The sequence below is a fragment of the Bombus flavifrons genome, chromosome 9 (genome assembly GCF_040668555.2).
Source record: "Bombus flavifrons isolate JBK064 chromosome 9, iyBomFlav1_principal, whole genome shotgun sequence".
In the NCBI taxonomy this organism is placed as follows: Eukaryota; Metazoa; Arthropoda; class Insecta; order Hymenoptera; family Apidae; genus Bombus; species Bombus flavifrons.
The window spans coordinates 7,457,385-8,490,956 of record NC_138450.1 but is presented as its reverse complement, the minus strand read 5'-3'; the positions used below and the strand labels follow the sequence as shown (position 1 = coordinate 8,490,956).

At 35.0% G+C, this 1,033,572-nt stretch overlaps 33 protein-coding genes, 6 long non-coding RNA genes and 2 other non-coding genes across 108 annotated transcripts; 24 read left to right on the top strand and 17 right to left on the bottom strand.

The window, feature by feature from the left end:
* Positions 1 to 21,991: 21,991 nt before the first annotated feature.
* On the bottom strand, positions 21,992 to 27,734 carry LOC138183147 (forkhead box protein D3). The gene has a single exon (XM_069119741.1). The coding sequence runs from the start codon at positions 26,770 to 26,772 to the stop codon at positions 25,699 to 25,701; it is 1,074 nt and encodes a 357-aa protein (XP_068975842.1). The 5' UTR covers positions 26,773 to 27,734; the 3' UTR covers positions 21,992 to 25,698.
* A 13,349-nt stretch (positions 27,735 to 41,083) lies between these two features.
* Dab (DAB adaptor protein) lies at positions 41,084 to 59,806 on the bottom strand. Of its 3 annotated transcripts, none has more exons than XM_069119705.1 (7): positions 58,827 to 59,806; positions 53,165 to 53,379; positions 52,726 to 52,869; positions 49,936 to 50,088; positions 49,235 to 49,483; positions 48,876 to 49,127; positions 41,084 to 48,592 (listed from the first exon to the last, which is right to left on the bottom strand). In XM_069119705.1, the coding sequence occupies exons 1-7, from the start codon at positions 58,861 to 58,863 to the stop codon at positions 44,492 to 44,494; spliced, it is 5,151 nt and encodes a 1,716-aa protein (XP_068975806.1). In that variant the 5' UTR covers positions 58,864 to 59,806; the 3' UTR covers positions 41,084 to 44,491. The 3 variants fall into 3 exon arrangements, with proteins under 3 accessions (XP_068975806.1, XP_068975807.1, XP_068975808.1); XM_069119706.1 differs by having other exon boundaries at positions 53,207 to 53,379; XM_069119707.1 differs by lacking the exons at positions 52,726 to 52,869; positions 53,165 to 53,379; positions 58,827 to 59,806 and adding an exon at positions 50,267 to 50,563.
* Positions 59,807 to 61,535: 1,729 nt separating this feature from the next.
* cue (Low-density lipoprotein receptor repeat domain-containing protein cueball) lies at positions 61,536 to 75,986 on the top strand. 2 transcript variants are annotated; one of them, XR_011173955.1, is made up of 7 exons: positions 61,536 to 61,800; positions 68,432 to 68,647; positions 70,271 to 70,460; positions 70,677 to 71,279; positions 71,386 to 71,697; positions 72,165 to 72,615; positions 72,654 to 73,082. XR_011173955.1 is itself a non-coding variant. In XM_069119525.1 (7 exons), exons 1-7 carry the CDS (start codon positions 61,719 to 61,721, stop codon positions 73,521 to 73,523), a joined length of 1,788 nt encoding a protein of 595 aa, XP_068975626.1. In that variant the 5' UTR covers positions 61,536 to 61,718; the 3' UTR covers positions 73,524 to 75,986. The 2 variants fall into 2 exon arrangements, 1 of the variants encoding a protein (XP_068975626.1); XM_069119525.1 differs by lacking the exon at positions 72,654 to 73,082 and adding an exon at positions 73,419 to 75,986 and having other exon boundaries at positions 72,165 to 72,444.
* On the bottom strand, positions 75,971 to 77,605 carry CIAPIN1 (cytokine induced apoptosis inhibitor 1). Its single transcript, XM_069119526.1, has 5 exons — positions 77,331 to 77,605; positions 76,851 to 77,161; positions 76,620 to 76,764; positions 76,410 to 76,522; positions 75,971 to 76,331 (listed from the first exon to the last, which is right to left on the bottom strand). The coding sequence occupies exons 1-5, from the start codon at positions 77,479 to 77,481 to the stop codon at positions 76,221 to 76,223; spliced, it is 831 nt and encodes a 276-aa protein (XP_068975627.1). The 5' UTR covers positions 77,482 to 77,605; the 3' UTR covers positions 75,971 to 76,220.
* An 893-nt stretch (positions 77,606 to 78,498) lies between these two features.
* On the top strand, positions 78,499 to 91,227 carry ry (xanthine dehydrogenase rosy). Of its 4 annotated transcripts, none has more exons than XM_069119712.1 (25): positions 78,499 to 78,630; positions 79,788 to 79,923; positions 80,819 to 80,876; positions 81,450 to 81,546; positions 82,495 to 82,730; positions 84,548 to 84,792; positions 84,901 to 85,042; positions 85,152 to 85,319; positions 85,419 to 85,495; positions 85,648 to 85,854; positions 85,940 to 86,124; positions 86,203 to 86,316; positions 86,407 to 86,530; positions 86,628 to 86,924; positions 87,076 to 87,198; positions 87,308 to 87,663; positions 87,775 to 87,949; positions 88,038 to 88,229; positions 88,300 to 88,445; positions 88,661 to 88,838; positions 89,071 to 89,199; positions 89,440 to 89,682; positions 89,794 to 90,048; positions 90,737 to 90,904; positions 91,024 to 91,227. In XM_069119712.1, exons 2-25 carry the CDS (start codon positions 79,816 to 79,818, stop codon positions 91,066 to 91,068), a joined length of 4,068 nt encoding a protein of 1,355 aa, XP_068975813.1. In that variant the 5' UTR covers positions 78,499 to 78,630; positions 79,788 to 79,815; the 3' UTR covers positions 91,069 to 91,227. The 4 variants fall into 4 exon arrangements, with proteins under 4 accessions (XP_068975813.1, XP_068975814.1, XP_068975815.1 ...); XM_069119713.1 differs by lacking the exon at positions 78,499 to 78,630 and adding an exon at positions 79,705 to 79,725; XM_069119714.1 differs by lacking the exons at positions 78,499 to 78,630; positions 79,788 to 79,923; positions 80,819 to 80,876; positions 81,450 to 81,546 and having other exon boundaries at positions 82,613 to 82,730; positions 84,537 to 84,792.
* Positions 91,228 to 122,400: 31,173 nt separating this feature from the next.
* Positions 122,401 to 300,787, top strand: LOC138183476 (A disintegrin and metalloproteinase with thrombospondin motifs 15). 3 transcript variants are annotated; one of them, XM_069120406.1, is made up of 30 exons: positions 122,401 to 122,624; positions 139,147 to 140,207; positions 178,955 to 179,083; positions 184,412 to 184,572; positions 185,813 to 185,938; positions 240,867 to 241,056; positions 265,866 to 266,052; positions 267,870 to 268,077; positions 280,909 to 281,123; positions 281,602 to 281,754; positions 282,343 to 282,492; positions 283,430 to 283,574; positions 284,345 to 284,679; positions 284,952 to 285,040; positions 285,370 to 285,717; positions 286,302 to 286,468; positions 287,260 to 287,510; positions 287,668 to 288,046; positions 288,224 to 288,385; positions 288,560 to 288,697; positions 288,785 to 288,907; positions 289,031 to 289,201; positions 289,573 to 289,788; positions 290,589 to 290,780; positions 293,254 to 293,442; positions 293,879 to 294,204; positions 294,735 to 294,856; positions 294,938 to 295,128; positions 295,574 to 295,711; positions 296,030 to 300,787. In XM_069120406.1, the coding sequence occupies exons 2-29, from the start codon at positions 139,910 to 139,912 to the stop codon at positions 295,661 to 295,663; spliced, it is 5,451 nt and encodes a 1,816-aa protein (XP_068976507.1). In that variant the 5' UTR covers positions 122,401 to 122,624; positions 139,147 to 139,909; the 3' UTR covers positions 295,664 to 295,711; positions 296,030 to 300,787. The 3 variants fall into 3 exon arrangements, with proteins under 3 accessions (XP_068976507.1, XP_068976506.1, XP_068976509.1); XM_069120405.1 differs by having other exon boundaries at positions 283,430 to 283,584; positions 284,349 to 284,679; XM_069120408.1 differs by lacking the exon at positions 290,589 to 290,780 and having other exon boundaries at positions 283,430 to 283,584; positions 284,349 to 284,679.
* Positions 300,788 to 302,932: 2,145 nt separating this feature from the next.
* LOC138183480 (uncharacterized protein PF3D7_1120000) lies at positions 302,933 to 304,962 on the bottom strand. The gene has a single exon (XM_069120417.1). The coding sequence runs from the start codon at positions 304,155 to 304,157 to the stop codon at positions 303,159 to 303,161; it is 999 nt and encodes a 332-aa protein (XP_068976518.1). The 5' UTR covers positions 304,158 to 304,962; the 3' UTR covers positions 302,933 to 303,158.
* A 1,255-nt stretch (positions 304,963 to 306,217) lies between these two features.
* Positions 306,218 to 309,446, top strand: LOC138183481 (uncharacterized). The gene is made up of 4 exons (XM_069120418.1): positions 306,218 to 306,378; positions 308,456 to 308,653; positions 308,743 to 308,916; positions 309,066 to 309,446. The coding sequence occupies exons 1-4, from the start codon at positions 306,325 to 306,327 to the stop codon at positions 309,345 to 309,347; spliced, it is 708 nt and encodes a 235-aa protein (XP_068976519.1). The 5' UTR covers positions 306,218 to 306,324; the 3' UTR covers positions 309,348 to 309,446.
* Positions 309,447 to 310,142: 696 nt separating this feature from the next.
* On the bottom strand, positions 310,143 to 315,461 carry Rab7 (RAS oncogene family member Rab7). Of its 2 annotated transcripts, none has more exons than XM_069120419.1 (5): positions 315,324 to 315,461; positions 314,197 to 314,382; positions 313,903 to 314,121; positions 312,678 to 312,815; positions 310,143 to 312,597 (listed from the first exon to the last, which is right to left on the bottom strand). In XM_069120419.1, exons 2-5 carry the CDS (start codon positions 314,374 to 314,376, stop codon positions 312,511 to 312,513), a joined length of 624 nt encoding a protein of 207 aa, XP_068976520.1. In that variant the 5' UTR covers positions 314,377 to 314,382; positions 315,324 to 315,461; the 3' UTR covers positions 310,143 to 312,510. The 2 variants fall into 2 exon arrangements, with proteins under 2 accessions (XP_068976520.1, XP_068976521.1); XM_069120420.1 differs by lacking the exon at positions 315,324 to 315,461 and adding an exon at positions 314,770 to 315,012.
* A 173-nt stretch (positions 315,462 to 315,634) lies between these two features.
* rad50 (DNA repair protein rad50) lies at positions 315,635 to 321,652 on the bottom strand. Of its 2 annotated transcripts, none has more exons than XM_069120409.1 (17): positions 321,197 to 321,652; positions 320,832 to 320,981; positions 320,255 to 320,696; positions 320,004 to 320,158; positions 319,730 to 319,928; positions 319,425 to 319,648; positions 318,988 to 319,353; positions 318,794 to 318,914; positions 318,331 to 318,709; positions 318,046 to 318,251; positions 317,644 to 317,981; positions 317,133 to 317,552; positions 316,833 to 316,958; positions 316,473 to 316,748; positions 316,259 to 316,392; positions 316,049 to 316,180; positions 315,635 to 315,974 (listed from the first exon to the last, which is right to left on the bottom strand). In XM_069120409.1, exons 1-17 carry the CDS (start codon positions 321,425 to 321,427, stop codon positions 315,710 to 315,712), a joined length of 4,164 nt encoding a protein of 1,387 aa, XP_068976510.1. In that variant the 5' UTR covers positions 321,428 to 321,652; the 3' UTR covers positions 315,635 to 315,709. The 2 variants fall into 2 exon arrangements, with proteins under 2 accessions (XP_068976510.1, XP_068976511.1); XM_069120410.1 differs by having other exon boundaries at positions 315,805 to 315,974; positions 316,059 to 316,180.
* Positions 321,653 to 321,748: 96 nt separating this feature from the next.
* Positions 321,749 to 325,161, top strand: LOC138183479 (methionyl-tRNA formyltransferase, mitochondrial). Of its 2 annotated transcripts, XM_069120415.1 has the most exons (7): positions 321,749 to 322,065; positions 322,166 to 322,363; positions 322,445 to 322,567; positions 322,679 to 322,857; positions 323,375 to 323,569; positions 323,680 to 323,769; positions 325,048 to 325,161. In XM_069120415.1, exons 1-7 carry the CDS (start codon positions 321,839 to 321,841, stop codon positions 325,074 to 325,076), a joined length of 1,041 nt encoding a protein of 346 aa, XP_068976516.1. In that variant the 5' UTR covers positions 321,749 to 321,838; the 3' UTR covers positions 325,077 to 325,161. The 2 variants fall into 2 exon arrangements, with proteins under 2 accessions (XP_068976516.1, XP_068976515.1); XM_069120414.1 differs by lacking the exon at positions 325,048 to 325,161 and having other exon boundaries at positions 323,680 to 323,931.
* Positions 323,767 to 330,118, bottom strand: LOC138183478 (PHD finger protein 14). 3 transcript variants are annotated; one of them, XM_069120411.1, is made up of 14 exons: positions 329,817 to 330,118; positions 328,736 to 328,897; positions 328,403 to 328,645; positions 328,089 to 328,300; positions 327,855 to 328,009; positions 327,477 to 327,751; positions 326,951 to 327,406; positions 326,601 to 326,889; positions 326,271 to 326,508; positions 325,899 to 326,083; positions 325,697 to 325,835; positions 325,232 to 325,524; positions 325,043 to 325,151; positions 323,767 to 324,430 (listed from the first exon to the last, which is right to left on the bottom strand). In XM_069120411.1, the coding sequence occupies exons 1-14, from the start codon at positions 329,857 to 329,859 to the stop codon at positions 324,410 to 324,412; spliced, it is 2,820 nt and encodes a 939-aa protein (XP_068976512.1). In that variant the 5' UTR covers positions 329,860 to 330,118; the 3' UTR covers positions 323,767 to 324,409. The 3 variants fall into 3 exon arrangements, with proteins under 3 accessions (XP_068976512.1, XP_068976514.1, XP_068976513.1); XM_069120413.1 differs by lacking the exon at positions 329,817 to 330,118 and adding an exon at positions 329,081 to 329,272; XM_069120412.1 differs by lacking the exon at positions 323,767 to 324,430 and adding an exon at positions 324,448 to 324,756.
* A 2,845-nt stretch (positions 330,119 to 332,963) lies between these two features.
* On the bottom strand, positions 332,964 to 333,035 carry TRNAD-GUC (transfer RNA aspartic acid (anticodon GUC)). The gene has a single exon. It is a non-coding gene; the product is annotated as a tRNA-Asp (tRNA).
* A 917-nt stretch (positions 333,036 to 333,952) lies between these two features.
* Positions 333,953 to 334,024, bottom strand: TRNAD-GUC (transfer RNA aspartic acid (anticodon GUC)). The gene has a single exon. It is a non-coding gene; the product is annotated as a tRNA-Asp (tRNA).
* Positions 334,025 to 337,243: 3,219 nt separating this feature from the next.
* gb (solute carrier family 7 member genderblind) lies at positions 337,244 to 341,760 on the top strand. Of its 4 annotated transcripts, none has more exons than XM_069119792.1 (12): positions 337,244 to 337,557; positions 337,725 to 337,880; positions 338,177 to 338,362; positions 338,517 to 338,739; positions 338,826 to 338,941; positions 339,177 to 339,302; positions 339,471 to 339,615; positions 339,683 to 339,806; positions 339,881 to 340,081; positions 340,468 to 340,617; positions 340,911 to 341,088; positions 341,209 to 341,759. In XM_069119792.1, the coding sequence occupies exons 3-12, from the start codon at positions 338,182 to 338,184 to the stop codon at positions 341,268 to 341,270; spliced, it is 1,506 nt and encodes a 501-aa protein (XP_068975893.1). In that variant the 5' UTR covers positions 337,244 to 337,557; positions 337,725 to 337,880; positions 338,177 to 338,181; the 3' UTR covers positions 341,271 to 341,759. The 4 variants fall into 4 exon arrangements, with proteins under 4 accessions (XP_068975893.1, XP_068975897.1, XP_068975894.1 ...); XM_069119793.1 differs by lacking the exon at positions 337,244 to 337,557 and adding an exon at positions 337,567 to 337,658; XM_069119796.1 differs by lacking the exon at positions 337,725 to 337,880 and having other exon boundaries at positions 341,209 to 341,760.
* A 679-nt stretch (positions 341,761 to 342,439) lies between these two features.
* On the bottom strand, positions 342,440 to 344,215 carry Vha14-1 (V-type proton ATPase subunit Vha14-1). Its single transcript, XM_069121092.1, has 5 exons — positions 344,008 to 344,215; positions 343,860 to 343,941; positions 343,599 to 343,681; positions 343,172 to 343,294; positions 342,440 to 342,769 (listed from the first exon to the last, which is right to left on the bottom strand). The coding sequence occupies exons 1-5, from the start codon at positions 344,059 to 344,061 to the stop codon at positions 342,740 to 342,742; spliced, it is 372 nt and encodes a 123-aa protein (XP_068977193.1). The 5' UTR covers positions 344,062 to 344,215; the 3' UTR covers positions 342,440 to 342,739.
* Positions 344,216 to 344,472: 257 nt separating this feature from the next.
* LOC138183727 (DNA ligase 1) lies at positions 344,473 to 348,636 on the top strand. The gene is made up of 7 exons (XM_069121080.1): positions 344,473 to 345,053; positions 345,214 to 345,427; positions 345,601 to 345,816; positions 345,946 to 346,154; positions 346,253 to 346,587; positions 346,674 to 347,966; positions 348,054 to 348,636. Exons 2-7 carry the CDS (start codon positions 345,293 to 345,295, stop codon positions 348,251 to 348,253), a joined length of 2,388 nt encoding a protein of 795 aa, XP_068977181.1. The 5' UTR covers positions 344,473 to 345,053; positions 345,214 to 345,292; the 3' UTR covers positions 348,254 to 348,636.
* A 1,571-nt stretch (positions 348,637 to 350,207) lies between these two features.
* Positions 350,208 to 354,097, bottom strand: AspRS-m (aspartyl-tRNA synthetase, mitochondrial). Of its 5 annotated transcripts, none has more exons than XM_069121083.1 (12): positions 353,400 to 354,097; positions 353,059 to 353,307; positions 352,561 to 352,929; positions 352,315 to 352,491; positions 352,044 to 352,223; positions 351,869 to 351,976; positions 351,596 to 351,793; positions 351,288 to 351,500; positions 351,043 to 351,226; positions 350,724 to 350,969; positions 350,435 to 350,622; positions 350,208 to 350,362 (listed from the first exon to the last, which is right to left on the bottom strand). In XM_069121083.1, exons 1-10 carry the CDS (start codon positions 353,472 to 353,474, stop codon positions 350,809 to 350,811), a joined length of 1,914 nt encoding a protein of 637 aa, XP_068977184.1. In that variant the 5' UTR covers positions 353,475 to 354,097; the 3' UTR covers positions 350,208 to 350,362; positions 350,435 to 350,622; positions 350,724 to 350,808. The 5 variants fall into 5 exon arrangements, with proteins under 5 accessions (XP_068977184.1, XP_068977182.1, XP_068977186.1 ...); XM_069121081.1 differs by having other exon boundaries at positions 350,209 to 350,362; positions 350,435 to 350,625; XM_069121085.1 differs by having other exon boundaries at positions 350,209 to 350,362; positions 350,435 to 350,625; positions 350,821 to 350,969.
* LOC138183730 (uncharacterized) lies at positions 354,098 to 355,374 on the top strand. Its single transcript, XM_069121091.1, has 2 exons — positions 354,098 to 354,767; positions 354,879 to 355,374. The coding sequence occupies exons 1-2, from the start codon at positions 354,352 to 354,354 to the stop codon at positions 355,099 to 355,101; spliced, it is 639 nt and encodes a 212-aa protein (XP_068977192.1). The 5' UTR covers positions 354,098 to 354,351; the 3' UTR covers positions 355,102 to 355,374.
* A 455-nt stretch (positions 355,375 to 355,829) lies between these two features.
* Positions 355,830 to 358,616, bottom strand: ArfGAP1 (ADP-ribosylation factor GTPase-activating protein 1). 4 transcript variants are annotated; one of them, XM_069121088.1, is made up of 9 exons: positions 358,360 to 358,615; positions 358,222 to 358,293; positions 357,875 to 358,156; positions 357,391 to 357,602; positions 357,131 to 357,245; positions 356,958 to 357,047; positions 356,673 to 356,732; positions 356,278 to 356,453; positions 355,830 to 356,167 (listed from the first exon to the last, which is right to left on the bottom strand). In XM_069121088.1, the coding sequence occupies exons 2-9, from the start codon at positions 358,279 to 358,281 to the stop codon at positions 355,960 to 355,962; spliced, it is 1,203 nt and encodes a 400-aa protein (XP_068977189.1). In that variant the 5' UTR covers positions 358,282 to 358,293; positions 358,360 to 358,615; the 3' UTR covers positions 355,830 to 355,959. The 4 variants fall into 4 exon arrangements, with proteins under 4 accessions (XP_068977189.1, XP_068977190.1, XP_068977188.1 ...); XM_069121089.1 differs by having other exon boundaries at positions 357,131 to 357,230; positions 358,222 to 358,616; XM_069121087.1 differs by having other exon boundaries at positions 358,222 to 358,615.
* Positions 358,617 to 359,088: 472 nt separating this feature from the next.
* eIF1 (eukaryotic translation initiation factor eIF1) lies at positions 359,089 to 361,162 on the top strand. Its single transcript, XM_069119745.1, has 3 exons — positions 359,089 to 359,267; positions 359,476 to 359,633; positions 360,307 to 361,162. Exons 1-3 carry the CDS (start codon positions 359,240 to 359,242, stop codon positions 360,451 to 360,453), a joined length of 333 nt encoding a protein of 110 aa, XP_068975846.1. The 5' UTR covers positions 359,089 to 359,239; the 3' UTR covers positions 360,454 to 361,162.
* Positions 361,163 to 361,870: 708 nt separating this feature from the next.
* Larp4B (La-related protein 4B) lies at positions 361,871 to 375,065 on the top strand. 8 transcript variants are annotated; one of them, XM_069120740.1, is made up of 11 exons: positions 361,871 to 361,992; positions 362,088 to 362,244; positions 363,709 to 364,075; positions 364,593 to 364,842; positions 364,967 to 365,107; positions 365,463 to 365,690; positions 365,956 to 366,095; positions 366,223 to 367,071; positions 370,517 to 370,718; positions 371,218 to 371,321; positions 371,452 to 375,065. In XM_069120740.1, exons 2-10 carry the CDS (start codon positions 362,229 to 362,231, stop codon positions 371,311 to 371,313), a joined length of 2,289 nt encoding a protein of 762 aa, XP_068976841.1. In that variant the 5' UTR covers positions 361,871 to 361,992; positions 362,088 to 362,228; the 3' UTR covers positions 371,314 to 371,321; positions 371,452 to 375,065. The 8 variants fall into 8 exon arrangements, 7 of the variants coding, with proteins under 7 accessions (XP_068976841.1, XP_068976845.1, XP_068976844.1 ...); XR_011174084.1 differs by having other exon boundaries at positions 361,923 to 362,244; positions 371,452 to 371,736; positions 371,815 to 375,065; XM_069120744.1 differs by lacking the exon at positions 362,088 to 362,244 and having other exon boundaries at positions 361,886 to 361,992.
* A 4,897-nt stretch (positions 375,066 to 379,962) lies between these two features.
* Positions 379,963 to 381,815, top strand: Unc50 (Unc50 RNA binding protein). 5 transcript variants are annotated; one of them, XM_069120747.1, is made up of 7 exons: positions 379,963 to 380,103; positions 380,443 to 380,542; positions 380,617 to 380,768; positions 380,837 to 381,023; positions 381,209 to 381,342; positions 381,417 to 381,518; positions 381,656 to 381,815. In XM_069120747.1, exons 2-7 carry the CDS (start codon positions 380,451 to 380,453, stop codon positions 381,790 to 381,792), a joined length of 804 nt encoding a protein of 267 aa, XP_068976848.1. In that variant the 5' UTR covers positions 379,963 to 380,103; positions 380,443 to 380,450; the 3' UTR covers positions 381,793 to 381,815. The 5 variants fall into 5 exon arrangements, with proteins under 5 accessions (XP_068976848.1, XP_068976850.1, XP_068976852.1 ...); XM_069120749.1 differs by having other exon boundaries at positions 379,988 to 380,125; XM_069120751.1 differs by having other exon boundaries at positions 379,996 to 380,039.
* On the bottom strand, positions 381,208 to 386,397 carry LOC138183588 (putative leucine-rich repeat-containing protein DDB_G0290503). Its single transcript, XM_069120735.1, has 4 exons — positions 385,913 to 386,397; positions 383,362 to 385,589; positions 382,813 to 383,096; positions 381,208 to 382,732 (listed from the first exon to the last, which is right to left on the bottom strand). The coding sequence occupies exons 1-4, from the start codon at positions 385,976 to 385,978 to the stop codon at positions 382,566 to 382,568; spliced, it is 2,745 nt and encodes a 914-aa protein (XP_068976836.1). The 5' UTR covers positions 385,979 to 386,397; the 3' UTR covers positions 381,208 to 382,565.
* A 487-nt stretch (positions 386,398 to 386,884) lies between these two features.
* Positions 386,885 to 392,047, top strand: LOC138183589 (egalitarian protein homolog). Of its 3 annotated transcripts, XM_069120737.1 has the most exons (9): positions 386,912 to 386,975; positions 387,219 to 387,406; positions 387,587 to 387,763; positions 387,867 to 388,052; positions 388,268 to 389,752; positions 389,878 to 389,958; positions 390,063 to 390,307; positions 390,520 to 390,905; positions 390,984 to 392,047. In XM_069120737.1, the coding sequence occupies exons 5-9, from the start codon at positions 388,346 to 388,348 to the stop codon at positions 391,343 to 391,345; spliced, it is 2,481 nt and encodes an 826-aa protein (XP_068976838.1). In that variant the 5' UTR covers positions 386,912 to 386,975; positions 387,219 to 387,406; positions 387,587 to 387,763; positions 387,867 to 388,052; positions 388,268 to 388,345; the 3' UTR covers positions 391,346 to 392,047. The 3 variants fall into 3 exon arrangements, with proteins under 3 accessions (XP_068976837.1, XP_068976839.1, XP_068976838.1); XM_069120736.1 differs by lacking the exon at positions 387,219 to 387,406 and having other exon boundaries at positions 386,885 to 387,218; XM_069120738.1 differs by lacking the exon at positions 387,867 to 388,052 and having other exon boundaries at positions 386,885 to 387,406.
* A 2,664-nt stretch (positions 392,048 to 394,711) lies between these two features.
* LOC138183165 (bifunctional purine biosynthesis protein ATIC-like) lies at positions 394,712 to 397,607 on the top strand. Its single transcript, XM_069119769.1, has 7 exons — positions 394,712 to 394,882; positions 395,216 to 395,419; positions 395,499 to 395,787; positions 395,867 to 396,358; positions 396,429 to 396,818; positions 396,944 to 397,208; positions 397,287 to 397,607. The coding sequence occupies exons 1-7, from the start codon at positions 394,864 to 394,866 to the stop codon at positions 397,404 to 397,406; spliced, it is 1,779 nt and encodes a 592-aa protein (XP_068975870.1). The 5' UTR covers positions 394,712 to 394,863; the 3' UTR covers positions 397,407 to 397,607.
* A 152-nt stretch (positions 397,608 to 397,759) lies between these two features.
* Positions 397,760 to 400,412, top strand: LOC138183168 (uncharacterized). The gene is made up of 5 exons (XM_069119772.1): positions 397,760 to 398,117; positions 398,243 to 398,323; positions 398,428 to 398,672; positions 398,885 to 399,270; positions 399,349 to 400,412. The coding sequence occupies exons 1-5, from the start codon at positions 397,761 to 397,763 to the stop codon at positions 399,708 to 399,710; spliced, it is 1,431 nt and encodes a 476-aa protein (XP_068975873.1). The 5' UTR covers position 397,760; the 3' UTR covers positions 399,711 to 400,412.
* Positions 400,413 to 403,080: 2,668 nt separating this feature from the next.
* Positions 403,081 to 405,976, top strand: LOC138183163 (bifunctional purine biosynthesis protein ATIC-like). Its single transcript, XM_069119768.1, has 7 exons — positions 403,081 to 403,251; positions 403,585 to 403,788; positions 403,868 to 404,156; positions 404,236 to 404,727; positions 404,798 to 405,187; positions 405,313 to 405,577; positions 405,656 to 405,976. The coding sequence occupies exons 1-7, from the start codon at positions 403,233 to 403,235 to the stop codon at positions 405,773 to 405,775; spliced, it is 1,779 nt and encodes a 592-aa protein (XP_068975869.1). The 5' UTR covers positions 403,081 to 403,232; the 3' UTR covers positions 405,776 to 405,976.
* A 203-nt stretch (positions 405,977 to 406,179) lies between these two features.
* Positions 406,180 to 408,473, top strand: CstF64 (cleavage stimulation factor subunit 2 CstF64). 2 transcript variants are annotated; one of them, XM_069120711.1, is made up of 8 exons: positions 406,180 to 406,334; positions 406,420 to 406,498; positions 406,634 to 407,205; positions 407,285 to 407,456; positions 407,527 to 407,553; positions 407,626 to 407,723; positions 407,834 to 408,030; positions 408,153 to 408,473. In XM_069120711.1, the coding sequence occupies exons 1-8, from the start codon at positions 406,274 to 406,276 to the stop codon at positions 408,270 to 408,272; spliced, it is 1,326 nt and encodes a 441-aa protein (XP_068976812.1). In that variant the 5' UTR covers positions 406,180 to 406,273; the 3' UTR covers positions 408,273 to 408,473. The 2 variants fall into 2 exon arrangements, with proteins under 2 accessions (XP_068976812.1, XP_068976813.1); XM_069120712.1 differs by lacking the exon at positions 407,527 to 407,553.
* On the bottom strand, positions 408,091 to 724,361 carry qin (tudor domain-containing protein qin). Its single transcript, XM_069120718.1, has 27 exons — positions 724,141 to 724,361; positions 723,478 to 723,747; positions 723,315 to 723,397; positions 722,978 to 723,181; positions 722,816 to 722,896; positions 419,043 to 419,267; positions 417,573 to 417,697; positions 415,620 to 415,768; positions 415,181 to 415,249; positions 414,628 to 414,777; positions 414,116 to 414,395; positions 413,787 to 413,943; positions 413,602 to 413,715; positions 413,253 to 413,358; positions 412,788 to 412,957; positions 412,477 to 412,712; positions 411,615 to 412,218; positions 411,191 to 411,339; positions 410,737 to 411,092; positions 410,448 to 410,623; positions 410,249 to 410,368; positions 410,060 to 410,170; positions 409,372 to 409,875; positions 409,214 to 409,307; positions 408,906 to 409,056; positions 408,665 to 408,824; positions 408,091 to 408,594 (listed from the first exon to the last, which is right to left on the bottom strand). The coding sequence occupies exons 1-27, from the start codon at positions 724,256 to 724,258 to the stop codon at positions 408,460 to 408,462; spliced, it is 5,097 nt and encodes a 1,698-aa protein (XP_068976819.1). The 5' UTR covers positions 724,259 to 724,361; the 3' UTR covers positions 408,091 to 408,459.
* LOC138183575 (uncharacterized) lies at positions 421,434 to 536,816 on the top strand. The gene is made up of 3 exons (XM_069120717.1): positions 421,434 to 421,744; positions 521,521 to 521,727; positions 536,020 to 536,816. The coding sequence occupies exons 1-3, from the start codon at positions 421,684 to 421,686 to the stop codon at positions 536,364 to 536,366; spliced, it is 615 nt and encodes a 204-aa protein (XP_068976818.1). The 5' UTR covers positions 421,434 to 421,683; the 3' UTR covers positions 536,367 to 536,816.
* Positions 444,338 to 651,887, bottom strand: LOC138183582 (uncharacterized). Its single transcript, XR_011174083.1, has 4 exons — positions 651,846 to 651,887; positions 583,199 to 583,257; positions 552,792 to 552,856; positions 444,338 to 444,355 (listed from the first exon to the last, which is right to left on the bottom strand). It is a non-coding gene; the product is annotated as an uncharacterized LOC138183582 (long non-coding RNA).
* LOC138183577 (uncharacterized) lies at positions 611,202 to 615,893 on the top strand. Of its 3 annotated transcripts, none has more exons than XR_011174078.1 (5): positions 611,202 to 611,828; positions 613,926 to 613,968; positions 614,048 to 614,478; positions 614,567 to 614,791; positions 614,899 to 615,893. It is a non-coding gene; the product is annotated as an uncharacterized LOC138183577 (long non-coding RNA). The 3 variants fall into 3 exon arrangements; XR_011174077.1 differs by having other exon boundaries at positions 611,202 to 613,968; positions 614,048 to 614,252; positions 614,404 to 614,478; XR_011174076.1 differs by having other exon boundaries at positions 611,202 to 613,968.
* LOC138183570 (uncharacterized) lies at positions 653,947 to 722,711 on the top strand. Its single transcript, XM_069120681.1, has 3 exons — positions 653,947 to 654,141; positions 719,635 to 721,148; positions 721,620 to 722,711. The coding sequence occupies exons 1-3, from the start codon at positions 654,087 to 654,089 to the stop codon at positions 721,986 to 721,988; spliced, it is 1,938 nt and encodes a 645-aa protein (XP_068976782.1). The 5' UTR covers positions 653,947 to 654,086; the 3' UTR covers positions 721,989 to 722,711.
* LOC138183579 (uncharacterized) lies at positions 714,380 to 716,617 on the top strand. The gene is made up of 2 exons (XR_011174080.1): positions 714,380 to 716,230; positions 716,324 to 716,617. It is a non-coding gene; the product is annotated as an uncharacterized LOC138183579 (long non-coding RNA).
* A 914-nt stretch (positions 724,362 to 725,275) lies between the features above and the next one.
* On the top strand, positions 725,276 to 726,331 carry LOC138183580 (uncharacterized). 2 transcript variants are annotated; one of them, XR_011174081.1, is made up of 3 exons: positions 725,276 to 725,646; positions 725,708 to 725,847; positions 726,182 to 726,331. It is a non-coding gene; the product is annotated as an uncharacterized LOC138183580 (long non-coding RNA). The 2 variants fall into 2 exon arrangements; XR_011174082.1 differs by lacking the exon at positions 726,182 to 726,331 and adding an exon at positions 725,935 to 726,065.
* Positions 726,332 to 726,404: 73 nt separating this feature from the next.
* LOC138183571 (protein tramtrack, beta isoform) lies at positions 726,405 to 809,492 on the top strand. 14 transcript variants are annotated; one of them, XM_069120685.1, is made up of 6 exons: positions 738,872 to 740,385; positions 743,602 to 744,155; positions 745,413 to 745,592; positions 748,625 to 748,748; positions 770,308 to 770,325; positions 772,148 to 775,433. In XM_069120685.1, exons 1-6 carry the CDS (start codon positions 739,935 to 739,937, stop codon positions 772,441 to 772,443), a joined length of 1,623 nt encoding a protein of 540 aa, XP_068976786.1. In that variant the 5' UTR covers positions 738,872 to 739,934; the 3' UTR covers positions 772,444 to 775,433. The 14 variants fall into 14 exon arrangements, with proteins under 14 accessions (XP_068976792.1, XP_068976791.1, XP_068976786.1 ...); XM_069120691.1 differs by lacking the exons at positions 738,872 to 740,385; positions 748,625 to 748,748; positions 770,308 to 770,325; positions 772,148 to 775,433 and adding exons at positions 726,405 to 726,868; positions 727,462 to 727,581; positions 746,342 to 748,108; XM_069120690.1 differs by lacking the exons at positions 738,872 to 740,385; positions 748,625 to 748,748; positions 770,308 to 770,325; positions 772,148 to 775,433 and adding exons at positions 727,065 to 727,372; positions 727,462 to 727,581; positions 746,342 to 748,108.
* Positions 809,493 to 830,223: 20,731 nt separating this feature from the next.
* Positions 830,224 to 832,446, top strand: LOC138183574 (methylthioribose-1-phosphate isomerase). Of its 3 annotated transcripts, none has more exons than XM_069120716.1 (5): positions 830,224 to 830,551; positions 830,930 to 831,027; positions 831,251 to 831,447; positions 831,523 to 831,731; positions 831,812 to 832,446. In XM_069120716.1, the coding sequence occupies exons 1-5, from the start codon at positions 830,420 to 830,422 to the stop codon at positions 832,091 to 832,093; spliced, it is 918 nt and encodes a 305-aa protein (XP_068976817.1). In that variant the 5' UTR covers positions 830,224 to 830,419; the 3' UTR covers positions 832,094 to 832,446. The 3 variants fall into 3 exon arrangements, with proteins under 3 accessions (XP_068976817.1, XP_068976815.1, XP_068976814.1); XM_069120714.1 differs by having other exon boundaries at positions 830,930 to 831,165; positions 831,239 to 831,393; XM_069120713.1 differs by having other exon boundaries at positions 830,930 to 831,165; positions 831,239 to 831,447.
* Positions 832,447 to 833,187: 741 nt separating this feature from the next.
* On the top strand, positions 833,188 to 949,218 carry tmod (tropomodulin). Of its 13 annotated transcripts, XR_011174075.1 has the most exons (11): positions 833,189 to 833,689; positions 915,308 to 915,460; positions 915,544 to 915,711; positions 915,796 to 915,922; positions 916,010 to 916,230; positions 916,327 to 916,481; positions 916,564 to 916,660; positions 916,769 to 916,916; positions 919,828 to 919,907; positions 926,471 to 926,526; positions 947,662 to 949,218. XR_011174075.1 is itself a non-coding variant. In XM_069120702.1 (10 exons), the coding sequence occupies exons 1-9, from the start codon at positions 833,513 to 833,515 to the stop codon at positions 926,503 to 926,505; spliced, it is 1,281 nt and encodes a 426-aa protein (XP_068976803.1). In that variant the 5' UTR covers positions 833,188 to 833,512; the 3' UTR covers positions 926,506 to 926,526; positions 947,662 to 949,218. The 13 variants fall into 13 exon arrangements, 12 of the variants coding, with proteins under 12 accessions (XP_068976803.1, XP_068976804.1, XP_068976799.1 ...); XM_069120702.1 differs by lacking the exon at positions 919,828 to 919,907 and having other exon boundaries at positions 833,188 to 833,689; XM_069120703.1 differs by lacking the exons at positions 919,828 to 919,907; positions 947,662 to 949,218 and adding an exon at positions 935,847 to 935,865 and having other exon boundaries at positions 833,188 to 833,689.
* LOC138183227 (uncharacterized) lies at positions 887,667 to 890,204 on the bottom strand. Its single transcript, XR_011174022.1, has 3 exons — positions 889,667 to 890,204; positions 889,077 to 889,257; positions 887,667 to 888,994 (listed from the first exon to the last, which is right to left on the bottom strand). It is a non-coding gene; the product is annotated as an uncharacterized LOC138183227 (long non-coding RNA).
* Positions 938,695 to 1,031,401, bottom strand: LOC138183578 (uncharacterized). Its single transcript, XR_011174079.1, has 5 exons — positions 1,031,155 to 1,031,401; positions 1,030,987 to 1,031,071; positions 946,943 to 947,140; positions 939,888 to 940,009; positions 938,695 to 939,658 (listed from the first exon to the last, which is right to left on the bottom strand). It is a non-coding gene; the product is annotated as an uncharacterized LOC138183578 (long non-coding RNA).
* Positions 1,031,402 to 1,033,572: the final 2,171 nt, after the last annotated feature.

The following is a 1,033,572-nucleotide window of genomic DNA, read 5'->3' as shown; positions in this document are numbered from 1 at the left end:
GTAGGTTATTCAGGTGAACGGAACTTTATAAAAATGTTATGAGGAGTTTAATTAGACGACGTTTAATTACTACGTCTACCATCGACAAAGACGTCGGGGAGGGGGTGGCAGGTTTGGGACGCAAAAGGGGATGGAGAAAGAGAAAGACAGAATGATAGACGCGGGAGGAGGGGATAGGTGGGAGGAGGGAGGGGGGGACTAATTGCGAAGTTTTCCACTTCGATTTTCCGAGAGGCTGCATGCTGCCGCGCCATTTCTCGCTGTTGTTCGAATTAAACGCGATGCAGTTTTAAACTGAAAAGAGTGCCCCAAGCACATCAAGTATTTTCTAGCGAATTAAATGCGACAAGCGAGGAGCGAAAAGAAGCCAAACGGATCGATAAATGCATCGTTGCATGCTTCTGTTCTCGTTCGTCTTTTTCTCCATTTTCTCTTCGCCAGCTTCCGTTTAATAGAGGAAAAGAAAGAGACACTGAACGAGAGTATCGCGCAACTTGTTTCCATGTTCACCGAAACGCGTTCTCGCCGTTTCCGATTACTTGGCTGCGAAAATATAGAGTAGCCTTGTGCCGTATGATTCTTCGAACGAGGCCTGTGTACCTTCCGGTTCTTCCCAACGTTAGCCCCTTTTTCTTTCTCGAGGAATTTCAAGGGTTGTTCGAGAATCAACGTGTTTCCAGTCATTTTTCGAGAGAGCGATAGGTGGACGCGGAGAAAGGGTTGTTGTTGAACGATACGTGCCGGTGTCGTTGGAGGGAAATTTGACGGGAATTCCTCGGTTTTGGTGATATTGGCGTTGTTGGTGTAGATTTTGGGATTTCAGGGGTGAATTTGTAGTTTGAGGGAAATTTGATGAGAATTCCGGGTTAATGGAATTTTCTTTTAGCGGAAATTTGGGTTTTTGGAATATTTGCTTATTTGCTGTTATATGGGCATGGGTAGATCCTGAAATTCCAAGCATGGATCTGTCGCTTAAAGGGGATTTGATGAGAATTTTTGACTAATGCATTTTGTTTTTTGGCGCAAATTTAAACATTTGAAACTTTTGGGTGCGATTAACACGGTATTATAGTATCTTCACTGTCCATCTTCAAATGTGTAGTTCTCATTCTTATTCTATTGACTGTAGACCTTCGTAGATATTCATTTTGTCGATTCCTTAACGTTAACGAGATTAAAAAAAGTTATTGGTATTTTTATTTATACCTTTCGTTAAAATTATCTTATGTTAAGATTCTGAATAAAAATAACAAAATGTAATGTTCAATATTTCGTATGACGTATCTTACAAGCGTACAAAATAATTTCGCGTATCTCAAACGTATAATTTCTCAAAATTTAATAAACAATAATGGCATAAACGAATTATAAACTATCGTAGTCAGCGTGAAAAGATCTTTCGAATAACGCACCAATATATAATTATATCTTCCCATTTCAATAAATAGTTCCACAGTAATTCGAACACATACCTAACCGATGTAATAAATATTTTCTGAAATATCTTAATATTTTTCATGTTTATTTCTAGAGAAAGAGATATTCTATAGAAGTGGATCTACAAAGATTTATGTGGAACGTGAAACATCTGTATCCGACGGATGGAAACCTATGCAATACCGAGTACAGTCGTTACACCATTTATTATTAATTCGTGTTAAGTTTATCGAGAACAAGCTTCACCTATAATAATTATTAGAAAACTGAGGACGTTTGTGCATTTATCGTAAATTTAAAGGTGCAGAAATATATACGGGAAAATATACCTAAAATAAACTATCCGTTTATAATAATATTCACTAGGTAAAATAAAATCTGTACTCGACTTCCATTTCTTTAATTATGTTCATAACACCATATAATTGTACCATTATATTATACCATCGGGTAGATGAAACTCTTTATAAAATTTCCATCTCTTGGCTTACCTCCGTAAAAGTATAAAATAGCCCAAACATCGTCAGTTTACTTATTAATCATCGATAGACTTTTTATACGTTTATGACAAATTTATCTTCTCGGTGCTCGTCGAAATTTTGGTAAACGAGAAGAGATTACTATCTCTACACAATTCTATTTCTTTTCCTCTCGCCGTAAAAAAACGAATATGTACGAGAATCCGCAGTCTAATCAGCAAATACAAAGCAATTCGCTAAAACAAAGCAACGTACTAAAAACCAACGCAACGTATTTCATGCGAACCTAACAACCTTGTCGCACGAGAATCATCTGCTCTAACAATACCTAACCGAATCTTCGTCAATCTGAATCGATGCTCGCCAAATCTCCACCAACGAAACGAATCGGTGGTCGGTAAATCTTCATGAAAATCAATCGGTGGGCAGGAAATATTCGTGAAACGAGTTGTGACGGTGGACGCGGTGAATTTTCACGAAAGCAACACACGCGGCCAGATATTGGGCGTAGCAACGCGGCAGAAGTAGGAACGCGTCGGCAAAGGCCGAAGGACGCCCCTAATGCGGGGGTTGCCGAGTACGACGAGGGGTGCTCGGTCGAGTGTACGTCGACGCAGCCCTAATTGTTTTACTCCCAACCATCCTCTCTCTCTCTCTTCTCTTCTCTCTCAATCTATTTCATCCGTATCCCCGCAGCTACTCTCATTTCATTGTGACGCCACCCGCAGCGCCTATCATGCGCCGCTAATGCTCTAACAGGTTAACGTCTCGCATGATTATTCTATTGCTTCTCACCCTCGAACGCGCTAATTCGTCCGGATCTGACCGAGTAATATTTTGCAAGGGCTGTTCTGCTTCGATTCTGTTGGTTACCGGTGTCTCTTTCTCCTCCTTTCCTTTTTTTTTTCTTTTTATGAGGTTGAAAGAGGAAGATTAGGGGCTTTGTGACGGTTTTATGTTGTGGAAGAATTGGTGTGGAAGATCAGTCTTTTCGGACAGTCATGTCGTTAAACTTTCTACTCTCGATGTTTCGTACAGGTATACAATATTGTACTTTAAATGCGTATTTTTCGACGGTTATGAGTTAAACGATAAGTGACATTCTGAGAGGTAGTTGAAAATTTTAGCAAGTAATAAAATGATACATATATTTTGTGAGGATGAAATTGGTCTTAGGCATCAGTACGTTATTATGTCTCTTTTATGGCTATATTTGAGAGAATATGTTTCTGTTATCAATAACGGATAAGAGAGAATTATAAATTCATAAGGAGAAAGAAACACAGAAAAAACAGAACCCTAAAACAACACGATCAAATTATGCTTTGGTACCAAAACTATATTAAATCAAACAATATCGTCCGTATAGTTGGAGAACAACGTGTACAAAAAATCGACAATTTCGAATTATTTGTAACGATTAATTATAAAAGTGACTTACTAAATTTCACGGTAGAAAAGACTGGCCCATTAAGGACCTACTACTTCGAGCTAATTTTCACAAAAATGTACTTTCCTCGTTATGCGACTCTTCTAACGATCCAGCGATGCGCGTATTTTAGTCACTTCAAACACGAAGTGCCGATATTTGTCGACTGTCAACCAGCACCAGCAGATGAAATATAATAACTTCCACGCGGAGAAAGACACCGGCCATCGGTGTCGATGAAGGATTATTAATCATACTAAATATTTGACGCGTGATTGAGTCGCAAATTTGTCAACGTTGGCACACTGCAAACGGCTGTCCGCGTTTGCGGCGACGGCGGCTCGCGAAAAGCGTAATTCGCCGCGGTCGCGTGTTAAGCTTATATGCAGACTTTATCAATCGTGCAATAATAATTGTAATGTTTTACACACCCGTCCGTATTACGCTGCGGTCGGGACGTTCAATGGGCCGTGGGCGCGTTTCGAAAATCGAGAACGCCGCCGTGTCACTCCGATAACCACCCCTTTCTCGTCCATTTTCAACTGGAAAATTATCCCCATGGAAATTTCGAAGTGGAAGAATTTTCGTGGAAAAACGGCACAGCCACGCCTGTCGGATCCCAATCATCATCGATTAACTGCGATAGAAAATTTTGTAATACGTTTTCATGGTGGAGGTGTTGCGCGGAGGGTAGTTTGTAAAATATTCCAACGAAACGAGATACACGACGGCGTACGACGATTCGATTAAATTAGAGGCTGTACAACTTTTGTAATTTGCATCGGCGAGTACGTGTGTCTGCACACGTTGGTCCATGCAAAAATTTCTTCCGCTCTTTTGCGTGTCTTGTTGCACGGTTTGTTATTCGGTTGCGTGCAACACTTGGGGATGGTAGGTTTTTATCGTGCTAAGTGGTTGGTGGGAAACGGTTTGTAGAAATTTTCAATTTATTATTAGCAAATGGAATTTAATGTAAGGAAGAAATTGTTGGAGTAAAAGTAGTTATGATAAAAATAGGAAGTGAAAATAGGGGATGGATATTTAATTATATAGAAGAGCATTTAATTTGGTTAGAAGTATACGCTGCGTTTGATATGATAGGAAACCATTTGAGTTCATTGGAATATCCAGTGTATTATTAATAAATTCAGTTGCAAGATGAAAATACGGGATTGAAGTTTGTTTAAATAAAAGAATATTTAACTTATTTATACGACATGATTTTTTGATACAACAAATAAAATCCCGTTGCTATTAACTGAAGATCGATTTAACTAAAGAAAGAAATTTAAAACATATTTTGTGTTCACTGGCAGTTAGTTTGGAACGAAGAAATAAATTGCAATATTAAAAGGTCTGAAACTGTTACTTTCTCGATTAAACTAGTGAAACTATTTTCATACTGATAAAATATAGGAAAGTAGAATCGAAAAATGATAGATCATTATATGTTTATCCGTTTTTACAAGATTAATAGCTGCACAAAATAATTTTTGCCATTTTTATGGCGTCGTATACATATACAGCCCTATTATTTCGCTTCGAAACAAGAATGAAACTGCAATATCTCTTGAAAAAAGCGTTTTTATTGGCGGAACTATAATTCTGAAACCCATCGAGCCTGACCACGGTATTTTAAATATTCGTCCATTTTAGTAACATTCCCATAATGGAAAAATGAACAGGTCGAGTCACACTGAAAAGCACTTTAAAAAAATCAATTATACGTACAAATATAATATTGATTTTATGATTGAAGCAATACGGTGCTTCGAATTGATACAGTCGGATCGTGTTTTCAAGTTTTTTGAAAAAAAAAATCAGAGACTTTTATTAATTATTGAATATTCATTGCGTAAATGGTAGAACGTTGGATTTCCCTGTTGGGTCTGGAATATATTAAATTTTATTATGTGCTGATTATACGTATCAACGTAATATCGGTTTTACAATTAGAATGACAGCGTTAGGGAATGACATAAGTGGGCCACATTTTCAGTTTCGTAGAAAGATTTATACTGTTAATTAGTATGTTAAGCTTGCTTCTATTGTAATTGGAAGATACAAAAACTTACGAAATTATTAAAATTACTTCGAAACGAAGCATTTTTCTCTACATGAAGTGTTTCTATAATTATTTCTACAATTAAAGTATTAAAATAAATATTTAACTAACATCAAAATTAGTACAAGATTTATAGACACGATTATTCTAAATTTTTATCCAACAATATATTAATTTTGATAAATCGCTAGATATAAATCATTAAAATTAATAAATCACTAAAATGCATATAAAATGCAAAGATACATAAAATATCGAAGCTGGAATACTCACTATAATATGTGGCGTAGGTTAAATAAATTTCTGCTGAGGTTCCATTTCCTTCATAGTGTTTCTAAAAATATTAATTTGCCTACATATCTGTACAGTTTATAAATCACAAAACGGGTAGGAATTTTATAGACAAACAAACACCATTTGTATTTACAAATCTCTAATCTTACCTATCCCCATTATCCACACTCATCCTGCTATCCATGTTATCGGACATGATGTTAAAACTAAACCACCGCGAGAAGGAGGGCACGTAAATCGCGTCGATTTACTTGCCGCCACAAGCAGGCAGAACGAGGTAAACGTCGTCGTCGACTTGTTCAGCTTCCGCTGGCGTTAATGTACCTATTAAAATTCCACGGACCCGCGGACTATAAGACAGTCTTCGTGGACAGAGGAATGAAAAGAAAAAGAAGGACGAGGAGAGTGAGCTGTCTGAAGGATGGACGAGAAAGATGGAATTAAAAGAGGTAGCCGCGGGCTGTTCAAGTTGCTCAAATTATTACGGAAGGCCGAAGTTTGAATCGTCCTGGGGACAGAGGACTGGCTTCTCCCCGCGGGCCATGCCCACGAACCGTCAAATTTAAATCTCGCTAAGCTCGGCCATTAGTACGAAGTGCAAACAGCAAACAGTGCATTAAACGGTGCACGCGTACAACCGCCCGGCCCATTCATGGGGTCCCGTGTCCTTAAACGTAAAGCCAAGTGTCTATTCCCACGGGGATTGTCGCGAGTTACGCTCCAACCTTTTATTTAGACTCGTTTGTGCCTCTGTTTACGTGTTCTTCCACTTTGCCGCGCTTCGACGCGCTGCCCTGCTCGCTTCTCAAACATACGCGCATTTCGTAGAATATTTTTGCAAATTTTTTCCGTCGCCTTTTCCATCAATTGTCAAGAATCTGCGTGTTATTTGAAGAGAGAAACCACGTGGAATACAAATCGTGAGAAGGTTAAAGAGAAAAGCTGAGAAAAACTCGATTTGGGATTTCGGTTTTTGATCGTTTCGAGAAATGTTTCAAGGTAGCAGGAAATTGTTTTCAACAATTCATTTTTTTTCATATTTCGAGCTTAATAGCAGAGTATGCACAGTTCCGCTTAAATGTCATAGGACGTCTGTTTTTAATAAAACAAGTTAGTCTAATCTTTTGATAAGTATTTCAAAATGATAAAGTGTTATATTATTTTCTAACAGTTTTTGTTTGATTGCAACGAACTTTGTAATCTGCCCTATAAGGATGTTTGGTAAATCTTTTCAGCGGGTAATCGTAGATACAGCACGCAGATGCTTTTTCGATAGAGAGCATTTTCTCATAGTGAAAGCTAACACCGAAATCTGAATTCGTATTCAATTTTCTTCTTACATCCCCTGATGTGAGGAGGATACATTGATATTCACAAGATAATAAAAGATTATAATATACAAGATATAATAATACAAGATTGGGAACCATTTTCTGGTACATCTCTCTCACGTCAGAAGATGTAAAGAGAAAATTGGACACGAATTAACATTTCAGTTTTATTATATCAATCATCAGATTATGCCAAAGCAAGAAAAAATGATCTTCGATCTTCTTCTATATTTTACATCATCTCCAACGTTCTGCATTCTATAACATCTAATTTCTCTAATTCGATATCATTTTTCAATCGTAAATTTTCAAAAAGAACGAGGGAGATTAACGTCCTACAAGAAAAATGAAAACTACAGAAATATACAAAATATGCCAAGTGAAGTTCTCGTTGCTTCTATCTAGACGGCGAAACAAACCCATATTTACATCCTATTCCTTGAATTGTCTTCATAAGAATACGAATTTGCATAAAAATTCACAATACGGTAATATGTATTCTCGGAAGAAATAAAATGTCGTCGTAGAAACAAAATTATTCCAATCTCAACTAGACTTTTCGTAACCACGGAGGGACTAGCAGAATCACGAAAATAACATTTTTCAAAAAATCCCATTAAATAGCATTGATTCTAATATCAAAAATAAATTCTTATTCCACCCTGACGAGACGTAAATGGTACTCGAAATTCTTTCGTACGCGAAGTTCGTTTGCGAAAGATTATCGGTCGACGATTTCCAAGCGGATGGAAAAAAGTGGCATCGAAAGCCATTGCCTAATGCATCGCGTTTTCCCTATATCCTCGGTACGAACATATGTAGGGGTGCATACATATTCTTATACACTTATTTCTTTCCTTCGAAACCACTCTGGGTGGTGGCGCAAAAGCGGACAGAAGTTTTAAGGCACATGCCTGAACCTTCCCAAGAAACCCATACATTATAAATGTCGTACTTTCTTATCCATCCTACCGTTTCCCATCTTCCTTCGAGGGAAAAAAATATATTCTCGTATTGGTTCGCGTGTAGTTCACCGATTTATTTATATTTTCGCGAATAAACGTTGCACTATTTTGTAATCGAGATCTGTTTAGAGTCCATAGAACGTATAGAAAATTGCAACTTTGAAATTAAACGTGTTACAAATATCATACGCGTAGAAATGTTGTAAATAATTGTAAAGTTTGATTTTTCTAAAATTCATGAAATATAATTTAATATTGGGAAAGGGAAATGAATCAAAAAGAAATTCTGATTTTACAGCAACGTTCGAGCAAAACTATTTTATTAAAATATTTTTCTTAATTATGTACGAATTCCTCTGATCTATCGCAGAGTCAGAAATTTTCTCATTCGATGTCGTTCTCCGTCATTTTTAAAATCTTCAGTGATTTATTTGTATCTATGTATTTTGTGAAAATATATTCGATTGATTGAAGAAATAAAAATGACAGAACTCTCGTGTAATTTTTAACTTTAATGACATAGCACGTGAAATTAGAAGATCGTATAACTTTGTGACATATGAAATTTTTATCTACATTATCATTCATAATTGTTTAAATCATCTTAATCGGCAGTCCTGTGTCTCGAAGGAGGAGAAAGCGTGTTAATTGAAAAATAATTTAGATAAAAGTGTGTTGATTCTTTCATGAATTTTTGAACACAGATAATCAAAAGACGATGACGATCTATTAGATATTTTAACAATATTTTTACAGCAGGCATTTTTTAAGATAACAGACGCTTATTGTAAACGTTGGTTCTTGGAGCAGAACATTTTCTTTTTTTTTTTTTTTTTTTTTTTTTGATAAAACGACACTTTTTTTCGTTACTCTTTTATTACGAAATACTTTTGTAATATAGTACGAGAGTAGATAATATTTTTATATATAAAATTCACACTTTTAGTAGCTTTTACGATGCGTTTACCAAGTTTAAACTCATAAAAAAGTTACTCAACGGTTCATCATGTCAAACAACAAAGTTCTAACAATTTTATTATAAAACTTCTAAATATTCAGCTCGCGTGTATTATAGCAAAATCTTTCTTGTTTAACTTTTTAATAACAGTTAAATATCGCACGAAATTTAACGTATGACATCTGCTTGATAATTTCAAACTTGAGGAGAATGACACGCAACAATTCCAGAGAAAAATTACTGAACATTTTCGGCTAAAAGTATTTCTTTCTTCTCTAGTCGCTACAAACAAATTCAACTCCTAATCAACACGTTGTTCTAGAAAAATTTCTACAAAGAAATACACCGAACCGTATTTCTAATCTGAAAAGTGCTAATATTAGTCTAGCATTTGGAATTTGTGAAAGATGTGCATAGAACAAAGAAGAAAAGGGATGACGAAACAAGCGCGGAAAATGAATCGATGATAAGGTTGGCAGAGATACGCGGTGTCAAGAGACACGAGGGTTTTAATTTAAAAGCTCGCAGCGCGGTATTCCATCGTCAGGAACGAGGAGACAAAAGCAGCAAGAAGAAATCAATGCCGAAGGCTAGCTAACACGCGTTCTCTTCCTCACGGACGAGCAGCCTCCGGGACAGCTCTCGAGACCCCGACCATGCGAAAACTTTGTCCAAGAATCTAATATCATCCTTGGTTCGCACACATTCTCAAAATTCCCATCGCACGCTTCGACACGACGATCGTTTCCTCTTCTACACATCTATTCTGAATCGCGTGTGTTAATAACGTACCGATAAGCTTTCTCAGTTGTTCCTTTCATTGTCCGTAATCCTTTATCACCACGAAGAAACGAGTTCATTAAGTGGTAATTTTTTTTGAGTTTAATTTTCTTTCCCATTTTTTATCGGGGTACTAAGCCCTTCGAGATTTGGATCGCACGAAGCAAATTTTACTGAGTGAACGAAGGTAGAAGAACGGAGTTGAGGTGTGGAAAAAATTGACGTTTCTTCCTTTGACAGTTATTCGTGTGTTATACAGAAGTTTGGTTGAGGTCTTGAAAGTTGTACGTGGTCAGTTGCATCGTCTGGCGATCATGTTATAGAAACAATATTTAAGGAGGTAAACTTTTAGAAGATTTGTACTTCGTTATGACTGTAAAGGATATAAAATTTAACGATTCCGCTATTTCGATCAATTATAGAAGCTGAATTTTTGGATTTGAAAGTCCAGTTTTCTGCTTCAACAAGCTGAACATTTTTCAATTTTGTGCACGAAATGTTTCAACGAGTACAGTACGGGACTAGTTGTGAATCTTAGATTAAATCTGAATGTGTGCTTCTCCTGCGAGATTACATGATAGTTCTTTCGAATATCACAACGTGGCAAATAAAATTTGATGTAATCTAAAAGATAGTTTAGAGAATGAAACATTTGATAACTTCAAAATACGAAGCCGTGAAAAATACTTTTCCGCGATTCCGCCATCAGAGAAAATATTTCATAATATTTTCAAGCGACAAAGTTAGATGAATGTTTCCTGTATTCGCCAGTTAAAATAACGAATTCCTTTTGAAATCCATAAAAGCAAAATTCTGATGCATATCTGCCGTGTAAATGTGTCATGGTCCGCATAAATTCCGTGGGGAAAACCTTCGGAAGAATACCGACAGTCTTCTGCATGTATATTAAAAAGGAATAAAAGCGGCATAGCTGTTTGCTTTTTTAAATTAATCTCAAATGTTCTTTTCACCAATCATCGAATTAAATAATTATTCAATCTACTTATTAATATATCGTATTTCTTCGCACACCGTATTTATTTCTTTATCTATTCGATCTGTTTATTCATCTGTCGAAAAGTCGAAGACGATAACACATTCCAATCCATACTAGTCGATTCACTCGAAATCCAGAAAACCTCCGAAACCACTTCCGATTCAACTTACACAACCCAGCTCATTACCGCAACCACAAGATCCGCCATAAATTCGAAAACACCACCACCCATCCACCACTTTGTCCCTTTAAATTCCAGCTTTACTAAAAACCCTCCACCATTCTTCGCTGTACCTCTAACGAAAAACAAAAAAAAGAAAAAAAAAAATTATCCTGGATTCGATAACATTTAGTAAGTGAAACGAATCTTCAGATAAATTCAATTTTTCAAGCTACGTCCAGAAAAATCTGAAATCGCATAAAAGTCCTCCATCTACTTGTCACGTGTATTCTCTACATTCTTGTACCTTTAACTCTTTTCACTTGCTGAACATACATTCCAAGACAAGACGCTCGGTGCTGAATAAATTTTACGATCAATTGATTGTACGCTATGCGGAAGTCGGACACGCGTTTCACGGCAGGTATTATCGCGGTTTTAGCAGTGAAAGGGTTAAATTTCCCATAAATACACAGAAATGGAAACTCGACGACGAAACCTTCAGTTGTTTTCCGTTTCTAAATAAATAGACGTTTAACGCGTTCCAACCCCCTGAGGACAGAATATCTGTTTAAAAAAGAAGCGTCTCTATTGACGAAGCTGTGATTCGAATACGCATCGATTCTGCCTTTAACACAAAGCCTGTCTACGGTTCTCTGACGCAGCCTCTAACGAAGGAAATCGCGGTGGGTTCTCTGGTAACACGTTGTCCCGGTATTTTCCCCGTTTGTCGCGGAAGATGTTCTAGAGCGCGAACCGGAGGAGAAGCTCGGTTGGCAAGAGGTAGAAAATAGGGTGGCAGAGGAAGGCGGAGGCGGAGGGTGGCAGGTGATGAGGATCCGCGGAGGGACGAAGAAGGGTTAGAGGGAAAGTGGGTTGCTATCTTAGCCACCACAAAGCAGTGATAACATTTTCCCTCCCGGACAGAAGCCTAGCCACCCTTCTCGTTGCTCCCAGGTCGATATCGGGATAACGCCGACGCCGGTTACCCCGGGCAACCGGAAAGCCACGCCCGCACCCTCAAATATGGCTGCCCATATTCGCGACTCGTGCACCTTGATGTTGCCAAAGGACGAACGAGGGGTTGGAACGAGGGAGTTGAAACGGCAGGGCGAAGGGAAGAGAGAGGGTGGCCGAGGTGGCGAGAGATAAAACGACCAGCGACGGACTGGGGGCGGCTGGAATTATCATAATATTGGTCATTGCTTGTTCCGCTGGATGAGGCGAAGTAGCTCCGCTTCAGCCGGGAATCTTTCACACGCGGGAGGACGTGTCGCGTGTGGATACCTTCTCTCCCTCTCTCTTTCACTCTCTCTCTCTTTCTCTCTCTCTCTCTCTCTCTCTCTCTCGCTCTCGCTGTTCTTCTTTGGTTGGTGGTTGGCGGTTGGTGGAACCCTTCGCGTAGCCGTTCTTTTCTTGCTCCAGTCATGGCAAGATTCAGTCTTTTGGAGCACTTCAGAGTGATTTTTTCTTTTCTGTCTTCGCTCTTTTGCTTTGGCAGATTTTGAAGGTTTCTTTGGAACTCGGTAGAGTGGTATGGTTTCAGAGAGTTGGAGGACGGTGGATGTTAAGTAGATTGGGATTCGCTTGGTTTTGGAATACGACGAAGATTTTGGTTGGTTCACGTGCCACAGAAAGCTTTTTGGACTTTTTTATTCAAGTGCTTTCTCTTCCTTCTTTTCCTCGTTTTTGGACGGGTTTTGATGGTTTCCTTGAGAGATGATGACGAAATCGAAGTTTCGCGGTTTCGGGGTTGTGGATGTTGAGTAGACAGAGGGTGTGGTATGATTAGTTTCAGATGTAATACTCAGTATGTTACATGGAGATTGATTCTTTTGAGAGATAAAGAGTCAGAATGTCCTCTTTTCTTTGTTTCTTTCTGCTCTTTTTCGGTTTTTGCTTCTAGAAATTTTGGGGATTTCCTCAAGAGACAATGATGAAATTGAGATTCGAATGTTTAATGCATTGCAATTTAATTGATTTCTTTTCTTGAACTTCGTATCATAGTTATTTTATAGGTTTATCTTATCTCGTAGATTTTTATTAATCAAATCATCATATGTGATTGGCTTAATTCAATGGAATACGTGAAATGTCGTATAGAACGTACGCGTTGCAACAACTGGAACTCTTTCAAACTTCCTTTTACTCGATTCGATGATTTTCTATTGTTACGGTTAGCTTCAAAGACCAGGGACGAAGTGCAACTCATAAAATGCAGGGAATGTCATATCAAATGCGGAGGCATTTTATGTTCTTTTCTTTTGCAAAATGTTGGAAATATACGTGGATGTGAACCCACATTTACTGTAGATTTTCCTTTGTACGATACATATTATATTTCTAACTAGTTATTTTGGACTCTCTTTCAGAGAATTAAAATCTAAAATGCAATTCAAACAAAATGGCAGGTTTCCAATTTCGGTAATGCAAGATTAAAATATTTCTTTAGTCGTATTTTTAAAATAATTGTACATATGAAATTTGTTTCCGAAATAATTAAAAATTATTCTTAGGGGTGCATGAAATTTTATATTTAATTTACTCCAAAACTCAAATGTTATAACACAATAAATAAATGTTTCTTTCTGTCATAACTTATTGTTTCGATAACAAGTAGTTATTGAGAAAGTGCTTTAAATCATCAAATGGAAATTTTCACCCTCAATAAACTTGTTTCATTAGCGATACTTTCATTAACAATACACAGGGTGTCTTGTAACTGGTGGTACAAACCAGTAAGCAGTGATTCTTCGCGAAAAAATAAGTCGAAAATATGCAATAAAATTTTTCCATTTAAGGCCTCATTTTCGAGAAAATAAAATTTGAACATGTTCACGTAAGGATTGGTCTAACGCGCATGCAGCACACATTTTCAAATTTATTTTTCTCAAAGACGAAGCATTTTACGAAAAAAATTTATTCTATATTTTCGACTTATTTTTTCACGTAGAATCACCTGCTACTCGATTCTGTCACCAGACACTTTGTATAATGTAATTAACATAAAAATATTAATATATGATATTTTGATCATTTGACGAAGAAATTACACGTGGTCAATGTTCCATTTGGAAAAAAAAGGAAACGTTTCATACGTACCACTAACCTGATATAATAAAACATTTGCATCTGATACGATTGATGCAAATCGATGCACTGATACGAATGATTCTCACGTTACATAGTATTATATTTTTGCTTTGAAATACATATCGACGAGTTCATTAGTAACGAGTTCCCGGCTAAAAGTCACAACGATCAGAGATAGAACGAGGGAGGAAGGCAGGTATGAAGGTAATATCTTGTTTACCCGGCTGGATGCAGGCGTGTCTGCGCAGAGTGGAACGCGAAGGAAAGCGAAGGGAGTATAAAATGAGTGGATTTTCATTGCAGTTTAATCCAGGCCCCCACATCCCCCGTCACGCTATTCTAAACGACGATACTCTCGAAGGCAACTCTTGTCGCTTGGGGTGACGATATTACATTCCTCGATCGTGACGAAAACAGCCAGACCGAGCCAGCTTTTCGAGCCTGTTCCACCACCCCACCGCTTCTATACACGCGTTTTTAATTCCTTTCTCACTCTGCTCTAACCTCCAGCCTCTTTCCACGCGATAATTTTCTCTTCGTTTTAACTTTCGATCATTTTCTGATTTCCTTTCCTCTTTCCATTCTTCGGTAATTTTATCGTAGGATCTCATTTTCAGCATTTTCCATGTATTTAGTACTGTTCTTTCTCTTTTCAACCTCCAGTCTTTTTCTGCGCGATATTTTTTCCTTGTTTCGTTGTTTCATCTACCGAATCATTTTCTCATTTCTTTATCTCATTTTCTTCGACAATTTTGTCGCAGGCATTCGTTTTTGTGAGTTTTAAGCTTAATACGGACTTTCCTCGCGTACTCTCTTGGTCTGCGATTTCTGTTCTGAAAATTTTCTCTCTTACTTTATGCAATCGTTTATAATTTGGCAGTCGATGGCAAACGTCGAAAAAATCTAATTTGAAATCATACAATTTATTTTTATTGCACAATATTAACTATAGACTTCGATGCATAACAATTCCCTTAACATCGTATCATATTGCATTTTTTCTTACGATTATCCTGCTCTCCAATTCTTTTCTTTTCTTTTTTCATAAAAATTATCTTCGCTACTAAACTTCGCTACTAAATAATCTAACAACGGTATTCAAACAACAATTATTCCTTCTGTGATAAATATCGTAATAAATTTCGCAAATAATTAAACTCAATGGTAAACAGAAGAGGCACGATAGTTATGAAATAGTAGATAAAATGGTTGACAATGGCCGTACGTAGGAAAAGATTTTCCTGGTGTATTCATAGAAACATCCAGAAGAAATAAAGTCATACGTGGGGAGCACAAACTAGCGCCTTTTACCCGATGGAAAGTTATTTCTTTCTTTTCCTCCGACTACTCCTTCGTTCATGAGCATTCATTCCTCGTGATATGACGTGAACATTTATAGAACTCGCCGTACGCGTTGCCTCGCCGACACTAACGTCGATCGAGCAGACAATTATTGTTGCACTATCTCTACCTTGTTGCACATAGATAAACACCGAACCATGAACGATAACGCATCATAAATCGCACGGTGACGTTTTAAATTCAGGGTCGAGGTAGAACGATATTATATTTTGGAAAATTTCCATGCTACACGGTATATTGTCGCTATAATTTAGTGAATGTTATTTTTCCTGGTGCTACTTGAACAATAATTCGTCATAATAATTTATAAATTTTATAGAATCGATAGGATGTTTCTATTTAGATTTAATTTACTTCTGTTAATATATTCCAATTTATAATTCATTAGGTAGTGACGGTAGGAGATATTATATTTTATTAAGAGTTTTATATTAGCGTTATTTGTTTGGTGTAATTTAATAAACGTTACTTTTTACGGTACCATTTGGCTAATATATTACATATAGTCGGAGAATTTGCATAGGATGTTTTTATTTCAATTTTGCCGATATACGTATACTGTTTACCATTGAAGACTGTTATCACATTTAATGATTAGATTGATATAATGCAGGCAAGCTACGCCTTGAAAATGTTTGTTTAGTGCAACTGATAATGATGAATTATTCCAATCTTTGTTAGTACATTATTTCAAATGCATACACAAGCATTTTTTGAATGCAGAATTAGATAATAGTAGTACTTAGAATTTACGTGTTATTACTCAGAAGCGAAATATCTTCGTTATATAAATTTTAGTAAATAGTAAAGGTAAATAGTATAAAACTTAAACATCGTCATATGTGCCAGAAACGAGAAGAAAATACATCAAAGACTAAATCAAACAACCATAAACAATACTCAAACGTCGTCAAACCCAAAGATCATAAAATGAAGAGAAATCTCACCAAGAAATAAAAGAATACTCAAACATCGTCAAACCTATGAAAAAATCTACGAACGAGAAAAAAAATTCTCCGAAAAATGCAGAAAATACTTGAAGGTCCCAAACTTCGTACAATCTCCCGCCGTTCATCGACTACTTCAAACTCCAAGCCGATCCAAACTTCAGCTCAGAGAATGTTACCGTTTACGTAGGTTTGAAACTCGAGCATCCGAGGTATCGGTGGCTCTCATCGGTCGAAGTAGGAAGAAGAAAAGGGCCGGCGGCGTGTTCATCGTTGTCACGATCGTGGTTCCTCGGCCGTGTACACCCCTTTAATCGTTCGTCAAGTGTGTGTGTATTCGGAATGTAATATATCCTGGCTGACACGTGGCGGTCACGTGCCGCCAAGTGTTTGTTTCGGTTTGCATTGTCGCCACGGATACGTGGCGTTCGGAGGTGTGTCGCTTGGATCATCGCCGATCTCTCATCGTACACAGAAATGAAGGAGACGATACGTTCCCTTTCATTATTCCACGCTCGTTCGAGTAAATAACGTGCCAGTAGTCGACAATTAGGCCGCTGGGAAAGAGATTCGTTACACGACACGGCACTCACTAATAGAGAATCGATCGAGCGACGGTACCTGCTGCGACGGGAGATGAGTTCTGGATGAGTCTTTTCTTTCCAAGATTTCTTCGGTCACACGTGGGAATCTGACATATACAGGATGATTTTATCGGTCGGATTGGTGGCTGATGAATTTCACTGGAAAATTACTCCATCTTTTGTCTATCTTCAAATTGACATGGAAAAAGGGATAGCAGAGGTTTTTATTGCAAATTGGTGAATCTGATTAAGGAAATGATATTATATGATAGATTTTATTGTACAATTGATTGATTCGGAAACTGTAATTGAATTTGGGAGCTTGGTACCGGATGGTGGTTTCAATCGATTCTGTATCGATTTTATTATAAAATTATTTGTGAAACTTCAAATCATGTCGGTAAATGGAATGGTAACAAAATTATGTTTTAACGGAGGTTTCGGTGCGTGAATTTAGTTGAGTTAGATAATTGTAAGTTAGCTTAGACGATTGGTGGAATTTTCATTGACTTTTTCCAGTGTTGATCGGTAAGTAAAGGATAGCATAGGTTTCAATTAAATTTATGAGCCTGATAAAGAGAAAGATAATATTATATGGTAGATTTTATTGTACAATTGATTGATTTTTTGTCTACTTTTTCAACTGATGTAACTGAGAATCATTTTTTAGCAAAGATATTAACCTTAGTGTTTAAACTTGGATATATAAATCGCTGAAGCAGAATTTTAAAAATTTTTTACCTTATTGGAAGCGTAAAATATCGGCTTACTTTTATGAGTAAATATTGCAAATGTGTGACATTCCATACGGAATTCTTCAATAATGAATACCAGTAAAATTTGGAAGATAAAATATAGTAGTAGTCGTCCGAAGTGTGTGACAACGTGTGTTTTAATTTTCAAATTAAAAAGAATTCTCTCGGATACAATACAAACAGTGAAAGTGTGTTAAAAATATTTTTCACTTTCTAGGCACATAAAAATCTAATCAATGTAAAATATTATCTTTAAATATCTTTCCATGTTTTTTAACATTAAACGTCTGTCCTCTAAATTCTCTTCTCATTTCTTTACTCCGCTATGTTCCCACATTTTTCTCGTTTCATTGTCCTTTCTTATTTCGATATCACCATACAAACTATTAAAAAAAATTATTTTAAAACATTATCTAAGCAAAAAAGTAGCATGTATATTTTCATTGTATATTTCGTCGATTTTCATTTCTCAGTTCTTTTATTACCAGTTCACGTCTTTCCTTTCACTCAAATAATTATCTTTTTAACCTTCTGCCTTGAAAATTTCAATGGTAGGTGTAATAGACCAAGAAATCCAGTGAAGTTTTTTAAATTAAAAAAGTTTGTATCGCAAAAAAAAATGTAATAAACGTTTATAAATTTCTTTATACGTTGTTATTTTTATTGTTTAAAATTTATTTGTATGGTACGTCTCTTTTGCTTTTCCACTTTATATCAGCGAGAAGAATGCGAGAAGCAATTCTCACGTTATCAATGTTACCGTAACGGTGCCAGTAGAATACAGAAGGTTAATTTTGTTTCATTTAAGCAATATCGTTCTATTAGACTAATTGTTAGTTCGTCAAAAGGTAAATTAACGTAATAATATTTGATGTCCTTGTTGTTAAAGGAAAATGGGGAAATCTCTAATTCAAGAAACTTGGTTGATATTAAACACAATACAGTGAAACATTTATAACGAGAACATCCAACAAAATACAATATTTCTACCATTTTTTTTTTTTTATACTAAACCATAAATCGAACCAACATCGAATTATCTACGTAAATATTAATCCCAAAGTATTTTCCCATCGAATTCCTAATTTCTCATGAAATTTTATAAACAACATTGTAACTCTCTGACGCAATATTATTCCAATAAAAAAGAATTCCGTAATTTGCTTGAAATTCATTAACCTTCCGATGAAAATTTTAATGATACAATCGACTCTAACACATTTTCATAATGAAACTTTTTAAATCCGATAGCTTTTTTTCAAAATGGAACAGATTATAAATATTCGTAAATCGATTTATACAGTAGCCTTCCACCTCTCAAAGACGTTATTCCACAAGAACGAAGAATGAAGCGGATACGATTTCTTTTATACTTAACAGTACTTTATTGTTGACATTATTACACGTTATTATAAATCTATCATCTTGACACGTATAATACTTACTAAATCTACAGAGACAAGTGGTAACGGCAACCTATAACTAAACATACATTATAGCATCGGTACTTATTTTAGTAAAGGAACAAACAGACGTACCGCTTTACTTTCGTCACAATACCTTAACACACGACAGTTCAGAATCGACAAGATTAGTAAAATATACACCGTTCGAATAATAATTCTGAATCGTTCTCCAAACTGTCACTTCTTTCTTTCATTTTCTTACTCTCGTCTCCATTTCCTTTCATCTTGTTTCGTCTTGTTTTTACACGAGAGGAAAAAGAAATGAATAACACTCGCGATCGACTATTTATATGATACATTTAACTTAACATTAAAAATCTCTACAACTCTAGATCGATCGGCTGTGAATTTGTCCAAGTATAAAAGACTATCGAGTAAATCGTTTTGTACCCAAACGTCGACAATACGGTTTAGAATCGGTGTTTTCCTCGGCTCTATCGATCTTTCCCTTCTTTTAACTGACACAGATCGAACGGAATCTATGAAATCTCGTGAAATGTCTGCTCCTCTGCTCGCAGAATGCTTAACCCTCTATAACACCGAGACACTCGGATCTTGCGTACTCGTGCACTTGTGTTTTCGAATTTCTATTCTATTTATCATTCTGCTATAACATGTAAAAGATCCGTTTCAATGTTTCAGATTCTTCACCTAGATTCTCAAACGCTATATCTATCATCCTTCACTTATAATACCAGCTACGTACAATTCCATGTATTTTTGCGTGAAATGATTTTACAGAAGCTCTTCTGCCTATTCTCTTTGCAATGGCAAAACGAATTTTCACGAAATGTAATTCGTTTTTCCATTTGTATTTGGACCTAGTCGTTCTCTGGCCAAAGTTATATTTACACGATATCAACCTGTTAATCGAATCGTCTCTTAACACTAGAACTACCGGTAGTTAACATGACTGGTTTTTAAAAAATACGTAATAATAGAATATTTTTATGATTTATTACTTTCTTACAGAAGCAATTCCATGCCATGTAGTACATTTTTGGTATTATTAATCCATCTGGGACCATGATCGACCTAAAGGAGGGTTGTCACATTTATAAAATTGTAGAACCAGTCATTTTGAGTGCTGTGGTATTTCTAGCGTTAGCATCTAGCGATCTAGCGATCGGTCCGGAATTTTCCTGATAACTGATATCATCATATTGAATGATACGCGGTAAAAATTTAAAGAACGTGTGGCAAATTGTAGAAAACGAGGAAACTGGTTAATTGGGGTTCGATAAACAGATTGCAGGACCCTTTTACACTTTGACAAGTACCAGTCATTTTCACTGGTATTGTACTGGTAAGTAGCCTTGATACAAAATTATTTTCAGTCTGAATACATAAAAAACAAAATGAAATTCATTATATTATTCTTTTAGTTATCGTTGCGAAAGTCATTACATTATTCCGGGAAAAAATATAACATGAAGTAGGAATTTTAAAATAAAATTGTAAAACCAGTCGATTTGACTGGTGTGGTAGTTCTAGTGTTGATTAGAAATTTCTGTAATTATGCCTATCATGTCTTCTATATATTATTACTTCTGTAACAATATAGAAAATCAATTGAAATTTGGTCGGTCTCAGTCCTCGTAAATATGCACATGACATAATTTGCTTCTAAAACGATACGTAGATGGATAAAACACGTTTGAACGTAGAAATTACTATGTCGAAGAAATTGGTAATCTTAACGAATCCACTCGTCTTTCCCCATTCAGGGGTTAGTTAAATTATATTATCAATCTGTACCGTTGATTTTCCAAAATTTCTTCCAGTATTACAGTCTTCGAGATGAAGAATACAATAGAGAATGACGATGTTTTATTTGATGAAAACGAACATTTCATGTCGCTATTCGACTGTACGCTACTTCCAAATTTTCTGATCGAAATCAGAAATCAATTTAAAATTTGCTAATCTCGTAAGCAAACATGTCTGTTATAGAGGGCTAATGCATTATCAATAGAACACGTTGTCGATCAGACATTTTTCCAGCATCGATGTGAAGAATTTTATGTTGCGGATGTGTCAGATTAAAGTCAGAATTTTAATCTAACACTGGAACAAATTTAGAAGCAACAATTCTCCTGACAAAGAAAATCTATGAACAAGATAATGAAGCGTCATTTATCACAAATTACGCAGATAATTTTCAATATATACCGGTAGAAACTATTTCACCTTTCGAAAATATTTGTTGCAGAATATCGACTTTTCTCTATTTTACGTTGTTTGACCATTCTTTGGATGTCGATGTGTCGGAGATTTATTTTTCCCGAAGGAGTCGCCAGCTTCGCTATTAGAACAATGATTTTCGTTATCACGACGTGCATCGTTCACACGACTTGAAAACACGCACGAACCGGCTGTGTAATCAGATCTACATAAACGAGAACGATAACGAAAATAAGGAGCCTTGAAACGAATAGAAAACGAACGAACGTCTCGTTGTTGCTTCTGGTTTAACGCGTCACGTGCCATGCGGGTCACACGTATTCCATTTTCATTCACCGGAGAAGAGTATTCTACGGGGTTTGATCTTGAAATGAAACGCAGAAAAGCAGGCGAAGATACGAAGCATACCGTTAAAGTAATATCTTTGTTATTCGACGAGTACTTTGAATATTCTCCTTGAATATCTTTGAATGCTTTACGATATTGTATATTCATAATTGAATGATTTTGAGTATTTTTAAATATTATTCTTCAAAAGTTTTCAGTGCTTCCTAACACTATTTTTTCGTATCATTGAACAGTATCATTGAATATAATTGTTAAATGTTTCTGTATATTCTCGGATATCCTTCACTTTCCAACGTTTTCAAATAGTATTTTTTATTTGATACTCTTGAATAACTTTGAATATTATTCTTGAATATCGTTTGCTATCGTATCCCTGAAAACCTTCATAGAATAATGTTGAATAGTATTTTTAGATCTCTTTGAGCGATTTTGAATACCATTCTTAGATACCATAAAGTATCTTCCAATACTTCTAAATTCTTTTCGATGTTATTCCCCATTATATTATCTTCAATATTACATTAAATATCAAGCTTTTCAATTCACTCCTTAAAATTAAAATTAATTAATTAAACTATAGAATTTCCAAACTTTCTAATTACAAATTATCTATTCTCCACGGCACGGGACGCGTTAATAAAAGCAGACTAGCAATTTGTACGTATCGTTTGATACTTTTATTCGTTAGAATATTTCTAAGCAATTGTAAGAACCAAACCATAGCGCCGTTCGATAAAAATCCAGTTGGTATTTAATCAACGAAATTCCTAAACATACTTAACCTGCTTTTCGATCAACGAAATACAAATGCGACCGGATTCGTTGCACAAATGTTACGCTGCGCTGTTACGTTCTCCTGCAATAATTCTTATCTGACAATCGTCATCGTACACGTTCGAGGAAAATTCACTAGTGGCTGGTATGTACACGCGTAGACCAACACATACGTAATCGTCATGGATGCGTATCTTTGCAGGGATTAATTGTAAATTATTCCATTCTCTTTTCCCGTGGGTACCTGCACATGCGTCTTATGCACGTTTAAAAACGCTCGAAAACAGACTCAAACACGCTGTTTCTGTATTAAAAATCGTCGACGAATTTCCGTCGAACTGTCGTTTCGCATTTCTTTCTTTCTCCTATTATTTGCGCGTAATTATCTTCTTTTGTAAATCTGTTATGGAAAATCTTTCATCGAACAGCGAACGAGAAAAATTTCCGAAGAAATATTTCTCTTCGCTGTGTGTCATTGCGAAATTAAAATCTCTATTTGAGGAATTGAAATGGCAAATGACGTTAGTACCAACAAAAGGTCCAAGTCGATTTTTCTATTAAGAGGAAATATAAATTTCACGTAGAATAAGAAGAGGAAAGTTATCGGTATTAAAATAATTTATTGTAGCTTCTAGAGCTGCGATCGTAAATCAATCGTTTTTAAAAGATAGAAGAATAGCGTAGACGAGTTTGTAATACAAATAAAATGTAACTAATGAAAAACAATTCCTTATACGCAATTTATTCTTTTTCTAAATCTATTAAATTGATAAACGCTGAAAGTCTATAGTGTCCAGGTGTGATAAATTGTGCAAATGATAAAATTAATAGAAACGAATATTTTTTCTATTGAAAACCTTCTAACGTTTACGAGTCATTTACGATTTCAACCCCTCAATTATAATTTCCTACAGTATAAAGTATTCTTTATGTGACTTGTTTCTTAGTACGGCGAATAGAAAAGAATTTCGGTTGAGAGTTGTGCGAATTACACTAGTGATATTGACAATTTGATTTATTTATTAATTTCCCAATAGATTGCGTAGTGGTACTTTCGGAAACATGTTTCTTAAGTCGTAATCGATTTTGCAGTGTATCTGGCAACATTCTGGCGTTGATATATGGAAATTGGAAAGTTCACTTCGCCGAAGTCTTCGATTTTCCTTCGATTTCCTCCGTCTGTATCTTCGATTTTATATAAATAATTAATTCTTTGGAATAAACATTTGTACAGTAGCATTTAATTTCTAAAGAAATTTTTAAGGATTCGGACCATTATGATCTTACATCAATGTCTGCTTCATACACTGCTCGGAAAAAGGAGTTAATTATAAAAGAGAAAAACAAAGATTTCGTAATGTAACGTTTAATCTCGTGAAACCGCTAAAAACCTCATCAAACGATGAAGCAGCTCTCAAAATATCGCCAATCTTCTAATTGTTAGGTTGCTGTGCAATAAATGGCAAATAAATGGATTGAAATGTGTCTGTGTTCATTACGTAACTATGGCAATGATTATTGTTCCTCTATCGCGATGAGGATTACACTTCTTAGAATAGCATGCCATTATGTTCGTGTATCTTTAAATAAAAATTTATCGGTGCAAGTCTTTCACAATAAGAATAATATTAAGATAATTCCAATATGAACAATGGTATCCATTCTTGTGCACTAGAAATAATTCCAGAGAATCCAATTGAATTAAAAACTAACATTTTACTATTTTTTTTATCCATTCCTTGAATTTATTGCCACGTATTCCTACATTTTCAAGCTTTTCGAAAATCTTCGTCGCAAAATTTTGCTTCCAGATAATCTACATTTTTCAAAACGCTGCAATGTTTTCTAAGATGTAAACGAGGCAGTAAATTACTAAAAAAAAAAACTTGCATATAACTGACAACGAATTGTTCTTGGCCGAATAAACAAAAATAACTGATACAGACACGAATCGACCATTAGTTTGCCAATCTAATGTTTCGAACAGTGTATCAAGTCGATTAGTCCAATGTTTCTCCGCGTAAATCGTTTCCTAATAAACCAGAGAAACGAAAGGATTGTGTTTCAAAGCTCGCGTTACTCGCACGCCGGTTAAAGATGTGCAGTTTCGTAAGACAATAAAACTCGATAAGGCTCGATCTTTGCGAATCGTTGCACGCGTTTTCGCTATCAAAACCTCCCGTATCGAGGATCGAACACGAGAATCAAAGGTACACGAATATGTTTCGTAGTACGGAACGCGAGCATCCCCTATATATGTGTGTATTTCTTTTTATTTTTTTCGTACAACGCTATGTACACTAAAACGTCTACTTGACCGAAAACCCGGCCCGAGCTTTACATTAAATCCGATGAAGAGAACTGACCTCCCCTCTCTATCGTTCTCTGCCACCCTCTCCTACCCTTTCACTCGCACATTCTCTCTTTTTCTCTCACACTCGCGCAAACAATAGAAAGCTGAGCAAAGATTTGTTCGAGGATGTGCGTGTGCATGTGTCTGTTCGTTTGCATACGTGTGTATACGTGTGTACGTGTGTATATTTACAGTGCTGAGATATTAATCTATCGTTTAAGAAGCCTCCGGCTAAGAATAGAGCACGGAGGAAAGAAAAAATATGTGAAAATAAATGGGGTTGAAACAGAGAGGATGGAAAATTATGAAGTTCGATTCGCGAGGAATCGATTGTTCATGACGACGCCGTACAGTCGCTAAGAATCGTTTCGACACGACCAAAGGGGATCTTTTCTCGTACTTAAACCACTACACTATTGCACTACACCTTTTTACAATTATCTCGACTCGTTCTTTTGTCCGTTCGTTCTTCTCTCTCTCTCTCTCTCTCTCTCTCTTCTTTTTTTCTTGTTCTTTTTTACACAAGTACTTGTCGAAGTTGAAATCTTTGGTTCCGTCGCTTCTCTTCTTTTGGTATCTAGCTATTTTATCACTCTCCATAGTACGTATCACTATTCTTCCACATACTTTTGATTTCTGATAATAACGCGGAAGTGAAAAATTCTTTGCTTCTCCAATGTTCTTTTCTATAAATTTTCCTCTTCCCTTCCATTCACCTTTACAGTCTGTAACCGCTTCTTCATCATCCAAAATCCATCACGAATGTCGAAAACATTCTCCACCGTCTCTCCTTGCCTGTCCACTGAAGTTCCCTTGAAAAAACTGCAATCTTCTCCGAAAACCGGAATCTCCAAGAAAACTGAGATTTTAACGGAGATCCGGCCAATGCAGAGTGCCAGTCAGAAAGAATCTCGAAAAACTCGATCAAACAAATCCTCTAAACGAGAGGAGAGAAAGCCGACGCCTGACTCCTGATCTCCCTATGCTCCGACGGGCTGAGATCCAACAGCCCGCCACAATTCTGATCGTTTGCCGCCTGTTTACCGATTAGAGCGTCAATACTGAAGTTCCTCTTCTTGTCAGCCGGCGGATGGCTGCTCGGTATCGTGGTGGTCCTCGTTGGCGCAGGGTCGATTTGTCTGATCGGCGGAGCCGTGATTGGTACCGGTTTGTACAATGGTGGAGGCGGTTCCAGGAAGCCGCCAAGCTTCAGAGCTTCCAAGGTCGACGGGGAGAAGTCGAGCAGGGGCAGACCGGGTGGCGGAGACAGATACGCGGCGCTTGGATAGGTCAGAGCACCGGGATGACCACCGCCGCCGCCAGGGCAAGGTCCTCGATCGCCGCAAATGGCGAAGGTCGCCATAATCGCCCTGTCTCGGAGCACATAATGCGGCGGAGGCCTCTTGTACCTCTTTCTGCGACGCAAGAAGCTCCCATTGTCGAACATGTCCTCGGCCAATGGGTCTAGGGTCCAGTAATTCCCTTTTCCAGGATTTCCTGGCTCACGTGGTATCTTGATGAAACAATCGTTCAGGGACAAATTGTGTCTGATAGAGTTTTGCCAGGCCGGGAACTTGTCGTGGTAATAAGGGAACCGTGACATGATGAACTCGCAGATTCCACTCAATGTCAGTTTCTTTTGTGGCGATTGAAGAATCGCCATTGTAATGAGAGCTATGTAAGAATAAGGTGGCTTGATCAAAGACGAGGACATCTTGTCGTTGCTATAGGACGATGCTTGGCCGGACGAGTTGTTCTTTTGTTGACTGTTGGCCGACATCATCGAGTAGTTCTTCTTGCTGCGACTTCCACCACGGTTTCTGGAGGACGCGGTGGTCGGCGGGACTGGAGAACTCGAGATGATTGGGCTGGACGATGACTGGGACGGTGACAGGTCGTTTTTGTCCAGACTCACCGGGTCCACGATCATGCTGCTGCTGTCAGAGTCGCGGTCGCTGTCCGCGCAGCCGTCGCACGACAGGTTCGACATCATCATCCCACGCGGTTCCATCGTGATCGCTTCATGGGCACATTTAAGCCTATTTTTTTCTGTCTTTTTCTTTTGGAAACTTTAGTTTCTCTGGTTCTTTGGAAATAGGTGAAGATACTCGTTGTTGTTCGTGCTCATGGTGTTCTTGTCTTATTTCACCGACGGGGGTTCGCTTTCGTGAATGTTTGTACGCGCTAATGTGTACTTCCTGCGCTCTCTTGAAATATTCTTTCGTTTGTTCTTCTTAAATTTTTTAACGAGGTATAAATGTAGGTTGTCCGTCGATGTTCAAAAGCACTGAACGAAATCGCGCGAGCATTTCTCTTTCGACATGTTTTCGCGAGGCAACTGTCACACACACGAGCTCCGTACGAATTGTTATCTTACGCTAATAGTTTGTTTCCACAACGATAACGAGCATTTTTCTTTTTACTCTTCTTCTCCGTGTCACCCACTCACTCTATCTCAAGGATGACGGCTGCCAGTGACGCACTCCACTTTATCGCTAACGATCTTGCGATATTCGCTAACCATCACGATTGCCCCTCATGCCCCCTCATCGAGCACGCTTCGACTTTCCCTAAAATACTACGATCTCCCTAATCTATCAGTTTCCAACAACAAGTCACTTCTCCCTTGTTCGATGTAACCAATCTCTCGTTACAGGATCACTCTCGGTCCAAATCCGACACGACGAAAAAAGAAAATGAAAATAAATCACAAGGAAAGTGGAAAACAACAACGATTCTTCCAATTGTTCGAATAAATTTCAATCGTCAATTGCCGGAGGACACAGTAGCCGCACTAGGCGTCGATTATCGAGAGAGTCCATGAGCGAGCGTTTCTACGCGATAAATCACGTTTGACGAGGTTAGGTGTACGAAATGCGGTCGAAGCTTATGATGCGCGGTTGCGAGTGTGCCAGCGCCGTGTAGGACCGTCTACGAGGCGAAATCGTAGGTCGAATTGATTCGAAGTGACTGCTTTGGTCCTACATGGGCGGACCAATGGGCGGGCATTTCAACCTCTCGTAAAAAGGGGATGAAGGGGTGGCGGTAGTGCTCCGGCTCTACCACCCCTCCAACGGCCGGTATTCCGGCGGATCCGGCGCGCTCCCTCCACATCCTCCTTCAGGAGAGAAGAGGAATCGTTGTCGTCACCACGAACGAGGAGAAACCCCCGGAGGGGACGTCGGAGTTAGGAAAATAGCGGGATAGATAAAGGGACTTTCGAGGCGGACCTGGAGGGGTAGAGAGAGGGCAAAATTGTAACACTCCGAGGGCTGCTTTGCTTTGAGCGGCACGGCAAAAGGACCAGGCGTTACGTACTAATAGAACCTGCCTGTACAGATTCTCCCTCCCCCATCTCTCTCTCTCTCTCTCTCTCTCTCTCTCTCTCTCTCTTTCTCTCTCTCTAAAGGTATCGATACCCGTTTTCAAATGTTCTCGCTCACCTGCAACTTCCGCAGTGTAGACGTGTTGCCTTTGGTTCTTATGCACGAGGATTATGGGGTGAATGTCTGGTAAAGGATTTGGATATTTTGTCGGTGAGTTCGAGGAAGGGTGAAATGCTTTTTGAAATTTTGTAGAGGTTTGATTTAAGTAAATTATGAGAAAGGTTCGATTGATGTGACAGCGTAGAAGCGACCTTTGGAATATTTTGTTGGTAGAGTTTGCATGTGAATCAGCAATTGAGAATATTTCGTTAGTGGGATTGAGAAACGGATGGATTTGTTTTTAGTGAATTTTGCAGAGGTTCCATGAGAAATATCTTGACATATGCAACATCGGTATGGTGTTACAATGGCGAAGAGATTTCGAATATTTTATCGGTGGAATTCAAGTAAGGATAAAAGTTATTCTTTTTTTAGAGGATTTCGTGGGAATTAGTATGAAATAATGTTTGAAGCAATAGAACGATAGTGTACGGTTTTGCAATATTTTATTAATGGAATTAAGAGATAAATGGCAGTTAATTTTGGGGGGTGGAGATTATATAGAGACATAGCCGACGTAAAATTTGAAACAGGATTAGTGCAATATTATAAAGAGCTTTGGTTCATTTCGATGGTAGAACTCAGAAGAGAATGGAAATATGGTGTTAATTAGTTTGAAATAACGTTTCAAATAGTATTGACAACAGTTGTAAATGAGACAAAGTGAGATTTGTAACTCTAATTAGCATCTAAATGGAAATTATTCTTTTTCAGGAGTTTTATAAAAAAGAGGACCCGATTAGTATTTGAAATTAGTATTAACAGTATTATACATTATTTCAGTAACTTCTTTGTTACCAATGCTATAAAACTTTGGCTGAAGCAGTGTCTAAAATAATAACGTAGTACTAGAAGCAAATTCCTTTGTGCAATACAACGCGATCTACGAGTCACATAGCTCCTCATAAATACTACAATACTACCAGATACAACGTAAAAATCACGATAACCTATGAATTTCTCGCTCGATCAATAAAACCTGAAAACCTCGCCAACTATCACAAATCGGAAATAAAAGAAAGAAATTCTTCAGACGCGACGTTTCCACAAAATCGAACGATAGCGAGCCTAATAGGAGTAGCCGTGCAGGTCGCGAGATCCCGGCTAGGTTCTTGGATTTGCAGCCTCGAAATGGAGAACGATGGGATCCGTAGTATCGCCAACAGAGCGAGCCGAGCTGCACGCATCACGAGTTAACTTCCCTCAGGCAGCTCAAATAGAATCTGTATTACGCCGCGGTGGTACATAGAGAGAGGAACGAAGACGGAACACGAAACAGATCACGAGAAACAGAGACGAGGATCGAGTAAGTGAGACAGAGGAACACGATGATAGACACGAAACACGATAAAGGTGAGAAAGAGAGGAAAGGACCGAAGAGAAGGTGAACAGAAGAGAGAACGATGAGTCTATTGATGGGACGAAGAGAGTGAAAGGGAGTCGAAATGGGGTGAGACAGAGAGACATGGAGAACGATATAGACAGATGCGTATCTACCTGAGCGCACTATCGGTTCACAGAGCCGAGCAGAGAGCGAATATTGTGTTTACCCATACGCACGGCTTTGCGATGCAAATAATCTGGTATTATTGCACTTACTCCACGTAGCAGCGAGGTTCTTCCGTGACTGGCACAGCTTCAACCCTTCTTTCCTTTCTGCATCCCTTGGCCGAGTATTTATTTGCACGATGCACGCACCCGTATATACCTATCCGTTGTATCGAAATCTATCCTGTTATTACTGCTTCTTCTACGAGTCGCGTATTATTTACAACGATCGCTTTTAGTCGCATCGATCAAGGAACATGGATATCCTACGCTCGCTTCTTCCACAATGGGGTTTATGATGGTTTCTCGAGTGATTCTCTTCGGATGATCGTGGTTATTGGAACTACGTTTTCTTGGATTATTTCGGTGAAGCGGTAGGTGCGGTAGAGTATGCTGTTGACGGTAAGTGTGGTAAGGAAGTTCGTGTTTTATGGGAAAGGAATTTTTGAAATATAGTAAGGTTGTGTTTCTTAGGCGATCGTATTCTAATTTTGTAATCTTGGGTTTTCATTTATTCATATTACGTGTTTTATCGTTGTATGGTAGGTAAGAATGCTCTGTGTTGTATAGTACTGTGTATTTTACAATTATATTTTCCAGCATACGTGGCTTATAGCGAATGATATTCTGATTTACGAATATTAAACGAAATTAACGAAATCTCTGATAAAATTGAAAGGTTTTGAATGAAACCGAGTGAATGGAATTCCTAGTACTTTCTAACGCTTTCTTCATATTCAGAGGTTTTAACCGCAAGAATATATGAAGCATCGAGTAATAAGTAGAAAGGAGTAGTACATTTTCAGGCACACCTTATAGAATTAATACAGTTTCTTCACCTTTAAAACCATTTTTAAGTAAAAACTGAATAGAGGAAGTTATGCATGAAGGTACTTGATGATTTCGAAGAATGATTTATAGCCAGGAGACTAACCCAATATAGTGACGTTTGACTTCAGAAAATAACGAGTCATCAATGGGCAATAAACGAAAGTGATTAAGCGTAGCACATTGTGCACAGTTGATTAATTTAAACTTATCGAATATCGTAAGATATATTCGAATATACAATTTTCCAGTAAACACCTAGCACCAGTATGGTATACCTGTATTTAGATCTAATTAATTGATAGACTGCATCTCTCACAATACAATTAAGACCACGGTAGAAAATTATTTTATCTACCAGGTAACTTATATATTAATAACAATTTAAATATTTTATATATTTGTCCATATTTTATGTACTTTATGCAATTTTGCATTTACAAATTTTCTACAAACCCATAAAAATCACGTTTATTATCACCATTAATTAACACGTGCCGTAATACATAAAACGGTGTGTCGATAATTTTCCCAGCCACTGTATATATCTTCGTGTTCTTCGTTTGTTTATCGTCCAGCAATATTCCCTCGATTGCTCATTCAAGGAGAAACATATCGAAGTCACAAGGAAGAGGAAGATCCCTCTTCCTTTTCACTGTCGCCTGTCGTGTCTTTCGCTGATTCAGCGATTACCACATTAATCTCAAGTTCTGGGTAGGTTAGGTTAGGTCGATGGACAGAGGAACAGACGGCGGGCATACCCGACCATAGAAACCCTTAGGCGTTTCGCCATTCACTTCGCGACGGATTGCGGATTCCACGAGTTCCACTATTCGATTCGATTGCTTCTTATCCATGGACTCTCTCGCCACGCGTATTTACCTCTCCTGATTTCTTCCCTCTCGATCTCCTTCCGGTAAATCTGTCGAGGGTGTCCCTTCGACTTATTGCACGCTTTGCCTCCTGCCTCCTTTCTTACTCATACACTATGCTCAGTACGAGGAGAAAAAAGGTTGCCTGGTTAAATGATTTCGTTGGCTAACCCTTCGAATGCCAACATCGTCCGTGAAGATTCTTTTCTTCCAGTTAAGTCTCTGATTTTTCATCCAATTTTTTATATACAATCCTCGAGAAATTCCTCTTGCCGATAGATTTATAGTGTATTGTTTTTGTCCCTTGATCTTCGAAGCTTTGCAAATTTCGTAAATTGTTTTGCAGTTACGTTTGATACATCTATTGCGAGTATTTTTTCAATGACGTGGAAAAATTGTGCATTTCGTGTGAAATAAGGAATCGAAATTATTTATGATTCTAGCTACAGAGTTTTCACAACGGTCTATAGCCCAAAGAAAATAATTACTACGTCGTCTAATCGGAATATAGGAATCTAAAGTATCCAAAACATTCGTGCTTGACAAAGCAACCATCGGATCCTGAAACCTATCACAACCAACTTCGAACCGACGTCAATCTCCTCAAACCTCGACGACACCGGATATCCATATGCCTATCAACGTCCAATGTCTTTCAAAATTCGCAAGATTACGTAGACGCGCGGAAGAGATAATCGACGTGTAGGACGCGCGTTATGATTGATCTCGCAAAAGAATCGCAAGTGGAGGAAACTCGAAAGGGCCGAAGGATCCGTCAGAGACCACCGAGCAAGAAGGAAGAAACGAAGGAACGTGGAGTGAAAGGAAAAGGAACGGTGAAAGGGGATGAACAGGGCGAGCAGCCAGGGCGGAGTCAGTGAAACGAGACCGATGAAAGTGTTTATGGGCAAAAAAAAAAGGGACTGGCTGCGTTGGATGACTCGTCGACTTTCGACGAAAAGCCGGCAAGATTATGCCGCCATCTTGGATGTTGGTAAATATCTCGTGGCACAAGAGGCTGTCGAGTAAGGGATCCAGCATGGGCGGAGAAGTAAGCTGCTACTACTACTAGCAGAGAAGGGAAGACTACTGGCTTCGACGCTACGGTAGTTGCGCTGTAATCGTTGTGCACCGAAGACGAAGGAGAGACGATCAAGGCAAGAAAGTGAGAAATCGAGTCGAAGGCGAGAGAAAGACGAAGAGAAGAAGTGGAAGAAGCGAATAAGGAGGAAGAGGAGAAAAAGAAAGAACGGCGGGAGGGGGACAAGTTGGTTGGTGCACAAGAAGAAGGAAGAAAAGAAGGTGGTGGGTCTTGGATTTGATGCTAGTAGTAGTGGAGAGTGGAGCAGGGGTTGGAAAAGGTAAAGAAGTGCGAGAGGTCTTCGGCACAGAAGGCGAATATCCCCCGCTACAAAGAATACTGTCGGCTTTGCACCTTTTCCAAGACACCGTTTTTCCCGCCAGTAACTCTCTGCCTTTTTTCCACCCCAACCTCCTCTCCTCCAACGTCGTTCCTTTTTACCTCGTCGTGCTTACCACCTCGAGAACACCACTCCTACGATCCTCTGATCCTCTCTCTGTTTCGCGACAAGCCTCCTTCGTTCTTCCTTTCCTCCCTCTATCACTTTTCCTCTTTCCTTCTTCTTCTCCCTCCATCTTCGACGTGGCCGCTTACAACTCTGTCTTTCTACTTCTTACTTTCTTCTTGCGTCTTCCTTTCTTCTTTTCTTGTCTTCCTCTTTCTTTCTTTTTTTGTCTCCTCCCTCGTCATGTCTCTCCCCCCTTTTTGATCGTAAGAGCCTCGTGTATGCGGTTAAAGAGAACAGCCATTTACCTACGCGATTCAGAGACGGCAAACTGAAGCTTCCTCTCGGCGAAAGAACCACGGATTTTCTCTCTGTGGAAGGCAACCGTAATCCCGGAATATTCTCTCCTTCTGCTGCCGGGTTTTACACAGATAGATCGACCACGTGTTTCGTATACAATTTCCTTGGACGCTCGTTAGGAGGAACGTTGCAGAGGAACGTTTCTGGGGTAAGAGCGGAACGACCAGCGATTCCACCGGAGCGGAGGAGGAGCACGCCATTTAAGCGAACGTTTGATCGTGTAAACAGTCTTGGGATATAATGGCGGCACTCGTGCTTCTGTTTAAGAGGATTACTAACTTTGTTTCTTCGAGACAGTTCGGTTCATTAGAAATCTATCAGCGTATTTCTGAATTTTATATTATAGACTCGGGCTACTGACAAATACCTGCTTACATTTGCGCTTTCTTTGTGTTTGATATTAGAACTACCAAACATGCAATTTCTGTTAGTGCAATTAATTGTTATTTTGTTGAAGTAAAAATACAGCTATTATTACGACTAACTTATCTATTTTCAGCATATTACTTTAATCGTAAGAGCTTAGGTACGATATATTTGGGAAAACATAATAAGTGGAGTTTTAGTATTAATTCGTGATTTGAACAAATGATACAAACGTATAATTTCTCAGCAATCTAAAAATATTATTTATTTGTTATTCATAAATGTAACTTATGTAAATATGACTGAAAGATAACGGGTAATCATCTTTATCTGACCTTAGTAAATCCATTCCTGAAGAAATTAAAACCTTTTTCTCACGCATGTGTTTGATATCTCTCAATTACTATAATCCTTTGCAATATTAGCTGAATAAATGTTAGTAATTTTTCTTCTGTAAACTAAAACATACGTTGCATGTTAACAACAACTGAAAGGAGAATAATCATCAAACGTGTGCAAAAAATAATATTTAAATATTTCGATATATATATTGTGTGTGTGTGTGTGTGTGTGTGTGTAAGAATGTTTCCGAGACCCGTAAAATGATAAACAACAACATATTATTATCACGAATAAGGGAAAAAGCAATTGAAAGTTGAAGATAAAATATAGCTATATTTTGTTTGATATTTAACTTTGAATACGAAAATAAATTAAATGGGAAGGCGGAGATAATAATGGCAAACAGGAGACTGAGGAAACAGAACGGTAATAATAATACAATAATAAGATTCGACAACAAAATGTGAATTTCGGGAAAAGCAATATAGGGGTATAAAGTGATCATAGAAATATACATATATTTCCCTGTTACGTGCTTAAAAAGTATTAACATATTATGGACCAAATAATGAATTTGTAAAAACGTGATTGTTCCGTTCCAAGGAACAAAAACTTGGATCTCTGTTAATTTTATAAAACACGTTTTCGCAGTTAAAAGGCTACCTTTAAGTCGAGACTTTAGCCCTTAGAACAATTCCTTTCAGCAATTTATTGTCCATTGTGCTCTCAATAGGCGAGCGTGCCATAAGCGCGATTGCTTCCAAAGTGTAAATTAGCTGATTATAACGATCCGATCGATCCTTATCTAATTATATGTGAAATCTCACCTTCTTTATTGCGCTTCGAGCCCACAGAAATGCAATGAGTGATGATGCCCAGCGAGCGAATCTACCGATTAGCAATTTTCTTACGTTCAGTGATATCCACTATATCAGCATGCGTATTCTCGAGACTTCAGTTTTGGGCCTTGCTGAACGTCCGCCAAGCAAGATCAGTCTCGTGCGAGCCTTTCAACTGTGGACAGTGGTTAAGTCGAAGGAAAGATGTCAACCGAATTAAAAGAATCATTGTATAACGCGATACAATTATAGAATACAAAGGATGCTTCTAAAAACTAAGGAAGAATTTTTAGATCCGTTATATCTTTCGTATTTTGATCCTTGGCTTTATATGCCATTAGTTTTTTTAATATTAGACGATAATCAGAATTAATTACAAATGACTGAAAAATTGTACGCATTCGTAAACGCGATTTCTTCGTAAAAATATTTCAAAAGAGAGACTCAACTTCTTGTATCTTAAGCTTTGTTAGGAGAGCGATGAAATGATTCATAGGTACTTTAAGAACATGTAACGATACTCAAAAATGTATAGCAACTTACTTTAGTCCTACCACAAAAAATATACATCTTCCTCAAATGGTTTAATTACGCTAACAATAATAATATTTAATAGTCTAATTTTTTGTATTTCAAATTTCTCAAAAACAATAGGCAAACTCTATAGATATGCTAAAAAATCCTAAAAAATATAATCTTACATCAAATTTCGACCCAATTAAAATCTAGATCTATATCTCCTCCGTGCTAAGTTATTACACATTCTTAAAAAAAAAAAGAAAAAAATATACAAAATCGTTAATTCTGTATTACCATTTTTCCATCGTATAATTTCTCTAGACTCGCGATAATTCGAAGCTGGAACGAGGCGATCTGTTTTGAAATTCCAACGCGTTTCCGCCGTGTCGTTTTTACTCTTGAGCCGGCGACATCGTTAACGTCATCGAAGCGACGCTCGTTTCACTGGCGAGCGCGCGCGCGCGCACGTGCACACCAAATGGAGGCCTATCAATATTTCATAAGCCTGGTAAAAAGGGACGAGTGTTTACAGCACGCTAAGCGACGAATCCTCGATCTTGTTCGCCGGTTAGCCGTAAGTGTCTTCCCTCGTCGGAGAAATTTGCATGCGATTGAATTTCAAATTTCAGCCGCTCTGTGCTCTCGTGACCGAAGCTTCGAGCACCTTCGCCCAGTCCTCTTGCTTTCAATCCCGCGCGTAATGAAATTGTTATTAATGTAGTGTCGCGTTGCGCCTCGACGAACTGAAGCTTCTTTTAAAATTCCCGCTTTTGAAGATATTTCACATCGGAGAATATTTTCGAAGAAACGACGATTCTGATTTTTTCCCCGGGAATAAACGATTTGGCTGTATGAAAGAAGGTTTGTTTCACGATCTATTAATTACGCGAGATATATCAATGCTTTTTAGTGATTAATTCGTTATTAACTCGTTTCTAAGATAAGTCTGAATTTCCCATCCCTCCTCACAATCTAGTGGAGAATTTTTAAAACTACATTTTCATGTTTTTCAATTGTAGAAACATCTTGACAGAGAAAATATCACATCAAATTAATTGTTACTATATAAATGATTTAATAAATGAAACAAAATCTGAAAGACTGTACGTTTGTAGCAAAGCGATACGAAAATAACACACACGTCTAAAGACAGGGTTTATTTTCTTTTAGTCTCTCTCGTTAATTTGTAAATTCGATAAAATTCGTATATACTCCTTTTACAAATCTGCCAATATATCCACATATTTCCGGATGATAATGTTCTTCGCATGTTTTCATTTTCATCTCCCAAGTTAGAAGCTGTTCACAACACCTATGAGAAAAAAATTTTTCAAAAATATATCAATCCTTTAAAATCGTCATAATACACATTCGGATAGTATGGCATAAAATATGCCAACGTTATTCGCGTGCATGCGATTGTACACGGTTGGGTATCAAGAAAAGAGAGCGCAACGGGCCAACGATCCCAATTATAAACATTTCTCGTAGCTTTTCAGAGCTACATTTGTCGAAAGAGGGAACGTGTATAGCCGGTGCATTTTATAGTTCACGCACCCTCGGTACACTCTTCACGTTCTCCGACGTATACCGCCTCCATATCGCTCTTGGTCCAAAAGTACTTTTCGTTTTCAAGTGCGTCCGAGCACATGCGGGTTGATTTTCTTCTTTCTTCCCTTTTTTCTCGCCCTCGTTGCGTCACCTTCCGCTCGATGTTTTACAACGATAGGTCAACGGCTAGTATTATGTCAAAGGGAATGCACTTTACTCTTCCCTTCTTTTCTTTTCTTTTTCCTTTTTTTTCTTTTTTTTTTTTTTTGTTTTTCATTTGTGTGAAAACGTTCCTCTTTGATTAGGAATTAACGTTTGAAATGAAAGCTGGGTAGCATGAGAGGAAGAATCGGATGAAAATAATAGCACAAGTAATAATTGCGAGTTAAGAGTTAAGGAAACGTTGGTAGATGGAAAAATAAATTAAGTTTAAAGAGTTTATGTCGAATTGAAAATGGATGCAATATTAATGAATTAAAAATTACAATTGCACCGATGTGTTAAAATTTGTGGGAAAATTGGTGGATTAGAAATGGACTGCAAGTTTGTATGCGTTTGTGGGAAATTCAAAGTAACAAAAACGCACAAATTCTACGTATTACGCGAAAATAGACGAAATGTCTAAGATGTATTGCGCTTATTCTAATATTCTGCGGAGAAACTAAATTTCTACTGAAATTCCATCAGTTTAATTAGATTTACGAAAATACGAATTTCAATAAAAATACGCTGTCCATCGTTGAATTACAAATTGAACGAATACTGACGAGTAGAAAATTGAATTAACAAATCAGAAATTGAAAAATACAGTTCGTCTTCGAATCTGATATATCGATGAATCAAAAGTTAAAATCGTACTGCTAGATTAGCAAGCTATTAACGATCTATATACTAGAACGATATTGACGAATTTAAGAACATCATACCAATGAAGTGAAAATTGGAACAGTAGATGCTCGTTTATCCGCACTTGCTTCGTACAAGCAAGTTAACTCTCAACCTCTATCGTCTCAACTGCCTCGTCCGTCAACCTGTTCGAATAAGCGACGTTCTACTGTATATTCTTCCCAACAAATATACCCGTCTGTATCATCGCGTCACGTTGATGGCGGTCATCGTCAAATCTGTGATTGACACGAGGTTGCTGCGTAATCGCGAGCAAGAAAATTATTTCGCGGCGGTGTGCACGAAGGTGGCAGTGGTTGGTAGCATGCGAGGGTGCGTGAAAGACGCGAAGAGAAAAGAAGAAAGAAAATCGGCAGAGAGAAAGAAGGAGAGAGAGATAAAGAGAACGAAAAGTGACAGAGGGAGTGATAATTTGTTAGCATGCGCGCACCCCAAATGCGCGAAATCCCGTCGAAGTGCGGCTCGTGCGCATTGTTTCCTTGTTTGCCAGGTGTTTCGAGTGCTCGGGCCGAGTGGGGGCCACGCCATTGTTACGAGAAGTCGTGCAACCGCTCGACAAAGCCGACGATCTAATGCTCTTTTATTGTGCATTGTGCTCGGCCAAATCAAGGAACGGGGAGCACGCTAACCGAGGGATCTCCACCCGTTTCGATGCGATAGGGGCGGAGGAGGCGCCTCCGCAGCCACCACCGCTGCCGATCGCAACAAAGAGAGACCCCGTGGTGGAGGTCTTCGAGATCCTGCAGGTTTTTACAGTGTTTACGATGGCACGAGTCCACCGATATCGATTTAACTCGCCAACAAATCGTTGTTTTTTAATGTTCTCTGGTTTCATCGTCCTGAGTTTGGATTTTAGTTATTTTAACGCTGTAACGACAGACGGGGTGGTAGTTTCATAGAAATTTTACGAGTAGTCGAGATCTTTTAGTGAATCAAAAATTTCATTTCGATCGAGAATTCTATTTTAGTTTAAATTGAACGTTAATACTGAACATAAAAAATGCCAGAATTTCTCCCCTTTTTTCGTGTTTCTCTTCAGCGTATATTCTCGATCGGCGAGTATTTCTACAAGAATTGATAAGATATCGTCCGCTGTTTATTAATTTCGTATATTTTCGCGAAACGTTTTTCTGTAATATACTATGGGATTTGAGAAATCGAAGTTGATTTAATACACGTTTTGCATTAGAACAATATAATTTCATGTATAAAAAGGAAAGATAAAATATACCTCGTAAATTTCAAAACATAATTTCTCATACAATACGAAGGTAATAAAAATAACATCTTAAATTTCATTACCGTTATCGTTATCCCTAGAAAAATTTAATATTCACTGTGCATCTAAATACAAAGATTGCCTATACGTATACGTATATCGTTTCAAAATTATTTTATCGTTAACGATCATTTTTCTGAAAGGAGAGTTATACATACAACGCTATCAAGAAATTTTACATCACTTGATACAAATAACGTCAGGAAATAATTCACAAATCATCAAAAAAAAAAAGAAAAAAAAATAAAAGAATAGCACGAAACTATACTTACTAGAACTAGCCTTCCTAGAAACGAAGATGGAATACGAATGTGTCGCATGCAAACGATCAAAGAGTCATAGTAGGTTTCTTCCAAAAGAAATTTATTCTGTTCCAACATTTTTAAAGTGAAAATTTATTCGAACGGTTCCGTTCGTTTTAGTGTGGTACTGCGACTCGTGTTCACCGGGAGACTGACAATAATGCACGGAATAAATCGTCATCGCGATATCTGGTCGTATTAAAAACATGACAATATCCCACGATTAATAGCGCATACATAAAGTCACCAATGTATTATCGTATTTTATTATAGCGATGCGGAGTACTGTGTTCTAAACGTCGTCAAATTAGTTTCTTATTCCCCTTTCTTTGCATTTCATAATTGTTACACTATTTACGCTTATTATTCGTGTCCTTCGTCCTGCTTATGGAACTTTCCGTTTTCGCTAATCACTTACACGTCCAGACAGAAATATATATATATATATATACTCACTTGCTCTATTCAATTACAAGTTTCAAATAATTCCTCTTTTATCGTAAAAATCAAGCGTTTGGTATAGTTTTATCTTCGTCGTAAATTTTTTCCCTTCTTCCTTGTCTTTCATTTTAAATGTTATCTTGTATAATGTATTAACTACGTTCATGTAAAATCGTAGTCTTTTTCCTCGTAGCAAATCATTCATACCTTTTCACCGTGTAAAAAGGTTTTACATATTTGCTTAAGTACTTTGTTAGCTAAAATCCCTGAATAGTGTTTTCAGTGGTCGTGATATATTGCACAGATGTTACTATTATTATCGAAGAAAGTACGAATTCTTATTCTCGTGGGTGTAGAAATTTCGTGGTGGTTGAAACGATGTTAGTGGTGAAGTTGCGTGCAATGCAACACATTGGAGGTATATATTCCTTGTGTTTTACAGTGGTTTCTCTCCTTTTATCGTCTTTTAATCCTTGTGTGATTTATCAGGCATTCATTCCCACATTTTCTTTATAACAGGATACCGTATGTTCTTATAGAAGTATCAAGAAATTAATCCAAACGTTTATTAGTTAGACGTTGCTTCCATTTTCGTTTTTGAAACAAACTAATTAAATTTACAATAGAGCCAAAGCATTAAACTTACAAATAGACCGTGTTATATTCGAAGTATTTATTGTGATATTCTAAGTGTGAAAGGAATTTCCACCTGAATTTCGTTTCTTTAGTTACGTTCATAGAAATATAAATTCGCATAAACATTCGTGGTCTACTTGTAATACACGCTTGTCCAATAACTCAGAATACTCGAATGTCCATGTAGGATAGATCGCAATTAAGATGATTTACGAATGAAAATTTGGCAAAGAAGTTCTCCAGCGAACGTAATTCTTCGTTAATAGCGCTTATGTTTAGCACAAGTGTAGAAATAGATTCGAAGCTTTGATATTTAAGAGATCTTTTATAAATTTTACGTCGATTCGGTAAAATAAAAATTTTACAAATTTCTATAATTCTCCAAACAAAAAGTGTTAGACAAAGAAATATATAAGCAAGTTGAAGCTTTAATATCTGCAATATTTTTTATGAAAGTTTATTTCGAAACATACAACTCGATATAAAAGTGCCCAACACATGGAGACTCGGAGATGTATAATGATATTTTGTGATATCTTCATAAGAACATGGAAATTTATTTAAAGAATTATAAAAATGACTACCCGGTTGCTCACACAAGGGTTAATAGTTAATAACGTCGAACATTAATTTTTTTTTTTTTTTTTTTTCATTCAATTAAGCCGCGTTATAATTCAAAATTCAAAATCACGTTATTACAATCTACGCTTTAACACAATTATTGCCATTGACGGTTCTCCGTTTGCTTTAATAAAGCGAATAACGTTGCGAATGCTACGTAAAAAAATCTTTAGCTTTGGTTAATTGCAATACGCATGTTACACTTTTAATTACAAATTCGCACAATTTGTCCCATTCTTTTTAATAAGCATCGTTATATCGGTAAACATATTTGTGTAAATTAAAATAAATTTCTCATCTTTTGACGTTTGAATTCTTCACGAGATACACAAATGATGAAACAGAAATTCATCGTTTCATATTCGGTGAGTGGAATTGCATGCAAGCTATATTATTGTCAGTAAAGCTCTGACTATAATTTATATCCTTAAACAGATCCAAGGTTCCATTAATAAATTAAATAAATAATGAATAATTCGTCGTTTCAAGCGTTAAATGCATTCACCATAAATTATCAACATCTATCTACGTATAAATAATTGAAATAAATATAAAATATAAAAGTACATATACAATTTTTCTATTGCAAATAAACAATAAATAAAAGATCATTTAAGATTGATTCTATTTGTTGTAAATAAATTGCAATTGTAAACTATCTAGACTGACGGAGATTTTCTTCATTTCGTCTTTTCTCCTTTTTCCCCATTTCTTCGTCTTCGATCGACAATCGATCATCGAATCTACTTTGTCCTTAATACGGTATCGATTCGACATACGAACGATGATCGTTCCAGTCAAAAAACGTATAAAAGTCACATTTTCATTCTCCAACGTTCCGAACAATCTAACTATCGAATGAGATCTTCTCAGGCGTTCATTGTTGAAGCTATTGCATCTGAAATTGTTAGGCATTTTGTCGAAAAATTACTTCGATATTCTCTGAAAATGTTTTTCAATATTTTTGTAATTTTGAAATGATGTAACCCAAAAACGAATGTAATTCACGAAAATATTATTCTAAATTTCATTATAGCCATTAATTATAGAATATATAGTTTCTTTGAACATGGATACTTTGTAAAATGTATAAAAGTATAAATAAAATGTTCAAATAAATTATTAATAACATTGGAATACAGGTAAATAAAATATTTACACGAATAATATTGAAACGTATTCTTAGAATTTAATCAAAATGTCTTTTGTTTTACTTGTATCGAAAAGGATGTAATTACTAATTCGTTATAGCAAATAAAGTTTCGAGTACAGAGCATGAAAGTGTGTGAACCAAAATAATTAGTTAAATTTTGCTTTAAGAAGAAATGCAAAAGAACAAAATACAAATTGAAAGGTGTCTAACCATTTCAATTGCAATAACTATTGACGATCAAGCCTATATTCTCTATATAATAACCCTAACTCACTCGGACATGACTAGCATCGTGATCGTATGAAACGAACAAAACAAAAACGTGATTGAATATCACAATCAGTTGTAAAAAAAAGTGGAATGCTCATAAGAAAATTTTGGAAGATTTTATAAAAATATAAATAAAACAGAATGTTTCATTTACCACCATAAAAAATATTAATTAACTCATGAAACGAAGAAAAGCTTGGTTGCCTAATTCTTTCATTAAACGTGACGCAAATTCGATTAACAGAATTAATATAATTTCGCTGGCACACAAAACGAGATGATAGTCTTTGTCCAAAAAACGTTCAATTCCCATCTTACTAAGATATTAATATTCGTCTTACGATCAAATTATTAATCATTATAAACGTCAGTCTCATAAACGTCATTGAATCACAACAGTCTCTGTTTCATTGTTAAAATTATGTATTTTATCATGTGATAGACTTGATATCACTTCAAATGCAGAATACAAATTAAGATAAAACACTCTATAAAAATTAAGTAAACTAACTGAGACTGTCGTGAGCCATCTACGATGAAAATTACCATTCGATCATGGAATATCTGAAAATGCATAATTTCACATCGAGTAAATAAAAATATTGTAAATTAACGTTTAACATAAACTTTACGGAGCATCCCACTTTACTTCGAACCTAAGCATAATTACACTCTATGGACCGATGATCAGGAATTGAAAGCACGCGTCAAGATTACGGCGAACAATTGGCCATACAAACTGTACCGCACATATACAGACCCCGATCGACGAATCAATTTCGCGCTAACGCCGATATAACATTATGTACAAATTTATTAAAACAATGACTAGCAGTCGGTACGTAGCTCGTACCCCATCGATATCTCGCTATCGATACGTTAAGACAAATCCTCTTCACCGATGGACCTAATAGTGCATCAACCATAAAAGAACGCGTTTATGTCACTTTCAATCATTTCTAGTTCACATTCGCACTATATAATAATAAATCTCAACTAAACAACATATAGTCAGCTATAATGGAGGCAATAAGTATTAATCGTTTAAAAATACCTTTTCTATATATTAATTTTTAAACGAATTTGAACTTCAAAGTCGAAGGATACGATTTTGGAATTCTAAGAAATAAATTTTCTTTATACGCATTTAGAAACTTTCTGGATGGATACGACGTGATAAAAATATTTTTATTTGGAATGTATCTTTTACTGTAATTCTGTACTGTTGATGCAATAAACAAAAAGAGGTTTCATGTTAAGTTGCTACCTGGGTCATCTCTTGATCCGGCACTTCTTTTTAGTATGGGATTAGAAATTAATAAATAGCGAGTAGAATTTATCCAATGTCATTGACCAACACACGTGATTCTTATTATCATCTACAATCGATTGGAGTTACAAAAAATTTCTCAATTGAAACCTAAAATAATCTTCTATTAACCTTTGTAAGATATAAATATCCAAAAAATGAAAAAAGGTAAATGCAAAAATCATTTACTAACCCTTATTTTATTACCTCATCACGAGTACTCGAATTCAACCTTTACTAAACTCTCCACAATTTTAAACAACGGAACGCCATATTCAAGTCCTATTATCGCTTAATAATCTTCGTCTACCAACGCTTACTGCCTCCATGATAGTCTAAACCCAATCAAAAAAAAAAAAAAAAACATAGATGGTACGCGATAACAGTCCATCTCTAAGTCGAGGACTAAATAGAGCAATGACAGCTCAAAGCCCGGTACGTTCTTGTACAGATAAAGTAAACGCACCTCGTCGAATCACCCCGGCACCATCTCCGAAAACCCGGAACTGACGCGTGAAACCTCATCGAAATGTCCAGCACCGTGCTTATTAAGGTAAAACACCTCTCTAACGACCCATCAATCGAAGAAATCGTCATCCCCGAACGGATCGTTCTCCCTGACAAATATATTCACCGATTCTGACTTCCTAATATGCTGATCGTTCCTCGACTTATTGTTATTATTATTATTATTACTTCCAGCAGAGTACTTTCCTTGTCGACCATGATTCTTCAAAGGTAAAGTGGTCGCTCTATGTTCAGAGACGTTGTCTTCCATTTCTGACTTAAAAGCGAACGCATCGTCGTCGTATCTCAAGTGCCCATTGAAGAAAGAATCACGGCTGCCGTCCCCTGATACAAAATCATCAGTCGTCTGATGAGCATCTTTAGATTCACAAGGAAGCTCTTCAGGCGTGGCTTTTTGGTCAGAAGGAAGCCTTTGTCTATCGGGCGAATCGCCCATGCCAGTAGCCGCGAAGGGTAAATCATCTTCGAAGTAACTAGATCTTTTGCTGTAGACCTCGTCCATACCCATCGCTCTCCTGGGAGCCTTCGGATACCTCGTCGTAAACGAAGGACTCTGTGGTGATGGTTTCCGGTCACTGCCTTCAGAACGGATTCGTGGCTCCGCTGTAGCCAGAGATTCCACGGTAGAGGGGTCCACGTGTTCTACAGTTTGGGCAAAATCGTCCTCAAATGGACTCTGGGTCTTTGTGTGAGGCTGGCGAGGTTTGTGCCTGGGTATTCTCTTTCGATGAAGAGTCTCACTCTTGGTATCTAGTTCCTCGGACCAATAAGGTCTATCCGCCCAGCTGTCATACTCCTGATCGCTACCCCAATAACTTTGACGACTCCTGGAACGTTGCGAAGATCTTACATATGGATCAGAGTCATTATCATTGCACTCGGACCTGGAGGTGCCGAATTTTCCTCGGGATTCAGGGTAGACCATGTCAGCGTTGCGTCCCTCGTTTGCACTATTTGGCCTCTTCGGCCAGTGTCGCTTTCTACCTGATTGATTATACCTTGGGGAATCGTCTCCTGGTCTATCGGAGCCATAGTCTTCGTTCCAAGCTGAAGGATAATCGTGTGGTCGTTCCCTGCTTTCTCTATAGTAATAGTAGCTTTCTCTACTAGGATAGTCAGAATCTGGTGGACCCGTTGATCTCCTACTCCAAAATCTGGCATCCTCATCCCATCGTCTTCTCTCATATTTCCTTCTGGACCACCTATCGTCATCGTCGTATCCCATACTTTCTTGGCTGCCAAACCTATCTTCCTTCCACAGCATCATTTTCCTTTTTCTTTCCTCGTCATAAAAGGGTCCATGCTCGTGTGGCCAATTCCAACGTTGAGGCTTCGATCTGCATTTCCAATGACCCTCATAGTGTTCTTCTTCGTCCTTATACTGCATCTTTCTATGAGGATAATGCTTGGGCTCTTTCTCCCATTGACTCTCATCGTGCCACGGAGAAGAGTCACGAGGCCTGTGTCCGGAATTCTTGATCCACGCAGAATCGCGAGGCTTGTCCATCATCTTATCCCGGAAGCCTCTGTCTCGTTTGCTCCCCGGACCACCTGTTTCCTCGTAGAAGCTCCTATCGCCAAAAGGAGCATCGAATCTTGGATAGTGGCTACATCTAAATCTGCCATCTCGTACCCTTCCATTGCTCTCTTCGCTCTCTTCCTCGTCTTTCCACTCATTATCACTGTCGCCTGATTGTTGGTACATGCTTCCTTTGAAAGACGCTTCTCTCTGGAACTCTTTTCCATCAGGGGACCACGGCGAAGTTCTACTAATCGAAGGAGGACAGTCAGAAGGGGGTCTATCTGAAACGAAGAGACCTGTATCGAACTTCGTCCAACTGCTATCATCTTTACTTTCGTCTCTTTCTGGTTTTAATTCTGTAAATGGGCAGAAGATGTCTTCAGGAATTAGAGACTTGGTTTTCGGTGCGTGTCCACTGCTGCTTAACATTTTAATCTCTTCAAAAATATCCATCCCCATAGAACTCGAGTCTTCCTCATTTTTAGACTGCTTTTTAGGACTGGAAGGTGGAGGCGTGTCAGAAAATAGATTTAGCAACTCCACTTCGGCTGAAGTCTTTTGCTGGGTCGATAATTGAATCACAGGAGACATTCTAGTGGAATTCGGTGTGTCTTCGTCAAGTTGTTTGACTGGTGGTTCTGGTTCGCCTATAATCTCACGTAAAGCCGCGTATTTGTCGCTGGAAATAGATACAGAAGACTTTACCTCAACTTTATTTACTTCAACCAAGGGCCCATTACCCTCTTCTGTAGTTGTTTCTTTTGTTTCTGGTTTATCAGAATCCTCGTTGGATTCGCTAGGTTTGTCAATAGGCTCGGGTTCTGTTCTCTCCTCAATGTCGATTATAGCTTTCGTTTTGTCAGATTCCTCTTCTTCTTGTTTCGTCAATAAATCTGTCGGTACTTCAGGCTCTGTCACTGGTTCTGTTTTACTTTCTAGTTCAATTGACTGAATCTTTTCAAATGTCAAACTCGAAGAAAGTTCAGTCGTGTCTTCAGACTTTGCCTCAATTTGTTCTTCCTTAGTCAGATCCTCGTTACTAGGCGGAAGTTTCACCGTTAGATTTACCAAAGTAGCCAAAGTTTCTGATCTGATCTCTTCGCTAGTTTCTTGATGCTGACTAACTAATTCAAACTCCTCTTTTGTCGCTTCCTCTTCCTCCGCGAATTCTTTCATGACGTTCTCTTCGTTCTTCTCCATCTGTTCCAGCTCCAACAGTTCTCTAAAAACAGCGTACTTATCGTAAGTAGCATCCTGCTTGGTCTCCTGGTCGATGTTCGTTTTAGTAAAAAGCTGTGGCTCGTTGAACGGCTTCGGTTGCACCATGCTAGATACAGGTTGTGCTTGCACAGTACTGACTTGCTCTTGCTTTATAGGAACTGGTTCCTCGCTATCGCTGGCAGCAGCTTCCTTGGCTGAGAGAGTGGCCAAGCACTCAGTCAACTGCTGAAGAGTTAGACTAGTCAACTCCTTTACAGTCATCCCTAAACTGCTCGCCAATTCATCTAAATTGGCAGACGTTAATTGGCTTAGAGTGATATCCAACGAAGGTTTCGTCTTTTTGGGTCCAGTCGTCGAACTGGAAGTGGAAGTGAAAAACGAGGACAAATTCGTGGTGGGTACCATAGAACTAAACGAGTCCTCGAACGCTGACGTGGTCATTACGCTTATCAAATCCGATTTGCTAGACAACTGAACGGGCGGACTGAAATTGTCATCTGACTGACTCTTCGCGTCCCTCGACGGACTCACGTTCCTGTCGCCTGTCGCCACGGGTTCTCTTTCAGGGAAATCGTAGTGGAAGTATGTATCTGTGTGCGGCGGCCTTGGAGGAGGTTTTACAACACCCCTGACGCCCTGCTTCTTCGGTGGCAGAGGAGGAGGGTTGATTAGAATGTTAGCGATTCCTCGAGGAGGAGGTTCAGGTACGAGTTCCAGTTCCGCGGACGAAGTGGATAGTCTGGAATTGGCGTCGGAGGGACAAGACTTTAGTGGAGATGCTGGTGAATCGCTGACTGTCGAGAAATCTACTGGGAACGGTTTGTCCATAGATGGTACTTTGCTGCCGGTGATATCAATGTCAAATTCTTTCTGGCGCGTAGTTTTTATGGGACTGGGGAGCTTTACCAAGCCATGCGCGGATTCTGTGGAGTCTTTGTCTATTCTACCGAGCAGAGAAACGCCTGCGGAAGTGGGAATAGTCGAGATTACAGAGGATTTCGAGGTAGAAGAGTCTTCAGGAGGCAAAGACACAGAAAGGGGTTGATGATGAGTCGTTCTAGGCGTCATATCTGATTTTCTGGACGAATCACTGCGCGTGAAAACTGATTGAATCGCCTCGTTTTCGTCGAATCGATCGAAATTCGCAAAGTTTGTGTCCTCGAATTGATTTTCTTTGGGAACTATGTCGTTTCGTGGTTTCACTGACTCTATGGGTTCTGAGAGGACGTTAAAGTTCGTTGGGAACGTGTCTGCCGAATTAGTAGACACTAAATCTTTTAACACTTTCTTGGGAGGATTCTTCAGGTGCTGGAAGAAGTCCTTCTTGTCTACGTAAGGTTTTATTAAACCGGTTCCTAGCGGATCCAACTCCGTGAACACGTCTATTTGTGGGCTCTTGGCTTGGGTCTGTAACAATTGTCAAATACAAAGTATTTAATTAAAAACTTAAATAAAATGACAGAGAGTCGATAGACAGTTTGGAAAGACTTCATGAATCAAAATCGATAATTGTGACCGATCATATAGTAATAGAGCAGCCTGTCTCCTTAATGTTTTCAAAAAATGAACAGTTTTAACTTAGAGAACTTAGAGAATAATTATATTATTTACAGTCCGAGTTAAAATATTCGAAATAATTTATTCTCCCTAAAACCACTATAATATTAATGTATATATAATAAATATTTACCTCTTCCACTTCCTTTTTAACCGGCGTATTTTTAGCCGAGCTGGTGAGCTCACTGTCACTAAAGAGATTCTCGGTTTCTTTGTCGAACCACTGAATTGTACTTTGAAGTGGAGGGGTCTTGCTAGTCAGAGTGGTCGCTGGACTCGACGTGATCGACGATTGGGTGCCTGGAACCGTTTGTTGTCGCTCTAGGTGGCCTCTTTTAGAGGATGATGGTGGTGGTGGTAGAATTGCTCGTACAGTATCTTCGAGCTACAAAAATACACAAAGAATGTTTTAAACAAAACATATTATTTTAATGAAATAATTGAAAAAATAAGAGCATTCTAGATATTAAAGCTGACTAATTTTTTACATACCTTCATATTCGCGAAAGAATCACCGAATGGATCGGTTTCAAAGAGATCGTCAGCGGAAGGTGGTGGATTTTCAGGGGTAATTTTGTCCATGTGATGGATACCTTGCTGCAGAGAGTCCAATTCGAATTGTATATCTAATAAATCCCTAATAACGCCACTTTGAGGCTCGTTTCGTTTATCAGTTGACTTATCCGCCTCCGAATTAGCATTCCTTACCCGAAGAAGAGAGGACTCTGATCCTGCTGCACCCTGTCGTAAAACGATTTAACAATATTAAATATTTAATAATGAAATTGTTCTAAAATTGTATATTTTACATGTTACAAAATGGGGTGCATAAATTTCCAGCCAGATCAGTTTTTCACTTTATATTTCAAACGTGACATTTTAAAGAATTTTAACTTTAGCATCAGAATATAATCATATACTATACACAACTTTAGTATTATATAACAGCATAACAATGTTAATTTGTTATCCTGTTCGTTTGCTATATCTTATACCAAATATTGGTTATAGCTTTTTTAGATACTCGAAATATACATAAGCAAGGAAGTGGCCCGAAACTTTCGCACATCACCGTATAATAAAATAAATTAAAATATAATAAATTAAATAATAAGTTAAACATTTAAAACTAGCGACTGTTATTGAAAAGACCGTGGAAATACAAATATAGTTAAAAAGGAAATGACAATTACTTTAGTGTCAGGGGTAGGTTCGACAAAGATGCCAGTGGTATGAAATTTAATAACGTTTATAGCGTTCTGCTCTAAGTGCTGCTTCGTTAGCTCGATCTCCTTCTTTTTTAACTCGAACACCACTTGAAACAAGTCTCGCATCGCGATTACCACCTGCAATAAAATTTTTAAGTAAAAATGCTTTTACAATGCAGGAACTTGAAGTATTTCATTAATATAACCAGGTACAAAAGTTTGCTAATAAAAACAAACAATTTTGCTTCAACTGAAAACTAAAACAGAGACGCGATATAAAAATGTCAAAAGCAAATTCTTATTACTTTAGAAATACCTTTCGATTCAAACACGCTTCGAAATAATGGACAGTTGAGAGTTACGTCCTGTGTTATACCGATATACTAAACGCGCCTGACTATACACGGTCCGCAGTCACTTATGGCCTATTCCCCTTCTATTACGTGTTCCTCTCTCTTACAGTCTAGACACATGGTCAGCCACATCCTCTCTCTCTCTGTCTTACATCTATCGATAACCTTTAACCCGTTTAATTGCTAAACATTCTAATCGGTGAAATTTCGTGTAAACGTCATACAATGTTCTAATAATATTACTACGAGCACGATATTTTAAACACTAAAATATACGTAATTAGACTACTGCTTTGACCTTTTCCTACGTTAAATCAAGTGAAATAGGCGAAGCTGCGTATACTACGTGTAGCGATATCCATCGAAAGCTTTTGCTATTTTCGTTGTAGCCCAATTAAAAATTAATTCTTCTACGAAATTTAAGAAATGGGAAGATAATGGAATTCCACAGGCTCTTGCTTATTAAAGAATGTAGAACACTCACGGTGTTCACGAAAGAAGATCGCATCTTGTTGGAAATATCGGGAAACCAAAGTGACGTTTCAAATAACATTGAGATTCGAACGTAGAAATGTTTGAAGTATAGTGAAAGACCTCCTGAACTCTTATTAAAATCCTTGGGGAGGGTACGACTAAGTTTGTAGATATAAGAAAATAACGCCATAACTACCGACGACCAAAGTAAGTAATGAAACTTATATCAAAGAGATGCAAATGAAAGGTACGTGTAAAGATACCCAATTCAAACAAATATACTTTCGAAAAAATCATTCAAATTCCCAAAAATTCCATTAATGCAATTGAAGTTTCCTCTTCCTTCTTCTTTTCTAACTATCCTAATCGTTCCAGTCAATCCAGTCGATCTGTCAAATCGGTTTGCTGCACAAAGCAAAAATGAAGAAAATTGATGTGATTGTGTAGACATCAATTCATATCGTATGTAATACAAGCAACAATTTCACTGAGTGGAGTTGACCTGTGAATCGCTCATATATTGAGTTGGCAACTAAGTGATTGCGGATTTTGTCATTAGGTGGTAACGATAAAATCCGCAATCACTTAGTTGCCAACCTAATAGTACTATTCAGCTTTGTCCTTTGAAACTTTCCTCTGTTTCAAAAATATATCTACTAAATCTTAAAAATATATCCCCATCTAGCTGCGTGAAAAGAGGCGTATTGCAAAATGGAATAGAGAAAAGAGGAAAAATGAAAAAGAGAGAGAGAACGAGGGCCACGAAGAAATCGCAATCTCTTTGAACAAGTACGAAGGGAATCGCGTATAATCGAACAACAATCTCCCGCGGTGTATCGTTAGGGCGGCAGACTGAATCCTATAATGCAATTATTTACATACCCCTGCGGAATTACCGGAGCTACCGAGGTCGATATTGCTTCTCCGGATTGGACAAATATCATTTTAGATCCCCTTGCCTCGGCAAAGCGAATCGTTCACGATAAATGACACGGTTGTAGACCCACGTTTAAGGATCGTACTCGCGCACGAACGGCTCTCCTATCGAATCAACGCGTACCAACCTTGTTCTTTTGTTGTTTCTCAAAGGCAATATCCGTGCCGGTGACGATATAATGCCTGGCTGTTCTTGCGTTCATCGCCTCTCGCTTTTTATCGATCACACAGACTAAACGGTTTCTTTATGTCGACTGTGGTTCGCTAATTATTCTTAATTTTTTAAACTTTCGACGAACGTGCGTTGTGTGAGGTATAACGCGAATTATCGTAGCGTAGACGTTAGCGTTTAGTCATCGTTGTTCTTAGTAGCTTGAACTCGGCAATTGAGGATTCCCGGAGAGCGAATTTAATGATCGTAGAAAATTGTTGATTAATTTCATTTTGATTGGGTACATAAAGTTAACTGTTTCTAGTCGAGTAATTTCATATTACTCGTTGGTAAAGTAATCGATAAGGTACATTAGCAGATAATTAGTGCAAATATTTCAAAGGTATTAGGATATAAGTAGAATAAAATTGTAATTCTGCTTGTAGGAGAGATATGAATATAATATTGCTAATTATAAAATCTAGTAGGAAATGTAGCATTAAAATACGTTTATAACGTGATAGGAACTTATAGTATACATGTGTAAAAATTCATAAATTTCAATAAATTAACCATTTAAGAGATAGTACGATTTAAGAGTAATACACCAACTTGTCACTTTTTCTAAATTTTATTTTACCTGTTTCCCATTCTCTTATTATACTTCATTTATAAAAGTTATTATTCAAACATTAAATTAAGATCAGAATTATACACAAACTGCAATCTGTTGTTCTTACCAACGAGCGAAACAAGGAATAGCAAAATCAGCTTCTTACGATCGATATTTAGATCTCATAATTTTTCTGATTAACGCGATAGAAGATAAGATACAATCGATGAAAACTGTGAAAAACTTACTTGACTTGCTGCTTTATCCGTCTTGATGCCAAAGAAACGATGACCCGTGTCTGGTGACCCAAAAATATATCCAAAAGCCCTCGAATCGCTCATGTCCTGCGCGATGAACGATATCTTATGTACAGGATGGTGATACAGACAGTCCTGGAACAAACAAATTTTGATCATGTAAAAAACTATCCATTTTATGTACATATACACACAACTAACTAAAAAAATATTTTGTTACTAAAATTTCAAAAATATTTTATTTTAATTGAATAAAACACTGCTAAAAGATTTGGTTACTTTAAAAAAAATGTAATATTCAATCTTTGAAAAATGTAGTCCTTGACGAATATTTCTTTTTAAAGAATTAATATTTTACTTTTATCATTTGTTATTAGATATTTATTTTATTATGAAATTTGTTATGGTTGTCATTTTTGAGAGTCATTACCCCAGACTTCTCGTCCCGCAAGCGTAATCCATCGATGCTGACCTGAACGGCGATTCGTTGTTTGTGTTCACCGGCAGCTCGAATCGCCATCTTCAGATCCGCCAAAGCTGCTTGGCACATCCGGTCCCCGCGTGCTTCCGATACTTCCAATATGCCAATCAGCTTCGCCTTGAACGACACACCCTCCCCAAGAAATCGGGTTGGTTCGTTCTTGACTGCGAAACAAACACGAACAAGATTATTTATATCGTTTCAATAAATAAATGTTTTTTCCAATTAAGAAATGAAGAAAGAAAATTGGACAACGTTCGTAATAAATCTCTGCTACGATTTAAGAGAGTGGAAATATTTCTCGAATAACAAGCAGGAATATTTTTCGAATAAGAAGTAGTAATACTCGGCATTTCAACTCCAAGCCGAGTAAATGAAAAAGTTCCATTGAATAAAATTTCCATAAGAAGAAAGAATTCAATCGTAAGAGCGTTATTTATTCATCCGTTGAAAAATATTGCTTGCAATAGATTTCGTTAATTATTTCCCTGAAAACAGAAATACTTCCTCCAAAAGGTAAAAATACTAATAATACTTATTCTATATTTGAACTTTAACCTCGATGAAAGAGGAAATATTGAAACGAATTTATAAATTTCGATAGAGAAAAAAGGACAACTTATATAAGAGCTTTACTCGTCCAATGAAAAATCCACAAGCTTTCACTTATTTTCGAAAGTGAAAATACTTATCCCTCTATAAGTAGTAATAGCGTTTCGAACGATCCTAAATTAAATAAAAACAAAAGTTTTAATTAATATAAACATCGATAAGAGAAGGAAGAGAATCTAGATCGGTAAATTACCAACGAGCCTATCGAGGAATCTAAATCGCTACTTCCTTCTAAACGATTTCGTAAATCATTCGCAAAAGTAGAATTGCTCCTCTCATTACAAGTAGTAATACTCAGTGTTTCAACCCTATGCAATTTCCTACACACTCGAGAATTATTAAATAACGTTTCATCTACCGATGTTGATGAACAAAGATTCGAAGATCGAATTATTATTCGTAGAAAAGGAGAAGCGAGTAACAGGAAGGAGAAATAAATTGCTTATCCGAAGGATACTCGAAAGGATTCTCGTTTGATGCTTTCGCCGGGCGAACTGATCGTGTGGTCGATCGATATTAAGTTCAAGAGGCTTGAAACCATTGCCAACGGATCGTTTCGAATCCCCGCTGTTTCGAGTTCGATAATTCGATAGAATCACGTCGTACGGTATTCAACTTGGTCCCGGCTTCAACCAGACCGCATGCAGGGATATTAAAACGAGCACCAACCGCGACAGATTTCGCGTTACTTTGTTAGTCGTTGCACGGTTCTTCGTCCTCTATCCGCTGGAAAATTGATCTCGTTAAGCCTATATAATACAGCCAGTTGCCGACGAATTTAAGAATAAAACGTTGACGATTAATTCGAAATTAGACGAGGGGAATCGCGTTCTCGTCCGTTTTCGTCGTGATCTTTAAATTATCTGATATTTCGGCACTTTGCTTCGAAATATCAAATTATTGGATTCAATTCTAATCGTGAAGTAATCTTACTTTATAAAACTGGATGTCTTGAAACTTGTCGTTTTATTTCTATCTGTCTCAAACTACATCCTCCAGATAGTGGTGTATTAAGAACGAGATATAAAAATGCATCTTATTCTGTAAAAAAAAAAAAAAAACGTAAAATGTTTTCGACTACGAACGATAGCAACGATCAAATCCAGAAACTACAATATCAAAGTCGACAACGTTCTTATAAATTTTGATACTTCGTTTCATTTCATAAGATATGTTCTCATCTCATAAAATTCTCAAATATCCTGATATATTCTCTATCGCTTTATCATTTCACCAACGAATAAACAACTGCTTTCGGCAGCTTTCAATTGCTATTAAACATACACCATCGCTACCCTACAGTCATCTCGACCATCATATAGAAAATTCTCTCTTTCAATCATCAACCAGGCATCCCCTCGCGAGTCTTAATCTCTGGCCACTCGTACCTCCTCGATTTGCCTTTCTACAGACAATTTATCGAAATGTCCGTGCACACCCCATTCTAACATGAACGCGTACAGCTTCTTTAACGCACACTTTGCACGACCCCTCGCGACTTTAATGGCCACTAGGCACACCGGCGCATTTGTTTGAACGTACTCGTGCGACTGGAGTGGAGAACGCCAACTGTCGATACTCGAGCTTCTATCCGGATAACCAATTCATGCCCTTCCCACCCCCTCAACGCGGTCACCTTTGTACGCCCTTTGTATCCCGTTCCAGTCCTTGGTTTTAGTCGATGCTCGCTGCCTATTTAGCCTAACACTGTCACAACTATACTACGTGATAGTACGTCAAAATATTGATCGAAGGAGTAACATCGTAGATCGATAAGGCGCACACGGTAACTACAAAAATATTTGTACACCGCTATATCTATTATGGTATTTGTATACTAATTAGTTAGTCTGTCGCTGTCATAGCTATGCCGCGTCATGGTACGTCAAAATATTTATCGAAGGAATAGCATCATAGATCGATAAGACTCATACGGTAACTACGAAAATATTTGTACACCGCTGCATCTATTATCGTATTTGTATACTAATTAATTAGTTCATCGCTGTCACGACTGTAGTACGTAATACGTAGCAAGTAAAAGTATTGGTCGAGGGAATAACATAGATCGTTAAGATGCATCTTAAGGGTACAAAACTATTTGTACGCTGTATATATTGTTGTATTTATACACTAATTAATTAGACTACCACAGTCACAATTATGCTACGCGATGGTATTGGTGGAAAGAATAATGACGAATCGATAAGGTACCTACAGTGGCTACGTTTATTCTTGTGTTTATATACTAATTAATCAGCTTCTACTATAATAAATTTAGTACTGGAGGTGGAATTAGAAATTGGACGATATATAGCGGTAACTATTATTCAAATGATCTTTTATAAGACATTACGAGGAATTTTTAAAGACTTTTTTACAGATAATTAAAATAAAACAACAAGAAAACAAATATTAGAATAAAACATAAATCATTGCCTGATGAATATTTTGACCAAGAAATAGCTTAAGACATAGGTAGGATAATTTTTAATTCATACAGAGTTATAACGGATTAAAATTGTGCCACTGTTCGAACGATTCTCTATCTTTGTGAATAACTAACTGCTCTCCTTAGTTCAAATTTTCAGTCTTCTTCTTCGCTTCTCAAGATATGTTGAACTACATGAAGTTTCCCCTGTATTTCATTTTCTAAGCCAAGTTATATTATACAGGGTGGTTGGTAACTGGTGGTACAAGCGGAAAGGGGGTGATTCTACGCGAAAAAAGAAGTCGAAAATATAGAATAAAAATTTTTCGTTTGAGGCTTTGTTTTCGAGAAAATCGACTTTGAATTTTCGCTCGGTACGCGTGCACTTTATCACGTCTCGCTATAACGGATCTCACTGTAGATCGTTGTCTCGATTGACGTCATTTTTTTAATTTTTTAAATTTTTAAATTTTTATTCTATATTTTCGACTTCTTTTTTCGCGTAGAATCAAACCTTTTCCGCTTGTACCAACAGTTACCAACCACCCTGTATAGGAAATAATTGTATTATAAATAAAATAATGGCTCACTATAGTATATTGGATGAGAAAAACGGAAGATGACACAGTGCTGATGACAAAACTTCAGGTTTCTTCATTTTCGAAGTGATAGGTATAATATTTTAACTAATAATTAATACGCTGTAAACAAGCTTCTATTCTTGTACATGATATTCTTCGAGATTCAATTATGGTCGAAATTGAACGCTAAAATAAACCAATAACAGATCCATAGAAATTTAATTTCTCTCGTCACAAAGAAGATATTTTGGATTTACATGTCACAGGAACATCGTCGATTGTTTTGTCGATACAGAAATATCGCAGGAAACTGCTTGACGTGGTAATTTCAGTGGTAAAGTACTTCATAGATCAGAAACATAGAAATGGAACAAGGAATGTTAAAAATGCTACTTTTGTAGACGATGAACTAATTTGAGTTAGTACGTTCAATCTTCTATTAAGTTGTCATCAGACAATTCAGAATGTGCATCAAGTGCGAACATGTTGGACGTAAACTAAAATTTCTAGTAAATTCTGTGCTTTTGCGCGCGCGTGTGTGTGTGTGTGTGTACACAGAACTTCTAAAATTACCAAGTTACTCTCCAAAACCTTCGTTAATTTTAATTACCGAAATTCTTAGATAGATTATTAAGTAACTTTTAATAAGTCTCATACGTTATTAAGATGACGTTTACTCGAAAAATTCGTTAGTCACATATTGCACATAGTTACTCAGCATTGTTTATTTGCTAAAATCATGGCATTGAAAAGTATAAGAACTTACATGTATTCGAATGTTATGTAACAATCTTGAAAAATTCTTATAAATGGTTATTACAGTCATATTAATACAAAATTTAACATAATAGTGTACTATATGAATAATAATCTTAATAATATGTATTAACAATGTAATATTTATAACATTTTTCTCTAATTAAATTGGTATTTGTATGTACGATACTCTTACTAGATAATATTTCACATATTCCCTTTTCCAAACATTACGTCACAGCTTGTCTATTGTCAGCCACAATTATCTAAAGCAAGTTTTACTTTAAGGAAACGTGATTTATCGGTTACACTCTATATCTATTATATTTCCGTTCTTACTTGTATGCATAGGACATGTCTATATTAACTCAAACAGAACATTATTAACTAAAAGATAAAAACGAGCAAGCATAAAAGTCACGTTACATTTTAAGAGTTACTCATCTTTATCTAATCTCTTTATTTTTATGTACATTCAACTTATATTTCGATTTCGCATTGAAATTTTCAATAAATATATCCTGAGTATACATGTTTAATACAATTCACTTATCGTTTGAATCTGGAATGTTCAAACTCAATGAATTTAAAGCGAAGGATCAAAATTGTTGCCACGTAGAACTAATTGTCAGAAGTAGTATAATCCTTAATATGAGGTGTCCGAAATATGTAGTGCTGCCATCTATTAGCGGTGCCACGTACAAACAAACAAATCAACAAACTACGTTACCACGGTCGGTAAATTATAAGTCTGTAATGAAAGCTCGCGCGAAAACCACAAAATTAACAGTGTCGTCCCCAACAAAAGCACCCAGCATTCCATCAGCTCCTTCGGAACTGTGCGGCTCACGTATTTATTCAATACATTCTACGTTATTCATGTACGAAATTAATCTGTGTGGCCCAAATCGAGCAACCGTCATCTTTCTCCCTCTTACAGAATAGGGAAGCCATATTCCAAAGCTCCCTTTGACCGATCTACAGGGTGATATCACACAACGTAATTCTTACGAGAACGTCGAAGGTCCCACGAAACAGGCTGAGACTATCAGAGGCCACATAACTCGCCGATACATATATCACAATGTATACACTAGATACACAGGACGACGTCAATACCGCACGAGTTTAATGGTATCCACAAGAAACTTGTGTAAATTCGTTTACGGGGGTGGCTTTTATTTTCTTTTTCTCTCCCTTTCTTTTCTTACTTTTTTTTTTTTTTACTCACACTTGCACGGACTGTTTTTCTTCCGTAAGGTCTGCATCGATAGTCCCGTGTAGGCGACGAGAAAGTATCGGATATAGGAGAGGAGAATGCTACCGATCTTCTCTCTCGGCGCACCCTCGGCCGCCGTACTATCGTGGATGGAATTCTCAACACAGACACATGTCGCTCACACGTCTCTTTCTCCCTCTGTTTCTGCGATTCCTCTTCTGTCGCGCTTTCTTCCCGTTGCTCTCCCACTCGTTCGCTCCTTCTCCGTCTGTCTCTCTCCGTTCACTCCCACTACCCTATTCCCCGTTCACCCCCGCGACCTATCTTGTGCCTCTTCAGCTATCCTGGCTGGCCGTTACTCTTCCGTTACTCCCTCTGTCTCCTTCGATTCGTGTATTTCCACAGGAGTATGAGGCTGGCGCGTTTCACGTACGGTCGGTACTTCTTGTCCAGAAACACGGTCCACTTTGTCCCAGACAAGCAGGGAAAACGCCGAGAACTTGTCTAGACACTGTCCGAAGATCGGTTTCTCGCGGTACACGCGCGTCGTGTAAAAATACGGAGGAAGTAACAGCTGCCTCTGCCGGCACGGGTCACCCATGTTAGCCTCTCTTATTGATCAATAATATACCATCTAGTACGTGGCGTCGTCGCTTCGGGGCCACAGAGAACATTTCCCGCTTCATGCGCGCTTTTCCACGCCGAATCTACACTCTTCTATTTCATCCCCTAGTGTTTTCACTATCCGAAAGCGAGAAGCTACTTTTCAAATGTTGATTTTTCTGATAACGAATTATAGTTGTATATATATCGACTAGATTATTCCTTTTTTTCCCACAATTTGGATATCGACTGAGAGGACATATCGATGGGTACGCTGTTTTTATACTTCGTGACAACCTTCATTGCGGGGTGGCGCAACTGCAAATGATGTCGTGGCGTTCGTGATACCTCTCCGTCTATGGTTGGCTGTTGCCAGCTACAGTTGCGCAAGGAAGACGGAAAATTAAAAATTAGCATGTCATTGCGTGGTAATATGTAATTACTGTTTGGGATAGGTCGATAAATGCCGACCATTTTCTTCATTGTTCTCTTTTACAATTCATCGTTTAATATTACAAAAGAATCGGATTGATGGTGGTGCAGTTGTATATAAGAGTGGACTATTTTATCCTAGTGCATTACAAAGTATTTCTACAATCAGATTTTGTATTTTCTTGTTGGCATATTATTAGCAGGAAAATATACTGTTTATTAATTACAAGGGATTAAATAAATGTTAATTATTTCATATAAGATCGATGCAAGTGAAATGTTGAATACAATCCATATCCTGTATAAAACTATAATGAATTTATATTTTGATATTCAATGTCGAGCATTGTACTGAATTTATTCAATTTATTTCCATTTGATTTTAATACAATTAAAAACGAATGTTCCCGCGAGGTGGTGGGTCATAAACGAAACAGATTAGATAGGAATGTGAAGTTTGAATTATGTACACATATATGTATCTTATCCTAGTGGCGATAGATGGTACTGTAAATTTGCGCGCAAAAATTGAATCTTTTCTAGAAGGAACGAAGTATACTTTTTGTATTCACTTCCTGGATAAAAATATAAGATATAAATATAAGATAAATATAAGATAAAAATATAAGATAAACAATGCAGTTTATGTAACTTTAGTATCTTCTGTACATATTGCAAATTTTAATTAGATATTCATTAATTTTATTCAATTTAGTTCTTTGAATCAATCATGCACACTGAATGTTAAAAATTACTAAACAACTACTAAGAATTTTACAAAATATATTTGTGTTATATTATTTATTGCGATAACTTTGAAGAAAATGCAATTTGTTTATTTTTAAACAATAAAACAAGATGAATGTTTGTACGATTTATATAAAAGGAAACTCATTAAAATAAAGAATTATGAATTAAAAATTGAAAAAATTATAATTTTTATTTCTTATAAATAAATATCAGATATATATATATATAAATAGTATGCAAAAGTTTTCAATATTTGCTGTCATTTTCTGACGTAAATTCGAAGCTTCATAAACTTAACAATCTTAACACTACTGAAAGTTCTTTACTATGATTTATCTCCCTCATGTTGAAGGTTAAATGAATTTAAATGCAATATTTTACGAAGTGCGATAAATAAGATATACAAGTCTGGCTTTGCAATTGGACAGGTTGCTCATTGCATCAGAAAAGTATTCTTAAACGAGATTAAAAATATTTTAATACGTATAAAACGATATTATATAATTAATAACAATTTTTATTAACAAAAAGGATGTACAAATCCATATAATACTGCTACAGATATGTTATGTTTTATGTTATATTCCCCGTGAATTTTTCAAAATAATTTAATCATCAACCAAAAAATTTAACGTGTAAGTACTCTAACATTATTATTAAACTATAGCAAATAAAATTTCTATAAGATATTTCCAAATAATATCGAAAAATAACATGTTAAAAATTTTGAACTAACTGCAATTGCAAATGAGTATAATATACATATAACTTGTCCAACACGTATAATAATAACATCTGCTTAAACGTTTCCGTTAACGCTACTTAATTACTCGAATTAAGGCGACAGCATTTTTAATGACATTTGAGAAGCCTATCCGCAGAAGCGACGTGCTACGCCACTGGTCTCCTCGTTTTTACCTTCATATCGAAGTCACGAGTTCTCAGTTTGCGCATAGCCGCCGTAAAGTAAGGATGTGCTGTATCATTCGTCACCTCCTTCTATTCAAGAAGACAAAGAGAAATTAGGACTACGGTGTATCTACGTGATATTTATACTCGTCACCCGTGTCTTATCGATATTTCCATACTAATTAGGCGACTGACAAATGAACCCACATCATGACATCCCGTGAAAACTTGGCTGTTATATTCACGATAGTACTTGGAATTTTCGCGATTAACATTCACGCCAGATCCTGGGGTAAGTAGAATAAGCATTTGTTTAATAATTTTATGTGACGAAAATTTGGACTAACAGCAATTTAACGTAGTACACACGGTATAAGTAACACCGCGTTGCGGGTCGCGCGAACGCTGTCTCCATTCACGCGGTTTCAGTGGTCACGTACGCCACTTCTCCCAGACTGTTTTACCATGCAGAACATCGAAATACGGTTGTAAAGGTGAATGAAACCGATGTTTGATTTGTCTCGAAACGCTTCGCCAAACTTTCACGATTCATATTCACACGGAAACCAATCGAAACGGTACTTGTCCTTATACCTGTTTACGTAATGAATGTCAAGTTGTAGACTGTGTTCCGTGTACAGAGCAATGCGCCTTGTTAACTGACCGAGTAAAGCCTCGATCCATGGCCAGTTATCAAGGGAGGTATGTATCTAAAAAATCACGAATACCTCTCTATTCCATTAAGTACGAGTCGTATCACGTGTAAATATTGAATATATTTATTTATTTTACATATAAAACACGAGATTCATTTTACAAAGTCACCCCTAAAAACTGATACAGATAGCAACGGCCAGCTAGGAAAGTAGAATTCCAGTCAGTTAGTGTGTATGTAGTGTATATGTGTACACGCACACGGGAATCGATATGTAACGAATGAACAGCCGTTTTATTAAAAATCTAATGGAACGACGAATAGAGAACCATATTAAATTATCATGGTTTGGTAACGCCGCTAGAAACTGCCGACTACCGGCGAAATTTGAAATCATGCATTCATGACGATAAGTGCATTGGCGGGGACCTATTTCACCTACTTTGACTATTCGATCCTTGACTAATATCGAAAGAAAAGCATGTGGCATGGAAACCTAAAAATAACCGGTAATCGCGCAAATTATGTCACAAAAATTTTTTGAATGACAGGCGATGTCGCAAATTCTTCGAATTCTTTGGTATTTCTCGCACGTTCTTGCCAGCGCGTCTAGAAAATCTGCCCCACTACGCCGTGCATCCTACTACTAGACTCAATAACCGATCCTCATATTATACAAACTGCGAACCGAATTATGCGTATACGATGAAGTGTGAAATTTCGATTACGTAACAAGCGAAACTGATAAGATTGATCGGTTTGTTTAATCCTACGATCGCATGGAAAGTTTACATTGTAGAAGACTGTCTTCATCAATGCATCGATATATAGTATAACAGAGATTTTAATATTTTTACGATACTATGTATTATGTTTGAAATGAAACTATATTAGCAGTGCTGGAACTTGACTAGTCTGTGAAGTAAACAAGACGCATTAATTTCTTATTCCCAGTTTGCTAACATCTTCAACTTGATTATTCCTTTATTCAAGGATCTCTTGTTATATAGGGTGTTTACGGTACTATGTAGTTCCGTTAGTGACTTTTTCATAACTGATAACATAGAAAAGAATAATGCTTTACTATTTCTTACACACCATGTATATGATTATGTAAAATGTGTATCCGTACAGCATAATAGACTAGTTTAATAAAAAATACGTTGATCAGTTTTCGATCGTATCTAAACTTTTGATAAGTTAACAAGTATAACGAACACGTGTGACATTTTTTATTACACGTATTTCATCTCATTAATAAGATTTATGAGAACGTGTTTATTAGAAATAAGCATGACGAGAACGTTTCGAGCGCAATGAAACTGAATAAGCTACATTTTCATATCGCGATCGCGAAGCAGGCGATGTAAAATGTTCCGAGTTATGTATATGGGACAGAGAAATGTAACACTCGAGATAATTTATGAAAAAAAAAACTCAAAAGTGGGAATAATAATAGTAAAAGATGACTCAGCTTTACATATCATTTTTTACTTTCATCATCAATTTTTTCTACGCATACCTTTACCGCGTCACTAATTTGATAGATCACTTTTCATGTACAATAGATTAAATCGGTAAAAAGGAAATATGATATTATTATTTAATTTGATAAAAAGTAAAAAATTGATAAATGAGAAAAATAAAAATCGTTAGAAATGTATTTGGCAAAAAAATATTATTACAATTATTATTATTACAATTAAAAATACGTTTTAGAACCATTGAAAATAATTGTTCTCACAATTACTTGTTTATGCGAATGGAATAAATTTTTCCTTATAAAAATTTAAATAAATATATATGTATGTATTATTATAACATTTTAAATATATATTATTATAACATTTTTGCATGTACATATACATTTATAATATTTATCCTTTATAACCGCATTTCTATGCATATGTATGTCAAAGTTATGTAAGATATTATTATCAATATTTATCATTCTAGTTTTTCCATTTTCACATTAAAATTTATGAATATAATTTGGAAAAGCCACTGATAAACAGTGAATAGTATTGCTATGATATTTTTGTGAATATACATTCGTAATATTTTTTTACAACTGTTTATATTTCGTGAACATATGTATTTCTATTTATCTGTATGCCAAAATTGTATGTAAAAAATATAAACATTAAAGTACGTTAATTAAATATTTACATTAAAATTCGGAGAAACTATTGCCATATAGTAAAAGTATCTAATAAACAATATTTACTACAGTAAATTTTACAACTACTACATATAAACGTTCTCATCCTGTTGTTTACTCTTACATAAACAAAATCTATGTTCATGCGTACATGATTCCGTCAACGTTGCTACTACGATATCAAGTCGAAGTTACTTAACATATTCGTACGCGCAAGCACACGAATATATTGCAAGAACGTCAACAGTTTATTCGATATTTCGAAGGCATTGCGCACTTCCATTTCCTCTTTGCTAGGTCAATTGACAATGAAGAAAAAATTCAATGATCTTCGACTTTAGATCTCATTTATCGATACCAAGTTTTTAAATAAGTTTTAATCGTTTGTCGTATTTCCCGGACAGTTTGTCGCATTACTTTCTTACTTATAATTAGAGCTGATACGGTGCGCAATGTATAATTACGATATGTGTTTTTGAGTTCTCGATATCTAAAGCAAATAATATACAAACAAAAATTTAGACATTGGGAAATTTCTGTAACAGAAATTAAAGTTTTATCAGACGCTTATATTTCTGTACAAAACGACAAGTTGCTTTTTTCTTTCTCTTATCTTCTTCTCTTTTTAGTGGAAAGATTACTAGAATATTAAATATTTTGCTTTATGTTATATTTCATTTAATTTTAGTTGCAATTTTTCATATTTAAATAGTACTTTATAATAAAGGTGATTCATAATTAATTATCAACATTAAAAACGTTGAAGTTATAATATTAAAAGAAACATACGATACATTGAAATGCACATAATGTACATAACAAGAGGAACAAAAAATTCCTTTACTGTTTTATGACAAAACATTTAACTTCGAGATATAGTGTCAAACTTTCTACATTAAATTTCTGGCGCGGACCTTTTAAATGTATAGTAGTTGCGCGCGCAGCGTCACAAAACATATGCGTAACTGAAAGCACGTGTACTTGATGAAAGAATTATATATATATATATATATTACACAAAATACTTGACACATGCGAGAATAGATAAAAATTACAAACTTTATTAAGCTCTGAGCAAATTGACTAAACTTTGATCTTTGAACTTCAGTATTTTTCCTTTCATATTTCCTTATGTATAGAAAATTTATACATACATCCTCTAATAAAGTTCTATATACGGTCTTGAAGAGCATCAATCGATGCCGCCAATTTGTAGGTTAATTTATAGCCTCGATATAATCAACTATATATATATATACATTTGTAGTATCATAGAAATTTAAATACAAGCTTTTTCAAATTATAATATATCACTATTAATTCGCCTTGACTACACAATTTTATTTACTTACGAGAAAAAGATTATTATTTATTACAATCTTTTATTTCAATCTAAGATCTAGGAACTACTCCTTGTAAATGTTGATAGTGTTGACATAAAATAAAATCAAACAAAATATACGTAGCATTATAAATAGTCATACTGATATTATCTTTTGTATTATATTATTTATATTCAAAATTGATAATTTTGCAATTTCCCTTGACGTAATACTAATTTCTAGAACAACTGTATAATAGTAAAGAGACATAAATATCGAGGAGTAATGGCGTAAATGATTGATCGCTATTACGTGAATTGAGGAAGATCTTTTGAATAAACATTATCAAACAGATATGTACATATACATATGTACCGAGTATTGACACTACGTTATACTGAAGGCGACGAGTTCAATTTTTGTCCATATCTTGTATTGTTAACATATTTTCAAATAGGAATGCATGATAAGGTTAATAAATAGAGCTTAATATAAGTTTTAAATTGTTTTTGCCAACAGAACTGCAGTTTCGATACTTGAAAAATTGTAATTATTGTTTTTCCTTTATCTTTTTTAGACTCGTCGTAAACTTAAGTTGTTTGGAATTATAAGAAATAATTGTTATATTTATAATATTTTCAGAGAAATGAACATGGTCGCAGGAGTCAGGGTTAAGAAGTCTTAATTAACCGATATCTTAATGCAAATATACGAATGATAAGTACGATGCACGGACGCTATCTTTAGTTTGTGAAATCGAGACGATTGCTACTCAACTTGCGCCCTGATATAATAAATTTAACCGTTACGATCTTTGCATTTTTATATTTCGATTCTGCTCTCGTCTTAGCAAACAACAAGGATTTGTAATATTTTAAGAAGATACGTGACATAAAATTGAAGCGAGAAATCATGCATACCCATAAGACTTTTTCCATATTTTGTTCAAATTGCGTTAATGTTAGAAAAATGTAATCGAATCGGAAATTACCGAGAGAACATAGCAGAGTTAGTTATAAGAATTCATTTATACTTTCGCCAATATTTATCCAAGTATATCTTATTCAAGTTACTACTATCACTGTTATCGAGTACTAATCTTTATTTGATCTAGATATAACAGTATAAAGATATTTCCAAACTAGGCAAGAAAAGAATTTATATATATAAATCTATAATAGAAAATTATTTATTATAGATATCTGTATAATTATTATAGATATAATTTATTGTATAATTTTTATTATATTATTATATAATAACTGTAAATGTATGATTTGTATGATCATTATTAATTAGTTAGAAACAATTGGAAATAATTAGAAGGTTCAGGTCCATGAGAAAAAGGAGAAATATCAAGTTTTAACATTTCTCCGAAAACTTATTAAAATAAATTTATTTTTCAATATTTGTATAATGTCGCAACTTCACATTTTCTCATAGATATTATATCAAAATGAAATATTTTATTTTTCATTTTATTCTACATCGTTTTCAACTTTTGTTCATAATTTTTGGTAATATGGAACACACTAAACTGTAAACAAAAAATGAAAAATACCTTGTACACCTCAATTTCTTATAACTGCTGTGAAAATTGTAATTCAAATTGGCGACATAGCCAGTGATAAAGAGCAGGCACAGGAACGTACAGAATAACGTTAAACCCATTCCTCTTTTCTGCCGTGGACCCTTTAATTATTAACACGTTAACGACAGCTAACGCGTTACTGTGACTCAAGGAAAAAATAAATTTCTTGTGTCTATTTCCATTTGTAATCATAAGCGACAAAGTCATACATGGCGTAATATTTGAAATTAAATTTTTCAAATATTGCTTAAGTGTAAAACCGCGCGGTTCAATTTAATATTTAAGTAAAATTAACAACTACGAATGTGTTAAATTTAGAGAGATAATATTTGTCGAGTATTAAGCGATCAGCAAAATTGCAACTTCAAGCAACATCTATTCCGCAGTGCAGCTTAATATTCATTGAAACTATAAACCGTCCAGGATTAATTTCTCAATAATTATCTTCGTCGGTAGCAAATGACTCGTGTATCATAAATTATTAAGATAAATATAATTGCACCCCTTATAAACAGGCAAAAGATAACGATAAAGCTATCATAGGTGCCATGGTATTAACAAAAATGAGCAGATAAGAAAACTTAACTTTTTAAAGTATCTTTAAACTAACACTATACGATATTTTCAAGTTCTAGGTAATAATCAATGACAATTGATTAGTAAACAGAATTTTAGAGTATATGCAGACATTTTTTCTAGTAATTTACAGTATCCCATAAATCAGATAAACAATGTTAATTTCTAGATATTTTCTAGACAGTCATTTGAAAATTTAGATTTTTTTAAATTTCTAGGAAATATATAATAGAATATATCTTGTCGTGTTACGATATTTACATCCTTGAAACTGTACATTGTTGTCTTTGAAACAATTATCGTATCTTTTGAAATATTAAAAATAGATAAATTTTCTATTTTTACACAAATCTTATGATACTTAAATTACTATATAATCACTATGTCCTTACATAGGACAAACGCATAGGAATGTATATAATGAACGCATGAATAATTAAATTCATACATTGATAGTCGAAAAACTATCATCGTTAAGGAAAAGCAACTACACTAAATTAAACATGACAATTTCATTGAATGGTTGCAGTGCAATTTTAATGAAATGCAGTTTGCCTGCTTAAATTTAAACAATTTGAGAAAATATTCTACTAAGTTCAGATATTTTTTGGTTTACAGATATAGCGATCGCGATAGGGCGTGAAGTTGAATTTCTCGCACAAAATCAAACGCTAATCGGACAGGCAAAGTTAGCGGAAGCTGTGACTTTATCGGGGGTGGCCTACGATGATATCACTAGAACAATGTATTTTAGCGATGTGAGTAACAAGAACATAACCATATTTAGTAATGACCTGGAGGACAAGAATTTCACCTTGAAACCATTACTTAAAAGTAAGTACATTAAATTTCGTTTTTCTTTATATATTTCTAAGTTACTTTCAACTTATTTCTGAATATTATTACAATTGTATTTGTGTAATGTATAAAGATAGATAGAATTTATCTTATGTATGCACCTACTTGGTATTGAGAAATTACGAAATTTAAATTATCCCAATGTTACTCAAAATGGACCAAAATATGAATAACAAGAGCGAATTGAAACTTCTTTGAAACTAAGAAATATTAATTTGTTATTAATATTATTCAGTAGATATATTTCAAATATCAATTTAGCTGATAAACTTCCACATAGTATAAATGTTCATGTCAATATTACTTTCTATGAAATATTTTATCAGAGAAAAATTCATTAAGATAATTTTTATTTATTACACTAACAACTTAACGTCTTTCGTTTTGCTGTCTAAAAAACGTACAAAGCATAATAGAGTATTAAAAAATATTCAATTAGTATTTGACGATAATTTACGGTTCTTAAAATAGAATGATAAATGCCTCGTGCAAAATCGAATTATTACATTTATAATGGAAGAGAAACGTATAACGGGATTACTTATCATCCATGTATTATCTTATACGTAATGCAATCCAAGTAAGAGTTTCGTTGTGGGAATAAAGAAATCATTGTCATATTTTACATTAATCATATAGATAATTAGGATTTTAATAAAGAATCTTAATTAGATAATATAAATTTAAAAATACTATTCATTCCTTAATCCTGCAAATTGCATGATCTATTGCATTATATTCCAATATATATATATGTATTAGTAATTAGTAATTAATAGTATATATTAGTAATTTCCAACTGACTATTTACTAAACTTCTTTAGGAAAGATTAAATAAATAAAATGTATCAATATACAAAGAAATAATTTGCTTAGAAATCGAGCAAACTTTTTTTTCTCAAGATGATGGTAGGTTTTTTTCAAAGATACGCATCTGTGAAACTTTTGGAAAGGATAACGGCACCACTCAAGATTTTGTCTTTCAATTTATTATAGTCGTTCTTAAAGAAACAGCCCACAATGTAAAACTACCATTTTCCGTAAAGAACAAAGGAAATGCCCTTTTATCCTTTGGGTGCATCCATGTGTTTTTTATTCGTCTCAAAGGGAGATTTCATGAATAATAAAAGACCAAAAAGCAATGTTGAAGTAAATGATGACGGTACTAGTTTGAAAAACGAACTGAATATCATTTAGATGAATTCATTAAAGATAACATAGAATTTTTTTTAACTTAATGCCTTGAATATAAAATTCTACAATTATAAATTTGTAGTTTTTCAATGCTACTTCAATGCATTGAGAAACGACGTTAGAACATGTCTGATACATAAAACCAAACAGGTTCAAACGTTTCTTCTATTACCTTCTTTTTGTTATCTATTTAAAAAGAGTAAGGAATATCTCCAGAGAAATTGTATTTTACTTAGAAAAGAAAAAAGTAATTTTCACCTTATACTACCAGTATTCTACAATTTCTTACGTTCGAAATTCAACCATACAATCAATAGAAAAATAAGTGTACCTTTACATTTAAATATAAACTTCGTCTTTCGAAAGAAAGTATATATAACAAACGATGTTCTTTATTATCCGTAGAACAAAGCAAAAGTTACATTCTTGCGCTTGCCTTTGACATAAAGAGTCGAACCCTATTTTGGAGCGACGCTTTGCAAGGAGTGATCATGAAGATGCACGTATCAGAAGATGGGCTACCGGAAGAACCAACGATCCTCCACAATTTAACGTACCAGAGCCCACGTGGTATCGCTCTGGATGTATGTAACAGGTGTGCCATTTATGTCCTACCTAGAACGCTGTCGTGTCCATTCACGACAACGTGCAATCTCGACCGGTCTAGTTCCGTTTAGAAATTCGCGTCAAATAAGAGAGAATAAAAATATCTTCACCGAACGGGATTAGGAAAAAAAAGAAAAGAAAAAGATAAAATAACACGCGATATAAAATGAAACTTGAATGTCTGATAATTGTACGTTGTTTCTAGTCACATATACTGGGTAAATAGTAATAATACAAATCCAAGTATCGAGAAGTCGAATCTAGACGGAAGCAATCGAGTAACAGTGATCAAGGAGGATTTATACGAGCCACTAGCTGTCGCTATAGATCACAGTAACAAGAAGCTATATTGGATCGACGATGCAGAAGGCCTAAGAATAAAAATCGAGCGCAGCAATCTCGATGGTTCTGAGCGTGAACTACTGGTTCACCCTAAGCGTCATCAACCAGTGTACCTGGCGTTAGATCATAACTCGATATATTGGTCCGATCTGGTGCACAGAGCTGTTTGGACAATACCAAAAGACACAAAATTTGACGAGCCAAGGATGTTTCGCTCCTACCAATCAACTCATGACGCCGATCCAGCTGGGATCGTAACCCGTGATAACGTTGGCAAAGTAGAATGCCCGGTGAATACGAATACAACACAAAATACTAACCCGACGAACTTGTCGCTGGACGAAAGGTCGTATAATAATTTGATAACCAGCACAGAGGAATCGGAACTGACCACAGAGACGTCCAAACACTGCCTGAATGATGGTCATGTGGGTGAGAAGGAAGGAACGTGCCAGTGCAGGCTTGGGTAAGTATCTGATGCTAGATATGTACTTAATTTGAATATCTCAAAAATATGTTATTCAATCTTGAATTCGTAGAATACAAACTAAGTACAAATTCAACTATTTCAGATTCACTGGACTGTATTGCGAGATAAATCTTTGTCACAATTACTGCTTCCGAGGCAATTGCAGTATAAATAGTGACGGATTACCCACATGTAAGTGCAATAACGCATTTATTGGACCAAGATGTGAAACAGACCTTTGCAAAGACTACTGCTTGCATGATGGTCAATGTTCCGTCCAAGATGAAAAACCAGTTTGTAAATGTAAATATTCCGAAGGATCTCGTTGCGAGATTTTAGGCAATACTGCTGAACTTTGTGAAATAATTTGTACAACAGAACGAGTTCCTACTAGCATCGTTACCGCTCACTGCAGGTACATTGCTTTTGAGAAATTCTTAACTTCGTAATTTTATGAGGACCTGAAGAATTTTTGCGACCTCCTTACTTCGAATTCAATCACTTCTGAATTCCTATTCTATCGGCTTTAATTAAAATAATTGTTTATTTCATAGCAGAAGTTTTTAACAATTTCGACGACAAATAATAAATAAATAAATGACCCGACTGTTGACATTTTGCTGATAGATAGTAGCATGTGTCATGTTATTATTGTGTATAAGATTTGTTTTTATATAAATAACTTGTCCAATTAACAGAACGGTATCTTTTCTGAAATATCGCATTCACGCATTTGTTCGTATAATTTCTTCACGGATGAAGCTACTACAAACATATGTCGCTAAAGGGTTAATATTCGAATGAGATTATTTCTAACCAATTTAATACAATTAAACTTTAAAGAATATAAAACTTATAATTCTCGTTATTTTCTGTTAACAGGTGTCCCGAAAAGAATCGCCTTGCACAAATGGTGATAGCTAAAGAGGAAAATGAATATAGTACGTGGCTACCAATTTTCGGTGCAGTCGTTGGTGTACTTACTCTTGTAATAGCCGTACTTAGTTTTTATGTAAATAAATTCCGAAAACGGCCACGCATCAAAAAGCGTTTCGTCGTCAGTAAAGGTGGTGTGACACCACTCACATCTCGGCCACAATTGCCGGACAATCAGTGTGAAATAACCATAGAGAACTGCTGCAACATGAATATCTGTGAAACTGTGAGTGATCGACCAGCTAAAATATAAACATTATTTATGTGCATGCTAAATATGGGCATACGTATGCAATAAATTGGAGATCTACGATACGTACTGCAGCTACATACATATTCGGGGAAAAAGAATCAGTTAAGGGCTTAAAGAAAAAATTCAAACAAGAATCTTAATAAAGTAGATTATTTCTTTTTCCTCTATGTAAGAAATTCAAGTGCGAAGAAAGAGCAAAGAGATTGTAATATTGCTGCTCTCTAATTTTAGATTGACAATGCTTGTTATTACTTATTAAAGTTGACGCTTAATTAATTTGGGACACTTAATATTTAAGTAATTAAACTCAGTTGCATATTTATTTTTTACTAACTTCAATGCTATTGCAATAAATATTATTTTATGATACCTTTTGCTTATGTTTTGATTAATATGCTGCTATGCATGAATTTATATAAATTGTTACACATTGTACGTTTCTTTCATGATCTTCAGTATATACATAAAATTCATTACGACAAACTTATAATCATTATGCGATACTCCATTACAAAATAGGTGCTGCAGTATGAAGTAAACATTCAGTAAATTAATCACTATGAGTTCGAAACACTTTGTATTATCAAAACATTAAACAATTTTAAACAAATAAACAATTTTTAAATATAAAAATCATTTCGAATTAATAGTAACCTTTCTATAGAATAACAGCATGGAAAAGAAATTAATACTTTATTACGAAAATACTACAGTACTGAACATTAATGAATGCAACTCACAGTATTTCATATAAACTCTTATGTACAATTTATTCACATATAAATTAATTCTTAAATTCTTTTTTTCATCTTTGGTATTTAATGTTTTCTTTTAATTTTATTTTTTATGGTTTATCGGAGATCATCGTCTTTATCATACTTGACATCATCAAAATCTCGAAGCGAGCTTAATCGAGTTCTCATCATTTAAACTTTAATTTTTTACAGCCATGTTTCGAACCAAAATTATGTGTGGCAGCGTCGGGAGCTAATGTTTCTAAGAAAGAGGAGAAGAATTTTTTACTCGATAATATGGAGGAGAATTCGTGGTAGCATAAACTAATATTTGGACGTGTCAATTGGCAAAGATTTTATGGACTTAACAGGAAATCCGTCAAAAGTTTAACTTCGTGGAACTGCACGTCTGTACATACCGCAGAATGCTGTAGTATTATTGTTATGATTAATAACGATGCTTACAAGATGTACGGGAACACCATGACAATGATAAAGTCAGAAAAAAGAAAGCCAAAGGTCTTTTCGAGGACTCTTAATTTTTATTACATCATATAATATGTAGGGCTGTGTTCATATAAAGATTATTTCATCTAGTTGTTAAAAGGTTATCAATTTTTTTTAAAGATATGTAATTATATATTTTTCATAAGAGAACAAGAAATCTTAAGTCCTATGCCATTTTTTAGCTGCCTTGGTGTATAAATATATAGATATATGTATACATATACATATGTGTATATGTACACACATAAAATTTATAAAAGTTTTATATAGTGCTTTATTCAATATTTCTTGGTTCTCTGATTTATTCGTTTCTATTTTCTGCTCGACTCTTTGTTTTGAAGCTGTTTCAGTAATAACAAATTATATTTCAAAATAACTAGCTCTGTAAATTAATCCCGAGTGCAACCGAAAGGGTACATGAAACATGCCTTAATTGCTAGGCTTAATGATTGCTCAATGTACCACTGATTGTGAGTACAATTCTAAAGAAAATTTTAATTTTCATTACAAAATTATTGTAATGAACTGCATTATGTTTATGAAAAAGAAAAATGAACGTTTCTAATTAAGATCGTCATCGAGTTTAAGTTTTAAGCATTAAATTATTAAATCAAGAATTTTTTTAATTCATCTATGTTCGTTTTCATTTTGTACATTTGCAGATAAAAGAGGGATGTCTACATTAACAAAAGTTACATATTGTTTTACTAAAAAAAGAGAATGTTAGCTTTTAGAAAAAACAATATGAAATACCAAATGACTTTTTTAACTGCCTTATACATTCTATGAAATACAAAAATATTATTTGGATAGTTTTAAAAAATTTAATTTTTTAAAGATTACTTTAAAATTAGTATGAGTGATTTTGTTTTTTGAACGATTACACTTGTTTGTTTGTATAAAAATTATATAGAGCTATCTTAAACATTTGTGCAAGTTTGTGCACATGATTTTTCAAAAGAAATTCATTTACATCCTCAAATAATAATAAAATTATTATAATGTAAATTGTGGACGTTTACATCCATAGAAAGTACAACAAATGTGTTGAACTTCGTTTGCAGACTGAAGGATTCTGTGTAATCTCTTGGTTTTGAAAATAGAGTACAAATGGTTATATACTTAAGTGAAAGTAACTTATGCGAAATATGGTAAAACAATGAAGGAATCTGTTTGAAACTGTCATGTTATGTTTTCCGTTCTATTGCTTCCAATAACGAAATACCAAATTGTACTTTCTATCGCTCTCTTCGTACTTAAACTATACAATTGTTCACAGCAAATGGTAGCTAACTTTTTACGATGTATAGCTACTTAAAACATAAACTTAAATTTATACCAAAGTTCTACATAACATTATCAACACTAACTGTAATAGTATAATTTCTAAACATTATTTCGAGGTAATATTAAAGATTAAGTTTATAGAACGTCATATATATGATAATAATACTAGTAATAATAAAATATCTTTTTTGCACCAAATGAAGCTATATTAAATAAGTAGATAAAACAGAAAGGCAATTGTAGCATGGCAGTAGTTTTTACAATGCAAAAATATTGCGCAGCTATGTCCTGATTTAAACTCATTTACGGACATAAAAAATACCATTTATTATCATGGTATAAACGAGTTAACATTTTAAATAACATATGTTTTTTTCCCTGATATGTACTTCTATATTTTACGCTACGGAATAATGTTCCTGTTGTAGAGGCAAATTAAAAATATGGCGATTTATTTTGTTCCTGTACACGATGCTAATATAATTTAAAAACCATCGTCCTTTGCAATGGCGTGATAAGTTTTTGAAAAGTTTAGTAGACAATTTTATACAACATATTTGTATTTGTTAGACTCCAAAATATGTTCAAATAGAATGATACAAAGATATATATATATATATATTAAATATTACATTTGGAATGTAGTCCTTTCTCGAGCACTCAACCCCAGAGGAGGGTTAGTGGATTTATAGTGAAGGGCTTATATTCCCTCATAAATTATAGAATAATTTGTATATAGCGAAATTACCATCTTTATTTTTTATTGTCTTCCAGTAATAGAAAAATATGATTTTGTTGATATGTCACATATCGTTTCGTATCATAATATTACACGGTACTTAAATTATTTTATTGTTTTTATAACGGAATTTACTTCATCTAAATTATTCGAGATTTTAAATAATTTGTATCATTCTATTATAATTAACATGTTGATCGCTATTGTATACAAATAAAAATGTAATAAATGATTAAGAGTAATAGATATGTTTTATATTTTTATTGCATAACTTTTATGCTACATCCTTTTAAGTTTCTGTATGTATACTACACTACTTTCCCAGTTGTAGAAAAGATAAGTAAGAAAAAAACTCCTGTATTTTGAATAGAAATGTTAAAGTGGAAAACAAGGATTAACAATATTAAGAATTATTATTCTGATAATTACATGCAAAAAATTAACATAAAAATAGAATATGTGTGTAACTCACAAATATTTCACTAGTCTGCTTTTAACTGACTTTCAAATAAAACTACTTTTTCACCAGGTTTAAATGCAGGCATACCAAGATAAGGACAACTAGCACATCGAAATGCATCACCAAGATAGCACTGAAAAGTACATGTATATTACTATTTAGTCAAATATTTTTAGAGAACCAATATAGAGATGTATAACAAATTACTTACATTTCCACATGAAGATTTTGCAGTTCCTTCAGGTGCAGTTTTCCCACTTAATTCTTCAGCTAATCCACAAGAACAATCTTTGCATGCTTTTCGTTTACCTGTTGTACTACATACTAAAATTTGTATATGAATAGAAGTATTCAACTAAAATTTGTATATGAATAGAAGTACTTGACTAAAATTTGTATATGAATAAAGTGTTCAAGTTACCTCTCAAATTAATTATAGGTTTGACAATGTCACTTTCATCTAAAAGATCATCTTCATCAATTAATTCTTCATCAACAGCGCTATCTAGTTTCCATACATTAGAAGATTTTTTTTCACCAAAATTAAGTGTTACACTAGAACCAATCTATATAAATATAATACAGGTGAAAATAAAGAGTATGTCTAATCAAAACTACATTGATTTATGAAAAACAGAAAAGTATCACTTACTTCAAATGAACGTTTTTCTGCTAGTACTTCACAAATATTATCTGTACTATTATATATATTAAGTAGAAGATCTTTTAATTGTTTTGTATCTAAACTTTCTTGTACTTTTACTTTAAAACCAATTAATTTTAAGTTGGACACCCTTTCATCGTAAAGAGAATGTGCATTTTCTTTTTCTTGGAGTGACTCATAAATAATTAATGTTGCTCCAGGTTTCAACATTCGCAAAGATTCTTCTAAAAGCATTTTAAGATTCGGACATGATCGTTTAAAAATGGAGATAATTGCATCATAGGAAGAAGAATTAATACCTGAGAAGGAAAACATTAAATTTAGTGCATAATGATGAAACACTTTTTATATACAAAATTGACTAAAAAGCACATACTGAAAATCTATTTTTTTTTTTATGGTTCAGAATATATGAATATATATGTTTATGAATCTACTTTATACATACGACAGTATTTAATTACTTACATTTTTGCAGCTCTTTCGTTGATATAGTTGTTAGCTGTTCGGCATTGCTAAGATGTTTTTTAATTCCACTGATAAAGTCTATGATGTCATTATTGGAAATTTCGCTATCTAGGACCACCAGTACACTATGATTTTCTTTAAGAAAAGACATTTTTCACTAAACAAAGTAAACATAAAATATTGTTAAGAGTTTCAGAAGCTTATGAAATGCAATTTTCATGCAATCTGAAGTTCAGCTGATTCCACAATCTAACAGAAGGTAGATGCGCAATTCTGTTGATAACGAATACCTGCGATACTAGCGCTGCTTGTTATGAAACCAAGTAATTAATATATTTGAATACAGTAAGAATATATTTCTGGAAAAGACATATTAAAATTATATGTTTAATTGTGAAATAATACTACTAATAATAAAAATGACATTATCAATAAAAATAAAATTATTTTTCAAATGTGTTTAAAAATTTCTACAGAATGACTCAGCGTTGGTAAGCGTTATCATTTATTACTTTCTGTTAAATAAAATTCATTTACTTGTTTGTTGCATATAAATAAAATATAATTAGATATATGCGTATAAGCAAAGTAAAAATAAAAGCTGATGTATCAGATAAAAATGTTATCAGTTGATTAACACACCTTTAGTAATTCATATACAATACATATATAATTAATACCATTGTAATATTGTGGTAATATTGTTATCATATTACTGATCTTCTAGAATTATCGTGTTATACTATATAAATTGTATATCTCCACAAAGATCAGAATTCTTCTGAAATTCTTAAAAAAATTGTGTAATCGTTTTTTCAAATCGAACACATACAATGATTCAAATAATCATCAAAGAATCTCCTACTTCGCTTATATAAAATACTTATGCAAACTTTTATATAAATATTTGCATAAATTTTTCATCAATATCATAATACAAACATTTTATTGTGCTTAATTCTGTACTATATTATATTAGTGTAGAATAAAAAGTTTAATTAATTTAAGAAGCATTTTTCTCATACTTGATTAGCTGTAGTTCAATTTGTAGTTGCAAAAGAATGTAAAGGAATGTATACACAATAATGTCAATCCTAAGAGAGAAGCGGTTTGTTGAGGGATAAGATGTGGTAGGGACAAATTGCTTTATTCGTGTATTGTGACTTTCTAATAAAACATAACCCATACACACGCAAGACGTATCTTACTCGATGATAACCTACTGGCCAGTCGTTCACTGTTGTTTGAGCAGTTCTGTACGAGTTCCTCAACAAGCTAAAAGTTTTAATTCAAAAGAAAGGTAAGTTTTCTATATTTATAATCATTGCGTACATGTACATATATAATCATTTTTAATTTATTTCTATTTTATAAAATAATTTAGCTATAGTATCTTAACAATACTACTTTCTAAAATAATTTAATAATAGTGCCTTCCTTTGAATGCATATTTGCTGTATGTATCGTGCTGCGAACTTTTAATATGTTGAACTATACACAATAGTAAGTACAATTTGACGATTTTGCAATTTTCTTATAAACGTAATGAAGTATGAAAAATTTAATTTTGCCACAAATGTCAGTTTCTTTTTTATAACGTGAATGCAACAGGTGATACAATTATCGTTCAAACAACAAAGAATTAAATGTAAAATTTACCTTAATATTACGTCTAGAATGTTGTCATTTGAAGAGCTTAAGGAAACAATTTGATATCGTAATTTAAGTTTTTTTTCTATTATATCTAGATATCATTATTATTTTGTTATTACTAATTGTATATTGTTTTAATAAATATACTTTAATAAGTGTATATAGATTGATTTAAGATAATATAAATTCTTTTATAAATGTCTCATTTTACATGAATTCCTCTATCATAAACTTCAAGTTTTACTTAAGTGTTCTTCTTTTTATTATTTTCTATTAGAGGTCCATGGGAGGCATGTAGGTCAATCTTATCATAATTTCCTTAAGCAATATGTATTGCAAAAGTATTATGCATTAAAAATAATAGTATAAATATTATTGTAGATGTATGTATTTGAAATAAATGTATTTGATAAAAAAAAAGTTTAGAAATAAATATTTGACATTTTTTTGTGCAAAGAAAAATATATTTTTTGATAACAAATATTACAAAAAGATACAAGATATATGTTGTTAAAAGATAAATTTCTTATAAAAGATATTTTTATATCTCTTTCTGATAATGAAATGTACAAAGTATATTATTTTATCATCTTTCAACAACAATAATACATATGACCCAATAATAATAAGATGGAGTCAGATTATATTGAACATATATAGAAATTTGTGTAGATTCTCATATTTTGGAAAAACAAGAAAACAAGAATACTTGATTTTTTTATTGTCAAGCATAGTTATAGAGGTATATAATAATATTACCATATTATACTAGTGAATAAATAATTTTGAGAATTTTTTTCACAGGTTTCATTGAGATTTATAATAAGCAAAAATGGTTCAGGATGAGAAAAACATTGCTCAATCTGCACTTGTCACATCAAATAATGTAGGACATGATAGAGTTTCACATACTTTGGTATTTTATGTGAATGGCAAGGAGGTATATACATATTTTATATATAGCATCTTAATAAGTATGCATGTGAGAGAAATGTGACAACTATATTTATGGTATATTCTTATATGATACATTCTTATATGGTATATTCTTATACGATATATCTTATTTTAAGAATATATATTTTCCTTCAACTAAATTATTAATATTAAAATTAAAAAGCTCCTTGACGAATGTTACACTTAAATAAACTGCTAAGAATGTATTTCTATGTACTCTAAAACCTATTCTATTCTTTTTATTCTACTTGTTTATGTATATTCTATCTATATATTTATTTCAAGTTCACTTCTAAAATTGTTTACTTAAAATGAAATGAACAATTTTCTGCTGACTCAGAATTCTGGTATATAGCATATATACATACATACATATATATATATATATATATATATATATATATATATATATATATATGTATACAATATATATATATGTATACAATATATATATATATGTATACAATATATATATTGAATTTAATGAGTATAATTTTTACATGATGCTATTAATTATTTATGATATAATTAATTAATTATATATATTTATAACTTTTTTGCTTAGCTGAAAACTAAATTCTATTTCATTGTACTCAATCTTTAAAATAAATATGTAATATGTAATAAAATATGTATTGTGAAAAAGATATATAAATATATAAAAAAATATATTTATAAAGACCACTATCTCTTGATTACTTTATATATAACATTTATAGCTTGTGTAATGTTTTTGATCGTGACATTTTTCATTGTACTTTTTTTTAATCACAGCAATATTCGACGAATTTTGTAGAAAAAATAAGTTTTAAAAAAATGTAATTTCTACGCGCGTGCTCGCGATTTTTCATTTTACATTATAAATATTGATATTATAGGTGGTAGATGACAATGTCGATCCACAGTGGACTTTGCTATGGTATTTGAGAAATAAATGTATCCTTTCTGTATCTAATATCTATATGATGCGTATCACGATGCGCGTATCTCGTTGTGAAGTCTCAGTACATACGTATAATCTTGTCATGCATTACGCATGCACAAATATTGGAAGAAGATATTGGCGGAATAATGCAGAAATTGGGGTTAGAGTTCATTAAAATAAACTTGAAATAAATTAGTTTGTATATAAAATATATCGGGTAATAAATTTTAATAAATACAGAAATTTATTTTCTTTTTTTGACAATATTATATTGTTTTTCGTGTAGCTTTAAACGAAGAATAGTTGATAGAAATTTGTAATTTATCGAACACAAGATTAAATATTTCTTGACTAAAAATGTTTGACACTATGAAGTTTTAAAATAAATATAAGATATTAAAAATTGACAAAAATGTTGCTAAAAGATAGTAAAAAATAGCCGAACGATGATATCGAATACTAAATATACAAAATACGGTGAGAAGTAGAAGTAGGAAGATGAAAAACAATTATAAAAGTATTAGAAATGTTGAGACACAAATAAAAATACTTTTAAAAGAAGATTCTTAACTCAAATAATTTAGTAAACTTAACCGGCACGAAACTGGGTTGTGCAGAAGGTGGTTGTGGAGCGTGCACTGTAATGATATCAAAATTAGACCGTGCAACAGAAATTATTACGTATCCTTTACAATATCTTTAAAATCATTTTCTTCAAAATATACATATATTAGATCATCTCATAAATAATATCGCTTTTTGACTCTAACACTAAAAAAACTATTAACTAAAACTAAAAAAAAATTAATATTTACATTTATCTTTAATCATCGATATACTGACCGTAGCTTTCTATGATCTTTTTCCATTTTTCAACTAACTAACTTTGATTGCATTTTCAACAAGTTCTTCAGTTTTTATATTAAGAAACTCATTCAGTGCTAATTTTATTTGCTCACTATTGTTGAATTTTTAACCAGTGAAAAGAATCAGTGAAGTATCTTTGACATTTTCTCATATATAAGACATGTTCATTGTACTATAGTACTTTAGATGTATTGCTTTTTTAAAATTCGTATAGCATACAATGCCGCAAATGGTCTTCGCCGATGCTCATTTTATAACTTAAAGTAGAAGAATACCGACCTAATTGCCTTAATTTTCCAGAGGGTACTGCTGGAATGAGACAGTCGAGAAAATACTCTTAAACCCTCAAGAAACAAAAGGCGAAACTTCTATAAACACATCAGCGAAGCATAATATACACAACATAATACATAATTTATCCAGTAAAGTAATATGGTATAAGACACTTACTTATGGGATAACCTATTTTCCAGAATAGAATCGCAAATAATAAGTAACTGGATGACGATAGATCATTGAAAGTAATGATGCGCATACTGCTGCTGTTAAATTTCCAATTCCAAAGTCATATTTTTATATCCATTCGAGACTTAAGTATTTCTTAATACAAAAATCAACGTGCCAAAGTATTTTGGCATCATGAATAAATATTCGAATGAAAAAAGAAACTTCTTCAAAATTAAAAAGTTATATATAATGATATATACATAAATAAAACCGAGGGATAATTTTTTCCTTGACCGCTTAATATTTGACAAACAGACATTTAGCAGTAAACGCGTGCTTGACTCCAGTTTGTGCTATGCATGGTCTAGCGGTTACCACTGTCGAAGGTATTGGAAGTGTTAAAACGAAACTTCATCCGGTTCAAGAGCGCATAGCAAAAGCACACGGATCACAATGCGGTTTTTGTACACCTGGGATTGTGATGTCTATGTACGCATTGCTACGAAACACTCCTAAACCAACCATGAAGGATCTTGAAATTGCCTTTCAAGGTAAAATTCTGATCATTTATGCAACGTTGCTGCATACGAAATGTAGTAATTTCAAGTTTCGAAAATAAGATAAATGAAATAGAATGTATATAGGAATATTGCCTTTAAAATAGTCCCTTCGAAATTGTATACACGCATTTTATAATACCATTGGTATTCATATTTCGATATCTATCTCAACCCTTTGGCTTATAATGTTATCAGCAAGTTATAGGTAATTTAAATCTCATAACATTAAACTATTACAAGCAATTTGTATCCAATAATCGCCAGTCTTGAAATTTGGTGTCAAAGACAAAGTTAAAATTGGACTTTGTTTGATTCAAGTAAATACCATCGACAAACTTGCCATCGATTTATTTTGTCCTTCATCTCACGAGTGTGCCTCAATTAATCGAATATGTGTTCTATTTATAACTTCTTTTATTCGAGAGAATAAAAAGAAGTTATAGCGAGACAAATCAAACCAATAGAGAGGTACTACACGTTTACAGTTTTGCTACTTTATTAACGTTATTCTCGAAATTTTATTAATACATCTCGTATGTTGTTGGACAGTTAATTAAAAATTAGTTATATTATTTATATCATGATTCAAAACTACATTTCTTTTTCTTTTCTTTTCTTTTCTTTTTTCTTGTTTTCTTGATATTCTGTTATGTGTTTTCTAATTGTATGTATAAAATCTGAGCATTTGAGAAAACTTAAGAATGATTTTAAGAATGGATAATTAACAGACAAGATCTGTGACATCCTCTGATTTAATTGTTATATTTGGTAATAGTTAGAAAGCTGCTGATATTAAATCTTTCTCGAATATTTTAATGCTTGACTTTTTTGTTCAATTCGTGTGTATATCATCAGTAACAATGACATGTTGTTTCTTTTTTTCCTTTTCCAGAGAAAATACTTCTTATTGATTAACTTTTATACAGTCTTCTATATTGCCACTTGTCTTTTTACGAAATTAATTTATCATTTAATTTTTCCTTAATATTGTGCTGTTATTTTGCAGAGCTGTTAAATTTATTATCTGCAGTGCGTTGAACGATCGAAGACTCGAAGAATTCGTGACTGAAGTTGAAAAAAAATTTCGTAGAAGCAAAAATAAAATTGGCAAGAACTAGGTAAAATAAACCGCGTCAAGTTTTATATAATAGTAATTGAATTTATATACTTTCGAAAGAGGAAATTAATGAACATGAAAAATAATTGTTGCAGACAACATGTTCTTTTATTTAAATGGTACTTACAGAAGTGAACGATATTCTGAAGAAGAAAGATAGCGCCTGGAAAATTTTGTGGATGGACTATGTCTTGTTCATTTTATATAATCGTCTCACGTTGATGATCATTTAATATCAGCTTTCTAACATAGCAATATATAAATATAAATATTATATAATAAATATAAATAGTAATAATATAAATATTAGTTTTATGATTTCGTAATTTACAATTAGAAGTTTCAATAAAATTTTTATTTTTTGCAAAAGATATGTCCCTCAATGTCTAAAAATTCATATAAATCAAATATCATTACAATACATTACTTGGTGCCAAAGTTATATTATGTATATAATATGACAATTCCTAGGTTCACATTTTCGTGACAAAGTAGCGCCGAATTGGTAGGCAACGTCCTAAATAGCTCCGAGTGCAAAGGACTAATTATAATTTTAAAGAAGATTCTCAGATTTATTTCATATTTCTGTACATAAAATTATTATATGTATTTTACTGATTTATTTAAATTTTTTGCTTTATTATTCATATCATTATTATTTTATCATTTTTAATTGACAGTGTGTTTGTAGGAAATTTATGCAGATGTACTGGGTACCGCCCTATCATAGAGGCTTATAGAACCTTTACAGAAGAATGGGAAACAATGCAATTAATGTCAAAAAGTAATGAAAAATCTTTAACAAATGGAGAATGTCCTATGGGAGAAAATTGTTGTAAAAAGATACCAATAGCAGAATCTACAGAAGTTTTTGATACGAAAGAATTCTGTCTGTACGATCCTTCTCAAGAAATTATATTTCCACCCAAGTTACACGTAAATTATTTATTCGATATTAATATCTTTTAAATTAATCAGTTTGAACACCCAATATATGACTAATATCTCGTTTTCGTTTTAATAAATTAAATAAACTTTTTCTAGATTTCTAAGCACCTAGATGAGGAATACTTAATAATAAAAGGAAAAGATGTCACATGGTACAGACCAAAAACTCTTACTGAGTTATTGCAATTAAAAAATCAATATCCAAATGCAAAAATTGTTGTAGGAAACACAGAGATAGGTAAAATTTACTTACTTATTTAAAAGATTATTTAAATTTGTATATCTTTCTAATATAGTTGGAAAAATAAGCTGAGTGAGGATACTAAACTAATTGTACATACTTTCAGGGGTTGAAGTTAAATTCAAGTACTTATCCTATCCAGTTCTTATACAGCCTACTTTAATTAAAGAAATGCATGTTATAGAAGAATATCCAAAATTACTGAATGTAGGTGCTAGTGTCACACTTGTTGAGATGGAGAAAGCCTTACAAAACCAAATTGTCATAAAACCTGGTAGATACTCCTATATTATATTCTAAATTTTGTACTGTAAGACATTTAGAGTAATAACTTTGTGGATATATTATAGATTATGTTTTATTATTACTACAGAATACCAAACAAGAATTTTTACTGAAATAATTAATATGCTTCATTGGTTTGCTGGGAAACAAATCAGAAATGTTGCTGTAAGTAATCTGGTCTATTATAATTTTTATATATACATTCTATTAGTCTATTTATTGATCTACTATAATATTTTTATTCTTCGAAATGATTTATCAATTTTTTGCTGTGAAATGTAACTTTTGAGCTAAGAAGCTTTTTTATTTTTCTATAGGCTGTTGGTGGAAATATAATGACAGGAAGTCCCATATCAGATCTAAATCCAATTTTTATGGCAGCTGGAATAAAACTGAATGTTTCAAGTATGAAGAATGGAGTCAGGCTTATTCCAATGGATCATACTTTTTTTAAGGGCTATAGACAAAATGTTGTTTCACCAGAAGAGATTTTACTTTCAATTCAAATACCGTTTACTGAAAAAGTACATAAAATTTTGAAGATAACAAAACAATATTATATTATTTATTAATAAATAGTTTACAGTACTATATTTTCCTATTTTGTAGAATCAATATTTTGTTGCCTATAAACAAGCAAGAAGGCGAGATGATGACATTGCTATCGTTAATATGGCATTAAATATATTCTTTGAACCAGAAAGTGACATTGTTAGTCAAGCACATCTGGCTTTTGGTGGAATGGCTCCAACAACAGTTTTAGCTAGAAACACTTGCAACATTATGGTTGGAAGGTATTTTATAAAATAATGCAATATTTATTTTTTAACCATATCTCTCATAAAGAAAATATTAATGTAGAATTGTTTTAGAAAATGGAACACAGATCTTCTAGAAACTGTTTATGATTCATTATTAAACGAACTAGTTTTACCAGATAGTGTACCAGGTGGAATGGTCAAGTATCGTAAATCTTTAACTTTAAGGTATACATATATATATTTATACTTCAATAATTTTTTCTTCAAGTCCTTGAAAGAGATGTTATTTGTATATAACATTTTTTACTTTTACAGCCTATTCTTTAAAGGATTTTTACACATAGCTAAGAAGCTCCAAGTATGTTTGCCAAAAGAAATTGAAAGTGCTGCAGAAGGATTCCATACTAAAGAACCACGGAGTTCACAATATTATCAAGTGGTACCTGTTACTTAGTCTAATTTGACATACTGTTTTATATAATTTTTCTTGAAAGTATATAATTTTGTATATTAATATTTTGTGTATTTTGAGATAGGTTCCAAAGAATCAGGAGGTAAATGATTTCGTTGGAAGAACAGTTGTTCATGCCAGTGCATTTAAACAAGCAACAGGAGAAGCGATATATTGCGATGATATGCCAAAATTCTCTGACGAGCTTTATTTAGCTGTAGTTTTATCTACCAGAGCTCATGCAAAAATTTTGAAAATCGATGCAACTAAAGCATTGTCGTTAGAAGGAGTGGTTGCCTTTTATAGTGGGAAAGATTTACCCGAAAAGCAACGATTTTATGGTCCTATAGTTCAGGATGAACAAGTGTTTATTTCAGACAAAGTAAGAATTTTTTGAATGTTTAGAAAAAAAAGTCAATCTTTTATTCAGAGAAAATATATTTATATAGAAAGAATTTTACATAACATATGATTTAATATAATTGAATTACAATTAATCTCAGAATAAGTAAAAAGTGAATATGTTCCTTAAGGTGACAAGTCACGGTCAAGTAATTGGAGCTGTCATAGCTGTTAATCAAGCTATTGCACAAAAGGCTGCCAGAATGGTTGAAGTCGAGTATGAGGATTTACAACCAGTGATCATTTCTATAGAGGTATACTAAAAGTACATAGCCAGAATATATAACTTTAAATTTTGAATTAATTTTTTATCTTAAAGAATAAGTTTTGATGTTTTAAAGAAGTAATCTTAAATAATTGTAGGACGCTATTAAACATCGTTCCTTTTTCGAGCAAACACCAAAACGTATAAAAAAGGGAGATGTAGAAAAGGCTTTCGCCGAATCGAAACATATTCTCGAAGGAGAAGTTCGAATAGGAGGGCAAGAGCATTTTTACCTCGAGACAAACGCAACTTTAGTAATTCCCAAGGAAGAAGACGAATTAGAAGTATATTGTTCAACACAACATCCTTCAGAGATTCAGAAATACATTTCAGAAGTTTTAAATATTCAAGCTAATAAGGTTGTAGTTAAAGCAAAAAGATTAGGTGGTGGTTTTGGAGGAAAAGAGTCTCGCCCTGCGATACTTGCTTTACCAGTTGTTTTTGCTGCATACAAGTAATTATATTTGCACGCAATAAAGTAATAAAACACAAAATGTGATAAAACGGAGTTATCTTTAAATTGGATTAACAAAAGGATTTGCATTATGATAATTTACCTTTACAGATTAAGAAAACCAGTACGCTGTATGTTTGATAGAGACGAAGATATTATGATAACTGGAGGAAGACATCCGTTTTTGTTAAAATATAAAGTTGGATTTGACGATAATGGTGCGATTAAAGGAGCGCAAGTTTATATTTACAACAACGCGGGTTACTCCCGCGATCTTTCTTCGTCAGTATGTTAATATGTATATTAATATTTCCAGAATATTTTATTTATAAAATGTTAGATTGTATTCATATATATATATATCTATTTGTTAGATCGTAGAACGTGCTATGTTCCATTTTGAAAATTCGTATAAAATACCAGCAGCTGATGTGTATGGTTTTATGTGTAAAACTAATATACCGTCAAATACAGCGTTCCGTGGTTTTGGAGGTCCACAAGGAATGTTTTTAGCTGAAACAATGATCAGACATATTGCAGAATATTTAACTAAAGATCCTGCTGAGGTATGATCACAATTTAATACTATATATAAAAGCATACAATTTTGAATCACTAAATAAATAATCTTAACAGGTTGCAGAGTTAAATTTATACAAGGAAGGAGATACCACTCATTATAATCAAAAGCTTATTAATTGTACATTGCAACGTTGCTGGGAAGAGTGTCTTTTATCTTCAAATTACAATGAACGGCTTGTACAAGTCCAAAAGTATAACAGGTATGTATTTCTAAATACTTTTTTAATAAAATACTTTTTCTATGTTTCATTTTTATTTTATATTTCTCATTTAATTTATTTCCATTGTTCTTTTCTTTTTTCTATTCTATAACTTTCTTAAAAATTGCTATAGTTTTATTTATTGTACAATCATGATTGTACTCTGAAGTTTCAATGATACAAAGTATTGACTCTAATAAATATTATTCCAATAGAGAAAATAGGTACAAAAAAAAAGGATTGGCAATAGTTCCAACCAAATTTGGTATTTCTTTTACCGCACTGTTTTTAAATCAAGCAGGGGCACTTGTACATGTTTATACAGATGGTTCTGTATTAATTAGTCATGGTGGTGTTGAAATGGGACAAGGTTTACATACAAAAATGATACAAGTAAATTCTATTTATTTTTCTATTTTGATTTCACTTAAATTATCATTCTCATTTCTTATATACTCTTCACAAATTTAATAGTTTCTAATCATTTCATATTTAAAAATTTTATTCATATTTTTATTCATATTATTACTGACATTACAAGTAATATGTATCATAATATATTATATGATATTTATTTTCAACACACTACATATTATAGCTCCTCCATTTTCTATTTAATATTTAGGTAGCAAGCAGATCACTGAAATTGAAACCAGATAAAATACATATAATGGAAACTGCTACCGATAAAGTACCAAATACATCTGCTACAGCAGCTAGTGCTGCTTCAGATTTGAATGGTATGGCTATTATGGTACGTAAAAATGATTTGTTTTCTTTCAATTTACTTCCAAAGTTTTTTGCTTATTTCTTCTATTCTTTTACTCTTATTTAAAACTTTGATATTATGATAATCTATTACTCATTACTTATAATCTATATATATACTTGCTTTTTATTGCTTTTCCTCACTTAAATTTCGATCTTTGCAATACGAGTAATATAATATACTTGCAATTAAACAATGATTTTAAACGTTGTAAACAAATTTCAGTATGCTTGTAACGAAATTATGAAACGACTAAAACCAGTGATAGATAAGAACCCAAATGGAACATGGGAAGAGTGGATAAAAATAGCTTATTTTGAAAGAATTAGCCTTTCCGCTACCGGTTTTTATAAAACTCCTGATATAGGATACTCATTCGAAACTAACACAGGAAATCCATTTAGTTATTTTACATATGGTGTTGCGTGTTCTGAAGTAGAAATTGATTGCCTGACTGGAGACCATCAAGTAAATATATTTCAAGCTACTTATAGATATCAAAAGGGAATTGTACATGTTAAAATGTACTTCAATATAACTATAAATTACTAATATCTAAATATTGATATTTGTATATAGGTATTGCAAACTGATATTGTAATGGATTTAGGAGAAAGCATAAATCCTGCAATTGACATAGGACAAATTGAAGGAGCTTTTGCTCAAGGATATGGTCTTCTTACGCTAGAAGAAATGGTATTTCTCAGAACTGGAGCCCTTGCTACTAGAGGTCCAGGTGCATATAAGTTACCTGGTTTTACAGATATTCCCGAAATATTTAATGTATCCTTATTGAAAGGTGTCTCAAATCCTCGTGCTGTTTACTCATCCAAGGTAATATATTCTTAAGAGAAACCAAGAATTTGATTTATATTTATCATTTCTCATTTTTTATTGTTATTGTTACTGTTAAGAATGACAAGGTATTGGTCATTTTTCGAATTTCCCAAATTGTTGGCAATGTCCTAGCCGTTTAGCAGGTTTAGCTTGTCTTATCTCTTTTTCTATTCTGTCATTCATCTTCAGTCGCCTACCGTGGTCGGCAATTTCTGCTGTGGCCAACAACAGCGCTCCATTAACGGTATTTTCATCGTCTGCCCATCAAGAATTTGACGAAAATTATTTTTTCAAGTTGAACTTCAATATCATCCTCGATGAAGATGATTTGGACCGCTGCGTGTTTAGAATCTCAAATCCACTATGCTCGCAGAGTGATCAATTCAATTTCTAGATATTCGAGTCGAGTATTGTTATCCATAAACTAAACGAATCCCCTCGCCGCGTTTGGCACTGAACTTTGCAACTTATTATTTCACTTAATCGCGATAATGGTTACACACGCTCATATCCGCATTCGCATTTGTAGTTAAGGTTTCTTGTAAAGTAATGTAGTTTCAATTTCAAAGTAAGTATTGAGAATCAAACTGTGTTCCTGTGAGTTTGTGTTCATAGTGTCATTCGTTTCTTATTATTTGTTCGTTCCTAATCCTTATAGATTTCTAAACAATTACTGTTATTTTAGGCTGTAGGAGAACCACCACTATTTCTAGCATCTTCCGTGTTCTTCGCAATAAGAGAAGCTATTAAATCTGCTCGTCAGGAATATGGTCTCAAAAATTACTTCCAATTAGACGCACCTGCAACTGCTGCCCGTATTCGACTAGCATGTGTTGATGAACTTACTTCAAAGGTGAATTGCATATTTTGTATAAAAATATTTGATATAAACTCATTAAGAATTTTGTACTTATAGTTGTTTAATTTATACGGGAAAAACAATAATTTATATTTATATATTTTACGTAACAGATTGCAGAACCAGATGTACAACGTCAGTGGAATATTGTTCCATAGAAATATTTTGATGAACTAGACTAACTAGAGAATAAATACTATCAATTTTTTTTACTGAATTTTATTACATTGTAAATGTAGAATAAGTAATAGTTTTAAAAGACTTGTTACACATAGAATGTACTAATTTTATTAATGTTAATAAAATTAATGAAATTACGTTTTTAGGCAATTCTTTACTTTACTAAAACCACGTAAAAAAACAAAACTAAAATCGAGATCGCAGCCATTAGCTCGTATTATTTGTTATATAATTCGTAATTGTATCACACATAACAATGCAATTAGTAATTATATATCAAACAATACGATTGCCCAGGTCTCACCACGAGGAGGTGCTGCAAATGGAGATCCACCCTATCCGCGTCCCATCCACCCTATCCGCGTCCCATCCACCCTCCTTTTAAGCAAAAAGATCTAAAATTTATTTATCATTAAATAAATACTCCTTTTGGCGTGCGTTTGTACAATGTTCAAAACAGACACTAAAAGTAGCTTTAAGAAGAAAAACCGACGCGAAAACTAGAAATCTGACTAGGATTCATGAAATCTAAAAATTCCTTCACTTCTCTCATTCTTTTGAGCCTTAAGCATACATATTTAAGATGTTCAAATATGTAATTGAAATGTATTTTCTGTAAATTGATAAATCTGAAACAAGCTCATTTACTGCATTTGGTATATAAAAGAAACAGACATTTAAAAAACGAGAACATTTTATACATGAAAAATAAACTACTAATAATGGTCAATTATAGATCAAATTACTGTTGGTTAAATTTTAGCAAAATTAGAGAATCATTTGTATCTTTTTAATCGAAACTAGGGTTACGTTGAAAACAACAATTTTAAGTTATTGAATTTAAACTGAATTAAAAATTGATAATTTTATTTGAAATAACTGAGCTTGCTTTGTCTTTTAACTTTTAAGAGTATCTGTTACTTCCTACAACAACATAGTGAACAGAAAGATGTACGTATAAATAATTTTTTGTAGAATTTTTGCTACAAACGTGAGAAATGAACGAAATCGAACAAAACGATGATCGCGAATGAACTTTTGTTTCATGCAAATGAAATTCAAATATTTATAAAATTCTACATCACTGGCAAAAGATTGAAAACATCGCAGTCGGAAAGATACTAAAAGTTATAGTTCTAAGAACGAATAATCACTAGCATTAATTCTGATAGCAATGAATTAAATTTTAAAAAATATGTAAAGCCTTTATAGCAACATTAAGAGATTTCATTATAATACTTTGTTACGCATGAAGTCGCTCATAATTTCATACATGTATATACAGGGTGGTTGGTAACTGGTGGTACAAGCGGAAATGGGGCGATTCTACGTGAAAAAAGAAGTCGAAAATATAGAATAAAAATTTTTCGTTTGAGGCTTTGTTTTCGAGAAAATCGACTTTGAATTTTTGCTCGGTACGCGTGCGGTACGTTATAACGGATCTCACTGTAGATTGTTGCCTCGATGGAAAAATTAAAAAAAAAAAAATAAAAAGAAAAAATTTTTATTCTATATTTCCGATTTCTTTTTTCGCGTAGAATCACCCCCTCTCCGCTTGTACCACCAGTTACCAACCACCCTGTATACGCGTACCGAGCGAAAATTCAAAGTCGATTTTCTCGAAAACAAAGCTTCAAACGAAAAATTTTTATTCTATATTATCGACTTCTTTTTTCGCGTAGAATCACCCCATTTCCGTTTGTACCACCAGTTACCAACCACCCTGTATATATTACATTCGTAATACAGTTCTGTATTTTACCAATCATGGTAACGTTAACGCTGACAAAGGAACATGTCTTATAGCAGTATTTTCAATAATAATCGTAGTAATAAGGGGCATATTAATAAGGGTCGCTGAAAAAGAAAAAAGAAGTAGCCAGAAGGGCTACTACAATTCGATCGTGTTCCACTCTATGTAAACCCGATCAATAAACCGTGAGTGGGACGGAATTTCTTGTTTCGCAAAGCTAATTTACTACTAATATTTATGAAGCAGAGAATTCTCAAAATAAAACGCGAAGAGTGCTTTGTTATATCTGCAATATCAATTAATTTACCATAAAAAAAAAAAAAAAATTTAGAAAATTTCCGAAATTTTATACGCAACGCTAATAAATTTAAATCTAGCACTCGTCTTTAAACAATACGCAACACTAATAGCGAGAGATCGTAATGCAACCATTTAGAAGGTTGCCGATGAACGATCACACTTGCACAGCTCTTTTGGCTGTATTGTGTGATTCAGGAACAGTGTCCGGCAAATGCAGTCGGAGTGCTTGAAAATTTTGTAAACGCAACTCTATTTAATAAAACGTGATCATTCATTATCGTAACGCTAAAGGGAAAAATTAATAGAAAATTACTATTTACTATATAAAAAAGCTACTTTAAATATTCTGGTATTGCTACTTGCAATACTATAAAATTAATTGAAAACTAACATTTTTATAATATAATTTTAAACAATAGAAAACAGAATAAATTCTAATACGTATAGTTCTATAAGAAATTCTAAAAATTCATAATAAAATTTGCAAAAGACAATCGCGATATCGTAATTCGCAACTCTAAAGAAAACGCGATAATCATTTTCTCGCCACATTAATGAAAAGCCGCGATGTTTCTTAATTTTTATCGTAAATTGGAGTCTTTAACGATTTAATACGATATCTATTTTTATCATTTTAATAGTTTCTGCAAACTAAGACTAAATTCACACTTCTTGAAAATACTAGTTTTCGACTATCAATTAGTATGAACGAAAAGGGGAAAAAAAGCCTAACGGCAGTCGATAACGTTACTGAGAAATTAATTAAGGTATTAAATAATCAGACAGATAACATTCATACTAAGCGTTATATTATATTATCGACATTCGTTCATTTACTCGTGCTAATTAAAAAATAAAATGTTCTTTTTTCTTGAATAACACCTACATCACTGTTTGCGATATTTAAAATTCTTATTTAATGCTTATTTAAAAGTCAGGTACCTTTTTAATTCTTCTCAAGTTAAGCGAGTAAATTTCCTCGTTATAGTTGTAACATAAAATGGCTTTATTTCTTCAATACCGCCTGCATCGCTGTACGTGATACAGTTATTAATTATGTAGCGAATAATATGATCTAATTGGCTGTAATCACGGTTAGGTATTTCTTCGTTAAATCTGTCGATCTATTAGGCTATTAGGGAGAGACTTATTGATTCCTGGAAGAATTGTTTGATTCTTGTAAATTAATGTTTTAAATGTTGTCAATTAATGTTTCAATTGTTATAAATTAATAATTTAATCATTGTTAATTATTTGCTTAAATGTTATAAATTAATAGCTTAAGTGTTATAAATTAATAGTTTGAGTGTTAGGAATTAATGGTTTAAATGTAAAAATTAATAGCTTAAATGTTATGAATTAGTGGCCTAGATGTTGTAAATTCATGACATAAATATTGTAAATTAATGGCTTAAATGTTATAAATTAATAGTGCAGTCCAGTCTAGATAATCCAAAATTCTTTTTTTGGTGATCCAAACTGGACTGTTGCGTAGTTCTTGGCTTGGTATCGTTTTCCAAAGATTAAACAACTGATTAATTTTTGGAAAACGATGCCAATTACCAGGTCTCACCACGAGGAGGTGACTACGCACGAGACCCGCCCATGGGTTATTTAACACCACACACCGATCTCGACATTCAACCTATTGGCAGAATGTCGAGTTTTGACTCTACTTGACCATGGGCCTGCGTAAAGAGATAGTCATTTCGTAGCCTAACCGCGAAACACCTATCTCCTACGCAGCAGTTACACGAATCTTTACAAACGTAGAACAAAGCATACGTAACGCAACATCTATCTCCCACACAACGCAACATTCATCTCCCACACAACGGTTACATCGATCAGTACAAATATTATACAATAATTCGCATCCCTATTGGCAGCATTCGGTATCAAAGACACATTTATCTAACTTGGAACGGAAAGAAGAAAATGAAGCTACTGACACTGTATATACCATTTCGTGTCTTGCAGAAGGGACATACGAGTCGCTGTACTAAACTGTTTAACGTTCTACTTTTGCGACACTATAAGATATTGAAAATATTGAAAAGTTATAAACTCTAACGTGATTTTAATAAGTTTCCCTTAAAAATGGGAAAACAAGAAGATGCCCCATGAATCAGATGATAAAGGAAAAAATCGCGGCGCGCCCGAAGCGAACGAGATCGCGATCTCTCGAAAGAACTAACAAACCTACGCGACGTACTCCCGTGCACCAGATAACTCTAAGGCTCGGCGGAAAGCCCAAGCATTGACCTTCTCTCGATTCCTGTCAAGTAGTCTGGATCTTATCACGGTCGATGGCAAAGACCGATGATACTAGTGACCCAACAAACAGGCCTGCAATTTAACACACTCCAACTGAAACAAGTGAGAACCCGGGGAGGGACCGCTGAACAGGATTACGAAGGCAAGAGGCCTCAACTGAACAGTGGGGTCCACTCACGAGGATGGACCGCTGATCAGGATTACGAAGGCATTACCTCAACTGCACAGTGGGGTCCCCCCGCCCGCGAGTTTTTCACTTAAACAGGATTACGGAGGACGTGAAATGCAGGTCTCTGCCCGAGTACCGAAGTACCAATCGGACAGTATGGCGGATCGCAGGTATCACCAGTGCGATGACAACTCCCGTGATTCGAGGCAAACGACGGGCAGTTTTCGAGCAGTTACTAACCACAGAGGTGTGCTTGGGGCGACTTACGAATCCAAAGATTTGTCCAGTGCACGTTGACCCGCACGTACCCGGAATACGCGCGAACGAGTACGTCACGCTACGGTTTGAAAGAACTGAGCGACCGTGAACCGATATATCGCGGGAACAATTTTTCCAGTGTGGTGAACGAGGGGATCAAGAGAGACGAGATCTTTATTTTTCGTTCCAAGATAGATAAGTATCTTTGTACAGAATGAGCTTACAATGCACATAACATAGGTATCTATCTTATGATTAATTAAAGCTAAAGCGCTCGCATCCCACGGTGTCCTGCGATGTCCCACGATGTCCCACGATGTCCCACGGTGCCCCCGCGGGGGGTTATTAGTCCAGTCTAGATCACCAAAACTATTTTGGATGATCAAGACCAGACTATACTCATGTAGTTTTTAGCTTGATATCGTTTTCAAATAATAATACTAATATTCAAAATAGTACTTGGTGTATTATTATTTGGAAAACGATACCAATTACCGGGACCCACCACGAGGAGGTAACTACTTTTGGGTCCCATTTACATAAAGAGTTTCTAAGCATTGGAAGCAGAGATGTAAAATTATTTTATAATAAAGAAGTGGCGTGTATTGAAATTTATTAATTAGAATAGCTGTAGTACGTGGATCCGCATAATCGTACTTGAATTTTGAACTTATCATCGAAGAAACGAAACTATGCGAGGTACCAATTGTAGCGCGTATGGACAAATTATAAGATGTAGTTGCCTTCCGTTAAATTGCACTTGCTTCCTTGATTCCATGAATATGGTGTTGTTGCCTTGGTTTTGAGCAGAAATGGAAAATTATATCTTAAAATTGAACTCTGTGTTACCACAGGTTTTATACGAAATAATGAAATGAGACATTAAATACTGTATTTAAAATTAAAAGATAATGCTATATAGAAATAAAATAGCACTTCAAAGACTTGATGGATTCCGTTAATAAAATGAAACAAAATAAATCATTAATTCACTCACTACGAATTGATGGTATTGATTTAAATCAATGGATGTAGAGTTACAAATTAATGGCTTAAATGTTATATATTAATAGTGCAGTCCAGTGTAGATCATCCAAAATTCTTTTAGAGGCTTTTGGTGATCCAAACTGGACTGTTGCGTAGTTCTTGGCTTGGTATCGTTTTCCAAATATTAATCAACTGATTAATTTTTGAGAAACGATGCCAATTACCAGGTCTCACCACGAGGAGGTGACTACGCACGAGACCCGCCCATGGGTTATTTAACACTACACATCGATCTCCACATTCAACCTACTGGCAGAATGTCGAGTTTTGACTCTACTTGACCATGGGCCTGCGTAAAGAAATAGTTGCTTCGTAGTCTAACTGCGAAACACATATCTCCAACGCAGCGCTTACATGAATCTTTACAAACGTAGAACAAAGCATACGTAACGCAACATCTATCTCCCACACAACGATTACATCGATCAGTACAAATATTATACAATAATTCGCATGCCTACTGGCAGCATTCGGTATCGAAGACACATTTATCTAACTTGAAACGAAAAGAAGAAAATGAAGCTACTGACACTGTATATACCATTTCGTGTCTTGCAGAAGGGACATACGAGTCGCTGTACTATACCGTTTAACGTTCTACTTTTGCGACACAATAAGATATAGAAGATATTGAAAAGTTATCTAACGTGATTTCAATAAGTTTCCCTTAAAAATGGGAAAACAAGAAGATGCCCGATGAATCAGATGATAAAGGAAAAAATCGCGGCGCGCCCGAAACGAACGAGATCGCGATCTCTCGAAAGAACTAACAAACCTACGCGACGTACTCCCGTGCACCAGATAACTCTAAGGCTCGGCGGAAAGCCCAAGCATTGACCTTCTCTCGATTCCTGTCAAGTAGTCTGGATCTTATCACGGTCGATGGCAAAGACCGATGATACTAGTGACCCAACAAACAGGCCTGCAATTTAACACACTCCAACTGAAACAAGTGAGAACCCGGGGAGGGACCGCTGAACAGGATTACGAAGGCAAGAGGCCTCAACTGAACAGTGGGGTCCACTCACGAGGATGGACCGCTGATCAGGATTACGAAGGCATTACCCCAACTGCACAGTGGGGTCCCCCCGCCCGCGAGTTTTTCACATAAACAGGATTACGGAGGACGTGAAATGCAGGTCTCTGCCCGAGTACCGAAGTACCAATCGGACAGTATGGCGGATCGCAGGTATCACCAGTGCGATGACAACTCCCGTGATTCGAGGCAAACGACGGGCAGTTTTCGAGCAGTTACTAACCACAGAGGTGTGCTTGGGGCGACTTACGAATCCAAAGATTTGTCCAGTGCACGTTGACCCGCACGTACCCGGAATACGCGCGAACGAGTACGTCACGCTACGGTTTGAAAGAACTGAGCGACCGTGAACCGATATATCGCGGGAACAATTTTTCCAGTGTGGTGAACGAGGGGATCAAGAGAGACGAGATCTTTATTTTTCGTTCCAAGATAGATAAGTATCTTTGTACAGAATGAGCTTACAATGCACATAACATAGGTATCTATCTTATGATTAATTAAAGCTAAAGCGCTCGCATCCCACGGTGTCCTGCGATGTCCCACGATGTCCCACGATGTCCCACGGTGCCCCCGCGGGGGGTTATTAGTCCAGTCTAGATCACCAAAACTATTTTGGATGATCAAGACCAGACTATACTCATGTAGTTTTTAGCTTGATATCGTTTTCAAATAATAATACTAATATTCAAAATAGTACTTGGTGTATTATTATTTGGAAAACGATACCAATTACCGGGACCCACCACGAGGAGGTAACTACTTTTGGGTCCCATTTACATAAAGAGTTTCTAAGCATTGGAAGCAGAGATGTAAAATTATTTTATAATAAAGAAGTGGCGTGTATTGAAATTTATTAATTAGAATAGCTGTAGTACGTGGATCCGCATAATCGTACTTGAATTTTGAACTTATCATCGAAGAAACGAAACTATGCGAGGTACCAATTGTAGCGCGTATGGACAAATTATAAGATGTAGTTGCCTTCCGTTAAATTGCACTTGCTTCCTTGATTCCATGAATATGGTGTTGTTGCCTTGGTTTTGAGCAGAAATGGAAAATTATATCTTAAAATTGAACTCTGTGTTACCACAGGTTTTATACGAAATAATGAAATGAGACATTAAATACTGTATTTAAAATTAAAAGATAATGCTATATAGAAATAAAATAGCACTTCAAAGACTTGATGGATTCCGTTAATAAAATGAAACAAAATAAATCATTAATTCACTCACTACGAATTGATGGTATTGATTTAAATCAATGGATGTAGAGTTACAAATTAATGGCTTAAATGTTATATATTAATAGTGCAGTCCAGTGTAGATCATCCAAAATTCTTTTAGAGGCTTTTGGTGATCCAAACTGGACTGTTGCGTAGTTCTTGGCTTGGTATCGTTTTCCAAATATTAATCAACTGATTAATTTTTGAGAAACGATGCCAATTACCAGGTCTCACCACGAGGAGGTGACTACGCACGAGACCCGCCCATGGGTTATTTAACACTACACATCGATCTCCACATTCAACCTACTGGCAGAATGTCGAGTTTTGACTCTACTTGACCATGGGCCTGCGTAAAGAAATAGTTGCTTCGTAGTCTAACTGCGAAACACATATCTCCAACGCAGCGCTTACATGAATCTTTACAAACGTAGAACAAAGCATACGTAACGCAACATCTATCTCCCACACAACGATTACATCGATCAGTACAAATATTATACAATAATTCGCATGCCTACTGGCAGCATTCGGTATCGAAGACACATTTATCTAACTTGAAACGAAAAGAAGAAAATGAAGCTACTGACACTGTATATACCATTTCGTGTCTTGCAGAAGGGACATACGAGTCGCTGTACTATACCGTTTAACGTTCTACTTTTGCGACACAATAAGATATAGAAGATATTGAAAAGTTATCTAACGTGATTTCAATAAGTTTCCCTTAAAAATGGGAAAACAAGAAGATGCCCGATGAATCAGATGATAAAGGAAAAAATCGCGGCGCGCCCGAAACGAACGAGATCGCGATCTCTCGAAAGAACTAACAAACCTACGCGACGTACTCCCGTGCACCAGATAACTCTAAGGCTCGGCGGAAAGCCCAAGCATTGACCTTCTCTCGATTCCTGTCAAGTAGTCTGGATCTTATCACGGTCGATGGCAAAGACCGATGATACTAGTGACCCAACAAACAGGCCTGCAATTTAACACACTCCAACTGAAACAAGTGAGAACCCGGGGAGGGACCGCTGAACAGGATTACGAAGGCAAGAGGCCTCAACTGAACAGTGGGGTCCACTCACGAGGATGGACCGCTGATCAGGATTACGAAGGCATTACCCCAACTGCACAGTGGGGTCCCCCCGCCCGCGAGTTTTTCACATAAACAGGATTACGGAGGACGTGAAATGCAGGTCTCTGCCCGAGTACCGAAGTACCAATCGGACAGTATGGCGGATCGCAGGTATCACCAGTGCGATGACAACTCCCGTGATTCGAGGCAAACGACGGGCAGTTTTCGAGCAGTTACTAACCACAGAGGTGTGCTTGGGGCGACTTACGAATCCAAAGATTTGTCCAGTGCACGTTGACCCGCACGTACCCGGAATACGCGCGAACGAGTACGTCACGCTACGGTTTGAAAGAACTGAGCGACCGTGAACCGATATATCGCGGGAACAATTTTTCCGGTGTGGTGAGCGAGGGGATCAAGAGAGACGAGATCTTTATTTATCGTTCCAAGATAGATAAGTATCTTTGTACAGAATGAGCTTACAATGCACATAACATAGGTATCTATCTTATGATTAATTAAAGCTAAAACGCACGCATCCCACGGTGTCCTGCGATGTCCCACGATGTCCCACGATGTCCCACGGTGCCCCCGCGGGGGGTTATTAGTCCAGTCTAGATCACCAAAACTATTTTGGATGATCAAGACCAGACTATACTCATGTAGTTTTTAGCTTGATATCGTTTTCAAATAATAATACTAATATTCAAAATAGTACTTGGTGTATTATTATTTGGAAAACGATACCAATTACCGGGACCCACCACGAGGAGGTAACTACTTTCGGGTCCCATTTACATAAAGAGTTTCTAAGCATTGGAAGCAGAGATGTAAAATCATTTTATAATAAAGCGACACTATAGCGGCAACGTTGTTTTGCCCGGAGTTTATTTGTTCTTACATTACTTGTAACCTAACGGTGTTGATACTCCGAGGCAAAACAACAACATGATTTGAAATGTCCTCTGACTCATGTGCAGCTACAGATAAGATGTCGTTGCCTTCGGTTAAACTACACTTGCTTCCTTGATTCGATGAATATGATGTTGTTTTCTTGGTTTTTAGCAGACATGGAAAATTACATCTTAAAATTACGCTCTGTGTTACCGCTGCTTTTATACAAAATAGTGAAATTAGAAATTAAGTACTGTATTTAAAATTAAAAAATAATGCTATATAGAAATAAAATAGCACATCTGGGACCTGGAAGATTTCGTTAATAAAATAAAACAAAATAAATCATTAATTCACTCACTACGAATTGATGGTACTGATTTAAATCAATGAATGTAGAGTTACAAATTAATGGTTTAAATGTTATAAATTAATAACTTAAATGTTATAAATTAATGGCTTATATGTAATAAATTAATAATTTAAATGTTAGAAATTAATTGCTTAAATGTTATAAATTAATGGCTTGAATGTTATAAATTAATAGTTTAAATGTTAAAAATTAATGGCTTAAATGTATAAAATAACAGTTTATATGTTATAAATTAATAGCTTAAATGTTATAAATTAATAGTTTAAATGTTAGAAATTAATGGTTTGAATGTTAGAAATTAATAGTTTAAATGTTATAAATTAATGGTTTAGATGTTGTAAATTAATAGCTTAAATGTTAGAAATTAATTGCTTAAATGTTATAAATTAATAGCTTAAGTGTTGTAAATTAATGCTTTAGACGTTACAAATTACTGGCTTCAATGTTATTATTTGATATTTTTTTTATTTACCTTTTATTTAACTTCTTCTTCGATGTTCACTCTCCGGAAGTTCAGGCACAAAAGAGCTCGCGCGCGACTTCCGTGTTCCTTATATACCTTGACAAGGTGACGAGATGTCAATCAAACGGTAACGATCTTTTGACATTGCAATCGACGGTTTTCCTATTATAACAAAATCATATTGAACAATTTCTTAATTTTTATCGTAAATTGGCGTCTTTAACGATTTAATACGATATCTATTTTTATCATTTTAATAGTTTCTGCAAACTAAGACTAAATTCACACTTTTTGAAAATACTAGTTTTCGACTATCAATTAGTATGAACGAAAAGGGGAAAAAAAGCCTAACGGCAGTCGATAACGTTACTGAGAAATTAATTAAGGTATTAAATAATCAGACAGATAACATTCATATTAAGCGTTATATTATATTATCGACATTCGTTCATTTACTCGTGCTAATTAAAAAATAAAATGTTCTTTTTTCTTGAATAACACCTACATCACTGTTTGCGATATTTAAAATTCTTATTGTTAATCTTAATTGTTTGATTCTTGTAAATTAATGTTTTAAATGTTGTCAATTAATGTTTCAATTGTTATAAATTAATAGTTTAATCATTGTTAATTATTTGCTTAAATGTTATAAATTAATAGCTTAAGTGTTATAAATTAATAGCTTAAGTGTTAGGAATTAATGGTTTAAATGTAAAAATTAATAGCTTAAATGTTATGAATTAGTGGCCTAGATGTTGTAAATTCGTGACATAAATATTGTAAATTAATGGCTTAAATGTTATAAATTAATAGTGCAGTCCAGTGTAGATCATCCAAAATTCTTTTTTTGGTGATTCAAACTGGACTGTTGCGTAGTTCTTGGCTTGGTATCGTTTTCCAAAGATTAAACAACTGATTAATTTTTGGAAAACGATGCCAATTACCAGGTCTCACCACGAGGAGGTGACTACGCACGAGACCCGCCCATGGGTTATTTAACACCACACACCGATCTCGACATTCAACCTATTGGCAGAATGTCGAGTTTTGACTCTACTTGACCATGGGCCTGCGTAAAGAGATAGTCATTTCGTAGCCTAACCGCGAAACACCTATCTCCTACGCAGCAGTTACACGAATCTTTACAAACGTAGAACAAAGCATACGTAACGCAACATCTATCTCCCACACAACGCAACATTCATCTCCCACACAACGGTTACATCGATCAGTACAAATATTATACAATAATTCGCATCCCTATTGGCAGCATTCGGTATCAAAGACACATTTATCTAACTTGGAACGGAAAGAAGAAAATGAAGCTACTGACACTGTATATACCATTTCGTGTCTTGCAGAAGGGACATACGAGTCGCTGTACTATACCGTTTAACGTTCTACTTTTGCGACACAATAAGATATAGAAGATATTGAAAAGTTATCTAACGTGATTTCAATAAGTTTCCCTTAAAAATGGGAAAACAAGAAGATGCCCGATGAATCAGATGATAAAGGAAAAAATCGCGGCGCGCCCGAAGCGAACGAGATCGCGATCTCTCGAAAGAACTAACAAACCTACGCGACGTACTCCCGTGCACCAGATAACTCTAAGGCTCGGCGGAAAGCCCAAGCATTGACCTTCTCTCGATTCCTGTCAAGTAGCCTGGATCTTATCACGGTCGATGGCAAAGACCGATGATACTAGTGACCCAACAAACAGGCCTGCAATTTAACACACTCCAACTGAAACAAGTGAGAACCCGGGGAGGGACCGCTGAACAGGATTACGAAGGCAAGAGGCCTCAACTGAACAGTGGGGTCCACTCACGAGGATGGACCGCTGATCAGGATTACGAAGGCATTACCTCAACTGCACAGTGGGGTCCCCCCGCCCGCGAGTTTTTCACTTAAACAGGATTACGGAGGACGTGAAATGCAGGTCTCTGCCCGAGTACCGAAGTACCAATCGGACAGTATGGCGGATCGCAGGTATCACCAGTGCGATGACAACTCCCGTGATTCGAGGCAAACGACGGGCAGTTTTCGAGCAGTTACTAACCACAGAGGTGTGCTTGGGGCGACTTACGAATCCAAAGATTTGTCCAGTGCACGTTGACCCGCACGTACCCGGAATACGCGCGAACGAGTACGTCACGCTACGGTTTGAAAGAACTGAGCGACCGTGAACCGATATAGCGCGGGAACAATTTTTCCAGTGTGGTGAGCGAGGGGATCAAGAGAGACGAGATCTTTATTTTTCGTTCTAAGATAGATAAGTATCTTTGTACAGAATGAGCTCACAATGCAATTAACATAGTTATCTACCTTACGATTAATTAAGACTAAAACGCTCGCATTCCACGATATCTCACGGTATCCAACGGTGTCCAACGGTGTCCAACGGTGTCCAACGGTGTCACACGTTGCGCTCCAGTTTAGATTACCCAAAATTCTCTTCGTGGCTTTTCGTAATCCAAAGTGGACTGTATTAGCGTGGTTCTTAGCTTGGTATCGAATTATTGTGCAGTGTTTGTACTTATCGATGTAGTGGTTTTCCAAAAATTAATCAACTGATTAATCTGCGAAAACGATTACATCGATCAGTACAAACATTTTACAATAATTCGCAATCGTGCTGGCAACATTCGGTATCAAAGATACATTTGTCTAACTTGGAACGAAAGAAGGGAAATGAAACTATTGACACTGCATATACAATTTAGAATCTTGCAAAAGAGGCATACGACTCGTTGTACTAAACTTATGAAGATATCGAGAAGTTATGTACTCCAAAGTGATCGCAATATGCTTCTTTTAAAAATGGGAAAACGGGAAGGAGCCTAAACAATCAGACAATGAAAGTAAAATCATTTGAGTATGTAGTATACAAATTTAATATGCTATAAAATGTTCGTATATGTAACTGAAATGTAATTTCTGTATATTGATAAATCTGGAACAAACTCATTTTCTGGTTTCTATATGAAAGAAACAGGCACCTTTAAAACGAGAACAATTTAAAAAATGAAAAATAAACTACTAATACTGGTCAATTATAGATCAAATTCCTATTGATTAAATTTTTGCAAATATAGAGAATCATTTGTATCTTTTTAATAGAAACTAGGGTTACGTTGAAAACAAGAATTTTAAGTAATTGAATTTAAACCGAATTAAAAATTGAAAAGTCCATTTGGAAAAACTAAGATGAGGGAACCTCGATTATTATAAAATCACCTGCTTTGTCTTTTAACTTTTGACTTTTAAGAATATGTCTTATAGCAGTATTTTCAGTAATAAACGTAGTAATAAGGGGCGCATTAATAAAGGGCACATTAATAAGGGGCGCTGAAAAAGAAACAAAGCAGTAGCCAGAAGGGCTACTAAAATTCAATCGTCTTCCACTCTATTGGTAAACCCGATCAACACGCCAAGAGTGGAACTGAATATTCTTGTTTCGCAACGCTAATTTACTACTAATATATATGAAGCAGAAAATTCTCAAAATCAAACGCGATGGGTGCTTTGTTATATCTGCAATATCAATTAATCTACCATTAAAAAAAAGAAAAAAAGAAGTCTGAAAATTCCCGATATTTGATACGCAACGCTAATAAGTATAAATCTACGCACTCGTATTTAAGCAATACGCAACACTAATAGCGAGAGATCGAAGTGCAACCATTTAAGAGGTTGCTGATGAACGATCACACTTGCACAGCTCTTGCAGCTGTACGTGTGATCCAGGACCAGTGTCCGACAATTGCAGTCGGAGGGTTGGGGTAGTTTGTGAACGCAACTCTACTCAACAAAACGCGATCATTCATTATCGCAACGCTAACAGGAAAAATTAGCAGAACTCGCGATGGAACAATATCGCAACGCTAACTCTTATAGTGAATTTAATAAAAATTGCTATTTACTACATAAAAAAGCTACTTTAAATATTCTGGTATTGCTACTTGCAATACTATAAAATTAATTAAAAACTAACACTTTTATAATCTAATTTTAAACAATAGAAAACAGGAAAAATTCTAAAAATTGCAAAAGACAATCGCGATATCGTAATTCGCAACTCTAAAGCAAACGCGATAATCATTTTCTCGCCACACTAATGAAAAGCCGCGATGTTATTTCGCAACTCTAATACAACCCGTAATTAATTTGTCGCAACACTAATAAGAAAAATCGCGATTTGCCCAATGGGACGATGGACCGATATATCATATACATCGGCCAAAAAAGCAAACTACTACTACTACTACTACTACAAATACTAAAATCGAGCATAGTGACAAAGTAGTAACAATAATGACTTCCCATGCTCTGGATGACCCAGAGGATGGGGAGCCATTAGTAGTTGCCCTCTTGAGTGGCAGTTTGCCGGGCCTCTTCGGCCTATAGCCTCTTCTTTCTTCGGGCGCAATGCCCGCTGAAACTTAAATCTAAGCTCGAGACTTCTAAATCGCAAACAAAAAAAAAAACTTGGAAATAAAAATATAAACCGCGGAAGCTGATTGAAGAGCACATGGACTGACCAACGATCACGGCAGTGATCGTTGCCCACTCGCATGTGCGTGCTCGAGCGATAAACGTTCGTTTCGAGCCCACTCGCGACCGCGACCGCGAAATTCGAAAAATCGATAGGCAAAACCAGAGACGAGAGCATGCTCTACCCGTGCCAGTTTCACCGTCGATTTTTCAAATAAATTTCCAGAAACAGGTTGGTCACGCGAAAACGCGCCTACCCGACCAGAGATTGTGCCAACCTGCCCGGCCCTACCTACTTATAATTAACAGACATACCAGAAAGTATACTACCTATCCTACCTAGCGCTATATTTAAAAATGGCAAAACAGGCACACCAACACATTCGCTCCACGGTTCTCACACAAACGCTCGGGCGCAAAGGTCCTACACTAGAGAGGACGTCCCGGGACGCCTCCGACACCCGAGCTTAACTCACACATGCACACTCTAAGGTACGTACCGTTTTCCTGAAATCGACTGACGAAGGCTAGTGACCATTGCGTAAAACGCGATAAAACACGTCTGAGGAAATGATATTGTTAAAATAAATGTAAGTAAACTTGGAATTATAATTGTAATTTACGGCAATATTACATGCGTGGTTACATTTAATCGCGTGAATGATATTATCACAAATTGCGATTGTATCGAGACGTAAATTGAATCGATATATGTCTCGACATTTTTAATATTTGAAGTTTTAACGAATGAGAGAAAGCGACGCAATTCCACGGCCTAACAACACACACACATAATGTGGAAAATACGTCGTGCACGATACACTAACACATCGTCAGTCGCTGATCAATTATTACATTACTTAATTCTAGATCATCGTGCCCAATGTCTCTCTCCCATTCAAGTAGCACCTGGGCACGTGAATGAGATCCTGACAATGGGCACGGAAAGGGTTAAACCTGAAAATCCTGATCTAAAAAGATGATTAGTTTGTGTAATTTATATTTAACGGACTAACGTTCTTTGATTTTATATTTTACTACTTCGTTTCTGATTAAATCAACTTTATTAATTTAATAGTAACTAAGTAACTCTACTTTATTAATTTAATAAATTAGAACAAAACTTTAATATTGCAAAAAGGTAGCGTTAATTGAAAAAGACTGAGACTCGATCAAATGGAATAATTGACTCTAAATATATTACTAAGAAAGAAATAATCTCAGGCGATCTCTTTATCAAAGCATATACTCGAAAGTGCAGAAGCAGTGTTCAAAATTATTGCTTTGATTCAAAAATCTGCCTGTCGCGAAGTGTCTTCTTGCACGTAAAATTTCACACATTCTTGTACGGGAGAAAATGAATTTTAACTCATATTTTAAATTCTAGCCAAAGTGAAATAAACGAACGTGACTTAATATTGTCACGATTAATTCATTGCTTAAGATCAAGTATATTTGTGTCAAACAGATATATTCGTGTAGATATTTGCCATTTGCAAATATTCATACGGGATATTAACATGCATATTTATAAATAACACGAATATATTCTCAAGTGTATATGTTTAAACTAATTATTATAATCGCGCTGTGCAAGAAGACTTATCCTAAACTAATAAATTTAAAAAAAGAATGTTACTACTCACGGGTACAATAAATACCCGCGGTCACTATGCTCGTAAAAGATTCTACGTAATACAACCAGTCACCCGTGCCGATTCGGACCTTTCATCCTACGACATGATTGGGTGACCGGAGGAACAGAAATGCATGCGACTCACCGTTCGAAGCGGAGAAGCAGAGGACGTACCATGGATGCTGCGCCATCCCAGCGAATATCATCAGGCAGACTAACATCAGGCAGGAACCGTGTAAAGTCCAGTGGTGGAAATGGTGATTGTTTAAGGGCGGGTGGGGGGGTGAGGAAGAAACGAAACGTCGTATCGACAATTTTCTTCTTTTTCCTATCGAACGTTTATTTAGAAAATACTGCTATTTTTTTACACTTAAAAATTATTATTAAGCAATTGGAACAAGTTTGAAAAATATTATTTGGTTGAAAATTGTGAAATATTTCTCGATAGCGAACAAATGCTTACAAATACCGCGAATGCAATGCAATCGTTTACAAGAATTATACTGTTCACAATTAGAATATATACTCTGAATTTTCGTTATTAGAATACGAAATATACATTAAACTAATACACTATAGTCGCGTGTTATAGATATTGGAAAATATTTGCAAGCATTCAAAAGTCCCGTGAAGCATACTGTAATCTCCGTGCATAATGGTTCTTCTTGCAAATTTTAATGCTATAAATGAATAGTTTAATTGTTATAAATTAATAATATAAATGCTCTAAATTAATAGTTTAAATGTTATAGTAATAGCTTAAATGTTATATAGTATTAATTTAAATTTAATAAATTATTAGTTAAAATATTATAACTTATTAGCTTAAATGCTATAAATGAATAGTATAAATGTTTTAAATGAATAGTTTAAATATTATAAATTAATGGTGCGTAGTTCTTAGCTTCGTATCGTTTTCCAAAGATTAATCAACTGAATAATTTTTGGAAAACGATGACAATTACCAGCTCTCACCACGAGGAGATGACTACGCACGAGACCCGCCCATGAGTTATTTAACATTATGCATCGGTCTCGACATTCAACCTATTGGCAAGAATGCCGAGTTCTGACTCTACTTGATCATGGGCCTGCGTAAAGAGATAGCCATTTCGTAGCCTAACCGCGAAACACCTATCTCCTACGCAGCAGTTACACGAATCTTTACAAACGTAAAACAAAGCTTACACAACGCAATATCTATCTCCCACACAACGCAATATTCATCTCCCATACAACGATTACATCGATTAGTACAATCGTACAATAATTCGCATCCCTATCGGTAACATTTCGTATCAAAGACACATTTGTCGAACTTGGAACGAAAGAAAAAATATGAGGCTACTATGGAAAAGGAGAGCCCCAACAATCAGACGATGAAAGAAAAACCGCGGCGCGCCCGAAACGAACGAGATCGCGATCTCTCTAAAGAACTAACAAACCTACGCGACGTACTCCCGTGTACCAGATAACTCTAAGGTTCAGCGGAAAGCCCAAGCATTGACCTTCTCTCGATTCCTGTCAAGTCGTCTGGATCTTATCACGGTCGATGGCACCGACCGATGATACTAGTGACCCAGCAAACAGGCCTGCAATTTAACACACTCCAACTGAAACAAGTGAGAACCCGGGGAGGGACCGCTGAACAGGATTACGAAGGCAAGAGGCCTCAACTGAACAGTGGGGTCCACTCACGAGGATGGACCGCTGATCAGGATTACGAAGGCATTACCCCAACTGCACAGTGGGGTCCCCCCGCCCGCGAGTTTTTCACTTAAACAGGATTACGGAGGACGTGAAATGCAGATCTCTGCCAGAGTACCGAAGTACCAATCGGACAGTATTGCGCATCGCAGGTATCACCAGTGCGATGACAACTCCCGTGATTCGAGGCAAACGACGGGCAGTTTTCGAGCAGTTACTAACCACAGAGGTATGCTTGGGGCGACTTACGAATCCAAAGATTTGTCCAGTGCACGTTGACCCGCACGTACCCGGAATACGCGCGAACGAGTACGTCACGCTACGGTTTGAAAGAACTGAGCGACCGTGAACCGATATATCGTGGGAACAATTTTTTCAGTGTGGTAAGCGAGGGGATCAAGAGAGACGTGATCTTTATTTTTCGTTCCAAGATAGATAAGTATCTTTGTACAGAATGAGCTCACAATGCAATTAACATAGTTATCTACCTTACGATTAATTAAGACTAAAACGCTCGCATCTCACGATATCTCACGGTGTCCAACGGTGTCCAACGGTGTCCAACGATGTCCCACGGTGCAGTCCAGTCTAGATCATCCAAAATTCTCTTAGAGGCTTTTGGTGATCCAAACTGGACTGTTGCGTAGTTCTTGGCTTGGTATCGTTTTCCAAATATTAATCAACTGATTAATTTTTGAGAAACGATGCCAATTACCAGGTCTCACCACGAGGAGGTGACTACGCACGAGACCCGCCCATGGGTTATTTAACACCACACACCGATCTCGACATTCAACCTACTGGCAGAATGTCGAGTTTTGACTCTACTTGACCATGGGCCTGCGTAAAGAAATAGTTGCTTCGTAGTCTAACTGCGAAACACATATCTCCAACGCAGCGCTTACATGAATCTTTACAAACGTAGAACAAAGCATACGTAACGCAACATCTATCTCCCACACAACGATTACATCGATCAGTACAAATATTATACAATAATTCGCATGTCTACTGGCAGCATTCGGTATCGAAGACACATTTATCTAACTTGGAACGAAAAGAAGAAAATGAAGCTACTGACACTGTATATACCATTTCGTGTCTTGCAGAAGGGACAGACGAGTCGCTGTACTAAACTGTTTAACGTTCTACTTTTGCGACATTATAAGATATTGAAGATATTGAAAAGTTATAAACTCTAACGTGATTTTAATAAGTTTCCCTTAAAAATGGGAAAACAAGAAGATGCCCGATGAATCAGATGATAAAGAAAAAAATCGCGGCGCGCCCGAAACGAACGAGATCGCGATCTCTCGAAAGAACTAACAAACCTACGCGACGTACTCCCGTGCACCAGATAACTCTAAGGCTCGGCGGAAAGCCCAAGCATTGACCTTCTCTCGATTCCTGTCAAGTAGTCTGGATCTTATCACGGTCGATGGCAAAGACCGATGATACTAGTGACCCAACAAACAGGCCTGCAATTTAACACACTCCAACTGAAACAAGTGAGAACCCGGGGAGGGACCGCTGAACAGGATTACGAAGGCAAGAGGCCTCAACTGAACAGTGGGGTCCACTCACGAGGATGGACCGCTGATCAGGATTACGAAGGCATTACCCCAACTGCACAGTGGGGTCCCCCCGCCCGCGAGTTTTTCACTTAAACAGGATTACGGAGGACGTGAAATGCAGGTCTCTGCCCGAGTACCGAAGTACCAATCGGACAGTATGGCGGATCGCAGGTATCACCAGTGCGATGACAACTCCCGCGATTCGAGGCAAACGACGGGCAGTTTTCGAGCAGTTACTAACCACAGAGGTGTGCTTGGGGCGACTTACGAATCCAAAGATTTGTCCAGTGCACGTTGACCCGCACGTACCCGGAATACGCGCGAACGAGTACGTCACGCTACGGTTTGAAAGAACTGAGCGACCGTGAACCGATATATCGCGGGAACAATTTTTTCAGTGTGGTGAGCGAGGGGATCAAGAGAGACGAGATCTTTATTTTTCGTTCCAAGATAGATAAGTATCTTTGTACAGAATGAGCTTACAATGCACATAACATAGGTATCTATCTTATGATTAATTAAGGCTAAAACGCTCGCATCCCACGGTGTCCTGCGATGTCCCACGATGTCCCACGATGTCCCACGGTGCCCCCGCGGGGGGTTATTAGTCCAGTCTAGATCACCAAAACTATTTTGGATGATCAAGACCAGACTATACTCATGTAGTTTTTAGCTTGATATCGTTTTCAAATAATAATACTAATATTCAAAATAGTACTTGGTGTATTATTATTTGGAAAACGATTCCAATTACCGGGACCCACCACGAGGAGGTAACTACTTTTGGGTCCCATTTACATAAAGATTTTCTAAGCATTGGAAGCAGAGATGTAAAATTATTTTATAATAAAGAAGTGGCGTGTATTGAAATTTATTAATTAGAATAGCTGTAGTACGTGGATCCGCATAATCGTACTTGAATTTTGAACTTATCATCGAAGAAACGAAACTATGCGAGGTACCAATTGTAGCGCGTATGGACAAATTATAAGATGTAGTTGCCTTCCGTTAAATTGCACTTGCTTCCTTGATTCCATGAATATGGTGTTGTCGCCTTGGTTTTGAGCAGAAATGGAAAATTATATCTTAAAATTGAACTCTGTGTTACCACAGGTTTTATACGAAATAATGAAATGAGACATTAAATACTGTATTTAAAATTAAAAGATAATGCTATATAGAAATAAAATAGCACTTCAAAGACTTGATGGATTCCGTTAATAAAATGAAACAAAATAAATCATTAATTCACTCACTACGAATTGATGGTATTGATTTAAATCAATGGATGTAGAGTTACAAATTAATGGCTTAAATGTTATAAATTAATAGTGCAGTCCAGTGTAGATCATCCAAAATTCTTTTAGAGGCTTTTGGTGATCCAAACTGGACTGTTGCGTAGTTCTTGGCTTGGTATCGTTTTCCAAATATTAATCAACTGATTAATTTTTGAGAAACGATGCCAATTACCAGGTCTCACCACGAGGAGGTGACTACGCACGAGACCCGCCCATGGGTTATTTAACACTACACATCGATCTCCACATTCAACCTACTGGCAGAATGTCGAGTTTTGACTCTACTTGACCATGGGCCTGCGTAAAGAAATAGTTGCTTCGTAGTCTAACTGCGAAACACATATCTCCAACGCAGCGCTTACATGAATCTTTACAAACGTAGAACAAAGCATACGTAACGCAACATCTATCTCCCACACAACGATTACATCGATCAGTACAAATATTATACAATAATTCACATGCCTACTGGCAGCATTCGGTATCGAAGACACATTTATCTAACTTGAAACGAAAAGAAGAAAATGAAGCTACTGACACTGTATATACCATTTCGTGTCTTGCAGAAGGGACAGACGAGTCGCTGTACTATACCGTTTAACGTTCTACTTTTGCGATACTATAAGATATTGAAGATATTGAAAAGTTATCTAACGTGATTTCAATAAGTTTCCCTTAAAAATGGGAAAACAAGAAGATGCCCGATGAATCAGATGATAAAGAAAAAAATCGCGACGCGCCCGAAACGAACGAGATCGCGATCTCTCGAAAGAACTAACAAACCTACGCGACGTACTCCCGTGCACCAGATAACTCTAAGGCTCGGCGGAAAGCCCAAGCATTGACCTTCTCTCGATTCCTGTCAAGTAGTCTGGATCTTATCACGGTCGATGGCAAAGACCGATGATACTAGTGACCCAACAAACAGGCCTGCAATTTAACACACTCCAACTGAAACAAGTGAGAACCCGGGGAGGGACCGCTGAACAGGATTACGAAGGCAAGAGGCCTCAACTGAACAGTGGGGTCCACTCACGAGGATGGACCGCTGATCAGGATTACGAAGGCATTACCCCAACTGCACAGTGGGGTCCCCCCGCCCGCGAGTTTTTCACTTAAACAGGATTACGGAGGACGTGAAATGCAGGTCTCTGCCCGAGTACCGAAGTACCAATCGGACAGTATGGCGGATCGCAGGTATCACCAGTGCGATGACAACTCCCGCGATTCGAGGCAAACGACGGGCAGTTTTCGAGCAGTTACTAACCACAGAGGTGTGCTTGGGGCGACTTACGAATCCAAAGATTTGTCCAGTGCACGTTGACCCGCACGTACCCGGAATACGCGCGAACGAGTACGTCACGCTACGGTTTGAAAGAACTGAGCGACCGTGAACCGATATATCGCGGGAACAATTTTTTCAGTGTGGTGAGCGAGGGGATCAAGAGAGACGAGATCTTTATTTTTCGTTCCAAGATAGATAAGTATCTTTGTACAGAATGAGCTTACAATGCACATAACATAGGTATCTATCTTATGATTAATTAAGGCTAAAACGCTCGCATCCCACGGTGTCCTGCGATGTCCCACGATGTCCCACGATGTCCCACGGTGCCCCCGCGGGGGGTTATTAGTCCAGTCTAGATCACCAAAACTATTTTGGATGATCAAGACCAGACTATACTCATGTAGTTTTTAGCTTGATATCGTTTTCAAATAATAATACTAATATTCAAAATAGTACTTGGTGTATTATTATTTGGAAAACGATACCAATTACCGGGACCCACCACGAGGAGGTAACTACTTTCGGGTCCCATTTACATAAAGAGTTTCTAAGCATTGGAAGCAGAGATGTAAAATCATTTTATAATAAAGCGACATTATAGCGGCGACGTTGTTTTGCCCGGAGTTTATTTGTTCTTACATTACTTGTAACCTAACGGTGTTGATACTCCGAGGCAAAACAACAACATGATTTGAAATGTCCTCTGACTCATGTGCAGCTACAGATAAGATGTCGTTGCCTTCGGTTAAACTACACTTGCTTCCTTGATTCGATGAATATGATGTTGTTTTCTTAGTTTTTAGCAGACATGGAAAATTACATCTTAAAATTACGCTCTGTGTTACCGCTGCTTTTATACAAAATAGTGAAATTAGAAATTAAGTACTGTATTTAAAATTAAAAAATAATGCTATATAGAAATAAAATAGCACATCTGGGACCTGAAAGATTTCGTTAATAAAATAAAACAAAATAAATCATTAATTCACTCACTACGAATTGATGGTACTGATTTAAATCAATGAATGTAGAGTTACAAATTAATGGTTTAAATGTTATAAATTAATAACTTAAATGTTATAAATTAATGGCTTATATGTAATAAATTAATAATTTAAATGTTAGAAATTAATTGCTTAAATGTTATAAATTAATGGCTTGAATGTTATAAATTAATAGTTTAAATGTTAAAAATTAATGGCTTAAATGTATAAAATAACAGTTTATATGTTATAAATTAATAGCTTAAATGTTATAAATTAATAGTTTAAATGTTAGAAATTAATGGTTTGAATGTTAGAAATTAATAGTTTAAATGTTATAAATTAATGGCTTAGATGTTGTAAATTAATAGCTTAAATGTTATAAATTAATGGCTTATATGTAATAAATTAATAGGTTAAATGTCAGAAATTAATTGCTTAAATGTTATAAATTAATAGCTTAAGTGTTGTAAATTAATGCTTTAGACGTTACAAATTACTGGCTTCAATGTTATTATTTGATATTTTTTTTATTTACCTTTTATTTAACTTCTTCTTCGATGTTCACTCTCCAGAAGTTCAGGCACAAAAGAGCTCGCGCGCGACTTCCGTGTTCCTTATATACCTTGACAAGGTGACGAGATGTCAATCAAACGGTAACGATCTTTTGACATTGCAATCGACGGTTTTCCTATTATAACAAAATCATATTGAACAATTTCTTAATTTTTATCGTAAATTGGCGTCTTTAACGATTTAATACGATATCTATTTTTATCATTTTAATAGTTTCTGCAAACTAAGACTAAATTCACACTTTCTGAAAATACTAGTTTTCGACTATCAATTAGTATGAACGAAAAGGGGAAAAAAAGCCTAACGGCAGTCGATAACGTTACTGAGAAATTAATTAAGGTATTAAATAATCAGACAGATAACATTCATATTAAGCGTTATATTATATTATCGACATTCGTTCATTTACTCGTGCTAATTAAAAAATAAAATGTTCTTTTTTCTTGAATAACACCTACATCACTGTTTGCGATATTTAAAATTCTTATTTAATGCTTATTTAAAATACCTTTTTAGTTCCTCTCACGTTAAACGAGTAAATATACTCGTCATAGTTGTAACATAAAATTTCTTTTATTCTCCAATACCGGCTGCATCGCTGTACGTGATACAGTTATTAATTATGTTGCAAATAATATGATCTAATTGGCTGTAATCGCGGTTAGGTATTTCTTCGTTAAATCTGTCGATGTTTTAGGCTATTAGCGGGAGACTTACTTATTCCTTGAAGAATTGTTTGATTCTTATAAATTAATGTTTTAAATGTTGCCAATTAATGTTCCAATTGTTATAAATTTATAGTTTAACCATTGTTAATTATTTGCATAACTGTTATAAATCAATAGCTTAAGTGTTATAAATTAATAGTTTGAGTGTTAGGAATTAATGGTTTAGACGTTCTAAATTAATTGCTTAAATGTTACAAATTAATTGCTTAAATGTTACAAATTAATGGCTTAAATGTTATACATTAATAGTTTAAATGTTAGAAATTAATGGCTTAAATGTTATAAATTAATAGTTTAAATGTTATAAATTAATGGCTTAAATGTATAAAATAACAGTTTAAATGTTGTAAATTAATGGCTTAGATGTTGTAAATTAATAGCTTAAATGTTATAAATTAATAGCTTAAATGTATAAAATAACAGTTTAAATGTACAAAATAACAGTTTAAGTTTTATAAATTAATGGCTTAAATGTTATAAATTAATGGCTTAAATGTTATAAATTAATAGCTTAAATGTTGTAAATTAATGGGTTAAACGTTATAAATTAATAGTTCTAATGTTATTAATTAATAGTTTAGACGTTCTAAATTAATTGCTTAAATGTTATAAATTAATGGCTTAAATGTTATAAATTAATAGCTTAAGTGTTGTAAATTAATGGTTTAGACGTTATAAATTAGTAGTTACAATGTTGTTGTTTGATATTTTTTTTACTTACCTTATATTTATGTTCTTCTTCGATGTTCACTCTCCGGAATTTCAGGCACAAAAGAGCTAGCGCGCGACTTCCGTGTTCCTTATATACCTTGACAAGGCGTCGGTTTGTTAATCATACGGTAACGATTTTTTGACATAGCAGGAGACGGTTTTTCCATTGTAACAAAATCGGATTGAACGATTTCTTAATTATTATCGTAAATTGGCATCTTTAATGATTTAATACGATATATATTTTTATCATTTTAATAGTTTCTACAAACTAAGACTAAATTCACACCTCCTTGATACTAGTTTTCGACTATCAATTAGGTTGAACAAAAAGGGAAAAGAGCCTAACGGCAGACGATGACGTTACTGTGAAATAAGTTAAGGTATTAATAATCAGGCAGATCAAATTCATATTAAGCGTTATATTATATCATCGATATTCGTACATTTACTCGTGCTAATTAAAAAATAAAATGTCCTTTTTCTTGAATAACACCTACATCACTGTCTTTAAAATTCTTATTTAATTCTTATTTAAAGGTCAGGTACCTTTTTAATTCCTCTCAAGTTAAACGAGTGAATTTACTCGTTATAGTCGTAATATAAAATGGCTGTTTTCTTCAGTACCGCCTGCATCGATGTACGTGATACAGATATTAATTATGTAGCGAATAATATGATTGGCTGTAATCACGGTTAGGTATATCTTCGTAAGATCTATCATAGGATCTATTAGGCTATTAGCGAGAGACTAATTGATTCCTTGAAGAATGGTTTGATTGTTATAAATTAATGTTGTAGATGTTGTCAATTAACGTTTGTAATTCTTATAAATTAGTAGTTTAATTGTTATAAATTAATGGCTTATATGTATAAAATAACAGTTCAAATATTGTAAATTAGTGGCTTAGATGTTGTAAATTAATAGCTTAAATGTTATAAATTAATGGCTTAAATGTTATAAATTAATGGCTTAAATGTTATAAATTAATGGCTTAAATGTTATAAATTAATGGCTTAAATGTTATAAATTAATGGCTTAAATGTTATAAATTAATAGCTTAAGTGTTGTAAATTAATGGTTTAGACGTTATAAATTAGTAGTTACAATGTTGTTGTTTGATATTTTTTTTTACTTATCTTATATTTATGTTCTTCTTCGATGTTCACTCTCCGGAATTTCAGGCACAAAAGAGCTCGCGCGCGACTTCCGTGTTCCTTATATACCTTGACAAGGCGTCGGTTTGTTAATCATACGGTAACGATTTTTTGACATAGCAGGAGACGGTTTTTCCATTGTAACAAAATCGGATTGAACGATTTCTTAATTATTATCGTAAATTGGCATCTTTAATGATTTAATACGATATATATTTTTATCATTTTAATAGTTTCTACAAACTAAGACTAAATTCACACCTCCTTGATACTAGTTTTCGACTATCAATTAGGTTGAACAAAAAGGGAAAAGAGCCTAACGGCAGACGATGACGTTACTGTGAAATAAGTTAAGGTATTAATAATCAGGCAGATCAAATTCATATTAAGCGTTATATTATATCATCGATATTCGTACATTTACTCGTGCTAATTAAAAAATAAAATGTCCTTTTTCTTGAATAACACCTACATCACTGTCTGCGATACTTAAAATTATTATTTAATGCTTGTTTAAAATAACTTTTTAGTTCCTCTCACGTTAAACGAGTAAATATACTCGTCATAGTTGTAACATAAAATTTCTTTTATTCTCCAATAACGCCTACATCGCAGTACGTGATACAGTTATTAATTATGTAGCAAATAATATAATCTAATTGGTTGCAATCGCGGTTAGGTATTTCTTCGTTAAATCTATCGATGTATTGGGCTATTAGCGGGAGACTTACCGATTCCTCGAGGAATGGTTTGATTCTTATAAATTAATGTTTTAAATGTTGCCAATTAATGTTTCAATTGTTACAAATTAATAGTTTAATCGTTGTTAATTATTTGCTTAAATGTTATAAATTAATAGCTTAAGTGTTATAAATTTGTGGTTAGGCAAGAGGTGTAGGACAAATGAGCTCGTGTGCGAGTGGCGTGTTTCTTATATACCACTGACATGTACTTGACATTGCGCCGAAATATCAATCGACTGGTAACGGTTTTTTCATATCTTGAACGTTGGTTCTCCCATTATAACACAATCGAATTTAATAATTTTTTAATTTTTATTGTAAATTGATGCCTTCAACAATTTATTACAGTAATGATTTTTATAATTTCAGTCATTTTTACAAGCTAAAGTCAAATTTACGCTTCTGTGGTACTAGTTTTTGACTTAGAACTGTGCTAACTTTTTCAAGTGTCAGTTTATGATGAAAATAACTGTACTATTATAGTGAAACGGTGTAACTAGTATAAATTAATAGTATAATTGTAAAAAATTAATGGAGTAATTGTTTTAGATTAAGAATAGATTGTTATAAATGAATAGAGTAACTATTATAATCTAGTTATTAATAAGTAAATGAAAGTTCTGTTTCGATCTATACGGCACCGCAGATCAAAAGAATGAGCTCCCACGCGAATTGAATGTCCTTACATATATATAGCATATATAATTATTTTATACTGGTGCGTACTATTGGTAGACTTGATTAACAACGAGTTTGACTGGATTTGATTAGCGTTAATTATGTTTGAATTAGGTTTATTGTCGGAAAAATAGAGTTTTCTGTTAAAAAGAACTTTTACAATTTTTACTCTGTGCTCCTTATCTGACGAGGTATAGAAACTCAATGTGTCCAGTCAATGTTGCGGGCAAACACATTGAGAGGGCGGGTTATAGAGTGGACGATAAAGTTAACAGTCGGCATAGTAGAGAAGCGTGTCGGTACAGATAGGCACGAAGCCTGACAATGTATATATGGATGTCCGACAGACGATTGCATATGTAGTCAATGTATGTCCTTATATACATACATACGAACCAAATAAAAAATAAGCCAGAATTAAATTTTATTATAGGATATTAATATGTTATTAATGACATAAGTAATACTATATTACTGATAATAGTAAATTGTTACATTTTCTATTATTTTACTGAAGATTTTTTGGCACTTGATCATAAAAGATCTTAGAAATATGTGCAAAAACACTATCGTTGTTAATTCGATTCGTTAACTTTTAAGTTATATTATCAAATTTGTGGTGCATATGGCAAAAAGATATGAATATATTATACATGTATATAGGTTGTAAAAAGTGTATAGGATATACAGAATTTTTGTTTGATTACGATAAAAATAATTTACAAACTCAAATTCAAACTTTTAAATACAGAGATTTAAATCATTTAAATATTCTATTTAAGCCTGTGATATTTTTATTCTAACATGCTGTAATATTTTACGAATTTCTGGATCTTACACAAATTTTATAAGAATGAAATTATGCAATAAATATCTTTATTAAATATGTAATTTATTTAAATTTTGCAATATTGCCAAATATAATCGAAATCTTGAAAGTTACTTCTTACATTTACTGATAAAGATATTGTTAATAAATTTGATGTTTTCTTACGACGTTCGTAAATTGTACGAAATACGTTATATATCTCTCTTATATTATATAATATTTAATAATGTAATTATAGGGTAATTTAAAATAATAAATATGTTTAAAAAATAATGATCCTATTGTTGTGAAGACAAATTTTACTCGTAATTATAAAATTACCTATGAAATGTTATTTACAACAAAAAGATATCAAGAACTGTAATATAATATTTGACATATGATATAATCTTCTATGAAATGCAGGAAAATTGAAAGAATGAAAAGAGACAAGTTTAATATTAGAAATGATATTTTCCTCTGATGATCGATTATCCATGATCTATTAATCTATTTCGACTCGATAACGATCTCAACACCACTCGATCGGACCTTCACGCTTTTCTGTTGCTTCACAATGTTTCTGACGAAGTGTACTGGTTATAAACATATTAACAAGACTACTATGTGAAAGAAGAATAATTTATGCATATTCATCCATACTATTAGACATTTTTATATTTTACTATTTTATATTTATTTTAATAGGCTTACTAGTTTTTGGCTCATTTTACTTATAACATTACAGTCGATTTTCATATCTTTTTCTCTCTTACTTCGCGCATTATATAATATAATAGTAGCTTCTACTTCTTCGTATCAAAATATAAATATTGCCTGAATATATATCTTTTATTAAAGTAATTAATAAATATATCGTACATAATCATTATGCAAGTTTCACTTCTTATACGTACGTATTTCCGACTTAATACTATAACAAGGACTGCAAGGAAATCGTAATACACCTGTTGCAGGTGATTGCTATATATTTACCATGTACAGAACAAGGATTTTATTCTATTGCATAGTGGTAACATTTGACATATAAAGAAGCTAAACAGTTACAGGTGTTCTTTCTCGGCAATAAATCGCTTAACGGTTCCACAGCTTGAAAACCATTTTCAATTAACATATTTTTATATTTCTATGTATATCTCTACATCCCTGTATTCTTATATCTATACTTAGCGATTCTGTTGTATGTGTTACATCAAATACAGCATGAATTTTAGAAGCAAAATTAAGCATTTCCAATAAAAATAAGCTTATCCTAATAAATATTCTAATTAGAGATTTCTTTATCAAATTATCATATTTCACATCTAATTTCCTTTCCTTTTCTTTCTTACCTACATTTAAGTTTGTTTCAGTCTTATGCTTTTCTGTTTATTAAAAATACATTATTGTTGTGATATATACAAAATAATAATCTAATCGGAGCATAAAGATGAAACTTAAAAAACATAATTGTCACACCATATAAAGATTATATAACATTTACTAATTAACTGCACCCGAATATATTCAATTTTGTATTATTTAATAGTATTTTCATATGACTATAAGAAATATGATTCTATGAAAATGAAATGTCTCATTGGAAAATAAAGATATATGCCAAGGATGTGTATGTACTTTTCGTGGCCACTATACATATGTATAATATCGATCTTAGTTGCGCCAGACCTATATGATGATTATTATCTCCATGTAACTAATCTTTTGTCATATACTAAGATTCTAAAACGTAATCTTAATTTTTTCCAGAAATTCCTTTATACTTGTTGAAATTTTCTAATTTCATTCCCATTTCATCTATGATTCACTGAAAAAGCATCTATCGATCAAAAAGTCCCATGTCGTGAAATTTATTTAAAATTATTGCCACAAAGAAAAATGATCGATATGGGCTAAAACAACATTCGATGCAAATGTTGAATCTCGTACAAACGGGCACAATTCTATTGGAACCGAACCGAGGCGTGGTGGGGATAGCTGCCCGATACCAGAGGTCTGTTCGCTTTCAGTTCAGTTAGTGCGTGCTAGCGGCTCGTGTCGCGTGTTTTCACTTCACTTCTTCATCCATCGTCATCCTTGACACACGATCTGCCGCTTCGTTCTTCACACGCGTTTTCGTCCATGGTTTTTCCTGTACTACCTTCGAATTCCCCGTTGAATTATCACGGTGCGACGTCGATAAGTGTCAGAGAAGATTCTGTGGTTCTGGGCAATCGATATCGATCCTTGGAACACCGATCGCGGATTCAAAGGTAGGTTCGTTTCTATAGCAGGTGCTCGTCGAGAAACACGTGGATCAGTCGATCGCTCGATAATACCGGCTCTTTCTGTAATACGTTGTGTATATGCCTTATAGTAGTTTACAGAGATTCTTCCGTGATAGATTGACACGATAGAGAAGTTAACCTTGGACTATGATGTTTATACGTTTATGGGAAATCTGTAATTTTAAGTTTCTTGAATTAAATTAAGGATGCAAGAATGTACAGAATACATATAATATGCAAAAATATATAAAATATCTAAAGTACAGTAATATTGGAATATTCATAGTAAATACATTGTAGGTTATAATATCAATTAAGAGATACAAATTTCTATTTAGAATCTATTTCTTTAGTTGCATTTACAAAATTACAAAATTGAAATTAAAACGTAAGCTAGAAACTTAAAAGTTCTGATGTGATTTTTATTCGAAAAGTCGAATGGTGTGAAAACTGCCATTGACGATAGAGTTCGCGGTTCCTTCATGAGATTTTGGAGGGAGATGCTCCAATTGGTCGCCGGTAGCGTGAAAAGTCGCGATATTGCTATCGATCAACTTCAATCATTCGAGTTACGTAGTATCGTTGCAAAATTGCGTTTTCGAGGTTTAATGGCCGTTTTTATCACTGGGAAGTGTAACGTATTCAGTTGAAATTCGTGGAAAAGATCGTATATTATTTGTTTGTTGACAATATCTTCGGTAATGAGTGAGATTCCATTGGCGGAATTTTTAAACAGTCGCGATATCAGCTGAAGGAAACAAATGTAAAGTGTCGATAAACGGAGATTGAAAAAGTAAAAGCGTTTTACATGATATGATAATTTCTTCGCGTAGTAGGAGGTAAGTGGAGGATTGTTTTACACATTGAGCAACTTGATCGACGCGAATTATGTATGCAATCGTGTCAATGATTTTTAAGAATGGTTGTTAAAGTATACACACAAAGAAATGGTTAGATTCGGGGCTTCGTTATCACGACGCGACCTTATGTAATATTTATATTTTTCTTTCTTTTTAGTACACCACGCTAGGCTCAGGCGATCATAAATTTTCTTCGTTCCATTGACATTGACAGTCAAAGCGTCGTATCGCTTTTGGCGCGCAAATTTAAGAGCGCGAATATTTAAATTTCTTTAAGCACGCTGTTACATATGTTAGTCTCTTTTTTCTCGACGTAGACTATTCCAAGGCATTTTCACACTACATATGTATTACAATTTATTGCTTGATATTTGTACGGTTAAATCTTCGATAGCGAAAGCGGTTATTCTAGAAGGATGTCAGCTTTTTAGAAAATTCTTTTTCAAGAATCATAAAATATCACGGTTATTTTGGTAAATTCGGGAATTAATAAATATGCCGATTAAGTTATCTCTCTGAAAATAATCGTGTTTCTGTGATGAAACGCGCAAACAATAAGTTTTAGTTATTCTGTTTTCGGAATGTTAAAATTTTATATTTTCCAGTAACGAGGCAATTTTCTCTATGAAAAGATTCACTTTCATTACAAATAGACAGATATGAAAGATAACATAGATAAATAAATGATCGATAAAAAATTAGAAAACTTGTATGTAACTTGCATTTGCATAACAGCGTTTTAAAGCAGCGATTTTAATATACAAAAATTTCTCTTTCCGTTGCGAATTTTTTTCCACGTGTTTCTCAGCACACAACGTGAATATTACGATGAAATTGGCTTAGTCAATGTTTACGCAGCTCGATTCAACGTAGAAATCCGCAGAAATCCGCAGAAATTCTCATATAGTATTTAAGGCACAATGTAGAACATTCTTAAAGTGTTTCATTCAATATTTTTGCATAACGTACATCTAAGTCATTTCTTTAAATTCGATCTATCTAATTTCAGATTTCTTCCAACGAACTTATTCATTTAATATTCAATGTTTAATTTTTAACTCTCAGCTGATATTGTTAAGTCACAGGCGACTACGAATTAATTTCAAATTATATTTTATACATTTAATTTTAATTGTTATTACACGTCTTAAATGTCATTGGTCGTGTCTATAATATAAAATACGGAATATAAACTAAAATTAAGAAATTTAACCGGAACTGCTATGAATCACTGAAATAAGGATCAATTATCTATTATCTAATATCTGATATTTAATTTATTCATTGCCTTATCTACCAAATTCAGTATCTATTGCCAGGTATTCACGTTCTCTCGTTCGTTAGTATTTAAATTCCATGGATTGAGTAATAGAATTTTTATCGCTGAATCATGCCTGCAAGATGTTAGAGACCAAGGTTGCCCGCGAATCGATCGATCTTATTTTCTCCTTTTTATTTAGACGCTTCGTGGTATTCCGAAAAAATAAGGGAGACATTCAACAAGATGGTTGGGTTAAGTCTGTTTTCGTTCGTGTTATTTTCGTGCTGGTATTCCTCGTGCGTACGATGTCTTTGTAAACTCTCATTTTCTTGTGTGTGCTTTTTTCTAAATTTCGCCAACGCCGCAAGTTGTCTGCCACGTTAAAGGAAAGGTCAATGATGATATACGAAACACGAGAGCCAGATAGCTATTTATCGCTCATTCAGTAAAATTTTACATGCACATCGTGACTCGAGAAACTCTGTTCCTTTGGTTTAGACAAATTTCGCCAGTAGTTGAATTAAAGTTCAAATAAATAATCCTTTCTTTTTCTTTCGTCTTAATTTTATTTTTGCTTTATATTCGATTATACTTTATTATATTGCGAATGCTTCTATTCGGATTTTTAATTATTTCCTTAAATATTCGTCATTTTCTGCGTATGTCGTAGTTGGAGGTTCGAATAATATTCGATAGAAGAATATTTTTCCGTATTCAAACATAGTTCTGTTTAACGCAATATCTATAATTTTATTTTTCTTACTTTCAGATATTTTTTTTATTAGAATTTTTCCATTTTAATTCATTCAAATGCAAATACCGCTACTCTTCCAATATACAAAGTTTGATAAAAAGTATAGTGATTCGTATTAAAATGTTACTTTCAATTTTCTACTCTCCATTTTATGATATTTGTGCAATCTTATTTAACAAGTAAATCCGTCTCAAGTAATTCTTTCGGACAATGAAAGAAATACCTTTGACTTTTCATCAATTATCTATTTTAAAAAGCGCATTAATCTGTAGTCGAAACTTTTTAATCAATTTTGTTCTAAATTAAACTTGTATTTATTAAAAGAGAAAAATAATTTGCTTGCAATTGCAAAATTGTAGTCTTTTTGTTTCACGTACACTTTTCAAATAAGATATTTAAGAACCGAATGATTTTAACAGCACTCGGAGTTACCATATTGTCGAATTATTTATGAGAATCCAAATAAATTAGTTGTAAAATAACTTCGGAAACATAAGATTATTCGGCGCCAATTCTAACTTTTCACTAGTATCGAAACAAACGTTTTATCAGATCACTTCGTGTATCATAGGTTATACGAACTTTATGAAAAGGTTACGCGAAGCAGAACGATATAACATCTCTCTTCACGAGTATAGAATTGCATCGAAATCACATATATCACATAAATCTCTAATTATCCAGTCGTCATTTAAAAAAATCCTATCTACCTCCTCACTAAAATATTAATTGCATTAATTTGAATTTATTTATATTCCCAAATGAAAAAAAGATTACATAAAAATAAGATTCATTTTTTGTTTTTTTTTTCCTGTGTCGTGTAACGTTTTACATTTCTTATTAATTGCGATATTTTTCGACTGATGTCACGTTGCTGATATCAAAATTATTTAATCAATGAAACGATTAACGAATATATGAATACACGAATAACGCGCAAGATTTTTTCGTTTCTTTTCTTATTTTATTTATGAATTCAAGCAATTTTGTATATTTTTTCCGAATGTTACATCAATAACATAAGACTAATATCTATTTTGCCATACTTCAAACGTTTTTAAATATCTTTTATAATCGCAGATCTTTTCAATTAATATCATGTTACCAGAAATATTTCTGGTCTACAAGTTTATATTCTTTTATTTGACTTCAACACTTATCGGTTAATATTTCTTCGATCAAATACACGAAAGAAATCGAATAAAAGTAGAGGATATTCGCAAAATAGTAGAATTTCCATTCGTTTTTTACTTCATAATGATCCATCTTCAGATAAATTTGTATACGCATTTAGAAAGAGTTGTTTCAAGAATTGGAAATTAATTATTTAAAAAGACGAAAATCATAGCTGATACTGTCGTTTCACGAACAGGTTCGTTCCGTAAAAATCACTATTCCTCTTTCTCCGTCTCGTAAATTTTCTTTTCGTTTCAGCGATACTGCTTGTAAATTAGTTGCATTCTCATGCATGAACATCGAAGGCCGTAAATAAAGGTTAAACGAGCTTCGCGGCTTCTTATAATCGAGCACCGAACTTAATTAAAAATCGATAATAACAGGCGGAAGTTGGCTGCCGCGTTTTCAAAAGAGAAATCACGTGTCATTTTGTCACATTCCAGTTTCTTTATCTTTTTTCCTTGCACTCGATAAACAAGTTGTCAATGAATAATCCTCCTGTTTCTCTGAAAATAGTTTCGATCGACTTTTACGGACGTTTCGATACTCTGGAAACTGTCTTCTTTTTGGTATTTAAAAGATATTCAAGAAAAATAAAATTATTTCCTTCATATGCATCAGAAGCGAATAAATTTTTACATTAAAACTCAAGTCCTATTATTGTAACGAAATTTAAGCTACGGTTGTTGAACAATTATTGCTTCATTTACGTCCAAATTTCACTGTTTTTAGGACGTAGAAACGCAAGTTTGACAAAATTTTCTTACGTTTCCTACTAGGATTTGTTGAATCTATCAAATACACGAATTCGAATAATGATACTTACATTAGGAGAATAAAAATTACCATTCCTTGGTTTCTCAACATTTTTTACTCTTCGTATAGCTATATTCCTAAAGTATTTATAAAGAAAAACTGCACGTAGAATATTCGGTTAAAATTTGATTAAAATTGTTTCAATAATTTAGAAGAGTCACGAAATTCCGGACTGTTCTATAAGAATACAGATTACAAGTTAACAAATTTTCTAATTTTCCCAATACACAGTTTCGCTAAGTAAATTATTCTCAAATTAATGGAAGCTTTTATCTTATAGGTATAACGGATTATTAATTAGATTTTCAACATGGAACCAACGAGTACCGTAAATGATACAAATTCGATTGGAAGAGCGTTGTGATTTATAACAGGAACTTCGATTAAAAAAGTACAATTTGTCCAGCGGTGATATTTATGAATGCCGATAAATTACATATAGGCGACTCAATTTTCTTGTAATTTGTTTCACGTCGAATGTAACACCGTGTCCCGTGCTTCGAAAATTTTTTCTAAAACGAAGGATAACAAGTCTTTCACGTTCCCTTATAAGATCGATCGATAAAACATTATCTGCAATGATTATCTTCCGACCTGTTGGTCGCGTGAATTTATGCGCGGATGTTCTTAAGATAAACGGAAAAATATGCCAAGCATCGGCAAATAAATTCGGGATAAGCGTAGTTATTTTGAAACCAGCTTTGGTTTTCGCCGTCCTTTAAACCCATCTCCACTTCCTGGTAATTCTTGATTGTTTTGCTTCTCATTCATTGCTGTTACTGCAATTCCAGTCTTCTTTCCCAGACATTTATTTTCAGTTCGCAATATCCTACATACGCTAAGTCACGAAATTATTCCTTATATTGTTCATTTTACCAGCGATTAATGTTTATTTAGAACAAACAAATGCAATCTTTTCAACGAACATGTATATCGATCTTTATTCAGAAACAGCAGTTTGCTATGTTGCGAATATTTTATTTATCGAAATTGTAGTTCAACTGCCGCGATATTTTCGTTGATCCGATAAGAGAGAATTTGATAGAATCGAAGGAAGATTTAAAAAAGGGGAAAATCGTTTATCAGAAAACTTAATTATAAATTAATAATAATTATTTGTTAATCGGATGCACGAATATGGAATGAAATTTTCGACGGTCAAATTTCCAGTTTCTTCGCTTCGTTCTCTTCTACGTGTATACGAGATATAAAAGTTGCAAAGTGCACAAATGAGTTCACGTAAAATCTTGGAAAACGCAGCGGCGTGCGAATTCGATGCACTGTGTGCCGGTTCTCCGGTTCCTCAGGTTGGATCATGGTGTTTCGACACTACGCGACGAGAGAGGCCTTCGTAAGCAACGAGACCTACTCGTCCGAACGTCGCGATTTTGCATTCCGAAGCATTGCGAAGTAACGTGACACTCTGTCGCCGATCTAAGATCCGAACGTGTCCGTTCTGAATTCGTTAATATCATCTAGCAAGACGATTCGTGATCGGTGTTCCTTCTGTTCCTTCCTCTTCCTCCATTGCAAACGATCCTACAGCACTGTGCAAAAGTCTGACACCATTTGGATATGTTACAGGTTTTGCATGGTGGAATTTTACCTGAGTTCCATTTATTACAATCCCATTTCTTTTGTTAAATATATTCCAATTATAATATAATAAAATATAATAGAATTTCGTTTAAAGAAATCTAAAGTCTATTTGTTAGTTGACTGAAATTTTAATTAGTTTAATTAAGTATTTTTAGTATACGAATATACACGTAATGTAATATAAATATACAGGGTGGTTGGTAACTGGTGGTACAAGCGGAAAGGGGGTGAATCTACGCGAAAAAAGAAGTCGAAAATATAGAATAAAAATTTTTCGTTTGAGGCTTTGTTTTCGAGAAAATCGACTTTGAATTTTCGCTCGGTACGCGTGCACTTTATCACGTCTCGTTATAACGGATCTCACTGTAGATCGTTGTCTCGATGGAAAAATTAAAAAAAAAAAAATTAAGAAAAAAATGTTTATTCTACATTTTCGACTTCTTTTTTCGCGTAGAATCACCCCCTTTCCGCTTGTACCACCAATTACCAACCACCCTGTATAAACATAATCCATATTGAAAGGAAATTCTATTTGTTGACTGACTAAATGAATTTCTGCCGGTTCAATCTACTTACGGTGATTCGCGAAGGTATTTCAACGTTTGCCATAGAAAACTGTTACGGATATGTCGTGTGTGTTACAAAGAATTTCTTAATATTTCACAGTTAGCGTAATGAGACCTAACTATTCTGATTATATCTCGTAATAGCTATACGTCGTATACGTGGGCTATAGTAAAATTTCAATCAAGGTGTGTACATAGGAGTTATAAGATACGTATCTCAATATGAATCATATTCGAATGAAAATGATTTTCTTATCTATCTAACTATTGTTTTAAATTACGATGATAGGAGAAATGTATCTGCATATAATTTCAAAGTTATGGTAAACCGTAAGAGGTTTATCATAAATGGACAATTGCATGTTAATAATAAATAGTCGTTGATTAATTAGCAAAGAAATGTCCTTAGAATTAAAATTGAAATCGAAGTATAATTCACAGATCTTGATGACAGTTTAATCTGGCGCCAGGGTTAACGCACGATAAGGGAACAGTACGATATCTAAGAGAGCTTGTGTATTAAGGTCCAGACCGGTGTCTTGGCTATTTTTAAAGTTCCTCGCTACGGTCGTAGGATGCGCGCTACTGTCTTTTTATGTATCTTTTTTTTTCACTTGAGAAAAAGATACACCTAATTGACATTTAAAACGATTATAAATAATTTCGTAATACGTGTCGTTAACGCCATCTTTTCAGTATAAAAAAATCTTCGAATTCAAGTTAGTTATATGAATAATCGTTTTTGGTAGCAAATACAATTTATTGTCCTTATTTCCGTAATTTCGAACATATTTAAAATAGTAATTTTTGTTAGTCCATCCTGTGTAAATATTCAGCGATGTATAAAAATAGCACACTGACTGGATTAAATCATCTAGACGTAACTCCAGACGCACAACTATGCAGACACATAAAGGAAAGGAAAAAATTTCTATTAATATTTATATGTTCAAATAATCTCTTCTTGTAACTATGTCATTCCTTTGAAAAGACTCGAGGAAGTTTATTACCATCTTTAACGTTTTCTTTGAAAACATGTTATGAAATTAAAAATTATTAAAGCTAAGTCAAGACTGTAATAAAAGAGATAGAGAGATAGAGAGAGAGAGAGAGAGAGAGAAAGAGAAACAAAGTAACTCAGAAATTCTTAATATTAATTTTATGCCTCTGAAATTTCACAAGATTGAAATTACATATTCTGTGTTTTATATATTTACTTATTTATTTATTTATTTATTTTTTGATACTGATAAATTAATTTCTCTTTAACGATTAGTTAAATATTCTTTTATCCTAATGTAGACACAACGATATATGCTTTATGTTACTGTCTTTTGCAATCACGGGATGTTTCGTCTTGTAACTGGACAGGATCGCCTTTTTGCATACTATTCGAGAAAATGTCGAACGGTGCCAGGTCAGAATTCCTCCAAGGTCAGACTGTTGGGCGCTTCTTTCAATTGAGTATGATCAAGAGGCGCAATGTCCATGGAAAATTTCGTATGCATCGAGATAAGTATCTTGTAGCTAGCTGTAGAAATTCTTACGCACTTTTAATTATAAATAATACTATTGCCAATAACTCGAAGATATTCAAATTGAAGATTATAGTGAAGATACTAATTACGATAGGATTTAATAGGAAATAACGTATGACGATAAAATAAAAGTAATAATTGTTAATTATAATGAAAATAAAAATAAAATAATAATAGTTTAATGATAGTAATCCTTCCATTGTTAATAATACAATGATCTAATAACGATTTATTCATTAGTAACGATCTAACAATAAGTTTGCATTTTTAATCAAGATATCTCCATAGAAAAGGAAAGGTAATTTTCTCAAAATTTCTTTGCTGAATTTCTAAGGATCAACATCATGTGTTTGTCCAAAACATTTGTCGTAAATTCGAAAGAAAATTATTTCCCTGAATTTTCCACTGGTTAGAAGTATTATTCTGACCGTGTTTACTCCAGACAGCGGATCGCGAAAAACAGACGTGGCACGTTCGAATTTTATTCGTGGCGACGGCATGCGAATTGAAATTTAATGAACGCCTGTCGTTTGGGGAACATTGAATGATACTCGAGCGGATCGCGAAAAGAAAGCCCGTGGACCGCGCGTGTAAGATTTAAGTTGTGACGTGTGCGCGTGTTCGCGCGACGCCGATATTTATGAGGCTCGCTTCACTCGCGAATTTGCCTAAGCGATTTTCTTATGCTTCGTTTAGAAATGGGCGTGCAAACAGCTATTATAAACGAGCGAGTCGTTTTCAATTTCAGTATTTGATGCTGCTACTATTACGCGAACCATTAACATCTTCCTGAATCGAATTTTATTCGGATCGAGGAAGAAATTTGTATTTTATCGATGAAATCAGTGGAATGCGGATTTTTATGCATTTATGGGGAATTGAAAGATGCGATAATGCACAGAATGCACAGAATGTGCAAAAGTAGGTAAAATATTTAAATTGTAACGATTATCATAATATTTAGTAAGTAAAACAAATATCTACCTTGAGCCTTCCTTTTTTTTTTTTTTTTTTAGTTGTGCTCGTAAAAATCTAAACTTGCATCATAAGTTGTTCTAGAAAATTTATATGTACAGATATATTCGTGTATTAAAGATTAAAATACGAGAACATACGAATTTTTTAAATCAAATAACGCAAGTTCTCGAATACAGTAGTCAGACTATTTAAAAGAAAAAAAGAAAACGTTCATGCATCGTGTAACATACAGAATTTCTATTATCTTGTGGAATAATTGAAAGTACACGCAATAAAATCCTCATATGCAAAGTGTCGATAATTCTCGATACACAGGCAATAATCGATGGAAGCTGATTAAGTCACAGTCATAAATCGAAGTTGTTAGTTGAATATTAATGAAGATCAGATATGTACAACTAATAATACATTCTATAAACGATTGCGATCGCTTCCAGACGAGTTTATAAAGGAAGAAACAGTGTCTGTTATGCGGAACTTTGAAGAATAAACTTTGAAAGTCCAACGACTCGATACAAGTTGGCGCAAATTGCAGAAGCATCGCGTTACAAGCGGATAAGTGATTGACTGAAAATACCACAGGCATCAGATACATCCTCATAAATTCTTCCACTACATTCCTTTATGTAAATTCCAGTTAAGAGAATACGAATGGTATACGCTAAATGTGGTCAATCTTTCAATCGATAAGGAAACTATATTCGTCTCATATTTTCTACTAATTTTCATATCTTGCCAGAATCGATCGCAAATAATAGGAACTTTAATAACAATGAAAACTCATCAGTTCCATTTGAAGAAGAATACGCTTAAATTACAAGAGAAGTTGAGAGAAAATTCTTAATTATTATATTATTGTATTTGTTACTTAATTTCTGTGATATGTTATAGATGATTTTCATTTTTACGTTATTGTTTTATGTCATTATCGTAGCGAGAGTTAAATTAGGGAAGGATAGTATGATCTTTGTGTAATCCTTATTATAGTTATATAATTTTACAGAGCTATATTTAGCTCTGTAAGATCGAATTTCCTAGCTTTGAAATTTTCACGCTGATGAATTTTCATTTCAGAATTGTTAAAGTCTCCATTCTTCTTTCAAATTTCTCAATTCTTTAATTTTAAGATTCTAATTGTTCGATCCAGAAATATTTTAACTTTGGATCTTCCTTATTTTGCAGTTTCCCAACTCCGGGGAGTTCCATATTTTGAATTTCCAATTTCCCGAAATTCTCGCATTTTCCTACCACCAAATCTTCAAATTTCCTTACATTCGTGCTTAATTTTATCTGCATTGCACATTAAACTTGTCTACATCACTTGAAAACTATTTGAATAGTTTCAAGCTCACTTTACTTCCAGGATAATCATAATAATTTCTAACTAACCATAATACCATAAATAGACACGCGTTTACGTTCACGAACATATCTTCTCCTCTTTTCTCCGATCCAAAATGCGAAAAAACCTAACAAGATGTAAAACACGATTATCCCAAAAAGCCACAAAATTAGCGTGAAACATTTCGCAAGTATAATATCCGATATTAATCGAGACGCGTGCACGCGTTCGCGAGAAACTAACTCGTGTGTCAGCACGTTAGCCAGCAGACAGAAATTCGCAGACAAAGATTGATCGATCGATGGATCGGACTAGGAAAGGTACGCGACAAGAATAGTTTGACCCAGACCTTAAGTGACTGGCGAGGTCAGCAGCCGACGTCGAGCGCCGCTTTTATATTTCACTCGGCGACGTCGTCGTCGTTCCTCTTGGCCGCAGACTCGGCACACCGCCTCTGTAATGCTTCTCTCTAGCTTTCATTACCGTGGTGCGCGTTTATGTTGCTCCAAGATACCAGACTGTGGTCAACTACCTTTTACAAATATCTTGACATTTTGATCCATTTGTACGTAACAGTATTTAAATTTCATCGAAAGACTATGCAAATTAATAATGAATTAACAATAGAAAATTACAGCAGACACACAGGAAAAGCATATGTTTAATCTTTTTATCAGGGAACAATATTATGGTTCGTTTTACATATCAGATGTACGGGAATTTTTAAAATTTATTGTGACGTTAATTAATTTTATGTTACTAAAATTGTTCTGTTTGCTCTGTTTTAGATAATATAAGACATAATTTTCATATTTTTCTGATTATTTCGAAATCACCGGTAAAATGAAGTACCTTAACGTAAATTCTTTGTGGAACATTCACGAATTTCTCAACATTTTCGTTCTCTTTTGTTCTTCGATTTGTTTTCTTCGATTCGTTTAATTTCTATTTTTCTTCTGAATTCTGACACTTTTTTCCGTACCTTTGATTTCTGTAGTGCACTTTTTTAACGTATTCTCCAATACGTAGCTTGCATCTTGAAGAAACAATAACCAACAATGTTACATTTTACCTAATTTTTACGCACCGTTTCACTGCTTGATCTTCGATATGTTCATTTAATTAATAATTCAGAAACTGAATTAATTACATTGAATTAATTAAATAAGAGATGAAATAAAACTGCAGTCCCTGAAGGTTTGATAGTTACGTATACCAGCTTTATTACCATATATTGTCTTTTAAAAACCAATTTAATCGCGTCACGATATTCTACCGCACATAAATAATAAAATCATTGCAGTTTGATTTATCTGTAATTTTCCAATTGAAATAAATCTTATCGGATATATGCAAATGCCTTTTGTATACTTCTAAATGGTAGTGTAGTTAGCCACTATGTTGCACGCAGACCGCAGAAGTATACACTTTTCATTGCTTTTATACCGTTCGTTGTTGTTCGATTTTCTACCACAGCAAAGGGAACTCTGTGGTCGGTTGGTTTGCGAAGGTTCGTTAGAATCGCGTAGAATTGGCCTGAGTTAGAGGCACGACGAAAAGGTCCTTGAAGCTTTAAGTTGGCGATTGTTAGGTCTGTCCACGGTTCGTCTTTGAATAATCCGTTCTTGGATCCTTGATCGATGGTGTTTTCTTTGAACGATAAATGCTAATGAATGCTCGCGAGATTTATTAATTCTCCGTGTGTACTGTGAAAACTTAAGTTTCATTGGAAGTTCGACGTTCTGACTATATTGTGTTTCAAGGTATTGTGTTTGGTAATGAGTAACATTATTTTCTAAGTACTGAAGTACTTTTTAAGTATTGAAGTACATACACACACACATATATATTGATAATTACTGGATATTTTGCAATTTGATGCATTAATTTATGTAGAATATAATTCAGAATTTGTTAATTATATAAAATATAGATACAGCGATTAATGCGCGCATTAATTTTCTTGAAACTATAATTCACTTTTGATTCACGTAATTTTATGCAACATCTTAATAATTGTAGTCGAAAAATTCATCCTAGTTTATCACAATTTTCAGTCGAAATACGCCGATTGTTTAACTTATAAACAATTAAGTCTGCAAGATTCTCGAACGCTTTTTTAAATGCCTTTCCTTCGAACATTTCACATTCTTTGTAAGTTTGTGATTTTTATGAATATCTTCTTCTATGTGGATACGTTTCGTAAATCAAACGCTTCGTACGAAATACGATTCTTTCTTCTTCCACGAACGAAATTAGACTATAAAGTCATACGAAACATTAATCCATCACACCCTAGAATTCTAAAGTAATTTATCGCGACAAGCCTACAAATCCATCGACGAATACTGAAATCCTCGAGAAACAAAAACCAGACCGTTTTACAATTAAGCAGAGCCGAGCAGTAGATTTGGACAACCGTTCGATGAAACGCATGAAAGAAATCGTTGAGCGCTATTTATACCCCGTCTGACTTGGTCTAATTACCGATACTCGCTTCCGGTCGTCGACAGACCAAACTAAATCCTCGCTTAGCTTCCGATAGACTGCGAGAAGCCTAATTCAACTGCATGACATAAACATCGAAGAAATGAAAAAAGAAAAAAAAAGGAAGAAAGATCTTATTTTTGAATGAGAATTCTACAAGTGTATTAGATTAGATTTAAATTAAATATTCAGATGAACAATTAGAATTAGGAATAGAAGTTTGAAGTTTTCAACCCTCAGAATAAAAAAATATTTGTAAATACCAAATACAGTATTTTTTAACGAAATGCTTTTTTATTAAGGGCGTGTCCTGAATTAGAATGTTCTAAAATAGAACTAAAAAAGTTCGTCAAAAAGTTTATTTAAATAATTGTTGTAGCACCTTAAAGTTTATTTTTTCTTTTTATAAAACACATTTCTTCTTAAACTCGCCAAAATTTTTAATTTCACACTATTTTCTGCCTTTTTTTTAGTTCATCGAGTAGAAAAATATATGATAATTTAATCCTTTTTTGGTTTTTTGTTTCGGTCAAGAATTACGAGGTGGATCTTTCCCGCCTATTGAAAACTGCAGCCCATGAAATAGGCTTAGAAATCTGTTATAATTTTCTTTTACTTTGAAAAAAATTTTTTTGTATTCGTTAAATGTATATAAAACCATACCTCAAAATTCAATAACTTCGTTTCTTTCTTTCCCTTCTAAAAAAAATCACAAAAAGACGCTGTTTTAGAACATTCTAATTCAGGACACCCCCTTAAGTTCTATGTTTCACTCTGATAGTATCAAATTTTCAAGTATAGTATCAAATCAAAAAAATTATAAATAGTATCAAACTACCATTGAACGATACGAAATATATTACAATGAGATCTAATTAATCGGCATAGAAGTGTAACAATAAATGCAATGTTTTACAAATACTTTTCATAGCCATGTGTATATCATGAAAACCTCAAACTTTTAATTCGTGTTGGTTGAAATCGGTGATTTGCCAGAGTAAGATCTTTGTTTCTCTGTTTCTCATTGCTTGATCCTTTTTTCTCTGCTCGCTTCTGCAATCCTCGTGGCTGCTCGTCGTAAATTAAAGCTCAAGGGCTACCACGTTTGAAACCGTACCGCCAATCGCGATTCAACGGAAAACGACCTCGTTCGCGCACCAAGTGAGAAATAATTTTGACGTTATTTTTACCAAACACTTTCTTGTGGTTTTGGAAGCTGAAAGAGGAATTAGAATTTTAGGCTTCCGTCACGTGTTTGTAGATTCAAGTGAGGAAGTTATGGCAGCAGTATTATGCTGAATGATGTTACACCCGTTTGTGTGTTAATGCTGGTGATTACGTTACCCGAATGGTTAGGATGGTTATGTAGAGCGAATCACGGAAACGTTTCGATGTGATTTACGAGGAAAGTGTTTTGGAAAAAACTTGCTTCCAGTAGACACATTTGAGCGAAGAAGTTTTATATCATTAGGAATAGTAGAATGAAAAAGTAAAAGTTTTCCTTGGTATATCCAGGTTTTATTTTTGTATCTCTAGACCTTCAAATTAATAAATTTTCGAACTTTCCAATTCTCGAATTCTGTAAATTTTGGAATTTTTCAACTTTCGAATCTGCAAATTCTCGAATCTTGTAAATTTTAGATTATCAAACTCTCGAAATTTGTACTTCTGTATATTCGATTCTTGATTATTCTAAATCTCAAATTCTTAGATTCCCAAATTTTCATTTACTTGAAAATTTGTTGTCCCTCAGTTTTCGAATTTCCTGGCTTCGAAATCTTCAACGTTTCAAATTTTCTACTTTCGAGTTTTCCATCTCCAGACTCTCTAGTTTATCAATTTCCAAGTTTTCTAGTCGTCCACGTCTACAATCTTCGCCTCTCGCTCTTTCCAGCTCTTAAACGTAAAATCTCCCGACATTTCTAGTCTGCAAATTTTTCAAGAAATTCCCGAGCTTTCTCTCGGTTTCACCAAATCCTATTTCCCCGCGCATTCTCTGTTCCCTCATACGCCACAGACCTCGAGCAAACAACAAAAATAACATTTTTCTTTCCACTCATATGATTTGCAGTTATTCCCTGTAATTTCGTACAATCAGAAATACGCATTCACGGCGTTAACTCGACACAGACAAAACGACAAATAATCTTTAATCCATTCCTCCTCGGTTTGATCGTCTGAAAGAGAGCTAAGAGAGGTGATTTTCAGCTCAATCAAGCGTGGCTTGAGTCAATTATTTCCGAATTAACGCGGCTGCTCGATCCAATCAGCGACGCGTCGATTAATCGCTGATCCTTCTCTCGCTTCCCTTCCTTTCTCGAAGATACGATCGGAAATTTATTTGCGCGGTGGTCTCCGTGTCGCGCGATAAGAAAACGACGCAGCGCGTCGTAAATGTTTAACGCGACACGAATCGGTTTCACGGTGATTCGCACGGTTAAATTGCCCGACACGGAGAAATCATCTCCTGTGCCGGTGACCTCATCATGGAAATCATTCTCGTCTTCACCATGTCCGGGCGATTTTCTTCTTTGTGCTTTTCTTTTGTTTCCCCTTTTATCCTCTAGTTAGTTAATCACCTGGCTTGCAATTTAACTGACCGTTGAACGAGCCACGTGTGTTTCTTCGATCCTGCGATATCTATTGTTGAAGCAATATATATTTGTTAATTTTCCAGTTCAAGTAAAATAATATCGTATATTACTTACTCGCAGAGTAAGGAAGGTTAAAATAAATCGTAATCGTTTCTGTTTCATATAAATTGAAACAAAGCTGTACAGTCAAATTGTTCAGTTCGGAAGAAATGACAGAATTAATGAAATTCATTATTATGTATATGTTGAAAATATTAAGTCGTAACATATGATCTGTCCGATTTTTTTAACGAATTATATCGAGCAATGTAAAAATTTAGCAAATTGGATATTTCACGTGTCACAACTCGACGATGCATTATATTACAAATGAATTCTTTCCTTAAGAAATCTAACTACGCAAAGAACGAATTACATCTCTTTCTCCCTAATAAACCTGTCTCAGCAGACACTTTAACGATGAAAAAACACACACACACGTATAACACAAAATTATCACCAGCGAAATCTAAAATCGTCACTCCTTCTGTTTTCAGTTCAGAATGAAACCGGAACTGCCCACGGACCCTCACTGACTGCGAGCGACCATAAAGCCGCGCTATCCATCGCATCAACCACTTCTCCGAGAGCTCCATCGGAAAAATTATCCCTTAGAGAAACCATCTCCTCCTCTACTATGCTCGTTTCTTAACGATCCGGAATTCGTTTCACCAGGTCATATGTCGAAGGCAAGGACGTGATCCTGGCGCGTAAACCAGCGAGGAAGTATCCGAGGAGGAAGATAACGACGTCGTGGTAGATAGCTGGCGGTGCACGGCGAATCGAAGATCGTCGAGCCTCTTAATGGGCATTCCGCGGTTGGATCCCGGTTGGATTTAGCCGGCTGGTTCTCCGCGAGGGAAAAACAGGATCGAAGAGAGGAGGAAGGCGAAACGAAGGGAAACCTTGAGATCACCGGCTGCGAGGAAGGACTCTATGGGCGCTCGAGGGTGGCGCAGAGTGGCGAATGACCTGGTGCCGCCGCGATAATCCCTCCTTTCTCCTCCGTCTTCGTCTTCACGTAGCTCGAAGCCACGAAAATGATCGACTGACTGCTCGACCGGCTGGCGTGTAACCGGACGGATCGGGCCAGGATCCTTTTTCTTACCTCTCTCTCTCTTTTTCTCCCTTCCTCCCTTTCTCTCTCTCTCTATCTCTCTGCCTCTCTCTGTCTCTCTCTCTCGCTTTGGTTCACTTCTTCTGACTTGGATCTTTCGGTGGTTAACGAGCCGAGGAATAGCGAATAATAAAGCAAGTTAAATGTGCCTGGCTGGCAGAGGAGCCGCAGATATGTCGCGGATCTCGAATCGCGCCTCGACCATCGTCGCGGTGATCAGCATCGTGCTTCTGGTGCTATTCCTGGTGATATTATGGACTGGTGTGCGCACAGTGAAACAAGAGACGATAGAGAGAAATGTACATGGAAGCCTCGATACTGTGGAGAAGACTTTGAGCTTCCTAGTGGAACGATCGAACGAGTCCTCTTCCTCTTCTTCGTCTTCTTCTTCTTCGACCACTGTCAAGATCGTGTTCGATGACGAGAGCTTCAACAACGAAGGTAGGAGCTGTTTGTTTGCTTGGGTTACTCTGTTGTGTTAACTGGCATAGAGTATTTGATTGTAAAAGGATCTTTAGGTTTTTACGTTGATACGTTACTATGTATCAGTTTATAAGTATGTTCGTTTCTTGTATTCGTAACGTTTACTATGAATAAATTTCTAGAGATCCTCGGTCTGTTTATGTTTGCAAGGTTTACCATGGATTAATTTGTTGAGATTTCCGGTTTTTACCTTTCAAACGTATATTACCAACGATTATGGACTTCCGCTTTTTTACACTTGCAAGGTCTACTCGGAATCAGTTTTCTTCTTGTTGAACCTTCGTTTGTTTTTTTTTCTGATCAAAAGGAAGTTTCATCGAGAAGCGATCTCTAGTTAGCAGGTTAACACAACTTACGCTATATTATTGTATCTTTGATATCATTGTACATACATCTAATTATTCATATTTATCGACTAGAAAAAAGGGAAGACAAAAAAATAATTACTCTGTAACAGTAAGTCCTTCACGTTCGAAGGATTAAATATTCTAATATGACTTTTCTACTTGAAAATTGTCTTACACTTTATAATAAGAATACTTTTTACCAGCGAGAAAAGATATTGCAATCTCTTCCTGTTTACTTTAATTTCAAGAAATAGCAACAGCTACAAATGAATAGTTCGATGCTGGTATAATGTTACGATGTGTAAGAAGAAGTAATTTATAAAGGGTTAATGTACTATTGCTAGACCGTTTACATTTCTTTCAATACGAAACATGTTACTAAATGAGTCATGTTCAGTTTTTACTGTGACGCTTGCGTACGATCGATCTTCGAAAGGTCAGTCGTTTTGCAATGGTGTGATTGATGAATGGCGTGTCACTTATGATGTGTGACAATTAATCTGTCTATAATATCGACAGGAATTTTTCTAAACGATAAGAAATATTATATTCATAAAGTAATGACGTGTTTGTGGAAGTGATATAAATGTTCTGATAGATGTATGCATGCATGTTAGGACTAATTTGAAAGTTCCAAGTTAGAAGGTTACTTCTCTCACCGCTTCGTATTCACCACGTACAATTAAAAATAGTTTTTAAAACATTTCTCAGAAAATAACCGTCTATTTTGAAAACGACATTTATTGTAGAAAAATTTAATCGAACATACAGTACATAAATCAACGGTAGACGGATAACACCGTACACTCGCCAATAAGTATAAAACGAAGAAAATCCAATGGATTACGAAGTTTCATGTTGGAACAAGTTACACTTATTGACAGCCTATATATCAAAAGTCTAATAAAACATCCATGACATATAATATAACATATAACACTTCGATAGTAGATAATTAATAGACATAGCATTAGTGGACAGGTAACACCGTGATTCATTAACGTACGTGGAACCAATTCCAAGAAACTGCTCGTAAGAAAATAGCAGTAAAATCTGTACGTAGCTATCGGTGACAAATTGGATACGGTTTGTACACGCTTGAGCGAGGATCGATGTCGGATCGAAGCGAGCCCGATGGACGTACGAGCACACCGGTGCAACTCGTAATTCGACGTATCGTCACGCAGAAACGGCAGAGTTGTGAAAGATCCGTTAACACGTTTAGTCTCAGTCAAGGTGTGCAACAGAGGCTCTCAGGGAAAGCTAGAACGTCCAGACGTCCTTGTAAGGCCGCTGCTCCAAAGCACCCACACCTACACCAACACCCACACACGTGCTTGTATCCTCTCGTGCTGCGAGTATGAACCTTTATTCGCGTTAGCCGCTTGTACGTACTCATATTCCTACCTAACCTGCACCTACATCCTAAGTACTTACCGAGTCGCTTGGCTCGAATCTCGCTTGCTTCGTGCACCTGATGGTACTACGGCGAATCGTGGTCAGCATTCCTGGTAGACCCATTGAAAAATCACCAAAGAGATCAGGATCACCCGCCCCTCCCAGGTCACTCTATTAAAGAGCGATTTTCGAGATTCTTTCCCCGCCTTTTCTTTTTTTCTTTCTTTCTTTTCCTCACTTTCGATGGCAAATGTTCGAGGAATTATAGGCTTCGTAGAAGACAGAAGAGATTTTTATACGTGGAATTGTCTGACGATACGAGTTTGGAATTAATTGGATGTTGTAGTTCGTGGCAAAGGAGATTTTTAACATTCTTTCTCGCGTGTTTTTATTTCATATTTTTGCGTGACCGGCCGCGATTCTAGGAACTGCGAGGTTTCCAGGCAAATATTTTTGTACATGGAATGGCCTGATGACGCGTGTTTCAAATGAATTGGAAGCTTTGATTTGTGTTTGGGAAGAGTGATCAGGTAAGGTTCTTAATACTGATGGTTTAGGCTTTGCTGATGATTTTGTAGCTGCAGGAGATAGAAGTGTGAGAATTCTTTTAGTAATTTCGTTATGGGAAGACTACTTCTTGTTAAAAGTTTCTACCTAATACTTGTAACTCTAACCTACAACGTGTACCTCATTTCAATTAACTATGAATTCCATCGATCCTTAAAAATTCACCGTACCAAAAACAATCACGATAGATGGCATAGTTAAAAACGTACATACACATTACACTAGCCCAGGTAAAGGAATGGAAGATCTTCGAAGTGGTTCTGTAACGAATGTACACGATCCAACGACGACTCTATCCCCATGTATAGACGCATAATTATTCCCGCGGGTTCGCCAGATAGCGGCAGGCAGCATAACGTTCGCCTACACCTTCATTGCCGATCGTTCCACCAGATCCCCGCGTATAACACTAATTTCGTGCAGTTTATTAGTTTCTCTGATGCCTGCTATCTCGCCGCATCTCTTCACCGAGTCCCGATCTAGGTCGGGTTCTCTACCCATCATTAACGAGCGCTAATTGCGCCGACCATGGATTATTTCGCGACCCTCTCGGTTTCCCTCTTGTCGATTTGTCTGTGTCGTTCTTCGACTTGATGCACCTTTCTTCCTTTTCATCCTTTTCTTCTTCTTCTTCGTCTTCTTCCTTCTCGTCTTCTGTATTCGTTCTTGGTCATTGGTTTCTTCGTTGGTAACGCCGCGTTCGCTTGATCTTCGATCGCGAACGATAACAGAGAATCGTAATTTACGCCCGTGAGATCGGTATCTCGCTTAATTGAAACGGAAATTAATGCCCGAGCGCGAAACGATCCGCGCCGAGGAGATTACCCGACGCTTCTTTCGCATCTTGCTGCCGGGATCAAACGCGTGAAATTGTCCCTTCGGGATGAGTAACGAAAGGGCTCGTGTTAATTCGATAAACGAGCTGCGTCCAGATATACAGGAAGTTTTGAACGGCTTTACGTCACGAATCACAATGCAGTTAGTTTATTTTGTGAGAAATTTTACCGTATTTACTTGGAAGTTATTTAAATAATATTTGTCGTAAGGGCCAGAGCGTCTTTTATCCAGTAATTTTGCTAATTAATATTAGGTCGTCCGAAAAGTTTCTTTCCTTCTGTAAGGAAATAATGGATGCACATTTTCCGTTTTATATTATTCTTTCGAATTTTGTTCTATCAAAATAAAGATTACAACGTTCGACGGATTGGGTTTCATATTTGTATAAAAACGCGTCGTTGTAAAATAAGGACACTTTTCAGACAACCTAATATTTTAATAATAATTTTACTAATCGTAAGTATTCGTCGGATGAACAACGAATAACCGATCGTGAGATATATCGATATTTATAGAAACTTTTTAAGAACGTATTATTCTGATCGTAAACTAATCGTAGACCAATAAGATTGAACTCTGACTATATGATTATACCAATATGATTTGGACCAATATTGGACCAATATGATTATAATATTTGTCATTCGCGTATGAATATGATTACGTATATCATGATTGTGCTAGACGAGTCCCATCGCAGTGCTAATGAAAATTCAAGATGTTTCGTATATAACATAAGTAATATATTCATAAGAGGATTCTATAAGTAACTGTGTATGTACGCTGGAAGAATCACGACTTTTCTTCTGAGGTGGCAAGAAATCACATGCCAGATAAATTGACCGTTGTATTTGGGCTCCTATAACCTGATTTGACGTCACGGGCTAGACGAACTTACAATCACAGCGATAACTCGGTAAGATAAGACCACGGATGTTTGAATATTTACGATGTAAGCACGTCGCTTCCTACCTTTGCCTCAAGACGACGATTACATTACAACACGATAATCGAAAGGTATCATCTGGTGATAGAATCTTCGTGTGTCTGTTGAACATATTTCAAACAAGTTAAAAGTACAGAAAAGGGGAACAGGTACCGATAATCTTAAAATAAATAAAGAAGTTTCTATTTGATCTTTCGAGTCTACAAGGTGAAATATCAGGAAGCTTCTTTCTTTTTTAATAAAGACATTCCAGGATTTCTAAGGTTAAAGTTGGACTTATAAATAGCATACGTGCAATCGTTTCTCATAACTCGTCAGCATCAAAAGATTCGTGAAAATTCTCGTTTTCATTTCAATTTTCATTTCCATTTCCTCCGCTCGTAGCTATCGATCCTTCGCTAGTGTCTTGCTTTTAATTCGTCAGATAAGAGTTTAATGACTAGAGATAGCGGGACTCTGGCATGATATCTTTCCGGTACGATCTGAAAGCCGAGCGTTGACTCGTCGACTCTTGTATTTGCATATTCGTCGCTCTGGATTTATTTAAAGAAAGCACGTGCACGCAATGTGACGTAAGGGTAACGTAAAATTGGCCGGGAATCGCAACACGAGGGCGTGTTCCACGACTCTGTTTTCCTTCTTTTCTTTCTTTTTCTTTTTCTTTTGGTCGATACAGAAGTATTACGTGGTTTACTCAGAGTTTAGAGAGTCTTAAATTTGTTCATTCGTATAATCAAGGTAAGGAGAAATAGAAATTTCCATTCGTTTCTTGCACCATCGACGATTTTGAAGACTCGTTAGGTTCCGAATTTTTGTTACGATGTTGCATTTTTATTATAATTTGGTTACCGTGATACAAATATATCGATGGAAAATTTCAAATATAATTTGGAGTTTGTAACGCTTGAGTTTAACAATTGTAAGAAATAATACAAATTTTCGCTCTTGCAAATTCGTAGCTGGAAAATTTTACGACATTTTTAATATATCGTTGCATTATATTTATATTTATTATCGTACTACGAGTATTCGTATCAATTCACATTTTTACGAACACGAATAAAAAAGATGCAAGCTAATTTGACGAAGCTGGATGAAATTTGTTTTACTCCCTAAATATTTACGTAACCATGTACTTTGGTCTTATCTCACATTTTCACATATCGTGTATATGTATTCTCTATGTTGGAATTTCTTATAAATCCATAAACACTTCCGTAGTCTATTTACCATAAGTATATATCACATGCAATATTTATGTACGACATAAGTATTATATACTTCTTTCTGAGTATGGTATTTCCTACTCAACTTACAGTTTATTGAAATGTAGAAATTTTTATTCTTCGAATAAGTCGAGGTTTAGAACAACTAGCTGGAAACTTACGATTGTGTATAGTATACTCTAGGTCCGTAATCTTACGATGTATCACTAAATCTAGTAACCAAGGTCTACACTTGTTACATGGACAATTTTATCCAGTAGTCAAGGCTATGTCTTCGCGTTTGATCAATATATTCACTACCTGTAGATCTGCTAGTTTCGAGTCATTCATTATAGTCAATAACCAAGGATTTATACTGCCAGGTGAGTCAGTTGTATCGATGATCAGACATCTACAATTTCAGCTGAATCACCATGCACAGAAGCAAAGATCCACTTGATCTCCAGTTAGCTATTATAGTCAATAAACAATTAGTTACAAATTTAGATATGTAGTTTGCGGGTTTTCTTTCAGTAAAATTATATGTATTCGTATAAACGCGATATAATCAAATACTGATGCGAAGAAATACAGTTTTTAGTATAATCAATGGTTTGCATATGAAATCTTTCCCTTGAAATTAAAATAAAAATGGAAAAGAAGCGTTAATGCGTTTAGAATTAAAAAATTAAATTCTTTTTATACGAACTCGTTAAATTTTTATTATTTTCATAGCCTTCGATTAGTATGTATCACGAACCTAAAAGGTTTCGCTTAAACTCTGTAAATTAATATAAATGGTACATTAAATATAATTAATATTCTGAATTTCAAATTATCGTCATTACACAGATGATTATTTATCTACTATCGATTTCCAAATTTTTATCGATAACCACATCAATCGATAAGCAATCATTTATTTGTTATTATGAATTAATAATTTCCTTCGTTAAATAGGAAATTACCTTCTCAAATGGTCATTCACGTAACATTCTAAACAAGAAATGTTCTCATTAAATGTATCATTGTCTTTCGAATACTCGTCAATCCAATATTCTAATTTTTAATACTCTAATTCTCTAGTTTTTAGCTATCTATATAATAATCTATCTGATTAAACGGTTGTCATAATTATTCAGTAATCGTGTCACTGGCATTCTAAACCAAATATCGCGTTATTAAATTCGAACCACCATTGCCGATATTCTGATTCTCCGACACTTTTATCGTTAAATGAAAAAAAAAGAAAGACTTAGTATATCGCTAAATATACAATATTTCTCAGATGCACTTAAGTTTCCCCACCTAAAATTCTCTTATCGTTAAACGAACTGTCGTCGCGGTCGCGTCGTTACCGTCTCCAGATAATTAGCCACCTAAGTGCTGACGAAGAGTCAGTGCTTTTCAGCACAGTATGCCGTTGGTGTCTCCAGAATTATCTCTAGTGCTACGTGCAAGTTTTTGTGCATAATGCACTGCACATCAGCGCGTGTAAGCACGCTTGCACGAAGGCGTGTAACGTTGTAGGAACGTTCCTCGCTACACGTAGCCACGCGTGCATACTCAGCGTGTCAGATGGACCTTGCCTAGTAAGAAAATAGCTACGCGATTTTATGATAAATCGATGACTTTTCGTTTTTACTGCAAACGATACTGTAAACAGGCATGGAAAATGGAGATTCTACCGATCTGTTCCGAACGAGATGACTATTTTAAAATAATATATCTAACATAATCGCTTATATCGATATTGCCAAACGCAAAATTAATTCTTCTTTACTCTCCACTTTAGGAAAATTATTTGTCAACAGATTTGTATTCTCTGATTTGTATTATTCATAATCGGGTTGTTTACAGTCAGTTGATACAGATTTCAAAGCGATTCTAAAAATATTCTCTTGTCGAGCTATTTCAAAATCTTGTCCGATATGCAAATGAAGCAAACCATGAAAGGTAATTTGAATGGAACGCTTGATTACGAAACATTTAAATCTCTTCGCTGCATAATAGCGAAATCTGTGGATCGTGTTGTTTTCTCGCTGGAACAGGAATCAAGTATCGCATTTCTCGTGATTTGATTAGCAAATTAATTGGTCGGTTTACATCCTGGTGTCTAGGTCGATTCGAAGTTCTTTACAGGAGATAAGCCAAAACAGAATCTGTGTGAAATATTTTGGAATCGTTGATTAATATCTTAATATCTGTAGATTGAGGTTTACGATTTTCTTTGGATAAAATCAACGTAGAAAGTGTTATGATAAAAGTAGCGTGTAGAATGATCTATTTATTATAAAATTGATAATAATCAATGATTAAATGGATTTGGCTAAAATTCACATTTAGTTCAAGTTTACGATTTTCTTTGGATAAAATCAACGTAGAAAGTGTTATGATAACAGTAGCGTGTAGAAAGATCCATTTATTATAAAATTGATAATAATCAATGATTAAATGGATTTGGTTAAAATTCACATTTAGTTCAAGATTAATTAACATTTGAATATCGGTATTCTGTTCGTTGTGTAATAAACTTCGTACGTCAATAGCTGTGACACAAAACATGTCAAGCAATTTTTACCAGCTTCCGTAACTTCGCGTGATAAATGTCAGTCAGTTAATTATTTTAAAAATGCTTTATTGTAAAGCGAACTAAAGCCACAGTTACTTGTTGGGCCAAATTACGAAAGTTAATCGGAAAAAACGAGACGACCACACGTGGCGAACGATGTCCTCGTGGACGATGTTGACGAGGGCGAACCACGCGAGAAGTGCGTACGTGACGTTTCGTATTTCTGCGGACGCTAGCTTATACGGATATCACATGTTTAACAGAGCACACCACCTTGTTCGACACTTTTTTTCCATCGCGTTTGCTTTTTTCTGTATGTTCGTTTCCCTTTGATTCGATTCAATTTCTACAAAAACAGGTCATCGGCAAGTAAACCTAAATAATATTTACGTAGAGGATTATTTGTGAAATTGTCAAATTATTAAGTTATCGATAGCAAAACTAAGATAATATATATGAACAAAATCGTACAAAAAACTTATCAAATTATAAAATCATTCGTAATAGAAAAAAATTCGAAATAACATCAACCTGGTAACAGTTCGAATAAAAAGTAATTCACGCGGAGTGTTTCATATAGCAACGACGCTCTCGAAGAAAATTAAAAATCAACTTTCAAAAAATCAAACAGTCTCGATTAACATCTCATCTTCTGAAAATACTTCGCTTATCCCTTTTTCCATACTTGGAGTAATTGCTTGTCTTCGTGATAAACCTCATCAAACAACACCTGTCCTCGAACACTGGTTTCCGTGAATGGACGTGGGAGAAAACGCGGGAAGAGGAAGAAGAAAAAAAAAAGAAAGAAACGAAAGGAGAGATGTTGGAAAGTGAAGTAAATGCAAATGATTCGAGATATCTGAACGATGGTATTTACACGGGTAGACTGCATGGCGACGACCTCCAACCAAACCGGCCGATCTGCTTGGGATACAGTATATACGCATTTTTATGAACGAAGCCTCGCATGGTCCAACGTGATACGTTTCTTTTCGTGTTATTCGCCTCGAAGGCGTTTCGCAATGACCCTGGAGGGAAAAATTATAGCACGATATTCGTAATGTGTACGCGATGTTAATCGTGTCGAAAGCGATTAGTGGATTAGTGGATTTCTGATGAAAAGGCTGTTTCGTTCGACCGGTTGGAATTTACGATTCTTTCTGGAAGAAAAGCATTACGTAAACTGACGTAAAGTAAAATATTTTTGGGCTGTAGGAAATGGATGGGTCAGTAGATATATTGAAACTGTCTTAGCGTATTAATAACTTAAGTAAAAATAGAGAATAACTGAATGGGCAATGGACGAATACTTGCAAAAAGTAAAGTAAAAAGGGAGAATAAATTTCTTGGTATATCCCGATTTTATATATAAATATATACAGGGTGGTTGGTAATTGGTGGTACAAGCGAAAAGGGGGCGATTCTACGCGAAAAAAGAAGTCGAAAATATAGAATAAAAATTTTTTTTTTTAATTTTTCCATCGAGACAACGATCTACAGTCAGATCCGTTATAACGAGACGTGATAAAGTGCACGCGTACCGAGCGAAAATTTAAAGTCGATTTTCTCGAAAACAAAGCCTCAAACGAAAAATTTTTATTCTATATTTTCGACTTCTTTTTTCGCGTAGATTCACCCCCTTTCCGCTTATACCACCAGTTACCAACCACCCTGTATATATTTTTTGTTTTTAATAATACAGGTGAATATACGGTGGTTAAAAGTGTTTGAATGTTTACCATAGGAATCTTGTACGTATATATTGTGTGTTTGTTATATAAAATATTTTTAAATCTCATTAGCGCTATAACGAGACACGATATTGATAAAATTTAAAAACAATGTGAAAATTCATATAAAAATTGCAAGATATTTACTGCGAATATATATTGAATAAAATATGAACATACAGCATGAATAAGCATCTTAAGCATATGATAAGTGTTTCAACTTTTACCTTTATATATGGTGATCAGAGATATTTGACAAATTATCCATGATCCTGATTATATTGGAAAGAGTACGAGCGACAATTTCTAGACAAAGCGATGAAACCTGTACATATATGTATATCACTTTCATAATTAATAAGCCTCGCGAAACAGAAAAATGTTGAAAATTTTGCCCCTAATTCGATGGGTAGAATCTGTGCAATAAAAATTTCATCTTTCCATTAAAATCCAGATACAAAAGACGCTTGGTATCAACTTGTTCGAAGACCAATTCTATTCAACTTGCACGCAACTTTGCTGCACCCTCTATCGTTAAAAAATGTCTTACATAGAAAATACGAAATTTCTATTCTGTTTCGATGTGTACGATTTTTCGTCTCGATCGAATATTGTAATTATTTCTTTGCAACATTTAAACATTTCTTCCCACGTAGCTAAAGCGATATGGAGACATAAAATATTGGAGGACCGCGGCAGAGTTAATCCACTGTCCGGGCAAGAATATTCGAGGCAAGTGAGTTTTTGAAATTCTAATGCGTTTAATCATTGTCGAACGGAAAGTGGCGATTATCTCGATCGAAGTTGCCACATCGCCAGTAAACACGAGTTCGCAATCAACGAGGTAATTATTCGAGTCCACTTGGGCAGCCCTGCCGATCGAGTCGAGTTCCATTCCTGGTTAACGTTGGACTATGCTCTCGCAATTAGACGTTTGCCTGTCCGGGACCTTGATTGTTATAGTGTGTGCATCGACTCATACGAAACGATTGCATACCATAGCCTCCCCTTATTCGTGCGTCAGAATTAATAAGTAATTGTTCGTTCGAACCCCGGCGAGCCTTTTCGTAGGTTTTTATTGCCTCCAAAAAGGGAACTCGCGTACCCAATGGTGTTTTAAATATAGGTATGTTTGTGGCTCTTGCGATTGTTTGAAAATTGACTCTAGGGTGGAGTGTTAGGGTTCGAGCGTGTCAATTATAGCTTAACGCGAATAGCGATGTCCTGAGTTCATATTGCGAGGATTTAACGTTGCAGTGACTCATAATTCGAAGTATAATTGGGACACAGCGAAGGGGATGGGAAGAATGTAGGAGGTGGAACTTTAGAATGCAATGATTTTTAAGTGTAACTTGGTAGAAATAAGAAGGTTGGAATGTTTTATTCTGTAGGTATTCGTTATTTTCCTATGATCTGAATTAAAACCAGGGCAGAGTGTTTCCGCTGTTTCTAACTTTATGTAAATTCTTAGACAGCGTCTGAATAATCAATTTCTCAATTGTTGTTAATTTAAGAAAGTTAGACGAACAAAAGAAATAACAATAAACGTGCAATTTTAAATGAAATTTTAAAACCGGTCATTCGAACAGGCCTGGTAAGGTAGTGTTAAATATAAAAGAATGGAGTAATGTTTTAAAGTATAATGGACTTTGTGTTGTTACATAATGGATTGTTGCAATAACGATGTTCCAAGTTAACATCTTAAGAATTAAATTCCCCGATAACAAATAACTTTCAAACTAGGATACAGGGTATTAGAGTATCCTTTAAACCTAAATAGTGGTGTCTGAATAGTCGATATCGTGAAGATTCAATACTCCAACGTCTCACAATTTAACGCTGTAATAGACGATCGAGCAAATAAACAAGAAAATTAAAGTACATAAAGTTCCCTTCTCGCGATTAAATTTCTCCTTCGCTAAAATTTACGAATTACTCGCCACGGTTGATACATGGCTCTCGGTCTCACGGATTCACCTAATCGCGAGCACCAGTCTCTGTCACCCAACAGCTCTCAGGATTTCAATTTTCCTCGCTGCAACGAGCACGGGACATGTTAAATATTCTCTAGGCGGCCTAACGAGTTTCTTAGATACTGGAAATTATTCGTCGCGTCGCGTGTTAACACGCATTGACCGATTCGCGATGAATTCACCGCCTACGCGCTTTGCTCTGCATACCGAGCGAATTAGAAGGAAATCGTCGATCGAGAGACGCATTAGAACAAGTACTGCGAATTAGAATCTTGATTTGTTTTGCGTGGCGTATATCTTAGTTTTCGATCGATCGATAGATTTGGCAATTTGTCGCAAGTAAATGATTTTGGGATCTTGGAATACGGTGGATCGTTAAATTAGATACTCGGTGAGACGTTGGAAAACTCGTATCGTCGATTTGCTAGAAGCGTGACATATTTAAAAAATTGCCAATCTTGTGATATACAGAAAAATCGCATTGAAAGTAGATTTTTTTTTTAGGAAATTAGATAAAATCATATTATTTTCTTTATATGATATACGTACATTATAGACAATACATATTATGTTAGAGATCTTTGAAATGCACAGACTATTACTATTACTACGTAGAAGAAGAAAAATTAATTGTTAAATGATCGGATTCTGAGATCGATTTTCTAACAAAATGTACATTTCTTAATCGTGTTATTTCTGTAAAAAAAAAAAAGAAAAAATCAGCTTCCAATAATGTACACTTTTGCAACATTGTACATCTGGCAACAAGTAGTTAATTGGTTCTTCTATACAGAAAAGAAATACGATCCCGATGGACCAGTTGCTCTACCTTTTGTAGTTGAAGTCTCTTTATGTAGAACAAGTCGATCAAACAACTCGAGGATGGAACATACGTATTGGTCTGATCGACTTTTTTCATCGGGATCAAATCAATTGCCTGTCAGAGATGTGCGAATAGCGCCACTTGACGACGAACGTTGGTCATTGAATTACAAAATGCTTTTAAAGATAAACCCTTGAATGATGTTATAAAGTAACAAATTATCCTTTCTTCAGAAACAAAATATCAACTACTTTTTCTTCTTCATTTGGATTCGCTTATGAAATGAAAAAAGTACTAGCCATTACATCAATGAATATCGTCATACCTTTTGAAACGAACATTAACTATTTTGTCTGACTGTTGACTAACTCATAATTTTCCCAAGTTTCCAACGAAACAATACTATCTCTATACTTGCTCAACGTAACAATTTATTTCATCGAATGCCATGTTTCTATGATCGACGATTTCCTCGATTTTCCAATGAAAGGAAACGATCAAACGAACAATCGTTCAAATTAATTCCATATTCCCGTGGTCGACACACTGAAAGATTACCACTTGAGAAATTCACTCGACGCCTACGTACTTCACACTCGAGAAAATCCCCACGCGATTTTCAACAAAAGAATAACAAGCCAGCTGGCAATATCTGCGTGCTTCAGCTATGCAACCGCGAGAGAGCAACAGAGAAAAGGGAAAAAGAATAGCGCTTCAAAGGATCGCGACCTCGTACGCCTCTCCGTATCCGTGCACCCATTATCTAGCCTGTAGAAACGACGCGCAGCTCTCAGCTGGCCGGAGAACAAAAAGAAGCTGAGAGAAAACGGACGAAGAGATCCCTTGGAAAGGAACGCGGCGAGACTTTCCTCCGTAAAAGGTAAGCGCATAATGAGAACGAGGATTGCGAAAGAAGCTCGGTTGACACGTTCCACGGTAATTTCGCGTTAGATACGACTGCGAGAAAAATTGTCGGACGTGGGTCAAGTATAATTGACGTGCCAGTGACATCGTGCGACGATGATTACGCCATACGGCGATTCATAGCTACAGGGACTGTAGCCGATCGTCAATATTGAAATCTACGAGAATCGAAGGTAGAAAAAAAAAAAAAAAAAAAAGGAAGAAAACAGACAAAGAATAAGAAGAATCGAAAAGGTCATCGTGAAACGACTCGTTCTGTTCTTCCACGCTTTTCTTTGGTACGGCTGCGTACACGTTAAGGGAGTATCCCGTCTTTATGGTGTGGATGGTTCGTTTGGAATGTTCTTTGCGTGAGCTCGTCGCATGTACGGTTGAATCGTATTCATACGGTCGTTAATATCGTCGACGACACGAGTTGGCTGTTCGAGCAGCGCAACCTTTGATCGCGTGTATGCTGATCCACGTGGTATGGTTGTTTGAAGTAATGTAAGAGGCTGCAGGGAGGAACCGGCAGTCCTGCGGTTGGGATTATAACATACTGGATCAAGTTCAGATTTATTTTTCCCATTCTTTATTTGTTTTCTGCAGCGCACGCTGGATAGTTAGAAAGCAAATGAGACATTGTTTATCATTGCTATTATTGTCGTATTTTTATTGTATTCGAGTTTGGATGCGTTATTGAGCCAGGTTTGAGGACATTAGCCTTTTCACGCGTCTTTTATATCTTTTTCACGTAAGATAAATTGTTGGTTTAATGGAATAATTGAAATAATTTTTTTACAGATTTTTTATTTGATTCTTTTTTACGAATGTGGGATGGATGGGACGAATATTGTGTGGTATAGATATTATTATTATGTTTATCGCGCACATTGTGTTTTAATGCATTATCGATTTACTGAGATGTAAGTTTGGAAGCACTAGCGTTTTATTAAGGTGGAAACCTTTGTTTCGTGTATTATAAATCATGAAGGATTCTTCTTACGACAATGACACGAGTAGTTGGACAGAGAACGCGAGATGATTAATCTAACTTGCTATATACGTTATATTTGTATGTATTATTAAGTTTAGAAGTTACGCACTGATAAACGAAATGTTAAATGATAGAAAAGCTAGTCTTAGCAAGTAATCTTTTATTCAAATATTTTGGTGCAATCAGCATAAATTATTTCGTTAGCTTTTTATTGGCGGTATTGACAATTTTTGGCAGCCTTCGGATAATTTTTCGCAGAGAGAAGGAGGACTTTTTCCAACAGAACGTAAAATAAAATTAGATTCGCGAGGCTCACAGGCGAATGACCGAAATCGAATTTGCAAAGCTAGGAATTCGAATGCCGATTAGACCACACGCGATATACGCACGCGATTCATGAGCTATGATATATTATGCATATCGCCTGTCAAAGGCTACATGCATCGGTACAAATCATTTATCAATCGTTATCGATCAAATCCGATCGAAGCTCTTATTCGAGTATAGTACTATCTATATCTCGATGGAATGAAGAACGGAATTCTGTTGGTAGGCATGCAATGTATCGAGATATCGTTGCTTCTGGTTTGTCTTTATTAGTTTTACCTTTCATTGTGTGCACTTTTTAGTATTATTATTAGTACCAGAATTACATGAAACAATCACATAGAACAATTTAAATTGTTCGATGACGTTAAAACATTTTTTCTAAAATATATATATGTTCTGAAATATTTCGGCTATTTCTTCGAATAAAATTGAAATTTTATTTATAGATCACGTGGTGCAAACTGAACATTTTTTTCAGCATTAAATCTACATTTTACAGACAAAATTATTTACGATCAGGGAATACGATCAGGTTCCTAAATTTATCTCTCTCAATTTTGCTATTTTCTGATCCTAGTGCTATATTTTCAAAGTATGTAGTTACTGGCAACAACGCGATCAGGTTTAACAAAGTTGCTCGATTTTCGTCACGTACGAGACTTAAACTCACGATAAAGTGAAAATCGAGTGTAAACGAAACGTGAAAGCACAAAAGCAAATCCTAACGGAAACAAAGTGAGATTCGTGTGAAAATTTCCATTTTCTTTTTTTTCTTCTTCCTCTAAATTACTTATTGCGTCACTTGCAAAGGTTCCTTATTTTTCAATTCGATAGTACATTTTTAACAATATTTAATTCTAACGATCTTTTAATAAATTCATCCCGTATTTTCTCTTATCTGCTCTTCTCTGTTTAATGATACTAAGATATCGAAATCCTTCATTTCTATTTCTCTTAAAATGCGAATCTACCTGCCTTGTCCAAAATATCAGGAATTTTCGATGAAAAAGAAACACTATGAAATCGACACAGGTGTTGTGCTTTCAGTACTACCGAATGTGCCATCTTCTCTAAGAAAATTGCAAATTTTCGTAAGAGAGCGACGTATAAAAACTACAAAGGGATTGGGTTTTCGATAAATGCAGTGGAATATCGTCTCTCCAAAAGAATCGCGGATCTTTTAATATACAGTTTACATAGAACATGCAGTTGCGTTTTTGCATACCGTTAAGCATTCTATCTTTTTTTTTTCTTTTTTAAAGAATCGCAGATTTTCAAAGAAAGAAGTCAGAGTATAAAATTCATAAAAGAATCGCGTTTCTTCCAATCTCGATATTCTATGTTCTCCAAAAGAATCTCGAATTTCAGAAGAATAAAATTAAAGTATGTAACTACATAAGTACGAGTTCACAAGGGGTTGCGTTCGATATAGAGGAATTTCGAGCGGTAGCTATCGGCTCGATCGGTTTCCTTATTGCACCAGGCCGGTTCCTAATAACTGTCACGGTGCAGCGTATAAATTACACGGGAGCTCCGTCAATCGAGCATGCGACCTATTAATAGGATCTCTTTATGCGTTCGAACGGCCGAGGGAATGACATGCACGCACGTGCGACTGCGGTGAAATTACATGCACGTTCTCATGCCTCTTCGGATTAGCGCGCGTTTCTACATCGACGTCTCGTGTCGCTTTTCGAATAGAAATCTGCCACACGGCTCCGATTGCTCTTGTGAATCACTGCCAGCTGGAACCGGTTGAATCTCTGTTGCGAAATCGGTGCAGGACACACTATGTTTCAGATTTTGTAACTTTTTCGAATTATCATAGATACGAGAAATTTATAAACTTATAGTTCCTCGTTTTATTTCTGTCGTTCTTTTTTTTATCGCTAGATTGCTAATTTTTATCGCGTGTTAAATTTGTATGAATCTATTAAATATGTAAATAAGCAGAGACTTCATTCATTTTGCTAAGTATTGTAAAGCTTGTAACTATACTTTGGATATTTTGTATATTTTTATTTATTACATGCATTCTCTATATTTTTTTAAGTTTCTAATAAACGCATGTAAATCCACGGTCTATTTAACACGGACACAGAGATTTTGTTTATCATAACGTACGTAGTATACGACATATTTTCTTTTCTTTTTACTAGATTGCTGCATAGATATAATAATATAGATTAGTAGAGTAATATAGCTGCACTAAATCAGAAATTCCATTTTTTTGTGTTATTGTTCTTTATCGACGAATTAGAGAGTTTAAATTAGAACGTTAGTTTACCATAATATTACACATTATGCTAATATTTCATTTTTATTTGAAACGAAGGCAATTTGTTTTATTACAATGTACATGTGTAGGATATATAAAATGCATAAAAAAGTCCATTCTATTGGCTATATTTTACTCTGGAATGTAATGTAACGCATTGATACGTATTCTGAATAAAACACAATCTATAAAATACGATATTTGCATGTTTCTTGCATAATCAATAACAGCCAAATATATCGAACTACTTACGATATATGTAGTAGAATCTCGTTTTAATGGAGTTTTATAGTTTTGACTCGCGAATGTCCAATTTTATTCTTCCTTTATTTGCGCAGCTGGCGAAGACAAACAAGTTTCGATGTTTAATCAGCTACATTAATGATGCTTACCAAATATTATTCTCTACTAGCCAAGTACTGTTCCTTAAGTGTCCGTAGGCTAATTTTAGAGATCAGTAGCAATGTAAAAATATAATTTTATCATAACAAATTATCGGGTGAATCGAACGAATAAAGATTGAATAAATTAACAGAGAAAGAGAGAAAAAGAGAACAACTTGTGCAATGAAATAATATAAAATCGTACGATACTCTTTTAAACAGAAAAGATAACGCTTTATGGTAGCCAAATCGGCGAACTTCCCGCGAAGACAATCAATTTGCGCGATTCGTTTCGACACTTTCAACGATATTCGCAAAACTTGTCAAAATAAAAGATAATTTCGTCAAGTTTCATTGGAATTAACGTAAAATCGGCTGAGTGTTGGATAATTAATGTCGTGTTTGTACTCATGTGTAATTAGTTTCCTATGTGAGAATTTATTTTCATCGTGTCCATTTCATCGGTTACAATTTAATATTAAAAACAATCACCTGATCATAGAATCGATCGATAAATCACGCTAACATCTTTTGGTCGAATTTTAGTAAATTAATCACGAGATATTTCAATATCGATCTTAAGATTGAATAATTCAGATAAAAACCGTAGAAGTGAATTTATTTTGCTCATTAAAATTTGGTCTGTGTCGGAATATTTATTATAATATCAATGGAGTAATCTCTTTCATTACGCTGTAAACACGTTTCGTAGTAGATTCAAAAGTATCGCCATTCTCTGCTTTCAAAAATATTACAATACGTGTTACTGACTTTCTATAGTAGCGACTTGACCAATGCTACCGCAAGGCTAAGAAATTTCCTCTAACAAGCATACCAATTGTCACTACTTAACAATTCATTCTGAAATCTAAAAATAAGCGTCTATTCGCTTTCCAATGATAAATCGCATCGGCGTAATCGGCATCGTTTTTCGTTTAAACTTGTTTTCTCATTTCGTTACTAATTTGTTCGTAAATACGTTGCCGTTGACAGAGACAAATATTTGCCGATATTTTACCGTCGTTTTGCATTTCCTACATTCCACGGGACACACGCGAGAACGAGCACGATAATCAACCACGGTGCGTGTACACTGTACACGATAGGCTTGTACACGAAATAACCCTCAACACAGCCAAGTAATTACATAATCGGCCGCGTATCGTTTTTTAGATATCGCAACATCAAATCAACTACGATTATAATTTATAACCCGGCGTGTCCGAATGAATTACATTAACTCTCGATTTTACCTTTACGTAATACGTGGATCACACGAAGGCGTTAGGAACCCTAAGGCGATCGACGATCGAACTCGCACTTTGGTCTTCGTGAAAGCTTCAACTCTGTCATTCATCTTTTATACTCGGATTAATGGAGGGATAATAAGGAGGAAAAAGTCGGAGAAAAATACTGTGTACTTACTTTTATTGTTAGCGAGTAACGATCGAGTAATTGGATAATTAAATGGTAATAAGATGAAATCTGATTGAAGGCTCGAAGAAGATACTATTTTCCGGAGGTTTAACTCTCGTATTCATCTTCTGTATTGCGAACGATGCAAGGAACATATAAATATCTATTTTTCGTTAGCAACGATTAGTTATTTCTGTAATTGTATTTTTCATTCCTAATTGGTCAATGAAGTGGCGATAAGACGAGGACTGGGTCTTGGACTCGAATTCACGAAAGATTTGACGGGGTTATTCGTCTTCCATCTCCGAGGATAATTTACTTTCGAAGAAAGAAGAAACATATGTAAGAAAATAAAACTATAGAAATATTTATTTACATCGAACGAACATGATCACAGACAAGATTTATATATATAGTTTCAGGAGAATGATCATTTTTTAATTTCACGAAAGAATTGTTTAAATTAATTCGTGTTTTAATACGAATTTTATTTGAAAAATTTTGACGTTAATTAAAATTTAAGTAACATCACGATAAAAAAGTTACTTTCTTTGAAAGGAAGTCCTGTTTTCAGTGGCATTTGTACGCTTCTATTCTGTCTACATTTTAATTGAAGGGGGAGTACTTATTGTATTAACAGACGTAAAAAAGGAAATAAATAAAACAAGAAAATAAAAAGATTTTAACTTTATTAAGCAAACATGATGTTGAACGATGCACGAGTCTTAATTGGGTGATTAAGCAGCAGCAAGGGGAAGTCTGGTTAAAGGTTTAAACGAACTTTCATCTTTTTTCGTTTTGCTTTTTCCTTCAGTGCACTATCAGCTTCAATTGAATGTTTGTTACGAATTTATTTTGTTTCAAATTCTTAAATGCCAAGGCTAATCGACCAACGAGAACAACTGGCCTGTCTTATCAAACGTGATTAACCCAACAAATGAATCGCTAATTTCAGGCCACTGACTGCGAAGTTCTTCTTCACATCAGAAGACATTGTTTAATAAAGAAAGCCTCTTGATTTACAAGGAAACAAAGAGTTCTCCAGTAATCTACACTGACTCGTGCTTGCAGAATAATTTCGAAACATGAAACTATTAATTTATCGAGATGGACAGATTTTTTGTTTGAGAATTTCCAGATCTATTTCGAAATTTCATTTATTTATCGCCATGATGAAATTCAATTATTGGGGTTAACATTATCAAAATGCAGTAATTGCCGTGATAATCTTATTGCTTGTGGATAAGTTCGGTGACATTGCAAAATTTTCTTCGTCAACGTCGTTTTGTCAACAGCTTTCCTATCGACGCTGTTTTCAGTAATATATCCCTATCAGCGTTCAATATTTCAAACTTTAGTATCTTGCGTGAATCGAGGTTAATACTTTGCTTAAGCAATGAAATATTGTTTGCAAATGATCTTCGATTTCGATCTGATACGAAAGAAAACTCGATATAAAGAATGCAAATAAATTGCAAAACAAGGCAAACAAACGATTCTCTTTCTGTCTTTGTAAGTCGATAAGAAAAAATCTCACAGATAATGGTTGCAGATTTCTGATACATTGGGTCTTCTGCTGCCTTTATCATTATCTCATGATATTATTAAATAAATTGTTACATAACTTTCCATTAATTTTTCATCTTTCATTACGTAATAACCAATTTCTTGCGAAATAGATGTATTTTCGTTCACTTTCTAACTTGAAGCGTATTTTTCATTTATATCGATAATCATTTGAATAACTAAAATACTACTTCATTTAGAGCTCGAACAAGATCGTCCCACGTTATTACGTATCGACTGTTGTTTATACGAATGAAGTTTAATGCCAGCGCGATTATTTTGAGGAAATTAATTGAAATTTTGACGGATATACCGATATGATATTGCCACGAAGAATTTTCTTGAGAATAATCGTTAAAATAACGTTATTTCAAATATCCTGTTGATGTTGTATTATATTCAGGAAAATTAATCAGTATATCGTTGTTTTTCCCAAGCTAACACATGGATAATACACGGAAACGAGTGAAAGATGCACGAAAATGATATTTTTTATCGTATCGCGAAAAGCTGTTATAAATCGAGAACAAAAATACCACTTGTCTATCGTAATATGTAAATCTCTGAAATTTTGTAATCGCGAACAAATTTTTATCGAAAAACTCGTTTGCAAATAGAACAGAAACCAAGCGTTTGTCATAATATTTCCTATACTACGTTATATTTCGTCTTATATCGTTCCAGAAAAATTCTAAAATATCGTGGTGCCGGTAGCTACTTCCATAATTATCGATAAAATAATATGACAAATAATGATAACCAGCAAAGAAAAAATGAATCAGCTCGCACGTAATAGCAAGTAAATTAACAAAATAGCGACATTCGAAAGAAAACAAACATCTCGCTTAATGACGGCTTTTTAATACGAAACGTGATTTCCAGCTTCCGACAAACGAAGACTCGATCCGCGACGAAGAAACTCTGTTAATGCCGCGAATGATTTATCGATACAAGATGCTCGGACGCGTGGAAATAGCTGTCGATCCCCCTTCGCTATCTCCTCCGTACCGCCATTCGGTTTGTCATTTCTCCAGCTAAGTATGTCAAAACAATTATGCGTATACCGGAGTTTATCGCGAAACCGGCGACCAACGATGCACGGACGAAGGTAAAGCAACGATTAGGGAGATATGTTAAGTGGAGCATCGGCGTTCTCAAGATCATTCGTCAATGTCGGATCCTTGGTGGACAAAGAGAATAAGAGATACGGCCTCTTAACGACCAGTGAATCCTTGTTTTCTAATTAGACTTTGCTGAAGAGATTAGAGAACGTTACGAGAAATACTTGCACGTGGCGTCGTTTCTCTAGCATTTGGAAGTCTTTCGATGATTTATGGCACGGATGATTGAATTAGTAATCAGTAACTGTAGGTATAGTCTCGTTTGTCGTAGGAGGGCTTTGATGGATTGAATCGAACGAAGATCAGGATTGTAGACAAGACATATACGATTATGGATTAACGTTGGATCTGGAAAGTAGTTTCAGTAGACATTAGTATTCTGATCAAATTAATCGAGTCACGATAAAACCCTGAAGGGTCTTTTTTTGGGTAAAATTCTTCCTCGCTTTGGTTTAAAGGGATTTCGTTGGAAAGAGGAACGTGGGTGGACAAAACGAAGCAGAAAAATGAAGGGAAAGAAAATTATAAGTATCTTTTCTACTCGTGCGTTGATCGAAACTCCTCCATTTAACAGATAATCCAAGAATGTTATAAGATATCGTACACCTAAATTCCTCTGACCCAGGAATGCATGAAATCCATAAAAATTTGTTCTGCGTTAAAATTCTTCGCCCTCGCAACGTTATCGTAAAATCGCAAAAAATGAATACCAATGAATAGGCATAAAGTAAATGGCGGTCTATTAGATTCGATCATAATCTAAATGAAAATTAGATGCGATATAAATTATCCAATCTACGTGCATTGTAATTATTATTCCAATTACCGGTGCACGGACCATTCTTCTCGACTAATTAGACAGATTCTGTCATTAATCGCAATTAAACGATACGTAAACTCGATTTGCGATTATTAGCCGCGAGGACACGGCGACCAGGCTGTCGATAAATCAGTCGTCAGGTCTTTCAGTCTCGTAAATTATACTGATTAAACGACAATCGATCGGTCACAAGCCTGTTGATCGATTCATTTCGTCGCGGTTGAAAGATCCTGTGGATACATGATTGGCGGTCTCCTTTGCGTTCGTGAATTTCTGCACGCGTTCAGCCTTGAAACGATTAGATACGTTCAATAGCTATGAAAAGATTCGCTTTTTTTAATTGTCGTGGGTGAACGAATGTATCCGAGGCATGAAACGGCGTGATTAAAGACACGTGGTGAGGAACGAGGAGATTCGAAGTTATTAAAAGCTTGCGCGACCGATAATATTTAAAAAAGAAAAAAAAATTGATTAAAATATGCTCATTTCGCTTTTTAAATAATTCGGTCGAATCTGATCTATTCACGTGTCTCATATATTTGTTCGTTAGTTTATTCCAGGTGGAAAAATGGCTATTGTTATATAGATTCTAAATATTTACCGTTATGATGCAACGAATCTGTTGGGTTTTGCTGTTCCAGAATGTAGAACTCTAGTATGTTATATAATTTCGAAGTTTCAAGGTTTGAAAATCCTGCAACTCTGAGATTTTACAGCTTTACAATTTTAAACATTTTAAAGCGATAGGCATCGAATATCATAATAGATGTCAATATCTGCTGGCACAAAGTGTATACGATTCTTAATGAGACGTAACATACAGTGGAATCTTTTCTCAACAATAGCATCGCAGTATATAAATTGCTCAACGCCAGCGTTCGGAACAAAAATACTTGTATAAGCGTCTAGCACGTAAATCAAACTCCACAAATACTCCCCCACCTACAGCTAAAGAAAACAAATCTATACACCATCCTGCAGCTTCCCTTGATTTTTTAAAAACGGGCAACCTTATCCCCGAGCCTATTTCCATGACCAAAAAGGTACCCTACACGAACTACGGCCAAACGGTTCTTTTAATCAACGATAAATTTCACGTTCGAAGCCCCGAGTCCATAAACCTTCTTCCAAATATACCGTCGTATTCTAATACCTTGGGAACTCATCTTCGCTGGTCCATGAAACCAATAAAGTCGAGCCACCCAGCTGGAGACATTCCGGTTAGGACCATGAGAGAGTTTCGATAGCCCAAGTATACGAGTGATCGTAAACATAGAATCCACAACACGTGCGATCTTTGTAACGTGGAATTTAGCTGATGGAGAATTAGCCGGCAGAGAATGTGATATATCGACTGTGGATTTTTATGCATTCGCGTGGTAGGTTCAATTAGGCGCGTAATATGTACGTAATACGCTAAGATATATAGAACGTGTGGAGTACGATGCTCGTAATGATACTTTGTGCGCTAATTATTGGGTTGGCAACTAAGTGATTGCGGGTTTTGTCGTTAGGTGGTAATGACAAAACTCGCAGTCACTTAGTTGCCAACCCAATAATTCTCCTCTTAGATTTCGTTTTTATAATTATCTTCATAGAAATATAAATTTGTACGTTATTTAATAATTCAATGATATATGAAACGCATTATGGATGGTGATAGAAAGAAGTTTGGTAATTGAGGAGTTGGAATGGCAAACGATGCGAGTATGAAGGAAACAGAGAATCTTGGGATAGGGAAGAGTGTAAATTCTATTCAGAATACGGTGGAGAAAGTTAATTACAAATAAAAATGAAATATAAAATCGATTTCTGTTTGTGGGATTGATAGTGTAAACAACGTAACAATCAAAGATGCAAGAAGCGATACATTTTGTGGGAAAAGATATAAATTCTATATTCACGATTAGAAGAGTAGTTTGCTACAATGAGCAAATGGTCAGTGCAATAAAAATTATTTTTACATCTTTACATCTTCAAATTTGTAACTAGTTGTAACTATCAGACACGTTAACAATTCTATTTTCTAGGATATAATAGAAAAAGATTTGTCAGGAAGAAAAGGCACAGTGGTAGGAGAAGATAGGAACATTCACAGTAGTATAAGACCATCATCGGAACTACTATACGCACAGACTACATTTTGTGCTTCTCTTTGAAATCCCTTGCGTTTAAACTGAACAATTCTTTGTGTAACTACTTCTGAATATTCAATTCTTATTTAACTATACGTTCTAACAATATGTTTTTGGCACTTAGAAAAGCGACAAAAGATCTCTGTACTCGAGAAAAAGTTCACTTTCTGGATCAACAAAATTCTCAGGGAAGAGCGTAAATCGTCTTTAAATCTACATGAAATTAATTCTACGAATCACAGCAATTATCAGCTTATTCTGAGAAATAGTACCTTAAAATAAAAAAAAAGACACGAAATCTGTTACTGTTCTTATCAAGCTGACACGATCCACACGCTATACTATTAACTGTTATTAAAAAATAAATACGTAATATCGACATTTATCTAAGTAAAAATGAACTGTAAAACTTGTAACCCTTCGTCTGAAACGTCGTACACGATCAGCTTCTTCGCGAACTCCCTAACAGTCGTTAAAGAGCGATAAGTGGACATACAAAAAGGATTTTCGTTTGACCTTGGAGTTTGGACGAAAGATGTCGAAGTTGTAAAATGCTGGCAGCTCGTGCGAGAGATATTGCTGGCAGACGTTTAACTTCTGGTGCGTAAACATTTTTGTCAGGCCGCGGATCGCCACCTCGCAGCGGGATATATCCGTCGTTCGCTTGTAATTTATTTCTAAGGTGGCTACGGCGAAAATAGCCGAAGCTGTACGCGCACTCGGTCCACCGTCTATCGGAATCGCGAGATATCGTTCGATGCTCTTGAAGTTTACGCTAATGCGTTCCTCGTAACTCGCCTGTTACTATATTTCACGAAGATGAGAACGAATCGATTGAGAACGCCAGTGGAAACGAAAGAAGGTAGAATTAACTGTTGAGTAGTAGGTACCTGTTAAGATAGCTGTAACTCGCTGAGCTTGAATATAGGACTGTTTATGGTTGCAGTTTCGTGTATTTCACACCTGCAGAGTTTTTATGTTTGTTAAGGATGGTTCAACCAATAAAGGGCCAAGCAATATATAATTTATTATTACGTTGCAAGTACTTCAATTTCTTCGAATTTTATACGATCGTAGAATTTGAATGGAAGGAATACCAATGAAAAATAAATCATGTTTCCAATGATAAACGAATTCTTGGAAATATTTTCAGGCTCGCAATGTCTTTTTATTTTTCAATATTTTCTATGTTACTTGGCATTCCAGTTTCCTGATTTTTGCTTTATCTTCCTAAAGTTTGTACATCTTTTGCTCTTTAGATTTTCCATCTTCCTTGGACTATCTCTTCATATTTTTAACGACTCCATCCGCCATAAAAACTTGCTTCAATCATACAACGAACCATGTCTCATTTATACCGTGCAATTTTATATTTATAATTTATAGAATTCGAATCGCATGACGAATGTGTGTTTATTAACTTTCGTCGAACGAGAACACACGAAAGAGAATATATTGTTTGACATCCAAACGTTTCATCTGAGAATTTGAGCAGCCAAACTGCAATCCCATTGGTAGGAAGAATCCAGAGAATCCGCCGAGAAGATTTACGCCCTGCAGATTTAAACCCATCGCGAGTAACAAAAAGACTCAAGCTCGTTAGAACAGACTTCCAATGCCAATTTCCTCGTGCTGTTGAAATTTTGTTTTACCCGAGAAACGTATTTCAGTTACGCGCAAGTAGGTTGCTGCTATTTAGTCGCATGAAAATTCCACCGTGATCCAGAATTAAAAGCGGAACAGAAGAGCTGGACAACTACACGACCAGCTGCCTGATATTACAAAACGACCAACTCGTCTGCTCGGTCTATTTTGTCCCCTGCGTAATTTGGCTGGCTGTCTGCTCGCATTATCCTGACCTGGGATAAAAGCGCTAGGTGACATCGGTGTGCCGGAAGCCTGTGTCCGTAGAAAACTGGCTGAATCGCTCGTCTCTCTGGTCTGTGTTCACGCTTTTCGGTGATATAATAAAATAGCTTTCGGTATAACCAACCGTACTACTAAATGGAATTCTAGTGAACTCTGTTTACAGAATGATAAAAGGAAAAGCAGCTATGGCTTTAAGAATTTGGAGTACTCGACAAAACGAGTAAATAAAAGACACTCTGTCATTCCCAAATTGCGTACTATGAGGTAATACAAGAACAAACGATATTACAGCAAACGAATGCCACGACGAACAGTTTTCTATGAGAAAAGCTGTTGCAAAATGTAACTGTTTATGGAGTTAGGATTCTAAGCAACTGTTGCTTGAATTTATATATGTTGTCTTTCTCTATTTGTCGAGGCAATTTGAATTTTCACAAGACTATTTCGCAGTGTATTAGTTTCTTCAAAATTAATAATCGAGATTGCAAATTACTTTTTATTAAAGAGAAGGTTTAACTGTGCGTGGGGCTTCACGTATGATGGGTGCGTAGAATGCGTAAAAGTTGAATGGATTAATTCGATTAATTAGATCGTCAAACTAAGAAAGATTTTCCCTAAATACATATACATATTTTAATACGTAAATAGTCACAAGCAGTTCGTCCATAATTCCTGCAAATATTTCGTTCTGAATGACTGACCTTAAGCCAATGGATTCTCTAATTATTTTGAACAATGTACACGAAAAACTTCATGTATTATTTTACATAACGTAATCAATGCAGATTACGATTATTATTATTAATGAAAATTTTCTCCTCGAAGCATCCGCATTTTTAATTTGCATCCCAACAGACAAGCGTCAGACAGATCTGACAACGACTCGATATCACACTCGCGTCGTAAAGCCACGCGTCGTCTCGCATCCACAGCGCAGATTCGCAACATCTTGCGCTATATTTCATTTTCGCGTTCGATCTCCGTACGATCACCCCGGCTCTTTGTCCGATCGTTACGAACGACCAGTCCCTGACTTTTATTCCCCGAATAACATCCGCTTGGTCGACGCGTCGGGGAAAACGGTCGAAAGCTCGCCTGGTCGCAAAAGACCGAAATGTTTATGCAAGAGTTGGCGAGAGAAGAGAGTCGGATGCGTGCGAGGGTGCAGCCTCTTACACTTTGAACAATGTCGTCCAGTTCAACGACACGTGGTGTATTGGCGCCGCTAGTCTGGCGAAACAGACGACACACAGTTTGCAAAACCGCTTCTAGCTCGGCGTTCTTCATTTTCTTTTGCGCGCCGTCGACGTTGAACCACGCTTGGTGATTAGCAAGCGTCTCGCGAGACGCTAAGGTTTATTTGAATTTTGCGCGAAGCAGGAAGCAACTATTTGCTGCAACGTGGCCACGGAACTCTTTGCATCTTTCGTGGCTTATGGCATCGGTTTCTAGAATAGGTTCGTATATTCTCCTGAATACGATATTTTCCTAGGCCAGACGTAGAATGTTAATGATAGACGCAGAGGCTAACAAAGAGAGAATTATTATGGAAAAGATGCGTGCACGCAGAATATGAAATTTTAGGTTTCACAATAGATCAGCAAGATCTTTCCATAAAAGAGCTCATATTTTTATCAAAGCGTGTTATTTCTTCGCGCGATATCTATAACATTTGTGTACTTATCAATATACGAAGTAAGAATATTTTATGGCAAATCTTGTTACAATATGAAAGTTTATTCAATTTAGATAAAAAGATATAGAGTTCTTGTAGCCTTGTTATTTGTTTGAAATTATTTGAAATTTCGAATTACGTAAAATATTTCCTAGAGACATCGCATTGTCTTCAAAGTAGCATTTAATTCGTCTCCGTGGTATAATAAACCTGCAACTCGCCGTTGAAACTTACAATCAATGAAATCTTAGTTATTAGAACGACGTTAAATTAATTTACATAAGATCGAATCTTTTGAAATTCCTCAAATTTCTACGAACACTGAAGATTCCTCTGCTCGCGCGAAATGTTACAGACAAATGGAAACATTGAACGAAGGAATTTTGAAAAGAAGAGATACGAAGTATCGATCGATTGTTACATTTGGTTACGCATGGTGTTGGGTCAAAGTTCTCATTGTCCTTCAGATCAGCAAAAATGAAGTCACGTAGACGATGGAACTAACTCACGATTGGTTACCTTCTGAGAAGTTCGTCTTCCTTTTATCGCCAGTTTGTCATACAAAGCATCTATCAGTGTTCAGTGATGAGAATTGCTTGATCTTCCCCATATTCACGTGATCGACAACGCGTGTCGACTGGCTCGTATGATACAACTATGTATCGTCTGTCGCTCACCCCATATCCTGTATCCTGTGTCGGGATATCGGATTATCACGCGGTAAGCGCTTTTTCTTCTGCGGTTCTGCGTTGCCGCCGCCTAGTCCTTTTAGAATCGTTTTCTCATCGTGTGTCCCGCTTCGACTTCGTCGCCTGCCAACTACTCCGTATCTCGTTTCTCATGAAGTTAATGTAGTTTCTTTGCTTTATCTATGAGAAGCTTTTGCTACTGCAACTTGTAAGATTTTAATCCTTCCATTGCTGGAACTGGATTGCCACGACTTTGAATGTTCTCTTCGTTGAAATAAGAAAATGAATTATAAATTACGAAACAGACTTCATATGAAAAATTTATCATTTACTTTCAACGAGATTTTCACATACCTTCGCGTATCCGTTTTATCGATATTTTATTGTTCTTTGGTTTGGATTTCTAAGCGTATTGAAAGCGTGGTCTAAATGTCGGCTGAATTGTAAAATATAGATGAATCTTGAGTTTAATGGGAATTCTGAATTTATATGATTTAGTAACTCCGTAGAATTTGTTAAGTAAAAGTTACTTTTGTATTTCGAATAACTAAGAAGGAAGAATCGTGAGAACAATAAAACGATGAAATGTATAGTGAAAGGGATATCGAATTAGAAAAATTGCAGCAGAATCTACATATCAAAATTTGTTTGACAATTGTAAATCTTACATTTACTAGAAGTTGATCAAGTTTTGAAAAAGATCTGAGAAAACGATAAACACGGTAAAACACAAATCCACTTTTATCAAAGAATTGTAAGAATTCTAAGTTACGAATGATATTCCGGTAATATTAAAATCAGTAATTCTCAGAAACATACCTGTAGTTTCTTTTTCTTTTTTGCTGGACACTGATATCCCATAAATCCCTGTCACTCCCGTTCGTGAGTCAAGGATCATGCGGTGTTGAAAGAGGCTTCTGAAATGAAAGCAGCAATAAAAAGGGTTAATTTTTACGAGTCGTTTAAGTGAAACGTGGTTTCACGGATGGTCGTCAAGGTCGTGTGAAAGAAAGGTCGAATGTCTTTAAAGAAAAGTATTTGATTTCTTGGTTGACCGCATATTTCTCGCGGCCGTAACACAGACCCTTCGTTCTTTCACGCGATAAGTTTCTCGATGAAGTGGCCTGTTTCCGGAAAGACTTGCACTTCGACGAAAGCCATTCTCTAATGATTCTTCGAAATTCAATTAGTTATTCTCTAGATTCTAATAATAATTACTTAATAAATACTCTATAACAATCCACTATATTATTTATGTATATATATCATGGACTATCATATTATCAAAATTTTAATTTAATCCTCGTGGTGAATTTTTATTTTTATTCAGGAATTTAATAGGTTCAAGCACATAATTTAACGAACAATTGTACAGCGCAGGAAAGATATCTGGTAAATGATTTCAGACTTTTTACAACTTTCCGAAGTTCTAAAATTACAGGAAACTTGGCATTACCGCGAAATACGTAAAATACGTTGTTCAGAGACATACGATAGAAAAGAAAATTTTAACAACGAAAGGAAGATTAACGAAAGGTGTAAAACGAAATTCTAACAGCCATTTCAAGGTATAAATATACCGGAAAGAATATCAACGATATAGCGAAACGCGAGGAAAGATAAGAAGCGTTAAGACTGAGCGAATTTTCCACAAGTAAAAATAGGCAAGGCAAATTAATAATAAATTCTCTTAAATGTAAGTGGCTTTTCAAATTCTAAAGACGTTGCAAGATTCTGAGAGGCATATTATGCCAGAATTGTATTCGTAAACTATTCACCGATAATCTATGGTAACGCCTCGCATGACCTAGTCTCTTTAAACGAGATTAGCATTTCCAGCCCTATTAAATTGCCTACATACAGCTTTATTGATCTGGCTCGAGCAACGAATAATAGAGACATTGTATGGATCAGAGCCAATCACGTCGGCCAGTTTGGCCGTTTTACGATACGATAGAATACGAATAATACGATTAAGTCAAAGACGATATCGCACCTTGTATAATTTCTATATACAGGGTGGTTGGTAACTGGTGGTACAAGCGGAAAGGAGGTGATTCTACGCGAAAAAAGAAGTCGAAAATATAGAATAAACATTTTTTTTTTAACTCTTTTTTTGATAATTCAAAGTCGATTTTCTCGAAAACAAAGTCTCCAACGGAAAATTTTTATTCTATATTTTCGACTTCTTTTTTCACGTAGAATCACCCCCTTTCCTCTTGTACCACCAGTTACCAACCACCCTGTATATATCGGTGTTTTCTGGAATTGTAGCGTGTTCGATTGTCCGCAACATGTTACAATTTTATTTTTCACCTGGATGTTGTCCGATGCAACGTTTTATAACGCTTTACGTTCCTATTTTAAGTGGTGAAGTCGGAGAAAGAGAAGATAGATCTTGTAAATTCAACCAACATGAAATTGGAAATCGTTCGTATTGTTATTATATCATCTGCGACGTGAAATCATCGGATTATAAGTGATCAGAACGAATTTCGAGTTAAATTTGAATCGATTTGAGTTGTAAATTATGGATCGCAAGGAGTTGATATAATTTGCTCTGAGTTATAACTTGTAATGACTAGAGCGCGGATATTTATGCAAGTTCGTATTTTTACGAATATAATTTAAAAAAAAAAAAAAAAGAACGTAACTTAGAGAGAAATTTATTTCATCTAATAAACATCCTACTACACTTTGGATATTTCGTATATTTTATTATACCTCTTACGTGTTCTGTATCTACCATACGTTCTGTACATTTTTGCATCTTCAGATTTCTCACAAACGCATAACTCACATTGAAGCGTTAAAGCATCGCTTCGCTTTCCAAGAAATTCACTAAACCAAACACTCGCACAATGCACGAGTGTCGTCTAATAATCATAATCGCTGCGCTTGAAACGGAAGCAGGGCTCCCATCCTCTATTAAGCGGAGGTCCACTGTCCGCGTATCTCTGTACCCGGTAGGCGAACAGCATAATCGCTGTGGACGCTGTCCTAGGCTCGCCGAATCCCTTTTTCTCGGTTGGATCGTAGCCGTGTGTCGTTATGCAATTGTACAATGCGCACGGTGTCTGTGTCGCCCACGCGTCGACATTTAGTAAGCGCGTTTAATCTCCTCGGACGTGACGTAAAGTCCCTTTGTTCCGCGACATGGTCCACGATACTAAGCGAGTGGGACGTCAAAATTTCTCCTCTCATTGTTCGGCTGCAACCGGCTTTAGGTTGCACGCTTAACGAGCCGCGGTAGCAAAACGTTTGACCATTATCTACGATGAAATTTTTGGGATAGAACCTGGCATCTGTGTTGTGTATAATTTCTCCGTTCGTTGGAATCGAGTTTACTTGGCCAAGGTTTGCTTCACAGAGACAAGATACTTACAATGCCTGGACATCTTTCAGACGTCCAAATTAGATATAAAAATCAATAACTTTCCGAGTTTTTATAGGAATCATAGACGAGTCTCGAGAGAAGGTAAAAAAAAATCGTAGAAAAGCTTGGTGTTTTAAATGCAGATTTGTGAAAAAGAGGAAATTGGTCGAGGAAATGTATAGGTTTCTCTAATACAGGACGAAAGAAATTTCTGTTCTATGTAAATGGTTGAATCGAATCGTTTAAGAAACTTAGCTAACTCTATCGTAGCTTTAAATTTCCAAAAAGCTGTGAAAACATTCTCAGATATTTATCGGCATCTTTAATATATCTGAAACTTGTACAATTTTAATCTTTCGATAAAAATAGAACGGTGGAATTTCGCTCGAGTCTTCGACGAGCCAGTTTGCATATGAGCGTCGTGAAAGGTCAAAATTTCATTTTTTTCTTATTGTAGCTGAGTCTTGAAAATCGTAGCAAATATTGTAATAGGTAATAGGTAAACCATATGATCGTCATTGCCATTTTTAGTTCGTCCAAACGAGTCTTCCTTATCTACTCGCAAGTACACGAACTACGTTTCATCGTGTCGGGAACAATGCACGAAACAATGTGCCAGACAGTCGTCTACAGCCTGTACGTGGAGACGCCGACAAAAATCGACCAGGTTATCGGTTGACCCGCGATTCTTATTTTGGCCGCGAATCGCGTTAATTAATTACACGAGTTAAACGATCGAGTATCTCTAGTTGCGACGTATCCGCCGATTGGGTCGCGTATCACAAACGTTTACGAGGATTATCTGCAAGTTTGTCCAAATATTGTTTCGAGGATGAGTTACGTTAGGTCACTACAGTTTATGAGGCATGTCGATGGGATCGTGAAATCGAAGATTTATGTTTCGTGGGTTGTTATTGATTTTTTGTAAAATTAGAATATAAGAATTAATAGGAAATAGGATACGATAAAGTACGTATTTAATACGTATGTAAAAATACATTTTATTTTACGAATATAATAAATTTTTATAGCGGAGTGTACAAATTGTATTTTTTTTTTCTTATAAGTAGAATAAAATTATCTTACGGAACGTGACAGGTCCGTTTACTATAAGAAAAAATATAAGAAGTTTCTAGGATGTGTTTTTGAATTACCGTCAGTGTTAATTAACTTTTGGGTCCTTCTTTTTTGTAAAAACAAACTTCTCTAGTCGAATTAAAATATTTTTAAATAACAGAGTCGATATTAATGCAATATTAATAAAATGCTAATGTAATAGCCTGTAAAAACAACATGCAATCGACGTGAAATAACAAACTAAATGAATTATTTAATGTTTCATTATGTTTACAATTAACTGGATATTTAGTAGTAATATTCACCAGTTATATGTAATTTATTTAAGCAGGTAAGAAGGATTTGATTTATGATGGCGATAATGGAAAAAGTACTCTACTAAAAACCTGTTTTAATTTGCATTTCATGAATGAAGTATTACTCTAAGCTACCTACTAAGATTACGAAAATCGTGCTATGGAGTTATCCGTAACTATTGTATAATCAGATACATACGCGTGTACAAGTGTCTTTAAGCCACTCAGGTCATTAACGAGGATTACATTGAACACAGAGGTACTTGATATTAGAAAGCTGGGTCGTTGCTACTGCACTTCTACCTCATTCAGACATTCAGTCTTTCACTGATTTTCTATTTGTAATTGATCTTCCAATCTATAGAATTTCTTGCAATTTAATCGAGAAATTAAAATCTACAAAAAGCTGTCAATTAATAAAATATCATTGTACGACACGAATATAAGGAAATTTTAATTAGACGAATATATTAAGTTGTCCCAAAGGTTCCTTTCGTTTTATAAGGAAATAATAAATGCGCAAGATTTTTTGTTTTATATTATTTTATTGAATTACGTTTGTAATAGAACAAACTGTATCATACGTAATTCAGTAAAATAATATCAGACAAAAAATAACGTGCATCTATTATTTCCTTACAAAACGAAAGAAACTTTTTGCGACAACGTGATAGAAAATTTTCAAATGTTTCGGATCATTTCATTGTCAATCTAGTCGATCAGTTCCCAAAATGATACAAATATAAATAATTTTTCATTATTTCAAACGATATAGAGATATCAAAAGATTTAGATAACTTTCAAATTATTTAATCTACAATAATTCGATATTTCGATTAATTCTTAGCAGAAACTAAGTAGAAACTCAGCAGAAACAAATTTTATTTCAGATCAGGTAATTTTCAAAGAATTTCAATTACTTCAGCTCGGTCAATTGATCAATTGTTCAATTGGTTTTGTTAAACTGCCACGAACACAAGCGAATTTAATTTCACATCAGATAAACACGAAAGAATCTCGATTATTTCAGACCACTCGATGCTCGACAATCCAATTCAAACACAAACAAATGGTAATTATTTCGAATGAGACAAACGCCAAAGAATCTCGATCATTTCAAATTACTCAATTCTCGGTAATCGAATACCTCGGTACATTCTTAAACCGCAGCCACACCTAATTAGTCAATAAAATTCCAAAAATTGCTCGACCAATGGAATCTCCTATTTGCATATAAAAAGCCACCGACGATTACCATTGCAAACCGATTTATCGATCTAGAGCTTTCAAGGAAATCTCACAAGCCGATCCCCATTAATCTTTCAGCATGAGTAAAATATTCCATGATACACTTCCTCTTCGAACAAAAGTGCAGGGAAAATCTGCATCGGTGTTTTTCCAACTTCGAATGCCATCGCTAATCGTTTACTTGCATCGTGTTCAGTCATCGCATTTTGCGCAATTAGATCGCACGACAGTACTTCGAACGTTCTCCGTGCGACAGTTTTATGAAAAATTTACAGTACGAGACAAAAGTATCGTAGTTGGAATGTGCAAATAAGCAGAGAAATATTTCCGAGGTTATTGGTGAGTCAATGAAAACGATGAAGTTCAATATCTACTGATTTTATAAATAAATGTTTCACGTGTAATTTATTGTATTTCAGATGGCTCATTGCATACATCATCTATATATATGTATGCATTTCTATTCTTCTATATGTTATAGTTCCTGAGTCATAAAAACATATAATAGTTACTCATAAACGTTTATAATTTTCGGTTTTGTTTCAAACTTTACCCACATAATGTCGATACTTGAACATCGTAATAACCCTAATGAAATTTCAAAATCTGTGTACACGTAATTTCATATCATAATAAAGGTGTGTGAAAGAATTCGAATATTTTTTCGAAGTATTTCGAATAATAAGAAATATGTGTGAGATTTTGTATATATAGGCAACAAACGTACGAATACTTTTGTCTTTTACTGTACACGATTTCCGCGCCATTTTTCCAATTATCGGCCAACTAATCAACCTGACGTCTAATCAACGTCATGAAATTTCGTCTTCTCTTCCGTTCAATCGACGTGGTTATCTGAAAGCCAGGAAATCGCTTGTCGTTGGAAATCAGCTTAATGGGCTTGCGTAACACAGATCGCTTGTACGTGGATCTGACTGGTTCGCGGAACGGATGAATCGCTGATAGATCGAATGGCAGAATTTTTTACGATCGTTTGTTCCTCCTCTTCGTGTTTAATGAACGTCGAAGGTTGACGTTCGAGAAATTCGTCGAACGGATGAACCTCGCCCTTTTGCGGTTGTCTATGGGATCAGTCGTTCGGTTAGTCATTTAAGGTTGGGATTTTATTATCTACAATATGATTCCCAGACATTTAAACATTTTGTAACACTGATGATTTCAGTTACCACTTGGTTCTTTAACAGCCAGCAGATGTATTTCAAAATGGTATTTTTTCATCCGAGAAATAATTTCTACATAATTTTACGTATTTCATATTTTCGACGATTAACCGATTTATTACTATGTTAGCACAGGTAGATAAAATTTTGCCACAATCAGGACTCTGAGCATAATAATTTTTACGATACCTGATCCTACTACGCACAATCCTCGACGATTTTAACTAATTTCGTAACTGCAAATTTAGGGAAATAGTCGATACAAAATTGACCAACAATGTTTTTCTGATATCGTTTTGAACATGATGAATCATCGATAGAATTAAATGGACAGCATATACAAGATTCATACGGGTCGTTGTTGGCCTCGGACGTATTAATGGAAGATTCAGCTTTGTTTCTTGCGATTTCGTTGCTGCTATTTTAACTTAACAGGAGCGAAGTGTTTGGATACTGAGATCAGTTTCTGTTGATGCAGCGTGACGAGTGCTTTAATCGAGAGCAAAAGTGCACAGTTGACGTGGCGATGGATATTGAGAAGCCTTCATAACGATATTTTTAATGTAATTGTTGGATTCTTCTTGAGAATGCGCGAATCGAGCAGACGAATGACGTAGAACAGAAGTTTATCGACAGTGACGTTGAATCGTGCGATTTTGAATGAGAACATTTTTTCTAATTAATAGTTTTACACGCTGTTTAATTTTCTAAACTTACGGCAAAAATGTATGCAGCGCAGCTAATAATAAGTTTGTAGGGAGATTATAAAACTTATTTTCTCGTCTATTTATCTGTGGTCGCTTGTACTCGTACGTTCATCTAGGTCATTTGTTCTTCTCGGTGGTAGATCGACAATCAATCATTGACGTTGTAGAATCGATGTTATTACGTTAAAGTAAAAAGTTTTTCAAGTATCGAATATTTGAATAAAACGTTAATATAGTGACAGTGACGTTTATTTCCTAATATTCGACTATTACTATAATGTTGTAATTATTAATTCTTTCATCAAAGAAATTCTGAGGCGTTGAGGTAGCACAGTAAATTTTCTTTGAGTTCGTCTTAATGTGACTTTTAGAAATCATTTGCATCGTCTACATTTTTGTTTGATATTTATAGTTGCAAGAAATCTTTGTCTTCAAAATTTAGAAAATATGTAACACAAAAAGGATTTGTAAAATTTGAACAAATATTTGTACGTATTCTTTTGCTTTGAATGGTATAAAAGTAACGTTTCTGAATGACTTCAGGTATTTATCGACTATTTGGAAAGCAAAGAAAAGAGTATTGAGAATTTGCAGCAAAGAAGCGAGTACTCGGATCGATTCCAAAACGCTCGATTGCGGTTTTCTAAACTTGCTGTGCACAAAAGATACCACGATCAGGATAAATTCGGCGATTCAGCAATGTGTTGCGTTACAAGGGACAGTGGAGCGAACCAATTGGTTCGATATATCGAATGTTTATTTATAGTATTTCGTTTATACATACGCATGACCACTCGAGTCTTTCGAGTGTCGACAAAATGAAGTCAGAAACCGAGTATTTATACTTTGATTATGTACTTAGCAATAAGTATACGAGAAATTTGATCAGACTCGCGTTATTGTTTAAATAATATTCTGACGCGTCAGGTTTTTATTTAACGAAGAATCGTCTACATCTCCAAAAGATATAAATTTTCACGATCTCGAAAAGTAAGGAACATCTATTGAATGATGTTCGCTTGTTGAAATTCGCAAACTTTTTATCAGAGAAACTTTTGCCGAGAGACGTATGAAAATGACGCAGGTAGATGCAAATTCAAAATTCAAACTGAAAAATATTAATAGCGATAGTGAATATAAACCTACTACTATCGATAGTGCATTAATTTATTGCTAATAAGAATAACGAAAAAATGTTACAATTTTGTCGAATGAAGATCCCATAGTTTTCGACCATCGTAATATTAAAAAAAAAGAAACACTGTCAAATATCCTTCAAAATGGAAACATTTCCTTTTCTCTAACCCTGACCTTAACAAAACCCTATAATATTTGTTAAAATATTAAATGAAGAATAATCATCAAATATCTTAAAAACACAAAATTTCTATATTTTTGACTGTAGTATTATATTAATAACCGATTTTCATCTACTGATGAAAATGACGCAATGAAGTCACACGTGATTCCGCAACCAGAAAAGTTGCTGAACCGAGAATCGAGAAAGCTCGTGCATCGTTCGAATGTCGCGCATGTGCGTCTCGATAGTCAAGGCTGATGAGATATCTGGAAATAATTTTGATTTTTCTTCTCGCGAGATGAGGGTCAATTAATCGATTCCAAGTAGCCGCATTACGCAATGACCGTTGCTCGTCGTTCGCACGGGCGCCTTCTTTTTTCACGAGCTTATCGCACGAGCGCATGCTGTCTGACAGAAAGAAAAAAGAAATACTCTGGCGATTAATTTTAATTTCAACAGCGAAATGCGGGGTCATCGCGCGAATTCCCGTTTAAATTTGTACCGTGATATCTTAATGCTGAATCGGCCTCGATAAGACAACTGTCGATCTATCGCCATGCAGAACGCACAACGTTCGATACGTTTGTTCATCTGGAATACGATGAATTCTCAGCCAGATATTATAGCTTGTAAAAAAAAACTGCAATTTCGAAAGTTTAAGTAAGATACGTTAGAATTTAGGAACTAAGCCGTACAGCAGAAACAAAGCTCTAGAAGAGGCTTCAAATGTTTGAATAAAAAAGTACTGGAGTGATAGATTTTGAGATTGAGGAATGAAACTTAACAATTAGAAAAACAATCCAAAGTTAGAAAGGTATAATAGTTGCTTTTTAAATTCTACTATATCTTATATACTTTGTAAGTTTAGAAACGTTAGATCTGAACCGCTGAACGCGATTATCGAGCACTTTGCTTAAAATATTACGTTTGTTTGTTACAGTGATGTCGAAAGTGGAGAAATCATCAAAGAAGCAGAGTGGTTCTAAGAAAATCAAACTGTTTTCTCAGAAACCCGACTTGGAGTACATTCAATTGATGAAAATCAGTGAAAATCAATACGAGGATCCACGTAAGTTCATAAGAACGATTGTTAACTTTTTTTCTTTTTAGAAGATTGTAAATTCAAAAATTTCTACTGAAAAATAATTATACTATGGTAAAAAGTGGAAAATAACAGTTTATTACATTTTCACTGGTGATTATAAATTTGGAATTAGTTAAAAATTAGCTTTAAATAATTAACTAATATCTTCCGTCCTTATTAGTTGTTAAAAATAAATGACATAATTAGTGATATATGTAGTGATCTGAATTATTACCGAATTTAGCAATTTATTTTGAATCTTTTATTATTCTTTTCTCCAACAATGAGAAACATTATCGATGATCGCATTAAGATTGATAAGATTAATTCGATCATTGTCGAGGCAGGAAGAACAGGAATAGTATGTTTATTGTTAAAACTGGCAAATAGGACAAATTCGACTAGAATCAATAATTTGCGGAATATGTTTGTTATCCAAGCTAGCAATAGGATCAGACCGCTTGTTATCCAAAGTATCGATGAAATTAATTTAATTTTCAATACCAGTGTTTAATTATTATCGAAGCTAGCGATTTAATTATTTCGTGCATTCGATCACAATAAAACAATAGTAATATTCAACTCAACAAAATTCTACGGTGTATTTCTTACAGATTTTTTATGGCAAAAGGATCAGTTTCAAAGTATCACACTATTCGACATAAATTTATCTTTAGACTCGTTTCAAACTCTACCAATATAATCGCCATAGTCTGGTCTCGTTACACAGTTAATGAAATTTCGAAATGTTCCATATTTCACTTTCGAAATAGTATAATGTTTTCGTGAAAGATCTCTTTGAATATTCGAATATAAACACACACTGGAGAAGACATTTTCGAGAATTATACAACGCTTAGTTCAACTTGGAGGTTTCCATAGTATCAGTCATCATTGTTTGAAGCCGTAGTTTGAAACCTGCCCGTTTGAAATGCAGGTCAAACGTCGGAATAAATTTCTTCTAAACAGAGATACGATCTAAACCCGGAAGTTTCGGCCCACGAAATTATGTAACGCTTTCCACGGATTGCGTGCAGGACACCGTTACGATGATTGTCAATAAATAAGTAGCATTTACCATTCCGGCATTCGCTCGCACCATTCTTTGCCATTACTCTGACACGGACTAACTGCAAAGTGTCACTTTAACTATGATGATGCTTAACACGCTACTCGAACCAGTTAGCAGATCGTATTTCTGGGTGAATCAGGAAAATTATAATTGTCCAGTGTCGCTTAAGCTTGCACGATGATGGCGTTAAACGTATTGCTGGAAACGGTGGATCGTATTTCTGGCAAGTTTATGGCAGTCGCTGAGAAATGGGTAAGGAGGTACGTTTAACGCGTGCAATGGTGTTTTTAGGTGGCCATTAATCGTATAATACGGGATCTGGAGTAATGGGTATTTAAGTAAGTGAGTTTACTGTTGTTACCCGCATAGTACAATAGTGTTTAATTGTCTTATGGATAATTGTGTAATTTCCTGACTACGTTCTTTGTTTTATTTTTGGAAAATTGTTGGTATCAGAATATGCGATTGATATTTAATTCATCAGAAAACGAAGCTTCGGAATTTTAATGGAACCTTTACTTCTTCAAATAATTTTACATCTTGAAATTCTTTTAGGTTTGAATTCTTCGAATCCACCGTCTCATTTTTAAACAACTCTGTGTCGTCTAATTGCTACGCGAGATTCCAAACTGCTAAACATCCTTAGACATTTGAATTGTTTATTTCCTTACAAACGATCTCTCTGGCCAAGTAGGTTGGCTCTCCTATAAATCATACATTATGAATAATTTGACAATGCTTGAAAATATTATACGTATACGTCGTCTCTAATGTATCAAAATTGCAGGAAATTTTTGGCAATTGCCATTATAAAATTTTGGCATTGTACAAGGCTGTCCTATTTGAATCGACTCTCAAATTCTGGCAAATTTGAAATATTTGTCGTAATAATTACGTACTTACGGGAGATTTAATAATTCTGCTGGACGATAATTAATGGAATGGATAGATCAACGAGTTCCATTCGATCCTTGGTATATTTTCCGCGTTTTAAATACTCAGAGAATATTTTCTGATTTTCCTTTTAACGAGGAGTTAGTTCTCGGGAATATTTTACGAACCGTTGATTACGCAAATTCATATTTTTATAACACAACCAGGACTCAAATAGAAATTCAATTAAAAATTAGAAACGAAGCTTAAATAAAAATTGGTTCCATCTTCTGAATATCGTAACTGATATTTGATTTTCTACGTTTCGTACATTACGATATGTTACGCACGTTTAAATTTTCCATAAATTCATAAGCATGTACGGTCTACTCGTTTGGTAGTCCACTACATAGATACATGTAATAACAAGGAAACGCTCATCCTCGTCGAATGATCGTAAGGCACACAGCCGTTTAGATCGGGGTCATTGAGATCGTTGACTGGATCATCGATCCCATCTTCTCTGTACCGAAGGCACGCGAGATGCGCGACAGAGCAGGGCGATTCAAATTAGCGCAATTAGACCGCGATGCGTTTGGCTACGTGTTCCGATGATGGAACGTGCACGCGTGATCCTCGAAGCGTATCGGCGTGTGGCCGTGGCGAACCGTGTACACCACCTTTATCAGGATCACGTTCGCCTCGTTAGGCTCTCGATTGTGCGAGACGAGCCGGCGCATACACGACGATAAAAAACAGACAACGCGAACAGAACCAGATATTTATAAAGAACGCGATCGTTTCGTATCGAACTGCGATCGCGATTCTCGGAAATGCGAATCGAATGCAAAACCATTGCAGAGGGTGGTTTTGCCCGTGGCGGCCGCCAATCTCCAAAAGACTCCAAGCATTTTGAAACCGTGGAAATTCGGATTATTTCGAATACAGTATAGAATCTCGTTTAAACGAAATTTTATAATATTATATTGATATTAATATTAAGATTAATTAATATTAATATTATAGCTGTTTATAATTTCTTTCTTCTCCACATTGTGTGCTATATATGTGTTAGATGTAAATTTGAAATTTCATTAGCATTGTAAAGAGAAACATTAGATTCCAAGCTTCTTTGAAACCGGGAAATTCGGATTATTTCGAATACAGTATAGAATCTCGTTTAAACAAAATTTTATAATATTATGTCAATATTAATATTATAGCTGTTTATAATTTCTTTCTTGTCCACATTGTGTGCTATATATGTGTTAGATGTAAATTTGAAATTTCATTAGCATTGTAAAGAGAAACATTAGATTCCAAGCTTCTTTGAAACCGGGAAATTCGGATTATTTCGAATACAGTATAGAATCTCGTTTAAACGAAATTTTATAATATTATGCCAGTATTAATATTATAGCTGTTTATAATTTCTTTCTTGTCCACATTGTGTGCTATATATGTGCTGTGTTAGATGTAAATTTGAAATTTCATTAGCATTGTAAAGAGAAACACTTGTCATTGTAAAGAGAATTTCTAATCCGATAGTGTGACTTTGTTATAATATGAAGAATTAATTCATCATATATTTATTACACAATTACTGTGCTTGATTTGTTTCTATTTGTTCGTAGAGTTTGCATCATTATGCATTTACAAGCAAATGTTTGGTGAAATCTACTATTATATTAACGTGGATGGTTGTTTAATAACGTAACGAGAATTCATAGATAGTGGACCTACACGTTTGTGCATTTATGGAAGAGAAAAAGAACTATGTTTAATTGGGAAGAAAGTATACGTTTTCATTTTCAACAAACGAATGAAAAATCACTGGAATGCATTACAATTACACTCTGGATGTTACAGAACCTATGAAAAATTCAATTCTACAAAAATATAGACGATCTACGTATATACAAAATATTTATTCAGAGCATGTTTTGTGAAACAAGATTCCTTTTTTTTTTTTTTTGTAAGTTCCATTTTTTTATCTGTATCGATGAAAGTATAATCGCCCACTGTCTAATTATAAAACTGGTTTTAATTATGAAACTGTTTTCGTCATTCTCACGTCGTTTCATAAATTCCAATGGTTATGGTAACTTCATTCGCTATCTACGCCATAATGTACGCGTGTTAAGTGCGCCTCGAATACTCGAAATACAAGGTACGTGCTAGCTGGTAACTAGTTCATTTGTTGCTGGTAATCGATGACAGTCGCACGAACTTGGCAAAGCGAAGTGACAAGGTGCGTGACAAAATGCGTGACAAAATGCGCCTGTCGCATTGAAAACGTTCCTCTATACTGTACAACCTGTACTGTACACGGTTGGCATGGTTTTCTATCTGATTCCTCAACCCTCTGCAAACTTGTTTTACGGGAAAGGCTACTGTTTCATTAACTGTTTCCCGATCGCGTGACTATTCATTTTCGCCGATTATTTTTTCGCCTTAGGACAAAAATAAATCATCGATGCTGTTTCACCTCGTAGCTCGCTCTTCGATACAACACGCAGTCTTTGAATTTAGTATCGTTTCTATCGTTGATACGCACCTTCTTCTTTTATAGAATATTTATATATAGAAATATATGAAACGAGAGATTTTCTTATTTTAGCGCATTTGTTTATACGCTTGTATATTTGAATCGGGAAATTGGCGACTTTATATAAACACCCACAGTGTATTTATAATGCATTCTAGTGAATTTGTAATAGTTTGTTAAAGATAGAAATATATCCTTTTTCATAAATTAAAAGAACTATCGTTCTTTTCGTTAAATTTTTCATCATACTTATTTTTACTGTTTTATGTCTTAAGATCGATAAATAAAAATTCTTTGAAAATACAAACACGTTATAAAGCATCATTTTCTCATTAAACCGTTTAGAGAAAGAAGAAGAATCGATGTACAATTTACAAGTTACAATAAAGTTATTTAGTCCAGAATCTCCTGCAAGGATATTAACTACTAATCATTCGTAACTCAGGTTATTTAACGAATTTCATTTGTAAATTTTACGTTTTTTTATAAAAAAACACGAAAACCAGATAAAAAATTATTTTACCTATTATGTGTTTAAACGAATATTATATTTTAGATATTCACAAATCTTTATATTACGTGCATTCCGTGCATATTTAGCCCTTTAAATTTCCCATAAATGCATAAGAAACCATAATCTAGTTATGGCAGAATATGTATATATATATATATATATATATATACATATAATATAGCGTTATAAAATGAATTATATAACGTCATAGATTAAAGCTACAGTTGTGTTTACAAACTTCAACACACGGTTCAACCAAATACAAAAATAGATATATATATCAAGGGTGTGTTTGTGTCGTTACAGCGGACAAATACACAACAGCGAAACGACACCACAGCGGTCATTTCCGACATGCTACGGCCGAAGTATGGGATCCTCACCCTCAATACGAGTTCACCGCCTTTGGGAGACGGTTCCGTTTACGTTTAGCTCACGACACCAGTTTCGTGTCACCGAATATTATGGTAAGATAACGTTCTACATATATCCATTTCGATCGATTTACGGCGCAATTTAACGGGTTAATTTATCGAAACGGCAACACGCAGACGGCCAATTCAATTTCTTCGCTACGTGCCGATCTTCAGATATGCTTTTATTGGCCACTAATCCTGTTACGATTATCCGAAAAGTTATCTCGTCGCGCGTGTTATTACTATGCTAATGTAGGCGATATCATCGTCGATGCTTCCGTGCCGAAGCTTGCATAATTTTCCTTCCGTGAAATGTGATGGACGAGGCGTTAAAAGCCGCCTCGAGTGGTAACGTCGATGATGAATTATTTATCGCCAGTATTAGATAACTAATCGATCCTAAATACAAAGTGGTGTACCAAATCATCGAAGAAATTATTCGACGTTGTTACATATTTAACGAGCAGTTGAATTTGCAGAATTCTTCGAGAAAATAAATTTGCATACGGTGTAGAAGAGGTTTTTAAGATTTCAGTCGAGCTCTATTTTCTTCTTGACGGAAAATGTGACGAAGTTAATACTTTTCAAAGATTCGTGGGATAAAATTGTACAGGATGCTTTTCAAATGTTCTGACAAATTTTCATAACGTATTCTTATAAACACGCATATCTTATAAATAATTTATCAAAGAATTCTATTGACAATATACGATATTCAAATTTACGTGTATGTATATGTTTTCCAACATCGATGAAATATTCTTTCTGTTCAGTCGTACCGCATCGTCGATCGTTAAATCATTAAACCGAGCCTACGGTACTTTTATCACATTTTTCTAAAATCATTCATTTTGAAACCACGAACTGTCATCAAAGCATTGATAACGTTACTTCTATACGTTTTTATTCTTACCTGTAGAAAACAAGGATTGTTATTTTACACATTTTCTACATTACACCTCGTTTATAAATCTTCCAGAAACAGTAAAACGTGAGTTGAAAATTTGTTTGCTTCGAGAAACCTTTGCAAGTTTGTTTATTGTCAAGTGAACGTATATCAACCATAGAAGATTGTATCGCTGAGTCTGGAACAATTTTACGCTTTCCTTCCCTCGTGTATCAAAGTTTACTGCTCGTTCTGAATTTTTATGTATTTTCATCGAAAACACGGCCATAGTTGCAACCTTTTTGTTTCGACATCATTTACGATACGTGTTACTATAACGCAATATTCTATCACTTTCGTAATTGAATACATTTAATTATGGTTTTTTTCTTTCTGTTTGCGTAGATTACTCACATGACTGAAAACGCTAGCAGAAGGGAATATCCGGGCCCTGAACTTGGCTGTTTCTACAGCGGAACCGTAGACGGCGACCCATACTCTGCTGTCACCGTTAGCCTTTGCCACGGAATGGTGAGTCAGAGTCGCACTATTATCTTTATAATGATTATCTTAATCTCTCTTTACTTTTTACTTGTTGCAATAAGAATTACATGCTTCAAATATTTATTAGATCATCGTGCATCATATGGATGTGATATTTTGTATTTCGGCGATCCAATTTAACCGTTTGAGTCCCAAAGACGGTATTTTGCATTTCATTATTATCTTCTCGGTAATTTTTATTGAATAAAACTTGAAATATTTATAAATTAATAGTAGTATAAAAAATAGTATTTTTTCAATGATTCCTGGCATTCAAACGGTTAAGAATAGGAAACTATACGATGCAACATAATTTGTAGAATTTGCATTTTAGATAGATTAGAATGAAAAGAAGATAGGAAAGTAAACAATAAATCGGAACATTCGTAATATTTGGAGAAAACTAATTTGAATAATAAGAATAAATTCTACTGTACGTCTTAGAATCTTCATTGAACCAGTCGTAGATTAACAGAATTTCGATATTAAGAAGTATCGTAAAAGCTAGACAATCAGAAACACAAATTGTAATACGAATAGCAATTAAAAACTGTGATATTTTTCTTCAATTTAGCGTTTTCCGTAGGAATTTTCTTTTCTGGAAATTTTTTAACCAATGTATAAGTTTCTAAAAAAATTCCTCATTATTTCAGCTATTTAATAGTCGATGTAACGTGAAAGGAATTTTGATACTATATAATATCGTACATTTCAAGAATAACATGTGCCCTGCTTAAAATATTTTTTTACAAAGAAAAATCTACAAGTCTGTATAAAAAAAAACTTGCAGCAATCTAAAGTCACCATCAAGGTATCCAAACACCGTACACACCCACCATCTAAAAATACTTTTGCATCCCAGTTAAAAGTCATCGTCCAAGTGACCTCTCTGTAGGGACGCAAATTCCTTTTAGAAATCGCGTTAGCAGAAAGAAACGGAGTTGCGAAAATGCCTAGCGTGTTTCACATTAGCCAGCTCGCACAAAGGCGGCTGTTTAAAGCCGTTTCGCGTAAAACAGGTATTTTCGCCTCGCCTCTACCTCGAGTGCTATCGACAAGCTATCGATGTACGCCTTCGAATTCTAGTCCTTTCATAAATTTTATTGCCAGCCATGCTCTCTGACAGAAAGAAAAACCGTCGGCATCACCACTGGCAATCGTTTCAAAATATTTCGCGTCATTGTGTAAGTAATAAACGCCAGAATCACTTTGGCTGCTGTAAAATTATCATAGGATGGAATAGAAATAGCGAGGGAAAACCGTACTTCTCGAAATCATTGTGGTGGACGGTGTAACGTATTGTTGGTTTAATCAATAACGAGATTTAATTAACTATATTTACAGATATTTTAAACTGTAAAATACAAAATTAGTTGCAAACGTCGTTCGCTTGATGGTACTCGTTATAAGATTCATTCGTTATACTAGTTCGCTCTGGCTGACTGACTTACTGACTCGATACTGATATTCCTTCGCACTACTAATGACTGACTGACTGACTGACTGATGTTTGTTTGTGCGACTGACTGTGTCTAGGGGACATGGTCGTCTATTTATACCAGTCGAGGGGGGTACCGAAAGGTTTGATCTTGTCGCCCGCGGTATGTTGCACGTAGCAGTGAAATTGCTTTGTCCAGAGTTTGTTTATTACATTATGTGCGTGGTATAGTGTTAATCCTCTATGGAAAAATAACTACGTGAGACATATGCGTATCGCAACGTCCAACGATTGACATCGAAATACGATATTAGCGATAGCGAATACATGGAAATATCCGCGTACTTAAATATTAAAAGCATCAACGTCTATCCATCTTCCGGAAACATATGTATTGGATTGGCAACTAAGTGATTGCAGATTTTGCCATTAGGTGGTATTGACAAAATCCGCAAACACTTAGTTGCCAAGCCAATAAAACAGAACGTGAAAGAAAACCGCGCCACAGTGATGTATTTTAAATTCGTTGAGAGCATCGCAAATAGAGAAGATCTGAAAATACCATAAAATATGCCATAAAATATCGTAACAGACAGGGTTAGAGTATGGTTTGCGCAAATCATAGAAATTAGGTAGCTCGGAGAAAGGGTTTGACGAAGGTAATTGATCGAATAGATCTTAGAAATCGTAGATACGATATCAGTTATATATGTGTATGTTCATTGAGATACGAATTTGCATAAATAAAACATCAAACAAGATAAGAGATATTTTGCGAAATGTCGATCGGTATACTAATCAAGAATACGACCAATTTACTTGTTTTGTCCAGGCTCCTATCCTATCTTTTTGTTTCTTTCTTTTTTACAATCTTATAACAAACTATATAGATAAAATATATGTAATAAACTATACATATGTTTGTATTGTAAGGGACTCATAACGAAACTGTATAAGTGTTTCAATCGTTTCAAGCTACGATAATGATATTTCGTAAGACAACCACGTCAAACAAAGTGCGTCTGGATAGCAGGCGCCACTCCATTTGAACGATAGCATAATTAAATACTAAATCGTTTCGAATTCAAATAAGTACAGTGAGAAGTTTGTTATCTGAGCACCGATTATCCGGGCTATTGATCGTACGAACGTTGATCGTTGTCCCGCTGACTATCGATTATTATCGAACCGTGTAATCGTACTATTCTTGCGGTTAGAAAGGGTTTCTGACTGATATTAACGATTTATCGGGTTCACTTGTCTGGGTAATTGATAGCGGAGTAGAAATTACGCGGAGAGAGGGTGATTTAGTGGACCGAATTTCCCAAGGTTAGATCGTTTATCGCTGAAGAGACAGACACAATTAATTCTCTGTTCTTTGTATACGTGCTGCGTGCAGAGTTCTGATTGTTGTCTGACTGGCCAAGTTGAATCGCGTTAGGTATGGTCAGTGCTTGCGATTGTTGGACGATTATCTGGCTAAAGTTGCGTCTTCGTGACGATTAATAAATTGCCAGGAGATGATGTTGATCGGTTGTTGAAAGAATTTGATTAATTGCGTTGACAAAGACTTCTGGTGTGGAATGAATTCTATTTTATGAAACTCAATTCTTACAACATCGATGACCAATGGAAAATTTAATCACAGAAAGTAATCAACACAAATACGATTATCGAGTATTAATGGTCGCTTAAAAAAATTGCACTGTGTTCAAACCACCAAATTAATTCGTTAGAGATTGACATTTCATTCGCAATCTTTTTCCATTTTTTTATATCGTAACTATCGAGAAGAAGAATAAAGTTCCGTTCAATTATCTTTCTCACTGTCATTCCTCTTGCCAAGCAGTTTCGACAATTCCATAAAGTTTGAAGAAACTCAACTAGTCGTAATAGTATGATAAAAGCTATTTCTTTCAAATTATGGAAATTTCTACCTGTGATTTGTATATTACACTTCTTACGAAGTATTTATTATTCTGAAACATTTCTTGCTTGTTGACAAAAATATTCGAGTCGCTCTAAGTTCGTCCATTGCCTGATAACGTTCTTTTATTAATTACCTTATTACTGTTTGCTTCTTAATTGGGTCAAATGGATACGTTCGAAAAGGAACAAACAGTGGACATTTAAAAAATGCAGAGGAACAGCGTGCGCACGTTTACGAAGGTTCGTATGTGCTTTCACGACCGCATTCTGGGTGCGTTTCATAGCTGGCGCTGCATCGTCGTACACGGTACACATTGGACATTTGCCATGGTAACGCTAGAACGAGTTTCCGGATTATCTTGGCAAACGCGTGGCCAAGTGGCGCCGTGCATCTGTCGGCCGAGTTCGGCAGTGAATCTTGTCACGTCTTGCAAATCGATTTCCTCCGGTATCGAATTGTCTTCTGACAGACCGAGGACAGATTTTTTTGGCCGCTTGGAATTTGGGGGACCTTGTTCGAGACGTTTGAAACACTGGCTTGGTGGATCCGTATCGACAGAATTGAATGGCTCGGTTGATTGAATTGGATTTAGGTCTGCTAAGTTTAACCTGTTGATTATTTCGGATACGATGGTACAATTTTCGTGCGAGTATTATAAATATAAATGTTTTTTAACAGGAAATAAAATCTTACTTCTTAATAGACAAACGAGATAAAAGGCACAAGATTGGAGAAACGAAGTTTTCTATTTATATCGGTAACGTTGAAGCGTTTCTTGGCCTGCATACTTGCAAAAATTTAACGATCATGCAGATTATCATGAATTTGTTGAACATAGTAATTTCAGTATTTATGAATTCCCATATAATATCGTATACTGATAGTATCATAGCTTATCCTACATTCTATAAATTCTTCTTTTAAAAGGTCTCGAAATAATCTCCATATCCATGATATTACACTTTATCCTAGATTCTACAGATTCTGCTGTGAAAGGTCTCGAAATAAATTACTTCCCGTACATCGAAGTAATCGATAACGTTGTTTATGCGTTTAAACGAGCCACTTTGTATTTCCGTCGCCGATAGTGGTACGACGCGCAATAATATAAGTTATCGAGGATTCCTGTGTATCGATCTGCCGAACAGCGAAAGGATTAAACGAGCCGACGTAGATTTGCTTCTGTAAGTTAGCAGGAGTTGGGTTCCGCGAATAGTTTATGCGTACAACGCGGATTTTCTGTCGATTCCACGAATACGGCACATACAAGTGGCCACGATTAATTAAATACGTCTCAGTTGTACGCAGTCGATGACTTCAAGTCGATCGTTTTGCGAACAGGAAGACCAACCGTCGATCTATTATTTTTTTTTTTTTTTTCGTCTGTTCTTGGTTAAATTATCGAGCAATTTTTGGGACATTTTCTTCTTCTTTTTATAATACGTATTTTTTCCTTATAATAAGTAAAATTTCAAATAGCTGTTAATATTCTATCAATTAGATGGAAATGATTATTAACGACATCAATTTCCAGTAAATATATTACGTAGAATATTATTGTTGTTGTACAGCTTCGAGTCTCTTTCTAAGCAAATTTTTCAAATATCTAGACTTTCGTTTAAAGTTACTTGAAAGTTTGGCATTTGGGATTTTGCAATTGTTCAACATTTCGCATTCATCGCAGATCGAAGGGTTTGATTTCAAAGTAAAAAATAATAGATGCCGATCGTTACTCTTGCGGAATATTATTTATTGTTTTACAAGTGTCCAAGACTTCATTCAAAATACTTTTAAAGAATTATCGGGCAATTTTTGGAAAACTCTGTGTAAAAATTTCAAAGTAACTTTATTATCGTTGAGAGCGATTTCAATTGGTAGTTTAAAACTTTTCATACGACACGTTTTTTATTTAAATAAACAACAGATTTGGAGATTTTTGAGCAAAAGTAGCGAAAAGTGGAAATTAATAAATGACAAAGTCTTACAAATGTCTGAAAAATTTGAATTTGATTTATATTTTATATAGGAAATATTCTATCGTCTGGTTATTTGCGTGTCTGACAATATCGCGGGTTACACTACTTACGAATATTGTAACACGCCTAGCACAAGACTAGTGAATTGCATGTTATCGCTTGTTTTACATTATGAAACATTATGTAATCTTCAATTTAATGAGAAGAAATTAAGAAATTGGATGATGCTTCGGATTGGAAAAGAAAACGACTCGAACAATCCAAGTTATATTCGCCAAGAAGAAGATTATTTGGGCCAAGTAAAAGTTTCAGACTCGAATACATCATTTTAATATAATTATTCGAATTTTCTACGAGACACTGTTTTATGTATTATTTCACTTCGCGAAGTAAGTATTTTTTACTTAATCAATCTCAATTTCCAGCTAATCAGCTTTCTAAATCCTATCCCAACAACCATGGAAATCCTATTATATCCATTTTCGAAATTCTACGCTAACCACTGCAGAAATTCTACTCTGACGTCTGCAAAACTTGATCGACCGTAATTCTTTTCTCTCAAGTGACACTGTCCACGGGCGAATTTCGCATGACCAGGCACAGAGTCGCGAAATGTAAAACGCAGATTCGCGACAAACACGAAAACCGTGATGTTTGATTACACGTCGATGTTTGATAGATGCAATTCCACGAACACAGCCTCGTAACAGTGATTTTCTGAGGAAGGAAAATAGTAACCGAAGGCTGACTAACAGCAGACGATATTTGTGTGTTTTATTCCTGCGTTCTAGGACTCCAGATTTACGAGTTCTTTTTAAATTCTCGTCTCGCCAGGTTGACGTTTTCGAACGAAAAAAGAAAAAAAAACATGAAATTTTACGTTCGCATGGTCCGTACAGTTGCTTTGGCCAATATTTGACCAGTCGTTTGGAATATTTAGCGATACGTGTGAAAATCGATGAATGTTTGTTTGCAGAGCGATAATTTGTTATGGGACATCGAGATTTTGTAGACTGCGATACTTTGATAACAGTTGCAAATTTTCATTCTTTGGAATTCATTTTAGGAATTAACAATTTTGGAGTAGTTTTAACGTAAGCAATAGAAATTCGCATAATTTTTACACTCTTTTTGGAGAATATTTACGCGTTTAGTCGATGATAAAACCGTTTGTTTAAAGTAAAATTATACATCTGCAGTCGTTAAATACATTTAATATATGTTATACGATATTGTATGAAATTATATGGTAAAAAAAAGAGTAACAAGAAAACTTTGTTCGACAAATACGGTTGAAATAAATTCTAAATAAGAAAGTTTTTCTGACGCAGTGTGTTTCATCTGGTTGAACATTTCTATACTTTTAAGTAGACGTAACGAAAACGGCTTTCTAGCAATTTCGCTGTTGCATATAATTTTCACCTATTATACGCGAAGTAAAGTATCCTTTTTGTTTTAAAATTTATAGTATTTACGTTGCGTCACTTCTGTTTTACACGCAGACAGATACGTATCGCTGTAGGTAGCGACTATTTTTAATGTCTGTCGATTCTCTGAAATTGACGTAAATTCCTGCTGTTATTTGTACTAACTTGTAATTTTACTGAATGATATCGAATTGATCACGGAGTTTAGATAATAGCGTGACAGCTTTTTTCCAAGACTTGACCATGTCGACGTGGTAATTGATGACTGTTATTAAGAGCATCGATACGTTAACCGTTTACAGTTGAGTCACTCCGACATAAAAAAATTCCTCGAATCTTGTTCGTCATTCTGAAAAATGTCACGAATGGAAGTCTACCTTCTAACGTATACTTGTCTCGTACGTTTTTACTATTGTCGTATCTAACGAAAACCTCGATGATTATACAGGGTGGTTGGTAACTTGTGGTACAAGCGGCAAGGGGGTGATTCTGCGCGAAAAATGAAGTCGAAAATATAGAATAAAAATTTTTCGTTTGAGGCTTTGTTTTCGAGAAAATCGACTTTGAATTTTCGGTCGGTACGCATGCACTTTATCAAGTCTCGTTATAACGGATCTCATTGCAGATCGTTGTCTCGATGGAAAAATTAAAAAAAAAATTTTCATTCTGTATTTCCGACTTCCTTTTTCGCGTAGAATCACCCCCTTTCCGCTTGTACCACCAGTTACCAACCACCCTATATATATTATTTTCTGAATTCAATGAAACAGCGAAAGAAATGTATGCGAAATAAAAAATACATTGTACAAGAACAAGTAAGAAATATTTAGAAATTAACGATATATTTATAAACGAAGGTGAACGCATTGGACACTGATTTTTCTCGGTCAAGTGTTTACTAGCCGCGTTTTCTTCGTTTCTTGGACGACTCGCGGAAGTTGATAGACGAGAATCGGAGGTCATGCATAACAAGAAACGTTCGCGTTACCGAGAACCAGCGTTTCTGCTGGTTTTTAAACCGTTTCCTGGACTACCGTGGCTTCCCGGTGAATGTTTCATTCAGCAGTATTTTCCATCCGATGACCGATTTAGTTTGTGTGAGATAGATGAATCTCGTTGGTTGTGGTTCTTTCTTTTTGTTTTTTTTTTCAATTTAACGCACAAATATTAGGTTGTCCGAAAAGTTTCTTTCCTTTCACGAGGAAATAATAGACGCACAACGTTTTTTATTTTATATTATTTTGTCGAATTACGTACGATCCGCTTTGTTCTGTTGAGATAAACGCCGTGACATTTCACAGACTCGGTTTCACGTTTGCGTGAAGGTACATTATTGTAAAAAACACGTTTGCGAAAGAAAGACACTTTCCGGACAACCTAATATCTTGGAAAGAATGTTGGTATTTTATGACTTGGATTTTTAACACGACGTTTTAATTAAACGCAGAAATAAAATATAAATTATGCAGATTTAGAAAAATATTGGCTGTAATAAGTCACATACATGTGCACGTATGTAAATAGAATGACGAAATTTACCACGTATCCAAAATTTCAGTTAAATCGATGACTCAGAATTGTCGATTCTCTGCTTGTAAATTATTTAAAGGGAATATTTTTCAACTGAATTTTATTATTTTTTCTTTTAGGATATTTTTTAATATGCTGATTCATTCCCTTCGATCTCGCGTACGTAAACATAAGGCATCGAAATGTTTTTCGTTGAAATTGTATGGTTTCTACAAGGTGGTTTCATTTTCGTATTTCAAGTTTTTCTTTAAATTTATTTATTACCACGTTTTAGAGGTAGCACTCAAACGGCTTTCAAATATTCTCAATATTACGCTTTCACGATGTCTTAAAATTACGACGCGTTTACACAAAGCGAACATCTGTAGACGCGAATTTCTTTCAAGAAAATTTCTTATCTCTTATGATCTTTCTTAAGTTTCGAAGTAGCCATCCCCTGAAACGAATCTGCATTTTTAACAACGTCTTTGTCATATTTATAATTTTCATGCACTTTCAACAATTCTTTCTTTCTTGCTGCGTATTCTGTAGCTTGGCGAAATATCTTTGTCGCTGCTTCAATCACGTTTCGTGACTTCTAAAGATATTTGCATCGAATATTATCGCTTTCAACGCGTTTTCTTTGTCCTCCTATGTGAAAGTCATGCCGTGGGAGTCATAAGGAACAAATAATTGCGGCATGCGGTATGATCTTTATTCGAAACAAAGAAGAAGGTCGAAAAGAGAAACTTTAAAGGCCAACGGTTGCACGTGGTTAGCTGTTTAACTTTTCCAATCGCTTCCGGTTATTCTTCTTGTTTTTTTCTCAACTTTTAGCTTCACAGATCGTTGATGTCCATTTCGAGATGCGTCTGACCTTTCCCTGGAAAAGCCAAGACAAAGAGCAATATAAACTCCACGCGTATGGACTTTCAGATCTTTTCTACGCTCTTCTCTTAGAATCAATCGACCAATCCTTACAGTTTCTTTTAGGAAAAATAAATTACCAGGAATTTTAATTGGTTAATTAACTATGCTATTTACCGTAATCCATTGTTGTATTACAAGTACTGTCCTAATTTTTCTCCCATGTTTTTTCGATATCTACTCAATTATTACACGTCGGTTCTCTTCGCAAACCAACCAACAATTATTTTACTCGTTATGATTTTGTACTCGTCGCAATTAATAGACAGTCGCTTGGAAACTTAGCAAAGTTTCTCCATACGAAAAGTCCTTCGGTATCATACGATTACTCGTCGCAATTATATTCCTCGCAGTTCCTACAAGTTCTACGAGTTCGCTCAATGAAACGAAGCCTCGACGAATGATCACACGAAGCTACGAACAAAAATAAAATCCGCAAGACGTTTGAAAAACTCTTATCGTTACGCTGTCGCCAAGTAACCTTCGCTGGGAAAGTCACAAATTTTCCTTCATCCGATGAACCGGAGAAAGTAAAATTACAGGCGTGTGCGAAGGCGGATGACCAGTGCGATAACCAGAGCTTTCTATCAGCCTGGAGCCTTAACATTTTTTACCTTCTGCATAAAATACAACGGAAAACAAACTGTCGGACGTAACTGGTAGGATCATCCTTGTTATTTAATTGCCGAGGATCGTCAACAGGCTCGTTAACGAAAAATAAAATGAAATCCAGCCATGATGCCGGTTCCTCCTTTCGCTCGAAAGATCGACGAGTTGCTTCGGCCGTGTAACGGGGAAGAAAGGCGAAGCGGAAGGGGATTTTTTGGGTGGAAGTTGCACAGACTGCCGCCACCGGATTTCATGCGCGTGCACATTCCCATGGTACAGACTGAAAAACGTTTTTACGAGCGTGTTTTTACGAGCATCTCGTATTCTTTCACACGGCTATTTTCGACGCGACGCCGGGGACCCAGCCAATTTAATGAATGAAATTTGAACTTGTGGCTCGTTCAGGTTCAACGACACGTGTCTCACCCAACTGCATCGACACTTGGCGCGTTTCTTCCCTTCGATTTTTTTCTCCGTGTTGGCAGAGAGGAAAGGGCGAGCAAAGGCGAGGAAGGATGTTCTCGACGAAACGGGGAACGAGAAAGGTGGCGAAGGATGTTTCACGGAGAATTGAAACTCTCAACACGGTCAGACGGTGATATTTGCGATCGTTCGGGATTCCATCGCGTTATTAGCACGTTGCACGTCGTTCCCACGTTCCGCGAACATTCCAATCGTTTCGTTTCGTCTAATCTATCGTGGAAATAAATCTAGCAGGTTTTTAAACGTGAAAAGTTTCTTATATCTTTGAATGTTACGCGAGTTTTGTACATTTTTGCGTTTGCTAATTTCCCGTAAATTGCTGTTCGCGAAATCTTTCAACGTCGCGCGAAACTGATCACAGATATCCGTCGTGCAACACGGTAATTGGAAGCTAGTTTCGTTAGATGCGGAGATTTAATAGAAAATTGGTAATTAGGTTCGAACGATTAACAAAAGTACGTATACTATGTCCTCGTAACTAAGAGAAATATGTTCATTAAAGTAATAGCGAATTAATTTCAAGCATTGCATATTAATATTACTCGTGCGAGTTATAAAAGGTGTCATCGACTTTTTATCCGAAAATGCACTCGGAGCTCAAAGGATTAGCACAACTGGACGAATTACAAATGGGTTAAAAAGTTCAATATTCAAGAATTGCGTACGCGAATTAAAAACAGCGCCTGCTTCGCTAAGAAACATCGAACGATTTAACTTGCTGGCGCTTAAAAATTCACGAGCCGTGGTAGAGCGAAATCGCGTTACAGGAATACCGCATTGTACGACTGTTTTCCCGGTTCTGAAATCGTGTTAGAACGAACCCGTGTTGTAAAAATATCCTGTTACACGAGGGATGCCTCTACCATTGAAAATTGAAATTACCTGAGAGAAGTGGCCGGCGAAGAAAAGACGAAGACTCGATAAAACGCCGTGAAAGAGCAACGCCTAAGTAAAATGCTAATTTCACGAACGTACGTTACTTTCGAATTCTTCTTACATTTCGCTACGAATTTTCCGGCCACTCGAATACATCAGGTAGTCGAAGCAAAACCTCGTCTTTTCCTCCACAAACGAGTCTCTTCTTCTCGAACTTGGACGCGGTTCAATCGTCGAAAGCGGGAAAAACGAAAAGGAGGAAATGCACGGAAAGCAATCGGCGAATGGGCTTGAAAAAGACGTAATCGTAAATCATAGTCGCGTTGCGTTAAGCCTTCAGTTTTTCTCGTGAGTCAACGAGACGCGTTTGCAGTCGGCTTTCAACGGAAAGATTGACGACGTGAACCGACCGAAGACGTTCCCTTTTTCTCTCTTTTTATCGACAGTTCCGCTGAATGCTAAGTAAGAAACAAGCGGCGAACGACGATTTGAAATAATAAGCGACAATGGAATTTTGTGAAAGTCATACGTTGCTTTCCGTCCGCCACTTGCAGCGGACATTGTTGGCGGCAACCTATGTAACTGTAAACGGTGATCCGCGGATGGAAAACGTGAAAACCGTGGCAAATGGATTCTTAATGTCGCGGAGAGTCGTATCGGTGGATGTTGAGTGATAGAAATGCGCACGAAGTGGGAAGTTTAGGTGGAATCTTCGTAAGCGGATCAACAATGTATTTTTTATTCTTATCTGTCCCTTTTTTACCGAAAGCAAATTTTTCTATATATTTCTTATTTGGAGAATCTTTTTATCGATATAACGTTTTTTAGTGATATCGCGAGCAATTGTTTCTGTTTTGAAACGCGCTACTTGGCTGTGTCTGTCCTCTTTTCTTCTTTTGCGAAACAGTAAATTTACAATGAATTTTATCGTACTACATGTCTGAGGCAGAAAATCCATTTACAATTTTTTCACGTTGGTCGTTGATGATGTAAAAGAGCACAAGATCATCAGAAGTATCGCCATTACTGCCACTTTTGCACTTTACTTCGAGACTCTTAACATCCATAAATCCACACTTAAAACTGTACACTGTCACCGTTTCTAAACCAAACGCCATCGCATTTTGCTATTTTTAACTGTTACATTCTGCTAGCCAATCCATCGTGCATTTTTAATAGCAAGATCGCTACTATACGAGGAAAACAATCTCTTTTTCCGACGTGATATTTTATTTTCTGACATGTACATAAGTATAGCAAAATTTCTTTGATATCTGCCGCTGAATATCTCACTAAATTCTACTTTTATAAAACTTCTCGTAACGCCATCCAAAGGTCAACGAACCTATTATCCAACTTACACTTGAACCTTTCATAATCCAATAATCGTAAAAATGATTTCCTTCCGCCAAACTCATTTCAACGCCTTGCTATCCGTTTATTACTTTCATGCTGTTTAAACGTATAAAAATTCTTCAGATTGTCAACAGTTTCTACTGCATCGGTAATTCGATGATCATCAATAACGTTGCTCGTATTTTATTTTTTACTTTTCCAAATCTCCAGGAACTCGAAGAACAAGTCGATCCTGTCGCGAGCAAAAAAATTGTAAACTACACTTGCGTATCTTGCATATTTTAAATGAAATAAAAATTGCAAAATCTAAAGCGTAAAATAGACCACTCATATCTGGAATTATTGAGTTGCCAACCCAATAAATTAACAATTACATCGCGCCTCGGATCGGATTAAATTGCAAAAAAGAATCGAACGATATGGGGAATTTCCAATTTTTAGACCAACATTCGTCACCTATGAGATTAACTTCAATGCGAGATACTAATCTCGCGCGTCTGTGTGAATTGGACCATCATCTTTTCGTGGAAGAATCGGGCAGACGAGGAGCCAGACGGCTTCGACGTCTGCGTCCATCGTGTAATCGGTATCGTTCGCGACCATGACCGTGCCAAAGAAGCTGGCCACGTGGAACTAGGTCATAGGCAGTCATGGTTATTTCAAGCACAAAACGTCTTCTTTTCTTTATGGCGTTCTGCCCGTCTTTTGCACCTTGCGCGCGCGAGCTTCGCGTGCACACGCTTGCCTCTCGTTAATTGAAAAATTCTTTGCTCGTTGAAAACCGTTTCTCCGAACTGCTCGTGCCGAGCAACTTCTTTCTTTTTTTTTTTTTTTTTTTTTTTTTTAACTTCGCGAATATGACGGTATCGGCGAATATAACGGGTACACTCTGTGCGTCCGCAGTTCTTTAAACGTTTAGAATAAATAATCATCGGATATTTGGAATAAATAAATCGGTAGAATAGATAAATTAACGATAGAAATAGGAACCGGTCTTTGTTTGTTGTTGGTTAACTCTTTTACGTTGTGTGACGTCTATTGTACGTTCTGTTCGCCAAAGTGCACAATGAGTGTACAAGTAAAAATAGAAGAGAAATGGACAAAGGTGGAATAGTGGTTTCGTTTGTGCTTTCACTGGCTTTCGTACTGTAAACCGCTAACGCGTTGATCCGCTCAAATCAAAGATTTTGTACGAACGAAGTTATAAGTAGACCGCGGAGGTGTAGGCAGTTATGGAAAACTTGCACATCCAATATGTAAAATATGTAAAGTACAGTAAGCGCGAGTAAAGTACAACTTCTATGATATTCAGGGGGGTAAAATAAATTTTTTGTAGCTTCCACTTTTTTATCTATGTTTCTACAGTACGAATTTCCATAAAGTTAATTAGTTAGCTAGTTAGTGCAGGCAATAAATATTGGCAAATTTAAGTAACGAACGTATGATTAACATGGTTTCTCAAGTAATCGATACGAGCAATTTTACGGTAAAAATTATTGCACGCTTCGATTTTATTTGCCAACCTTGACCGATGTTTATTTTTTCAAAGGAACGTTTCTCCGCCAATCGGAGCTCTGGTTTGTCTTGAAGATCGGAAATCAGTGAAATCACGGATGCAGATTTGCGAATGCAACGAAACCAGGATGCTTATAAATATTCCGTGCAAGCAGAACCAATATTTCTTTCATCAAAGATTCCTTGAAGTCTGCCTCTGCTCGTTTTTTGAATTTTAATTAAGTTTTCTTGCATGGCTTTTTATTTCCACACGTTTGTCGGCCGTTTGTTCCATCGTGTAACGTGTACAGTGGCTCACGAAAGTTTCTTCCGTGCTATGGTATAACGTACAGCTTATTAATATAATGGATAATTGACTGTTTAAATAGCTTCGTGATCTGAGCGAAATATACAGAGTGGCTACAAAAAGTATTGCCACGCGTTCTTATTTTTCACTGAAGCATTTTTTTTTTTTTTCATCAAATTCTATACTTCATTTTCGTAGTTTCAAATTTTTGTAATCGTACGAGGATACTATTAAATGATACGAAGTTCGTTATACTAGAACTTAATTAGTTGACGTAAGTGTTAGAATAAATACAGTAGCGTGCTAATAAATTTTGTAGCCATTGTACCTTACGCTAAAATTTTCACTTTTGTTCCATACTTTACCAATAGTATTATTACACTATATAATATAATTATAATAATATTATTTACCAAAAATAACTACGACAATCGAGTTTCGTTACAACGCTAATGCATAGTGTTCACAACGATGCATGCATTGCATCCATAAAATATTCCTGCAAGCGTTGGAATAGTTTCGTCAGCAACTGTATATTCAAACATACAGCGTCTTTTTGTAGCCACTGTAGCTTCGTAGGAAGAATTACGAAGAAAGCTTGTGATACGAGTTTTACGAGACTTTTACACATCTTCCACCTTACACACCTGCTGATGTGGTTGACTGGAAGTCATCAAATGCCTTTGCACATTACCCGGAAGCGCCTTGGGCGTTACGCCAGCCCCTTCCAACGGGGATCCGAAAAAATCTCGAGGACTCGGCCGTATATCAAAAGCTGCCGGATTTACCGAGTGGCCCCAAGTCGCTCGAAAGCCGTAACAAAGCTGCCTCGAAAGCGCTCCAAGCGTTGTTCAGCATTGATCTGTCACGACTTCTCGAGAGTGCTGAATAATCGGAGTGTCTTGATACATTCCTTAATCTGATCTTCTCTCTTTCTTTTTCCTTTTTTTTTTTTTTTTTTTGGTATTTATTCCTGGTACGGGATGTCGATTTTGGAAATTAAAGTTTATAGATGGATTCTCTGAAACGATGCATATTTGATCGAAATAATTCATACGCGGTTACGTGAGGTTTCGTTGAATCGAAAGATAGATTAATTAAATCGCCGCAGATTTGTAAAGGTTATAGGTTCTAAGATACAGAAATTCGTGGAATATCGGCTTTTCAAGGACCTTTTGCTTGGACAATTTATTCCTCCAAACGATTGTACGAAAAGAAGAAAAATACCAGGGATTCTCAGATATCGCGCAATATCCTTAGGACTTGTTCGCAATTCTTGCGATTTTCAATCGCGTCTAAACTTGAAAGTCTTGAGATCTGAAAAACCTATGACCACGTATCTCTTGAACCTATTTCTCTGTATATTTCGAAACTCTGTCAAACCGTCGAAGAATCTGTTACCTTCGAAACACTCGCAGTACCGTCAGATTCCACGAAATTCTACTCAGCCTCGGATCTTATGAAAAACACCACGAACATATCAAATCTGAACAGTCTCTCACGATTGGACGCTCTATTACGATGAGATTGCCGGAGTACTGGGATGGAATCGAGAATAGGCAGATCATTGAAGGGCCACGATTACCTCTCGATGGAAGCTGAAAGACTGGTCGATGGAGCACGAGCCTCCGTGTGGAAATAGCAACGGTGTGATTGCCGGTGGATTTTAAATTGCGGCTCTGCGCGCCCTTAGGCTCGCGGCCACGGGTGAACACAGTCAGAATTATTTGCGACCGTTCCATCTGCGAATTTATTGCCAATCTGGCTCGTACGTCATACCATGCGTCTCCTGTAGGCGAGACCAATGATCCGACAAGGAAGCCACGTTGTTCGCCGGGATACGTGTCACCAAACGACGTGGAAAGTGGGAATATTTTATTTTAGCGACAACGGCACGAAGGTAAAAGGAGCGCCTTGGCGCGCAATCTTGAAAGGTTGAGGAAAGAAACGGAATTCTGAGGATAACGGGATTTATTCGGAAGTTTCTGAAACTGCTGTTAAGGTCTTTGCGGACTCCTTGGGATTTCTTTGAGAATTTTTTCCACGCTATTTTAAAAGAGTCGCGCGATTTTTTGCGATTTCTGGTGGTTTCGAACGTTTTCAGTGTTTCTTGGAATTTTGAAAATATCTTTGGTATCTTTCGTAATATTTTTCGATTATTCGTTTACTAGTTTTACGAGTCCTTTGTTTAACTCATCGATGAATTTCGAAGGTTTCCAAACTTTTTAACGATCTTTAGGACAAGTTAAAGCTTTCGTAGAATTTCTTACAAGTTTCACGAGTCTCTAGACCTTCTCTCCTTTGGGAAATTTTAAGAGTTCTAAAGCTTCCAGCGAGTTGTAGAAACTTTTAGGATTTTCTAAGTATCTTTTGCAGCTTCGAGGCATTTCTCAGAAATGTTTAGGATTTACGTTTGGAAATCTTGAGACTCTTTACGAACGATCTTCCAGAACTGTTTAAGAATCTGCAAGATTCGTATACGAGCGACTGAACGAAATAGGTCAAGCGAATACGCTTTTTTCTCACCCATTTTTGTATCTTATCAATTCGATTCTTTCTAAATTAGATCTGCTGCAAACCTAATCGATGCAACTTCGATAAATGCAACTAAGGCAATTATCTGCTTGCAACAGTACAATGATGGACATTAGTATAAACTAAGATCGGTAGTTTCGTCATTTGTATTTATAGTGCAATGACAGTCGCTGTTTGCAAGCGTCCGAGCGATAAGCTCGACATTTTAGCTTGAAAATATGTATTTGGCGGCCTAGTTATTACAAGTACACCCGTCAAACCTTAGATTCAAGGAGCATTTCATCTAATTTTCAACTGTTTGGATGAGATTCATTGGCATTGTCCGCCATGATTCGCTCCATTCAATTCGATTCTTCGTCGTTCACTTAGAACCGTTCTGGACCATCTGGCTCGTGTTTTAATTTAGCTGCATTTAGGTTCGGCTAGTCAATCGGACGTCTGTTTTCAAACGTAGAAATAGGAAGCCATAAACACCGACAGGCAAATTCCCAGCGTCGTTACACTCGACGTTCGATCGAAACACTCGACCTAATTACTCGGTCCTTTTAAACACTGCGCGAGTCTCGTGCGAGTCTCACACGAGCCGATCAACCGCATAAACTAGAAGAAATACAGAAAATTTGGTATTCGTTCGTGTCGTTTCCTCGTGATGGCGAATCGTCCATTTCGTAACAATTGCACGTCGATTATGTTACGCGTGTGACGAAATTCAGAAATTTGTAAAAGACGAATGTGATCGATTTGGCTTTCGAGAGAAATCCTCGTGCCATTTGGACGCGTCTGCACATCTTGTGCACGACAATGATCGATCGAAAGTAATTATTTCTTTAATTCTTAGAATTGTTAAATAAGTTGAAGATGTAGAATCTGTGTTAAAATTGTTCTACAAAATTTTTCAATTAACAGATTAACTACTATAACTACTATACAGGGTGGTTGGTAACTGGTGGTACAAGCGGAAAGGGGGTGATTCTACGCGAAAAAGGAAGTCGAAAATATAGAATAAAAATTTTTCGTTTGAGGCTTTGTTTTCGAGAAAATCGACTTTGAATTTTCGCTCGGTACGCGTGCACTTTATCACGTCTCGTTATAACGGATCTCACTGTAGATCGTTGTCTCGATGGAAAAATTAAAAAAAAAAAAGGAAAAAAAGAATTTAAAAAAAATTTTTATTCTATATTTTCGACTTCTTTTTTCGCGTAGAATCACCCCCTTTCCGCTTGTACCACCAGTTACCAACCACCATGTATATCTAATAAACACGTGTGTGTAGTTATAGCTAATTCACTAAAACTATTGGTGTGTTATAGATAGTACGTGGTAGTCAGTTTCTCAAACGTTAAATATAATAATTATATATATAAGCTACTTGCTTAAACAATTACTGGAATTTAATTTTACACTAGTTTATCAATCGTACGAAATATATAGATTAGGCTTGGTAGTTTAGTCTAGAACTATGTATAGTTCCAGGAAAACTATAGATAGTGGAATAAATGTATTTTCAATCCGTCTAGCAGCTGTTTCTCTTTTCTTCTGTCCAGTCATTAGTTATCCTAACAATATCTCGTCGTTGTCAAGGATCGAACAGAACCGTACGATAAATAAAGCAATTGCTCGTCGAAAGGTTTCGTAGTTTGTCCCGCCAACAATAATGTAAGACAAACAGAGTCACGTCTGAAAATGGAACTCTCCAAGTAGTACGAATGCTTGCGATGACTCAAGATCATATTTCTCGCTTAATAATTTGTGACAAACTTCTGGCAACGTACACAGTTGAGAAGAGCTGACGATCTGATCGAAGGAAGAAGAGGAAGAAAACGATGTGAAAGGAATGAAGCAGGAAAATTTGCTTTCCTACCGGTCTTCCAAACGTTCAGAGATCGTTGAACTCTTAAAATTTTTGGCTGCTCGAAAGTTTCACGTTTATGGATCATAAGGAATCCAGTAAGATACGTTTCGTTAGGTTTTTTTTTAGAAGTAGAGGATAAAAGAGATATAATTACACTACCACGTGGAATTTTACGTTTCATTATATTTATTATTAGTATGATTTTATTAGCTACTAAAATCCTCTGGAATTTTCCCAAATTTTCTACATCCATTGACATTTATAGCGACAATTTCATCAGTTCGATGATTCTTCATGTTAGTGGTAACTTCAAATTATTTACAATTTTCGTAGTTGCAATTTTTCTTCGTTACAAACACCTTCGATAATCGTGTCAATTATCAGCTGCAAACTTCCAGTAGCAAAAATCTTCTTTAATATCGAATTTTGCAATTATTTGACATTGTTATCACTAGGGTAATTTTCCATAGAAATTTCATAGATTCGCAATGGGAATTTTTAAAAATATTTACGCGATTATTGGACTCTCTATAGATGAAACCTTCTTTTCTTCTTTTTTTTTTTATGATTCTTTAATACAACTTTCGACTGAATTTTCTCCGTTGCAATGTCCATAAACCCTGGTCGTCGCTAATTTGAAAATTAATCAAAGCAACACCAACGTGACTTTCGTTCAACGCGCAAAGTCCACGGAAACAAGAAGGCCAGTTTAAGACCCGTTCGCAATAACAATCTATCCGTGACAAAGAAACAAGGAGAGAATAAAGCCGGTCCAGACGACGACGAGCAAGGCTACATCATGTTCGCGAGCGCGTAACCCACTTTTGCAAAATTAGATTTCGCACGCGTGCAGAGTAAGGAGAGACGCAGAAGACGTATCTAGCCAATGGACTCCCTGCTGATCGTTGCTTACAGCGGCCGATCGTCTAACTTTGAAAACGCTGTGCAGACCAGTCATCCTCGAGAGGGTTAGACACGTGTCGAACGAATCGCTCGTTTAACGCGTTCATCGTTATAACGATCATTGGTCACCGACAGGAAATTTTTCGTTTACGACGTGTCGATCATTGGACACCGTCGGCCGATGAATTTATCGACCCTTTGTCAATAAAAATTAACAATTAAAAATTAGATTTACGAGATGAGAAGAAAATTTAGGGTCCTTTTTTTTTATTTATGTTTACTATGATTAGGATTGGCGATAGTATCAACGACCGATGTTGCGTTAAGGGAACCGTAGTTAAAGATTAGGTCTGTCGAGGTGAGATCTACGAAACGCAAGAATTTATTATTTTTTAATTTCCAATAAATTGTTCAAGTATTGTTCATAGGATAATGGGATTTTTTAAATACGAGATACGTTGATACTTGTTTGATACGATAGAATCTGTGAATAATGTTTAGTAAATAAATCGTGTTGTTGAAAAATATGGAAAGCTTTTACATGAGGTTCTTCGAAGGGATGGAACATCTTTATATAGTTTTCTGTGAAGGGATAGGACATCTTTAAATAGTATTCTTCGAAGGGCTGAAACTTTAAATAGTGCTCTTTGTATGGATGGAAAATGTTGACCTGGTTTGAATAAATGGAACACTCTTAAATAGTATTCTTGGAAAAAATTGAAGCTTCGAAAAGGCGTTGGTTGGTTCAAGATCATTTTTATTATAGAAAATATATAAAAAATCACGATATTCGACTGAAGTATAAATATTCAATAAAAACTAGGCTATAGTTAAGAATTATTTAAATCGATTATAGATTATTTCTCTTACATGTAGGCCTCATATCCGCCAATAGGTGTTCAAGTAAAATATACATATATGTAGAAGATAATAGACACTTAACTCTAATTTTGACGTTCTAATCTTTATCTGTGCTCTCATTAGGCTCTACATTGTTGGAAATTCTCGTGGAAATTGGCGCAGATATGAAAAAGCTCGCAGTGCAGAATTACAGGAAACGAAACTAAAATTTCAAAAACCACTTCCCCTCCTGCATCGCTCCTGTCTTCCTTGAGAACACGATTGATTAAAAAAGATCACCTAACATCTAACATCAAACAACAGGAAACTCGTAAGAAAAATGTCAGGTCACCTAATAAATAACGTAGCCGTTGGTTTTCATAAAGCAGATGAAAATAATTAAATGCTAATACTTAACTCTAATTAACTAATTACGTATTCTATGGCATTTTTTTAAAACTCAAAAAACAATTTTTTAATCCAATACGTGCTATTCTCAAAACTGCTCGCATCTCAAACTGGATCATCGCAACAAAAGCAAAACCTCTTGGAAAAAGCCTCTTCACCCTCCATTCCATAACTTCACCCTCATTAAAAATACACCAATCAAACGTTGAAGATAGTCGGTTAATCAAAGAGCACCACCTAAATTCCACAGCAAACGAACCATCTCTCTCCTCTCAAAGGACCCGGCAAAGTGGATCACCCGATTGATAGATAATCCATCCTTTGATCACGGTGAGCCACGTGCATCGAGGCGTCCACGTGGTCCCATAAACGAAACGATCGATATAGATCGATCTAACGTCAATTAGTCTGTCTAATATCCTGACATCCGATCTATTTTTATTATTAAGTAACATGTCAGAGGACACAAGGTCCATTTGATCCATTTATCTCGTTAAATTGGACAGGTTCGGCGGTTGGGTTAGGTTTTTGGGTTAGGCTGGAGCACAAATCAGGCATTTCGTTCTTAGTACGTTCGAGTGGAGTCGATAAAATCACCGGTTTCTGTTGCAGCTCTTCTCTCATCCTCTCTTTCGAGGCCGTTTATATATTCTGAAAGCCGCTTACGACGAAAACGGGACTACAATGAGTTTTCTGTGCGCTAAGAATACTCCGTTTCCATGTCGGCGGAACCGTCCACGTTGCACTAGGTTCTGTACTGATTTCTGACTGATTGACGCTTGCTGGGCCATTAGATGACTCAAGCTTTACTCGGAAATTTAGAAACTTTCGCTGGTTAGTTGGATCGAGGATTTTGCTGCGTTGACGTTTCATTTTCACAGGCGGTTGTTTGGTCTGTCGTTTTAAGAATTCTACTTTTCACATTACATGAGAATTACACGAGAATTTACGTGAGAATGATCGTCAGGATTGTTTTAGACGCTTCTTAGATGATTTGGGGAAAAACTATGGTTGATATAAAGATCGATCAACGTTAGGGAAATAACTAAATTAATAGAAAACTCTTCTTTAATTAAAAAAAAAAAAATCCTTGCCATTTTTTCTAATGGAACTACATTTAGAAAAATAAGTGCTCTTTGTTTTTCGATGGTATAACAAGAATTATATGTAGCTACAACACAAATTTGTATTCAAGGTTTCCATCTAAAAAGAGCACTTAGGATTTATGATGCCGACAACACGTAAGAATTGTTTTTCGAGAAACTCGAGCCAGTTTCAAGGGGCTTAACACCTGTTGGTCCAAGTCGAAATCATTTAGAACGTTCGAATTTTGACGTGAGGACGCATTGGAATTGATGTCTGAACAGGTTGGACGTGTTCTTATTCGACTACCAACAAATAGAAGGCTATACTGTTGGCAAATGTTTGGATATCGATAAATATGCATTTAAAATAATTTTAGAGCGTACAGCGTTGTTTTGTCGTTACAGAGATCTTATTTTATGGGTCAGTTTTGTGTACGTTACCCTTCGATCGATTTTGTAAATTGGCTACGTAAGATTACCCAAGAATCTGAGATCTTAGAAAATTAAACAGATCTTCTTTCAGCCAAGTAAGTCTAAACACACCAATAGAATAGGCTCTTTTAGATTTTATGAAACGTACCAGGCTATTGACTTGCCCGCTCCGTCGGTTAAATAAAAGACGCTTCCCAATAAAAAAATTGTCTGGTTCATTGCAAATCTTAATTTACCGCGATTATTATTTGAACGAATTTTTCTCAGTGGAATTTCCCTGTTACCAAAGTCGATTAAGTACAAATAGTTGAAAAAATAATTGGTTTTCGTAATTTCGTAATAATAGTGCCGCGAAGTTCTTTCGTTATACAGTTTCAGGAAAACAAATTTTTCATTTTTGCATATAAATAAGGACCAAATACAAGTACAGCCGATTGAGATTTTGCGCGATTCATATTTCTATCGTTAATAATACAAAATTGAGTTTAAACGAAGAGAAAGGTTGCTTTTATAGCTTCTACGATAAAATAACGATAAAGTACGAAAATAAAATTTGAATGAAAATCCAAAATATTCAAAATAACGTACGTAAAGCCATCAGTGAGAAATCGTACCATTTCCAGAATGCGGAAACGCACAACTTCAAACACAGGTGCCCTTCTAAAATAGCGCAGAAATTCTCAAAGTACACGAAGATTGCGACAGCTGGAACGATCGAAATTACGTTTAATTCAAATGGATCTGCGATAAATTGGCTGGATTTTGAAGAAGCTCGTTTCACAAGGGAATGGCAGGCCGGATGTCACGCGTCTTTTACTACCGGCCCACGTACCATTTTTGCGAGTCACGTTACATTTCTCGCGAGCAAACCACTCGATATTCACGACTTTGGATATCCTTATCGAGAATAGAAGAGAAAAAGTGTTCACCCACGTGAATCCGTTTTTCTTCCCGCCAACCGTTTCCAGCGACTTATCGAATGATAAGGGCCAGGCAATCGACGATTTCCACGTATGTCTTCCCTCATTCAGACCCGGTTTATTTCGTGTCTCCGATCTGCTTCACATTTTTCCGATCGTTTCACGCGATTTTATTAGAGTTTATGAATCTCTTTACGACTCGCCACGGACTCGCTACATTCCGTTACGGACGAGGATGCAGAAGTTAGATTACGAGGTTGAGAGTTTTGTGTTGTACCGTCGTGTCGTATCGCGACGAGTAAAATTTCGACGCGTGAAAGCCGGTAGATGACAGATACTTGTTAACTACTTGGAGCTTTGAAAGTTTGTGCGTCGGATCTTTGATCTTTAATATGCATTTTATTAATCAAAATTAAATAGCGAAGTTTTACAATTTTTGTAACTTGGAATTTGCGATGTTTCAACGTTTGCGTCTTTCGAAGTGAAGAGGATTTCGTTCGTGAGATTTTGAAATTCGTTCGATTTACGAGGCTTGGGAAGGATCCTGAATGACAACTCTGAAAGAAAGAAAATTCATGGATATTGCTAGTACGCGTAAATGGAAACTTAATTTCGAATTACGCGTGTTTCATTAAGTTTTTGCGTGTTTCGATTAGATGAGAGTTAAAATTAATGGTAAGTCGTAACGAAACATGCATCTATATTCGCGAAGTATCGCGAGGCTTGTCTTGGATTCGCAATTGATGTCGTATTAACCTTCTTATCACGCTTACGACTTAATAGAACCTGCATAACGTTTTTCCTCGTTCCCAATGTAAAGATAGAAACGCATCATCTATCGAGATATGCCAATATCAATCAAAATCAATAAATTAGTCAATATGAATATCGATAAATTTCCAATTTGCTGGAACCAAGTTTCAATTTCAAATTCTTTTATCGACCAAACTTTTATCCTGTGAAAACTACTACGAAACGAGAGAGTCTTTCTGTCGAGTTTGAAAAACAAAGTCTGTTTCATAAATTTGATGCAGTGTAACAACAAACTAATTGTCGGTGTCGCTCGAACTACGATACCTCAGTAAGTGTCGGCAAATCTCTCAAAGTTTCAAGTTCTTTTAAATTTCCAGATTCTCTAACCGCGTCGTCGGTCCTCTAATCTACTCATAGGAAGTTCCATTTCAAGTTCGCTCTTAAACCAATCGAGACCACATCCTTGCGTCTAGTTGTTATTAAGCTTCACGGAGCGTGTTAAATATTTCAATGGAAACGAATCGTTGCATGAATCGTCGCCTGGAATATGACTCGAATCTGGTTTACGATCCACTTGGCCGTTCATTATTCTGTTCGTGAAATTTTACGAGCCTCGCGAGCCTGAGATTGCGGCCGCGTCCGCACGTCTCTTTGTCTCTCGTTTGCATCGATCTTCCGTAATGGAACTCGTTGAAGAATCTCGCGGACTAACGAACAAGGACAAGGATACGCGATAATCCCTCTTTATAAAAGTCTCCCACGCGAGACCATAAATCGTGCCTCTACTTTACGAGACGCCAATAACGAGATCGTATTGCCATCCTGGCGTTTTAACTGAAAATGACGTTGTTAGGTAGTTAAGTATCATCATTAACGACAGATATACCCTATAGAAGCGCGAAATATCGTAATAAGTCTTGTTCGAAGGATTACCGAGGTCTATTTTCACAAACAAAGCACGAAAGTCCTTTGGATTGGAGATTTTAAGCTAATAATATCTCTCTCTCTCTCTCCATATATCATTTTATTCGTATCATTTATAAAAATTCTGCACTCTGGGTCACCCTATATAGCGTTGTACGATGCTCTTGATTGGCGATGATGCAGCGATTCGTTGATAAATCCATTTATAGATATCTATTTCTGTGCCAGTGACAAGATTCGAATGTCATTTGCTCTGGCAGGAAAGAATCATTCGACTGTGTACAGTTGAATCCTCGTTTGCGATTATTAGAGAGAAGATAAACACGATTGACATATTCAGAATAGGAATAGTTTTGCAAATGAAACATTGCAATTTTTTAGTCATTATATGGTCATGCCATCCTTAAATTATACAGTTAAGATATTAGAAATATAGTTAGTTTTAGTCCTAATTAACAATCTATACAGCGACAACAAATTTAAAATGAACAATCTAGAAATTGATTGTTTCTTTATACCGAGGGATTTTTGTATTTCTGGCGTCGTTCACGGAAAACATATATATTCAATTTTTTATAAAACAAATAAAGTATTAGGTCGTCCGAAAAGTTTCTTTCGTTTTATAAGAAAATAATGGACGCACAATATTTTCCGTTTTATATTATTTTATCGAATTACGTATGATCCATTTTGTTCTATCAAGAAGAAGATCACAACGTTCGACAGATTAGCTTTCACGTTTGTATAGACACGTCGTTGTAAAAGACGTGTCTATAAAAGAAAGAGACTTTCCGGACAACCTAATATTAGTATTACGTACGATGAGATTTGAGATATGAAATTTACCCACAATACTATATTTGATGACTTGGCCGTGTTCCTCTCGTGATATCACGCTGTGAAGGGGTTAATTTTGGTGGAATGAATCATCCGCGATGCAAACACCCTATATTTTTAAATGTTCTAATGTTCTTATTCAAATGATTAGAAACTTTATTTCGATTCAACGTATCTTTATTACTTTGGCTCATTAAACGAGAAGAAAGCGTAATAAGAAGGTCAAGTTTTAACACCATATCATTGCGTAGCTTCTTCATAGGTTATATCGTTTGAGACATAACTTTTTTTTATCTATCCAGTTGCCGGATCATTCTACTTAAACATGGTATATCCTTATTTATATCCCTAGTCTTTAGTCATAGTTCCGTGAGAAAAACACGTGCCAGGCATTTGCGAGTGACTTGCTATTGACTATGTTAAAGAAGCATTTCCGGGCGTAAGTTTACGATGTCTGACTATGAGATCGTAAAACTTTTAGAATAATAGAGGCGCCAGAACGGCCGCACATAGAAAGTAATAAGGAAGACGAAGGAACACAAAATCTGGTTTAACCGAGGCTATTATATGTATACATATAGCATAGTTTCGTTGATAAGCGAAAGAAATATTTTTTTTAATGTTATAATTCCCTTAATAAGTTCACTTGGAAATTAAGATAAAACATATTTCTTGTTCGTACTGGGACGTATCGCAGTATAGCGTAATTATAGTGGTCTCTTTATTAACTCGGTTACTCGCGCTCGAGTTTTACACGTGACATTTAATTAGCAAAGATACGGCAAGAATTATCTGGTAGTTTATCGAAATGAAGTTCATAGATCGAGTAAAACCCAGCTCCTTGCATTCTCGTAATTGTATCGATAAACGATCAACGATTAAGGATTCCAGATACGCTGATTGCGAAGACGGTCGATTTGATGTGAAATCGATGTCCAAGTAAAAAGTCAAGTGTCGTAGCCGAGAATTCGTTCGCTCGGAAACTGGTTTTTCTCTTTAGTTCGCGTGTACTTTTCGTAATTCCTGCGATTCACGGATAAAATGATTCGATGATCAGAACTGATAAAGATACCACGCGAGGAAAAATATTTAACAGCCATATGGAACTTACAAAAATGTGAATATTGATTATTTGAATTTTGAACGTAGGAATTTTACTATTGTCAAGTGGAAATTTTGGAACCTTGTGATCGAAAAGTCCAGGCATTTGGAATTCTTAAAACGTGAACGTTGAAATTTTAGAATGTGAACAGATGTGTAAATTTGACGATTACCAAGTGAAAAATTGAGAAAATTGGTTCATAGAGAAAGCCCACCCTCTCCAAAATTAGTTCGCGTAATCTGGAATTTTTCAAGTTGGATTTTCGGCTTTCCAGATTCTTATAGCTATGAGATCGTAAGACTATAAGTTTTTGGGGATTCGCTCGGAAAAACGTGTCAAAGAAAAACAAGCACTGCTGCCTCCTCTAAACTAACCGAGCATTACCATCAATATCCCGTCCTCCTTATTAACCACAAATCTCTTCGGCTTATCCAACCTCATTCACATGGACCTAGGTAAAACAAACAGTTGAACTTCCTCCTACATAAGTCACAAAATCCCATAAACTCCAAGGAAAGTTCACGACAAAAAGTCTTCAGAAATACGGATCCGCTTCTCTCTGGAATCTCTTTTGACGTATCTATACCAGCGATTCTCAACCTTTTCATAAATTAAAAACATAAAAAAAATCTCCAAAGATTTCAATGTACATTTAACACATTTTGGGTACAGCAGTTTTTGAGTTACATCGTCTCATAACTCTCGATCAGTTAACGTGCTTTTTATGTTCAACGTTAAATCGCATTCTGACGAAATATCTGCAATCTGTATGCACTAAAACGTAACGATCGACTGTAATAAATTATACTTTACGGTCGATTCAAATTTGACTAAAATCTGTTACAGACCTTTGTTTGACGTTTGTTAAGTGTATAAATATCCACAGTTTATTTATAGCCCATAGAAGAATTATAGTCACTGCATAGAAGATGTATCGCAAGCCACATCTCGTGCATTATCACCGATTTATATCAATTTATATAATTTGACGTTACGCTCGGTCAATTTCATCTCAAAGCATATTCGCTATCAATTATACGAAAGGAACGCGGGCAGAACAGAAGAACAGAAGGTTCCTCGCCCTGCTGGAGGCCGATTCCAATTTCTAACATTAATGGCGATCGCGGTTACGTCAAGTTGTTTCGATTCGTTTCCATTAAGTTTACGAGACCCGGTTGCGTCACCTCTTGATTAACGTTCTCGCGTTGTCTCGTAACTATTTCCAAGCTGTTGGTAGCCAGCCGACCAACAGATTCTCGTTTGCATTCTTTTATTTTCCTATCTCCCGCTTCTGCTCCACTCGGGTCGAGTAACAAATAGCCTGGCTGAAAATTAGTTTCGCCGCGTGGATCGATCGTTTCCTCTAGATACTCCCCTAGAGATCGTCGATCATTCTATTAGCTTGATCAATCTGGTTTCCAGCGTTTCAGATCGTTGTCGGCCGATCTATGGGGTAATTGAATAGTTTGATCTTTTAACGAGTCTTCAGCCTCTAAGTCGCGTTTCATTGCGTTTGAATTAGTTAGAGTTCAGGAGGATAGCGTTTAGCATTGCGACGGTGTGTTTGAGAATTATTAAGCAATGCAATCGGATCGTTTCGTATGGATCGTGAAATGATGGATGGAACTATATTTCATCATCGTTAACTTCGTTCCAGTTCTGTCAGTTTGGAAACTCGTGGTGCAGGAAGCCTTACGTTTCCTGGTGGATCGCGTGATACGAACGTTACATGGATTTGGTGGCATTTTATTGGATTAGTGACGGAGAAAGTTCGATATTTCGCGATGGATTATATATTGTAACATTCAGCGATGAATAAGAACATTGCCATGGATTATATATATTTTTTATAAAACCCTGTGTAAATCTACAAAATTTACGATTATACAAACGTTATGGAAATATAATATACAGACTAACAATAAGATGCTTAACAACAAGATCTCGTTCAAAATATGCTATTCATCGCGATGTTATTGATCGTTATTGATCATTCAGATTGAGTGCAATGGTATAACGAAGAGAAAGCAAGGAAAGATGAATGAATGGGATAAGAAAAGTGCGTTTCATTCAGGTTTGCTATTGAATTTCTTATTAAGATTGCCTAAGAAGTATAGACTATAGCAAGTGCCTAAGTCCATGATTTAGTCATTAGGAGATTATACATAGACTTGAACACTTCTATCCCATAATTTCTATTCCATTGTCTTTAATTTCATTTCTGTGTGTGTAATATACAGGGTATCTCCGAAATCATAGTACAAGCGATCGTGTGGTGATTTCACATGCAAAAATAGGTCGAAAAAAGAGAATAACATTCTTTCGTTGAAGACTTCGTTTTCAAGAAAAATGAGTTGGAAGATCCGTCAGGTGTCTGTGTACTAATTGTAAGTTTCCAGAACTGTGCATGCAGTAGCATTGGTCAACATTTTGAACACTTGTTACGTTCATAAAATGATTTTTAAGATGCAATACTGGTATCGTTATTTATGAAATTATTTCAAACGAGGACACTGTGGAAATACGATAACAGTAATGACAGGAAGCAAATCGCGACATTGTCCATGTTTATAAATATCAATACGAGCAGTAAGAGAAATCGAGTATTTTGAAACGTACAATTAGCAGACGGATACCTGACGGATCGTCAAACTCATTTTTCTCGAGAACGAAATATCAAATGGAAAAATGTTATTCTTTTTCTGCGACTTATTTTTGCAAGTAGAATCACCATCCAGCCGCTTGTACAACGATCTCGAAGACATTCTGTATATATATTAGGTTGTCCGAAAAGTTTCTTTCGTTTCATAATAGATGAACGACAATTTCTCTTTTACATTATTTTATTGAACTAGGTATGATCCATTTCATTCTATTTCTATTATTATATTCGTGCATAATTCAATAAACTAATATAAAACAGAAAACATTGTGCGTCTATTACATCCTTATCAAACGAAAGAAACTTTTCGGACAACCTAATACATACGCACGTATGCTACACTTAAAAGTTGCATCGATCAACTTTACGAAAATAATGGAGAAAATAAGCAAGAAAGAAGCGATACTATTTTTTTAAATTTATCTTACAATAGATCACGTTTAATTGTACCATCTTCTTGTGATAAATAACCTTATTCATTTATTTATTTACCTTTTTTAGAAATTAGCCACTAATCACGTACGTATTCGGTTAATGAAATGAAGAAATTCGATAAAAGTGGAATTTATTAATTGGGCTTCTGATAAGTTCACGCGTAATGTGAAACACATTTCTCTTATTTTCGATAGTCTTGAAATTAAAAAATCGTGCCGAAGATTATGCTTTCTTTTTTATCTTTATCAAGCTTGTAATTGGCAAGAAAATGACGTGAAACGTTGTATACCCAGGCGTTTCACGCGAATATCGATCGATCAACGTTTAACAGCACGTGCTCTCCTTACGGCTCGTAATCGGCGGCTCGTCATCGGAATCACGTACAATTTACAGTGTACGGCCCCGAAGGTGAAGACAAAGATGATTGTAATACGATTTGACTTAACAGCTCGTGACTGAAATTCAAACAGCCACCAAGTCTTGTCATATTTAAAATAACAATCGTGACTCATGAATACTCGACGCTTTTCCCTTGTAAACACGATGTGTCTGTTTACCGATATATCGATTTGTTATATTAAAAAGACGCGACGCTAAATATCGTAGGCCGGCATCGATGGTTGTAATTTTCGCGTCTCAGTGTTGATTTTTTCCGATCGTTTAACTTTCACTGTAATCGTAATAGGGTTTATGGACGGATTGCGAGACCTTTTTATTTATTCGTCAACGCAACAACGTTTAATTATGGAAATCGTTACGTATCAGGGATGAATGGCACGTCTTTCTGTCTTTTTCTTTTTTTTTTCTCGAAATATTTCAGGTATTTAATTATGGAAATTGCTACGTACGGGGGCTGAATGATACTTTTTCTTCCCTCAGTGTCAATGAACTTACTTTGCATTTTCTTCAAAGTATTCAAAGATTGTCAAGCGTCAGAATCGAATAGTACTTTTCTGTGAAATACTCGTGATATATAATTATGGAAATTCTTATTATTTCGCCGATTATCCACGTAAATTGCATTATGCAACTGTTATTTCTTTAAAAATTGTCCTCTCGGTGTGTCATGTAGATAATCCAGCGACTGGAATATTGACAAACTCTCACAACGACGTACAATTAGGAATCAATGCTGTTTGCACATGTAAATTGTATAAATTTCACAAAGCATTAATTAAAAAGAAAAAAAACAGAGCAATATAATTTCAATAAACTTATTTTCTTTTTCTTTCCTCTTTTTTTTTTTTTTTTTTAATTAAATCCGGCGAGATTTGTTATTCCTTTCATAATCCTATTTTACATTCTTTATACGACAGATGTTAAAGTTGTTTTAATTAAATCTGTCAAGCCAATTTTCCCATACCTCGTTAGCTATACATATACATATTCTTCGTACTTTTAATTTTCTTAGAACGGTACGAACAAACAAAGAACGAAAGGTTCCTCTGTTCAGGTTTCAGCCACATCAATCCGTTTTAATTAAAAGGCCCAAGGTTCCCGACGCTTTTTTCTACGCGTCCCTCGTTCGTGTTTCTCTCACCTCGTCGTCGTCGTTCGCTTCTTTATGCAGCTGAATGTTTATTCTCCCGCCTGTGAATAGAAAGTGAAAACGCCGTAGCTACATAATCGAACCGGTTGATTGATAGTTACGAGGAACCGGATAGCCAACAGTTTATTTACTTATTGGCTCGTTAAAGTACTGGTTCAAAAGAGACAACAATTTTCGAACGTGTGTATCCTAAATACGGAAGGGAAACGAGTTCGAGTTCCTTGCGCTGCTCGTAATACGCTGATACATACGCCTTATACGTTGTCTTCCTGTTCACTACCGAAATTTTTCTCTTTAATTCTTCTTTTCAATCTGGTCGATGTTGAAAATTGCTGACTGAAAATATCAGATTACCGTGGACGTTTGTAAAATTTTCATATCGATATTTTTATGTAACTTTCACGATTGAGTTATTATATCAGTCAATATCAAATATATTATATTTTACGTTACGTAAGACAGATTCATTAAACAGACATGATATTATAAAGCAATATGGAAATCAAAAGACACACGTTATTAAATTCGACAATATTATTATTCTTACGATTCTACGCGTAATATTCGTAGAATTCACAGATTGAATTCCTTGGACGTCTCGTTTTCAAGAAAAATTATTGCCAGCCCCAAACATTTTATAATCAGAACAAAAATTATTTCAGCTGATAGTTTGATTCCTTTTTGCATGATCAGCATTTTTAATTAGAGAAACTTTCTCCAAGTCTATGTTTTACCATCTTTCATAATTCCGAATAATTCACTGACCTTCCCACGCAATTCTCACGATTTCTTTGTAAAAAGGTACGGTCATCAAATAACATCCGACTCACCTTGTACAACGTTTCCTTCACAACTTTACGCATATATCGTTGCACTTAGGCTCCATTTAGATCGTTGAACGTCCTCTATGATTAAAGACTTCGTTGATCAGCAATAATATCCGAATCTGTTCAGACGTATGTGAACGGTCTTCAACCTCCATTAGACTCAATTTTTTTTCACCTCCTTTCATCCTCCAATCTGATCTTTAGCTGGTCAAGGGAGCAGAAAAAACGCGGTGTTCTTTTGTGATCGGAAGCTGCAGAACAGCTTGAACCAACGAGACATCCGTGGGATCGTAGTCTCCTCTACTTTTAGTTTCTCCTTTTCTTTTCTTTTCTTACTTCCTTGCAAACTGCTCTCCGTTTTCACGGTTATTATGTTTAATTAGTCAGTCGTATATCATTTCTTTTCCACAATCCCCTCGGAGGCGCCCACAGGGCCCATTTCGACCACGTCGAATTTTTCATAATTTAGGTTTTAATATTTGAAATTTCCAAAGGTTCTAATATTCGAAGTTTATAAAATTGTTAATTTGCTAGGTTTTCGAAATTCTTAATATGTACAATATACAGGGTGGTTGGTAACTGGTGGTACAAGCGGAAAGGGGGTGATTCTATGCGAAAAAAGAAGTCGAAAATATAGAATAAAAATTTTCTTTTTTTAATTTTTTTTTTAAATAATTTTTTTAAAAATCTACAGTGAGATCCGTTATAACGAGACGTGATAAAGTGCACGCGTACCGAGCGAAAATTCAAAGTCGATTTTCTCGAAAACAAAGCCTCAAACGAAAAATTTTTATTCTATATTTTCGACTTCTTTTTTCGCGTAGAATCACCCCCTTTCCGCTTGTACAACCAGTTACCAATCACCCTGTATATAGCACTGTAATACTATAATACGCTTAGGTCCTAAATTCTGTGCACCTCGGATCGTTAATGATCCAGGTTTCCAGAAGTTTTCATATTCCGTGTTTCCAAAATATTTAATTCTCCAACTATTAATTGAAAATTTCAATACGACGTTTCCATATCAGACAAGTATAGTTATAATCGCCGTATTTCTTGTATGGACGAAATCATAGATCATGTAACCGTTACAAAAAGGAAATTGCAACTCAGAACAGCTCTTCGGACTCAAATGATGTACTATGTATTTGTCAAATAATAGAATGCATATAAAATTTCGAAAATTGTTCTTTTCGTTGTAAGTAGAATTGTGATTCACAACACGTACATTTACTACGATCTTTGTTTCCTTAGAAAAAATTGTCCACGAGATTTCCAATATGCATCGATCTCCAACGTACAATATCAACGCACTTTTTTATCTTTTATATCGCTACTGCGCTTTTGCATCTTTGTTAACCAATCGGTGCGGTGCAGCGGCGTCCTGAATATGAATTTTTCGCGTTCGATGTTTCACCAGAGAGATCCTTCGAACTTAGCCTCGCGAGCAAGCAAAGTGGAATGACAACTAAAATTAGACGCGTCATATTTCAAAGATATTTTTCGCGTTTGTCGCTGGCCTTTTTCTTCCACGCGTTTTCCCTGGTCCTCAGGTTGCTGGACCTCGAATTGTATTTTTGGGACGGTCACAGGCATCAGCTCGCATGCGGAACCTTTTGATGAGAGATTTCTTTATGATAGGTGGAAGCAATTGAGAGCTTCGTTTTATTAGACTTCGTGTACCGTATGGATCTTCCTTTTTTTTCAGCGGAACGCGGGATTAATATAGGACGATGAGGCTTTTACAGCGATCGTAGATCCCGAAGAGCTGTGCACGATTTCACAGGATGTGACAGTAATTGGAAATCTACGTGAAATTGAAGACAGCAATTTTTGGCACAGCTTTGAGCTACTCGTTATGTTCTTGAGTTCATACGGATATACATATTTAGAAGTACAGTAGAATTCCATTTATCTAGGCCTGTGTGATATAAATATAACTCACATTTCCGTGTTTCTTGCGTTTGTTTTTGGAGGGTCAGAAGAAGGGAGAAGGATGAAGTCATTTTTGGTGGGAAGAATGAAGTATTTATTAAGATTTTTTACATCTTGAAAAGTTTACGAGACTCGTAGTTAGAGAAACACACTGTAGAGAGATACACATGCTGCATCGTGTAATTCGAGATTATTAAAAGACGTTGCTTGGATAATTGAAATTTAAAACACGTGCAACCTCTGACCGATAATTTTGTGCGATTCACGTACGTTAACGATAGCAAGATTATTATTATCTTGCTCAACTTTTATGATAGAAGTGAAGTATGTATGATCCATCTTGTTCTATTACTATAAAATGGATCGTACGTAACTGAATAAAATAATATAAAACAAAAATGTTGTGCATCTATTATTTCCCTATAAAACGAAAGAAGCTTTTGGGACAACCTAATATAAACGATATATCCTTCGAATAATCATCAACTATACTATATATGCACCGACGATTATGAGAATAACCTAAGCCAAGAATCTAAACGAAAATGAGCAAATTGTAAAGAAAAATTTGTCGCTTATTTTGCGTTGCGTCTATCTAATAGAAATTGAACCTTGGATCGAGTTAATTAAACAGAATTTATTCAAAAAATAAAGACCACTTAAAGATAAATACAGGCCACTTTCGTAATCACCAGCGCATATATAACATGAGGTACGATATAAGATACGACATAGAGAGACAAAGACTCTGATGGAAGTGGTGCGATTTTGTCAGAAGCGTACGAGAAGATCCGAAAATTGTTGAATGGCTGTAGAAAAACGAAATGGTTGTAGAGGATCGAGAGGAAGGTACAAAATGGTAGGAAGATGATCTGCAATCTATGAAATCGAAACGGACACCGGATCGAAAGTGTACAAGAAGAAGGTGGATGCTCGCGGACGACCCTCTAAATTGGCCGTCGAAAATTTAGTGGGCTCGTTGCTCGGTGACATAGCGTGATTTTAAGTAGCTCGTTCCTCGGCCTCGTCGTGCCACCCCGAGCGCCATAAATTCGACGGCGTATATTCCTGTAATAAAATAGCCTCGTTTGTGCTGGTCGAGTTGGGGATCATCGCGTGGACGATGCTCCACGTCCGATTTCCAACGGGACACGATAAATTCCGGGACTTTAGCGCGCGAAGTCGCGGCGAAGAATCGGCAACGAGGGCGTGCAATATCTTTTGAAGACGCGATTCTTTCGACTTTGAGGATCGAGCATCGACTCGTTTGCGTCTCGTGTCCGAAACATCGTAGCAAATAGACGATGGAGTAAAAACGTAAACTCGAATGTTGTCCGCTTTTAAGGATCTTAAAAGATACGCACTTTGTATCTGGAAATTACGTGTTTCGCGGTGAGAAGTTGCTTCGTTAGAGAGGATTTTAGGGCCCGAGGATTCTGCACGCGAGATCCGTAGCGATGCAAGAATTTTTGGTTTCTTTGATGTGAACAGTTTATGTGCGACGCGGATCTCTGTGTTGCGCTGTATTGGTATTTCAGGGTAATTTCTATCAATGAAATACGAAGAACGGGATAATAATTTATGTAGGATATTCTTTGCGAGGAATTTGAAATAATTTTTATTAAGGAAATGATAAAATAAATGGGGGAAGAGTGAAAGACGAGTGAAAGGTATATTATAATGATCGGAGTGTAATGGTCTGCATGGGTGGAGTCTCTTACATGGTTTTGTCACGTTCTCACAGGAAGTAATTACATTCACAGATGCACATCTCACACACACACGAGCCATCGACTACCATTCTTTACTATTCTTACACCATGGTAACGGAGACTATAGAAATAGAGGAAGTCCTTCAAGCTATAAACCTTTAAATAGCAATGGTAGAATAAATTAATTAAAGATTCGAGAAATTTAAAAATTACCTACTGACGTGGAAACCTAATGTATTGCCTATATCAGACGTACAAAGGAAAGAAGAATTTAGTTTCGCTTTTAATTCAAATTTTATCCCTAACCCCAAGGTTTCATTGACTTAATCCCAATCGAAGCACACGAAGATAATTTCTAGTAAAATTATACTTTCTCGCTCTAAGTAAGGGACAACATATTATTTCAATAATCGCGTACGACGTTGTATACTGAAAAAAATATGAATGTGCTTTTCATATAAATTTTCCTTTTCATAAAATCTCTCCCTCTGGAATGATACGTAAATGTGAATCATGTTATTATCAAGTTGAACAAAGATCTTCCCAAAACCAGAAAGCATGCTCCTTTTACGAAACTTATTCGACATTCACCGCACTGATGTTCTTAAAAGGAATATTCAAACTTTCATCGTTTCGAACCATCAAAATTCACGAATTCTGCACCAACAACTTCCAAAGATAGTGAGAAAAAACGGCTAAAAGAAAATTCACGCGATTCTTGGAACAGGTAGAAAGGAATAGATCGAGAGCCAGTGACTCCTGTGACTCAGAATTTCTAAATTCCTTCGGTGCGCGTCAGGTACAATGAAACTTCTCAACGAGGAAGACGCGCTGAGATGCTTTTTTATTTTATATTCGGCGGTTCCTTTACGTTTGAATTTCCGACAAAAATGCGCAGTTTCTGACAGGATGCCCAGACCAGCTTCCTGCTGACCTGTCGGTCTTGGCTGAAATGCGTAATATAATAAGCGGAATTAATTGAGAACTGAATTGTTGGCTGGATCCGAGGTATGACGTTTCCATGGTTTCACGTGCAAGTCCCTTTAAAGGTCGATTTATATTAATCGTATCCGACACGGAACGGTTCAGTGTTGTTTCCACACAGACTCTAGACTCATACGTTCGTCAATCGTTGCACAAAGACCGATTCATAGAACATCGAGTAACATACAAAGTGAACGTACAAAGTGTCCGATCCAAATCGACGTCTGCGAATATCTCGAAAAGTAATCACGATAAATAGGTTAATATTTTTATACGTCCTCTATATTTCTACCTAGAAGAGAAAAACCTACATAAAATTGCGGCTTCCTCGAAACGATTTCCGGTATTGTAATTCCCTTTAAAGATATACGCAGACGTCGATTTAAATGGGACACCCTGTATAGATACATATTTTATTTGCCAGATTATCCAAGCTTTTTTCTAATTTCAACTCCTGTTGTTTCTTCTCTCCTTCTCTCTCTGTCTCGTTATCGCTAATACCACACTCGGTTATAGTATTGCGACGATGATCTACTCTGGTTTTGTATTGGGTTGGCAACTAAGTGACTGCGGATTTTGTCAATACCACCTAATGATAGATGCATATTTTATTTACCAGATTATCCGAGTTTCTTTCCAATTTCAACTCCTGTTGTTTCTTCTCTCCTTCTCTCTCTGTCTCGTTATCGCTAATACCACACTCGGTTATAGTATTGCGACGATGATCTACTCTGGTTTTGTATTGGGTTGGCAACTAAGTGACTGCGGATTTTGTCATTAGGTGGTATTGATAAAATCCGCAATCACATAGTTGCCAACCCAATAGCTACTACGTAGCCTTTTTATTTCCTCACAGATATCGTGCCCTTGCAAAATTTTCATTTCGAACGCACCGACTAGGAACATTCGCGATTCTATTATCGATTGTAACGATTCAAGCTTCGTAATACGACTACAGAAAATGTTAGTAGTAGGCCTCGTAACGCTTAACCGATCGGTACACCTCGAGTGGCAAAGGTATACCGTTGCGGCTTCGCTGTGCTGGATATTTTAATTGAACGAAACGTTACGTAGCTAAGAATAGCGTACATATTCCTTGCACTGGGATGCATGTACAATTGTTCGGTGTAACGATCGCGGTGTCCATGGGTAGACTCTGGAAGTCAGGAAATAAGTAATTTCAGAAGAGTATTAAATTGAAGTTAAGTTTATTACATTTCCGGCGTGGCGAGAATCTAATCCTTCTCGGTTTTCATGTAAACGTAGAAAGCGGGGGCCAAAGAGTAACGTAAGACAATGCCCAGCAATAATACGACGTACCGTATGCTTACCGAAGTAAGTTCGACAGGGATACGCGATCTCTCGGAGATTCCTCGTAGCAAAGCTCTTGTTCAACAGTCTAAGTCTTGTAATTCCTCTTATTGTATTTAAAAATTGAGACAAAAAGAGATCTTTACGCTGAATTCCCATGGAGAAGATTCTTACTTCGCGTCGAGTTCTGAGCCGAGCGTACGATCTCCAAATGAGGGAATTACACGATGCAAACGTAAAAATATAAATCAACCTCGTTGAAGACTTCGTGAGATCCTGTCCGAGTTTCGCTAGAAACGAACTCCGTCCAAAGAAGGGCAAAGACGATTTAAAAAATAATTTTACGATTATAAAACTTGAGATTGCTCGGATATCAGAGATTTCTCGAAATGACATAGTGAAGTAAAATATTTGAAGAAGGAAAGATAGAAGAACCGAGTGCCAATGTCTAAATCGATCCATGACGAAACTGTCTTTGCCGATCCTGAATGATTTCAACGATTGGCGGTGTGTTTAATTTTTACACGCCGTCCTTACTGTCACGAAACGATGTTAGCGACGCGTACAAGAATGTATACATGGATCTTCTGACAGGTTTAATTACAAGAGGCTCGATCTTCGTCGTGTACGGTACACAACGTCGCCAGCTAGTCAACAAGCTCGGGAGAAATGTCGTAGCTGACAATCGGGTCAAACGTGGGCACGAAGCATTTCGTTTAGTCGTCATTAATCAGTTACGCGCTTACACAACGATGCCGCGTGTGCCTGGCTGATTAACACAGGCACCTTTGCATCCGCGTAAGATCGTCGATTATGCAAAGCCAACCCTAAGCTCGTACCGGCTCTCGTGTGAACTAGCGTCGTAACGACTTAGGAAAGAAGAGAGAAGCGCATTCGCGGTAAAAATGAAAATTAGAGAGGACAGTAATAGACGAGGACATGTAGCTTTTGCATTGATGATCGTTTTATGGTCGTTTCGTCACCTTTGTCAAGTTCTGTTTACGTCTCGATTTATTTGTTCGTTCTTTTTATAGGGTAGGTTGCGATTGTTTAGAAAGTTAAATGGCGGAGTTCGGGATGGGTTTCATTATGTTAGCATTTTATTTCAGTCTGTTTAGTTTGATATTTACAAGGTTTTTTTTATATTCGTCCATAGCTAAGTTGATATATCTATAAGAAAGGAAATAAATATATTGAACGAGGAGAATATCATAGATGCGAAAATGTTTGATTTCAACTATGGAAAACTCCTATAGAAATATTCGTATTTCCTTCAATTTAATTCTCGTTACTTTGTTAACGTAAACAAGTGTCGAAACTTTTTCTTTCGGACGATTGAACGAATCTACTCAAATTTTGTGAGAAGCTCTGGCAAAATTAATGTGGAACAATCAACGTTAATTGCGACAATGTTCGTTCTTTTTATTAATTGCAAGAGAAACGAAACTGGAGGTCGTAATGTTAATTGAACTTTCTCTTACACGATTATCAATTTCTAGGCAATCGAAAGAACCTCGTCGCTAGACTGCGGATTTTTATGCAGATTTATATTTTTATGAATACAATTAAAAGTGTTGAAGTAATTATTAGGTTGTCCGGAAAGTCTCTTTCTTTTACAGACACGTCTTTATACAAACGTGAAAGCTAATCTGTCGAACGTTGTGATCTTCTTCTTGATAGAACAAAATGGATTATACGTAATTCGATAAAATAATGTAAAACGGAGAATATTGTGCATCCATTATTTCCTTATAAAACGAAAGAAACTTTTCGGACGACCTAATACTTCAAGAAAAACTCTACACCTTTTCTTTTGCATATCGAAGAGAATTTACGAAGAAAATAGAATTTAGTAAAACGAAAAATTCGAAATAAGGAGAGGTCCATATTATCGTACCCTTGAATATAAATTTTCTTTTAGATTACAAGGTCTGGAAACAAATGAACTATAAGTAGATTTCTATTGCTGTTTCTCGCAGCCTTCAGCTAGAGCTACAAGGTTAACTTTTTGGTAATGTCCTTTGCTATAAATATATGAACGTGCTCCCTATCAGCCCTTCTTCTATTGTATTGTAACACTGTAAGAGTGAGGATCTGGATCAGCACACACTATACCTGAACTTATACTTATACCTTTACTTATTTCAATATATTTTTCTATTACAAGTTCATCCACTCGTTCCTCTATCAGACAACCTCAACAAAGTAAGTAAAATAAATAAATAAATAAAAAGTGAGTAAATAAAATCTTAACAAAGGAAGTAAAATCTCGGTAGAATGTAGTTTCGCCTACCGAATATTATAAAAAGAACTGTAATTTGGATATTTTATAAATGTTTTACATATGACGCACATTTTGTGCAATTTTGCACATTTAGATTTCCTGTAAACGCATAGAAAATCGCAGTAGTTCTACTCGTCGCTTTTCCAAATATCGAAATACAAATTCTCTGTCCGATTCCCTAAATTTCATCCGACCGGGAGATGGGTGCGGGGCCTCGGAGCAGAGACGCTCGTTTCCCAGCATCGAAATCGCCGGATTTTGCAATTTCTCGCTTAATATTAATGTATTCGGAGGCGCGTTCGAGACGACAAATTACCGCGCCTCGTCACTGTCCCTTTTAATGCCTCGCTGCGTAAACGCACGCTACGGTCGCAGCCTCCTTTTATTATGATGTATCGCGTTCTGCATATTAAGTCGGCCGACTAAATAAAGATAACGTCTGCCCCTCGGGACCTGGCTCTGCCTCCAATTCCCAGACATTTCGAATCCACGGTCATCGTCCGTTTTTTTTTTCTTTTTTTTCGGGAAGGAGCGTGACATATCCCAAATTTGTGTGACGAAATTGGGTAAAAGAGGATTTAGAAAAATTATTCCTAACGCATAAAATCCTAAAGAAACTATGAGAAAGGGTCAAGAAATTTAGAAACGATGAAGATATTAGATCGTTCGTAAAGTTTCTTTCGTTTTATAAGGAAATAATGGATGCACAACATTTTCCGTTTTATATTATTTTATCGAATTACGTACGATCCATTTTGTTCTATCAAAATAAAGATCACAACGTTCGACAGATTAGATTTCATGTTTGTATAAAAATGCGTTGTTGTAAAAGACGTGTCTGTAAAAGAAAGACACTTTTCGGACAATCTAATACAATCTTCGAGACATAATCAATCTTCAAGATAATCTCAAAGAAATATCCGATAATACAGATGCGCTATAGTAAATTTTCGATAATTGAAATTTCATCCAGCTTAAATTGGACAAATGTTTCCTAATTGAAATTTTCGAGGCCAATTCTAAGAGTTAATTTTCGCTTAATTCCTAAAGAATCGCCAGTAATGTCAAGTAAATGAACAACCTTCTAACTGTATTTAAATTCTACTCGAATCACATACAAAACATCGAATGGATTTTGAGAAACTACAGTAACAGTTGGAAACACAGGAACACATCGAGTAAATTCGATTTACCTTTAATTTCGAGACACCATGCGGTCTCCTTTTTCCGGAAAAGAGCGCAATATATCAACGGTCCACTCGTAAATCGACTCGATCTACTTCTTTTTTCCGTGTTTGTGTTTCTTGGATGATTTTTTTTGCGGTTGGATGTGATGTTCGAGGCTGATTGGAACAGCAGTGTGAATTTAATTGCAAGAGCGTACTTTTGAGACAGTGAAAGGTGGAGGACCGTGGTTGGTCGCGACGCGGAGGACGCTTCCGGTTTCGCTGGATAGGTTTTGAAGGTGCACCGAAACTTGACTCGTGAGCAAGAGGAACGAATTTCCCATAAATAAGTTGCTGCAAATTTTACATTCAAGCCGTACAATGTCTTTTGACGACGTCGAAGTTTAGAAAAACCTGTTCTGCACACTTTCGAGAATGAGAATCTGTAAAAGTTAAAAATATAGAACGATCTGATGAAATTAAAACAAGGGAACATGAGATAGGACAATGTTAAAAATGCTTCGTTTTCTCTACACTCGAAGAATTTTTAATTGATTGTCTAATAATTCGACACATTTCTTTGAAGAATAAATATCACCGTCGCTTTGTATCATCTTATAACAAACAGTATATCACTTCGTTATTAGTATGTACGTCTATGTACTGTAAGATATTTGTCGCGGTTATTTTTATGAAAAACGTGTGCGATTTTCAAGTCGCCTAATTAATTTAACTAATTCTCTGATAGAAAAGTGTTAGGATATCTACAAATTATTGCCATCGGGTATTTCCATAATACCGTAATGAGATATAGAAATGAATCTTCTAAAATTATTTAATATAAAATTGATTGCAAGATTAATTATAAATAAATTAATTCTAAAGTTCTTCTGAAATTGCAATGAAAATTTCCATATAACGGTAACAAGGTAAAAAGGAGGATTTTAGTAATTCGTTAAGAAACAAAAAGACAGAAATCAAAATTACATCGACATGAAATATATTACAGATAAAATATTAATATTAAAATATTAAAAATTATCTTTCCCATCGCTTTTAAATTAATAATCAACACCAGCGTAAAATCGAACTTGTCAGTCGTTTGCATCGTCGCTCTCGAACCATCTTATCGTCGTTTAAAACTCTTTAAAATCCATAATAAAATTATATTTAGCCATCATCCGGTTAACGAAGCTCTTTTATCGTAGCATGCGCGACGATTAGTCGCCTTATACGGGTTTACACAGAGGCGATCGGCCGTGTATCGAGAATCGCACACGTAGCCATCGATTCCATACAAAGTATCCTGCGTGCTGCACAGGATGCAAAGACCTGCTGCCGCTCGCATTGAAAAGTTTAAGGCCGGTAGCCCACCCAGAAGCCGCCATTGTATCCTCGTTACCCATCGAACACATAAAACATATCGCATAAAATCGTGTTCTAAGAGGGACTCGATGAAAAATCCTGCGACCTGTCGTGTTACTCTTTTTAATTGCCATTACACCGACCAAGAGGACGAACGTATTCGTTTATGGCGAGTCTTAAGGCAAGTAACATCGATGTCCGATCGTACTTGACAAGGATTCGTAAAAATTTCATTCTATACTCCGATTTCCGAGATTTATGCTTTTTGGGTCTGGTTGTTTGGAATTTGATCGAAAGTGGAAATCGTCCATTCGAATTTTGGATATTTTGTTCGCGTAGGATGTTCATCCTGTCGCTCGTTTTACTCAGAAAAATTTAGTAAAATGAACTTTCGTTATTTTCCATTGATTTCTCCCCGTTGGTTTTAAGTTGTTCGATTTATTTTTCACTTAAGAATAACAGGCGTTTCGCGTTATTCTAAACGTTTTGAGATACGTCTTCCCTCGCTAAGATTAGTTCAACGTTCGTTACCTTGTCTATTAGTTTGTTTAATAAGTGTAAAGATGCGATCGAATTCGATATGACTTAAATTTTCGTGACAGTTTGCCAATGGTTCAGCTAATTGCAGATATAAGATGAGTCAGCTATCAAGAGTTAGCATTTTGTTTCGCCAACTGGAACGATATTGCTCTTTAAATAACTCCAGATGAAGAAGTGGAAAAGATTTATGATAGGATGTTACGTAGCCACGTTATGTTGACAAATTAGATTTGTATTGGCTTGGCACGTGCTCCACTTGAAAACGTTATTGGATATCAAATTTGACCATAGACAGCGTAATGATTCCGAGAAATTATTGATGGAAGCCGGTTTTTATTTCAAATCCTTTTACGTATCCTTTCTACGAGTTTGTTACCAGACTGCGGACATTTCTGCAAATTTATATCTTTACGAACACAGATCAAGAAACGGAGCCTACGCAAAAATTCGTTGTACCCGCTAAATATCACAAGTATCATAATTTGAAGATTTTATATATTTTTATCTATCATGTGCATTCTCTGTATTTTTTGCGCTTCCCATAAGTTTCCCTTAAATACATAAACGTGAGCGGATTATTTATAACGCATTGTCCACCGAACCGTAGATCTCTGTGCATTCGTAAGAAATTTAAAGATACGTAAAAATACATAAAATATGCAAAACGCAGTATTACGATGCCAAATCAAACGAATCTCTGTTTAGATTCCGTTGCTTTAGTCGCGTTTACGAAAATACGAAAATTCGCGTGAACGTGAACAGGCAGTCGAACGATGTGAAACGATGCGAAGAATTGAAAATCGTTAACAGCAGAATAATAAATAATTCGTCGTGAAATTTTCGCTGTCAAGTGGAGATCAAGTTTCGTGCATTGGAGCAAGTGGGTCGGAAGAATGTTGTACGGTTTCCATCCAACCATGCACTCGATATTTGCGAATGGGTGTCGAGGGTGGCGAAAGCGAGACTGTAATTCGAGTAGAGAAAGTGAAACTGTGTTTTAAAACGAACAAGCTGATCCGACAGCACGAGGGTACCTAACAATTTCGAGATTGAGTCCTTTCAACTTCGATCAGACGCGTGGAATATGTGTCAATCGAAACGATATAATAAGTACTTACACATAAACGATACACGTATTACGGTGTATCGTGATAGAATTTGCTTGAATTTATCGAAATTGACATAAAATTGTTGGAAAGTAGAAAATCGTTCGATCGTGGTGCAACATCGTTCGATCCGATTAAAATTGTTTCGACTTTCTCAAAACGCGCTCAAGTTGAACATGATCGTTCAAGATTATCGAAATTTGCTGAAACGCAGTTGCAACCTTACGAATTTATTACGAAGATCGCGGAGTTCGTTTGAACTTGCCATTCGACTTTCTTAAAATTATTCAACTTGAAGGAAGGTGCTTAAGTTGGTGAATGTTCAACTGGATCAATAAATCAACGACAAAAATCAAGAACGACTTTCTAGTAGAACACATAAAGAATGAAATAGCAGGTAGAATATAGGAGATGGATGTTATAATGGAAATTAGATCGACAGAAAGACATAGAAATTTAATTAGAGGAAATAATTCAAGCGTTTATTAAACGCATCAACATCTTTTAACTTCTAACATTTCATCGTCGTTTTTAATCGTATTCCGTACCATTAACTAAATTGTAAGAAAGAAAAAAGCTAGAAGGCATATTTGAAATTCAATGAAACTGCATGTGTTTGGAAATAAAATAGAACAATAAGAATACAGCATACGGTCTATCTATGTTCATCGATGAATATGTATCCTCAAAAAACATGGAAGCAGACAAAGAATAACCTAAACCGGGATCCTTCAGCTCCCGAAATTTCTCTGCCAACTCATCCGAAACCACTGCCCACTCAAATCCCACTCGAATACACCTCAATTTCGTCGAGAAAAACGAAAGGAAGCGGTCGACGAATCTTCTCAATTTTTCGAGAAGAAAAGTTCATTATTCGAAAAAAAAAAAAAAGAAGAGGAAACACCGCGCACTCTAATCTCGATAAAAGAAACGGAAGAAATCGACGAATCTTTTCGAAAGATGAAAGAAATCCTTACACGTCCTAATCTCACCGAAAGGAACGAAAGCAGTGGACAATGAGAAAACAATAGAAAACAACCGTACGCTACGATGAATCCAAAAACGAAAGCAGTTGACGAACCTTGTGGAAAAATCGGAAAGAAAAGCTCGTTGGCGAAAAACGTAGCGGCGGTCATCGAAAGGAAAAGCAGTGGCCGTCGATGGAGATCAGCTGTACTCGTCGAAAGGTCGATGAGTTGTTCCAGCGGTGGATTTCGAGGTCGTTGCCAGCGTTCGCCGGTTGAAAAGGCAAAAAGAGATTGCGAGACGTGGGCAGAAGAGGGACGGACTGACAGAGAACGGGAGGAGGGTTTCGACGAGGAGAAGAGAGCCAGGGGAAGGAGAGAAAAACGGCGTTCTTGCCAAGAGTTCTCGGTAACCCTGAAGTCAGTCTTTGTGCCATCGGATAGCCACGGGACGTGGAGGTGCACGCCTGCAGGAATGCAAATCGCGAATGCACCCAGCGTACGACGCGATTCTTTCTCTTTCCACGCTCTAGCCCTCGCTGTCTGTGTACGTATCCAGCGAATCGAATGATAGATAGGTTCGATAGAAAAGATTCGACTCGTTGCAGGCTTCTATGGCAAACTTGGAAGAAGATGGACGATGCAAGAGGATGATATTGTTGGAAGGCGTAGAATCGATGGAAAGTCGTGCACGAAGATTGATCGATCGATATCTTTGTTACGTAGTGGCTGAACTGGGTACAACTTGCGCGTATCTTCGTTAATAGTGGATTGAACGAAACGTTTGTTGTTCTCTTTGTAAACGGAGATAGCGTAGGTTTTAATCCATTGGGAACCGCTTCGTTCGTAACTTTGTCTCGGTCAGTTTCCATCGTCGAATTCTACTTGAATTGGCGTTGAAATTTTGACGAGGAATTTCGAGGACATTTACCGGTTACTATTTCTTTTTTCATCTAGATTTCGCAAGTTTGTAAGCAGGCTGCGTTTACGCAACTCTTGCACGTTATTTCATTGTTAACGTACGACTAGAAAATTGAAATCATCGAGGGAAGAATTAGAATAGACGATATGACTTTTTTCAGGATCTTCGAGTACGACAGAAATTTATATCGATAAAGTAACGTTTAAATGTATAACAATTGTACGCGTATCCTCGAACACGAGAATGTGTTCGTCTTTGATAATTTTCTTATTTGTTAGCCGATCGTTATGAATGTTTTTCCGCGAAAATTTCTGGGATTATTCAACTGTAGAAAGAATCGAGATCACGGATGAAAAAATGTAATTTTTAATGACGTTCATGAAGCAAACGCAAGATCGTACGCGAGTTTAATGGAACATCGTTGCTCTATGTTTCTTCATAGATAATTGCAAGTGTAATGGCGATATGCAAATTGGAACTGCGATAGAAATAGAATGGGTTAAACGGTCATTCGATCTTTACTTTTTTCTCATTTGCGCTCTTCGCAATTGCAAATCAAGCAATTTTCACGATGCAAGAGATCCAAATGGCTTCTTACTGTACGTATATTCTTTATGGGCAATAACGTTTGAAACCATCTCGAAAGACTTAAGAGGTTCCAGAGATTTGATTCAAGGAGAAATTACCAAGGTGGATGGTAGAATCGATTCGCAATGATAGCTTGCACGTCTGAATTTTCATTTCGTTCTTTGTTTGAAATAAAACTCTGACATTTATTGCCCGTCATTTTGATCGATATTGCGTTATTCTATTTTGAAAAAAAAAGATAGATAGAAACAGCTATTGTGGAAAATATTTAATGATTCATTCGTAGCCGTACTTATAAAGATCTTTTGTAATAGACGTTCCTAACATAAAATAAAACATCGAGTAATAAATAAACGCTTTATGTCATGGATATAAGAGTCTTTCGATGCAAAGTGAATAATTTCTTTTATATTCAGTCTGTTAATTTATATTAAATATCGCCTGTATTGCGTTATATTTTAGAAATAAAATTTATATATATATTAGGTCGTCCGAAAAGTTTCTTTCGTTTTATAAAGAAATAATAGATGCACAACATTTTTCGTTTTATATTATTTTATCGAATTACGTATGATCCATTTTGTTTTATCAAGACGAAGATCACAACGTTCTGTAAAAGAAAAACACTTTTCGGACAACCTAATACATATCCACACATATATGTACTGCATGGACGGAGAATAAATAGAGAAAACAGATAAATATATTGAAATTGTTAAAAAATAATTCACACCTGAAACATTAATAAATGCTTGGTATTTGAAATATTAAAAAGTATTTCATGCTTCACTCGTAGTAAAATGTATATTATATTTGTAAAGTTACAAAAATCGGGAAAATATTTTTAAAGAGATTTCCCTGATGAACGAAGTTTAAAGAATCGATATAAGTTAAAATCGAGATAAACGATATGAAAGTTATTGAAAAACTTGTGAAGCACACTGTACACGAAATTTCGAAAGACGGTGAAAACCTTGAAGTCTCCACAGCAACATGAAATGTAATTCATTGGCGTCATCGTATTTCCCTTTTCTGTATCAAAGCAACCTTCTCGAAACTTTTCTAGAAAAATACGAGAAATAATTCCACGTATACTCGTAAACACAACATACCATAGAAAAATGAAAATTTCATTAAACGTGGAAAAAAGGAAGGCTCGATAAAATTATGCCAGCCATCCTTCTAGAGGAATTTAATCGATTAAGAAAAAATTCAGGCTTTTACTCGAATACCATGTTGACACGTTACAAACGATCGTTAAATTCAACAAGCGCACGGTTAATCACCGACTCGAACACGACGAATTCCATTTAGAAAATCTGGGTTAAGAGCGCTTAATTCTCTGGAAATCGAGTAATTTGTGAAGCAACGATCAACCAACAACGCCGTAAGTGTTAATTCTCAATGTAGGTTTAAGGCTGTTTAAGGAATTTCATCGTGGATACAGCGAAGGACGTAAACTGATATAAAAATAGATTATATAAAATTAATTTTCTATTACGCTTGTAACATAATTCACTTTGTATTTTAAATGCCAATAGATTATAATGTTTCCAATTCTATATATGAAACATTAATTTTATATCTTGACTCAACTATGGTTTATATTATATTGTATTCTACCATAATAGAATGTAGATATATATATAAAAAATTCTATTATTTTTAATTCCGTATAATAGAATATAGAATTTTGACAATAAATGAGTATTAGCAAATTTTCAGTTATCTTCCTTGTAGCAACGTGGTCTTCAATTTGTCTTCTCCTTAATTTATTCGTTTGTTCGAGTTTTCCTTTTGCCTCTGTTTCGTTAAATTTTTGAGAAGTTAACTTTTTACGACAGAGATATTATATGATATAATTACTGCTAATTTATTATAAAAGATAAGCAAATGCTGAGCGCCATTAATACAAATGGCTCTTAACATATTCACAGCCGATAATTTGAATGAAACTGCAAAACAGAAAATTGCAAAGTCCTTGAATAATTAAGATAAGAAGAATCGTTAAACATTATTTACATGTAACAAATGTAGTTAAAAATGTATATATAGTTATATTACGGTCACTTCAAATTAATTTCATTACACTTTCGCTATAGTTTGCTTCGAATGAATTTAATTGCATACACGGTGTGTTAAACAGATTTTGCAAATGAGTAGAAATAAATGGTATGAAATGATAACAACGACGTACACGCTTTCGTCCCTAAATACATCTTCGTATTGAGACGGAAGTACAACGCGAATTATCAGGAAGTTGAAGGCGAGACGTTGCCCCTTCTCGATTTGTTGATTCAATGATTAAACAAACTTCCGAAGAAGCACCTCGTGAAATTTATTTGTTCTCCACCGAGATGGAAGCATTCCTGAACGATTGTAAGAAGAGATGCTAAGTCATACACATAGACGCAAGGAGTATGTTAAAAGTGAATCATCTGTAGCATTGGGTATTTCCTATTCTTTCTTCGTTGTTTTCTGGTATTAAACTATCAATTTCCTTGATAGAAATTCAACCGAGAAAGGATCGAATAACATCAAAGAAATATTTCGTAGAAATATTTACCAAGAAGGAAGTATATTTCATTTCAATAGAATTGAAATATTATAAATTATTACAACATGTACATACTGCAAATTTGTTTAGATGTCGTCGTTCTATCGAATGAATTACTCCGAAATTATTCTGCTTTCGCTTTGGAATCGTTAGATCCTTGCACATTACACACACACACACATATATATATATATATAACGAAATGCTTTATTTGTCATTTTCTTTATACATAATAATATAAGATATGCGATATTTATCAACACGTAAAGTATATTTGTTAGCTGAAGAGCGACGATGAATTTTAAATAGAAAGTGGAGTTTAAAAATGAAAATTTTTGAAAAAGCGCAAGACCTAAAAGGAAGAAAAGAAAGAAACTATTCAATTGCCCATCATAAGATAAACTTACACATTCTTGAAAATCTGCTTTGATTTAATGATAACTTTGGGAGGTCGATAAAAAGATTTCCTTTCTAATTTTACATCGTTGATAAATGATTCTATTTACGCGCGGATTACGTAAATATTGTCGGCATACAAACGGTTTTCTTCAACCTGAAATCACTATCGAAACCTCAACTTGCGTGTCTATTATTAGTACCGGACAATTCCGCTCGAATCTCTTCGAACGAAACGTCTTTTCAACAATTACAATTCGCTCGTACGAAAAGTTTATAGAGGTATCGTTTCATAAACCGATATAATCTAAAAAATTCTTTAAGAAGAAAAAAAAAGGAAACATCTGCACCTTGTAATTAAAAATAAAAATAAACAAATGCACACGATATTTTCTCTTTTCTCCCTTTTCGCCTCCTCGTGTCTCAGAGACAAAGAAGACGCTTTCTCGTGCTTGCCATTTTTTCACTTGTGTCTCGAACACGCTCGAGCTCGACGCTTCGCGTAAAAAGCACTCGTAAATGGAAGAAAACATGGACGGTGTGTAACGATCGTTTAAGGGAACGAGGATCGACAATCAGACGGATTTCCAGCTGGCCAATAAATTTCCTCGCTCTCCTCTCCGAGAAATGCACCGTGTGCACGCGCGTACGATCTTCGATTCTGAATGAGCGAACCAACATGTTCGTAAAGGTGAACTTCTTTTTCCCTTATAGGTGGTTTACACGCGTGCAGAATGGCCGTTTACGGCTGTCGTAATCCATAGGACGACCACGACAGCTGAAAGGCCACGTTGTCTTTCGGCGTTCAATAGAAAACCACGCGGCTCTCGTTGTATACGTAGCTAGGCACTCGCAACAGAAGTCTATCCATACGTACGTAGTTTTCTTATTTCGATCCCTTTGTCCGAAAGGTTTGCGCAGCTGCTTTTCTATTTACGTATTCCACCTTGCTGCGTATGATCAAAATTTTGCCGGGCAACATGCAAGTGTTGCGCAATGGACGCAAGTTATCTTTGCAGACTTTCTACGTAGGGTAAGATAGAATTAATGTGAGTCGGTTAAGCTTCCACGGATTTTTTTATTTATTTAATTTGTACTTCACTATTGGTCCAGTTGGATATTAGGTAAATTTTTCTAACTTTGTTGCTAAGTAACACGCGGATGGCTACCCCCAGCGGGACACCACCTTCGAGATTGTCTATTTTATTTCTTTAGCGAGGTCAGTGGGGTGTTTTCTCTTTAGTCTTCTTTTTATGTTTCATGGTATAATCACCTATATTGGTTGCATTAGTTTTTAACGAGACTGTTGTATATATTTTATAAAATAACAAGAAGAAAATTAGTGGATCAAGAATGGAATTGTTTTACGAAAGAATAGGAAATTATCGTGTGCTTCTACAAAAATGAATATAAAATACGAGAGAATGGATAAAAAGAACGTAATCCTATTCAAGCGTCCTCGTTTGAATCAACGAGGAGATTACGTGGATCATATACTGTAGCATACGTACGAGAAGTACCAGTCTTAAACTTTCTTTTGTCTGTTATTATAACGAACAGAAGGATATAATCTTAATTTGTAGAACGCATAAATTTTATATCGATGGAAATGTTGTATGACTAGAGTAATACGAACGTTCAAATACCTAGAATTTCGAAACAAATAATAGAGAAGAAACGTGTATTAAATAAAGGAGCAATCAGATGCCACCTATGTAGATCGAATGATAAAAGGACCATCTAGGATTTTATAGTTTCAATAAAGAGCACATAGACTATAAGACACGTGTATAATATTTAATCTGCTGTGTAACAGTTCTAAACACAAATAGCAGTTCCTTTATTGCTGGTGGAGTTGTTAGACCTGTGTTAATGTCCTGTGAACACGCAACAACTCCTATTTTATTTGTGTCAGATGCTATTTAAGTCATCTGCATATCAGGGGTTACACTCGAGAGACTGAAATTACAAGCGGAAATGCGTTAAGGAGGCGTTGATAATAATCGACGTGTGGCCGTTAGTCGCCCTTCAGCCAACGAATCGTATCGTTACTCATCGCTCCGTTCTCGACGACGAGCAGAGATTCCTGTAATTAGGAGCAATAATTAATTAGGGCGACTTTCTCTGGCTCTGGTTCAACCAGTTGCCCGTATGACTCCTTTTTCTGCAACTGGTCGACCGATAATAATTATAAGCTTCTTAATTAGACCCGTCGTCGATCAACAAGCAATTTTGTGTATTATATGGCTCGTCATTTTTCTGTCAGACTATCGTTCGATATTCTTTCTCGTATCTTACAGTATTATATCTATTAATATTTTTTTCTTTTTTTTCTTTTAGAGAAGTTTCTTTCAATAGATCAGATCTTGCGTTATATATCATGTATTTTTCTTTTTCTTTTTTTGCATTTTACGTTTGCAAAAGAAATTTGTTACTTTTGGCGCTAGGATCGAATATCAGAAGAATATTCTTCGAAAAGAAGACGAACGATAAGACACGAAAAATAATTATGTAATCGGTTACTAGACCACGAATTCTTATGCAAATTTATATTTCCTATTGCTTTTATGAGCATATCAATAATTCAAAGAGTAGAACTTAGATATTTGTTTCGTCTATTACGAATTATAAGAAGCAAAGCAGTTTCCTTATTTTATCTACTTTTGTATATTCGTACGGTGAATTTTTCGCATTTTTGCATCTGCAAATTTTCCGCGGTCTACCGATTATCGTTGAAACAACAACGAGGCAGAACAGAAGACCGGCATGTTGAACGCGCTCGGTTTTAATCGATTATTTTCACCTGATCCGCTCGAGTTCGTCCGCGGTTCGCGGCTTTGCCCTCACACGGAATTTACGTGGGTGGCATATGCTTAGCGGGGGCGTCTCATGTAGCCGGTGTGTTTCACATTCAAATCGAGGAAGTTATGTCAGGGCAGCGCTGCATGTATAAATAAATGGCGATGAATGCGCCGGCCTAATCCGCGATACTTTTCGTATCTCAGCTTGTCGATCGGCAGGTTCTTCGACAAATTTCGAAATTTTCCATTTGTTTTACGTATATATACGATCGTTAGTCATTTCTCTTCAAACTCGAATTATATTTGGCTAAGGTTAATCATTAGATCGCGGGTGTTCGTTTATGGAAAATTAAAATTTGAAAAAACATGTGCAGAAGATATTTAGCGATAATATAATTTACATAATGCATACATATGGTATTTCAGATGAGATATTTGTTAGGATTTGCAGGAATCAATGTTTGGCTAATGAAATTTTATTAATAGTTGAGTATCAATTTTGACGATGATTAAATTATCATAGGAAATTTTTATCACAACAATTTGTAATCTGGTTTAGTAAATTTGTAATTCTGGTTTAGTGAAAGTATCGACGAAGAAGTGGGAGTTTGTAAAGAAATTTCAACCGCAGAATTTTTCTTCTTCTTTTAAGAATTCTTCAAACAGTAAAATGTGCTTTTTCTGTTGAAAGTTTTATGGGGTTCGGTAATAAAACACGTTTTGAGCGTTGTATATTTTACGAGCATCAAATGGACAAAAAAGTGACAACGCCGGTCGGAAATTCCTGTAGCATACTCGAAAAGAATGGCACGGATGCCAAAATTTCGACGAGCTGAGTCTTTGAGTGCTACGGATGACTCATGTTACTGGACATTGATCTATGGTTCGTAAGAATAGCCCAATGAATTCGTCGATTTTCAAACGCACTATGTATATTTGAAATTGTATCTAATTTTAACTGTATCTCTTCTTTAACGTTCACTTTTTTAACAAGATGTAGAATAACTTATACATATGAGTTTATGCGAACTTTTAATAGAAAAAGATATTCGCTTTAAATATTTGTATTCGATAAAAAAATTCTTGTTATTATCTGATAACATGCTATACTTTAATATTTAGAAATAGGACGAATTTATGTTACAACCTACAATTTTTAGGACACATTTTTAGAAGAATATCTTGCGATATTTTTCAAAATTTTAACAATATTCAAAAGTTAAAAATCGAGACTTTCCTTCACCTTCTTTAATCACCACCTGAATTGTTTGCGACGCGACAAAAAGTCGACTACGATTTTAAGAAGATTGTCTTTAGTAATTAAAATCAAAAACGGTGCAATATAAAGATCGGGTTTAACATCGCAGAGTAAAAACGCTGGACTTTGCCAAACGCGATCCAGTCTTTTTGCGCCAATTTAAAGAGAACGAAAGTCACATAAAAATGTTCGTAAATCAATTATCTCCTTTCACCGTACGATGAATCGCGATTTTGTAAGATTACCTGGTAATATCTCGTACAATGAAAAATCTTGTTTGCATGCGACAATCTCTGTTTAACCATTAAAAAAGAACGACGAAAAGTAAAAAGGGATAAAGAAAAAAGACTCGATCGATCACTTTCACCGCGACGGATACGATTTAACGAAACGTTATCAAAGCTCATCTGGCTAGAAATTACGCGGACAATTGGACGAAATTTCACGGTTCGGTAGCTTGAGAAACTAAAAAAAAAAGAAAGAAGGGGAAAGAACGAAAGAGAATCCGAACGAAAGAAAGAAAAAGAAAATAAGAATGGTTAGCAAGTAGGTAGCCAGTTTCATTGAGGAGATAAAGGCCAATCATGCTGCAGTGACTCACCGAATTTTTGGCATACTTTTTTGCCGCAGACGGGCCACGTGAGAACGTCGACGGGAAGCTACATAATTAAACCAGCCAAGCCCTGGCGGCAGAGTGACAAGGATTCTCTAGAATTTTCGTTGGAGCACGCCATCCAGAGGATAAGACCGTACACCATGGATCATAATCGAATGAACGACGTCGATGATCATGCTGAGACGCATAACTGTGGCGTGAAGGGTGAGTTGAAAACATTTGAAATAATTAAAGCGTAGATTTGTTCACTTTGTTTTTTCTAAAACAGCAATTTAAATAAATTGAGTACGTCGTGAAGCAACTCGGCATCAAAACTATCTTTGCATTCGATTTTCAGATCGTTCACGTGTGTTTCTCTTGAAAATATCCGTAATATTAGTTACACGGATTAATATTAATCGAGTTACATCATGAAAAATAACAATATTTTAATAGACATCAATTGAAAGGATTCGAGCTTCTCCGAGTTGATAAGTATCTTTGGACTGCGTATATTTATGCAAATTCGTATCTTTATGGAGCACAATTACAGTATCTGTAACACATATCTGTGCATTGCATTTACTATACTATAGCACTTATATACCAATCAATAAGTTCAAGTCTGTTAAACTTCGCAATATTTTCATACGATTACGAATATTTAATTACAAAAATGAAATGTGGAAATGATGAATCGTTGTAGGATAAAGCCACCTACAAATACGTCTCGCAGTCACCGTATATTAAGCCCAATAAAGCTTTATTTACATTCTACACACTTTCACGACGGCGCTCATAAAAGCATGAATTTGCATAAAAATCCGCAATCTAAACATCGCTCCCCTAAAACCAAGTTGGTTCTCGGAGAGGAACGAGAGTGGTCTCGCGCCGAAAACGTATTAATAATGCATGCAGTTGGTGCAGCTCGCATTAGGAGGGACAACGATGCACACGTGTGCAACGAACAGGCACAGCCTGTTTGTAGTACTACAAAACGTTCAGGTGACTTCGATACCTATCGTTTTATTCATGACCAACGTACGTCGGTTGGTAGGTTTTCTTTTAAAAAGAACGACATGTCACGCGTGTGTCGCACGGTGAAAGTTCATTCGAGCGTGCGCCGCCAAGATCTGCGAATAAATAAATGGACAGGGGCCTGGACGATAGGATCGTTCTTTTCTTTTTTCTTTTTTTCTTTTTTCTTCATTTCTTGGCCCAGGACCGGTTTTTTCGACAGCTCGATTAACATTCCGTTGTCGAGCCATTTCATTGTCCACCAAGGCGCGGATTAATTATTTCGTCAGCCGTCGACTGGTGTCTTATGTTCGTTGGATGATCTTCGAGTTTCTCCGAGAGATGATGATCGATTCGCGAAACTCCTTTTTTATTTATGAATTCATCGTGGTTCTGGTTTCTCTTTTACCGTGTAAAGGTGCAGGAATTTCGTATTGATCGAGCGTCGAATAAATTAATTTTGAATGTGTAACGACCTTCGTTTCCAGATTGCCAGCGATTTTATTCGTACTTTTCTAGGTTCCAGTTAGATACGTTTGATTATCGTTGTTCTCGGTGCTATCAATTGTTATGCAAGGGTTTTCGTAAAATAGAAAACGAGGAGGATACGGTAAATCTCCGAATTATTGAGAGCAGAAGTGAATCGAGGTAAAATTTTCCTGGATCTGAGTTCATAGCGCTAGTTTGATACGATACGTTGTATTATACAAAAGTGGAGGAATTTTTGGCAAAAGAAACCGAGAGAACGTTTTACGAAATCAAATTGCTCAAAGACAACAACAAATTGTTGAGTGTTGGAATTAGTTCGCATTTGTCAGAAAACAGTATCCTGATTCTTCTTACTGGCTATGATTATTCTCATTCAAACAACAGGAACTCGTACTTAGATATGTGAAATAAGTCGAATTTCGGTCCGATAAATGGAATTTTACTATACAGATTGAACTATGGACAAATTAAGAAAGAATCTTTTATTTTATTTTTTAGACTTTTTTTTCTTTTTAGATCTTCTTTTTATTTTTTTACTTTTTAAGATTTCCTTATTTACGGTAGCCCGGGCGCCTCTCGCTCAAGCTTTACATTTATTTTTATCGTAGATGCATGTGGAAGGATAGGAAAGAAAGGAAACAAATGTTTCGGTCTAATAAATTGAAATGCAATTTTATTCGCGATACATACGAGCGACCCGAGATTGTACAAACATGAACAGACGTCGTCGCTCGTGCGTCTCGTGACGCTGGAGAGAAACGGAGAAAGAAGAGACAAGAAGAAAGGAGACAAAAGGGAAGAGAGATAACTAAGTACATCTAAGACACACGGTGGATGCTGACCGTTTCACATTATCGATACCCACACGTACACGTTCACGGTTCCGCTTTATACCACTTGTTATATCATACAATTACGATTGAAACTTTACAATAGGTTACGATATTCATTCGCGACCTCGGTTCGCGAATACTCGCTTCTACCTTACCAGGGATTTACTGGCGTCGAACGAAGCTCAACACTACCTTGCAGACTCTGGCTTATTGCCTTGCTACGGATGTCTGTCATACACGCGCGAGACTCGTACAAACGGCGAGCAACTCGTTACAGGGGACTTGTAAGTCTGAATTCGTCTTACCGATTGTTGCAAGACTCAACGAACGATTAACAAGCAGCACACGAGTGAGTCCTTGACTACTGTTACCGTTTCGTTACGTTACCGTTTTCTGTTACCGTTTCGTTACGTTACCGTTTTCTGTTACCGTTTCGTTACGTTACCGTTTTCTGTTACCGTTTCGTTACGTTACCGTTTACTGTTACCACTTTACTGGCTATAGATCTTCAATTCAAAGATTCTGTGTGTTGGAACCTCAGTCTGCGACAGCGTTACAGCGCCCATAGAATCGCCGAATTTGCACATTCCTGGACGAACGCATCGAGGATGAGATAGATAATGGTACGCTCATTGCACCCCGGCTATCCATCACGTCACTCGAGGCACACGTGCGATAATGCGATCGAATTACACGGATCTATGTGGGGCGGAAATTACCACGCCACTCTGTTGCTATGCCTCCGAAGTCGCAAAGGTGTGGTTGTAATTACGATCATCCCGTACGAGTTCCGAGGCTAACGTTAAAGTACAAAGAGAGGACGTCGTAATTTCTCGCTTAAAGTTCTGGTAACGCTCTAATAGACAATTTGGCACGTGATGATCTTCGCGCCATGCGGATCGGATCCTATCTTAACCCATTCTATCTTAACACTTTGACAGCCAGGCATTTCTCGCGCGTAGCACTTACTATCAATAGCCAGCACTTTTCGCTTGGTCTATTATCGTATAATTACGATACACTTTTGGAGAGAATTCCATCGAGTTTCATCATCATTACTGAATCGTATCGTGTTAATTTATTTTGTACATTTATGCATTGTACGAATTTATTGATTTATTTCCTGGTCGTTGCGTACAGTTATACAAAAATCGGGTTTATAATCATCTTCTGACCATTCTGACTTTCACTAGACCATTAGGCTCACAAACTACCGGGTTTTCCAGTGCATTTGTAAATCATTTCTTATATCTTATATTTAAAATGATAACACTATCAAACATAGAGATAATTTATCTTGCGCGTAAATGCCGATTGAATTAAAAAAAGAAGCTGAAGTCACTTAAACGTGACAATGGTCGACAACGAATGAAAGAGCGAAATTATTATATCTAAGTGACAGCGGCTGTCAAAGTTTTAATACGTTCATTCGCTCATACACGCTACCAGAACATCACAGTCATAATATAGTCGTTCTTCGTTGCGCCGGTCAGAAGAGTAAGTTGCGATAACCTTGATCTTTCCGAACGTTCGATCTTGCGTCTAATCTCGTCCTTGATCACCCTGGTCCGACGATGGCATTATCGCTTGTATTGGGCCCTGGTGATCCACTGGCGCGTCCATCGAATTAATCTTCTCGAATTTCTTTATCTGGTTAGATGGTAGTCGATTAGGGGAGGTGACACCGGATCTCTTGAAGCTTCACATCATCGTAGTCTTGTCTTTTACAGCTGCGCCTGAATTTTCTCGTCTGGTTCCGGTCTGCACCTGAATTTCCCTGTCCGTTTTCAACTTGCACCTGAATTTTCATATCTGTTTCCGACCCGGGCCTGAATTTTCCTGTCTGTTGTCGGCCTGCGCCTGAATTTTCCTGTCTGTTGTCGGCCTGCGCCTGAATTTCCCTGTCTGTTGTCGGCCTGCGCCTGAATTTCCCTGTCTGTTGTTGTCCTGCGCCTGAATTTCCCTGTCTGTGTCGACCTGTGCCTGAATTTTCCTGTCTGTTGTCGGCCTGCGCCTGAATTTTCCTGTCTGTTTCCGGCCTGCGCCTGAATTTCCCTGTGCTGGTTCCGCATGGGTTTGTGGTTAATCGGGATGCATAGCATGTGGTATTAAACGATGATGGTTGGCATTTCGTCCTTGCAGCGATCAGCTATGGCTCTTGTCTGAGAAGGTTTCCTAACGGCGGCCGCTTCAAAAGTTGCGTCCTTTATTCTTGCAGTGTTGGTATCCTAATTAAGTATGTGTCTAGACACCATGCGACGTGCATATCGTATACTTTTCGCAGGATGTCTTAGGCGCAGAAGTAGCACCTGACTAGATGCTCCAGCCATGCCCAATCTACTTGCTTGGAGTGGCTCATGTAGAAGATGTGTTCCTCTTGCGAGGAGTTCCTCTAAGCTGGATGAACTCCTGGTAGTTGATCTCCGAATGACTACTTTATAGTTCTGAGAAGCTCCTTTGAGGATTCTGCTTGTGCTGCACCTTCGATGTTGCTATCTGATTCTTTCGTTATCGCATTCCTTACTTTCTTCTTTGCGTTCCGTGATAACACAGTTACCGGGAAGGTTTATCATGTGCCCGGTCGAAATATTTCGTACGATATCCTGTAGAGAGTCATCGTCGTCGATCAAATCCCATGCGTTATCGTATACGTGTTATGTGTTATCTGTAATACTGTCCAGTAACAGTATTGAGCGTTTGAGTGAGGCTGTCGAGCAACGCATAGGATGTTCATTTTCTTCCGAGATATCTCTTAGTCCCTGGGTGAGTCTGATGATTCTTTCTCTTCCATGTACTCAAATAATTTCGAGTCAGCTGCCTGAAGTCATAGTGATGTCATCCTTTCATAATAAATTCCTGATTGTTTGTCAATCTACGGTATATTATGTCTCTGCATTCGTTAGCGTCTCTACTCCCATGCAGACGCTATAAAAGAGGAACATAAAGAGGTGTCCTATTTCCATGGTCTTGACGTGGTCTTCAAGAGGGTCTTTGCGTCGTCTGCCGGATATTACACGTCTCGCGGTACATTACCAACGGTTACATACGTGAGTCTGCACGCATGCGATTCATCGCTATTTGGTGCTGATTACGCGCTCCCACAGCTGGCTGTATACTATTTTTATTTTATCAACGTGTTTACGCGCTCGTGTGCCGTTTTTAGTTTCTGATATTAACGTTATTACCATCTAGTATGTCGACAATTCTGTACAGCCTACGTTAGTAACTATCAGATTTCCACTTTCACGGTTCTTTTAGCAAGTATCTTTGATGTTGCCCATAAAAGGACGCGATTTTTGGTCTCGATATGCCTTCGATCGTTGTTTCGCTCGAGTGGGAATTTTCCACTTCAAAAGGTTGTCGAGCCTGACAGCTTTCATTCATTGAATATTAATGTAATTATATCCACGACTCATACGTTTGATTACACATCTGATATTTATGATTTTCTTTCTTTTGTTTCACGGCTGATTGATGTAAAACCGCGATGATTTATGAACAATAGCCTGACTCATTAATAAAGGAACACGAAAGGATACATCAAATTCCAAGAACAAAGTAATTAATTTTGGCAAGGTCTTTCATACTTCGAACTCTAGAAACTTTCAACGATTCAACGGTAATACAATTAAGCTTACAAATTGCATCCTTAGTCTCGCGTGATTTATGACTTCATCTCAAAGGAGAATGGCTGCGTAAATGATTGATCTCTAACCACGATAGTTTAGAAGTAACATCTTCACTCGACAAAACGACGATACAGAGAAGCTTCTTAAGAAGACGCCTAATTGACACCACAGAGGAAAACGTGAAAATCTTTAGAAGCGTTTAAATATACAGAGAATTGATAATTAAAGGGAAAATTACGAATTATTTTCGTGAGTTTTTGATGAACAAGTTTATTTGTCGTTTAGAACAGGCTCAAAAGTTATCAATTCATTTTAACTTCTTTAAAAAATACTTTAAAGTTTATTTTCAGGATTAAATCTTTCTTCGGGCTGTGAAAAAATTATTTTTCTTACATATTAGTTATTTCGTCGGTTAATTGTTAGTTAGATAACAGAAACACATCTTTCTGGGTAGTTTTGTTTTTTGAGAAACATAAAGAGAGATATCAAAGAGAAGCATAATGTACTAAAATTTGAAACTCTTATTATACATTATCATATTTATGTCATACTTATATTTCATTATATTTAGTTTTGGGTTTATTACGTTTACAATTATATTTCTTATTATATTTCCCTCGAACTACTTTAATCTGTAATCGTCAAATATATCGTAAGCTCCTTATCATTAGAGACGCCATGATGAAGATTTCTCGCTGACACACGCTTCCATCTGCTTATGGAATCAACAGCGTGGTTAATTGATGGTTGCTGGTATATTTTTTTTAATCTCAGGGACCTTGATCATCTCCCCCATCGGTTGCTGCCCTTTTTCTTCGCCCGAGGGCCTAGCGCGTGTGTACGAATTTAAAGAACGTTAACCCTACGCGGTCGAAGACCGGAGGCTCACCTCCGGAGTAGCGCTTTAGGGCTTTCGTCATTTTTCAGGAAAAATAAACGGACCGTGTTCGACTACTGACGAAATTTATCGCGCGCCACCACGTTCCACTGGTATTAACATGCGATCCTGGCCGAATCGTTTGTGTGTTTATCGAAGAGATATTGCAGGGTGGTGGCCCTTTACAAGCTGCAATAAAAGAACAGGGAGATTTCGTGCCCATGGACAAGGAGATATATATATAGAGAGAGAGGGAGAAAAAGAGTGGGAGTAATTTTTGATGACTTAGTAGTTTCGGAAGTTTAGAGATGTTAGGTAAACAGAAGTTAGGTACTTAACCCTTGGGTAATCTTCAACTCGTTCTCTTCTTTTTAAGTTTCCACGGTGAAATGGAAGAATCGTTATCGTAATTTCATATTTCGATATTGCGCGTAAACATTCTTACAAGTCTTTATCGGTTGCAACGAATAAGAAAGTAACAACATTAAGTAGACTTGGAGAAAGGAAGAAGAAAGTTGCCACGGTAGCTTCGATTGAATTTTAATTTCTTCCTAAAATCTTCGTCAAGGATTTCATTATTCGAACATGGTAAAAAAAAATTAGATTCACAATTTTTTAGATTCACGAGACCACCGTTCGTTACTTCTCCATTTTCGTTATTTTTCGTTGTTCGAATCTCGCATTCACCTGTTCGAGGCGACATCGCGCGAAGATGCACGAACACGCAGAGATCAGAGGTGGTCGGACGCGCGTGCAGAGACGCAGATTTGGACAGCGTTACTCGCGGACGAGGCGAGCACGTCGCCAAGCTGTCTCGATGGAACGTCAGAATTCGCCTGGGGGGGATCCGTAAATGGCTGAACCTGTTTCGGTACAGGTGGTCGTCGCCGCGGGACCAACTTCTTTAATGCCTCTTCCCTCTGACTTTGCTGGATCCGCGCCACGGTTACGCCCTTCGCTTTCAAACGAGATTAGGTCACGATCCACGTCGCGACCATCTACACGATAGACCGTGACTTTTCACGATGGCCGTTGCCCTGCTTTTGCCCCGTGAGCATCGGCCTTATCGCGTTATGAGGCGTTTAACGTTCGATTCAAATACTTCGTGCCCTCTATCGCTTCTTATTCGCACCTTGTTGCGCATTCGTTTCTTGTTTTCCGAGCGAGCTGCACGAATTCGATTATATCGTCGTTGTTGGTTGTTGAGAGGTCTCGTGACGATACTTTACAGTGCAATGTTCTTAGGAGATCGTTTCGCCAAGTTCCAAGGTTATTGGAAAATCTGGAAAATGAGAAGATTTTAGAAATATCGTTAACCTTCGAGCAACTTCTAGGAAACTTTTGAAATATAATATACTTAGTCGAAGACTTATTCGGAAATGTTGAAAAATTTCAGAGAAATCCTGGGGGAATTTCAAGAAACTTTAAGGTTTCTTAGGAAACGTAGAGATTTCGCGAGAATGTTGAAAGTTATATTGAGTTGGCAACTAAGTGATTGCGGATTTTGCCATTAGGTGGTATTGACAAAATCCGCAATCGCTTAGTTGCAAACCCAATATAATATTTCAGGCTCTCGAGTACAATCTTTAGAAAATTCGACGAATGGGAGAATCTTAGAAGATCGTAGAAACATGGAATTATAAGATTAGAAATCACTGATTATAGAAATATGGAACCTCTGCACGTACATTTCTACGCGGTGTCTAGTTGGAGTAAAGTTTGAAGATGTTGGAATTATGTGTTTAATTGTGTTTAATAATGTGTTTAATGTGTTTAATTTAATTATGTATTAAATGTTAAGCTTTGATTATTACGATCTTAAGTACATGTTAAGAACATTTTTAGTAATTTGATTCAACGAGAAATCGTCGTCTTCTTTGTCTTGTTCAAAAACCTTGCGAAATTACTGATAAATCATCGATCAATAGGTAATACAACGATACTTGGTCCATTTTCCTGCTTAACCAGTGGAATATCTTATTTTTCTAATATTTATTATTTATTTGTGTTTGGTCATTCGTGTAACTTACACTGAACAGAAGATGTAAAGTAAATCAACAAGACTAGAATAAGCATGCTGAAAGTACTAGACAATCAAGTGGGTTGCGAGTATGGCGGTGTGAATGAGATTTTAATAGCGATGTAGGTGTGTTTGCAAAGAGCTGAATGATGTAATTGATTTATGGTTTTGGGTTGCTTGTAACATACGTTCGTTCGTACTTCCTGTGACGTTGTAAGGTTGATTGTACTCCGATTGTAATGGGATATTTTATTACCCAGCTGAGTGTCAATTACGATCTTGTATAATTAGGATAAAATCTATAAAAGAACGGAGTAGCATAATAAATCACAACAATCGGTTGAGTATAGCGATGCATAAATAGTAGGCCATCGAATAGAAACGACCTACGTTTCTCGAATAGAAATGTAGTTGGTGAATACATCTTTTAACTATGCGTATGTACTTCGCTTGAACTTAATATCTATATAGATATCAATTTAACGAATATAACACGCAAAATACACACTTAAAATCATCTGGCTGCAATTTTATTTTTCAACATGTAAGATACAATGTCTATCGATTTTATCTACGATTTACTATTAATTGATTATTATTAATTAGATTTACCATTAACTCCGATATTGCTACGTTTTCTTTGTATAACTTTTCTCTATTTGACAGTTGAAATATATATATTAATTGTTGGAATACAACGATATTACACACATAGACACAAATAGTCTTATACAGACATCTACACAGGCATTTGAACAGGACATTTACACAGATCATACTCACTACTGTATAAAGAGTGGGGTTGAAAACCTTTTAAGGGACCATGGGTCACTACGTACAGTCAGTCTGAGAGTAACTGGCCAACTGTCAACAATCTATAAATTCTTTACCTGCACACTTTGTTAATTATACCATATCACTCACTTATATTTTAAATACTTTTGGTTCTGTAATTCTGTTTAATAAATATCACCTAATATTATTTCAACAGAAACATTGTGTCTTGCACAGATTGTTTATCTTAACTTTAAGATTAAATTCTAACATTAATTAAATTTTTGTAGCATAAAAATGTAATATCGTAAGATTTTTTTAGAAATTTTTAAAGCATCAATAAGGAGGAAGCAAATAGATAAGTGAAAAGAAAAGTAGAATATCTTTTTGCTTCGATTTATATATAACCGACCCTAAACTGGATTTAGGTTTGTTAAAGTAGAAAAGAAATATTGGGAAACTATCGAATTTATTAGAGTAGAAGATCGATAATATTAGCGTAGTAAATCTCGCGAATATTAGCATTAGGAACCTTCCGAGTTGGAATCTCCTTACCCCGGAAGTTGTGTTGTAATCATCGATCACTTTAAATAGATAGAAGTTTACCTTCGAGTATTCTAACGTTTATACCAAGAATAGTATACGCGACGTTCAGATCAACGATTTAGCTGGCTTTCACATTGTCAAAGTAATTCAAAGTTCAAATATTGATATTAACAGGGGAATTTATTTCTTTGAAAAAATTACTCGCAAATAGAGTACGATAATTATTAACTACTATTACCCAGCACCAACTAATTTAAAAATATTACTTTAAAAAAAAATCCAAATTTTGCCAAAATATTTGGACAAAGTTCCTTTACAAACCTGAAAAAAGTGTGCAAAATTTAAAAACATATTTCTAAATTACTTAAAGAATCCAAAAAATTACTCGCGCGAATGAACTCGTTACTGCAACCCGATATTGCAATTACAAAAAGGAAAAAAAGTTGTTCACATTTCCAAGATATTTGAACAAAAGTCCTTTACAAAAATACAAAAGCAAAACGTTGCATGACAAGCAAGGATATATACGAAGCGGCATACGCATTGGGTAGAAGAGGCACGTGGGCGGTAGATCGCGATCGATCGAGGATCCACGCCGGTCGTGGGCTCGATACTCTGGTCGATGGCTCGTTCCTTCCTTTGGCACAGGCTGGAATCGGGCCTGAGGCATGGTAAACCTGTTAAGCCGATGAACCTGTAATCACGCGCGAATTTCGAACGAGAAACCAGCCCTTCTGCACCTCCGAGCAATAAACTGAAATCTCCTGGTTAACTTAGGGAAGAAAAAGGCGGGTGAAACAGGTAAAGCTGCGTGACGCATGAAAACGATGACAGAGAAGCTTGTTTCGCATTCGAAGGAACAAAAATCACCGTCGTGATTAGGGTTCGTGCATGTAATTGAAGCAATTTTTTGAATGATATTGTTTCCTTCTATTGAACAGTTGGAAAAAATTCTCTTTCGCGAATAATTTTTTTCTTTTAGGCTTCTGTAAAACACTCGAAAAACATGTTATAAGAAAATTTACAAAAGTTTAGTAATGTTTAATAATTGTATTAAAAAATTATCGGAGAAATAGTTCGATATTGAACGTTTACAGAAACCTCAATTACACGTAAGATATGCGCTTCACTTCAAGTCTTGATTAATACCTTTGATTTAATAAATAAAAAGCACTTAAAATAATCTACAACTAAATTAGATAGACATAAAGCGGAATGGATCCTGAAACTTCAGTCAGAAAATATACAACTATTTTTTATCTGTTACTTCGCTCACTGAGCGAACAAGAAAAAGATCGCAAGGAAGTGAATGGAATTGTTCGAAGAAACCAGAAGAACACGCAATCGAACAACAAAGAATTTCTGTCAAACTGTTAACAAAATTCAAGAACTCAAATATCTTTCTAAATCGTTGATTGAATTCTTTTCAAACCTCGGCCACCCCTTTCATCCACTAGATTCAACTTAACGTATTACAGTCTACGTGTAAAGGAATAAGCAAGTTGTTCATACATTGACAGATTATCAACAAGATTGAAGAAAAAAAAAAAATACTGGAAAAATACTAAACATACTGCAAGAACTTCAAGCAAAAAGTACGCGCTGAATTCTCGGTCAACCCTTTTCGTACCGCCTTCTCAACAAGCCAGAACAAAACGAAAGAAACCGACCGACCGAATTATCTGACAAAACCGAATCGACATGCAATGGAACAGTACGGAGCCTGCAATAAAACGAAATGGATGTGAAACGAAAGAAGAAAAGAAAGCGGATGGAATGGAATCAGAGTTGCAAAAAGCACCTTGGGCAAGAAGCGCCCGGTTAAATGGAAGGCGTGGTGAGATGCGAAGATTTCTTTGCGCAAAGAGGGCGTGTGCCCTTCGAGGGTGGCCTTTCGAAACCGAATGATCTCTGATCGAATCCTTTTCAAACGAAGGGTTAACGACGAGCGAAGAAAAACTGTCGGGCGGAAAGAGTGTGCGGCCGTGTACGATGGCGCGATGACCCCAGGCTATCTCGGTAATTACTAATAATCGCGCTTAGGCTAGCTTCTAACCTCGTATAGGTACACTATATTGGCGACGAGTAAGCCAATGACCGAACCTACGTTGGATGATACGCGACAACAAACGATCGGTTATGCAACCGATGAAAAGTGAAGTGATTTTCAGTTGGAATGGTATTTTTATTTTATTTGATATCTTTCGAAAATATCGCTTGGTTCGTTGATTTATAAACTTTATTTCTTACTGTCGTTACGAATCAACTAAAGTTCGAACACATACGAACAGTAATAGCTATATATGTAGTTTATTGATTCTTCTATTTCACGATAGAAGTAATCTTGATTCGATTCTCCATTTGACAGCAACAAATTAGAATCAAATAGAAAGAGAAACGCGATTGTAATTGAAGATTAAATACTCCTAGAACGTATATGTACGTCAAAAGACGTTAACAACGAATTAGAATGCATAACTAGAAAAATTGAATAGAATTAAATTCGACTATAGACGACTATAAGCATATTCATCCCTCGAAGACCTTCAACTTCGATCCAATTATCCATTGAATAGTAAGAAATCAAAATGAAATAAAATCAAATAAAATTGCACGAGCAAAAATTTGATCAATTAAAATGAATTTTTCAGTATGGAAAAAATTGATGAAAAAATCGCAAACAGGCTTGCCAAATTCGGTGAAACGTTTCTCAGTAGACAGCTGGGCGCCGACCACGTGGATATTGATGAAGAAGAAGCAACAACTCTCTACCGAACGACGAAGCGAAAAGATCGATCGAGAGATATGCAAAAGTCATTGACTCGGCGCGATCGTCCCGGAATAACGGACACGATGATCAAGATCGAACGTACACGCCGCGCCCTTCGGCTCCCCTCTTCCGCTCGAAGCACAGGGCCCATTCTTTCTCTCCCCTCTCGCCGTTCTCGATCTTGATCTCGTGGATCGCGACACGATCCGACAATCGCGAAGGTAGAAGTCGTGTTATTACGGGTTAGCAACGAAATGACAGACATTACAGTACAACCTTCCATGATTACCGTTCGGACCTTCTCGCGCAGCTTATCGGCTTTATTATGTTCGAAATACACGGAAATCGACGACGCGTCGACTTTGTCCACTACAAATCACAATATCGATCTCTTTGAGAAAGTTTTAGCTCCGACGATTTGAACTTCGAAACGTTCGACTGGGATTTTGACAGTTTGGAAATTGGAGAGTTTGAGAAGAGAGAAAAGTTTGAAAATTGGAACGTTCGAAAGGTAGAACATTCGGAAGCTTTCAGTTTGTTAAGTTAGGGAATCGTAAACTCGAGGAGTGGAGGAATTTTAAGGTGGAAACTTTGGAAATCTGAGTGTTTAAAGGTTTGAAAATTCGGTAGCTTGAAATTTTGAAAGTTGGAGAATTGTAGATTTCTGGGGTCCAAAGATTTAAAGTTTGAAGCTTTGGGCATTTGGGTATCTGAAGGTTTGAACGTTCAGAAGCTCCAAAATTCGAAAGTTAGAGAATTGTGTAAGCCTCAGATACTCGAAAATTTCAAGTTTCAAGCTTCGGACATTTAGGTACTTGAAGATTTGAAAATTCGGAAGCTGTAAAATTTATAAGCTAAGAAATTATCAGCTTTGGAAATGCAAAAATTTCAAATTTGGAAATTTGAAACTTCGAACACTTAAGCGTTCTATTGTTTGACAATTTTAATGATTCCGAAACTTGAGGATTTGAAAGTTGCGAGCTTCAAAAATTATCACGTCTCTAAGATCGAAGGCGTTAACGCCACCTCGACACGTTTCGTTCGCATGATCATCTTGATCTCTTGATCTTTTGATCCTTGATTGGATACCATCATCTGGAAATCGTATTGCATCGATTGTTACGTAATATTGAGATGTGAAAGTGTTCGTGATGTAAGCGATTTACTTTATACTTTATTTTTTCGTTTCTTTTGGCATCTTCTTTTAACGTAGACTTTGGAATCTTTGTTCCTTTCAAAACGTTTCTACAAATTGAACTTGGTCTAAAAGAATTTTCTAATTATATTCTTGCATACTTTCGATTTAAATGTAGATCAATAGGGAGTCAGCTCGATTAGAATTTTAATTACAGTCGGATTAGAACAAATCCAAAATTATTATTTTTATTCAAATTTCATTCGATTTATAGATTTAGTTTCAAACGTAAATTGCATTTAATTCAAGTAAAATTCAAGTAAAAGGTACAATACAATGTTTCCAATACAAGTTAATTATTCCTAAAACATTTGATGCATGATAACATAAAATTAAATGAATAATGAAATAAAATCTGTGCATCAATATTCTGACATTCTGACAAATTGTCAATGCGCATAGATACAATACAATGTTTCCAATACAAGTTAATTATTCTTAAAACATTTGATGCATGATAACATAAAATTAAATGAATAATGAAATAAAATCTGTGCATCAATATTCTGACATTCTGACAAATTGTCAATGCGCATAGAACAACGGTATAATCGTTTCGTTTAGTTTAGACTAAATTTAACGTAACTTACAAATTCAGTCGCTTTTAAAACCACTCAATACATCGGCAAACGAAATAATAGTTGCAACATCCAAAGCATTCCAACGAACTGACTCACCACACCTCGCTGGAAGGATGTTAGAAACTTGAGTTATCGCGATAATTACCGGTTTCCAGCCCGCATTAGGAACATCCACACCGACGCTAATAGACCGATTCAGCGATTCGTTGATGCATTCACGACGTAATTATGGCGGGAAAATATTTGAACGAAGGATGTTATTAGAGAGCCGCTTCCGTGTTATTAATTGACGATCCATGAACGATCGATCGATGTTTTCTCTCGCTACGATCCATCCTACCATCACGATCTCGCTACCAATGACTTAATAATTCGCGAAAGGTTACGAGCCTCGCCGTTTTCTACCATCTTTTCTCCCCTTTTTTTCGTAATTTTTCTCCTTCTCCCATATTTTTCCCTTTTTTTCCTTTTTTTTTTTAACTTTTTATTTTATCCACGATCCATCGAGACGAAAATCGCGCAACTTTCGATTATACAAATTATACACGGACACTTATGTTACTCGCTGAACGCCCGATAATTGCTGGAAAGTTACGTTGCGCGCTGTAATTTCGGGTGAAAGTTCGTATCATCCGTAATTTACTTTTCTGCTGCTCTTCGCGTTTTGCGGGCAGATTTGCGATGAAACATACGCGGGAAAATATAAACCTGAAACCACGAGCAGAGAACCGGGCTGTTTCGTTGCTTCGCGTGGAACAACGACGCGGACGTGGCCAATTTGATCGTCCTTAAAATCGAACGTTCATGGTTGATGCTTAATTTCGAGAAAAATTGGTAAGTATAATGTAGGAACGTATATGGCGTACGAGGCGGAGATTAATTAGAAAGTTCGCCTTCTCTCGTTAGTATTAATCTTTGCACCAAACGTATTGATATCGATGAAATTATCGACACGAAAATTGTGGAGTTAGTTGGTTTAATTTAATTATTAAATTTTCTCAATTTATATATATATACTTTGTTCTCTTTTTTCATAAATTATAAGAAATTATTAGTGCGGTGCAACTTATTTTTCCTGACGTATTTTTAAGACATTTTCTGTATCTACAGAAACAGTTATTTAGCATTAATTGTTAATTAAATTTTCTGTTAAATGAGGATTTGGCGAAATAAAAAATTATACTAAATAATTAACAAATTAATAATTAATAAATTCTAAACGATTTAAACATTTTCTGAATTTGCAAGATTTCCGATATTTTGAAAGCTCCAGAAATGTTGAAAATTCAAAAGGTTGCAGAAATAGCAAAAATTCCACAGGTGAAATTTCTCATTCTCGTTAATTTTACACCGTATCGAAGCAATGGAACGCGAACTTATCGTAGAAATAGCTGAGCGCGATAGGTTGAATAATTTCACGCGGCTCGTTGGAATCGGTCGTGACAGAAGTCGTTTCGAATACGTTCTGCATTGTGGCGTCGAATGGAAGAAACCGGACGACCGTGCATGCTTAATAAATTTCACGTGGAGGCAGGTTTATACACGGCAGAACCCCTATGGCGATTGGTTCAAATCTACGAATAAATCACCGCGCCCGTATGAAACCGGCCGCTTACCACCGAACTCATCCTCACCGTGGAATTCCACCATCTTTCAATCGCTTCTCAGTCTTGCACGCGTGACGAGAAAAAGGAAATCACTGTTCTAAATGGGAAAAATTTCACTTCTGTTTAATTAATGGATGCTATAATTAAAAATATAATTGAAATAATACTCAGCCATGTAACATTTCATTTCGACAATTAATTGGTTTATTCTCATTTATCGGATTATTTCTCTTTAACTAATAATTCATAAGATTTAAGAATTAATTTGCAACGTTTACGCTCTATACATATATTTAATTTACAACATTTAAATTTGATTGCGTTACAATGGTAGAAATCATTTTTCGTGACATCGGTAAAAATCGTTGACCATCCTTGTCAAACGTAAATCGCCTTGTATATACAAAATATCCGATTCGCACGGAAATTCATTTCTGAAGCTTCGTAACACGAAGATATCTTCCTATGTTTTAAATAATTTAAGATATAAAACTTTAAAATATAAAACACCTTAAGGTCTTTACATTCTTTCGAGAATAAATCTTTGCAAATTTATGCCACGTTTCAAACTCGACGATATTGCTAGATACGCGGCAGAAATTCCGTAAAATCTCGATAAAAAGGTCGGTCGGCGAATGAATCAATTTCGTTAGAACGAGTCTATAAGCCCCGGCATTCATCGGGACCGTCTTAAGGCCATTATTCGTCCGGCACACGGCAAGTGCCTCTGACGATGAAATCGCGGTACGAACAGCGGTCTAGGGATTTTTCGACGGATGATGTACGATCCATGACGAACGGGTTGGCCCTTTTTCTCGTCCTTTGGGCAAGAAACCACCAGATACCACTCTCACGATCATTCACTCTGACGTGCCATGCTATGTCTTCGCCCTCCGTTTAATTAATCATCCGTTCCTTTACACGTGTTAACACGTTCTACGGGAAAGGGTAGTCGTTTGAAGAGGCGCAAGAAAAGTAAGAGTTCCGCGTCGAAACTTTTTTCCATCGTCATAACTCATTCTGCTTTTTCTTCCTCCTTCGTTCGACCATTCTTCCGTCGTTTCGAGACGCTTATTGTTAGAATGCACCTATGAGTCGCGAACCTCCACTTATGAAGATGTGTCAGGCGGTTTAGACATTAATTTCTAAGACTTTCGAGAGACTAGTCGTAAAGTTTACTTACTTTGGAAGTTAGGAAGATGGACATGTCAGAGAGAGAGAAATTCCTTAGAACTTTGGGAATTTTTAATTTGAATTATGTACATATTTGTGTTTGTATATATAAATATGTATATGTAAAGCTCTTAGTTAAAACTGTTAAAGCGCTCGAATAAATTTATTCTTTTAAAGTAATGTTTTGTAATTAAATATTAGCTTCTACGATGTAATTGGAAGATCAACTCAAAGTTTAGTTATTTCGGAAAATAGGAAGACGAAAATATTGAAGAAACTCGGCAGGAGAATATTAGACGTGAAATATGTTTGAATATACATCGATGCACGAGCAGATAGAAATTTACAAAATGTAAATCGCTCGTACACCAAAACCCTACGGCTATCTCTCCTTCGGCTCCCTGGTTTACTCTATCCCAATGCTTCCATAACAGAATCCACCCACATACAGCACAGAATCCCGCGTCATTACCAAACGAAGAAACCTATCCAGTGGAACTTGTAAATCTGATAAACACCCCCAGTCACGCCTCTATTCTCCGCTCAATCTCTCGCACGATCGACCAAACCACAGGCCACTTAACAGGCTAACCGAGAAAATTCCTTCAAGAACGATCCGTATCTCGCTAATCGATTCAACCGACAAACCCGCTACTCCGCGTTGGACAATCCAGATTTATCTAATAAGCAACTACCGCTAGACAAGTCACTCTGCGTGTTGGAGCCGGAAAAAGGCGGGTCGTCAACCGTTTTCCACCTAAAGCGAGAACAGAGTCGAGCGAAGGAATTCCAACGTCAATTAAATCCTCCCGTCGGTTCCTCGAACCGGAATACCATTGGACGATCGCGATTACGTCGTGGCCCGCGATTTATTCTCCGGTTTCCGCGAATGTTGGCCGGCTGACTAACGTTAGAGAGGCACGGCGCGTGACAATAACGCGGATAAAGGCTGTGCACGCCAGGCCTGGTCCCGGGGCTCGATCGAGATCCAGCTTGGGAAAAACATAGCGAGCGTGGCCACGGACACGAAACCAACGACAAATAGGCTGCACGCACCCGCCGCTTCTATTATCTCGCGAGAGAGGCGCCTTCCGTTCTCTTGCACCGCGGCCAAATGCCGCTCGAAGCGTGGGCGTTCGCTGTCTCTACAGACAGATACCGCTTGTACATGGTGTTTTGAACACCTTGGCGGAATTCTCTCGGGATGGGTATTTTTGTTTCCCTTTGCTCTGGATTTTCGGTAAGAGCAGAGATAGGGAGCGAAGAGATTTTTGGTAGAAAGAACGCGATGTTCTCTGAAGATCGACGGGTTCCGAGAAGTTCAACCGTTGGGAGGTTCGTAGAAATTAGAGGCTTTCTTTCAGGAAGGTTGAAAATTGTATCGTAACGATTCTTAGAGATGCATAGATATACATTTCACAGGGTCTAAAGATTGTTTCGTGGATTTCATTTATTTGGGATATCTCCTATCTAGGAAGAATTCAGAGTTTCTGGCAGGTCATAGAGGAAATCTTTCAACGAAATCTAGAAGTCTCCAGAGACTTTCAGGAATATTTCGAATTTTCTGAGAGAGAGCACGTGGAGAATTTTTATGAAACGCTGCAAGCTATGCGGAAGTTTGAGGATTTTTAGAGACTCGGATATACCTGCTAGAAAGATCGTTAGCAGGTTTGAGTGATGAACAGATTTTACGTACATAGTGTATCATAACGTGTGGGATCCATTGCAGGAGGTACGAAAATAAGGAAAAACGTTCATAGAACGAACAGTGTCCTATCTGACTTTGTTTCGGAGCTGTAGCCATTTTTGTATTTCATTAATCGGCAATTACTTACCTTCGTACAAAGTGCTCGAAATGGCCACGGTCTGCGTGTCTCACAGTGGTCGTATCAAAGAATTTCTCATTCTCTCAAAATTTCCAGATGTGTGTCGAATAATACGCGCCGAGGATAGACATTTCCAGCATTTATATATATTTATATTCAATATATCTATATGGAAACAGAAGAATGGCTATTAACTTTGAAAAAGGGTGTCAGATAAGTGACACGTTCGTACGAATCTTTTTCGTTATTTCTGTGTCTCCTATCCGGTCCTGAAGTGGCTCCCACGTGTTACGATACATCCTTTCTACAGATTTATATTCATACAGAAATACAGAAGTTCATCTGTCAGAGAAATTAAATCGATCAACTTTCCACAGTCGACGCTTTCTCCGCGAACAGAAATATTTTCACGATCGGCTCTCTTGCATTATTCTCGTTTGTCATTCAGTGTCAGGGCACACCCTGTGTTATAAGTGTAGCAACCGAAGCCAACGAAAAAGCAGTTGGCATCGGCGAAGGAATGCACGTTTGAAATTAGAATGACAAAAGCCGCGCCCTAATGGCTGTTAAAAGGCCCGATGTGCCGGAACACGCTAACAGACCGCAGAAACATGACTCCCGACATCGAAATGAGAGCTAGAAACAAGCTGCCAGCTTGAAACGTACTCGAAATGCATCTTGTTGGGATGGGTCTAAAATGCAACGATTTACGTTGCATCAAATTATCGAAGCTCCTATCGTGCAAGATTGAAGAGACGTTTACGATGCGAAGTTACAAAGTTCCGTATTCTATTGAATCGCGTACTGGCACGTTCGTAGGCACAACGATTACAATTTTAATCTATGACGCAAATATATTGTATGCATATTTTAGTATAATCAGACTGCCAATTATCTTACGTTTGCAAGATATACAATGTCCACCTACTCGGTATACGTAATACTTAGTACGCAAAATGGTCCTCTGCTTAAGTTTCATTTTATAATAATTTTACAAAGTGGATTTATATTTAATAAGGGCAACGAATAAATGTAATATACAGGGTGTGTTGTAACATGTGGAACTCGCTTCTGAAGTGGACAGGAGACATAACGCAATGAAAAAGGTTCGTTTAAACGCGTGTTCTGTTTGACCATGTCTCAAAGTTATAGCAACTTTCGTGTTTCAATAATACGTAATTGCTTAGCTTCGTAGAAAATACTCGAAATGGCTACCATTGGTATGCATTATTCGACATACACCTGGAATTCCTGAAAGATTGCGAAATTCTTTGGCATGACGACTGCAAGCTTGCGTGCAAACCGACGAGGGTGGCCATTTCGAGCACCTTCTCCGGAGATAAAACTGTCGCGAATTATCGCAACACAAAAGTGACTATAACTTTGGAACATGGTCAAATAGGGGAGACACGTGTTGATACGAACCTTTATCATCGTGTCTGTGTCTCCTGTCCTCTTGCGAAACGTGAATCGCACGTGTTACGAAACACCCTGTATATCACAAAGCAGATAACTGTTATCAACATCCTGAAGAATATTTAGTGTAAAAGTTACCAGAATGTATGCGTATTGATTAAAATGAAGATTAAAGTCATTTAATCTTTCCTTTATCCGCCGCCGTGTCTTCATAAAAGCACGAATTTTGCATAAATGTCTACAGTCTGCTCGTAATCAGACACATTTAGAAAATGAAATCCCATTCTCGTGGCTACGGAAAGGTACACGCGCAACGATCATCAATCTAATTACTCGTGTCAGTATCATTTCGCCAAACAAAAAATCTCACGAATTACAAAGATATTTCCGTTCGTCGAACGATGATAGTCACGCGGAACAATGTGTACGAGCAATCTCGTCCAGGCATAATAATGGCAATTACATCGAGCAATAAAGCTGTCATTACGATTGGAATGAAAGCGCATTCCATCGTGGACCTACCGCAACGTAAAGGACTGTACGGTGGTTTTTTTGCGACGATTGAAGACGCGATGCCTGGCGTCGAGACGCGGCTCCGCGATGCCCGCAGGCTCTCTTTCTTCCTCTATCGCGATTCTTTCGGTTGCTCGTCCATGGGACGCGTTATTATGTCGTTAGCGAATTATATCGTCGACTTGTTGGTTCGTTAAGGGGCTGCTTCTGTTGAACAGGCGATCTGTTCGCCATTTAGCGTAATGACCGGCTGGTTATTGTTATTATTATACGTTTGAATGCGTCGTAGTTTTGTATCTTATGGGAATTTCGATTTCACGGTTGTCGACTGGTATATTATATCGTGCATACGTGAACGATGTCTTTTGCTTCGTACACGCTACACTATCGTTATTTGTTCTTTATAATACAGGAGTTTCGTTTTTGGAATTTAGAAAATTTATTATTCATTGTTCATGCGATGATGGAGAATCTTTTAACTTGCAGTTTCTACTGTAGTTTTCTTGATGTTTTTGCCATGGTAGAGATGTTTTCAAACCAGGCCAAATGATCAACAAAAATTAAGAAACTGACTAATCAGATAATATAAGAATTTGCATAAAGTTAGATGAACGAATGTACAATTTTACATTTAATTTCGAAACCGATCGTTTGACCGGGCCTAGTATGCTTAGCGTTAAAGTGTCCAATGATATGTTAGATTGTAGAATTTTTTAGCGAGACACATTTTCGTTGGAAAATTTTATCATGCAAAAATTTGTTAAAGGATTTTGTAAGGACAGAGCCGATTTATTCATCTTACTTTGTACCAGCAAACAATTTTTGGATTATTAACTACAGGTGAATAAAATTTGATCGTTCGTGAGAAACATATCATCTTCTTCATACACTGCAATATTTTCAGAAAATTATTACAGACATTAAATTTACACTTAGCGCCATTTTCTAGAGATCAGTATGAATAAATAAATCGATCACCTTTTTACAGTTCAAATAATTGTTCAGGAACAGCCTTTTCTCGCGAACACACGTTACATTCTGTATATAACTGAGGCTTTAGTCTCAGAGATTGAGACAAAAGTATCTGTACTATTCAAGTACTTACGAGAATGTCAATAATCGTAGAAAAAACAATGAATGCCGCTGGGACATCGATGATCACGATGCACACGCAACAATGATGACTGCATATCGATATGCAGTAGCTAATGAAAGTATTTGAATACAATAGTAAACTTTTATTAATTCATTGTGTGTGTTATACGAAACATTTTGAAATTTCATTAGCGCTGTGATAAGGCCATGAGACATAACTATGGTTATGCTAAAGACGTTGCTAAAATTTAGAACAAATTTGTATGAAATATGTATAGAAGTTACAAAACATTTATTACAGTCATAAGCTTGATGAAACAATCAACGTACGAGTATGTAATATAATCTGTCTTTTTCTGAAACTAACTTAGTCAGAAATTAAACTTACTAAGACTTGAATAAAGTGTGAATCACGTAAACTTGGAATGATCCTTCAGACGTCAAAGAGCGCGTGATACGGTAGAAATCTGTTGGAATGGTTTGCATTTCATGGTTTCCATTTCATGGTTACGAGCTGCAGACATTGCTGTTTATCAATACAGCAATCTCTATACGCGGAACCATGAGGCGTGCATACACACGATCAGATGAATGCTTAATCGATCCAGGCTTAATCGATTTAACGAAATCGTTAAGCAACCGTTCGGCCGTGATTCATCGACGCGCATGTAACGACTGATATAAAATTCTTTCCTCTTTGTGAATGACTAATTACTATGCCCATTATATGCATAACATTTAAAACAATAGAGATTAACGTAGAGATTTGCTTCGTAGGAAAATCTTTTCATATTAAATTTTAACCGTTTCACAAAGAATAATTCTTTCAAATCTACCAAAATCGATTCATATAACTTGTAATGTGAATGGATTAATTTTTTCATTTTGTAGATCACGTACTTACGAAATATGTTAAGAGATTAAATTAATTTAAATAATCTTTGTTAACATCTGTTAACATCGACATCTGAAAATTCGTGTTAGAGTACGTAACGATACGAATATTTAAACGATAAGAAAACGAGAGGAAAATCGAGACGCCGCGAGATTAGACTTACGTACAAAGTATAGTGATTTAAGAGCTAAGTATCTAGAGGCAGAAAGGACGTCAGGATGAATCGAGGAACGAGTAAAGCGGTATGAAAATATCGATTTCTCTCAAAGTGTCAACTGCACATTCAATTAGACGCGTATAATCATTGCGAAGATTCTTCGATATACTCACAGCTGCGCGGCGAACAGTTCCCCTTTTGTCTTCGATTAATTCAACTGGCTCCTTATGTACCGCGAAACAACGACATTTTTGTGCTTTACTTTCCTCCGTTTTCCTCGTCGTCGACGATTAATCGCGGCATTAAAAATTTCAGTTCGAAGGAAATACTATCGTAATAAATCGAGCGGTGAAGTCACGTGCGTAATTAGATTAAACATAGGCTAGTGTGTTTCCAATAACGTTCGAAGATTGATTTACGATTGTGTTTTAGAGATTATTTTCAGCATTTTTATGAACTTCGGGGTTTCCGAGCGTTTTATTACTTTCGAAGCTTTCAGAGATTACGTAAGTTAATATTCCCGAAATTTTTGAAATGTCCAGCTTAGTCGTGTCTTACAGTTGGAATTTTAAAGTGGAGGATGCCTTCGAATAATTTCCAAGATTGTAAGATTACGATGTTATCTTTGATACCCTTATCGATTATACGATATTAGAATTATTTAAACAATTTTTATTAGCTTCAAGAATTTTTGGGGAACCTCACGTAACCACATAATTTATAATTCCTTCGAGAATATCGTCTAACGTAAAAGTAGCAAAAACGAAGTAGCAATGTTCGATCGAAGTTTCTATAAAAATATGAAATTATAATTTCGATAAAAGTATGAAGCTAAAATTTCTATATTGGATCCATTATAAACGCATTTCCCTATATGTATAAGTGCCTCAATTTGGAAAGGAAAGATGTTCTAACGACGTAGATTTACTCGATCACTTTGAACGTGCATTTCTTCATCTCGCGAATGATTAATAGTTTACGTCCGCGAGAAGACGGAAGTCACTTTTCAAAGAGATGGAGTAGAACGTCTGTTTATCTAGATGACTTCATTGCAGGCGCCCGATATTTGAAATTCCCACCATAGATTTAATCGAGAAATTATCCAAAAATCGAAACGTTAATTTCCACTTTACGTTTCAGGATTTGAGATCTTGAAGCTCGTAACGTAAGTCGTGATTTACATTTATTTAGTATATTCTCTTAATTCTAATATTTCTACCTTTCTACGTTGCACAATATATAAAAATTATTTCTATAAATCATACAAAATCTAAATTTCTATTTCCACGAAATAGAAATGTTCTTTACATGCAGTGTGGCAAAATCTATTCCAAGAGCAGACTATCTTGCTCCTCTTTCGATATATACCCCGTCATATAAATTAATCCCTTTATTTCGTAAATCATCGCAAAGATCGACCAAAGAAAAACCAACGTGTCTTGAATACACCTCGCAACATAAATCAACGGTTGTATTTTTCGTGAAACAAAAACTACCGGACCATTACTTAGTTATTCCTAATATAAGCAAGCAATATATCGTAAATTCTCGCCTTTGTATCTCTCGTTCGATATTTTTATATTCTATACTGATCAGATTTATGTTTGATTTTTGTTCGCAGATGACAACGCGGCAACTCCAATTTTGGAAGAGTCGTCGAGGGGTAAAATTTACTTTGATGGTCGACGCCGCAAGCGCAGGTCTTTAACCGAGGAAAAGAACGTAGAAGATTCTCGAGACGGCCGTGTGTACGAGCAACTCGTGGGACAAGCCGAGGGGCATCGAAATTTTTTACGAAACAACGCCAGGTACGAGAGGTGATCAACCGTTTCTTTTTAAGCTGCTTCTTTGATTGGTCGTTAGCTCGTAAGCTCTCTCGAGGATGTCCGGGCGGACTTAAACGCAATTTGATGTAACTCCAGGAAGACACAGATGGAAGGGTGCCTTGCGAAACATCGGTGATGATGGATGACTGTTGGAAATCAGATTTGTTGTTATAATTGAAAAATTATAGACGCTGTGCATTCTCTGCGATTATTATTGACGATGGTCAACGACGAATACAGAGACGAATAAAGAGACTGTCGCTCGAAATTTCAGAATCGTAAGTGGTGTTATTTTACGGGAAGACTATGTTTGCATCCGTAATTTGAAAGTTGTGGATATTGCAAATTCGTAGAGAATCGGTAATCGTGATTGATGATGAGGAAATGGATTGGTTTTTCAATCTTATGAAGGAAATTTAATTTCAGTTTCCAATTTATTTTAACGACGAAAGTCGTACATATTAAAATTTGAAATATAAATTAAATAATTTATTATCGAACCTGCTTCCGCTAAAAATATTTAACCATCCATCGAAGAACAATTATGAAATATACGTACGAAATATACAAATATACAATTGGATACGTATTGGTGAATAAGACAAATCTCCGCTTAAGTTTCATTCCCTTAGTCACGCAAATATCTGCAGACCTATCGATTAAAAGAAATTTCTGTGCGGAAATGGAAACGGAAAATTTCACTGAAAGAATAGTTGATCGAAGAACGCGGGGATATATGCAGACACTTTGTACAATTGCTGCGCGTTGATAAATCGTTATAGACAATAACAAATAAATTAGAACGCACCAAGTATTTCAATATCATCGAGAATTACCTGTCAGGCGTAACAACTCGGCCGTAGTAACAAATAGTCAATTAAGGATACGTTTGAATGAAGTATATCTGATACGACAGTAAGTTATCATCAAGAAACAGTTACTAAATGAGTACTTTCAACGCAGGCAGAGACTGATCGTCGCATTAATCCCTGCCTGTTTGCGTCATGAGAAGAAATCATACATCACATGGTCTCGCGTACTTTTTGGTAGGCAATATAGTTCATCGGTTGCGGTAATGAGAAAAAAATTGCACCTTCTTTTCAACGAACTTTCTCGGCTTTCTCGCGAAGTATGGGGCGCGAAATAGTCGGAGGAATAATAACTTTCCAGCCAGTCAGAATTTTAAATTGAGTCCATATCGCGATTCCATGTATCAAAATGGAAATTAAGACCTTAATGTTACATCACGAACGTTCCGTTGGTGCCTCGCTGTACAGATCTTTATTTCATCCTTTTTGTATCTTAAAATGTAAATCGATATGAACGAACGTTGTGATTGAGATATTTATATTTTCAATTCATTTTTATAATTCGGACGATTGAAACGAGATCGAAATTCCTATAATTTGTAACTTAAAGAAGATGAATTCCAGATTGTGTATTGTAAAGAGTACTACATTTTGGATGCTTTATATATTTCTGCATATTACGTGAATTGATGGTAATTACTAGAATAGTTACTTGCGGTGATTATTAGTATCATTTTCTCGGTGCAATAGACAGTAGAAAGAAGAAAATGAATAAATTAATAAGATTCATAAATTCGCTTTCAATGATATACTCTTCTAAAAGAAGGATTTTCTAGCTTCAAAAATAAGATGATCTTTCGACCTAACGATAAATCACGTTGACAATAAGTCAGGATGAGTCACTGAGACCGTGTGAATGCTTGATATATCCGGAATATCCTAGTTCTCCAGTGTCAAAAGCTAAGAAGACGGCCGTTTAAAATGTTACAGATACTACTCCGTGGAGCAAAGACGAAATGATCTGAGCGAAGAGTATAGCCAAGACTCGGAAATGGAATCGGATCCCTCCGTGACTTGGAGACCACGTAGAGCCTTGTCAAGTGAATATTTCATCGAGATCATGGTGGCGGCAGACGCGGAGATGAAGAGGTACCACGGCGAGGGTTTGCTCCATTATATTTTGGTCCTGATGAGCACGGTAAGACTTTAATTCTCGTTTATTTTCTCTTTTTTTTACATCTTTTTTATATTCTTACTCTTAGTTGTATAACTAGATAACAATTATACAACAATATGAATTATTACCAAGATAATCGTTCCGACTCTGTAGAAAGACTTCTTGGACTACTGATTGCTCTTTCTATTAAATCGGTGGTCCGCATTATCGGTTGAAGATTACAGTCTTGCCAATTTTTTATCACGATTCGCGTTCTCATACTCTTCCTGAGTAATTTCTCTTCAAGCGCAAAAGGTTGCTTCTGCATTAACGAAAGTCTAAAAGAATAACTAAGAAACATCAAAATTATCCCATCAGACAGAATAAAAATAAGATATTTATTCCACCCTATATAAAAAACAAGTACACTTACTTGTTGTAAAATATAAGTCATTGAGTCGGTTAGCTCTTAAGAATAAGTAAGCAAAAAATGAAAGAGTACAAGATAAAAGGAACACAAAAGGAAAAGAAAATATATCATATCATTCGAAAACGAACAAGATTTTCTCATGGGCTCATGCTGTATAAGAACCAAGTATTTATTACGGAGCATCGGTGGGACATTTGTTTGAAAATAAAAAAGGTAAAAGAAATAGGAAACGAAGGGAAGATAGAGGGGAAAGAAGGGGACAGAGGTCGACAGCCGGCGTGGGTGTATCACTTTGTTCGAGCATGGTTTCGGTGAAACGAAAAAGAAAAGCGCATAGGGTACCAAGTTGGATGATACACGAAACCGCGGCGGTCGTGTTCCTCGGATGATCGATCTTGTAAGCCAGCAGGATCTGTCGCGAGCGTTAAATATTATGCTAATGCGACCACCGTGTTCCTAGTTAATTTTCGATGCCGAAATGGTAGTAGCATGGTTGCTTTCGATCATCAGTCATCCGCCTCGGCAACTGTTTGTGGAGTCTAATTCAATTATCGCTCGAAAAATCAACGATTTGCAATTTACGATTCCTTAAATACATCGGATGCTTAATTATCGTTTAATTCCATTTCTTTTCTCTTTTTAGGACAGATTCTCTTTTTATTTATTCTTTATCCTTTTAACTACAATTACGTGTATTTTATAAATGTATGAATATTTAATGCTTAATTTGCTATAGTTACTTTAGTCAGTGCTATTAGTCAGTATGTATAATTAGTTAGCTATTAATTAGGTATTATATTGTATATACTATGCGAAAGATCTTTTTCTTTCGAGAAGAATTTGCTGCAGTAGGAAAGTAAATGTTCGATGATGCTATTGGTATTGCAGTTTTCACAAGGTTCAAATTCTATCGATACATATTTGTTTCAATCGTAACTTTTAACTGATGTAAATTTGCTTATCAGAAACGTGGAGCAACTTCGGCGTTTCTTTCATTGCGTCATTTTACTGTTTGATGATTTGGAGATGTTACCATTGGTATTTTTCCTTCTTTCGATATCATTTGTTCTCTGATACGACGAATTTCGTATATAAATATCAATATAATAATTATATTAAAATAATAATTTTCCTATACATACGTGAAACCTAATGCGAAGGTAGCACTTCGTAACACAAAATATAATTCTTGATTTGCCATGTTCCTTTTTTAACCTTTGCAAAGGGTCTTTACAAATTCTCAGGTTGTCATCTCATATTCTGATAAATTAATTTCTCTCGACAATTTCCTTGAGCATTTTGTTGATTATGAAATCTTATTTCTTTGGTAGTTTGGTTCGATTATGACATCTTCTGCGAGTCAGGGAGTGTCCTAATCTTAATACTTATAAACGGGGGTGTACGTCAGTCTTAACACCAATTCAACGACACGCTAGCAATTTTCTCTTCGAGAAACCCACTAGTTTCCCCCCAATCGCTTCATCTATCCAATTTATTACCTTTGCCCCGAGCAACCTCTGTCCAAGTGTATCCAAAACAGCTAGGAAAGTTTCGTTTTAGCGCGAGAAACACGCGTGGGTCGGATGTTTCGCAAGCGTTGCCCCAAAGGGTCATTAGTCATCTTTAATCAGCTCAACCACGTATATAGTCGAATTTCTAACGAGATATTAAGGTGGATTACGAAAGTATTTGACTTGGAAAACTTTTACGTATATTTTATGTATGTTATATAAAGTATTTTGAATTTCAGTATTTTGTTATATAAAGTATTTCAGTAGCTCTATGGCGAGACATGGTTGTCATGATTATGTTGGTCAAATTTGAAACCAATCTGAAAGTATATTTAGAAATTACTAGATATTTAATACAAATATGTATTTCGCAGAGATCACGAAATTTTAATTAAAATTGAATATAAATTGAAATTTATCATATTGAAGTAGAGGAAATTTACTGTAAACCACGCTATATCGAAATATATTATTGTATTTAAGAGATTTAATTTTATTAAAATATTATATATTGAAATGGTCTAAAATAAAAATTGCCCGTTATATTTGGCATCGTGAATAATCAGAATATTCGTTTAATTTTCTGAAATTGAAGAAAGATGTCATCGTCTCTTCCTATTTGTAATATGCAGTAGACTGCAGATATTTATGCAACTGTATATTTCTACGAATATAGTTAATGAAATGGAATTTGTGTAGAGATTTATTTAATCGCTAAATGTCATAATAAGTTCTCTACTTTGAATATTTTCTACGTTTTTTCGCATATTATATGCATCCTGTAGATTTTCGAAATCTTCGAATTCTCAAGAAACGCGCATTCACAGTTTCGTTAACGCGTGTCTCTGTAAAATATTTGCTATTCTAATACGTTTTCTATACATTAACAAAACTTACATTAAATGTAAATTATCTAAATTTTTTTTTTTTTTGTAATATCACGTTTATGTAACTTATGCATCATTCGCTGGTTGATCGTTAATGACCTAACGTAGCGAAAGATTAGTACAATCGGTTGACATAATGGACGTCCCTTGTTGAAGGGGATACAATCTGTCGACGAAGCTGAATCGCTAGATAACCGCGACGTCGGACATTTAAAAGCCGTATATTCTAAAGACATAAATTTTCGTGCTATGGTCAGAGCCGGCTGTTGTTGCTTCAGGCGTAAAATTCATCGTCGAAAGAATAGAAAGTACAAGTTGCACCTTGACTATTATAAATCCTGGTGAACCGATACGATCTGCAACTCGCGGGCGGCTACCTTACCTAACTATTATAGCTTTAACGCGACGTTGACATTTCGGCCTCAATCGGAGCCTGGAATTCGACTCGTTATTAAAACGTCCAGGTAGTTTGGTCCAGTATCGTAGAATTCAACCTTGTTTCGATTGCAAGGTGTGTACACGTGGTGTAGAGTTGTAAAAGGAACGCGCGTGATGTCGAAATAACTCTCTGTAAACAAATTAGATTATTTATCTTCAAGATGAATTTCTTCACCGTTCCAGACTTTTAGAAAGTTCGTGAAAACAGTGGGACATTTATCGAACGCTCTGTTATACCATACGATTATTCGTTGAGCGAAACGTTTGAAAGTTTTACCAATGAATATAAAAATTCCTTTTGGAAAGACTCGACGCTGACGATTTGTTAACCTTTCGAGGATAACTTTTAAGAATTATTATCTCACTTGTAACCTCGCTGAATACATAATACTATAACGGTATAATATTATGTAACGTCGATGATTCGGTTCAACCATAAGCGTTAAACCCAATTACATGCGTTACAAAAGAAATGAAAAGACGTTGCATAAAAACATGACATGTGAACGTTGCAAATTTTGACTAATCTTCTTATATATGTATATATATAGGATAGATTATACAATATAATCCAATATTATGCTATATAATATTATATAATATTATAATACAATCCGCACAACCCCATACCCTATAGTTGAACCGAATAATCAACATTATCATATAATGTCTGTTTTTTTCTTCATTTCTTCTCCGCTGCATACTGAATCATTGTGTTCGCGAAACTCTTGGTCCCAACGTTACTAATCGTGCAGACCTCAGCGAAACGAATCACCTTTATTTTCTCTATTTTGTCGGCTCCGCTAGGCGCCGCTTGCAAAACCAGACCAACGCGCATAAATTACAACGGTGATACGTATACGGTTCACGTTTGCCGGAGAAAAGTATAGCGGCTGGTACGCGAAAGCAACTTAGTAGGACGCATCCCACGCGATCCGTGCTACGCTATTTAAAGTTCCTGGTCTATCGCCGATTATATAATCGATCATCCCACCAGCTGCTTAGAATCGATCTTCCATCGATGTAAAATCTGAAGGATTTTCGGATATTTTCCTCTTTGTCGGATTCGTTCGATGTGATTTTTCAAGAGCTTCTTTCCTACATATGTGTTTATTATTTCGATCGAATATTTAACAGATCGATTACTGGCAGATAGGAAGATCAATAGATACATTAAGAACAACTCCCGATATTTGATAAACCGTGTTTCGCATCTGCCAGCTCGTCCCTTTCAATTCGATCTGCCTTCTCTTCGTCTCCTGATAATAAAGCTCCTCTTTTCCACGTATCGATCACCGATATATTATATATTTCTTTCAATAAAAAGTCCACAAAAGTAGCATTCTAGAGATTCGACGACCAATGAATTGTGCCAATGAATAAGCGTAGAACAACAGAATTGATCAACCATTGCGAACAATGTAACAGAATCGCCTTGAGCTTCAGGATATTTCACAAACTATCCTCGATGTAAAATACAAAATCGAATCTGACAATCAAATATATCGATCAACTACATCATTCGCAAATTTATTCAGATGTTCCATGAACACGGTGGCCAGCGATACTTCAATAACTTTTCAGAAAATATACTGAAATAAAAAATCTCATGTCGAAGTAAAGAATCCGCGAAAGTTATAAAATTGTACGATAGTTACCCTAAACGTGGAATAATTAAAAATTAGTCGATCGTTGAAAAGAAGCACCACTAAAAGAAGAAACATGTCGCAAAACACTGTCGATCTAAAAAGAAAATGATCGAATCTCGTAACCCGTAAATACCCCGTTCAAATAAAAATCCATGACCCATGATAAACCCCATCAATCGATCCCCGGACGAGGATCAGGGAAACGTCGAGGAGGATGAAACAGCTCGAAGGAGGGAACTCGATCGACTTGATCGATAAATGAATGATTCATGTAATTTGACGGTTAGCCTCGCGATTGTCAACCAGGTCATTACCATCCGGTCGGTTGCATATCCCACGCGAGACAGACCACACCTCGGAGAAGAGGGCAACATCCCACGAAGCGTCCGGGGCTCACTTTCACGTGCCCACGCCCGTCATTCATCCGACGATTCAATCAGCCGTCCCCGGCCTGTCGATCGTCTTTTGATATTCATTCACTCTTTCCTTCCCTTCTTTCTTTCTCTTTTTTTTTTTTCTTCTTTTTCCTCCTGCCGAATCGATGAAATCTAATTTGACACCGCGTCGAGCGCCGGTTTGATAAGTTGAGCGGCCGGTCCTGATCCTCGACGAATCGTCTCTGGTCGCTTGGAGAAAGGATTACGTGCAGGGTGGTCCGTTATTGGTTATTAGTGGAGTAAGAAATTTTATGCAAATTCATGTTGCGGTGAATCTAATTCAAAAAATAAGGGTAAATAATGCTGAACATCGGAAGAAGTAGATATTTTAGATATTTTATTTTTGCGTGTTATTGCACTCTTAAATTTCTTACAAATGCTTGGACGTTTGTTATGTATTATTAAACTGTAACATATTATTAAATTTTACATATTCATAGGAATTTCATATTCTTATGAACATAATTGATTAGGTATTAGTTGTATTAGGTATAGGTATTAGGTTGTCCGAAAAGTATTTTTCTTTCACAGACGCGTCTTTCACAACGATGCATCTTTATACAAACATGAAACCTAATCTGTCGAACGTTGCGATCTTTATTTTGATAGAACAAAATGGATCGTATGTAATTCGATAAAATAATATAAAACAGAAAATGTTGTGCATCCATTATTTGCTTATAAAACGAAAGAAACTTTTCGGACGACCTACTGGAACGTACGCGGAGATTTGTTTGACCCGCTGAACGTCATGAGGTATCATATTTATATTTATATTTTTATACATTACCGTGCCTCTAAACTTCCCCATACATGAGAATTCCTAACAGTTTCATAGTTTTATGAACGTGTCTAACGAGACTGACATTTTTAGAAACGTGACCAGAGCAGAAAGAAATTTGAACTTATTCTATCAACTCGATGCATTTCAATGATTCCATGGAACAAGTATGGAGACAAGAAACTCCTAATTAGCTAGAAAGAAGCTATTAAGCCTCGGCTTAACACGAGAAAACAATTTCTCTTTAACAAACGCAACATCTCGTACGTGAAAACAAGACAAGTTTGCCTGTAAGAAACGATCTAGTTAACAGTCAGAACAATCACGCGCCACCCATCTTCTTCCTTTTCTCTATTTCTTCAGCCGTAAGAATCACTTAAGCAGCCAATCTCGAAAACCATTAAAACTTCATGGCTTTAAGCCGCGTTACGACCGCTCGATAAGATTACGAGAGCAACGGAACACCATCCACGAGGCCCCGTGCGTGTCGAGTAGAGGAGCATTCACCGTGTACTCTCGACAACGTCGATCGACGATTGACCGAGTTTCAGGCAAATTTATACTCGATGCACTACGTCGACCCTGTCTAGCTATCTCGTGACGGAAGAACGCTACACGATCCGATAGTTACCAACGTATTAAGGAAAGACTAATTGAAATATAGAGCTCAGGGTTACACAAATAGCGTTACAGCGACAAAATATGAAATATGATACAGGATATTGTAAGTTTTAGTGTTATACTTGGAATTTTGGTCTGGTCTTGAGCAGCATGCGTCTAATGTCTGACACTTAAGTAGTATAGGTCTATTGTTTAGTCTGACGCGTCAGGGAAAATACGGTACACAGTCGGTTTCTATTTTTCGTTGAGCTTGTAACACTTTGTAATTGAAATTTTGTTTCTTTATAGAGAGAGTAATTACAGGAATTGTTCGTTACAGTCAGGTACCTTTTTTTCCATCGGAAATTAACAAGTAATTGAAATTTTTACTTGGTAAGGGATGGTAAAATGAAATAAATACAGTGATAAGGCAATATAATATAAGATGATACCAAAGTATATTGTGGACAATATTTATGTATAATTATGTCAGAGCCAGGTCTCATTACACTACCAATGAAACTTCGAAGGAATATACTGATGATAATACTCGAATGACACATTCGCAAGAGATTTCTAACATCTAAATATATTTTCATTTACTCGTTATGATATTTAGAGATCGATACAATCTTCTATTTATTATTGTTCTATTCTTTTAATATATTCGGTATACTCGTTGGAATATAAATTTACATAAAAATCCACGGTCTACGAATAGTTTGTCCATATTCACAAGCAAATACTTCGTTTGCTCGTTGTAATATTTACAAAGCTACATAATCTTCTGTTTATAATTATTCTGTTTCTTCGATTACATTCGTCAGAATATAAAAATCCATGGTCTACTAATAGTTGGTCGATACCGACACGCAATGAACGAAAAGTGAACAAGAAGAGGAACTGTCGGCAGCTGTTACTCGATAAATATGAATTTTTGTCGCCTGGATAACCCATTTGACCATACCTGTACAGTGTGGGATAGGATCGTGGTAGATGTGAACGGTGCTTTAAGCGACATCGCTCACGGCTGACCACCTCCGATGTGGAAATGAAAAACTTGCCTCTTTGCGCACGGCTGACATTGCGATCTCCTGGTGACACGATTCGATTGCCGCGTTTCTCGGTCGGTTCCTCTAACCGGTCCAACGAGAGACGCTTCTTTTCCAACCTTTTTCCTCGCGTTATCGCGTGTCTCTTTGCGATCTTGATGCGAAGATTGATCGGCCGAGTGACCAGTTTCAACAGTAGAGTCGCGGCAATGTATCGGCGTATCGCAGAAGTTCGGCACTGCAATATCATTGTAAGTAGAATGCAATGGAATTCGATAAATCTGCAGATTGAAAATACCTACTTGGAATAAAACATAGTATAATAATGAATAAAATGCTATGGTGAATCACAGGATTGATCGGATGGAAGTTTTCATGCGATGGAAAAATGGTAGAAGTGGAATAGTTTGTTGTTATGAAAGAGAAATATTGCTTCCCTTGTGAGATGATTAAGTTAATCGAATTGGTAGGTTGAGAAACGTTGAAATTTTATTATTAGAGAACGCTGCAGTAAATAAGTTGTACGTAAATTCATATGAAACTGATTAAATATAAAGATCGACGTAGTTTCTTCTGTTTCTAAACGCGAGCATACTGATTCTATGAGCAGGACATGCAATCCAATGAATATGTAGCAGAAATAATTTGTTTGCTGCAGCAGACTACTTCTTTTTTAATACAGTTTTTTCTACCTGCTTTCATATCGACTTACGCAAAGTTGTAACACTCGACTGTCGTAAATCATACGATTATAGTGCTATGTCATTATATTGCAATGGATATATGCAACGAAGATATGCAACTTTTTACTCTTTAAAGTACAAACTACTACACGCTAATGACGTAAAAGATCTAGTTTCATATTTAATCACATAATTCTTATTATTTTTATCTAATAGAATCTAAGTTCAATCAGGATATCGCTTAATTTTTAAATTTTATTTACCTTCCATTTTCTTTGCCTTATTTATTTAATTATATTTCTTCAATTTCATCAGAATTTTATTTAATTCTTTTTTCTTATATTAATCGATTTCTATTAACATCTACCGTTTCAAATGAAGTATAACTTGCACTTGCAGTTTCTAAAATTCTTTCAATGATCAACATAACTGTTCTATTTTCAGTTTCAACATTATTTGAAGTTCGCGTAATTTCTTCTTCCAACTGTTAAATTACCAGCTACTTAAACCAATCAGTGAAATATCCAAACACTTGCACGCAATTCACAGCAAATTCCAAACTTCTGCAGTCACACCTAACGCAACGACCACGAGAAAGAATCCAAAACTACCCACGTTATCTCGATAATATCCGCTCTATCTACTTTACCTCAGACAGACCTTCGAATTCCTAAATCTTGATATCCTATCAAAACTATTATTTTTAAATCCTTTTTTATGTTCAAAACATTCAGATATCAAACTTATGAATTTTCAAATCTTCAAATTTTTACGGTTCTTCGAATCGTCAAAGCTTTAAATCTCGAATTCTTGAAATTTTCAAAGCATCGATTTCCCACTTCTTCAAATTTTACTACTTCGCATTCCCAATTCTTTGAATGTTTAACTCTGCGAATTTTCGAACCATCCACTTTCTTCCGATCTCAAACCTTCGAACTCTAAGAATCTCTGAACTGCCAAATCTCTAAATTTTCAAATCTTCGAACTGCTCAACCCTCGAAAGTTTGAAATTTGCGAACCTGAGAATCTGCAGCTTTTCAAATCCTCGAATCTGCAGACCTACGAATTTCCCAGCTTTCCCAGTTTCAAACCTTCAAATTCCCCAATCTCCATCATAGAATCCTCCAAAATAACTGGAAGAAAAGTGACAAGTTAATCGTCTCGACTGCTCAGGTAGTCGTAGTATTAATTCGTTTCGCTTTCACCGTGTGATTCTCAAACAGATAACGATCGACAGAGTTGCTTACACCTGGAACAGCAACACCTGTTCGACACTCGTCGTTCTAATCTCTCATAGATCCATTCACCAGCGTCCATGGCCTATCAAAGGGAGACATGTCGAAACACGATAAAAGCAAAAAGTCGCTCGAGTACCACGCAAATCGCGTTATATCTTAGTAGAAAAGCTCGCACGCGTTTAATCAATCAATTACCAGCTATCAAACGATTCTGACGTGAACGAATCTGTTGTAATCGTTCTGCTCTATTCCTCGGTAAATTCCCTAGAAGAAATTGTAGCCAGAGTAACACATCATCCGGACGTCGAAAGAATTATTCCAATTGAACGCATCAGGCCCGTGGTTCGTTTCATCTAATAAAGTTCGTTTCAGTTCGAGACAACTTGCGATTAATCGGTCGAACGAAGATTTTCTGGCATCGTCCATTGCCATGAGACTCGAGGAATTATCTTTGTCTTCTTTTTTCCACCAGCTTGTCCAGTCGGGTCTCTTGTAATGAATCATTATAGTGCAGTTACGAGTCAGTTCATTCCGGATAGCAGACGATGTAGGAAGAGGAGACGAAGATTAGTTCGAGTCGCTTTGGTCGATTAAGTGAATGGATTTGGAAAGCGGGGAAGAAATTGTTTAATGCGGATGATGACTGTTTGATGGATGGGCGAGAGTGGACGATGGTGTTTGAATCTGAATATTTTTACTTTTCCTTTATTTAGGCATTCGTAGAATTTCCTTGTATAGATTTTCCTTGCATTAATACTATAATTGGTGTGTTTGCTGACTCTTCGACTAATTTTTTGAATAATTTCGAACAATTCAGGATAAATGGTTTGGAAAATAATTATTTCTCTATTCTCGAGATTTATCGTATTTTATGATATTAGGTATAGGAAATGTATTTTGTCAACTTTGTACAGGAAATACATGTTAATAATAGTAAAATAAAAAAGTAACGATATTCAAAATATTGCGTTTGTAATACTAAAAAACAATTGTGATACAGTAAAAACGATATTTGACAATTTGCACAAAAAGACGAAATTTTTAATTGATTTTTACTTAAATCCGAAACCTTCAAACTTTCACATCTGCAAATATCTGAATGCTCAGATTTTCAGATATTCGAACCTTCGATCTCCAAATTTCTACACGTCGATCCTTCGAATTCGCAGATTTTCTAACTTCCAAACTGTTAAACTCTTCGACAAAACTTCTCGAATTCCAATCTGCGATCTATATAAATATTCCAATACAACGAGACGCGTGACAATGGTGAAAGTAGCAAACAGAAGTTACGAAGTACAACTGGCGATCGTGATCGACATCGACCGACGTATCCGAGTTATTTGCTCGCATGTCAACCGGAACGCGAGGAAGAGAAAAAAAGAAAAAGATAGCGAGGTACGTCGAATAAGTAGCGTGTAATTAAAAAGCAAGGAAGAGGACGTAAGGTTGACCGATGTAATCGAAAGCAGCCACGCATCCTCCGCGTTTTATCATCCGTCCCACGGATTCGTTCCATGAAGATTGGGCGATGTCGGTTGAGATTCGAGACACGCTACTAATTAAGAGTCGACTGTGTCTCGCATTGTTTATGCACGGTTATATCCTCGTTTTGCTCGCGTCTCGTCTCCGGTACTGTTCTTCTGCATGAGCCTCGCCCTTTCCTTTTCGAACGCCTCATCAAAGATGCAATCGACCTCGTCTTTGTAAAAAAATCATTATTCCATCGTTATCAAACGACGAAAACGTGTCGCCTTTCTACAAGTGAAAATGTTAAACTGACTCGAGTCGTGCGCGATAATTTGGTAATAATTGTCTTTTGCAATTTTACAATTTTATGTTAGGTTTTTGTTGAGAATTGTGGATCTCAATGGCGGAAATAAAAGTAAAGGAACACTGAGATTACACTTAGAATTTATATTAAAATAGTTTTAGATTTATTTAATAAATGATTGACAGGATCTTCGTCGATATACATTTGCACGCGTCTCAGCATTCTTTTTCTCTCACCATCTTCTATACCACATTGCCAATGGAACAGTTGCATTCATCTGTTTTTCGAGCGTATGTGCACACACATACTTCCATACAGCACACAAAATTATACATATCTCAATAGTTTTAAATTGATCTTTTATAAAATGTTACCTATTTCGTTATGGAATTTGTTAGCGTAACGCCTCATCGAGAATACGATCGAACTCGCCCTTGTCAAAAGTATCTTGTATCTTGTTGGATGGGATAGTTAGGTATCTTACTATTTGAAAAAATTTAAATTTAAAGTCCAGTTTGTTTCACTGTTATCGGGCGTGTTACTATAATAACTGACATAAGCATCGATACATGTTTGGAACTAATGAAGATTGAGAATAATTTTTGATCGTTCAGTTGAGAAGTTTGTCATTCTTACGAGAATTACGGAAAATATTAAAGCCGAATCATTAGAGAAAACGTAAGACAGCGTGGAATTAAATAAAAACAAGAGATTACAAGTGTTTCCTACAACTTGCACTGGAAAAATTACTTGAAAATGGGGGAAATCCATTGCAGACGCTTAGATAACTCGAATATCTGGAAAGTAGTTCTCGAACTTCCCTGTACTCGCGATTACGCTGATTTATTATTAGTTAAACGACGGTTCTGGTCTAGTAATTTATAAACTGTTATCGCGTTTAGAAAGCTAAGGGAAGCGACGAGGAACGAGGATTTGCGTGATACGGTTTTAATATGCTGTAATCACCGAACGTTATCGTAACGAGAACATAAATCAGAAATCTTTTAATACTCGTATTTAAAACACATTTACTGCTTTTCCCTCTTTTCTGGTTAAGTATTCGATGCAACTACACATCATTTCTGTTGATTTCTCTGGTCCCAATGATGAAATACTTCCAACGAACAAATCAAATAAAGAGAAACAGGCAGGATCTTTTTAGCAGAAGAACTTACTGTTTTAGAGAAAACAGTTGAAATATTTTCAGAAAATATGATAATTTATCGTCAAATATAATATAATATAAGAATGGAGTAAAAATTATCCGATTATCTAATTGTTATTCATAATTACTTATATTCGTTCTCAAGGCAAACCTAAAGCAACGTGACGATTCCAATGCAGTACAAAAGTTAAGCATAAAAATAACGCTAAAATCATTTCCTTTTTACAGGTCTCGCTAATCTACAAAGATCAGTCAATTGGAAATCCCATAAGCATTTCAGTGATGAATATCGTGCCGATAGAAAAGATATTTGGAGCTAGACGTACCAAAGGTGAAGGAATCGCAGCGACTGACATGTTGAACAAGTTCTGTCGATGGCAGCAAAGCAATAATCCGAGCGCATCGTCACCAGGACATTACGACACTGCTCTCCTTTTAACCAGGTATATATTTGTTACTTGTAACTTGTTTGTTTAAATGTATCTGAAAACTGTAGTATATAGGCTTCCAAATAAATTATATAATAAACTCATTTAAGAAAAATCTTCTAACATTTCGTTAGCAAACTTGATCAAGATCTAAGGATGGACTAATACTCTGGTGTGCATCTTCGTAATCATCAAAAACAGTAATAATTTACAAGAGTACGAGTTTTATTCTTGAGTAATTTGTCCCATGAATAGAGTGGATTTACTTGCAACAAGATAATCGGAAACTGTAATTTTTTTAAACAACAGAATTTTATTTGTATTTTTCGTTTCTTTCTTGTTACCAAAAATACGTTCTTGTAAATTTGTAGATTTTTTGTTAAAAATGTATACAATCTTTTATTTCCATGTCTATTATCGAATTATGAAATCGTTGAAGTTATGGTATTTCCAAGGAATGGTAATGATTTCAAATAAAACAAAACTTTTACAGGGAAAATCTGTGTCACAATTCCGACGAAATGAGCTGCGACACTTTGGGCCTGGCTGAGCTTGGACGAATGTGCATGCCAGGATCCTCCTGCGCTATTGTTCAAGACAATGGTCTGGCTGCTGCATTCACAATCGCTCATGAGATTGGCCACGTGTGAGTAAAATTATTAGGGATTAGAAATCTAACAAATATAAAATAAAAAATTTCAGTTCAAAAAGTAAAACATTCAATTGTCCAGTTAACTCATCGTCGTTGACTCTGAATTATCATCAATTTTTGTATTTAAGATCACCAAACTAACTATTCTTCTCCTAAAATATAAACTACTTTCGGTACAATACATCACAATTATAACACATGTTTTTTATCAACTTATTACGTATGCACATAACACAAATGACTTAAATATACGGGTTTAATCGTTTAATACTAATTCCACTAAAAAAATTTGTATTCTGGTTTTTATATCACCTTGTGGCTGAAGGAGGGTATTTTAATGTGTGAAAAATTAATATTATAATAAGTCTAAGAAATCTGGTATAATACCAGCAGAATAACTCATGTTATGAAAATCGACATTTTTTTAATATTTAAAACTAGCTTTTAGATATAATATGGGACTAGGTAACAGCGTATGAAATTTAAAAATTGCTTCCTCACCTATAGTCTTCATTTTTATGCACGTTATATTTATTCTAAAAATCTGCATCGAATAAAATTGATACCCAATTTGGATTTTAGGCTGAGCATGCCCCACGACGACGACGTGAAATGTACCTCCTTCAGAAATCGGTCTGGTGCGCACAACATAATGTCGAGGATGCTGGACGGCAACACTCGCCCCTGGGAATGGTCGAAATGTTCCCGGCACTACGTCACCGAGTTCCTCGAGTGAGTCAGTCATTACCTTGACGAACCACTAAACCGTCTTCATTTTGAAAAGTGTGACACTGACAGATTGACCCTTGAATACAACTGCGACTTCGTTAGCCTCGTTAGGATTTCCTTTTTCTTCATCAGACCACCAATGATCGCATTAAAAAAGCACGTGGTTTTAAAAAATAACACACGTTTTCCTGCAAAGGCGGATCCAGCCCAGAAAGGCCATGTAAATCTGCGATGAAGTTTATGTAAAAACACGTGGCAGGGTCGTGTAAAATCACGTAAAATTCAGCGAGAACGTGAAAAGTTACATAATACGGTATAATATTTTGCAAAGTGTCGCTAAACTTCGTAGGACGATGTAAGATCATCAAATCGGTATTACAACATATAGAATCACGAAAACGCAATTATTACAACATCTTATCGCTTTAATCCGCGGAAAAAGAGCCTACCTCCCAAGATCTTTGCACGTCACTGTATATTTTTCGTTGTTGAAATCATTTGTCTCGCGTCGAAAGCTCTGCTTATCGATCTTCGATAAAACACTGTGTCTTTGCTTGAATGTAACCCGCGTCCAATAGTCAAAAGGAGTTTGTTCTCTGTCACAACACGAGGCAGGAGATATCGCGTTTTGCTAGTATTTGAAATAGCGATATTCACTCGCTATGAAACTAAAGATAGCCGAATTGGAAGCCGATGCTCCCATTCAGAACAATTCTAAATTCGATTCGATCGGGTCGAGAGCCGGTGCCGCGAGTTTTTCTGCGAACAACCTGAAGAAGACGACTCCTCGCTTAGGAATCCGGTTCCGCTGCATTTCTGAATGACCGGCCGCCGCACATCTCTTGGATCCTGTCCGTTTCTGACAAAAATTCGGCCGGCGAATGATTCAAGAGCCTCCCCTCGGATGGACCTGTTCAAACTTGGTGAAATTTATTTCAAGGGCCGGAAACGGAAACTGTTTGCTGGACAGGCCGGATAACACAATGGTGCGAGAGAACCCGAGAAGACTCCCTGGCGAAGATTATTCGGTGAACAAGCAATGCGAGCTGGTGTTCGGCAAGGGATCCGAAGTCTGCGCTCACATGGTGGGTGATGGTAAGTCACACATTTTTGTACGTATACATGCAGTGGTTACAAAGAGCCACTATAGCATTTATATATCGATTAGGTTCAAATACATTCAATTTCGTGTTATTTAGGAATATGTATTTTCATACGACAACGAAAGGAAAGATTGTTATTGTGAAAATGAAATATAGAAGCTGTTAAAAAACCGCTTCATTGATATTGGCACACACCTTTATTTTCTAATGAAGCGTGTTTCATCAATTTCTGTATATTTCGTAGTGCTATGAGAGAGCTGCTAAATGAAATGTTGATATACTCGGACCTAATTATTAATTAGTATGTAAATGCTATAATAAATACAATGATGTACAAATATTTTTTATAGACACTGTATGTTACGTACCAAATTATTAACCCTTATTGGATACTAACATTTTGTATATGGCTTGCCGCCAGATTCGAGCTTCAGTCTCCCTGTGTCTTCAAAATAATCTATACGAATAATATTTAAAAGCTCTTCTAAAGCTGTCCTTCTTTTTTGTCACTGTATAAGTAGGCATATTGTTTTACCAGATATACCATGCATGATCAATTTCCTGAATAATCAACGTGAGTAACTCTCCAGTAAGAGTTGCTGTATATCTCATCTCTAACAAAGGTCAGAGTTTTCTCAAAATTACCGAGCCACGGTTAATTGTTTCGAGCATCGTGTTGCTCGAAACAATACGCAGCAAACATACTGCTTAAGAATTGAGGTAAACTGAGCGGTTGGTTGGTTATTGGCCAGGCAGTGTGCAGGAGACTGTGGTGCACCACACCGCACGGAGGTCAGTGTCGTACCCAGCACATGCCGTGGGCTGATGGAACCGCCTGCGGCCAAGACAAATGGTGTCTTCGAGGTGAATGCGTCTCCCGCAGAAATCTCGAGCCAGTGGATGGCCAATGGGGCGCATGGGGACGATATGGGAAATGTTCGAGGACCTGCGGCGGTGGTATCAAGAAAAAATACCGTGAATGCAATAATCCACCTCCGCAAAACAACGGCCATTACTGTATCGGTGAACGAGTAAAATATCGCAGCTGTGGTACCAAGGAATGTCCACCAGGAAGTCCTGATTTCAGGTATTTATTATTCCGGTTCGGATTAGTCAAGTTACTTTGAATTCAGATCATTTCAACTTATAGCGACGCACGAAAAATATCTGAACGTTTATCGTAGGAAACATTTTTGAATATAGTATGTGGTGTTGTATAAAACTTTTTTGAAATTTCATTGGCGTCGTGATGAAACACGAGTATAGCAAAACTATGGCAATAAAAGTTAAGCGATAATCTTTAGCAACTTTTGCAATACTTTCTCTATTAATATACCTGTTCTCCACTCTGTTCTCTAGGGAACTACAGTGTTCGTATTTCGACAACAACAATATGAGAATTCCAAACCTGACGGAGGACGTTAAATGGCATGCCAAGTATTCGCGAAGTAAGTGTAATGACTAGACCGCGAATGTTTGTGCGAATTTATATTTTCACGAACATAACTGGAAGAATGAAACATATGTAACATTTTCTTTTCACATTCTGAAGCCTTTAAGACACAAATGTTTTTCTTAAATCTATCGACGAAAATATGTATACAAAAATATAGAGATACTAATAACACCATAGCAATGGTTTCAAATTTTTCAAAGAAGTTTATGGATTATGAACTAGTCAGGATTAAATGTAAAATGCTGCTTGGGCCGCGAAGAATTTAACGCTCGTCCTTATCGTCCTCGACGTTACAATTTCTGTTCTTTCTTCCTGTTTCAGTATCGCCGGGGGATCGTTGTAAATTGTACTGCCAAGTGGAAAGCAATCAGTATTACATGCTGGCGGACAAGGTGATCGACGGAACACCGTGCAGCCGGGATACCTTTCACATATGCGTGAACGGCCTCTGTAAACCAGCGGGATGCGACCACGTTTTAAACTCGACGGCGGAACTCGATATCTGCGGCGTATGCAGAGGCGACAATTCCACCTGCCAGTGGATCACTGGTTCCTACAACTCCACCCAGTACGGCTATACCAGAGTCGCCAAGATCCCAGCGGGTAGCAATAACATCGACATCAGGCAACACGGTTGGAAGGACATGCAAGGCGACAGCAATTACCTCGGTACTTGATTCCTTTCAGTTTTCAATGAACGTGATACCTGACACGTTGCGAGAATCGTGTGAAACCTTCTTGTTTCGAGGGAGCTATTAAACTTGCTAACTTTCTTTGAAAATTTCTTTCTTGTTTTTTTTTCTTTTCTTTTTAGGAAAATTGTCGAGAATAATTAGATGATTTATCGTTACGTTTGTTAAGATATCCTTATATGATAAGGAAATATCTTTTTAAAACTTATACACAGTTCGCTTACAATTTTATTTGAAAGATTAGATTATGATAAAATATGTTTTTATCCGAATTTTTGTTTCCTCGGTTTTAATAGAAAGATGAGATTATAAAACAGTGTGAAATAATTGTTAATTATTGGTCTGTACGATACGTGCTACAATTTAACAGTTCAATGACGCAATAGATCACTGTATGTACAGATAAAGAATGTTTTCTTGCTGTACCAGTATATGTCATGTAACGTATCTTAACAAATATAGAAATAATCATACAATTATCTTCATTTTGTGGGAAAAAATTGTTGATGAATGTCTGAATTTTAGTATTCATCGTTAAATTGTGACACTGATCTGTTTCAGCTTTACGTCTTGGAGAAAACGGGAAATACATACTAAATGGGAACTTCATGGTGATGACCCAAAGGGTGATCGTAGATAATGGCGTAACTATCGAGTACAGCGGACCTGAATCAGTTGTGGAACGTCTGAATACTTCCAGGCCAATCGAAACCGACCTAATTCTGGAAGTAAGTGTGTGTGTAATTCAACATTTCCAAAATAACTATATTATTACTCATAATGATATTGAAGTAATCAATCATAGAATACTTATAGGATATAACAATAGAATATCATGGAATAAAATTAATTATATATTGACGTATATGTAGTATCGTGGAAAGATTGTCTAAGAGAGATCCGACGAAATATAAACAAATGTGCGAGAAAGCCTAAGTGTCGACAGGCCGAAAGGGTCGGGAAACTTCAATGGGCCAAGCGGCCCATCAATATGTCCTCGGTCCTTCAGTCAAATAGTTACGCGGAAGGAGACGTACGGTGATTATGATCGTGGACGGTTACGGAACACGTACGTGGTAGGAGTATGAGAAGAGAACAAAGAAATGCTTAAGAGAGAAAGACGATTAACCTTCAGTCGTTAATTGAGAGTCTAGTTGCAAGGAGTTAGTTAGTTGCGAGTCGTCAATTGAGTCGAGAAAGTTAAGTCGAAAGAGAGTTGAGAGCGAGTTGCGAGTTGTTATGAGTTGTTTAATTATTAGTTGTGAGTTGTGAATTATCGATTTAGTTGTCTTAGTTATACCACGTTACTGCATTAAGTTCACGTTAAATAACCATCGTTTCCTGTTTAATCCACTCTAAATAAATCTATCTATGAATAAATTTATCACATAGAATAGGAGTCACTGGAAATCCTAATTTCTAATAATTCTGATAATGATTCTATATATATTATATATATGATGAATATAATATAATATAATATTACATAATATTTATCATATTACTTATAATCTTCTAGATATTATCAGTGAGGGAATTAAATCCGCCCCAAATTACTTACGAATACACGGTACCGCGAGATATTCTAGAGAGCTACGAATGGAAACTAAGCCAGTGGTCAGATTGCAGTCTCACCTGTCAAGGTATGAAGCATCGTAAGGCTGAGTGTATAAGCATCGAGTACAAAGAGGTCGTCGCTGATGATTACTGTCGCGAGTCGGGAAGGCCGCGGGAAGAGAGTCAAATGTGCAACAATCATTGTATACTTGAGTAAGTATGGTGTCGATAAGTGTATAGTTATTAGTTAATTAATTATATTGGACTAAGTGCATTTTTACTCTGAATGTTTTAATTAATTTGTTACTGTCAAGCTATAACAAAAATCTATTTGAGTAAGACAAATCACATTTCTGTTGAATGGTTCCAGATGGAATGTCACTGAAGTATCAGAATGCTCGAACCACTGTGGTCTAGGAACTCGCATGGTGACCTCTAGATGTATGCAAAGGCTGTTGCATTCGAATCATCCACCTCGTGCAATTCCAGCACAATCGTGCGCTCATCTTGAACAACCAAACGATACGGAAGCTTGTATAGGTCCCTGTGAGGATGCTCACTGGAGTTACGGGAAATGGAGTGCGTGCAATACCACATGTGGTGGTGGAGTTCAATACAGAACAGCCATCTGCGTAGACTCGAATCGAAGACCAGTTTCCGAAGAAAATTGTATGGGACAAAAGAAAGATTTGGAAAGAGCGTGTGGAAACGAAGAATGTCCCAAGTGGGCGTTCAAGAATTGGAGTCGTGTAATTATATGTCTCAATTATTTTGACTTATTTAATTCCTAATCTTATCGCTAATGTAAATTAGCTGAAAAAGGTTGCAAATGAAATGTTGCGTTAATGCAACATTGATCCTTAAGCAGTTAGGGGATTTCACAATTAAATTGTTTTTTGTAATCTATTTATTTCTTTTTATAATAGTGCTCAGTAACGTGTGGCGTGGGGAAGAGAAACAGGCACTTTGTTTGTCACATACAGAACCGTATTGTTCCAAACAGTTACTGTGGTGACACTCCTCCTAATATTGCAGAAACTTGCAACCCTGGACCTTGCGAGCAATGGCACTCTGGTGATTGGAGCCCAGTACGTAATGATGTTACACATATTTAAATTTAAAGCGATTTCAAAAAATTGGAAGCTTGTAGTTAGTATAATAATATAATTAATGTAACTGGCAATTATTAATATAATTGATATATACTCAAATAAAATACATTAAGCACGTTCTGCATTAAGTAAACTTGTCTTTGTTCACAGTGTTCAGTTACATGTGGTGAAGGCATAAAGCGAAGAAAAGTTATATGCAAACCTATTGATGGAATGACAAGTAACAAATGTTCTCCTGCCAACAAACCTGACGATACTGCAGTCTGCGTACTGAAACCTTGTCCAGTGGTACATTGATCTTTTTTTAATTCGGCATTCTTATTGTTCCTTAGTGTATATTACTTCACTTGTAAAATCATGTTTTATTATTTACAGATAAGCAAACCGCCAATTAAATATTCTTCTGATCCACCATATGAGATTCCTTCTCAGCAAGATAACGAAATTCATGATATAATTTTCCGTTATGGATATAAATGGCACGTTCAAACACGGCAGGTTGGTATTTACATGATTATAATATTTCACTCAATTTTTTAATTATCGTAGTTGTAAATGACTGATTAATTATTTAGAAAAAAGATAGTAACGTTATATATGTGTATATTATTCGTATTCCAGTGCTCCAGACCGTGCATCAAAGGCTATATGAATACAGCGGTGAAATGTGTCTCCATTGAAACAGGAACCATTGCACCTGACAGTTATTGTGATAACGAAAAGAAACCATCTACTCAGATCCCCTGCAATCGTTATCATTGCCCAATGTGGATTCATAGTGACTGGGGCCAGGTTAGTTTAGAAATACATAAGACGATAATGATATGAATAGATATTCTATGATTTTATTTCTGGCATTCAGGAATATTTACCTCATTTAGGAATTATGGAATTATACGTATTAATGATTAAATTATATAAAGAAAGTATTACTTTAGGGTAATTAACAATCTTTAATTAATATTTAGTTTACTTATAGAAAGTTGATTACAGTTTCCCTTTCTAATCAGAAAAATATAAAATAATAATTGTTGTGTATAAATTTTTTGATCTCAATATAATAACACAGTAATAAAATATAACAGTACAGTAAATAAAATACGATTTAAGAAATATTATATAAATTATGTATATTAATATGATTTACTAATTTATCAATATAGTGCGACGTAGAATGTGGATTGGGACACCAGTATCGACAAGTACGTTGTCGAAGTCCACGTGGTGAAATTTTACCAGACGAGAACTGCCATGACATCGAAAAACCGGAAATAGCAAAGACGTGCCGAAGGAGACCTTGTGTAAATACTTCTACAGACCGAAAGAATCGAGTAGAAACGAATATTCTCCGCAAGTGGAAAACTTCCAAATGGAGTGCCGTAAGTATTGTATTCATTTGCCTTATTTTCTTTGATGTCGCTTCCTTTTTAAAACCCTTACTGAATAAAAATACATAGGCCGATAATCTGTTGCTTATTATCTTTATATTGTACTTGTTATTTATATAAAAATATTATTAATGATAAAAAGGAAAAATTTCTTTAATAACTACAATAAAACAATAGGAACTATGGGGTCAAATTTTAATTTTGTTTTTACAACAATATCAAAGAAGGTAAAGTAATTAAATGTCGTTTGTCGATGTCGTGATTTTTCAATTCCACCGTTATTTAAGCTGTTCACATTTTGCACTATATAATACGCAAATCACTAATACACAATATGTAACAGCGGAATCAAAAACATTAAAAAGATATTAAATAGAAACAAAAAGATTTAATTAATTCTGTTTATCTAACTTTTAACATATCCTAGGGTAATTACTATTAATAAACAAACAATATTAGTTCTTAATAGACAGACAAAAAATAAAAAAACAAACGACCATGATGTCTGCTATAGAAAGACACTACTAGACACTAACAGAAATATTAATAACCCTTGAATATTAGCGTCCATTTATTAGGCTATACCAGAATAAATTAAACAACAATTTCGAACTGCCTTTTCATAAATCTTTTATGAATTCTAAACCTTTCTTATTATTACAAATAAATCCCGATTAGAGTCTAAAATACCATGCTTGTCGAATAAACGTCAGAAGTGTAAGCGTCAAGGATCGAAGGGAGTTGATAAGAAGTTTCCATCGCAGTTTGGATCGAACGAAAATGTTTTGCAGTGTTCGAAATCGTGTGGTACCGGACACCAAAGGCGAAGAGTGGAGTGCACGATGAGGAGGGGAAACCACGGGCCGGAAGTGACTGTAAAGGACGAGCAGTGCTCGAGGCTTGGCCTGAGAAAACCGAGATCGCAGAGACCCTGCCGACGTTTTGCCTGCAACTTTATTTGGCAGGAAGGACCTTGGTCTGAGGTATCTTCATACCTCGCCGCTATGATCTACGATTTATCGATCATGTTTTACACCATTGCCTGCCTCTTGTTCATTTCGATCCACTTTCAATATTCGGATTTTGTCTTGGTTGGATCCTCTCGATCGAGCTTATCGATGAATTTTATGAATGAGATTAAGTTACAATACTTTTCTTCTGTCCAAACGGTTCATTAATGCTTCTACTTTCTGATTCTAAGAAACAACAATATTATTTACGAAGAAATTACAATAATCTTTATTGTATTCAGCCAATACGTTAGTATCCTAAATGGAGAATGAGATACTCCAAAATAGATGTAAAATAATCTTACTTAGAGAAGTCTAGAGTCTAGAGATACCGAAATCATTTATATTTATTTTCTATGATTCATCCGTAAGCTCGATTTCGTATGCTCGATATAGAAGTTGTTTGGCGAAAGATATTCACTAGGAAGTCGTATTTTATCGTGTGGTTTGAGGGACTGATATTCTCACTAATCTTTAACCAATCTTTGTAATCCATTTTCGATGAAAATGGATCATAAACTGGGCGATTATTGTGAGTCAAATTTCGAGATAAATTTCGAATTTGCACAGAACCATATCAGCGTCATTATTTACATTCAACGTTAACTTTGATCGAATGAGGTCTTGGTATGTTTCCGTTATATTATAAAGATATTACATAATTCAGTAAATACAGTAACCCAGAAGCCTATATTACCTTAACACGTGTCTAATAATTTCCATGTTTTTTGGACGTTCCATTTCTTAATAAAATATATTTTTTTATTTTATTTTGTCCATCTCTGATCAATAAATACAAGAAAATTCCAAGGACAACAATTGGAGCAGAGAAGTCTGTCCCATTGGATTCCATACGAATACTCTAATAATAATTCATCCTATTAACACTAATAATATTGTGTTAATCCACGGTTGATTCACGCTTGCATATTTAATCGTTCGAACGAGCATGCGATTTGTATGATTTTCTTCATGAAATATATCATTCCTGTCGATGCAGCATGCGGAAGTTATCGATATGCATGACACTAGATATTGGTGTCATCATTCCTTTCTTTTTTTCTTTCCTTTTTTTTTTTTTTTGTCAATGCTCTTTCCCAAAGCATTTCATGAAACCTTATCATCTCATAACAACATTTATCAGCTATACTTATCTCTTAATTGAACGCACATCAATTTATCTTCGAGTGAATCACTATAGTATATTGTATATATAGTATGTAGGTAGATATAGTAGCTATTTGATTTATTGCAGAAAAAATTAAATAACATGTTTTCCACCATTTTTACATATACAGAATATTAAGTTACTAAGTAAAAAGGGAAAAATGATAGTCTGAAAAGATGTAAACATTGTAAAACAATATCATTGATGTACACTTCTGTTCAAAAGTATGACAACTCTTGTTATAGCAAGTATTGATAAATTATAATTCATCTATAATGTTATCAGAAATTTCTGGACAATGTTATAGGATCATTAACACATATTAATACATTTCTTTATTTTTATATACTACATCAGAGTATATATTTGTAATAAATAATAAATAATAATTAAATATTTTATATGGCCATGACTCAAATAATTGCCTAACATGGAATAATAATTATACATTTTTTTATATATCTGTATCTCGTGCTTTTCGTCATTGCATTTACCATTTTAGGCATCTTAGCTATTAATTTGTTTATTGCATTAAGTGCGATACTTATCTATTCTTCTTTAAGAATATTCTATAAATTTGTTCAAACTTGGCAATGTATATAAGTAATTCCAAATTTGTATAGCAGAACCTTGTTGTAACTGTATCAGTATTTTCTACAGATTTTTACAGTCTATTCTAATATTGATCATTTATATCCCAAAGCAAAATATAGTTGAAGATAATAAGTGTCCTCCTGCTTGAATATATATGGATAATATATAATTTTCGCCACTAATAATAAATATCATTACCAATCACAAATATTGTGAAAAACAGTAGACATAAAAAATAAACGTTAATGTAAAAGTTTTATGTCAATTTACAAAATTGTTAAGTGTTAACACCAATTTAGACATCCTGTGTATCATTCTATATTTATATGTATACCATTACATATATATGTATATCTGTAGATATAATGATTCAATGATATTCACTTTTTTAACATACATTTTATATACATTTTATGTACAAACACCATCGGTGCATGAACAATAATGAGCATGAAACCCATACATTGTCACGCTTTCTGCACATCAACAGCGAATATTTATCAAAAAAATAACAAATGGTGCGAGAAATATTCTGATAAATCACTAAGATACTTGCACATCTTACGTGTATAACAAGCACCAAAATAAAATGCACAAAAAGAAATAGATGAATGAAAAAAGATGATAAAATATTGAAGATATGTTGCTACTTTTCTATACTAAAATCAATTAATATGTTTCAAGTGTTCGGCAGAGTGTGGTGAAGGAATTCAGCAACGATCAGTTTCCTGTCACCGTGCGAATCGTTACGGATTGATCGATCCTACGCCCACTGATAAATGCCCGATGGATCAGAAGCCTAAATCTCAACAGCCTTGCAAATTGCGAGAGTGCGACGATGAATATTATTGGCGTGCTGGTCCGTGGGGGAAAGTAAGTATAATTTAAATAAAGAAGACATCAAAAACGATAACAAGCAATTAAGTAATTAAAGATCATACAATTAATCCTGCGTGATTATTCTTCAAAAAAATCTTGCGTTGTAAATTTCAGATCTATTATTTTTAGTTTGCACTTCTCAAATCTTTTTTCCACAACTTATAGTATTTTGCATTTTGTACGTAACGTGGTGTAAAATCATTGGAAGTTTCTGAAAACAATTCATAATTTTGAATTAATTAAAAAGGATCGTGAAATTTACAATGCAAAATGCTAAAATACTACTGATGAAAAATTTAATTAAAGTTTCTGTAAATTAGTGTAATCAAGCTAGTGAATAGTTAAGAAATATTTTTAAGATATCGGAATAGCATATGTTAAAGATATTTGATGAAAATCACCAAATAACCGAAAGAAATTTCAATTACAGTGCACTCACAGTTGTGGCCAGAAGGGCCATGAAACACGAAGCATATACTGCGTATCCCTAAAAGGCAACAGAGTACACCGTTCCCATTGTCCTAAGAAGTTCAAACCGCTACAGAAGCGGAAATGCAACCAAAGAAAGTGTTACGCAATGTCCTGCTATGAGGAGAAAAACTATTTCAATGCTACCAAGGATGGCGAGTACATTTTGGTTTTGAGCGGAAGAAACATGTCGATTTACTGCCATGGAATGTCGACCTCCAAACCAAAAGAATATTTAACACTGCCAGCTGGTCCTGAGGAGAATTACGCGGAAATATACGATACGACGTTAGTATAAAAAAGAAGAATCTAAATCATTGTAATGCCATCGTTAACTCACCACTATATTACGTAATATAGAAATGACATTTGTCCAAAAGTTATGTTGCTATTAAAATTACTATTACTATATTACTATTAAAAGTAATACCTTTTATGGTACTATGTACTTGTTTGTAACTTTTTTGGAGTCACAAGTTGTTTTAGAAGTATTTTGATAAATAGAGTCCTAAATTAAATATTATAAAACAAACATAGAACGACTTGAATATGATCACTTGTCCGAAAAAGAAAGAAATTAAAAAATGAAGAAATTGTTTGAAATATTAAAAACGAGGTAGTGCGAAACAAGTTTATCGAAGAATTATTTGATAACATTTTTAGAAGAAAAAAAATTGTTGAGGAAAGAAAAGCTGACATAAAGAATTAATTATTTCAAATTAATCAATATGTTTTTAAGAGATTGATATAGATTGAAAATGAGAGAAAGGCAATTTTATGTCATTAATACTGGAAATTTATATCATTATCTGTTTTAGATCAAACGATCCATATATTTGTCCTTATAATGGACCAAGAAACAGCAACTGTAATTGTTCCACCTCGGGAAAGACAACATTCAGGAGGGTACGAATTGACCCTGTAGAATTGTACATCATAGGTATGCTGTAATAAACGTCTTAATACGTATAACAAATAAATTATTTATAATAAATCTTGGAAAAAATATTGTGTCTTTTAGAGAATGATTATACATTTTCGCGGATGACAGGGTTAAACCGTGTCGAATATGGAACAGCTGGTGATTGTAATAGCATTGCGCATTGTCCTCAGGGTCGTTTTAGCATTAACTTAAAAGGAACTCAATTACAATTATCGTCGAATGTTGTTTGGACATCGCAACGTGAAGCGTCGATGGAAATCGATAATATTGTAAGTTTAATATTCTATTTATATTACAAAATATTTAATTTTTTATTATCTAAATGCTACAATATCCATAATATTATCAATAATATTAAATTTACTTAAAAGTGAAACTAAAAATTTGTATATTCTTCCTTCGCAAGTATGTATGCCTTTTTTAAATTATTACATTTATTTTTTAAAGATATGACTTCGCGACTAATTTGATAAAAGGTCTCTATTCACAGACTACCGTAATCCATTAGAATAAAATCAGAATAAAATGCAGTAGTAGAGATACTCTAAGGAATGACAAATAATAATGACAATAATAATAATAATAACCATATAGAGAAAAATAAAAGAACTATAACGTATTTAGAATAGTAGCATATAGGAGGATATTTACCAGATAAAAAGAATGGTTTCTTATTATTTATATATTTATATATAATTGTGCTTGTAATTTTAGAGCAGACAGCATGTCACCGGGAAATGTGGAGGCTATTGTGGCTTTTGTAAGCCGAAGAACGGATTGAAACTAGACGTTCTACCACCCTAGTCCGCAATATATAGGGCTCAATAATCTCCAAATGCCTGTAAAGTACAGGTGAGCGAAAGATATTTTTTAAATATACTAATTACTGTTATCATAGTAGCTATAGCATAGTAGCATTAATTTAAAAAGCTGACACTCCTCTTTGAAGATAAAGTTATGCTCATGATAATTACTAATTATTTAAAAGTTAATAATTAATAGGTAGAAAAACGTTGATATATTGCTATATGAAACAACAAAAGATAAACTATACTTTTCTCTTACTTTTATTTATAAAATTAACACGGTTCGATTACAATTAATTTATCAATCATATCCTCTTGTGAATAAATTGAAAATCTTTGGTAGTATAAACGTACGTTATTGCAGTTTTCAGCAGGTAGAAATTCCACTAATGGATCTTTGAGCGTATCGCAAAAGACTGGTTCGACGAACACAAGATGAAATCGACAAGATCCGCTACCGAATCGATCCCCTCCACCCCGAACATGCTCTGAATCATTCGCTTAAATCGTTACTAGTCCGCTAGTGGATTTTTAACAATAATCATTGTACATTCAGATGAAAAAGAGTCTACTTCGAAATAGACTCAGTGGACCGTAGATAATGTTTAAACGCTACTGACGAAATACCAAATATGGTAAAGAATAATTAATATTACGTTCATTAATCGTTCGACAGTTTGCATTTAATCTTCAGTAGTTTTATCCATCGAAAATAAGTATACTCGTAGAAGTGGAAGCTTCTTGATAAGCGACCTAAAATCAATTTAAGGAAACAAAACGCGAGGTAAAGTTAATAAATTCTAAATAGAAAACTACATGCATATAGCCAATTTCACGAAACGAAACTGTTCTCCATAATGGAATCGTTCCAAGGGATGAATAGTCAAACATTACTAGTAGGAAGAATTCTCTGTAAGAGAAAATACAGTAGAAACCATTTATTGGAACGAAATCTTAGTTAATGCCTGATCAACTGAACGCTAATTGAAAAATAGTGGATAGTGGGAAAAATTGGTAAGCTCCAATGTATATATATATATAAACTGTTCGTCCCCTGGCAGGTTCAGATAAATGAAGTTCTACTGTAATGAAAGTATAACAAAAGTTATACGTTCGACAGAGCCGCGTGAATTTTTCGCCTCCCCGAGTTATTCGTCGAATTCAAATACTTGTGTCCGGTTAAGAGGTCCGTTTAGGTATAGAAGTAACATAATGCCCGGTAAGAATTGCAGTATTCATTTTGTTTATACTCGTTGGAACATCATGACTGCTCGAAAAGCTAATTGTTTATCAAACAAGAAACAATGGAAGTATCGTAGTAAAACATATGTATACGTTGATCTTAGCACGCGAAGTACAAAAACTGGAAAACGGCGAGCCACGCAAAATCCACAAACCCAGCGTTGCTTTAATTGAGCCGAGGAATTTCAATTAAGGATCTGTTCAATTAAGGTTGATTATACCGAAAAAGAAATTAGACTGCCTTCGCGAATTTTTTACAACTATGGTGCTATTATAAGTTTACTTGGAAAGAGTGAAATTAATTAGGCTTGAATGAATATAAAGCCAGCTAACGCACTTCATCCCTTCAACTCACTTTTTACTACTGAATTTCAATTGTTAGAAAAAGAAATGTTTTCTACGTCGGCTTCCCTTCTGAATGAAGTCGCCGGTCCTATTTCAATAGGACACGTAAAACAGCAGCTGTAAAGCTTGTTCAAAGTTAAAATTAGTATATTGGCAACTTCGTTAAAGAAGGACCATTTAAAGTATTTTATTTTGTATTTGGTTATTTGTGTAGATACTCGATGTTGTACGGCGTATAGTCTTCTACAAGGATTATCCATAGCAACTTATTTTAAGCTAATAATTTTATACCATCAAACGCTTATGCAAATAACCGGATGTTCGTAAATAATTTTCTTTTCCGTGGAAAACATTCTTCTAACGATGCAAACAAGTAAACAGAATAGCTCGAGTACCAGAGCCTTCTGGATTATCTTCTAATGGAAGTCCAAGCGTGAATTTTTACCACTCTTAGTAATTAAGTTGCATTAATAAAAAAGAAAAGAATTGTAAAACGCGAGACAAGTTTGCGACCGAGTCGCGTTTCCTTCATGCGTAAAACAGTTGTACGTTATGCCACTGCCATAATACCTTCGTAGTGCTTTCGTATTTCATCCATATACATATTGCGTGTAACGACCAAATGTTGAAATAAATACAAGCGTCGTTTGGACGAGACGATTGCATTACTATCTTATGAAATTATTACATCATGAAGAATCATAATTTACGACTTTAGTATTCAATTTAGTATGCGATTTTAGTGGCACGTACGTAGTAGTAATGGTAAACGTTTATAGACGAGCTATGATTTAGTATGGTAGACTCGTAAACACATATTTTCGGAGTTAACTGATTCAGCTAATCTAATCGAAACTCCATATTAGTGAACGAATTAACTTATTAACTCGAGTCCGCGTAATGGACGTCGACGATAGCTGAATAATAATTCAGCCGGTCTTGTCTCGAATATTTTATAGAAGTATATATATATACATATATATATAGTAACATCCGCATATATACATCTTTTTTAAAGATATTTAGAAGAACGACGCCTATATATTATAAGGTGAATCTAACAACTAGACCAAGTTACATCTCTGTTCCAAATGGAATTAAGAATAAGCCATATAGAAAAATGTTACCTCCTTTCCTTGAAATTTAATTTTTAATTGGAGTACGAAAATTTTACTCTAATTTTTGCATTGTAATTTTCTTCGCAAGTGTTTTTTCAAATAAAACCTCGCCGTCCCGCCTCGCCAAATAAAATGACTCTTCCATGTAAATTGATCGCGAATGCAAGATCTAAGATATGATCAGTAAAAATTCGATAGAACAATCATAATAGATAACATAGTTTCTTAATTCAGTATCAGTAATCAATAAATAATATATCTTTGTTACAATATTGTATGTTTACTATCTTTATATCAAGTTTTCTAGTCTTCTTTTATGAAAATCATATTCTGTCGAGTTCCATCGTTTTAAATTGAACTCTCAGAAAAACTGAATTATTTTTTAACCGATTTTATGGACATGTCTAATTTCACTTGGAATATAGATATAATCTGATCCAATTGTTACAGTCACCCTATATATTTTCGAATTTTTCAAAATTATCAACCGGATATGTCGTTCGTATCATTGAAATCTCTTTGATTAGATGTTCGCATGATTTCGAGTATCAATCAATGTAATCAATTCGATTAAGAAGCGAAAAAAAGAAATGAAAAGAGTGTCGTACCTAAACCAAAATACCAAAACAATTTCCGAGTACAAATCCGTTTTGGCTAAAGTACGACCAATCCCTCCTCCCCCCCCCCCTCCCTGTTCTCGTTAAGCTATTTTTTAACGAAGAAACCGAAGGGAATTTAGTACTAACTAAAAGTATGTAACGTTTCAACAGACTGCCATAGTTAATGTTATTAATGAGTACATGTATTAAGTATCATTTGTTAGAGAGCGAGTAACGCGACGGATTCGCGGTATACAGGGTGATTCTACAAAATGGAACCATCGATGTTTATCTTTTTTATATTTTTGTAAAAGAAAGATAAAGAAACAAAATACAGGAAAATACCATAACATCTCATAAGATTTTAATTATCGAGAAAGTTTTGTTATCTCAAATTCAATTAAATTTTTATCTTAATTTTTTAAGTAGAATCGCAAGATATATTCTTTTCATTCTATACGTAAAAATATTTGAATGTTACATATTTTAGATTTTTAATACTTAATATTTTTAATACTTGCATTGATCGAATATTCAACGTTTCTCCTCTTATGTTGAAACAAAAGGCAGTGATTCTATTTAGATAAGAAAAATAAAAATTTCACCGCGTAGCTATGAGAACAAAGTAATTTGTAATAAAACATGAATTGGTCGAATCATGGGAAATTTGTCTTTTTCCATTTTAATTATTTTCACGCAATAAAAGAAGTTAAGTTAAAGCTTCTGCTTGTTCCTGTAATCACCCTGTATAATGAAGCATAGAAGTTGAATCAATCGATCCACCGCCTTCCACGATGTCTAATCCGCGCCATCCGATGTATTTGGATGAATTTCGAGAATTTCGCGGAAGACTGCATTGTAGAACGGAAAAACGGAACATATTTTGTCTTTATATATTTACTTTTGTACAGCCGCATGATCAAAATTTTTGTTACAGTAGTGCGAATCGTAATGAATAAAAGAAAAAAAAGAAAATTACATTGTTGTAATCCGTTTGAATAGCTTTTTGTAAAAAAAAGAAAAGAAAAGAAAGAACACACAAAGCAAAAAAGGAAAATGAATAATTGTACGATTTGAATATGCGTCAGCGAATATTTTATAATGTACGAGATTTATTCATCTTTCACAATTATTTTTCTTTCATTGAAAATGTTCATAATAGATGCTAGATAATGACTGTTTAAGAATATTGAATATAAAGCACGTTACATAATCGAATGTATGGTTTCTTTTGTATGTATATTGATCATAATCGAACGATAGTTTACAAACTAACATGTGACAATGTTTTCCCCCGCATATATTATTATACACGTTCTTGCTACTTCTTTTTTTCATTTACCCTCGATTTACACCATATGTATTCTTTTCGTATAATCATACTAGTTTCTAAACTTCATTGAAACGATCTTTCATCCCCTTTCTTGTTACGACAATAACGAATCGTTATCAGTCACCTAGATTGAGTATCTCTTTTTATATTTCGAAATATATTAATCTCGTCGCAATAGTATAAGTTCGACGCGGTAATCGAATATGCGATCTCGGAATCCATGGTTGATTTAACTTTCCCTTCTTTGCCTATCCACGAAAATAGAATAAGTAATTGTTCTAAGCGCTAGCACGGCGAAACAATATTGTACAGTTTCGTTTAATAATAATTTATTAGTACGTATTTCGTTTAATATTATTAATGTGTAGCTTATTGTAGAAATGATTAGTACCAGTGTACGGCAATTATTTAAATATATTAGATTCACCAATAAGAATGTTCTACATTCATTTGAAGGTCCTCTTTATCATATAAAAAAGTTAAAAATTTAAATGAAATAAAAATTGTCTTTTTACACATTAACATTATGAAAATATCATGTCAGAGTGTACTCAATTGTGATAATATGATTTAATAGTCTAAAATAGATTTACTATTTCACACTGAAGTAGTCTGAATAATTTATCAGATGGAAAGAAATCGATCCCTATATTCTTTACATCCCATGAATATCATAGAATATCATTGTTTCACTTGTGATGAGAATAAATTTTTGGTAACAGTGAAATGACTATTATTTGATGCTTATATATATATATTACTAATTATGATTTATGTGGAAAAAGGGAGTTATATTTCTACAGAAGGTTCAATAGTGAGCTACGATGGAATAGCTCTTAATAAGACTCACTATCCTTGATTGGTATGTATAAAATCTGCTGTACAATGATCCTTTCAAATTTTACATCATTAATGTTCATGTCTTAATAAAAATAATTAGAATACTATATCTTACGATAATTAAATAATTTGAGTTTAGTAATTTCTACCTTACAGTAATTTCTATGTTACATTATCATGATTTTCAAATGATTATGAAAAATTGATAACAACATTAAAGATTGAAATTATACACTATATATTTATATAGAGATCTATTTTTATTAGTTACTAATTCAAATCATAATCTCTAATCTCAAAACTCAAAGTTCATATGTTCAGTAACACACTTCTTATACTTCATATTTCATATTAGCTATAAAATTATTTATCTTCAAGAATTCTTTAAAGATGTACTTAATAGAAACACTGGCCAAAACACTTATCACGATCAAAAAATGCATCTATTACACATATGGTATCGAATCAATTTCCAGTAGCACTGAAAAAATAAATTCTAAAACACTTATATTACAATTCCTATCGTTACCTCATTTACTGTAAAGATTAAACTTCATTGACTTAAACTTAATCCATTCTTACATATCTATCAATGATAAAGATATAATAAATTACTTGTTCATGAAATAATAAATATAAACATTTAAGAATTACATGAGTATGTTATTATTATAAATTATTGTTACATGTGTTTTTCACAAATTAAAATATTATTATCTTACAATAAAAGTACTTTTAGTCGTACTTACAATGAAGTACTTTTTTATAATAATTTATAAATATTTTTCTACTTTTACAACTATTTTATGATAGTACGAAGTATATTTTATATGTATATGTATATGAATATGTATATATACCTTTTACAGCAACATACATTCTACACAATAAACTTGTTAGACCAAAATATCGTTATTTATATATTAATTGACATTTTATGCCATAAAAACTATTCATATAATATAATTATTCATATTAGAAGCACTTTGATAATTATTATTATTGTTATTATTAAAGGAAAACATCCTAGATTGATCTTATTTATTAACTTGCATATTTATATTTTAATACTGATATCAAGTTCTTCACATTGTGATAATTACATGTGTAGTAAGTGCTTTTATTTTGAATATTTAATTATTAACATTTTTAATTTCACATTTATACATATTAAAAAGACAGCACACCAGAAGGTTGAACTGTATTTGTTAAAATTATATGTTGACAATAAAATGGTACATAATTTACTGTGATGGTACACACAAATACATATGAATAAAATGTTATATTACATCACAAATGATGTAATATTTTTAAGGTTACTAAAAATATTACCTTGTAACAATTAAATCTATAATTCTTTTACAATTTGAAAGCCAATGAAATGAATGTATGAAAAGATTATGAAATTTATAAATATATTTTCTAACAAAATTAAAATTTTATATAAAAGATGAAATTATTATTACCAATGAAATGTAAATGAAAAAAAAGATACTTAAGGTTTTTTTAATAAATATAAAAGAAAAACTTAATATCATATCTTTGTACTAATACTGCTGAAATTAATGAAATAAAATAAAAGAACAAATTATTTCAAACAAATGTTTAGATAAAACTGAGTATACAACATTGATCACTTTATTTTATGAGTAATATGATATTCATGAAATTTTGTGTCTTTGTTTGGTTTATCCTAAAAGCAATATATGAAATGAAAATAAATGACATCAAAATATGATTCCTTTTTTTCTTCTAATGGTCAATTACACTGAATGTACCTTAAGTGAAACACTGCATAGGTGTCATCACTGATGCAAGATCAATGTGGCAACACTTGCTTGGTGTTTTGTTACACAATATCTTTTTAATATATTTTCTTATTAAAACTATTTCTGCAACTAATCTGTATTGTCATGTAGTAACAAAAATTTGGGAAGATATTGACATATACAACATTTTCTGGTTAACATATAACATAAATACTACTACTAATAGTCAGTTGTATCAATCTAATTAAATGACTTCTCCTGAGCAAGAAGTTACATTCAAATCGGATTGTCTACTTTCCTTCTGACTTTCTTCGGATACGGATTTTCTACTTTCCTTCTGACTTTCTTCAGATATGGATTTTCTACTTTCCTTCTGACTTTCTTCAGATATGGATTTTCTACTTTCCTTCTGACTTTCTTCAGATATGGATTTTCTACTTTCCTTCTGACTTTCTTCAAATACGGATCTTGGAATTTTTATGTGCCACTTTGGGCAAACGATACTTTTATTGATTTCTTGTAAACAATCCTGCGTTATTTCTTTGTATTCTATTTGCGGTTGACCTAACCTCTTTTGATCAATATACTTGTTAATTTGCTCCTCTGTTAATTTTTGCAAGATAATTTTACATTCTCGAGTGTTCAGGGCCATAGGTTTTACAATTTCAACTAGATTTGTAAACGCATTTTGTCCATTAATATCGTGAACGAAATGTATCTCACTGCTGCATGAGCTTTCATTTTTTTTAATGCTAATTTTAATCTTGCTACTAAGCGGTATATCATTTTGCTTAAACTCAGATGACAGCGTATTTACGTTCAAAGGGTTGCTTGCTTCCTCCGATTCCTTCTCTTCCGTTTTCTCCAATTTAGAGGATTCTGTTTCTAGCTGAGAGTGTAGTTCAAAACATTTTTCTTTTATTTCTTTTAATTTCTTAAGATCCTCTTTAATCTGTATCTTCATGTGTCTCACTCTCTTCTTCAACATCTTTTCATATTTCTTCTCATAATGTCTTAGTTCCTTTCTGACCTTTTGGAACTGTGTTGACAATTGCTTCTCTTCCATCACCAGTTGTTGGATCCTTTGATCCGTCGTTAATTTGGGTTCCGATGACTTATCCTCTTTCACAGTACTACACTGATCTACTTGGTTCCTTAGCATATTAAGAATCGTTTCAATTTTATCATCTTTGTTATTACTTTCTACACTACTAACTACATTCATTTTCGAATAAACGATCATATACACTCTCAGTTACTAGTTTGCTAACTACCTCGCTTAAACTAACCCAAATCACAGTATGACTCAAACCTTACAGCAATGCTTCCTGACGCTGCTACTAGAGGGCTACAAATAAGATTCAACTCCCGTAAGTATCGTAAGTATCGTACATAATATCTAATAATATGTACGATAATGTATATACTACGTATTATGTAAATAAATAGACATGTATCATTACTCCTTCAAATAGTAAATTCTATAGTCAGTCATTGCCGAATTAAAACTTTAAGGTATTTGAAATAATCTACCTACCTTAAGTAATTATGTTATATCCAATTTTTAACCTTGAATTCTTTGTTTCGAGATTGGTTTCGAAACTTTCAAAAGCGTCTTTATTCGTAATTTAAGTTCTAGTCAAAGTATAACGAAATTGTAAACTTTTCATAAAAAATTGATTAAAAAGAGAAGAGTAAAAAAAATAGTAGTAAAGAGTTTTACAAAATCTTTTTACTGAACCGTTTAAAAAAAATGTAAAAAGCTTATTTGTTTTGATTGTTTTTGAATATTTTTAGTCGTTTTAGTCACCCAAATTTTGTATTATCTAATACAATGCTAGTCACGTGTAGAGTCCATCACCATTTTGGACGTCAATATCTCTGCTTTCTTCACTTCTTTGCTATTTGTACCGAGCCGGAGCAACCCAAACTTTTTTATGTTATTTACTTTTTTTATTATTATTAATATGTTTATTTACTGTTGAATGTGTATGCGTTATTAAATAAGGATACAACGGGCCTCTATGTAACGTTTTCTTTCTATTCCTGTACGTATTGCCTTTTCAATTCACTCACGCACTCTATCATTATATCTTTATGGTTATAAAAACGCGCGTTAGATCAGTACGAACAAATGAATTGCACTTAATAATCTCTATTTTTACTACGAAATAAAAGAGATTCACATAAAAAAGACAAATGAAGCCCCTTTTTGTTGCTTCTAGATATGTTGGATGCATTTAATTTATATTTGTCACAAAATCATGTATACATACATATCAACAGCATGTGTAAATTTGCTGATATATTTATATATAATATATTTCAAGAAGAAATTTAAAGTATGTGAAATAAACGCTTACATTTTGAATAAAAATATTCATTTACTATATTTTATACCGGAAACGGTAATCTTATTTGAAAACTCTGATAATTCTGGTAACAAAGATATGCAATCTAATTTGAAGTATCAAATTATCATTAGATTTTTATATAAACCACTCTATTTCTATTTAAATCGTATTTTTATCTCTTGTATGATAAATGACGTGATTAAGAGTTTTGATCTTATTAGACTATCTTACGCGGAAAAGATTGAGAAATGTTTACAATGCCCAGATAAGGAAGCTCTTCAGGAAATTTCACAGGGAGATAATTATTTATGACCATTATAACAAGCAACGCAATAACATTAATCGCGCTTATTTTTGTTAGAGTTGTTATTGACATGTAGAGTATGAGAATTCTGCAAACAACTCGCAAATCATGTGAATTTCTTTGACATCTTCGACTGAATGTTTAATCATCACAAAATATATGTATTTACCGTAGAAAATTGTCAAACAGGATTTTCATCAAAGTTCCAAAATAAATCTCTCCACCAGAGAAAAACATATTTATTATTAAGACTATTTTCTTTATTTATTAAAAATAATCTTCTTACTCGAGTATTTAAAGCGAGTGACTTGAATCTAGAGAAGCAAAAGAGGTTATTGCATAAACAATTTACATCGATAGTTGGACACCTATATTTCCATATTTTAGAATATTTAACACAAATTGATTTCTTTTTAACTAAAAGTTACCACAAACTGAATTTCAACACGGATAGAAGAATACATGCGGGTGCTAAATAGGATAATAAAAGAATAGCTACCTTATCGAAAATTGAACAGATAGATTGAAATAAGACAGACAGAGAAAATTGAATTGATAGATACATGGATCAGATATACTTGAACGCGTTATCATTCATTCATGTCATTCATTTACCCAGATAATTCAGTTGAATTCACGTTTAGCGAATAACTGATTTCCTATAAAAGGGCAAGTGTGCTCATTCAACATTATCAGTACGCCAAGACGTGATATACCAAGTGGATCCATACTTTTCCTTCTTATTCAGAAACATGAAGACGTTCGTTTTTCTTTGCCTATTGTTTGTGACTGTCTGTTCTGCACAGGTAAGAGTCTGTTTAATAGAATATGGATATTTATAGATCTATAGGAATTTGAAATACGCAAAAATGTATAGGACACACATATCCAAAGTAAAGGACCTCAACTCGCAATTCGCTGTTTAGACTCCATCTTTTTTTAATTGTTCTCAGAAAAATATGAGTTTGCATAAGTATCCCATAGTCTGATATGATTAATGATATGAATAATGATATGAATAATGGCGAAACTTATTAGTCAATTGTCCGGTATCTGGATCAATTTGTTAAACTTTAAAAGAGACTTACAATGTTTTACTTCGATTGTACACATTACTCTTTGCATAGGTTTTATACAAACCGTTCATAAATATCTGAATGCTTTGCTCGATTCATTGTAATATTTGGGATGACCAACTTTAAATGATGAAAAATGTGTACAAATTAATGACCAGATGCGCCATTAACTATTTATGAAATCAATAGACTACATATTTAAATTATCGAATGAATAGCTGTATCGCAATTAATCGCGCTACGGTCCTAATTGCATTACTCTCGTCTTCGTTTCAACAGTCAAGAAAATTTTTATGTTATGAGAAGCAGATTAGCATAAAGTTAAAATAATAAATAAATATAATAATGAAGTTCTGTGACGGAGATATTGACGAGGAAAACTAGTGATAGGTGCTGGCTGCCCCTTACCAAAGGTCGTTCGCGGGAAAAATCGGCCTTCGAGTGCATGGAAAAATCCGCTGTTACGTCGCGTGAGACAATTCGCACGCCATCCCTCGTTGTCTGGCCGCCAAAGGCCCACACACCGTTATTCAGACCCTCAATAAACCTAAGGAACCACCATAAACATAATCTTTTTAACGTTATCTTCATAAATTAATCTTATTAACTTGCAAGAAATCTCTAATCCTGCAAGTATTTTTGGGTTATGGATGGTCCTTAAAACAGTCCTTAGATTTATTGTGCGTTCTTACAAATTATGGAAAAAGCGGGTTTTCGCGTGAACAATGTCACACATGAGCCACATTAGTAGGAGGCTTCATCCACCTATTCTCACTCATTAACGTTGGTCATAACCAATGGGCATCGCGGATCGTTACCCTCACTTTCCTAACGAAAAGTGTGAACAACAAATCCGCTTTCTTCCTACCTAAACACACTACCTAAAACCTACCTATAACCTAAACACCTAAACACACACCTACCTAAAACACACTCACACCGAGCTTTCCTCCGTAATGACATAAGAGCGAAGTAACAGTAACAAACAGTCAAGCGACAGAAGTCAAAGCTCAGCAGCCAGAGTCAAATCTCGACAACAGTCAAAGTCAAAACGCAGTCGCCAACACGAAAAGAGTCTCAGGCTGTACTCACTCGTAGTTTGGAAATCAACATACACACAATTGTATCCAATATTGAAGTTATTTAATTGTTGGAAATATATATATTATAACCTGTTAAAATCAACGTTATACTCACTCAACCACCCCTATTATCTTAATCGAAATAGGGGATCGATCTATTCGTGGCGTCGATTATTCGAATCGTAACGGGAATTTACGACTCCCGTTGACGCGCTTTTTCGAGATCGCGTCTCTCCGCGAACGGTCGAAACACCCGCTTATCCTGTGTTTACCCTAATGAGCGGTAAAATTACCAAGGAGTCTCGACTTAAAGAATGCATTGTATAAATTAAGGACCTCAACAGTAAGAAAAAAATCTAAATCTGAGGGCGGGGATTGACGGTTCCTTGATATTATTGTGGGGTCCAGCAAATATGTTTGCATAGTTGTTGACTATCTTGGCCGAAGAATGGATTAGAATATAAGTTTGAGTTACAGGACGTAACAAACGTTATAAATATTGAAATATATTATTAATTCGTTGAATACACAACACAAACTTCAATAACTCAATTTAATTATCTAATTTAATAATCTATTTAAATAATACTCGTTAACTTAATAAATTCTTTGTTAGAAATTGATCTAGAATGAGGCCGGCAATTGACAAATTAATCGACAAATTTTTGACAAATTTACTTATCGGTTATAATGTCTGCACGTTTGATTAAATGTTTTGATTTTAGAGATTCCCCAACGACATATTAGATCAGGCAATAAATGCTATAAAAAATGCTAAAAGCTCGGTTGACAGTGTCATGTTAGATTTGGAACACTCTCAGACGAACATTGGCTTAAACGGAAGAAATGAAATTAGCAACCTTTTTATTCAAGCTAGTCAGAACATCAACTCAATGTTACAAACTCGTCTTGATTATATCAAGGTAAGTCACAGTCTCACGAAATAACATTTGCTTCATAAAGATTTAAGACGAGTAATTAAATGATTAACATTATAAATGCCGGTCATTAGGAAAAGTCACAAGAAGCAAAGGAGTCAGGTAAGAATGCTGAAGATTGTTTTAATGCCGTCACAAAGAATATGAAGGACGCCGGTCGAACAGGGTATAATCAACTCGATAACTGCAAAAACATAGCAAATAAAAATTTGGACACAGTACTGCAAGCATTTGACAACGAGCAAGCAGTACGTATCATATTTTTATATTAATTGTTAAATTTGACCAGGTCAAGTAGCGAATACTTACGCTTATGCTTTAAATATTTTATTAATTATATTATATATAATTAATATATTATATACACTTATATTGATATATACATTTTAACTTTCAGAATGGACAGAAATTAAAAAATCAATTAGATCAGGTTGCCTTGGGATGCATGGGTTCTTCTAATTCTCTACAAGTCGCAAGTTGTATACTTATGAAAGTAGGAGCCATCAATCAGGAGATTCGTCAATACCAGCAAAGAGCTTCACAACTGAACATGGATACAGAGAGGAATAAAAATGCAATTACTTTACAACAAAGATCTTGCAATAGTGATGCCATCTCCATAGTTCAAAATGCATCTACTAAAGCCATATATGCCACAGTTGATTGTCTTAAAAACTAAAACGAATAGATCTTAAACTTTAAATCCATAGAATGTTGAATTGAAAATTAAATTTATCAATTATAAAATAAAACCCATAAATTAACGCCAACGCCTCTATGACATCGTAATGAACTATCCTATCATTTGCTTTGCTCATGCTAGAATACGTCTGAGATATTGTTAAACAATGGCACTAGAGACACCCTATGTATCTCTATTTTTTTATATCAACCCTCTTTTGTATCTATACTTATTTCACAAATTTATATGATTCGATATGGTTTCAAAGCTAAATGAATCATCTTAATATAACTGAATTTTTTTATTAATACGTGCAATTACCCACTACTCACTGTTTGCAATTCTTTTTATGTATGTTATATACGTATATATCGACAAATCTCGTAAGTTTCCGAATTTATAATATTATATAGAGGCTTACATTAAATTTAGTGATAAGAATAAAATTATTTTCCAATTCTCAAAAGAGACATCTCTATTTCATATTATATTTTATCTGTAAATGAATGTAATTTATTCTCTATAAAGTCGTGTGTATATATGTATGTATGTATGTATGTGTATATTTGACATTAATCGTAAAAATTTGTTTAAAACTTAACAAAGGCCGTGTGATATCATACATGACATTAATATAAAATAGTCTATACGCATTTTATAATCTAATCATAGATATCCTTGGTTCAACATTCATATATATTCGTATAATATATACACATACGTGCATCATATGTATACTTTTGTAGACTTCACTTAAATAAATAGTTGGTTCAAAGGAAAGATAAAATTGCATTATATAAAAACGAATACTTTTTTACAATCGTACAAGGGGTAAATATTTAATTTACATCGGTTGAAACATAACATGTTAAAACTTTCGAATAAAACTACACTGTGTTATAGGCTATTCTTTACTTGAAAACAGCCATTTCTTGCCATTATCTTCCAATTATTAAATTAATGTTATGTTGAATTATATTTTAATCTTATACGCTATTTCGTACAGGGTTTGCTAGATTTACTATCTATCTCAACAGACATTCATCTCCATAATAACAACATAGACATCGAGTCATAATAGGGATAATGATAGTCTTATATTTTGTTTCAGATCACACGATGATTATCCGTGGCACAGATATATCAGCGAATTAATTCGACCAGCTTATTTTGTTGCAATAAATGTATTTCTTTTTTTTTTTTTTTAGTTCACTTAAAACTAAGAGTAGCAATAGTAGTTTTATAGCAGCAGCAGCAGCAATAATGATAATATTTTTAATAACTATCATTAACATATTTCGATAAAATTATATTAATAATTATAATTGTAATCGTCATGACCATCATCATTTATATACATATATATTACGTGTATATGCATACATGTATGATTACGCACGTTTCAACGTGCAAGACTATTATCATAGAAGTACGCATATATTACACGTGCTAAACCTTCTCATAAGAAATCTTATATGTATGTATCAATTCAGCTCACGCAATCTTTTGCTCTAAATTTCTCAGGATGGTGACTTACATCTAAAATTATATTTTTTTTTTTAAATATGAAAGTGATCGTCGGCACCGCGTCGCATAATTTTTGCACAATTATATCAAATAATAACATCACTTTTATAAATCCTCCTTTCCTTTTTTTTATATAAACGTATTAATTCAATAGAATATAGTTGCTGTACAACAAATGTCTTTTCATTGAAAAAGTTTGATTCTAAAAAAAAATTATTCACACATGACAATAAAATTACCCTTTGACTATTAATGAATTCTTTTGGACAAACTAAATAATCTTGAAAATATAATGCATGCAATAACATTGAATATAAGAAAAATAAAAGCAAAAATTTATAACTTTTAAAAATAATTCATCAAATATCTACTATACACTGCATGATATGTTTAATATAAAAATGTCTTTTTAAACAATATTTGATAAAATTTATGATTACATCTGAATAGTTTCCATAGAATTAAAACGTTTAAAAATCACTGCAGCGCGGCTCAGGACTCTCACTTTAGGGAGGAATTTAAAAATACACGAAAATACTAATATGCAAGTATTGTGGGCATATCGAGTGTACCAAATAACAAATTATCCAATTATTGAGTTGTTTTTAAAAAGGGAATTTTTTCCTCGAAAACGCACTAGCCTTTTGAGATTGAGATGATCGTGCAATACCATCACACATACATTGTGATGTTATTAAACAAATTCACAGTTATTTAAATTTATGCGAACAATGTATGTAATGTTCTTGGAGAACTGCAATATCTCGAGCGACATAACAATTAGCAAGGTTTGCATTGCTATAAAAATTCAGAGGTAGTTAAATAATCGCAAAGTTTCAATAAAAATCCTACTGCATTAAATTATTTACACTATATGTATCAATGATGTTAAAAAATACATAAATTTCCATTTAATTTGACAGGAAGTTAGATTTGAGAAATGATCGAACGAATATACCCACAAAAATTTTTCTAGAGCTCCTCAATAAATGCGATTGTACTTAATGAATTATGAGCAAACTTGTGATGATCTAATTGTTATGCTAAGTGTGTTCCCGACCCGTGAATTTTCCTCCCAACATAAGTTATATCTATGTGATTCAAAAACATTGTAGTGTTACCCCACAATGAAGGACATCGACAATGAGCTGTAAAGATGCAATTAAAAAGGGCAGCTCATACTGTTCGCCATACCTAATAAGAGAGCATTACAATTTTCGGAAATAATGTGTTGAACGTATTGCTGGACGAGCCAAGTATCAACACAAACACACGATATAAAATACAACATAGTCTTTCATGTAACGAAGCCAAATGGATGCTCCTTGGTACAAAATTTATCTAATTTTATTGTTTAAAATGCATTGCTTATAAATTTCCTTATACATATATACATATATCTTTATTTTTTTCAATATTTCACATAATTTCAATGAAAACAATTTTTCAAAGTTGTAAATATGCTTTAAAAATATTTCGGATGAAATCTAAGTAAAAGAAACCAAGGTGCATGCTTAAGACTTCCAAAACACGTCAAGCTCGATGTAGTATTTCCTAAAATGCGCAGGTACGCGAATGTACGATCTGACCTGTGCATCTATGTGCTTGTCCAAAATTTTCACCACTCCAAGACCTAGCAAGCACAAGAATCACCCTTGCCATTGTTTCTTTGGTCATTGGTCAATTTAATTTGGTCTGGGAATTCATTATATAATTCCACCTAAAATAATAGCGTTATTTGTTATATTTTAATATTTGCTAATTATAAAGAGATAAATACAAAAAAAGAGTATGACGTACCTCACTTTCTTGAGCTAAAGCATTCTTCGCTATCGTTTGGAAGGCTTGTTCAACATTGATGGCTTCTTTAGCACTAGTTTCAAAATATGGAATATTGTTTTTAGATTGACACCACTGCTGTGCTTTCTTACCATGAATCTGAAATGTATTTATTAATAAGGCTACAAATTATTTGAAACTTAAAACAATCAAAATAAATATAGATCTTTAAGTAAAAAGAATAACAAGCTAATTATTTAGAAAGCGGGCGCGTTTTCGACTTCGATGATTTTTAACCCCTTGGCCTATAACCACGAGCGAGACTCGTGGTAAGGGATTTGAGTCATAAGCGAAAACGATAACGAGTCAGACTCGTGGTAAAGAATTTGTGCCATAAACGAAACCCACGAGTCTGACTCGCCGTAATTTACAAATTGTTAGTGATTTATTATCCACTTTGAAATAATAAATTGTTTTTGTTAACTGATCAATTGATCATGATTACGCCCTAGACGTCTTAAAAACACTATTTGTCCTCAAACGTTGTTTATTAGTTCACAATTCCTTTTGTAGCCCCTAAATATATGTCATAAGAAGTATACATTTTGCGCCAGTTCCGGTACACGGCTAAACAGATAAATGGACCGAACTTCTTGCTTACTATGGCTCGCGCGGTCGGCAGATAGCGTGTAGGCCAAGGAGTTAAATATGTTGTAAAAATCAACATCTTTTACAATTATTTCCTATACATATAACTATTAGATTGCCTTAGCTTTTAAGATATTCGCAAAACACTGTGGTTACCATTACAGTGAATCCTGCTTATAATTGTGGTAGCATATGCATCAGTAAATAAAACAAAGGATAACCTGAACCTACTTCTTATTTCTTGTTTATAGTTTACATAAATGGAGGTTGGGCTAGCTTGGGTATTTCACGGATCTTTCGGACGAAAGCCTCGTGCATAACTGCATATGTGAGGCTGTAAGCCATTAATCAATTTGTTCTATCGATATTAAAAACGATTATCATTAATGAATTAAGTTTAGGTTTGGAATTAGGTTTTGGAAAATTTCCAGAAACATTTTGTACAGCATCGAATATACAGTTGTGTACGAAATTTTCGTGGAAGCTGTATATTTAGATTCGTAAAATATAATGCAAATGTAAAGAGATCGAAGACTGACTAAAATTGAAAATGCCTTTGTTCTCTAAATAATCTAAAATGTATTTAAAATGCTCTTACCACTTTGGATTCTAAATCAACTTTATTTCCAAGTACTACAAATGGAAAATTATCTGGATCACGAGGAGAAGCTTGAATCAAGAATTCATCTCTCCAGGAGTCTAAAGATTTAAAGCTACTAGGTGCTGAAACATCAAATACGAGTACACAACAATCAGCACCCCTGTAGAAAGCAACACCTAAAGATTGAAACCTTTCTTGGCCAGCTGTATCCCAAATCTATTTAAAAATAAAAGATGAGATAAAAGAAGGTATAGTATTGTATGAATATTATTTTATTTAACATATATTTACCTGCATAGTAACTATCCTATCGTCTACCATTACTTCTTTGGTAAGAAAATCTGCACCTATAGTAGCTTTATATTGATTGCTAAATTTCTTGCTTACATACTGATTCATAAGAGAAGTTTTACCAACTCCTGAATCTCCAAGGATAATGACCTTAAGCAGTAGTTTCTTATGAGAAGCCATTGTGAACTAAAAACAACAAAAAAATCATGTTTACTATGAGTTTTGTTAGTAAATTTAGTTAGAAGACATAAATCTTATTAATGATATTTGGAATGCCACTTAAAAATATGATAAATTAAAGCTAAATCATAACATCAGTGTTTTATTTGAGAAATATTCTACGAAGATAATATTAAAATATATTAGTTATGAATCAGAGTCAAAACATTCGTAATCAAACATACATGTGTCATATGTACGAAAAACTTAGATAAGAATGAAATACAAATAATAAAATTGGAATTTGAATTAATTATTATCAGCTAGATGAAAATATACTTAATCCTCTTTTAACATGAATAAGTATGAAGCTTAATTACTTGAAACTGATATGTAAAAAAAATCTTACAATACCTTTTATAATTAGAATTATAAACTGAATATTTTGTTAGACAGTTATTTCTTGATCTTAAATAAATATCCTATTAGCATGCAACAGTCTACGAACGTGAAATCGCACTATAAAACGATGCGAACGCAAAACACTGGTCCGAATGTCACGGGTAGATGACTTTTTTTTAGTGAATCATTGAACGTGAATGGGAAAAGTACTCCCCTTGCAATGACGTATGTACATTACTTGAAAAAAATCATTGCTCGGAGACGTTCCAAATACGTTGTTTTTGGCGGTTAATGTCTACAATGTTTGAATTATATTATAATAAAAGTACAAAACACCGCTTCAGTATAAAAGTAAATATGATAAAATGAAAATATACGTAATTAGACAGACACAAAATAGAATCCGTTTAACTGCGATGCTTGAAAACCTGTCAACACGCGATTTCGACAATTGAGATTTAGCATTAGAGATTAAACAAGTGCCCTAAAAAATGTACATGACGTTCATTGATAAATGCGAATGACAATCAACAATGTACTAAAATATCAATTATAAATTACGTTACCTCGAATTAGTTAGAAAACAGTAAGTGAAATTTCTCTCGGTCAGCTTCACACAAAGAAAATGGCGTGTTATGAAATCACGAGTATGACAACGATGTCGTCACCTGTTCTTCGTCTCTTTTATCGACCGAGTACAATCAAAACTCGATTGTTAAAATCGATTCAATACTCGATACATTTACTTACGTTTGATTAAAAATGCGGCAATATTTGAAAAACGATATGACACTATACAAAGAACAGAAATTTAGGTATGGATAGACTATTTCTTCAAAATCATAATATATATAATAAGAGAAATTCTATTTATAAAAAAAATAATCTTTAATCCTATGTTTTAGTTATGCAAATAGTAATTTATATTTTATTTAAGTTATACAAGAGCAATTTATTGAAATATATATCTCTTTTTTGATGTTGCGCTTTCAGTAGGAGGATCAGCATCATCATCCGAAATATGTCTTCTTTTCTTATGTGTTTGCTCGTTAGGCGCTTTTCTTTGCGAAGTTGTTTCATGTAATTTATCTTGTAAGATGAAACGTTCTTCACTTTCTTCATTAGACGACTCCTCTTCGTCAGATTCTTGTTTTATGGGATCTGACGCAATACAATCTTGACTGTTCACTAGACAATGTCTAATTGCTGTGTAACCGCTAAAAATATATAAATTACAATTGAACAAGCAAAATATAGTATGTGTACATGTATGTATTTGTTATAGACGTACGTTTGCTTACGGTAAAGTTGATAAAATCCTTTATTACTGTTTAATTCAGCTAATTTGAATAAAAATTTCTCATCGTGACTAATTACAATTAACTGAAAATTTTTCTGATGTTGTGATCGCAATTTGACAACCCTTTAACATGAAAATAATACATTAAAGTTTCGAATTATACATTAAAAATAATTTTAATAAGTATTTATTACAACATACGTAGCCAATGCTTCTGCTAGACTATCAGCATTTTCTTGATCCAAATTTGTTGTTGGTTCATCCAATGCAAGAATCCCGCAATCTTTACAAAATGTTTCTGCTAAAGCGAGTCTTATAATTATCGACGCTAGAACCTGTTAATTAAATGTGGGATCGTACACAAATAATAAAATACATTATTTTACTATCTTTATTACTGTAAATTAAAAATTACTTTTTGACCAGCACTACAACGACCTTTCATATCTATTTCATGACCATGTTTCATTTGAACTAATTTGTAATTATATGTTCTTCTTGTGCTACCTATCCCTTCGGTTGCGTCTGTATGAATTTCTATTGATGTTGTATCTTTTCCAGTATATACAAGTTTCCACATCTGTTTAATGATTCTATTAACTGTGGCCATACGCTCTTCATGATATTGTATCATAGCCACATCCAATGCTTTGCTATATGCTTTTAAGTTTAATATAGCTTCTTCTATAACCTAGAACAAAGAAAAATTATTTAAGATTTACGTTATTAATATCGAATAAAATATAAGAACTGAAAGTTCTGTATTGTATATTACCGTTAATTCGATGCATTTGCTTTTATAATTTTTACGAGCTTGTCTATATATATCCTTTTTTAGTTCTTGCGTATATTGCTGCAGTGTTCTTTCCAATTCTTCTTGATTTCCCTTAATTATATTTTGCTAAAAATAATTTAGAAAAATATATAAATTTATAAAAATATATTGCAAATAAATGATTTTTCAGAGCATTCGTAAACAATTAAAGTATAACAAAGGTAAATACATAAATTATACAAAGTATGAAGAAATAGTATATATGTGATCATGTAAAATTTCAATTATAAAACGCTTTACCTGACGGAGTATAGTTTGTTCTCTACTTTGTACATTCTTCCAGTCGTTAAGTACTTGAGAATGATTTATAGCATTCAATTTCTCCTTTATTCTTAAATATTGTTGTTGTAAATTTTTGATTGTTTCCTGAACTTGCAGCAGTGCAAGATTATCTGACAACTCCCTTTTTCGAACTTCTTGACGAGTAACATTTTCCTTCAATTTATTAATCGTTGTTTCTATATCACTTTTTTCACAAAGCAGTTCATTAAGCAACTTTTCATAATCTTTTATTTTCTTTTCAGAGCTTTCTAAAGATTCGGGAACATTACTGTATACGGAAATATCAACCTCATCCTGTATTCTTTGTAATTCAGATAAACGTCTAACTGCATCTGTTACCAATTTTCTATCACATTCCAGTTTCGCCGAATTATCTTTCTAAAATAGAAATATATTGCACATTTTTTATATTATAAATTTAATGAAAGTGCACTAATATTCTTATACAAAAAGTAATTTAAAAATATACCCTCTTTTCTTCTAATTTCTCAAGCTCTGAATTTAATTCGGTTTCTGCTATAGTTACTTGCTTCTTCAACATATTAATTGATTTCCAAAGAGAAATTTCTTTTGAGTACAAGGTTTCCTGTTTTTCCTTCAATTCTTTTACTTTTTGTATATCTGATTGGATCCTTAATTTCTCCTCCTGTAATGTATTTTGTTCTTGTCGAGCATTATTTAATTTTTCATTATGCATATTTATTTTAGATTGTAATTCTTCAATATTATCGCGAATATTTTTTAAAGACATTTTCAACTCTTCTCTTTGACTTTGAGCTTCCTCAAGGCTACGTTTGGTCTTAATGCCTATAGAAATAAATAAATAAATTTCTTTATAAATGTGGTAAAAAATTAATTTTTTCTAATATACCTGCAGCAGTCATACGAATCTGTAAGTTATCAATTGTTTGTTTCAGTTTGAAAATGTCATCAATGTATGTATCCCATAACATAATATCACCTACGATATCTTTGCATATTGCTAATTTTTTTTTAGGACAAGATTTTTTCGTTTCTAATTCCATTACAGTTGTTCGAGATATACTCAACTTATTTTTTGATTTTTCTAAACTATTCCTAAAATATTGTTTGTATGAAGTGTTATAAATTTTATAACAAAATAGTAAAATAAATACATAAACAATAAAAAATTTACATTAAGTTTTGTAATTCACTCTCTTCTAATTGTATTATTTTTTCAACGACTGGTTTTAATTGCAACATTTTATCATATTTTTCCTGTTGTGTTTTCAATTCTCTTTCACATTCCTTCAAACGATTTGGATGATTTTCCATTTCACTTTCCATTTCTTTTAATAAAGTTACAACATTTTCACGTTCGTCAAAATCTCTATGGCATAGAGGACAAGAAGGATTTGTTTCTCTTAATTGTTTCATATACTCTTTATAAGCTACACTTTGATGAGCATACATTCCCCTTTTGTCTTGAAGATCTTTTACTTTTTTCGATTGTAATAATAAAGTCTCATCAAAACTTTTGTAGTGACAAACTGATGAAACTTTTTCTTTATCCGCTAAAATAAAAAGATGTATTGTCAATGATAAGTTTAAAGATTGGTATATAAATATAATTTTTAGTTATTTAATTTTAAGCTCACAATTTATTTCTCTTTTTTTATTTTGAAGCTCATGTTCAATATGTGATATTGTTGTTTCTAATGTAGTTATTCGACGTTCTTCTGCCTGAATTTCTTGGTTAATAGATTCCATTTCATTCGCCTAGAATTAATAGAATTATGCAACTAAATTCACAAACTTTCTGATTGTAAATTTAATGACTATCTTTAAATACCAATTGTTTTTGAACCACATCTAGATTAGTTTTTAATTTAGTTTGGGATAGTTCTTTAATATCAAATAAAGTCATTATTTCTTTTTCACGTTTGTTCTTTAATTCTTCTATTTCTTTTTCTTTAGAATGCAATGTAGATTTATTTAAATCTAATTCAGCTTGCTGCGTACTCTGTTTCGATAATAAAGCTATTTCTTCATCAACCGTATTTAGAAGTGTTTCCATTTCATTCCGAATCTTAATTTTGTTAACAACTTCTTTTTTCACAACATTCACATCCATTGCTTCATTTAATTCCTGAACTTTTTTCTGTACTTCTTGTATTTTTAACTCAATGGAACTTAGTTTACTTGCTACTGCACCAAGCTAGAAATAAAAAATCTTAAGCAAATTTAAAAAATAAAAATGATAATATTTTGAAGAAAAAAATATACAACCTGCACAATATCTAATTTTATTTTATTAATTTCTTCTTTTGTTTGTGTTACTTCACTTTCTTTAAGATTTTTTTCTGATTCTACTTTTGAATGTTTGCTACGTAAAGAATCAATTGCTCTGTGTAATGCATTTTCTTCTTCTTCTCTTTTCAATCTTTTCTGTTCTACGCAATGCCGTAGTTCTTCCATCTTTTCAGTCAGCCGGCTAGTAAGGGCCATTATTTCTAAAAAATTTTTAATTTTACATGATCATATATGTCAGTTCAAACATAAAATTGTTTTTTAATATCTTTTTAGATTCAAACCTAATTCTGATACATTTGCATCAATGTTATCAAGATTCCAAGAAGATAATATTTCATTTAATATTGCATTGCGAAGATTAACCTTCCTTTCTTGATCTTTAATTTGTTGTCTTAAAGAACCATTGGATACTCTTTCATTAGATAAATCACTTGATATGCTAGACTCTTTTCCAGCAATATTTTTTAATCTTTTTTCAAGCTAAATATTTTACAAAGAAAAGTTCAATCAACATTTAGCACATCTTTTTTGTTTAATAATAGATATTAATAATACCTCTTCTATTTTGTCAGTTTGTCCTATTAATTCTTCATCATGTGATTCTATCTGCTTTAATAATTCTTCTTTAGTCCCTTCAAACACACATTGTAAGTCTTCTTCTAATCTATTCAGTTGTTGTTTGAACATGTCATATTCTGCTTTTTTTCTTTCTAAAAGAAACCATATATATAAAAACAAAAATTATAAATATATATAAAAAAGTTAATTATGAAATAAATTATTATTAATATTTATCAAAACATTACTTTCTTCATTTTGCAGATTTTTGTAATCAGCATCTAATTTTTCAAATTTTTTAATTTTCTGCTGCACAGGTTCTAATTCTTTATCAAATTCCTCAATTTTGGCTTTGGAATCTTCCAATCGTTTTTTATTATCTTCAAGCTTTGCTTCTTTATCTACTACTTCATTAACAATAAGTTGGCAATTTTGTTTTTGCTCTTTCAATATATGCATCTTTTGATTCATATCTTTGATATATTTCATAATGTTTTCAAGAGCTTTATTAAATCTAGCACTATCAAAAATCTCATCAAATTTTTCTTTTAATTTTTTACCATCTTGAAAAGGCCAATTGAGGTCTTCTTGGTGACAAAAGATCACATAATCCAAAATGGGTTTTGAAACTCCCATTGCTAATGTAAGTTCTGTATCAACATTAGCACATTTATTAGATATTGATACTGGCTATATAAACAAAAGATCATAAACATCATTAAAAACACCTATATATATAATATATAAAAATTCTATATATAATATAATCTATCTAATGTATATTACTAATTCTATTAATATAATTTATATTTACAAAGAACATACCTTATTTTGACCTTTCATTATTCTGCTTAAAGCATTATCGAGAGTTTTAAATTTCACTGACACATTTCCTTTTGTTGACTCTATCGTTCTACATATTATGTACATATTACCTGCTGCATCAATTATTTCAGCTTTTACAACACCTCGGATCTATGCAAAAAAATAAATTAATTACATAGAGAAAGCGTAAGTATTACATACTTTTTAAAAAGAATTATTTTAAGAAAATACCTTTAAACTTAATAACCTAAAACTTATTTAACTTTTAAAACTTTTATTTTATTTTTAAAACTTTTAACTTATACTAATTAAATATATGAAAATAGTTATGCATAATGTAATATGTAATGGATATTATATTATACCGATGGTGTCGCCGATAGAGTTGGATCATGAATAAAGAATTTTCCTCGATCTGAACCAGGTGGAAATTCACCGCAAGTAGCAAATTTTAGAGCTTCGATAATTGTCGTTTTTCCAGTACCATTTGGACCAAGAATAAGTGTCAAAGGACGAGAAAATCGAATCTTAGCTTCATCATTCAAATCGCCAAAATTACGAATACCACGAATAGAAAGTCTCCTTATTCGTGACATCGTCCAAAATATATGAATTTAGCTTGTTTATTACGGAATAATGTAATACAATAAACGGAAACAATAGATCGAATTGCACGTCAATTTACTCTTACCCAGTGAACAATGAATTGAAAAGATCGTGCGACTTCGAATTCGCGCGTATTAAACTAACATGGCACTCGTAACATAGAGTAAAATATAGTTAAGACGAGAAAGTTCAATCTTAAAGACACAAAGAAAAATGTTACAATTTTGATGCTATAATTCAATTATTAAATCATTTCACGCTAAATATATGTTAGAATATATCATATGTGTATATATTATATTATTTTATCTTATTTGAAATACAGTAACACTTTTGGATTAGATAGCATATATATGTTTCCGTGACTTAAAAAGTGTTCAATAAATTGTGAAAACATAACCATGTATTTAATTTTCAGTCGTGCAGTGTATAACACAGTACAATTTTTATATTCATTAAAAGAAGTAAATAAAATATTTCTTCTAACTTGTAATTCAAAAATATATAATAAACATTATACTTGTTATAGACAATCACATGAAAAACGGCAAAGTGGTGCATGGAAGGTATTATTTTTTGGCACAGATGAATTTGCTGTCGAAAGTTTGAAAGTCTTGTATAGCAAATAGTAAGAATAATACTGATATCTTTATATTATAAGCCTTCCATTTATACCTTATATTTATATTTATAAATTTGAAAATTTAATCACATATCTTTGTGTATAGTAGATCTAAGGAAGTGGAACGACTAGAAATTGTTACCGTTAATCAAAAAAGGGAAAATTCTGTCACAAAATATGCAAAAGAAAATAAAATTATTGTAAATAAATGGCCAGTTGAAATTAATAAATCAGAGTTTCATATAGGAATAGTTGTTTCATTTGGTCATTTAATACCATCCAAGATCATAAATGCATTTCCACTGTAAGTTATCTTCTCGGAATCTTCAATTTATTTATGTATCAATGTTTCATGTATTGACATATATTTATTGTTCTTTTATAGAGGCATGTTGAATGTACATAGTAGTTTATTACCAAGATGGAGAGGAGCAGCTCCAATAATTTACACATTAATAAATGGAGATTTAAAAACTGGTATCACAATAATGAAAATAATGCCAAAAAGGTAAAATTCACTGTTATTTATTTTTAAAAATTTAGAAAGTTGTATTGTACAAGTATAAAAAAGAGAATATTCTAACATACTTAATATTATTTGAATTAAATATTATTTTAGATTTGATATAGGAGAAATAATATTGCAGAAGGCAATAGATATTGATGAACATGAAACTCGGCCAGAATTATATACAAAATTAGCAAAACTTGGTGCAAATCTTTTAAAAGAAACGTTTGAAAATTTATTAGAATTATTAAAATCTGCAAGACCTCAAGATGAAGAAAATGTAACATATGGTAAATATACAAAATGAGTCATAAAGTATTACAAGCTGTTTTCTTAAAAATTATTGCAAGTTCTGGCTTGTTTTTCTTTTTAATTAAAATGAAACAGAGGACTAAGTATTTTAGACACAACAGCTTTTATAAAAGGAGATCTCTCAGCTCTCATTTTTTTCAAATAGAATGACATATTAATATTTTATCATATATAGCTAGCTATTGTTGGATTTAATAATATTTGATTGAAATATTCTTTTTTATTTATTTTTTCATTACTTTTTACACAGTTGAAAAGTTACAAAAGTTACCAGCCACAAAGAATTTAAATTTAACAAATGTAAGCATATTCTACAATGAGAGTCATTTTATTAAATGTTACACACAAAGGAAAGCAAATATATCTGCAATGTTGGTATCAAAGAAAATAGTTTTTAACAGCTTCACATAAATCATCTTGTATATTTTATCATGGATAAATTATCGGATTATAATGATGCATGCATTATAAAGTATAGATCAATATAATTTTCAGCACCAAAAATAACGTCAAAAATATCTTTAGTTAATTGGAATAAAATGTCTGCAACAAATGTTTATAACTTATATCGTGCTCTTGTGGGTTTATACCCTTTATCTACTTCATTTCAAAATGCAAAAATAAAGTTATTTGATGTTCATAAAATTGAATCAGAATCAATAGTAACAAAACTTGAAGGAGCAGAACCAGGTAAATTTGTAATTTTATGTATACTTTTTGATATTAGAATATTAAATAAAGTATTTAAAATATTAGATTATTAATGAATATATATATTTATCAATATTTTGTGTTTATAGGAACCGTGATATATAGTAAAAAGAATAATGCATTGATTATAAAGTGTAAAGAAAACACTTTTGTTTCTGCAAAGCAAGTAACTGTACAAGGTAAACGTACTATGAGTGCTCTTAATTTTTGTAATGGTTACATATCTGGACAAAATAGGACGAAAATATTATTTACTTCAATGTAACTTTCGAAATTAATGTTGATTTATTTTTAATGTAAATGTAATGTAATTTGTTTGTGATATAAAAAAATATTATACATATATCATTGTAAATCAAATTTGTCTTAATATTTTTTATAGAACTTATATTAATAATTACTAAATTATATCATAAGTATCAAAAGAGGTTCTGAAATTGTATGATTCTTTAATTGTTTCTTACCTTCAAAAATATATGTGTATGTAGGATTCTTGATAAATATTAAGTACACACACATACACACGTATAATGTACATGTGTAGAAACAAAAATATATATACACATATAAGCATATTTAGAAATAAAAATTAAAAATTAGGCAGAATAACCCATTGAAAATAAATACTAAAAACTTCACTAAATATATGCAGAAATTTTAATATATATTTAACAGTGAAATTTGCAGTATGTATTTTCAAGAGATTTTTATGATTAGAGGAAAATTTTATCTATATTCTGTATTTTTACAAAAAACAATATTCAATGTCTTAATTTGTTTGAACGTAGAATTATAGCTGCAGACATAAAATTGTTGATATTAAGTCTCAGATTCAGAGGCCTGAAATGAAAGAAATATTTTTACTATTACAGATTCTTTCTTTTATTGAATTAAATTAGCTTCAAGATATATTCCTAGTGACAATTTTAGATCAAAGATAAAAGTATCCATAAATAAGTTTTAGCCTAATTTGTTGCTTTGGCTGCTTCGAAATTATACGAAGTGTAGGTGTATTATCCATCTTTTATGAAGAATTGTTCCCATTTTCTTACAAAAGTGAGATTTTAAGTTTTTTTTTTTCGTATTAATAACTAATTGCCATTCGATATTTCGTAAATGGAACGTTGTATTTGATTATTCAATAAATAAAGATGGCACAGCTTTTACTGAAAATAATTAGTTAATGTTAGCAACTAGTTATTAATAAGACTGTTTGTTCTATTTATTTTAAAATTATTGAGAGAATTCATAATTCACATAAATTTTATATTAAAGTACTTCATATTTTGTCACATACTAGTAGTATCTAGATATTCTATGAATTATGATTCACTATCTATAAATCGATCTTTGGTTTATTTTTTCTTGTGTTGACTAAATAAAAAGTACCTTAACAGTATATTTTGGGTTAATGTTGCAATAAATGTAAACAACAAAACTTGATTAACTTACACTAGGATCGCAGTCCGCACAATGCCACGAATAGCCTCTTCTTTTGGGTGATTTTTTAACTGGTGGATCAAGACAGGTGAAGTGGTAGCATTTTTTACATTCATCACACCTGAGATACGAAAAATGATGAATTCATATGTCCAGCATATATTTAAGAAATAAATATTTGATGTATTTAAGTAAACTAACATGACGAGATTTTGACTGGTACCAGACATATCACAGACATTGCAATGTGTTAAAAGGTCTGTATCTTTTCCTCTTTTTCCATTTCCTGTAGATGTTCTACTATTTGTATTATTAGTAGATACATTTGCTGTTACAGGAACAGTATTTGAAGGTAAAGGTGGAACAGGTGGAGGTGGTGGTAGTTTAGGTAATGGCGGTGGTGATGTAATTTCAGTACTAGTAGATGTGGCAACAAACATTTGTGGACTTGATTCTGATGCTACATCTCCTTCTGGTCTTGGAATTGGTTTTATCTATTTAATAAAATAATTATGAGGTGATATACATACATACATACATCATACATATATATATATATATATATATATATATATATATATATATATATATATATATATATATATATATATATGCACATACACATATTACAGCACTAAAGTTTATGAATAGCTACAAAATGAATACCTTTATTGTAATTCTTCTATGAATTTCTGGTTGACTTTGTCCTTCAGGATTTTCCACATCAAGACTTTTTCTCTTATGTTTGCGTTTCCTTTGCTTTATACCCGTAATTGGATCAGGCGTATATCTTTTATGTTTCTCCCTAATAAAATTCGAAAAAATGTTATGGCTCATATTTATATGAAGATATACATATTTTACATACCTTCTTCTTTTTTTTGCGCTTCTCTGTGAAACAGATTCTGTACCATCTGCTGAAGCTACCATATATTCAGGTGAACCTTCTCTTGTTATTGTCACATTATTAATAGGTTGTTGATTATATATTGGCTCACTTGATTGAATGGGAGTTGAAGACGGAGGTTGTGGTCCAACTGGTTTTATAGTTACCTATATATTAGAGACGAGAATATATATATTGGTTTGGGAACTAAGAGATTGCAGATTTTGTCATTAGGTGGTATTGACAAAATCCGCAATCACTTAATTGGCAACCCAATATAATATATATATTCTTTATATATATAATATAAAAAAAACAAATTTTTCGAAAGAACATTTAACAATATGTATTTACTTTTGGTGTTGTAGGTGTGTCAGGCGTGGTTGCATTTGTTATACTATTAAGATTGGCGGAAGAATTTTTGGATGTACTAGGCGTTGTTGGCGTTGTAGGTAATTGCACTTCTTGTGGTGGTGTTGGTGTTGATGTTAAATTCAAATCATCTTTACAATGCCTTAATTTACGTGGGGCTGAGGTATCAACACGTTCAACTTCTGACCCAGAAGATTCTTTGTCACATTCAGAACATTGCCTACATTGGAAAATATTGTATACATTGTATTTATATAGTAAATAATTAATAAATAGAATACATCATTATTTATATAGACATAATATACATACCATCCCATAAGTTTCGTTTTTTTCGGCATACGTGATAAAGGTGGACTAAGACATGATAAATGGTAATGAAGATGACATGTGTCACACTTTGCAAGTAAATGTTGATTTGTAGATCTCCTACATATTCCACATTGATGCCTTAATGTCAGTTCGCCTTTATGATTTTGATCTTGTGCTTGACTGCTTAACACTCTACCTTCACGTACTCCTTCTGTTCCTTTACCAACAGGTAAAGGAAAACCAACACCCATTTTCAAAGCCGCTGCAGTAGGTACACCTAAACCTGTACCTATTTAAAAATCATGATATATCTGTTTCTTTTTGTACAGTATATTTAAGATCTAACTTACCTAAAGTTGGTGCTATTCTTGGTTTTGCTAAATCAGTTATTTGTGGAAGAGGTTTCACATAACCACTACTCTGAAGCACTTGGTGATACATTTCTATCTTTTCTTTTATTGTTACATTTATTCGGATCTGTTCTTCATTATCTTTCATTACTTCATCATATCTTCTATCTAATCTTTGTTGTTCGTTAAGCAATTGAGAATTAATATCAAGAAGTTCTTGTAGTCGCCTTTTCATAGATGTGACTCGCAAATTGCGATCTAAATAATAACCAATGAATTCTACACTAAAAGCAGGTGGAATATGCCACTTCTTCCTAACATCAACCAAAGCTACAAGTTGTGCTTCTTGAGCTTCCAATGCAGCAGTATCAACACCCATGAGTTCAGCTTTTCTTGCTAGTTGCCGGCAAGCCGAAGCTGAAGTAGTTAATAATCGAGGCATTTTTTGTGTTGGCACTACAAATAATACATAAATATTTTATGTAATATTTTACGCTTAATTAACGTATGTAGTTAATTAACATACCCCATGGTGGTGGCCTAGAGGCTTTATGAGCCAGGTATTTATGCCTATGTTTTGCTAATTTTCTTTGTATTCTACGCTGTTCTTCAGTATCTAAATGATTAGGTTGTTTTAATAATTGTTGTCGGTATTGTGCTCGTAGTTGTAACGCCAACCAATTGCGTCTACGTCTACGAACAAGTGTTTTATCAGAATGAAGTTTACAATGTGCATAAAATGGGTCAGCCTGATCAACTTCTTCACTATGGGCTTCAGATAACAGTCCTTCTCTTTGCGCACTGCAAAAACATAACAATATGTCTTTTAAGTTGATTCCAAACTTGTTGTACTGTGTTTTTATTTATATTGAATAGTTTAATTGTATTTACAACTAATTCTTACCAAGTGACATGAAAATATGTATGACACATCCCTGCATCACATTCTATACACACACCTGTACGGGCAAAACGTGCATCTTCACATAAAGAACATTGTTTTGCTCCCCATTTACTATAAGCCATTTCAAACAGTGTTACACTTGATAAGCGATCAACCTAAATAAACATATATATGTACATGTATACTTAGAAATGATCTTAGCCCATATTTAACAAAAATTAAAGGTTTGTGTACCTCCCCAAAAGCAACACCAGGTACATAAAGTGCACATACTAAATGTACCCATTTACCTACATCAGTCTCTTTAAAAATTCCACCTTTATTAGGACAAAGTTCACAGGATGGATCTTCAATTCCTGCACTACAAGCTTCACAAAACCATGGTGCTGACTGACATAAAGAATCAGTACTTGAAAAGCTTTCTACATCAGATACACCATAACATCCTTAAATAAAATTAATTTAAACATTATTTTTACCAGCTACTTATCAATATTTATGATTATAAATAAAATTTAAATTACAAATTAACAATTAACAATTTTTACCTTCATGCACACTAACACCACATCCATCACATTCAACAATTTCATTAACATCATCACTTCTGTCTCCTAAGCAACCACAACAAATCAACATTTTATTTAATTTATCTTCAAGTGAACCTCCTTTTAATGCTTGTTGCTTAGCTTGTTCAATTACATCTCCTACAGTCAAGTTAGGATTTTCTTTTTTTTTCAGTAATGGATCTTCCAAAGAGTCATCAGATTGCTCCGATACATCTTCTTCCTCTTTCATAAATGTAAACAAATTTATATTAGTTAATTTCAAAACAAATGTTCATAATATTATGTTTAAAGATCATCATCAGTATATTTTACCTTTTCCAATATCATTAGAATCCACTGAATCGTCATCAGATTCTTCACAGTGATCCTCAATTCTGAAATCACTATCATCAGAGCTTTCACCTAAATCAAAATCAAGTAAAGATTGTGCTGATCCTACAGGCTTAACCCTCCTCTTTTTTGGATCCCTTTCAACTAAAAAGAATTATTTTATATAATAATTTGTTACTTATTTGTTAAATGTTTCATCAAAAGGAATAAAATACAACAATAAACATTTTTCTATCAACAACATACTTAATCCGAGGGATATGCACTCCCAAAAAGGTATAAAAAATTAATTTTAGGTTATGTACTTAATTCACGGTAAATACGTACAAATGCTAGTCATATTACTCTTAAAGCAACACTTTTGTTTAATTTCAATGGTAAAATTTCATACTTTTTTTCACACAAACTTAATATTTCTTTTAAATATTCTGACACATTCATATACCGCTATATAGTTTTTAAATGTCTTCCACTATGCATCGAACTCATCAAATCGTCAATGTAAAATACTGACGTATGCGTAATATATGACGCCGGTTTCGTGTATTACGATTACGATAACTATTTTGTGTATTTTTTTATTTTTGTTCATCGTTTTAAATAAGCTATTATTAAAGCATTAATTATTTTTTAAATAAAAAATTAAAAAAGGAAATATTATGATATTTTAGAAAAAAAATTATGTGTGTTAACGTAAGCTTATAATATATTTATATTGTAAAATTAATAAAATTGTGCAATTTATTATTCTAAATTTAATTTACTTATTAATTAAACTAGATTTTTATATTTATTTCAATTAAGCATGTATGTTTAAACAGAATACATACATAGAATTAAAATGTAAACATGTTTTGTATAGCATTATATCTTTAATTGATTTTGTTTAGATTCTAAATTAATATTGTGAAATAGGGAGAAGAAAGACAAGATTACAGTTAAAATTATTTAGAAAATTAAAAAAAAATTGAAACAAAAATTTCAGTAATATATGTTATAAAAAACGATTATTTATGTTTGTTTATCATATTAAATATTTTAACAAATTATTTCCTCAACTTACTCATTGTTTTATATAAAAATCCTACATCGTCCTCCTGAGACATTCTTGGCACAAGTTTTCTTCACTTTGTAGTTGTATATATATACATATATAAAATTTAATAACTTCTTTAAATATATTACTATTAACATATAAAAATTAAAAGTTTATGATATATATGATAATTATATATCATAATAGTGTACATGCTGTTTCATATTTATATTTTGAAGTCTCTTAGTGAATTATTTAACTACTGTACAAAATTATAAAGAAACTTCCTTCGATAATGTTATCCTTCCGACGCTATGTTTCTACCCGAATCAGAATCCAATCGCCATATTGAATCCCGAAATCCTTCAGCGGGAACTACAATTAATCTATTTAAGTAATTATTTATTTATAATGATCATTGTTGAATATATTCAATAATTAGATGTTAATCTTATAGATAAAATTTTATTTTTTATTTTATTCCAAATTCTCTTAACTGATTATATATAAAATGCAAATGTTTACAATATATGCATAATCATATTTTTACTATATTAATTAAAGAAATCGATCCTAAATAGAGATTTGTTTTACTTATTAAATACACTTTACTTTAAATAGTTTATATATTTTCACATATTTTACATGTCTCTATACCTTCAAATATCTCATAAAAATCTTTTATAAATTTAATTCGTCACAGTTTAAAGCTACTAAATGTTATAACTATCTTTTTATTATAGACCTTTAATTTAAACTATATGATAATTAAAACAATATGGACAAATATAATTATATTAATAATAAGAAATATTTAATATAATAAGAGGAATTTACAAGTACATATTATACATAGAACTCACCGAAATCTGACATTTAAAGAGGAATATTGATACTGAGAGAAGCTTACATTAAAATAAACTAAAGAATACAGCGTATTAATGAATGATAGTAATAAAATAATTAATACCAAATTGTAATGCATCTTATACTAACATTTGGATTCTCAATTTCTACTAAACCCAATTTAAATATTGAAAATGATAAAAATGCAATTAAAGATAAGGTTAAAAAGAAAATAATACATCAACGTAAAGAAAAGGAAATAAGTAAGGATACATCTGAAATTACAGAATCTTCGAAGAATATTATATATGTAGGTCAAATATTAGCCGAAATACACGTGGAATATGAACTTTTTCCAAATTATAATTTTAAATTTGATTGTCGTTGTTGGGAAAAAGCAACGAAGGTACATCATTTTCTTTTAATATATAGAGAAATATAAAAATTTATATATATACAATATATATATGTCGGACTCTTTAATATTTTAATAAACAAGTCCTGTATGTAGACATTTCAATAAATTTTACTTTACAATATATATACAGTACTAGAGAAATTACTTTTTTGCACTATTAAAAATTTTGAGTAATTCTTATAATAAATTAGTAGTAATTAACAATAACTTTATTTATAAATAGAAAATTCATCTATTACAATTTACAAATGTTTCCTTTGCTATAAATACTAGAATCCAACGTTAAAATTTAAACATAATATAGCTTTCTTTATCTTTCTTTATAGATCTATACTGAAAATGATGATTTTTGTTTAAGATCAATACCATGTCCAATAAATAAAGATACATGTTGGGTCATATTTTCTATTCATCATTTAGTTCACTTAAATGAAATGCAATTAAAAAACTTTTTTAACTATGTAATTAATTGTCATATATTTTGTGGAAAACAAAAATTTTTTGAAAGGTAAGTCACATTCGATGTATGTACGCAAATTTTAAAGTAACAATTATTTGAAATACAATATTTCAAATCAATAATATTCCAATACATGTGTTTAATAATTATGAAATTACATTTTTAGTTATATCATGATAATTATATAGTTTATTTTACTGACTTTTTATATATTTCTAACAATTTTGTACTATTTAATTAAAGATTGCTAAAGAATGCTTACATTGAGTTGTCATTAAATTATTCATGCAATAATATATTTAGTTGTACAACATACTATTATTGTTTTAGCTTCTTCATTTCCTATATTTATTTCATAGAGCTAAAAAAGATCAAGTAAAAGGATTTTATATGGATGATAAATCCATTAATGTAGGGCAGGAAGAATTTCTTGAAATATATCCCCTTAATTTGTATCATTCCAATTTTATTAAACCTTCAACTCCTCCACTTCCACAACCTATAATAATTACAGATGAAATTCATGGTGATTTTAGTATTACTACATATCTTGATGTAATACCAGGTACATATTAAAAAAATACAATTTTTATATAAAGAAATAACTTGTAGAATACTATATAAATAAAAATTTTAAAAAGAAAGATTCATAACGAAATAAAAATTTAAAAACTTGTATTAACATTATTCATATTTAAAAAAAAAATTCATTAGATAGTATACATGAATATATATTTCGGAAAATGTTGAGAAAAGGACGTTTTCCACCTGAATCTTTAAAGCTTGAATTTATTGCCACAAATTCGATTGAGAATGAAAGGAAATCGTCGCCAAAACAGACTAAAAGATCTACTCGACAGAACCAAATTAAAAAAAATGAGAAGGAAAATCAAAAACACAGAATAGATACATATGAGATATGTTTATCCGCCGAAGCCTTGTTTTCTGGTAATTTTTACATTTTATACGTAGTTTATAATTTATAATTGTTAGATTTATTTTCCAACAGATTAAAGGCTTTATAGTGTAGGGACTAAACGTAATTTATGTGCTTATATATATAATTAATGCTGTTAATTGTTATTCTCAATAATTATATTTACAAGGTCAGCAATAAACCTGTCAGAAAGTATAACAGCTAACGTAACAGAAAATTATAGATTAGAAGAGGTTCATTTGCATTATTTATATATTTGTCTATTATATATTGCACTTAATGTTACAATATTTATGTTATAGTAAACGCAATCGTTTATACCTTAGTCATGATTTTTGTATAGAAAAATGGCAAAAAAATACTATAAAATCGGTGTCAGTAACATAGTAAAGAAAGAAAAGGATTGAGATGGGATATATATTATATTAAGTTGAGATTACATACTAATTTTTGTATGGGAATAATAAATGGTTTGCTTAAGAAATATTATGGTTAAGAATGAAAAAAAATTTTCTCCCCGGCGGGGAATCGAACCCCGGTCTCCCGCGTGACAGGCGGGGATACTGACCACTATACTACCGAGGACCTTGCGATTATGTTTCATTTCAATTTTAATTAATATACGGACCAATATACTGATAAAAATTTTTATAATTTTGTACTTTTCGAAAATATGTATATTATAAAAATAACTTAGTATCACTTAGTGCACACATAAATTTACGAAATTCTTCTTACAAAGTATATATCTATCTATCTATTTATATATATATATATATATATATATATATATATATATATATATATATATATATATATATATATATATTAGTGTTTATACTATGTAGGATTGTGGACAGGGGGAATAAATGCGGAATCAAATGGGGAATCAAATAGATATACACTAAATACATAAAGGGTGCCGTTCTCCTATAGTTCTGTAGGCCAAGCAAGAGAGTGCACGGACCATATTTGGTTTGCACGTCGTGCTGCTTCGTTACACCTGCTCTAAGATCCTAGGCTTTTTGATGTGTACTTGCGATACTGACCACTCTTTTCTGAAAACGAATGTTTATTGCACCGGAATTAATACAGTATTTATAAGGGTTTTAAACAATAAAGGAGTTTACAAGGTAATTTTAGGCATTAAAAGAGCATTTTACTTAGACTATGACTTCTTTTGTTTGTAGAATGTGACACAGGAACTATATAATCAAATTTCTGGTTCATATACTGGAGTAATGTAAAACTTGTCGACTACAGTTGATTTATTAGGTCTAAAATGACTAATTATAAGTTAACTGTACATAAAATCCGTATATTAACTTATACTTTATATAATAGAACTTAAGAAATGCATTTATACATGAGGTAGTTATTTTTGCCTTTGATTTGTAGTTTGCACAATACTTTGAAGTATATCCAAATAGAATATGAAGTAAGTTATTTTTAAAATAAAATAGGATTATAAAAAAAAAAGAAAGTATGATAAAAAATTGGAACTCCCCGTCGGGGAATCGAACCCCGGTCTCCCGCGTGACAGGCGGGGATACTGACCACTGTACTAACGAGGATTTTTACGTCTCGCGTCATTATTTTTCGAAAATATATAGCGTAATTTAGTATGCGTATTTTATTTAGTTACTTATTAATAATGTGTAGCGTAGTTTTCTTTTTAACAATCATTCGTACGTCCGACATCTTTTTATGTCACGCCGGTGCGAGTCACTTTGATCTATCTTAAATAGTTTGTTTGTAATTATATTTCCAACTATTGTTCACATAGTTTAAGTCAATTCTATAAAGAATTGCTTTTTCGTCTGCTTGTTTCGTAATGTAATACGTATTGTCTTTGCTATAAATGTAACCTTGACTGTCTAAATAGATGAAAGTTCCTGGTAGAATATATTTAGTGAACCACACTCATTATTGTAAATTTTTTATTGCTTATTATATTTGTATTATGCGTGATTTTTTCATATATATTGTAATCATAGATACTATATTTATCGTATGAAATCTAATGTAAAATTAATGTTTAGTAAAATTTAATTTAATATACAATGCATTTACAGTTTTTGAACGTCTTCATTGATGACTTTATGGAGAATATTCCTTCTCTGCGCCCTGTGGAATCATTCGATCCCTCTGATTCACGATACAGTGTAGTAATTTGTAACACCCTCAAATGTCTGCCACTTTCTCTTATAAAGTTCCATAGTACTGAAAACTAAAGACTGTTTCAACTTTTGGCTTCCTTGTCCTTTCATGGGCAAATTTGAACATAAATTCAACTACGAAGTTCTAGCATAACTATTGTGCTTTTCCTTACAATTATTTTACTAGAAAGATCTTTCACCTTCTTCTCTCCTGTGATCAGATTTATTTAAAGTCAATCCAATGTCTGGTTTCTCGTCATTGTCGTAATCCCTAAAATTTCTACTATCTTTTTTCAAACAACTTCAAGTCTCTATTTAATTATATATATACATATATTGTTATTCGTATACATATGTACTTACTTTTACTGGTCACACGCAGCGTATTTGCAAGTTCTTATTGTAATTGTTCGAAAGTGAAATTTTTTGCATTACACATCGACGCTTAAAATCACCAATATGCAATTTATAATTTATATAATTTGTTATATAGAAAAAATCTTACTTATCACCAAATTAAAATATGAAAACAATATTCAGTTTTCAGAACATCATAGAGAATTAAATATTATGCTATTTAAAAGACCTATGATCTATAATTGTATCTTCAGTATAAATTGAAATAATAATTTTACACTAGTTCCGAATAAAAAATAATAACAACTTTATTTTTAGATATGGGTACAATTACTAGTTACAACCGAACACCACAACTACCATGTATTTCATCGATCTTGATGTACGCACAGTGTCAAAATATTTTAACAAACAAGCAATTACGCATGAATTTGAATCCTATATCGATCAAATTGGAACAGTTATCGAATTTCCCGGCCAATATAGTGATTGAAAACGGTTTCAAGTGTATATATATGAAAATTCTTTTCGTAGATCGTACGATTGTCACACCATGCTATATTCCAAATAGAATCATGTATTTCGAATTTGTTAAGTGTTTCCTCTGTGAGGAATTTCAACCGAAAGAATTGATTAATTTTCTTACAACAAAATTTCTTGCTGTCCAGGTGATTAGAATCTTGTATATATGTATAATGAGCGAAATAATTTAAGAACGTATCAACTTTTGTAATTAGGTAATTGGCGTACGAATTATTGAACCCTCAATTTCTGGCCGACCTGACCATGATAAATCGGTATCAAAATCATCTAAAGCAATCACGAAAGAGGAAATTTTACTAGGAATTGCTAAATTTGATGTATCTGATCTTTTAAGAGGATTTTGGGAAGTAAAATTGACGAATGACTTGATTCATCCTTGCAACATATTTGCTACCAATATTGACTATACAGATGATGAGAGAAAGAAAATTTCGTGGAAGAATTCACCTCTTACCTCAGATACTTTTACATCGTACAGTACATCAATGAAAATTAAAATTCGTGCAACGTGTGATTTGCGAATAATTCAAAAGAAGATCATTCGACATGAAAATATATTCAATCGAATATTTTTCAATTTGAACGATTTGAAATTAGCTAGTGATATTTTGAAAGATGTATCTCTTCATAATTCCAACTTACTGACCATTTACGAATCTTCAATAGAAAACAATAATTTAAAAGTAAAATTTTGAAGTATAATTGTAGTTTGATTTTCTTACCACTTTTTATATATTCTTCTATTGTCATACATACTTATCAGTTTTAGTTAGTTGATATGATTTTTTGATGTTATTTATGATACAGACACAGGGTATGTTGAAGCATATTTTAACGGGTTTCGCTATAGAAAATTGTGAAAAATCCTACATTTTTCTGGAAGGTTTGTCAAACGGATACTTGTTAAAAATTTGGGAAAAGGTGAAGAAACTCCCAATTCAACATAAATGCATTTATTATAATAGCAGTTATGTATTTTTTACACGACTTTATGAAGATTTCATACTTTTAGGCGGAATTATTCATATTAAATTGAGGTAAACTAAAAAAAATTAACGTATGCTTGTTTATGAAATTATTTCGAAAATTTTATATTACTTTCGTATTTGATTATCTTTTTTTAATTTACTTTTCATTCAGAATTTTTATGAGGTAATACATAAATTTTCACTACATTATATTAAACACGTTTATTTTATTTAAAGCGAATCCTTAGAAATGCAACTTCGCAAGTGCATTTTATATATTGGTAAAACGAAAGCAACAATTCAGTCAAATGTTATAAGGAAATTAGGATTGATGAATCTATCATTAACGATAAAATCTTTACATCAAACACATCTATTCCCAGAACCAGATGATATAAAAGCTTTTATTAATGATATTCGAAAAATATGTTCCACAAAATACATTCGTAAAAATATGATATAAATTACTAATAATTATAACAATTATGAATGTAGGATTTAAAATTTGAAATTTGAATTGTTGTGGTGACAAAACAGCACAAATATTTATTAAAATAACAATACAAATATCTACTTAATCTATTTAGAAAAAAGAATAGAAATTATATCATAGGATGAATATAAAATATTGCTCGAAATTATTTTTGATTACGATTTGTAATTATGAACGTACATAGGTATATATTTAAATAAATGCAACAACATAATAAATGCATTCAACAGCACATTACTATAGTTATGATTATGCCGGTTACCTAATAACAATGGAATCGCTTTTGTTATGTTAATACATAATTTTCTTTTTGTCATAATGATTTAGCAATAAATATGAAAAATTAAATTGTAAACGTTATACAATTATGTTAATATTATGTGATTTTAAAACAAATTGCATCAGATATCCCGTATTGATTGCTATTGAAATATGTATGTAACACGCAGAGTACAAATTCTACAGCTGTTAATATATCAGTCATGTTAAATAACAATTCAATTTTTATTTAAATACTTTTATAATATTTATCTTATTCAGAAAATTTAAACATAAAATTACACGAATCTTGCAAATCAACCTTTAAGGTACTGTAAAACACGTGTTCTCTTCAATAAATAACCTATATGTACTTTTGGTTCAATTAACAGATATTAAAACGAAATTTTTCGGATAAGCAATTAACTCTGTATTGTGTTAAAATTAATTATCATATATTTTTATAAATAAAATTAACAAATATTTTTACTTTTAGATCATGCTCGTCCAGAAAGGAATTCAGAAAATTGATGTATACAGATAATAAAGTTTACATTTTATATTGCACATTGATTTATCAGTTTTCTTATATTAGAAGCAGAAATTTTAGTACTTTATTTTACTTAATTTCAAAAATTTAACTTTCATAAAGGTATACTAGTTTTTACTAATAACATTGAAAATAACAATTTTATGAATTAAAAAAAAAGTATTTTCTTAATCTGTTGTTTTAACAATCTTTACATATTTGTTACTAGTTTACAATACAAACATTCAGCATTAAATATTGTCAGAAATATAAAAATTTTTCGGTAATATTTTACCTATATAAATATTAAATTGGAGAAAAATATAATTCATTATATGTATGATAGATTGATATTAATTTTTTAACACATATATGCATATTATTCTTAATATTTTGCTTATTACATTTGTTTCATATAGGTAAAATGGTTTCTCAAATATTTGATGAATCTCCAAGAGGAATGCAATTAGTTAATTCAGATGATGAATCTCAGACTCATATACCAACTAATAAACAAGTTGGTGGTACTAATAAAGTACAAATGAAAAAACAGCTTGGCCTTTTAGAAGGAGTTGCAATTATTTTAGGAATTATATGTGGTTCAGGTATGAATTTGTTGTGATTTATATATTATAGTACGTTCCAAATGTTTAATAATTTTCTAAAATTGATTTCTTACATCTTTGTCTAATTTGTAGTTACAAAACTTTACAAACTATAACTATACATTTTTAATAGAATTAATTATTCTGCTCGTAGGTATTTTCATTTCTCCAAAAGGTGTAATCATAGAAGTAGGAAGTGTTGGAGTTTCTTTAATTGTTTGGGTTTTATGTGGTTTACTTTCCATGGTGGGAGCATTATGCTATGCTGAATTGGGTACTTGCATACCTCGTAGTGGTGGAGATTATGCTTATATTTATGAGGCTTTTGGTGATTTACCTGCTTTTCTATATTTATGGGCAGCTAACTTAATTTTTGTGTAAGTTACATGCATAAAATTTTGTCAGTGTTATTTATTGCCACAGGGGGAGTGGAGAAGAAATAATGTTATTTCTGCAATTTCAGACCAACTACAAATGCTATCATGGGATTAACTTTTGCTGAATATGTTTTAAAACCATTTTTTCCCAATTGTTCTATTCCAGATAATAGTGTACGTCTACTGGCAGCAGTTACTATTTGTAAGATGTTTTTCTTTGCACATAAAATGCAGCTATTTTTTCTTCAGTCATATCATATCATTCATTTATACTATAGGCTTTTTGCTAAACTTTTAATTCTAATTTTATTTAATCATTCATAGATAATTAATCATCTTAATCATCATTATCTTTGCTCAAAGAATATTATTTCTATAATATTTTTATTAAGCAATATAATTGATTTATCATTTCTATAATTTCAATGTTTTAACAGGTTTACTTACATTCGCAAATTGTTATGATGTTAAAGAAACATCTAAAATGCAAAATGTATTCATATTTGCTAAAGTTGGTGCATTAATAATTATAATTATTGCTGGGTTGGTTTGGATAATGTTAGGTAAGTATAATTTTAATATACGGTTAGGTATTAGTATTATTAAATCTTCAAAAAGGAACCAAACAGAATATAAATTTTTTATTATGGACTCAATTTAAATAACTTTGCCCTTCTTAAAATTCTTCTTTTAATAATCTGCTATATGTATGTATTAATAATTTGTTTCAGGACATACAGAAAATTTTGAAAATGCCTTTGAAAATACAATCACGGATCCTAGCAAAATCGCAGTTGCCTTTTGTTCTGGTATATTTTCATATTCTGGATGGAATTACTTAAATTTTATGACTGAAGAATTGAAAGATCCTTATGTGTATGTAGTATAAAGTAACATAGGATCATTTTTTTTTCAATAGGGAATAAATAATTTTATTTTACAGAAATTTACCACGAGCTATATACATATCACTACCTTTAGTTACTTTCATTTATGTGTTGGCAAATGTAGCTTATTTATCAGTTTTAACACCAACTGCGATGATTGCCTCTCATGCAATTGCTGTGGTTAGTATTATTTTCTATATGGTGATTTTATTGAAAAGATGTATAATTTAACTATTGAGACAAATTTTTGTTAGACTTTTGGAGATCAACTTCTTGGTGTGATGGCATGGACAATACCTGTAATGGTAGCTATATGTGCATTTGGAGGATTAAGTGTTCATATTATGACATCGTCTCGAATGTGTTTTGTTGGTGCCAGGAACGGACATTTTCCTTCAATGTTAAGTCATATTAATATTTCGAGATTTACACCAACACCGGCCTTAGTTTTTCTTGTATGTATATACAGGGTGGTTAGTAACTGATGGTACAAGCGGAAAGGGGGTGATTCTACGCGAAAAAAAAAGTCGAAAATATAGAATAAAAATTTTTTTTTTTAATTTTTTTTTTTAATTTTTCCATCGAGACAACGATCTATAGTGAGGTCCGTTATAGCGTACCGCACGCGTACCGAGCGAAAATTCAAAGTGGATTTTCTCGAAAACAAAGCCTCAAACGAAAAATTTTTATTCTATATTTTTGACTTCTTTTTTCGCGTAGAATCACACCCTTTCCGCTTGTACCACCAGTTACCAACCACCCTGTATATGAAATATATATTGTATTACATATTTCAAATTAATGTTCATTGAAATATAAATATTTCCTTTTTTATTTTTAGTGTATATTATCTTTAGTAATGCTGTGCACAAGTGATATTTTTGTATTGATTACATACTGCAGCATAGTCGAATCATTTTTTATAATGTTATCAGTATCTGGTGTTTTATGGCTTCGTTATAAACAGCCCAATATGAGTCGACCCATTAAAGTAAGTAATTAGATATTAGGTTGTCCAAAAAGTTTCTTTCGTTTTATAAAGAAATAATGGATGCACAACATTTTTCGTTTTATATTATTTTATCGAATTACGTATAATCCATTTTGTTTTATCAAAATAAAGATCACAACGTTCGACAGATTAGGATTCATGTTTGTATAAAGATGCGTTATTGTAAAAGACGTGTCTGCAAAAGAAAGACACTTTTCGGACAACCTAATAGATAGATATTATTTCAAACTCTCCGGAAATATTTTGATTAAAATTATAAATATATTTTTTAGATGCCTTTATGGATTCCTATCACGTTTGTATGCATATGTGCATTTTTAGTATTTTTTCCTTCCTACCAAAGACCATACGAAGTTGGAATAGGTGCCTTAATAACTTTATCTGGAATTCCAGCTTATTTTATTGGTGTTAGATGGAAAAATAAGCCACTATGGTTTCAACGACTTATTCGTACGTAATATGCATATAATATATTTATCATGTTATAAATCTTCCACAGACACATTTTTAATTATAATGTAATGTTAACTTTCTTGCATTTCAATAATTTTATGACATTTGCTTTTACAGTTGAAATTACTTATACCGTTCAAAAATTATTCATATCTGCCACCGAGGAACGGGATCATTGATTTACATAGTACGAATATTAAAACAGTTTGGTGTTGCATTGAATTTTGGCATTTTGCTTTAATATACATGGTACTAATTTGCATATTGCTAACACCACATAACTGTGTTCTTGGTAAACAAAAGTTTACAGTGTATATGTAAGATAAACTCGAAATTGCTCTCTAGAGTGTAAGATTAATTATTTATATGTGTTATTTACATTGTATAATTAACAATTATTATTTATTTTGAGAAAATCTTAACCATTTTAATCCCTTACATGTAGAATGATAATTTTGGTTCTCTAATAATCGCATAGTATTATATGCGAATATTGCTACAAAATCTATCTAGGAGTGATGGTCTATTTTTACAAGTATTAATATACATATTTTCTAATCTTTATTTAATAAATTAAAAAAATAAACATTATTTATCTGAGTTAATTATTAAATTTAAATGATTGTGTTGAAGATATTAAGCATATTATTATTACACTGTAATGTATAGCAATGTAAACATACATGTTAAGATTTTATTAAATAATTTTAAAGTAATAATAATATGATATTTTTCAATACTTACAAAGTAAAATATGATATACAGGGTGGTTGGTAACTGGTGGTACAAGCGGAAAGGGGGTGATTCTACGCAAAAAAAGAAGTCGAAAATATAGAATAAAAATTTTGTCTTGATGGAAAAATTAAAAAAAAAATTTTTTTTTTAATTTTATTCTATATTTTCGATTTCTTTCTTCGCGTAGAATTACCCCCTTTTCGCTTGTACCACCAGTTACCAACCACCCTGTATAATGATATTAATCATAGCTTCCATGATACAGATAATCCATAATAAAAAGTTTGATCAAAGTTTTTATAATATTGTGATAAAATAATTTCAAAAATAAATTATATAGATAAAAACTGATATCATTGTTTGTAATTGGAATTAGTAAAAAAAATAATATGACAATAAAATTTTCTGTCTGTTAGAGAAGGACAAAATTTCAACACATTCAAATACATATATTCTAATTTTGTATCTCCTATCATTTATCTGTTTAAATATTCATTAAATACATGAAATAACAACTTATTAGTAAATAATATACATTCATGCACATTAATTTTCTATTACATACATTAATGAAACTGATATTTTTGCTGTCTTGTAATGAGCTTTAAGTACATTGTTGTTTATTACATTTATTTGCATAATCAAAAAATTCATATAAGCAACGTCTTAGTAGAATATGCTTCTTTTGTTTAACAATGATTTAAAATTTAAATAATACCAGATGTCTGCACAGAACAAGATTTATACACACATTGTATAAAGGAATTGAAAAATTGGTAAATTTTTGACATGTAAATAATGGAATGTTATACATATTTCTATTTTTTCTATGTAATCTATAATGTCAGAACAGCCATTACATACAGATATTAACAAATACCAAAGAGGTTGTCAAATCTTTTTTATATACAGATTAATGTATATCTTCTGGATTAAACATTCCCTGTAAAGTAAAATTAGAATATCTAATTAATTGGTAAATTTAAAGTAGGTATGATAAGTGGTTTATATGGATATTGTTTTTAACATAAAACAAAATTTTTGTAATAAAATACTATTTATAGATCAATTTATTGATCTATAGTTAGACTATTTATAGAATAAAATACTATTTATAGATAATCAAATATATAATTACAAAGTTATAGCAAATTGATAGTTTCTCTTTAAATAAGTTTACTTTATGTATAATGTTAAAATACATATATTTTTTCATAATATTAATATAAAAATAAAATATTACAATCATTATCCATAATTATATACAGTGTATGAAGAATTGATAAAAAATATATAAATGTGATGATTATTTTTATACTAATAATTACAAATACTACAATCTTACCTTAGCACGCCTTAAAATAGAATCCTTACTGGCATCATATGGATGGTCTTTACTTGGAATTTCTAATACTGAAGGTATGGGTTGTGTGTGGCTATCGATTACGTGACGAATCATTTCAGCAACCTTAAAAATATATTATCAAAGATATATCAATATAATCATATTATTAAATAACAATTTACTAATAAATATGACTTCAGTTGAATATTATATACAACAAAATTTTAATTCTATTAATTACAAAGCATAGATAATCTTATTAATAAATTGTATTTATTAAAACTTTATTTTTCAAAGAATATTTTTTCTTATTTTTTATTTTATATAAAGAATATATAAAAATATTACTCCTATTTATATTATTAAAATACACCATATTTATTTTTTAGAATCTTATTGTTATTTTAAGGATAGATATAATACTTACATTTTGATTGATAAGTATAATATCAATATCATCTCGTTTAATGAAACGTTTAAACGTATCTTCTATGTCACTTACAGCTGTATCTGTAAAGAAATATGTAAATGCTACAGATTTAAGAAACTTTTAAATAATAATAATTCGTTTGATAAACATTTTAATACAAAGTATAGAATATTTGAGTACAATATTTGAATACAAGCACAGAAAAATATAGACTTCCATATTTGATTTTTTTTTATTGAAATTTGGTTACATACATACTTTTATCTACGACCATAAAATTGGGTTGTCGATGTTTATTAATTTCACCAACCCCGCCCAAAAGAAATCCAACACAAGTATCCTAAAAATGAAACTTTTATATATATACTTTGGATATGAAATAAACTTAAATATACATTTCAATTACCTCGTCTCCGATCACAGCAAGAAGTTTCCCTTTTCCCGCTGAATGTAAAGCCATTATTAACGATAAATGAAGAATAACAGAGCAAATTTAAAAGAATAATTGTTAATTTAACAAATCTTGACGATACATCAGCTGACAAGTCACACCTACGTTCTTAAGCTATGTACTAGAATATCACGTGTCAAACTTGTCCAATCGAAATAGTACAGTAAATGGAAGGGAGGGAGGAAATAAGTACTGATCAACTTTAAAAACAGCAAATTCTGAAATAGGCTGGCATTTGGCATACTATATACCTACATATGTACGTACCAGTGTAGCCAGATATCCATCATTCCTTTATGTCTTTCCTACGTTATCGATCGAAAAAGGATGTAAATGTAATACACGATAGTAGATAGTATGCACTGGAAGATAATTTCTAAACGTGCAAACTGTATAAGATACTGTTTTACATATATCAAACCTTTCTACTTATCAAGCTAAGTTTTCAGTAAAATGGTTCTTTTTACCATTTTATTCACTAGCGTACGAGGATAAAAACACATAAATTTATTAAAATGAAATTAGAAGAATATATTGATAAAAAATTCAACCGAAACATATGACAACTTTAGTTAGATAGTTTCTCTATGCGCGCAACGCGTAATGTCTAGGGTTATGTTTCTGTATGTGTTAGAGCACACATTAGTGCTATGTGTATTTGATACTAATTATATATGTAAATTGAAAGACGGGAAATTGTATTAAATTGTATAGTTTTATGCATTGTTTTTCGTTGTATTAAATATGTAGAAGTACGAAAACAAGTTATCATTAAAAACATTTCTACAAAACTCGATATACGATTCCACGATTATTATTACTAATTATGTTATTTAGGTTATTATGTTATGGAACTTATAAAGTCGTTAAATAGTTGTGTATTTTCGTTATTGAACACAACGATAAATATGCAAACTCATAATATATATATCAGTTTGTGTTAAATGTAAAAAGGAGTGTGCTGGCTAATTATCGTTTGCTGTTAATAAAATCTCTAACTTGTAAGTCATGATTATTAGAATGAGCATAACCCTAAGTAAATATCTGTATTGATAATTTAGACGTGTTTTCTTATGCATGAAATGACTTCTATAATATTTAATCCTTAATTAAGTAGCATAAATATATTTCTTAATATGTATTTTCAATATTGTATTTTAGGAATTACATTTTCTTAACATATGTACTTGTTAGCTGAGATAGTATAATTACCAGTTAATATACAAAACGGTAAAAAAAAATGTCATTTGTGAATGATGTTAATATCTACAAAAAAATGGTTTCTCAAGAGATCATACAAAAATCATGTACTATAAATGAAACTTCAGCAGAATTTATGGTTCTACCCAAATGTGAACACTCGGAAGAAACATTGGTAATAAAATAATTAATATTTCAACAAATATATATCTTATATTATTACATATTCTTTGTCTATTTTATACTTTGCATATTTTTATATACTTTTCTACGTACTACATCTTATATATATATATATCTTATATATTTTCAATTTATTTTATTATTAATTATCAATATTATGTATAGATTGTTGGTGAGGAAATAATTGTAGATGAAAACATAGATATTAATCAAATGTCAGAGGAAGTAATTTGTAAACAGAAAGATACTTCTGAATATTTTGAAGAAAGTATGAATACAACAATGTCTGTTGAATATGCGGAAGATGCTATATCATTATCTGGAGAAAATACACCTAGACAAAAGTGGCTTTCAAATGATGTCAATAAGGAAGAATTGTTGGTAAATATTAAATGTTTAAAATTTTATGATAAAAGATCAGAATACATTGAAGTGATAAAAGCAAAATAATGAAATTGGTAAATTCTTCTTTTATTTTAGTATGTTTTGTTAATTAATACGATGTGATAGCTTTCAGAATCAGAGGAAAGTGAAGCAGAAACATATAATAAAGTAATAATTGATGATCAAGATGGAGATGAAGAAACAATAGCCACATTTGTAACTGCCGCTGGTCAACAATTAGCATTATATGCGGTTGAAGATTCAGATGAAATTTTTGCTGTAGCAGTTTATGATGAATCTGGTGAACCACCAACAAATTTTCAATTTCTCATGAAGTATGTATATTTATGCATATATTACATATCAGATACAGTTAATAACAGACGTAATTCAATAATTACATGTGAAAATAATAAAATGATCATATTTACAGATCAGATGTTGAAAGATTAATAGGAGAAGGCGCAGTTAGAACTGTTAAAAAACCAACACAGATAAAAAGACAATTATTGACTACTGAGTCACCAATATTTTTTCCTAAAAGTGAACCAATAAATGATATGTCAATGGATAATGAAAATAAAATCATGTCAAATGAAAATGAAAGGATACAAGAAAAAGAATATATATTGGAAGAAAATTCAAATTTAATGAAACATTCTAATTTAAATTTAGGTACAAAACGAGTTTCTAACATTATATATGCAACAGATGAAAAACAACCAGATGTAACATATTTAATGATGGATGATTGTTCTGCAAATATGGGTATGTATCTAAAACTGGTAATTATTAAATAATATCTTGATATAATGAAATTTCAGATATTATAAAAATATCTAAATTTTTAACAGATAATTCTGAAGAATATCAGGAAGATGATAAAAGTGATAGTGAACTTGTAGAACAATCAACTGTGCAATACATCTTATTCGAAGGTGATCAATCTGATTCTGAACTAACATTCGATGAAATTCACAAAACTCTTCAAAATTTGAAAGCAAATGCAGCAAAAAAGCAAATGAATAAAAAGATCATTAACAGAGATCAAAATAACTTTGGAAATCTCAAAGAAACGGAATATGAAACTTCAGTGTACCAAAATTCTAATGTGTCTAATAAGATGTCTAATAGTTTAACAAAGAGAAAATTCAATCTGTTAGATAGTCAACAGGAATTATTGGAGACATTAGCAAATTCATCAGCAGATTTAATGCCAAGTAGTACAAATTTAGATATATCGAATGGTTCAATTGAATATACATCACCCGAGTCGTCACAAATACAGTACAAAACTAAGCGATCCCGGAAACAACAATTAATTTCTGTAAATCGCGAAGATTCTGAAATTATTATACAACCGGCATCTCTTGTAACTGAAGAAGACAATAATGTTAGAAAAAGAGTAAGACGAAATAAAAGAGTAGCTCATTCTAGATATCGTCAAAGAAATACCGACTCGAAAAGAATGAAAAAGGTCAAGCGAAAAGAAGTTGAAATTATTGAAATTGATATTGATGAAGAAGAAAGTATCCTGCAGTCAGAACGGGATGTTGTTGAAATAACTATAGATGATAGTAAAGATAAATATTCTAGCGATAAAGAAAATGAAATTATAATGGTTGGAGATTCCGATGACGAATCTCAACAATCCAATTCAAAAGCAATTTTATTACAATGTCAACATTGTTTAAGAAATTTTAGACAACAAAGAGCTCTAGAAACTCATTTGCGAGTTTGTTCGAAATCACCCTCTAATACAATACGGTTTAATGAACAGAAATTGAAACATGTAAATGGAACGACTGAAGATACTGTTAAAAAACAATACGCTTGTAAAATATGTCAACAAAAATTCGATGTAGTGGTAGCATTAGCCCGTCATGTACGTTCAGAACATTCTCAAAGAAAAAAACGTAGATTTAGTAAACTATCAGTCGAACGACCATCCATAGAAATTAAAGAAAAGAAGGAACACATTGAGCCAAAAAAACAGACTATAATTAAAAAGATTAAAAGGAAAAGAAATCAAAGACCAAAATGCACCTGGGAGGTAAAAAAATTAAGTTGTTCTGATTGTGGAAGGTGGTTTCCCAGTGCTGCTTTATTAAGAGCACATTGTTTACAACATGGAACAAAAAAATCTGGTATGTTATTTTTAATAATTGTTTTATTGATATATGTATAATAATTCATTATGAGAACATTAAATAACTGAAAAATATTTATTACAGAACAACAAATACGCAGATGTCAGATATGTAAGAAATTAATTAGATCTAGATTACTTTTTGTACAACATTTGAAGAAACATAGAAATTTACAAAAAAATATAAAATCTGTACCAAATATTCAAAAGAAGTTACACACAACTAGGTCAGTGACAAGTAAAATTACTGCACTCAGAAAACGGGGACGTTCACGAAAACTTTGATCTCTTCAAATATCAACACATGAAATTTGTAGAAATTGGTGATATATGACAGATACTGTTGCTATTTCTTCTAATGTGAAATATGTATAATAATATGTTCATACTTCCAATAAAAATTGGAAATATTTATATGTTCATTAAAGAAATATCTTACAATTACATTAGATACCTAGTTAAATGTATATATCATTTAGATATACCATGTATATTATGTATAATTTAACTATATACTATAACATTTGCAGCTTAACTTTTACATTGACTAAAAGATTGATTTTACCCAGTTTTTTTGATCACGCAACTCTTTAAGAAACATCAAGTGCCGAAAATTAATTAAATTTAAGCAAAATGTGAAAACATATATTACTATATGAATAAAATGCTTAAACTAAATTACATAGGTCAGTTTTTCTTCACAAATTTAACTAAGGATGATTTATCATATTTAAACAATATTATTGATTACTGTAAATAAAATGACTGTATTGAAAGTATATATATTCAATTTTATTTGGATCATAGACTCGAATAGAGTAAACATGTTTATGCATTTTTTTAACCTTAAGAAAAGCAGAATACCAAAGTTTGAGTATTTACTTTGATTACAGATGAATGAAACGCATGAGATTTTCTTATAAAATTAATGTCATAAAGTAATATACATATAAATGTTCATATACACTACTACCCGTTTAATGTACGTTGGTTGGGTTCACGTGGCGAATATTATCTAGAAAGGTGTATCCCAGAAATTGCTTTTTTCAGCACGTTCAGCTCAGTTTGCATTAGGAGCGAGAGTGAGACATATTTACGGCAAATGAACATACTCGCTTTGGAGAAGCAGTCCTAAGAATTGATGAAGGTGATTACAAGAACATTAATCGAGGTAAAAGCATGAATATAAGAATATGTCCAAAATATGGCAAAAAAAGCGAACATTAAGTAGGAATTATTATAATACAAAGATCACCGATGAGTATGGGAGGAATTTAGCCAAAAATACGCTTCACAAATTATCACCTCTAGTGATCAAACGATCGAACTATATGCACAGTTCTTCCTACGATGTTTTTGACGGGAGAAATGTGCGTATACATAGCAAGAGGGGAAAATGTATGTTAGTATCGGATCGTACGGAACTGACCAAAAATACGCTCTATTGCAAACTCTTATCACCGATGAATCAATGCTCTTGTAGGTTTTGATCGTCATTTTCAATTTTCGTATGAGAGGAATTGTTTTAGATCTATCGATCAATTAACGGAATGAAATTATTATAAAATTACGCAATTACACAAATTGTTATACAGAAAATTATGAACTCATTGTAGAATTATACAATTCTTATAAACTTACAGATTGAATTGAATAAAATAATTTTATTTTGCAAATGAATAAAATCCTCAAATCCTTTCCAATAAGTTTTCAAAAGTTTAAAGAACAAGTTATAAAAAACGACGAAAGAGTTTGAGAAAATTGGTAAGTTTTGATAAATATTAAGAGAATAAAACAACATAAGAGGTATTTCGAATCTTTTCAAATTCTTGAAAACAGGTCATTTTCTGAGGACATATGAGAATAAAAAATTTATCGGCTAAAATAGCGATTTTGTATCAGGAGAACATGGTAATAGGAAATGGTACAATTCGAAAATAACATTATATTCCAGAAATTTTTCAGATTATATTTTTGGGTTCTTGAAAAAATATTTCGTCAAAATCTCGATTTTATAACTGGAGAATATAATATTATAAGAGGTAGCACTATTTCAATAATACTTGAAATTTGATATCACATCTCGGAATTTTCGAAAACTATTTCGCGGTCGTTTGTTATACTATTCCTCTTAAAATTCCACGCGTTCTTAAATATTTCCCGATTGCATTTTTTGATTTTTTGTTTTTATGGAATTGGAGAGTGACAAGAACAAACAATAAGATTGTAAAATGCTGTTAAACTACGGTCTGATTTATTGAAATTATTTCTAAATACATTCATATAATTATCTTACAACAAATAATCTCATTTTTTTATTGTACTGTATAATCATTTCTAATAATCGTTGTTGCCAATTGCTGCTGTCTGCTTGTAGTATCCTTATTGTTATTTCTACAATACAAAGGAAAGGAATTTATTTCTAATATTTCATTAACTTTTCAAGTAATTTTTATATTTTTTTACCCTTATCCTTCGCCGATCGTCAATACGAATTTCCCTTCTTATCGTACATATGCACATTTCTTCCACCCAGAGCATCGGAAAAGAAATGTGCATATAGTTCGGACACTGACCGCTAGAGGCCCTTATCCTTAGTTCACATTGTTTGATTGACATTGTTAATATTACATTAGCGATCTCCCTTTTCACTTCTGCTGTAATGACATAGATTTTATCACAAGTATAACGATTTTTAAACAAATAAAAATATCGGGTATATTTTATAAAATATACAAAAATTATTGAATAATACTTTTTGAAGTGAATATGACCAGCTAGCCTCTTATAAATATTTTTACAATAGAGTAAAAAATACAAGATACTTCTTGAATATTGTTTTATTTGTTTACCGTCTGTATGTTATAGAATTTTTTTATTTCCTCAGAAATGGGAACCGGAGCTCCTGACATTAAATCTCGACCTGTAGTAGTTTTTGGAAATGCTATCACGTTTTTTATATTTTTTGTGTTACAGAGCAAACACATTAAACGGTCCAATCCTAAAAATCCAATTTATTTGTTATGATACTCCATTGTCGGATATAGTTAATATTTGAACTAAAAATAAAATACCTATAGCAATTCCACCATGAGGTGGAGCACCAGATTCTAAAGCATCGAGTACATGCATTAAGTGTGTTTCATCTATATTTAGCATCTTAAATAGTTGTTTTTGTAATTTTGAGTCATGGATTCGTATCGATCCTCCTGCGATCTCGAAACCATTCATAACCAAATCATAATGCAATCCTCTAACCTATAAAAGTATTTCACTTATTAAAATACTATTAAGCTTATTAATTAATTAACATGGGTACCTTCAGTGGATTGTTCATAAGATATTGCATATCATCTGGATGAGGTTGCGTGAATGGATGATGCATAGTTTCTAATGAATTTGTTTCAGTATTAAATGAAAATAAAGGGAAATCAGTGATCCATAATAATTCATTCCTACTAGTACAGATTTCTTGACCTTTACTTTCTAAGAACTTTGCAAATTCAAGACGTACTTTTCCTAATAGTGATTGCTGTAATTTTAAGTTTGATATTAATATATATAACTGCTTGATGTTAATGTATCATTAATAAATGTAAAAAATATAATTAACAGATTAATATTTACCGTGTTTACTTTTTCTCCACAAGCTAAAAAAAGTAGATCTCCTTCTTTTAAATTTAGCTTTTGTTGTACATTTCCATCAATAATATTTGTTATTACTGGCGACTTGTTAGGTATCTTTGTTTGTATTAATTTCACAGAAGGGAAATAAGTACATTGTAGTTCAGATATAGTATCTTTGATAGATTTTGTAAGAAAATCCTAGGGTATACAAAATATGTTATAAATATAAAAATACCAAAAATCAAGGAAAATATAAATAACTTGTAAACATACATGTTTTTGGGAAAAAACTAGAGCATAAACTTCACGGTGTTCATTTTGTTCCATTTTTAAACTTTGTTCTAATACTGAATGATCAATTAATTCTGTCAGTCTACAAAGCTGAAATATTAATACTATTTTCAAAATTATTCTTCGAATTTGAATTAGAAGCATATTTAAATCTTACTTGTTGTGGTATTCGTAAATCTGGTTTGTCTGTACCATATAATTCCATTGCATCCTCATATTTCATGTGTTTAAAAGGAATAGTTAATTCTCCTGATTCTTGAGGCCAAGAATATGCTAATAAGTTTTCAATTAACATCATTATTCCTTCACAATCAACGAATGACATTTCAATATCCAGCTGTGTAATAACATATCTATGAGTACTAAATAATTTTATACCAAAAATAATATAATTAAATATATATATAAAAATATATCAAAAATTATACCTGTGTAAATTCTGGTTGTCTATCATGTCTAGGCTTTTCATTCCTGTAACATCTCGCAACTTGAAAATATCTATCAAAGCCACCAACCATTAATAATTGTTTAAATTGTTGGGGACTCTGTACTAATGAATAAAATTGATCCAAGAGTTTTGTTGGAACTATAAATTCATGTGCTCCCTATGTTAAAAAAAAGAAGGTTTAAATATCTTGGCCATAATGTTTTTAGTACCATTCTGATATACATACTTCAGGAGTATTTTTAAATAATGTTGGAGTTTCAATATCAACAAAATTACATTCTTTAATTAGGTATTCTCTCATCTTCATTATCACTTCTGAACGTAATCTTAAATTCTTTTGTAATTCAGGATATCTTAATGATATGTATCTATACTTCATTTGTAAGTTTTCATTTGCCTTATTATAGTCTCTAATAATAAATGGAATATTTAAATTTGCCACGTTTAAAACTTTCAAGGATTTTACTTCTACTTCAATATCTCCAGTTCCCATGCACTTATTCTCTTGACCCTCTGGTCTTTTTAATACTCTACCTTCTATGCTCAATATACTTTCAAAGGTCAAATTCCTAGCCATTTCTCGTAAGTCCTTTCTCTAACATAACAGATAGTTTATTTTTAATATCAATATATATATCAATATATAATATATATATATATATATATATATATATATATATATACATATAGTATACTTTATTGGAATTTATATCCTTTAACTCACATGTTCAGGTATAATGAATTGAGTAGAACCATAAGAATCTCTCAATATCAAAAATTTGTCAATTCTTAAAAATTCTAACCACCCACATAATTGAACATTCTCTCCTACATTTTGTAGTCTTAATTCACCACATGTATGAGATCTTGAAACAAATTTATTAACTGGTTGCACATTTTCTTTTATTCTTTGTTGTTTACCAGCTAAATTATGTGTATAATTTATACACATTAAAGAATGTTTTGTTATAAGCTAAAAAATTTTATATTAAAATATTTATAAATATTTTCATTTTTATATAAATTAAAATATATTCTATGAACTTAATAAACATCTGCACTTACTTTTTGATGACATAGGCGATTCATAGATAAAAAGTTAAAAAATGGCATTTTTGATACGATACAATTACGAAACATTTTTATAATGAACAAAAATATGCGGTTTATAAATATATATTGTAATGAAAAATATTTTTTTTCTAAACTTTTTTTACGTTATTTTTATTGTTACATATCCATATAAATATTAGTTTTTGTTGTTTTATATTTGAAAATTAATTATTGAATATATATAGTTTTCATAAAAATACTATGTCTTTTGCGTCTATCAGAAGAAAGTTCACGAGACAAGAGGAGCATATAGTAAAATAGCCTACGAAATATATGAAACATAGAGTTAAAGATTTAAAGAAAGCATCTGCTAGATCACAGCGTTCTATGGCTAGTGACAATAGCGTAACAAATACCGAGTTAGTGAGTAGCGAACGACCGATTTGTAAAGGCTACCTTACGACTTACGACATTAAATCTTTACATCCTACACCTATATGACTGTGTTTTTGATAGACTCAATACAATTACTTATTTATACATACATATAAAATAAACACACTTGTTTCACACCTACAATCAAATAAAATCATACAGCAATGTGCGACGATGAGCAAAAGAGGAAAGTATCTACTTATTCGTAGGATAGGTTAAAAAGAATAGGTAGTAGGAAGTCTAGTAGAAAGAAAGCTGAGGGACTAATTTGAAAGATATAATTATAAAAGTTCACAAATTAATAGCCTTAATTAGTTTCTTTTACTAATAAAAATTTGTTCGATCTATGGATACGTGGCGACCTCCAGCGTGATCAGAAGTAACCAATTAGACTTGCACTTTTTATCTAGCCATCTTTCCCTAAAAACATTGTTTTCATCATCAATCAGTGTTTGGATATATTAAGACAATTACAATACATTAAAGTCTGTACTTACGTTTTCAAGCAATATTTTAATTAAATATAAAAATGAATAATCCTAAGGAAAGAAAAGCTACAGCAGCAAAAACTATAAAGCAAAAGAATAATGAAAGTAAAGCAACAAGTAGCAAGATGACAACAGTAAACCAACAAAAAGCGAAATCAAATAAACTGTGGACTAATAATGATAAAAAAATATTGTTAGAAGGTTTAAAAAAATATGGGGCCGAAAATATTGAAGCTATATCGAAAATGTTGCCAAACATGTCTTTTGAAGATATTAGATGGAAAATAGCTGAATATTCTGAAATGGCAGAATATTTATATGAACATGAACTAATAAACAACTGGATGAATTGTGGAATGTTTGAACCTGGGGATAGTCTCATCCCAGAAGCATTATTATTTATATATTTATTTGAAAACCATCCATCTCCTTCAGAAGCAGAAGGTTTTGATTTCAGGTATATATGAATAGTTTTATTTATTGATAATAAGTTATTGACTACTTTATAACAGTTTATATATAATACTAATAAACTCTGTTTATTGATAATTGTATGTAATTATTGTAGAGCAATATATAATTTTCTTTATCGCTCAAGCCTGGGACCAGTATCATACTTTGATCTATCACCAAAAGATAGAGATTTACTGTGTATTTTGCTATCAAGACTAGAACGCAAGATATGGCCAAAATGTGAGAAAGATATCTGGGAATATGTTGGTAATACTTACAATAAAAGACATATTAAAAAAGTATATCCAGGAAAAAGGGTCCCAAGTCAACTTTTATAATATCATAGTTATAGTTTTTTTATACATTCATGTGTAATGATAATATTTAATAAATATTAATAATGTGGAGGTGCTTAAAGTTTGGATACATTTTATGCTGTGATAGAAAAAAATTTTCTTTATTTATATATAACATAAACAAGTACAAATTTTTATCCAATAGAGTAAATTGATTTATTTTATGTGACAGAAATCTATTGTCTTAAAAATGTATTAAAGATTACCTCATGTAAGTTATATATATAGAATAAAATAAATGTTTATTTTAAGAGATGTTATTTTGTATTGTAAATAATTATAACCCAATGTAATAATATACATTCGTCTAATACATATCATAATATAAAATGATTGTTTTGTATCTTTTTGAAGAGAAGTTCTTTGTAATATATCTTCTCCATCTATTTTTAGCTCAATGAATGTATAAATTACATAAGAATGATGATATAGTACATTAAACAATATCATATATATTATTTGTGAAAAATATAAATGCATAATAAATGAAAATCGAATAAAGTGAACAACACACAGTACCAACATATCTTTGCACCTTAATATGCATTAATCATAAAGCAAAGTTTGAAGTACATTAACTTGCAATATGTGATATTTATTTACGCTTTCTAAAGCGTACAATGTATACACGCTTGCACGTATACACTAATCGTAAATGATTACTCTTTTATATGTATCTACATATATTCGTAACATTAGAGAGGTAAAACACAGAATAAAAATAATTTCATTTTAATAATTGCTGTTACACTGCTTTATACAAGTTCAAAATCTTTAGGATGGGCAAGATATTGGAAGATTTTGAACTTTGATAAAAATTTCCTAATTAATAAATAATAATTAATTTTTTAATATTTCCCATGCATCGTCTTCAAGTTTTGAATCCCAGTTAGATGCATGATGGTCCGTACTAAAGTTGATTAATACTTCGTCTTTATCTTTTGATTTTCTTGCAACTGGTTTAGGATCTGTTATTTGGTTACTTTGTTTTGTCTCATTACCCCAATCCCATTCACAATTGGAAGAATTTGCAGTTGATACATTGGTTCTAAAATAATTTAAAGTACAAATAATTTATGAAATTGCATTGATTATAATCATTTAAATTTAAAATGCTTATGTTTTATAATAGCTTCACTAGAACTACTATTAACTTACTTGGACTGCGATGTTTTCATTAAAGATGTTTTTTCAGTAGAATGATGCTGGGTTATATCACTATTTTGATAAGTAGTGGAAGAACTTTGATAATGTTCCTTTGAACTATATTGATTCTGTTCAACTGAATTTGTTCCTCCAATATCACCCCATCCTCTTCTCCCTAAATCTCCAACCTATTGAAAGATATTTAGGAAGTTTAATAATTAATTAGTTTATGGATTTATTGTTTAATTACTTAATTGGCTTAAAGGAATTTAATTATTTAAAAAAGAAATAAAAATTTTCTTGTTCTAATACAATATTAATTACAATTACAATAACATATCAACCAAAAATTAAATTATCTAGTTAATAAGTACTATTAATCATCATTTTAATATACAGCTATGTACCTTAGCAGCTATACTATTAGCTTGAGTTCCAACTTCTTCCCAAAAGGTACCATCGCGTACCTAGCACAAGCAAAATAAGACGGAAACGAAAAATTTAACTGAAAGTAATATATATTTCACTATACATAAGCATAATACTAAATACAAAATAAATGATCACTATTAACCTTCTTTTGCCACTAAATTATAATTTAATAATTTATTTTACAATAAAAAACATAAGACAAATACGAATATAAGTATGCATATATCTATATGCAAATGTAAATAAATAGATATAAATACCTTTTGTATGGCTAACTCTCCAGTTCTAATGGCATTTTCTGTAGCTTTACTTGCTATTTTTGATGCTGATGAAGAAAGAATTGACCAGCCCTAGGAAAGTGAATGTTTACTGCAGATTTCATATATACCAACTGTACATGTTAATTATAATTAGTTATCTTAAGCATAATTACACTTGCTAAAGAGGATACTGCACTGTCAAAAAATTCTTGCGATGAACTCCTGGGTGGTGGATTCATTTGATAACCAAACCCTCCATATTTACCACCTTGACTAGGTGGAATATTACTTTAAAAATATTCATTAACTTTTATATTATTTATATTTTACATATATTAATTACTGTATTACATATTTTATTATAGTTATAAAACTAAAAATAATAAAATACAATAATAATAATAATAATATTGATATAAAAAGTAAAACTTACTCTGGACGATTAGCATTTTCATTTTGTTTTCTTGCAAAAAAGGCTTCTGTCTGAGACTTACAACTATTTGAATTAAAATTTTGATAAGAATTTAATGTATCACTTTGATATGAGGAATACTCTTGTTGATTTTCTGAACACATTGAAGATTGAAAATCCTTAGCTGTGGATGTAGTTGGATTCCAGCTTTCTCCACGTGCCAATGTTGCAACCTAATTATTTATGTAACATAATATTCCATGTTGTTTATTTTTTTAAAAAGACATTAAACACGAGTAAAGTTATATTTCACATACCATCACATTTACTTAAATAATTTATAGACTAATTTAAATAATTATTTCAAGGATATAAAATTATACATAACACCTAATTATACATAATGTAATTAAGAAAAGTTTGGAAAAGTTTAAGAAAAGAATTGTTCATGGATTATAGTAGAAAGCACAAAATGTTATGATTAAAAGCAATATATTATATTTACCTTATCTCTATATAATGCTGCTGCTTTAGTATTATATTTTTGTGTTATTGACATATTATCGTTCCAATCCGGTTGTGATTCAAAAAATTCACGAGCATTCTTGTTTCCACCAATTCTCATTTTTTCTAACTCTGAGTCTTTCCACTTATCCATGGAAATGGATCTGACAAATGACAAGTGAACACCAAGTCCTCTGTGTTTGCCTGAACATTCTAGACAAATCCATATACCATATGTGACAGAAACCCATTGAGGATTGTGAGTTCCACATTCAAAGCATTTCTGCAAAATAATAAAATTCAATTAACATATGGAATGTTATGAAGAAAATAAAATTAATGAATTACATTGTTCTCATCTTTTGGCTTAAGCCCACTTAGAATTCTTCGAGTTCGTGGACTAGCCATTATCTCCAGTCGCTAAAACTCAAATAAAAAATCGAATCCAATATTTAATTTTTAAATTAAAAGTCCACCATACTATACTTGTCGTTAATCCCTTGACGGTGGTAATCCCAATTTGTCATAGACGAATAAGCGAATAAAAAAACCAATTCCGATATATATCAATTACTTGATATGTATTTTAAATTCTATCATATGAGTAAAATAATAAATATATCATTTATATACAACCAAATTGAACATAATGGCATAAAGTTTATGGAACTGATCATTTCATTGGATATTTCATCTCATATGAGAGGAGAGTACCAACAAAGCAATGAGCAATGACTAAAAATTCAAGTACGCGTGTTTCTAAAATATACCACACCACTATAGAGCGCTTTATACCAACCACATTCTTTTATATTCAAAAATAATGGTAAAGTGAAATAAAGGTATTTTTATCGACCAAAAAACCATTTCTGCATCTATTAAATATTATTATTTTTAATTAATGTATATTGTTCATGTTCGTATAAATCCGAAAAAATGTAGATAGTAAAATGTACAAATTACACAATAACAAACTTATAATTATTTTTTATTTTATTACGAAATATGTAAAATAAATTATAAATTATAACAATTTGGATTATCCTTGCTCCTATAGAAGAAATGATTAAACTTATACACATGAAATTTTATGCAATATATCGTCTAGTTTTACCAATCAAATAATGCAACATTTATTTCATGTAAACGACACTTACTTGTTGAAAGAGCGCATGCGCAACCCCACCCACTGTTCATGACAAATGCAACTTTTACTTCCGGTTGACTTCAGCTTCTGCACAAGGTTTTTTGGGTTTAGCAGTATTCTTGCGTGGTGCTTCTGTTATCCTGCGTCATCCGTAATTTTTCACAGCTGCATTTGCACTTTGCAGTTCTATATCTCCCGGGGATATATTTTGTTTGTCGTATGTCCATCCAGAATCTTAACACATTCGGTAAATATAATATTTTCTATTTTGTAGTACTGATCATATTGTAGAAGATAGTTTTATCAAAATGGCGATGGCGTCTTTTGCTTGCATCATAGTACGCAATTAACATTTCTATCGTTTTCCTTTTGAAAATTGTTTGTTTCAGATGAAGATTTATCAGTTAAATAAAAAATTTCCTAATATTTAACATAATGTTTGCTTTCTTTTGCAGACCCCTTTGCAGATGCAATCAAGGGTTCAGATGATGATGTCCAAGACGGTCTCGTGCATATAAGGATCCAGCAACGGAATGGTCGTAAGACCTTAACAACAGTACAAGGACTTTCATCTGAATATGACTTGAAGAAAATAGTGAGAGCATGTAAAAAGGTAACAAAACCATATTTACTATATGATTTTCGATAATTCAATCTTTTGTCAGTGTCAGATACCATTCTAAAAATAGAACTGATGCAAACAACTATCCAGAGTTAAAATGTAATTGCATATATCATAAACATGTATCTGTAGTATGTGTGAAATTTTTCTAGAAAATTTATTTAACATTATTTCATTATCGTATTTTTTGTTTAAATTTTTTATACAAAATAAAATATTAGCATATTCTACATATTACATCTGTATTTAATAAATATGATTTTTAAATTCATCTTTTAGTAGCTTTTTGCGCATATTATATAAAATAATATTTTAATTTACAAAATTAAAGAAATAATTGTTTTACAAATGATTATAAATAATACAAAATTGTTTATATATCTTATTATTTGCATAAAATTAAAGTTTTTAGTAAGTTTTACAACATTTAATTATATTTCTCTTATCTTAAATATCTGCTTGCATGTATGCAATGAAAAGTTTCTATCAAGCTGATTTAGATATTACTTCATAATCTCAAATATAAATTTACTTACTAATAAAATATATAATTAAATTAGAATATTCAATTTAATTTATTAATAAAATTAAATTATTTATTAATAAAAAATAAATATTTGAAATAAAATAAGAAAAGAGGGCAAAATAATATTGTTATTTTTAGGAGTTCGCCTGCAATGGGACAGTAATCGAACACCCGGAGTACGGAGAGGTGTTGCAGCTGCAGGGGGACCAGCGAGAAAATATATGCCAGTGGCTAACAAAGTCAGGTCTGGCCAAACCTGACCAACTTAAAGTCCATGGTTTTTAACCAACAAACATCCATGCCACTATCTAAGAACACTCCACCTTCATTAACACCTTATCATCTTAAATTATCTGTATCAGTCACTAATACTTGTTGATACATCGTGAGATATCCTATTATATACACATATATATTTCAATAAAAAATATATAACAGTAACGATATAGGCACAATATTCTAATCAGACATTTGTAAGATTGTAGGAAGCAATATTTTACAGCCTTATGTTAGGTGTAATCCACTAAACTCATCACGTTTTAAAGTAGTAGTGATAACTAATTAGTGATTTGAGAAAATACTTATACAAGGAATAGATACAAATAGCAACGGATGGATCTTCTTTTTGGGATTAGGTAGTATGTATCTCGGCGCTATAGACGTGTTCAGAGAGGATAGGAGAGGGAGAGAGATATATATATAAAAAAAATTATTTTAGACCCTAGATTGGCTTATTGTGTGTAATGCTGAATGCTTTGTTTTGTTTATACAGTAAGGTAACAGGCCTGGTTTTTACATTGTCGTTTCCAAGTTTTGTGCCTTTAATTCCATATTGATTGTATTATTTATTGAAAGGATCATCTTTAATTGTAATGGATTTATTTTGAGGGAGAATTGCCAATTTTTTTCTTTTTTTGAAACAGTATTGACAACATGAAAGCAATTGTTTTAGATAAGAATGTGGCTGTTCTAAATAAATGGTAATTCACCGCTATTTGGACTTTTTCCTATTTCCTTTCCATGTAATTTTAATGCTAAAACAACTTCGAATCATAAAATGAATATTACTTCATAAAATATACATCTTGAAATTAAGAATGAATATAAGAATTACGTATTATTTCAGAAATTTATTTATTAAATTCTTGATAACAGTTTAGATAAGATTACATTGATAAAAATTGAATTACAGTCTTAATTATATTTAATTAATATTATCATTATATTAGAAAATGACTTTTTCTTAATATTTACATTAAGAATTTATCGTGTAATACAGAGATTTGAAAATATATTAATAAAAACATATAAGAAATTATATCAATATCATAGATGGGAAATAATTTATACTTGTAGATTGTGTGTACGTATATAATTAGCTCTGGATGCCTATACATGCCTATACCTATATATATTTCTGTTTAATTATATGGGCGCGTCAGTGAGTGCAATAGTTTTATACATATTAAATTTAGGTTAAGTTCATATCTGCATATTTAATTAGATATTGGTAATAGAAAATAAGATAATTATAGTTACTAACAAGACAGTTTTTATATAAGTCTATAACTTATATAGTATATTAATATAAAATAATATAGAATTTTTCAAGTGATATAAATGAATAGGACAGTCCTGCAAAATACTTCTAAAGATTTAAATTTACCGGGCAGATGCGAGTCATGGCAATCTAACCACCAGATATCACTATAGTCGAGCTACATACTTACGACCCACAATGCACCGAGCTACGGCATGTGCCTTTCTGTGTCGGCCATTTTGTAGTTTCCTTGAGAAATTGTGTTGAGTTGATTCATCTTCTCGGTAAGAATTTTATAAAATTCTAAAACGGCGCGACTCACATTGATCCAAATGATGTAGAGGATTGAGGGCAGATGCTTATGGCTAACTATTCATAGCTTGAGAACGAGGAATAAGGTTGCGTTTTTTGCGCACAACCGTGTGCGCTCACGGTACTTACACCCGAAGAACGAGCCAGTAAACGAAGCTGCTGAGAACACCTATTGATAAAGGCACATGGAATCTGGGATTGTTTCGGGATGAATGGTGATTTCGGTAACGATATACGATACGCATAAGTGTACTGTCCAAGTGGTTGTCACCATATCTGCGTGCGTGAACGTGTTGGCCCGGCCAACGTCTCGCTCTATATTTGGCTAATCGCATCCAACATATTGCATATCTTGCCTTTTCAAAATTTTTACTTTTCATGCCGTAACCTTTCCCAAAGAACTATATCAGAAGGATACAATGTGACGTTTAAGTGTTAATGCTTGACGATTGCACATTGATACTGAACAAGATCAAATCTTAGCATGTGGCACGGTTTGTACGATCAACATTCAATTTTTACTTTCAACAGAATCAGTGAAAAATTTCTTATTAGAATTATGATTTTAAAACATGCTCCACGGTATTTCTCATTTTACATATAGAATCAAAAAGTAATTGTTCGAAAACAGTTGTTTTACGTGAACATCAAGAAATCTGGAGTCTCTTCTCTATTTTTATATTTATTGTTCCTTTATGGTTCGCCGAGATTTCATGTAAATAAATTTTGTATAATTTGAATTCGTCTATATATGTGCATTTAGTATGCACATACACGCCCGCGCGCGCGCGCGCACGCACACACACACACACAACACACATCATACACGCGCATACGCGCGGCATGTACACATCATGAACACGACTATGTGCTATTGAACATAAGCACGCGCGCGCGCATCATACGTGGGACACATGCACATATACACCCATGTCTGTGTATATATGGATTCATGTATGTATGTGTACAAATATATATACATATAGGTACTACAAATGTATTACATCAGACTAGTGTATTATGCATATTACATAGTTTTAATCACATTTATGGAAAGTATTTCTCTCTATAACAAAATAATTTAATAGTTAAAATTTTAATATTACATTTTGCAATTGTGTGGCTTAGGAAAATTATCGAAAATCTCATTTGAAATTGTTTTTTTAAGAAATTGCTGTAATTATTTAATATGATTGCAAAATGACTTGATATGCACATGCTTAATAATGTAAATAAATACTATATCAGCTAATTTTTCAAGTGTAAAAGATCAGAAGGTCACTTTTCAAGGTTATTGATTTGTTTGCTTGTTTATGAAATATGAATCTAGTATTAATTGGGATATAAAAATAGTAGGAGATATATTTTTCTGGTATTATTGTATTTATATTACAGTTATTTATCTAATATGATCTGATACAATTTCGTTATTAATGTATTAATTGTATTAATGATATATATTTCATTATGGTTGTTGATTGATACAAATCTATTTTTGGTTTCTTAAAATTAAGATATAATTAAAAGTAATGGTCTTTATAAATAAAGTTAAATTCACTAATTAATTAAATTTTATATTCCATGTTATAATATGTAAGTATATCATGTATTGGGCGTTAGTTGTTCTTATAATATATAGCAATATGTTATATATTTTTGTTACTAATCACATTTTGTATTTTTCATAGGGTACGTGTACATGAATGGGGACATCGGGAAGCTCCCACCAGGGGCGGTCTATCCAGCCACCCCTGAACCTTTGGGTTCTGTTGGGGGTGCAATTGGAAGTACTGCATCCAATCTGGAATATAACATCATGAATGGAGTTCCAAGTGGAAATGAATTAATATTGGAGGCAGCTGTTGGTAATTTGGAACCTACATTGCAACACGCTATTGGTATAGGGGGTGCAGCAGGTTACGGTCCAGTGGACGTTGCTCCCTTAGGTGATGTGCCAAATCAACCTGCTCCAATGGGTGACATATCTGCCCCTGGTATACCGTTGGAACAACTTAAACAAATGCTCTCTTCACAACTTGAATATTATTTCTCCAGGTAAGCTCTTAATCTCATGAAACTTATTATAACATTGTATAGAATTCTATTGATTACTACTAATTTAGTGACATATTATGATTATAATATGATTTTAATTTTTTGCAAACTTTTATAAACAATATAGAATTATCACGTAATCTTTATATTATATCTCCCTTTTTATTATGTATATTTATTTTCTATCTGTTTAAAGTATTTTAAAATTTGATCACAATTCAAATTTTAAAATAAAAGAATATAAGAATAAAGAATTAGTAGAGAGTAAAAGAACAAAAGAAATAAAGAATAGCATTAGAGGACACTAATGGGTAATGTTTGATATAGTTATTACTTTTCTTATTTTTTTATTTATTTATTATACAACAATAGTACAAGATCTATTATATTTTGTTTTATCATACAACAGTTAATAACATATACAAGGAACATAAATTATTATAGAACATTCAACAATATATATATATCATTTGTATTCAGTAAATATATATTCTATTGTATTTTATTGTCTTTCTAGAGAAAACTTAGCTAATGATACATATTTATTATCACAAATGGATAATGATCAATATGTACCAATATGGACAGTAGCAAATTTTAACCAAGTAAAGAAATTGACAAAAGATATAAAACTTATAACGGAAGTTCTAAGAGAATCTCCAAATGTACAAGTTGATGAAGAAGGGCAGAAAGTAAGACCTAACCACAAACGATGTATTGTAATTCTTCGTGAAATACCAGATAATACGCCATTGGAAGATGTAAAGGTGAAATAGATATACATATTATTTTTTTTGTTATGTATGAAAAGCAAACATTGATATAACATTTGATTAACAAGTGTTCCTTTCTAATCACAGATCATCAATAAAATAATGTTTTTGATTACAGAATTTATTCTCTGGGGAAGGATGTCCAAGGTTTATATCATGTGAGTTTGCTCATAACAGTTCTTGGTACGTAACTTTTGAATCTGATGAGGATGCTCAAAAGGCCTACAGGTTTTTACGTGAGGAAGTTCGGGAGTTTCAGGTACTATTCAGTAAAGAAATAATTTATTTTTAATTTAATAAAAATTATAAAAGGCATTAAAACATATTACATAATCATACAAAATTATAGTTACCATTACTTGTGTCTATATACCTTCATTTTATGTTTCAATAAATTGCAGTATATATTATATAATATATAATTAATAATATAAATCGAATTAAAGAAAAATATTTTCAAGATGTTATTTTAGTTTGGAACAATTAATAATTATAATGATTATTTGCTTGTATTAATTGCTTATAAACAAAATACATTAGAAATATATGTAAGTTCTATTCAAAGTTCTTTTGTTTTATAATATTTAATGTTAATATTATTATGTATAATGTAGGGAAAGCCAATAATGGCTAGAATCAAAGCTAAACCAATGAATAGGCTACCAATCCCGGCAGTTGCTAGTGTGGGTGGTATTAAAAATGGTTATAGAACAACACCACCACCACCGCCTGTTTATGATCCAAATAGCTATACAGCTGGACAGCAACGCTTCCTTTATACAAATGGTACTACTATGCCACAAACGACAATGCCGCCATATGCCAATCAGGTTCATGTATATGTAAGTAGACAATGTTTTATAAAAAGTTCCAAGTTATACAATTAGATATATTTAAAAAATAATTCACTTAATATTTTGAATGTATCATCATTTGTATTTTAATATTTACATATATTAATATATATATTTCTCTTTTTTTTTAGTCTTCAATTAAATATTGCTTAATAGTACTTAAGTATTATTAAATATTAAAGTGTTCTTATGTTTAAATGTTTCGAACTGCATTAGGTATTTAGATTTGAATAATTTTGTATACTCTTTGTAGCATCAACCATTTTATCCTCCTGGAATGATGCCTTGGGGACCTGCGAGTCCCGCTTACTTTGATATGTCAGGTGTTTTTATGAATGGTATTACACCACATAACACGTTTAAACCACATAACAGATACAACCCTCGTCACAGGTATTGACATTAATAATTATTTTTAACAACGTAAATGTGATAGTGTTTTAAAAAAATAATTTCTTTACAAGTAATATTTATAAAAAATTACTTTATATATATATATATATATATATATGTGATGCAGAAATAAGCAAAGAAATGGATCTGAAAGGCCAGGCTTAATGGATGGTGGTGGTAATATGGTGCCAATGGGACGTACTTCACATCCGCCTATAAGTGGGGCACCAATATCTTTAGGAGCAACAGTTCCGACTTTTACTTCGAGCTTGCCTACGGTGAAGCCAACTTCTTCTTCCTACCAGACCGGCACAAAATTCCATTCCTCACATACAACCGTAGCAACTGGAGAGGCCCATTATAATAGCAGTCATTCGAAAGGATCCCAAGAAAATGACGCGCAAACTCTGGATTCTGGAGTACAATTTCCGCGTCACCGTATGCATCGTAGGACCAAAGACCAAGAGTCATTATCAAAGGCTAATAGTAGCCCTTTACCGTCAATCAGAGAATCTACCCCGGCCAGTAATAATAACACACAATGCAACCGAGGGGTACAATTCGATTTGGAAGCTTCTGCTTTCCCTCCTCTTCCTGGCCTAGATGCTGATCTTGCAAAATCCCATAATGCTTCAGTAGAAACTGTTGGTACAGATTGTACGCAATCGCAGAATAGGCTTTCAGATGTAGTTAAAGGTACTGCAAAATTGAAAAGCGTCAAAGAAAAAGAACCTACAGGAACTTCACAACAATACCATCAACAACCAACAAGTAACAGCAGTAGGTCTGCAAGTCCAGGGTCAAGTGCTGGTGGTCATGCTGGTTTGCTAGAAGCTCCAACTGGTTCTAGCAGTACATCAACAACTACTTCCGTTGCATCTACAAATGTCAGCTCTAATGCTTCTGCTAGCAACAATGACTCCACAGACATCGCTCTCAGCACCATCACTCTCACTCCCCCGTCATCTCCTGATAAGTGAGTGTGCTTTCTTCTTATACACACATATGTACAACGTACATATACAGACACACACATACGTAATTACGTACATAAGTACATTTAATATGCATACATACATACATTTATGTATTTGTATATGTATGACACATGTATAAAATACATAATACATATATATGCTTGTATATGTGCATACATAATCTGTGTATGTGCATGTGTGTAATAGAAGATATATTCTTCGTTTATTGTAAAAGCAGGTAGTTGTTTAATTACATTTCTAAAGTATTGCTTATTATAAATTATTGTTAAAGTTCTTTAATTGCTTTTAATGATACATTGCATATATTATGTATATATGTATAGATATACACACAGATATATACATACATATAAACATGCGCGCACATACACACATATACATCAGAATGACTTATATACAGGCAGTCACATAGAGCCTGAAAAGATTGCTAAGCTGTGTTTGATAGTGTTGGCTGCATTATATGCGTGCTATGCTCTGTATGGTGGATGTGTATTAGTGAAAGTTATATAGTCCACCTATATTTTCATATCACCTATATAAGAAGGAAAGGGAAAGTAGCTTTGTTCTTGGTAGTTTATTACTTTCAGTATAAGTTATATTCTGTTAATATGATACTGTAATAATGTTGAAGTTTCTGCTTATTTACTAATTCATAAATAGAATGGATAAAAGTAGTAAATTAATTACTCTGACAAAATAAGTAAGAATAATAAATACTAAAATATATATTTTATTTTTGGAAACTGACTTTACATTATGTTAATAATAAGTAGTTCATGTATTATATTTTAATTTGTCAATAATTAATAAAAGATACCAAAATATTTTGCAATTATTGTATTTTATTTTTAGTGATGTCTTATGAAATTTCTTAACACAATTACAAAAACAATTGCAGCTAATTGTTTTTTAATTTCCTCAAAAGTAAATTTACCTTTAATGTTATTAGCATATGTCCACACATAACAATTTTGAAATTATGTAAAAAGTTTGTTTATTGTGCTATAATTTTTAAACTTTCCCTTTCTTAATTATGTTATACTCATACATAGAGCAGTAAGGAGTAGGTGTATTTTTCCTGAATTTACCATTATTTTACTCTCTATGGTGGTTAATTTTGTAGATGTGCTCAGTTATACCAATTTGCCATTTATTTCTATTCATTGCCACGTCTTTTTCTCCATCGAGTGATAAGTTGTTTAATATTGTTTGGAATGCCTCGCTAGTATGGTTCTTTTTCAAAGAAGAGCTGGTGCTCCACTCGATGAAAAAGCAAACTTTAATTTTAAAGCATAAAATGCTCAAAATCGAGGTATTCATTTGATACTAGGTAGTCAGAAGTTTTACCAGTCTTCTATGGTGATTAAATACGATACAATGTTGCAATGCGTATGTATGCAAGAATGTATGCAGTAATCTGTGGTAGCACAATTTATATTTCTTGCCTGTATTACTGCGGCAAATGAACAATACATATGAATTATTATATTATTCAGGGTTCTTTAATACATGAGTTCGTTATTATTTTATTATTATTATTATCATTATTTTATTATTATTATTATTATTAATATTATTATTATTATTATTATTATTTTACCACTTTCATCATCTTCATTGATATCATCATTTTCACTATTATCATTATCTGTACCATTATTGATAGCACCATTGTCACTATAAACATCTTTGTTCTTATTACTAATATTATTATTACTGCTATTATTAATACTGCTAATGTAACTTCTAATACTATTATTATTTTTTGCTCTGTGACTATTAAAGTTATAATTATTAATATCAATATCATTTTTAGTAAATCATTTCTTTGGTATCCATCACTATTATCATTTTCTCTATATCTTTTTTCTCTTCTTGTTTTATAATCATAATTCATTATTATGATTATTTTTCTGATATCATAACAATTATCATTGTTATCAATGATTACTGTTGATATTGCTATTAGTCATGTAATATGTATTTTCTGTAGTACTATCTTCTCTATAACTAGTATCACTGTTATTATTATTATCATTGTCATTGTTATTGCTATTATCTGCATTACTGCTATTATTATTAATATTGGTACCACTTCTTTATTTATTATTATTATTATCAAAATTGTCTCTCCTCTCTCTCATAATGTTTATCATCACTGTTATGAAATTACCAGTATCATTACCATTATTATGATGAACATTGTTATTATCATTCATTATTATTACTATTATTATTATTCATTACTACTACTACTGCTACTACTACTATTTCTACTGCTACTGCTACTCTATTACTATTACTACTACTGCTGCTGCTACCATTACTGCTACTATTGCTACTACTACTATTTCTACTGCTACTGCTACTCTATTACTATTACTACTACTGCTGCTGCTACCATTACTACTACTACTGCTACTACTACTGCTACTACTATTATATCTATTGCTGCTCTATTACTGTTACTATTACTATTACTACTACCACTACTAGTACTACTACTACTCCTACTACTACTATTACTACCACTACTCCTACTACTACTATTACTACCACTACTCCCATTACTACTACTATTACTATTACAACAACTACTACTACTACTACTACTACTACTGCTACTACTACTACTACTACTGCTACTACTACTACTACTACTACTACTACTACTACTACTACTACTACTACTACTACTACTACTACTACTACTACTACTACTACTACTACTACTACTTCTACTACTACTACTACTACTTCTACTACTACTACTACTACTACTACTACTACTACTACTACTACTACTACTACTACTACTACTACTACTACTACTACTACTACTACTACTACTACTACTACTACTACTACTACTACTACTACTACTACTACTACTACTACTACTACTACTATTATTATTATTATTATTATCATTATTATTATTATTATTATTATTATTATTATTATAATATTATGTTATGTTATACTGTATTAGTATATTATATTATATTATATTACAATTATTAATTGTTCATTTTCAAGTTATTCTTAAAGACATTTCAATTAAATTCTTAATTTTTAATATAAAGTTAAGCTGTAATATTCGGCACATGAGAATATAATAAAACGCATGGTTCATTATTAATGGATGACTATAGATTCATTGTCAGTGAAAGTAAATAAATGATGTGTATACTGGTTTGTTAAATAAGTGTTGCAATCTTGCAAGACCCATTCCTTTAACTATGTAGTAATAATATTTTTCTTTATTTTCCCCCCCTTTGTTTTATTTTTTCTTTTTTTTGAATGAAATGTATATAATAGTGGCTGTCTTATATTCGTGCATGGTATTTTAAGGTGCACAGTTGTAATTATTTAATATGTATTGAATATGTATCTATTATACTTATATATATGCACGTTCAGGTTTAGTCCTTTATTATTGAAATGCACCGCTGACAGATCTGTAAAGACTGACGATTCAAACATGGTGAATGGAGTGGACGAGGCTGTTTCAAATGCACACACAGTGGAAGATTCTGAACAAGTATCTAGGTGTGAATGTAATATCCCTACTGCCTCACAAAATTCCCAGTCACAAGTGGGAGGAGCTTCTAATTTCCCTGTAGTAAGTATATCCTTTTTTTATATATAATTTGTACTCCTTTTACAATATTAACTTTATGTTAATATACTCATATAGTATTACATTTGGAAGATTAATAATGAAAGCCTAAAAATTATAAAAATGTCTTATTAAAGTTATTTAGAAAAATATTATTATTTAAATATTTAATTATGTAATGCAACATTGATATATACATATTATATCATAAAAAATCTGGCTATAACTAATGAACATTTTAATGAACGAAATAGATTTTATGGAAAATGCTAGTATTATCTTATTTATTATAAATTTTGTGATAATTTTGATATTAATATAACGTACAAAATGTTTTTGTTATATGGTTACAAACAAGTTATAAGATTTAATAAAAATTAACTTTTAAAGCTACACCATTAATGTTATTAATTATAAATTTTATAAATAAGGATGCTTTTTAATAAATAACTTTTAAACAGCTTATTAAATGTATTTGCTACATTAATACTTTTTATTATAGGATCTTACAAGACCGAGTTATGCTCAAGTAGCACAACACTGTCGCGAATTACCTTGTACAAAACATAAGACAGATGAAAGGGATGGAAATATGTAAATCAATATGTGAGTAAACTTATTTTTTTATGTTATTAGTTATCTATAATGTTTGTTTACATACACATACCCACAAATTTAATTAAGATTTTAAATAACATGTATAGTTAAAGATGTAGTAAAGGAAGTACCTTTGCAGATACTACCGCAGTGAATTTCAATATTTAGCTGTTATTCTTCATCTGGATTATATGGATTATGTACCACTGCTTTTATCCTATACTGGATATAGTGGGTATGAAGAAAACTTTTTACATTGTACAGTGACTTCGCCTACAATGAATGTGGTATCAATTAACTATCATACAAAAATTGTTTGAAGAAACTCTAATTCGCTGCATATTTAAAAAAAAATACGTTTGCTGGCAGGATAATACATTGTGTAGAAGAGTATTGTTAATGCTTTGGTTCTGTGATTTTGGAGGTATATATTTGTTAGCTTGTAAAAATGTTAAACTAAGGTATTAATCTTTTAATTCCTTTCTCCTCTCCCCTTTCATAGCACAGGGCCGTAAGTGGGAAATGTTTATCTTTGTGCCAAACCTTGCTATGTGCGTACAGCTTAATGAATGTTCAGAGTGCAACGAAACTTATTCAGTAAATACAGAATTCTGATAAAAAAAACGAAAAAAAGAATGTAACTTTTAAAGCAGATAAATCATAAGGATGCTTAATTTGAAAAAATTAATTTCTGTTTTCTTGTAATTTTCTATATTTCATTTACATTATTTATAAATAGGATTTGCATTTTTCCAGAATATTAATGACAATTATAATAGATGACGTTAAAATATAAATAATTAATATACAAATGAAATATTTACTGTATCATCTGAGTTTTTGAAAATTTTGGGAAGTATTTGGAAAGTGTTTGAAAATTTAAAATGAAAACGAAACAAGTAAATGCTTTATTGGTGAGATATAAAGTATCTGTGGTCTCACTATCATTGCCTACAGTGATATGTAATAAAGCATTCTAATGAGAAAAACATAAAAACCAATAAAATTTATTAAAGCTGTTAAATCTATCGTAAGATCACACTAGTAAAGTTTTATTCTATTGTAATTATTATTAAAAAAATATTGAAACACTTTATAATTATCTTTTAAGTAACGAAATCCGTTTAAACTAGAATTATATGGTTTTGTATACGAACTAAAATTGACACTGGTTTGTTATATTTTCATTATTATGTTTTATACGTGCTTAATAATTAATATTTTTAAAAACAAATTATTATTAATAAAAAAACAATCTTTCATATTTATCCAGAATATTATAAAATACTAAAAAATTACTTGTCTTACGATACTGTAACCTTTATATTATAAGACAGAAATATAAATTCGGTATATTTGTTGATAAAATTATTAATAGTTTTTAAGACATAATACACGTACAAGCAAAGAAAATAATATAACACAAGAAAATTAAATTAGAACATTAGTATATTTCTCTCTTTCTCCCTCTTTGACTTTAGAAAATATAACATTCCACGTTGCCTCAGGTACATTCTAGTCTCTACTGGAAGCTTTAAAATTTTTATTCCGAGTAAATCAGAAATAATAATAAGTTATCTACTATTATTAATATTCTGGAAATAATATTAAATAGATTTTAGTTTTGTATTCATCTCAAATGAGAAAAAAGTTGTTATGACATGTTTAGGCACCTATTTACGGCACTGACTTTTCTTTTTAATATTACCATTACATGAGATAACATACAATTTAGAATTATGCTTTGGCAAGTAATATAAGAGTTGTTAGAAACATGGTCTTTGAGCACACGTTTAAGTGCCTCAAAATGTTGTGTATATTACAGGAGCTTGGGGCTTTAGATGTTATATAATTACATGTACCTATACATTATAGTGAATAACGCATATGATATATTTGTTACTGATATGCGTACAGAAATTGAAATAATGAATATTAAAGGAAAACCAATCTCCTGAACTATAAAACAATTACCAACATGTATAATTATACTTTACATTTATAATACTGCCTTTTAATTTTTTATATCTGAAGTGATTAGTCGCAATGTTGGATATACAGAAAAATTTATTGTCAACTGTAAATGCATCAAGATATTAATTGTTTCAGTTTAAATCGTGGTGCTGTAAACACTTTGCTTTAGTCTCAGTCTTGTAGCACAAGTTATATTAATTGTATCTCAATGATACCTTCAACATTTAATGTAATTCAGTTGATTACATCAAGAAACAAGTACAGTATATTTAATATACACACATAAATATCTTTTCATTAGTAAATTCACTAATTCGCAGATTAATATTCACGAAGTTATTTTTACTTTTATTTGATGTAAATATGTCATATTGTTTCTTTTTTTGTTTACTTTTTTCTGTTTTCATTTTTATTTTTGTTTTGACAGAGCATGATATAAGTAAGGGAAATATACACTAAATTTGGCTATTTAAAAGAAAAATGAAACTGATTTTGATTGCGAAATATTCTTATTAGTTTTCTTTTAACTTATACCATGTAATATCTCAATATACATGCAGCAGTACATCAATATCAATTTTTAGTTACATCAGTTAATAATAAAGTTTATTTTCTGCAGTTATATAAAAGATAAATCGTTTCATCAACGGTACATCGCGTGCACAGTATTTTTATTCCAAATAAGATTGATATTGTTTAGTGTTATATGTATTTTAATATCTTACTATCGAATAAAAATAAAAGAGGAATAATTAATAGTTAAATGGTATAGTAATTCGTCAATTAATTTGCTTAGTTTATATATAATGTATATTAGCGTGAATTTACTGATAAAAAGATTAATATAAATACAAAAGATATACACACCTATATATAAATAAATAAATAAATATATGTATATATACGTATATGTATATATATGTTTATATATGTACATATATATATATATATATATATATAAAATTGGATAAGCATTAACATTTCTTGATAATGGAGTTTTAGAAAACATAAACAATGTTAAAGTGATTTGTCTTACTTTATGCGTTACCCCGTAAATTATGTATAGCTAATTATGTGTATGCTTTGAATATTCGTTTTAATTATCGCTACGGATTATATGTAAAAAAATTTGAAAGTTGATTCCTCTCTATACATTGTCTTTACTAAATGTATGGAATTTAATGTAAGAAATGCTAAACTGTTGGCATATACTATATACCTGTATAATATAAAGTGAGAAATAGACGCACCAATACCTTGGATCGTAATGATCGCTTATTCTGTCAACAATAACAAATCGTAGAGTTACGTAAAACAATTATTTTGTAAAATCAAATGCACAAGGTGGGACATTTTAAGATTCACATAAGAAGGACTGGTATAGAAAAAGTTCTTATGCTGGCACTGTAATTAAGAAATAAGGTATATAATGATTTCAAGTTAATATCGTTTGAATGGTCCAGGGTAAGGGTGGCATATTGGGATAAAATTGTGATTGGAATGTATGGAAAAAAGGTATATTAGAACTCAGTTCTTTTTTTAATAAGCTCGTCACAAAATCGTGGTTGATAAACTTACGTTAACTCATCCATCAATAAACTGTGATTAGATTAAAGTCCAACAGAAATACAATGTATAATGTACTCCGTTTCATAGGCTACAGGCCTAGAAAGTCTGATTTTTTAACTATGAAAACTTGTGTATTATAATATAATCTATGACGTTTGTTTATTACTATGTAAAGTGACAAATTTCAAAATTAAACATTAATTACTGTTATTGGTTTTACTTTTACTTTAAAATCTCACATTACGTTACATGTATTTTATTTGTTAAACATTGTATAGATACAGTTTAGATGAAGTATGGCCTAGAGTTATGAATAAGATAGAGGAAACTGAGGTATTCCAGTAAATATGGTGGCAACTACTTCTGCATGTAATTTTATTCAGGGCATAAGGAAACTGCCACTATCTTTGAAACAAGAGACTGACAGTATCTTTACTCAAGATGCAGATTTGATTAAAATTACGTGATCTCTTAAATATTATTTTACAAAAGACAGCAATTATTTGTCACAATACACAAAGCTGAAATTAAACGCTTTGTACATTATAAGGAATCAAATTATATTATATCATTATATATATTTAATATTACTTATTGATTAAATAATTGAGATATATCAATCATTATCTTACTATCTAACATACTTCAAAATTAAGTGAGTAGTAGTTACATGATTTGAAAACTACAAAATATTATACATATTTTGCTGGATGCATAACTGAATGTGAGAAAATTGCAAGAAATAAGTTCGAGTCATTGTTAATATTTGCTGGAAAGCAGGATTTGAAAGTTATTATTTTTACGAAATATGACATCGATGATAGTTAATGATGTACAATCACATTGCGTAATCACATAAAACTTTATTGTCTTCCTTTATTATCTTGTATTAATATTTCTTATATTATATATATTGATAGCAATTAACGTCAATTATATTAGGTTTCCGTTTTCATTATTTAAGATATGTTTGTAGCAGAATATAGAATATAACAACATTTATTTTGTCTAAGAATATAATTCCTGATATGTAAAAATTATATATATATATTGTAGTATTTATTCATTTTGCATTTAATTGTTTTATGTTGTTTTCACAAGATTCTTTAAAACAGAGGGATTACAAAATTTCAACGTGACTGTTTAATTAGAATAAGTGAATTGTACTTTTCCTAGAATTTAAGTTTTCATATTGATCAAAATGCGAATAATGGATAAACTTTGACTACCTTAAATGTCTTTATTATCCTGTGAAATATAAATAGACTTTATTTACAAGACTTGTACAAGCGGGTTCATGATATATCACTAATAATTAATAAAATGAAGGAATTTTAAGGATTTCAAGATCCACCTCTATATTCTTTTAAAGGGCATACTATACTTTTTTATTTCTAGTAAAATAACGGATATTTGACATTAAATAAAAGAGTAAAACGAGTCTTATATTATGGGAAATATTGGAAGTAGTGTTTGTTTGCATCAACATTGGAATTATGAAATTGCAAAACTCACACATTTCATGCAATGAGTCTTCTCTTCATACTTGAGCTGTCTGGGTTGATCGTTATATGTGGGTATTTTCAACCTACAAAGAACCATAGGAGTAGTAAGAAATGTAAATAGTACAGAATAATAAGAAATGTAAATAACAACTGACATTGTTAAATCTGTTTGAGACTTGCTTCCATTAATATTCATGAATCTTTCAGAGAACAATTTATGGAATCACATTGAATCATGAACCATCTCTGTATCCTGAAAATCCAATAACGTTAGAAGATGCGAAATAAATATTAATCACTGTTATATGTGTTATAATCAATTTAAAAATTTCAACAAGTATAAGGGCTTCAATAATTCGACTATAATATTACGTCGATGCAAAGGAACATCATTTCCAATATAAACGTGATATAAAACTCCTTTTATCTCTTTATTTATTCTCGAATGAACTTGTATTAAAGATCCTTAAAATCGTTTGAATTCGCTATTTTTCTAAGTATAAAAAAGTATAGTATATACTGTTGAAAAAAGATAGAAGTAACTTCGAAATCTCTAAAAGTCTTCTACTTCAAAAAAAATTAATATTGGTATGTTATGACTCTCTTAATATCATATAATTTTTATAAATAAAGTTTCCTCATACTTCTCAAAATAGAGATAACGTTAAATAATCAAAGTTATTAATCACTGTGTATATTAAAAATAATTACTTACAGATATTAAACTCAGACACGTTCTTGAAGGAAGATACAATTATTTTGTTCTTGAAACAATGATCTAAGAAACAGAAAGTAATTTACATCATATACATTGTGCTGAATATGTTACATTAAAACGTTTCAAGTTGAAGCTTTTAAATAATGCTGCATTTTTTATCGTACATTTGCGACTTCAATGACTTTCTTAATGATTTCAAAGAAAGTATAGAAAAACAATAATACGATAATACGACGAAAATTTTCTTATAATATTTGTAACTACTATAATGACCATTTTTACAAATGACTAAAGGATGTTACGATTAAATACAAGTGAAATAACATAATGAATTAAACATTTAGTGTTTGGAATATTAGCGATGCGTAAGAATACATCATAATATACATATTAAAACCATATTAAAATACGAACAAATACTTTGTTACATACTACTTATAAATTAATTTGGTAAACATTCCTAAACAAGATCTTCGTTTGTCAGTACTTTACAGATAACATATTATGTATGATGAGAAAATTACAATTTGTAAATAAGATTTATTTATCATACTAGGCACTGGACTACAATATCTAAAGTAATTAAATTAACAAATTTCTTAGAAAGTATATGCAAATATTTTGTGCTAATGTATTTTTATTGGTATATTATAAATATTTAATTTTCTTGCATATGTGGCACGACTTGTATAACGAGGAAGTCTACATGCGAAATTTTTATAATTAATATCGCACATTATATGTGCCTTTACATGTAAACTCGTATACAGAGCCATTCTATAATAAGAAATCAAATTTGTTTAAATTTAAACAGAAAATATTGCAATAAATGTAATTTGTCGTGCTCAAATGAGAAAGATTAATTAATTACAATATATCATATTACAAGTGACATTAAATAAAATTTGATCAAAATGATCATTGAGCAAACGTTAGAATATGGTAATATGAAATCGAAACAGAAATCGTTTCTTATACACCTTAATACCTATTGATTGTTGGTCAGGATTTTCTGATGTGCTTCGTGCAATTTCAGATAACAAGTATACACAATTACACATGCAATACTTTTAATAAAGCGTTGGGATTTATATATTCTATGCATACAACAAAACTTATCTTTCAAGTGGAAAATTTACATTGCAACAAAGATCGTGTTAAGTATTACTCGAATTATACGCAAAAATTTTATATATTTGCGATATATTTTATAGTAACAGAATTAATTTATACATTTGGGTCCAAATTGTTTATAACATTTCTTATAAAGATATGAGTGATACAATCTAAATATTTTTTTTAGTAACGCTTTGATTAGATAAATAAACTTTAATTGAAAAATTTAAGAGTTAATTTAATAATTATTTTTCAATTATTTAGGAACAACATTAAAAAATAATGCGATGATACTTTCATTTGGCATTTGATTTGTATCGGCCAATTATAAATTTATTAAGTTATAATTAAAATATCGATATTTTCTTGTCATTGTCAAATCGCAAAATAATGGAAATGTTCTTGTTAATTACACCGTTGCTCCTGTAATACCTATACGTCCTAATACCATCAGTTATATTGCGGACGAACTTGTTGTACGTTCAGTGCCTTTTTACATATATTCATATGTATGTAAAAGTCCCAATTGATCCTTTTATATTTATCAATATCTTCCAATTTCCACGTGAAAGGAGTTCGCACTATACAAAATAATCTGTCGAACAGCTCTTATATTCCCTGCCGATCGAAACAGAGGATGATATAAAAGTGTGAAACTTAATTGAATGTTGGCTTATTATACATAAATATAAAATAAGCCAAATTTAAATTGAGTATTTACGTATACATACATACCTACAAACATATATAATTTAGCATTAGTGTGCTTAATTTAAAATGCATAATTTTTAAAAGTACATGTATATTTTTATAAATTTCGGTATTGATGCGATGGTTTGCTATATAAATAAGTAAATAAATATATATATAATATAAATATATACATACAAAAATGTATAGAAGATATGTAAGAATATACGACAAAAATGGTATCCATACGCGCATATAATTGTATCTTATAAAGAAAAATATGGAAAAGAAGACAGGAAGTTAGGATACAACCTATATTAGCTTTAAATATTATCTCGTGGCGCAATGTATAAAACAAAATTCAATTACATACATATATAATTTTATGTTTGACGTGTGAAGTTTTCACTATATCTGTATCCGCATATATATTTGTATATATATATTTTAGGTTTCTTTGTTGCGTCCATTATACGTTTAGAAATTACTTTGTACATAATATAAATAAACAATAAATGAATAAATAAAGACATATAAAAAACTTTGGAAAGTAAGTATTTATATAGTACGTATATATATATATATATATATATATATATATATATATATATATTAGGATTTACTAATCCCAACGTATGTATATTTATCATATTTATTTTCTAACAACTAAAATTTGATATTATCTTTTAATGCTTCTACTATTTTTTAACAATTTTTATATTTTACGTATTTATCATTTGAATTTATGTGTACTTCATATAAGCGATAAAGAATAAAATAATTAACAGTTTTAAGTAAAGCAATAATTCGATTTTAATATTATGGTAGCTTTTAAAACTTTTATGAATCAAATGAGTAAGATCTTGGATAATGCAAATATTTAAAAAGTGTTAACATTTCCAAATTAAATAGAAGTTGCTCCTTATCTTAAAATTGAATTGTAAAAATAATAAATATATTTTAATAAATACCAATAATTTTGTCATTTACTTATATTTGTTATTTCTAAAAACTTAATTTTTAATAGAAATATTAAGTTATTTCATGTATCATAATTGATATTGAAATATTTGTAGATATTTAACGGTGAATCATGAATGAATGTAAAATTGAATCAGATTGAATGGAATCTGACCAATAACTGTCGTGTTTCAAGTAATCTTGACTTTGAAAATATAAAGTTATATTCTACATATATATTTATCTGAATATTATTAATGTAAATAATTACGTAGCATTGTGTAATTATTTAATAGTCGAAAAAGACTATTATATACTGTATTTTTTGTCATTTATAACACATAAACATAACCTATAATAGTAATAAAGATATATCTATATAACTGACAGTATTAGGTATTTTTTATAATAAAAAAATAGTAAATAAATGTTAGTGATGATCCTGGTAAAAGATTATACTATTATTGTTATACTTTAAGTACAATGATAGTTGTGTAATAAAATATCCAAAAGAAATTATAATGCTTATATATACTATATATTATAATATATTTCTAATAATTTAAGATTTACAGAATGAACGGTTTGTGTTGAATAGATTCCAAAATGAAATATTCCACATCACCACCAGTAAGTAGATGTAATTCACCAGGTGCAGTTGAAACAGGTTCAAATTTACCTATGCCAGTAACTTACAGGTATAAGATCAATCAAAATATTTAAATTTATGATTAGTTTAATAAATTTGAATATTTTTACAAATGTATTTTAGGCAAGATTGTATGGGTGCTGCAACAAAATGTTACAAGTATCTAAGGAAATTATTAAAATTTGAACAAATGGACTTTGAATTTGCATTATGGCAAATGATCTTTTTATTTATATCGCCACAAAAAGTATATAGAAATTTTCAAAGTAGAAAACGTAAGTTACTTTACATATAAAATGATATCACAATGTATTATTACTATGAAAAATTAAATCTTTTCTAGAGACAAAGTCACAATTTGCAAGGGATGATCCTGCATTTTTGGTACTATTAATGTGTTGTCTATGTATATCTTCCATTGGTTTTACCATTGTTTTGGGATTAGGATTTCTTCAATTTATAAAGCTACTATTTTATATGATATTTATTGATTACCTTGCAGCTGGCTTAATAGTAGCAACAGTATTTTGGTAAATTATATGTTAACGCTATTAAAATTGCATTATGATTACATTATGAAAATTGCATTATGAAATATTATGAAATTGCAAATTATGATATACATTTTATATATATATACATGTGTGTGTGTGTGTATGTGTGTATGTATGTATGAATAAAATATTATAAAGCAAATAATTTCTACTAATTGCAGGATTATAACAAATCGTTATCTAAGAATTGACAAAACCCAGGATGTAGAATGGGGTTATGCATTTGACATACATTTAAATGCATTTTTTCCACCTTTAATCATACTCCATATCGTACAATTGTTTTTGTACAATGGTAAATTTACTTGTCTCCTATTAATATTTGCCCGATTTTTATTAATATCTTTCTTCTTGTATTTATTATTCTAGGTCTTATAAAGTATGATACATTTTCATCACAATTTGTTGGAAACACAATCTGGTTAATAGCTATTAGTTACTATATTTACATAACATTCTTGGGTTACACAAGTAAGTACATAAATTTAGTATTATATCATTTGAACATCAATTAAATAATTACGTTTTGTAAAACTAAAAAATTAAAAAAAGCTTGGCTATTATAATTTGGAAAATAAAAGTTAATAAATTCTTTGCATTTATTTCAGGTATGGAAATACTTCACAAAACACATATGATATTATTAACATTACCAATAACATTACTAATGTATATTATGACATTATGTGCAGGCACCAATATTAGTTATTTAGTTATGGAATTTTATCATTATCGAGTTGTTTGAATAAAGCTTATTTTATTACAAAAGTTCATTTCAAATTAATTTTTGATACAAGTGTTTATGCATTAAAACTGAATGAATTATAATTGCTGTGTGTGTGTACCAATGGAAAATATTTATATGTAGTCTGGAAAAATTATCAACATGTTTAATAGAAAGTTCTAGAGGTATTTATTTCTTTTTAAAACAAAATATATAAAAAAGATATATTAATGTATTTTGTTACAAATTTTTCTTTAATAATTATACATTTCTAATATAAAATATCATTCGTAAAGGTCATATTATTAAATGACAAAACTATTTGTATTTAATTTTCTAAAGATGCAAAAAATGTTTGTACATTATTAGTTAGAAATGCTACATTTTTTTATTTATATTGTTCATGTGAAAGATAGTCTTATGACAAATTGTTATATCGTATGAATTATTTGTATAAATACTGTATATAACACTTTTATATTGTCAAATAGTTCTTAAAATATTTCGTTTTTAAAAATTGTCTTATATTTATTATAAAAATAAGAAATAAATAATGTAAAGTATACTGTAAAGATATCCTCTCTTGAATACGAATATTTTTAACCCTTTGATTGCTTACAAATAGTAAAGTGTTTAATTGTATTCACGAACATATATTTTTAGTTGATCAAGAAATATAATTAACAGATATAATTATAAACTTTTAATAGTAGTGATTAAAGCATAGGGATTAACAATCAGAAAGTTAAAAATTTTAAGGACTACTAAAATTATAATTTTAATTTGTTAATTGTTTATAAGAGTTTAGGTTGCTGTTTTAAAGCTGAAATGTCTAAAATCTTACTGGGACAGATTGTTCGTGGTGTTTGACTAGATGGAAGACGTTGTTTTGGACTATTTCTTGGATTTGTAACCTTTAAGTCTGCCTTTGGAGACATTTCATTTTGTAGTGCATTAATATCTGTAGAATAAATAACCTAATTTAATTAAAAGTATGTTGTGTACACACCGATTAAAAGTTGTTTTAATTTATATTTTTACCTTCTGTTTGAATATTATTTTTTCCTGGAACTAATTGATATCTTTGTAAATAACGCATTGTGGCAAAAGACATATTTGTTCCTTGTAAATTGCTAACCATGAGATGATTAACTGATGCACCTTGCCTTTGTACTGCTAATTCAGCAAGTTGTTCGTCAGTTAGATACTTTAAAGCTAATGCCTTCATATGCATACTTGTATTTGTTTCATTTACAGCACTTGTAGCTTGTGTCATGTTTGTTTGATAATCCAAACGTGGATAAAATGGTAAGTCGAATGCCATTCTTTTAAATAAATTATTAGAATTATTCATTATATATAATACAGATATGATTTAACTCAATTATATAATACTTAATTATCTAGAGTAATGTTAATCATTTGTTTTGCAATATAAAATTTGAATAATGTATTTTATATAGTAAGAACTATAATATATAGACTGTAATAAAAGTTACCTTGATTAAATTACGTAATTACTTAGATTAACAAAATATAGATAATCAAGATTTTCGTTATGTACAAACTTTTAATAGATGCAAGACATACTTGTTGCTGTTGTTCAATTCTTTAGCTTCTGAATTTTCACTTAAACTAATTCCAAACTTTTTAAGTTGCTGTAATGTAGCTACTTTTACAGTATCTAATACTGCTCTATTATCAATTTCATCTCGTTCATTTTGATTTACTTTTGTTTGTTTTTGTTGTTGATCATCTATAATACAAGAGTTCTGTAATAATTGATTTACTTGTCCAAGAACATCATTGTAAAATGTCCAGCCCACTTTTGAACTTCGTTTAACATTTTCACTATCATCATCACTAGAATACTCCTGCATTTCAACATGGATACTAGGTTCTGGACTAAGTGGCCTTTCATTTATTTTCAAATCATCACTGTTTAAAATTAGACTGTCTTCAATGCAATTTGAATTTTGCTTCAATCCAAAAGGCTGCCCTTCTTGTTGATAATCATTGTAATAACGAGAATTATTTACAAAATTATTTGTTTTTACAGAACTATTATCTCGTTGTATATTTGCTTCTTTATCTTGATCTACATTAGTAAAGGTATTTGCTATAAATTTTGTATTTTTTTGGGCAGTATATTCAGTACCAACAGTACCCACACATACATGATTTCTTGGAATCATTGGTGTTTTTATATTTTCGTAATTTCTTGTTTTCACTGTACAGTTTTCTAAATGTTTTTTTATTCTATTTTCAGTTTCATCTGATTTTGTTGTTTCATCTTTACATAATTTTGGAGATTGAGATCTATGAGTATCTGTTTCTCTTCGAATATCTACATAAGCTTGTTTCTCTAAATCCTTTGTAGAAGTAGTTGCATTTAAGTTACTACTTTGTTGTTGACTAGATGACATGTAACTCTCTGAGTCTTCAACTATGTTTTCTAATTGTGCACTAGGCATTCGAGTAAAGGAGTTTTTGTATCTTCTTAATGATTCATTAGTATCATGAGAACCAACACTGTTACACATCTTTAAATTTTCTTGCTTTTGTTGACCATCTTTTTTTTCATAATTTTCAATATCCATTGTAAAAGGATTATTTTGTACAGTGAATTCAAAACTTGTCATTACACCAATTGAAACTTTCTGTTGCATAAATGCTTTTTTTGATTGTGCATCTGTTAATATCAATTCATTTTGATTTATATTTTCATTTTTGTTACAATTCTCTTTTTTTCTATCTAGAGAAGAATCTCTCCGATAGACACTTCTTTTTGTGTTTTCAGGCACAGTAACATAATTAGAAGTACCTAAAACATTATTAGAGTTTGTATGGAATTGATCACTTTGTGTTTGTAATTGAAAGGAACAAGAGCATTTTTTTCTTTCTTTTAAATTTTCTTCTTGTATTTTCAACAATCTGTCCACTTGTATCTGTAAAGATTTAATTTGCTCATTTTGACTATTTATAATTTGTAATAAATTCTTTACTGTTTCTTGATTATCTGTATTGTTAGTAGGATAAGGATGGAGTTGAGGAAATGGATATGCATTCATGTTAAAATAAGGATATTGTTGTCCTAAATAATGTGGTAATTGGAGTTCATTTCGTTGCAATGTACCTGGATTAGTAGGTACATTTTGTACATTTGATTCAGGAATTGAATCATTATATACTTTCTGTTGGTTAGAATTATGAGCTGCTAATTGTCTCTCATATAATAATGGAGAATATTCATCTTCTTTAACTTTGTAATTATCAGCATTTATACAAGGCTTAATAACTTGTGATATAGCAGACAAAGAATCTATATGTCTTATTTTATTGTTACATTGTATCTTTGTATTTTGTTCTTTATCAGTGTGCAATGTATTACTTTCAGACCCTTCATAATTATATTTACAAGGAGAATCATTGTTTTCTCTACTTGATTTCTGCTTGCAGTGTGAAGAATTATAAATATCATCCCTTAAAGCATAGTTCTTTCGTTTGGATTCATTTAAAGTATTTGTAATATTACCTTCTGTTAGATACGAGTGTAAAATATAATTTTGATTAGACTGTTCTTTTACAGGAGCTATACAATCATTAACTTTAGAAGATAGGGGTTTCCCTAAATAGTTCTGTTCTTTCCAGGCTGCATATGATCCATTAACATTTAATGGAGAAGAATGACTACTTTCACTTCTTAAACCTTTAGATTCCTCAGATGGTGAACAAAAATGTGTACGTTCTGTACTCTTACAACTTACAGGTTTGTCAAATATTAAAGAAACTTCAGGCACACATGGTACTGCAAAACACTGAAATTAGAATAATTAAGAAATAATTTTTTGTTTAAAATATATTATTTTTACTAATTTTTAAATTTAAATTAACTACCAATAGTCATTAATCACTAAATCTTCAATTTATTTATTGGCTTGTATTTCTTACTGCATGTAAATCGATATTAAAGTTTTATTGCTTCTAATAAAATCATTACAAAGATGGAGAAAAAATTAATATTTCGCTATTATTTTAAGCTTACTAATATTATGAGAAATCTCAAGATTAATATATTTTATTTTTTTTATTATATATATATATATATATATACTAATTTACATCTTGAAGAAAAACTTACATCAAGTTTAGATGCAGGTCTTGGTGTTATTCTCGGTTCAAATTCATCTTCATTACTGCAAAACATATTTCAGTTTAAATTAACAATTGTAATTTATACACATTCGTTATATTCATTAATTTTCACACATATATGTTATAATTAGTAAATTATCAATATTATCTTGCAATTAATTTAAAACTTTCAAAAAATGTTTTATAAAACCCCTCTGTTTTATTTATTTTTTAATTTATACTATTTCTTGCAATAGTTTTTGCTTAAAATACTTTTACTTCACTGGAAACTTATTTCAAACAAATTATGTGACAGATGATTCGAAATAAAAATGCAGCCAACATAAATAGCAAAGTCTAGTGAATAAAATATACATATGTATATCGTTTTAGTATCTTTTTAAACCAAGAAAGTATTCTAAATTTTGATTCATTTCGAATTTTTCACTGTTCTTCATAACCAAAAAGAATATCTTTTTAATGCTTTAATTAGATGTAATTTTACTAGATTTACTACTTTTCGAATTTCTTTTCAAATCAGCAATTCTGATATTATGTTACATATATTTTACTACTCGTTATACATATATACATGTTGGTATATAGTTGTATTATATAACTATACATATATATTTACTATACACATATCTTTCTTAAAAATTTGCTTATTATAAATTTTTGTTGTGCCACTTATGTATTTGATATATACACATCTTTGAAGTATGTTCCTTTCTACAAAGAATTAGTAGATAAATGAATGATTTATTTTGTATAGTGTGTATAATTCCAATTGATGTGTAAATATTACAAATAAAATTAAATAGCATATTATAAAATTGTATGTAAATGCAAATCTATTTTAAAATAATTTTATTATTTGAAATCTAGATGAGTATTAAATGAATATTATTGGATATTATAGAAATTATTTTCTTCTTTTGATACTCCCTCTTGTGCCTGTTTTACCAGGTGAGGATTAATTGGATATGTGTATATCAGTATGTATAGGATGATATATTGCACGGTGCACCACATTGGCAAATGACTGAAATTTTACCATATAATATTAGGCAAGATAAAAAAAAACAAGTTTCTGATAAACTATAACTGTCATTGTTACTTGAGAGAAGAACAAGTTCGAAAATGTTTGACAAATAATATAGAAACACATATCGAGAACATTAGTGTGGCGTGGTATTTTAAATCTATGTCAGAGTTGTTTGACCTGTGATATCTTAGAATTTAGATATCGTCTATTCTAAAATCTCTGATCTGATGTATTTCGAAGTTCAGCGAAGTTTTATTTGTTATAGGTAATTATCATATTCTTCAATGTCAAATTATACAATACTATATAGTAATATAGTGAATTAATATACGGACATATGTCTTGTACGTGATATGGACTGTGATACATTAACAAATTGTGAAATACACCTTAATGCTTCGATTTGCAATGCAAAAAAATGTAGGAATTCATAAATATTTATGTGTGTTATAGGTGGGCAGCTTTTTTCTACTTATGTTCTATAGACATTTTGCATAATTTTTTCTTTTTAGTCTATTAAAGATTCATTGGTATATAGAGATATTTTATTATTCAATATTAAATTTCTGCCACTGATCCTTAGTGATTGAATAAACATATATATGTAGTGTAATCAATGTTTATATTTAACAGGTTAACATAAGTATCATATTATAATCCATATTTTTTCCAAGTAAATTATTATTAATAGTCTGAAGTAATTTATGGAGAGAAACGAAAATTTTATAATGTTCATATTTTATACAACACACATTGCATTAGCAAAGAAGAAATTATACCTATAGGAAGTCTAGTTATTCATAATACAAGGTTTGTATAAAAAAGTATAATATAAGTGTTGATAATTACCGAAGATACAAATTAGTCTGATAAAATATTTCATATTTAGCTATGTATATTAATGGGTTTTTAGATCTAGCTTTCTCTCCCTGTGATGGTGACTGTGCAATTATTTAGTCATTGGCATTTAATTAATCTTAAAACAAGTGCATCTTTTTATATAAAAGTCTTGCCAATGAGTTACTTGTAAGAGTACATATTAAAAAATGGCAATAATTTATTTTTGTGCTCATATCCTTAGTATTTGATAGTTATAATGGTAAATACATACATATTGCTTTCATTTATATTTTTATATTAATAAGATAGATATAATAGTTTAGTTTCATATATATGCTTAATTTATTAAGAAATTACATTACAATGATTTAATATAAAATAAACGTAGTTAATATCTTAAATAAAAAATAATATTTATATTGTGGTTATTTGTTAAAACTAATTAAATTTAATTATTTAAATTATTGTATTTAGATATATCATGACATGATTCTGTGGATATTATAATCAATAAGAAGTATATTTTCTGGAAGCAATAAATAAAATAAAAAGATGGATAGCTCAGAGTATGAGACTGTACGAAATATGACACTTTTATTTTTTTTGGAGCTTCTTGTGGATAAAGGTGGTCCACGAACATTACATGATTTAAGCTGTCAGTTTGGAGCTAAGGGATTTACAAAAGAAATGCGCCAAATAGCTGGTGGATCACAGAGTGGTCTTAAAAAGTTTTTAGCTCAATATCCAATGCTTTTTCTTATTAATGGTGATTACGTATCAGTGAATACATTTCAACAAGTTGTAGAAGAAGAAAATGGGTGTAAATTAGGAGGGAAACGCGATTATGCTCGAGAGGCTGTAGAATATTTTACAAATAAATTAATGCAATATGGTGTTGGTACAGAAGTACCAATAAAAAGTCTTTTGGGACATCGGTCTCAGGCTTCTCCAGAAGTTAGACATATTTCTGGTCAACATTATAAGGAGTTTAGAGACTTTCTTATAAAATATCCTGATGCTTTTGTAGTTACGGAAGATAATGTAATGTTAAAGCAATATGAAGGCATGAAGGCAGAACCTTTCGTGGAGTTAGAACCTGATATACCTATAGACCCAGAGATTACTGCAAAGTTATTAGATTTTCTGTGTGAGTGTATTGAACAAAAGGGTCCAATCCTTGTAGATCAAATGTTTAACATAGTTAATGATAAATTTTCTTGTGAAAATTGGACCTCAATATTTAAGACACCGCAGGATTTGTGTACATTTGTTAAAATGTTCCCAGATGCATTTCACGTTCAAAGTAATTTAGTAACATTAATTGGAAGACCAAAATCTTCCCCTATAGAAGGAAAAGCAAAAACAAGATTTCCAAATTCTACAAGAAATCAAAATAATACTTCAGACAAAGCAAATATAAGTCAAGTTATTCAACCAAACAATACTCAAGCATCCTTGCAAACAGTTAATTCAGAATCTATTAGTACCAATATTACAAGTCAGATTAATTCTGTACAAAATTCTCATTCTTCATCTATTGAAAGTAATAGTAGCTCTCCTCCAGTAAGCTTGCAACAACAAACTTTGAAACAAAGAATAAATATGCTTGTAATGAAGACTTTAGCAGATAATACAGAAAAGGATAGAAGTTTACAAACCATGCAAATGGGAGATGCTTGGAAATTAAAGATATTGCAACAAACTAAAATAATAGTAAATCCCAGGGAGAGTCTTCAAATTATAGAAGATATAATAAATCCTCGTAAGCCTCCTCCAAATGGTAAAATAGTTGTTTCGTTTGACTGTGAAGGAATAAATTTAGGAGTTAAAGGACAACTGACACTTGTACAAATTGGAACTATGTCTGGACAAGCATATGTGTTTGATTTATTTGCTTGTCCTAATCTTGTACAAGCTGGAGGCCTTCAAAAACTTCTAGAACATAAAGATGTTATTAAAGTAAGGAACAATATTTAAAACTTGATATTAAAATAGAATTAAAACTTGAAATTTTATTACATTTTGTAGATATATTTATGCTTTCATGGTTTTATTTTGATTATTAATTGTATGTATTGTTTTAGGTGATTCATGATTGTAGAAATGACAGTGTCAATTTGTACAAACAATTTAAAATTATGTTGAATAATGTTTTTGATACACAGGTATTTGAGATTCACAATTATTAAAGTTTTTTTAAATATTTTTTAGAATATAAAGTACTAAAAATATATGATGCTTAAAGAATAAATTGTGTTTATATTTCTAGGCAGCTCATGCTGTATTGCAATTTCAAGAAACTGGTAAACCTGTATATAAAGTTAAGAATGTTAATTTGAATACACTATGTGATCATTATGGTGCTCCAAGTAATCCATTAAAAGAACAATTAAAAAATATCTATCGTAATAATCAAAGATACTGGTGTAGGCGTCCATTAACACGAGATATGCTCATTTATGCTAGCAGTGATGTTCTGAGTTTGGTTCCACAAATATATGTCTCCATGTCTAGGTGTAGTATTTAATTATTTTTTGTTTATTGATTGATTTGTCCTATGCATATTTAATGTAGTAGTTCATTATTTTACATTTACAAATTTATTTACAAATGACTTAACAAATGAATAACCAAAACAGTATTTCTGTAAATTTGTGTAGATGATAATTATATCTTAGGTGTCCTTTGTCAATTATAATTGTTTTCTTTGCTTATGATATTATTAGACTTATAAAACCAGAAGTACAAGGTCTTTTTAATGAGCTGTGTGAGGAGCAAATTCAATTACACATTAAACCTGCAGAAGTAAAAACGCGAAAGAAACAACGGAAAGTGGAAACAGAAGTTGCAGATTTGAAAAAAAGAATGGAAGAAGCAACTACCAAAAATATTGTTTTAAGCAATCGTGAAATACGCCTTTTGCGTTATCTTGATCTTACTGAAGATGAGAAGGAGAAACTGAAAGGTAGTTATAAAGTTGCAAGAAAATTAGAAAAACTTGAAAACATGGGTCAAGATAAAGGAGAAAGTAGTGATGATGATGATGACGATAAGATTGAAGATTTGCAGTATCATAGTATAGAAAGTTATACTTCTGAAAATTCACATTCTGGTACATTTCACAGTTAATAATTTGCATTATTTAGTGATATCCATATGGTTACATATATTTATATATTTATTTTCATAGGTGGTCTAGTATCATCACAGAATTCTGATACTCTAAGCCTCACAGAATCAATGCAAATGGTGGATGAAATTCTTTCTGATGGACGAATGGATAGATTTGAAAAGATTGAAAAATTAGAAGCTATTCTTTCAGCTGTTACTGGTTCTGCAACTGATCAGTTTTCCTCAAGCAGTGCAGATGTATCTCCGACAAAGAGTGTATGCTCGTGTCAAGATAAAAATAAAAGTCCACGACCAGATTTTAATACCGTAACTAGTGTGGCTTGCCAAACGTATAGTACAGGTGATATAGTAATTACCAAAATATTTCTCACGGAAGAAGAAAAGGAACGTATAGATTTATTGAATTCGCCAAAAAAGTAGATATGTCATAGTTATTGTGAAAGTGGTAAGGAAGGAAGTTGCCATTGTTAGATTTTTACGAAAAAGACGAATAGGTGATGAGAAATAAAACAATCTAGGTAAAAATTGATATATTTTATGTAGTTTGACAAAATTGTAATTTTAAACTGCAACAATCAGGCACATTAATATTCGATACAATTTTTTTTCCAACTCTGATGCTGTAGTAATCAGAATTTAGGAAAAATTTGTTTTTTAATGACAAAAATTCAGTATTGTGAAATATTTCATTTTCATAGATGATTATCTTTCTTTACTAGATACAAGAAGGAATAATCGAATTATGTATTTACTAACAAGAATATTTGATAAAATATTTTTTAGAATAATTTACGTTGCTCCTCAGGACTAAAACATTAATGTTGTTCCTCTGTAAAAAAAATATAAACATATAAATGCTTTAATGATACTTTAAAACAAAATTTTATTAACTTTTATATTACTATAGAAGTATAGAATTATACTATATGTAGAAAAGAATAATTTTCTATGTTAAGTGCTGCATTAAAATCGCTATCTTACATAATGTGCTTTTTATATATTTTTGTATAAAAATATTTTCAGTTTTATTGGAAAATATTTTTGATAATATTCACTTTTAACAAATGTTTATGGAAGTATACAAAAATGATTAGTAAAATAAATATAAATATGTAAAATAGTCATTTTACACATTTGATATGCCCAATTTTTTTGAAGTTGTATTTGTGCTAAGTTCTAATATACTGTTTATAATTAATGAAACAGGATGAAAGTCTTTGCATGTTTTCTTTTTTGATAATGATAAATGAGATTTAAGAACACTCTTATAATAAAGAATTTAAGGATAACTATATTTAAAAGAAATTAACTGCAATAATCACAAAAACAATACAAATGTGATAATGTTAAGATTCAGCAGCTTTTAATGCAATACTTTTCAAGAATATAGTGTTTGTTTTTAATTTTTAACTGTACATTGATATATTTTTTGATTTTAGACATCTATTTAGAATCTTATTATTCTTATAAATTGCAAATATATAAAATTGTTTGTGAAAATGCTTGTTTAAAATATGCAATGTGCAACATTGAAATTGTTATTTTTGAAATATTTAGATAATGGTAATGTTATCAATTCTTTTACGTTATTCTCTTTCTTTGAGTAGCTAGTTCTTTATGAATAGAAAACTATATAAACTTTGTAAGACAGGCTATAATTACAATACATTTTAAAGTATAACATTATCATGAAATGATTTTAAATAATATCAATTTTTATTCTACAGTATGTTCTTTAACAGAAATATGCCTGTTAACATTATATTTATTACCACACATACTGATGTATGTAACATCTTTTTTCCTTAAATATAACATTGATCAATATGATATTAACGGTAAATTAGATTCAGGTGCCTTATTTGTACTAATGCATTTAAATCGTTTTAACTAAAAATGTATCCTAAATCTAAAAAATGACAGAACTATTTTATCTAAAATAGTAGGCATTGTTGTTATTAACAGTGATTAATTTATTACATTAAACATTTAAAAAATGTGCATAATAAATTTCTTGAAATAAATTAAAGTGATTTCTTTATATCATTATCAGCAAAAAATATTCCTGCCCTTCTTCCTCTGTATATCATTAATTTAACAATAAATAATTGATAAGTTGCATTAGTAACAAATAAATCATACAATAATTTAAAGATTATTATTCTATTTAGTTCAAACTCTCAAATGATGTTTGCTTGTTTTGTTACATGTGATTTATCATATCGGTGAAACTTTTATGGCAACAGTGAACTATTTACGTCATAAAAGTTACTTTTGTAGATTGTATGAATTTTATAAACATTCTGAAGTATCCGTAATGTATAAAATTTGAGTAATTTTATTTAATTTTATATTATTATTATAATATATAAATTATATAATAATAATAATAATAATAATAATATGTATATAATAATATATGTATACATACATATATACAGTTAATATATTTTTATGTCAATATATAGGGTAACCCAGTTAATTAAGATCACCTAAATATCTGCCTTATTTATTGTTGTATGAAAAAATATCTCAAAAATAGACTTTTTTTATAGCATGTCAAGGTCATCAGTAGTTCTTTAAATAGAACTCTGTATTTATATACAATATATATTTTATTTAATTTTATATTATTATTATAATATATAAATTATATTATAATAATAATAATAATAATAATAATAATATGTATATAATAATATATGTATACATACATATATACAGTTAATATATTTTTATGTCAATATATAGGGTAACCCAGTTAATTAAGATCACCTAAATATCTGCCTTATTTATTGTTGTATGAAAAAATATCTCAAAAATAGACTTTTTTTATAGCATGTCAAGGTCATCAGTAGTTCTTTAAATAGAACTCTGTATTTATATACAATATATATTTTATTTAATTTTATATTATTATTATAATATATAAATTATATTATAATAATAATAATAATAATAATAATAATATGTATATAATAATATATGTATACATACATATATACAGTTAATATATTTTTATGTCAATATATAGGGTAACCCAGTTAATTAAGATCACCTAAATATCTGCCTTATTTATTGTTGTATGAAGAAATATCTCAAAAATAGACTTTTTTTATAGCATGTCAAGGTCATCAGTAGTTCTTTAAATAGAACTCTGTATTTATATACAATATATATAACAATATATATTATATATATATTGTATATAATACAATAATATATTTATTTATAATATATTTATATATTATATATTTATATATTTATATATTTATTTATAATAATTATAATTGTATATAATATATTATTTATATATATTGTATATAATACAATATATATATAATATATATTGTTATATAATATATATTATATAACAATATATATTATATATATATATATAATATATATAATATATATATATATATAATATATATACTGTATTATATACAATATATATAAATAATATATTGTATATATATATATATACAATATATAATGTACAATGTGTTAGACCTTAGCATAACTTACAATAATATAAAGAGTGTATCAAAATATTTCAACGATGAAAATATATTTTGCAAGTTGTATCAATTTTTTAAGTCAATACTTGCAGTTTATTATAAGATATTTTGTCTAATGCGATAACATTTGATCTTTAAGACCCCCGCAAATTGCAAAATATTTTGAAGTTATAATATTCGATGCTATTTCGTATACATATTCGTGAACCCGTGTGTAGTATTTAGTTACCTATACATATTTATATGCATATATGTATGCACAGTACGGATTATAATGGGGGATAAGATAATTTCAGAGTCGCATACTTGTTGAATCTCTCCCATTGTGCTTACAATACCCGTAAGCGTTGAATAATTTGATTAATTCCGTTCAGACTGATTTCTTTTCACAGTAATATTTTTAGAAGAAATAAAACCATGTCCGCTGGAAATTTAGGTAAGTTATATTTGTAATTATTAAGGAAAAATTAAGAAAAATAAATGAGAATAAATGAGTGAAAAATCAAATTTTCCAGATCTAGAATACTTATAATTAGAATTTATTAATATCTATAATTGATTTAAATATTAGTTATTGATATATCATTAATTTATTGCTTATGCGATTATAACTGCTACTATTATTGCAATTATGAATATTTTGTAATGTTATATATTATAAAGATATTGTTTATAAATTTTTTTTATTCAATAAACTTTGTCAAATAAAGTAACTAGTATATTTATGTCATAAAATTAACTTATTTTATTTTGTTTATTCTATTTCTAGCATTATTGAGTGTATCCGATAAAACAAATCTTTTACCATTTGCTAAAAAGTTACATGAACTAGGTTTGTCTTTAGTCGCATCTGGTGGAACAGCAAAATCTTTGAGAGATGCTGGTCTCCCAGTGAAAGATGTATCTAATATCACTGGTGCACCTGAAATGCTTAATGGAAGAGTCAAGACTCTTCATCCTGCTGTTCATGCTGGTGAGGAGATTCATATATTTGAATTTATTTTTTATTTTACTTATGCCATACATACTATATAGAAAGTTTATTTATGTAGGTATACTAGCTAGACTCACAGACTCAGATCAGCAAGATCTTCATAAACAAAATTATCAGCTCATTCAACTTGTGGTATGCAATTTGTATCCATTTGTAAACACAGTTGCTAAACCAGGTGTGACAATTGAAGATGCAGTAGAAAATGTAGATATTGGTGGAGTAACTTTGTTACGAGCTGCTGCTAAAAATCATAGTAGGGTAACAGTTATTTGTGATCCTAGTGATTATGAAAAAGTTGGGAAGGAATTAGAATCATCTATTAACAAAGATACTTCGTTGGAAACTAGGTATATATTCTATTAAAATAGATATTAAAGAAAATAGTTTTATACTTTAAAATATTGTATTTTTTTTTTTAATTTTTAGACAAGTATTAGCACTTAAAGCATTCACTCATACAGCAGAGTATGATAATGCTATTTCAGATTATTTCCGTAAACAATATAGTAATGGGGTTTCTCAATTGACATTAAGATATGGAATGAATCCACATCAGAAACCAGCACAAATTTTTACAACTTTAGATAAATTACCACTGACAGTAGTAAATGGTTCCCCAGGTTTTATTAATCTTTGTGATGCATTAAATGGTTATCAGTTGGTGAAGGAGTTAAAGGCAGCTTTAAATTTGCCAGCTGCAACATCTTTTAAACATGTTAGTCCAGCTGGTGCAGCAGTTAGTGTACCACTGGACGCTGTAGAAGCAAAATTATGTCAAGTAGATGACTTATTACACCAACTTACACCATTAGCAACTGCTTATGCACGTGCACGAGGAGCAGATAGAATGTCAAGCTTTGGAGATTTTATTGCATTATCTGACACATGTGATGAAGTTACTGCTAAAATCATATCTAGGTAATGTATGATATAATTAAATTAAAAATTGAAGTCAAGAAACTATCTTTTATTATTATTTATATTTTAGAGAGGTCTCTGATGGTATTATTGCACCTGGCTATTCAGAGGATGCCCTTAAAATTTTAAGGAAGAAAAAAAATGGTGCATATTGTATTCTTCAAATTGATCCAAATTATGTACCATCTCAAATGGAGCGTAGAGTTCTTTTTGGTTTAACTATGGAACAGAAACGTAATGATGCAGTTATTGATAAAAATACATTTTCCAATGTAGTAACCAAAAATTTGACCATTTCTGATAGTGCTATGAGAGATTTAATTGTTGCTACTATTGCTTTAAAGTATACCCAAAGTAATTCAGTTTGTTATGCAAAAGATGGGCAAGTAATTGGAATAGGTGCAGGACAACAATCAAGGATTCATTGTACAAGACTTGCTGGTGATAAAGCTGATAACTGGTATATTGTGTTCTTAATATCTAATGTCTGTTGCATATATCGTAATAATATAATGTATATTATGTGTATGTAATCGTAATAATATAATATAATATAATAATAACGTTATAATGAACGTTTTTCAGGTGGCTTCGACAGCATCCCAAAGTTACTGGTATGAAGTTTAAGAAAAGTGTAAAACGAGCAGAAATTTCGAATGCTATTGACAATTACGTAAACGGATCTATTGGAAAAGATATGGATGAGGCTACTTGGGCGGAAATGTACGAGGAAGTTCCACAGAAACTCTCAGAAAGTGATAAAACAGAATGGATAAACAAAGCGGACAATGTTGTTTTAAGTAGTGATGCTTTTTTCCCATTCAGAGATAATGTGGATAGAGCTAAATTGGTATATAGTTTAGTTATTTATTGTATTATCTTGTCATATCTTTTTCTGAAATTTTAAAAGGTAATTATTTAATTACAGAGTGGCGTCAAATATATTGCAAGCCCTTCTGGTTCTGTAAATGATAAGACAGTAATACAAGCTTGTGATGAACATAAAATGGTATTAATTCATACTAATTTGAGACTGTTCCACCATTAAGTAAAAAAGATATGATTCAACGATTGCTTTATTGTTTAATTATATCAAAGCATTATACATTATGAAAATCATATCGTCTATAGTCTATTATAGTAATGAAGAAATAGTTTTACAACATAAATTTATCAAGAGCTAATGTATGGTTGATTGTAATATTGAAAATGTACTTTTATATGAAATAAAATAAACTGACAAAAAATATGTTATTTCTTAATTTATTTTTGTTTACTTTTGAATTTAAATTATCCATTTAGAAGATCAATTAATAGATGTTAATAATAAATTAATAGATGTTAAGAGATATTATATAATTTATACGATTTATGGCAAAGTAATATAAATGGTGTAATAAATATGCTTGTAATGAAGACTTTAGCAGATAATACAGAAAAGGATAGAAGTTTACAAACCATGCAAATGGGAGATGCTTGGAAATTAAAGATATTGCAACAAACTAAAATAATAGTAAATCCCAGGGAGAGTCTTCAAATTATAGAAGATATAATAAATCCTCGTAAGCCTCCTCCAAATGGTAAAATAGTTGTTTCGTTTGACTGTGAAGGAATAAATTTAGGAGTTAAAGGACAACTGACACTTGTACAAATTGGAACTATGTCTGGACAAGCATATGTGTTTGATTTATTTGCTTGTCCTAATCTTGTACAAGCTGGAGGCCTTCAAAAACTTCTAGAACATAAAGATGTTATTAAAGTAAGGAACAATATTTAAAACTTGATATTAAAATAGAATTAAAACTTGAAATTTTATTACATTTTGTAGATATATTTATGCTTTCATGGTTTTATTTTGATTATTAATTGTATGTATTGTTTTAGGTGATTCATGATTGTAGAAATGACAGTGTCAATTTGTACAAACAATTTAAAATTATGTTGAATAATGTTTTTGATACACAGGTATTTGAGATTCACAATTATTAAAGTTTTTTTAAATATTTTTTAGAATATAAAGTACTAAAAATATATGATGCTTAAAGAATAAATTGTGTTTATATTTCTAGGCAGCTCATGCTGTATTGCAATTTCAAGAAACTGGTAAACCTGTATATAAAGTTAAGAATGTTAATTTGAATACACTATGTGATCATTATGGTGCTCCAAGTAATCCATTAAAAGAACAATTAAAAAATATCTATCGTAATAATCAAAGATACTGGTGTAGGCGTCCATTAACACGAGATATGCTCATTTATGCTAGCAGTGATGTTCTGAGTTTGGTTCCACAAATATATGTCTCCATGTCTAGGTGTAGTATTTAATTATTTTTTGTTTATTGATTGATTTGTCCTATGCATATTTAATGTAGTAGTTCATTATTTTACATTTACAAATTTATTTACAAATGACTTAACAAATGAATAACCAAAACAGTATTTCTGTAAATTTGTGTAGATGATAATTATATCTTAGGTGTCCTTTGTCAATTATAATTGTTTTCTTTGCTTATGATATTATTAGACTTATAAAACCAGAAGTACAAGGTCTTTTTAATGAGCTGTGTGAGGAGCAAATTCAATTACACATTAAACCTGCAGAAGTAAAAACGCGAAAGAAACAACGGAAAGTGGAAACAGAAGTTGCAGATTTGAAAAAAAGAATGGAAGAAGCAACTACCAAAAATATTGTTTTAAGCAATCGTGAAATACGCCTTTTGCGTTATCTTGATCTTACTGAAGATGAGAAGGAGAAACTGAAAGGTAGTTATAAAGTTGCAAGAAAATTAGAAAAACTTGAAAACATGGGTCAAGATAAAGGAGAAAGTAGTGATGATGATGATGACGATAAGATTGAAGATTTGCAGTATCATAGTATAGAAAGTTATACTTCTGAAAATTCACATTCTGGTACATTTCACAGTTAATAATTTGCATTATTTAGTGATATCCATATGGTTACATATATTTATATATTTATTTTCATAGGTGGTCTAGTATCATCACAGAATTCTGATACTCTAAGCCTCACAGAATCAATGCAAATGGTGGATGAAATTCTTTCTGATGGACGAATGGATAGATTTGAAAAGATTGAAAAATTAGAAGCTATTCTTTCAGCTGTTACTGGTTCTGCAACTGATCAGTTTTCCTCAAGCAGTGCAGATGTATCTCCGACAAAGAGTGTATGCTCGTGTCAAGATAAAAATAAAAGTCCACGACCAGATTTTAATACCGTAACTAGTGTGGCTTGCCAAACGTATAGTACAGGTGATATAGTAATTACCAAAATATTTCTCACGGAAGAAGAAAAGGAACGTATAGATTTATTGAATTCGCCAAAAAAGTAGATATGTCATAGTTATTGTGAAAGTGGTAAGGAAGGAAGTTGCCATTGTTAGATTTTTACGAAAAAGACGAATAGGTGATGAGAAATAAAACAATCTAGGTAAAAATTGATATATTTTATGTAGTTTGACAAAATTGTAATTTTAAACTGCAACAATCAGGCACATTAATATTCGATACAATTTTTTTTCCAACTCTGATGCTGTAGTAATCAGAATTTAGGAAAAATTTGTTTTTTAATGACAAAAATTCAGTATTGTGAAATATTTCATTTTCATAGATGATTATCTTTCTTTACTAGATACAAGAAGGAATAATCGAATTATGTATTTACTAACAAGAATATTTGATAAAATATTTTTTAGAATAATTTACGTTGCTCCTCAGGACTAAAACATTAATGTTGTTCCTCTGTAAAAAAAATATAAACATATAAATGCTTTAATGATACTTTAAAACAAAATTTTATTAACTTTTATATTACTATAGAAGTATAGAATTATACTATATGTAGAAAAGAATAATTTTCTATGTTAAGTGCTGCATTAAAATCGCTATCTTACATAATGTGCTTTTTATATATTTTTGTATAAAAATATTTTCAGTTTTATTGGAAAATATTTTTGATAATATTCACTTTTAACAAATGTTTATGGAAGTATACAAAAATGATTAGTAAAATAAATATAAATATGTAAAATAGTCATTTTACACATTTGATATGCCCAATTTTTTTGAAGTTGTATTTGTGCTAAGTTCTAATATACTGTTTATAATTAATGAAACAGGATGAAAGTCTTTGCATGTTTTCTTTTTTGATAATGATAAATGAGATTTAAGAACACTCTTATAATAAAGAATTTAAGGATAACTATATTTAAAAGAAATTAACTGCAATAATCACAAAAACAATACAAATGTGATAATGTTAAGATTCAGCAGCTTTTAATGCAATACTTTTCAAGAATATAGTGTTTGTTTTTAATTTTTAACTGTACATTGATATATTTTTTGATTTTAGACATCTATTTAGAATCTTATTATTCTTATAAATTGCAAATATATAAAATTGTTTGTGAAAATGCTTGTTTAAAATATGCAATGTGCAACATTGAAATTGTTATTTTTGAAATATTTAGATAATGGTAATGTTATCAATTCTTTTACGTTATTCTCTTTCTTTGAGTAGCTAGTTCTTTATGAATAGAAAACTATATAAACTTTGTAAGACAGGCTATAATTACAATACATTTTAAAGTATAACATTATCATGAAATGATTTTAAATAATATCAATTTTTATTCTACAGTATGTTCTTTAACAGAAATATGCCTGTTAACATTATATTTATTACCACACATACTGATGTATGTAACATCTTTTTTCCTTAAATATAACATTGATCAATATGATATTAACGGTAAATTAGATTCAGGTGCCTTATTTGTACTAATGCATTTAAATCGTTTTAACTAAAAATGTATCCTAAATCTAAAAAATGACAGAACTATTTTATCTAAAATAGTAGGCATTGTTGTTATTAACAGTGATTAATTTATTACATTAAACATTTAAAAAATGTGCATAATAAATTTCTTGAAATAAATTAAAGTGATTTCTTTATATCATTATCAGCAAAAAATATTCCTGCCCTTCTTCCTCTGTATATCATTAATTTAACAATAAATAATTGATAAGTTGCATTAGTAACAAATAAATCATACAATAATTTAAAGATTATTATTCTATTTAGTTCAAACTCTCAAATGATGTTTGCTTGTTTTGTTACATGTGATTTATCATATCGGTGAAACTTTTATGGCAACAGTGAACTATTTACGTCATAAAAGTTACTTTTGTAGATTGTATGAATTTTATAAACATTCTGAAGTATCCGTAATGTATAAAATTTGAGTAATTTTATTTAATTTTATATTATTATTATAATATATAAATTATATAATAATAATAATAATAATAATAATATGTATATAATAATATATGTATACATACATATATACAGTTAATATATTTTTATGTCAATATATAGGGTAACCCAGTTAATTAAGATCACCTAAATATCTGCCTTATTTATTGTTGTATGAAAAAATATCTCAAAAATAGACTTTTTTTATAGCATGTCAAGGTCATCAGTAGTTCTTTAAATAGAACTCTGTATTTATATACAATATATATTTTATTTAATTTTATATTATTATTATAATATATAAATTATATTATAATAATAATAATAATAATAATAATAATATGTATATAATAATATATGTATACATACATATATACAGTTAATATATTTTTATGTCAATATATAGGGTAACCCAGTTAATTAAGATCACCTAAATATCTGCCTTATTTATTGTTGTATGAAAAAATATCTCAAAAATAGACTTTTTTTATAGCATGTCAAGGTCATCAGTAGTTCTTTAAATAGAACTCTGTATTTATATACAATATATATTTTATTTAATTTTATATTATTATTATAATATATAAATTATATTATAATAATAATAATAATAATAATAATAATATGTATATAATAATATATGTATACATACATATATACAGTTAATATATTTTTATGTCAATATATAGGGTAACCCAGTTAATTAAGATCACCTAAATATCTGCCTTATTTATTGTTGTATGAAGAAATATCTCAAAAATAGACTTTTTTTATAGCATGTCAAGGTCATCAGTAGTTCTTTAAATAGAACTCTGTATTTATATACAATATATATAACAATATATATTATATATATATTGTATATAATACAATAATATATTTATTTATAATATATTTATATATATTATATATTTATATATTTATATATTTATTTATAATAATTATAATTGTATATAATATATTATTTATATATATTGTATATAATACAATATATATATATAATATATATTGTTATATAATATATATTATATAACAATATATATTATATATATATATAATATATATAATATATATATATATATATAATATATATACTGTATTATATACAATATATATAAATAATATATTGTATATATATATATATACAATATATAATGTACAATGTGTTAGACCTTAGCATAACTTACAATAATATAAAGAGTGTATCAAAATATTTCAACGATGAAAATATATTTTGCAAGTTGTATCAATTTTTTAAGTCAATACTTGCAGTTTATTATAAGATATTTTGTCTAATGCGATAACATTTGATCTTTAAGACCCCCGCAAATTGCAAAATATTTTGAAGTTATAATATTCGATGCTATTTCGTATACATATTCGTGAACCCGTGTGTAGTATTTAGTTACCTATACATATTTATATGCATATATGTATGCACAGTACGGATTATAATGGGGGATAAGATAATTTCAGAGTCGCATACTTGTTGAATCTCTCCCATTGTGCTTACAATACCCGTAAGCGTTGAATAATTTGATTAATTCCGTTCAGACTGATTTCTTTTCACAGTAATATTTTTAGAAGAAATAAAACCATGTCCGCTGGAAATTTAGGTAAGTTATATTTGTAATTATTAAGGAAAAATTAAGAAAAATAAATGAGAATAAATGAGTGAAAAATCAAATTTTCCAGATCTAGAATACTTATAATTAGAATTTATTAATATCTATAATTGATTTAAATATTAGTTATTGATATATCATTAATTTATTGCTTATGCGATTATAACTGCTACTATTATTGCAATTATGAATATTTTGTAATGTTATATATTATAAAGATATTGTTTATAAATTTTTTTTATTCAATAAACTTTGTCAAATAAAGTAACTAGTATATTTATGTCATAAAATTAACTTATTTTATTTTGTTTATTCTATTTCTAGCATTATTGAGTGTATCCGATAAAACAAATCTTTTACCATTTGCTAAAAAGTTACATGAACTAGGTTTGTCTTTAGTCGCATCTGGTGGAACAGCAAAATCTTTGAGAGATGCTGGTCTCCCAGTGAAAGATGTATCTAATATCACTGGTGCACCTGAAATGCTTAATGGAAGAGTCAAGACTCTTCATCCTGCTGTTCATGCTGGTGAGGAGATTCATATATTTGAATTTATTTTTTATTTTACTTATGCCATACATACTATATAGAAAGTTTATTTATGTAGGTATACTAGCTAGACTCACAGACTCAGATCAGCAAGATCTTCATAAACAAAATTATCAGCTCATTCAACTTGTGGTATGCAATTTGTATCCATTTGTAAACACAGTTGCTAAACCAGGTGTGACAATTGAAGATGCAGTAGAAAATGTAGATATTGGTGGAGTAACTTTGTTACGAGCTGCTGCTAAAAATCATAGTAGGGTAACAGTTATTTGTGATCCTAGTGATTATGAAAAAGTTGGGAAGGAATTAGAATCATCTATTAACAAAGATACTTCGTTGGAAACTAGGTATATATTCTATTAAAATAGATATTAAAGAAAATAGTTTTATACTTTAAAATATTGTATTTTTTTTTTTAATTTTTAGACAAGTATTAGCACTTAAAGCATTCACTCATACAGCAGAGTATGATAATGCTATTTCAGATTATTTCCGTAAACAATATAGTAATGGGGTTTCTCAATTGACATTAAGATATGGAATGAATCCACATCAGAAACCAGCACAAATTTTTACAACTTTAGATAAATTACCACTGACAGTAGTAAATGGTTCCCCAGGTTTTATTAATCTTTGTGATGCATTAAATGGTTATCAGTTGGTGAAGGAGTTAAAGGCAGCTTTAAATTTGCCAGCTGCAACATCTTTTAAACATGTTAGTCCAGCTGGTGCAGCAGTTAGTGTACCACTGGACGCTGTAGAAGCAAAATTATGTCAAGTAGATGACTTATTACACCAACTTACACCATTAGCAACTGCTTATGCACGTGCACGAGGAGCAGATAGAATGTCAAGCTTTGGAGATTTTATTGCATTATCTGACACATGTGATGAAGTTACTGCTAAAATCATATCTAGGTAATGTATGATATAATTAAATTAAAAATTGAAGTCAAGAAACTATCTTTTATTATTATTTATATTTTAGAGAGGTCTCTGATGGTATTATTGCACCTGGCTATTCAGAGGATGCCCTTAAAATTTTAAGGAAGAAAAAAAATGGTGCATATTGTATTCTTCAAATTGATCCAAATTATGTACCATCTCAAATGGAGCGTAGAGTTCTTTTTGGTTTAACTATGGAACAGAAACGTAATGATGCAGTTATTGATAAAAATACATTTTCCAATGTAGTAACCAAAAATTTGACCATTTCTGATAGTGCTATGAGAGATTTAATTGTTGCTACTATTGCTTTAAAGTATACCCAAAGTAATTCAGTTTGTTATGCAAAAGATGGGCAAGTAATTGGAATAGGTGCAGGACAACAATCAAGGATTCATTGTACAAGACTTGCTGGTGATAAAGCTGATAACTGGTATATTGTGTTCTTAATATCTAATGTCTGTTGCATATATCGTAATAATATAATGTATATTATGTGTATGTAATCGTAATAATATAATATAATATAATAATAACGTTATAATGAACGTTTTTCAGGTGGCTTCGACAGCATCCCAAAGTTACTGGTATGAAGTTTAAGAAAAGTGTAAAACGAGCAGAAATTTCGAATGCTATTGACAATTACGTAAACGGATCTATTGGAAAAGATATGGATGAGGCTACTTGGGCGGAAATGTACGAGGAAGTTCCACAGAAACTCTCAGAAAGTGATAAAACAGAATGGATAAACAAAGCGGACAATGTTGTTTTAAGTAGTGATGCTTTTTTCCCATTCAGAGATAATGTGGATAGAGCTAAATTGGTATATAGTTTAGTTATTTATTGTATTATCTTGTCATATCTTTTTCTGAAATTTTAAAAGGTAATTATTTAATTACAGAGTGGCGTCAAATATATTGCAAGCCCTTCTGGTTCTGTAAATGATAAGACAGTAATACAAGCTTGTGATGAACATAAAATGGTATTAATTCATACTAATTTGAGACTGTTCCACCATTAAGTAAAAAAGATATGATTCAACGATTGCTTTATTGTTTAATTATATCAAAGCATTATACATTATGAAAATCATATCGTCTATAGTCTATTATAGTAATGAAGAAATAGTTTTACAACATAAATTTATCAAGAGCTAATGTATGGTTGATTGTAATATTGAAAATGTACTTTTATATGAAATAAAATAAACTGACAAAAAATATGTTATTTCTTAATTTATTTTTGTTTACTTTTGAATTTAAATTATCCATTTAGAAGATCAATTAATAGATGTTAATAATAAATTAATAGATGTTAAGAGATATTATATAATTTATACGATTTATGGCAAAGTAATATAAATGGTGTAATAAAAAAATAAAAATACATAAAATAATGTGATATTATCGGTTAGCCATGTATCAATGTGAATTGGTTTTCGTTTGTGTTTTTCTAGTAACAGCGAAGTAGTGCTGTGTTCAAACTTCGAATAATAAACAAAAGCGAATAAATTGCAAAAATGAGTAATTCAACTATTTCTGATCAATCGCTCATGGACAAGTCTATGCGGAGTGTTTTCGGTAAGAAACATTGTTTGATATTAGATTATTTTTTATTAATAATGATACCGCATAACCTTCAAATATGTATGATCTTTTTGAATAGTCGGGAATATCCCGTACGAAGCCACAGAAGAGAATTTAAAGGATATTTTTAGCGAAGTTGGACCAGTGCTTTCATTTAAGTAAGTTCATTTTGAATTTAAATATTATTAGTTAATAATAAAATAATTTTTATTTTACTTGTAAATAATAATTTTGTAAATGACAATGTTATTGTAGATCTTTATATTACTTACAAAAATTTGTAATTTAATTAGATTAGTGTTCGACCGAGAGACAGGCAAGCCAAAGGGATATGGCTTTTGTGAGTACAAAGATCAAGAGACAGCTCTTAGTGCTATGAGGAACTTGAATGGTTATGAAATTGGTGGAAGAACGTTGCGGGTTGATAATGCATGTACAGAAAAGAGTCGAATGGAAATGCAAAGTCTTTTACAAGGGCAGAATACTGAGAATCCATATGGAGAAGCAGTACAATCGGATAAAGCTCCAGAAGCTATAAGTAAAGCTGTTGCATCCTTACCACCTGAGCAAATGTTTGAACTTATGAAACAAATGAAGCTTTGCGTACAAAACAATCCAAATGAGGCACGTCAAATGTTGCTTCAAAATCCTCAACTGGCATATGCCTTGCTACAAGCTCAGGTAGTAATGAGAATAGTGGACCCTCATACAGCAGTTAATATGTTACATAAAGCAAATCCAATCCCAGGTGTATTAACACCTTCTGATAAGCCAGCTGTACATCCAGTTGTACCCCGAATAGAAGAACCATGGGCTCCTACGCGTCCAGCAGCAGTTACTAATCCTCCAGCACCAATTTTTGCTGGTGAGAATAGTGAAATTTTAATTTTATTTGTCTAAATTTAGATATCCTTTAATGCTTACATAACAAAATTTTATGACAGGTCAAGATGTTGATTTACGTACATTGGACAGACAAATGGATCCACGTCTAGCTAGAATGGATCAAGATTTAAGAGGACCACAACAAGTACAACCAACACCTGTCAGTGCATCTCCAGCTGTACCTGCCAATACAGATCCTAGAGCACTTAGTACATTCAATATTTCGGACAAGTTAGTATTTCTTTCATGTTAAACAAATCTTTTAAATTAATATATTTTAAGAATGTGTTCTTTTTTACAGCACACTTCCTGTTGAAGGAGTTGAGAGGTTCTACAATTATCATAGATAATTTAAAATCAAAGTATTTAAAACATTCTAAAAGCGTATGATTTTTTTCAGTTTCTGTCGTGATCCAAGAACAGACAGATTTGGTAGAGATCCAAGGGATCCTAGAGATCCAAGAATGCCTATTGATCCAAGAATTACAAAAGCTAATCGTAAGTTTTTCAAAATATTTCTTATTTTTTATAATAATGAGAAATTCAAAATAAGGAATTTAATTACTTCTTTATAATTGTATCTATTTTTTGCTAATTTTATCTTTTAGCACCAGTGCCAGTTGCACTACCAGTGGTACCAAGACCTGTTGCAGCACCTACTGGTCAGTCTTCGAATGTTGCTACAGCTAGTGTAGCAACTCCAGTTACTGCATTGACCACGTCAACGACATCTGCAACGTCGAGGCTTATGGCAGGCATGTCTCCAGCGGGAAATATACCGAGCGGTGCGTCTGATCAAGAGAAGGTATTTAAAAACAAATTACATATAGATGTCATTTATTTTTATATAAAAATATATAAAATCTTACATTATTCAGTTATATAGTAGATGACAAAATGTAAAAATAATTACTAATTTCATTGTAGGCGGCTTTAATAATGCAAGTACTACAATTATCTGATGAACAAATCGCTATGTTACCACCTGAACAAAGGCAAAGTATTTTATTACTTAAAGAACAGATTGCTAAAAGTGCTCAACGTTAATATACTTCTAGTAACTTTTTCCTTTTATAACAATAAACATTTAAATTTGCCTAAAAACTGTAATAGTTCAACATATAAGCTTAGTTCGTATGATTAATAAGTTTTTAACATAAAATCTCATTCTGGAATTTAATAATTTTATACTAACTTATCGTTGTAAATGATAGAAATAAATATGTGTTACTATTTAAGGATAATGTAGATCGTCAATTTTTTTTGATCTAACTTCGAATAAACCTTCTTCAATTAAAGTATTGTACATAACTTTCCCACATTTTTCGTCTTCATACAGTTCAACGCTCATAAACTCTTCATCAGTTTCCTAAAACAATTAATTTCATTATTTATCATCTATTATTAAATGTATGATTAATCAGTACATAATTACTTACTTTAATTTTAGCTATAACACGTTTATTGTACATTTTTTCTAATTGAGAGATTAGCTTATCATGATCGAATATAGAAACAACTTCTATATTCCACAATTTACACTTCATTGCAATAGTAGGTATCTCTATCCATTCTTTTTTTAAAGTGTACAATTCACACCTTTTATGTAAATAAAGGAATGGTCTTTATATTAAGTTGCAATAACATATTAATATTATAAACCAGATAAATGTGACTTACTGTTGTGAATTTACTTTTCTATATTCGTCGTTACCGTAATCTACATAAAGCAGTTTAATTTCAATATTATCTGAATTTATAATAGGTTCAGATTCCGTTATTAGACATCGATACCAAAGATTATCATTGAATTTCGCGCAGCATGGAGTATCTACAAATAATAAATTCATTCCAGTTCATAAGATACATAAAGGTGAAAGTATATAGAATTATTTGTTATATTTAATCCTTTCATAATCACTTTGATTAAAATTCATAGCAAGTCCTTTCTTATAAATAATTATTACTGTTAGTTGGGTAATACTTACTAACAGTAAACTTTGTAATCAATGGTTGTTTGTCCGCATTTTCTTGCAAGTCATTCATTAAAAGTTTATACTGTGTATAATATGCATTTAAAATCTAAAATGGAGGAAATATTTACTTACATTGTAAATATTTAAAATAAGATAGTTTCATAACATACCGTACAATGAATATTTTCTTTTAATTGAGCATAGAAAATAGTAGGAGTAATACAGCAACACATTTCTATCTCAATATAGTCTATGTCGTTTGGTATATTTATAAGTTTATAATGCATTGAAAGATCTTCTTGTGAAGCAATATTAGGAGTTGAAGTAATTGTCGTCTCTAATTTAAACCATGATACATTTTCAACATCAGTTACAGTATCATTGTCAATATTATGTACAGTATCTGTATCATTATCTGGAAGCAACACAGAATTTCCAGTAATAACTGGATCTTTTATCACGTCATCGCCTAAAGAAAATGATCTCGGGTTTTCTATAACTGCATCTGAAGTAACATCTGTAGTAGCATCTGTAGTAACATTTGTAGTTACTCTATTTTGGGATGTAATAGCCTCAATATTAGGTTTAATGTCCATTTCCAATTCATTGATAAGAAATGTGATTAAATCAGTTTTCTTTTTGCAGTATTTGTTTGGTAAGATCTTTAAAGAAATCTGAAACATTGCAGGCGTACTAAATTAAAAAAGATATGAATAAATAAATAAAAATGAAACTTAATTATTTTATCAAGTTTTAAACGTAAACTGTAAATTGTAAACGTTTTTCCTATTTTATAAGCATTGTCAAATTATATTAATTTTATTGTTGAATGAAGTTTGTTTTGGTAACATTACTCACATTGAGGTAATTTTCACTTCTATAAGTGATTGTGACTTCGCATTCCTGTTCAATGAGAAGCTTATGTATTCTATCTAAATCTTCTGTTGCCCACATTCCACTCTCAGTCCCCTATTAAAGTAAATTTAATCAATAATTTTAGAACATATTGATTAATAGATAATATATGGAATCATTTAAACTATTTACCGGATTTAAACCTTCGATCAAACATTTTGTGCATTGAATTGGAATATCTTCTAAGATAACTTTTTTATTTAAATCTTCAGTTGTACATTGCTCTATGTTTCCATAGTCTACAAATTCTACCTGTAATAAATATATTTCATAAAGTATTACAACACATATATACTGTGTAATTGAACAGACGATAGGAATAAACTTTTACATTAATTATGTCATTTTCTTGAATCTCCACTACTTTTCCTCGGTACCATTTTTTATTTACATGATACTGTGCAATACATGGATCTCCCACAGCCCATACAGTATCATAAAGTTCAATTGAACGATTACTGTATATTTTTTCTAATTTCATTTCTATATATTCTAATATTTTACTACCTAAGAAAGGAGGAATATAATAAGAATATAAGAATGAAGTATATTATATGTTTACTATTAAATTTATTACGTTGTATCTTTTAATAGAGTTAATTTAAAAAGTATATACGTACTACCCGTTTTGGAATGAAGATAAAGAAAGCCGCTATGATCTAAGTATGTCGGTATAGCAATAAATGTATCTTCATTTATTGGTTCTACTGGTAACCAAGCTGACGATAAAAGTTTTGGAACGTTATCAAGTATTTCTTCCATGTTCTCATAAATTTGATTATTAGAATCAGAATTTAAATGATATAATATTGGCTTCGATATCGCTGTAGTAGCTGTTATCTCCGTGGGCTCATTGGAGCAATTATTAATTTCAAGCCACTTTACGTTTGGTTCATATTTCGTTAATCTTTCAAATTTCCTCATTAATTGTCGTTTCAATTCAATTGCTAAAATTTTATCTCTTTTTTTCGCATACCTGGACATTTTTAAGCGTGTGTAAATCAACTTTTTAAGAGGAAAAAATTAGATAGGAGAATACTATTATTTTAGAGAATATTTGAAGCGATGACGTACTCCTTCACGGGTAATGCTACTCCTTTTTCAACCAACATTCTATTGATAGAATTAATTTCATATCTTGTTGGTGCCAATGGCCCGTCCATTTTTACTTCTTTAATCCATAATTCAACTGGTATTGCAGAATCTTCCATATCTTCGTCTTCCTATAAAATGGTGAAGGAAGTACATGGCATTAAAAGATAATCACATTACGAAGATGTAAAATAAATAACAAACAAATTTATAATGTACAATCTATATAACAGTATTTAATCTGTTTGTATCATGCATTATGATGGTCAGTAGAAGTAAAACTTTTGCTTTACGAACAAGATAAAAAATATTATATGCGATACTATTTAAATAAGATAGATATAAAAAAATTTAGTGTTTTTCTTAACTAATATATTTTTTTCACTTATTTGTGATTAATGTTTACCAATTTAGATATGTAGAATTTGGAAGTCTGATTGTTATCTATGATTTCGCGCAATTTCTCACAAGACAACGATGGCCACGTAGTGGATCCTCCGCAAGGCAATATACCCGTTAGCTTTATCTTAAAAACATACGTTGATATTTTAGAGAACAGGGGATACAATGGTTGTATGTCATTTATCGATACAGTTTCTTCGACTCCTATGTCGTATAAAAATGCAACTACTGTATCGTTTGACTTAATATCAACGATTCGGCCACGATAATACATGTCACTTCTTGCAAAATAAACTGCACAAGTAGCACCCTTGGTCCAAATATCTCGTTTTGCGGGACGATACTTGTTATAAAATTCTTGCATCTGTTTTATCATTAGTTCCACGTCGCTTTGATCGCACGCGGCGTCAGAAACGTAAATATTGTCTGGAGACTGCACTTGGTGTATTTGAACTTTTATTTTGAAAGGATCTTCATTTTCTTCTATGACTTTCTTCATGTTTTCGTTTATTGGATTATTGTAATATTGATCAGATAATTCTAAACAACTAATATCCTTCTTTTTTTTCGTTTTTAAATCGAATGTAGTCATTGTTGTATTGCGCGGACTATGTCATAAAACAAAAGAAACATATATTTATTATCATAACGTTTGTATAATACGTTTAATATTTATATTAAATATAATAATTATATTTTTAATATTTTTCTGATTATTTTTAATAAATTGACTTTAGATTTAAGATTTTAGATTTCAAAAACAATATCGATAATATAAAAATGAAAAATAAAAAAGAGAGAGAGAGAGAGAGAGAAGGGATGATAATGTTTTAAAAGCGTTGTTAGAAAACATTTCAGTTATTTACCTAGAAATGATGTACGTTGCTAGGCACTTTTGTACTAGTAAGTCAGCGACATTAATACTGTTATCACGTGTAAACATAGCAACGTTGTATATATCTCCGAATTGATTATAAGGGATAACTTTGAAATTTGACTTCATATCCATTAGAAATTTCTTTATGAATTCCTTAGTTTCCGGCTCCCATTGGTTTTTATTGTTAAATCGTGGCTTTATGTTTCTTAATGAAACTCTTACAGCCTGACGGTGAATAAATGATATTTTGCTTCAGAAGAGAATTATATTTAGAACTAAAGATACATATCAATAAATTACTTGTGTTCTGCAGGACATGTATTTTCTTGGAAGAGCTCTGATGGCATCGTAACTTAATATCAATGTATATCCTAAGTCCACGTAGAAAACTTTTATAGTATTCTCGGTAACTTCGCGTATGAGCCCTCTGTGCCAATATCCATCGACTCCTCGTGCAGCACACGGTAAATCTGTGTAAAGAAGGACACGCGTAATTAATTATTCAATCAAAGGAATATTTCACCGCACAATACGATTGGATATTTTAGAAGGTAATTTCTAGGTAGCTTCTATGCTAAGAGTCTATTAGGCTACATATTTTGTGAATTGTAAAAAGAACTTTTGTAAGATCTCAATTCTAAAATATATAGTTGTATACTTTACTGTATAATACTTAATAGCGTGGTACTATACTCTGGTATTTTACATTTTATAATATTTACTATTATCGTTAAATATTTAATAAGAGTACTTTAGGAAATCTACCTTTACAAGGTGCAAAGATAATATAATCAGTGGTAGATATATTTTTTTCGTAATCATTCATCATTTCTTGTTGCATTTTGTGAAAGGTATATCTATTTGTGTGTGTCTGTAACATAAATATTAATTTATTAATTCCTACGTTTTTATTCATTTATTTATTAAACGGAAAACTGATTATTAATAACTGACCGTAAATAATATCTACTAGTTCACTATCTATTAAAGCTATTCATTTACTATGTATTAATTTATTTTAGTAATAGTAATAGTAAATTAAATATTAATCTACTATCAACTATTTAATAATTTACTGATAACTGAAGAAAGTAAATATTAACAAATTACGTACCCTTTGAACATATATACAACTAGGAGATTCGACAAATAGGATTAGAACATCCGAGTAGATTTCTAGGTCTAACACTTCCTTAAAATACTTCCTTGTTGAGTCAGGATTCATTCTCTGTAAACAAGAGATCGACGATCAAATCATGCAGAGTAAAATGGAAACGTTTATGGACGGTTCGCAATTACCATTAATGTGTTTGGTGAAATGCAAGTGCCGTATTTCATATACGTTAAGGAGTCTTTCACGGATATTAAACCCGAGTCTTTTGATGATATCACGCACAGATCGACGTAATAGGTATCACCGGTTATCATCTTGATGCACATCGATACTACAGAATTTCTAAAAATATACAATATAATAATAATGTAAAATATTATTGATACAATAATTAAAAGTAAATATGATTATTAATAAAAATTCTAAATAATATAATAAATAATAACAATAACAAATATAGAGTTCAGGCTTTTAATTACATTTCCGATTGCTTTGCGAGTTTGATTATACTTACGTGCAAACTAGTTTCTTAAAAACTCGAGTGGCATCGGGATGCCATTTACCATTATTAGGAACAATATCGAACAAAGTGCACCTAAGGGCCATCACCGGTAACATCGCATATTGTGGTATGATATTTCTTATTCTATTCAAAGGTACATTTTCCTCTTTCATGCCATAATCAATAAAGAACAGGCTATATCTTTCGCCATCGTTCATATTCGTTTTCTTCTCTATGACACGTGCACGATACCAAACATTGTGTTTCGAGCACTGCGCGATGTACAGCGCATCTAGAAACAGAGATATATCCTTTTTAAATGCAGGAAGCTTGAAAAATTGTAAAAAGCGATTATAATGTTGCATTTAGTAGTTCCTAGTAGTTGCATTTAGTAGAATCTTACTAACCGGTCATTTCATTATACAAAAGTTACGGAAAGGGTATTGTGTTTAATAAAAATTTTAAGAAAAATACGACCAAAGAAATGGGAAAGTTCAAACTTGAAGTAAGTGGAGTTATCGTACTTAAAGTTATTTCCGTTGGTATCATTCCTGTAGTTGCTAATGTAGCCAGTCCTTTGCTAAGATCCGATATTTTCTGTTGATTTTGTACTATCTGAACGTAAAAGCAAGAGGGGTCCACGATGTGGGTGACGTTGACCATCTCCGAGGATCCTTGAAACAAAAGAGAATAAATTAATCCTTCATATATAATATTATATAACTTAGAAGTTATATGCCCATGTATCCACATATCATTTATAAGTATCAGAATATCCACTAGTACTGTCCAAAATACAATATTTGACGTCGATCAATCAAGAAAACAATTGATCGATTAGAATTTTGTATCCTTGCAAATTAACGATGCGGATCGTATAATGAAACTTGGTAGAAACTTAAACAACCATCTACAAGAGTTATAGAACAACGGCGTATTTTAACGATTACAATTATTTGGATAATTTTCGACAAATTATTTCTGACGAAAATATTACGTAAATTGCGATCTTTGCATAAACTTGCAAAGAACGTCCTAAGTGATACTCGTTATTAAGAAAAAGTTGTAGCTACGTACCAATACTAGTAAGACTATCGTCCGTTATGACGTTAGGTATAGTCTTCGGGGATGTTCCCTTATTTTCTACTAAAATAAACGATTTTCATTATGACAAAATTTTCAACTAATAAAATTAAATTAATAAAATTATCAATTATTCGTTTCATAATACTATAGTCTACTCTTAAAATCAAAAAGTTTGCAACAATAAGGAGGGCAGCTCCAATATTTAAATTGTATTTATTCGAAGGAAAAGAAAGATTTAGGTTTCATATTTAAAAGTGCGAAAGTTTATTACTCCAAGTGTTAGCTGATAATGAATTTATAGCATGTTTGATAAAGTATTCTGATTTTGAGTTGGTCGTTGTTGGTTTATTCAAATTATCGGAAAGTGGAGCTGCATCACCATTCAATTCTTTCTATTCTGAAAATTGATAACGAAGAAAATTAATATTACGCGAAGTAACAGTCTCTTCGACCAATGGTTCTATCTCGTAATCCTTTGGTAGCAAATCCTTTTGTTGCAGACTGTAAATTGGTGTTTTCGGTATGTACACGCAGCAGTGTTGTTCTATGGTCTTAATGATGTTATTGGTGATGTCAAATCTGTGAAAAGAAGCGTTCATTCTTCTTAAGAAAATATGTTAGAGAATGTGTCGTTTAATTAAGAAATAACAGCTGCTTCGATGATCAAGTTACACTTAATCGCAATATAATGATTTAAAATTCAAGTAATATTATAGTGATTCGTGAAAATACCTGAACACTTCTGGAAAAATTTTATGATTTTTTATACAAAATATTTTGAAATCTCCTAAGCATTGTAATGAGACACGACTATCGTGATTATATGTTTATTGCTTTCTTATCTTCGTTCGTTTCTTGTGTCAAAGAACTAATGAAATTTCATGACTATTTTTATGAAATTTTATAACTACTTTTGAATCAAGAAATATTAATTCAAAACAATGATCGCATGTCAAATAGAATTGGAAAGTGTAAGAAAAAGTAGAAGTTGAAAGATGGAACTGTGATCGAAGACACTCAAAATTATCCAAATTGAGGAGCTTTCTGCAAAATAGACTCGCGAAACAGAATGACGAATTAAGTAAATTTTGTGAGAAGCTTTAGTTTTTTAATATCAGTTACATTCGCATTGAAAACCATAGTGACCCTAAACAACTTGCTTTTTATTTTTATAAAATAAATTAAACAAATCGTAACAGTTCACCTATTTGTCTAGTGTATTTTCCAATACACTCGGCATCTATAAATAATTTTATTACAAATCTATAGGATCTTTTTCATGTTTAATTACTCTATGTATTGGTATTGGTGTTATTTTCAGATGTGAAAATTTCATTAAAAATCTCCTATCCAACCAATAGAATATTAAAGTCTCGATTGCATTCGAATTATCGCATACAAGCATTGAAAAGAAAAAAAAAACACATTTATTTTAATTAGTCGAAATCTTGAGGAGAAAATAAAGAGTGACGTTCGTTCTGCTGGTGGAAAAAAAAAAAAAAAAAAAGGAGGAATATACCGAAGCCGCTTTAAAACGCAACCGTAGATACATTACGCTTTAATTAATTACTCTTACACCTCGAGTGCTCTCTCCATTCCCACCAGTTTCTTTTTCTATCTTTCATTCTCTTTTCGTTCGGACATCTATAAGCTGCTTACGAATATAAACGACAGAGGATTTGTCTGACTCTGCACCATCGTCGGTGTCGAGGAAAATAAATCGTTCAATATGCACCGGAGATTTTGATTTATCAAAAGCTCTAGATTTTTCACTGTGTTGGAAAATCTCTGTGTACCGTACGAGAGCTGCAAGAACGTTAAGGAATATGATTTTGTTGTTCGACCGTTTTAATGTTGGAATCGAGATAAATATCGTGCTGGATCGACATCGATCACCTATTCAAACAATATTAAAACGTGTTAATAAATTTTATTCCTCGTTCGTTGTTTTCTTATTTCTCTTTATCAATTGCTTTCGAGACAATGGTAATCGAGACGAATGGAAGCAGATATTTGAGGCAACTGATGATAATTATGCGACAGATATATCCTCGATAAAATTCTATCATTTTATTAAAATTTTATTTCATTGTTTCACTTTACTTTCAAAAATTTCATTATTTTACTTTATTTTTAAAAGTATTGGTTCGTCATTCCATCAAAGGATAGAACGAAGAGATTAGGAATGCTATATTTTCTAGTTTCTTTAAATCGTATGTTTGTTTTTAATCTTTAGCCGTTATCGAAGTTGAAGGTAAAAATTATTTTCTCGTTTCTCGCAGTCGGAAGTAAAAAAAGTTCGGAGAAAAGAAACGAGGAGTAAGTTAAAGAAACTAAAGTTAAAGAAGAGAAAAATATTGCACGAAAATGAAATATCACTTACTCGATTTTATTATCTTTATCAGTGTTTAGAATCAGATAGCATGGAATGTTGGCCATCGGTTCCAATTTTTTTATCACCTGCTGAATGTCTATGTGGTCGAGGTTGTTTTTGATCGATGTCGATATCTGAAACAGATTTTTTAGTGTGCCAATCGATCGTCTGATCTTTTACAGTAGCCTTTTAACATTTATCCACATATTTAATATCACCCTGATTTTTATGGACTTTGTGGAACAAGATAATTAGGCGTGTTATTTCCCTAGATAATAACAAATAACAAATCTTCATTAATATTCGATAATGTTTGCAAATCGTGTATTTAAATCGCTGGATATAAAAATTTAGCAAATATGAAAAAGAACTTTGTGCCTACAATTTTATTATTATAGATATCATATTTTTGTCCTAGAAAATTCTCGAAAGACGTCGCGAGGAACATTTTTAACGATTTTCGCTTATATTACGAAAATTTCGTAGCCGAAACTCTATAGACTAATCGAGGAAGATCTCGTTACGAGTGCAAGTATTCTCGTTTGTTGCGTACAGGTCAAACATTGGGTGAATAAAAGCGATAAAACATCCCCGCGGATCTAATAATTATACCAATCAAGTTGAAATTGTGGATGGAATAATGCTTTGTTTAAAAACATATGTAGATATAATTTAGCCAACGAAATAGAGCGCGTGAAACGTGATGTCGATTCTAAACTGAAAAATAGGAGATACTTGTAGCAAATTGAAATTTGAATATTTGATAAATCGTTTAACGTATCGTATAAATACATGATTTATATATAACATGATTTATAATACATATATTATAAATTACACGACAAATTCGAATATTTGTGATAAAAAGACTCGTTACTGATTTACTGAACAACACATGAACATACAAACAAATAAGAGATTGTCGTAGTAATAAAATAATTCAGATGTTGAAAATGAGAAAACGGAGGAATACTTTATATTTCATTACTTGTAACAAATGTATATAAATCAATTTTAGTTTAGTTTTACCATAAATCAATTAAAATTTGTTCGGTATCTGCTTCTTAAAAAAAAAAAAAAAGAAAAAACAAGCAAGGGAAACGTTTAGCCAGACATTTGTCACTACTATACTAATACTGAGATGCTAAAAAAAAATTATATTTTTGCATCAAAATAGGTAACTTCACAAATCCTTAAATTGCAAAAGAAAAAAAGAAAATTCGAAATTTTTTATAATTCTAAAACATTTTCCTCAATTCATTCAGGACCAACCTTTTTTTAGCCTGTAAGAGAAATTATTTTTTATTAATAATTAATAATAGAAACACATTTCCTCGGATGGTTTAGTAAAGAAGATCGACTGCACTAAATTTTGAGACCAGTTTCACCGAAAACAAATATTGTTTAATTAATGAATAAATTATAAACACTACGAAAGGATTAAGTAGTGCATGTAAAAGTTTCAAATCGGGTACTTACCAGAATGGCAGATTGAAGTCGTTCTTCGTACTCCTTCATCTGCGTGAAAATCTCGTTGATATTCTTGTTCTGCATATTTGTATACTCCTGTAACGCATCAATGATCTGTTGCTCTGTATTTTGAAGAACACCATGCAGATAGGCGAAATGCTGTGTCACGGTCGCCTTTATACTGGCGATGTTCTGTATTTCTTCTACCGAGGTGGAGGATACAGACATCAGTTTCTGAAATGCAAACGCAAAAATACGTAAAAATCAATGTTAACGTTATGTCGGAAAAGGAAATGTATGTACGGAATAGAAATTATTCCACCAAGAATCAACCTAATGACTTGTATTAATCCACTCACAAATTTTTTTTCAATCAATTTATGTTATACATTTCCAACATTGCGATTGTGGAAGGAAATTTCAAGAATTTGCATTCGTCAAACATCAAACGTTAAAAATCAGTGTCTCAATTTAATCAAATACTAAATCCAGGTTTTTTCCATTCTTTCGATACGTTTCTTCCTAGCCTTATCACACTGACTGTTCGATGAGTTTCGTTGTTAAACGAAATGCTTTCGGTGATAAGCGAACAATGAATAATTCTCCACGCACACGTCCTTCGATATTAAGGTTCGAGCAAAGACTAGATTTAAGGTCCGCGAATCGAAAGCGAAAGACCTTCATTGCCAGAAAACATCACTGTGAATCGTCAAACTCTTACAAAGAAGAAACCGTACAAATCGGACATCAAAGTTCCAACATCGAGACCAAGTTTCAAAATCCAGGCCAAGTGCCAACATCGAGACCAAGTTCCAGCTTGAAAAAGTCTTCTTTAAGAATTTTTCTCACTGAACCACTATGATGAAGATCCTCGATAAACCGACTGCCGTAAAAATGTCCAAAACCTTGCCATTAAATTCGACGGTATTAAAGGTTTCGAGTATGCCAGTATCTGGCATGTCGACAAAGGCTGAAGCTAATGTCTGAGATACGCCAATACAGAGAACTCTACGATTTAAATGGACCACTGTCACCGGATCATAGCGACGAATTCAATAAAACGTCATGTCCCGGTGAACGCTCGATGATAGTCGAAATAAAAATAGAGAAATCGCTTCATAAGACGTTCACGTGAAATTACACGTAACCAGAGGAAGCTGATGCAATACGCTGATTGATATTCGACCGGTCGTTCGGGTCGCATCTTAAGAAATCGAGGCGTCTTTAGCAATGACTACCGAGTGAAACGGTGCTCGAATACGCTGATGCTGAGAATTTTTTAATTTTAGACGTCTGGAGTATGTACAAGAATGACACTCTTAAAGATATATAGTGTTAGCTTCTTCTATTGAAGAGTAGAATTTCCAGCCGATTCACATTCAAATATAAATTTCGCATTTTAAGTGTTACATGTAACAGGATTATTAATATCGATAAATTCGACTTTCAGTGTCTGAAAGTCTGAACGTATTTAACATAGTACTCGTTTGTAATTTTGTGTCAGATTTTTTATATAAATCCGACGAAATTTGTAAAACCACCAAACGTTTCTAAAAATAAAAATAGGCGATTTAAATTCTTGTCCGTGTCACAATTACAGACGACGTTAAACAACTACAGAGGGCTAACTTTATTGCGTACCTTCAGTCGCTTCCGACAAATTTGTGTTTTTCTAGAAGTGAAAGATATCTCAAGTTTGTTAAAAATACGGAAAATTCATTATTGGTATGCATGATTTCTCCATACAATTTTACGTTATACGTAGTATCCTTAAGGTATTACGAGAAATCTGTATTGTTTGCTAGAATGAGAGTGCAAGAGTCGAAATATGCTTCGAGGATCGCAGTAGAAGTAACGTCCATTAATTTCCTCGGCACAGTAGAACTTCATTTATCTGTACGAAATTTAAGATAATGGTCAATTAACTTTTGCTGCTTGAATTCGCTTATGCTGACACGTGAGCTTCTATTATGCGAATGAAAAGTAACGGGCAGTGAGAATAATTGGTGAGCTCCGATTATATATGAACTGCAATTACATAAACTGTCAGTCTGCCGACTAATTCAGATAAATGGAATTCTACTATAGTCGTTCGAGTTTCTGCGCGAAACCAAGAGACGTCTTAAAAGATTAATCGTAGCTGTAATGATCGAAGGATCCATAACTGTTAACCTTCGTTAACGACAAGCCCTGGTTCGCCTCCGGATGGGACCAGAATATCAACAACACACTACGATGACATCGGCGTCGTGCCGTCGTTTCGCCGTGAACTAGAAGGTCGTTCGAGCGACTTTCTAGAGGATGATCCGTGAAGGGAGAAGACTTATCTGTCGTGAAGGGAGAGCGGCACAGATCGGAATGGCAGGGAGTAAAGGAACAGAAGAGGTGGTCACAGTGTGTCGGTGCTTAACGTCGAACCAACGACCGAACAAACGCGCCTTTCCCCAGTCTTTCATGTCTCGAGGACCGGTTACCATCGTTGACTCCGTTGTCGGCCTCGTGTTCCGTGTTTCATTATTCGTGATCGGTTGTTTCCTGTGACTCTTGTTGACGGTGTTGAGGATGAGGTTGGTTCCTCGCCGAACCGTTGGGTCTTAGTTTCTAGAGCCTGTTGGAGGGTTTTGGGGACCAAGAGCAAACCGGAAGTACCATGCGGGTGTTCGACAACCTCTGCGCGCTGGGATACATCGCGTTCCTTTTGTTGCTTATCGGTGAGTCTCTTTTCATGATGATGATTCTCGATGTTTCTTGGTGGTTTATGTGTTGGACAGTTTCATGAGTAATGACTGTTATCTAATAGCGTTGATAGCGGTGTGAATGTCAACGACTTTACGTCGTTTCGTGTTCTAGCATTAGATGCCACTGACGATATGCAACGAGTTACGAAAGTATTACCCTTGCAATTATTGAAGCCACATATTTCTTACGATATACAGTCTATTATAATTTAGCTTTCGATTCGTTTATTGGCAAATAGCAATTCGTCATAATGTAAATGAGAATTTTTAAGAAAACGTTGAATTCGATAATTAGGAGGATAATCCATTCATATTTTATTTATTTTGTTGAAAATGTGCGAATGTGAAAGATACCTATCTTTTTTTTTTGGCTAATGTTATCTCTGGTTCCTATCGTGGATGATCAGTGCTCTCCATTAAATTTATGTGAACTTATTAAATTAAATTTATATAAATGTGAGCTGTTATATCTGATGTTTAAAACGATGTTGCAAGTAATAACCACAGGCAACCTCCTTATTGTGTCATAATTAATACATAATTTTATTTAATAATACTAATAAATGTTCTTCTCTGTATTGTATAAATATTATTATATTGTCTGGCTTATCAGATATTGCACGAACAATTTCTGCAGCATACATTTCAAATAGTGTTTCTTGTTTCGACTAAATACAACATCTGATATACCTGGCGTAATATTCTCTGTTTAAACAGAAGGATTAGAAAACGAGAATAAGCGAAGCAGAGTTACAACACTGTATGCCATGGAAATTGAAATAGGAAAGTAAAACAAATGCAGTCGGAAACATTTATGAAATCCATGATATTAGTTCGAATAATCAAGATCCTATAGTATTTGTTTCATCATCTATAAAATTCCCCTGGATATTAAAACATAATGTCATATAGCGTGAAGTAATCGAAGTGATTAAAACATTACAGACACTGAACGAACGGAGGAAAATTCAAAGAAGAAATTTCTCGCGTAAATTCAAGCGTCTCGAGGTAGAAATTACGCGTGGCGGAGTTGCGCTTCGAGAAAGGAAAGTACCGCGAAATATTAGTGATGCAAGTCCATTGTCTCCGGAGCTCGGCATTCTGATTGCCTTCTGCCTCGCCGCACGGTAAACGGCCGCATAGACCTATTTCTAAGCCTGATATGTAACAAATTCTCACGAGCGTTAAACAGTCGATGGCCGAGTCCTAATATGGACAACTAATGCCACGCTTTCTCCATTCCTTTTAGCCTCTTGAAAATGCCGATCTCGTCAATTAATTTCGCGCCCACAACTACGCTACGATCGTTCCTCTGACACTTAAACCGCAAAAAATCAATTACCATTCCCCTTCTAACGAGGAACGAGAAGCTGCGGATCGTTCTCGAAGCAGGTGACTCGAGTGCTCGTGTAAATGAGCGGAGTTAGGTGTTAATGATGGAAAGTGATGTGAACGCGTCGATTGGAACAGGGGAAATTTTCGATTTGGTTCACCTTGTACGATGTTTTCTTATAGCGAAAAAATGTGTGACTTTCTTTCTATATCGACGCGATGGTCTCGAATGTCTAGTTTGAAATTCAAAGCTCGATGCTGGATGTTGGATGTTCCACTCTCAAGCGCAATATTTCGTAGCTTGAAGTTTGATGTTGTGATCGTAAGACCTACAGCTCTAAAAGAACAACAACGACTTTAGTAGCTCGAAAGATTTGTTTCTTTCTTCCGAACTTAAACACAAAAATTACGATCCTTCTGATCATATATCAAACAACAAACTACGCTAAGAATTGTACAAAGTACAAAGTACAATTATTATCGCTTTCGTCTTCGTCCATCTTCCTTGTTTCGTCTTCCAGCAACGAAAATGTGACAAGGAAAGAGAGAGAGAGAGAGAGAGAGAGAGAGAGAGAGAGAGAGAGAGAGAGAGAGAGAGAGAGAGAGAGAGAGAGAGAGAAGGGGCCGCTGCAATCTCGTTTGCCCTGCTGAATCAGCCGCAGAGAATCCACTTTAACGTGTTCGCGGTGCGCAGCGTTAATTATACTACGTAAACAGTCAAAGGGAGTCCCCGAAGGAGGCGAAACGGGTGGAGGAGGTCATGGCAAGATCTTGCCGGATACGAAAATTAAGTTCATCCTCGCCTCGCGATTCAAGTTTCGTTCCAGCCACTCTTTGCCTTCTTACTCGTGGTCGATATATCCATCTTCTCCTGGATCACCTTCTCACAGAGAAGGAGAGAGACAGAGAGAGAGAGGGAGAGGACAGTCTCTTATGAGGAAAGAGACAACGATCTCTTTTGAGAAAGAGAGAAAGAGAGAGAGAGAGAGAGAGAGAGAGAGAGAGAGAGAGAGAGACCAAACAGTTGGCTCGTCGTTGACGTTTAATTAGCGTTAGATTGATCGAGACCCGTATAAAACACGGAGACGATTAACCAGGAGCTCCGGAATTTATTTCATGATACTTAATCGCGCATACTCGATCGAGAGATCGACAGATCGGCTGTTTGAACCATCCGTGTTAATTTAGCTGGGCGAACGCGTTCCAACGAACGAAAACAGAAGTCTCGTTAATTCACCCATGCCCTTCTTTGCCCATGTAAACGCGATCTCACTTGATCGTGCAAATGTATACGTATCCACGGCTATTATTAATGACGAGCAGTTTGTCCGACGACGACACGAATACCAACGGAGCATTGGGATCGCTGGAGCTGATGCAATCTTCCCAACCTTTCTCGATGGTTCTTCAAACGAGTTCGTATTTACGTGGATCGTTACGTTCCAAGGAAAGGATCTTATTTTAAACGTTCTTCTCGTGTCGTAAGTCATATTAAGTGATTGTAGAAAAAAAAAAAAGAAAAAACGTGACATCGAGATTACGGACGTGTATCGTGGAATATTATTCGCGAGTGGATGGAAGATGGAAAGTTTGCAAGTTTTTTGCTTTCAGACGTTTCAGACTTCTTCATTGTAATGTAAATTACGCGATGATTAGGCGAATATCTATGCAAATTTATTTTTCCATAGATACAACTAAAGAAATGTAACCCGAGTAGAGATTTGTTACAGCCATTAAATATTATAACGAGTTCCATACAGCCATTGAATTAGAGTCACAAAAATATTGCTTTTTAAATTGCGATACTATGTCACGTATAAATAGTAAGTTGTTCTTGGTTACTCAGATCATTATTCAATATGTAGATGCTCGTGTAACTCGTGTAGCAATGAATTTGTTACGAGATTGCAAATCTAAATTTATCACAGAGTTCCTTTGGTCGAAACACGTCCATGTTTATATAATTCTCTGTTTAATTTTATGATGTAAAGCTTTTGGTTAAAATTTGCAATCGTAATATGTTGTATTTTTATTATTTATTGATTATTATCGGATAATTAGTATTTTTGCTGTTCCTTTTTATCTGCTTCAACGTAAATGAACATATGCGATTAGAGGATACGTTCGTTACATTTAAAACGATATTTATACGTCTGTAGGTGTAAAAGCTTTCGAATAGCGTGTTTTGAGCATAATAAACAAATAACGAAATTCGTGGTAAATAATAAATTGCTGCAACTTTGGTTATAATAATAGCCGATGATAATCGTAAAATGCTGAGATATTGATTCTGTTAAATCGATGACAAACTTGTTTCAAATTTGCATTTAATTCTTATTAAAAATGGGGACATCCAAAGGATTACATAGATATCAAAAATATAAAAAAATGACGCTCTGTTATCACTTTCACACATTCACTTTCAAAAATTTAAAGTAATAGCATCCCATTCTTTTACTTATTTTATCTGTTTTAATGTCTATTCTATTTCTATAACTTTACTTTTGGAGAACATAGCGATTTTATTGGTGAAATAAAAATCCTCGTTAATTGTCTAAGAATTTTTTATCTATCTTGTAATATTTCGATATGAAAAATAATCTTTCTTTCCAATAGGGAAATATATAACAATTTAACCGTCTATAAGTATTCATAATACGAGATTCATTATTTTCTGTTTTAAGAAAAATAAACAGATAATTATCTATTTCTCGTCTAGTAAATTATTAAATAAATTCGACTATGAATAATGCGAACCCCAAAACCCATTAAAGGGTTACGTTCTACCCAAAACTGTCAGATAATGTAGCAACATTATTTACAAAATAAAAATCGTATCATAATATTTTGTTTACTTTCTATTATTTCGTTACAAAAAGTAATTGCTTTCGATAAAACAGATAGGAACTTAACCATGCAGAAAGATTTATGTAGCAGTGGAAAAGTGGTGCGCTCGTGCACACGCGATCGCGCAAGAAAACGAACAGGTGCGAGGTGCGTTAAACGGGAAATGGGAACGAAATTTAAAAAATATCGCATGGAAAACGACATTTTTCGGACATCTCGACTAGACGAGGTTGTAGCCACGCAATCGATAATCTCGCTGGGGAACGTTTTTCGTGAATCTAAAAGCATCCATCATCATTATGCGCAACGTCTATGACTCGACGATCTTTCGCATGATAAATTGACAGAGCGATACCCATGGAGCATTACGTCTGAAAATCACGTATTTTTATGGCTACCCTCGAATAAACGTGTTTAAAGCGATCGAATGATGCGTCTGTCCGGGCGTCTATTAACAGAGTCTGTCTATTAATCCGGTAATTGCTTAATTTTGAATAACAAGGTATTCCCACAACACACCAACAACCAAATGCAAAAGTAAATTTTGAATTTTGTACCTATTAGTTTCTTTGGTTAATTACTTGCTTGTCAATCTGGTATTTTCGTCGTTTTAAATAATGAATAATTTCCAAGGTAGACAAATTATTAAATGCGAATATCGAATTTAAATATCTTTTATTTTCATTCTATCTACTTTTAAATCACCAGCTGAAAGTTGAGAAACGTACTCAAACTATGAGGGATCGTGTTTTTACGAGAATATGGGAAAGCGATTTTACTAGATAAAACATAGTTCGATGTTAGAAGAAAATTATTCGAGGGAAAATCATAGTGAAACGGATCATATATCATGGAGAATATGTTAAGTTCGTGACACGATACACGTTTATGGCCTGGTTGAGATACCGTGGTCTTCGTGTGCAATTTTCGCCGGTCAACCGAAATTACATTTTACGGGCGAATTCTACATTTTTCTTCAGAGATTGAGAATCTTCGAATTTTTATATTCCATTTTCTTGTTTATTTTACCAAACCAAACGATTTTCCTGATTATAACACAATTACAAATTAAAACGCTATAAAGCATCCTAGTTCAAATGTTACAGATGAATTATTTAAATGCTATAAATCAATGACTTAAATGTTATAAATTATTAATTAAATCATTGTTAAGTAAATAAAAGCTTTTTTTCAATTCTCACGTTACGATAGTTGCAGCAAAAATGAGTTCCGCCGCGATTCGGATGTTACTTATATGCAAGGTGATACAATCTTGACGAGTTTGGTCGAAAGATAAGGATTTTTGCCGACGCATCGCTATGATGGACACTGTGAACGATAAGCGGGCGGACGCTCCGCTTTGGTGTTATTTATACGCTTTCCGGTCTGGTTCAGCGTAAAGAGAGCGAGGCTGAGAGAGCGATCCTTGAATGAAAATTATTTCTCGATCTAGACCGAGCAAACGGCTCCAAGTGGAACGCCTTTCGAATCGTTCGATCGACAGCTGGCGCTTGAACGAAGAAAGAGAAAATATCTCGTTTGTTCTTGGCCCGTGTGCGCGTGACTCTGAAAACTCGATAAAGCGGTAAAACGCGGCTAGCTCGAGTGGCGGGCCGCTTCGCGAAAGCGACGCCGCCCAATTTGCATTTCGAATGCGGCAAGATCGGTAGATAAATACTTATAGTGGAGAGACGTAGTAAGCTCGCGCGAGTGCCCATCGCCGTCTTATGCGGCGTAACTCCGTTCGATTTCCGCCATCGTCTTCTTCCTTCCTTTCTTTATTTCTGAACAGACCGATCTCCAAAGAGATTTACGCTCGATGGGATCATCTTAAATGGCCATTTTAGGTGAAAGTGATGGGAACATGGGATGATAGTAGAGAATGGTAAAGGATGGTGAATTATGTCGTAAAGTTTGGTTGATAGAAGCATATGTGAAGCTAGTAGTGGGGGAGAGTAGAGAATGACTTGGATCTTAAATAAAATTGATGGTGTGAATGATTTTAGTGTGGGGCGTAGACTTTAGCAAAAATTAAGATCTGTTGATGAGAAACGATAGCAACGTAGCTGTGTGAATATTTATCTAAATATTGTTATATGGAAGATACTAAGAAATTAATAGTTGGGAATGATCTTGTTTCTAAAAGAAATTCGTGAACGACGAAGTATATTTTACTAAGAATTGACAGAACGTACGATGCACTGGAAGATACTAGAGATCGATAATAGTAAACGACAAAGAATAACGCTGTATATTTTAATAGAAGACACGAAGACCTTAAAATTTCGTATTTTAAAAGTTTAATAAAAACCAATGTAGAAGTTTGGTAAAAAGAATTGTTATTCCATCCGTTCACTATCAATGATAAAAATTCAAAAATATCTAAGTTACATCGATAAATCTTATTTAAATGTAGCTTTCGTAGCTTCCAACCAAAATCTAAAGCTCGAAATATCAAGTAATAAGTTGAATCTTCATCTCATCAAAACGTTTCTCGTTTCTCTTAAACATTTTCGACACTCGAGAACTAACCACTACTAACGAACGAGCATCATTTGCGCTTAATTTTTATCTTTGATCCGTGATAACGTCGGAGTGTAAATGCCACGTGTAACGAAAACACTTTTCAAGCATCCTCGTGTTCACTGCCGATTTCTTGCCATTTACACTTGGACAAATTTCATGAATCACGATCGATCGTTCACAAGGAAATTTAAAGAGACAAGGAGCCGCTGTAAAACGATTTCTTCAATTAAATTTAATGATGTCGCAACACCTTGACGATGGTTCAAGCAAACGTAACGCATAGGGGAAGGGGGTGGTTTAATGGCAAAATTGTGCTCATTTAATACGCCTCATTATAGATCGTATAAAGCACTGTAAGTACTTCCGCACTGGTGTTCGACTCGTTATAATTAGAACTTATTACCGTGCGTATGAAGGCGGTAACATGTAAAACTAGTGAATGAATTCTTCTCTTCTGCTTTTCTTCTTTATTTTTCATTTTTTTTGCCTTTTTTAAATTTATAAAAGGCATCATGTAGAGAACAGTCTACTTGCTATTGACGAGAGGCTAAAAAATTAACACTAGAACTGCCGACAATTAAGGTATAATACGAATATGAAGGATACCGAAATGAAAGGAGAAAAATAAGCTTTCATTTTTATACTATAGAAAATCATTCGAATGTTTGAAATTGTACCGCTACAAATGTATGAAATTTTTATGGACAACTATAAATTGGTAATTTTAATTATTCCGATAGATTTAGTGTAAAATTTCATATCTGACGTAATAGTAACAAAAATAATTAATTACATATATTCTAAATATAAAATTTGTAACTTCAAATTTTTTTTTTTTGGTGATGTCATGTTAATACAAAATTCGTAACTTTGAAAATTTGATGAAGATAATTTTATAAGAGACAATTGATAATTTTTGTTACTGGCTGAAAATACTGAATTATATAATTTTAACGCACTAGACCGGCAACATTTATTGGATCATGTTGCATTGGGGTAGACACCAATCGATATATAGCGTGCTTCCGAAACCGTGTATTCTAGGCACGATTTCCTCGATTTCCTCAAATATCTGTAGCGTGATAAGAAACAGCAATAACAATAAGGAGAACGTTAGTGTTGGCTCAATGATTTAATCGCAGCGCAGTGCCGCTTATTTGAATTGTTTCTAAAACAACCGATGCTTCCGAATAGCGGAATTCGATGCAAAGTGTGGCACATTGAACGTAAAAAACGGTAATCTCTACAATTTTTTTTTTTGTGACATTTCTGTCAATAGCAAGGTACGTAGGAAATCTGTTCAAAGAAACTTTCGAAGATTTCCTTGTGTTATTTTCAACATTTATTTTCTGTATTTATATTTTAACAATATTTGATTTTAGTATTGTTTAATATATCGAAAAAACGCAAGATTTTCGCGCAAGACTTAATGAAAAAATACTAAAAACGCGATTACGATTAAATTACTCGAAATCTCTGAAACACAAAGTAACACGAATACCTCTTCTTCTATCCCTTTTCACTGTATCCTTTCCATCGTCGCTTTTCCAACATCTTAACGACAGATACAGCAGAGGCAATGGCAACAGAAAAGAAAAGACGAGAGGAAAAGCAGAAGAAACGCGCATCAATGTTTCTCCCTGTTTGCCAGCAGCGAAACAACAACTTACGATCGAACGACGATCGAAGTTTCTTTCGTGGACCAAACATGGGCAAAATATCGTACAAAGACAAAATATCGGCCAGATATATATATCGACCAAGATACAGCATCCTCTCGAGCAAACATTTTCGCGATGTGTGCAACCGCAATTCCTTCGCAATGAAAATCGACGAGTCTGATCTCTTTATTCGATGGCCATTGTGGCCGGGGAACGAAAAATCCGGCGGACCGGAAACAGGCTCACCTCGACGCGGTTGGATATCCATTTCAACGTTTTATCATTCGTCCGTGCGTTCAAACGCGTTCACGAACGAGAAGATGGAGCGATACAAGGACGTGATAGATTCGAGGAAATTCCACGGTGTTGATATCACGGCGAGGGATTTATTAGCGGCGTTAACGAGAACCGCGTATCGAACGAGGGATACGTGTTAGGGTTTTGCACGGGAAATTGCTGTTATAAAATCTTGGTCTAAGATTATGGTTGGCGAAACGCAAGCGATCCTGATGTAAAGTTGTGGCGCTGGTATATGGCATACAGGATGTTTCAGAAATAACGGGTTATGGTTCGTTAATCAGTTGAGCTTTAGATTTATTTGACAGATTTTAGTTAAAAGCTAGTCGTATCAACGGGATTAAGATAAGCGACACAGTCACGTCGATGTACGAAGTAGAATGACGCAGTGCACCGCAGACTTTAAGTAGCGAAATGTCGGTATGCGTTAACAATTCGTACGAGAAAGATGATTTGATAAAATCTTGATTACTGGAACACCTGATTAATGCAAAATGTGTAGACGGACTCTTGCAAAGAAAGATTGAGAGACAAGAATAGAAAGGACTTCGATCGTACAATTTTTATGTCATTTCTATTTCACAATTGTACGATGATATAAAAGCTATATCGTAAATATAAGTATTTCTGTAAAAAGATAATAAACTTGTCTTTCTTAAACGCAAGATATGAAAAAGAAAAATCAGATATAATGTTAGAATCTTCCTTGGTTTTGTATTTGAAGAAATTAATTGCAATTTGATTGAGACAAGTTTATGCGAAGCTCAAAGAATTACTACAAAATACAGATAAACAGAAATTTGGAATTTTGATATTATAATAAAAATTGTTACTTGTAATTCTTTTCCATTCTGCACGAAATAAAATTGTTAGGTACGCACGAGTGAAACTTGCAAGAATTCTAACAACTTGAGACATTCTATACGATCAATCAATATCCTGGTTTATTAATTAACAATAGCTTTGTAATAAAACGGAAAATAATGAAACAGAATTTTACAATATAAATTATTCGATCATCCTATTCGATAAAACGGCGTGATACAAGTTTCGTGTAAGACTGTTCATGTGCAGAACGTGTCAGACGAAATCCATCAATGAACATAAATTCGTTCAACGTCAAAATTCTTTTCCATGTAGAAAATCCAAAAATTTTACTTCAATTTACTATGCCACGCCATTATGATCTATATGGAAAATTAATCCGGGCAGACCAAATAAAAGCTCATTTACTCTCCAAACAGCAGCAACAGACGCAAAGCTTTCCCGAAGGATCGTTAAACCATCGTCGTTACCTTCGCTTTCGCGTCGGTATTCGGACGAACTTAGTGGAAATCCATAAAATTGGAACGCCATCGTGCAGAATGTCGATTTACGTTATATTACGCGATTTATTTGAAACGTTGGCTAGGTTCCCCCTTTGGTCCAGGAGCAAATAAATCTGTTGGAGAGTGCGACGCGTGACTCGTTGTCGTTCGAGGCCTGCCACGGTAAATTTCATTTCGACGTCGCGCGACCAAATCAGCGGTGACAATAATGCATAGGCGCATAATCCACGAGTCGTACGCGAGTCGCGTGAATACACCGACAAACCGATACTCGTGTATATCCCGTGTGAACAAACCGCGACGATTCATAGACATGGCACTTCGTCCTGCGTGACATATACGGGGTGTCCCTTTTGTAGTCATCCTTTTGAATGCCCCTGTCTTCCTACTCTTTCCTTTTTTCTTTCTTTTTCTTTTAGAGGATCATAAGCTTATTGTTTCTCCCTTTGTGCATTACTTTTTGTACCATTTTTATATGCTTTTTGAATGAAAAGCTCTCTATTATTACTGTTAGCTGGCTAGGAATGGCTTTCATTAGATACATTCTTCAGTTGTCATGACTAATTACGCTTCGAGTATTATTTCTAACCGACAGATTAAGTCAAAATTCTCGGTGATTTTAATAAAGAATTAAATAAATCCGAGTATTTTCTGCTTATTATTCTCATCTGCGTTCATAATTTAATGATAGTCGAGCTTCGATATTACGAAGCTCTTCTTACGTATATATTACTTTTTTACTTAGGTATAGCGTATTTCAATGGATCGTGAATGATCAAATACGAGGATAATCCAGTAAGTAAAGATCGAGCTTCGTTTGGGCAATTTTGGGTGAGAGGTTTTCGATTATCTGTATATTATTCCGTAGCCCATAGCCCGGATCTTGCCTCCGGCGATTTTCACATTTTTCCTAAGCTTAAGCAAGTTGACAGAGATTGGTAAAATTTGTTGAAATTAGCGTCGCTATGAAATAACAATTTTTAATATTTTTCAGTCGTAATATTTTTTTATCTGCGATTCAGCACGTACATCTTCCCGTGTTTTCAAATATATTCTTTTATAGTCCTTTTATAATGTCACACAACGTTCGAAATATTTATTTGAAAGGAAAAAAGTATATTCGTAATTGCTTTTACGACAGTATTGCCAGACTTGTTTACAGTTTAGAAAATATACGATGAATATTGCACATGGCAACAGAGATAAAGATATAAACGATACTGACAATCGTGTGAAATGAAGCATTAAACGTGAAAATGAGAAAATGCTATCGAAAATTGCTTGTCGATGCTACCAGTTGTCGTAAATGCAACGATAAACGCACTAGACTGCACGAATTATTACTTTACGTGTATGAAGAACAAATTTTTCCTAGTCTAAAACTTTTTTTTTATATATTCATATATATATATATATATATATACACATGTATGCGTATTCGTTCTTTATGAAACTCTTTACAAGAAAATTTATTCAGTATACATCGTATGCGTTTAGGTGGTTAAAAATCCTCTATGAAATTACGATTATAAAATTATACGAATACGAGTATCAAATTAACAAAAACAATACTCTGTAATTTCACTAATTTTATTCCGATTTATTTCTTATTACAATTCTCGCTGACAGAGGCGTCGCTGATTTACGTTCTGTCAAAACCAGGTCAGACATCCTAAAGTTGAATTATTCTTCAGGAAAATAGGTTACAGCGGAGGATTATACATCGCTAACGATTTCCGCCACTAGCTACGACCGCGTGTAAATCACCAATTACGTACCAACTCTGTTCACTGGTGACCGTAAGCTCATTGCGTTACACAGAAATATTAAAACGTTTCGTTACGATTCGACAAGGTAGTTGAACCGAACGCAAATCGTCTTACTGCTTTCACGATTCGGAATTACAGCCTTGTGAAACGCTTAGATATAGATTCCGGTAGTATTGCAGATGCCTGTTGGTTTCTCGAAGCAGATCGTGGGACAACGTCGCCTGATTACAATGGAAATCATTTGGAAATCGTTCGCGTCCTCTGTTATTTCTTTTTCTTTTTCTTTTTTTTTTTCAAATAAAAGTCCTGTATTTTCTAATTTTAGAAGATGCAGACCATTACGAGTTTCAGCCTTGCGTTATCGTTAATTTTTGCTTTCTAGAATTTTATTTCGCGTTCCATAAAAGTAATTTATATTTTTAATTACTTTTTATAATTATTCCGTGAGATCGTTTCTTGATCTGAAATTGGATCGTATAACTTGATTTATATATAAATTATATTTATTTCACTCAGATTCTTTATCATCCAGCTTCATCGCTTCGTCGTAATAAGATAATTCTTTTAGATAATTTATTTACAATCACTCGTTGAGGTAATTATCGGCAATTCTTCGTCTTTTGATGTTTAACATTTTGCAAAATGACTGATCGCGGTAGCTCGCGCAGTTTGGTAAAGGGAAAAATAATTATTGAGTGTTTGCGTTCTTCGGGGTGCATTCCGGGGAACAAGCTGATTTAATCAAATTTCAATAATTATCCACGCGGTACACGTTCCGTTTCTTTTATTCTTCTACGGGCGTAAATTTATTATGTAAATATTAGCGTATCAATATGTTGCGCGTTAATAATTCATTCCTTGTGAAAATAATTCGATTGAGAGTGGCCGGGAACAAACGTATTAATTAACCAACTGTAATGGACTGCACACTGCAGTTTCAAAGTAAAATTATAAATTTGCCACTGTTCGTGTTTGTGGGAGAAATCGAAGCGTCGAACCGTTGCATTTACCATAAACGTTAACAGAATAAAAAAAAAAAGGATAAAGCTAAAAAACAAAAAGAATAAGATTTTAAATGTACCTTTGAAAATATACAAATTCCTGATATTCTTATATCGTATAGATTAACATACAGTGGTGTGAAAAAATTTTCCGAGCTTCTCTTTATATTACTACAAATAAAGAAATAAAATAACATTTTGACCTGTAGAGGATTTTTTTACGATTCTATCAATTATTAAGTACTAAATATATCTCATTATAAAAGGTACTCTATTTTTTAACAGTTTCAAGAGAAGTATCAAATAATTGCTCGTTAACAAATTGCGACAAAATTTTCGGAGAACGTTGCCATATTGGCGGGTAGCTCAGTTCTATTCGACTTTTGACGCAGGCTGATTTTCTATCATACAGTGGACGTAAAAATTAAATCATTCTCGTTGTTATTATTGAGAAAATACGAAGTATGCTTAACATGGCGAAGAATGGAAAAAAATACGAATACGAATATTCTTTCTTTAGTAATTTCTCATAAAAAAGAGAAGTAAAATACTACAATCTACCGCAGATATTATAGTCGAAAAGACTCACAGTTCACGATATATGTATTATGTATATTTCTTTATCTATCGCAACATGGAGGGAAGTTTGAAAACCTTTTTCACATAACTGCATGTATAACACGATGCATGATTTTCAAAGCATAGCCCCGAGAATGGGAGATTATTCATTTGCAGTTCGTTCTTGCAATAAACATATTTCAGTTGAGTCATCCGTATCGGGCCACGAATACAAATCGATCGAATGCAGAGAATATTTATGATAATTATTATCAATAATTGGTCTTTAATTATAATAGGCAATGCTCCTTTTAATTATTGGCGCTAATAATTCATTCAGAATTCATAATTACCATTTTTTAATCTATAAATGCGTTCATTGCCGCATGACATCGTCCTCATCGAAAACGGACCTCATATTGTATGATAATATTTTAACCGCGTTATAGATCCGAAAATCCTGAAAAAATTAACAAATTCCTACATTTTCTATGTATAAATCTTTTTCTTCGCTTTAAAAAAGTCAACTCACGACTTTATACAACTATAAGGTGCCATTTTTTGCCAACAGGATTCAATCATTCTTTGACAATTTTGTTGTAAGAAATGATATGTTGTTTAAAAATATTTTCCACTAAAAGTAAAAGCATCATAGAGTTATATTATTTATACGTACAAACAGTATTCTTACTTCTGGTAATAGAAATTTCATCATGTGTAAATTATTTCAACTATAGAGAAACAAGGCTGACTCGTGGATGATTCAAAGCATATTAATTTCTAAGGTTAATTCTTGGACAGCGTAATAACACGTCGAAGGACTTACGATGAACAATTTCGAAAATAATTTTCTTTACCCTTCAGTTTTTCTAAAATTTGCAATGTTATATTTACAAACGGTTAATAATTGCAAAGGTTCGATAACTTTAAATTCAAGCTTCCACAAAAAATGAATATATATATGAAAAAAGGTAAAAATAGAAAAAGAGCATTACAGAGTTTCCTATCGCGAGTTTTCGGCGGAAGACGATGGATAGAGAACGTCTGGACGCAATCGGAATCCGGATCATCGGCAACTGCCGAAATTGCCTTCGAAACGGCATTAATCGACCGCGATAAAAGGGAAATTCGCGCGCATGGGTATTAATTCTTCTCTGCTCGTGGCCCTCCCCTCCCTGGTTGCGCGAGCGATGCATAAATTATTTTAATAAATCGTGCGCTATAACGCGCGACGTAGGATCCCCGTCGAATCCAATTAATCGTATCACATATCCAGTCGCGTTCCAATTAAAATTTCGCAAAAAATACTTTGCAACGTTAATGCTTGTGCGAACAGCGCGTGACTCATCGCTTATGCAATTCTCTCATAGAGAATATGTGATCCACCTCCCTCTCCTTGTGTCACATGTTTCCCCTTCTCGATATCACTCTCCTTCCTGTGGAACTGTGTCTACAGAAATATCGAGATACGTTCAACTCCACACGAAATTAAGATACTGGCAAAATTCAAGTGACATCGTTGTTCGTTTAAAATGACAAATACAGCGAATACGATACTAGATACAAAAATATCGAGACACTTGCCCGTTAAACTTATTGAGGAACAGCAACAAGTTTTTATCTTTATCTAGTATTTTACCTGGTAGGTAGGCTGCAAATATTTATGCATTGGTGAGAAATTTAAAAGCGCAAACGTGTGTACAGGATTTATATAATGAGCAAACATATGTAAAATACTTGGATTAAAGCGATCATTTTTAGTAGGTGAGACAAGTCCATTTAGTTCTATTATTTTTCATTCGTGTACTTTTATTTCTTCAGTCAAATTGATCAAAATATAAAATTGCATCAACGTCCGCACGAGACACACGACGAGACGAATGAAACAACAGATTTACGATAAAATAGCTAGAAACTAAAAGCATCAAGAATCGTTCAATTTGTATTAAATATCGGTAGGAATCCTAATAAGTTATGGTCAGCAGTGTATTTCCTATTTTCCTTCGCTCAAGTTGGACAAGCTCTGCATCGAATTAAGATATCCACAAAAGTCAAGCAGCATTATTCTTCGTTTGTAGCCGCAAATTCAGAGCACGTAGTCGATCTCTCCTCTCATGAGGAGAACACTGCTGATACGGGGGGATATACGAAAGAAAGGACCGAGGAGAATATATTGAGTGCAGAGGAAGTCCATTTCATTGTGCACAGGAGGTGGTACACTTTGGTTTTAACGTGCAAGGGGAAATAGGAAGAGCGAGAGTTTGCGTTAAACTTTGGGGATATTGGAATTCGTCAGGTGAAATTTTGTTTCGTAATTTATTACGATTATTCTGGAACTTCCAGAATCTAGGTCGTGAAATGGAAATTTTGTTTGGGATATTAACTTACAAGAGGACTGTAGATATTCATGCATTTGTAGGAGATTTAAAAAAATGTGAAAATGTACAGAACGCATATAGCGCACACAAAAAATATTATAGTACTTAAGGAATAAACAAAATCTTTACTTTCACGTTTTTAATTGCGTTTATAAAAATATAAATTTTCATAAAAATCTGCGGTTTACTCGTAAGTCATACGTCAAACAAAATTGGCTTTATACGTCGCTCGTAACTCTTGCAGTTAATAACATTTACGCACCCTCGAGATTATTCAGGTTTACGCAAGCATTTCTACTACTTATGTATATTTATGAGCATGCTGCCACCGACTTCGTTAACCGAATCTCTGTCGGTGCTAATGAGTTTTGTATATCGTTCAATTTTTTTATCGGATCTGTGAACACTTTTAATATTTCTGTACTCGAGCTTTCGTAAATCGTACCAATCTTACTGACTGTCTAATTCCGCACGCTATTCATCTTATGCACACTAATAGGTTTCACCCAATTACATCAATAAGTGAGTAGATATCTACTGTTAAAGTTTCCATAATAGAAGATTAACTGTAAGCTCTAGAAATCTATTTATCAGATCATCGTACCGCGTCGGTACATCTTTGATCGCGTACGATCGCGGCCACGCGGCTTGTTTTTCCTTTCACCAGATGCGTAAGCGTCCGCATTCTGAATGACTGTGTATACCTACGGCGAATTCTCGCAGTGTTAACACGCGTTCATCCGTGGCGAGTAGGTTGAGGATCTGGAAATTCGAAGGCTGGTTACGCATAGCAGTAAGAGATTGCGAATAATCTAGGCTAGTTGATCGGCGTGGAATGTTAATTTCGTTATCATACGCTTTATCGCGTGCCTCTCCGTTGAATCGTTTAATCGATCGATGGTCAGCCTGTCCTTTTATCACGTGCTTTTTCATACGATTTTCCCGCGTAGATCGCTCGTTACGATAGTTTCGGTACGCGACTTTTATATGATTGTACGATGGCCAGCCTCAATTATTCGAATACCACGAATATATCAAAATAGAATAGTCCGAGTCACCTAAGCCTCGACATATTAAAATCTCAAACTTGAACTTTACACAGAATGGTAAAACTTGTTACATATTATGAGACAGGATTACTCTTTAATATAATAATTAGACAACGAGAGAATATCGTACATTTCAGGTTCAGCAAGGAAAGATACCTGTCTCGAACAGACAATAAAATAATTTCCAGAAATAAAGCGATATACAGGCACTACTGGGCTATGATAATTACAATTGAGAATATTAATTAGCATCGGTTGAATGAACTTTCCTTTTGACAACTAGAACTTATGTCCCGATTCTAACTAACGAAAAGATACTAACAGCTCATTTTTATTTCGAAGCATTGCGATCTTCAGGGATTGAAAACACCATCTCTCGAATGTTTAGAAATTTCAAGAATACAAGAAGACTTCGTTTATCTTCTTCTTTCTTGTAACTTACGTAAATCCTAAAATAGTCTTAGTTCTTGCATCGATAACGAAGTGGATGGTCGTTGAAGAGAATGGAAAATCTGCTCGGCGAACTAAACGTTTTCCAATGCAAATTTCCGACACGCTCGGCGGAAAACTGGCTAGCAAGGTTACTGACGAAACCATTTCCTCGATCGAGGCAAGGTTACACGATCATAAACCTGGATCGACCAAGGTGGCGGGCAAGGATTTCCAGTTTCTGAAACTGGAAGTATTCACGGTGTACTGGGATCTTTCGACTCTTCGATTTATTTCCTACATCCCGTTTCTGTTCCCAACTTATCGTACTTCTGGCTTTGCGAACGCACTGCGAAGGTTACTAAACGAAAAAGTACAAAAGTGTTGAAGGATAACAGGTTCGACACGCTCGAGATCGAAATTACTATATCATCTTTTTGACGAGAAATTTGACCATGAAATAAGTCTTTATTTTCATCATCTTTATTTTAGCTTTAATTCAGTTCTTTGTTATTCGTATTTATTTTTTTTATTCATTTATTTATTTTTATTTATTTTATTCGTATTTATTTTTTTTTTATTCATATTTCTAAATGAGTTAATTACACGAGGTGTCTGACCACAAACGAACCCTTTTTCCTTTGTACGCTTATATCAATGTATCTACTTCACGTACAGTTTCTTTGAAATTTTTCGATTATTCTTTCAATTCTTTCGAAATTCAGTTAAAATAATATTGAAATTCCATTAAAATATTTTTCCAACTCCTTTAAAATTTCTTTAGGAATCTTTTAAAATTTTCCTTGCCCAATTTTTACTATATTTCTATGATTTTACCAATACTTTGGAAATTACCTTAAAATTTCTTTCGAATTCCTTCGAAGTTTCTTTCAGATATTCTCGAGATTCTTTCGAAGCAGGATTCTAATTCCTTTGAACCTTACTTCAAGTACTCTTTGAATTCCTTCATAATTCCATTCGAATTCTCCACAAATTCCCTCTAAGTTCCTTTCGAATATATCTCCAATTCCTTCAAAATTTCTTCGCAAAATATTCTTTCAATTCTTTTGATATTTCCTTCGAGCATCTTCCCAACTCCTTCTGAACTTTTCCTACATCCTTATTCAATTCTTTCCAATATCAGTTTCAAACAAAAAATTCATTCATCCATCTCGCTGTAACAAACTTATTGATATTTGTTCACGAGTCTCTTTCGTCTCTTCTCGTACAAAAAGAAGAAAATATTTGCCGTCAGAGGAAGTTCAGTGTCGACCAGACGAATTTTCAAAGGAATTGTGACGATAGAACGAGGTCAAGAGAGGAGGGAGAGATGCCTGTTGAACAGACGGTAGACGGATGTCTTCGCGCAAACAATAATTTCATCCGAAATCATATTACGCGTGCTGCGTGTATTATGTCAGAACTTTCGCGAGTTTTCGTCACGACGTGGAAACTTGCCGACGTACTCGTTGAATCGAGATATTCATCCCAACGTAACGAAGTTTCTAAGACGGCAAACGACCTGCGTGTGCCCATCCCCGCCATCACTCGTGGAACACGTCCGCGAGATCGACTTTAAATTACGTTCATTACAGGTCCCTGGTGGCGTTGTTTCATACGGAGGCCCGTGAGCCAACGGCGCGACGACTAGCAAGTGGAAAATGTTGAAAGAAAGCAAGGGAAACGAAACGTCCTGCTATGAAACGTCTGACGATTCTATTTATCGAGTGGAATTGAGATTAAGTTACTACTGGAAATGTTTGATCATGTTGGATTTAGTTAAATCGTGCCATGGAAGATATTTGATTATTGGTTGATATAATCGTGCGATGTCGAGGCTTTTGTGTTTGTAGACAAAATGTTTCGTGACAGAATGTACTTTGTGGGCTATTTTACATTTATGTTTGCAATTTTATATTTTTATCAACACTTTTGTGAAATGAATATTTTTGTACTATTATTTAATAACTTTGGCATCTTAAATAGTTCTTCAGTTAACATGTAATAAATTGATATATGTTTCGTCGTAAATCATTTTCAAAGTAAAATATCATTGCTATGTTGTAGAGAAGACATATGTTAGTGGGCAAGTTGGTTGAGAAACGTGTCCGACCACAGGCGATCCGTTTCTCCTTATCGACTTGTATTTATTTCTGGTTTTCTAATACGGAGATTAATTAATATCACACTTTAAAAGTTTGCTTTGATGTAATGTAAATAATCAAGTAAATCAAGAAGTATAAATAAATATCAATAAATAAGTAACAAAAAGATATTACGAGTGTTTAAGTTATGTTGAAAATATTAAGCTAAAATTTTATTGATTATAAGTTATGTTTCCTATTTACATTAATTAATTTTCTATTTAATAAACAAGTCTGGTGGTAAATATAATATTCTTCTATAAAGCGTGTTTCAAACACTATGTGACGAAAATTGATTGCAAAATCTTCCGAGAGGAGCATAGAAATACGTTCACGCCATAATATATCAGCCCTTTCCATCTAGTGACATCATTTCAAACACGTCCCTTTCATCAAATTCCCATTTCTGTCGCGTTTTATCAACGATTTGTGCGTTCCCTTCTTCGTGTTTTCAAAATTATGCGACAATTACGAAATTAAAACGCCAAGGCTCGAAGAACTAACAATTCTTTGCGAAAGATATTGATCAATTGAGAAATAAATATGAAAAAAATCATAGAATTCAATAAAAATTTCACGCGAATCTTAGATTAGGTTTAGTTTTGATAGAAAATTAAAAGTACGGAGAATTGTCTGCGACTCTTTCCTTTATCGATATGTTACCTTTTCAAATATCCTTTTTCGACATAGTTTGAGAAAAATCGGAGATACTAATCATTTCTTCCCTACTTTCAAATTTCTCATAAACATATAAAAATCAACGGCCCAAATATTAATCTTAGCGACACCCTGTAGAAAGAGGTTGCGGCTAGGCGTTTTCTCTCATTGAAAGTTTATCTCGGAGCCGGTGGTTTAACAGGCGAAAGGCAGATTGCGAATTACTAGGCTGCGAACTAAATGAACCTACGAGGACTGTACGTCTCGATTCTAGTCCTCGCGGCAGTTTCAACTAACTCAGTTTCTTTAAAGTGATTGCTTCTTAATTCATCCTTTATCACGAACACTGTTAAACACGTTCGAGAGAGATTCTGACACTACGTCACGAGGAAAGGGATGATCGATCGATGATACATTGTTGAGTAACTGTCGAATAATGAACGATGGTTTATGAATGAAAGTACATAACGACGGTTCCATGGGCTTTGGAGAGAATTCGTGGTCATACAGGCTGTTTCGTAATACGTGTAACATATAGCAGTTTGTACTTTAGTAATGGATATAAAGACAATGGGAATATAAAGACAATGAAGAACGTTCTTATAAACGTGTCTCGTTTGACCTTGTTCCCGAGTTGAGATCCATTTTTACATTGGAGTAATTTCTGGTGATGAATTGAGATAGTATAAGTGAGTTGCTAAATTGTTTGCATGTAATGTTAATCAAATAGTTAGAATTTCCGGAAACATTTGGAAGAACTTAACATTAGACAGGTACATGGAAAGATTTTTCGAAATATAAAGATAATTATTCGAAATTGTTGGGAAATCTAGAAATTTTATAATACGAAGATTTCAAGTATTCGAGTATAAGGTGATCACATCTAATTTATTTCTGTGTTCTTTATTTAGCACTGGCAATGATTTAGCGAAGGTTAAAACATAGTGAGAAGAATTTGTTACTAAAGATAGGGAAATAAAAGGTATATGAGAAAATGGAAGGAGAAAGACAAGCTCTTAGCAAAAAGAATCTCTAAAAATGCATCCATGATAAATTACCAACTAGTCGTTTTGACTATTCTGATAATTTTAACATTAAGTTCAATGAGAAATTAATCATTTCGAATGCGATCGATCTTTACAGGATTGACTTCTAATAGTACAAACACTTTCACCCTTAATTTTTTCTCAAATGGAATACCTATACAATTTTTTATTATTTAAAGATAGATTCGTTCTTCAAGATGTGTATTTCTTCTCAAAAAGGTTGTTTCAGTCCACCGAGAATAGAATGTCATTTGACATAGAATAAACAAGAAGAAATAGTTTCGTTTTCTTGCGTTTTCTCCAACAGGAAACACGCGCGCGAAAAGGCAGCGTTACATTCTTTTTGCAAGCGACTCACGAGTCAACTAATGACTCGCTCTCAGTAGTCATTGTTCATTGTTTGACGATGTACGTGCACGTTGCGATAATCTACGCAACTTCCCTTTCAGGTTTTACACGTTTTACCTTGTCTCTGCTGCCGCCAAAATAATTTTTCTTTATACGGCATACGAATAAAAGAATTTCGAAATTAAACAAGAATTAAACAATTAAACAAGAATTAAACAATTAAACAAGAATTAAACAAGAATTAAACAATTAAACAAGAATTAAACAAGAATTAAACAATTAAACAAGAATTAAAAAAGAATTATTAAAAAATTAATAACAAAGTAACAATTAAGTTAATAGCGAAGATCCAAAGAGCGGCGAATATTAGTAGGCGAGATGGTTGTGTAACGTGTCTGACCAAAGACGATCTGTTTCTCCTTATCTACTTAAGTACGCATTTGCGTCTGGTTTCCTGATCTATTACTCAAAATCATACTTTCATATGTTTACCATTGCAATTTCTAATACACTGATCGTTCTTAATTTGATTTACGATGGAAATTTTGTTAAGACGTTAGAAGATTTATGTTTGAAATTTACGAACTGTGGATATTATCGCTTTAAAATTAGAAAATTTATTTTCGAGCGTTTGTTTCAGAGATGAATGAATATCTAGAAATATTAAAAATACTAAAAATCTAAATTATCACGACGAAACTTGTTTATCTCCCAACTATCTCGAAGCTTTTGTAAAAATTCAAATTTTTAACAAACTAAATATCTTGAAAGAAAAAATCTTGCGTTCTGTATGTGTTTCTTGAAAGCAAGATCACGAGTCAATGATATTTAATCATTCAAAGTGCTAATGGAAACGCATCTTTAGGATTATATCTCGCAACGAACTATGAACTTTGTATGTAACTTGGTCTATAAGTAACTACGGCTAAATGTATGTGTGTGTGTGTGTGTGTGTGTGTGTGTGTGTGTGTGTGTGTGTGTGTGTGTGCAAGTAATTAAAGATAAGCTCTCAAAGCGTTACGCATCAGCGACAGTTTATGAGAGATCATTTGGAAGAATAAATTAGGAATACGACAAACTTACGTGATTACGTAGGAGTTAATGAAGTTATGCATTTCGCGAGGTAAACGCGGAACGAAGCAGCTACTGATAGCAGCTATTTATATTCACCGGTAATTTATGAGTTTTTAGTGACTCGTTAAATGATGTCTTACCTGAAACAGAAGAAAGAGACGAAATTATTATTGAAATGGAAACATTATCTATGAACATGATTTATTTCGTTATTTTAATAATTAAACATTTATCTGGCGATGAAGATATACTTTTACAAATAGGCGTGAGAATAAAGATATTTTAAAACAACGAAAAATTACATATTTGTTAATAGATAAATATATCTTAATAGCAATTGTTATTTTAACTTTCTCTATTCCAAAATTCAAAAGTCTTTTACAAGCTTTACGTTTCTCTTTTTATCTTTTCCGTCAATGGTATTAAATCCACCTTATGACAAACTTAAAATTGATTTTCTAAAAATCGCGATCCAACATTTATGGTATGACGTAAAATGTATAACTAAATGTATAACCACGTCAGAGTATACAAAAAGAATACCCCGAAGCGTATAAGTCGTTCGGAACCGAAACGCCAGCAAGAAACGTACGAAACGCATATCTCGAGACGAGTGAAGGTGTTTGCGCGATTTTGCCTTGTCATGGGGATAAAGCGCGAAGAAACGTCGAATTTAAAAGGCTCTGATGGTGCGCGTGACTAGCTGGACGGCGTCGGAGTTAACGTTATTTCGAGAAATGCATGGCCCGCCGTTGCTTGCGCTTGTTTTTATCGTCTCAAGGCATAGTCCTTTATAACAGTGCCTTGCATGGACCCAGCAGACCTTGTACGAGACCAAAGTCACGTGCAGGCGATACGAACAGCCGCGTATAGTCCGGGAACAGCCAAAACTAATGATCGAGAAACAGACGTCTGATAATTTGACGCAGGTTCCATAACTTGGTTTTCGAATATTCTTGGCTAACACGGACATCCTCTGATCCGTCCATCTTTATTTGATCTTTCGAAAAGCAGAAGTCTTATCGAGTATCTTTTTGTTTTGTAGCGACGATACGATGCTCTTGGAATTTTGGTATTTTCAGTTTTATTCGTTGGGAATTTGTTGGCGAGATTGAAAATAAACGGAAAATACGAAATGTGAAGTTTTTATTTCCTTAATTCTATGATGATATATTTAAACGTAATAGACGATTGAACAATGATGTTCTATAATGATAGCTATAATTAGCGAATGAGTATGACCCTTTGCATCGTAAACCTGATACAATCTCTTTCTACTTTTTTCAAGAATAGTCGATATCATAAATTTTAAATAGATATATGCAAAATTTCCTTTCTTAGTATTTGTCTTAAGTATATTCTGCAATACTTTGATTATTAACACTAGAACAACCAATTTTTATTCATCAAAGAATAGACAGAAATTGTTACAGTCGATAGAAAGTGTAATTATTTGGAAGTTTCTACCTTTAAAAAATAATGAATATTTTTCTGACGCAATAAATTCTTTCAGTAGCGTATATGGACGAACAACAATACTTTTGCCACATGGGAAATACACCTATTTCTTCATCTTCATCCTATTCCATTCTTTACGAATGGATTTTCTCCATTACCTATTTACGGTTTGGTCATTTCATTTTTTCATCTTTATCCGGAAATGTCGAAAATGTTCTCTCTCTCTTTCTTGCTCACTCACTCGTAAAATTGCGCAGGCGATATGAAATCGGTATATAGAAGACGTTAATGCTGTTTGATAACTTTTGTCGGCGTGCGGGCCCTGTATTATCGTAAACTACATTTAGCGACGTTTGAAAATTATTTTCATACGGATTTTGTAGTAAATTGCAGTAAATGAAATGTGCGCGTTGTGAAAGGTGCTTTCAGAGAATCTCGCCGAACTATTTAACCCGTTTTGAACGAAATTGGTAGTTAATGACGTTTGGCAGCGCTGCGATAAATTCGCCCTGTTAGATACTCGCAAACGAACAGGATTATCCTCTCTGAAAAAGAATGTTTCACAGCATTTTACTCTGTCTTTCTGTCTGTCTGTTAATCGAAATGCTCGGAATTTTACACAGTTGCGGCATTTATTAGATTAGAAGACTAACGGATTTCTACTCTACGGTGAAAAACACTTTCCATTACAATTTAATTGCGTGTATGTACCTCGTTCTACGCTTATCTTTTTCTATGCTTATATCGTCCTTGAAAAAAAAGAGGTATTAATATCCTCCTTTTTCGCAGATTTATATTTTTACTATGTATTTTGACTATGCAGTTTGCATAGATCTATTTCGAATCTTGTAGAATTTAATTTATCACGTATTTCAATTAAACGATCTTCCTTAAACGTAGTCGATAGAAAATTACGAAACAGGTATCGATAAAGATTTAGATGAAATTAAAAGTTAGAGGAATTTTTCGCTATTATAAAAATAGGTTTACAACTAATTGTACCGAAAAAACGAACAAGCTCAACGCGTTAAAGAAAGTAAATATCGCGTAACATTTGTAAAAGCGACCACTTTGAAGATTTCATCGCAATTAACGCGAGCGATATTAATTATATAAACGAAGGGTGGAGAATAAAGTCGGGTTTGAAGGTTTTAACAGAAATTAAAGACTGTGTTTTCAATTGGATGCTCCTTCATCTTCCGTTCTTTCCTCCTTTTTTTCTCGCCTTTCGCGCCAACTTCGAAATAAATCGAGAATCTCGCTCGAGGGATGAAAGCGATGATCGCAGGGACGCGTTAATCAAAGGAAAGCGATTATCGATTAACATAAAGCGCTTTAATTAGTCGGCTCTAATTGATCTATTAAATAACACCTGTCGGAGCGGCTCGTCTGGAAGAAGTTCGTGCAGCTACCAGCTGTAAATTAACGTGTTCTCGCCGCGTAATAATAATAATTGCGCTCAATTTACCTTTCAGCCTTCTTAATTATTCTCAGGAACGCTCCTTCGTGTGAGCGCGAAGGATACTTAAAAAGCGCGTTAATAACTCGCCTCCGATTTTTTCTCCGTGGCCTTCTTCTTCTTCTTTTCCATTGTTGTTACTTTCTCTACAATTAAATAAACTGAACGACGACCAGATAAAGACCGGTCAGAAGCGCGGAAGATAAATTGTAATTTTTGTGCTTTCGTTAACAGAATATAATTAGATACACGATAATTAGTATATTAAATGATATACTTTAATATTGGTTCAGGTAAATATTGGTTTTATTTGTTGTATAACATGAGAGGTATTTATGAAAGATCTGAAACTGCAGCATGTGAATTCTAGTTTTCTCGAAATATTTGATAATAAAATAATATTTAATAATAAGTAAAATACTTGTTAATTTCAGTTATTAATTTTAATTGTTTATTTGTTGTACATTTGATTATGACTTGTTATATTTCTTCAAATATTTATGCATTTGCAATTATTCCGATACTTTCGACACACATTGATTCCAATAATTTGAACATCAAACAAATTGAAACTCAGTTATTTACGAAAGTCTTACTCTGTATATTATATGAAAACCACCACCATATCTAATTAGTTATTTATTTCATTTAGTTATCTATTTGTTATATTATCGTATTTCTTCGACTATTTACTCATTCGCAGAGATTTAACTAAAATATTAAATAATTTCCTTATTTATAAATCGCTTATATCCTCAAATATCTATAACACTCTAGTCTCATCTATTCCAATAGTTCTATTAAATTCGTTTGAAATCCATTCGAAAGATTCACCTATCTTTTACTAACATATAATTTCATGATTATAGAAACTCTGTCGCTTAGCGAATGATTTCATCAACAGGTTCGTCAAAATGAGAATCTGCATGAAAAATCGTACTCTGCTCATCATCAACAGCAGCGCACGCGATCTACCAATTAATAAAAATTAAACAAAAATTAAACCAATCAAACAGAGAATTTTTGGATACACACACTTTTACCGTACAAGGTACATCTGATAGCAAGAATCGATGATAAAACAAAGCGTGCGAGTTTGGCGGATAGCAGGTACATGTTACGAAATTGGGTAATGCTCGTTCGGTCGGATAGACCTTTAGTTACTAAGGGAATTGTAATTTCTCGTCTGGAATTTCCAAGTCTTCGGCTACAGAGTCGCAGAGCTAGAGTTTAGCGTGAGCATTGTATATAGGTGTGTGGCGTCCCGAGAGTTCGCGATACGAACGGGTATTATCGTACGACACTCGAACTCGATAATTGGCTGGTAACAACGCAATGTATTAGTTTCTGTCTTTAGGTGGTTATACATACAAATTCTGATAACGAACGTTAATTCAATTTCCAGTTATAGTTTGCTCGTCGAGCCGGCCAACAGCATAGATACAACGAGGGGGGGATGAAAAGTTACGACCGAGGGGTTGGTTGTAGCAATGGATCGATGATCGAATGGTTTCCTTTTCTTTCGTAGCAACCATAATGTCGTAGGTACTCTTAGCGCGAGAGTGACACGAATGAGAAAGAATTTTTTTTACAAATAAAAATTCCTTTAAAATGCAAAACAACATGCTTTTGCATATAAGAAGATACCATTACGTCGGTCAGGATGGAATGTAATTTCTCTCGGTTTCAGAGATTATGATCCCGAAGAACTTTAATCGCTTTAAGACCGAATTTGTTAGGACCAGAAAAAGATAATTGTAACTTTCTAATTTCGAATACGTTTCAAAATATTAAATCACTGACTGACGATGTTAGTAAATGTCTTGAAATTCTCGAGGAAAATAAGGTACGGTGCATACTCATGGCCAGTGTATCTTTGTATTTTTTACTCCAATTACGGTTTAAGTCGTTAAAGAAATAATTTCGAAAGCATCACCCATTACAAAAAGTCAGAACAAATTACAAAGAGGCAGCTAATAAATGTTCCTTTTTCCATCTTGAAGAATTAAAAAAGTAAAACATGATGGCATCTTGACAACCTGTTTAATCGAGGGACACGAGTATTGCATCACGAGGATTGCCAAAATACGACGAAATTAATCGACTTATCTCACGACTGGCATAATTTATACAATTAATTTGTACCATTTGTTATTCCGTACGAGCACAGTCAACGTTTAACTTTTCCACTTCACTCCTCTTCCCTCTTTTTAGATGAAACGGATCGTTGCGAAATCTTAACTGGTCGAATATTTGAGTGAACGGGTCGCGTGATTAAGTGGGACGATTCTCGGCGACGATTTCTTTTGAAAAGCAGACGTTATCTACCGACGAGTAATTAGCGAGTGATTGCTAAGTCATCGCATTGGAGATAATTGAATAGAGAGGTTTATTAACAAGTTAATAAAACTCGACAATGGATCAGGTTTGTAAGATCGTTTAAGGGATCAAGATTCTTGAAACTTGTCGGAAATGGACTTAAGTATTCGATGGTGGAATTCTGAAACGTGTACTTAAGTACACACATGTCCACGAGCATCGAGTAAAATGGCTATCGAAGCTTTTGGTAAGTAAAATAGCTGACGTAATTCTTATTACGTATTCGTTACGCAAATAATTTGTCTAAATATTATAATTCTTCCATACGATTCTAACTTTGGTAATTTATTATCTTCTGTCTAATTTCGTCAAGTGTGTTTGTAAATTCAAGATTATTATTATGACATATTGATCGCGAGTTGCGGATATTTCAAAACAGCGATACAAAATATTTGAATATTTCAATATATTGGCATCGTTATAATTCAACCTTTATACAGTTACACCCGTATGAAATATATTTGTATTGTCGAAAAATGTACGGAGTTCCTGCAATTTTTATTATCTACGATCTTACCTTTTTTTCTTTGCTCTAATAGAGTATATCGATAAAACTAGTAAAAGATATCGACAAGCCAGAAACTGTAACCGTCAAGCGAGAAACAAGTTACATTTCGAAGAGGCACACAGCGTGTCTCTCGTGAAAATCTGATAGATTTCCAGTCACGCGCCACTCGCTTCCGTCGAGTGTATCAATCTCCCCATAGATCGGACCCGGCCCGACCAGAACACAGTGGGACGAAATAAATGTAATGGAGCTGCTGGTGTACGCTGGCCTCGTCTGGTATACGCGATTATTCCGTGTAATCGTATTATTCGAGATAACACGGCTTTCCGCAACCTCGACACAATGGGTGTAGTTGGATTCGAGTGCACGAGCACGCGTAGCACCGAGATACTTGCCGTCACTCGCCTTCTCAGGGGAATGTAAACACGTGCGAACTGTTGAGAGTCGAGAACCGTGCCGAAAATACCTTGCAGGGGTTCTGATAAACGTGTACGAGAGGAATCGATGGATTTGGCGATTTCCAGATTTCTAAGACGCACGTACAATTGCTGACGAAAGTATTTGAACACTTGGAGCAGCCATTTGCGAATATACTATGTGTATTATACGAAATATTACTTTTGAACAACAGTTTTTTAAAAGCTTGACATTGTCTCTAGATGTAGATGAGTCTGAGGCTGGTTATTAGCTATTGGAGCATTAGAGTATTCCAGATTGTCGACAGAAATGATGTGAAAAATCCACAAGGCAGAAATAGCTTTCGTTTGCTGGACAGATTTTTTGATACAATCGGCTCCAAGCGAGTTGGAAGCTGTCGGAACTTGAAAAAGACTAAACGAAATGAGATTAACGAACGCGTGACATTTTAGTTTATACGGTGCTGCGAATAATTATAGACTCATGTTTTGTGTTATTTCTCTAACATTTCCAAGAAACCTTGTCAAGTGAAATTGTTTCCGTAAAAGGGAAAATCGAACGTTATAGGATGTTAAAAATTTTAGGGAATGTTGCATGGTGAATTATTGCCTCTCATGGCTGAAGTAGAAGACAAGAAGACAATTTTTCAACAAGACAATGCTCTTATTCATACATTCGCTAGCACAGAAAAGTGGTTTCAAGATTTCGGAATAGAATTATTATCATGGCCAGCATCGAGTTGCGATCTGAACGCGATCGAGAACTTGCGGAGAATTCTAACAAGAAAAGTTTACGATCGGGAGAACCCACTTGTAGAAAATATCGTTAAACTTAAAAAAAGAATAAAATTCGCCTGGGCGAATGTTCGTAGCGAAATTTTAAATAAGTTGGTGAATAGTGTACCCAACGAATTAACAGCGATAATTAAGAATAAAGGAAAATCCACTAAATGTTGAATGAAAAGGTAACGAAATTAACATGGAATATATATTTTTCATCACAAAGAAGAAAATTTTTGTTTGTTGTACCTTCAGTTTCGTTTTACGTTATAATATGAAATTATACAAAGGATTACGAGTTACATAAGAACGTAACGTAGAAACGTTGTATATTTTGGCAAATCTTCTTATATACAGGGTGGTTGGTAACTGGTGGTACAAGCGGAAAGGGGGTGATTCTACGCGAAAAAAGAATAAAAAGTTTTTTTCTTTTTAAATTTTTCTATCGAGACAACGATCTACAGTGAGATCCGTTATAAGGAGACGTGATAAAGTGCACGCGTACCGAGCGAAAATTCAAAGTCGATTTTCTCGGAAACAAAGCCTCAAACGAAAAATTTTTATTCTATATTTTCGACTTCTTTTTTCGCGCAGAATCACCCCCTTTTCGCTTGTACCACCAGTTATCAACCACCCTGTATATAGCGTAGATTATACTAATTTATAACAAATATATAAAGGTAATTAGCAGTTTCCTAAAGGATTAATATTGCAATCCTAAATTTCTAATGTTCAATCTATATTAAGTAGGTTAATATGCAAATAATTGCCCAAGAAGCAATAATATATCGTAGGCAATAAATTTTATTCCATTTTCGTTCGAAAAGAAATGTCAGCTAGTCAAAAATGGTTCTCATTCTGAATTTGACGTTGATGAATTTACATTAATGAAAGTGTATAAATGGATGTTAATAATAGAAGCTTAAAATTTGCCAGTATTATTTAGTTTCCTTTAGGAAACCAAACGACTATTTAAATGTCTCTCTTCGAGAAAAGTGAAAGGTTCTTCTTTCCTTCGATTCATTAATAAGTATGTACTTTAAAATAGTATTTCTGTACTTTCTACATTCCCAATGCATTTTAAAACCTTCTGAAAGTGTACATTAAGCCAAATGGGCTTTGGTTTTATTAGAATTTCACCTGCTTTTCGTAGTTTTCTTTTTATTATCTTTAAGCATAAGTTGTCTGAATCGATCATTCTTAATCTATTGCCAAGTAAATCAGATTTTATATTACCTTTCGATTTTGTAATATTCATGTGTATTATAATTTATGATCAGTATTTTATATTATATTCGTAGCCTTCTCAAATATTATTTACTTCCATGGAGAGTTTCTAAAAATTAATAGTAATATATCAACCAACGAATCTTAATTTCTAACTTGTCAATCGTTAAACTACGGATGTTTATACTTTTACGAAAAATGTAAAGTATAGCGTACAAGTACTATACAGTATGTGAAAATATATAAAATATCCAAAACACAATATCCGACGCAGATATTTAGCGAATCAAATAAATCTATGCTTAAATCCCATTTTTAAAATTACATCTAAAAAGATATAAATTTGTATGAACATCAAGCGCTTAATAATCGTATATCGAATAAAAATATCTTCCAACCGATCAAATTATTCTCCGCATTGCGTAACAGAATCCAGAATAAAGAAAATGAACAAACTTTCATCCCTATACCGTCACAACCCCAAACATTTAAATATCACATCGTTTCCTCATCTCGATGATACTCTCTTTCTCGATAGTCGAGTGGCTCTGCTCGATTTACGAGGGACAGGTAAAACGGACACAGAGGCGGAAAGAAGCAGCTGAAGAGAGCTTGCGAGGCGGTGCAAGTTTTAATTTAAAGTTCTCCTCGGGACGTTTATTTGAGTTCTGTCGTAAAAGTTGATTTATTGCGGCCAGTCGTCAGTAATATTAATTTCGCGGAGTTGGCGCCTGCTCATTACACGTGCTTCACTTTTATAGGATTAATAAGAGAGCATCATTAACTAGCTGCAAGAGCTTAATTGGATCGGCCTAGCGAAACAGAATATCGGGAGAAAGAGATATCTGTAAAATGCCGGGTAAAAAGAGACGGACAATTTATAAGCGATGACATCTACTCCGGCTAATCGAATGTTAGTTATTTTAAAAGAATTTTTTTTTTAGTAGATTTATTAAAATAAATTATATGTTTTAATGTTCAACCGTTAACGTCGTAACTTGGACACTTTGGAAAATTTCTTCTTCAGGAGAATTACCGAAAGAAATTGCTACGTTTTTATATGGTTGCTATCTATTGATTGTTATTATTAAGGATTTTTCCTAGCAGAATTACCGGAAGAAATCTAAAGAAAAATTAATAAATCTTGAAGAAATGTCAGATTTTATAAACAATGAACTACTTTCCAAATTGGCTAAGAATCACGGAACTAACTATTTTTTTAAATTTATAGCAGGAGCTCCTTAATAAAGAAAGCTATAAAAATTACGAATTTTTCATAATTAACAAAAACATCAAAGTATTGTAGAAAAGTTAGCTCGCTTCTGAGAGTAATAACTCTTCAAGCATCTCCTGGAAACAGCAATAAACTTTTTGACAGTAAAAGTCTGTTGCAAGTGAAATCTCGAAAAAAACTTCGATAGCAATCTGAAATTGCGTTTCAGCGTTTAACGTTGAACAGCGCTTGCTTAATCGAAATCGTATGTAGTATTTTAATACCCTTCATATTAATTCGAACTCTGTAATCGTCTCTGCTAGACATATTCCGGATGAAAAAAATGATAAAGCAAGGGGGTTGAACCAAAGCGCGGAGGGAAAATCTTGTTTTCCAACGAAACGACGATCGTTCCTCTTTTTCATTTCGTTTCCTTTCGTCCTGGCGAAACGCAGAAACGTCGTTCCGCCCATATAAAACCAGAATATTTCCCAGCTAACGTGGTTCGTTCACGGTTTCCGCTCGACACGCCGCAAACTTCGGCTTCGTAGCCGATGAAACGCGTTGAAAATTCGCTTGTGTACAGTGTACACGCGTTTCCAACCAATTGTGGACTTTCAGATGCACAGCAGCCAGGTCCGTTGATACATAACACGGGAGCGGATATCGCGAATTGCCAGCGATATGAAATTTTCATAGCGGAACGCTGATTCCTCGGTAAAAGTTAAAAACTTCGAAAATATTATAAGAGAAGAGGATCGAAAGTTTTGAGAATTTTTGGCCATGATGGATCTGTTAATCGGAGAAGACGAGAAGTTAACTCCGACGCTGAAATCGTCGCTTTCTTAGACATGATGGTATCTTTATTCAGAGATTCTTTATTTTCTAACGTTTAATAAATTTGTTTAATTAGATGTGGCTTCATCTTTGATAAAAATTATGCATATCGTATTTGCAAAGACTGAAACTGATTCGTTTTTATTAATTGGTGATTTTGTGGTTGTAAAAGTTTCTGATTAAGGGACGATATCGTTCCTTGTTTTACTGTATCACCATTCAAAACGAAAAGAAGCTTTTGTATCAGACGCAGCGCAAAAATTCGTGTATTTTTTGATATCGTGCAAGGAAGTGATAAAATTCGTTGCATCTAACAAAACTTCCTCTCGATGATTCTTCAATCATACACATACACTCATTTTGCAACACTCAATTGTATCTTTAAAGTTAAGTTGGTAAAGGTGAGTCAAATGATCTCGCGCGTTTCCTTCGAATTGAATCCGTCGAATACATCGTTCACACACTGTATTGTACTAATTATATACGAGACGACAGTCTTCCAACCTTAATTAATCTCTATAATTAATACTATAATCGCTCTCTACGACATCAAATTATTCTTTTCCATATACTCTTTCTATACATATAAATAAACTGGAATGAAGGAAACAACTTGAACAACCAGAATCGTAACTAAAATCACTGAAATAAATCCGCATGTTTTCAGCATCCAGCAACTACCTGTAAGACGGTCGCATTCCAACGCAAGAAATTGAAACGATCATCGGTAGCGTGAAACTTTCGGTCGACCAGGCAGCTAGAAATCATTGTAGCTCGCGATTCGGCGTAGAATAATTCGATGTTGCCATCGCGTTTATCATTGTCCTTTTTACGGTCCGATCCTATATCGACGAGGCAGGCGAAACGATATTTCGCATTCACTATTCGAAATGGGACGGTTTTATTCATTCGAAAACGCGAATTTTCCGCGCGGAGGGGGAGACGGAGGGACGCGGGGACACATTCAACACAGCAACACACTAACGAATACCTTTAATAATGTATCGAGAAACGATTGTGTTTAAAATTCTGCTCTTCTCGCGTTCATCTGTTTTTCGACGCGTTCGCCATATCGGAAGCCATTGTAACGTTCGATGAAAAGGATTTTATAAATCGCACGCTGGATTATACGGCTGTTTCTTGTATTTTCCAAAATGGCGAAGATCGACGTTTCCAATTGTACGATTACGATTATCCTTATTAATCGTTTTTCGTCTTTCTTTAACCCTTGCTTTGTTATTGTTTTGTATGAAATTGGCAGTGATTTTATTTCCCCAAATTCCTGTCGTTGTTCGTAACGAGCTGTTTTCTTTATTTGTAAATTGTAGGATTTTGCGATAGAAAGAGATCCTTGTCGATCTTCGTCTTTTCCTCGTGCGAGTAAGAGGACAATTTAACGTCTTTGCGTCTAGTTCGATAGATTTGTACGTTTTCGTTGCGAGATATTAATTATATCACGGGATTGTCAAGCGCGTTATGTTTAATTATTTTACGGAGGATTTTCACGAAGGCTCGTGTCATTACGAATATAATCGAAAGAACTTTTTTTAGGAAGGTTTTATTAAGGAAACAAAGGATATTCTTGATACACTTTAGAAGTTTCTAAGGAAATATAATTAATGTTAAGTTACGAGAAAAGTGTTCTCGATGAGTTTAGAAGCTTTGTATTTTCTTAAGTATCGAACGTGATTATAAAGAATTGATAATGATAGCGCGTCGTTCCGAGAATCGTACGATAAAAATATGATGTTCTGACATTTTCCAGAATAAAGGTACACGTGCATTTCAATACTTCTGTTTGCAGGTGCGTCGCGATGCCTGTTCAGAATAAAACGAGCAGATACAAAGTCGCATTCATTTCATCGTTTCTCGTTTATTTCCTTTTCTGCGCCTTCTTTTCCTTTATACGCCGCCTCTGGCCTTTTTCCTTTCTGACTCCCATCCCTTCTATTCTTTTTGTCCGTGTTTTGCTGTTCGTAGCTAGCGCAGAAAATCGTTAAATCGTACAGAAAACGTCATTCAGAATCGTAAATCAAATAATCATCTTGCATTTTATTTACAGCCCGACGAGCACCGCATCTTTCTAATTTTTCCTAATCGTCTTTTTCCTTCCAAGCTTCCCCATGAATATTAACGAATTAATAAACTGAATCGCGGCTTTAATCATTTAATGTAATCCTCTTACCAAATTTTAATGGTGCTAGAATTTTTGTCTCTATATTTTAGTTTTATACATATACACTTTGCAAAGATGAAGGAATATTTTATCATTTAGGTATGATACGTTTAATCATTTAGATTTCGAGTTATATGATTAAAATTTTGAGTAAATTCCATATGAAAAATAACAACAATTTTACACAACAATCATTTTTTCGCTTAATGTGGATCAAATGAATGAAACGAAGAATTGATGCGGTAAGACTCGGTAGAAACTAATTATTATTATACAACTTAAATTTCCACGATAATTCACCCAATTTTTCCTATTGAACACAAATTAATCCTGCAGGGACCCTCGAATTTTTATATCTCTCTCTTACTCTCGTTCTGATATAGAAAAACAATTTGCAATATGTGAAAATCACATTTCACGTAAAACTAAAACGAGGAATCGTACGTACGACCGTCAAAACTTTCCTTTCTTTATATTTTATTCAAACACGAGGTACTCCTCCACGTTAAAATAATACGATTATACCGGAAATCACCAAAAGAACAGGATAAAATCAATAGGACAAAGAACCGACGAAATAAGGCTCGAAAGACCATCTACAGTCACAGATTCCGAATAATGGCGAATAACTTTTCAATCTCGAACGCTACGATTCACGTTCATCCCGCAAATCCTATCCACGAGAGCTGCCTTAACAGCGAACTCGTTCGTTTGTGATTCTATAACGTCCGGTTAACGTCGTATACAGTTCTGTCACACGTCTCTGGAACAGTCGTAACGCGCTCTAAAAGGTCTCAGGCTACGAGAAAATGGTGAACGTTACCGTGTACATTGAATAGAAAGTGTCCGTTTCGAGAATGAATTTAGATCTCCGGATACAGGAGAGCGTGTGCACACGAGACGCGGCAGACTGCCGTTCATTTTTCCTCAAACGCCTCCCTTATTTGACGATATCGTCTTTTCTCTCTCTCTCTCTTTTCCAAAGCGGATCTGGATGTACGCAACGGTAATGACGAGTTTGCGTAAACCAGAATCGATGAGCGTTTCTCGACGGATATCGAACTGACATTCTGATATCGTTTCGGTCTTTCAGTGAAAAACGCTTTATTTGCTTTGAAAAACGAATCCCTCGATTCGGACCTGTTCTCGGCTCTTCCATTTCACTTGCTTCGAGCGGATTGCTATTTGTACTCCTTTGTATGTTAACTCATTCGATAACCGTGCTTCTTCCATCGATGTATCTAGATATCTTGGCAAAGAATGTTTTTCGTTCGGATTTGTCGATTCCTTTGGGGTGATTGGTTGCAGGTGTACACGGGTAATTAAAGAGAAGCTTCGGTAGATTCTTATCGTTTGTCGACAAAAGTCAGCGAGGTTTCCTCTGGTATCGATAATTCGGATACACAGCCGAATAAAAAGGTCTCCGCACAGTCCCCTTGAAGCGGAATAACTTTTTTAAAATTCGGCCAGCCGACTCGAGTTTTTGTGAGAAGCTAAATAGACTGGTTTATTAGACGATGAGAAGATTTCCAGAAAATTGAAATTCGTAGCAGTGGCGATGAAAATGGTACGGGTCGCTTTGTACAACTTTTCTTCTATCTCGTAACGAAAATTTAAGCAGCATTAGGATCACGTTAAATTTTGTATGAGATATTGCGAAAGTTTAAAACTTTATGTCGCTTTCGTATTCTTGATGCAATTTTTATAAACAAAAGATAGTAATTAGAACGCTTTCCTTCACAACGATTACAGGTTTTATGTTTTAAGGAATATAAAAAGAAGACATACACCAACTACATACGCGTAATGTATAGTATTTTTCGCGATATAACGGTGATCGAAGGGTCGAAAATAGTTTCAGGAAAGGAATATCTGGTTCTCATATTGGCATAGCCTGGTTGCGTCTCCGCGAACGAAAAGCTATAAAGCGAAGCTTCCTATCGACAAGTGTGGACGAGTCGAGAGACGTGTAGCTTGCGCAAGCACGACGTTGCATCTGACTGTCTCTCTTGCCCTCTGTCGTCGACGATCAGGGCGTCGTACGTGTACCGAAGGTTTTATGGTATTAACTGAAATTGCAAGAGTCTCCGTAAACTATAGAGCTTTCGGCAGGTACAGCCGCGATTCTACCTAAAGGGTGGCGCGAAAGAAAACCATTCTAACCACGAACGACTGATTTGATTATCCTGTCTTTCTCACTTTAATAATTTCTATCAGATTTTGTTCACATCGTTCAATTCTCTATGATTTTTCGTGTATGGAGATGCTTTCTTCCATTATGGAAACACTCTGACAAAAAAAAAGACAAAAATAAAAATAGATAAAGAAAGGAAACTAAAGAAATTAATTGGCCAAATGAAGATAAAAATTTTGTAAAAATTGATTTGGATGGATGCAAATTTATATAATCCTTTTCTATAGCGACTGACTAAAACTACTCTGGGAAGGAATTTTTTGTGCAATTTTTGGGTTGATGAGCACTATTATAAATTCTAGAAAGATCGATGAATATGTCAAATAGAGATCGCGAAGAGGGTGAATTTTCCCCGTCAATGTTTGAATCGGAAAGAAGACGAATAATAATAATTGTAAAGGCTGTAATGGCGAAAAGCAATATAAATAAATAATGCTATGTAATTTTTCAACAGCATTCTGCTTAATAATTGAAGAAGATACTGGGAGAAATAACGAAACGTAGAAGTGATAGAGTAGAACGAAAAATGTTAAAATGGTTTTGTTGTTTGATTAAAGACGATTTCAGAGTAATACATTTGGAAAAATAAGTATGATTTATTGGAGAAATAAAAGTGGCAGGTGGTAAAATTCAAGGATGAATGAAAATATACGTAAGTGAATTTATTGGAGGATAATGAATCTTGTCCGAGAAAGAAGAAACGCATCGATTTTTAACAGCTTATCTGTTCGACTCAATGTTCCAGGAATGAAATTACGATATATGAGATTAATTTCATCGTATTATGAATTTATGTTCAATACGTTTTCCACACAATAAACTATATCGTCATACACGAGTTGTTTTTACTATGTTGATGATTTAAAGTCCTTTTTTATGACATAAGTTATTCAAATGCAACACAATTAAGAGAAAAATTCAATAAATTCCACGAGACAAATTGTATCATATATTACCGAGTAAAATATTGGCTACTGCAAAAGTAACATTTTATGAATTTTATCAAATAATTTGATTCATATGTGCTTTTAGATTTTATTTCACCTGTGCTATCTCTCCTGCGAGCGTTATATGATACATCTTCACAAACATTAGTCCTAGATAGAGTTCATTTTCGACAATAAAATTCTCAAAACTCGGGTTATTTGCCATATCATCAGTACAGTCAAAAAGAGGAAAATTTCTTACAAGTATTTGTACAAATTACGCACATCGATAATCAATATTAATTTTTCTCATACATCCTATTAATAATCAGTATTTCAACATGGCAAAATTAACATTATCAAATCATACTAAACCGACTCACGTCACCAGATGCAAATTAATATTTTTAAGAATGTAACTAAAAACAGTGGAACCTCGGTAGAAAATTATTTTACCTACCAAATACTATACAAAGCACCACAACACTTTGAATACGTCATATCTGCTTTCATACAATGTGCATTCTGTGCAATTTCGCACTTTCAAATCTCCTATTAAATACATAAAAATCCACGGTCCATACATGCTCCCTTCACTCTTTCATATCCTTCCAATGGAACAAAAGCCTTCGAAAACCCGCAGCACCCAAAATCCGACGCGAACTGCCATCTAAAACTCCGAAACGAGCACTTGCGAACGATGTCCGAGCAAAATCGCTGGCCAGTTTCTCGTATCACCCTGTACATTTAGTTGTACGTAGCCATGGAGCGATTGAATGCGAATGGGCCAGCCAGGGACGTGAGTATCCCTGATGTCGGCTAGCAGCCCGGGCTTTTTCCAGTGACGAGAGGGATCAGGGGGACGCGCGACAGTAAAATCGAAATTGTCAGAGCTGCCGCTTTAGTTTTAGAGCCCTGAGTTACTGCCGTCAGCTCGTCCCTGCCCCTCAACCTTTCCAACCTCCCATTTCCAGTGTCTCCTTGGTCCAAGCGTTCTCTTCTAGCTTCAAGCTTTTTCCATCAGCGTCTCGTCTTCCCTTTTCTTTCTCTTCCGCGTTTTTTTTATCCTTTCAAAAGTTCGCCCTTCTTCTCCCTTGAGTAATAAGTAACGTCGGTTCATTGACTTATGGAATTCAATCAGGGAATTTTCGAGGAAGAAGAGAAGACCGGAACAAATCGGCAGATTGAGGAGGGAGATTCGTTTAATTTTTACTACCTTCAGTGCACTACGTCCGTAGTATTTTTTCTTACGACTTTTGTATTTTAATGAAGGATTCCATTTGGAGAATAAAAATTTAGTTGTTGGACGGGGGAATTCTGATGTCGAGGACCAACCTTGCGCGAATCTGACGATTTGCAGTTCTTCTTTTTTAGGTGATTTAAGATACGATAAGATACTATATATATGTAGTATGTATGTACATATTTCTTAATATATAATAATTTTTAATCATGTCACGGAACTAACTTTGTAGTGAATTGTTTTTGATACATTAATTTCGTCAAAACTTTAATAAATGATTCATTGAAAAATGTTTGAATATGAGCAAAAATTTTGTACTATTTTATTCTAATAAGAATAGACTTCTTATCGAGTGTACGAGGACTTTTATAACTTAGGTTGCATATGAAAGGTGAAGATTCGTTTGGAATTATTAGAGATTGTTGAAGCAAAGGTAATTTTCTTGAGGAGATGAGACTAAAAATTGGAAGTTGGAAATCGAAACCAAGGAAAACTGAAAGGGTTTATGTAATAGATCGTCTGGACAGGATTGCTGGCTTACAGGTTGTTATTAGGGCTGTCCATGCTGACAGTTGGTGTATCGTTGAACTTTCTAATGTAATGTTGAATCTACTTCGAGATTTCAGCTCGTTAACTACTCGTTAACAATCCATTTGTTATATGATAACATATATATATATAACAATGTCATGTTGAATGTTAAAAATCTTTGAGTAAAAATAATCGTGATGATACTTGTAAGTAAAATGTTGCACTTCTCGATATAGGATACATATATCAGTAAGACCACAGACGATCCATTTTCCCTTATCTACTTCAACTTCTGATTTCCTGACCTATTAATCAGAATCACACTTCCTTACATTTCACTGCGATTTTTAATACATTTATCATTCGGTATCTGATTTACCGACTACGGATGCTCATGTATTTATGGAAAACTTAAAGATGCAAAAAATATAGAAAACATCACACGATATGCAAAAATATGCAAAACATTCGAAGTAGAGCGCTTGATTATTAATATTCATTACTTATTCGTAACTCGCAACAAATTTCTATTTTAGTCCTATTCGTTCAGTTAAGTTTATAAAAATATGAGCTTGCACAGAATGAGGGTTTTTACACATTTTACGATAAATTTAAATACGCCAATATCTACAGAATACAAATAACACACAATAAATATAACATATAAACATATAACAAAATATTCATTATAATATTGAATAGGCGAAACAAATTACTATGTAAGTTCCATTTTAGTATTATTGTATTGTATGGAGATTACGTACGATTATGAGACTGATAGCTGGAAGTCATTCAAAACCGAAAACCAAGACAAATAAATAAATAAATAAATAAAATAAGTTCCATTTATCTACTTCTCTGCACAAAGATATAAAGCTGTATAAAAATCCGCAGTTTATTCATCGCAAAACACTTAACAAACATTACACCGTTTGTCCACGTTTTATCAGGTCCGTTTCAGATCTAATCAAACAAGTAAGATCACCGAGCTGTTAAATAAAACCGAGTTGCGGACAAAGAGAGACTGCGGGAGTGAGCGGAATAGCGTGAAAAACGCGGATTTATTGAGCTCTATCGAGTCGAAGCTCGCGAGTATGGGTCAATGGCTCGAGTTCGTGTTTGTCTCCGGACAGTTGGCTTCTATTATACGCTCGGCATTATCCTGTTGGCCGGCGCTTGCATAATGGCCAACGACGCGACAGCTCTCCAGCTGAAAGAAACGTGAAAACGCTCGCACGACATTGACCCCGTTGCCGAATAGTTACTCGATCTGTGAATCGTCACGCTATCGTGTACAGACACCAAGCAACACCAGATATACCGAGCGTGGACCGTTCTCTGCGTGCAACAGGATTATTCGGTGAGCTGACTGAACAATGGACTCGTAAAAGGCGCGGATCCGGGTCAACGCGTTTCAAGTTGAGTGTTAAGGCTTCGTGTGCTGACTGGGATTTAGTGTTTAACCCTTTAAACACGGCTACCGCCGATAGAAAACGAAAATTTCGTGGAACGCGACCGTCGTCGATGAACGACGATCGTCTATCGATAGCTGCATTATAGTTGTTGATTTATGACAATGTATTTGTACTTGAGGAGTCAATGAAGAACTTGGAGAATATTCTGATGTTATTTTGGAGTCTGGTGCGATTTGCTGTTGACAGTTTGTTTTATTTAACTTACAGAAAATTTTGGATACTTTGGAGTTCGGTGAATTTGTTCTTGATGGATAGCTGGTTGATTAATTTGGAATTTTCATCGAGAATAGTTTGATCTGGATTAAACTGAAAGGACTCCGAAACGATGGCAACATAGATGTAAGCGAATTTAGGTTTCAATTAGAGGTTTGTACAAGTATCTTGAAGTTTAGCGAGGTACGACGTTGCTGACAGATAGGTGACTGATAGAAACTTGGGATTTTCTTTAAGAGTAGTTCGGTTTGAATTAAGAGCGAGTATTGTAACATAATTAAAAGTTATTTCCTGAGGAAGGAATTTCGAATCAATCGCTTAATAGAATTTAACCAATTGATCGATTGTGGTGTTATGTCTGAGACTATTAGAAACGAGCTAGAACCGGTTTCGTCGAAGATGATATAATATATTCATTCTGTTATTAATAGTATCAGTGCCACGTACCATCATATATCTTAGTCACTAAAGATTTACACAACATTAGTAGATAATTTTTAAATGCAATTTCATAAAACTTACGCGATACACAATACAACGAAACAATATCTAAGATGACGTTGTACAAATGAATTTACGGACTTTAGATAAATAAATTATAACAATTTTCAAAGAAACTTCTGAATAAAAAATTATAAAGAGAAAAAAGAATCTTGAATTCGAATTAATCACTGAATGTCCAGGTATAGCACAAATATCGCAAATCCTGGTGGTGTACTCGAATCGTGTTTCGAGGAACGTATATGTGTGCATGAATGGTCTGTACGCGTATGTGTGCATATATATGTATACATGTCGCGTTGTCAGTCGCACATGCGAAAGTGAAAGTTCGAGGCTGATGTACGATATAGATTCCATCGTTCCCATAACATCGAGGCGAGCGTTGAACCAGCGTGTAATGCGGACTCGAATGTTTTCTGCGCGGATATAACAACCACTCTACGAGGTATCTGGTTAATTGATCGTCCTCATGTATTCAGTTACGTTTGATCGTTCGCGTGGTCCCGTTACAGTCGACACACAGTCCATGTTTACGTGGAAAATCGACAAAGCTGCATTTACAAAGCATTTGTAATTTTGTTAAAAATTAATCGATACTGGTTTCTTCTTCGTTAAAAATTTTACGATATCCATCGAATAAACGAGATTATGAGAAACATTTTTACAACAGTTCACATAAAACACACGTATAAAACTTAGTAACATAAAATTATATGAAAAATACTCTGCAAGAAATTCAGCAAGTAGAATTTTCTACGAACATTACATTCGTTAGCATACAGAATGAACAATGGAAATTTAATCGACGAAGAAATGTGCGAAGAAGTTGATATTTAATTTAATACTACTCCCATTCAATACTTTTCTGATTCAGTAATTTTCAGACAAGTTTACCACACGTGCAAAACCGGTTTTATAATTTTGTTTTATTCATCCGTGCTACGAACAAACGGGTGTGGTAATTCTCATCCTTAAACGAGCAGTTCCTCGTTGAAATACAATTTTACATTTGGACACTGCAGAACAATGGGGATTTCTATCTCTTCGTTGGACGAAGACCTTTAGGCTAATTAATCCACTGCACAGCTTGCGATGCAAAACGAGAAACATTTCTTAATAATGAAGGAAAACATTTTTAGTTGATTCAATAAGTATTAATTTATATATAAGATAGTATAAAATTAAGAATAAAAATAGAATTTAATCCTAATTTAAAAAATATAATTTAATCTTACTCTCCTACTTAGCAAATAAAAAGAACGTGTAATTCTAATACTAAGACTCTTTTTATACTTTGTCCAAACTACGCGAAGATATCTTCGAATTTTAGGAAAATGTAATTATAATAATCGTAATAAGATAAAAAGTGATTGAAAAATCTAGGACAATACATATATATAGAACAGTTATTTTTGAAACGTGGTTTGTATTATTTCAGCCACACAGAATTCTAAAGAATCAACGAATAACAGACACTGTATGCTCTTATGTTATTCAACCCTTTATTGGAATTCTTTAATTTGAAGCAATTGGAGCCAAGCAATTGAAAGAGAGAAGCTACAGAGAATTCAATGACACGTGTTAATTGGATGAGCCGTGAAACCTTTTAAGAACCGAGTTCTACTTACGATGAAACATTCGGATAATCGAGTTTTCACAGTGGGCGCGGGACGAAGAGCAGGAGAAAGTTAATTCACGTGGATTAAACGGCGCACAAATGAAGCATACGGTTGCAACGAGTCACGTAAGAACCTTACAAGGGACATCACACTTTTTTTCCTCGCTAGAAACTACTTTCTCAGAGGTTCCGAGCTTCCATTCCACTCGCTCGGCCATGTAAAATATGTTTTCCTGTTTCATATCCTGATAAGAAATTCATGTCCAATTTTAGAATCCAGTTTTCCAGCAACTTCGTTCTTCTTCAATTGTCGTCGTGTATATTGCAAGAACAAGTATAACTTTTTCCCCAATTTTCACCTTCCTTCTTGTCAATGTCCATTTGCTTCCTTTATTTCCTAATATGTTAACGTAATTAAAATTGAGAGAGAATTTGTACACATTTGATATCTTCTTTTAACATCGATCCTTTCAGTTGCAATATTTTCCAGAGAGCTCCAATTAATTTCAGGGACGAATTCTACGTTCACTAACGAGAATTGATATATAAAATAATTAGAAATCTGGAATCTTAAATATTAGTACGTAAAGATCGGAGTTATTACTACGCATTTCGTCCGTTTTTCTCCTGAGATGCTGTGATAAAGATGGAACAGAAATGGAGACAAATACACTGGCCTGGGAATAAGGTAGAGCAAAAGGGTGATTCTCCAGGTGGATGAGACAACGATGGCGAGAGACAGGAAAAAGAGACTGGTTGTCGTCGTGAAAGAGTGAACGTAATCCTTTAGAGAAAACACTTAGCTCACTGTTATTTTATATCACTGTGAAATATTTTGGTGTCATTTCTTTGTTTTCCTTTGCACGAATATATCCACAATTTTTATTCGAATCTTAAAACTGTATAACCTATGATCGTAATTAAAATGAAATTTATTGAAAGGACGATGAATTAAAATTACAGGTAAAAAATATACATCCGTTTTGTAACATTTAACGTGAAATGAGGAAAGAAAAGTATAATTAATAGCAGTATTTCTTAGGAAATTTAAAAATTCGTAATATTTACATTCGTACTTTTGTTTTTGAAAGAAAAAAAAGAAAGAAACATATGGGCTTATTAAAGAAAAAAGGGTATTTTCTTCGTAATTTTACAAAACCTATTCCTCTGTTTTCGAAACATTTGTTTTGTGTGGAGATATTAATATGACGTTTTAATTAGAATATTCCGTTTCCTGAATCTTCGACACATTGTTTAAAAAATATCATTTACATCGATGTATTATATTAAATTCCAAAGTACAAGTTAAACGAGTTGTTTGATTATGGCAACTTGCCTGAGTAAAGATGCGTATAAAAGTACAGTGTCAGGTAAAATTGAAAGTGTCTTATGCAGTTAATAAGAAATGCATTCCATGGATTTTTATGACTGTACTTCATATTCAGTGAATGCATTTCTATTATCGTCAATTAACTTGCATACCATGTCACTGTTCAAGTCGTGACAACTGAATCACTATCGAAAGTGAAAGGGTGAAACTTTTAGAAAAGCATCAATACTGTAGTTCACTGTCATGGTAATAAATCACACTTAGGAATTTGTAGTATTCTGCTTACGTACTGAATCAATACTAAACCAACTATGTGATCTACTATCCAAATGACTATATAAACCTATAAATTTAAAAGATGGTCGAGTACTTTTTATCACTGATAACGTAACATGTACCAAGATTACAAGATGAATTTTTCTTCAATTTTAATTGTAGAATTCGTATTCATTTATATCTATTGAACAACCATGAATTTTTTACCTGAAGACACTGCTAGGTATCGTTGTTTACCAAATATATTACACTAGAGTGCATAACTTGCGATCATGAGAGGAAATTACTAAATTTCTATTAATCATTATTACTATTTCTATTAATCATTATTACTAATGGTATAACAAAATTGTTGGACTCTAAGCAAAATCTACTGAATATTCTTCAGTTCCTGAAATGTACAAAATTGTATCTGAAAATACAGACTGTTAATTGAGCTGTTTTGCTAATAACTTCCGCTGTTGAGGCAACGTTAAATATATAAATATAATAAAAAAGAAATAAAGAAATAATCTACTGCTGATTGCTGACTCGTAGCCAGTTGGTTAGCCACGTTCGCGTATAGTTGACGAATTCTCAAAGTCGATTTTCTCGAAAATGAAACGTCACATGAATAAATTCTCTTCTGTATTTTCTTCTTATTTTCTTATAAAGAATCGCCTCATACCTGCTTGTACATTCGACCACACCCTGTATAATATATTATATAACAACAAATAACATAAAAACAAAAAAGTACTACTCTATCCTTCCTTGTTTTTCATACGGTAAGCTTTACAACGTTAAAGTCACAATATCTTTTAAACTTCATCAACTCAAGTATCCCAATACCTTCTCTGTAGAGAATTAAAAGAAGCATCGAACGCACAAAGAAATACATTGTTCTGCAAAAGACAGGTACCTTTTCATCACAAGTACAAACTTTTTCGAAGTTCTTAACCCTTTGCACTCGAGGACTTTTTCGGCCGGGCGTAACAGCTACTGTGGATGATTTAGCGTATACGTGACGCGTGTCTTACAGCTAGTGTAAAATGATTTCATATACAAATTAACTTACAAAAACATTATATTCTAATAATTTATCTATATTTACATCTTTGAAAATATGCTTTTGTAATATTAATTTCTGTATTTTTTTGTATGATAACTTATAAAGCATTCACCAAGATGCATTCTTCATATAATTAATCTCATTTTTCAACAGTTCAAAATCAAGTTCATCTTCATTTGAGCTAATTTCACTTCCGAAAACCACTTTTTTAGGGCTTCTAAACTATAATACTTTTGCCATGATCGTCGAATCCGAACTAACGTTGCAGACATTGTTTCAATACCATAGTTGAACCATAATAGTTCCGGAGGGATATGGGATTAAATATTTTATCTCCATTTTAAAGTCTAACACTTTACACTTCCTAACAAAGAACACAAAGAGCTAAGAAACCAATTTACGAACCAATATTGCACTCTCATCAATTGGAGATGTCGAAATTTAGCATAAACAGGGACTATCGCCTCTCGCTCGCCACTGGAGTTGCAGCACGGAATGCCGTGGTGACTGAAAGTCGCCTCTCGAGTGCAAAGGGTTTATATTATAAATTTGTAGTTAATTGAAAGCTGATGAACCTTTGCTCGAAGTATCTCTTTGTCCGACCATCGACAGAGCCTAAAAAGTCATGGGGATCGAAAAAACTCTATTGGCCCTAGAAAGGTCAGCCCGTATATAAAGATCTACTATAATCTAGCTATACTAAAATCTGCTATAACGATGTTTTGCAAACCAAAAGAGCCTACCGTCAAAGAAGAAGCGACAAGAAGAGCCATGAAACGCGAAGGAACCGTCAGCGGGAGAAAGCCGAAGACGACGGCCGCTAATCGGATTTTCGGTCCGTGATTTCCGAATTCGTGGCGATGAATTAGTAAGGAACTTGTACGCGTCGAGTGGAACGGCAAAGAGGCTTAACCCAGACATATTCAAGAACGGAGCAACAGGTTACAGAGCGGCTTCTCTAGAGGGAAATATCCTCGTCCTACACGTACTCTTGTTCCTCGTCGTCGTGGTCGTTTTGGCCGCTGTTGTCGTCCTCGACGTCCCCTTGCATTTGTTTTGTATACCGTTGCACGGCTCGACCTTCGTTCCTGTCAGGCCAGCATAATGCATCCTAAGGGAGAAAGAGGCAGATTCTGGAGAGAAAGGACCGCGAAATCGGCTGCTCTGTTCATTCACACGCTCTAGAAGATGTATGGTCGATTCACAGTTGGCGTTATTCAGGTCTTCGTGTAAATCTTCGTGCCATCGAGTATCTATCGATCTTATAGACGAGGCGTAAACTTGAAGATGGTAACGATGGAAGTTGCTTTCCTTTCTGAAGAAGGAGGATCTTTTGTGTAGCGATTAAGCCAAATACGCGTATTATCCTTGTAAAAGCATAAAGATAATTTTGCTTGTTCTCGGTGATAAATTTTATGAACATAGGGTTCCTTCTCTGAGATGTTGAATGTTATGTCTGGATAGTGTAAAATTGAAAAGTGCCTAAAAAATAGAACTAATCGGCTTGGTTTTTGGGAGGCTCGTGTACGTTCGAGCGATGTTGGACAGATTACGACCGAAGGTTAGAGAATTATTTGAATAAGTATGATTCATCGTGCGAGAGGATCAATGTACAAACTTCCATAACAAGATGTTGCGTAAAAAGAATTATTTAACGTTGTTCAGAAGAACGTACGTCATTGTCTGATCGAATGGCATTTAAACGTGCGTAAAATCCGCTGTTGGCGATTGAATATCGTCGCTCGTACATCGTATCGGTCGATACAGCCCTCTCTGCTTTTTTGTACTACATATTATTTCTGACGATTATTTCATTAAAACTCGCTCAAATAATTACTCAACGGGAATGCAAATTCCAGTCGGCTTCCAATGGATACGATGTCGGAACGAAATGGACCGGGGCTGCAATATCGCAGCGAGATTTTTGTTTGAAAAACCCATTAAATGGAATTCCGTATTGTGCTTATAACAGCCCCGTGCTCACTGCGCGGAAATTACGTTCATTTGTCTTGATCGCGAGTAAAAAATACCAACGATCAGTCGCCTGGCTTGCATTTGCTCGAGAAACTGGATAACAGCCGTCTCTTTTGCTTTCTCTGCTTCTCTGGTTACACGTCTTTTTTTTTTTAGAGAGAATCGAATAATATTACTTTGAACGATGTATTGTGTATAGGTTGAATAATGTTTGAGAAATTGTGTGATCGATGTCTGAGCTGCATATCGAATAGTACTCTGTATGTTATTATTACTTGAAAATTCGATATGTATAGATATATTGTACACAAGTTGGATGATGTTTGAAGGGTAACGCGAAAAATCATTCGAAGGGTTAATTTGGAGACGCGATTATGGGTGTTTGACTAGTATTTCTGAAATAATAATGAAAATTCTGTTTCATAAATATTATTTACCTCCTTTAAGCGTTTCTTTCTTAGATATTTCATTCTATGATTTTATGTCGAGAATCGCTTCCTTCTTAATTGATTTCCCATCGAGATATAATTATATATTTGTGTTCGAGAGACTGTACCTTAAGTCTGAAAAATTGTTCAATTAATTAAGTTGGAGACACGATGACGTGTGTGTTTGATTTGCATTTCTGCAAACTATTAATGCCGATGATTACACAAGAAAGGTTGCTAATTACAAAACCAAAGAGAAACCTTTAAACTTTTACGAAGCATATAAAACACGAACAAAATTACAATTCAAAATATTCCACACGACTCGAAAGTCAATTTCTTCTTCACTGTCTTTAACAAAAAAAAAAAAAGATCTAAATAATTCGCTGTGTATATACGTGAAATATGATCTGAAAATTCCCGCGAGTAGAAGATTGACTCAATCTTCTCCATACATGGGTCGACACTGAGTTCTCAGCAGAAAAACTCGGGCCAAACGTGGCGAGCAAGCGTAATCAACACTCGGATATTGCAGTGTTGCAAGGTTGGTTCGTTCGAAAGAAACATAGCTACGTTACCAATTGTCTCAAGGAATCTTTTATACCATCGAGGCGAACATTCGGTCATAATTCTTTGGCTGGGCAACGCCTTTCCTCGCGGAAAAAAGAAACGCTCGGTTAACACATCTGCCACGCAGACAGAGCGCGACAGAAAGAGAGGAACACGAAGAATCCTTGTGGCACCGTTGCGAAATCGCGAGATGGGCGTGTGTCGCCTTTATCGGCAGGAATCCATGTTATTCTCGCGACTTAATGAGATTTCTTTACAGCCGTTGTACGAATCTTTCGCAATACCTCGCTAGCAGTTAAAAAAGAAAACATATCGACAAAGCAGAGGAAGGAAATGGGATTATGTTTCATCGTAAAATGAAAGAATTATGTGGTATTTTTATGGCGAGGAATTAATCGATGGAGGACAATGTTAAATGAGAGAATTTTCTGTAGAAAATCTTCCAATTATTATGTTTCTTTATTCGATTAAGTGATCATGATTTTGCACGCAGGATTTTTCAACGTGTGTTTAGAATAGATTTGTTGTAAATTTTGACGAATAATGAGATTGAATAAGAAATTGAACGAAAGTACGTCTTATTTTCTTCTATAATATCGTGTAATATGTTCTTTGAGTTTACCTTTGTCCTCGTACATCTTTGCATATTTCCATTTTTATAGGGATCTATAAAAATGTAATGTTTGAACTGCCAACTTTCCGTGCATTTATGGGAGATATAAATTCTAATTCAAAGTTGAATCCCATAAAAAATTACATTCCTGTCAAATTTGATTTCCAAGAAAATGTGGACTTTAATTCAAATTTCACTTGAATTCGGATACCAGCTGTTGAAATTTGATCTTTGAATTTATTCCAAATTTCGCTTCTCGATCTCCGTCCTAATCGAATCACCACTAGCTTCAGTTCTTACTGTTCCAATCAATTTTATCAAATTATATCAAACATACACGAAATCAAATACGAAAATTGCTCCAACGAAGTTAATAGAAAAAGCGGTTGATTGATCAGTGTGGCTTCTGAGAGGTTGGTATAACAATTTCCACAATAAAATATAAAATATCATTATGAAACTTCTGTATAAAAATTTCCTATGGTAAGCGTTCAAATATTCTTGTGAGCCACCGTATCCGTCGCAGCCAGCGTAATAACTCGCGTCGAACAAAAATCGATAAAGACAAATAAGCTTCCGGATTGCAGGCTCTCGTATAACCAATAAAATTTTTCAACGTCTCTGTTCTTTAATGGACCGAAGAAGTTATAATACGGTTAATAATTGGCCAAGTAATCGATTATATAGCCAACTTCTGGAATCAATTTTTACACCGCGTACCAGCACCTGTGTCGTTATAAATTGCTCGATTATTTCTCAGGAAATTACCGCCAGTGCTGTTGGTTGAATGTTGCGAATAAATCATCCCATCAATCCCGTTTGGTACAGTGTTTATCGTATTTTGACCATTCCCAGTTTAATTGTCGAGGAATTTTAGTTATGAGCTATTTGTGGTATGATAGAGGGGTCGGGAGTTTGCGAATTTATATAAAAGTATGAATGTATTATAAACTTTAAACGCATGAACGGATATAATTCGTGTAGAAAATAAGGTAAATCGGCAACACGAAACAATTCTCCATCTCAATTCTATCTGGCGATTACCTCGAGTATACAGTTATATTCCATAAAATAGTTTTCTTAAATGTAATTATACTTGGTTGGAAAAAAGTACTTATTTGTACTCGATGTACTTCGTATACTTTTACGTACAATGATAAATCAGCAAAGAAGAGAACAATAATTCAAAATCTATTTTGCACGAATGGTTATTATCATTGCTCAGTGATGGATTTTAATTGCTTGAAAATAAAACGATCTATAACGGGCAATTCGACGCAAGACAATTTTACTACACGCAGTAACTGGCGATTTGAGTCCTAGCAAATTGCTAGTAATACATGCACCGATCTTCTGCACAATGCGTTATATTATGCAATATATTATATAATTAATTTTATATGCTCTCGTTCAGTGTAAATAAATTACGTGGAATTTCCCAGGATACATGGGAAGTCACGAGTAACTAAAATGTCGAGTAGCCAGACACTTTTCTTTCACATCTTAATTCCTTTCTTCCTGCACCTTTAACTTCTAACGCTTCAAACTCATTATAATGTAACACAGTCAATTTCATAATCACATTGCCTCGAAAACACAATTTTCCCTGCGTAATGACCATAACTTTCTAAACGTATTCGACTTATGTAAATCGGCCGCATCATGATGTTACTACAATCCACCGAGTAAAGCTCGGACGTTGCACGTTAGAATTAAGTAAATTCCTCAACAACTGCTTTACGTTCGATCGATTGTATAACGGGTGTCCTTAAAAGTACAGGCGGAATCGGGAACGCGAGGAATACGGGAGAACGTTTCAGTTCCGGCACTTCAATCGCAAGATAGACACTTCGGATAAGAGAGGAATTTAATTGAAAGCCATTGTTTCCGTGTTGCCTCTTCCTCGTTTTGCTGGAAAGCTTCGTATTAACAATCAGTCGCAATTAACTGTTATTACGTCACCGGTGTGGTTTCAAGTCTGAACAGGCAAATAGGCGCGACGCGACGAAATGATTAAAATACTTCTCCCGAGACCACGATCGTCCTTGTACATGCAACTGTGTTCCTGCTTCGTGATTAATGACTTTTTAGATGATTAATCGATCCTCGTGCACGTTTCGAGTTACTAGTAAACATGGAAGGCTTCTAATTTTATTACACTTTAAATGATAATCTTAGTTTCTTTCTTAAAGAAATGATCATAAAGATTGGTTGATACGAGTTTAAATAAAATAATAATAATAATAATAAAACTTATCTTGAAGGCTGATATTTAATTGATTTATTAATTGTTTCATTTTCATTGTTATATTAATTTCTCAATTTTGTCCATTTTCATACGTTCCCTAATTTTTCAAAGTTTATTATATTTCAGTTATTTGCTTATATTAAAATTTAGTAATAGAGTTACACAGTAATATTTACATTAAATACCATAATGAACAATAATATCTAACACCTTGTACGTTTCTAATAAAATATTGCTTATGTAGATACATTGTTTCTTAAAAATTTCTATATTCATTAATTTATACTATTTTCGTTCTTACTAGATATCATAATTTCATCAGATAAAATTCGCTTTTCAAACAAATTCAAGCATAAATTAAGAACCACAACGAATATTAAAGACGAATATATAATAAAATACAACCTTCCAAACTTCTCCTGTTGCAAATCAAATTTTCCACACCGACAGTCTCAAAGCTATCCTTCTCGCGAAGAAACGTGTCTTGAAGAAGTTGCCCATCATTACGAATGTTATATGCTGACGGCTGGTGCTCGGTCCACCTTCGTTCGTTCCATGATTTCATGGCGAAGACGTTTAATAACGAGCATATTACTCGGAAACGCATCGTGCGGACGTGTTTACTCAGGATTTGTTAGCGTTTCCTTGCAATTCGAGCGCTTTATAGCTGAAGCAACAGCGGCGGCTGCCACCGGTGCTGGCTTCGATACATGTTTTATCGCGTTTCGGATTACTTTGGAGCCATCCGAACATTTTCTGGACCGAACAGAACGCGTTTAACGTTTAATCATTTATTCATTCGCCCGTGGAACGGGAAAGATTCCCGCCCACATTCAATGGCGAAGAGGAATTCGTAACGAAAGCCGTAGAGATACCAGCTACGCCAGCTTTACTGGCACGGCGTCGCGTTAATATTTGCTTTGAATATTTCATTGCTTATTTTCCTACGTTTCAGCCATACCGCCGTTGCAGTTTCGCGTGTCTTTACACCGCTTTGTTCTGCCTTTGGTCCCGTCACTTATGGTCCTTCGTTTATGTTCTCTAGGTTTTATATGGGAACGAGTAAAATGGAACGCGAAGAAGTTCGACTAATCGAATAGCGCTTGAAAACACCACAGCAAACACTGTAGGTACGAAAATTGAAAAATGTCCTACATATCAATGGGAATACTGCGGTGTAGAATTTAAAGGCAGTTCTATGTTTTAAATAATTATTAACGATGGTAGTACGTCGCCTCTGTAGAGAGAAATATAAATGCTGGTAGACATTAGTCAATTGTTTCTTGACCCTTGTCTATCGCCATCTATTTGAATGAATTGTGCATTGAGTTTTCTCTACAACTAGGAGGTGGCACATAGGACAGATTTTACAGATACATTTTTCTTTTTCATAAATTCTTTCTTTCTTTCTTGACACTTATAGTGTGTTTTACTATTCAGTTAAGGAAAAAGGGCCCATAAGTAAATATATATGTCCGTAAATATACTAAGTGTATTTTTTAGTAAAATAGTTGAATCATTATGAAATTTTTGAAAATAAATTAAAAGAAAATAGGCTGTTTTAAGAATCAATATAAGTGAAGATCGCAGAAGGAAAACGTGATAAAAGTAAGTTCTTGGTAATTTTCTGCGTTTAATTATAATTATTTAACTGAGTGTGTTAAACTGCATTAAATTGTACAAAATAAATAATCGGATCGTGAGTGTTCTAAAATAAAAAAGGCGAATTTTATGCTCGTTTAGTAACAAAATCGTCAAATATCAGCAAGTGCGTTCTGCTAATCTGTCGTGTATGTATATGATCTGTCGTTGTAATCAGCTAATCGAAACAGGTTTTCCAAAGACAGAGAAGTCAATTATAAAGTTAAGGTTTAACGAGATAACGAAGGGGGGAATTAAACGGAGGCAAGAAAAGTTAGAGAACAACGTTTTAACTTTTCATGAAGCTTCTGCGGCCTAGCAACCTCTTCGACGTGACTTTCATCTTGAAACAATGATACAGCTTTGCTAGTTGTCGACTTGTATTCGCTTTCATTGAGAAACTTTACTTCTATCGAACGTTTCCATTTACGTAAATTTTAATAAGATATATACGTTCGTCCAAACGATTCACAAAAATCAAATTGAAAGAACGAGATGAAACGAAAGATGAGAACTTAAGATGAAGTCATTCGAGAATCCAAAAATGCACCGCGACAAATCCGTAAAGTTTCTACGAGCGAAATCCAGGATATTTCTTTGGAGAGTTAAGATGGGCACAAAGAAAAAAAGAAAAGAAAAATATAAATTTAACGCAAAAGTCCAATAAAGATTGTTATATCTTTTTATAACAAGAAAATCAAATATATTATTTTAAAATTGCTCTTTCATAAGAAACGTGAAATTTCCGTAAATATATGAACAATCTAACGATAAAACACTTGAGACGAACAACCTAAGTGTACACACAGCAGCACCTCAGAATAGCCGATCGTTCGAACGATGACCATAACATGTGCGATTACCAACTTTGACTAGTTTCTCGCGTTAGCGCCATATTTATCCTTCACCAAGAGGGGTTTCTCATGGGAAAGAACACGGGATACCGGACACACGACTACTATATATACATATTACCATAGACATACCATACCACGTATAATATTCGATATATAGTCTCAATAATATTCGAATCAATAATATTCGATATATTGGCCTCGATATTCAGTGGAGATTATTTTTAATTCCTATCACGTATACAGGGTGGTTGGTAACTGGTGGTACAAATGGAAAGGGGGTGATTCTAGGTGAAAAAAAAGTCGAAAATATAGAATAAAAATTTTTCGTTGGAGGCTTTGTTTTCGAGAAAATCGACTTTGAATTTTCGTTCGGTACGCGTGCACTTTATCACATCTCGTTATAACGGATCTCACTGTAGATCGTTGTCTGAATGGAAAAATTAAAAAAAGAAATTTTTATTCTATATTTTCGACTTCTTTTTTCTCGTAGATCACCCCCTTTCCGCTTGTACCACCAGTTACCAACCACCCTGTATATTTAAAATAGCTGTTCTTGTTGTCTACAAATTTTTTACTGCACATATGCGTTTGCAGCAAATATCTTGTAACTTGTACATACGTTTCCGGAATGGTTTCACACTCGAAAAAATATAATCGTGACAATTGCGTCTCGTTACAGTGCTAGTGAAATTTCAACATTTTTCATAATGCAACACATACGATATGAACATAAAAGATTTCTATGGTAGATGTTCAGATACTTTCGTCAGCCAATGTAATTTCTCCGTTAAGCGTGTTTCAGCCTCGAGATATCTTTCGCGAGTTGCTTTACGACCGCTTGTTGTTTTTCCTCCCCGTCGCGGACAATTAAAGCTAACTGCCGCGATTAACCCTACCCACGGCAATTTTGCTTCTTCTGAAGATGTTATATCTGCACAAGCTTTCCGTTCATGGACACGAAATAATCTAAACGTAATCGACTGATATAATTGCACACGGTCGAGACGAAAGGTTCACAGAGATCGTACATTCCAATAGTTTATCTATGTGTACATTTACATCGCAGAGTATATTTATGCGTAATTTATAGAACGAGGTAAGCGTAATTTATAGAAAGAATAAGTTAGTATTTTACGATGAAATACATACACATGCGCTTTTATAATATATTAAAACCGGCAAGGAATATAGCGTAGCTCAGACTGATCGAGAAAGAAGAAGTTAATTTGACTAACATAAATAATATATTCCATAGCATTAGGGAAACGATGCAATGTAGGATATGCGATAACTACGAACTTGAAACCGAAAACCATATATACTGTACAAATTTATACTGCAGTACTCGGCGTGTAAATTCCATGTTACAATGGAATTGCCCGAGATACTACGAATGAAGAACGAGCGAAGGCAATATATTATTTTATACAAACAATGTTAGAGATAAAAGTCATCTGCTTGAACGAATAGACTTAAGGATGCTTAGAATATCAGAGAAAACACAGAAGAAAAATCTGTGTAGTTACCAGGACAGAGTCGCAATAGGCGACTATTATTATGATTTATTACATTTATTTTGTTTACGATATAAATATAAAACGATCTCATAAGATATTATCGTATGTTAGGAATTTTATACATTTAAAACGTCATCAATTTAGAGAAATTAACTGTTAATACCTGATTAATCACTAAAACACTGTTTAATACTAAAGTAAATATGAAAGGAACCATAAATCCTTGTGTAATTTATTGTATCTATATTGTTTGATAAAAAATGAATTTCCCTTTTTATTGAATAACGTTAAAGATCTGATTTACGCGTGGCTTTAGCCAAAGTCAGAGAAAATGACAGTGGGAACTGAGGTTTCCATTAATTCCTTATCGAACTCTTTATAGATCTTGCAACAAGTTATATTGTATAGTTAATTAATAGCAAAAATAATATTGTAAATTGATTAATTTGAAATTCAGTTAATTAGTTTACGAACGAATGTTATGACACTCAATATTTTTTAAATGTTCAAACAAGTAAAGTAAAAATACATATTTTTAATCCCCAGCAAAGTAGATAAAAGAAGAATGTTTCTAACACGAGGTTAATCGACAACGAACTAAATATAAAAAAAGAATAGAAAACACGAGTCTAATATTACAATTAGCTTCCAATCGCCGAATAATTTTCTGTTATACATTTCGAAATGGTTCGTATGAACATCCTCCTTCACGTTGAAAGTTTCTAGATATTTTTAAAATAGATTTATCAAATATTAGACGAGTTGAGTTTACAAAATTATCAGTTAAAAGTTAATTGCTTCGAGTTTTCTTATTTCTTGGAAATTTAACAACACGTTAAAATTAAATTGAACTGGAAAAATTCGCGTTGTATTATAGATTTTCCTTGTTACGTTATTAATAAAGTTGTAATTGGCGTGAGTCAATTTAAACTTTATGCGACGTACACGTTGTAACACATTGTATTTTACATAAACGTTCGCGAGAGCAAGAGAGAGAGAGAGAGAGAGAGAGAGAGAGAGAGAAAGAGACCACGTCGAAATATTGTTAACGCTCGTAAAACAGCAGTCTCTTTTTTATAGAAAATACACCATGGCGTTGAGGAGTATCTTTCGAGATTGAAGAAAAAAATATTTTCTTACTAAGAACGTCAAAAATGAAAACCATCCAGCACTTGCAGAGTCGTAAGATAGAAACTCTCCGTTTCCTGTTTATACTAATTTACATTTTCATTAAAGTAATATTAGTGAAAGTAAAATAAAAAATATTCCTAGCAAGTGAGCCATTTGTATTTAATCTGTAAAATTTCTTATCTGAATTTCAAATCTCACAAAATCTCGACCTTTTATATTTTGTCACCGTGACATTGATAATGATATAACAAACTAACAAATGTATAATTCCTGTACGCAGTTCCTTATGTAATTTACTCAATGTTTGATAAACAAATTAGTGTTCCATCTGACCGAACAACATTGAAAATCTAATTAAGGAATTTAAAACAATTACTAAATGAAAAAAAATTAAGCTTAAACATTTAAAGAGCACAGCGCAAGTGAAACTGTTTTAAAAACAATGCGAGAAAATCGAATTTTCGATGAAAATAGTAATAACCACAGTAATGAAACATTGACAATTAAATTTGAATATATTTTATAATTCTATCTATATTTCGTTTATGCTTTAATTTTGTACAAAGATTCTTCGTTTCGTTCAAGGAAAATTTAAAAGAGTAAATATTAAATCTAATTCGATTCCAAGTACGGACGATTTATCAGGCGTCATTTAAAGAATTCCCGATAATAATCTCAATTCTTCGTAATATGAAGTCGCCTGAACAGCAGAGAAGATTTTGCGACGAGAGCGCATCTGAATTCGCAAAATCGTGACTTAAAAGCGTCCGACCGAACGACGGAATTAAAATTCATACTCGTTCGAATTAATTCTCCTTTCTCTAAAGATAGATCTTTATTCCTACATAAATTCAGTTTCCCTCTTTCCCGAGCTTCATTACTTATCGTAATTTTACAGGCGATTCTTCATCGTTAGAGCCTCGCTGCACAACGATGTTAAGATAATAACTGTAATATTTTGCAATGCTAGGCACTAAACAAGCATGAATTATCGTCCGAAATAAACTTTCCTCTTCGAGATTTTCCCCTGGCTAAATTAAAAAAGGAACGCTCGATATTACAGAAGGAAATAGAATTAAACTGCAAGATTAAAATGGAAGTTTATTCTTAAGAAAATTACGCTCATTTATACGATTACCATTGAATATATCCGTAATTACAATTAAAGATTAACACTTTACGTTATGAAAAGTTTTATAATTTCATCAGCACAACTGTAGTATACCTTTACCAGACTTTTTCAAATCAAAAGATCTTGTTTCGAAAAGAACAAGATTATAAACATTTGTGAATATCCATAATTATTTAGAGACATTAATTTGTAGTTAATATTTAGTATTAGTTGATAAACATTTAGATATTTCTCAAGTTACAAACAAGTAGAATTCCTTACATTATCAAAGAATTCTCTAAACGATATTTAAAATAAATTCTCAATTATCCATTACTACAATTCTACATGAATAATACCATATAATTCTTGCTTAAAGTCTTCATCAATCGTGTCAATACCTATACATACTTCAAAAATAAAGAAACAATACCAGACTTTCTTAATTAATTTTTCGCAAATTAATCAATCAACTTACTCACCTAAACAGTCTATTCAGCAGAGATTGAAGTGTTAGCCATTGAGTTAACAGCGTAGTATAGCGGCGGACATATAATTTCGTGAGCAAGCTTAATCACTCGCTCGATTGTTACGGTTGATGATCTTTTTGTTTGTCACGACATTTTAATTGACTCGATGTATCGATTATCCCTGTAAGAGAGCGCTTACGGTGCTACGTGTCGTCGAAAGACTGACATGCGTAAATTGTTAAATGGAGAAGTTCTGTTGATTTTATCGTATCGACGCTCTGACGTTCGTTTCTGATTCTCCATGTCAAGAATTCTGCTGGCTTTGACAATGTTAAATATTTTTGATTTCAATGCTGATACGAAAGTACAGGGTTCTGTGAGAAGAGGAGTATAAAATGAATTTCGCATCGCAATTATATATTATATATTATATTGTTATCGATACATTATTAACGATATAATAATAACAACAACCGCGTAAATTTACGTCACAAAGCTTTTGTAAGCAATTCACGAGATTAATAATCTACGTGTATGGAAGCAGAGAATGTGATCAATTATAAACGAGACGAGGATTACTGAAAGAGCAAGGGAATAATCTGACAGGAAGAGGAGCGACCACGTGGATCGTTTCACTTGTCGTAATTTATATTTCCTGTTTTCATTCCGTATCGACTTATGGTTCTTGTAAAATACAACGGCGCTGTATCGAAATATCCTGATGAAAACGTGATTAACGTTGATAAGTGACGCTACCTGTTTTATATATATTTCGCTAATTTTTCGACGGCACCGACACACGGCTAAAATAATTCCGCGACGACTCGTTAACGAGCTACGTTAAAAGCGAGTGTAAGTAATGTAGTTTGATCAGACATTAGTTTCATTTCGTTTCGGCTATGTAATATTCATATTCATGAATGTGTAATATAGAGACAATTTGTAGAGTTTTCAGGAATTGATTTTAATTAGCTTTCGTGCTCGTTCGCCGAAGATATATACCGGAAGAGTTAATAATCATATCATATGTATTTTGCATAAAAATGATTTGCTTTTGATTTATCGTGGTTTGATTTAGAAGCAAAAATTGTATGATTAAAAGATACGACGGAATAACGTGACAGTAAAGATTACATGTATTTTGATGAAATTTATTATTGATGCATTTAATATTTTAGGAAGTATTATATATATAATATATATTTCTATATTTCCTATTAATTTTCCTATTTAATAAATTCATAGAAACGATCCTCCAAACTCGACTAAATTAAGAAAAGGCACACACACGAATCCTGGGAAGCTTGAAAATTAATTTTCAAAAATTCTCGAAAAATATTATTTTCTGCAAAAAAAATCATTACTCGACGCAACATCTGTTCGTTCGTTCGCAAAGAATCACCCTGTCATTTACTCTGTACATACATATACTTTAGAACATCGTGAAAGTGAGCAAAGATACGCAGGGCGAAACACGGCGTTTCTCGAGGGCAAATATTCTCGTATTACCTTTTCCTAACATCCGTTATGCCATCTCCGGCGCATATAAAAAGGAAGGCAACTGACTGGTTAAATGCGATTCTGTTACGATGCGCGTTTGTCTTTAAACCGCGTTTATACGGTGTTTTTACGACACGAAAGAAAAGCAGCGACGCTGGTCGCTCGCCTAGAAATTTCACGACGTTCATTTCGATGCAGCGAATCCAAAGCTTTTCATCTCATGCGCCAGGAAAATTCTTCAGTCGTCTTGTCGTTGGTTCAGCTCTGTTTCCTCCAAATCGCGTAATCGTTTCTTCGTTCGGATTACAATAAAGGTAACAACGTGTAATAATAATATTATTTTCTGTCTCACGATTAAGGAACGTATCTGGTTTACAAAATCCTTGGCTCGCATTTTTATCGTAACTTTTCGCTTCTCCCATTCGCTCAAATCTCTTATTTTCAGTGTTATATTCTCTGCTTCTTAACTACTTTCTTCCTATCTTATTAATATTACTTTGTACTGTTGCTTCTTCACTTATTCGAATTCCTTGTACACGTGTTACATACGTGTTCATATATACAGGGTGGACTACCAAACTTTATGGAATAAATAATATCCTGAAATATCCTGGAATATCTCGCTTGTCTTTGATGACGACGTAATCTCACATGATTAGTCTTTTTCGTAGGTGAACGCGTAGAAAATATGTGGAGGTTATGTACGTATAACAATGTATAGAATAAAACTCTTTTTAATATGTATGTCTTTTTGTATATGTAAGTACGTGTATGTGTGTTTGTGGTATGAAAATTGGTCGTTTAACAGTTTCACTTCAATAAAAGTCAGCCGTGAAATTTCTTACGCTATCTCTTCGAACCATTATTATTATAAGATCAAAACATACTGAGCGTTCCTCGAATCAAATCCGTTTTTCTTTAACTGTACTTGAACCAATCCTCTGTCCATTCAATCTATTCTCGTTCTCTCACGTTTTGTATCGCGTGTTCATGTAGTTGACTGTCGATGGGAGAAACTCGCTTGTTTCGATTTCGCGATAACGAGCTAGCTCGATTATTCTGCCAAGCTGTTCGACTGTGGAGCAGAAAAAGCAGGATGGGCGAGGGATTGAAAAGGGGGCGTTTAGCGGGTGGAGCCGCTTGGTTTGTGCACGGGAGGAGCTGCATAATTCGATATTAGCTCTCATTGTTAGTGGATCCGATAGACACGCATAGGGAGGTTTCGAAGATGACTCCTCGGTGAGGAGCATAATTGAGTGAAAGGAGAAGCTGCAAATGCGTATACAGGGTGGCTGTTCCCTGTCTGGAGTCAAATGCACATGTAACATATATCACAGCGTGTTGTAGAATCTCCGCAGTTGTCGAAATCTTACGCATTGTAAATGTAAAATGTAAATGTAATGTAAAAATGCACAAATGCGCATAGTACGCCAGTACATGAAAAATATCCAAAACACAGTAATGATTATAAAACATAACAAACGAAACAAATCTCTAGGTTCTAACTTTTCAATTATTGCCATAATAATATAAATTTGCACAAGGTATTGCAGTCTAGAAATTCGTTTGTGGATACGGTAAGGTAAGAAAGGTTGAAAATCGCTGAGCTAATCCATCACACCGTATCAAAATCATCGACGCTCTAATCCTAAGAACATACGTTTGGCTTACTCCCTCTAAACATTTCTCCTAACGAAGTTATCAGAACCACCATGTATGCGCGTCAGCCACGTGGCTACGAAATATCCTATACACAGCAAGGAAGGAAGGAAGGAAGGAAGGAAGGAAGGAAGGAAGGAAGGAAGGACGGAAGGAAGGAAGGAAGGAAGGAAGGGAGGGAGGGAGGGAGGGAGGGAGGGAGGGAGGAGGCGAGAAAAGGAAGGGGGTCCTCTCGAGGTGGGAATGACATTTGTATGCATTGCGGCCCGTATTACACTACAGTCAACTCGATCCAGCATCTTCTCTCGAGTCCTCGCCTCGGTTCCTTGCGAGTTACTCTGTGATTACCGTTTTCCTATGCCGCAGCGTGGAGGTCGTCGTCATTCTCGAAAGACACGGAGAATACGAGGCTGACCTAACGCGAATGACAATCGACCAGGCTGTACCTGGGATCGAGAGACGTCGCTCGAGATATTGCTTCTTCCCTCTCTAGAGCATGATCGGACTCGAATTGCGAGTCATGGGAATATGCACTTCGTTCTGTATGAAGATTGAAGCGTCTTCGGGACGAGGACGGTTCAATCGTCCTACGGGGGTGAGCTTGTTTAGATATAGAGATTGATAGCGGAGAATTTGCAGCGAGTTTTTGGAACAGTTTCTTGGTGGGTTTGTTTTTGTGAAAAAGAATACTTTTGGTTCAGAGTTGTTTAAAAATTAGAATTACGCAGTTATAGTGCTCTTGATGGATTTGTCGAGGAAAGAAATAGATTTAGTTGAGGATTGTTTAAGATATACAGTTTCTTGGAGAGAGATCCGTTGAGAGATCAAATATCTTTAACGAAGGATTGTTTAAAAAATCAGGATTATTTGGACGTGGAGTCGTAGCGTTTTCGACGAGTGTGCTGGGAAGAAGAATATTTTTCAGTTTGCAGTTGTTCAAAAATTAGTGTTACTTGGATGTAGAGTTGTAGGATTTTTGGAATTACTACTATTGCTAGAATGAACTTAGTATAGAATTCGATCACTAAAATGTTTTCTGTCACATTAGGAGTAAAATTCGATGTTTCTAACTGTATATCGCGTACGTATTATTTAACTTATTTATACTTTTATTTCCCTTACGGTAACGATACACAAAATGTTGAATTACGATAATAAAAAAAGTACAATTATAATTGTATAATCGTTGCAGTTATAAAAATAGTCGCATGCCAACTATTTCGGGAATATTCCCATCCTGTTTGTATTAATTTCCAAAATGAACATTTTTCCTACGTGTCTCCCGCGAAAAAACTTTCTCCCATATTTTTCACTCGTTTTATCGCGCAGAACCGCTTTTTACCAAACACTCTACGTAAATGGGGGAATTGCACGGGCCTTAATTAGCACACACGCGAGCACAGTATAAGCGCGAGTGAACACGCGGCGAACAAAGGAAAACTGATCGGTGGAAAGTCGTGTGAAGAGACTTGTACTTCTCTTTTCTCTCTTATCGCTATTATTACCCTTACTATATACCCTTTCACCGCAGTAGTATCCAATCGAAAAAACCAGTCACGCTAGTTACTATACGCGTCAATTATTTTTCAACTGTCGTTTAAAAAGCACGTGAATTTTGATTCTAATAATTAAGGAAGCAATTAAAGAAAGAAATAGAGGATTGCTTTGATGAAAGATAATCATATGCTGTCACCGAGCGAACAAATCTCTGTGAATGACTATTCGTGACTAGTGAAACATTAGAGTATAAAGTACTTTAATAAGTAAATAAAAAGATATATATTCCCGTTTAGAAATATAAGAGAAATAGAAAATGCACCGTTGAACTGGTCCTGAAAATATAGTCTTCTGTAATATTAGTATTTTTCCTTCAACACCTTTTTTTAAGATATGATATTTCCATTGATCTAAATTCAAAAGAGATACACGTACGTATGTATCAAATATATAAAATTCATTCGTCGTGCAGTTTTGTATATTTCAAACGCTTCGTTCAATGCTATCTGAAACAACGAACGACTTCGATCCGCTAAAAAAGATTAAAACGGAATGAAAAAGTCATCGAGAAAGATTACCAATATACCAGCTATACGCAGGACGAACAATAGATATTACATCTGAAACTCATTTGAAATATATAATCGACAGTAACACGTAGCTTGACAGTATCTGAACACAGCGAAAACATCCAGCTACAAAAAGTTCTACCGGTGGAGACGAAAAATTCTCGAGAAAATTCTCGATGAAGCGTCACGTTCAGCGAAGCATCACCGCCACGATATAATCCTCGAGGGTAAGAATCTCTGGCTGGAAGATCCGAGATTTGAACGCGTTACAAAGACGGCGACATCGACGAGGATATCTTCTCTTAACTCTCGATCTATCGTGGATGCGCGTTACGTAACAACGAAGGTTTACGTAAGCGTCAGCCGGGGCACGATTCCTCTCAATAAACCGACTCATCCGTCTTTCGCGTTTCTAGCGACTTGTAAATCGGTCTTAACAGTCGACTGGCCAGCTTTTCCCAGAGGTTTTCGGAGAAATTGCGACGATGGTCGGTAATCAGGTGAGGCCGAGATGGGAATTGCTCGCAAGTCGTGCCGTTTCCACTGAATGCGTCCACCATGGACAGATGTTTCCCTATCTAGGCGAGGAACGAACTTTTATTTCCAATTATTCATGTTTGCTTCGACGTTCCAGATGGAAAAGAAATTTCGACAGGGATTTTGAAATTTCTGACTTTCGTATACATGTATATGTATATATTAGGATGTCTCAAAAGTTTCTTTTGTTTTATATTATTTTATTGAATTATGTATGATCCATTTCCTTCTACTCGAACAAAATTGTTCTATTTCCCTATAAAACGAAAGAGACTTTTGGGACAACCTAATGTATATATAGGGTGGTTGGTAACTGGTGGTACAAGCGGAAAGGGGGTGATTCTACGAGAAAAAAGAAGTCGAAAATATAGAATAAAAATTTCTTTTTTTAATTTTTCCATTCAGACAACGATCTACAGTGAGATCCGTTATAACGAGATGTGATAAAGTGCACGCGTACCGAGCAAAAATTCAAAGTCGATTTTCTCGAAAACAAAGCCTCAAACGAAAAATTTTTATTCTATATTTTCGACTTCTTTTTTCGCGTAGAATCACCCCCCTTTCCGCTTGTACCACCAGTTAGCAACCACCCTGTATATGTATATATTTTTTTTTTAGCATGTTTAATTTTTAACAGCAGTGAATTATCTATATACGTATTTGATGTTTCCAATTTTGTAAGAATAAAGGAAAAATTAACAGTAAGATATCTGATACCTGTTTTTTCTTTCGTAGCTAACATAAAAAATCTATCTGAAAATCCATACTTTTATATTTAGCATTAATATCGTTCAAGGCATTAACACTTGTTCTATTTTCAAATTATACGCAATTTTAATTAGAAGAATGAATCTACAGATGATAAATCTGCTTAATAATACTTCATGCTTTATATAGAACACCCTGTATAGGAGACGAGGAAGTGAATGATACACGTAACGTTGAAATTGAACGAGATAAATCTTTGTCGCACTGTAACCAAAAGTACAGCGGTTCTTGTTCTTAAGATGAGCTCGAACGCAGAATAGAAATCAGTGATTTCACATACATAAAGACTTATACACAATCAGAGTCTTCCGCGTTTTGAAAAAGAAATATAGTTTATATAATAGTGATACATTTATATAGAGAGAAGAAAAGATTTCCTCCAGATATCAATCATTGAGAGTAGAGAAGAGGAAAAAGACATGTTCAATTACGTGCAATTAGCCGTGTAGACCAGGAGACTACACTTAGAAGAATAATAAACTACAATCAAAGGAATATACCTTTGCACAGAAATACAGATGTAAATGTAGCTATATATACATATATATATAATATATATACAGGACTGTACTGTACACATTAGGATAAATAAGTAAATAAGATCAATGAGAAAGAGCTAAGCAATATACAAACTATAGTAATAACAATATAAAATAATAATCAAGAGATCCATATAAGAATATAGTATAACGTAAGAAATTAGAAATGACAACCCAACAACCTTCTTGTAATAGGCTTTGGGCGTAAAATATTATTATCATCAGAGCGATACATTTCAATTTGTTCAAAAATGGAGTTGCAAGGTTTAAGCAAGAAGAAGAAATCGCAACGAGAAGAAAGTATCAAATAAATCGTTGGAATTCTCTCCGACGACAGCAGTATGAAAAAAAAAAAGAAAAACGCAATTCGACAATATAAATTAACCGAAAGAAATTACGGGAATGTAACACGCAGTGCTAACTTCCCGAACTAATTAATTTTCCGGGATTAAAACCTTCGCGTTTACAAAAGAACCAAAGGGAAAAACATACCTCCGTGACGCTATTCTAACGATAATTTTTACCAAACAAGAATCATATATCCTCGTTAAAACCGCAAGGAAAAGATCGCAAATCACTTTTCAACTAAAAAAACCTCCATTTTCGAAAATTCTGAAAACGAATTATTTAATATCGCTAAGCCAGATTTACGCGTTCGATGCTTCAGACTCGCGTTTCCATTCCACAGCAAAAACAACAAAAAAAAAAGGAATAAAAAATAAAAAAATGTAAAAAGATCTACAAACAGTTGTGCCCCCCATGCGCACATGTTCTCTGTCCACTTGTACTTTGTTGACACTTTTTATTTTTATCGACGGCAGGCCAGTGAGTCGAATCGTCCGATTTCTAGGCTTGTCGCGCGCGCCTGCACATTGTTTAACACTATTGTTTGTTTCGATATCGTATTTCGTGGCACGCCTGCACGCGAAAAGCTGACATACCGTCGAAGCGTAATTCGCGAAAAAACATTACAGAACAGCCCCGGCCAAATATCGGCAGAGCGAGAGCTCTTTGTGTGTGCCGTGTCGACGCGAGAAAAATATGATTAGCGGCCGGCGCAGACCAATGCACGCCGGGACAAGTGGCGATCGAAGATACGATATAATAATTTCACGGATCTAGTCAAGTCTGCAAATCCAGTCGAATATATTTTTCTCGCGACGAGTTTTTAAAAGCTTGGGACGGTTTTTTATTTATTTCGTACGAGGGTCGTTGATCGCGAATGATATTGTAACATTTTCTTCTTGGGATTTTCATGTTGATTTTCGTTAGATGGTTTTTTAGTTTCATTGATGGCAGCGTTTTAATTTCGGCATTAAACATCGTATTGTACCGCATTGTATCTATTTCAACCCGATGGCCCAAAAATTCGACATGGTCTTACATAGTAATTTTAGGATTAATTATAGAAATATTTAATTTTCATGTTGAAAACATTCCTTTGATTTTTGCTGATTATTATTTAATACGAGGGATAAAGCTGTGATGATGTACGTTTGTATGAGATTAAAACACAGCAAAATTGTGTATTTGGAAATTTAGTTTATAAATATTAAGTTACGTGTATAGGTACCTTATTTACATATTCACAAGCATCATGACGTATACATTTCTTTAGTCGCTACAAACTATAACAGAGCCGTGTAAAGTAAATGTATTACTTGACCGTAAGTTACAGTCAAGCTACAACAAAACTCACGCAAGAACCTAATCTTCCAAGTTTGCCTTGCTTCAACACATCAATCATTAATTCATCGTTTACTAATTTTCCTCAAAACAACGGAAACGCTGTTACTACCACAACCAAACGTGAAATTCTAAAGGAAAAAGCGTGGCATGAAAGCAGGTCGTGCTTTTAATTACAAGCGAACTCATTCCTTCTTAATTGATTGTTTATAATTATATCGCCACTATGACGAGTTAATTGTGATTTTTAGTTGGAATTATCGATTATATATAATAACGTGATTTTCTTTAAATTATCTAACTTTTAAACTATCTTCTATAGAAAAGGAACTAATATTCAAGTAAATACGACATACAGCATAATTTATAAACAAATTTTTTTTATAAGAGGAATATATTGCATTATTACGTTAATGTATAATATAATCTGAGACACAAGTGTAGTTTAATTGAAACACAGTTACTGACGATTTTTCTCGTGAGAAACCACGTAATAATATAAATTGAAATTGCTAGATAATAAAGGTGTTTTTGGAACTGATAATAAAAGCTAAATAATTTAATTTAAACTATCGTGCGTCATCTGCTGCTATTGAAAGATAGCGAACCAAAGTATCAAAAGTAAAATCCCTGCGTATATAAAAGAAAAGAGACAAGACGTTACGAGAGTCAAAACTGTACTAAGCAAAAATAAAAAAAAAAAAAAAAAAGAAAACACGGTCAGGCGATATCCGATCAGTGGTCGAATCGAATTTTTTACTCATCGTTGCGACGACACGTGTACGCGTTCTTCGTTTAACGATTTCGGCTCGCTTTATGCAACGATTAACCACTGTGCGTGACTTTTATTAAACAACAATTTTTACTCGTCCGATCCGTTTATAAACCGTAAAACGAATACGCATAACTCACGCAACGCTCTTCGCTTTTTGTCCATACAACAGCAACCACAACCACGAACCCACACAGATGTGTATGGATCAAAGCTGTGTAACTTTTAAACGCAAAACTGATTATTCTTTTGTCACTTTTATTACCATTTGATAAGCAATTTTAAAGTTAATACGGGGCAGTCCACGTGCGAGTATAAATTTCAAAGCCTCGATATCAAACGTACACTTTGCAATGTCACGATTAAAGATTCGATGTTCGTAATTGAATCGAATTCGCTTACATTCGGTTGTCTAGCGTGTTGCAATCCCTGGCAAACTCCATCTATATATCATATATCATCGTTAGTATACTTCATCAACATAAATTTAATTTCTCGTTTTACATATATGTACACTTGTCTGTCGAACGAAGTCCGTATCTACTTTGAATTGTTCGACTCGATCAAATGTGCCTTATCGTTATGATTGTGTCAGAGAAGCCGAACCTACCATACAGTAATTCAATCTCAGCATTGGAATAGAAATATTTGTTGAGAAATGCACAGGCAAGATGACGATGACGCTTGATATGTAGAATATATAGTACTACAAAAACTAACTGGATTTTGAATAAGGATATGCCAAAGAGAATATACTAAACTGATATCAGTATATTTCTAAATAATTATTTTGAACCGAAAACATCAAGTCTTACAGCAATTACGTACTATAAACACTAAGTAGATATGGGCCTCGAATAAAAGACTAAACACGCCAAAGCAAATATCAAAATATACCGAAGAATCCATTTAACTATTGAACTAATATTAAATATATTTTTAATAATTGATAATTTTAAATCATTACATTAAATCTTAGGAGACACTGTGTACATGGATCAATAACAATAAATTTCGCGATGCATATCGACGAGAAAGGGAGCCGTTTCTCTACTTACGGAACAAGTACAAAGCCGGAATATATTTCCAATGGTTGCTTTTGTCACCGCGTTGGCCTTTCATCGCAACCCCCTTCGTCGAGTCGCCCCCTCCCTCATGCGGAGATTTTTATGCGCTTTTGTTCCGATGAACCATTAATTTCGTCACCAGCTGACGTAAAATAACGATAATACAATGGCCAGAGTACACCGATTTTCGAACCGTTCCTTCGCGGTTTTTTCTCACTCACGCCACCTCACAGCTTCCGGTGCAGCTCTGTTTTCCTTTGATTTTAATTTTTCAATCTTTCGACGTTTTTTTCGAGTGCCGTGGTAACCCGTTTGCACATCGGGATGGATAAGTGGATGGGAACAAAATGGGAATTTTATTCGTCAATTAAAGCACAGTGGATCGGCGTATTTGTGTTTTGCGCGAGCTCTGTGTTAAGGAATCTCTGTTGAATTGTAATACTGTGATATTACAATTATATGCAACTACATACGACGCGAGGTATTGTCAAGCTCCTCGTAAATACGCGCTATCGAAACCAAAATTAAAAGATTCCAATACTATGGAGAGAAATATGTCTGGTATATAGAAACGTAGAATTCTATGATTAAATTGGATTAATTTCATACGATTGCGAATGTAGTGTAATTATCCAGAACTGATGCGATGTTGTCTGAGCATGTTATCATCGGAACTCAAGTTTTGGATAATTATTACACATTGTTATAAATTACAATAAAGAATCTACGAAATATGATAAAACAGATATAATGTATAAATGATAAGTAACGCAGACAAATCTGTTAATTGAAATACAGAATAAACAGTTTGGATTCACCGGCGTTGGAAAAATCCTGAATAAATTTGGATAAAATACTCTTTTTTGGAACTTGAAATATTCTAAAATTAATAACACTTATGTAAACATAATATTTCGAACTTTTACATTTAAATATTTATCGTCTCGTAACTCTCTTCTCGCATTCTTTACGCAGAAGAATCTATAGGGTGCGTGGCAAAAGGATCGTAAAGAAGAAAAAAAGGTGAATGAAGCATAAACGAGATGTGAACCGTGACAGTCACTGAGAGATATCGAAAAGGCGAGCGTATTTTCCTCGGGAAATTGATAAATCTTTGTAATCCTACGATTTTGCTTTTTATTTTTTTTATACTCTTCTATGTTATAACAGAAATTCTCTCGCATCGTAATAAAAAATTTGATAAACAATTTGCGTAGAAACGCTCAGGAAGTGATAGCCATTTACGTATAGAAGTCATATCGAGCGATGTGATCTGCTTACAAAAAGATCGTCTACCTTTATTCATATATTGACATAAATTATAACATATTTCGTATTTAAATGACCAATACCGTTGAAGTTTCGTTTGTTTAAAACGTCTGAGCCGATTCCTTGTTGAACGCACTTCGTTTCCACTGTCTGAAGCACTGTCGTTGTTTTCTATCTTGTCAGGTTCAAAATAATATTTGTCATCACTACTATCACTATCGAACATATACGTTCAGGATCTTCTAGCCATTGTGTATAAAGTATTATAAAAAATATATAGAATATATAAAAAGCTTGCTAATTCGTCTGATAATGCCACTGAAAGACAGACATTCGTTCTGACTTGACCGTCATCCTACATCGCGGGTGTACGTTAAACGGAAGATAAGATTTTTAAAGATCTATAATTTTCTTTCTGTTCGGAATTTTGACTGGCCGTCCGTTTATGGCTTCTTTAGGAAATTCCGAATTACATGTCCTCCCCGAACTGTAAACCTAATGACTCCGAGGTCAGGTAAAATACCCCGGGAAAAACTCCAGCCGGGAAGGCACGTTGGACGAACGAGACCCAATGGCTGGTGGGGAGAATCAGCAATTCATCGTCAGACATCGTACCATGCGGATGAAATCCTTCTCACTCGTAACAAGATCTTACTACCGCCGTGTTCGTAACATCACACTTTACTTTTATGCAACAAGCGCAAATACAGTGCTAGATTACTCTAACACTCGATCTATTACACTTCCTCCACCTTGAGCGTTAAGTCATTCGAGGTTCGCGATATCGAGCGATCGGTTTGACCTGACCGGTTGCTCTTTAGTCGAGAATTCGCAACACTGTTACCAAAAACATAGTACTGTTTAGATTAGTATACCCATGTGTAAATACGCATAAGATTATCGCTCAGAAAAATAGACGTACGCCAGGCACTTCAAAATAAGTGTCCGGAACTGTGAAGAGATTTGGGTGGCTATTTGGCGATATTCGTTCGCAAAGAGTTAAAATAACTGTGGCGGCACTCAATAGCAAATACCACCACTCGACACTAACTAGAGTCGGACGATGGCGGCGCAGTGGTTAGCGCAATGACGCATATTACAAAAACACTCTGGCAACAGGCTACATCCCCCCAGAAGCGTTCCTATATCTAGACGAAAAAAACTACCTCCAAGACCAAAATAACATTCCAATAATTTATCACATAAAAAGAAAAATAGGGACCAAAACTATACTCTACGAAGAAAACTTAAACGGACAAACCGCAGACACTAGGTGGAGATACAACATGGCCCTCCCTCCGAAAGACACTAAAGACAAACACAGAAAAAACACAAAGAAATATTGGTGGATTCCAAATCCATAATAGAACAAGAGAGCAAACCATTAAACCGACACAGAAAAACACAAAGAAATATTGGTGGATTCCAAATCCATAATAGAACAAGAGAGCAAACCATTAAACCGTCAGAACTCAACTCTGACACCGTATAACACAGGTGTAAACTGTAAATATTTGTAAATATTGTAAATAAACCTATTTGACATCCCCCTCCCTCGCCCCCTCCCTATCGCCCCTACCCAAAGTTATACAGCACCCAAAAAGTAGACTACCGAAACGTCCTGTTTTGCGGCCAAGTTTTCAGGACAGAAAAATCAACCAAAAACAAAATTACATAAAAGCTCCGCTCACCAGCGGCTTAAATCCAAAGAATAGATTTAAAACACAAAAAATGTAAAACGCCGACACATAATATAGTATGGCTACGTCGTACTGTCGCGTATCAATTCATAGTTTATTGTGAATACCCAATATGTATTAAAATTGTATCTTGGTTTAAATAAACGTTATTAAAAAAAAAAAAGCAGTGGTTAGCGCCTTAGGTTACGAACGTTCGAGACCCGGGTTCGAATCCCGGCGACCGGAGTCCGATTTTTCTTCCACGTATCTAAATTAGAAGAAAAATAGCAGTACCCCATCAACGACATCTACAACTAGCAGCTCTATAATTGTCACGGACAACACATACGCCTCATAACGATGCGAATTGAAAATCCCTCCGAAGACGAAACGTTATGCGCAATTTTACGCTCTTTAAATTCTGAAAACATTCGCCCAATGGTCGAAGTCTATCGAATACAAGTGCATCGTCGAATTACAGCATCTTACGGTAATAAGCCTATTGAATCATTCGTAAGACAGCTGATGTGAGTATTCAGTACAGGAAAAGAAACTGCGATTGATCGTAAACGTTTCGGTCACTCGTCTCTTATTACGGAACACCTCGAGAAACGTATCTGCAATTTCATTGCAAATGATCGACGCATCAAAGAAGCTAGATTATCGTCGTTTTTGCAAAATTAAAGAGTTCTTGGATGAATAACACTTCGCAAGAAACGATGAGTTTAAAGAACGACGTGAAACGATGGCTATGCGAACCTGCAGCGGAAATATATTAACAATATGTTATAACACGACGAAGCTATACAAAAACTCGTCTGGAATATTATTTTCTGGAAGACAGTCAAACAATCAAACAAGATTGTACTTCGTAAAATTATAGAAATCGTTTGTATAGGTTGTCCGAAAAGTATTTTTCATTTTATGAGGAAATAATAGACGCACTATGTTTTTTTCGTTTTATATTATTTTGTCGAATTACGTACGATCCATTTTGTTCTGTTGAGATAAACACCGTGATGTTTCACAGACTTGATTTCACGTTTGTATGAAGGTGCGTTGTTGTAAAAATCACGTTTGCGAAAGAAAGACACTTTCCGGACAACCTAATACAACGGTCTAATCCATTATAATCTGAAAAATGTCACCAATCAATTTACTAATATTATTTTACTTTATGATTTCATTTCGTTACTTAATGAAATCCTACGTTTGCAATATACAACTTATGGTTCTTCTTTGTCTGCAATAACTAACTGAATCGTCGTAATCAAAAGTTCCAAATGCAACAGAATCGTAATATGCAATTGGACGGAGTAAGAAATACGAAAGGAAGATGCGACAGACTCGAATGCTTTTTCCTTTTTCCTTCTTTTTTCTTCGCCTTCTTTCTCTGCAGAAAAGGTCTAGGAATGATCGCGGATGGCGAGCGGAGCAGTCACGCGTGCTTTGAGTCACGAGACAAAATAACGTTCTAGCTGGATCTTCCTTTCGTCGCAACATATTGAAATATCGACGGTCGTGTGCAGGAAGGTGCGCAAGATCTTCGAGACTCGTGGAGATTCCTCCACAGGAATCATATAAACTCGCATGAATTTTGAACGCTTATTTATTATGTATATTTTCGACGCACCAGCGGGGAACATGCATTTTGAGATCGAATGGTTTCTGGAAGTATCTGAAGATATTTCGTGACTAAATTTGTCTCGATGAATCGCCGATGCAGCACTAGAATGTCAAAGTTCAAATAACGAAGCGAGAACTTATCGAACAGTACTCAGCATAATGATCCATGCTCTTCATTTCATCAGTCCTTCGAAGTTAGAACAAGATTGGATTCTTCCAGAGGAAATTAGCGAACGATCCATCCTTGCTTCGAATCTAATAAAGACCTTTCAGAAACATCACGAAGCTATATCGAACACGCTGAACAGCAACCTGCCATAGTAACGAAAAAATAGAATAACAGCGTAACTCGTCGACCAATCCATTTACCATTTAAATTCCTTGTAATTCAAGGCTAATCGAAACACCAGATAATTGCGATAAATAACACTAACATATCGAATAACAGCTTTGGTTCCACGATCCTTTAAACCAGCACTTTCCACAGTTACAACATGTCTACTCGAATCCTCTCCAAATAAACCACCAATCACCCCATCTTGCACAACAACGTTCGCCATAATTTCCATTTCAAAGCAGGAAATCGGTCTCCGTCTCCTCTTCCAGATATCGTAACCCAGAGACAAGTGTCGTGGCACGCTTCGCGTAACAGGTAAACGTTGGATTATTGATTCGTCGGTTCGATACCAGTCCATAGGATCCGAGTGTGTGTGTGTGCGCGCGCCAGGTCGCAAAATGCACGCACGTACCCCTGACACTGATCACCCACGACTATGGTATACCCCCAAATACACAGACACATGCACGCATATAGGCACATGCAAGCGAATAGATAGCGAAACGGAGAGGAAATCTAGAGAGGAAGAAGGGAATATGTGTGTACACAGCATGGAACCGAATGTAGCCGCAATGGTTGCGATGTGTATTCTCATTTCCAGCGCGTTCCGGCATTCTGCTTGCACAGGAGTGCATTAATGCATGCAAAGGATTCCATTGAGCCTGACTGCAGTCCAATTTCGCGGCGCTCTTTATCCACCGGCCGCACTTGTTGACCGCTTTATTATCGGAATAGAGACGCGTCGCCCGGAATTTATGAAAGTAGCTCACGGTAACCGCGAAATTCACCGTTTCACCACCGCCGATTCTACCTTATTTTTTCTCCCCGCTGTGTATTATTAACAACCAGGATTCCTTTTTCCTTCGAGGATATTTTATCTCAGCCGACCGATTCTTTTAATTGCTCACGTGGTTTTGCCGAGCGACCGATCCACGAAATTGATCGAACGCGAGAAAAGCGTAGAAGAGCGGCGAGATTGTGGATAAATTTGAAGATAATAAAAAGGATCTTCCTGATGATAAATTTTAAAACGATACGTTTTTGAGATAATTGTAGGATTGATTTTGAACGATTTTGGACGATCATGCATTAGATGAATGTGTTGCGAGTGAGTAAGAGACATAACCAGGCAAGAATTTTGAATTTATGCGAGCTAATGCAACAGCCGGGCATGTTACTTTAAGTAAGTGCATACCTAAAACAGTGTTTCCACTTCACGTTTCTCCAATTTTCGAAGATGAATGTCCTGGAAGAAGAAAGCAATCATTCTATAATGGAGCTGAATTTTTGTTCATTAAAATCATGCTCTGTAATTGGCTAGTGGCGTGTGAAAAAGCTGAGAAAGCTGGTGATACAAAGCGACGTAACGTTAAGTAGAAAATTTCCTTGCAGATGGAGACGTTATAAATACAGGACGCTTTATAATGCACAAGGATATACCGAAGAAATATCACTACGATATTGCCATTGGAAATTTGTACTGCATTTTCTTTTAAAAACTAATTGAATACATTGAGATTTAGCATAATAATTTTTCATCAACTGAGAAAAAATCATCCTTGCAAATATAGATTGGAAGGGACATATATGGATTTCGATTTATTTGTCAAAAAAGATATTGTAGAATCGTCAATTAACTATCGAGGATTGAGCGAAGTTTAATTATAAAATGTATTATTCCGAATCGTGGAAAAATCAACATTTATTCGCAACTGCACCATTAATTTTAGTTGCAACAACTTGCGCGTCCGAAATCCCATAAATTCCGGATCACGCATCATTTTCCACTTCCAGTTAAATATTTGTTAGGAGGGAACGGTTCATTTATCGCCGACCTGGCCGCGTTTTAAAAGGATAAATCGCGCCTTCTTTGCATTATATGGCGTTTAAACTCCATTTGCTAGCGACCTCGTCATGCAAAATAAATTATGTTCCTTTGGTAGGAAATAAATATGTACTTTGTGACTTATATACGTGACTTTCTATGCGAATTAATATTTATAGAATTGTCCAATTATTTTGTTGCAGCATCGATATTTTAATATTCAAAGTGTATTAAATTTGTAATTTAATTAAGACAGAAATTAAATTTTAGACCGATAATTATCCAAGTCTTGAGAATGTATTCTCTGGAAATTATTTTATCCAGAATCGTTTTTTAAAGAACGTATAAAATATATTTTATATATCTATCATGTTTGTTCTGTGACGTTCTATATTAAAAATTAATATTACAATTAAATTTTGATTAGTTTCGTCATTCGAGTATAAGCGATTATTGATGTAAAACAATTTAGGTTCCACATCGGAAAATGATTAATGTCTGGAAATGTACGCGAAATTTTGTATATGAAAAGGTTCAGGTTGGTGTTGAACTTGTCCCATATACGTAGCATGATTTAAGAACATGTTTGCTACCGTGGCTACGTTGATCGTTAATCGTGTTAGTTCTCAGTTAATTACAGAGTTAGTTAAGAATCACTTGCCAGCGTGCTAGTTACATAGCTTTACCATGGTTCGGTTGACATCGTAGCACGGAACAGGAGTCAGAAAGTTTCGACTTCCAAGTCAATCTCGCTGTGTTCCATGACATAACAATTTTCTTGTCTTTTCATCGATTTCGTGCAATTTGAGATAATTTTGTAATTGATTCTGATAATCTTCTTTTTCTTATTGTAATTACAACAATTTTTTAAGCTATTTTTAGCAAATTGAATATTTTAATACTTTTATATCGAGTATCTGTGAAACAAATTAACAAATTCGATATTTGACAAATAGATTGCGGAAGTTGATGCATTATCGTGACATTTAAGATTCTAAAATTCTACAAAATGCGCGCAATATGTAAAAATACATATACACCAGAGGATTTATTATGAAATTTAATAAATGGTACAAATTTCTATATAGAATCTATTTCTTCAGTGATGCTCATAAATATAAATTAAATTTACCTAATCTCAGTATCGAAGTGAGTCAGCATCGAGTAACAAGTATGGGAGCCGATAAACTTCATAAAAGCAAGTACGAAACTAAAGGCAATATGCCTGAAAGAGTAAATCCAAATGCAATATCAGTAGTTCCAAAGAAGTCAAAGAACCAAGGAAACCACAAACTAACGAAAATAATACGATATATCCTGATACTGATATATATCTTAATATTAGGTATATTTAAACATTAAGTATATTGTGATGTAGAAACATACCATAGTTTACAATACATAATACAATAAATAATGGTAATTCAAAATACAAATATATTATGATATAGTAATTTCACATTGAGTATACAAAAACTACATTGGAAACACATATATAGATATAGGTAACACGTTAAAAAGCGAACGAAATTCTACTAAATGCGCCCTTAGGTGAGCACAGATCGTATTAGGCTGTAAGCCTAACTACAATAAATAATATATTAGGTTGTCCGATAAGTGTCTTTCTTTTACAGACGCGTCTTTTACAACGATGCATCCTTATACAAACGTGAAACCTAATCTGTCGAACGTTGCGATCTTTATTTTGATAGAACAAAATGGATCATAATTATTCGATAAAATAACATAAAACGAAAAATGTTGTGTATCCATTATTTCCTTATAAAACGAAAGAAACTTTTCGGACGACCTAATACATCCATATCGAGCCGACTCCTAAATCTACTAAATATTTCACATAAATTATTTGTAAGAAAAAATGTGTAAAAATGAGAGAAAAATATTTCCATCGCGCGTTTAAGAGCGTAAGTTGGATCTGTGACAGTTGCAGCGCGCAATATTCGCGTGAACCTGGCAATAATAGTTGAAGCCGTAAATACGTGAAGCGAAACGGGTATCCGATGGAAACGACGCGTAGTGTGAAGCGTGAAAGAAGCAGAAACGCAACCGCTTCTTGCGAGACTGTTACAACGAACGTCGTGCTAGCCGGACGACAGAGCATGTCGACGAACTGACAAGCTTTTTTTGCCGCCAGTCACCCAATGAAATTTTCGCGCGAAGAAAGAAGCTTTTCAAGCGAAGCCATTCCTTGAACAGGTGCCAATTCGCCGGTCTTTTGGTCGTGCAAAATTGTCAAAAATATTAAAACCAAAGACAATCGATTAATCGTTACATCGCTCTTAATTCTGATCCTCGATCGAAATGAAAATACGTTTAGCGTGTTCTGACAAGTATCTTTATAAAGAGCTTACGAGTTAGAATTCAACCTGTATGAAGATTATTGATCGTGACACGCTCTTATGTTATTTGTTAGTTGAGAAGAAAATTATAGGAATATTTATTACTGGAATATTGATAAACTTTTCGTTATTACATAATTTTCTCGAGAAAAGGTTTGGTAATGAAAAATACAGAAACATTTAAGATCTTTTTGTCGAAAATAAATACGTTTATTGTTCGTTTAATTAACAACTTACTCGATACGTGAAAGTTAACGCGGAGCGTGGATTATTCCAGTTTTCAAATTTATGCTAAAACTATCTAAAATCAATCCCAGATAGAAATATTCTACAACGTTTCCATCCTCTCTGAACGACGACTCTTTACAAGAATAACGCGCCGTTTACGAGTTGCACTAAAAATTGAATCACCGAGGAACACAATGGAAAATAAACGCGGCCGAAGATTCGTGTGCGAGATTCTGTGCTTTGTTCGATCGATAATCGGATTGAATCGGGTCACAATAGCAGGTAAGGTGTCGGAAACGATCGGCTGGCACACCTAGCGAACATTCTAAAGTCATCCTACGCTTGTACATCACCTTTCTAAAGCGTGGCTCGCATGCTAACACGAGTGGCGAGGAACGAGAGTGAAAACGAGGTGAGAACTTTGAGAGAGGCAGAGAACCAGACAACGAAAATCGATGGACGAAGGCGTCGAAAATGTGATTGTCATGATTAACACGTGCCACACGAGCAGTATGAGGTAACCGTTGTAAATGCGCTTTCACGATCGCTACCGATACAATGCAGCGATTGCGCGGCGCGACGATGTTTCTGATATGATGCACGTCGAAACGATTTATCACTAGCAGTGAGTTTAATTTGGTTTTATACTTTGTCGATTGTTATTTACGAAATAAATGACAGTCTCTATTGATTCGTACAGGGTTGTCTATAGCGTTTTTACTATGAACCTCTATTAAATAATCAAATGCTTTTGATAGTTGGATATTAAAAAGGAATAAAGAATGTTCAAAATTTGTTAATAAGCTGCAGGGTTCCATTTTCCAGTCAGGCAATTTTGTATCCCATGTATTCGCGAAGAGCAATAAATTTCGAATCCGGACTGGAACGTTCATCTTGACCCGATTTACTCACTGAATATGTATAGTTATAATCTCATTATTATTTATTGCGGTTTTGCAAAATTTATTCGAAGGAATATTTTTCAAGATGCTAATTCCATGAAAGGATATCCCCTTTAAATGTTCGTCACAAATTTTCTAAACGTCATATTAATGCGATTCGTTGCAATGATATTCCAAAGAGTTTCGTATAATACGTGCGGTACATTTATAAGAATCCTTTATCGTGTAGTCATTGTAAATAATTCTAGAGAAATCTAATGGCTCATATTTTTATAAATAAAATGAAAGAAGCGCAACCTAGACAGAAATTTATCTTAGCTACTAGATATAAGAATACGTACTGTACTGTACTTTGGATATTTCACATATTTTCGTATATTATACGCGTTTCGTGCGTTTTGGTAGCCATAGATTTCTTCTTTTCACGGTCTACTAGTGATCGTAGGAATTGCAGCAATCGTAAAGAGAAACGAGGAAGAATCACGCGAATGATTGGTTCACGCGAGGCGAAAACGCTCGCCGATGATAATTTCAAGATGTCGCGTTGGATCTATTAATGATGGTTATTAGTGAGCTACGTGCACTGCTGCGGAAAATATAATAGTTAAACACAGTGTAATCTCGTAATGGACGCTGGCTTTAATCAACATTACTTAACTCGTCACGAAATTACCCTCGGTCGACGCTCCGAAGCTGAATCGAGTAAAGTACTGTTGCTAACGCGTTGCCAAGAATTGCGAGGAAATTTTTACGATGATATATATAAATATATGAACAAACATATTTTTCAGTTTCGTTGTTTTGTCTGTGATTTTTAACGTAAGTCATATTATCACTTGAGACTGTAACTCGATGAATCACGTTGGCAGACTTTATTGTTAATTTTGAAAATTGTTTTAGCGGAAAGTGGCAGAAATTATAATAGCCGATCGTTAAGTCGTAATCCATCGTAAATGGTAAATGTAGTGAAGATATTGAGAAGTAAATAGCGCTCTCCGATAGTAGAGAATGAATTTTAAGTAGTCAGAATGTTCGAAGTCAGGCTAGTAATGCTATTATTTCTAATTGATATGCTTTTTCAGGAATAGCTTGGAAATGATTTATGTCGTATATATAGCTAATAAAAATTCTTCGATAGAAATGAATTCCGTGAATAAAGTTTTCAAAGGACGCAAGAGCTTGCAATTCTAAAAATACGGTAACCGACGAAACGAAATTATTATTGCCGATAAAAACATAATTCTTCCATAGGAATAAACTTGACAAACAACGTTTCCAAACGATGTAACAGCTTAAGATACCGCGGCTATACACGTCGATAATATAGTACACCAAAAAGGGATGAAAGTTTCGTGCAACCATTTGCGGAAGACGCGTTCATCAGCCCCATAATTAGATATTACGTCAAACGGCGGGTGGGCTGAAAGTTATCAGGGGAAAAAAATGACGGGATGCGGAAGATCCGTTGCAAGAGGCGGACGAAGGCTTTGTACGATCCACCGGCGAGATAACCTGTCGCTGTCAATGTAAATCAGCCACTTCGTTTCTTTTATTTTCGCCAGACTCCGCTGTTGTATCCTCTCCTTTTTTCCAATCTCACATTTTTTTATTGTTTCGTTTAAACTCTGCTTTATTGATTTCTACGTCAAACGATTTATTCGCCCTTATTCGTTCAACTACTTGGCTTTCTATTTCTGCGCGCTTAGACTCTCGGTTTTTTCCCGTGAAAATCATAAACAACGAGCGAGCAGTAATAACCGCGCAAGAAACTCTCATTTCCCAATAATCGTCTTTTGTTTGATATTTTGTACGTTTTTATAGTCTAGGATTGTCCTTATCGTGTATGGAATATATTTTCGTTGATGGATCGAGATGTTTCACTGTGTGAAGTGGAATCTACTACAAAGAGGTGAGAATTAAGATCGAGTAATCTGATGATGAGTTTCAAGAAATAACAGTTAAAATATCTTTTAGTACGTTTTTTTTTATTAGCCCTTTAGCATGGAATATCTCGAGGCACGTAAGAATTTTTGTTCGTATAAGTGTTATCAATTGTTTTGATGAATTTTCTTTTTGCTGGTTTATTAAAAGGACATAGAAAAATATATAATTATACATGTTGCTTAGAACTGAAACAATGCATGTTTCAATAGTTAATTCATATGTCAAGAGAATATAAAGATGTATGAATAAAATATTTATAATTTTAGAGTTTATTCTTGATACGTAAGAAGAGAAGAGGCAAGTGAAAACGGATCGTATGTGGTCAGATGCGCGTCCTGCTAACGCGACAAAAATTGTGATAGATATATCGAGCGCTTTTGCATATATTTATATATTTTGCATGTAAGTGGAAAGGATCTTTATATATTTACTCATCTGTGCTCGTTTAATTAAGAGAAAAAATTATTTTCTCTTTCGATATGGAACAATAAATATTATTACTCGCTACATATGATTATTCGTTCTCAATAAGAAAGATACGTAGGAAACAATTCCATTTTCATCTTATTTATTGATTTATTAAAAAAATAGGACAACTTAATGAGAGGAAACTCAATAAAAAATATAGTTTAATAAACACAACGAAATTAATATACGCATAAAATTTGTTCCATTTTAATTCATTCAATTCCAGGATTCTAACAAGTAAAGTTTTCAGCCTTCGATTTAATAGTGTTTTCCATTGAAAAAAAGTATTACTTTTATTTTGGAGCAAAAAGGAAATAAAAAAGAATGGCTAGTATAACGAAGCTGACAATTGTTTTTACTTGGCCAGCTCCGATCGACGTAGCAGGGTAATTTTAGTTTCGACGTTTCTTCCCTCTGTTCGTCATTCCAGAAAATTAACCGTGTCCGATTCGTGAAATTTTTACGCGCGAGCAGGTACAATGAACGACCGCGAAAGCGTTTGATTAAAAACTGCTAAAATTTCATTCTATCCATTTGTTTTCGGCCTGTAATATAATAGAACCTCGGCTCATTCTCGAATATAGTTGCTGGTGTATTAAAAGTGTTTCCAGTCCACGTGAGTAAACGCCTACGTACGTTTCGAAACTTTTATCTTTGAAATAGTGTAATTCAGGGAGTTAATGAAAACGATGTCTCATTTATAATTAAAAATTTTGCCCAATTCTGTGTACCTCATATAGTTTCTTTCATCTCTTAAACTGAATATTTGTTGAAAAATAATTATTATATATTTTGGAGGCTATTTCCGTGACTTCATTTTAATTGTGCCGACTCTTGGAAAAACGAAGATTGAAAATCGTGGACTTTTAACGAGAAAATACTTTGTGCAGGAACTATTACTATCATAAAATACTTTCGAAATTGCGCTATATAATCGATAAGAGACATAATCATCGTATTATGTATCTCCTAAATTAATATAATTCATTAAAATTCATACACTTAATCCACTTTAATCTAATTTAAATTTGAATTTTAATTAAATCAATTTTTCCTATATACGCTATAGCTTGTTCTTTCAAGCAGAAAGATACAGAAAAGTGAGACGGGTTTCTAAAATCATTTCTCTATGATTTTCCAAAACATCAAACAGATTTCAAAGTGTTTCGTCATATTTGAGGGAATTGATCGATTAATTGTGTTCGGAAAAATATATAGATTTGCATAAAAATCCACAATCCAGCGATCACGCTATCCAGATAAACGATTTTTCGCGAAAGTTCGGCCAGGCAACTAGCTTTGACGATCGAGCAGCTATTGTAAGGGGAAAAATTAGTTTCGCATCTCCATTTTACGATTGAAACTCGCGTCGCCTAAACTTCTCGCGCAGCGTTTCTTTTTTTTCCTAGAGAACGTTTCCTCGTGACAGGTGCGACGGTTGGCCAGTGCGAAAATTCGACGCGTAAAGTCGCGATTCAATCGCGCGCGATAAACCCGGCGAGAAAGCTGACTCGTCTGAAAAGGAATCTAAGTTGGAGCAAGTTCGAATAACCAAAAAGTTTGCCAGAAATGGTATGAATCGTACGAAAACATTTAGGAAACTTCAAATTTGAATAATTTTTCCATGGAAGAAAAGTTTAGTTCGAGCAATTTCACGCTACTTTATTTTAATTCCAATTAACGATTATCGTGTTATGTTTGTTCTTTCGACTATTTTCGGCTCGATTATAAAAATAAAACAGAAATAAATATTAAAAAATTGTAATAACACGTTCGGAATAATAACAGAATGTTTTGCAATATGATGAGAATATTATTTCGATATCATGTTGTCTTTCATCGTTAGAGTAAATAAGTTGCTCGTTTTCAGCTGCATATTTCAAATTCTGAGATAGGAGAGGTTCAAGGTATTTCAATGTTGGCGAAAACTTTAATCGACGACTTTTCCATGCCTGTCCTCCGCATAATTGGTGAAAATAACGCGGAAGAAAAAAATATAGCAGGATCATAGAAGATGAGCAGCGAAGCTTCGTGTCTGGAGCAGACCGTTGCGGAACATCAGTTAATTATTTGATGCCGGGAAAAGATTGACGTTTTCTGGCGATAAATTCCTGTTCCTCCCTTTTTGAAAGGGATACCCTGTCGACGAAAATTGCTAAATGAAACATTCGTCGCATGTGTCTTCCAGCAGTTGAAAGCAAATACAACAAAATGCTACCGCCATGATCGCCTAAAGTAATTACGATCTTGTAATCGTTTTTTAATCACAGATAACATTCTTTATTGATTCTATTAAAATCTAATTAAATTCTATTAGAATTAATTCTATTAGAAAAAATGATAATTCTGTTAAACATACGGAGATCTTTGATCTTCGTAGTATCAAATTTTTATAATCGTATGGAAATACTACTAAATCATACGGAATTTAATATATTTGTCTCCAAGTAATTACTATGCTATAGTAAATAATTTATTTGCACCTAATTAATCACGTACTATTAAATATCCGATACAATGGTGTGCTGACACTTTTTGTAGCCACTGTACCATTAGAACGAGCAACTACCCTCCCTCCTTCACCCTTTTCCCCCTTTCCTTTTTCTCGTAACCGACTCTCCTCTCTCACGGTGAATTTTCATGCGGTGCTGCGATATTAAAGTGCCGTTTCCCTGGGATATTTGCGCGTCGCGAAACGCAGGAAATAACTGCGCGACGCTTTTTCTTCAGCGTGTCCTTTTGCTCGGTTTCACGGGTCGACCGGGGCAAAAAGAAGACACGCGTCAGGGGTTCGAAACAAAACAGCTACTTCTGAGCACCGAGACCATCGTTTTATACCGATGTTTTACGAAACACGTTAGCGCGATAGTCGAGTGATTCCTCTTCTATCGCGCTTCATTTTAGACGAAATAATACGACAGGCACGTGCGTAAATAGACACGCGTAAAGAAACGTCATTTCGAAGGGTAATCGAGCGAGACCTCGTTGTAAAAAAAATTGTACGAGTCTACAGATGGCTATGGAAATTTATGAGAGTTATGAGCGCAATGAGCGTTGTGCTTAGAAGAAACGATGATTCTTCAGTGGTGAACGGAGCTCGGGTACGAGGATGATTTGCATGTACGTGACTCGAGTTGACAATCGACGTTTGTTTGCTTGGAGATAACGTATTTGCGACCGACGATATCATATTGTGATATTTATTCTTTTCTCTTGCGGAATTTATCATAGGATACTATATCCAATAGGTCTCAGCGATGTCAGAAAAATTATAGCGATCCAACGATCTTGCTGGAAGATATTTTGCCACGTACTCTTCATACATTGCAGCGTGTGATGAACTTTACCAAGGTTACAATTATAATTCATACTGAGAACAGTCGTAGATTTTCTATTTTTTACTATATCGTGTACATCTTAAACGAAAATTATCTTTTACCATAAAACTTGCAAGCAAGGAGCGCAAAATCACAACTTCTCGTTAAAAACACATTATAAGTCGTTATTCAAATTAGATTGAAAACATTTCATTTAAAAAATTTCCTTTGACGTATGTTAAATCTGTCGGAAGATTTGACAGAGCTACAATAAACGGGAAACGTTTTAATGAAAACGATAGAAAACAGCGTATTATGCCAGTGAGAATGGCCAGAAATCACAGGAAACCTTCGAACAGCTTTGTATTACACTTAATTTACGGTTTGGTTTAGAGCCTGGGGGAGACAGTTTGGGAATCTGACGTTAATGAATTCCAAATTTCGACCTATTAATAGCAACGTTCCGATAGTAGCGATTCGGGGTCGTGTTAAACGATCACGCGGGCTACGAGAGCGTTGTATCGCGAATAACGCAGCCAGGCACGTTCCGTGGTTTTCGCTCATTATGCGCCGCGAGTTATTACAATATTTTCATTCTTCGTGGTTGCGCTTTATTACGTTGCGCGGAATTAATCGCGGTATTTAAAGGGCAGTGTTCCAGCCTACTTAGAGGTTGCGAGCGGAAAGAAACGAGTTTGTCCGTGTGTTTCTACGTAGTTGTGTTCACGAGTTCGTCATTCCAAAGTTTTTCTCTTATTTTCTCTTTCTTTTCCTTTTATGCAGTTTGAATGACTCGATCGAACTTTAGGATTTTTTTAGATTTATTTTCTGCACAGTGCAAGTGCAAAGTACCAATTGCTCAGTTTATCACTCGAACGTTCTTCTCACTTCTTCTTCATCGTTTCTTTTCTCTCTGTGGTTTGAATTGAACGAATTTTAGAATTTTTAAAAGTCACTTTTTATAGAAATCGTTAACTGCTCGAAAATTTATCGTTCGAAAGTTCCTCTTTCACCTCCCTTTATATAGAGCCTTATAAATTTTTCAATTTAATCTCGTTCGAATAGGAAATCCCAAAATTAGGCTGTAAATATTTGAAAATTCGAAGAAACTCGAAGAAGTTAATTGGAAGTTGCGAAAGTATGGGAATTTAGGAAGCATAGGTTTATTATACTTCGATGGTGGTTTTCGACGAAGTAGATTAAACGTTTGATGTGGCAATCATAGTTCGGATGTTCTTGCTGCAGAGGATTCAAGGGAATGAAGAAAACTAATCGAGCAAGTTTGGTAATTTAGAAACCTTTTCGGTTATCTTGATACACTTGAAAGTAGAAGGGGACGCAGCCACAGTCCACAAAGATTGTAAGGTAGTTATTATGTGTACCATAAGTGGGTTCAGAATCTTTGTAATCGACCAGAAAACGTATCGTTTCCTTATTTTACATTTTGCAACATTTTTGCTGGCGTTTAGATTATTGTCAACTTTATTTACAATTAGACGAAGATATCAGATATTTCGATAAGAAATTATGTTAGAAGATTTAATCTGAGAGCTCACGTGTTTATTATAATTAATCGAGCTTACTTTTACCATATAACTTTGTTACTGTTAAATAATTTATTATAAACATCACAGATTTTAACGATTAATTTTCAAAATGTTAAAAAGCTAAGTTTCGTACGACGTTCATTGATGTTATCGAAACTAACACCTTTTGCTTGTTAATAGCATTGATCAATGTTGAATTATCTTATTACGGTACGTGAAATGTGGAAAACTAAAAAATTCAATGATAGATGATCTATGTATGTAGCATGCAAATTACTTGATTACAATAATCGTCGTTATCATACCTCGTCAAATCTTGATGGTAGATTATTTCTAAATTACCAGAACACTGTTAAAGAATACGTACCTGGAACAAAACAGAGAAAAGTATGCGTTAGTTTAAAATGTAAAGTAACAAAACATTATTTTTCATTGCTGTAATATAAAAAAGTAGCTGTCCGCTAAATATGCATAAGGCAAAAATCTTTGGAAATCCGTGAAATAAAGTTGTAAACACAAATTACGTCAGTTATTCGCAAAACGATGCTAACATATTCCATGAGTTAAATTAACTTTGCGAAAGAAAATGGGACATTCTGTAAAACTTAATATTTTATTACTATTATCATTATATAGTTTCTGCTCATTTCAATTTTTCCAAGCAAAAATTCATCGTGTAATATAAATCCTGTGAGTATATCTATAATTACATCACAGAAGAACCGTATCTAATCAAATCATGAAATCACGAATCCCCTGGAACCGGTTAACCTTCCTTCACCAATGAGTCAACATACAGATCGTCTTTTATAACAATGATTCCGCCATAATAGAATACATTATTCATAATACGTAATTTGTAATAATAAAGTTCGTTCTTACTACGACCTTCTCAATAAATAATTCAATACTAATAGTACAATAAGAAAGACGAACACACAGTCTGAACATTTGCAATGGTTTCTCCATTATGACGCTGTCAATCAACAATCCAATATTAATAGTACAATAAAAGACGAACGAAATTATCGCACAATCCATTACTTGATGCGAACGAAGTCTAAAGATTTTACAAATGTTGTTATCATCTTGTCAATTAATATTCCAATTTTAATAGCGCAACAAAACACCGACGAATTTTCTACAAAATCTGATGCTTGACGAACAAAACAATTAGAAGCAACGAAACTCCAAAAATCTCCTCTGAAAATCTCTCGTCGCTGCACTCCAAATATTCCATCACCACGTTGCTCGGCGAGACCAACGAGGAGAATAAACCAACGTCCTATTCTCCATCGACTCTCTCTTTCTGCCTCACTCTCCTCTCTTCCGTCATTCACCTTCGAGGCAGTGATTCATGGGGCGCTAGGGGTACGGATAAGCCGAGAAAACGCAACATGTGTGCGAACCAGGGTAGAATACCAGGGTAGTTGCTCGACAGTCGGAGCAGATATGGATCGATTAATTATTTAACGAAGCTCTCAGCACCCTGCGCCGCCCACATTGGCCCCGTCAACCGGCTGCCCTTACCCCCTCGCTCTTGCTCATCCTCGTCGCCGCGCTACTGTTTAGCCCCGAAGCAACGTCCGTCTGTTTCCGTCTGTATTTTCATCCGTTGCGCATCCAGCTCACCTACGTTAAGCGACCACCAGCCAAACCTCTCTTCTGTGTCTTCTTTCTCTTTCCATCCGCGTATTCGCTAGGCGTTGCTTCCTTTCTCTTTTCATCCGCGTATTCGCTAGGCGTTGCTTCCTTTCTCTTTTCATCCGCGTATTCGCGGATGGCAGCGAGCCGCTCGGTTCGGTCTGAAATTTCATCGTGAACAGGAGGAATCGTAACAGCGATCGCGCGGCGAGGGGCGGCCAGGATAGCCGCGTAATTAGTTTGCCTTTGATGAGAAAACTCGCGATCCACGAGCACGTATGAATGTACGCGATTTTAGAGGATTGCAGATAGGTAGGGGTTAGTGAGATTCGCGGAAGAAACGGGGATTGTGTTAACGTCGGTTAACCGGGATTGATAGGGAAATTCTTCAGGGAAGAACTTGTCAAGGTTAGGAAATAATTAATTTGTTATCTCTAAGATTGCTCCTTTTTGTTAGATGGGTTCGATATGTGTGTTTTACTCTGTTTCTTAAATTATTTGGTAATTATTAGGTTGTCCGAAAAGTTTCTTTCGTTTTATAAGAACATAATAGACGTACAATGTTTTTTGTTTTATATTAGTTTATTCAATTATGCACATAATAATAGAAATATAACGATATGAATCATACCTAATTCAATAAAATAATATAAGACAGAAATTGTTGTTCATCTGTTATCATCTTACGAAACGAAAGAAACTTTTCGGACAACCTAATACTTTCGAGCAAAATTTTCCAAATGTGAAATATTCCAATGATGAAATTGAACCGATACTTCGGTATTAATTAGTACTGGTAATTTTCATAGCATTATGGACAATATTGATAGCAACTGGAAAACGAACTTATTGCATGGCATATCGAATGGCAAGGACAGGAGAAGGTAATTAATTTCCCTTTCAAGAGAAACGACGCGGTGCGATCTTATACAGGGTGGTTGGTAACTGGTGGTACAAGCGGAAAGGGGGTGATTCTACGCGAAAAAAGAATAAAAAGTTTTTTTCTTTTTAAATTTTTCCATCGAGACAACGACTACAGTGAGATCCGTTATAACAAGACGTGATAAAGTGCACGCGTACCGAGCGAAAATTCAAAGTCGATTTTCTCGAAAATAAAGCCTCGAACGAAAAATTTTTATTCTATATTTTCGACTTCTTTTTTCGCGTAGAACACCCTCTATCCGCTTGTACCACCAGTTACCAACCACCCTGTATATTCGGAAATACAAATGTAACTCAGAATCGCGATATACCGAATGCAGTCAATTAAAGTTGGAATTCGGAAATCAACACTTGCCCTTAATTTAATAATATTTCGTACGTAATACGATTTTAGCGACTATTCCTACAGACCTGTTGTCGAACTATAGAACGTTCTTTTCTATTACGAATTCGAAAATTCGTGCAAAGCTCGTTTCAAATATATAAGTTGTAGTAATAGAAACAATCGTTGAACTGCGAAATCTTCGTAAGATTTTTATGAACGCAACCAACGAGATAGAATTTAAACGGAGATTTAGTTCATTTTTAAATACTGTGACAAATACTTGGCATATTTTCTATATTATACGTTCTTCTATACGTTTCAATTTCTCTGTAAACGTATAAATATCCGCAATATACCTATTAATGTATGAACCAGAGAAAACTTAGTATTAATAAAAACTAAGATCAATAACATAGAAAAATAAAATTGATTAAAAAGTTGGAGATTCCGTGAGTGTTGAGCAACATCTAATTTCAAATGGTCCGGCGAGTCCATCGCTAGTGAAGCGGGACGAAGACAAAGGGATGCACCCGTTAAATGGATCCCTCTGTAAGGAGTCGACCAAGCGAGAAACACAAAGGAATCAGGATCGTTCTTTGCTGTTAAAGATGGCTTGCTGACTACCTTGGGTGAAAAGATTCTCTCGTTACCACCTTTTTTCATCCTCGACTCTGCCGTTCCTACCGTTAATCTCTTTCTTTTTAACTCTTGCGTGCAACGATTGAAATTTCTTAATTAAATAATACAGCATACAATCCGGACAGAAATGGAATAAATACAGAGAAAGATTACATCGCTCAATGGAGTTAATTAAAATTTGAATTTGTCAGTCGACTACAGGAATTTCATTAACTTTATTTTAATAATGCCCTGCAGGAGAAATAATTAAGAACTAATTAATTTTATTTAGGTACATTCGTTTTTCATTTGCCAATCTTTACACCAGTGTTACGTTTTACTATTTAATTTGGAAAATAGTAGAATAGTAGCTATTAGAGATGAAGAGCGTTATATTATGTGATATCATTTTATTTAAATTGATGTAATAATAGTTGGTACATCGAATTATATCAAATTAATTCTCTGTACACACTGTACTCTAAATTTTCATGTGTTTCACATAAAGAGGGAGAACCAAAAAGTATACCAGAGAACATATTTTACCTGAAGCAGGAGACTCGGCTAAAGATTACAAAATGAAATAACAGTAATTGAAATTAATTATTCGTAAGATAGTAAAACTCCAATTTTACGTAACAAGTAATTTACAATAATCGATACTTTTAATCCACACGACGTCAATCATAAGAACGAAAAAAAAAAAAAAAAGGAATTCATACCCCAATAAAACCAATCTTCGATAAAACGATATTATCCAAAACTACCGCGCAACATACGCCAACTCTCTCCAATATTTAAAATTCACCCTCAAAAATTAATTACCTATACGCGATTAGCAACAAACACGGGAGAGCCGTGGAAGCCTAGCGAAACCGTATCTATCCGCGCTCGAAATGAAGGAAAAGGAGAAACAAAATCTGCTGTATCCCGTCGAAATGTAGGAAGAGAAGAAAATAATCGCAGCCGGAGGGTTGAAAAATTATTCGAAGGAAATTTCGAGCTTTGCTTCTGCAACCGGTCCGTCCGTAGAAAAATAAGACGCTAATATTTCAAGGAGGCCGAGAGCAGAGAAAAAGAAATAAATAAAAGGAGAAAGTAAGAGAAGAGAGAAGAGGGAATAGTCACGTTACGTAGAGAAAGCGGTATTTCGCGTTTCATTCGCTCCCGGCTACTTTTTCCGCAAAATTCGCTCTTCCTTTTTCAAACTTTCCGTCGGATTATTGTCCCTCGTTCGTTCTCCTTCATTTCACTCTGCGTTATCCTCTCTTCCTCGTGCTAGATATATACAACATATCTCTTTCTGTCTTTCTCCCGGTATCGCTCTTCTTCGCTAGACGAAACGAACTTCCTCGCGTACCCGGGAAGAATTTCTTCGCGAACGTCCGAAAATTCGACCTCCTCGAATTATGTGTTCTCCACCACGACGAGACACATCTTGTTAGCAGAGTCAGCTTCGAATTTTAACCTTCCACCTTGTGGTACACACGCGAGTGTCTACCACCCTCCGCCTTATACAGGGTGTCCCTAAATTAAATGTCAAAATTTCTGGAGCGTGCAGGGGACCAATGAACGAAGAAAAAAGAAAATCTCCCTTAAGGATTTACTCGTTTTCGCTCCAGTTTAGGGAAGATTACGAAAAGAGAAACGAAGAGATGTCTTCGTTATTATACTTAGCCATTTAAACTTCCTCATTCGTGATATCATCTATTCAATGAAGATGAAAACTGAATCGTAGCTGCAGTGCATCAAATATCATGGGGCAATGTCTAGTTGCAATTAGAGTGGCCATTGTTAGATACAATGCTTGAACTGCTGCAAGAGGCTAATATTTTCAACAATATCTTCGTCGAGTAGAGATAACACGCTTTTTTCTTCTTTCTGTTCCCGCGAACAATTTTTCTTCAAAACGCAGCGAAGCTCAGCAGATATGCAAAGAAATCTTATTTTCCTTAGTTTATCGGTCCCCTACGATTTCCCGAAGCTTTCGAGACACCCAGTGTAATAAGAGTTTTAATCCGAACCAGAGATCAAGTTAGGGCTGGAAACTCAAAGAAACGAACATGGAGGATCGAATCTCACATGGCTGTGTCGCTTTCGTCTTCCAAGTTTTTCTAGTGATACCGACAGGATATTAAAGAGGAACGCGTACCATAAGGTGAATCGAAGCGTATTTCCCAGTTGATCGACGCGAAACGTGGAAAATTGGAGAAATAATTTGACCTATGACGGGAGTGGTTCGTAGAAGACGAAGAAAGAATAGTGTTGGAAAATAAGATAGGTTTGCTTTTCGAGATGATTCTGGAAATTCAAGATTCAAGAGTAAAAAATTAGGAACAATTTTCAAGATTCAAACAATGAAGTTTCTTGGCGTGTTTAGACGTCACAGTGAATGGGAGGGAAAGTGAAAAAATCGAATTTGGGTAGACGTTTGTTTTCCACGCTAAATATTCTAATTTGCCTATGATATTTTATATTCTCAATTTTAACCTTCTTACAGATGCACAAAAATGTTCAGCTCGTTATCGAATATACTTTTCTTAGAAATAATAAGTCTTCAACATTTACCTTTCTTTTTTGCAAGCTGAAAATTAATTATACGTATACGTATATAACGTAAATATGTTTTACAAATATTACAACATAATTGCTTATGTACGAGCATATTCTCTATATTTCTAAACATCGTTAAAATCTTAATCTGATTCGAATCAACGCAGCACCAACACAGAAATGAAACTTTCAACTTCTTGTAATTGATTACTGCGTTAACATATGTACAGAGATGCATGAATCGAACAGTTTAAAGCATAATATAAATTAAATCATACACATTGTACAGCTTATATTACAGCGCTTCTGAAATAGTTTTCCAATGCCTGACAACGTTTCATAAACGACCGTATGTACATATGTATAGCAACAGATCGACTCACTTTCGCGGACAATTAACACCGCGAAAAACCACGGTCGCGGTGCAAAGATAAAACCTCGATAGGACATGTATTTTAACTATTTTCCCAGGTGTTCGTGTTTTTCTTTTTTCTCGTTATTTCGTTCGACCGGTTGATTCAGCGGAACGACGCGCTTTTTACGAAAGCATCGTGGACCGATTGGTCGACTGGCTGCTGGGTGGCTGGGTTCTCTATCAGGCTGGGGCCAATTTCGTCGCGCTTGGTCGGCCAAATTTCATAAAACACGCGCGAGTAAGTAGGGACGCGAAATCAAATAATACTTGCTGTATTAAATGCCACGAACAAACAGGTGTAATTATTCGGCAGCCAAGCGAATATCAAATAATTATCAATGTTTCGCGAGAGCGTTTTCCCGGGCGAAAGTATCGCGCTAGCCCGGCCGGAACTAAATTAACGCGGTTGCGTGTAATAACAAACGAATTCCGCGGCATCGATCGACGAATCGCCCGAGGACGTTTAGCCTCCGAAATTGAAAAAAAAAAACACACACACACAGAGAAAGAAATGCGAAATAAAATGTAGAGAAAATAAAAAAAAAAACAGGAAATGCAACAGGATGGAAAACTATCGTGCGTTTTCGGCGACGCTCGAGGCTGCAAGTGTTTTTATCGATTGACCCGTTCGTCGACGAATGGTTAATTAACAATAGACGAATTTACGAATTCGTTAATTTATTCTCCATCGCTGGCCTAATTATCATGATATTCGAGTGGGAGCAGAGTTGGGGAAAAATTGGGCAAATGTACGAGTTCTAGCAGCGAGGCCGGTGACGGTCGCCCAATTCCACGCCGGGTAATTAAACGATCGTTAATTAACAAAGAAACGCGTGACCGTATCCCCGGCTTACTTTGCGAATACGCGAGAATGGCAAGCGTCGATTTCGATGAAAACGAGCAGTGATGGAATGTTTTCGCTGGCCTATCAATTGTCGACACGGTACACAGCAAACATTTGTGAACAAGGAAATAATCAAACGACATGTTGAAACGCCGTTTTTGAGAGGTTGCTGCCATCAATCTGTCGCAAGCTGTTTTCTTTTGGAATTAAAGGGGTTAGATGCGATCCTCGTCGAAGGATTTTCCTGGGAATCGATATTTATCAAATCATAGATATCGTCTCTTAAATATTAGACAATGTTACGAATAGCAGAAGACGTTAAATAAATAAAGATTCTTAACACGTTGACTACCACGACACCCGTATTCAAATGTCAGCAAAGTTTCTGGTCAGGCCGCGTAACCCATATTCAGGTGTCGCTTATTTGACTACTTGCGAAGGATCGTCGTAGGTATTTGAAAAGATATTCCATAATAATAAAATTGTTATAAAATAAAAATACGAAAATGGTTTATTAAAAAAATTATTTAGAATGTAAAACTTTAAAGCATTCTATACATAGCTGAGGTTGATCGGGACAATTTGGACAATAAGTCGTTGTTTTCTTCAAATTCTTTTGTGTCTTTGTTCGGTCCATTCGACGTCTTTTATTTGCATAACATAGTTTGCATCCGCGTCTAATGCTTCTTCGGCAATCATTTTTCCGAACGGCGATATTATGCTGACTCCGTCGAAGGCAAGGATTTCTTGTATTTTCAGACGACCCTAATAATTTTGCAACTAATAATTGTCTAAATATTCTAATATTTATATTTTTTCTTGTTGCAATTTTATAAACCGTCGAAGCGTTTACAACAGAAATTCCCAGAAGGAATTGAATGCCAAGTTTTCTGTACCATTTGATTCCTTTTCTAATTGTGGTGGCATAATAAACCATTTGGTCGGAATAATCTATACCACACTTTCCTTCATTATATTCAACAACAGCTAGTGGTTTTAATGTTGCGAACGAATGAAACGAAAGATCATTCTTGAGACCACCACTTGAGCGACTCGCATTACTAAAATATCGATGGGAGCACCTAGCAGAGAACGCTTGGTACTGCTGTACGCGTGGCCTGACGGAGATTTCTTTGAAAACACACGTGGCAGTCAACGTGTTAAAGAAGAATTAATTAATAACTATTGAGATATGTATAATTTTATATGCTAGACTAGGTTAGCTGCGTAGTGGTAATACTTGCATGTGAATATCAGTGTGTGGAAGTACGTGTGTGCGCGGCGTCTCGAAAACAAATGAATGCAAACTGTTCAGTGGGTTAACAGTCGAGTATGGAAGAAAGTGCTGATACGCGTGCAAGTGTGTATCGATGAATATCTTTGACATCGCTTATCAAATAAATATAGAACTATTCCAATATGAATTCTAAGTGTAAATTTAGTGTTCCTATATCATTATTTCGGCTTTTAAGATCCAAAATTCTCAACAATAACAATTCTTAACGAAATCAAGTTCTTCGTCAGAATTTACCATTATATGTATGTATCTATGTTTGTGTAACATTTTTTTCTTATTTTCATTCTCATAAAGAATAATAATAATAATACTAAGGCGGTTAGATTTACGACACGATTGCCAGACAATTCTGTTTCTAAAGAAATTTATTAAATTTCCAGTGAGCCAAAGATCGAGACCTAGAAATTGCTCTATGCACGTAGAAACTGTATTTCCGTGAGCCACATATCCTGTTAACTCAACATTGGATGCTAGTTGCGAGGCGAACAGTGGTAGACGTGTCGTAAATTCGCAAACAAGGGCACGTAGATAATCAAAGAGGTACAGTTACCAAGATAATGCTTTACATACCAGGAAATCGTGGCAGAAGCATACAGTAAAATAATATTTCGGATATTTCCTAATAATCCAGTACAACGATCGTAAATGATCGATTGAAGAAATAGGTAAATATCAGTTGATATCAAAATTTCGTTGTCGTCTTAAACGAACAGAAATACCATGTAGCGATTAATTCACTGCGGCAATATGTAAATCGCGTGTATCGTTTTAATGCACTATTGATAAACTTTTTCAAATAATTTAAATTTATAATCTGTTAAGCCTATAAGAGAATAGAAGCGCCGCGTTCAATCATTAATTTATACATTCATGCACTGTCCGAATATTTATGAGCGTAATGCATATTCCACGATGACAAAGTAGATAACATCGAAATGTATAAGTGATGAACGAATATAGCAATGGTTTTATTCGTAGTATGACGTAACCAGGATATACATAGAGGTACGAAATCTTAACAATAAGGCCAGGTCGAGGCTTTGGGTTACGTAACACTGAACATCTTGTCCGTGGAATTCATCGAGCGGCAAAAATCAGGTATCCGATGATGTAAGTTCGAGCAATATCAATCGTAACCTAAGCTACAGATCGAGCAACAAGCTGCTTTTAGACATAGGATTTGTTTGTTTTATTGTTAAGTAACAAGTCACGAGTCTAGTGAAAAATGATGAAATACAGAGGATGATTCATTTTAATCTCCTCCGGCAAATTGCTCGAAAAGTGTACAAAGTTAATTTCCAATTTTTATGATTTAATAAATCTCCAGTTGTTAATTATATTTAATTTATAATTAATTATTTAGAGTAACTTACGAAAATATGCGAACGTTTGCCATAAAAACATTTATGGGGTAGGTTAGTGGAATTGTTTTGGAGCGAAAGATCAACGGGGTTTGTTTTTATTATAATTTACATATTTGGATCTTTCTAACTTTTACGTATATCCTTATTTCAATTTATCGAATTATTTGTCGAATTATTTTTCGATTTTAGCAAACTTCCCCTTTTTCTTTGCTTTTGCTGTCTGATGAAACCGAGATACTAACTTAAATATTCCAAAATTCGGAGGAGCGAAACACTAAAAAAATGTTTCAAATCAAGCAGTATGGTAGATGCCACAATGCATCGATGGGTTAACTATTTACCTCAAATTCACCTAGATAAATAAAAAACGAACACCTCCACTTCTAAAATTCAGAAAAAGCCCAAAACAAGAGGAACTCGTCGTCAATCTTCTAAACTCTACGTCGAAAATACTCATCAACGATTCGACAAACTGAAGAAAAAGACAAATCTCCATCGTTAAAATATGCAAAAATTCCAACAAATGGAAGTGATCGCTAATCCCCTAAATTTCATATCGAAAATACTAAGCCCAGCTGGAGGTGTCAATGGTCCTGACCTCTCGTTTCCTCGATATTTCCATTGGCAAAAGCCACAGGCCCTCTAGACTTGACCCAGTTTCCACCAAAGCGACAGGGAGAGAAATAGAGGGTTGCAGGAGTTGACTGTAATTTAGGGGACGTTGAAGCTAAGTTCTCCCTCGGACAAGGGAGAAACTATGGGCCAAACAAAAGAGGGAGAGAGAGAGGGAGAGTGAGTGAGTGCATTAAAAGCCTCGTAGAAGGGGTTATAGAGGCGAAAGTTTTGCGGCCATGTCGCCACGATTACGCGAACCACAGGTTCGTACGTAGTTGTTGCGTTATTCAGGCTAGATTCGTGCACATGCGATCGATTTCACGAAGCCGGACGCCGCTTCATCGAGAAGCGAAACACCGGGTTCGGAAAGTCGGCAGCTAATTAATTTCAGCCTTGTGTATACCATTGTCGTTAAACATTTCCTCTGTTGGACAGGCCGGTGATTGCGTTTCCCCTTTTGTGAAATATTCAAAATTCCCGAAATCGTTAGGGTTACTCGTGTAAACTGTTGAGCCGCGAGAGTCTATAATCTCGTACGATCGATTCATCTCGCAGCCACAATACAGTTAATTATCGAGAGAAAATGAAATGAAGCTTCTGACGAATTGATACGCCCAGTAAGTCGCTTTCAACGCTCACGGCTATAAGTAGACAGCGGATTCTCATGCGGCTTCGCACTTTTATAAACAGAGGTAAAAAGATACGACGTATGTAAAAGTTTGTTTCGTAAGCAATGGAACATACGCAAAGATTACGACGAGCATACTCCGCTTTCGATATCTTACATATTCTTTCTGCACCTTCAAATTAAAAAACGCAGAGATGCAACAGAGTGTGTACGATATGGAAATATATATAAAATACGCAAACTGGAATATTCGTTAAAACCTTCGATAGGCGAAACGGAGCTCTATTTACGTTCTACGTTGTATCGCTTGTGTCTATAAAAATATAAATTCGCATAAAAATCCGCAGTCCAATAACGAGAACAAGATTAGCGTTTATCAAAAATCTGTCCGACAATTTTTTCGAAACTCTTCGATCGTCACCTTATACCGCACACATTGTCGCATCATAGTTGCAGGAATATAACTTCGAACAATTAAAACATGACGATAACGACACAACCAGCAAACACGGAACTCTATTAATTTCGTATATACTGCAGCAAATAACACAAAGTTATGAGCCACTACTCTGGGTGGAGTTAACATAATGATCCTTCGCAGAGGCACGTTACGTATGTAGAAGAGAAACAAACAGTAATTTTCGAAATATTTCAAATTCCAGTGACAGCTGGCCGATCGTACACGCATCTAGAATCTGGATCGCGGAATTCTCGCTATAGTGTATTGTTTGCGCACATTGTCGTGTACGTGTTACTTCGCGAGGAAAGGTGGATACAATCCCGCGTTCATCCCATTTGATGCCGGTGCGTCCGTGACGTGGAAGCTAATTAACAGCTCATCGACCAGCCGAACTTTATGCGTCTAAATGCAACGGATTAATTCGTGTACAGGCTACGTCGATCGTGTGCGAGACTTACAAACACTTGCTCTGTTCACACTCTTGCATAACGTTTCTTTCATCGTACCGTGGCGTGTTCCCTTTATTTCTGTTTTTCAGAAGGGACAGGTATTCGAAGTTTCCATTGCTATTCACGTTATTGTCGTTTATAAACATCGGGATACTTTGGTCGAATTAGAAGAACGGTATATAAATTATTGCAAAGTGTATAAATCGGCGATGAATTTGTAATTGGAAAAGTTAAGTAACATTCACCATCTTTTATTATCTCCCTGTTACCTATTAGAAGACAGAGTCTAAATTTTCGATAAAAATTTGTCGATATCGAAGCTATTGTAATTAAAACTTCGTAGAAGAAACAAATCGTATAAGAATTCGTCTGAGCTCGTTTTAAAGCGCGAAGCCACAACTTTCACAATTCTCAACTCATTTTCTTCAAAGATGTTTTTACATCATGTAACGGGTGGCAAAGTAAAGACGTCTTTTCTTTTCAAAGTTTACAAACGTCCCTGCAGATATTGAGAAACTTTTTTATGATTGAAATTACCATTGAAGTCTCTTCTCTAAACGAAGATACAGACTTAGAATAATCCAAGGTACAGCAGGTTGTACGGCCGATGTTCTGTGCTCTATGTTTAACGTAAAGAGGTGCTCGAATACTTTTGTGATCGACTGTGTATTATTCGTGTTGCAGAGAGTGTACGGGACAGCGAAAGCGGCAAAGTGTCGAAGAGGGCGAAACCAGTGGACCCAGACGCGGAGGACAGCCGCGACAACGAGGACTACTACTACGAGGACGTGGAAGAAAGAAATAATCCAACGAACGAGGCACCGGTTGTACCTCCTGGATTTCTCAGCCCCTCTGTTCGCGAGTATCTCGATCTCGGCAAATCGATACCCGGTACGTAAACAAGATCGTCTTGCGAAACATTTCCTGTTCGCGATCAAAGTTGCTGCTTCGTCTCTTCTTTGATCCTTCTCTTCTTTCTAAGAATTTTATTTCCTCCGTTTCTTCTCTCATCTGTTCGTCTCGTTCTTTCGTCTGACTCCAACTTTTTTCTCATCGCGAGTTTCATTTGTTTTCACGTTCTTCAAGCTCTTTTCAGCAGGTGTTAAAATTCTTTTACAATTGAGTCTGAACACGAGAAAGCACTGTGAGAGAATAGAAGGGGAGAACTACTGGGATGACTATTTGCAGAGGAATTAGTCTTATCGCGTATTTTATAGATAGAGGTGAAGGTTTCATTGGAAGCAGAATAGAGCGTAGAGCTTGAGATACGGTTTAAGCATTCACTTAGGCACGCGATTCAATGAATTCAATTATCAACCGGTCATTATTCGTTGACAATTACGAGGCAATAATATAACGTTACATATTTCGTGTATTTGTTTTAATATTATTATACAGGCTGTTCCAGTTTTTTCCCTATCAATTATCGGTATATTTTATAGGTCAAGATTAGAAAAGAGTATCATATAAATATATTTCACTGGAAGAATTGTTAAGAAAAAAAAAGAAACGATGTACGAAATGCGCGTTGTTATGATACAAAGTATTGATAGATCAGGTATATTTCAAATCTATTAGTAGCCAGAAGGTACCAAATACCTCCACAACTTCAATTTCAACGAGTAATGACATTCTTGCATTGATAGGACCGCTGAACATTTTGAAACGGAGTTATAGTTGGATATCTAAATAAGAAGTGTGGCAATTTCCGTATGAAATACTGCTAATTCATACTCCAATGGTCTACCTTGTTATCTGTACAAATTAAATCTCTCTTTCTCTTTCTCTCTCTAACATTATGGAAAATGTTTCAAACAGCAGTCACGTCAATTTCATTGCAAATTTTATTTTATGAAATGCTTCATTCCTTGAAATATCTATAAAAATCCGCTATGTTAACTGCACAGATCGCGATATAACACACCAAACTATTAATTTCAATAAACCAACATTCGACGATCGGAATAATTATTCCATACTCTCGCATGATCGATCCATGAATAATCATCTTATCCACACGCTATATTGCCACGATCCTTTATTCAAACAATAGGACGTTTAAATCAAAAAATTATCAAACAGTTCGTCGAAAAGGCTAAGGTACGCACTGTCCATATTTTCTAAACAGGTTTCTTTTTCAAAATTTAATATCTGATGGGATGCTGAAGGAAGAATAAGCGAGGAAATATTTCGGGCAATTGCAGAGGAACTATGGAAAGGAGAACTATGAAAATTGGTCGTTCACGAGAAACGTCGTATTTAAATTCGTTTCTTCCGGTCCCTTCTTCTTTTCTACGGAGGGGAATAGCAGAGAGCTTCGGATCTTCCGACAAGTTCCTCCAGGTTTAAGCGGTCGCTTTATGCGATTGCGGAGATGCGGAATGAAAGGCAAGAAATAAATACATAGACAGTTATTGCTCGCCGAGGTATGCCAGCGTATTGTCTCGCTGCTCTTCAACCGGAAAACGTTTTTATTCCGACCTCCGGAGCGTCTCGAGATCGCGTTTAAGGGCGTTTATTAGACCCCCGGTTAGGTTTGTCTTCTCGACTTTTTCCTCTCTATTTTTTAACCATTTTCAAAGCTCGTAGCTTGCGTTTGAAGAATATCTTGATGATAAACGCAGTTGAAATTTTCTCAAATTCAACTATCGGAACGTTATCCCTTTTCCAAAGCTTCTACTTTGTAACGTCATTAAATTGGTATATTTGGTATCATTATTGGTATCATGTTACTTTTAATGGTATACATTATCAAAATATAAACAACGGAATCAATTTTCATCGTTTTATTAAGAAAGCGTCAACGTAAAACACTTTCTCTCGTTTCGTAAAAAAGAATACCACTTATTTAATAAACTGATCTTTTAACGCAAATAACTTTCGGATAACACGATGGTATTTTATATTAAGCAATAATTTTCATAAAATAGTAAAAAATTCGCCATCTAAAATTGTCAAATATTTACAAGTTATTTGAAAGGTTGTCGAGAAATCGCAGCAATTCTTTACGGTGCTCGTTTAACAAAGGCATAGTTCAAATTAATAAACTTGAACGAAAGCAGGAAGCGCGCGACTGATAAGAAAACCAATAACGTTGTACGAGCAACACGTCGTACTTTATGAATCATTATGAAATTCGGAAATATTAATAACAAAATCTTTGATCAACTTCAAGAACGAGGTAAAAACACCAAATCGATCAGATTATTAATACACAGGCGCCTGAGATCCAAGCCACGTTAGTCTGGTAAACTGGTGCAGCTTCTTTGAAGATTTTTCACTGACCTGACAGTATGCAGGGCTCGGCTCCCCTTCGACTTTTCTTCCAGCCCTTTGTGCGTACACACCCTCTCACTCCTCGATAATCGATCGGTCGTAAAATATCCTCCAGTCTGCACGTACCGGCGGAAAATTTCTACAGCGCGGTCTGTTGCTGCGAGGGTTGTCTCTGACATTCTCTACCCTATACCAAACCTTATACACCGACACACATACACGTGTTGACGTTGCTTCACAACCACGAAGAAGCAGGGAAGACCGTCGTGAAATGGATTTACGCGAACACGCGTGTAACAGCCGATTATAAAATGTACGCGTTAAATTAAATGATATTCAGTGGAAAAGACACGCCTTTCTTCTGGCGAGTAGCTGATACCAGCCTCCGCTAAAGTGTACCGCGAAGATAGCGGCAGAGAATGCGGTTAACACGCTACCAAGAGTATATTTTGCATGGTTGTTCGAACATGGGGCAGAGGGTAAGTCGATGCAGCCACGAGAAGAAATCCGTAGACGATTCACGGGTGAATAATGTGCAACGTTGTTGGCTTCTTCCAAAACGAGAAGTTTCGATTTTTGATTAGACAGTTTAGGCGTTGGAACATTGAAAGGTTTAATGAAGATGTTACATGTACATTCTTCAAATATTTTGCGAAAAATCAAAGTTTTCGTCAGGATGGTTATAGTTGTTCTTGTTGAGCATTATTTCAGAATGTTGTGCAATTGGTAAATGCTTCAAATTGTAGGAGTTTTTGGTTTTGGATAGAACGATAGGTGAAAGTTGTTTGCTGGCATTGTTTAATGGTAAACTCTTTAAATTTCAGGCGAAAAACTGATGTTTTGGATAGAACAGCCATTCTTGTGGTCATTTTTTTTTTAAATTAATTACGTCATAATTTCAAGGGTTAAGTTTCGATTTAGTTGAAAATTGTTTAACGATGTTGTTCAATGGTTGATCCTCTAAATTTTGAAAATAAAGTCACGATTTTGGATAGAATAATCGTTACAAGTTATTTGACGCTGTTGGATAATAATGAAGCTTTTAAACGTCGTTTAATTATTAATTATAATTATTTTTTTTCTCCGATACGATTGGCCTCTCATTTCGAAATCAGCTTAAGGATTTTGACGATTTGCTTGACCGCGTGGCAAGTCTCGCGTTATGTCGATTATCGATCGCGAATTCTGTGACAATGAGGGTATTTCCGCGTGTTGCCAGTGCTACCGCAAATCACCACAGCGTTTACCGAAACACGTAACGCCCATCGTCACGCGGTGGATGTTATTGTGGAACGTTTTCCGTAATTCCTATGCCAAAGAAAACCGATTCTAACGGTGGCTGTAATCCCTTTGTTATTTTACAGTGTGTTTGTTACGACACGGCGAATTTTTTGGTTACATGTGAACGTTCTACTTTCGAGAATTTTTCTTTTCTTAGTTACATAGACCAGGAAAGGCTTCAATAAATTAATACACAAGTTCCAAGTTATTTATCACGCCAGTCTTTAAATTTCTATAATCGTAAACTTCCGCACGAGGAAAAACACAACCATAAATCACGGACCGCAAGTTTCTATAATAAAAAACAATCAGGAATCCATACTAAAAAATCATCATATTGATACTATCAAAAAAACCACTTTTCAACCTCGACGCACCCAAGACTCACCCTTAAACTCGTGCAATAAAAAGACCCACCGGCAAGAGGAAAAGCCATACAACCATAAACCACGAACCACAAATTTCTATTTTTATTTTTCTATTGTCTATAAAGAACAAGCAGGAATGTGTATTAAAAAGACATCGTATGAAAACTATGAAGAAACTATCCTTCAACCTCGACGCACCCAAGACTCACCCTTAAACTCGTGCAATAAAAAGACCCACCGGCAAGAGAAAAAGCCATACACCCATAAACTACGAACCACAAATTTCTATTTTTTTTCTCTATTGTCTATAAAGAACAAGCAGGAATGTGTATTAAAAAGACATTGTATGGAAACTATGAAGAAACCATCGTTCAATCTCAACATACCCAAGACTCACCCTTGAACACAGGCAACAGAAAAATCCACCAGCACGGAAAAGATGTGAAAAACGTGAGCAAAATCAATATGGCACAGCGTAAAGTTATCTCATTGACTTAACGTTCCACTCAATCTCGCGAAGGGTCGGTTATACGATGGAACCGACCTACCTCCACGTTTATCCTTCTCCACTTACTTTCTCTCTCTCTCTCTCTCTCTCTCTCTCTCTCTCTCTAGCTCTCTCTTTTTCTCTTTGTCTCCCCATCGTATTCTGGGATAGGATAATGAAATAGCCGAGCCCGGAACGCGACCTCTGCACTAACCAAAGGCGGTAGATTCTGCAGGAGCATTCCGGGGGCTGTGGAATCACGAGAGAACAAGGGTGCAAAAGAGACGGATCCAAGCATTTCTGTCCTTCTTTAACCTACCATCTCGTCTGATCGCCTTTCTCCTTTCCTTTCTCGGTTGAACCTCTAAACGCGGTTTACTACGTTTCCTCGTGCGTTTCACGACGTACACCCCCGTTCATAAGTATAATAAGTCCAGGGATCATAACGGTTATTGCACGTAATTAAAAAAAATATATATATAACATAAGAATTAGCATTTTAATTGAAACAATTTTGGTAAAAAATTCTTTTTGGTCATTGACAAACATTATCGACGAAAAAAATTGTTTTTGATTACAAAGAGTCAAACCTTCTTTTTTGTTTTCTGTTACTGGTAACCGGTATTGTTTTTGATTACTTATAGACACGTTTTTAAAAATGAAGGATGGCCGAAAGCAAGCAAATTCGTCGATAATGATTATCGATGACAAGAAAGCAATGTTGATTATACGTATGTGTAATTTTTGGCATAAAAATCGCAGTTCTCAAACGTGGGGACCACAATTTGTGCGAACGTAAAGTCTATACGACAATTTACCTTGCTTATCCGATGGCAACATGCTTTTCTAAATAGCACTAAGTAAATCTAAGCTAAACAGTCGCCAATTCATACGAATCTCTACGACTTGCATAAAATTGATATACGTCAAACTCCAAAAATTTGATCTGCACGTCTTGAAATTAGTATCTTCAGACTCCATTCCTAGCAAACTATTATACACCATAAAAAGGTCAGAAATTCCGTGTTCCACGAAACGAAATTTTATCCAAAATTTTCATCGATTAGTCGTTCAATCGACAATTTCCACTAATCACAGTGTCTTCTATATAAAACCAGGATATGCTCTGATACTTCTGAACGGGAATGTACGAGCACGCGCGAGCGCGAGGAGACGAGAAGAGATGCGTCGAGATGGGAGAGGCTGAAAGAAAAAGAGATAAGTCGAAGGAGAAGACAGAAGGGTGGGAAAAGGAGGCGAAATGATACTAGTTGGAGGGGGGATAGGGGGTAGCGACAAACCTCGTACTGTTCGGCTGACTGACTTTATGACGATGGCTGCCACCGGAAGGATATAAAAGAGAGAAAGAGGGGAAGAACAGACAGAACCTCTGAGACTGATGCATTTCCCAGGCGTTTGTCCTTCATTTGCCAAACAGTAGGATAGATTTTCCTCCTTCAATGAGAAACAGAAACAATCGCGGATCGGTACGCGATTTTCTCTCTCCAGGCTTACGGCTATTTTCTACGGTTCGCGTTCCCTTGGTTTAGCAAGAGAAAGAGGCAGAGAGATTCTCGCCTCGAGCAAGTATGGTCCCTTTTTGCTTGGCCGCGTTCTTCTTCTCTGACCTCGACGAGACAGCCTGGCGAGATTCCAAGAGCTGAAGGGACGCTGAAGACAAACGAAACGCTGCGACGGAACTGGCAATCGATTCGTGACGGTTCGTCGTTGAATACGTCGTGAATTTGTAATTTTTAATTTGCACCGATTTGCTAAGCGGAGCAGGATGTGGTCTGTGTTTGAACTGATACGCTGTAAGTTTAACCGGATAAGATGAAGATGTTCGAGAGAGACGTGGGGGTTGGGCTTCTATGAAAATATTAACCCTTTGGTTATTCAACAGCGGTTTCTTGCATGTTTCTTTTGTGGGAGAATCTAATTTTTGTATCTTAACTGTCAGTTTCATTACGAATATTATTATATTGTATTAATTAAAATTATTGTAATTGTTGGCAATAAATAGAGGTGTTTTTAAAGAAGTATAATGCAACGTCTATTGTTCTAAGTATATGGAAGATTATTATATATTTCCGAAGTATGAATTTCATTTTCTCTTGTAACAAAGTCTCTCTTGCACGAACAAATCTCACATAAAAATAGTAAAATATAAAAAGCAAATTCTTGAAAACACGTTGTTCCTGCGTAGTGTGTTCTAGGAACAAGTAATTAACAATAAGGAAACTTTAGCCAAAAAGCAAATGATAGAGGGCAAGGGACATCTAAAGGATAAAGATATTCTAAGCACATGAAACCTGGCATGAAATAAACAATGTGAATGTCACCAGTTCTGATCATACCATAGAAATTCAAGATAAGTCAACAGTGTGAATATCTAGCGCTATTGACTAGTAGGATAATGGAGCAGGTATTACTATTAATCCATCGATCAGCAGGTGATTAAATAGATAATACTGCCGCAGATATGCTCGATTGCTGATATATAATCGTATAAACAATGATTTCAGCGTTAATTCAACAATCATATAATGCGAATCCTATGAAATTTTTACTTGCTTGACGTAACGTCGAAAAATAGTTTCACACGCGATTGAAATGTCAGGTGAAAAGTGAAGATGTGTCGTGTCGCGTACAGACAGAATCTTATGCTATGTTGTGAAAATTTTGTTAAAATTTACGTTTGGAATTAGCAAGTGTTTCGCAATTTATTGACAAAAGTGTATATATATTATACAGTACCAAACTTGCTTAATTTTTTACTTGTTTGTGGCGTGTTGGAATGATAGCAACGCAACGAACATCTCTCCGTTAAAAATTTTGTTCTGCAGCTAATAAAATATTAAATAGCAAGATTAAGAAGATCGCACGCCTGTCAATTATATTTCTAAGTGAGTGATTAATCGTAATAAATATCCAAAAGTCTAATATATCTTCTCTATTAATCTCTTCTTTCAACAGGAAATACACACAACGTAATTTTTCTACAGCAGAAGGAGCTTGGGTATAAAATATTTTGATGCATTTTAAACGGCCGTGTAGAATATCGTGCCGTTTTACGTTACAAAGTAAAATTTGCTTTCATTATACGATAGAATACACAGAATTTGCTATTCAAATAGCGAAACTCCCCTCAAGGTGGCGAATTCTCAGCAAATGGTGCACCCTTTTTAGACGAAAGCTGTGGCGATTTTTAAAAGAATAGCAACTCTTCGTTCCGTGCTACGATACTTCACACGGGTTTTTTATTTCACACTTTAGCCACGTATGAAAGATTCCTGACGATGAAGCAGCTGGTTACAATTCTACTGTTCCGTCAAGCCATCTTCGGAGGTGCCACTATCCCTTCCTCGAGAATAAGAATAGCTTTAAAAGCTGGATTTGTGAAAAGGAACGCGAAGGATCTCGAATCGTAATGTCTCGCTTCCGACTTGCTGTTTTGAAATATTGATGCGAATATCGCGAATATGTTTTGAACTTTTCTCTAGACCAGACTTTATCCTGCTTTAAGTTATACAAAATTTTCCAACGTGTCATACTTTCAACGAATTTAAGAAAATTGCGTATTACAAGTAAACAATTTTTGTTGTAGAAATATTATTTTAGTAATAACAAGCTTTGTATCCAAATTCGTAGTGATAATTCCAGTTCCTCGCTACAAAAACTACCCCACGCTTCAAACTCGACGCACAATTGACAATCTAAAATACAAACTACCCCACAAACATCTCTTCTTCCTCAAAATTGCCTAACGTAACAACGAGCCACTATATAATTAATAATTACACTTGCAGTTTCATACTCCTAAAAGTACCCCTTATTCCAAATCTGCTCATGATTGGATGCCCAGAATATGAACAACCATCTTTTCAACCATCTTTTCCTCGCAAAAAACGCCTTAAATCTACGAATAATTCCTCCGGAAATTCCTCGATACAACGCGTCAAATTCACAACATCGCGACACTGTTCCACGTTTAAAAAACCTCTGCCTCCCTCCGCCCCCTCGTCGAAAAAAAAACATCCCATCCGCGGAAACTCCTCTCGCGTAACATTCGACTAGGAAACAATCCGCTACGTTGCGCGTCGAAGGAACGAAATAATTAGAACGATCGTCTCGCGTCGCGAGCCGGTGCAAGGGATGAAAAGCCGGAGGACGAGAATACGTTTCCGCGTGAAGCCAGGCGAAGTTATAATTACCTGGACGAAGCGGGCGTGCTTGCGTCGGGAGAACGCTAGTATCATCAACGAAGAGACAGTCGAAGTTGAACAGAGAGTACCGAATCGAATACAGAAACGAAAGGGGGTAGCAAGAGCAGAGGGAAGGGGTGGATGGGTAGTGGAAAAGAGGACGAGAACAAAGGTGGTGATCGAGAAGGGAGGATCCGAGCTGGTAGAAAGAGAGAGGAGCACGTTTATTTCGTGCGGGTACACGAAATCTCTTCCGGTGACAAAACAGGTCGGACAAGCGATGGAAGGTGCGAATTTCGTATGGATGTCACTGCGATACGGACGAGTTTCCAACCATGTTGGAAAGTGCACGTTCTGTCTCTATAGTCACGTATCCACGTCTCTTTCTACTTCTACACCTGTGTATAATCTGTCTCTGTCTGAATACAAGTATTTCCCTGTCTGATGTTTCGTTTGTATCGTGTCTGTCAGCTTGCTCTCTATCCGCCTCTGTTTGAGGCAACAACGAGCGTATTCTTGGGGCTGAGCGAGAGATCGGCGAGATGTGCCACCTGAAACTATGCTGCTCGTCGAATGAGATTCGAATAGCTACGGGGTGGTAGAAATAGAGGGTGGGAGAGAATGGAGGGGATGGAGAACGGCTATGGCTTCCTAGTAGTGACGCAAAGTTGTTTAGACGGACAACAGAGAGGAAGAAAGGCTCGCACGAGTGGTTATAATTCGCTAAGAAGCTTTGCCATCGCGCACCTGGCCATCGCAATTCGGTTTCACGTTCTATAAGCGTGTTGCGCGCAGTTTTCATGTGTATAGTTATGGTTTGTTATTATCGCTCTTTTTACAGACAACACATAGCTGCTTCGAACGATGCTGATACGCGACTCGTTTTTCACATAGTCGTTTCTTCTTTGTTATTTCTTTAAAATCATCGTTATCGTTGAAATTATTGCAATATTCTTCAAGTCTCGTAAACGAGACAAAGATACGCATATCGATCAGCAAACGATTAGTAAAATTTCTCTGATGAAGTCACCATCTGGTAGTCTAACGAGATATAAAACGAAGAAAAAACAAGAGTCTCCACTATATCTCGAATTTCTCGAAAAATATCGTTGCGATCGAGCAAATCGTTAAATGCTTCCGCGCTGATAGCATTATAAGCATTCCAGGGCTGATTCAATAAATTGTTAACAGGCGACGAGTGTACATGGCCATTAACTTGGCCTGAAGATGGGGGTAGAAGAGGAACATGTCGACAGACGATTTAGAGGCATCGTCAGCGAGACGGAATGAGAGCCTCAAAGTCTCGCGTTGTCGCAACATCTGGTGCCGAGAACGATTGATGTCCCATTATGTTCGTCGAATCGATGAAATCCCGTACGTATTATTCGTTAATGAATGCCTCTGGTAACGTTGGAAACGTTATTGGCAGTCGTATTACACTATTTCCATAAAATATGATCCTCGTCGCACGATAAGATGACGCAAAGCAAACAGAGTTTTCCCTTCGTAGGATATGTTCGAACGCGATACAAAGCAAAAAGCCAATGCATATAAAAAGAGAAACTGACAGAAGCAAACGGAGGGAAACGTATAGAGGCTTACGAAAGTATTCCAACACTTATAGACACCTTTTATGAATACGAAACATTTTTTCATTCACTCGAGTGTCATCACTATGCATATTGGTAAAGCATCAAGCAAATCTGCAAATACACGTACATATCGAAATTTTCTAAAAAGAATGAATTTGAGAAAAAATTCTTTCCGTTGTTATATATGCAATACTTTATGCTGAGAAGCTTTTTTATGCAATCGTAAATAAGGAAGGTAATTGTGTGATCTCGTTTAACTGAGATACCCTGTATATAGAGTAAGTATATATTTCACAGAGATTACAAAAGTATTTAAACACACAGTTATTCGTTATATCAATAAGCCTTGATATTCGATTGAGACAGATTTAATACAAAATACTTAATATATGTTTTAGATATACATTCATGCTGTATACTAAATTTTTACTGAACATACGTTTGCAATAAATATCTTGTAACGTGTATACACATGTTTAGACTGTCTTTAAACATCAATGTAGTGCTAATATAATTTCAAAATGTTCTATATAATACGAGCTACACGAGCATACATACAAATTTTCTATGATAAAAATTCGCGCACTTTCGCGAGCAGGTGTAGGTAAAAAGAGGGCGATGATAATAAAGTAAAATGGTATGAGAAGAAAAAGAGGCTCGCGTATATTTCCATGCGAGTTCACAATTGTCGGAGAAGATCCAGACAGACTAAAGAGGCAAAAGGTGTCTATTATCGACGAGACTCCCTCGTTAGGAGGAATTTGTTCGACGAGGAAAGGAAACGAACGCTGGACAAAGCGACGGTGGAAGAGGGAGGGAGAGAGAGAAGCAGCCGCGCCAGGAAAACGCGCGCGCTTTGATTCGCGTGCACCACGAGTTTTGCTTATTTATTCCAGCCCAGCAATTCGAGACTGAAGATTCTTAGAGCAATTTCCTTCTTTATGCGGGTCACTCGTTGTGTTCATGAAATATTTGCCGATGCTTCCTTCCGTTTCCATCCTTCCTCTGCCGCCTTCCACTCCCACACCTTAGCTACCGTCCCGTGCTTCTTGCGTTCTAGTTGCTCCGTGGAACGACGTCTTTATAATTCGCCGCGCATTCTTCAGATTTTAATTATCATCGTTAAGCATCGCTAAATTCGTAAGGGGTCTGTATATTTCTTTCTGGATCTGTTTGTGATATTTCGCAGGGGTTTCGGAATTTTCACTTGGATATATAGCTAAGAAATGCTAACTGACGACGACGATATGGTTACTTGTGGAAATGAACGGAACTATCGAAATTTCAAAAGCATTCAATAGCAGAGAAATAGCTTTAGATGGAAATATTTTTTCAAAGTTTATGGTATTGTAGTATCGTGAACCAGGGGCCTGGGGGCGTCATGCGGATTGTAAACAACCGGTTGCTGAGGTGTGAATTATAAACAAGCGGTTGCTGAGCATGTGCGTAGTGAGGCTAAGACAAAAGACAAGGGGTTGCTAGGGGACAATAAACGAATTAACAGCAGTATGAGTTGAGAAGTCAGAGAGTGCGGATTACGTTGTCGAGATAGTGTTGTTAGCGTTGTTAAGAGAGAGTTGAATTTGCGTTAACGAGAATTGTTAATTAATTATCTAGTTGTCTTGATTATAGTACCTTGTTACGATTAGTCCATGTTAAATAACCATTGTTTTCTATTTAATTAACGTCTGTTTAATCCATTTATTATTAATAACCTAATTATAATAGTTTACGATACTACAGTATTTATAAACATTACATATCACTATTCGATAGTAAAGTACAAAGTGTTATTTGCAACGGCGTAAATAAGTAGCACCTTCGATAATCGCGTTCTTTATAGAAAAAAAAGGATAGTTCTTTGGAACTGTGAGCTGGACTCGAGGAAAGCGTGGAGAACTCTATGAATGCAAATCGCAGTTTCCCTTGAGAATACAAATTGTAGGGAGGAAAAAGGATCAGCCGGCCGGTTTACTGGATTAAGGTTTGATCCAGAGACAATTCGCTCTTCAGATGCTTGTCCCAATCTACTGCGTTATCCAGATCAAGCTTTTTTCCTCTTTTTGTTCACCGTGCTACTAGCTATCTCTATTATTATTATATAAATAACGCGTGGAATATACGGACCATGATATAACAAGGTTGTGATATTATTCGAATAAAATCAGTAGGATTAAATACGTATCGCGTGACAGAATAATCGAATTGCCACGAATATGAGCAAATAAAGGCCCGAAAGCACAATCGAAACCGTAAATTCGTAGAAATTCGACACAGAAATTTGTTACTACATAAGCAACTAAATATATTCTATTGATCGTTGAAAAATAAACAATAGAATTTTTATTATTCGATTTGAAATTCAAGCTTCTTAAAATTCCAGGCTCTAATGTAAAAGACTAAATACTTTAAGGAAACAAGCGAAAATCCCAGTTGTCGAAGCCTGAATACCTCTATTAATTAACTTTATGAATTTACTACTATCATTACGAGGTATACTATCATCTTCAAAGCGCTAACCTTGCACGTTAATATACTACTATAAAGGGAGCTTAAAGTTATTATAACACAAGCCGAGAATCTTCATAATACTCTGAAAAATCTTCTCCTTATTAAATCCTAACAAAGAGGCAATTACTTCTCAAATCTTCCACCCTGGATTCCCCATCATTTTAGTATACTCTCGAAATGTTAATTATCTAAAATTGTACAACGTCACTTCCAAACTTTCCAACAATTTCGTTTCTTCTTTCGCCCCTAAATTCACCACAATTCCGCGATATCTGTAACAATACCTCCTCCACCCCAGGATCCTAGCAAACAGAATCATCTTCGAGGATGGTCAAACAGATCCACGATAATCCGATGGATTAAACGGTGGGGGATCTCTACTCGCCATGGTGTAAACAGGTCGGGGGAAGCATGTTGCATGCATCGTTAAGCAGTAGACGCGTCGGCAGATCGGGGATTTGGCTGCCGTCGACGTGCACACGTCGATACCTGGCGAGGTGACTGCTTTGTGCAGGTAATACAGGTGGCTGCTTTGTACAGGTAATACACGTGTCAGCTGGGCCGAACACGCGCGGTGCATCTCGACCTCGCGGCATTTCCACCAATTAATCGAGGATACAATCGAAAGCGCAGGCCTCTCGCAGAGAGAGCTTTGCTCGATCCGCTCGCCGTCTCGTGATTTCCGCGATCGGTTCGAGGGGAAAGATCCTCTTCTCTCTGTTTCCTCCTTCTATTCGCCAGCTATCGTCCCTCGGAATCGTCCTGTATCTTGTTATGTCAGTTAATGAGATTTTCGGATAAAACACGACGTCGTCTACCGCCTTCACAGGATAATCATCTTGAACCGAAGTATAATGTTTGGACGGGTGGATTTTAGGAATCGTCTTTGAAGATGAAGATGATTGTTACTGCAGTTTGTCGACATGTAGACTTCTCGTAGCAATTTGGTACTCGCGACTTTTAAAGTAGTAAAGGAGGAAGAGTGCTGTTTCAGATTTTGTTTCGAAGTTTCGTGAACGTTGCAGTTCGTTGGTGCGAGCTTGAAACAGTTTCCAGTCTGTCCTGACTGAAACCCGAAGATCACATGATCTGATTGTATTGTAACGTCAAATTGAAACTGAATTATGTCATATGTTTAATTATATCCATGTTATATATATAGGCGAATGAAGTTATAAACAATCTAGAAACAATTCTTGCCCAAGAAGTAACCAGAAATTTTTCCTAAAAAAGCAAAAATCAATCCAAATCAAATTAAGACGCGACAAGATCTCGAACGTCTCAACAAATCATCCTAAAAGATGGCATCTTACAACCATCTTCTTACCAGTTCTCTTGCACTTCCTTTCTTGTCGTTCCCAATAATAGAATGAACCATCTATTCTTCTCTCTATTGAACAAGAAAAATATCAACGACCCATTGAAGTAGCATCAACTAACCAAACTCTCTGGTAAACTTACAGGTCGAGCAGGCACGGATTATCCAGTGCTTGGCAAAGTTCCCTACACGAATTTCTACTGCGACGACCAGCCATACCCAGGCTTCTTCGCGGACGTGGAAACAAGATGCCAAGCGTGGCATTACTGCGACATAGACGGCCGCCAGGCGACTTTTCTTTGCCCAAATGGTACACAATTCAGTCAAGCAGTGTTTGTCTGCGATTGGTGGTTCAACGTCAGATGTGAACTCAGTCCCAAGTTGTACGCCATCAACAGCCGTCTTTATGGCAGACCCACGGAGAGTCCAACGAGACCACATAGACTCATCACTAAGGAGCTTCTTGAAAATATCTTCGTTAGGCGGAAATGAAGCTAAGAAGCGGAGGCTGCGTTCTCGTCTATTGCCGACGTGACTGATCGGTCGCATCACTGATTCGTCTGGCAAAAAGGAAGGAAGAGACTGCTCCAAGGATTTGTTTCATTGACGGAGAACCTGTCTGGATGGACTTGTATTTTCTTGGTAGATAAGACGATCGTGTCGACCGTTTTGCGAATAGTTGGAACTGGGAAGAAGTGGATACACAGAAATGCCTTGTTAGCTGATTGGGGTTCGAGATCATATCTGGCCAGTTAACCAGGATAATAGTGTTACAGGAAATCCTAAGAACGATAGGATTTCTTTAGAATTTCTTTAGAAGATGCACGAACTTGTACGTGTACCTTTGTTATCCCAAATATAGTCGAACGTAACTTGGAAACGCGTCATTCTTACAAATGAGTATGTGCAATTGTTTCTTTCTATTCAGTATAAATTCAGAAAACTATCGGAGAAGGAACAGTTGAACGCGATATGCGGTCAAATAATATGTTTCGTCGCTTCGTTAGTTGATACTGTCTAGTTTTCACATCGAAGTCAATTAGTTGTATGTAGTTCTATGTATTCATAGAGCTAAAATAAAATGTATGAATAAGTGCACATTCTTTCACACTTTCATACAGATAGAGCACACGAATTTTCGTTATTAATTGACGATCCTTCGTCACATGTACAAGTCGGGTCATGTAGCATCACTCTCCCAATTATAACAAGGCAGTCCTGTATTTCTTTTTGATCTACCTATGTAACATTGTATGAGTGAATGACGGTGAATGTTAGCGTAGAATATCGATATAGCAATCGCGAATGTAATTAATATAGAGACGAATAGTCGAAGTAAGATTAAAAAGGATACGATAGAATTTGTCCGAAGTGCCACTAGGTTGGTTTATAGAATAAGCTGTTCGATGAAGAATGAGGCGGAGTTTGTTTAAAAACTAGAGGAAACGATGGACAGTTTAAGTGCCACGAATTCGACAGGACATACCGCGGTGCCTGATTTCCAATTTGGTCCTGTTTCATAGGATGATAGCACGCAGATTCACGTTTTAATATGTGCATTATTAAGCGAGATCATTTGATAATTTTCAAGTTATAAATTAAATCCGTGATATGTGTTATTAATGATAATATAGTAACATATGTAATATTCAACGAATTATAATGGAATTATTTCGTATCATTTAGTTGGAACGAAATTTCAAGCTCCTAGTACACCTGGACGTAAAGTCGTATTATCTGAATAAAAATCATAATTACTTAGAATTATGGTTACATCGATTGTTCTCAACGCGTTCAGATAAATGAAGTCTTATAATAATAAACGAAATAATAAACTGAAATAATAAACGGAAAACGAAAACTAATAAAAGACATTTCATATGTTACACAAAAAGTCGACAAAGTTACTTCACTGTAGTAATTGAGCTACTCAATAGTCAAGTAATTGCTACCCGTAGTAACTAAGATTTGCAAGCTACCATCCTAGAAGAGTATACGAGATTTTAAACAAGGACACTCTGGATAAGAGCATATTACAAGTTGTGAAACACGCAAATCAGTCGATCAGTAAAATCGTTCGCTTCGGAAATCTGTTTGGTTGCTCCGATCTAATGGATTATCTTCAACAATAGGAACGATCTTTGAGTGATGTGCACGCAAACTCTATGTCATTGGCACAAGAAACGACATCCATTTAAAGAACGCCGAGGTCATAAAACCAGACGTACGCGCTCAGACAGTTGAGGTTCCTGTTCCTCAAACTCAAGAAATCCATCGCCGAACATTCCACCTTTCCAAAACTCGAATATCTTCGCATGCAAACGCAATCACACTCCTAACTACCCGCACCATTCCATTCCTTCTGTACAAATTCACTGGAACCATCTGAAGACAGACAAACCGTAACTCCAATCGCAACATTCTTATTGGATTAAATTCCATCGGAGACGATGTACTCGAGCCGAGACAAAATCAAAACGTACTTCACTCGTAAATATAAACGACGAAAGACGAAAAGAATTAAAGAAAGAAAGGCTCTATGAGCACCGCTGCGTCAGTAAAAGCGAAGAGTCTTGAAGAAGGACGACCGCTCGCGATCTTTCTTCCCTTCCACTAACTCGACGCGGAAGAAGACGGCGCTTCAATCCTCGGTGCGGTTCTTAATCGTTGATGAGATCGCATTTGGGACGAGGTACATCCCTCCTTCGTTCTCTCTACGTCATGAAAATAAAGAGCGATGCCAGTGCACTAGTCGATCTTTACGGCGGAGGTAGTCGAGTTTTCCCCGGTCAGGTAATAATACGCGAGACGAGCTCACCTGTACGGGGATTCGACGAACAGCGCTGTTCGATCCATCTTGGATCGAGACTCCCCGCGATACTTCGCATCGTAAACAGAGAACTTCGTTATACACGTGTGCTTAAGCCGTGGATACGCCCTGAGATGTTCTTTGATTGACAACGGATGACTAGACTTTCACGATTTTAACTTGATAACTTGGTAGAGACGAGTTAAATAGTCGGTGAAATTGTTGATCTTCATGGACGCACTAGCGGCTCGATTTAGGAATTTCTTATTATTTTACGTGTTTCATCGTTTTTCTTGACGTTAGAGAACGGACAACTCTGACGGAGGAAAGAATTTACAGTCCGTGTAAATTTATAATATGAAACAGATGGTCGTAATTTTGGGAACATCATCGCTCCGGATGTATAGTAATTGTTTTTCTATATTTCTTGAGTTTATATTCTTTTCTCTTCGTTTGTAGTTTAAAATGAACGTATTAATGAAATTTTTGCGTTACTCCTAATTAATTCCCGACAAATGGCTATCCGTTCCAAACGATATTGGCTAGCGTATAATAAAATCATATGAAATAAAATTGCCGCAAGTATGTGGAAATTGTTTTTCATATTTTTTTCCATTACACTCTCTTCGCTTTATTTGCAGTGCAAAATAAACGTATCGATGAAATTTTTATATTATTTCTAACTAGTTGTCGACAAATGGCTATCCGTTCCAAACGATATTCGCTAGCGTATAATAAAATCATAATCACGTATTGTACGATTTCAACATATAGACACGAAAGTTTCCATCTGTTAATCACCAGCGACCGTAATGGCGGTGAATCTGTTAAATCCCACAAAGAACGTCAGGCTATATCGAACTGTTTCCCCAGAGTTGTGAACTCCGTCGAATCCATGGTGATTATTCGCTTAAACAACGAACCACGCGCGCGCATCCATTCGATCAGCTTATGTCTTACAATCGCGCTCGGCTACTGCGTAATTGCATCGCGTTCGCCCCAAGGCCTGACGCTTCGCTTAGCAACGAACCAATTGACGATCGGTCATACGTGCAACAATTGCGATTACACGTGGAACGATCGCGATTATACGCGCGATAATGGACCCGGGAAATTATTGTGCCACGGCAAACAACTCGACGCGGCTCTGCGTTATCGTGAAAACGCTACCGAACAAGCAAACACAGGGCTGCGATATGGTCAAAGGGGATGGTTTTCACAGTGGTATTTTTTGATCCTCTTGATTTTCCACTCTTTCTCGATTGATTCATAGTCACTTTTCCGGGGAATTGACTTTGCTTTGGAAAAGTTATGCTTCCTTTCCTATGAACTTTTTGATTTATAACGATGATTGAGTAACGCAGGTTATTGAAAAATTTAAAAGGGTAGTTTTTTTACGAAGGTTTGTTTCTTGATCTTCTTTCGCTCGATCTCTGGCGATTTTTTAGTCAATAAATTTGCAGGAAAAATTATAGTTCCAAAAGTGTTAACTCCTTTACGAAAGAATCGTCGAGTTGTACAAGTCTCAATAAATGATCGAAGAGAGTAAGTTTCATGGAGCTCTCACTCCTGATCGTTTACGTTCGTCGAATTTGCAAGAATGATAGTTCTTCTTGTATTAGAAAATTGTTAAAGCGTGCAATATTATAGACCCCAGAAACTAATACAAGAAGAACTGTAAATTCACCTGTAAATGTTCTAACATTACAAACGAAAATTACGAATAAACGTGTACGTATAATAAATTTTCTTAATAAATAATTCCTCGATATATTCCACACGATATCGTCTGATTTCTAAAAGGTTCGATATCAATACAAAATATTGAAGTTTCAAAATTAACGAACTTCCAAAAATTACAGTTAATTACTTTGGCTTCTGAATGCCTCGCTCTTCCACGATGAATTAACCGAGCTAATCGAAGCTGGGAAAGAAAAAAGAAGGAAGAAGAAAGAAAATAAGATATATCGTTACGAGACAAACAGTTAATTTACTGTCAATCGTCGATCATGACGTTTCATCGTCGATGCACTTAAATCACAATAGGCTACTGATAGACGGCGGAACGAATGAGAAAAAAGGAGAGAAAAGGAACAAAGGCGAAGCAACATTGTTCGCGCGGCGGTATGGCCAAAAGTCAACGCTTTCAAGACTCGATATCCGCTAATAGAATTGTGCACGCACCGCGAGCCGAACGAAATACGACAACAGCAAGTTTGCTGGCAATTAATAATAACGTGTCGTCCGTTTGTGACCACGGTTTGTCTTCTGAAAACCATCGTCGCGCATTTCTCGTTTCATTGACTCCGTCGTTTCGAGTCCGATCGATCGTTCTTGTGTTTGGCTCATTGTAATAGTGAGACGATATTAACGATCATGCTGATCTCTCTTTTTAGAGAGACGATGATCACGACGAAATAGTTTATTTATGAAAAGTTCGAACTTATTTGCGAAGAAAAAAAGAACAGTTTGTATCTGTATGTACGGTGATAAGCAGATATGCATAGGGGAAATTCTCGTGCAAATTTCAGCTGATATTGATTTACATTTATTGTACGAAATAAAGATTTTGAAAAAAAGTTGGTTACATTGCTACAACGAAAAGGGAAGGAAACAGCAACGAGCAGACTATAGAGTTTTATGCAAATTCGTATTTTTATAAACCTAAATGATTAGACAAATTATCTGAATGTGAGTGAAAATTTATTTCAGCCACTGAATATTATGTTATGTACTGTACTTTCGATATTTTGTATATTTTTGCATTATGTACATTTTTGTAGTTCTAAATTTCCTATAGTGAAATGCATAAAAATCCGCAGCCTGTTAATGAGTTCATAAAAATTCAATTTCGATTAAACATCGACGAATAATCGACTAGAAACGATCGAGCAGGTACATTTATCTACTTAACCTTTTTTTCCTACCACTAACCGAATCAAACCTAACGCAGCGAACCACGAATCGGATAAAAATTATTATCAGTCTGAATATTTTTTATAAAAAAGCAACACAGGAATGAGTATGTAGATATAAAATTGGAGGGCAGAGATTGCCATATAACACATTATCAGGTTATTACTTAAATCGAATTTATTTTTCGATAAAATCGGGGCATTATTGAAATGGCTGCTAAAGCTGCAAGTACGTATTAATGTATAGTTTTTTTTTCTTTTTTAGATAGATCTTTCGTGATTTTTATAATTAAAAAAAAATGGAGAGGAGAAAAACATATTCTTTTTCTTTTTTGCGTGTACCACCCAATGAAAAAATATTTTCTGTGTACATAATATAAACACGATTTAGTCGAACTGATAAGTAGCCATGCGACAAGGACTGTGTATACCGTGCTATATAGTTAAGCGAATGAATCATCGCGACTGTAACGAAATAATCTGACAGGAAATGTAAACATAATTAAGAATTCTGGAAATAAACTGTATGCGTGAGCATGATTGGCGTATTATGTTTTCTAGGTGTCCTAATCGAATATCGAGATAGAAGAATCGAGTTTAGATTATGATTTTTCGCAAACGAGATCCTATTTTAGCGAAATTAATTATCTGTCGGACAACTTTTTAACAGATACATTGTATGTCTTTTGCTTTTCTTGTTTTAATACTACGAAGATTTTGTCTCTTTTGTTCTAACTTTGAGGATACTAGTAATGTTCTCATGAGAAAACTCCTTTGGCTAGATTGTATTTTAAATAATTTTTTGCATTTTGTATTTTAAATTTTATTTTGGTCAAACAACCAGAAATAACAAACTCAGCAACGATAATTAATATCCTTTTTCGTAGACCAAATTACACTTCGTAGTTCAATAAAATTAGCCACGTGACGCTAAATAATTCATTTTAATTCAAACGTATACACGTGTATTTAGGGTGCAAGTACTCCTAAGCATAAATGCTACGAGTGTTAGGAAAGAAGAAGGAAAAAAGGTCCCAGCGAGTAACGAGTGACACGAATTGCAAGACACGTTCTTCCGAATTAGACAAACCTGATTAAGATACGCGTCCTTATTTTCCTCACATGGTTGGAAACCTTTGATGTAAGCGACGTATGATCAACTCATCGAACTCTCCCGTTTTAATTTATGGCGTAGCTGCGAGTCTGGGCACGTATCGCTTTCGACGTGTTTCGAATGATCTTTCATTATGGTACGAGCGACAAATTACCGTATACTTGATTACACTTTTCGTGTTACGCGTTTAATCAAACTTTTACTCTTGTCGTTATCCTCTCACGTTATTCTTTTACATCCTAAGATTTCTCATCCCTAAAGAGATCTACATAGCCTCACAAAAATGTTCGAACACATATCTTGTACACAGATATAAATTTCTTGTTATAATATTTTATTCCATGTCTATTAATATTTATAATATTTCATCCAATATGTATTAATATTTATAATATTCTATTTAACGTCTTAACATTTTATACATATAATGTTCTACCAAGTACTCGTCGAAGAGAATTTTTAAATTACAATAACAACGATGATTATTGAGTTCTTCTATTTCGGTATAATTTGAGTATAAACTGAAAGATTAGTTTCATTTCTCATATATTTGTACGATCGACGCAAGAAATATATTTTTCGAAAATTCTGCTCAAATTGAAGTTTAGAGATTCACGACGTTCGCTTTGCTATTTCAAACAAGAATAAAGAACAGTGGTGTTTGAGGAAAAATTATTTAGATTACACGTGTTTGCAATTAAAAAGAAACACAACGACTACACTCGCAATTAAAATCGTAACGATTGGAATTAAAAATTGTAAGAATTGCAATTAGAATATCAGAAAATACCGGTCTGTATTGCTCCGGTGATATTGATCGTTACTTTTCTGGAAGAATGCAACGTCCCAACAATAAAACAGCCGAAAATTGTTTGCATCGATTGCTGCCAACAATTCTGCCGGCCGGTTACCAACGCAACGGAACTCGGTACTTTAATATAATGGAACGATAGACCTTACGCGAAATTAAAGTGAATTAGTTTCAAAAGTTCTCGATGAAATGTATCTTTAATGAGAGAGAAAGAGATGCGGGGCTAGAGAAGAGGGGGATGACTGCCCTTTAGTAGCCATTCGCTAATGAGGAACGGTTAACGAAGAAAATTGCTGAATAATTAAAAGTTGCTTTTGTTGAAAATTGCGCGATTCCCCCGGTTGGCACGCGCCATCCTGGAAAAAAATAACGAACGTCCATTAAACTCGTGAAATCTGTCTTTCTCCTAACGCTAGAATTTTATCTTCTCCATCGCCTTTCGATACACCAGCGAAGAAAACTGATCACAAAGAACGAATAAAGGATTCGAACTTTAAAAAAGAAGGGTGGTAAAGACAGACGAGGTAAAGCAAGGAATGAACAAACGAAGTTTGAACCTCTGCTTCTTATTGTCCTTAATTCAAAGGACGAGCTAAATACTGACTGTGAAAAATTAACAGAGAAATATTCTGCCAGTGTAGAATTTCTAGCGAAGCGAGTAACAAAATCAGAAAATCAACGAAATTTCACCCATTAGAATGCGAAGGTCTATGTAAATTGAAATTTTTATCAAACGTATATGGAGAAGCGTTCTGACATTATTAACGATATTTAAGATTCTCAACATTATCGTACGTAAAAGACCTTTTAGACTCCAAGCGATCAATATACGTATATTGCCAATATAATGTCGACAAGCATAAATATTGAAAATAATATTGACGATAATATGGATCGTCTGAATGCTCCTTGAAGAAACAGAATCTAAGCAGAGATTTGTTTCGTTCGATATCTTTTTGTATTATATGCATTCTGTGTATTTTTGCAGTTCGAGGTTTTTCATAAACGTATAAAAATCGAGAAAGAGAAAAATTGGTTCTAGTGAGAGAATATTTGAAAAGAGACTTAAGTCTTTAACGTGTTTAAAATGATGCAGAGTGCGAGACGCGCGAATTATTGGGCGGTTCACAGCTTCCGGCTCATTTGACAATCCGAATAGCAGGAAATTCGAGGGGATGGAACAGCAGGGGATGGACCGTGCAATCGCGCGCGTAGTGTCCCTCGATTTTTAATAATTTTCCTATTACTTTGACGTCGTTTCATCGATCGACCACTTTTTGCTGCTAATTAAATACATGGATGCGCTGGACGCGTTGAAATTATGCTGATTCGAATCGCGAAAATTCGCCAACGAGTATACGGAACATATTATTTACCATCGAGATAAATATCCCACATTTCCGCTCCGTGTCAAACGCAACCGGGGCTGAAATAAAACTGACTCTTTGTAGTTTCATTTCCGAGAATTCAACGAAGACGACGCGTTCCATTGCGCCGGACTATCCACGCTCGCGTATTATAGCGATATATTTTTTGTTCCGTTGTTCTAGTGTTTTCAATTATTTCTGTGACGGTTGATCAAGCGGTTATTGTACATTTTCGATAACAGAACAGCAATCATGATCAGCAACAAGATATATTCTTATTAATACCAGAACTACTAGTATTTATACGATAAAAACAATATACGCGTCGCACCTCTTACAGCCATTATCAATTCTACTGAAAATTGCCTGTAATTTAAAATTCATAATCCGCGTCAAATATCAACGTTCTGCTAAAAACAAAAGATTTTCTGAGACTCTTGAATTCTGAGACTGTATATATCTCCTGTTTGAAAAATTATATTTAGAAAGTGCGTTAATTATTCGAGCCTGCTTTGAGTCAACAATAATATCCAAAGAAACTCGTCTTTACGACGAACGATTTCCATCACAATGATTCATCGTCACGATACATCAATTTCAGCTATGTAAATCAAGCTTAGCCTTCGTTACGCTGATCCAAGGGACAAAATTCCCAAGAAAGTCATCCCGGTTTCCAAGCGATCGTAAAGTATCTACGATTGGGGTAGCTCAGGTGCGTGTAGAACTGCGATTGGTCCATGAGACCAGCCGATCTGCCAATATTATGCGCACACAAATACCAGAATCGTTTATCCAAAATGGTCATAAAATCAGAGCAGTAGCACACAGCGAGGAACGACGATTGTCGCAGATTTGGCGGACGTGGATTGGCGAAACTGTGGAGCGCGAGAGGGCAGAGGGTTGGCCTAAGAATCCATCAACGAAACTGGTAATCAGCTGGGGCTCGCACGAGCTATTTTCAAGAATCCAATCTCGTCTGGCATTTTTACCCTAGCCAGCCCCGTTGATATGCTTCGCTCCTTTTCATTTCCGTCGTTTCTGTTTCCATTCGCGCACGCGTGAATCTCTTTTTTCATGAGAATCGTAAGAAGATCGTAGGTAAATAGGCTCGAAAATTATGGAAGAATATTCGCGAATGTAGCTTGCAACGACTTTCGAATGATTAAACATTTCGCCCGACACTCTGTCTCTTGTTCTATTTGGATTCATCAACCGGTTTAGCGTTTGTTACAGGCTCAGGGCCCATAGATCACGAGCCTGAAGGTCCCATGTGGCGTTAATTAATATTTTCACTACGAGATACATCTTTTGATCAGCATCATCAGTTTGAAGATTGTATACGGCGTCGTTTGATACTTTCACGTATCCCTTATGATCTCTTACTGTGAGAACGTCTTTAAGGCTTAGAAAGTAATTGTACGCTAAAAGAATATTGTTCCTGTTTGAGAAAAATAATTCTCTGTTCTTCGTCTTGCACAAAACTCGACTCTTCTAACCGCTCTTTGCTTCTGTTAGATCCAATGCTGCTTCACCAAGGCTCAAGCAATGATCAACTCACACAAACTACCTCCTTCGTCCTTGTTTCTGACCATCCTATGATACGAACCTAACCTCATCAAACCAAGACAATAAAATAGCATCGACTCGTCTCGAAAGAGAGCTAAAGAAGGCAAGTACGAAGGAAGAGAACTAAAAGAGAGGCGATCCTGTCTCCAGGATCCGCAGGAGGGTTCCATTCGGTCGTTCCATGCGCGAGTGGTTTTCCCAGAGGCGGGGGAGAGCGTAAAGTCTGAAATTGTGGAAAGCGGCGAGCGAAAGGGGGTGAGCGTCAAAAAACGCTGAGGGTCGAATACCGGGACGTGGATCCAGGATGCAGCGGGCGCGCCTTTAATTGCAGGACTCGCGGCACTTTTAAAGCCGGATGCAAATGGCTCATAAAACTCGCTGGCTCCGACAGGCCGACTCATTTACGAGCGCGGAAAGTTTTTAGGTTCGGCAGGCTGGCGTGCACGCCGAACGAGAGGGCCTGTTTTATCGGTCTACGAGAGTTCGAAAGTAATTCTCTTTAGTTGTCGGAGAGACCGGCAGACTGCGATGCCGGCCTTAACTTTCTCGAGGTGAACAGGCGCGAAAGACACTCCGGTGTCCTTGCTGGCTTCGTTACCGATTGTATAGTTGGGCCAGGAGATCGTGCCAATCCGCAGCTATCCACGCGCACGAAAGAAATCCACGGAGTGGATGACTTGTATCATCAGGTTTTCCTTCCCTTTATGGTGTTTCTCTGTTCTTTCGAATAGAATTCTCCAATCTTTCTCGAGCTCTTTGTAACAGCTAATTGTATGTTTCGCGTATATGAAAAATATGTCTAATAAGGTAAAGAAAATACAGATATTAAAAATATGAAAAGTATTTACACATACTATTATCTTTCATGATTTGGTGAGATTCTGTATTTCATTTACATAGTATCAAATTTTTGTAAATAATCGTATGATAGTATGTACATACTACTAAATGATATGGAAAACTCTATACTTTTAGGTAAATTAATTTATATGTAAATACTTTTACATACATGTAATTTTAATTCAATGTTGGTGCTAAAAATCTACAATAAAAATCACGTAAAGCGTTTTGTGACTTATTTTATAATACGACTCACATATTGGCTATTTAGGATTTTAAATGATGTTGAGTGCCGTCGAATATACGAATTTACTACTCTTCTTTATCCTCGTTATGAAAATAGAAATTTAGTCGCTTATGCTAGTATTACTATGTGAATTACAGTTACATGAGAATAGCTATGTATTTGTATTTGGAATGAATTAATACAATTTGTAGCGAATTAAAACTTTGAGAATTTAACTAGTAGAACCAGGTTTCTTTCTCTTTGCTAGGTTTTGCTTAATTTTCCGAACTTCGTCCCTTCGCACTAATTAGCTACCTCGATGACTGAAGATTTCGATCTCTTCTTACACACAGGTGAAGTTTATCGTCGACGAGATTCTTACTTATAAATTGAATTTTTGAAGTTCCGGTTTGAGATAAGACAAATAGATACAAAACTTTCCCGATTAAACTAATGAAAACTTCGATTGTCGAACGCGTTAATTTTTGCTACTGTTTATGATCGTTCGAAAGAATAAAGTAACAGCCATTTTTTCCCAATGATATTGTATAGCCGTATCGATCGTGTTATTTATCTACAAAAGTTGAATGTTAATTTTCGAATGAAACACGAATGAATTTTAAGCGTTCCATTTCCGTTTTATGTTTATCACAATATTCAAATGCATAATAAACACGACATCACGTAATCTACTATTTTAATATCCGAATCTGCCAGTAAAATTTTACTTTGTTATTCTGACATTTAAAAAGAGTAAAAGAAACAATGAAGCATATATTTCAAACAATTTTTAGTTACTCTATATTTTAATAAAAACATCTGAAAATGCAATTGCAAATTACACTTATTCCACTTTTCTATAACGATTTACAAAATGCAAAATTTCAATTATTCTGTTTCTCTACAAAAGGCAGACAATTTTCATTAAACGCGACCAGAATCAGGACATAAGAAAGCAGAAACCTGTATACCACGTGTATAAATCAGAATATAAGAAACCAGAAAATTTCTACAGACCCACCACGTACAAAGCTGGTCGCTAATAGGATGATCATTACAATCAACTCACTTCAACTCGTCAGCTCCACTTTCCACTGGCTCCACCATGCAACGCAATACTCAAGAGTCGTCTTCGAGGCGAAGAATACTCTAACAAGCGTTAGTCGAATCACGAAGATGCATTAAACAGTCACTGACCTCCGCATAAACAACTCGTGCACTAGACTCGTTGTAGTTGGAAGCAACAATATAGACATCAGACTTTCCACTTCGGTCCCAGTTAAAGCAATAATTCATAGTCTCACTTAATTTACATTTTACATATTCTGACGTGATAATTTCAAAAGTCGAATGAAGTTTCCTAGTACTCTTAAGTATACCCATCTTATAATTCAAGACACATATTACTGTTACTACATATTAGTCTGCTGTTAGTTTAAATAATCAGCCATATCTTCTTAACACTTTAATTCATATTGAAACAAATATGTTCAACAACTGTATCCTGTTCACCACGTATAAATTGATTGTAATATATTTTACGCATTGTTATTATTTGTTATTAGTTTTATGAGCACACCAAGCCACCAAGCATACCCGCTATGAGATAATTTAATATTATACATTTTACTACACATAATATTTAGCTCACTATATATACTCTCTCATTGTAAAAGAACGTTGAATTACTTAACTAGGATTCTAAAATGAAGCGAAGACTAATAAGTCTACACCTTCAAGACGTCAACCAACACGTTAAATACTTGTACCAGAAGATTATAAAAAAATGTTCAATTGTTCAATAACAACTTTAGATTCCAAGATACAATTTGCCTGCTTCGCTTGTATCAATACTAATACATATAAATAAATAATACCTTAGACTACGACCTACTATATACCAATCCTAAATGAACCTCAGCCTAATACAACCCCAAGACATCAACCAGCACGTTATATGATATACTTGTACTATCAGATTATAAAAAAATGTTCAATTTTTTAATAACAACTTTAGATTCCAAGATACAGTTTGCCTACTTCGCTTGTATCAATACTAATACATATAAATAAATAATACCTTAGACTACGACCTACTATATACCAATCCTAAATGAACCTCAGCCTAATACAACCCCAAGACGTCAACCAGCACGTTATATGATATACTTGCACTATCAGATTATAAAAAAATGTTCAATTGTTTAATAACAACTTTAGATTCAAAGATACAGTTTGCCTACTTCGCTTGTATCAATACTAATACATATAAATAAATAATACCTTAGACTATGACCTACTATATACCAATTCTAAATGAACCTCAGCCTAATACAACTGCAAGACATCGATCACGACCATTATCTCTTAATTATTCAACGCTCTCTACACTTAGAACATTTTCTTCAATTATCCGTAATTCGCACACCGCTATCCATATAATAAAATACTCAGTTCGATGTATATGTTCATCCCCTGAAGCGTCGTATTTGTGAATCAGCCTGTACAATACTTGACTCCTACTCTGTAAGCCTGGGCCACAACACTCAGCTCGCCAGAAGGAAGGAAGGATCCGTTCATCCGCTGACTGGGGTTGTTCGGAGGGAAGTGGCCTGGGTAGAGGGTTGGAATAATCCAGGGCGTTATTTTATTCGTGGCTATGGTGCAGTCGATGCAGAAAGTTTTCATAAACGTTGCTCGTGGTCACCACTCGTTTCCTCTCTCTTCCTCCCGCCATCTATCCGCGTGCATCCTCTGTCCTCTTCTGCTTGCTGGTCCAGCTGGTCCAACCCTCTCCGTCTGTTACTCGCTACGAACGCTCGCAACATGCAGCAGACAACGGTTAATCAATGGGCTTCAAGCGCAGGCTCGTATCCCGGGATCTTTCCTGATGGACAGCGGCAACAGCACCGGTAACAACGCCGGGATGCTAGTCTCGCGCGGTGAGAGCGACGAGGATGAGCAGATCGGTTGGACGAAATGGTGGGAGCAAGATAGACTGGGCCTGGTTGGGTGAAAAAGGGGTGGAGAAAGGTGGGGTGGTACAGAGAGCCGCGGGCACGTAAAACTAGCGAACAATTTAAACTCCCCTTTCAAGTCGTGACTTTGTTTATGCGAACGAAAATAATTCGCTGGCGAGCAGAGCTATCTCTCTCTATCTTTTCCCCACGGGGCTGTATTCCCGTGCTTTTCCATTTTTCGCGGCTTCGGTCATCACGGAAGGATAAAAAGGCGTGCTCGCGGCTGGCTAGCTCTGGTGTCGATTGGGTGCTTCGAGGTAAGAACGCATTTGATTTGTGGGTTTTGCGAGTGGAGGCTGTATATATGGTTTTGATGCAGGTTTCGTTGAGTTTGGTGGATTTTTGTGCAGCGAATAGCAGAGGAAGTATTTACGGGAAATAATTGAATATCTAAAATATCGTGGACAGAAACAGTGAATTTCAGTAATATGGAATAACGAAACTTGGAGGAATTATTATGTGAAAAAATATTGAAGAAATTCTCGATATGAAAATCGAATTTTCAGGCGACAATTTTAATAAGCAATGCAGCCCAAACTGGCCGAATTATTCCAAGCTTCCCTCCCTCTTCCTCTGTTCTAAAATTCAGCTATCAAATTAGAGAAACAAGGAAACATCATATTGAAAAAGCAATGGTACACAATCGAAGAACTTTCCAATATAAAACTGAGCCACACCGTTGAAAATTTCGACAGGGGTTGATTTCGCAGTATAAATTAACCAAAAACGATAATCGTATCTTTATTCGATGCTGCAACGAACCACAAGTAGCAAGTTACAATCGAGGAATTAATATTAGGAATTAATAGCTAAGAAAAAATAAATATGAGAGGGAAAAAGTGTTTGCGAGAAAGAGGGAGATCCAGGGACGATTGTTTTGAGTGAAGCACGGCAGGCAGACATGGGGTGACGCAAGGGAAAACGCAGATAATGGTGGCGTAACATGGTTGGTATGAGCCCTTGTCGACTAAATAATGAAAACTTTGCTCGTACATTCCCGCTTAAAAGTGTTGGCACATCTACGTTCAACGAAGCTTTTCATATTTGGCGTAGATAATAAATTTGAAATTGTATGCAATTTTTAGTAAAATTGTTGATACATTACCGGCACATACAAAGTATCGAGTTAAATGCATTCTTATAACATATTATTGGAAAAGTTTCGAGTGGATTTAACAAAGACGTGACTGGAGGTAGATTTTTCGTCATTCGTAACTTCACGACACTTTCGTTCACAAATTTTTCCTCTTTTCCGATAATCAATTTCTTCGAATAGTTTTTACGGCTGTACAAAGCTCGTGAAAACTATCTAACTTTTCCATAAAGATTACGATAAGTAATAAAAAAAAGGAAGAAATACGACAAAGTATAATAATCACGATATCATTATCGGTACAATACTTGTTGCAAACTCCAACCCAACGATTCATCGATAACTTTTTTTAAATTTGATAAAACGAATATAACTGTTTAATAATTTTTTGTTGCAAAGGGTCGATTATGGTTTATGTATGGGTGAAAGTCTAGATGCATAGCACGAGAAAGAAAAAACCGTGGGTTGTAACGATTTCGTAACGAGGAAATGCTCAAATTAATATGAGTTTACACGCTAATACATCACGAATGACAGTCCACTGGAATTAATAGGTTTGTGTGCCGAGTTTGTGCGCCAACACAGGCCAGTAAAAGTGATCGTTACGTGGTTGAGGATACAATTTTCTGTTGGTGGATCGTTAACAGTATTTAACCGCTTATTATGCCACATTGCCACATGTTGGTTACGTCACTGTGTTTCGAATGCAATTTTGGATTAATTGAAATGCGTTTGTTCAAAGATATCTGAAGAATTTGATGCTACTAGTATATTCGTTAATTGTTTTTACGCGTAAAGTAATGTTTCGTTAGCGTGCAGAGTATTTTACAGTTGAAGAATTTATTCCTTGAAACACGCTTCCGAAAGTTAATTATATTAATTGTAATTATTAAGCGTGAAGTGTTACGTAAGTGTTAGTTAAGGAATGAAATAACGAGATTAAAGTGATATATGTTGTATAAGAATTTTTAGTAAACCTTGATTTATTAACTGCGTAAATTAATTCGTTGCCCTTTTTGATAAAATTCAAATTTCATTTATAAAACATCTAAGATTAATCGTTTTATCGTTCTTTTATAGAATTTCTCAGGAATTATTATGTTGTTCCATAATGAAAAAGAATAATAGCGGAAAGGAAAGTCTATTTTCGACTTACTGTTAGACTTTGCTGTCTTTTGGACTCACCAGACTGATATTGAAGGAAAAGAGTTCATGTCTTACCTGAAACAAACAGACAAAAAAAAAAAAAAAGAAAAGAGATAAGATCGTTAGAAACGGAAAAGTTCGAAACAAAGTAAAAAAGACAGAAAAGGGAACATCCGTAGAAGAACTTGCCAATTTAAACGAAAGTAAAACGTAGCACAGAGAATGGCCAATGAAAATAACGTAAAAAGCGTAAATGTAAAAAAGATCTACAATCTATTCAACATATCTAAACTATTCACTTAACAAGGGACGGAGACAAAGAAAAAAATAGAAAGATAAAGAAATATAGAAATGTAAATCAAATCAAAACACGACGTAGACGACAATAAATAAGAATAATAAAAAGCAAAATTATAAAACATCGGAAGGAACATTATGGAACAAAACTTCTAAAAGCGCTAACAAAGCCGCGAAAAGAAAGAAACGGAAAGAAATATAATGAAAACAGCAATGAATAAATTATTCGATCACGATAAACTACAACCATCCGATTCACCCCTGTAGCTTCTCAACATCAACTTCGCAGCGCGAGTATCAGCTCGTGCCTGTTGCACACGAGTCCACAACCCCACGCACAAAGCCGTATTCCAGCAGCCTAAACGCGGCTCTATTTCCCGAGTTGCACATCTCCCTGTCGCGCAACCAGTTGTTGCACGCTTGCCAAAAGGTGCGGATGATCGACAGGATTTCGAGGAGGGCGCAACAGAGACAAACGACAAAGGGTTGCGCAGGGTGAGTGAGAAAAACACGGATACAACGAAGGGGTTGTGGAGGTTGCACGAGTACACAGAGGGAAGGGGAGAGGTCGCCTGGAGCTCCTTTGATATTTATTTTTTTCCACCCATATATTTTTCTCTTTTCTTTTTTTTTTTTTTTTTTTATTTCGAATGAACTTTCTCTCCAATCCCCGTCGAACTCGTATTCTCTTTCCTTTTTTCGCCCATTTCGCTCGGTTTTTTAATTCGTCCGATATTTCCTGGCTCGTTCGCATGTTAATTTTCGGCAACCAATGACGCGGTAGGCCCGCGGGCAACAGACGTCGATAATATTTCGCGGCGACCGGCGCAACGCGGCTGAAAATTTCTCGATTCAACGAACTCGCTATACCCTCGCTTCCCTACGGTGGTCGAAAGATCTAGCCGATCGATGATCATCGATGGATAAAATCGCAATATTCGAGATTAGGTAAATATGCAATTCGTCTTCAAAAGAAAATTACGTACTATCGCGCGAAGGAAAACGATGATCATGAGCGAAATATGCGCAGTAACTTGTTGATTAATAACATCAGGTGTCCGTTTTATAATTCTAAATTATAATTAAATTAATAAGTTGTAATTAATTAATAGCTTGTAATTTATATAAATTTTCTTCTAGGAAGTTTGTTACTGTCACAATTTATCAATTTTTCGCTAATAATAGAAGTGCGATTGTGTGATAGGAATTTCGAAATTTTGAATTTCGGAAGTGTCGATAGCGAAGTTAGAACACAGAAAGTCATAGAACGATACAGTTAAGATTATTTCTCATTTACTTTTCGGTTCCACTTCAGTGGAAGAAGAAAGACATAGAAAGACACAGAAAGAATTACAGATTGCATTAAAAGATATCGAAGAAATTTCAACGAGTCTAAAGATATTTTTTATGTCGTAGTATCGATACCTTGTTTCAATTGTCGTATTAAACTATTTTTATTAAATTGTTATTTCACGAAGATTCGTTTAAATCTATACGGTAAGAAAATATACATATTTCTAAAAGAAATAAAGACACGTTGAGATTCGTATATCTCGTATTATAGCGCGTGATTATTCACGCTATATCAATTACACGTATTACATCTTAATACGTTACGTTGCATTAATCACACAATCTATATACGTGAATTAATGGATATTAATATATTCGTTGATTGAAATAAAACTCCTTTCACAAACGCGTTAAAAATTCTCCATAAGAAAGATTCCAGTTGAGCATTGAAACATCAAAAGAATTTCACATAAACGAAGTCTGTTTTGATTTCAACACTAAGAACGAGTACTATCTTCGTAAAAAGAAAAAAAAAATCGAGAGCATGTAGAATGTTCAACTCGTTGAGAAACGTAGATGTATTACCTGTTTCTACGACCGATTAATGATTCCATGATCAATCGAAAGCCCGTTAATTCGAACGTAATACAGAGCCTGGTTTCTCCTGTTTCACGTGGTTCGAGAAAACACGTAAACTGGTCCCTCGAATGGGGGTCATTTTTATTTTCTCTCGAATATGGCTCTTCGTGGACTCGGTTGCGACTTTCACGCGTATCGTAAAAAGCAAGGCCGAGAATTAAACAGGGATTGTATCGATTTCGATGGTAAATTAGTCGTCGATAGGGCGATATTTTCCTTATTTCGTCGAATTTAACTTGGCTAAGTCGTATATTTGGATATTTGGCATTATTTTCGTTTCTCGATTCTGTTGAAAAATGATATTTAAAATGCTAAATTGAAGTATTTACGTAATTTGTAATAAATTGCTTGAGAGATTGTGGAAATTAAGCAGAGAAGAAATTTCTTTAAATTATTTATTGTATTTAGTAACTTCTGTAGTGATAAATTAAAAATAATAAATAAAATTAAGCTACGTATTATATTTATCATATTCGAAGTGGAATTTGTTAAAAAGTGAAACGCTAATTTATTAACTTGAAAAATCATGGAAAGTTAGAAAAATATTACGATCATTTACAGCAGGAGAGGGAAACAAATAGAAACGAACGTCCTCGATACGGAGATTTCGACGCCCGACCGCACGCCGGAAGTGAATCTCTGCTACCAGGCGTTTGAGTCCCCCGTCTAATGCTTGTCGCAATAACTTACAGCTCGAAAGTTTCGCAATCGTTGAATTTGATTTGTAGCATCGTTAAAGTACTAGCAAGGAAATAAAATATGTTTGAAACGCAGAGCCAAGGAAGTCAAGTAAATATTTTATCAGTCATATTATTATATTAAATAAAATTCTAAATCACATGTACGTGATACCTCTGAATTTTGTATTTCAAAGATAAACAAATTTTTGGCGTGTCTCTTCATTTAAAAAAAATTTTCTTTTACGAATATCAATGTTTTCTTCTTACTTTATTTATTACTTCTCATTACAATTTACTTTATTTCTCAACTTCTTGAAATAACAATTGCTACGAAATATGACCATTAAGATATAAAATATTAAAATATCAGGACACGACCATTAAAATGTAATTACACTACATGGAATTTGTTATTAAAAATACATAATAGCAAGCAAACGTAAATTCGCGACTGGAATCGCTTCGAAAACAATCGATAAGCTATGTCAATGACCATGGCGGAAGATTTATGAGTGAAAAGAATAGGAAACGACCTCGATGGAGGAGACTCGCATTTTCGAATCTTCCAGTATCTCGCGGAGAAAGCCTGACGACTGGGCTTTGACATTGACCGATATTAACCTGTTCTTTCGTGACACGAATTCGTCGTCCGTGTCCTCGACCATTAATCGAGTATTGTCGGAACTGATCCGCGGTGAAAGCGCCTGATAACGCGTTCCACGTCGTCTCCTAATTTACGTGAAAACGGATCGTTCAATACCGTATCACGCATCGAGAATTATGACAGACGACTTAGTGTGATTTACGAAGTTGTAGCACGCATGTTCGACGGTATAAACACTCGGAGATGGAAGATTGAAAAGCAAAAGAGACACATCGATGATCGTCAAATGCTACCGCTTAACAAACTACTTGTAGAGTGGAAAGAATGCTTACATAAATGGACAGTGACGAATGAGTCGGTGAAGATTTGAACGATTACTTTGGCGAAGACATTTAGCGTGTGTATGTGCTGGCTATTGTGGAATTTATATTTCTCCGCGTATCGTAATAATTCATGTTGTTATACAGAGGCGAGTACGTAAATGGGAAAGGTTTTTGTATTAAATGAAACTTAATTTAGTTGGAAAAATGTGTAAGTCGTTGGATGTTTATAGCGATTTAAAGCACAGGGGATATATTTTAAAGTGCTAAATTGCAGAAAAAAGTACAAATAGAATTTTTCATAATACGATTAATCGACCTTACCAGTGAACATTTCCTTATTTATACATTCACCATTCTCCAAGTATCTAACTTTCACTTCCTATTAGGTGTAACTTGGTATACACGTATTGATACATAATAAATTGCCATGTGACGTCTATTTATTACCCTTATTTTCTTTCTTAAAGGAAGCATCCAAAACCTTGCTGACTTGAAATTTTCAGCAGTATCTGTACAAATTTTCGCTGTTAATACTTCCGTCAGCCACTGTATGTACAATGCCAGTTACACGACGTGCTATGTAAGATCGATCACAAAGTACTGTTATAATTATGCGAGCAACGTAACTTTGGACCAGAGAAACTCTGGAAATCGATAACCAGGGGCATGGAGTAACAATTAACGGCCGCATCGATGCACGACGGTGGCTCGTTTCGCTGAAGGAACAGGACAGAGAAACAGTAACACAGAGCACGAACAGAAGAGGAATGATCGAGCGAAGAGACAGCAATGCGATTGACTATCCTTTGGCGAGCAGGCGATCCAACGATCCAGAACAGGCTGCTTCTCTATCTGCCCTCGGTTCGTGTACGCGGAGCATACAAATACAAAGGTTTCCAGTCGGTTTTCCACTCAGCACACGTACACTCCCATTAGGTCCAATTTTTTACGATTTTCAGAGATTCGCGTGAATCTCTCGGATATAATTAAAATAATGTAGAATCTCGATGGAGAATCGCTTTATATACCGAGCATTATAAAAAGCACCGTACTTGGATATTGCATGTATTTTTTCGTACTATACGCATTTCGTACAATTTTGTGCTTTCGAGCTTTTTACAAATCCGCAATGCAGTTATCTTATTTTCTGCAAAGGATCCAACATTTTTGGATAAGACTGTATGCGCATATATATAGTGTACAACTTTCTGTGTGTGTATCGCTGAATCTTAGAGCACACAGCGTCGATGCGAGGGTGGAACACGGTGGTAACACGTCCAATGGAATCAAAGGAGCACGTGTTTCACGGGAACACGGAAACAGCTCGAATCGCGTTCGTGGCCATCTAAACGCGATTACGTCAGCGACTGACTATCGTTGTTACGTTTTTTCACAGTAGTTTGAGTAGATTTTGTCTTGTCTTTTCTTTTTTAAGATTGTTATACGGGGTAACCGATTTTTTAAATTCTTGAAACCGAATTCAACGTGAATTTTACGTAAAAATATGTGTACTACTTTAACATTTCAGGCTTTCAACATTTATTTAGCTGTTTTAATATCTAATTCTCGATAGTTAATAACTTTTTCAGTAGGTTTAGTATATTGAATATGGATTTTGGTTTACATGTTTCTTTGTTCCTTGAGATTTTATGAAACTCAATTTGAGAAGATTTTCGCGGATTAGTAAGTTCGTGGAAACTTTTTGTAAGTTTATAGATAAACAGTATAATATGGTTTCAAATGTGCTATTGCATTGGACGTCGAAGTAATTGTTTAATTATTAAAACATTATTCAATGGAAAATAAATACGCGGACGTTTAATACACGACAAGCACGATTTACGATTTCTATAAAAAAGTTCCAAAGTTTGAAGAAAGATTTCGTTTTATTTTAGCTTAGTGTATTGTTCCTTTGTCTGTTTTGAGGAGAGACTTGTGTTATTTATTTTGCAGGATTTTAAATCTTTATGGGATGAATTTTTGAAATATGGAGTTGCATCTATGATATGAATTTTGTAGAGGTAAATGATATAGTGCAATTTTAAATAAAACGAGTAAATATTGCTTTATGCTGTTGGTGAAACAGTTGCCGGATTACCGAAGTATCCATTCAAGAAAAAAAAAAAAAAAAAAATATTGTAGCTTTTTAATGTACGACACCAATGATTCACAACATTCTGTCTGAATGGATGAACTCGTGCTGAGACGACGTTGCGGGAACATATTTTTAAGGGTATTTCTATGAAAAATGGAATTTCACGTGAAAATGCTTTATCCTACAATCCGAATTTATATTCCTTGAAGCAAGTAATCCTTTTTCCATTATACCACTATTTTTAGGTCGTTCCAAGCTTAACAAAAGAGAGCGTAAAAATGTAGATTATTTAAAAATATGTCCGACCAATCGATACTTTTTTTATGCACAAATTTTCCATAATCGCAACATAAACTTCGTGTAACCATTTTTTGTTACAAGACAATACTCTCGACTATGCTTAACCAACGTATAATAATTTATATCTCGATGAAAACCTTAATCCCTCGTCTTACAATATCGAATCTTATTAAATAAAGATAAATAGAATTTCCTTTTAGCGTTCATTTCAACACTACGTTTGAACTTTTAAATTCTATATTTGTTATTTTACAAACAAGCGAGCATATGCGTGGTGAGGCTAAGACAAAAGACAAGGTGTTGCTAAGGGACATAAACGAATTAACAGGAGTATGAGTTGAGAAGCCAGAGAGTGCGGATTGCGTTGTTGAGATAGTGTTGCTAGCGTTGTTGAGACAGAGTTGAATCCATGGTGACGAGAGTTGCTAATTAATTATCTAGTTGTCTTAATTATAATAATGTTTAATCAACATCTGTTTAATCCATTTATTATTAATAAACTAATTATAATAGTTCACGATACTATACATCTAATAAATATAATTTTGATTATAGAATTTGTTCCATAAATACGAAAGATATAAACCCAGAATTTGAAATATACGGATGTGTACAGCTTTCCCGCGCAAGGTTCATATTTTACTCGTCGCTAGCTGCAGCGTTAAATAAAAATCTAGCCCTTAATCGATTAATGCAACCGTTCAAACAGACGTCGCTTGGCTAAATTGGCACACGGTGCATTCACAATGCACGCCCAAAGGGATCGTTTCGACGCGAGCTTCCGCGCCACTGGCTTAGTCTGTAAACGATACAAATACAGACCGGTTGTCACGCGAGATATTAATTTTCCGTGCGTTTTCGATTGTCTCCGTGCGTGCACGCCAAACGACCGGGTTAAAAAAATCATAAAAAAAAAAAAAAGAAGGAAAGAAACAGTCGTGAAATCCGGGAAAAAGATAAGGTCGGTTTCACACGAAGATACGCGTATCGTGATACACGTATCGCGATACCTGTATCGCGAGAAGCATATCCTTTGAATGCCGCCATTTGTCTTAACGTTTTGACTGTTGCCTCTGCACGAAAAGCATAATACGAATGACATAAGTAGGAAAAAGTAGTATGAAAATATAGTTGGCTACGCCTCACGAGAATCGTCGTGTGAACGCCTCCATTGGTGTACACGTACATTCAGTAGCTCCGTGTGAAACCGGTCTAAGGGTAAAACGAACGACGAAAAATCAAAAGAAAAAAAAAGAGCCATGCACTGGTCTCGTATACGCAGAGAAAGAGAATATTTGTAGCGGTTTCATCGGTTAGGAAAAAACGCAGGAATTACCAGAATTTTCGGAAGCGAAAACGCGTTATACACGGCTGTCAAAGCCACAGTGTCGCCAATTTTCGTAAAAAGAGCGGCGGTTTGAAATTCCGGTTAATCGTCAAATTATTAAGCATCACATTATCAACGTTAGCGTCTCGACGCTCATGTTATAATCAGGCTATGGTTACTTAGGCTTATGGTAGATTTGTAAATATGGTTATCGCGTTTTGACAAATTGTTCAGATGAACGAAACATCGGAAGACCGAATACTATGGTTTTGTAAAAACTATACGAAAATTGTATTATTTACTGTATTGTTTACAACCAGTACTCTATTTTGAATATTTCACATACTTTGCGTATTATATATAAATAAGACGATGAAATGTAATGGAAACTAATTCAGGAAGTGAGCTCGATAAGAATTTGTGTTGTAAAATTTTATCAACATTGCAATTAAATATTTTTACTATCGCTATTATCCAATAGAATTTACTATGAATTGTAGCCTGTGATTCGCGACGTTCAGAGAAATGAGATCGATAAAAGTTTGTCAAATTTATCGATATTCCATTTACTATTAAAAACTGCAGCTTGTAATTTGTCCCTTTCACAGGGTAAGCTTGTAAATTTAATTAATATTTTAATTAAATCTCTCTACGTTCGTTAATATTATGAAACAGAATTTAGTAAAAAGAATCGTAAACTGTAACTCGTGATACGCAGAATCTCGTAAATATGTACTCCGCAAGATAAAAGCTAACATTCAACGCGATTCAATTTCCTATTCCGAAACCATTCCTTCGATGCTTCGCATTGAGCCTCGTTATTAAAACGATATCTCGTTCAACGGCTGTGCAATGGTATCCCGTATCGCATCAGGATCGAGCGGACACAGGCGGTTTCGAAATGATTATGGGTAGAAAGAGAGAAAGAGAGACAGAGGTAGAAAAGTTTCGACACGCAGCCTTTTGTCGCGTGCGTGGGTTTCGTATTATTGGCGCTTGCGAAACACTAGAAAACAAATACCATTGTAATTCCGACGATTTTTTTTATCGTCCCCCGCCCTCCCTTCTTCTTCTTTTTGTTTCGTTTTACGCTTCATATGACACACGATACGCGACGGACAGCGTCCGCCTGCCTCCCGTCCGTCCGCGTGTCGATGAAAAGCAAATCCATTTTCAGCCAAATTACACGCGCCTCTCGTTTATGGACCTGCGACACTACGTTGAATATCATTTTCCTCGCACCATATTCTCCCATTAACTTGTTTAGTTTCCCGTGTTTTCGGCTCTTTTCCCTATTCTCGTACGATTTTAATTATGAATATGACAATTAGAATAGAATCGCAGATGCAAGTGATATTCAGAGTGCGAGCCTCTATGCAGATTCAAATTTTTTACACACGCGATCAGAAAAATAAAATTCAAACAGAAATTCGTGTTACCTATCAAATTTTCGTTATAACGAAACTTCGTTATAACTTCACTTTGTATATTTTAATTTTGCAATTACTTGTTCTGTTTGACAATGATTTCAGAGTTTCTTTATCTGCGAGCACAGGAATCAAATGGCATCTATCGCAAATGCGGTTGAAAATCGTACAACTTTCTGAGTGGTAAAAAATATATTAAGAGATTAAACTAAATGGAATTTGATGAAAATGGGAGGATTAAACAACGATTTCGGCGAGACGAAAAATGTGTGCTGCCCACCATTTTTTCAAACCGACATCCGATGACATAGCGGCGTCATTAATTGCAATTTCCCTGATTGTTTACAGCATGGGAATGTCGCGGATAAATGTCGCTACGTGGTTGACATCCTTCTCGATGTACGTGTGTTCGAAACGTTTTGCCTTGACAGCGATCTATCGGCTTACTCTCTCAACGTTCATAGGTTAGATACGACGACATATTTTTAGATAAATATTTTTTTATAAAACCAGTAATATCGCATTTTAAAAATAAAAAAGGACGAAGATCGGTATATACAAGCAGTTATTTACAATATCCTACGTAGATGATATTTTGTTAAAGTGATTAATAGCACTTCTATACTACTTCTTCTACTATTTAGATCAGCTTTCTGATTCTACATCAATCGCAAAATAATTTTTACCATTCACTTTACAGTAACAGAGATTTTACGTACAGTACAGGAATTAAAAATGGTTCATCATACGTGTAAACTTTTTATCATTTACCTTTATCGCGGCTACTTAATGATAATGAATTACGACGTATCTAAGCTTCAGACTCGAAAGTTTGTTCCCGAAGGATTTGTGCTGATATTCTATATCTCAGTTCGTTATACGCGCATATTTTCTATCATTTATCTTTAACGTAGCTGCTTAATGATAAAGCATTATGATTTATCTAAACTTCAGACTTGAAAATCTGGTCCACCCTGATATTTTTATACATCGTTACAAATTGTGAAACCGATGTAATTGCAATGACAGGTCGAGCGAAATATCTGTTACCAACAGTCTGTTCCACAAAACACTCTCTCCAAGTCCATTTCATTCAGACCATTCGTCACGCTATTAAATGGAACACGTTCGCGGAACACTACAACACTGTTCATCGATGGACGTGCAAGCATGCATCGTGCATAGGGAAGCAGCCTCGATTGCCAAGTTTGACGTAGTACACCGTTCTCACCATATTTCCTTTTTAATCTTTCTCTCTGTCCTTTTTTTCTCTTTTTTTTATTCCAACGCTGGTGTCGTTTCATTCGACACGCGGTTCGCGACCAATTGAAAACTTCGTCCAGCTCGGACTCTATCAGCTACAACATCGAGATGCGTACAACGACAAAAGTTTCTACGATTTTCCGTATTGTGTCTTTCGTGTACCATATGATTTACTGGCATACGTTTCACGATAATTTGCAGGCACGACTAGTTTATCGCGAACGGGACAGGTATCAATTTTGTGCCAAACTCGGTGTAAACTGACAATTCCGATGGATTTGTTAGCCGCGTTAATTAATATACTGATTACCTTATTAGCGACGAGTGTCGGGCGTTATTTCGATGGAAAGAGGATTGTGATCATTGTTCAAGAACGCGGATAATTTTCTAGCCGAGTAGAAGTCACTGAGACGGAATATCGTTAGGTAAAATTCTGTTCTATTTTTAAGGAACACTTAGGAAATTTATTATTACGGGCAACGCGTAATATTATTCTTATATTTATTATTATTATGATTACGTATAATAGTTCGTTATGAAATAACAAATTGATGGTGGTTACAGTAGTTGATAGACGACGTAAGTTAATTAGACGGAAAGATAATTTAATATGACTGAAAATTTCGACAATGTTCTTCTTGTCTTAAGATTGGACGCAACCAATAAAAAAAATACAAGTTACCGAGATGGATCGTTATTCGCCAAGTTCCTTTTGATTCTCAAGGAGGAAGAATTATGGATCGGCCGACTGCTAACAAGAAACAGATCCTTGAAAATCACATTTTCAAAAGAAAATTCAATTCACGTATCGGCTATTCATAAACAAAAGATCCTTGGAAATCTTATTAAAAAAAAAAAAAAAAAAAAACAAACTTCCTTCGAAATCCTCGGTTTCTCCACAACGTCCAACCAAGACTCGCATTCTCGCTTATGAAAATTTCCAAAGTCAATCGAGTAAGAATGTGTAAGCCGATGAACGACGAGCAACATCACGTACCTTGGGAAAGATTTCATCCTCGATACACGATGATCTTTCGTGTTGGATCCTCTACACGTTTCCCCGGTGTACACGAGGAATTACGTATCGGTCGAATAAAATCCTCTTATCATGAAAGAGACGCAACCACCTCTTTGCTGTCCGCGATTAAAACGTTATTTAACCAACAACGGGTATAATAACATCTGCCACCATACGGAGCGTTTTTCCTTCTTTTACCTTGCCCGACTTTTCTCCTCGTCGATGTTTATAACGTTGTTTCATCGCTGGTCAAAGGTTTCGCGGCATTAATGGCCACGATAAGCCGCTTTGGCCACGGAGTCCGAGGATCAGCCTGGAATTAATTGGTCGACACCGATGGCTACCAGAAACTTTGTATACCGGCCATTCAATTCGTGCGAATTTCTGGTTAAAATAGTTCACTGATGTAGAATTTCGGATACACGAAGGATTATTGGTTTATGATGGGGAAAATTTGTGTAAAACTGGTTTACGCCTGTTTGCGAATATTCGGTGTTAGAGGTTTCCAGAGAATTAATTCGATAATCCATTCGTTGGATTATTTTCCGCTGATTGATATGGTTTATTAGATCATTTCACGAGTAATTCATCATTTCGTGCTGGAATAAAACTGCTCGGCATTGCTATCGATTAAATAAAATTCATTTCCAATTCGTTACTGTTTATCGTTGTATGCTATTTCCCCATCTTTTTTATCGCCGAATACGTATTTCAAATTGTTTGCTTTAGAAATTCAAAGCGTAAAATATTCTGTAAAATTAAAAAGTTACCCCTACGATATTCCAAACGATGAAAATTATTCTTCGAAACTGCAGAATCTTCCCATTTCTTACGCCTCCACTAGTTTTAATTTTGTTGATTATCGTACAACCTGATATTTTATAAAAATTTCTCTGAAAATTAATCTCTGAAATTTTTCAAAATTTTCAAAAGCTAGAAATTCATTGCAAGTATGCTATTTATCTCTCGTGTATTCTACATTTGTCACCATCGTTTAATTTTTGGGAAACTTCCGACTAGATTTATGGGTTACATGCTCGTTCAGTTTGTGAAAGCGACAAGTTTACCTTTAGATAGGATGCAGTGAAAATGGTATAAAAATCGTAAAAACGTAACTAACAATAAGGTTCGAGGAACATAAGGCAATTTATATCCGTCAAAAAATACGGACATAAATACAGATTTCCTCGTAAAAGTGAAAAAGGACATGTCAAGCTGTGTGCGCTCGGATATACGCATCTCGCGTGTCACATTTTTATGTAGGGAACACACCTGTTCCTTGAAGATTTAAAACATATGCTAGGAGATTTCTTTTCCCTTTTTAATTACAAGTACATCATCCTTCTCAAATTTTTAGGTTATAATTTCCTAGTTTTTGTTTTCATTTGTTACTTCCTTGCTGCCCGTATTAATTTCTTTTATTATTGAACTTTATCGCATTTTCATGTTCCTACGTTGCAACCTTTGTGGCTACGATCTCTTTTTCTAATTCTCAGACTTCTCTTGTCATTCCTGCAATTCCTTTTTTTTTTTTTTTTGTATGCTTTCTCTACTTTTGCTGTATTGTATTTCTTTTATTGCTAGAATTCCTTTTTTAGTATCCTTGCCTTATTCTTTTTTTATTAGAGAAATTTCTGTTTTACTAATCTCGCGCTATTACTTTTACTATTCGAGTTGCTATTTTTATTTTCTTGCATTGTTTTTTCTTCTTTATTACAAAAATTTCTTTTCTGACGATTTTACGCTATATATCCTCACTGTTGGAAATTCTACTGTAATATCTTTTTGTCTTCTTTTTTTTCACTATTATACAAATTAGATAAGAATTTCTCTACTTTATATCCTTTCGGTGGTTTTTAAATTGAAATTAAATTAAATTTTCCCATTATTTAGAATATTATTTAAGACTGCATTTATCTCTGATGGTATGCAAAAATGTTAAAAATTTCACTCTTAACATACTAGAGAAATTATCTTAGAAAAGTATTGCCGAAAAAGAGCCCACCAGATATTATATATGTTTCTATAGTTTATACATAGTGATCCAGGACACTATCCCGCAAGTGGCAGAAACCGGAAGACAACCCTCAGAAACGCCTACAGCAGTCAGGTAATCGCCACAAATGATTTGGGAGAAAGTGACCACTAACGACCACTAACTGACCACAGAGTGAGAAGTATACAAGGCCAGTGATCGGCTAAGGGGAAGTTGTTAGTATATAGTAGTTTCGAATATACTGACACTCTTACACAAACTTGCGAAACTAACTTTTCTAATAAAAAAACTATTTTTTTAAATATTAGTGAATCGACGAAGATCAGTTAATTAGTCACTGAGATTGTCAATAATAATTGAACATAATAATTTTTGTATTTAGAAATATTCTACTTTCGTTTTGTGCTTTTCTCTGAACTCGTTAAGCAACGAATTATTGGGTCGGCAACTATGTTGACTTAGTGCCAATGACTTAGTTGCCAACTCAATATATTGTACTTACATTCTCAGGTATTAAAAATGATTAATTTAGAGCATAAGCTGTTGGACTGAATTTTGATAGGAAAAATTATTTCCATAGTCATAGCAGAACATATAAACACAATTACAGTTACAGTTGAGAAAATATCCGCAAATCGTACTCTGCTTTGTCCATTATTTCGATTATTTTTTCAAACCAATAACCAAGTACTTGCATAATCGAATTTGCAGTAGCGTACCTAATATAACAATTGATGATACAAAGTGCATAGTAGCTGAGAAACCTAAACGTGACGCAGTCAGGCTGCAAAAGCTGGACGAATGTAAGAGATGAATATAAAATATCAAAGTGGAAAGAGGAGAAAGATTTTCTTAACTTTCACATAGAAATCCCTTCCAACGTAGCCTTGCAGTTTTCAATCTGTGCTCCCTTTTGCCACCGTTCGCGCGTTTTAAAATTCACAAACGCGCGTCCACTGTCAGTTCGAATTTTCGGTTCCATCGATCGATCGCAGTATTAGCGTAGAAAATACGGCGGCACCTGAAGCCAGATCGATGCGCAATGCGCGCCGACATAAACCGTAAAAAATAACGTGAAAACGGCACGTCAGCGATAAGCTGGCCCGGTGTTTAAAGTTTATTACACGCGCAAGCAACATTGACAAATAATAACCGGCAAGGATCGTACATTAAATCGAATAACCCCCGGGCCAGGTGGTCTGCGATTGATATAAAATATTTTTGCTCCGCAATGCCGACCACGTTAAACGCTTTGCAAAACTAGATAACGCGAAATTTCGAACTCTTTCGCCAATTATTATTTCGGGATGCATAGCCAGTGTACGCTTATCGCTGCTATTGAAATAAGAGAAGAACAATTTCACTGCGCGCTGATTTTTCTGTATCTTTGAAAATATGCGCGACACGGCAAAAGTATGGTAAAAGATCACTTGGCCGGTGACTCGAGATACGATATTTATGGCAGATGTGATTTCGTTATTTTCATTTTTTTATGGTATTAATTAAGAGCGTTTGTAGCAACGGCAGGTTATTTCAATTCTCTGTCTACGATTTTCAAACGTGATGGATTGCAAATTTTCTTTTGCCATTTATATCCTTCTCAATTTAAATATTTCATTGTATGTTTCGCGTATCTTTGAAAATATGCTCGATACGGAGGAATTCGGTAAAAAAATTACTTGAGCTGCGAATTGAGATACGATATTTATGGCAGATACGATTTTGTTACTTTTATGTGGATTTTTTTCTTTTTTTTTTTTTTGTTAAAGTTAACGGTTTTATCTGCAATTTTAAATAGCGATGGATTTTAAATTTCCTTTCGCAATTTATATTTTTCTCAAGTTAAATATTCAATTATATACCATGACATGTTACAAAAAAGGAGAGAGAAAGTATAGGATAGGAAAAATCATGGAAAATTAGAAAACATTACAACAGCTTTGTGGTCTCGAAATAAAACGATCTCCGGTAAATTTCTCCCTTCTCGTCACTGTTTCCCTTTTAGAATTATACTTTTTCCTTCAACAATGTTCCCGGTAAAAAAGCTACAAAAATACTGAATGAGCTTTCCTACTCTGTAAACACGATATTATTCTAGGCTATTCTTTACAAAAAATTAATTAATTAAAAAAAATTAATTAAAAACTGTAATTGATAGACATCCTCTATACAATAGACGAATACGCTTCAACTACGTCGTCGAATTTCATTACTTTACTATGATCTTTCTTTTATGTTTATTGTGTACTATAGCTTACAATTATTTCAGAATCAAAAGAAATATAAATTTCTAAATACGCGCTTGTTAAACAAAATTCCTCGAACGACAGCAAAAATATATTCCATTTTAGAAAGTTCCGGCATGTAAAAAAAAAAAAAAAGTGCAAGTTACTCTTTGCAACAATTTCACTGCATCTACTAACACATCCTACTGCCATATTATCGACACTTTCGCCAATATTAAATAGTCGCACCTAATAGTTCTCACGTTATACGGAAAGAAACTTCAACTCGCCCACGCAACTTTGGTAAATTCAAACATAAAACATGCTTTTGGTGTCGTGCAATGTTTAGATAGCGAGAAGAGCAGTTGACAACTTCTCCACTCCCCGTATTCTTGCGCGCAATCCTCCTAATAATAAACACGACGTTGCGGGTGCCACAGTTCCACGTCATTAACCTTTTCCCTGGGATGAGACCGCAAACTGCACTTAAAAAAAGAAAATAAACGAGTAGTCCACTGCGACTACCCTCGGCTATAGCTGCGGATGCACGCGTCGTAATTTCTCCCCAAAAAAACCAAGAAAAAAAGAACGTGGTTCCGCCGGAAAAAATACCTTACACACGATTAGACCGTAGAAAAAATATCCTGAGAATAAAATAATGGCAAAGGGTTCGGGAGAAAGGGAGTGACATTTAGGTTGTGCAAGGGGTAATTTTTATCGCATCAGCCCTCGATCACCGGGGGAAGACACGCGCTTTCGAGTCTATTAATAATATATCCACGGGTTATTACATTAACGATTAGGTGCAGAAGTTCTTAGACCTGTTATTCTTTCATGTGCACAAGCGACACGTCATTTTCCCCGCTGCTTTTCACGTAAACCTGTCGCCATAGTGTGGGTGAGAAACACACGTGGGCGGTCTTTAAGCCGTTGCTCGAGGAAGTTTAAGCCTTTTGCGATAAAATATCCAGACACGGAATTACCCGAGAAGCTTATGGTTTATCGAGCACGATAGCTAGAGTACGAAACGTGTTAGCGCAATGTCGACTGGGTATTTTATAGGAGAAATTAACGGTGGAAGATTCTTGTACGCGATTGAAATATCTGACATTATTAGAATCTTAAGATTAAATCAAAAATTTACAAGTCGTGATTAGACTACGGATATTCATAGGAATTCGTAATTTCGCGAATATGATTTACAGAATGGAACATAGATGCAAAGTTGTTTTTTCTGTTACATATATAGGGCGCTGTATTTTGCGTGTTTTATGTGCTTTCGCGTATTGTGCATTTTTGTATTTTCGAATGTCGTTCAATAAAAGCGCGTAACAATGAGTAGTATCGTTACGATTTTCAAGATTTCGATATTCTTAATTCTGTCGTATGATGGCAAGAAGTTTGATAACATAATTTACGCTGTGATATACAATTAGAATGTTACGTGTTACGCCCGTACAAAAATGTACAGATGCTAACGAAGATCTTTGACGAGGAATCTAAACGACACCCTTCTTCCAATAAAACAACGAACGTTTAAATAATAGACTAAGCGAAAATAAATAGACAAAGAATAAATGAATAAATTAAAATTTAGAAGGAACTGTAAAGAACATGGAAGAGATTCCGTGTCATGAACGAATTTCATCACTCCACGATTTATCTTACAAAATCGTTGAAACATGATTCGATTATTACTGTTACTGTTCATAAATATTTCACAACTCGTAATTCGTTAAAATGCTTAGGGGATCTTACGAGGAATTACTCGAGAAAATTCCCAGTTTTGTTGGCCGGTTGTTGAAGTTGGTAGCTTGAGAATAAGTTAATATTTAACTTAGACCCGACGAGGAAATAATTAATGTGGGGAAATTTAGGGTAACACGAGTCACAGGAACTCGAACAGGAATTATCAGCGTGAGCGGCAAGGTGACAAACGTATTTCAACGGGTGTTCAACGCAATACGTATCTAACCGTTTCACTTCCGCGCCTCGTCGAATTTCCGTTTTCGATTTATTCGCGCCGCCACATACCGTTCAATTAACTTCTTCTGCGAGCAAAATGAACGTGGGAAAGACAGCGTGACGCAGTCTGAAACGCATGCTAGCTACCCAAAAAAAAGTGAAAAAACGAGAGGGAAAAGTAATAAAAAGGAAAACAAAAAAAAAAGAAAGAATTTGAAACCGAGCGCGAGTGCGCATAAAAGATTAAAGAAGAGTAACAAGTTTTGCTTTCACTCAGCCTCTGTATCTCCAGCAAGCGAATTTCCGGCGTGATAACATGAAGTTCTTAGAAGTAGCGCTAAAACGTTTGTCACGAGCTCATTTATCCCTGGCAACATTGAAAACCGAGACTTCAATATTTATGAGGCTGAATCCCAGAAGTAATTGCTTGCAGCAAGTTAGGAAGCTTTTAGGAAGTTTTAAATATTTCATAAGCTATAATGATTTTTCCATTTATTTATTATCCGAAGATACTACTGTTTACGACGAATGATAAAAAAATAATAAAATTAAAGACTTCGTGGTCGATGCTTTTATAATTTACAGTATGTTTTTTTTTAATCTTAGAACAGTAAAAAAAAATTCAATTTGGATATAAATGATGCAGTTTGCTTACGAAAGTATATACAAAGCCCGAGCTTGCAAAGGAAATCTCATTTTTCTTATCCTCTGTATTAAATTTCAATATGCTTTTTCATACTCAAAATTCACAAATTGTGCTAATCTGCAAGCAGAAGTCCACGAAACGAATATATAATCTTTTATTTTCAATGAAATAGTTTTTGCCAAATACTAATGAAATAATTCGGAGGTGGGATAGTGATCTCGTTTAGCAGTAATCTCATGCTATGTAAATTATACTTCACGCACATGGTCATTATCCCGAATTCAATTGAATCGGTTAACAGTTCTGCCCGCACTCCAAAGTACGGAAAACGTAGCGTTAAAATGTTTGTTCAAACATAGTTTTGTCTAATTTCGCCACGTCGGAGACACGGTTGAAACAAGGTTTCCAGCGAGTTGAATTAATCTGCTTCCCAGCTTTCATGGACACGGGCTTTTTCGCTTTAACGGGTACGACAAACAGTAAGGACGCTAATGAAATAATGTTACACATGTCGATTATACGTCGTGAAACTAACACCAATATTTTCGTAAAATTATTTTACACATTTTAACCATCACATTTTCTATTTATGAGAAAGAAAGGCGTAGAAAGCTACAACGAGTGTCCAAGAATTGACAATCTGTTTGCTTTTGAAATAAAACTGCTGGCCTCTAAGGATTCAATTTAAAATTGTGTTAGATTCGTTGGTCGACAGAATCGCGACAACAATTTTCAGAACGCAAGGATTCTTTCATTATTTGTAGAAAAGCATGTTTACGACGCTATTACATTATATTTAACCTTAATTGAAATTATGATCGTAATTTCAGTTTCTCGTGATCTGAACAGCTAACCACGAGTTTCGTCAAACTTTACTCTGAAGAAAAACACCGAGTGTTCTCGAAGTATTTGACTCTCCCGCAGTTCTTGTAACAATAACGGTGAGTTGCCTCCGGCAAGATGGACCAGCCCGGTCAGAACTTCAGACTTGATACGATGGTAAAGTCTTTAATTAACTGTCCATCATTTGTTCCTCGCGATGAACGCACGCTTGAACTGATTTTTCAAACAGCAGAGTCGCGCTCTTCTAACGCGATTCATTTTATTTTGAATCCACATTTGCATTTAGACTGTAATGATCGGCGTTGAACATCTTCCGACTTTGTACGATTCTATCGAATAACAATTTTCCTCGATAAAACGAGCTTAAAGCAATGAAATTAACGCGTCTGTTATTTGTAACGTACACGAAAGCGGACGTAATTATCGATAAAATTATAATGTAATGCTAAAAATTGTTTGGCGCTCACGAAATAACAAAATTTATATTATACATTATAATATATAATAAATTCATAATAAATTCATTCATTGAAATGAATACAACATATATACCAGGCTGAGGAGATAGTAGTACAAATAATAGAATAAAATTACCTGTGTATATATAACACCAAAGATTATGCGTATTTTTAGCCAATGAGATATTTTACGCTTTTCCTTATACGTCAGCTAAACTTCGTCCAGTTGCAAATACTTTTAGTTTGATATCTATTTGCATAATAAGTTAATTAATTATTCTTTCTTAAATGATAAGTCAATTTGCATAAATCTTGAAATAAATTTGCTAATTTTTCTAACGTTCATCGAGATAATATCGCAACGTCGTCTGTCCAGACAATATGGCAGTTTATACCTGAAATTTACGCGAGAACGGACCTATCCAATCGGCTAAGAGAACATCCATGTTGAAATCTACATAACTAGGGTCCTCGGGGGGATACATGCTGTGTCCGAAAGCCGCAATCTCCGTGGATTAAACACGAGTTCTTAGTACGGTCCATCGGTTTCCTCGACACGAAGGGAATTGGAAAACTACTCGACAACTTACAACTAGTTTGATGGAATTATGTTTTAGCCTGGACGCAACAAGTACGATGACTGTCTTTTCTGAATTTTTCCTTCCGCCTAATTCAAGTCTAACTTAAACATTTCTAACATCGCAAGATAAAGGAAAACGCTCGATCTATATTTTCTTTCTCTTATTGCCAGTATAATAGCGTCGCTGTTATCCTGCTGCACTTTTCTTTTTCTTTAACGCGAATCTACTATGCAAAAATACTATGCTATGAGAACATAGGATAGTGCATCATTTTTACTTCCATTTGCTTCGATGTGTTCGAACAAAATGTAATATGTAACAGCGATGGACAATATCTTCTTAGTACTCGTATCATTATCCTTAGTTCTTAGTATCATTATTTTCCAATTACTTGATCCAAAGACGCTACCATAGCATAGCACAATATTGCTATTTTCTTCTACCTAACTCAAACATGACCGAAAATGTTACGTGCAACTATGATTTTTGATGATGATTTTTTCCTTTTACCTAACTAAAATGTATCCAAAAATGCCTAAGTACCATAAAACCATGGAATAACGCAATCTCATATACTTCTTCTTCTTACTTAACCCAGATTTAAAAAAGAAAAAAAAATACTATGTAGAACCATAGAAAATTGTGTTCGTCGTCTTTCCTTCCATTTTAATTGATGCGTTGATTAAAAGCTCCGCTTCTACTTAGCAAAACTATATAAATATGTAGGTAAACGATTGACGGTAAATTGCAATCCACACCGAATGCGTGCCACAGCAGCGAATATCCTTTGGAAAATGTAAAATCGGTCCAGAGAGAATCGAGAAACAACGAAACTGACGTAAGCTTACCTTAAGCAGCTTCCAAAGATCGATCTCAAACTCAGGCAAGGGCCGATAATCCTATCGAATATTTTTTTTTTTTTTTTTTTTGTATCTTACACCCCTTGCACGTTTACAGCATCTTCGAGAATAAACGACGAATTTACGGGATTTCGTCTAACTGTAGGTGTTTAGCTGGCAAAGAAAGTCTCATTTTACCGGTGAATTTCCGTTTTCTCCTCTTTTCTCGTTGATTCGCTGATTAGAAGCTATACGTTGTTCATTTCTTTAAGAAATAAGTTCTTCAAAACTGATCAAACATCGGTTCCGCGTGCAAAATATATCGATATTAGATAACTAATATAATATCTAATAATTTGGCAGCAGGTATTCCATGTAAATTCATATCTTTACGGATACTAGCGAACATTGGACAAGAGCGTATTTTATCTTTTAAATGATGCAGAATTTATTTTATTAAATATACTATAAAATATCAAAAGTAAGAATATATGATCAAAGAATATATATAGAAATTACAAGATGTAAAATCATAACAGTTGTGCTTCTTTACGTTGTTAATGAAATTTCAACGTGTTCTACAGGGTGGTTGGTAACTGGTGGTACAAGCGGACAGGGGGTGATTCTACGTGAAAAAAGAAGTCGAAAATATAGAATAAAAATTTTTCGTTTGAGGCTTTGTTTTCGAGAAAATTGACTTTGAATTTTCGCTCGGTACGCGTACACTTTATCACGTCTCGTTATAACGGATCTCACTGTAGATCGTTGTCTCGATGGGAAAATTAAAAAAAAAAAAATTTTTATTCTATATTTTCGACTTCTTTTCTCCCGTAGAATCACCCCCTTTCCGCTTGTACCACCAGTTACCAACCACCCTGTATATTACACATACGATACAGACATAAAAGCTTTCTATCGTCTAGCCAGCGTATATCCATATAATAAATAAATCGTTGATAACGAATTGACGTTGCAGCAATGAACTGCAGACAGAAAAAAAAATTGCGTATACAATGCGCAGGTTTCAACGACACAAATTGTTACCAAAGAAGAAAATTCAATTTTCGCAGAAACCGCAAAACATTCCAATCGAAACGCGAAATACCATTTTTCCCCTCTCGGTTTTCGGTTCGATTTTTGATTAAATGATACAGCAATCGAGGAGAAACAGCCGGTTTTCGAAAACAGGCTCGCGCCTAGTACGTGTTTTGCCACTGCGAAAACGCGGAACGTCGAAAGAGAGGAGGATAAAAAAAAAGGAGAGAACGAGAGAGAAGAGGCCTAGAGGGCAGACGAGGTAAACGGTTCGGTGGATTTACTAATTAAAAATGGAAATTAAAAGACCGGAGGCTGAATGCGGTCGAAACAAAACGACGACATCCAACTTACGAAAATCGTGGCGACAATCTTTACACCGGAGACAGAACGTTTATCGTATTATCATCTTTCCCACAGTACGAAATTTTCCAATTTCATGTAAATAAAAAATTTCGCTTCGTAAAATAGTAAGAGGCTGTATGTATTTTTTGCATTTTTCTCGATTAACTATGCTGTCAATTTATATTTGTTTTCCTTGCTTTCGCTTAATCTGTTTCTCGACAAACTTCTTTTTTCTAATCAAATTACCAAGGGTTTACAAATGTTAATCTGTCAAAAATTTGCTCCTTAACTAACAATAATAATAATAAAAAAAAGAAATTCGGAAGATCCACGAGTTTAATATGTAATAACTGATCTGTTACATTCGATTCAAGACGGAAGCAATTTTATAGTTTCATCGGCTCAACATCTCGTTGGCCGACGAAGCATCTATCAAAAACTCCTTGCCACAAAGACCAACGACTCCTCGACAACTAGCTAGTCACATTTGATTGAACACGGAATCCAATTACCATCGACCAATTTCATCCTTGTGCGATATTAACTCGTCCATTACAAAACCAACCCATTCAACAATCAAGCTACATCCGAAAAATCTGCTTCACGAGGAATCCATCAAGTTATCAACAATCAGCTGCTCATCAGAGAATCCAATTACCGATCGACCGATTACTTTTCCACGGAACGATAGGCCTGGTGACTCTGAGCGTGCAAATGCCCATTTTAGCCGCCGAAAGTTCTTTTGCATTTCAAAAGTTTCGAATCTCCAACTTAAAAATCCTAAGGTTTCGAGGTACAGAGCTTGGAAATTGGACATCTTAGAGTTGTGGAGCATTGAAATCGCCGCTCCTGTAATACGAAAGCTTCGAATCTATAATTTCAGGATCCTAAAATTCGTAAATGTTGCCACCTTTCATCTTCGTAGCATCAAATTTTCTCATATTATAAAAGAATTACTGAAGCATACGAAGTTCAATATATTTGAATCTGATTAATTACTATATCGCGAATCCTGTAATAAATACAGTAGTATGCGAATACTTTGTCCAGCCAGTGTATACGTTCGATAATTAATCTTTCTAAAAATATTTGGTTCTGAAATGAGCCAGCCATGGAATCGCGAGAGTTAAACAGTAATCGATTGTTCGTGCCCTGGCCAGGCCGCTAAGGCCGCCATTATTGGTCGGACCGGTGTAGATCCATTGTTTATCGTGCATTTAGCGGATAAACAAGCGAATTGAAGCAAATACGATAGGCAGAGTAGGTTGAGAATGGATTGTCAGGTATAGAGTGAGAGAGAGAGAGAGAGAGGGTGGTACGAACCACGTTATTGCCACGTCACGAAATCGTGGTGTATAGTAAATGCCATGCATGTTTAATCAGTCAGAATTATGACTTGTCATGTAGCAGTTTTAACGGATCATCCGTTGCTACGCGATCACTAAGCCCATCCTCTTCTGCTGCCTCTTCCCTTTTCATCCCTCTCTCTCTCTCTCTCTCTCTCTTTCTATAATCTCTTTTTCTCCATTTTTTTCATTTTTCACACTCAAAGTATGTGGATAATTACACATGAAACATTTAACGGATAAAACATTTTGAAATTTCATTATCACTGTAACGAGACAGAACTATCATAATTATATGGATAAAATTTGAAGCCAAACTGGAAACGAGTACGGGAGCTGGAAAATATTCACACTGCCGCCATATTTCACTCTTATCGTATGCTTAAAGTGGCTACTTGTATCGTATATTAATTTTTTAGTAAAAATATAGTCGCAAAGATAGTTACGGGTAGGTTGAAATCTTTTAATTTTTTAGCTCGAAATTTTTATATACATTCTCGGATTTGTTAAGTTTCACGACTGCGCTGAGGTACACGATGTGACATTTCTTTTACAGAGCAACAATCTTTAAATTCACCATGATTTATCTGCTCTTACCAGAATCCTTCTTTTACTTGATCTCGAGATTAAACATGTATCTTCTCCAACCATTTCACAATTTAAAAAACGTTCCTATAAAAAATACATTCCCTACCCTAAGAATTTTTTAAACTAAGATATTTTTAAGGTAAGATGAGATTTAAACTAATATAAGGTAGTTTTTCAAACGATCTTATATTAAAATAAACTTCCCCATCATAAGCTGGCACTAAAATAAGAAAAAACTAAGAAAAATGTGCTCATCAGATTCTTTCTTTCCTCCGTGACCATACTATATGTTTTGTCCAATAGAAACACGATAAACCAAAGGGGTGGCATTCTTTTTTTTTTTTCTTCTACCATTGAGCGAACGTTGTCGTTTTGAAATTGCCAGCGAATAGCAGAAAAGTGTAATAAAAAATGTCCATGGAGCGCGCGTGTTTTATGGGTAATTAATCGGAAACGATCGCTGTCCGGATAATTAGTTTTCGAGCGTCGTTGATGGAACGATATGAAGTGGCGGAGAGCACGATTCCACGGTCGTTTTAACGGCTCTCCGGCGGATATAACCGGATGAATCTCTTGGAATGTAGTCTGCTCGCGGATGAATGTAATTAACCCCTTGCGCCAGTCGAAGGCGTTTTTGTCTCATGTACTCGATAGGGTTGTATCGTTACGCGTAGAACTGTTTTACACATTTTTATTCGTAATTCGGAATGACGCAACTTTTCCTCTTTCCATCTCGCAGATATAACATTTCTCTGAGAGAAAGCGATGTTAATTATAAATACTACGGTAGCTGAATTAATCTCGAATAGAAAGGAATGGCTAAAATTTGTTGTATCTCGATACGAATGACTGGTTATTGGTAAAGATACGAGGGCGAAAGAATATGACGTTTGCTTCGATAAAGAAAGAAAAGAAAAGATATATTGGAAAAAATGGGCGAGGGGAACGCGAAGAAAATGGGAAATAATATGGGTGCTGTTAAATTACTTTCTTCGGGACGGGGAAACGGCGCGTTTGTTTTTCCAGTCTTTAATTAGCAGCCGGTTTAATAATTAATGGAGCGAAGATTAAAAGCCCAAGCTCGGCAAACTGCGGCCGAATTCGCGAATTAATAAGTCTGAGGGAAAATATGACCGCGGAAATATCGACATGAAACTGTTTCGTGCTCGGTAGAACGTATTCCAGCAACTCGGATCATGTGTTCATTGTCTATTTGTTTTTAATACATGCGCCATATTAAAACCACAAATAGGCACGTGAGATTTTCATGAGAAAATTAAGGTATGGAATATTTATAACACTAAATATGTACTATACAGAATATTTTACGTAATTGAACACAGTTTATACATATTATTTAATCATTGTATGTAACATGTGGTATAATAAAACAGTAGGTTTGTGATTCTATATCTTCTTAAAGTTTGTCCATTTTTCTTAATTTCTTACTCTGGACAAAAGAAGAAATACCTCAAATAACACGTTTCCTAATACTGTGAATGTTAGAGATGTTGCCTTAAATTTAATGAAAATTTAACGGCGGTGAGAGAGTAAATGAACTATTTTCTGAATTTCGTAAAGGACTGTCACGCTTCTTGAAACTCGATGAAGAGACACTTCTCGAGTTTCCACGCGAGCGAACTTCGCACTTTGCGTTTTACACAGGGTGCTTGGGCTAATTAGCGGTTAAACGGCCGCTATCTTCGATGACGACAGAATTATAAAGACCAAACATGTCCCAAGTGTACGAAGAGTCCTTTTTGAATCGTAGATCCTGTTACGGAAACCATGTTGTACAAACACTGTACTAAACGTTTAAATTACTTGTATTTAGTTAAAGATACCTTTCTAGGATATTTAGAATATTCTTTGAAAATGACTGATCGACACTTGTTCTTGAATATATGAATAGATAATTTGTTTTGTGTTTTCACCATCCGAATTGATCATTTTAATTTTCATTATTATTCTCATATTTTACGACCTTTTTATTCACCTATAAAAACGTTCGTCTAATATCGAAACTGAATTTTTTATTCTCTCGAAGCTGATAAGTTTCATTCCTTTTTCCTAATGGCATTTTATGAAAATTTTCTATTCTTTTTATTTTCCTAAAAATATCTTATATTATTTAACTTCCAAATTTTTTGAATTTATTTAAACCAACCTATTTGTGTGATCAATGATTCTGAATGTGTCCCATTAAGGTATATGCAACGCTTTATTTAATAGTCTTCGTTACCTTTTATCTCGTTTTAGCGTCGAATGTTATACGGCGAGGATCGAATTTATTGAAATGTTTTCAGACACAGTAATTTTTTTCGCTCCCGCCAGGAGCAGGATAATGCCTAATGGAGAATATTAATAATTTCCACGAGTTTCAAAAGCCGATGTACCTTGCCACGGTAACACGACGTAGCAGCGGATACGATCGAACGCGTTCGAAATTCGTCGATTCCGTCCAGCGAAGAATCTACAGATACTCCATGAAAATAACTCGTAACGAACTTTCGCGTGCAATTGAAATTGTTTTCATTTATAATTATTCACTCATATAGTACAAACATTATTATTATGGTGAATTTTGAAAATACAATCATGTTATTCCCAAGTAAGAATCATAGGAAAAAAACATGACAAATATATTTTCTTTTTTTAATTGCGATACTACTTAATGGTTAGGAATGAATATTTTAATATATTTATATTGTTACAAAAGAAGACTTGTTAAATCCAGGCGGACAAAAGTTTTTTGAAAATATTGAGTTGACAACTGAGTGATTGCGGATTTTGTCAATAGCACCTAATGGAAAAATCCGCAATCACTTAGTTGTCCAATAGTTCTCGAATCTACGATATTTCGCAAAATTGATAATCGTTCTAATTATGCTAAGACTACAAAACATACGAAAAATAGAGATTTTAGAGAGAATAGGAAATATTTATTATATCTTTCGGTGATATTTAAATATTAAAAAAGAGAATTTATTTCATACGTAGGATAAATTTACGCGAAAAAACTAAATAAAATTCAGGCAAAGATTAAAAAAGATGAAAGTAATAAAATTCAATAATCGAGATTACAATATTACCTTACAATTTCACATTATAACGAAGAAATGACGTTCTTTGCGAATATAATTCGCATCTTCCTGAAATTCCAATGCAATTCGATCGCTGATAAACGATATTGTACGCCGCTGGCGTAAAATTTCCACTTGAAGCAATTATTACGATACTTTAACCCCCTCGCGTATCGAATGTAAAAGCTGGAATTTTTCCCTTGTGGAGGACTCGATTTATATCTTTTTTTAACCAGCAAAAGCAGTTACGAGTGGCAATTGATCGTGGAAAATAACGATCATCCACGCGTTTCACCCCTAATCGTTTCGTTGGGCTCTCGCTCTCAAAAGTAGAATTTTTCATCCCTTTTCTTGTTGTCAATAATTCATAAAAAAAAAATCACGCAAAAATTAATTAAAATCAATCAGTTTCTTTTATCATTTCAAAACACCCATTCTGTATTTTTCTTTTCTTTTTTCAACGAAATATGTGGCACAAAAATGGTAAATATTTTGCGATATTACAGTTACCTTTATATAGAGAGTCGAAATACGGAATTTAATCTCCGAAAAATGTAGCATTTCGACTATATTTTTAATCCACTTTATGTTTAACAAATATTTTGCCACGGTTGTGAAAAAAGACAGAAAGATAATTTTTTATATCCAGAAGAAATACTAAAATGAAAAATGAATAACGTTAATACTGTGTGAGTTTTAGACTATGCTTTAACCGAATATTGAAAAATCGTCTAATGAAATGGATTTTCATAAATGTTTACGCATTTCATCTACTAGAATTATTTCCGAAACATCGTAAGAGTCTAACGAACAAATCAAAGTATTTTTACTGTGTAACGAATTTATGACAAAATGAATTTATTTATCACTTAAAAGTATCTTACGACTAATAATCCAACCGAATAAAAATCGAATAACATACTCCTACAATTTGTATGAGACTTTGTATTAATTTTAATTTATCAATATTTTGTCGGAAATACAACGACTATATTATATTATATATTATAAATACAACGAAAATGCAACCATTGAATGCCGAAAAGAAGCCATTACAAAATTCGAAACAGTATATTTATATTGTTCATTATCTCGCCTATCTCATATTTTTAGATTCCAACTTAAAAGTAACCTTCTTCATTATCATACTAAATGATACACAGATGAAGACTTCATGCGACTTTTTCGTGTATTTCAGACGGAATAACACGAACAGACTGTCTCGTGAAAGTGAATCACAGGAGTTAAAAGACAGCGGAAAATATTGGAATCGAAAGGAAGAAGATCCGCAATTTCCTTCCGGAACATTTGAACGTGTTGGTAGGAGTAGCTGGATGAAGAAGAAGAAGCCACGAAACCGGGCAGGAAGGGTTGGAAAGTTTTCCAAAGCCGGTCGAAATTTACAAGCGAATTCGTTAATCCGGTACGAAACTTTGACCGACTACAATCCATCGACTGAAATACTTGCTCGACTGTAAGAACCGGGAAATGTTTATCGGGTTGTAAAAGTCAGATACTTATACGAGAATTAATTAAACGAGAGAGTTGCAGGAAATTAGTTTGCCAGATTGAATTTCCTTCCCTTTGGATTAAGCGTGAATCTACTTGAATCGACTTTTTGCCAGTAAAATTTCCAATTTTTTCCGACTTCATAGTGACTTATAACTTTAAGTAGAAATTGAAAAAAAGAAGGCTGTCTTTACAGTCACATAGGAACGTTCCTAAAAGAATTGTTGCTTCGTTCGATATTTTTAGTAGGATTAATTAGAGATTAATTTCTCAGAAACTAATTCCGTGATTTCGTTGGAATTTTGGAAATATAAATCGTTAAGCAAAGAATGGAATTATAATTCCTAAATTTGAATTTAAAAAAAAAGCATGTACTTTCACTTACTATCTCTAAACAATATATTTTTTGTATTATTTTTATTGTATTATACAATATATATATATAATTTTATTGCATTATATCTCAACGAATTTTAAGAACCTAATTTGATTTTCCAAATTCTTTTACTGTTTTTCCTGCGGTAAATGAAAACCACATATCCATTTTGTGTCTCGTACATTATACACCGATTTGCTAGTGCGCTTGGAAGGTAGATGTTCCTCTTAATCAGCGATAGTGCGTATGGTTTATGCAAGACGCTGCTCTACCACTTTCTTCGCGCTTTTGGGTCTACGCTTGGATAACTATGCCCATGAAAGTTACATAGAATTTGAAAGGTCATGGTTTATAGGGTTGTTTCAATATCTCAAAATTTCGCTTTGACTTTTCTAGCTCTGTACCTCAGATACCTCAGATTCTTTACGACATTCACGAAACAAAGATTTTTCGGGAATTTTTTAAAGATTCATTGTAAATCGAGTGAAATGTTTGAAAGTCCAAAGACGTTACATCGTTTGTGAACGTTTAGCGTAGAATTAAAAGATTTAATACAAATCTATTTCTAGAATTTTCTCCCTTGCAGATTTTACTATTCCGAACATCGACCGATAAAAAATAATGTACGAACTTGTACAATTTTCCTCAAGGGTGGCAAGATTCTCAAGTATAATTTGCGCCTAAAATTCACAGAGTCAGTGAAATCGGACGCAATGTCTTAACTTCAACCGAACTTCTGAATTCATTGACGCCAGATAAATGGCCGACACATCAACGACGAAATTCTAAGATGTATTCTCCCTTGTACATAATACGAGTTTCTATACTCATCGTCAGAGTAACTCAAACTAATTGTACTTTACGTATCCCAAAAGTTCTTTAAAAAAAAAATATTTTGACGCGAGTAAAATAATTTTGTACATAATAGAACGCAGTGACAATAGAAGATTAAACGAAGAACGTTTCCCAGAGCATGCAAATTATACAGGATGGTTGGTAACTGGTGGTACAAGCGGAAAGGGGGTGATTCTATGCGAAAAAAGAAGTCAAAAATATAGAATAAAAATTTTTCGTTTGAGGCTTTGTTTTCGAGAAAATCGACTTTGAATTTTCGCTCGGTACGCGTGCACTTTATCGTCTCGTTATAACGGACCTCACTGTAGATCGTTGTCTCGATGGAAAAATTTAACAAAAAAAAAAAATTTTTTTATTCTATATTTTCGACTTCTTTTCTCCCGTAGAATCACCCCCTTTCCGCTTGTACCACCAGTTACCAACCACCCTGTATAATTACAAATTAAAAAAATTATTCTTACCATACATCGCCTTCACAACCTTCCAGTTAATTAGAAGAACACTATCAAAGGATACATACCTGAAACAGAAGGAAAAGAAGTAATTATATATAAAATATAATAAAAATATTACACAATAAGAAATCATGGAAACTGATAGTTTGTATCTGCATTATACTGTATATATATATACTTGCATAAGTATGTTGGTAGAATATAAAATGCAATGAAGTGAAATTATGAAGTTTGTTGTAAACAAGAATTTTGTTTATTTTCATTCATCATATATTCATTTAAATGAAAATGCATTTCAATCAGAAACTATCGATGAAGAGCCACCATATATTATTTAATATTATCAACCCTTAAATTCAATCATAGATGAAATTTTGACCATCGCGATATTATTATTTGCAGCCATAGCAAATAATAATATTCCTACTCTTGGTACGATATTGGCTACTAAACGAAACATTTAACTTCACTCGTTCGACTTTATTAATTTTTTAATTCGAAAAACGATGCGCTACAGAGTAAACTTTCCCCTCTTCTAGCATTTCAGGGTTTAAACGTACATCGATCGAAATTCCGTATCTCGAATTTTTTTGTAAATTTACTATATCTAATGTAAGAAGTATGAGCGTAATAAATAACAAAGATGGATGTATTCGACACAAACGCTATATCACAAGGTATGGAGCACAGATCTGTAAAGATTTCGAAGTTCCCGGGGCTTTTAAGGATTTCCTTTTCGGACGCTTTAAGAAGAGAATTTCCCTCTCGACGTTTCAAGAACTTCTGCAGACCTTAAGAATTCTTTCCATACTCTTTACAAAATCTCTCTGTACTTTGTAGGTCTTTCGAGTCAAAGAGTCCAGAATCTTATTCAAATCTTTTTCTTATTCAAAACTGCCGAACGAAATCTTTCTCCTATAAATCACGATTGACCTATCGTTTATCAAAATACACGTACACATATCGATAAATACGCTACTTTATTTACTATCGTCAAGCTGACGAAAATCCTAGAAAACGTTTTGTTTTCCTACGTCTTTCGATGAAATCTGGTATTTTCCCTTTTAGTCGATTTATTCGGCTTGGAAATGTTGCGGATGTGAACAGGCTTACTATGAAATCGCGCAGAATATTTTCACGGTGTCGGAAACGGGTTGGCGAGAAATTCCTTCTAAACACAGGCAATGCGCTATTGAACCGAAGAGTGCTCTCTCGGCTGAAATCGCGCGAAAATGGGACCGAAGCGAGTGGTTCTGTCGCGCGAGTAATTAATCCTCGTAATTACGCAAACTTGCCCTAAAAAACCGCTCGCCCGGAGTGCAATAAGAAAATGATTGAAGTAAATCAGTTTGAAAATCGTTGGTCGTGTACTAAATGAGATTTAGATTCAGATTTGAAGATTTTGAAGCTTGCTTTAGCATGTGCACGCACGTGCATAAGGTTTCACTTAGAAATGTTTGATGTCTAGTTTCTCGAAATGTATAAAAGAAAAGGAAAATATTTTATTGCAATAGATATAGGATACTGTTGGAAATTATTAGGCAACGAGATTAGCCAGCTTAATGTGCATATTTGTACGAAATTTAAATATTTGAAATATGCAAAGATATAAATACATTCATTTGAAATATTCCATCACTTTTTGAATTCATACGAATAATTATCAACATTTATCTTTTTCCTTCTTCCATTAATCATTCGTAATCCCTGAAGTCGTAGAAAACTAAGGTCTTTGACCCCCAAATTTTAGCCGAAATTTCGATAAAATCAAAGAAACGATCGTATGGTGAAGGATCGATCTGGGAAAATATATTTGACATGAATATTTTAATTAAACGTGAATATTTTAGTCACTCCTCTTTTGATTTTTAAATCGAAACAAATAGCTCGAAAATGCATATATGCCTTAGGTGTATCAATATCTAGTATGAAAAAGCTGCGAAGTGAAATTCAGTTCGCTTCCCGTGTAACCGACTTATAGCAATACGAAAGAAAATTAGCTTTTTAAAACTATGGAGCAAAGGAAATGAAAAATTACGTAACATTCGCCGCGGTACGCGATTGTAAATACGTAAAACGAGGGAAAATTAGCTTTTTACCTGATGTACCTAATGTAAAAATTCAATTTAACGTCCTTTAGAATGTACCGTAAATATTGTACATTGGAATGAAAAAATATTAACGTTGAAAAATTTCATAACAAAATATAATATAAAATTTCATTAATATTCTCTAGAATTTATCGTGGACGTGTTTGGACGTGAGAAAAATTAGCGTTATTGTATTTGTATAGTAAATGTAATGTAAAATTTCGTTAAAACCCTTTGCAACATATTGTGAACACGTTCGAACGCGAGAGAATATAATGTAAAGAAATAAAATAAAAACAACGCATAAATATTAAAAAAGATATACTGTACCTCCACCGTATATTAAATTAATTTGATTCCTGTTAATTCAGAATCACTTGTTAAAAATTGCTTATTGAAATTGTCGTGGTGCCTGACATTTTTCAATGAAAAAACATGCCATAAAATGTACTCGTGTAATTGGTTACAAAAAATAGATGTAGTTTTAAATTAATATAATTTTCACTAATATTCTGTAAAATATGTAATAGATATATTTGCACAAAAAAAAAAGAATTATCTTCTTGAAATTATAATTATATACACAGCAAATAGAAGTCATGGTAAAATGTCATTGTCAATATCTTTCAGAAAATATTTCACATACTTTCAGATAATAGGAAATTATTTTCTTTAAGATTTCACGCGAAGCAATATTAATATTGGAATACATTATAATCGCAGATGATCATGTATTTCTCTACGATGGTACTAAAACAAGAAACTTCATAATTTTCCTTCATAAAGAAGTTTACGAGAAATTTACACGTTCAATGAGAAAAGAGTATGAATAATGCAGTGACAGCAAAGGTTTCTAACCCTTTTAAGGGACGACTTTAATTAAATGCCTGAAACTACTTCGACGGACCTTATTACGGGATGGACCTAGCAGTGTGAACCGTTTCAACATCAAAAAGCTAAAGAACTACGGAATTAGTGACACTTCTAGTGTAGTAAAATTATTTACTTAATATTATCACAACAATTATAAACAATAAAGCGTCGTAGTTTTCAACTTCGCAAGATAGATATCCTTATCTTTCACCACTTTAAGAAATGAAACAATTCAAGAAATAAATTCTGTGAAATCGCCGCATTATCAATCGAATATGAAATGCGATCGTATGGTAATTTTTAATCCCCTCTACTCTACAAAAAATCGATGAATATGATAGCAAGTCGTTGCACTGTAACCTCATCAAATTTGATACTATCAGATATTGTTTCATACTAATCCTCGATGCGCCTTCATAGATGCCTCGATGCTTCATAGACGAAAATAACAAAGGATATATAATAAAGTAAAGTGGCATTTGAGTTTTGAAATTTGATTAAAAAATTAGAAAATATACATATTAGATTTAACGAACATTCGTTCCTATATTCAAAATGTATGAAGAAGTCTCGACGTATCCTTGGTGCTTCCATCCTTTTACACGGAATTCTATTTCGATTATCTTTACGTTTGAAAAGAATATTCCACCCAGGATATCGATGAATTGATAAATATTAAATTAGCTGTTTTGAAGTAGTTTTGAAGAATCTTTAGTTTGAGAAAATCATGGACGATCAAGGTTGAATTTTAATATTAAAATCATTATGTCTCTAGTCGTTAGAATACATTCCTATGTCTATCTAAAGATTTGAGGATTGATAACAAAATATTCGAGATAAATTCAATGTACTACGTTTCTGGAAAAAAATCTCAAAATTCATTAAATCTATGATTAAACAAATTTGCATACCTCATACGCGCAACTCATAATAAAATACTGGAATCTTTTTCTGCCACCTTGTTACGTTGAATCTCTAATAGCTAGATCTTAATCTTTTCTCGTTTTTTTTTTCTTTTTTTTTTTTTATAGATTAAACCTACATAAAAAAATACTATCTAAGTTTTGCACAAGTCCGATCCTAAAATTGTAATGAAATTTATGGCTAGATTACGAATGTTTGCACATTTATAACAAGTTTAATCCAAAGTAAAATTACGTATATCTAATATTTAGAAGCTGAAACAAATTTCTATCTGAATTATATTTTTCTAGTGATCCTCGTAAAAATATAAATTTGCATAAACGTTTGGTCCACTTATTAGTTTTAGTTTAATTTTTTCATGACATTTCTATATATTCTTTGAAGTTTGCAAATGTCTAAAAATTGTTCTTTTCTAACACACCGATATTTTCTAAAATTTCCAAATTTCTAAAAATGCTATTCTCTTAAAATTTACCTTTTTAAATATAACAAGCGTTGCTATACAGATTGCTTGAGTTCCATGATTACGTGTAGCTTATTGTTAGGTAAGAAGAGAAAAAGATGTTGGTTTCATTGCCGTTACGGTTTACAGACACACTTTTATTGGAACCTTGTGATCGTTTCACACAACGATACTTTCGTACGGCTGCATGGAGTGCGCAGGTTTTATCGAGAGGAGGAAGTCGAATTGTTGCACGAAATACAACCTCGGAATCCCAGTTGGTCACGGCACATTAACTTTCGACGAGAGTGTGTAAGCAAAACAAGCAAAAATAGAGCGCTGTTACACAAAGAGAAATGGGGAAAAGGATACTGCAATATTCTGATCATTGTCCGGCAATCGCAGTTTCGGTTCAAGCATAGGAATTCTCAAACGAAATCCTACGATTCGTCATATTGTATTTTCCACTAATCAGGTTAATCAAGTGGAATGAAACATTTAAATAATTCCTTAAAAATTATTGCTTTCTAAGAAAAAGTGTACTGATTGTACTTGAAAATAATTCTATCTCTTAAACACTGTAGTTGAATGGCATATTCTCTAAACATATTACGATCGTTACAACATTAAATTTTGAAGACGCTATCCTTAATTTCTGTATAAACCATTTTCTAGCTACGAGTAGCTAATGATTAGAGTACAAAATTCATATTTTTATAAATGAAATTTTAAAAAAATGGAACCTGGACGAGAATTTGTCTTACCCACTGAATGTCACACTTACTTTTAACAATTACACGCTATGCCTTAGATATCTCATACACATCTGCGTATTATGTGCACCACGTGCATCTTTGAGCCTGTAGATTTCCCATAAATCCTATGGACCAGTTACAATTAATAAAAAAGAATATAAATAATATAAATAAAAAGGCTATATAAATAAAAAAGAATAAAAAAAAGGCTATCTAAAAATAATAAAAAAGACACAAAGGGGAAAAGTTTGAAGAGCAACCTCTCTCAATTTCATTGTTTAACAAGCCAGCTGAAATTCCTGAAAACTGTTTTCCCATTCGCAGCTCGTCCGAACGTATACGTTTCGAAGTCTTCTGTCACAACATGTCGAATCGTCGGGTCGTTTGCCTCTCCGGTGAGAGGGAAAAATTTCCCGCTTGTCATCGGATCATCGCAACGCGACAGCATCAATCGGAGCTAAAGGTTCCGATCACGTCGAAGATACAACTTTTAATTGATCGGCGAACTGCGACGACAAGGCAGACGATGCGTGGATAACGAGCGTCTTCGCGTGTGCGTCTACGAGCCAAGTATAGCGAATTCCTCGCGACTGACTAACTGTTCCTTTGCTGACACAACAAGGATCCTCGTTCGAGTGAACTGAAGTACGAGTTATGTGCATACTCGGCTTGGATATAGCCGCGCCTGAAACCCAGACTTTGGATTTGTTAGACTTTCGTGCGATTCAGATCCAATCGATCGCGTATCTGGCGGAGTTCGTGCAAAAATTTGTTCACTATCAAAGTTGCTGATGTACGTAGAACGTATCTATACAATTCAGTATACGTGAATTTCTTAACTGCATCGTTCACATCATTAAACTCCATAATCTTGTTTATTGAATACTCGAGCCACCAGTAAAATAAAAAGTGAAAGTTTTATTCCTGAAAGCTGTGAAAGTTTCAGTAACCTACAGGATATGAAAAATCGCATACGTATATAGTAAAAGTATTAAGTATAAGTATAGTTAGTAAAAGTATTCAATGAAGAGCAAAAGTATTATATTTATCTGCCGATACACTGACTTTCGAAAATATTCTATATAATTGTGCAAATCTATTCTAAGATTTCAAATCACATAACCTTCGCATATGCTACATATTTTTTCCACGAACTTTTTCAGCTACGATTTTCAGGGATTCAACCGTGAAGGATGTCAAAGATTCACGAGCATTTGTGTCTAATTATGTATATTAAATTATCATGTCAATACTCTAAAATATATCAATTTAAGTAAAAATTTAAGAACATCGGCTTAAACTCAGAGACAGATCTATGTAAATAAAGAATCTGGCGTGTAAGAAAATTGGATAAACTGACACTATAGGAATTGCATGCACATAACTCGATACTATTTCGAAAGCAATTGAGAAGGTAGCGTGGAAACGCGAAGTGAGCGCGATAAAAATGAAACGTTGCACGTTTGAATAAATACAAATCATATGTAGATCCATCACTATCCTGCAAACAGTTTCGTTCGCAACGTATGTATGCATCTCGCGAACGCCAACGAAAAATTCATTGGTTCATAACGAGAGGTAATTTCGAACTTTCGCACAGTAATGTACGTATTTTAATTGTGACCAGCTATGGTAGTGTACGTGACAAAAATAATATCCGTTCGTGGAAAAAAGTAAATTACTTTCGATCAGAAATATGGAAATTCTCTTTGTGATTGAAAGTTCGTGAAAATATACCGTAAATATAGGATAATAAAGAAAAATGTAAGGAAAACATAAAAGAGAAATTTAATAGAGAAATAGGAATATCATATAACTTTCAATATAATTTGATTCGATATAAAACTTCTAAACAATTTAAAAAACTCATTAGTATAAGAAAAATAGCAAGCAGATAAAGATGCAAAAATTTTTATCAATTAATTTACAATTAATGTTAGCATAAAAAATTCTGTAGTAATTTGAATAATTTTCCAGTAATAAAAAGAAAAATATCCGTCTCATTATACTGTACGAATATTTTCCCTGAAATTAGTACTACGTTATAATGAAATACGACGCTTTTTATGTAATTTTAAGAAGAATTTCAGGAAATGTGAAGACGCATCGAAGTGCAAATTACTGCGAGCAGACAGGAATATTCAAGAATTATGATTCTTGTATAAATTAAAACAGCCACACTACGATGTGATCACTTTGAAATGAAAAAGCTGAACAATTTTTGTCATGTAGATTATTCGTTTAGATACTCGATTTCAATTAAGTCAGTATCGATGTAACCAGAATCCTTACGTTTTTCACGCGATTCAATTTCCCTGCCAGGCGATAAACGTTTGAAATTTGTATGCTATCTCCTCGTTTCGAAACGTAAACGAAATGGCCTTACATAAATCATTCACGTTTGTGTAACACATATACGATGCTGTGTTAAAACTATGAAAATCCAAATTTCATTAGTTTACCATTATATAAATTGAATTAAATTGCACTATCGCGTTGAAATCCACGTTTGCTGATTTTACCATTGTTTTACGAATAGCTTTCTTCTTATTATACCTCGTGAGATTTACAATTTACGTACAGTTAAAAGTGAAAAACTCAATGTATTATTTATTAAATTGCAATTACTATGTTACCAATTGTACACCGTTACGAACGTTTGTCAATATTCCAGTGGCTGGAAATAAATATTAGATAACGTTGAAAGTGCCGAAATTGAAATTTAGTTATTTTACTGCGATTAAATTATCTACAAACTAGATAGTTTTAGTTTTAATGAATTCAATTGTAGTGGAATTAAAATTGTATTTTACTGTTATTCTCTTATATCATTTACAGTTTTTATTTATCATTTAATATTACTTTACCTGTCACATTATTTGCCTATATTATACTATAATTAAATTATTCTAGGATCATTTTACAAATATATTAAATTACAGTGAAACTGCCGAAATCGAAATTTCGTTACTGCTCAATTATTGTTAAATGGATTTTCAAATATGCATTACTAAATTACAGCAAACGGAATTTATTATAATTTATTAAAAACGTGACGTTGCAGGAAGAAAATGTGTAAAAGATGGTTCTATCCACCGAATTACAAAAACAAGGATGAAATTGAAAGAAAGGTAGCAAGTCTTAGCTGTTCAAAGCTGCTGATAGTAAATTGTATCACTGTCTCTGGCATTTCGCAGCTTTTTCAAAAATCTCTTTAGTTCATCTCGGCTAAGAAAGCTCGAGACTCGAGGTACACGTGCGCATACATACAACGATAATACACAGAGAAGGAAAGAGCAGAAAACTGGCAGGAGAATGACATAAGGATTAATAAAGAATATTTCTTGTTACTTTGTATAAGTGAAATAATTTAAATAATTCGGAAATCGAGTAATTCAGTATCGCTGAATGAAATATTCCGAAGGGAATATATTTGCTTCGGAATAAATCAGAGAAATAGAAATTATCACTTTTGCAACCGGTACGTTTCTTCACTTCCTTGAAGCGCGTGCTGAATGCCATTTTAATAGGAGTAAGAAGTCTACTGCTGCTTGTCGTAAGCAGCATTTCAACAGAAGCGTATAAATTATAAATTTTCTTCGAAATATCGTGTTTGTAATTAAATGTTATCTCTCATTAAGGAAGATTATTGAAACATTATTTCACTGAACTAGCAAGTAAAACTCTTAACTTTGCATATACATAAAACTTTCATGTATAAATCAAACTTCGAGCAAGAGCATTTTTAACTAAGAGAAATACGTTTATCGTCAAGTTAAATAATAATTCCTTAAAACACGATACATTGTACATGCAACAACGTACAAGCATTAATAATTGTTATGCAATGAATTTCACGTGATATAATAAGAAAACAGATGTTCACCATAACTGCGAATTCCCATGTATTTATGAGAAATTTGAAGCTGTAAAAATGCAAAGAGCCAAAAAAGATACAAGAATATATAAAATACAGCCCTCGTTGTAACCTTCAGAACGTGAAACAATTACCCCCACCTATCTAGCTTTCATCAACTTTTATCTACATAATTCAATTTTCACGAGCAGTCCTTTGAAAAATCCACAAAAACAATCTTCCCTAATAAAAAACCAAAGAAGAAGCGAACCTACGCTACGTTAAACGACAAACGTAACATCGCGACCACCATTATCTGGTTATTACCCAAAACCATGTACGCAGAAACAGCGGAATTACCGGTAAAGAGTATTCACAGCGAACATTGTGGGAACGCATATAACGAACGGAATTCGGTGCGAATTACCGTTAAAAAATGTTCAGGAAACGTTCACCGTGGCACCGCTGGGCGTCGAAATGTCTGTAAACTAATTTCTCGCGGACCAACAGGCCAGGAACAGGCACGCGGATTGAAACGCGAAGAGGAGTTTCGCTGAAGCAGGAAAATAGAGTTTCATGGAGAACGTTTGCCGGGGCCTCGAAACAGGCAAATCCGAATTTCAACGCAACACGGCCCAAGTGTTACCCGGAGTGAAACGCGAGATCTCGAAGGCAGTGGAACTGCCAGCGTTACCAAAACCATCCAACCCTCCTCGACGTGTTCGAGATCTCAAACCCAGGAAACCGTGGAAATCGGACTTGTTCGAGAGGTGGTTTTCGCGCGTTGCGCGCAGAGGATGCAAAGAACACGCTCGGTGTTACTGACAGCCCGCCGGCAATTTAGTCGATCAAACTGCTCACCGCAGGGCCGTCCAAGGTGGAAAAGGTAAGGCCGTTGCCAGTGTTGGCTGGCTGGTTGGTTGGTTGGTTGGTTGGTTGGTCGCTTACTTGCTTGCACGTTCGCTACAACTAGCTTCGATGAGTGAGCAGCTTATCTCGCTTAAACAGAGCGAGTTCCTTTCCCACGAACGCACCTCGCGATCGTTTAACCATCGTTTGCTCTCGTATGCTTTGGAATGTACGTAGAACGTTACGTTCGATAGAACCGCGAGGATTTTTCCTGGGTGTTTCTTCGCGGAATGTTTGAGGGAATTGTACGATTTTTTTTCGTTCAGTTGAAATTTCATGCGTTGCTGGAGACATTAATAATTAACAGATCTTCCGTCTGATACGAGATTTTTATGGCAGATGTTAATATTGATAGAGATTTTAAAGAAGCGAGACATGGTCGTGGACTGCGAATGTACTACGTTCCCAACCTCGTTATAAGTATCGCTTAATAATAACTGGCCATACATGTACTACTAGAATAGTAACTATTTGAATAATGTTAAGTAACAATACGCGCAGAAATTTTCATATCGGCATGTCGAATAATTTAGGAAATATACTTTTGAAGAGAATCATTGTCCCAGTAAAAATACGCGATATCGATGAAGTATCGCGAAGATATAATTTCACATTCGCGCAATATTAAAATCATTGTTCGTTATTATTCGTTTAAGCAGTTCCTACCAATAAACGAAACGGATAAATAAAATCGTCGAATGGCCAAGGAACTATACTTACTATCCATACTTATCCATTTCCAACTGGAACCTCTCAGTTTCTCATCTCACCTCGCAACACGATTAACCCTCTACCCTCTCCAACGAATGAATCAACCAACCTCGATTTTGCCAGCGTGTAGCTTCTCGTTATATCTCAAAAACGTAACTCGCCCCTAAAACAATCCACGTCCATAACACTCGCCGACTCGATAAGAGAAATTATATATCCTATATAGTTTTGTTAGAATCAACGCCAATACGTTGTGCGCCACTGCGAGTTTACTTCTGAGCACGCTATATAAGATACTCGGTACGCGTCTAATCAACGGTACTTCATCCCTGTGGCGAACGAAGTTTAGCCGGGCGAGCAAGATACCAGACTGGAACACGCCACTCGCACCAAGATCTAATTTAATCGACGCGAAATACGGCCGATCTACGTGAATCACCGCGCGTTTCCTATTTCCGGTTAGCGGTGTAACATTCAAGGGAACTGCATCGATCTTTCCTCTTACCGTTTCTACTCGAACGCGATTAAACACGGTGGAAGTCGGTTCTCGAGTGTCGAGCAAGGTTAGACGATCGTAGATGTTACTTTGTGCAATGTAGATGTTGTAATACATATGGTTCGATAGAGTAGCTACAATTTGCTTTCGACAAGTTTGATATCATCGGGTGCCGTTTCGGCAAATTTTTAAGTTGTTAATGATCTGGATATTTACGCAGGCTCAAATCTTTTTCATCACAACTGGAAAAAATAGGATCTTTTCTTATCTGTTAAATATCGTAATGAGTGTTTTGGATATTTTTATTTTACACAGTTTTATTTACACAATTGCATAACAATCTGCAATCTAATTACGAGTGCAGTATTTTGACATAATCTGGAACTATCGCAAAAGAAAAAATTGTAAGTGCTACAGTACACGTTGGGTATCTAAGAATTTGCATTCGGAATATTTCTCTCGACAACTGGAACAATGCAAATCACAAAGATTCAAGATTTTAACCGAAAGAATTATTCGCACATTCCCATCTGCTTTTAACGCGGCATACAAATCTTCACCGTAATCTCTTGCATTTGACTAATCTCATAATCGACCAATTTCACCGATCATCCTTAGAATCTCCATTGGCATAAAAGAGCAACAACAATTAGATTAACTACTGCTGATTAATTACACAACGAAACGAAACTACCGTTTATAATACCTGCTTGTGAAACCTGGTTTCCACCGGAGGTCTGATTTACCACTTTATCATCCACGAGAAAAAGAAGCATAGTGAAGCGTGTTACAAGAAAATTGCTGATACCCTTTCCATGGATACCGGCCGATTCCAAGCAGTTCCGAGAAATCGTACGCGTTCGTTAACTCAATTTCGAGCGAACTACGCAACGAGAAGGAAGGCAGCGATCTTTCGCGTGCATCTTTAGATGGATAGCCAATTACATGAAACCACGGAGGATAGTTACTTAGATTCTTACTTAGATTTTTTCCGTGGAATTGCACCGTTGCTAATATTACACCGGAAAGGAAGCAGATATTCCTGGTCATTACCGAGCATAATTTTACTTCGATATTAGACGCTGTCCGAGCTTGAATGATCGTGGAAAAAAAATGACACCTGTTATTAGAGTCACTGGTTCCATATGTGAATGTTACGCGAGTTACAGTTATCTGATTATGTTGCAGAAACTGGTATATTGTCTGGTATAGTTGATTCGCTAACGTGTTTCGTGACGTAACAGATGATGTTTGAAACCAGAGTGAAGAGCGATAGAATGTGAATAGTTTGGTAGAAATACCATTTGTTTAATGAATTTCTGATATTTCGATTTTCCATTGAACGGTGTACAATTATATCGTATCCTTTCATTCGAAATTTTGACAATATTTCGTTATAGGTTTTCAACTGTTCCTTGCAATTTTTTCGATAGCGAACGTGTTAAGGAATTTGTGATCTTTAAATCGTGACCTTTATGCGAGAAATATACTCCATAACGGATTAAATTATATGTAATTCCGATTCAGGCTACTCTAAGCTAGCCAACATTTTTATCAAGTACGCGATGCAACTACCAATCATAAAAATGATTTATAGAGTCGAGTAAATCCATTAGCAAGTGGCATTCAAAGTATGAAACTTTCACTTGCAGGTTATATTTTCAGTCATCGACGTAATCTTGATCATCTGGATTTATGCGAACTAGGTTTAGAAAGGTTCAAGTTAATTACCCGCAATTATTTTTACTGCTCTTTCGCAAGCAAATCGCTCATTAATAAAAGACGCAAACTGTGTAGAATTTTAATTACAGTTAATCGTACGAGCTGCCACAAGACACGAAAGAAACGAGTACTTTTTATTTAATAACATAATTTTTGCCGACTATCTTGACGATATTACTTCAAAATTTTGCTACATATTCGCTACAATTGATTTGTACTGTTCTGGACGTCATCGATTAATGCATTAAGAGATATGTAATTATACGATTCCGTTTAAAAAAAGAAGCTGACATATCCATATTCTTGACGTGTTTCAGAGAAATTATGTTCCATTTAACATTGTTCAATTTCAGTTGCTAACATTCGTCGATGTCAAGATTAGTTTCAGGGATCGATTTTAATAGCACACCTTGTACAACACTCGGTTATCTATCATCATGATCAATCAAAATTCTCGCAGAACCAGAACATATTGCTAACAAATTTCATTTGAAAACGTTCAAATTTTAAAAGCCAATTACTACAAATTTTTCAACTCTTTCCACATATAATCTATTTTTTCTTCATTCTTTTCAACAATCCGGAAACTGTGACGTGTTTTTAATATTTTAATGAGCAAAAAAGGCTTACTAAAATGAAAGGAGTAAAAGAAATCAAAGTGTCGTTTTATGAATTATATATAACAATATAAAAATGTTTGTTCTACAAGTAATTCGAAAATTGAATTATCTAGTCACCCATGTCTCTCTATCAGTTTGGACATCGGCATATCTTAACATACCATGCAAAAGATTTTCAAAATTGGAAAAGAAACAAATTATTCGATTCCTCTTGCACCGTGTAAAAGTAATTCAATTTGCAATGGCCACACAGTACTTATCACAGCACGTGATACAAATTAATTACCCAATTATATCAAACTTCCATATCATTTAATGCAAAAATTTGCTATATTAAAATTCACTTACTTAAATATATAAAAATTATTAAGTACACCAAGGGCACGTGCAAACATTTTTCCCAGCCACCGCATTAGTTCATCGCTCTTTCCAACAACCCACTAACTATCGCCATACTTCACACTGTGTTCGCCTCAAAAAATTAAGGCCACACCTCGACGCCATAAAGATAATTGCGAATCAGTTGAATCATCGATCACACGTGGTGCAGTCGATCGGATACAAGTTCTTTGCAGGGTCGAACGGCATCCCACGTGGCAGGTGAGATTATTACGTGGCTTTCCCCATTCGCCGAGGCCAGGCTCGAGGGACGGACGCAAATGTGGTCGTGGAAAGCGGCCGCTCTATTTACGAGGCGGATCGACGTGGCGTGCACGAGCTGAGAGCGATTAAGCTAGTTTGTGGCGCAAATGGACGAGAGGCAAGGGAGAAAGGATCGAGCGAGGCCGGAAAAGGGATATCGCATCTTGGTCAGGAGTAACGAAATCAACCGACAGCCTTTTGTTCAACGAATGAAAGGAACGATCGACTGATTTCGCGACGGAAAGGAAGCCGATTTCTGTGAGCTAAGCCACTTTCAGAGAGCGTGACAAACCGATTAGAAGGGTGGCGAAATGTGCTTGCTGATGAAATGGTATTTCCACGCCTGGGAACTGATCGTGTCTCTTTAGGTTTGTTGAAGAGAATGGAAGTTTTTCGGTGTCAAGGTTGTCACGCGTGATTCGAGCAAATTTTTATATAAAATAATTTACTAAAATGTCATGTAGATATAGTTGCTTAACTCTTCTTCCCAGGACTGAATATCTTCGTATCGAAATCTAATTTGGAGACTCAAAGTGAGACTTCAAAATGTCCCTTTAGGACAATTGTCCCTTTACGATCAATTTTTTGCTTATCGATTATTAATAATAGAACGACGTTTTCTCTGACGTTTTTGTAAAGAAGATACGATACATTGAAACTAGGACCAGTTCTATCGGAAAGAAAATCATCTGGTTAATTAATAACTTGATAAAATACAATATTGCATACATGCGATCATAAAAATATTCAGAAATTGGATAAAAACGTTTGTCAAACGCGACACAAACTTCAAGATTAGAACCATTCGAAATCTAAAAAATTCGGAAGATCAAAGACAGCAACGTGTACACGCGGCTCTGAAATCTTACTATGCTATAACTATAACAAAGCGAATAATTGTCCGGCAGAATTGTCGAGAAAGGAAGGCCGGTTAAATTCCCCCATCCAATGCTTTCCAACATGCCAGATCATTTTCCACAACCAGCTATCATCAATCGCCCATCAAAAACTATTAAAGCTCGCGGATCAAAATGTTGGAAAGTAAAACCATTAAACCGGGCAACAGCAAAGTAACAAGCGTTCGAAACTATCCTCTGGGACCGAACAACGAAATAAAACAACGGGTGCTCGTCGAGGGAAAAGGTATCCGCGACACGAGTATTTAAAAAACAATTACGGCGAAAAAAATTATCAATCACGCGTTTGAAAATGCCCGTGGCAATTACACGAGTGACGGCCACCGATGAAAATCATACGCTGCGCAGTATAATCAACTGAAAACGAAGCGCGTTTCGATGATCCACGCGTTGGGAACAACGCTCTCCGCTATTTTCCTACGGGTTTCTCCATAATTCATCGAGGGTGATATTCGCGCGGAAATGAACGCGCTCTGGGACTTTTATATCGGCGCGCAGGGCCGTCATTTCGACGTTTCACGCTGCACGACCTTTCGAAAAAGAAGCCGCGCGGCGCGAAATTTCACCGAGAGCCGGTCGTTTGAATTTTAATACGTTTCCCGCCATTGCAGCATTCAAACCGCACTTCAATTACAAAGCTATCGCGACCGCCAGTTTCTCCTGGGAGAGGTTTTTTTTTATGTCTCTACAGGTAATTCAAAAGCACCGGCGGTGCAGTAACGTTTGCATAAATCGTCGCGATGCGGGTTTGTGTAATGAATTGAATATCGCAGTGGAAAAACGTGATTAGTGTATGCGCTTGTTGACTTTCTGACTTTAACGTCACCGGCTGATTAAAGAGCAGGATTTTAATACGACGTGTAATCGAAAATGAAATCGATCTCATTTTACCAGAAACGTGACAATTGTTTCTGTTATCGAGAAAATGATCGAATAATCAGAATTTTGTATTAACGCAGCATGATAATTTAAGAATTTGCAAATGCCATTCGAGAATTAATAGAAGAACGCGACGAGTTCAGAATTACGTATTATCCCTCACACGACTTCCTAGTTTAGATCTCATTGAAAAGTGTTGAAACTCGACGAAAAGGATGTGAAAAGAGAATGAAAATAAAGATGGCTGAGGTTCAATTATCGGTCGCGATTATTATTTAATAAGCGAATTCATCTAGCACGTTCGAACGACGTTAAACGTAATTACGTGGATAATGGTGACCGAATGGGAGCAAAAATTCGTTCGATACTTGGATGAGAATATTTTAGAGTTGAGTTTGAATGATATCGCTAGATTATCGATGTCTTGGGTAAACTTAATTTACGAAGTACTTTAGGGTACTTTGGGTAACGTGGTTGTAAATTGACGGTGAGTTATGTGTTCGCAAGAGGGTTGAAAGTATATGTAATGCTTTAAATCACCGCTGTCAAACATAAGCTTAAGAGCTTAGAAGGTTTCTCATACTTCATCGAATATAGTGCTTACGTATGTGTCCATAAGTGGTTATTTGGACATTTTGCTGGACTTATGGCAATAGTATATACGAATTTGATTATAATGTACGAATTAATAGGGAATAAATGAGCAGTATTTATTATCTTTTATCTTTAAAAAGTCACAGACTACGGTCAAATTTAGCAGCTTCAAGCATTTCTTTATTTAGAAAAAATAAATCGAGTTTCCTCGGGATAGTATAAGTTTAATTTAAGGTATAAACTAAGAATCGTAAGAGTGCTGGGGAAGAGAAAAAGAGAGAGAGAGAGAGTGTAAGTAAGAGTGTATGCCTTGGTGACGTCAAAGCTAAAAGAGTAAAGGAGTGGGAGAAGGGTGCGAGGGCTGAGGGTCAGCATTTTTTGACCTGTGAAGACAGAAGTTGTGAGCCGAGTGTGAGAATAAGACGTACAAAGATATTGTAGTCAGTTTTTGCATTGGGTATTGCTTGTTAAAATAAAACTAAACTTCACTTCAAATAGAACATCCTTTCTTGTCTTTGCTCTAGACTATTCAGATACTACAAAAATGTACCATCTACTTTGACGTACTTACCAATTCTGCACAACATTACTTGAAGTAAACTTTAAAAGAGCTTCGTTTAACACTAGAACTACCACGCCAGTCAAATTGATTGGTTTTAGAATTTTATTTTAAAATTTCTATTTCGTGTTATATTTTTCCCACAATGATGTAATGGCTTTTGCAAGGATAACTAAGAAAATAATATAATGAATTTTATTTTGTTTTTTATGTATTCAAACTTAAAATAATTTTCTATCAAGGCTACTTATACCAACACCAGTGAAAATGGCTGGTACTTGTCAAAGCGTAAAAGGGTCCTGCAATCTGTTTATCGAACCTCAATTAACCAGTTTCCTCGTTTTCTACAACTTCCCACACGTTTTGAAAATTTTTACTGCGTATCATTCGATATGACGATATCGGTTATCAGGAAAATTCCGGAACGATCGCTAGATGCTAACACTAGCAATACCACACCAGTCAAAATAACTGGTTCTGCAATTTTAGAAATGTTTCAATCCTCGTTTAGGGATCATAGTCCCAGATGGATTAATAATATCAAAAATGTACTACATAACATGGAATTCCTTCTGTAAGAAAGTAATAAATCAATAAACATAAAAATATTCTATTATTACGTATTTTTTAAAGACCAGTCATTTTGATTGATTTTGGTAGAAATAGCTTCGTGTTAACTATCGGTAGTTCTAGTGTTAACAGATCTGATTCAAAGTTGAAGACTTCTTATAGATAACACTGTAAGTATCAAACAGTCAATACTGTAGCAGAGAGAAGCTCCTCTAACTTAAAATCATTTTCAAAATTTGATATTTAATTGTTATAAGATTTTAAGTGTGAAAGATGTCAACAAATTTTCTATTCTTTCCTCTGATACAGTCAAAATTGTATTTTTAGAAAAGCCTGTATGTGCCATTTCTTAATCGTAGAGAAAACTAGATTGGGTTTAGGTTTAACTAAACTAAGTAGCAATCCTGTTTGTCCCTAAATAACTTGTATAAAAAAAAATACATTTTTTCTAGATCTTATTTTTACCTTTATTACATAAAATTGGTATTGATATTTATCACCCACGTGTTATGTAGCATCCATACGTGTCTATCACTTAATGGCACTTACATTGATGGGAACCAAAGAAACTGGTATATAGGAACTTGTATGATAAAAAAGAAAGAAAAGAAAAATTGTTCAATACGCGCACTTACAGTCTCAGTTATCTACAAGAAATCTTTAGTTTAGAAAAAAACAACCCGAAGACGAGGAGTTTGTTATAAAACGAAACAGTTCCAAGATGTTTGACAAACCACGACATATTTTTACGAAAACACACGAAACGCTATGAAAGATGCAGGTTTGCACAGTAGAAGCGAACAACCTCTGAAACCATAACAGGCTCCTGAATCTCCAAATAAAAAAAAAAAAAATACACAGAAGGCCAATTCGATATGTATAATTTCCAAATAGTCATTTCCATGAACATCGAGCCGGGCCGGCAAGAATTACACAAACGAACGACTCAATTTCACTCTGCATCGCCGTACAACAGCCATCCCCGTGAAGCACGAGTACCATGAAAAATCAAGGATCGTTGAACCACGCCAAACAAAAGCGGATACAAAGTGCGAGGACGAATTGAAACATAGTCGCAGCGAATGGCGAACTCTCGCCAAGAGAATTGGCTGCGAATCTCCGTCTAGATGGAATAATAAAAACCGGAAAAAGAGAGAGCGATGCATGTTTCTGGCTTGTTTACTCGCGTGCGTTCATCTAGCGCGCGTGCACCGGCAAACACGCGCGCGGCACGCTCCAGAGGAAAATCAAATAGAACGGTGCTCTATTAAAAGTCGAACAGGCATCAGGCCGACAGGGGTTATGATCGCGCGTTTTAATCGCCGCGCAAATGACGCATGCTGCCCGATCGAAAATTCTGCTACGCCTCTGTAAACTTATCGACGCGATACCGCCGTGTTTTTCACGATGAAATATGCCCGACCGATAGAAAAATCGCCGATAAATGCTGGCCATTTTCTTGCTTTTTGTTTTTCATGTCGTTACCCGTTTGGTGTTTTGTTAGTGTTTTATCACGGGATGGAATAAAGTGCGCGTACATAGAGAAATTTATCAGCTGCAGCATTATAGGCGGTAATTAGAAACATCGCCGATAAATCCCCTTATATTTTTGCGCGTTGTTGTACGTGTTTGTCGATGTTTTTAGCGTCTCATTACGGGATGAAACGAATCACGCGTTTGCGAGGAAATTGAGAAGTATGACGAAGTATCGTAGTCGCGTTACTGTTCACAAGTATTCCAACATTTAATTACTTTTAATAGGACGAATTTTAATTACGAGATTGCAGACGAATCGAACTATAACCTTCTTCTTTATGATTTTTATGGCTATTTATTGTGACAAAATTGTACGTTTGTAATTGTCAAATTTTGTAGAATTAATAAAATGACAAACGTTAATTACGAAACATTTGTTAGAAAAATGAAACGTTCTACTGGCAAATATATATACATATAGGGATGGATCTTAGCGCTCTGTTAGAGTCATTAAATTTTCGTAGACTAATGCTTTGTACTTTCATTAAGATACAGTGTCATGCTTCGCGTTGCTATACAGTACGAAATTCAAGTTACGGACAAGTTAATTGTAACTTTGTTGATTAAATTCGTTCGCTCGGTTGGACGAGTAAATTTAAGGTTCGAGATGCATACGAAAGAGCAATTTATCAACTCCTTGCTAGATCCAAAAATTCTGTTCGAATAAGAATATTTAATGACGCGAAATTAATGGAAAAAGAGAAAGAGTGAAAACAGTTTTTGAATCGTGACACGCTGCTTGTCACGTAGCATAATCTCATCGTGTAAAAATGATTACACTCTTATAAAGTTAATCTTCACAGCTGTTTCAAAATGAATCATTTCTTAGACATGTTACTCTTCGATCAAATAACATATGAATCGTTATTTTTATATTTTTCTTCTTGAGGAAAATGGAAATTAAAGCCAAGAGACAGGAAGAAGAACGTCGTATCGCAGGAAAATCCTGTAATATTTTTAGCTGAAAACTCGATCGAAGTAGCGTCCTTAACTCGACGTGCACGACAGGCTACGCACATCGAATGGTGACGTCGCCGACGAACACGTACCATCGCTGACGAAGAAGCCAATGATTATGGTATTTTCTCTTTTACCTCATTAACCGGCCTTTCTTCACCAGACAGCGCGTAATGCCGCTATCTGCGCTTTAAATTCTGTCTCCAACGTTGAAATTGTCTCGTCGTAAAAACAATGAAACAAACGTTCGTTGAATGAAAATTCGGTACTGTTGAGAAAGGAACGTTCACGGAGAAATGTCCAATTTTCGAAGTTTCAAAGTTTGGAAAATTTCCATATTTCAAACTGAAATGTAAAATCTTTTAAACTTAAAAATTCCAAAGTTTACAGGTTCCGAAAGTCAGGTGATCGATAATTAAAAATTTCAAGATTTCTAAAATATCAAAAAGTAAATATTTCAAGCTAAGATACAAAAATTAATATTTTACCAATATTATTACGACAGTGTTAACGAAATTTCAAAATACAGAATATAATACACGCATACACGTCTACATCGAAGCATTTTGTAACATGTGTTCAAATTTTGTAGCGAGTATGTACAAAGCTATTCTTTCACGTCGTTTATGGTCATTCGCAATTAATAACGCAAACCTCTCGTAATAGATTCATTACGCAATGATGTTTCGAGAGTTCTGCGCTGATCTTGTATTCCGATTCTGCAACGCTTGCCAGGAATATTTATTACGTAGCTATACATCACTCCGTGAGAAAGGATCAGGGCCGATCGTGATGTAACGATCTGTTTCGTAGCGGTTACAGGGACAGAATTTTATTTGGAGTAAAAGGGAGCGAGATTGACTGTCAGTGATTGTACGTATTCTCCGATACTGTGCGCAGATTCGAAGTTAGTTGGTCGTTGAAGATTGATATTGAATGGCTTGACACGAAACACTCGAACATTAAAAAATTCCAACGAAAAATTAAGATATATTTTATGTTAATTAAATAGCTGGTGCCTTTTTTTTTAATATTTCCATGACATTATTATTACGAAATTTTTATTCCATGATTATGTAGTCTCTCATATAGACTTCTTTCCTATACAAAATTATTCCTCGTTACACCATTCACTCGTCTCGTCTCTCGGAAAAAACAGAAGGATCTCGATCGTAGAACGATTCGAACAAATATCGAAATTGCGAGTTACATCAACGAAAACTCTATCGTTTCTTCCTAATCTGTTCTTAATTATTATCCCTTTACACCATTGTTACAGTTACTGTTAATTAATCCTCCACTTTGAACGATTACCGTTTGATACAAATCTCTTCCTCAAAAATAATCTTTCGTTGCGTCACCACCTCTTTTATCCCTCGACGTAAACTGTAGCCGACACAAGAAGAATAAAAAACGAAGAAACAAGAGCTAAATCGCCCGGAAGAGTAGCAAAGTGTATTCGGATGATAACAAAGGTATAATCCCTTCGACCCTGTAAGCTTCTTCGACAGAGCTGGTGGTAGTTCGCCGACTGAGACGCGCAGAATACTTTGAGCGTGTAAAACAAACTCGAAACGATGATTAACCGGCGAATAAGATTGGCAAACCGACGAGTTTACTTAGTGGCCAAATCTACTAATAGAATGTGACGTTTGTAAGCAGACCGCAAGCTTTGAAACCGCGATTCCGTTTGATATCCGAAAATTTCGCCGGTGTCAGTTTCGGTCGTCTGTCCGGGAAGCGTTTAAAAGCTTCGACTTTATAATTCCTGTTTTTCCACTGTCGCGCTCTAGGACGAGGTTAGAAATCTAATTGTGGCCCGTCGCAGACTTTGCTCGGTTATTCTGTTGCTGGTGATTCTTAAAAAGTAGGACGTGATTTTCGAACTGTGAAATACAGGAAATTAGACAAACGCACGTAGTAAACGCATGAATTGGGTAAGAGAATTTGTAAGTTTCCTTTTCTCTATGCAAGTTTAAGGAATTTCGAGGGAAAAGATGGAATAAAAATTTGCTGGTAAATTGGATAGAAAATTATGTAAAGTATTGTGTGTTTTTTTTAAATATATTTGCAAGTATTAAACGACGAACGTTAATACGAAAGTAATTTGTAATATCTAGGAAAAATAACGAAGAGATTTGTCCCATTAGTTTTACTTTATTCAGTTACTTTCATTTCGCCCTGTAAAGTGATGGTTGTAGCTGACAAGTCATTATTTTTACGTCATATTATCATTTTATAAAAGTTTCGCTTTTTAATCGAAACAAATAGAACGAAAAAAGGTCGTTTTGTAAGTCGGTAAACATCTGCGTCCCAGAGATTCAGATTCCACGGAAGGCAAGAGGATTTCAATCTCCACGTTGTCCACCAATTGGAATCTTTTAATCGCTTTTACCACGTCGAATCTAACGCTCTCGTGCATTCAAGTTTCATTTCGATATTTCTCTACAATTTTACTAAGAATCTCAGCTTCTCCTTTCCTTTTCCCTTTCTATGTGTCTTCTTTTACATAAATGGCGATCTTGAAGTCTTGTTTGAATTTTGGACTTGCTCTTATTTGCGTTTACACGTATTCCTATCATGTAACTGTGACTTGATGCATAGCATTAAACGTGAGTACATCTGGCAAAGAATATTTTAGTCACGAGCATAAATTCGATGTAATGAGACGAGTGTTTCGCTTAAAAAATCTACAAATACATATATTTAGTAAAAAAATTAGTACACAACATGAGTAGCTATGTTATGTACGCTATAGTACGACAAACTTGTTGTAGACGTTAAACATGGCCCCACTGAGTACTGAAGCTTAAGTATTTTTCTAATATCTATGAAATATATATTTATACTAAATACCTTATCATTTCTCTACATATTTCTCTATAACTTTCGCAATAGAATTGTGATAAAGAAATTTCAATGCAGTAGTAGTGAAATTTCGAAATATTTCGCGTTACACATATAACAAATTCATGCATGAATACCGTCGTAAGTGAGGCTACAATAGTGTACATATTATAGCTATTCCACTCGATTATTGCTTAATCATCGTCATTCGAATTAATCGCTTCACCATGTAGAACAGGATGGCCAGTGGAATTTGTATTCAAACATTTTGACGACACCAACCAACGTGTATTGGTCGCAAGAACATTAAACTCTGTGTTGACTGTAAATGGGCTGCATAATTAGGGACCGCGATATTGTCGGAAAACAGCAACCCCGTCACCCTCCTGCATTTTGCATATTTTACACGCGTTTATATTTCTCTCAAGTGGCGCAAAGGGTTGATTAAAAAGCGATGATCGCGACATGAGCGTTTTTAACGGGATAAAGAGATTTCCTTTGCGAGTTAACGTCGCTTCGTTACCTCCAGAAAACATCGACCAGTGTAGAAAATGGTGTTTGTATTTCTATCGCGTCGATGATGCAATGGCGCTCGTAAATCTTTCGTCATTCTGATATTCGTCCAACAACGATAAATAATATACAGTCCAAATTATTTTATTTCTTTTCTTTCTCTTTTGATACTATGACGAACGAGTAGCAAAAAATGAAGATCAAGGACCACAAGGTAGGAGAATAGTTGCGAACAAATTTGAAAAACGCGCAAATAGTATTAGAAGCTTAATTGCGGAAAATGTATTTCTCAAATTAGAATACTGTCAATCGTAATGATCTATTTCTTAATGATTCCTTAATCGATAATTGTGTAATTATCACTTGCGAATCTTAATAACTAACTTAAGCGTCCAAACTTAATTCTAATATAAAATCTTTTAATAAATAACTTGTATCGTTCAGTTGAAGACTGAACCGTTGGTTAATCGTAACTTCGTTAACTACGCTCCGATTAGTATAAGAATTAACCGAATAGCACGATAGATTGACCGTAATAAATTAAATAAATTGTGAAAAATTATTAGGCGAACGAGATCAGTGTAGTTCCACGATAAAACGACCGATAGCGAACGTTTCGTTCCGCAATATGTGCGTGACAGATAGACGTTAGGCTGGGTGCAATGTGGCGCGATTATTGCGGTTAACTTTACGAGATAGCTCGTGTTACACTATCCAATATCCTGCACGTGCGTACACTTGCTGCTATACGACTTCGGCACATCGTTCCAGATCGCAAATCGTTCGCCTGCGCCAGGGAGAACTTGTTGCAACATCCCCATACGTTTGTATTTTTCACATTAATCAGTGTGAATTTAACGATAAAGAACAAAGATACTAAACTGAATTGAATTTCTTGTAAAATACGATTCGATAGAAATTGTAGGAAGAAATATAGAAAGGATAAAAAGAAAGAACCTAAAATATCTTTAATATCGACAGTGAGGAATTGAATCTGTTAGTTCATATTACGAATATAAATTAACGATTGTGAATATATTATATATATATGTATTTTAAAAATACTATAAATGGCATTCTATAGATAAAAATGTTCAAAAAGGTAAGGAAGTGTGGATAACTTAATTTATGGTTGTACCATAGTCAAGTTTTGATATACGTCACAAAAGAACTATAAAATTTCGATTGAGCTATAAAAAAAGTTATAAAATTCCTCCAAACTCTCTGCCTCCCCCCCCCCCCTCTCTCTCTCTCACTTATCTTTGCTGTATTTTGTCCAACATTAAAAAGGACAAAAAAGTGATTTGATTTTGCAGTCAACTTCGTACGATGTTAACTTTCAAATCTATAACAGTTAATTAAAAATTGTATTATAAAAGAAAAAAGCTGGAGGAATGGGAAATTTGAAACGCAAACATCCCTTTTCCTTGACGAGCGCGAAGAGCAGTAAAAACTGCCAGAACTAGAACGAACTAAATTACACCGATCTTTTATTGCGACACGTTTATACGTCGGTCGCGGCGGAGATGTAGCATGGAAGCTGTATCGTTACCGGGGAAACTCTTGGGGCGGGACCGAGACCATATTCTGCCTCGTTCCCTGGCTACAGATTCACCGAGGATTGTAAACAAAAATACGATCTTACCATCTGCAACGGCTTTTGTTCGCTACTACACCGCCACAGTTTCTTAATGGCTCATACTTAATTTCTTTCCGTATTCGAAACGTTCACGATCGTTCCATTATGCCATATCCGATGCAGAATCTTTCTTCAGAATCACCCGTTTTCAACGACCAGTGTAGTATAACGGTATATTTCTTGTTAGACGAAGAATTTAAAAGTCGGTAGATAAAGAACGAATTTCAGCTTTCTACGATTTCACTTTAACGAAGAGTAAGAAGGAAAATTTGCAACGTATGTAAATTGAATTTTGTTTGAAAAAGTTTCTTCTATGGAAGAGCGAAATTTGTCTAATTTTTGTTTAACTCTTAACTATTACCATGGACTTGTGAATCAGTCTACACGTTATATATATTGTTATAATGACGTTACGCAGGCCATCGGCTGCCCGGTCGCGAGAGCTGCAGCGCCGATGTTTTAGGCGACGTAACAGTAATTATACAAATTGTTAACGTCTTGCTTTCATATATACGTATTTCTGAATCGTTTGTTAAAAACCGTCAATTTTCCGAGTTTATTAAACACTAATGCAAAATAATAACGTGTAAAAGTATGGTAGAAAAAGAAGAAGAAGAAAATTTATTTAGGCAAACAAGACATTAAACTGTAATTGTTGTAACAAACGAAGAGAAAAGAATAAAATAAAACAGTCGTTACTCACGTTATACGCAGCATGAATCAGGAACACCTATGTACGTTGTATCGTCGTTGTTTGAACACGCCACTAATTGCGTATTTACAAATTACGAACCGGATATTTCCGATACTACACGCGCGAACCACGTTTATCACGTAAGCGACACACCCGACCGGATCGATGGTCGAAGCGTATGTGAGCCGATTTTCCAGATTCCAACCCTCTGTTCTACTGGAACGTGACCTGTTGATACGAAACTCCGCAAAAACTTTCGACTCAAGGACTGCGCATCGTGTGAAATTATTATTGCCACCGAGTTTTCTGTTTACAACACGTCGCGCTTCTATCGAACAGCGAAAATATGTTTACGATTTCGAGCGAAGAATTTAAACAAGGAAATTAAAAATGTTATATTATCTACCTATAGTACATAATAATTCTCTCTCTCTTTTCCATTCATTATACTGTGCTACAAAAATTGTTGATTTTGTGTGTCATATAAAAATGAAAAATCGGAATTACCAATAAATCTACGATTACGTTTATTCATACGTATTTATCCATTCCATTATTGCATTTTCTCCTTTCAAATCCATAAATGTGCATAGTATAAACATCCACAGTTTAGTTATCAATCGATCGTCAGTTACTATAGATTACGCTGTCGATTTAAAAAATAGACAAATGTTACAACGTACGTACGGACTACACCATAAAGTGTGTAATTGATATTAACAGATCTCTCGTTCCTATTCTGTGGATTCGCGCAGCATAAGTACAAACCTAAGCCAGACAAAAAGCACGCACACATCGATCCACGTTTGTGTTCTCTAGCCTCCACTTGTCTGCATAAAACACTCGTGCATGAAGGCTCACTACTACAGACAACCACTCGCCATACGCTATACAGCTCCCATAAACGTCCTAATACGTTGCAAGTTACAAGCAACCCTATAACGCAGCACGTTTACGCCAGCTTTTGCATCCAACTGCCGAATTTATCTTCACATCGGTGATACACGCGAGCAGGGGCACACGTATTAAAAACCACCCTCCCCCGGCCGCCGTGTTTCGACACAGGTAGAGGGATGTTGGAAACGGAGAACAGGGGATGCGCTTTAGACGGAATTGCAGGGAGCGCCTCCGCCATTAACTTTGATGCGCTTATAAAACGCAGTAGGTTCGAGCCGGTGCATGCATACACGCAGTACATGTGTACAGTGTATATGCATGCAACCAGGAATATAGAGTTTCCAAATTTAATAGCCCTGTGTGTCGAGCAGGACGCAGAAATGAGGAATGGGTACACACCAAGTATAGTGGGTGGCTCTCGACCATAAATACGCTAGCTGGTTGATTATATGGAGCCCCATGTCAAATCGACCCCTGGCTACCCCCGCGCGAGTTTCCATCTCCCCAATCCTACGCGCGGATATAGCCCCTTTTCGTTGCAACCGCCCAACGTTCAGCCTGGAGCGTGTGGCTACGTTTTATCCTCGTTTCTATCTCGTTCACATCGCGACTCGATCCTCTTCACCGCCAAACACACGTTTCGCTCTCTTTCGTCTCTGTTTCTCAAGTTTCGCCGGGTTTGCTCTCTCCCGTCTTTCCACTTTCCACGTGGCACGTTTGTTTGGCGAGGATAACGTCGACACGATCTGGTCACGGCAAATATCTCGGAGACCGGCTGAAGAGACGAACAGAGTTGCTTCGGTCCGCCCGATTAGATTCAATTTGGATTTCTGTTTAGTTGCTGCAGTTTTAGGGGATAATTATGTTTGCATGTGACGCAACAGCGAGCAACAGCGTGGCTTTTCCGAGGATTTTTAGAATCGTTTCCGCCTGACACGTGAAATCGCTTGGATGCGCTCGATTAAATTCCATTTGGATTTCTAATTGTTCAAGTTTGCACGGATTTTGTACAGTTAAGATTTAGAGGAAGAATGATTTCTTTTGGCAGAATATTAGGATAGTTTTTGAGTGACATTTCTCCATTGATTCAGTATGACAATATGACAGTGTGGCAAATATAACACTCAAGTTTATTTTATTTTCAAAATCTTCTAATGAAATTCCTTTATTAAAATTAAAATATCGGAGGCACATACTATACTAAACAATTTATTATATAATGAAATTTTCTTTGTTTATATTCAAATTTAGAATAATATAACTGCAACTGACGTATTCCTTCATTAAGATCTTTTAAATACATTGAAGATTGTTAAACGCTGCAGCTTCTAAAGTGAAATAAATAAAACTTCCGTCTCCTCTCAGAGACAATTGATGATGACTATCGCTAGACAAAATAATTACACGGTATGAAATTAATTTTCGTAATACGGTGATATAACAAATGAAATTTAGAAAACGTCAATAAGAAATAAGAAGAAAACGAACTTTTAATTCTTCCTCCCTTAGAAACTAAAGAAACTAACTTAAAAGAACATTACTTTACAAGAGCTCCGTGAATATACAATTTGAAAGGACTGAAATTAACACGATTAACCTCGAATAGGAACGACTATTATTTCCTGAAGCTCGAACACGCCGATTTGCGACAAGAGCCTCGGGTCAACTACTTCTATTGCAGTTAACTCGAGCAATGACGAGCCACGTTTCACGGCGTAGCCTGCAGCATTCATAATCGAGTCCCGACGCGGCCGGTTTTTGGAGCGCTCGCGTTTGTACGTTTGAACGCGTTGTTAATCGACTATGTGCAATTATTTACAATATCCTGTAGATTCAATATTAATCAAAGGGCTAACGACTGTCATTTCGTATTCCCGTTAATCGTAAATTCACCAAACCCCCGCAGCCCTACGTTATAATCCGCCGCAAATTTCACAATTTCGCGTAGTGAGCGGATCATCGTGCTGGTTCGCGACGATGTAACGCGTCAGTGAGTAAGTTTGCTGATATAGCGATACGATTAATTGCATTATATAGCGAATAATTCTCGTTCGTTCCTCTACCATCGAATTTTCTCCCACCGCTTGGAAATTCAAGATGAATATTATTAGCCTGTGAATGTTTTCGCAAATTCATATTTTTAAATTTCTGTTTCTCATTGCGAAGAATTTTATGGAATGTTAGACAAACCTGAAAAACTAGTAGGCAATATTCTCGTTTGAAATTGTTGACTTATGGGACCCAGATGAAAATCAAAGGTGAAACGCGTCTACCGCTGGTTTCCCAATGAATTTGTTTTATTCGGTAAAAATGGGAAAGTTAATGGCAGTTACGAGTACAGCATATGCGGAATGGAAACCTTTAAACACGCATTTCTCATGAAACTTTTAGCAACGTGTCCTATGCATTTAATACAATATGACGTGCACCACCTATGCGCAAAATTGCAGCCGAATGAATGTGCTGCTCTCCTCTCATAACTTTATTAAATTAACATTATCCTCACTATAATCATCTCCGTGGATTGTACCTGCACATGTGTTCGCATGTATGAAATCATGTGTATGGTTCAATAATTTGTTAGATCCACAGTTTTCAGCGATTCTCCTTTATCAATTTTCGAAGATTTCAAAATTTTAGATACGATAGTAGTCTACGTGTATATTAAATAGAGACTTAAAAGTCTGGTTGTAAATTTTATATATACATTTTTCATAAATTTATTTCTATTGCATGTTTTGAATATAAGCATTTTTTATGAATTATTATATGTTATTTAAATACGTAGTATGTTATATTAATTAGATATAATAACACAGGAGTAGACTGAGACTTGTAATGACTAATAATGTTGAACAGAAATACGAACTACGATCAATTTAGATCGCTCGAAAGGAGGCATCTTCAAGTAGATTCGACCTTATTAACCAGACGAGACAATTTCAAATTCCCTATAGATTTCTCTCACAGATTTTTTCACCATTATCGAGAAAATTATTCTCAGGTAATTAGTTACTACTTATATATTTAAAATACAACGTGCCGAGAAATCATAGTAATTTATGCTTATAAACAAACGAAAGTTTAAAATCATTAAATATAAATTCACAAACCATTTACTAAAACAACGAATAATTCTGCCAATGCAAAAAATTCCAAATTCTTCGATTACTGTTAAGATTCACACCTGGCCTCCATCACCAGTCATTTACCCGCAAAAAAAGAAATAATCACTGTAGCACAAATTATGCACGATCTCTGAAAAGCACCGGTCAAGTATCCGCCCTTGAAGTTCTTTCATGTTCTTAATCAGCAGGAACAAAGATAAATACGTGCTCGTCTGGAAAGAAGGGAAAAGTTTCGAGGCAAGTGGCCGCGCGCGCGGATGGAAACGGCTGTTCCGGTGTATAGACAGGACAGGAAGAGAACGAGAGAGAGCACACTGTTGCTTGGCGAGCTGGCAGCACGCTTTCGGGCCTCTATATAGCCACGACTCGTGTAATCGCGCACTTCACCCCATTTCTCGCTATAGAATGCAACACGCGACTCCTGCACCCGCTCACGTGCCTGTTCCATGCGCCACAAGTGGCTGCGAACACATCGTTCACCGGCCCTGCGCTCTATCGCATTGTCTCTCTCGTTTGTGTTCGTTGTAACCACCAACTAGCCAACCCCTTTTCGCTGAGTTTCGTTCGTTCGGATAATTACGCTATCCACGTGTGATCGTCGTTCGGATGACTGTGGCGCATTTTGTGCAGGGCATAGAAATACTCGTTGATTTTGAGATCAGGCGTTGTGTGTAGAGTATGTTTGCGTAGTTAGACCTAGTTGGGTGTTTGACTTTTGATCTGTTTCGTGTTGTTGTTTTTATAATTACGCTATCCGCGTGTATCCGAAGTTTCGATAACCGTGGCGCATGTTGCCGAGCGCATAGAAATACTCGTTGGCTTTGAGATCAGACGTGCTGCACGTGAAGCTTCGCGTAGTTAGACCTAGTTGGCTGTTTGACTTTTCATCTGTCGTGTGTGTTTTTATAATTATGCTATCCGTGTGTGTCTAAAGTTTCGATAACCGTGACGCATTTTGTGGAGTGCACAGGAAAACGCGCTACTTCTGAGATCAGATGTTACAGAGGTTCGTGTGGCTGGGGCTAGTTGCACCAATTGTGCAGCGATGTTTGAGTTCTAATTTGTTGTGTAATTGTTATTTTTAGCGAGTGTGGTATGGTGGTATATTGGAGTTTTTAAGAGAACTATCGGTCGATGTTGGCAGACGTTGACTGGCGTTGAACAGAAGGCTGTACATTACGTGCAACCAGTACACCGTAACGTTTAAAATTGCCACGGGATTAAACTCAAAGAAATCGTCGATAGTAAGTGAAAAAATTCATTTCGGTGGAGAAATCAAGAAGAAAGTACGTAATAACTTCTAACGTAACATTTCGACGAATCGACCACTTTTCAAATTATTTGCGATTATATTTGATTTTCTAAAAATATTTTTTCATCTTACGAGAATTTACATAGCAACAATAGTTTCAGAAACTTTCCGAGTTTACTGTACTTGTAGATGTATTTACACAATACTGCCGAGTTTATTACCAGGTATAATTAATCTCGATCGTATAATTTCAGGCGAAAACAGGTAAGACAGATATAGAACTAAAATAGAAGAATATTGTAAATTGAATTTTCCGTAACGAACAGAATTTAACGACAGTATGTTATTAAAGGTATCAGCATTTCTGATGAGACTACACGCGATTGAATTATCTTTCCTGGTGGTTAAAGTGGAAATTAGTTTATCGTGTGTCTGGTGGACGGAATGCTGAATGTAATGAGATGTTTCGTAATAACATGTTATTAAAGCAGTGAGTGTTGTTAATGAACATAGCAAAGTATGACTGAAGTGAAAATTTCAACAGTTTTATTGGGGAATCAGGAATATTTTTATAATAGTCTCTACCTTTGACAAACATAGTGGGATTTATAAAAATTTATATAAAAAATTGTTTAATTTGTATTTCTTATTATTTCCTGGATTTTCACTTTGAGAACCTTTCAGCCGTCAATCGCACGCTCTTAGAAATTCTACGTGCTTTATCTTACATCGCGAGGAAAAGGAGTTTTCCAGCCACTCTCTTGGATAGAATAATTCTAGTGATTATGTTATTTAATAACAATGCCGTTGAGCACTTAATGTACTATTTTTGATCATTTTAAGTAAAAAAAAAATTTTCCTAGAAAGCGTAGTTCAAAATTGACCTTCCATTGATATTTTTGGATTATGGATAATTAGTACAGTTTAAGTTAGAATATATTAGATTAATTTAAAAATATTTACACAAATTTGTTACTTGTTCTATATTTTACATGAAATTGGATATTAACAGATACTAATTGTATTAAAGTACGTGTATAACGTTGAAACTACATAAATTATTCTAAATCCAACTCAAATCGTACTGTGTTACCTATGACTACCACTAACAACGTTGGGATTGAAAATTTAATTGCGAGAGATTAATTTATTTAGCATTTACAAATGCGAACAATCTGCTTTGCGTAATAAGTTAAACTGTAAGAAGAGAAGAATAGAAAGAAGAGAAAAAAAAATAATGAAGCAAGTATACTGTAATCAAAAAAAAGACTCGTAATTAAAATGAAGTTCTTCTTTGAAATCTTCAAAGAACGAGAAAATTCACAAAGGAAATAGTCGGAAGTACTTGATGTGCCTCATTAAGTAAAATCGATTTCTCTTGAAACATTCTACTCAAGGTAACAATTAGCAGTGCTTCAATTTATGCAGGTAATTATTAGTTGAGCTATTTATTTCGCGATAAATAACCTTGATTTAAGGTCTCTGTTGCAATCGTTTCATCTACCATGTAATATATGGCCAAGCATTTGTTTTAACTGGGTTCCAGCGAAATCTACTTTCTGATGATAAAGTTATACGGAGCTACAATTAGAAGAAACAATCTTCGTCACGATAGGTGAGCTTTCCTCTGATTATTGCGCATTAGAATTTTGTAGTTTCTTTAAAGTGAATTTAAGGTTCGTGGATTTACGTTCTTGTTCTTGTTACACCACGTGGTTGCGTTATACGAAAAATAGAAGCTGTACGAAATAAAATTCTGAAATTACAATTACAAATACAAAATACAAAAGAAGAAAAACGGAAAAAATATTCAGATATCCTTCAATTCCTTTGTAAGAAGAATACGATTTTTTAAATGTACGATTACACTAAATTTGTTTGTGAATGTTTTCCGATATTACAGGAATGAAACCATTTTGTCAAATCCATCGAAAATGATTCGATTCCAGGGAAATAAGTAATATTGAATGTAGGAAATACATGGTGACAATTTCCATTAAGCTTATATTGCATCATCAATCAATAATTTATTCATAACATACTTCCACTAAATGCAACATTATATTGTCATCGTCACTCAATAATCCACATGACAAAGACGATTTGATTATCGGTCATTTATAAAATAGAATCCCAATCGAAAACACTATTGCTGCAAAAACAACGAACAAATGGTTCCACATACGCAAAACCTTCCATAAATTTATGCTGATAATTGCCGTTCTATTGACACTGCGTTATCAATTAATAACTGACTCATAAAATATTACACTTCCAACATCGTGAAATTTAATTCTACATCAATATTATCAGTTAATGGCGCACGTAACAGTAAAATCATTTACAGAATCAATTTTAGTCGAAGATATTATTGAAACCAACCTGGCAGCCACGATTATAAATTTTAATTGAAGATTGTATCTCAAACACATAGAATATCGAATGATCTTGAAAACGAAAATCTAAGGAAGATAATTAACTGGATTCCTAGACACTTATACGTATAATAAACTACCATAAACATAGAAATCCAATTAAAAATACTACTATTGGAAAGACAAAAAGCAAAAGATCTTTACCAGAGAATCCTCGATAAATCCACTATCATTTGATTGAAATTTTCAAACACGATATCGCCATTCCAGCAATAATATGATTATTTATTTTCGCATATTAGATGGAAATGAAACCCGCTGATCGATGAATTTACGATAATTTTATATCTTTTTCTACGAAGTTACCTGTCTACTTTAATTTCGTCAAACTTCGACGATAAGAGCCTGTATTTTTTTAAACTTAACTCAATAAATAATCCAATATATCGTCGCTGTCATTCAGAAAGCCACAATGGCACAATCCAAAGATTTCTAGCGATTTGTTACTCTACATTTATAAAAATAAAACAATCAGCGAAGGAGACGATTGCGTGATTACCGGTATGTATAATAATTGCGCTTTGAACGTAATTTGTTATCTGTTAAGTTCGTTAGTATAATTAGTACGCATTTGACTGATGCCAGCCTGGAGCAGACGCATAACCCTCTTGCCTAATCAGAGTTTCATGTATAGTAATCGCATAGTGAGTTGCTTCTGCGACGGTGAATCGTGAGAAAGGTGGAATTGCTAAACTTTCCATAGAGAAGGTCAACCACGACCAGCCTAATATGTCACGGTTATGAATTCTAAAGAAATACCTGCGAATTACACGCGAGTGTCTCTCCGTAAAAGATCAGCGAACACGGAGACAACTGTTGACGTTGGTATTTAGAAAGTGCAAATATGTAATTCCAACAAGGATGGATAATTATTTTGATGAAAGTTTGGACCATTGACTGGATATAACGGGAAATAGTTTTTGCCTTTTACGATTCATACTTTTGGCTTGGTTTATTCCAAGTGCGTAATCTTCTTTTCCGTTGGAGTAGTCTCTCAGAGTGATTTAAGAGATGATTCTTAATGAGGCGATTCATAATGAAGAGAATCTTCATATCGAGAGATATGTAAATACTTTACGTATTTTTTAAATATTGATAAGAAGAAGATTTGCATGTTGAAAATTGTTTCTGATTATTCTTCTATGAACTTAATGACAACCTGTATTAATCTGTATGGCACATACTTAGTGTTTCATAATATATATCAGTATTTTTTCATTGCACTCTTATCACTGATATTAAAGATCGAAGATACGAATAATCTCTTTACACAGCCTTGTTCAATATTGTATATATTCCACGATAATTCGCTGATTAATATTACCTGTTGCTTGGAAGCCTAGTTCAATAAACTATCACAATGTCTAATAAAGATTAAATGCTTCTCGTTCTGAAGCTTCCAGGTCTTGAAAAGATCATTTCATCTCGCCGATAATAGAACAAGAAATTCCAAGCAAAGGAAAACAGAGAATACAATCTTCAGAGTCTTCCTATTTAAATCTACTATCGATCATCCAATATAAAATCACGTCTATTAATAGCAATAGCAGCTGGAAACTAACGAATTCGCGTTAACCGGAGATTTCAGGTTCTTCCAGAAACACTATTCACGGACGTTAGAATGGAATCACGCTTCTTAAATAACAGAGAAGCGGTGTAAAAGAAGACTCGTATTAACCAATCAGTGGAACGTTTCAGTCATCAAACGTTGAGACGCTACGATTTCGGTAGATGGAACGTACGGTTAGCAAGCAGGCGTCGAGAAAACTTCTGAAACTGCCTCGAGACATAACACGTGCAAAACGAGGCAGAAAATGATGTCTGGCCACAAGCTTCGTAATTCGAGGATACGAGCCGGTAAATAGCCGGTGAATTATGTAGCAAAGAGATAATCGTAGGAGGAGTTCGCTTCGAAAAGTTAATTGATACGAGTAGCTGGGTCGTGACGAGTGAAATTGCTCTGCGTCAGTTCTGTCCCAGCGGATGGTTGCTGTTAAGACCACCACGCGCCCTTAATCGTCATCTTAATCATTGCAGCATCGGAGTATCTCAGCAAAGTGCAGCAAATTTTCTTAGGTTAATGTATTACGAATAGAGTGCAATAAATGATAAAACATTGACATTTTTACTGGTAGATTATAATACGCAATAAATGTTGTATAGTGATCATAGTCACGCGTCAAGATGACGATACAATTTATCAATTGTTATGGAATACCAAAATTATACTAAAAGTTCTATTATTGATTTTTGATAGAAGATTTATAGCTTAGCTAACGATGCCTACGCTATAATTTCCCAATAATAAGACAAAAGCATTGTCAATAGTCGTTTAGCAATATACAAAGTGTACAATAAATGTTGTATAGTGATCATAGTCACGCGTCAAGATGACGATACAATTTATCAATTGTTATGGAATACCAAAATTATACTAAAAGTTCTATTATTGATTTTTGATAGAAGATTTATAGCTTAGCTAACGATGCCTACGCTATAATTTTCCAATAATAAGACAAAAGGATTGTCAATAGTCGTTTAGCAATATACAAAGTGTACAATAAATGTTGTATAGTGATCATAGTCACGCGTCAAGATGACGATACAATTTATCAATTGTTATGAAATACCAAAACTATACTAAAGGTTCTATTATTGATTTTTGATAGAAGATTTATAGCTCAGCTAACGATGCCTACGCTATAATTTCCCAATAATAAGACAAAAAGATTGTCAATAGTCGCTTAGCAATGCACAAAATATATCTCGGAAAGATGTCATCGATAATTTAACCTTGTGTACTTTTCATCTCGTTGTCAACTGTGGAAAAAGTACTCGTTAATGTATCAACTAGTCTTAGTAAAAATTGTAAAAAAAATTCTGCCGAAGGAAGAAACTCAACAACGACAAAAACTCTCTAAAATATCTCTTCCATTCCACCGAGAATCATAAAATTTAAATAAAACCCCACAAAAGAGATCTCGACAAAAAAAAAAACACTGTTAAAAGTATTCTCTAAAATTTTCGCGTCTCGTTAAATTTTCATTTGACCAGAACAGAAAAAAGAATTAAAATAAAATTCCATTGGGAAGATTTCCATAAAAAAAAAGTTCAAGATTCGGTACATTCGAGAAACATTGAAAAGCAACCCGATAATCGCATCTCAAATGGAATATCGTACATGCAGCGGGTATTTTTAAGCTGGTCAGTGGAATATCTATTCGATATATATTCCCTTTGCGAAAAGAACCGGCACGATCAAATATAATATAAAATCACTCGAATAATTGATTCCGGCTTAATGCGTCGCATTAACGGAATTGTAAATTTTAGCTTTGTGAGAGAGACAGCCGCTCAACAACGGCCAAAGGGTTAAATCGTAATTAGCGGATGGCAAAACCGGACGGATATAGCACGTAGAATCCTAACGACACGCAATCCCATAAAAGCACCCCTAACCACCCCTCCCTTTCTCTCTTTCTCGCTGCGTGCAACTCGCGCGATTTTCCCACTGTAAAAGAGTTTCCGTGGTTTTTACTCAAATTATTGCCGCGAGTGAAAGGTAGCTTTTTAATATCGGATATCAGCTGTCCACTGAACTCTTTGCGTTTACTTTTATCTCCCGCGAAATAACGTGTGGTAATCGAACGATTGCTTGCTTGAGGATAGGCAGAGGAAACATGGAGAACAGATACAGTAGCTCAGGAAAGTATGGGACACTTGTAGAAATTTCTTATGAATACACAGGCTCGAGTATTCGAATGCTCGAGGATACTTTCCTCGTATAGAAGATTTTGAAACTCCATTAACTTAGCTATCGTTGATTAGCTTGGTACAGTGGGAAACAAATCTAAGAATACATGTAGAAATGACAAGATACCTGGACATCGTAGTAGTCAAATCGATCAACTGCGGGTTTTGTAAGTTTCTCAATTTCGTTACCTACGTAATGCAATTAGTGTTGGATTTTCAAGAAACGGACGATTACTTGTATAAGTCTACTTGTTACGAGCAAATGGAATAAATAAATGTAAATTCCAAGGTAAATAAAGAAAAAGAAAGAATAGCGTTTGTAACATCAGTTTTCTCCATTTTCAATTTATACAGTCGATCGATATGACCAACGAACGACTCACTTAGTACAAGTATATGAGATCACGAAGAATCACAAGAACATTTAAACGCTTGATTATACGATACGCGAATCTCGTTCGTCTAAAAACAACCTGATAATTCCACGACGCCATCCATCACCTACCCCAAAGTCCTCAATCTCTTCACTCCTTTCCTGTAGCACGAAAACCCACAACCAGCAACCCCAACGTTTGCCGATCACGCACTATGTACCGCGCCAATTTCACCGGTGTACACGGTGCAACCAACAAAGTATTAGCCAGGATAATCCCAGCCACTGAGAAACGAAGAAAACGAGGGTTGAACACACGAAACGAGCAAGCAAGCGAGCGCACACGATCGTTGGAGAAATTCACGCGATGCGAGAACCGAACACAAGGATTTCGAGACAGAGGAGGAGAGAACGTGGCGAACGCGAATTCCAAGTGAGGACGGGAGAGACAGAGAGAGGACCAATCAAACCGTCATTTGTAATCAATTAAAAGCCAATAAACCCGGCGCTGATTGGACTGCAGGCACGAGTGCACAGCGCGAAAACCAAGACAATAATAGCAGGTCATTAACAACGGTACAGCGTTTATTTCTATGGGAACGCGTCGCTGTTGGCACTACCGATTCGCTCACTCCTCCTTCGTCGTCGTTTCGAGCGATTTTCCAGTCCTAGCAAACGAAAGAATCGTCGTCCCTGCGCGCTAGACGTGTAATGACGCTCTTTTACTATTTTTCGAGAGCTTCGTGACCTCGTCTCGAACGAAAGGAGAACGCGAGAAGAGACGAGGTTTTGTCGCTGTGCGATCGATTTCAAATCGCGGAGGGTTGATAAATCGGGGGAAGCTGCGTCGATCTTTCTCTCTCCCTCTCTCTCTCTTTTTCTCTGTTTCTCGATCGTGGTGGAGGATGAAAGGGACAACGGAAAAGAAAGCGTGAAATGGAAAAAGAAAGAGGTAAGTGAGAAAAAGAAGAGAGAGAAAAGATAGAACAGAGTTAGAGATAGTTGGATGGCAAAGGTGTTTGGGTTTCAATTACCGTAGGCCGACGATGCCTGCAGTTCTTCGTGGATTTCTTCTTTCCTTTCTCCCCTTTAGCCTCTGTTCGAGCAAATGAACAAGGCGCGCACTGCCAGGCCTACGAAAATTCTCGCGCTCTCGTGCAGCTAATCGTCGACAAGTAACGCGATGCAGTTCAAATAGCAGCTTTATGCGCTTGACATCCGCACAATAACGCGATTAATTCTTGAGAATCAGATTGGAGGGGTTTAATCGATGTGAAAAGGCGAACTTTTGCTTTTATTTTTCCTTCTTTTCATTTTTCTTGGTTCTTCTTCTTGCTCTTTCCTTTTGCTTTTTATTTTTTCTAGCGTTCTTTAGAGGTTGTGAAATAGGGTTGGATATGCCAGCGAGAATTCAGTTGAAGGTAGCGCGGAACGGTTCGTGCGTTTCGAGGTTTTTGAGTTAGTATACCGTGCATAGAAGTAGTAAATAGCGAGTTGCGGGAAATTGCGATGAAGTCGGGAAACGGTGAAACACGTGTGAGAGGCGTGGAAAGATTTGTTTCTTTTCTGTACGAGCTTCTGCTTTTAGTGGGAAGGTTGAAACCTTTGTATTTATACAACAGAATTTCTATGTTTATATATAATTATAAAATGTATTTATATAGCAGAATTTTCTTAATCCTCGTGAATTCTCACAGATAGGTAAATGATCAGAAATTGCTGATCGAAGATATCGATGAAAAAGCACATGTAAAACAGAACACGTAAATTACAAAAAAGAATAGTACACTGAGATTCGTAAGTGGGTCAACTGCTACTTCTCTCTCCATATTCTAATCATCCTATCCTAAAGTTATTATTCCATTCGCAACATGTGTATCTTATAACATAAAATTCTAAACGAATAAAAATTTCCTACGCTTGCCCGATGTAACCAGTAAGTGTCCTAATGTTTATGAACGACCATGTACGCGCAGATTCCTCGACCTAAGCCAGTCTCGACGTCGGTACGCAATTCTGTTTCATCCGCGAACTGCTGCATGCTTTGCAAAGTCGCGCTCACCCTCAAATTCTCCAAAGCCTTTCCAATAGCCAGGAGCCCTTCAGTCGAATGGAAAAAATCCTCGGAACAACCCGGAGAAACCCCTTACACGTGGCAGGAGGCTGCATCGATTGTACCGGAGGCGTCATCGGCTATCGATTTCGAAATTTCAATAACGCACACCTCCATCCCCTTTCTCTTTCTGTCCCCTTCACGCCCATCCATCCGATCCTTCGTGTTTCTCCGTTTGGCCAGCGCGCACGTACGGTGAAAACACACGCACACTGATACGCATGCAAAGAGGAGAGCTATCTATGCCGCGGTCGAGAATGAACAGCCGCCATTTCGCGGCACTGCTCGCGGATCGCGTGTGTACAGGGTGCAACGCGGAGGGGTTGGAGCATGGCAGAGGGTGGCGCGGCCGTAGCGAAGTTTTAAACGCCAAATTCATAACGCCAACCTTCTCGCCTCCTTCCTTCGTCCTCTTTGTCCTTCGCGTTTATCCACCTCTTTCTATTTTACGTTTGTTGCACAAGCATCGATGTTACGTTACGAGTAACTCGGTCTTCGTGACTTTTAAAACAGCAGGAACCAAGAGAAGTTAGTGTGTATTGTTAGTAAAAGTTGCGTGACTAGAACAAAGTCGGTTAGCGTAACGCGAGATTATGCAAATTATTACGAAGATGGTTGGTACTGTATCACGATTAACGCGTTGACTGGCGCACAAAGTTGGTATGTTTGGTTTTGGCAGCCGCTATGCAATTTCCATTAACACAAGCACGCAATAATGAACTAAAGTCACGTTCCTCGAGTATGGTTCGGCCATGAAATCAAAAGAAAGGCATGACAAGCGTAGACAGTTAGTTGAGTACCGGCCAATGCAGAATTACTTAGTTTCTAAAACATTGGCAACGCGCACGAATAAATTCGCGATATTGAAACGACGTACACGTGAGTCGAGTTAAAGAGAATCCAAAGTAAACGGCAGTAATTTCTCCCATAGGACTCAGGACCTTGCGAATTTGTACGTGTACAGGAGGAAACTCTGATTTCTCTGTTGATCCTCCAAAAGTTCGACATTCTCGAAAAGAACGAGACTTTGATAAAAATGAGTATTGAAGATGTAAAACGTGAAAAATATCATAGAAATCACACCCACGTCATAAACCCGACTTAAAACTATCTGCATATTGTTAACACTTAACACTCACCTTCGTCCTGCTTTTCTCTTTCTCTCTCTCCTCTCTGTCTCTCGTTCTTCCTTCGTCGTACGAACATCTGTTTCGTGGCGCGAGTTTTACGTTATCCGATATATACGCGCGGGTTTATGCCAGTAATTCCGGCAGTTTCACCGTGAACCGAGCAACCAACACGCGAAAGGTAGAGAAAGGGTGTACGTGGAAGATAAACGAGGACAGACGGTGCGAAGAGCGAAAGGGTAGTGTGAGAATGTGAAAGAGAACGAGGAATGAGAGAGATATATCTGCCTTAGGAATTTCAGAAGCGTCACTCGCAGCAGAGAACGTAACTCCGTGGCCGTTTCGAAGGAAATTTAAGTTTCATGGGATCGGGGCGAGCGACTCCGTTTCTGTGTAAACGGTCGTTCGTATGCACGCGAAACGAGCAAACGGATGTGCACGCGGCTGCATGTGAGAACGGCGGAGAGTGGGTGACAGGGGTCCGAGTGCACCGGTTATTAAAAATGAGTATCGTCTGGGCACGAGCAGCGCAAAAATTGCGTCTGTTCCTATTTGAATAATGTCCGGGGCTGCGCGCTACGTCTACCACGAAACTCAAGGAAATAACCAAACGAATAGGAGTTACGGAGCGGAGGTGGCCAACGAGCGGAAAAAGTTTTCCACTTTTTGTCTCTGCTAGAGAGTTTTTCGGAAGATGGTCTTAAGGTGTATTTTGTACAGACGCGTTTAAATAGATAATATTCTTTTAATTGTTAATAGCTACGAGTATTAAATTGTTGGTAAGTCGAGATTTTTGGTTCTCTAACGCGTACTTTAATCGTTTGAAGCTCAGAAATATCTTCTGGTATCGATAATGAAAAATTCAACGCTGATATCGGAGACAATTTTGATAAAACGAAACTTCTGTTGTTTTTCAAATTTGTATCAGAAATATCTGCGAGACAAAGCCAGTGCCTTCTTGCGCAATATTTTACTAACTATTAATATCAGTAACTTGACAAGTTATGAGCTGTAGGTTACAAGTTTCCTTACAATTTTATAATTTCTCATGGAGTAAGATAACCATACAATTAGTGTAATTTACCTGCAAAATTGAATTTCTTTCGCTGGCAAACTTGTTAACGTTACGCAAGGACTTTATGCATCAGGTTGAGAATTCTAATCAAATATATTTAAAACTGTATCTTCTTAAACCTATAGATGTTAAAAGTTCTTAATGATGCCAATTCACTAGCTACGGGTTGTATTCAAGAATCTTCCACTGCAATCTGTGACTTACAGTTTTCACAGCTCTTTTAATAACCCATCCTCACGTATCCCATCAAAATCTAATAACAAAACTCCATTCAAACATCACTCGAACAAGTAACTGAAACAATTTCATCGACGCGAGAGCAATATACGTATGTAGGTTCGCCTCCGATGTGCACCCTCGCTCAATCTTTTTTTGATACTACGTCTGAGAGAAAATAAATGGCACGTATGTATTCGTGTAATTGAGAATCGCGTACTCGAGAGACACGGTGGTGCGGAGGAGAGGAAAACGCGGTTTTTGTAGGACAAAAGCACGCTGTAGAGTCGCGTCATCTCCGACAGATAAATATAATTAAAAGTTCCGTTACGACTGGCTTCTATTGCGACAAAGCTTTCAAGCTGGTCCATATACTGGCTTCTTCTTTTTCTCCACCTTTATCCTTCTTCCTTCGCGTCGCTTCTTTTTTTTTTCTTTCTTTTTCTCTTTTCTTTTAATCGTCGTTTGCGTGTAACAAGTATCCGGTCTTCGTCACTGGAGGGTAACGAGAGAGCTCTGTATGGAAATTATCGCGTTTCGCGAGCGAAATACGATTGAAACTTTTATTAGCGAGCGGTTTGTGCAACCGTACCGTGGTTTTCCTTTTTTTTCTCCGCCCCATCCTTTTCTTTTTTCGCTCTCTGTTTTTCTTCCTTTCCACCCTCCACCCTCCTTTTTTTAGGTCTCCCTTTTCTCTCTCTCTCTCCTTTTTTTTTGTTGTCTCGTTGCTCGCTTTTCGCTTGTTTCGATGTGCATCGGTCTTCCACGCGCTTAATCACTTGAGAGAGAGAAAAAGAGGGATAGACGGTTGCTCGGAAGCGCATTTTGCACGAGAGCTTCCGCTTTCGCGATGCGAACGCGTTTCGTCCGAACGCGCGCACGGAATGCCTTGTTGTTTAGCAACGATTCGCGAGGATTTTTTAATTGTCGAATGGCTTTCTTCGGAGCCTTTGAAAGCTGTTCAATTGCTGTGTCAGTTCGCTCGACGACGATGTGATACATTTTAACGTAGGTACATTTAACGTACACACTCGCTATAAATGTTAAGAACCTGTTAAGGTTTCGAAAGAATCTTCCACTTCAAGTTCAATTTTAAAACACAATTACCCTCGATATTTGTAGAAGCGTTACTGCTCAAAGTAGTGGTATTATATACGTGTGTAAATAGTTCTTTATTTTTTATTTTTTTTTTCCTTTCTTATATTTTACTTGTCAGTGGTTGTAACGTCAAAAATAAAAAACCGTATAAAACAAAGATAAAGTGGAAATGAAATTCGTGTCTAAATAGTTCTTTATTTTTTGTTTTATTTTCCTTTCTTATATTTTACTTGTCAGTGGTTGTAGCGTCAGGAACAAAAAACCGTGTAAAACAAAGTTAAAATGGAAATGAAACAAAATTCCATCGAGGGCCATCGAATGACGATAGATGGGAAGACTTTCAATTTTCGCAAAATCGAAAATGTCAAACAGCGATAAATAATTAGAAAGCGTATTTTGTTAACGTTTAAAAGACCAGACTCGTTGACAAAAGCAATTATTTGCGCGTAACGGCCGGTGCATTGTGTCCAGAGTCATCGATGTTTCGTCAACAGTATCCGTAGCAAACCGACACGGACGACCACGAAACGTAATAACGAGACCACGAACTCGCGTCCCTTTGCGGCGAGCTTTACTTTCCGCCATTGTCCAGCTCATTGATTCTCGATCCACTTCTGTAAAGCATTTGTTTGATGTTAAACCGTTAAACTCGAGGTAAAGAACTTCCGATAGTCCTGTATGACCTTCACAAAGGAACTGACTCGTCAGCCTAATCTTAAGGTTGGACAACTGCGAGTATTATACATAAAATATTGCAGAATTTGATGATTTGTTTTATAGACGTTTTGTACGTACGATCACCTGAATCTTATTATTTTATACTACTTCTTAAATAGGAAATTTTATCTTTTACATAATATGATGTATTTTAAAATTCGAAGCGTGAAGAAATTTGTGTTGGTGTTAAGGAAAGTCTTCTGTAATTTATTGGAGCATTTCGATTATTTTATCATTGCTTTATCGACGTTCGCATAAATTGTCATATCAAAGAGAATGATAAAAAATGATTCTTTATAACATGGTCACTTTTCTGTATGTTTCAATTTACGAAGTTAATCGCTACAGCTTCTATGCCATTCATATATAATGAAAAACACTTGATAAATTAATGAACGAATATCGAAGTGAATGCCATAAATTTTAATCTGCATACATAATTATTGAATATTTATAATGAACGATCAAACCTTCTTTCTTTGTAAAGGCAAAATTTTCATATAAAATATCGTATTATAGACATTCGAAAGAGAGGCGAAGACATTATGGATATTCATTATGTTAAAGGATAATAATCGAAGTATGCCAACAGCAATTTAATTTTGCTAAAAATACTTTGATTAAATAACTCGCATTTACGGCGGTCGTAGCTATTCGTTCGAGCGATTCGAAGAATCGTAATTCGAATGGAGAAATTACAGTTGACGTACAAATTTGGCTTCTCTGTATCAGCTTAAAATTCGCCTTTCAATTATTTCTCGTCTCGCGGTAAACTGTCTGGGAGAGAAACAAGAGTAAACGACGTATTTGCAGACGTGTTTCGTCTTTTAAGGTTCGTAATTTTTTACTCGGCTAAAGGTTAGTTACGTCGTATTACGTGGCCAATGGTTCCACCGGCTGACGTTTATTATTCGATATGAAAGTGCAGCTGCACGATTACTTGTGCATTTTACCTCTGTGTAAAACACAAAATGTCGATATTTTATCGACGTGGCGCATTTGTTGTTTGAAGGGTAGGGGATGAGGGACAAAACGGTGAATTATTCTAACGCTTTCGAATAGCGGACAAGTGTGCAACGACATTCCGGAAATATTAATGACAAAGTAAAAATCATAAATATATGGGAATATATTTCTATATATCGCTTATTTTTATATTCGCTCTTGAAAAAAAAAATGAAGCAGTGGCATTTTTTCGTTAATATCACGAAAAATTTCAAATTTGCATCTTAATAATTCAATGCACAAGCTTAATTGGAAATCTTGACAAGGCGAAAATTAAAAATAACCGGGTAACAATTTAAAAAATCGAGAATCCATGCGATCAGCCGTTAAAAGTTAATAAATCCAACTTATCAGTGATCAATGCATAATACACCTTCATCTTGCGCTTCATTTCCTAAACATCGAATCAATAAATTCCCACCTCATTTCGCTACCAGTATCGTTCGAACCCTATGAATCTTGTAACAATATCGTGATCAACGAAACCTTGTGAATTTATAAGACGAGCATCTCGTAAAACAGTGTAATAGAAAACCGATAAACTCCCGGTCTAAAGACAGCTGACTATATGTAGCCTATCGATTCGTAGCGATCGTGGCAACAACTCTAAAAGCAGAAAAATAATGCCGGCAGATTGGACGAAGCAAGAATGCGCGGCGAAATAAATGGAAAGAAGCGAGATCTCGAAACGATCGGCAAAAATTTTACTACAGCGACGTTATGACGTGAAATTTCGCAACGAAGAAACGCCAGATCGTTCTCTTGGAAAATCGCTTTCTTCGTCACACGCGTACTACCCAGTCATTAATTATGCATCGCTTTAATTCGAGACGACCGAAAGTTTCGCCACTCATTTTTTTCAACCGTACAAGCATTATAACGCGGTATGAAGAAGAACAGAGGACGCAGAAGGGAGGAGAGAAAGAGGCAGAGAGACGAGATAAAACGAGAGAGCGAGGGAATAACGGCCGGTAGGATGCAAAACAGGCAAGCTTTCACGGTGTGCACCTGTAATTTAGAGTTTACGATCGCCATAACCGAGACTGCTTTTGGCAATGCGTCCCGACACCGAGAGGGCACCCATTCACCGACGGCCACCCACTCCTCGCGGCCTCTCGTTTCACGTCCTGTCGTTTTAGTTATCGTCCACGGAGTAGGTACGTTTCTATTTGTGCGCAGCTGATTTTATTGATCGACGTCACACAGGTCGGCTGGCATTCTCCTAGTCACAGACCTTGTTTTTAAAACATTTACGTTTAACATTTTTCTAACGATTCCTAACTTCCACTGTATCCGCTTTCGACGACGGTTATGGAAAATTGTTGGTTGCAGAAGCTGGAAACATGGAAACAAATTAAGCAAACGATCATTGAAAAATATGAAAAGTTAAAACTTAGGAGCAACGAACGAGGAAGAAAGTAAAAAAGAACTTAAAGCGTAGTTCCCATAATGCAATAATTTTGCGATAGGCGAAGAACAGGTTAGGAATTGATGTACAAAGTATACGTGTGAGAATTAGTAAAACAAACAGGTCGAACAGGCGACGAGCCAGTAAAATTTTCATCAAACCACGCCACTGCCTGTGAAGCGGCAGCTCAAGAGGATTTCGTTAATCCTAAGATGCGTCATAAACCGATTTCCGTCTCGCGTCAGAAGGAATCGCAAAACGAAGTTTCCTCCTCTTCGAGCAGTCACAGCAAGCTCTATGCTCGACCACTATGTCCGTCAAATATCAGCAGACCTATGGAAAAATTGTTAATGTTCGTGTACTTCGAAAGTTTCCCTGGATAAATAAAAAGGAACAACCGATCACGTCATGAGACGCGTGAAAAATTCTCATTCGTGAGATTTGTGTACTACGAAGACTTTATTTTTGAAAGAAATATAATTTTGAATATATTTAATTCGTATTGGTTTTGAAATATTACCAGAGCTGGTGTACGTGCAACTGCTGAACATTAAGACGCAGACTCCGCAAAATATCCGAACATTTGTGGAAACTTTTTACGAGTATATCGTGTGTCTTGTACGAAACACTTTGAATTTTCATAAACGCTGTCATTGAGACTCGCTTGTCATGATCACGTTTGTAAAGTTTGAAACCAATTTGAAAATATACAAGAAATTACAAATTACTTGTTTAGTACAAATATTCCTATTCCCAATCCTACACAGAATAAAATGGGATTTTTAAATCAAACTAATTGTAAACAATTTTCTTTGTAATTAGATAAATTCGGTTATGAACGATATTTGAGGCATCTACATTTGAAAACAAGCTATTTAATTCGTTAATAAGTGTACAATAAACTGCTGAACATTAAGACGCAGACTTAGCAAAATATCCGAAAATTTGTGGAAACTTTTTACGAGTATATCGTGTGTCTTGTACGAAACACTTTGAATTTTCATAAACGCTGTCACTGAGACCCGCTTGTCATGATTACGTTTGTAAAGTTTGAAACCAATTTGAAAATATACAAGAAATTACAAATTACTTGTTTAGTACAAATATTCCTATTCCCAAACTAATTGTAAATAATTTTCTCTGTAATTAAATAAATTCGATTATGAACGATATTTGAGGCATCTACATTTGAAAACAAACTATTTAACTCGTTAATAGGTTGCATAATAAACAGTGAAATATATTATTCACAGTTCGTCAACTATACTTTCCTAGCCTTTACTCATCAATATTGATATTAACATCCTCAATTGGAATTATCATAATTCACTATCGCGTATATATTACTTTATTCCTGGAAATGATCTTCTTCTATATCTTAGTAGATCTTGTATAATACAGCCTTACCGATTCGAACAACCCTATCGTAGAGTTATTCCCTCGTTTTCAATATTTTTTCCAACCGAACACGATATTTTCTAATTTTCCCTTCATTATATTAAAGATAACGATATCTCGTTAGTGTACAACGAGTTTGATTATTCTATGCAAAGTACAAGATGGAATTTTAAGATATCAAAGTTCGAGTGATCATATCTCACAATACTCATAGTCTTTATCATTGTTTAGGAACGAACTATCGTCTATTCGCCAAGTTGGACTGTTCTTTCGATGGAAAGGGTTTTTAGAAGCGACTCGACGTGCTTTCTCTTCCAGCGCACCAATATTCAGGTATAGTGAATTAAATCCGCGTTGCACGTACACCAGTTTGGGTTCGACGGCCATTAGCCATCAGCGAATTATCCGTCAGCGACGAGAGGATTTTCTCGCAACGGCGATGCGTCATGCGCTCCACGCGATATATTCGACTGGAAATCTTGCTGAAATTTACATGAATCCCGCTAAAAGCGGATCGTATGGCTATCATAATCGGTTTCGCGCTCCAAGTTTCCACAATTTCAACCCCCGCAGCTCCATTCTACACTCGTTACCATCGAAACTGCTTTATGTCCCATTAACCATAGTTTCTCTGGTCGATCCGTCTTACATTCGTCAGCTTTCATATCCGATTGTGCAACAATTCTAATTGGATTGGATATAGTATGGATAGAATGGTATTCAACATGTAGAATTTATAATACTAAATTAATCTTCGTATTATCTTTCAATAATGTTATAATTGTTAAACGATCAAGCTTCGTGAATATAATATACGTTCAATCGACGACGTTACTAAAGTAACGTAAAATCTACGCCACACATTTTTCAAAATATTGTTTGTCTAAGAATAAAAATAAATGAATGATTTTGCTTATGGCCAATCGTAAGAACGTAATCAATTTTATTTCTATGAAAATTCAGAAACTATCCATCACGTTACTGTCAGTTATGTTTTTTAAATAGTGTAACTTCACCTTCCGACATCTGAACTGCTATCCGGATTGTGAAAACGAATTCGTTTTTGTTAAAAATGATCAATACTAAAGATAGCAGAGTATATTCATAATTGTATATGTTACGTCGGGCGACACTCTACCTAGACCAGGCCACACACCGCGGACAAGATGGCAACCAGATGTCCGCTCGCCCTTACTGCGTACCCTCAATATTCTCAAGTACCCTCCATAAATCTCAGCAATTTTCTAGTCGAGGTCCTTCGAACCGAATTTCTTTGCATTGTTTCCTAAAGTTTATTGCCCACCACGGGTTGTCACGGGAAAGTTTTCGTTCCTCACGTATGAGGCCTCCCACCAACGACTTTATCTCAAGGGCGGTGAGCATCCTTCCTCACCCACCACCATAGCAAATAACCAATTAACAACGAAACCTATTTCACTCACTCTATTAGCCAAAATCGTCACCAACAAATCCGATGGTCCCGTGCGCTAGACACACCCATCCTTAGTTTTCCTCCGTCACAGCTTCATCGCCGAAGCTCACTGATTTTCTCTTCTTTAAACCGTCAACATCTTGTAAACCGGGTTTACACCGCAGATCAGTCAACTATTAACTTGTACATTCGCATCAGTGTAATCATTTCTCTACAAAGTTGTTGGAATAAATATAAAGTTATACCTGTTGAATCAGTGTAACTACTCAATTAAACCACCCCTATTATCCTAACCGAAATAGGGGATCGATCATTTCGTGGCGTCGATTATCTAATCGTAACGGGAATTTACGACTCCCGTTGACGCGTTTCCTCGCGACCGCGTCTCTCCGCGAGTGACCGAACATTTTGGTCCTTCGAGCCGGATTACGTGTCTGTGAAAAGTGCACGCCAGTGACACCTACTACGCAGTAAGGGCGAGCGGACATCTGGTTGCCATCTTGTCCGCGGTGTGTGGCCTGGTCTAGGTAGAGTGTCGCCCGACGTAACATTATAATTAATAAATTCTAACGAAAATTGTACAGTTTTATAAAAGGCACGTTTTTCACAATCTCGTTAATTTTCGACAATATATACGCTTGGAAAATCTAAAAAACGATACTCCTACTGAAATACGACAAATAATCGTAAGTTTCGTACTCCTGTTTGCGTTCAGGATTTACAAATATTGATAGCAGTATAACCTCAGTTTTATCAATTCTGTTATCCCACTTAGCTTTTACGAGAAGAACGGATAACATCGCGGTCACCAATTTCAGAGAAATTGCGTACACCATAGGAGAATACCGTGTATAATAATCGCAAAATCGTGTTTTACCGTACCCACACCACGATATGTTTCCTTGTGGTTTTGATATTATATGTGCATGTATGTTAAGAGTATAATGCGAACCTTTAGCAGCTTAACGATTGGGGAGGGGTGAGTTTTATTCGTCCGTTAACGTTGATGCGAATAATTTGTATATATCCAGGTATATTAATGAATATGTGAAAGTATAAGATTTACTTTTTATTAAAATAACCAAGCTTCTATTCTAACTGCATAAAACTCACATTTATTATTACTTGAGTAACTTTAAGAAACTCTAAATGTGGATCATTTATTAGGATTACGAATACGATATTATAATCTCTCTTGAGTGAACAGAATATATATGTAGGAACGTTATATTATTAGTTTGTAGGTAACAGTGCGATTTATACAATATCATTTGCACCCACACGAAATCGAATATAATACCCCGTTTCACGTATTCGTTACTCACTACTTCTACGACACAACAACACAACGATCTTCACACGACAACGATAAATTCAACTCTGACTTTTTCAACTCTCGTTACAATGTTTTCCATACTCAGTTTTTTCCTAAACATACCTTGGTAACGCTCACAACACTCTTTGACAACGTCAACATATCTTGACAACGCTAATAAACAATTACCCCTCACGCCACGTTCTTCTCTGATGTCACACTATCCCACATATATGCATTTAGATGGACAATGTTTTCTCTTAAAAAAGAAATAAATCTAAAATATAACGAAATTATGTATTTAATATACCATCTATTTTTCTGTATTTATATATTTTACTTTAATTTTCCAACTGTAAAATTCGATGTAAATCATCCAATCGTTACACAAATAATATTATAAAAGACGCACAAAATACTTATAACGATGTCAATCATTTAATGCGTTATAACCCTTACAATGACGAATAAATTGCAGTCTGATCGTTTTGCTTCAGTAAACACAAGATTTAATAATATTAACTAGACTGTTTCATACGTAAAAACTGTTCTCGCCGCGGAATAAAAAATTCACAAAAGCGACTTACTTTTAATTAAATCGACGATGCAACGTATAGACGTACAACGAATTAAATATACAATACATAAAAATAGAGAACCGAGTATAGAATTATTATATCGATGAAATATATGATACTTTGAAGAAAGTACGACTGATGAAAATTCTATCCTTCGAACGAATTTCATACAGACCGATCTAATAATCGCCTGGAGAAGACAAAGCTAGAATGTTTGCAAACCTCCGCTACAATAGTATTCTCCTAATCCGGAATATCGATGGGCAACACATGTTCATTCCCACGTGTTTTCTCTAAACGAATAAAATTATCGGCTTCGTATTAGCCATAGAAATTTCAACGGAAATATGCAGGGCTCGTGTTCCGCCGCTATGGGAAATACAACGAAACCGGGTAGAACGAAAACCGGAGGAACGCGGGCCGCGCATTCTTAACGAGTAAAATCCGCGACCGATCATCGGCGCGCGGATAATCAGATTATACTGACATCGGTGTGTAATAATACGAACGTACGGGAGTAATGAGCGCTAAACGAGAGGTGAAAGGGAGAAAGATACAAGTGAACAGGTGGGAAACGAATTCTCGATCAACTTTGAGCGTTCCATTAAACGGTATCCACCGACGTTATTAACCATCAATATTTGCGAAATAGTTGACGCGAAATTCGAGATTCAGCCTGCCCGCGCCCGCGTTCTCCAGGCCAGATTGATTCTCTTCCCCTCCCCTGTCGTTGATAATTTCGACGTCATTCAATCGAACGTGTTTCGGCGCATGGTTTCGCCAGAAAAATTATAAATACGTTCGTTGTTATTCGCGACTTGAGCGAACGACTGTTTCGTAATTCGTAAAGACTAGTATTTTGCGAGATACTTTGGTGAACACAAGTGTTAGGACGTCCAATGGATAGACTTGTAGAAAAACTGGCACGAATTTTATTTTATTTAACACCAGAACTGTGAAATCGATGGAAACGTTTGGTACAAGGATTTTTGATTCTACAATTATTAAAATTACTATCGTTATTAATTATTACAAACACGAAGGGTATTTTTGACGATATTAATATTCAGTTTTATTGGGATAGAAATATTGTTATACCATGGATATACAGGGTGGTTGGTAACTGGTGGTGCAAACGGAAAGGGGGTGATTCTCCGCAAAAAAAGAAGTAGAAAATATAGAATAAAAATTTTTTTTTTTTATCTTCTTTTCTTTTATTTTTTAAATTTTTCCATCGAGACAACGATCTACAGTGAGATCCGTTATAACGAGACGTGATAAAGTGCACGCGTACCGAGCGAAAATTCAAAGTCGATTTTCTCGGAAACAAAGCCTCAAACGAAAAATTTTTATTCTATATTTTCGACTTCTTTTTTCGCGTAGAATCACCCCCCTTTCCGCTTGTACCACCAGTTACCAACGACCCTGTATATGGAATACGTATATGTATTTGTGTTTACACGTTGTACGGCTTTAGTTCTAATGAATTACGTGTAACATATTTAAACACGCATTTAAAAGTGGATAGTTTCAGCGTTAACATTTTACATTATACCGCATACATGATCAGAGTGAAATAATAAACTGATAATAAAATAACTAGTATTACACTATGACTTGTGGATAATCTACGAAATAATTATTCGCCATTTGTACAGCAATTTTCCTTTATCCTGTTTTCATTAATTCTATGATGACTGAATACTTTGTAATCATATTATTATTCGAAATTACATTATTATCACAAGTGATTCTGAAAGTTATTATTCGCCTATAACTTTCCTTCGTGACAATTGACTAGAAAATTCTAATTGGATACTTTATGGATATGATGATTTATAAGTAATCTTCCAAGTCTAAGTGATCATTCGTTGCTAATCTAGCAATTTTCCTTTCCAGTGATTGATTGATAAATTGGCATTGAATAATTGTGTCTATTCACACTATTTAAGATACATTTCTACTATAATTCGTGAATGATTTTCAAGATTTAGCTTATATCCTATAATTTTTCTTCATAGTTGTTAATCGATATATTTAAATCGAGTTTTCATACGTTATATTCGGAATTCTTCATAATCGAATTTAGATTAATTTAGTTACGTTTCTTTTAGAATTTAGATTAAATCAATTAGATATTTCTCGATATTGTTTCTTAGTTACGAGTTAAATACTTTATATTTAATTCACGAATGTTATTTGTTACAAATACTTGAGATAAATTGTACGGTATTTAATACTGGCTGATTATGGTCCATTTAAAGGTACGTTTCTCGAATGTAGAACGAGAATGTTAAAATATCGGGAACGATGAACGAATTTCAACCTTCACCGACAATTTTTAGAGCAAACTTCACGATTTTCATTTTAATTAATTTGGTACCGTTCATTTGGCGTCGATACAGACGCAGACACAGATTTAATTAACTTTATATTTCGCCAAACATTTTATCCCGCATACCATCTACGGATGTGTTTTAAACACGATTTTCTTTAAAGTGGTAGAATTTTCCATTATTCGATTCATAACAAAAACGCGATTAAAAAACTCATAAAACCTTTTATAAAAAATCGCCTAAAAAGAAACAGAGGGAAGAAGACAACTATAATTGAAAAACAAACGAAACGAAATTATTACAAAGGAAAAAAAATAAGGTTGTTCATTGAATACACGTCTTTTCTATGGAACTTTGGAATTTTACTCCACCATGTCGCTTCAGCGTGTTGCTTTCACGTGAAGACACATCGGATCTCGACATCCTTTCACTTTCTCGGAGGAAGAAACGGTCGGTAGGATCCAGGAACCTAGGGAACCAGGTATGCGTTAAGTATCAATAATATCTGGATCAAATGGTAATCATTCGCGTGCTTCGATATGACGATTCACTGCGTATGTTGTCATCGAGGGAGAAAAGTATTAACACGAATTTCTTTTATCGGACGTACAGAATTTTCATATGTATAGTAATATAATAATTCGGCACAACGAGAATATTGTGTCAAAAAATTTTTTTAGATCTAAACAAACTATCAATTTACCTCAAGCAGATTAGATCTGACCATGAAAAATGTCTCCACCGCAAGTTTTATCTTTAACTCGTACAAAATGCAACGTCAAACATACACTATGGAATAGTATGTTAATGAAATTTTCCATAAAAGATCGTTTCTCAGATATTATGTAAATGTTCTGTATGAGTACCAAGGTTCTTTAATCATATTCCGCGTACACAATTTAGCTCCCCTTTCTTTCTCGTGTGTGTTTTTCGTACGTGTCGGTGAATGGGATTTTCGATTTATCGAACGGCGATTTTCCCAGAGATTTCATTGTCTCAATAAACCGCGTAAGATCGCAACATTATAATTTGGCAGCCTGTCCTGCTCGCGTAAATGCAGTAAGCGATGGAAAATGCAAATGTTACTATGAAAGCGAAGATATGAATCATATTATCTAGCCGTACAAACTGTACGATACTTAAAGAGTACAGCTAATTCTATTGAATTAATAAAAGTTTACAAAAGATAAAATTTCAACTTTCCTTCAAATACGAAAATATCAATTGTCAAACCTAACATCGTAGTTTGTATATACTTTTTCGCTTCTCTAAAGGAATGTAATTTAGAAAAACACACTGTACATGTTAGAGAATCACTATGATACAGGCTATAGCGAAGCTTAAGCTCATACATGTATATGTAAACTTTCATTGAAGTTTCTGAAATAAAAGAAGGAGGAAAATGTTCCCTGTAACAGGAACGATACATTCACCATCGATTTCTACGAGTATTAGACCAATTTCAGAAACCACTGTTACAAAATTCGACAAGAAAACTCTTCGATCAACCTGATACACAAGATAATTAAGTCCTTTTCAGATTTTTATCCACAAAATCGGTACTCTGATCGGTAGGAAGAAACGCGGAGGAGCCACGGAGCTGCGATGGCATTGCTTTCGCGACGAATCAGGACAATGATGTTAATTTATTCGCATGTACAATATACACGCGTCACGTTGTCGTCGGATACCGAGGCAACGGTGCACGTGCAGCAGCAGCTAAATGACTCTCATTCCTGTCGTGAGTAAGAAGCTCTGCATAAAGCATATTCAAACGAGAAGGACGATAATTCGAGCAGTCGCACCGCGGGTGTCGAACGAGACAGGCAAACGAGACGTCCAAGCTAACAAACAGGCTTCTTGAACGCGTGCTTTCTCTTTTCTAATCCGAACTTTTCAATAAAAGTATGTAGCAAACGGATGTTTTATTGACAGACATTGATTCAGTAAGAACAGTTCGAGCAATTGGATTTTACAAATAGAACATCGATCTTTTTTCGATTATTTAATAAAACCGTGTTGGGTATAGTTAACAATGTTTTTACATTTTTTTAAAAATGATAATAATTATGTATATTAACTATTAACCGGTACCACGAGAGAAAATTTGTCTAGAATCAAATTTAAATTGAAGACTATGTTCCAAAGTGTACTTTTATTTCTGTGGTATATTATTTCATTGGTTAAATTTTACTGAATTTTTGTGCTTTCTATTAACAAATGTGTGGTCTCAAGAAAATATCGTTTTCATTTTACTTCCAACCTTCCAATTTAAAAAAATTAATTGTGGTATTATTAGTTATTAAAGAGTCAGATTAACGCTAGGAAGACCGATCGAGTCTGTTCCTGTAACACAAATAATAATTTTTTACTTCTTAATAATGTCGTTTCTAAAGTTTAATCAAACGATCAGTTACAATTGCCTTATGTTCTAATATCACGTTTCAAATATGTCACTAACAGTCGGAAGATAAGAAAAGATATAAAACGGAGAGATCCATCCACCTCTTTTCAGCTCTAATTGAAGAAGACCATTCAAAGATCGTATCTTAGAAAGTTGTAATTCACAGAAAGAAGAATTCGACCTATTTCTTTTTCAATTTTGTACGAAGCTTAGAACACAAGTTAGAAAGTTATAATTCGTTGGTTATAGAGGTTCGAATTAACCAGGCCGAAATGAATCCGAAACGAAATAAACAACAAGTAAAGGTAACTTCCACTTACAATAAAACTTTGAAATACAAAAAAAAAAAAAAGAAAAACGAAAAACACAAAGATTGAAAAGCGAGTCGATCGATTTCTAATTAACCTGGACCATATTAGAAGGAACAACGATTTACTGGCTACGAGATCGTTTCAGTATTTAATCGAGAATCCTGAAACTTTGAAGTAATTGTCGCTTCAATCGCTATTCCGTGTTAATATATAACCAACAAGATTAATCTGTACGCTGTATGATGTTTTCTCAGTCTCTTTGTCTTGGATACAAATAAATTTTAACGTTGTTTTAGTTGCTTTACGATGATCTTCGTCATAACCAATTACAGCCAACGCAGCGTCATATTCACTGTACAAAAAGAATCAAGTAACACCAGTTTTCTAAAGAATTATCCAAGTTTCTTCACCGCGAAATATGTTTCTCCACCTTCGGAAGCCTTGAGCAAACGATTGAAACACGTGATACACTTTAGAAATTCCGAAGGAAGAGATATTTCAATACTTTAAAAGATCAAAACGTAGATACTTTGTGCTCGTTAAATTACGACTCGAGCTGTACGTAATTGCAAGCAGATGTTACTACGACAGTTCGTTCGAGTTTTAATGAAAGATAAGGAACCCTGAAATTTCTTTCTATAGTGGACACGGATACGTTTATGTGGAGCTCGAGTGAATGCTAAGTTTCGAATATGCAGAGTCAACGTGTGGAATTACGAACCGGTTTCTCGAAATTAAGGCATCGGATAATGTCCTCGAAATTGCATATCTGGTTGTCCTACATAGGCGGATAGCCTATGAATGAAACACGTGACTTTGACATTCGAATCACTATACTCAGCGATTTATAAAAATAATACGCTAAGTATCCTTCAGTGTGTTGTATGTACGAGCCAACGTCGATGGCAACACAACAATACATACAATTGTAGAGCCTAAAATACATTAATTTTATTTAGTAAATGTTCTTTCTGACAAAAAGTATCCTTTACTGTTACTGTGATATCTTCTACTTGGAGATTGTGGCATACGATATCTTCTACTTTGAGATTGTCCCGTGTGATATTTTCTATTTTGAGATCGTGCCACGTCTACCTCCAACCAACATCCGTAATTATCATTATTTATGAAATATCTATGTAACAATTTTTACAATCTTCGCAACACCTGTCGTCAGCAAAAAGTATCCGATGATTATGAAAAAGACCTAGTCAGACAGGAATGACAGTACGAAATTTAGTCTTTCCAGTACCGTGTCAAAGGAACACCACGATGAATAAGAAATGTCTCTGTGTTCCGACTTCCTGGTGCGCCAGTGGAAACGTCCCGATACGATTTCTCGGTTAACGGTACACGTTAGTGGTATCCGATCGCTCGCGGGATTTCCCGTGAAGAAAGAAACCTGAACGGGCTTCGTGCGCTGCGAAAATTGGTCAAGTCGCTGCAATTTCGCCATCTTCATGGGGTTTCGTGCTACATTTCTCCAAGCTTCTACGTTTTTTCCTTCCATTCTTTTTTCTCTTCTTTTGGAACGAACGCTTCGTAGGAAAACGTATTGTCGAGAAAGTAGAATGAGAAGGCAGTGTAGTGTTCATTAATATTACTTTAATAGTCAACGACACGCTATCAATGTATCAGTGAATGACGGAGACTTAATAATAGTTTTCGAGGTGAAACATTCTAATCGATTATAGCTGTTACTTTCGTCTGTAAAGCGAAAGGCATCAATTGATTTGCCCGGTTAGATGAATCTGAATTAAACAATTTAAATAAACAAAATCAACATTACAAACGAAACGTTACGTTCGCCCTTAACATTGCCTCTTAATTACAACCAGATAGCTGTTCATTTTCACCTAAAATATGTAACAAGAAAAAGAACTACGTTATTCTCACACTTGCTTAATCGGTAGAACCTATTTCTGGAATAATCAGATAATGCTAATCACTTCATCGCGTTCCATAAGCGGCGAATAAAATCGCCAATGAGAATTGCTGTTAGTTCACCTGTTGGAAACTCGCCCATCCGCCGGTTAATAAGAGATTGGGCTACTTTCACCGTTCTTTGGATTCCAATTATATCGTTTTCAAGGACGGAACACGAACGAATCCGAGGGAGCCGAATTCCACGACTTTCTACGGAAATCAGCTCGATTCGGCTGAAACTCTCTCAACGACTGGATATATTCCAGTAAGCTGACTCCTCCAGCCTTTGGGACATTGTCCCGTTGTCGAATCGAACAATGGATCCCTGCTTTCGAAAGGCGAAAACACTCTCCCATGACCGGGTTCAATAGGGATCATAAGTGCAACAATGAAATTGCTTGGAACACACGAAACTCGTTACGTCTTTGGCCACCTATATCGCGAGACCTTATTACATTTGTTACGTAAAACTGGTCATAGGATATGGAAGAAGTTTGACGCATAGTGGGTGGACAAATTATTTCCACGTACTGTTGTTTTTTAACGAAGCCTTTTTTAATCAAATTCCACGTTTCATTTTTACAATAAATATTAAATGTCTGTGTAGTCAGAAAATAATATGAAACTTTATGTATTTCGTATATTTAATTAACTGTTATATAAATGCTATAGTACATACAACGGTGTGTATTATGCTTAATGTAGCAACTGTAGATTGGTATCGCAAGGATAATAGGATGAACTATGACTACGTTGATTTCATTGTGTTTCGAATTATGCGACTGCCTAAGTAGCTATCGCGATATTAGCATCGATAATTCGCCAATTACTCGACCCCTCATTTTTCTATTTTGTTTTCTTACGTTGAAAGCCGTGTCACGTTGCACAACAGAAATGATTCCATCAATATTTACATCAATATGCATATTGCATCGAGTTTGCAATTCTCCCGATTCGTTTAAACGTCCAGCCTTTCAAGTTCTTGATTACTACTCTATGAAAGCAAACACTGTTTATAATTCAGTCGAGTAAATGTAATAATCGCGGAAAATTGCTCGATAAACAATGTCAGTCAACAAGGAGTACAGTAATATTTCCGATAACAGCGTATTAATCAGCGAACTTAATGTTAAGAACGACTGTTCGTACGAGGAGAAAGAAATCTAACAGAGAAGTAAATTACGAATTGATTTTCCACGATAAAAATCATCAAACAAAAAAGAATAGAAAAAATTATACATTATAATTACGCAATCATATTTTAATTTCACTTGATCGACATTATTCTAAATATTGCTCGTTGGAAAGGAACAAACTATAATTATAGTAAAGAATGGTGACAATGTATTTTTAATAAAAACCAAAGTTAATGTCTCACACTAGAAACATTTTTGAAGGCTATTGTTCCTCGAAACATAAATTTTCCAGGTTATATTTTGTATTTTGCTTTGTATTATAAAGCAATTTGAAAATTTCTCGATTAATTATTTATTCGTCAATCAACTATCCTTAATAAGGTGATTGGAAAGCGACTAATTAAAAATACTTCGCTGTTGAGTTATTTTCTAGGAAATATTACCATCCAATCCAGCTTTTCGTAATATGAAACATTCTATTTCCTACAGTTTATCCTATATTCACCAATAGACATTTCAACGTTATTCGACCTTTAAAAATCACACAATTTCGTATTTCAATTAAAAAGATCCATTTAAATCACCTTAAACTTCCTACAATAATCGCTAATTAAATTTAGATACAAAATCGAGCACGTAATCTCGTCTTCCAACGTAGAACGATAAAAATACTAAAGAAACTTTTCGCTCATTATATTACGTGTTTTAAAGAGATCAAATTCACCGATCTCAACCTTTAAATTGCACAAAATAAACAGAAGATTTGATACCATTCGTCAAAGACGAAATATCGATACTTCAGCAAGATGAAAGGATCCGAAGTATTTCGCGAATTCGAGTCGTTGGTGGAGCAGTAATTTACTTTACACCGATTCTTTTCGGCATGAAAATTCATTATGCTATTAGTCGGTAATCGGCTTTCGGAATGCTCGGTTTTGATCCGATTATGTCGCGATTATACGGTTTTACCATTCTTTTTTCCCCCCCGCTCTTTATATTTTCCACCCTTTTCTCCTGTATCTCTTTCTTTTTTAACTCCCACCACGAGGGAAAGATAAAACTTTATTGGAGCGAGAGAAAAACTAGCCGTGAACCGGCCATTTTCTTCGCGTTATCAATATTATAACAGTGTTTTCCAGTGTTACCCCTCGATTGAATGAATATTCCAAGCTTCGCGGGAATATGGTCGTTATAATACTCGTTCTACCGCGCGTTTCATAAAGGTGTGATACTCGGTGGGAAAATAAATGGGAAACCCAGAGTGGACGTATGATTTTGCTTCGTTTTCAAGGGAATTTCCGGTATACGCGCGATTGGCGAGCGTGCGCACATACACACATGCACAATTTGGCCACGCATACGATTTCACATAGATAGGACATTAAAAGCATGAACGATGTATTTTATTAAAATTTTGATTCTTTATAACTAATACTTGATCGCGGAATTTCTCTACAATTACATAACTAGTACTGTATGACTATGCAAAACAACTTTATGGAAAAGGACATTCATGATTTCCGGAATAATCTTCCCATCGAAATGAATTCGTTTTAACGATACAGGAATTTTGTTTGCTGTAAATATGTCTTCTATGTTTAGTAACATATTCATACTACTAACGATAACACGGAAACCTACGTAATATATTTTAAAGAGTCATTATATATCATTTATTTGTTAAACATTATGTATCAAACATTATGGGGGTAATACTCACTATTTGTTTCTCTAGAATCCACATAATTTAGCTTCACCCTCTCATTCGTAATAGAGATTCATACATTCATTTGGAAAAAACGGAACTGCACACATCATATCACTAGTCACCATCATTTACATCCAGCTGTTACTAATTTTGCGTAATTTGTTCTGACAGCATTTCACTTTTTATTATATACATCTATTAATTTATTAATTTGTATTACGAATCTCTTATATCAATTAATCTACATTTTTCAATGCATTTATCCCACCGATTACTAAGCAATATCAGCGCCAATAATTTCTAGAAATATTTATTATAATTTTCCTAATACCAACAAGGCCTATTATAAATACGAAGCTACTTTTACGCATTTTATTTTCGAAATTATATCTATCTAACTTTTTCCAAATTTGCGTCTTTCACTATCCGTATTGTTACATCATTATACCATTCTTACATTATTATGATTATATTCATCATGAGAAGAAAAATGTTCGTCTCCAAGTTCTACGTATAAACAATTTTCCTTGGACGCAACGAAATGAATTTATCATTATCATCGTAAATGGGTACAACCATAGATCATTGTAGACAATGGCGAATTAAAGATTCTAGGGAATATTAATCGTTAGACGAAAATGATGGATGATTCAATTAATCTTGGAGTGCAGGATCACGCAATTCGTTCAAACGCAAGCATATACGTCTTCATGATCTTTCTCTTAACAGAAAAATCCACGGGCTAATGAATGAACAAGTGGTGTTCCACAGCGAGCCTGGCATTCTTCTTTAATCGTTCTAGTTCGTTTCATTAGCGCGTACAACGCAATGCATCATTCTAGGAGAGCACAAAGCCCCGGGGCCAACACGCGCTCGCAATTTCTTACGTCAAGCAGGCTTTGTTAGATCCCAGACTTCTCACGTGTAATCCAGACCTCTGGCTCGAATTGCGTAAAAACGTAATCCCTGGTCGTTGCGCTACATTTCCCTCCCCTGGATTTTCTGCGAAGAGAAATAAAGCAAAACGTCGGAATCGCGAATAAAAGATTTGACTTCTTAAAGGACGAATTTATAGATTATAGTTTGACGTATAAAATCAAATTTCTGTACTCGTGTAATAAATGTTAGGTAGATAGGTTTCCGCTATTTACGCATTCAACGTTAAATTGACCAATGAACTTCGCGAATTTTTATTAATTATTATTGATATTGATCGACGTGTAAATTAAAACAAATTAATTTGTTAGAACGAGATGGACGATAAACAAGCTTCTACTCGTATGTGTAACGAAGTACACTGTGTATCAGAATTTAGGTTCACGTTAAAGAGTTATATTACGCGTTTTTGTAATAATTGGAAAGACTCGAATAGTTTTGTAAAATCTGTCTGGTTGGTGCTAGCTTGTCTTATCGGTAATTTCTGTCGCTTAAACATCTTTCAAAAGACTGAAAAGCTTCCCTCTCTACGAAATAAAGAGCAGGATCGATCATTTTTATTCGAAAATTTCTATCTTTTCTGTGTTCTTAGAATTCTACGAACATTCTGTTCCAAGCTGAACACAATTTTTCTCAATTTTCCTTCCTTTCGTCACTGTTATTTTTGTAGATTACAATCAAAGATTCTTCCAACAAACAATCCTATTTTTCCAGTCGAACCCCCTAACAAGGACGCGATAATTTTACTAAAAGTTTTTGGGTATTTCCAGATGTGCGTATCTGTGTGGGGTGGAAACTAAAAAGGTTGATAATTAACAGTCGTTCGGGAACGCGAAGTATCTGCGAAATTCCGCGACGAAGATCCGTCGTTCCAACGTTGCGATTTGCGCGCGCCAACTTGTTTCATGAGAAAAGTTTGAAATTCTATGTGGCAGTCTTCAGTAATTTGTCTTCACTCGCTGAATACTTAATAATATATCCTCGTGTCTGCAATTCGAGAGACTTTGATTTCGGGGATGTGCAAAGAGCTCCGCGGGCGGAAAGAGTTTTCCAGACAAGAAGCACCCTCGACTTGTTCTCGAGGATGGATTAACGTCTACGTTCGAATAACCTTGCTGGCAGCAACGTCACAGGACAAGAACATCGTCGCGTGTCTCGTTATAAGCGAATATCTCGCGAAAGGACGCGCGAAATGGAAATTAGGAGAGAAACGTAGTAGAATCTCTATCGCACGAATTGATCATGACACACGCTGCACGGATAATCGAATTGTTCAAATTCATATTTTTATCAAAATGATAAAACAAGTGCAAACTAAACGGAGCCTCGTTTCACCTGCTAGATGCTATGACGCGCTCTTTCCTTCGGATATTCTGCGTATATTTCCTCGTGTTACGCGTATTTAGCGCATTTTTCCATCTCGAGATTTTCCAAAAATGCATAAACATCCACAGCCTGCCTATCGTTAAATTAATATCGAGTTGATCCACAAGTTTGTGCGGCTTGTTCAACGCGACAAGTTCTGCCTCTTTTCTCAAATGTTTACTACAAATTCGTCTACACCGTGTATTGTCCAGGTTCGAGTAGTTTTTGGATTCCTCGCTCGAAGAACTCCGCAGTTTTTCAAGCAAACGAATCTGCCAGCCATTTTCGCAATTCCACGTCGTCGTGGAAGAAAACATCAGTTAGACCATGTTGGAGGGAACGAAAATCTTGATAATCCGTTGGGATGAGATTCGACGAGCAGGTAGAGAACTTCTCATCCACAATTTTGAAGAGCGTTTTTATCAAATTTGCGAACGGGTGGGAAATGACATTTTTGTTAACCTCCATATTTCTCGAACAATTAATCGTTTTATTATCGACAGAGAACGGAAGAATACACGACCGCATAAAAAAAGGAAAGAGGAGCTATCGAATGACATAAGTATAAGACATAGATGATAGGCAATTGTTACGAGATAATATTCAATATAAAGTGAAAATCGCGCGAGTTTATGGACCAACCTGTTAAAGAGAAATTCGCAAAATTTCTACACACCTATTCCCAATTCTAATCTAACTGTACGGTATAGCATCGTTATTACAGTCATCGTCTCAATTCCCATAAATCAAATCTGTTGAAAAACCGATCTCCAAATAACTTTCCTAAACGAAACCTTAGACGAAGCAAGTCGAATTCCTCAAGGTATCGTCTGACCTACGTTCGTGCCACGTTCCAGCAAGGACGAGAACACACTACGTCGACGATTTCGCATCGACTTGCAACGAAGAACGGAAATTAGTGGGAAAATGGGGGCCGAGCGACCGGGGAAAAAGCTTTTTTCGCTCGGTCGTCGTGCAACAGTTTTTCGCGCGGGACAATTACTGGCCACGGCCGCTGATGTGTTCGTTATCGTCGCTATTTTTTCACCAGGAATATCCCGGATGAAACACGAGCGTGAAAATTTCCATTCGTAATGAAAGCACAAAAAAATACGAGCCGAGGAGCCGGGAATGGAGCGAGGCTGGTCGACAGCGAATCGTTGCTCCACGACTATTTATGTTTCGTTGTATAGATTATTTATTTGACGTCGATATTGTGAATTATACAAATGCTACGACCAGGCTATTCCCACGGAAATCTACGACACTGTCAAGTTTTCTATGGTTGTGTACACATAGCCGTATACGCGCCGTATGATGTTCAGCGGATTGACGATTCACCCCCAAAAACTATGTCAAATGAATTATCGAATAATTAACTTTAATCGTTACGCAGCTGCAGGAGATATCGAGATGGTACGCGCGTTATTGCGGCTACTTTTTGTACTTTTATTCGTCCATCGAGCTATGCAGTATGTTTTTGTAGCCTGTTTTGGCCTTAATGAAATAGTACCGCTTGCGATGGTATTTATTTTCCTATGTTCGAGTAAATTAACCTCCTTTTACATTAAAACTACTAGAATGCTCGAAATGATCATCCCGTAATTTTGTATAGAACTTTTTGTAGCCACACGGTGGTACTGTTTTACGGATTTAAATAACTTTTTGTAAAATGTGCGGATACAAGTTTGTTTTTTTCCTTCATTGAATTCTTTTTCGTGCAAACAAAACAATTTTTGCCCATGTTTGTCTTTTTCCTGGAAAGAATATTTCGATGTTTTTCATTTCTCTCCCACGCACTTCGAATCCTTTCTAACCAAATATCCTTCATATCGCGTAATTATAATTCACGAATATAAATATAAATATAATTTCTATAAATTCCTGTACAATCCTCAAGAACCTTGAACGATGAACTTTCAACATCGCGATACTTGGTTCGCACGTGGTAGCATCACAAAATGAACAAATCTCAGTAAATCTTCAATTTACTACACGCGTCACTGGAAAATCCGCCGGTCTACGAATAATTATCGACTCATATAGATAAGTAGAGCGATAATTTATGCATTTTCGTTTGTCATGTTCATCGGGCGCGCGTTAAATTCGACCGTTGAATTAATTGGAGTAAGGGAGAAATAAAATTTGCAGCAACACACGATCAGCCGAATTCGAGCAGCAGGAAAGCTGTATGCAAAATGCAAATAGACTCGCAGTGGTTAATCTGCTTAAAACAAGATCCGGCAAGCGGTTCGTCTCGCGCGAAAGTACATGGAAACGCGTACGCCAAAGAAAACGCAACGTGTTCATATATCACGTAACACCTAATTACACGCGATGCTTTACGATGTTAATCGCTATTGATTGCGAACATATATAATGTTCACTTCGTAATTCCCATCGGCTGCATTACGAATTTCCTGATTGAACATTGTGAAATTATTTGTCAGAAATTATTTTCTATAAGAAAATATTGATTGCAAGTGTAACGATGATTAATATTTTACATTGGTTCGAATCTTCGTGCACCCAGATTCATCGATATCAGGCATTTCGGAATTATTTATAGAAATCTATAAAACTCATTAATGCTAGAAATGTTTTGTTTGACTTTATTAAGTTTAGACTCGTTGTACCTAGCAAACAGTCATCAAGCAATTTTCTACATAGAGAATAGTTTGCTATTATTTCAAATACAAAGAGGCACTTATTTAATTTGTATTTGAGACATTGTATTTAATTCATTGAAAGAGTTAACATTTGCCACATTGATAACAGAGTATTTTGTGCTGATTGATCCCGTAGTGTTGGAACAACAAAGTGACGATTAAACCGCGTAAGTATTAAAGTTTTTAGAAACGAATTTCCATAAGAATGCATAGAAAGTACGTATGTAACGTTTTGCGGTAGCGAAGTCAGCTCTACATGAAAATTATTCGTCGGCGTATAGCGCTGTACGTACACCTGATATTATTCTGAATAAAACGAATGATAAAATAAAAGTGCACATCATTTTGAGGAAAATAAACCAGGTCCTAATGGCTAAGTAAAAAAGCAACAAAAAGAGAGAAAAAAAGAACTTAATTAAAAAAGATACAAAACAATAATCCCGTCGCCGCGTCGAATTATACGAATAGTATTTTCTTCCGCGGTTGGATTCGTTAATTTAACACGTAATATAATATTGAGGTAACGCACGATGTTAACAAACGAACGGGCCACTCGAGTGTCTTGCACGCTTTTTTTTCCATTTCGCCATCTTTATTTCTCGTCGGCGTTGATTCGCTCGCTTTTTGAACTGCGTTTTGCTAGAAACGTCACGCTTTTCGAAAGCAGAACTACTAGCATAATTACGACTAATTACACCCTTTTAATTAGACCGGTTATACCCTTTTCTTCACCGTGTCTTCTTTCTTTATTCTTAGGCACTCGCTTCTGCTTCCTCGCTTATTTATTTATCTGTACACTAGCGCGGTTCAAAGAGCAACGAAACTTCCCTAAAGGTCTATGGCTTAATATTTTATTTCTTAACACTACTTTTACCTTTTATTTTTTTCTGGGCGTCTTTTTTTTTCTTTCCCTTTTGTCGGTAACTTCGTTTAATTTTTTGAGAAGAGACTGAATTTGATAGTTGGTTATTTTTACATTGTGCCAGAGATCAAGTTATGTTACAAATACTATAAATGATTTATAGATTCATCTTTCTAAACTTTCGTTGTCTTTTCGGTGATTTTTCAATGTTTTTTATCGTTAGATTATTGTCTGTTCTGAAACTAAATTTAATTAGATCGTTAATCGATGAGTTCCGTTCTGATGGAAACAAAGGTTTAAAGATTCTGAATATGTGGCTTTCCTCTTCTTTTCTAAAATGTATTTCTTTCGATTATTTTCCATGTTTTCTTCAAATTAGTTTTATCGCTCTGAAAATAAAAAGCTACTCTTGCATATCACTTCAAGATTTCATATTTTTCCTACAAAATCAATGTATTTGTATAATGAACATTATGAAATTGTAAGAAGAATATTTGTATTAGAGATAATTAGAAATGTGACTGTTATTATTTTAATATCTACTTCAATATCTCTACTGTATCGTAGTATTTTAGTAATATCATATTTCAATATATGACATACAGTTATTTTTATACGTGAAATTCAGCTACATATATAGATACGAAAATTTATTAACTCTCGGCCTGGGAATTTGTGTTTTTCGTATACTATCTTTCAAATACACGTTCGATAAATTAACAGTGAATTTTTCTTGCAGATAACATTAATAACCATTGCGCTAGATAAATTTTAAATATTCGTTTCCGCTAATTTGGAAAAAGCAAATAAATCTTTCGCGTCCGAAAGGTGGACGATTAAATTTCTCTGAAAAAAACATCGCGTATCCCACGTGAAGATTGAAATGCTACAACGAATCGATTATGCGATGTAACGTTAGAAAGCTAATCAGACAGTATGTTTTTCTTTTTTTTGATAACGTTATCACGTTCCAGTGCGATTTCCATTGTCCAAATTGTACAATTTCGTAGTTTAAACGACGAAGTATACCAATTGTCTATCTAATTTTTGACCAGAATCTAGTTTTCTGCCTTCTCTAGTCGAACCGATGATTATGAAAGTGGCTTGAGTCATGTGTTTTTCGTTTCACTATATTTAATGTTTTGCGTTTGACGCGTAAACTGAATTCTATTTAACAACGCAACGATCAACTCGATCGAAACGATTCAATTTCTACTGCTTTGCATAGATGGTTTCACATTATTATAAAGTAAATGGATATCACGGAAAGCAAATTAAGTGATAAGTATGAAAATAAATACGATACGTCTAAGATAAGTATGAAAATAAATACGATACGTCTAAGGTAAGTATGAAAATAAGTTACTCTCTTATAGATTCTTGACTTTGATAATCATCGATGCAACTGCGAACATTTGAATCCAACTCCTATGCAATTCTTTATACGCATTTTATTTTCTCGAATTAAGTTTAACGCGAAAACACGAAAGAAGATGCACGATTCCACGCAATATAACTCTACGCAGCGACAGGATAGTTGCTATGTCAATCTTTTTGCCTAATTTTGTCATCTTCTGATTATTTCTTCTTTTTTCTCTTTTTTTGCTTCACTGTTTTCCTTTAGGGCGGAATATCACGGATTAGTTTTGACGCGAAAAACTTGGATGGAAAGTGGTCGAGTCACTTTCGAATCGAGTAAGTACCGAAAAAAAGAAAAAGCAGAACGCATAAGTCGCGGCTCGCTTCTAATCGTTTACCGGTCGCTCTTATGGGAAGTTGATCCTATTTAAGCAAAAGATAATGTGGGAATAGGTAATTAATATTCTGGGGAATTTTACGTAAAATGCATGTGACGTAAAGTATATACGATGCAGTTTGTAATTATTGGAAAGTTACTATTACTAATGAATGGTAATATAATTTTAAATTACTCACAATTGATGATTTAGCACACTCTGATATTTCGTACATACCTGAAACATAAATATACAGACCGTGAACATACATATTAATATTCATATAGATAATTTATTAATACTGTGTTTATATATTATTTAAAAATATGCGTATTCGATGAAAGATCGAAAGTACCGAGATACAAGAAAATTCCAGTCTTTAAAAATAACTAGAATAGACACTAGAATAATAGAAACTAGAAGAAACAGTTATAGTGAAAAATATGATTTTTCAAGTGCGATGGAGTATTAAATGATTATGATTAAAATCACAGAAGAATGAGAGCTTTACACGGTAAACTTTAAAAAGTGTAGAAACAACGTGAAAATGTGAGATGGTAAAATCAACTGACGTGGAATTTTGAACAATTATAACGAAATTGAGCTTGAACAATAAGAGAAAGTCTTATACAGTGATCAATCATATACACGCGTTACATTACATTGAGCGCAATTCCAATGAATATTTTTAATATTCGATCGGACAGAATTTTTCTACTTGTTCGGTACGTGAATGGAAATTCGAACCACCTATACTTATGCAACGTTCGAAAGTTATTACTGGCAGAAAAATTACGTCACGAAAAAGAAGCAACAAAGGAACTGCATCGGCAGGGTTTCAACGAAGGAACGCTATGCCAACACCAGTATGAATATACAATTTTCACACTTGTAAGATATCCTGCGAATTCTGCCGGTGAGTTGTAGACATCTTACGATATCCGAGTGCTTCAACAAGTTTTAACGAACTTTTCGTCATTGCCATTTTCAATGAATAAAGCGTTAGGTTAAGAAAATTGGAAACTTTCAAGTTTACCATAGAGAACGTTTGCACAACGTTTAAAATTTTTCCATAAAAATCGAAGTGTTTCCTATTTAAAAGTTAGAATTTATGCGATTCTTTCAATAACTGTTTCATCAAGTTTGCATACCCTTTGTGATACACAATTCAACGATGAAGTAAATATTTTGTACTATTTTTAAAGTGCGATTAATTTATCAGATTTGTATGGTATTTAAATTTCAAATAACGTTTAAGAGACTCTAAACTATCTCACGATAATTAGAAACGGTAAATTAATCGTAAAGACTGCAACAAAAATTGCTATCTGAATATCCAATATCTTATCCTGTCAGCAACTTTCATACTTTCTTATCTGCTATGAAGATAACATCCTGTTACTATTACTTTATACATGTACTTTGTATACATTTTAATCCTACCACTATTAAAACACAAAGAAACAACAATGCTTTTTTCGTTTTTTAATTATATCCTTGAATTCACGAAGAGGACTGAGATTTTTTCCAGGAACAGAACTTTGTTTCTAAACATGTTCGTTAAACTTTAATAATTATGCTCTCTGCCAATTACTATAAACATACTATATAAGGAGTAAAAATATAATGTTAATAAACACAGCCTTGTTTAATATATTTCTCCGTTCTGTGCAAAGAAGGGCTTGAAAAGACAACACTTAAAATTAATATTACTAATTAAATGATTATGTTTATTACAGCAAAAAAACAACGAAAAGATACCATATATTTAAACACTACATATACTTTCATAAGCAACTTTATGATACGTTCGAAATATTTTCTTCCAAATAATTCTCTGGCACCGAGAATCTTAAAAAGTACCTCATTTTCAGATACCTCGTCAAACATTAACAAACCATAGAATTATTTTCCATAGAATGACGGATAACAATCCACGAAATCTCACAATTTTCAAACACGTGCAACAAGAACAAAATCTGACAATCCCATCCCATGCATTCTACCCAAACATCTCGATCATCGTTCACACATTCTCCCAGTCCATGCAACTTTCGATCCGGCCAAGTAGCCAAAAAGGCAGCAGAGAACCGACCGTCCCGAAGGCGTTCACGATTCTGCGAGAGGATGTAAGTGCGCCTCCGCCTGCCGCTTTCTTTCCTTCTTTCCCACCACTGGGTCTGAGATTCTGGGCGGCAGAGAGGCCAGCCTGCACACCGTTGGCAAAGGCAAAAGTCGGCGAACGTTCCGTTCTGGTCGAAGCGAGCCGGCAATACTAGGCGGCCGTGTGTCACCGAGAACCGCCAGTTTCCGCGTGGACTTCGCCGCAACGGGTAGGCCTCGATCCGCGCGCGTCCTCTTTGCACGCGTGGCCTGATACACACACGATCGCGTCGTGTCGCGTCGTCTCGCTTTGTGCACAAGTGCGTCTGGCGGAAAAATGCGGTCTCCCAGTGTCGCCGTGTGCTTCGTTCACGTTCTACTGTGCGCCCTGGGTGAGTAAGAATCTTCGTCTTCCGCGCGTGTACCATGGGACACATCGTACGCTTGCGATACGATAGTGTAGATACAAAGGATTTACAGTTGGCGATAAAAATCAGTGCGAATAACAGTGCAATGGAAATGGTATCAATGAAGCTTCGTTAAACACGGCTGGTTTACACGAACATGTGAATATCGATTTCGATTATTTACTAGCTTAACTTTGTGCTTCCAGGCTTTATAATAAATAAAACTTGAGTATATAATGCTAATCGTAGACTTGGATTATGTTTCGTTGATACCTACTTTCGGTATTTGTCTCTTTATTTTTGTCGCCTACTGTATATCTAAAGGAAATACGAAGGAGCAAAGTTCTCGAGGTAGAAAAGTATCGGTGGATGTTGATTGTCCGTTAAACAATGTGTACGTCGTTCAGCGAGCGATGAGGTGGTTCTTGAGATAGCAGTCTTCAAGGAGGAATTATGGTTTGATAGATGCAAGATTTTGGAGTTAGATAGGAATGGTACCGATGAAAAAGCTGTGAATGTTTAGGTGTTTATAGGGTACGGAATGTAAAAAGCAGAGTATTCCTCGTAATATAGGATTGTAACGTGGATTTGTCCTGTTTTTGTGTTTATTACATAAATGGATAAAACGGGACTAATTATTATTGTAATTACTTGTAGTTAATTTTACTTACTCCGTTACTTAATCGTATTTTATTTAGATTAATGTAATTTTTCTACTCTAAACCGTATACTATTGTAAAATTAGATTTTTCTGTTCTGTTTAGTTCCATACGAATGAATACATTTTTTACAAAGTTAATCCACAAGATACGCAGTCATCGTTACCAAGAAAACTGTTTTGTTCGTTTTTTAAAGCGAATATCACGGTCGGTAGAAACAGCTAATCTGTCGTTGTTTGTCTCTTGAAATCACAGCATTAACTATGCGTCTTATTTTTTACGTCTAACATTCGAATCCTTTGACGAAGCTCGCACTTGTCTTGGATATGAAAATAATTAAAGCAAATGATGGGTAGCGTTAACAAAGGGCTGAACGATCGTTGCAGTTTCGTGGATAATCAGTCACCGCCCATCGTCTACAGGGAACAATGTCGGTTACGGAAAGACTCACAGGGGAACAGACCCCAGGTGTTCAGCCAGGCTAGCGGGCCTGTTAATTGCTGCGACACATCTTCAGGTTTATGATACGTCAATCGCTATGGGAACCAGCATGTTCCAGGCTTGCGTTTTCACTGAATGTTCAGTAATAACGGGCATCCAGTTTAATAACGGAGATTAGGGCTTTCGTGGTATAGCATCGTATAATTATCAAAATCGTTGCTTTCAGCAGCAACTATATTTTTGAAATTGTATTTATTTCGATAGGAGTTGATTTCGTTTTCCTCTTCCTCAATTTCGTTAAAAGTTTCAATAACAGAAAGATATTGCAATAATTTTCTAAGTCGATCGTTCCGAACTTGACTTCATTTTATCATACTTGTTATATCGCGAAGTGGTTAATGACAATAAAGTATGAAAGCAAACTTCGAGAATTTATCTTCGACTAAAAATATCGATTAGAAAATAGCAATTAGAAATGTGTTAACGTAACAGTTAAACTACGAACTTTTATGCAAGTTCACATTTTTGAGGATATACTTAGCGGAATGAGAAAATTCGGTAGAAAATTGTTTGACGTATCAAGTATTATACGAAGCCACTGCGCCTTCAATATTTCATGTACTTTTGTATGTTGTGTGCATATCGCGCAGCTATCCATTTTCAAATTTCCTATAAATACGTAAAAATCCGCGGGAAACGCAATAAATATAAAAAACTACTGTAACGAGTGTATCGTTCGGTGTTTCGCAACCTGGTCTAGAAATCCAATTCTTCGTTTACTTTTTTATTAAACGACACGCAAGAATTGGCACATGTAGCACTGTTCCGCGTAACTCGATGAAAAAAAGAAAAAAGAGAACGTAACAGCTGTAACGTTCAAACGGTATCGAACGAAAACAGGAAGTCGAAGGAAAAAGCAAATCGCCGCGCAGGTGTAAACTGATCGAGGCTGTGCGTTTCGAATGCAGAACGCGCGGGTGAAGTCGGCGTTAAGCGAGTCCCAGGACGGTGTAAACATGTATTCCGTGACACGTACGCCACCGCTCCCACGGGAATCGATGCGAGTACCGTTTCCGCGTGAAGAGACCATCACGATGCCACAAGGCGAATCCCCGTAAAAATATGGGTGTGAAAATAAAGCAGAGATATCGTTCGTGTAAAGTATCGTTTTTAGAGGAGCATTAGTATCTTTGATGTGGAAGATTACATACGATACAACGTATCAACTTTTGATTCAAATATTTGTCCATCGTACGAAAAATTTGAAACTAAATTGTAATTGCAATAAAATTGTACCTTTCTTTAAAAAAGTGTCGATTTAAAGGATTCCTATATGATTTTATACAATCAAAGGCTCTAAATTAATTCACAATAAATCCATAAATACCATAAATCGCTCTGTAAATTACGTCTAAACAATTTCCCTTTCTTTTTTTTTTGCTACAAACCTTTACATATTTCGAACTTTGTTTTCCTCTCAACACGCTCAAGCTCCAAAAAAGGAAGAAAAAGAGATATACTCGCTTGATTATCGTCAATGAAACTTCCAAATTTCTGTCATTTCTACCGCTAACTGCGGATACTGTAAACAAGCAAATCATCACTTCCTAAATCGCATGAACAAGCACGCACATTTCCATCTAACCCACCCCTTTCTTTTGCGTATTTCCAACGTTACAGTACTTTCAAAGACAAAAAGAAACGCACAATTTCCCCTTGTTCCTGCCAGTGTATCTCTTCATCGAGAACGGATAATTTAAAAAAAAAAAAAAAAAGAAACTTAAAAAAAAGAGAGGTGAGAGCGGGACACGGTTTGTGTTTCCGGTCAGCGTCTGGCACGCTTGAACGACGTCGAGGACGTCGTCGTCGTCGGCGAACACCAAGGGAAATCAAGCGTTCTCCAGTTTTATTTGCATAAAATGATGGGGCTGAGCATGTCACGTTCGAAACGTCGCGTCGGCCTCCCGGTTCGTGGCTCGCAGCTCGCGCTGATTTTCCTCTCGAATTTCATTACGCCGCGGCCCCATGGCGCCTACGACTCCGCGGGAACAACTCGCGTCTCCGATCATTAAGTCACCAAGTAGATGCAAATTAAAGAACAGGAGAATTTTCCCGCGGAATTTCCCAGCCGCGAGCAGATTTTCGAACCAACGCGGCCTGATCCGATTTTCTGTTCATTTCCAACATCCGTGTGTGACCGACGTTTGTTTTCCGCGTAAGGGTGGCGCACCGTTGTTCTTCTACGTTCGATTCTTCTTGGCCGCACGAGACTGATTTCGAGAGGTTGATTGCACAGCTATTTGTTTTCCTGCTTGTTATTCTGATTTTGTATAGAATGTTTGGGATGTGTGTGGAGGTACTGACATGGAAATTTTTAAGGTAATAGGAAATAGAATGAAAAGTAAAGTTAATGAAGACCAATAATATATAATCGAGGAGTCGATGTCTCTTATCGAAGTTTCACAAGCGTTTGAGAATTTAAAGTACCTTTTCTATCGTCGGCTGTCTTCTGTGGCATCGTAGAGGAAAGAGACAAGCTTCCTTCCGTAACGTAAGTGTGACGAAAAACGGTAGAAGATAGGTTCAAAGTGTCGGAATAATTTTCTTTCGTTTCGAAGATATCGCGAGACAAAAATCTACCAATTAAATTACAGTCAAAATGGATAAGAGTTTAGTGTAGAAATACGTAGGTTCGACTAATTCTTTAAAGTGTTTAATATTAGGATTTTGCCTGGGTTTAAAAATATTTGACAATTGATCCTATCGCGTCATTTTCGAAACTTTCCTAAATTTCTCAAGTTCTATCCAACGTTCTAATCTAAATGGTAGAAGAAAATCTTACAACTCGCTGTATCTTGTAGGATCTACTTATATCGATAACTCCTTGGACCGAGAACGATTAAGTAGACTCATTAGAAACTTTCTAAAACGATCTTTAGCACTGATAAAGATCGCTTCGCGTTCGCTCGATCTTTACATTACAGTTAAATGATCCATGTGGGTTACGCATAAAATTTCTTGGGTCAATAACCCCGGACATCCAAATACGGAGGAACAAAAGCATAAATGTGGAAGATAAAACCAGCTAAAACGAAAAATTATTATAAATCGATCGCTCTATACCAACGAAAAATTCGATCACAAAAGCTTTTGTATTCGTTCAAAAGATACAAGAATATTGGTAACGAATCAACCTTGATGGTCGATCGATCGAATGGAAAATTTACGAGGGCAAACGTCAAAAGCAGAGAAAAATAGAGCTAGTGGAAGCAGGAACACGTGCACGGCCATTAAACGACACGGTGCATCGCGACGCTGCGCTGGCGCGAAATTCTTACGATCGTCCCCGGTACTAAACGCTGACAGAGGTCCTCGAAAAGCTCTATTTGCCTCTTCCACCCCTGTCCATCCTCCCTGTTTCCTGTCCGAACGATCCCCTCCCACGTTGGCAATCGTGATACGGTGTTTCGTCGCGTTACGTGCTGTCTTCTCTCGTTTTTCTCCTTACAACGAATCAGTTTCTGCCGACGAGGCGGCAATAAAACGTAACGACGTTAATTCCGTGTCTCGCCACCGACCCAGCTTCTATGTACGATATTTCGAACTGCAAGAAGGTTTCGTACGAGAGGTTTGCAAAGAAATAGGTAACATTGCTGGGAGAGTACTGGTTTGCAATTTAGAATCGGTTTGTTTGGTTGTTTCGATAATACGAGACCAGAGGTTTGGAAAATTTTACGCCGTACACTTGTTGGCGCTTGGTCAAAATATTGGTCGAAATACTTTTCTTTTTATACGTGCGAAATAATATCTTTTATAGAGTTATCTCGTATGATAAGAAATTCTCGTCTAAGAAAACTGCGAGATTTTGTTAACATCTCTCTAGTAGATAATTAAGACATTGAATGCATATTTTCAATCTTTTTCATAAACGAGGAAGGCGAATATATGGGAGAAAGAATATATGTAAACAAAATGAGAACGATCGTTGAAAGCAAAGTAATTACAGGTAGAAGAAGGTCTTGAACGTTACAGTCGACAAACGAGGAAGCAAAGAAATCCTGTAATAAGTAGAAACTCAATTTACAATTCTAAGTTGAAGATACGAAGGATACTTTGAATTGAACTTTTCACATATTTCGGTCTGTGTACGCTTAAACTTCTCGATTCTATTAAAATTTTACCTTTTGCTCCTCTTCGACTTCCGACTTGGCCCTTTGTCCCTCTTACTCTCACTTCGCTTCATAATCACCTCTGGTCTCGAACCGTAACAAATTATACAGAATTCTGTATCATCCTGTATACGCCACTGATCCAACACTTTCAACTTCTATTGTTTCCAACGCTATTTTATTATTTGCCATTACGAGGTGCTGTAGTTCTTACGTATCAGAGTAGTTTAATTTCAAAATTACAAAACAGTAAACTAAGCAGGAATTATCTTTAAGATAGAATCGAAAGAATCGGTTATTGGAACATCCATTAATAGAAAATTAATAGAAATTGATAGATTAAGAGAAAATCAGAGACGATCCCTTGTAAAACAAATTAAAACTGTATTACATATATTGTGAATCGTATGCTACATATTATTGTGTTACACATAATTGTGAATGATATTGTCAATTACCTGATATAATTGACGCAGTTATAAAATTTTGAACTCGTTCCACCGCAAACGAAACCTAACTGTCCTCGCTATAACAAAATTAAATAGGAAAATAAAAAAAAATTACTGCAGTCTATCAAACAAATACCCAAAATTGCGCTAAACTCGATAGGAACCAACACATCGAATGGAAAACTAAAATAATAGATACACCGTTCTCGCGAAAACTCAATTCCCGATGATTAGCGCTACAACTACCGCAGCGTCGGCTAAAATGAATAACCGTTGGAACGAAACGCGGGTGCAAGAAAGGAACATGAGACACAATAAATAACCGTGGACCAAACATCGCGAATATCGCGGCCACATTACTTCAATTTCATTATTATCGACGCGATTATTGTCGGTGCGAAAACGAATCATCCTCGTTGTTGTCGCCATTGACGTCGCGTTCTGACAAAACGGAAACTGACGCGTAACAGGAAAGGCACAGAGGATGATGCAAATGATATTGATTCGAGCGAATTATATTTCCACCGATAACAATCGCTCCATTCGATCTTTTATTCGGAAATAAAAGTCTCAGTGTACCAGTGCGCCTTTTGCCGCCGTTTCGCAATTTCCAGGAAGCAGCCTCTTCTCGCTAAAATACGATCTGACTTATATGACGACGTTGGATTACAACTTTGCTTTGATCTTTGACACTAGAACTACCGATAGATAGTTATCACGAAGTTATTTCTACTAAAAGCCAGTCAAAATGACTGGTCTTTTAAAACACGTGATAATAGAATATTTTTATATTTTTATATTTATTGATTTATTACTTTCTAAACAGAAGGAATTCCATGTTATGTAGTAGATTTTTGGTACTGTTAATCCATCTGGGACCATGATCCCTAAACGAGGATTGACACATTTCTAAAATTGTAGAACCAGTCGTTTTGGCTGATATTGGTATAAGTAGCCTTGATAGAAAATTATTTTGAGTTTGAATACATAAAAAACAAAATAAAATTCATTATATTATTTTTTTAGTTATCCTTGCGAAAGCCATTGTATCATTGTGGAAAAAAATACAACACGAAGTAGGAATTTTAAAATAAAATTGTAGCACCAGTCAGTTTGACTGATGTGGTAGTTCTAGCGTTAAATACTTTACGGCCGAGTTATTCTACGTGGAACGTGTGATCGTGACTCTAATCTTACTTACAATTATTATGAAAAATAGAAAAACTGTCCATGATTTGGCTATAGTTATAAACAGACCGCGGATGTTCATGCAAGTTCATATCTCTATGAGAGCAATGAAATAGGTGGAACATAAACAAAGATTCGATTAAGACGAAATTTACAAATCATTCGAATTTCCAAAAATCAGAAAATCTATAAAATTTCTATGAAAAGTGACGAATTGGTCAGTTTGGCCACTCTGTTGATCTTGATGTTAATTTATGACCTTTCTAGTTTCGTCGATCTTCTTTATACAATGCATAGAGTATCGATTGTGTTCTTCTATGCGTGCCACTTTTATTGTGTCTCCGATAGTTTGTTCCTCCACGTTCTCGTTCGATAACTACGAAAATCTACGGCTGGACGATCAATCGACAGGTATTCCGGTGAAATGCGTTTTCCTCTGGGCGATTTTTACGCTGAAACACGTCTTCCGACACAATTATTCGATCAGTCGACGACCAAAATTGTAACGATTCGAATGGATTCGAGAAATCGATAAATTTTGAACTCGCTCGTCTTTGTTACTTGCTCGGTGCTTTGAAACTGAATCGTCTATAGACCCTATACCAGTGCAGATTCGCGTTGGTGTCGATTTATAGTCCCGCAGCTTTCAACTTAATCACTTTATTATACGTAGAATTATAGCAAAACGTAGTCTTTTATTATTAATATTGCGCAAATTGAAAATAAAGATATTCCTGGTTAAAGATATTCGAAGTCGTGTATCAAGATATCTAACGGTATTCGCCAACTTATGTTTTATACACCCTATGCTTATATCAACATCTCTTCGTATTCTTCTAAAATGAAAAGAAGATAAAATAAAAAGCCAGCCAAGAACCTATAGAAACCCAATCAACCAACAGACTTTTTCAAACGTAGCTACGATCACGTTCACGCAAATTCATATTCTTGTGAATAAAATTTGCAAGATACGATCCACCATCTATCGTGACAAATACTTTCAATATCTTCGATGCACGTATTATGCGCATTCTGTACAGCATCGTAATACATATTTTTACGAAACGTAATGCATAGACATCTACTGTACAATTTACTCGCATCTTTAACCATTCATCCGCCCTCATCTAAATATCCTCGAACACAAAATATAAAAAGAACGACGGTGATAAGGGACAACAACAAGGTTTCCATAAACGCGACAATATACTGTTTGTTCGATTGAAGCGACGTAGAGAAGAGGGTGATCGTTATACAGGTTTGGTTCGGAGCGGGCAGCAGCATACCGCCACCCCCGTAATCGTAGCGCGCACGCAATTCAGCTATGTCGGCTATGGGTATATCAACCGGTGTACTACCTGATCACCATGAAAATTTATACGCCATCGTACGCCACCGTAAATTGTATTATCGAATACATACCGTCGGTCTCTTCTCGTTCCTGCGCGTCTCTCCCGTCACCTGCCACCACCCCCCGTTCTGTTTTCCCTGTTTTAACCACCCTCCCTTCTCTTCTGCATCATCCATACGTTCTTTCCAACGCTACAGAGACAGAACGGACGAGCATCGCAGGTCGCGGAGGCTCTTGAATTTTTCGAGTTTATGGGAACCTGCTATTAACACGTTGACTGTCGTGTGAATTTTGCATATTTCGTGCCACCAGCCATACGGCCATAACATTTAATTTTCCTAAATACACTTCTTCTCTGAGTGTGATATTCTCTAAGCCATTGGAATTGTTGACAAATTTTTAGTTTATAAAATTTATCTTATTTCTAAAAAGTCAACGTAAAAAGCGCGGGTCGCCGATGCCCACTGTGGCAGTGAACGCGTTAAAAACTGGAAACGAGCAAACGGTGGACGAAGCGTAGGTAAAAAAATGTCAGCGATAAAACGTCTTCTTTTGGCGGAATACGACTAGATTACTCGCGTTGTAAATTAGTCGAATTGTAGCTCCGTGAACTGGGCTCTACTCCCGTACGAATCTTCGTAGTTAGTCGCTTCAACGATCTACGCGAAGAACTTTGCTTTATGTTATGGCGATTCTTATTACACTTTGCCGGGTTTTCGAGCATCTCTTAGCTGGTATGTATTATATCGTACGCGTGACACGTTGATCGTGGCTATGGGATTCGTTTCGCTGATTGCGGCGAATATTTGGTGAATTAATTTTGGTAAAAGTGCGATGGTTTGGCATTTTTCGGAAATAAAGATGATTTTGGTGAATATTTGCAAAGTAGAGTAAACATAGAAATAACGTAAAGTAAAAATAACTGGCGGATAAATTTTTCTAGCCGGAAGGGTTTGGTCATTTTTTCGGAAAAAGAATGATTGTGGAGGAAAAATCATTTGTCATTTCTATGGAAATAAAAACGATAGCGGCAACTTTTAACAGATGAAAATTGGCCATTTTTTAGAAACAAGGATAGTTAGAAGATATAACAAAATATTTTAGAATTGTGTCAGAGAAATATGAAGACTGAACGAGCAACTATTCAAATGGAACGTGGAAAATAAAATATTGTTAGTTTTCCTTTTAAATGAAGACTCATTGAAAATTGCAGCAGTACGTGTTTTACAGAGATTCCAAGCGAAGAAGATAAATTCAATTGAACGTGCGTGCACATAATCTTTTGGCCAAACGCAGTTTCAAGTATTTCACGCGCCTCTGACACCTACTACGTCAGGCTTTGCGTGCACACACGTAACTTGCAGAAAGTGCGAAAACAAATCTTGCAACTGCGAAATATAAGTTTGGTGATAGATGATGATGCTCGATTTACATTCACAACTAGACATTTTCTTTCACAGAGACTTTCATTTTAAGCAATTGAAACTTCAATTTTATCTTAAAATTCGTTATTTCCATTGGACGCAATTAGAAGAACGGAACCTAACCGGAGATTTATTTTGCTCAATATCATAACAAGTACTACACTTTGGATATTTTATATATTTGCTTATTTTACAGCAGCTATAAAAGATATTAGACACGCCAGTGTATTTGTCGTGCCATTTACATATTGATTAATTAGATTCAAGTTTCTTCACTTTCACACTGTGCTTTCACGTGACCACAAAAATTTGATATTGAGAAAATGAAATGTAAAAGCTGATAAAAAAAACTTTTTAATTGGAAAGCGAAAGAACGTACAATATTTTTTATCATGTCCAAGCCACTATACATGTTCTGTCTATTTTTGCGTTTCTAATATTTCCCCTAAATGCATAATACACGATTACATGCTTTGATTTTCCACAAGTATGTACATTCACGGTCTAAATATCGCCGATCTCCAACGACCAGTAAAACTCTAAATGCAAGCTGTTCAAAGGCCTATCGTTTAACAACGATAAAACAACATGCATATACACTCTCGCTTTTTTCCCACACGCATTATACGTAGCGAAGTCTCAGGCACAAATACGTACAAGTCCAATGCAAATTAATACGCCTCTCATTCACCGCTCTTTAGCTTTCACTTAACGGCACTGCGGTCCGTCTGCTACTGCACTTGATCAAGTCGAAATAACGACGCTGCTCGTGCTCAGGACCGTCTCGTTCCGTCTTATCAAGATCGATTCGAGAAAGTGAACACCGGCTTAGGGGATAATTTTCCCTCTGGTCCCACTTTCCTTCGCAATTCACTCGCTGCATCGATTTCCCATGCAAATGTGCCGCTATCAACGAATTCTGATCACCGCGTTGTTCTCACTCGACGACGGCGAAAGCACCGTAAAATGCAAGGACCTCTGTACCGAATGCATACGAGACAGATTGATGTGGAAGTTTTGGAGATTTTTATGGCGCCACCTTGATAGAAGAGCACGATATCTCTAAGTAAATGGTATTGCAAAAGGCGGAAGATCGATCGGACATAATCGTCGGTGGATGTTGAAAATACACCGGGGAATGCTATTGGGTTGGCAACTAAGTGATTGCGGATTTTGTCGTTACCACCCAATGACATAATCCGCAATCACTTAGTTGCCAACCCGATAGAACCAACCGATTGGTTCTGTAACCTTGTTCGTTGTAGCATCAGTTTGTACAAACAAAGACATGAGACTTTTCTCTTGTAAAAATGCATATTATATTTATCAGGGGTAATAGGTTCCAAGTCTACGAATTGGAAGAAAAGTTAATAGCCAATACGATAAACGATTTAAACGACAAGATTTTAGTGCAACATGGAAAACACGAATGTAAAGATATAAAATATATTGAATTAACGCGAATATTAACAAGTATACGAAGTTTGAAGATTCGTTTTCTTATATATAATATGTATAAGGGAGCAGAATAAAAGAGAACTCGAGCGAGAATGACCGAAATGATAAAAAATAGTCTCTGAACAGCCCCTAATTATGATTTCGAATAAATTCCCGCGAAACGTAAAAGCAAACAACAAACACGAATACCGCAACGAACGTTGACACCGGAAAGAGCAACGGGATATGAATTCACCTCTTTTTTCCGAGGACGATTCTCAAAGCGGAAAGCGGAACGCATGATTAGAAAATTTCGCGCGTGCACGAGACAAGCAGAAGCGTCGGGTGTCATTTTTCCCGGCGGCCAATAACATTTATAACGTCATATTTCGATGGGGAAAAAAGGCACTTTTAAAACGTCCAAATAAATTAAAGCCGAAATTTATGGTATTATTTGCATTTATATTTTTTCCCGCCCGACCCGCTCGGACACGCGCGCTCCCGCGCGACGTCACCGCTCTGGATATTTAAACGCGAAATCAACATGCATCGTGGCGCATCGTCGCTTTTTTACGCGCAGGGATAAAAAGTGACAGGTGACAGTAAAACACTGGGAGCAAATTTTCGTTCCTGTGTTTGTTTTTCCTTTGGTTTTTTTTTTTTTGTATCTCTATCCTTCCTTTTCTATCCTTTTTGTCGGTTCGTTCGTTCTTCTCTTCTTTTTTCTTTTTTTTTTTGCTTTTTACCTTTTCTTTCATTCTACTTTTTTTCGTGCCTTTTTTACTACCAGAGCCAACCGGTAATTGTAACAAATGTTATGAGCTGCGCGTATCGTTGCCGACGTGCGCAATAAAAAACACCGCCATTCGTGAATTTAGATCGACATCCGAATGGAAAGCATGCCGAAATCAACGGAAAAAGTTGCTCATTAAAACGGTAAACTGGTTTCTATCGATTACCCTATCAGAATGCTTAATTATCCTGTGTATTATTTGAAAAGTAAAAAAGACACGGAGAAGGGACAAGGGGAGCGGATAAAGTACAACGAAACGGAAGAGCGACAATCTCGACCGATCACGGTTTTAGCCCGAAGGTCGTGAGAATGTGACGATTGAACGCGTTCTAGATAATCATCTTGCCAGTTGTTAGCCGCAAAAGATTAAACTAGTTTCGTTACACGTAAGAACGTATTAATCAAGCTGACCATGCAGGGACGCGCGCCTAATTAGGAATTACGTGCTCGTTCGACTGTGGAATGTTTACTCTGTTTACGGATACCGACTAATAATTGGCAGAAAAGGATAATTTATTTCAGAGAGTAACGCTGAAACATGAAAAAATTCCATCGATTCATCTGCGATTCGAGGAGTAACGTGTACTGTACTTTCGAGGAAATGGAGTGGGACGTTCCTATAATTATTCGAAGATATAAATATAAGTTCAAATTATTTACAAAAGTTTTAAAGTTTTACAAAATTTTTGTCAAATTTATGTAAAATATGGAATTTTGCATTTGATTACACTGTCATCGTTTCGACGTGCTCAACTCAATAGACGATTGGTAGTGACAGGTACGTCGTGAAATATGGTTATAACGAAAATTTTTCTTTAATCGTGATAAACAATAAAACTACCAACCCCTAACGTGTACCTAATTATATTATACGTAAACGATTACAATGGTAAGACAAAGTAACATAACGATGAATATGATGAAAATATACAATCCTCGGAAAAATGTATATTAATTTAACCACAAACACTGTCGTACGCCGTGTATCTCTAAAAACAAAACGATATATAAAATCAACGTTTTTACAGATCGGTTCTTGTGTTTTAATTTTAGTATTAAAGTCTACCACTGTCTTCTCAAGTTAAACATTTTATCGCTTCGTTTAATTGTGCAATAAAAATACCAAAGATTCGCAGTTTCCTTCAATTATTCATAGCTCATCCATAATGTAACATATGTGGCTAAAAAAATGAAGCGAGTGCGTGGGAAACTGGCATCGATTTCGGGGGATTCCGGGTGAAAATTCGAGGACACGCGAACGACAGATCTGAGTGTGATTCGAGCAGGTTGGGATTACACAGTCGACCGATAATTAATCGGCGTATGGATGAACGACAGAGCGATTAGTAGGACGTGCGCAGTAGCGATATTCGAATCTGGCTGTCGTATGCGCAACAATGCATTGGAATTCCGACAATATTTGCGAGGATTAAGTACTGTTCGATTGGGATAGCAGGCAGATGATAGTACCGCCTCGATTTCGAGCTATCGGCCCGATAATATTTGTATGGGCGAACACACCGTGTGTGTTTGCCGTCGCACTTTCGACTCTTTCTTTCCATATCCATCAAAATCATTTTTACTAGTTGCCTCCAACCCCTGCATCGCAACCCCTGTGCGTTCGCTCGAGCCCGTCCAAAAACGTTTGTTCGTGCCTTTAAATAAGTGAAAAGTTTGGAAACGTTTCGAGGTAGATCCCGAGAGCAGAACTCTGTCATCCTGGTGAAAATGCTACGTGGCTGAAATTGATCGATCCAACTTACGATGTTCCAGGTATCAGAGAGCATTTTATGTATCTCGATGACAAACACTTTTGGGAAATTCTTGCAAAGACACTGTTAAATTTGAAATTTGACGTTTAGAATCCTCGATTTAGATCTATTAACGGATTTTAAGAAACAATCGACCACTTTGTCATATATACCGTGCAATTTAAATGACGACTATTCCACCATACGCGAGTTGCTGTCGACAATTCTTTCTTTTAGAGAATTCCCGATGATCCGATAGAAATTTACTCCACAGTACGTTATTTTCTTAGATTGTTGATCGCAGAGTTCCCAGCAGCGAGCGAACTGAGTTACAAATCGTTTCTGTATGTTCGAAGAATAAAACATTTTATAACAATGGAAGAGTAAAACGCGGTTTCTGCGGTATCTTATCACGAATCTGAACGCCGATTAATCTATCTAACGCACGATTCACGCAATATACTATTACGTCAAATGCATAGGAACAACAGGCTCAAACCAAGTCGGAAAAGAGCAAATCAAATGGAAAGCAAACTTGGGAGTCCGTTTCAATTTCCATCGCATCAAATTACCATTCGACTAAGCCTCGCGATTTCAACACGGCTACGATCAGAATTTCATCGCACGAAAACCGTTCACAATCGTCGAAAATCGTAACGCGATCGCCATGCGAAACAGCCGACGTTCGCGCGGTATCCCATAAATATTCTCTTTGAGCGACGCATATTGCAACAACGAGAGATAGAAGAGAGGAGCATATTTGGCAAGCGCAACGCGTAAAAACGCCGTGGCTCAGGGTCGCGTGTTTCTTTGCCTCCCCCGGACGTTGCGACAGAGAGGAAAAACCGAACAGATAGAACGAATTAGCCGATGGATGAAATGGAGGGATGCCACGATCAACGACTTACTTTAGCCCGAAGGTCGGCTGCAGATCGATCCATCGGCCGAACCGAACGAACGTTGTGATCGAGAGGCGAGCTTCAAAGTGGTGTCGTTTATACCGTCGTTAATTTCGTCGAGACTGGAAGAGATATCGATAGCAAAAAGGAAACAGCTCGCGGCTACGTTTGGCGATAAAATACTGAACGAGGGATGAGGATGCGGATAGGGGTTGAAAGAGAGAGAGAGAGAGATCGGTTGGTGGCAGATAAAAATAGGGGCGAAAGGTGAACGACGAGGGAAGAAGGGGTTGTAGCGAAAAAGCGGACCGTGCATCGCGCAAATATCCACGCAAAAATCCCGCTATCCATCCCGTTTCAAGGAGAATTTTTACCTTTCAGCGATACGCGCTATTAGCACGACGTCCGTGGCTCAAAAGCCAAAGTGATTTCCAGAAATAACTTTTGTCGAATCCATCCCGTTCCTTTGGAGATTCTGCTTGCAGCTGTGCTCGCCAATGGATAGATTTTCCTCGTGGAAATAGCGGATAGACAGCAACCGGTACCTTTTCTGCTTAACTTATCACAGAATCTGGCGCATCAAGTTTTTATTGCCGGTGTCGTGCGCGCACACGCCTTTGGATAAACGTTTTATCTTTCGTCGGATGAACGAACCAGGGTTGGGAAAAAAGATGGCCACAAAAGGGTAGCAAGTTTTCGTTTGATGCGATACCATTCGGCCAGAGAATTTGTAAGTTTAAGAGAGGCTCCGAGAGTGTGTTGTTTCAAGCTAAGTTTCACAGCGTTCCAAGCTTCCTGCAGGGTTTCCTGCAGCGTAGATTGGACCGGGGATGTCGTTGGCAATGTTCGTTACTTTGCTTCGCAAGTGTGAGGTGCATGGGAATTAATGAAGCGAATACTTGAATTTACGCCTCAAAGAATTGGATCAGCAACTGTGTACACGACTAGGTCGATCTTGAAACCATCTGATGAACACGGAATCTTTTATGGAAGAACTCGTACTATAATTTCCCATGTTACTATTTAAGACTGTCTTGTAATTAAACTATAGTTAAAATCATTGAGATTAATTCGTCAGTCAACCATCGTACAATGATGCAACAATTATATGAAATTATATATATTGTACAAAGAAAGCTTAACTTGTTACGACATATCGTTTCATATAACACAGCGAATTCACATACAGACGAGTAGACTCAATTAAACGGAAGTTCGTTGAATCAATCACTAGCTAACACTTCGTTCGAATAAATCAAATTTATACAAACGAAACTCTACTACTATGCGAATATTTTATCACTATGCAGCTACGTGATTGTAATTTAATTCAACTGTACGCAGATTCTTTTCTAATCACAATTTCAACGTTCGTAAAAAGAAAAAGTACAGGAAAAGTACAGGAAAAGTTCGAGAGAATAACAGCGATGGAATCCACCTAGGTTGGTCCAGTTCTGGGAAAGATCTTCCAGTTCGCGGGATCCCCGTCGCAGCGTCAGTTACGCGGACAAAAGTTATCCCGAAGAGATACCGAGAAACCAGATGCAGGAAGCAACGGACGACGTGTGTCGCGTTGAAAAAAAAAACGTCAACGTGATTCTGCAGTCACGTAACGGGTAGAACCGGTTCGTGAAAATTTCATTGTACGTTCAATCCTGCATGCCTGTAATTGTTGAGATTTGTTCTGGCACGCTCGCGATGAATATGCATGGCTCCCGGTCGTGTTAATGCTTTTCAGCCCGGAACGCGGACACCGTGTCGCTAAGAGATATTTCTACCGGACCTTTTCGAAAATAAACTTGTTCGGAAAGGTGTCGAAAAACAAAGTACGCGTCTCGCGTTCGCCCGAACGTGTGCGCATTTGATTTAGTTGTCCGTTTGTTTCTCGCCTGGAATACTGATGATTTTCCCCGATACTGGAGCTATCGAGAAACCTATATTGGCAAGGCGAGTGAAAATTTGTTATATTATTTTTCTGATGATTGATTGCATCCAATTGGCGGTTTTCATCTCTTTTCTCTTCTTCTCGTGTACTTGGACGTTGCAATTAGAGATGAATTGCCGTGTAGAAAATTTGTTGGAGTGTTCCTTAGCTGATCGATTGTGCTTGGTCGATGATACTTATCGAAAATAAAACAACCGTAATGAATACGAAAATCTAAAACCAACTAACTGTAAACTGAAACGATTCACCGATACAAAATTCACGATCAGCGCTGAGACTATCATTGATGAAATTTGTATAGAATTGAGAGAAAATTTTGAGACATTAGAATATCAGCAGAAAGTATTTTCTATTGGATATACAACATCGTTGTGCAGAAATGTTGCGTGTATTAGCATCTGTGATGTTTAATTGCGATCAAATATACACGGGCATTTTTTTTTATCCATTTCTTCCAATAGCATGAAGCTCGATATAATCTAAAAATCTATACAGTTCTTTATAAATAAATAAATATACATATAGCAGAAAATGAATATCAGGGTCAGTGCAACGGTGATCATCTTATCATGGAATATTCGATCCTTGTTAAAAGTTTGGTACATTGAAATTTATGAAACGTATGCCCGAACTTATTACGTTCGTAAAAGTTCTCGAGGAAGATGTTGGTGGATAAGAATGGCCCTATTTGCAGGCACCAGAAGAACCAAGCTTGGAGAAATTGATTTATTATCAAGAAACTTTCAGGCCTTTTGAGTAATAAGATCTTGAATTATTCTTTCTTTTTTAACACTGTTGTGTTCTTCCGACCACTTTTCAGTCGAATCTTTTTATCCTTACAAATTTTTTTTTAATTTGAAAAAAATCATTATAAGCCATTGTTGATATACTTTACCTATACTTGTAATTCTATACATATCGTTCGTTATTAATTTTATATTTTAGTTAGAATTTTACGCTGGAGTGTCTCGTGAAACATTAAAAGTCGCTTTGCGTGTTAAAACAAAAGCGAGATTAGCATACAAACATTCTTAAACAGCAGGATTTAATAACTCCGTAACGTCAGAAACTAATTCAAAGACGCTTACACTTGCAGAGTTTTTCTACTATATCTTTCGCTTTTTAAACGATTATTTTCCAGCAACATAATTGTTCATTTGAATTACATTCCCCGAAAAACATGGAGAGAAAGCAAGTTCACGATCGATATATACATTCAGATTTTCCTGACCACTTTTCTATTTACCAATTTGTCAATGGCGATATCGCTTCTTTACGGTATATCCTTTTAAGTACACAGAGAAACGAGTTTTATAAACTAGAAAGTAAAAACTTGTTTTGAAAGCTTGTACGGCACCATAATTTGGCACTCACAATAGGAGACAAGTTACTTTAAAACCTATTAGAACATATCAAATAACTAAATTTACAAAAGAAAATCCTCCGGGACCTCCAAAAAAAAATATATAAAGAAGAAAGATGTGCCAGTAAATCACCGACTACTAATTTGAATAATTCTTTGAGAAAATATTCCAATATCTATGACGCCAGAACAACTAATACAAACTACGAATTAATATAAACTTCTATCAAAGAAATCAAGATAAAAGTTCAAGACCAGAAACCATCATCCAAAAATAATAAATTATATTATATTACATATATTAAATTCTCAAAAACCTACCGTTATAAATTTACAAAATTCCTACGAGCAAACTGTGAATTAATTATTCGAACCATCCTAATAACACCATTCAAAACCAACTCACACACACGCACAGCAAACATGACGCTCCCGAAAGTCGAATGAAACGCCTAATAAACCGTCGTGTTTCGGCGATATCGTTGCTGTAAGTAGTCGAAGAGTGTCTTGGCAACGCGATAGTCGGTCGACAACGGGTAGCAGCGGCAGTTCCTCATCAGATCTGATTCCGCGTGGTCCTTTGACATGCACGTTCTTTGTCAAGCGGCGTTTCTGCTTCTTAAATTCCCCTCGGGCCGGGGGCGGACAAAATTAAAGTTTACTACGGTTTCAATATAATCTCTTGGTCGTTGCTGCACGTACGCACTGTACGTGTGCATCTGTGTGCACGTCCGTTTGCAAGCCGACTGTACAGGATTTGCAAGCTCGCGGGGGGAGGAAAGAGGGTTGGGCGCGTGCATCGGACGAGCGGCGAGGGCCAACGGGGTTCAGCAAGGCATAATATTTCGGATGAAGGATATCGCGTGTCATAAAGCGCGGTGTAGTCGTCAAACGAGGAGGAGGAGGAGGAGGAGGAGGAGGAGGAGGAGGAGGAGGTCGACAACGCGACGTCGAGCTCTGGCTCTGCCGCTCGTGAAACGGACGAGAGAAACAAAGGTAGCGGATCTGGTGGTGGGTGAAGGGGTGGATGAGAAACGCAAAAGAATAAGAGGACGAAAGATGAAGAGAAGAGGCCGCGAGCGGGAGAACGCAGAGGGAAAAGGACGGTTTCGTCAGGAACGAATTCATAACTTTGTAGCATAGAAAATTTTACCGCGGCTCGTAAAACCGCCACGCTATACGGTCTGGCCAATCGACGCCGAGCAAATACGCGCAAGACGGCCGCGACGTTCCCGATCCAACCGCGTATTCACGTCGTTTATGGAAAAGGCGGACACGATGGTTCGCGAAACCGATGACGATCCATCGTCGTTACCGCTGCATCGTCGCTGTGAGCGAAATAATAGGGGGAGAGGAGTCTTTCATGCTCCGCTTCACGGAGTTGCTGAATATTACTCTTGTCGAGCGGACGAGTAGTGTGATCAATCGAGTTGATACGATTCTGGCAAATTTTTGAGGAATATTATAAGCGGACAGAGATAAAAATAATAGAAAGGAGAAATTGTGGTAAATGGGCGATTGTGGACTTTTAATTTGGATGACTCGGTAGACACGGCATAATGCAAAAGATTAAGATCCCTTGGTTTCTTATCTAATCACATAGGTAGGATATAGCATACCTTTGCGTTGACCAAATAATAGAAATTATATTCTGAATTTGCATCGTTATATGGAACCTACGTAATAGACCCACGTAATATTAAGTAACACGTAGTTTTCTGATTTAGGATTTTTATGGAACAACTGTCTTTAGGTATTACGAAAACGCGTCATATGTATGTAACGATATTGTGATTCTATTATGCAGTAACTAATTCGTATTTCGTTTCTTCATCGTCGAGCCAGGGTTAATTAGTATTCGCTGAAATAACGAAATATAGTGGGAGAATTTTGAATTTGCAAGGGAAAGAAAGGAAGAAGATATTCTATATCTAATACAAAATAAACTGTCGCAACTTGTTATTATTCCGTACGAACAGAAACAGAAATTAATAATATCTTCGAATTGCATCATAACCAGAACTATGAGAATTGGGAAGTTAAACAGAGAGAAGATATAAAAATATACACAACTGTCGGCGAGAAGTACGATACGATAGGAACGACTATTGTTCGTAGTCGAACGGAAAATAAGACAGGCCATAACATCTTGAATGCTGTAATATCGCGGCTTTTCCAAACGATCGATCGATAAATCAATTACTTCGGTAGCTAGGCCGACTATACGCAGTGTGTGGTTGTCTTTGCTCGTGTCTTGCACACTCGATATATAAACGGTCGCAGTTCTCTCTTTAGAGATCGTTACCGGAACTCCTCGTATATCACGGAATTACTATAATTTCTAACGGCGGGATGGACTTTTACGACCATTTGTCGGTCGAACGGGGCACATGGTGCCCGCCTTTTATGAACCTTGCGAATATGCTCGCCGTGCGTAAAACGTTTCCGTCTACATGCTATGATTTTAGTGGTAACCGGGTGCCGATGAAAAATACTCATCGACAATTTCTTACAGCCGCGTATGCACGCCATCGTGAACTATAAATCACGTTCAATTGGAGTAGAGATAGGTAGAAACACCGAAGGAAATTTGAACACTTCCTTCTCGGAAATTATTTTCTAATAGGTTGAGCTTAATATATGTAGGTCACAGGAGAAAAACGTGAGAAGCCACATTTTTCATGTTTTATAGGGAAGCTGTATTAAAATTCGACATGTTGTCAATGAATTTTACGTTAACAGTTTCTCCCTTTTTACTGGATTTTCATATTAAATATATAGATATATTTTATCGTCTAGATATTATAACGATCATTTTACTTCAGATATCCCGTATATTTTTGCAAATTTCAATTTTGATATAAACGTGCAAACAGCCACAAGCTACTCATAAGAAGGAAAGTTACACTTCATTAGTGTAGTTCATTAGAAAATCGAACACCGCAAGGCAATTACAAGTCGTATTCTCCCTCTTTTATCTAGTAATATTAACATTCGATACGTTATCAACCAACTATCAACAACAATCGGGTAAAAAGAAAGAGCAGAACTATGAAGAAACCTAAAAAACAAAAATTTCGTACAACTGAAAAATTTGAGAGCGACTCACGACTAGAAGCAGAGAAAAAGCTCACGTCCTCTCGATCAAAATCTCACAGATCCTGTCCCACCTCCGAAAATGCGTCTACGCCGTCGAAAAGCGGAAACTTGTCTCCGGCTATTCAATTAAAACATTCATACACATCATATCCATTCCCTTCACTCGTCCTCTATCAACGAGAATTAACAATTCACCCCTTGTTTGAACGCTAACTAGCCTATCCTGGTCCTGGTGAGAGGTACTGACCGGTCAAAGGGATGGTCCATTGAAAAAAGCTTGGCGAGGAAAGGCTAAACGAAAATAACGAGAAACCGATGGAAATTACTTTACATCGTTCGTAGACGAGTCCACATATTACGTTACAGATCCCGCAGAAAGTGAGTGAGAGCGAGAGAGAGAGAGAGAGCAGGCGATGGTAGCGGGATGAAGCGAATTTCTCAGGCCGATCCAACTTCAATTGGAATATCGAACGAAATGACAGCGCAAAGGATGCAAGCCGATGGCGCGGAGGTATGTGCAGCGCGCGCTGCGCGGCAGTGCGTAAGTGGACGCGGATAAACGGAAACCAAACGTTGAGTTCGGTTAATGTCCTGCGGACAGCCGGGCAGATGAGGTTGCCCTGACGTTGATAGGTTCCAGGGTGGGAGCAGAGAAGAGAGAATGATGGCCAGACGGAGGGGTAGAACGAGAAGAGGGTGAGTCACAGGGTGGATAGAGGATGGAAAGAGAAAGACAGACACACAGAGAGGCCTGGTGACGCACACATAGATACGCTAGCAAGGATGGCTTTACAGGCGAGGGACTGTAAAGTGGTAACCACAGAGCACAGTGCGGGAGCCATCGGGAACAGATTGCAACTCCCCTCTTCTCTCGTTGCTTCTATCTACGCGAACCATCTCTCTCTCTCTCTCTCTCTTGTTTCCCTTTCTTCGCCTAGTCAACTGTTATCTCGTTCCAGCGTACGTAGTTCGCCCAATCGGCGGACGTGTATGCGTCCTGACACCACCGCCTGTCGCACCCTCGTTCACCGTGCGCGTCCCTGCTTACCTCGCGGGCACAAAATACCTGACAGCCCTATTGCCAGTCCCATTAACACGTGTTAGAGCGCGCAATTAACTCGAAATCCCGAAGCTGCTCTCCAACCGGGATTGATCGCTGTCGTTGCGCCCCGTGCACGGAGAAAAATACACCGCCAGAATGTAGCTAGACGAGTTTATACGAGTTTCTTTCCGGATATAAGATATTTTCCGTGAATCGTGATACGATTTTCTTAATCGGTGAAGAGTAACGTAAGAGTAAAGCAAGAGAAGGAGATCGCTTAGACAGTTTGCTGGTTGCGTTGAATACGAATGTTCGGTGTTACAGAATGAAAATATACTCGGGATTTTTGAATTACATCGATCCCGAAGAAGTTGCAGTGTTCGTAAAAATGTACGTAGCAACAAGAGAAAACACATTGGTTTTTAATTTGTACATTAGGACTAACCAGTAAATGTGGTATAATATGTATATGGTTATTCTGTGCATGTAAATATCTATCAATTTATTTATGAAAATTATTATGTTCACTGCGCACGTATGTCCCAAATCCGAGTCAGCATATACTTAGTTTTGTAACTAGCACTTTTGTAACAATTAATAAGTAAGACACTACTTGTTACCGTATAGTATAAACGATGATGGCTCGATTAGCAGCGAACGTGTTAATTCGATACAAATTACTGTCTTATAAAGATACTAATACGAACTTTTTATTAACACTGTACGTATAAGAGAACCTCTCAAAAATTCAAGTTTGAATTCAGAAACAATTACAGCTGAAATGTGGCTGATAAAGAGAATATGGGGATGAGAGTTTTATATGAATTTTCTTTGAAGAATTAGCAGACTTTTAGATAGATAGTTAAATGGTTTTTTACGTTATTGAGAGTAAGAATGTAATGAATATGTAGCGGAGTATGTTAACTCTGTATTATAACGTGGAGTTACGCTTCTGCAGGGGATTATGGTCCGAAGGTTATGAACACCGGTTGTACTCGTGGTAAAGTTTAATTTCAGTTCTCATTTGTGAAATTGAGAATTATGAAATGTAAATTGTGTATAATATTTCTACCTTCTTCCTGTGGTTCCGGCATTGAAATATCTGGTAGCTGACTTAACACATGTAATCACTGAAACAACGCGGTATAAGAGTTTCGTAAAACCTATTAACCCATTTCATTTCTTGTAAAAGCCTTTTAATCTTCCGAAAGAATAATTGAAAAGTAATTCTTATTATACTTTACGATCTTTACACTGCCTAATATTCTTCGGTATGAATGACCAGAACTAGCTGATAGCAATGGTAGAATTTACTTAACGTATTCAGTTTAGATTACAAACAAAGAAAAAATGACTTTTGTTCTACTTTTAGCAAATTAATGTCACAAAGTCGAGTTTGAATTTCGCACCAGATAAAATTTGTATCAGTCTTTAGTAATTAAAAAATTCACAATCATAAGATTCCATTCCAGTTGAAGAATCCAATTAACAAAATAACCTATCGCACTAATTACATTCCGTTATAGAAACCATGCACACCAGAAACTGTTTAAGATAAAAAATCAACCAACGTCCATAAAACTCCCAAGTGAAACTTTCGTTCGTCTCTCAAAGAATCCTCATCGATATCGAATACCGTGAATTCTATGACCAATTTATTAATACCAGTTCGTTCTCGCGGTACAGCAATAAGCAAGGAAGATGCAAAACTGCGTATACGATACACGATGAAGTTCGTTATGCATAGTTGCAAATTATTAATAGAAATTCTCAGCATAGAACCGAGCGTATCGTCTATAACGATATAATCGCGAACAACTGGCCAGATATAAAACGCAGACCGGAAACTTTGCCGGAATTCCGTGGATTCTGAAAATACAATAGTTTCTTTTGCATGGCTGCGATAACTGGAAACCGCAGAGAGTCACAGTCATAAATATATGAACACTTCCGTCGATTTATATTAATAACAAAATACATAAATGTTATTCAAATGCACGAATTAATGAAAACTAATGATCAAAAATAATATATCCTGCTATGCATCCTCTTATGGCATCGACGTAATTGATTGCCAATTTCTGACATTAACATACGATTTGTGATTACATTTATCGATACCTTTTGTGAATATATTACGTGTGTTGCACGAAACAAATTTACAATACATATTGTATTAAATTTTGTTTCCAAATAATCTCTCATTTATCTTCTTTGCTGTAACACTCTGATGACAAGTATTTAAAATAACATTGGAAATATCCTAAAAAATTCCACCAATCGGACATCTATATACACAAAACAGAGCTCAAACGACTCGAACTACGCCTCAAACTCTCTTTAATCAAGGTAGAAGAAATCCTCTTTACGCCATAAAGTACACGCAGAAATCAAAGGGGCACGGATCAAGAATTCCATTCTGTAATGAGTCCAATGATTAAACGGTTCTCCATTATCTGGGAGTCGTAGCCAGGATATTTGTTTCTCCCTTCCTTCCTCCAGTTACGGTCTCTCTTTGATTCCCTCCATTCATTTCACAGAACCGAATTACCAGCGAAGTAGTATCGACGTAAATTCTCGTACGTGCCACGATTTCCAATGTGTTTATCCTGATCGAAGAATCTGAGGAACTCTTCGAAGAAAAGTTTGACAACAATTCTGTTGGTTAACAAACTCACAATCAGTCGTTCGATGTTCTTCAATATTTGTCTGAGAATATCGGTCGTCGAGTTAATTACGAAGTTACATCATTTACTCGTTAAGTAACTTATACGTATAATATGAATATTTAATTTTTTTAAATTAATATTTTTATTGTATTTTCAGCATATTGATCATATTTACCATGAAAGTAAATGAAATGACAGCTACGTGTAATAATGGTTGAAAAAAACGATTGTTTTTCTGTTATTAATATATTAGTAGCAACAAACGAAACTATGTTAAGAAAGCTGCTTTCGATGCTAATAATATTTAAACGTTTTTCTACTTGTGCATTCATCGAATCCAGCTGTTAGAGATTTTAGAACTAAAAATCGTATAGTACAAGCGTGTCTGCTGCAATAAGATTTTGCCTCTATTTCCTTTCGATCTCACTTCTACACCGCATAAGCGTTTCCAGGTTTGTACCTTGTACTCTCCCTTTTGTTCACCCAGTTCCGACACACGCGTTCCACGCGCAACAACCACGAGATTTTACGAGATAAACGTAGCTGTTTCAACTAGCATCACCAGTCCCAATCGATTCCACCTCCTTGTCGTTTGCTATTCCTCCGGCTTCAAATCGCTGAATTTGATTAAACGAACCTGGTCCAAGCTGCACGCTCTCTGCTTCATTGAAACGACAGAGCAGAGAGGCTCGCAGCCGAAATTGCAAGCATTCTGATTAATCATGCCTCTCGTACATCGTCTCTCTCATCGCCACAATGGAAAGTGCGTCTAAACGTTTCGTTATATTGTACACACTATCGTACAAAACTATCCGAGCACTGACCTATATTTAATACGATATGATTTAATTGCAAAATTACAGGTAAGAAAATTCAAAATGATTTTGTGCTCCGTTAGAGATCGTCCCTTTTTCCATTAATCGCAATATTATGATTTACGAACTTTGCTAAATATTGCTGTAAATTACCAATGTTATACTGCGATAATTCACTGGAATATAAATATGTTAAATAGTTAGATTTCAGAGAAAACGTCCTTTTTCGATTTAATATCTTCCACTTCTAAAGATATTTGAACTTTTACATGTCAGCAGAGATTTTCATCAATTTTCATCTTAATACATGTCAATGAATATTTATTTTTTCAAATCTATATTTTCCAATCTTAATAACGTCAATGATTTCGAATGTGTAATGCATTGCGAATTTTTGTTGAAGTTTTGTCCATAAGAATTCCTATGTGTATAGAATTAACGGTATAAAATTACAAGGAATTATTGATGATTATGTTTTAACACGTAACAAAATCAGTTAATTTGTAAATATTTCCTTCCATTATTCCAAATAACTCCTCGGTCGAAATAAAGCACAGTTCAACTGATCGGAGAAAATTAAACGTTTCCGAGCAACGAAGAACACCGACTGTACGTGTGATAGAGGTGTCACGAAGAAATAGCAAATAGCGAAATAATCCTTATCAATCATATCGAATATATTCGCTGACTGATGCCTGGCAGAAGATTTTTAAGCAGAAGAGTGACAGTTATTTGGAACAGTTTTCAACTACTCACATGTACGTACTTTACTTAATTTTTACACGCGAGAAAAACTCTGATATTACACTTCGTGAAAGATACACCGCGCTGAACAAATCACTCCCATTGTCATTCTCCAATGTAAAAGAAGAAAATACAAGGAAGATCGGGAAAAGTTTAAAGATTCATTTAACTTTTTAGAAATTACAAAGACTTGAAATTGTCTCTTCATTCGACGAGCCTTGCTTGAACTTACAGGCCATGGAGACGTTAAAGATGCATCAAAGACAAGAATACTTAAAAATATGTCTTTCATTTACATTTCTTAATCGAATTTTCAGTTTCATTAGGTTACAAACATCTACCACTTACGTATTCAATCAGTGAAATAGAAGCTACATAAGTTGTGAATGATCAGTTGCTTTGTAAAATTTTATAGACAATGTTGAAGTAATTACTTCAAGGAAAACTCTACATCTCTTTCTTTCGTATACCCGTGACATGGACACCGCTGTTACGAAGAAAATATTTAGAATTTAGTGAAGCAAAAGATTAAAAAAGGAGAGGCCCATATTATTGTGTCCTTGAATATGAATGTTGTTTTTGTGTTAGAAGGTCTAGAAACAAAAGAGCTATAAGTAGACTTTTATTGATGTTTCTTGTAACCTACAACTAGAGTTACACACCGAGGTTATTTTTCTGGTAATGTCTTTTGCTATAAATGTATCAACGTACTGCCTATCATTTCCTATTGTAATGTAACACTGCTAGAGTGAAGATCTGGATCATCATACATTATATGTATACTTATACTTACTGCGATATATATTTCTATTACAAATTCATCCACGCGTTCCTATATTAGATAACCTCAACAGACAAAAATATTGACCACTTAATACTTCGAACAACACATCGGATACAAAATATCTACTTTTTGTAAAGAGATTCTGACTGACTACCGTACTGTTATTCATATCATATATCAATATATCAATTCCAAGCAATTATGTAAGTAGATACCCTGTCCTATCATATTCGTTAGCTTCTATCTTTTCACTTTTCCAGCCTTTTTCTCCATTGTAGAATTTCGTTCTCGTAATCTAATTGTCAAGAAAGCAGGCTGATTCGTAGCTTCTTGTTAAGATTGTTCTTAAAGTTCAATCATCGTACGATGGTTCATACAGTGTAACTCAGGTACGTTCTCATTCTAGAATCCTCACTTCATAGAATCAATTTACTTAAGCAAAATCAAGAAACAAAAACGACGTAAACTAAACCGCAATTTACAAGTCAGCTTTCCAGCCTTTTTCCTCCACTGTAGAATTTCGTTCTCGTAATGTAAATGGCAAGAAAACAAGCTGATTCGTAGCTTCTTGTTAAGATTGTTCTTAAAGTTCAATCATAGCACGATGCTTCATATCTATATATATGTCGGGTTTGTCGGGTTGGCGCTAGTTCCAAGGGCGCGTTGCGTATCTTCATTAGGACAAGCCATCATTGTCGTTCAACGATGTGTATATTTTCAATTATATGTACAAGTGTTGATTTAACAGGGTTTAACAATTTAACGTGATTATTAGACACTCTTAAAGTAAAGACAATGTTCTTAGGTTCAAACGAATCCACGGTCAACAGGATAACTCTTTGTACAATTGAATATGTTTTGAAACTCGAAGTGACGTTAGCTGTGACGCTCGGTATCTTTCAGACTGATTGACCAGACGTTGTGTGTAAACTCTCCAAGGTGATCATAAAAATAAAAGACTGACACGATTACAACAAAATTGTTATCAACAAAATTCCAGACGCCGTTACTAGGCAGACCCGCGTAGAGCCGTCATTGCTCCTGCCCAGGGGCTTCTTTGTTAATACAGCGTGTGTCCCTCAATATTGGTACTTCTACTGTTAAGTAAAAACGTTCATCCCGTGACCGTGGCTACGTTCGGTGACCAGTTGTGTCACCTCGACCCCAAGCCCACTGTCACAAACCTTGGGCAAACATAATCAGATCGTATCACAACAACTACTTCTAAGTTCTACCATTTAAGCACAGCTACAATGAACAGTTTAGACCAAAGTATTGGGAATCTTCCCAAAATTCCAAAAGAAAGGCCCGCTGTCCCTACATCTCCGACATATATATAATCCTCATAACATAGAATCAACGTTACTTAAGTAAAATCAAGAAACAAAAACGACGTAAAGCAAACCGCAATTTACGAGTCATCTCGACAAGAATGAAACAAAAAGCAGAAAGAATTCGACAAAGGTACGGAAAACAAAAATATATCATAAACGAGAAGACACATTATACATTCTAGAACGTTAAATACGGTTCCAACGACAGCGAGGAAAGACAAGAGCCGTATATGACGAATATACTACAGTATCATGATGAATAGAGGTGTACATAGAGGCAACGATACATAGAGCTGAAGCACATAGACGTACGTATGTACGGATTGCAACGGCAATTAAGTTTTACGGTCCTGCATACAGGGAGAGGCGCCTGTTTCGAACGCGTTGAGTGCCGCTCGTAAAACCAGCTAGGGATAACTGCAGCGCACCCTGTTTATCCCTTTTCCCTTTTCCCTCATGATGCAGGTAGACGAGAAACGCGTTGAGTATCGGCTACGAACGACCGTGCACACGCGGGGAAATTGCTGATAGGAAATCGATCAAAGCCACGACGATCGTCCTGCGTCGTGAGTCGAATTCGTTGCCCGTCGTTTCGCTGCGGATGCGAATTACGATCTCGCTCTTTTGTTTTGAATTAATTTGCCATTTATTTGAATGCTACCAGTATAGGTGGTTTGTTTTATTAGCGACATATTTTAATTTCATATTTTATACTTAGTTTGGAGTTTTTCATGAAAATTTTGTAAATGTGCAATGAGTATTGTTCTTTTTTTCTTTTTGTAAAATATTGTACAAGTATATGGATAAAATATTCTTCTGTCTTCGCGAATTATAGATTGTTTTCCTCTGTTTCTCATTTAAGATCAGTATTTAGAAGAGATATATTTTTATGTACGTGGGATGCATTTCCATTAAAAATTGGCTAGTCAGAGGTAGGCTACTGAGAAAGTAGAGGATTGATTATTCTGCGAAATTACATCAGCAATTTATAATATTTCTATAATATTTTTGCTGGTTGCACTTTTTATGCAATTAGAAAAACGTAATAATATTAAAGCAAATGCAAAATTTGAATCATAATTTTTGTTGGTTTTGAGAAAAAGTTCAATCTTGCTGTTCCGACTAATTTGATGATGGAACAGGAAGAATAAATACCGATTTATCAGAGAGAAGAAATAAAGAATGCACATATTTTATTACTTCAGTAAATATGGATAACCTTGCTAAATAAATTTATTATATATATATAACTTTCTGGGATTAACCGTTGATAAAAAAATATGTATATATAATGAAGCATGAGATAAATTGCAAGATATTTCAGACACAATCTATTTTTATTTAGTCTGTATATATGTTTGTTTGACCAATTTCATCTTCCGCGTTTGAAGCAACCAAGCTTCTGTAATTTCAGTTTTATTACACAATTACTCAGAGAGTACCATGCTTGAGTTCAATGTTGAGCAATCAGATCCAAAGCATATAGTTGCGACCGTGTTTGATTACAGTGATCTTCTCGTAGCACCTGTTTATTCTAACGCAAGTTACTACTTCTTATTCAAATATCCTACTCTCGTGATATTTCAATCCTTTTAGGAATAATGAATCGGTCAACGAAGAATCATTGTCATACAAATTAGATGAAAAAGCTCGATAATTCAAAAGTTAAATTGCTATTTATTGTAGCAACACTAATATAATCAATCTACGTTATAAATCCAATTTTACAATCAACAATCTTCAATCGACCATAAATGATTATGCATTTGTAAAAAGTCTATTTACGTAAAGGCATACAGAATACCTATAACAACCAAAAATATACAAAACATCCGAAGCAAACTATAGATTCGTATCAAAACTTAAAACGTACCACAAATCTCTATATTTAGACATGATAGAAATCTCTATTTTTTCCATTTCTTTAGTTTCACCTGTGAAACGTCTTAAGGATTAAAAAATCACGGAATCTCTGACAATCGCTCATCTACGTTCAGATTTTACTACATCCGCGTATCGTCACCTTTCGCAATTTACATGCTCGCAAAGATATCACGTTTCCTGGTTAAGGTAAAAATATCTTTACACTTTAAATTTACGCGAGAGAAAGGCACAGAGAGAGGCCGTCAATTTCTCGAACGAACTGGTAATTCTATCGTTAATACATGACGACGGACGACCGAGCGGGGTTGGCCGCGGATATTCGATGGAAATATACATCATTTCATATCGTGGTGGAATCGTGACACATTGGACGGATCGACAGACGCATTATTATATTTCAAACGCACTAGAATCCATCGACGAAGGTTCTGATTGACGACAGGGCATACTGAAGCGCGCGCGAGGTCGATCCACCATCGAAATTCTCTTCGATGGCTTCGAAAAGGAAGCTAGCAATGTACGCTGTACACTCCAGTTTATAAGCGTTACAAATATTTACGTATACTTACAGAAAGCAAGATTATCCTCAGAAACTATTAGAAAATCTCTTAAACTTAGGGAAGCTATTAGAACCTCCAAGAATTATTATATTTTTATTATTATATAAAAATTATTATATTAAGTTCGAAGCTTATGTAAAGATAGATGGAGTAACACACGAAAATATTTTGACGCTTATAGAAACTTTCTGCTAACATATTATAGAAGGAAAGCTATTAAAACCTTCAAGAATTATTATATTTTTATTATTATAGAAAAATCATTATATTAAGTTTGAAGCTTATGTAAAGATAGATGGAGTAACACACGAAAATATTTTGACGCTTATAGAAACTTTCTGCTAACATATTATAGAAGGAAAGCTATTAAAACCTTCAAGAATTATTATATTTTTATTATTATAGAAAAATCATTATATTAAGTTTGAAGCTTATGTAAAGATAGATGGAGTAACACAAGAAAATATTTTGACGCTTATAGAAACTTTTTGCTAATATATTATAGAAAACATTTCGAAATTTCACCAGTACTGTAATGAAACACGGCTGTCATGACTACATTGGTAAAATTTGGAAACAATCTGAAGATACATAAATTGCAAAATATTTATTACAGATAAATATCAAGGATTATTAATACAATGAATAATTAACTGTTTAAATACTCGTATGAACTACGAAATATACGCTTGTATTAAATATCTTGTAATTTCTATATATACATATAATTTGTTTCAAAGGTTATCAATATAATCATAAGAGACTCATAACAGCGCTAATGAAATTTCAAAATGTTCCACGTAACACACATAATATATTCATGAAGGATATCTATACGTGTTCGAATATTTTCGTAAATGTGTGCACTTCTTACAAATTCTCGCATAAATGCAAAATCATTGTCGATTAATCGTTTTCTTGATAATTTAAATCAATCGACACATTTTACATGATGTCGGAAGATATCCTAATGTATATCCGGATAGCAAGGAAAACGGATAAAAGATTGTTGGTAAGAAAAGTTAGTTTGTAATAATAACTGCAGTTAGTATAAAACTTTTCTTGCGAGAGCATGATAATACCGAAAATGCGCCTAACTTCGGCTAACAATCAACTTAAAATTCGCGTGGGGAATTGCTTTAACGGAGAGTTGAAAAATTGGACAACTTTACCCGCGCTCTCGGCCGTGAAACTGTGCTTAACAGTTGATCTCACTTCGAGAACGCCGGGGACTTCCATTACAATCGTAACAAACCCTAATTCTATTTCGATACGTAGAGAGCGGATATTTGTACATTTATGAACAACTTAAAGATGCAAAAGTATATGGAATATACACTTTATACGTAGAAATATTCAAAGTACACCGAGTACATGTTATAATATCTGGTGAGTAAAACAAATTCCTACTCCTTTGTTTACGTTTACGTTCTTCTAACTTCGTTCGTAAAAATTTGTATAACCATCCTGGACGACTATGTCCTACGTAACAAACAGACCGGTACATACAGCGTGGCGTCATTAGTATAAGATGCAGCGTTGGTAACTCGTAATTTATCATCGAGCAGAAAAGAAATCGGCCAAGCTAAGACACAAACAAGCCTGTTCTATGGAATTAAAAAAATATGTAAATCCAAGACATGGCGAGCTCATCCATCTCTGCTGAGCAATAAAAGCTCATCAATCACCTGGCAAGGCAAAACAGAAAAAGAATTCCTATTGCAAAGGGGATGATAAGCGATCGTAGAAGACGAAAGATAGGGGATGAGCGAGGAATAAGGAGAGAAGAAAGGGAAGAAGCGCGAGACAAAGCACGGGAGAACGCGTGTTCGATTGCTAGAAGAGTCTTCCACTCCTCGTTCCCTCTCGAGCAATTATGCATAATAGGGGTAGCAGCTGGCCCGTAGCCAGGTCTACCTGTTGCACGAGAGCCGAATCGCTCGTCGGCGTGAAACTACGGCGCCGTTCAAGAGGCCGTTCCCGAGAGGGTGGAGGCAGGTCATTGTGAAAGAAAGAGACCACGCGGTCGATTTAGGGTCGGATTTTTGGCGTCCCGCACGAGAAAGCCTGCCGGGACGATGTCAGAGGGTCACGAGTTTCCATACAACCACGACATTTCCGTATACTCGGTGTACCGTGCGATATTGGATATCGATAGCGTACATCAGGCGGGTAAGTTGGACGGATCGTTGTGAGCTGAGTTGGTGAAACTAAACGATGGTAACGTTTAATACGGCTTTTAGTTGTTCTCGAGATCGAGTGCTTGTTGATACAGCTTATTGATCCAGAGTTACTTGTGAATGTACGTAGTTGGAAGTTGTGTGGGGTAACGGAAAGAGCTAGTGGATGCATCAGCTCTTTGTGGCTCTATGTCCAACTAGACTTGATATTCTATTTCATACGATTCTTCTTAGTTTTCATACGTAAAATGTACTCTTTAGCGTTATAGACGAATTTAGCAGAAGTATACAAACATAGGTGTGCCTTTGATTAGGAAAATGTAAATATTCGTTGAAATTATGCGCAGGTTTTGAAAGTAGTTCATCGAGTGTGAATCAGTTAAAATGAAATGTCAAACGTTAGCAGAAAGGGTCAACCAAAGGATTGACTTAATACACGATATTTGAATTGGTGCAATCACACGAACCAGTTATTTCATTCGTTCGCTGGCTTGTCAATATGAAATTGAAACATTTGGTTGTTCAAGAAGCTTACTCCATTGCAGTATATATTTGACATTGTTTGAACAGAATTATTTATATAAAAAGTAGTCGATATTCGTTAAGAATGTATCCCAGACTGTTCACATTCTAATCTTTGTAAAACATTTCTTTCGTGACAAGAAACTGAAAACATTAGAAGCTCGCAAAAACTAGAAGTTAATTTAACACGAAAGATAAACACTGAGATATAACGAAGATGTCTGACTGAAGTTTCAGAAATTCACTAGAAGCAACCCTTTCCTATATCGATTGAAAAATTCGTCACACTTTCGACGAGTTTTAGAAACCCAAGAAAGATAAATCTTCTCCATATTGATTTCTAAATTCGTTACGCTTTTTTAATAATAACGCGAGTTTCAATTATATGTAACATGGAGGACGAAGTTTAAAAGCAAATACAAATTGAGTCTCATTCCGCTAACTGTTGTACATCACAAAACACATTTCGAGCTGTATAAGCAATGTAAATATCAACAAGTTTCGACCAATCAGGCTTCCAACTTACCTGCTGTTTCAAGTCTGCCTTGAGCCAGCTCGGTAGCGAATTGAAATTGATGTTAACAATCTGGCGCGCGATTTTACCCGCTCGAAACTTATAAAAAGGTGGGCAATTAGGTCGTGACTTCCGTTAATTGTCGAACGGAGAGTAGATGGCCGCGAACTCGGCAAACTTTCGCAATTAGCAGTACCATTGGCTACCTTGTACAATTATATTAAAACTGTACACGGTAACAATTAATTATACTGACGGCTTTATATTTGGAATTTCTCGCACACTAACTGGAGAACCGACAACGCTTCACTCGTACGTGCGCACGCGCAAACGTCTGTATGAATCGCGTGATCACAAAGACCGGCGTTGTTGCTGCGCTCGCTGAAAATTTCTATTTTCCAACCCCTTCCTCTTTCGTCCCTCTGCTGAAATCTCTCCAACCCTCCGACAACCAGATGCATAACAATACGGCATAGTTAGCAATTCAATTTCTAACCGCAATAATGGGCAAACAAATCGTTTGCGGATTAAACTTTAACAGGCTGCTAACTGGAATTTGGACGGGAATTAGACGAAACATGATTGAAGGCATACCATCTGTCGACAATCAGATTAGTATCCGTAGCTTTAGATCGAGTGTCCCTTTTCTCGTATTTCTGTGCCTTATTTTCATTTTTTTATTCATTCGTTAGTGTTTTGTTCGCGACAGAAAGTTGTGACGAATATTGTTAGAATAACTATGAAGCTATATATATTACTGTTAGGGAAGATCTGACTCGAACTTTAGTTGATACTAGAAATTATTTATCTTTAACCCTTCGCACTCCTATATCGAGTGTGACTCGACATCACTTTTTATCTCAGGAGCTCCTTTGTCGAGTCCCACTCGACATACTTTCATGTCCACTTTTTTTTGTGAAACGTGCGAAAGAATTGCATCCTGGAAATTGTTTCAAGATATATCATACACTTAAAAATCACAAAATACAACAATAGTGTGAATAAAACTGGTATTTAACTGAATTTGTTTCTTCCTTTATTTATTTAAATTGTCTTATTTTTTAGTTAAAGTAAATTACAGATAAGACATTTGAAAACGTTGGGAGCTGCTGGTAACGAAATTGAAATAAAATTCAGAGTGCAAAGGGTTAACGTGTACCTATATTGTAGGCCAATTAAGTTTAAATTAATGTTACAATTAAGACAAGACTGTGACTACGACTTCGTCATTCAAGATACGAAGACGAGTAAAGTTACATTGTACAGGTTGTTGCGAAATAATAAATCATCGTATTTTAAATATGGAAAATAATAAAACTTTGGTTTCCAAGTGGCAGTGGATAGGACATTTCGCTTAAGGAGGGCAGTACGATAATTAATACTTAAAGATCTTCGCCAAAGAATCTTGGTGAGCGTGTAATAAATCTTGCCGAGCAAAATCCTACTATTATAACTCTTTTATACTCTTTTATATATTCCGGAGCGGAATTCTTTTAAGATGATACGAGAGTGGATAAGAAAGATATAAGGTCTGCAATGGGGAACTATAGGAAATGACTTTCGCCAGGCGGTTTCTCGGTTTTGTAAAGGTTGGAAGCGTTCCAACCTTAGACAGAGAAATTCCTGACGCGATAAAAACCTCGGCAGAATGACAATGGTGTTTACGAGGAAGAAACTTAGCGTCAGCGGTGATTAACGGAGAAGTTCCTATTTAAAAAGCTGCACCAGAACTCGTTTTTTGCCATTACCATACTACGTTGCCAAATATTTGTTTTTCTCCGTACACGTTTGCACTTTCCTGAATAACTGAGATGAAAGTGTTCCGTGGTAAGAAGGTGGGTAAAAGTGGCTGACTGATGAAGAGAAGATATCAATCAAAGTATGAAACAGTGTCAGGAATAAGTCTATGTTTCTCAGTTTATGTAACAATTTGGTAGCCACGCGTACTTTAATCTATCAATTGATCGTTCGTAGGTGTATTTAGTGTTTCCGTGTGTTCTATCTTAACTGGATATCGTTAACAATTTACTGTCGTATAGAAAAATGTTTGAAGAAAAGACGACTTAGAATTCAAGGATCTGATCTTAAGGATCACAAGTATTCTTTTCTCTTTCCTTTTTTCCTTTACAACGTCTTCCTTAATATATTTACTTATTACCAGACGATATCAATAACTTTTCTTCGCCTCATTTACAAAATATTATATCGTACGAAATTCAGCTCTACTTGAGTTGTGTCTAATCTGAACAAGATTCTAAAATATATAACCCGAATATTGATATCTAAACATCTAATTGTATATCAAACTATAATTAACAAATTTCTCCGTATGAAAATTCCATATAACTTTAATAATTTGTTTAATTATACCTTGCCTAATAGTAACCTTAATAACATGTAATTTCCATGATAAGCAATTACATCGGAAAAAATCACCTTATCACGTCAGATTCTAACAATCCGTAGGAGAATCCAGACGATTCCAGACGAATTCTCCGGTGCAATTTTCCGCAATGACCTTTACCTTCGATTCGAATTCTCATCGCATTTCAACCCTTTCGAAATTTTACAACATCCGCGCCGTGTTCTCGCGGAAGCCTGTTATTCGGCTGAATTCTACAGATAACTAGCGTTCCTCTTTACCATTTCCACGAAAATTCCAACTGACGACACATAGAGCTGTAAAGAAACATCCTAAGGAGAGATCATTGGCGCGCGTTCGCATCAAAGTCGGGAGACAGAGGGTTGCGCAACGAGCGGCATCAAAATTAGCGAAACTTCAGTCACTTGCGCACCCCGTATAAACGAGCGGAAATCTATTTCAGTCGAGGAATACGAGTGCTCGCGCGACAAATAGACAGATATGAAAGGGGAGGCGCGGACGAGGAAAAAAGGAATGATACAACGACGACGACGACGACGACGACTATGACTAAGATAAGGAAGAAAAGACGAGAAACGTAGCGAAGAAGAAAGAAGAAAAGCAGGAAGAAGAAAATAGTCGGCGTTCTAGAGGAAAAGAAAAGGTGGATACCGAAAGTCAGAGATGAGACGATGCGAATAATTGAAATTTTCCAGAACGAGAACTTAGCTTCTGTTCGTTGGAGTCTCACCGATTGCAACGAGGAACGTGTACGTATCTCCATCGATCTCTGACTCTGACTCATGCAAACATCCGCACCGCGTCTAACCGTCGTCGTCGACAGCCTTTTCAATGCGACAGGGAAAATCTGAAGGGGCTGTGGAACCCGATATTGCCACGCGCGAAAGTGGAATAGCTGTTTAGAGCGGCAAAGAACCGTGAAAACGCGGTCCTTGCACGTTGGATCTGACCAGAAAATGGAGAGGCGACGATGCTTCCAACGCGAAGGCAGAAAATTCAGAATAACGAGGCTAGAACGAAAGTGAGAATCGAAGGAAATGTAGGTACTTTGATCTTCAGGAATTATTGTCACGCTGTTTGGTTATTGGGAATTTGTTGAACAGTTTTATGCGCTGCGCGTACGCTGATTGTTGAAGTGAAATCAAGAGAAGGAAGATGCGACATTTTAGACACTAAGCTTTGTTAGTATGGAAAGGAGTTGATAGACGATTTTTACTTTCTCCTCTAAAATGAAAGTTTAAAAAATAAATTAAATATACTAAACTCTTCGTCTAAATCATTACGAAAAACACGTCGATAATTCCTAATACATGTGTTGTTCTCGAATTCTGTCGTTCAAAAATGTCTTGTGTCTGATGAATACATGAAAAGGTTGTTCTCGATACACGTGATCGACGAAGATATTTTCTGTTTATTCAAATGCACAATCTTACGAGAATTTCGAGACAAAAACAAAGTGGAAACGCGTTACTCTCAACGTAACAATGACATCCAATAACGAATCTGTTCTCAAACTTTGGACAGGCTCTATTGGATTTCCATTAACCTTACGTTTCATCATAATCAACCGTTCGAGACGATAAATCTTTCACGAATAGCCCGGCATCGTACGATAATTATCCTCGTTCATGCGGATCGTTTCTTACCTGTCTCTCACTCTCCCGGCATCTCGTATCCAGCATAAAAATGCGTATCGAGAAGCCAAGCACTCGTTGGATGCCAAAGGAGACTCGAACTCGTCGTCTGTCTGTCGAGTAACGCAATTACGGAGCCCGAGTCATCGGAATGGAAATGTTTCGCGACGAATTGTCACGATGCTGGACCAGAAACTCGCAGGCGACGACAAAGAGTCTAGCCTGGTGATTCCTGTCCTCCGCGAGGCGTCGCGGAAATAATAACGATGCTATTCCACCGTCGGGACAATGGGTGCCGAAGTGAGAAGAGGTAGACAGAGAAAGAGAGAGAAAGCGCGCACGAAAAAGAGAGAGAAAGAGAGAGACAGACAGACAGAGAACAGAGAGAATTACCGAGCAGGAAAGAAAGATTTAGCGGAAAGCGTTAATTAGCGACACGTCGCAGGAATGTGGATACTATTAATTGGCAAGCCGAACGAAGTTGGCCATTTAGAAACCGCAGTCGGCTAGCGTTCGTAACGTTTGTCCTCTTAGCCACGATAGAAACTGCGATCACGCCGCCTCGAGAATTCCCATTCACCCTCTGTCAACGTGTTTGCATAATGTAGCTCCAGTCGTACACGCGTCTACGTATGTAGAAACGCGGCATAAAGACAGCCGTTAACCCGAAACACGCCAAGTCCAACGTTATACACGGACACACTTTCTCCCTCGTGCTTTTGTATATCAGTGTCCATCGTTTTGCCACTGCAGCCATCTCTAGCTCTGCGCTTTCCAACGACCTCCCCAAGGCACTGTGTCGACGCGATTTCGACCTTGGTGTCGGTGTCCAGCCGACAACCGAGTTTCCAGCCAAGGGAAAGGCGAGTGTCTCTATTTCCACGATGCTCGGGGACGCAAGTGAAATTAGTAGCGTTCGTGGTCAGACTATCTGGCTCGTTTGCAATCTGACAAGTTTGTTACATAACTAACGCCGTCTTTCAGGCAAATCTCGCTGTTTATTGGCGCCATTGCGTAGAATATCCTCGCTTCTACTAAGCTGAATTGCATTTACGAGTTTGCTCGTCGTGGCGTACTGTTTTTAACGAAGCACGCTGTTTTTATTGGTAGTGTTAAAATAATGTTTCTACGAGTTTTCGTTTTATGGACGATATCGCGTCTTTCGATTTAAAAAAAAAAAATTTCGGTAAAAAAAACAGGTTAACGAATATTGCAAACCCTAACGAAGTTAGAAGCTTTGTTCGAACGGTTCAACATTTCGTAGACATTTCGTTCCGCGTATTGTTTCCGATTAATTTTCTGCAAACGCTCGTTTCCTCGTTTTCCTGCCATTAACAGCGATTACTTAAACATTTAAGACATTCTTGTCGTCCATTCCGAATCAAATAGCACTGTTTAGGTACAATACTAAAATAGTTTGCACACAATTATTCGAGGAAAGTTAACTCTCCATCGTTCGTCAGATTTCTTCAACCGTTTAGCGTTACATCGTACTACTTTTATTCTTAGTAACAGAACTCTACGTTTTTCTGCTTCGTTGCAGACAATCTGCGTTACGTTACCTTGTATTTTGATATTTTCCAATATCTGAATAATTATACCAATGACTAAGTTCAGTTTTACGCAATCTAGAAATGGAAGAACGTTATTCGACGATAAAATATCAAAGCAAACCGAACCGTTTTCAATTGTTTTACATCGACGCAGGTTTTGCAACGAGATAATTGAGGATTACGATCGCAGGGAAGTTAAAGCCACAAAGGTAAAAATATCTATAAATTGCGTTCTCGAGGGAATCTACTTATTTATCGAAACGATAGAAACGTCGATAAAAATCGATGATAGCGATATTGATTTTAAGGCGATCGCCGGCAGATTCGTTTTAAGCAACACGAGCAAACATACGATACGTATCACCATGATCCCCTTGCTACTTCAACTTTAGGCCGGTAAAACGATCGAATCCGATTCACGACGAAAAGGAAAACGCGCGGAAATTACATAACGTGGCATTCTCGACACGTTTAGCACGTAAAGTATCGATCGTGCAGAGGCACGAAAAATCTAGCTCGGTCGGAAGTAAAACCGTAGCAACCGTGGACACCGTAAAATCAGCAGACCAAGACCGGACCAACTGGCCCGTTCGTTCGCTTTCTCTCGGACTCCCCTGTTACGTCCATACGATAATAAAGCGCTGCCATAAAGACTTTCTCGATCCACCAAAAAGTCCAACTTGCGTAAAAAAAGCGCGTTGCCGCTGATCATTCTCGATTAAGAGTGAATGAACGCGCTGAACTTCCAAACTAGTTGCATTATTCCAAAGATAATCGGATGCACTCTTTCGAGGCTTCAACGTTTCTATTTTGCCAGTAAATAATACAGCCACAGACTATGACAATTTCTTTGTGAATGTCTTATCACTTGAATTTTCGATCGACGTAGTCTTCGTTCGTTAATAATTACAATGTCCGTGAAAATATTGAACATAGAAGCGTTATTTGATTATTTAATATCAAGAAAACAACTATTCGAGGGGCAGCGATAATTTCCATGTAAGACGCGTGCAATTTCTAACCAAGAATACGATCAAAATAATATTTATTGTTCCAATAAAGACCTATATGACTTAACAATAGCAAGAAACCGTCAGCTTTTACGTGATTCTAAATGAAGGGATGTTTGGAAACACTGTTCGCCGTTGCTATTGCAAAAATGGAATTACCGAAATAATATAACTTTTGTTATGTTATAAATCGAATGGTTGACTGTTTCAAAGAAAAGAAAATTAATCCAGCACTCATAACCACAAAATTCGTAGCTCGTTACGCGGTGTGTTGACAGAATGTTGATGAAACGACGTAAATAGTCGGAGGACCCTTTTACCGGCGGCTTGTCGTTTTATTCGGCGCATCAAGTCAACATCCACTTTGTTCTCGTCGTTTAAATTCTATTTGAACTGCCGTCTTATTGTTGCTAAGATTCGTGCCAAAGCGTGCAGAGGAACAAGCCTGCGAGAATCTCGTTCGCGTCATTGTTCCAGCCAAGCGGGACAATTATGCATTACGACTGCGCGCTAATAAGCACCCGTGATCGCGTACTAATCTTCTACCCTTTAAATTCGTCCTGAATTATCGTAGCGACTTTGTTGACGACAACAAAAGCGGCGCTAACGAATGCCCCGTAATGCGTAAAAGTAACGTCCTCGAATTAATACTTGCTTTTTCAGTGATACTATTTCGATGTAAATCTGATAGTATAGAATCACCGATCAAATTTCAAGCAGGAACCTAGAACGCAATTTTATTTCGTGCTCGATATTTGAGTATAGTAATAGATTCTGTATGCTACAATACAAAATGCATATTTTATATTTGGTATTCCATATTTCATATTTTACATTCTCTATAATTTTATTTGTATAACTATATATTTGGTATTTTCTATAGTTTTACTTTATATATTTTGTATTCGATATTTTCTATAATTTGGTTTCATATATCCCATACTCCACGTTAACTGTAAATTTCCATAGTAAATTACATACTACAGTACATACTATTTTATATTTCATTCTATACTTTGTATTTCTCTATACTTTGATTATACTTTTTGTATACTTCTATGACCCCATTACACATTTTACTCGACGTGTGTTCAATTAGGGATTACAAAATACGTTGTAATATCAGATCGTAGCTGATCCCTTCAGTTGTTAAATTTCTCTAACAGATTTCATAAACACACGAAGCACACGAAGGCCAAGGAAAATAATATTAAATCGGAAAAAGAATGTGAAATTAAGAGTGGCTTTCGATTTAAACTTTCGAGCATTGTATGGCGTAGTCGATGTTACTGATATTACGTTCTTCTTGTGGAACGGAATGATAATTTGGATAGTTCTGGGCGTAGAAAGTGGTTTAATTAATGCGAATATTTCGAATGAAAATGCTCCTAAGAAGCAACGTGCATTGTGCGTGACACAGTACAGTTTTAAGTGTACGTATGATTACTGTTGGTTCAAAGTTAAATGTATCGACTATCCGGAGAATAAAAAATAGAGCAATTAGCGCGGACTTTCGAAATGGAAACTCATCGACGTCATGATTTAGCCGCGTTATAAACAGATAAATGTCGATGTGCCTCGATAAGTTTGATTACACACGTTGTTAACATTAAGCGAGTATTACGTGGTGAAACATCGATCGCGTGTAATCTCGAAGAACGATACTAATTCAAAAAATATTCGCTCCTGAAAGAGATAGTAAGCCCTACTTTCAATCATTAATTCGTCAATAATTTATACACTTTTGTTCAATTTCGAATATTGTTCGATTAATTAAGAAACGAGTTGCGATATAATTGCACAAACTCAGTCTGATTAAAAGTACAAAGTAAAAAAATATATTACGATAGTAGATAAATTATAGAATATAATTTAGAGCAATCGAATCGAATATAGAATATAATCTAGAACAAATACCACGATTCGAAAGAGATAGCTCGTCATGGTTCGATAAAATACTTAAACTTCTTCGAACTTCGTAAAATTATAGGATCTAGCTGAAGGAAACGAATTATTGAACGAATTATTTCTTTTCGTGATCACGATATGAATTCAATAGAATCCCATAATGTGAATTGATAGAATTCATAAAAGAAATTCAAATTCACTAGAAAGAAATTAGAAGTAAAATATCGAAAAATCGATCAAAGTAATCAAATGCCTGCGAACAATGGAATACATATACATTGGATGGAATATATTTGTAACGTAAAATAGGGCGCTGAATGTACAAATCATCGATGAGTCTTAATTTAACAGATGCATCGTCACTGACGTCGGAATCATTCGAAGCAAATCGTTCGAAGCGAATAGTTCGAAGCGATCTTTAATTAAGCGACGGAGGCGCATCGTTTTGCTCGACGGCTGCCCCGCTGTCTCTCTTTCTCTCTCTCTCTCTCTCTCTCTCCCTCTCTCTATTAGATATTTTCCTCTTTTCCATTTGCCTGATCTACGTGGCCCACGAACCGCGCCGTTGCTGCTACCCTTTAGCGCGAATCAATTCACCGGGGCGGAAACAAGCGACACAAATATAAGAGAGGCAGCCTTCGATTTCTAAGAGTGCACAATGGCCGATGCGATCATTAGCACAAAGCGCGCGCCTACAGCCATGCAAATTGCACGGCAACCGGAAGCCAATTATGATGGCCAGGGCCTTTGATAGTTTATAATGCAATTAGAAAACGCTTGCCTCCTCCCTCGCAATTCTTTCGCTTTTCATCCCCCTTCTCGACGAGCTGCTACTCATTCGCGACAATGTCTTCGTCGCTTTTTAACCGTCGTGGCGCGGAAGTTGGCCTTTTCTTCTCTTCCGTAGCGGTCGTTTTATCGTGAAAAACAAATGTTCACGTTTCCGCGATCCATCCACCGGAGAATGTTTCTCTGGAAACGCTGTACTCGAACTTCCAGCTGCATTTTGAAAGGAACAGCCATTGTGCGCGTTAAACCGCGTTTTCATCCCAAATAAGTAATACTCTACTTCGTTTATTTCTTTCTGTATCCTGACCTTTCCTTATGCTTTCTTCCAATTGTTTACGTAAACAGCGACAACGTTCGAAAAGGGAAACGCAGAGAGCGGTCTTCTTACGTTCGGGTCTATGTAGTGGAATGCATGACGATTCGGAGAGGTGATGTAATCAGGAAATACGTGAGTTTTTGCGAACAATTGAGTTAGGAGTAATTTTTTTAAATTTGTTATTTGCATCCCTTGTGCAAGAATAGAGAGAATACTTGACGAGAACAGGTCCGAGTATTTGTATTACATGTGGTATAAAATATCACGCGATCCAACATTCATCGTGTCTAATTATCATATGAATCGCAATCATACAGTCTACGATGATATCTTGTAACAAATGTAAGTGCATAACGATACTATTATTCTAGCTGTATGCGTAACTGTTGTAACTCTATTTAAAATTCCGTGGCGACATTATTCCGCGAGACTCTGGTCTATGAGCTACGAATCTATCGGAACTTTGTCGAATTCTACGTGCTGAGAGTTTTTAAAACCTCGTGTGCTCCCTTGACACGAAAAATCGGCGAAAACCACGAAAACTAAATCATCCTAACTTTCCAATCCAACTAAGTCATGAAAACTTTGACACGCTAATGGTAAAAAAATGAACTATTACTCTTGAAAATAAGATCCAAGTAGAACCGAACTCGTTCCATTTCTTAACGATTCGAGAAACGGATTAAAGCTTCACTTCCTAAACAAAGAATTGCAACTAACACGTTTGTACATTAACTCGCCAAGAACAGTCGCAGAAAGGAACAAAAACAATTTCCATTTCCATAGAACAATCCCTGGTTCCGGTGGAAGAACGACTAGTTACCAATCCGTAGTTTGTTATGGGGGTGGTGCGATGTTGGCGAAACCAGAAACGAACCCCCGTGGAGCAGGAGGCTTAGCCACAGCGCGGAACAACGAAAGCTCAGAGTTTCGACCAATCGATAGGCGAGTGACCATAGGGAATCGACTAACTTAGTTCGTGGGATAAGCACCCATACACACAGAGTCGGTTACTGGTGTTACTCGGTTGTTCTTCTATTAGCAACATCAACACTATCGCCATAGATATACATGATACATATTGCCGACCATAAGTAGATTACGGATACTTGCACTAAAATATTATGTTATCCGAAAAGTTTCTTTCGTTTTATGAGGAAATAATAGACGCACAAAGTGTTTTGTTTTATATTGTTTTGTCGAATTACGTACGATCCATTTTATTCTGTTGAGATAAACACCGCAACATTTCACAGACTTGGTTTCACGTTTGTATGAAGGTGCACTGTTGTATTTTATTTATTTCATTATTGCTTAGTCCGTGCCTTTCGACTTTGGACGAACTTTCGGTTTTACATCTCTTATGTCTATTTCTCTTCTTATATGTCTACCTTTCCTCTTTTCCACTCTATTCTATTGCACTTCCTTAATTATTCTATCTCTAAAAACTAAAACTAGAAACTATAAATTAACAACTAATGACTAAAAACTATTGCAACTTTGGTCTTTAGCCTCCTTGCTGTGCATCCTTCCTGTCGTTTGCCCTACTCTTCTCTACTATTGCTTTCAGTTCTGTTAAACCTTCTCCAGTCTCATTTAGCGTCTTTCCTATGTCCTTTGGTCCTCCTATTATTTCACATTCTCCTATTACATGTCTCAGGTCTTCTTCTTTCCTTCTACATAGTCTGCATCTTTTTTCTTCTTTCCAGTATTCTCTTGCTTTGGTCTCGTTTCCACATCTGAATCTTGCCAGTATTCTTCTGTCCTTCCACTTCATCCTCCCTTCTAAGTACTTTGGTAATTTTTCTTTGGCTATATTTCTGTAGTGTATATTATATTTGGATTCCCTTATCCTTTTCCCCCTTTCATCTTCTATAATTTGGTCTGCTGTCATCCTTTCTTGCTCCTCTCCTGCTTCCATCTGCGTCCCTCCCTTTCTCACCTCTTCTAGTCTCTTCTTTTTCTTTCTTGCTCTTTTCCCTTCATAGCTATTTCCCCAGTTTCTCTCTCTTTCCTTTATGCACTCCTTTACTAATTCCTTTTTTGATTCTAGGGCTTTCTCTTCATACCTTGCTGCTCTTTTTAATGCTTTTTCTTTTATTTCTATCATCTTGCATTCTTCTATCAATATATAATTTGGTGTTGTCATATCTAAGCCTAATATCCATTTCGCATATCTTCTTTGTACTCTATCCAGTCTTTCTTCCATGTTCCAGCCCCATACCTCTGCTCCAAACAGCGCCAAGTGCACTGTTACAAAAAACACGTTTGCGAAAGAAAGACACTTTCCGGACAACCTAATATTTAGATGGTGAAATAAACTCCTATTTATTTCAATTTCTTTAATTGCACGCGAATTTGCAGGAAAATCTAAAGCGTAACCACCAACATTGGACACTTATTCGTTACACATTCGTCGCAACAAATTTTCTCTTACTTCTAACTTGTTTCTACGGTACATATCATGCGGGTGAAATAGCAGATTTACAACAAAACTGTTAGAAACGATCGTTTGAAGCGATAATTTTAAACAATCGACCCAATTATCCTCAATTTCCGACTAAATTTTAAGATCACTTGCGATAAATTCGCAATCACGCTTCCGGAAACTGCACTAGAGTCACGGACGAGCATTTTCAAGAAAGCGTTTAACCTGTGTATCGTCACGAGCTCGCGTAAGTAACGTGCGTAGGACATGCAACGAGGCGTCCGTGTCAAAGAATCGCCCCGTTTCCGCGACATTAGCAGCTCACCCCTGTGTCTCATTTGCTCACCCCTTCTCCTAGTGTCGTTTCCCAAATTCAATTTTTTATCGTGAGCATCGTGTGCACCGATGCGGCCTTTGGAACGAACAGGACAAGCGAAAATTGATGCATATTGCGCGTTTTAGTTCGTTAGATTAAGAATCGGCGAATAGAAATCATTCATAGCGAAGATGTTCGCTTTGGTAATTTCTAAGGATATGGCTAGGTGTTGAAATACCGGCTGTAAGATTGGTAGATTATAATTTGTAACTGCGAAGGAGTCACACGTAGCGAAATGGATTCTTATCATTTTTCATTTCATCGCTGAAGCTAATCAATTGAATACGATAACAGTAGGTTGTTCTTCGTAAGGCCGATAGTAATGCAATAAGAATGTTTCACGTGTTTTAACAATTTACGAATTTTTATACTATTGTGAAAGTGTAAACTTTCTAATGGTTAATATCTCTTTATAATGTGATTACTCTAACATCCACTGTATTACGTCGAGTCATTGTAGACAAAACTAATCTTCCTGTTAGAGATCTTATGGAACCTTGTGAATCTTCTGATGTTTTTATACCATACATCGCTTCCTTTCAGAGTTACCACAATCTCGTCGCAAAACCATACATTTCCAATAAGATAAACTATGTACTGGTGTTTCCAATTTTCAAACGAATAAATAATACGATAATTAATTTACAGGCCAATGCAACTTCTTGCCAAATCTCTTGCTGATTAAATTCATTTAAAGCTACTGAAATTTCGCGAAGGAATGCTGCGTCGTACCAAGAACATACATTACATACATACATTACATAGAGAAGTTAATTAAATCATTGTAAAACGAGTACTTGGCAAAAAGCCACCCTCTTTTCTACTCCACTTTATTGCCACAACAATGCTGAAAGACACAATATACATCGAAATAAAAATAACTGCGGAATAACATTATCATGGTCCAGCAACCTATCGTGCTGGCTTATAATCACTGAGAAATCCGGTCGGTTTTCCTTCCTAGCAATCAACGTTTCCCTTCGTATCCCTTTACTCGTACGCTCGTCGGTATAAAAGGGTCGGCCTTCGTGCTATTTCTCTCGTTCGTTTGTTTCTCCATCCAATGCATGTAAAAGTTGGATGGAAGCAGCCGAGGGAGAAATACAGACAGCGAAGGCAGAGGGGAGTGAGACAGAATACTTTTCGTTATTTGTAACTCGGCAGGTTTGCTTCGTCTCGCGGATGTTCACGTCGCGAAGTTCAACTTCACGACGTGTCTAGGTGGCACGAACTGGTCACGAAGATCGTAACGACAGAGGACAGGCCGTTGTCGCGTTTGTAATTTCAACGAGCGAAGACAGTATTCGCCGTGCTCTCGGTGTCGAGTGGGAAACTGTTCGTTCGAGTGCAAGTTTCGCGTGAAATGTCGCTAGACTACCGATACAACATCGTGACTCGTCCACACGAGCTTCTTTCGTCTCTCGATGTGTACGCATACGACGCGAATGCGATTGTGTGTGTGTACGAGTGCAGCCACCCACCGTTGGGAACGCGCCTTTCTTCCCCCTTGCGTTACTTTGCCAGCAACTCGATTATCAAACGCGTCGTGTACACAGGATTAATGCAAATAAACCTGTGCTCGTTAAATTCGACTCGAGAACTGGATCCTCGAGTAGGCTAATTTTTGTCGTCACGGTTTTAGCAAGTAGATACGCGAATTATGGTCGAAAGAAGGAAATGTACACCGTGGTCGTAAATTCCTGGCATAATTGAAGTCAGGCGAATTCTATGGCTTTTAGGGCTTCCGAGAAAATCGAGTTTGTAAACTTGTCAGATATATGTGCGCGTGTTGGAGTAATTCCTGATTATGTAGGAACGCATAGTTCGCAGCTTGTTCTACACGCGTTTAGCAAAGTGATAAGTTAATAGTAACGATACTTCATTCGTTGGACACAGGCAAGCTTCATAGCTACGTATTCGTAGTATGTGAAGAATGTATTTGATATTTGACAAAACGAAACACCCACAGCTAAATAATCGGAGAAAGTATCGTAATAAGCAAACGTGTACGAGCGCATAAGAATGGCGAAGCATTGGGGAAAGTGGCGGGTTACTCGGGAAGGGCGTTCAACTGGATTAACGAAGAAAGCTGCTATTTTTCCACACGAATGAATTTTCGTTATGACAAATTCATTGGAAATGAAAAATGGCAATTTACCGTTTGAACTTTTAACGGAACTATTCGTTGGCTTTTCAAAATGATCAGAAGTTACGTTAAACGAAGTAAAATATTTATCGGTGTTACTACGTGGCTGCAGTTTTCAGAATATGAAGTTTTGAAAAGAATTCCACTTGAAAATTCAGACTCGTAATTAACCAGAATTTTCAGTCGACGATGTTGAACCATTTTCTAAAGAAAATGTAAACACACGCGGCTCTTGGAGGAAAAGGAATTCGAAAACTCCCTTATACCAACGTCTGCGCAATTGTGAATGTAGTATTGATCAGAATGAAAATAATTAAACTGGCAAAAGAACATGCTCGTGCATCCGAAACTTTCCTTTAATATTGTACGTGAGTCGCATCTCTCCGAATGCTGGCCGTGATACTTGGTTTTGTATTCGTTATTAAAAGATAAAACGCTACAATTGTTCTCCGGCTACTGTTCTTACCATAATATCGTTTTTATGACAGTCAATTAAATTACAAATAGCCGGCAAACTTGCTTGTTTTTATCTTCTGTCGAGTCTAATGAGTCGTAGGAAAACTCAGAAATAGAATTACGCAGGATCTTTCAAAATGATTGAACCAAAATTTGAGTGTAAGTTTTATATGTTGACACAAGAAAAAAACGTTTATGGCAAATGGCATTGTATGTTGTACGAAGCATTTTTGAAATTTCATCGACACGAAAGTGAGACACGGTTGTCATGATTGTCATTTTTAACAAGAATTTCGTATACAGCCAGCAAAAGCTTATGCTGAGCAAAGTAACCACGTACCTAATATCTAAAATATAATCAATTCTTTCGAAATAGATAGTATTTTTAGGAAGAGTTGAGAAATTATCATTTTTAATGAAAATATATCTTAAGAGGACTCCATAATCAAATTCAATAAAAAGACAAATTTGATAATTTCGATAGCTGAATAAAATTATATCTTGAATGCATTTTAAAACACGCTATAGACATTTTTTCTTATCTATACATATACAGGGTGGTTGGTAACTGGTGGTACAAGCGGAAAGGGGGTGATTCTACGCGAAAAAAGAAGTCGAAAATATAGAATAAAAATTTTTCGTTTGAGGCTTTGTTTTCGAGAAAATCGACTTTGAATTTTCGCTCGGTACGCGTGCGGTACGTTATAACGGATCTCACTGTAGATCGTTGTCTCGATGGAAAAATTAAAAAAAAAGAAATTAAAAAAAAAATTTATTCTATATTTTCGACTTCTTTTTTCGCGTAGAATCACCCCCTTTCCGCTTGTTCCACCAGCTACCAACCACCCTGTATATAAATTGTAAAAATGACTGATTCGCTCACCAACGTACAACCCAAACTGCTATACCTAGAAACGCAGAACTTGGACAGTGTTACGACCGTTCGCGGAGAAACGCGTCAACGAGAGGCGTAAATTCTCGCTACGATTTTGATAGTCGACGCCGCAATCAGTCGTTCCTCTGTTTCGATTAGAATAACAGAGGTAGTTCAAACGATTGTAACACTGAATTAACAGGATTAACATAAGCTTCTATTTTTAACAATATTTAAAATTACAATTAACACGTTACAAATGATTGAACGATGATACAACTAGTTTGTTATTATAATTCGACTCGACTTTATAGTATTTCTCGACGTATTCGTTTGACTAAGCGATCTTGATTTTATTTCTCTGAACCTCCCGATGCATTCGGTTTGACTCCTCGTATGATGCTCATTGCCCTTCGATTTTTTCCTTTGTCTTCTCTTGGAGACGACCCCCACCACGCTCAAGTCTCGCGACCTATGATCACTAAGCCACCTTTCTTGTGTTGGTAAAATAACGGACCGAGGGCCAATCGATGTTTTTTAGAATTCGCTGCTTGGCAACAACTATACGCTTATCGCCACATTGTGTATATCTCGGCGGTCATGTAAGACGATCTGTCTACGACACTGTAGGACCAAGGGCAACGGTTAGGAACACGGCCTATAGTAAGCCTCGGGACGTAACAGTACACCTGTTTTATAGCGCGAAATATCAGATAAGAAAAGTATTTTGGAAACACGAATCCTAAAGAACGAATCCGTTTTTTCTAAAGGATATCCGTGTCCCACGTGTAGCTAAAATTGGAAGCGCGAAATTCGACGTATGAGCTTCTCATTGAAAATAGACAAACAGGCGTTTTTCGAAATCCAACCTTCGCAGAGATGAAAAAGGGTAAGTTGTTTTCTGAAAGGGTATCTCTGTATCTCCATATCCACTGATCCATATTCACTGATTGTGATTGGGCAAACGAGCTCCTCGTTAAAGATAAACAAACGCGTGTTTGAGCGTTTTTATTTTTTTCTTTTTTTTGCTAGTTTTAACGTATAAAACGCGTACGCTTAAATTTTTACACGACTAAACCTTTTAAACTACCTTTAGAAATAGAAAGAATTCGGAAATCTCATTGATCCGAGAAACTGACGGATTTAACCGCGTATCGACAGCCACTTTCACCGGATCGTCTTCGTTAAAAGCAGAGAGATACATACGCGAGCTGCGCGTTTCAGGTACGATTACTTGTAACGAGCAATATTCTATTCAATTAACGTCATCAGCCGATCGAGCCTCATAAGAACGAAATGAAAATTCCGATCGAGCTCGTATAAATCGCATTAAACCTTCGAGTATCATTTTCCGTTCCGGCGAATATTTCCAATTTGTATCCACTCTCGAACCTTCGCTGATTCCGGCATCGCAACGGCGATTCTGCTATCCTTTGACCGTGATACCCTTTGCACTGAGCCGGAGAATAATATGCTTTGAAACTATTTGGAAGTCATCTCCATATCGCGTTTGCTGAAGAACTCGCGCCCTCTCTTTGTGGAACACGACGACAACCAACTGGGAATAGTTTGATCGCTGTGTAGATATTAACGAAGAACTGTATTATGCCATAATCGAAGAAGCTGCGCCAGATACTTGCGAAAGACGAGGTGCGTGTGTGGAACGTTTAACGACATACAACGTGGTAAAAATGTTGGGTTGAACAGACAGATTGTTTGGTTTTTCGTAGCGAGAGGAAACTGAGATTAAACAATGGCTATTTATCTCAATTTAATTGAGGTACTTCATTTCTCATTCATTCGGGAACATTTTTGGAGATACTTGTCTTTTGTTGGCCTGGCATAGGTTCAAACATGGTTCACCATGGTTCACCAAGCAACGCAAGGCCACATGTGCCAATCGTATCAGGATTAAAATTGGCGCAGCTCGAATGGGATTTTCTATCTCGTCTATCACATTTTACCGCTCTTGCATGCTCGGGTTACCATTTATTCCGCTCGTTACAGAACTACCTCGACAATAAGAATTTATCTTCTTTGGAAGACTGCAAGGACGGATTGGAACGTTTTCTTCTTCTTTTTTCTCAGAGGAATAAATTATTTCACGCCGATGGTATAATGAAGTTATCGCAAAAATGGCGAAAAGTCATCGAAGGGAATTCATCGATGGAGAACAACACACGTAAAGGAGAAAACACGTACTTCAGTTTGATGGAAATGGGAAATTAAAATGTAACGTGCTCTCCGTTCAGCCCGACAAATCTAAAAAATCGTGATAAGAATAGACGAAAACGAGATGCCTCGAAGGATATTGATTTTTCTAAATTTAAGATATAGTTGGAGAAAATCGTCTGTAAAATTAGCAAAATACTTTCAAAACTGTAGCACGTATCGTATAAAACGCATGTAGAAGCGAGTAAATTTAATCAGTTCATGAGAAACGTAACATATTTGATAACCTGTCATATAGTCGAAGAAGCAGCGATAGAAACAATTTTTAGTGCAATAAAATTATCATTTCGAGTGGGAACTTTTCTTTAAAAACTTTAGAACTTATTTAGAAACCTTATGTCAAAAGTTTGAAGCTACTCTTCTGATAATTGCGGTTTTATAAGAAGAGAATTAATATATATAGTTTAACGCCATCTCCGTAAGTAAAATAATTCTGGTTATAAGAAGAAAAGTATTGAAAGATATGTGTCAACACGTGTGCATTCGCACAAGTTTCTAAAGTAAGGAAAAAAAAATAGAATTTTATTCCCGTACTGATAAGTACGATATTTTTCATGACGCTTTTATAAGTCGTTCCAGAATGGATTATCTTGTTTATCATACTTTTCCCTGGAACTACCTGAATAACTCGTTGAATAACTAGCGTTAGGGAAGATTGGATCGAACGAATATTGCGTGGCTTGAAAGGATTCATCCTACACAATTACTTCAACTTTCTTTATCGCGTGCAATTTTCAAAATTTAAGAGCGCAATATAAAGCATGAAATTCCCATATAACGTAACATGACAAATTTATTTCTCACATTGTCGATTATTTATTTTTATAAAAATACCTTCCTACACAGAAGAGCCAAGCAAGTTTTGATAAAACATGAAACGTGTGAACAAGAAATAATTTCACTTAAATTCTCGCAAATACTTATCTGTCTATTTGCACATAACTCGCAACCAGTCAACAGTGAAAGAAGCAAACTAATTATCTTATTTCGTATCGATGGTAACAATCTGCCGAATCTTAAAATACCAAAAATAAAGAAGAATTACAAGCAGAAAAAGTTCCCTTTAACAGCGCTGATAAAAATCAACGTTTTATCATTATTTATATAGTAAACAAAAATTAGACATGAAACAGCATAACGTGGAGAAGGAAATACAACAAACTGTACTCGAAGAGCGCGGTTTAGTTAATTTCACAAACAGGCAATTTACAACAAAATGGGGTTAATTTAGCCATCATCAAGCAGCAGCAACAACGTATTTGACGAAACGGTGCATGAAACAACGGGTAGCGCACGATGGGAAATTCGCGGGGGCATAAATATTTGCAAAAGGAAAGAACACGCATTGTGGATGGGGTCGGGCACAAAGCACGATTATCGCAAGATTTTAATACCCAATTATCAAAGCGTTTCATCGCTAATTTTATATTACGTGTGGGCAGTACGAGCGGGCCAATAAGATCGGGTCGCATAGAATCGATTTAAATTTGCGGGCTACCTGGACCGAATAGTTGAAATTATTCGGGCAAATGAACGAGTCGGTTGAAAATTCAAATAATAGCGGCGCATTTATGGCGCGATTATGTGTTTCAATAGATTCGGAACGTACCTATGAGTCGTTCACTTTTCTAAAAACGGGAACAAAGCGTCAGTCTCGCAAGCAGAATAATTAATTTTAAATTAAGAGGCCCGTCGCCGATGTAATTAAATATAAAACACAATAAATCTCCATTCTGATTATCCATCTGAAAGGAACGATTTTTTCCATTGTGCCGCAGCTTACTGTGTCTCATAATCGACGTTCGAACGGCGATCGAACGTCACCTGACGCAAAAAGTATAAAACCTCCTCGTCGATGGTAATTGCTAGAGGGTGTTTCGCTATTGCTGATGTACCACCACTGGCTAAGGAATGGTTTTGCATATAGAAACGAATAAAAGATATCGTACAAAAACTTTCTGCCACGTGCGGTTTGATTCGTGATATGGACCCTTATCGAGTTACTTGTAGTGAATAACAATTTGATAGAATATTAAATGTAAATGTTAAAGGAAATAATTTTTTATTATAATTCGTATTTTTATTTTATTTATATTTTATTTGAATTTTAAACGAAATAATTCTTTTGAAATAAAATTTTAACGAAGAAAGATTAATACCTTTTTAGCGTAATTTTCCATTAAAGAGTAGATAGAAAAATATAAATAAAATTACTTATCGTTTTCTCAAAATATACGAATATTACTGGAATAATACTTTGTAGAATCTCATTCGACAAATAGGTACAACACGCGGTACGCTGTACAATTTGAAAGAAAGAACGGTTGGTCATAGCGTGCTTTAAATACTTCAATTTCAGAAAATTTTGTAAAATTACATGATCCAAGTGGAAGAATAAACCATGACGAAATAAATATCAAGCAAATCCTTGGAATTCACAATATTCAAAAATATAATTGAACAATGTAAATTTGACAGAACAAGATTGTAATTGAAATATTGCATTCACGCAACGTCAATTCTTAAATAGGGCAGAAATGAAGCAAAAGTAAAATAAACTCTTCTTTTTACGTGTTCTCTCTATCTCTCGAATATAGGATCATCTTGAGACAAAAGATACTCATTGTGCAACACTCTGTACAAATAAGTACTTTCTAAACAGAATCGATGTTCGTACATGCTCCTCCAGTATCGACGAGCTATCGTTCGAATCACAAATATACCAATCCATTACGACCGACCGGAATCCAAACTAATCGATTATTTATTGACATTCGGACGTGTGCACACTTTCCGCCGAACTGTTCGAGCACGATCGTTTGTCCACCGCGATATCTCGATGGGAAGACCTGTCCGGGGTCTCTATTTAATCGCTATCCACCACGATCTGATTTTGTCTGACTAATTGAGCAACCACTGCGAAAACGTGGGCAGATCATTCGACAAGAAATCATAGTGAACGTGAAACTTCAACACGTTCGCTATCGAATCAATTTTGCGTATCGTGGCATTGCGACAAGTAACATGTATCTTATAGGAAAATGAAAGAGTTTGAATATTTTATTGTGCGTTTGTAAACTTAAACTGTCATAATCAATACACGTTCTATTTTTCATATGATCTTCTTTATTCTAAATAATTCTGACGTATAAGATACTGGATTTATCGAATGTTTGGATAATTTCGATCAGCAAAGTTCTTCTACCTTGGAAAATTAGTCTGGATGTTTAATAGTAATTTATGAGCAATTGATAACGATTAATAAAACATTTATGAGCAATTGATGGTAATTTATGAAAAATAAATCTATAGAACAGCTAGAGAACCGTGAAATTTCATATTTTAATTCAAACAGCATCTGTGTAATGAATTTTCATATGCGAGAAGATTATCGATCACATTGAAAGGTCTAATTTCTCTTATAGCATGCGGTAATCAGTTGAAATTATCAAGGAAACAAGTAATCAATCACGATTTTGCATGTGAGGTAACGATGCAAAAATTACTAAATTATATTTCTAAGAATTATATTTAGAATTAAGGAAAAACAAATGCATTGATCGAAAGGTATAATGGACATAAACGAGAAGAAATATAATCTCTACGTTCACGTAAGATGTTAATCAAGCAAACAATTAAAACGTCTTAATAATATCCTAATCATTCTCGAACTTTCATTTCATTTTCTATAGCGTCCCAATAATCATATACTTTCATTTATACAAATCTTTTATCGATTTCAAAGATTCTTTCGACAAAAATCCTAACGCTTCCACAAAATTTTCTAAATATTATTTTTCATTCGATTCAAGCGTCGCAATCAACCTCGATTCTCATCAACAATTCCAGTGACAGTCATCGATGTCCCTCGCGTCAACACGTCAACATGTCGTTTCTGCACTTATCCGTTAGAAACATCGAAACTGATTAAACCCGATTCGAAAGTATTTCTTCTTGTTAAATGTTCAGGTTGCATGTGTTAGACGAGGAAATTAACAAGAGGAACGGAGCAACGAGACGCATAATGGTCTGGCAGGAACGCGGCAAAGGAGCAGAGAGGACGGGCAAATGCATGCAATATTGAATACACGCATCCACAGCGTTGTATTAATTTTCGTTTGCCTGCCTTTTGTCGCTTAATCGAGACCGTATTGTACGCCGGTAAAATCGAGCGAAGCCATGCGAATTTTATGATACAACGCCAGTTTTCCTGTTTTCCAAAGGAACGATTCCAACTTCGTTTGCTGTTTTCTATTAATATCCTATCATGTAATCGTTTAATGAATAGAAAAATTCTAGTTGTACTTCTATAATAGTTGGAATTCTTCCATTCTAATTAGAAGTTTCTGGTTGTTGCGCTGCTTTCAACGTTTTTAGTATCCAGTGATGTATTATAGATGAAGCAGGATTTCGAGGAATTAGATTACGTTCAATCGAGTAATGATAACCAGTGTAAAATGTGGAATCAGTGGAAATATTTTACGAATCGACTAAATCGATTTAGAATTGCGGACGAAATCTTTCGGATTACAAATTTGGCAAAGTGAAAGAAAAGAAGAAAATTCGTGTTATTCTATTTTATTTATTGTGAGAAACCTTACGTTATTTCATGAAATCTCCATCTTTTCAAAAGCCACCAATAGTCAAAATCACTCATGTTTCTCTACCTTGGAATGAAACCTTCATCTTGACACTAAAAAGAAACTGAACCATTTATCCATCCCTTTGAAACTTAGGTATTTTCCTCTTCCCAAAAAGTTCAGGTCAATATACAATGAATTTCATCGTCAGAAACAAAATAATCTTACTCAACTGTGTGCAACCTAACTCCAACAATAAATCTCCAGAGCAACCCATTATTAATTTAACCAAAACCCACGTAAAGATCATCAACGTTTCCGCATCCTAAATCAACACCTGCCTCTTGCACCAAAGAAGAAGAAGCAAAGTTAAACAACAATCGTAACACAAATTCATTGGAATCGCCAAGTAAATGAACTTGCGTGACGCTTGTACGCAATGACCATTACAGCAGTGTCAAATCCTGTAGAACAGAGTCGCTTGCCATTCCGGTAACAAGACGCAGCGTTGCTCGCAGCAACTTCTTAGGAAACACACACACACACAGTCCGTTCTTGTTTCGTCTAATTTCACAGCTCTGTATTTCCCTTAAGGACCAGTTTCGTCACAAGGGACGCGTAACGCGACGGTACACACGAATCCTGCGAACGGGATCGCGAGCCGACAACCAGGTGATCCAGCGTTCTCGGTTACTCGAGGAGAGTCCACGAGACTCGAAACGCACACACACACCGATGTCTCGCGCGACTCGCCGCTGGGACGAGTGTCGTTACGCGGCTCGTTTTCCGGTTTTAATTAAATGACGTGCGAAACGCGCGGCGCAGAGTCGCGTTTCTAGCTTCCCGGATGCCTGTACTCAGACGGGTCAAAGGTAAACCAGAAATTCGTGCTGTCAACCGACTGCGTATTAACGCACTACCGTTAGATTTTTCCATGGTTTGTTGAATTCCGGCGCACTTTTGGGTTTGACGGTTTGATCGAAGAATTTGTAGTCGTTTGATAGCATTCTGTAAAGGAATTGCACTCTACGTGTAATTTCTTTGATCGATAGCTTCTGATTTTTGGGGGAAATTATTCCTAGACTTTTTAATATGACATTGTCTTTAGTCTTAGGTATCCTGAACATTCGTCGATGTTTGACAACATTCTGCAAGGGAACCTCAAGCTTTGTGATTGATAGTTTGTAATTCTTCTTCCCAGAAACTGTGGGATTTGTTTACATAAATTCGAGCAGGGTATCATGTCCTATACACTACACAGTATGGACGAAATAGATTCTGCTGGAATATTACAAATTCTAACAACAACATATTCGATGGAAAATCTAATTTGGAAATTCTAGCTATCAGAGAAATAGCAGAAAATTTAGTAACTGAACCATACAGTATAATTATATATTGTCCGGTATTTCTCTTTAATACCTGAGAATGGAATTCAAGACTTCCATAATAAGAGATCAAGATATCTTTTGCAAGAATACAGTTGCAACAGACTTTATGTAACTCCCTGTATATTATGCACGGGACTTCCTGTTGGAATGAACTTACGGCTATAATCGCAAAGTGGTATGGAATTTAAGGAGATATTTTCCTACCTGTAACGCAAGAAAATCTCTCAATAATTTAAACGAAATAACATATTCAACGTTGCAGTATCATAAAAAGAATCACACTGTCGCTTTTACATCCTGAAACTACATTACTAAATAATTTACGGTTTTATCGTTTCTCTTCTAGAAAATTATGCTTCATTATCTATTATCGAATACGAGGATCGATGCCCCGCCAAAAAACATATAAGCCGCACAATAGCAGTTGGTAAACTTTTATTAAAGCAATTCGCTCCATGTGTGCAACAGTAAAAACACGAATAGCAGTGCAACGAGTCTAGCTTAAATTCGTTATCGATGTTTCCAACTGTACGAGCAGACCAAACAATTTTATATTAAATTAACCCTGGCGTGGAAAGTTTAGGAATTATACGAATTACGAAAAAATTCGATTGTCTTTATCAACGGGATGATCCGTGTCAGATATAAAGCAGATCTGCGTTAACTTCTGTAAAACAAAATAATTTACGTGATATAATCTCGCTGAAGCTTGTTACCGTATGAAAAACACCTGTTAATTGAGAGTTCTAACAGATGTATTCGTAGGAATGGACATCCTCGATGAGAATGATACGGATGGCATGGGGTTTAGCCTTAAAAAGAGACGCAATCAGGCCCGATAAAACGAGAGAAAGGAAGAACAACAATCATTAATTATCGATGACGCTGAACGGGAACGTTACTAAAACGATCATCATTAAAACCTCATTTAGCCTGTGCTAATCTCGTTATTCTCGGCGGCCAGTCGTCGGCTCACCTTTTTCCGATATACCGAATCCGAAATTTTAAATGGAGGCTTTTATAACGCGCAATTATAACGCGTATTCTCTCATCTTGACGCCGGTGCGCGTACATGCGAAGGAAAAGCGAAAATACGCCGTTTCATGCGGTCGTACGCGCGCGTAACGAAGGTAATTACATGCACGCGATACGAAAGCGAAAGGGTCATTACACGTCCACTCGACGCGACAGAATACAGGTTACAAACCTGGGTCCCTTTCAATTTTTATGAAACTCACCGTCGTTCTACTTCACGTGCGCGTCCAGGATCGTGCATAGAATCGTCGCTCTTGAAAAAGCTGTTTCATTTATTTACCGTTTCATGTATTCGATGAACGTTCAAACGTTGATTCGTTCAAAGAGATTTCAATTCGATGGTTTCAGCTAAAATTACGTTGCCAATTAAATTCATTGTTTCGTCGTACTTTTATTTTATTTTCGTTAGCAAATTGAAAGTCAGTAGCTTAATCATCCTCTAGAATATTCAACTTTTATCGTAGATTAACGCTAGGATTTTACATGGCCACGTAAATATAGAACTTTGTCAAATTTGTACAACTTCTTTCAAAGCTATCCGTAATACCCAAAATCTTACGAATTATACAGGGTGATTGGTAACTGGTGGTACAAGCGGAAAGGGGGTGATTCTACGCGAAAAAAGAAGTCGAAAATATAGAATAAAAATTTTTCGTTTGAGGCTTTGTTTTTGAGAAAATCGACTTTGAATTTTCGCTCGGTACGCGTGCACTTTATCACGTCTCGTTATAACGGATCTCACTGTAGATCGTTGTCTCGATTGACGTTATTTTTAAAAATTTTTAAAAAGTTTTTTAAAAATTGTTATTCTATATTTTCGACTTCCTTTTTCGCGTAGAATCACCCCCTTTCCGCTTGTACCACCAGTTACCAACCACCCTGTATAATTGTTACACGCCAAACCAATTCTATTAACCGATGATTTAAAATAATTCGGCAGAACCTCTCCGACCTATTTCCTTCTCTTCTTTTCAATAAAACATCCAAACAAAATAAAAGGACAAAAGAAAACTGCCTAACAACCAACTCTGTACCAAAACACTCTATACCATGAAACTTCATCGATAAGCGAAACAATAAACAGAGACCGTTCATCTTAAACGGAACAAAACAGAAAAATGAAGAAGCGAGAAAGGTATTAAGCTTGATTGGAAACACTTCGTTCTCCACGTTCGACTCACGTGTATCCGACCTAGAGATAACAGGCGAACTGTTTCGAAACCTTACGACAGAGGAAGATACCTCCTGTTTGCCACGATTTTAATTAGTTTTCCCATTGTGCAAGAGACACGGGTTCGAAAGAGAGGTTGAAGAGAGGTTTGGCACCAAAGGTGGAGAAGAGCCTCTGAATTCCGTTTGCGTCTACTGGGTAGTTGTCTCGCAATGAGATTGCTCGTCTGTCACGCTTCCAGATCACGTGCCTTCGAAATAACGTAATCCGGGAGACCAATAGCCGTCAATTAATATTCCGTATCGAGATACCGATGAATCGGCACGACATTCTGCCGGACACGTCAAGTTTTCGTGTCGTGGCCACTCGCCACGATACGTTGCACAAATGTAGAAACCCGTGCAGCGTAAAGAGAAACAGACGCGGTGATCAATCCGCGGCGAGACCCGAAATATTGCAACATACAATGACTCACGAAAGTATCTGGACTCCTATTCATATCATATATGTTACACAAAACATTCTGAAGTTCCATTAGCAATGTAATGTGACGCGAGCGTGAAATGCCCATGTAGCTATGTAGTCAACGAAACGGCAATGTTTATATAAACAAAGAACGAAGACATTTGAGACGAACATGGCCAAAAAAAAGACTCACGCTGTGTTGTTTCAGTTCGGAGATTAATCTGGTCACAAAAACGATGCTTTTAAAAACAAGGACTACAGAAATTCTGTTTACGATAGTGAGAAAGTATAAGATTAGTAAATTATTCTAAACTACAAGCTACAAATTAATTTCAAACGGAATAAAAGTTATATTGCCAGAGGCGAGATATCAGAACGCTGTATTCCTCTACAACGGCAATAATAAATTTAATGCCCGATTTATGAATTTACAAAACAACCTCTTTCCTCCGTCCCCACGTACGACCAAATTAGTATAACCTCCATAATTGACAAGGACGCGTATAATCCAGCAGACGGACGTTCTTAACATTTTTTAATCCTTGAACGCTGTTAATTTCCCCTATAAAAATGAATAAACAATAACATAAAATGTCACCGGGTTTCGAGACGGACGCCGAAAAATCGAATAGCCGGGATTCGCTGTGAAATACAACGCAATTTATTATAGAATCTACAATTGAAAAAAAAAAGAAACAAAAAAAGGAAGCACAGTGAGAAAAGGGGCGGGAAAAAAATTCATTGGATGGTCGCACTCTCGTTGGATAATAAAAATCCCGCCGCGGCCAGGTGTCTATTTTGTCTTGTTCGTGGTTCGACGGCATAAAATAAACAAAAATCCATCGACACCAGTTCGCGTAATACAAGCCTATCGTTACAATCGTAATTCAGAGACACGAGACCAACAGAATAGAGAACAACTGCTGCGGACAATTGATATCGCCTATGGAAAACAGAGCAACGTCGATATTCCCAATCGCGCGAGCCGGTAAAATTACTGCGACCGCCGGTTTTATTTATTGTATGGGCCAGGAGACGAAGGGCCGTGTCAAAAAGCGAGGCAATACGCGCTCGAAACATCCGACCAAATAAACCCGTTTCTCATTTTCCCGCCTGCGGAAAACGAAAGTTCCTTAACGAGTGAAAAACTATCGCGACGCCTTTGCCGGAAATATTAACTCGCGCGCGTGAATCGCATACGAAATTAATACTCGCCTCAGTGTGAATATACCGTGCACGAGCAGCATTAAAAAGAAAAAAAGAAAAGAACACCTGAAGCTTGGGAAAACAAAAGGTATTTGCGAGAACAAGGTAATCAAATGATAAAAAATTGAACAGGGAGAACGTTCATTAGCAGAGTCGGACGTGGCTGTACATTGTAAATTTTCGGCACGGAATTTTTAGGTTGAACAAACGACAATCTGCATGTTTGTGACGAATCGATAGAACGGTACAAGGTTATCGAGGTGTGTAATGAAATTTATTAGAAATTGGTGTAACGATTGGCTTTGTGGTACAAAGGAATCGAATACTGATTGATTTTGAGATTTAGGTTTTATTCGTCAAGATTTCATACTCTAAAGTCAACTGCAAAAGTATCTACGTCACTGTGATACGAAGAACATGTGCCTAACTTGTATTTCTCTGTTACTATCACAAGTTTATATATAAAACAAATAAATTTCAAGAAAACTTGAAGCTTTTCTATCCTTACAACCTTCCTATAACCTGACAGTCCTGTACGTCTCAAATTTACCGATCAACAATCCCAAACCTACCTCGGTAAAGCGCCGATCGCTCATCGAGATAGAAGATTCGCGGACTAAAGAAATCAAACCTGCGAAGGATCGCCATTCTCTAAGATACATAGCTATCTAGCAATATCATTCAAGTACGAGTTTAGCGTACTCCAAACGTTTCTCCAAAATTTTCTTCGACGAGAAACGAAGTGCCTGTGATGTGGCCAGCACGAGTGTGAACATAACTTGTCGAGCAGAATCGGGTTCACGCGAACAAGAGGGGAAAATGCAAAAACAAAGGGTGGAAAGATGTCAAGAGTCCGGTTATCCCGAAGGAAGGTGTACATTCTTACGCAGATACAGACATAGGCGACGGTGCTTTGTAAATTTTCAGGGCAAGCACCTCTTTAGACAGGGCAAACGGAGAGAGTTACTCGCGGCACACGCGCTTTGCGGATTTTTCAATCACGTTCCGTACTGACAGGATTAATAAAGCGGCGCGCACTACGCGGAGAGTTTCCAGACTCATTTCATGCAGAATCGAATTGGATTTCCAGGTCGGGGTCGGTGTATATCTGTGTGCAATGCAACAGAGAGACTGGGTCCCTTTGATGTGCCACGCTCGGATACCGTTGAGCTTCTTCTATCTCTGTCTATCTATAACGCGAAAACGATACCACCTAGCTACGTACTATGTTACATCGCCACTAAATAATCGGTTTATAAAAATTCATGCAGGGTATAGAGAAGCGTCGGGTTTATGGCCACACACACACACACACACACATTTCCCTTTGCACCGAATACGACCATCTTTGTGACGAACAGGATCAGGTATAGCGAAGACGGCCTCCTGGCGTTCGTTTAGAGAAAGAGAATCGAGGATTGGAGGATTTTGTTTGAAATATTAGCACGTGTTCGTTATGCGAGTGATATTGGCTGTTACGAATAGCGATTGTAAAAGTATAAAAATTACAAATAGATTGAGGATGAAAGTTTTAATACTGACTGAAGGTAAATATAATCGAGCACCTTTATAATATCACTCTTTAAGCGTTAACCGATCGTGTACGTCGATTAAACCAGCAAAATTTCAATTTTTACTTTTTCCAACAACATGAAACTTTCATCCACAGTTATCTTCGCAAACATGAATTTTTTCATCGCTTTCATTTCAGCCGATAGGAATATTTCGCAACTTTCCATATAAAAATCTTGTCAAGCAATAAAGAAATGAAATCGAATGATCGAAAATCTGTGCACATTCTCTTCCAGTTCTAGATATATATATATAACTATTCATACAAAGAAATCGATATGAATGCACGAAGATAAATCAACACTGTTTCGGAAGGAAAGGTTAAGTAATCTTTAATTTGAGTCCTAATTTAGATGCCTCTAGTTGAAATTATTTGCATAGAAATAAGTACGTTCAAATCCGCCATAAACGAACGATTCTTTACACAAAGTTAAGAAATGTTTCTAATTAAAAGAGGAATAAACAAGATGAAAATCAATGCAATAACGATAACACAAAGTAACTTCTCCTATTTTTACATGAAGAACTTCTTAATTAGCTGCGCTGTGCAGTAGCTATATTGATCAAAGTCCGCGTAGTCAAGCAAAATGTTATCAACTAGAGTTAACTGTATCTTTCTTCAGAATGAACAAAGAATCGCCGCACAAATAGTTCCACCCTCCGTTTTCAAGACCTATTAATCAAAGTTAATAAATCCGTTCGAAACGTACGAACAAAAAAAGAGCCGCAAATACCTCGCAACGAAGAAGCATGAAAGAACAGCAAAATGAAGTAAACATAATTAGCTGTTAAACACGGGAATAATTGGCAACGGAATCGATCGAACAGACTCCATTTCCCAGGGATATTTGATTCAACCAGGCAGCGTACATACGTCTGCAGCAACACCAAAAGATTGAACCATTCTGTACGATCGAGCAAGACGCGAATAAAGGGGAAAATAGTCGTACACGCGTAGGGTTGAGGTTCGAAGCCAGAGGAGAGCAGAGCCAGAGGATTGGTATGTTTTTAGTGGTTGCAGCACTCGAACGTGCCAGAGCGAATATATCCTGCACGACTGCATACACACACGCAAGGGAACAAACGCGCTCGCGCACTGAGTGCTTCGAATATATCAGCATGCGTGTTCGTATATAGGTACACACACCAATACGGTCTTTATTCTTGCTATCTCGGTGCACGTACAAAAGCGTTGGCCAGCTCTACGAATGTTTTCCCCTTAATTTAATTTCACCAGACCGGAGTGCAGCGTACGCATTACTTCGCACGTAACCCGGCAAGAGGGAAAAGATTAAGAATAAGAAGAGCGGGAGGGAAGAAATAGGCGCGTTGAGGTATAACTATACACGCTAGTAGCTTTTTAAAAGACCGATTAAGAAGATGTCTCACGCGTTGCTATGAGGCAGTGTCATCGCGTTGAATTGATTCTTTTCCCCCTCTTTCTTCTTGCCTCACATACTTTCCTCCAATTTTCTGTTTTCCCCTCCGCCCTCGATTTCCATTTGGTCTTTTTATCAGCTTCCCCGCACCAGGATCGTCATAGTAATTAGAACTCACCAGATCGTTCCTATTATTATTGTCCTTCTCTCTCATCGACACGCTCGCGCAACACTCGAAAACACTTAAATTTTAGAGGGACTTGTACGGTACGTTTGTCAAATGCGCGACCCTCTAACCATTTCGGTACTTCAATTGTGTTAAACCATTCAAGCGTATTTTATGCAAGTTGTTTCCTAGCTTGTGATTCGCGCGCAGATCGATCTATTTACTTGGTTAACGGGATAGTCTTTTTTTGCGTTTCGTTATTCATGCCGGCTGGTTTTATTGGGTCGACAATTTTTGCATTCTCTATGCTCTATAAAATATACGTGTTTATTTAATACCTATTCTACATAAAGAAAAACCTCGTACGAATTAATTTTAATTTTTTGTTACAGTGTTAACCACCAAGACTAGCGCAGCATCTTCTGATTCAAACTCGACGAAAGTCGTAGTCGACGAAGAAGATGACGAATCGTTGCCAGAGATCACGCTGGAGGAATTCAAAGAAAGGTACAGGAGACTGATACCCTACATGACGTTCTACGTAGCAAACAACTACGTAAACGGGCAAAACCCGGTGTCACAAGGCACTCCTGGAAAAGAGATACAAAGTGGCCTGGTAGGAGTGAGAAAGAGCCCGCAATCGTTCGTCAGAGTGAATACCGTGCCACGAAGGACGAACAATTATCGCACGAATGTACCGAATCAAGACAAGAAATTCATTCCATCGATACAATACGATCCGCGAAACGTAGGAGCCGATAGCGACTATTTCACACCCGTGAGACACAGTTCGAAGGTCAATTATGAGGAGTACCCGATACCGTATCAACTGTATCGAGATCAAAAGGTAGCGTATCCCGAGATAACTACGGTATCCAGCCAAGCTATCCGTAAGGAGAACAGATACTATGCAAACGTGAGACCATTACGACCTTACACGACAAATGGCAGAGATCACTTGCCTAGAAAACAACCCATTAAACCTATTTACAATAATCTACGAGATGAGTACATGCTTGATTATAATGTCAGACCAAGTACTGCTGTTAATTATCCTGCGAAGGAATTCCAAGATCACCGACAAATTCCACTACCTAACGTGTATCCCAACGTGCTGGAACCTCTACCAGCGAGTAAACAATCTCCTATGCTCGTCCTACCACGAAATCCTAACGTAAACCTGCAACAAATAGTGGAAAGCTTTCAACTAAGTGAACGTTTACCAGAAACATTGAACAAGGATAACATAGACAATAGTCTAAAGACACTTGTAGAGATATTGAATATCCTTCACAGCACGAAAAAGGAAGAATTCCCGCAAATCCAAGCGTCTCCTTTAACACCAGTGGTGGCACCTCTACCGCCCAGGATACCCGAGAAACCAACGAGTTTCAGGGTAAGACCGCAAACGAGGCCAAAGGTAATAACCGAGACGCGATTTCAAGCTACACCAAATCCGCTATATTTGACCGATGATCCTGAACGTTACAAAATAACGTCGTACGAGGATGAAACGAAACCTAAACCGCCACCACAGTCGAACTACAACACGAACAGCTTGACCAACAACAACGTGGTGGAATATTATGTTCCTATTGTACAAGAAATTCCAACGAAACAGAAAGAACCGTTCCTACCGACAATCAGACCGCAAACCAACGAAGATCCGACTGATCATTCCTACGCTATCACGGAGGATTTGAGTGACGATGTATTGCAACAGGAACGATATCCCTTGCCACCTGTTACCACGGAAGTTGTCCCACAGACGTCGCTAAAATATGGTGCTACCAGAGGAAAGGCTAATGTCGACTATCCGGCCTATTCTAGTATACCTCGTACGAATTTCAATTGTAAGGAGCAGCGTTACAAAGGATTCTTTGGCGATCCGGATACTGGATGCCAGGTAATGTCTTTATTTTTTGTATTTTCTAATATTAAATTTCTAATAATAAAATTAATTGTGTGACGACTTATATTACAAACTAGGCAAGAATGAGTGGAACAATTAAACATAGGATGATATCTTATATAGATATAAATCGAAAATGTGAAACAAGATCTGTTGTAGAGTTATATATAAAAATTTGAAAGATCTATGAAAAAATAAATTCTCATGACTAATGCCTGGATGATGTCATAAAGGTTATCAAGTAATAAGTAATGTTGATAATTTCGTTAATAAATCTATTAATTGTATTAATTAAGGAATTATTGGAACTCTCGCTCCTATTGTCGTATAAAAATATTGAAAAACGATGATTGAAAAAATTTGTCTTTGAGTAATACTTGTACCACCTATTCTTGTTCACCTTGTATACAGAAATTTCAAAGTTGCTTGCGATTTCTAACAGTGATAATAATGTTGTTCTCGCAGGTATGGCATTACTGCGATCTTAATGGTGGTAAATCATCGTTTTTATGCCCGAACGGTACAATATTCAGTCAAGTGGCGTTGACGTGCGACTGGTGGTTCAACGTAAAATGCGAAACGACAACTCAATTATACGTGTTAAACGAACGACTCTACAAGTACATTCTGCCGATAATGCCAAAGTTCCCGGAGGACTTCACCGGTCCGGAAGTAGATCGGTATTTAGAGCTCAAATTTAAAGAAATGGAGGCGAAACTGAAGGAGAAAAAGCTGAAGAAACAGCAGGAGGAGAAAGAGAAAGAGAAAGAGAAAGAGAAGCAAAAAGAAAAACTCAAGGATAAACAACAAACACAGGAGAAAGAAAATGAATAATCGATATGTCTAGATCCTAGTTAAATTATTGTAATTTTGCTGATTCAACTCTAGTACGTATTTAACGTATATACCTTGTTGCCATTATTTGTTATAAATAGCAGTGAACGATTGTAGGTTGTGTCTCTTACACATCATTGGATGTGGAGAAATTTTGTGAAACTCAAAAATGTGCAATATTTTTATTATAGGTTTGTGTGTGATTTATTCTTATATATATAGTGTATTTTATAAGAAAAGTTTGGTATAAGATCTGTAGATTGAAGAAATCAAATTACTACATTATTACTGTAATGAAATATTTAATATGCAGAATCTAATTATTCAAGCACTTAAAGCAACTGGAAATGCAGGAACTGGACACATATGGAACAACCGATAATGTCAATAAGTATTTTTCTTCCCTCTAGTCATATTTGTATTATGTAATTATTTATCACAGCATATATTCTTTATTACTTTATAAAAAAACGTTTGCATTTATACATGCATTTCACAGACAAATAACGGTCTTTTATATGTTAGGTATATATCATATATGCAACATATTATACTCAATTATAAACAAGTATGACGATAAATTAATTTGAAAATTTTTGCTACTTCAGAGAACAGTTTGTACAATTAATTATAATGCAACAAATTGATTCTACGATAATGATTAATATTTGTACTTAATACTTTGTTGCAAGTACATAATAAAATTATTTATTTACCATTTAACATGAATACTTTTCTTTATTATGCATGCACTATAATTCCTAATAATCTGCTCTAAGATCTAATAACTTTTCCATAAGAAGAATAAAAAATTAATTTAAACTTACCTTTTGCACCTGCTGAACCCTCTTGAGATTCTCCCTCACACGGTCAAACACGTTGTTGAATTCAGTCATCAGTTTATTGTTCTAATAAACACACGAATAAAACTATATTACTTCTTTTCAGTGTTACACTAATAAATTGTTTACATCGGTTATAATACAAACCTGTTGGATTAAAGGAAAATAATTATGTTGTTTATGTAATTGTATCATACAATGTGAACATCCAGCTATATCACAATTTTCACAGTAATATCCTATCTGTTCAAGACACTGTTCTGAGCAAGTATTTTTTAAAATGAAGGAATTTTCATTATTTTCCTCCATTAGCACGACCTTTGTATGATTTTGTAGCGCTTTCCCATGAATCTAATATAACATAAAGACAAAACTAATTATGACATTCATACTCTTATAATTTATAGAAAATGCAATCAATGATACATCCCCAAAAACAAACAAATAATAATGTAATAAAAAGCAGTCGTAATAAGCAATATACCTTGGAATAACAAATATGACAAAAGAGAACGTTACATTGTTGGCACTTTAGTGTTGCTTGAATTCCACATTCAGAACATAAACCTGAAAATGAAGGATACTTCATTGTAACTTAAAGCGTCGTTTAGAAAATATAATTTCTCCTTCTCTAATATGATACAGACCTTGTATGCTCTGTTGCTTTGATTTAGAAGTAGAAGGTTTAGAAAAAAAAATATCTTGATCATCTGTATTAATTGGTCGATTATGTGACATGACCATTAATCCCAAAGCATATATGTTTAGAGGTAACTGAAGTATATTATTACTATCACACTCTGAGATTACATTGCATATAGGACAAGGTTGATTAACAAATGATTTAGCACATTTATCACATATTATATGTCCACAGTCTAATAACAAAGGAATTGTACCACGCATAGGAACAAATGCTGAAACAAACAAGATAAAGCTTTCTTAGTACTTTTTCCAATCATACTTTACAAATGGCATAGGTAACACAAATCTAAACAATGCTATCAACCTTAATTTATATATTATTCTAACCTCTGGGATATCATTTATATTAGAATTACAAAGGAAAGTAGCAGGCATACTAACAATACTTCTTGTGTAAATTTCCTGTTTTTCCTTATTATAAAACGTTATTAACGAAAATATATGTTCATGGAAGTAGATCAAAAGATTTTTACAATACGATTGTTGAAATCACATTACAAAAGGTTAAAAATAAGTATTTCGCTTAGATTTAATATGTGCAACATGTAAATAATCGAAAGAAAAAAACACCGGCAAGTATATGACTCGAGAACATGATTGATTACCTTCAAAAAAAAATTGGTGTTTACAGTGTGTACAAAACACATTTCGAAGTTTTGTAGGTGGAAAATTGTAATTTTGAATATACTTGAAATTTTTCCTGAACTTCATCATTTTATTCATAATGAATAACTCGTACGATCACCAATTTCAAACACTCACTAATCGAATCAACGAACCTGTTTAGTTACACGCCACGGTACGACACGCGGAACTCGAAGCGGCACACATTTGAATTCTGTCCCAGTGGCGGCACAAGACTTTGAGTGCCCGCGCAATACACCTTTTAAATAACAGAGTAAAATATCTCTTACAAACCTAATAAAGCAAATTCAAATTAATTCCGACAGACAAAACGTAGTAAAAATGTGTACTTTGATTGAATATTATATTAGAATTAGCACAATTACAAATTTATGTACTACGTACTTTGTGCACTACGATTCTACATCGGTGCTAGATATGACATCTATAAACAACAAAAGTATTTCGAAACATTTTTTGATAAATAGTACCTTAATTTATAATATTTTGATTTTGTATTAAAATAAAGAACGCTAAAACTTAAAACCATTTTTTTATATTATATTGTTGTTTGGTAAAATGTTAAATATAACAGAATAAGTTATAAAAGTTTTATTATATATAGCAAACCACATGTGTTAACTTCAGCCATATTTGAATTTACTTACATTCGTGGAATTTTATGTATACACATTGCTTACATTTTTTCTTCTCATATTATCGTGCTATACCATCGTACAGTTTTATAGTACAAATATATTACCTACAAAGTTACTCGCAATGATACACACATATATATATAACCATATAACATATATTACTATATTTATTAAAAGTGTTATATCGTTCATAAGGATACTTCGCTTTCCTTACTTCATAATTTACAATTCTTCAGAAGAAACATAAAGTACAAAGATAATAAAATTACCTAATACTTGGAAACGTATGATAAGGAATTTCATAATTCTTCAAAATCAATTTAAGCTCACTATCCATTGAAAATAAAGAATCGGTGTAATTTGGCACGAACTTCAATAGATCATGTGATCGGTAACATCTGAGTAGAAAACCGGTGCAATTGTAGTCACGTGATTACGAACGCCTCGCGATTCTCAAGGCAGATGCCGCTGCAATCTTAAGAAGTGCACAATTTGACAAAAACATAAAAAGTCAGGTGGATAAACCGCGGAGTTGTGTTGGACCCATTGGATTCTAGGCGCGGTCGCGTCCAAAGATCCGTTATGATCCCATCTAGCGCGAACGCTTCAGCGAGCAACAGAATCGTAAACCTTGAACGCTATACTTCAGATACCTATTATTCTTGTATGATTTGAAATATAAACCTCAATTTAAATGCTCCGTGATCAGTAGACACAAACCTACAGTGAAGTATCTAGTATTCATGTATGTCATAAGGCGAAACGATATCTTCGTCTGCCTTTTACAAATAGAAAGAGCATAATGTTATAAAAATGAAAATGCCTGATGTAAGTACGAATGTTTCTAAATGCGTATCTCAGAAATACTATCTGTTTTGCTGCTTTTCAGTCGTAGGTTTGCTATGCTTGTATATTTACGATAAAGGTCAGATAAATCAGTTTTGTTTAGAAAAGAATGTACAAGTTCATCATTAGAAGAGTATAAATAGAAAGTTAAGCTACGACTTGGTATCCTTCGATGTTTGCACGGTAAATATGCGATATTCTGTAGAATTTCCTCCTCGTTGATTTCCAGTTTCATCGTCCTAAATTATTCCTTTAAAATTTTCAACATAGAATTGAAAATAAAACGAGAAGAACATTATATGCATTAAGGAGCATACGAATATGTTAATTATAGAAAATTATATATTTATATAAAAATTCATATCGTATTTTCAAGCGCAGTGACAAGAAGCATAAGTACAGATTCAAGTTTTAAATTACAGTTTGTACAGTCATGGTATGCGATAGTGCTCAGTCATAGCAAAATGTGATTCTAGGTCCAAGTTTCTCTATAAAATGTAATATTGTTGTATTTCAGAAATAATTGCACCGACCGATATGACTCTAAGTAAAATTACCAGAGATCCAGCCAGCGATTATTCGAGTTTTTATCTTTACGTAATCGGTGCGATCGCGCGCGGCCTGAACCCGCCGCAAGCCATAGGATAGGTGAGGCAAGAAGAAAGAGGAAGCGAGATATCGGATTTAGGCCGGCGCGGCGCTCGAAACAACAGTATGTATGTAGAGGCGGAGCGGTCTCTGGACTAGGCAAGCCGAGCGAAAGAGCTGTGGCAAGGTCTAGGCTGGCTGGCATTCAAGGTCGCGTGCACAGCGCAAAAGCCCCTGGATCTATCCCCGCTCCAGATTTCTAGCGCCCTTTGCCTCTCACCTTCTTTGTCGCTCTATCGTACGTGTATACACATTTCACCTTTCTCTCTCTCTTTTCCTCTCTCGCTCACTCCTTCGCAGCTACTCCCTTCTCCTCGACCAATCGAGCCTTCTCTCTCTCCCTGCTATTTTCCTCTTGCTGTCCTTCTCGCTCCTTCTCTTTGCCCCTCTACGAGTCGCCTGACGTTTCCCTCTCACACAGTCTTGCCCTTTCCGCGTGCAACATCGATTTACCCATAAAAATTCCCCGTGCTCAACTCTATCACTCGTCTATTACTTCCTGGCTGATGTTCGACGTTTCCCATTCCCGGATTCACCGTTGTAATATGCGACAAAGGTATGATTGATCCGCGGGATGATTTAGCAGCGGTAGCGTGGCCTGGCGTTACTTGAAATCATTTATTTACATTGCCTTCCCGTACATCCGCGTATACATATACGTAGGTCAAATGCGTGTACCATCGCTATGCTTAACTTGTTAGTTAGATAAAGAAGAAGAATGTAAGTAGCCGCGTAACGAAGACACGGAACCTCAGGCTTGCGCGAACGAATTATTCGAGCCCGCCTTTGCCTCGCACACTTGCACGAATAAAGTAGTAGCGTTGAGTAAAAGAGAGTTTTCTGGAAGCTGTTTGCTCGCGTTAGAACGAACAGTTGGTTCGAGAAGCGTACCGTAATTGCGTACGGGTCAAGTTCAATGCGTCATTATGAATGTTAAAGAACTGGCTACGTGAGCATTAGTCGTTAAATTTATATCAGTAGCGTAAAAACAACTAAATTGTTTATGAAACGCTGTTAGGATGTCGAAATTGCTTATTACGTGTAAGACTCAAACATACGAGTAAGAAATCTCATTACAAATAAACTATATAGTGTTCAGCATAGTAGACAATGTCCCATTCATCCATTCTCGTTTATTTTATCTCAAAGGCAAAAAGGAATGCGGAGTAGGACGCTAGATGTTTCTTTTGAGCGTGACACAGCTTCTGGGAATTACTTGTAGTCAACAAAGCAGCGATATATTGTGCTTCAGGAGAGGGATTTTCTTAGGTAAGAAACATTAGAAACAGGATGAAATTTACTCTAGCACTTTGCGTGCGTTTACACTCCATTTCAGTATGATATATTTAACCATGGAAATTCTTACAAAATACGATCCCGGGCTTAAACGTCGTCGTTATTTATTTCGAATCAATTCCATCAAATTTCAGTACTGCTCCGAATGTATTTGGTCTTGACACTCTATAGTCACAGTATCTCAACTCGATCCTACATTCAATTCCGTTGACCTAGATTAAACGCTAGTCGAAGTGGCAGATATTCATAGGCCATTCCCCGTTTCCCTCTAGCTATATCGCTGTTGAAAGAAACAGATACATCGACGTATGTTTTACAATTGCGAAACGTATCCTGTAACGCTCATCAGCGTGGCATAAATGCAAGGTGAAGCGAAATTTTCGATTAGGCTAATATGGATGCTGCGCGAGCAGAGAATTCCTTGTCGCAGGACTCGTAGCCGCTCCCACAGGGAGAAATAGAGACGGAGAAAGAGAGAGAAATTAAGAGAAGCGGAACAAGGGAGTGTGAAATAGTGGGATAGACCGGACTGCAAAAAGGAGATCAATGAATAATTTTGAAGTAGTGAACGGACGAAAAGCCATCGATTGAAATTTTCATCGTGCTTTCGCACGCGCATGTTCGTTCAATTATCTATTCACGGAATAACGAACGAACAAGCAGATAAGTCGGGTTGGCGAGCAAACGAACGAAGAAGCGAACGGCGCGTGGTTCGACGACGAAAGAAACTAAAATGGCAAGAAGGAAAGAGCGACGACACGTTGAACGGTTTTCGGACGTTATGGAAAATTTCAGGCGAGGTTACGTCGTCGAAAGGTTTCGAGCTAATCCTGTCGAGTACCTCTGACGCGACGCGACGTTCGAACTCGGCGGAGAGATAACTTGGGATATAGCTAATTTCATATTTGGCGTTCACACGTCGAATTTAAACGAGCACACGTGGCCGCGTCGCGTCACGTTATTATTAGGTGTCTGCAGCTCGTATAAAGCGTAGCCAGTGGTTTCTAGTGAATTTCAGTCTGACATCCAGCCGTTTTGTGTTTTAATATCGCAGCGTTCACGTTCGCGTCACCGTGCCGCCCACGCTTTAAATTCATTTCACGAAGTGCAACAGCGTCGGGTTTGAAAAAGGGCGACGCACATGTCGTTCTCGACGTTTCCAATGGCAGGTCGCGTTACACAAGCGCGTGGAATTACAATATCGGATTTCATTTTCCGTCATAGGACCGGAGATTTCTCGGAGAAAGAGCCGGCGGAATGCTTCCGAGTGAAATTCGCCGCGCGATGAACGGTTTTGCACGATCACCGCTCCTCTTGTCCTCCTTTGCAACAAGTATATTCTATACTAAGACCGGAGCACCCAGCTAGGATGATAGGCGTTTCCTTTAAGCAAAATATAGTTGGCTGAAGATGGTTTCAGAAACCGAAGTGGGCGATGTATCGTTTCAACGCAAGAATACGACGTGTTTATCAAACCGTCTGGTCTCTTGGAACAGGAATTGGCTTCCAAATAATGATAAACTGCCGGCTTTTATTATTCTGGCTACGTATTTCTATAATAAGATTTTTCCATGCCGTTGAACTAGCGAAGAACGCGGTATAACATCACACGATATACTTCGGACATTCTAACAGCCTATTCTTCGTTTTACCACTGGATCGATTCATTACGCATACTGTTCATAAGAAATAGAATTGTACTAGCAATGATATTCATCTAATTCAACACGACTCGACGCTCGTTTATCCTCGCTTTTCTGACTGTAAAAGGGAATTTTTATCAAACCGCCCCGTTATTCGGCTCTCCGTTTGAACACCGATACTGGACGTGCGAACGCGTGAACTTCGTATTAGAAATCTGCGCGTTCACGAAACAAGAAACGATAATAAAAGCAGACGAGTTCAGGCTGAAATCAACTGGTTGAATTCCGTAGGAATTTTCGAGGCTTCCCCAACAGGCAATAACGAGGATTCGGCCTCGTTTATCACCACTTGTAGCTCTACTCTGGCCGGCCGAACCGTTTTCTCTCGCTCGTGTTCGCAAAAGGAAGAAGGCAGGACTACTATCTCGTTCCTGCGACGGTCGGGTTGCGACGCTACGTAACCCTCTTTCAGCCCTTTATTTTCAGACCGTTTTCACACGTATCGCTACTACCACCATCGTCGCCACCGACGGTATCTCTTTCTCCCTTTCACCATTTTTTTCTTGCTCTATTTTCTCCGCTCTGTTCACTTTCCAGCGAATCGAGAACTCGACGACGAGCACGCACGCGCACACGTTCATGCTCGTGTAAAAGCTATCCCATTCTCTTGCAACTATACGTGGAACTCCTGTTTTCCGATGCACGAAGCAGACGTTTGTCTGGCACGCGACTACTCGGCTTCTTCCACGTCCTCATTCTACTTTTGCTACACCGACGCACAGCTGATTCTTCTTTCTCGGTTCTGGTCGGATAGTATCTTCTCCCTCGAGGGTAAAAGCCGACTGCGTCGCGGAAAGTCAATGAGACAGCTGTGGCTGTGACCAACTCCCTCAATGGCTGATTATAACAAACTCTGCTGATGGATCGATTAGAAACCGGATTTATCTTCCCTTTTATCACGTACAATTACTCGATCGTGATCCTGGTCTCTTCATTGAATCCAGTTTTCCTTAGTTTATACGATAAAGACGTGCCTAGCGGTGATGAGCGTTACTTTACCTCGGCAGGCTTTTCATCAGTCCTCGACACCGTAAGATACATCCCGCGATAAGAAGAAAGTTTACGGAGATAGCTGACGTATTAATTAGCCGGCGCGTATTAATCTTCGTCGAGTAATCGAAACAAGTAACGAACGTCGTGCCCGTCATCGTGGTACACTGGCGCGAAACTTTTAATATTTCACGGTGTCATTTCCTCCTTTTTACTCTCTTCTTTGTCCTTTTTCCTTCTTTTTTTTCTTTTTTATTGAAAACTCGCGCACAAGATGGACAATAACGCTGGGGCATCGATAGATTAACGACAAGATCGAATCCATCGTAACGTGAACGGGGAGTAACGCTGGGGAAAAGGAAATTAACAACTTCTCTTTTTCCTCGATCGTCAGTTTTATTGCGACTTCTCGCCTCCACTCGGCAGGCAGATTCGTCCTGGCTAGTTGATTGCATGGAATTTACTCGAAAGACCCAAGATATGCCCGATACACACAACGAAGAAGATGACGAAATGAGAGTGGTCGATAGTTGCACGACGCTCTTTCCAGTATTCCGTTTTCCTCATCCCCTTCAGCTCTTCTCCTTACTCCTTCGCGGAACTCACTCCAGTTTCCATGCGAACGACGGCCCCGTGCTTCGCTTTCTTCGCAGTTTAACGTAACATCTATACAAGTTCGTTGCGATACGTGTTCCAATGCAACCGTACAGCTACATTGTCGAAAGCAACAATGACGACGACTTGTTTTTCCTCCTCCGCGTCTCTGCTCTCTTTCAGTTTCTTTTTTCCCGCCGCTGTTCCTCCACGTTTCTAATACGATCAAATGGGCCACGTCCTTCGCACAGACGAGAGCGTTAAACAATGAAATCTCTCAATTATGGTAAACCGGTAAATTAGACGACAGATAGGTTTAATGACCGGACGTTGAAAGAAGTTTTGTTTGGTAGAGATCTAAACCTTCTCGCACGATGAATTAATGTTATCAGCGAAGTTTAAGTCATCACGAATTTACTGTCATTTGTATCATCTTCTTCTAATAAAGACGAAGTCTGCCATATTATTTTGACAGATAATTTCTTCCATCTTCAAGTAACTTGCGTAATTTCATGATATACTTTGGGAATGATCGTAGAATTTGATTCTGTAAAGTTTAAAGCAGATCTTTTTGATGTAAAATACATATTCCCCCCTTACGCCGGTGTAAACATTCAAAATTCTTAGATGTGATTTGTGAGTCATTTCGTGGAATATCCATATGTTAATTTTGCAACGTTTCCATATAGATTTTACACTCAAATTCCTTACATTTCTTTCATCGTTCATCACAACTTCGGTTTTGAAATGAAGACGACATTGTATCTGAATATTCTGTATATCGTTACGTCCTGTTTTGAATAATTCGTGATCTTCTGGCATTCCGGCATTTTTCAACGTCTACAGATATTTCGCAATTGACGATCCCTCGAAAGCACGTTTAGTAATTCTATCCTTCTATCATACTCGGTAGATACTCGTACTGACACTTTCGTAGTCATGATTTTTAATGTTTGCGATGGTAGAAAACATGTTATTAATAAAATCTTGCTATTAGTCGAAGAAAATACGAAGAGAAACGTTTCCTGAAGAAATATTTCTGATATATTCCGCGGAAACTTGTTGTAGAAAGCAACTTCCACTAAAAGCCGCTTCAAATATTGCATAAAACTTTAATTTATTATAACGAGTGTAACGACAAGAAGAAAACAAAATCTCCATTTCTCGCTTCAACGACGTACAAGCAGAAGCTTACAGCGGCTAAATTGGAATTTCGAACCATTTCAATCCACTCGAAACGATTCAAACTGTCTAACTGCTTTAATATTTTCTTTATTCCATCCTAGAAACAAAATATCTGTGGGACAAATTGAAAAATCCCTTTGACCCCTTGCAGGAGTATATTTGTTCTCAGTCATTAAAACAAAGAACCACTCTAACTCAACCTACCCAATCAACGCTCTGACGAAGGAACGTCGTACATCGATAAATATTTAAATATATCGTATATTAAGTTTAGAACAAATGCTATTCCTGGTTTGAAGAGGAAACTGAAATTGATATAACAAGATGTCATCGGACGCTAACTGGAATGTTCAACTCCATTCATCCCACGCATTGAATATAACGTAATGTCACGATCATTTATTCTCATTTTTATTAAGCTTTCTCAACGATGAAACGTTGAATAGTTGTAAGACTTGGAAGCTTGCACGAGCTACATGAACATTTCCTCCTATTATATTATTACTGTTCGTCCAATACTAAATAATTCCAATCAGTATAGCAGCCATGTCTGAGCGCGATACGATGGTAAGAAATGAAACAATCCAAAATGAAAGATAGCAAATTCTCGACAGAGTTTGTTTTCAGTCCTTTTTTTCAGTCCGCGATGTTTGTACGTCTGGGTTTGGCAATCAGCGAATATTTGCAGGTATTTCCCAAATTTATTAACGCACGCTTTTCGTGTCGAACGCAGTGAAAACATTTCGCATTTCGATAGTCCTTCGCGGTTCGGCTGCGTCGATAGCATCGTGTTGCGTTCGCGAAGGAGGTGCGAAGCACAGTGGCCAGAACGTTGTCCTCGCGAATTCATTTCCTTCGTTCCGAGGAAGGTCTTGAGATGTTCGATTCGATACGACGTTCCATTGAAAAAACGTGATTGGAATAAAATAGCGAATTGTTCGAATCTTCAGACAGAACAGGAGCAACAATAGCCGGCGTGTAGAGTCTTTTTCTTTACTTTTGTTCTTTTCTTTTTTACAGTCGCGTCTTTGCCCTGATTGAATTTACAATTTTTGAGATGGAAAATTGAACACGAGCGATCGCGTGTATCACGGACCGGGGCGTCGATTCATCGCAGCCACGCAATTTGGCATAGCACGTGCTGTTAGCAAACCGACGCGACGGCTACAAATTGATGCCCTCTGGGCCCAATGTCGGTAAATTAATAGAGCCAGCGTTAAGTTCAATCGATGATGCGCAATAAATTGATGAAATCGTTATTGCACAGTCCGGTATTATTTAATCAGCGATGCACACTTCATTCAAGCACAATTTTCTGAATAACCGTGTATAACTAGATGCTCGAATAACACTCCGGAGCCTGGTCGGGCCATTGTTCATCGACGTCGATGATACACTGTAGGACGCTTCATGCTACCGCGCTTCGTTAATGACACCGACCCTCTCGGTGTATCGCGACGTCCCCGGAGAGACACTTGCTTCATAGGGACAATCGTCCCTGCAGCGTCTTCGTTCGTTGTCTATTTTTTCTCCCCTTGCGATACGTCGAGCTTTTACCTTCTCCTGGTCGAGTTTTTCCACTTTGTCGTCGTCCGAGTGCCAAATATGCGAAGCTGCCAGAAAACCGTACCGCGGGATCGTGCGATTCGAAATTGCCCAAAAAAAGGGAAGATGAATATTTCCCTTTCCTTTAGAGCGGCATGGGAAAGATATGGCTACGTGACAATGATCAGAGAATTCCCTTTCGCGAGTTTCCTCTTCCATTTTTCTTTTTCGACACGAAACTTTCATGCGATCGCTCCGTGGCCTTTGTTCTTACGTCCGCATCTTGGACCTAGTTCCACGTTACACGTACTCGCTGGTCTTGGTAAACTCGTAAGCGTGCGCGTGACAGGTAATAGGTAACAGTTATTCGCAACGGCTCGGTGAAAATCCCGGGAAGTTTATTAAAGGTCTGGCCTCTTGACGCGCGCGGCAAACGAAAAGTTTCATTTGAGTATACGCGAGTCGGCGTACCACCTAAGTCTACGGTATTCTGGTTCTTTTAATTCCTCCTCTTCTACTCGTCTTTTGTCCACGATTTTTATCTCTCGAACCGGGGACATCGTTGTAATACAGTTAGTTAACGACCGTCTCCTCTCCTATATACTTCGAATAAGGAAAATCCAACGTCGCCTGGTTTTACTGAAACATTTGGAAGAAGGCACAATCCCACCGAGAAACCGGAGTAAATACTTTATTTCAATCTTTAGAGGCCCCGTGTCTCTTATCTAAAAGGGTAGTCACAATGCAATCTTTTCAATGAAGTACAGAGTACCCCCTTCACAGACGTGCATTTAAGATCTGCGAATGTTTTGCGGAGGAGATGTAAACCGACCGTTATATTCGTTAATCCACTCTTGACGCAGTTAACGATCAGAGCGAGAGAGGGAGAGAATCCTTGGAAACAGTACAATGCGATCCAAGGCACGCCGTGAGACGCGCTCGGCCTTGATAGCTTTCGATGTAATCTGAAATTAATGCACGTTACGAGTTACGTGGTTGAAGCAGCGCATAAGCGTCACGAAGACTAAAAGAAATTTAAGATGCCACGGGAGCCGGCCTGAATACAAATTAAACGCAGAGATGGTACACGTGGCTACGGTCCCTCAAAAATGGATAATACGCAAATTCCTTTCTCCGGTCACGCAAATCCAGCTAAGCTACGTTCTAAACTCTCGTCGAACGTTGTACTTTCCTTCGGACACGCAGTCTCTTTTTGTAAATTAGAGTGAGTCCGACAGGATCATTCCGGTTGACGTGGAACCGTTGTCCAGCGTGTGATCTCGAACTTGCACCGACACGACGTGACCTTACGACTTCCAATGGTCTTGTCGTTTCGAGGACACGCAAAACTCACATTCCTTTCAGCCATTAACACGCGAGACTCACTTGTAACGATAAGCATATGCGATAATTCGCTAATCGTAAGCGATTTAAGATCATAGCGTTTGTTCTACGAATGTTTCGACAAAAGATGGCGCGTTTGACAGCGGATCGTTTGTTAACGAGCTTTCAACATCTTCCTAACCCTGCGTCAATATTAGAGTAACGACGCGACCCGTGAGCTGTCAGCTATTAGTAGTTAGTTACCATTCGCGTGCCGCCGCTGCTCGCTGTGGAAGATCCTCATTTAGGACGCACCGTGTCCTTACGAGACTTACAACGTACACTCGCACTTGAACCGTTTGTCGACCAGAACACGCGGAGTGAATACGATTCAATCGGAACGTTACAACTAGAATTAGCGACACATTTTTAGAAACGCATATAAGTTCTCTCTTATGCATAGGGTCATCGTGCTCGAGCACACGGAACGCATATGATTGCACCGATAGGATTACCGAGTCGCAGAACATCGGTTATGTTACGGCTGATAATACCTACGAATCGTGTAACGCACAGAGGGATCTCAGAGGCTTCGCTAGAAATGCATGGAGCCGACCGTTGTAACATCCAGGTTCTCTCCCGTGGTGATCGTGTAGCATGGTACCGATGGATAGGGTAGACGTGAATCGAGCGATAATATCGGCTGCGCTTCGTTCGGCCACGAGCGTGCGAGGAACTCGAGAGCGAAAACCGCAGTCGAACCTCGGCGACGTTCTCAGTGGTTAACTTCGAACACAGATAGGACAGTGGCCCGGAGAGTAGCGAGAGCTTGTGGACGAAGATGAACGGGATACGCGCAGGCGGAATGGGGGTAAATAGACGAGCGGAGGAATAGAAGGAGAGGGTGAGAGAGGGTTAAACAGAAAGCGAGAGGAAAAGAGAAAGGGGAATAGGGTGAGAGGGTGAGAGGGTCGAAGGCGAGAAAGATAGAAGAGGGAGGCAGGCGCGTGAAGCGAGATAGAAGAGAAACAGATAGATTAATAGAGAGAGGGAGAACCGTGGCAGGTGCAGGAGAGGATTCGCGTACGGGCGGGTTAGTTGTGCGTACCAATCGCGGGTGCAGGGTACGTCCGCAGGCACGCAGGAGGAGGCGAAAACCGGGCACAGCCCCAGGAGCGGAGGGTCCCGGCGAACGGGGCAAAACCGCCCACGCTGCTTCCTGGGGACCGGCGCGCGTCTGCTCGCGCTGCGACGAGTGCAACGCATTGAGTACCGCGCGCGAAAACGGGCTTCAACGCGACTCGGTTGGGTGGTGGCCCGCTGTTCACTCGTCGGAGAGAAAACGCGAGACAAGGAGGTACGCGAGACAGGGAGGTACGCGAGGAGCGACAGGGATGAGAAGAAAAAGAGAGGGATGCGTGAAGGAGGAAGGGTGAAGAACGGAAGAGGAAGAGGAGGACAGTGGAGAAGGAAGAAGGGTGGCAGGGGTTGAGTCGGGGTAGGAGGTTAGCGGGGACGAGTGAGCTCTGGCGGAGGTTGGGCGACGGGGGTGGCGGCCGATTCTCGGTTGGTGGCGAAGGCTGAAGGGGAGAGAGAGGTGGCGGCGGTAGTGGCGGCGGCGGCGGCGGCGGCGGCGAACATAAAATCCCTCGCACATGCCTGGTGCATTCATTAGGGGGGATGTGTCCGTGCAGCGTACACGTCGACCTGCATCCACGCCACCCTCTCTCTCTCTCGGCGCCACCCCTGGCCTCAGTCGCGCTTCGCGGCCAACTTGGTACACACGCCACTTTGTTGTTTCTCCCTCTCGGAGTTTCGTCCGCATTTGTACGTCTTCGACGTCGCGTCGCGAGATAATCGTGCTACGCGAGAATATTTCGTTTCGATCTTGCCGTCGATCGTCGATTCAACGAGAAAAAGTAATCACCGACGGTCGTTATTAACACCACTTTCTCTGATTACGCCGTCTGTGTTTCTCGTTTTTACATATCGAAACTTCCTTTCCTGCCTTGCTTCTTCGTTCGTTCGATTTGACGCGTTTGCGATCATGAATGACGAACGTTTCATGAGTTGAAGATACCGTATAATATCTACTCGGTGTCGAACGATTATTACGAGTGCGTTCTTTCCGTTGGTAACTATCGTGTGCGCGAATGTACTGTCCATGAAGAAGGCAGAGATCGCAGTTCCATCGTGAAACGCAAAAGAAGCTGCCTGCTGATCGTTCCTTCCGTGAATGTGAAGAGGATCGTCTTCGTTCGACACCAGGAAGGATTGTCCCTGTAAGATCGTCGCGGAAGATCTTCACGTAGGAGGATCAAAAGGGATCCTTCCTCTGAATCTGCATGCTGCGGCTACACGCCAGGCCGACAGGATTTCATGTTCACGAATTTCAGTAAACCAGGTAACGATGCGCCTAATCCGCCTTCACGGTATCGGCGCGTCGATTTTCAGATTTTCCTTCGCGCGACACCCTCGCGTCGTTAGCTCTATCGAGAGAATACGTTCAATTTGCGCGCTCGGCTTTCCTCTGGCTGCACGCGGTGGTTCGCTTAGAGGGGAGGCCAGCTGTGGATTCGCGCCTATTCTGTGGCCCGCAAACAACCTACCAGAACCGGACCCATCGATCGCGAGATCTAGAGGCATGCGTCGCGTGTTCCTCTCTCTCTCACTTTGTCAATCTCCCTTCGAGAGACTAAGACGCAACCCACGTCGAGGCAAAAACGTTCAACTACCACCGATCAAATACGACGTTGATATTTCTTGTCGCACGACCGTTTAAACGCATTTGTTGGCCAGTTTTTATCGACGCGCTAGCCTCGCTCGTTCGTTGATCCGCTGTTTTGACAGTTCGTTTTCTATTTTTACACGAGTCGATAATCGGATAGGAAAATAAGGGAAATGGTTGCACCGTTCAACGTAGAAAATATGCAGGATGTATCGAAACCGGGGGATCAGAATCCCTTGTTAAATTCCGTAACTGGTCGGAAAACTGTATAGTTTAGCGGATTTCGATAATATGCTCAGTAAACTAGACTGTATTTATTGGTTTACCGTCCGATTGAAACATAAACTCGCTCAGCGCGGACAAAAATACGCGGTAACGCGATTGTCGATTCTCGAAAATATATTCGCCAACGAACGCGTGCGTGGCCTATTTCGTGACCATCGTATCGTTTTCATTGTTTCGCGAACAGTAAAACCAGGCGAAAGATGTTCCTTCACGCTGTAGATGAGAAGAAGGAAAATTTACGAGCGATGAAATTTCAATAAGCGAAACGAATATGAAAGTTAAAACGCGCGAAGACTGACTTTTGCTCAATAAAATGATAAAAAATCTATTTTTTAAAATACATAGTTTTATAGTAGCAAATAAGGGAAATCCAAAATTGTACGTAAGATAGATCATAAAGTTAGCAATATAGTACGTATCGTATTTCATGTCGGAAAAATTACATATCAACTGAAACGAAGAAACGTTGTTTCTCAGTTTCTAGATACTTCAATTTAAGGTTCGTAATTAGCCGAAGTGCGCGACGAATAAATACGCAACTATGCAATTACTCATTATGTAGCTTACATCTAAAATTGCAATTTACGTAGTTGCGTAAGGTAATAAATATTAAATTTCGCAATTTTTCATAGGAGACAGCGGTAGAAAGGAAAGGAGAGAAACTCATTTCTTCCTCGAATCAGAATTCGAAATACGTGAAATAATATTTCTGAATCGGAAACGTTCTTCGGCCCGTACAAACGAAACATTCCTTAAAATATAATTTAAAAGCGACGTCCTACGGGCACGTGTTTTTACGAAAGTTTGTCATGCAAATTTCCTAGAAATATACTGGTCGTTTCACAATCGAAAAATAGGATTTGAGAGAAACAAAACCGAGCGAAGAATTTTGTGCGCTGAGGTTCGAAATAAAAAAGACGAGCCGTATGTAGCTACGTTAGAATTTTCTCGGGATTATTTGCGCAATGTTTCTCCGGTAACGTTCTTTCCTTATGCAAATACAGAATGCCCTCCTTACATCGTGCACTTCGGTGGACAAATATTACAGTAACGGTATATCAAGATTAATTTTTAATCCTTCGCGATGAGCGGTGGGAAAGGAACCATATTTTATCATGCGCGCATGTAGTTTTTCCGTGCATCGAGTTACCTACGCGTTGATTAAGAGAAAAATAAGATAAAAATAGAATTAACAAAAAAAAGGGAGAAAAAATAAAGAAAAATAAGTAGCATGAGCATATTTCGCGTTTCATAAACCGAAGAACAGTTATCGTTCATTTTCTATAGCTTGATGCAGCAGACGATGCTCCTAATAAAACGAACTGGTCGAAAGTTCGAGCATAATCAACGCCAAACAATGTGTTTACACTTTACCCTTCTGAAAAAGACGACGAGGGGAACAGAACGCAATTTCTTGTGTCTCTTTTTTATTGTACGTCTCTCGAACGTATCGTGACGTTGTCCAAGATGACGCATCGATATCGATCGAATCCTTCGATCGCAGAAAATCGAAGGAGTATGTGTTGCGCGAGAAAGAGGAAGAGAGACAGAGAGAGAGAGAGAGACAGAGAGGTATATTCACGACTTTCAATTGTCTTGTACTAGCGGCAATACTTGTGTAACGCGTAAGAACGTTTAATGAAGGCCCTGAAGTTTTTCGATCTTGTCAAAATTACACGTTTAAAGCGTGCTATTTCTTCTCCTTCTAAGTCACACCACCGCATTGTCGCTAAGAAAACGTACGACCGAGCGCAGCAGCGTGCGTCTTTTATCGAGACAGCGTATTTTATGCGAACTTTCTTACCACTGCATTAAACTTTACTGCACTATCGTGAATCCGTTGCGTTTTGTTCGAGCGTGAATTATGTATACCATCGTGTACGACATTCTTTTCGTTGTGAGTTTTAGTCCGAACGATCGGACCAAGTACCGAACAAAAATCGAAGATACTTGAAGAACGATCGTGCACGTACATGTGTCGATCCATTAATTATTCATCACGACAAAGAGAAGAAAAGATAATTAGAAGTTTTATCGCGAAATGCCGCGCTAATAGTCTGTGTTGGGTAATTTACGAGGAATCGGCGCGCGCGCAGTTAACGCGCGAACATGCGCGCAGCGCGAGAAGATCGCGCAAGCCGCGTGGCACCGCTGCATTTCCGGTATGCACCGCGCGAAGATCGTCCCTGAAGATCTGCCAGCCGCACGGAAGACAGAAACATGTCTTTTTTTTTCCTTTTTTTTTTTTTTGCCGCGCGACTTCTCAACGCGCTAGGGCGAAAAACAGCGACGTATTCAGCCACAATACGTCACGATATACCTGCTTCCACTTGTTTTCCTCGTGGAACAATCAAGGCCATCGCGAGATAATTATGCAGATAACGGTGATGCTCGCCGATATCCCAGCTGTAGGAGGATCTACAGGTCCGTTCCTTGCTTTACTATTTTTCTTTCTGTATGTCTGTTCTTTAATATCGCCGATCTTTGCTCTTTCACACATGCGTATACACATGATTCAGTGTTGAACATTCTTGTTGATTTTAACTTTTTCTGACGATCATGTAGACATGTCATATTTGCATATGAAACATATGTATATATATTACTTTAGAAGCAGATTCTTTTCTCAAACGGTATCTATAGACAACTCGCTCTAGGAACCGGTTCGCACAATTAATTGCGTAACCATTTAGTTGACCCAGGATGATGTTGTTAATATCTAGTAAACGAGCAGGCTCTTTGTTAGCAATAGGTTTGCGTTCTTCGATGCGATAAAATCGGCTCCGACGCGATTAAAAAAGTCCGTGTAAACGCGCTAATAGCTAACTACTGCAGCCTTTCCAGTACTTATTCATCGATGAAACGAGTAAATCCGACTTGATACCACCGGATACGATTACTCGTTCTCTCTTCTACTTCTTTTGTTTCCTTTAATTCTTTCCTTTGTACTATCTGCCATAGTCACCCGAACGAGGGGAAAGAGAAGAAAAAGCTGAGGAAAAAAGATATATATATATATATATATATATATCGTGAGAAATTTTCTACGAGTACGCGAGACGGAACAAGAAGTAGATTCGAGCAGCGAATCATTTAAAGTTTCTCCCTTCCGCAGAATACTTTCGAATTCACTATACGTCCTGATACGGTTAATAATATTCTTCCTTTCGCTTATTTACGGGTCTTTCCTAAACAAGATGTTTTCATCAGGGTAATATCTGTTATAATTTACGACAACGCCTAACCGCGAAGCGAAAGTACATCACGAAGCAAAACGCGAAGCTTCTTTAAACGAAGTTAAGTTTAAAATGTTTTCAGTCGGTGAATCAGTAAAAATATTGCGGCCCTAACGGCAGCATCTATTGTCTTCATTGCCAGGCCAATCGTTTAAAATCCTCAGAAACACACGAGCCCGAGATAAATTCAATTATATTCACTGTGTTATCCGCTTAATACACTGAATTCCTATTTGCCAACACGGCCGTATCTTCGTCGGGGACAAGCAGACGAATAGTAATTTTGCGCAGTGCCAATCAAAGTGCGGATTAAATCTGTTAATGGTCGGGCAAAGCTTGTAAATCCATATTCGAAAACCGATTAAGGAGATTTTCCAATTTTCCCGCTACCTATTGATTTTGAATGGTTAACGCGATTATCGTTCGGCTCGTGGACGACCGAAATTAATATCAGAAAGCTTACGATTTGCGCGAATTACCGTTTAGTGGAGTCAAATGAAGTCGATCGACTCCTTTACATTGCATGATTTTCCGTGAAATGTAATCCCCTCTCGTATAACGTAGCGCAAATACGTCCGTTTAACTAATGGGCCAGCAGAAAAAGAAGCGTGCTTATGAAAAAAAGAGTAGCAACATTTTCGTGTTCATCAATCGTGTTCTATTCGCGGAAGTAGTTACGTGATAATAACTGTGCAAACAAATCTTTAGATTAGATTTCGATTTTTAAGGAGGGTGGGATTTGTTCAAGAATGAAACGGATTTTAAGTTTTTCTTTTTATAGCATCTGGTTCAAGGATCTATGAATTTTACATGCATTACGTGCATTACAATATCGTAACAGGGTATAAGTTTGCCACGTTTCACGGGAAGTCGAATTTCCGTGTAACACTTTCAAAAGTATCACACGATGTATCTAAACGTTTTTGTAAAAAATGCTTTATAAAAAGTAAAAAAAAAGAGAAAGGAAGAGAAATTAATTTTTACTATGATAATTGTTTTCAATCACATGATTAGCTATGTAAAATGAATAGGAATTGTTTCGTTTATTCTGATTATTATGGAAACATTTTAAGCTCTTAAACTTTCAAGCTATATATGACGATTGAAATCATTTATATTTTTGATAGTACTATGATAGGTATTTTGTTGACAAGAGGAAAGAGTCCATTGAACAAAGGGTAATTTCTGCTAAAATAAGGCGCTTCAAGCTGTCAATAAGATAAATGCGTTAATAAATACTTTATTTAACTTTTAACGTTCACGTATTCTATAATTTATACATTTCGACGGTAATTTTATTTGGGTAAATTATGCATCGCGTGTTATTTCCATTTTAGCTTTATAATCGTATTATTATTATTATTATTATTATATTGTATCGTATACGAACGTTGAAAACGGAAAAATAAACTTTTGCATAACGATATTTTAATATAAGTCATTGTTTTCTACTTTTCGAAAAACAGATAATATTTTTCTTAGTTTGTCGTTGCATCTTAGACTGAAATTAGCATTATTGGAAATATCTATACAAAAGTACGTAAATATAAAGTGAAACAAACGTTCAATTAAACCGAAATTATCGAGAGAAGTCGTATTACGTGACTAGCAACGTTTGAATTCGAGCGCCCTTCGCGCCATTCCCCCCGGCAGATGCACGAAGGTCAAAAGTATTTTAAAAATAAGGCCGTAGGCATTGGCAGATTGGTATGGTAGTGGACGTTAAGGGTCGGGTGGCGTTGTAATGGCAAAAAGTTTGCGAAAGGTGAGTAATCATCGGGACGATAAACAAACTCGGGTCGTTAGTGTATACGATGCGTTAGTTAGCTGGCGCTGGGTTTAGGTAAATAAAGCCGCGTGTGAAGCGTGTTTGAATGGTTAGAAATCGAGCATCAACAAATCGAGTTTTCGCGAGAAGGCTCGTGGCTAGACGAGTACGGCCGACAATGGCGCCCAAGCCTCGCGAATATTGACATTGCCGAAAACATTATCTTCGAATATAGGATATTATCATATCCGTGGGTGACACATACTGCGTCGCAATTAATACTCTAACCTTCTTTTAATTCGCGCTACATTTGTCGAAGTGAAATCGCGAACGCTGTTATTTTTCGGTTACTGAGGTTATGCGAAAAAATGTTTTTGGTACGTATAGTAGCGACGCGTGAACCCTGAAGGGTTTTACAGTTATACTGCAATGTGGCACATTTGCAGAAGCACGGAGGAAGTTGTGTGGGTCTAGAGTTGCGATATAATCTCTGAGGAGATATCGTCAGGCTGATATAGGAGAGTGTGCGTGAAGAAGGCGTGTGAGTTAACGTTTTAAGGGTTAGGGAGTCATTCTGTAGTCAGGGTGATCAAAGTCTCTAGTGTGGACAGTTCAGGGCAGCTAGTTTGGTTGTAGGGTTGGGATTGGAGATAGACAAGATGGACCAACAGTATTGCCTACGGTGGAACAATCATCCAGCCAACCTCACAGACGTTCTCAGCTCCTTGCTTGCCAGAGAGGCACTCTGCGACGTTACCCTGGCGTGTGTTGGAGAGACATTCAAGGCACACCAGACGATACTCTCTGCATGCAGTCCATATTTCGAGAGCATTTTCCTCCAGAATACCCATCCCCATCCAATTATATTCCTGAAGGATGTCAATGAAACGGAAATGAAGGCATTGCTGCACTTTATGTATAAGGGAGAAGTTAACGTTAGTCAGCATCTGCTACCGATGTTCCTTAAAACAGCTGAGGCATTACAGATTAGAGGCCTCACTGATAATAGTGTAAATAACAAGGCAGAAGAGAAAAGTCCATCGCCAGAACCAGAATCACAATCTGGTGTTAGGCATACTGAATCGCCTAACCCTCAGCCTCTTCCTGAAAAGAGGAAACGAAAGGCCTCGGGCAGCTATGATGTTTCCCTTAGTGGTCCACCCAGTGAACGGTTCATGTCAGATTCTCAGGTACGTAATTTTAAATATTCTATATCGATGTTATTAGTTTATGCATGTAAGTATCATGAGAGTTATGTTTTTACTCTTAAATAATTCAGATATCATACATTTTTCCTCTGTCATAATTTGTGTTATTATTGTTTTCATTTTTGAGTTCATAATAAGCAATTATTTAATAAAATGTCTACAACAACAATGTAACAGAATAAAAATAGTGAAATAGAATAATTCATTCCTTTTAATCGTGTTAAAAATATTTCTTTATAAGAAATTTTAAATTCTTTTCTAATTCTTTCATATTTCTTTGCAATATGTATTCAAAATATGTGTACAAAATTTGTCAATATTTTTCTGTAAACATAATAAGAATTACGAAGTAGGTCACTTTCTTTTAATTTGCATCAGTTTTAAGATTTTTATGTACTCCGATAACTGTAAGTACTAGCTATTCCATTTGTACATAATCTGTATCCTATTTACAATGCTTGAGAAGTAAATTATGATAAAACAAGAAGAAAATTATGTCTCAGTATAAAACAAAATAAACAGAAATTTCAATAGTGGTGAAATAATGATATATATTGTGTATTTTTGAAAATGGAGTACATAAAATATGTGTTTTGTTTTCTTTATTGTACGTTTATTTTATTATCTAATTGCCGCATTTTTTATATTATATGCAAGTTTATGTTGCAGTATTGGTTTCATGTAAATTTATCGCTTTTAAATAAATCGTTTTCAAAACATATGCTCCCGCGAAGTTGCGCGCGTGCGTTGTGCATGCATGCGTACACGTATACACGTGTAGTCACGTGTGTATGCTCAAAATTTTCTTACAGGTAGCGCCTAAAATTCGAAGATAATGATCGCACTTTATTATCATTAAATTATATATCTATATGATTGGACAGCTTTCCAAATATCTGTACTTGTAACCTTGAGGTATATAGCAAATGCTGATCTTAAAATATCATTTCTGTCACAGACTAATCCTTTAGAATTAATGATGTTTTGGATAATTCCTCTCTTTAAGTAACTGTTCTGCATATTTTAATTTTGATAGAAATTTTCTAAATAATGTACAATAAAGAAAATAATTCAAAATTTTAGTCAATCAAAAGAATCTTTTTTTTTTATTATAAAGAAGAAGTTTCCTTTATGTTGTAAATTTAAATATGCTAGATACAAGTATTATTACAACAATTATAAATAATTTTATTTGTAATGCTTCTAAAGTGCATAATTTTGCAATTTATTATTTTTCAGGCATCGTCACAATGTAGTTACAAATCAAGCCCTCCCGTGATTCCAAAGTTAAATAATGCCATGGGAGGTGATATGGAAGATGGTGGTCGACCTATGTCTCCTGCATCACAGCCACAACCTTCGATCAAGCAAGAGTTAGATCATCATTTGCCAGACTTCCATGACAACATTTCCCTCCCAGTAAGTACCCTTCAGTTTTTTTTTTTTTATTAGTATGTTTTAAATATTTATGAGAAAGAGTTACAACATGCATGTAGTGTAATTGATAGCATGTAAATAGTTAACAATATGTAGTTATATGCTTCCTGTAATATGAAATTCATATAGTAAGTTGTAACATTTCTTTTTCTATGATTGCTGTATTATATTAGATTACTTATTAATTCAAAAAATAAATAACTTTTAACTATTCAATAGAATATTTAAATTTGTCCATATAGTTTTAATGAAAGTTGCTATGATCATTTATAATATTAAATATATATAACAAATCAATTATTTTTTTCAATATTTATAGTTAAAAGTTGCTTTAATGTAGTGTAAATTTTGGTATTTTATGCATTGTAATGGAATTAATCTTTTATATTACGTATTGCTTTTATTTCAGAATGTTATTTTATTCTATTTTATTGTTGTATTGTGTAACCAAATTGTATTTTTAAAAAAAAACTTTAACACACACATGCATAGCTTGTAAGCTATTCGTGAAATTATACAATATGTCGAGTAGATTGTACAAAAAATGTGAAGTTTCGTTACTGTTCCTGTAATCAATGATTTTCTACTATTTTCCTACAACTACTCAGTCCAAACAAACATGGGAAGGAAGGGATATTTAAATAGAGATACGAAATTGGCTTCTTATATGCTAAAAGACAAAATCAAAGATGTGTTGATTAAACACATATCCTTTCCTTCTCTGTTGACAGACTAGTGTGGAGTGGGAGGTTCAAAGAGATGGGAAGAGTGACGAAACTATGGATGTACAGAACATGACCCAAAATCAACAAGATCCTGCTGTGATACAAGTTTCTCGCGAAAGCACTATCATGGCTGGAGGTTCTATGTCTATCAATATGTCAGGGACTGCATTTAATAATCCTTACAAAGCTTCACAGAATCAATCTATATCTTTAAAGTCTAATTCGCACAAGAATAATAACGCAGAATTCAATTCTTTATTTGGTTCACTTCCCGAAAGTAATGCCAGTGGTAAAAAGTTTAACAGTAATAATGATGTAAATAGATCAATAATTGTAAATCCACAGCCAAGCATGTCAATAACTCAATCAAGTTTATGTAATATTTCACAACGTTCTATTACACAAAGTAGAAAGGCTGGTAGATTCAAAATTGGGTGGTTAGATATGTACTCTTGGCTTGAATATGACGAAAGAACGAATCTTATGTTTTGTAAATATTGTAGAAAATGGAGTGATTCAATTCCCGAAATACGTACTTCATTTGCTGCTGGGAATGGTAATTTTAGACTCGAGATTGTCAATCATCATGATAAGTGCAAGGCTCATAATTTGTGTGTAGCTAAAGAAAGCAAAGCAAAAGAAAATTATTCTTACATCATGGAAACCTGTTGATTTTTCATTATAATTGTATTTTAATATCGGCTGATTTTTGATTAATTTTGCTCAATTAAGATTCAATCTAATTTCAGTCATTAACAAAATATTTTGATCATGCAAAAGAAGGTTCGATGAATGCTATAAAAAACTGTCAACATTTTTTTTACTTCCTATTATTATAAGGCCTATATCTTCATATATGTCTGTAATTATTTAAGGCTGTACAAACTTTACCACCCATACCACATTTTGATAAAATTTAATTGTGTTATTTATTTCCTCTTAAAAACATGTTCATGCCATAATACATATTTTGAAAGCAGTTCAAAAGGATATATATCCTTCCTTATATTATAACTCAGTTTTAATAAAGCATTAAACTGTCTATGCAATTTTGGGTAAGTGAACGTAAATTACGAAGCTTGCCTTCTTTCAATATATATATATAGTTTCAATATAGGTTTAAAACTGACATTTTCTACAAGATCTATCTCTTTTATAAGATCTTTGTAATTAATTGTTGTTGAAACGAACTAAATTTAAATAATGATGTGTTTAATATTTCGTGCTATACATATATTTTTAATTGAGTTGAGAATTTTAGCTCTTATTATGATATTTTTAAATATTTTATATTTGTATAATTAAGGCTGTTATCTTTTCATGGTTAATTAATCATTATAAAATTGTTTGATTCATGTAAAATCCTTTTTTAAAATTTTATGTATCTTAGCAGATATTATATGACGAAATGTTTTATGAAAATTATAAATTGTTTATATATTTGTTTTTAATATTACGTTAAAATGCAACCCTTGTTCAAGTTTATAAAATTAATACATAGATGTTTAAGCGAAAAATATGTTTATGTATCTATTGATATCTTTAACGTGAAAAAATATGTACACTTTCACGAGTTATATGTTAAAATTTATATTTGTATATTTGCGGGTTTAATATTTTTATGTAATAACATTTACACTGCCAGTGTGTGTTATTAACATTGAAGTGTTGTTAGAAAGAGACGAATTGCCAAAGCATGTGTATTTTTGTGATGAATATCTCTCGCGTGAAATGTAAATAAATGTGAAAATCCAATATTTTTATTATAGAGAATGCTGACTTTTTCTATGAAATGTACGATTTAGCATGCATTTAAGATTTCAATGAATTGTCTTTCATGAAATCGACAAATTATACTTTCTCCTCCCTCCCTCCCATACTTATTATTATTTATTATGCAAATAGTAAATAAAAGATGACGTAATTCCGTTTTATTAATTTGAATCAATTTCAATAGTTGATTTTATTTATACGAGCTAAAAAAAGTTCTTAGGAAACAGGAAAAGATAACATTTCGATTTCAATTTTATTTTCGATATTATCTCTTTCACTATCTCATGTTTCCAAGTAAATTAAATATATTTAAAATGAATCTTTATCGATTCGAAAATTAACATTTGTTCTCCTTATATTTCGTTCTATTTAATCGTTGCTTAATTTAGCATAGTAGACGAACGCGATAGCAGTAAAGTAACTGATATTTTTCGAGACGGAAGAATTTGTAGATAAATCCCTCGAAGTGTCGTTGTTCACAGTTGAATTTATAATGTATAATCGTGACGTGTGCAGGGTCATCCAGTTGGACTGCTAGGAGAAGAAGGAGGAGCAACAACAGGCACGCTAAGCGATGGTGTGTCAACGATTGAATCGTCTGAACACCATAATCCCCCAGAAATGCTCGACGGACTCGATGGTAAGACCTACAAATATCTATCATTATGATCAAAATTACATTTAGATTTCACGTATTTCCTTAGCTCCTTTGAACACCGTTATTGCAACGACAATTTTGATAAGTCATCTTTCTCGTCGTTTTTAGTGAGTTTATCTTGGAATAATTCGAGGATACATTCCTTTTTCACTTCTTTTTTTCTCGCTTCTTTTTTGTAATAATTGATACAATTGCGAATAATAAAATGAATAATGGCAAAAGATAGCGACGGAAATACCGGAGATCTAAGAAATCGAGGGAGATGTGCATGCACGTTTGCAAGAATTTTTGCGCGTCGAGTCGTACATATAGGCGTACGAAGCGAGCATCCCTCTATTTCCAAGTCTGGCAAGCGTAGTGAGTGGTAACCTCTTTTTAGAAAACACGAACAACTTTCTTTGCTACGATGTATCCTGTATATGTGTATGTATATATATGCATACATGAACTGACGATATGTGTGCGTGTATTATATATATATGTATATATATATGGGTATAGATGACACAATATTCATCTTTGGTGTTGTGGTGATGGTATCGTGCATTTGCTATGTCACTATAGTAGTTACAAATCCATCAATGTGTTAATAAAGCAATAGGAACTACATCACATCTAACAAAAAAAAAAGAAAACAAAAAATAAGTAAAAAGAAAGCAACAAACAAAAAAAGAACAGTTGCTTTTTCCCTTGGGAAGTGGTATCGGAAAAGTGGACATTTCTTCTGTTGGTATCAGCAAATGGACAGTACTCCTGTTTGATTGAGATTCTTGAGACGGCTGTATGGTTGATGATTGTACATAAGGTCTCGTATGTGTTGTGTTTCTTTTCTTCTTTTTTTTCTGTTACTCTATACATATTTACGTATATTACATATATATATATACATACATACACACGTGTATTTACATACACCTATTTACTCACACCTTTACATCTAACACATCGGTGGATTTGCGTGTGCGTGACAAAATAACGGAATCCACGGTGTGATTGCGCGCGAGAGCGATTGAGTGCGTGTGGGTGTGTCTCATCTGCGTGAGAACAAATGTATATACGTGTGTTTTGCATAGCTATAAACTTTATTTATAAACGAATACATATATACACGTATATATATGTAGATATGCATATTCCATTATATGTACGTGTGTATGTATGTATATATTATACGTATATCATTACGGCGGGATTCTCTGTGCATGTCTTTTTACACACTGTTTTTTCTATCCTCTTACAAATACCTTTTGCCACGTTCTTACGTCACCGTAACCAGCGATCTTAATCTTACATTCTCACGCGTCTCTCTTGCGCCTGTTTGTTTTAACCTGTATCACCAGTACATAAGTAAATGGAAATATTAGCAACAAAATACGGACATGCACGTGCTGCGTTCTTGTTACGTAAGTGATCGATGGATCGAACACGAGCGTCGCACCGGTTCGGTAGCAAAGCGAGTTACATAACCCGAATCGTTTTCGTTTGTAATCGTGATTTTTCTTGAGACGAATTTCGTCGTGTGACTGACTCAAGAGAAACACGTTACGCTGTCTAAACGATATCCATATAATGTTATCAAAGAATGCAAGGATTTTGTTGCTAACGTGACGGTCCGTTTACCATTTCTTGAAAACTGTTGGCACTCGATCTTGCAGTAACATCATCGCTGTCGTCGTTGTTGTCATAGTCTTCGTCGTCGTCGTCGTTTCACGATTGTATTAATTCGTATCGATGCTCGACAAATGGCAAAGGATGTTGACATAGAATTTCGCTATTCTGGCAAACGTTGAATATCGATTAATCTCCAGGATGCATCTCGCGTGTGTGTGTCAACTAGTACGTCGATAAAAGAAAGTAGCAGCGGAACAAACTCGCACCACTTTTTTCTCCGACTATACTAGCACTCGTCTCGAGAAAGTATCGCATTTACAAGCAAACTTTTTCAACCAGGGCTCTTCCGCTTGCGTTGGTCTTTTAAACGGAACTCTTTCTTTTTTTACTTTTCTTATCCCGTTTTAATATCTGATTTTGTATTTGTTTTTTACTTTTTACTTTTTTACATGTCGTCCTATTTTTTTATACTTTTCTCTCTCTCTCTCTCTCTATCTATCTATCTATCTATCTCTCTTTCTTTCTCTTTTCTCGATGTTGGTTTGTTCTCGTCGGTTGTGTGACGACGTGTTGTGTTTAGCTTTGCGTTTTTGTATTGTTATTCTTGACGATGATGAGATCGTAGGTGTGCGTTTTTTGTTTTTCTTCTTTACGTGATATGAACGTTTTATATTTATATCTTTGGTTACGAGTAGGCATTTCTAGACATGCGTAATATTACTATATACGAGTGTGGTGTTTCGTAATAATATCATCGTAATATTGATTGGAGAACGTAATTAATTGAGAATCCCCTCTTTTCTGCAACCTATTTGACTTGACCGTAGAGTGTGATACTATACGAGAGGCATATACACGTTTATATATTCCTCTCTCTCTCTCTTTATATATATATATACCTTATCATGAGTCTGGTAGAGATTGTCGGTAATCATAATTAGTCGCCTAAGCAATTTAATTGAAACGGGATCTTGTAATTCCAGGAACATCAGGAACTTGCAAAAAAGAGAAGGATATAAGTAAAGAGAGTCAGTCGAAGCTAGAACACTCCAACCTCGGTACGGAGTGTTGTAAGCTTTGTGGCAAGAGCGTAGCGAACATAAAAAAGCACATGAAATCGCATTTCCCCGATAAATATCAGTGCCAAATCTGCATGATATCGTTAACGAGATCCGATAATTTGAAAAGGCATATTAAATTGAAGCACGGAATACGAGAGGGATCATTGATATCGCCGTTCATGCGCTTAGAGCATAAACATTTTTTAGCGAAATCGGAACCGGCTTACCTCACCTAGAATTCCATACGTTACGCTCGCGAAATACGAACGACGGAGAGTGATAAGAAATTAAGAAAAAAAAGAAGAAATAAAAATACGTGCGCACGCGCTGATGCAAATCGTGTGCTCGGCTATATTTATACACAGCGGTCGTATAGAACATCGAAAAGATACGCGCGATAGACGGACATCGGACAGAGAGGAAGCAGAACCCGAGATTGTCGCGTAAAACGGCCGCGTTGCTTGCACATTCCATGACACAGATGGAACGCGTGGTCGCAGTTCCATATGAAATTCGCCCTTCGTCGTCTTTGTCTTGTACTACTGGCAATCATTTGCTTTATTTCTCTAATCAGCGAGCGAAGATCGCGACGCTTCGCTCGATTATTTTTAATCGTGTTCTTCGTTTGATATTTTCCTAAGAGAATCTAATTATTTATTATACGTCTATATTTTAACATTTAAGAGTTTTTATTATTAAGAAAATAATTAACACTTAGCCAACCGTGCGTGCCACAGCGAGCCATACGTTTCCACCGCGCTTGAACAAACCAACCTATGCGTTGTCCCTCACGCATTTTTCCAGGCATCGAAGACTAATATTCACTACTTAAAAGACAAAGAAGTCTAAAAATTATTTAAGTAGTTAATTATATTTTGCGGTAACGATTTTATTTAACAATTTCACATATTGTTTGCACAGAATTTCAAACTAAAAGTATATATTGTAAGTATAAAAACATATAGATAAAATTAAAAACATTAAAAATGATTAAAGATAAATAACGTGACTTGAATATGAATTAAAAATTCATAATGCATTTTAATATTTGCTTGCAGTGTGGCATCGTTCGATTATAACTTTATTTAGTCAATGTAACTTCTTAATTAATTTTAACATCACTAAATTGGTGTATTTTATTATACACTGTACTTTATAAAAGCAGAAAAAGTGGCGCAATTAATTGGGAACAATTGCAGGTAGACAATAACTGATAACAACAAAAACAACAACAAAAAATAAAACACGTTGCTAAAGTCAAAAGGGAGATCTCCCTGTTTGGTCACTCAGCGATGTTTTTCACAGAGGGGAGATCTCCCCATTCGGTTGGCTAAGTGTTAAGCGCATTGAATATCTGGCCGTTTCTAAAAGAAACAGTCGCTAGTATCTCCTTTTCTTTTATTACTAGTGTTCGTAGAATCGCTTAGATCTCACGTTCACGGAGTCAATTCGAGTACAAAGAGTGTAAAGGAACATTGTGCAAATGTCTCTTCAGAGAAAAAAAAAAAGAAAAAAAAATGTCGTGTTCGTAGAATACTACCTCCCGCGCGTGTGTTCTCGCGTACACGCGAGGATTTTAATCTTTTTTCCTCTTTAGAGCAAGCGAGAAAATTCTAAGTCTAACAAAGTGTGTTTACGTTTCGAAACGAAAAGGTTTTCCCTCTCAAAAATTGCCGTTACCGCTACTCTTTCGTATGCACGCGGCGCATGGAACTGACTTTTAACACAGCGGCGCTCACCCCGCGAGCCAACTCGTTCATTTCTGACCAAAACTGAATTTCCATCGGGCCAGAGAGAAACCTCGAGATATTGCCTTTGATTAGATTTGCATAAGAGCGATACTTTGGCCGGCAAAACGTTGTGCAGCCCCGGCTTTTATCACAGGCGCGGGGATGATTTCCAAACCGCGAGGAAATTCTCCTCGAAATTGCTCGTAAAACGCCCCTGTTAACGAAACATCGACGCGTCTAGGGTATTTCATCCAGTTCCATGCCCGGTGTGCACTGTTATAATACTTACGCGTAACTTTGTATCTCGTAATGGCAGCCTTGTTCCGCAGGTGGAGAGAGGAAGATCAGTATTAAGTAACTATTTATACACTTATTTATAAATCCTATATTATATTATATTTATATTTATACATACATCGTAGGTTATGAAAAACGTCGAAGACTGAGTATACGAAAAAAGGAAAAAGTAAAAAAGAGGAAAAATAATGAAAGAAACGTTAAATCTCATGGGCCGGTGTGGCTCGATAAAATAGTCATTATGAACTAGTCTCTGAGGCCCGAAGGCTATTGCAAAAAAAAAAGCAGACTTTTCCATAGAGGTTTTTTTCTGGTGCCTTTCCATTTAAAGTACAATATTTGTCTAATCAATGATTGATAACAGATATATATTATATATATAATATTATATTATATACATTATATATATTATATTATATATAATATTATGTATATTATATATATATATATATTATAATAAACACAGCTATGATATCACATGCGTAATATGTAACGTGTGCGACCAGTCTCTTCTATCGACAGTGCATGACATCTAATAATCGAACATCGATCTTTCTCTGTGCTCGCGTGCTCACCTGCACGAATACATACAGAGAGACCTACCTACGCGGAATACCTAAGAACAGTATACATACATACACACAGAGATACGTGCAGACTACAGAGACACGCCGTATGTCGGCTACCTATGTAACCCTTTCCTAGTAGAGTGAATCTGATCAAAGCGAAAAGAAAAGAGCTCGAGGGTAAACGGAGTGAGGCAGTCTCTCCGGATCGAATCACGTCGATGGCCGTTTTTCACACACGACTTTTCTCTATTTGCAGATACGACACTTTTAACCCCTCAGGGCATTGAGTGCGCGCCGATTACATACATTCAGAGAGTTAATCTGTCGGAGTTTTTCGAAAAGCTGCCGTATACGTACACTAGCAAATGCAAACTATGCGGTCGGGTCGTGTCGAATCTAAAGAATCATTATTTGACGCACAATCCAGGAAATTACGTGTGCCCGCTCTGTGGCTGTCGTAGGACTCGACTGGATAACTTGAAGGGTCACATTAAACAGAAACACCCTGAGATACAGATACTGCAGAAGTCCAGCGGCACCGTGCAGACATGAACAGAGTCTTGTCTCTAGCAATTCTCTCCGTGATATCTTCCCCTTTTGCACGGTATGCCGAGCGTTCGAGCATTTACGAGCACCACGGTGCATTCATTGAAATCGCAAGCACAGCTATCAATTGTTTTCAATTGTGAATTTTCTTTATATACCACGTGATATATTTATTACAGTAGAACGTTGATTATCCGGATATTAATTTTTCAACGATCAAAATGTCAATATAATTCGTTACCGATGATCATTTATATTTCTGTACAGCAATGCAAATTAAATACAATTCTTATCAAAACCTACGTTAAGCTCAATGTGTAATTTCCACTTCTCTTTATCTGAGAGTTTTATCCAGATAATCGATAACCGATATATCATTAGATAATTATAAATAGCATTCTACTGTATTATAGAACTTGTACTTATTTTATACTACTTTTTAGGTTTAATTTCTCGCTCCCTATTTTGGGATTATTAGAGACTCGAGAGGGTGTTGTAACGTTATCCATATTTTACATAGTATCGCAGAAAAATGTATTTAATCTTTCAGTAATTTCAGCGAGCACCGTAACGATACTTAAATCCTCGAACGTTCGCTCTATCCACCTAGAACCCTTTTTCACGAGTGGTGGTAGCACGGTCGAAGGTCGTTTCGTCTTATCCGCTTCCTTCGTGTCTCGTCAGTCAACGTCAAGAACCGTTTCGTCGGCCCGTTCGTTCGTTCGATAGGCTCTTAACCCCAAGAACAGCATTGTGTGCGCCGTTTCAGCGATGAATAGGTGCGCGGGAAGCGTTCCCGTTCTTGAAAACGGTGATACGCTAGTCACGCAAGGTGGTCGAAAGTATACGAGACTTTAACGACGCGAACGAGATGAAAGACGCGGCGTATCGGCTCGTAATTCTCTGCTTACAAACCGAATGGATCGTGGTGCGAAATTCGTAGAAACCACCCCATCCCGTATCGGTTGTCCAACAGTGTGCAATCGTTCGTATCGACGTTAGTATCGCGATGGATAAGCGGATTTCGCGATTGACGAATAGTTAGTCGACGTACGTGTTGTATACTCGTCGATCAAATCGATTCAAGATCAACGCCTATAGTTTCTGTCTGTAACCGAACACTAAAAACGAAACTATAAAAGGAAAAGTCGTTTCCAAAAGAAAAGAAAAAGGAAAGAAAGAAGAAAAACGGTAATAGATTCGTTATACATAATTGTAAATTAAGAGGTCCAAAGGGTGTATCGTTTTACGATTAATTATTGATCGTTTGCCAGATATCTTAAGATTAATTCTATGAATTAGCCCGCTGCACTAAGTGGAGATCTTAGCGGAATGGATGGTTTGTAACTAAGAATTAAAAATGAAAATAGCATATATAATAAATTTGAAACAGTGAAGAATGAAGGTGCTGGTACATCGTCTCGTAGTAAATAATTAATCATCTTCTAGACACGTTCAGATTAATCCCATGAATTTCTTCGTTGCATTGCAGAGAGACTTTAGAGGGAGAGAGTGTGTTGTCATAGGACGAGACACGTTATGTCACATCTCTGATACAAGGAACAGTTTCTCGTGTCAGAACTCTGTCGACCTTAACGCATGGTTGGCGTAGAGAATCAGTGGGTTTCCTTGTACATTAGTAGAGAAACCCTTGGTAGAAGCGAAGTGGAAATTAGTATTACGCGACATTTCTCTATTGGTTTCGATGGTAGCTCGTTTCTTGGTCAAAGGACGTTTCACGGTTAGCGATAAAAAGCGTTTCGTCGTTTTGCGTCCAGTCGTGACGACGACATAGTCCACTGGTTCGATCCTCCTTGCATTTAATTACATCATGCTCCCTTCATTAGCGTAATTATTCTTTTTGCGCACGTCTTCTTGCACCGTTCTTTTGACGATCGATCGATCTCCTTCGCCAACTTCCGTCCAAGCTCCGTTTTATTTTTCCAAACTCGACGCTGCTGTCGTCTGGCTGGTTTGTTAGCTATGCAGGTAGAGTTGCTGTAAATTAGCAGCTTAAATAACTTCTTTGTTCACGCCACTTTGCAAAAAATATCCTTATAAATACTGGCGTTTGTTAGGTGGTTGTTCCGGACTTGTCTTAATTTCGTTAACCGGTACTGTTTGTTCTCTCGCGAGTAATCTTGCTGTTAAGGAAACTTCGATCACTTAACATGCAGCCAACTTTAAGTTTGTGTATTGGAAAAATAGTAAATACGGAAGTTTTCGTGTTTATTTACAGTAAAATACTATTAGCATATCATTATGTTTTAATGTAACGTTTATGTAATAACTAATTGGGTCAGAATGTAAATTTTGTATCACTTTGTAATACTTTCATATGATTACAAACGTTTGATAGTATGAAAATGAAATATACATAGAAGCTGATAAGAAAACAACGCTTCATCGGAAAATAAGACTGTGTATTGCCAATACTTTTCACAGATAATTGGAAAGTATCGATTTATTTCCATATTTCTAGGGAATACAAAGATGATAAAATATTTCATTTGTGGAAAATATTTCAATCTACCGCCCATCGAAATAGACATTGCTAGAGGAGTTAAAAGAGACTGACACGCTATTTTTCAAGAACTTCTAGTATTTAAAACATATTTTTCACACTATAGTTGTACATAAAATTCTTAAAATCATTTCTATGTCCGTCTTTACTCGCCTGTTTCATGCTATTTTATTGCTACATATTATCATTCGCCTGATACGGATCAGTCTATAACAATTACTAGCTTCTGCATTTTTATCCTAGAATTAAATTCTTCTCTCACAGTCAAACATCAATCCGATTGTAAAGGATTAAACGTTTCTAAGATACGCAACGTTAACAAGAGCCATTTGAAAAGAACGTGTAAGGTTCGATTCAATCTTAACCGACTTGCACTATCCATGTAAAATAATTTCAAATACACATTACTAAAATATTTTCAGACCAAAATGCGCTTCTAAAATAAACCTGGATGTCCCGATACTGCACTTAGGATTCCATGAAACTTCTATTAGTCACCTGTCAGCACGATATTCTTCGTGAACAGCGATCGACTCCTCCAGGGTTCTATTAAAATTCTCCGTTCCAAATTTAACCAATGGGCGAATTTGATTTCGCGACACTTCCAAACAGGATGCCCGATTCTCTAAGTCTCTAGGAACATTATCGAGCTAACTAACGGAATCCTCTTACATACAGGAGCCTTTGTGTCAAGCGTGCTCGATCGTTTCTAGTACGCGAACAATCTCAACACTGGCTCCACTTGTTCGCTAATTGAGCCGCTATTCGTCAAATGTTTCTCGCCGTCTATTTTCCTTTCGTTTCTTTCCGTCTCTTTTTATTCTCCACGATACAGTTATTTCCACCTGGAAAATCAGTCGCTCGATCTCGCAGCGTCCGATATTCGTGCAGACCATTCATCGATCTCGAACAAAGCGGCTTCAAAACGGTGTATTATACTTGTGGACGGTTCCGCGATGCTCTATCACCTGTTTAATATCTTCGAGAGGTGCGAGGAGGAGTTTCAGAGGCAGGTAAAGAAAGGATCGGTAAGAGAAAAGGGTGATGGAGTACAACTAAGAAACTGAGAGCAAGAGAAGATCCTTTTCGCGATAAGCTCCTTAATGGCATATCTTCTCGCCCTTATTACAGGGCCGTACTTCATGGATGAACAACCAGGGTAGGAATCGACGGGCTGCTCGATAAGAGGATCACCGGTTAGGGACACGTAGCTATTGCAAAGAGTTTCGTTTTCCTGTGCACGCAAGAGGCTTTTGCTGCCTTTCTTTCTTTCGCATTCGCCTTCGCTTTAAACTTCGCTAGTTTAGTCAATGGAGGAGAAGAGTCTGCAGACTAGGTGCTCGAAACTGATCACGCGGCGCCGAGACAAGTCGTCACCAAGTTGTAGAAACTGGATTCTTTCCCGTTGCTTCGCGATCTGTCGAAAATACCACGAGACAGAGACAGGAGAATTATATCTGCTCCGTTGAACTTCCTTCGAGTTTAGCTTCTCGTTAAAGATAGTACTTTATTGCAAAGCGTTTCTTCAGTTTCTTAGTATCTTTTTAATGAAATATTTACATTGGTTTTTCAATAGGAATTTGGAACGTACATTTATTCGTGTTTCAGAAGATTCGTAAATTTTTTAAGAAGATATAACCGGGATTGATAGTTCTATAGTCTTTAGGCTTGCAGTGCCTTTGTAATGAAATATTTACATCATCTATTCCGTACGAATTTGGAACATTTATTCATGTTTTAGAAGATTCGTAAATTTTTTAAGAAGATATAGCCAGAATTAATGGTCGTATAATTCTTCGAATGGATTTTGAAGAGAAAGTTTTCACGTCACTTTTGTTACTTTCAATGAATTTTTACTTTTTCCGTACCTTTCACCGACTGAAAGAAATAAAAATAGGTGCGCCAATAGGTCAAGTAGACTTTAACACGACATGGAAAATATTTCAAGGAACAATGGCTTCGAGTAAATTACCTTATTTATTGTAACATTTTCCAAACAATCACAATTCCCTGAATATTGAAAATTCAGATACAGAACTTCGTATAGATATCTTCGAGACTACATTGTTTCAGAAAATAAGAAAAAGAATTCGACTTATTTAATTCGGCTACAATAGGATACTCCCTTAAGTTCTTCATGTTCGCTCGAGACGTGAACAATATGATCTCTGTGCACACGAATATGTTTGTTTTTGAAGCATTAACAATGCTTGGAACATACGCACGTCGCTCGACTTCCGGTCGCGACTCCTGGAGAACCTCTCGCCAGCATTATTTCGCGAAGTTTCCGCATGTATATGGTGCGAATTTTTCTGCCATTCCCTTCTGATTTTCCCTGAAATCTACCGTACCGTGAATATATCTCTTTAGAATTAACTTGTGAAAGTTAAAATTGATCTATAGTAATAGATCGTTGGAAAAGATAGCGTGGTTTAATTGAAACGGACAAATAGATGCAGTTGGAGTTGTTTCATTTCGGTTTCAAATCGTTCATCTATTCCTGTCAGTGATTTCACTAGATTTAATGCAATATTTAATGATCGCTAATCTCTTTGGAATACCACGTCATATTGGGATCGCGAATTATTCAAATAGCGGGCATTACTCGTACCCTCGTAGTATTTGGCGTATACGTTTGTTCAAACGAAATGTTTGCGTGCTAAAACGTGCGGATAATGTGAGATTCGGATTTAAACGCGCGTTTCAAATGTTCAGAGTAACGTTTGTCTTCTTTAGCTCTATCATTATTACTGCGTGCTCGGCTGAAGCGTGAGATTATTGTATTGCACCGGGTGTTTCGAAAATCTGACGATATAAGTCCGAAAAATGAGATTCTTTATGGAACATTGAACCTCGTAATAATATTTAATTTTAACGAAGTAAAATAACTGCAATATATTGTAGTAATTAAGATACTTTTATAAGTATATTTTATAGACGATTTTGCAAGAATACGATGTATTAATTGAAGAAAAGTGTTTTATTTAATCCTTTGTATTGTGAGACCATATTTGATGTGATAACACGACGTGATGATTCATGGAAGTTAAAAATTGCTTTGGAAATATACATATGTCTGTGTACATATGGAAATCTTATGTTTTATACTCGTCGGTAATGAGATAATTTCAACGTCTCTTGTTGAATATGATTGTACAGTTCGAAATTTTCTTTCGAAAAGTTGGCTTCATTCTACAATTTCATCGCTGAAATTTCCAAGCTTTCGGAATTTGTGAATACTCAACTTTTTAACTTATATATTTTATTTGTTAAAAAATTGATTTATATGCTGTAGTGTACCTTTTTGAAACATGTTACAGAAAGCCATTTTAGATTAACATATATTAAAATTATATGCATATTATATTTCTCGTATTATGCATATTTTATTAGTAGGAATAAAAAAGTAAATTTTAAATGACCATAAACAACTTTTTCATATTTGAGATCAGATATAAAATCGGACAATATTCGAATTGATTAAGACAAGATAGAAAAATAATTATAGAACGAGAGGTTAGAAAAAAGTATAAAAAAATCCTATAGGATGAATTGTGAAAATTAAGGTTGAGCCGCGTGATCCTCTTAATCCTCTTTGATGGATACTGTTATATCCTAAAGCGAACTTTCAACCGTAGAAAATATTTCATCTCGTCTTTCCTTTTTTACGCGTATACCAATTTTTTTACACGCGATGGTAGCGATCCGTTGCAGAATGCATTTATCTTACGTCCGAATGGTTATTGCATTCAAACATCTATCCTTCGCTTTAGATGTCCCCTTTGTTTGTATTCATCCGATGTCTCGAACGTGTCATTATTTTCGTTTTGGTAGGTTGGTACGATCAATCAACGTTAGTTATTGGTTCTATCCAGCAGCGGCGCGATATTCCTCTGATTTTGACCTAGACAAGCCGATAGGTTATGCGAGACTAAATCCAAATATATAGGAACACTCCGCTTCGTTGAGGGAATTTACGAATCTCCGGCATGAGACGGTGAAATTATTATTAACCCATTTCCATCCATTTCGAGTTTCGTGCTAGGTGAAACAAGGCGAAGCACCGGACCTTTTGAGGCCATTAAAAATGAATCAATTTGCCAAGGTAGCTTTTAACCGATATCTGTCTCACGGAACAGGGAGATGGTGCAAGTTAAATCAACGTAGATATAAATTTTATCGACGGTTAGAAGACAATAGATTTTTTTCCACGAGTATCAAATTGGTCTAACGTGTTCATCGTGTTGAAATTATCCAACAATCGTTGAAGATAAATCGCCGTTTCTCATAACTGTGAATTTTCTCGTTCCTAGTTTTCCCTCGTCGGGCTAATAATCTCTTCTCCATTGCAGCGAATCTTTTCACGCGAGTATCACCTGGCAGAGGGAACGACGATGGGGTAAAACGTAGTTGGAGGGGTTTGGTCGTCGGTATCGTTGGGAGAATCGTCGCCGGGAGAGAAAACTGGCGTCCCAAAACAGTTTCTATGACAGTTGTACGGTTGTTTCGTTGAAACCGCACACATGTATCATAGTGACTGGGCTGCTGTACATACATACGTAAACGGGGTTACATAGCCTCGAATGCAGTGGCATAGCGGAGAGAAATACGAGAGAGGGAGAGAGTTTGAGAGATATAATGCTACTCACCGACCTTCTTTATCCTAGTTCCTACCATCCTTATACGTAAAGAGCTTCGTGTTCCCTCCACGTAACTCTCTCTTTCTCTCTCTCTCTCTATTTTCTCTCTATCTGCTTCTCTTATTATACTCTAATTCTGCAGAGCGCAGTTGGCGAGAAATATAACGCCGTTATCGATGTCGGCATATGCAAATGTCGAGCCTTGCGTTGTAAAAGATCGTCTTGCGTTGGTTAGAGCATACCGAAAAGGGATCCATCCATCCCGCCTTTCACGTTTTTTTTTCTCTCCCTATGCACGCTAATCAACGTCCAGTCTCTTTCTTCCTCTCTCTCTGTTACAGTGTTGGCCAGTGGTGTCTCACTGGAGAAGAGAGAGAGGGTTGCGCCCCAACAAGGTCAGAGTTCCAGCTGCCCTGTTGGATGCCTCCGCCCTTGCGATCCTCTCACGAGCCGAGGAATCCTCGTGCAGAGAGGGTGACGACGGGCGGCGGTGTGCTGGCAGTGGTGGTGTTGGTACTGACCGTGTGTGCCGTTAGCCGTCGTATGTTTGTCCGGATAACCAGGAACGGTTGTCGTTCCCAACTGCGTGCAGCTGCCTGCCATTGTGGCACAAATCGGCCAGTAACCGATGGCACAGCGTAAGATCGCCACATCGACGTCGAATATTGTCGCTCTATTGGAATATTGTCCCTCCCTTCCACTTACAACTGCGTTCTGTTACATCGTATTCTGTTCTACGTACATACATATGTATACACAAACTGGTAACCCGAGGACAACCAATCCAGCTCATTTAGTATCATCTTTTCATCCACGGCTATTCTGGCTTCATTCATCATAGTTACGCGCTCGTAAGTTTTTCCAGGTTTCTGGTACATTTCGTCAATCGAAATACGGAAGTCGTTTGATTCGACACAAGTCAGCAGCTGGATAGGTCGCGCAAACTTTCGAGAACTTCCTCCGAAGAACTTTCTCGCAGGAAATTCGAAGGCGACGATGGTCCTCGATAGCGTCAGGGTTCTGATTTCTCAGGCTCTCCTCTGCCTTGGTTTCTAACGAACGTGGCGATCTTTCTATTTTCGTCGTACCACTTCCACCGCCGTGACGCGTGTACGTAGAGGTATAAACGTACGAATAGATTCGAAAACATCGCAGGGAAGCAGTTGGATCGGAGCAGATTCCGCGAGGCGTATAATTATAAACGCTCGAGTATCGACACGATCGACGACAGGTCCGCTCGGGTTATCACCAAATGATGAACGTTTTCTACTTCGTTCGATTTCATTTTAGCCAATATCGTTGGCTCTGGAACGCACGATAGAACATAAATTCGTATGCATGCTCTCAAAGTACGTGCATGATCGAATCGACGAGGCAGAGGTAGAGATACTCTGCTCTCTTCTCTGTGGCTGGCTTGCTAGATCGAGTTCTCCCCCTGTATTTTCCGTACGTTGTAGCCGGTGGGAAAAGTTCCGCGGAAATAAAGGATGAAACAAAAGGCGGAGTTTGAATGACTTCATCTCCCTGCACGGCGATCTTGCGGGAAACCGCACACCTACGCGCGCCGTTCAATTGAAATAGACCGTTTCGTCCAGTTGTTTTCTCCTCTTTCGCTCTTGCTTGTTTCGCTTGATTAGCTAATATGGCCGACAAAAGTCGCGATAGTGACTTCCAGAGAGGTTCGTAGCCGGAAATTTGCAACGCCCTGTGACTGGTCACTCGCCCTGAGTGTGCCAGTTTCCCGTTTGTAGCGCGTTAGCCAGAGCTTCGCGATTCTTTTCGAAGTTCGTCTCTGGTCGATCGATCTTCGCCTCCCATCGCACGTGTACTAGATATACCAGGACTCTAAGCTCGAAAAGGGATTTTGCTACTTTAGCTCCGAATCCTCCATGCGATTAAACCCTCGTACCATTGCCTCGATCGATCTTTCATTCTTCAGAACGCGTTTCCATCCTACGTACTTTTATCATACTGCATTCTGATACGAGACAGAGTAAATCGATGACCGAAATTCGCTGGCTCTGGTAATTTCTCAGTTCAACTTACGTAAGTACGTCCAGAGTATATCGAATCGGATTCGACGTACATGCGGAATACACAGACGAATGAACGAACTCGGAAATTTTGAACATTCGTTTAGGAATATTATATTACTGGTAATGAGTCCGGTGTAACGTACGAGCAACGTAGACGTAGTTGACGTAGAGCAGAGTCATTTGTAAGAACAATTTCATGCACGTCTTTGATCGTTTTCCAGATCAATAAATCTAATACAATCACTTCCTTTCTCTATTTCATTCTGAAAATAGAGGACGATAGGCGAGAAGTACCGATTGGTCATGCGTTCATAGAATGATTATGGGATCGAGTTGCAGACATTGAGAATTCGAACGATGACCGCATACTCAAAGTTTAAACTTGAATTTTGCACGAATAAGCTACATATAATGATACTATTCGTCAATCTCGTCAATAAACGACTTTTCCTATTAACGATAATTTGAAAAATTAAATTCGACGGACTGCGTCGTACTCGACTAAATTGTAAATCGATCAATCGCGAATCACGCGTGCTCATTGTCACTTACAAACATAAATTTTCTGTTTGCTGATGGAAGTAGCGAAAGAACCGAACGCGCCATACGCCCGTCTACGTCTGCACCAGCGTAGATCGCTTTATCACGCATATTTAAAAAAAATGAAAACCGCTATGGAGAATGAACACACGCCCGATGTACCTAGCAATTAGAATTCTTATCCTAGCATTACACGGTAGGTGTAAATTAAGCGACAAGGATTCGTAGGAAATAAAATGAAAGCAAAATATATACGTATATTTAAATATATATATATATATTTACGAGAATATATATATACTGTAATATTTTTGTACTGAACAGATTTGTGAAATAAATAACGATGATTCAAAGCCAATTCCAAACCGTGGACCACGGGTGTTGTACTTTATCGTACGGCGAGGTATTATCGCTCGATACCGTTGCAAAAACACCTCGAGTCAGTCAGCTGCTATTTTTGGGAAGGGCTGGAGGGAAAAGAGGAGGACGGAGATGGGTGGGGGAGGAAAAAAAAAGAATGTAATAAAAGACTGATAAAAGGAGACATGCAAAAGAGGGGGATGTGTGCTTCGTGGTCGGTGCGCTCCGACGCGCTGTGCTGATACACGCGAGAGTTGTTCTTTCGGCGGATGATTTTTACGGAAAAAAAAGCGACCAGTCTCTCTTCCCTTCTATTTTTTTTTTTTCATATATCTCTTTTTCGTTGTTATTTTATTTGTTCTCTTTGGAAAAAAGAGGAGATTCTCGTTTCGATCGGAGGACAGAGGAATATGTATCATCTCTCCTCGAACAGCTGCTTCTCTCGTGTTTTCGTTTTTTCAGTGTCTATTAATCTCCTTCTATCTTGCTCATTACACGTACATCTCTCTCTCTCTCTCTCTCTCTCTCTCTCTATTTCTCTCTCTTTCTCTCTTACTGTCTACCTCTTGTTTGGGAACACGATCTGTTGTACATCATGCCTTTGTTGTTCAGCAGAGAGAGGATCACACGCAATGTAACCGTGTAACAAGCAACTCACGCTAACGCATATTACCAGCAAAGAGTCTAACAAAGTCTAACCGAGGATATCCTGCACTAACACAAAATATATACAGCATTATTTTTTATACACGTTGTCGGCCCCATGGAAGCAGATTACTCGGTTCTGGTAACAGGTCGTACAGGAAAAAGATGATTTTTCTTTGAGGAGTGGTATATACTTTGAAAATGCGGAGAGATCTCGATAAGAATAGTTTCTATGCGTTCACTGTCCAGTGATTTGTATGGATACTGATACTGATTAACTTGAGCACATAAAATAATTTTTCGTACAGTTGTATCTTGCGACATTTTAGAATAATCAATAATTTTTATCATAGTGTAATAGTCAATATTGAGGCCACGTATAACGATTTACGATGGCCATGACCTACATACGATCCTTGATGGAACAACTATATCAGAGAGATTATTGAACGAAATGTTATTTTAACATGTACTTGAAATAACGACTACCAAATTTAATACGTCACTTGGATCGTTAAAAACAAGTGAGATGTTTAAGGTGTTCGAGTAAGTGTCGAGGGGACCCATTATGTGAAATCCTATTTTTTATAGAATAGTAATTTTAAAATTCAGTAGTTAATTCCATACTCGATGTAAATATGTGTTCTTGGTATACTCCTGAATGTGTAAAAGATATTGATCGGATTTGTAGCCTATTTTTAAAAGGCTTGTATTTTTAGACCTAAACAGTTTCCCTTTCCAACTACGTTGCATTGAAGTACATCTCTTCGAGTAAGTGCCATAAAAATGAGACTTGACGTGTTTTTCCTGCGTGCATATTGATCTGTGGCGTGTTAAAAAGATGAGAGAAGTTTGTAGATAAGTGGAATTGGAACAATTTCCATTAGTTATGCTAACAAGTAATTCTCAAACACGTCATATAGGTGTTTTCAAGGGAGTGTCACATGCATATCATAAAAGTACGTGACGAAACTCCTCATTTCTCAATGAAATTACTCGAGTTCGAGATGTAGCAGCGAATACATTAACTGGATAGGTTGAGTTATGTGGATGTCGTAATTCAAAGAACACGTAATTCTGTATTTTCGATGAATCATTTGTATTAAGAATACCTGTATATATCAGCAATAATATACATATAATCGTAAGAAATATTCGATAAAAAAAATTCAATAAAGTATCACGAAAGGACGGAAGAAGAAGTATTATGAAAAACAGTATTACAGTAACATGCATAAAACTGGACGATGAACCAGAGAGATTTGCTCTCGAATTACTTTATACGATGAGAATATGAGATAAAACATTAAAATTCCTGCAAGCATAGCTCTCATATATTAACATTCTTTGAACGGGCCATAATTTAATTAATCAAATCATTTATTTTTCATTCTGATAAAAAATTCTGTTTGACTAGACATATTCATATTTACATTTGAAACGAAAGATACCCGTTTCTGATTACTGGTTAATAACAAATTCAATGAGTCACGATAAATATATCTCTTAAAAATCGAAGAATCTATATAAATTTGTGCTACTTTCCCATACAACGTGTGTGAAAGTCGCTCATGTTCTAGAGGTATCGGGGCTTAAAATCACTCGAAGCAGTGACGCAAAACTGTTCGACTATCTACGGCTTTGAAAGATCTCATTCCACATTTTCGATTTACTTTTTCCCCCAAAGAATTAGCCGTTTTTCCTGCGCAAGCCACCTGTTATCACGTAAAGAGGCCACGGTTACCTATATATATATATTTATATATATATGTACATAAATGTGTAAAGGAACAAGGTTGTACAAAGTTCTCTTACAACGAGCGGGACGACGTCGACGATTCGACGCTTAAACCGTATTCCGCTACGCGCTCGGTACCGTTACCTCTTTGAGCATCTCGCGAAATGAAAACGTGCTCTCGGCGTGCTCGTCGGAAATCAGATTTTATTGAAAATCGAACCAGCTGCAGAACGTCAAAAGTTTTAACGTCTTTGAAACGCGTTTTCTCCGCCCCTCTTTCACCTAGCGTCACTCTCCGTCCTTCGTCCCCCAATCCAGCTCCCTTTTTCTTCCTCTTTTTTCCTCCCCTTTTTCCTCCCCCTTTTTTCCTCCCCTTTTTCTCCCTTCTCGTCGACGCCCTTACCACCAACGTTACCGTTAGTCGAGCTGATCGATCGAGAAGTTCAACGAAATGACCTTTTACCTTTTCTCCATAAACGCCCGTTATCTAGCCTATCACGCAAATATTATTTAAATTGTACGTTAATCGGGAACAATGAAAGAGAGAGAGAGAGAGGGGGGAGAGAGAGAAAGAAAGAAAGGTAGCGTGAATGCAGTAGATCGATACGTCGACTCGCCGTGGAATCGTTTTATCAGCGACAGATATTCGCATATATACACATATATACACGCGCATATGTATACGGGGTGTTCTAAATCATGATGGAATCGACAGATGGGCGATTCTACGTGCGAAAATAAGTCGAAAATATAGAATGACGTTTCTTCGTTTCCGTACGCATCGTTTCCGATCAAATGGAATTTGAAAATTTCGTTGGTATGTGCGAACTTGCCCAATTACCGAGTTTATAATCAACAGAAGGTTATTTTACTCGCGAAGATAAGACACAAATGTAGAACAAAATTTCTCCGTTTGAAGCCTTGTTTTCACGAAAGTTGCGTTTCCACGTGTTTAGTTGACTGTTGCGATATTTTCATTTTGTCGGAAACGAAACATTCTACGAAGAAATTTCATTCCACATTTCCGACTTATTTTCACACGTAGAATCGCCTCCTTGTCGATCGTACCATAATTACCGGAACGCCCTGTGAATACATAGCACGTGGATCGCATACATTTATATAGGTGCTCGCATCGATCTCCGTGACATGTGAGTCGTGTTACGAGACCTTGCGCACACTGACACCCTCTCGAGCATCGGGTATTATTGAAATCGAGTCTCTCTATGTTCATTGAATCCCGAATCGCGGAATCTTGATACCTCGAAGTGCTGAGAATAAAAAGATTACCCTTTTCCCGTTATCGACAACGGTGCACGCACCTTGAAACATGTGTGACCCCGAAAGCGTTTAACTCTTTGAGAAAATATTGATCGGTCCATCCAGATGAGATATCCCCCTTTTTCTCTCTCTTTTTCTCTCCCTCTCTCTTTATCTATCTGTCTCTCTCTCTCTCTCTCTTTCTCCGTATTCCCCGTGGGACTGCATTTTTCACAGATCGTAGAACACCTCAAACGAAGCCTCGCCGGCAGTTAGCGATGGGAACGAGCTCGGTATATGCGATTGCGACGCGTAGATCAATTTAGTGGCTGATCGCTAGTTTAACAGGATCGGGCAATATTTTCGAAATAAATGACACCGTGCAGTGTTCACGATCAATGGGCTGGTAATATGTTCGAACCTTGCTATTGGATAGTTGTTTCATAGTGATTGTCAGAGGTTGAGTTATTGCGGGCAGCTTGGAGAAATGCACTGTGAAATTGGCCATGTTGAAGATGGTGATAGTTTTCGAACGTGAAATTTCATACAAATATTCAGGAATTTGTACTGTTTTTATTTATGGGAAACTTCTGATGCGAAGAGTGATTTTGACAGATACCTGTGAGGAAGAATTTGTGTGTAGATATAGAGAGCAGAGAATATCGGCTAAAAATAATATAGTTTAGTAAAGAAGTTGAAAGTATAGTGGACATATTTCTTCTTACGTACTTCACAATTTTCGCATATGCACGTAGATATACAAGCATATATAATAGATGTTATATATATATATACGTGTTTTCTATCTTATTTTTATTACGTGCAGAAATATAATCCCATAGAGGCTGATTAAAAGGGTACCCTACTCTATTGGTAAATTAAAACTTAAAAATAAATATATATATAAATATATATATATATATATATATATATATATATATATATATATATATATATATGTTGTAACAATGTTTTATCAGTTAGTAAGTATCAACGAATAACTATAATATTCACTGCTAAATTATACGAAGTAATCAGATAGTTCAACTTAAGTTCAACTTAAACATTGTAAATATATCTAAATGTTACTGTTCCTTCTGCTATATAATACAAGGTTTGAACACATACCATCGAATTACTGTTAAATCGTTTTATCAAATATTCTTAATTATCTCATTATATCGCTCATTTAATGAAACAACTTAGGATAGACTCAGTCCCATCGCTATCCGCCTCCGCGCAGATTCGCCCGGCGAATAACAATTCTTACTCTGTAAACGTATTCGGAGTAGGTGGCTGCAACTTCATTTGAGGCAGCTTCCGTGCTTAAAACATTCCGGTGAAAAGATTATGCCGACGTGTTCCACGTTGTCGGTGCAAAAACGCTAAATGGAGACAAACGAACCCGACACTTGAAGGTGTTCTGTGTGTCACCAGGTTGGCAAGTTCGTAACTGTATTAACCAGTTGGTTCAGCCGCTTAGAGAGTACTCCATTACGCGTTATGCCAATCCTCAACTTATTCGAGAGGTTGCAGGGCCTCGTATATTTGTACATATGTAGGTATAATGTATATTGGATAAAACAACACCAATTTTCCGCCTTACTAGTTTTCTCCTTCATGACGACAAACAATCGCTGCTTTATTTTTGTTATTTATGATTAACGATCGATTTCGGTGGCATCGATTACCTGTTCTTTCCCTTTTCTGGTTCTATTTTTGTTTTCGTTGTCGTCGCCTTTCGTTCGGTTTTCTTAATTTTGGTTCTCCTTGAATGGAGTGTATAATCTTATGTATTTTTATTTATTTACGATTAATCCCTTAACGCAAAAACCAAGTTCGAATTAATTATTCTGGAAAGCTCGCTTTGCCTACGCACAGAACTTGTAGCAAACTTGTACACGTCACCCATCATGCATTTTTTCTTGTTAATTGCACTGGTTTGAAAGTTTGAACGACCGTTTCTTTTTTTTTTCTTTTACAGAGGACTTTTTACGCAAAAGTAAATGTGTGTTGCACTTAATCCCGATGTACAGAGTGTCCTTTTACTTATGCGATATAATTATGATTGTCCTTTTTCCTCCTTTTCGTTCATGTTATTTATTTTCTTTTTTTTTTTTGCTTCACCTCGTTTTGTATCTTCATATTTTTGTTATAAGTAAGAGGAACATGTCGTGGTATAATTAACGTTTGTATTATGAACCTCCGCGGACATTGCGTTATCGCGGTTAAAATTTTTCATTGACACGAGTTACACTCGATACGAAAGAGATTGGTACCGTTGTTTAACATAATGGAGTGTTCTCTAAGGTTCGAAAGAAACGAAATGTTAAAATAAATGTGATCGATTGATAGTAACGCATTACAACGCTCTTGACCAAGGTTAATTTTTTTATTTGTTAACATTTAAGGATGTAGTAGTAATTTCTATTGATAATTCGCATAAATATTGAACGTTTACGTGGAAAATAATTATTGTAAAAGGACTATAGCTCCATAAAAAGAGACGAAACACGATCGTGACTAATGATGGGATCAAACTTACCGTAAGTAAAAAATAAATTTGATTGTACGTATAAAATTAAAGACAAATAGAAACGTTAAGCCTTCGTTAACTTAGACATACGATACGACTCGATAGCTTGCGGTATACTTAAAGTGATATTAAATTTCAATTTTTAGTACGTCGTATATCTAGAAATATCCTTTCTATCGGTATATTTATGTTCAAACTACAATTATTTGACTGTTAGTAGTTGCTATTGCTCCAGCTTTATTATAGTATTCGTACGACAGAATTCTATAAAAGATCGCGTTACAGTTACAGTAAATGTGAATAAGATATGGAAATAAATGAAAGATTATAGAATAAAAGTAATGCCAGCTACATATATTGCGGTAGATCCGTTCGAAACAATTATCTTTCTACATATCAGTTGAATCGAGCAAAAAATAATATTTGATATTTATACAATTACAAGCTGACGTTTAAAAGCGCCATTAAGCCTGATCCCATCAGCGATCGTATCTGTATATCGAGACACTTAATTCGTTGAAATAGATTAAACGTTATACGAAATATCGAAATTGCTTGGACTCTTGGTCAACCGGAGCGTTTGTAAATCGCCGCGCGTCAAATTCTCAGCCAAAATTCCAGTGGCAAACATCGTCTCGTTTCTCTTTTTCTTTCTTCGTACGCGTGTGTGTTCCTCCCTTTTCTCGAATCTCTGCTTCGTGGTCCCGTGATTTCGATCGATCCATCAACCGTTCCTCGATCCTCTCTCTCGCGCGCCAAACGCTGCACGACACGCTCGACAAGGGTAACGCGTGAACGACCTCGCTTCTTGGGGTGGAGGAAAAAGAGGTTTCGAAGGCGAGGCGGAGGAAAGGTCTCTCTTCTCTTCGGTAGAGAGACAGGAAAGAGAAAGCATATAGAGTACGTGTGACACGGTCGCATGATCACGGCCTTGATTCGTAAGTAGGAGGGTAAACGCGGGGAAAATTAGTGGGGAGGTAGAAAAAAGAAAAAAGTAAAAGAAGAGGCTGTGAACTGCGGGGAAAAAAAGGAGTGACGGAGGAGGCGGCGAACGCGGAGGATGATGGGAAGGAAGGAGGTGGAGGAGGCTAGAGAGGCAATCAAAGAGAGAGAAACTGAGACTGAGAGTACGAGAGAGAGAGCGTATACATGAGGAAAGAAAAAGAGAGAGAGAAAGAAGCGATCGAGCCGCCGTCGACACAGACTGGGCCGCGGGCGGCTCGTCGTCGTGTAGGTCGTGTTGGGTGGCCAACAGTTGAAAGTGACTTGTCTTGTGTTGATGTTGCAGGTTCAAAAGCCTGGCACATGCGGCTGACCTTTGACCGGGTGCCAGGCGGCTGCAACCTTCACAGGTGCAAGCTGTGCGGCAAGGTCGTGACGCACATCAGGAACCACTACCACGTCCACTTCCCCGGCAGGTTTGAGTGTCCTCTCTGTCGTGCCACGTACACACGTAGCGACAACCTGCGCACGCACTTTAAATTCAAACACCCCGAGGCAAGAAAGATCGATCTAAACGATTTCGTGACAGGCACCTTGGCGCTTTCCGCGATGACTAACGATACCATGAACACGCTGTCCTAAAACGCGGATGGACCGTGCACGCGTCTGTATATATTTTATAAATATATATACATATATATATAAATATATATGTGTAAGAATGTAGTATAGTGTAGTATCGAAGACGGATTGTCTGGGAGACATCGGGTGTGTGTTGTCAACGTTGTCATGGAGTGTTGTCAGCGTATTTAAAAAAGAATCGTTGTAACAAAGATAGTTAATGGCGAATAGTGATTGCGTAAACATACGGAGCATCAAACGATATTGTAACAATCATACCGTTACCAAACTTACTAGCTGAATACCATTTTCCTACAAATTGGGGGCCCGTCCGGGTTCAGATCGTGCTAGTATTAAATTCCGGTGTGCGGTGTGATAAAAGACAATATCGTTGATCGTTGAAATTAGTGTAGTGTGTCGTTTGAATAATAGTGTTGAAAAAATAAAATGGCAAATGTTAAAGACGAACAATTGTCGTTTCAATTGTGAAGAAAGTTTAACGCTCAGAGAATTGAGGAGTAAGTAAGCACAGATGAATTTACCAATATCTGGTACGAGGTCAGTGTTGATTGCCAGGCAATCCATCCACGATACTACACTATACTACATTCCTACATATATAATATATATAAATATATATACATATATATATTTACTTTATACGTACGTACTGCGCCCCGGAAGCAAGAAAACCAGAAAAAAAGTAACGATGAATAATATATAAATAAATAATTTACACACGCATATATATACAAATATATATATATGTATGCATATACATGTATATATATGGGTATGGATATGCATATATATACATACATACATATATATATGTAAGAACAGAAAAAGAAGAAAATGATATACAGAGAGCGCGAGTGGCTGCGCCGACAGGGGGGTATTGTCGCACTTTAGATCATAATACGATACGGCCCTGATGTCACGGCCACGCAAAGGCCGGTCTCTCTCGGCTTTTTTCTTTTTCGAACACCAAATCTTTTATAGGTTCTACGCTTAAGAAATCGACGAGATTCTCCTATCGCGCGGGAAGGGGGATTTTTTTGTAAACACGTGGTATGTATGATGTTTAGCGACATTTTTGGGGTGGGCTTGTCGTGTTAGTTAACAAAATCGTTCTCTGAGAAGAAAAAGCGAGCGAGCCGAGTGCCGCGCATGGCGAGTTGCGCGAGCGCTAGAATCTATTGTAAGGGAGCAGGCGAGTGCGGCGATTGGCGCGCACGCGCGGGAACGATCGGTCAGCTGGAGGAACGGCGCACGCGCATGCGCGTGATACGCCGCCGTCGCTGTCGCGGGAAACTTTTCTTCGAGGGCCGATTTTTAAGTTCGATTCGTCTCTGGCACGACACCAGCCAGGTTTTTCACGATCGATAAACGATGCGGCGATGAAAGTTCCTTCTCGATTGCTGGCGCGTTAGCCGTTTGTTGTTTGTTGTTGTTTTCTTATTGACGATCGGCGCATCGAAAGCGGAGGCAGAGGTAAAGAGAGAGCCTGAGACGAATCAAGGTTGGCGCGGGTCGCTTATTTCTATATCTCGGCTGTTAGGCTCGCGGAATTCGCGTTATCCTCGGGCCGATCGGTAACGCGCGGGCGCGCATGCGTGCACGCGAACGCGCCTCGTGACGCGCACACGTAAACTCGCGCCATGCCGGCTGCCGTACGAAACGATGTTTCGAACATTGTCCAAAGACCGGGCAGCTTTATTTTTTTTGTGGTAAACTAGCGCTGCGCCGATCGACGATACTAAAGAGAGTTAGCTCGGGAGAGTTCACGATTCGCGCATATATTGCTCTATATATATATATATATTATAAATATTGATAATGGGAGATTTAATCGAATTACGTATTATATATATATATAAAGTGGGAGCAAACGTGGTGCCAATTCCTCCCGTAGTTGCTGCTGCCCAGCGGCCGATTCATGCCGCTCGACAGCCGGAAAAAAAGAATTATGATTAATCGATTAATTAATTAATTATTAATTATTAATGCGAAATTACTGGAAGTAATTCATTCGATACGCAGGGTGAGTTGTATAGTTGTTGAAGAGTTTATAGTTGGACTTCATATTAGAGTGTAATCGTGTGTTTCATCGGCGTTTCATCGGGAATCGTTGGCAATGTATTACGCCGACGTATGTACGTGCTGGTCCAGTTCGCGGGGTTTCACCTCTGCGGGATGGAATTTACGGGGGATTCTCGGGGAGTATTTGGCACATGGATACACTTCTACACTCTCACACATAGGTACAGTCAGGAAACACGGACACATCAGATATGTACACGACGAGAGAGGCAGGCGTTTGATACACCACACGTTAATTTGCACTTACACATAATACACGCACATGTACGTCTGTAGACGTACAGCGACGGGGACAAAGACACGGAACACGCAGCCACACGACATCCTCGTATACTTCCGGGATCACCGGAAGTACGGCGACACGCAATATTAATCGACTAACAACGAAATCTTTTAGTCCTATGCATCGTTTCTAGCGGTCTTTTGTTTTTGTTAGAGATAAGAAGAACAGGAAATGACGATGATAATGAAGACACAAAAAGAAAGAAAGAAAAAAAAAACTAGAAGAAGACAAAGGCGCAAGAAGAAGTACGTAGTGGCGCTTTGCAGTTCTAATATGAGCTCTGAACTATAAAACGCGTTGTTTGTTACTTGAACACCTAAAAGTCTATGATATTTACAATTTAAACTGCAAACCTCCGCGGGTGCAATATCGGCAGCAGATACATAGTGGAAAATCACGCGAGACATTCCACGAATTCGGAACTTAAGTGCATAGGCGAACACAGTAAGAATCTTATCTGTAATCGGATTGATTTTATAGTACTATACTATATTATTATATTATACATTATATACGTTAATACGTTATGGTTAATCGGCCGGTTATTGCGCGGTTCAAAATCCGGCAGCCGGACGGTAATGATAGTGTTATACGTTTTAAAATAACGATGTCAATTTTTATTCAAGAGGGCTGGTTACGAAATATTTCACAGCTATTAGGTTGTCAGAAAAGTTATTTTTGTTTCATAAGATGATAATAGATGAACAACAATTTCTGTTTTATATTATTTTATTGAATTAGGTATAATCCATTTCGTTCTATTTCTATGCATAATTCAATAAACTAATATAAAACAAAAAAAAATTGTGCGTCTATTATATCTTTATAAAACGAAAGAAACTTTTCGGACAACCTAATACATCGTTACACGTTGATATTTAATTGGTTGGGGTGCAATCTTTTTGTTCTACCTTTCTTCTTTGTTTGTTTTTACGCGAGGAAATTTATATATACATATATTTACTTCCTTACACATTATAATATTATATTAACGATATAGGGGTTTTCTGAAAAGTAAGAGAAGGAAAGTAAGAAGGAGAAAGATATAACGTAGAGCCGTGTTACGCAGACGTCCAGGCGTGGATGCGTGACGCGATCATTATACACGCGACACGCTCGGATTCGTATTTCGCATGGATGAATGGTTAACGTTTACAGCCGACAGACGGACGGACGGACGAAAACGCATATGGATGGTACGTGTGTTTCGAAGCTTAGGAAATCGTGTAACTCGCGTCGGGTAACACGTCGACTCAGTTGAAACGTTGAATCCGCTAGCTATTCAAAGAGCCAAACTGCTACATTGTGATCAAATGATATTACCCGTCGATCTTCTCTCTTTTGCAAAAAAGGGCACTTTGCATAGTTAAGGCTACAACCGAACACGCATATACCTAAACATATATATATATATATATAGATACATAATTTAATAATATATAATATATATAATAACCAGAATATTAATATATTACGCAGATGATTAAGTATATTAATTAATATATTGGATAATTTATTTTATTTTGTTTTATCGTTTTAATGATTTTATATATGTGTTATTCACTGTTTATATATTATCACGCCAATACACAGTTATATACACGGGGACACAAACATGAAACATACATATACATACAGACGCGTATATATATATATATATTATATACATATATTATAATTATATTATAATAACACGATATATGCAGAATTTATTATTTATTATTATCGGATGGGGCGGGGCGAATTTGCGTCTTGTAAACGTTAAAACTTTCGACTTTTCTTTTCTTGTCGTCTCCTCGTTTTCCTCTTTTCTCATATATCGACTTCCGTTGCGATACGACTATGAGATTCAAATCTCTGCTCGTTTTCGCGTCTATACATATATTTTCTATTCTTTTCTTCTTCTTCTTCTTCTTCTTCTTTATATATATACCTACATTTTTTCTTTTTATCTCACACCAAATATTTATATACAATAACCGAGTGTTCCGAGTGCTGGTCAAAGAGAAAATCCGTTAGACGATCCAAACGATATCGTATTAGAATTTAGGATTTCACAGGGAGAAAATGTAACGAAATTTTCTTCGATCCTTCCGTCCTCCATCTACATACGTCTACGACTTCGAGCTCGTCGAAATATCATTGTTTTCCGTTTCGGACGCGATCTCAGCACTACTCTGTGCGGGTCTATCTTTGTGCCAGGCGTTTGAATTATAATTACAATTGTGCAGTTTGAAAATGTTTACAAGTTTCTTAATAAATCGGTCGTCGAGATAAAACTTCAAGAGCCGAGATTGTGGAAAGTTCATGATGGACAAGTGAGTTCTCTGTAGTTTGAAATTTTATGACTCTTTTAATAGACGCCGGGGCGAGATAAAATTTTTAGGTCGCGGAGCATTCTCAGAAAGATTTTTAACGCGGCGTGATCTATTCTTTGGAATTTTATGATTCGTTCAGTGGAGGTGTAGCGAAATTTTAGCAGTATCCGAAGTTGAAGTTGGTGGTAGAAAAAGAATGATTGTGAAGTTCGCTAATTTTAGTTACGTCTGCTGTGGTTACGTTAAAGAGTTCTCTCTTAACTCACATAAGTGGATTTTCGTCTGTTTATAAAATTCTATGCTGAATTAGCGTTTCTCACTCCGAGAAAAAATGGAGCTATCTTTATATAACGGTGCGTATCGTGGAATAAAATTGTTTAAAATCACTTTCAAATAATTGAAAATCCTCCTAGGTATCTTTAAAATGGCTTGGAATTTTTATAAAAACCATTTAAATTAAAAGTGAGTCTTACTATAAGCACCTGGCGTCTAAAGAACAAGCGAAACAAAATTGTATAAAATGATTTTGAAGTAATTTCTGTGACACGCTTTATGTCTTTATCACATTCTTTGTAATTTACATACATGAAATTACGCAACGCGTAATCCCGACTACTCACTTTCCATCCGCAGTTCTTTATCTGTGAAATGCCAGGCCATTCACTCTCACGCATTCCATACGAAGATATTTATCGTTGCTTTGCTGGAGGAGTGACACGTATAAAAAAATTGTCAACTTTGAAATGGCATCTGCAAAAATACATTCTAAAAACACGTTATTCGTTATTATGGAGGTCACCGTTATGTCATAGTTCCTCAATGAAATTTAATCGATAGAACTGGAGAACGCTGTCACAACTCAGAACAAACCTTTCAACTCTTTTCTAAACGATAAACAATTTTATTACAGGTGATCGGAACCCAGAAACTATTAATTAAATTATAAAGGAACGATACTATTTTCATTGCTAAACAGTAGAGTAATTGTTTGCTCTAAATCTTTTATTTCCCGAAGAATTTATTTTTCTTAGTTGCATTACTAACGAACCAACAATGCACTACAGTTACGAATTGCATGAAATTTCATGAAATACACTCTGAAAACGAAAGATACGTTAGATAGACATTTATACTGAAAAAAATTACGTAAACTATTCTCTAATTTCTCAATCCACTTGTGCAGAGTTAAGAATTGTTTTATACAATCTTCACGTGGTTCTAGAACTTCGTAGTAAATACTTAGAAACCGTGTTCGTTCTATTCATGCTCGTACACCGGGAATTCGCGTGTCTGACTAGTTACGGGCATTTCCCCTGCTGTTCTCGCAGTCGATACGTGTACACCTGGGCTTCATTGGCTAACTTTCACAGCAGATCGATGGGCAGCGCATGAAATTACGTCTGAGTAGCATGTTAGGCTACGGTTGCACGTAATTACTAGTTAACGATGTCCGACTTTCACGTAATATTCCGATTTTTATCCATCACGACCTTACAAGGCCCTTGAAGCATGAATGCAGTCGAACTATAATCGCGTCGGTGAAATTGCAGCTCGATTGCGGACGACGATCTCGTAGCACGTGTGCCGTGCAGTCTGTCGAATATTTTCTAGTAATAGTGGTAGCTCGTTCGAGTTTTAAAGAAATGGAGAAAGTCGACCGACTTCGTTGTAAATTGAAAATTCAAATTGTTGAAATCGTCGACATCTTTCTATTAGCTTTCTAGTAGTTTTAGCTCTTTTTATTCGCCGAGTTTGTATTTTTATAATCGTTGAAAATCTTAAGATCGTCAGTCGGAGTAATTTATTCAAAATAACTTGTTAATGGCTTGTCCGGAAAATTCGTAGTTTTACAAAAGAAACACATTATTATATAATAATATGCATTTTTTAGTGGCATTCCGCTGTTCCTTGGATAGCTTTATAATCTCTTTTCCAAAAAGCTCGCTTCTCCCGACAATGGGTTCTTTGAAATAGTTCCTGCAGTCCTCTAGACTATACAATTTTTTGTCGTAGAAATGAACGTTCTGTGAAGACCGGAATGAATGATAGTCAGACGATGCTCGTGAATGGAACGGATGGGGTTGAATATTTCTTGCCCGCTTTTCTTTCCTCAATCCCGTTATATTGGAAAACAATTAAAATGTTCAGTCGTTCCATTTAATATCCAATTAATCCTAATATATATCTGAATTTAGAATTTCATTTTTCATAAGAAATACGAAGCACACAATATACAAAAGTATAAAGTATCCAAAGCATCGTACTGTTTGCAACACTTAATGAATGAAACAAATCTCTGATTATTGCAAAACTCATAGAAATACGAATTCAAATAAACATCTGTGTATAATATCGAATAATCCTGTTCCAGTCACGCCAAATGCACAGCGGAATATTTTCGCTGTCAGAAACGTTACGATTTTTCCGAACAGTCCAATGAAATCGACAGAAACAGCAGCAAGTATTAAAATTAAGCTTAAGAAAATGTTTTAAATCACGCTTAGCTCGAAGGGTTAATGCGAACCTGCACGAAGCAAACATTCGAGCGTGCATCGTCATGGCACGTTCTTCTTCTCTTTATACTTCTAAAACAGTTTTATATCGTAGTTCGGGTTTGAAATAAGGACGATTAAAGCAAAGTAGCCTACGAAGGGGCTAGAAAGGATTAAAATTGCTTTCCGCGCGAGTAAAAAGTTACAATTATTACGTGGCCGTGATTCGTAGTTCGGGATCCGTTTAAAAAGATCTCGCCGTGTCAAGACCTTCCGAATTTATTAAGACACCACCCGGGTCGTCCTAGATCTTCGCGAGACTCGAAACTTTCGAGCGATGATTTTCGTCGGCGAGCAATTTCTTCCGCCACACATTTCCACTCGATCATAGATTTATTCAGAAATTGAAATAATAAACGACTCGAGTGTCTGAATTAAAAATTGCCGGAAGAAATACTACGACAAGAATTCGATTCTCTATTTTTCTACTTTGAATATATTCGATTAATTGGCCAGATTGTTGTGCTGTGTAGAATGTCGTTTAGTAGCTGTTCGAACGAAACGAAGTTTTCGTGTTCCCGCGACGTTCTCCAACGATTTTTATGTTTTATGCCCGCGTTGCATGGTACTTTACATTTTGTCATTCGATCTCTTATCTGCACTCGCGAAATTATCTCCGATAGATCGAAAGCGAAAATAGCTGTTTCTGGAGTAGATATCTTTCTGGAGTTGCAATTTCGACGCTTAATTTTGATGAAGGCAAGATCAAGGGAACGGAGTATTACGAGGAAGTTAGTTGAAAGCTATAACTCACGTTCCTTTTGTTTGGAAAGTTTAAGGAAGTTGAAGAATTTTGAGGCTGGTCACATTTCCGATTCACTTTTCCACAAAGGAATTCCTTCTTGATGCTTGACTTTCTCAAATGGAAACTTTTAATGTTGGATTCTGGTACCTCAACCGGTATTCATCAAAAGATATTAACTCACGGTTAAAACTTGGAAGATCATTCGTATTCACATTTTAAATATCTACGATCTCAATTTTCATACATTCAAAATTGGAAAAAAATTAACAGCAGGAAAATTGTATATTCTACTGGCAATTAAAATTCGTCGAAGTCGAGCCGTTTACTTATGTTCGAAAGTTTCTAGCATTGGTATCTCACGTCTTAAATATCCAAAATCATCTCTGCTCATTCATATATATATATATTTTCATATTGAAGAAAAGTTAAAAGAAGATGAAAGAAGAGATTTATATTTCTGGCTGTCGATCGGAATAATTCCTTAATATCTTAATAATCGACGATAGGACAAAAACTTAATCGCGTAACGTTAGCCCATCAAATTCGAGCTTTAGAAGAAACTCATATTTCATACTTACGAATCTAATTAATTTCCACGAAAAAAAAGGAAAACGGAAGAAGGAACAAGAAGGAATATATATATATTTCTGGCTACCATGGCCGGAATGACTTGCAGCAATATGTCTTTCTCTTTGGTATCTTAATAACCGACGATAGCGCGAGATTTAATATGCGATATTTGCTCATCGAACTCAAATTTCGGAGAGATAACGTTTCCACGTATTCCAATCCGATAAATTCCACGAGTAACAAAACTAAAAAGAAAAAAAAAAAGAAAAAAAGTGGATGGAAATTGTATTTCCGGCAACCAATCAGAGACTTCAAAAATCGAGTTAACATGTCAAATTGGTCATTCTTGAAACGCTTCACGAAATGCACTTGCAGAGAGCGGTTTAGAGGAATTAGTCGTCCGCGTCACGGATTCATCCGGCAGATGATTTCACGGAGCGACGGACGCGTGTCGTCGTGGCTGGACGGGCTTTTTATTACAAGAACCGCACCGTCGACACGATGCGATATATAATTAGTCCCGCGACCATGCGTATCGATCGCAACTCGCTCTTCACGTTGTCGTTCCTTTTTTGAATTTCGTGTTGATACGGCTGCACATGTTCGCCGGTTCTCGAGCACTGCCAATTTCGGAATTGTTGGCGCGCGCAGTTTATCAAAAACGGATGCGACCATCTATCGCGTCCAAATAACTACACACACACACACACACATATTCTATTAACAAGGTACAGGGTGATTCGTGATACGACCGGAAAGTACGTGACTTCTGACGTAAAAATAAGATTTTGTAACGTTGTGCAAGAATAAAATTGTTTCTTAGGAGTCGTCGAGAGATTAGAAAAAAAAAAAGAAATTGAGGTCGTTAATTTTTATACGAATTTCTTCGAAGTTTTTCCAAACTAAGTCCAAGCTGACACTTTGTCGATTTCTCGATTTCATTATATAAATAAGATATCGATGCTTTGTTTTATGATTTATCTCGTAGCTGTACCGGGTAAAGCGCACCAGTTACTTTCAAATCAATGCAACTACGTAAAGTCAGTCGGATACACGTGTAACTTGGAATGCGTTTGTCCTAAAGATTTTCAATTTCACGCGCTGCCAAAGAGATTTGCGAATTCGAAGTTCCGGTGCATGTTCAAATTTAATTTCCTGAAAAACGACGGCCTATACGAACAGATCTCGTCCTATATCCTTATTCCCAATTTATTCGGAAATCAAATTAATTTTCAATAATTCTAACGATATTCCGGTGCACGCATACTCTACGAATTCTTAAATTCAATCTTCTCAAAAACTGCCATACGGAACGACCTTATTCTACATTCTCGACTTCCATACTTTTACATGGCCAACTAGATCCTTTACCGTTGCACTGTAATCCCAAACTCGCGACTCTGCGTCGTACGATACTACACAAATATTAGTATTTTTGATATAACATCGCACAGAATATTGGGACTATTACCTACAAATCTGGCTGCATCATTGGCGAATAGACGACTGACCATAAGTCGGTTAAATTCTCCGTACGATCGAACAAGATTCTATCGATAGAAAGAAAAAAAAGAAAAAGAAAAGGTGATCTGTGGGAACAGTGGAGAATTATTGATTGTTTCATTAACGGTGCATGCACACACAATGGCTCGCTGTAGAATAGAGATCGCGGTGAGAAAGTTTTTCGGCGAGAGATCGATGCACTTGGTGGCTAGAACGCGTGAGTTAAACGGTACTTTGGCCGATCCTTGAGCCAGCCACAGGAAAACGCGGCGGGGGATCGTTAGCAACCGTCCAGACGAGCATCGTCGAGCAGCCAGACCTTTTCCGTTTGCACGAGCACACGGTGTGTGCCTGTCGTACCGTGGCAGTTCTGTTGTTACGCACTCGCGGCCCTATTTCTTCTTCGCGCGCGCTCCTCTCAGCGCCAGGGGTTGAGAGGTGTACACGCTCGACTTAGAGAAGCGTAAACGCCGACGTTGAACATTCAACGGCAGGAGAAAACGATCAAACGAGCATCGATCGCAGTTTCTTTTCTCGCTGGTTAATCTGTCCACTCACATTGGTTTATTGTATTTCTCGTTTCTTTTATTTTCCTTCTTCTGTTTCCTTCTTTTTTCGTTGGTTAATTTTTTAGGAGAGGTTTTAGGAGAGGTTTTTCGTAAGGGTTGGAGGTCGTCCACTGTTTGATTAAAAGCTTTCATTTCCGAATTATTTGACCCTCAGTGGGCAAACTCAGTGGATCGTTGGCGACGCGAACGAAATTTCATCTCTGAATTTCTCTCGAACGAAGTTTCGGTTTCATCGGGAAAACGGCCAAATGTTTGACTCGACTGACTTTTACATTTTACGAAGCGTAGAATAGTAAACAAATTAGCTTGTTTCCTATTCTATGACGAGCATGGGTAATTGGTGCAAGTGTGTCGATATTTAGAAACCTGTAAGAATCTTTTACATATGGAATATAACTTACTTGTGATTCTGCGATTAGCTTCTAACGAAAACGACGTTTTACTTGGTAATTGTAAATGTGTAGTTAATACGATTATACTGAGAACCAGTGGGCTAAATTGGAAATGCTTTATGTACTGCCTTATGATTTGCAGGGTAATTACTCTAGAGTATTAATGAAGGCTCGTCAAACGAGATTAAATCGATCGAACAAAATGTCGAGAAGGTTAATTGTAAATAGGCTGGTTCTAACTGGCGATTAACTTCGTCTGTAGGTTCGTAGGTACTGATTAGAAGTTACTATGTAATAGAATACGGCTTTGGTTTAATATATCGTATTCCCGTATTCTTGGTATGGTAATTTGATAATCAAATGTGGGTCAAGATATTTCACAAATTTACACGTTCTTTAATCTACGTCGTGTTTAATAAATATAGTCGATAATTAAATTAGGAGTATCACTCGAACATAGTCATATTGACAAAAACGATTTAATGGACTCAAGAAAATATCACGAAAGAATAACGTTGAAGCAATAAAATCTCAAACGAAGCGTTTTGAATGAAATCATTAATTCATATATTCGATCAGTTTTCATTCACCTTCACCAATTTGTCAACTTTTTACTGAAAAACGCAATTTTACGTGAGCTTCCTTTTAACGTAACACGGACTTTGAAGAGGTGTCATACTGTCATGCGTCAGAAAGATATTTCTTTTATTTCGATCGCTTGTACCGCCAACAATTTTCTTCTCTTCTTCCATTCTTGATCTCCCAGTTTGCTCCCCGCTTCGTTCTCCGCCTACATTTATCTCACTTTGAACCTTATTTTTCTCCTTATCGAACTCGGTCGGCTCGAACAAGAGAAAATTGTCCTGAATTTATGCCAAACTTCCGGAATATGCGTTCTACTTCATCGTGACTGATAGCTGTATGTATATGGGATGTTGTAAAAAATGACGTCGAAATTTGTTTTAATTACGCGTTCGACATTTTCGATACCGAGATATCGTAAAGAAAAAATTTGTAAATTAATTGAATTGAAACAATCGAGGAATTAAATAATTCTTGATATTTGATAGTTGCTTGTAAAAGGAAAAAGGAAATATTTAGATCGAGTATTTAAATATTCGCGGATCAAATGTATGGTAAATAGGAAATTGAAGTTTCTTTAATTGTAACGATATTTATTTTGGAATGATGTTCTCTGAAAATATAGGAAGCCGAAATTACTAACTATATTGTTATTAGAAACCTTTCATTTACGAAAACGTTCACGCGAAACTAGTTTCACGAATAAACTTTAAATTCTTCTTATTACAAATCTTAATAAATTTCGTGGCTATCGTAGACGTTCAAATTGCAAATCAGCTTAACATTCTCACCATTCTATAATCTCTATAAATGTCTAATTACATGAAACTTAATCATCCTTGAAACTGACCGGACCAGACACGTTCTAGCGAATGTCATTTCGTTCACTCGATAAAACTTTTATCAAATATCCACGAGCAATCACATGTAGAAAAATAATAAATTACCAAAGGACCCACGCGTGAAGAATAAAAGTTGGAGAATTACGAAGCTATAAAGGGTAGAAAGCGAAAAGCATAGCTTATTTCGAAGACAACCCCTATGCGTACAGCGTTTTATACGTACACAGACACACATACACACACGCATGCACGCACAGGGTTAGAGAAATATTTCCAAAGGTATTTGCGGAGATCGACGGACAGGGCTGCTCGTTACGCCTTTAGTATTCGATCGCTATGCGAACCATTCGAAGAGCGACGCGTATTTCGAGCTGACGGGACGAAAAACAAGGAGGGGATGGAGAATGGCGCCAGGAACATGCTGCATAAGGATCTCGATGCGGCATTATCGTGAGTCGAAGCATTGACGAGATCGATGAAAATTATCATTTCGATGTCGATTTATCTTTCGACGTCAAACGTCTTCTATAATTTCCATGAATCCATTTTAACATCGAATTTTTCAGGACAGAGAGGTTATCGTTGGTGGTAATATTTCATCGATGAGGATAATAAAAATTGTCCTGTTTGCCTGTTCGAACAAAGAAATTCTTCGTCTCTTCCATCTTGTGTTAATTTTAACAGCAAATGTTTCTTCATCTACGGCCAAGAATTATTATCAGTTGTTATTAATAAGCTTTTTATTTGTATGTGAACGTCAAAAAAAAAAAAAACAGATTCTTCGTCTTTTGTAATTGACATCAATCCTTTAAGAATCCTCTATTAGAATAACATTGTTGTTTACGTGGTTCTTTCATTTCAACGGCTCTTTAGAAGAAATATAGGAATTAAACATTGCGATGAGTACATCGATTAGTAGCAATGCAATAGTACGGTAGTAGGAATTCGATAGTAAATTAATAATCGATTGAAACAAGGCCTACGAGATATATACATATAGGGTACCTGCGAGCAGAGGATCACAGAGAATCTGTAAATCTTCTTCAAGAATAGTCCACGTTTTAACAGTGTTTTGACAATTTTTTCGCGTGCGTCCTTGATGTCGAGCGGCAATTATCTACTTCACACGCCTAATTCGAGCTTTAATTCTCGTAACGGACTTTCGAGTTAACAAATACAGACTGGCTGAACATCGTTTAAACGACGTCAACCCCACTAATTGCGACACAAAAAACGTAGCTATCTCGTCAATGAAATACCTTGAATCACATCCGCGTGCTCTACCTACTTTGGACGTTCCACTCTATTTTATTTCGTTTCTTTCTTTCCGGAAGAGAGTTAATAACGCTTTGATAGAAGTTTGCCGCGTTCTTCGGCGAAAAACCTTTGTTCGATAGTCAGGAGTGGAGGAGGACGGAAGGGGGGAGTTCTATAGTAGTTGCGATCGCAAGAATCGAGTTTCCTTTTGCCAGTAAGTTTCATCGTGGATACGGTTTCTTTCTCGCCGCGATTTTTGGCACTCATTCGTTCGCAGTCGGTATCTGACTGGGCAAGGTTTGACCAGGAAAAACGAAATCAGACGCATACTCTCACATACATTCACACGTAGTATACGTAATCGTACACACACCGAGAAGTTCATCTATCAGATGAGAGAGACCAGAAAACATATCCGTACGAAGTTATTTCTATGGAACGCGTAGAAAACACACGGGAACATGACGTACGTACATGTATCGACTAGTCGAAAGAGAGAAGGATGAATCGGGGTGAAAGAGGCGCGAAAGGGAAAGAAATACTCGGCACACATTGAATCCACAAAATATCGAATTAATCCGGTCTGACGGCCTCTGTCCCAGATACGTTGGTCACGGATCATCTGGCTGTTATATCGGAACCTTTATTAATTAAACGGAAATCTCTACTATGTACTATTATTACTATCAACTACACTACTACTATTATTACTACCGCTATTACTACTATTACTATACTACTACCATTACTACTACTATTGCTACTACTACTGCTGCTGCTAATACTATTACTACTACTACTACTACTACTACTACTACTACTATTACTACTACTATTACTACTACTGCTACTATTACATAATAGGTATTTATATATTTACAATTGCGTGGTGTGGAGTGGAACATTGTGATATAATAGATTGGTGCTAACACCTTATTGAAATTGAAAATGAATTTAAAGAAATGAAACAAAAGAGAAAAAAAAACGACAAAAAAAAATGAAGATGAAGAAATCGTGCAATATTTGCGAGAATAGGGGAAAAATGCGGGCCGAGGCAGCTGTCACTGGCCGAAACGCGCGTTAAGTTTTCCGTGGTGTTAAAACCGTGGCGAGGAGAATGGAGCGAGGCACAAGACGAATGAAAATCACGTTTCCGTTCACTTTTCCAAGCCGTCGCGTCGCGACAAAACGCACCGGTCGATCCCGTTCGCGCAAATTCTTCCGACGTCTGACAGAAGAAAATGAAAAAAAAAAAAAGAAAAAAGAAAGAAATACGGTTGTTCGCCAAAACGGAACCGGATCGTCGTATCGTTTTGTTCGTCTGTGAAATCGGGGATCTCTTTGTCCAATCGCTTCTTTCCACGCTTCGTTTTCCCTTTTTCTTTCGAGTACTCGTTATCTCTATCTTGATACCTTGATATCTTGATATTTTTCATATGGAATTCGTCTGACTCAGCCAATATTACTCCAAGTTAAAGAAGGTTTAGTCGGAGGATTTGTTAATGCGAAAAATATATTACGAAATATTTCGATTTTTATTGCAAATGTTTCTACAAGGTTGGTTTTTTAAGCTTCGATCAGTTAAAATGTAGAAGATGTCACTTATTATTCGTTGAATGGTCCAATTTTTAATTGATCAGTGGATCTAACGCTTAATGTTCGCTATTGGCATTGTGGCGTACGTTAAAACGTAATTTTATCGATATTTAACGTTAACCATGTCTTTTGTATAATCAGATGTAACTTTGTAATTACATCTCCAAAGGTGTTGACAATTTAAAACAAATTTAGCGATTTCGACATACAGTAACGGACAAGGGTGCTAAAGATTATTGCAATTGTTTTAATCACTTGAATGCCAAATTTGCGCAATTAATCTGCCTTGTTGTAACGTAGAATTACGCTGATCGCAACTAGGATAAAAGTTCATAATTCGATCAGAGCAAGTTCGTGAGAAATGAAGATAATTAAATCCAAGTGGTATAGTTCAATTGATTTTCACGTTAAAAGTTAATCGTTTTACCCGACAAATGTAGCCATTCAGAAATCATTTCACATTTAAAATCGATTAACATTTTTCACGATGACTCTTAGAATCTCGGGACCAACTTCGATTTTCGTTACTGTGTCCTCGAAATTGCTGGGAACAGCGACATTGGCCAGAAAAATTTGCACGTGTAAGCAACGCGATACGGCGTGATCCATTCGATCGAGTGGCACTCGAAGAATCAAGTGCGATCGAAGCGCGATAGGGGGAAATTTGACAGACGAATTCGTTGGTTTAATCGTAGGATAAAAAGAAGGAAGAGAAAATAGAGGGAGAAAGGGAAAACTAAGAAGTGAGACGAGGGTGCGAGAAAGAAGTCGACGAACGCGCGACGAGAAGAAAAGAAACTATGGCTGTGCAAGTGAATATTATGAGTGTAGTTACATAGGTGTAGGTGTTACCTAGGGTCTAGGCTTAGCTGATCATAGGATAAGGAGCACGTTTATGGCGTTTTGTTTTCAGCTCGGCGAGCGACAGCTGCCCGTTTCGCCCTTGTACATTACCGAACTAAATAACAAAAAAAAAGTACTATTATTAATATCTCTTTATATTGTATATTAATATATACAAAGTACGAATTAATCATGGATATATATGTATATACACACACGGTATATGTATATATCTATCTTCGTATGAATATAAATATAAATATAAATATATATATATATATATATATGTATATATATATATATACATTTTGTTATTTTTCTCGGGGGATAATATATATATATATATATTAAAAAAAAAAGATACTGTAATAATTGTAAATCGTGCGCGCGGAGAAATCGTGGTTCTCCACGCGCGTACTAACTGAGCGTGTTCTACTCGTCATTCGAAAAGAAAGAAAGAAAAGAAAAAACGAAAAAAAAAAAGGAAAGAAAGAGTACTAATAATGGTAATAGGTAAAAATAATAATAATAATAATAAAAGGAAAAACGACGGCAATTGTGAAAAAGAGGGGAAAATAAGAAGAGAAACTTAAGATTAACAAGTGAGAGAAGAAAAAGAATTGACGCGACTGTCAGACTGAAAGTTGTGATTTTGCATGGCAAGTGTATATATAGGGAAAGAGGAAACCAGAAAAAAAGGGGAGGGGGGAAATAAAAACTTCTGCGTATGTAGATTCAACGGTATAGGTGAAAAAGGCGAGAAGGACTTAAAGGATAGAAGAAAAATGAAAATGAAGAATTCGTTAAACCGTTGCATTTTCGCGTGTGTGAGAATGAACCAGAAAAAGAGCAATGTGCGAACGAGAGAGAGAGAGAGATAATATGAGCGGTTCAGCGTATATGCGTATGAAAGAGTAACAAACGATGAGTGAATATACACTAGTATGTATGTCAGAAAAAAGAAGAAGGAACCAAATCGACGCGAAATGTCCTTCCTTTACCCCCATACCCTCACCTTCATCCCCTGGAATCCCGAAATAATAAGAAAGCATCTCGCTTCCCTTTCGTTCTTTTTCACTTTCGTTACGTGGAGCTCCTCCAGCACCATCTCGCTTCTTTCTCTTCCTTTTTTCTTCCGTTCCTTCGTTTATACTTCGTTGCGACACTCTACATGCACAGACACACAATACAAAACGTGAAAATCGGAACAGAGAGAGTCGAACCTAGCTAGACGAAAGTGTTGTATACACATATCTGATCGAACGACTAATAGTCGGCCACTATGAGAACCTTCTGTGTCTCATCGTCAATCGGACAACGTCGACCACACGAAGGACGCGTCGATGACGAGGGAACGAGGCCAGTCGGATCATCGAGCTGTCTGTCTGTCTTTCCGTTCGCATTGAAGGCGCGTCCTGCATCACGTTAAAGGTTAGCGTTGGTCGTTAGCGATCGTCTTCGATATTGTCACGATTAAAGGTGGAACTACCCCTACAAGCGTTAAACGTTGCATCTAGATGCTTTCGTTTGTTAGAGCTGTTTACACGATATCGTTCGCGCAAGGAATTTTCATCGGTGTGAGATGTTCGTATTGTAATACGTCGAGGAAACATTGGTCTAAAATTTGTATCGGTCTTCAACAACCGTGTTTGATTTGCGTTAAGCCACGGTTACAATGGATCTACGTTCTGATGGGCTATCGTTCTGACGGGTGGGACACTCGATAGTCGCGAGAAGACGCATCCACTGTAGCCTTAGGCACGCACACGACTGGCGCTTATAGGGAACACCTTAAGGTCGTTTATTGACGAGGAAGAAGACGCTCGAAGAACCTGTCGCGTGTAAGATGGTCGGTGAGCACAAAAGGTTCGTACGAAACGTGGCACGCTATGGTCTCCGTCGTTCTGGTTTAAGATCGGACGAATCATTGGGTATCAGTTACATTTTCGGCTCCGACAAACGTACAATAGGCGCACTATCGACGAGAAGAATAGAAAAAAAGAAACGTTGAAAGAAAGAAAAAAAAGAACAAAATCGCAAAAAAATGGAAACAATAAAAACGATTGAAGGAAATCGTGCACGAAAAGAAAATAAAAAAAAAAAAAAAAGAGGAATACACGGAAAGAAATCGAGCAAGCGAAAAACTAACCGCAGACCATGCCGATACAAACGAGGACTAACGATCATAGGGCGTAATTGATTTTATTACCGAGAAGACAAACGTGAGAGAAAAAAAGTAAAATAATTAATAATAATGGGAAAAAAGATGATTATTCTTACTACTTCTTATTGTTACTACGATTATATTCTTATTCTTATGGTTATTCTAACATTGCAAGTGTTATGTTACGATTGCAATTATTATATACACCTTTAATTATTATATAGTGTATAGATAATATATGGATGATGAGGATAAATGAAGCAAACATTACAAAAATTTGCAAAAAAAAAATCCAACAAAAAAACTATGGAGAATTAATCACATGTGCATTTAATGTATTTCATACTAATTTTTTGATTAAACATAATTGTGTGTTAACCGAGCCGTCTATCTTTCTTTTTTCTTCCAGATCATTGTTCTTCTCCCTGCCCGTTAACGTCCGTACGCTACTCGACGTCGAACGAACTTACGTACACGTAATCGGACGTTATCCCGCCCATAAGTCAAACATTTGCTAATCTTAAATGTGAAATTTATTAAAATTAGATTTACAGCGAGAGTCTTAGAATTCCTATAACACGCAGCATTGACCCACACAAAATGGAAAATAATTCAAGATACTCTATATCGATAAAATTCGCAATCAATCCAAACGTGTATATGAAAGTTGCAAGATATTCGCAGCAATTATACAGGGTGGTTGGTAACTGGTGGTACAAGCGGAAAGGGGGTGATTCAACGCGAAAAAAGAAGTCGAAAATATAGAATAAAAATTTTTCGTTTGAGGCTTTGTTTTCGAGAAAATCGACTTTGAATTTTCGCTCGGTACGCGTGCGGTACCTTATAACGGATCTCACCGTAGATCGTTGTCTCGATGGAAAAATTAAAAAAAAAAGAAAAAAGTTAAAAAAAAGATGTTTATTCTATATTTTCGACTTCTTTTTTCGCGTAGAATCACCCCCTTTCAGCTTGTACCACCAGTTACCAACCACCCCGTATATTCAATAAGAAATTAATTCTCGTAAAGGGTTAAACGTATAATAAACGTTAAAAGTAATCCCAAAGTGAATATCGGATTCTTTATAAAATACAACGAATGCTTGTTTAAATATCTTCGTAAACTTCGCGAAGTATGTATTTGTACTAAATACCTTGCAGCTTCTACATACATTTTCAAATTTCTTTGAAACTTTAACGATACAATCGTGATAGTCGAGTCTCGTTACGGTGCTAATGATATTTTTGAAAGTATCGTTCGCGTTGTTTCACCTAACACTTCAAACTCTGAACACACTGTGTCTATATAAGATCAATAATGCAAAACTTGGGTTCCAGTCAACCGACAAACGATCGTCGATCATCGTACGGAGGTTAACGCAGTCGCAAGTGGGGCAAGTTTAGCGTGCGAATGCGATCATCGAGCGTCCGAATCATCGTAATTTCTGCCAGCTGTGATACCTGGTTTTAACCAGGGCACGCGTCTCTAGAGACGGTCGACAGCAACAGTTTCATTTCGTTTGAAGCGTTTCGTTTCAGATCACTGTATGTGTCGATCGTCAGTTTCAGGCAGAGGCGTCGCGACGTTGTTTGCCGTACCCGTGTCTCTGTCGATACATCCGGCTGCTATCGTCGGATCCGGCGGTCGGACGTATCGCTGTTGGAAAAACTAAACTATCGGGGCCGCGTTCAAACGTCCGATAATTCGCCCGGGCCGGATCCACTTTCCGCCATTTCTGACGATCCTCGCGTCCCGTTGTTGTCACGCTGACCAATTTTCCTTCGTCCACCGACACTGCGTGCATCGCTTCAGTTTTATTTTCCCTGCCGCTTCAACGCTCGCTGGCTTGTTATCCGCGACGAAACAAAGCGACAGTTTTGTGATTCCTGGCATTGGAACGAGTCGAGAGGATTCCTTGTTAACCGAGAGCCAGGTTTATCGTTCCTTTTATTGGTAGTTGAAATACAGAGCGATGTTATGGAGTTTGTATCTCTGGTGTTAGCTGATAAGAAGCATAATCGTCTGATAAGAAGCATAATTGTCTGATAAGAAGCATAATTGTCTCGAGGGTTAGTGGTGTGGATTTGGAGTAATCGCAAGACTGTTTAGAGGAGAAAGAAAGTTTAAGGTATACAAATGTAATCGCAGATTACTATAGGTAATTGTAGATTAACGTAAGTTACAGCTTGTAAAAATAATTACTTTTCACTGATATTGACATTTAATCTTTTTTTAACGTATGTTTAACTGCTATTTAATTTCATTCTAATTGCAAAATTGCTATCTATATTGAAATATGATGTTCGACTCTAAAGATGGAAACTTCTATATCAAGTTGTACACTTATGTATAATCAACGATTATTCAATTAGGATGAATTGAACTGTGATAATTTGCTCATGAACGTAAGTTCTTATCGTCAAATCATCTTGCAACATAAAATTACACCTATAATTCGTAAAAAGGTTGAGTTAAAGAATTACATTAAGAAATTAAAAAATTGAACAATCAATAACAAAATGAATAACAGAAACGTCGTCGCTAAAATACTTCACAGAAGGTGCTCGCGCAACCATCCAGAAAATCGAGACAAATCGTCGATACCAGTTACATTTGCATTTCGTTTTCTGACAGCAACGCAACAAGTCCCCGCTGCCGATTCAAAGACGTCGAGAGCGTCGAAGTAGAACGAGTGACAGAGAAAGACCATTTCTCTTTCGTTCTTTCACGTTGATACTTCCGATCTGTATCCTGAAAGCCGTGAAAAGGTGTTCTTGCGTTCAACGCGAAAGGCATTTTGTCCCGCTTGAATTATTAATTCAATTCCATAGCGAATCGATGCATGACCTTTCCAAAACTTCACACGCGTGGTAACATTCCTATGAATAGTTCGTGTGTGTATGTGTGTGTGATTTTTTTTTTGTTTTTTTGTTTGAGAGTGTTTGTATAGATCCTGTGCTAAGCTACGTGGCAAAAGATTGTATTTTAACACGTTTAGTGTCTGTAGCATTTTGTATCGATATTCATTTATTATATAATCCTGCAGGATTTTATATTTATGCAGCGTTTAGTGATCGAACATATAGAAGTATAAAATTTTCTTAATTGTCTTTTCGCAATCCGCAATTCGACCGTAATATTCTGGAAGTTTAAACGTAGCGCAGACATCACCGTATCGCAGGTGGATCATTTACAAACGATACGATCCAAGTGCTATATGTGTTAGGAACGAAACTTCAAGCTACAAAATAGCTTGTGCAAGAGTGCTTTTAGATAGTCTTTCTCGCGAAAAATTCCAATATTTCAATTTTTACCGTCGTTTTCATCATCCCGTTATACATATAAACACATGCGAGCCAGCTTCTTCTTGGCGGAGGAATTCACAGACCAAAGGTACAAATTACCTGGACTTGATGAACGATACGATTCACTTAAATACTACGCGTCTAATTGTAACGAACGAGATCTGAAGCTGCGTAAACGGCAAAGATCCTAATCGATTCCTAATTCCACGAGAGAAGCTCCAACATTTTCGATTCCTCGCATCGTTTCGATCATCTCGTACGAACATACGTGAACCAGTTTCCACCTCGTGAACAATGTTGCACGGACGAAAATTAGGAATTGCAAATAGCTTCTAAGACTAATAAATAGGAACTGTATCCACTTCCTGCGAGTTAACATGCAGCCTTACACGCACACGTGCGCACGCTGGGGGCGGAGAGAACGCGAAACAGAATCGAAATTCGAATCGAAGCGAGAAAACAAAGAAAAATAGAAAAAAAACAAAAAAGAAAAGAGAGAAAGAGATAGAAAAGAGAAAGCCAGAAATAGAGAGATGACGCGGCGACGCATTTTCGTCAGGCTTGCGCTGACCCTGTGGTTTCTGTTGTTGCAGAGCTGAAAAATTGGCGGATATCGCAAATATTTGAGAGACAGAGTAACACCGACGAGAGGAGGCGGTGCTCGTTGTGCGGTAAGGTCGTGTCGAACGTGCGCAATCACTATTACGTGCATTTCCCGGGAAAGTACGCCTGCCCGCTCTGTCCTGCGGTTTACACGCGTAGCGACACGCTGCTCACGCACACGCGTACCAAGCACGCGCACGCGCAATAGCGCACGCGTGCGTACCGACAACTGCGGATCTAGCGCGACGATCCTTTACAATCGATCGTATTCCAAAGGCTCTTCTTACCATTCAAAATGATATCTCCATATCATCGCGGTTACACGTTTTTTCGCGTTTTAGGATGAGTTTCCAGATTTTCGAAAGATGCAGCTGCTTTTTGATTATTTGTATTTTGGAACGGTTCTGGCTGATTTCGTGGTCTTCGTGATTGAAAATGAGTGGAATGATTTTTCACTAGAAGCAAGTTGTTGCGTAGGAGAAAGGTCGACGTCGTATCGTTTCGTGACGAAGAATTTGTATGCGGTGTTTTCAGGAGAAATGTTAAATTGCTACGGAAAGATGTAATGTTACGTACGAAGTATATATATGTTTTTTTTCAATCTATAAGTACGTATTAGGTTTTGTAATGTTCGAGCTTGACAATTAAATGAAAGGGCGTGTCTAGAGTCTAAAACTCACCTTGCTACCACTCGTATGTGTTCAGATTAAAGCAAAGTGAGGTATAATGACAGAGGATGTATTTATCTAATAGGATCGTACCTCAGTGGCGTTCGTTAATAGGGTAGACGATTTATTCCTCTAGGTCGATGCTTCGGTGCGAAACACGATGTACGTAATGAATTTGTCATTTTGTGACTGCCAAAGATATTTCGTTATGTTGTGCACTTGTATATTTCGTTGAACTTTCATCGTGAGACTTTAAGCGTTCAGTTGCGTTGCATTGCATTAAGATATGCTGTAAAATATGCAATGTTCATACATTTCTTCCTCGTGATTCGTGAAATTGCACGTATGGAAAGTATTACGTTGATTTTTCTTTCTTACAACATCATTAATAGACGTTCAATTTCTATGTACAGGGTGGTTGGTAACTGGTGGTACAAGCGGAAAGGGGGTGATTCTACGCGAAAAAAGAAGTCGAAAATATAGAATAAAAAATTCTTTTTTTAATTTTTCTTTCTTTTTTTTTTAATTTTTCCATCGAGACAACGATCTACAGTGAGATCCGTTATAACGAGATGTGATAAAGTGCCGAGCGAAAATTCAAAGTCGATTTTCTCGAAAACAAAGCCTCAAACGAAAAATTTTTATTCTATATTTTCGACTTCTTTTTTCGCGTAGAATCATCCCCTTTCCGCTTGTATCACCAGTTACCAACCACCCTGTATATGAAATATAGAAGCATCTTTTTTAGGGATTCAATGATATATGAATCTTTACAACTATGGTGATCAAAATTTAATACTTGAAACTTACGAAATACATAAATTAAACATTCGTTTTAATACTTGATATTCTATTTAATTTCTACCTCTTTAATCGCATTCGTAAGTTTACGTAATTGGATATAAAAATGTTTCAAACACTTGCGTAGGCTATATGTCTTGCAACTTTTATATCAACTACAATTATATCATTCTTCCTATCACAAAGTTGCAAGTCTTGTACAGAATGAAGCACACGCTTCAAAGATTCACACAGAGATCTAAATAATCTATTGACACCATTCTGTCCTTTAAACTTCTACGTAAACCACGTGCATCTACACTTAGAAGATACGTGTAAGACACTCAGATGTTCTGTGTTATGTATCTTGGTATCTCAACTTCTACCAACTTCCGTAGATCAATGGCGTCTTCGTTTCAAAGATTCATAGAGACGTACGGATATTCTATCCTGCTATTGATCTTAACTCTTAAACGATCTAAATATCCACTGTCCTTCAAACTTCATTGCCCAAAGTTAGCTGTAATTGTATACAATTTTAGAAAGACAAAGAATTTAATAATTTCTAGAGATTATTTATAAATATCTATATTTTGAAATTTTTATGAGCGATGGATATACGAGCTACAATTCAAGGCTCAGAATTTAAAGTTAGTTTATTATTGGCAGAAACCTAAAATTGAGAAAACTTCTGCCAATATTGGATATCATATTTTCTGTCGTTTCCTGTTATGTATAGGCTACATACACATAGAAATCTACGTTAGATCGTCGAATTTTTGTTACTTAATTTCTTCAGTTTCAGTCTATTTCACTCAGATATTCGTTTGTGGAAAGAAAACTCTGATAGTTGCGCATGTTAATATTTTCATTAGTCGTAATCGAAGATTTCATAAGAAATGGACTTTAGAGGAAGATATTGTCTTCTTCTAGTAGTTGAATCATCCTAGAACGTATTGTCGTGTAAAAATTCGCAAAATTGAGCAAAGCTCGCTTTTAGTCAATTTAAGATTCTCGTGGGTCCAAGTATTCGTTAGAAAGATATTCTCTCGCCCATTTAAATTGTCATTTTTGCCAAAGCAAACATTTTCCAACAATTTCCAGTTCTGGAATTTTTACAAATCTTAATCCACTTGTTTGGTGTGCACCTTTGCATAAAGCTTTGTATATCCCGAATTTTTCATATTTAACTTGTAAGGAGAAGCGTCTGTTATAAATATTAATTCACATGATTAACGGGAACCTTTAATTACAATTCTTTTATACATAGAGGTACGTATTTTCGCTGTAAGCCTATAAAAGGAGAATATTAGAGTAATTTTTAATATACGTCGCTATAAGCGCTCGATACTTATTTTGCATCTTATTTCCAGCTCCTTTGCTATTTCTAGGAGACTCGTGATATTTATATTCATATAACGTTACATCACAGAAAAACTGGTTATGATGGGAATTATTTCGCTCGTAAGGACTCGAGTTACCTGCATTATGCATTAAAATAGGTATACAACGCTGCTGGTATACGAACTGTTTTGCTAAAAAATAAAAGTAGTTTAAGGTTCATAATATCAGGCTTTATCAAATTATAAAAAAAGAAAAAAAAAATGGCAAAATATCTTAAGCCTTTTCAGCGAAGGTGTATGAATATTTTAAACATTTACGTAGCTACTTAAGTAGCTACTTGAGTAGCGTGGTTAAGTTTAAGAACCAGTACTCTTAAGTTTTGTACAGATTAAACACAGTTACCCCTTCAGTAGTGATTGTATATGTAGGACAATATAAATTTAGAATTATTATAAACAACGCGTTTCATATTGTGAAAAAAAATTAGAGATGACGGGAGAATTGTGAAACAAAGCCAAAGATATATAGCGATATTTAATTATACAGACAAATTCTAGTAGGGATTTTTCTGAACCCCAATTCTTTTTATACGTACGTTTGCCTTGCGTCTTCGAATTTTTATTTTTACAATCTTGCTTTCGTTTTAAGAATAGAAAGATTTTTAATCGATAATTAACTCGTTTTAGAAGAAACTCTTATGATATAAAATTATTGATAATTAATTAAACTAATATTGATAAATATTCTCTCACATTTTTCACAAATTTTTAACGGTAAAAAAGTATAATTAGATCGATAATGATATAAACGATATACAGCAGGGTTAATGAATTGTGGGCGAATGAAAAATTAGAGTGGTGTGATTAAAATATATCGATATTACATACAGCTACATTTCTGTTTCAATAAAAGACAATATTAACTTTGCTGAAACCACCTGCATGTTTTTAATAATAGCAAAAATAAAAAAACCCTAAAATCAATCATTTCGACGAGTCTGGCAGTTTTAGTATAACGTCAAACATGTGTTTTATTAATTAAATCTTTTAACAATTTGGATCAATCGACACATATTTTAATACTTACGTTCAGCAATATACGCGCACATGTACTCTGAAACCAACTTTTTTTAATAAACCTGTTCTTTCATCGTTTGTTCAATTAATTAAATAAATTACTCGTAACTCTGTAAGTGACTTATAATATATTCTAAGTTAGATGTAGAAAGGAAATATCGTTACCACACTGACAATCATTTCGTAATACAAAGACCTACATATTATTTAGAAGATCGAGTACACAGCGTAAAAGAGCATTTTCTCTGTCTAAAACAGGCGTGAAAAATCCATTAAACAATCCAAGGAACCCGTAAAACGACAGCTTTTAATGCTATTGTTTTTGCTTAGCAAAAAACGAATGTTTAATCACCGGGAAATCCAGGTTTTCCGTTAAACAAGACATCACCTAGCAACATTGGTAGGAGGCTCCATCCCCTCTGGTCATTCTTTAACATTGACTTAAACCAATGGACATCGTAGGTCGTTGCCCTCACTCTACTCACGAAAGGTGTGAACAACGAATCCACGTCCTTAATAAAAAGGGAAACACCCACACCGAGCTTTCTTCTGTAATCCTACGAAAACGAACTACAGTGTTCCTACAACATTCATCCTGTCGATTACGAGGCTACTTCGGTTGTCTCTCTTACTCGTTCCTTGACTACGTTATATCTTAGGATATCGTCTACGTTACTACATATCAGTGTAAAAGTGTTGAAAATATATAACGTTTATAGCTCTGTTAATCACAGTGTTATACTTATTCAATCACCCCTATTATCCTAGCCGAAATAAGGGGATCGATCTATTCGTGGTGTCGATTCTTGCAATCGTAACGGGAATTTACGACTCCCGTTGACGCGCACTCTCGCAACCGCGTCTCCCCGCGATAGGCCGAAAATACATGCTGGATTTCCCGGTAATTAAACATTCGATTTTTGCTAAGTCACTACCTGCTTTCTCCGGGTTTCCTAATAGCGTGTAGTAAATCTAAGGGCCTTTCTAAACTGGCTATAAACAGAAAGCATCTCTAGGATATGGAGCTTATTCCGTAAATTGACGACATATGTCAAAACAATAGCATTAAAAGCTGTCGTTTTACGGGTTCCTTGGATTTATTGAGGGTCGAAGGACGGTGCGCAGACCGTTGGCGGTCAAGCAGCGCCGGATGGCGTACAGATGCCTTGCGCGACGTAACACAATCCCTTCTTACAAACACAATTTCTTGAAATTTCGTCTCTGAAGCGTTCAGTTTCTCTAATCCAGCCAGCTGTTGGAGGGCACCGAAAATCGAAATTTCTCAATCGTTTGCAGTGCCGATTCGCACCAACGTTCCCACCAAGGTGATATTAATTCTGAGACAGGCGGTGATTCGATTCGACTCAGCTTCCCAGCGGACCAACGTGCTGGGTCCAACATCGTAAATGTGCGAGCGGAAAATTTGATGGCTATACTTAAACGTTTTACGCTCTCCTAAACTCGACGAATTCCGCTCGGTGCACGGATTTCCTGTTCCAAGGTTCGACGCGGCAACCGCGGGTCTTCTGATAGCCTGGCACTCTTAGTTTCAAACGTTATTACAAACTGGAAACGATAGACCAGCCAGCGACCGGGTCCCTTGTGTCGAGATATTGTCTGGCTCGCCTCAACTTAAACGTTTCCTTCGTATCGCGCCCGGTCCCGTTGTAAAACCGAGTGATTTCGATAATGGAAAATTTGATAAAGCTATGTTGAGTTTTATGTTCCTCGTGGAAACGATATTTTTCTGCTTTGTCGAGATGGTTAGGCAGATCGATCGTGCACGTTGCTTTCGGTTAGATCCGCAAAATCCAAGCGAAATTGCTAGCTGAAGAATGTCCATGAACTTTCCTCCGACGTGTTTTTAATCTCCAGAAGTGGAAGTTTCATGCAACGTGTGACTCTCCGTAAAATCGTAGTTACATAAAGGCTGTTTCGGTAATACAGAGATGGAAATAGCGATTACGCAACTTTGATTGACAAGAAACAATTAAATTTAACAAACTAATTAAATATAAGCGCTTTTGGTATCTGGTTTCCTCCGGCATAGTAAAACATGGATTGCTCGAGTTTATTAGTTGTAAAAAAGTTGTAGTTTCGTATAGCAGGTGATAGTTTATTGCACGTTGTTACGTATCTGTGTCTGAAAGATTATCTTTCTGAACGGATGCAAATATTCCTTAAAATCAGTAGATCCGCAGGATTACTCGTTTGATCAATTTCGTCGAACTTTATCAAATTTTTAACCCTGCAGCTTTGTAAAAGGGAAAAGGGACAGGCGGTGACTGTGAAATCGATAACCCCTGACTTGGTAGACTGAAAATTGAATTCGTTTCGGCCTGTCCTAGATTTTTAAAAGTTCGTACCTCGCGTTTGGTATGGTTCTTGTGTAACGTCAAACGTAGAAAATTAGCATGTTAAAGAATGTAACAAAATTTGCTTTCCTTTTTATCAGCAATTACTTTTCATTATATGAAATATATTCAGAAAATGACGAAACGTATCTCATAGTAAAAATCTCTTATTTCATGCACCTTTTTAAAATACGTTTTGTCGAGATCCATACATGTTAAGTTTCCCAGCGACAAGAGAAAATGTCAAAGCGAAAGAGGTTGTTATAAAATGTAAACGAACTGTACCTTCTACGTGCTTTTAATCTTTAGAATTTGAAGTTTTATAGATTGTACGATTTTCTGTAAAATTGCAATTACATAAAGGGCGTTCCAGTAATACAGAGACGAAAACAGCGATTAAGCAGCTTCTCTAATTAAACTTATAATTGTTGCGAAAGGTTTAATTAAATCTTCATTTGCTATACACACGAGACTGGTAGAGTAAAAAGGGGTAAAATGACATTCGTGTTGTTCTATGTCGAAAATATGGACGGAAAATAAAGTTCCATTAAACTGGCGCTACTTCTGCTGCGTTGTAGCATTTCACTTCGCGAAATGCAAATACCTTCGCACCAGCGTAAAATGAAACGAAATCAGAGCCTTTTAATGTTTTACGATATTCATCTACATTCGCAGGTAGATTACAAATTTCAATTTTTCATGTTTCAAATTCTAATTTCCTACATTTCAATTTTCTAAATAACAATGCTCATTGGTTGGACATTCTACTATTTTCGTGGTTGGAATAAAAGACTTTTATCATCAAACTTCCAATCGCATACACACTCCGAATTTGAATTTTCTGCATTTAAATTTCCCACATTTCAGTTTTATTTAAATTCCATAGGGAAAATTGAAATTCTGTTAATATCAACTTCGTCGATGGCAACGATTATTAAAAAATACCTTTTACATCTCAACGCTCTGAATTACAAATGAACGTATTATATTCGCCACAGTACATTGCCTTAACACAAATACGCGAACCTATTCAAATCGATGTCCTCACCCCCTGTATCCATCGAAGCGTTCTAATCCAATCTGAGGAACAAATTCTCGCCGTTGTTCACGAGTTTATAAGAAGCAGACATTTAGTAGACACGTTGTTTAACTTGCTAACTGGGTCGTCCCTTAACTGCAAACTTTTATAATTACGGAATTGCAAGTTAGCAGAAGCAAGTTAAAGTTGAAGATTTTCAAATAACATACAAAATAATCTGTAAAGGAAAAAGGGCGATTCATCGGCGAAGATTAATTTCAAAATCAACTGCAAAACAATTGATGTAAAATTATAGACGTATCTGATATAGTAGAAATTAATAAAAGATTTTGTAAAAATTTTCATAGATAGTATTATCCTGTTAGTTTCAAAAGGATTGAAGAAAATATCGAGATGCTGGATACCGAATTCCAATGCTTCTTCGAGAGATTATTTCTCTCTTTGTCGATCCTGAATTTAGTAGTTCGTCCCATTAATAGCAGTGACCATGTGATTCGCACAAATATTGGTTCTTTCGTGACCCACGTTCCTCGCTTTTCCGACCGCTTTTGCTCTCTGGTTTCCTGAACAGAGGCATTTCGTGTGTATGAAACAATCCGATTACACGTTGTCCATGTTTGGAAGGGTTGATCCACATCGAGAGACTCGCGTAACACGTTGTTGGTTGTGTGATAGGATTAAATAGTTTAAATGATTGATTTTTGATTCTTACGCAAAAATATTGAACGAGCGTATTTATTTTCGTACTTAGAATCTATTTAATAGAAATTTTTCATTTTAGAAGTGTCTACAGGGATAAAAAATTCTATTTTTACTTGCGATATTCTGATTAGTAACTAAATATGAAATTATAAGAATTTCACAGATGATCTTCGCTGTGAAGTTTCCTAATTTTTCAATTGACTCGATAGCCACGCGACTTGAATCGATATTTTCAAGTGTCTACGTAAATCTTCGAAAGCTCTGTTCGAAGAACGTTCCTCGTTTTTTAGTTGAAGAGGATGTTGCGGTTAAATGGAAAGAATCAATACAAACAACTTTTGATTACGCTAGCCGCGATTAAACGTACTTGTCTTTGAGAAAAAGTACGTGAAACGGAACTCTGAGAAATTGCCAGAAACCGCTTCGTTAGAAAGCTTCCCTTAACGTTTCTTTCGAAGAAACAAAATACCTCCCTTATAAAGCATCTGCATCTTTCCTCCTTTTCTTATCGATGAAATTAATTTTTTAAACGAATAATTATAACGCAAATAGTACTATTAACTGGCGAAAGTTGAACTTCCGATTTATATAAATCACGTTGAACATTTAACGATATATAAAATTTAACGTAAATAGAGTTTAAGCGAGAAAAGACGATGCGTATTGTGTCACTAACATCCCCATTAACTAGCCATAATGGAAACGTCGTTAATAAAAAGAAAAACGTACAGGATGTGTTTTAGAGTAGAATCCAAATCGTTTCGCTGAAATATAATTCTGAAATCGAATCATAGCGGTTTAAGTTAGACCAATGTTATTTTTCATAAAATAATATTCCGCGTTGATTATTAGAAAAAAAAGTGAGTATATTTTTTCAAGGCGTGGAAACACAGAAAAAAGAATTAATTATGGAACTAACGAGATAATATTTATTTAAATAATAAAATAGTAGGTAATTTAATACAAAATCAAAATTCTCAAAGATTCAACTTAAATCGCTATGATTATCAGCGCGGAAAATATCGCCCACTTCTTTAAACACCCTGTATTAATTGACGAACGAACAGGCGCATACTTAAAGAATTTTTAATTAACGAACGTAATTTGGCGAACGGTTCGGCCATATCTTTAAGACTGCAGTTGCAATGAATTCCGGTTTTATATCGTTTGAAACTTTCGCAAGCTTCCGCTTTAATATTCTCATCTGATGGTGTCATTTACCCGCTCAGTTTTTGCTCGTAAACTTTCGTCGATTAGCGACGTTTCCATTACGGCTTTTTAGAACGAGCGTCATTCGTTCGACATCTAAAATCGCAAAAGCACGATTATATGGTCGCGTTTTGCGATTTCGGTTCGTGTACAGGTTATTACGACACGCAGTTTAACATCAGAGGAACTAGCCGGGTTACTTTGGCCTATTAACGAATCGGCAAAAGTTATTATTAAGTTGTTTCATAAGTTCCGCCGTTCTTTGCTGTCGAGCAAATTTTCAGAATTAAATTTAGAATTCCGAATATAACGTGATAGAATGAAAGTGCGGAGCGTAATCTGGAATTCTATCGCGAAGTTACCCGCGAAAACGTGACGTTACGCTTAAAAAAGTGTCTAAAAAAACATTAAAAGAAAGAGAGAGAGAGAGAATTAAAAATGCACAGTAGTTCTCTGTGTATCGAAATTACTGTTTTCTTAATTGTGTTGGATCTTTAATCAGAAAAATTGGCAACGTGCTGAAAGAATGGTGAGCGAAGGATACAAATTTGATAAAAACAGAAAAGAAAATTGAGATAAACATAAAGTAACAGTGGAACTAAAAATATTCGTCGGAACATATGGAAAGTGATATTTAAATTTATGGGGTAAGGGGGGAATGTTATACTCTTAAAGGAAATAGCAGACAGAAGAGATTCACTTAATTAACGTTAACAATGTAAAAACGAACAACGTGAAAATCAATGAAATTTCACAAACGTGACTCGTGATATTCTAAATTTTCCAAAGTTTTCGTAATTCCTAAAAATGTAAGATTTTGCCAATTTTTTAACTTGGAGAGATTTAAGGATAGACGTTAAGCATTGTTGGAGGAAGTTAGTTGGTTAGTTGGCAAGCTCGTTGGTTTAAAGTAATCGAACGGTAACTGTGGTTAACTGTACTTTTCAGTACTTGTATCTAGCAGTCATGTAAAAGTTTGTACGGTAAAAAATTCGAGGATATTTAGCGTTGCGCCGAGGACCTTCCATTTTGAGAGTTTTCTATCGGTAACGTTAGGTTTAAGCGAATTTACAAAACGATTACGGAGAAACTTGAATTGTATAAATGTATGCATATCTGTGGATTAATAGATATACGAAAATGTGGTTATGGAATAAATAATTTTCAAGATGAAAATAGTTGGTTCAAGTTTAAAAGCTTTCGACTGGAAGTCTGCGGGTACTTTGGGAAATTGATTAAGAATCGTTTAAGTATTTAGGAATATCGCACCGACCAGATTATAACGAAAATCGAACTGGATGAGATTAATCGCTTCCTCGATAATTCGAATTTTATTTTATTTTAGCACGCTGGAGATTAAAAATCAAACATTTTTTAGAAACGTATAAAACGAAAATATACATTTTCAATTAACGACTGGGAATCGATTAAATTGATTAAAAATTTGAAGAATCCTTATTTTTAAAACAAGCGATTTAAAATTTAAGTTTCGTTCTAAAAAAAAAAAAAATGAAATACTTGAAAAACAATTAGCACACTTCGAAAAATCCTAATCGCAATTCCATCAAAGTAAATCAGAGTTCACTACCTACACAAAATTCATCCTTTCCCCATTGTTCACAATATTTCCCTCGGTTTTTCACTGAAGACGAAATTTTGTCGAAGAACGTGCGTGAACGATGATTGAGTCGCGAAAATTCACAAGAATCCGAGAAGCAGTTGCTACTGGAGAGATGTGTGTACGAGAAAGTACTTATATATGTATGTATATAATTTTAGCGTGTATCACGACCGGCTCACGTGTAGTCGAGGCTCAACGATCAGACTCAAATAGGATTACTCGTGGCGCGTTGCCCGATAGATCGTGTGCAAACTTCTCCGTACATGATGTCGATAACCAGACGGCATAACGTGACGGTATAGTTGTGTTCACGCGGCACGGATTATCAGAAACGGCGGCGCCGTGGCAGAGCACCGCCTTCGAATAACTCTGGCTCGAGTGAAATATTCAATCGAGTCCGATACTCTATGTACACCGTCGTTCTCTAGCCCTTGTTAACGATCGATCGCGTTTTACCACGCAGCTAGAACAGTTTTCCTTGCGACTAACGTCGTTGTTTACCATTTCAGATTAGCTTAGAGCTCGTGAGCGTTAGAGATTAGTAGAACCTGCGATCACGAAAAATGCACGAAGAAGGTTATTCCGTAGGAGCGGGGGGCAGAAATAGTTTACAGTTTATGAATATCGTTTGGCAATTTTATGCAGAGTGTTGCGTGGTTAGAGTTTGCTGAATCAGGATTTGGACAGGGATGGTATTACTTTGAAAAGTATGATCAACTTCGTTGAGGCATTTTCCTCTCGGGTTGTAGGAATATTGGAAATTAAAGGAGAGAAAATTTCGGGAAATGGTAAAAAGAGAAGTTGAATTAAGTTTTGTGATTTTTATAACTGGTCAGAGCATCTAGGATATTTCTTATGAATTTTAAAATCGAATTAAGATAATCAACAGGTTTCATCTGTTCGAATCTGACACTCCGGACATCTGTTTAATCCTTTTTCAATCTCTCGGAACCTCATAGACTACGTTCAGATTGAAAACAGGCAACAGGCAACAGGCAAAGTGTAAAGACCAGGCCTGAGCAACTTGCAATTCATTAGATTCCTTGTATAATATTGGAGTATTTTTACCTTTTATACACACCAGTTTCTATATAGTTAGTGATCCTCTGTTAAACTAAATTCGAAATTCTATTTCATTCGATCTTGCTTTATTCGTGACATATAAAACATATCTTTTTACATCACTCGCTAACTCGATAAAAGCACACCAACATAGACATTCAACTCGGGAAATATGCAAGTAAATGAAAATTCTAAACTCCTTTCGAAACTAATTTACAGAGTGTATGATGTAAACTACGAATCATTTGAAATAGAACGTCGAATGTTGCTTAGACCTCAACGAACATCGCTACGATTTAAGATCGTACTATTTACCAAATGTTTAAGATCCCTCGATTCGTCACTCGAACCAATCACACAAATCCTCCTGCCCGAATATGTTCCTCGATATATGTTTTCCACGAAATCCTACACACCACGAGAATACACGTGTTATCCAAGGAACAAGAAGCAGGTGAACGCCAGCCACTTATACCTTGAGCCACACCGGAGGACTTATCACCATAGCTCAACGATTCTACGGCCGATACGATAATTCTTTCGGTATCGATCATCGTCTAGCGCAATCATAACTTTGCCACGTGCTCGTCAGAAGGATTAGAGGCGTACGGAAGCCGGGCACCGTTCTCAGGTAATCCCTCGATAATATCGGCAAACGTTCGAGCATTTTTCCTCGCCGACTGTGTCTATGGTTGCGTCGCTATGAAACGTGAGTATCCCATCTCGGCACGTTTGCCGAGGCTTCTGTATCCTGGAGAGATGATGCGAGAGGGATGACGCTTGTACGCGCGTGAATGAATTGTTGAGAGTTGAGAGCCTCTTTGTTTGCTGCTTCCATGTACACGTTGCCCGCTTTCACACACCTACGCTACGTATCTGTATCATACACAGGCTTACGAATGTATTCGAACTTTTGTAGAAAAACTTTTACGAGTATATCGTATCCGTTATGTGAAACATCTTGAAATTTGGAAATTTTCTTAACGTTGTTATGTTACGAGACTCGGCTGCTGTAATTATACTGGCAAAAGTTTGTCATAAATTTGGAAATAAAGAAATCATAGGATATTTGGTAAGAACGTATACACTGGTCCTCAGTATATGCGGCACTTTTTTTACGCTTTTTACTTTTTTTTTTTTTTGTTAAGCTATTTGAAATAAATAGGTGTTTCTTTTATATTGACAGACTTTAATTATGCGAATTTCATTCCACGTGGAACGGATACTTCGTAAATTGAGCAACTAGTGTATATGTTTCGTGGATATGGCAAAATCACATTTAAACGATCAATTATATCGCAATATTCAGTGGGACCGGTTTAACAATAATTGTTGTGTGTTTGTTCATACTGTATATTAAGTTTTTACTAAATATATGTTTGCAATAAGTGGCGCGTAATTTCTGTATATGTTTTTCGGTTGGCTTTAAATGTTGCCAATATAGTCGTGATAGTCGTGTATTGTTACTAATCAAATTTTAAAATGTTTCGTCTAACATACGTAGACATAAAAGTTTTCCATGGTAAGTGTTCATATAAATTCGTGAACCATTGTCACTTGCCCTCTCGATAATACAAAGATGTAGATGGTAAAATTCTTCCCTTCACTTTTACACAAATTTCTATCATAAATGTGATATTATTACATTGGTTAACTCGGTGAAATTCGTGAGCTTGATTAGGAAGCTTCTTCGTGCCTTTATTATTGTCATTACAAGCTTAGAAACCTGACGCTTGAAATGTTCTAATTGGGTTTCTCGTTGAGAAATGGTTCTAAACGACCAAAATTTGTAAACTCTACAGTTGTTATACCTTGTTACACGTTATAAGAGACTAAGAGTTTTCTTCCGGGAACTGTCCCTGTTTTAACAAACACTGACTATTTTAAGGGCCGCAAGAATTCAAGCCAGAAGATCGACGTTTAAAATTTTATCAGCTTTTCCTCCGAAAACTGACCTAAAACCTACCTTTAACATCTTGACTGTTCTGTTATACGTTTCCATATTACACGAAAAGATGTTACGCGTTAATTCTCTAAAAAGTCGAAATGCCTTTAAACATGTCGAACCGAGTCGTTAATAGCTCGTTATTATAATTCGCACGACAGTAAGCGACCAGTTAAATAAAAGGGGCGCGCACCGAGACAGATAAACCAACGATCGAATGTTTGTAACCTACCCCATCGAAAGAATGTAGAACAAATTCTACACTGTCTTGTCTTTTCACATACACACGGATTATCCTCTAAATGATAGCACACGCTACAAGGCGTTCTGCATACCTTGCAAATATATCTTACATAACAGTCAAAGTATTAAATTTATGATATTTCCAAAAATTCTTCGCCTACTTCACAAACTATCGAGAGCGAGCAAGCAGACAGAAATACATACACACCAAACGCTCAAACAAGTAACGAAAGAGTAAAAAAAAAATCAAAACCATCAAGGGTCAAAAACAAAAAAAAAAAAAAAAAAAGAAAGAGAAGCAGATGGTTAGAAAGGAAGCAAAATCGAAATGACGGCGTGTTGGGTTTTCAGGTATGGTGCCCAACGTGCCGGTCGGTCTTTCTTATCACGAGATGTTCGCCGTGTCGCTCGGCTCGCCGGCGCTGTGGAGATGCCGAGCCTGCGGCAAACAGGTGACCAACCGTTGGCACCACTTCCACATACACACCGCCCAAAGGTCCTTGTGCCCGTATTGCCCGGCTACATACAGCAGGATCGACACCCTCCGCTCGCACATACGCACCAAGCACAGGGAGATAGTGTTTGCCAAAGGGTCCTTATAGAGGACGCTGATTGCCCCGCGAAGGAAGAGGCCACCGCCACTTCCGCCTCCTCGTCTCTTCGACGACAGGCCCATCGCGCCTTTCTTCGGATTCGGGCTGCCCTGACCGAGCATTGACGCTCGATTTTTGAACCCTTATCTACGCGGAGAACGCATACAGCACTTTTAAACCAGACCTTCGACCGATCTTTTTCCATTTTTTGTTTCCCTCGAAGGGAATTGCTTTGATATTTTCCACGTCTGACTTTTACTTTTTCCAATGTAATTCGCGTATTATTGTCGTTGAGTGTCGGTAATGGCACCTTGACGGGTTCTTGGAGTTCTGAAGGCTTCGAAGCGAAGTACGAGTTTTCGAGTATAAACACGACGATAGTGGCACGGGGTATATATATATTTCGAAGTTATGGACAGAGAGGAAGATTTTCACGCGAGGATGAGTGGTAATGCTATTCGGAGGATTCTCGCGTTTCAAGACCACGAGATGGAGAGTTCGAGAGTTGGTTCGAGGAGGCTTGAAATGGTAGAATCGTCAAGTGGATGGCTATGCAACGATATTCGACTACCAAATTCCTGCTATTACTCTTTAGTATTTAGTTCGTTCGTCGCGTGTGCAAATATTATCAGTGATGGGACGAGGTATATACTTGTAGTAAATGTTGGAAGAATTTATTGGAACGCGTGTGGTTTGGAAATTTAGAGATCGAGTGGAAATTGATCATGAACTTGGTGCATTTATACCGAGATATCGTTATATCTGTAAATAGAGTCGCATATAAGAGCTCCACGAAAAAGTCAACGTTAAAAAGGTATCGTGATTTTAACTTAGAAAAAAGAAATTAAATTGCAAAGTGAAATATATTTAGTTGAAACGCCACTTTCAACAAACTTAAAGCGTTAAATTAAACTGATTCGTTTCGTCCCATTGCTGGTTTCTACCGTTTAGAATTTCCACGCTGCGCTTCCTTCGAGGCACTTCAGCAACTCAAAGCTCCAAAAATGTTCAAGAAGCCTCGGGTGTTTAAAGATAATTTTAGTCGATTTTGACAAGCTCGCGAAGGTTTCTCGAATACTCGAATTGATCAAACCTTCTATCAAGACGAGTGATTTAAGATTTCAATTTTTAACAAATAGAAAACAGTATAGTCGAGTGTCTGGACATCTTGAACCAGTTTTCCTTCGAGATATTTAGGTTCACGTTGGGGACAGTTTCTTACGAAAAAGCATAAAGAAAGACGCAGTTCGCGGGGTAAATTCATGCAACGAATGATTTCTAATAGGTATGTTGAACGTTTCGTCAACTTCTCACTGCGACGTCTCTCCGATCGTCGGCGTGATCGCGTATAACCGAAGAGGAGGCTGAACTTGGACGAAGAACGATCAAACCAAGAGAAACCAAAAAAAAAAAAAAAAAAAAAGAAGCGGAATAACCGGAAAAAAGAAGAAAGAAGGAAACACATTGATGGAAGCTGGCACGGAGTCCGAATTTTTGCGAGGACAATCGATCGATGATAGCGTTTCGAATGGTCTCCTCTGGGACAAAACGGTGCGGTGTTATTCTCGTTTCTTGAGTGGTATCGATTGTACCTCTTCGCGTGTAGACGATCGTACAAATCGGGAGACACCGAAACTCGCTAGGATTCGTGTAAATAGTAAACGAAGTTTCTGTAGACTGGCTCGTTTGGACTGGACGGTGGTCGCGCGTGGATCGATCGATCGTCGATCGATCACTTCTGTTTCCCCACCGTTTTTGATTCTCTTAGTCGCGTTCGATCCTCCTTCTCTTCCCTCTTCAACTTCTGCGTCGATACCCCTAACTTTGGAACGTTCATCGTATCGTACGATCGTTCGAAAGCGGAACGAAAGATAGACAAACAAAGGATCTACGAGATATCTAGATCTACGATTTCGATGGAGAGTGTCTGTAAAAACAAAAAAAGAAAAAAGCAAGAAGGGAGAATAAAAGTAGAAGAGAAAGAGGATAGATGTGACAAACGAATGTCCAACGAGCTTGAAAATTAAACGGTCTAATTCTTTACGCAATGGAAGGCTGAAACGCGCGCTGTGATTAATGAACACCGAAAACTCAAAGGGTACTACGAATTATGATTGCGGTCCGTTTAATCGCTGTTACGTGTATCTTAATGTTGTTCGTTTCGTTTTGAGCTGGCACGAGACAGCTCGGTTCTACAATCAAACGACAGAAGCAAATTTACAGGCGAGAGAAGGGAGAAGATATCTCTTCTCGAGTGTTGTTAGGTGTCGACAGTATTCGCGTACGTGTGTGCGATGTCCCTGAGCAACAATACGGAGCTGTACATAATTTGGAGAGGAACGGGTGTGTATTCGAGGCGATATCCTGTTCGGATTTCTTTTCGTCAAACTCTAGAAAATATGGATTTTGACGAAGATTCTTACACTTGTTCGTCGATACTTGCTCTCGAATCGACCTCGTTGTCCTCTCCATCGATACGTGTAATTACATTTCTCTTTGGACCAATAATCTTCGTCTATTAAAGTAATCGTTGTCGAGGCTCGTTAAAGTACCTAAAAACGAAGAAAAACAAACACAAGTACACACAAGTCTCTCGTCGGTGTAAGGATCTTCGAGCGTGTGGTTCCTAAGTTAACTCGTAGAGGGTCGAGTGAAGCTCGAGTCAAGTCAGCGTGGAAACTTATGTGATACCGTATTAAGGGCCGATAAGTTAAGCTTTTACTTTTGCGTGTTGCGTGTTGTGATGTGGCAGAGAAAACGTGTTTCTTCGAAGCGCGCGGAACGGAAACGTCGATGATGTTTCAAGTGGCAGTCGAAGCGGAAGCCACGTACGTCACCGCGTATACTTAGCTCCATTTGTTTTTATGTATGATACAGTAGAACTCTATTTATTAATTAATTAAACGAAATTTTAGATCTAATTAATTCTCTAATCTGATTATTAATCAATTAAACTAAATCCAGAAATCGTTTCGATTGAACTTGTATGAACTTTGAACGACGAAGGCTGGATCGATTCTGTTATATTTATACGTTATTATCGTATCGAATGACAAAAAGTATTTGCACATATCTTTATTCACTAACGAGGTAACGATTTTTACAGTCGCACGAAAGTACTACAATTAATGGTATCAATCTTTTTTCGTCGTATGAAAATACTATTAATAAATAATACTTGGACCTAATTAATTAGTACGTAAATGGTATAATAAAAAATGTGCAAATAATTTTCGTAGTCACTGTATAACGCACATGTATTTCAAAAGTGTCATAACTCGGAATAATTCTGTCCTGTATCGGGAGAACGTCAAAACCGTCAAAGAGCAAATTCAGAGGCTAACAGTGGAACATTACAAACGTAACATTTGACTATTATCTCCTAGAATCTATTTTCTTTTTTCCAATGTTATATGTTTACTAGATCATTCCTTTAATAATTCATATAGCCACGTCACTTTTGAAATACCACGCGGAAAGTTCTTATAAAGAAAATTTATTTATTTAGAATTACGTCATTGGGGTGCCAAGAGAATTTCTCCTACGTACGAGCCATTCAGAAGTTACGTCGATCAACTACACAGATAGGAAAATAGAGAAATTACGAACTTTATTCTGAAAAATTTCCCTGGAAATACACATCCATTTGTATTATTTCCTTGATAAACAGATTTATGAAAGTAAACAACCTGCTCCTGAGAAAGATCCTGGCTAACGAAATTGTGGAACGAACAGTTGATCGGTTTCGCTTCTAGGCAGCTCGTATAACGAATTATTTCTTCGTTGACGGTCTTAGATAAATGGAATTCCGCTGTACGGAGATTCTCTGGTCACATATATTCTCAAATTTAGCTCCGTTGGGAAGGTGAAATATAACTACCCTCGAGAACTATTCTGGAATCATCCGAGTGATTAGTATACACGTTGTCGCGTGGTTACTTCCGCTTCCAAGACCGCGATTAGCGCTCGATTCGGAGTTCCTCGTTTCGACGACGTGGCCAGCTGATCGAAATCGTTCCGCCCTGTGCTTTACGATCACTGTAAATGCAAAAAAAAAAAAGAAAAAAAATAGAATTGTGATGGAGACGAGCTGTCATCGCAATGACAAAAATAGAAGGTTGTGACGTTCGTTGGATGGACGCGGTATCGTCGAGTGGAACTCGTGCACACGACCAAAATGGAAGTAGAGTATACATGCATACGGTACACGTACACTGAGACAGAAAGGCGTACACATAGAACAGGACACGAACACACATTACCTATAACGTATAAATATAAATATGGAACTATATATAGATAGGTAGATAGATATATACGTGTACACATCCACGTGTCGGCGGCCTGGCGCGTCAGAAATCGCGAGTTCGAGCAAAGACAGTGTTTGACTGCCCCGGATTTATCGACCGTTCCTCGATCGATACCACGAAGAAAGGTGTCGAGAAGCAAATATCCCTGTTTCGTCCCACGACTACCGTAGACAACGGAGTAACTGAAGAACCGAGTTTCAACGCTCCAACAACTAGGTAAAGTTTCAACAATTTCCAGATGCATTACGTTTATATCCTTCGAGATTACACGTCGATGGATTTTTCTATCGATTCGTTTTCTTTCTTTATTTCTTGCGTATTACACGCGATATTATATTTCTTCCTCCTTAAAGTTGAATAATTATCGATATCAATACGTGTAAATTATTCTGACTCTTGAAATTATAAACCTGCGTGTGATTTCAAGATCGCACGTATCGTGACGTAGATCTGATGATGGTTTTAAATCGTCTTTGATATCGATATGAATTTTTCTACAGTTTAATTATCGCCGATATTGACATTAATTTGTAAATAATTTTTGTTACGAAAGTTTTGGATATTATTATTACTAATCAACGAAATACTAGTAATCAATAACGATTTTAAAGTAACAAGGTCTATTTATAGGATTTATAGGATTTACGGGATTGATATAATTGTTTCCTAATGTTTATGTTAATATTTTTTGTGCTAGTGTTGGCATATCATCTCAAGATACGATATCAGCATCAGTAGATTACAGATTGATTTGATTTTGTAGAAATCTTATTTATATTAATATTTCTCAAGTTCAAATTGCGATGTTCATAAAACAATATTGATACCAGTATTCGTCAATCAGTTTTAATTTGAAAGATTGCTCGTTATTATGAAAACATAAGACAACTTCAGCGACTTTAAATAGAAACAGGACCTATTTTGCGTCTTTTAACGATTCTGTTATATAATGTCCACAAAGAGCATTGAAAGATGGTAAGCTTGAACTTTAGAAGCACGAATTATTCATTCGAATGAAACAAAATGTGATTAAGAAACGTGGGTCGTAAAGTGCTTTCTCTTAAATGAAACATTTTCTTGTCACTTGTAATAGAACCTATGCGAAATGTATTTTGAGATAAAATTGATGGATTAGCTCTGATAAGTGCAAAGTAAAAATGAATAACTCTAATATAGCATGCACTAATTTCATAAAAAAGCATACTTAAATATATGAAATTTGAAATAAAAAAAGAACCTATAAATTAAGATAATATTTTACAAACAAAAACGTATCACGAAGCTAAAGAAAAATAATTTTTCGAATCCTATTTCATTAGTAATTCTGCTTTATTATTTGTATGTAATTTCTGAAGCTTGGCATCAGCTTTCTGTCGAATTCCGCAGTTTTACTAATATCGACATAAACATCAGATGAGGATCAGTTTAGTTTTAGAAAGTTGTACTTGTTTTGAACTAGAAATTGATGGATTGGTTCGAGCTCGATCCCTGGAAGTTTCAAAATTTCAAGACCCCGATGTCTTTCTGTAAGCACTTTTTAATTAAAAAGTGATAAAGTGATGATCGATGATACTGGTATTATCACGTTTGAAGTGCAAACTGATTTTAGAACATGAACTTTTACATATTTTCGAATTAGAAGCTAATATATCGGCTCGTTTCACTTTCTCAAAGTCGGTCTTCTTTCAAAAGTCAGCGTTTTATTAAAGTTTTCCACGTTACCTTTTACTACGAGCTAATAAAATAGTAATTTAAAGTTTCGTAGTTTCTACCATCTTCATTTCGCCACGTGTATTGCAATTTTACGATATTTTTATATTTATTACGCTTTATAATGGAAAATACGTGCAATGATGATAATCTACGTTTGAATTCTTCAAGTTTAATCTCATTACGTCGTATATTTTTATACTTTCTTTTCTGAATTCGTAGCTGTCACACCGAAGATGATTGATAGCGACATTAAATATTCTCACGAAGTATAATAATATCAGCTCTAGGACGCTTCTACATTTTTCTTAAACTTAGAATTAGCAAAAGCTTAGCATTTTTAACTATACTCATCTTTTCCATTGAGATTTCGATAAGAAGAGTGACGTTTATCAGAGAGTACTGCTACAAACAAAATTTTTCTAATAAAAAGTTCAGATCTCAATGCGTGAAATGAATTTTACAGAGAAAGCTTCGAACAGTCGTATCTTTTCATAAAGTTATAAAATTTGTTATAAAGTTATAAAGTTATTTTCGTGATATAAAGCTATTTTCATAAAGTTTCGAAATATAGAGTAAACGATAAAGATTCGATATAGGTTGAGAATGAAATTAAACAGGATATATTTTAATAGAAACGAAGAGGATCAACTCGCAAGTAAAAGGAATTCCACTTTATTGCGATTAATTCGTCCGAGGAAAATTCATAAAAGTAATTGAGCATTATTCCTTCCAAGGGGAGATGTTACTTTGCCCCTCAAACAAGTTAATTTTAGTATTTTTTATCATATTATTATTTATTATTATCCTTTTTTTCTTAATAACTTTCTCGGGTATTTGTTATTAACAGAATCCAAGATGTTCGTGATAAAAAAGTTCCCTTTATCCTCGGAATGCTGCTTCGTCTCTTTATTCCGGCTACAAATTCATCTACCCTCACCCTTTGTCAAGTCTTTTGCTATTTATTCCTACGCCAGTCTTCCTACACGTAATTCATAATCGAACCCTTTTATCCTCTTAAAAGTAAAGTTACCCAATAATTGTCATATTTTTAATAAAAGATTCATCGTTGAAACGCGAAAGGGGAGAGCAGTGAATTTGAGTTTCGGCCCCAATTAAACTGAGAATTTTTCTTGACACGCGAAATTTCCGAACAATCAGACGCTGACAACTAAATTAAAACTTTGTTCCAACGATTTTTTTTTTCCTGATTTTTCCTTTTATACCCTACTCGCGACAAAGTTGACAATCGCTTCCCCCTCGTGGAAAATACGTGACTCTCGTTGATGATCGATTGTTTCTCGTTGCATTGTTTTTAAAATTCCAGCGACAATTTTTTCGTTGGATCTTTAATGGGTGGAAAGCTGCTCTGAATTAAAAATATTCGAAACTTTCGAAGCAAAGTTTTGCCGTACCAAAGTGAATAGATCTACGCGAATAGATTTTCAAGCGATTTCTGCTTGATGACATTTCTGAAACGATTCTTTCGTCTCAAAGATAGGAAAATTTTTGATAACTCTAGAATTGTAATTAGAATTTGACGTTCATCCCTACTTATCGATAGCATTTGATCGTATCGCCGATTTCAAATAAACCGTCTTCCAGAAATAAATTAAATTTTGTGAAAGTTTTTAGTGATTTTATTGCAAGAATACGTTGATAGAAGAGACGTAAATCTGTAGATATTAGAATTTTTTGACTGTATTTTTACAAAATTAATGAATTGTTGTTATTATAAAGAACTTACTAATTTTGTGATATTATTTGTATTATTTATTTTCATTATCATTTGCTTTATTATTTGCATGATTTCCATTAACACGTTCAGTTTTACGTGCGATAATCATCTGATTATCGAACATCACGATAAATATTTATCAAGTGTATACTCGAAATAGAATTAATTCATTTATAGTATCTTCGAATTATGAAAAACACATTTTTGCAAATTTACAAGTTGCAAAAACTTAAGAAACGCACATGCCTTTAAAGAAATTCAAGGATTAAAAGTACTGTTGAAAGGTTGTATAACATTTTTAGAAAAAAAAGCTGTCCTTGAGAAGAACATTGAACATTCATCGGTTTTCGGATGAATGTAACAAGATAGATTAGACAGTAATTAAATAAAAAATTGTTGATACGAATTCTCTTGTACGTTAAAACGTTTGCACTCTAAAATTAATATTTATTTTTCATTTTCCTTTTTGTAGGAAGAACATTGACAAATTGGTAGCCGCGTTTCAATATTCAACAGAGTATCCTTTGTGTTGCTTCAATTTTAAATTTCAGTTTTTCTAGCAGAGAGATTTAATAGTATTGACACCAGACGTATTTTGATTTTTGACTCACGTCAGATTTCCATCAACGCATACACGCCATGCACATGACGGGATACTTTCAGAAATTCACCAATCCAGTATTTGTAACGCATTATAAACGTTTTCCATCGATGCCGATGCCTGCGGCATCTATCTATTCACCATGTATTTCTACGCACACACTTATCCTAGTAGAAACGAATATCAAATAAATCTCGTATGCGTTTTCTTTCTTTCTCTTTTTTTTTTTTTTACAAAATTAAAAATAATTCTAGTGACACTGGTAAGAAGCTGCAGAGGCAAAATCAAGTTTTCTATTTACATTGAATTAATTGTATTTTTTAGTTATCATATATAACATATAATCGTGTTGCCATAGTTTAAGAATTCAGTTTTATTTACACATGTTTATGCATTTACGAAAAGTTTCAATTTACTGAATGAATTCTAAACGTGAAACGAAGAAAGGATCTGAGACTTGGGAAGCATTTTTTAAAGTATACAGGGAGTGGCAAGGCGCATAGCGACAATATGAAGAAATAAATAAAAAATGTAAAATAAAACATATTTTCGTTTGAACTCTCCTTTATAAAAGATATATATATATATATCTTTTATAAATATATATATATCTTTTATATATATATATATATATATTATTATATATATTATATATATATAAAAGAATAATTCTCGAACAGACCTCTTTGAACGAAAAGGACGTATTCCACATTTTTTATTTACTTCCGCATCCGAAATGTCCTGCCACGCCTTTGATAAGAAATGTTGCATAAATTTGTATTTATTCGTCAAACTTTTTTCAATGCAATGGTTATGTTGATTTTTATTATTGTAAAAATGATTCTACGTACCAGTCTTTCATTTTTACACGTTATATATTTTCTGACAAGTCCGTGGCTTCTCCACTTTTCATATAGATACTCATAAATCTATTAAATCGTTCATTCGGAGACAAGCGTACAAAGTTTTTAAATGTTTTCACGGGAAACGGAGTACCGGGATTTTAAATGACTAAAATTGCAGCTTCACGTTCCGACCATTTCTTATGGAAAGCCTGAATTAAATAACGATCGACATTAAGGAAACAATAATAAATATTAGAATGAGTTTTATTCACCGTTTCAAATGGTCAAAGAGTCGTTCGCTTGAATAACGTTGTTGCTCCGTTAAACATAAAACATTTCCAATTTCCTGCGAATACTTTTCAATTGTTTTCGATGCACCTTCTTTCCTTTAAAATATACTTTGTTTATGCGGTAAAATGCTCGATATAGAATTTCTTTTTAACTAGTGACAAGTAATCGTTAAAATATCTATAACTTTCGATCATTAACAGACAGTTCGAAAGAACATTAAACAAACTTTATTCAATTTAATAGCATCATAATACACAACAAAGACGAAAATATTCCGAATATTTAAATAATTAATTAATCTTCGTAATCTACGAAGGTTTATGCATTTGCGTGAATTTTAAATGTACACGAATCTGCACAACTAAAAATATTTCTACTTTCCAATAAAGCACCTTTCTCTTAGACCCTACATTTCATTTCCAAACTGATATCTAATTTTTGGTCGTATGGAAGTACTACTAAGCGATACAAAATGTAATATACTTGGACCTAATAAATTAATGTATGATATAATAAATACACTGGTGTGCAAATACCTTTTGCGATCACTAATACAAAATATTAAGTGTATATATACAGGGTGATTGGTAACTGGTGGTACAAGCGGAAAGGGGGTGATTCTACGCGAAAAAAGAAGTCGAAAATATAGAATACAAATTTTTCGTTTGAGGCTTTGTTTTCGAGAAAATCGACTTTGAATTTTTGCTCGGTACGCGTGCGGTACGTTATAATGGATCTGACTGTAGATCGTTGTCTCGATGGATATTATCGTAGTTTAAGTTTGTTTTTGCCGTAACGGAAAATTAGGAATACATAATGAAATAATATGAAGTAATCATAAAGTTTATTATTACAAAAATTGCTGAAAATGTTGCCCATTCTGCCGAACACATACTTCTGCTCTTCTAATTAAATTTCTATGAACACTTTCTAACGTATTCGATTGTTTTAAAGTATGAAACGTGATAAAGTGCACGCGTACCGAGCGAAAATTCAAAGTCGATTTTCTCGAAAACAAAGCCTCAAACGAAAAATTTTTATTCTATACTTTCTACTTCTTTTTTCGCGTAGAATCACCCCCTTTCCGCTTGTACCACCAGTTACCAACCACCCTGTATATATATACACAAAACTAATAAAAAATATAGCACATATATAAAAATAAAATACTCGCTATAGTATTTAGATTCCATTTGCTCTTGGAGTAAAAACACGACTTTGCATAAACATTCACAGTCGATTAAGTAAAACTGGAACAAAATTTTATTCAAATAATGTTGAATACAGTGTTACGAACATTCTTCTAAAACAAAAAGCTCGGTTTTCTTCAGACAAGCAACCCACCCTGAAACTTTCAGCCGGCCACCGTGGCACAATTCAGATCCTCCAATACCAGAAAATTCATTCTCTTCCACACGGTGGCAACGTTTTAAAGACTTGGAATTCCATTTCACCGGTGTCTCGATCAGCTACGAGTGCTTCGTACACTCGTTGTACACGCCATTGACAACGAGATACGAAACACGGTTTTCGGCGCATATGAAAGAGAGAGACACGTTCCTACGCGATTAAACGCGGTCGTTTAAAGGAAGAGGAGGTTCGATTTCTCGCGACAGGCCGTCGCCATCCGACCGAATTATTGCTCTCGATACCAAATGTTCCTTAAGTTGTTTCGCGAAAAACAAAAAGAAAAAAAAGACAAAAAACAAAAAATATAAGAAGGATGAAAAAATCGTTTCTGTACATAGTAACCGTGAATTGTGAAACGCATACAACTCTCCTGAAGCACATTGTGACACAGCGCGAGAACGAGAGAATGCGAGAGCGAAAGAGACAGAAGAGAGAAAGAGAGATTGGATTATAACAAATTGTGATAACGCGAGTGAAGAACGGAAGTCGGTTCAGCACCTTTCGTAGGCAAAATTTCGCGGCTCCATGCTTGCGTTTGGAAATAGCACAATGATTGCGACAGATGAATGCACTGTAGAGATTTTTACGGCAACTTGAAAATATAGGAACTTCTAGAATGCTGAAATACAAATAATTAGCAGAAATATATAAAACGTTTAAAACAAAATATTCGTTATAACACGTGGTAGGGAAAATAAATAACTTGTTTTTAATTATGTACCTACAAAAATATAAATTTGCACGAACGTCCGCAATCTATTTCTGAGCGTATGCATTTCGGTTGTCGAACGTTTCGTCAGAACGACAGTTCATCGGACCATGTATCCTCTGTAATCATAGTCTAACGAATATGATGAGAGTATATCGCGAGTAAGATTCGATCCCTGAAGTCACGGAACCGACACGTTCTCGTCGCGACAGTTAAAGGCCGGATTCATTGCACCACAACTCTATGTAATTGTATAAATATCATCCGTATCAAAAGTGTCAATATCTCGTGTTTCTTGATGGTACTTAAGATAAATCCGCAGCCCACTCGGGCAATCGCGGCTGTTTGTTGATATTACTTCCGGATCCGGGGGTTGAAAGCTGCGATTCCGCTCCTCGAGACGATTTTTAAAAATGATTTCCGTGTCGACCGAGTATGTTTCAATCGCATAGATCGATGCTACTTAGTGGTTTCCACACAGTCAATCTCCCATGGAGATTCGGTCTGTTAAAAATGATATTAAAAATATCGATGTGTTTTTAACAGTTTTCGGATCTGAGACTGTGTGCAGCGATTTTTCATGAGAAAGTGAATCGGAAATGTAGTGCAAGAGTTTCTCATAGAAGATTCAGATTCTTGGTAAATTGACTATGAAAATTATTTAAAACACGCTGCAAACGTTGTTCACATTATTGATATATATTTTTCAATTTTAATTTAATTTAAACCTTTGTTGCCATCCACTTAAAGATCCTTCTGCTTCAATGAAAAACATAGCGTTTAGTATCTTTACCAACAAATGGCAGTATTTTTAATGGTAGGTTATAGTAATCGTATATTATAAATTAATTTTTAAATGATTACTAATTTTAATCTCAAATTTGTCTCTTCAAGAATCGTGTTATAATCTTTTATATTGATTTTCCTTGTAAAACCATCCTTCTCGATCATTATACATGCATCGACTAAAGTTACGAACAATCTATAAATTTCGAAAATTGGATATCTCGAAAGCAAAGTTTCCTGCGAGAGAACTTTACTCCATTTCTGATGAATTCTTTCCGGAACTTCCATATCTATATAACATTGTTCGGTTCGTGGCAACAATTCCAAAGAAAACTTTGATAAAGTCATTTCAGAGCAGCATCGTCGTGAACAGTTTCGGCTCCTGGTGAAAGACCGTACTTTCTCGTGGCACGTTCCTTCCTTTTTTGGCCCGACCTGCGACTCGAGCTGAAAATCTTTTTTGTACATAAAGTCCGTGTTTGAGAGGGAGAGAGAGAAAGAGAGAGAAAAAGCGAGAGAGAGAGAGAGAGAGAGAGAGAGAGAAATAGAGGCTCCATGTGGGAGCCTGCCATGAAAGCGCTCCATGTGGTCGCAAGTCCTGGGCCGACCTTGCGTATAAACCGATTGCTCGTTTATATGCGATGTATTTTTGTGAACAGTATTGAAAGTGCTGCTAAGCTGTACAGTCGTCATATGGTGAATGTATTATGATGTACCTATAATGTACATAGATATATTTAATTAAAGTGACTATGAATTTGTGTAAATCCTCTGTTTTCTATTTTCACCCTCTGTCGTAATTTAAAGGGGCTGTTGCAGTAAGAAGATAGTCCCGCTTTATTTGAATAATATCATTTAATAATTAATATTGTTTACTTAATTAATAATGTAAAAAAAAGTAATTCGAAGGATCTAAAAAATTGCAATTTAAAATCCCGAAAAGTCGCATCACAGCATCTGAAAGTCGTATAAATTCATAATCAATCGATATTCGTAGTAATAAACTTTGACATTTTCGAATATAAAACCTTTGAATATAAAAGTCTACACTTCTTTTACTCTTTCAATAGATGCAATTTAAATATTAGAGCTGTTTTCTTATTGCTGCGAACCCTTCAATTTTATTCGCAATATTAAAGCGCTATCGTCTTCCAGACATGAAATTTGTTATATTTTCGAGATAATTAATTTCTTGCCGTGTAATACACAAAATACATAGGATAGACATTTTTATTCTTCATTTTTCCTAATTTTGTTTAATATCCGGAAATTCGTATCTATTCGTTTTCCAGATTTTTATTTTATATAAAACATACTCGGATTAAAAATACCATCTATGCATCATTAATTACGTCGTTACCATTGGGAATCATTAGTGAGGAAGTGCCGAAATTCATTTGTAAAAGAGAAAGTTCGTATGGAAAATATGTAGATTGGAATATTCAATTTCCCAACTTTGATCGTACTATTATAAACCTTTAATCTCTTCATTTGAAGATTTCCAAAATTCATCCGCATAAATGTATTAAAAAATCTACAGAATACAATGTTTGAATTATTCGTAATTAACTGTACAATTATTAAGATTCGATCACTGTTGGAGAAATTTTCAAAAGTCATCTATATACCAATCCCTCATTTTTAATTATTCTGTTATTGACCTTCAACCCCTATCATTTTTAATTATATTATATTATATAATTATTAATATATTATTAATATATTAATTATTAATATATTATTAATATATTAATTATTAATATATTATATAATTATATTTAATACTCTTACTTTCCGAGGTTCGTCCTCATTTCAAGTTTATGTTATTACGACATAAAGAATAACTTGCAAATGAAAAGTCCAATTATTCATTTCCAATCGTGCCATTAACAAACTTTAAACTCTATTCGAAACTTTTTTAAATCAACTACGTCTTAAATGTCCCATCGTTTCTAACCGAACTTCGACAACTGGTGGCTCAGGTCAAGCAAAAATACCCCCGAGTAAAAAAAAGGAAAGGCGAAAGGTCTCGAACAGGTAGTGCGTCTTCTTAAAGAATCTACTGTGTAGGACTTGGGAAAGGTAGGTAAAACTCGTTCTTTCGATAGTGTAAGAACTGCTTCCGGGAGATTGTTCGGGTGAAAAGTTGGCAGGAACGAGCGTTGCCCGAATAAACGAGGGAAAAACAAATAGATTTGCGAGAACAGATTCCCATTCGAATATACGATGCTTTCTTTGTCGTCGTTATTTCCATTTAATCGCGATTTAATGCGATTTATGAGCCGAGAGATTATAAATATTTTCGATGATATTCATTTTGCCCTTTGACTGTTCTGAATATAAGTAGCGATCGAACGCAATAATTTCAATTCCAACTTTTATTACGCAAATCGCCTATAATATACGTCTTGCTTATTTTAAATAATGATGTAGATGGTACGTTGTACATTTTCATGCAACTTTTACGATCGAATTAAATGCATTCGCCATTACGTCACCTTTATCTGGCGTTTTATGCTATTTCCTTTGGTAATTATACGCTTTAGTGGCTTTTTTTGCACAGAACAAGGGAAGATTTTAATATCTGCTGTAGTTTCAAACTTCAGTTTAATTTACTTAATGTTCAAGATCCTGTTGATTTTTTGCTTTTTTCAACGAAAACTAGAAACAAAATTGAAATTAGTTACGTAGCATAGTCACGTTTGGTGCTATCTTATCGGCAGTTTTACGTTAGTTCAAAGATCATGTAATACTTCAGGGGGCCATTCGAATCTTTCATGACGAACGTTTTAAGCAAACACGATGTTGGCGCTATGTATTAGTATATTGAAATAGCTTGAATTCTTTTAGTCAACATTGACGTAACATCATTTTTCACCGTCACAGAAAATGGTACGTAGATCCTATCGTGGCGATAACTCGAAGAATCAAGTTTCGAATATTTTTCTACAAAACTCCTAGAACTTTGATTTCTTTCGTATAAATTAGTAATAAATTTTGATTAATCATAAATAATTGTTTTTCACATAATTTGAAGAATAATTCGAATTTTAGCGCGTGGATAATCCGAAATTTGTCATTAATTTCGAAATTTAAAGTAATTTTTTGAAATTCATTGTTGATTTATCTTACAAAGATAAATGATAATTAAATCCTTGATTAATTATAAGAATACAATATTTTGACATGGAAATGTCTCTACGAAGACGGTCTTGATCTTCCAGATAAATTTTCAAAGTATATTATTCATTCGTTTGATAAATCTACTTGAAAATAAGATCTGGTTAATCAAGAAATAGTAACGTTTCTAGTGCAGATAACACATCAAAGAAGATCGTGATTTCTTCGATAATTTTTCGCAACTGATTCCTTTCATAAACAAAAATGATACAAACTTCTGCTTAGTCAGTAAATAATCAACTGTCGTTTCATTGCATAAATAATTATCAGTACATATGTACTTGGTAATTTATAAAATCTGTATTAACTTTTCGTAAGCTTCGTTTTACGCTTCTTTTGTTTTTTCTGCTTCTTTGCAACGAAGAAAATCCCAAGAGAATCGACGAAGAGTATATGAAAGTCAGTATAGAAAATCTTCCTGAATCACTTAAACAGTGACTCATTTTCATTTTAAATAATGCTTCAAAACAAAAAGATTCGCGTAGCAGCTGCTGCTTTAAATCAAGTGTTTTACGACCGGTAAATCGTATTCTGCGCTGAAATGCATTTCTTCCAGAATGGAAGATTACCTCCTCCGGTTATTTCTTAAGCACACAGTTTTGAAGAACGATGGGTACGTTGCACAAAGCGTAATGATATGAAAAGCGAGATATCGTGACGTGATCGTCGAAAATTTCCTGCGTCATCGACGACAACGAGAGAGAACGAATCTCGAGTTATTTTATTTGCCTTGTTCTAAACAGACTCAATGACTAACTGGTTAATTGTCAGCTATGGGATCGAGGTTATTCTACAGGGTGATCAAAGAAAAGTGACTCGAGGAATGAAAAATTAACTCTAAGAGCACAGATCGAAATTTAATTTTATGTAAACCGCGCTTTAGACAAATGATATACATACGTTTTGCTATGATCAATCTTCCTTTCCTGACTTTGGAAACATTAAACAGATATTCCATGTGTTACAATCTAATACGTATTACTATAGATCAACAAATGAAATTTTGTATTACAGTGACGTAATTGACAAGCCTTCTATTGTTGAAAAATTGTATTCGAGCAAGATTAATTATTAATAGTAACGCTAAGCCATCTTTATCTCGTATAACTCTGTTTTTGCAAATTGTTTTCACATAATAATCTATCATATCGCATTGGAATGGTATAAATATGCGGCCATTGATAACCTCTGCTTGGTATCTGAATAAAAGGAAGTGACTCGTGTTAAAATAAAATGGAACTGATCTGGAACACTTGACGCTAACTTTTTGTCTACTTTCCCGGAGGCTATCGCACAGATTTTTCATTCCACTTTTGAATCAGCTTCTACACGAATGTGTTATGTGTTATTCACATGAGCTGTATTATTTCATTTTCTCTTATTAAAAATAGGAGATATGTTAGGAATTAAAGTTGAAGATACAAAATATAGTTCGTTTTATCAATGCCAGAGATTAAGTTATTTTTGAAATGTAAGAATAATACGAGATAATTACCGGTCGATTTTTTAACATTTGTAAAATTCTAGTCAGAGGTTGAAAAGTTTTTACTACATCAAATTTTTCACTATAATTTGAGTTACGAAAAGTTTGATTATTAATGGTTTATACTGTTCATCATGCCTCATACGACGTGGCGAATCAATCACTGACGAGTCGTGTTGGGTATGGTCGAGATTTTTCATAAAAAATTAGCGAGACGCGAGCTACAATGATTAATGGAAAGGATCCTATTCTTCATGGTGACAACCCTCGTACACATGCTTCATGCGTACTCATCAAAAATTGAATAAGCTCGAATGTGACGTTCCATTGTATCTATGGTAATTTGCAAATCTATATTACATCCATTACTATTTTTGCTGCCCAAACAAATGTTCTTGAACGACTACGCATAATTCTTGTTTTCATGATTTAAATAAAGATTCAAATAAAGATGAGAAATTTAAGACAAAATGCTGCTGTAAGGTAACAAATGCCAAATTTAAGTTAAAAATATAATTGAATAAATTTAACAGAAAATTATTTGTCTAATTGAAAGACAGCAGATTATTATTTTAGTAATATAATAGATAATAATATTGCATTATTTTAATTATTTTAATAATTATTATTTTTTAAAGAATATTTTTGATTTTATAGAATATATTAACTGAATAAATTTTACATAGGTCTGTATTCCTTTTATGTATCTGGAACAAATATAAATCACTTACAATTCTTTAATACAAGATTTACAGTTTTTAACATTTTACTGCCGATTGCTGAAGGGAAATTGTTTTGAAAGGAAGTTTAATCTTCTTTTTATTTATTTATTTTTTTTTTTATGTAATCCTGTATGCAATAGGAATGAAGAAACAGCATTTAATGTTTCATAATTTGCCAAGGCGTCCTCGAACTTGAGTACACGTTCTCGCTTTTTTGATTGTCATAAATAAATTAATTCTTGATAATTCTACCTTCAATGCCGTGCAATGTCTTATCAGGCGGAAATGATGTGCAGAAATTAGACTGCGTCACTCGATAATCACGTTCTCGCTAATCAATTAAGAAACACAATACATATTATTGCAAATATAAGAAAGTCAATGTTTCTGAGTCACGTAATCGTAACTACATCAATGAGAGAATGAATTACGTACACTATACTAAAGAAATCATAGCGACTAAAAAGATACATATTTCTCTTTAAATCTGATAATTAGATTCTCCAATGAAGTTAAATAAAAATTTACTCCGAAGAACCAGTGCGAAAATTTTCATCAAACTCGGACACCATCTTCCTCGATATTTCTTGCTCCATCGCGAAAGACGGAAAGTGCACGGAAAATGATCGAATCACCTGGCGACATTACGCTTTCATCGCGTTAGGTATGTGAAGCCGAATGAAAAGTGCAATCTATTTTGAAATGCAAAGGTTTTTTTAAAACGTGGCAAGTAAATGAAGTAGTTTGCGCTCGAAATATGTTACGAGCATTCGGTCACGAGTGAACACGCGGCAATACGTAGAAGACTGGGATCATGAAAATTGTAAAGAATCAAAGTGACGAATAGCATCACGAATGAGAACGATTTTCTTTATATCGAAATGCACGCGCGCGCGTCTTAAGTCAGACGTCATTGAAAATCATTCTTGCAACTTTCGGCGATCGTTATCGACAATTTCAACGTGTTCGTTTGTCATCGTATGTATTTGTTATACGATTAAGTTTGATTTTTGGAGTTGACATTTCAACGTTTGGTTTTGTTATTTGTTTTTTTATGTTGATGAGAAATAAATTGTTTTCGTTTGTTTCACCTTGATACTGCAACTTGGATGATTTTTCTATCGTGTATTCGCCTCGTTAAGAAATTTGATAATGTAGAGAAAAATATAAAAAAGATAGTTACAATTATATCTATATCGAAGATCAGATTCTTACAAAATTTAAGTTTTTATTGAAGGGATTTGGAGATTAAAGGTTACAGGGTTACATTGATGTAAACATAAGAGAAGACTTTCGAAGGTTTTCCAGGTCATCGAACAATTAAACTGAGTCAACTGAGTAAATGAGTAAACCGTTAGGTACGAATGGAAATAATAGATTTATGACACCATTATTTACTGACAAGCGCTAAATCCCATATTATCTCATTCTAGGGGTCCTAAAATTCCAGGGCATAAGCAATGACAAATTCCGATAATACGGTAATACTCTGAATAATATTCTGAGGGTCTGAAAGTAGCCTTTTGCTTTCAAAGACACGTCATAAAGTTGTTCTCAAGTATTCTATTCCGTAGAATAAAACGTTATGTCTGTATTATATTTAAACTTTAGTTTACGATCGAAAAATGTCTATCACAAGCTATTATAATTAGGAAATTTTTCTTAAGAAACTGGAAACTTCGCTATTTAACATAATTCTTGTACAGCAATAAACTTTGCTTCGGTTAATGTTAATGTATAATTATATTGTTATCTGTGATATTGCAAGAACATTGCGTTCTTATCTCTCTTGTAATACAAAAATCATTAAAAATAGTTAATAATCGCTAGCCAAATAAATGACGATAAACTTAGGCATATTTGAAGGCATATTGAGAAAAATTCATAATTAGTGAAAAACAATGATTAATTCTATGTTGTGCCACTCGTGACTAACGACAATTGCTGCAGATAAAATTCTCATTAAGTAAATTTTGATGAAGCTAAAATGAAGCTATTTCGATCTGCTATTCAAGTAAAGTAACAAGAAAAAGGGATCAAATAATTAAGAATTTATTTAAGATAATTTAATTAAGAATTTAATTCAATCAATTTACTCTTTAGAATTAAGAACGTATCAACCTTAAATAGTTTTAAAATTCTATCGACAATTCGAATTTGTTCACTTTCGGATGAGTAAAATTGCGGCGGATAAAATACTCACGGTTTGTTAAAATTGAAATATGATGGATAGAATAGAAATGTTTTTTTAGAATTCCGTTGAAATAACTCTACCGAAATATGCACCACGGTGCGACGAAGCCAATGAATTATAAATTTTTATGACGGAAATATTAATTGTATTAACACTTGGAGGAAATATCAATAAAATAAAAAATATCAATTCATAATTTTCGTTCACGCTTCTATATGTACATAAATGTATACACATTATATGTACTCAATTCGACAATAACAAACATAGAAAAATGCGTTGATCGTATCTTTTTTGTATAATATTATTCGGTTGCAGTTTTCAACGACATCGTTGGCAAAATACGCTGCACTTATCTTGCAATGTACGTAGAACACTCGTAAAGAGGGATTATTTATATGTACTTAAGCTGTGGTATGATAAACAGGGATTTTAACGTAAAATCTTTAATTTATTGAAAAGTGGAAATTATTCGAGATATGATAAAAATCATAAAATGTTTTTGTTTTAAACAAATAAACATAGTTGAACTGTTATCGAGTTCTAATCTCTGCGTAAGTATCAACAATCAATGATAAGCATGACAATATTGACAAACTGAATATAACGATAATTTATAAAGTGTTTGAGACTTACTGTACAATTTCACTCTTTATGAGCGCCAGTTACTTAAAGAAATTAAGTTTTAGGTACAGTTAAGTTAGGTACAAGTAGGTATAATTAAGCTTAGGTACGTCACTCTCTTACTGTAGAATTTCGTTTATTCTTTTCATTATTACATATTCCAAAGATTCCTGACAGATTGCTTTATGGGGCTGTAAATCTTCGTGAAAGTGTTGTAAATGCGAAATAATTTGAATGGTTCGCGTAACGGGATTTCCGCCTAAGAAAGTTGTCCGGATGGTGGGCAGATGGCGCTGAACGAGGCTAATTCATACATAGATACGGCTACGTACATACACGTGATAGTTACACGATACGACGGTACGGTAGACTTCGAGTCACGGTCGTCCGAAGTGCACGTGAGCTTCAAATGAACGGGAACTCATTTCATTCAGAAACTACGAAGCCGCGGTTCTACTAGCCGCGTCTCGAATCTGCACGTATATTACCCAGCCAGTGTTACAGGACTTGTGTTTCGTATTTGACGGATTAAAATGACGTTGCAAGCGATTAAATGGGAAAACGGCAAGCTGGAGATACTGGATCAGATACTGTTGCCGGCAATCTCCCGATACATCCCTGTCAAAGGCGTGGAGGATGGCTGGAAAGTCATCAATAACATGCAGGTACGTTTATCATGCAAACAGTCTAAAACTTCCGATCGTTTCTTCTTTTTTAATAGTTGAGAGTTTGATTTTGTAAAATATCAAAATTACTGTCTTTCATGGTTGATTTTGCTCGCGTCAAACGTAGGTTGTGTACGGGTATAATAGTGAGAGATATCGCTTACAGTTGTATTTATTGACAAGCAATAAGAACTCAGAGTAGTTAAATTGTAGTAAACTGTGACAATTTAAGGCGATTCGCGCGAACGGAATTTTAATTGGAAGAATTAGTTGACTTAAATCGTTCGTCGTATATGGAACAATTTGCCACTGTTTCAGTTAACAGAATTGAAGATGTTTTTGCATTTAATTGTAGTCCACTTTCTGTAATATTCATAGGTTCGAGGCGCACCAGCAATAGCTATCGTGGGCTGTTTAAGTTTAGCAAGTGAGATTAGGAATGAAGAATATATGGACAAGAAAAGTCTACGACGGGATGTAGAGGGCAAATTGAATTACTTGGTCTCGGCTCGACCAACTGCTGTTAATATGAAAATAGCAGCAGATGAATTAATTCAGTTGGCTAATAAGCTTAGTAAAGATGAGACTGTTAATGTAATTGAAATGAAAGAAAGGTATAAGAATTGGTCTAAATCAAACAGATTAATTTGATTGCAATGTTGTTACTATTAATGATGATGCTTGTAGGTTTATCGCAGCCATAGAAGCCATGTTGGAAAAGGATATCGCAGATAACAAGGCCATTGGGGACTATGGAGCTCAGGAAATTCTGAAGAACGTGTCTGGGGACAACTTCGTTAGAATCTTGACGCACTGTAACACTGGCAGTCTTGCAACAGCAGGTTATGGCACAGCTTTAGGTGTTATTAGATCCCTTCATAAGAGAAATAGTCTTGGTAACGTTTGCATGTTCTAGTCTCCAGCAGTAGACAGGATTCGATAAAGTTATATAGTGTCTATTACTGTTACAGAACACGCATATTGCTCCGAGACAAGGCCATATAACCAAGGAGCGCGACTGACTGCGTACGAATTAGTATATGAAGATGTTCCTGCGACTTTAATTTGCGACGATATGGTGGCAGCACTGATGAAATCAAGAAATATCTCTGCAGTTGTTGTTGGTGCAGACAGGGTTGCTGCAAATGGCGATACAGCTAACAAAATTGGAACTTACCAGGTAATACGTGCTTCAATTATATCCATTGGAATCTTTAAAATTGTTATAATATACTTATTTACTTTTGTTTTTTTTTACAGATTGCCATAGTTGCTAAGTACCACAATGTTCCCTTCTATGTAGCAGCTCCTCGGACTTCCATAGACTTTACTATTCCTAATGGTGATCATATAGTCATCGAAGAAAGGCCAGAAAGGGAAATGACACACATAAACGATCAACGAATCGCGGCACCCGGAATACAATGTTGGAATCCAGCCTTTGATGTAACCCCAGCTAGTCTGATTAAAGGTATCATTACGGAAGTTGGGGTATACAGACCCGAAGATCTGATACAATTGAAGAACTATGAAAACTCATAAAGTATCGATTGATTACGAGCAAAGAATCTTCTGGATGCATTTATAAGAACGAATTAATCGGTGATTTCGATGTTACGACAAATTGTTGCCAGGCATTGTTTATTTAAATACTTCGAGTTATAATAAAATTGTTGGCAGATTACGCTTATTTGAACACGTTAAGCCTGATGGATGCAGCAAAATGTACCATGGATATACATATTCGTATTAAATGCCTTATTACTCCGCTGTGATTTTTATATATATATTTATAGTGATGAATATCTCAAACAAATAGTTGTATTGATATTGAAAAAAGAATCAAATATTGATCAAATGGATCATTGGCATAAAATATAAGATAATCGAAAACATTTTTTAATCATGTGTTCTTACAATTTTGCTCCACCCGAGTACCACCAGATGGCGCGAATACCTAAACTTCGACAATACAGTGCGTAGGATCGGCAACTTTCGATTTTCCAACGCGTAAATAACTTAATTTTATCATAAAACGAATTTTACATAAGTATAGATTATGAAATAGTTTTGCGGAATACAATAAATAAATATATACTACAAATTTATCTTTAAGTAAAACAAACCTTCAGAAATTCTTTCGAACCGCGTCGAATTCAAAATTACATTTTTTTGTTCCATTTTACTAATTCTCCTTACAAATTCATATTTCACGCAATATAATAATTTCTCACAAATGTACGAGAAACAAGAAAAATAAATGAGTGAAATAACCAACAATAAGAATATACGTTATAGAAACGAGAGAAGCCCATGGTGTAAGAATCGATTTCTTTCATAATCGATAGGTCTCGCGAGTTGTGCGGCTTCTTGGCGCGATTTCTTGCAGACCCACTTCAACGTGACTAGTCGAGAGTCGCGATTTTGAATGAAAACAGTGGATTCGCGCGAACAGTGATTTCTATTGAACGTGATTTGCGGCGAATATTTATCGTTCGAAGTGAACGACGAATTTGACACTGGGTACACAGCTACGACGTGTGTAGTTCCTTTGGGAAAACTTGAGAATCTATTTTCGCCGTTGAAAGACGCGCGGGAACGCGTTCGCCGCGGGTTTCTCGAGCCGTGATGCTTTAGTACGGTCAGTCTCTCTGCTTCGTGCAGAACTTCGCCGATCCCGGAATAGTTTCGTCGGTTGCTCGTTGAAGTTCTTCGCGCGGCTGTTGCACGGGCCAGTTTTCACTTGTTGCGAGCGTGTTCGTTCACGAATTCCGTCATCGTTCTGGTAATTCCAACCGTCGCGTAATTTAATTTTTCTTGGCGGCTCCTGCCTGTGTATCGATCGAGAATAAAGAGGAAGTATCGATAGTATAATAAAAAGTATCGAATTTCTCTTGAATCTCTTCGGTTCATTCGTTGACACGATCGTTCAACCTGGAAGCCGATACGGAGAACGCGGGGATGGATGTGACGGACGTCCTCGGTCCTGACGCCCCGTCGGCGAACGATAAGGATGTTGTAAACAACGACAACAATAATGGCAACAACGAGGACGATGAAGCGCCCACTGTGGAGGAGACGTACGAGGTCACCACCACCAAACGCAAGACCGTTCGGACGAGCTACAAGATCCAAGAAGTAAGTGACAACATGTATAAGTGACACGTGCGATTACAGTAACTCAGATTCGTTGCTGGCGCCCCTACGTGGGCGTTTATTACAAACGGTTGCGACGTGCTCCCTCCACCGCCTTAAATTTTCGATTCTACCGTTGGATGCGAGAAAAGCGATGTCAATAGATAGCTTTATTAAAAAGTATTTCCACATGAGATACTTTTACAACATTAGAAAGACATATGTATACTATATATTTCTTGTATGCAATGACGCGTTTCTTTAAAATATCTATGATATTTAGAGTTTTAATATTTGTACTTCATGGGTTTATTATAATAAGAATCACATAATTAAGTAACTAGCGTTAGATAAATATAGTAAATAACTTTGTTTATTTAAGTTGATGCTATTTATTTAACATTTATGTAATGTTTAAAAAATGATACATGTTATATTTGGTTCATTAATATACTCCATCAATATCAGTTTGTAAATGCCATAACCTCATCAACTTACAAATATAGCGATAGAATTTGGAGGAATTATAAAATGAAGTGAAGAATCTGTTTATTTGATATATCCAACAGGACGATTATAGTTCTCTGCATAATTAATGCAAAATGGACGTCAGTATATCGATAAACGACTAATCGATAGGATAATCACAGGAACACATCGAATGAAGTGCGTGGAGATTTAAGGTGGTGTTTTTTTTAGAGTTCCATTCGTGCATGCCAAGAATAAACGCAGAGACTTGTGTTCGACTACGCTTGCTCGAGAATCTCGGTTCATTCTGATATTCGTCAAGGATAAATGGACTTATTTCGAACCGCGGATTTTCGTAGGATTTACCAACTTTATTTGGCGCGTAACTTTATTCGGTTTCGTTGATGCCCGCGGCACCACCAACAATGAGTAGACCGCACACGACGCTACACTGATTTGTATTTCCCGCGAATACTTTTTCTGAAAATTTCACGTGATTTTTGTGTTATAACTAGACTGTGAATTTTTATGCTTTTATGACGAATATGCAGGTGTGAAATGTAATATGCAGAAATATATAAAACATCCAAAGTATATTGCCTTGGTTAGTTAAGATATCCTATCTATTATCTTTTTCATTCTTCAGGATGTATTGAAATATTTGAAGTTCATTGTGTTATTTACTTATTAAATAGTTATATTACATAGGTTGTAAACTGTTACGAGATAACGATTAGATATTAAAATATCTCAGTTTAAAAACTGAATGAAGAAAAATAAAGATAGCACAAAGAAAATGATAAAACTTCCGTTTTCCTCAATTTCGGAATGTTAGGACATTTTAATTAACGATAATTATGATATATTTTTCGTTATAATATTTAGTAGTTAAACAATTCTGTATCATTTTTTAATTATATTTATAAACATATGAATTTGTATAACTATCGGCAGTCTGATAATAATATTTGTTTTTATGCTATAATAATTTGGTATACTAGTATCTGATACGATACAAGTTTTTGACGTTTCTTCTTGAAAATTTTGTGTGATATAATTAATGACACTTAAATTGATGTCGATTATTCGTGGATTTTATTTGGGAATTAGGATTGATCGAGTCATGTTCAATTAACGAAATGCTTTATGGCTTGCGTAATAAATAAAGATAGAAGATATTGTCGAACGTAGGCGGATCAAAGATGCGATAAATTGAATAGTTATGAAATGCATAGGTCAGGTCTGAGTTTAATGGTTTTCTAATTTTAAAAGATAATTTTCAATGCTATTTGTCAATTTATTTTCTGAAGTCCGGTATCTTCTGTGAGTTTGTTTTGTATCTTTTATAAACAAATAATAGGAACAATAAAATGAAGTTATCATCCTAAATTGGTAATTCTTGAAAATAGCATATTGCTATATTACCAGTAAGAGTGATCGATAAAATCGGAATAAACTTAATCGTATACTTTGTTCAACATTTGCGCAAAACAAACTAAAATTTTTTAATATCGTAGATATATCTTTCCGATTTTTCTTCAATATTCCAATCACGCAAATATTTGAATTTCGACACACGAATCCGATACTTGCAAATATTTCGTAGCTTCGAAGTATTGGAATTTTTTCACAATATTTAGTATGATAACATATAGTTTTCGAGTAGAGATATTTTTTAAAGTACACAGGCCTTAAATTATTGTATAATTAAATGCGAAATTATATTATTTAATTATTCTATTTAATTACCATCAAATATTATTTGTGTATAAAATTATAGGCCCTAAAAATACCATTTGCAGAAATCTGTATAAGGATAATTATTTCTGACAATTCTATTAATGTTGGTAGTTAAAAGATTTTGATATTCGATAATTTAGTGCGACAGTTAGGCTGTTAAGAATTCTATAAATTTCGGTCGTTGTTTGATAATATTTGAAACGAATCGAGATTTCACTGCACGTGATGCTACGATTAAAACCCAACTTAGTTTACTCGAGCCTAATGCATAAAATCAGCGAAGAAAATCTAAACATAAGTTCTAAACCAATCGTAAACACACACGCGACCCGTCTCTAATTCCTAGTTGAAATTATATCTGAACGCATTAGCGTGATAATATCGCAGATTAGTGCAGTTAGTACAATAGCAATTTGAATTTGGATAGATTTCTTATCAGGAATTTATAATAAAATTTTAAGATTTTATAATTAAATTTCAATTACTTTATTTTCTATTAATTAAAGATTTAAAGTCTTTTAGCACTTAAGATTCTTTAAAAACATTTATTTTTGATAACACAAGAATCAGAAGAATTTCTATGAAATATTCAGGTATTCTTCCAAAACATTTTCTCCAGATCAAATTTGCTTTTAACAGAGGAAGGAAAATGCTCAATTTCATTCGTATATTATTTCATTAATCTTTTCGAGTACTTTATCCAAAATTTCTACCGATATTTAAATCTTCACCCAAAAACCAATTGTAACACACAGCCATAAACCTACATTCTTCGTTTCCTCATATTCTAAACAGGCCGCGGAACATTAACAATAGAAAAAGAAACCTTGGTCTCCCTTTACGTTTACAGACGGTTGGCAAAATTTACAGCAAACTCAACAAGAAACATTTTTTTCCAATAACAAACGTTCTCTCGAAAAATCCAAGCAAAATCTTTCAAAAATAGAAACGGACGATCCAAGATCCAGAGACAAAGAGTTTCAAACGATTCATCAAAGTTGGTTGCTTCGTTCTTTTACAGCTCTAACGAGAAAGGGAAAGGGAACAGAACAAGTTCCGCGAAGTTGTCCGGTATTCATTGAGACTGTCGAGCTTTTAAAAGACAAAAGGGTAATTCGGGCACGAAATTAAATGGACGCGACGAGGCGACACGCCGCGACGTGGAATAAGAAAGATTAGTCGGGCGGCGTTTAATGCAAAATGAGCGGACAACGGGCGCGATTTACTCAGATTCTACGTCATTGTCGGCACGACGCGACGGTTTTAGATCTGGCAACGGACTCGTTTCGAACGGTGAAACGAAGATGGGGGGACGCGATGTAAATCCCGACCGATGAATGTCCGGTGAACATCCCTCATGATTGGGACCTCCGATTAACGATAATCACCTTCAGCTTTACGTCAATTCTCTCAGGTGTTGCCTCGTTTCGCGGAGAATTTGCTATAGTGAAATGGATTGCCCGTTGACTTCATATGTGTTTGCTATTTTTTGATTTGTGTCTTATGATTTTGTCTAGTGGAATTTGTATGCTGTAAATTTGATAGAATGCAGGAAAAATGTTTCATAAGGTTAAAATAAATAAGAGAAGGTATTAAAATTCTATTGTAGTTGTAATCTATTTTTGTTGATAGATCACCTGTAAGGAAGTTCTACGTTTTGCATTTTGATATTAGTAGTGCAGCTCAGAGTGGAATCTTTCAGTGTATTTATGTTATTTAAACTCTACAGTAATATAATTGTGCCCTCTTGAAGTATAAAATACTGCAAATTTTGTGTACAGGTGGGAACAAAAATCAGAAATTAGAACATGTTCTTTTGTTTTATTTCGTTGAAGTATATGTTGTAATTGTTACAGTCAATAGAATGTATATCTGTACTTTTAAAATTCTAATTTATAGAAGATAATTAATTCAAATTTCTAACAAAATTTCTAATTTCTAATTTCATACACTACCGCCTTTACATAAATCTCCCTTTTTAAAAAGTAACTAAATCCCGTCCTTTTTTAAAGATTCTCTTCCCGAATAAAAATATATACAAATTGCTCTCTACCGTGAAAGCAAATATTCACGATACAAAAATTCTCTCTGCACACTGAATCTTTCCACGCTTTCAAATTATTTTCTACATAAAGTTGGGATGCATTCAAACAAAACAAAAAAAAAAAAAAAAAGAAGAATTCATCGTGAAAACAATCATTTCATGGAAATACTGGTGAAAATAAGGGGATAACGTTTCGACGACAATAGAAAACGCCTGTACGGTGGAAAGGTTCCCAAAGCGATTCAAACGAAAGTAACGTTCGATTTCCCATTGCTTGATGCTGATTTTACGAACCTTTGCTCGCGTCGATAAATATTTATTTAATTAAAGTCAGTCGTCGCGGGTACGTGCGGCATCGCGCGGAAGATTTCAATAATAACTCGCGTCGGAATCGGTTGGGCTTGGCAAGAGGATAATTTCAGCCGGCTGTCTCTCTCCGCCGGACGTTCCATATAGACGTGTCGAAGATAGACATAGTTTTGGCCGTCTTGAAGCATTAATCCCTGAAACACACGTGTGTACGCGCAGGCCTGCTGCTTCGAAGCCGCAGATAATTCAACTAAATCATGCTCATCGTTATTATCATTGTCGTGTCGCGAGGGTAGACGTTGAATTATCACCCGCATAAATTTCGTCGTTGCAAGGGGGATCCATCCGCTTTCTGTGAACGCTGAAATCAGAGAACTAACGAAACAGAACACTGAAATCAGAGAACGAATTAACATTAGCTGTGCTCCAATACTGATCGCGACAGGGGTAACCCGTTTCCGGTTTGCGTAGCGGATGACGTATGGCGTGTTGGCGGTAGCTTTGTTTTCATATGATAGTGTTGTTTCTGAAAAATTTGAGGCGGTTTAGCGTTCGGTTTAAATTTGGACCAAGGAGATATTTGCAGTTGTTTGCGTAATAGTAGATGGACGCATGGGTTTGATAATACTTGGAAATCTAACGGTAAATGAGGACTGTTTTCCTCTTGCGAATGTTCTATTAGAGTTTTTGGAATATCAAGGGAATAGTACAATTGCTCTAAATTTCAGACGCCTGTCAGTTAGCATTTTAAAATGATTTTATAATTTTAAATGATGATGCTCCTTTTCCTACTTTGTGGAAGATAGACATATTTTCGTTATAGGGTTTTACAATTCTTTTTATAATAGGTTGTGGTTATAATATAGATTTTTAATTCTATAGCGTAAAGGAAATGGTATAGTTTCATCGAGTGATTGAAATTGAAATCGCTAGAGATAAGTGTTTTATGCTATCTTCAAAATATCGTTCCCAGTTTGTTTACAATTTTGCATACCTTCAGATCTCTTAATAGTTGAAATAAATTATTCCAAGAACACTATCATAACGTACAGAAACTATATTTTTCAGTGAGTCTTACACGTCCCTTGTATCATACAGAGAAATAAAATGTCTCAAACATCAGATCATTAATTTCTACAAACGAATGATTCAAACGTTGATTGAGGCGCGGAAACAATTACAGAGGACAAACGTGAGACGTAGCTGAAGGGGTGTTGCAATTTGCGACTTGAATCGTCGTCTGGGAGCGAATGAGAACTGATAATCGTCCTTTTGTTGCACAGATGACACTGCTTAAGTCGAATAAACAGGAGCATCGTCGAAATCAGCGATTGCTTTCACGAAGGAGCAACCAGGAACGAAGAGGAAGATCGTTTTCTTTCCTCGTTCGTATCGGTCGATAATCGACTTAAAAGTGGCAGGTCGATCCGCGGATTGAATAAGTCGATAAATCGTCGTTAATGCGTTTCTTGCGACCGGGAACGGATTCGAAAGATCGAACGTTCGTACTGACTTGCTTTTAAAATAGAACCAAGGTCTGGGCGAGGCTTCGATCAGCTTTCGTTTCGTGGATCCTCAACATCTGTTAAAAAATATATTTCATCCAACAGAATTGCGTTTTAAGTTTAATTTTTATTTTTTTATACGAATTTTATGCTATCTCGCGGTAGACAAAAAAGATTTGGAATCGAAAAAAAAAATGATGTTCCTTTGATTTGTCGCCGTTCTGTCGGCTCGGCAAACGAAAGCTTTCGACGAATTTTCAGAGATTATTTAATAGCTCACGATCTGCTTTTCGTTTCATTGATAGGAAAGTGGAGGTGGAATTAAACAATGAGTGTTGGTTATAAAGCGAGCCGTAAATATTTGGAGGTTGATTAAATTTTGGATTAGTCGATGCGATGAAACAGGTTTCAGTTGAACGTAGTTTTTAATATATTCGGATCCAATAAAATTTTAGCTATATTCATATTTTTATAGAAAAGATATTGAATCTATCGCAATGTATTCTAGTAGAGTTATTCATATATATTTTTAATTCCGAAGTAAAAGTTCCATAATTAATGTTTGTAGCTAATTGGAAATTGCTATTCCCTAAAAATTACAAGATCGATGAACTTGCGATTCTACACGAATAATTCTTTCTCTTATTTTCAGGAATGCGAAAGACAATTATAAGAAACCAAATAATTTCCGAAACTATTCTCCTGTAGCAAGTATCCTAATTACTTACTTAAAGCAGTTTACGTTAGTATACTTAACCCAACAGATTCGAATCATAAAATAAACGTTAGTTTCAATGTCTCTGTATTTTCTATTTCAAGCATCCATAGTTTTAGAGAGATCCAGTCTGCAAAGTGATTTCCTTGATAGCGGCAAATCCTATGGTCGGCGAGGAGCAGATTGCCCGAGGAAATTTATTCAAGCACGTGCTACCCGGGACAAAATACCCGGCAATTTAGTTGATGCGCGTTATATCCACGTTTAGATGTAAATACGATGTCAGGTTGGTTATTAATTCGGTCTAAAGGTAAAACACGTTACATTTACGAGGTGATGCTAAGCTGTGTGGTCTTCGCGTATCATATTCATTTTTCCTAACTTTTTGTCCTACATTTCATTCGTCTTTCGAATCAACGTTTCGCATATTTCGTGCACAATGGCAACAACACATTTACAATATACTTGTTCGCGCGTATCCGAAATTTTCGCGAATTTTCACGATGGAAAGTGAGATGAACGGGCGAACGAGAACACGGAAATTTAGATTACTGGCAACGCTAGAAGCGTTGAAGCATAATCACACGAAACTGCGCTGTATATCCGCGGCCGTATGCTTTACAACGCGCAAATATCCGGATTTTGTAGCTGGCAAACAGGAATACTCTATTCGCCGTCGTTAGATGTCCATAACGTATTTGTAGTTTTGCACAGAGGCAAAGTAGACTTTTTCCTTTTTCGTCTGGATGAGACTAAAAGGGAGCAGTTTCGAAAGCAATTTGTCTTCTGATGATTTAATTTTATATTTTTAAGAGTAAGAGGAAGATTTTAGATTGACTAATTTTACGGATTTCGAGCCAAAGGAATTTTTAAGAAATACTTTGAAAAATTTCCTAAGTTTCTTGTTAGAAAATAATAATAGTAGTAACACTAGTATTTAGTATCTTCATTTATTTTCAATTGTAAGAGGAGGAACACAGTTGTTTTGAATTATTCTCGGATCAATTTTGCAGGTTTTTAAGCAAAGGAATTTTCGAAACATTCTTAAAGATCTATTTTAAGTTTCTTTCTATGTATTTGATATTTCATACCGGTTGTATTATAAATATTTTAATTGACAATATTATAAGAAGCGTAGTACCAGAAAGTTTCAATGATGTTAATAGACAATTTCTTGCGGAGAAACCCTGGTGTGTATACTATTTTTTTCTCTTTTCTTGACGAATAACGATGTTCATTGTTTCTAATACTATGAAGTTTTCACTAATACTTTTATAAAAATATTTAACACCGTGCTTGTTACATTCGGTGACTCTTTACATAAACCAGAATCCATCCCTCGATCAAGACGGCCACTAGCTGTGCAAATATAATTAGTCGGACCGCGATAATCCTAATAAAAACTAAGCATTTTTATTTTACCGTTAAGGCTCTTAATTGTTATAAAAGATCTTCAAGTCGAGACGTTCCTTATGGTTATTTTTCAATCAGGTAAAAAATGGGAAGGTCGGATTTTTCCCATGTTCAACGGTCATTTCCACCTGCAAGCCACCGGTGGTGAGCAAACCCCCAGCAATAATTTTCCTCTGCGATAGTATCGTCACCAAACTTCACTAGTTTGTTATCCTTAGATCAGTCAACATTTCTTGACTAATTTTTATATATTGATCAGTCAATGTCTTGACTGGTTTTCGTTCATTGATCAGTCATCAGTTGTAACTTATTATTTACACGTCACTGAGAATACGTCTGTACGTACGACGCGTAATTATTTATATCTACAAAGTTGTTGGAATAAAGTATATACAGGTTGGTTGGTAACTGGTGGTACAAGCGGAAAGGGGGTGATTCTACGCGAAAAAAGAAGTCGAAAATATAGAATAAAAATTTTTCGCTTGAGGCTTTGTTTTCAAGAAAATCGACTTTGAATTTTCGCTCGGTATGCGTGCGGTACGTTATAACGGATCTCACTGTAGATCGTTGTCTCGATGGAAAAATTAAAAAAAAAAAAGAAATTAAAAAGAAATTTTTATTCTATATTTTCGACTTCTTTTTTCGCGTAGAATCACCTTCTTTCCGCTTGTTCCACCAGTTACCAACCACCCTGTATTATAACCTGTTACTTCAGTGTTATAATCAGTCAACCACCTCTATTATCCTAAACGAAATAGGGGATCGACCAATTCGTGGCGTCGATTATCTAATCGTAACGAGAATTTACGATTCTCGTTGACGCGATCTAGTGCGAACAATCGAACAGAGCTATTGCTTAAACAAAAAGTTTAACGTACGAATGATGACTAAAGATGTTTGCAAGATCATACTGGAAATTTTGATGATGTTTTGATATCCCAAATTCACTCTTTAAAATAGACGCTAATGAAACAAAAATAGTTTTCAGTACTCTAAACGATAAACAAGTATTACAAACATTCTGGGACCTATTTGTTGATGTACTTTAATTATTATTTAAAACTAAAAATAAATATGTCAACTTTGTTTAGTACTGATTAAAGTATACAATTCTTCTAGCAATGAATAATTAAAACTCCGAATTATAACTCCGATAATTAAAAAATCCGAAGTAAAAGAAAAGAATTCCCTGATATCTTTGATTTCTTAGGTTTCTTAATGTTGTGACTAATGAATTATATCGCTATTTAAGAAATGAAAAATACACGATAACTAGTCGATTAATATTTTATAATCGTTATTTCAGAATCCAGCGCAATGAAATAATTTTCAAAATACACAACACAAAATACTTTTAATTGTTCGATATATTGATTAATCGATACCAATTTCACTTCCCAACAGTAACAAGTTTGACCGGTGTACATATACGTATAGAGGCAAGAATGAAATTGTACGAAATAGAATTGTAGAGTTGAATTCAACTATCAGGAAAAATTCTAATGGAATCATGTAATTTTGAGTATAAACGAAAGGAAGGGAGAGAGAGAAATCGGTCATCGTCGCGCCAGAGAATAGTTCAACGGTTGCCAGACAAGTAACTGAAAATTACTATGATTAATTGAACGTCAGAATCACGACGAGTAATTTGCACGATGAATTTCGCAAACTGCGAAAGAGCCATCCAGTTTACGAGTGGACGTTTCCGTCCTATTTCTTATCGTTTGCTTCTCATTCTTCGCTTAATTACATCGAAACTTTCGTTGCACATTCCTTTCATCGTTTAATGCGATTTCAAACTTTCTCCTTTTTCCCTTCCCTCTTCACATTTTCTTTTTATTTTTCAGATTTGTTTCCTCCACGTAATTAAATAAAACGAATCGAATCAATACGGTGGGTACAGGTGAAGGAGAAATAAAATGATAAAAGGAGAAGATAAGAAAATCAGGGAAAAGAATAAAATTTGCTCGATGAAAATTGTTGGATAATTTAGTCTCTTTGGTTGGCTATAGGATTTATGGAAATGAATCTAATCTACGCGTGACTAATTATTCAACGGTCTTAACTTGTGGCTTGGGTGACAGTGAGCTGCGAGATTTATGGTGGTAGGCAGTTACTCTGAAACGTTTAGTAGGTTGTCATAACGATGTAACTTTACAGTGATTCGATATGTAATACTAATGACAAGATGCGTTTCTCTGTTAATCTTGTTGCTAGTATTTAATTTGAAAGTGAATCTCTGTTAGATGATGTTTTTTTCTTCATTGAAAATAAATGAATATTCATATCAAAGTGGGATTAATTTATTATACACAAGTTAATTTGGAAGTTGATTTTATTGCAGGAAGAGTGATAAATGTGAATTAAAATAGATTAATAACGAATTAAATAATACATTACAGTAGATTGGGTAATAAAGGCAAATTGAGATTAAAGCGAATTAAGGGCTAATTAATTAAATTGCAAACCACATACTCGTGCATATGTTTAACAAAATTATCTTCATAAATGTGACAATATGTTCCTACAATTATATACGTTTCATTTATTATTATTTCATTTCATGAAGAATATTATAAGTTATCACAAAAAAGATGGAGATAATAATAACTATTTAATTGTTAGTGAAAATGAATTAGTTTATCGATTGAAATAAAAGCTAAATAATTAGCAGTTATAATTAATGGACGGTTGACTGTAATACGACAAAAACTGAATTAAATGAGCGGGAAACAGGAAGTTCTGTGCTTGCATCTTTGCAAGCTGCTGACGGTGCTAGTGTAAGTAAGATGTTGGAAACCCCTTAAAAAAAGACGAGACTTACACCCGGAAGCCTTAAATAGTATTATCTGCAAGAACCTGAAAGCCTTGAAGGTTCAAGTTACAGATCGTCAGATGAGATTTCTTCTTATGGAAAAGGAAGTTTTAAATCTCCTATAAAAAGACAAACAATTTTGCTGTTTAAGGTTTTTGTATATCAATAACTATAGCTTTTAAAGGAAATAGCAAACATGCAAGAAATTAAAAAGCATTCTGAAAAAAAGAAAGAAATCTTAAAGATCAAGACTTTGTTGATTAGCAATATAAAAAAGCAAAGAAAAAATCTATTTGGAAATAAACTTTTTAAACAAATTTTCTTCTAAAGAAATTCCTAAAATTGAGGATAAATAGTACAAATAGTTTATGAATTAAAATAATCAATAGGATAGAAAGGTAGATTAAATTTTGCACGTGTCTGACCAGAAACAAACCACATCTACTTACACTCTCTTTCTCATCCTGTTATTGTTTTACATATCATTCTATTGGTTGTCGTTGTCCGGAGGTATTGATTAATTAACAGGAACTCTTTAGTAAAAAATTGCGTATAAAAAATTTGCATCGGAAAACGTTAATTTGTTTACTATTAAGCGTTATTTTATTCCGGATATTAATTATGTCCTCTGCGAAATTGCTAGCTACTTTACAGTTGCATATTAGGAAGCTGTAGTTAATATTAATTATTAAATATTGAAATTCACATCTTTTTACACTAAAACTGTAATTTTTTATATTTTTGATATGTACATCGTTTACCATTAAACAATTTTACCTTTACAATTGAACGAAAGGTTCTAAATATACAAAAGGATACTATTTAAATTCCTGCATTGTTTTCTAAACACAAAGCTCACTGAAATTTAGTAAATCTAACACTTTGACTTAAGGACGACGAAACGATAAACATTTCTTTCTGGCAGAAAGATCATACGAAAAAATCTAGTAACGAATCTTTAAATCGATTTTGATCGAAAGAATTCAGATTGCTACAATTTCGACGAGCACGGAGTTTGCAACGACTGCTCGATCATTTCGTGTTCTTCGAGTATGAACGTGTGCATACGTAAAGACGTAAACGTACGTACAAAGGACGATGCATGCATTCGAGTACGTACCTCGTGGTTCGCGACATTCTTGGCACGAGCGAGGAGTCTTGACAAAAATCTCGCCTCGGCCGACCTTGTGCTTCGAGGAGCCTAAGGTGACGACACCGTGGCCTTTGCAATTCACACCTTCGATAAAATTCTAAACATTCGCAATGTCTTTTGGCAATTAGCAATCAGACTGTTGCTGAGCAACTGTTGACTCGGTTCAACGATTTCTTTTCGTGTACTTATGGTGTGTCGATGATTTCAATCTGTGTAGGTTTAAATGTATAAGAGAAGAGTAAGGGTTTTTATAATTAACATTTTTATAACATACAACGACGAGCATGTAACTAAGACAAATTCTTATATCAAATTCGATTGAATTTAGTTTGTAATTATCACTTGAGAATAAGAATTCGAAAGTTGTTCCATATGTATAGTACTTCAAAGTACAAGAAATGTATTTTTAAATGCTATGATATAGAACAGGAAGAAAAGAGTTTTTCACAACATGAAAGATTGATTTTGATAAAATTCTTAATTTTGAAATAATTCCTACAATTATTTTTTTCATATTTTCAATATTGGACTATATCAATGTTTACAAAACAAACTCTGAAGCGATGGCCAAAATTATTTCTTATAACAAGAATATTGAGAGAATATGATATCGTACGAAATCAGTTGGCAAAAGCTGCAAACTACGCATGATACATATTGTTATATGTATTTAAATCGCCCTTCAATCTTATATTTCTGTTCATCATTGAAAAAGATAGAAACGTTAAGCGCATATTAATCCCTCGTTGATGAATGTGAACAACGATCGTCCGAGCTTTCAGTTTATAATTTATCGATATCCTGAGAGCTTAGTATTCTTGTAAATCGCAGCAATTACGAGATCGATGGCCGCTCGCGAGGCCGACGAAGTCTGGGTCGACGATTTTGGCGGAAACATTAATCGCGCACGATGACATCATCGTAGGTAGAAGCTACACAAGGTCGTGACAGCGTTGGTGATGCTATCACGAATAATTTCAGGATGTTCACTCCGCGTTTAGTCAGGCATATGCTTTTAGGAATGACTCTCGACTAGCTCGTAATTTTCATTTGCTTCGTCACTTAGAACGTCAGTGAAAATTTACTACTCTTCGTCAGTGAAATTGAAGTTTTCATCTTGGACTAGGTACCATCAACTCTTAATCAAATATTAAAAACGCTCTCAAATGATTCTTCATCGTTTATCGAAGTTACAATCTTTAGATAATTCTCCTAGTTGTCAACTGTTTCAAATCCACTAACAAATATATATAATTAACTACATATGTCTCATTGACCATAAAATCGATCGTATGAAATACAAATTCACGATAATATAACGAGAATGCCACATAGAAAGCAGTAAATATTCAGTTTTTTTAAGTTTTAAATCCCACGCGATGATGTTAAACCCCATAAGCTTTAACCTCAGTTTTCTCAGTTTGAAAACTAGCGGAGACAGGGAGCGGTGAAAAACTGGAGCGACGAATATAAAGTGCAAACTGTTTACATATATTTCGAAGATATTGAACAATCCACTCTTCCAATCGCCTAAATCTTCATCTCTCCAAATCTATAACGCACGAACTAAAATAATTAACAGGTCATCCGACTGTACCCCAAGCCGCGAAATTTCAATACCTCAATAAAATTCTAAAATTTCCTCGAACGACGGTCGTTATCGATGCCAGGATAGCGTGGGCCAGCGACGATTCGGTCGGATATTTCGAGTGGTCGTTTACAGAGGCTGTCGATGGCGCGATCATCGTGACGTCGATAGCTGCGTCTGTTTCAGCAGCAATTCCACGTCATTGCTTGCGGGCTGACTTATTTATATTCACAGTACGACACGGTAGGTGCTCGCCGCTATTTAGACCTGTTGCAGTCGAAATTGAAATTCTCGTTGCAGATGCTAGCCAGCCATCGTATCGTGGCCGCTTCCTTGGCAACGTCATTCCCAATGTGAATTACAACGTCGATGGCTGCGCCGATACGAAATGCGATACACGTAAATATTTTTGCTCGATTCTTTTAGCGACCACCTTCGAAACAATGTTATATCGTACTCGTATATACCTTCGGACAGTATAGAGTACTGACGTTTATGCGAACACGCGATGAAATATTCGTTCTACTCGGACGCAGTTCGCCAGATTTGTTGGGAACACATAGTAAGTCGCGTTATTGATTATAGCGATGAAAATGGTAGGTTAGTGATGCAGTTTCGCGTGAGAGCATGAGTAAGAACTGCTTTTAGTGGCCGTATATACTCAGGACGCTGCGTTGAGGAAATTTTCTTTGTACGTTCCCCGTGAATTCTTGAGTTCTTGATGTCTGAAAAGATTTGAAAATGCTCTTAGGAACATGTTTGATAGGATGAGTGATTATATTTTTATATAAAACGGTCAATGATCGTCACATTGATTGTAGGTATTAGGAAAAGGAATGAAGGAGAATGAAGGAGAATGATTTGGAAATTTCTTTCGAAAGATGCAAGTAAATTATTTCGGGAAAGAATGATATTTTATATAACGTTTGATTTCTTTGTATATTATATTTATAAATAAATTAATGGCGTTGAAGTAAATATTACACGAAACGTGTTAAAGTGTGTTGTTCTTTCGCGAATGTAATGGAGAGAGATGTGAGGAAGTAGATTACGCGCTAGTAGAAATGAACAGTCATAGTCAGACTTTCCTTTCTTCAACGTTTACCGTGTTCATATTGATATTTCTATCTCTTTCTTAATCATTTCTTTTTCAAATATGATATAATATTGTTTTTCTGTAGTAAGATGTATCTAATGTGCGTCTTTAGTCCAAAAATGCAATACATTCTTCTGTAGTTGTGTACTCAGATCGTGTTGCAACTTTTTAAGTGCACTTTTCTTATTCTTCCTTCCTTCGTAAACATTCAAATATCTAAATATACGCATAGCAAGAACTCTAGTAATAATTTTGTATGAATTTTACTAAATATAGATTGTTTACAACTATGAGATCTATAAGATAATAATTTCCATATTATATTATGTGTAATACTTACTAATATCTCTGGATTTAAATGTTCTAGTTTTACATTACATGAAATTTATTTAGTTATATTTATTCGGATTTTTAAAAGTTATTATTTAACATTAGCCAGAATAACAGACAACGAATCAAAAGATTTACATTGACCAACTTTCGTGTTTCCTTTCTCATTCAAACACTAGTTGCTAAACTGTAATTCTAGCGAAGATATAAATATAGAGTTCGTTCAAAATATTGACTGGGAATATTCCTTTCGGAATTGAATCCGTTTACAACGTAGATAAAATGTTAGTTTATACGGCGAATTCAAATATTAACGTTGGCCGCGAATCTGCAATTTTCTGGCTCCGTCTTTGTTCTTTTGCTTGCTCATTAATTAGACCGAAACGTCTCAGCATACTCGATCTACAGCAAACGACGTGTCTGAAACGTACCTCTATTGTTTAATGTATAGTGACAACACGATGAATTATCTTTTAAATTAGGAAACGATTAAATACACATAATGAGGAACTATTAGATAAATCAACGATTTATTTTAGTCTCTCATTAAAATTTGTCAGAAACTTGTCTTCCAATGTTTAATTAATTCTAGAAGTTTATTTAGTTTCTAGTCTCTAGAATATATTTATTTGCTAGCAATGAAAAATTTTTACTTAAATAATCTGAATAAATCTGAAAATGTTTCTATTTCTAAGGCGAAATTTAATGTGAGATATCAAAATAAATTATTGCAAGTGTTCAAATACATTCGTGAACACTATATACATCACATATCTCTATAATAATCATCATAAGTAAACGTATATAAATAAAACATTTGAATATCTCCAAATAGATTTTCTTTTACTAATTTTTTTATTGTACTTACGTATTTTATTATTCACATATAATAATATGAACAATATGAACATAAATCTAACCATTTACAAGTCTACTAAAAAGCTAAATTAATGACATTTCCTCGATACAGTAGATATCGTATAACAGATTTGAATAAAATTTCTCTTTTGAAGCTCATGCGCCGAAAGTGACTCGAATCTTTGCTATTTAGCGTCTCCACGGCAGTTGTCCGCGATTATTAGGGTAAACGGCAATCGTTGTGAATAATAGGTTGGAAATGGAGTAACATCGAGTAAATAGGATGGCCTTTATTCAGAGGTCGTGCAATCTTGAATGAAATGCACCAGTTGGCAAGCCGAGTAACGCCAGCACGTCAAAAGATGTACCATGCATATCCGAGGAAGAAGCGAGATCAAACGTAGAAGCGCAATATTGTTGAATGGAATGGTAGGCCGGGAAATATTAGTGTGAAATTAGATAATATTTCGACCATGATTTAGACTTTAAGCTGTTGAATGGAGAGTAAGATACGAGAGAAAGTTAGAAGTAAAGAATAAAGTTATGGTATTTAATTAAACAAAATGTTTTTCACTTAAGAGCAGAGTGCATATTTGACGCATTGCCCGTAACATATGCAGACCAAACACTCGGAAGTCAACTGTTTTTGAAATTGACAGGTTTATTTAGGAGTAGATCCAGCCCATCGTTATAGAAAAACATTTTAAATCTTCGGAAGGAATTACAAATCATAAAACAAACATATCTGGCTTTAAGTTCAATTAAATACAAAGTGAGGATAGTTATCATTCGTTGAATGTTAAACAAGATAAAAGAGAGAGAATCTATCTATAGACAGGTGCTCGTAATGTAAATAGTATAATTTGTGCGATGAGATGATAGAGATTTGAGTACTTTAGATATTTTATGCGTGTTTTAATATAATATATCTACATTCTGTGCATTGTTGTATCTTTAAACTTTCCATAAATGCATAGAAAACCCCAGTCTATTCACTATAATTATGATATGCGTATTAGGAGCCAAATTTAATAGAAGATGTAACGAAATTAAATTTCGATCGTCTGCTACAACACAACAGAAAGTAAATCTTCTGCTTCAAACGGCTTCAAACTTGCCTCAAACGGCTTCAAACTTGCCTCAAACGGCTTCAAACTTGCCTCAAACATTCTCAAACCGAGCTCAGACGCCTAAATACCGGCATACAACGAACTTCGAGGGAAAAATCTTAACGAAGCCGACAGAAATAAGCAACGCGTCGACGTTGGACAAATTTCTGGGCTCGCTTCGTTGATCGAAAACTAAGATCGCGTGGTATCGTTGCAAGCTGGGATCCAGGGGCAGTTTCTGTCGGCGTGCAAGAAAGAAAGAGACAGACAGATAGTGACGAGGGTAGAGAGGCTATGCTGCTTCCGTTTTGGTTTCTGGTCGATGCCTCTGGCGTCTCAATTAGCGAACACTCTCTCTGTCTTGCGCCCCTTTTGCTCTTTCTCTCTTCGTGGTTGGGTGCTCGGTCATGCTCGACGCACCGAGGCCGATCCGTGGCCGATTCTCGAAATAGATTCGCTTCGTTGTCCGTCCTCGCTGCTTGCCGCTTATCCTTTCCTCGATCCCGCCTTCCTTCGGCCCATGAATCTACCGAATACCAGTTGCCCTGCGAATTGATCACTCTCGTGTTGTACGAGTTTTGTTTGGGCTCATCTCGAGCGAAATCGATCGGATTAAGTATGGTGAAATGTGTCGGGTATTGGCTGGCTTAGGGGTTGGAAGGTGGTCACTGGTGGAATTATTGAAGAAAGGAAGAGGTTTCGAATAACGCCTGTTTCGTACGAAAGAGGAGTTTGAGAAAGTAGGTTTGCACGCGGGTATATTTGTAGGATATTATTGGAATTTTGTGAAGAATTCTGTAGCTAAACTGAGAAATAGAGACTAACATTAGAATTATCAGACTGATTAAAATGATCAATTCGTAATTTTTCTTAGAAATTTTGTAGGTGTGATTGCTAGAAATTTCACCTTTCGTTGTATTATATTTGTATGAAAAATAAATTTATCTATATTATCGTATTTATATTAAATCAATAAATAAGCCGAAGTGGAGAGATCTGTGGCAAGTAATTACTATCGCGAAAGGACTTCCCATCGAAGTTGACAAATTCGAATAAGACAGCAATAGCCATAAGCTCGTAAAATATGGGAGTTCTCAGAAGTGTGAGAATGACGTACTGAAGATGAGAATTCTAGAATCAAATTTAGAGGAGAATTTAGAGGTTCGTGTGACTCGTTTCTCTGTAGCTACGTAGGAATAAACAATGCATAATGAGGAAAAGTTGTCGCAGAAAGTTCGCAAGGGAACCTAATAAGAGAATTTCAGAGAGAACGTCAAGCAGCTATGCATATCGAGACGATGAACAGAGAAAATTTCATAGAAAAGCTAAAGACAACGAATTTGCTTCGAGAATTAATCAAACGTGTTTAGAGAAGGAATAGTCTCTTGTGCGTTTTAATTATCCTTGCAGTATTTGTTTCGAGAAAACAGTGAGATTATCAATTTAACAGCCGACTAGATATTCCTAAAATAAAGCAAGGTACGATATACTACGTGTTCGAGGATTGCGGGATAGCATCGTTGCATTAGAGTGGATCCATATTTATTTCATCATTTTCTTGTGATAGATACAAATGCTTAGAATATTAACAGAATGTTGCGCTCCATCTCAAAAAGTATTATTTATGAAGGTAGTATTTTTGAAGGTATTTATTGGATGGAAACTAATTTGAGCACGGACGCTCGTTCACTGCCAGTTTCGTGGAACTATAGATTATATAGCTCGGACACTCAACGTTATTTGTTTCACTCGGAACTTTCTCACTGTCTTTTCCTCTCCCCCTTTTCCCCCTTTTCTGTCCAATTATCCGCTTGCTTCTAAATAATTCAATAATTTCCAATAATATACTGTCTTCGTTATGAATGTAAGATATCCTGGTTAGGAAATTGGTCAATATATTATCGATTGTCTTTTATTGACTTCTTGAAGCTTCATAGAAACTGGTCTGCCTGACTAGTTGGTTGTTTTGCTATAAACAATTTATCAAATACAGTACGTTTCTTCTTGAGACCGTATTACTTTAGATATGCATATATACAAGCAGATAAAATTATTCTTTGTGATTTATTTAGCGATTCGTACTTCAAGAAAGTGAATTGTGAGGAATGCTGGCTTTGTTATAGATTCTGAAGATATACTGTTTTATTTCTAGTATATTAATTTCATTCTTTATTATCTGTTTAATGATTCATCTATAAAAAGACAAATTTATTTGACATAGATTAATTCATCTACTTGTCTGTACTTAAAGAAAATGTTGATTAGGGACCAATGCTTCGATCCTTTTGTTTCTTAATTATTTTTATATAGTTCATCGGAATATGTATGAAAGTACGTTCACGGAAACATTCTTTGGAAAGCTTTCTCATTTTAATTATAACACCATACTTTTTATTCTTTTCCATCTTTATTGTTCGTTACGGTTAAGCGGCTTGACATTTTAAATATTTCTCGGGGTATTTTAATAATATGATAAAAAGTTATTTTCTAGAAGGACGCATAAGAATTAATATTAATTTAAACATCAAATACAGATAAATAAGCGCAGAAATTAAACACGAATTATAAAAAAAAATTGTATTTGTAAAAGAGAAAAAATTATTTCTTACTATTTAAGCAAAAATCTTTAAAAAATGATCGTCAACTCTGATTAAGTAAATTATTAAATATTATAGCGTGGAAAGAAATGTTCAGTTTGTTGTTCACACTTGGGCGTTCGTTTTATTCGATCCGTCGATGAACCTGGTAAACTGATCGTGTACACCTAAACTTAGATCCAGCTTCTACGATACGTGGTTCAAATCGGGACAGAAATACGATAGTAAGTGGTACCAGCGATCCCGTACTCGTGACAGAAAATCCTTGGTCAATTTTAATGGGGTTTAGGCGCCAATATATCGTGTGACGAATCGTCGTCAGCTGGTCGCATCGGACCACTGCCATCATGTTCGTCGTATAAGTATCATTGTCCTCTGTCTAATCTCAAGTGGATGGAAGAACCTTGTTTCTTGATTGCAACAGCTAATTAAAGTTTGATCAAGCTGTTTGTAATGCGTTAATATGTTGACGAATGTGAAGAAATATTAAAATGTTAGATATGCTTGAAAAATATAGAACGTGTGATATCTTGTTCTTACAGTTTGTTCATAATTATTATACTAACTCTAAATTAAATTGGAGTTTTATATAGTATAATATTTTTGTTGATTGTAAGTAGCATAAAATGAAACATCGACGAAGAAAAATTCTTCGATATTTTATGTTGCTGTTACGATTTATTCGCAATTATTGAAACAGGTGTGTAATATTGATAATATCTTTATCGATAGAGAACAGAATGAAACATATTGTGAAGAGAGCCTCTATATAATAACTATTAAATTTATTGTCACAGACTGTGAAGGAAAATTTATTTTTAGTAAAATATATCTCGGTTATAATTTTAAACGATTGACGACTACATTACAAAATCCACGATAACGAGAACCGATAAACGAATTTCAATTCAATATTGAGATTCGGCTTATTTTAATACGAATATACTAAAAAAATATTGCAGCGTTGTTAAGCTGGTGAATAACTCGGCTTAAATCACATCGAATAGGAAAAGAAAAACAAATTGGAAATGTAATATTTGCATTGGAAATTACAGTATGAAATCCAATATGAAACTCGGCATGAAATATAAAAATTCCCAGAACTACATTTATAACGAATAAAACCATAAATTGTTCACGTTGATGCGTATTTCCTATACAAATATATTTCTCTGGAATATAAATGCAGTAGTTCTCGCGTGAAATAAAATTCAACTTATATCTCGCGGATAAAAAAACATACTGTGCGTGTCGGAAAGATATGCATTCGCTATAAATGTACTGTTCAAAATAATTACCAGAGTCAACAAATTTCAGTATTGTCATGTTTAATAACATAAATAGAAGTTATATACACGAACTACAAGATACCTACTGCAAACATATATTTAGTAAAAAAATTAATATGCCCATTTTAAACATATAATAAACATATAATAAACCTACATTAAATATTTTGTAGCTTCTACGTACATTATCAAATTTATTTCAAACTGTACCAACATAGTCATGATAGTCGTACCTTGTTACGATGCTAATGAAATTTCAAAATCTTTCGAATAATACACATAATTTATTCATAAAAATCTTCGAATAATTTCGTGAGCTACTGTACATATTTTTAACCATGGATACGCACACATTGCAGGAAAATAATGAAGAGACACATTGTTGCAGACGGATCTGGCTTCGATTGTAACTCATAGCTATTTGTGTACTTACGTATTCATATATTCGATCCGAGGTTTGTCCATCCAGTCGAAAATAAATTTCATTCGTTCATCTCGGGATGAAACGATGTGCGAACGTAGATATTGTTTGGATCGCTGTTCATTTGTGTTGAAATAGACGTGTATAAAATTGCGTCAAATTTATTACAGTTACACATTCCTAGAACGTGATATTCGTATAAATAAGATGTAGAAAGTTTAGTTTCAGTTAAAGCGGATATTGATAGATTTTAATTATTTAGAGTAGACAAACTTTTAGACGAAGCCTTGCGTATTTCAATTAGTTATTAACTAAGAGTTAACGGTCCATTTAAAGTTTAAGGCACAAGTCTCACGACTGGAGAAATGGAACCATTCATTAAGCTGGATCTTCGATATATACTGGAACATTCTATAGCACCTTGATATCCTGTGCAACTTTCACGTTAACTACTAAAATTATAATACTAAAATTATGGCGTCGTTTATTTATTAAAGAATCTTAGAAACTTGCACTGTTTCCTTAATCACAATTGATAGTGAAACGAGCTACAAATCTAGTAAATCTTCATTACGATTGTGTTTAAGGATTATACAAGAAGAATATAATGAATATAATGAATTGAGATTCAGAATAAAATAATAAAAATTTCAAAATGAAATTTCTTTATACACGAAGATGATTTCTTATTGATTTACGAAAATTTATTCAACTGTTTGATACTACAATAAATATACCGTGCATAGATTATTATGATTAATGTGATGTGATGGAAATAAACTTACAATACATAATTTTGACAGATTTAGTAGTTCCAGTATTAATAATTTCACACATCACGCGACTTTCCACGATTTTTCTCGGCTGGTGTCTCGAGCATGTTTTCATTGCTTCCTCTTCAAACAAAGGATCTTCTTTGCTGCGGTCACTCGAGTCCGCTCATAAAACGCCCAGACGTGCTTAGTGGATACATACATATCGCAGATAAGATTTACGTTTCTCTTTGAAGGCTTTCTTACCCCTGTTGCGACGATAACGTGCAAACGTCCCATAGTTTGATTTACGCTGGAAGTTTTCGCGTGCGTACCGAACGCTTTTTCCACGTAAAAGTAAATAATGAGACTCGACGTTACTATACTTGTTATTGTCTTTGCTTAAGATTGGAATCCATCGCTTATGCATCCGTGCACTTTCCTTGGCAAGCACTTTTGGAAATTTTGGTTGCGCCGAAAAATCAATCGAACTGAACTAATATTATTAGCGAAGATACGAGTTATCGGTATTAATAAATGTCATTAATATTAGTATAAACAACAGTAACAACTAATTAATGGAACAGAACTTTGTATTCGTGCAGGGTTGCGATTCAATATATGTAAGTGTACATGTATTGTACATAGAACAATTGCAAGAGTAGTTTGGTGAATTATATTAACTAGGAACGTGTCGATCTTTGCATTTTTCTAGCGTAAGTTCCATTGAAAAAACCTGAAGTGAGCTAGAAATTCCAAGAAGTCCGTTCAGATTCTGAATCCGCGTCATAAAATCATTTAATATGCGAAGTGTTGCATAGAATCTAATAATAAGTGCAGTAATAATTACAATATATTTTCAAATAGTAATAACATATTTTCTACAAAATTATTAGGTCATTCTAAAAGTTCGTGTTTGATTTTAATAGATGTCACCAGATTATTTCTCTCAATAGGATTAGTATTATAATACCGAATATACAGGGTGGTTGGTAACTGGTGGTACAAGCGGAAAGGAGGTGATTCTACGCGAAAAAAGAAGTCGAAAATATAGAATAAAAATTTTTCGTTTGAGGCTTTGTTCTCGAGAAAATCGACTTTGAATTTTCGCTCGGTACGCGTGCGGTACGTTATAACGGATCTCACTGTAGATCGTTGTCTCGATGGAAAAATTTAAAAAAAAAAGAACAAAATAAAAAAAAAAATTTTTATTCTATATTTTCGACTTTTTCTTCGCGTAGAATCACCCCCTTTCCGCTTGTACCACCAATTACCAACCACCCTGTATAATTTCTTTATAGTCTAACATTTCAAACGAGACAATAATTCTTAAACATTTTGATAATTTCGCACGTTTCCATGTTTCCATGTTTACCTAATTGTTCTTAATTGGTCTAATATTAATAAATGAAACTGTAGATATCAACAATGCACTCGGTCGCGAATATATCATAACGAATGGATTAAAAATCTGATCTGAAGTTTACGATATTCTGTTTGGACGTGAACATGTTTTTAATCAAATCTTGAAAATTATAAAAGACGTGCACGTGTCGTAAACATTGGTGTCAGTGCTCCATAAGGTGGCCTTCCGTGGCCTATGGTGGTCTATCGATGAATAAAAATAAAGATATCCACCTTTTGCCTGAATGCCCGTATTTTTAATCAAAGGCCGCGCAGCGAGACGCGGCTTACACTTTCCTCAATTCCGTTGAAAGTATTCTCGCAAAATAGCCTCGTGACAGAAATAACGCGTTCCCGATAAAAAGCTCGTTGTTACGTTATGTAATGACACGCACGTGTCTCAACGATGCCGATCTCCTCGCATTGTTATTCGTTTGTCTTTCTTTTTGTGATAAAGCATCGTGTATACGAACTTCTCTGTGATTTTTGAAAATGTTGAAAATTCAGGCTATCGGATAGTTTCAACATCTTGCAAATAGAAATCTTCATTTTACGTATCTCTTGTGAATAATTGTGGCGTGCATAAATTGTGGAATATTTTTAGTATCTCTGAAACCTGCAAAGTGATTTTTTGCGTGATTAGTCGGACAGTTTCAATATTTCAGCCATCATGCAGATTTAGAAACCTCATTTTATTTGTTCTTTATCGGCGAGAGTTATGAATATGAACTGAAATTTATATATAAATTGGAACTTTATGCAATTTTTGTCCTATTTTTGTTATTAATAATTTATTTTTAATTTTGCGTGTAATTAAGATTAAGTGTCAAGTTTGATCTTTTGAGTTCTTAGGCAGATAATTTCAATATTTGAGATACTTTACACATTTGGTTAGAAGTATTAATTCTAATTCTTTTTTTTTTAATGATATACGCGACTAAAGACTTAATCATTTTAAGAATCTAAATATCAGAAACTAGAAATGGCGAAGTGCTACTTCAACTTGTCGATCAATCGTTAAGGACCAAGTTTGTAACTCTGTGTAAACTCATCATATCCTTAACTGAGACTTTTTCATCTTTCAATGGTGCTACTTTATGTGTTCTTCAAAACTTTTAAATGAATCCGAAGTTCAACAAAATCTTCGTCACAAAAATTCTCGAACGTCGCTCGGAAACTTTCCATCATTCGTTTTATTCAAACGTTGCCCCTGATATTAAAATTACTCTGATTATTTGCGCGGCGAATTCCTTTCAACAAGCAATAATTGCTTGTTTAAATTGTCTGCGATTTCACTTGGTGCAAATACATCGCGAGTGCTTTGTATCTCGTGCAAAATACAATTATTTGTGAATAAAATAAACCATAAGATTGAATATTCGATTTATGAAAAATAGATAGATAGAGTCGTTAAAAAATCATTTAATCGTTCATCGTTCGACTGTACAAAAATCTTGCAAGTACTTTATGAGCTATTAAGTTACTGAAATTAAAATAAAATTAAAGACAAATTTCAACAAACAAAATTAAGATAAAATTTTAAGTAAATTTGCATAAGCCGAATTGAAATAAATTTGTAAGTAAAATTACTATAACAAATTACAAATATCGGATCTATTGATCAATGATGTATGGAGTGATTTGCAACCTTTCGAAACTACTAAGGAAGTTTCGTAATTTTTACAAACGATAATTGGAAGCTTTCCATCTCTCGCAATATCGAACTGTTCGATTTTAAATCGCGGTGATTTATTGCTATGCTAATAGAATTAAAGACCAGAGGGAATGGAAGGTCGATAGAGGAGGCTCTCTGTCTCGAAATACTTATTTTTTCGTTTTGATTTAATATAAAAAGAAACAATCATATTGACCGTGAAGGCTCTGACGTAAGGGGCAACAACATTGGCGCAAATTTTGGAGCGCAGCTTAAAAATATCCTACTCGAAACAGCTGCGTGGATGGAAAGTTTCCTCTATTCACCAACGACCTGTGAAGTTAGGAAGGGATTCATGAAAGCTCTCATTGAATACTTTCGATCTTTTTCCAATCGCGGAATTATTAAAATTATTGGTGTTTTAACATGTCTGTACTTTATTTTACATTCGTCGGAAATTTAAATTAATTTTCTGTCAAAAGAGAAAGCTTCAGTGCAATGAGTTGTTTACTGAAATTACCCTGATATTACAATTTATAATACAACGTATAAAAAATGTGTAAAAACGTATAACATAATGTAACATAATTTTATAATATATTGTAATTAAATTTCTCTCTACATTTCACAGAATATTCATATTTACGAATATTTCTTCTCTCGAGTAGCTTATACCTGTTTGTAATAGAATATTCTACTCGATCAGTTCAATTTTCGCTTATATTTCTTTTAAAAGAAAAGATGGAGATCTTCATTGAATATTGCAGAAGCTAGTTCAATACTTGCAAGAGTATGTTCGAAATATTTGAATCCTTTATTCTATGTATTATTGCGTCTAGATAAATTACGATGCTTTGTAGTTTATGTATTAAATAAAATTATATAATATTAAACCAAATGAAAATTAAATATTTTGTTAAGTTTTCAAACAAATCGTAATTTGTCTCACTAAAAATAAGGAAAAAATATCTTTCACTTCATTGTACGAAATTATTATACAGGGTGGTTGGTAACTGGTGGTACAAGCGGAAAGGGGGTGATTCTACACGAAAAAAGAAGTTGAAAATATAAAATAAAAATTCTTTTTTAATTTTTTCTTTTTTTTTTAATTTTTCCACCGAGACAACGATCTACAGTGAGATCCATTATAACGTACCGCACGCGTACCGAGCGAAAATTCAAAGTCAATTTTCTCGAAAACAAAGCCTCAAACGAAAAATTTTTATTCTATATTTTCGACTTCTTTTTTCGTGTAGAATCACTCCCTTTCCGCTTGTACCACCAGTTACCAACCACCCTGTATATAATACCAACAAATTGACTGTAAAGACTGACTAAAAACAATCTAATATACCATAATAATTCTGAATAATTCTATTATAAGTTGGAATAAAAATTCTGTAACGAAGTACAACTTCCTTTAATCTAATACAATAGTTCCATAATAATTCTAATGATGAAATTATAAGAAACAAAATTCCAATGGAAATAAGGAAAAACATGTTAAGATAGATACACTGTAATCGTTATTAATATAACATATAATTGTTGCAAAATGATCGTTTATAATAGGAAGCTAAAGTGTAAAATACGGAAAGATCGGTTGCGGGCGCAGGAACATCAAACCAACAATTGTACAATGAAGAGTTTCTAAACCGTTTTGAACACGAGAATCCAGAATAATCCGGAGAATGCGAAGCTAATTAGAGAGCGGAATTAATTACTCGCGGAATGGACGTCGACGAAATTGCAACCGAGGACATGCATGTATCTTCCTTGTTTAACTAATGAGGTTGCGTACGCCAACGACAAATTCGTTTGCTGAAATATTCGCGATATCCTTTTGCAGACTGAATGATTATAAATTGTTATTATCTTGATTACGACATTAACATATGTAGCAAAGATTTTATGAATGGAGCTCGTTTAGAGCAGTGCCCTGTATTCTCTGTAATTATGTTCATACGTTTGGAAGCTTTCTGCAACGTGTCGCGAACATTTTCATTTTTCAGCGTTTCGTTGCTCGGCGAAAAAAGTGTCCGCTCGAAAGTTGACAGTTCTAACGTATTACGGTTCAAAGAGTTCTCTTGTTTTGACAAATAAATGTTTTTGTTGTTCGTTGCCATCGAATTGATGCATGGTACGCGTTAATTGGAGTTTTTGGTGTTGTAAAAATAAACAGAGGGTTGAGATTTCTCCTTTGAAGGGGAAGAACTGCAGGTTTGGCTAAGATAAAAAGAAAGAAAAGAAGATTGAGAATTAATTCAGTTCATTAATACAACGCTTTAGTTAATTAGTACTTTATATTAAATATAATTCGACCAAGATCAGGTAATTCTTTCATGAAATATGTTATCATGATTTGACTGAAATCTTATTTCTAACTGAATTAGAATTTTTGTTATTTCTTTTGCCAGAACTTCCTTTATTTTAAATTAGTATTAAGTAGAATTCATCCACCAGTAGAAAATCTAATTTAATATAATTCCATTTCACAATTCAGTTTAATTTAAATTGAAAACACAGTTGTTAATGCAAAGCAAAGTAGATGAGTTCAACGTAATTTAATGTGAAACAAGATTTTGTTCGTATGTATTGAAACTTTAAATATCAAATATTCATGTAATTAATAACTTAATCTTAATCAAATTCTGTATAATTAATTCTTCGTGATATAAGTCAAGTTTCTTCATTAAATAATTTTCTAATTAACTTTTATTGCAGTAATGTCAAAGTATTGTATGCAAAGTTGTTTAGTTTTTTGCTACTATTGCCGAATTCTGTTCGCTTGCCTTCTGTCGAAATATTGTACTGATAGAGAAAAACATAGAAAATTAATTTGTTTAATTGAAGAATAGAGTTACAACATATTCGGCAACTAAATTTCCGCTATCATTATTCTAACGAAAAAATCGCATTCTTCTGACTTAGCTGCATAATGCCATTTCATAAAACCAGTGTCACCGATAGCCCCATATTGCTTTTCTACTTCTTCATACGCGTTTTAGTAAAACAATTAAAACATTGATTCGCATAGAAGCTCACCTAATATTAAAACGATTTAGATATTCAAACCAGCCAACTAGATTTTTCTAATTACGATCGATCGATCAATGACATTTACCATTCTCTATTTTTTAATTTCCGAACAAAATTTATAAACAGCTTGTCTATTGCCAATTGTGTAACACATTTGATCGTCAGAGGAATAATGTATGAAATGAAAGCAAATTTCAGTAGAGAGATATATTCCATTAGGATATTAGACCTAATTTTATATAAAATGAATAGAGTGTGCAGGATTGTTGTCTTGTCTTTGTAAAAAAATATATTTTTCATAAATATGTACGTATTGATAGCTGTGCAAATTTCGTAGCTTTGGTAGTTCTATTTTCCACTATAATATTCTCTAACATTAAGCATTATATTCTTATTAGAGCAAAGGTATATTGATGGATTATGCTCTACTAACTCATTATTTTTCATTGTATTTCGTTAAAAAACATCTATCATACTGTAATGAGTATATGGTAATGAAAAATATAAAAATCGAACTTCTTCGTTCGTATACCATTCATTCTATTTTTATGTCTCGCTGTTCTTCGCAAGTAGCTATAAACAGCCAGCCAATCGTAATTTTTATGATTTAAAGCAGTGAATTTGGAAATTGTATTACGGGACGAGCATATGTTGCATTTTCCATTAGACACATCAACGCAATTTTTAAATTTATTTCTTTAAATATGAATTAAATAATTAAAGAAAAATGAAAGAAAATTCTAGTAGAAGTAATAAAAGTTCGAAATTTTCTGCAAGTTAGTATATTTTATAGGATACAAAATCTCATGATATGATTAATTAGCTCCACGCTAAATTTCAAAAGCGACGCTTTACATCCGCGACGTAAGCTCGTCTCCATCTGGCGGCCTCATCGGAAAAACTCTCGAGCTTTCAAGTTCCCGCGTAAGCTTTCAACTGGTGTTGCCATCTGGACGAATCTCGACGAACCGGTTTTATGTTTATAAATAATCCATTTTGCAGCTGAATAGTTTGCTTCGTGGTTCAACGTTGATCGTCCATTGGCCTCGTAAATTCATCAAAAAATTCATTTTCATGGGACTTGTCTCTCGAATGTACGAATCTTGAACATATTAACTTGATGTCAGGACCAGAACCCTCGGTTCCTTGACTTTGTTGAAGCAGAGTCTACTGTGCTTTGTTAAATTGGTTGTTTGCTTTTCTTCTGCTTGAATTAGAAAGATGAACTGTCTGGATCCATGGAGAACATCATTATGGGGTCTGTTGAGTAACATATATTCCATTGCAAGGGAATTTCTTGAATCTTACTGAAAGAGTAAACAAAAATTGTAGTAAGTTTTATTTTATTCTTTACATTTTGCAATTTCGAATAGCTGGAAATAATTATTTTGCCTTCTCGATGAAAAGCCATTGTATAGATTTGCATCTTTAAGATACGTTTTAATTTATTCGATTTTTACTTCATTTCGATTTTAACGATTCCTACTTTCCTAAATTCTAGCAAGTTTACATACGGGAATGCTAAAAAATTAAACTCATCTGGAATTAACAAAAATTGAACTATGATATTAATACATCTACAAAGATAAAAATACTTATTGACGAGAGCAAGATTTAGGAGATTAATACAATGAAATCAGAGCTTTCATGTGTTAAAATCTAATATAAAAAATTCGAGTATAATCAGATTTATTCGAAAAAGGACGATATCTCGGTCCAATATCTTATTGTTACTAAACACGTGCAAATCCTATAAATTTAATTGACAAAAATTAAGTCATCGTTTGAGAAGAATCCCACTCCTCTCATCTGCTCGCCCAGCTGTCCTTATTCCTTTCGAACTGCTAGATCGAATATAGAGATATTTACGTACAACTATTTTCTGTGGCAATTGCCAAAGAAGCTTCACACGATTTACGAAGAGGATTTGCACTTGGCTAGCTTCGTCTCGTAATTTCGCTGGTTTTCTTCCAGACCATCGTTTCCGGAATATCGTGGTGGCGTCGTCGCAACGACTTTCAAATCAGGTTACGGATGAAAAATATCGCCTTCTGCAATGCAAATTCGTTGTAAATATCAAAACGAGTCACAAGCTTAAGTCTCCGTACAATTCGTGCAAATTGCCTGTAAGGAATTTTTGAAGTCAACGCTACTATGTTCCACTGTTAGAATCTATCCTCCTGATAATCGTGCTTTTCAGAAGCCAAACTTTGCTTTTCGGAAATTTCTCATCTTGAAGATTATCTAGGTTCGCGATTAACATTCTTGAAAAATAAATATTCTGATCGAACGAGTTTGTTTATCGTAGACAGGTGGTATAATAATAATGCGTAGTAAATTAGGCGTATTCAAAGCAATAATATTTTCGTAAGGAAATCGCTTCTCTCTGTTTTTCAATGTCCCAATTGATCACTGTGGCTTTTGAATGGATTAATTAATGGTTCTTCGAGTATTGGTTAACGGGTAAAGGTAAACGATATAAGCTGCATAAGAATTTATAGATTCTCATCTAGTGTTTATCTTGGTGAACGATCAAAGGAAATTGTACAGATTATTTTTAACTTGCTACCAAAAATAGACGTTTTCGTGGAAGGAAACCGGAGAAAACGATTCTATAAATCTATTTTATCGGTTTATAATAAAAATCTACTTTATTTTGATTTAGACGAGATTTTTATATACATTGATTTATGTTTAGTAGATTCATATTGCAGAAAACGAAAACGATTTGGGAAATCTACTTTATTACGTGCTAAATTAATATTTTTATCTTCGTCGAGATTCGTGTTATTCGCAAAATTATGCAACTCCATGAACGTCGTAGACAACACTATTTTACGTGAATTAAAATATCGTAATCCTCGCTTATTGTGTCTTGTGCTTTCAATATATCAGCGTTGAATTTTTTTAAACTAGAAATCTTTAGAAAAGAAAAAGATAAAAAGAAAGGGTGTGTGCGGCGAGAGATCGGAGATTTATTCGCACGTGACGTTCATAAAGTTCGAAATAACTTTCGAACATTTATTTTTGTCTATATAGTATACTTACGTTTCTTCTTTTTATTGAAACTTCAAAATATTACGTGGACGCGTCTTCGTTTGCAAGAAATCGCGAAGAAATCTAAAATACAGTTAAATCCAAACGCATATTATTCGTTTGAAATGAAACCGAGATAAGATTCGCCGGTATAAAGTACAAAAGACAGAAATCTGGAGTTTAAGACGATAAAAGACGCGAATTTACAAAACCACCGAGCAGATGGATAAAGGCGTGTCGTTGTATGCGTGGCTCAAAAGAGAGATGGTATAAGCCGCTGAGAAGGTGAAAATAAAAATCTCAGCCATTAAACCCGAAGAAAGGGTAACTCGACTAACGCAGAAAGAAAGCTTGAAAAGTAAGAAAATGGAAACGTACGAAGGGAGGATTCAGCGAAGCGGGAGAGGTCAGAGACGTGTCGAGTCAGAAAATAGATGAGACACGAAACAGAATTTTCCGCGGCAAAGTCCAGACAAAAAGGAACGAAGAAAATTGACGTACGTTGTTGGCATCATAGAGTCGTAGAGGAAATAAGATATATCTAATAAACAGAAAGAAAATTTCATGAGTCGATACCGCGAAGTTTTTCGTCATTTATCTGTCTTCCTATCTATTTCTTGAATTTGATTTCAAAAATTTCTGCATTCCACTTTCCTATCATTTACGTTCATACCTTTTTGACTTGATAATCAGAATAATTTCAATCGGCTTCTCAATCATAGCTCGAGAGTATACCCTCTAAAATAGAAATTGGTTAATTTCCATACGCACTCGCGAATCTAAATAGATGCTAACAGTAAGTGAAATTTCATGCTTGAATTTCTATTCTCCGGATTCTTATTTTTATTGGAAAAAGTTGCAAGTAATTGACTCGAATAATGGACGTATAATGTATTAGAGATATCGACAGGTTGACATTTTGCAAACCCAGTGCGACAAAAGACAAAGGTCAGGCACAAAGGATCCAGTTTATCTATGGAAGGTTACAAATATTGTTCATCTTCTATATTTTTCTTTTTCATAAAGTCAGAGTGGGATATATCTACAATCTATTCGATTCCATATCTATTGCGAAGATAATTTACTATAAGATTGGAAGACAAAATAAGTGACTTTTGTGAGGAGAGTTAAACGAGTTTTGGCTCGTGATGCGAAGTTTCCTATCGTGATGACATCGATGGATCAATACCTTATTAGTAATTGATTTGTTAGACGCTGAACAAAACGAGATATATTCTTTCCCATTGTTCTTCTACGTTTTTTAGCAGGAAAATAATGTAATGTTTTAAGAGTTTCTGATGCGCAAACGGATTACTAGTGATAATCAATAAACGATATAACTAGAATTTCGCTCAAAAAGTAATAATGACGTAGTCAGTGAATTACGGCAGGGAATAAAAAATTCAATTAGAAGAAAACTGTTTCATGAATATGCAAGTAATACTACATGGACGAAACAACGTTTTAATAATTAACCATTTTATCACCGTTACTACTAATTATTGTGGAACGTATTTTAATTAAAACACCGTTAACATTTAGTAATGCAATTATAAAATTTTCATACGTACAATTACATGATATTAAAACACGAGATATCATCGCATCTATTTCCATCAATTCTCTGTTTTATTTTTTCTTTACGTGACGACAATTCTAGTGGGATTTTTATTATAATACGCTTTTTTTAGATGCGACCAAAAATAACTGAGGTTAAGTGATAATATTTTTGTGCGGAAATCGTAATATTTCGTTGCGGATGGAAGAATGTTGTACCTGTTTATTTAAGACGTTCATATACAAATCGGTAGTACTTGTATTTTTATTTTTATATTCGTTCCGTTGATCTATAATTATTATGATGCCAAGCTATGAATATTTATCGTTGCGGTAAGCGAATCTTTTCTTAAAGGAAGGATCGAAATAAAGAACAATAAAAATAGTGCATAAATTAATGTATAAAGTACGTTTGAAACAGATTAAATAAGAGATTCGCAAGTAAGCTATTTCCAAGCTATTTGCTATAGTAGCGTAAATTGCTGCGAACTACCCTACTGCAACATGTTATTCCTCTCCCATAAAACATCACTCGAAAAATTCAAATAAAAAATTACAACTGCTAAAACGTTTATATCAAACCAATAATTCTCTTCCTCAAGAATTGTAAAATTGAATCAATAATGCCAACTGAGTCGTTCAAAAAATAGAAGACCATTATAACGGCTGATGTCGTTACAAATAGTCAATTAAAAGAAAAATTTTACCAATCACCGAGAATTCAGATTTCAACAAACGATACCATTTTCATCATTCAAACCATCGTACAAAACATTTAAACCAACTGGTCTTCTCCAAAGACTATAGAAATCAGCCGATGCTTTCAATCCATTCTAGTCGTTGATACGCCTATAAGCAATCAATTAAAAAAGACAAACAAAAATTGTTTCTTCCTTTATTCTTCGTTTACGTATCTCAAAAAAAAAAAAAAAAAGATAGAAAAGGGAAACGATTTCAATAAACTACACTATTTTCCTTGTGAAGGCGCTCGTCCAACAATTTCACTCGGTCCCTCGCCGACAAAAGGCTGCCTTTCAGAGAACGAACGCATATAATGGCCATAAATTCGGTGACGGCGCGTTGCGATCGTAAACGACGTCGATGTCTTATGAGTTCATTCACGTTGCCGCTGCTGTCAACGAGCCAGTTCCACACAGGAATCCGATTTACGAACGCGTAACGTCGATATTTGATTTATTCGGCCGGATCCGCGTGGCCGAAATAGAGATCCGCGTTCTCCATTATTCTTTACGCGTTTCGATCTGCGTCACCGTCCCACCTTGCTTCTCTGTTTGTTTCGTTTTTCAGCCCCGGACGGCGCGAGCCTTTGTCCGCGAGCGAAGCTCGCAATCAACGCCCTTTGTCTCCCTTAAACTCGACCGGCGTTGAAAACTCGACGTGTCGCGCTCGATGAGAACCATCGGCCGTTTTCAGTGATAAATTCCGATCGAAATTCATCGCGGGACAGTGCCGCCTATACGGATTGTATACGAGCGTGGAAATTGATTTGCGCGCCGGGGTTTGATTGTAAGTAAAAGAAAAATGCAGTAATTGGTCACGTTTGAAACGATAGAGAGGCGCGGCTGATGGCCGCTGTGCTTTCGAAGCGTCGTGCGTTTGTGTAATTTGCGTGGTATGGATGACTCTTTTTTAGTAATTTTCAAAGGGGATGGAATTGTACGGTAGGAATTTTTTGCGACAGGTCGAGGAAAAATGAAATTATCGACGAAAATCGGACCTGATTATTTCGACTCGATTTATTAGAGATATTTATTTCAAAGGTTTAAAGTGGAGTTTGGAATTTAAAAAAAAACAGGTGCGGACATTTGTCGTTTATATACAAATATTTGTAATAATACGTCAAACTTATAAGCATAAATATGTGCATCTAAAAACACAATAGGTTCTTTATCAAATCACAGAATCGATCGAACAAAATCTCGACAATGAGTTTCGTTCGATAATCCCTTGACATTGTACGTTCCATCCTCGAATCCATCCTTGAGAGTAGCAGCGTCTGAGGGGTAGTCGCGTAGCTCTTCGTCGTGTACCGTCGTCACGAGACGTCGTGGTGGCCATCGTCGTCCTAATTATACGTGTTTCTCCGTATTTCTGGAATTAGACTGAGGATGGGGCGCGGTGCGGTTGACTCTCTCGCGGTAAAGCGGAGGCGTGCTTCTGAAGCTCAGTCGCGCGTGATCCACCTCGAATCGCGCATTCATCCTGCACGAAGAAGCTACTTTTGTGAACAACTTCGTCGCGCCTTCGCAGCAATCAGGCTCGTCCGATGGGGCGTCCACGTAGGTATCGATCCGTGCCCCGAGTACCGATCGATCGTCGATCCTGCTGATCGAGAAACCTTTTCGTCTTCGTCCTTTACGCTCCTAATATCTCAATATTAGAATTTCCTTTCTGTTTCTAATATTTTCTATTATTTTCACTTGCACTCGTATAAATATTTCTTCTATGTGATAAAGTTAAATTACTATAAAATTAGAGTTCTATGTTAGATGTAGAGTTTAATAACTGAATAAAATATTTCTAATAAATATAACGAGTCTTTGGATAAAAAGATGAACGTGAAAGTGGCTGAAAATAAGAATAGAAATTAGGTTTGAAGAAAGTATCAAGTTAGAGTACTTGGAACAGAGGCTACAGAAGTCTCAGATATTTTAGAGGTATTCCTCGATCACGCTATCGATATCTACGAGAGAGTCAATCGCTGAGAGATATTCGTTCGAGAAGCAAAACCGTTCGAGTGCGTATCGTGATTCAGTGAGAGGGTTACAATCTTTCTTCTCCGCACGATCGTTCACCAACGCGATCTCAGTGTAGTTTAAGTTGTGAAACGCGAAGAGGATCGCAAACAGTCGCCATGGCAACCACGCAAGTCTTCCAGGATTGGGACTCACCCCATGATACCATCAGCTCCATGACCAGATCAAGCACTCGTAAAACTACCACCACTACTACCACCAGGCGAGAGGTAAGATTATTTTGGGTCAAAATAGTGATGACAAAAAGGATAGTGATAAGAATTATAGCTAGAGATAAAGATTGCACGATAAAATTATGCGTTAATTCTATTTTCCATTGATGCACGGTTCGTATTCGATAGATGATAGTTTTGGATCGTAGAGTGGGTTAGCTGTGAATTTATTTAAAACGCAGAGTAAGTTTGGATGCTGGTAAGCCAGCTGTTTACCGTTGCATGCGTGTTTCTGGTTAACTAGACGATGTAGGCTGTTATGTAGGTAGAAATTGTGAACGCAGTTTTCTGCAGTTTCGCAACAGCTGAAACTAGGTCTTGTGATGGTTTCTGCAGACGATTGTTTTGGAGATAGGAGACCTATTTTAAATATCGTTAGGATAAACATTAATTATGCGCGAATAAAATTATAAGTTTAGAAGCTTCTTCACTTTCGTTACAAAAAATGGTACTTCCAACGCCGGTTACTAGATTCTATGATGTGCTATAATCACATAAATGTTATAAGAAATTCTGAAATGACTAATTAAAATACTATAAGCTTGGAAACTTCGAGAAATAGTAAATTTAGTGAATTTAATGAAAGAACTTCGTGTAGAAGCTAGTATATAATTCTTCATAAGGAGTTTCTTTTTTCTTTTTGGAGTTTGATAAAACAAATCTAGATTGCCTGTGAAGCATGGAAATATATGTTTTCCTGTGGATTAAATTATCGCGTGTGGATTGGCTATAAGCGATATCCTCGGAACCTGCAAGGCATGCACAAAATCCAAATCGATGTTATGCCGCGTGAGTGCAGCCTAAAATTAGAAGCATCCGCGATCAAACACAGCTAATCTGATTCTCGGAAAATTTCAAGTAACATTGCACGATTTTCGTACGACACATCATTTCGTTCTGACAGTTTTGTCGGAAAATTGTACGAGCGGGCAACGTTTATCGTTACATAATTCTGCCTCCTGATATGATCCAACAAATTAAACTCGAAACATATTGCAGTCGGATTGCCTAAAACGTAGCATGAAAATAGCGTTTGCTTCTGCCTGTTGGTCACGATACGGGCAAGCACAGATTAGCTTCCGGTTTCTGTCTCGACCTCAAACATTTTCCACGAGGAAGAAACATCGAGTCTCGAGTGGTGCACGCTTCATCTTCTCGTAAAATACGCGATTGTCGTTGTTGACGGATGACTGTCTGACCAGTAGGCCAAGCATAACATTGCGTTTACGTGAAAACCAGACGATCGAGAGAAATTTTTAGAGGAGTGTGTGGTATGAGAGAAATTTGCTTTAAGAATCTTTCTATGAGGATGTAGCTAAGATTAACTTTTTTTCAATTAATATTTTTTCTATTGTCTGAGGTACTCTTGAAATATTAAAACATGTACATTGTATGAACCTGAAGGAAAGTTGGACTGTCAAAGGATTTTTTGTGAATCAATGTAGAATAAATATTCAGCATTAGTTATATGTTATAGGTGGTTTTTAATAATATACACTATGATGGAATCTATATTGTTGTTATTTCTTTTTATTCTTGAAGAAAAAATTGCTATTTTCAGGTAAAAGATGTTACTTTTCCATTCTCTTAGTTACGATAATTCCAAGTTTCTTGTTTCCTGAAGCTTTGAAGCTTTCGTATAATTGTATCAAGCTTACCTTTTTTTTTTTTACTACTATATTCATTTTTTACAATTCCTTGTGATTTTATTATAATATTTCATTTTCTGCAATACCTGAAGTAGGCATAAATCATGTGTGCATTTTGTTCCAAGTCAATCTGTAGAAACAACCTCGATGTACCAAGAGCATTATTAAATATAGTTATTAAATGCAATATCAGGAAAATGAAGCATAGACATTCAGAGAAGATTCTAGCTTAAACAATCAAGAAATAAACCATTTTTAAATTTTACCGAGAAAACGGTGGAAAATATAAAATACGGAGCGTCTTGTACAAGTGTGTTTTTAATATCGTTCCCTCTATTCGATCGTGCGTTCGTTTATGAAAAAACCAAATTTATTTGCGCCGTTCCGAGGAGTTTTAATTAGCAATATCTCATTCTGCATCGAAAAGTATCTCATCGAAGCGATGGATTTATACATTTTCTCTGCTCTATTTATTTGTTTGTAGTTGCAGCATCGCTATATATACTGCGCACGACTGTCTAGAAAATAAAGTCGTTATAATTATAACAATACAACCGTGACCGAACAATTCGCACAATTATTTGCGTAACTTAACCGAGCTTTTGGAAGCAGTGTTCTCTACGAGGCTCCTGCGTACATAGGAGCGTTGCCAGGACCCAAGGCCGATCTGCCTTCCCGACTAAAATCGTGATAAACACCCGTGAAAATCGTGAACACGATGAGTAATCTCGTCTCTGCTGGCCGTCTGCTTTTTTACATATTTTCCACCGCTCATAGCCCATTTCCATGAAGACTGAAAGATATAAAAAATTCTAACGAATTTCGTGTGAAATCTCTTAATATTTCGAGAAACACATTTTCTTGCTAATATCCGTTGCTCGTAATATACAGTGGCACGCAAAAGTTATGAGTCAGGTAAATGTTCACTTCATATGTACGTTAAAGAATTTTTGTATCAACGTGTCTTGTAATGTTAGTAAGAATTTTAACGTTGGTATTATTTATTAATTTTAACTATTTTTCCAATGTGTTAGTTTATTTTAGTTGTCATTCTAGAAATTCTTTCAGATATCAATTTTGGAATATACATATGCGAAGCGAAATATTTATCTGATCAGACACTTTTACACATCATTGTATATTCGAGAACATATATCCCACAGGAATAGAAGCTTGGATAGCATTTTATAAACATGTTAAACATGAAGGGTAGCAGCTAAGATAGATATATGTTTGTTTATATAATTTTATATTTTTTAAATTCTAATTTGAACCGAAACAAACTCGAAATATTTGGTATAGGAAAATTACCATTACTTAATACACGGTGAACAGGCAAAATCTAATATGAAATGTTATTATTCGCACGATGATTGGGATTGGATTTTGCTCGCGTGATGATTTGTTTATTAAACGATGTTCATACGTCTATTGGCAGATTCAATCACATTATTTCAAGATTTCGTCACGCGTAGTTTATATTTGAAGAAAGCAATGAAATTAGAAAAGAAATCGACGTTGTTCGTAAGAGTAGGTATCAACAAATTTAATGTGCGATTAATTAGAATGATCGATCCATATCTTGTTTTGTAATTACAGAAAAGAAATGAAAATCTTTTCCTAATGCATCTGGTTGATGTATAAAAAATTCAAACACCTCGGTATTAATATAGATTTTGATTTCATTACAATGCTGTATAGAATGTCTTAATTCAATTTTTTGATATATTTTTTGATTAAGAGTTGCGTGTAACAATAAATTATATCTTTTGTTGTACATCTTGTATGAAAGAGAAATCAGCAGCTTAAATAGAAATTTCACATAGAGGAGTTTATTTTGTATTTTGCGTAATGCTCCTAAAACAATGACATAATTACATCAAAAATAAATGTGTAAATAAGGAATCATGTACAATAATAGAAAGTTTGTCAAGGATTTTGCAAGAATTACTATTTATGATACATTTAAGACATTGTTCGACAGTGTACGTACATCATATGCTTTCTATGTGTCTTCCAAGCATGTTTGTATTATCGTTGCCAATTTCGAGGTCAATTTTAAACGACATCATAAATAAATATTATTAATGTTGTTGGATGGTGTGCACAGTAATTTAATGATAATGATAGATCGGAATCCGGAGCAGTGGAACGATGCCATTGTTGGTTAGGCATGCGGGCATATGATTTTTAGAATGTCACAGTCGTCGACGTGAAAATGTTAGTCATCGGAGGACAGGTCTTAATTTATATTAGCGTTGTTTGAAAATATTTGTTGTTAATATTATACAATATCGCGGATGATAATTTCTTGAAGGAAATTTAGCAAAATGCTGCAAAATTTTTCAAAAATTCGATTTTCGCGCCTTTTATGACAGTACGTTTGTATTAGTACATAACTGTGAACAATTTTGGGATATCGATTGATACTGTTTCTAGTCTCTAAACGATAATTCGATCGTTGAAAATTTACGAACAGGACGAGTTCAATTTTCAGACGAGGTTTTACTTTCCAGACGGAGATATTCGCGTAATAAAATAATATACATAAATGAATCATGTATGAAACGTAAGAAACATATGAATACTTTTTAATAACAATTTAGTTTGTAGTACCACGAAATACTGTTTCACTCAAACTTAACAAATCGACAATCTTCTATCGTAGCATCTACCGACTACGTTCAACTATGTTTAAAGAAAGATATACGCGTCCTTACTTTTCATTTTTAGTCGCTGGACAAATAAATCTCCCGTTTTTACAAATTTAAGTTTTGAAAAAGAAAGAGAGAAAACGTCTGATGAATAATACTTTTGGAAAATAACTGCTAGAGCAACGTTCTTAGTCGACCAACCTTGATGATTCACAACGATATACATACGCTCTATTACACGCTTTTTATATCTTTCACTTCGTTCTCTCTGTTCTAATGTTCTCAAAACACGTGTTTCAATGAACGTTCTCGTTTTAGAGGACATCGAAAACTTCCTAAACGAACCAAAGCCCATTCAGCGGTGAAAATTGTGGAAATTTCTCGTGTTTGTTACACATGTTTCGAATTAAACCTATTAATTTTGCAACGTGATGGAAAACATTGTAGAATCGATAAGAAGTGTGTCGATGTTACACGTCCTTTCTATTTCGGTTTCAACTTCTGTATACATTCGGTGTCTTTCTTGGATGATTTTCTATGAGTTACAGATGTTTACTATGGCTGTATCGATGAGATGATTAATCATTTTCTGTTTGCCATATACACTTACACATGTCTGTTCTGTTATTTTAGATTAGTTACAACTATCGCACGAAATTTTCCAATTTCACTTGTATAGCTTACCTGTTGTAATTTAGAACAGACGTTGCTATATTCTAACATCCTGACATTTAAAATTTGTTACATTTAGTACGCAAAACTGATCCCTTTTATTCTTTGTATTCGATTTTCAATACCTTTGTTATGGTGCTTATTTGTGCTGTATCATTTTGGAACATTTTGAAGTGTAGGGAATATTTTGAATGTTCGAAGAGATCAATTTCTTCTATCTGTATCAGTATTCATTACTATTTATTTCGTTGTCTTCATAAAATTCAAAATATCCTGCATTCTCTTTCTATCTATTATTGTGGCTATGTTATCGCTTATGTTACAGTGCAATAAATTATAAAATTCTAAGTGCATCGCCAAAGATCAAGCGTAGATTGCTATGTTATATAGAATTATTCAGTTTAAATCGCAATTTCTTGCGCAAAATTAAAGTTGTACGTTGTATTCACGGCAAAGTGCCATTCTAGCCTTATCCTTAATCATATGACGCAACGTACAATTTTTGGAAGAAATCTTGACGTTGATAGATTTATCATTGCACACGGTATACATATTTCCTGTACGATATTAAGTTCATTGCATTTCGTATTTGCATTTTTTTCTATCAGGTTCCTGCACTTTTTTCGGTAAATTTGATATTTCTCACGATGATCGAATAACTAATGATCCCTCTATCGTTTTTACTTAAAGAAATGTTCTTAAATATTATTGTAAAATGATATGAATTAGCCCATAACGTTATTGGATTGTTGAATTACGAAGGATTTTTTAATCATTCGTTGTTATGTTCGCGAGGAAAATTGGAATTGTTATACATAATAACAATTTTTTATAAATATTCTGTTAACGTTGTTTATAGTATAAGATGTATGCACGTATGTTGTACATGTTGTAATAATGAATTATATGAGACACTTCTTAGCTTTGTTTTATGGTAGGATACCACACTCTTGGCGTAGATTGTGATTCACGTGTGACGAGTCACACTCGTGACGAAGTTTAATTTTGGTTCACAAACTCGAGGAATGATGAACACATGTTCCGTATAGTATATCGATGTTCTTCGTTCATTCAAGTGTTACAGTAGGAAACGTTATGAACCCTACTGTATGCACATACACGTGTAAGATGACTCATAAGTCAAGGGGTGGATTGGGTTAGAGAAAGATAAATAGAAACGAATATAAATAGAATTCTTTTACTAGAATACTTTTTGAATGTACGAAAGGGGACAAAGATCATCAGGTGATTCCCTAATGTCGTACCTTGACTTTCTAATCACAGAGTTATAGTATAATAATCAAATATTTGAAATTCAAAAATCTTACCAATTTTCTGAAACAGAAATTCAAACATTGGCAAAATGATAAAATGATCCTAGAAAGTAACCGATAATACGCAATTCATTAATAGTCCGTGAGTTTTTATGCATCTATAGAAAATTTGACAGTGATAAATTGCACGAAACGCACATAACATGAAAAGATATATAAAATATGCAAATTACAGTGCTTTCTGTAATACTTGTCAGATGAAAACATCTCTTTACCGAGACTCTACCTTTTTAATCATCTTCTCGAAGATATGAATTTGCATAAAAATTCAATCTGTTCATTGGTAATAAACGCGAAATTAAATTACTCTTTACACAGCGTCAGGCAAATATCTAAAATATAATGAAGGCTGTATGTTGGCAACGTTTCTGAAGAAATGAACTCGAAGCAAGGGAAGGAATTTCTTGCACCGATGGCAGTTTTCGTTTGTAGGGACGATCATTTTCAGAAAGGGAATGAGTTGGCTTATTGCGGGAGGGTAACGCTGTCAGACGTAAACGATTATTTCAAGTGGACGCATCGCGACGGCGAAAGACGCGTAGCCGGGGCCTCTGGAAATAGAAGAGTGACACAAGAGTGAAGGCCTGCGGCGTACGAGAGCCGCGAATGCACCGTAAAGTTGCTTATTTTAAATAGGAGCAACGTCGACGCGATCTGCCTGCTCTCACGAAGGCTCCGCTGATGGAAATAGCAGAGGCCGTTTAATGAATTATCCGTTACGTTTCGAGATCGTAAACAGTGAATCGGGACCCTCCATTACCTTCCGCAATTCCACCAAATCACGAGATCTTTCGGCTCTTTCTTAATCCTCTGTAAGAACGAAGAATGTTTCCTTGAATGTTGATTATGAGAAAGATTGTTATGGAGTTGAAGAATGATCTGTTTAGTGGGAATGAATGTAAATTTTGTTGCAGTGTTTGCTACTCAGAAACAATTAGTAACTTGATACTAATAGACTAAACGAATAGTGCGATATTTGTGTTAACTTTTATTCTGATAAATATATAATTATATATAATTGATTATATATTATATATTTATATTATTGATTAATAAATTATATTATTGAAAGAATGCTACACAGTTTTGGCATCTAGAACAGGTTGTCATCTAACTGATTAAACGATGAATATCGTTTATATTTATTATTCGTTTTTTGTAATATTGTTTCTTATCTTGGATTGGAACGACATGTTATGCTTATAGGATATTTTCATTAAGCTTATAAAATATATTTTTGCATGTGAAATATTTTAATAGATCTATCAACGAACGAGAGTTATTCAGGTGTTAAAAGTATTTAAGCAATTCTTTTTTAGAATTGGAGAATATTCCTTTTTAAGCTTAGAAAAGCTTAGAATCAAACTTTCTGTTTATTGGAATAAATTGTTCATATTTAGAATAAACGATGAAACTAGGAAGTAAAAAGAAAAAAGGAAACAATGGATAATACGATATACTGAGTAAAATGCTATCATCGAGCGTGATATAATATGAATTTTCCTCTTAATGATCTGAAAGTAAATGCGAAGATAGGAAACAATGGGTAATGTAATACTGTGAATCCATTCTTATCATTAAGAGACGAGAGTGATGTAATATAAATTTTCTCTTAAGGATCATGAATGGAAACTTGATTTTAAGTATCGAATAGACGTATTTCGAGATATGTCAGAAATTTATACGATTATTGAAATAATATTACAACTGATTATTAATTAAAATATTAAGAATTTTTCGTAAAATATTTCAAGTAAAATCGTATTTTTCTTCTTTGCATAAAATTTAAACGTATGTGCTTCGTAGATAGTAGAATTAATTTGCATTGAACACAGCAAGAATATATTAAAATTGATAAGAAAACAACGAGAAACAATCGAGATATTATTCGACATTTTACTACTATGCTATTCTTAGGGATTTTGGACTTGCAAATTCTAATTAATTTTCTATAATGTCGTATTTCAATTTTTTATCGAAATATATATCTGAAAATTTAAAATACAATGATTATCCCAAAAGTAACTTAAGAACTTGCTGTTGAAACTGCCTCATATAGTTTCACGTATTTGATTGTACGTAAATCAGAATGTCGGAATGGATTCCTGATAACATAATTCAACGAGAATTCTACGTCTAAAAATAGCAATCGCTTAACTGTGCTCAATTAAGAATTTGAAAAATAACAGAATTTCTGGATCGTTACCTTGCGATCATAAATTCAGGTCGCGACAGTAGAACGATTCCACTTGTGGTCAGACGCAGCGGCAACTTTTAGAGCATGACGGATACCTTGAATGGCCTCGAATAACCTTGCACCACAGGTCGTTGCGCTGATATTTGATCTCACTACCACTAAACCATGAAAAGAAAACGATATCCCGCAGCTAAATATTCAAACAGGTTTCAAGTTACCTATATTTACGATATATTTAAAACTAACCGATGGTAACTTGAAATCAGTGATTCTAAAATTGCATCGTAATGAGGTTAGACATTATTCACTATCAGGATGATCAATTCGTAACTTTTTATAGAAATACGACAGCCTTTATAGAAATAACTCCTTCTGGAATCCTTTAGCAAACCTAGACATCTCTTTGGAATTGATGATCCATAGATTCATCAAATTGAACATCCTCGACTGTACAACCAGAACATATCCGATTGCTTGCAAGACTTCAAACTTTCGTTCTTGATTAATGAAAACCGTTTTGTGCAAATGCTTTCGCTTTCGTTCGTCTCGCGACGATCCAAAAATTTCATCTCTGACGTCGCAATACGAAACGAACCATCCAATCGACTTTGTCGAATTTTGAGAGTAAATTTGATCCACCTGCTCAGGAACAACAGCTTTACGTGTTCGGCTGAAGAGTCAATCTTCCGCGATAGTCCAAAGCAAACGCACAATAACACGGATTAAAGGATAAAGAGATCGAAGAATCCCTTTGAGGTGCTTTATCGCACCAGAAGAAACGACGTCGCGCGTGCTTTCATGTCACAAGCTCGAGCACACGGTTGGCATGCTAATTACGTGGCTGCGGACCCTAACTACACTAGCAGCGTAACTCACAAAGAAATGCTCATCCCAGTCGCATCGCGAGACACAAGCCAGCCATCAATCACAGTCACAGTACATCGCATCTGATGTTATCTTGGCGAATCCCGGGGAAAGCGGTAGGACAAGGCCCGGATGTCTCGAACTTGTGCATCTGGCAAGTCTTTCGTGGCCATAAAAGCGGCTCCGGCTCTGTGCCATTTAAACCACGGTCGGAAAAGAGCGTTCCACGAGATCCATAGTCACGGCGATAATTAAGCCGCTTTATGATGCATCGTCGAGCGGGAACGATGAATCGTCCGCGAGGATGATAAACGAACACGCGGACGAGACACGCGGCCGAGTCTTCGAGACGCAGATAAAACGCGTTCTTAGAAATCTGGAAATGTCACCGTAGTCCAACAAACGATGCTTATAATGAAATTACCGATTTTCACGATTTCGTGGTTTCTATTAAATTTGTCCTTTAGTTAAGTCCAAGAGAAAGATAAGAACATTGTTTGTTGTTGTATTTGTCGTTCTTTTCGATAAGACGACGTTAAGCCCTATATTTATATCTATGAAGAACATAGGCAAAAATGGATCTTGGATTTTGTCTGTTTCATGTGCCAAATATACATATATTTTAGTCTTGCGAAAATTTCTGTTAATCATAAGAAACAAAGTAATTTGGATCATTGGAAAAATCGCTCGAGAAAGACGAAAATTATTTATTCACCATTTGGTGTTTTTATACCTCGAAAGCTAATCGATACTTGCATGCACGTTTGTTAGGATTTTTCTCCTTTTTTGAAACAAGCTACCGAAGCTTGCACTAAGTTTTCTGAAACATTCTGTAAATAGCAAAAAATTAGCATGAAAGAAGTGACTCCTAGATTATTTAATACAATTAACAGCTCCTACATGGATAGATTGAGGTTAGGTTGAGGTTAGGTTGGGGTTAGGATTTCAAATTGTTCTTCCATTTCGCTACGAGCTTTCGAGCAGGCCAATAGAAAGGAACTCGTTTAGCCGAAAGGATTTATAGTGTTGGAATTCGTATTTTCTTCGTCGTCTCGTGTTCGTTGCCTTCGCAATCGAATTGTGTGAAAAATGAAGACGTGAATCGTTCCACCAAAGACGATAGAACCCCTCTACGTAATGGAGACTGGCAGGCATGCGTGGCTGAATGAGATAAATGGCGGCCAACGCGAGCTAACATTCACCTTCCGCGATGGAATCTCGCGGCCTACCGAATCCGTGCGCGGATATTATTTGCGGTGGCCAACGTTCCGCTGCTATTACGAGCTACCAGTGAATAGTTCGGGCTATTTCGTGCGACCGTTAATGAAGAACAGGCTTTGAAGTAGCGTCGTGGGACTGGAACGGTTTACAGAAGTTGTAGCTGCATTTAGAATTACTATTAATTCTTAGGCTGTGTAATAAAACGAGGGAAAATTTAGAATGTGAGATTTAGAAGATTATTATGAGGATCACGTGGGAAAAATATGACGAAACTGTCTCTGTTGACTTTTTTATTTCGACGCTAGTCGATGGTTGGAGCAGAGTATTTTAATATATTTACGTAGGTACTTGGGAAGGAGGTTTGTTAAAACCAAAGATACGAGACTTTTAGAAACTGTTTATATGGGGTGGTTGATAACTGGTGGTACAAGCGGAAAGAGGGTGATTCTACGCGAAAAATGAAGTTGAAAATATAGAATAAAAATTAAAAAATTTTAAAAATTTAAAAAATAACGTCAATCGAGACAACGATCTACAGTGAGATCCGTTATAACGAGACGATAAAGTGCACGCGTACCGAACGAAAATTCAAAGTCGATTTTCTCGAAAACAAAGCCTCAAACGAAAAATTTTTATTCTATATTTTCGACTTCTTTTTTCGCGTAGAATCACTCCCTTTCCGCTTGTACCACCAGTTACCAACCACCCTGTATATCTACGAGGTTCCATAACAAGCGAATGACACGATATTACGAATAAACAATATTTCTGAAATATTGAAGAAAGTTTTAAAGATACGAATGATGGAATGAATGACGAGGAAAACAATATTTTGCAAATCCTTGGAGTCCCTTCTCGTAGTCACAATAATGAAAAACAGAATTCGATAACTTAAATCGCTTTCGAAAATATTATTAATGAAATATTATGTTATGCAATAATGTAAATTGTCGTATTAATAAAATGTTTCTGTCCTTAATGGGTTCAGTGGAAAGTAATAGGAGATGATATATGATATTGTTTCTTTGTGCTCCAAGTGTAATTCACGTATTCTCAATAATAACTCGTTAATAAATAATAAATTGTGATATAAGGCAACCTTTAAACGTAAAGTTTAAGAGGCGTAGTCTTTGGACGCCTGTGGATGGGCAATTCGCCAAACATCGCCATTTCGTCGAGTTTTCGTAAAATTTTGGATAAGAAATAGCATGTCGATTGATATGGAGACTACACACATGTTCCGGTCTTGCATTTATGTAAGTCCTAGCAGTAGTTTATATTATTAGCCACAATGTTCTTTTAACATAGCAAGAGACTACCGTGCATAATTCATGATTTATAACGCGTTATTTAAAATGTAAATGAAGGAAGTAAAACGCAATTGGGTTATGCAGCTAATGCTATTTTACGGTATAAGTGTAAAGTGGTAAAGTATTTTAGATATTTCATGAATAGTATAAATAATTCGATACAATTTCCTACATACTTATGTATGTATAAAAATAATATTATCTAATGTAATATTCGCCTGTAAAGTTTATTTCAAATATAAATATGAAAATATCCGTTCGTTTCATGATCGATGCATTGCAATGGCAAGAACATCTTCCATAAATTGAAGAATATTTTGTACCAGCGCATGAATATTTTTCATATTGTTGGATTTATCTAGTTTAGTTGGAAGCATCGAGCAAAATTTCCAGCAAAAGAGAAATTAGAAATTAAAATTTTACTGCGATATTTTCTGCAAAAGAGAAATTAGAAATTAAAATTTTACTGCGATATTTTCTATACATTGAAGCAGTTGAACTCCTAAGAAGCATGAATAATTCTAGAAACGCCCCAGAAACAAAATAGTATCCGTGCTTTTGTGTTATTACATTTCCAGTAAAGAGATAGTTGGGCAATGGTCGTAAACGGTTTAGTGAAATATAATGCTTGAAGTACTAAAACGCATACAACTTGGCTCTTTTCCACTCTACCGTTTAAGTATCTACTTAATTATAATGTAAATTAATATTTCAATAAAGGCGATCGTAAAAGACACAAGGTACCTCGTTTATTCTTATCGTTGTTATTTAAATATTCTGAACTTTGAAATAATATCTGCCATCAACCAAACGCAATATACTTACAAAGATATGAGAAACTTCATTTATTCTTATTGTTCATTCGTTCTTTGTTTATTTGTTATTTACATATTCCGAAGAACCAAGGCAATGTCCAAAGCTGAAGGTTACATTCATACACTATATTGGAAAATCTATTTTCAAATTTTTCTCTTTCAGCTTACGATATAGCTTGTAATAAATTGTAGCTTGTAACAAAGATAAACGAAATCATATTTGCAAAAGTGTCATAAAATATAATTCATTACGTATTACGATGTAATACATTGCAGCTGACAAGTAAACATCGTTATGTTTGAAAGAAAAAGATAAATTGAAAGCTTTTGTTTGATGATGAAAGATGGAAGTCCCCGTGTAGTATGCACCGATTTTTCCAGCGGTGACGTGCACTTGTTAGCAAATTTTCTGCATTGACAACGACGGATGTTGCTTCTCATTTGTCACCGGTTCTGAGGTATTTTGGCGATGGCCTACAAACTTTCAGCGAGATGCACGTGCTTGGAACTTAAACGTTCATTGCGATCAGCCTTGCGACTGTAAGCTCCGTCAGCTGCGTACAATATTTTAAGACGAAAGCCTCTTCAAAAGATGCGAATCGTTTCTTCCAGACTGTTGTATATAAAACGAAATTATTCAACGTGAAAAATGTTCATCCATCGTTCAAATTTGATATGGGCAAATAAGTGGTGCTATATACGATGCTTCAAAACTGATGCAAACATATTTATGTTTAGATATCATAGCATTTTTTTACAAAAGAAATCTACAGATATTCAAAATTTATCCTTTGTAGCAAGCAGAATCGTTCTAAAATTATTTGAAAGATTCTGGCAAAATTATTTAGACATTTTTCCAATAGTCGAATTTCATATTTTATCGAAAAAAAGAAACAAAAATAATAATAAGATAAGCCCTTAACACACAGGCGGAGAATTAATTTTCATTCGCATTATAAATCTTACGAGAGGGAGAGTAGCAATTCCGGAAAAATAAAGTTTACGATTGAGAAAACGATATTGCGGTTATAATTCTTTTATTTGCCGTTACCTGAAATACGTAATCTTCTATGCTGTTACGGTTCGCTTTTAAACTCGAGAATTATTGCTGCACCGTTTATTTGTCTGCTTTAGACTGTTTATATCACAGATTAGACTTGGGCAATTTTCTGAGCAAATGTACACACGCAAATTGTAGATGCTTCTCCTTAGAATTTGAACTGCGAATATTTCAATAATTTTATATCTAGTTCTCCTTTCGATCTTTCCTTTCAATTTTATATTAAGCATTTTTCTAAAATGTAAAAGACCTTCTCCATCGTCGAGACAGCAACGAGATTGAAATATACAAATTCGATGATCGCAACACGTTTAAAAGTCATCGTACGATTTCGTCCAAGTCTACGATTCGCGCAACGCCATACCAAATCCTGCGTCTTAGTAGAATCTAAAATAGAATCTCGCAAAAATCATCAGGCAAAATCTCAACGTCTATCCGAGTACCCGTCAAACGAATCCGCCTCTCGGTTTCTCGTCGAAAAAACAGCGAGAACAGCACGTGCGCGATTTTCCGCGTCAAAGTACACGACATCTGGCACAGAATTCGGGCAGAAATAACGCGAGAGAAATGAAGAGAAAGAAGCGACGTGTATTACGCAACCGAGCTTACATATGTAAGTATGGTTGCGTGATTTTTTCGCCGCGAAACGCAGGAGGAAGTTTCGCTGTTCGCTCGAACAGTATCGAGCATGAGCCAGGAAGAAGACGGATCCTTTTACCATGACAAATCGTTGGTAGAGATAGATTGCTAGAAACTCGTTAATTCGACATCGGTACAAAGTTTCCGCTCGTTGGCATGTAACGATACCTGGCACATATTCTTTGGCGCTCGACATTGCAAGCGTTTCGCTTTTCTTCCAGTCGACGCGATTAAAATCCCATTTAACACGTTCCGCATCTCAGAAGAAATTTAAACGGAATTTTGAACGAATGACAAGAATATATGGCGTAATTTTTGGACAGATGAACCTCGTTTTGGAGAATTTTTATGTTCGAATATTTTGAAGTCTCAAATATACAAATTTTATTTAGGCGAAAGGTTTCAGATTTCAATATTCCTTTATTGTATCGGCTAATTTAAAAGATTCATATAGCAGAGATGCAGAAATGCATATATCAAGATTTATCATAGAAGAAATAGATGACTTTGATGAATCTATGCCGATTCATTACAGAACACTGTGCCAAACCACAAATTTATCGTTGAATAAGCGTAGGCTCTAACGATAAACTTCGGAAGCGAACTAAGTTTTTATCAACAGTTCGATTAATTTGTTTCGCTTCGATAGAAAGTAGAATATTAACGTTGCACTATACTGTGATAAATTCGATAAATTATAGTTTTAAATTCCTTTTACTTTTATGAACAATTTTTGGAAAAGTAGAGTTTCTATGGAACTTTATAATTATAAAATTTAGAAACTTTTATCGACGATGCGATCCATTTGCATAAATACATAACGGTTTTCAACGAATGCAATAGGATTGCAGGTACCTTCAGCGCCAGCGTGCAGTCATGCATGATGCTAGCTGATTCGAAATAATTTACACAAAACTAGCGTTCGAAATTGAATATCAAGAAAATTAACTACGAATTCCACCTAGAATATGAAATTTATCGTACGATGTACGAACTTCCACTCTGCTTCGACTATAAATCTCGCCATTCAAATCTCGCCTTTGGCAAGTATTGTCCCCTAAACTTCACAAAACTTAAATAAGAATTATTAACACGTTGTCAAACGTTTTGTTAAAGTTCCAAGAGATCCGTTAACGATATCCTCGTAAACCAAAACAATTTTGGAAGTTTCAAAACTCTGATATATAACATTGTAAATATTCCTCTTTTGCTTCCAAATATCGTCAAAGACGATTGCACGTGAATTATCCCATGGAAGCTTACCGACAAGGATCGTTTCCTCTTTTGAAACAACTCCAAGATAATACATATTACATGTAAAATCCGATAGCACACACCCCCGCACAAAAATTTGGCGCACCCTTTGTGCCTTTCCGACGAATAAAACTTACCGTACATTTATTTGAAAAATAAAGATACATATCGTAATTGTAAATAAAATAATTTATTCGCTTAAGAAAAGTCTTTGTTTCTTTTGCTCTAAACTTTTAGAAAATTTTAAGCGGAAGTGGGTACAACATAAAAATCTACTTCTATTATCCGGAACACCATAACTAAATACACCAAACACCATACAAACTAAAAACACCATAACCGAACGCGCAAAAGAAGAGAACAGAAAAGAAATATTTGAAACAAGGAAACAGAGTTTGTTAAAAGTTCGCATAGCTCAATAACCACAGCCGCGCAAACGAAGTCATCGCATCAGCTCGCAAACCGTCAATTTCAATATTCAAGGAGTGCATCAGTGAGCGAGCAGGGTCGAAGAACAAGAGCACGAAGCATCCGAGCAAATAAACTGTGCAACAGTATTCCTCTGGTTCGTCGAGTGGAAACACGAGACGGGTCGAAGGTAGAAGGAGCCCACTGCATCCTGGGTAGCATCAAATAAAAAAATTATAACCATGGAATCGCGTTTCGGAATCGCGAAGTCTGCTCGCGTCCGGCGTATGCCTTTAATCTTCTCGGATGATTCTCATCGGGGAAGAAAATGGAAGAGTTAAGAGACGAAAAGGAATCTCCGCCAAGGTAAAACAGTCTGAACCCCTGGAATCGTTCTCCAAGCGCGGATCAACGAAAGTTGCTTGGGTAAAAATCGTAACTCTCTCCCTCTCTCTCTCCAGATTTCCGGATAACAGCGCTCGTATTTTTAACGCGAACACGCTCGAAAACGTGGCCCCGTACGTTCAACAATCCACCAGCAGCTGGCTCGCTTTATTTTTTCATCGCCCGCCAGCGTCAATATTATTATTGGCTCGCCGTGCAACTCGCTGATCCGCGGGATTTTCGCGAGCTGGGCGTCGAATTTGGGTCGAAATATCAGCTTCCGTCAATGAAACTTCCTCGCACGAGGGATGCTTTAGTTCGCACCAGGTTCTTAGCGCTCGAACAGCAACAGGAGATTCTGTTGAGCGATTAGGGAAACAAGGAAGTGGAGCATCGTCGTTCAGATTTTTTATTTCGATGCGGAGATTTCACTTTGCACTTAGGGTAGAGTTTGCTTTCCGAAGTAGTTGAAATATCGGTGTTTTGGTTGTTACAGCTTCCGTTGATAATGGTGTAATGTCCTGAGGATATTCCTGGGAAACGTCGGATTGAAATTTGAAACGAAACGACGAGAAAACTGACAACCGATAAGAAGAAAATGTAGATTCTTTTTGTTCCCCAGAGTAGAATCTTCCCCTTAGTTCGTCGCTCTTCCTTCGGTGCCAAAGCAAATACCAAACTTTACCCTCGAACGACGTACGAACTAATTCACAGTGACACTCGTTAGAGAAGGTAGAGGCGGCAGCTGGTGTTTGCTTGTAAAGCAACGTGTACAGCCTCCTCGACGTGACAGAAAGAAATTCTCGTGGAAGATTCGGGTCTTTGATCTTTACCCTGCGAGAAGAGCCGTTCTAAGAGCATTTCTTCCCCACGCCACCCTCAACTGCCGTTTATAAAAATACATACGACGAACAGTGGCCGCTATTTCGACGCGTCCGATCGATTCACGGGCGTATTTTCAGATTCTGGACGACCTTGGACGATGAGAATACCCCGTACTTCCCTACTCGTACGAATGTCACACGTTTCGTGGGTAAAAAAAGAACTGGCGGAACCTCTATCGCGAAATCTTCCTGCCTATCGTTCGTTCTTTGGTCTTTCTATGAACTGATTAACCCTCACCAGTTTCTCGTGTCAGTTTGACAAACTTTTCCGGTGAAAGATTATAATCTTGTTCGGTCATTTATAGAACAATTTCTCTGCAACCTTTTGACATTTTTTTTTTATTCTTCGCGAAGAAAATTTCTTATTTATCTCTCACTGTGTCAAATTTATATCGAGGAATATGTTAAGATACGAAACTGAGGGAAGATGTGAGAGGGAATCAACGATGTTATTAGTTGTTATAATGTTACATGTTACAGGGATATTATATATTTGATAGCGTTTTCATGACAATTCTGAATAATATTGTAGGATATCGATGGAGAAATAAAAAAAAAGAAGGAAGAGAGAAATAGGAAAAAATAATATTTAAGTGAGAAATTATTGTAATAGTTGATGAAGAGTATGTACAAGTACATTGGTGATTGGTAATCGATAAACATCTTCAATGTAAACTGTTTTGCAGTCTTCAACAGCTTCGAAATTTCTTCCTTCATGAGATACCAATTTTATTTGGGATAATTCTCTGTTATCAACATTCTGTAGCCTTTTATGGATTTTTTATAGTTTCGAATTCTTCTGAGTAAGTAGTTTGACATTTTAGACACATTATAGCTAGTTCTGCGAGCAGCTTGAGATATTTTAGATTTTTATAGCATCTACTCGTTTAAAAATAGATCTTTCTTGCATGTGACTGTGGTGTAGGTTTTAAGAAACGTGTATGAACATTGAAAGATCACGTGCAAAGGATAACGACAAAGATAACATCAAAGGCTGGACGATCTTCGTCTTGTTTTGGATCGTTCGTACACTCTTCAGGCTTTATAGTTTCGCCTTTAAAACGTTCTTCTTTCCTCGATATTTATCACTCCCCATCATAAATGTCTTGTTCCATTGCAGGGGTCAAAAAGAATCAGATTTACGACACATCTTTAGCGAGTATTATAGATATTCGAGAAGAAGAAGTTTAAAACTCTTCTTCCAATATAATTTATAAACGATGAATGTGATTTTTAGTTATCAAAAGTATGGCGATCGAAATTTTTATTTCATGTGTTCCACTGTCAAATATTGTTAATTCAATTATCATAAATATTGCGCCGACATTAAATTATCATATGTATAATATACATTTTTCTCTGTTAATAAATACAAATAGTCTCTTCTCTTGCGAAATAATATTTTCACTTCAAATATTTCATAATATTATAAAATCTTATTATTATATCGGAGGAAATAAACACACATAACGATTTAAGAACTAGTATCGTTATTCAATACCTTCTAACATAATTCACTTCGCACTGTTAATTTTAAATTAAAAGACATTACAAAAATCAACAGTAATTTTCTTTAGCTCGATCGATTTTTGACTAAACAATTTTTTTAAGCACACAAAATTTTTAGCTGAATTTTTCTTAAAATCGCTTAGGCTTTAGAAAACACGTAATGATTCGAAACTTTTGGCGATAGTGCAATGTTTCCTGTCCTATACTTTTACGAAACTCTGTACTTTCAAATGTAACTAGAATAGGTGAAATCGGCAAAGAGAACGAATCGAATGCAATGGGTGCAAGAGTTTTGTCGTCGATGTAGGTTGAACTGGCACGTAAATAATCCTGGGTGTCGATCTGATTTAAATTTAGCGCCGGCGAATCACAGAGCGAAGCCGCTGCACCGGCAAATCCATCACGGAAATGGCTCGAGTATCAAAGTCGGTCGATTGCTGCCTGGCGATTGTTTAAAGTTATTTTTTACTTAGCTTCGACAGCCTGTAACTTTGTAGAACGGTAGAACAAAACCATAAATTGAAATTGGCCATTTTCCATGTGAATTTTTATCGTCGATCGAACAGCTCGGATCTGTTGAAAGGACGTAAATGAGACTAAACAGAATCTTCTACTGTTTTCGCGAATCGACAGATTTACGATTAACTTTACTCACATGTGATGTGGTTATCCGAATGGGTTCGAAGACGGATTTGCAACTGCATTCTTCCATATGTTTATTTATTACTGTGCGTTTTATGCACTTTAAAATTGAAGGCTTGAAGAACGAGTCTTGAAAGAGGGTGGATTGGTATTAGTGAATTTATTGGAGGAATTCGTGAAGTATCTAAAAATTCCTAGAATTTCGAATGTTCTCTGTTATTTTATACGATATTATTTTGGTATATAGTACTATATTTATAGATATCGCAGATGAATTAAAAAAGCTTAGTTTATTTTGTTTCTATTTTCAATTGCATTGATTCTATCGGAAATCATCCTAGTTAAAATGTAGTTTTATTTTAAGTTTCTATAAATATAAATGATGGTGTGAGCTACGATTTTGGAATACAATTTTCTTATAAAATTTAATAACACTTTGACAAAAATGTTTGAGATATCTTCTAGCCAAACATTTATTTCTTTTTTTTTTTAATGAAGAAATAGTAATAAATCTTGCAAAAAAGGGAAATGTTAGTGGTACTATCAATTAGTAATAACGTCAATTGGAAATGAAACGTGTTATCTGCTATGTAATAAGTATACCAGAGATTGAATTTTGATTAGATTTCAATGGCCAAAGTTCTACATAATACGGGCATATTTCAATCAGTTGGTCAATCGATCGTGATGAATGTGAATCTCTACGTTTATGCGTTTCGTGTAATGGACATAAATAACGAAAGCAAACGAGTACAACGTTATGTAGAGCAGTGGGTTAACTTTGTATCATTGACATTCAGCTGCTTAAACATTTGCATAAATTTCCCATTTCTAGTATACATCACACGTAGATTTATCTCTTTTTGACATTTATACAGCCTACTAATGGTTCTTCAACGTAAATACTATATTTCAAGGAAAGAATATCTTATTTTTCTTTACCATTTATCTACTTTTTTCAGTTCGATTCAACGCTGAAAATATCAATGACGATGATAAATATTTTGAAGGAACGATCAATAGTGGGAATAAAATTGTGAATAGAATAATTTATTTATTTGTGACTATCGAATTTATGAAGAACACTTTCATTAGCCTAAATTAAAAATGGAAATACATAAAGTGATTATTAGTTAGAACATTCAAACGTTGTAGTTCAGTTATGTGTTAATTTATCAAAATAAATAAAAGTATATTATTGACAAGTGCTAATTAACTTAAACATTTACAGAGTATTACTCGATATTTATTTTTTCAATAATTTTATATAAAGAATCTTTTGTTATTCGAATAAAAATACTTCTACACACCCAGTATATTTCTCTATCTCCTCTAGAATTCTATGTCCGATAAAGTTAGGGACAAAAGTCAGTTATTGACACATCTTGCTTATTCGTTAGGTATACTTTGTTCGGCTGCAAATATTTGATATTTTGGTATTTGCATTTTGGTATAGAAAAAGAATACACACAATTCCTGAAATTTTATAATGAAAATATAATTATCATTTCTTGAAACTTTCACGCAACAAAAGATCGACTGAATATTTTAATAATTCTATATATTTTATTCAAAACTTTGAACGCCTACAATTAGTCACCCGCTAAAACAATACACCAAAATAAACATAATACGAAATTACTAAGCATTCATAAATCTTTGTAGGATTTATCAAACGCTATTTGATAATACCATTATAGTCGTCGATTTCAATACTGTCAGATTCTATATATAATTCAATCGACACACCATAGCCTGAGTCACATCTCATCGAGATTCTGGTCGTTCCACGATATTCTGTCGATTCGAAGAGAATAAAAGATTTCGATGAGTGCACGGACAATGGCGGTTATTCTTTTCACCGATAGCTTACTCACGACCGGAAGCTTACTTCTATTATCGCGGCTCTCGACGAACTGATTCTGGGTATCGTTTTATTCGCCGCAATGAATTCGACGGACGAACTGAGGCAAAATAAAATTTGACGCGCGTCACTCTTGCGCGCTTTGTAAGCAGCCACGCGAGAATACACGAGGTTTCGTGTGACTCTTTGTCGAGTTTCGGCCGTGGGCTAGCGAGGTCGGGTCATTTTTCTTTGCCTTGCATCTCGTCTTCCCTTTCGGAAGTTGCGGTAGATATAATATCAGTAGTTGCGATATCTCTTCTTACTGTCAAACCGAAAATACGCTTGGGATGATGAGAAATTTGGTCGATGAGGTGGTTGATAAATGAAGATCACGGCAGAGAAACGCGATAAGTGACGAGTTCGCAAGAGAGCGAGTTTAGGATTATAATTCTATATTATTAAAAATTAAATGAAATTAAATACGATGACTATAAAAAGTATTTGCACACCATTGCATTTATTGTAGCACTTAATTAATTTGGTCAAGATATATTAAACTTGGTATAATTCAATAGCGCTATGATACAGTTATAAACATTTGTTAGTATGAAAATGAAATGTAGAACACGATGATACGAAGCTTTATTAGAGAATAAGATTAATAAATTTACGATACAAATACTTTTTCTATAGCATATAGAGTAGCAGTAAAAAATATAAAGTATAAAATACATCTATTTAATATTAATTAATTTTTTAACGATGAAAATTAAGGTTACGTAATGTAATAACGAAAGAATAATTTACTGTCTATTGTTCTATTTTTATTTTTGTTAATCAAAATTTTGTTAATTTGTGAAATATCGATCGAATTTTCGTTGGACCGTGAAAATATAATTGTACGGAGGAATTGAAATACCAAAGAATCGCTCGCGTAAATATCTAACTGAAGTTGCAGAAGTTAAAAATGCGTGGAATCCGCGCGCTTCGGCCAGCTGATACCGCACGAATGGAATTCCGCGATCCGTTTCCCCGTTCAATTCCGTTCATTATTCCACCGCGGCCTGTGTGTTTCGCGATATTTCATCCTATTAACTGTTAAACGGAATATTATTAACTAGTGTTATATACTCATAAAACTTTAATCGTTAGAGCGTGGTTCCGCGTGCCAGCTGAATTTCAACGATTTGTATAATCCGAGTATTTCAAAGCTTAATTAAATTAAAACTTCGAAATCGAACCTTTAAAAAATTCCAGATTTAACTGAATCATTTCATTTATTATCCGTTACTTACTCATGGTCGTTATCTTAATTCTTTCGCCGTTTATTTTTGTTACTCTTATTTGGAATTTTTGACAATTATTTTAAATATTTATTTTGAATTTTGAATAACGATAATGTTCACGGAAAAATTGATTCTATTACACGAGAGTGAAAATGTGATAAAATTTCTATTCGAAATAAAAAAAAAGCAATCTATGGAAAAGTAATTCTCTATTCACTTTATTTAATAAAGAGAGAAATATCGCGTCATATGCGATCATGGTTTTACTTGGATTACTTTATTTTACAGTATAATTTCACTTTCTACCCTATATTATTATACGGAATGAAATAAATTCTACCGAATAAGATACAGCTTAATTAAAATACAAATAAAATTAAATACTCTAAAATCAAGTACCTAACCTAATCCAAAAGCTATTGTGACTCAACGTTTCTCTCAGGTGAGGATTAAAGCAACTTCACGAGAGAGCTACACCTCCTGCGCGACGTGCACGTCGTTTGTCCCACGTCCATGGACAAAGATCAAATTTTTGGGTTAATGGCACGTTGCTGTCGCAGTATTTTCACATTCCATTCTGCTTAGCATTGAACGCACATGCGTATCGTATGCAAAAAGCCTTGCTCCGTATTTCGTTGTCGAATCTATCTCACTCATAACAGAACGCACCTCGGATGCATTCGATATGCGATATTCTATGTATATGTATGTACGTGAACAATTCTCTCTCTCCCACTCTTTTTCTCTCCTTGTGGACAAAATTAATAGACCCTGAGAATGCATTGGCCGACGAATCTAATAACGTCGACGAGCTAAATGACAAACAGATCCGTGTGACGCCGATCATTCGATTACTCCTCGTGAATCGGTATTAGTTTTACTGTTTGACAGTTGGCACAGTGCTTTGGTTCGCTGCAAAAGTGGAGTAATAAATTGTCCTTTGATTCTCGGGTGAGCTGGATATCGCTGTTTGTGGTCATTTGAACGAGTTTAAATGTCGATGGTCTTTAAATAAGCTTGATTCGATATACGTAGAATTGCAATTCATTTATTAGATCATCTCATAAGCAATGTCGTCGTAGCAGCTCGGATCTAACAGAGGAATGATGTAATCGTAGAGCATAGTTACTTGTACTGTTTCTCATTCTTCAAATAATGTGTCAATCATTTTTGCAAGAAAATTGTAACGTTCATTTTTAACCTACGCGTACTTTCTCAATTTTTCCCATGTAATCGTCTTTGAGAGTAAGTTGAATGATATTGGCTGTTACCGAATTTGTTGTCGTTTTCAGTTATACGATAAGAAATTTTTAAGTATGTGTATTTTTATGTATACAGGGTGGTTGGTAACTGGTGGTACAAGCGGAAAGGAGGTGATTCTACGCGAAAAAAGAAGTGGAAAGTATAGAATAAAAATTTTTCGTTTGAGGCTTTGTTTTCGAGAAAATCGACTTTGAATTTTCGCTCGGTACGCGTGCGGTACGTTATAACGGATTTCACTGTAGATCGTTGTCTCGATGGAAAAATTAAAAAAAAAAAAAATTTTATTCTATATTTTCGACTTCCTTTTGGCGTAGAATCACCCCCTTTCCGCTTGTACCACCAGTTACCAACCACCCTGTATATTTGCATGTGGTAGAGGATAAGAAACTTGTTGAAAATTTGAAGACAATATATATTTCATATTAATCTCATCTTATAAAAATACTACTCGAAACTCGAACCACAATTTAATGAGAATTAAATCGAATCCCAGCAGAACCAATCGTTTCAATTTCAAATCCTTCCTAATCTTTGTTAAAAGGAATGCACTAACAAAACTACATAGGTATGCTGCGATTTTTTCAAACAACCGCTCCATTTACGACACAGAAGTTTCAAGTTAGGACAAAAGCTCGTCGTAATGAAATGGGACACGGAGATTTTTACGAAATCCCAGGTTCCTCGATCGATTAAACATTGGACGAACGATTTAACGTAACTAGAATCGAGGCGCGTTCGTTACAATAAATTTCATGGTTGAACCGGTGCACGCTTCTGCTTGGTCTGATCACGATCAACCGGACCAGTTTGCCACCCACGCGTGGGAAACCAACTCGCAAAAAGGTCACTCGCGTGTACTTTTCTCCCTGGTTTCGTTACGACATATTGTTGTTTGCGTTGGAGTAATTAATTAGCCAGCTCCTGGAGTTTGGTCTATCGTTTAAAAGGAAGACGACTTTCAATAAAAAAAACAGCGTCATTTTTCTCTTTTTTTAAAGAAGGGAAACAACGATATTATTGCTAATAACGCCGCAGGTGCATAGGAAACGGTTTGAAACGAATGTTGCATCCACACGTGGCATGGATCTGCACTGAATGGGAATAGGAGCGATAAATGTTTATTGGGTTCGTTAGTGATCGTGAAATGTTTTTATTTGAATATTATAATACCGCTGATAATAATTATTATAATGTTAAAACAATGACAATATTAAATTAAGTATTCTATTATTTATTAGATTTTCAGAGTTCAATATTCCAATGGTATTGATAATAATTAACGATATAACGCTCTGTCGATAATAATATTACAATATGATTTAAATGAAATATTTCTTTATTTGCTTTTCGAAAGAAAAGCAGATTTAAATAGGATTTTTGCAGATGAGGATCTTTTACTTGATTATTTGTTGATTCATTCTTTTCTATTGAATTTTCAATGAATTTTTAACGAATCTATTAATTTAATGGATTCTTTAATTATTTTGAAATAAAAGACTTGTACTTTCTTCGTTCAAAATTAAGTAATAACAATTAAATTTCAACTAAACACGATCATCATATGAAATATTGAATTTATACAATGAACGAATTCCATGAATAAATACATAAATTTATTCGAGTAATTAACTTTCGCCTCTGGTTTCTACAATAATGCTAATTACAAATTCCAATAACTAATTTTCAACTGTTATAAATTCATACAGGCGATCAGATATTATATGAATGTCTGATATGACTTATACGACATAATTGATAAGAAAGTTATTAAAAGATATCATTGTAGCTATATAATGAATGTTAGCAATGAACATAAATAAATCTGACTTAATTAAATGATTTATTTTTTTTTCAACCACAGTATTGTTATCTGAAATCTTCTCTCTTTTAATTGGTGTTTAATGTAGCATCGACCACAATTCTGCAGACAATTTTCAACGAAACAAAATTATTTTTCACTATCAATTAAAAATGTATCTAATAACCAAGTCTACCCTAAAAACGAAGTATGTTTTTCTAGCCTGATTGTTGGCAGAATGAAGAGTACTTTTACATTCTTATTACCATTATTTTAACGTTCCTATTTCTAATATTTTTCACTCTATTCGTGATTCAATAAAATACTCGCACGCAGGCCAGCTTCATGCGCGTGCGTTTGCTTGCGAAATTAATATTATCAGTTATCGACGTAATGACGCAAATGTGCGGCTAAATAGCTGAACGGTGGCATTTAAAGTGACATTTCAGCCGATGTACAATTTACGTGGAGCAACCTGTCACGGATAGAAGTGGACATTAACACGAAATACAAATAAAATCCCGTTAAAAATATTTTTAGACATATCCGTGAAAGTAACACGCCTCGTTTTTGCATTTCGTATCTTTTTCACAAGCTGATAAACGAAACGTACCGTTTCGAAAGTCGAAAATTCGTTGCAGACGTTCCTTCGACAACGCCGTTCTTTCATTTAACCCGGGCGCACCTCTTTCATTTATTTAGAATCAGACTTGGCAACCCGATTCTCACGACTACAGTGAATTGTTTATCGTCCAACAACTTTCTATCCTAAGTTGAGGATCTTTGAGAGAACAGGAAGTGCGTCGTTGAAGATGAACAAAGTGTCTTGAGGCATCAAATCTTTCAGCTCTAGGTACTTGCCCTCACCAATGTTTTAATTGATATTGGTAAAATTTGAAGTAATTGGAATTAAATATGCTCTGGATATTATTATCGTTATTCTGTTTTTATTTATCATCTTATACTTTTTTTGAGTCAGAAAATATTCCTCTCTTTCTGTGTATCGAACAAGCTTGCTCAAGTACAATTTGGAAAAAGTTGAAATGTAAATTGAACTGTTTGCAAGAGGAATGTTCGTATTTCGGTATGTATTCTGTTTACCAATAGTACATCTGTTTGTTATTAGTGGCACGCGATGTCTTCATTTGGCCATCCTTCAAATATTTAATTTGGTTGTAGGTTGCACAATTAGACCCTAATAATAAATCTACTGAGTTAATGCACTCTTCTTAGACGAGCATGTCGCTTATAAATATTAGTTTAAATGATGTGTCGCTTCCACATTTTCTAACTGTTCACATGATGAAGAAACAACTGTCAAATTTTCAAACGTAAATCACCCCGTTACAACGCAATCCATCAGTAAAAGCGAATTTGTGATTTTCGTGAAACCTTCGATTGTCGCATTTAAGTAATCTTCAGAAAAAAAAATCCTTACGTATAATCGTAATTTTAACGAAGGAATAAAATTGGTAATGCGATGAAACAAAATTTATCAGAAAAATATTCACATAATTTCCAAAAATTAAAAGAATTATTATAAAATTACGATTATAATAAATCAAACAAAGTAGTAGAATTACATAAAAAATTAAATATTGAACGATTCGTCTTAATCCGTCCACACAGTTATCTTCTAATTAGAAAAAATATTTCAAATAGAACTTACGCTGTTTCGAAGGAATATCAAATTTTTGTCTAGATAGAGATGCTTTTGAGATTTCAAGGAATCTTTTCTTCTTTTCAACAGACGTACGTATCGATAAACTTTTTAACAAGCTATAAATTAAATAAAAAAGTGTGCCTAGCGTTAGTGTATCTTATTCTGTAACAAATTCACTGATATGTTGATCTTTCAATGCCGGTCAAGGCTATTTATCATAAAAATTGATGATTGTCAACGATAAAGCAGCAGACAGTAAACGAGGAAAGAAACTGGTTCAAAATCCTAAAACGAACCTGTCCAACGTGTTTCAAAATTAAATATCACATTAGCATGCTAAAAAAAGAGCAAACTGCATAATCGTAAAAATGTTTATTCGTTGAAACGTAACATGGCAATCGTCCACTTTCACGCGGCCAGTGACGTGCAACAAAAACGTGAAATTTTTATTTCTATCATTTATGCAAACGGGAACATAAATGGTCGCGTGTGAAACACGATAATATTGTTGTTGCTGCACGATGCTGGTGAACAACGTAAGAGTAGCAACACCGTATAATAACATTGCGAGAAATTGTTTCGAGCCGGCAAACAAATAGTTGCCCATCGAGATTCGAGTGATATCATCCCACAGGCTCGAGAAATGATCTCATCGCACCTACATATTCGCAGTTAAGTAGAAATACCGCGGAAATCTCAAGATATTTTGCAAACGCATCTCTCTTTGCGAATGAACGGCACATTTTCTCCGGTTTCCATGGCCGCAACGTTCTTTCGTGCGATTAACGCACTCGTCTAGTTGTTTTCTTGCATCATTTTTGATGGATGATCAACGTTAATGTCTCGTCTATCTGTTTATACTTCGTAAGCTATTTGTTTACCATTTACGCAGAATATTATGAGCTATGGTAATAAGTTAATATCGATTTGCTAGCCATTCTTTTCTGAGCCTGGTAAGAGTTATGGAATTTCATCAGATTATAACGTAATTTCATTCTGATACTTGTTGCCTGAGAATAATGATTTATTATTGTTTCAAGTTATTCAGCTGTGATTTCGTAATTTAATTTGGTAAAAGACTAAGTAGTTTTCTTACTTTATTTATATTGTAATATTATACTGTAATTTATTACATTATAAATTATATGAATTTATATTGTAATAGCAGTGGTTTTATGTTTGTAAGAGTAATGTTTAAGAATTTCTGCTGCCTAAGACAAGAAATAGCGAGAGTGATTTGGGAGATTATGATTGAAGTGAAACTGTAGGATTTCACGGGGGATAAATGTAGTATACAGAGTATTAAAGAAGATTTATTCTCTTTCATTTGAAAAGTCACTTTTCGTATCGCGTTTGCTATCGAACGTCGCTAGAACGACTTCGTTTTTGTTTGCGGTGAAAGCTCATTAGATAACGCTAATAGCAGTTGATTCGCCTCAGAAACCCATCAAGATTATTTAACCGTCCACTTTGTCGTACATACCTCGTGTTAAAAGTAAATTCCCTTAATATCGAAAAAATTCTGTTGAAATTAGATAAATTGAATATCTTTTTATCACGACACACGTTATTCCTTCGTATATTTTTCCACTAAACTACACGTAAACGACGAATATTAAAAAAAATACCTTTACCTTACACAAACGAACGTATCAGCTAAAAAACTCTACCAGACATTCAAAGGAATGTAATCTCTCATCCGTCCATTTAAAAATCATCCGCCGGCGGTTTAATGGTTTCGCATTGGCGAAAATTGGCTGGCTCACACGTAGGTACGTCACGTTCGTGACAATTGCCATGGCACTATTAATGCAAATTGCCGCGAAACGGGTTAAGCTGGTCTCAATGACGGATGCTCTTAATTGCCAACGGACTGGGTAACGATTACGATTGCGTTTTTCCGAGTGAAAACGCCGATAAAGAAAAAACACCGACCTAGCCGTGTATGGAAACGCGCCAACAGGCCAGTGAAAGTCGTTTTGAACGAAATCGCCGGCGGTTCGTACACTTTGCTAGCCAACGTGTCGCACAATACCACTACTACTGGTGCTGGCCGTCCTCTCATCGAGCTTCCAGCATAAAAGTCAGTTGTTTAGTAGCGCTCCAGCTCCAGAGGCTTCGTCTTGGTTCGCGTGCCACTCCTTTAGTGTCTTCCTCGTGCATCTAGTCTCGTTCACCTGACGCTCGACTCTTCGATATCCACCGATACTTCGTGATTGGAGATCGACGTTCTTCTGTGCGTTCTCCGTGAGTAAGTAATTGGATTTTAGTGGAGATATGATAAAGTATAGAAAAGATATTGTACGAAATACTAGAAAACTTCAGGTCCTAATGTTTGAGGAGTTTGAGGTTCGTTCGGGGTTGAAGCTTTGGTTGTAGCATAGTCGTTATTAACTTGGATATGTCCATCTTGTAAGAGAATGATTGAAAGGTAGTTCTTTTGTATTGTTTTATTTCTGTAGCATTCATAATATCCAATACATATTACAATGTAATTTTTTGGAAATTCCCTTGAAAGATGAGCTGAAATTTGTTACTTGCAAGATGCACTCATGCCGGTTTTTCGTTGAAATTCTTATTTGGAACGATATAATATGTAATGTATAATGGAAACGAATTGTCAAATTAAGAATGTTTTATTTTGTAGGAGAATTTTTTTAGATAATTTAGTCGATGTTGAATCACGATGTTTAATTGAAATCCTCATCTAGGAATCATAATCGTAAAATAATTCGGTGGATTTTTCCAGTCTAGTCGTTCAAGGTTAATTTAATACATCTAGCAGATTGAATGGAGGACTGATCTTAGCTCTGATACTTTGTACTGTTACGTCGCATTTAACAGGGCTATATTAGTGAAATAATAAATATGCGACTGTGTGCTAATTTTTGTTAAAACGTTTCTACGTTTTGAAAGAGATTTTCTTCTCTTTGATACATTATTTTCAAGTTGCTTATATTATATCTGAACGATCAAAGTATAATTAATACTTCAAACATGGGGAAAGATCGATAAATTGAATGAAAGCAGGGATAAAATATGTGAAATATTAAACGTGGACATTTAATTGTTTCGAATACTATTCTCTCCGAAGTATCATCGTGGATTGATTATTTTATCGCTAATCAGTATCACATTGATCAATTTCGGAATATTCGTTATTCCATTATCAGAATATTCACCTGTTCTATTGCGAGATATCTACATCGGGACGACAATTCACGAAAATTCATCACATGCTTGTGTGAAAATTTTGTCGTGGCTCTTCGTAATAGAATATCCATTATTTGTATAAATAATAGGAAAACGTTAATTGAAGCAAACAAACTATTATGTTATAGATTAGGAACTTTAATGGAATATGTATATAGGAACATTTAAATAACAGATTGCAAATAACGCAGATTCCATTATATTTATAATTGCATTATACACGTATCGATTATTTTGCTTTATTGTACATATAACATGTATATTGAAATATTTATTTTAGGAGAAACGAGTATTTTTATTCGAATTAGCAATATACCAAAAATTAACCAAACACGATTCTTTTCTTTAAATTGGTAATATATTCTACAAATAATAGTGCATTCAAATTAGGGGCATTCGCGCTACTTTTACTTTTTTCTGCTATGTTACTCTTATTACTCTGTTATATACAGATATGTACACCTGAATGTATATTCCTTTTTAACCCTCCAATCATCCTACGGCATTCTGTCAGAATTTATATATATTTTCTTTTCTTAAAAAATTATTAAACTTACAAGTTATTTAGAAACGCTGGAAGCAAGAACTATGGTTATTCTTTCATTTTCCACTTTCTCATTGCTAAACATCTCATGAATAATTACTAAAATATTTTCCGAATCACTAAACATTCAAATTAGCAGCGTAGCAGGCAACCAGTTACCATTCTATTATTTCGAAACTACTAACTCTGCAAATGAAAAACAATACTATCGATAGACCCTTCACAATTAGTTACATATATTATTTTCGCATAACTCGCTAACAAATATTTTCTAAAAAAAAAAAATACAAAAATATTTCCAAAATAAGTATCTGAAATTAAAAGTATCACATTAAATCAATCCCTATCTTTTTATTGTTCAATAATTCTAAAAACTTCAAAAATCTTGTGAAAACGATTCAAACGAAATTCTTCCACAAAATCGCTCTGAGAACGATTCGCAACAAATTCATCCACAAATCTCATAACCATTGTTCTGTTATTCTCTGCTCTCATTTCTATCACTAATCGATCGCCTAGATAAAATAACGTCATGTTGCGGAGCGCGTTGCGATAATTGCTCGTCACCATTGTGTTGAATAGTCGTGGAAGAAAAGTGCAGTTAATTAACGACCGACCAATGTTTGATCGACTCGGTGATTTCGCACGGTAGTTATTGTAGCGATCGATGAGACATAACAGGCGGTCGCACCACGGAATTTTCGCGTTGATTAATTGTCCAAATGCCTCGATCTATGAAATGACTGGCTTCCTGTCCGAGTACCGGTGATTTCGTTGATTTAATTTGGACTGTGGACAGGCTAGGTCGGTCAGCGCGTGTTATTATTACCGAAACGGGCGTTCTCCGCGTTCTATGGCTCGATACGCACCACGTAGCGATCCATGATCACCGATAAAAGCGAACACACCCTGACGCTATATTTGTAAGTCACGTACGAGTACCGGAAGATCGCGTCGGGCATCGCTGACCTACGGCAACCGACTTCGAATTGGTCGTGGGTAAAGAATTCTTCTTAGAAGCGATGGTGATGAGCGGACTAAGGATGTTTATGCAAATTTGTAGCTTCATGAACGCGAGTAAAATGAAACTTACCTACGCACAGATTTCATTTATTTATTAAATATCATAACGAATATTATGCTTTGGGTATTTTATATATTTTTGCAACTTTGATCTTCTCGTAAATGCACCAACATCCGCTATAAAATGGTATTTTAGAAGAAGAATTTTTCACGAAGCTTTCGGTGGTTGTACATGTAATTGTTGTCAAGAGTAGAGAGAAAAGGGACCTGTATCGAACATTGAATAATAAATTTTTATCTAACTCTTTTTATAAATAACGTCACTCCGGGAAAAAGATCAGGAAAAAAGGAATGAATAGCATGTAAGTGCTTATTTATTTTACCTATTAGGTATGCTTTGTAACGTAGTATGTAACTATTTATAGTTTTACACAATACGTCGCATAACTTTGTCTATGCGGGTATAAATATATTGTACAAGGTAGACAAAGTCAATATCTTATATAATGTGTCATAATATGAATGCGTAAGTCTGTTGCTGAGATCGAGTAAACAGCAATAATACTTTAGAGCTTATTTGGCGAGTTATTATTACTTAGTTATTGTTTTCTCTCAAGAAGTGATATTTGTCAAATATCATTATCTAAAATCCTTGTTTAAAGTTGATGTTTACCAAAGATTATTGCAGGTTAACGATCACTATCGATAAAAGTAAAAAAACCATAATCCCTATTCGATGTTTATTTTTACTAATTTATCTCGAAGTTTATCAAAAATTTTATTAATATTAACATATTTGAAAGTAATACATAGACATATTTTATCACAAAAACATGATATTTAACAAATTTTAGCTACGACGAATAGTTGACGATTATTCTCTTAAAGTTACTTTGCTAAAAAGTGAAGATAATCTCCAATTATTTTTCTTGCTGCTCTAATCGGCTGAACTTTCGATTTAAGTATTTAACTCGACACACTTCTGTCCATGAAATACGTTAATAGACGTGACCAAAGAAAACGTACGAGCATATACTGCTTAATGAGAATTAACAGCAAAAACAAATCTATCATTGAGAAACGAGTCAGTATAACATTTATCATTTGCTTTCTTACAATCGTAATTTCTAAAATAAGTTAGTGTTGATATCTCAATTGATCAATTAACTTGAACAACTTTCACAATTATCTCCATATCGGTTACACATAAAAATTTATTACAACTCAGCACAATATTCAACTTCTTTATCTAATAACTATCATAAGCTGATACTAATTATCAATAAGAACATTTATTGATAAATTTATTTTCAGAAGCCAAACTGATCAACACCACTTTTTATAATTTTCCTTATTAAGATTATACTTAACATCCAATTCTGAAGAAACAGATAATTCTCATAAATTTATTCATCGACAGAAAAATAGTAAAAATAATATTATATTAAAATTTTTTATTTGTTTAATTTAAAAAAATAATATCTGTAACATCATCGTTTCCCTCTATTTTTCGATGCATCGTGTACTATTTACCAACGTGACTTTCAACGTCGATTTAAACGTCGTATTATTCAATCGAACCAGTTTCTCGAATTCAAAGAACGCTCGAGATCCTACCTATTTGAAAGAGAACGTTCGTTTTTTGGCTTGATCGTCGGTAGATTGAAAAGTTGACACGATGACCCAGATCACGAATCTGGAATCAATACACTTTCACGATTACGGGACCTTTTGCGTACATACGGGCCAAATATGCTCGATCGGAGCTCTTTTGGCCCGTTGCCAATTAGGATCTGTTTAGCAGGAAATCGACGCTCACAATTTGCATCGATCGCATTTTCCAAACAATATATCAATTGTAATATCGTGGGATTCGGACAAACGTGAAACTACACGCTTAATGCACATTGTGCAATACCTTTAAAGAAAACTGAAGATGGTTGTCATCATTGTGTCGAATGAATCTTTCTCGGTGATTTATCCTTGAATGTTTATTGGCTGTTCAGTTGAAGCGAGTCACGTGTACATCGAGAAAATCGAAATTGATCATTGAAATCGTGGGTAGTCGTAAATTTAATAATGGTTTATAGTTACGCCTGACTTTTAAATCAGCTTGTAAGAATATTGCAAACTTCTAACTCTTTCAATATAAAAGTCTTTTACCATATACGTATTCTCCCCTTAAAAGTAACAGCTAGAGAAACCGTAGAAAATATTTCACGTAGTGAAAATATTTCAGGCGAAGACATAGAAACTTTCCCTTGTATTATGCCCGACGTTTAAACAAACTTCTATGAATATTTGAAACTTCAAAACATTTTCGATGTAGAATTTTCTCGCAAATCTGCATTTTCCTGCAAAAAGTAATAACCAGAAAAATCGTACAACTCGTAACAAAAATCCAAGTTTATCTCACAATGAACTAGCTTTGCAGGTCTTTCTATTTTGCAGTACAGCTGTATAAATCTATACATGGATATTACTAGCGAGTAAATTTCTACAACTCATTTGCTACCACTTAAATCAGGAAGAAGGAAAGTAGAAAAGATACAGAAAAAATAAACCAGATCATGATTTATTCAGATCTCGTCACTGTTGAAAAAGAAAGTGAACATTTCTCTTCGATGGAACGTCAAGTTGCAATTAGATTATTAAAAGCATAGAAAATGACCGGAGCATTAAAAAAGAAAAAAAAAGGAAAGAAAGAAAAAGAGAAGGAAGAGAACACAGAGAAAAACGAGTCAAATTCGGCAACAGTACTTTCGCGTCTCACCCTCGTCGTCAGTTGAAAAGAGACGTTCTTTTCGATAGAACGTCAAGTTATAATTAATTGGGTGCATAGAAGATGGTCAGGGCATGACTGTACTAATGAGCCAATTAGTCTTTCAATGTTAAATTAATTAGGAAACGCCTATGACTTGAAAAAAAAAGGAGAGAGAACACGACGGTATTATAAAGTCACGTTGCATCTTGTATCATTAATACCCTATGCTCGATGAAAATTCGAACGCGTGGAACAATTTTCGAGCTTCGTTTGCGACGTAACGGTCATTAAAATCCACGCACCCGTGACGGCTGCAACAACGGTTCCTGTTGCAGGATGAGCTATTTCCAAGCGGCCAACAGTTTAGTACAGGCCGCTATCTATCTCGGAACAACAGGTAGCGCGATGTCGATCGGTGTGAACACCGCGTTGCATAACCCTCGTGTTTCTGAATGGCCGATGACGCTTCGAAATTGGCGCCTTTAGAATTCGTGCTTTTTCGTTTTCAATGAAACTATTTTCCTCTTTTATCTTTTCTCCTTTTGTTTTGCTTCGGAGGACCGAGTTTGGGATTCTTTTGCGAATAAGATATTTATTGGGGAAATTTTCCAAATTATTTATCACTTAGCTTAGGTATTATGCTTTATTTAGAAAAAGCTTTGTTTCTTTTAGGAATGGAATTTAGTATTTAACTCTTTGTAGAATTGCGACGCAGCCAGAGCGAGAATTGTTGTTTGATTTTGTTTTCACTGGTAAAAGATAAAAGAAGAAAAGAATATGAACGGATAAACAAATTCACGGACATTTACGATGTTTACTTGATGATATAAAATTTTCCATTTCAGAAAATATAAAAAATGTTCTAGAAATGCTGGCATATCTACAATTGGTACTATATTTGCGAATAAATTAACTTATTAGGTAGCATGATTTTCATTTTGGAATTGCAGAAAAAATTTTATTTAAATTTCACAGTATCGATGCAATATTTTCTAGTCAATTAACTGTGTTAATACCAGTTCAGGTAGAACGTATATATATCAGGTATAAGTTTACGGTCGTTCATCTCAGATTCGGATCCTGTAAAAAGTGCAAATTGATTCCTTACAGATGTACATACTCGACTTGTTCTACTAGACATGTACCGTGTAAGTGCTTCTATTACGGTGAGATTGAAAGAACATCGTTTTGCAACATGAGAAAGTAAATTACAGATTAGATTCTTTTTACTTTCAGCAAATAGGCAGTAAACGTCGATAAGCAGACTTCAATACTTGTCTGGTACAAGATATCGATTCGATTAGATGTACATATGTACATATTTTGACAAATACATATTTGTCGTTGAAAATAAAGATGTACAAAGAGAAATCTCGTCATCGTTATATTCCTTCGTGGAAAATTATTCTCCGAGTTATTAATAATATTTACAAAAATTAGAATATATCGTTAAATGTTAAGAAACTATCATTAAATATTGAGGAACATAATCACTTATACAGGTTCAATACAAAATAAATTGTAAGATGTAATGCAGATTTAATTTTAAGGTAAATTTTAATATTCGCAGGATACGGTTAATGTCGTTTCCTGAAGCTTCTTTCCATTTTATCAACTTCATCAAATTCGTAGATTCAGCTTTAAAAATGATATTTAAGATTTTAGAAATGACCTCTGTTAAAGTAAACGTGATTAAAATTTAAGAATATTGCAGCCTGTTTTCCGAAACAAAGTAATAAAAACTTCAAAATGCTTTAAAATATCCGATTCAACTTGTTGAAAAATATAATTTCCTTCATGTCCATAAAATAAAGTACCAAAGAAACTAAGAGTGACGTTCTCTTATAAAACCTACAGTAAACACATTTCAAAACTCGATGTTACACAAGCAACAGGAAGACTCGACGAACTTGTCTCTATATTTGGTCACATCTCGTTTCCTTCGGTCAACTTTTCCCACTGTCGCGAATGTGTTACCTGTGTCCATATCGATTTTAATTGCGAATGTTAGCGCGAACAGTTGGCAGTTGCTCCGTTGTAGGAGAAAGACACGAAAGGATTCGAGTTTCCGATTTCTACGCATGGAAATTCGAGTCAATCCGGTCGCGTGCTACGCAATACTCGGAGAAACTATGACGAACGTACGTACGTTGTGAAACTCACAGACGATTCTCTATTCCAGAGAATAAGGGATTATTATTGCTTGAATATTAATATCGCTGTTAGATCAGCCTAATTACAATTATATAAAGACACAAGATAATGGGCTTTCTGTCTTACACGTAAAAGATTTAGTAATTTGTTGTTAAATTAGTTTCCAAGTACAAAAAATTACTATACACTGAATATACTTGTGCAATATACTACGATAACAACACACGATATATCAAATGGTAAAAATCATCATACACATTTTGGATAAGACATAATATTTTTCAAATAGTTTCTCATAATAAACGATCGTTGGTAACATCAACGTATATTCCCATAACTAAACTACATACTTTTACCATTGAATTAAATTCATAGTACAAGGAAATATACATTTTTTTCATTAGATAAACAGTTATTCCATTTCAATGTAATCGATTGACTTGCAGATTGACTTGATTGCGCGTGGGTGGCGAATAATCATGCCTTGTAGACGCCACTATGGATATCATTGATCCTCAATAACACACGCGAGTAATACACGAGATTATTGTGCAATATTATCTAGAAGTCTAAATATCCCAAACCGTTGACGGCGGAGAGATTACTGTACCTTATCGTTTAACTTCGAAGTCCTCGAGAGTCTAAGTTTCGCAATTCCTCGATTGATCATAGAAGGTCTTCGCCTTCACTCCTGTTGCTCGGTTTATCGGAACTTGTCGATAAGTTTTGTTAACTGAATGTTACTTTAGTGACACTTGCTTCGTGTTCAGTCTTCAAAATACACTGGAAGTTGTATTCATGAAACAAATTGTTAATCCTTATAGTCGCCTGCGTATATATTTTTTCATATTTCACTGCTAACATAGGTAAGTTATATAAAATCGATTTTTAATATTTAGTTTCTATAATATTTTCACCGTGTACTTTCTATAGTATAATATTCGAATAAGATCAGATTTCAGAATATTTTTTACGAGAAAGTAATATTTAAGTTTTATAGGATATTATCGAATGTGAGTTTCATAAAAATTGAAATTGGCTTTTCGTTGTTGTATTTCATTCATTTATGTTTCCTTTTAGCGACTAAGTTCTTTTACTTCATCAGCTATTATTTGTAATAATAATTTCAGTGGTATCAAGATTATTATTAATTGGAATTTATTTGATATTTTTAAAGATTTAAAGTATCATAAGTACATTTCGTTCATAAATCTCTACAGTATTGAAGGTTTATTAAAGAAATATTTAGTTTCGTGAAGAATTACGCTTACTTCATAGCCAACATTTCATAATTCAAAGTGTACATAATAAGCTGGAAGAATAGTTATACCATTTAAGATCCTCTCACGAGATTGTCCTCTACAAAGAAGGAAACTAATGGAGCATTCTGCAGACTTAATAACTGGTCTTTTCTATGATCTTGTACTTGTATTCTCCGCGATAATCTTTTAATAAAATTCAACCTCCACGGCTGTATAAAAGCATTGATTCCTCACTCAGAAAGCTGCCTGAAGAAAATTAAGATACTTAACTCTAATCTCTACGAATAATTAATAGATTTAACAGACAACATTTCTTATAGAATAAAGATGAGATCCGAGCTAAATATGATAAAATACAACACTATTTATTACGATACTGTGCAATGATCTGGTGCAAGTAAAATTAAAAATCACACACGATACGTTACGAATTTCTTTCAAACTTAAACAGAAGATAAAAAGTGAATTCATCGTAAGGAATAAAATTAAATCTTTTCATCTCATCTTTATGAAAGTATATATTCTCTATGTAGCAGCACAATTTTCCTGAAAACCGCGTCAATTAACACAGTAGATGATTTACGTTTCGTGTCACGTTAATTGATGGTAACTGGTCTAAAGTGTATTAAACGCGTTTCTCGGAAACCAGTCGCTGCTTCTTTTCAAATTCCTCTATGGACTATGTCATGAATCCTGCTTCGTTCCGCTGAGAAATTAGTTTTGTAGACTCGTTAGGCGCTCTTTTGAGGAAACATAGACTGCTAATTGCGTGCACGACCTATTAGCGTAGGCTATCAACGCACAGGATACGTATATCGTCCCAATTGTGATCTTCTTCTATGGCCATTACCGATACCTAAATCGACCTAATTTTGAGACACCGCGAAACTTTGTGGGAAATGTAACCTGTAGAGAGCGAGCGGAAGTTTCGAAACTGACGACAGCCAGTTAGGCTGAAACGAAGTCTTTTGTTGTGACGCAAAGTTGTTGGCGCGGTTTCTAGTCCACTCACGGCTAATGAGCTTTGGGCGAAAGTGTTGGTGAAAGGGCTATGTTTCAGAGAAATGCTGATATGAATTTTATATATTTCGTGGTAGACTTGAGCAATACTAGTTTAGATAAGATAGTTGTTAACAAACTGAGGTAGTTTGCGTCAATTTGATATATGTTTGTAATAAACGTGAAAGATAATCTTGAACTCGGGTTGCAGAAATTTGATTTTTTGTTATTTTGATTAAATGAATTCGGAAGATTATAGTTAGTTTGACAGATATTTAAAATTGCTTTAATTTAATGTTAGTAAATTCAGTATAGACATTTCTGGTATAGGAACAGTGAAAATTGGATCAATATGTAGATGTTCCGAATCTATTTTAATAATTTTTAGAAATTAGGATCGTATAGCCTTTATTTGAGGAATGCTAAAAACAGAAACAAAGTTTATATAAAAATGGATTCTTTAAAACTTTGAGAAAAGCATGATGAATATATAAAGTAAACTTGCTTGTATTTAGAATTAAACAAGGTAAAAATAGCTGAATGATCGACATAATCACTTGCTATCAATACTCAAGATAAAAATATATCCCCCTGCTGCTAATTTAAAGTTAACATGAATGAACAGTTAAATTTATAACTTCACAAATTTCCTGTCTTGCCTCATATTAAGGCCGCTATCAGCCCCTTCATTCATTACAGTCTTTTACTAAAGTTTTAAGCAATTTATGTTCTCGTAAAATGTTTCTCTTATTTCTTCTTGCAGAACGTATTGACTAACTTTCAAGAAAATCTTGAAACTCTTTGTATGCTTCTACTAATTACACTATTAATATCAATATGATGTGTATAAGAAAAGATCCTATTCTTGAGAATACGAACTTCATATCTAAGGTTCTTCCCAGATGCTTGTCGATATCATTTTACCATTACCATAACCCGCGTTATTGAATCGTTAAAACTTTACAGTTTTAAGAATTTCAGGTAGATTTATGGGGGCGACCGAATAACTCGTAAACGTATATATTTCTTGCGAACTAGTTCGCGTTTACTTTCATCGCCGACGGTCCGGACCCAAACGACGCAAGTTTTCCAAACGAATTAGACACAAGGAATTTCTGTCGCGTCGAATAAAACGTTCGCAAGGAACGTCGCGATATATCGACTGATGCAAATATTTGAACGAACTTTTATTTCCATATTGTGTGTCATGTATAAAACATTTGAATTTTTATTAGCACTGTAGAGAGACACGATTGACATGGTTATATTTGTAAAATTTAGGTATATAAAAATAGCTATATAAAAATTGTAAGATATTTACTGTATATTTGGTAAAAAATTACTATACAGCATGAATAGCCATCTTAAGCGTATAATGAGTATTACATATTGACCCATACAAGAGATATTGAAATATATTAATATAATGGATAATTGACCGTTTAAATAAGTTAACCAACCAAGTAAGTTATGAAACCAGCGCAAGTTGATGTAGTGAAATTATCTGCACGCTATATGTACATATTATGGCTGGATATCTGAAGTTTATTAGCCAAGTACTCTTCACACTGCAGTGTACATTCGTATACGTAGGCGTTGGTAGTCGCTATTCAATAGCTTCCGTTTCTAGAGAAATAAAGTAAATATTCGTGTTGCCTTTTCAATCTGCCTGGAGATACTATACAGAACTTTATATTACATAATTTAACATTAAGTCGTTTGAAAATAACGTAATTACGTTGGTTCATATGATTTATATTTTTTTATGGAGATGTTTTTATATAATTACCAGGAGGATACACTGATACGTCTTCTTTGAAGAAGTCTGATACAGTACATCAATTTTCATAACCACGTAAAATCGTCAATATCAAAACTTTGTTTATTCATTCTGAATAATCATGAATCTCATCTATTTATAATTGTTCTTAATTTTTGTTTAATGATAATAACGCAATTCAGTAGCTGCAGCTACTAGATAAATAATAGCTGCAATGGATAATTGAATAAGCAATAATCCAAGAAAAATGTTAAATATCTTAAAGCTGGTAAAAGAAAAAGAAATTCAAGAGGCAAGAAGAGAATGACCTCAATAACCCTTGCTGACAGTGAAAAAACGGCTGGAAAATGAAGCAAGGGGAAAGGATAATAGAAAACTAATAAAAGAAGAAGGAGCACGGAAGGAATTGTGTAACTCTTTAATGAGAAATAACAATGATGAAGAAATTAAAGCCACAAGTAGCGGCAAGAAAAGTATAAATAAAAAAGTCAGTTAGAAAGACTTAATAATAAGCCTACACCTGATGAAAATGAATCAGAATCGGAAATTAAAGATGCCTTGTGTTTAACTTGTTTAACTGAACCATTTTGAAAATCTGAGCAAGGTGAATAATGGATTCAATGCATACTATGTGTGGAATATGGTAAAGACATTCCCAATTATGTATGTATTAATTGCTACTTGGATTTAGAAAGTGATTATCTCCTTATGTTGTTTCTAAATAAAGATATTTATACTTATTTTATTTATGTATATTATATTATCAATGATTAGTTTATTAATTTATTTATTAATTTAAACAACAACACGAGTATATTTCGGGCAATAAAAATGGTTATTAAAGTTAGGTATCAAAATGCTCCACCACAGGAGATTCATCAAATAATCATTTTGTAACTTATTTCGCGCGTATTTTTCTGAAAGTTTAATTCACGACATGTAATGAGGAAGGTTCAAACTACGTTTCAGCATACTCTATTTACGTTATTGATTCAAACAAAAATTGCAGAAATCAGAAACTGAAAAATGTATCAACTTATACTTCTGTAATAAACTTCTCCAATACAATTATAATAGTCGAATCCCATAAATAATAATAAATAAAATAGTACTGATGAAATTTCGAAAAATGTTTCGCGTAACACACATAGCGTAATATTCATAAAAGGTGTATTCATAAAGTGTTCGAATAATTTTGGTGAGCTTGTGTAGTTTTCTGGACGAGCGTCAAGCAGCTCGCTTTGTTTCCGTTATTATTAGAAACAGTGACATCCGTGGCATCCAAATTTCGCGCGATTCTGATCAATTTTTCACGCATGCTATATTCGCGAGAACCAAATAGTCCGTCGATGTTGCATTTTGTTTTCTTCTTTTTTGCTTCCTTTTCCTTTCACTTTCTTTCTTCGAGGAGCTTTCACACGAAGCTTTTTTCCAACGCGAGCCTGTTATGTGGCGTAAAATTATTGTCGGCGTGTGATTCGCCCGGATAGAAAATGATTCGCCTTTTTTTGTGACCGTGAAAGTAAGCAGGAGCGGTTTTCATTCGGCTATACAGAAATAAACCTGCCAAGAAACCGTACAAATTAATTAGCGGGCAGATTTCTCGCGGCCAGTGAGAGCACACGCGCGCGTTATTTGGAACACTGAAAGTTTCATTCTAGATCTGATCGTCGATATGCACGGCACTATAATTGATCTTCCTCCCGGTATTGTCTTCCGGTTATTCATCAGTGCAATGACGAATAATATTTGCATTGAAAGAGGAAAGTATGCAGGTTCAATAGAATACATTCTGTTACATCATAGCCATGGGAAGAGTGTGCTAATAATTTAATATTCGGTTGCATCCTCTTCGGAAATTACGTAACTCTAGGATTGCGTATGAGAAAATAGGGAGTTGGCGATGAAGCGAAGACATTGATGAATATGAATATTAGAAATCTGCAATTTTTATCTAATAGAATCCTGTCGAAATGAACATTGTATTTTATTCGTTTGAAAAAACATGTATTTTAATTTTATACTTCGTACAATACGTATCAATTCTTAAATTCTGATACATCATCCAATATATTATTAACGATATTTTGAAAACATAAATAAATTATTGCTTGAACAACGTTGTTATTCGCATTAAGTTTAAAGTACACTAGGTTTAAAACCTTTTAAAAATTCAACAAAAGAAAAAGCGTATTAAAATACTCGTCTTTAGTCATTAAATTACGTTAAAATAAAATGATTTTCGTATATACATTAGTATGGTTTTATATATAATTTAATTAATGGTCACATAATAGCCCACTTCGTCTCAGTCATATCAATCTCACTTACAGTTTATCATAACTAGAGATTAATGTCCGTCTTGTACTTTTTTATAAATTATATTCAGTTATACGCTCCTGTGCCTTCGCATCATTTTATATTACATTAATCGGTTTTCTTGTTGCATTCTTTTTTCTCTTCCTTTCTTTTGTATAATTTGACGTAATATGACGCTAATTTGATGAGAAAAATGGACTATTTGACTCGCCTGTTAATAACGATAACAATAATAAAAATAATAATAGTAATTGCACGATCAAACGACAAAAACGTATTCGTGGTAGCAGCGGATATTAAGTTGCCGTATTCCTGAGCGCAGGGGTGTAATCGTTATTAATGCGGGCCTAGGTCACGGGCGGCGGATCGTCTTTGGAGGCGGCTAGTTAGTTCGCGGGAAGGCCAGTGGCCGCGCTCGCGCTCACTATAAATAATCATGGCGCGGGGATGTCCAAGTATAGACCGTTGGGAGTTTGCCAGCCTGCGAGGAGGCCTCAGCTATTTTTGAGGCTGTCGCCGCTACGAGCGCTACAACGCGCGATAGACGTCTAATCAAAACTGCACGGCCGAAGAACGACAGAGATGGCCGCTCTGTCTTTTCCGACCGCGAACCACGGGCCTACGCAACACGCTCCCACCTAGCATGCACAATTTCCCCACTCTTAGCATACACACTGATTACCGGTCTTTGCGCGACCTTGGGTAGAATTGATTTATCGCGTTAATCATCTTGACACGGACCGGTGGAGGGTCCACGTGTTTCATCAAATTCTTTTCGATTACGTATTGTACATACTCCGCACGAAAACTGCAGCTATATGTGTATCATGTGTCATAATTATAACGTTGTCGTCAGTTATTTATCACCTTATTAGTTAGGTGATTTTCGTTGGATGGCTAATTTAGTGGATCATAAGGTCACAAATTATGGTATCATGTAAATGTAGAATGATGTTAGTCGTTAGAATGAATAATTTCTTCAATGTGGATTGTCGCGTAGTACTGTATATAGTACTTTAATATTGTATAATTCAGCTATTTTATGTGAAAGACAAACTCTTTTATGCTAAAAGATCTTGAATCGTCAGCTACTTTTAACGGTATTGAATGATTCAATCCAAGAGCGAAAATGGTAAATGGTTGTTCAACCTCTCTCAATTTGCGAATCTTATACGTATATGGAAGTGTTTTGAAACAACCGCCACGGGTGCTACATCAACGTCAATACCTGCGCGACGCTAGACGCGCAGAAACTTTCTCCATGGGTTAGCATCTTGTATACTTCATTCAAACTAACACTCCGTACGGTTGATGTCAAACGGCTTAAGGCGATAATTGAATGAAAACTTTCTCATTATTATAAACAATCAGGAAAATTAAATAAATATTTCTTGCGTTTCGAAAAGCTATTCCATATCGAGTAAATATTTTGAGATTTCTTCGAATAATTATGAAATATACTACGGAGTGATAATTCATTTCGCTTGTTCTTTGTTCAAATATGGTATAAGCGTCAAAGGGCGCTGCCGCAATCAGCCGCAATCGGTGAACTGGTCAGTGAAGTGTGCGTTTGTCGTGAGAAGTGGGTGAGGTATTTGATTGCGAGCGGTTCACCTAATTTCGCATTGAAGGACCGTATCATTGTGGTTCATTGTTGTGAACGATTTGTCAGTAGTAAGTTTCATTCTTGTTTAGATGTTAATATTTGAGAGACGGTCACGAATCGTCATTTAGCGTGGGTTGTCGATTTGGCAGATGAGTTGTCAATGAAAATCGATCCCGAATTATCTGGGGCAAAGGGCATCAGCCGGATTGGACAGTTGCCGAATTTAAATGCAACTTGTCGATTTGCTGATCGTTCGATCAGGAACATTGCCTGCGTGTACTCTTAGGCGTAGTGATGAACGTGTTCCGTGACGAAATACCCTGTCGCTGATATTGTATACGGAAAAATATAATTCGTCGTTTCGGCTTCGATTTTCTGGTCGTTCATCGAAGGCCATTGTTTTTGTCATTCGGTTGTTTCAATCATTCATTGAACTTCACGCTTGTCTATTTATGCAAATTTAAGGAGAGTGAAACTATTTGTTAATAAAATATTACGAAAATTATCACAAAAATTTTCATCAATTTTTCCATATATTTAGTAATCAGTATCTAAGAATTCATACTCTGTGTTCTTTTATAATGTGGATGTGTTAGAATATTAACATACTTTAATAGTATTATAGCAGTTTTATATAGCATTAGATAATTATACTAATAACTCTGCTAATAAAATGTCACGGAGGCACTCTGTAGTTGACCAAGAACCATGGGAAACTTTCCAGACTTCTTCATCGACCAAAACTACCACTATGACAACTGCAGCAAAGCTGTATGGCAAGGATTTGAGTGAATACGATGATGTGGATGTGGACGATTTGTTGGCACAACTCACCCCAGAAGAAATCAATATATTAGCAAAGGAGGTGGATCCTGATGTAAGAGAATTAGAATTGTCTTTGCCATGTTTAATTTATAATAGCTGATATAAATAAATTTCATATACTCTTTATTCTTATAGGATAGCTTTATGCCACCATCACAACGTTGCAGCTATGAATGTGACAAGAGTCCCACAGGACCGCTAAATCGCAAGAAGCTTATTGAACACATCAACAAACAAGCTTTAGAGACACCAGATAGACCAGAATTAAAACCTTATGTACCTGGTGTAATAAGAGGGAAAAAGGTATTGTTTTAAATCAAATATTTTGTTTTTAATACATTTGAAATGAAAAATATTGATATATATGTTTTCGTTGTATACTTTTAGTGGGTTCCTCCTCCTCAAGAAACTGCAAAAGAAAAAGAAGCAGATGAGCAAATTGCTATTGATCTTGGAGAAGAATATGAGCAAGCATTGTCTAATGCTACTCAAGAAGAAATTATTGATCTTGCTGGTGAATATAATTTTCTACGATAGAATAATATAATTTTTAGTAATGGTAGATTTATTTTGACATTTAATATTAATTTTTTGCATGTAGCTATTCTTGGATTTCATTCCATGATGAATCAAGATCAGTATCATGCTTCCCTATTAAATTCTGGCCAACCTGTTGGTTTGGGTTGGGATGGTGTAACGAAAGCTAGTCAACCAAAACCTTATCCAATGGAACCACCTAATGATACAGACGTTGATGCCACTATTAAACAAGTGCGAGAAGACGATACTTCGCTAATTGATTTAAATTGGAATAACATTAAAGTAGGTATATGAAACCTATTGCTGATTGTACGCGCACAGAACGTTCGGTATTTCTGATTACATAACGTTATTATATGTAACATTATTATTTTCCAGAATATATCTGATGAAAAGTTTATCCAACTATTTGAAGGGCTGGAGATAAATACACATCTCGAATCCTTAAGTTTAACAAATGTGGGACTCACTGATAAGACTGCACAAAGGTTGGCAGATGCCTTAGAGAAAAATTCTACGCTCAGAGTACTCAAGTTAGTATAATGCATTTTACCTATTTTGTATTGTAACAATAATCTTTATTAGATATAATATGTTAAACCTATAACTTTTTAGTGTGGAAACAAACTTTATAAGCCCAGCTGTGATAGTGAGGCTCATCAGGGCACTCCTTAAAACGAAGTCAATAGAAGAATTTCGATGTTCGAATCAGGTAAGATACAGTAAAAATTTTATATTTTTTCATCTATTAATTTATCTACCAAATATAATAAAATTTGCGTGATGATTAATATATTTTGTTTTTGCATTTAATATGTAGAGGTCACAGGTGCTGGGAAATAAAATTGAGATGGAAATTACACAATTGGTGGAACAAAATCCGACATTGCTCCGACTTGGTCTTCACTTGGAGTTTAACGATGCTAGACATCGCGTGGCCGCACATTTACAACGCAACATTGATAGGAGTAAGTAGAAATAATATATTTATAAAAAATATTTCCTTCATGGAAGTTTTAATTTTGGACATATTAAAATAATTTTTTATGAAGGTTCTGTGAAAAATTTTATATTGAGCTTAAATAAGAAATAACTTTATTCCTTTTTCTATATATTTTTGTATACAGAATCTGTTCTTTAATATAAAATGATCATTTATCATTTAAGTTTTAAGTGATATTCATCAAATAAATCATAAGTGTTAATGTCTTATTCTTGATATAACTTTGTAGTTGTATCAGAGATATCAATGATTCATTAGATCGAACAATTAATTTTTTTTTTTCAGGTATATTATAATTAAAATATCAGTTCACATGTCTCAAATATTCATTTATAATGAAAAAAGTTTTTCCAGATGATTTATTTATCGAGGGATATGTGCCACATTGGAATCGTACTTTTTATATTATTCAAACAATTATTCTTACATTCTAAATAGACACGATTTTTTCCTGTCGTTCATGCTGCAGCGATATTCATACTGTTAATTTTTCGTTTAGATGGGAGCAATTGTATGGGGGACCATGGAGATTATATGACGAAATGCTTCTAACTCTTCCGAATCTGCTTCGTAGTCTTTCATAGCGCTTTATTAGCACATCATCATTCATCCATTCATCCTGCTAAATTCATTTATTATTTTTCTAGCTAGTGATATAGAGGTAATTATGAGTGTACCCATTTGCAATCAACATTTCTTCATACCTCTAACAATCTATGCACTCTAATAACCCCTTTCATCTAGCCACTTTGAAAGTTCCATTTCATTTCTCGCACTAGGAAGATGTTGTACCTAGAAACTTCATCGACAAGTGTAAAATATAATCTGTTTCCAATTTTCAGCCAAGTACAGGACCAAAGATTAAAGTGCATAGGCATTTAATTTGGTATGAGTCTGTTTAAGTCGCGATTATTTCCCATTATTGCTTATATATAGCTTATTTAACATTGATAAGCAGCAGAGCAGATGTAATCTTTGATTCATGCTTTTGTGCAGTTTCGCTTTATTTAATTTACTAAAGAAAATGATTGTTAATAGTATTAGTTTAGAAAACACATGAAAACACTAATTATTTTCAAATATAAAACGATGAATTTTCAAGACAATGACAACTTCTCAACAATAAATTCTTCTAGGTCCAAATCTTGCCTTATATTCACCTTGCAGCATGCATATCTTTCACATAGTTTCATATTTCCAGTGCAAGCTTTTTATCTGTTTCGTTTTATCATCCTCACGTTCATCTCACAATTATAATGTTGAAAATGTTTCACGTAAATATGTGAAACGCCTGCATTGATTTATATTTTGTCTGAAACTTGTTCTATCCTTACGAAATTGCTATAATAGTATTCGAAAGATTTTAACGAATTATTTATTTTGTTAGTCTGTCGTGTGCAACGCGCTAAGCTAGAGGCCGGTGAACTTCCTAAAAGTTTCGCTATCCCAGTAGGTGGTGTAAGAAACGAAACGTAGCGTTGACTTTTTATAGCGCAGTGAGTAATATTTGTAGGCAAGAAAGTCCTGTATTGAAAACTAGTCTTTAATGCCTGATTTTTTCGGCCAATGTACAATTTTCATGATGTCGAATGTAAGTGAATGTCCAGATAAAACGGTATCCTTGATTCGTAAATTAAATTATTTGCTTGTGATTGTTTATTTGTTAACTGCATTTTGTACCGGTTTGATTAATTCATGAATAGACCTTGGTCTAACAGTTCTTAAAATTGTTTGAGTTAATAAATATGTTCATATTTGTATATCCTTTGTATTAGTAAAAAAGAAAATAGCCAGTACTTTTAACAATAAAATAAATAACTAGCGGATAATCATGAGCATTATTAGGATTGAGAATTCTATTCAATTAATATCTGATATTATAATGACATTATGGCACAATTATCATGGCTGTATATCAGTATAATAATTACCAATTATTAAAAATATTTACAGCAATGATAGTTATCAAACAATATAAACATAACAAAGAACTATATTATCTGCAGCACTAATAGCTGCGTATTGACGGTAACAGTGACAACAATGACTAACAATGACAACAATCTCTTATACGTACACTATTATTAACATTCATGCATCCACCGCACGATTTTATTTTAAGTTGCTCGCATTATCTCTTCTCTCATTTCAATCTGTCGCACACATCTGCTAAAGCAATAACGATAAATTATAGTATAAGAAAGTACACGAAGAGAAATACGATAATCTATTCGAACATGAACGAATCTTTCAATGCAAATGATCAATTGATATGATAAGTACACAGATCTCAGATTGTCTTTCCAGGCGGAGTCCTCAAATCAACGTATGCCAATGGTCCACACCCTATTTCGCAATTTATGGTCTCATTGTCGCGTAGATGCGCGTCACATAACGATTAGGTTGTACGACAATTACAGTGATCACGATGAGCCCAAAGGATTACGATGGCGAGCCACGCCTATTTTAACTGATTAGGGATCTCGAAACGATCAATTAATCGTAATAAAGTTATCTATTTGTGTCACACTTGCTACAGTCCTTAAATTTTTACATTCCAATCTCGTTTCAACAAATACAAAAATTTGCAATATTTCAAGAAAAACTTTCATACAAAACGAGAAATCACGTATATCTATATTTCCATTAAACTTAAGAAACTATTTAATATCACAATTTCGAAAATGAATGTATGTAGTAAGCAGGATTAATGATGAAGAAAAAGACCGATTTGGATCGCTTCGATTTCTCTTATTTTTTTTAGTCGCCATATAGAATGGATTAGTTTGTATAACGATTTTACCACCCACCGATATGAGACTCTACGAGTCAGAGCTGCGATGTATACTTACGACACCTCTATTCTTTCCCAACAGTACGGAAAGACCTAACGCTGCGGCTACAGTTCCGATTCTTTAACATGAACCACAGGAAACCTGCCTTGATTCAATGAAAGGTAGCTACCCCTTAAGTGGTGGTCGATCAACAGATTGATGCTGCGCGTTTTTCTTGCGGCAAGCCTTAACTGCTCTTGTTACTTTGCAGCTTAACTAACGTTGCTTTTCGATAGATGCAAGGTTTTGTGCGCTTGAGAGGAAGACAGGATCAGTGTAAAAGCGTTTTGGGCTACGAACGATGTTCAAGTATTTGAGAACTTTTTACGGTTACTTGAGAGATCTATAATTTCTAGGAAATTATGTTTTATGAGATTCTGTGACATAGATTCTTAATAGTAAAAGAGTTACAATAGTTTAATATTGGAAGAAAATTGTACTGAAAATTTTATTTTATTTTGGTATTTTCTACTAAAGATATTTAAAGTATAGTTTACAGTAATATATACATATATTATATTTTAAGCCTTCAAACTTTTGTAATTAATATTGTTTCATACGTTATAGTATAATTAAAGGTATCTAGATTCAAAGATAATACATATGGCAACGAAAGAATCTATTTTTAAGAAATTCTGAACTATTTGTAATTTTGGTTCTCAATAACTTAATTTTCAATAAAAACACAAAGATTTTCTAGTAAATGGAAATTTATAATAGTATCGGGTTTACAATTTTGAATGATAAAGAATCACGCGCCGTTGAAATTAAGAATGAATGAATTTATGTCAAGGAGGATCTCACAAAACATAGGATTCATTCGTTGCATGGTTAGTATCTCGTTCGTAATGCATCACGACACGTTAGTTTGTAATGAAAGTCGAAAACAGAGTTTTGCGCTTGATCTGACACGTCGTTAACTGCGAATGGTGTTTGTAGACGAGCTTTAACTCTGCTCGACGGCCTCGCTCTCAGGATTTAGGTGCACATCCTATCAAACCCGATGAAGTCGTGACGCGTTAATTTCCACGCAAGCTTCCAGAAGCTCGGTTCACCTTGCGTGACGTCCTCTCGACGTTAAATGTCGAGCAGCGAGCGGTTTAACGTGTGACGACGTGCCTAGTGATGGGATCAACCGTATCGCGAGTAACATCGTAAAGTCTGATGAAGCATTTGACTAATTGCCTTCGAATTTTCCGTCAAGTATTCCCAACGGATACGTAAAAGCGACTCGAAATTAATCTTGTTCTCCTCATTCGTTGAAAAATTATATTATTTGTTACTACACTTTGTAGAGATTGTGAAATATTGTTTAGTTGAAGTTTAGATTACTTTCCAATAATTATTTTATGTTATAGAATGTTACTGTTCTACAAAATGTTTCTTCAAGATTTAATGGAATTAATACTATGTTTAATATATTTCAATATATTATTTGATATATTTTAGTTACTGCCAAAACTTTAACAAAGTATTTCAATTGATTAACATATAAAGGTAACAATTTTGTGTTATACAAGTTTACAATATTTCATAGCTTTTTATATTGTGATACTATTTTCGATAACCGTTTTCATGATCCCATCACTAAATGTGCGCTAGCAGCCGAAAGTACGAGACTGTATAATTATGATGAAATCTATGATAATTAAGCTGTATCCTTAATAAGAGCAACTAACAACTAGTTATTTAATCATAGTAAGATGATCTTAATACTTAGCATATTTTTTAGTTGGTAGTACAAGGACTAAACCTTCTTTTACTTGTTTATTTTCATTCAAGAATCATATTCTTCCTGTTACATGCAAAGAGTTCAGATAATATTATAGGATAGTTTATATAATAACTACAATTAACGTTACAATTATCAGCATCTAATCTGTATCTCAGTATATTAACATAATTACAACTAAAAGCTAAACACGTATATACATATAATCTTTCTTCCATTTAGTAAGAGACAATTTATTCATTTTGTTAAAAATATTTGCAAAAAATATTCTAGTATTAATATTATTATTTACGTCTGCAAATCTTTTAACTTTGTAATAATTATAAATAATATATAACATATATAATATCCTTTTTTATTTTTCGATACACTGTAATATAAAATTATATTCTTTAGTGTTCGAAAAACGATATTTAATGCTTTCATATGAGCCCAGGTCTCGTACTTTTGGCCGATAGTGCACGCCAGCGATAGTGTAACTACCATACACGCTGATACATGGCAGCAGGTTAGGATCGCGATGAAACTGTTCCGTTGGATCAACCGCGAACTGCTCCCGATAAAGTTTTTCCCTTGCGCGAGGGTACAACTCAATTAACCGGTCGTTTGGTGGAAAGTTCGTAGCCAGATCGCCGCTTTACAGTTCAGATTAGCTGTTTGCCTAGGAATACGGGAGTAATTTCTTCTCGTCACGCGAATAACTTTCCAACTTAGCTACGGGACACAATGTTTTTGCCTAAAAGCCAGCTAGAAGTTTCTCAAGTTATATTTTGCCCTTTAACGTCGTATTGTTAACCCCTTGCGTTTCAACTAAGTTATTATTGATTTGAGCGGAGACATTTCGAGAGTCGTTTGAAAGCAATTGGTCAATTAGACTATAATAGTTTAGCAGATTTAGAAATTAGTACCGCGTGCGATGTAAATTTCGTAAATTTGTTATACTTTGATCGTTCGATTTATGGTTACATAAATGCGTAATAAATTGAAACGGTCGTACAATTTTTCGTACAACGGTATTACAACGTTTTTAGCGTATTAAGATTAGCCAGATTTTATTCTGCGCGTCAGTTTTGTGGAAATTTAACAGACGGGGAAATTGACGGGTTTCGTGTTTCACGGAGATTGTATAAAATTAAATTCTCAACTTTGACGCTTTGGGCTATGTCTGCATCAATGTATAACATTTCATTTCACGAAAATGCCTGTGACATTTTTTTATATAAACACGCGTTTGATGGCATTTTTTGACTAGCTGATTAAATATGCTATGGTGAAACATTTATTTGCGACAAACGATACAACCAGACATTTTTATTTCGCGAGAGGACAGCTACAATTCTGTCATACATCTAAAAGTGTGGCGAATGAAAATTTAAATTAATTCAGGATAGAAAATTTATTGGTTACGCAAGGGGTTATCTGTTCATTCAGAAATCTTCTAGAAGCTCTTTAAATTACGTAAAAGTTATTAACCCTTTCTTGCCCAACAATTTTTATTTAGTTTTTCTAGAAGAATAAATATTATATATATAAAAAAATCTTAAAAGTCAATCATATTGTTATTTATCCGTAGACAAGCAAAATTTCGTTCTTCGATTTTTCCGAAAAGAACTTTCATTGTGATCGATGAAAGTTTCAAACACTTAACGAACAATTATGTAATATAATATTAGAGTCGATAAATATTCTAAGACTTTTTCAAATGTTTCTTGATATCTAAAATAATACAAAAAATTAAATTTTAATGTTAAATCGATCTATTTTTCATTTTGTTGTTTGCAAAGTTATATTGCATACGATATACAACATGAAAATTATATTTCGTTAAAAATAACAATAAAGGGTTAATTACAACTAATATCTCATCGGTACATATAAACTAATGAAAACTATCACTTTAGACACTAAACTCTACCCTCACAATGATATAAATCCATCGACGAAAAGAGTTTCAGCTATTCAACGAACGCTTAAAAACCAGAAAATAATCGTGAAAATCGAAATTATTCGAAAGTGGACCAATTTACATGGTTGAAACGGTAAATCCACGACCAAATCGGATCGATTATGCGCGAGCTTATTTCGCCTTTCTGATAACTATTTGCGGGCATAAACTTCATCACAGTGGTCGAACGATTTTCACGATTAGCCGAATTTAACGCTTTAAATGTCAAACGAGCGTCGAGCACCGCGGATTTCCAAAGTGCTCGATGTTCATGCATCGACGAAATTTCCAGCGGATCGCTCGTGTTTCCGTCATAACACGTCATGGACGTGTTATTACCAGGCTAAAAGATTGCTGTGACGTACGAGTTTCCACGTAAATCCTCTACCTTTCCTCCCCTTCTGTTTCAGTGTTTGAAATGTGACGTGCATCGACGTGTTGAAACGTTTTCTTTGAAAATAACAGCGTGATATATGATATTTTCGATTAACACGATCGTCTTGTTTGCAGTTGGACCTGTCTTTTCTTTCTTACTAACAGATTGGACAATTAACTCTTAAAAGCTATCGTCGAAAGGAATTACATTGATGCTATCATGGGTGAAATTCTATCTAAATATATCCTATTTTAATTTAGAAATAAATAAAGTCAAGTAAATGTAATTGATGTTACCCTTACGTTTGATTTAGACGAAAGGTGGTATTATTAAGGGACGATAATATTAAAGAAAAATACGTTTGGTGTGAGATTTCACCCATGGTAGCCCTTAAGGGTTAAGATCGTTTGTGGAGCTTCTTTCTTCTTGCATGGAACTAACGCGTGGAAAGTATACATATCGTTCCTTTTTGCATTTGGGAACGAAGGAGTTTTATTGGTAAATCTTTTACTAGAAGAAAAAGGAAGGAGCTCCAATGATTTATGCGAGGATCGAATTATAAAGAATTTTGCGCTCACGACAGATTTTGTGCTTACTGTTGAAATTAATTATATATTGAGTAAAGATTACAATATTATATTATTTTTGTCCAGTATAATGATCATATTGTAATTTAACGAATTAGTTATTGATTTAATATTTCACGTGTATTCGCTGTCATATTGGACAAAAGCTGTGCCACGAAAAATTCCTCGATATAAATGAAAGGAATTTAAATGATGTCGCATATTTCCAGCAGATCGTGATGAAAAATAATTCCGTTGAAAATAAAATTCCACACATAGGACGAGTGTTTCGAAATTGCGGAAAATCATATAAAGAAAAAAGGAAATGTAGAAATGTCGTAAAATTCTTTAGTTTGTCCTCGTTCAACCATTCTCTCCATCGAAACGTTGCAAAGAGAAGAATTCTACGGGGACTTTTCCAACAGTTTGCCCCCTCCGATGCATGTTCTAACGAAGCTCGAACGAACGCGCGCTGTTTGCCGGCTCGAGACGAAAGTTGTTTAATTCGGCGACATGATGGATGTATCAGCGACTCTAGGAAAAAGCGGCAGCAATTTCTGCGATAGAAAGTCCGAATTCGGGGCGAACGAAAGACAATTAAAAAGCAACGAGCATCCATGGCCAAGCACACACGCGGATATATTTTACGTCGTCGCCCGGGTTATTCCTGGCTCGCGTGGAAATTGCAATTTTCCCGGTCGGATTACGTTCTGAACGAGGCCAGGGACACTCTCTTTCTCTTTCTAATTCGAAGTTCCGCCGGTTTTAATCGTGTAACGGTTGCGCGCTTTGGCACGTCGGAAATCGCGATAATTGATTCGAAAAGCTTCCCTTTTTTTCATCGAGATAAATCGGATATCATCGTGTTGTTTGCCGTAAATTTTCAGCTGAAGCGTCAAAGTAGAGCTTCTTTGTTAGAGCTGTATGATATTAGTTTGTTATTATTGTTGTTTATGTTTAATTGTAGTAGTGGAGAATATCTTCTTTTATTAAATTTCTACGAGAGAAATTGCCGATGGAAAAATTTTTTCCGCAGATCATCCTCTGTTAAGTTTCATTAATTGTAGGATGAAAAATTGGAATTTTATCAGAAATGTTATATCAATAGAAGATGTAAAGGAAGAGGAAAATTTACAATCAACCAGTTTAAAAAAATATGTACATATTTTCCTTTCATCAGCGAGTCGATAAGAAGACAGCTAGGCAATTATCCTGTTCTATTTGAGTTTACTCGGAATATTTTTTGATGGAAATGAATTATTCTCTTTGCAACGTTTGCGGCGGAGCAAAAATATGTATAAAGCAGGGGTTGAAATATGACTTTGATTTCAGTTAGATAACTATTAATACGGCTGATGATTCTCCGTAAAAGAAATATATTCAAATTGCGTAATCCAGTATTCTTTTGTGGGACTTTGTAGAATATGTGTTTGATTAAAATCTTCGGAAATTTTTAAGCGATTAATCTTCAAGCTTCTTTTACCTTCATAGTCAAAATTATATAAATAATTTAGAAAAAAAAGATGATGTGAGTAACCATTAACAGTTTTATCTGATTAATTAAATGCGAGAGCTTTTCAGCGTTTAAATGTGGTTTTTGATTTTTCAAAATACTTAAACAGATTCTCTTTTAACGATATTTTATTTTTCTCTATTGAAATAATCAAAATATAAAAAATAAAATTCTATACGCGTGATTTAAATATCCGAAGAAGGAAATTTTAATTCACCCCTTTAAACAGGGGTCGTTTTCTTAATAATTATAAAACAAAAAGTAAGATTCTGTTTTTTTTTTAACGAAGTCCCAGATATGAAAAGGTTACGTTAAACATCTTTGATTTCTTTTACAAAGAATCATCCCCTGCACTACAGGACACCATTTGCATAAGAACCACCTTTCACTTAACAAACTTTCATTAATCAATTTCAACCTCTGACGTGAAAAAGTGTGTGCTGCGTGTTGAACGATTGCATTTTCTTCACCGGCATGCAACCGATCGGTGAAGATTTTCTAATTCTAAAATGCTGAACGCAGATGATGACAGTGTTTCGGGTGTCTGTTGCAGTACGGCAGTCCCGGCTCGGGGTGGCGACATCTTAACGCGAAGTGGCGTTCGCCTAGGTATTATTTGTACATATATTATATATTTATTTACCTATATGTTATACATACGTACATATATAATACGCATAAGATATATATATATATAGATACATAAAAAAAAAGAAAAAACACCACTTACTATCACGCATTGCTCGCGACATAAATGATAATTTCACGTAAATGATAATTCGCATCGTGTAACTTGTGAACAAGAATCGATAAGCGGACGTTCTTGGCGAAGCTTCTTTTTCCATTTTATGTATTAATATTATGCCTCTGTCAATATGTGTCGAAGAATAAAACGATGTCGTTCTCCGGCGTTTGTTTCAATTCCAATCGCAACGCAACCGTGATGGGACACGTTCCATTTAAATTCGTCGAACAAACGATCGGGAATAATGAACCAACCGAGTGTTGTTTTCTTGTTTTTTCCTTTTTTTCTCTTTTTCTGTCTTTGTTCTTTTTTTTCGTAAATTCTCTCCGCTTTACGTGACGATTCTCTGCCTCGTTGAAGGCCGAGCACGTTCACGCTGTTACATACTATGTTCGTTTTGCATGAGTATTTGTACTTTGGCGCAAATTAAACCGCAAATAAACCGTTCTGGCATACACTATTTCGTCCCCCGTTTGTTTACCTCGATCATGTACGATCCCCCTAGCGATAATTCTCTGGTAATGAGAGCAGCGAGTTCTACTTCAACCCTTAAATCAGCTCCACCAATTCTCTATCTCCTCTTTGAATTATTATTGTACGACGATGGTCGTTTTGGCGATTGATTCCGTTGGTTCTTTGAAATTGACCAAATGTTTCTTTACAAGTGGGTACATGTAAGTGATAATCAATGAATTTGCAAATGGAAATGGTGTTAAATTTGAGGTAACGTGATGGGTTCGACGAAGTGTAAGTATAATATTATAATGCTACGGTGGTACGTAATATACGTGAATTTAAGAATTACATGTGTATAACATTATACGAGTATATAATGTTAATGCGATAAGGGATTCGAGAAATTTTTGAACATCCGCTATTTGAACTGTATAAGGTGAGACAATCGTAATAATAATAAAAGACAATTTTAACGATGACCATGATCGTAGCTGGGAAAAGTGTAACTTAATATATAGGAAATGTTTAAGAAACGTTTCTATCTTGTTATATACAGAAAGAGTATTCTCGTGTTTCGGTAAAAACTTATAGTTACTTGTTCATTCGTGTTTTAATCGTAACAGTGTAATATACAACTAATATACAATTCCTAAGAAGTATCTTTAATTATAATTACTTAGAAATATAATAGAACAGAATTTAACAAAATATGATGAAAACAAAATTACTAACCTGTGAACTAATCTAATGTTAAACTATTTCAGTTTAAGGGTTGAACGTACGATCCGCTGGCTCTATATAAACGATTGTTGGTTGAAAATTCGGTGGCGATAGCTAGGAAAATATTTTCTTAGTGTCTACATATATCAGACGACGCGAAAGCTCTTTTTATCGGCGTGCGTGCTCCCAAGTTGCCTGGTCGATTTCGAGATTGCATCCTGTGCGCCCAACAAGTAGTTAACTACCTGCAGCTTGTATCGTGCCACCAGCCAAGTTACACGGGGTAGGGCGTACGTGTTACTCCATATAATAACACGTTTAAAACTATCCACCGTGACTTTTTTAAAGCTGCTCGCTCTGATACATGTTTTCCGGGATAATCGTAGGAGGAGAGCTCGCGGAACACGCGCCGCGTTTGCTAATGAGCGTTCACCCGCCACTGTTTGCGAGCTTCCCCTGCGATTCCGTATTCCATCGTCCGTACAAAACGCGTTCCTCCTGTAATTTCGTTCAGAAACCACCATCTGAACGTTTCTCGACTTCTACAGCATAGTAACTATTGCCTCAGATGCTAGGGAGTACGTATTTCGTTCCGTAAAATTTCCAAACAATTTATACAAATTATAGAACTGAATCGATAGGACGCTGTTCAAAAATCGCGTGTCGATGCTTTTTAAAACGATCGCGGCGATTTTTCGTGAAAGAGCGACTATCGGTGAAAGGTCCTTCGGGAAACGAGTTCCGAGCTTTGGTATTTATTTGGATATTCCGAACGTAGAAGTTCACGGAATTTGGAAAAATTCTGTGCAATGAGGTTTAGCGGAAATCCTACGTTCGGTAAGTTTGCGGATGTTTGAAGCTTTGAAATCGCGAATATAGAAAAATTTCGAATATTCGAAGTCCTGTTGGCGAATGTTTGGAAATGTAGGAATTTTTGTAGGTTTTCGTTCAATGTTTATGAACGTCGTGGAAAACTTGGGAATTTAAAATCCGTGCGAATATTAATCCTCGAATGCATGATTTCTTTAAATATAACAAAAGATTTCGAAAATATTCGTCTACTCTGAAACTAGTTTTATCTTTTCGGTCCTTTTTATTTGTAAAAAGAATTTGTTTCAAAATAGCTACGAGATATATTATAGAACATACAAACGAATCATATCTTATTAGTTGTATTTAAATTATTTTAACGTAATAACATTCGGATATTGAAACTATAATAGACGAAGATAATAAAATGGAAAAAGTTGACTTTTTATTTTATTCGCTTAGATTAATACTTCGTGTTGTATAATGCGGATGTATTTGATATTGGTAACGTAACTATATTCAACATACCATACAGTAAGTAATCCTTATCTGATTTATATTATAAAATAAAAGTACGCTATAAAATATCAACCCTGTATGTATGCATTTAAGGATTAATAACTTCAAAACTCTGAGAATTCTAAAGTCACAATTTGAAAGTTTCAAAGCTTCTTTCATATTGAAGAAAAGCTAAATATTTAGTCTAAATGTCCCAAGAATTCAAAATACGTACCAGAAAGCTTATTTGATCTTCAATTGTTTATTAAATTACTTCTTCCGTCTCTCCCTTAAAAAATTTAATGTCTCAACGCTTCCGAGATTTATCTTTTAAGAATTATCTTTTTGAAGCTTCTGAAATCTTGCTGCAAATAGCAGATTAACGTTCAAAGCATCTCAAATTGCTTTCACTCCCTGCTAATTAAATTCGTATAACAAATCTACGGCTGTAAAATTTTCTATTCGTTCGAAAAAATTCCAAGAGCTCTCGAATTTACGAAAATTTTCATGTTGGTTAACATATCTCGACCGAAACGTGGGAGCACGATGTTTTGGGGTTCGATACTCTGTTAGCCGTGAAAATATTTGTGTCTCATCGAATCTCGACAGAAATCGCACTGCACGATACGTTTTCGCGCGGTTTTTCATTTTTGCTATATATTTTTTATCCGTGTGGCACTGATACTTCTTTTTTTTTTTTAATATACCTTCCAACGTTGTCGTAGGTGGAAACTGATTTTCTGTTTCTGTAACACTATCTTTTTTTGTTCAATGCATATTTTTGTTTACTGCACTCGAGAGTAGTATCTTCTACACACAGCCATTGTGATTAAACATTAATTCAAACGTTATTTTAATTAGTGCTTGGTAGCACGCACTGGTTTGCAGTAGAGAATCTGTAAGATGGTCATCAAATGTTTAACAAGTATTAAATAGAAGTATTGGGTTGAAGAAAAAAGTTGAATGTAATATTTGGCCATTATTTCAGCGTTAATAAATAATCAGATTGTCGAATGCGAGTTAGAATTAACTGATTATGTATATGCACTGATAGAGATTGTGTAGGTCTCACAAGGACCAAAACATAGCAAACCCATTAAGGACCAAGCAATGAAATAATTCCTAACAAGCAATTTATTGCTTTATCAAGATAAACCAAATGTATTAGAATAATAGATGGTGTTAAGAACTTTACCACGCGAATCAGAAATACAAAGAAGAGATGTTTTAATTAAAAGAACACTACTATCATAGCGTTACAAATACTCAATTTCTGCATGTGTTATTTTAAATCGTAGAAGATAGTTGGCAGAGGAGATACTGACTGAAAGAAATATTCAGTAACGTTAGAACGAAGAATTCGATGATATAAACTAACTAATTACGTTATTTTCTATGAAGTAATAGCACATCGATATAATTTTTATCAAACTCCAATGAGATAAATTAGTTGACATGACAAGTGAAATATTGCGTTAATGCAAAATTGATCCTTGACGGGTTCATATTAAATGGTGACTAATCTACCGTGATTAATACCAGTAAGAAAATATTAAAAGAGAACACTGAACGAACGATCGAATGACAGAAAGGTATTAAGTCGGAAATACTTTGACACCCTGCAAGTTCCACGTGGAAGGGAGAACACTGGCGTTGTGAGTTAATTAAATTTATGTCGATTTCCCTTTTGAACGTTTGTCAGCTGAGTAGACTCGATTGTAGGTGGATTTTGAGTTGAAAGATCCGAGAACTACGGCGAATGATGTTAAGGACGGGAGAATAATAATGAGGTTTGGCCGACTGTTTGTCCGCTGAACTCTCTGTTCTTTCCTTTGCAAATGAACCCATTTGTATTCAGTCGTAGGGTTAATTCGTCCCTGGTCAATATCCACGCCAAGAAGGTCTCGTTAAATTTTAGAACGCCAAGTACGTCGGTCCACGAATACACCGAAGAAGATTATTTTCAGTATAGGAACGCGATTACGAGCAATTTCACCTGCACGTGTTTGCGCTCTTCGCGCCGTTTCCGGTTCACTCCCTGCGCTTGGCGTTGATACGCCGAAGCAAATTGCTTGTTTGCGTTATGAGTTACGTAAAAGATGAAGATAGTCCGTGTTAAATTCTCTCGAAAGTTCCAGTTTCGAGGATTATTATACGTAAATATTGAAACGGTGCTGTTTGGGATAGAAGCCTTGTGGAATAAAAGTTAAACGACCTGGTCATTGCGGAAGAAATGGGAAAGATCGAATAAAATTGTCGATTTGTCTATCTTGGTATTTGTATTAGTTTATTATATACGATATAACGTTGATTTATTATACGTAGTTAATCGGCAATTTTCAATACGTTTGTCGTTATAATTCGAAGTTATAGTTCTTCGTCTAAGTATTCAATTGTAATAATAGGACAACGGAGTTTCACATTAATATGAATTTTGGTATATTGAGCTTTTGCATGTTTGTAAAATTCTAATTAGGATTTCGATCAAGAATTTACTTGTCTTGCCGTAATAGTTAATTCATATTTCATTTACGTTCGTGTAATTCAGTTAACATAAAGTGAAAGCGAGCATCTCAAGATAGATAAATTGTAGTCAATGAAATAATAAAACAGGGTAAGAGAGAGTCCCTGGTACTGATACGACTAGGAATAAAGTTTACGAGATAACTGGGACTTGAAATTGACGTAACTTTCTTAAGATAGAAGGCATGGCACTAAAAATGAGAAATTCTGGACCAGTGGCAATTGAATTTCTAATGAAGTGAATTAACATATATTTCAAATAATATAAAAATTTAGCCGGCTTCTTAAATGATAAAGTATATCGAAATAATAAGAGCATATGGTTCCATTGCAAGAAGTAATGACACTAAAATGTTTATATTAAATAATCACCCTAAAAGAATTAACGTGCTTCAAGACAATAAATTAAGGTTTACTTAGAGTAAAGAAGAGTAAAGAGTAAAGAGTTAGAGTAAAGAGTAAAGAGTTAGAGTAAAGTTTACTTAGCAGTTCATCATGTTTTTAAATAATAAAATAGATAAAGACCCATACGCGAATAAAATCATATGGTTCTAGTACAAGAAATGTAATATAAAATATCTCTCATCCATATCCTTGTAAGAGATTCTTCCCATGATAGTAAAATTTTATTTAAATAATACATGTATTCTTTTCCTATTTGAGAAATCATTATATATACACGAACTTAACAAAGTACGTAAACAACTATTATTAGAAATGCTTGTTATTCGCAATTCCATCATTTCTATCATTTTCCATTAAATTTCATCGTAATTTAGCGCAAACAAAATAATTTTTCCTGAATCTAAAATGATATCTCATTCATTTTATTTACGATATTATAAACGTTTTTTAATGTCTGTTATCATTTCAAAGAAATGATACAGAAGAAACACGGAGAAATTATTACAAAACATACATTCGGAAAAAGTCATCTTCGAACAAACAATCCAGCAATTCGCGATCAATTTTATAACCGAATACACAATCTAGAAACGCGAACGAAGTACCAATGGACGTTAAAATTGCAGACAAACCCATTAAATGTAGTTGAAAAGTTATATCGTTCGAATAATTACGATCACGGTGCAACGTGTTTCATTCTTGCACGCACAAAGACACGCGGAACAGGGGAAATTCACGTGGTTTTACCTGTGATTGATGCAGGCTGTGCTACTTTGTTCCGCGAAATTGGCGGGTAAACGCCAGGTCCGGCGGAAAAACGACGGAACCGGCAAGACTCGCGATAGAAGTTCGAGCCAATTTATTTGCCAATTGGAGCTTCAATTACTTTTTCAGCCGACCTGCGTACGGCTCAGTTTTTTCTTCACTGTGCCTTGCTTTTTATTTTTTTATTCCTTCGTTTTTTACTTTTTTCCTTTTTTTTTCTTTTTACTTCTCGTTTTACCGTCCTCGGTTTTTATCCTTCGTCAGAAATCGTCGACCATTTCGTCTCATCTATTTTGGATTTTACGCTGTCATCGATGCCGCCTCTACTTCTTTTTTCCTCGGCTGCCCGGTTTTTCTCCCTTTCATCAGATCCCGTGAACCAATTTTTCCTCGCTGGATATTAAAGTCGATTCCTCTATCACCGTGCGCGCATTCATCTCGAGAAATTTCATAGTTTTCGGAAATTCGACGTTTCCCCTCTATTTCTATCCATTTCAGCTGCGTTTCCGATATTCACGCCCCTCTGCGGCTCTTGCTACAGCCGATTAAATTGAATCTTTTTTTCTCCTGAAACCAGCTATTCCTGATGTTTTTACAAGCGGATGTCATGAAAAAAGTCTCTGGTGAAATATTTGTGATCCATTGGTTTATTTTTGTCCAAACGTTTAAAGTTAGGAGTTTGTCTATTGAAGTTAGAATTCAGTTTTTGGAATGTTTGAAACTTTTATACCGGAAATATCAGTTTATACACGTTAGTTTAATCTTTATACCGCGACACGTTCTATTATATTTAGATTTTGCGATGGACGTACATCATCATGTGCTACACATCATTATAGGATTTAATTGCACGCTGCCGCTACACGATTTTTCTACTAGGTACCTCATGGTTTTCACAGTATTTATGGTTTTAATGAAATAAGATATTCAGATATATTAATTTACATGTAGAGATCTTCAATCTATTGCAAGTATAATCATAATTGATAAATCATAATTCGTATCACGTCTGTGACATTACGAGGTGTGCGTTCAATCCACGTAATGATGCACTGTTAGAATTTCAGTGATGTTTCTACTATAACGTAACCAACGTTTGAGACATTTTTCACTATAAATGAAAATCTATAGAAAAGACGTAGAAATTTTGAAAAATCAATCTTTCTTATTAACCCCATAGGAGGGAAATATTTTTAAAAAGAATCGTTTATGAATGCTCCCAAAAGATAAAAAAAAAATCATTCTTTCAACGCTCTATAGATTTCATGAAAAAAAATTTATTTTCCTTTCAAATTTTGCGAACGTTAATAAACAACTGTCAGAGTTAATTGTTCGTCATCACAGCTTTTATGATGAAAATTGTTTTTCTTTTAACTTGCGCCAACATTTGAGAAACAATTCTCAGCGCTGATTGTGTCCCGTCCTTCCCTAGATTTAATAATAAAAATTGATTTTCTTTCACTTTTATAAACGCTGATGAATGAACCACGTTGATCAAGCCTATAAATTGGGAAGTACAGGGAAGTGATGATGCTACAAACTATGTTTTTCAAAACCTTCGAGTTCGCCATATTATTTGTGCCATTTTCTCGAACGCGATGAATAAACTTACAGAGATAAGTCATTTGTGTAATTGGCATTGAATATTAATGGTGTTAAATTAAAAGCTAATAAAAGTGAACAAAAAAAGAAATAAAGTTGATCTGTTTGGCTTCTTAGAGACTCAAATAATTCCGAAAACTAATTATTCCTACATACGGTTAGTAGTAAAAAATATATGTTTCTCTTAACTTTAGAGATACTGAGCGTAAGGTGAAGGTTCTTTCTAAGATTGAAACGGTAAATCAAAGAAAACTGGACTCACGAAGAAAGACGATATAGACGCACTTATCACGTTGCTATTGTTAGACATACCTGCCGGTGTATTCTTTGCTCGACTTGGGAACCTGCCTGGCTTGTTGAAACTTCCTATACCGAGGCGGAACGTTATCTTTCAGCTTCATGTTCAGTGTCAGGAACACGTAGAAGTCGCATGGAATTAGATATATTTCAATAGTAGAATAATATGTATAGTTCTTGTTTCGTAGAAACTATACGTATCTTGAATTCATATTCATAAAAGTAAGTTTAGCGACACATCTGTGCCGATGACTGAGACAGCTGTGAAACGAATGTTAAAGAAACTTAAAAAAAAATAATAATAATAATAATATAAAGATTCCTGATGGGTTAACTCATCTTCTCCGGTTAATAGATTGATAGCATTATAGTATTTTACACATTTACGAGTTTTATATGTGGAATATAGATCTATATACCTATATGAAATAGGAAGGCAGGATCGGTGAATGTGGTTACGTAACAGTCTTTATGCGACTTATGATTACAAAGTATACTTATGATCATAGAATAGTGGGTTAAGCGATTCAGTTTGCGAAATTGATCCAGAATAAGCCAAGTCTTCGTCGCAAGGAAATCCTGCAGTCGAAGCCAAGGATTTTAGCTATACGTTTTCCATAATGGCATAGTTATAGCTATAATAGTTCCTCGTGACCTGTTTTTTCTTTTCTCCCTCACAATGTCGGTAAAAGGAATGAAATTGTCATAAAGTGAATATTACGAGTAAAGAGGTAGAAATTAATCAAAACATCGTGAAACAACGAATAAATGAAATAATAAGCAATCGAAATCATTACAAAAAGAAAAGAGGGTTTTCTCTACAACGGGATAATGAAATTAAAATTTAAAATAATATTCTCGGTTTCACGCTATTTTATTCGAATTCGACGATTACTTCGTGATGTGTGATGAAATATGTACATATGTACGTACTTGTGTATGTTGATATTATCAGTAAATATATTGATAAAGCTATGAGCGAGAGAAAAATTGAATTGATAATAAAAAGTTTAAATCATATCAGTGGGTACCGTTACGGTACGTTTTATTATTTTTATCGTCCAATATTTTTTGTATCATGTCGTCATATTAAATTCCTGTTCTTTAGGATTATCCTGTAATGAAACCACGGTTAATGGATGGTTCACGATAACTTATCATTAGCCGAGCCAAGATATTCAAGCCATTCAAGCAAGATTTTGTCCTCGTAGTAGCCAAAAGGATAAAAAATCCACCGTTACTTTGGTACATGGGATTAAATATTTTAAACTAATCTTTTATAATAAATGTTAAAGGTTGAATGTCGTGCTTTATTAATAGTTGACTGTTTAACACGTTGACTGTCACGATGCTCATCGGTGATTAGTAAATTTTGTACAATGTTTAAGATAAGATAAATTTTATGGAATAAAAAATTTTTATCAACGTGAATGATATAAATAACATTGCCAAAAAAAAAATTGACACAACTACAATATAATATTTTGCAAATATTAAATGTTACAGTGTATATTTCAATGTGTTTGCTCGCAGAGAGAAATATATAAAAGTTGCATGACAGTCAACTTGTTACATACTTTTTGTGATCCTAATGATCATAAATATAATTTCCATACGTATCTTCAAATTTCTTCCAAACTCTGCGAATATAATCATTGTGATCGAGTCTCGTAACTGGACCGCAGACTTTCAATACGCATTTAAAAAACATGTAAACATGTAAAAACACGAACATTGAATTCACGTACCTAAAACGTAAAAATACATAAGAATTCAAAATTCAAAAAAGAAACAAGTGTTTGCTTTGTTTTTCACTCGTATTTATGAAAATATGAATTTGCATAAAAATCTGCCATCTACTCGCAACAGTGCCAATGAAAAAATGTTTCATACAACACGCATGACATATTCGTGAAAGGTTTCCACTACTAGTTTCGACTACTAGCATGAGGTACTGATACGTTGAACGTGTCTCGAAACAGGTGCACGAAACGTAGAGAACAAGGCTTAGAATTATTTATCAGGATGATTATTGAGGTCCGTAATTCTATTGCGCTTCCGATGCACCGTCATCGGTGGAAGCGGTGAAACTGGCGTCGTCTCTGTTCTAGTCTACGCGGCCACGTTGATAATTAATTCGCCGTGAAATAGGGATCGCAGAGGGTCTCCCCGCGGGCTGAGGGCGCCGCAGCGGTCGTATATCGCGGCGAAAGCTGTAATGCGAGGTTATTAACGATCCTGTCGTCGTGGAACTCGCCTTTTGCTCACGCGTTACGTAACAACGCGGCAATGCCTCAATCCGATAACACGGCCGCATTCACGTGACGTCAATACGTTTGCGTAAACCAGACGATCGATCTCCCTCCTCGTTTTACCGGCCGCGTTTTTTGGCACACGTTACAACCCCTCTACTCTTTCCGTTCCAGTATCTTGGGACGCGATTGTGCGTGTAATTTTTCTGCTCTTTCGCTTTTATTATTTTTAAGCGAACTTTGAAAGGGACACACCCTCGTTTGTGATCGTTACAACGATAACGCTTACGAGGAAATTGGGAAAGTTATTAGCGGATTATGGATTTTAATGCATCTATGGGGAATTTAAAGGTAAAATGCACGCGATGAATATGATACGTAATAGTAGACGAGTAGAATACTCGTTGCAATATTAAGTGGGTAAAACAAATGCTTGGGTTTCAGATCTTTAATCGCATTAAATTGTATAAAAATATATATATTTTTAGAGATATTCGATACAGTTATTGGGAAGTTACCAAGATTTTATGTTACGAATTTGATTTTTCAATTGAGCAAAATTTAAATGTTATGAAGTTACTCGTACGTTTAATATTAGGATATGCAATAGAAATAAATTTGTTCTTTGTATAGGGAAATCAAATTAAGTCAATTGAAAGGGATATCAACTTGGAATTCTTCCACTTTGGAATAGTTTTTCGTTACGAATCTATTGAAATAAAGAAAGTTGTGATTGGATATTTGTTGCATTAATTTAATAGAATTAGCAAGGGATCTACTGTAGATGTAAATTGCAAAATAATTCCAGATCTTTCACGAATCAGTGGATATCTTTGACCTTAGGTAATTATTAGGTAATTCTCGTAGGATCTCGTGTATGTAATCTACCTTGATCATTGGGAGATTAGGTGATGATAGTAGGTCAATGTAAGGACCAGGCCCAAGGGACAACATACCCCGTGTCCATAAATTGCTCGTACGTCACGAGTTTACAATACGTCTGTCTATCCTTCGACACATCTGTTTATATTGTCCACAGAAATACAGATTTTCTAGATTCTGACAGCTATTTTTTTTAAGACATTAGTTAAACCTTCTTCAGCATAAGAATTTTAATTACTTTATGACACTTCTTTACGCTATTTTTGCAACATAGAAAATTTAATTATCGTGCTTTAGATAATATTATATAATTAGATTATATAATATTTAGATATATATAATTTTAGATAACATTCCATTATGGAATAGCTGTCTGATTATCCTAAATTAATGTCAAAAATTTCTTTCTTAATTGGACAGTGACCTCCTTTCTAACTGTTTCCCTCTCTTCAACCGTAGACTTTTATTTGGAACAATTAACACATAATTTATAATTCGTATGAAAAGCCTCAAGGCTCCATATATCTAGCTGCAACTAGAATCATTTTAGCTTCATTTGCAGTAATAAGAAGGCAGCTATAGTATTAAAATAATATTTATAGTTATTAACAGTTTTTAGAAGGGAAAGAAAGACGTAGGTTTCGTATCGAAAGCTACAAAAATTTATTAGTGCGGTTATTAGTTTGACCGTGAATTTATACTTATAATCGATCTCGATCTTGAGTTGCGTAACTCAAATTATTATAGAAAATGAAGCTGCCTCTTTATCGCAGCTACGTTTCAGCTATATAGCTATATAGCTATATAGCTACACGTACTAATATCTTTTTCACTTAAGGAGGATGATTCAGACCGTAAAGGTTGAAACTGTGATACTATGAATCCCTGCTTAAAAATATTCCAATTAATATACATAATTCGTTCGAACGAGGAGCCATTTCGTCTCGCACGCGGTTCATTGAATTTGCGAAATTGCGAATTTCTATGTTCCAAAGTTGGGAAATCCTTGGCCCTCGAGTAGTAGGAAGTTACAAGGGTTTCAATTTGTACCATTCAAATCCAGACGATGCTTCCTTCCCTTACGATTAATCTAGTGTGGCGTCAAGATCGATCGATGCGCTCTTTCTGGTTCCGAGCTGGGTTAAGTCCGATCATCGACACACTAGCCTTAATTACTCTGCTCAGCAAGTTGCACGTCAATCGGAAAGCTTTCTGCCCGAGCTCAGCGAAGAAAAGTGATGGACCACCTAGATTAGCGATTCCACCTTAAAGGCGTCTTAATGGTTACACGATCTATTTTCCCTTAAGGAAAAAAAGTTTCGCTGAATCAAAATCAAGCTGAATGTTGATTTCAATATCGTTAGGAAAATAAAGTGCAATTTATTCGATTTCATACACTTATTTGTTTGAACGCAGATTTTATTCAGTCAGATTCAATCAGTTTCAATTGTAATTAAGGTGTATCAAAATTTTATTAAACTCGACTCGATATTATTCGTAATTTATTAGTTAAATATTAAAACACGTTCGATAATATACCATTCTTAATATAGCGTTATTTTATCTTTGACTTTAAAAGTATATAATACATCATTTTTTCTTTTTTCTCTTTTTTTTTTTATTTTTTTTAGTTTCTTACCAACGACTTGTCACGTTTTGTCGTGTGTTAATATAGTTATTCTATGGAGAACTTTAGAAGCTTGATTGTTCCCAATTGTCACGCCAGTAGAATTTCTATCCCAAAATTTACTAATTTATTGCACCAGTTAACGAACACGAACAATTTCTGAAAGGTAAAAAATTGTTAAACGAATTATTTATCGAACTTTCTCGTTCCTCTTACGCAAGAAAAATGTATTGACACTGATCACAGCTTGTGATATTTCTCTAATGGTATTAGTTTCATTGTGCCGAAGAAACTTAGTCGATCAAGCACCAATCAATACGGGTGAACAATTTTCGAACAATAATACAATTCTACCCAAACTCTCATCAAATTCTACAATTCCACTCACGTTTATTACAAGCTCCAAAGACAGCCCGAAAAGTAAACGATCCTGGCGTCGGCAATCCCATCGTAAGTCCTTTCCAAGCGAACCAATCGAACTCGTCCCGTGCAAGCGAAGATTTCCCTGCCCTGGAAATTCAAACGATGACCAATGAAGGAACTATTTTCGCGTGGGAAATCGGTTGCAAACAGCCATCGAAACTGAAGCAGCGATGCGCACGGACGACGTTGATCGTCGACGGAAGCGTTTCACGATTCCAGGCAACCGGATTCGCCCGGTGACGTAATGCAAACGAGAAGAGAAGAAAACTTCTTCGAATCACGAAGTCGAACGTTTCACACTCGATTGACACGTCACTGGGTTTCATCCTCTCGCTCAGCCAGGGAGAAACTTCCACCAATTTCACCCAGCTATTTTCTCTTCATCCATTTTTCCTTCGTGTTCGCGTTTTCCTAGACGCAACAACCTTTTAGGAATATATCCGCGAGTGGACGTGCCACGTCGGAATTTAATGTCCCGTGAAACGAGCCTTTTCTCTCGTCCGGCTTGCTTCCGAATTCGCCACCTCTCACCCCCTTTATCATTACGCGTACAGTTGCAACCGCGTAAAACGACATCGCGGGCTTCGCTGACAAACACTCGCTAATAGAATATCCTCTTGAAAATTGTGGCTTTTCCCCCGGAGAATCTGGTTAGTCGGTTGCGTAAACGATGATTTTATAAAGGACACGTAAGATGTTTCGTTGGGTTTCTGTATTTAAGAAGATTAAATAGATACATTGGTTTTATATGCAATTTTTCAATATATTGGTTTGGTAATACTTTCAATGGATATTTAGACATTTTTATTATAGTTTCGATACAGAAATAAAACTATCGAGTCAGGTACACCTTCATTCGTAAGAATTAGGACACTTAGAAAAGAAGAGACAAGCTTGACAAATTATTATGAAGTTTCATTAAACCTTTCACGATTTTCATCACTGATGAATTAGTTATTAATATTCTGCTTCTATGATGAGAATTCTATGATGTGATATTTTCACTTCGTAAATGATCGTTGATGTCTCCGTTACATTGTGCGAATTCTGTTAAGTCAAATGTTTTATATGCTTCCCGATAAAAATTACGATTCGGTAGAAGGAATTTGGAGAAGTGAATTTTTAGTTTAATTCCTCTATGGAGGTTTGAATTGTGTAATTTCAGAAGAAAGGTAGTCACGCATCGATTCTGCTACTGTTCTAACGGTGGATCGATACTCGAAATACTTTTTGACTACATTCGAGATGCGCCATTCCGATCGCGAAACTTTTCGTGGCTGCGTTTCATTTATCTCCCGCTGGCAGACACAGCCGCTCCTATTCTGTAAAAAAATTACGGCACACCGATAAATCTGATTTCTACCGAAAGTTTTCCATACGATAGTCGTTCGCGATTCCTCATGATTTGTGGAGAAAAAATGGCCCTCCCTTTCAACGGTGGCATCCTGATGAGAAATCAACGGAAATGTTTCGGAAATCGACGGACAAATTTTACCATTCGCTTCAACTTGAATTTGTTTTTTTCCATTTCCAACGACTTTCGACTCAGTTTTTTGATGATACGTATTATTGGGAATTTATTGCAGTCGAATTTTTGCAAAAAAAAGATATTGCAATTGCTGCATTGTATAATTTCGAACGTGTTAATTAGTCTTTCAAATTTAATACATTGCATTTACCTAGAAATACGTAATAACACTTTCCTTGTTCGTTTTAATTACTTTTTAACACTTTTTTATTTTATAAACGGCGATATTTTCTATATAAATAAAATAATATCGTAATTGTAGTTTTTTACTTATTATCCTGTATTTCCTCTAACATAGCGATCCGTATGTTGTTTAAAATTAATACCGTAAAATATTGGCTGAGCTATTTCCTCGAAAGCAAACGTCAAAAATTTTGAAGGAGGAAGATGACGAGACAGAATGTCGGAGGGTATGTGATTCGAGGTGAAATGCTGAAAATTGATGCATTTATCGTCGTCGAATAACAAACAGTTTATTCATGAAATCTGTCAGTTTCGTTTACACCGGACTAAAATCAAGACTGTGTTTGTAAAAGCAATACGCGGAACCACAGTTTGCTGTTTAAATATCAAATATCAATGTTGTTCGCATATTGACGCTGTCACTGTTGTGGTTTCGAGCTGAAATCCTTTCGTAATATGATAGATTTTTTCGTGTGATTCACGTTCGATATAATGTAATTGCTTTTTCCAAAGAAAAATTTTATTAATGAAATTGAATTAAAAGTTTGATATATCGCATTATATTTGTGGTTCTCACAGCTTCAATTTAATTAAAATAAAAAAATAAGATTTTTCTATTTATGTATAGATGTTTGTATAATTTTGAAGCAAAATATTTTGTTAACTGCAAATACTAAAATGTTTCAATAACTGGTAACTTTCGTTTGAAAATTTTTCATATTATTTTGAAACGCAAATTTTGATTTATGATCAGATCGGAAGAGGAAACTGCTGCTTCAAACTAGAAGCACACTTTTTAAGAGTCGTCAAACTAAAAATTCGTTTTTTTTTTTTAGGGGTCATGAAATTAAGAATTATTTATATAATAATAATTAATAATTATTTAAAAATAATAATTAAGAATTATATATATAAAAAAGCAAGTTTTGCTTGAGTGACACCACCTCAGGCGTAAGAGTAAAAATAGCTATAAAAATTATTTGCATATAGTAGCTTTATTCTCCAATGAGGCATTTTTTAAATCAGGTTTAACGTTATAATATCAACTTTACTCGTATGTTCATAACATAAAATTTTTGTAATCCTGAAAATACTACTATCTGATACGAAATATAATATATTTGGTGTTAATTAGTACGTAAATGCTATAATAAATACGATAGCATGTAGATACTTTTTGTAGTCACTGTGCATAAATAAAAGATAAATAAATATCGTACCTTTTAGAAGACAAAGAAAAAATAAAAAATGATATATAACGCATCGAATGTGCTATAGATGGATATAGGTGGATGTTTATCAGTGTGACAATTTTTTCGTTACATTATACGAATACATAAATTATTTCAGCTTCCTTTAGATAGACAGAAAGATCGTAAAATATTCGATAAAAATCAACGTTATGTTGTTCAATCAGTATAATTCTGCTTTGAATATATTCTCGAAAATAGTAATTCAGCTGGAGCAAATGTTCATAATGTTTCATCGATTCTCCCTAAAATTGTCACGACTGGCTGATTTTAATTAATACATGTTGCATCCAATGCATACAGGCCGATCCAGTGTTTGCACTTTAAACAATATTCTGCATAATAACGCGTCGCTCGCCGATAGAATCGATTTGCCAACGGCACGGAGACCTTTTTTGCTTATCGAGATCGTTGAAAACGTTGGTGACACGTTAAAAATGCGCGTACCACGCTTGCACATCCCAGATAGTAATTTCCGTCGAAGTTGTAATTTGTTTGCTGGTTTACACGATCGGAGAGCCGTTTTCCAAGTATAAGAAAAATTTGAAATTTTTATGCGTCCGTGCTGGAATTTCGAAGCGTGTCGCGAAGATAAAGCCTTGATAAATTATTTTCTAGTTCGAGCAATATATTTCGTATAATTAATCTTCGATACCCGATGTCCTATTTCCTCAATTTTAATTTTCGTTCAGCGCAAATAAATTTCAGAATGATTCGCTACATTTGACAAATATATATACATAAGTACAAATATGATACAAATATTCGATATAAATATCCTTTTGAGAAAAAGTATTTATTTTTATAGGCGGAAATCGTATTTATTTAAATACGATAAAACGTGCGTGAATTATCAAAGATAATCGTCGATCTCGAAATCCTCTATATTGTCCGCAATATTGTTATTGGAAATACAGATATTATTATCACATTTCTTTTTATAAAATGAAACACTTAAGCACTTATTGTTTAGGTTTAAATACGTATTGATTTCTTCTTTTTCAAAGCAGGTACATACGTTTCGATAAGGAACTAAAAGAATAGTAAATACAATTATTTTCATTTTCTAAATTATGTTCGACGAGTTAAATTTGAATTAACTTTTCTACAATCTGTGTGTATAAAATGCACAGTTATACAAATATACAGTTATTTTACGTAATAAGATAACAGCGAGATAAATACACATAGATTGTATAATCTCTTCCTATCTATCTGTATCTATCATACAGACACATTACATGATTTTGTAATCTAGCTGTTTATCTCTCTATATGCTTTACATTCTTAAAAGGTAACTTTAATCTCCACTACTTATCATTATTTTCTTTCTATGAAACACATTATATACCAGAAAATAAAAAAGACACTTTAAAATTTTAATTTATTCTCTAATCTACTGAAAGAAAATCAAAGGCTTCTTATATTATAATTATATCTATATATTATATATTATATTTATATATTTATATATATTTATATATTATTTATGTATAATTTATATATTTATATATTATAATTAATATTTAGATATTAACTATCTGTATAATAATATATAATATATAATATATGAAAATTATATGTAACATCTTTATTAACAAAATTTCTATTTCTATTATTTTCACAAAATCTCAATTAACAAAAAAAGAGAAACAAAAAGAATGTATTAATATTATTATTATTATTATTATTATTATTATTTCCATTTTCCAACACAAGAAACGTCACACACTTTTCATATTCACATTCCTCAATAAACTATCCTTTAGAATTATATTCCAATCGTCGACTTTCGCCATCGTTTCAACTTGTTCGTAACCTTTTTCGACGAAATTTTCCCGCACAACAGCAGGGACAGCCTAAGCCTTTCAAAACCGAAGATTTTCACGGTGAAACAAACGTTGGCTGGCGTACTACCGTTCGCGTTAATTACTGAAACTTTAGGAATCGCGTGCGTCACGGAATAAAAGAGAATACTGTATCCGCTGGGATTATCCCTCCGAAAGATGCTGTCACTGCAAACTGTCGGCCGACATTTTTCTGTGGCCACGGTTTTTTCACGTTTCATGCTTTGTCCCTGTCGCGTCGCGTCGCTTTGATCTTCCTTGGCCTCAGAGTCCTCCGCGTCCATTTATATCTCCGCGAGCTACGAATCGAGGTTGAACGCGAGCATAGCTCGCTGGAATTTAAATCATTCATTACGCTCTCGTCGCTGTTTGTAACTCGCGGATCTCGTGCACAATTATCGCTTCGATGAACCTTTGAAATTTCGATGTCGTTGACATTAAGCGACAGAGAGCGTGAAAACTGTTATTCGCGTTCAAGAACGTATTTAGGGATATTCGGGGAGTTGATGGATCTTTCCATTGCGCTTGAATTATATTTGAAGCATTGGAAAGTATAGTCGATCGGGTATTTAAATTGGTTTGCGTCTGTTTAAGAATGTGTTGGATATTTGAAAATACTATTTAGGTATATTTTGGGAATATTTGGGAATATTTGTTATCTATCTGCTTGCTATCTAATGTTTGCTATCATATAATTATAATCATATAATAATATGTCATAATCTATAACATGTTTGCTATCTAATCTGCGCTCACCTGAAGATGTTCGTTACATCTGAGAAAAAGTTAACGATCTTAAAGTAATCTTCGATGAAATTTATTGGAAATAAATTGACAAAAGATTAAGGAAAGAAAGCCAAATAAGAAGAAGGTTTCTATAGTTTGTACTCGGTGGAGTATTTATCTTCAACTTGATTGATATTTGTCTAGGAATACTTGGAATATTTAAAAACAACAAATAGTTTAAACTTCAGAAATAGTAAAGAAACGTTGTAGAATTTGTCTCCTATTGAGTATTAGTTTTACGTCAATTTGTATAACAAGCAACGGAGGGTAGCTGGTTTATGGATTTTACTGTGAATGTAAACTTTAAGCTTCCGATTGCAAGAAAGGCGATTCTTTTTCAGGAACTAGCTAATTGAAATACAGACCGTTCCTATTTATATATTCTTAAGTGCACATTTTAAAACTCAGGAAGTGCTTTCAAGCAAACACGTGTTCATTAGATGTTAAGATTCAATACACATGTAGAACATCCCTGTTTCCTAAGAGGGAAACATTTCCTGAAAGTGGAAAAAAGAGCTTGCCTCGAGTTATTCCGAGCTAGCAAGACTTTCCATATCTGAAAGTTACATTATTTAGCGAAAAGAAATTTTTTGAACGTAAATTAAAGGTAGAAATACTTTGTTTTTAATATTATACGCGTAATATTAGTATACAATTACACAATAAATTTCAATGAAATTCTCAAAATTTAAATTATTTTAAGAAAATTAGTTCCTCTACAATTTTTTTGAAGCTCTTTTTTCCAAGTAATTTTTAATCGTCGTGTTTGCGTTAAAAGTACCTGCTTCTCGCATTTCTTAAAACTCGAATTAATTTACATCTTTTCTATAATCGAGAAACGAATCCAGCTAAGAATCCAGTTGGATACACTAAGTAAATTATTCGCCGTGAATTTTCCATTATCGGTGTTTATCATTACTTAGATCACATGCAATTGAATGCAGAAGCAGGACATTTCCACGACAACGTCTCCAGTGAAATTCGCGTCTAGAGAACGACTCCAATCGAAATAATTCAAGACAGTTCTATCTGGAGAATTGTTGCAGCCAAGCGATGTTATATTCAAAAGAATACTGAGGCTAAATTGCTTTATATTTTAACTCTAATTCTTTTTGCCTTAGAACAAATTTTCCTTTATTGCTCGTACCATTATTCAAGAATGTTACATCGATCTATATGTGCATTCTGACCCCATTATCGCTTAAAATATGCGAGTTTCATATGTCGTGAACCAAATAAATAAATGAGAAGAGGTTATTTTTAAAGAAGCTCCAAGCTCCTCGAAGCAAACTTAAAATAATAATTGTTACTTTCTTCAATTGGGACCATATGCTGCTCTACTTTGAAATTACCGTTCGATTATTCATTTAAAGAGACCAAATGCAAAAAAGCTATTTGCTCAGTAAAAATTATTTTTAGAACTTACTTTTCTAAAAACCTCCTTTCCCATTTAGTTCAATATTATCCGCTCCGTAAGTCGTTCAGTCTCGTTCGAAATCCTCGATGCATTATCCTCCACTTCAACAACTGTTTAAAATACTCAACGTTTCCCCACGTTCAAAAATATCCTCCTGTAATTTCTTCCAACTATTTGAAAACTATCTTCGTGATACGAAGTGGTTTCCTGAAACAAGCGATATAAATGAAAATAGTGATTTCATATCGGACAAGAATCGTTCAATACGACATAATATGACTTTTATTCTTTGGAAAATCAAGTTTAAAGATCTTAACTTGTTGGATCTTTAGAAGAAGAAAGACTTTTTCCAATATTTTTACTTGTTAAAAAAAATCGTTAGTTTCTATAATATTCATTGTCTTCGTTCACTCTTAAAAATAATTAATAAATACTTGACTTCTAATTTTAGTTAATCGAGGTTAATCAAGAATATCCAATGAATTTTCAAATTCCGTTTTCTCCACGTTGAAATCTTTTAAACAAATTCTGCCTTATATCGCAACAGCCACGTTCTCCATGACACAATTATATAAATAACGATACGTCGAATTTTCTTCGAAAAGAAACGCAATCGCCGTGTTTTTCGTCAAATGATCGATCGATTCAGTGGACTCGAGGATCCCAGATCAGCAAGCTTGGTCACATGTTCTCACACAAGGCCATCGATGGGCGACTTTTTTCCACAGATCGTCTACACCGCACGGGAAGGTCTTCCCGCAATTATACCATCGGCTGGGCCGTACGTCGATGATGATGATCACCAACGTTCACGAATCTCGACAAGGACGACCTTTCATGGCGACCAAGACGCTTGAGTAATCTGTCAGCGATTATTTATTGTATTAACCGGATCAATTTGGTATTTAGAATAAGACAGAAGTTTTAAATTATATGATTTTCAAAAGAATGCAGTTTAGACGAATGACAATTCATTTTTAAGTTCATTCGATTGCGATTGAGGGATGATCAACCCTTAACTGCTACGTATGATAACGCGATATTTCGAATGTTATAAATATCGTCGTAATTTTATTTTTAAGTAACAAATGGCACTGAGTGTCGCTAACCTTCGGTTACTAATTTATTAATAATTACAAACCGTGTCACAATAAAGCTACGATATTTTTACATTATTTACGATATTACAATGTTACATTTACGATGTCGATTAATTAAAAATATTACGATATTGGATTTTATATTTATTTATAGCCTACAAGAATATAAAATTTAAATTTTTATTGCAGAGCAGTTCACAACTAGTGAACTCGCGTAGAGTTTCTATTTCAACGTAGCAGTTATGGGTTAAATATAATAGTTTATCAGTGCAATCTAGAATAGCGGATAGTTTGGAATAATTTAAGTTGCTTTCAAAGCGTTGCGAAGCATCGATCTGCTTTTAAAATGGGTCACTTCTGGTTGCATTTGAGATGTTTAAAATTATCGAAAAGCAAGTCACACAAGTGACGGAGAACTTCTCTAATTTTCCAGGACTTTTGCTTTAGTTCTTGAAAGAAAATTCTCTCAACGTTTCTACATTCAAATTGTGCTTTTACATTCGATTCATCAACCATTTGAAAAGTTTACGGATCTGGAAATTGTAGAACCTCGAAAGTTTCGTCCTTTAACTAACGACAAAGAAGATATTGGAAATCCGGAATCTTCCAAATTTCATATAAGTCCGAATTTCTAGAGAATCTTAAAAGGACGCGAGTGAAAAAATATTCAATAGACACGCACAGGTTGAAGGTAACGAAGCTTCAGTAATGAAAGCTTTCGTGCGTTCGAGCTTCTCTTTTTTTCCTCAAGAATTTTGTGGACCATCTGGAAATACTACTGTCGTTTGAGAGCACTTTGCGTTCATAGCTAAAACAGATACAAATTTTCAAAGAAGATATATTCAATTCTTCGACTGTTTCGTGATTTAGTAATACTAAAACGAAAATCGTAGAAAGAAACTTTTCAGGATTCTAAATTGAAAATGATCCAGATCTTATAATCAATTTGACACGTTGATAAATATAAAAAAAGGTAACATATATTCTACATATTTTTTATTTACTTAATCATTTCTTTTTCTCTTCGATTAACTTAAAATAGGAAATCATTGTAACGAGAAAAGCTCATGTCTGTCTCGAATTCGCTTGGTTAAGATTCGATTATACAGGGTGGTTGGTAACTGGTGGTACAAGCGGAAAGGGGGTGATTCTACGCGAAAAAAGAAGTCGAAAATATAGAATAAAAAATTTTTTTTTAATTTTTTTTTAATTTTTCCATCGAGACGATCTACAGTGAGATCCGTTATAACGAGACGTGAATAAAGTGCACGCGTACCGAGCGAAAATTCAAAGTCGATTTTCTCGAAAACAAAGCCTCAAACGAAAAATTTTTATTCTATATTTTCGACTTCTTTTTTCGCGTAGAATCACACCCTTTCCGCTTGTACCACCAGTTACCAACCACCCTGTATTTAAAAATGCCAATCGCATCTCTCAAGAAGCGGTTTCAACGAATTTTGTTATCATTATACTTGAGTTCGTTACTGATTACGTGTTCTTACAATAATTAATTATACTTACAAGCAACAAATGAGACAAAAACAGGAACGTTTATCATCTATATCGATTCGAAATAAAGATGTGATATCAGAACCGAACGTTAAAACTACATGAAAAAATGAGAGAGAGAAAAAAAAGAAAAGATTAAGAAACATAATTCGATGCTTCCTATCGCTATCGATCGAATTCGATCTCGTCGATTACTTCTCTGGTGGTTCTCGCGATAAAGGGGTTCCGCGGTTTTGGTTTCGAAAGCAGCCTAGCCGTTCCGGCTACGCTTCCGGTTTCCCTTCCCAGCGCATTCAGAGCTCCCGGAAGTGTCTCGTTTTCCCAACCGGATGCCACGGAACCCGCTGAATCGCACCTGACCACTTCCTGCGTCCAATACCCTTTATCGTCCCTCTTCGCAGGTCAACGAATTTCAACGTCGTCCCCAGACTCTACGATCGTCTCCCTCTCCCCTCTCTCTTTCTCTCTCTCTCTTCCTTCTATTTTATTTTTATTTCGCATCGTTTCGGTGGAAGTTTTGTCAAATTTACTCCGTAAATTCCAATACCATCGACGGTCAACATAAATCGAGCGCACAGTCGTTTCGTTCCCGTTTTCGAATTTTATTTCACCGATTTCATCCGAACGCTCGAAAGTTGCGCGGGTAGAATCGATGAAATTTTTTTCGCGTCACATGCCAGTTTTCACGAACTTTAACGGCGGAAATTTCACACGAGTTTCGTCGTTGGAAAAATTCCACTTTTACTCTCTCGGCGAGGAGACTACGTAACACGTTGCTCTTACCGTTCACGTTTAGCCCGGCTTATTTCTGTTTTGCTAGCGTGCAACTTCATTTTTGATCATTTGCTTAAAACAAATCAGGAAGGTTTCGCACGACGCTACCTACGTTCGCTATAAAATTGATTTTTCAAGTAAGTGCTTCCGCGCGAAACGATCGTGCTCGATATCGCGCCGTTCGAATGAAACTGAATCGTGTTCGTCCGTGAAATTCAATTGCTTTTCGTTCTATTAGATTGGTGTATATAAAATGTCGTTTCTTCGAACGCGAAACTTTAACCAGCCGAAGTTTTTTTCGAAACATCGAATATAAAGTAACGTCCCGTTGATCTTTTTCGAAAGCTTATCTTAACCATAGATTTATAAAAATGATCACCTATTAACGAATTCTCTCGTGTAGAAAAATGTCTCTTCTTCAAACGCTAAATTTACGTTCTCAGCGACGTTCCTGACAATTCTCCAAATTTAATCTCATGAAATTATACGAATATTCCAATTATTTACGATGATCTCGATCTATTAAAATTGAATTCAAATCTCGTACAGACGTTTTATACGCGTCAACCTAGTAATTGTTCTGTTAAAAATTTTGTTAAAAATCTTCTATTCTCCCGGTTTTAGAGAAACGATATTTTACATGCGTCGAGCTAATAATTTCCTTTTATTTCGCTATTTTGTAAAAAATCGTCTAACAAATGATTCTAGCGAATCTCGATTTTCTTTTACATTTTTCCTCTTAAGTGATCAACGAGAGAGACTTGTGTGCGTATAACTTGTTTTTTTTTTAACGTTCCTGTTGAAACACTTGAAACAGAGCGATGTTATGTCACTTGGGCCGCGTGATCGGAAGAGCGTCGAGTGTTGCACCCTCAAAAGTTCGGTGAAACGAGTCGCCTTTGACGTAACGTTCATTCGTCGACACTCGAAATCATCCTGAAAATCGTCCTCGCTCGTAAGTAGCTGTCAGAGTATCAAGAACGATCGTTTCTACGAGAAGCGAACGAAACTAATATCTCAAGAAGTTAAATGGCGTCTCCGACGTGGAAGATTAGTTCTTGGCTAGTTTCGATGGCTGCCCCGCGTTGTGATACAATTTTGAAGCGATAACATTCGGTAGAAATTTAGGCGGATTTTGTTGAAATATATAGGGTGAACTATATTTATCAAACGAAACACCTTGTTTCTTTGAGATTTTAATTTTTGAGACGATAATATGAATTGAAAAAGTTAGAATAATATATTAGTATATAAATATCGTATAGTAGATATTTTGTACTGTTACATGAACTTATCTTATTTCAATTAATACCGTGTAACAACCGAGATAAACATTCATATGCTTTCTATTTAATTTCTATTAATAAGAAACTTTACAAGTCACAAGGTATTGATAAATATTCTTGCATAACATCAACAAGTTTGGTAACGAAAAGTATGAAACTTGAAAACCAAATTTTCCACATATATTCGTGAATTAATCTACTTAACGAAAAATGATAAAAATTTGTAACTTGTAAGTTTAGCGATAATATTAGTCGGTAAATGATTGTGCAAGAGGATGTTGGACTAGCAAATTATTTGTTCCACATTCTTCTCTTATCCTTGCAGCGATAAAGCTTATTCTCTGTACACCAAAATTTCTACTCTGTATTTCACGGTTCGTTATCGTCGAACCAACTCGATGGACGATTAAATTCCAAGTAAAATCGATTCTAAACCCCTGCAAAATTACACGAGAGTTAACTGAGGATAATATTAGAAGAAATTTCAAGCTGCGACTTGGACTATCCTTCTGATGCTACAGCGGTAACAGGCTGTGCCACGTAACAACCGCTTTAAACGAATCTTTCCGCCATATTAACCGGTCGGAGGTCGCCTGGATTTCCCGTGAAATATCATTTTTAGCCGGTGACCGCCGTGGGCGGGCATTCGAGGAACGGCTGACCAGGACTCTTTTCGTGCGGTCGTGTCGAATATTGTCTGTAATCGAGAGAACGTTCCTGAGAGAATGAGATCGACCGAATGGGTGGGAGTGAATGTAATATACGAGTCGTTTCTGTCGCCTCTCGTCGTTTCGAACGCGTGCAGTCCTTGCGCTGGAGACACACCGTGGTAAACCCCAGAGCGGTTTTGTCGCATCGCGAGATGTAAGAAATTTGCCAGTAATATTAATATATTACCACACTTCTCCTAATGGTAGGTCGTATGCTTCGTGGAAAGTTTCGTCGAACTTGGAAAAGGAACGGCTGGCAGAAATTCTTGGTTAGAGAAAACGGTAGTCGTGGAATAAACAGATTTTTCGATGACGCCTTTGCTGAATAACTCTTGCATATCGTTGTATTTATTAGTTTGAAATTATACAAAAATTGAGAAACTGTTTGTTATAGTAGATGGAGGAATTGGTTTTTGGAAACACCAGCATTCATTGAAGATTTTTCTTTTGCTTTGACCAGACGTCCTTCTTTTTCAAAAGTCTTGTAATCGATCAATGATACTGTAAACTAACAATAAGAAAATTATCTTCAGAAAATTCGACCAAGCTTTCCTCTATATGCGAGTTGAAGAACGATCGGAGATGATCGTTTCTTGGAAAAATAAAAAGAGAAAAAAAAAAGGTGGAGGAAAAGGGAAACTTCGCTGTCCCTTTCGTGATTCGTTATGTTTCTATTATAGTCAGGTTTCCGATCAGCGAAATAGCTTTTCATCTCCGGTCGTTGCATACGCGATATTCGTTAAGGTACTAATGAAACTATTATTCTAATTAATGATTAGCATCGATGCGATATCAGTCTGTACATATTGTCTTCGCTGTCATTTCTTATACTTCGTCGTGACTTGTAAATGCAGTAGAGAACGAATGGTCGCGTGTATGATCGACTTTTGCAAGAAATTCGCTCGCACGAGCGAAGAATGAACGACGTATAGAAAAAAAAGTGAGAATTCGACGCGTTTAACCTCTTGAGGGAAATGATGTTATTTAACATTATCTGTCTCGTTGGATATCTGAATGCAGTTGAGAAGTAAGAAATATTCATTTGTCTCTTGTCTTTTTCTTTTATTAGAATCATCCCTGAAGAGGTTAATGGATATAGAAAAATAAAAGTAAAGATGAGACATTTTAACGAGCGTAACGTATGTTTATCGCGTGTCTCGATGTTAGAAATAGAAATAATTGATTAAGAAAAATGACGGTATAGTCATTTGTCTCGCTCGCGGCCTTTCGAATACGCCTCCTTCTTTGTAATTCACGTATTTGCATACACACTCCGGCACACGATACGCATATTGCATCCATATACGAAACTAAAATGCACGCGCACGATCGAAAAGCCTTGCTGCTAGCCTTATCTTGTAACACGAAGTATGAATAAATCATTGAAAACGTAAAAATAGTCTTTGTTTGTTCATTTTCTTGAACTGGAGGCCAACAAGGTTTGTATTCTACAATTTCTGTTACGTAAAATATAAAACACAAAGACGTGTACAGATCGAAACGAAGTATTTGAAAATCGAATAACGTAGTCCAAGCTATTGTAGAAATTTTCCTACGCGTAGGTGTATTATACAATGCAATTAAGAAACTATGATGAGAAAGAAGGGCAGAATCTTCGTATTTCTCGGTATTAGAATTTTAATATTCAACGCAGATATCCATTTTGTATATGTACAGATGAAGATAAATGGAAATGTTTATATTTTACGTTCATCATAGATATGCCAGCATGAAGGAAATGCGTTGAACGGGGAACACGTGAAACGCTTGCCGATTTGATGCAAATTAAGGTAATGTTTAATGCAAATTCCAAGCGATTATATTATGGAAACTTAAAAGTCATTAAAGCACAAATGTTCTAGAAAAATAGGGTAACACTGTTAATTCCTTCGTGTATGCTATTTATCGTTTAATTGCTTAACTTACCAAGTGTTCATACGCAACGTGGTAAAAAAGCGTGGAATATAGTCTCGAAAAATATAGAAGATTAAAATATTCCATGCGAACGTTCCAGACTAAGTATATAAAGGATAAAGAAGAACAAATTAAACTAAAACTAACTGGATCTGTGAAACACATTAAAAAGCTGACGAAAACGACGATTAAATCGATCAAATCTATCTCTTACTTTCTATAGCACATTCTTCGACTAACATCGAAACATTTTACATACGTATCTCTATCTCCAAAACAACTGACCTTACTTTCCTATAAATACGTTCCCCTATAAATTGTTTCTTTATCCTATCGCAGCCTGAACATATCCAATTCCAACTTCTTATTCGATTCGACTATTGTAACAAGATCGTGCCGGCGAAGAAACGCGAAGGGTTCACGGACACGTGGTCCGCGACGGCACTTGTTCGTGGCAAGTTCTAGACGGCGACAAGTTCGTCTGAATCTGGCTGAATGGACGCATAGATGGCCGTTGAATGCAGTCGTTTACAGGCACGCATTGAATCGGTCCCGGAACGTGGTCCATTCATAAGCAAACCAGGGAACGGGGCCAGCTCGCAGAGGAGGAGAAAACGGAGGAGGAGGATGTCTTATCGGGCGACAAAGCGTCTAATCCGCGTGCCGATTTCCGGGCCGCCGGTTCCGGACCCCGGAATGCACGCTCCGTCGAATATATCCGACTTAACGATCGCCGATTATTGAATGCAAATTGATTCCCGAGTTGCTGCCGGGATCAGGCGTCTCTCCAGTTTCGAAACCGTGCTTCAATTGCACGACCGATGCTCCTATCGCGCTACGTCGCGTCGTGTCTTTTCCAAGGTACGAAGCAGCTTCTGCGAATTACTGGCATTCATAGAAAATGAAGACGTTATAGGAAATTTTTGGCACGAGCTTGTTAGACCTGAAAAAGAACTGTGCGCTTTAGATTATTAGTATTTTCTAGCTTTTGTAACCCGGTTATTTTATTATTAATAACGCGGTTATGTGGCTCGCTGTCGGTGAGAATTTTATTTTTGAAGAATTATTATTATCTGCTTTGGTACAGCGCGTATATCATCTTTCTTGATATTTGGTGTAGTTTATGAATTTCAAATTGTACACATTTTTAAATAAAATTACAATACCATTCGTTCATAATTTCTTTTCTATTTTTGATACAATGTAATAACTATCCCAAGATTACTGACCTAGGATGGTATATTTTCTATATATCTAACGTTATAATTTGTTTATTTAAAATAAATATTGTAATTGATAGAAGTATACAGGGTGGTTGGTAACTGGTGGTACAAGCGGAAAGGGGGTGATTCTACACGAAAAAAGAAGTTGAAAATATAAAATAAAAATTTTTTTTTTAATTTTTTCTTTTTTTTTTTAATTTTTCCATCGAGACAACGATCTACAGTGAGATCCATTATAACGTACCGCACGCGTACCGAGCGAAAATTCAAAGTCGATTTTCTCGAAAACAAAGCCTCAAACGAAAAATTTTTATTCTATATTTTCGACTTCTTTTTTCGCGTAGAATCACCCCCTTTCCGCTTGTACGACTAGTTACCAATCACCCTGTATATCTTTAAATAAGAGATAATACAAATACACAATACCGTACATTACAGTACAATAACTAGCATAATGCACGTATTACATTATAATACAAATTACTGTACGTTATACTATTAAACATTCACCTCTATTTTCCCCTTAAACTAACGCATCACCGAATAACCATTCCTCTTCTAAAAGTGATTAAACCAAGGAAGAACGAGAGTCGTCAAACGTTTCAAGAGACTAAGAACAAGCCGAGTCCGCAAAATCACGTCGTTAATCCCCGTATATCCCGATGTAATTAAAAATATATTGCCCAAAGGCGTTATTTAGCCCGCCAATTTCATTGATTATCGTTGCGCGTGTATCACCGTGGAGAGCGATTGCCGCGAATTAGGTAATTTCCTTAACGATCCTCTACACCATAACTTTCGCTGCTGCTAGTTAGCGATCCTCTTAATTATCGCTGCAACTCGTCGGATACTTTCTTTGAAAACTTCGTTCTTGAGATGTTTATTAATCAAATGCTGCATCGTCGCAATCAATGATTGAATTCCCCTGGATGCGTTCTCCTTCAGGTATTTCTCCCCTCTGTCAGTAGCTTTCGTTTCACAAGTTATCGTTTGTTTCTTGAAAATTCGACGTCGATACAAACTTCTTAACGAGACGGACGGCGAAATAAGTAATTGTACGACCGGTCCACTGGGAAATTCTTCGACGAAACGCGCGAATTCAAAGTCTGGAGACTGGCTAGGGAGTTGGAGCTATAGCGTGTCGCTGTTGTGGTCAGAGTTTAACGTTATCGAGCTAATTACCTTATCGAACCATTGCTTTGTTCAGTGAATTGGAAATGTTGTTGATCGGGTTTTCGTTGATCAAGCCTTTCAATTACCCTTGCTTCCGTCATTTTCACTTCAAGTATCGTATTATTCTATGTCGTTCACATACGTGATCTACTAACAAATTAAATAGATCGGATGTGTGTGTTTCTTAATAAATCATTCTGTGTCTATATTCTGAAACGCTCGTGTCACTTATAACGTGACTTAATACATTAAACGTGAACTGGTTATCGTTGTTTTGACATTTCACGTTTCTCTTGCAACCTTTTGATGAAACATGCGTATAGACAGCGCTACGTATGTACCTGCATATACCACATGTTCATCTTATTTTCAGACAGAGAAAAAACCTGGCGAAGTTTGCTGTATAGATACAAGTGGAGCGAATTGAGATCTCGTATGTTCACGTTAGAGATATAAAGTTTATAAATGTGTCTCACGTAAGTAGAACGTGATCCCTGAAAACAAAAATAAACTCTGGCCGCCATATTTTCCGCGCTGTTGGACATGTTTTATATTTTCCTTGATATTCTTATAGTTATGGAAATCTGCTGTGTGAAATGCAAATTAAGGAACGCGCCACGGACCCTGAATAATCGCCTAATTCGATTTTTTAGCGCGTTAAGCTTGCACGAAACTTCCACTTGCTTTACGAAACTAGATTAACATCTCGTGCAGACGTTACGAATCGTGAAGAACGCTATCAACGTATGCGAATTTTTCGTATGTACATACATATGTATATCGTGTGTGTGTGTGTATATTTGTGTGAGCTTTCAAACAAGAGCAAACTTAGGAAAACTGTGTTAGACTTGAATGAAGTACCTATAATAATAAGAGCCGTGCATCGTTATAACGCTAGCGAAATTTAAAGAAATACAATACGCTCGTGTAACATAAATATTTTAACGAATCACACATGTATACACAAATGGGTGATTTTTCATGAAGATATTTTTATCTCTTATATGAAGATTAGAATAAAATTGTTTCTCGTAATTTTATTTCCTTCTAGTTGATTGTGAAAATATTTCAGTAGCTTGTAGACGCTTCCTATTGTTTTGTTTAGTTTAATCGCCAATTGGTAACATGAAAAATAATAGCAAAGACAGTGAAATATAAATTTGCTCAGAAATTGATTCTGACAGTTTTTAGTTTTCAATTATCTTGGATATTTTATAGCTATGCAAAATAGTTTTGTTATTGTATATCATATGATATAGTCATTTATTTATCATAGAAAGTAACAGTCTATGAATTATCAATACAAATGTGTAAGAAATTATAATTTACATCAGTCTTTTACATTTGCATGAACGAATTACCGTTTAATGAAATAAATTGATCGCGAGCAACGCTTCGTTTAAAGTATAAAGCATAGCGTTTGCCAGTTGCCATACCAGAAAGCATATGTAATACAATGGCGCGTTAAATCATCGACGGCGTTTGCCAAAAATGATAAATGGCCAACGATTTGTTTTCCTTTTTATCGTGTGTGTTTCGAATAATTGATTCGACGTGTCAACATCAACTTCAATTTCACCGTAAAATGAATTTATTACAAACAATTCACTAACCGAGTGTGTGCGTGCGCTTTACAACAAAATTGAATATAAACGAAATTTCACCCCAAACTGGCCTATGTTACTGGCCGTGATTTATCTCGTTAAATCTTGCAAAACTATTTATCATATGAATTCGACGTATCGATCATACAAATAATATCGCCGGAGAAAACAAAAAAATTACAAACATTTAAAACATACAGTGACATCGTGCAAGTGTTTCAATTTGCTATGATAATCTTCCATGAACGTATTATGCGTGTAAAAACAGAACGTTTTCAAATTTCGTTGACACTATAGCGATGCATAATAATCATAATTACATTAGTAAAATTTGAAGCCAATCTGAAAACGTGGATCTATAGAATGTCAAAATATATGGAAAATATTTGTATGCTTTGGTCTACGGATTAAAACGATGAAACAACGTTCAGCAAAAATGTGGTCAGAGGCACATTTTTCGAGTTATAAACAATTTACGCTAGAAACGTACCAACATCGATAAATCTGCTGACGAATTTGCGTAAATATATGCCAGTCTAATTCCCAAAAATATTTTCAATATTTCACATTTCAACGGAAATTTCCAAAATTCCTAATTTCCATTCTAAAACGAACTAATCGTAGGCGAAAAGGAATTACTCGTTTGATCGCAAGGAATATTTTCTTGCAAACTCTGTACAGGATGTCCCGGAGTTTAATAGTCAATCTTTGTCAGTACGTTCTACGGGTATAATCGAATAAAAAATATAGATATACGCGAAACATAGGTCACTTAAAGCCTTACTGAAAGTTATGATATAAAAGAATTATCTGCTACGTCGCGAGGAATATTCTCTTGCAAGCTCTATACCGTACATTCGCCATGTCTCACTGTTTGTATGTCCATAAACAACACAGACATTTACGTGGTCGTATTAAACCGTATACTCGTATCTGCTCGGCGTGGCCTGATCGTATTGGGAAATGAACGACTTTCGACCCTCGCCGCGGATATCTAGAAGTATTCGAGCTACGATAACCCCCAGGCCGATCGACATTTTGCAACGTGCAACGCTGACGTAACTTCCCGTAACACGAAGGACTTCTTCCGCAACGCCTCTAATGGAGTCTTAATGGAGCTCTTTGAACCACGACAGTGAACGCAGCCTCCTTCTATAACACGAAAATAAATACTTTACGCATTGTCTCGGGAGAACTAACGTTCCTTTTTTTCAATACCCATTTCGTCGATCAACCATTGCTTTAAAGCTTTAATTTCGTCCCCGATGAGAGGTTTCTCCCGCTAGCTAATAAAATAGCCAAGAGCTTTGTGATTTAATATCTGGGTGTTCGTTTGACGAGATATTAGAAGATAGATACATATTGGTATAAGTGGTAATTGAAAGGGAATAGAAAATCTTAGAAAACGTTTATATGTTTTAACTTATAAGTTTACATAAAAGAAGATTAATATTTGGCAGAAGAAATTAATTTTTAATATACACATTTATAATATACAATTATATAATATATAATTATATAATTATAATTATATATTATAATTTTTAATTATATTTTAATAATACTAATTATAATTACATATTTATTTAATTTAATTTTATATTTAATAATACTAATTATAAATACTAATTATACAGGGTGGTTGGTAACTGGTGGTACAAGCGGAAAGGGGGTGATTCTATGCGAAAAAAGAAGTCGAAAATACAGAATAAAAAATTTTTTTTTCAATTTTTTTTTAATTTTTCCATCGAGACAACGATCTACAGTGAGATCCGTTATATCGAGCGAAAATTCAAAGTCGATTTTCTCGAGAACAAAGCCTCAAACGAAAAATTTTTATTCTATATTTTCGACTTCTTTTTTCACATAGAATCACCCCCTTTCCGCTTGTACCACCAGTTACCAACCACCCTGTATAATATACATACATTTATAATATACAAACGAATTCCTCCTAAATATGTTGTGTAATTAGATTTCTCATCTAACGGTGTTAAGGATTTAAAAAAGATTTGATCTTATGATATCTTAGACGCCGGAATATTTCAGAAATTATTCTTTCGACACTCGAATGTAAAAAAATGATTTCTCTCCTTTAAAATATTTTCTTCCATATAAGTTTTGTTTTTGAAAAAGTTTATTTCCCATATAAATCTCATGAGAAAGATCAAAGTTTCGAAATTTCTCTTTTGCTATCAGTGCCACAAATATACATCTAACGTTAAATAATTATTTCGTAATTTTTCAACAATCAACGTATCTGTTTTTAAACCGGCGACTTTCCCTGTCTCTTACTTGAGTATCAATTTGAATTTCGGAACAGTCGAGGTTCGAGGAAACGGTGAAAATAAGAGGTGGAATAAGTAATGAATGGAAAGTGGACGGCGGAGTGCGAATGTCGGGAAATTGACGAGTCGGGCAACGAACTTGCGCGAAAAATACGGAAAACGAAGGAAAATAGAATACGTAAGCGAGATGCATAAAGAATGTGCACTAATTATTCACACTACCATCGAATTACTGTGTCAAAGGCAAGGGGCTCGTTGCATCGGATTTATCGTCCCCCCCTCCCCCTAAAAATGCAAACTAGTCAAGATTCAGCAATGTAATTAATATTCTGCAGTAACGTGATATTGCCGGTCGAAAAACAGATACCTGGAACTATTAGCGATGCTGCGACTAAAAGCATATTGGATTTTTTATAGCAACTCAAATTATTTATTACATGTAACTTAAAAATTGGTAAACCGGTAAAAAGTTTTATTAATTTGCAACAGTTTAAAAAATTCAATACATCAGATTTAATAAATTGTCGATATAAGTGGCAAACTGAGTAGAATATTTGAGAATACGAGGGTTGAATAAAAGATTTCCAATTTTATAATTGTTCAGTGCTATGTATTCTGTTTTGACAATTTGGGTACTTTGTCCGCTTGAGTAAAATTGATATTTTTTAGAAAATTATCGTTTCGTCCATTTGAAGGTTAAATTGAAAACACGAGAATTATATTTGAAGTACAACATCTTGCAAACGTCTTTCTGGCTTTTCTTGCAAATATCCACTCTGCCGATGATATTGGCATTTGCGATTCAATTTTGTCGATAACTTAATAGAATGCCATTTTCTACTGACTCGAGGAAAATTAGAGAAGCACCTTTGAAATTAAAGAATTAATCGCCAAACTGATTTCATAGAAGCCGCGTGTTTAAGATTTTTCTATCAAACGCTTCATTGGAAAGTTAAATTTTCCATTAAACGATCCAACTCAAACAACGAAAAAATCAACTCTGAAAACTTCGAGAACTAATCTCCGCCTCGCACGCTCTACAGAATTTTATAACACTTGCACACGTCTTAAATATTTAACGCTAAATGAGTCTAAAGCTTTAAACAAATATATCTAACATCTTTGCGTTGGAATATTCTTCATCTTTGCCAATAACCCGTAAATTTTCTGCGTTGAAATGCAATGCTGTTTCACGATCGCGTTGTAAACTCGGCTAGACAGCGAAGCATCGCATTGGTTGGATGGTTTCTTCTTTCCTGAAAGATAAAATCACGGAACGGAAGGGGTCAGCTGAAAAACGGATATCGATCGAAAGTCGTTCGGCTGTGTTCCGTATTGCCGCGGAAACGAACAAAAAACACGATGTCAGGAACTCGTAAAACCGATTATCACCTTCAAGTAATTATCCAAGCAGCATACTCGAGGCAAGTATCCGGTCGCCTCTTGCACCCACGTAATTACTCTAAGTTGAACAGTGCGAGAGGTAAAAAGCAGAAAATGACAAGGAAACTCGGGCAATCGGATTAAAGGTGATGCGAACGTGAAAGTTATTATCGATCGATGGACAATAAGTTGCACGGAGATTCATGAAGAAACGAAATTGAGTCGTCATAGAAGTAATCATAGTTCTGATGTGAATTTTAAGACAATGTTGAGTTTCCTTTAAAGAATATTCTGAAATATTGAATGTCAGGGATAATCAAATTAGACATTTGTCTACAAATTCTACGATAGAAATTAGGAGGTGTACTATTGAATGTTGTAGAAGTTCAGAGCATTAGCTTCACAATTTGTTCGGGGTTTCCGATTATTTTTTTCAAACTTCAAACTGTCGAAAAGGACTATTCAGAAAGCTAAAATATCATTAAGAAAAGACAGTCGCAAATAATTCTAAGTACTTTTAGCTATATATTAAAACTAAAAAAAGTTAAAAACACTTAAGAAAGAAGTTTAATGTAATGTTTACGAATAATAAATTGAAATAACGAAAAGTAAAAAATAAAGGATGAATAAGAAAGGTGGAACTTTGTAGTCATCTGGGTTGCTATCAGTATATCTAGTTCATTGCTTGTACTCGATAATTTTTCAATTTCCGTTTCACAGTTTCATATATTTTAATATTTTTATATATTTTAATCCTTTTCAATACATGAAAGTTTTATGGAAAATCGGAGACGTTCCAAAGCATTACCGAGTTTAATATAATTCTAGTGGATATTTTATGATATTAAAGAAATTTAGTTTGTTAACTAGAAATAATCAAAGACTATAATATAAGTGACTGAAAATGTGTACAATTTTCTACAGATATTTAGTAACATTAAATCTGTATTAGTAAAAGTCCGGAAGCAATTAAATCTCATGAAAACGTGATAGGAAATCGCTGAGTTTTGCAGGAAGAAGAATTCTAGAAGTTTGAGAATCTTCTATTGCATGCAATAGTACTTTGGAGGTAGAAATTTAAGATTCTGTAGAAATCCGAAGATGCATATTTGAATTCAACGCAACTCGAGAATGTCTCCTTTTATAATACAAGAGTATGAAAATAGGCTAAATTTCTTGAAAATGGCACAGAATAAAATATTTCACGCTGGCTATAATATGATTTTATATAATAATTTGTTTGATTTCGAGATTACTTAATAATCTTCCATCTGCTGTAATACCACGGTGAAATTATCAAACCTTGACTATTACTTGGCAACATGTTTATCTTCAGACTCGTCTATTTCTAAATTATAAATGAGATTAAGTAGGTTTTCCTAAATGAACAGATTCGCTTGCAACGTTAGTGCAAGCAGTAACATTTAAATAGTTAATGCACACTGTATCATACATATGTGATAAATACTAGAATAAATTATCGCTATGCTTTCAAATACGTAATTTAACTTTCACAAAATAGTAACGAGAGTCTCTCATTATTAATTTGCAATTGGTTCGTACATTTCCATAAAATTCGCCAATGTTGCCACAAATTGACGGAAGTGTCCGAATCCTTATAAACAGTGATATATAACTAAAAACACAAAATGGTGCTGCTTCCTTATTGCTTCAGTGCGCAATTTCAAACAAATTTGCTTTCCGAAGCTTCCTTCAGAATAAACCTGATCTATAATATTACCCAAAGCTCTCATACACGAAATTCTATTCTAAAGCCTTTATACACGGACAAATTCATAGTAGCTGTAATAGACGATTATATACACGTGTACATGTACATATACATACGTACGTACATAATTTCTATTAGTCTGTAACTGAGAGAAATTGTAACCTGGAACGTGCAATGAATTCAATTTCACGCAGGAAAAATAAAGGCAAAGGGACGGGAGGAGGGCGGGCAGACGTTACGTTTTACATCGAAAAGAAAGCACAAGAACAGCTTGCAACTTGTTAAGAAAGGTACGCGATCGGAGCAATAACAGTAAATGACAAAGCAACGAACGCAGCGGCTCTCGTTTCAAATGCAGATCAGTAGGGGAAACGGTAGCGCGGCTTCATTTCCGGTTCCTACGAGCGATTCCGCGTGAACGCTAAAACCAACATCGTTGGTGGCGTTCGTCGCGTTCGCGTTTATCGGCGCCATTTTAAAGGGAAATGCGACCGAACCGCGCGACGGCCGATGCCTTTACTGAAAAAGCTTGCACCAGTGAAAAGTCCCGCTAGCTTCAGCCACGAAGTGAATCGCAAATTGCGTGGAAATAACGCTCGCCTTTTTCATCGTCATTCATTGTTAACCAGCTATATAACTAGAACTGCGTTTGCTTATGCGAGAAAGAATAATGATCGACTAGAGTTTCCCGCTTTAATCTGGGAATTATGAATGATTGATATAAATAGACTGGTTGGACCGTGATATTGTGATCGAGTGTAAGAGTACAACGATAGGTTGGAATATCGATCGGATTCATTTTCAATCTGAAACGTGGAAAGGTATTGTTACGAAGAGCGAAATAAATTTAAAGAATATGGATACGTTGATATATGTGATTAGAGTTAGTTAATCTTTTAAAGAGAGGCAAATATTTTTAATATAATATATTTTATGATGTTGTGTCGATTATCATTTGTGTCATTTGATGGTAAGTTTTGTATTGATTTATAATTTGTTCGACGAAGCATCAATGTCAGATTGTCATGCTGAACGATTTCGATTCTGAATCTGCCGAGTAATTAAGTGATTGGATTTTTTAATCTAAGATCAGGAATATTTTATAAATATCGAAGAAGGCGGTAAACATAAGTTGATATATCGGAAATGGAAAGTTTAGTATCTGCGGAAGTTTAATTTCTATTTGTAATATCAACTGTTGTAAGGATAATTAAAAAGCACTAGAAAACTATTATTATTTTGACCAAGAGGAAACAAAGCTACCTTATTTTTCCGAGTTGTGAATTTTAGAGATTTAAAGAGATTTTTCTTTGTCAGAAGTATTTTAAAAGCCACGACACAACTTTCATCATAGTTTACCTTAGCCTCTGGCATTGCTTTATGTCAAGAAAAATTCTTTGAAGCAAGATAAACTGTTACAGCTGAATCTGGAGAAAATCAGAGTTTCGAGACAGTCCTCAATCTTCACCTTTTGTCTCAGATTTTCTTAAAAATCCAACTCTCGTCCCTGAAATGATAATCTAATTATAAATATATAACAAAATATGTAGGTTTATCTATCGCTATATATCACAGTAAATTCCGTAATTAAATGATCTAACCCGAATATGCTTTATGATCTTCAGGATTCTGAAAAAAAATCAGGATTACTCACTCAAGTAAACTTATTATGTAATAATTTCCTAAGCCAATTGTTGAACAATCGAACCCCATACAGAATCGCGGAACAGAATTACGAGGTGAATGTTTTTGCGACTGCCACACACCAGAGAAATAAAAAATGTCAATCATCTGTAATTAGAGGATCAAGAAGAATTCATCGATAAAGATCAAGTAATTAATCGAAATAGATATAAAACACCAGCATTTTAAAAAAACGTTTAACTGGATCTTCGTTTGGAACAAAGATAGAATTTCCAACAATTTCTGAAATGGCCCCAAACATACATTTTATACTATGTATCTATTGTAAAATGACGTTTTCGTCATTTACGTTGTGTGTATATTACGCTGTGTATAATATTGACGTGATTGTAAAATCAACATATCGTTGAAGATATTCTGTTATAAGATATCAAATATTCGTTCAAGATTTAACACATGGTGCAAAAATAAACTCATCAGTAACTCATCGATATGCAAATTTAGATCCTAATAAAAGTGACAATAAGAGATAAAATTAGAAACATAACGGGGAATCATTTAAAATTAAACTTCCTTGATTTACCATCGTTTAATGTTTTATCTGTATACTCATTCCATGTATCTTCTTACGTATATAGCTGGGCTTGCGTAAAATTTTCCCGAGCGAAATTGGGTCGCGGCTGGATAAAGTTTAAGAAGCGTTGCATTATACCCATACAAGTCAACCAGCTTTAATATCCAGCAATTAAACACAATTTAAAAAATTACAAGGATACAATATTATGATATAAATAGCCATTAAATATATGGCAAGAAAATACAACCGTTCCTCTGTTATCATATAAAATCCCAGACTAAATTAAATGCAGATACATCGCAATTGCATTACAAACAATATATTCGTCATTTTACACGCAAACTCGCCCAAAGCGATTCACTTTTCGAAGGAAAACGCGATCTGCCCTGATTTGCCTCCATTCGAGAAACATCCTCATTGGTAGTACACCACTACCGGACTAGGATCGTTACATTTATTCAATTATGCGCTCGTTTTATTTGGTTCCGGCCGGTGCACGTACCTTTCAAAGGGTACAACAGCGAACATTTCCATTTTCCGTGTCGTTCTATCTCGCAGCAAGCGTTCCCCAGACCACGGCATAGAACTTTGTTTCAACTTTAAACGTCGTGTTTCCAGCCCGCCCGCATCCATTCTTGTTACAAAGTGTCGCGCGACGAGGAAGTACGCTTCGCCATGCTTTAATCGCTCCTTTTTCTTCCGAAACCGTCTACCATTATCGTCACAGCACCGCCGCCCCTAATCTGTTCAGCTTTTCGTACCTCGGCTTAGATCTTCTTGCTTTTTCGTGGTTTTACTTATGGACATTTTCTTCCCACTACATTCTCCCTTGTCGATTCGTATTAGATAAGCTGTTCTTTCGCCTTTCGAATACTAGAAACGTTGACACTTTACCGTTGTGTTGTTGAATATGTCTGGAGACGATTGCGGAGTTGAAATGGTGAATGCTACGCAGCGACTACGAAAGGTATTTGAACATACCTTTAGTTCCGAATGAAGTGGTTCTCTTTTTATTACGTTTTGTATATATCTGGTTTTCACAGTATCAAATTTTAGTCGTATGAAAGTACACACTGTGGTAGAAATGGTATCAAATTTGAGATATATGAAATACTTGTACAAATAGAAGCGAATATAACGGTGCGTAAATACTTTCGCAGCCACCGTATGTGTCACAAATTATAATTCGTGACGTTTTTCTTACGGAGGAAGATTTAAATTTCATATGGAATTCAGTGAAAGAATGATGGATGTTAGAATAATGTATTTTAACTTTTAGGATTACGGCAAGATGTAATTGCCAAAAATTGTGGTACAAAAAGGTGGAAGTATAGTACGAAAATAAATAAATTTGTCTAACTGTTTACGTGCTTTTCACGCGAAATGTGAGTTTTCTTTCAAAGCTGATGTTGTTTGATAAGGTAGAGAGTTGTTTCACTCGAACAAAAGCAAGGACGAAAATTTCGTTCAAAATCGGACATTCGCCACGGCACGAAGAAGAAACTGTCTAACCAATCGATAGCTTCTGGCTAAGACGTAGTTCGGCTCAACCAAGTTGAAGATTCGATTAAGAGACTAGGTATGGAGATTCTCTAAGAATGTTCTAGAATTTGAAACTGTTCGACGCAAGACGAAAAGTTTCTGGCTAGTTTTCTACGTCTCGCTAAGAAGATTGTCCATCCGAAATTATAGTTCGCTTTAACGGAAGTAACCAAAGTTCGTGTTCATAATATGCAAAAGTCCGGTAGATATAGCGGTCGAGCGATTTTTAACCAATGGAATTGAAAATAGAGAGATCAACTTCTTCGGAATACTGACGCAATAATAATTATATAGACAGAATAGTAATTACTCTTAATTTTGCGATTTTAGACTTTTCCTACTCGTTATAGGATTAGGTTAAAGAAACTATTAAAATTGTTCAGTCTAATGGCAAAACATCCCAAGAAAAACTTAATCTTGAAATTACTTGAGATACATTATCGACCAATCCTATTCTTCGTATTATAGAAAATAATCTTTGTGAATCATCGTTCAGAGATACCTGTAGAATTAGTATACGTTTAATAAAAAGAAAGAACATGAAGGTAAGTAGATTGTTGTCGGAAGTAGCATGGTTGCTACACTCGAAAACAAGCGGGGATACAACCTCAAAAGGATATAATCTCCATTGTCCAAGATCGGCGACAAAGCACGCGTTTCCGGCTTGTGGGAAACTTGTAATCCCGACACGAGAAAGTTGTCAACACTATGCGCTAATTATAAGTTCGTTAATTGGCAAGTGGACCCACTTGTGATGTGCTCTCCATCAGCTCCAGGCGCCAGGAAAATGACGATGACGGATAGACTAAGATCACCTGTTCTGCACGATCGATATCGTTAAATCGGATAACGTTTGATCGAGAAAATTGGAATTACAAATTTTCTCAGATATTCTACCTTATTAAACAATTGTACAAAATGCCATAAAATCAACCCCTGCAGTGCTTGAAAATGACAAAGTTTCGAATTATCAAAAATATGCAGTATACTATAAAAATTTACACAATCCTCTAATTTCAAATCACTGTGCAAAATCACGAAGATTCGAACCACCTTTTACAAGCATCTAGTGCAAAAACATTTCCAAACGCGTTTTAACAAATTTTGTCAAACACGCTGCTTCATATTAGACAATGCAAAAGATCCTACCATTTCGTTTAGCAACAAAATCATCCCGAGTAATCACGAGGACGAAGCAGAATACTGAACAATTTATCCGCCAAGATGTGAAGCAAGCAGATCGTTAAAAAATGTAGACACGACGTAGCCGGTGTGCCAAGAAAATGCACCGTTGGCCTTACAGCATTTTTTCTCGTTGCAGCCGTTTCAACCTTATAATAATCAGATATAAAGGCGTAAGACACAAGACATCCTAAACAAAGTGCACCACACGGGGGGTGGCTCGTTATTTCAGGGGCAGTTAAGTTCTAACGACTCGCCGGCGCTTCCGTTGCCGCCTCAAAGAATCGTTGGCTCTCGCAGCGGGAAACTCAGCATCCCGCGAAACATCGCGAGAGCGTAACTCGCAGGGAATTCCAGCGGCGCGCGTGCCAACTGTTTCCGCCAGTGAATTTCGCGAATTCCAAGACGCTGGCTGGCGTCGAATTCGTAAAATGCGCGCACTCTTCGCGAGCATGTGGCGAAAGCAAATTGCGTGTATTCCGCGGCGAACGTGAATGGAATTTACCACGCACTCCTTTCGTGATAAGATTTTACAAACATTCTTTCTTAATTGTTTTTAACGTTGCTGCCACATATAGCATCGTTACCAACACCGTATAGTTTAGTTGGTTTAGCTTATTAATTATATTAACTATATTAATAATATGGCGATCTACAATCTTTGTTTCGCTAATCAAAAAAGTTTTGCAATTTACAATCTTCGATACAGTGCTGGCGTGAGTAGAATAGGAATTGTATGAGATTTATCAAGTTTTCCTCCCAATTCGATACGTTATATACAGGGTGGTTGGTAACTGGTGGTACAAGCGGAAAGGGGGTGATTCTACGCGAAAAAAGAAGTCGAAAATATAGAATAAAAATTTTTCGTTTGAGGCTTTGTTTTCGAGAAAATCGACTTTGAATTTTCGCTCGGTACGCGTGCACTTTATCACGTCTCATTGTAACGGATCTCACTGTAGATCATTGTCTCGATTGACGTTATTTTTTTAATTTTAAAAATTTTTATTCTATATTTTCGACTTCTTTTTTCGCGTAGAATCACCCCCTTTCCGCTTGTACCACCAATTACCAACCACCCTGTATATTTTCTTAATTAAGGTCTTGAGTATTCGAATTAATTCTTTCCAATGGTTGAGATGAAAGATTTAGGAGATTGAATGTACGATTGATTCGTATTATTTTTGTTCGTAAGCATTGAAACATCCGGTGTCATAAAATACATTAAATAAGATATTTTATTATCTACTTTCTGTATATTTAATGTACCTACGGGAACATCTGCAGGGTACTAATAACTAATGACGTATCGGTTCAAAGATTAAGCTCGAGACTGACAAAAAATCTATACGACTTCCGAATTTTTCTGCCATGAATTTTTCATTCAATCTCTACTATCAATTATTTAAACTATTTGATATCTTCGATAATGCAATAGACACTAATTGTAACTCTACGTGAATTTGAAAATCCACAAACCTACTGCATCGTGAAATGCATTTACAAGCAGGTCAAATTATGTTTGGTAGTTAAAAATACGAGGCAACATCCGAAGACGATGATTCTAAAGGGCAGAGACTGCTAAGGGCATCGTCTTTGTTATTCGAGCGCGCATTAATACACGGCCATTTTGCACTGTACTAACAAAAGACAATATAATGACACGCGCAGCCGCGATGAGCCGTGCTGCTTGTCCGCAGCAGCTGCCGGATGCTAATTGCTGCCTGTCCCCGGAAATTATAATTAGACCGCGCAATCAACGCCAACACGAAATTCCTTGTTCGGTCGTCTTAACGAACGCCACCCACTACCGAACGAGAAAGAACGAACAAGCCTGATGCATTTTTCACTTCCCAATCCTTTTATTTCGCCGTTTGCCGCGATGTTTCAGGCGTCCACGGGAATGAAAGCGTAGGCGGAAGATATATTCGCGCACGGCTTCTGCCGTGTATACGTTTCGCTTTGTATTTTTAGCAAACATAGAGGAAAGTGAGAAAAACATCCTTTTTGGAGCTTGCTACGTGTATTTTTATCAGTTTCGTTATTCGTGATTTAACTCGTTAAAGGAGCGTTCTTAACAGCGAAATATGTTGCTTGCAAATTGTTTTATAGCGACCGTGGAATTTTTTGATTTACTTATGAAGATAACGTGAAAAATATTGCGGATGTTAATATTAAGAGAAGTTTTGCTTAGAAGTTGATGCAGAGTGTTGGATGATAAACGTGATTTTTTTTCTGTGAAAGAGACTGCATATTAGACATCGTAGTATTATTAGATTTTTCGATTTAGCAAAAGTATGCATACCGATGTGAATATGATTGTCTGTTTGATAATCCTCCTAGCTATGTTTTCAATCATTTTGATTGATACTTTGATTGATCTCGATAAAAGAAATTGACAAGTGTCAGGTTTTTGAGATTATTGAAAATGGTAGAAATGTTATTGTATCTTGTTTATTAAAGAAAGAAAGAAGATATTTCCCTCGTCAGAAAGAAATGCAACAGAAAAATGATTGGAAGCTCGATAAATCTATCCAATCTAAAATTGCCAACGAAGCATATTTTGTTTCTAGAAATAGTTACAAGCTAAATTAAAACCAACTTGGTATACGTTTATACGCTCGTCACTCTACAGACTGGTCAGTTTTTTATACTATCATATAACAATTGTAAGATGCAAAAGTTACAAAAATTATACCGCCATACTAAAAAGGGTTAACCACTTAAACTGCCAATGAATTCGTTATAATATTATTCGTTACAAGCTCGCTAGTCGAGGTAATTTCTTGTAGCTCGCACGAAGAACTTACGCAAAATTCCTTTATCTTTACACGAAACAAGTTTACGAGTTGAAACGGACGGTAGATATTCAGCGAACTTACCAAAAGTTAATCTACTTATCTGCTCCAGTTGCTGGGTGCTTTCAGCGTTTTCCCCAGACCCGGCGATTTTGCGTAATTGAATGCATAATTCCTTCAAAGAAAACGATCCGGCGTGGCTTACCACTCGAATTGGAATACTTATGACGTTTCACGGGAGACGCCACTTGACAATTTGCTTCCTCGATTTCACTTCCACCCGTTCGTTGCCATTTTCAGCTCCATTTCTCTGCTCGTTGCGAGCGAACCGCGAAAGAAACGGTGAAAATAAGAGAAAGAGAGAGAGAGAGAGAGAGAGAGAGAGAGAGAAGAAGAAAGTAGAAGGAAATGAAAGGAAGGCCGCGAATTCCCCGGAGCAGTCGCTTTCTTAAGCCTCGTGAAATTTTAAAAACACAAACCCTGTGGTTGTTCTCAGGACGAACTTTCGGCTGAGATTTTTCGATAAGAATTCTTCGAGACAGGTTAAACGTATTTGGCGCTTGAATAAGTAAGTGAACTGAAAAATCCAACGAAAGCCAGTTTCCGCTGTGTTTGCTCTAATGAAAGTACAGTATGTGGAAAGTGATTCGTTTAAACAATCACGGTTCGAAATGTATGTTCGTTAAAAAAATATCAACGTGTATTTCGATGTACGCACTGTTCAAACCGTTTAACATTATTATTGATTGCGTTTTACGATCCGTTAGAAATTTTTTAAATAACTTAGTTTTCTGCCCGTATATTTGGTTTTTTCACGAGGATCAGTTAAAACGTTTTGTACCATTTGACCATTGATCGACGATGCAGGATATTTTATTCCTGTTACTCGTACACAAATTATTGGTTTTCTATAATTTGTTCTTCATGAAAATTGGATGATAGTAGCTATTTGAAAATAAAAGAAAACTTTTGTACTAACAAATTACTTTACTAATTTCACCAAAAAAATTAACACAAAAATTATTCTTTAATCATTGTTTTAATATTGCAAACAGTAGTTTGCGATAAATATCTGGTCGCATAGCTTGATTTTATTACAATAATTCCTTAAGTGATCATCGTTAACCTCTTTTATTTGTAACATCTAATATCCAAAATATCATATAAAACTAAAATTCCACAGTTTAAATGTAGCATCAAAGTTTTACTTGGTTTTCACATCGTAGAAAATTTTTCTCTAAGATAGATAAAAATAGGTTGAAAAAAGGAAGAAAAAGTTCCTGGATTAAAATCGTAGTATCGGTTATCGTATATCAAGATCAAGTTTGCGCGTATCGCGCAAAGCGCGCTCGGTTTCCGGCGGAGGGGAAATCGAAGTCGTAGCTAGAATTTTTCGCTGTGGCGAACGGGAACTAAAAGCGGAGAAAAGTTTCCTCTAACCGTGTCAAACTTTCTTCGCGACCTTTCCGCGCTGTCGCCGCGCGAACCCGCTGTTTCCGATATTCCACGCACCAATGAGCTTCCTTCGGACGATTTTTCCCGACTCAACGAATTCGACGCCCCGTGAAATACGCGTCTCTAACTTCCGGACGAACTGCTGCCCCGACCAAATACACGCCTGTCGGAATACGCCGATTCAAAACTATAAACTTCTTGTTAGCGAATTCATTATTATTGCCTTTTATAAGATTATTGTCGCGTACGGTACTGTAAAATGAGTTTGCTGTGAATTTTAAATAATTTTTGTGATGTCAGAAAATTGCAGTTTTATGCTATTTTTCTGAACGTGATTGAAAGATAGAATCTAAATAAAAATTTGTCTCGTGCTAAGTAAGTACAGTAGAGTTTTGATTAATCGAGTCCCGTTTAACCGAAGTTCCGTATTATCCGAAGTGCTTTCAACTTTACCATAATTTCGTATTTTTCGAATGTTTAACACGAAGAGTAGGAAAGTGTAAATAGTCAGATATCGTTAAGGCAACTAATCTTTCGATCAATTAAATATTTGGTTAAACTTAGATACATGTGCTATATCATATTATCAAAATGTTTTTTACAATTATATTGCACGATTTATTAGCAATTATGGACTCTTCCGTCCTATAGGAGTTTTTGATTATCAGAAGTAGATTCGATCTACATTACATAGAAGTGTGACATTTAAGAGCTCATGGTTACTTTGATATCTCAGAGAGTATAAGATATAAGAAAATAAAATTGTATTTATCTTATGCATTTGTCCTAATTCATTTAAAACTTTTTCAATGAAACCAATATGTAAGGAGCTATTTTAGATAGCACTTCTCACTGACTCACCCTGTATATATTAAATTTACAAAATTTGCTAACGCAACGTGCTTTATTAATTTGCCTGTAATTACGAAACCCTATCACAAAGGATTATCTATATTCCAATTCCTCGTTTTTCGATTCGCTCTGCTCTTAGGAAATTAAAGATAATTTCGTTCAGGATTAGTGATTCATTGATTTTGCGGATGTTTTAAATGGGTGAGAATCTACAAGCCAATCAACCGATTTAATCTACTTTTCACTATCTGGAATCTCTAAGATATTACAGAGTTTGCACTCTACTAGTTTGCTTTAGAGTTTTATGCATGCATAATTCATCTAGGCATACGTATCCGCTTCATGCACAAAATTTTCTACCGACCAACGATTACCTTCGTCGAGTCGGTTGATATCTCAGAAATTTTCGATTTATTTATTCATAAGCTGAAATAAATATTTCGGATACTATTAAATAAGAAATTTGTATCCCTGTTGATCTTATTCACTCCCTTGAGAAAATTTCTCCTTTTACTTTCTCAGGACTCCTTCAGCTGCTCCAGAGCAAACACATGAGTCACTGTGCACAAATGTCAACAGAAATGCATCTATATCGAGATGAGACAGAATATATATCCCAGTTCACAAATGATGGAACGCTTGTAGGTTTCATATACATGAAACGTGATAATCAACTCAATTGATTAGGATTTTATGTTCATGCAAAATAATAATCCAAAACGTGCAACAAAAGTTTGTAGGAACTTTCCAGAGTTACACAGAGAAATAGTGATTTAACGATTATATCTATCTTACGTTCTTTTATTATTTTTCTCAGAAAATTTCAGTCTATTCTTTCCTCCACTGATTTGATAATATTTTTGAAACAACAATATTCTACTTCTTTCTGCGAAGAAATAGTGAATTAATAATTATACACATTTTATATCTGTCTCTTATTTTGTTGGTATAATTATCATTATTGTATAACTATTAATATAACCAATGTTTTAATATTGTGACGAACAACATTTTGAAACTTTCCAAGCGTATGAAAATTCACATATTTAGCTCCAAACTCAAATGAAAAGACAATTCTGATAATACGAGATCGATCGGCAACCTACCGAACCCTAAACCTGTTTCCCAATATGAGCGAAAAATAGGAAATTTATCTTATGATGATCCTTTTCCTTGTTTCTTATGCAACGAGCTAATAAAAAATCCACACCATCCTTTTAAAACTCCATAAATATACTTCGAACAATCGTATTCTTTTCCCCGTCTATTCATTCGAGAAAGTCGATCTGTCCCCCCAAAAATGTGTCTTGGCCACCAAGAAAACGGTTCACAAGTGAAAGGGAAAACCGATCGGGAAAGTGGAACGATTATCAGCGACTTTTACAGGGCCTTTTGCGAGCATGAATGTTGCCGATCGTGTTGATCGGATCGCCCTATAAATAAAGCCGAAATCAGATTGAATCCCATTTCGGGGTCGTACAATATTGGCGACCTTCCAATATCAGCGACGCGGGGTTTGTGAGTACAATTCGCCTTGCCGGCTGAAATCCAATCCATTTCGCCTGACCTAGAATCTTGGAATGTTCGCTGCAGCGCCCCAAGTTCATCGTCTTTCGGAAGACTTCAAATATTTATGTAAAACAATGGCGTTATCGTTTCGTCTCTGACTCGATAATGGCGCGACCCTCTTCCGCTTCGCGTTTCAATGAAAAAGGGTTATTTATTCATAAAGCTTCCGGCACCTAATTTCGTATTGATAAGCCGATTTATTCAATCACTTTGTCGATTATATACGGTATTTAACCTTGGAATCGTCGTTGGCATTTGATGAAAATTAGATATAAGGATTTAACATGATCGACGACAAGGCGCAAATCACAAATTGCTGATATTTACAGATACTTTTACACAATCGGAACAAATTTCATAATAAATCGAGTGGAATTTTACAGGGAAATAAATTTTACAAATTACGAATCATCTCGCTCATGATACAAAATTGTAAAATTATTCAAGAGAATTCTATGATTTACAATTTGCCACTTGTCGGTTTATTAACGCTATTAATTGGTAAATTATTGTTAATCTTTGACGTATTAATGAATAATTAGACATTTTGTAATGACACACGCTCTACCTACCTACCTAAGAACGAATCTTTATCTTGAAAGATTCTCGTAAACATCTAAAGAGTCGAACCTCGCTGTAAAAATGTTTGATCCCAGGGGGGAAGAAACGCGAAACTAGCGAGGAAAACGAATATTTTTTACCGCAATGATACAAATATATTCGTTATATGATACGGAAACATTAAAAGAAAATACGAAAACATTTCTCTAATTTATTAAATCTCGGATAATTTAGAAAAGAGAACGCTCATCTAATCTATTCATCGAAGAGAATTGGTAGGACATTATCTGAAAAAACGCGCAATAAAATTATGAAGCGAGGAAGATTCTGTGGGATAAGAGCTTTACCGTGATTAAAAGATATCAAGGAATGATTGCCTGGACTGGGAAGAAAGTTTGCCCTAAAAAGATACTTCCAGTTATAACGGTTGATACCAGTTTGATTGAGGAAATAAAAAGCCTGCGTCTAGTTAAGACAGATCAGCAGAAAAATCTCGGCAATCGTAAGAATACCAGGGAAAATTTATAGAACCGTTGTTTTTATCTAATAACGAACGTGCTGGTATTTTCTGTACAAGATATCGAAAAAGGAAGGACATGAGACTTTAAGCGCGTATTCTTTTTGCCAAGAAGAATAAAATATGTTTAATCAATACACAATCACCTACAAAAGTTATCTGTACAAAATAATAATAAAGTAGTTCTTAATACGATAGAAATTTTAATGGCATTTTACTTTAATACAAATATCTTTATTTAAGGGATATAGTTTAACGAGTGGGAAGAAGCTTCCATTCAGGAATTAGTTACTGAATATCTGAAGCATTACGTTCGTGATCCTCGTTCGCCACTTGAAAACGTAGATTTGTTTGAAGTTTCATTTACAGGATAACCAAGGATTGAGGTTATCCTAGCCAAATACCCTAATATGTAATATAAAGTGCCCTAATTGGGTCAGGCTATATATTTGAAATGGTTGAGAGATAGAGGGGAAAAGCAAGATTAATCGGCATTTGATGCTCCATATTCTTGTGCCATTATTATACGCTCATATACGAGCATGTAAAATGCAAATGTGCTTTATCGCTGGAAATTTACATTGGTTGATACAGTTTTTCGATCTCTGCAAAAAGATTATGGCATATTTATTCAAATAGATTGTTATTCTTGCTCTTAGTTTTAAACCCATAAATTAAATATAAAATGCCGCATGCTGAAAAACATGTTTAATAAAATTACTGAACTATTCGTTATTACGATTCTTTCCCCCAATAAAAATGATTTTCGTCTTTAAACATTTGCTTCTACCAAATTGTATTACATCTTCTACTTCAATAGTATTGTTAAAGAATGTTAAAGTAATCTAAATGTTAAACGACGTGAATGTTAAAACCGACGATTTTTAGTACCTATAACCGAGACGGCTGTGCGAATTTTTAGCTTCACAACCATTTAACAAATTTATAGACAAGATGTACATCTTGCAACAGCCTTAAAAAGCGAAATAAATGAATAGAACATCTACAGCGTTTGCCACCGCGTTTATCACTAAAAATATACCATTTTCTTTCCCATTTAACAAATATTTTCTGATCTATCATTTACGTCGTTTATCGTCTAAAAGCTTGCAAACTTTCAAGCTTCACTGCCACAAACATAGCACATTACTATTGTAATATAATTTACAGCACTTACTATAACACTACAATTAAATGCACTGATATTCGTAGGTTAATACCCGCTTACAAATTGTTTCCCGTAATTTTTTTCACAAACATTTTACGAGAGGATTTCTTTTATAAAATACCAAAGTAACCCTCGTCGCAAATTTTCGTGGTTCTATTTTGAGAATAAATCCAGAGAAAATGAAACACAGGCGCTTCGAGTGCTTTCGTACAACCACCAATACATTTACTACGAAGCCACGCTCCTGGATGTGAATGGAATCAATTATCCCGAAAGGGAATAGGTAATGACATCATTGTAATGCACTTCTAGAGATGAAACACCTGGTTCATTAACGTCTAACGCTCAAATGATGAGCGCCACGATTCGAATATTCTGCTGGTTTTATAGCGGACCGTATCTAGTCGTAAAATAATTAAGCGTCATAAAACTTTCAATGGGTAGATAAACGTATTCCTGAAATTTGATCGTTAAATCGTAAAGGCGTGGAATTACGCGAAGGGGGAATAATCCTGAAAGGAGGTGGAAAATATCGGATGAAATATTATATTTTCATTCCTGACTTATAGATTCTGCTTGGTATTAACAGCGCTTCACGCGATTTTGTATGCAGATTGAGAAATATTTGTTTTAATAATATTGCAATTTCGGTTTTTTGTTAAATCGTTGTTTGGCGTTTTATGTAATTTCATTTAATTGGTGACAATAATAATTCTTGGTGTAAATTTTTCACAATTATAAATAACTTTATAACACGAGAGAGAATCACGCTCGCAAAAGAAATATTGGATGAAATATTAGGTGAAATATGGTTTCTAATTTTCACAAATCCTTGTTTAAATTTCATACCATTTACAATACCAATTAGAAAATCTTTTTCGTAGTCTTGTTATTCAAATGCGTATATTTTTGATATAACACCTATTACTTTCAATGCCATTAATCTTCGAACAATTAAAACGTGGAAGAAAATTCACAAAATATTTAAAAATTCACAAAAATCGTAAAAGTAACAGAAACAAGTATATTTCTCTATTATTCTACAAGTATTATACATTTGTAATTTCTGAAACTCATTATACGCTCTACCACTTTGGAATTTAATAAAATATTTATTAAAAAACAGTTTGCAGTATCTTCTCGCTTTCTTTGATAACAGACTTAAAATACTTTCAGTTGCGATAGTAGAATAGCCAAAGAGTTCAAATGTTTGATGCTTACGCTATCGATCAGGAAAAAAGACTGAGAAACATTTGAGCAAAAGATTGTTAAAATAAAAAATCTTCGTACACTTTTTAGTCGCCGAAGGTACAGAAGGAAGCAATTCTCGATGAAACCACAAAAGCTTTACCACAAACGAAATGCAAGAAGGATGCTGTTGATTTTTCATTATCTTAAAATAATGCACGTTTAAATATTTTCATTGCACTTGAACATGCGAAAAAGCGGCGAGAACGAAAGTTGCTTAATCTAAAGGAGAAAATACAAGGGTCTTTCTCAAAGCTTCTGAGGTTTCAGAACTATTGTTTTCCTTCCTACTGTAATAAAACCAACATACTTTCTACATATTCAAATTAGAATGTACTCTACCTCGCCTACATCTTAAATATCATTTTTGAAACAATAGAAGCCTATTTAACAGCGTGTGATAATTTAATAATTTAATATTTTTAAATAGCGTTATTGGATTTATTCTAAAAGCTCTGATCGTGTAAAGGATATTGCTATTAGTTATGGAATATAGTTTATGATCACGGTCGAAGTATGAAGTTCCACATGTCTCTGTTGCGTTAATTAATCACAAAACATTCGATAATTCAGTGTACAGAATTTTGATATAATCGAATTTTGATAGAATAAACCAACAGTGGACGTATATTATGAGAGATTAATTGAATAGATTAGAACTTGGAATTCGCGCAATTATACAGTGTGTCAACTAATTTTCCCTGCTGATATAATAAATTAGAAACAATTACGTTTCTGTCTATCACGAATTGTCATCTTTTTCAATACTCAGGCTTAGGATTAAATTAAAAGAAATTTTCCACGTAACTATTATTCGACTTCGTCTTCAAATTTGCATACGAAGCCAAACATAAGAATAATCTATGATACATGTAAATTCGACTATTTTGTAGAATGGATACATTTGTAATCTATTAATGTCAGATGATGTTTCGCATATCTATTACTTATCAGTTTCACATATAACTTTAGATTTTTGAATGAGAAATGCATGGCAAATTACGTTAGACCATCGAACGAAATTGTCAAAGCACACAGATCTCATTAAAATTCGATTGTATTTCTTGATTAAAACGCGGATGAAATTATATTGTTTCATTAGTAGTTTAAAATAAGGAAACATTTATTTATATTTCCTTATTTTCATACATTATATTGTTAGTTGAAAGCTACGCATCGTACTACTGAGAATTCGCGGCCAGTTAGCAAAACAAAGCTTAGTGGCAAACGAGCCAAGGGTTGTGGAAGGGATGATAACGGTCGTCAGTTGAGAAAACAGCTCGAGAATATTTATATAGATTCATTAAAATATCTATGAAACTAATCTGCAAATGCAAAGTACAAAAGCTTGTTTTTGTACTGAAGATCAAAGCAGCACTTGATGTAACAGAACAATTAGATTATTCAGAGAAGATAGTACATCTTGAAAGAACGATAATAAAAAGCAAAATAAATTGCTTGGAACAAATTCCTACCTTCATTGGTTTTCTGCTTTCTCCTGCTTTAATATCGAATTCGCGCCTGAAATTATTCTCACATTTTACAGAACGCCGTGTTCAATCTTTAGTGATTAAGAATACTTTGGCAACTTCAGCGCGAAACGTTTGAAATATGTCCTTGGACTTTTTAGAAATTCGAAGATGGCTTATTGAATTTCGTAGAAATCTAAAGCGCTTCATGCAAATTGGACAGATGTGTCCGAACTTGGTTGAAACTGAAAAACAGGCTTATAATAAAATCGCAAATGAAAAATATTACACTAAAATCCTTAGGAAGTCTAGCGAAACTTTATTTGCGATAGTAACTCTGAATTATAAGAAATTATAAGAAGTTGGACAGGTGTCGTGATTACGTCAATTTTGCGTCTACTCCAATATACGCCTTTTAAGTAGCATTAAAAATAGCTAAAACTTGGGAATTTTTTCATAAATAATTCATGAAATGAAAGATTCAGGAGGTTCCGTGTGTTATTAACGTAGCTCTCTACGTTGATTCAATCCTTTTCAAAGAAAAATGTTACGAAATGGAGAGTTTATTCGATTGCCACGTTCGAAATAGCTAATTAGTTTTGATTCAAAAACCAGAATCCATTATACAGGGTGTTTCACCGAACTAGACTATCTTAAATAACTTGCTTATTTTTTATGATAGGAAAAAATATCAGATGAAGAGAATATTCGGTTTGATATGGATGTGGTGATAGACAAACCAATTTTCTCAAAGCCAATAGACGTTTTAAAAATTTGAATGTTTGTAAAACTGTCAATAGTTTACCCTCCATGGTCTACGAAAAAATTCTTACGTTTCTCTCGCTTTTTATAATTTTTCCTTATTTATTTCATTTAGTTGTTCTACGTGGAGTCAACTTTTAAATCTATTAAAATTTTCTGCGATAAGAATTAAAGTATATATGTATGAAAGCTAATAAAAAGTCACTTTATTGGAAAATAAAAGTATATCGTAGTGTATACCGATACTTTTCGTAGTCGTTATTAATTAAATTCTATTTACGTATGAAAGTCCCCCGTAAATTCACTATCGTCGCTTTAATTATGAGGATGTTATTCGTCAAGGACGAATTTTTCGAACGACGTGTTTCAGGCGTCAGCGACGTTTCACGTGGCGCCAAAGACGTCACAGCTAGGGCATTATCCGTGAATAAGGGCTGGTGAATGTGCTCGTACCACAGATCCTCGCTGCGATTATCGGAAAAACGATCTCCGTCTGACGTGTGATGGCTTTATGAGCTCTGCTTTCATCTCTCTCTTTCTCTCATTCTTTGGCTCTACCCTACCTCTCTCCCTTCGTATACCGCCAGCCTCATCTTCTTGCTTTCTTTGATAAGATGGAACAAGGATCCTCCGACGCTCGAGGAAAATTGCGGAGATTACAAATAACGTCCGAACGTAAATACCATCCCGACGAAGAGGATGATCGAAAGTTTCAGCGCTGGCGGATTAATAGATCGGTTTTGCGGGGGAATTCCTTTGAATCAGCCAGGCGATCTATTGCTCGCGAGACTCTCGAAAAATTTCAGTTTACTTGGCGAAGAGAAGTAAGTAGTTTAAGCTGTTCCGTACGCGGCGTAAGTTTCAGGCAAGTTATGCAGATCGATCGGTTATTATCGTTTTCGTGGTTGGTAGAATGTAAAATATCAAAGGAATTATTTAATCCATTAAGAGCCAACATTTCGTCAACCTAACATTCTATTAACAATCGAATCTCATAACAGTTTAAGCTATTCGAACAGCTACGTATCGACGTTTCCTTTTCTAACTTGCATACACTCGCATTCATCATACAAAAATACATCGTGAAAAATCACTGTTTAAGCGTGATTTTTCCCAGTTTTAGTGTTGTTATGTCTACCATAAACATCTTAATATGGAAAGCTACAAAATCTCTATTATATCTGGTCTCCAATATCTGCCTGTATTATGAACGAGCGTGGATCGTGTTTCTTTGGTGGTCAGAATATTTTAAATATCATTATATGCTCATCCGATTTTCCGTTTTTCTCGAAACTTTGGTAAAACGTTTACGTAGCTAATTACTCGAGGGCAAATTCACAGGCAACGAAGTAAGAAGTTCTAATTTCATGTATTTAGGCTACACAACCACGGGACACTTTCTCGGAGTTGTTTGAAACGGAATTAACCATTCCCAAATATTCATGCATATTCACGCCATTGGGGAGTTCGTTAACGCAGCAGTTTAATCATGTCGGTATTATACCGCAAAATTTGATATTGCAAATTCGTGTGGCGTAACGAATGTACTTTCGTAATGTGCGGATCATGAGTTTCATCGTTGAAACTATACTTTGAACGGAAGAAAGCTTAAGAACGCTTACAGTCCGAAAGCTTCTTTAATCGTGTTACAAGTAACTGATGTAACGCCAGCATTAACATCTCTTTAAGTGTTCGCTAAAGATACCAAAAAAAAAAAAGAGAAAAAAGCCAAGGATGCCAGACCAATAATTAAATTTAACTAGAACCCAGTAAGTTTCTTAGCTTTTAAGTAAGTCAAGTTTCTTAACTTTTAATTTCGTCGTGTAATTTTGTTGATCGCGAAGAAATCATCGTTTCTATCGCTTTCTATTGATTAATTCTCGATTCTTAATTTAAGAGGTACATCATTATAGAAGTTTCAAAGGGTTGAATTTCTCTTGTTTTTTAATTTTCTCAAACCTTTAGATACGTAAAATATCGCGTCGAAGGAATTTGAGGAAATTCAAATCCCTGACGAAATTGTGGGAATGAATGTGTGGAAAATTCATCTGGAAAACGCGTTATCCTGAAATTTCTTTTAGGTTTTTCTCGAAACTGTGTTTTCTGGTCTGGCCCAAGTGAAAAATCCACAAGTACAAGTCTATTTTCTTCGAACTTCGAAAAATATACTCCACGATATGTTCTACAATGCACCTTACGATCTTTTCATTGAGAAAGTTTAAAAAAATTTGTTTTTCCTTCGGTGCAAATTTTTTCCTCCAAATTATGGCCATTTCTACGTTCGTTGAAAATTTTTACAAATTCCACGCTACACTTTGCGGTAATCTGAATGATTTAAGAAACTATTAACGGGGTGTATGCACGTTTACCGTGTTCCGTCTAAACTTCTTTTACGGCGTTCTGTAATATACTTAGTCCCACGTGAAACATTCGCAACGAGAATTTCGTGCTTGTATACGAACACGCAGCTGAATTCCACTATCTTTATTTCTGCGAATATTTCTGGTCGATGTGAAAGATCCTTTATAGCTCAGCTTGATATTTTCATCGCGAAACTTCATCCCTTTTCATCCCTCGATACTCGAAGGTCCGCGTTTTCAGCTCGCTAATAATAGCCCGGGTATCGCGATATAATTATTATCGACGAAGAAACGGGATCTTTCTCGCGACTGAATAAACAAAACACTGCCGGAGGAACGGTCCGTTTGGCATAATAATTAAGTCATAGGAAAGTGGCGATGCGACGCCGAGGGTCGAATTAATTCGTCCACAATGGAGCGGCACCGTTAGACAAAGAGAGAGTACTGTTAGCACAGGACCTGAAATAATAATTCCTGTCGACTGTTTGCTAACGAGGTTACGGAGGCCAAGATTATTCCTCGGGAGCAGAGGATGAAGTCTCGATGCGATGCTAAGACGGCTAAAGTTGAAGCTTTAGTTCAGCGAAGAAAGAACAGGAAGGGCTCGAAACTACGTTTGAAAAGAGAAGGTGAACAGGAGGAAGGGATCGTTTACTTGTCTTGAAAACGCACTGCGTACGCTTCTGCCGTGGGTTCATTAAAACAAAAATGTTTGCGTTGGGTAGGAAAATAACCGGCACGATTTTCCGCTTACAGTTAAGCTAGTTGAGTATCCATATTTTAAATAAGTGGCGATTGGGTAATCCTGGTTGGATGAGGAGTTTGTTAGACGTTTACTCGTCGCTGTTTTCGAGTTGGCTGTAACTTGATTAACTCTTTAGATACGACTTTTAGATACGTTAACGAGCAACGTAATACGTCGATAATTGCGTAGTATTTAGCCTTGTCATTTTTTAGCGTTTCAAAGAACATTCTATGGAAATGTACGAGTACTTAAAGGGTTAATTAATTGAACGCGTGGGCAAGGGGATTAAGCGTCATCTTTGAGAGAAAGATATTTTTGTTACTGTAAGAATGAACGTGTCCGAATCAATATTAATTAGGAAATATAGCAGCGTCACTGGAATTCTCTCGATTATTCTATCAAATATATTTTTATTAAACTAGAATATAAATATATTACGACTGATATAAGGATGAAGAGGTGAATATATTGTATTAAGACAATTACCATCTTCCATCTTTTTTATAAAGCGGACACCAACCCGTTAACCTACAACTACGGGCATAGCCCGTAGTAGATGATCGGGCCAAACGTAAATCGTAGGTTAAGGAGCTAAGTCGATACTCTTTGAATAAATATTATACGTTTGAAATTTCCAGACCGATTCGATTAATAATTATTATCCTGTTCGTGGTTCTTGAATTTCCGTGCCCCCGTTTCGCCGCTATTTCAGCAAACAAACAGGCCTTTACTCTTTTAAGAAAATTGCAAGGGAACATTGCGGTAGAAAAACGTGCGTGCCTACAACAATTCTTCCACATTTCTCTCTGAAACCAAGAAACATCTTCGAGGAATAGAAAAACAAACGATGAACTCGAAAGACGATTCACAAAAGCAGTGTTTATATCAAGCACAGAAATATTTCGCTTCGCGGAAATATTTTCCTTCAACGAGGCAATACCTACTCACAACATCAGCATCGTTAATCCACTGAAAAGAAAAACTCGTTTTGGGCGAAAGAGGGAAGCGGCGGTACACCATTTGGGATCCCTCGCCCTAACGTTCTCATTGTTTCGAGTCACGTAAAACGAAGAACGTCTGGTCTGAGCGGTAACGCGAGCGACCAAAAGCAGAAGAGTAACCCGTTGAAATTGACGCGGTGAATGAGTCGTAAAAACGCGAGGAATCTTGCGTCGCGGATTATAACCGAGGCATAGCCAGCCCGAAACTTTGTAAGCAGAAACGACGCGATTTACGAGGGTCCAGGTTGTGAGCTGCTTGTCTGGCGCCTTTTTCCTCGTGACGTTTAAAATCCTGCCGCTGTGTATCTTCACGTAACGGATGGAACTAACGCCACGGTGCGCGTATCGAAGGAGCTTCTTTGTTTTATTAGTCACCGAGGAGTTCGCGAAAGTTTCGAGACAGGAAGAACTTTGGCCCTTAAACTGACGACTTATGAAGGATCGATGGGAATCGATCGCCTTGCACTTTTCTAAGCGAGAACAAACGGGTTGAACGAAAATTGATGGGCTCAACAATTCTACGATTCAGTAATAGCAGGATCAGAAATTCTTCTTAGGAACTCTTGGATAATTTAAGAATTTCGAGATTACGGTTCCTTTTCAAAAAATTGTTTGTGCGTCGGGTTATAAGTTCGTTTGAATTTTTTTAAGAAAAAAAAAGTGTCCGAGATTGTTATATATGAGACCTATATAATCAACGATTTTATTTTGTTTTAAAATATTTCGTAATGTAAGTTCACCATATTTCACTAATTCATCCTATAATTTATTCATCCTATCGTGCGAAAGTATTCGTCCTTTTATCAAAAAGGTATCATCTGTGTATTTTTATATTCTTTAAATTATTTAGTGATATATATATATATGAAGGAAATTTTCAAACTATTGAAACGCTTAATATAATATATTACTATTAATAATATAGCGAATATTCTGATGAGAAAATGTACAGGGTGTACGCAAAAATAAGATCAGAATAGGAAGAAATCTGTGTTGCGATTTTATTCCTTTGGTCGTGCTTGTTAACGCACGAATCTGCATAAACAGCAGCAATCTAATTATAAGTTGAAAATAAAGTTTAAAGAATTCCGAATTTATCATCAAATACATCTTATTTTAAGTTCCCATTTTCCAATGCAAAGCTACATCCGAAGCGTAATTGAAAGCGGCGGAAAATATGAAGATTAAATTCCTGTTCCATTTTATTCCAAGTGATTTCGACGCATAAACGCATTTAAATTGAACAACAGGCGCACAGGAGTGTTCAATCGAATTTGGAAACGTGTATATACGGAAATATCTGCATCTAATACCGACGCGTTCAATTTCACCAGCGAATAACTCGTGAAATCGGTAACGCAGAGGAATTGAAGTAGGTCGAGAGATAATTCGATCATTAATTTACAAACGCGTGATTTTATTTATTTATTGCTCATGACGCGTGCCACAAGGCGGCTACGCCCCTTCAATTAACCTCATTAATTTCACGTTCGGCAACGATGCAATTTTCATTTATCCTTTTGTTTTAATTGCGCTCACGCAAACTTGCCTCGTTTCCAATTCGCATTATATAAAACATCGTTTCGTCCTGTATGTGTATACAGAGCGTTCCGATGACCAATGATAACACCAGACAGACGCTGATTTTGCATTTTAAAAAAAGAAAATACAACATAGGGGAGAATTATTTTCAACGAGGCTTTATCTCCGGGAAAATTGATTTTAAATATTTATTTGGTCAATGTCCACGGATTTTGATGTAGATTAATATATCTACGCGTGTTTGCGTAAATTCTATTAAGTCATAAGAACATACGATGAAACAGAGTGTTCATGAACGATAAATTTGATTACTCTAGAAATTGTACAAAATGTTTGTCATTTTGTTTCGTATACACAATATTGCTTTTCCTGTTAAATCTCGGTATTTCTCTTAGTATGTGTGAATTTGAGCTTTTCATTACTTTAACCTAGATATTTTCCAGTCCTTTTATGTCTTCTCGAAATAATGTCATTCTTTATCTGAGATTCGAATTATTATATTAATATGACGCTGTATTATGTACACCTTTCTTACGATTGCTTTAATTATCCAAATAGAGATCAAGGTCTGGATATTAAAATCTATCAAGTAAATATTTGAAATCAATTTTATCGAATTTTATCGAAAATAAAGCTCTATGTGATAAAATTATATTGTACACTTTCAGCATATACTTTCTATATTTAACTAGGCAGGGTATCTATCAGCATATGGTAATATCGATAAATGTTTAATGATACTAATTCTTCCGGGAAAAGGGAAATAGCAAAAGAAGGCCAGATCGGTTCAAGCGTTTGGGCAGAACTGTGAACTAACTTCAATTTGCATAGACATCAAAGAGAATTTTAGAACAGTTGATCCTTTCGAACCTTAAAACTGCACTGTCAGCTGAAAGTTTCTAAAGGTCGCAAGGGAATCCAGAAAAGGGAAGTCTACTGTTTTAACTCGATATAAAATATCTTTTGATATTGCTAAATGGAAAAGAGCATTTTTAAATCGAATGGATAAATATTAAATTAGATTATACTAGTTAATCCTTCTAGTTCTTCCCAGGTAGCCCATACTCTGTGTTTTATTGTATTTTGTACATTTTATTCTTGACAAAATAACTTCGCCATAGAGTAAGTATCAAAAACTCGGAAGAAAACGTTCGTATGGTATTTGGAGGCACAAAATTGGATAGAAAAATTAACAGAAAAATTGGAACCTATCGGACTACATTATCGGAGAATTTCTGCTTTAGTTACAGGGATAAGGATTTGTTGAAAGATAGCTTAACCGTGTCACGAACGAGAAGAGAAACAGGTAAAAGCGACAAAAGTATCCTACATGTATCCGAGAATTCTTATTTTGTGAAACTCTGACAGTAGTTTTGAGCGAGAAAGATACCGAAACACGGAGAACAAAGTTCAGAATCGCGAGCTACAAGATTGGCCAACTTTTATTTGAAACCAGAAGCCTATACATGTGGCTTCTGTTGCCGTTACCTTAAGGAGATTCGGTGAAACACGTACTTTTACCATGTCTCAAACAATATACGATTCATCGCGAAATGCTAGCGAAATTCACGAATGTTTCAAATTTACGAAGGAATTTATTAATTATTCTTACTATGTAAGTTGAAGTTTTAAACAATTTTCTCAAACGAATATAGAGTTGTAAAATTGAATCTTTGGAAATTTGAGGTACAAGATACAAATAATAATTTATATGTGTTACAACCGTTCGCGGAGAGACGCGATCGCGAGGAAAACGCGTCAGCGAGAGGCGTAAATTCTCGCTACGATTCGCATAATCGATGCCGCGAATTAGTCGTTCCCCTGTTTCGGTTAAGATAACAAGGGTGGTAGAATGAGCTTAACACTGAATTAACAGAGTTAACATAAACTTATATATTTAACAATATTTTAAAATAATATAATGAACACGTCACAAATTATTTAACGATTATACAATTAGTTTGTTAGTAATTCGACCCGACTTTTTGATATATTCTTGATATATTCGTTAAACTAAGCGACTTTAATTTTATTCGTCTGGACCTCTCGAAGAATAACGTTTGAATCCTCAAATGATACTGATTGCCCTTTGATCTTTTTCTTTGTCTTTTCTCGGAGACGACCCCCACTACGCTCGGATCACGCCACCGTTCGCGCCTATGATCAAGTATGCCACCTTCTTTGTGTATATGAAATAACGGACCGAAGGCGAATCGACGTTTCTAGAAGTCGCTGCTTGATGAAAACTATGCGTTTGTCGCTAGATTGTATATATTTCGCTGGTCATATAAGACAACCTGTCTACGACATTGTAGTACCACGAGCGACGGTCTATGGTAAGCCTCGTAGCGTAACAATATGTAATATTTGAATTTTACTTTCATGTCTTTCGAAGTCGATAAATAAATTCCTTGAAATTGACACTACTTTGAAATTAACGAAATTTACATGGCAAATTATACATTGGCTATAAGAATAGGTTTCGCAACTTTAACATTTTCAAATACTTCATTAGTGAACAGTATAAAATACACAAAAAGCATACGATAGAAATATACGAGAAGCAAATATTTAAACACTATCTATATCAACAATAATATTTATTCGATTATTATTTTCATTTTGGGTCAAATCCAAAAGCAGCGTATTTAACCAATATCCTACCTTTTCTCCTCACTGAGATTTCCAATAAATGAACAAATGGAATTAAATTAACAAAATGAGTAAACCACTAAACATACATAGTACATACAATAACTGCGATCATACTAGGAGGAGAACTATTTTCTATTCTCAGCGACATTGTCGGGACTGGCCGACACTTTTATCGCCAAGGTGCTTCAACCGCGGTTTAAGGCCCGTCTGTCTCCTGAGTTACGTTTACACAGTCAGCGTGGCGGGTTTTATCGTCGACCTAACCACCGGCTCCACTAAACGATGACACCCTTTATTACCTTGCCACGTTACGAGGTCGAGCCGACAGACTGGCAAGCAGGTTGGCCAGTGAGGAGAAGGTCCGACCAGAGCGTGACCTACACTACTGCGAGCCAGTGGATGGGCCAGTGACAAAAGTCGGACAGGAATAAATCAGTCGGGTCGTTTTGATGCCGCGAAACGGCCACTCGTTCGGCCAAGGAAGCTTCCCGCGATATTTTCTCAATTGATTTATACTGAACCGGCTTGCATCCAAGTTTTTATCTAGCGCGTTTTCCGCTCAAACCGGCGCGATGAAAAATTGATCACGGAAATGTGAGCAGCCTGGAATACTGCTTCTTTCGGTGACATGTTGCTCGACGTGATGGATATTGAATAATAATAGCATGGCGTTAAATTTTTTTTTTAATACAAGTAGGATATATTTCGTGGGAAGAATAGATGAAACGTTGAAAATACTAATTTCTCTAAGGGGAGCAATGAAAGTTTCATAATCCAGGAAGAAATAGGAATTTTTAAGAAATTATTTCTTTTATGGTAGTTGAAGACATTTTACCGTTTAAGAGAATTTTCAATGGTTAGAAAATTCTTTGACAGGGAAACGATTCAGGTGCGAGAGTAAAACATAAATTCTATAACGATAAGAGCAGGAATTTCAGTGAAAATAATTAATTATTATTATTAGATTAATTATATTGTATTAATTGTTAATTAACTATTAAATAAATAAAAAAAGTAATTAATTGGTTTCTCTCAAAGGAAAAAGGAATTTTCCTAGTCTTAGATTAAGCTAATGAAGTCCTTTTATGCTTCATGACTTTCGTACGCTGCCGTTGATTCTTTTAAATAGATTACCTGTTCTGGCTCGCTTAAACGGCAAGTCTGTTAAATAGACTTCTTGGCAAATTTACTGGTTGGCTCAGAAACAAACGCGATTCTCCATTTCCTTTGCGTACCCTGCCATATCATCCTTAGATCCTGTCGTCTATTCTTTCGGACTTCCTCCACACTCTTCTCTTTTTCTCCAGACAATTCTCCTTCTCTTCTCCAGATCCATTAGAATAATACCATGTTTAATTGTCCTTTTGACACATTTATGAGTGTCTTTTTCCAAACATAAAAGAGGAAATTTATTTAATTGTCTTCGTTTCGTTATCTGTAACTTTTGCTTCGCTTCTTAACGCATTCATCGCTACAATAGACACCGTTAAATGGTACAAAATTTTTCATCTATGTCTCATTATTCACTAGTGCGCGTGATGAAATGAGTAACTTAAGATTGTGCAACGCATCATTACCGATAGGATTCGTTAAGTTACGAGTACACTCAATACTGCAAAAGTTGAAAATAAAGATAATCGAACGACTAAAATTATTTCGTACGTAAGAATACATACGTTTCAATTACTTTGTTCTTCGTTTTCTAATCTATCACTGTAATCCTTCTGCGCTTCCAAATTACAATCATTTTCAAAATTAATATGAATATTTTTCAAATAAATTGATACATAAAATATTAATGTTGTTATTTCTTTTAATTTATCCACGTGGCTGAAAAAATTCTTTAAGTGATCGGACATATTTTCACTACCGGACATATTCGCGAATAATAATTGCTTTAGGAGCGTAGCTTTTTTTGCGGGTCCTTTGGATTCGTAAACCTCCTTTAATTTATTCCATACTTCATGTGAAGTTTTGCAATGCTTCACATGACATAGTTCACTCGAACTTATGGTAAGAATAATATCGGCTCTGGCTTTACCATCCCTTTTATTCCATAAAGAGGCTTCATCCGCTGCTTCGGGTTTAATTATTGAACCATTTGCATATTCCCACAAGTCATCTTTAATGATTTGCAATTTCCATGTGTCGTAATTTTCTTTTTTTAGCTTTTAGATACTTAAACTCGCCCCGCTCGACATTTTTTTCTTTTTTTTCTCTTGATAACTGTATTATCACATAAGCAATTATTGTATACTCGATAAAGCGCCCTTATGATATTCAACACTGAATCATCGATCACGCACCCCCTTTTTCTTTTGTTTTTAGGTTATCTTCTTCGCTCCTCAATACTATTACTATTAATAATATTTTCAATAAAAATAATAACTAATTATTGCACCTGGGTCCATAACCTGTGAATATAGAAATAACAACAAATTAACAATATACTTGTTATTCGATATTGTTCAAATAATTTATTACGTATATATTATCATATGTTATACATTTATATATTTCATATCATTATCTGCATTTTTATATACCTTAGTCCGTTTTTAAGCTTCCCATAAATAAATTATATACCCTATTCTGTGCAGTTCGATACTATACCTATATACACTTAGTTATGTATTTCATCATTCAATTTCATTCAGAAACTAATTGGTGTAAATGGAGAGACAGCTTATACACGACTGGTTCTGAAGCTGCTAATGAATTAACAATTCACTAACGATATAAAATGTTTTTAATTGACAGAAACGTTGAGAATTGTGTACGAAAATTGTATTACTTTTCATTAATATATATATAATATAATAGCTGCAAAGTTATGGATCCGAAAGCAGTTTTATCTGGAAATATTGAAGTAATAAAATTCCACATCCCGTTCCATGTCGATTAAAGTAAAGTACTTCAATGTTCATTGATTTGAAACTAAAACGACATTGGCAAGGATTTGATGGAACCGTCAAAGGACTAAAGTTGCAGATCGAAATTACAAAAACCTTCTAACGAGATACGGACTTAATATCGTTTTCACGTTATTATATTAAAAATCAAACGATTTGAAACGAAAGAATTTTTACCATCGGAAAGAGCGAAAATTTTCATACGGCAAACATATAAATTTTTTAAATGTTATTTTCATCTCATTCTCTTTTAAAATGTAGACTCGATACACATTGGCTCTGTGATTCAGTTGATAACAAGAGAAAATTATACTTATTTTCTGGTACTACCAAGAAATCTAATTGTATACGATTTTTCTATCGATAAGAAGAAAAAAACCCTTGGTTCCCATAAACGGTGGCTGAAGCACGTCTGCGCGTTTGGTGTAAACGTTCGCCGACAAATTGAACAAGCGCCGGCGCTGAAGATCGTAGGAAAGCGGCTTCCCTCCCGACGACAGACAAAGCGATCTCTGTTAATTGAAATGCAGTTTGTGCGCAATCAACACTTCATCTCTTGAATTCCATTTCCCATTGTGATTCCCCTGTTTGAGCTACAACGCCACCGTGACACTGTCTGCGTGAAACGTGGAACGGTTAGTATAGATCGTCGGGTTCGCGTTAAGATTAATTAAAATCTTGCTTCGGGATTTAGTTTGGTACGTGACTATAATTTCCCGTAGCTGCTCGAGCTTATTTTCCAACGAATTCGTCCCTCGATTTTACGATTTCGGAATGTACCCATTGTTTCTGTTCCGAATTTTGGGATCGGCCAATGTTTCGCGCGCCGTATTCTCTCCGGTTAGGGTGAGGAACGAGAATTGAGAATAGACTTTTGCTATGTTTCGGGAGATATAAATTTTTCGTAGATATAATTAGGGGTGGAATGATTTTATTGGGAAAACTATACCAAAATTACGAAATAAATAGTTCTTACTGTCGTGGATTTGTTAGAGGAATGGCGCGATTAAGAAAAGCAAATTTTTCGGAAAATTGAGATAGAAAGTTTGCGGTTGAACGTTGTTAAAATAATAATGTATAACGTTTTCTTAAATACAAAATTTATATATAACAGAATAAATTGAAGTATTTACGTACACCGCTCTATTCTCTGATACATCTCAAACAGGAATGAATTTGTTTTATTGCACATTCATTCATTCAATACATACGCGATGCGCTCGTCTCGTGGGGTTTTCCTTTTGTCTTCCTCTCTCGCATTTCTCGCTCGTACAACACAGATGTACACACATCTATTTTCTAACAAGAATTATTAATTACATTCGACTATTTAGCAATGGAGGAAATTGTTGTCTTTTATAATTCAGGTGATAGATAAACAATAAAAACAATAAAAACTTCGCAAATCCATTAATTGTTCAAATATTTACCAATGGGATCTATCAACAAACGTCGTAAATCATGTCAGAATTTAGAGCTAAGGACAGAGAGGCGAATAAGAGAAAATCTCTCTCTTGGAAATGGAGAAAAGGATGAACAGTAGAGATTCGTATTTAAATTTGTCATTGTAGAAAACGATAAATTGAACTGTCGGGGAATTTAAAAATGAATAACCGTCCGAATAACAGAATTTAGAATTGTGGTCAGTGGGATGAATAAAAGAGAATCATGCCTGGGTTGGCAAAAAGGAACGGATAGTAGAAATCATTTAAATTTATCATTTCAGGAAATGAAAAATTGAATTCCTTTAAGTCAACCGGTCATTTGTTTAAAGTAAAAAGTTCATGTATGTAGTATCGGGAAAAGGGCCTAATAAACATCGAGTTAACCATGAACAATGTCGCGAGAGCCGAGGTGCCGTCGGGTCCATAAATGTGTCATCGGTCTTTTCAAGTGCATAGTTTCGTAGAAAAGGCCTACGTGACCCTGGCCACGAGCGTCTGCGGAACACGCGTGTGGTGGGCCTAGGAAAAGACAAAGGGATGCTAGAACGGCCAGAATGCGAGTGGAGAAGTGGCAGTCTGAGTTGAGAGGTCACGGAGTGTGAATCGGGAAGTCAAGGCGTGTGTGATAATGATACGTACGACGATGTTGTAATCGATTTTTGTTACTGAGTATTGCTTATTAAACTACACTAAACTCATTACTTGTCCTTACTTAAATCATCATTACTTGTCCTTACTCTAAGATCCATAAGTTACTACATGTATTTGTTACGTAGATTTTAAGGGAACCAATTTCTAAGATTTAATATTTGACAGAACATTAAAACTTTAATGAGAGGACTTTGGTCTATTTGAAGATTCGAGCAAAACTATGAGCCAAATTCAATTTGCGTGTACATCTAAGAGAATTTTAAAACGCATGCGATCTTCTTCAACTTCCGAACTGTCGATTAGAAGTTCCTAAGGAACTAAACTGTTTCCAGGCAGGAGATTAATTATTTCAACTTAATTAGAAGCAAGTAAATTGGGAGACACGCGGTGTTCTATTGCAAATCGATAAGAGAATTAGCATTCGATGCTGATGCAACAATTAAACTATTCTAAAGGATACCGTTCGGGGACTACATGAAACTGTCTCGAATTGATTTTTCCAAACTTTACATATTTATGATTTCATATGTAGGTTATCGATTCCCTGCGTTAGTTCTTTTGCCAGATTTCAGTTGTGTTAGTTCTTTTGCCAGACTTCAGCTGTGTCAAGGGAAGGGACCCGGTAGTAACTTTTGATTAAAACAAGGAATCCTTTCATTTAAATGAAACTTCAACCGCGCGTATTATATTTTTTCAAGATATCGTATATTTGATTAAATTAATTTCCGCGTGATTCAATGTAACTTCGTTAGAATTATTAGTTTTCAAATCATTAAACGTTTCAGACTGCAGTTACATATTTGTAATAAAATCGATTGACAATACAATTGAATATTACAATTATTCCTCTGTAAGAAATTTATCAGAATTTCTAACAAAAAATTCTGTAATACACTTATCATATTTATAAAAATTATCGGTTTAGAGATTCAGAACGTTTTAAAATGGAACTATATATTCTTGAGAGAACTGATCGACGATGTATTGGATTGAAAAATTACTCTTCTGCCAGAAACGTGGTGGTCTTTGTATTTAAAAGAATTCCTTTATTTGCCATATACGGAGCAGTAGCAGAAACGGGTCAACAACGGAGAAACGCGATCAATATAATACACTGTATAATCCAAAACATGGGGTTAATCGTAACATAGCGATTGATCGTCGCGGGCTGGCTCCCTTAGACGATCAGATTAACGGTATATAAACTTTTTACAATGGAAAGTTACGGCATAAAGCATCAACGACCGCAGGCACCGGCTTCTCTAACCTACGCCCGCGTTTATTTATGCTCGCAACTAAATCACTCGGACCATTATATTGTACGAGGTTAGACCACGAAGCGAAGCGACGCCCATCGTTCGAAAATTTCGAATTTTTGAAATTTTATTCCGCGCTACCGGTGCCCAGCGATTGATCATATCGGAATTTCGTTTGTTCATGTTTTTAATAGCCGGCCCTTTGTCTTCGTAAACGTACACTCTTCGCGGGCACGCGATTCCTATGAGCTGCTTCGAATATTTCCTGCAGTTTTCCAGTCTAATTTTTCGTTTTAGGTTTGAGAGAATTTTCATTGTCGCCACAGTTTATAAGGAACAGTTGAAATATGTGTACTATGAAAATTATTTCATTTTAATGACTGTAGTTCCTTGTATAAGATACCGGTATAAGTACAAATTAAGTCAAATACTTCTTTCTTTGAGTATTTTTAGCTATAAAGACAGTTTACGTAGTTTCGCTATATTTGATTTTTGTCTCCAGATTTTTTCAAATTTTTCAATATTTTGCATTCTGATTTTCGCTTTCCTGACTTTTCTAATTTTATTCGCGTCTCACTTCTACAATGTATTATTCGATAGGCAAATTAACATATCTTGACATATCTATATAACATATCTATTTAATTATAAATTAATATGTTTTGTGATAAACAATAATTCAAGAAAGAAGATAAATATTTAATCTTGTACAGATCTACCGAAACTACTGAAATTTTATATTGCAAGTTCACTTTTATCAATTCTGACTACAATTAAATCATCGTAAATCTTTCGAAGTCGTCGAATTTTCATAAATCTTTCGCAAACCTACTTCGTACAGTCCCATCTTTTATCGTTACACGAACAATAAATTCGTTTGACAAGGATTATGAAAAGTTAATAAATTCCCAATGGTTTCAGCGCTTCTGAGACTATTAATAAATCCTTGAAGTATTTTGAATTTCGTTGCCCTCGAGCATCTTTACAGCAAACGAGACCCTTGGGGAAAGCTTCATAAATAAAAATCTAAAGGATTCAAGAACGTCTTCTCGTAGAAGAAGTGTGTGCCTATGCACTCATGTTTACATAACTTTTCATCATTATTTCCTAATATTATCTGAAACGTACGCTTTTCGAGACGAATTTATTAGCGGAAAAATTAATATATATACACAGTATAATTAATTATTTGTGCAAGTATTTCGCTTCAGACAAATCAATAAAGATCAATATAGATCTTGATGGACATTTATTTACATCGTTTATTAGACGTGTTTATTAGACACGTCTTTTGAAATCCTAAATTAGAAAAGTTCGTATGAAACGCTAAAACGAAGCTAACTGCACGGAAAAGTAATAAAAAAATTGGGACAAATATTTTCAGGGCGATGAATAAAGAATACTAGAAAGAACGTGATAAATTCGTTTCGGTTAATTTTTGTAATTTCAATTACAGTAGGTAGAATTTTAACGTGACACAGTTAACTAACCTTTTACGTTCGCGTCCACACATGAAGCACTTAAAAATAGGTGATAAATCTTTCGTATCTTTAAAAAAAAAAAAAAAAAAAAAAACAACCAAATACAGAGCTGATGTTACGACGATCGATATTTTTTAAATATATATGAAAGTGGTAGAAATGCATATTCAATCTCAAAATAGAATAAAAGACAATTTTGGCCAAATATATGATTGCTTGACAATATATCGAAGTTTAAACTGCTTTTTTGCAAAAGAGGGAAAATAGGTTATCATATTCCTTTTTTGTATTTTTGAGTGTTAAAAAAAGATTTGAAAATAGAATTTATTGTTATATCGCCTTGGCTTTTACAGTTATTTAGTAAACTATTAATATAGCCGAAGATTGCCCTTCACCGTGTCAATAATCCTGACAATAAATGTTCCAGTATTTTAAAATCAACAATTTTTCCAAAGTGCAACGTTTCGTTAATGCATAGAATATTAATGACCCATACGAGGTGCACGGAAAGCTATTGTATAAATTAAACCGAAGCAAGACGCTGACGAGATAATCTATTCGCTTTAATTCCATTATTAAGCAGATTTTAAGTGAAGAAGCTCGATCGATTCTGAGGGTTCACCGCAGCCGAATACTAATCGATTAATAAACATATTTAACATGGAACTGCGCGAACGTATAGATATACATTGACTTTCTACTGTCATCCGAACATTTTGCATTTAAATATAAGACACTGCACCATATTCTCAATGTATAATTAAGTCCATATGTTTTGTATAATATTTCAGTCATTCCAGTCTCATGAATTATTAATAAGCGTAGGCTTTTATTATTAATAGGTAATAGATTATTAATAGGTTTTAAATTTTTATCGACTTTTTTCGAGTTACAGGTTTCAGCAAATTTTCTGCAATTATGCGTTTAAGTATGGATTTTAATTCATAGAATATCGCTCAAAAATATCAAAGTATATTTATTCTTGATAGAATATATTAGGTCTATACATTACGTAATTTTATTAAACACATTTATTAATATGTATTTGATAACTCATATGCTTGATATAGATATATCTTAAAGATAGAAGATAGATAGATGTATCTTAAAATATAAATAAAGAGAACTGTACGTAATAATTTTATTCTGTGTTCTTATTACAACCGCCTATACATTATGAAATATTATATGATACAATTAATATATATATATATATATTTAAAATAGGCAAAAATACTTTTTTATATTAACTAGATCGTATAGGGTCAAACCTAATCCCTTTCTCCGTTTCAGACTTTCTAAAAATCTGACAAATTTTTGGGATATTTATTAACATCTCTATTGCATCATATAATCACATACAATCATTAATTAATCAAATATTCGAAATTTTTGTCAATGAAGGTAAACATTTGTAAACAAGAAATAAGGAAGTCGATGGAGTGGTAAAAATTGATATATAATAATAAAATCGGTGTTTATCGAAAAATGGATGTTAAATCCACATAATATCATGTACTTATTTTCAATCTCTAAGCTACAAAAACGATATAACGAAGCAGTATTATTAATTAGTGCAAATCCAGTGGTTCATCAAACACAAATCACGCATTTAGCTTCAATGCACTATTAGTGCGTTTTTAAATAAATAATTTGAATTTATAATTTATTGATCCCATTAAAATGTCATTAATTTACTAGCGCATTAATATATTAATAATATCCATTTATCTATAATGAATCAACCAAAACGTTCGACTACTTACAAATGATAATGTGCATATATCTATGTACCCTATAGCAGTGTTACATTGTTAAATATTTGTTGTGATTTTGAATATAATATTGTTTAATCTTCGAACGTTATCGCACGTACTGAAATTGAGAAACATACGTTTAACTGCAGTTTCTGTCGCAGAAATTATTTAAGGTTGATACATAGAATCAGCGTTTAAATAAATTGAAATTATTTTTGCTTTTAATAGGCAATGCTAGATCGCGAATTTACGAGAATACTGAATTTAGCTGTTATGGAGGAATTATGAGGGAATTTATAACAGAGGCTTTTTGTTTTAAATATTTTAAGAATATCATGGAGAATGGTGTTCGTAACAAAACTACACCCGCAAAGTCCTTTAATTAACTTCAGAATAATTACAGCGTACCAAAAGGTAATTGCTATATTTTAAGCTGAAAATTAAAGGTCTAGAAATAATAGGGTGAAAATTAGCAACTTTCATTAACACGAATCTCATTAACCACTAAATTTTCAGAATGTGTGTTTATGTGACATTTTACATTCAGAATTATGCTTCAAATAGATTGATGAATCTGCAAACAAATTATTTTAGACTCTCTTCATGTGCATTATATTTTTTCGGACCTCGATGCCTTCTAGCCATTAAATTGCTGAATGTAATAATAATTAACATCATAATTAATGCCCTTAAACAGAAAATATTGTTTAATCCAAACTGTGTTATGCAATCCGACTTCGTACAATTTACGTGTGCAATGAAATTTTCGTATATTTCTTTCAGTATTACACAACCTGCAAATTTTTAATCACCTGTCTGTAGTAATAAATCCTTTTCTTCCTTGATTACTGTCACGAGCCACAAAAGAGTGAATTTATAATTTCAACAGTACAAGATTACACCAACAGTTCTGTACACCACTGGCAGAAACTTTTCGATGTACTAAACTTTTGGGTATCTAGTCCCTCAAGATCTTTCACGTTTCTTTTTTGTAATATAAATTACGTGACGATAAAAATTTAAACAATTAAAATTTTACGAATTATTAATTAATTTGACTTTATTAGACTTTTATTGATATCAAAAATTATTTCATTTTTCTTAACACGATAATTGATACTTAAGCAAACCATCGAAAAAATAGTAGTCTTAAAACTAACGATATCGTAAAAGCGAAAACTACATTTTGTTAACAGCAGCATAGAATTCTTTTCCACGCCTCACAGCAATAACGATGATAAATAAATACGTCTTTGAATAAACTCTTTAAGCATCTACCTATTTAATTTCAACGATATAAGAATATGTCAAGCAATAAAATTTCAATGTATGAATAGAAAACAACGTGATTATCGTTGTCTGTGGTCCACCTTAGCGAAAGGTGAACAACCTTACAACCTCCAAAATTTCTGTCAATACCGTACGTTCCCTTCTACCTCGTCTGATAAAAATTGAACTTGAAACTTCGCTGTAGTTGGATTAGTGTTATCGACAGTGTATGTCGAGAAAGAGAAGTTCGCCGTGGAAATTCGTCAGTTTTTCTTGCGATGACGCGCCTTTGATGTCACGGGTCAAGAGACGCGATGCCCGCGACAGGAAATGCTCGGTAGCTCTCCTCTCAACGGGATAATACATGTAAATATAATCTGGCGGGCTTTCACGGTGCATTTAATGTTTCACGAGCGTGCGGAATGGATGCTGCACGTTCGCGCAATAGCTATGTGCGCTCGAACAAAATTTTCGGGGTTGAATGCTGACACGAAAAAGCAAGGCCGACTGCCTGTGACCCTAATCGATCTGAATTATTGCGTAACCGCTTCGTCCGCGATCCTATGTTGTCTTTGGCTTTATGGGATTACCATCAAACAATTGATTTCGGGGCGAGCTTTCCTTTACACATCCGCGCGCGTCTGCTGTGTCAATCCACGTGAAAATACGGGTTTGGTAGAGTAGACTGCTCTCGTGAACTGTTGCGCAACAATGAAAATATTTGTATGTGTCTTTATGGGATATTTATAGTTCGGTGGAAAACATTGAATTTATAGCGCTGAGTTTATTTGGTGGTTTTTAAAAGCAAGTTCAAATTTGTTAAATTAGGAATTTGTATGTATTTTATTCATATATGAATACCAGCATAAACTTAATCCTTCGATTGTAGGTGTTTCAATGGGATCAGGCTGTTTCGTCCGGGTTGAATTTCTCGCAAGATAAATAGAAAATTTCTTTTTCCTTCTGCTTAAAAAGAATTATTTGGCGACAGTTTTATGATAAACTTAATTTAGAACGCTTGGAGATGTTATATGAATTTTTTTAATTTTTTTGACAATTATTATCTACTGATAAATGCATCGGATATAAGAGACTCTTGTTTGCACTTCAAGGGTTAGTTATTAACCCTGAAACATGCAGATATTTCACGTTTATTATTTTATAAGCTACATGTACGTATTATTATTTCGTTGAATTATATAAATAATTACATCTTTATTATCATCTATGATTAAAAATTCTTTACGACTGACTTTCTGCGATATAAAATACTCGTAACCATAGAGATATAGAGTTAGAGTGTGTGGGTGAGCTGAGAAAGCGTTATAGGAATTGAAGCTGTTGTGTACTTGTCTAATAACTAATAAGTAAATATGTAAATATTTATATATTTAAATATTTCATATATTTATAATATATGAAAATATGCGATCAGAAAGCGACATCAATGTGCATGTCTGATTATATAAAGGCACAAGGATCCTATCCTTATATTTCTATACTCGTAACAGCAAAGGAATATTTGAAATTAAAATAATAATCTACTAAAAAGTGGTAAATTGGTAAAATTGAGAAATTGATAAGAGCGTCGAGCAAAATTATATAGATATCTGAAAGTAGATTAAAATGAATTGATCAATCTATTTATTACTTGCTTATTACTCCAAACCAGATATGGTTCATAGAGCAAATAGAGTATGAATTGATTAATTCGTTTAAAACTAACGATAGAGCACGATAATAATGAACGTAATATTTTGTGAGATATTTATGGAGTCATGTTTGAAAGTTATGTAGCGATAAAAATGAAGCAAATGATTGTTTCATACTGTTAAAGATAGAAATAATACCTGCCTTTTAATTTATGATTTAATCTATCATCCTGTTTCGAAAAACTTTAATTTTGTTTAATTTTCAAGCTAACAACTGATAAAGACGTGATATGATTCTTTGTATTTTGGTCCATTGCATATCGTCAAGGCAACTGATATAAAACAATGCAACGTAGCCGCAATACACGGCATAATTCATCGAAATTACACTATTTACTCGAATAAGCATCGAACTAACAAACTTCATTTAAATTTTTATCTTTGTTGGCCCTTTTCCAGTAAGTCTCGAACGATTTGAAACGAGAAAATTCGTGGGACATAAACGAAATGAGATACGAGATTCACTTCTGAAACAATATTTTTACATTTTATGAGACAACTTTCGTGCCTACCTATCTCTGTTGACCCTGATACGTGAAATTTCAATCTCGCGTGTTATTCCGCAAAAGGATGATTTCGTGATAAATTTATAACCAATTTATAACTTAACAATGACAAAATTCGTCACTTAATGACTACTGCACTCGTTATCTTCATAATGCTATTATAAACTAACATTGATCCATCAAACTCTTTTAATGAAAAACGAAATTATGGGAAAATAACATTTCTATTTTTTCATATATTTTTGTAACTTCTGAAATAAAACAGTATTTCACAAAATTGTATGCATTTTATAAAAACTGTATGATATTTATATTTTCCATAAAAGATAAGCTAATATAAATATCACTACTAAATTTCTGTGTTTTATGAGAACCACAATCTTCTTTCTCAAATTGTCGATATGAGGGAAATTATTATCATTACCTTTGTTGTCATTTTTCATGTATAAATTATGATTTTTATCTATATCTATTGTACTAATTGAACGGTATTGCTATTGTTCAATACGGTCACAAATCGTAATTGCTTTAAAATAAATTACATACAGGCGCTCTTCATCAATTTTCAATGCTCTATGTAACATACATAACATACACAATAATACTCATTCACATCACACAACAATTCATAGATAATGTGCTCCTGATTCTATTTATCATTCTTTATTAATCAATGAATCACATGTTTGTAGCAATTAGCAACTACATCTACTTAATTATTACACGACTAAACTGTGGCTCACTGGCAGTTAGTCGTTCATCGTATTAATTTCTTCGCTTATTAACCTTTTTCTTTTCGATAACGACGTCATAATAATTGAAACTAATCTTAACGTTATATCAGAGGACAACGTTTTAATATCGTATTTTCGCTAAAAGAATAATACCTCATAGCGTGAATTTTTCAATCGCTACGTTTCATTTACAGTCAGAAATAAAAGGAACAACTCAGAACACCATAACTTCCTATCAGAGAGCCATAGCCAGCTTCCGAACGGTTCATAAACTCGCGGAATAGTTCTGATACGATGAACGACAAATTCAACGCGAGACCTCGGATTCGAACCGTAAACAGGAGACCATAAAAACGCCCCGCAAGTGAAATCCAAGTCATCGCCATGTGTACGCTGTCGGCCATTTGCGAGACGTTGCCACGGGAAAATGTTTTACCGTGTTTTCCTTGACTGGATGGTTCGTGGGGGAGAAATTGTCAAGGCAACCCGTAGAAAAATAATTTCGCGAGAAGAAAAAGTTTGAGAACTCAGGGACGTTGTCTGTCAGGTGCATCCACGAGCGCTATTTTCGACATATCAGTGAGTACGGAAGAGGATACAAGTGTCTTTCGTACCTTTGTAATAATTAATGCGAGTATTTTACTATCGGATACATTTCCTATAATTATTCTTCCTTTGAAACACGTATACACGTATAATGTAATTTTTTACGACTGATTTCCTGTGATTGTTGTTCGTTTGAAGCATACATCGTATAATGTACATTGAAAATTGTATGACGATGATAGATACCATACTCATTAGAAAGAAAAATACAGTTTTGTTTCAATTGCAACATTGTTCTTGTGAGAAAAAAATTTCTTTTGTAGAACACTTTTTACTTGGTAGAATTAAATTGTTTGTGTAGAAATAAATAAAATGTATGCAGAATAAAATTTCGTTTAATTTCGCTGAAAAGGTTTCGTTGTAAATAAGAAGTTGGATTTGGAAATTCATCGAGCATAATGACATTATTAAAATGGATCGAAATTATGCTCTTAATTGTTGAATAAGGCAAAGTTTTAAGTTTGAGAACTAATAAATTTATTTTTAAAGACAGGTCTTATTGTATCGATAAAAGTATCGAAGAACTTTTTGAAATACTAATACGAGGATGCTCCAAAGTAAAACAAAAAAAGGGCATACCGATGTTAAGAACACGTTCTTTTCTTAAGCAAGTATAAAACTTTAAGCTCTACTTCTAAGGAAAGCAATTTGCTATAGCTCACCGGCAGAACCGACAGCCCATCGCTAAATAAAGTCCTCTATTTCGTACGTGAGCGGCCACGTTGCTTCCGGTTATAAAACTATCGTCAATTTTATGACTGACGATTATCTATTTATGATTTTTATCAATAATATTGTTATTGAGTAAATTCTGAAGCTTACAGCTACTGAATTGCACATTGAACACCAAAACAATTATTCAATTTATATTTCAGATTTTAGAGCATTGCTTGAATAAAATAATTCATTTTTTTTAATTGCAGAGTTAATTCATATAATATGGTAATTATCAGAACTCAATCAATTGAATAAATCTTAGATTATCCACATAAATGATATCAGCTTCGTGGAATAAGTTTCTTCTAAATAATTCCGTTAGGATTAGGATTATTTAGGTTAGGCAAAGGGATAAAATTAATATAAAGTTGCTATAATTTAGTAAAAGTGAATTGAAATCTCAAAGCTCAGAAAATTCTCCTTTTTCTTGATGCAAGACTGAAACCAAAATTCATGATAAATGTATAAATAATTAAATTCCAAATTCCATCTTCAACATTCCATGTAACAAATTAATAATATGAAAAGATAAATTTACAAGTTTCTGCTAATTTGTTGTGTTTTACTTCTGTCACGAGATCTTACGTTTCTCTCGCGATCCTCAGATGTAAAAAGAAAATGTAACAGGAAAATTCAAAAGCGTGTGATACAGTAACTCGATGGTCGCGTATTTTGCTTTGGCGAATATATTCGTTGGTGTCGAACGCATCGGACGCACTTAATATCCAGGCTACGTATGCGAGGAAAATTCGAATTGTCTTTGCATACTTAAATCAACCGGGTTATAATGTATCGTTGCGCATTGAACCCTTGGCCATGTATAATTCGCTGGACTACGGAAATCCCGGTTATCCGGTGTGTGCGTGCCGCTGTTGGATATCGGTTATTAATTATCCAAGTAATAGCCGCGTAATTGGAGGTCCCGGGAGGACCCGATGCCAGCCACAGGGGCGAGAAACGCTGGACATTTGCCTAGGCCACCGATCAGAACCTCTGTTGCACCCATATTTGCATTTTTATACCTTGTATGCATGCATAAAACGTGTCACGTTTTATTATTTGCTATATCGTTGGCTCGGGATACCATAGGGGCCTTTGAGATGTGAAAGAGCTCGTTTTTTTTTTTCGTTCTTATATCCAAAGATAAAAAGTCGTATTTGGTACGACGAAAGTATGACAATTTGAAAGTAGAAAATGTTTGATGATTACTATCGAAGAAATTTGTAATATTGACACTGGTAAAACCGTAGTTTGAGGTTTGCGATGAAAAGCAAATGGAACACTATTCTCTCTGAATCTTGTCATTTTTTCTCCGGAAATGGCTATAATTTTTATTTAAATTATTTTTTAAAATGTGACTCGCGTAAAAAGAGTAGCTTCTCTTGGGACAAAGAAGTCCCAAATAAAATACACAAATAAAAGTACACAAATAAAATATGACAAAGATGTTGGATTAATACAATGAGTAACTGTATAAAGTTTCATACAAATCGGCATAGCAATCGTTGATATAATATCATTCTATTGGAACATAAGAAACGTATTTAACATAGAAATCTAATATATATTTACAATAGAGATACGAAAACGACATTTGTGATTTATATATAAAATGCTTTATCATAGACTCGGTGGACAAGAAGAAGGAAATATATAAATTTGTGTTAAGTTAAATCGTAAAATTTAAAGCATAAATAAAAAATAATTCTGTTCATGAAACTTCAGTGCTATTAAATGAACATTCATCATTTGGCGATATTCATAGATATGGTGTTATATAAATTTACTGTGCATCGATTGAATAAGTATTGATTCTGTCGAAAACGGAATAAACCGCAATGTATTCGATGTATATATTATACATACATATATCCCTGAAATCCCTGACCAATCGTTACCAATACATATTAATGACGAACTTAATACATTCGCGTTATATAAAACACCATATAAATTTATACATTCCTTTAGAAATTGGGATTAGATAAAATCGATACATTTGCGTGATGTGTGTATATAAATAGAATCTAATAAAATTAGGATATTTGCATAAATTAATAAATTCTACTTTGTTGTTGGAAATAGTTGACTGGTTATTAGGTTGCGGTAATATTACCTACAGGGAGTGGATGGTGAAGTTAAATGGAGTTAAATGGATTTCAAATAATTAAGGATGAATAATTAATCATTCGTAATGATAATTTCCAATACATCATCGTTGGGCAAATGGAAATGGTTACTAGCGCCGGAGCTAATATTATTTTGTTCATAAATTGTTTATGTGACTCATTTCCAACGAAAAAAGTTGCGAGAACTGGATACAGTATACGATCCTGGGAAATAAATTGGAAATTTGATGTTTAAACAATTTTAATATCTGCAAGTATTAAAAATATTTCTAATATATTAACTAGCAATTATAAGAGTGGGATAAGTACGAAAACGAATATAACACTATCAACAAGGATACAAGCGATTGATTAAATTTTAATGAATTTTACTTATAATTACTATACGTAACATCTGAATTTCTATGCGAGATATCAACTATGAGGAACAAAACAAGAGAGGAGTTTAATAACAAACTCGAGGGAAGTTTCCAAGAAATTTCTATGAAATTCAAAATTATATATCACAACGAATGTCTCAAAACTCGGAAAATTCCCGAAAATAATGAGACGCTTCTAATACCATTTTACGTTCGAGGTATTTCAACGTACCTTAAAATTCGTGTTACGTTTCATTAACTCAACCACTTTTCGTGTAAAAATTCACCGCTATAAATCAGCCGGTAATCAGAGGTCGAGAAAGTTCGTCTACAAATCAAACCAAATGCACGGGAGTAAATTCAATTTCATAAACATCCCTTCTTCGAGCAACACGGGCTAAGGGTTGGAAGAATAAAAACTGGAATAACCCGTTTCTTCTGGTAAAGGGGTAGCAGCTCTATATTCGCGCAATTTCGTGTCCCAAGATCGGGAGTGGCTGGCGAAAAACACAATCGAGTGGTTGAGCCATTTCCACGCCATTACGCGGTCGAACAGAAGGGTCGGTGGTTGGTTTTTCCGTGGCAATAAGGGCACGGCGACAATGAAGATGAGTGAAAAGCGCAAGAAACATCGCTAGGAAAACACCGGATGGAACAGCATGGATAGGAAAGCTGCAGAGAGAGAGAGTCGTGGAAACGTAATAAAGCCAATATCGGCGAGCAGATTGGAAAATAACCGCTTAACGCGGTAAGAGGACAACGGCTTCCTCCTCTTTATATCGAACGGCCATGGAAGAAACGTTGGTGCACGGTGATCCGGAAAAACAGCACGGAAAAATGGCCCAGAGAACCAAGAGAAGACCACACTACGCCCGCTCTTTCTCTTTATATATAATGAAAGCATTTTTTCTCCCTCATCTCGTTATATCCTCTCTCTCTCTCTCTCTCTCTCTCTCTCTCTCTCTCTCTCTCTCTCAAACATACGCACGCACACGCACATGCACATACACTCTGTATGAAGATGCTTATCGCGTCGAAGTCCATCAGAATTCCGCGATATGGAGGAATATTCATGGAATATGACGGTGCTTACGTTTTTTGCAACCGACCATGCTTGGTACGAAACGAATAAATAAAAACATGGTGACGATCCTTCGTCATAGCACGCTGGGATGACACGTGTTAGCTGTAATCTCGACGAAATTTTGTCTTCCTTCCTTTGTTTTTCAGGAATTTTTTCCATTTTATTATTAAATCTACGTTAGAATGCTGGTCTTTTGCTTTATTCTAACCCATTAACGCACGAATTTTTGTTTGATTTACTAATAAACGAACTGTGGAATGTTAAGCATTTATGACAAATAGAAATGTACATGATAATACACAAAATTTTTAAAGTCGAAATAGATAAAGTAATGTCCATGACATATGCGTTAAATTTTAATGCTTGGATATTTCCAATGGAAATTCCGAGGAGTTGGACGGAATTTTTCAATTTTTGATGCGGTTATGCTTTTTGCTTGTTATGCAAATGCTTTCCGATGGTTCCTTCCTTCCTTTGAAACAGATATTAGTTCTGCACTGTACTTTTTCCTATGTGTTCTTCTAAATGAACTGGTTGGTACTTCTAGCTTGTATAACAAGGCAATATCTTTATGCAATCTTCGCGTTTTCTTCCTTCAGATATCAACTTCGTTCTTATTACATGAATACACACGTACAGGGTATCCCGCTTGAACACAGGAACGCAATTACTACTGATTGTTTCAAAAAAATACTTCAAGTAGAATTTACTCTATTTATAGGATGAATTTGATTTCGATACGAGATGATATCTACGAATAGGATGTGACGGACACAAATCTCATCTAGATAGACACCTCTCTGAGATTTTGATGTGAAACTTGTTTCAGTGATATAGAATTAAACGTTTTCATTGAACTAGACGTGTAGTTCATCCGATGACAAATTCACTGACAATATATTTTGGTTTTTCACAGCCACTCAAAGTCGGCTATTCTTGTTTGAAAAACATGTCAAACAAAATAGAAGGAAGCGAGGGTTGAAGTTCTCTATATAAAAAATCAGAAATTCTTCGTTACGTCGTAATCAAAAAAATGTCTTCAATATATTTGAACGAACCCCAAACAAAAGCGAGTTTAAACGAACTCGCGAGGAACTGTGTCGTAAAACGATGGAACTAATAAACTTTCTTTTGATTTTGTACCGGGTCGTTTCCCTACGCACGAGGTCTCCGCTTTTAAACACATGGGAACGCGACGCAATTCCGCTCACGCGATACAGAACATTCAAACAGAAAACCCACTTCACCGGATAGAAGCTTTTTACGGGGCCGATTCCATACGTATCCGTAAATATTGATTTATTTCTTCGGAAATGTCGCTACATCCACGGTTACTGCTTACAAACGTTTCGGTATAAAGCTGAATTTATAAATAACCAGATATGTATGTGCACACGTATGAGTATATACGGTGTGTTCCATACAATTGAAACGAACCATAGCGTTAGAACGGTAGAAAATAGAAAAAAAATATCACTAGGCAAGTTGTACGTAAATGGTTTCGAGTGATAATGTGTCTTCTCCGCAAGTGAAGACGTTTCGAAGATTTCAAACTCACCTCTATTTCTTCAAATGGAGCTATACACTATTTTGTACATCATTCGATGTATTTTCCGTTTCTCTATAGAAAAGTATCGAGGCACTTGAGTCGAAAAGTGATTAGTTAAAAAAGATACTTTAACTTTAATGTTGCAAAACTTGCGTGAAAAACATGGAAAGATGATACAGTACTTTTTTGTTTATAATGATGATTTATTCCATGAATTTACACATTTCCAATGTTTGGGTACATTTTCACGAAGATAAACATTTATTTCAGTGTTTAAATTCTATATCTTTTTTTCGATTGTGGTTATTGTATATTCTTTGTATATTTGGAATCGTAAGGCTCCATTAGCTTAATGTTGATATTAATTAAAATTATTTATTACTTTATTATCAATCGTTAAATGGAAAGTAAATATCCTCTTCTGGAAAAACGAAATTGTTTCGGTCTGTTAAATTGGGATTTGATTGGGATTTAACGTTTAAATGTATCCATTCGTTTTATTTTGTAACCGAAGAGACATCTTTTAAAATATCCATTTATTATTCCACGTCTCCATTAGCTTGTGTTCGAAAGGAAAATGCATAATACGAATTGAGTTTAGTCGATAATTCATTAACAACATCCAGAATGTTAAACACAATGCCACTTTAGAAGTCTATGTAATTATACACTCTGTACTTCTATGAATAATTTCAGCATTAAATACAAACACACAAATTAACACATAAACATTTTAGGCTTATAATTGTCACACATACGAAACATTGGGAAAATAATCCATAAATTTTGCAGTTCTCCCTTACGTGTACTACATTTGTTATAAAAATATTCACGATTTCTATGCTATTTATTGTTTAAAAAATATTAAAGATTCTTTTAATCGAAGCAGAACGCATCTTTAAACAATCGTCGTGTAATACTGCTTTGATTAATAATTTTCCAAATAACCATATATTTCTGTCTCTCATAATTATATTAACCAAAGATATTATATATATATAACAAGTCTTCTACAAATAAATATTTTTCGAAAAGGTTTGAGCAAGGTGAAATGAGATTACGACTTTTTTAAATTATCTGTTCTCGTTGCCAGCGCATTCTCCACAGCGCAATCATTGAGCCAATTTCCTATAGACTTGATACGTGACCTTCCATAAACCGTTCATGGGATTCCTTGAAAATTTTATCAAAGATCGAAAAACGTTGAAGGCGACACAAGCGTGGCAGTCAAACGAACCTCTGTGAAAGCTTAATAAACGATACATAGATTCCGACCGCAGTCAAAGGACAGCGTTGACGAAATAAATGGGAAAGAAGATTATTTCAAAAGATAAAAGCACTTGAAAGCATAAACGTAGTAGGATTAATTGAGTGGTTTACAATTTTACCTCTGTGTCAATGCGTGAAGAATGGAACCAAACCGGTTATCGGCATTCCTAACAGAATATTTTGCTCGACATGGTTTAAATTAAAAATTAATAATCGATTGGGAGATTAAACTCCTTTAACAATCCCTTCCACTTGAACTGCGCAGCGTTAAATTGCAGGGGAAATTAAATTGCGGACGGATTAAATCGATATGATTCGAAATTGTCGTAAAGAGTAAAACTCGATGGAGATGTGTTGCCAACTGTTCTATCGGAAACTCCACATGAAGCGATGAAAAATGTACGTTCTGTTAACGTTTTGTAAGTTGTAAATAGAGAGACATGGAAATAAAATGCACATATATGCATTTAGATATGGTAAAACGATACTAAAACACAACTTTTCTTCGTATGATGTATTATTTTTTAAATTTCATCGTACAAATTTTCAGTAATAAATGTTCCAGTACTGTCGTGAACTATTGCGGATACGGCTGAAAAATGATTGCAAATTTTTAACCAACGGTTTATAGTCATAGAGTCATAAAATGAAGTTGTTTTTTATTGTTCCTTTCATTTACTTCGATTAAAACAAAATTTTTATTGTGCAGGCGTTTGAATACTTCCGTCGTCCATTGTAGATAAAATTGTCAAAGTGAATCCAAATTTTTTGCTAGTAAATTGTGCAATCATAACAGTATTATAAACTAACTTTACTTTATTATATTATATTAAGATTAATTAATGAATTCCAGAGGCAACGCTATCACGAGATTTTTTACATTTATCGATTAAGAAGCAGATTGAATTGACGGAAGAGCTTTAAGTAGCTTGTCTGGACGTTTAACGCGGCAAGATCGGAACTGCGTTTGCCAGGTTTGCACGCGAAATCCAAAAGGCGAGACGCACTTCCCCGTCTGCTTTTCAGCGACTATCCTCGTCACTCGGGTTTCAAAAGAGTCGGATACGTATTACCGGAAGCATACTTTGTAGCTGCAGCTGCTGGATCAAAAGGGGATGATGGTCAAAGTAAAAAGGGGGTGAATTCGTAATCACGATCGGGAAAAGACGCGACACGGACGTGCACAATGACTGAATGTAAACCGAGATTGGAAAAAGAGTGACCCTCTCCGAATACGATGTAATTAACAGGTTGCATCGGAGAATACCCAGGCCCATAGCTGGATCTTTCTGATAACGGAATCTTTCCAGCTTCTCCCTTTGTTTAATTCTTCAAATGTTCTTTCTATTTCTTAATGTTAAAGAAAAGAAACGAGCAGAAATATCTTTTAATTTTTTAAACACAAAGGAGATTACGAATAAATAAATATAGATATTTAGTCATTCTCTTGTTTTGATAAAATTGAAAATTAATTTTGTTCAAAATTCCTATGTCTATATTTTTTAATCGCTGAGAATAAATCTATATTATTTAAAATATAAAGCCGGTTATTTTGACTTACAGTGTGCCGACTGACAGTTTGATTGATAATTGTGCAGTAGAATAAATCGATCAAAGGACACGATAACGTTTCTTACAAAAGGGGATTCTTTATGCCGTGAACGGGGCAATCCGATGTATTTACGCATTAACGTTTAAGATATAGGTACATGTCTGCACGTGATATTGGTTTTCCTTCTTCAACCAGTTTGTAATTGCTTCGCTCTGGACAATTCCAGGCAATTCTCTCTTTTATCCTGTGTACGCATGCCACCTCTTATACGTTTCGCAGCATTGAAAGCAAATCCAACTCGATTTGCGTTTTCGATTGCGGTGAAAAGGTTCTACGACCCTTGCCTCAAACTGCGATCAAGGTTATCGCGACTAAGAATGTTATTGCTGCACTAGTTTCGTGTAAAAGGGATGTTATTTAACGAGCTCATTATTGAATGGCTAACTCTGTCCTTCTTAGTAAAAATGTCCTATGTATTATCACGAAACATTCGAGAGAAGTAAATTTTTATTATTTAAAATATCTATTATTTATTTATCAATAGAAAACACTGATCCATTGTTCTGTAACAGCCTGTATAATATTTAAAAACTTAAAAGAATATCATTTAACTTGATGCATTATAATAACTTCTGAAAAATGAAGAAGGTTCTACATGGATTATTTTAACTAATTGCAAGAAGGACAGAACTAAAAGCTTTCGTATTTCTGATTTAGTTTGTTCTTTGCACGTTGATATCACAGAGTTAGCTACTCGGTATTTTTTTAAATATTCATGGTTAAAATTTCGCTACCGCTAGAATTTTCAAATCTCATACGTACGTGTATCAGTGATTGTTACTACAACCAGAGAGGTGAATGTATCACGAGGAAAAATTATTTACATGTTTCATTACTCCGTTTCGCTATGTCACGTTCACGATTTTATTACTCTAGAACTACTGGCTTTTCAGATATGCATTTACATATGTCGTATAAATGTAGACTTTATATAGATGAAGATAATTAATATTCGTGTAATGGATGGAGTACATTATTGGCATATGTAATTATTTTTCATTTGAAAAATTTGACCACTGGTATTTTATATCTATTATTAATACACTTTTTCCTCGTTTTTAAACGTGACATGATACAGTAAATCTCAGTAATTTGATATATCCCAGTAATATGATATATCGAAACCAAATGTATTACTTTTTTTATTTAAATTTTCCTGTTACGTCAACTCATTCTGATAATTTCTGTAATAATTGTATTAATGTCCTGTTACGATACAAATGCAATATAATATGTAACGAGAAATAATTCCTTTATTGTATATATAGGTACTAGCAATGTTTACCTTTGCTTTGTTGTTAACGTTAAATAATTTAACAATAAACGATATTGTTTGTAAAATCCTACGCTCTGAATTCCACCATTTCACCATGGACAATAATCCTATCTTCCAGAGAATATCAAAAGTGTATAGAGACTACCATCTTGATCAAGGACAATGGCGTTTCTTTGAATATTCAAGAACAGGCTTTCTTTTACCTCTCGTAATAAGCTGTTTCGAAAAAAGCTTGCAAAAGAAAAAGAAATTCCGTCCAACAAATTTTTCTTAATTAATCCGTGTAAAAGACAGAGTATATGCCACTTATTTATATCTTTAGTACCATTTACTTATATACTTCTTATCTAAATAATCTTATTTAAAGAAATATCTTATTTAAATAATGCTTTTTTAAATACTGTTAATTCGTTTAAATATACAAATTGAAACTGAACTCTGACGAGGTCCTGTTCAGCTATTTCAGACGAAGAAGATTTTATAATATGCTTCAAGTTGTTCACATCAATCACAGACGAAAAGAAAATAGTTCATTCGAATACAATATCTTTAAATGTCTATCAAAGTAACTATCACGTCTAATAAATCACACCCTACGACGATACTTGTCCCTCATATAACGTCTTATTTATTTATGAATTTGTTTTAAGACGATCTTATTAACAATAAACTCATTAGCAACCACCAAAAATAGATAATTGGCGATTACACCAATAACATCTTGATAGCAAACTTAGGGTGTATTGTTTTAACGAATTAGTACTTAGACCTCAAATAATAAAGAAGAACAAAGAAAGAAACGGAAGCTAATTATACCTTTCCAGTCTAGTCAAAGATCAAACATGTACAATAAAAATCATTTCAAATCCGAAACGCTACGTGTAATAACCGAGACACGTAGTATGCAAAACGGGTAGGTGAGGTTCTCGGCTGGCATCGATAAAAATTCCCGCGTGTAGAATCAGGGTGGCTTCCAGGGGAAGTTGTCGAGTGACTGTACGGAGAGATAGGACGAAGGGATGGCGAAGAGGGCGAAAAGCATCGCTTAGCAAGGAAAAGGACATGGTGTGCCGGGCAAACACGGGAAATTATGCGCCGGCCGAGAATTCCAGCGAACAATGCTTGGTGACGTAAGCGGTATTTCGGCGGTGAAGAACGAGCCACAAGGCCAGAAACTAGCGGCGGTGACGTTAACCTGCGCGGGTTGCGGACGAAAGCTACTCATTCTACGGGAACGTGCAAGTACTCTTACGAACTTGCTCCCGATTAATTGCGGGGAACGTCGCTGAAGTCCTGGAACGGACTCGATCTATCTGTGCGTTTTATACTTCCATCAGAGCGATTAATATCGGTAATAGCTAGCGATGGGATCAAGTTCGATATCGAGTTCCGTATCCCCTTGCGTTGATCAATCGACTTCCTGAATATCTCATGAATCGAACAGATGATCAATGGAGTAAGTCTTTGGTTGACGAATTAATTATTGCTCATTTGTAATAATAATGCATTTTCAGAGTTATGTTTCCGCATATACATAGTCGTTATGAAGATACACCAATTAATTCTATAATAACTGGAACGTATAGAGAAACGACAACGACAAAGTCTATTTTTTTAAATTCATATTGAAATTTGCTATTATTTATACTGTTTCTTTGTGATAAATAAATTCATGAAAACATGACTTTTCATATGTTGAATATTAATTATACGTATATGGATAACGTGAAATTGATAACTGGATAAAAAGTGGAGTTGATCAGTCTGGCATTTCAGAGAGCTGTATTGCAATTTATCTGTAACGTAAAAGATATTAAGTAATTTTAACCGTAAATTAAAATATGAAATTTTTACTCTACAAGCATTTTTTTAACACTTTTCTAATACTTCGTTCATATTTCCCTATAAAAATCCTATAGGTATAATTATGTTCATCCTTGGTGTTTGCAATGTGTTTTGTCCCATCACTAGTAATGAGTTTGTCGAAATCCTTGGCTCTAAGGCACCGCTTCCTGCGTTGTACGACCTTACAAACATGCGTTCCAAGCATTTTTCCAATGAAACACGTCTGCTACGTGCCGACCGTCTTACTCGATACTTTGGTCGAGTTCTCGATTGATAACGAATGGAGAAATTATACGAATAATGCGCAAAGTTACAAAATTCTTCAATGGAATTCCCAACGGAAATACTATATCTTCTCTTCTCTTTACGTACTTCAATTTCTTAACCACCTGCCAATATTTTTTGTACAGAAGGATGAAAGCTTAAAGGTGAATAACTTTCAAAGAAGAGATAAAAAATTTGGCAGAAGAACCAAATTAATAGCAAAAATCTATCGCGAATAAATAGAGAAACTGTTCATGGAATTAGTAAAGATACGATGTAGGTTAATCGACAAACTAGGGAAACTAATCTTCATGCGTGATAGTTCAGAACGTCGCGTGTCGAAAATGATTGTGACCTACCTTTTTAAAAAATATAATATTTTTTAAACACATAAATAAATTCTTAACAAATACTCTTTCAATTTTTTCATACTATAATAATAACATTCGAAGAATCGTTGAATTATAGAAACGGAGATTTCCATAAAATTGGAATAATGAAATTTGCTGATTGTTCGTTAAAAACGCACACGTAGAGTCATATAAAAATTATTTCGACTAAACAGCCAATATTTTGACACGATAACGTAGTTGAAATTTCATTCGAGAAAACGAAAGAGATAATTTACCAACTTGAAGAAATACTAATTAAAATTCGGAGCTTAAACTTTAACAGAAACTTAATCCATTCCTAACAGTTTCCTTGAATTCCAAATTTGCAAATCCACTTTGCGTTTAAAAAATACATTCGAAGCGTCTCGTTTGAAATTCCGTACGCGACGATCGTCTTTAAAGCGGCGAGATCGATGCGGCTGCTCCAGCGCGAGGGTAAACTAGAATCGCGAAATGAGTGGCATACACCTTGAAAAGGTGTCTGGAGGGCGAAGAATCTCGAGACACCACGTGAATCCTATCTCGCGCAGTTCAAATGGATGAAATCCGCGCCCATAGTCGCACATTTACGCGTGTGTGCTTTTTATATCGAGTGCGATCTCAGGTTTTAGACGGGCTTTCAACTTGTTTCCAGACTCGTTCGCGCTGACGGAAGACGATTAAGCGTGTGGTAACGTTTCATTTATTAGCAGCCTCGAATCATTCCTTGTTCCTTGTGGAATTATCACGAAATTTTCTTTTTCTTTAACACTAGAACTACCGATAGCTTACACGAAGTTATTTCTACTAAAACCAGTGAAAATGACTGGTCTTTAAAAAATACATAATAATAGAATATTTATATATTTATTGATTTATTACATTCTTACAGAAGGAATTCCATGTTACGTAGTACATTTTTGGTATTATTGATCCATCTGGGACCATGATCCTTAAACGAGGGTCAACATATTTATAAAATTGAAGAACCAGTCATTTTGACTGCTGTGGTACTTCTAGTGTTAAAGTGAAATAGTTTATGGTGAATAGCGAACAGTGTATACTATTGGTCAAGACTATCTACGGATGAAATTTTTGTCAACCAATTTATTAATTTCGTTATTATTACTATTAGCTTTGTTTATTTTATCTTTTACCGTATAATTAAAATGTATATCAGCAAATGAGTATGAGAATACATTGGACAAAATTGACTTTTCCCAGAATCAGCAGTAAGATCGAAGAGCTTAATATGTGGGTTTAAAGATGGTTCAAAGTTAGTATCAAGAAAAGTATATATAAAAATATATATAAAAATATATAGAATTTGAATATACTATATTATAGTAAAAATAAATTACAGAGTCAATCTTTCACAATAATTTATACATAAATATATGTATATATATAAAAGATATACATATATATACATATGTATATAAGTACGAATACATATGCACGTATCTTGATTGGTCGTGCAATAAAATGCGCAATAGCAATTTAAACGTGACCAGTAAATTTCGTTTGCAATTAGGTTAATCCAATTCAATGATGCTAAATTAAACGTTAACGACGGATCATGGTGTTTCATTTGCAGCTCGATCAGTTAAGTGTCCTGTACACGCGTTTTGAGCAAATGTAAGCGGTAGCACGGTTGCGATATCATTAAATGAATGAAAAGACAAATTAGTTTTGAAATATATTGGTATCGCCGCAAGCGAAAATTCAATTTCTTCGGTATTATGATCGCGTATTCACATTCATGAATATTTTCGAGAATTTTCAAACCTTCCTTTTAATTTTGTGGACATACAATTTTTAATGGCTTTAGTATAAATTGATATATCGTAGAAAGGATAGTTCGAATATAACAATACCGTGATTTGAATAATTGCTAAAGATAATGTTGGAAGACATTTAGAGATGGAATTTGCAAGAGTCTGCTCTTGACGAGACTTTTGGTCGATTGAAAGAAACGAAATATCTTAGACCAATGAGGTAATAATAATAATGACGATACAAATGATAATGGAATAAGATTCAAAACTACAACGGAATCGTTCAGATTGATTTAATATTCAATTGTATTTTTCATATTTTGCAATGTGGTTTATTATTATTCTGTATGTAACGTACGTATATCTAATAACCGTTCGTGATTAAAATACACGTACAAGACTCGATGACAATAAAATTCCACGATATACCAAAATAGATTCTAAATTCTGTATTCTAGAAGCTCGAAAACATACAAGGGGAGAGCATCCAATAAGAATATTTATGTTCTATCAGTGTATTATATTCGGAGTACAACATCAAAAGCAGCAAAGTGTCTACATCACATTCGCGCAAATTGTTTGGCGTAGAACTTACCAAAAGTACTCTCTGGAGCAAACTTTCGGTTTGTCTTCGCATAACTGTTGCGATTCGGCGAACATTATGTGTATTCTGTAGAATCGAATTTGGGAAATTCGATCCTTGCCGTGCATCCCGGTTACACATATTTGGATAACAGTGTAATATTCTTGAAACTACGAAAGTTCGGAAAATTCATGGAAATTCATCGACAGAATTCTTCTGAGATTTCGACGATTCAAAAGTGTGATCATGTTGATTTTTATCATAAAAATGCTCTCTACACATGATCACTGGTATTAATTTAATCTCCTCATGTTAAATAACACCGATCACATTTCGTTCATTTATAATGAAAACTGATAACTTAAAAAAAAAACTAGGTATGATACGTATATATGCTATAATAAATTCATGAAAAAATCCAACGATCGTGATTTATTCTTTTTATTATATGTTACTATGAAAATTTCAAATACCTTGTATTACACCATTTTTGGTTTTTATTCTATATTTCGTTGGGAAACGTAAAAGTTAAATAAATTAATATGGTATTGTCCTGTATTATTTATATATTATCTGTGTTAATACGAGTATACTGAATTTACTTCAGATTGTGGATTTAGAATGGATTACACCTAATATATATACAAATTTCAATGTATATTTGAACGAATATATCTATTATGACAAACGAGGTTCTAGAACCAATTATGTCCGTTCTAGTATATTATCCATTAAATATAGTGAATATTATAAATGTTTGCGAATGAATCACGAAATGAAGCGCGTAGATCTTATGTGCACTGCCTGACAATTTCACTTCGCTAGCCTGGATCCTTCCATTTTCCATGAGACACAAAGGTTTCATATATCATAAAGCAACAAATTGGATTGTATTCTACATATCATAGTATTTCTTATGTTTATTGTGTCACATATCTTTTATCGTAAACTATACAGTGACGAGCCAAAAATATAATAAATACGAAACATAATAATAAAACAGAAGCGTTGATAAAACGATCATAGATCAATCGAATTTATATATTTTACAGTCATTGTGGTATTATAGTGATAACCGTTGTACACGCGAAGACCCAAAATCGATTAATTATTTTCTTCTTATTATAAATCGAATTATTTTCTTCTTGAATGATATGCCAAGATATTAATTTCGTTTCGCAATTTCACAGATTTCAACATCACACAGTCACATTAACAGCTCCCCTATGTGACTCATACTCACTACTACAATTTTCGAAAGTTGAGTCTCCAAAAAAAAAAAACCGTATCTTGTTATCTTCTGGGAAATTCCATCGCTTTATATAATACATGCATCGACGAGATGAAAGAGATGTGATAACGTCAAGCGCGTTGTCAAATATTCGATGCATTTTCACAGCTTTTAGCGCAAATAAATGCGTCCGTCCATCCCACGAGTCATGAAATCTCCGTACAGTTCGGGAAAATTTACGAAATATCCGTTAGTTTGGAAGCGTTGCACGGTCGCAGCATTTATTTTATACCGGCGAAACCGAGACATATATCGAAAAGCATTTGGAAAAGATATCAAACGCATCTCGCAGCTACCCTTTATCCGTGTCACAGGCAACAGTCAGCTTTTGTCCTGAACAGGCCTGGCACAATCGTTGGGACGAAGCGCAAGTTCGTGTCTCTCTGTTCCAACAGCCGGCACCCGAAAACTATCTGTCGCGTTGTACACGTAACAGCCGTGGAAAGCTTGGCCAGGGAGAAACAGCAATTCAAACGGATGGGAGACGGAAGTGCACCAGTGCAATCGTCTCTTCTTATTAAACCTAGCCACAAATGGATCAAGCTAGGCGTCAATTGACCGTGAAGCTTTCCGTGACCGAGAAAATGAGGAAATTTGCTTTGATAAGAGCGTACTTGGAATTAAAATCTGTGAAGCAGGTTAAAGATTTCTACGAAGCTTCGTGAGATGGACAAAACATGGTACGATAAAGAGTAATGATTTTAGTAATGTAATAATATTATTTTCCTAATAAAAATTAGTGATGTGTAGTAATAGCTCATGAAAGTATTTGAACACTTGTAGAAAAATTCCATAAATTATTATGCGTGTTGTATAAAACATTTTGAAACTTTATTAAAATTGTTAGGAGACAAGACTAATATGATCACATTGGTAACATTTGAAACTAATTCGAAGATGTAATAGGTTTTTTTTTTCGTGGAGGAAACCTTCATAGGCGCCCCGCGCCCTCCCGGGAGAGGGCGCCGGGTAGTGCCGGATTCGTACCGGCTAAAACCTCCACGGTGATCGTCCTGACGATTGGTAGGAGAGCCCCGAGGCCATCTTTTCGTATTGCTGTTGGGGTACTCCTTCGCCTTCTCCCTGATGGAAGATGTAATAGTAGTTACAAGAAATTTATTTCAAACATAACGCGATTAAGAAATGAATATCCAACATGAACAGCGCTTTTCATTAACTGTTTCATTACCAATTTTGATATCGATATTAATAACATTATTTGCGATTTTGTTATTAATTTACAATAGACAAAATACAATCGGAAAATGAATATTGTCCAAATTAAATCTTTAAAAAAGATCTAAAAATCCGTTGCAGTTTAATTAAGTTCCATTAGATTCATAAATTCTATTGAATTGACAAAGGGAAACCGAGCCCATCAAATTACACAACCGAGTGCACTTTACAATCCGCGAAGTTCCTACCATTCAAGCGAAGCGACGACAACGTACACACGTGAACGTGAAACTTGGCGGTTGATTTTGTCGATTTGTAGTCAAGGTCGCAAAGTTTTACGAATCCTTTTCTAAATCCTGTAAGCTGAGACTAGTTGTTCGTCGAGGATGTGCTCGATCGCATCTTAAAGGAAGTTGGGACACACGGTGCATCGGAGAATCCTCCTTCTCATGCAACTGGAGTCTGAACTTGTGTTTAGGTCGGCTCCTGGCTCTCTTACTTCCGGTCGATCGCCTTTAAATCCCACAAAGAGAAGCCTGCATGCTTTGGTATCGTACATGTGAGGCTCTAAATTGGATGTAACGTCATCACTTCAGGGGATTCGACGCTTGTTATTAGCTGCATTATTGATTTTAGACCCATTTCGTGACAGAACCTTTTCTCGTCTTGCGTATCGAGCCGAGTAAAGGTTATCGTCGTCCTTCCATAACGTTAACCTGCAACCTGCCGGCCTGCACTTTTATTTTCGCGTTTAATGCTGGCACACCATGATCTATCCTTTATTATGGATACAATATCCCGTCTAGAAGCCGATTTGATATAATTTCCAGCTGCCCCATTTAACATTATACAGGTTTCATACTATGGTAAGTGGGAACTTTATATTTATTGACAAGAGAGGTTTCCATTTTATGTCGAAAGCTAGAAGTGAAGGAATATTGCTCGTTTATGCGTGCAGCGGTATATTTTACAGGCTAACAAGCGCAGTCGCGGAATCGATTACGGGTCTACGGATCCGAATAAAAAATTGTTATGAGCTGTAAAGCTTGATTAATACAGGCGAGTCGCGGTTTAAACTCGACAAACGAGATTTTCGCCGCAAAGAAGTTTCGCTTTAATTTTAACTTGGAATTAAGGATAGGATATTACGCTTTAATTTATGAACATTTATTGGAGCAAATATCACGTTATGAAGTATATTCGATTTTTTGATATCCTCTATTGCTATATAAACTAGCTCTCTCTTCAGCATAATATTATAATATCGTATTATCATGGATTCAAATATTGAACAGCGAGGGATGGTCAAGTTTCAATTTAATATGTGTCTAGTAAATTTAATTAAATTCTTAAAACACCCAATTATTCGCTGAATTTAGTGACCATTTCCTATTTCGAAAGCTGAAATTCTACTTAAAGAGATATCGCTTTGACTTCATTGAAAACATTCAGATTAGTATATCATGTGCACGAGATAAATCGTATTTTAACAAGAAGTAATTTCAGCACAGAAATTCGCAAACTTCATGACCCTGCCGCTGAATGTATGGATTTAGCGCACTGTGTTCGAACCCAAGCACAAATAAAACTCTTGAGAGACTGCATTTCTATTAACCTAATCCCTGTGGAACTTAAGAAACACACCATACAGATCGGGTATCAGAGAATCAGGAAAACCAAACGATGTATAACATTCGTGGAAGATGCTCGCTATTCGTCAGATTAAATTAAAGATTCCCGAACTTGCTTGCATTGTAATTTCACCCTGGAAGCTGTTAAAACACGAACCCTCGATCAAGAACTCTGACAAACTTCAATTACGGGACCACTAAAAATTACAGTCGGCCCTGGAAAGTCGTGCACTCATCCAGTCAACTCGTTCAATTAAAAAACTTCCGTAAATAGCAAGTTGTCGCGGTGGCGGAAAACCAGAACCAGCAGAAATTGCAAGCTGCAGAGGCCTTGCAGCCGGTTGGAAGCTACAATTTCAATTAAGAAGCCGCGAGAGAAGGTTGTGGCGCGAACCGGAAGGGGAAAGAGAGACGCGCGTGAGAGGCGTCCCTTTAACGACGCTTGATACGAGGAATGACGCGGCCGGTTACAATCAAAGCAAATCGACGCTATCTAATTGCCTTCATTAATCTAATTTGGTTTTACTTTAATTGCGTTAGCACAAACCCTGCACCGGATAACGAATTTGCATCGAGCGAAGTCGACTTGCCGAAGAAAAATTACTTGAGGATTTTCGCGCTAACGAGGTAGATAAGCTTGTCGAAGGTTAGTGTCGGATTTTCCGATACTATGCTGGATTATCGTTGAGCCACCCCTTCCACCCACCACCGTTTTACGTTTCTCTTTCCACAGTTCATAGACTTCGCTGCGCAGTTTATTATGTATTGCTCGTCTATTTTCGAACTTGGTCGTTTCACGTCAAGTAGCCAAGTTTCGTTTTATCCTGGCGATAAGCGAAATTGAGTACCCGTGATTCATGATAACTTTTTCTTCCATAATTTAAATAATAAAACGCTCTGAGATGTAAAAGGAAGTACAAAGTGTAGAAAGAAATTAAAGATAATGCGTGATGAAGCAAGGATGGATGTTTTATGTGTTTTATGAGGATGATCCTACGTACAGGGTGATTTATAGATTCTATAATACAATGGAGATTATTAGGTGTGATTTTCTTTGTAAAAGAAATTGGGTTAACGAGAACACAGTGACACGTTTAAGAAGATAGATCATCGTTGATATCTATTGCTGTTGAATGAGATCTAAATATTTAAACTTATATAGTTAACTGTGCGGAAGATAATAAAAATTTAAACATACCATTATCGTGTAATAATATTAATTCATAATCGTAATAATACATAATCGTGTAATAATAAAATTAATATTAATAATAATAATAATATTAATTCTATTACGCCATCCATATACAGATGCGTTAGTTATAAGAAATAGTAACTAGAGTATGATCCTAGTTACAATCGATAGATTTAATCGATAGGCTTAAGATGCCTTTTTGTTTTTATCCTTAGTTTTTGTAAGCGCGTGCAATAAAGGTTTTTTTGGCTCAGAACGATGTGATAGATTTATCCATTCAATAAAATAATAACTATTCTGATCTTACCTCTGAGTATAGAAATAACAACACTCCTTTTATAAAATTTCTTTATATAAGAAAAGTGTACAAGTATATAATTTAAATTAGTAGAAATATAATACCTATGAATAAATGTAAAACGTAATATGTATTTCTGTTCCTACATGACAGTTCCTACTCTTGTAGATACATTTAAAAAATATTTCGTTTCGATACATGTCGAAAAATTTTTACGGGAAATCTCGCAAATACGAAGTAACATATTCCGTGGATACAATAACTCGAAAAACGAGGGGATAACAACTTTCAGAATATGTTACGAACCACATATATACGTGTCTCTTGTAAAGCTATAAAATAAAATTGTATCAGTGACCCCCTTCGATGAATATTCAGTGTATTTGAAATACCTTAATTACCTAGACCCAAGTAGGAAAACAACAATAAAAGTTTGTTTTATGTAGAAAAAATTCTGGAAAAGCCAAACAATGTTCAAAAAAACATTTTTATCCTGTTGCTGCAGCACAGTTTTCATTGTATAACGTTTCAACTGTTGGATTCTCACTAAATGTTGGCTAATAACTTCGTGAAACAAAAATGTTTCAAAAGAATTACCAATTGAAAATAACATAATACTCAATTAACGGAATATTCGAATAATGGAACCTTGGACAATATTATTATTGAAGCCTTTGAATTCTATCGCCATCAATTTATAGGACAAAGAATGCTTGAAAATGTCAGATCACTTTATTAGCTTTTATGTCTCATCTGTCTTGAATTCGTTGAAAATTTAACATAATATAACTAAAACTAATTAAATATGCGTAGAGTGAGGACAAATGTAATTTTCATAAAATCCTCCAAAATTTTCCAAAATTTAATAGTAATACTAATTAAAAACTCGTATATACAAATTCAAATATATATACCATAATACCAATGAGGGAATAAGAAATTAGAGAAAAAAATGTAGCATAAAATGACGTAGAAACTGGTGGGAAATATATTATTGATTAATTACGAACACATAGTTGCTTATTTTTAGTCGACTGATTTTTATGCATTTATTTAAATTTGAAGGCGAAGAATTCTGCGAAATTCACATAATATGAAAAAACGTACAAAATATTCACAGTACAGTTAATTAGCTTTCTATAATACTTGATAGGTAGAAAAATTTACTGCCGGGGTTCCACTTTTTTAAATTATATTCTGAAAAATATGAATTTGCATAAAAATCAACAATCTAGTGACGTGAATAATTTGAGTCTACTTCGATAATGTTAGTTTTGAGATATAAAATACCGAAATATTTTCACCAAATATACATATATTGCATTCATGAAGATATACGACATTTTCATCAAAGATATTTAAAAAAGTGTTCGAATACCTCCACGAGCTCCAAATCTACAGAAATCTCTAAAGACGCTAATTATCTCTAAATATGCTACAACATATTTTTGTCTCTCGAATAATCAGTCTCAATTATTAGATGCTTGCAACATCGTTTGATATTTCACAGTCGAACAATTTTTTCATACCAGCTTTCAAATATATAGTTCGAAACGAGGCACATCGAGAATTTTCCAGATGACGAACAAAAGTAACTCGAACAAGGGTTGAAAATCAAAGCGAAACAGCAATGTTTAATCGCGGACGAACAGTAACATTGAGGATGGCGGCGAAAGTCGTCACGACGCGACACGCGTCCATTCTCTAAATCCATTCGCGACCGTCCCGCTCGTTCTATTTGTTCAATTGTGAACATCCAAACAAATTTCGAATTGCTCGACGCAACGGAGTCGAGTTTCGAGCCGGATATAATCGCGGCTACAAGTCGGGGAGTTAATACAAACATATGCACGCGTCGAAATTGCACACGAGTTAAAGTACCTACAGCTGCTAGCTGCATGTATTTCCCTGTTGACGCAATCCCTGATTCATTCAACCTTTCCAAACTTCTCCTACGCGAAACAACCAGAAATTCTGATAAGGAAATACCGATCTCCTACTATTCTACCTGAAGTACTCAAATTAAACCTAATAATTATCGACTTCCAATACATTTTGATAAATTTTTCAAAATTTATAATATGGATAGCTGGTGTGGTGTAAAATGAAACAAAACAAACAGTGGTGACCAAAAATATGTAAAGAAGTCTTTATAATTCTTTGTTGTTTTATTATTTTACCAAGACAAATAAAAATTGGAAAGTGAAAGATCACGTCCTGAAGAAGAGAGGGCGTTCTCCTGTCCATCAATTTGATGGATGAGTAGAAGAAGTCTTTTTAAAATGAATTGCTTGAGAGATTTTTCCAAATTTCGATGAACGTAGCATAGTTACGGGAATTCTAAAATATCTCCCAAGAGGAGACAGTTTATGACAATATTACTGTGCGAATCGGTAGTCGTTAATGGTATGTACGATTGGTGTAATAGCAGTTAACTACGAAACAATCCGAAATTTCTCTTAATTATAGAATACTATATAGCGATTATATTATTTAGTATGTCGAAACAACGCATACACAACAGGTGTTGCTATTTGAATATCATGTCATATAGAGTAGCATTAAATTCTTTAATACGATCCACATAAAAAACCCGTAAAACAGTGTCAAGCTCCTCTTTTCTTAAGTAATGTTACGATCTAATATATGGTAGCTCCAAACTACCCGCCCGATCCAGAATTCATAAATTTAGTAGGTTGCGATAGGGTAACCATTCCATTAAAAATGAAGCCCCTTAAAAGCCTGTGTTAACATTTCGCCTCTTTACAGGATTTCCTTATCGATCAATGATCGTGAACGTTTTAAACAAACGAAAACGTAAAACGTTGCACAGATCTCGCAATTACTTTCTATATCGTTCAGAAAATTTACTTGACCATCCTGTACGTAATTAAGTACGGCGCTATATGAATTTCAAGACTGAAATTTATTTCTATCAAATCAATTATTTGCTAAATAGATTCTACTTTAAGGAACTTAAATTTCGAACTTATCATACGAGATCTTATGACAAACTTGTTTTACGAGATTTTCCGTAAACCCCGAGCAACAGAAACCAATTTCAACAAGAATTTCTGTTACATTAAAGTGTAACGGAGGCAATGAGTCAATAGGAAGAATTCACAGCTTACAACGCGTTATCATGACACGCAACATGTTACACAATTGCTGGTACGTTTCCAGAAACTCTAATCAATTTGTAGCAATAACGAATTTTACCACAGCGTAGAAATAAATGACAAATAGAATATTAGATAAACGAGAAAGATATCTAAAAACACGTCAATAAAACATTTCGCCTGTTTCAAGAATGATTTATTTCATTAATATCAGTGGTGAGATTATCTGAAATATAACGAATGGTCTTAAGAGATCTGTGAGGGCGATCCTAGATGGATTGAGGAAGAATTAAATGAATTCGTATGCACACCACGTCTGAGGAATATCACCTAGCTTTATTCCTAGCAATATCACTGGCCCAATTCTCTCATCCGAATAGTGAATCGTTTTATAAACCTTTAAAACTACTTCCACTGCTTCTATGCACGATGGTCTGAAAGGTTTAGGAAAAATTGTCCATTTCTTATTCAGGATATCCTTCTGCTAGATTTTAAAGAGACAAATCTCATTGCTGTACCTCTCTACCTATTCTTTTTCAAGACAAGACGGACGCATTAAGTTTCAAAGTTAAAACAACGCAAGAAAGTAACAGGGGAACGTCCTCTAAACGTACAAAAAGGAAATAACTTTTAGAAGACGCGTAAAGGCAATTTTTCTGGCACAAATTTCTTTTGTCCTTACTTAACGATTAAACTACAAGGCACTTTAGGCGGGGACACTTTCATCTACGCAAATGAGATTGGACGAAGAAGCGAAGTGTCGTTCGAAGCCGAGGATCGTTCAAGTGTTTGATATTATCTTAAACAAATTCTCTTTGTCTAAATTATCGTCGATGAGATTTTGAACCCTGATTATTCTCTCGACACGAGAATTGATACTTTAATTTTCACGGTATTTGATTTTTTTGATCGTATAAAATCTGATAATAAAAATCCATTGAATGGTGTAAATCAGTCTGCTTAAAGGTAAACAAGTATAGGGTTCTACTATATTTAAGCCGCTAAGAGATCAAATTTATTAGCTCAGTTTTCTAAAAAATTTGTTAATTTTAATTTCACAATACATAACTAACATTTTGCAGTCTAAGCAATATTCATTCTCAATAAACTTCTTTAAACATTTATTCTTAAGCCAAATGTGTTTTTATATTTTAGAAGACAATATATCTCAGTTGATATCTTTTTACTAAATTAAGTAGTAAAACAAAATATACTTTAGAACATGTTTCGTATATTAGAACTGGGAAGAATTACTACAATTACAAGTTCCAATTAGTAGTATTCAACTTAAAGCGATAGAAATTCTAACTGGTTTCAGTTTTCATCCTCCCAATCGTAGCAAATAAAATTCCACTTATCACGAGTTATTTTATTGATAACACATTCAATGACATGTCTTTACGAATAATAAGAATTTGCAATTGACTAAACTACCCTAACAATTGTTTTATTTTCAATATCATGAAACATCTTGTGCATTATTGAATCTCAGCTATGACTAAATGAAATTAATTTTCCTTGATTTCTGACAGACGTTATAGCTTTTCATTCTTCTCTCCGGGTTCATGTTAAATTTAACTCGACAGTAGGTATCGGTAAATGAACAGAAATATCAACGAAACGAAAAAGTTTGCGATTGGCTTAATTATCGAAATTGGAAAATAGAGAACTGTCTAACGAGAATTATCAAACAACACATGCAACTGCTCTGATCCCGTTGTCAGATTCGTCCAATTAAGGAATCCCATACGAGTAAATTTCGAATTACTTCGCCCAGCATTCCAGAGTTTCGCTCCGAAACATACTAGTCGACCCTCCATCGAAATTAATACAAACAAACGCCCCTGTACGCGATAAATGATATTTAACGAGCAACCATATGATTTTACAGGTTGTATCAAAAATTGATAATGGAAATTGAGAAATATTATCCGTTTACGATGAAGATGATATTTTTCAAATCATTATGGAAATATCTTGCACACGTTTATTATGTTATTTTAGAACAAAAATTATCTTCTTTTGAAATAAAAGAATTTCCCAAAAAAAGTTTGATCTAGCTGTTTAACTAAAAATGATCGCTTTTAAAAAAAAGCTTATCTTCTCTACCTTTTAGATTCACCATTTTTGTCAGCTTCTTTTTGAAAAAGATACCTTTTTTAATAAAGGAATTTTCTTAAAATAATATTTGACTCTCTACTAATATGTGCTACCATATAAATAAAATGCATGTTAAATATATCGCTAATGTCTTTCTTGTTATATGTCGATACATAAATATAAAAAATTTCATTTAATTTTATGCATTTCTGCAATTAATTAAAATATTAATTTTGATCAATATTCTCCTGTAAATAACTTTGATTTATTTTCTACAAATAAATACGATTTATTAAATAAAACGGGTTTGCAAATTTTACGCAGTTTCATTTATCGTTATAGATAATTAACGATATATTCTTCAATATTAATTAAAAATATTGAATATATTTCAATTACTATAAATATTCAAATTAAATAACATTCGACTGCGAAATTTTTTAAACTTTTAGATAATGAATAATTCTTAATGGATAAAAGTATAGAACCATTATTCTTTAATTTAATATTCTAACTATTATGTAATTTAATCTTTAAAAAGCTAATTTATATCCTAAACAATTTCTCATTTCACGTTCGTTTCTCTTGCGCAAACATCTGATTTAATCTTTCGGCTTGTTTTCAAAAGAAATAGGCAAATATCTGGCATTTATTCTGGCACGTGTACTATTCAGATTGAATTCGAACGTAGTCGTTCGTGGTTTCATTTTAGGTTGTTTATCACTAGCCGAAGCCTTTACGAGCAATTTTGCGAGCATTTCATTATCCACTTTTCATCGCCGGTAATAAGCTGACGAGGAAAATGAGACTGTATGAAAAAAATCGTTTTACCATTAATTGAAATTTGGTTTCATTATCCTGATTTAAAAATTTGCCCTCGTTTCACATAAAATCGTGAATAATAAATTTTCTGCCAGGATTGAATGTTCCTGCACAGTTATAAAATTTGTTATTGTATACTTAACGATTTTCTTACATTTTAGCGATCTGATTGCATAACTTACATAATCGTTAAATCGGAGTGATATATGTATAAATCGAAATTTATCGTGTTCTTGAATTTTACTTTTTTATTTCAGATTATATGCAGCTCTACTTTCTTATGCAAAAATAATTTTCTTTATTATTAGAATTACCAGACACAACATTGTTCTAGATATAACATTACTAAAGTAAAAAATTTAAGAAGAATCTCGTGTCAATATTCACAAAATTTAAATTACTTACATGACAGCATTAAACGAATAAGCATATAAATGTATTTTTTGAGTTTACATTGAGCAAGGAATATATTAATGTTTTATAGAGGTTATGAATATTATCAGACCACAAAATATGTCGGATGTAGCATAATTATATAATGGTATTTAATTCAATGAATTTAGCAACAATTCAACTGTGCATCTTCGTTAAATATACAACAACAAATTATCAATTGTATAACTAAATATATTTCATACTTAAAAGACAAACCACATCAATTGGCGACCTATGTATAAATCTATATATATATATATATATATATATATATATATATATATATATTGATATTGCAATGCGTTAATATGAAATAAAAGCATCTCAAATAATATATGATTTGAATATTAAATAAATGACATAAAGAGAAGTAAGTCAAAAACACTTTCTGCTAATACCTTGATAAATTTAAAAGATACGATTTGAATTATCAACAATCATTGTTCACATTTGTCAAATAATTGTCAGCAATCGTTCTAACCTGATTATCTGCCATGACATACTCCAGGTTTGCGAAGAAATGGTGTAACGTGTTGAGACGGGAAGAAAACTTCATTTTTCTGCGTCTATTGCAAATATAATACTTAATATGTTAGAACACGCCGAGATCTGCGTATCAAATGCTCAATTCAAATTTCATCTTTCTTACCTTGCCTCGAAACATTCTCCGCAACTGAACGTTGGGAAGTAAACACCGCTGCTACGTAGATACAATACACGCGAGTACACACACACATTGATTCATTCTCTACTAATTCTTATACAATATTTAATTATACAATGAATATAATGTTCTTCTCCTATTGAATAAATACTACGTAACTAATTAAAATAATAATGAAATTAAACTAATACAATGAGCAATTGCACACACCACACATCCTCACATACGCTCTTTACTTGCTACATGTGCGCTCTCTGTCGGCTGATACGTGTAAATACTGGCGCCAATATTTATTTTAAATTTCGATAATCGATTCTTTAATTTTTCAATAATCAACTAAAATGCTTAGTTTTATTACAAAGAAGAAGTCGCAAATGTTTCTTATGATCTTCTTAAATGATCGTTTGTTATAGCAAAATTACGCCATAAATATTTTCAACATATATTTATTACAATATGACCACATTGTAAATTCTGTCAGAAACTTTACTTCTTAGTAAATTAAATGAAGCAATTTAAGGTGTCTAATATTGCAGATATTAATCTACATCTTCCAGAATCAACTTTTTTACCATACAAAAAATTTGTTTATTAATTATTAATAATAGAATGATATCTTGTCAGATGGTTTTGTAAAGAAGACATAATGTACCCAGCAATATTGGAGGCCAATTTTACCAAAAATAGATAGCATTTACCATTTAGTTAATTAATAACTCGTAAAACTCTAATATTACATACGTATACACACCATTCTATGCTTTTTATAGACCGATATTATCCCAACAACATACTCGTAACCTCCCATAACGTTCCGTAAACTCGCCCATCAAATTAATCGGACAATCGACAACCCTCTGGCCCTCTAAATTAATTCTTCCACTGACACGCGACATCAAACGTCGAAACGTCGAAGAAGGGAGCCATCAATTTCGGAATCAACCTGTACAGGGGTTTCCGTGCACGCACGTAATTCGAGACACACGTGCGTTGCATAGAAACAAAGCCGGAAACGACAGAGACAGCGAGAGGGTTCCGAGAGTGCGGAAACTCGACGGAAGGATTTGTTGTAATGGTTACCGTTACCAAAAGTCAGGTCTAGGATTAGTACGTAGGTGGTTGAGGATAATGGATTATCAGACGACGAGATTAGTAAGTGGCTTTGTCGTAATTGCAGAAGAGAAACGGTCGCGTTCGTTTGTCAGCAAGAGATGTCTTTAATATCGGCTGCAACCCTTTCCACCCTCCGATCCCTTTCTCTCTTTTTCGTTCCTCTCTATCTCAAGCAGACTTGGTCGCACGTAATACTGCACATACCGCGACGTCGCCAGTAGCAATGAAAAATTACCTGCCCTTTGTCGAAAAGGAACGACACCAAAGCCTCCGGATGATGAAAAGGAACGAGGATCATCGTCCCTCCGTCCTCTGCTTCGCCTCGTGTCGCGTCAGCATTCCCGCCGAGACATTCGAATTTTCTTCCTTGTTCTCGCCACTTTCCTCAGCCAGATTCAAACTCTCCAAGTGGTTGGTTCACAATTTGCTAAAATGAATCGTACACTCCATTGTTTCCCTGACGTTGAATATCGTTCGATGTTTGAATAATTGTTCAATCGTGAAATCGTTGTTGGCGACAATCTGTATAATACGAATGTAAAATTTAATTACTTTCACATTTTCAAACTTTCGTTCAATTGATTTAAATTTAAGTTTAATTATAACTCATTTAATATCGGAGAATGTGTTTTCTGATTCGCTAAGTAGAGTAACTGTTTAGACACTGGCATTTGTGTCAGGAAAGTCAGTGTCAGCCAAAGTATTTAAAACTAGAAGTTGATTGCTTCAATTCACTTGAAAATCAAAAATATTCTTTAAATAAATAAATAAAATTGAAGATTAGAATATTCAGTAAAAATAGAGGGTTATGAAAAACCTAGTAATACGCGATAAAGAAGTTGACATTGTAAACTATGTTATTAAATTATATCATTATAATTTCTATAATATTTCGATTAAAATATACAATGTTTCTAATTCCAAACATATATAAGATAGAATATACGTTTCCGTTAATCTTCTTTTTCGTGGACGTTGCCCAAATCTCCATATTGTACTATACCAACAGATCGTCCAACGATCCCAAAATTTTTGTATATTTTTTTTCGAACGATGCAGTCACGATCGTTTGTTCTACACAATGTCGCGAAAGATTCATCGTAAAGCCTTTCACCTAATAAATATTAATAATGCATGACGACATTTATCGTATCGGATCAGTGCATGATGCGCCACTGCAATGGCGTTTACTTTGTATCACCTCGTCGATATCGACGTTACGACGACGGTTAATTTTCGTTTCGTACTCCCGTTCGGTGAAGTTTTAACGAGAAAATGGAGGCAGCAGGA

Bases quoted from the DNA above. Each gene is read 5' to 3' on its own strand.
- LOC138183147 (XM_069119741.1), bottom strand. From the start codon at position 26,772: ATGGAACCGCGTGGGATGATGATGTCGAACCTGTCGTGCGACGGCTGC.
- Dab (XM_069119705.1), bottom strand. From the start codon at position 58,863: ATGCAGACCTTACGGAAGAAAAACAGTCCGTGCAAGT. The intron at 53,380-58,826 runs GTGAGTAAAAAA...TTTGTTTCGCAG, and splicing joins GAAAAACAGTCCGTGCAAGT to TCAAGAACGAACCAACCCGA. The intron at 49,128-49,234 runs GTATGTAAAAAA...GTATTTTTGTAG, and splicing joins ATTCTTTCGCGAATATGAAG to CTCGAAGATACTGTACGAGC.
- cue (XM_069119525.1), top strand. From the start codon at position 61,719: ATGACATCCCGTGAAAACTTGGCTGTTATATTCACGATAGTACTTGGA. The intron at 61,801-68,431 runs GTAAGTAGAATA...TTTGGTTTACAG, and splicing joins CATTCACGCCAGATCCTGGG to ATATAGCGATCGCGATAGGG. The intron at 70,461-70,676 runs GTGTGCCATTTA...CGTTGTTTCTAG, and splicing joins GCTCTGGATGTATGTAACAG to TCACATATACTGGGTAAATA.
- CIAPIN1 (XM_069119526.1), bottom strand. From the start codon at position 77,481: ATGTCTTTTCTTAAAGAAAATCATAGTGTACTGGTGGTCCTAGATAGC. The intron at 76,765-76,850 runs GTAAGTGATACT...ATATTTATATAG, and splicing joins CAGAAAAACGTTCATTTGAA to ATTGGTTCTAGTGTAACACT. The intron at 76,332-76,409 runs GTAAGTAATTTG...TGTACTTTTCAG, and splicing joins CAAAATCTTCATGTGGAAAT to TGCTATCTTGGTGATGCATT.
- ry (XM_069119712.1), top strand. From the start codon at position 79,816: ATGGTTCAGGATGAGAAAAACATTGCTCAATCTGCACTTGTCACATCA. The intron at 82,731-84,547 runs GTAAAATTCTGA...GTGTGTTTGTAG, and splicing joins TCTTGAAATTGCCTTTCAAG to GAAATTTATGCAGATGTACT. The intron at 85,043-85,151 runs GTAAAATTTACT...ACATACTTTCAG, and splicing joins TGTAGGAAACACAGAGATAG to GGGTTGAAGTTAAATTCAAG.
- LOC138183476 (XM_069120405.1), top strand. From the start codon at position 139,910: ATGTGCCTGGCTGGCAGAGGAGCCGCAGATATGTCGCGGATCTCGAAT. The intron at 266,053-267,869 runs GTACGAGAGGTG...AAAATGTTACAG, and splicing joins TTTTTACGAAACAACGCCAG to ATACTACTCCGTGGAGCAAA. The intron at 284,680-284,951 runs GTATTTATTATT...TCTGTTCTCTAG, and splicing joins CCAGGAAGTCCTGATTTCAG to GGAACTACAGTGTTCGTATT.
- LOC138183480 (XM_069120417.1), bottom strand. From the start codon at position 304,157: ATGATCGTTTATTCGAAAATGAATGTAGTTAGTAGTGTAGAAAGTAAT.
- LOC138183481 (XM_069120418.1), top strand. From the start codon at position 306,325: ATGAAGACGTTCGTTTTTCTTTGCCTATTGTTTGTGACTGTCTGTTCT. The intron at 306,379-308,455 runs GTAAGAGTCTGT...TTTTGATTTTAG, and splicing joins TGACTGTCTGTTCTGCACAG to AGATTCCCCAACGACATATT. The intron at 308,917-309,065 runs GTACGTATCATA...TTTAACTTTCAG, and splicing joins CATTTGACAACGAGCAAGCA to AATGGACAGAAATTAAAAAA.
- Rab7 (XM_069120419.1), bottom strand. From the start codon at position 314,376: ATGGCTTCTCATAAGAAACTACTGCTTAAGGTCATTATCCTTGGAGAT. The intron at 314,122-314,196 runs GTAAATATATGT...ATTTTTAAATAG, and splicing joins ATAGGATAGTTACTATGCAG to ATTTGGGATACAGCTGGCCA. The intron at 312,816-313,902 runs GTAAGAGCATTT...AATACATTTCAG, and splicing joins TTGATTTAGAATCCAAAGTG to ATTCATGGTAAGAAAGCACA.
- rad50 (XM_069120409.1), bottom strand. From the start codon at position 321,427: ATGTCACGAATAAGGAGACTTTCTATTCGTGGTATTCGTAATTTTGGC. The intron at 317,553-317,643 runs GTATATTTTTAA...TTTCTATTTTAG, and splicing joins AGAAATTAGAAGAAAAGAGG to AAAGATAATTCGGCGAAACT. The intron at 316,181-316,258 runs GTATGTTGTAAT...TTCATGTTAAAG, and splicing joins CTAGCAGAAGCATTGGCTAC to GGTTGTCAAATTGCGATCAC.
- LOC138183479 (XM_069120414.1), top strand. From the start codon at position 321,839: ATGTATTTAATTTTCAGTCGTGCAGTGTATAACACAGTACAATTTTTA. The intron at 322,364-322,444 runs GTAAGTTATCTT...GTTCTTTTATAG, and splicing joins ATCATAAATGCATTTCCACT to AGGCATGTTGAATGTACATA. The intron at 322,858-323,374 runs GTAAATATACAA...TATAATTTTCAG, and splicing joins TGAAGAAAATGTAACATATG to CACCAAAAATAACGTCAAAA.
- LOC138183478 (XM_069120411.1), bottom strand. From the start codon at position 329,859: ATGTCTCAGGAGGACGATGTAGGATTTTTATATAAAACAATGA. The intron at 328,646-328,735 runs GTAAAATATACT...CATTTATGAAAG, and splicing joins TTCTAATGATATTGGAAAAG to AGGAAGAAGATGTATCGGAG. The intron at 325,525-325,696 runs GTATTCATTTTG...TTTATTAAATAG, and splicing joins ATAGAAGAATTACAATAAAG to ATAAAACCAATTCCAAGACC.
- gb (XM_069119796.1), top strand. From the start codon at position 338,182: ATGGTTTCTCAAATATTTGATGAATCTCCAAGAGGAATGCAATTAGTT. The intron at 340,082-340,467 runs GTATGTATATAC...TTTTATTTTTAG, and splicing joins CACCGGCCTTAGTTTTTCTT to TGTATATTATCTTTAGTAAT. The intron at 340,618-340,910 runs GTAAGTAATTAG...TATATTTTTTAG, and splicing joins ATATGAGTCGACCCATTAAA to ATGCCTTTATGGATTCCTAT.
- Vha14-1 (XM_069121092.1), bottom strand. From the start codon at position 344,061: ATGGCTTTACATTCAGCGGGAAAAGGGAAACTTCTTGCTGTGATCGGA. The intron at 343,942-344,007 runs GTAATTGAAATG...TTTCATTTTTAG, and splicing joins TTGCTGTGATCGGAGACGAG to GATACTTGTGTTGGATTTCT. The intron at 342,770-343,171 runs GTAAGATTGTAG...TTTACTTTACAG, and splicing joins CTATTTTAAGGCGTGCTAAG to GGAATGTTTAATCCAGAAGA.
- LOC138183727 (XM_069121080.1), top strand. From the start codon at position 345,293: ATGTCATTTGTGAATGATGTTAATATCTACAAAAAAATGGTTTCTCAA. The intron at 346,155-346,252 runs GTATGTATATTT...TCATATTTACAG, and splicing joins AATTTTCAATTTCTCATGAA to ATCAGATGTTGAAAGATTAA. The intron at 347,967-348,053 runs GTATGTTATTTT...TATTTATTACAG, and splicing joins ACATGGAACAAAAAAATCTG to AACAACAAATACGCAGATGT.
- AspRS-m (XM_069121083.1), bottom strand. From the start codon at position 353,474: ATGTTTCGTAATTGTATCGTATCAAAAATGCCATTTTTTAACTTTTTA. The intron at 352,930-353,058 runs GTGAGTTAAAGG...CTGTTATGTTAG, and splicing joins AATTCATTATACCTGAACAT to AGAAAGGACTTACGAGAAAT. The intron at 351,501-351,595 runs GTAAATATTAAT...TTAAAATTACAG, and splicing joins GTGGAGAAAAAGTAAACACG to CAATCACTATTAGGAAAAGT.
- LOC138183730 (XM_069121091.1), top strand. From the start codon at position 354,352: ATGAATAATCCTAAGGAAAGAAAAGCTACAGCAGCAAAAACTATAAAG. The intron at 354,768-354,878 runs GTATATATGAAT...TAATTATTGTAG, and splicing joins GCAGAAGGTTTTGATTTCAG to AGCAATATATAATTTTCTTT.
- ArfGAP1 (XM_069121087.1), bottom strand. From the start codon at position 358,281: ATGGCTAGTCCACGAACTCGAAGAATTCTAAGTGGGCTTAAGCCAAAA. The intron at 358,157-358,221 runs GTAATTCATTAA...ATTATTTTGCAG, and splicing joins AGCCAAAAGATGAGAACAAT to AAATGCTTTGAATGTGGAAC. The intron at 356,454-356,672 runs GTACATAGCTGT...ATCTTTCAATAG, and splicing joins CTAATAGTATAGCTGCTAAG to GTTGGAGATTTAGGGAGAAG.
- eIF1 (XM_069119745.1), top strand. From the start codon at position 359,240: ATGTCCATCCAGAATCTTAACACATTCG. The intron at 359,268-359,475 runs GTAAATATAATA...TTTCTTTTGCAG, and splicing joins CCAGAATCTTAACACATTCG to ACCCCTTTGCAGATGCAATC. The intron at 359,634-360,306 runs GTAACAAAACCA...TGTTATTTTTAG, and splicing joins TAGTGAGAGCATGTAAAAAG to GAGTTCGCCTGCAATGGGAC.
- Larp4B (XM_069120740.1), top strand. The intron at 365,691-365,955 runs GTAAGTAGACAA...TACTCTTTGTAG, and splicing joins CCAATCAGGTTCATGTATAT to CATCAACCATTTTATCCTCC. The intron at 370,719-371,217 runs GTAAGTATATCC...TTTTTATTATAG, and splicing joins GAGCTTCTAATTTCCCTGTA to GATCTTACAAGACCGAGTTA.
- Unc50 (XM_069120747.1), top strand. From the start codon at position 380,451: ATGAAATATTCCACATCACCACCAGTAAGTAGATGTAATTCACCAGGT. The intron at 380,543-380,616 runs GTATAAGATCAA...AATGTATTTTAG, and splicing joins CCTATGCCAGTAACTTACAG to GCAAGATTGTATGGGTGCTG. The intron at 380,769-380,836 runs GTAAGTTACTTT...AATCTTTTCTAG, and splicing joins AAATTTTCAAAGTAGAAAAC to AGACAAAGTCACAATTTGCA.
- LOC138183588 (XM_069120735.1), bottom strand. From the start codon at position 385,978: ATGTTTTGCAGTAATGAAGATGAATTTGAACCGAGAATAACACCAAGA. The intron at 385,590-385,912 runs GTAAGTTTTTCT...TTCTAATTTCAG, and splicing joins GACCTGCATCTAAACTTGAT to TGTTTTGCAGTACCATGTGT. The intron at 382,733-382,812 runs GTAAAAATATAA...TTTATTCTACAG, and splicing joins AAATAATATTCAAACAGAAG to ATATTAATGCACTACAAAAT.
- LOC138183589 (XM_069120736.1), top strand. From the start codon at position 388,346: ATGGATAGCTCAGAGTATGAGACTGTACGAAATATGACACTTTTATTT. The intron at 389,753-389,877 runs GTAAGGAACAAT...GTATTGTTTTAG, and splicing joins AACATAAAGATGTTATTAAA to GTGATTCATGATTGTAGAAA. The intron at 390,308-390,519 runs GTGTAGTATTTA...TGATATTATTAG, and splicing joins ATATATGTCTCCATGTCTAG to ACTTATAAAACCAGAAGTAC.
- LOC138183165 (XM_069119769.1), top strand. The intron at 395,420-395,498 runs GTGAGGAGATTC...TTATTTATGTAG, and splicing joins TCATCCTGCTGTTCATGCTG to GTATACTAGCTAGACTCACA. The intron at 397,209-397,286 runs GTATATAGTTTA...ATTTAATTACAG, and splicing joins ATGTGGATAGAGCTAAATTG to AGTGGCGTCAAATATATTGC.
- LOC138183168 (XM_069119772.1), top strand. From the start codon at position 397,761: ATGCTTGTAATGAAGACTTTAGCAGATAATACAGAAAAGGATAGAAGT. The intron at 398,324-398,427 runs GTATTTGAGATT...TTATATTTCTAG, and splicing joins ATAATGTTTTTGATACACAG to GCAGCTCATGCTGTATTGCA. The intron at 399,271-399,348 runs GTACATTTCACA...TTATTTTCATAG, and splicing joins TTCTGAAAATTCACATTCTG to GTGGTCTAGTATCATCACAG.
- LOC138183163 (XM_069119768.1), top strand. The intron at 404,157-404,235 runs GTATATATTCTA...TTTAATTTTTAG, and splicing joins GATACTTCGTTGGAAACTAG to ACAAGTATTAGCACTTAAAG. The intron at 405,578-405,655 runs GTATATAGTTTA...ATTTAATTACAG, and splicing joins ATGTGGATAGAGCTAAATTG to AGTGGCGTCAAATATATTGC.
- CstF64 (XM_069120711.1), top strand. From the start codon at position 406,274: ATGAGTAATTCAACTATTTCTGATCAATCGCTCATGGACAAGTCTATG. The intron at 407,457-407,526 runs GTTAGTATTTCT...TCTTTTTTACAG, and splicing joins ACATTCAATATTTCGGACAA to CACACTTCCTGTTGAAGGAG. The intron at 407,724-407,833 runs GTAAGTTTTTCA...TTTATCTTTTAG, and splicing joins AAGAATTACAAAAGCTAATC to CACCAGTGCCAGTTGCACTA.
- LOC138183575 (XM_069120717.1), top strand. From the start codon at position 421,684: ATGCGGGTGTTCGACAACCTCTGCGCGCTGGGATACATCGCGTTCCTT. The intron at 421,745-521,520 runs GTGAGTCTCTTT...TTCGTGTTGCAG, and splicing joins GTTCCTTTTGTTGCTTATCG to AGAGTGTACGGGACAGCGAA. The intron at 521,728-536,019 runs GTACGTAAACAA...GTAAACTTACAG, and splicing joins TCTCGGCAAATCGATACCCG to GTCGAGCAGGCACGGATTAT.
- LOC138183570 (XM_069120681.1), top strand. From the start codon at position 654,087: ATGCGGTCTCCCAGTGTCGCCGTGTGCTTCGTTCACGTTCTACTGTGC. The intron at 654,142-719,634 runs GTGAGTAAGAAT...TTTTTGTTACAG, and splicing joins CGTTCTACTGTGCGCCCTGG to TGTTAACCACCAAGACTAGC. The intron at 721,149-721,619 runs GTAATGTCTTTA...TTGTTCTCGCAG, and splicing joins ATCCGGATACTGGATGCCAG to GTATGGCATTACTGCGATCT.
- qin (XM_069120718.1), bottom strand. From the start codon at position 724,258: ATGAATAAAATGATGAAGTTCAGGAAAAATTTCAAGTATATTCAAAAT. The intron at 419,268-722,815 runs GTAAGTTTAAAT...TTTGCATTTCAG, and splicing joins GGGTTCAGCAGGTGCAAAAG to AAACTGATGTCTGTATCCTC. The intron at 412,958-413,252 runs GTAGATTTCCTA...TTCTTTACACAG, and splicing joins TATCTTTGCACCTTGTAAAG to ATTTACCGTGTGCTGCACGA.
- LOC138183571 (XM_069120682.1), top strand. From the start codon at position 739,935: ATGTGTCGATCCATTAATTATTCATCACGACAAAGAGAAGAAAAGATA. The intron at 740,386-743,601 runs GTCCGTTCCTTG...GTTTGGTTGTAG, and splicing joins AGCTGTAGGAGGATCTACAG to GGTTGGGATTGGAGATAGAC. The intron at 745,593-746,341 runs GTAAGTACCCTT...CTCTGTTGACAG, and splicing joins ATGACAACATTTCCCTCCCA to ACTAGTGTGGAGTGGGAGGT.
- LOC138183574 (XM_069120713.1), top strand. From the start codon at position 830,420: ATGACGTTGCAAGCGATTAAATGGGAAAACGGCAAGCTGGAGATACTG. The intron at 830,552-830,929 runs GTACGTTTATCA...TAATATTCATAG, and splicing joins AAGTCATCAATAACATGCAG to GTTCGAGGCGCACCAGCAAT. The intron at 831,732-831,811 runs GTAATACGTGCT...TTTTTTTTACAG, and splicing joins ACAAAATTGGAACTTACCAG to ATTGCCATAGTTGCTAAGTA.
- tmod (XM_069120698.1), top strand. From the start codon at position 833,513: ATGGATGTGACGGACGTCCTCGGTCCTGACGCCCCGTCGGCGAACGAT. The intron at 915,923-916,009 runs GTGAATATAATT...TTTTGCATGTAG, and splicing joins AGAAATTATTGATCTTGCTG to CTATTCTTGGATTTCATTCC. The intron at 916,482-916,563 runs GTTAGTATAATG...ATAACTTTTTAG, and splicing joins TCTACGCTCAGAGTACTCAA to TGTGGAAACAAACTTTATAA.